General features: G+C 37.5%; 4 protein-coding genes across 21 annotated transcripts; 3 read left to right on the top strand and 1 right to left on the bottom strand.

Moving 5' to 3' along the window:
* Nucleotides 1-76,700: 76,700 nt before the first annotated feature.
* On the top strand, nucleotides 76,701-452,272 carry Plcb4 (phospholipase C beta 4). Of its 9 annotated transcripts, XM_076851536.2 has the most exons (41): nucleotides 76,701-77,062; nucleotides 103,484-103,538; nucleotides 219,104-219,163; nucleotides 261,537-261,562; nucleotides 298,048-298,146; nucleotides 325,061-325,141; nucleotides 326,118-326,177; nucleotides 327,481-327,624; nucleotides 353,107-353,186; nucleotides 356,034-356,087; nucleotides 361,942-362,023; nucleotides 363,033-363,133; nucleotides 363,770-363,827; nucleotides 371,336-371,444; nucleotides 375,727-375,937; nucleotides 377,792-377,885; nucleotides 380,129-380,208; nucleotides 380,711-380,795; nucleotides 383,739-383,829; nucleotides 384,833-384,928; nucleotides 388,234-388,334; nucleotides 391,758-391,793; nucleotides 394,071-394,212; nucleotides 395,088-395,172; nucleotides 395,526-395,650; nucleotides 397,980-398,031; nucleotides 399,625-399,727; nucleotides 401,051-401,215; nucleotides 403,603-403,807; nucleotides 417,056-417,144; nucleotides 417,875-418,025; nucleotides 423,322-423,371; nucleotides 423,519-423,584; nucleotides 431,685-431,800; nucleotides 437,052-437,127; nucleotides 438,410-438,585; nucleotides 440,640-440,741; nucleotides 444,908-444,965; nucleotides 445,402-445,488; nucleotides 448,507-448,543; nucleotides 450,676-452,272. In XM_076851536.2, exons 5-41 carry the CDS (start codon nucleotides 298,063-298,065, stop codon nucleotides 450,762-450,764), a joined length of 3,621 nt encoding a protein of 1,206 aa, XP_076707651.1. In that variant the 5' UTR covers nucleotides 76,701-77,062; nucleotides 103,484-103,538; nucleotides 219,104-219,163; nucleotides 261,537-261,562; nucleotides 298,048-298,062; the 3' UTR covers nucleotides 450,765-452,272. The 9 variants fall into 9 exon arrangements, with proteins under 9 accessions (XP_076707651.1, XP_076707643.1, XP_076707646.1 ...); XM_076851528.2 differs by lacking the exon at nucleotides 261,537-261,562; XM_076851529.2 differs by lacking the exons at nucleotides 76,701-77,062; nucleotides 261,537-261,562 and adding an exon at nucleotides 77,189-77,323.
* A 27,815-nt stretch (nucleotides 452,273-480,087) lies between these two features.
* Lamp5 (lysosomal associated membrane protein family member 5) lies at nucleotides 480,088-502,035 on the top strand. 6 transcript variants are annotated; one of them, XM_077109192.1, is made up of 8 exons: nucleotides 480,088-480,203; nucleotides 481,111-481,268; nucleotides 487,167-487,241; nucleotides 487,774-487,946; nucleotides 488,334-488,465; nucleotides 488,564-488,669; nucleotides 490,210-490,398; nucleotides 501,167-502,035. In XM_077109192.1, the coding sequence occupies exons 1-8, from the start codon at nucleotides 480,160-480,162 to the stop codon at nucleotides 501,343-501,345; spliced, it is 1,056 nt and encodes a 351-aa protein (XP_076965307.1). In that variant the 5' UTR covers nucleotides 480,088-480,159; the 3' UTR covers nucleotides 501,346-502,035. The 6 variants fall into 6 exon arrangements, with proteins under 6 accessions (XP_076965307.1, XP_076707641.1, XP_076707639.1 ...); XM_076851526.2 differs by lacking the exon at nucleotides 480,088-480,203 and adding an exon at nucleotides 480,512-480,536; XM_076851524.2 differs by lacking the exon at nucleotides 480,088-480,203 and adding an exon at nucleotides 481,407-481,677 and having other exon boundaries at nucleotides 480,980-481,268; nucleotides 484,737-487,241.
* A 10,809-nt stretch (nucleotides 502,036-512,844) lies between these two features.
* Pak5 (p21 (RAC1) activated kinase 5) lies at nucleotides 512,845-611,508 on the bottom strand. The gene is made up of 8 exons (XM_076848961.2): nucleotides 611,305-611,508; nucleotides 546,313-547,098; nucleotides 531,134-531,625; nucleotides 529,084-529,217; nucleotides 528,094-528,220; nucleotides 517,139-517,264; nucleotides 515,495-515,629; nucleotides 512,845-513,000 (listed from the first exon to the last, which is right to left on the bottom strand). Exons 1-8 carry the CDS (start codon nucleotides 611,506-611,508, stop codon nucleotides 512,845-512,847), a joined length of 2,160 nt encoding a protein of 719 aa, XP_076705076.2.
* Nucleotides 611,509-929,803: 318,295 nt separating this feature from the next.
* Nucleotides 929,804-990,930, top strand: Ankef1 (ankyrin repeat and EF-hand domain containing 1). 5 transcript variants are annotated; one of them, XM_076851517.2, is made up of 10 exons: nucleotides 969,178-969,949; nucleotides 974,716-975,106; nucleotides 978,313-978,512; nucleotides 979,279-979,428; nucleotides 980,350-980,473; nucleotides 983,698-984,520; nucleotides 985,876-986,102; nucleotides 987,308-987,471; nucleotides 988,660-988,797; nucleotides 990,292-990,930. In XM_076851517.2, exons 2-10 carry the CDS (start codon nucleotides 974,761-974,763, stop codon nucleotides 990,448-990,450), a joined length of 2,331 nt encoding a protein of 776 aa, XP_076707632.1. In that variant the 5' UTR covers nucleotides 969,178-969,949; nucleotides 974,716-974,760; the 3' UTR covers nucleotides 990,451-990,930. The 5 variants fall into 5 exon arrangements, 4 of the variants coding, with proteins under 4 accessions (XP_076707635.1, XP_076707632.1, XP_076707636.1 ...); XM_076851520.2 differs by lacking the exons at nucleotides 969,178-969,949; nucleotides 974,716-975,106; nucleotides 978,313-978,512 and adding an exon at nucleotides 929,804-930,311; XM_076851521.2 differs by lacking the exons at nucleotides 974,716-975,106; nucleotides 978,313-978,512.
* The last annotated feature ends 54,578 nt before the right edge of the window (nucleotides 990,931-1,045,508 follow it).

Below are 1,045,508 nucleotides of genomic sequence, written 5' to 3'. Positions count from 1 at the left end.
TGTAGTGTAGACCAGTATCTTTGATGCACCTGCTACCCATCAGCAACATCTGGTCAGGATGCTGTTGACACACAGGAGTCTCAAACTTGAACATGCATAAGAATTAACTTAAAGGCTTGTTAAAACACAGATTGTTGAGCTCTCACCACCAAACATTTTTATTCCTCAAGTATGGAATGGGACAGGAGGATTTCTAACAGGTTCTTGGACAATGCTAAATCTGCTTGTCTGCAACCAACAGAAAAATAACAGTTTTAACAGGGATGCTTTCTATCATGAGCCAGATAATAAAATTTTAGCTCTTAGGAATAGTGCTGCAATGAACATAGGAGTGCTAAATTCTCTTCAAGATCCTGATTTCAATTCTTTTGGAATATTTATTAAGAGGTAAGATTACTGGATCTTATGGTGGCTTTATTTTTAATTTTTTGAGGAATCTCTGTATAGTGGCAGCACCACTACATGTTGCTAGCAACAATGTGCAAGGGTCCCAATTTCTCCACGTTGTCACAAAACTTGTTGTCTTTTGTGATGATTTTTAAAAATATAATAGTCATCGTGACAGGTGTGAGGTGATATTTCATTGTTGTTTTGAGTCATTGCAGCACAAGTCACCATAGCTAGATGTTGAAACAACAAAAGTGTCCATCAGGAGCTGAACAGATAAAGAAAATTTGGTGCCTACGGAGGATGGGATGCTATTCAGTCTTTATAAATTAGGACATTCTATAATACATGACAATGTGGATGAATCTTGAAGACATGATGCTAAGTGAAATAAGTAAGTTACAGAAAGCCAAATATACTGAATGTTTACATTTATAAAAAGCCTCTAAAATAGTCAAATTCATCTAATTAAAAAGTAAATGGCAATTTCCAGGTGGGACAAGAGGCAATATGGGAGTTAGTAATCAATGGCTAGGAAAGTTTAGTCGAGCAAGATGAATAAATTCTAAAGATCTGTTATGCAACTCTGTGCCCAGCACCAACGATAATGTATTGTACACTGAGAAATGTATTAAGAGGGTGGACCTCAAGTTAAATATTCTTACCACAATAAAGAAGATGAATATATTGTAGAGATCTACTGTACGGCATTGTGCCCAAAGGTAACATCATTGCATAATGCACTTAAAAATCTGTTTAGAGGCTAGATCTCTTGTTAAGTGTTCTGACACCAATAAAACAATTTAAGTTTGAAAAAAATTAAGATAAATATTTTGGGACCAGATGGTCTCCGTAGCACAGCTCAACACTGCCTTTATATCCTGAAAGCAGCCACAGATGATACACACAAAAAAATGTGTGTGTCAGAGTTATACTAAACATTTACTTTCAAAAAATAAAAATTAAAAAGAAGGGAGGTGAGGACAGGATGAGGCCAATGGATGATACTTTCTCAACGCATGACGTGTGGGATAAAGGGTCCTTCGATGGGATCTTAATTGCATTTTAATTGCATTTTCAGGAACTCTAGCTTCAGGACTCACTAGGTGGTACCCACCAGCCCTATTTCTTTCACCAGTATATATGCACACCCTGGATGTTAATGTCACTGTACTATCAGGTAGCAGGTAAGAAGGAGAGGAAAGGTCAATGAGAAAAGCAAAAGTATCTCTTAAATCTTTAGCCCTTCTCCCAACTCTTGTTCCTACTCTTAATTTAGAAACCCCACATCTTTTCCAGGAGAGAAGTCTTTTGGGTTTTACCGCATTGCACATTTTACTAAAGCTTCAGTTTTCAAACATTATAGAAAAGCTTAATCTGAAATATATGCTGCTGCTCTAACAGGAAGAAGAATGACTCCAAAAATAAAACAAGAAGAACATTTAATAGAAAGCAAAGAGAAGCTGTGGAGTTTCTATTATTGATGTTGTCTTTGTGATATATCCGAAACCATTCCATGTTTCTGAGCTTCATCTCTGATCTCTCAAGAAAAAAAGGCAAGTTCAGTTCTTTTCCTTCAAACAGACAAGCCAAAAATATTTTGTGGATAGCATGTTTTATTTTAGTTCACTCAAAGGACCTAAATCCACTGGATAAGAAGTCGTGTTTCAGTTTCTCCAGTTTGATTACAATTAAAAAGGGAAGGATGGGAATGAGGTAATCAAATGAATTACCCATTTATGTGACCACAGAATCACTTGCATGAGTGCACTTCCCCATAAGCAAGTGTCACACATTGAGACATGTTACATTTGTTGTAAATGGTTTTCTTATTTCCACTTACATAAAAAAAAGAAAAACAATGATAATCCTATCTTCCTATTAGAAAAAACCAACACGACAGTAGCAGAAAGGGTCAAAAAGATTAACAAGAATACTTGGAGCTATTTCCAGCTCCCTAATTTCCCTTTCATGGTACTAGGTCATGTTAAATTATGCATTCTACAAACATGTTATATAGCATCTTCCTGTAGTTTCAGATCAAATTGAATAATAATGCTCCTGAGTAAGGTCTATGAACACTTGTTTCCTTCCCTCTTTTGTTTCGAAATGTTGCACAAACTATTGAGAGGTTTCCATTTATCTGACTCTGACAGACACTTTGATTATTCCGTTTCTGATATTAGTATCAGTAACTGCAACAAATACCGAGGTACTCAACAGAGATACATAATCACTATAGTTTTGCAACAAGGAAACGCTTTCTGAAATTAGATGTGATTATAATGCACTTACTATAGTATCATTAAGATAGTACAATGACTGAATATAGAAATATTTTAAACGTCCACATATCACCCGTGTCTGAAGAATTATAGGTGAAACACTTTGGAGCTCAATATTATTCAAAGTCATGTATATCTATACCTGATTCTTTCTAATCACATTATAGAAGAATTGCACCCAGCACAGAACAAATAAGGAAATTACACACCTCAAGGTTTATAGAATAAATATAATTTACCTGTTGTCCTCAATGGCAGCAATTCCTGGGTTTGGGTCCATTAACCTGTAGGAGTCCAGAGACTAAACACCTCTGACAGCTCTTTGTCTTGCTTATCCATCTTAGATTCATGGTTCTTTCATTTTGTTCTGAAAATCAAAATCCTTTAGGGGAAACCCGTCTGTAGGTTGTTACTCAATGACATTATAACAGTTGAGCTTTGGTCCAATAGGAACATACTCCATGGTAAAGCTCAGGGAGCCAGACTGCTATATATAAATGTAGCTCACTTTCTGTGCTTTAGATATTGGAACATTTTTTTTAATAAGTAATATCCTTTTTCTTCATTATAATTGGGATTTTAGTTCTAAGGGGAAATCACATAAAAAGTAGGTTAATATATATGTGTGAGTGTGTTTTGTGTGTGTATAAAATCGTTCATGCAAATTATATAGAATCACCAACAGTATCCTCTAATTAGGTAACCAAATATTTTTATTTAAAATTTTTTAAAAATAATCTTCTTAATACAATTTGAATTCTATATATTACCATAAGTTTTATTTTCAAGTATATGTCTTCCTAGGATAGATCTATTGAGGTATTTGATCTGCTAAAATGTTAGAATCTGTATGGTCTGCACTTTATAGTAAATTATTGATTTTTAACCATAGTTTTGTGACACCAAAGGATTGACCCCAATTATGTCAGAAAGTGTCTCAAAGCCCTAAGTTCATTTATTTTGTCCTAATTGTCCTAATATGTGTGTGTGTGTGTGTGTGTGTGTGTGTGTATACACACACACAGGTATACAAATACATATGCACACACACACACACACACACACACAGCACAGAGTACATTGAAGGCAAGGGATGAGAGTGTTTTGCAAAATTCATGTCACAGTCTGAGACAATCTAAATAAATTATGGTCATGTCTACATATTTGAAGTATACCCATTCTTAGATCAACTACTTTTAAAGTTCTTTTAATGGCCAGCAGATTAACAAACAATTTTCTTATACTCTTCAAAAATGTAAATATCATGAAAGGAAAAATGGGGTTTATGAAAGTTTCCAAATTAAAGAATACTAAACAGATTTTTTTAAATGCCTATTGAAGACATAAAGAAAATTAGCAAAATTTAAAAATGCATACATACATAATACTCTACATTAATTAATGTTAAATTTATTGGTTTTGAATGTTGTACTTGGTTACAGAAGAAAATGTACACTTGACTATGGAGATGCATGTAGAAATATTTAGGGAAAAAGTGTAACAGTGACTTACTCTCAAATACTTCAGCAAATATACAATCAGCCCTCAGTTTCCACTGGGTATTGGTTCTAGGGCCTTGAGATACCACCATCCATGGATGTTCAAGTCTCTTATATAAAATGGCAGAGCATTTGAGTATAACCTATATGCATTGTCCCATATGCTTTAAATCATCTCTAGATTAGTTTTAGTGCCTAATATACTACACTTTACATAGAATTTACATATTCCCTATGTACTCTTAGGGAATAATGACAAAATAAGTACAGAATTTTTTTTCTGAATATTTTCAACCCACGGTGGGTTAATCTGTAAATGCAGAACCCAAGGATACAGAGAGCTGAGCTATGGAACTTCTCTCTCTCTCTCTCTCTCTCTCTCACACACACACACACACACATACACACACACACATACACACACACAAAGAGAGGCATAGAAAGAAACAGGGACAGAGACAGAGAGAGGAAGCAAATATGACAAAATGTCAACCGCTAGTGAATCTACATGAAGTATGCATGAGAGCTCGTTGTACTCTTCCTTGAACATTTGAATTTTTTCAAAATAACAATAGTTTTTCAAATGTCAGCACAACTGATAGTTAATTTTGATGATAGAACAATGATGTTTTCACATGTTTGTGTTTCATTTTAATCCATTCTTTCCTCCATCGTGATTATAATAAATGTGATTCATCTTTCCAGTGGATAAGCTAAACTCTCAAAAGACAGTAAGTAATGTGAAATTGGTGCCTATGTCTTGAGGTTGTGCACAGAAACCCAGAGACTAACAACAGAACTTCCACCTAGAAATTATTCATTGCTACTTGTCGAGACCACAGATGGTCCTTTGTGAATGTCATGAGGACATGGAAGATTTTTGTAATCATAGTTGCTCAATCCCCAGTTGAGATCAGGAAAGGACACAAACAAATTTAATATGGGAACAGGGAGAATGTTGCCTTCACTTCACTTCAGCTACCAGGAAAGCAACAGAAAAGAATAAGCTATAGCCTTTAGGGAATACTATTAGACTAGGAAAGGGGGAGATAATTTCCATGGAAATTTCCCAAAGAAAAAGCCAGAGTATTACCAGCTTCCCCTCCCCATTGGTTGAGTGTCACCATCTTGACAGAGGACTGAGAGGCTCCCTGAGTTTTCAGGTGAAGATCCAAGGAAGAGAGGTGACAAACAGAAAACTAGCTTTGGCCACAGAGCTGTCAACCCCAGGGCTGAGATCACACAACTATCCACAGCAGTTCGAGCTGAAATCAGAGATGAGCCAAGAAATTGTGAGGTTGGGAAGCAAAATTGTCTTCCACAGGCCACTTTCAAGAGGGGACTTAGCCAATATTTCATTTCTTCCACTCTCCTCCTTTGCTTCTCTTCAAAAAAGGACTATTGATTCATTCAGTTGGGGAGATAGTGGTTTTGATTTGGGCTTTGTTTATCTAGTGGGCTAAGTCACTATGTCTTCAAAGCAGATATGCCATCTCTGTAGTTTTTGTTTATTAGTTTGTTTTCCCATTAACCATCTAAGCTCAGGCACAGCTGGCTCATCTACTCTTTCACTCTGCAACTTAAGTTTAAGACAGTTGCCTCGCTTTCTGTTTCTATGACAGGGACAATTGACAAAGTCTGCCTCAAGAGACCTTCCATACTCTCTTTCTCTCTCTCCTCTCTCTCTTCCTCCTTCTCCTCTCCTCCTTCTTCTACTTCTTCTTCTTTTTCTTCTAAAGTAGTAAGGTTAACCAGCTGGATCCATACCATGGACAAATATGACTTCAATTCAGGGGTAGGGGGGAGAATCTACAATCTTTAATTTAATGGGTTGACAAAGAACAAAGCAGGATGAGAGGTCACTTTTTTTCTATGAAAAAAGCAGATGTTTATATTAATGAATGTGTAATAGGAAATAAATTTGTTTTGTTTTCTCCCCCAAAGAAAACTTACATAAAACAAGAGTTATTTGTTCATGTTTTATCAGACCGATTTGAAGATCCATCACCTAGACCTTTCTAAAGTGAAAAAGATAATAGCTAAGTGAGAAATATAAGAGATGGATTAATAAGCAGATTAGACACCATTGAGGAAACAGAAATAAAAAAAAACTATCTAACTCATAGGGCTGAGGGTATAGCTTAGTGTAGAATAGCTTGTCTAGCAAATGTGAGGTCCTGATTTTAACCCAAGCACCACCCACAAAACAAAACAAAATGAATAAGATAAAATGAAACTAGAACAACAAACTAAGTGTACAGTAAAGTAAAAAGGTGAAAATTATAAAGGAGAAGTTAAGAGCTGCAAATGGTAGAATGAAAATGGGCAGCACACATCTCCTCAGTTTTCAGAGAAAATCAAGTGAATGGGGAGTGGCACTATTTGAGAGATAATGCCTATCATTTTCTAGATTGGTTAGGATTTCATAAAATGCAAAAAATCTTAGCAGCATAAACAAGAGAAATATGGACCTAGATATATTTCAGTAAGCAAAGCTCTTAAATGTAGCCAGGAGAAAAAAAAATACATTATCTTCAAAGTAATAAAACAATGGAAGAGAGAAATAAGGGTTTTTCTCTTTTCTTTCCTTTTTTTTGGGGGGGGGGTGTTGGAGCTCAAACCCAGGTTCTTGTGCATGATAGGAAAACACTCTAACCCTGAGCTACACCCCTAGCCCTGAAAGGAACAAGTCTGATATTGTTTTCAAAGAAAAAATATTGGTCAATCTAAAGGTCTATATCACTAAAAATATCTTAACAGAACAACGGTGAAATATCACATTTTCAGACAAACGAAAACAAAAAGTTCAAACCTGGTAACGTTTCCCATTGCTGTTTTCATTGTTAAACTTTAAGATACACACACACACACACACACACACACACACACACACTCTTGCATCATATTTCATGAGGCAGGGGAGACTGAGTGAGTTTATTAGAAATGATTTCTTCCTAAAGGACCTTCTATAGAATGCATTTAGGAAAAAATCATGTGATTCTGGAAAGAGAGATCCGAGATGCAAGAAAGAACTGTGAGTAAGGAAATGGATTAAACATGCAAAAAGTCAAATAATCTCAGTAAAAATTATAAAGAAATAAAATTCAAGATAGATCCATGATCCTGGACAACAAAGTTTATATCTCAGATGAATGATCAAATTTGAAGTATTTAAAAATTATAGTATTTTTCAGAATCTGGAAAATATTTTAATATTAATTTTGTAGTATTCAATTAAATAGTAATGTTAAAACTTCTAGGGTATTTGCCAAGATAAAAGGAAATTCTTTTAGAAGATAGACTATGAGAGAAAAAAAGCATAATGAGATGAAAAAAATGTAAAACAAAGTAAGAAAAAAACAAAAATTGAAAATAAACCAAATAGAAATTAAAAACAAATATGGCAGAAATAAATCAAAATACTATGTCAATAACCACAATAAACATAAATGTACTAAATCTTCATATTATTACCTAGATATTTTGGTTTTTTTGTTGATTTTATTTTTTTTTAAATACACGACAGTGGAATGCATTACAATTCTTATTGTACATATAGAGCACAATTTTTCATATCTTCGTATATAAAGCATGTTCATGTATTTATACATGTACTTTTTTGCATTACACTTCTTATTACACATATATTCTACAATTTTTCATATCTCTGTTTGTATATAAAGTATATTGACACCCAATTCGAGTCTTCATAGAAGTACTTAGAATAATAATGTCCATCACATTTCAGCATCCTTACTAATCCCCTGCCCCTCCCCTCCCCTCCCACCCCTCTTCCCTATCTATATTTTCAATGTAAATATATTTTAATATATTACCAAATTTTTTTTAACTCAAATATTCACATTGGTTCCATCTGAATTCGGTTTTGGACAATGAGAATAAATATGGAATCAGCAATATTAGAAAGAAATATGTGCTTAAGATCTTGTAAGTTATTCAAGCTATTTATTTTTTCTTTTAAGAAACTGACTAAATTTTGAACTAGAAAACTCAAATCAAAACAATTTTCTCAGTCTTAATGATTGTTCCACCCAATAAGACTTTTATGTCATTCCAAATGTTCAATTGACACTAAGTCAACTGGCTCCAGATAATCATGTCCCTGTCACTCCTGCTTGTTTCTTTATTCACCCAAGATCCCCCTACAAGTGCTCAGCCTCCCTTCATTCCACATAAATAGTCACTTACCTGGTGTGTATAGTAAGCAACATTAGTATTGTTTGACTCAATTTCTGGGTTACATTTTATTGGACTGATAATTTCTCAACGAAAATACCACAAGTAGGTTTTCTGGTCCTGTCAGAGCAGAAGTTAAGGAAGCAGTAGTCAAGAGTCCACTTCCCCTCACCCTGCATTCACCCCTGAGACCATATTGGCATCTAGACACACCTTCTAATATATATGATGCAGTGTGATCAGGAAGAAAACAATGTGAATTCTGTCTAGGATGAAACTTCACACTGAGAAATATGCAAATATTTGAATCTTTCATAGGGAATTAGGAGATGATGGGGGCAAGGGGTCGCAGTGCTATAGGATTGAGCCTAAACTTGGTGAAACCTGGCCTTGCTGGGAGATGCTGTACTTGATGAGTTGGTCTTTAGTCCTTGTGGTCTAAACGTACTTGGGAATGAGCTGATGTTATTTTTGTCCCAGTTACTACACCCAGCAAACAGTTTCCAGCAAAGGTATGAGGGGAGGTGCGGACAAAGGCAGGATGAAGGAGTGAAAATGCCTAGTGGTAGGGAAAAGTAGACTTCTCCTTGCTGGTGGAAACCCCTCCTTATCGGGGGATCCGAGTAGCAGTTGATTGTTCTGTTAGAGACTTGAGAATTCCAGAAGTCTGTATCTCAGATGAGGAAGGAGCACACCTCGGTTCTCTTGTCTCTGACACTATCTTCATGGCTTTCCATCCCTTTGCCTTTAAAGAAATGTTTCAACTTCTAACGAAGCTTCTTGGCAACTTTCCATAAGTCACACCACCATTCCATCATGACACGCATCAGAAAAAATATTCTGAGAGGAAAGTTTTTTTAATTGAAGAAGAGTCTGAGATCAGAGCCTTTACCCAATGGGTCATGAGTACAAAAAATGGCATCGGGTCTGAGTTAGGTGGTGATGGTGCAGACGCTGTGAACAGGAAATAGGGGAAACCAGTAGTCTCTCTGTGCTTATTTCTTCATCTATAAAATGGCGATAGAAATCTCTAGCTACTAGATTAAACACACTGATTCAATATGAAGCATGAAAGCCATAAGAATATCATTCTCATGTTCCCCAATTATTATAGAAATAATCATTATTATTGTTACATAAATGTGTACTTGAACTGGAGACCCTTGGCCATTCCTATATACATATGGAAGGAGGGCTATATGACAAAGCCCAAAAATAATCATATTAATTGAGTGCTAAACATGTCTGCTATTCTCAAAAGAGAAATTTAGAGGAAGAAAATGTTTCCTGACTGGTAAGAGAAGAAATATTGGAGACTCAGGGGCACATGAAATGAGGTAAACCAGAATCACCAAGGAGAAGAAATGACTGGAGATCAAGGACAGATCAGCAACACTGCAATGGCCCACGATGACCGTTGGTCATGATGGGTTTGGAGTTGAAGTGTTGAGCTCTGGCAAAGCTGGAAATGTCACCATTAGCAGAAAAATGAAGTATCAGGCAATAGCAAATATGTCACATAAAACCATCCTTCTTTACTTTGGAAATTCCCCAAGAGAATGAGATGCCTGTCTAATTAACTACTGAAGTCCTTTTACCTAGAATGTGCAAATGCTCAGATGAAGGGTGTTAAATTAGATACCTGATTATATAAAAGAATAGAAAATAATTTTCTGGCCAGTACTGATAAGAACTCCTTGCAATTACAATAATCAGGATATACTAAAGTGTCTAGCTCCTTCTGACCAGGGCAAGAGCTGCAAATACTATGCTTATAAAGCATCTGCTCTTCTCTAAGAAAGAGCAAGTGATTTGTCTTTATTCTTACTAGTTCCGGATTGGCAGAAAGTCAAACTCATAGATGCCCCAGGGACTCATCTGGGATCTTTTTGTATGTTCTGATTGATGTTGTTAACTGAATGCATGAGTTCACTGTCACAGCTCTGACTTCTTTGTTGGGTACTAAAGACTTTAGGCTTCTTTGCTGCAGCTATGCCAAATCCTCTTCTGTTCTGATCATTTAATAGGAAGCCGGGAGGAAGGCAAGGAACTGAATTGTCAGCTAAGTAGAAATCCTGTAGAGGTACTTTCATGGTCTTAAGCAACTGGTCCCAGCAAAGGACTTTTCCCTGTGGTGAGGATTACTTGCTCTCAATCTAAATGTATTTAAATGCCTGAGGGTTAAAGATTTAATGCAAAAGAAGTAATGCAAAAGTCCCTTTAGCTCTCAGTGATAACCACAGGCCTTCTTCAGGGGAAAGACACTGGGTTGTATTTAGATAACATCTCTCTGAGTAATTTCTCAAAGTTTCCAGTCAACAGGAGCAGACCTACCTAAGAAATTGTTTAAAATGCACATTTTCCATCCCCACTACAGACCAACTCAATGGAAATCTCCAGGGATGGAGTCCAACAATATGTTTTAACCAGTCCTCCAGGAGACTCTGATGCATACTAAAGTTTGAGGAAACCTGGTCTATGAAGACCACCAAGACTTGATTATTTGAATTGGTCTGCAGCATCATTTGTGGTTGGATACAAAGAAGTCCAGAACTCTTGAAAAATTTACCAACTCTGAGGTAAATCCTATCTATAAACTGGTGGATCAGAATTGGAGGAAATTATGGGTCATTGGTATAAATATGTACACACACACACACACAAACAAACACACACGCTGATACCAAGTCCCACTTCTAGAAATTATGATGTTTGTAATTGGTTTGTAGAGTTGCCTAAGCATCAGGTATCATTCCCAACTCTGATATTAACAGACAACTGTGGTTGACTGATTGCCCCAAATGACTATGAATTACATTTTTCCCAATATCCATGCCTTTTCCAATGTGGTTTTGTCAATCCTCCTATTAAGTGGAGACTGTTAGGCATCAGGAAAATAGCTCAATAGTAAAATGTCTACTTACCAGGTCCAAGGCCTTAAGTTCTATCCCCAGCATATCTCTCTCTCTCTCTCTCTCTCTCTCTCTCTCTCTCACACACACACACACACACACACACACAAAAAAAAAAAAAAAAAAAAGTATGTTTCTCTATTCACAGACAATGTTACCCATGCAACTTGCTTTGACCAATGGAATGGTATCATAAGCAGAGACTTAGAAAGTGCTCATACTTTGACCTTTGCTCATTTGTTGCTTTTGGAACCTGAGAAATTCTGTGTGAACCAGTTTGGAGGACAACAGTCCATGTGGAAGAGATCTCAGTTGATCTCTCTATAACAACCAACATCATAAAAAATGCATCCAGTTCCAACCCACACACTTGCTGACCACAAACATATGAGCAAGACCAACCAAAATGAGGCAAAAATGAATCAAGAACTGACCTGCTTATAATGAACTAAGTAAAGGGTGGTTGTTTTAAAACACTCAATTTAGGAGGTTTGTTAAGCAATTGTGAGCAGGTGGAAGTTAATGCTTACTGTCAATAGAATAGTGAAGGAATCCTCTGAAGGGATCATTATCAAGCCTAGAGACAATTCCAGGTACCCTTCAAATTAGTGTCTTAGCTCAGCTCACCAGGTCACTCCAAATTTCCACTCTCTCAGGCTGAAGGTCCAGTTACCAATAGCTTCCAGGATTTGCTCAGCCATCACAAAACAAGACCTGGACCATGAATATATTAAGTTTATAAACCTTCAAAGAAGGCATAACACAGATTTGAGTCCAAATTATGTTTTCAAAGGAGACTATTAAATAGAATATCTATTGTTAAGTATCAGAGATCAAGTTTGTTTTCTGGGTTACCCAAGCAGGCATTAAGGAAATCTTAAGAGATTCATATAGTAAATCATCCCCCACAAACTCTCAGTATGTATGAGGAAATATATTTCTTGACAAAAAGGAAAATATGGAATAATGATTTAACAGGATTTCTTGTCCACAATATCTGAAAGTTGCAATGTCCCTCTGACACTCAGCATAAAAGAAGTAGGAGGGTATTTCAGTATAGTGTTAGAGCTGAGGTGGGGGGTAGGTGGTCTTTGGACCACTCTCCAACTTCATTTGCTTTACTCTCCTCCCCACTTTTAAGTCCTGTCTTGTTATCATTGCTAGAGGGTCCTCTAGTTCCCATATAGCTAAACTTAATTAACTTCTTATTTTCAGGTTTTATTTTGAATTTATCTTTTCAGGGAAATGCATATGAAACTATGCTAATGGCCCATTTTCTATTTCTATACTTCCCATCTTTACCTTTATCATGATAATTTTTACCTAGATTAATATAACTCTAGACTCTGGGTAGCTTCAAAACATAAGCAATGCCCTATTATGGAATGTAACGAATTAAGAAAGCATTTTGACTACAAGGGACAATAACTTGACCAGTAGAGTCTCCAAAAATAAAGGCTTATTCCCTGCCTTCTCAAAATAACAGGAATTTGGAGGTAGATAGTTGATGGCTTTGATTCATATAAATTGGAAATAGAAATTTCAGCTCTATCTTTTGGCTTTAACCTATTTAACTCTTGATGGATCTTATTTCATTACTATTATTATCATTATTGTTACTATATTAACCTCACAGGTAGAGGGTGCCTGTTATACTTCCAGGTATCATACTTAACAATCAAGTCAGAGAAAGAAGAAGAGGAGATATGAGCCGGGCTTAGACTTTCTTTACATGAAATCAAAAGTTATTATAGAAGTTGCAGAGCAGAGGTCTATTTAAGTTTCATAGTTTAGAGATGCAAGGTAGAAACAAAGCAGATTACCTCTTACATGTGCTACATGTCTATATGTTGAATACCTGTGTAAGGAATTGTATTGCAGGTCAAAGAAGGTCATATTTCTCCCTTTAAGTATCCTTGGCCCTCAGGTCATAAATACAACATGATACAGGTATTTATCTAGATCATCAAATCTGAGTAATTGTGGCAATCCTAATAAAGTTCATGGTTTCATACATTTAACATTTTATTGGACAGGGGGTCTGACATGTAGGCAGGAGAAAGATTAGAATCCAGCCATTCTATGGTCTAATTTTACCTAAACTATAAGAATTTTTCTTTTAAAACAAACTCATGTGGGGATTCAAAGAAATTAATGTTAGCCTCTGTTTTTTGTTTGTTTGTTTTGTTTTGTCTTGTTTTTTTTTTTTGTTCTTAGTTTTTTTGTTTGTTTGTTTGTTTGTTTGTTTGGTGGTGGTGGTTGTTTGGTTTTGGTCCACCTAAATTTGGAACCAACTGAAAGATAGATGTAGGCATTAATCAGATAAAGATGAAAATACAACTTTTATGGCTGAAAAAATTCTAGGCCTAAGAAAGTGCTTGATATCTGCACTCTACAATGGCTTTTCTGACTGGAACTTACTCTAAGTTATTGGTACTTGGGGAAATACCAGCCTCTTCCAGGGAAGCTTACATAATAGAAACAATGAGAATGAATGCTCTCTGCCAGAAAGCTGGGCATTCAGGGCAGGAATTAAAGTGATGCATGCTCAACTTTTTCTTCTGAATTCTTCTATTTGTTGAATCTTTACTCTTTTCCCAGAAAGATGTGGGTAGGGAGCTAGAGACATCAGGGGAGGGAGGTCCCCTACCACCACCAGAAGGGCACAGTATGAAAAAGCTTCCTAGGGCTGAGGAGAGCGACTCTATGGTAAAACGTGTGCTAAGGATGTGTGAAGCTCTTTGTTGCATTCCCAGCACTGGGGGAAAAAAATAAAAGCTTTAAAAAAATAAAATAAAAATGCTTTCTTACCTCCTTGTCTAGGTACATGGATCAGATGTTTTCTTATTTTCTTAGCACCTGCTGCTAAACTAGCCAGGTGTAAGGGGCTTATAGCTTTGGGGACTCCATGGCAACAAGGATAGTGAACACTGTAGCAGATGGAATATATTTATCCAGAGAGAGTGTTGGTGAGTGGCACCTTACAAAGAGTAAATAATTAATGATGGTTGTGATGATGAAAATGCTAGTAACAACTCTGGAAATTACCCCAGAAATGGAGACATATGAGTTTTATTTTGAGTGAAAAAAAAATGAAAATAGAAACCAGAAGCATTAAAGAATATAATTTAAAAGAAAAAGAAAGAGGATATGATGAAAGTATTATAGGCTATAAAAATGTGGAGTAGACTGCTGCTGAGAATGGCATCTCTCAATCTTTTAACTGGCCCAGGCATTTTGGTGGATTAGAGGGACTAAGGAAATTTTTCTAGTTGAAATTAATATTTGGAGATGAGAGGCAAGAGAGGAGAACACAGAGAGAAGCAAAGTTAGAAAGGGTATCCTATAAGAGAGAGTATGGAAGAGAAAGAGTGACAGGAATAGAAAGATAGTGGCATGATCCATAGGTCTCAACTGAATTTATACCAACTAGCACCTGGAATAGTTTTGTGAAACCAGCACAGTAGCTAAAATTTTTACAGAGCTTTTTGTTCAGACAAACATTTGGTCACAGTTATCAATTTCCAACCCAAATCCCTGTTTCCTGCTACCTTCTTACTTCCTTTTAGGAATTACAATCCTTGGTTTACAATCCTTGGTTGTTGCTGAGAAGTCATTAAAACACAACTTCCCACCCATTTATTCCCAGCAGCCTCAGTCACATACTGCATGAACAAGTTACTCTATGTTTCCCTTTCCTCTGAACTACAAGCAGTAACACCTAATTTAGGGGATTTTGTAAGAATTAAGGAGATTAGCAAAGCTGAAGGTACTCATGAGCTCTTGCTCTTTCTTGTTGTCTTGTTCTCTTCCTTTCTTTTCTTCCTTTCATTTATTTCTCTTCTACTCCACCCACACCCCTTTTTCTGCCCCCTTGTGTCTGATCTTTTTATTTCTCCCAATCATTCTCCCCTCTTCTCTCCTGCCTCGGCCTCAAGGATTCACTCTTCAGGAACCTCTGAGCTCAGCTTCCTCTCCTTGGAAAGAACAGGGTTTCCTCCAGGATTAGAATCAGTCCCCATCCCCAACCCCAGCTTGGGCAGGGTTTTACTACAGTGTTCAACCACTGTGATGCATGGAGAAAGAGGGTCTCTCAAGATACTTTAGAATGGGGGGTTTATAATCAATGAAAATTTATTTCTCACATTATGTATAATCTGGTAAATCCAAATACAGAATCTGGTAAGGACCTGTTTATAGACAGAAGTTTCTCACTGTCCTCACATGATGCAAGGGGCAGGAGAGCTCTCTGGGGCTTCTTTTTATGGGCACTAATCCTGTTCATGACAGCAGAGCCACACCCCTCCTACCACTCAACCTCTTAATACCATCACCTTGGGCCTTAGGATTTTCAGCCTATGAATTTTCATTCAGACTACAGAAAGGGGCTCCCTTCTCTGGACTGGGGGCTTCTAGAATTTGTTTCATGTCTGTGTTATTCAACCTTCTGTTACTGTAGCAAATATCCGAGATAATCACTTCACCTTTTTGGTTTATGGTCTCAGAGTTTCCATTGCTTTTAGGCTTGTGATAGGACAGCACATCATGGCAGAAGCACATGGCAGAGCAAAACCTTTCACCTCTTGACTGGGAAACAAAGAAGAGAAAAAAGGAGAGATTGGAATCTCATCTTTCCCTTCAATGGTGTATCCCAATGACCTAAAGACATTCTACTAGGCATCACCTCTTAAAGGTCTCACTGATCCCAACTGCACCATTCTGTACCTCCGCCTATAACACATGGGGCTTTGGAAGACATTTAAGATCCAGGTGATAGCGACAGTCATGAGCAAAACATCCATGCATCACAAAGTCTGAATGTCCCAAATGAGTTAAAGAACAAAACATGATCTGAAAAGCATCTGCATTTGAGAATATAAAAAACAGCCTGCAGCTGCACCTACTTACCTACACTATTAAGGAAAGTTATTTTAATTACTTTACTCTTTCTCCTTTTAGCTGAAATTATTTGAGACGGCCAATACCAAAATATAAATGGAAAAGCATCTGGAGCTTTTGTGTTTTAAGTGGTGATTTTCTTGAACAATCCTGCACTTGGTGTCAGATGAATTGTTTCATTTATCTCTTGATGGTGCTGCTCTTTATGTAAAGTTAATGGTGTGAAGTACATTAAAGAAAAACAACTTGGATTTCTGTTAACAGTTTCTAAAACAATCCACAATATCGCTCTAACCGTTAATGAGATTCCCTTTAATTTTTTATTTTAATGGGTTATCTATTCTCTCTATGTGGTATTTTTCTGGGTAATTGATTGAGCTATTTTCATTCCACTTTATGGCTATGAGATCTATGCTCGTTCATGTCATTTGGGGACCATTTTTGTCTTTGTCATTTCCCCCCCTTATCTTTTTTAGATGCAGATGTGTGCTCTTTTTAAAGAGCAAAATTAAAAATAAAGTTTTCCCCAAGTGTGAGGTGCTAAGATGTCTTCTCTAAACTCCATCTGACTGGCCTTGAAACCACAAGCTGATTCTGACGTCCCTAGGGGCTGGAGCCCTTGATACGTAGGTGTGCAACCCCATCATAAAACTTTTCACAGAGAACTAAGAAAATGAAAAACGGTTCTCCTGACAACTGGGTCATGATGTTCCTCTCTGAGCATAAACAATACTCACAGCATCTAAACAGGACAGAGACAAAGGCACTAGGCACTCATACCAAGTGGTTAACTGGGGCTGTCTTCTGACTAATGAGTGAGGGCTGCTTCTTTAGCAATCATATGTTTAGCCCTGCTTTAACTTTCCAGCCTCCTCAAGAAAAATTATTTAGATACTCCAGCTTCCAGACAACTAATCCAGAACTACTGGCTAGTGTTTTCTTAGACTATCAGTTATGCAGTAGATATGAGGTGTCCCCCAAAAGCTCATGTGTGAGATAATGCAAGAATGTTCAGAAGTAAATGGATTAGATTATGAGAGGTGTGATCTAATCAATGGATCGACCCATTGATATGGATTAACTGAGTGGTGACTGTAGGTAGGTAGGGTCTGGTTAGGGGAATTAGGTCACTGGGAACACGACTTTGGGGTTTATATTTTGTCCCTGGTGAGTGGAGCCCTCTCTTTTTCCTGGTTTCCATGCCCTGAGATGCTTTCCTTCACCATGCCCCTCTGCCTTGCTGTTTTGCCTCACTGCAAGTCCAGCGCTATGGAGTTGGCCACCCATGAACTGAATCTCTGAAACCATGAGCTAAAGTAAACTTTGCCTCCTCTAAGCTGTTCTTGTCAGGTATTTTGATGACGGTGATGAAAAACTGAATAAAACACCCTCTGTCGCATCATTTGTTATGGTTTGAATGTTTGTATCCCCCAAAATTCCTATGTTGAATCCTAATCACCAAGGTGATAGGATTAGGAGGTGGTGCCTTTGGGGAGGTGATTAGATGATGAGATTAGATCACGTGGTTATAAAAGAGGCCCAAGGAAACTCACTTTCTCTTCCATAATGTGAGGACACAGTCAGAAGGTGCCAGCAATGAGGACCAGCCCTCCTGAGAAGCTGAATCAGCTGGCACCTTGATCTATCTCTAAAACCATGAGAAATATATTTCTATTGTTCATAAGGCACCCGATGTATGATATTTTATTATAGCTGCCCAAACAGACATCATCCCAGATAAACCCAAATCCTATACTCCCTTACGGAAACTCCCAGCATCTCCTCAGAGGGTTGTTCTCCTTTGCTGCAGCAAACTAAATAAATCTCATTTTGTTTGGCTCAAAGTATGTTCCTGTTGGTCAGCGAACTTTAACAACACGTTCTTTAAAAGTATTTGATTATTGAATTTTCTTTTAAAAAAAAAATCAGCTAACTTAGTTGCTGAGATTCTTCCTTTTCAATGTCTCTCTAAATTAATTGCTATGGGAGCATTCTCCTGTGATCTTCCTCTGGCCTGTCATCTCTGCTTCCTTCTTTGTTCCTTTTTCTAGCTCTTCCCGCTAAGAGTTAGTGTTTCTTAAGACTGAATTTATTTCTCTTTTCTAAGTCACCATTTTTTTTTATTTCTACATTGGATATGGATATAAGTGATTATATGGAATGAGTTAGAAATTGCTGGTTTCTCCCAATATTCATTCTTTCTATCTTTTATCAAAACTAAAATTTTTAATATTGAAAAAGTTAAACAAACACTAAAATTAGAAGTTAATACAACTCCCTGCTGAACTTCTCATCTAACATCAACTCATGGCAAATATGGTTTCACTTATAGCCCTCATCTCAAACTTGACATTTTATCTCAAAGCTAATCCTAAAGATATTAAACATTATTTTATTAATAAATACATCAGTATATACTTTAAGGACTTTTCTCCAATGTATCACAACTTAAAATAATAATATTTAAAAAGCTATCATCTTGTTATTGTTTCTGAAAATAATTCATGTTTAATTAAGTGTAATACATTTATAATGGCATTTGAAAAACTGTATCATTATATCAATTTTATGTAGGGTTTATCAGAGCCAGTGGCATATAATAGTTAGTCAGTAATTTGTAAGAATCTGGAACTCTTATCAAGAGGTATCAGGTTATGAGTCTAAACATTCTATGAGTTTTAATTTAATTCATCCTCACTCTGGCCCTGTTGGGGAGGTATTATCACCCACACTTTATAGAGGAGGGATTTGAAGCATTAAATGGTTACATAATTATCAAATTTATTCATTTAGAAAGGAATAGAATAGAGAATGGATCCCACATGTTTGTTAAATAGATGAAAAATATGAAAGGATGAATAATTTAATACAGAGAAATTATTCTGTATTTTGTGAGTCTCTGGTAATCCTCTTATCTGGAGTGACTTACAAAACCTACTCTTTCACAATACAAAAGAGATATGTGGAAAAACCCATTGAACCCCAAAATATGTATTCTATCTTCTACTACCAGAGATTTCACCATTAGAACCCCATTCCCCATCTTGAAGGTTTGCTCTCCTAAGTCACCAATACACTTTGGAAGATAAATATGGTGACTCAATATCATGTGTTCTTTGGTGTGAATAAGAAAAGCTAGGATGGGCAAAGTTGGTGTAGGAAGGATCTTGTCTATGATGGTCTTCCAAGTTAAGTGGAAAAGTGGAAGGACCTAAATATAATGACAAATCACAACAAACACTAACCTCCTCTATGTCTGGATTCTTTTAGAAATTTTGTTGCTGAATATTTATTGGCTTTTATGTTTGTATTTTTTATATTATTTTTCTCATAACTTTATGTTCCATCTGTCAGTATTGAGTTTCCTTGAACTAAGCTGACCCCTAAATTTGTATATATTTAAAGAATTTGGAACATTTGGCTGTATTCATATTCATATGGAAGAAAAATTTCAACTTCTTGATTAAACACTTTGTTACTATATGACAACTATTAATTGATAATATAGTATCTGAATCAATACTATATGATTTTGAAATTTAATGTAATTTTACATATGAAAATGAAAAATTTTACCTGACTCCTCAATTTACCTAGGCAGTCTTTCCTAAATTCAGATGGAGGGAAATAAATTACCTATATGTGTTTTATATATATATTTATATACACACACACACCCTCCTTTAAGTTGTTCTTGTCAGGTATTTGACCTTTTTTAAAAAATGCACTTGACTGTGGAGTTGGAATAGACTTGCCAGAACTGGAACTGGAAGGTGAAAACACAGAAATCCACGGTGCCCATAAACTTAATAAGAACAGAGGAAATCTCACAACAAGAGAATTTATGAGATCAGACCAGGCCTGGCTGCCCACCAGGAACTTTTCATCCTTTTGCCTGATTGATAAATTACACTAGCATTTTCAGGGGTCAGTTGCTATAGAAAAGCAAATTAACCCAGTAATTTTTTAATTATACCTCTGAGGCTTCGTGAAGACACATCCAGTCTGGTTATGCATTGGTCCTGAAGCCCTGGCTTCCTGAATGTTCCCTGATTTTGCTAACTTCAATTGCTATTTGATTTAGAAGGGAGTTCCATTATTTTTACAGACAGAATTGCAGCATTTAATGGTGGGAAGCTAGGAAAGGTAAAGGTTTTAACAGCCTCTTATTTTTCTCATAATTTTATGTTCCATCTGTCAGTATTGAGTTTCCTTGAACTAAGCTGACCCCTAAACATGTATATATTTTAAGAATTTGGAATATTTGGCTGTATTCATATTCCTATGGAAGAAAAACTTCAACTTATTCCTTGATTAAACACTTCGTTACTATATGACAACTATTAATTGATAATATAGTATCTGAATCAACACTATATGATTTTGAAATTTAATGTAATTTTACATATGAAAACACAAAAATATTACCTGACTCCTCAATTTACCTGGGTATTCTTTCCCTAAATTCAGGTGGAGAGAAATAAATTGCCTATAAAATACTTTTTTCTTTCCCAAATCATTCACTTACTCATCCATATATATATGTGTGTGTGTGTGTATATATATACCTTCATTCATTTATTTATTACATAAATACTCATTGTACACCAGATATATCCCAGATACTCTATTAGAGGACAGCAATGAATCAGTGGGCAAAAGAGGCCCTATTGCGACTACAAAATCAAGTGCATTTCTTAAAAAAGGGTAACAGGCAGTTGTAGAAATATCACGTGTGTGTACAGAAGTACAATGCAGTGGTACCATGTAACTGAAACCAAGCTTAATGGATGTTATCCATTTTCTCTTTCTCTCTCCTCTGTTTTTCTCTCTCTGTCTTCCTCTCTGTGTCTCTCCTTTTCCCCTCTCTCCTGCCCATCTTTTCTTTCTTGCATTCTAATATTCTCTCCCCCACCCTTCATATCTTTCCTCTGTTTGGCCAGATATGCTTCCTCAATGTGTTAGCTTTTCATCACTGTGATCTAAATACCTGACCAGAACAACTCAAAGAAGGGAAAATCTATTTGCCTCATGGTTTCAGAAGTTCAGTTCAGGGTAGGTCAACTCCATTGCTCTGGGTCCACAGTAAGGAAGAGCATCATTGTGGAAAGGCATGGCAGAGGGAAGCTGCCCCATTCATAGCACCCCCAAAAGCAGAGACAGGGAAAGTGGAAGGGGCCCCAGGGAAGATGCACCCTTCCAGGGCATAAACCTCAGTGACCCACCTCCTCCAGCCACAGCCCACCAGTCTACAGTTATGACCCTTTTAGTCTCTTCAGACCAGGAAGGACTAATTCGATTGCAGCTCTCAGAATTCAGTAATTTTACTTCTGAACATTGCTGCATTAGCACGGGAGCTTATGGGGGACATCTTGTATCTAAATCATAGCACTTAGTATAACTATCTACTGACTCATACGAATATTCTCCCATCTTGGCAACTCCAGGAAAAAAAAAAAAACCTTTTTTTTTCCTCCTCACATGCATCCCAGGAAGGATTCTGATGGGCTTACCTATAATTATATGCCTGTTTCTTGAACCTATTACTGTTGCTAGTGCAGTGATACTAGTTTTTGGCCTGGCCTAAGCAATATTACTTTCTCTATGAGGGTAGGTTATAATATGATTGTGAATTCTCAAGAACCACGTGGAGTGGAACATTCTTTACAAATTTCATCATGCCCTTCATTTCTCTTTCTGAGTACTTATCACTATTTGCAAAAATATTATTACATCTTGGTTATCTTCTAAATGTCAGTTCCTCTAGACAGTAATGCCCATGAGAATAGGGGAAAATGCAGAAAATGCTCTGGTTCTGATATATCCATCCATAAGTTTAAATCTATATTCTGCCTGTCTCCTATGTGTATACCCTTGTATCCCTAGTGTCTCTTACATAAGAGGCATTTAATACATTTCTGTTGAGTGAATGAATAATGGTACTATTGACTCACTCTCCTCTCTTGAATGATCCTGCTTTTTATTCTTAAATTTCCTGTTTTAATTCTGCTGGACGCTTCTTTTTTTTTTTTTTTTTTTTTTTTTTTTTTTTTTTTTTTTTGTATTCTGGTCTAGAATTGAATAGATAAGAGAATGAGAACGTATCATGGGTTCAGGCAGATGTGAGTTTAAATCTGAGTTCTGTCACTTCCTACCTGAGAGATTGCTTCCTCTCTGGTACCATGATGATAGTTTCTATTTAAAGGAGATAGTGTATGCAAAGTGCTTATGTTCATGCCTGTGGTGGTTTTAAAACATGTCTGCAAATCCTTTGTCAGTCTTCCTGTCACAAGATGGAGTCTAATTCCCCTTTCCTTGAAATGGGGCTAATCTCAGCAACTCCCTTTTGATGAAGAGAATGCAGCACAGAAGTGACACTGAATGGCTTTCAAGGATCTCCCAGATCATGTGCCTTTGGAACTATAAAGCACCAGGTAAGAAATCTAGCTACCTGAATTGCCCTTTGAGAGAGATGAAATAGATATAGAGCCCCAGCTGCTCCAACCCACAGATGCCAGTATCTTCTTAGCCCAGGTCCAGGGATGAGGGTGAAGCTTGCAAGATGCCTCTGCTCTGTCCTTAGCCTGACCACCCAGCTACTCCTGTGCTGCAACTGCATGAGAGCCTGCAACTGAAAACCGCCCAGATGAGCCCATGCCACTTCTAGAAGAAGAAATGGTAGTGATAATAAATGGTTTTCTGACATTGAAGTTGAGTTATTTTTTCCCCCAGTTTGGAAGTTTCTTTCTCTTCTTTTTTCTTTTTTTTAAAAATTTGTTCTAATTAGTTATACATGACAGTAGAATACACTTTGACACATTCTACACAAATGGAGCACAACTTCTCACTCCTCTGGCTGTACATGGTGCAGAGTCCACATGAGGAGTGTAGTCATACATGTACATAGGGTAATAGTGTCCATCTCATTCCACTGATCTTCCCACCCCTTCCCTTCACTCCCCTCTGCCCAATCCAAAGTTCCTTCATTCTTCCCTACCCTGCCCCCATCATGGATCAGCATCTGCTTTTCAGAGAAAACATTCAGCCTTTGGCTTTTGGGGGTTTGGCTTATTTCGCTTAGCAGATATTCTCCAGCTCCATCCATTTACCTGCAAATGTCGTCATTTTATTCTTCTTTATAACTCAATAATATTCTATTGTGTATATATACTACTTTTTTTATCCATTCATCTGTCGAAGGGAATCTAGGTTGGTTGCATAGTTTAAGTATTATGATTTAGCTGCCATAAACATTGATGTTGCTGCATCACTGTAGTATGCTGATTTTAAGTCCTTTGGGTATAAGCCAAGGAGTGGGATAGCTGTGTTAAATGGTAGTTTCATTCCTAGTTTTCTGAGAATTCTCTATACTGCCTTCCATAGTGATTGCACCAATTTTCAGTCCCACCAGCAATGTGTGAGTGTACCTTTTCCCCCACATCTTTGCCAACACTTACTGGTGCTTGTATTCTTGATATTGCCATTCTGACTGGAGTAAGATGAAATCTTAAAGTAGTTTTGATTTGCATTTCTCTAATCACTATAGATGATGAACATTTTTTCATATGTTTATTGTTTGATTGTATTTCTTCTTCTGTGAAGTGTCTGTTCATTTCCTTAATCCATTTATTGATTGGGTTATTTGGTTTTTTTGGTGTTAGGTTTTTTTGAGTTTTTATATCCTGGAGATTAGTGTCCTATCTCAGGTGCATGTGGTAAACATTTTTCCCATTCTATAGGCTCTCTCTTCATGTTATTGATTGTTTCTGTTAACAAGAAGAACCTTTTTAGTTTGAATTCATCCCATTTATTGATTCTTGATTTTACTTCTTGCGCATTGGGAGTCTTCTCAAAGAAGGCAGGTCCTAAGCTGACATGATGAAGATTTGGACCTACTTTTTCTTCTGTTAGGCACAGAGTCTCTGTTCTAGTGTCTAAGTCTTTGATCCACTTTGAGTTGATTTTATGCAGGGTGAGAGAGAGAGGTCTAATTTCATTTCCCTACATATGGATTTCCAGTTTTCCTAGCACCATTTCTCTAAGAGGCTATCTATTCTCTAATGTATTCATGGTGACTTTGTCTTATATGAGATAACCATATTTATGTGGGTTTGTCTCTCTCTGTATCTTCTATTCTGTACCATTGGTCTACATGTCTATTTTTGTGCTAATACTATTGGTCTGTGTAGTATAATTTAACATCTGGTATTGTGATGCCTCCTGCTTCACTATTCTTGCTAAGGATTGCTTTGGCTTTTCTGGGTCTGTTCATTTTTCCAAAGAATTCCATGATTGTTTTTTATATTTCTGTAAAGAATGTCATTGAGATTTTAATATGAACTGCATTAAATCTGGTAGTGTGGCCATTTTGACAATGTTAATTCTGCCTACCCAAGAACATGGTAGATCTTTCCATCTTCTAAGGTCTTCTTCAATTTTCTTCTTTAGAGTTCTGTAGTTTTCATTGTAGAGATCTTTCAGCTCTTTTGTTAGATTGATTCCCAAGTATTTTATTTAATTTTTTTGAGGCTATTGTGAATGGGTAGTTTTCCTAATTTCTCTTACAGTGGATTAATCACTGATGTATAGAAATGCATTTAATTTACGAGTATTGATTTTATATTCTGCTACTTTGCTGAATTAACTAATTAGTTCTAGAATTTTTCTATATAGAGCAATTTATAGATAATCAGAATATTGGCTGGTAGAGTAAATAGTCAATAAATGAAAAAAATTAAGTATTAACCTTAAAACAACAAACCATTTTCTTATAGGGTATGTTTGATATACAATGAATGAGGCAAATTATATTAGGATTACTTTCCTTTGGAATAATCCTTACATTTTAAATAAACTATAATTGATTTAAATCTATGACTTACTACTGGCTACCAGTATTGGAGTCAGACCACTTGGTTTCAAAATGACCATTATTTCCTAAGTATAATATCTTGGACAATTTACTTCTCTGTAATATTCAGTTTTGTCATACAAGAATAGTTTAAAAATGCTTTTGTGATAAGCCTAAAAATGAAATAGCTCACATAACCATACCCTACAGCTTAGAAATAATGTCTGATAAAGTAGCTTTTATTACACTTGATATCTGCATCCAAGAAAATGTAAGCCACTATGTCAAATGGCCAGGACTTCCCAACCGTGAGACAGGTGCATGAAGGAATGATTGAATTATTGCACAGAACCTGATAGAGAGACAACAACATACAAACAAAATTTATGCTTAATAAAACAGGCTGTAGATGCCATTTGAAGATGCCTAAATTATCCTAAGATAATAATTAACATTTTATAGCATGTTTTCATTATTCATTTTATTGCATAATATTGTTGTCCCTAAACTGGAGATCTCATTGTGTCACATTCTTCTGGCATTGAATTGTCATCCCGCACTCTGTATGCTCTTTGAGAATTACATTAAAACTTATATTTTCCTGGGACAAAATCTATGCCTGTAGTGAAATTCTTTCATTTAAATTGGTGAACTCAGAGCAGTAGAAAGTTAAGTTTAGGATTCTGTCCTGCAAGCATAGATCATAAAGCCCTATCTACTCAAGTGATGCTAAAGAATTTAAGGGGCCCTCAGTTATGTTTTGTCCACAAGTTTTTCTATATACTCATGGTCCAAGGGAGGAGCACAGACATATTAATGGTGTATTCACTGAAGTTCATTCAGCATTTTAACCCTGCAGCTGTACACAGATCATTGGTAAGCTCATAGCTTCATTTCTCTATGTGGAATAGACTTTTAAGTGATTTTTATATATTCAAGGTTAGCTTCTTATTTTAGGGTAGAAGATTGTACAGACAAAAATAATACTGCTATGGAAAACCAACAAAGTAGATGAACAAAAGAGGTTGCTTAACCAAAGAAAGCCCCAGAAAATTCCTTCCCCTTCTCTCCCTCTGAGTCTTCTCCTTTGACCCCGTTTTCTTGCTTTCTTGTTTCTTAGTGTGTCCAATGGGAACAATGGCTTCTCTGCACTAAATGGTAAATCCTAATATGTTGGGAAGTAAAGCTTTAGAAAGGTGACTGTTTCTGCAATCATTTTGTGGACAACACACACAGAAATATGTCATGTTCCTTAGTAATGAGAACCATCTTTCGTTTGTTAAAGGATATAGGAGGATGGCTGCTTTACAGCTACCTGTATCAGGGGGCAGTTGCTTGCTTGTCAATGAGCAATATTTTATTTTATTTATTTTTAAATCTTTATTTTGTTTATTTATTTTTATGTGGTGCCGAGGATCGAACTCAGGGCCTCACATGCACAAGGCAAGCGCTCTGCCACTGAGCCCCAGCCCCAGCCCCCAGAGCAATATTTTAAAAAGTGAGTACCATCAAAGATCACACGCAACACCATTGAGGTCTCTACGTTTTTAGGTTTATAAATATATAGGAAAATTTTAAAGATGAAGCTTTTTGGCAACTATACCATTTCAGGTCTCCTTACAGGAACATCAAGCCAAAATGTACTAAGAAATATCTTTCCCATGAATGACATGCACTGAATAGACACCACTTGTGTGCATTCTTTATAATAATAACAGGCCTCTTTCTCACAATATCAGACTCAGAGGACACATATATTTGGTTTGAGGATTTGGCACATGGAATACCCTCTTTTGTCAGAGGTTACAATGCTTTGGCCTGAGAAAATAACAGTGGAAGATGAAACAAATTTGCATCTCAAATTGTGTCAAAACATGAGATTCTTTCCTGTGCAAAGAGGATGGCAAGGGAGGGGTTAGAGTTTATTAGTTTTAAGAAAATTAAGGAAAAATACTTGTGGAAGATAAATATGACTGTGATCACAAATTTGAGTTAGAGTCTATATTTTTTTGTGGCAAATCAGCCCAAAATTCTTTGCTCAATTCAAAATAGAAATTATGAAGCTGCAAATAGAACAAAGTGAACAAGGCTTTATCAGGCTTATGCTTGTGCAAAAGGGACAGTGAGTTCTGTAAATGTCTGAAGGGCCATGGGTGATGCTCTTATAGTCCTGTCATCCCCTTGCACATGTGCTCTTGATGGAAGTGGCACAGGTGTTGTTGAGAGTTGCTCTCAGCACCAATGTCTGCACTCAACCCAGTGATCTGCTCATGTGAGTTGGGTCTGTCTGCATTTGCCTGGCAAAAAAGAGGGTAGAGGACTTACTTTGGGCACCCCATTATGGTCATGTAGTGTTCAAATTTGGCTATCCTGGGCATGCATGTTACCCAGGAAGAATCCTTGGCAGGAAAACAAGGGAACTTTGTGGTCAGGATACGAAGATTTTTGGATTCTGCTTGGCTGTGGGCAGAATGGATGGGGTGATTTGTGGTCTCAGGAGATAGGAAAGTGGATGTGGATTGAATGTGCTCAGCTTTTTTCTTAGTCTCACATTTTCATATCTCAATTGATCAAAAAAAGACAGTTAAGAAAAATGTGTGTATTTACAGAATTGGTTTGCAAAACAGCCTAAATTATCTTATTAATTATTAGATTGTTTTATTGTTTGCAAATAATAACAGTAAAAGCAAAAATTGTATGCAGCACAACACCACTTATATAAACCTTGTATTTTACATTATGAAAGGAACATCTATCATGTCTCTATGTAACCCCATACAAAAAGCACAATTTGCTAACTCCTGAAAGGTTATATAACAACCACTAGACAACAACAACAAAATTCCAGTAATGTGTTTTTCATTTGTTTCAGTTATGTAAGTGGGTGTTCTATTTTGCAATAAAGACCACCATTGATGGTAAAACTGCAGAGAACGTTTTGTGAATTTTTAAAGAATGCTTTTTGAAGTGTTAGCAAAGACCATCAAATGCAACCTGTTAGCTTTTTTTTTTTTTTTTTTTTTTTTTGCCATTGCAAGAAGATATGTACCAAGGAGAGCTAAAACACATGCAGATTTTACTAGTTATCAGAGATGGAAGCATTCTTTATACCAAGTTTTTGTTGTCATGACACTTAAGTAGATAAAAAGAGCTGTGTTTAACAAGAATAGAAGTATGGACTAAGCATGGCAGGGTAGGTGTTCCATCATCCTGGAAAAAAGTCCTCCTTGAATTAACATACCAGCTTAAAATAATGTTATTACCTTTCACACAGAGAATTAACGCAGATACTTTCACTTCCTGAAGCGACACAACTATCATCTACTTTTTTCCTTTAATTCCTCAATAATTTAAACATAAAGTAGAATAAACAGTGCAGCCACTGACTAATGCTCATATCATTATACTTCTTAATGTACCAATTGTATGGCTCCATTCTAATGGACATTTTGAACATTTTGAACACACCTATCTCCATACTGGCAGAGTATCATGGTGTGTGGTTTTGTGTCAGTATACATAATTCACCAAAAGCAAATAAAAGTGTAAGAAAGTAAAATGAAATCATCTTCAGTTACTAGTCAGAGTGTCCTATAGGCTAAATTTCACGATAGTTTGCACAAAAATTATAATTGTGGTTTCATATTTTAAAAAAATTTTTGAATCTACTTAAAAATCTATTGTATGTAAAAAGAAACTGATTACGGTTTGGGTCAAAAGCATAAAGGTGTGAAGGGAACATAGAAAAACACAATTTACATTACAGAAGTATGGTCAGGACAAAATAGAAAAAGAGTTTTTTGAACAAAGGTAGAGGTATGATATGTAACACTAAAAGGTACCCTGAAATGTTAAGGAGACCATTTTCATTTTCTACCAAGATTCCTATCTCAAAATAAAGCCCCAGGTACATGATTACTGGTAGACAAGGCCCTGCTACAGTAGAACTTTATATCTATGTCTTCAGGATAATAGACATGGCATTATTCATGATTTGACTGAACGTAATAATGCCTCCTTTATTTAGCACCCCCTAGATAAATTAAACCTTTAGATAATGGAACCCCATGGTCTTTTTTATTTCCAGTTTTTAAAAAAGTTTATTCTAATTAATTATACATGACAGTAGAATGCATTTGGACACATCATACATAAATGGAGTATAACTTCTCATTCATCTGGCCAATCATTTTAAACTACACTTTTTTTTTTCTTTTTTAACCTTGTTTATTACCACTTTAGAGATGAATGGCTCCACATTGCTTGGAGTACAAAAACCAAACCCCTTGACTAGCTAGCAATGATCCTCATCACATTTCTATCATCTTCTTTACCTTACTTTAAATCCATTCCCTGGTCATGCAATGAAGTATTTCGTGACTGTATCTTTACAAAGATTGGCCCCTCTTTACTGAAATCTGCATCTGTTCACTCCCTTTTATCAAGCCAACATGATCCTATGATCTCTCAAGCTGTTCAAAAACTCTGTCCTTTTAGCCCTTTCCTGTTTTTGTTTGTTTGTTTGTTTTGTTTTGTGTGTGTGTGTGTGTTTTTGTTTTGTTTTGTTTTGTTTTGTTTTGTTTGGTGGTGGAAGGTTCTGAGGATTGAACTCAGGGACTCAGGGGCACTTAACCATTGAGCCATATCCCTACCCCTATTTTGTATTTTATTTAGAGACAGGGTCTCACGCCTCCTGGTTGCTGAGGCTGGCTTTGAACTTGAGATCCTCCTGCTCCAGCCTCCTGAGCCACTGGGATTACAGGCATGCCTCACTGCACCCGGCTTGCCTTTTCCCTTTTTATCAGTTTCTCTCTGCTTCCTCTGGGACAGTGGAAGCAAAATCTGAGCGTGCATCCTAATCACCTATGTCAGCTGGTTGAGAGCCACAGATGGCTGGACCATACCCCCAAAGTTTCTGATTCAGGAGGTCAGAGTAAACCAAAGCTCTCCTTTCCCAACAAAGTCTCCATCCAGCATATGCTGATGCTGCTGGTCTCAGAATTATACATTGAAAACTCGAGGAAATCACTTTTCTTCTTTTACTTTTTCTTTCAAATTTCCCCAAGATTTTAAAGCCAGATGACTAAACATCACTAAGAAAAGCTCTGAGGAGATTTTCTATAAGATGTACGTTGGTTTATGAACTTTGTAACATCTATTTTGGTTCCTTGGAGATCTTCTGTATACATCATGAGTGAGTTCTGTCAAAGAATAAATAAGGTCTAGATGATTGAGCTCTTATTCTGCCTTGAGTTATAGTTTTGTGAATTTCAATAGTCACTGTCAAATTTTTACAATTATCACAACCATGGAAAACTTGCTGAAAAGACATCTTTGAGTCAGTGTTCTCAAATATTCATAAGCATAAGACTCTACTGGGGAAACTTACTAAAAATGCAGAGTCTGACCCAGCTGATCTGGTTTGGGGCCCAAGATTCTGCATCTCTAACAATCTTCCAGGTGCTGCTAATGCTGCTGATCCATGGATCACACTGGAAGAAAAAAAGGGTCAGGGCACTATATTTGGAGAACTCTTCCCAGATTAGTTATTGAATTGATTTTTAAAACAAGGCATCATGAAGAAACTTAGCAGAAACAAAAAAAAATTGAAATCTTTGTAGGTTAAAAAGTCTTTTTTGAAATCCTTACAATTGCAGTATATTTTGCAAACGCAGGTTGCAGTCATCATTAGATGGCTTTTATCCACATATTCAACCTCATAGCAATCTGGCATTCAGGTGAATGGCAAACACCAGCAAGCATGTCTTTGAGGGATGACAGACAGTTGCAATGATCTTCTGCAGGATCACTACACATTGCATTTGTACACATCATGGGAATCTGTTTGACAGGAACAAAAATATTAGGGTTATTTTTCCCCCAAGATGTCATATTGTGTGTTCCTCATTCTTGGATCAGGAGACTATTCACTTGGGTTCCCTGACAGCTGAGCCTGAACCAGAGCTATGCATACATATAATTATCAGAAGACCTATAAGAGAGAGGGAAGCAGAATAGAAAAGGGGAAGAGCCCAGCAAGGATGTAGTCTCAAGAAAGGTAACCTTAACCTCAGGTGCCTTAACCTCATTGAGAATGGAGAACTAGGGACTCAGAATTGCATTGCAGGTTTATCTAATCCTTGGGGGAAAGGCAGCAGGCTTTTGTGCACTCTTATTTGTCATTGGCTTCTTGTCAATGGAGCAGTTAATCAGAGGCCCAGAGACTGCCATCCACCAACGGCAATGCTTTATAACGGGGTGTAGCTTATAGCTATAAGCCACTAGCAGTGGCTGTAACTGCAGCTGAGGGACAAGTGTACAGGACAGTAAAGAAGCCTATGCAGGAAATCAACATTGCCCACTGGAAATAGGAAGAGGTATGTCAGTGGACACAGAGGACTTAAAATATGGACCCCACTTTGGGGGTTGCTAAGCAAGCCTGACTCCATACCAAGCATACAGAGATGTGGAAGTCAGAGGCAAGATAGTTATAGAGAGGCACTATGAGAAAAGCCAGCAGCTACCCTGGGTACCTGCTGATGGCAGAAGAAATATGAGCACCTACAGGCCCCAGAAGCAAATCCCTAAAGGAGGCCTCAGCTAGGAACTTACTGAGGAAAGCAGGGAGACATCCTGGGTAGTTGATTGGCCTAACAATGCAGTCCTTGTTCTGCAAATCCTTCAAGAGAAAGCTTGGCAGGCCTGCAGCCAATTCTATGGGGTTTCCCTTCCCTGTTACCTTTCTGCAGGCTTCTTCTCCAAATCTGTGCTCTCCCAGGAAATCAAAGAGGCCTTCTGTCCTATCAGATAGCAAACATCTCATTTTGTTGGCATCCATCCAAGAAGGAACCAATGCCAGACGGCTAGACTTTTGCAAACCAAAGATTCTAAACCCAGAAAATCCTTTCCAAGGTTAGAGAGAACAAAAGAATAAGAAACTTCCAGTTATTTGTTTTTTAAAATACATTTCAAAGTTAATGGCGTTTATATCATTTCTTTCTGGTTTGAAACAAACTTATTTAAAACAAAGACAAAATTATTTTTAAATGTTCTCACTAATAGTTTATATTTTGTTCCCCAGATATACATTATGAACATCTTTTTTTGTGTGTGCTAAAGTAAAGTTGTGTAATGTTTTCTAGTTGTGGAAGATAAGTACCTTGGGGAAAAAAACACAATATATTCTCTCTATTCATCACTTTGAAATTAAATTTTTTTTTTTAAAAAAAAGCATAACTGTATTAGAAAGGAGTGAAAGACATTGTCTAGACAGCTTCCTTCAGGCAGAATAAACAGTGGTCAGCATAGCTGGGTGCTTTGTCTTTTGGGAAATGGACAGTCTTAGAGAGCTGGGGGTTCTGGTAGGAAAGGAGTTGTGTAACGAGATTCTCCACAACCTCACAGCGCAGGAGAGCAAGTTCCAAAGCAACCTGCTTTCCTTGGTTCCTACAAGGTGAGCAGCCAGCACATTCTGCAGTCAGGATGGACCCCTCCATCACTGGAGCTGACAGGTTTAGAGAGCACATCCGTTCTTCACTATAGATTTAGACATAGATGCCAAATGGAACTCTTGCTCCGCTCCCCAACCTTGCTTCTCTCACAGTTCCACCACCTTAGTGAATGGTCACATCATTCTTGTAGCAGCCCAAGCCAAAATCATCTCTGTCATCTTTGCCTCTTCTCATTTTCTCTTAGTCCTTGGCCATTCCATTAGTTAACGATACTGGCATTGCCTTTAAAGTCAGAACTTGACCATTCAATTAACATCACCTGCTATAGTTTGAATGCTTGTCCCCCAGGATTTATGTGTTAGAAGCTTAACCACCAAAGTCATGTGTTAATGGCATTTAAAATGGCACCATTGGGAGGTGATCGTACCTGAAACTCTGCCCTCATGTATGATTTAGTCCATTAGTGGATTGGCAGGTTATCCAAACAGCAACTTTTTTATAAAAGCAGGTGTCTCTGGAATGCTCGCTCTATCTATCTTTCCATGGTACTTCTACTGTGTTCTGATGCAGGAAGAAGTCTACTTCTACTGTGTTCTGATGCAGGAAGAAGCTGAGTAGTTGCCGACATCTCGATATTCCTGCTCGCAGAACTGTAAGTTAAATAAGCCTTTATTCCGTATACATTACCTAGCCTGTGGGTATTCAGTTATAGTAACCGAAAATGGACTAAGGGGTTGGGGGTGTGGCTCAGTGGTAGAGCACTTACCCACTTACTTGAGGTCCTCCATTGGTTCTCCAGCAACACAAAAAATAAAATTAGAAGAGGAAAGAAGATACTGAAGTTCTATCCACTTCTTTAAGACAAATCAAAACATAAAACAGGTAAACAAAACAAAACAAAACAAAAAAATCTCCCTCTTCCATATGGTGTGAATAGATTCAATTATAATGACAGAAAGAAAGGATATATCTAGTAGACATTTGTCTCTTTTTTTTCTGATGTTGTTTGAACTCTTTTCCTACCAGGAGTTATTTTCTGTTGTATGAGGCTTGGTGAAATGTAGAGCTTAACTACTAATTTTACAAGCTGAAAAAACACAGATGGATATTTTCCACTATTTTACCTGGTAGCTGGGAGGTGGGTTTGTGTGCAGCCTTAGCTAATTCAGTGCTCCTACACAGCAGCTCTAGAGATGAAAGGAAATATAGCCACCACTTATATATGTCTCCTCTGGCTGCTACTGTGGTATATTGGAATTGTCCTTCATCTCAGACTCTTATTTTCTGTATGCTTTAAAATCCCACTGTCTATTCTTCCTACCATTTTTGTGTGAGCTACTTACTATTCCTATTTTTTTTTTTTTTTCTCGTCTCAAATCATCCAGAGTTTGTTTCTGCTACTTGCAACTAAAAATCCTGTCTGGTGCAATGTAATGATTAAATTAAATTTTATTTGATTTTGTAGGGGAGAAATAAATCTTTTCCCCTATCCACATTTAGAGAATGTAGTTGGCACCTCCAAATGACACTGACAAAAGTCATATTAACAAGAGAAAAAGAAAAAGAAGGTTATTAATGTGTATTGCACATACACGGGGAGCACTCAGTGATGGAAGACTGAAAGGAGTCTCAGAATTGGGCTTATATCACATCTTAGCAGAAGAACAACAATAGGTTTATAGAGAAGTGACAAGACAAAGTAAAAGGACTTTGAGCTTCTAAGGATGGCAATCTGTGGGAAGGTATACTTAAGGGGAAATTAATGGTAATGAGGGTTAGTTTTGCAAGGTTTGTTGTGTATATTCCTCTTATAACATCTCCAGCCTGGTAAGGGTCTTGAGTTGTCTCTGGTAATTAACTTCTGGAGGGGCACACCTTTACAAACTTAGGTCCTGTCTTGAGGCAAACAGGGGAAGGCAAATAATTTTTTCCTTTATTTTCCTTTTCTCAGTTGCCTTCAGCTCCACATGCCAACGTGACATATTTTAAGGTGGCCTCTTCTACTACCCTTAAATCTTAAATGCATATTTTCCAGTGTTTTGTTTATATTAAACCTTGAACACTCTGGCTTCTGAGGAAAATATAGCTTATAGCAATCAGCAATAGAAGTCAGACTGCTCATTCCCTTGAGCTTCTTATTTGTTTCAAGGAATTAGCTGACTTAATAAATTGTGTACTTCAACAATTAAGTAGAGCAAAATATAAACATTTCCAGATTTCATAGATCACCCAAGATTTGAATAGCCTTTCAAGGAAATTCTTGAAAAGCTATGTTTTATAATGCTGTGATATTTCAGGAGTACTGACAAAAAAATATTTCTTTGTGACTCGTATAAAGTTAGGCACCAATAACTGTATCTAGTCATTCTCTTCCACTCAGGAAATTTGTCCAAAAAGAGAAAGCAGTAAGCTATGTCAAGCTAATGAGAGGATTTTTCAAGTTTGAGAAAGTCAACAGAGTAATTTGTTCATTAGTACTAAGCAAAAAAAAAAAAAAAAAAAAAATAGCCTTGTATATGAATTTACCATTTTTAATTTCTATTCCCCAAATGATTAGGCATTTAATTTTTTTCTAAAATGAAAGAGTCTCTATCAACCACCTTGACCCAATTGATATTTATAGACCATCTTATCCAATAACTGCAAAATACATTCTTTTCAAGTGCAAGAAGTAGTTTTACAAAGATAAGCCAAATGTTAGGGAAGTGGGAGCAGGAAGAAAAAAAAATCTCTCAATAAATTTCAAGTGGATGAAATTCTACAAAATATATTCTCTACCCATGATGGAATTAGATTAATAATGTATCCTTAAAATTCAAATATTTAGAAATTGAAGAACTTGTATGTAACCCATGATTCAAGGAGGAATCAGAGAATAATAAAACATTTCTAAATGATCAAAATAGGGTCTGATAAAATTTATGTGAAGAAATCTTCTAATATCATACCCTAAGATGATGACAACTAAAATTAAAATACACTAAAGTTTTGTATAGCAATTTACAGTTTGCGTATATTCTCACATTGTATCATCATCACTGAAGATGCTAATATAAATGAGTGTCATTATATACCAACAAAAATACATTGACCATCTTCACATTTTTTAAGAGAGAGAGAAGAGAGAGAGAAAATTTTTTAATATTTATTTTTCAGTTTTCAGTGGACACAACATCTTTATTTTTTTATTTTTATGTGGTGCTGAGGATGGAACCCGGTGCCCCGCGCATGCCAGGTGAGTGCGTTACTGCTTGAGCCACGTCCCCAGCCCCCATCTTCACATTTTTGAGGAATGGTAAAGAAGCCTGTCAGGCTGCTGGTCAACCCCACGTGAGGATGATCTTGTCTGCCTCCTATCTTGGCTTCCAGTCTTGCCATATAGTCTCCCCAATTACTCTCCACCATTTCTGCAACTTAGCCCAATCTGTGGCTTCTCCTGCAATGCATAATAATAATATTCAAGGGCATTTAAGCATAAACTCTATGTGTCTATTGGTTAGTCTAAGTCAAGATTAGATAGGATTTACCCTCCACTTCTCAGTCAATGGACCAACACACACTCAGGCTTTCTCAGTCCAAGTGCAGTGATTCTTCATGATAGGGAAACTTGGTATTCGGACACATTTGGTACTGAGAATTTAATACCACTTAAATTAATGACTAAAATTTCATAGGAAATAGTGAAAAAATTGTGTGATAATAAAATAAATCTAAGAAATAAAAGGAAAAAATCACTCAATTGTTTATTTTAGTGTGCATGTGTGTAATCTAAATATATTTTAGATTACATGTATTGTTATGTATTATATATATAATATGTGTGATGTTAAAGTTTTGCATTTTTTTGTTGTTATACCATATGTGAATAAATAAAATGTTTACTTTTACGTATATTTAGTATATGTGACATTTTGTAAGCATGAATAACACCCTTCAAATCGCATTTGACTTCTATAGCATGATCAGAAAAAAGGCAAATTCAAAATAAAATTGAGGGATTCACCAAATTTCCCAATGGCTTCTCTTAATTTTTGATATTTCAATGATTTACCTTTAAAGTATGTAGTTGGTCAAAATCCTGATCAAAATTCCTTATCATTTTGAGAGGTGGGAGTGTAATTCAAAAAGTTTATCAATATCATGTTTATTAACAACATAAAATATAGTACCTGCTGCAAAATTTATAATTTTATTTGGAACTTGTTTATAATATATTCACATCACATGACTGAATGTCATCTATCAGAAGACTGAGAATAGAAGATGATATTAAGTAAAAGAAATGTGTGACTCAGAATTAACTTTATATATGGTCATGGTGACCTCTGTAACTGTAGAGAGGCAAGTCATTAATATTCAGAAAACAAGACTCTCTCCCCACTCCTTGCTCAATTACCTCAAAAAGAAACTTTCAAAACAGAAGAAAGATGTGTTTTAATTAAATATAATATTAAATGAGTGTTCTCTCAGAAGTTATGCATGGGAATGTCCTATGACCAAGTCAGCAGGTATTCACCAATATTCATGTTCTCCTTTTTTTTCCTTGAGCACACAGCTTCACTACCCTCCCCAGACCGCTTGCTAGTAGGTGAAGACATACAGGAAGTTCTCACAATGAAATGTGAACAGAGTGATGGGGATCCCCTCTGGCTAAGGGAATGAAGAGCCAGCTGATGAACATTGTCCATGTTGCCTGACTTCCCTTCCTGCCAGCCAGGCGCAAAGGAATCAGTAGAGGACTCTGAGCCCTAAGGGAATGGAGCTTCTCTATCTTAAAAAATAAATCTCCATTGGGTGGGTCAAAGCACTTAGTCTTTAGAAATTTTGTGTTATAACAATTTAGTGTATTTTCGAATAGTATCCTGAATGAATACACAGAAGTAGAGTGTCTATATAGAACTACTATTAAATGGACTAAATTTGTCTCAGAGCATGGCAAACTTTGGACAGTTACAGAGATTCCATTGAACAAGAACGTCTTGAGTATTTACCCTATCTGAATCACTGCACTGAACAGTGCAGGAACTGTCTAGAGGGGAGAAGCTAGAAGTGAAAAAGATAGTTACTGAATTCCCCTTTTCACCCACTGTCACCTCTTCCCTGGATCACTGCTATTTCCACTCACTGCTCTTCCTGAAACCACACTGATCTAATTCCATGCTCTAGGGCACAGCACAATGGTTTTTTTTCAAAGTTCTGATCTGATTGTGTAATACTCAGTTGAAAATCTTTCAGAGTGCTCCCCAACTCTAACCCCAGCTTTGCTTTTAAGATAAAGTGAAATCCTTATCCCAGTTTTCAAGGGCCTTCCTTCATAATTTGGCTTTGCTCTCCCCTCCAGCAGCATTTCTTGGACCCTTCTAGCCATTTCACTCTATTCTAGTTGCACCAGCCACCTACATATAGTTTCTGTGCTCATGGGAACCTCTATGCCTTAGCACATCCTGTTTAGCCTGTCTACATTCTTTCCTCACTCACTATTCCCCTTGTCATAGTCCACTTTCTGTTGCTAAAAATGAATATCACAGACTTGGAAATTTATAAAAAATGCAGGTTTATTTAGCTCACAGTTCTAGAAGCTAGGGGTCCAAGAGCCTGGAGTTGGCCTCTTATTCGGGCCTTGTTACTGCCTTGGTACATGGTAGAGGTGTCACATGATGAGAGAGAGCAAGTGTGCTAGTTCAGATTTCTCTTCTTTCTCTTATAAAGCCACTGATACCATCATCATGGGGCTCCACCTCATGATCTTATCTAATCCTAATTACTCCCCAAAGGTCTCACCTCCAAATACCACATATATAAGGATTTGGGTGTTTAGTTTCCAACATATGAACTCTGTGAGTTCTTTTAGAGGTCCAGCTTATTACATGTCTGCTCCCTGTGTTCCATTACCTATGGTATCTCAGACATCCTCTAATAGCACCTCACCATATTATCAGTCTACATAGTTATGCTTATCTACGACCATTTTATGAATTCCTTTAACATGGTTGTTTGACCTTTGCAACCCTACCTATATTACAATAGCACATGCTCAATAAATACTTGTTAATGCTTTTGAGATTGAGATAGTATTCTGGATTATCCAGGTGAGCATTAAATGCCATCATGAGTATCTTTGTAAGAGGGAGGCAGAAAGAGAGTCCCTTACACAGACAAGGCAGGAAGAAGACAGAACAGAGAGGGATTTGAAGACACTGGTCTTTAAGATTAGAATGATCTTTTCACAAATAACTCAAGGCTCTTCCCAATCAATACTTCCAGTTCAATTCCAAGATCACAAGTGATGGCACATACCACTCCATCCAGAGTGGATAGTCATAGTCCAATGATCTATGATCTAAAAAGATATATTATCTCAAACCCCAATGACCAAAGGTACCCTACCACACAACACAGAGTGATCCAGCAATAATAACCAAACGTCCCATTTGTGAAAAGGAATGCTGAGAAACACATAGCAATTATGAAATCCTGCTAAATGCACGCAATACTCTCCCTGCTTGAGTACCCTGAGGGTGGGGAACTTCCCGAATAGACCTTGAGTCTACTCTCTGGGGAAAACACCCTTGTCCATTTCCCCCATATACCCAGCCCTGTCCTTAAGGAACCTCTCTTTTGTTCATAAACTTCCACAGCCAAATCTAGGGAGCATGGTAGAGATTATACCTTTCTTGGGGGACTACGCAGCTTTTCTTGCCAGATTCTATCTGCAAATCTCAGACCTCAGAAAGGCGTATTGTTGTGGGATGCTTTTATCCCCGCAGTACATATTTATTATATTTGTTGAGCTTATACTCTGTGTAAGAACAAGCCACTGGGTACAGTGGTTTAAGAACACAAAGTCCCTCTTCTTCTCATGTATCTTACTTTCTAGTGAAGGAGATAGACTGGAGGTTGTTTTAAAGTTCAAATAACCCAAACTACTTCAGTCCTGGCTCACAGTTCCTTTGGCAGTGCAAATGCTTCAAAAATGTAGTATGCTCACATCATTACATAGTTCTGATCCTAAACATAGTTCTTAAATCTGTTTTTTGTTAGTTTGTGTCCTAGTCCCAATGTCTCTTTTCTTTTTCTTCTTTCTTTCTTTCTTTCTTTTTTCTTTTTTTTTTTTTAAGTAACAACAGCTACTTTGAGGAGACAGCTACATGTGAGACAATAAGCTGAGGAGAGAAGAAGGCAAAGCTGTTTATTTGACCTTTTTCTCTGCTTGAATCATTCTGTTCAAACATGAAGATTTCCTATAATTTTTTCAATTAAAACCCTTTTAGTTTTGTCTATTACTAGGTGACTATCCAACCTGGTACTAGGGATTCTTTTGATTTTCTGTGATATTTGCTTTAAAACCATCCCTTTCTTCTTTCAGCCTGCTGTGACTTTCTGTTATCTTGCCGAAAGCCATCTGTGGTTGCCAACACACAAACAAGCTGACTTTTATAGCCACTTTGCTTTGAACAGTGGTCCCCAGAATCTGGTCCCCATACCAGCTTGCATCTATATCACAGAAAAGCTATCAGAAATGCAAAAATTCTCAGTTCCTACCAAATCAAAATCTGTGGTGATGCTCAGGAATCTGTTATTCCACAAGTAGTCCAGGTGAGTCTGATGCATACTGATGTTGATAATCACTGTCCCAGAGCTCTAGGGACAAGTGCATCATGGGAGCATATCTAGTTGGAGGGAGTACATATTGGTGGGTATAATAACACAAAACCATACAGGGAAAGTGAAGCAACAAACCCTTAAGTTAAGAGGGTTATTTTCAGACATTGAGAAAGTCAATGTGGTTTTTATCCTGACCAAAATTTTTAAAGAATTAAGCCTTGTTGAAGATTACCATATTCTTCTGTGAATATTGTGCATGCAGCTGACATTGACTCTTTAACATTAAATGATGTCATTACATTGTTACCCTGTCTGCAGTCCTCCTTTTCCCTTGGGGATCAGTTCCTCTTCTACTCTATATGGTCTCAGGGGTACCATCCTTCATGGAGTGCCATACATTTGGTTACAAGAAAAGGTATATGACTCAAGCCCAGGTGTTACTGGTTATCTGTCCCTCGCATGTTAACAGTAATGGGCAAAGACATGTGACTCAAGCACAGTCAGAAGCCAATCAGAGTTGATGACTAAGTGACACTTGGCACCAAAGGCCACAGATATCTGTACACCTGTCCACAAAGTCAGTTAGGCTGTTCAGATTCCCTGTGTTAATTGGGGCAGGAAATGCTGTCTGTCGTAACATACAGGCCCCATATTCCATGCCTTAATGCAGGCACAATTTATTTTATGACCATGTAAGAGCCAAGATGGAAGTTTCTGGACAGGAGGCAGTCTTTCACAGACAACCAGGGACCTAGCACCTTCATCCTCAAAGTCTTCAACTTGGTCCCCTGTATCTGTCCATCACATAGAGAAAAAGAGAACATGTGAGTGATTCCAATTCTATTTCCCAAAAGGCAGTCATATGGCTTCATCAAACTGCAAGGGAAGCTGGGAAAGGAGGTACAGATATGTACTGGGAGACAAAGGAAAATTATATTTGTCAACCTATAGCAGTCTGTGTCAGGTACCCTATTCATAGTGATTTGTCTATATGGTGGACTGTGACCTAAGGCAGAGTTCTTTCTTGGGGTTTACCTATGCTGAAGTACTGAGTACTTGTTGTCAAATTCTAAAGTCATTAGCTAACATACACCTAAAGTTGCTTGCCCAACTTGCTTCTGTCTACAGCATCACAGAGTTTAAAAAAAAAAAAAAAAGAACACACAGAACAAGTATTAAGGCACTGAGTCTTGTCCACTTTATTTTGGGTCTTGCATCAATGAATTTGCAGATTAGTTCCAAATTCATTCCTTCTAGTGACCTGAGCCAATAGTTTTCTTTTATTTCAAGCAAATTCAAGTTGGGTCCTAACACAGATAACCTTAGTCAAATGCTTGACTTCCTCCCTGACATACATAGTTGATCATTAAGTCCTAGAAATTCTGTATCTCTGCTAGATTGAAAAGAGAGAGAAATAGTGTTTTGTTTTTGTTTTTTGATGTTTTGGTTTTTTAACACGAAACAAGTAAATCTTTCTCATTCTTTGTTTTTTTGTAACTGTGTTGTTAAAAAATGCATTCATTTGTAGTATAGATAAACAATGTGAAAACATAAGAAACTCATTTTTAAAAATCAGCATCTAGTGTGCCCCTTAGTCTTACAAAACTTATTCTGCTGTGGATAATTGTGGTGCCTCAGCCAGAGACCAAGCTGATATGCCCACAGTCCACAGACATACTTACCCTTCTCTGCAAAATTTCCCTTGTCAATTTACCACCAGTCACCTTACCTGGAATAGCCTGAGAAGCTCTGCCATCTCTTAGAAAAAATAATTTCCAGTCAGTGACTGATGAGGTATTTAAAAACAAATAAAACAAAAAACTTTTTCCTTGCTTTAAGGAAATGGAACCATTCATCCTCAGCAGTAGGATCAGGCTAAGGCCAGACTTGAGGTGAAACTAACCTGTTTACCTTTTTCCTGGTACTCACATGCTGAAAGTTTCTCTTGAGAACATGGTTCTGCTTCTAGGCAATATAATCAAATGCATCATCTTTACCGCTTCACATTTCTTAATCATCTCTTGCTTTTTTTTAAGCAGTCAGACGTTTTTATTGTTAAAAATCTATTATTTCTTGCTGGGCATGGTGGCATGTGCCTATAATCCCAGAGGCTTGAGAGACTGAGGCAGGAGGATCACAAGTTCAAAGCCAGCCTCAGAAATTTAACAAGGCCCTAAGCAACTTGGTGAGAACCTGTCTCAAAATAAAAAGGATTGGGGATGCAGCTCAGTGGTTAAACACCCTTGAGTTCAACCCCGGTATGCACCTCCGCAAAAAAAAAAAAAAAAAAAAAAACATCTATTAATTCTTAGAAAAGTAATTTGAAATATACAAAAAATAAAAACTACATAAAAGACAACACTGTTAATAATTGTGTGTTTATGAAAGAAAATTATTTAGATACTTAGGTTCCTTGTTATACTCTCAAGCTATTTTACATTAATAATAGATGTTAAGTGCTATGCTATTCTTTGAGTTGTCCTAAGAAGGAATTTTTCTAAGACTGTAGCTGATTGCTTTACCTAGTAGAGACCCAGAAGAATAACTGTGCATCTTGTAAGTTAAAAATTTGCTTAATTAATTATAATAGCAGATAGCTCTGTTTTTTTCTTTTTCCTAATTATGGTCTTTTTCTTTTAAATTGGTTCTTTTTAGTTATACATGACAGTAGAATCCATCTTGACATAATTATACAAGCATGGAATATATTTTGTTCTAATTCAGACCACAGTTCCTCTCCTTCCCCTTCCCTCTTCCCTCTCCCCACCCCCTGCTTCCTTCCCCACTACTGGGAACTATTGCCCATAGTCATCTCTTGCTTTTGATTTCTACTGAAACTAACCTCATCCTTCTACATCTCAAAGTATCTAACTCTAGTCTTTTCTGTACATCATAGTCAGTTTTAGTGTATTAAAACCCTACTAAAAATGCTTTTGAAGAACTTGGCTTGATTTATAAAGCCTTTCTGGATTCTCACTTGCATCTCCCAGCCAAACCAGACTTATAAAGCACTTTTCTTTGACCTGACCCTTTTATTATTCTGCAACTATTGTAGCTAAGTGTTTGCATGTATGTCTTACTTCAGAGAGCATGTGTATCTTTTATCCATGTGTTCCTCAATTTTTTTTTTTTTTTTTTTTTGTAATTTTCCCCTTAGGATACATACCAATAGTACACAATGCCTTATCTGTAGCCTTAGAGACCTTTGAATCCCCTGGTTTTTAGCAGGGCTGGCGCAAGAGCCTGGAGCAAAGCAGAAGGATCAAGCAGATTAATCCACCCCAGCTGTTATGGAGATTTTAAGGAAAAAGAGAACAGGGAGAGGGATAAACTAGAAGGAATCCCTGATTTGCATGACCCCAAAATATGCTCCTGGGCAGAGAATGCCTTGATTATATAGGAAGATGGGATCCATGTGTTCTTCCAGGTTAATCAGATGGCAGGAATATGGGGACTGTAGGTTAGGCAGCTGGTGTACTAACTGTGTGATCACAATATACTCAGTTCTGATCAGAATTAGGTTCTATTTTTTTATTAGTTGCTCGAGACAATACAATGATCTTGACATATCATACATTTAATTCAAATAGGGTATGAATTCTCATTTTTCCACGTGTACAGATTGCAGGATCACATTGGTTATATATCCATGTGTATACATACAACAATCCTAGTGTCAGTTGGGTCTAGATGAAAAGCATCATGGTCTCAGGCAAGTGAGACCAGTTGGGGGCAGCAAGAACTGTTACGTTTCCCTGTCTTCTTTCCCCATGAATTTTCAAGGAGCAATACAAGGTAGGAGACAAAAAGGATGTCATTCTGGATTTGAACTCAAAAAAAAAAAAAAAAAAGAAGATTATATCATTATAGTAGCAACCGTAACTTCTATCTGGACTTCCCTGTGCCCCATCAACCAGGAATAAGAGACAAATAGAAGGCAGTCCTTTCACATATTCCCAGTTGTGGTCAATATTTTGGATACTTGGCTGGGCAATTTGGTGTCACATTTTAAAACTCTACCTTTACCTGAAAGTTGAATATTTCTTGCCAGCAGTGTCTTTGATTGTAAAATATATTGTAACATTATTTATTGTACATTTACAGGAAAAGAAATGCAGCCAGTGAGACTTTGAAACATCAGTGGTTGTTAAATGCATTCAAGAGATTCAAATGGGCAAGATTCAAATGTATATGTCTCACAACTAACATAATTCTGGAACAGTTACATAATACTGGCTTTGGAAGGTAATTTTGTTTCAAGGGTTAAAATTTGGCTCTGCCATTTACTGGTATGATCTTAGGAAATCCTTTCAGCTTCTAGAATAAAATCTAAGTTTTGAGACTAAAAGCAATCTTTAAAAAATACAGGGTCATTGAACATATTTCATGAGTGGATATAAGCATAATATTCAGTGTGGTGGCAGACACAAAGAGAGCCAAAAAGATGTTTTAAGTGACTATCAAGCCTTCTCTTTCTTCCTCATTAACAGAACCCCAATTTTATTTATCTGCTTTAGAGAACCCTGACTGTAAGGAAGATCAGGATTTTCCAAAGCCCAAATGGATGAATCATAATCTCTTCTAAGTCAATATGCATGATATACCTTTGTCAAGTGATTGGTTTAAGCATAAATATATAATGTAATTCTGGGTAATGGAATGTGAGGATAATAGTTCTGTGGGGGCTTTAACAATGGGTTGTATGATAGGGATAGTTTGGAGACTGCCATCTGCACAAAGCCTGAAATCGCTGCAGCTGTTTTGATATCATAATGTATACAATATCAGCACACTGAGGATGACAGGATGCAAGGAAGCAGTTGGATCTTTGGAGGATAATAATAAATCACTGGGATTTAAACATGGAATCCCCTCCCTGTAGACCTTATGCACAATGAGTAATTAATAGCATCATTAAAACAAATTTTGTTCTATTTTATATATTTTATAGTAACAAATGGCCCTTAATGTTCAGCAACTATGATCTCTTATAGTCATTTTGCTGCTATTGTTACTTGATTCCTTGATGTCTCTATTTCTAAGTGTCCTAATCTACCAAGTGAGGAATAAAAAGACATTTACGTCAGACATGTCAATAGGATGGATGTGATAATGTATATAGAGTACTTAGATGATTGGTTAGCCCAAAGAAAGCATCCAACAAAGCTTAACTTCCCTTCCTCTTCTTTCTTGTATTATTTTATCTTTATATTATCTCTACATAGGCTAATGTTGTAGATTGCATTATTTTTTCACAATTATACTTGTGAAATTATAATGCACCATATTTCACTATAACAATGATATATTATTCTGCATCCTATGGACTTCAGACTTGGCCACATGTCTGTCTTCAGTCCATGGAATGTGAAAAGATATAATTTATACCATGTCTGCCAAATGTTTTGAATGTACTTATAGGAATGGGAGCCTGAACCAATAAGAGCTGAAAGTGAAACCCTAAGAAGGACAGTCAGAAGAGTGAGCACTGAGATCACACACTAAACAACAGAGAACCAAGTGGAAGTCTCTCTTGGAAAACAGGCAAAGGAGAGAGCAAGTTTATAAAATCAATCTGTCATTGTCCTTGTGTTGGATATTCCCTAGTCTTCAATAAGCACTGGAGTCAAGAAATCAGGAGTACGTATTCCTAATGTCCTAGATGTCCCAATTTCAATGGCGATTCCTTGCCTGGTTCTTAACGGAACCTCTGAAATTCAGCTTCAGAATCTCTTATTCTGAGCAGGGCATGATAGTGCACATGTGTAATCCCAGTGACTCAAGATGCTAAGGCAGGAGAATTGCAAATTTAAGCCAGCTGCAGTAACTAAGTGAGACCCTATCTCAAATTTTTTTTAAAAAAGTGATTATATATATATATATATATATATATATATATATATATATCTCCACAGAATGTATTACAATTCTTTTTATACATATAGAGCATAATTTTTCATATCTCTGGTTGTACACAAAGTATATTCACACCAATTTGTGTCTTCATACATGTACTTTGAATAATAATGACCATCTCATTCCATCATCATTTCTAACCCCATGCCCCCTCCCTTCCCCTCCAACCCCTCTGCTCTATCTAGAATTTGTCTATTCCTCCCATGCTCCCTCTCCCTATCCCACTATGTATCAGCCTCCTTATATCAGAGAAAACATTCAACATTTGTTTTTTGGGGATTGGCTAATTTCACTTATCATTATTTTCTCTAACTTCATCCATTTACCTGCAAATGCCATGTTTTTATTCTCTTTTATTTTATTTTAAAAATTAAAAATAGGCTGGGGATGTGGCTTAATAGTTGAATTTCCCTAGTTTCGATAGTGCCAATAAATAAATAAATAAATAATCTCTTAAACTGATTTTCTGAAAACCTGAGCCTGCCTTAAATGTCCACCTCCTCATGGAATCCATGCTCCTTGACATTTTTTGTCTTTGTCTGGATGTCTGCAAATTGCCTGTCATCAGACTCCCTGCACCCTTATCTACCAGAAGTCCCATCAGCTTCCCCTTGCAGGGCCCTTCCTATGCTGACCTCTGTAGGAGCTGCACCATTGACTTCCAGTTCACTGAGGAGCATCCACAATATTCTTCCCTCTCCTCACTTCCTGGCTGCTCCCTCACAGACCTTTCTGGGTTCCACAGCCTAAGATCTTACACAGATATAGGTTTGAGAAGTGCCTTTGGCCTCCTTGAGTGACCTTCTCTACTTAACTTCCTGATCCTTGAAATTATACTTTTATAGATGTGGTCCTTTGCTTCACATTAAAATGTAAATTCCCCATGGGAGAGACCCTATTAAGCCTTGCACAGAATTGCTAATTTACATCTTAATGTGAATGAGGTTATTGGATTCCCTGCCCCCCTTTAAAGCAATGTTTGATAGGAGTAAGAAAAAGACAAAGAATGATCACCAGATGGTGATGTAAGAGGGTCAAAAAGATGACTGTGTTTCCATAGGGAAAGAGACAAGAGGGGAAATTTCAGTGTACAGTTTGCATGGGGCATTTAGTGTGGGAATGGTTCCAGAAGCTTCCTTTAGCCTTGGAAAGATTTTTGTTTTGCTTTGTTTTGTTTGAAATTTAACTCTTACTGAGTTACTCCTGTAATGCAGTGATATAAAGCATTTTGAAAGCAAAAGGATTAATTTTGCCTTGGTCATTTTCTGATGCTATAAGAGAACACCACAGATTGGGTAAATTATAAATAATAGGACTTCATTTGGCTTATGGTTCTGCAGGCTGGGAAGTCCAAGATCGAGGGGCTGCATCTGGTGATGGAAGAAGATATCACATAGAAGGAAAGAGAAACAGAAAGAGGGCTTAACCTACCCCTTTTATGAGGAATCCACTACTGTAATAGTGGTGTCAATCCATTCATGAGGGCAGAACCCTTATAACTTAATTAACCTCTTAGAGGTCCCACCTCTCAACACTGTTACAATGGCAATTAAATTACAAAATGAACTTTTGAAGGGACATTCAAACCATAGCAAATAGTAAATGTGGATGCACCCTTACAATGAAAATCAGTCAGCATGTGGAAGACATTATCATCTAAGATGGTGGATGTAAATGAATTTCAAAACTGGCTATGGTGTTGACGCTAAAACAACTCAAAAGAGTGGATTTCTCAAAGGAGTCTGATCTCTCTGCTATGATAATATGTCTTATTTGCTTATTCTATTTTGAGGGCTGGTCCTAAGTTTACATTTTCAGAAACTTAGTTTTGCTGGTGCACCCAGGAGATCAGCTTCAAGGACTGACTCATAGCTCTCAAACTCACAAAAGGGTGATGAGAAAGAAATCTTTCTAGTGTGCATAACATTTTAGAGACTGTCAATCCACCTGCTTTTAGAGTTGGGCTCATTGGGGCCTGCTGGAAATGAATGGAGTGGAAAGGCTCATTCATGCTCAAAACTGCCACTGAGTTCCTAGGTGCCAGGAAACGTGCCAAGCACTTTTTTTTTTTTTACTTCATTTGCAAAACAAGCCACAAGCAATTGCTTTTGTTATTCCCCTATTACAGAAAAAGTAAGTGAGATTCCAAGGGTTTAAGTTTTACTCTAAATCATAGGGTTAGAAAGTGTTTAAGCCTAATTCAAACTCAAGGAAGTGAGTCTGTAAAACCCAACTAAGTGTTCTTGCAATGTAGAGGAAATGGAGGTGGATAGGAATGTGGGAGGATTGGCAAGATGTGAGTGGGAATAGGGAAGGGAAAACACTCTGTACCTGTCCTGGAAGAATAAATATAAGTGGTGTTTAGGTTTCAATCTCAGTTTGAATCTGAGGGCTGGGTTTACTGTACAAAAATTGCTAGGTTAAGAAATGCCACCCAGACACCCATACCCTGACTGTCCCATTTTATATGCTTGAAACAAATTTGGAAAGAGGACAATTTGGGGCTCTTTAGAGAATAAACACTAGTCCCTATAGAGATGAGATTTTTATTAAATCAAAAATTATACTTATTTGGAAAAGCTTAAATTAAACTGTATTTTTAAAGTTATAAAAGTATAATTTTAATTTGACATAATCTTAAAAGAAGTAAAAGGATGTAATCAATTGAAAGATCAAGGCTGGGGATATAGTGCTAACATGCATGAGGCCCCAGGCTCAATAACCAGCACTGTGAAAAATTAAATTAAACTTAAAAACATAGCTTAAGAGTTGAATTATCATTGAATTATTTTGTGTGTTAAGATATTTTAGGTATTTGGAGAGTGGGGAAATACTTCAGAAGTAAAAAAAAAGAAAGAAAGAGCAAATTCTAGTATGGCCTGTGTCAATCAAATGAAAGAAGAGGGGATCTAAATATAGCAGACAACATTCCATCTATTATACTTACTGATATGACATTACAGTTCTGTATGAATAAGGGAATTAATTTCATCAAATTTGTCAAACAGGGCAAAATGTCCAATAAGAACTTGGTGGCGTATTTTAGACTGATTATGAGTAATTCAGCAATAATTTCTTTAAAAAATGATTGAAATATGTACAAACAACAAGGTAACTTTTTTTGTTCTTTTTAGACATATATGAAAGTAGAGCCTATTCTGACATACACTGATTAGGGTCTCATTCTTGTGATTGCACGTGATGTGGAGTTTCACTGGTGATGTGTTCATATACAAACATAAGAAAGCAATGTCTGATTCATTCTACTGTCTTTCCTATTCCTATCCCTGCTTCCCTTCATTCCCCTTTGTCTAATCCAATGAACTTCTATCGTTCCTTCCCTTTTCCCTTATTGTGTGTTAGCAATGACCTATCACATTTGGTGTTTGGTTTTGGGGAATTGGCTTATTTCACACAGCATGATAGTCTATAGTTCCATCCATTTATCGGAAAATACAATAACTTTGTTGTTCTTTACAGCTGAGTAATATTCCATTGTGTATATAGACCACATGTTCTTTATCCATTCATCTGTTGAAGGGCACTATTGGTTTCATAGCTTTGCTATTGTGAGTTAAGCTACTATAAACATTGATGTGGCTGCATCACTGTAGTATGCTGATTTTAATAATATAATCCAAAGAGTAGGATAGCTGGTCTAATGATAGTTCCATTCCTAGATTTCTGAGGCATCTCCATACTGCTTTCATAGCAGTTGCATCAATTTGCAGTTCCACCAGCAATGTATGAGTGTGCCTTTTTCTGCACATCCTTGCCAACATATATTGTTGCTTGTATTCTTGATAATTGCCATTCTGACTGGAGTAAGATGAAATCTCAGTGTAGTTTTAATTTGCATTTCTCTAATTGCTAGAGATGTTGAGCATTTTTTCATATATTTGTTGACCAATCATATTTCTTCTTCTTCTGTGAAGTTTTTGTTCAGATGCCTTGCCCAATTATTGATTGGGTTATTTGGGGTTTTGTTGTTGTTGTTGTTTGTTTGTTTGTTGTGGGTTTTTGGGTATTAAGCTTTTTGAGTTTTTTATATATCCTGGAGATTAATGCTCTATTTGAGGTGTAGGTGGCAAATATTTTCTACCATTATATAGGCTTCCTATTCATGTTCTTGATTTTTTCCTTTACCATGAAAAAGTTTTTCAGTTTGATACTATCCCACTTATTGATTCTTGATTTTACTTCTTATTTTTTAGGAGTATGTTGAGAAATTTGTTTCCTAAGCCAATATGATGGCCATTTGGGCCTACTTTTTCTTCTAAAAAGCCTGGTTTAATGCCTATGTCCTTGATCCACTTTGGGTTGAGTTTTGTGCAGGGTGAAAGATGGGGGTTTAATTTCATTTTGCTACATATGGATTTCCAGTTTTCCGGGCACTATTTGTCTAAGAGGCTATTTTTTCTCCAATGTGTTCATGGTGTCTTTGTCTTGTACAAGATAACTGTTTTAATGTGGGTTTGTCCCTGTGTTTTCTATTCTGTTCCATTGGTCTTCATATCTGTTTTGGTCTCAATATCATGCCATTTTTGTTATTATAGGTCTGTAGCATAGTTTAAAGTTTGGTATTGTGATACCTTCTGCTTCACTCTTCTTGCTAGGATTGCTTTGGCTACTCTTGGTCTCTTATTTTTCCAAATGAATTTCATGATTGCCTTTTCCATTTCTATGAAGAATGTCATTGGGATTTTAATAGGAATTGCATTAAATCTGTACAAAACTTTTGGTCGTATGGCCATTTTGACACTGTTAATTCTGCCTAACCAAGAGCATGAGAGACGACTTTCACCTCATTTGTTAGATTGATTCCCAGGCATTTTATTTCTTTTGAGGCTATTGTGAATGGAGAGTTTTCTTAATTTCTCTTACAACTGATTCATCATTGATATATAGGAATACAATTGATTCATGAGTGTTAAATTTATATCCTGCTACTTTGCTGGACTTGTTTATGAGTTTTAGAAGCTTTCTGGTGGAGTTTTTGAGTCTTCTAAATATAGAATCATGTTGTTAGCAAATAGGGATAGTTTGAGCTCTTCTTTTCCTATTTGAAACCCTTTAATTTCTTTCTTTTGTCTATTTGCTCTGACTAGGGTTTTAAGAACTATTTGAATAGACATAGTAAAAGAGAGCATCCTTGTCTTGTTCCAGTTTTTAGAGGGAATGCTTTCTTTTTTTTTTTTTTTTTTTAATTTAGAATGATGTTGGCATGGTTTTAGTATATACAGCTTTTACAGTGTTAAGGTATGTCCCACTATCCCTAGTTTTTCAAGTTTTTTTTTTAAATATTTTTTACTTGTTGATGGACCTTTTCTTTTATTTATTCATATGCAGTGCTGAGAATTGAACCCAGTGTCTCACACATGCTAGGCAAGATGTCTACCATTGAGCTACAACCCCAACATTTTTCTGGTGTTTTGAGCATGAATGGATGCTGAATTTTGTCAAATGCTTTTTCTGCATCTATTGAGATAATTATGTGATCCTTGTCTTTATGTCTATTGTTATGATAAATTATATTTATTGATTTCCACACATTGAACCAACCTCCACAAGATAATCTTAAATCCAATGTAATTTAAGACAAATGAGGAAACCTAAGTGACAAGCAATGGAAGTTTCATTAATAAATTTATGTCCCTATGCTCATAATATGACCATACTGCTGTAATTAAACCTATTTTTTAGCTAAATTTCAGGAAAATATTTAGAAATGAAGGTTTATTATTTAAATATGTATAGATACACATAAAAGAGTGTGTTGAGAGTTTACATCTTTTACAACAGAAATGCCCTTGTCATTTAATGCTTTCACTTGCCTTAATATTTTCAATTAGTTATTTTATATTTTATTTTGTCACTAGAAACTGAAATCAGGGGTGTTTTACCACTGAGCCTCATCTTTAACCCTTTTTGTATTTTTTTTTTTTTGAGACAGGTCTTGCTAAGTTGCTTGGGGGTCTCACTAAGTTATTGAGGCTGGTCTTAAACTTGTGATCCTCATGCGTCAGCCTCCAGGATTGCTGAAATGATAGGTGTGTACCATCATTCCTCACACAATGTGCTTTTTTTTTTTATTGTGAATACAATAAAGCTCTAGAATGATATAGACCAAAAGAACTTCCTGAGATAATGAAACATTCTCTGCATATGCTGTACAATATGGTGGCCATTGTCAAAATTTGGCTATTGATAGCTTAAAGCATGGCTAGTGTGACTAATTAGTTATTTGTGGCTACTGAAAAGTAACTATTGGTCAGCATAGTTCTAGACAACAAAAATATGCCTGATTAGAGAAAGTCAAACATGGATAGAGACTTTTTGGATAGCAAGGCCTTTATCATATGACCTCTATGAATCTTTGATATAATTGTTACCATTTTTCAGATGGGAACACTGATGTTCAGCAAGAATGAGTGTTCTACCCAAGGTTTTATAGCTGCAATGTGAATCCAGGTGAGAGACACCAAAATCTTAATATTTTCTGAGAATCTGGGCTGGTGTATAATGCATGTAACCATGTTTCTATTGTTTGACTTCAGTTTTTTTTTAATTTTTATTTTTCAGGACTCACTATTCATTGAGATGAACATTTCAAAATATAAACCATTGTCTGAACGACTAAAGACATATGTTAAAGAGGTTATATGAATAACCTTATAGTGAAAGAATATATAAATATTGCAAATGATTTTCAGGAGTATTTACACTCTCAGTTGGGTTAGAGAGTATCTATTATATCTACTTAATTGTGGTCATTTAAGGATTTCTTTGCTGAGTCAAAGACCTGAAAAATACTTGTTTTAAAATTTATACTTATTTAATTACCACAACTGAGAATGAACCTTTTCCCATATATTTATTTTGCAAGTTGTCTGCTCCTGTCCTTTCATTAGCCCATAATGACCCCACCACCCAAAGGTCTCCAGGTTATATATCTTCAGAGGATGCAACCATTGAAAAAAATGTATTAAAGAGAATTGAGCCTTATAGGTTTTTTGTTTCCTTTTTAAATTCAAAGGCATAAAAAAGTATCACTCGAGTAGCTTCAAAAGTAGCTGCACAAATGCCCAAATCTGCCCAACTGGGAGATTCTTTATTATATTTGTGTGTGTGTGTGTGTGTGTGTGTGTGTGTGTGTGTGTGGTGGTGCTTGGAAATGAACCCAGGGCTCCCCACATGCTAAGCACATGCTCTACCACTGAGTCACATTCCCATCCCGTAGGAGAATCTTAAAAAGCTTGTGGGTATACAAAATGAAAACTAAATAATAACAACATAAAGAATAAAAACTCACCATGATCAGCGATTCCCTTACAAAATGATTAAAGATTAACCATGCCAGTATATTTAAGTTTTTATTTATATCTCTATCTTCTTGGTAGGTTAATTCAGGAGGAGGAAATTTTATTAGCTTAAAAGATGCTGACTTTGGATATGAGAGAAGACATCTATAAAATATAAATATAATTTGATAGCCAAAAAATCAAATTTTATAACATTTCAGGATCCTATCACTGAGTAGAGTGATTTCGTTCTATGGATTAAAATTCAATGATGATGACAATAGGGGTTAACTTCACACTGGGGTTAATAGCTAATTAGTGAATCTCAAGTGATAATTATCCATAAAATGAAAAGCAGTGAGAAACTGGGAAAATCAGCCCTTCTTCCTGGTTTCTTATTTCCCACTAGCAACAAATGATAGTTCCTGTTGTTCGGTGTGTATATTTTTTAAGAGGCTCAAAGGGAAACCTAAATAAAAATGAACATTTTGACTGTCTACATGAAGTTGAAAATGCACAATGGTACTGAGGAAATGCAATAAAATCTAGAAGATGTGCTTCTCAATCATCTCAGCATGAAGTAATATGTTGGGTCACACTAGCCACCACCTTGCTCAGGCTAAGATTCCTTAAGTGAGAGAGAGTATATTTTATAACTAATTAAAAGGCTGATACTTGGCATTACCTCATCTGATTTATTCTCAATTTATTCTCAAGGAAACTTTTACTGCATTGGAGCCCTGGAGATTCACAAGAAAATTACTCAGGTGAATGGAAAAATAAACCGTGTTACATCAGGCAATGGAATATTATTCAGTGCCAAAAAGAAAGGAGTTATCATGCCTTGAAAAGACATGAAGAAATTTTAAATGCACAGCACTAAGTGAAAAGGAAAATCTCAAAAGTCTGCCCAGTGCATGATTCTAACTATATAACATTCTGGAAAAGGCAAAACTATGGAGAGAGTAAAAAGATCAGTGATTGTTTGCCAGGTATTTAGATAGAAAGGGATACAGATGGAGCACAGGAGATGTTTCCTGTAACTAAAATATGCTATATTATATTGAAGTAGTAGATACATATCAAAATATTTGTCCAGACCCATATAATGTTCAACATCAAGAGTGAGTCTTAATTATAAACTATGGATGTTGGATGATCATAAAGTGTCAGGTTCCTTGTTTACAATAAATGTACAGTTTGTTGGGGAATATTGGTAATGAGTGGGACTATGCATATATGGGTCAAGGGATGGGTGAAAACACTGTACTTTCCTTTCAACTTTGCAATGAACCTAAAACTTTTCTAAAAATATAGTCAGAAAATATCCATTTATAAAGAATATGTCTAATATATACTTATAAAGAATATGTATTTTATAGTGAGATATATTTATAAATATATGTACATATATATGTGTGTGTGTATATATATATACATATATGTATATATATACACACATTCTTTCTAGTCACTATTTCCAATTTTCTAGGTCAATTGTGCATTGCTGGGAATGGAACCCAGGGCCTTGCACATATTAGGCAAGTGTTCTACCCCTGAGCAGCATCACCAGTCCACTCCTCCTGCTCTTACTGGCATCCTGGATAGACTCTAAAACTTGGCACTTTCTGATTAGTCAGAATAGGCTAAGTTACACTAACGTAACAAATTAATCTTAAAATATCAGTGGCTTAGCACATCAAAGGTGCATGTTTCACTCACACAAAGTCTCTTGAGGGACTGGTGACTCTGCAGGGCAGCAGGTGTCCCAGTGATGACTCACCAATCCATCTGCTTTCACATTACAGATGCCTCATCTCAACATATGGTTCCCAATGGGACAGAGATCTGCACTTTGACAACTGAATCTCAGGCCTGGAATTCTCTTCATTTCGAATGTTGAAGATTTATTTATCATGGGTTTCTTTGCCCTAGTTTTTAATTTTTCAAAATATTGCATTAAAACATTCATCATCCAGATTCCTGAGTTTTGGGGTGGCCCCATAAATTCTGTGCCTGAGGCAAATACCTTCTTGTCTCTCCCTAGTCCTGGCTATGCTTGGATGGAAGCGCTCCTTGATCAGCAACCTGTCCATGGGATCTGTGGCCATGAGCTCTGTCCTCTGGAGCTTCTTCCTATTCCACCATCCTTTCAGCCATATTTGAAAAAGGTATTTAGGGAAAAAAAAAAAATCCTTAGGTTGTGTCATATCTGAAAGAGTTACAGGTGTATGCTTTGCTTGGTGATACACTTCTCTCTAAAACTTAGCAGGTTTGAATCAATTTATTTTCAGTCATTTCCACGTGACCATATGACCAATGAGGATGATTGGGGTCCTCCTAGGAGGGCAAAACATGTTATTCTACATAAATAAAATGCACTAATTTGGGCTGGGATCAGAGATAGAGCGCTTGCCTAGCAGGGGCGGGACCCGGGTTGGATCCTCAGCACCACATAAAAATAAAGGCATTTTGTTGTGTCCATCTACACCTAAAAAATAAATATTAAAAAAATACTCTTCCTTAGTTATGATTCTTAAGCCCTATTTCACTTGGGTGATTCAGGTGGCACATCACATTTTCAATTTCATGGTGCCAACCCAGAGAGTAAGTACTTCCAAAAGAAGGTAGTCCACTTACTTATCTTTGCCTTGAGTCATTTTATCCAAATAAAAAGTTTTACTGCCCCTACCCTTAGTCTCCTTTTGCCTTGGAGTCTTTTAACCAACTGAAAGATTATGTGAGTATTTTGTTGCAAAGAGCCTTATTATTTTTAACCTCCTCCCTTTTGGAGGAAACTGAAAGCAGAGAGCTTTTTTAAACCTACAAGTATCTGAATTTATAGAAACTTTCTATTTCTTCTCATTTCTACTTGCAAAATGCCAATAGTTTTCTGAGTTTATGTCTTTCTTTTAACACCTTTGCCAAATGCAGCCAATAGCAATCAACTTCTATGTTTCTATTTTCCCACCTCCTCCTCTGGAAATACAAATTCATTAGACTTTTATGCATTCCGTGGTTGGTACACTAATGACTTGGAAAATGCCTATACCCTAAACTCTAAAAACTCTAAATATGTTATTATACATGGCAAAAGGGAATCAAGGTGGCAGATGGAATAAGATTGTTGCTAGCTAACTTTTATGATGGTTCACGATAGATAAAATTTTATCCATCGTTCCTGGCTCATGACTTTCTCCACAAATCCGGCCATAGAAATTAGAATTTTTCTTCCCCAAGGCAACTCATAAAAACTCTAATCTTTTCATGCCTTTCTGTTTTGGAGCCGGACATTCTCTAACCTGTCCTTGTCTGGTAGTAGATCAGAAGTCCCTCTTCATTTCAGAGGGGTCCTGTTCCATCCCCTGGAGGAAGGAATGCTGCACGGGAGAAGTCAAGAAGAATCTGAACAGACAGGCATTTCTGGGTTTTCCCACTCAGTCTGTTAGCATTAGATCACATCCATTTTGTTCAATCTCATTTCAACCTGGTTGTCCATCCAGTAAAGTCTCCATAAAATCTCAAAAGGACAGAAAACTTCCACATAGCTGAATATCCAAAAAAGGCATGAAAGTTATAGGCCCTTTCTCCCAAACCTCACCCTATACATCTTTTCATTTGCATCCTTTGTAATATCCTTTACAGTTAACACATAAACATAAATGTCTCCCTGAGTTCTGTGATCCACTGGAAGAAATTAATCGAACCCAAGGAGAAGGTTGCAAGAACCCCAGTTTATAGCCCTTGGAATAAAAGCATGGGTAAAATAACCAGAGGCTTATAGTTGGCATCTAAAATGTGAGGAGGAGCAGTCTTGGGATCAAGCCCTCCGCTTGTAAGATCTGACACTCTCTTATGTAGATGGTATTAGAGCTGAATGGGGTGAGAAGACACCCACCTGGAGTCTACTGAAGAATTGCTTGCTTGCTGGTGAGGAAAAAATCCCCACAAGTTTTGAGCTCATAGAAATGTGCTGATTGTAGTGTTCACTTTCTGTTTTTTCCTGATATACAAACTTATAATGGAGAAATGATCCCGTATTCTCTAGGTAGACCTTATCTTATCACATGAGTCCCATGAGTGAAAGAGGGAGACAGAAGAATTAGTCAGATTTAACATGAAAAGACCTAGCTTGGTGGAGGAAAGGTACAACAAGCCAAGGAATGTGGTGACCTCCAGAAGTTGGGAACAGCCCTCAGTCAACAGCCAGCAAGGACATGTAAACCTCAGACCTACAACTGCAAGGAACTGGATTCTGCTAACAACTCAATGGAGCCAAGAAGTGCATCCTGCCCTGGAAACTGCAGAAAGAAATGCAGCCTGCTGACACCTTGATTTTAGGCAGATGAGACTCCTATAGGACTTTTGTACTACAGAACTTTAAAGTAATATATTTGCACTGTTTGGGGCCTATTTGTGTTATCTCATTAAGGCAGTTATAGAAATCTAATGCATGTCCTAACTTATCTCTGACAACAGTTCTAACAAATATTTGGCTCCCTGTGTACACTGTGTCTACAGACTCTGACACATTTGCCCACTACCTAACTGATAAACTTATGCCAAGTATTTTAGGTTTCCGTTTTGGTGGCCCCCCAATTTCTATACTAATCAGAGTAGTTTCAATTGTCCTGTGATTTCAGATTAACCAAGAATCACAGTGTCATGACCAAGATTATTTTCTTTCTCATGCCAAGTCTGCTTTGGGTCCAGCAAAACTCTAGGACATCTCCCTTCTAAAAGGTGACTCAGAGAACCAGACTGTTTACATCTTGTGACTCTGTTTAATCTAACATATATCATTCAGGGGGTCACAGCAAAGAAAGAAAACAGTGGTGGGTCTCCAAGGACTTTTACTCTTAGCTCAAAAACAACATTTGCTCATACTCCATTGACCAGAATTAATATACAGCTTTACTCAATTCCAAGAGGGATGAGAAATGTAGTCTATTTGTGTGTGCCCAGAAGGGAAGAATTAGATATTTGTTGTCACTAGTAATGTCTTTCTACACTTTGTTATTTTAAAAGAATTCAAATCAGCACTGTAGCTCATGCCTGTAATCCCAGCAAGTTGGGAGACTTGGACAGAAGGATTGCAAGTTTAAAGACTGCCTTATCGATTTAGTGAGATCTTCAACAACTTGTGAGAAACTTTCTCAAAAAAAAAAAAAAAAAAGAAAGAAAGGTGGGGGGTGGTCCTGCTGCATTTAGCTCAGTGATAAAAAATCGAAAAGAAAAAAAAAACATTTTTTTTTCAATTTAAAACTCCAATTTCAATTTAATTCTTTAGAGGTTTTCCTACCACCTAACTTAGAGACTTAGAAAGTTGGAGGGAAAGAATGGGATTGTTTTCTTTCTCACCTTCTGGATTCCAAATCTTTTGTTTTAATAGAGTATTGAGGAATAGGAGAAATGAAAATAGATATGGCTGTCTTCTGCTGATGAGATTTGCCCCAGTTTTCCCAGGACAGGAATGCTGCTGACCACCTATTTGAGGTGATCTTCATTAGGATGGTGGTATGCTGTTTTTAGAAGGATATTCAGCATTTTCTGCCCATGCCCCACTAAGCATCCCTTGGTGAGCAGCAACAAAGTCTGCCTTTGCTCTAGCTCATTGTATGGGTTGAATATTGCAATCCTTGAAGTAGACATTTGGCTTGCTTTCTTTTCTATCTTTATGCTTCTTCCTGGGCATTGCTGAAGCCTCTTATGTGCCTCTAATGTTGGTCAGTTTTGTGTCACTGTAATCAAAATACCTGATGTGATGAATATAAAGGAGGAAAAGTTTATTACAAAGCTTCAGTCTATGATTGGCCAGCTCCACCTCTCTGGGTCCAACGTAAGGTAGAACATCATGGCCAAAAGGCATAGTGGACGGAAGCAGTTTACCTTCCACAGGGAAGATGCACCCTTCCAGGCCACAGCCTCAGTGACCCACCTCCTCCAACCCTGCCCCATTTGACTATGGTTACCACCCAGTTAGTCCATTCAGAGTAGGATGGGCTAATTAGATTATGGCTCTCACAATCCAATCACTTCCCTTCTGAACATTCCTTCATTAACACAGGAGCTTTGTGGGGACACCTCACATGCAAACTATAACACCCCTCTAAGAGTCTCATAGAAATGGAACGTGGTAAATATTGCTGCCATCTTCTTGCCGGCATACCTCTACCACAATCCCTTCCTATATGGGTCTTCTTTACCATCCCTGGAGTATCTATCTCCAGGTGAGAAGCAGGTATTATATTTAATTTCTACCTAGCCACCATTACTCTGGGGCTACATCTCATGCCCTCCCAAGAACTTCCTCCTCAAGCTCCAGTTATCTATAATACCACAAAGTGGCCCAGCATGTTTTGTAGCCCAGCTGTCTCCCAACTAGATGCCCAAAGAGATGACAATCTTCCTCTCTAATGGGTAAACTCAAATCTTTAGGAGTTATTTACTCCAAGCATCTTTCTTTCTTTGACATGGCATAGGACAAAGCCACTCTCCTTTCTCTAATAAACAGTAAGGGAAAAGTCATAGTTCTCCTTGCTAATTCAGCAATCAGGATGCCAAGTTTTCTCGCTCTGATCTCTCTAGGAAAACAAAATGAACATAATCAATAAAACACAACAGTGCAATAAATGCTATATAAAGTCATTCCTTTATAGTACTACCTTTAAAACATTATGGAAGTTCAGGGGAAGAAATACTTAATGAGAACTAGAAATAGTAGGAAAAGACTCCTGAGTTAGCATTCATTGTATTCCCCTCCCCTCCTCTTTCTTTTCCTCTTCTTCTTCCTCTTCCTCCTCCTTTTTGAACTGGGTTTTTAAATAAGTTTTAATTAGTTATACATGACAGTAGAATGTATTTATGCACTTTGATATATCATTCAAAAAAGGGTTATAATTTCTCATTTTTCTGATTGTACATGTTGTAGGATCACCTTCGTCATGAAGTCTCATATGTACACAAGATAATGGTGTCTGTTTTATTCTACTAACCTTCCTATCCCCATATCCCTTCCCCTTCCTTCACTCCCCTCTATCTAATCTAAAATAACTCTATTCTTCCCTAGGTTCCACCCCTTTATTGTGAATTAGCATCCACATGCCAGTGAAAACATTTGGCCTTTGGTTTTTGGGGATTGGCTTATTTTGCTTAGCATGATATTATCCATCTCCATCCATTTACCAACAAATGCCATAATTTCATTCTTATTTAAAGCTAGGTAATATTCCATCAAACATACATACCACATTTTCTTTATCCATTCATCTATTGAAGGGCACCTTAATTGGTTCCATAGTTGAGCTATTGTGAATTGAGCTGTTATAACATTGACATGGCAGCATCACTGTAGTATGTTGATTTTAAGTCCTTTGGGAGTAAATCAAGGAGTGGGATGGCAGGGTCAAATGGTGGTTCCATTCCTAGTTTTCTAAGGAATTTTCATACCGCTCCAGAGTGATTGCACCAATTTGCAGACACACCACTAATGGATGAGTGTACATTTTCCCCCACATCCTCAACAATATTTATTGTTGCCGGTGTTCTTGATGATTGCCATTATGATTGGAGTGAGATGAAATCTTAGAGTAATTTTTATTTGCATTTCTCTTATTGCTAGAGATGTTACATAATTTTTCATATATTTGTTGATCGACTGTATATATTCTTCTGTGAAGTGTCTGTTGAGTTCCTTAGCCATTTATTGATTGGGTTATTTGTGGGGTTTTTTGGTGTTAAGTTTTTTGAGTTCTTTATATATCCTAGAGATCAATACTTTATCTGAGGTGCATGTGGTAAAGATTTTCTCCCAATCTGCAGGCTTTCTCTTTCCATTATTGATTGTTTCTTTTTCTGAGAAGAAGCTTTTTAGTTTGAATCCATCCCATTTATTGATTCTTCATTTTACTTTTTGTGTTTCAGGGGTCTTGTTAAGGAAGTCAGATCCTAGGCCAACATGGTAAAGATTTGGACCTACTTTTTCTTCTAGTAGGCACAGGGTCTCAGTTCTAGTGCCTAAGGCTTTGATCTATTTTGAGTTAACTTAGGAGCATTTAACCATTGAGCTTCATCCCTAGTCCTTTTTATTTTTCATCTTGAGACAGGGGCTCCCTATGTCCCTTATGGTCTAAGTTGCTGAGGTTGGTCTCAAACTTGCAAATCTTCCTGCCTCAGTCTCCCAGGTTGCTGAGATGACAGGTGTGTGTCACTATGCCTGTCTCACATTCATTGAATTCTTATAGTTGCCAAGTAGTGTGCAAAGAACTTATGATTTTTAATTGTATGTGCCAATTTGGCTGAGCCAAGTGATGCCCAGATATTTGGCCAAATATTATTGTGGTTATGTCTGGAAGGGTGTTTCCGAATGAAATTAATATAGAAATTAGTTGACTGAGTGAAGCAGATTTCCCATGTAATTTTGCTGGATTTCATCCAATCCATAGAAGATCTGCATAGAATGAAAAGGGGAGTAAGAGGAAGCTCATTCTGCTTGACTGTTGAGCTGGACATTGGTTTTTCAACCTCAGAACTTTAACTAAAACATTGGCTTTCTTGGGTCTCCAGCCCACCAAATTTCAGACCTGAAGTCACACCATCAGCTTTCCTGGTTCTCAGGTTCTCTGAACTGGACTGAAAATGCACCGTAGCTTTCCTGAATATCCAGCTTGCTGCTGCAGATCTTGGAACTTCTCAGCCTCCATGATCATGTGAATCATTTCCTTATTCTCCCCCCACCCGCCTCTCTCTGTCTCATTCTTTGATTATACTTCTCTGAAGAACCCTGAGTAATACAATACTTTATATCATATAATCCTCAAATTAGCTCAATGAATAAGATGATTTGATTATCTCTCTCTCTCTCTTTCTCTCTCTCTCTCTCTCTCTCTCTCTCTCTCTCTCTCTCTCTCTTTTAGCTGAGTAAACCAAGGTTCAGTTCACACAAATAGACAGAGACTCAGGTGAGCTTATTTCTTGAATCACTTGGCCTGTGTGTTCTCGGCTCTCTAAAAGAAGAAAGACCAGGAGAATGTGAAAGTGAGGGGGGATAGAAGAGGACATTTCCTTTATAGACTTAATAAGATGGGAGTGGGGATAAAATTTCTGTGGGTCAAGAATTCCAGGATAATGTCCTGCCTAAGATTTCTATGGCATTTGCAATGGTGTCTTCTGAGGGTGTGTATAGGGGAGGGGTTGTAAGTGGAAAAGAGACACTTTTCAATCTTCTATGGTATAATTACAAGAAGAAAAAAATTAGTTCAGCAACATTATAAATAAACAAAGATTCTTTGAGGATGAAATCTTGGTGAGGCATGTTCTTTATGGTTTCCATAGAGCTTGACATTGGTCTGGGCCTATAATTAAAGGACCAATGTTATTCCTAATCTTAACAAAATTGTGGAGAAACTAAAGTGAAAGAAGCCAACTTGATGGTCTTTACCTAGATTCACCAACACCGTACCTGGAAAACTCCATTGTACTAGCGAGTGAGTCCTCATCCATGCCTACATTTAATTCTACTTAATTCATTTCTGATTCTATTTACTTTTATTTTTCTAAATTTAGACCAGAGGCTGAGTCAACCTAGGTTTAATGGCCATAATCAGTTGGGCCTGGCTCATTGAAATAGGACTGCTGTGCCCTTATGAGAATGACATTAAAGTAGCAAAAGAAAAATGTGCTCAAAACTATTAACTAGATGAAAAACTTCGCTGCCCTATAAAAAATAGTGAGGAGTGTTTGCGTGCAACATCTGGTCATGGAACTAAAGTTACCTTGGGAGTCTGTGACCACAAGTTCATGTATTATGACCTGAAGAATTTCAAGCAAGTTACACACAGTAGTAGGAAGTAGGGAAAGAAGAAGAGAAAAGGGGACACTTGCAAGGGAGAAATGGAGAGAATGGCTTCTCTCAGAAAGGGGATGAATCATGTGCCCCTCATTCCCTCCCTCAAGTTTTATTGGGGATTCTGGGGAAATTTCCAGAGAGTCCCATGCAGGTCCACCTCTTGACTTTGGACTGAGAGCAGGATTGCATCAGACTTTCAAATTCCTTCTACAGATGATCTTACTCCTTGGAGGGGAAATTTTACTATTATAATGAATGCTGAAGATCCAAAGGCAACTCTGGGTCACCTTGGTTCTAATGGGAACTTGCTCTTCTGGAGTCTATGATTGGTGGGCTTTGCTTTTAATTGCCTTGCTTCCCTGAGTCCTGGTATCTGGTCTGTGTAAAGGGTCACAGAAATCCCTACATCAGGATCCTTATAAGCTTTTCTTATGTGGAGAGAGGAGTCTTTGGGTCTGCATTTCTCCTACTGATAACAGGTAGTTAACTGAGGAACACAGCACATTCTATTGACTTAAGCCAGGACAGAGCCTGAGTGGCTTTAAGTAAATTGCTTTTTAAAAGAAATCATGTGGAAGTCAGCACAGTAGGCCAGTTTACATAATTATCCTCTTAACCCCATGTTCCCAATGCTCATGTCTACCTGCCACCTATCAAGGAGCAGAGAGCAATGGATGCTGTCTAACCAGTTGCCATTTCCAGTGATCTAGAACTGCATTTTGGGGCTGAGAGCAATAAAATGACTTGAAACGAGCATCACAGAAGCTATTGACATTTCGAATAGTGTTTAAAACAAGGAAAACGGTCTCAAAGAGATGCTTTTTCTTGAGATCCTCAATGTGCTACCTGGTAATTCCCAGAACTATTCTTCATTCTCTTTTTTCAAATAATGAGTGTATTCATTTCTTCAAGGTGTCAGAGAGTTAATCCAAGTTATAACTAGTAGTTTCTCTCTTTAAATACATCTTGCAACTAGTTTCTAGATGTTTTAGTTTGCATGATTTCTGAATGTCACTTGTGTATACTTCTTTCACAGCCTCTGTTATCAGGGTTTTTTTTTGGTTTTCATCTTATTTCCCAGGATAAATTCAGATTTCAAAATATAGTTTTAGAAATGCCTCTTCTCATCATCATAAATTTGAAATATTTTCTCATTTATCCTCAAGGTTTAGTGTATATAACTTTCTTACTTTGATCTATGTATCTTTCTGTCTACTATATGGCATATTTTGACCTATATATTATATCCATATTTAAACTATAAGTACTATGTTTATTTATATTGAATTACATATATGTTCATATATGTTTCATCTCTTATGCTATTTATTATATTGGCAGCCAGTATCTCTAGGAAATACTTAATAGACATACATTTCAAATAATGTTTTAAATTATATATTTCAGACATAGAAGTGTAACTCAGTGCTATAGGACTTGCGTCCTATGCACAAGGCTGTGGGTTTCATTCCAATACTGTAAAAATATAGTCAATGTATAAACAGAATATATATTTATTTATTCTTCCCCAAACCAGGATTAATCAAGGCATCATTCTATTCATAAGAGCCATAATATCATTTCATTCTCACCATTGTAAGGTGTGAGATTTTCACTTTCCTCACCAACAGACCACATACTTGAACACTAAGAAAATTCAGGGCCCTTGGTAATATGGAATAGAATATTACTGTTGCAGTTAAGAATTAAATTTGTGTAAGAACAAGAGCTTACTTTTACCTTCATCTCATTATCCTTCTGGATATAGCAAATAATGTCCCAGACCATGCGCACTGTAATCTCCAGAATCTAAAAATATGTTTCCCGACATGGCAAGAAGGACTTTGCAGATGTGATGAAAGAATCTGAGATACTGGGGATCATCCTGGATTACCTAGGGGGCCCAATACGATCATGTTTCCTTAAAAGTGTAAGAAGAGGAAGAAAAGCATGTCAGAGCCATGCTGTGTGAGCAGTACTTGACCTGCAACCAGCATTACTGACTTTGAGATCTAAGAAGGTCATGAACCAAGAAACGTGGGCTGCTTCTATCAGTGGATACTTCCCTAGATTGTCCAAAAGGTGATATTAGTGATACTACCCTACCAGCATCTATAGTCTAGGTAGAGAGACTCATTGTTCTGTTGTTTTTTAAAATCTTTTAATCTATAGAATTATGGATAATTAATATGTTGATTTAAGCCACCAAGTTTATAAATTATTGTTAAAGCAGCAATAGAAAACTAATATAATTTTCTCCTTTCTTTTTCTTTAAGCAAATATTTATTAAGTGCATTCCATACTTGATCTTGAAAATTAAGTGAAAGATGATCTTGAAGATGGAAACTGTTATTGTTCTTTTTCTGTTTTAAATTTTCCTAGTGAAGAAATGTGTCCCTTTCCCTCTTACAAGTTGCCCTAAAACAAAAGAGAACAAGTAGAAGAAATGTGACTCCACAATCCTTGAATGTATTAGTAAGGATTGTAAATGTCAATGAAGATCAAATAGTGATCCAGGAATATTCTGAGAAGACACCCATTGCAGGAGATCTAACACTAAGACAGTAAAGTATAGTTCTCCAAAGAGTATGGCTTACTTTTGAGGACTTTTTGATTTTTTTTTTTGAAGTGGGATTAGAATTTACTTATGATTTTTATTTTGGCCAGCCGAAAGGAGGATTGTCATGGGTAGTGAGAGGTTCCCTACAGAGTTTGTTACACAGAGTTAGGACTGATGATGATTCACACAGGTATGCTATATTTGTAGGAAGCAGGGTCTCAGTGTAGAAGCCTGAAGGAGAGAGACCTGACTTTGGGCATAGCCCCAAAGCTGCCTTTCCAAGAGCTGGAAAGAGAAAAATGCAAACATATTCCACAAACGTCTCAGAGAAGATGTCATCAGACAGAACCAGGGGACAAGTTAGCATAGGTAAGGTAGGGAGAAAAAGGAAGAATAAAACAATATCACAAAGAATGAAGGCCATAATAAGTACAAAGAGAGAAGGATCTTTCTCAAGTGACACAGTGGCAGGCAAGAGAACTAAAAGTGAAAAAATAAAATGTAAAGAACAAAGAGTTAAGAAAGATTACAAAGAAAGTGACTAACAACTGCAATCTCATGCTCATATAATTCATCTCTGAAATAGAAAGCTGCAGTAATAGAATATAAAACATTTAAAGATAAAATCTGAGAAAATATGAGTATCATAATAACTTCAAATCTAAACCATGAAAAGGCATGCTATCTCTCACCATTAAATATAATCATCAATGTAAAAATTATTCCAGTAAAACCATGTTAGCCCAAAGATAAAGGAAGAATATTTTGGTAATCTTGATTTTAAAAAAATTAATTGTATTTAAGGGGAAAACCATGAGGCCAGACTCAGACTTCCTCCTCACAGCCACACTTCATTTTAGAAGCAATGCTCATAATTTCCTCAAGGAAAGAAAAGAAAAGCTAAAACAAACATTCTGCATAAAGCCAAGCAAATATCTAAGTGTAAAGTGAGCAGACGGACATCTTGACCTAAACTCTTCAAGGAATATGTATCTCATAATCTTTCTAAAAAGAAATTATTATAAACCAAATGTCAGCAAATCAAGATAAAAATGGAACAAATGGGTTATCAGTGAAACCATTTAATGGTAATAATAAGACTAATTTAAATGCCAATCAAACTCAGAAAATGTAGGAATTATAGGAGCAATACTTAGAAAAGGAGGAAGAGAATGGTGGAAAGATATATATATATATGTATATATATTACTGCCCTTATCATAAACTAGATAAGGGCAGTAATACAAGTAAAGAGACATTTAAAGTTAAAAAAGATAAATACTAAAAAAAAAACCCAAAATCAAAAAAACATGAACAATGTTGTGAGCAACTAAAATTTTGGATGTTGAAGGAGGAAAAGGAATAAGAAGGAAATGGAAATATATTACTTTATTCCTTATGGAAAGGAGTGGTTGTGGCCAGGGGTGATGGCACTCACCTATAATTCCAGTAACTGGAGAAGCTGAAGCAGGAAGATCTTAAGTTCAATGTCAACCTGGGCAAGTTAGTGATACCTTGTCTCAGAATAAAATAAAAAGGACTGGAGATGTAGCTCAATGGTAGATGGCCCCTGGGTTCCGTCCCCAGTACAACACACACACACACACACACACACACACACACACATACATAGACTAAAAGGAGTGTTTTTTAATCCTAAGGATAGATATTATGATATATCCAAATGACAGAGAGAATGGTACATGCCTGTAGTCCCAGCAACTTCAGAGGCTGAGGTGCAATGATCATTTGAGTCCATGAGTTTGAGACCAGCAACGTAGCATGACCCTGTCTTTAAAAAAAAAAAAAATGCAGGGGGAGGGCACATTTATGCAGTGAGAAAAAGTATTACAAAAAATTGTGACTGCTCTATAGTTCTATATGCATAGATAAAATTTCTAAAATGCACTAGATTTTAAAACAATAGTATATAAGAAGAAAAAGAAAATATATGTATATGAATTTGTATACACACACTGAAATGCACCTACAGGCAAGCTAAATAAGGCCTAGGAATATGATTTTTCAAACCTTTTTTGGTACTTGAATGCTTGAGGGGAGACAAGCCTCACTGTATACCCTCTTCGTGACTTTCAACTTGTAACTTGTGCACGCGTATCTTACTTTAAAACACATACTGTTGTGTCTTTTGCAAGGAGAAAATGAGTTTGCATCTTGATTTTGCCCTGCAGAATTTTACACTCCTTTGAGGTGACACAGATACACAGATAATTCTAAAACAGTGAGGCAGGTGCTATATGATACAAATGTACCCCATGCTCTGGAGAAACATAAGAGCCTTAATTCCTCCTGAAAGGGTTAGAGAAGCTGAGTTTTGAATGGAAAGAATGATTTAAGAGATATTTATAAAACAGTGTCAATCAATACTACTTAATGACTGACTGGAGGTGTAATGTGAGGCCCTGGAAGAAGTTTAAAAATGACTCACTGGCTCTTCTTCCAGCCACTCAGTGGATTCCAAGGCCATTCATTTTTAGTTCAGCAATTGTTTATTACTGCCTCACTATATTCCACGCACATTGTCCAGCCCTGCGAATTAGAAGTCAGATAAACAATGGTTCCTGACTGCAAGGAAAGTGAAGTGTAATAATACGGCTTGGTAGAGTATAATGATGACCTCAATTACTCATTTCTGTATTCATATCCTGTGTAGCCCCCCTCCCATCATGGGAAATGTGTGTGTATATATATACATATATTATATATGCATACTTTATATATAAACATGTATTTACATGTATTGTTTATATTACTTAAATTATATATATATAAAATTTTAAATTTTATTATTTTTCCTTTGTCCATGCTTAAATGTTATATTCAACCCAGTGACTTGCTTTGGGCAGATGGGACACAAGGAGAGACATAAATTGGGCTTCTGCATTGGCCCTTGCTCTCTCGAATATTTCCTTCATTGCCATGAGGCTGAAATGAAAGAAAGTCCTGCATGAACTAGTCAAAATGGACACATTTATTTTTGGTTGCATTAACATTATTTTGAAAAGAGGGAAAAACATAAATATCCATGGATCCTTTGCCATTAATTGTCTGCAAATCTGCTATAGTGAGTAGAATGTTGTACATATGAAAGAAGAAGGATGGCTGCATCTCCTCCCCGGAGTCTCACGTAAGTCACGAATTTCCATAAATTAGAAAAAGGTACCCCTTCTTTGGAGCTGATTCAATTCAGGATTTGGCAAAGAGCTTGACCAGGGACCATCTCAGGCAGCTGGGTGTCCTTGTGCAGTAGACAACCTAATTGCATATGTTGTCCTGCCTTAATCCTGGTTAGGACTTTGTTTAATGTCAGAACTTCATATGGTGCTATAAACTCAGTCATCTCATTGGTTAAGTGCAGAGCAATTAACAGCTTAGTTCATAAAGCTGGGAAAGGGAAAAAAATTTTTTTTAGAAGACAACACTAGAATATGAGAAAAATTATTTTCTCATTTTTGGATCATGAGCTAAAATACAGGCTTTATAGAATTCAATTACTTTAACTTCTTTGTTTTGGGTTTTGTTAAGCTGATGAGACTTTATGATTTCTGAAAAGGAAGGTGGAGTCCTAGAGTGACATCATCTGGAAAGGCAACCCAAGCAAGTCACTAGGCCTCTCTGGAACTTAAAATGTCCATCAAGCAGTTGAAATGATTGGATCACAGGATCCTCTAAGTCATTATTAGGTGGGAGGCTGTAAACGTTTTTAAGTATTATTACTATTGTCATTAGGCAGTACGAGGGATTAAAACCAGGTCCTTGCACGTGCTAGGCTAGTGCTCTCCACTGAGTTACATTCCCAGCCTTTTTCGTTTTTATTCTGAGATAAGGTCTTACTAAGTTGCCCAGGCAGGCCTTGAACTTGTGATCTTCCTGTTTCAGCCTCTCAAATAGATGGGATAACAAGCGTGCATCAGTATGCTTAGTTAAAATTTGTTATTTTTATCTTGGTCAGTGAGAATCAAAAGGGCAAAACTGACTGAAAAAGGAAGGTCAAAAAATTATTTTTGTGTGGGTGAAAATTCTGGGCTTCCTGAGACACAGAGAATAATAAATTTAACTGAATTGTGGTTTTGTTGTGATTCCAACCACATGGAGTCAGTGAAGGAAAGAAAAGAACATTGAGTCTTGTGGAGTGTGCAATTGATATTTATATTGTAAGTTAATGTATTTTTCTAATCTTATTGCAGCATAACAGAAATGGTAGGAGCGAATCACTGTATTTATAAAACTGATTTGTTCACATTTTAAAAAATGGAGAGAAATACAAAATCATGCAATTAGGCCAACAGTTGAGTAGCCTCATTAAAGAAGTGTATATATTCTCCATATGCTCTCATTTCATTTTATGTAATCTTGTCATAAACATCAGGTAAGTAGGAACAGTGCACTTGTCTATAAATCACATCCCATAGGTTAAATGCTGACATCCACTCTTCAGGTTTCTCATTTAGACCTAATAGCACATATCCCTCACATTTCAAGGGAATACTCACAAACATTTTGGCATTAGAAAAATAATTTAATTGTCTGCTGACTTATTTTAGAAAATTCCTTCATATTTTATTCAGAAATATGTCATCATTTTATTTTTGCCATCTGCATAAAACACTTAGGAATTCATTTTACCATGACATTGAATAGCCTTTATTCTCACAGAACAACCCATTAACAGAAGTATTAAGTACTTAGCATACTATGTTATGCTAGTAAGAGGAAAAGCCAAATAAATAGTATTCTAGGATGAGGACAGCTTTTTATGGACCTTCCAGTACTCTTAAAAAAAATCCTCACTTTTTGTTGGCCATCATAATAAATTGAATTAATTAATTTTATCATATGTATATGATAATATACTAGATGACAAAAAAGAAAGATATCACTCATGAAAGCTGAAATAGGGACGAATCTCATGGAAAAAATGATAATCAAAAAAAAAAGAAACAGACATAAAAGAGTTTATTCTGCATGATTCTACTTATGTAAAGTTCTAAAACAGGTAAAGCAATTTGATGGGGTTAGGATGGTGTTAACCTCTGATGTGGTGGTGGCGACAAGGGCTGGATACCCAGAAGGGCAGTGTTTTATTCAGCTTCCCATTGCTTTGACAAAATACCTGAGAAAATCAACTTAGAGGATGAGAAATTTATTTTGGCACATAGTTTCAGAGGCATTAGTTCACGGTCAGTTGGCTCTTTTGGTATGGGCCTCTGGTGAGACAACAGCTTTATGGCAGTGGTGGTGGGACAGAGCTGCTCACCTTGTGGAGACTGGAAAGCAGAGAGAGAAAGAGTGAAGAAGAGATTAAGGACAAGATACAACCCCAGTGACCTACTTCTTCCAACAGTTTCTACCACCTGCAACAGTCCATTCATTTAGGAACCCAACAATGGATTCATTAATTGATGGGGTCAGCGCCCTCAGGGTCCAATCACTTCCCCTAAACCTCAGAACATTGTTGCAATGGAAACTCAGCCTTCCACCCATGAACTTTTGTGGGAGATTCCAGATCTAAACTATGATAGGTAGTGATTGGGAAAGAGCCTAAAATAACCCTCTGTGTTGCTGACAATGGATTACATCTTGATGCGGTTGTTGATCACATCAGCGTTTACAAAAGTGAAAATTCCCTGAGTTCCCATTTACCATGGTCATTACTCCAGGTACAGATGTTGTACAGACACAAGAACACTCACTACCCTACTGTCATCCTCGTCGTCAGTCATCATCGTTGTAGTATATCTGAATCTCTACAGTCTAATCAAATACTAAGCATGGCTCACACACAGAAAATTCTACTCTTAAGCAAGAACTTTAGAATAGAGTAAAACTATCTTGTCTCTTTTACTTTTTTTTCCTATTCTCTCCACATTTAATTTAATTTAATAGTCACACAATTAATTTGATAATAAAGTCGAGTGGTTTTTTTTCCCTCATCTATGTTTAAATTGTAAATTAATTCAATCTTTGGGCAATTTTCCTTATTTTCATTGTCTTTGGTTCTCAGTGCCTCCAATGAGTTGTTTTAGTTCCCTAGCACACAAGTGATGAAGACACAAGGTTAGGGACGGGTATTCCCTGGGGCCGAGACAACTCCTGTCAGACTTGTCTGTGAGCTGTCTCATTTTTCAAAGATATATGTCTCTAATTAAGGCAGACTGGACAAATGGGCCAGTGGTGACCTCTTCATTTCCAAAGGACAGGATGTTAAGAGCTAGGTGGAAGCTGTGATTAATGGGTCACTTTAAATCCGAACAAGAGATATACTGTCCTTTCTCTAAAAAGGATACCATGTGCGGCATATTACAGCAGTACATACATACCCAGGTTTAGAGCAGCACAATTTGCAACTGTCAAGCTATGGAACCAGTCTAGGTATCTGTCAATCTATGAATGGGTAAAGAAAATATGATATATATATATATATATATACACACATATACATACATACACACACAATGGAGTTTTATTCAGCCATAAAGAAGAATGAAATTATTTCATTTGCAGGAAAATGGATGGAACTTGAGAACATTTTTGTGGAGTGAAATAAGCCAAGCATAAAATCAAGGATCATATGTTTCTTCATATGTGGAATGGTAGAAAGAAAAAAGGAAAAGAAAGTTCTGGGTGTGTGTGAGGCGGAGGCTGGGGGTGGAGTTTCTGAAAATGAAAAGGAGATCCGTAGAGGAAAGGCATCAGGGGAGGGAGGCGAGAAAGAACAGGAAAATGCTGGGGAAGGATATTGAGCAAAATGTACTATTACATTGTGTGCATGTACAAATATGTAACAACAAATTGCACCATTTTGTACAATAAAAAAATGGGAAAATGAAAAGGATATACTGTTGTCTTCTGCTAACATGGTCAAGACTATTCACCTAGAGGCCCTTGTCATTGCTCTCCATGACCTTTTATATTCTGCATCAGTAAGAAGTAAGACTATGAAAACCTTAGTAAGGAACTGGTCACACATTGATGGTTGCTCCAGCCTTTCCTGTGGTGAATGTTAATTTAAATAACAAGGTGTTTACAGGGAATTGATAACTAGCATGTGCGGCTGAGCACAGAGAGGAGTTCATGAATCTATATTGGAGAGCCGGCCTTCATAATTGGGTTCAGGGTTCCTCCTATAATAGAAACCATTCATTCCATTTTACCTGACTCCCTCCCTGCCAAACCTTTAGCCTAGCCAGGATAGGCAATTTTCTCTGTATTTTTAGTGGACACTGGGACAGGTGGGTGGGCTTAACTTTTTTGTAGATGCTCTACTTAGTAGGGTGACTTGCCTGGCATGTGAGCCCCAACATTGAGATGCTATAGAGTTCAGGCAAAAAGAATCAGAATCCTGGGGTGGAGTTCCAGAAGTTTCCTGCAGGGGGCCTCCCTTATGTTTTCTATGGCAGAGAGATGGAACAGATAGCAATGCTGGACTCCTGGCCACAGCAAACCTACAGTGGACTACATGACCACAGGTCAAGGGTAGAGACATTCATCCCTTTTCGTCTTCCTTTCTACCCAACGTGTTAAAGAAACTAGGTCATGAAGGCCAAGTGCAGGGATGGGAATCTGGGAGAGTGGGGATAGGAAACTATTTAATGATGAGATCCTATGCCACTCCCCTCCTCACTTCAAGGACAAAGGACTCAACTGGGCCAACAAAGAATACAGGGAGAAGACTGAATTTAATTTGATTTAACCTAGTCTAAATTCTAATACTTAAGACTTATCAAATGTGCCCTAGTTGGAACCACTGCTATATTCTTAGAATATACTACCTCTTGCTGGACTCAGTGGCCCACGACAATAATCCTAGCTATTTGGGAGGCTGAAGCAGGAGGATATCAAGTTTGAGGCCAGCCTGGCCAATTTAGTTATAGCTTGTCTCAAAATTAAAAAAAAAAAAAAAAAAAAGGAAAGGGCTGAGGACGTATCTCAATAGCAGAGGCTCCTAACTCAATCCCCATGACTGAAAAATAAAATAAAATAAAATGAATATACCTTATCTTTCTACTCTTGCTCCTACAGGCAATCTCAGTGGAATTTCCTCTAAACCATCAAGCAGGTCATTATCACAACCCAGCTTAACATCTTCCAGTGGTTTTCACAACACACTTAGACTAAAGCCCAAAGTCGTCTCCATGTTCTTACAGGATTGGGTCCCTTCCTGTCTTTGTGACCCTAATTCTGCTCACTTCATGCCTCTATTTTCGGACATGCCAAGCACATTCTCATCTGAGGACTTTTGCTATTTGCTCCTCTGGAAATGCTGCTTCCCAGATATTTTCATTTCTCTTTTCATTTAGGTTCTACTCAAGTGTTGCATACTTGGAGAGGCCATCTCTGATCCCTATAAAAAGTCCACTTCAGGGAGCATTTTCCTTTTCCTTATACACTACTCAATGTGCATGTTTTTAGAATTCCATTGTCTGTCTCATCTGATAGCATCCAAACTTCACAAGGGCTATGCTTTGGTCTTTTGTTTACTTTAGTATCCTGGGCAAAGAATAGTGATGGCACATAAAGGGTTTCAGAAATATTTGTTGAGGGCATGATAAAGCGTCATTAAGGGGAAGGAAAAGGGAGCTTTAAATGAAATTAAATTGAATTTAAGATTTAGAAAAAAACCCCACTGTTTATATTCTGCTGAGATTCATTAATAAACTGAATATTAGATTGAAGACTTAATAATAGCAAAATATCAATTATCTGGGAGGCTGAGGCAGGAAGATTGAAAGTTTGAGATCAGCCTGGGCAAGTTAATGAAACCCTGCCTCAAAAGAAAAAATAAAAAGGGCTGAGGATATCACTCAGTAGTAGAGTGTCCCTGGGTTCAATCCCCAGTAATAGAAAAAGAAAAAACAAAACAAAAAGGACCATTGTATCTTACATCTGCTCCCATCAAAAGTGAAGTTGATTTCTCCATGCTTTGAATCTGTGAACATGGATAATAAACTCTGTTTGGCCAATAACATGTATGGGCATAAAATGCTCTTTTGTGCTTACCGTTTCTTGCTACTGGGAAATAGAAGCTCACTGTATGGAGAAGCTTGTAAGAAACCAACCTGTCATCCTATACATCCTATGAGGCTCCAGGCGACACATCTGCAGCAACATGAATGGGCCTAAGAGAAGCAGCAAAACTGCTCTGCTGATATCAGCCAACTGCTGATTCACAGAATTATGAAACAATTAATACTTGTTTTAAGTCACAAAGTTTTGGCGCATTTGTTACACTGCAAGACTTACTGATATTGTATGTTTGGGTGCACTATGTATTAAGTTAAGTTCCCCTGTTTGAAAGTGTCACACTCATGGATGACAGACAGCTACTTGCTTATTTGCTATGGATGCTACTTGGGGGATACCAGAACATACAAAGGAAACTCTGGAGAATGGGTCTGAATCTAGCTATACTACTCATAGACCACATGACCCTGGGCCAAATTGCTTAGCATTTCTGAACCTCCGTTTTTCTCATATAGAGAGAACAAGTCTCAAATACAGCCCTAACTTGTTTCTACTCAGTCTGATCCAAAGACCAACAATGAGAACATGATATAGCAGCATGCACAATCTCAGGTTCTTCTCTAGATCTGAATGTAAATTGAATAAAAACCTGCAGTTTAAGAAGATGACCAGGCAATTTATGTATCTATTATTTTTTGTGTTACCACCTTGGCTTCGGCCAAAATCAACACATCTTGAAGACCCCTGAACAGCCAGTCAAGAACCAACTTTATCTTGCGATCTGTTTTTCCTTTCCAGGCTTGTAGGGAAACTTGATCTAGGATATTTTTCTTGGCTTCCTCACAGGCAGACAGGCTCAGCTGTCTGAGGAGTTTTTTTTCAAGGGTCAGCTAAAATTACAGCTTAGTAGTTTATCTGTGGAGTGGTCAGTGGGCCCTCAGCCCCCTCCTACTTAAGGGTGTCCAGTTGGTTAATTTTTGATGATCATGTCCCTCTATTAGTACTGCCTGGAAATGGCAAGACTATACCAGGGGAATAAGTCTTTTGCATTTCTAACTGCGAGTTTGGACTACTGTTGGCACATACGTTGCCCCTCTATTTCTTAAGCTACCCGCGCAGTCAGGCCCTTTCTATGCTCCTGGCCAGACGGACCTGCTCCGGAGGTTGAGCATGCCCAGTGCAGCTGTAAGCGTGGTGGCCCCAGTCCCCAATGCGCAGGTGCCACGTCTCCGGGTTTTGGTGGCCGCCGGCCGGGAACAGGAGGAGGCAGAGTAGCCCGGGGGAGGAGGGAACCCTCTGGGAGTCCTGGAGCTGATCGTAACTAGGGTCCACACAAAGGCTGATACTAGGTCCTACACCGTTAGGGCCTGAGTGTGAGTGTAACTTGAAGGCATCTGGGGGTTGTCATAGGGGAAGCTTGAGCCGGAAACTGGCTGGAGCAGAGCCCCAGCATCCCAGGGACCAAAGTAGGGGACGGGGGTGGGGGTTGCATGTTTGAGGTTGCACTTGGGGGAAGACTTTTTGGAACCACTTTCAGTCTCAGTAGATCGGTGTAAGCCACGAGAAATAAAGAGAACATAGTAGTACTTGTCTTAGAATATTGTTTTACGGATTAAATGAATAAAAAGCATTTAGAACAGTGTCTGACAGAGTGTAAGCGCTTTATGTGTTTATTAAACAAAATTTAAACAAATAAGCACTGTCTTCATCTTGGCCCACGGCTCTGGGGCACCAGTTTTCACCAGTACTGTCACCCTCGGCTTTTAGCTTCCACCCCGGCCCCACGGCCCACTGCCCAGTTAAGTATCCCATCCGAGAAGGGTAATCCCCACTCTCAGTTCTGCGCCTGGCGACACACAGTGCGCAAAAGGACCCCCAGGCACCCGGCACGTGCAAAGGGGAGGTGCTGGGGAGACCCCCGAGTAACGCCCAGAGGGGCGGCCTCGTCGGACGCCCCACCCACCTTCTTCCAGGGCTACCTTCCACCCACTTTGGCTGCGCCAACCCCGGCCCTCAAGGCTGCACCCCGGGCCCGCTCGGCGCCCCCTCCCCGCCTCGCGGGCTCGCGGCAGCCAGGCGGCCAGCCCGGCCCCTGCCCACCCCCAGCCCAGCCCGGGCGCGCCGCACTGGGCATGCTCCGTAGCCTGGGCAGGTTGGGGCTGCGAGGCGACAGCTCGGGCTCCGGAGCCGGGAGGCGAAAACCGGGAGGGAGACTCGGGGGTTGGGGAGGAAGGATTCGCGGGCCATTGAGGGGCGGTGGGGCCCGGGGCCGGCGACTCGCAGAGCCCGGCGGACGGCGCAGCCGGCGGGCGCTGCCCCGTGGGCTCGCCCGGGAGGGACATCGGAGACCCCCCGCCCTCCGCCGAGGTAAGGACCGCGAGGCGGGGAGGCGGGGAGGCCAGGGAGGGGGGGGCGGAGGCAGCGGGAGGGCGGGACTGAGGCGCCCGGGAGGGGGCTTGGCGGAGCTCTTTATGGCGGGGAGGGGGTTGGTGGCGCCGGGAGCAGTAAGTGAGCTGCACCGCAAACAAGATCTCACACACACGCGCGCACACACACGCGCGCACACACTGAGTCTCCAGGCGGCAGCTGTGGCCGCATCCCCAGCAGCAGTTCCCGGCAAAGTGACAGGTAGGAGAAGGCATTTCGGGTCCCGCCCGAGGATGCTCCCGCCCGCCCCAGCCCGCGGGGCTTGTTTGCTTTCGGCGGGTGCGTCCCGGACGCGCGCGCGCGCACCCGGATGCCCTGCTGGGTACCCAGTGCAGGTGCGGGGTGCTAAGTGCCCTGAGCGCGCGGGAGGCAGGGGACCCCGCCACCAACCCCCTTCCCCTGAAGTCATCACCTACTGGGTTTTCTCAGACTCTCCAGACATTCGCCCGCTTTTGGGCTAGAAATAGCTCGGCTCGACGTGTATATGATTATTTTGGTTGGAAATAGTTGGCACCGTGCAACGCATGTAAATGTGTATGCGTGTGGATCTTCTTAACCTCTTCTGGGGAAATGAGAGAAATGATTGACCGTTTGCACTTAAAACTGCACTGACAGGCTCAGCACTCCTTGGGGGCACTGTCTGGGCCTCCTAAAACCATATCAAGGAAGGAGACAAAAGATTGCCTTATTTTCAGAATTTTAAAGTTGCTTTTTCCTTAACCAATTAGACCCTGCCTATATAGTACAATACTTCGCAGTGTAGACTTTGTAGACTGCCGAATTGAAGTATGAAGATAAGGAATCTCCAATTTCCAAATGTGTCTAAGTGTAACTTCATCTAGAATCATAAAACTACCATTGTTTTAGAAAGAAAGGCGAATCTCTGTTCCATTTCCATAAATATCCACGTATTTGAGAGAAAACTCTTAGCATTTCCCCCCTTAACTCCTGTAAAGATTCTAGCTGTTGTTCTGAAGCATAGTGTTTGAGATTTAACTCGGGGTAAAGTATTCATGGTAGGTTGTCATGTTTTTGAAACCATAAATGCCATACATGCTGATCTATGAATTTAAGGTATGGTTGTTTGAAGATAGCAGTTTAACAATTTTGTTTGGCTTGTAATCATATCTATAAACATAGGCAGTCATATAACGTCCCAAAATTGAAACTGAATTTCCCTTTTAAAGAGAAATAAGGTTCACAGAATAAACATAACCAGGAAAATCAACTGGTGACTTTACCTGGGTCTTCTCCAAGGAGGTGAAGAAAATGTCCCAAGAACTGTGCTCTTCAGAATAGGAAAAATGTGTATATGTGTAAAATTTTAACTTTATCTTTTTAGTGTTTTCAAGAAGGTTAGTTTAAAAAGGTGTGGTTGAGCTGAGAACTTAATATTTTGTATTCTTCACACTTCAGTGGCCTAACTTAGAGAATTATAATGTAAGAGAAAAAATCTAGCTCAGCAGGAGTGTGTGGTGTAATCCCTGACTGTGTTATGTAATCTAGAATGCTGTTTTTTTCATAGGACAAATCTTGCATATTTTTCAGCTGGTGTATTGATCTATTATGTCATCTTCCTTTTGAACTACAGAAGTTTAATAAATGAGTCCTGTCTTTGGAGAACACCTGTTTTTAGAAAAAAAAAATCAAATTTAAATGGTGTAGCATTTTTATTAGCATTTTTATGAACCCGGGAATCTTGCTGCTAGAATTAGTAACCTTCGGATGTAACATAGCATAGTTAAGGATACCATGTATTAGGTAACTGATTACACTTCCCTCCAACTATACTATTACTCAGCCATCAGAACTTAGTTTTGATTTAGCTTTGATGATACCACCAGCTCTGAATTAATCCCTGTGGAAATGCTGTTCTACAAGTAACTGTCAAAACAGGATTTCAAAGATTTCCATTTGATCACTGGGTGCACATTTACATCTGTTGGAATAATTCTACCTTTATTTTACAAATGCACACCCACGCAGTCGAGCTTTGTTCTAAAATACTCTTTTGGAAGTTTTATATTTGTGTGCCTGAAAAATGTGAGTGATGTTAAACTCCTTACATGCCCTGGAATCCTGAGGCAGTGTTTTTGCCTCATGAGATAGTGAAATCGAGACTTTAGAAAAGTATTACCAAAAAGCTTTTGCAGAAATGGATTTTTAAAATCTGAAATATCTCCTCCCCAGCAGAGACCAGTTGGGGCCTGAATCACTGCAGTTTTGACTTTTTCAAGAATATATCTAGCTGCCTTTAGATTAATATATATTGCTGATTTTGGCAACATGGGCCAGTTATACTTGGCAATCCCAATGAGAGGGGTATTTTCCTAGGATAGTCCTAAATTCTTTTTAAGTTTGATTTATTAAGAATTGAAATGATGACTGAGTGCTTGCCTTGTGTTCATCCCTACCCCATCCTCTAAGTGAAATTGAGGTGAAATTGAACTTCGCAGGAACTGTGCTGTTTTCCTGGAACCCCTCACATTGACATGCTAATTTGTGAAAGGCTTTGAAATAGGAAAGGTAGCTTCTGGGTTCAGTGTCTGTATTCCCAGTTTTTCTGATGTAACTGGCAAACTCAGATTAATTAGAATTAATGAACAATTTTTGCAGATTAGTTTTTAAAAAGTTAGTAATTAGCTACCACATTTGGTTTCTTTTTTGTTTTAGAATCATACTTTGAGAATAAATTTTATTTTTTTTGGATCTGTGCACTTAGGTAATATAGTCCTGGGAAGGAAAGCATGTGTATTTCTTATGTTTTCCACAAATGTCTTTAGTAGCAAACTCAAATATTTTGGGGTGAGTATAAATATTCTTTGAAGTTTATAGTTATATTCAAACAGATTGAGACTAAATGTCATTTGTGACCACCTCTAGAGTAAGGGTGAAACAGTATGTTTACCAACACTGATGACCCAGGATTTTAATGAATGATGACAATGGGTCCCTGTAAAATTAAGAACTTTTGTGTTTGATGTGCAGAATCAGGTCAAGGACTAATGGAGATGCTTTAATGATCACAGTTTGTGATTTTGTGTCCAGATTGAAGTTCCCCAAATTGATACTTTTCAGTTTATATTAGTGTTTGTCAAAAACCCACTTTTTTTTTTTTTTCTGAGAGGTAGATGTTGCTTCTAACACTGATGGGCAGTAGCAGTGGCTCTCTGTTGGGGTTCAAATGTCAAATAGATTTGGGTTAATTCTCAGCACTGACCATTCCACATTTTCCTATTTCCCTGTCATACTCGGGAAATAGAACAATCTTACTTCTTTCTTTTCCTTAGTATTTGTTTTCTGTTTAATAGTTTTCTTTTGATAAACCTCACTGTTTAAAGTAGAATTACTTCCTCAAGTTAGAATACTATTTACCTTGTTATGCCTTAGAATGAAATAAAGGTTTTGCATGTTCAGGGGTTGTGATTCTTTCGCCTCACCAAATATAACAATGGATTCACTTTACTTGCAGTGAAGGTAGAACCTGGTAATGATGCATTACTGAACAGATGGAAACGAGATGTTTGCATTGTCCTTGCTAGAATTAAGCTGCTTAAAAAAAATAAAATCATCTCAGAATGACTTTTATTTGAAAGACCAATTTTATGTGATTGCAAAACCATCTCCAAACCATAGTTTCTAAAAATCTGGTTGGACGTTTCTTTGGATGCTTCTCCTCTGCGAAATTATAGCCCAAGTTCCTAGAGCAGGTGAAAGTAAGAGTGGCCTGCCTTTCAGATTGCAGTGAGGAGATCATTATGTTCTGCAGGATAAATGACCAGCTGAGTTTTCTATTTTCCTTGTATGAACTCTATCAACTTTCTTTTCCATTTTCTTTATGGAATCAAAAAAATTTGAAAGGGCCATAAAGCAGAAGGTTTTTCTTAGAAGACCGCTTTCCTCTACTTCATATAAACTTTCAATGAGACTGTCACACACCATGTGACCACAAGATAGTGTTGTTATCTTCTCCCCTTGACTGGGAGTCTCTTTCACAGCTGTTCTCCCATGATCCTTTGGAAAATTCCACCTCCAGCTACTGAAACACCCCTGGGTCAGGCAAATCCTTGCTTTAAGACACATTGCCCTTCTGAAGCACTCTTTTCCTCCCGAACAATTAAAGGATGTTTTTGGCTCCTTGACATGAATGAATCTAAGTAGCCATTTCCTGAGAAACAGGAAGAAAAAAGGTAACTTGAGGTAATTAATTATAAGCAGCCCATTCAGAGAGAAGCGCTCACAGACCCATCTTATATTTGATATCTTTTATTTCCTTAAATAGGAGGAATTCCTCACTTCAGATCTACCCATCCCATCAAGTTCTGAGGATGTAACTTGGTGGGTCTATAAATGTAGCTGGCAAATCTGTATTTGTCTTTACTTTCAGGTGACACTTAGGAGAGCCATTGCTAGACCTTGGCATTTAATGAGTTGAATAGAATCACCTATATTACTATGTGAGTCTGTTTTAATATGTATTATTTTGATAAGTATATTTCAATATGATTAGTCTCTGTTGTACTTTTTAAGTATTTAATCTTACTCATTTAAAATATGATGCTAAAAAAAGCCTAAACAATTCACTAGATTATAAAGAGGTCCATAACCCACACAAGGTGAAGAATATCTGCTCTAGAAATGCTCACTCTAAGAAGCAGCTGGTGGATGGATGCAGTGGGGATTGCAGTGTGGGTTTGCTTTCAGCAATGTAAAGTTGCTGAGACCTTCAGGCACTGGAATCAAGTTGACTGAGATCAAATCCTGACAATGTCCTGTACTAGCTATGTGGCCCCAATCATCCATCTACTCTGAGCTTCAGTTGTCCTATATGTAAAAGCAGGAGAATAATCCTATAGGGTTCTTCACAGTGCTGCGTCATGAATGATTTGGGTAACGTGTGACCGATACTCTACAATTGCTAATGCCCTTCTGCTATCAGTGCTGGTAGTGTTATAGCTGATCTTTCTTACTTGCCTCCATAAAGGCAAATAGTATTGATTTATCCATACAGATCAGTCAGTGGAAATTTCTTTAAAACTTAGAAGGAATAATTGCATGGCCACCTTGCAAATACATAATGTTCTTATCCCCCAACTGGACCACCATGAAGTGCCAGATCTTCCTTTGGACATGCCTGACTCTGGGACTACATTTGAATAGAGGGATATAGCATTAACTCAATCCTAAAAGCTCCATATCTTTGTGACTGTGGGATTTTGTAGTACAACTCAGTGAGCCAGATGCTATCCCCAGGGCATCTGTGTCTCTCAGCTAGGCTTTTAAAAAAGACCATATTAAGCCATTTAGTTCTGGAAGAAGAGAAACATTCACTAGAAGAATTTGGGGATCACTGAAGTTTAGGGGAGTTGTCATGACTCCTGTTTTCCCACGGGACTTGACTTTAGTGGGAACACTCAAATTCACTACTTTGCATAGTAATAACATCAGTGAAACAAAATAGTAGAACATTTGTTGAACACTTAAAAAATATGCTACTATGTTTAATCCTTCTAACAGCTTTTTAGGTGAGTATTAAAGAATGTGCATTTGGGGAAACTGAGGCTTGCAGAGGTGAAGTTCATCATCCTGGGGAGTTAGAGATGGGATTGAATCCCAGGTAGGTGGATTCTAGAACTCCCAGCTTTCAGCCACTGTATTGTGTTACCTGCCAACAAGGGTGGTACAGGCTGCAGAAGGTACAATAGAAAGTTTTGTGATAATTATTGCAAGTGACTGTGCTGAGATGTGACAGATAAGCTTCTGGCAGCCCTGCTGCCAAGATGGAATTGATATAGAAATTTGAGGGCAATCCTCTTCTCATCCCAGGCACTTGTTTCTGCACTTGCCTGGGCCAGATATCTGAGGGAGAGAGGTTACTAAATACTAGTCTCGGGGAGCAAAAAAAAAAAAAAAAAAAAGAGAGAGAGAGAGAGAGTATCCTGTTTTCTGAAGGAGTTTCTTATGGTTTCAGTGAGACCACTGTGGACTGGTGCCTTTAAGGGCCAGGCAAGTATCATCCCCAAGGGCACCTGACTGGATAAGATGTCAGAGACCTCAGGGAGGCATGGGGCTTGTGTCCATTCAAGCCCTTCCTAGGGAGCAGCTGTTGACCAGATCTGCCAGATTTCTACCAGGTGGGCCCGGCCAGTGCATACGCGTTTTCAAGAGAAGCATGAAATGCAGATTTATTTGGAGTGTGAAATCTCATTTTAAAATGTTTGGAAATAATTAAAATAGAAACAAACCTGTCAACCCAGGGTGTGGCCAAACCAAGCATATTTCTGGAATAAATTCTGCCCAGTTGTGCCTTTTGTCAAAATTTGAGCCTTTTGTCAAATCTAAGTGCTTGGAAATATCGTGTACTGGAAAATGTCCTCCCCCTTTTTGGTAAATTTTCTGTTAAATTTCTTACAAAGTCATTTATTTTGAGTATACCTAGAGTTCAGATTCTGAATTTCTGCCTGATTTTTCTCTTCCCCATTTTTCTACAATGTGAGCAAATACACAAAGTCAAGATGCAGGATGTGGTTTTCTCTTGTATTTCAAGAATGCCTAAGTGTAGAGAAATGGGTGACTTCATTTCTGGGGACACAGAGGTTCTCTTCCACGTGTCACAGATTTGAACTCTAAACCAGTCACAGGTTGTCTCTCCTGCCATTTGGTTGTTGCTATATTTGTCGCTTAACATATAGAAAGTAGATCTGTTTCTGCAGGTTAGTATTTCAAGGTGCAGTTCTCAGAGCCCTCATTTTCTTTTTTGCTCTGAAATGGGAAGTCGTGCTGGATGAAATCAATGTACAGTCCTCTTGAGATGGGTTTCTCTCTTATCTACTGATGTACAATGATGGACAATCACACAGTCCTCTCTGGAATGTCTTTCAACTTTTTGTTTTAAATGGTCTAAAAAAATGATATAAGCGATACACTAATATGTTCTACTTAAAATGGCAATGCAGAATGCAGAAGCAAAATGTAATCTTTCTCATCTACAGCCATCCCCAGATATAACAACAATAGTTTAGAATGTCTCTTTTCCATGCATTTAAACATATAAGTAAAATACATGTCCTTTTTTTAATTACACAAGCTGTATCATACTATATACGTTGTTCTGAGACTTACTTTTATCCACTTAACTGCATATCATGGAGATATTATTATACTGGTATACTAGTTATCTCATTCTTTCTAACATTGCATAAAATATGGGAATATGTATATACCATTCTTACTTAACCATGTTTAAATTTTCAGTATTGCACACTGAAAGATTGAAGATCTTTTTTATAGGTGTTCATGCACACGTGTGTAAATTTCTTGTAATTAATTTCCAAGAAATAAACCATTTTTTCAAAAGGGTATGTATATTTTGAGAAAGCAACTGCCAAATTGCCTTTTTAAAAGGTTCCCGTGGAATTTCTATCTCCTAGTACCTCAAATTTTGCAGCTGAACATCTCTAACCAAAGTATGATCCACATTGTTACATCAATTTACTAATTCAGTTAGACTTCAGTTATATACTGTATACCAGGAAATGACTTTAGAAATAGACCATGTTCTTAAAATTCCTTGACAGTACAATACTTAATCTAAAAGAATTTACCAGTTAGGGACTAATGTAAAATTCCTTTAATAAAGAGATATATTGTAGAATCTGAGAGTTGAAAGTCTGTTTTCTGATCAGCTTGGGTAGCTGTGAAACTCTATACTTCTCTTAGCAGGGACATGTCATTAATACTCTTGAATATGTGGCCATAGAAGTGCAGTCCTTCGCAGCCAACACAGAACAGAGGTTGATATTGAGCTGGCCAATTACGTTAATTTCATTGCTAAAAGTCCTGTTTAGTTGTGGTTGTAGCTCTAGATTTCCTAATAAAATCAGGTTTCAGTATCCATGCAATTTGTGGGTTCAGACAACTGAAAGTGTTCAAGTTTAAAAGTGTTTTTACTGAACATATGTATACTTTTTTTCTTCTTATAAATTCTTCCCTAAACAATGCAGTATAACAACTATTTAAATTGCATTTGCATTATGTTGATTATTATAATTAATCTGGAAATGATTTAAACTATGCAGGAAGATGTTCATAGGTTACATAAAATACTACACTACTTTATCTAAATGAGTTGGGTATTTGTGGATTTTGATATCTGTTGGGGGTCCTGGAACCAAACCCCCGTGGATGCTGAGGAACAACTGTATTTAATTATTGAAGAATTCCTTTTTATAGTTTCCTTAGAGAATTAGAAGATTAGAGATAATGCTATCTTATTGAGTTTCCTTTAATAGATACCTGAAATTAATTTTCATGATTTTTAGAAATGATTCATAGACAAAGGAATATGTAAATTTAAAGCTATCCTGTATTTTCATTTAGAGAGATATTGGGAAAAATGCAGAAAATCTAGGTCACCAATTTTGAACTTTTTCCAGAAGTGACAACTTTGATAACCACAATTCTTATCAATAATATAAAGTTAGTTATTGGCTACTTTTCAGAATTTTATGACGTCAACTACAAGAATTTGATTCACCTAAAAGTATCACAATAGCAGGAATAATAAGTCTTGATGTGGATCAATGGCAGAAAAACCAAATCTTGTTTCTGTTTTCCAAAGACGGATTTTGTTCTTTCATCTGTTTTTCCAGATATCCATTTTTAAGACAAATTCTGGTTAGTTTGGCAATGACATTCAGATTCTGGTTGTGTGCCTTCTGCATGTTTATTTTTACAGCACACTGTGAATTGTAGAAATATGGTAGGATTCAGTCACATTTCCTTGGCATTGAAGCTTTGCATAGTCAAGAAAGTCTGTGATAAATTTTGCTCATGAAAATGTTGAAGTGTTTCACAGTTTACAGACAATTGCTTTGATAATGTCTGTGAAAGCCCAAAGGCGGGCACCACCTGGTCACTCTTTAAACCTGTGTCCTTCAGGGCCCTGCTAAGAAATAGTGGCACATGTAAACCAAGTCCATAGAGGACTGCTTAAAAAAGAGACTCTCAAGAAGGTGTGGGCAGGTGTAGGGTCACAATCAGGATGAATACTAAAGAAGGATCTGGCAATGATAAGCAGCTATAACTTCTCCAAGGGAAAGGGCAAGAAGGACCACTGACAAGAGCTGTGTCCTTTTTTAGAGGGACATAGTCAATCTGTAGATCCTTTCAGGGAGAGAGCAGGGGAATATGTATATCTATGTCACTTTCCTCCTGACTTCCAAACTCTGGTAGGCACTTTCTACTAGTTGAACTCAAAGAAGCCTGAAGGGTGAGGGTGGAAGAGGTTGACCAATGGATCTGGGGGTACAGATGGCAGACCTCACCCACTTGCCCTTCCAGAATAGAGAGTTCAGACCAGGATGGATAGCTTGTAGTCTGGTTTTGAGGAGAAAAGAAAATAAAACTGCAGTTACAATGATTAAATTGAAAAAAAGATAAAAAAGAAAACTGGGCATGTTCCACAGTGCCACATGGCTGGTATCAGTAGGATTTGCAGTTGGCCTTATAAGTGACATTCTTGGGAATTGCATAGGATGGGAAACTTTTTGTATTTATTTGATGAAATGGAAAGATGTAGACTTAGAGATAGAAGAGATTCATAAAGTCTGTCAACATGGAGTTGGATACCTAAGATATAATTCCTTTGCTTTTAATATTTTATGAAAATATTTTATCTGAAATGTCAGGTACCTAGGGAAAGAGACTAGGAGGAAATTAAGGTTATTAACAGTAATTTTCCTTCAAAGAAGTCAATTTAACTAAATCATTAGCATCACTGAGTTGAAATGAACCAGCTGTATTTTCCATTTGTTTGGCAGGTCAGTAAGACTCTGACTTGGTCTTATCTATTCTCTCGTTTTCTTGGTCCTGTTGTTGGAGAAGGTGAAGGCTGTTCTGTTTGGGATATGTGCTTGTTAAGCAGTGACACTTGATTAGAAACATAAAATCATGCCGGAAAGAGTTCATCTTTTCTTACATCCAAATTTTATGGTGTAAGAAACTAAAGCACTATTAGCAGCTGCTGCTATGCAAGTTCCAGAGTTGGCAACTCTGGGGATGTCACATCACTACTCTAACCTGAAGGAATTGCATCAGATTAATTCATTTTTACTGTTATTATTGTAGATCTCCAAAGTCCCTAATTCCTAGAGCTTTCTTGCCCTTGCATGCAAAATTATTTTCATATATTAGGGCAGAGCTTCATGAGAACTTCTTCCACTATTCAGCCCTTGAAATGGTGTTCCCTGTAAACATCTACATAGCTCTTGATTCTGCTCATTCTAGACTTTTTCTATAAGAAAACTCATTCATTTCCACCTATTTGAGGGAGACTCCTCCATCTCTGACCTCCTTTCTGAGCTTCAGATAATATTCCTTAGTCTGTTACAGATTTTGACGCTGAAATCTTATGGGTGCTCCAAGTCAGGGTGGCTAAAACAGGAATCCTCGACTTCACTACCCATGTATGTCCAGGGATTCTAATCTTTGTAAAACAAGTCACCCATCTGTGGAGTCTACCCCATTACAATGTCTCATTTCTGTCTGCTTTTCTCTATTCCTGTTGCTACTGCCTGTTCATATCATTATTTGATGCCTTGATTGTTCTGTGAATGGTTCAGTCTGCCTGAACCCTGTCTCTCTGTCATTCATTCCATCATGTATTCCATTGGTTATTAAATGAACATCAGGAACTCTTAACAGTGGTGGAGTTGGAGCTCTTTTCCTTGGGTAAACAGTTTCCTGGAGGAAACTGACATGTAAATAGCAACTTTACAAGTTGACATCTTTGCCTCTTGACTCCATTACCCACAGTCAGCTAAAGTAATTTGTGCAAAATCAATCTTATAGCATTACCTCTGAAATATTCAACAGCACCTTATGGCTTTTAGAAAGAATTTGTTTTCCTAATTTGCCAAATGCAAATCCATGGCCTGAACCTTACAATGAAGTCTCAACTCCTTTATTAGCATTGCCTGTACTAAGCTTTATTAAAATTCAAGAATGACAAGGCTATGGCCACTGTTTCTTTGCTGACTTTGTACTCAATCCCATTCTTTAACTGAATCCTATAGGCCTTTAAGACCCTGAACAGTTGCCATCTTCTCTGCAGAGCAGTCCTTGGTCAGCCACAATCCTGGTGCATGCCCCACTTTGTTCTTCTTGTTGAATGAACTGCAAGTCCTAGCTATAACAGGACCCTCTTGCGGAGTGGGAAAATCTGGTGCATATTAGAGACCAAGTTAATGTCTCTTAGATGAATGAAAAAGTAAATGCTGTTATTGCTTATTCTGCAGGATGGGTAAATTAGAAAAGCAATGAGTGAGTAAGCAACAGAGATGTCATATTTAATAAAATGAAGCCATCTATAGACTCATTACAGAGGCAAAAATTTTCCGTAATTATTTATACTGGTGGCTGAAAAAGTGGCAGAACGATCAATTTGGAGAGATGATCAGTCATTTGAAAACTCTATATTCGTTATTTCTGCTAACAGAAATCTCGACTTAGTAATATATTAATATACTACATCCAGAGGAGACATTTCCCTGAAGATAGTTTATCATTTATTCCTGTGGGCACATATTCACTTTCTTTTTTTTCTATTTTGTAAGTTCAATTTTAATCAAGTTATGCTTATTTTTCTTACAGTGTGTAATAGCTTTGACTCAGAAAAATTTCTTTACTTCAAACTTGGCTGGATATTTAGGGGAGAAAAGAGTTTGTTTAGTCAGATTATTTTATTAAGTGGGACTCTTGATAATCTAAAATGCTTTGTGTTTATTTTTCTGGTAGCATTTTATTTTCAAAATGACCTGCAAACATACCAGTGCCAAATACAGAAAACTATTAATGAATTGAGGGAGACTTTCTGCTGAATATTGGTTTTGAAAGAGCACCTTTCATAGTTTCAGAATGAGAAGGGAGCTTTTTATTTCTAATGGTTTGAATCTTGTGTAAAATGTGGCTTTAACATTCGATCTCAGGCCCCCCTCCCCAGGCCTGCAGTGTCAATAATGTTTAAGAGGTTCCTTCATTACAAAGTGGCATTTTTTTTTTTTGCTTACTAAATTTATTTTAGCTTTTTTTGTTTAAAAAATGCTGGCTGAGTATATTAATTATTAAATATATCATTGTTCAAGTTTCAATGGAGACAGCATTTAGGAGGATTCTAGTTTGGTTACTGCAGCTGCTCTGAAAATACTTCACAATAACATTTAGAAACACAGAGAATATTTCTTTTTTTTATTTAGAGCCTTTTTAGACCTGTGAGGCCCTCTGAGAATCATAAGCCTGGCCTCATTCTGTCCATTTTTCATTCTCTTTGAAAGAATTTCAAAGTCACTGGTTAAAGTTCTTTTCCATCTGTCAGAAGTAACATACAGGGGATTTTTCATGCAGATACCAAAGAAAAAGGAAGAAATTCAAATGCTCAGATGATTTGAGTACTAATATCTATCCTCAAAGTGACGACTCTGAGTGCCAGATTCTTCTGAACTGTTCAGTTGCATATTAATTTTTATTTTCTAAGTATGAATTTTATAAACAGGGCAGACCACCAGGTCTTCCGCAAAGATTGATAAGCAGGAGGAATCCGTTCCTTGATTCAAAGCAGGAGATGTCTTTTGAAAACCTTCTGGAAATGTTCCACTTTTTACTGAACTGAGGTTCTCCCAGCTATGTTGGAGAGGTGAGAGCATTCATTATCTGTAAGGCATGCCTCATTTCTCAACAGGGTTCCTGGACTAGAATATTTCCAAGAAATTCCTGCCCAAGAGGTGAGAGCAGCATTTTTTATTGCAGAAGGGACAGGATGGTAGGTACGCAGGACCTCCTAAACCACTGTGTCCTGCCTTCACACAAGGTGTGAGACCTCAGCATGCAAGTTTCTGACACATACCAGCACAAGTGACGGCTGGAGACGGCAGATGTCCCAGCCCCACTGTGGAATGGGAGACATGAAAAGCTGTGCTATGAAGTAATGGAGGCAGGAAGTTTTTTGATACTTTTTGAATATCTTTAAGGTAAATGTGTGATATTTTAGAATGTTGAGATTTTCCAGGACCCAGCCCACCATCCATTGAGCTTCAGGGTTAGACAGCAAATACAGCCCATTGTTATTTTCTTAGCAATTCTCCAGATTAGACATGATTATCATCATTTGATATTAAGAAAACTGGTGATTAAAGCATTTTTTCAAGGTCACATGGTTTATCAGTGAGTGGGTACAGATAGGCATCAAAACAAGGTTGACCTGAATTTACTCAGCTTCTTCTATATGGCTGTACGTGTGCAGATGAAAGGCCGTATGAGGACACGATGAGAAGGTGGCTGTCTTTGAAGCCAAGGAGAGAGGTCAAAGTAGAAACCAAGCCTGCTCACACCTTCATCTGAAACTTCTAGCCTTCAAATCTGTGATTAAAATAAATTTTTTGTTGTGTAAGCCACCCACTTTGAGGTATTTTGTTATGGCAGCCACCAAAAACTCATACAGTGGGGCTTTTTTTTTTTTTTTTTAAACATGCATTTGAAAGCAGTTCCATTAAAACAGTAACCAAAACAAATATTTTATAGTAGAAAATAATATAAATGATTTATTAGTTCTACATTTTTTAATGAATTTATAAATGCTGTCCCCATCGCACTCATGGTCTTATGCTCTGTTTACCTATTTAATATTCAGTGTCTCACCTCAGCACCCACACACACCCACACACACTAATTCACACATACACTCTGGGCTCCCTTGGGCTAAGCATGCCTATTTCAGTTTATTCATCAGTGTAGCATATTATTTAACACAAAGTATGCACTTTATATTTGCCTATTGAATAAGTTATTTCAAGGAATGTACCTGGCAATTTAGGAAAGCAGAATGAGACCAATAATAAATCATAAGTAAGAACATGTATTTTTATCATTTTATAGTATTTTATAATATTAATTTTGGTATTTGAACCTGCATTCCTAATTTTGAAAGGTGATCTTTGTCTCAAGTTGGCTTAGTTGACACAGTACTTGCTTTCATTGAACTTTCGTAAGAGATAATTTGTTCATAAGCAGAGATTACATAAATCATGTGTTTCTTTTATTTCTTTGATTTATTTTTTTTCTATGTGAGTTTCATGTTCTTTAAGGAGTCTTAGAATGGAAACATTTCATGTTACATGAAATTAAATCTTGTTCTATAATTATGAACTTGAATCCTTGCTTAATTTATAATTCGATAAATAATATGTACTTGTTGATTTTCTCAGCTATCTACATAGGTACTGGAATGGTTTTCTAAAACAAAATAAAAATGGTTCTGGCTCATCTTTCTTAACATCTTAACATTAATTCAGGAAATATTTTAATTTGTCTTCAATTAGCTGGTGCTTTCCTGTTGTATTTTTTTTTTTTTTTCGGTCTGGAGAATAAATTATCTTAAGAGTTTTCATTAAACACAATATAGTTTTGTTTAATTTGGTTCCTATTGGGGCAAACCCCAACAGCACAATCGATATGCCATGAGTGAGTTGTTCTATTTATTAATTTCTATATAAAGTAATGATTTAGGAATATTTTGTGGACTTGAGGTTATAAAATAGGGAACAGACCTTCTAAATACTATATTCAGTATGTTCTTGAATATGAAGATGAGATACAAAGACATCTTAAATACAAATCATCACATCGATACACTTTAAATAAAAAAGGAATATTTTTTCTCTTTCATAACATTATGGTTTGAGTGAACTTTTTAAAATTTATGGTGCTATTTTGTTACCTAAATCATGCAGCTGTTTGTGTAGGTATTATATGCTTTGTTTTAAACACTCTATCTAAAATCTGATATTTCTACAACATGGAATGAGGTAATAAGAAGTCTAGTTATTCTTTATGTATGTGAACAAAATTTCAGTGATTCATGTCAGGTGGTATGGTCATTTGAATTTTATTTAAATGAATTAATTATGAGCCTAGTGGCATTTTCAAATAGCCATAGTTTTTTTTTTAAATCAGTTTTAAGATCAGGTTTGTACAGTAGCTAGCACACAGTAGGCTCTTAAATATGTCCTAACATTAATATGTAAGATGAGGACACTGGCCACATGCTGTTCTTCTACTTCTCTTCCTTATTTCATGTTTTTTTATGTCCTATTTTGGATTTGTATGCATTCTGCTGTTTCTAAAATTGGTACCTAAGCAATGCATTTTTTAACATTAATTATCAAGTTTTGTCTTACTCTTAAATTTCTTATGGTTATGTAAGGCAGCATAAATGGGCATTATCTACCTTGTTAACACCTACTTTCCTGGGTTGAAAATATATTGATCTTGTCTTTAACCTTGACATTTAGGATAATTGACTAGATTCTGAAAAGATATAGCCTGATGGGATTGTACGTGTTTATTGCTATAACAGTCTCAATTACATAATAAAAATACTCCAGAAACTTATTAAGATCCTTAAACATTTTATACAAGGACTGGCTTCAGATATCACAGACTTACCCTTGGGAAATAGTTCACTGGCTGAAGAGATTTACAACATGATGAAAGTTGGGCAGATAGTCTTGAAGATGCAATTCTGGTTATTGTAACCACAAAAACAGAGGAATGACTGTTTTTCCCTTTGAATAAAATAAAGTTGTGTTTAAACTTTTTTATTTTTTTTTTGAGGGATGTTTTAAAATGTGCTTATTGCATGACTCAGTTTGGCATATAAGAAGAAATGGGAATTAAATTATCATTGAAATTCCCCTGCTGCCACATTGCCCACATGATATTTCCACCCTATGAAGAGTGAGGCAAAGCAGTCAGGACAACAAAATTCCATCATCTGAAACTCATTTATCCTAGATGAAAAAAGTTGTATTTTATAACTGAAGAGCTCATTTAGAAAAAATACTCTTTTAAAGTTCTTCTCAAGTACAGCATCAGTGCATTGGGAAAGAAACCAGTATTTTTGAGGTGTCTTGTAAAGTTCTGAACTCCATCAGGCACTCTCTTTCATGAGAAAGTTTACCAAAATGGATACTGTTTTGAGGGGTCCTAGCTTTGCCACGGAAAAGTTGAGTGACCTCGGGGTACATGTTGATTTCCCTCTCTCTCTCTCTCTCTCTCTCTTTTAAACATCTATCCTGTGAGCTATATAGCAGTTTCCTCATTCTATAGATAAGGAAACTGAAGCTTATTTAAGTCATTCATTCAAGGCCACATAACTAGCATGCTGCAGAGCTTATGGGGAGTTGGCCTCATCCCCTCTTCCCATTCCCATGGGTTTCTTCTCCAAGACGTTTCTTGCCTAGATCCTGAGTTCATGATTTTGACCAAATAAAATGGTCACTTTCATGTTTTATGAGCTCAGATAAGGACCTTTGGGATATAAAAAAAAGGCTGTGTATGGAGAGTGGAAGGAAGTGACTTGTAGCTGGCCACTGGCTTAGCAAGTCCTGTCTCTGTACCTTAGTTTCCTTACCTCTTAAGTGAAGGACTTAGGCTTGTGAAACTCTTACAGATTTTCCTTTTTATCACTGTAAAGTGTGTTCTTTTGTCTCTGGTAATACTCTCAGCTGAAGTCTAGTTTGTCTTATTAGTAATAGAGCCAATTCCACTTTCTCTGGCTTATTGTTCCTGTTGTATAACTTTCCCATTCTTCTGAAACCCTGTGAGTGTGCTTTTTAAATATGTGTCTCTGTGAAGAGAGCATATAGTTGAGTTTTGCTGTTTTTGTAAGATGCACTTTGCTGTTTTGTTTGTGATTAAATGGAGTGTTTAGCCCTCTTACATTTAAAGTCATTGGGTATTTCTGGAGTTGAAGTTTATTTAGGTGTGTTGAATTTGCACTTTGATTTTTAGAAATATTTTCTCACTTTTCTTTCAGACTTAAGGAAAAATATCTTATACAGGTTGAATACTCAGCATAGCTGGTTTGTTGAGTGGGTTACGCTTTGTAAAATACAAGTGTGAATTAGCTTTATTCTTCACCCTCCTATATTTTGGTTAATATTTTTTGACAGATCCCAAAGCTTTTGAGTCATTTTAATGTATTGGAACTACCTAATTTTCAAATATTAGAAAAATGTACAGGTATGTAGATCAAAGCATCCATTCTCCCATCCAGTTCATGGCTTCTCGCCTTCTCAGTCCTTGGGCCTGCCCCCAGCTTTGTACTGCCCTCCCTGTACCCCTTCTATCACTGTTTTTGGCTCTTCCCAAGTTGACAGTGGGCACTGCCATCCCTGAGTGACAGCTCTTGTCTGCTCATGGTACGTCACTGCATCCTTCATACCCCTGTTCAGGCAGCCCACTTCGGTGGAGACCTTACAGGATTACTCCTAGGATATTCACTTGGTCCACAGGAAAACTCACCTCTTGGTCCACAGGAAAACTCACATCTTAGCACCATCCGACTTTGAAGCCCAGCCTGTTCCTACTTTCCCAGAAGGCTACATTGTCTTATTCTGTTAATGCAGGTGGCATCAGCCAGACATGGGGGCTCCAAGCTCACAAATGTCTCACAGGCTCTGAATTTCTGCTCTGAGATGAACATTCAGCCATAAACGGACTGTCAGCCTCCCTCATTGCACGTAGTCCCCATTTATGAGGGTTGTCTTGAGTACTTGGCTTGCGATGTAGAGAGGGTTAGGAAAGGGGACCATTGGATTTCTTTGAAGAATCCTCTTCTGCAGTGCATGTTCTTCTCTTACATAGATTATGGGTGTGACTTCTGGATTGGTTTGGCCAAGGTTAGCAAGTCATGTGGGTATGTGAAAGTAATGTTTTCATCCATTTATCTGGAGTATTGAGAATTTAGCTGAAAATCTGAAACAGTTGGGGAGAGTTCCTGTTCTCTTTAAGAGAATTTAGAGATTGTTATCTCAAAGCAAGATGTACAGGTTTGTGTTAAATCTTCAGCTACACTTATAGTTTGTGAAGCGCCACAGTCTATAATCTTCTCCCTTCATAGTAAAAAGAATACGAGGTATCAAGTCAATGCTTAATGAACAAACTGTGGTGATTTCTGGATATAAGTGTCTGGGGAAGGTAAGGATGACCAATAATAATAAAAGAAATGAAGTTTCTCATCTGCAGCATTCTTTACTAATTTGGTTAAATAACTGGCCACTGAAGTGGAAGAAAAATCATTCAAAACTATTGTTAGCTCAGGCAAACTAGTTAGTCAGGTTGGTCAGGGTAGATAAAACCTGAAACTGGATTGACAGGCATCTCTGCTGGAAATTTCTGAACAGTGCATATAATAAATAATTTATATATTTTGTATATTTTATGTGACTGTATATGAATATATATGGGGCTATAATTATGCGTGTCTATATGCTTATATAATGAATATGTATATGTACTTCTATATATACACACATATATACATAAATACAAATTTTTATAGTCCCAATATAGCTGTCAGAGAGATGACATATACAATATAATATATATAACAAGTACACTTTAATAGTTGGCAAAGGATAAGTAGCATAGGTAAAGGAAAATAGTTTGGATGCAAAGCAGATATTCTTACTCTTTGAAGCAGACATAGATAAATGTAAAGTGTTATGTATTAGCTCATTAGTTAGCTTATTATTATTAGAAAATAATCTCAAAACATTTAATATGATTTTGTGCCACAATCTGGTACTATATGATGACAATGTGATAGGAAGTCATTTTAAGTTTATAAATTTAATTTTTGCTAGAATTAATAATACGTTTAAAATATATTAACATGCATCATTGTGTTTTTTGTGAATAAAAAGGAGATTACATATTTGTAGTGTCTAAGATTTTAAAAATAACTTTGGGGGCTTATAAAAGTATTATATAATCATTCTAAAAATATTGGAGAATAATTGAAAAACACAAACAAGGCAAAAGTACCCTTAATCTAATTGTAATAGATAATCGTCTGTGAGCCAGAATAAGAAACAGCAAATTGCTTTTTGTTTATTGATTCATTTTTTTTCCATGAGTGGTAAAAAATGTTGGTGTTTTCATGGAACTTCCTTTGATCTATATTTAATAAACTCACTTTTTTTCTTTTAAAAACTAATAAGACTTCCTTTAATGTCTAGACTTTGCATGTAGGAAGCTGTACCAAGTTTGTGTCCAATATAATAAAAAAACTGCCAAATATAACTCCTTAAACTTTATTTGTAGTCTAGATTTTTGTATAATTTTTTGAGCCTTAGTCAGTTGTTGAGAGTTAACTTCATGATACACCTAAAGAAATAAGGAAAGTTATCTGGTGCATAAGAAAGAGTTATTTTAACACTTAAACCTGTTTTTCGTTCTATCCCTGGAATTGGTTGTGGCAGTTAATTTAACGTGGACCTCAATATTTCATTTTGTAAATGGGGCAGTGTCTTTGTGATGGTGGGGTCAACTGCAAAGGGGACTATAAATGCTTTTGGCCTATTTTTCAGGTTATCCTTTAAGCAAGGTAAGCATTCATAAAGAAGTCCTAATTTGCTAGTAAGCTTGGAGTTTTGAATCAGAGATTTTAAAAGATGACGTTAAATGCAGAGTTTCCTGTATTATCAGATATTGCCTTTAGGAGAGTAACTGCCTTCTCTTTCTTTAGTTGTGAAGCCTGTCTTTTAAAATCATTGGCCTGTGGTGAAGATTAAACACGTTGAAAAATAATTTATAGAAGAAAATTCACGAGTGCTGTAGTGTTATTTAATTGAAAATAATGGGTGTATGTGTAACACACTTCAAGCTTTTATTTATTAAATGGTATTTGATAGCTATTGTGATAGAAATTATGATTTGCAAAATACTGTGGGTTGCTGCAGAATTGCTGGATAGTTTAACTTGAAATGGCAGAGTAAAGAAGCTCATTTTGGGCTAATACTTTCTCATCTATGCACGTACATCATAGACGGTGCACATATTGTGTGAAAATAATTACCAAATGTTTCGGGGGTGGTGAGTCTGTTTCTCTTCCCTGAGAATTGATGAAAGTTGTTAAATTAGGTTTCTCTGGAGTCATAACAGTTTATTTCACTAAGATGTTTACTGGATAAATATTTTCACTAAGGTTTTCATCAACTTCAAAGAGGTATTATTTATTCAATGAAAAGTGTTAGGAATCTATTGCAATATGTGTTCAATTTCTTTTCTTTCTCCAGGAGATTTCTGTCCTCCCCGCTTTGGTTAAAATGAGTACTCATCTGGATAAAATAAATACATATTTTAAAGTGCTTCAATTGATTTGATGTATGCATAGAATTAGTGGATTTTATTTGTGATCCCACTCAGGGACTAGTGGCTCCAGTGTCTTGGTGCTACATGTTGTCTAAACATGATAGAATTGCAGTGTTTGTATGTACCATACATGGAGAAGAGGCTGTATTAGTCAGCTTTTCATCACTGTGACAAAATACATGAGATGAGGAATCTCCATACTGTTTTCTGGAGATTCCCTTGGAATGGAACACCATTTGACCCAGCTATCCCATTTCTTCTTCTGTACCCATAGGAATTAAAATCAGCATACTATGTTAACACAGCCACATGTTTATAGCAGCTCAATTCACAATAGCTAAACTGTTGGAAACAACCTAGATACCCTTCAATTGATGAATGGATAAAGAAACTATAGTATATATACAGAATGGACTATTACTCAGCATTAAAAGAGAATAAAATTATGGCATTTTCAGGTAAATGGATGGAGTTGGAGAATATCATGCTAAGTGAAGTAACCCAATCCCCCAAAACCAAAGGCTGAATGTTCTCTCTGATAAGTGAATGCTGATCCTTAATAGTGGGTGACATAGGAAAAATGGAGGAAATGTTGATGGGGCGAAGGGGAAGAAAGGTGGAGAGGGGAATGGGGGCAGGAAAGATGGTGGAATGAGATGGACATCATTACCCTAGGTACATGTATGATTGCGCATATGGTGTGACGCTACATCCTGTACAACCAGAGAAATTAAAAGATGTGCTACAATTGTGTACAATGAATCAAAATTCATTCGGCTGTCATATATACCTAATTAAAATAAATAAATTATTATTGTTATTTTTACAAAAAGAAATACATTAAAAAAACAACATCTGAGATAATCAATAAAAAGTGGAAAGGTTTGTTTTGGCAGGTATTTTCATGTTCAACCCTGTTTATTTTGGACTTGTGGTGAGGCAGCACTTTATGGTGGGAGTTCAGGGCAAGGAACCCTATTCTTACAGCCAGAAGAGTGATAGAAAGTGAGAGAGTGATAGAAAGAGATCAAGTGAGCTTGAGGGGTGGGGAGAGATAGATAGATAGATAGATAGATAGATAGATAGATAGATAGATAGATAATGAGTGTGTGTATGTGTGTATGTGTGAGAAAAGAGAATGCACATGTTGGAAACCAAGCCATCAACACCTGGACTTCTGTGGGATATTTAAGATTCAAACTATAGCAAGAGCTACCTGCTTTCTGAGAGATATAATGAAGCCATAGAAAGGTTTGTTTTCATTATTTCTAGGTCATACAGTACATGGTGGCTTTGTAAAAAAACATGCCTTAGGGATGTAGAACCTTTGTAATGCCTTACAGCTGTAAAGAAAAATCACCGATTGGGCATGAAGCTAAAAGGGAACTTTGACTTGAGTGTGCTTTTAAGGCCATACCCATAAGTTTCTTGTGAATGTTCTTTTAGTTACTGTCTTCATGCAGTTTATAAGTAATATTTTAATGAAGACCAAAGTGAGGTAGTAGCGTGATACAGCAAAAAAGCAACAGCTGATCTTCCTGGGTTTGAATATCAGGACTGTCTTTTACTAGAAGTGTGACCTTATGTCATCTCCTTTGGTCCCTTTGAATTTGTCCTCATCTACAGGGGAGACACTAGGGACTGACTGGAGATCTGTGAAGAATAAATGGAATACTGAGTGTAAAGTGCCAAACACATCGCCTCATTTATAATAGCTGCTTCTTAAGGGTTGTTCTCTTCTTTCTGTAGGCATTTAATGATTACATGTGTCATGCTGGTTCAGTTGAACTACTCATGCAGCTCATTATTATATTTCTAGAAATGATGCTCACAGTTTTTTTTTTTTTTTTTTTAAAGGATTGCATACTTTTCGTGAGGACTCTTGGAACCAACTAATGTATAGGTTGTTTTGCTCATTCATTTTTTTTTCAGCATTTTTCAATACTTCTCTGCCAGCTTTGTGAACTCTAGAAGTTTATTTTTTATTAAGACAGATCAACAGATAAGAGAAAAATTATGGTGGTATTTTAAGTTCCACGGAAGTTACATCTCTTAGGACCCGTAGAAGCAGAGTAGCAGCATTTGAATCAGGGTATTTCTTAAACTCTCAAAGGGTGTTTATTTCTGTTGTGGTTTTTGTTTCTTGGTGATGTTTAATTTCTGATGTTATCTAGCCATGACTGTAAATATTTACTTTTATTTATACTTACACACACAGAGAGAGATTTTTATATATATACAAATTTTGAAGACTATATTAAATCAGAAGATTCTCCATTTCTTTGGTCACTGGAATAGGATTGAGGTTTTGGGGTCATCATTCACTCCTGCATCCTTAGTATGAGAGGGTAGGAATTCACAGTGGGGTGTGACGTAGCCTGGAGGATAATATGACCTGTTGTTTTTGAGGGGTTTCTAGTAGCTGTTCTCCTTGAAGCTCCTTGGTCCTTTAGTGTGAGACCTGCTCTTCTGACAGGTGGAAACTGTGGAAGAGGTCAGGGGTGATGATATAATGGTGTTATGAGTTGCATGGAGCATCACAGTTGAAATTGAAGCCACTTCTGAGAATACAGAAAAGGTTAGGTAAATCATTCCTGATATTTGTTAGAATATTTTTTTTTACTGTAAATGATAGAAAACTGCAAACTAAACTCATAGACATTTGTCACACCTAACACGAAATGTGGTTCTGTCATACCTAACATGAAATGTCGGCCTCGAACTTTAAGATTGGGGTGGATATAGCATTTCAGCAATGCCATCAGAGAACCAGATCAATTAATCCTTCCTCCTTCCCTCCCTTCTTCTTTCCTTTCTTCCTTCCTTTCGTCCTTCCTCTTACTGCATGGCTTTGGTCCTCATGGTTTTGAGATGGCTCTGAATCTCCAAGGGAAAAGGGAAAGGGACTCATTCATATGAGGAGAACACCCTTTCCCCAAACCCTCTTTCACATCTCATTGGTCAAAACTGTCTCACATGGCTACATCAGTTGCAAAGGGGGTCTAGAAAACATCATTTTAGCTTGGTATACTACCTCCCAGAAGATCAAAATTATGAAGATTAGATAAATAGTCATGATGTCATACCTGGAAATTTTATTTTTGTCACTTCTAGTGGATTTACTCTTGAGATTTTATAATTTGGTGAATATTACTTGCTACTTCATCTACTTATTTATTTGACAGATATTTATTAAATGTATAAGGCCTTGTAATACATCACTTCCACCTTTAACTAGATCTTAAACTATGGCTGCATGAATGAAAATTATCCAAGTATGGATGTGAACTAATAGAAGTGTCTCTTAGCTCATGTAGTAAATCTATAGAACTGTGACTTTCAAATTGAAAACAACTGATTTTTGTTTAGCTAACCTCTGCTATGAAACTCGTTTGTAATTATTACCCACACCCTCCCTTCTCTGACCCTCGATCCTTTCATAGATAAGGTTGGAAGCCTGCCTGATAAAGCCAAGTTACTCTGATTTTCCCATAATACTCCCTTTTCCAGCTTTTATATGCTTACCCACATTTCCGTTTCAGAATTTGGCATTGTTTCTTTATTGGAAAGGATACAGATTACTTTAGGCCAACAAGTATTTGAAAAAGAAAACAGAAAAACTGTAACTAACTCTTTTCTTAATCATCATATTCCATGTGAGGATTCAATGCTAGGTCTTGAGCATGCTCTGTTCAGAGGGAAACCTAGGTTTGTTCTTGTACCTGGTTCATCTTTGAGGCAGGCTTGGCACAGCTGTATGCACAGTCTTTTCCCAAAGCATGATATAAATCCTGCCTTTTATTATGTCCAGGGTCAGGTTTCCCACACTGGTCTCTGGCAAGGTCAGTAAGTCAAATTCTAAGGCCATGAGGATGATTTTACTTGGTGTGTGACTTTCCCCTGCTTGTTGTGAAAGATGAGATCTAGTCTCATGTGACCCCTTCTTGCCTCTTGCAAATTTTAGGCAAAATGAGTGGTGTAGTCCATGGGGTGCCCATCGTTTGGTTATCTCAGGTCACTTGTATAGCATGAGCAAGTGGCAGATATGGTGGCTTTATGTTTGTGAAGTCAAAGCTTACATCAATAAAGGATCTTTTTAATTTTTAAATCATTTCTGCTCTGATCTCTTGTTTACAAAGATTTCTATTCACAAAATAGATAACATTGATAATATTTATAAATCATCCATTTTTCCACTTATATTAATCAAAGGCGTATAATTAATTTTCAGCAATTTCTCACAAATATGAGATATCCAGTGTTTCTGTGTTGATATCATTTAATTCAAATCAGAGATGCTCTAAACAATAAAAAAGAAGCTTTATGACAAGTAAACATATGCTTGTTTATTTTGCTTTTGAAATATTGGAATAAAGCTTCAAAACCATTGTTGTAATGTTCATAAAACCATAACAATTAGCTGTTAATTTTTCCTAATGTGATATTTGAATTTTAAATTTTTTGCTTGGAGTACTCCCTAGTTTGTTCCATTTTTTTGAAGGGTGTTTGAAAACAATTGTGATATTTATGATCTGGGCTTTTTATATTTCAACCAGAGTCTTCAGTGGATGGTCATTTTTAAAACTTTTTATTATGGAAAAATTTAAATATACATAAAAGTGGAGTGAATATTACAATGAAATTTCATGTATCTATTATTAAACAACAACAAACTCATGGCCACTTTTGTTTCACCTATTATTCCTCCCTAGTAGCCATCCCATCTGGACAGTTTTGAAGCAAATCCTAGATATCATATTATTTTCTGTTGGGCCATTTTGAACTGGAGGTTTATAAGTGGCCCCAACTCAGTTGTTTCTATACCTTAACTTATGATTTAGCTTAGTGGGCTCACAGTAACCTATATTCCCATGTTGACCAAAGTAATGTTGACTGACATCCAAAGTGGTGAAAAGCAGGAGAGCAAAGACCCAGATGCTGGCTTCAGAACAATACAATGTGCAGAATTGGTGTTGTTTTGAAGGACAGAGTTTCTGGACCTACCTATGACCAAGACGTTCAGATGTCCAACTTGTCTGTGTGAACTTGGAAGTGAGTGCAAAATTCATACTCCTTTCAGTCAGATGTTGTAGGAATTTCTTATGTAAAGTTTAAAAAGGATTTTTATTGTTTGAAAAGCAGGTTGCAACTGAAGCGAGCATAAGCTCATATAGGAGTCCTTATCTGATGTGAATATGGGGGAAGTTCCTCTGGAGTGTGGTCCCCTGGGATTGATGCTTTGGGAGTCATTTCCAGTCCTTTGGAGCTTTTGGGGAGGGTGTCAGAATCTCAGATATTGTATTTGACTCCATACATCATTGCTCCCCTGGGAAATTAAATTGCATATGAAACTGAAGTGTCAGGTTCAGGGTCAGAATTATAGTATTAGATGACTAACTTATGTTAAACTAAATCATTTACTTCCTAATTTGGATTTGAATGTTTAAAGATAATATATTAAAATAATCTACACCAACAAGTAATTTTGAACAAAAAAGTCATGATAAGTGTTAGTAACAAGAAATTTGTACATTGTTTATTACAAATGTAAAATAAAATCAGATGTGTCCTATTTTGATTTAGTTTCCTTTATGTTTATTTCTTGATCCAAAAGTCTTAAATAAGAAAAATGGAGCCCATAAATATGGCTCACTGGCTTAGATAATAAAAATTTCAGCAGAAGGAGGTAGCAGCTTATAGTTCTTACCTTCTGATCTACACAGCAGTACAGTTGCTTTGTCTCATCTTCCCACAGAAAAGTAGAAACAGGAGTAGAATTTTATACATTTGCTTCTTCATTTAAATTGAACAAAATGTTTGAACATATGTCATTGGGGTAGATGTGAAGTAAATGCTTTAATTCTAATTTTGGAAGAATTTCCATTTATTTTTTGCCTCGGTGTTTTCCATTTGATTTTGTATGTTTATCCATTTGATTTTTAGAAATCAAATCATTACAGCCAAAGTCTTTAAAGTGTTTCATTTAGATAGGAACGGAGCAATATTTTAAGTCTAATTTAAAGGTTTTCCATTGTTTTAACATTGTAAATGAAGCCACAATGAGATTAGAATAGGTCTTAAAAATGAACCTTTGCTGCTTCTTGTAACTAGTGGATAGTCTTTCTTTTATTTTATTTTTTTTCCCTACAGGAAAAGATGGTTTCTCTGTGATATGGGATCCTGAAATGTGATCTTTCTTGAAAAGGTAGGCAAAAAGCTTTTAAAAGTTAATCTATGACTTTAAAGCAAATATATTATCTTGAATAAATTATACCCAGAACATTTAGTTGAGAAGCAATTTATATGCTCTTAACATGTGTCATTATGGATTGAATGAAAAACTCGGGTTTCTAAATTCAGAATTTGAATTTGCCAGGCTTTGAAAAGGCTGTGTAGGACAGTTTTGAGAGAGTAGTGGATACCTACAGTGCTTGGGATATGAAATGAACGAGCACCTTACAGTAGGTGCAATTTTTTGTTGGAAAGATTCACTTCATCCCATCTTAATGAAATGTTTCTCTATTCAGTGGGTGACATCTTCCTAGGAAGCCCAGAATTTGGAACTATAAAATGGTCTGTGGCCAGTAAAAATCATCATCTTTCCTATATTTTTTCCCATGGGATTTCTTTTGCAGAGCATGGGTTACTTTATCAAGGTTGTGGGTATACAAGGTTGTGGGTATACCTGGGTGTACTGTGTGTTTTTTTTTTTTTTTTTTTTTTTTTGTAATCTGTCTGTAGCATCTCCAAGAGGTTTCTAAATGTCATAGGTTTAGCTCCTATTAGCCTTGCAGTTGCATTTGTTTTTATTGATACTCTGTAGTGTGGATGACATCTGCCAGCTGCCCTGTCTGTAAGGTGCATTTGGAAGTACCCTTGGAGTACCCATGGAGATGGAGAGCCCTAGACACAAGACTTGGGTATGTCCTGTGAGACTCTCACCCCAAATCATAGGACCTCTCAGAGTTTGGGGATTTTCAAAATCATAGTGGCAACGACTGAGCTTGCATCATTATCTTTTAATGTTAGTCTGTAATTTTCTCTTAGGTTATAAGATTTTAGCTGTTAGAGCTTTCTGGGAAGAGATGTTGTGATGTGGAATCGTGCCTCCCCCATTTATTTATAATAAACATTTGCAATGCTGGTGGAGTCTTTTCTCATTTTTCTCTCTTGTTCACTAAAGTGACCTCTCACCTCCAATTGAGTTGCTGGTGCAGGTCGAGGCCTTCTACACCCTGGGCATGGCTCACTTCCCTCTGACAGGTCCAGGTCCTCAAGTAGTTGCTCATATTTTATTTAAAAATTGACCCACCCACCTCTAGGTATCAAAAAGTGAAAGACAAACTAGACCACTGGAGATCTAATGTGGAGAATGCTCATGCACTCCAATCCCTGAATTGGAAAACGAGGGGTTGAAGCTGAGTTGAAACATTTAGCCTGTATAGATAAGATAAATTGAAAGACTAGGGCAAACTCAGCATTTGGGTAGAAACACTATAAGAGTATGTTACAAGATTGTACTGGTAGAGACACCAAAAGGGAAGATTATCTCTAATTTGCTTCAAAATGGGATTTCAAAAATCTGCTACATGAAGATCACTTACAGTGAAATAACTAAAAAATGTTATCAGTAAAGGTTTGCTTTTTTTCCTCAAATTATTTCTTCAGATTTTGGTCTCGCAGATGACACACAGAGAAGTATGAATTAATCACAAACAGAGAGTAAAATGATGATCAGAAATAAGCTGATAAGCATGATATAAATATTGAGTTCATTTATTTCTCATTTTACCCAAATCAGCTGCTGTTCCTTCTTGTATCCATTAATACCTACACTTTTCTACCTTTGGAAGGTATATTAGGATTGGCTTCTGTGCTGGTCTAGACTGTAGGCAGCACTGTGAGTCTAGTAAGTCAGTCCCATTCAGATAGTGGAGAACTAGAGGCCTGTGTTTACCATTAGGCAGTTTAACTGCATTCATTATGAGTCCCACTTTAGCTAGATGGGGTGAGGTCACAACTTGCCCCCTTCAGACCTTTAGGAATTCTGACATGAGGTTTAGAAACATATTTACAGTGTCTTGCTTAGGAATCATCCCTATTTATAGCATTTGACAGACAGACATCTGGACTTCTGGGCCCAGCACTCTCTCTTAATTTCATTTTAGCCAAGACAGCTAACAATAACCACAGTATATTTTGCCTTTTCCTTATTAGCTTGACTTTCCTTAGTATCAAATTGACCAGTTCTCCAGGAGTTAGATCCATTTCTCAATTCCATGGGTGCATTTTCCCTTTGGTAACCAATCACAGCACAACTGTTGATCCATGCTAAGGGGAATCTTATGGCCACCCAGGAATCAAAAGTTCCTCATTACCTACTCTTTTATCCTTCCTCTTCCCAAACCACATGTATCAATTTCAGCAAATCCCACTTCAGTGACACCAAATGTGCTTGTCAGGGAAAATAAAGTATAGGCGATTGAGTTACTGGGGGCCATGGAGGAACATTCTTCTAAAACAATTTTATAAACAGTCTAGTTCTTATGCACTGGATTGGTTAGATGTAGGCTTCAAACAAGTAGCCATAAGTGGTCATTTAAACTTAACTTGAATTTCCTGGACTGGGAGTGTAGCTTAGTGGTAGAGCACTTGTTTAGCATTTACAAAGTCCTGAGTTCATCTATAGCACTGCAAAAAAAAAAAAAAAAAAAAAAATCTTGAATTTTGGGGGGATCCATCATTGTGGGTAGCTGACTGGGTGAGAATGCTCTATTCCTCTTTACTTTCCAAACAGAAATGCACACTTTTGTATTTTTCCTGACCTCTACTAGCGGGTGGGAGAACTAATGGGACCTCACGGTTGCTAAACTGGGATTGTGGTGTGATGATTCAGAGAGGCAGATGGTGGTTTAAAATTCTGTCCCTTGCTGGCACAGGCTCAGTCAGCATGGAGGTGTCAGAGCCAGTGGTGGTGACCTGAGCCAACAGTGTAGTAGATGTCACAGTCAACTGTTAAGAACCAGAGAAAAGGTCTAAGAAAACAGCTCTCCCTGTGTGTGTAAGGAGCCCAGTCTTGCTTTCCTTATTCCCACCCACATGCCCTTCTACATAATTTTAAAGCACATTAAGAGAAACCACACATCAATGATTCCTTAAATCGGTTCTTGCACAAGTAAGATAGCCTGATCTTCTTTTATGGGAAGGAATTTTTTTTTTTTTTAATGAAAAAGTGCATCTAACAGAAGTTCAGACAAACTACTCTGGTTTTAGCAGAGAGTCTTTCTTTTCCTTTGATTGAAGTAGTGTTTACACTTCTATTTATACTTTCAGAGTATATACTCAGAAAATCTCAGATTGACACTCTCAGAATCTCATCAAAACTGTTGTCTGTGAACAATTGCTGTATTTCCGATTCCTACCAGCTAGGTTGATCTGCCTGTTTTATTTGTTTTCTAGAACAAATAGACTCACACATGGTTTTACGTTGTGTTTTGAGTTCTCAAGCATATTGTCTGTTCTTCCTGTGTACTGATTCCTCACTTTGGTGCACACAGCAGCTGTGTGACCGTCTGTGAGGAAGTGCCGCAGCTTCCTCCGTGGAATGCCACAGGTGGTGTGTCAGGGGATTCTTCTCTTCCCAAGTGTTATTTTGGCATGGGTAGGCTGCCCATCTTTGAGGTGGAATCTCTTATGATTTGTTTCTTCACATTCCATGTTAGTGTTTGGAAGGGGGACCATCACCCCAGGGACAGATTGCCAGCTGTCCCATCATAGATTGTGCTCAGCCTTCTATAGAAATTAGTTATTATTTTGCATAGCTATCCAACTGCAGAGACTGTCAATGCAGCCTCCAGTTGTATCTAGGTGAGTCACTTGGTTTCTTTTCATCAGTGGGATGTGGGCAGAATAATGTGTGTTAAATCCAGGACAAGGCTTCTAAATACTCCTACTTCCTTTTTTTTTTTCCTCAGGTTGGATGCAGTCATAGTTGCTTCCTTGTTTTTTTTTTTTCATGCTCACTTCTGCTGGGGGTATTTGTATTTGCTTCTCGTTTGGCAAAAAAACAATGCACTCTGAGGCTTTAGTGATGAAGGGAAACAGGACCAAGGGGACTCATCACCTTGTCATCTTCACCAACTTAGAACACCACACTGTCTCTGAATAGAAACTTTTTGTGGGTGTGTGATGTTGGAGGTATAACTTAGGGACTTGCACATGGTAGGCAAGCACCGTAACATGGAGCCACACCCCTGCTCCCTGAGCAGATGATCTTTAAGGGTCATATGTATAGTCTTTCTCAGTAACAACTCTATACAATGGAAGGTGGAGTACAAATTATATGAGCAAGACAAAGAGACAAACTCTTGCATTCACTCTTCATATGTTTTCAGACCTGTTTGTTACAGAAACTGACATTACATGTAGACACTTTCATTTAGCCATGTTAATTATAACACTTTTTCTTAGTTACTCGATGACATTTTTCCATTTTTTAATTGCCCATGATCTGGAACCTTCTTGCAATGATTGGTAATATGGCTTGTATATTCTCTGCCTCAGTTCTTTTCATCCTAAAATTGCCTCATGTTTTCACCCTGCCTCCTTTTTCTAAAGCATATCTCAGTATATTCCATAATGCATTATTTTTTTTTTACCAAACAAGAAGCAAGTTAATCTTGCATTTAGAAATGAACCATTTATTAGTTGACTCTAATCCTTCTGTAGCATACCCTGTGTTTCAGCTCTACTTTGGGCTCCTTTGGTCATATTTTTCTCTCTTTTTCTCTCTTTCTAGACTATTAGATACTGCATAGGTGTTTATAGACCTCACAATATCTATCAAACACTATTTTATATATATATATATATATATATATATATATATATATATATATATACATACATATATGTATATATTTATACATACATACTTTTTGTGCTGTACTAAATTATTGGAGGGCATCCATATTTTAATATAATATTAACCTTTGCTGATATCTTGGGATACATGTGACAGGTGCTTGAATAAAAATATGAATAGAATTAACAGAATATGTTTAGATTCATCTGGAAAGATATTAGAAGCATTATGGTTGTTGAATAAAGTTGTGGTTCTTGCAAACAAATAAGTAAAAATTGATTAATGATTTAGCCACTAATATAAAGCTAGAAAATATTCTTATGAAGAGGTTTCACTTACAATAACAACACAATACAACAGTACAAAACACAGCAGTAATTTACCTAGAAATATATAGGAACAAAATAAGGGAAACTATAGAATTTAATTATAGGTGATAAAATGAATTTTAAATCAAGGGAGAGAGATCCCTCATTCTTGAACAGCCAGATTCAGTACAGTAATACAAAGACATCAATTTTATTCTGATAGTATTTTTACCATCTTGTGGTGGAGAGATCTCTAAGTAGTTTAATACAACTCTTAATCAATGCTGGGTAATTTAACAAAGTGATTTGGAACTTGATTCGAAGAATGAAGTTATCAACTTTCCCAGAATTATGGGAAATATTTATCAGGGCCACTGTTATACAAGCTAATTATAATTGAATGGTGATATTTACACAGGTTACATAAATATAATCTATTTTTAGGCATGCATGTATGCTAATTTAGTATGTAATAAGGTTGATATTTCAGATGGGTGGGAAACAGATGAATTATTCAACAAAATGTGTCAGGACACCTGTCTAGTCATCTGGAAAAATAAAACAAGATTTGTACCATGCCACTCAAGTAAAAATAACTCTAGGGGTCAAAGTTGTAAGTATAACAATATAAACTATTAATATGAGTGAAAATATACATGCATAGATACTTTTATAATCTTGTGGTATTGGAGGGAAAGCATCTCCAAGGAGAAACCGTGAAGGAAAGGGAAAAGAAATGTGACTAAATACAATATCTTAAATCTTTGTTTTCATTAAAAAAATTTGGTATAGAGGGAAACCATTTCAACTTGTTTGAGAGATACATAGTCTGCTAGGTAAATATTTGTAACCTGTATGATCAACAAAGATGATCAACTTAGACATTCCAAAGATTCAAAGAGCTTTTAAAATAAACCATTACAATATTATTCATGAGATGAACATCTTAATGGAGTTGTGGGAAAACAAACAGGCAATTCATAAGATAATGAACATGGGGTCAGCCACATATGAGAAGATGGTCAAACCTGAGAGGCAATTTAAAGTGCAAATTAAACCAACAAGGATATATCCTTGCTTAGTAATTGACACCATAGATTTAATAAAAATAAATAAATAAAAGATTCTGCACCTAGTAATTGTTGGTGTGGGTAAGCAAATAATAGCATTTTTTTTTTTCTAACTGTGGTGAAGGGTCACTTATCCTGGTCTATTTTTGGTGTATATGTTTGTAAAAATATTGTAAAAGTAGACCAGAAAAAGAAAAGGAGAAATATACACAATTATTAAAAAAATACATATAAATGTATTTATATGTATGTGTACATTCACACACATATAAAATGTTTATCAGATATTAAAATTACCCTGACATATTGCGATAAATATTTCTCAGTGTTATCTTAATCTCTGCACCTTTCTTATTATGGACCCATAATGAACAATTTGCAATCTGCTTTATTCTGTGGAACACTCTTTGAGTAGCACTGCTCTATGTGCTCATAGGAGCAGACGTTGGTACAGAATTTCTGAAGGGAAGATCGGCAATCTATAAAATTTTAAACGTGCAAACACTTATTTTTCTAGGAACTTAATGTAGGATTATATTCAGGTATTTGTGAGAGATTTCTTTCTAGCACTTTTGAAGATAGTGAAAAAGATGGAACTCAAATTTATCTTGTGGTAAGGTAATGATTACGTAGTTTTGTGTGTCAGAGTCAGTCTGTGGAGTATTATGTAGTCACTACAAATAGTTAAGTAAATTATATACAATTTCAAAGGTACACAAAAGTAGAAATAGGGCAAAGAATCCCTGCACATATATAACCAACTTCAGCTATTATCCACTCATGGCCAATTTTGTCCCTATGCCATTGTGTGTTTATTTGTGTGGAAAATATGATCAGGATCTTTTGTAAGTAGAAGAAGAACAAGTTATAGAGGAGCATTTATTTACTCATCCAATAATTGTGGACTGTCCTCCTGCCTCTTTGTTTTAGTAACTGAGCTTCAGAAGTGAAAAAGAAAAGTCAGCTCGATGTGACATTCTAGTTTGGATGAGAGAACACTAAAACAGTCAAAATTATAGTATGTATTTACTGATAATGATTTCAGAGAAAAAAGGGACTGGGGGACTAGGGCATGTTATAGTTTTAGAAAGGATGGACAGGGAAGGCTTCCATGAGAAGGTGGCCTTTGATTCAGGTTCTGAGTGGCTAAGGTCATCTGGGCGAGACCCCCCAGGCTCTCGGGGGTCAGGAAAGGCAAATGCGAATACCCCAAGCAGAAGTAAAGCATGAAGAAGAATAAGGAAGCTCGTGTGACTGCATCAAGCCAGAGGTAGAGCCTTGGGAGAGGGGGCAGAAGTGGGAGTCAGATAGAGGGCCCTGTGGACCTCTGTGATGACTTGAGCTCCTAATCTGAGTGAAGTGGGGAACCATTGCAGTAGTTAAGCCCAATAGTATGTGATGTTGCTTATAATGGAGAAGACTCACTGGCTGCTAAGTTCAGAGTAGATGCTAAGGGGCCAAGTCTAGATGTAAGAGAGTTAGATGGGAGGTTGTCATGACAGCCAGAGAAGCCATGGTGCTGTGGATTTCTACACAACTGGGAGGGCTGAAGGTGATTTGAAGGGGTTGGAGACTCAGTCTATTTTGTAGGTAGAACCCATAGGATTGACTAGTGAATTCCAGGTAAGGTATGAGAAGGGTGGGGAGAGGGAGTCCAGTGTTGTAGGGAGTTGCTGTTTATTAAAACATGGAGGATTGCATTACAACAGGTCTGGATGGGAAAGCGCAGGAGTTGGTTTTGGATCTCTAAGATTTAAGACTCTCATTAAATGTCTGAGTAACAAGAGATGTAACTGGTAGTTGATTGGATCTGAGTCTGGAATTCAGAGAGAGGTCTGAGCTGAAGATAGGCCAGTGTTGGAGTGTGAGTTTGGGTGGGTTCAGTAGGAAAGTGATGAGGGGGAGGAAAGAGGGTCAGGGAGAAATACTGGGGAATGATATTGGCCAAATTATATTGTTTTACTGTGTTCATGTAAAACTCCGTAACAACAAATCCCACCATTATGTAAAACTCTAATGCACCCATAAAATATGGGCAAAAAAAAATAAAACTAGGGGGAAGAAAAGTGTGAATGCAGATAGGAAGCTAAGAGGTCTGAACACTACCTCTTAGAGGCAAGGAGATTGGGAAGAACCAATAAGGGATGAGAGGATAGGAGAGACCTAAAGAATCAGGAAGAAAACCAAGGGTGAATAGGGTCTGGAAGCCAGTTGACAGTGTTTCAAGGAGGGAGGAGTAATGAGGGGGCTGTCAAAGAGGGTGAGACTTGTCGGAACTGAGGGCTGGTATAAAAGTTGGACCAACATGACACGTCAACTTGAATTTCTTGTTGTGTGAGCTGGGAAGCATGGAGCTGATGGTGATGTTGATGAGGATGATGGAACTAATTACTGTTATTTTAAGAATTCCAGAAGAACAGCATCTTTTATTTTCTTGTCAGGAATAACAAATACATAACCCACCATTAAAATTGTATATAACAGCCAAAAAAAGAAAGAAAGAAAACCCAAAAATTAATGAAAGGAATCCCCCCCCCCCATATCCTATGAGATAGTTTAATTTAATTATCAAGCTGGTTGGTACTGATGCAGCTGCCTGAACTTGGAACCTTGGTGGGGCAAAAGCCCATTGAGAAACTAAAGTCTGTTGCAGAATGGAGACAGAAGAGGAGAGGGAGAGGGAGAGAAAGACAGGGAATAGAGAAGGGCGGGGAGGAAGAGGGAGGTGAGGAGGAGGAGGGAGGAGGGAGGAGAAAAAGGAAAATAAAGGGTTGCTTGAAGTAGCTGTTTAGGAAAAGCCAGGTGTCTGATAAATTTTATTGAGTCCGGAAATGTAGGAAGCCAAAAACAAAAACAAAACAAAGATGGTTCTTTGGAACAGTAGCTTTATCCTGAACAGACTAGGAAATGTGTATGTTCTTAGTAGATAAATTATTTCCCTGATACTTAAAAAAAAACCCACCGAACAAACAAACAAAAAAAACCCCTCATCCCCTTCAAAGCAAAGTTTGAGCTCATATTTGAAGGTCTAAATCCATAATTGTTGATAAAATCTTGGTATTGTAAGAGTGCAGGTATGCTAGAATTTTTTCATTGCTGGTAGACAATTCATGCGGGGTCAGGGTGGTCTTAATGCACACATTTAGAAAATAAAATGACTTGTTTTATAGCTTCTTGATTTAAAAAACTGTACCCCACCCCCCTACATCCTCACAATACCCATATTCTAGTGTTTATCAAATTAGGAAGGCTGGGCTCAGATAGAATAACAGGAGGGTTTTTTTTTTTTTTCCTGGCATCAATCAAGAGTTATTTGGAAAACAGGCAGAACAAGTTGAAGTGTGCGCCTCATACAGTGAAGGGAAAGATTCGGGTGCCAGGCACAGATGGAGTAAGTTCATTCTCACATAAATATTATCTCTTTGTTCCTGCCAAGGCTGAGATGCAGTCATTGTCTTAATTAACTCAGGGAGTTTTCAGTTAAGGATCCAAAATCTTAGTCTTCTGGAAATTGTCATCTGGCTTTGTGTTGTCCCTAAGTACCAGTGTGACCTTGAATGGATGAACCACTTAACCAATTTAGGCCTTCTTATTGGGAATGACGGGTGCAGAGGGCAGGTTTAACTCTTTGGTGTGGGCCTTATGTTCTCTGAATCTGGTATTCAAATTTGTGGAAAAATTTCAACAGAGACCGTGACTAGGTTTTCTATGATTAATACAAAGACATTTTACTGAATAACATTCAACTTTTGCAGCATTTTAATTCTTTTTTAAAATTTTTTTAATTGTAGTCTGACACAATGCCTTTATTTATTTATTTTTATATGGTGCTGAGGATCGAACCCAGCTCCTCACACGTGCTAGGCAAGCACTCCACTGCTGAGCCATAGCCCCAACCCAGCATTTTAATTCTTAAGACATTTTGGAACTCTGCAGAGAAAAGAATGCACTGGTCAAGGCTAAAATATAGCCTTTCAATTATCTTGTTGAAGTTGTAGTATTCTAAAGGAAAACACATGCAATAAAAATACATTTGAAATATGCAAAAATATACTTTAGTTTGGAAAAAAATCACTGGCACTAATTAGCATTTATTTCAACAAAGCTGAAAAATTTTAAAACACAAAATTCAAACATCTTTCAAATGATATGGATGGTACTGTCTCAGATACATGGAAATGTCTCAAAAGCTATAATTTCTCCTCTGTTTATACTATCTTTCATGAGGAAAATAAAGAGACTAAACATTGTTTGGATTATCTCTACACATTTTAAATTTCTCCCAAAGGCTGCCATGTAATGGTTGGCATCTGAGAGAATAAAGTGGGAATTAGTGAGGCTGAGTTTGTCCTTCATCTTTTGCCAGAGCTGGCCTCCTTGCCTCCTTTTTTTGCACAGAACACGAGAAATCTGAGAACGGTATTTAACTAGAGTACATTTTTTTTTTTTTTTTTTTTTATAGCTTGTTTTTCGTAGCTGGTCTACAGATTACCAGGTCTTTCTACTTTTCTTCAACTTAATGTGTTGGCATTCAAACGACCAAATGTACTTTTCAACAATGAATGGTTTGAAATAAAGTTGCACAGTGTGACATTTTTGTGATCCTAAAACATTACAGCTGCCCGCCCCCCAACTTCCAAATGATGAAAGTAATATGTGTTCCTAAAGAAAATTTGGAAAAATTAATGTAATCTGAAATCTATAACTCATAGATTGCCACTTTTGATGTCCGACTGTGTTTCTGTCTGGTCTTTCACCAGTCTCTATGTCTACCTGTGTTCATTAAGCAAGGACTCAAGTTAGGATGCTAATAGGTGTTTGGGGAGGAAAAAGGCAAACAAGCAAGCTATACACATCCGCAGAGTGCCAGATTGATTGATGTTAGACTTAGCTTTGTCAAAAACATCTTCCTAAGGGCCCAACCTCCTCAAAGTGCTGTGTAACTCCCCTCTACCTGTGCAGGTGTGTTGGGCACAGCAGGGGAAGGACTGGGTACAGAACCTCTTTGGCCATGCCCCTGTGAACATTATGCAGGGGTGTTCTGTTAGAGGGCAATGTGGGTTTTATTAGTTTTTTGTGTGTTTGTTTTTACATAATTGAGATCTCCTGCATTTTTTAACCTCTTTTATCTGCCTAATATATTATGAATACTTTCCACTTTCAAACACAATTTTCAAAAACATTGCTTTCCCTCATTGTTATTTTTGAAAATATTCCACTTGTAAAAGTTCCATTTAAAAGCCAGGGCATACTCCAGGTGACAGATCATTTCAGCTCTTGGGGGTCATCTAAGGTATAAAATGTTTATACCTATTTGATTTCCATCTCCCACCCACCCTTTCAACAAACCTTTAATTTTGGACAGCTGCTGTCCTGTCAAAGATTGTGGATTCATAGTTCCCAAAGCAACTGCTAACTTATTTGGGAAGTCTTGATAAAAATAGATTTTTAAAATGTAAATGGGTAATTTTCTTTTATTGGTGGGCAATTCATTTGAGAATATTTTATGTGAGAATAGTCTGTTTAGGTCAGGCGTAGTATCACAATGCTTGTAATCCCAGCATCTCAGGAGGTTGAGGCTTGAGTAGTGCAAGTTCAAGGCCAGCCTCAGCAATTTATGAAGACCTTAAGGACTTAGAGAGACTGTCTCAAAAAGAAAACAAAAGGGGTCATTGAGGATGTGGCTCAGTGGTATAGCACCTCTGGGTTCAAGCCCCAGAACCATTAAAACAAAACAAAATGAAAAACACAAAAATCTGGTCTGTTTGAGAAGAATAGGGTACCACACTAATTCTCATGGAAATTGGGGATTTTCTTCTATTAAGAATGAATTCCCTTTTTTACCCCAATTACAGATTGCAGAATCACATCGTTTGCACATCCACGTTTTTACATGATGCCATATTCATGACTGTTGTATTCTGTCATAACCCACTTGAATCTAATGTATGAAATATGATATGTCAAGAGCTTTGTAATGTTTTGAACAACCAATTAAAAAAAAAAAAAAAAAAAGAATGAATTCCCAGCCTGGGTTTGTGGCTCAGTGGTAGAGTGCTTGCCTCGCACATGTGAGGCACTGGGTTCGATCCTCAGCACCACGTAAAAATACATAAATAAAATAAAGGTATTGTGTCCATTTACAACTAAAAATATTTAAAAAAAAGAAAAGAATTTCCTTAATTTAGAATGGTATATTGCCTTCTCAAAGTGTTTTTCCACCATAAACTAGATAAAAATGTGTATTTTATGTTTCTTGAATCTGTCAGTAAAAAGTATTATACCACCTTTTCTTCAAGGTTGATATTTTAAAATATTTTTCTACAATTAAAGGTGAACACATATTTGCCTTGCATTTAGACTGAATTAAATGTATGTCTTGCTGGGCATCATGGCTCATGCCTGCAATCCCAGGGGCTCTGGGGACTGAGGCAGGAGGATAGCAAGTTCAAAGCCAGCCTCAGCAACAGCGAGGTGCCAAGTGACTCAGTGAGACCCTGTCTCTAAATAAAATACAAAATAGGACTGGAGGTGAGGCTTAGTGATTGGGTGCCCTGAGTTCAATCCCCAGTACTCACCTTTCCCCTGGCCCCCCAAAAAGCTAGATCCTTGTTTGGATGTTCTTTGTACCTATTTGTTATTTCTATTATCACACACACACACACACACACACACACACACACACACACACACACAAATTCTCCCACTTGAACATCTCACAATTATGACGCATTTTATTTTTTTCCTTGAAAGTATTAAGAATCTGAGAAGGATGTCCTTTTTAAATGTGTTTCTCTTTTTGAACAAGAGTCTAGATAAGTTTGGGAGACTTGTTGAAATAAACATCTTATACTTTATGGTTTTTTCAGCCTGATTGTTAACTCTCACTTCTCCAGGGAGAGGCAATACACCTTTTAAATATTACAAAACACTTTACAGAGTTTTTTCCTTCATAAACAACGTAGTTGGGCCAAGCCTGGAGCACATTCATAGACTGTTCCCCAATAAAATTTCTGAGCAAGTGTATTGCTTTAAAGATGAGCTCAAAAGCATAATGTGTACTTTTGGCCTGGGGATTCCTTATAGAGAGTATGCAGATTTCCCCAGGGAAAAATGAATTCGCATGCAAAAGCTCTCACTATAATTATAACAATTTCCTTCTCCCTTTTTTTCTTTTTTTAATTCAGCTTCTCAATGTGTTAAGTAGTCTTTTTTTTTTTCTTTTTCCTTTTTTACCAAAGCAGTCCTTGCTGAAGGATTTGACTGCTGAAATACCTCATGCCAGCACCCTAAAGCAGTGACAGTGAGACATTATAAGATCAGAATTGCAGTGGGTAGAGGGGGCAGGGAATGTGGTTTGGTGTGCCATGATATCAATTCATGCAAGCATGCAAGGTGCCGTCCGACAGCTTGTACTTAGAAGAAAAAAATTAATGGGCTCATTAAAGGAAAAGCAAAGTTTGGTAAGCAAGTTTTCCTTCTTTCTGAGGGTTGTGCTTACATGGTTTAAATTGTAATAAAAATTAAAATGCTTGAAATGTTTCAGAGTCGGAACTCTCTGCTGTTTTAGCTCTTGGGCACCTCCCGGAATGCTTCCTCAGATAGCAACACAAAACACTGGCAGCCCCCCAAGAGAACATTCTTTGAGGACCTCACTGGCAATGGTGAAAGGGAACTTCATGTTCTGATTGTGCAAAGTGCAGACACACATATTCTAAGTGTACATTCTAAGGTCACTTGTTGTTTCCATGTCAAATGTTAACATTTTAGAATTTTTTTTCCCCAGCTATCATAGGAACAGAAAACAAACAAACCAACAAACCAACAAACAACAACAAAACCCCAAACTGAGCTTTTTATCTTGGTCAGAAAATACAGAGCATTGATGCATGGGAGAAAAATCACATATTATTAGAGATACTTTAATTACTTTTATGGATTATTGGCTAATTATCAGAATTGTTAAAATGCTCAAATTTGTTTTTTAATAATACAAATTGCTAAGTAATCGAATACATCAAATTGCCAAAATAATACGGAACACAATTAAACTTCCATCTGATTCTGGACAGTTTTCAGTGTCTCCAGGTCATGATCAGTACTGCATTAATGTGGCATCCTCATCCTTTGGTGTCCCTTTTAACAGAATGCCAAACACAGTGTGTCAGGCGTTGTGCTGTGTGCATCAGGCTTGAAAGGGAGGTGTCTGAGTCAAGTTCACAATGAAGCTTTTGCCCAAGATGTGATGTATAATTCAGAGGGACTTACTCCCAAGGAGGCCCAGATTTCTGTGGAGATAATTTGGGATTGATGGAGGACCCTGTGCCAGGCACAGAGAAGAGAGGAAGATAATGATGATGTTTTCCACAGGACAGTGGCCTGATTTGGGTAGTGTTTGAAGAAGTCAGGTAGAGGCTTACAAATGAATATTTAGTAAGTCAGAAGGGGTAATGATTGCCTGCATTAAGACAAAGTGCTAAATAGTAACCTTGAATCATATCCCAATCCCCAGCCTCCCCCTTTCTCCTTCTATTTACTGTTCAGTTAGGAAATGAGTGAAGATTCTAATGCAGGATTAACCAGAGGATGAAGAATACTGAATTCTGTTTGTGCATCCACGGGAGAAGCCACTGAGAGCCGTGGCCAATTGTCATCACTCCCCCGACACCTGCTTCTGACCTGTGTTCTGGAACCATTTCGTGGTACCCCAAAGAGAAGGAACACAGCTTCCTAACCTGCTTGAGTACTGACATTTCTTCCTGTCCAGGCATGCCATTGTAAAGGGACACATCTCAGTCTGGTGGCCTTGAGAAACCTTGTGTTCAGGGGTCTGGGCAAAGTTCTGTTGCCTGGAAGTGAACGGTGACAACAGACTTTGGTGGCTTGTGTTTGGCTGGGATTCCACCTTGATGCCTGTGAATGTCCCAGGACAATGGGTGACAATGTCCCCTCCCTGTCTCTTGTGCCGAGGTATTAGTTCTTCAGCTAGCATCCTTGTGGATCTTGTTTTACTTGAGCAAAGGCAAAAGGTTTTATTTTATATGCTTTTCCCCTTCAGTAACTTCCTTAATTTAAGAAGTGACTCTTACTCTGAGGGTTAGTTCCTATACCAAAAACAGCTCATCTATAGACTATTTAGAAATTTCCGTACATCTTATTTTCTTCATTCTGTAAATCCTCAAACAATATATCTCAACCAAAAGAGTCCTGATGGTTCTCATAGAAATTCAAGTGAGGTGTGAAGACATTTTTATTTAGGTAAATGAGATGCTATGTTCTTACTTCAGAATAAAAATGCCTCCACACTATAGTGCTCCATGAATAACAGGATATATTAAAAACTTCATATAGTATAATTAAAATTTACATTCATTGTCATGAATGTGAACTTATTCCTTTAACTGGAATTATTGACAGATTTGCCTTTCTATCCTGCTGAATACTTGTTGACAACAAACTGCTACTTAGTATAAATAAGTTTATTCTAAATTACATATTTTAAGGATCATTGTGAGCTCTAAATTTGGACTTTTTTTCAGATGCATTCTTTATCAAATATTTAACATCACTTTTAATGTAATAGGAGTTTTTTTTAAAAAAATAATTTTATTTGTTTATTTTAGTGTTACATGACAGTAGACTGTATTTTGGTAAATTATATATACATAGAGTATAACTTCTTCTACTTAGGATCCCACTCTTGTGGTTGAACGTGATATGGAGTTACCCTGGTCGTGTATTCAAATACAAGGCTAGGAAAGTTATATCTGGTCAATTCTACTGTCTTTCTTATTTCCCTCCCCTCTCCCCTTCCTTTCTCTTTGTCTGATCCAACTGATTTCTATTATTCCCCTCCCCAACCTCCCTTGTTTGGGGTTAGCATCCATGAATCAGAGAGAACATTTGGCCTTTGGTTTTTTGGGATTGACTTATTTCATTTAGCATGATAGCTTCCAGTTCCATCCATTTACCAGTAAAATGACATGATTTGATTATTTTTTTATGGCTAAGTAATAGTCCATTGTGTATATATACACCACATTTTCTTTATTCATTCATCCATTGAAGGACACCTAGGTTGTTTCCATAGCTTGACTTTTGTGAGTTGAGTTGCTTTAAGCATTGATGTGGGCTGCATCACTATAGTATGCTGTTTTTAAATTCTTTGGGTATAGAACGAGGAGTTGGATAACTAGGTTAAACGGTGGTTCCATTCCAAGTTTTCTAAGGAATCTCCATACTGCCTTCCATAGTGGTTGCACCAATTTGCAGTCCCACCGACAATTTATGAGAGTACCTTTTTCCCCACACCCTTGCTAACATTTATTGTTACTTGTATTCTTTATAATTGCCATGCTGACTGCATGAGATGGAATCTCAGTGTAGTTTTTATTGAAATTTCTGTAATTGCTAACAATGTTGGAACATTTTTTTCATTTATTTCTGACCATTCATATTTCTTCTGTCAAGTGTTTGTTCAGTTCCTTTGCCCATATATTGATTGTGGTATTTATTTTTCTGGTGTTAGTTTTTTTGAATTCTTTGTATATCCTGGAAATCAATGCCTTATCTGAGGTACTTGTGCTAAAGATTTTCTCCCATTCTGCTTACAGAATCTCTGTTTACATACTTTGATTGTTTCCTTTGCTGTGAAGAAGCTTTTCAGTTTGGATCCATACCATTTATTGATTCTTTATTTCACTTCTTGTACTTTTGGAGTCTTATTGAGGAAGTCAGTTCCTAAGCTGACACGTTGGAGAGTTGGGCCTGCTTTTTCTTCTAGCAAGCAGGGTCTCTGGTCTAATGCTTACGTCCTTGAATCACTGAGAGTTGAGTTTTGTGTTGGGTGAGAGATTGGGGTTCAATTTCATTCTATTATTTATGGGATTTCCAATTTTCCCAGCACCATTTACTGAAGAGACTACCTTTTCTCCAATGTATTTTTATGGCACCTCTCTCTAGGATGAGACAACTCTATTTATGTGGGTGTGTCTCTGTGTTTTCTATTCTGTTCCATTAGTCTTCATGTCTGTTTTGGTACCAGTACCATGCCGTTTTTATTATTATAGCTCTGTAGTATAATTTAAGGGTCTGGTACTGTGATGTATCCTGCTTCACTTTTTGTGCTAAGGATTGCTTTGGCTGTTCTGGGCCTCTTATTTTTCCAAATGAATTTATGATTGCTTTTACTATTTCTGTGAAGAACATCATTGGACTCTTAATAGGAATTACATTAAGTCTGTATCTAGCTTTTGGTAGTATGGCCATTTTGATAATGTTAATGCTGCCTATCCAGGAACATGGGAGATCTTTCCATTTTCTGAAGTCTTCAATTTCTTTCTTTAGTGTTCTATAGTTTTCATTATAGAGGTCTTTCATCTCTCTTGTTACATTGACTGAGCTTTTCTGTGTTGTTAGGCTTCTGATGGCATCTTCAGTTTCATTGCTTGAAATTGATTTGTTTAAATTTTCTGTGTCCCTTTTATTTAATTTGGGTAGGTCCTATATCTCTAATTTGTTGATGTCTTCATGATTTTCAATTTTATTAGAGTATAGATTTTCGCTACTGATTATCGCCTGTATTTCCGTGGTGTCCATGGTGATAGTTCCTTTTTATCATGAATTTCAGTATTTTGAGTTTTCTCTTTCTTTTTCTTTGTTAGCTTGGCAAAGAGTTTAATCAATTTTGTTTATTTTTCCAAAAAAACAATTTTTCGTTTTGTTTATGTTTTTGAATTTTTTTTTTTTGTTTCAATTTCATTATTTTGGCTCTGATTTTTGTTTTTTCCTGTCTTCTACTGCTTTTGGTGCTGGTTTGTTCTTTTGCTAGGGCTTTGAGATGTAAAGTTAGGTTATTTATTTGGTGATTTTCTGTTCTTTTAATGAATGAGCTGAATGCAAATAATTTTCATCTTAGAACTATCTTCATAGTGTCCCAGAGATTTTGATGTGTAGTTTTGCTATTCTCGTGTACCTCTAAGTATTTTTTTAATTTCATTCCTGATTTCTTCAGTTACCCACTGGTCATTCAGTAATGTATTATTTAGTCTTCAGGAGTTAAAGTAGCTTCTATTTTTAAAATTTTATCTTTAATTTCTAATTTCATCCCATTAGGTTCAGATAGAATGCAAGGTATTATCTCTATTTCTTTTTTTTTATTTTTGTATTTGCTAAGAGTTGCTTTGTGGACCAAGATATGGTCTATTTTAGAAAATGATCCGTGTGCTGCTGAGAACAAGGTGTATATTCATTTGTTGTATATATATTTGTTCTATATATGTCTGTTAAGTCTAAATTATTAATTGTGCAATAGGAGTTTTTAAGAGGAAAAAAAAGTCATCCATAACTTTATTATTCCAAATAATAGCCACATAGTTTTATGTATTTCCAATGGTCATACAGATCATACATATTTATAGCTAAAAATTTGAATCTATACACAATTTTCTATCATTCTTCACTCGTGTTTATTAAATCAGCATTTCTGATGTTGTCTCCCAGCTGTATATGTATCCATATTTGCACATATGACTTTAAATCTTTTATGAATGAAAGTTTAAAGTTATGGATATATTAGTGCTCAATTCAGTTCCCCTCACTCCAGTCCTTTTCTCTTTCCTCAAAAGAAACTCCTCAGACTTCAATTTCTTGTTTCTCTTCATGGTTTTATATTTTTGCCTCATGTGTGTGCCTATTATACATGTGCATATGTTTGAAATGTGTGAATGCGTATATATGTATACACAGTGTATGTATATACACACCATATTGTTGTTTATTCTGATATCTTACATGTTTGAGGTCATTGACATGTTCAGTTCTATTCTATCAGTCAAGATGAGGATGAGGCCTGAATGGACCTAGAGCTCATAACTGGTATTTGTTAGAGTAAAGTTTTAAAACTTTTGCTCTTCAAATGAATTTTAAAAAATAGCATGTCCGTGAAAAAGATCCCAATGGAAATTCTACTTGAATTATGGAGTTTGTTGATAAGAATAAAGGAAGTGGACATCTTCAACACATTGAGTTGACCTACTTATATATATGCTGACTGACTAGTGATTTAGGTTGTCTTTATTGTCCATGAAGAAAATATTTATTTTCTTCTATAACTTCTTGCATGCTTTTTTACTCAGCTTATTTTTGCATGTCTTCAAGTTTTTGTTGTTGTGAATATGTTGTTGTTTTTTTTAAACTACATTTTCTAATTGGTTTCAGTTGGTGCATTTGAAAATGCTGATTTCTTGTTTTTGAATTTCCCATTTTCTGTAAACTGATCTCTTCCATTAGTTGCAGCAATTTGTCTACAGTTTCTTTGGTATTTCCTTCATAGAGAATTTTGTTATCTTCGGGCACTGGGTTTTCATACTTCTAACTTAATGGCCACATAGTATTGTATTCATCATTTAGTTGCTGTTGAATACATGGAAAATTCTTAAATATAATTTTACTACACACCTTGATACATATTATTTTTTCATCATTCCAATTATTAGTATATATCTTTGCAGTCTCTAAGGGTGTGAATCTGTTTTTATAGGTCAGAATATGTGTTGACAAATTGCTTTGCAGAAAGTGTTGAATCCTTTCACATTGCCACCAAGTCACATCAGCTTAACCACACTGATTCTGAATTATGGTACACCTGCCTGAAACATTAAGGGAGTCTCATGTCTGATTTCCCGTGTCCATTATTTTTCTTGTTTAATCAGTCTCCACACAGCGGCCAGAGTGACTGTCAAACATTTAAATTGGATCATGTGATTCTCCTGTTGAAAATCTCTCAGTGGATTTCCTATTTTTATTTAAATAATTTTTTAGTTGTAGAGGGACACACAATATCTTTGTTTATTAATTCATTTTTTATGTCGTATTGAGGATCCAACAAGTGCCTCACACATGCAAGACAAGCACTCTGCCACTGAGCTACACCCCTGCCCCTCAGTGAATTTCCTATTGATGCAGTGTTTATCCTAAACTTTCCACCAGGATTTCTGTATTCTGACCCTTATCTGCCTTCTACTCTCTCCTTTTATTTCCTGTGCCTCAGCCAAACTGACCTTCTTGCTGTTGTTCAAGCTCACTGACTCCATTCCTACCTCAGGGCCTTTGAACTGCAATTCCTATTGCTGAGGACAGGCTCAGATTCCTGTGTAACTATCTCACCTTATCATTCATCTCTCCTACTCTAGTTGCTCCTTTCTAGGGGAGACTTTCATGGCTACTTGTGTTTCCAGTCACTCTCTTTTTACCGTGCCTTATTTTCTTTATATAATTTTTTATTATCTGGAATTATATAGTACGTCTATACTGATTTCTTTGTTTGTCATTGGTTTTCTAGTTAAATGTCAAGGTCCTTGAAAAAAATGAAATTTTTCAAGTGTTATGATTATTACTGTATGCCAAATGTTTTAGTAGCATATTAAGATAAAAAGGAGAAATTAATATGAATAATATTTTTAAACCGAGTGTATCTAAATTCTTATTTCCAGTTGAGTGTTGTGGCATGCTTGTTGTAATCCTGCTACTTAGGAGGCTAAGGCATGAAGATCACAGGTTCAAGGCCAGCCTGGGCAATTTAGTGAGATGCTGTCTCAAAATAAAAAATAGAAGGGGTCAGGGATGTAACTCAGCAGTAGATTTCTTGCCTAGTATGTGTGGGGTGTGAGGCACTGGGTTCATTTCCAACTGCTGCAAACAGACACACACACACACATACACACACACACACACACACACACACCAAACAACAACAAAAACTCATTATAAAAAAGTATTTATAAAATATTTTAACCCCATATTTTTCAGATTAAGTCTTCAAAATACCTTGTATAATTTATGTGTTTTAACACATCTGCATTTATTTAGATGAGCCACATTTCAAATGCTCAGTAGCCACATGTAAGTGGTGGCTGCCATGTGGGACAGTGGAGGGTTGTAGCAATGCCAGAAACATTGGAAGATATCAATAGCTCCCTGCTGAATGGATGAATAACTGAACAGATGAATTTGCTTTAGCATGGATAGATGCTCCTCAACTTATAATGGGGTTACCTCCTGGGAAAAATCCATCCTAAGTTGAAAATAACACGCATTGAAAATGCCTTCAATGCACCTGACCTACCCAACATCGTAGCTTAGCAACACAGTGTGCTTTGGAGTGTTGGTTGTTTCCCCTTGTGATTTCAGGGCTGTCTGGGAGCTGCGACTCGCTGATTGTCCAGCCTTGGAAAGCAATCCAGCATGTCTCTAGCTTGGGAACGGGGAAAAAGTTCAACACTTCAAGTGCACATTCTACTAAATGTACCATCAGAAAGGCGGACCATTATAAATCAGATGTAATGAAAACTTGATCAAATAAGAATAAGACCAAGATTCCGTAAGGGGTGACTTATTATTAGGGAAATATCAGGCATTATTAGCACATTTCCTATACTGAAACACTATAGTGGTGCCTGAATGATTTCTGTGAAGTGTCATTTTTATTAAAACCCTCATATGGGGGCTGGGGCTTGTAGCTCAGTGGTAGCGAACTTGCTTGGCATGTGTGAGGCAATGGGTTCGATTCTCAGCACCGTGTATAAATAAATAAAGGTCTATCAACAACTAAAAAAAATTTAAAACAACTCTATATATAGTTTATTAAGGTTCTCATCATAGGCACTGAGAACATGAGAAAAATCAGACAAAGTTACTATGATATCTAAAGTCTGGGGAGCTGGTAAGGAGCCGAGCCAGGAGCCTTACTACATGGTAGGTTGTCTTATTGAAATAGCTGTGTGTATCAAGACTAAATTTTCCCCAGTTTAAATTTTTAAAATTTTTTTTTCTGTAGTTGTAGATGGACAGCATGCCTTTATTGTATTTGTTTATTTTTATGCAGTGCTAAGGATTGAACCCAGTGCTTCACAAGTGCTAGGCAAGTGCTCTGCCACTGAGCTACATCCCCAGCCCTTAAATTTTATTAATATTTTCAAACTTATAAAATTCAGGCTAATGGTTGTAGGTGATGTTTTGGACCATCTAGTCAGTTTATCAAACACATTTTATGGGCGCATAGATGATGCTCAGGTGCTAAAGGGAACACATATTTGCCCTAGTATCCTTTTTATACATATCTGTAGGTTAGATTTTTAACTCACCTGAACTATTCTTGAAGCATGGTTTTTAAAAAAACTCGAGCTATATTTTAGGTAGATTCTAAATGATATCCAGTATGGTTTTCCCTGCATTTTCAACTTATAATTGGCAAGTTCCCTTAGGAAAAAATCATTATTGGTGCTATAAAAGCACTTCTTATCTGTCACATTTGGGAAATGAAAGTTTTGTAAAGGTCACAAGAAAGTGTGCCCCCAATTATGATGATGACTTGTATACGCAAATAGTTTTAATAGCTTGGAACCTATCTTAGCCTCCCTTACAGTGTAAAAAGGGAAAGGAAAAGGGGAAAGAAAAAACACACCCTAGTCATTCCATAGCAATTTCACTTAATAGTTTTAAGAGGGATGAAAAGAAGCCCAGTTACAAATGATTTGATTGACATCTGTCTATGTACATCTATCTTTGTGATTTGGAACTATTTAAATTACATAAGCCTGCAAGTTTATTAGTTCACCTTTATTAATTTGTCAAGGTTAATGTCTGCATAATGAGATGATGATAATTAGGGATTTGCTGGCAACCATCTGCTAGTGTTTACTCAGTGTAGTAAGTTTTATAACTCATCTTGTAATGTCTCCTAAGGAGATTTTACTGCCACCAAACCAATCCTGAAAACACAGACTACGTTGCTGCCCTAGGTGATGTAAGAATTCTCCTTCTTAATCTTTCAGCCCTTGACAGCCTATTAGAGAGATCAGATGATGGACCTCTCAGAAGCCCAGAGTGTGTTTGCAGACACCGTTGGGAGTGGGATGATGCCAGCCGGCCGGACTCATGACCTGGCAGTTCCCTCTTCCAGCAATCTGCTCTGGCAGACAGTCTGCCGCTGGCATCTGTGCTAATTATTCTGCCCTAGCAGCAGAGCTGTGGGCGCTGCTCTGAGAAGGATGCCCTGCTTGTTCTCCTTATTCTCATCTGCATGACAGAAGGGAGCGAGCTGGCTGAGCACAGAGCTTTCCTGAGTACCTACTGTGTGCAGCAACCTCTGTTATTGATGAATGGTGCAGACAGCCACGTCAAATTACAAGACAGGTTTGGGAGGCTGCGAGTGTCTGTCATCTGATTCCCATCCCATCTGGCCTCCCCTGACATACTTCTCTCCTAGAGTTCTCCTTTCTTCCTTTGTCTCAGCAATTCCTTGCCATCACCTCTCCTCTCCCTCTTCAATAGCAAGTGATCACCAGTTCTTCTCCATTCCAGTTCCCAAATCTCACCCCTCTCTCCCCTGGGCTCTGTTTTCAGGGATATTACTTCTCACCTGTATAGGTATATTTGCTTACCGATTGGTTTCTCAATATTCTCCTGACTTCCCTCGCCCCAAGCTCACCTCCATTTACTGTTTACGTGTCTTTTGGGGGCCTCGGTCTGAAGTCTTCCATTGGTTTTTCATTGCTGGATGAATGAAGTAAAAAATCTTTAATTGGGAGGTCAGGAGGCCGCTCCTCCCTGCTGTGAGGCCTCCAGCTTCCTCTATCCTCTTCTACCTTCTCCAAGCCAGAGGATCCCGAAACAGAGGAGCTGCTCCATTACTGCTTTTCCCTTACACCCATGTGCCCCACCTTCCTGCCTTTTGCCCAACGTGCGCAGAACAGTTCCTGCCCTTGCTCCATGCTATCTCTTTGACAGCTCCCAGGGGACCCTCGCCTGGATGATCTGCCTGTCTGGACATCTCCTGGATCTTTAGACCTCTGTGGAAGTTGGCAGAGCTTTTCCCTTTGAAGGGGTTTGTCTAAGCATCCTTGGAGATTCTGCCCATCACTTTCTCAAAGGCCGCTGGGCATCAGCCCACTTTCTTGGGTTCTTGGTATTCTTCTTCTGGGCATGGTCGAAAGCCTCTTGAACTTCTGTAGACCTGGATGGAGCATTTTGAAGTCTTTTTTTTTTTTTTTGTCTTGTTTTGTTCAGTAGCTACCACCTGCAGAGATGGGAATCTGCCCTGGGCTCTTCTGAGGTGTTGCTCCACCTGTTGCCTATTTTTTTTTTTTTTTGCCCTAATTCCTCATCATTTCTGTGAACTGCTTCTCCTCCTGAGCTGGGTGATCTCTTCCCTTTAACTTCAGTGGTAACCATTAGGAAAACATACTCCCCAGGCCTAGACCAGCTCGTCTGGTCTAAATGTGGGGTGTGGTGTGTTTATAATTTCCTAGCATACATAGGCCAGTTGTTGAACACACTGTTATGTTTGCAGCTAGAATGTTCTGCAGTCCTTTAGGGAGAGTTGTTCTGTTTTGTTTTCTTTTTTAAAAAACTGTAATTTTTATTTATTTTAATGTGGTGCTAAGGATCAAACCCAGGGCCTCACATGTGCTAGGCGCATGCTCTACCGCTGAGCCATAACCCCAGCCTGAGTTGTTTTGTTTTCTTAGGAAGAAAAGATGAGTCCTCAGGAGAAGCAGCACTTTAACACAGGTTTTTGTGTGTTGGTACCAGGGATTGAACCCAGGGGCACTTAACTGCTGAGCAATGTCCTAAGACCTTTTTATTTTATTTTATTTTTTTATTTTGAGACAGTGTCTCACTAGATTGCTTACAGTCTTGCTAAATTGCTGAGTCTGGCTTTGAACTTGCAATCCTGCCTCAGTCTCCAGAATTGCTGGGATTATAGGTGTGTGCCACCCTGATCAGCTAATGCAGAATTTTGAATGAAATGCCACCAACCAATATGCTGTAATCAATATGTGTAAAGGACACCCGTATTAGAAATGCAGTGTTTGTAATTATGTAAATTATTTCAATGTTTCCATATTTAATGTTTATTTCTGACACCAAATTCGAGTCTTTTAGGTTCAAAATGTGAGAGTATTAGGCGCGAAATATTATGGTTTTCAATTTTAATTATAATCTGGAATGTTCCTCTCAATTTGTTTCCTCTAGGATATATGAATTAAAATGTTATTAATTGAAATATCTCCTTTATGTCAGTGTTTGCACTGGAAAATAAAACTAAATAAAAGTGTGTTCTTTTATTTCCCCAATTGTGAATAGAATAAAACTTTGATAAGTTAGTTTTCAATGATAATTATTGTTCTTTGCCAGTAGGAGGAGAGAGAAAGGAACATTATTGTATTTAATCTGTTCTTTTGGTTATAAAAATGGTGTTTATTGAAGATAACTTTGATAATTCAGAAAAACGTAAAAATGAAGATTGTTGTTTCGCCATCCATGACAAACAAATCACTATAATAATGTTATATACATAACATCTGTTTTCATTTTTTAGTAAAGTTGGGATAACATTGAACATGCACATTTTATTGTTTTTCAAAAGAAAAACAATAAATTGTGATTATTTCCTTTATAATTCTATTTATGTAATGTAGTTAAACATGGTTTTAATGGTTGGATACTTTAAAAACATGTAGATCTATAACTTATTTTAGGACCCTTTCATTAATGGGTATTCAGGTGTTTTTCATTAAAAAACTTAAAAATCATCACTTAAAAATTGATTACTACTTGTCTTCACTATGTGGTTCCTTAAAAATTGTCATGTAGTATAACTCACAAGAAATCATGTTAGTTAGATGTATACACAATTTAAATATGTGGTGTTTCAGACATTAGACATGAGATTAATTTGATGCAGGCATTCAAAAATCAAATTCATATAAAGGAAAGGACCAGTTTCACTTGTCTTCATCTTGACCCAAGTTTGGGGACTAAAGCATTCACAGACCATTAGTTCTAACACTTGACTCTTGAGACCACTTGTTGTAATGAGCTGTCAATTATTGTGCATCTAAGTGTAGTTAAAGGGACCATTGGGCTTGCAATTTAAAAATCAACATTTATAAATGTGTAGGGATTGAATTATAAATATAGTGGTTCAATGAGGAGCTACAGGATCCTGCCCCTTCCGGATGGAGTGTCTATCTAGTCTCTGAAAGATTTTAGTGCCCATTAAAAAATAAGAAATAGTAAAAAATGGTGTAAACTTAAGTGTATAGCTACATAATTTTTTATGTTTGGACAATATAGTTTGGGAAAATTTTTTTACCAAGAATTATGGTTTTTTGTTATTGTTGTTAAACATTCAGTGCATTACTTTCAATTGATATGTTGGACGGAGAAGAATAGAAAAGTAGAGATATTCAAATGGGTCTTGGATTTATATGTAAGTCAGTAAAGCTATAATGTATCAAAATGCATGTTCTTCATTACCATTTATCACGAGTTTCTGAACAATATGCCTCTTCAATATTCATGTATATTTAAAATACTATTGCTTCTCACTATGTCATAACCACGTAATGTTTAACATTTTTTCATGGTATAGATGGCCTTTGCTTTAGAATGTGTCCCTGCTAAATGATTACTCTAAGAAACTCCTGGAATTTTTTTTCCTTTGTTTTCTTTTTCTTTTTCTTTTTTTTTTCTTTTTTCTTTTTATTTTTTTTAGTATTTCAACAGTTCAATTTTGCCTTGTTCTGAAAGTTCAATGTGGTACATGAAGAACTCCCTTAAATTGTATTTCTTTCTTTTATTTTTTTAAACATAAAAGTAATGCTTATTTGCCAGGCACACCTATAATCCCAGGGTCTCTAGAGGCTGAGGCAAGAGAATCATAAGTTGGAGCCCAGCCTCAGCAATTTAGTGAGACCTGAAGCCAACTTAGGGAGAACCCTGTTTCAAAACAGAAAAATAAAAAGAGCTGGAATGTAGCTCAGTGGTAAAGCATCTCTGGATTCAGTGCCCAGTACCAAAAAATAAATGAATAAATTTATACCTGCTTGCTAGAAGGAAAAAATGTGGATGAACACAAAGTAATTTCTCTCAATTTCTCATTCTTCTCTAGAGAGTCATTAATAAGAGTGTGGCCAGTATTTCTCCATATCTTTCATCCAAACTTTTACAAAGATAACACACGCTGATATACCAATGATAGATTTTCTTATATAAATAACCTCATTTCTTTCAAATATTATATATAATAGATTTTCGTATATAAATAACCTCATTTCTTTCAAATAGTATATATAACACAGTATAACTCAGGAATCTACAAATCTGTGTCAAATGAAATGTCACATTGTATCTAGCTGTCATGAGTAGGAGTCAGCAAACTTTTTCTATAAAAAGCTGGAAGATGGAAAATAAATATTTTGTGTTTTGTGGGCTATATTGCTTCTATTGAGACTATTCAATGCTTCGGTCTCAAGTAGCCATAAACTATACCTAAAAGAATCAGTGTGGCTGAGTTCCAACAAATCTGTTGGTGAATAACAAAATTTGAATTTCATATAATGATCATGCTTCATGAAATATTACTCTTCTTTGGATTTTTCTCCCTAACCATCTAAATGTGTAAAAAAGCCCCAATCTTAGTTCATAAACTCTGCAAAAGCAGACAGCAGGCCTGATTTGGCTCTTGGGCTACATGGTTTGTCAACCTCTGGCCTAGAGTACTTAAAAAATTAGTCATTTACAAAATTAAATCATTACTTTTAAAAGGTAAGTAGCACCATGGGATTGGTGAATTAAGCTAAATAAAGAAAACCTTCTAATAATGAAGTAGTCATTAGACACCTTACCTACAGAGTGAAAGGAATCATTTAAGAAGCACAGGAAGAGAAGATTAATAAAAGGCAGAGAGTTAGTTGATACGAGGTGAAGGACAGGAGGCTCACAGTGAGTCTGAGTGTTGTGACCAGTTCACCCACTCCCTTGGTACTCCCCTGGGGAGAAATACTCCCAATCCTTTCTCACACTGTGCTTCCTGCAGAGAGAGACCTCTGTCTTCTCATATGAACTTGGCTTTTGCAGTGTTAGTTGGCAAGGGTCATCTTTGTAATCAATGATGATTTTGCACGTCTTCTGAATTGGATTTTTTTTAAAAGTTTGTTAGTTCTAATGTTTTTATATTAGTTATAAGAACATAAATGGAGATAGAGAAGATGGCCCAGGAAATAGTTTACATTTTAAGACTCCCCTGAGTTGATGCCTTATAGGATTAATGCTGCCCCAGTCCCCCTTTCAGGGGATGCTCTCTGAGCACCTCCTGTGCTCTTGAGTGGATCCTTTGCCAGGTTTATCTTTCCATAGCAATTCTGCTTTCAGACCAGTGAGAACACTGTGATCCAGTTTCGCTGCCTTCTGGAGCAATCGCTTTTTTAATATAATAAAAATAAAACAACAGGGCACGTATTGGGGTACCTGTGAAATTGCTATTTTCTACTGCAGTTGCAAAATGCAGCATGCAATTCAAAAATGAAAATTTACTTCTCCTCAGAGAAAGGACAGTTTATTAAGGATTATGCTCTTTGATTTTATGCCTCATATGTGACTTAATGAAAGTGTGAGTGGTAAGAAGCAAAAATGGATTTATTGTGCTTTTTTTTTTTTTAATCTTAAACCACTTGTCCTGTGTTTCATTTTATTCATGTAAGGTGGAGAGTAAAATACTGTTTTATTTTCTTCCACTGTATAAATTGGCAATTTGGGGAATGAGAAATTTTATTAGTTAATCAAATCTAACTATATATATTATGCATATGTATAATATGAACATATATAAATATATAAATGTATATAAAATATATTAAATATGTACATATTTACCAAATGTGTTTATTTGCACATATATAGGTATAAATATATGTTCATATTTATACATGTATATATTTATACAAACACACAGAGATGCACACATATGAAAAGAGGTTATAGCTTTTACTCTTTTAAGAAGTTTGTGGTTCATAATTAGGAAACTCTAGACCAGCATAAGAATACACTGGACGGGCCAGTGCATTTTCACTGGAATAAGAATACACTGGATGGGCCAGTAGCTAATGCTTTAATTTGGGAAATGCCTTCCATGCATGATTCATGCTCTTTGTTGCTTGACCAGGTCATGCCGCTTGACTTCTATGTAGCAGAACCAGTGTGAAGGCACTGGGGACACAGTTGTGAATCTCCTCTTTTCCTGAAGTGGACTTTGTTCTGGGAAGAATAGATAGTAGTCCACAGGTTGCGGTATGTCCGGGGGCAGGGAGTACTGAGAAGAAAATGGGGAAAGAGAGGGACTGAAGAGTGTGTGTGTGTGTGTGTGTGTGCGCGCGCGCAAGTATGTGTGGGTGCACATGTGTGTGTGTGCGTAAAGAGAGTAATGGCCTATCATTGTCCTCACTTTTGTGTACCTTATACTTTTACATTAAAAAATACAGTGTAAACATTTCCCATGGTATTAGACATACTTCTAACAAGCATTATTCTGAAAGGAATACTCTCTGTATGATAAGATTTATTTAACTAGTAATCCAGTATTGTAAACTACTTTTTCTCTTTTTTTAAAATACTTTTTGGTTGTTGATGGACCTTTATTTTTGATTTTGCTTATATACGGTGCTGAGAATTGAACCCAGCGTCTCATACATGCTAGGCAAGCGCTCTACCACTGAGCCACAACCCCAGCCCCTACTTTTTCTCTTTTAAAAAAATAATCCTGTGATAACCAAAGCTGTGGAGAATACCATTCACAGAAGATGCCCACTTTTGTATACCCTGAGGATAAATTCCTAGGAGCAGAATCATTGGATCAAAGAATAATCATGTTAAAGTTCTGGGTGTGTGTTCGTTGGTTTAAAAATATGTGGCTATTTTGTAACTCAACTAGTTTTCCTTCCCTCAGCCCCCTCTCCTCTTCTGTCCATATTTTCAAAGTTTCAAATCTAAGCAAAAGTAGGATTTGAGAAAATTCTCCATGTTTCAGGGACTGTCCTGCGGCCACAGTCTGCTTGAGTGGCGAGTCTTACTCTTTGTTTTTGAAGCCAGATGCTTGGGGCGGGGGAGAAAGCTAAGGCGCTTGTAATTGCATCACTGCACAAACTAACAAAGCCCTGTTGTTGCTCACAAACTTGGTATGAAATGAAGAAAAAAGACACCGAGCACAACAAACCAGCAGCCTTGGAAATGCAGGAGGGTCGGAGCAAGTTTCAACTTGTCATTCATTTGCGCTTTCTTTCTTTCTTTTTTTTTTTAACGTCTCAAAAGTCTGAGAATATTGAGTTGCATTACAAAAGAGGCATTCAGTCTTTGGAGAAAACCATTTTATTCTTTTTAGCTTGCTTTTTGATACATGTTTCAATGCCAGCAAATCAAGTCAAATTTATTATTTTAGATAAAAATATCCTACTTTTCTACCACCTTCCATGGATTTTCTTTCAGGTGACATTATCTGTAATATTAATATGCATTAACAGTGTAGACACATACAGCATCTCCTGTGTGCTGGACACTGTATTTCTTCACTTTAAATCTAGACAGGGAAGTCTCACCTGGGGAGGTGCTGTCTGATTAGGAAACATGAATGATCGGAAAGAGTCGTCATATAAAAATCTGTTGAGTGTTCCACACAGTATGAACTGCAAGTTCATTTGCCCTGAAGTTGGAATGAGGTGGGCAAGTTTGAGCAACAGCTAGAAGGCCAGTGTGGATGACACATAGTGGGAACGAATGGAGAAGGTTAAAGTTTTAACACCAAGACACTAGAGGTTTAGTAGCTCTAATCCTTTATAGAAATTGTAGCCCAAACTAGAAGGGCCCCCTGAATGTAGCACTTCTCAGGCTCAGATAGGAACACATGAATCACCTGGGAATCTTGTTAAAATATAGCTTCTGAGTCAACAGGTCCAGGATGGGGCCTGGGACTGTGCTACTTAAACAGGCTCCAGGGGATGTTAGTGCTAATGGTCTGTGGGCCATACTGTCAGTAGCAGGATGTTTAAACAGCAGCACGGGCTCCAAGCCTGCTGCTGAGCTGTGGGTGCAGAGTGCTGGTGGTCCAGCTCTGTCAGATACGCGGCCTGCCAGCTGGCAGCTGAGGTGGCATCACCTCTGCTTTCCAGGGATGTCCATTTGCGGTTAGTACTCCACACTGCACATCCTGAGAGCCCCTGCCAGGAGATTAGAGTAGACTTACATTTTCTTTTTAAATATGTGTTCTAAGTTTTTACTGGTGATCATGTATTAGTCTTCTAATCAGAAAACAAAAATGAACAAATCAATTTTTTAAAAAAGTAGAATAGACCCCTCTCTGTTGATGGGCCTCTCTTTTGTCTCACCTGATCTTTCGGAAGATCTCTGAGGTAGCTCTTTGAGTGGGTTGTTAGACACTCAAGGTGCAGGTCCCTTTTTTATTATAGTAAGATACACATGATATTTTTCATCTTAGCTCTTTTTGAGTGAATAGATCAGTGTCATTAAGTACGTGAAGTAATGTAAATGAAGTACATTCACATTACCACCATCCATCTGCAGAATTTTCTCATTTGCAAAACTAAAGCTGGGTCGCTGTTGAACGATAACTCCTCATTCCTCTCTGTGGGCCCTATAAACCACCCCATTCTGTTTTCTTTCACTATGAAATTGATAGCTCTAAGCCCTTTATGGAAGTAGAAATAATGCCATGTATGTCATTTTGTGATTGGCTTATTTCACTTAGCATAGTGTCCTCAAGGCTCATCCATGTCACTGCATGTGTCAGAATTTCATTCCTTTTTGATGCTAAAACACATTTCATGTTGTTTATCCATTCCTCTATTGATGGATGCTTGAGCTGCTTCAATCTTTTAGCTCTGTGAACGTGGATACGTAAATAATGCTGTTGTGAATGTGGATGTGTAAATATCGCTATATTCTTGCTTTGAGACTTAAAAGTTTTATTTTTATTTTTTGGTGCCAGGGTTAAGAGACATTTAACCATTGAGCCACATCCCCAGCCCTTTTTTGTAATTTATTGAGAAACAGGGTTTTACTGAATTGCTTAGGGCCTCTCTAAGTTGCTGAGGTTGGCTTTGAACTTATGATCCTCCTGCCTCAGCCTCCCAAGCTGCTGGGATTAGAGGCATGCGCCACCCGCACCTGGCTGAGACTTAACATTTTTATATTCTATTTTCAACTGCCTGTATGTTTTGCATGATTCATGCGCTTTGTTGATCCTGATCTGTTTCTCTGGTCATCTGCTCTACCCACATGTGGGCCAGGAAGTCAACATTCCTCTCCCAACTTGAGGTAGGGATTGGTGTTTACCACCCCAGCTCCTTTGCCTGTGGAGTAAGATAACTAGAAGAATGTGTTCTCCCGTTCTCCCAGGGTTCTCCATTGGGACTAGCCTCCAGTTCCCATGGTGGGAACTTGCTTGATTGCCTGCCCTGTATTGACCTCCTTCTCTGGCTCATTTCCCCATTCTCCTACTAGCATTTCTTGGGATCACCTCATAAATATATTTCTTGTTCTCAACCTTGACTTAGGTTATACCTCATGGGGAAAACAAACAAGCAAACAAACAAACAAAAACAACAAAGAATCGAGAAGGTGCCCTGTGAATATCTGTTTGTGCTTAGGTGTGTTCTGTTGTTGGAGAGCAATAGGGAGATTAGGATATTTGTGGTGGACTCCTTTGGTTGATGCACCTGACTCTCCACCCCATTCAGCCAGGTGTCTAAGAAGACAGCTAAACCTGTTCGCATCAGCATTTAACCCTTATAACATTTTTATCCATAAAAGGTATGTTTTTAAATTCCCCTTTTGCCTCTCTACCATGTCAACAACACATTCTACTTTAGTTACCGTACATGGAGCTAGATCCCAAAGAAAGAAGCAAAAACAGTTCTACAGACAAGTAGGCTTCTTTTTGGTTAAGATAGTAATTTTCTATATATAGATTCTTGTTTCTGGCTTTGCTACCATATGTAGCCTCAGGGGCTCCTCTTGGTTGTATCTAGTTTGTTGTTCTTGGCTCATTTTGACAATTTTCTCTGTATTGTATTTTTAATATAAAAGTATGTCTTCGGCAGCGAGCTTGGAAACAGATTAAGTTTCTTGTACCCGAGTTGCTTCTCAAAATGAAAATGGACTGCGGCCAGCAATGTATGTCAGAGCTCTGCGTCAGTGTCTTTGAGGGAGTCTGGCTTCTAGGGAGGTGTGAATTTTCATTGGTCTCTGGGATTTTGTAGTGCCTAGTTAGAACACTTAGCAGCCAATTCTCTTTAAGGTGGGCAGTTACTGTCGAACCACAGAGAGTTGGACCCTAGACTTGTGATATCAGAGGGAAAATGTGTATGTCTCTGAAGACTGCAGCTAAGGACCACCTTTCCCAAACCGGAAAGCGATCTTGATTCAAATCTGTGTGTCATGCAGTAGTTTCATGCATGCTTTAGAATGTCTGCTTACATCTTCCTCTCTCAAGTGTAAAAGGTAAATTACTTTAATTGATGTGTCCTCTAGCTGGTTTAGAGTAAATGAATAACTCTCAATCTAGAAAGCGATTTTGTCTACCAGAAAAGATAGTCATATCACTGCAAGGGTTTTCCCCTCAAAGTCACTGAAAGAGCACATAGCAGATGTTTTTTGTGTTTGGATTGTTTTCCCAGGAAACGTATGGATTATGTTTACTTGTGATGGTTTAGTTCCCTCTGTTAGAAACCAGTTTATCTAATCTTCTATGTTGGAGGTTGGAAATCTTTGTTGATTTTGAACAAAGCCAACTATCTGGGGAAATTTTTCTTTCACCATTTTTTTTTTCCTCAGGAGAGAGAGATCAGATAAGCAAGAAATGAATATGGAAACCCTAACAAAGCAAACATTGTTGTTGTTTCTCTGAACTCACAGAGAACATCATATTCAATATGCCCATCAGAATGTAGGTGGGCTAATGTAGAATGGGAAAATGAAGCCAACTCTTCTTTGAAAAATGAACCTCTGAGGGTCTCCTGGGAGGGCAGCTCGTCCTCTCTAAGCTTTCCTTCAACTGTGTGCCTCCTGGCTGGCACACAACAGTGTGAAATTACATGAAATTGGAAGACACTTAAGGTGATATTAGTAGCACGTCTTGACTTTCTTTTATTGTTTAAAGAGCAAGAACAGATTTCTACTCAGGCCTGATCTGCTTTACTGGAGACTTGTGAGCATGAACAGTTCTTTCTGTCTTGCCCTTAATCTTTCTGTTCATCTATTGACTGATCAGTTGATTTACCAATGGATTGACTAATAGATCTGTCAGTCTCCCCGCCCCTTCCCTTCTCTTCCTTTTCCTGCCCTCCCTTTTTATTCCTACCTCCTTTCCTTCCCTTCCTTCTTTCCTTTTTTTCCCCCTTTCTTCCCTACTTTTTGAACTAAAATCTAAACTGAAGCTGGACTTGGGCATCTTCTTGAAAGTTAGCATTAGAGCTCTGAATTCTAATCTTATCATGGGTCTTCATAATAAAATATCACCAAATCTCTGTGACCTGTAACCTCTTCACCTGTTTAGACAAAGATTGAGGTCAGTGCCTTTCAGTTCAGTCAGCAATTATGGGCATAATCTTTGGATCAGAGTTTAGATTCCAGCTCTGTTGCTTCTTGTGAATGTGACACTGGGCAGCTTGTTTAACCTCATTGTGCCTCTACATCCTGATCCCTGATATTAGGTTTGTGCCCACTGACTGTAGGATGAATGAGGTAGTACATATAAATTGCTTAGAACAGTTCTTGGTGCATACTAAATGCACAATAAACATTAACTTTAATAATATGGTGTGTTAGTCAGCTTTGTGTTCTTATGACCAAAAAATCCAACAAGAACATCATAGAAGAGGGAAAATTTGTTTTGTCTCAGTCCATTGCTCTAGACCTGTGGTGAGGCTGAACATCATGGTGGAAGGGTTTGGTGGAGGAGTGCTGCTCTGTTCATGGCAGCCAGGAATCAAGAGACAGCAGCAGGAAGGGACCACAGGGAAGATGCACACTTCCAGGGTATGCCCCCAGTGACCCTCTTCCTCCACCAAAGCCACACCTGCCTCGAGTTACCACCCATTCAAACTGGAATGAGAATGGACCAATCAGTTTACACCTCTCACAGTCTAATCCTTTTATCACTGAATATTCCTGTACTAAACAGGAGCTTTTGGGGAACACTTCATGTCCTAGCCATAACATATTGTCTCATCAATATCGATATATTAATGTAGACATCCTTTTCTCTAATCCTATCTTCTTTCCTTGCCCCTGTTCACAAAGCTCAAGTCTAGTATTGAGACAAGCATGATTGCTTTGTAAAAATAGAGGAAGGTGACATGTACCAGTGTATGAAAGGAAGAGAAGGTGTTTGCCAAGGAGAGAAGTCAGAATCTAATATAGATTCCCATGGTAAATAGGGAATCTATATTAGGAGTCAGGGAATAGCGTGGTTTGCTCCGAACTGAGTTTGCTTCTAAGTGGTGGTAAGCTGGGAATGCAACAATTAATTTGTTGTGGTTAGTGTTTAGGATGCTTGTAGGGTGATGGAGAGAAAAGGTGATTATACACCTTGGGTTTGCACCAGCACACCTGAGTAATGCACATAGTTCTACCAAAGCTCCTGGCTCTCCACCATGGTGATTCCTTTCCATGTAGAGCAGGGCAGTTATAAGGGGGGATAGGATGGACTCATTTATTCATTGAAAAATCTTCATCATTTTTATTCTTGGGGATGTGAACTTCTTTTCTTTATATTGATGTTATTTAATCTCAGGGCTCATGTATCTGTTGCCAAGCTTTGGGGATGAGGTACCTCAGTTATTGTTCTTAAATTTAATAGTGAAACTGCTTTGCATGACACATAGAACTCCATGTTAGTTATTATGAGGCTTCAGGCTTGGAGCTCCTCCTAACTTAGGGTGGGACCTCAACAACCTGCTTTCCTTTTCCAAGTCATGTTTTTTTTTGTGGGATGAAAGACTTGATGTAGGTTTTTATGGAAATCTGAAGAAACTTCCATGGGTCCCTTCTCTAAATAATTTTTCAAATGTACAAAAAGAAATACACAGTACTGCAAAGGAATTCATTGTATTGAAATATACATACAAAAATAGTCAATGAATTTGTGCCAGGAAAATGTATCTCTTATTACCATGTGGAATGAGGCATTCACAATGCTTGTAACTTTGAATTATTGGCAAAGACAGTGTTATCTTGCAATCTCTGCAAAAATCCTTGTGTGATATAAGAATACCAGAAGTTGCCATGGAAGATTAAAGTCAAAGGTACTGCAATTACAACTGTGATTGGAGATGCTAAACTGGAGGACATGCTAAATTTCATTTAGAGGCTATTGAAAACAACACAAGTTTATTGAACCTTTGATTATATCTATGAACCTCTTTGGTCACCTGTGGAACTGAGGTTATTAAAACTTGTACTAGGTAATTTCTATGATTTTTTCCTTTGCTAAATTTGTGGCTATCAAATTAGCAAATACTGGAATTCCTATGTAATTGATAAAGCTCATGTCATTGACAATGAGAAAAGCCAAGGTGTTCATAGAATAATGGAGATAATTCCATCTAAAGTTTTTTAACCCATGTATTTTCTTCACAAGGCATATCATAAACGAGCTTTGAAGATCATCTATCTTAGGGTTCATTTTAGACAAAATGAAATAACTAAAAAAATGCATATTACTTGGAATAGCTTGGTGCTTAGCAGACAGCAAGAAGGACATGTTCTATTGTATAGGAGCTGAAACACTATGCCAGAGTGGAGCCTGGTTCAACCTCAGCTGGGGTCATGTGCGTCTGGCAGTGATTTTTGTGCTTCTCTGTACATGTCCACCAAAGATTGCAAAAGTGCTGTGAGAATTGATTTTTCAATTATAAATTAATTTTAGCAGGTAGGTGAATTTGCAAATATGGAAATCACGAATAATAAGAATCGATCATATAGTCTAATATTTCTCTCTGAACTTGAGGTCTAATATTGCTGTTCTTCCCATAAGAAGACCTTCATATTTTAGTTATTAAACTACTCTAAGTCTCTGTTTCTTTTTAATTCACAAAATAAGGATGTTAGAATAGATTAGTAGCAGTAGACTGAAATAAAAAAAAAATCACAGAAGTAATTTTTATTTATATGAAACCTCAAGGGATAATGCAGTTAATGACCTTCCCACCTTCCCTATACCTCCTGCCTCTGCAAATTTTGCCAAGAATGAACAGAAAACAATTGTGCTAGATTTCCAAGGCCACTTCCCTTTGCCCAATTAGATAATAGTCTATTTGTCTGACGATTATTTATTGAGTAAGGCACAATTCTAGATGCTATTAATGCACCTCATTCACCAAATTAATTTATTGAGGCTGTTTTTAAAAATAGACTACACTTATATTTTATTTGTAATTCTTAGGGGAAAAAAAAGTCATATGCTATTTTCAATTCTTTTGAACTCTCTTAGACTATCAATTGACCCAAATTTGCTGTTGTTTGGAATATGTCGGATTCACTTAGGAGTTCAGCCCAGACTTGGTTCACCCTGCTTTGGGCATCTTTCATCTATGAGATTGGAACCAGGAAGGACCTGCTCATTTGTTACATCTGAGTGTAGGTCACTTGGAAAGCAGTGTACCACCCATAAGATAAACCCATCAACAGGACATCCAGGATTTGGTTGGTCATCTTTGTTACTCTGTGGGTTTGTCTGCTGTTCTCTCCTGGAAGGTTGTCATAACTGAGATGCTTTCTCCTCTGGAGGATGCATTTCACATTCCACAGGTGCAAAAATAGTAAAGCCATCATCATATGCATTAAGATACTCCTGAAGTGGACTTCTAGAGTTTAGTTGAACTAAAGCAAGTTATAATTTTACATACGACAATTGACATCATTTTTCATGGACTTCAATGTGAAAAAAAAAATAAAAGCAAAACTCAAGATTATACTTAGCTCTTCAAAATAGATTCATTCATCTTGGAGTTAACAGTAGATTTGGATCACTTTGTTTTAATCCATCGAGTGAGTATATTTTAGTTATGAAATCTTATTTATCAAAGTACTAATGTTTTTTGGGTAAATCTTTCATCACTGGTAACTCTGTTCCTGAGGGAAAAATATTTCTCCCTGAAATGCATTTTCATTAGGCAATGATGAGTTTAATTTTTTTATTTTGTACTTCTATACAAAAGTTGGCCTAGGGAAAACCCACTACTGAACTGTGGGGTAACTTCAGTTTTAACTTGTATTGTTTCATATCTGCAGTCACTGTTTTTTAATAAGTCTGTTGATGCCTAGTTCAAAAGGTGGGGTCAAAGAATCTGGTTGACAAGGAAACCCTGTTCCAACTGTGCTAGACATTTGACCCCAGTGAACTCTGCTTCCCAGAACTGATGCTCTTGTACATTCTTCTCATTGACTCCAGGCTTAGCTATGTCACTTGAGTTAGACAATGGGACATTAGCAAACATGATGTAAGAAGAGGTTTAATGAGCACTTGGGCTTTTCTTGTTGTACTGCTTCCTTTTGGAAGTCAGCTTTGATACTGTGTAAGAGCTTAGACTAAGCCTGTTAATTGATCCTCCATATGGAGGGAAACCCTGAAGCCTGACAGGCCATCTTGGATGTTCCAGCCTCAATCAAGCTCCCAGCTGAATGCAGACAACTGACTGACCTCAGCTACACCACGTGGATCAGAACTGCCCAGATGAGCCCAGCCAGTGAGTTTTGAGAAATAGTAAATGATTATTGACCTAAGTCACGTAGTTGTATTGTGGCCAGTTACACAGCAAAATAAATAAATAAATAAATAAATTGAAACCATGCCCTACTTCAAGAGGTCTGTGCAAACCAGCTGTGGTGGAACACCCTGGTAATCTCAGCTACTCAGGAATCTGAAGTAGGAGGATCACAATTTCAAGGCCAGCTTGGGCAATGTAGTAAGACTGTTTCTCAAAAGGAAAAATGAAAAGGGCTGGGGTTGGGGGAGGCGGGGATGTAGCTCTGTAGTAGAGAGATCTTGGTCAATCCCCAGTACTGGCTCCAGGGAGGAAGAAATCAGTGCAAAAAGCTATGTTCTGCAAAGACCTCGTGCATGTTTTGGTTCATAAAAAATTGCTTTTATAGTGCTGTAATACCAGAAAAACACAGTGAGCCAAGGGCACAACATTTATGTGTGTTGGGGGACTATTAAATTGTGATATCATTGCTTTTACCTTTGCAACTGAATGCCATGTGTGCAACATCTTTATTTTCACAAAGGGTACACCTGAAGAAGGTACCATCAGAAGTAATTGCTCTTTTATTCCTTCTGATTGTGAAAGATACTGAAAAGTATTAAAAAAAAAAAAAAAAAAAAGACCCAGAATCTCACCACCAGAGGCTAACCTTGGGACATTTTCACATTATAAAGACAGTTAATTTTAAAAAAAACAACACACTCACAAACTTTTCTTGATGCTTCTTTGAAAGCTTCAAGTATACAGTAAATTTGATCCATTTGAGAGCACACATGCTGAGATCCTTATAAATCTGATTCTAAGCATGGACACAGCTATATAGTTACATTGTATTAGATGTACAGTTTGTGATGCCCCATTCATTCTATTTCATACTCCATACTGCTATCAGATCACTCATCCTAAAAGACAAAGCTGGCCTCGTTTCTGTCTATGTAGTAGCTCCATACTGCCTCTGGCATGGTGGTTCTCGACCAGGGCATCTGGCAACATCTGGAGCTGTTATTAACTGTGCATGGGGGGTATTCTTGTTCTTTACTGTACTAGCTATAAAAAGGGTGCTACTTACTGCTTTCTAGGAGTAGAGTCTAGGATGCTGTTAAGCATCCTGCAATGCTCAGGACAACCCCTGCCACGGTAAGGAATCATCCAACACAAGCTGTCTGTATTGCCACTGTTGAGAGACCTTGCTGTAGGGCAAGGCTCAGTCTTCTACCTGTTGTTGCCCTTTATGATCTCACATCTCTGACCTCTCAGGCATCTTCCTTCAGCAGTGCCAAGCAGCTTCCTGTTTTCATATCTTCTTGCCTTTGTGGGTGTTTGCTTATGTTGTTCCCACAGTCTAGAATATTGGAATACCCTTTCTCTGGTGGTAATCATTCCCCGTGATAGATTTATGACTCTGTTTTGTGCGTACTTCCGCTTCTCTGATTACGCTGAGTTGCATGATTACTTTTTAAAATCTATTGTCCCTACAAACTTGTAAGTGTAAGGTTGCTAGGACCAACTTACATGGCTAGTAAATGTTTAAGTGAATGGGTGAATGTTTGAACGAGAACACAACTGGAAAAGAGGTTGAAGTTGCAAGGGTTCGTGGCAGTGTGTGGCCCACCTTCCATCAATTTTCTTTCTAGTGGGTGAATTATTCCTGCAAAGACTCTGTGGACAACAATTGTCCCTGCTGTACATGATTTTGAGGGGTCAGAGAACCAGAGGATGGAGAAGTGAGATCAGAAATGGCGACAACAGGTAGGAAACTAATCCTTGCCTCACAGTGAGGTCTTTCAATAGTGCCAATGTAGACAGGTCATGCTGGAGGGTTCCTTGCTGTGGCTGGGGGTGTTCTGTGCATTTCAGGATGTTTAACGGTATCTTAGACTCTACTCCTAGAAAATAGTTCTGATGTAATTGCACTTCATGGTGATTGTGCCTCTGAACACTGCTTCTAGTGCCTGATCCTTACCTAGATGGCTTTGCCCGTAGCTCCTGGCACACCCTGACACCCTTAGCATTTCTTCCACAGGTACTCTATGGAGCACACATCATGCTCCAGGGCTTGTCTTGGAAATAGGGACATAGAGATGGACCACACCAGACATAGTGCCTGCCCTTATGTAGGAATACTGTCATACTTAGTCCTCCTTCAGGTATTCCTGATTCAGTCCAGCTTCTCATCCACACACATGATCCACTGTCACCCCCTGCCTTTCTGTCATTGGTATCATTGATTTCTAAGTGTCTGTATGGCAGTGATAGCCAGTGCACCTCTTTTTATCTCTTTATTAGGCATCAGAATCAACTTATGGGTTGGTGGTAGGAGGCTGGAGGGAATAGAGAAACAGCTTCAGATACACAAGCAGTGGGAAGACAGCTTCATGCCCCAGATGGCCACTTGTAAGGACTGGGGAGGGCAGGATTTTTAGATGAGTGAAGGAGTGGTTCAAGACACTATCTTTTGCCTCAAACCCTATTACCATTAATTTAACCTAATATAGATGTATTGTTTTCCATCTGGTCTGTACATTAGTCTCACCTAAGCCTCTTCTTAAAAATATTGTTGTTGGTATTTAACCCCAAGGATGTTACAATCGGTATAGTGTATGTCCTGGGCAGTGGAATTTTTCAAAGTTTCTCAGATCAGTCTATCGTGTACCCAACTTTGAGAACCATTGATATAATTTAGAGTTAATCATGGTAATGTTTCCAAAGTGATATAATACTTATTGAGAATTTTGTAATTTTAATGTACATAATAAATTAGCAGTTGTAATGTTCAGATTTATAATTTAAATATGATAATTTAAAATCTAACTTTTTGGTAAATAACATTGTATAGCCTTCTTCTTTCCCTTATCCTCTCCCATGACCCTGAAACTTAGAAAAAATATATCACAGAGAAGCAGCTGACCAGTCTTCATATTGGAGGAAGCTGGAAGGAAACCATTTTTTTAGATAATGTGCTCATGAAGAGACTAAATTAGAACATTTTTTCTTTGTTCCCATTTGCTTCTGTTTCCAAAACCCACAACCTTAAGAAATGGGTAGGAAGAACCCGCAGGGTCCCAAATATTCCTTCAAAGAGGCTCAACATTATTTTTCAGAGTTTTCATTTTATTATAGATGATGCATTTGTTACGAATGTGCCAGTTAAGAAGAACGTGAAAGAACTTCTGAATCCCTTCTAATCATCTTCCCCACTCCAGGTCCTCCTGGTCCTGCCCACATGTGTTTGGATTCCCTGTATGTTTCCAAATATTGGTGAGAAGCGGTCTTGCCCACCTGTCAGACTGGTCGTGCTGATGACTGGCGGTTGGGAATGAGTTTGCCATTATTTCAAATATGAGAGCTACGAATGGGAGTCTCATCCTTTCCATGGTACTGCATGTCCAGCACTGAATTTATTTTTTGTTTGTTTTATTGTGCTTTGTTTTAAAGAACGTCCAGGACCCAGTGACTTTTGCCTGTGAGTGGGTAAGCACTGCTGTTGAATGGCTGATTTTGGCAGAAGACTATATTTTCTAACACCAAATTATAACCCTCTTAACAGAATTTTAGATTACTGTATTCTGTTTGATTTCAGGAGGGAATATTAGAAGCAACTGTCAGGATAATATGGATAGTGTGAAATTCACATTTCTTCACAATAAATGCATATATATATATAAAAAAATCATACATTTTTGAAAGAACAACTAAGGATCAGGGTAATTCTTTTTTTTTTTTTTTTTTAACATTGTCCATCCACACTGTGGACTGTTTTTTTAAATTTTTTTTTTTAACAACTCTATTTATTTATTTATTTATTTAATGTGATGCTGAGGATCAACCCATGCTAGGCAAGCGTTCTACCACTGAGCTACAATCCCAGCCCCTCATTGTTTATGGAATGTCCCAGGTTCACCCTCCTTGGATGTGCCATTCCGAGTAGAAGAAATGGGAGAGAGGAATGATTTGCCTAAGGTGACATTTGAAGTTACAGCAGAACCAGAACCATAGAACAAGACAGGCTTTGTCTCTTAAGGGCATTAATTTACAAGAAATATTTAGTCTTGGATATTTTTTCCAGTCTCGGTTATTTTTATAGTTATACTCTATAATGGATTAAGAAGCTTGCCAGTAGATGCTCATATGAAATTCATGAATGTGAAGATAATTGATTATATTTGTGCTGCCAAATCTTGGAAATTTGCTTAGAAATCATATGTAATTGCCATTTGGTTGAGAGCTTAAATTCTTAATTTCTTAAAGTTATTTATTTATTTTCTTTATTGTGATATAATAGTACTTTTTGACATTAATCTGTATTACCTAAGTTTTTTTAAGCTATTCTGAAGGATGAAGTTTAATGTCACTTCTAGGTACTGGCCCACATGATTTATGCCCCTTTAGTAAATTTTTAGTAAACTTTAAAGCTGGAAAGAAACTTAGAGATCCTCTTATGGCAATTCATTTGACAGATGAGAAAGTTGAGCCCCAGGGATCTGGGTATCTTTGCTGGATTCACAGAGATGGTCTGAAGCCAAGTTGGCCACTAGAAGTCAAATATTTGACTCCACACTGAGTTCTTTTTAACTTTGGTGGAGAATAAAGACTGCAGGTATTGTCTTAGGCTGGTTTCTCCCATAGCTGGTTTGACAAGGTTTAGAGTATAGGTAGCTTACCACCACCTTTTGAAGTGGTGGTCCCAGGAAACACCAGTACCAGACTTGAGGAAATGAGCAAAGAAAGCAAAGGCAGCCATGCCTTCTACAGTGGGTGACTGAGGCATCTATGTGCTGGGCACCTTTTTGGAGGCTGCAGGACCACATTTCAGGGTTATTCCACTGGGGAGGCGAGGAGTGGGGCTATTTATTGGTTTAGCACCTCCTGGGTCAGTGTTCTAGGACTTCTCCTTCTTCTTCTTCTTTTTCTTCTCTCTCAACACTTGTTTTAGTCAGCTTTTGCTTCGCTGCGACCAAAAGATTGGACAAGAACAACTAGAGACGTAAAAGTTTATTTTGGCTTACAGTTCCAGAGGTTCAGTGAATGGTTGGCCGAGTCTGTAGCTCCGGGCCCAAGGAAATGTAGACCATCATGAGAAAGGCGTGGTGGAGGAAGACAGCTGAGCTCTGCTCACAGGGACAAAACTCAGACCCCAAAGGTACACCCCCAGTAATCTATTTCCTCCAATCCCATCCTACCTGTCTAATTACCACCCAGTAATCCATCTCAGTGGATTAATCCACTGATTAGATTACATTTCATAATCGATAATCATTTCACTTCTGAATATTCTTGCATTTTTTTGTACATGGGCTTTTGAGGGATACCCCATATCTAATCCATAATTGGAAAGCCCACTATCAAGAGTCTTCCAGTGAGCTTGGGACCTGAGTCAGTAGGAATGTGGAGGGATGAGGGTGGATCACTGGCAACTTCTGCAGGCTGTCACTCAGACAAAATGAAAAAGGTTGTCAACGGAGCTGCTACACTGGATGCTCTTCTGATATGACGGACACCTTGTCTGTATGCTTCGTGTTCTCATATGGGAAAAATGGGACTGAGAAATAAATATTGAATTTGAAGCTATCGATATAGTAAATTATCTGTTTGACACTCCAAAGTGTCCACTTTCTCCAGCCTGTTCTTGTCCAAGGCTGAGGGCAGATTGCTGCATTGGGGGCTTCCTGACCTTCTGGCTTCTGGCAGGCAGTGGCAAGTTCTAGAGGAGGACTGGAAGGAAGAGAGTCATGAGGTGAAGGCGTTTATTCCACAAGATTTCTTCTTGCCAGCATGCTGTTGTCTGTCTCTGTCCTTCTCCTGGAAGCTATTGAGACTATCAGGAGGCCCTTTGCTATAGCTACAGCTGCCTTTTCTGGATTCCTATGGCTCTGTCCTCTTGCCACTACAGATTTAGGACACTTCACATTCCCTGGTTGGTTTCCCTATGTCCTACCACACCTGGTAAATAGCACTTAACAAACTCCTTTAGTTGCCTTACTCAAGCATCCCATCTGTTTCCTGCTGGGACCTCAACTGAGGTACCATCTTGGATGCGTTTGCTCTCTAGACGGAATTGGATGAAGTGAAACAGCTAGAGATGTTATGAAGATATAAGATAATGAAGCATAAGATGTACTTGAGCCCTAAGGACACTCAGCATGTAGGATGCATTAACAGAAGAAGATATCTTTGGAGGAGTACCTTAGGAGGTAATTGGTAACATGGTTTCTTTTCTGCTCTGTGGGTAGGCCTGTTTGAGTAGTGGATTGAAAATCAGAAACTCTGCCTTATTATGTCTTGAACAGTTAATTACGATGTATTTAAGTCTATAAGGTGAAATAGTATATAATTCAGAAAAACAGAAGGGTACAGTTCGGTCTGTCTAGAAATTTTAGAGATTTGTCTCATGTAAGTAAGTATTTTAGATAATTAAGTATTTTCCTCTTAATTTCTTCTATTTCTCATCCATCCAGTGGGTTATAATTCAGTTTTTGAGATTTTATTTTTAGACAACTGTTATGAAAGGCATTTCAGGCTGCTTAGAAAAAGACACTGTAGCAACAGAAAACACTCATTCTGTAGAAATGTACCATGAACTTAAGAATGAATAGTGCTTGATCATTGCTTTCAAGGAAATCACAATGCAGTCGAGAAAATAAAATTTCACATGTACAATAACATATACCAAGTATAACAATAAATGTTTCCAATTATTTTATATATAATGTTATATGTCTCTAAATGAAGGTACAGTTAAATCAAGAAAAGGCAGAGAGGTTAGTGAGCGACAGAAAATGCTTCATAGAGCAAGTGACGTTGAGTTGGTTCTTGAAGGATGATAATGAGCTTATCCGGGAGATAAAGAAAGATGGAAGAAAAGAAGGTGTGGAGTTTCCTGTTGGTTTGAGAGTTAGTGAAGCATATGATTTGGCCAAAGTTCTGGTGGCTTTTGGAGGAGTGCCTGGACTTAAGTCCAAGGATAAAATGGTAATCCGATCCTTAATAATCACCATCACTTTAAATAATACAGATTGCACACCCTCTGAAAATATTAAAGAAATCTAAGCAAAAGACAAACAATGTTTTTAAGAATCTTTAGACATTTAATGGGAAACATTACTAGACTTCAGATAGCAAATGTTCTGCACATGGAGCATGTATGTTTTTAATTCACCAACATCTCAAAGTAGGGAGATAGACCCATTGGCATCTGCAATTAGTATGCACCTTTGCTCAGATTATTTCAAACTTATCAGTATACAGTTACCTTGTATCATTATAGAATACCTAAAATATGGACATACGAAATGTTTTATGATGGTATGACTTTGCAATTACTAATTATTATGTTAATATCCCCATGTCACAATTACCCATCTAGCAGAACCTATCCGATACTCTTACCGTAAGAAATACTTGTGCCTGATTTCTTCTAATTATGCTAGTCCCTAAAGCTTTAGGAATCAGTAATCTTGGTATTCTCAGGTGGTCTAATTGGCAGGCTGTCTTATTGATGCCACTGCTGTGGACAGAATGAATTCATGATTGCTGCTTACTCAGTAGGACTCTGATAAATAAGAATTCCTCTGTGGAGGAATCAGCAAAATGGTGATTAGACTAAATGAATATAATAATCCAAGATTGGTGAACAGAAACCCTTAAACTGGTCATGATACAGGCTGTTTTAATCTCTCTATATATTTATCTTCTTGTTCTCCTACTTACTACACTGCTCCTCTATATTAGCTATCTCTTGCTTCCTGACAGACCACTCCAAATCTTATTGACTTGAAACTACCACCACCTTTTAGCATCCTTAACAATTCTTTGAACTGACTGGGCTCAGCTGGGCAGTTCTTGTGCATGTAACTCCCTACCTTTGACCATAAGTAACAGCCAGCCAACTTTGAGAAGAGGGGAAATAGATCTTACTTCTCAACAGCAAGAACTACACACAATTTACAACCACTATTTTATTATTATTATCATTATTATTATTTGCACATGGTCTAACATATCCCTCAGCCCCTACTATTCATGGAGATTTTTAGTTAAGTGTCAATCATCAATTGCCTATATCTTCTGTGTCTTCTAATTCAAATTCTTTCAAGACATACTTGTGTTGGTGCTGGCTGTGCAGTCATCTGGACTAGAGAGGGCCAAGTCTTGTGCTGCTAAGGGTTTTCTTTAAGGGATTAAAATGGAACATTTCTGTCTCAAAGAAGCATGATTAGTATTGGCAATGGGGGATGAGTGGAGAACGTTAGTACCCTGAACAGGAACTCTTAGTGCCTGCCCGTTCCACTAAGTTTGGGGTAACTTTCCTTTCATAGGTCAAGAAAGCTCTGTCTGACTTATCTTCTGCCTTACAACTTTTTCTTGAGCCATTCTCTCCTACATTCTCCAGCTTCTTCATTTTTTCTTTACCGTTCCTCCAATGTGTCTCTCCCCTCTGTACTCTGTGTCCGTCCATGTCACTGAGATGAGAAGGTTCTCTTCTCTCTCCTCACCTCTGTCTGTCAGATAACTTCTAACTTACTTTCCAAATGTCAACTTAAAGATCACTTCTTGAGCAGGATCTTGAAACCTTCTGGTTTAAATCTCATCTCCTGTTCCATCTCCATTCCCTTCATCCCACTAATCTCACTTGGTGACTTGATTGCTGTTTACCTTCCACTCTAGGCTCTAGAAGGCCCAGATGCCGCTGTCATCCCCTGAGCTGTAGTGGCTGTGCTTAATTTGTGTTTGACACATATTTATTGTTTATACCAATGAAAAACTGGAGGCAAGTTGCCTTGATAAAGAAAGGATCAAGGGGAAGAAGTTAAGAGTAGCCTTGTTTTGAGGGATATCAGGACATAGTTTCAAAGGGACTCCTTCCATTTGATGGTGATTTCTTGTGAGTTAGTGAAGTCCCGTCATGAAGAACATAAAGATGGAGCCTGCTTGGTGTTTGTGAAATGTAGCAGGAATTCCTGCTCCGAGATGAACCATAAATTCCTGATTAAAAGCCAGCATTTTTGCTTCCATCATCCTGTGGCCCCTGATCTATACATAGAGATCTCAGTGATAGCCCAACTTTGTGATTGTTGGGCTAGAACTGCTCATTCCATTCCCATTTACTCTCCCATGAAACCAGTATCATGTTTGACTGAAAGCCAAAGATCGGCTAGATTATATTTTGGGATATGATGTGCCTGCTGAGCATAATCTCCGTGAGATCATCTTTGTTCTTCTGTGGCATGTTATTTATCTAAAAGAAAAGTTAGTGGAAAAATCAAAATGGCAGAAGGGACACAGAAAGTTGGAGCAGGAAATGAGATTTTGTTTTATTCAGATATTCTGTAGTTTGAATTCTAGGATTTTCAATCCCCATTTTTAATGATTGAGATAAAAGATAAAGGCAAACATATTGGTTCATTTAATACAGTAAACTAATTTCATAACTTTACTGAAAACCTTGGTCTTTGCTGAGGACCAAGTCTTTAATTCATGGACCTTTGCGGGGATGTTCGAGATCCAAACTATAGCAGATTTTTAAGTAGGAAAGTAATGAATAATTATAAATTTGCTACTAATTTAATATTTCAATTCATGTATTTAATTAATTTATTTTACTGAAATAATTTATATATGTATTGAATTATGTGTGTGTGTGTGTGTGTGTGTCCATGGAGGATATAAAAACAAATAGCAGTTGGTATATGATCTTGAAGTTTATATGTACTCAGCAAATCTAGTGTGCGCTTATGATAAAAGTTTCTACGGAAAGATTCTAATCAAGAGGATTTGAAGAGGGATGGAGTAGTTGTGGTGTTTGTATACTGGGGTCATAATTTGAGCTGAGTCTCCATGGATGAGTAGACTTAGAAAAAATTGAGCCCAAAAGAGAGAGGAGAAAGCATTCCAGGCTCTGGGATCCTTGTGTGAAAGTTAAGGTATAAGAATGAGCAAGAACACCCTTTCACATTCCAGAGGCAGTGAAGACACATGGGTGGGGATGGGAGGTTACAGGTTGGAGAGCTATGGTAAGCTGCTGGGGGAGACCCTGGGAGGCCAGGGCACAGGGATTGAATGCTTGCAAGCAGGGAACAACACTTCCTAAAGCCTGTGATTTGGGAAATTATTTCCTCTGCAGTTAGCTAAGTAGTTGTTGACGAGACAGAGGCTAGAGCCAGTGAGATTGTAGTAATAGGAACTAAGAAGAAAGTGCATAGAATAGAGTTCATAGAAAGAACAGATGAATTTACATGTCTGGATTCACAGAAGAAAAGTGAGAAAGTGGAGAAAGAGAACTTAAACCTCAATAAATGGAGAACTAATTTCCATGATCACCAATACCAAGCTTAGAAATAGATGGTCACAATAAGGATGAGCGGACCAAAGGGCCAAAATATCTTAGAAACAATGGCAAGTCACTGATTTGGTTGAAAGACTAGACATATAAATTGGTGGATCATCCATCAGTATTGGGCTAATAGCAAACAGATATTTGGAGTTTTACGGAACATTTGTATTACTCAGCTAATTTCTGTCACTGTGGCAAAATAACCAAGATAATCAACATAAAACAGGAAATGGTTTGTTTTGGCTCACAGTTTCAGAGCCTAGAGTTCAGTTCATGGTTGCTTGGTTCTATTGAAAGGCAGGACATCACGATGGGGAGTGTGTGGCTGAAGAAGCTGCTAATCTCATGGTAGCTGGAAAGCAAAGAAAGAAACAGGAAGGGGACAAAGTTCCAATATTCCTTCCAAAGGCACACTCCCAATAACCCAACATTGCCCTCACTGTGTTTCACCTCTTAAAGGTTCTGCCACTTCTCAGTAGTGCCAAACTGAGGACCAAATCTTCAATACATGGTACTTTGGAGGTTGTTCAAGATCCAAACTATTGCAGAAGTTTTGTTTTGCTTTGTTTTTAATATTCTTTTTCTTTGTTTGTAATGTACATAGTAACTCTCCTTCCTCTCCTGGTCTTTCTTTTTCTCATCTATTTATTTATTTATTTATTTATTTTGATTTGTGTATAACAGCATTTTAAATAGGCATTCTGATTTTTTTTTTACTTCCCTATCTTCAAATATTGACATCCAGTTCATCAGTAACTGCTATTTATTCTGCATTCAAACATAAACATATCCCCAAGTTAGCATTTGGATTACCCTTGTCTTGACCTCTGTTGTCACCACCATTCCCCTTTGCCTGGATTCTGCTATAGCCTTCTAACTGGTCTCCTTTGCAACATCCTCACCCTCCTGCAGTCTGCTTTCAACACAGCAGCCCAAGTGATTCTCCTAAAATAAGTCAGATAATGTCACTTTCCTCCAAGTCTACAGTGGTTTTTTTTCACCTCTTTCAGAACAGGAGCCAGAGCCCTTCCCAGGGCCTTCAGGGTCTGGCACGATCCCTTCCTTGCTATCTTACTGACTTCATCTGTTACTACTGTCTCTCTTGTTCACTCCATGTTGGCCACCCTTGCCAACTGCTGTTTCTCACATGCCAGACATACCTCCTCCCAGAGCCTTTGCATGTTCTTTCTTTGACTGGAAAGCTTTCTTCCCCAAATCTGTAAGACCTGTCTCCTTATTTCCTTAAAATCTTTGCCAGAATGGTTTTTCTTTTACCTTTCTGTTTTAACATTTCCATCTCTTAGGCTTGTACTGCTGTTCCCCTTTTTTTTTCCTTTATAGCATTTCCTATCTTCTAATATTCATATTTTTTAAAAAAATATGTGTCTTCAGTCTCTCCCTACAGGATTGAAGTTCTGTGAAAACAGAGATTTGTGTTTATACCGTGCACTCTGGCATTCAATGCCTAGAACAGGGCCAGGTACTCAGTAAACATTTGTTGAAGGGGTGGAACAAATTCTGTTAGAAGCTTCTTCTTCAGTGGAATCATGACTTCCTTGAGATCAGCTCTCTTTACATGCAGGCATAGTCATAAGTGAATAGAAACTCAAGTATAAAATCATAACCTTTTGAATTATCGAATTCCAGAGAATTTCATTACTTTAACATTAGAACATTTTAAAAATGATGGAAAGGAGGTTTGGAAGAAGAAGAGTTTTGATTCATTTAGTCGAGTCTCCGCTTTGGGCTTCAGAATCCTTGTAGCAGTTTGGCAGTTCTTTCATTATTACTAAGATTATAAATTGGATGCTATTTGAAAATTTGGCCTTTAAACTTGCAGCTGATGTTTTAGGAGATTCTACAGTACATGGTACAGAAATTGCTGGGCGGCCTGCAACTATTCATGGCCAATTAAGGAACAGCATTGGCAAGAAGTGCAGGGTGGATGTGGTTGTGCTTTGTGTGAATCCTGTGGCTGCGGTTCACATTTCAGGGATTAGCCGGCTGGACTTCCTTCTGCAAAAAAGAATCTTGATTTGGTTACCTGGTGGGAGCTTTTTATAAATGAAGAGAATAAACAACCCTGGGGGATTTAACTTTGTAAGGGAGTTAAAGAGAGAAAGGGAAGAACCAAGTTAAGAAATTAGTCTTTATTTGGGAGCATTGACTTGAGAGGTCCCTCTGAAGTTTGCTTTTGGTTTTATTTGGTATCACTTTCATTTCTTCCCAGGGGATGCAGCTGTCTTTTGAAAGAATGCATGCAGAAAAACAATCTGGAGGAGGCAGAAATGATTTTTTCAGAGTTTAAAAAGTTCTCAAAGGACAGAACCGCCCAGAGAAGCTGGGCTCTGCCACAACTTGAAGGCTGCTACCTGGGAGAACTACTGTATCTCCTGCAGTTACCATTGATGTGTGTGTTGGGGGCACAACTAATGACCAGGGTCTTCTATTTTTATGTGAAGCTTTTAAAAGTATTTCAGACAGGAGCGAAAGAAGACACAAAGGCATCTGAAAAAATTACCTTTTGAATTATCTAGCTCTAGATATTCTGTTTTTCCTTAATTTCAGGGTTAAAACAATCCATAGAGAATTGTTTTGGAGTTTTCCAGCTTATGAAAATACTGTACAGCCCTTGTTTTCGGATTCAGGGGTCAAAAGAAAGTTCACATTAAATTAAATCCTAGAGAACAAGGCTCCACACATACACAGCCAAAAGTTCATCCATGTGACATTTCCTAAGGCTACTGCATGGTGTCACTGAAAGGATGTTTTAATCAATGACAACTGTTTTCCCAGCTCGGCCTAAAAGTGCCTGAGGTACATTGGGTATTGAGTCTGGGGTCAAAAGGCACAAGAAGAAACATCAGAGATGAAGGCTTTGTCAGTATAAAAACGTCTCCGCTCTGTTTGCACTCATTTCTGTCCTCTTTAAAGAAAATAACTTTATGTCCAAGGTGAAAGTTGATGAGAACAAAAGTATTTGTTCCGTGAGTTGTGTAATCAGAACAAGAAATCTGGACCACGGGGTGCTAGGGAAAGTCCTTCTCGGCATCTCCCCTGCTCCAGAGAAGCTACTTCCATTACATTGAGCACAATTCTTGGAGCAAATCCTCCACCTTCAGAAATGACTTACAATATTTATCTCCCTGAACTAAAACAGCCATCTTCAGCAACTATATTTTGTTTTATTCTTATCTGGAAAAGAAAGACACTAATATGTCCTACTTTTTCTTTCTTTCTTTCTTTTTTTCTGGTTGTCTTTTATATTTTTGACAAGCACCCATACTTTAAAAAATGTGTGTCTCCATCTATTCTTAGTTTATATAATCAATTTTATCCAGCTGATAAAACTGTGAAGTTTCTTTTTTTCTTCTTTTCCCTGCTGCCTCATACTTTTCTCCCCTCTATTTTAGGTTGGGCGGGGAGAAGGTAAGGAGAGATTGTACAGCAAAAATAAGTCATTTTGTATTCAGTGGTTCATCCTGTTTGTTCATTGCTACTACCACCTATCCATTTATTCTTCTGGCTGTGTACTACTCATCTAGTACTCATTGATCATCTTCTGTGAGCCACCCAAAGAAGGATAAGTAAGGATCTCTCCTATTAGAATCTGGACCAAGTGATAGGAATTTATAGTGAGAAAATGTTCATGTCACGTAAATTTTATCTTGGGATGGTCTTATATCCTGTTCCTGGGGGTTTCGGGGAAAGCTTCCAGAAAGATGTACAGTCTCAACCAATACATGAAGAATGAATGAAGTTCGCTGGACAAAACCTGTGTGTTTGGACTTCAGTGTGGCTAAGAGTGAGGAGTTTTCAGAAGAAACTCCATGCTCAGCAGGTTGCATGTTATGTGAGTGTGGTATTTCTGAAGTTCTTGCAAATTTAGAACACCTGTAATTCAAGAACAATCCTCTCAAAAGATGGTGGGTATTTATTTTCATTTACCAGCTAAAAGGGTGCCACCTTGTGGCCACTTTGAGAACAGTTTAGAGTTCCCTGCTCAGCCAGCATCAAAAGTAGAGTTCTTGAAGAGTTTTAGTATGTTGGGGGCATTTCATTGATTCAGTGTGAGAACATACTAATGATTTTATATGATATTATTTAAAAGCTTCATAATTGAGGTTCCCACAGAATATGACCAAAGTGGAGAGTTTCACAGCTCATTAGATAGAATTAAAAGTAGTTCAAGATGCATAATATGTACACATAGGAGTAGGAGTTGGGTAGACAGAAGATGAAATGGATAAGGAGAGTGGCCAGATCATCAGAGGCTCATTAATCATGTTAAAAGACAAAGCCAGGAAAAATAAAATTGTAAACAGTTGATTTGAGCAGAAAATGACAGAAATTAGGCTATGTGTCGTTTTTATATATTATTGGGACAGTCATCCTTTGTTTCCAATTAGACTCTGGCTATAAACAAACTATATAAGCTTTTGTGATATCAGAATGTTTTAAGGTCTTTTGTTTGTTTATAAAATAGTCCATTAACTTTATCTTGGAAGACAAAATAAAATACACGGCTGACTAGCAAGAAGGTTGGATAGAGCTTCAACCCAGACTTGTGGTGTGAGACTGGGGGAGAATTTGGTTAGGGAGTCAAGTTTGGGGGTCTGTGGTAAAATAAGAGATGGGAAACATGGCTTAGACAAAGTGATTGCTTTATTGTGGGATTATCTAAAACCTTAAAAGTAGCAATGTGTGTTAAGATTGCAGGATGTCCTAAACCTTTTTGGCACTAAGGAATCTTTGTTCTGGAAATAGTCACTCTGGTTAAGGACTGGCAGTCCAGGGAGTGTGTATCTGTTACATATTGCCACAATAATGCTGCAAAACAAGCAACCACAAATTTCAGTGGAATACAATAATAAAAATATATTTACCTTAGAAGTTAGAGTGGTTCAGCTGATTTTAATCTGGGCTCGGCTGATTTCACCTGATCTCTATGTCTGTTTGTCTGTGGTTTGGGCAGGCAGCTCTGCTGATCTTGGGTGGGTTTGCCTACATATCTAGGAGCTCAGTTGACTCTTGGTTTATCTAGCATGGCTGTAGCTAGGAAAACTGAGATGATTCATCTCTGCTATATGTGTCCCTCATCCTCAAGCAAGCTAGACCTAACATGTTCTCTTGGGTGTGGCAGAGGGGCAAGAATGGATGCAAACTCAGTTATGTAAACATGTTTAAAGCCCTTGCTTCCATCACATATGCTAATATCCTATGGACCAAAGGCAGCTGTGACTAATGACAAAGTAGGAGGGCATTCCAAGATTACATGGCAGAAAGTATGGATATGAGAAAGGAGAAAAATTGGGCTCTTTCTACAGTCAGACTTCCTACAACCCGAGGCAGGAATTGCTGGGTAAGATCACAGTCAACTGGAAAAAGAAGGAGGTCAGACTTTTCTCTATGCCATGATAAGAAACTGAATTTTAATTCTGGTAAGCAGCCTCACAGTTAGGTGTCTGGGCCATGTTAAGGAAGGGGGCGTTCATCTGGTTCTGCAAAGGGATTGTGTTATCTTTCTGTGGAATCGTTCCATTCTGGCATGAAAGGATTGTGGATTTCATCGAGTTGTAGTTGCATCATGTCAGAAATGAGAAAACAGGGGTCCAGAGAAGATAATTGACCTGCTTAATTCCAAACAGCTAGCTAGAAACAAAGCAGGGTCTCACACCCAGGTCCTCTCTCAAGCCATTTGGGCCTCAAAGAAGTTTTGTCAGAGGGTGGAAAAGACTGAAATAAATTTGTAATCTTTATGTATGGCCAAATCCTATTCCTCCAGGAGGGACTGTGGTATAAGTGACTTTTAAAATAGGGATACTAGAGAGTAGTCATGTCTTGCAAGATGTCTTTGGGAGGACAAAGGGCAAGGATAGTTCAGCACTGAGTGGTTGCTGAGCAAGTAGCTGGAGATCTATGGTAATATGTCGTTGTTTGTTTTCAGAGATTTTCTCTCCTCCACCCCTTCCTCCAAAGAATTTCTGCTGAATCAACAGAGGACTTCTGAGCAGAAAGGAAAGAATTTCTATTGTATCTTCTGTCTTGTCAAATAGCAGATAAAATTGTGAAGGCAAATCTAGTCTTCTAGAATAGCAGGTACATTAATTTAGCTGTCAATGACAGGGAACAATTTGTGCAAAATAAGTAAAATGTTGATAATGAAATGCTACTCATTTAAGCACTATCAAATAAAATAGCTGTTTTTATGATGGAAATACTTTTAGAACACCACAATTATTTTCTTGATTGACTAAACAGAGTAACTGAAACTTCTCAACCACACCTTCTTAGATATCAGGTTTTGAACTGGGCAGTAATATAGTACCATGCCTTATAAAGAGGCATCCTTCCTGTTAGGTTTGCTTAGGTTTCCTGGCTCCATGCCATTGAATTGTTTTAGACGTACCTGCTTTTGAAAAATTCTATTTTATTCTCAGACTGTTTCTCTATGCTTCTTCATTATCAGTTATCAGCTCTATTTGGTGGCTGCTATAATATAGATTTGTTCTCAGATATATTCTTTGGCTGGGTCCAGTGGCACACAGTTGTAATTCCTCCTCCAAGGCAGGAGGATGGCAAATTGGAGGGCAGCCTCAATAACTTAGTGAGACCCTATCTCAGAATGAAAAAGGGCTGGGGATGTAGCTCAGAGATGAAGCACATCAATTAAAAAAAGTTCTACGACCCTTTCCTGCTCTACATATCACAAGGAACTACATTTCCCACGCTCCCTGGTCCTTGGGATTCCAGGTAGGTTTGGCCAATGGACCACTGGAGGTAAACTACTAAAGGTCCAGGTGTCTTTTTCCAGCTCTCTGCCTTCTTTGGTGACTCCAGAAATAGCTGTGTCTCTTCCAAGGCTTCTGCCCTCATCTACGCAGTAGCCTGTGCTGTCGTCCTAGTTGTCCCCAGCCTCTGGGTTCCATTAATACCACATTCTTCCATCAGTCTTCCTGCTAGGCAGGCTAGCAGCTCTCTACAGCTGCCAGCCCTCTCGTCTGCCTCTCTGTTCCCTCTGTGGTGTCTGAACCATTCTGTCACACCTGTAACCAGTGCTTTAGTTTGGAAGACAAGAGTAGTTTCCATTTTCATTTTCTGGTAGACTTTGATGACAGTTTATTGAGGTTGCCTTTTCTTGGAATCTTTCTCTTACTTCTAATTTGCTTCTTGCAGTCTATTGTGAGGACACCATCCAGGCTACCTAGCTTATACTTTGGTCATAAAGATGGAAATGCCACGAAGCTGCAGAGCAGAGTGATTTAGAGCGCAGGCTCTGTGTCAGAATATTGGGTTTGGGTCCTAGCCACAATACTCAATGGTTGTGTGACTCTGATTTGGAGAAATATTCTTTTCTTTGCTAATTTTTTATTGGTGGATTATGCTTGTACCTAATGATGGGATTTGTTACATATTTGTTCATGCATACAACATGGCGATGTAGTTTGGCCAATGTAATTCCCTACTGTTTCCCTTACACCCCCTCCCCTGGTCCCTTTCCTTTATTCTTCTGATACCCTTTCAGTTTTCACGTGATTCCCCCCACGCCACAAGTTTCTTAACCTCTCTGAGACTTTATTTTATAATTTTGAGACATGGTCTTGCTAAGTTGCCTAGGCTGACTTTGAACTTGCATCAACCTCCCAAGTAACTGGGATTACAGGCATGCCCCACCATGCCTGATTTAAGATGTGCTTTTATTGCCTAAATAGTGAAAGTAATTACAGTAACTAGGCTGTCTCAATTTGGGTTTCCTGGGAAGCCAACTCCAAATTGGAGATTAGTATACAGAGGTTTATTCTGGAGTAACCTTGAGATCAACACCTGTGGAAGGCGAAGGTCATAATTGGGATTGGGCAGAGGAAGAAGGCTGAGTTGAGATGCAGAGATGGCAGTCTTCACAGAAGCCATAACTTCCCCGGGGAGCTCTGAGGCAGGTTGGGCCTTTATTCCCTCATTGCTGACCTTGGGAGGTGCTTGACTTTGTTGGGGAACTGCTTGCTCAGGCTGAGGGCAGTTTCCTGGGGAGAGCTGACAGCTGCAGGCATCCAGCCTGCATTGCTCACAAGAGCCGGGGAATCCTTCCTTCAGTCCTGAAGTGGGTTCTGAGGATCACATCATGTTGGCCACAATACATCTCCAGGTGCGTAGCGTGAAAGATTAATAGCCCATCTGTGAGAACTGTGTCACTACCAAGTGCCTTGGTAAATGCTCAACAGCTTTAGTTATTATTCCATGAATGCATTAAATATACAAATTCCAGTAAATGGACTTGATGATGTCTAGTTTAGTTATTTTGAGAGTTTTACTGACTTCCTCTCCATAACCCTGTCCCAGAGAGTTGAGAAAAAGCAGAGTAAATGACATGTGGATAAATGGGATTCTATGATTTCTTCACATAGACTGTGAAGCACATTGGTACTTTTATCTTGCTGTTAAAGGAGTGTCTTACTCATAGGTTCTTAGATTTTTATTCTCTAAGGTAGTCCAGGTACTTAGCATCAAATTTGACACAAATTAGTATAGCTCTCATTTTTTTTTTTTTAACTCTTATTATGTAACCGTGGTGCTCAACATGCAGTGTCTCATCATTTCTCAGGATGTGCGCTGAAGGTCCTCAGATTCCCTTTTAATGAGATCTGAGGTCAGTCAGGTAAAAGGACCCGCCCCAGGTCACCCAGTGAAGAAGTGACAGAGAAGTTCTCCCACCCACGGGGGCTGCCAGTTTCACTGTGAGCCTGTGCGTTTAACTACACATTTGAACGATGTAAACGGCAGTAGGGGAAACCTTCTCCTCTGAAAATAACTCTAGCAAAGTGTAGGTGTTGTTTTGGTAGAAACAGTTCAGCTGTTGCCATAAAAATCTTCCCCCAAATGGCTTTGTGAGAGCAAAGCTGTGCAGGCTCTGCTTGTGTTTATGGTGGGAGCCTTATGGCTCAGCCACAACACAAATGATTTGTTTCCCTGGCCTTGTTGGCAAAGTGATTTAATTTCTCGATTTCCTTGAAGAAGGAAATCTAAACACACACATTTCTTTTTGCGATTTTATATTTAAAGAGGAACTGCGAGGAAAAGTCAAAATGGGAAGCCCAGGTATGTTTTCATTCAGTGGGTGACACAGGGAAGGGGGAGAGGTGCAGGGGTGGAATTCAATGGGTATTTTTCTTTTCCTGAAGTTTAGCTCTCTGCCCTTCAACAGGAATGTTATAATCGTCTGAAGCTTCACAGGTAAGATTGATGTTTGAGTAAGTCAGTGTTTAGCTATTTCTTTATGTCTAAATAAAATAATATCTCATTTTCTACAGGAAAAGGATTTTTGTTTTCCAAATTGATACTCACTGGAAGCCCAGGGAGCTACAAGGTTAGAAATTGATTTCTCAGAGTGTCTTCTGAGAATTCCTATTTCTTTGATATTAGAGCTACTTTTGGTTGTTCATAACAGAAAAAAATGTAAAACAATAAGTGATTTCAACAAGATGGAAGTTCACTCACGGTAAAGAAATTCAGCGTGAGGCCCTCTATGATTTCACAGTGTGATCAGAGTTCATCTCTCTGTCCCAGCACCCCAATCATGTGGCTTCCATTTTCCATTAGTCATCTGGGCCAGTTGAGTTTAGGCCATCATGTCCACAGTCCAGATGTGAAGTGGAAGAAAGTGAGTTAGTCAGCTCCTTCCATTTCTGCATTTTTCCTGGAAGTTCCAGTTAATACTTCCAGTTTAAACGTATTGACTAGTGTGTGATCACATGCTCTTACCTAGGAGTATTAGTTAAGCATACTACTTGGATAAAATTATCTTACTGTTGATGAAGAAGGGAGTGGATATTGAGTAATAATTGACATGACTGCTGCATTTGGGATTGTACTACTATGCTGTTACCATTAAAAGGCAAGTTTTGTTGGTGTGTGTTACCCTAATGATCCTCAAAATTTTTAGTATGCTGATGTGCAGGATAAGCATGCAGAGCTTTGCTTTGGCCTCCTTCAAGGGAGGAAATAGTATTCTGAGAAGCATACTTAGTTCACATCAGTCAACTGATAGTGATATGCTTTGCACTGTGCCAGTTCTTAGCAGAGTCTAGGAGCCAGAGCAGCATTTCCCACATTTAGGTTACCCCTTTTACTCCCCCTCCTCATGTTAAGGCTGTTAGCATTTCAAAGAAGTAGCATCTTAGGAGACTAGTTTGGGCTGCTTATCCATAGGGACTGGGAGTATAACTGTTTATAATGGTTATCTATTGTTTTACAAAGACCACAGACTTTCTTTATTGATCACAATTTCATGGATGAACTGGGTGGTTCTGTTGGCCTTGGCTGGGGCACTCTGACCACATATGTGGTCAACTGTGGGTTGGGAGGTGGCTCTCCTGATTTTGGTTGGGTGTGCTCATTTGCTTGGGTGTAGCTGGGTGCTAGATGGTTTAGAATGATATCATTTGGGGACCTAGAGTTTTTCTCCATGTGATTTTTCATTCTTGAGCAGGCTAGCCCGGTCTTGAGTCTAGGAGCATGATTGCATGTTGTGAGGGAAAGAGAAGAAATGCTTGAGGCCTTTTGATGCCAAAGCTCAGAATTAATATAGCCTAACTTCTGTTGGGGAGTCTAGTTGGGGATACAGACTTGTAAGACTAAGAAATACAATACTGACAATAAGTCATGAATAAGAAGAGAGTATTTGATCAACCAATATCAAATATCATAAATGGAGACCCTCTGTTCATTATTCCATCTCCCTTGTCTTTTAGGTGTTAAATTATTTGATAAATTTATTCCAATATTCCATATATATATATATATATCTCAACATATTTAACAATTAAAGTAGTGAGTAGGAAAGACCTCTTTCTGTCCATTTGCAGTGCTTCTTCGGTCAGCTACCATACATACTTGTGTTCTTAATCTCCAGTTTGTTTCAGGTAGTGCAGAAATAGTACCATATCTTGGTTGATAAGCTCCTTAATGTTAGGCACATGTCAAAAGATACAGTGTACCCATCCAGAAAATGGGCACATAGCCATACTTATCTCACTGTATTCAAGAGTCACATAGAGGACATGTATGGCCTTTACTCAGAATACTGAACATTGGTATGGCATTATCCATGTGCTGGCTACCATTCTATACAACTCTATGAGCTAGTTGTTACAACAGTTCCATTCTTAGATGAAGGAACTGAGACACAGAGAGCTTAAGTGATGCACAGATGTCACACAAATCTAAGGTTTGCACTAGACCATCTTGTACTGCAGTTCTGTCTCACACCCATACTGAATAACCATCTCTGTAGGGGTAAGTCTGTGTCCTTTAAACCATGAGGAAAGTAAAGATTTAGCTTTGACAGAATTGAGAGGGGTGGGGAAAATGGCTTAGATTTTAGAAATTAACTTTAGACTCTTTGCATATAGCCTGCTGTGGCAATTTACAGAACTGTTTCTTGCAGGTACGTTTGACATTCAAAAGCAATCAGATCGTATTATCTGTTCTTTGAGGGATTACTGGGCTCTGGGCATCTTGAAGGTTACATTTGCAATCAGCATTAATTTCATTGTTAACCATTTTCCTTCATGTTAGGTTTCAGGATTTTTTCTGTTTCTTTTCTTTCTTTTTTTACTTTTCTCCTCCTCCTCCTCCTCCTTCTCCTCCTCCTCCTCCTCCTCCTCCTCCTCCTCCCCCCTCCTCTTTCTCTTCCTCCTCCTCTTCTTCTTCCTCCTCCTCCTCCTCCTCCCCTTCTTCTTCCTCCTCCTCCTCCTCCTCCTCCTCCTCCTCCTCTTCTTCTTGGTCATTGTGGGCTTTAGTGGAGATGCTAATTAATGGAACTAGCTGGGTCAAGTTGATTGTTCAGAACTCATATTAGCCCATGGAGGGTGGACATGGAACTTGGCTGAACTTCATGGGTCCCTGGTACGGGTCACCTCACCATGTTGCTCTTATGTTCTTTCCTATTTTAGTCAAAAAATTCCCATTAAATGGAATGAAATGATGAAGGCAGACATTAATATGGAGTGACTTCCTGGTGCATTTCGATTCCTTCAAGATGGTCAAATTAGACTACATGAACAACTAGAGGGGGATTAAAGATGTACTTTTACCCACTTGAGATGGTTTGAATCAGGTCAGAGTCAACTTTGCTATTGGACGATTCTATTGTTTTTCTATGCTGAGTCCGTAACCCACCTAATATGACCTTGCAGTTTGTCAGTATTAGTGGCTCCTGTACTTTGGGAATCACTTGTCGAAAATATGAAGATGTTGTACTCTCTTCAGAAAATAGGGGAAAGTGAATCAGAGGGATATTGAAGTGAATTCAGATCTGTATTCTTCAGCCATTCAAGTAGAGGTATTGTCTGAATTATGAACCTTAAAGTCACTCATTATTTGGCCCCTTGAAGTCCCTTTTAGTTTGATTTGTGGAGGGAACTATGGGTAATTTTTATTAAAGTTTTTATCTAAGAAGATGTGGTTACCCTTGAATTTTAAACTGAACTACTTAGAATGTGGCCATACCTCCATACTCACTTGATCGTTGACACATGCCTGCTGGTTGAAAGGTTCAAACACCTTAATGCTTTCAAGCACAAGTCAGAGATCACTGGGCCTAGTGTCCCTCTCTTTGTTACCAAGAAGACATATTTGTGATTAACATAGGATAATTTTATATTGGTTATGGTACAGAAAGTAGAACGTGCCTTTTCATCTCCCAGCTTAAAACAAATGATGAGATTTATCATGTTTTCATGTGATAAGGGATCTTCTTAATTCCCAGGCCTCTGTAGGAGTAATTCGTGGATGTAATTAAGACTCATCAATGTGAACAATAAATTAATCTGCATCAGGAGGTTCTGCTGATTATCTGATCACATAATTTTCTAGTACTTTGATTATGTTTTTCTGATGCCTTTAACACCATATGACTTCAATTCATATGATTTGTATGAATTCGTATGCAGATGATTCTATTAGCAATGGCTCCTCTGTTCCTGGAGAGCTCAGCTTGACTAAAAAAGTTTTCTCAGTCTCAAAATGGTGAACAAAAGTGCCTTCATCTTGCTCCCTATCCCTGTTTCTATTTTTAAGGATTGTGGTTAAATATTAAGCATTAGTATTATACATGATAGCTGCAAATGGGTAGAAATATCAAGTGTGGCTTTCCATGGCTGGAAAATCATCACAGCTGTTCTGTTCTGTTCAGTGTCCTGGAGAACTTCAGAAAGTTTCTGGCCGACGGTTAGGCCTTCTGAACTGCTCACGGTTAAGAAGAAAAGGTGGGCATGTTGTGGGAAGAAAAGTGTTTTTACATACTACAGCTTCCGCAGGCTCTCTCTTCAAGGAACTGCTGCTTCTTTTTAGCCTAGAGGCATGGTAGCTGGATCCACCACTTTCTCAGTGGCATACTAGAGACCACTGTTTGCAGATATTGTCTGGCAGTGCCATTCATTGAGTGAACAGGGAATTGTGGCCCAGAGTAGATCTCTCACAGAATTGTGGTGGCTTATTTAGATACACCCTGTAGTTCTGTTCTGCCCTGGGCTAGATTTTAGAAAACAGATCTAGCTGGAAGTGTGTCCTGGCTTTGGAAATAAGATTAGAGATGGTAAGGATGGTTATATCATCAAAAGCCTGGACCACATCTGTTTACCTTGTTAGTGTACACCTGGTACCTGGCACAGCATTGGTGCCTGGTGGTAGGCACTCATGTTGGTGGTAATTACATGTTGGAAAATATTGGGCAACTGATATTTTTGGCATTTTACACACACACACACACACACACACACACACATTGTATATATGTGTATGCATTTAAATATAAAACACACATACACATATAATTTTTAGCAACCACAACAAACTCGTGTGTGTGTGTGTGTGCCCGTGTGCTCATGAGCATGTGATGCTAGTGTATATTTTAAAGCTTCCTTTAAACATTGAATCCATTTTAGTTCTTGAAACTAAGAAAGAACCCAGCGTGTTATCTTGGTATCAATGCTGGGTTTCCTATAATAACAATTTCCCTGGTTGAAAAAGATAGTGACAGGCTCCTTTGGAAAGAGACAAAGATGGTGTTGACATCTGCTCCTTTTCCTTTTGTATCTGGGTAAGAAGAGAGAGGCTGCAAAGATTTAGAAAAGAGAAGCCATGTGAAGAACAGTTTTCTTCCAGATTTTAGGCCTGGAGGATTAGAACATATTAGGAAATAAGGTTCTTTCTCGTGGGAAATCACTAATGCTGGAAGCTTGAAATACCGGTGAAGAGGACTCTTAGGTCTTTAGACAGTTTGTTAGAGAAGAGAAGGGCCTTAGAATTGAGTGACAGCACAAAGCAAGCCAGGGTTACATTAACAAGTAGTTTCAATTGTGACATCCAAGTCAGAAAATCAGCTGACATCCTCTGAGAGCCCACTATGTGTCAGACTGTGGCAGACATAAATATTGTTTTTAAGTTATCTTAAATCTTTAGATAGATACATTATATCCAATTTACAAATAAGGAAACTGAAATTTATAAGGTTTGTAATTAACCCAAAGCCATGTAAACAACTAGTATATCATGGGGCTTGGGTTTGGACCCAGGCCCATTTGATTTTGAAAATCCAGATTCTTTTCATAGATTAAGCAGTTCCTTGCCCTTCTTATGGTTGTATTCTATGAGCAGTTATCTTAACAGTTCATAGTTTTACCATTTTTAAAGAAAGCCTTCATGCTTTCCAGGGAAGGTCATAGCAGAATGTGGACTTGTTTTTCAAAGTTTGGCTAGTATGTTTGAGTGTGCATGAATGTGGAAAGATTCAGGGGGTTCTTGGGCAAGAAGCATCCATGTCACTTGGCAGCTTGTTAGAAATGCAGAATCTCAGGTCCTACAGCAGGCATGAATCATGGTCTGCATTTGTAACTATGTCCCCAGGTTATTTGGGGGAAGGTTAAAGATTGAGAAGCTTTGGTCTAAACTGCTTTGATTGCAAGATACCACCAGCGAACTTGTTGAGTGATTGATGTACAATGCAAAAGCAGTAATACTAGATACTGATGATAAGTATTATTCAACTTTATTGAGTACTTATAGGCACCAAATCATGCAGTAGTTCTTTAACATATTTTTAAAATATTTTCAGTAACCCTGAGAAGTGGGTATTTTTGTTCTTATTTTAGAGACAAGAAAACTGAACTATAAAGGTTAAGTAATTTGTCCCAAAGCAAATAGGTCTGATGCCAACCCAGGAGTGTCTAATTCCAGTTTGAAGCTCTTAACTATCACCTTGTGTTGTTGGCTATGTTTGAAGCGGGGAGTTGTTGGTAACTAAGGTGTACTGATGGGAAGATTTGAATTGTGGCACAAAGCATTGCCAGTTTTCGAATTGTGTTCTGTGATATAAAGTTTATTGACTAAAAGAAAAAAAATTAAGTTGTAAAGTTTATTGACTCCAAATGAAGAGACAAAAATGAAAAGAGACAAAAATGAATCTATATCTTGTGAGTAATACCTGACATTGCTTATATTGAACTTTATGTAATTTGTTTTCTCAGAATACAATAAAACATTTAGATAAAAGAACTTGGGATTTTATTGTTCTGTGACTTCTGTTTTATCTTTTTATTTATTTATTTATTTTTTAGTTTTTGGCGGACACAACATCTTTGTTTGTATGTGGTGCTGAGGATTGAACCGGGGCCGCACGCATGCCAGGCAAGCGTGCTACAACTTGAGCCACATCCCCAGCCCAACTTCTGTTCTATCTTTATAACTGCCCTTTCCCCTTTTTACTGATAATTATTAATAAAACACAATTCGGTGATAAAAATATGGATAGGATACATTAATGCTGATAATCAATAATGCAATAAAAAATGGTCAGGGTAGCCTACCTGAAGAGTTAGAGGAACAATGGAAACATTGGTCATTGATGGGCATATTAATTTATGACATTTAATTTGATGTTTATTTCTTTGGTATGTTCTTTGTTTTGTTAAATACATACACACAAACACACACACACACACACACACTCACACACGATTCATGAGGTGGATGGTCTAGGCAGACCGAGTTGGCAGTGTTTATTAGACTGTCATTACCATGCTTTAAAATAGTGTTCTCTACTAATTTGTCCTTTGTTCCCTGGAACAATGAGCTGACTTTATACTGAGTATAATAGATTGTCAGCTTTAAAATTGACCTTTTGCACAGATTGGGGACGCTATTAAATTATTGTTTTGGTCTTTAACCCATAGACATTTGGGAGCTTGGGAAGCAAAAGCTTTGCTGATTTTTGTGTGTTTTTAGAATTTGGGGAAGAGAAAAGAGAAGAGCAGGAGGCAGAGATCTGAAAAAAAGTTTTCTTGTTTGCCATTTTATAGTAAATGAATATTCTGATAGTCTCTTAAATTCCCTGGAAATGAATAAAAATATAATAGATACACTTTAAGAAGATGCTGTAGAATATATTAAAGGAAATTGGAAAGGGTGGTGTTCATTCTGGAAACACAGCTTCATTTATGTTCACTGGTCCTGTAGGATTTAACTACAGTAATACCAGTATATATCGTGGAGATGCAGTGTATGAAGCAGTGTATGCAGTGTATGAAGTTTTTATCGTTTTGAGTAAAACAAAAATTATATCCTAACTTTACACATGGCTCTGAAATGTTTTTTTTTTTTTTTCCTTCAAATTCACAGACCTTTCCGTCTAGTGATTCGATGGTAAATGTTTGATAGCTGGGGGTGGGGGTGGGGATAGAAGAAGAGAAGCCCAGTTTGTATGGTTTGCCAATTTCTGTGGTGTAAATGTTCCTACTACAGCCAGTTTTAAGCTACCAGTTTGACCTGAATGAGCCTGGAGATGGGAGGGATGCACAGAATTGTCTTTTCTTGGCCCTGCAAGCTGACTCAGCACCCTGCTGATTTTTAGTACCAAGAGATTAGAAGGAGAGTGGGGTTGGAAAGAGATGGTGGAGAGAAAGAAAAACTAAAGAATGTAGAAGTGCTGAGCAGCAGAACAAACAGGGAGGGGGGAATTTCTATTAAAGGAATTTGAGAAAAGGTACCTACTCTCTAGCCTGAAACAGCTGAGATGAAAACAAATAAATAAATAAAAACTAAAAATGGGACAAAAAGTCACTAATATAAGAGATGATTAGCCTCTGAAGAATATCTGCCCAATGTGGTGATATTTGGAGCAGATCTGGGGAAAATCAGAATATGTCTGTCTTCAAGCCCCAGCAGGTGGAAGTTTTGTGGACTAAGAACAGGTAGAGAGACCTTATTTGGAACAGAGAGGTCCATGGCCCAAGTGGGTTCCTAGTGAAGCAGAGTTTTTTCCTAATTTGATGTTTTGTTTCCTAGATTATGCAATAACCTCCCTGTTTTCTTTTGTCTTTCTACAATTTTGGTTTACATTGTATCTTTACAAATTATTACAAATGTGAATACTAACCTTTATCTATATATTAGTTAACTTTAGAGAGTATCTATTGACTTCAAGATATAAAGAAATTAAAAGCCAGATATTTGTATTTCCATTTTCTTTAATCTCTTGGTTATGCTACTTGTTTTTCATATTAGCAAGATTTATAACATTTTCCTTATATTCTGTAATAACGTAAACATTAGGATTCTAGTTCATTTTTAAATAAATTAGGTTGCCAAAACCAGAACAACAACAACAAAAAAAACATATCAAACCAGGAAGCATCACAAAATGAAAGAAATCAAGAAGAACCACCTGGTTATTAAAAATCATACTGTAAGTGAGGTAAACTCATTTATTAGAAAGGAACTCTATCTTGAATAAGCCACCTAAAACAAAGCCATTATGGGCAAATGTAAACCAAAACTCTGCAGAGGTTGTAATTAATATGAAAGATAGAGGAAGTTTTCACTTTAAATTTTATTCCTCTGTGGTCTGAACTTTTTCAATAAACTTGTGTCACTTTCACAGTGAATTTTTAAGACATCCCAGGCTGTATCTGCTTGTTCTAATGAGACACAGCTGCATCTTCATAGTAAACAGGGATTCTGTTTTGCTCCCAGATTTTTGCCACATGGAAACCCTCAGTAACTAGTGACTGAACGGACATCTACTCGGGATATTATATAATTATGATCTGTGTCTGACATATGCCCCAAGCTTTGGAGTGTGTATTTTTCTCTCTTGATTCTGATGTGCCCTTTAAGGGAAGTGATTTTACTGCTATTTCACAGGTGACGAGTCGGAAGTTCTGGGAAATTAAACTGCTGGCTCAATATCACATCATCCTATGTATTCTAGATTATATTTTAAGTAAAGAATTGTTCTCAAAATTTGATAGTGGTCTCTTCAATAGAATGTTATTTATGATAATCTGTTTACCCATTAGACTCCATATTGATGAATTAAAGACATAGTTTTTAGGTATATTAAATGTTTTCTTATATAAAACATTAGAAGAGGATAACTTAGGATGTTTTATTTATTGTTGCTTTAAAATTAAAAACTTTTTTTTTTTTTTTTTTTTTTTAATTTTAAAGGGCCCTGATATGCTAAGCATGTGCTCTACCACTTAGCTACACTCCGGGCCCCTTTTCAAAGATTTCAGACTTTAAATAAGAGAAAAGGGTTTGGAAAAATAACTTGGGTGGACTGGTTTGTTTTTGAGAAGTTGGATCGATGAATAGGGGTGCAGAGTTGACTTAATAGTCTTGGAGGAGCATCTGTGAAACAGTCTCTTTTTGTGTTTCTATTCTGAAAATTCACTTCTTTATTTAGTGAGAACAATAGACTGTTTGGGGATTGCTGAGGATGTATGAGGACTGCAGGATTCTAGGATTAAATATAATTGGAAGTGTTTGAGGTGGAAGTCAGATTTTAAGCATGATTTGCTGGAGGTACCATAAGTTACTTTCTTTAAACTCTCAAGTCTACCCGTGCAAAAGTGGTTGAAATGTGCAATTATGGATACAAATATTATTGTTTGCATGGTGTTTCTAATACTTATTTCTGGCCTAGCCAGAAATATTTTAGCTTAGATGCCAACTATGTAGGATGCATTGTCTCAGTTTCATTTCTGAGGTTTGACATTCAGGTTTTGAGAGCGAATAGGCATCTATAGTTCAGCCGTATGCCCACTATAGCAGAGGTTCAAATCAGAATGTCCAGCTCCTTGAGGGTGGTCACTGTGCTGCCCCTCATATTTTCTGCACAATGTAAGGAATGTAGTAGACATCCATTGAATACCTGTACGGTTTTCTTCTGTTACACATATTTCCATTTGAAAAAAAAAAACTTTACAATATTGACAAATCTCATAATTGGTCATATTATTATTTCAGAGATATTAGTCAAAGTTTGGATAGCTGGAGAGCCTACTATTTCAATGACTTTTCTAAGTGCTTTGAAAACTCCTAACAATGTTAGGTTGGTGAATTAAAAGTTAGCAACAAAAAAAAAAAAAATGAGAAGGGTGTGATGGCACATATGCGATCACAGAGAACATGGGAGGCTGAGGCAAGAGAATTGCAAGTTTGAGAGTAGCCTGGGCAATTTAGTGAGATTTTGTCTCAAAATAAAATAAAATACTCAGAGAAGTTATACAGGATAGTGTCGAATGCCTGTTTATATTAGTGTAGTTTGTTTGTCTTGAAATTTGAGCTAAGAACCTTGTTTTGTAGAACATTCTATATTCTCTGGAACATACTGGGAAATATTGAAATTTTAATTTTAATGTTAGCGCTTTTAGATGGGTATATCTGGGACTTTTGTGTAAATGTGTGTGTGTGCACATTGTGTGCATGGGTGGGTGCATGCGTGCGCGCACTTGTGTGTGTGTTAATTTGATGTAGAATTAAAATCCTCTGAAGTATGTTTATAGGACAGAAGTCTTGACATTTTACAATCCATGCAGGGGAGATAATCTCCAGACCTCCCTCTAAATATTAGTTCTTATTTTTCTTTATATCTGTGCTACCAGTCTAAAACATTATGTTTCCTTTCTTGAACTCTGAGAGTATTCTAAAAGAGGAAAATAGACAAAAGATTGGCAGCCAGATTGAAGAGGCTGAAGCAAATTCTCAACCGCTTATAACCAAATTATTACATTTCCTGAATGACAGATCATCCGTTGTGCTTTCCTTCAGGTTTAGATTTTGAATTTTTTTGTAGCCTTCAGTATAGACAAATGAAAGATGTTTTGAGAAAGAGTTCAGATATATATTTCAAATTTTGTTCTTCCTATGCTAAATACTCAACCTCTGATCCAGGGGCACTTCTTGTGTTTGGAGCCTCTTACTCATTCCCAGGCAGTGTTACTCAGCAATATGCCTGTAAAAAGCATTTGCTATATTTGTTGTTCTGCTTAGAATAGTTGACAGAGTCTCTCTCGGCCATTCTGTCTGGATATTTTGTTGTGGCCGTGGGCTCTGTTTGCCCAGCCTCTCACTTTGTATCCGAGGGGTGGGTCTTTGTGGGAGAGGATCAGTGTTGCCTTGGCTGCCTGCCTGAGGGAGCTGGTTCAGCCTCTCTTGCCCCCTCCTCCCCTTCTGAAGGAGTGAGCTTATCCAGGAATTGTGCTTGTCCCTGAAGTTCTCCATCTGCCTCAGCTATGCTCTCAGAATCCTGCTTCTGACCGGGTGAAGTTTAAATCCTACTCACTCCAGTTCAGGTAAGAAAACTGACTGAAATCAGCATTGTGAATACAAGTTGAGATTTACTTAGGGGAGCAGTTTTGGTAAGTTTATGGGTTTTTATAACTTGGTCAGTTTTGTTTTTGTGGTTCCTGAAAGTAATAAGCAGGTATAGGTACAAAGAGACAACGGTACAAAATATTTCTCTTTTCAATTACTTGGACCACCCACACTTTGAAGGAAATTGTTCTATTGATGGTTGATTTTTTTTTTCCCCTTTTGGATTTTCTAAGAGAGAAATCCACTACAACTGCCAAAAAAGCATATAAGACACTATAATTTTGTGGTAATATTGGCATTAATTAGATATAGATTTATTTTAATGACTCTTATTTTAAAAATTTCCCAAACCCAACTGTAACTCAAATAGATTTTTCAGTGAGGTACTTATATAGATATGATGCTTGGCTGTTAGTAGTTTTTGTGAGTCAATTATTTAACACTTTTTGTGTTTTAAAAAGTTAACCATGTGTGGAGGCAGGGGGCATATGGGAAATCTCTGTACCTCGTGCATAATTTTGCTGTGCATATAAAACTGCTCTTAAACATAAGGTCTATTAAAAAATCAAACTATCTCTTCATAATGCATTCTGTCACTATTTTTATAATGCAATAAAGAATAGATAATATTAAATATTTTTCTGTCATGCATGAATTTTCACAAAAAACTGATGAGTTTTTTTTCATAATTACTAATGAAAATATGGTACCAGCTTCAATATTTTATTTTAATTGTTCCCCTTTTTTTTTGGTTCAACTATATTAGGATAGGCAAAATGATGTGTTTAAAAAATTCCCTTTCCTAAATGAGACATGAGAGTGAAAATGTATTTTGTATTTTTTTTTTTTTTTGTCTTGGAAATGTATTTATTATTTGTCTTGGAGAGTTAATTCTCATTATGTAAAATTCCTTCCTAAAATAATAGAGTAGAAATTAATAACTTAGAAAGTTGGTTATGTTTGATAATCATGTTTCTAAAAACTGTTTTTCAGATAAATTGCACATATTCACAAACAAAGAAGTTATGCCGAACTGTGAAACTTGCAGTTCATTCAAAATTAGTGGCTTCAAATACTGTGAGAAAAATATTTCCTATTTGCATACTTTGTTTTTTTTCAACTAGGAATATCTTAGTATCCATAAAAACATATGTCATAATGAAAGAAAAGTTAACACCTTTAGTTTTGTGTGAGTCATGACTAGCCCCGGCTATTTGAGCATAAAAAAGTCTTCATTGTAATGACTGGTGCAAATAAACCACAATCACTGAAATAAACTTATTTTAGAAAGATTTATACATGAATAAAATGCAACATTCTGTGGCTATTTTTAAGAGTGACTAATGAACTTTCACAGCTGTCTCTTATAGCTGAAATGGGGACAGTGGCCTGAGAACTCCTTTGATAATTACCTGTTGGACATAACATTGTATACTCTTTTTATATTAAAATGCAGTCACATGCAAAGTAATCCATTCTTCACAGATAGAGGCAGACGTGTTGCAACATAGGAAACCTTCCAAAAGTTTGAAAACAGGATCAGCTATGTTTTATATTTATAGATTTTTCCAGTGACTTCAGGCTTAGGTCTCTGACACAAGTGGAGATTGAGACTGGACAAACAGTTGTCAGGGAAGGTCCTTTCAGGAGACAAAGTGGACAGGCTTAACATTGCTTACCTCTTTACCTGTCCCTGTCCCCTCTGTCTGAAGACAAAGTTGCTATAGAGAAGACTTACTTACGATTGAGATTTGGTCTACAGACTGGCAGATTGCATGACTACTTCTCACGCTTAAATGTGCATGGGAGTCTTTCACGTTTTTTGTTACCTGTGTAACTAACAGGTGTGAGTGAGGTCTGGGATGTTGTATTTCTAACAGGCTCTCAGGTGCTGCCAAAACTGCTGATTCTGGGACCACACTTTAACTATTGGGAACCACCCTGTTGAATACCAAATAGTGGCTCACACTGTTATTTTTAAAATAATGGACTTTGTCTAGTCCATACAAGGAAATCAGTGTGAATCCCTGGCCGGGATTTTGATTGATGTGAATTGAAATGATGTCAACACTGGCCCCTTTGTGTGTGATACACCTGATGAGGTATGACCTGCTGCTTTCTCTGGAAGGAATGCCACTTCTGATGAGCTTCCTTCGCCCTCTACACCAGGACTTGTTATTGTTGGCACCCTCCCTCTGGCTCCTCAGCACAAGCCTCCCTTTGACATCCTGATGGGCTCCAAGGGCTCATGCACTTCCTCCATCTCCCTTCATATCCCACCCATCAGGAACCTCTTATGTATAGCAGATTTGATTTGTGTTCTGCACTTGAGTCTTTGTGGCTTCTTCTGCCCGACCTGTCTTGCAGATGCCCCACTTCACCTCACTGCAAATTTAAATATAGAAACTTTACCTGTAGGGAGCTACTTCTATCTTCCCACTTAACATACCATTTTCCAATGTAATCAACTGGTTTTGGATAGTTACGTTTTATACAAACTCTCCGAGTCTCAGCTTGTTAGATTTGGGCCTTGAGTTGTCAACTTAAATATCCTGCCAAGCCCCTCTATAGCTGTGAACTATTGAAGAGAAGACAGTGGACAGTGAGGGGGATATGTGATGTGACACTCCAGATTCTTCAGTAATTCTTTTCTCATATTTTCTTCCCCAGCATTGTGTATGAAAATTTCAAACGTGGTAATTTGAGAGAGTTTTACAGTGAACAATGGCATATTCACCACCTAAATTCCACCATTAACACTTAAATTTCCTTTATTTCCTACCTGCCCTTCCCTTTTATTCATCTCTCACCACTTTACTTTTGATGCACTTAAAAATAAACTGCACACAAATTAGTTGTATGCCTGTACCACCAGCTCTCCCCGAGGGAGAGACAGGAATCTGCAAGTTCAAGGCCAGCCTGGGCAACTTAGCAAGACCCAGTCTCAAAATCAAAAATGAAAAGGGTTGAGGTGTAGCTCAGTGGTAGAGTGTTCCTGGGTTCAATCCCTGGTACCACAAAATAAATAAGTAAATAAGTAAAAAATAAATAACAAACTGGCATCAGATTACATTCAGCATACTTTTTATTAACTAAAGTTCAGTCTTTGTTGACAGTTTTTGCCATGACCTTTACCTACAGCAAAATGCACACAATCCTTATTTGTACATAAGTGTAACTTCTCAAATGGATGTATCATGTAAATCAGCTCCTAGCAAGGTTAAGAATATTACTTGAGAAAGTGCCCTCCTGACCTTTCCCAACCCTTAAGTTCTTGTCTGAGTATCTGCAAAGAAGGATTTATTGATCACAGTAAATGATTTGTGATCAGTGTATTTCTTTAGAATTGGTGCTTTGAGTGAAGGAAAAAGAAGGGGTGGTTGGATTTGATCTGCTCATGCTTGTGTGCATGCATGGAAATATCACCCCAACCACCATTAACATGTATAACATATATGTGTTATTTTTTATGCTCAAAAAAAATTGATGCCCTGATCAATTTCATTCATGCAAGTTACTTTCATACTTAGGAATACATGTGTATACAATATTCTAACAAATTAATATTTAGTTTTGACTAATTTATAGTTTTCTTAGCTCTTGACAAAATTAAAATTTTAACAACAGTAGCTTAGAATATCTGGTTTTTACTTGGTACAGGTAGTTTCCAGTGACTTTATTGGCTCTTGTAATATTGTAAAAGATGTTTGATAAGATAATATATAGAGAGATGCAGAGACCTGGAGGAAACCATGTTCTCTTAGGAAGTTCTTTCAACCAACATACTTGGTTTTTCTGAATATAGAGAAAAAGCACTTAGGTAGCTGTCCTTTCCTGTGAAGAGTGTAATAAAGGATGCAATGCCTCTTAATTTAGCCTGAAACATAAGTTGGTTCACAATGCTTTTGAAAAACAGAGCTCTTTTCCTTTGGGGAGGTATTGGAGAATGAATTGATCACATTACATTTTTATGTATATGTGAAAGGTGAACCCACCATCTGCATAAATAATATGTACCAATTTTAAAAAAGTTAGAAAGAAAGCTCTGTTCCTGTGGCAATCCTCCCCACTTCCTCCTGCCTAGTACTAAAGATTGAACCCGGGATTGCTTTACCACAGAGCTACAGCCCAGCCACCATTTTTTTTCCTTTCTAGTTTTTTGTTTTTTTTTGAGAGAGATTATCGCTGTAAGTTGCCCAGGTTGACTTCTAACTTGTGATCTTTCTGCCGCAGCATCTGGATTTTCTGGGATTACAGGTGTGCATCCACCATGCCAGGGTTCCTGTGGAAATTTTAATTGATGACATTCCACGTTTGTGGGCAGTGGTTTCTGTCAGCTTCGCCTTCGAGCACTTCAGAGATAATTTGTTGCACCCTGAGGTGGAAACACAGAACTGTGTAAAACCTTGAGTATCCAGACAGCAACGTGCTGAAAGTGCCAGTTTCTCAAACAACATGTGGTTAGATGCTAAAAATGCCCCACAATTTCTTTGATTCCAAAAAAGCAGTTTTTGAATATCTACCAAGAAACTAGCATAGCAGAAAGGGTAGAGTCAAAATAAATGTTATACTACCACATATAGTTGTCCAGGGACCATAAAGTGCTCAAATTAAGTTCTGTAAAAGTGCCATAAAACTCCCCATTTCCTAGGTTGCTTCTTTTTGTGAGTCACTTTAATGGAATAGGAGTCTCATCTGAAAACCTGCACAGCTCCTTCAACTGTTACTGACACAGACATATTCTCATTTCTTACTGAGTACTAATTTATAAGCGTTGCTGAATACAGCAATATTTAGTGAGAAAACAGAGACAGAAATTACATGGTAGGTGCTCAATCATTGTCAATCTTCCTTGGAATACTACCTGTAAATGTATAGGGATTTTCAAAGGTACAACATTTCCTACAAAATTTATATATATATTTTTATACAAGGAAATTTATATATATTTAGAAATACAAGGAAACATACCTTCAGTTTAGAAAAGCGGTGTGTGGTTCTTAGAACCAAAGGGAACAAATATTCAACTATTACCTATTTAAAAATTCCTTTAAAATCAGAGGCTGACATTTTGTTAGAGGTAATATGCAGTTAACTACCTGTGGGCCACATGCACAAAAAAAGAATCGCTACATGCATTTTCTCTATCCTTGTTTTCCAAGCCACTTAATTTATTGTTGCTTTTCCCTAAGAAAAAAGGACAGAACAATTTTTACCAATAGTTGCTGAAGTCAGTGATGACAAAAATAACTCAGAGCACTATGCTTTAAGAAAAATAATTCTGGGTGATAAATCTAAGCTTTTACTGGATTACAATATTAGTGAGATTCCTGATTATTTAAGTACTTCATCTGGTGATATCATTAGAGGCATATATTTGCATTTATTTATACAGTCATGTATTTTGTCACATGAAGTAGAGAATTATGGGAAATGGTGACTGTTTCCCTTTTCACTGGATTTCAAGCCCCAATGGAATAGAAGGACAGCAATTTTCTGTTCTATCATGTGAAGTGCTTGCTTTGGTTATAAATGAATCATGTAACAAAGAGCTGCTATTTATGATTTGATTGTGTTTTCAGCCTCAACTGAAAATTTAAGATTCCAGGACAGAAGTTACCACGACAATTCTCTGTTGAATGTAGTATATTACCCCCTTTTCTATATACTTCATACCTGTCTTTGGAAGTTCAGCATAAAAACTAACCTACTAAAGCTTTCTAGATGGCTGTAAGTCAAATTCCTGTAGATCGATCCAGTTATGTATTATATTGATTTATATACATTTGGGTCTCATTCTAAAGTGTAGCTGAAGACTATTAATTACTCTCTAATTATTTTATATATCACTCTTCCTGTGTCTTCTCAATGTGTAAGAGAACTGTTGTACACTTCCTTCAAATTTCCTAAACTTTACTTACTTAATGTGCTTTGGAAAACCTTCATTCAATAAAGAGTATTGACTGATAGCCTTAATATGCCACTTGTCTCAGCAAATGGGATAAGCCTCATTTTCTAATTCCTTTATCAACTTGCCTTAAGAAAAGGGTTAACAGAGAATTATGTGAAGACAAAAAAAATATGGAGTTTTCTCTTTTTGTCTTCATCTTTAAAAGTTATTTCCATGTGTCTGGCCATATTTCAGTAATAGTCTTAACATTTAGCACTTTAATAATTCCTTTCATCTGCAAAGAGCCAAATGTTTTTCTAAAGTAATTGTACTTTCCAGAATGATTCTATAAAGCAGATTGGCCTCATTGATGATCTAGAGTCTGAGAAAAATCTAACACTTAAAGTTCAGCTTGCAGATGACTTGGAAACAGATAATGGGCCACACTTCGCCTGCAGTGCATCCTGGCCAGGAATATGGGACCTCTGACAACAGCTGAGCTCTTGGATTCAGCAAGCTTTAATGTGGTTAATGGTCTGGGGTGGGGTAATTTCATTGATTTATCTATTTTTTTGTCCCCTAGTACAGATGAATCACATGGTTGAACCTACCCAATAAAGAAAATTAAAAGTAACAGAGAATGTTGGGGTCCTACTTTTTTCCTCCTATGCAATGTTATTAATTGCCAACTTTATGCAAACAGATCTGCCTCATCTCCTAACAAACTGGAAGGTCTGGCAAGATTTATAATATTGATATCCAATTAGAGGGAGCACAATAGTCTCTTCATCTGTAGAGTAAACTTCCTAATCATTAAGCTACCTCTTCCCTCTGTGGCTCCCTGACTGTTCTTTTAATCTCTTCAAATCCTAACTCTTTTGCCCTGAGGAATTTTTGCTTCATTTGTGATTTATGATTTTCTTCCTTGTTTTTTTCCCCCCAGATTTTAATGTGAATATGATTTCTTTCTTTCTTTTTTTGTTCTCTCAATGATTTCTTTCCCTAAAGAGTCCCTTGTCTTTGTCTTTGTCATCTGACAATAGAAAACAAGGTGCATTTTGAACGAGTGACTCAGTCATTTGTCAACAGAAAATAGTATAATACTCACTTTTGCTGATAGGAGAGTGGCAAAATTAATGTCAGAAATACAGAAACCACTAAATAACCTCCAAATTAAGATAAACTTATCTATACACAAAGATCTTATGGAACAACTTGTCCATTTCTGAGAACCATTAAATTTTCTCTTGACATTTTTGCTGTTATTAGTTTTACTGAGTGCTTTGTTAGTGAAATGAATTAACTAGAATTCACTGTATTTAATTCATGGGGAGGCCATTCTATATCCAGGGCATTGGTCCAGAAGACCAAGGATACAATGCTAGTGCTTTCTCCAGACCAGTAGCATCAACATAGCCTATGAACTTGCAAGAAATGCAAATTATCGCCCACCACCCCAGATCTACTGTATCAGAAGCCCTAAGGATAAGGGACCAGAAAGCCAAGTTCTAACAAGCTCCCCAGGAAATTCCAATTAGGAACCCTTGATGTATTGTATTCTCATGTGAGGAGACTGAAGAGAAGAACTCCCTCTTCTAGGTCTCATGCTCAGATCAGTTAAGCATTCACTAGCCCCAAGGCTCCTGGGATGTCACATCACATAAACCATGTTGTCCAGATCTTTTCAATTCCAATAAACACTTCTTTCGAAGAGTCTTAATTTCAACAAACTATCCAAAATCACCTCATTTCACCTTGAAATGAGTAATCTGTGGCTTGGCATCAGGAAGAAATAGTCTTTCTTGGTTAAATATTCCACTTACAGGGCCCAAAACCCAAGCTGTGCCAAACTAAATACCAGTTTATTCCCATCTCAGACAGACCCATGTCCCTAAAATGATGATAACTTAAACAAGTGTTAATGTATCAACTCACTGAAACCTTAAAATGAATCAACAGCTTATTCCACATGAAAGAAAGAACTCTGCTTCCTTTCCCCAACCGAATCAAAGTAAATGTCATGTCTACTACGTTAGCCTGTATTTGTAGCAAATCAGATTATCCTTAACACTGACTCCTAATTTGGTGAAAAAATCCACTGGGCCACTTAAAAATATAAATGTTATTGAGCTATAATTTATATGCAGTATGCATCCATATCAGTGTTCACTGTGCCTTTCAGAAACCCATGTGCATGCTATTATCATTACTGCTACAATCACAGTGATGAACCTTTCCGACATCCCAGAAAGCTCGTTCCAGCCCCTTTGCCATCCACCCCTCCCAATCTGTTGGCTCTGGGCAATCACTAGTCTGCTTTCTGTTACTATAGATTTTTTTTTTTCTTTTTCTGGGATTTCACACAAATCTTTTTGCCTGGCTTTCTTCCTTCAGCACATGTTTTTGAATTTCCTCTATGCTGTCATGTGTTTCAGTAATTTTTTTTAAGTAAACCTGATGAGTAATAATCACTTGTATGCATATACTATAAAGTGTATATTTCCAATTTCAGACTATAAAGAGTAAGGTTCCTAGGAACATTTGTGTATTTGCCTTTATGTGGATGTATTTTTATTTCCGTTGGGTAAACATATGAGATTGAAATAACTAGATCATATGGTATGTGCATGTTCAGATACATAAGAAACTGCCAAATTGGATTACAGAATGGTTGAACCATTTTGCATTCCCTCTAGCAATCACTGAGTGCATCCACTGGGCCACTGGTATATGCTGTGATGTCAGACAAATAGCAAGAATCTTAATTTTATGCATATATAATGCAAATATATTTATAATATGCATTCTTGTAAGTATATATCCACATGTATACATATACATATATGGATATATATACCTATATATATCTACACTTAGAGAAGAAGAGAAATGTGGATATATTTCAATATAGCATATGAGGAAGCACTGATTTTTCTAGTAAAACACAATAAACCCCTAAATTAATCTAAACAATGTTTGTGTTTTTTCTTGGTCTTTGTTTACTTTAATCTTTTTCTGGTCATTACTAATAGTCAAGTAGCAAACTTCAAAGAAAAAGAATAGAAACTGTGTTATGAGGAAATTGTTATTAAATTTTCCCCCAGACAGATAAAAGATAACACTCCTGCTTTTGGGTCTGTGACCTCTGTTATCACACCATGAAAAGTTTAAGAGGGCGACAGGTATAAACAGATTAAACTGAGGTAGAAGGATTATATGGGAAGCACAGAAATGGATTGGTGCACAGAGATGGAAGAGGGGTTTTCAAGGCATGGTCAGCACCCAGAAATCAAATACTGAATCCAGTGAAGTTCCTGGAAACAGTAGGTGTAGCCTCATGGAGACAGCAAGACTGGGCTTTCTATGTACAACAATGTGACACCAAGCAGAATGTGAAACATCCAATAGAAGTAAAAGCAACATGCTGTAGGAGAAGAGAGTGACTAATTTTATCCCTGGGGTGGGGAGTGGAAAATTGGAAGAAAGCTTCTAGAAAAAGCAGCTGGCAGGGGACAGGAGAGCCGAGTAATAAAAAACATCTATCTGTATGAGATGCTGGTATTGTTGGACAGTGCTTCTGGGGATTGGGAACAAAATATATGGCTAGATGGTTTGTTTTACAGATTTTTACCCTAAAGGTATAATGACTGGTTTACCTTCTGCTGCTAATTTATGTCATATAACAAGCAAAGTCCCTGGGACTGGACTGAGCCAGGGGCAAGGTGCTGGTATAAATTTCAGTGACTCATCTCTTGAGTTTAAAAATAGCAGAAGGCTGGGGTCAAAGTAGTAGTCATGGGAGGAAGTCTTTTTGACACATGTTCTCCTTGAAAGCAAACTTAGCACCAGTATACATAATTCATTTTCTCAACCCAGAGTGGGGACTGTGGTGCAGAGGGATAAGGGTGGGAAATGGGAAGTGAGCTTGCATCACATCATGAAGGACATTATATTATAAGCAGAGAGACTGTGATTTTGTACTACAGGGCTTTGGGCGTACCCTTGGTCATAATCAGAGGTATTCTAGTGGGATATGTGGAAGGGCTCAGAGGCTCTTAACAAATTACTTTCTAGATTTCAGCTTTTATGTGTAATTGATCTGCCTGAGAATGTATATGCCCTTTCTTTTACAGAAGGAAGGCGTTCCTTGCATCTCTCTAAAATCTTAATATAGTTAATTGCCCTATGGCATAAAAAGCTTATAACAAAATTGCATATATATTTGGATCATCAGTTGATAATAATTAAAAATAATTTTGATGTTATATCATGGTCTATGGACATGAAACTTAAAAGAGGCTCAGAGGTTAGGAGTCAGTGATATTTAGCTACCAACCAGATGTAGGGGAATAAGTAGAATAAATTCAGGAATGCCTCCAATGTTTCTGACTTGGTCATTAGATGGAGATGGAGCCTTTTACCAAGGTGAGGGTCAGAAGTATGATTGTGGTAGGCACAATAATGGCCTCCTTAAAGTTTCCAAATCTTAATCCCTAGAATTTGCAAGAGTTATCCAACGTGGAAAAAAGGACCTTGGAAATGTGATTTTTGACAAATGACCTTGAGATGGAGAGTTTATCCTAAATCATTTGGGTGGAATTTTTCTGGGTTGGAGTATCCCTTATCATATTTCTTTAATAGTAAAGAAGCATAACTGGTTGTTGTCAAGTTGAGAGAGAGAAAGCTTGCACAAGAGAGCAAGAGTGAGCTGGGATGTCAAAAGGAACAGCAGGAGGGATCCAAAGCATGAAGGAGCCTTGGGAAATTGACTCACCACTGCTGGCTTTGAAGATGATGGAAGCGGGCCATGAACCAAGGGACATGAGTGGCCTCTAGAAGCTGAGACTATCAAGGAGACAGATGACTCCCTAGAGCCCCAAGAAAGGAAGGAAGTCCTGACACCTTGAGTTTAGCCTAGCGAGACCCGAGTTGGACTTCTGACCTGTGGTATTGTAGGAGAACAAATTCATGTTGTTTTAGCCATTAATTTGTGGATTTTGTACAGTAGCACTAGAAAACTAATACAGAAGGTGGGTTTGTCCAGATTTTTTTTTTTTCTCTTAAAGTGCTTTGGATTAAACCCAGAGCCTTGTGCATGCATTTTAGCAACACATTCTCTGCCACTGGGCTACATCCCCACCGCCAGATTTGCCTGGCTTTTTCAAATAGAAGAGAGACAAATTTGGTGGGATACTTGATATTGTTAGATGTGCTAAAGGTTAGCATTTTAGCCTTCTTGGGGATGTTAGTCTCTGAGCACTTGCTTGCTTTATTGGAAGACAGAATGCTGTTATGAAGGAGCATTCTATTTTAGGCTTACTTGTTTTCAGTTCTTTATACTTCATTCTCATCCTCAAAACCTGAGATTGGAATAGATGATCTCAGGTTCCCTTCAGCTTGAAACTTCTGAAAACATTTGCCGTAGATAAAATAAAACATTCTATTACCTAATTCAGTCACTTCTCTAATGAGTAAAATAAGGAGAAAAATGTGGAAGGATTATTGGTAAATAGTCACTGTAAAACACCAGCGTGTGGTATATTTCAAGCACCTCCTTTAGAAATGTAGCATCCTTAATATTAGCCATAAATCAACATGTGCCCAGGAATTTCCATCTTGAAACATTTCACTCTGCATTGAATTAAGTGGAATAGAAGGTTCTGAAGAGAAACTTGTATTTCCCAACAATCTTGTGTCCTTAAATATTCATCATCATCATAATAAAAAAAAAAAAAACTTCCTCTGTCTTGGTATCACTGTGGGTATTAAATAGGATGATCTGTACAGTTGTCAAAGCCTTTCTTCATAAGCACTAGCAACTCTTTGTTCAGAGATGTAAGTCTCACAGGTAGAATCAGCCCTTTGATGGAGAATTTTTCCATTATGAAGCTGATGCTACTGTTTGAATCCCACACATTGGGCATTTGTTAGGTAATGATTGTGTGTGATTGCTGCACAGAAGGATGCACACTGAAGTCAGTTCTGTAGGACTACTTCTTGCCCAATTTAGCATAAATAAGGTTCCAACTGAAAATCTCCTTCTGCACAGGGGGAAAAGTATAATTTCTAAAGTGCTGCTATCTTTAACACAAAGGTGGGCACTCTTGCTAATCTGAGGGGTAGAGTGCAATCAGAGCTGACACACGGACCATGCAGGTCATTTCAGAGTTGTCATCTCATTTCCTGGTGGGGAGGACGGGTTCATGCCATTTCTCACCTATTTGAGCACTCCTGGTACAAATTCTGGAGATAAAAGTTTACACGTCTCCTAAGAATTATCTCATTAAAAGAGAGTTTGGAATGTGATTTCCTGTGGATCAGCTGTTGCTATAATACCCTGGAAAAAATTTTTTCTAACAAAATTAAGCACTTGGACACTAATTGATCAAATGCCCTTGAATTTGTTATGCAGATATGGTCTTGCCAAATGCTATGGTGAGACTTGTGGAGATAATAAGTGTGAGTTAGGCACTTGTACTGCAGGGCCCATATGTTGTCTGATTGTCTTGCTGGAAAAGTTCTTTGAAAATTATGACCTTGATCATGCTTTAAATAGCTGACCAGAGTGTTGCAGAGAGTTGCCATTTGTGAATGGCCATCAAACGTCTTTGGCCTCACCTATCATGTGCAGCTCTCTTGCACTAACATTCTGCACCATACATTAGTCTTTTCAAGAGATGCTGGTGCTAATCCAATTAATTTCTGCAAACAGACTGCAGATGTCATGGGGTGTCTGCCATTAGAGACTTGGGGTGCCAACCATCATTTTCCCTTGCCCTGTTAAGCACCAGTCAAGGTGTATCTTATAGTAAGTCTTGAGAATGCCGGACAATCAAAGAAGTGGTTCCTGGAGGACTCTTTGGTTGAGTGATTTTCCCCTAAACCGCCTGAGTCTCTGTCTTCTCATTTGGAGCTCCTGTAACCAAATACTGCATACCTGAACACTTGGTAGCCTAAACCACACACATATTTCTCACAGTTCCAGAGGTCATGGTGCCTTGCTGAGCCTGGTGAGGGTTCTCTTCCTGGTGTGTTGAGAGCCATCTTTCTGTTTTGTCCTCACCTGGCACTGGGGTGACAGGTGAGAATGGTGAAGTAAGAAGTGTGTGTTCTTCTCCCTCTCCTTATTTCCATCATAATGCCCCACCCTCTTGAGCTAATCTAGCCCTCATTATCTCCCAAAGCTCAGCCTGCAAATACTATCACACTGGGGATTGGGAAGTTGACATGAATTTTGAGGGAACCCAAATATTCAATTGTAGCAGTATTATTAGGATAACAAAATGTGAAAAATAATAGCAATTCTATAGAGTTTCTTAGACTAATACTAACAACGTAGTATCCCCCAAAATTTGCCCACTCATCTTCCCTGCTTGCTTCCCTCCCCTATTCCTTCTTTTTCCTGTCCTCTTCTCCCCTCCCCTCTCTTCCCTGCCCTTTCTAAAGGAATTAGATCAGTATTAGGGGGATTTGAGAATTAATTTCAAATCTTGTGCTAACTCTTGAAATGATTTTAAGGAAAGGAAGAGTAGAATAAAAACAAGGTTTTAAGAAGGGTGACAAAAGCAGTAGTGGGGGTGTTTTTGTCTTTTTTTCTTCTTTATTTATAGCATCTTACTTATACCCCATAGAAAATATTCAAAAACTAAATTTTGTATAAATGACTTGATCATTAGAGTAGGTTTTTTTTTCCACTTTTTTAATTTGTTCTTTGTAGACACACATGACACCAGATTATATTTTGACATATTATACATACGTGGAGTATAACCTGTTGTAATTAGGATCCCATTCTTGTGGTTATACATGATGTGAAGTTTCACAGGTCACGTATTCATATATGACTATAGGAAAGTTATGTTCGATTCATTCATCATTATTATAGCAATAAAAATATCCTTGTTGAAGGGTTGGTTCTTCTTTATCTTTAAAAAGTCCTTCATCTCTGGGCTTTGTGCTCATAGCTAGCTGCCAGCTCTTGCTTTACCCACTTGAAGAGTATAATGGGTTCAGAATTCTTTTTCATCCTTAGGAAATCAATCTCCTGCATCTGGGACTCTTATATTAAAACAAACTTTTAAAGTTGGTTGGGCTGGAAGCCACCCATTATACTAGAACAAAGTGCCTAAGGAAGACAACTTATTTCCTTTGGACAAAAGTGAAGGCTGGTAAGAATTTGCCCAGTCATCCCTAGGTAGACCCAAGTCTCAAGAACCTGGGCATCCATGGGTTGTTGAAGAAGATACATGTGTGATATTTATTGGGTGCAGAGCTGGGCAGGTTGCTGGTTTCTAAAGTGACTAGAGCTCCTAATGGAAGTAGAGATGGAAATTCTTCCTTGTAACCATGGGTAAAAGAGAAGTAAGATCTCCTAGATGCTTAAAATTAAGTATTAGAGCAGTATTAAAAGGACTATCAAGCTAAAGAGGTCTATTCAGAATGATGGTCTGGTTTAATTTATTATTATTTTTAACTTCTCTTGTTTGTAATTGCAGTTAGAAAGTGCTGTGCAGTGTTGTAAGTGGTTCTTTAATGGTTTTTGGAAATAACTTCTATAGATGTTAAAAGTAGGCAAATTGAATTAGAGAAAATGGAATCTCATTTTCCTATTTATGTGTGTTATTCAAGAGCATTTTCATTTCAAATTGGATGTTCTGATACATAAGGGTAAATCTTAGGTTGAACCACATGAAATTACTATTTTTCTTAGTCAAAACAATTGAATACTAACAATTTTGTAGCTTTTTGTCATTTATATGGATATACCCTTGATCATGCTAATTAGAGACTAATGGATTTATCCATGAAGCTATTTAAAAAACAAGTCTGTAGTAAATACATTTGTAAACTGAAGAATCTGCTTCTACATGCACTAGTTTCCTTCTTAACATTTTTGAAAATTCAGATTTTCCATTATTGAGTTCCTTTTAAGAAAATTAAAATTAATTTAAAAAAATCTAAAGTCCTATGTATCAGAATATGGGAAATTTCAAAGAAGCAATGGAGTTGAAGGCAGAAGGCATTCTATTCTAGAGGGCATTGACTCTTAAGACCCAGCATCCTCTGTACAATCTTTGGTCAAAGATGGTCTTACTGTTATTGTGGTGATGGAAAGAAATGGATAAGGGATCAATACCCTCTATGTTCTTTTGTGTCCTCTTGCATTTGAGTAGATTGCTTTATTTGGCTCAGATTGAGCTGAAGGTGTACATGTTTTCTTCATCTTAGAAAGCATTTCCTTGGTACTGTAGGGGGAAAGTTCTCACCATGGTAGACTCCATGTCCTGATGACATTGAAAGTGCTGTATTTGGGAAGCCATCTAAGGTTTCTTTATTCCTAAAAATGAATCAGATCAATGACATCGTTGTGATCATGGGTTTCATGTTGTGTTTTGAAGTTTAAATTTGTATCACAAAAATTTGAGGGTCCTGATTCAGCATCCTGCCTTAGAAACAAAGCAAAACACCCTGAATTTTTTATGATTAGAAGGCAGTATTTTGATGCAACTCATTGACCTTTAAAGAAATAGAACATTAGCACTATCCACCAATTTACAGGCTGTGTCAGGTGATTTTTATCTATCTTTTGTTACACACACACACACACACACACACACACACACACACACAATTCTAGGCCCTATCTTTTTAGTAAAAACAGTACCTTGACAGTTGCACCTGTTAATTTATGTAATGTTTGCCCTACTTCAAAACATTCTTTTTCCTACAAACAGATCACACCTGGGTGAAACTTGCCAACCACAAATACTTGACTTCTTTGCCAACAAACTCCTTGGGGTGGAATCCCCTATTAAATAACAAGTGCTGAATAGAAACCTAGCGTTTGAGTGTTAACATTTCTAAAAACAATTTATTTTGGTATTTATACTGAAATCTAGCAAAGGTATATTATTCAGTCTTGTTCTTAGAATCACCCTTGACTCTCGTCTCTCTCTTACACTCATACATGGTATGTTGGCAAATCCTGTCTGCTGTGCCTTCAGAATGTACCCATCATCTGTTGCTGCCACACTGGATTGTGCCATTTTCTCCTTCACCTGAAATAAGGTCTCTTTTCTTCCTGTAATCTATCTGTACTCAGCACCTCAACTAACCGGCTAAACGTAAGTCAGACCCTGTACCTCCCTGCCCAGAACCCTCATTTCACTTCCAGTGAAAGCCATACCCTTTTCTCTGTCGTCCTACCATACTCTTTTCCACTGTCTGACCTCAGCTGGGGTTAACTCTGCTTCCTTCCTGTCACACTGGTCTCCTTCCTGTCTTTGGAACCCACAGGCACACTGTCCTCTCTGGGTCTTTGCCTTGCTGATTTCCTCTCCCAGGAATGTCTGTTCTTCCTGCACCTGTCAGCATGGCTAATCCCTCACCTTTTTTACGTCTTTGCTTAATTTTAAACCCCACCTTCTTATAACCCCCTTGGCCCTATCATCTATTTAAACAAAGCAGTCATCACCTTTCAAATTACTAGATAATTAATTATTTATGGTGTGTAACTTTCATTCTTTTTCCTCAGTCTCTAGAAGCTAGGCATGATGGTGCAGGCAGTTTTGTTTTGTTGACGGGGTTGTCCCAAGCTCCCAGCATATAACTGCTACAAAGTAGGATTTCGATAAATATTTATTGATTACATTAAATGTTTATGCAGGGGTGATGGAAAGATCTTTATTTACTCTTGACTATAATCGGATTGGACAAACCCTTAAAAATCAGATGGAACAAATCTTAAAGCCATTTTTAAGATATTGATTCCAAGCTTCACATTTTACATATCTGCTCATAGAATCAAAAGACTGTTTCTTTCCTTTTTTTTTAAAATAGTATTTGTCATAAACCCATTCTGGTTGTTTTCTGTTAATGACAGATTAGCCCCTGCCAACCTATTCCAGAAATTTCCATCTGATTTTTAAAGGTTTATGATTGGGGTGAGGCTCTTTTCAGGAAAGGGCCACCCAACATCTGTGGGAAAATAATGGTATGCCGTTAGTTCCACTTCTCTGAAGCCAGCTGATAAACCAAATAAAAAACGTTGACCATTGTAATTTTATAGAGTGGCTTGAATAGTCCCTAAGGTCATGACTCCCACTGGACTCACTTTTCGGGCCTCCCTGTCTGATCGTTTTTGTGCTGTAAGGGTGTGGGAAAACCCAGGAGTTTGCCCTGTGCCAGGTGAGCCGCTGCCTCTCTCCTAGTCCCCATGGGGTGCTGCAGGCCCTCTCTGCCCACAGGGCCCTCTCTCTCTTGTCTAGGTTCCCTGAACCACTAGTTGGAATTCTGTAGTCATCTTGTGCTTCTCTTCCCAGCCTGATTTTCTAAATCACTTCTTTTCCTTTCAGTTATGCTGCTTCCTGGGAAGGTGTAGGGAAATCTGGAGAAAGAAACCCATCTCTGCTGCTTCTGAGCTTTGTGTTCAGCCTCCACCTGTCCTTTCAAATCTGATCTGAGCCAGTTGCCTTGGGCACTGTTTGCTGGTCACTCAGGATGTCTTGACTCATGTCTTGCCATTTCCCTCCACTGACTTTTGTTTCAGCCAAATCAGAAGACTTGCCCCTTCCAAAGCTCAGATGTGTACATCTCCTATGTTTCTTCCTTAGGAAGCACCAGCCCTATCTCCTGCTTCAAAATTTTATCACCCTTCTGCTGAGTACTCCAGTTCTTCTTTCCGTGTTCCTCTTTTAAGCACCGAAACCCATCTGTCTTCTGTTTTCAGCATGTGCTTTGGATCAGGTCAACAGCACAACTATCCTAGTTTTCCGTGCCAGATTGTATACGCACCAAGGGTAAGAATTAGATTTTTTTTTTATTGTTATTTATTGTAAGATGTTGCTGCAGATGTGTGTTAGTCAGCTGTTTGTTGCTGTGACCAAAATACCCGACAAGAATAACTTAGAGGAAAAGTTTGTTTTGGACCATGGTCTCGGAGGTTCTGTCCGTGGTCGGCCAGTTTCATGACTCTGTGAGATGAGGCAGAGCATTGTGATGAAAGGGTGTAGTAGAGGAGCACTAGAAGCCAAGAGAGCAGGGGAAGGGGCTACAGGGAAGGTGAACCCTTCCAGGGCATGCCCCCAGTGACTCACCCCCTCTAGCCATAGCCCACCCGCCTACAGTTAGCACTCAGTTACTCTGTTCAAACTAGGATAAACTGATTAAGTTACAGTTCTCAGAACTTAATCATTTTACCTCAGAATGATCCTGCATTCCCAGAGCAGCTTTCGAGAGATGTCTCCTATTTAAACCCTAACGGTATGGGTTCAGTAAGTATTTCACAGACTCATGGAGAGAATCTGCAAATAAAGCGATCGCATAGCCCAGAGTTTCTAGAGTGGTCCTGATTTTTAAGCTATTCTGTCCCTTTCTCATTTGAAAATTATAGTTGTATTTTTCCAATCAGACACAGTGAGTTTTAGTTTGGAAAAGTAAGGTCGCCATGGGCAAATATCATGCACCAGCTTAACCCTTCACACTGCTGCATTTTGATGGAGAGATGTTCAAGAGAGGGTGGTCCAGGTTCTTCTGACTACCTTCCTGCAATTTTCACAGTGGCATTAGGATTCCATTTGGCATCATTCTTACCTCTCTCTCTGTTTTGATACAAAACAGGCTATAAATATGGGGCTGGTAGTAAACCTAAATATAGACTCTTTCACACTTAAGCAAAGTTCTTTGTCACACTCTTCAGGTGCAGATAGAAGATAATCTTTATACATTTCTTCATTTATTTCAGTAAATATGGATCGAGTGTGTCCTACATGCCAAGTGTGTAATATAAGTAAATCAGACAATTCCCACCTTCATGGATCTTACATTCTGAGAGGTGGAGGCCGATGAAAAGCATATGACATGGAGAGTGTGCCAGATGGTGATGATTGTGATGGAGGAACTTTAATCAGGGGAAGGGGGACAGAGTCTGTGGAGGCAGGAGCAAGGGGAGTTGTAACTTAAAATAAGGTGATTGGCAGAGTCCTGAAGGTGGAGAAAAATGATCCTGGTGGATATCTGCAGGAAGAACTTTCTAGTCAGAGGGAACAATGGCACTGTGTGGGAGTGACTTGTCATTGTGAGGAACAGCAAGGACACCATTCTACAACCTGGAGAGGATTAGGGAGTAGGAGCTGATGAGCTCAGAGAGGTAGAAGGAGGCTCAGACACTTCACTCTGTCAGCCTCAGCACTACTAACATTCTGGGCTGGATAATTCTTCACTGTGTGTGGCTGTCCCATGTGTGGTAGGATGGTTAGCAGCATCCCTGGACTCTCCTCATCCTGTGTTAGTAGGCTACTGTCTTTATTCCTTTCTGTTATTGTGACAGCATACCATACACTGGTCAGTTTATGAAGAACATAAATTAATTTCTTGTCGTTCAGGAGAGCAGGGAGTCCAAGATCAAGGAACCAGCCCCTTCAGTGTCTGGTGAAGGCTCTCTGCTTCAAAGATAGGACTTTGTTGCTATGTTCTCTTGTGTCAGAAGGTGGAAGGGCAAAAGGAATTGCATTCATCCGTTTTCTGTTGCTTGTAACATAATATCACAGACTGGATAAGTTATAAAGAAAAGGGTTTGTTTTGGCTCATGGTGTAGAGGTTCAAGGTTGAAGGTTCATGTCTGGTGATGACCTGCTAGCTGGCAGAGTCCCAAGTTGGTGCAGGTCATCACATGTTGAGAAAAAGAAGGACACGCCTGTTCGTGTAGGAGGAGGGTCTGTCTCCCTCTTTTTGTAAAGCCACCAGCATTCAGTCTTGGGGCTCCATCCTGATGGCTTAGCTAAGTCTAATCACTTACCAAAGGGCCAACTCTAAACACCATGGTCAAATTAATTTTCCACTTTTACTACCACATAATGGGGATTAAATTTCAACACATGGAGCCTTGGGGGACACACACCACCCGTATCCAAACCGTAGCACAGATACGAAGGGCAAAGGAGACTAGTTCTCTCTCGTCCTTTTATAAAGCACTAATCCTGTCCAAGGGGGCTGATCCCCCATGGCCTAATCACCTACCAGAGGCCTTATTTCTCAATACTTCTTTGTTGGGCATTAAGTTTCCACATGAACTTTGCAAGAAACATAAACATTTAAGCCCATGGCACACCCTTACCTTCTGACTCCAGCTGTGACAACTGAAAATCACCAAATGTCTTCTGAGGTGCAAAAGAACACCAGGTTAAGAACTGCCAACTTAGATCAAAGTAATGACTTTGTTACTTGGAGTGGTTTTTCCATTTTACCAAGAGCCCTCTGGCTGCAGTGATGAGAATAAACTGACATTGGAGGGGAACAAAGGCAGGATCAAGGAAGAATATTTGGAAAATTCCAGATCAGAGGTGAGAGTGCCTACAAACAGACTTGGGGTGGGCTGGCATTGGTGAGGAGTGATCAGGTATGGGATAGTTTGACTGGTAACTATCAGGGTTTGCCGGTAGACTCTATGCCGATATACCTGGTATAAAAGGAGCCAAAAAGATTGTGAGGACACGGGCCTGAGCAGGGAGTGCCAGGAGACATTGAGTTTGATTTGATATGCTGTGTTTGAGAAATTTTACTCTTCTGAATTCTACCTCCCAATAACCCTGAGACATGGTATTTTCTTCTTTTACAGCAAAAGTCATTGAAACTCATGGAGGTTAGGTAATTTCCAAAAGGCACACGACCTATAAAGAACAGAACTAGGATTTTAATTCAGAAATGTCCACTACTCAATCCCTGCTCCTTAGTCTAGTTCAAAGTGATTTTTTTTTTGTATGGTTCTGGAAGCCCTCAACAGGACGGAATAGTATAGTATTTCCTTTAGGAGTTAATTCAGTAGGATGATTTTTCATGAAATGCAATCAATTCTGTCAAATACTGACATTTCAAATGGAGATAGTAATTTCTTTTGAATTTTAGAGCAGGATTGAAAATAAGCATAAACCTTAAGGAAGGATCCTGTAGAGTTAAATATCACCTAGAATATCAGTGCTGTGGTTTGAATGTATTTATCTGTCCAAAGCACATATATTAGAATTTAAAGCCCAATGAGATAATATAAAGAGGTGAGACCATTAGGAGGTGATTAAGATATAAGGGACCTGAGATTAGTGTCTTTATAACAGGGCTGGAGAGAATGAGCAAGCCCCATTTTTACCCCTCTGCCTATGAGAATGCAGTGTTCAGGCATCATTAGGTGCAGAGACTGAGCCCTCACCAAACAACAGATCTTCTGGCACCCTGATCTTGAATTTGTTAGCTTCCATAACTATAAAAAAAATTATTATTGATAAATTGTCTGGTCTGGATATTTTTTTATAGCATCACAAACAGACTGAGACACTGAGACAACTGGACTAAGACTACACACACTTAAGTTCAGTTGGGTTTTAGGTGAGTTCTATGTGGCTGTTTTCACTCTACCAGTTAGTTACCTGGCAAATCAGTGGTTCTGTAGCCAGCTGTGTTGAAAATACATCCTGAGTCGCCCTGTAGGGTCATCTACAATACCCAACAGCCAACTGCTTCTCCTTTTCTTCCCCAAATGGATTTTGCATCTCCTTGGTACAGGTGCTGCTAAACTGTTTTCCCCTCTCCCACATCCATCTCTGCTGTGTCCAATGTCTTGTGCGGGCATCATTTCAATTTATGTTTCCTCAAATATACACACTCTTGGAGCTTAGGTATGGCACTTGGAGGCCGTTTAGTTCCTCTCCCATTTTTCAGCCAAGGCTTCTGACTTTTAGCTGTTCCTTCACCAGACCCAGGTCTGAGTGATTAGCCTGAATGGGTTTTCTTGAAATAGATACCGAGACTTGTTGTATCCCTGTGGCATCCAAAAGCACTTTATCTGTATCTTTCAGTTACATAAAAGTATGTTTGAACTACGGGTCTCGATAAGGTAATTGTAGCCATGGAGGTGTTAACAGGGTGAACCATGGAGGAGGAAGGAAGTGGGGAGCGAGGCGCCATGATTGTTTCTGTCAGCTTTGGGGAGTTCTGAAAGTGAAGTGAGCTAACTGTCTTTGAAGAGCTGCCCACAGACCACTTTGCTCTTATGCATTGAATAATCTCATGAGGGCTTAACCTAAAATAAAACACAACACTGCACAACACATAACACTCAACAGTGTTGAGAAGAATCAATGCCAATGGAGGTGTCTTAGAGGTCTCTGACAGTTTATTCTTGAAGGGTTTTTGCTGAGGTCAGCCTCATGGGCTTGAGTTCTGTGTGACCTGGACACAGAAGGGCCCCGTGTTTGATTAAATGCTGTGCTCTCATCGTCTTGAAATTCTTAACAAGTGGCCCTGTGTTTTCCTTTGGCCTTGTTCCCTGCAGATTAGCTGGTCCTGATAGTAAGAGCTGACCCCAGTTCTAGACTTCAGAATGTCCAGGAGAAGCCTCAGAGGTGTGAAGAAGGTTTTGTATCTGGAGGGAATTTAGAAGCAACTTTTAATGATATGCTACAGTTTAGGGTTAGAAAGAGTCTGTCCCTTGACTTTAAAAAAAAGGAACATACTTCTAGATGAAACATCCACTCTTGGGTGTCAGTAGAGGGATAACTCTTGAAATTAGCACTCTTGCTCAAAATGCGGCTATATAGATCTCAGGCCCTTCTCAGATTCTTAGTTCTAACAGAAGGGAAATAAGTTTTTTTGGGTGAGACAAAAGTGCTTTTGATCAGCAGTATTGCCAAGATGAAAGTTAGCTCTTGAGTATTCCTTTACTCTTTCAGCAAATATTTCTTGGTCACCTACTGTGTGCTGGGCACTGTGTCAGGAGCTGGAATGGGCAGTATTTTAATTTGTGTCTTATGTGCAGCAGACCCCAAGACAAAGATTTGAGTGTAAGAGGTTTTAGTGAAGAAGGAATGCCAGGAAATACTTAGGAGAGTATAGAGAAATAAGAAGAAGAAATGAAGGAAGCAAATGATAGTGCATAGAGATAACCACTGTGTGCAACTATACCCAGTCCCACCAGGGACCTCTGAGAGACAGAATAGAATATACACCAGAATTTTCCTATAGAAGGATAGGAGGTTGGTTCTTTATCCATGACTCCAGTCTTTTTTGGTTGAGGGCTGCTCCAGGGGCATTTTAAGCCTACCTTCTGTGCAAGAAAACGCAAGTCTTGGACTACAGAATGCTCTTTGGCAAAGAATCACAAGCAGCTGCACTAGAAAGTTGTGGGTGAGTATGCATTTAGATTGAAAAGCGACGAAAGTCAGATGCTATTTTGGATAGTTTGGTAGGAGAGGCCTTTCTGTAGAGGTTACACTTGAGCTAAGACCTGTGTTATTTCTTTTTTCTTTTCTTCTCTCAAGAATGGGAGGCACAGCCAGGCCTAGTGGCACACACCTATATTCCCAGCTGTTTAGGAGACTGAGACAGGAAGACTACAAGTTCAAGGCCAGCCTGGGCAATTTAGTGAGACCTTGTCTCAACATGAAAACTATGAAGGGAAAGTCATATGCATAATTGTCAAAAGATGGAAATACATTGTGATCTTTGAAAGTGTTGTTCATACTCTTGAAAACTTTGTAACTTTGAAATAGTATTTGATGTTTGGTTGCTGATGTTTTTCACATAGTCTTTTGAAGACTATGATGTAGTATTTACATTGATATTCTAGGTTTTCTCAGTCATGCACTTTTAACAATCAGAGTATTAAAATTTCGAAGCAAAGTCATTATCTTCTTCAAAGATTGGAAAAAGTGTACTTAAGCCTGAATTTTTGTTTTTAAGTGGAAGCTATCTATCTATTTCATTTTTTTTTTCTTTTTCCTTCATTGCTGGGGATTGAACCTCAGAATTAATGCATTCAAGTGTTGCTTACGATAAAATGAATAAAAATAACCTACTTTGTCTGATGAATATATAGGCACTATTATTAAAGTATTTTATGTTATAAATGTTCTTTCTGTCAAAAAACTGTTAAAGGATGAACTCAGGAAATTTGAGGTACTTTTTTACTATAAAACATAATTTTAGAAAGCTATAAAATCAACGTATTTTCTAATTTCCTCATATCAATTCAAATTGACACAGTTATTTAATAAAACTATCTTTCATAGGTCATTCTAATAGAGTGTGCAGTCATCAGAAAAAATATATGTCAGACTTATTAATTATGAGAATAATTAATAATAATAATTAATAATTAATAATGGTTTGTTTGCTTGCTTGTTGGTCTCTTAGTTTTTGTCCACAGTTTTTGTGCTTATTTGCAAAGTCTTTTAGTAGTAGTATCTGTGTGCTGTGAGCAAGGGGCTTACAGAGTTTAAACTTTATTTCACTAAATGAAGAGATGGCAGGATTGTAAGACCCCATTCAGAATGTTGGTTTTTCCCTGAAAACTACTTTAGTCCAGTTTACACTAGAAAAATGGACTTAAAAACCCATCCATTTCTAGCAGAGCAGAACTGAAGTGAAAAGCTGAAGTCGGAATCAACTGCCCAGTTATTTACAAATTCACCCATCAGATTTTTTTCTTGCATTGAGGCTCATTAAACACTGGATGCGAATCACCTGAAGAGTATGTTGAATTCATATTCAGCATTTCTAATTATCAAGCTTTGAGATGATACTGATGCTACTTGCTGGTCCCTGGGCACCTTTTGAGGAACAAAGTATCTAGGATGGTTAATTTAATGAATCAGTTTACCTGAGCTAAGTGATGCCCATATTGCTGGTAAAACATTGTTTTGGGTATGTCTGTGTGGGAATTTCTGTAAGATATTAAAGTTTGAATTGATATTATCCATATGAGCGTTCACCCAGAAGGTTCATGTTTTAGGCAATTCACGAATGTTCAGAGGTGAAAAGGTTAGATTATGAGAATTCCAATGTCATCATTGGATTAATCCATTTGATGGATTAATCATTTAAATGGTATTGGAGGGTGACTATAGGTAGGTTGGGCATGGTTAGAGGAAACATGGCCTTGGACTACATCTTATCCCTGGCTTTTCTCACTCTCTTTGCTGTCTGGCTGCCATGAGCTAACAAGCTTTCCTTTTCCATGTACTTCCATCATGATATTCTGCCTCACTTCAGGCCCAGAGCAATGGAATCAGCAGACAATGAACTGAACCTCTGAAACCACGAGACAAACTTTTCTTCTTCTAAGTCATTTTCTCAGGTATTTTGGTCACAGCAGTGAAAAGCTGCTTGTCACAACTGGGTCCCATTGCCTTCACTGATGCTGGAGGACCTAAAAAGATCAAAAGAGTAGAAAAAGGATGGATTCACTCTCTACTTGAGCTGAGACTTCATCTTCTGCGCATTGATTTTGGTATTTTTGGCTCTTGGGTTTTCTGATTCAAGCTGGGATTTAGACCATCCCTGCCTCTGCTTCTCAGGCCTTTGACTCCAATGGAATCATATCACTGACTTTCCTGGTTCTGGTTTGCAGCCAGCAGATTGTGGGACCTCCTGACTTCCATAACTGTGTGAGCCAGTTCTTATAATAAATCTCCTCTTGTCTACATCTCTGTGTATCCTGTTGGTTCTGTTTCTTGGGTGAATACTAATGCAGTTGCCAACAACTTACTTCAGAGTCCATGTTGCTTGATGGTAGGTACAAAACTATCTTGGGGGAGGGATTGACTGCTTTGGAGGAAAAAGAAATTTTGTAGGTAAAATTAGCCTGGAAATATTTCTGTTGCGAATAACTATTCCATACTGACCTGACTGTTAGGAGATTGTTATTTTTCTCAAAACTAGGTGAAATGGAGAATTACCAAGAAGGAAGAAGTTCTTGGCATTTCTGGTTTGGTTTGGGGACTTCTAAACTGTCCCTTCTCTAATCAATAGTTATTCAATAAAGATTTCATCAAAGCTTGGAGGCTCCTGAAGACTGAATTTCCAATCCAGTTGTAGTAGAGGGCATTGCTCATGATTTCAAATACAAACTGCTGAGCCTTGCTCAGGAGTGCAAAAAGCAGAGGTTATAGTTTAAGCAGTAAGGGTCTCTTGATTTTCTAGAAGGGACTGGTAGAGGTTATGGAAGAATTTCAGGTAGTAATTACAGAGGCAGATAGAGCCCTCTTCTCCTTAGCAACAGACTATGTGAGGGGAACTAAAGCCTGGAATAGCAAAGGTCCCTACAGAGAAATCTGTGTGTAGGCAGAGTCAAAAAGCAATCGAAACTAAGTTTGCACTAATGACTTTGGGGACCAGAGTGCCCTGTGAATGGAATGGGAGAACCAGTATTATCAGGGGTGACCTCTAATTTGCAGTTAAAGTGACTGTTGGCTGTGTAAATGACACACCTGGGTGGGAGGATTGTGTCATGTGGGTGGTTCTCAGTGAATTTCTTTATCTTGGACTTTGGAATGGAGAAAAGTTTTTCCTGTGCTCCTTGCAAGCTCCATAGTGACAGATGGTTGTTGCTTTCTTGTTGGTTTCTGTTTCCACAGGAAGAAAGGAGGGACTGACATTCAGAATTCAGCTGGCAAAAATGTTGGCATTTAAGTGAACAATTGGAATAAAAGGACATTGGCTATTGTATTCAATGAAGGCAAAGAAGCATTGTGAAAGTCTTGCCACTTAGGACTAGCCAGAACTACTCAAGTGACCTTGAGCAGATTATTGACCTTTGCCAGCACCAGTCCTGCCCAATGTAATGAAGGCAGAAGTACTTACAGTTGGTGGGTTTGTCACCATATTCAAAGTAGTACCTAGCAGAATATTCAGTATGTAGGCTCTCAGTAAGTGGAGGAATTATTTTTGAAATATATCTCGCAGTATAGTTCATGATTAAATTTCAAGATGAGAGCTAGAGTTCTGCATTGAATTTAAACTTGAATTTCATCAGCTGGGTATAGCAACAAAGCACAGGCATTGTAGGGAATACAAGATATTAAGAAAGCAAAATGCACAGGTAATAAGAACTATGGTACATTAATAGGTTCCACAAATGTGACAAAATAAGCATTTATTTGCAGAGCCCTTGGCACATTGAGGTGAGGGGTGATTTATCTAACTGTCCTAATAATCAGAGGACAGTTAAGTTTTGGGTCTCTGCAGATGGTTAGAATTCTCTTTTTCCAATCATCTCATAACAGATGTTACTCTTGCCAGCTCACATCTCAGTGACTACCTATTCATCAAGTACAGAGTCTCTATAGAACCTGTGGTCGGAATTGTGATGCTCCAGTGTTGAAGTCACTTGCTGCCACAAGTTCATGACCAGTCCAAGTTGAGATGTGTCTGTGAGTGTAAAATACACACCAGATTCAAAGATTTAACTTGAAAATAAAATTGTATCTCATTAATAATTTTTTTATATGGAATGCTTGTTGAAATCCTGTCTAGATATAACTAGATTGGTGAAAATATATTAAGGATTGATTTTACCTGTTTTTTACTTTTTCTCATATGAAAACAGGGAATTTAAAGTTATGCACATGGTTCACCCTTAATCTCTATTAGACAACACTAGTCTAGACCACTCTGGGACCCCTAAGGGAGTTTCCTGAAGAGGTTTAAATCATCAAACTCCCCTTTTCCCAAACTGAAATAGTCCATAACTTTGTACTGGCTTAGGGGAGCTTCCTAATAGAATATCAGCAAGTTAACAACTGAATTTCTGGGCAACACGTTAGGTCTGTCCAGGTTTAGTCTCAGAGTCATAATCTATGATGCAGTTTTAACATCATTTATACTCAGCTTTCTCTTAACTTTGTTCTAAATCAGTACCTGTCAACTATTATCTAAAAAGCAATGTTTCATCTAAGGAGTGTCCATCTCTAAAACACATCACCCTCTCTTGAAACAAACATCATAAAAGAACATTGAAACAGCAAAAAAAAGAATTGCGGAGAGCACCTTTGGTCAACATTTATCTTGCTGTAAAAATAAAAGAAGGAAGGTGTGCATCAATAAAATAGTATCACAATTACTGGCTCCTTTCCTTTGTGCAATACGGGGAATCAACAAAATAAATTTATTCTTTCCAAGTTGTCAGCGAGTTATTGAAAGGAAACTTCAGTTCTATTTCTGCAGCAGAACTAATGTGAAAGGCAAGTGGTAAATTAAATAAGGTCAAGATAATTTAGCCAGCTTCTTTGGTCTCCTGAATGATCACTTGTAAGATGCAAATAAATGAAGGGCTTCTATTAAATAGAGTTATGGTTTTCAAGTTGGAATGAATACTGTGTGACTGAGCCGTCATATTAATGGGATATTTTCATCAGTCATTTGTCTTTAGATTATCTCAGTTCTAGAGAAGAGAATGATTAACTTTGCACCAGTGTGTCAATAAATTGAAGTAGAATAACAGGCTGTGAATACTTCCATCAGCATTTCCCTATGTTAGATTTAACAATCATTTATTTCCCTTGAAAGCTATCTATGAAAACAGTAGTGGGTTCTTTTGAACCGTATTTAACCTTTGATGAATCCTTTTAGTTGAGAGGGGCATCATGGGAGCTGTGGTTTTATGGGAGAGCTTTAGGATTTCATAGTTGCTTAGGAATGGGTGGTCTGTACTGTTCTCTGCTATTGGGGGCAGGAAGACAGGACCAGTGGGACTCAATTAATAAACAGTGTTGCTTAATGTTAAATTAAGTACTTTATCTTTCTACACTTAAGTCACCTTGACAAGTGCCCTCCACCTCTCCCCCGCCCCATCATAACTAGGGAAATATCTTGGGCCTGCCTTGGAAAAGAAGGATGTAAAACTAGAGGGTGTTTATCTTCCTAGTAGCCCACCCCAACAATAGTGGAAGGTTTCATTCATTCATTTTAATCACTGTAAGGTATAGGACCATTGTGTAAAGTAACTTTGAGAATAGACCTATAGGACAGTATATTCAGTAATTGGTTCCCAAATGGCTTTTTCAATTGATTCCCATGTATGGTGGAATCCTGGGGACTGTGTTATTGGATCTTGGATCTCAGATGGTGTGGATACAGAGATCTAGAGGGAAGTAGTCCCAATGCCTTTAACAATTCCAGTCTCTTTGGTCCTTCAAAGTTATCTTGGATTTCTTTAAAGTAATCATTCACTGCTTAAAACATGAGGTTATCTTTATAACAAATGGGTTTGACCTTGACAGTGTCCTTCACTTTCTGAGAGAAATGAACAGAAATTCGTATTCTGAACTCCAGGTCTTCCAGATTTTTATTACTTCAGACAATTGATATAGTATATGAAACTTTTGAACTTGTAATTTACTCATTTTGATTCTTATCTCTTCCTGTATGGTGTTTCATACTCTTTACTGCATTAGTCTTCACTCATTTACATTTAAATCAGCCTGTTTAATCTGTTGTTAATCTGTTCCTCTGGATGATTTCTATCAAACTCAGCCTACAATAGCTGATGGGGAATATATTACATAAAAATCATTAAGGGCAGGAGAGAGAAAAATGATACTGATTCTGATCTGTCTTCAGAAGTTCTCAACTACTTTCCCTTGGTGATGGGAGCAAATGTCCTAGGAGTTAGTTATTGAAATAGCAGTCTCTGTTTTCTATCTGCAATCTTGACTCTCAAAAAATTGGATGCCAGGTAGTCAGTGTAGCCATTGTGTTTCAACTTCTTAAAAGTCCTTGTTGAAGTAATTCATTGCTTTTCAGACTCAGTGACTGTTATTTCTTTAACCTTTTTTTAGGCTGATTTTCAATTTTGAAGTCCTTTTTTCTTCTACTCTGAGTGCAATCCAGGAGCCAATCCTGTTGCCTCTGTGTTCAAAACATTTACAGAATCCTCCAACAGCTTTTCACTGTGTGAACTGTGACAGCCTAGACCAAGCCTCTGTCATCACTCATCTGGACTCCTGTAGTACCTTTTTAATTGGTTTCTCTACTTTGTTCTTGCTATGTTACCATCAGTTCCCAAACAGCAAAGAATTCCTTTAAAATTTAGGTCAGACCATCCACTGTACTGTTGAAAACACTCTAATTGCTTTCCATTTATTTAACTGAAAGATGCAACAGATACCTTTGCCTGATCTGGCTTCCTTTCACCTTTCTGATCTCGTCTTCTGGTTCCCTCTTTGCTTTCTCTGCTGTGTTGCATCTATACTGGTCCCTTCAGTTTTGCAAAACACATATTTCCCTCAGGGCCTTTGTGCCTGCTGATCTCTCTTCCTGGAATCTTCTTCCTTTGGATTTTCATAAGGCTTACTTTCTCACTTCTCTCAGGTCTTTGCTCATATGCTCATATGTCACTTCATTAGTGATACCCTTCCTGAGACCGCTGTCTAAAGTAGTAGCCCCTGCCCTTCCCCAAAACTTGCTAAAAATGCAATAAATATTTGTTGGATAAGTGAAATATCTATTTTTCATGGAAAGACATTTAATTTCCTGTTTCATCTATGGGAATAGATAAGTAATGCATAAAATGATCCCCAGCAGTAGAAAACAGGTGAATGTTACAACAAAGTGGTAAGAACCAGATATGGTAAAAATTCTAAACTATATATTTGGTTTCCTCATAATAGAAATAGAATCAATACATTGTTGGAAATTAGAGATCTTACTTGGAACAGCTAATATTGATCATCGGATTTATATAAATAGAATATGGCTGATCCTATTTTGGGACTTGCGTTTTAAAATATTAGATGATTCTCCCTTTGTGACAAAATTTAAATGATCAGTGTGCTTGCAAAATGCCTTTTATCATAAATGTACTTTTCTGAGCAGTGCTTGTGTAGGTATGTGTAAAATCCATGAGTTATCAATAATTTGCTTTTTAAATCCAATAAAAATTATATGGTATTGGAGGTATTTTATAGTATTAAATAGAAATCTGTTGATTGATTTATTATTGTTATTTATAGGCATTAGGTACACACACACAAACACACGCACACACACACACGAACACACACACAAACTTGTAGAAGGAACGTTTCTTCTAAAACCAGATCTTCTTTGTGCTATCTATAATTGTGGCTTTACTAAACTGTGCTTGTTGCCTTGTCTCCAGAAGTGACATAATGATATATTACTGATTTGAAGGTAGCAACATATAGGATTCTGAATCTGACATATCTCAGATTCATAATTGATAATGAGACATCACATATCTGTTAGTATGACTAATAAGAAGGAACAAAACATACAGTGCCAAGAGGGTAAGGTTGTAGCACAACGGGTATTCTCATACACTGCTGTTGGTGATGAATAATGGCCCAGTTGTACTAAAAGACAGTTTGGTGTTTTCTCATAGTGTTAAACACACACCTAACATATAAATCAGAAGTGTCATTTTGGGGCATTTACTTAAAGGAAATGGGAACATGGGAACTTGATGTTTATTCCAAAATCTGTGCATTAGTATTATAGTAGTTTTTTTTTTTTTTAATAATCACCAGAAAATGGAAACAACTCTGATATCTTTCAACTAGGAAGTGAGAAAGCAAAACAAATTGTGGTACATTTATCCAATGAAATACTACTCTGCAATGAAAAGGAATGAACTATTGATGCATTTGTCAGTGCAGATGAATCACAGACTGCATATTACTAAGGGAAAGAGGCTGGAGTTAGACTTGAAAAACTTTGTCAGTAATGCTGACAAAGACTAAAAACTCCATACAGGAAGTGCAATATTTAGGAACAGAAAATAGATCAGTGTTTGTGCCCTGTTGGAATGAGGGTGATCACAAACGACAATATGAGAGAGTTTGGGGGCAGTGGAGCTGTTTTCTGTCTTCGTTGGTGGTTTTAGAACTGTGTGCATTTGTCAATACTCAGAATAGCATCGAAAGAGTGAATTTTATTATATATAAATTAAGAATAATAAAAATAAAGACTTAATTTTCTTGATCATTGAAACTAGTTATGCTTCTGAATCCAGGCATTGATGAGGCTGGAATGCTCTGAGTGAGCCCACCCATGTCTTAGTTTGCCATTTTGTTTTGCAACTGGTACGGTTTCCTACAAAGAATTTTTCCTGTTTTTTTACTACTTGCACTGTGAACTTTGAAATCAGAAATAACAGTGACAGAAAGTCTTCACATTTCCCCCTCCAACGTTTCTATGTTGGAGAGAACTTCCCAGCTGACTAACCTAGCTTGGTGACAGTGACGCTGACAAAGACTCGGGGGAGTGGGGGGGGGCTCATCTTGTATATTTGAATTGTAGACAAGTTAGGTGCTTAAGTTTCTTCATAATACCAACTATAAATGAATAGGAGCAGGCTGCCATCTGTACAAATCACCCCAGGCTGTGCATTTGGAACCTTTAAATCACCAGAGACTATGCATTTTCTATATGGAACCTGTCTTTCAATATGTTACCTGTCTTAGGACTCTATCAATATCTGTGTTCTGGACCATGAAGAGTTTGTAGGGTTTAGTTCCATCAGTGGAATCCTAGTTATTGCCTTACCTTCTTATTTTCCTGTGTGTGGGGATCCTGTTGACTGGCTCATAATGTAGGTCTAATAGATTAGATGGTTGACCAGTTGTCTGTGGAAGTAAAAAAAAAAGACATAAATATCAATTCAAACTTAAATAATTCATTGTAAGACCTTTAGGCATTGGAAGATGTTGCAAACCGAACCATACTCAGTTTCTATTCTTCCTTGCTGACTGAAACATACATTTTATATTTGTAAAGAATAAGAATATATAAAGGTTCTCAAGGTCATGATTCTCTGATGCATCTAGGCTTGTTTCTATTTTTATAGATAATCTGGGATCCTCTGCCTTAGATGTTTAAGTGAACTTCTGCTCTATACTTGTTTTATGAGTGCTATAAACCTAGATTGATCATGAAACCAGCCTCCTACCAGCAGATTAGAAGTGAATCAAAACAATTAAAATAAAATATTTTTCCTCTCTAAGGTTATTTTAGAGCAAAAGCTCTTGAGTTTCCCATGTTACTATTCTTAGCTTAATTTGCACAGATAATTTCCCTATATGCATAGTCATTTGAGTGCAGAAATAAAAGAGTGGGAGAGGACTGTAATTGAACACCCACTCTGGGATGCAGGAATGCGATGTGCACTCCTTGTGCATGATTCCATTTAACTTCACAACAATGAGTGAGGTAGGTAATTTTTCTGCCTTGCAAACAAGGAAACTAGGTCCAGGAGAGGTTAATTAACTTGTATTCTCAAAGATAGGTCTCTCTCTTCCTAAACCCTCTCTTTTTACTCCTCAGGGCTCCATTTGGGAATAGCATTTTCTCATCTCGTTCTCACTTGCAATAGAGAATGCAGATTGCACTGGTCTTTTGAGATTGAGCCCTGAGCTTCTTCTAAGACCTGGTTGCTCCCTGTTTTACTTTTCAGAGTCCCAAGAGATTTGGCCTAATTCGATATATTTTCAAGGCTGTCATCACATACTCGATCACTTGTTTCTTTATCCCCTGTGACTACCTGTAGAGGGAAGTTGAGTCTCATAGTTCCATGGTGCTGTACAGCAAACCCACAAAGCTTTCTTAATTTAATAATTCTACCTCTGATCACCACAGGGAAATAGGAAAACAAAGAGAGAATAAAATCACAAAAGTTCAAAAATTAAAATCTTAGTCATAAAGCTTAGTTTTTATAGTATAGTTCTTGAAACTATTAATTCTTATTTCTTCAAAGATAGTAGGAGACTCTTTCATAAAGATTTGCCACTATGTTTTTTTGTGTGTGTGTGTGTGTGTGTGTGTGTATTTTTGTTACTATAGCATCAAGCAGATTCAGGGTGTTACTTCTGGTGAAGTTCTTTAAGTCAGATTTCATTTTCTAGTACCACCCAATCTCTTAAGTCTTTGAAGAATTGTCATGTTAGAGATAATGTGCCACTGTAGGGCTTGAGGAATGATGTTAAACTTAAAGATTTTTGCCTAATATCGGGAGCTAAGTCACATGGTGGCCATTGAACACTTGAAATATGACTAATTTGAAATGAGATATGCTGTATAAATACACACTGGATTCTGGAAACTTCGAATGAAAAAATATAAATATCTCAATTTTTATATAAATTACATATACACAGATGTAGGAAAACATTTTAAGAGTATATTCTTTTTTTCTTTGCCTTATGATTAAATATAATAACGGAATTCATTGTGATACAATCTTAACATGCACATAACTTGATTGATCTCATTTCCTAGTACCTCCTCTTTCCCCTCCCTCCTTCCCCGTTGTCCCCTTCCTTTGCTGTACTGGTCTTCCTTCTATTTTCATGGAGTCCCTTAAAATTTTTTTTTCCTCTCTCTTAGCTTTCACATATGAGAAAACAACAACGACGACAAGAACATATGACTCTTGACTTTATGAGTCTGGCTTATTTCATTTAACATGATGTTCCCCAGTTCCACCCATTTTCCTTCAAATGACATAATTTTATTCTTCTTTATGGCTGCGTAAAACATTTTGTATATATACTGCATTTTCTTTATTTGTTCATCTGTTAACAAACACCTAGGCTAGTTCCATAATTTGGCTATTTTGAATTGAACTGTGTAGACATGGGTAACCATGCATCATTATAGTATTCTGACTTCACTTCTTTTGGATAAATACTGAGGAGTAGTATAGCTGATTCATGGGGTAGTTCCATTCCTAATATTTTGAGAAACTCCAATTGATTGCCATATTGCTATACTAATTTATAATCCCAACAGCAGTGTGTAAACGGTCCTTTCCCCCTGAATCCTTCCCAACATTTTTTTTTCATTATTTATATTCTTGATGATTTCCATTCTAACTGGAGTGAAATGAAATCTCAGTGTAGTTTTGACTTGCATTTCCCTGATCGCTGAAAATGTTGAGAATTTTAAAAATATATTTATCGGCCATTTTAACTTCTTCTTTTGATAAATGTCTTTTGTAGTTTATTGACCTATTTATTGATTGGGTTATTATTTTGGGTGTCAAATTTTTATGGTTTTTGTATAATCTGTATATCAATCCTCTGTCAGAGTAGCTGAGAAAGATTTTCTCCTATTTATGTTTTTTAAATAAATAACAAGTTTTAAAAATTCCTCATTCTTTAAACAAAGTATATTCATTAAACCGAATTCACCACTTTCAACGTTTTTATTTGGTGGGGGGAGCTGGCGATCAAACTCGTGATTTTACAAATAGTGGACAGGCACACGATCCCAGAACTATATTCCAGCCCCAGCCTTTTTTGCCCTCTTCAACTTTTGACTTGAGGTTATGGTAGATTCACGTGCAGTTGCAAAATATAATACAGAGAGATCTCATATATCCTTTAGGAGTTTCCCCAACTGGTAATATCGTAAAAAGAGTACAGTAATACCACCATGAATTTTCTTTGGATATAATTCACTTGCTTTATTCAGATTTTTATCAGTTTTGCTTGCTCTCGGGTATGTGTGAATATTTTATTAAGAAAACCTGTGTATTTCTGTCCATAAAAGAAACTTTTCATAAGATTAGATGGCAAGAAGGGATGTCTTACAAACACTGCCTTGCCAGTGCTATTCAGTGCACTGGTTTGACACTAATTAGATGGCTCATATTTATCTGATATTTTCCCCTTTGGAGCTTCAGAAACTTTTTTTTTTTTTTTTTTCCCAACTTAAGCTTCAAAAAGAAACCAGCTCAGTTAGCTTATGGAGACAAGAAGCAGGACACAGGGACACTTCAGAATAGATTAGAACTGAGTTAAAGGAAAATACCATTTTCAATTAAAATTGCCTGGGGAAATTAGGTAGGCAGAGAATAATTACGTGGGCTGGCATGCATCCAGGTTTCTGAAACGAAGACCCTACTTGAATGTTCTGAGATATCACTATTGGCAACCACAAGCAGCCCAGGACTTTGAGGCTTATGTGTCATCACAAGCACATTGGAATATTCTGGCTTCAGTGTATGACTATTTTAAGTCAAATTATGTAGCATGAGATGTTCGAACAAATAAAACCTTGTAAAAACTAAGATCCAAAACAAGCAATACCACAGAGCATCAGATTAAGGAGAGATTTCTCCGACAAAATGAATTTACATTTCTGTGATCTCTGCTACAGGACCAACAGGACAGTGGAGCTGAGATTGAGTCATAGGTGAAAACTAGCAGGCCTGATTAAAGTCTAGTTCTGGTTCTCTCACCTCCTTACACAAAGGACCCTGGCATATTAACAGTCCTCGGTTAGCTTCTTACAAGTACCAGGAAAGATCTCTGAGTAAATGTCATCTGACATGTGAACTTGTCCAACCTCGTTGTGGAAATGAGTCATTGAGAGCAAATCTGCCTTAAATGCAAATGTCAAGATTTCATATTGTACTCCCTGCCCTTACTCCACCTCCAGTGACTCATTAGTACCACAGCCATGCATGGGTGTCTCAGGGTCTGTGCTGCTGGGGCTAGTGACACCTGGTGCCATGTTGTCTTTGCTGTGACTGGGTGCAGTTGATAGAAATAATGTGGGGTTATTGAACAAAGGGTCTTTCCTTTCTCATTACCTAGAGGAGGCCCCTGTTTTTCTCTACAACAGAGGAGGGATCCAGTGGCTTTCCTCTTGGCTTTAAGTGTTAGCTTTTGCTGTGTTTTCTCTTCCTCATAGTCTGTCAGTTTCGAAATGGAGCATAAAAACTGGGCACAGTTGTACACACCTGTAATCCAGCTGCTCGAGAGCCTGAGGCAGGAGAATTGCAAGTTTGAGGCCAGCCTGGGCAACTTGGTGAGACTATATCTCAAAATAAAATTTAAATGGCTGGGGATGCAGCTCAGTGGTAGAGCACCCTTTGGGTCAATCCCAGAAAATAAGTAAGTAAAAAATAATAATAATAATAAAAGAGGGGCATAATGGAAGAAGGTTTGGATGAAGCAAAAATGAGAATGATATCAATTAAAAATTTCCTTTCTCCTCTTCCAAAAGAAGACACAGGGGGCAGAGGAGTGTCAGTTTATTTTTTTCTTTTTAGAGTAATCTAGACTTGCTTGAACAAGGCTGCTGGTGATACCTAGGGTATTTTTGCATGGATTACAGAAATGTACCCTTTTGAGGGGCTGCAGACCCCACTTTCCCCTAAGCCATGCAACATGATCTGTTGGAGTCCAACGCTAGGTCCCTGGTCACCACCTGTGCCATGTGATAGATGCAGAAATGGCCCTTATTTTATAATACGGAAACACAAGTGGGTTCATCTGCAATTACGGAGAACATTTTCTGGAGCCAGTGTGTCAGGGTTTGACTTCATCCTACTGTGTTACTTGGCTCGTGATTCTGGACATGTGATATAGCCACTTTGTGCCTCAGTCTCATCTGTAAAAGGTTTGTTGACATAATGAGTTAATATACATACAACAACAGTGAGAGGAGTACCTGGATGTAGTGATTTGTCACTAATTAGTAGTTACTGTTGTTACTTATTTTGCTTCTTCTGAGCCTATGAAACAGTTCTGCTCTCTTAGCAAGTGTTTTTGAAGAGATTTCTTAAAGCTTCTCCAACAAAAAAGAAAAAAAAACAAGAAAAGAAAAAAAAAATCAATGTCTTGTGTTTTAGTTGACTTTTACAACCCTGTGACCAAAATGCCTGACAAGAACAACTTAAAGGAGGAAAAGCTTATTGGTGGCTCATAGTTTTAGAGACCTCACTCCATGAACAGCTGACTCATTGCTCTGGGCCCAAGATTAGGCAGCCCATCATGGTGCGAAGGGCCCAGTCAAGGAAAACTACTCAGCTCAGGAAGCAGGGAGCGGAAGGGAGGGAAGGAGAAAGGAAGGGTCTGCAGGGCAGATGCACCCTTGTAGGGCAACACCCCCAAAGACCCACCTCCTCTTACCACACCCACCTGCCTACAGTTACCACTCAGTGAATCCTTTCAAACTGGGATGGAATGATTAGGTTGCAGCTCTCAAAATTCGATCATTTCCTCTCCGAACATTCCAGCATTAACACAGGAGCTTTACTGGGAAACTTCATATCCAAACCATAACACCATGTGCTGGGGGATGTATTTCGCATACTTTTAATTATCTTCATACTTTTACTTTCAATATTAGTGTGACTGTGTGTATGTTGGCTACTCCAACTAACTTCCAAATAACCAAGTTAGTTGAGTGAAAAAACAGTTAAATTAGTTGGTACCATGTGGAAAGTATAATCTAATTGGATTTAAAAACAAAACAAAACAAAACAACTGTCTTAACAAACATTAAACACACTCACACATTTTTTCTTCTTTCAATTATGTGCCTATTTTTGTTTCTTTTTTTTAAAAAGTCATTTCTAGGCATCTAGTTTTATACAGTTGAAGGTAAAGGAAAAGTATTTTGTGTAGATTTTGAATTTGGTAGAGTATATGCATTCCAGGGGGATATGGAATCCCAAGGGCATGAACTACTCTAGAGATGAATGGTTAACCATATCTTCTTTGGTTTTAACTTTCATGTAGGCTCTCTGCTGGCTACTTATCCTTTCTGATCCCACTGTGGTACATGGATAACACAGGCACGTGAGCAGTTAGGTGGAATAGGCAGAATTCTAAGATGGCCTCCAAGGCTTCTGGCCCTGGTGTTCTCACCATGTATAATCCAGAGGACTGTGACCCTGTCACTCCTGTGATCAGGTTATCTTACATGGCACACTGGAGTTTATTTATTTTTTGCAGTGCTGGAGATCAAACCCAGGGCCTCATGCATGCTAGGTAAGCACTCTACCACTGAGCTACGTCCCTAACCCAACAGTTGATTTTAGAAAAAGAGCTTAGCCGGACACAGTGATGTGCACACCTACAATTCCAGTGGCTCAGGAGGCTGAGGCGAGAGGATTACGAGTTCAAAGCCAGCCTCAGCAAAAGCAAGTCGCTAAGCAACTTAGTGAGATCCTGTCTCTAAATAAAATACAAAATAGGACTGGGGATGTGACTCAGTGGTTGAGTGCCCCTGAGTTCAATCCATAGTACTCCCCCCCACCACCATTAAAAAGCCAGCTTGTCCTGCATGGACCCCAAAAAGGAACTGAGAGAAGACATCAAAAGAGAGATTCCTTGCAAGGGAGAGATTCTCCATGATGGCATTGAGAATGGTGGAGGCTACATGACAAAGAGTGGCTGCCAGGTGACAGTCATCAAGGAAATCCTTAGTTGTATAACCACAAGGAAGTGGAATTGGCCAACAACCTGCTGGGTTGAGAAGTGAATTATTCCTCAGAACTGTCAGAAAGGGATGAAGCTTAGCTTACACCTAGATGAGGTTTCAGCTTTGTGAGATGCGGAAACAGAGGACCCAGTGAAAGTGTTGGGACTTCAGACCTGCAGAACTAGAAGCAATTCGATGTGTGTTATTTTCAGTCACTGTGTTTGTGACCGTTTGTTATGCAGCCATAGAAAACAAATACATGAAAGAAACCTGGCACAAGAATGCAGTTGGATAATTGCAAAGCCATTACCATTATTTCAAGAAAATAATGTCCACGGAATAGCTCATAATGAGTTCCTACGAAGAGCTCCCAGTTCTACATTTTAGAGCTGTTAGCCACCATGAATGACAGACGCAGGAGCTGTAACTTTTCTGTGCAGAGTTTAGAACGTTCTCTCACACTGGCAGTTTTAGACTTAGGAATGGGCAAATAAATGGCTCAATTGCTCTCTTGGTGACATTCACTGGGTAATGGCAAAAGAAAAGCATGTCAAGTAGGAACGTAGAAACCCCTTCCTGCCATGCTGACAGATGTTGCCGATGGGTCCTTTCACTTAGGGATCACTAACCCAAGGGTGACCAAGAGGTGGACCTAGGTGAAGGAACTGGCTGAGTAGAAGTGCCCAAGGGGGCGTGGGCTGGCTTTCTGTGACTGCTTCTTGGCTGTGACATTCTGGTTCACAGTGCTGCAAAACCATCCGGATTTCCAAGAGAAGCCAAGATTCCAGGTGTTTGCGTGAATTCTCCCATTTTAAAATGTTAACAACAAGCCCACTTTTAACATTCACCATAGAGTCACGTGAACATATATGTGACCAGCTCAGGTCAGGGCCAGCCTCGGGGTTAGTGAGATGTTTGGAAGGCAGAGATAAACGACGACGGGTGTGAGCTTTATGAGTTCCCGGAGTTGTGTCTGCTTTCTTCACTGCCATATTCCTGAAGCCAAGAACAGGGTCTGGCATACAGTGGGTGCTCAATAAATATTTGTAGAATGAATCTGAAGAGGCATAAACCTATGATCTCACCATGTGTGAAAATACCAAAAGTGAATATCAAAATATCAAAAAGTGGTGAAACTAGTTTCTAAGATTTGATTCCTTTTTTTCTTTTTCTTCAGCACTGAGGATTGAATCCAGGGGTGCCCTACCCCTGAGCTACATCCACAGTCCTTTTTTTTTTTTTTTTTTGAGACAGGGTCTCACTAAATTGCCCAGGCTGGCCTCCAACTTGCAATCCTCCTGCCTCAGCCTTCCGAGTCACTGGGATGACAGGCGTGTGCTACCAGGCCCAGGGTGGATTTGAATAATTTTAGTATTGAGATAGCATACTTTTTGTGCCAATGTGCTGTCCTTTTGTCCACCCATTTCCTTTTTTTTTTTTTAACCTTCAGTTTCATTTGAGGGTTTTGTTGGCAGTCTTTAACTATGAAGGAGAAGGAAGCAGGATCCCTGCTGGGTGGGTGATCTAGGTGCCTTGCACTTTCAAATGTTTGTAAGGTTTTTATTAATTAATTAATTTATTTATTTATTTATTTATTGCCTCCACTGAAATAAAACCTTTACCTATGTCCAGAATTCCCTGTTGCTTTGAAATAAGCCTATGTCTCGCACCCTCTGGCATCAGCAGCAGTGCTTTGCGATGAGGTACAGTGCTTTCCTATGGCTTGCAGGCCGTTTCCTGCATGTGCTCTTTGATAAGGGTAAAACCCAGTTGTGTATTTCCCATCAACAGGCATCCTGTGGAGAATCACAATAGTGAGCTTCACCAAAAAATAAATATTTACCATGTACTGTGTTTTCTTGAAGCATGTGAATTAAATGTTTTGTCATTTTTGAAAAAAAAAAGCAGATTAATATTCACTGGCTGATTTCACTGAAATGCAGCTTTTCTGTTTTAACTGCTTTAATGAAATAGAATATACACAATGTAAAACTCACTCATTAAAAATGTTTAGTTCAGTAGTTTTTAGTATATTCCCAGCATTGTGCAACCATCACCGTAATCTAATCTTAGAATGTTTCTGTCACCCTGGAAGAGAATTTCCATTGTTCATGTACCACCTCCATCCTAGAGAGCCCTAATCTGTTTCTATGTTTGTGGATTTGCCTGTTTGGAACATTTCAAACACATGAGTCATACAATATATGATCCTTGTGACTGGCTTCTTTCACGTAGCATATTTTTTTTTTGACATTTATCTACTTTGTATTGAATTTCATGTGGCCAAATAATATTCCATTGTATATACTATCTTTTATTGATCCATGTATCACTTGATGGACATTGGGGTTGCTTCTACTTTGGCTATCATGGATAATGCTGTTTTGGAAAAAAAATATATATATATACAATTTTTGTATGGATACGTGTTTTCACTTCTCTTGGTTAAATTCCTAGGAGTGGATTTGCTGGGTTATATGGCAATGAATATTTTAACTATTTGAGTAACTGCTATTTGAGACTGGTGAAATGGTTGCATCATTTTTCATCCCCACCAGTAGTGTATGAGGGATCTGATATCTCCAAATTCTTATCAAGACTTGTTATTATCTTTTTATTATAGTTTTTCTAGTAATTATGAAGTAGTATCTAGTTGTGGTTTTAGTATATCTCCCTGAGGATTGAATGTCATTCCGTGTGTGTGTGTGTGTGTGTGTGTGTGTGTGTGTTTTGAGAAGTGTCTATTAAGGTCATTTGCCATTTTATATATAATTTGGGTTATCTTTTTGTTGTCAAGTTGTAGGACTTTCAGATTCTGGATAAAAGTCTTTTTATCACATAAATGATTTGCAAAAATCGTTTCTGTTCTGTGGATTGTCTTTTCATTTTGTTGATGACATTCTATTCTCCTTTTTGTTGGTTCATTTTAGTTATACATAACATTTTGACATAATTATAAAAGCATGGGATGTAATTTACTCTAATTTAGTCCCCAGTACTTCCCCTTTCTTTCCCTTCCTCCCTCTCCCTGTTCCTGTCCCTCTATCCACTGGTCATTCTGCTGTTTACTTATAGTTTTTCTTTCTGTTGATGCTATTTTTTATACAAAAGCTTTTAAAGAGGCCTAATTCATGCACTTTTTTTTTTTCATTTTGTTGCTGTGCTTTTGGTATCATAGATAAGAAAACATTGCCTGATCCAAGGTTAAAAACACTTACTCCAATATTATGTTTACTCTCAGAGTTTTACACAGGATTCTGCCCTTATCAGCAGGGAATAAATACATTGCAAGACTCTTTGTGGATGCCTGAAATTGAAGATAATACCAAACCCTATATGACAATATTTTTTCTTCTACATACACATCTGTGATAAAATTTAGGTTAGGCATAGGAAGAGATTACTAACAATGACATTAAAATAGAACAATTATAACAATACAGTGTAATAAAATGTACATGAGTATGGTCTCTCACCAGATATTGTATTTTATATTGTATTTTAATTGCCCTTCTTGTCACTGAGTGTGAGTAACTGAAACCACAGAAGGTAAAACAGGATGGGAGAGGGATTCTGCCATTTGACATCTATGATCCATTTTGAACTAATTTTTCTCTATGGTGTGAGGTAGCAATCTACCTTCAATCTTTTGCTTGTGGCTCTCCAATTGTTCCAGTGCCATTTGTGGAGTAGACTGTCTTTCTTCATTGAACAGGCTTGGTACCCTTATTGGATATTTAACAGCTTTTATTTCTCTAACATCTGTACAATATTGGGATTTGGGTATTTTGTTTAACTATTAGATTTCCTTCTATTTTATGCAAAAAATATCTTCTTTTGAAAGAGTAAAACACAGAGAGTCACACACAAACACACCCAGACATACTTGCCCCCTCACCTAACCTCGTCTACATAGTCCCCCCTTTACTAGAGACCCCACACACTCAGAATAATAATATTTGAATGGAAAAGTTTGTAGGTCGGGCTCTTCATTCACATGTGACTACAACACAAGGTCATTTACAAGAGTTTGCCCATGATAGGCCAGTAGCAAATGAGTCCATGACAAGCTGCTCATTCTGCTTAATTTCTTTGTGAGGTATTAGAACACTGGTTTTCTTAAATGCTGCAGTATCCTAAGTATGCACAGAGTGAAAGATTTATAGAACAGTGTGACAGTTTAATGCTGGATGGTCCCTAGGGAATTAGAGAAAGAAAGGAAAAATATGTGTTCACTTTTTAAGTCTGGTTACAAAAAGACTTGGGCAGTTAGAGGTTTCTCAAAATGAGGAGCAAAGTTTGGCAGGGTCATTAATTAGTAAGCTTTCTTGGAACTCGGCCTGTTTCATAGTCCCAAGATGCCTGAGAGAGTTATGTAATTTTACTTCCCAGCTCTAGGTGAGTCACTTAGTTATTCATCCATTCAACATGGATTTACTGAGCGCCTACTAAGTGTAGGCAGTATGCAAGGTGCTGGGTATGTAAATATAAAGGCAGGCACAGTGGCATACACCTGTAATCCCAGCTACTTTGGAGGCAGAGGCAGAAGATTGCAAGTTCAAGGCTTTCCTGGGTGATTTAACAAGACCATGTCTCAAATAAAACATAACATAGAGAAATATGATTAATCCCGGCGGGGGGGGGGAGGCAGTATCATAGGGGCAAAGACTCAACATGGATCAGGGTACCTGGGTTTCAGTGCCAGCTGTGATTTTTGAATATCCCCTGTACTTCTCAGGTTTCTCTTCTATAAAATAGTAATAATCATAGCACATGTATTTTATGGGGTTTTTTTGTAGGGTATTATGAAGATGTAATTTGTGCTTAGAGTCTGGAACATAATAAACATTTATAAAATTAATAAAGTCAGTTTACATAATGCTGAATATTTATTTGTTAAGTCATTTTTCCTCTTTTTAAAATGGAATGTTTCTTTCCATAGAAGGCTTGGAGTGAATTGGATTTTTCTCTGGTTTCAATTATGAAAGCTTCATGGTCAAATATTACATATCACTTAAATATTAAAAGGCTCAGCCAGGCACCATGGTCTGCTCCTATAATCCTAGAGGCTTGGGAGGCTGAGGCAGGAGGATCACAAGTTCAAGGCAAGGTACTTAGTGAGGCCATAAGCAATTTAATGAGACCCTGTTTCCAAATAACAAATAAAAGGGGAGGGGATATAATTCAGTGATTAAATGTCCCTGGGATCAATCTCAGTAACAATAACAAAATTGCAGGGAAATGGATGGCATTAGAGCAGATTATGCTAAGTGAAGCTAGCCAATTCTTAAAAAACAAATGCCGAATATCTTCTTTGATATAAGGGGGGGGACTCAAAACAGAGCAGGGAGGAAGAGCATGAGAAGAAGATTACTATTAAACAGGGACGAGAGGTGAGAGGGAATGGGAGAAAGAAGGGGAATTGCACCGAAGATGGAAGGAGACCCTCATTGTTATACAAAATTACATATAAGATGGTATGAGGGGGAAGGAAAAAAAAGAGAGAGAAATGAGTTACAGTAGATGGGGTAGAGAGAGGTGATGAGAGGGGAGGGGAGGGGAGGGGAGGGGAGGGGAGATAGGAAGGGGTTAGGAAAGGCAGCAGAATACAACAGACACTAGTATGGCAGTATGTGTAAACATGGCTGTATAACCAATGTGATCCTGCAATCTGTACGCGTGGAAAAACGAGAATTCAGACCCCATTTGAATCAAATGTATGATATATGATATGTCAAGATCATTGTAATGTTTTGAGCAACTAATAAAAAAAATACTAAAAAAAAAAAGTAAGCAAACAAACAAAAACCAAAGGCTCCCTTTCCACTTCAATACCTGCTCCCCAGAAGCAGCCACCATATTCTTGTTTCTTGTCACTCCTCCAGATACGCTTTGTGCGTATGTCAATGTTTATGTCTGTGTGTTCACATAGAGGTGGGGAGGTTTGCATTAACACAATTCAGTCTTAGTACACGTATTGCTACACTACTTTAGTTATTTCAAAATTGACAGAATGACCTGAGAATTAGTTTCATGACCATTCATTTAGATTTAGATTTGCTTCTTTCTTTTACCGGAAATAGCCTCATAGTCTTATTTTGTGTGGATGTACTCCTGGGACTGGGGCCCTGATGTCGGCATTTCCATACATAGATGTGGATACTTTACGAGTTCCAAATTCAAACCTTTACAGACATCATTTTCCCGGGTCTTAATTGCCAGTATTTAAGCCTGTACTTTCTTCCCATGTGCAGTGGGGCTCTCTATCCCTTTTATGTACTTGTGATACCTGGACCTTTTTTTTTTTTCCCCACTGAATCTTGGAAAGATCTTGAAATCAAAATTGGAGCCAAACTAGAAATCTAGTGTCAACTCCAGAATGGAAGTAAACCACTGATTAGCAAAGAAAGTACAGAAACACACATAGAAAACAATGTCTCATTCTCTGGAAGGATGCAATTCCATTGCCAATCTTTGCTGTTCAGCACTGTGCTTCTTGGAACGCTTTTTTTCTTTCCAGTTACAGTTCATCTGAGGACATTTGAAAGATTCTTCCAATTACAATGCACTTTAATATTAATCAGGAAACACAATTATATTTTCTTCAAGAAGATTCTAGATAGCTTTGTTGTTCAATTGTTACTTAATTATTTCACTAAAATAAGAGGTTGGGTAGGAAATCAGCACCCTAGGATGTATGAACACTGTGATCAGGGTAAAGCAGTAAATGATTCTGATTTAATGACCATGTCTTTGTTGACTAAAACTAATGTCAGTAATTTTTTTTTTTAAATTTAATTTTCTTTTTTCATGTGGTGCTCAGAATCGAACCCAGTGCCTCACACATGCTGGGTAAACGCTCTACCACTGAGCTACAACCCCAGCCCGTCAGTAATTTTTTAATGTGTCTCTCTGATGAGTTTTAAGAAATATATTGTCGACGCTGAATCTGAAGTGCAAAGACTATTTCTCTTCATGCGATTTCAGAAAACCCTTGACATTGATTTTTCTCAAAGTCTGTGCCTGTTTGCTTTACAGGGCACTGTGTGGTGAGTCTGATCAAGTGGACATCATTTGCTCTCGTCCCAGACCTCTCTGGTGAGTACTCTGCACCCAGTGGTGAAGATTTATTGGCGGTGGAGTTCTAGAACTTTCTGTCTGGAAAAGGAATCTCTTCCTCTACACTGTTGCCCCATCTGGAGCCTCTTGAAACTTGTTCACGATGTTTTCCTTGATATGGTGAGGTGTTCAGCAGAATCTCTTAGGATTTTCTAGGTTTCAGTTCATTCATTCTATGCTGACTTGAGCACTACAGCTTTTGTTAGATATTCTACTTGGTGTCTGTGGTAGCATTGTTTGGTCCTAGTAAGCAAGAGGTGCATTTGAGGTTTTCATTCTCCACAATTCTTTCTGAGAGAAAACAAATATGACTCTTTGGTCCTATGCGGGTTTTACTGTGAAGGTTTCCACCAATATGAAAACTCACAGCCAAGCTCATTGTCAGCTAAAATCCTCCACCTGGGGGCAACTACCTGCAGGGATAATGTCCATAAATTCTTCCAGTGGTCCCCAAATGTTCTGTTTCACAAACCTTTCATAAAATGCCCAAATGGGAACAACAAATATCTTTATATTGTCAATTTATTTTATTTACTGGAACTTGCCAATGCTTTTGCTAGAGCCAGATTCCTAATCAGCACAAGAGTATTTTTTTTTTCTGACCTCATAATCAACTTGCTGTTTTCTAATTGCAGCAATATGTTTTTTTTTTTAAAAAAAGTATCCCTTATCCCTTCTTTCTTGGAGGGTTAAGAAGTCATTTTATAGTGATCATGCAAATCAGCAACTTTTCTGTTCTCCCTATAGGAGAGGTCAGTGTCCCAGGCTTTCAACACCAGTGAGTTTGTCTTCAGTGTGCTGTGTGTCACATCAGATACCACATTACCTTCTGCCACTGCCTGTGGCTGACTTCCTTCCCCGGCCTTTCTGTGAGGGGAGGGAGGGAGTCGCATAACCTGACACTTCTTCCAAGGGATCAGTGCTTAACGATGACATGAGAATACCAAGAAAGTAGATTTATTATCAAATGTTCCTCCCTATTTTTAGTAGAGTGCACTATATTTTACTATTCTCTAAGGATGACTCATAAGCCTTGTCTTTGTAGGTAAAGCAGAGTTGAGGGGTGCTGAGAATTTTAGTGACCTTAAATCAGTATAGACATATCATCTACTTTTTACTCCTTTTTTGGGCTGTTCCCTTTCCTTGTAGTTGTTGTATCCTGAAATAAGTCCGTTTTTCATCAGCTGCATTATTAATGGTTCCTATGAAGAATTATTGTTTAATGAATATAAATACTTGATTCAAGTAGAAGGAAAGGGAGGAGGAGGAGGAAGAAAAATAATAACTCTACAACTCAGAAGGGTTTTTTTTATTATTAAATATTTTAAGTTTAAAGTAGAAATTCCTCTACATTAAGTGCATTTGATTTTACAAAAACTTTGGATGGTATCAGGTTCTAGGACAATAGATGTTGGGTGTTTGTGTCACTCTTGCCCTCCTCCCCCAAAGAGAATAAATACATCCTTGTATTTCCCTCATCCTCTCCTAAATATCAGAAAATTTAGTCTCTACTCAAGCACCATTCAAATGTTGGATATCTTATTAGTTTAAAAAAATATTGAACTGAAATCTGATAATTTAAAAAATGTCTTCCCATACTTAAATCTTGAAACATTTAGACCCTAGAACCTGAATTTCTCTGGGTCTGCCTTATTTCCCCATGGATCCAACAGTAAGCAACGCTGACTGTTATGGTAGTCCTAATCCTAATTTTTTCTTTTCTTTTCTTCCTTTCTTTTCTTTTTTTCTTTTTTTTTTTTTTTTAGGCCTCTTAAATCCACTGTAGGGATTCAGAATATATTTAACTCCTGTAGTGGTGTATTTTTTTCTTGCTTATTTGTGTCACATTAAACTTAGCTTATTATCAGCATTAGTTAATAAACTACTAAAATTTTAAAAATTAAATAAAGAACAAAGTAACTATTCTTGGATGAATTATCTGTATCCTTGCATTGCTGGCTTCAGACTAACTTTTGCTGATGAGGAATTTATTAGTCTAATCAAACCAAAGACTGCTTTCAAGTTTGATGAAAAGGAAGAAAGCAACCTGATAACTTCTTTCATGTAGGATTTGAATTTGAAAGTCATGCTATTCTTTTGAAAAACTTACTTAATACGTGTTTGGGGTGTTGCGATCCTCTCTGAATGTTTCATAATTGTTCTTATTAAGTATTGATTACATACAGAGTTTTAACGTAAGTGTTAGGTATACAGCTCACCAAAACTTGGTGTTGACTTCACTTTCTTTTTATCTGTGCTTCAGAGCTTTACACACTTTCCTGGTCTGTATACTCTCATGCCTGGAGAGACAGATATGTTGTACCATCAGTTACTATCATTTTTCCAGATTTGAGACCTATAGGTCTTAAAGTTGCTGCAGTAGTCTTTAGGAACCATGGTTTATTAAGCCATGGATATTGCAGTTACTTTCAAACTCTGTAGCGTCACTGATGTTTCTTCTTTACCCCTGGCACAACAAGAGCAACCACAGATATCTATGGCTTCTCATTTTCTTAGAGCATGTTCTTACGTGCTGGTAGTCTGGAGCTGAGCTCTCCAGAAGCAGACCTGAGATGAGGCACAAGTACTTTATTAAGTCAGGGCTCCCAGTGGAACTAGTGAATGGGGGGAAGGGAAGAAGCCAAGTAGGGGAATGATTTAAGCAAAATTCCTTCCTTACCCTGATCCCTGGGACAGTTCTGCAGCATGGTTGCTCCAGAGAGTGTGTTCGTGGCATTGAGACCCGGCTTTCCCATTTGGCCGTGGGCGTGTAGGAGAGGGACCATAAACTTCCCAACATTTCTGCTCTCCAAACAGAAAGCAGCTCCAGGGTTGAAAGGAGTTCTTCTTAAGAAGTTTTGAGAGTCATCTTTTGGAAGCCAAGCCTACAGAAGCTGGGAGATGGGTACCAGGTTGATCAGTTATCAGGGACCCAGTGGGTGTGTGGGGCAGGACACTGAGAGGGTCTGGTGCACAGAACAACACACCATCTCACTTGCTTCCTCCCTCCTGAGCCACATTCTGCATCCCTTTGGCCATTTCTTGGTGTGAATTAAGAAGCTGTGTAAAATTCATTTTCTTCCCTTGAGGACGTAGTAAAGCTACTGCTATAAAAAAATCTTAGTCCTAAAATAATTGCAGTGTGGAGAGAAAGCTAGGTAATTTTCAGCAAGTAGAATTTGTGCATATATTAAATTAGAAAAATAAAATCTAGAATTTCAAAACCTTCCTTAAATGAATGCCATCATGAATAATATTCTCAGTGTCCTGTAAGAAGAAATAAGGATATTCTGCAGTGGATAGTTATTCTTGCTAGAAGTATTTCCAAGCATACATGTTAAATTTATTATTTTTTGGCTCTCATGTCTTTTAACCATCTTCTACTTCTTAGGGGACAATTCCTATCCAAATCATAACAGGCCCTGACTCTAGGTACACAATGACCATTCAGCTCACTTTCTTTCTTGTGACCTCACAACCTTCAATGAGAAATGGTTGAAATGCCAGCTATGTAAGAGTTTGGTGAAGTGTGCTCCATTTGGCAAACTTATTTACTGTGGAATGCATTAAAAAAAAGAAGAAGAAGAACTGATAGATAAAGGACTAGCTATTGAAGAAAGGTAGTAGAATAAAATATTAATTATAGCTGGGCATGATGGCGCACACCTGTAATTCTAGCGGCTCAGGAGACTGAGGAAGGAGGATCATGAGTTCAGAGCTAGCCTCAGCAAAAGTGAGGAACTAGGCAACTCAGTGAAACCCTGTCTCTAAATACAATACCGAATAGGGCTGTGGATGTGACTTAGTGGTTGAGTGTCCTTGAGTTCAGTCCTGGGTATGCTACCCCCTCCCCGCAAATGAATAAAATATTGATTGTTAGAATCTAGGTAGAAGGGATATGGTCATACCCATCCACTGAATGCTTTTATAGAAAGAAACACAGAAACAACAACAACAACAAAAAACAAAACAAAACCAAAAAACCCCCCAGAAACAACAACAGACCTTATTTATTTTAAAATAAAATGTTAGAGAAAAGAAGCATTAACTAACAATGATAGCAGGATTATGTGAGGTTTGAAAACAAAATGTCAGCTTTCTATTCTGGAAAATGCTTAAGGCTTGTCCTGTTTTTCCATTCACTTTTCAAAGGTTGTATTAGCATTATTATTTGTTCCAGCTTCAGTTTCCCTCCAAGGTTTGGAGAAACTGGAAAAGGTCTGACAGTCTCGTATAGAATATTGTCTCAGGTTTTAGCTGTTGCCTTTGTATTTTGTAGCTTCCTGGATTAAGGTCTTCATGTGTTGCTTGGGGGTGTGATCATGGTGAAGTCCTTATAATTTTATTTCCCAGGAGCCCTGATGGTGGTGACAGTAAGGACTTATTCTGAAGACAGGAGTTCTTGTCCTCTCACCCACTCTGTATACTCCCATCTTAAATTGAATATCCTGAATCTTTTCCAGACCTGAAACAGGGGCTCCCCCACCAAAACACTCCCCCAAATTGGAATTGATTCCTTTGTTCGTTGTATTTCTATAAAAGAGAGGGGGGCGGAAATGAGCAAATTCAATTCACCTTTGTAATACTTTTTGAGGTTCTGGGAGATACATCTATAAAATATTGATAAAACCATTGGAAATTGTTGCATTTGAAAAGCTTTTATCTGATTTTCTTAAAGAGAGAAACAGGCATCTCGTATTGTCCTCAGGCAGGAAAATGCAGTTTGCTGAGGACTGAAGACTAAAATACACTTTCCCAGGAGGGGACCAGCCAGTGACCTTGGGCTGTAACCACCTGGCAAATCAGCTGCTTCATTCCTTTCCATATTTTTTGGCCTGTGGGGGGAATCAAGTGTCACCAAAGCAGGAAGAGAGCAGTTGGAGGAAGACTCCAGCAGCTCTTTTGGTGACAGTGCTGACATGATCTCTTGGCCTTTCCCATGTGACTGGAAGACTTAGGATTTTACAACCAGGATTCAGGTAGCTTATTATGAAAAAAATAAGCTGTAAGAAATTGATATGATTGTAGTGTCTGTATACCCCATGAATAATAATATAGTGGTCTAGAATTTGGGGAATTCCAAATGCAGTAATTCTGCATTGGGGATATTGGTTTCTTATTGAACCTACAAAAAAATAGAATTCTACCCAGCTTTCCTTAAGAAATTACAAGTTTGTTGAAAAACTGATGATTTAAATTTGTCACCTGGCTATCCATCATAGTGTGGAAGATGTGAACTCTGAAGTCTGGGACCTTGGTTTCTTCATCTTTAAAATGAGCACAATATCACCTAATTCCTTGGGATTTGGAAGTTTGGGCAAGGAGATGGCGCATGGAGGAGCTATCTCATTGCAAATACTCAGTAACCTCATTCCAGTGTTTCTTCTGTTTTCTTTCATGTGCATGTTGATATACAGCAGAGCTGTCTCATGATGCTCAGAATTTCTCCTTGTCTTTCTCTTTCTTTGCAGCCTTCTCCCCCCCCCTCCCCCGTGCCTTTACAAATGCAAAAAGAATAAAGGGCCTGCAAGGGACTAGCAGGGACTTGAGAAGCTCAAGGATCCACACTGTTCTCACTTTGGAGCCCTTCTCTGACCTAATGATGCCCTCTGAGACTTTACAGAGTAACATTTGGAGATTCTAAGTTGCATAGACCTGCTCCTTTTCTGTAGGGAAGACCATCTCTATCTCCAAACCAACTGCTTCTCATGTATTCCCACTCCTTCTTCCCACCAGCATTAGTGCCTTGCCTAGTGCTCATTTCTCCCACCCCCCCCACCCCCCCCACCCCCCCCACCCCCCCCCCCACCCCGGTCTTCAGTCTTATTAGAAAACCTGGGTTACTTTGCCTTGTGTCTTCTTCTTCTCCCTGCTGTCTCTCTTAATGGAAGTGAATTCAGTTTAAATTAACCATTTGAAACTGAACAATTTAGTGCCATTTAGTACACTATAATCTTATTCAACTACCTATCTAGTTCCAAAATATTTTTATCACCCGTCTTCCCCTGCAAAAACCATACCCAGTAAGCAACTGATCTCCATTTTTCCTTCCCCTAGCCCCTGACAACTACCAATTTGCTTTGTATCTATATGGATCTACCTATTTTAAGTATTTTATAGAGTCATTTAAAATGTGACCTTCAGTCCGTAACTTCTTTGATGAGGAATAATGTTTTAGAAGCTCTCTCATGTGATAGCATGTGCCACTATATTGTTCCTTTGGATAGCTGAATAACAACGTCATTCATGTATATATATGACATACGTATGTATGTGTGTATTTGTTTATCTGTTGGAAGACATTCAGCTATTTCCATTGTTTGGCTACTGTGAGTAGTACTGGAATGAATGTGTGTATACATGTATTTGTTTGAGTCCTAGTCTTCAACTCTTTGTATCTTCCTAGGAATGGACTTCCTGGCTTATATGGTAATTCCATATTTAGCTCTTTGAAGGGCTACAGAACTGTTTTCCATAGTGGCTTCACCATTTTAGATGCCTACCAGCAACCATGAAAGTTCCAATTTCTCTGTATCCTTTCCAACACTCATTTTTCCTTTGCTGTGGTTGTTTTTATTATAGCCTTCCTAGTGAGTGTAAAATTGTACCTCATTGTGGTTTTGATTTGTATTCTTAATGACTAATGATATTTGTGTCTTTTCACTTCCTTGCTGGCTATGTGTACGTCTTCCTTGGAGAAATGTTCTATTCACATCCTTTGCCTGTTGGTAGGGGGAAGTGGTATTAGAGATTGAACCCAGGGGTGTCTACCACTGAGCTACCTCTCCACTACTTTTTATTTTTTATTTTAAGACAAGTTCTCACTAAGTTTCTGAGGCTGACCTCAAACTTGAGATCTTTCTGCCTTAGCCTCACAAGTAGCTGAGGTTATAGGTATGTGTCACTGTGCCTGGCCCTTTGCATTTTTTAAAGTCAATTGTTTGCCTTTTTGTTGTTGAATTAGTTATAGGTGTTTTTATATATCTAGATAATTGGTCCTTATCAGTTATGACTTGTAGATATTTTATCCTGTTTTGTTGGTTGAATTTTAACTTTCTGCAAAATGTCTTTCAATGCATAAAATTTTTAATTTTGATAAAAAAATTTTTTACTTGTCTCTTCAATAATTGTCCAATTTAAGATCTATTTATATTTCATTGATGTATTTAAGAATCCAGGGATATAAAGATTTATCCCATGTTTTCTTCTAAGACTTGTATGTTTGTAGTTCTCAAATTTAGGTCATCGGTCTGCTTTGTCTATGCTATGAGGTAGAGGTCCAAATTCATTTATTTGCCTGTGGATATCCAGTTGCCCCAAGACCATTTGTTGAAGGGACTCTTCTTTCCTTATTGAATGATCTTAGCACCCTTTTCAATAACCCATTGGCCAGAGAGAGATGTGTGGGTTTATTTTTTGACTATCAATTCTCTTCCATTGTTCTACATGCCTATTTGTTGATTATTGTGTTTTTGTGGTAAGTTTTGAATTCAGAAAATGTGAGTCCTCTAGCTTCCTTTTTTTATATTATTTTACTTATTCATGGGTACTGAACCTTCTCTTTTTATTATTGTTTTATACTTGAGTGATTCGTTTATTGTGACATTACACTTTGGGAGAAGGCAGCAACCCCAGTTCATAGACATATGCCCTGTGGGATTAGTTTATGTATACTAGAATCCAGAAGCCCCTCTGTCTTCCTGTTAATCCATAGAAACCTTAATGCAAACTACATCAGTGGTATTCAAAGCAAAGACAATGCACAGACAGTGGGTTTAAGCTGCTTATTAGAATCCCAGGTGGCCCTGTTCCAGGGGCCGTTTGAAAAGGATCAAATGTGCAACCTTCATATTTGCAAAGATAACTAGACATCATACTGATTGGTGCACATGTTCAACTTTATTAGTTGTCATTTTCAGTTGCATAAATCATTTTTTAAAACCCTCTTGTGTAAAAGAAAGTTGTGATATAGACATTAAAATCAGTAACATATCAGAATAGTGGGGAGACAGAGCAAGGTGATTTTACTGGCATTATTTGTTGAGATGAGTCACATTTGTTTCCAGTGTATTGGACCTCTAGTCTATTCCTTTGAGAGTTGCGGGAACCATTTGGGATTTTCCTTTTGGAAAGAACTCTTAGCTGTGAATCCTCAGCAGCTACTCTTTAAGCATTTCCAGATGGTCCTCAAAGTCCTCATCTAGTGGATTGCTCCTACTGACTAGAAGAAAACTGTTTTAACCCCTGCGTGTCTTGACAATGAGAAGATGTGATAAACACATAGGTTCTTTGGCTGACCTTCCCTAAAATATGGTTAGAGACAGGCATATGCATGTGTATGTGTGTGCATATGTATTAGCCACTCATGAGCCTAGAACACTGAGTGGAAAACTCAACTGTGCAGCGAAAGCTGTTTGGATTAGATGAACTAAACTGAATATCAAGAAATGGGCTAGGGCAGAAGACCCAGGGCCATCTACAATGATATGGGATATTCCATGCTAGCTGGTACAGGTCTTCCTGAAGCTCAGATGTTTTTTTGTGTGCAGGTGAGAGAGGTGCTTTCCTCTCCAGGGGCCTAGGTTGGGAGGAGAGTTCTGGAGAAGACAGGGTAGAGCTCCTGAGTCCTTCCTGCACTGAAAAGACTTGGCGGAGCTATCTGGAAGTGCAGCCCACCCTGGATCCCCCTCCAAGAACTGCTGAGAGAAATGAAGGGAGCAGATCCCTGAGGGACAACAGATATCACTGGCCTGACTTAGGTACCAGCTGGAGCAGACCTCTAAAGTCAGAATAGCTTGGTTTTCAAGTCTTTGCTGGAGCATGTGATATCATTGTGAACATAAAATTTCCATCTGCTGCAAATAACTGCATAAAACAGAGTGCTGAAAACATAGTAAGTGCTCAATAAATAGAAACCTTTTGTTGTTGTTGTTAAATATACTAAAGGGGTGATTCCTAAAGTTGCACCATATGGCAGTCTTTTTCTAGTATTTCCAGGGAAAGTATAGACTACAACCTCCTGTCTCATGCATCCAGTGAATTCCTTACAGGAAACAAGTCCTTTGAAGGACTAGCAACAGTAAAATCTCATTTAAACAGGTACAAAAATAAACTTCCTTCCTTGAACATGTGCTTCCCTTAAAGTGATGAGATTTTCTTTTCTTTCTTTCTTTCTTTTTTTTTTTTTTTTTACTTTGATATGTTTAATACACTTTAAGATATTTCAACAGCAAAGGGAAAAGTTTTTGTGATTAAAAATTTTTGATGAATGTTTGGCTTAAAATACATTTCCCAAAATTGGGAATAAAGAGTGACCATCAGGGCAGAAGGTTGGGAATTTATTACACTTTTTTTTCCCCCCACAAGCAGTGAAAGTTGGTTGGGGCTCCCATAGTAAAATAGCACAGACTGGGTGGCTCATATCCTCAGTTTGGAAGGTGGGACACCCACAGTCAGAGTATTGGCAGGGGTGTTTTCTCTTGAGGCCTTTCTCCGTGGCTTCTAGATGGCTGCTTTCTTACTGGGTCCTCACATGGTCTTCCCCCTGTGTAGATACATCCCTGCTGCTTCTTATGTGTCTAGATGTCATCTGCTTAAAAGGACATCAAACAGATGGGATTATTTCTACCCTGGCAGCCTATTCTAACTGAATCACCTCTTTGAAGATTCTGTCTTTAAATACATGTGCTTTTAGAAGACTGGGGGTCAAGGCATCAACAGTTGAATTGCAGGTAGAGACAATAAAATTCAGTGCCCAACTGGTAGCATAGGGTAAAGAAAGACAGAAAAAAGATAGAAGAGCCAGAAAAGTGGGTCATGAGGATAAGGAAAATTTGTAGAGAGTAATCTGTGGACTGATAATGGGAAGAAACTACTTTCCTAATTGATCAGTGTATGAGTTAGGGTTTGCTGCATAATAAACTACCCCCAACACAAGGTAGCTTAAAAAAGGAGCTCATAATTTCATGGGTTGGCCATTTGGACTGGCCTTTGCTGTGAAGTTGTTTCGACTTCCATTTGGCTCACTTATGTGACTCTGGTTAGCTGAGAGTTTGTTGAGGGCTGGCTGGTCTAGAATTGCCTTTGTTGGGCTGGTTCATTTCTCCTGGCTCTTGCCTTCTGGCAGGGTCGGAAGACTCCTTCCCATAACAGTGACAAAGTACTGAGAGCAACAGGGCCAAAGCACATACCAGTATTTCTGCCACATTCTCCTGAAGTGAGTCATAGGCCAGCCCAGATTCAAGAAGTAGGGAAATAGACCTTTTCAGGTAAATAAAAAAAGCAAAGTTTGGGGGCCTATTATATTTTATGATCATAACAGATTCTGTCTATACTCATAAATCAGAAAGTAATGATCTAGAAAGGAATTACGAGTGCATTTATATATGGATGGTCACTCTTTATTCCCAAATTGGGATATGTAGTTTAAGCCAAACATTTCTTACACCCCTGGATGTCTTATTTTTCTGTAAGACTTGGTGTCTCTAGCTCACTGGGAGAGAGCCTAGTCGGAGGAGATCTGGGTGAGAGCTGTTTTTTTTCTTTTATCCTTAGACTGTAGCTCCTGTGGGTTAAGTTTCCTGGTGGAAACCTCTAGCCCTTAACTCTTGGAGTTGAACCTCCTGAAGCTCTGACAGAAGAATAGGGTCTCTTGGGGCTTGTGTTCAGAGAGTAGATTTAGAAAATTCAACTGTAACACTTTATATGAGAGAACATGGTGCATATAAACCTTCTTACAGAGCTTTACCTCCTGCTCACCAGATTTGCTAATCTATACTACCCACTGGGGCTCTGTTTAGGGAGACCTCCCTCTTATTAATTAAATGCTTCATATGAAATTGCTGTTTATATCAGCTCTTCTTTTGTCCTGTTGTAGACTCAATTTCCATGGAACAGAGAATAACCTATCTGCGTCTTGTAGGGCAGAGAAAGTACACTGGTGTATAAAAACCGAAAATTCCAATATGAAAATTATTTTCCTGGGAAAGCAAAATTAAATCTATTTTTTAGTACATACATAAACCTATAAAAACCATTTGGCAGATTCTTACTTATATATATACCTACTGAAGGATTCCCGCAATTTCTCTCCTAGTTTTTTTCCTCCAAGAGAATAAAAATATACTCCTACTCAAATACTTGTACATGAATGTTCTTAGAAGCTTTATTTATCATGGCAAAAACTAAGAAAATACATCCACTGAAAGACAATGGGCACATTAAGATGCATGTCTGCAATGGGATGCAGCTTTGCAATAAAAAAGTAGCAGGTTACTGACACAATGTGGAAAAACCTCAAAAACACGACCTGTATAACTCTATCTCGTGTACAGCCAGAAAAATGAGAAGTTATACTCCATTTATGTATGATGTGTCAAAATGCATTCTACTGTCATGTGTAACTAATTAGAACAAATTAAAAAATTCTGGTGAATGAAAGAGACCCCCTCCCATAAAAGCATAAATGCACTTTCTACTTACAGAAGGTTCTAGAATAGTCTAATTTAATTTTCAGCTACAGAGCACAACAGTGGCTACTTACAGTGTGTGTGTGTGTGTGTGTGTGTGTATGGTTTGGGAGGAAGGTGAGGGAACAGGGCCTGAAATAGCTTTTGGACTGATGGACAAGACTGTGATGTCTATAATATCTTGATTTTCCTGCTAGTTATTTGGGTGCATTTTATTGTACAAAATATAAACCTCAGTGAATGGCAATTTGGGAGGAATGACTCATGTTTCTCAAAACATATTAGGGCAAGGTAAAATTTTTGTGATCATCAAAGGTAGAATTAAACTTAAAAATTTGAGTAAAGGTTAAAGCTTTCTAGAAGCTATGTTAGAGCTGGAGATCACTAATTTGTCTCTCAACTGTCCAATGTTAGAAACGGCGGGGAAGAATCAGCAGGAAAACCAAGGAAGGAACAGTGGTGCATGCCTGTAATCCCAGCTACTCCAGAGGCTAAAGGCAGGAGGATCTTAAGTTTGAGACCAGTCTCAACAATTGAACAAGACCCTGTCTCAAAGTTAAATTAAATAAAAGGCCAGGGAATATAGCTCATTGAGGGTGCCCCTCAGTTGAATCCCTAGTAGCACCCCCCCACAAAAAAAAAAAGTTAAGAAAATAATTTAGTCTCATCATATTGTAGACCTGGCTCATGGAACTAAGGCAGCATCTTTTTCATTAAAGGTAAATTTGGGCAATTCATTAACAGAAATGTGGAAACTTTACCTACATAGCTGAATTCAGATACAGCTGGATAAAGTTAGTATCAGCATATTAAAAGAGTTAAGACTAGGCTTATTGTTTCTAGATCATAATGGTCACCAAATATTATTCTTTGATGAAAACCAGAGTGTTAAAAGTTGGCAAATGTTTCATGTATACCTTGTGAATTCTGGAAGGACAAAAGTGAATAAGAACAAGAGAAAGATATTTCCTTCAAATGATTTGGAACTATCCACTTTAGTCAGGTAGAACTTACTGCTAAAATCCTGTTTTAGCCTGTTCATTCTTTGATTGTTTAAAAGATAAAGCTGAGAGAAAAAAATATTTTGTCATATGTTTATTTGGGTTCAATGCTGGATGTAACTTAATAAGAACAACTTCTTTTCTTTAAGCATCAAAGAGCTTATTAATTCCCAGAGGTCAGCTATGCCTGCAGAGTGCTAGAGACAGTGATTAGACCGTCAAAGACTGGTGACGCTAAAATGGAAAGCAGATTTTGTTTTACTTTTAGCCAAATTGTAGTCTATTTGGAACGATGAAATTGTATCTCATTTAAGTGTTATTTTGATAAGCCAGAAATGAGTTTCAGATTTCAACTCTATAATGTTTTATTATTAAATATGATGCTGATCTAAGCAAATTTTTCTCTTTTCATTATTGTTTTCTAAATGGTCACTTTTTGTATTTTATATCTATTGCTTATTCATTGAATTAAAAAGATAGTTATTATTAAGTATCTACAATGTACCAAGCAAGGTTCTTAGCATTTGGAAGAGAGCAGTAAGCAAGACACATTTTGGTTCTTATAGAGGAATATTTTTCTAATAGGAGGAGATAGATAATAAAAAAGTAAACAAATGTAAAAGCAAGATACTTTGATGTAGCAATATGCATTAAGAAAATAACTTGGGTCAATATGATTGTGGCTGACAATTGCAGTGTAGGTGATCCATTTGGAGTTGGAGTCAAGCATGATTGTATTACAAATGTGACATTGAAGCTGACACCCAGATGATGCAAAACAAAGGAATATTAAGAACTAGGGCCAGAACTTTCTATACAGAGAGCTAGCAAGAGCTAAGGTCCTGAGATAGAAATGAACTTAGTGTGTTCAAAAAACAACACCCAGTGAGAACCTTATGGGGAGTACAAGGCAGATGAAGTCAAAGAAGTAGGTAGCAGCGAGTTCCCTTTAGACCTAGGTAAGGAGCAGTGTTTATTGTTGCTATTTGTTGTTTTTGTAAAGAGGAATGAGAATTTTTGGTAGACATGAATTAGTCTCTCAGTGGAAAATGAATTGGGAGTGTGCACCTGGAGATAAGAGTGGAAGCAGAAAAGCCAGTTAGGAGGCTTTTGTTAGCTGTTTGGGGAGAAAAGGAAAAAAAAAAAAAAAAAAACAGTTAGACTTGAACGCTGGAGGTGGTGTTGGAGAGAAAACAGGCAGATTTCAGAACTATTTTGAAAGCTGCGCTAGCAGCAGATGAATTGGACCCAGCAAGTTAGGGAAAAAGAGGCATTGAAGGTAACTTGTAGGGCGCCAGATTGAATTTTGGGGGAGAAATGTAAGGAAATGGGAAAACCTAGAGGAAAAATATGCATTTAAAAAAAATCAGTGATTTGCTTTAAACTCTAAAGTTTAATATGTTTATTAAGTATTCAAGTGGAAATGTCAAATAAGCAGTTGGATATATGAGTCTGGAACAGTTGGATATATAAGAGCTAGGAATGGAGACTGAAGTAATGGAAATAGAGATGGTATTTAAAGCGTTGGGGCCATATGTGATCACCCAGGAATAAAAAAGTACGCAGAGATGGGTCATTTGAACACACAGAGGTTAAGCAAACCAGAAAGAAGTTAGGATGGAGGATAAGTGGTGTAATGCCAGATTCATGGGACCCCAGTAGACCTCCAGGAGCTGAATCTGATGCAATCATACAAGAGTCTTTATTGCAAGCTCAAGCCTGGACTCACAACCGTTCCGACGCAGTGGTCCAGGGAGTGAGTCCCGGTCCTTTGTTCAGTGAGATTTTTTAGGTTTTTTGGGGATACTCTATGCATCATAACATCACACAGTAAATCATTCCATACTGCTGGAAAATCAAACAACAACTCTTAACATTGATTAGCACATTCACTGGCAGGAACAAGTTGGGTAGGGGTGATTGGTTAGTACAAGAGGGGGATTCCTTTGAACTGATTAGTTTAAGCCATGAGGGGTGTATGCGCTAAACTACTTGGTTTCCCAACATGTTATCAACCACCATAAACTACTGGGGAGGGGGGTCATCTGGCATCCCAGGTATTTTCCCTGTCTCATGCTGATTGGGGGTTGATATGGGTCCTCACCTAGCCTAACTGAGTCAGGGACACCTGGCACTGAAGATCTCTCCTGTTATTTGCAGATAAACAACTCAGCAGGGTCGGTATGTGCCTAGAAAGGCTCTGTGGGTTTTTTCAAGGACAAGAGTCACGCCCCCTTCCTTAGGACAGGCCTTGAGGTAGAAGCTACTGTTATTTATTTATTTTAAAAAAAGGAGTCACATCCGTTTCTCAGTGGCTGGTGAGGTCAGAAGACTCTAGCAGAGTCTGGAATCACTGTCACCATGTAAGAGAATGTTCAAGGAGAGAGTGGTTCATTGCTTCATACACTGTGAAGTTGGTTGATGGGGACCAAAAGGTGACCACAGAATTTCACAACATGGTGGTCACTGAGGCCCTTGCAAGAGGGAAGAATTCTGGTTGGAGTGGTTGAAGGGAAAGGAAAAGTGAGGAACTCACCTGTATATGTTGATACTTTCAAGGGGAAGCCTTAGGGGTGATATTATCATTGAACGGAGCATAAGGAGAGTCTAGAGGTATGAGGTAACCATGAGAAAGAGTCATTTTAGAGTGGCGTCAACATACCAAAGAAGAGTTATTGGACAAGGTTTGAGGTTTGTGGTTGAGTTTAGAATGAAGACTGATCAGTTTGGCTGTGAATTTTTCTCCAGCTTAGTTCAACACCCTGACCACAGTTGCTCAGTTGACAGAGAATTAGGTGTGACCATGTTTGGGGAATTAGCAAAATAAGGGAAAGAGAATGAGACAAAGGAGGACAGAGCACTTGTAAAGTGTGATGGGCAGTGGAGCTGAGGGTGGGTAAGAAAGGAAGGAGGCTTCAGGGCTGTAATGGGTAAAGAGACTGGTAGAGTCCAGAGTGTAGGTCTCAGTGAAATTGATAATGGTTGAACTTGGAGAGCTAATACAGGTGAAGCATCCTCAACGTGAAAACCCCAGATCTGAAATCCTCTAAAATCTGAAACTTTTGGAATACCACAACTTGGAAATTCCATACCTGACCTCGTGTGATGATAGGTTGACTTCAAAACATAGGCTTAGTAGAAATATTGTGTAAAATCACCCTCAGGCTATGTGTATGAGGTATACATAAAACACACATGAATTTCATGTTTAGTCTTGGGTTCTATCCCCAAGATATTTTATTATGTATATGCAAATATTCCAAATTGCAAGGGAAAAAAAAAGTCCATATTCTGAAATACTTCTGGTCCAAGCATTTTGGATAAGGGATAATTAATCTGTAATAGATCAAATAATGATGGATGGGCAGGGTAGGAGGAGTACCTGCATGTGTTTGAAAGGGAGTGTAGCTGCTGCTGCTGTGAACACCAGGCTAACACACACATGTAGGCATGGGGGACAAAGTTGCATGAACAGAGAAACCATCAGAGGTTGAAAAGTCAAGGGTCATAACCTCACCTTTATTTTCTGCTAGGTTATACATCTTAAAATGTTTTGATCCACAATATTCCAGAAAAATACACTATCGTATCTAGGATCCCTTTGATGGTAGGTAATATAAACTGACAATTTCTGTAACCAAACTTCTCTCTCTAGCAGAAAACCTGGTTTCCAATAACCAATAAACTATCTATCTTGTAGTCTAGGAATCCAGGAAGACTGTTCTCTTTCCCAATCTTGCTTTCAAAAATCCCTGGGAAGACAGTGAGTGGCTGATCATTGATTTCAAGGCCTACAGCAGAATCAGGGACCAGACAGCTTGGCTGGCAAAGTCCCTAGATATAGAGGTGTTTGGGGGCAGCTAAATCCATAAATGCCTATTACAAATACTGGCTGGTTCACTTTCATGACTTGAGTAAGAAAGGCTCAGATGAGACCACTTCATGAACAGACTCTAGTTGGAGAAGAATGAATACAATTTAGACTCCTAATCATTGTTTTTGGCATCTTTCGTGAATGGCCTGGATCTTGTTATTAACTTACCTTTCCCACTGAGGTCACCAGGGAACTTAGCAGGCTGCAATTGTGTTGATCTATTCCAGGCCAAATATCTCTGTTGCCTAGGTGCCTGGGCTTATCTGTTATTTGTTTGTGTATAAAATCTTTTTATTGAAGTGTAATTAACATACATTTACAAAGCGCAGAAATCAGAAGTGAATAGCTCCTTGAATTTTCAGGAAGTAAATGCACCCAGGTAACCGGATAATAAAACAGGATATTCCCAATACCCTAGGATCATTCTCATGACCTCTTCCAGTCACTGTCCCTTCCCTTAGCATAACCTCTATCTGGACTTTTTATATCTTAGATTAATTTTGTCTCAACCTTGATGTTTGCACAGGAGAATTCGGTATGGTGAGCAGGAGTTTTGGCAAATGACCTATAGGTCTCTGCTTCCTCTGAGCCTGAAATTCTTGCTACTGTTCTCCTTTCCCTCCCAGAGCAAGGAAGAATAACCCTCCAGCATAAACAACTACATTATGCTCAAAGGCTTCCAGTAATTATATAATGATATAAATTGACAGGACACAGGGTCTCCTATCCAGGCTTTTCCTTTGGTGCTTTGTTTTTGTTTGTTTGATTTTTTTTTTTTTCAAATCTGAATCTCAGGAACATTTATAATAAGAGTCCTGCAGGGAGCAGCCTACTTAGATGAGGGTTAATTGCAGAAGGTGATGTTTAATCTTTCATTTGTGTATCCATAATAGAGATGGCCCTTCTGATAAAGGTAACACATCTGACTTAAGTGCTCTTCTGTCCTCTGTGGCAGAGCAGGGCTGGGAGATGTCAGGCGCTGAGGCTGGGTTTTCCTGGACTCATTTTGAATTGATGGGAGAGGCACTTATTCCAGACAGGCAGGAGCATTCTAGGGGAGTTTCTATGGAAACTAACAATGTCAGATGAGATCAACGGCTGAATTCTGTTTCCTCCAAAGGCGGCTTAGGTTATATGATTTGGGATAAAAAGTTGGCCTGCAAGAAACAAAAGAATTTCTTTCCCGGGAATGGACCACTGAAATATGTTTTATTTACCCAACAGCACACAGATTGCTGCTGTTATATATTGGTTCAATATGTCACCTTGACACCTATGTGATGGTTTTATTTTGGTAACTTCTATAAAGAATGCCTTCATGACACATTTACTATATCCCCAAAATACAGGTTGTAGGATAATGGGACACTCTCCCCTGAGTCTTAAGAGAGAATGAATGAAAATAGACTAGATGAAAGAATTGTAAAAGATAAGCCTTTCTGAATTATATACTTTATTTCTCAATTTTCTCTACTCTGTATTATATATTGGGATATAATTTACACATAAGAAAGATGTGCTGATGCTTGTTCAAAATTTTGTGTCTGTGTATATATTCATATAACCAATTCTCAGATCAAGACGCTATATGTATGAGTGTACATTAAAATGATCATGTGCATGTCAAATGTACTCTTGTATATTCAAGCTTCTATTGACCTCTTGTGGTTAAGGAAATACATACATGCATACATATGTATATGTGTGTGTATAATACATATATATACATATATATATGTGTGTGTGTGTGTGTGTGTGTGTGTGTAAATTTCTCACTCGTGGTGGTATACTGAGCTGCTCATGTTGTACAGCAAACAACTTTCAAAAACATTTGGAGCAGTTGGGTTTCTAAGCAGAGTTCAATTAAATGAAGAAGGCTTGTGTGTGTGTGTGTGTGTCTTGGCAATGTGATGTGGAATCCCTGAATCAGATCAGCTGCTTCAGCTATCCATGCATCTATTTACTCACCAAGTGCTCATTCAACTCTTATTATTTATGAAGTGTTGTGCCAGATATTATCATTTGCAATCATGGATCAGAGTTGGAACATGCCAGCCTAGAGTTTCTAGATTACAGTAGAAATTAAACAATGCAAATACTCAATTCAAAATCAGAGTGTTCTAAAGTCTGTAAGGGAGGTGAAGACAATGAGAGGGCCAAGCATCTGTTGGATGCTTGTTGTTCTTGTGCATCTCAATGCATCTTGATCTGTGCTGGATGTTGAAGAAAAAGGCTTTGGGCCGAGGAGATGATGGGAGACAGAAAAAAGGACCATTAGGATGTAGGAAAAACGAAGGAAGTTCTTTGGGTTTCAACACAAAAAGAAGTTAGGGGAGAAAGAGTGGGTGACCAGGATCAAAAGTAAGAATCACCCAGAATGTGATGAAAGAGTTTAGACTTATTCTAGTAGGAATGCTGCTCAGGGCATCACCTGAGGGCTTCATAGAGATGGCCTAGCTGACCTGCTGCCTTAGCATCTCTGGGATGAGGCTCAGCAGTATGATTTCACACGCCCGCCCTCCAGGTGGTTCTTAATGCATGCTCAAGTAAGAGAAGCACCACCTCAGACCACAGCTCTTGAGAAGACAAACCATCTACATTGCCAAAGTTTGCCCAACACAAGAGGAATTCTAAGTGTTAACAGAAATTTTGCACAGAAATGAATGCTGAACTAAACACAGACCTGTGTCCTTACCATAAGATTCCCAACACGCCAGATATTCTGATGTAGATTATGAAATCCCCCCCCCCCCATCCCGCCACACACACACTATAAAGGGAGCTACAGTATTCAGGATTTTCCAAATTGTTTTTCCATAGAGTGCATTCTTTTCATTTGTCTTTTAGTATTTTTTTTTCTTGGTGGGGGGTACCTGGAATTGAACTCGGTGGCACTCAACCACTGAGCCATATCCCTAGCTCTATTTTGTATTTTATTTAGATCCAGGGTCTCACTGAGTTGCTTAGTGCCTCGCTTTTGCTGAGGCCGGCTTTGAACTCTGGATCCTTCTGCCTCAGCTCCCTGAACCCCTGGGATTACAGGCTTGCACCACCATACCTGGGGTCTCTTTTAGTGTTTTTAATAAGAACTAATGGAGGAATTAGTCTTTCTTGGGACACTCTTGGGGACATATTAAGGTGGGCAGTGGTAAGCCAAGGAATGCTTTTCATCAGAGAAATGGAGTAGCCTGCTACGAACAATGCTCTGTGAATAACTTTGAAAATTAGTTTTTTTGTGAGTCTCAAAGTAGAAGTTGGGATTTGGAAAGAGGGAAATAATGAGTTTAGCAGTAGACACTAGTAGAATATCTTTCTGAAGTATTCCAGGTGAATTCTTGGAGCAACTGGATTAGAATTGTGGCTTGGAGAAGTAGGAAGGTAGGATATTGCAGGAAGAACTTGGCGGCTGTGGATATATTGCTATTTCGGCATTCTGTTCCTAGGAGTTCTGCTGTTGCTTCGGCAAACAGCTCATGGCCCATGGAGGTGGTTTCTGAAAGTAAATGTGGTCCTTTGTTGACTTTTACTTAAAGAAATCATCTGAGGTTCCTGCCTGGTTGGCGCTGCAGGCTGTTGCTGGGTGTATGCTGTGGAGAAAGGGGTGGAATTAACATCTAGAGGGACGCCTCATCCCTGTGAGGTGTATGCCTGTGTCCTTGTCCTTGGACCAGAGCAGGAGCACTGGGGAATAGCATGTCCTTTGATTTCTAAATCTGATCTTACGCTGGGAGTCCTTTGTGCAGATGACAATGTCACCAAGCAATGCTTCATCTTTAGGCAGCTGCTGCCTTGACTGATATCACAATACCTGTCATTGTGATTTTCCAGGGCATAAAAGGAAAGTGGAAATTGTTAGCAGTTCCTCATTACTGAAGCCAAAAACTATTGTTAGGGACAGTTGCACACAGACATAGAATTGGAGAATGAGGAGTCTGATTGAATGATCATAAACTGGGAGTAACTGAGTAGTGCCTCGTTGCTCTGATTCTTCTTGGGGTCTGGGTGCAGGGCAGGACTCCTCAGTGTTGAGGGTCTTGTGAAATTTGGAAGACATAGGTCAGAGACTTTTTAAGACCACGCTTCTGGGGAGAAGAGTATGAGAAGGCCAGAGAGTGACGTCCAGGTGCTGTGTTTTGGGAGAGCATGTTCTCAAGCCTGACAGTAATATTAGTGTTAAGTACATCTCCTGATTTCCTTAACCATTCTGTCTCCCTTTGTTCCTCTTCTTCCGGGTTGGACTTTTCATCCTGCAACCCTAGTGTATTGTAAATAACATCAGCACCTCAAGCCTTCTAGCATTTGATTTTTCTTAACCATTATTAAGTCTTTTATGATGTGTCTCTGCTGGATTTCTCCTTCTGTCCCCTGGGCCAGCCAGCTACCAGCCATGCCTACCCATGGTGACCTCCTCCTGTCATATTCTGGTCTGCAGTTTTCTCTGCCTTGATCTCTGTGTGACACACTCATCCTGGCTTATTTGTCTCTGTCTTCTATTCTTGTTTGCCATTGCTCCTTTCTCTGGTCTTAAGATTATTTGTCGATTCTCTTCTTTATTTTCCACTTTCATTTCATTGGGGTTCTGGGGACTATGTAAGAAAACAGAGGAGGAGAGAGGGGAGATAAAAATGAGTTCAGATCAACAACCCTGGCCAGTTAGGTCTCCCATTGCTGTTTACTCTGCTACATGTTGGGCTCTTACATCTTTCTTCCTGGTTGACCAAATTGTTGGATTCACAGAAATATTATCCTTTGAATCAGTGACAATTCTTCCTCCATTTCCCTTAAGATTGTGAAATGAAAGGTAATACTGTGGGAAAAAAAAATTAGGCTTTGTGTTCTTTGAAATATAAGCAAATCTGGAAGTAAATGAAAAATTAAGCAGGAAAAACTTTGTGGAAGGTTTGGGTGTAGTGTTTAATTACAGTGAAAGCCTTGAATTCAGGCTTCCCTTATTTCTTTAATCCCAGCAATGATTTTTATGCCTGCAGTAAACACTCTCACTTCCCTCCCCTCTTGACTGCTGATCTTGGCCATTTACATACCTCCATTCCACTGTGAAAGAAACTGGAAATTGGTGAACCAGCCTGTCAATCACTTTTTTATATCCTGGGATGGCAAAACAGTAACACCCCCGCCCACACACAAACATATACTCAAAATTTTATGAGCAAAACCACTGAGCCAAAAGTAAAATAGGAACTGAGAAATTGGCCAAGCATAAAAGAAAAGGGAAATGAAAGAACTGTAATTAGTGTTGACTAACACAGAATATGATGGCTCAAGTCAGGATAGCTGTAGGATGAATCAGCAGATACATTTAAAGCCTATGCCTGGAGTAGCCAATGAAATGGGAGGTTTTAAGCCAAGGGCATAGCCCGGGGGTGCCAAAATGAAGATAGCTGTTTTCCTAGAGAGCAGGTTTTGGTAGGAGTGAGGCTTGTGGAAGCCTTCACAAAGTTAATAAGATCATGGAGGTAGCCAAGGGATGAGCAGAATGTCAGAACTGAATCAGTTATCACTGTCCATAGTAATGCTACATAGGCATGCCTCCAAAAACCTTGGTTTGTAACCCTAAATATTTATTTTGGGGCACAAATTTATGAGTCAGCTGTGTATTTTTACGGGATTGGGCGAAATTCCTATGACCTCTGAGATCAGAGAGTGGGGTCAATTTGGCATGGCCATCATGGATTGGGATGACACTCAGCTGTACTCCAGGTGATCTCTCAGGCTTTATCAGGTTAGTCTGGTCCAGTTCATGGCATCTGAGCAAGACTCCAAGAGAAGAGGCAGGAAAGACCTCTTCCTCATTTCAGTGATCAAAACCACTCCGGAAGCCAATCCCAGAATCAGAATGAGAAAAGACTCAAGGTTACAGGACCAAGGGCAGGATATAAGGAGATAATTAATAGGAAGCATAAAAGCAATCTGCCACAGTTTCTTGTACCCAATATTGTGCCTGGGGGAATTGGGCAGTTATATAGTCAGACTTGTGGGTCTGGGAGACTCACCAGGGCTCATAGGCTGGAGAAAATTCAGAGAATAAAAGAGCAATAATCATGAGAGAAGTTTTAAAGAAGGGGTGGAACCCCTTTCAGGCTATTCTTTAAGAATAAGCAGCAAGTTCTCTCAGGGGCAAATGAAACACAATCTTCTGCAAGGTAATAATTTATGTGAGTTTTAAAGAGGGCCATTCCATCTGAGGGAATCTGATCCAATATGAACAATGACCGACCTTGTAAGTTTAGGCATTTTCCAATTTACAGGTAGGTTGAGATAAGGGGACTTGAATGCTCAATGGGCAGAAATGAGACCCTTGTCCCCTGTTTGCCGGTGTCCAAGTTGCGTCCTCCTGTGGTAGCCCCCCCATGCTCCCCGCGCTCCCCCTCCCCCCTCCCCTCCCCTCCCCCTCCCCCTCCCTCCCCCTCCCCCTCCCCCTCCCCTCCCCCTCCCCTCCCCTCTCCCTCCCCTCCCCCTCCCCTCCCCTCCCCTCCCCTCCCCTCCCCCCCTCCCCTCCCCCTCCCCCCCCTCTGCCACCCCTGGCAGTTTAACTGTGGCTTTTAAAACTTATAGGAGATTTTTCCACATGCTCTACCAGTCTCAGGGAATTGGAGTAGTGGTTTTCAAAGTGTGGTCTCCACCTTTTAGAAATTCAAATTCCCAAGCCCACCCCAGACACAGTGAGACCCCAGACACAGAAAATGAAAAACTCTAGGAGTAAAACCCAAGAATCTGTGTTTTAAGAGCCTTCTGGGTCATTCTGGTGCTTGAGTGATTTTGAGATAGTTGAATTGAAATTACATGTAATTTTGACAGGTTTATAAGGAAAGGCTGGTGAGAGAGGTTTAGCAAATAGAAAAATTCAAGGCATCCAGTTATATTTGACTATAAGATCAAATTTTGCACTGGTGTGCACAATTTTCAATATATGTCCAATGTAATATTTGAGATATACTTAACACTAAAACATTGTTTCTTGTTAATCTGAAAATCAAATTTAACTGGGTATGGTGTATTTTATCTGATGACTTTAGAAAGAGGTTTAGAAAAATTGCAGATTCCAAGTATGGTCAAAATCGTTATCAGGATAGAAATTCTAGAAAGAAAGGTTAAAAACTGTCTTGCTCTGAGAAGAGAGCACTGGTGGGATTAATAGGTTGGAGGGTTTTATTTAAAGAGAAGCTGCTGAGTTATTCTTCATGGCTACTCAAATAAACCTAGAAGAAATTTTGCTTAGGACAAGGCAAGACTTCCTGCCAATAAATGACTTCAGTGGGGGTTCTGAGTGATTTTGTGATTCTCTATGGTAGTCCATGCATTTGGAAATTTTATGTGATTGTTATGCAGCCAGTCCTCCAACTGGCTTTTTTGAAGGAGCAGTTTAGAGAGGCATTTGCCCACAGGAGGTTGGAGAAGATGATTTCTCAAGGCCCTTTGTGACTTCTCTAAGATTATATGAATTTGCAACTTTTGTGTTCTTGTGTTTTTTTTTCTTTTTATAAGTTCATAGTCTTTTGATTGTGTTTTCCTTCCAAAAGCCAACCTTCCAGATAAATTTAAAAAGTGACTTTGTGATTCAAAAAAAAAAACAAAAAACTGCACTTAAAGAACATATTTAAACTTTTTTGCAGAACAACAAAACGTCTACCTGAACACTCCGAATTTTATTAATCATCAAATAAACTCAGCAGAATTTTGAATAAACTGACTAAACTGTTGTTCTACCAAGAGCTTAGGATTTATATCGTCTCTGATAACACAAAATAACAATTAATGAAGACTGTGTTCCTGGCATGTTCTTATATTTCTCATGGAAAAATTCACTTAAGCCTCACAGCAACCTATGCAATAACCCATAATAGTTCCCATTTTACAGATAAGAAAGTTGAGGCACCAATTAGCTTAAGGTCACATAGCTAGGAAGTGGCATGGCTGGAATTTGAATCGATGTGTTCCAGTGCTAAAGCATTCTCTTAAGAAACCTTCTAAAAGCCAACCTTCCAGTTTAACTAAAAAAATAAAATCAAAAAAGACCTGAATCAATGTACTCTGAGCTTTCAGAGGTTGTTATAACCAAAAGCCAGTATTCAATAGCAGTTCATCATCATGCATGGGAGAAGCATTTGTCCTTTGTGAACAATAACGTCCTGTCCTTTTCTGTGACCCCTAATCTTGAGGTGTTGTCTTCATATCACAGGAATCTTATTCTGTGGTATTACTGCATCTTAATCATGAACCATTTCTCTTTCTCTACTCAGATGAACTTTCCCACATCTTCAAGAAACACACCCCCAAGAGAATTGGGCTTCATTTCCCATTGCACATTGAATTCAATTAAAATGCTATAAGAGAATGCCGTATAATGTCACAGAGAATATAATGACATTTCCAAAATATTTTTGAGAAACTTGAACTCTAAATCAATTTAGCTCTGCTAGTAAGGGCAAAGATTTAGTCATGGAAAATTTTTAATCTGACTGTGAATTTTTAACCAAAACCATGGATCCCATTGAGATCAGTTACTTTCAGAAATTTATAGTTTGAAGATGAAAAATCAGGTAATTTTTTATAAAATTGGTAGGTTAAACAAGGTGATTCTGACTAGATTCAATGCACAATATTTGTTAACACTTGATTGAATCATCAGATGATAAATCCCAAGCTCTTGCTAGAACAACAGTTTCATAGGTCTATTCAGAATTCTACTGAATTTATTTGATGATTTAGAAAATAAGGAGTGTTCGGCAGACTTTTTGTTATTTTGTTAAAAGCTTTAAATATGTTCTTTAAGTGAAGTTTCCTTTTGAATTTGCAAAATGATATGCATTCAATTTTGTAGTACTTGCATTTTGACAGTAAGTAGTAATGGGTGCTATTTTCCCTTCTATAAAGAAAATGCACTGTGTTGCATACATCAGTGGCATTGAACACGAAGCATTTATTATTCTTCATGAGTTTCTAGGTGCACTGAGAGTTCAGAGGAAGTGGCCCAGACTTGATTGATCCATCTGGCTCCCTCCTATGTCTGTGTCACCGGATGCATTGCTGGTGGCTGCCTGATCAAAGACAGCCTCTTCCTTTGCACTTCTGGGAGTTGGCCAGTTGTGGGGTGAGGATGGGAAGACTGACCCACAACATCTCATCATCCAAAGGCTTATCTACACAGGCCTGTTCAGATGGTGGAGGCAGGATTTGAACAGACACAGATTCTGGAAATAGGCACATTCTCTTTGGACAGAGGGTAGGAATGCATATGAGATCACTTCTGTTGCACTCTGTTGGCCAATGCTTGTCTCAAGATCAGTCCAGATTAGGGGACAGGAAGAAATAGATGTCCCTTCTGGATTGAGGGATGACAGAATGCTGTGATAAGAAGTGGTGTGGTAGGTTATAATGTTATTGAAATCCACCTCAAACCACTGGAACTTATTCATGAATGTTACTTATGAGGCAAAGCATGTACTTGAGTTAAGGATTTTAGAGTTAATAGCTTTTTATGAATTATTCATATGGAACCTAAGTGCAATCACATGTGTCCATATGAGAGAGAAGCAGAAGGAGCCTGAGGAAGACCCACAGAAGGCAAGAAGGTGATGTGAAGATGAAAACATAGACTGATGAGACCACAAGAAGAGGTCTCATGTCTCCTGTGAATGAAGGTAGCGGCAGGAGATGGAATCTTCCTCAGAGCCTGTGAAGGCAACGTAGCCATGTTGGCACCTTGATTAAGGACTTGTGGGCCCATAACTGAGAATAAATTTCTATTGAGTTTAAGCCATGTTGTTTGTGATGATTTGTTTTGGCATTCTGGGGAAACTAATACAGGTGTGGTTACAGGGAGGGATAAAGAATTGAAGACATGTCTCAGTAATCCACGTTTGAATCTAGTAGTTCTATACAATGATTTTTCACTTAATATAAAAAACATTTTTCCATGTTATTACAAAGCTGTTGAAAATAGCATTTTAAATAACTGCATAATACCCAACACACATTTAATTAGTATACCTAAACAATTCCGTGTCAGGGACAGTGCTTTCAAATTTTCTAATGAAGGCCTGTGCATGAGACAGCATAGCTCTGTGTCCTGGATCATCGGTCAGTTTCTCTCTTGCCACTGTTCTCCATCAGGCCTATGGTGTTTTTTGGTTGAAATTTTATAACTGCCTCTTTGATGATCCCAGTCCCTTTTCAGCAAGTATACAAATGGCTCTACCTGACTAGTCTTCCAAAGAAAAACACAGTTCAAGTCATGTCTGTATCAGAATCGTCAATGATGTTCAATTGCAACTGTTAGTTCCTTAATCCAACACTTAATATCTCTGTAGTCAAATTGTTCAAGTACAGTTGTCTGTATAATTCTTTGTTTCCATGAGGCTTCAGGCTCTTTTAGGACAGTGTTGCATTTTTCATCTTAGAATTTTTTGTTTTCTGCCATGGTGCTTTGAAGCTATGACTTACTCTGGTACCTGCTGCATGAGTAAATAAATGATTTAGGAGGAGAAAAATGCTTCTGATTGCTTTGTCTTGCCATATTTTATCTTGTTTATTCATTTGACAGAATTTTTAACTGACCAGGTGAATTGACTTATTTTAGCTTGGGTGGTGTCTTGAAATATTTTTATGCCAGGGACTCATTGGCATCTGGAGAAATGTATAGATACTTCTCAGGATAATATTTATAAGTGCATAAAATAAAATACATAGAATTGTTAAGGAAATGAATTATATTGCACAACAATTACCAAAGTATTATGGATGATGATTTAGTAATATATGTACATCTTTATATTAATGCATAAATTAATAGTATTAAGCAGCAGCCTATTAGCTACTATTTCAAAGTGCTGATGATATGTCAATAACTGTTGAAGTTCAGGATACTTGTTGAAGTCTAACCTTTGTAATATAAAGCTAAACTATCTTTTCTATTGGTGACAGAATTACAGCCCTTGTTAGTACCATTGTCATTTGGTTGCCTGTGCCCATATTGGGAGTGGGGGGACCTCTAGATTTTCAAAGAGAAGTTGGTATGAACAAAGATGTAATTGTTTCCATCTTAGTTCATGGACCCCTGAATTTTCTAGAGTCCAGACTAAGTGAGCCTGAAGAGCTTGTTTTAGAAATTGGTCCAAGGGGAGAAAAAAAGAAAGGAAGGAAGGAAGGAAGGAAGGAAGGAAGGAAGGAAGGAAGGAAGGAAGGAAGGAATCACTCCAACATAAGTCACTGTGCTGGTAAGTTGTCATCATGTAAATCTGAGCCTACGTTAAATATTTTAAAAATTGTTTATGAAGTGATAATTAGGCAAGAAAATTTAGATCGCTTGCATGTACAGTAAAGCACCTAAGATACTGCAGGTGGGAGCAAAACTGTTCATGTTATGGACAGACAGGAGGTGAAAGAGAGAGGATGGAGCTGTATCCTAGTCTCCTAGACTTAGCCCTATCTCTTAAGAGCTCATCACCCCCCAAAGCACCTCTATGGGGACCAAGCCTTTAACTTACAGGCCTGTGGGGGATATTTAAGATCTAAACTGTGGTAATTTCTTAATTTTTCTTTTTAACATAAAAAAACCCATAATGCATTTATTGGTTGTTAAAATACTGGTTGAAAACAATACAATATTTATCAATCTAGTCAAACAGAATTAATGCAGCAGTCCTTGAAACACTGAGAACTGCAGACATGAGGATGGTGTTTCTAACTACATAAGTGACCTGTTGGCTTGGTTAATTATGAAAATAAGATGAATGTCATATATATATATATATATATATATATATATATATATATATATATATATATCTCCAATCATTACTCTATCTGTGTGCATATATGTACAAATATATATGTATGTATACATATGTACACATACACATACACTCAAAGTTTGTGCATGTGTACGTTTGTACTGTAATTAAAACTCATGTAAAATTGTGTTCATTTGGAACTCTGGCAGTTTTTTTTAATGTGGTTGACCTTTTTACTTTTCTATCTTATATCTTCTAAGTCACCTAAGTCCTCTTGGCTGTGAACCACGTAGATTTGATTGAAACTAATATGGAATTTGTAAATGTTCTAATATACCAGGTTAATGTAAATAGTCTCTTGATAAGGGAATAGTTTGTAAGATTAGGACTAAATGTGGTAATCACTTGAAGTTTACAAAGCAGTATATGGTTTTTTGATTACTAATTTTGCCATCTTTTATCAGAGTGTACAAGGATCTGGCTGCTTTTTTTAAAAATTTTTAATATTTATTTTTTAGTTCTCAGTGGACACAACACCTTTGTTTGTATGTGGTGCTGAGGATCGAACCCGGGCCACACGCATGCCTGGCGAGCACGCTACCGCTTGAGCTACATCCCCAGCCCCTGCTTTTTAAGTGGAATTAACTTAGGAAAAATTACAAAAAGTGTTTTTATTATTTTTTGTGTTTTATTTTATTGAATGGAAACCTTTACCTGGTGAATCCTTCCACACTGAGACTTATCCCTTTATTTGGAATTCATTGAGTGTCACAGGTATGTCTCCAAGGCTGGTTCCTTCAACAAGCTTTCTCTGATGTCCTGTGTTGTTTTCCTATTGCTTCAATAGACACTTATCACAAAGTGAGTGGCTTAAAACAACAAACTTTATTATCATACAACACAGACATTCAAAGTCCAAGACGGGACTCACTGGGTCAAAATCAAAGGGTCCACGGGCTGTGCTCCTTTCTAAAGGCCTCAGAGGAGGGTCCGTTGTCCTTTCCTTCTTTTTCCTTCCTCAGAGGCTGCCTGCATTCTAAGTCCTGTGGCCCCATCCTGTCTTCAAAACCATCAAATCTTTCTTACAGTGTCAGCTCTCTGTTTCTTACTCTTCTGTCTCCTTCTACCTCATTTACAGACCTTTGTGGTTATACCAAGTTGGGCTGGATAATCCTGGGTAATCTCTTTATAGGTCAGCTGATTCTCAGCCCTAATGTCACCTCTAACCTCTGCTCCCCTTGGCTATGTAACATGACATATTCACTAGTTCCTGGGCACTAGGAAGTGAACATCTTTAAGGAGCTGCTATTCTGTCTTCTGCATGCCTTAAACCACAAAAGATCCATGTGCCTTTCATAAGATTTTAGTGAAACACTGTCTCAACTTACTATTATTCAAAGGCATGTTTTCTTTCCCTTTTATATTTTAAACTATGGAAGATGAAGCTTAGTGCACAAGGCCCTGGGTTCTATTCCCAGCACCTAAACAAATTCACTATGCAAAAGACACTACCAAAGTCTTGGGAGGCTGAGTCAGTAGGATCACAGTTTTGAGGCCAGCCTGGACCAGTTAGCCTTTCCTTGTCTCAAAATAAAAAAATAAAAGGGCTCAGTGGTAAAGTACCCCTAAGTAATGTTGGGAGGGCAAATTCCCTTTCTCTGTTTGACCCAGGATATCCATCTTCTCCTGTCTTTGACATCTGTGCTGTTCATTCTCAGGTCTTTGAACCTGAACTGGGACTTATACACTGCTGTCTCTTCTAGTTTTCAGGCCTTCTTGTTTGGATAGGGACCACCCCAGTTTTCCTGAGCCCCAGTTTGCAGGGGCACACACACATGTGTGTATATATATGTATATATATACATAATAATATATAATATATAATTTAACTGAATATCCACACAATTATTATTTTGATGCATAACCAATATACAAAAATCATCAATAAGATATTTTATAGTCTTTATTTCATATATTAAGTCTGTATTTGATGCTGATGGCACATCTCACATCAGATGCTGTTTATCAGATATATTTGATTTTTATTTAGGTCCCATAAAAGTGACAATTGAGAAGGTATCTCCATATGTAAATTGTCTCTTATATAATTAAATTAAAAGTTTACTGATATATTCATAACACTGATATATTATTCAGTATTAGCTTTAAGCAGTAAGGGCTCTGTGATGCTTAATTTTATGTGACCTCTTGATTGCGCCAAGCGTTGCCCAATTAGCTGGTAAACATTATTTCTGGGTGGGTTTATGAGACTACTTCCAGAAAAAATTAGACTGAATGAAGCAGTTCACTCTCACTAACGTGGGTGGGAACTATCATTTAGTCCTTTGAGAGTCTAAATAGAATAAAATAGTGTTAGAAGGGCAAATTCCTTCTTTCTCTTTGACCCAGGATACCATCTTCTCCTGTCTTTGACATCAGTGCTGCTCATTCTCAGGCCTTTGAACCTGAACTGGGACTTATACACTGCTGTCTCTCCTAGTTCTCAGGCCTTCTAGTTTGCATAGGGACCACCCCAGTTTTCCTGAGCTCCAGTTTGTAGATAGCAGATTGTGGGACTTCTAGACTTCCATAACAGTGTAAGCCAATGTTTCTCTGTATCTCACTATATATTTATCCCATCAGTTTTTTTCCCCCTTTGTAAAACCTTGAATAATATATGATTGTTTGAGAACCACTGGTCTAGACCAATCCTGATGCATCTGCTCAAATCAGACCCATGGTAACCTAAGCAATGCTGTAATATAGGCTCCTGAGTGATCATTCAACGGTGGTTTCCATACGTATTTCCCTCTGACCTGTGGACATTCCCAGTAGAGCAGGGAATCTGGCTGACATCTGCTACACTTGCTGGAGTCACGCATTTGTGTACTTTTCCTACTCACTCTCTGGCTAACTTTACTTCCCTGACAGTCTTCCCATTGCTCACCTTTCCTCAGTCTCCCAAGGTAGCTGAGAGGTTAGGGCTCTTGCTCTTGCAGAGAAGACCCAATCTGGAAGGCCATCAAGGACTGCCTGTTTCTTCCAGGACCCTTCCCCACTCTAGCCCCAGTGAAAATGCCTCTGTCTTTTCTGTTGCCTTGTTATTTATGGAATCTGCACCCTGTTCTGTAGACAGTGGCCGTTTTTTTAGTGCTCTCCTTTCTGATGGCATTTTTCACATTTCCAGAATCGATTTCCTTTAGGCGCTCATGATTCTGCTGTTGCTTTGCTCATTATGCTTTGCTTCCTCCCTGATAATATGTTCAAATGGGGTAGACAGGAAGTCTGTCCATTTAAAGCAGCTCAACTCCATGAACCAAAAGTTAGATGTGGTGTTATGACCACCTCTGGCTGTAATGTCAGCTGTTGGTGTACACTTCTCTGGACCCCTGAACACTGAGAATGTATTCACACTTCAAAACATAGATTTGCACATTTAGACACCTCTGTTGCAAAGTAGGCTGGCTGAGTTTCACTCCTGGGAGGGAACTTTAGAAGGACATGTTTGAAAAAAAAAAATCACTACTCTACTAGGAATCTTCAACCAAGATACTCTCTCCAGTGCAAACAAAGCCATGTTAGAACAGAGGTGTGTTCATGTCCTTTGAACTCAAGAACAAAGGGACTGACCAATGGCCTTGTAAAAAATCTAACCTGTTTTCTTTGTAGAGAAGTTTCTGTACAAAATACATTGCTACCATGAGTAACTGCCCTTGAATCTACTAAAAGAACTTCTCTAAAATGTAGGCTGTATAATAAATGAAATAGTCACATACTTGTTGGTATATATTTGAAGAGAACTACATTTTAAGACAAACCCTATTAGCTTCTGGAAATCTTTATTAAAGTATAAATATTTTTATTTAAATTATATTTTAAAAGAAGGAACAACCACTTGAAGAAATTTAGGAGTCAGCCAACAAAATAGGTTCTTTGACTTTCATTTGAAAATTCCTTCAGTCTTTTAACTGTATGGATCCTGTGATTTAAATGAAAAAGGGTCCCTTAGAAAATAGAAATTTCAAAATTTAAAGTTGTGATGTAGGACTTAAAATATTGTTTTACTAAAATATCTATCAAATTTTCATAATTCTCTACTACTTATATTGTAGTAAAAAGCCAACACAGTAAATTCTCCATGAAATTTTTGAAAGTTTGGCACAAATTGTCCATAGTCTGTTAAAAAGATGCTCCAAGAAATATGGTACATATGCCTCAAGTTATATGTAGGACTCCAAAAGAATGGAAGTATACTCTAGTATGAGAGTTAAGACATACCACGAGGAAACAAACACCTTACATTTTGTAAGACCAGTAAAATTTTGACTCTTCTGCAATCAAATACTTTATCTAATAAAAAGAAAATCATCATAATATACATAAGTCTACTAAAATATGTATTCCTGCATGTGTAATGAAGTCTGTCTAATTTACATAATAATACACATGACTTGTGAGTGTACTATACCATGCTCTGGTCACAGAACTTTGGCAAATGCTCTCACTATCTCTGTGGCCCCAGGCAGATACTTTGGTCACTTTTGACAATGTGAAAACAGAGACTAAGGGAAGAGCTGTATATACAAAGTCAGCAGAATGGAAGGATTAGAAATTGGTCTTCTTACTCCTGAGTAGGTGTGCTTGCTTTTCACTGCAATATGCTTCCTTATTTCTGAGGGCTGTCAGTCAACAGGGTCCAAAGCATGCTGGACTTTCAGACCTTAAGGAACTGCAAGCAGGTTGAATCTTCTGTGGTGGACAGACTAGTCTAAAAACTCCTCTTCTCTCCCATTACAGATTCTCTGTTTCTTTGTCCATGATTCTAAAGGCAGTAAAACTTTGACAACTGGAGATGTGATTATGGCTCAGTGATAGAGCACTTGCCTAGCATATGTGAGGCACTGGGTTTGATCTTCAGTATCACATAAAAATCAATAAAATGGAAGTATTATGTCCATCTACAACTAAAAATTTTTTTTTTTAAAAACAACTTTGTGATAACTTAGATTTTTCACAACTTTGCCATACATGTAGGGGCAAAATCATGCCTAAACTAACAGACTATATATAGTGTCTGTGTATCCCACTTAGAGTGAATAGACAGGGGTTTCTCCCTATAAATACTTACATACTTGAAAATCAGTAATATTTTTCTGTTAATGACTGGTTGATAAGTATTTGGGGCTCTGTGGACCATATTTTCTCTGTCACAGTTACTCATCTCTGCCATTGTAGCATGAAAACAATCATGGACAACATAAATAATGATGTGGCTGTGTTCGAGTACAACTTTATTTGCAAAAAATAGATGATAGACTGGACTTGGCCCATGGCCCAGTTTGCTGTCAACCACTAGACTAAGGGTTAATGCCAAATCTGTTGGGTCATTGAATAATGATGTATGATAGACAGATAGGTAGGTAGGTAGATAGATAAATGCCACATTAACTTCCTAAATTCCAAAATATGACAGCTGTCAAGGGATTTGGGTAAGGGATCATGGACTTGGTTCTAAGATTAAAAACACAAAGCAGTTTTGTAAAGGAGAAATTCATCTCTATATGGTCAAGCACCAAAGTCTTTCTATAAAAATGACTGGAGGGGCAACTAAGGTTCAGATATTGCTAATGTTATCATCAGAAGTGAGTTCTGTGAACCACAAAATGTTTAAATGCACAGATCCTCTTTATTTATCCACAACTCAAAGGTAGGTAATCCAGCGCTACTTCAAGAGCGAGGTAATTCTCTCAGAAATTCAGCGTCTGAACATATTTATTCTCCAGTATCCTTGGTTGATGAGCCTTCATTCTGATGCTTATTGCCTCCTGGTTGCTAGATGGGTGCGGTGTTTCCAGGGTCACATACACACTCCCAGCCTAAAGAAAAAAAGGAAGCATAGAGAAGTATATTTTAGAAATTTGAAACTTAACTCCACATCTTTGTATGTTTTATCTTGGATTAATTAGGGTCACAAGGTTTCCCTTCATTGTAAGGAAGACTTAAGAAGGTATTTTTTTTTTTTTTTTTTTTTTGGGTTGGTATCATTTTCATCACCCTCTAAAATCAAGAGAAAGGATATTGGGTGGGCAAGTCACACACCAGCTGTCCAGGCATCTGTTTTTGTTTTGGTGACTTTTATATTTCATTACAGATATTAATATTGTATCATCTTCTCCCCTGGGCAGTATATCCTTTTAAGTATTCTCAGCATTAGCAGCTTGTTTTCCATCTGAGTCAGAAAATTAAATAACATTATTCACATTTTTATGTAAATGTTGTATAATATGCATATATAATCACTTGAGAATCCTGTTCTTCAAAAATATGCTTTCCTGAGGATTTTAGTTTTGGAGGACGCTGTTGAGATGTGGACCTTAGGATGTCAGTTGGCAAAGTTTGAGGCAAAAGCACGGTTAAGATAAATGAAAGGCAACCAGCACATCAAACTTGAGAGCAAGTCTCTTCTGATGGAGGATGACTGTACCTTCCAGCCAGATTTTGTGATCATAGAGTACTTTAAAAAAAAAAAAAAAGGTTACTCAGTAACTTTCTTAAAATATGAATCCTGATACAAGTTTGGCAGAAAAGCAATTTAATAGGCACTAGAGACCATTTTAGTTCTTACTGTGTATCTTGGGATTCTTCTCTTCCCCCAGCCCCCTACAGTATTCTTTTTCTGGAAACAGGACACTTAACTTATTCTTTGGCATAGACTACCATAATAAGGAAAGATGACGATACTTCCATAATTATAATTGTGTTTCTGCTTTAGTAAGATGTGCTAAAAGTGTATAAACGGGTAGAGTATGAAAATCAAACGTATCCATTTATTGTTGAGACTTGAAATGTAAGTGAAATTTTATTCAACTAAATTCTTCAATACTGAGTTAATTCTAATATTTCAATATAGTCATTATGAATGAGTATAACTATGACTCTTTATAAGTCAGATAAATCCTGACCCTGAAATAATGCATACTAAACCCTTATCTGTCATATTCTTAAGAATTTTAGTAAGAAAATTTGATTGTTATTCCAAAAGGCACATGGATTTTAGAGATACCATGATTAAACTATTTCTAAGGTGACCAGCAATTGAATGACCCTTGTTTGGATGAGTAGAAATGAAGAAGCCATGTAGGTTCTTATTTGGATCTGTGTATCTCTTTGGCTTCTAGATCATGCAGTTATATGATAGAACCATCTGGAGTCAACAGGTATTGGAAAAAAGTAGACAGGTAAAAGAGAAGACCCAACTTGAGCAAACTTGCCAACTGAGATGGAAGAAATAGAAGTAAATCAAGAGATCAGCTTTTAAAATTGTATCATCATGAAGGTCAGGTTGATTCGTAAGGACAGAAATAATTCAAGATTCCTGACAGATGAGAACAAATAAATAAATTAAGGGAAAAAAAGAGTTCCTGGAGAATAAAGTATGACTGCTAACTTAAAAGAACAAAAAAAGAAGGCCCCAAAGTATAATGCTTGAAATAAAAGGTTAGGAAATTTCCAGAAAACAACAAAAAGAACCCCAAGAACTGGAAAATATGCATAAACAGTAGAGACATCAGGGTGGTCCTGCATCTTCCAATTGAGGGTGTGGAAGGAGAAACTGAAAAACAAGTAGAAGAAAGAAAGGTATGCACTGCACACCAACTTTTACAATTCTTTTAATCACCAGACCCTGAAAATGGAGAATAGGATGAGTAAGAAGAAGAATAGTAATGGTTTGGGTCTAGGGGTGCAGCCCTTGCCAGGCATGTGAGAGGCCCTGGTTCAGCCCCTGGTACAGGGTCAGGATATCAGTATAAGTACATGCGAGTGGACAAGTAACTAAATGGACGGTATTGTAGAGTACCAAAGAACACCAAGGAAAAGAAAAGGAGAGGATTCTGATAAGTTTCCAGAAAACAGGAGTAAGGTGGGGCCTTACTACTAATTTCTAAAGAATAAGAGAACACCTTTCATTCTCTGGAGGGAAAATAATTTTTAACCTGCAATTCTGTTCCCAGCAAAACTATGCATTTAGTGGTAAGTGATGATAAAAGCACCTTCAGACAAGTGAGAATTAAAACATTTGATCACCTTTTGACCATTCCTACAAGAAGCAGTGCAATGAAAAACTCAGCAAAACAGAAAAGGGAAATAAGGATTACAAGAAAGCTAAGCCAAGGCATACCATTTAGAAAAAAAAAATAATTCCAAGACAAAGTTATTCGGCATTTTTTTCCTGAAGCTATAAAAATTAAAAATAGGATTTTTCGAGAACTTTAAAATCCTAAAAGCAAATGAAGTTCTGTAGGAGAAAGGGTGATATGAGGGAATGTTCTCAGTGATCTGCTATAGTTCTAATATTGAAATGAGGCCTTTCTGGTCTCGGTTTTCCTCAGTGTTCTTTGAGCAGCACAAGTTTAGGGACAGCCTTTGGTCTTCTCCCAGCATCCAACTTTCATACTTGCTTCTGCAGAGCATTCTTATATAATTTTCATGTTGTAAATGTTATTTTCCAAAGGGAAAAATCTATGTGTAAAAAAAAAAAAAAGTTATGGTGCAGAACATGGTATAAATAATACAACTTAGACCATGTAAAAGCAATGGTTTGCTAGAGAAGGGTGGAGAGGTAAAATGGGAAAGAGAAGTAAAGTGCAGGGCCCCTGACTCCTCACTACACAGACATGGAGGACACAAAAGATGGTCTCAATTTGGTGGGTGAAGAAAAGAGAGGTTTAAAAAACAAAAAGCTTTTGAAGCTCTAAAAGTCTATAGAACAGGAGGCGGTGGAGTGAGCATATAGTCAAAAGATGATTTGTAAATTGAAACTTCAGGTAGGAGGTTGAGCGTATTTTCTGGAGCCCCATTTTCTAACACAGTAGTTACTAGCCACATGTGGGCTTTGAGCCACTGAAGTGTGAGAGTCCAAATTGAGATGTGCTCTAAGTGTGAATATATATATATATAGCAGATTTCAAAGATGGTGTGAAAAAAGAATGAAAAATATCTCAATAATTTTTATACTGATTACATATTGTACTGATATTTTTCATCTATTTAATTAAAATATATTATAAACTATTCATTGTAACCTTTTTCTTTTGTCCTCATTTTTTTCCCTTTCTCTTGCTGGGGATTGGTTGGACCCAGGTCCTCATGTACACTAAACATGTACTGTGCTACTGAGTTATACCTCAAGCCCATATGGTTTTTAAATTGACTACCAGAAAAATCATCTTGTGCTTCTGTTGAAAAATTCTTTATCTAGAGATATTGGGGTACATTGGAAATTGAAAATCAGAAAAATATTTGTTCATTTATACCATTGTGGCGATATACTGGGATATAATGGAAAGAGGCTTTTTGTTTTTAACTTTTACATCTTTTAGAAAGTTATTTGTACTGATATTCTAAAGGTCCAAAAGAATATTTGCAAAATATATGAGAAGCATGGGAAATAATAATAGACGACCTTAATCACCACCCAGTTTAAGGAAAAAAGAAAATGCTATTGACTTTGAATCCATTTCCCCTTTCTGTAACAGACTACTAGGTTTTTATAATTTTAATAATAATTAAAATTTTTTAAAAAACCTGTGTGTGTGTGTGTGTGTGTGTGTGTGTGTATGTGGTGCTAGGGACTGAATCCAGGGGTTCTCTTCCACTGAGTTGCATTCCAGCTCTTTTTATTTTTTATTTTGAGGAAGAGTTTCCTGAAGCTAGTCTGGAACTTGCAATCCTCTTGTCTCAGCCTTCTGAGTCACTGGGATTACAAGTGTGCACTACCGTACCTGACAAAAACAACACTTTTTAAAAGAAAATTTCTAAGAAGCTGACATTTTGTACAGTTTTGTTGATGTTGTTTTTTGGATAATTAGGTAGTATTAAATTTTAGAATGTGAGTGCCATTTAATTTAACCTTTCTCTTTGAAAAAATGTGAGCTGGTTTTCTGGAAACCAGAAACTCCAAAGAAGGATGTACAGCTTAATGTCATTTTAATTTTTTAAAAGGCATATATGTTTATGTATCTTTATACATATACATGTATATGCTGATGATACCAGTATTGAGAATCAGGATCAGGTCCTATTTCTCTGGTGTTGATTAAACACTGGAAAAAAGCTGAGGCAAGCCTAAAAATGTTTTATTTAAATGATAGCACAGGAAGATAAAGATTTCTCTGTAAAGGAGGGGGTCCAAAGCTGGCGCATGGAGGGAGTGGGGGTATCCTGCTCCTTTTCTAGATTTCTGATTTCCTTTCTTCTCATGCCCCCTCCTCCTCTTATCTTGCCTTTGTGACCAAAAGGTGGACTAACCATGTGTGGGAAAGGAGCCCTCCAGGGGTACCCAGGGGATACTCATTAACAACTCCTTGCTGGAAGCAGGTAACCTTGGCAACAACTAGGTTGGAAGAGGGGGAAGTGCTCTGGAGATATTAGGATTTTATTTCATTTTGAATCAGCCCTCATCTTTCTGACCCAGTCATTCATTCACTACCTACACGAACCGTGCTTTTTCTCCCAGTCTTACTGATATTCCCACATACATTTGTGTGAAAAAGGAATGTGTGTAGCTAATGATATATAATAACAGGTCATAGTGCTGATCTCTCAGAAGTCTTAGAAGGGCACGGGGAGGGAGGGAATGCATATCTCTTATAAATTTTCGTGGAAAGATGATCATGTAATTATAATTTTGATTACTTAGTTTTGATCCTTTTCTGTACTTTCCAAATAAGAAGGAAGTATAATTGATGTGGAGATATGTTCTAACTGTCCGTACTTTCTTAGAGCAGAGCACATTGCCTTAGAAGGTAGGAGGCTATGCTTTCTTTATTTTTAGAAGTAAAAAAGAGGATAAGCTGCAGAAAAAGTATGCATGTCATCCTTTTTCTCCTTCTCCACCCCAAATATATTTGTCTAAGAGGAATGTATCAGTGCTTTGAAACCAACCCTAAAATCCATTGCTTACCCTATCCTTTTAGTCTAAGGCACTTCTAAAGAATCCAGTTGTCATACTCCTGAGCACTTCATTTCCTATACATGGTTAACAAACCATGTGAACAGATCACGTTAATGCAATGAACTTATTCCAACAGGACAAGCAGAGCAGAGAGGATTCAGGAATCAGTGTTTATTTTTGCAATGTGGACCACATATCTATTTGGGTAATGTTCACTTCACTATATGCAAATGGATTGAGAAGATTCTAGAAAACTCAATGTTACAAATAAGAAATTAAATACTTCCTGTAATTCTGTCATCTAAATATAATTACTGCTAATATTTTATATATTTCTATTATTTTAGACATATGTATGTGTGTATATATTTGAGTGTGTATCTGTTTTTATGAACTGTTTTTCCAAAAAAGCATTATGATGTGAATTCTTTTTCATGACTTTGAATATTCTCTGTAAGATAGTTATAGTGACTCTGAAACATTGTTTTGAAGAAATCAATTAAAATATTCTGTTTAAATTGGGAGTGAATATATTGCGTTTTTATTTGTGGTTGAGATTGAACATATTTATTCCTCTATAACTGATTCTGTAAGTAAAATGATAATGAAATGTTTACCTTGTCATAATCAATAGCTCTTTCCCTAGCTATTAATATTAGGTGAACGGAAGTCTTCCCTGTGGACATGGAAACATAACGAAGGCCTCATCACTAATGAGAACAATCTGGTTCTGTACTTTGGTGCCCACCAATATGTGAAAAAACAGTGATTTTGCTAATGCAGAATGACATGGAACTGTAACCCTGTATCTTAGGACAAAAATGAACCTGTATTCTGGCCTTATCTCAAGGAGGCAGAAGGTTGCAGTTTCTTTTTTTGCTGTGTTGTTTACCTGTATGTAATGACTCATTTGGCATAAATTAGCATTATCTAGGTGAATTTCACCTGTGTCAATTCCCACACTTGTCATAAAAGGTGGGTCGTGATGGTTGTTTTGGAAAGAGAGGATTGAGATGTGTGTCTTCTATGGGCGAGTGGATGAATGGGGTCGAGTGAATGGGGGGAGGGAAGGATCCACATGGGGGCAATCCAGGAGCTGGTGCCATTGGAGGACAGCCGCTAAATTGTGTTAAAACAGGGAGGATCTGATACATTTGAAAGATCATAATAAGAAAGTGTGTGATAAAGCAAGATGGGTAAATGAGAGAGGTGGTCAAGTGAGTGAGTGAGCTAACCGAGCACAAAATGTATAAAAATCATAGCTCCTGCTCTGGATAGCAGTGGGTCAACCACTTCTCTCCCATGAGGCAGGATGGAGCTGGTAGAATAGAGAGGAGTGACTGGAGACAAGGAGGGGTTTCTTTCTACTTGGCATGTAGGGGAGAATAAGGATGAAGAAAGCAGGTTAAATAAATAGAGCCTCATTATCAGAGGAGTTTGGAGAGTTGACACCCTCCAGCATTCCTTAAGGAAATGAAGGCTTCTTTTAAATTGATGTGCAGAAAGCCACAGTTTTTCTACAGGAAGTCCTGGGAAGCTGCGGAGCACAGGGAGCACTGTTGGATGGTCACGGCTGATTAGATGGAAGAAAGTTAGGAACAAGCCAGAGGAGGGCTTTTGAGATGACTTCTTCCACTGGTGCCTGGCTCTTTTCCTCTGGCAGGCAATTGTCTTGTTCAGGCTTTGGCTGAGTGCTTTCCACTGCCCTCACCAACCTCTCTTTTGAAGCCATTTCTACTGCAAATTCAGAGTACAGAATGAGACTGGATAGAGCTGCCTGTGCTGGAGAGCAAATCCCTTTCTGAGTCTGGTGTGGGATCCTTAATACATCCTATGTTGTGTTGGCACAGAGGAGTGATCAGTGGGATGATAAAAGAGAAAAAGCAATAATGCTGTTAATGTTGCCAAAATGCTCAAATACTTGGAAGCTCACCTTTAATTGGACAGTCCTTGCGTTACCTTGTCTTACTTTTGAATTGAATCCCTGTGGGAACTCCATTTTCATATCCAGCTGTGCAAGATTTAGTCTTCAGGAAGTCCACTTTTTATAAAGCTTAAGCTGTAAGCTAAATCGACAACTTTTGATTATGGAGAAATACTATACTAGCTAATCTGTTTAGAATACACACTCCATCAGGAATTGCACTGGATTAAACATCCTTGACAGCAGTTCAGAAATTGACACCATTAATATTTTGGACTTTGGAGTCTGAAAAGATAAATTTCTGACCCTATTTTGCAGAAATTCTGTCTTCTTGCAATTTCTCTTGTTTACTCCCTAAAGAGCCATGGGAACTAAATGTGTCACTATAACCTGTCATTACTATTAAATCAATCTGCTCATTTTTCAGGAAAGTAACTTAACTGTAAAATTCATACAAAATATTTTCTTCAAAAAATCTTTACTTCGTAACAATCAGAAGTGACCAGATAGGAATAACAAATATTTTTAATTCTGTAGGCAAGTAAGTATCCTACCTCATTGAGATCTTTCTGACATGAAGTAAGAATGTTACTCAGTGCTTATTTTGTTGAAATAGAAATAACTGAATCAAGTTGCAAATGTTGAATCCAACTTCTGTAATGCACTTGGTATTCTGTGTAACCAAATTTCTGTATTCATTAAGACAAAACATTTTGTCTGGATATGTAATATCTTTTTATTAAATGGAAATTTGGAAGTATTTTGAAATTTTGGAAGTACTGTTTCTCAGTAATGACAGCATATTGGAATTATCTGGGGAACTTTAAAAACTATAGATGCCTAGGGCTCAGCTCCAAAGCTTTCAATGTAATTGTTCTGGATGCTGTGGGGACACTGGAATTTTTAAACCCTTTCCCTTTCCCCAGGATTCTAATGTGTATTCAAGGTTGAGAACAATCATCTTGTTGACCTAACTGGATATGGCTAGGTATGCTTGTCAAAAGGCTGATTTTCAGCCGGACACAGTGGTGCATGCCTGTAATCCCAGTGGCTTGGGAGGCTGAGGCAGGAGGATTTTGAGTTCAAAGCCAACTTCAGCAAAAGCTAGATACTAAGCAACTCTGTGAGTCTCTAAGTAAAATACAAAATAGGGCTGGGGATGTTGCTTAGTGGTTGAGTGCCCCTGAATTCAATCCCTAGTACCAAAAAAACAAAAAGGCCTTGCTAAATAAAGTATCATCTATTGGCCATCACCACCATCATCCTCACTTGTGAATTTGTGAGAATTGCAGAATCTCTGAAAATCTCTGTCCTTGCCCAAGCCTGCTGAGTCACTTTATATTCTTTTGTTTAACAAGAACTCTTGGTAATTCTTTTGCAGGTTAAAGTCTGAGAAGCTTGTTCCAGGTAAATATGTCAAAACCATAATGTCAGCCTTCTCTTTCATAATGTGTACCTCTAGGCACTGTGTTCTATGAATGCTACACATATGTGGCCAAATCCAGATTTTTTTTCCTTGCAAGTTTGCTATGTACTTATATCAAATTAATTATTAGTTCACATTTCATAAGAGGCTTTTAAATCTTTTTTCCCATTCTTCCTTAAAGAAAATTGCTTAATATGTTTATTTATTTATTTATTATCATCATAGCTATCATCTCACCTTCTAAATCAGCAGCAAGGAAGCGCTAACCCTGAGCAATCATCACCTCAGGGAAAGCGTAGGCAGCCTGAGATCTAACACACAGACAAGACAAATTTCTTATAAAGTAGATGGGAATGGATTGCAGCATGCTGTGTGAATATTCTCATGTGGCAGCTTTAAAAATATACCTTTTAATCACCTTATCCTGGAGTTGCCTTGTCACTTCTAGGTACCAGGAATTTTCAGGCTTCTCCAAAAAATAAAAAGAAAAAAATAAATGAATAAATAAATAAAATTCAGGCTTCTCCAAATTTATTGGCTCCAAAATCTGAGCAAAAGAACTATAATAATAAAATGACTCATTATTTTATTAAATATATGCTAAATATGATATTTCACCCACCAGTTTGTTAATTATGACTTTGTATCATTTTGTATCTTAAATCATCTGGTGCCTTATATATGATCTACATTTTTGCTCTGGGTGCCATTCAGTGTGTTGAATATGATTTGGAGTGATGCCCCCCAAAAGAATTCCTAAAGTCATGAAGATGTAAAAACACTGACCAGCATTGCTAAGTTATTTATTTTCTTCTGATTACTCCATGCCTGCTTGTTCTATTTATACAGAAATCAGTAGGGTTTTTTAAAATAATAAATAAAGAATAAGAATGTGCCTTAAAAGGGCAATCTTTAGTCAATTTTCGAGGTGTTATCTCTCTTCAGAAAACTAGATCTTAGTTGGGTGCAATGGCACATATCTGTAATACTAGTGACTTAGTAGGCTGAGGCAGGAGGATTCTAAGTTTAAAGCCAGCCTGTGCAACTTAGTGAGGCCCTAAGCAGCTTAGCAAGACCTTTTTTCAAAATAAAAAAATAAAATAAAAAACAAGGGCTGGGGATGTGGGTTCAGTGGTAAAGCTTCCCTGGGTTCAATTCCCTGTACTTAAATAAATAAATAAATAAATGAAACTAGTTCTTGACCTTTGGGGAAGTTATAAATAACGCACCTGAAAATTCTCATGAAAGTAAAAAAGAACCTCTGATTAGACATATGAAGATATACACAAAAATATACATATAGCAATGAAGGCAGCTAATCTTTCCAAAATTTGCTGATTTAGATCATCAGCAAATCAGTCTCTTTTCATAATAAAAACAAAACCAAGAAACGTAGTTAAACAGTGTCTTGACTTCAGGAGTTTTGAACAAGAACACAGGGTACTTTTGGTTCACATTGCTGAGGTAGAGCTCATTGCAGAGCTGGGGCCAAGTTCATCAGTCCGATGGTCCTGGTGTCTTTCTCTCTCTCTGCCATGCTTTCTGCCATGCTTGGTTTCACGTGTGTGTCAGTCACTGACATGTCCTGGCTGATGTCTTTCAATACTAAACCCGACAGAAGAAAGCCTCTACTTGCCATTCAGAATTGAGGTTGGTAATCCTGATGAGTCAGATCCAGGTGTTGTGTCCATTTCTGAACTGAGAGCATTCCATCCATATCTGTGAGAGGCTGTGGTCCAGGGCACAAGCTTACCTTCTGGAGTATCATAGGAACCTCAGGAGCAGAGAGCAGGAGAAGGGAGAAATTCAAAAAGAATATGTGGGCACTCTTATCCAAAGGACATGGAATGGTGTTAAGGATCAAAGACTACCAACCTTTGTTGCTTTGAGCTTTAGAAGTAAAGAAACGTAGCGCAGGCCAACTTTTATTTTTCCCTTTTACAAATTACATGCAAGTCTTATTCATTCCTTTAAGTGCACCAGACACATATTTTGCAAAGCATTTTCAACTATGCATGTGTGACCCTGTCCTCACTGAAGAATGTCTCCTTTTACCCTATCATCATAGACCTTGTCCAGGATGCTCCGCTTTTCTAAGCATTTGAGCAAGGTGGGGACACATATTGAATTTGCTCACATATCTTCCCTAGAGGTGCTACGATACAGTCAGCTCGGTCCCTAGGCATCCAAAAATGAGGCTTATTCCTAATACTTCAGGCTACGTTTGCCAAGCCTCATGGGAAGTTTCTCTTTAAACAAGTCTGCAGCACTTATTTTAGGTTTAACTAATCTAGTTAATTGTTAACAGGAAGGGAAAGATACATTTAAGATCCACAAATATTGAACAACAGACCATCTGTGAAGAACATGCTGACAGGTCTCAGTGGGCAACAGGTTTTATATTCTGTCGTTTGTCAGTGTGGGAGTGACCTAGATTTTGACCTTCCGCAACTAAGGATAGAATGATCGTGTTTTGGGAATGGACAGAATGTCAAGATTTTGACCAATTGGGATTAACATACTAAATTTTGAGATTTTTATTGAGATGCCTAGGAAATAGTCCTTCATGAGGTTCTTTTGATATATGAGCCTGGAGCTCTTAACCATAAGAGATAATTGGTTAAACTGACATACATTATTATTATTTCAAAACAGTGAGCAAGGAGTGAAGGGCACTGAAAAATGCAAAAAAACTGAAGGTATTTTCACTTTAGCCACAGATTAATGAATTTCTGCTGTTATGTAAATTAAGTAGAACAAATTAAAAAATTAAAAAAACAAAACAAAAGAACACTGTACTTAAATTTAAAAAATGATAAAAATAATTGAGCTTTTCTGGAACTTATTTGAGGATTATGATCTGGGGTATTTCATAATTAAGTTGGTTTTTATATCAACATAGACAATGGCATGGAAATGAAACCAATCTAGGTGTTTTGAGCAGAAAGAATTTAATACAGGGGTTGGAGTGCTTTCAGAATGGCCTGAAGAGCTGAAGAATGAGAAATGGTATAGCCATCTCTGGACTATTCAGATCAAAGACACTCCACTGTTGCCACTGCTGCCACTACTGCTGCACCTTCCTCTAAAGGCTGTATGTTTTGAACCTTGATTGCCGAGAACAGTAGCATCAGGAAAATGGCTACTGCCCTTTATGTAGTTAAGTGCTTCTAATTGGTGGAATCCAGATGGCAAAAGTCTTAGAAATTTAATGTTTGGCTTTCTGGCTTCCCCAACCAGGGAAGGTTGAAAAAAGGATGTATAAAGGCAATCCATAATAAGATTTGCTACAGTTTTTTAAAAATGAGTTTTGCTGAGATTTTATTAGTGAAGGCTCTTTTTTTGTTCAAGAAAAACCACCTGTCTAGGAAAAATGGTAGAATGAGATGGACATCATTACCCTGGGTACATATATGACTGCACATACCAACATGTACAACCAGAGAAATGAAAAGTTGTACTCCATTTGTGTAAAATGAGTCAAAGTGCATTCTGCTGTCATATATATCTAATTAGAATAAATAAATAAACAAATAAATTAATCAATAAATAAACCACCTCTATAACAGCTTAAAAGGATGTTAACATTAAAACTTTCTAAACAATGAGTTGCATATTTTCCTTTTTAAAACATATTTTAAATTTACAAACTATAAAATTCTTATATAAGTTAATGTGAGTTTTGGCAAATACATTGTGTTGCGCATCCACTGGCATATTTAACATACAGAATAGTTCTCACATTCAAAAAATTTCTGTCTGCTTCCTGTTTGTATTCAAGTATTTTTTTTTTTTTTTCTCTACCAGCTTGGGCTTTTCCAGGCTGTCTTATAAAGGGGATTACATGGTACGTATAGAATCTGACACTAGTGGATGCATTTGAGTTTCATCTATGTTGTGATGTGTATAGATAATCCAGTTTTTCTTTTTTATTGCTGAGCAGTTTTCTGTTGTATGTACCATTAATGACTTGCATTTTCAGAGTGTCCTGCATTTTCAGAGTGTCCTGCATTTTCTGTCATTCAAAACCTCTGTATATTTTTAAAATAACGAGGATATTATGGCCAAGCATAGGAGCTCACCCATGTATCCCAGCAGCTTGAGAGACTGAGGTGGGAGGATCACCAGTTCAAAGCCAACCTCAGCAATTTAGTGAAGCCCTAAGCAACTTAGCAAGACGCTGTCTTTAAGTAGAATTCAAAAAGGACTGGGGATGTGGCTCAGTGATTAAGTGCCCCTTTATTCAATCCCTTGTACCCCCCCCCAAAAAAAAAAAAACCAAACCAAAAAAAACCTCTAATTTTTCTTCTACTGATAATTTAAAAGAGCAAAAATAAAGAAACTAAGAGTCTTCCCCTTCCTGTATGACTTCAAACTAATATTCTTTGCCGATGACTAATAAGATTTTGTAGTCTAATTGTGACTTATGAATAGGAGAAGGATCATCATACAAATCTCAAGAAATGGAACTCTTTCCAATCTAATATTTAGACTGAGCATGCTGCCTAGAAAATAGCAAGTTCCCATTTATACTTTATCAATGAGTTTTCCAAAAGATAGAAGTACTTTTTAAATGAATTATTTGCTGATTGGCTCCAGCCTAGAACTGAAAGGCCAGTGAAGGCTACTCAAGTTTTTAGTTTAAGAAATGGAATCATTTTTTTTTTTTTTTTTTGCCCTATTCACAGAGATCCTTTCCTCTAGACGAATCTCAGTACATTTTGATGATTCATCATATATTGGTTTATCAATTACAATAAGAGAAAAAGCACCATTAGCCAACAGCTATGAAAAAGAGAAAAAGTCACACTATCCAGTTGCAGGCTTCTAAAGGCCTTATTGAGAAGAATGTAATTATCCCACTTTGAATTCATCCAGCCCTTGAGGACTTGTCCTCCATCCCTTTTCTGTAGGGCTCTGTGGTGGTGCATTATTTCAAGTTTCTTTGTTGTTCTCTATAGATCTTATTTGAAAGCTATATTTTCTGACAAAGCAATTTTTTCTCAGGCTCAGCTGAACCATCAGGAGTAAAGAATCCAAGAAGTCGGCTTGTATTTATTCAACCCCTGCATCCTGAGTATTACATTATTATCTCACAGCCTGATCAGGTAGCTACTATTATTAACAAACAGTTAATTGTGAAGCTAGCTGGTGTTGAAAGAAATTTAGTTCCTATCCCAAGATTCACACATTTCATTCAAGAAGAACTTTTGAACCTAGGATACCTGGTAACAAATCTGTGCTTATATAAGCTGCTAAGTTTTAGCATTTTCTCTGAATTTAAGCTTGATGGCATTCAGGAGACACTGACTCTGTCAGTGCCATTTTGCGTGCATATATTATCAGGTCCATCCATGATTAAGGGATTCCATAATTAAGACAATACCTGCTTATCTAGATTACTTACTTACATACATTGTTCCTGAACAATGGGAAGCATGTATAAATAATACCTCTTGTGTAAAATGTTTTGTGGACCAATGGTGTTGCCAATCAAAATATTGAGCTTCTTGCAAGAAGGAATGCCAAAATGGTAAACACAGTGGGATTATTATTATTATTGTTATTATTATTATTATTATTATTATTATTACTATAAGTAGTAGTAGTAGTAGTAGTAGTAGTAGTAGTAGTATTTTATGGTAGTGGGGATTAAATCTGGGGCCTTGGGCATAGTAGGCAAGCACTTTACCACTGAGCAACATCACCATCCTTGTTTTTAAATTTTTCTTAAATTACATTTTATCTTAAAACATGGTCTCACTAAGTTGCCCAGGCTGGCCTCAAAATTGCAATCCTCCTTCTTTCGCTTCCTGAATAAATAGGATTACAGGCTTGTGCCAATTCATCCGGCTCACAGTGGAATTCTTTACAACATATGTGCCTGGAGTCAGAAGTCACATCTTATGTTCAGGCTAACTAAATTAGTTGAGACTTTGTAGAGGATGGGTTTATTGGATGTTGGAGGCACATCATTTGACCTGATGTATACAAACCTTAACACAAACTTTTTTGCAATAGGGTTCTATCATTCAAAAGTAACTTGTTGAAATTAAGTCAGATTAAAGCCTTGTACCTAAAACACTACACATGTTTTAGTAGAGATAAAATATGCTGTGCTAATGAGGATGCTAACTGGCAATCAGAAATCTAAGCTGCCACATTACTAATGATTGACAAGCTGTCATAATTTTTACAGTAGTTGCAGGTCTCTAACAGGAAGCAGACTATTAAGGGTCTGTCGCTCTCCTCCAATCTCTTCCCTTACTCCACCGGCCCCCCACACATATTAAATACTGAATTTAGTACTTTCTATGCATGTTTCATCATGTCAGATCTTATACTTGTTTGGTATTTTGGGGCAAAGCAAAGAGGCTGTGTTAATCAGCTTTGTTTTACTGTGACCAAAATGCCTGACAGAACAACTTAGAGATGGAAAAATATACTTTGGCTGAAGGTTTCTGAGGTCTCAGTCCATGGCTAGCCAACTTCATTGCTCTGAGCCTTCTGAGCCTAAGAGGAAGCAGAGCATCATGGTGGAAGGGCTTGCTGGAGGAAAGCTGCTCAGCCCTTGTTAGCCAGGAAGCAGAAAGAGAGGAAGGAGCCAGAGAGGAAATAAACCCTTCCAAGGCATGTTCCCACTGACCTGCTTCCTACAACTAGGGTCTTCTTCCCAGTCATCCATTCACGGTCCTCATGATCCCACCATTGTTGAAAGCCCCACTTCTGAACCTTGTGGTCTTGGGGGTCATGCTTTCAACGTGTGGACTTTTAGGGGATGTTCCAGATCTAAGCCACTTCCAGAAGCTGTGAGAGCTGTGCCCTCAGGCCCAGCTCTCAAATCTTCCTTTAGGGCTCTCTGCTTCCGAGGGTCAGTTGGTAAGAGAGATTTCATAAGGAGCATACTATTAAAACACAAATGGTCTTAGCCAGCATCAGGCACATTCAGCTCATTCTGTGGCCTGATGAAAAGACCCTCATAGATTGTTCACTTTGGTAGTGAACTTGACTTATCTCTGACTTTCTGGTTGTGGGAATTAGTTTTCTCTTTTCAGTTTTCCTTTTTTAGTACCTAGCACAGTGTTAGATACACAGCAGGTTTCTTCTATATTTTGTTTATAGAAAAGACTTCAAAGTCACATGGAAGAACATATACCCAAGGAATTGATAAAAAGCTGAAAATTCAGGAAGATAAAAATGGCTTTGTTTTAATCCTCAACATGTGCTTATTTAAAAAAAAAAAGTATTGAATTTTGACGTAGCTCAAGTTTCATGAAGGAGGAAGAGTGATATACCTGCTTTTGCAAAGCATGCAATCTAGGGAAAAAAGCCTACAGACTAAATATAGAATGGCAGCACTACCACTTTTATTATTGCTTGTGCCTTACATTTACCGAACAATACTTAGACAATAGACCCTCATCTCAGCTATTTCAGTATCAACTCCTTTAATCCATAAAACAAGCCGCATTAACTAGGCACTAGGATCATTCCTATTTATTTTTACAAATAAAGAAACTGAGGCACAGAGAGGTTACATAAATTGCTGAAGATCCCCAGCTATATAAGTTGGGCCTGGCATATGGCTCCAGGCAGAGAAAGCCCATATTCATTTGTATTGGAGTCTACTGATTAGATGGTGGGAGAAGCATGGGATTCCAGATGAGCCCCACTGCAACCCCAAGCTGTGAGTTAGAGAAGGCTTCTGAGAGTCAGTAACATCTGTGTCAAGTCATGAGTGACAGATAAGAATTATCCAAATGAAGAAAGTGAAAGAAGAGTGTGTAGGAATGTTCTATTTGCGTGTAGCATCATACATTGGAATAGTCCTTGTGGTTGGACTGTGTGTGCTTGGGGTGGGATGAGAGTATGAAGCTCTTTGTTGAGCTGTATCCCTGAATGTGGATTTTTATCCTGTGAATGATGGTGAGCCAGAAAGGGCTTTAATCACTTGCTATGTTAAAACCTACATTTTTAGGTAAGTTTGGTAGAGGTTAGAGGAAGAGGACAAGGGAAGACTCTAGGCTGAAAGCTTAACTTGGGACTTTTGCAGCAGCCCAGAAAAGGGGGAATGCAGCCTCAACCTAAGGTGGGAAGAGAAAAGAGCAAATTCCAGAGAGATGAGTGGGAGTAGAATCAGCAGGACTTCACCATCAACTGGATGGACAGGAAAGAAGAGTAAGAAGGAGGATTCGCATTTAGAATATTTAAAGAATAAAATTTGAATTTCATGGTTTTTGTTCCACATCAACATGTTATTATTCTTACAGTTCATTTTTTTTTCTATAGAAAAGAAAGGACAAGACAAATGTTAGAAGAATTGGTGTACCTATTTTCTAAGGATTCTTGGTCCATTTGACTTTCTTTTATACTGATGTGGTTTCTTGAGGTTGTGACTTGTGGTGGCATATTCTTCAGTAAACTTTTTATGCATGAAGGCTTTTAAGAATAGTATTGTTGGTCTCTCTATTTTGCTATGAGAAAAAGAATTAAATGCAAAAGCAGGATAAAAGCAATTATTCTACTCCTCTCTACTATAAAGACCATGCTCCTGAATTATTAAGCCAGAATGTGACTTCTACCTCCTAAATAATCACAGGCTGATCCTATTCTATGTATACCTTTAAATGCATACTTGAAATTGCATGGATGTGTGAACCCTTATATATAGTTGGTAACAGCAAAGCTATTCTCACTGGTTTGGGGCAATACATTCTCATAATGGGAAATTCCAACCTTAGATCTAGTGAAATATGAAGAAAAACTTTCCGACTTATGAAAGCTGCACCCTGAGCTTTTCCTCTGCCTTTTATTTCTAATGTGTTAAACCTGGGCCACAGAAGCTGAGCTTTTTTTAAGGGTTCCTCTCCTTGCTGATAGATTTTATCAGTGGCTCAAAAGAGCAAATAAATGTCATGTAAATAACCCCATTATCTGATGGCTTTGCCTTTTCTATACAACTCAGGTTTTCAAATGAAAAAATGCTTGCCTTCCTTAAAAGTCTGTAATAATTGTTTTGATCCATTTCCTTTCTTCCCTTTTTAAATTTGTAATATTCGTTGATTTAAGTATAAGGAAGATATAATCATATTTGAGAAGCTTGAAAAAATTTCTCTGATTTGGAATTATTTGAATGCAATGAATATAAGGAAATACTGATTTCTACAACCACACCAACAGTGATAACAGTGATTTACAGTTTCTCTCTCTCTCTCTCTCTCTTTGTTGTTGTTGCTGCTGTATTAGAGATCAAAGCCAGGGTTGTTCTACTACTGAACTACACTCCCTAGTCCTTTTAATTTTAAATTTTGAAACAGGCTCTCTCTAAGTTGTGACGACTGCCCTCAAACTTTCAATTTTTCTGCCTCAGCCTCCCAAGTACATGGGATTACAGGCATGTGCCACCCACACCCACCTTGATTTAGATGTCTTGTGAAACAGCGTTTCTTGGAGAGGAGAAAACAGGTGGTGTATTATTAAATCAGACCCTGTTCACCTCAAAGCAATAGAATAGAAGAAGTGCTTTCTTTGTCCAGGTAAGATGCTAACCACTTAGCATCTATTATCTCATGACCTTCCAGAGAAGTGAGCAGTATGATTTTTTTTTTTTCTACAGATGAAGAGAGTGAGATGGGGAACTTTATCTAAGTGCACTTGTTCAGTGCTATGCCAGGGAAGGATGGAGGTGAATTTGAATGTGGCTATTCTGATTTCAGAGTTTGTGCTTTTAAGCAACACACCATAGTTTAGGATGCATGTGGAGGTATTTTCAGGAGAGAACACAGTAGGGAGGTAGGGAAGGTAAAAGAAGAAGGGAAAGGGATCAGAAAAGTGTGGCATGTGTGGGAAAACTGTTGAACAAGCACAGCCACAAATATATAATGGCTCAACTATGGTCCAAGTTTTTTTCTTTCTTGCCTAACACAGAGGCTACGGGGGCCTCCTTGTGTTCTCAGCTGTTATTGAATCCAGACCGATGAGAACTCTGTGGTCTGTAACACGTAGTTTCCAGGGATGAGCTCTAGAGACAGGGAATAAATCCCAGAGGAAAAAAGCATGTGTGGGAGGACTCAGGAGCCAAACCTGGATTGACACAGGTCACAGCCATGCACATGTAGCAGGCTGGGACTCTGGTGTGGGCTTCAGAAGAGGACAAAGTGTATTTTGCAGAACTGTCAAGAACAATAGATCGCAAGTCCCTATACAGGAGTTTCAAGTCTCTGTGTACATGTTTATAATTTTTATTCTCCTGTAAGAGAAGGATTCTTGTCTCATATTACAAATAAAAGTGGTTGACTCCAGCCTGGTTCTGGTTCTTCTCTTGACCTTGCTCTTTCTTCCCTTCAGTTATATAGTGAACTCTGAGAATTCCTGGATCAGCTTCCTGGAAACCAATTTCTCAAACTGATTGGGCTGCATATAGATCACCTTCCTTCTGTGCATGAGAAGGAAGAGAGTCATAGAATGTTAGCCACACGAGGTTATGTGTGTAAAACTTCAGCCTTTGTGAAGAGTAAACATATTCGACCTAAAAAGTTCCGCATAGCAACATAACACTGAACGACTGCTCAGCCCATTTTTTGAAAAGCGCGAACAGTTTCCATAGATAAGACAAATAGTCCTGAGTGAACCAAGAGAACTTTGCCATTTGGATTTGTGGACAATGACTTGATGTTCTAAAAAGAATAGCTTCTTTTCTTTCCCTGAGAACCTAAACCTCAGCCCCTGTAGTTTCCCATCTGCGGTACAGCAAAAGCAGAATAAAGACACGCTGTCAAGTCATTTGACCTCCGATTCCAAATTCCCGGCTGTGGACCAGTTACTAGCTTCTCAGCTCTTAACCTTGCACCCTAGTCACAGAAGGGCATCTGCTGATTGGAGTCTTGATAGTTATGTGTCAGGGAGGGTCTCTCTTCTGGTGTGGCCAGAATCCTTGTGAGTCTCATGGTAATAATTGGCTCTGGCATAGAATTCACTAGAAAGGAGGAGGGAAGGGTGTAATTATCAAAGCACCCCAAACACTACAACAGATAATGTGGACAGCCCCAGAGGAATGGAGCTGGAAGCTCAGGGGACACACGGTCGCTGTTGTCTTAAAACAATAGCACTGTTTTATGAAAGTTTTGCTCTCTCAATCATTTTTCTTTGTGTCTGTGATTTCCTTAAAATGAAACAGATTGTGGATTTTACCTCGGCTCCAGGAGATGACCCTGTGTGGCCACAGCATGCCTATTGCCTTAGGCAACTCTAGGCTAGTTTTATTCAATTACATCTCACAAGCCTCTCTGGGTGGATGTTTCTATCTTGCCTTCTTGGGCAAGCAGTGTTTCATTGCAGGGAATCACCGAATTACAGCTATGTTCATGAAGCCATAGAGGGGGGCAGGGGAGATGGCTTGTGAATGGCCAAGACACTTATTAGTGACCTACTGTAAACTTAAATGCTCTGTAAATCACGGAAGGGATTTGTTTATGCTGGTGTATTTCATTATAGTCAAAGCGAACAAGAGCTGGTATTGATATTCTGTTGGCAGGATTTCCAGGCAGGATTTGATTTATAAGGACAGCAATGCTTGTAAGAGTGTACATTGCTCAGACAGGACTTCCTGAAGCTAGTTTTTCAAGTACTTGTACTCACGAGATGTACAAAGCATGGCTTTATTTCTCAAGTTCCTAAATTACATTTTAAGTGAAGCTTCAAACAAAGATTTTTATCTTGTTTGTTCACACATTGCAGCTTTTCATGACCCTCTTTACTCATTGCTGGCCACTGTATTCAACCCTCTGCATGCATTTATCTAATTTCAACCTAACAAAGACTCACCAGGTAGATGGCATTACCTCTGCTTTACAGCTCAAGGGAACTGCATAGAATCTCACAGCTAGCAGATAAGAGATCTGGGGTTCCACTGTTGTCTAATGCAGTAATTGAGTAATCACTGTGTGAACCAGATGGCAGTTGACATGCAAAATGAGTGTTGTCCTTATGTGCCCTGTGCTGGTTACCACAGGATATCTCACTCACACAGTGCCCGGAAAAGCAAGATGGCTGATAACTTTATGAAACTGGGTAAAATTTGGGGTCAGTTATTTGGTTCCAGAAGAGGAAAATTAAGTCTTAAATAATTCCCTTGCTAACTTATTCTTTGATCAGTATTCTTGGTAAGTGTATATGGAGTGCTTCCTATGTACAAGGTATTGTGCAGGGTAAAAAATGAATTCATTCACCTCTCCTTGCAACTGAGTATTATTACAGGCTTGGACATGAGCTTGAACTAATTATAGTACTAGATGGAAATGTTTCTTGCCTTGCAAAGGTTCATACAAAGTGCCATGGGATGTAAGGAAAGAAAGAGTTAGAAATTTCCAAGGGGGAAGTGACATTGGAGCCAAACTTCAAAGAATAGATAGGTTGTAGGATGGGGAGATTGGGTGGAGAGGGGGATTCACTTTAGGCAGACAGAACAATAGGGAAAATAGAGAAGAGTGACTAGCAAGAAAATCAGCTAAAATATGAGATATAAAAGTGTTTCAGAGGTATCATCAATTGATTGTTTAAGAAACTTGCAAGCAGTTCATCATTTTGATCACCTCTTACGAAAATTGGAGTTTTTGAAATCTAAATCAGATATCATTTTAAAAGATCAAAATCAGTCAAAACAGCACACTGTACCTCATAAATATGGACAAATATTATGAGTCAATCAAAAAATGTTAAATTTAAATTCAACAAGTACATAAAAGTATAAAAAAAAATTGGCAGGAAACCTTCACCCAAAAGAAACCCGTGGCTAACATTTACATATTTTCCCTTCATATCTCTGCATTTTTTTTGTGCATCCTTTTGAATAGCTGGAATTATGTATTACGTTTGAACTTTTCATTTAAAATAATACTATCAGCCTCCATCTGGGTTCCGGAAACCTCTTTGAAACCATCCATTTAATGGCCCTGAACTGTTTCATCTTGAGGCCTTGTCCTAGTTGACTTTACCTCGCCCTGGGATGGAAGGGTTTAGTTTGCTGTTGCTGCAAACACACTGCCTGTTGGTCAACTAACCCCTTTTGTACTTGGCAGATGGTGAAGTCAAGGCATTTATAACAAAGCTGAGATGAGGACTGATTTGTTCAGTTTCTGGGAGCCAGAAAAAGCCAAGAAATGTGTGCGTAAGAAGAGGCTGCCTGCCTAAAAGAGGGGACCATGGGGTTTCTGGGGGTGAAGATTAAGTAGTGACTTAGGTCATGTCCCCTGAGAATTCCATCCTAGTGGGCAGATGACCTTCTGGCCCCTAGGAAGGAGACTCATTGCATTTCAAAGCCCTCTGGTACTCATCCCATTTCCTGGGGAAGTCTGGCTCTTCATGTTGGATTTCCAAGTGGAAGAGAGGAGGCAGGAAGACCTATCAAAGGGCAAAGATTGGCTGCTCTCTGCTTGACCCGAGAGATGGAATAGGCAGGGGAGGTGGGGAGGGGAGGAAGGAAAGGAAGGGAGAAGGAATGGAGGGAGGGGGGGTCTCTGTCCCGATATCAGTGGGTTTCTCATCCCCTCTTAGTTGGTGTCTGCAACCAGGAAGGGATTCCCTCTAGGAGGGAAAGATGATAGAAAAAGTTAAGCCTGTACATGAATTTGTAACAACGAAATCCACTATTTGTATAATTATAATATACCAATAAAAATTAAAAGTATATATATATATATATTATTAAAAAACAGAAAGAAAGAAAAAGTCACGTGTGCTTTGCTTAGATTTTTAGTGTTGCCAAGCATCCATCCCTTCTTGTGATTTGTTCATTGTATATTGTGCTCCTGACCTGCTTTTCATGGACTTCCTCTCTCTAGTCTCTGGTCTTCTCCTTTCCTTCGTGAAATTTCACTCTTAGAAAAGAAAATTCAATTACAGGAAAACACAGGTCCTCCCTGAGCATGCTGCTGTGAATTCAGCTGTAAATCTGTCATAAGCCCTAGCAGAAGGTGGTGCTTCAGCAGTGTGGTTGCCTAGGCTGAACATGTGTTCGCAATAACAGCGCCTGAAGGCATGCTTGTATTATGGTTCAGCAAAGGAAGGAGACAGGAAGGAGACTTGTAGCTTAGGGCAAAGAAACATCTGTTCCGTGGGACCCAAAAAAAGTTGTACCACATTTTGCATAATAGATGCTGTTTTGAAAGTTTCTGCAGTATTAATTTCCCATATTAAATCGTGTTTCCGACTTTAAGAACTTCACTCTTTAAGAGAAATGCTGCATTTCATTTTCAAGAGAAAGCAAAATTTCCTAACAGTTAAGTGGCCTCACTCTGGAATGAAGCTGTCCTTGTTTAAATGTTGGTTTCACCATTTAGTATCTTTGTGACTTTGGACAAGTGACTTAATTGCTTAGGGACTTAGTTTCCCAATCTGCAAAAACAACTCTCTACTTAGCACTTATCACAATGCACCTTTATACCGATTAGATGGGAGAGAACATTTTAGAATACAGTATTGGAAGTCAAGGCTTAAAAATGTTCCTATTAATAATCTGTGAATTAGCAAGTCATATTATGCATGTAAAAAATAAAATTTCAGAACAGTATTTTTCTTGCTATGATCCAAGTCTCTAAGGCAAGGCACATTAGCATACTCAAAATAATTCATGATTTATTGGGTAAAAATGAAAGAATAAAAGCATTTCAGAGTAGGAGAGTTTAAAGTAATTCACCTAAACTGTGAAACTAAATGGATATAGAAATACAACTGAATTCTAAAATGTTTTAGGTTTCGCACATAATATTTTATTAATTTCTTCCAAAAGTGTAGGTACCTATACTTAGAACAATAGTCTGTATTTAGTCTGAAATGTGGAGCGGAGTGTTGTGCAAAGTTAAATTGGGATGAGTTGAATTTTAGGTTCCTTGAAAAAATGTCTATTGTTAAATGACTGATGTTTTCTCTTTTTTTTAGTTTGATTGGAGAAAAAAACAGCATCGGAGTATTAAGCACAATAAAATGTCAAGACATGTTACATAATTGCAATATTTATCTAGATATCAATTTACTGATAATACCAGACACCCAAGTAAAAAAACAAAGAGTAAAACATCCAGAAGTGAAAAATCCAGATAAATACTGTGAAAGGCTATTATACATTCCTGCTATAAAGTGCTATTATAAAATCCAGATGCCCTCACTCAGAGCCTTAGTCATCCTTGTGCATCACATAATCTCTGCCTTACTCATCTTCTGAAGGGATTAGAAGTCATAAATAACATCCGTTTGGGAGAAAGCAAGACCTGACATCAAATGGGATCTAGAGTAAAAATGTGGACACCCCTCTTTGTTATCACATGTCATGTTGACATTGTTCCCGTCTTCAGTCAATTACTCCTTTCTCTAAGATTATGTAGTCATTTATTAAAGTACCTGTCACTGTGCTAGGCACAGGGTTTGGAGAAGCAAGTAGGAGAGATTCAAAGACAAACACAATATAAATCTTTGTCAAGTTGCTCACAGTAAAGTTGAACATTTTTGTGTTCATAATAATTAGTATCATCCAAAACATGATGTTAACAGTTTTATGTACTTGCTTGAAAAAAAATCACAGATAGCTAGCTGACTTTAATTTTATTATATTTCCATACTCCCACCAGGGATTGGTTGGCTCCCCATTTTCTTTTCTTTCCCTGAATTTCCTTTCTTCTTCCTTGAATTTCATTAATATTGTTTAATAATATCATTCTTAGAATGTGGTCAAAATACCTGCTTACCCACTAGAGCCATGCAGAGAACTCTCATCCTATTCTTTCTTCACGGGTCACATCAGTTAGCTTTTGCAGTACAGTAAACCACCTCCATGATTTTGTATATATTTTTTTAAATCATATTTTACTCCTCACAATTCTGTGTATTGGATGAGTGATTTTCCTGGGTTGAGATGGCTCAGCAAGGGCTGGATGATAGAGGATGGCCTCACTCACATAGCTGGGGCCTCATCCAGGATGACTGGGTTGATTGAGGCTTATCATGTGGTCTAGTATCTTCTAGTAGGTTCTCCCGGAACTTTTCAATATGGTAGTAATCTCAGTGTTCCAAGTAGAAGCAAACAAGAAAAGCTCCAATGTTTGAGTTGCTTTTCATGCCTCAGATCATCATGCAAGCCATATGTCTAAACCCTAAGTCTCTGGGGACATAGTTTCCATGTCTGTTGGTGATGAGAGAAGCTGAAGAGTCACATTGCAAAGGAGCATGACTCAGCCATGGGAAAACTTTGTGGCTGTTTTGGCGATGGTCTGCTGTGCCTAGAGAAGGGGTAGAAAGTGTTTCATCCTAGAAGGGAAAAACCATCCTTTGACACAAGTCACATAGTACCCGTGGTAGCATAGGATGGCAAGTGAAGCCTTGTCTGCAATTAGGTGTTAAATTTGTCTCAAATGACAGAGCAGTACACTTATTTCCCCTTCACAAAACTCATTCAAGTCTTTGGGAGTCAGCTATATTCAGACACCATGAATTTCCATCTTGAATCCATATGTGATTGGACGTTAGTCTTTCCATAGGTAGGGATTTGGGGAAGATAGAGGATTGTATGAAGAGGTTTAAATTGTCAGAAGCAGCATGATGTCCTGCCTCCTACCCTTGATTACATACAGCCCTTCCACTCTCAAAGATGCTGCATTCCACTTAAAAAGAATAATCATACTTTAAGGACAAGTTCAGTGATTTTCTCCAGGAGGCTTCCTTGCCCTCGTTTCCCTTGTGTAAAGGTCATCTCCACATTCCTGTAAAACTATTAGATTGCTCGTGTTGGATTACGTGCGACCTCTTCTGCTTTGCTGGATTTTAGTTCCTAGGGGGATGTTTTAGTTAGCTTTTAGGTGGTGTGACCAAAATACCCAACAAGAATAACATAGAGAAGTAAAAGTGTATTTGGACCTCACCGTTTCAGAGGTCTCAGTCCCTAGATGGCCAACTCCATTGCTCTGGGCCAGAGGTGAGGCAGCATATGTTGGAAGGGAATTGCGGTAGGAAGTTGCTTCTCTCATGGCACAGGGAAATGCACCCTTCCTGGGCACACCCTCAATGACCCCCCTCCTCTAGCCACAGCCCACCTGCCTGAAGTTACCACCCAGTCAGTCCATTCAAACTAGGATGGACAGATTAGTTCTCAGCTCTCCTAATCCAATAAAGTCACCTTGGAATATTCCTGCATTAATAGGAGCTTTGGGGGGGGGGGGCACCTCATATCCAGACCATAACGGGGGAGGCACAATAAAGTCATTTATAAACAATCCCTTGACAAAGAAGAAAGTGGCTATATTTGGCCCTAATGTCCTAGGTTTGTCCTTTGTATTGTGTCCTTTAACATACTATTTGATTGTATTCTTTCCCTGGGATACCCATACTCTGGGCTACTGTGGAGTATGGATTGTTCTGTTAATTCTTTCATTGTAGAAAGGTCCAGAAGCAGGAAGCATTCCTTCATTCCAACAGGTCTATATTAAGCACCAACCATGTGTCACACAAGTTTATGTAACAAAGACATAGTGGAAAACAAAATATACCCATCTGCTATTCTGGTGGAGGGTCTAGAAAACAAACATAAAATATATTTTAAAAAACTAGATGTCAGATGATGCTTTGTGTTAAATACAAAAATAGAGCAAGGGAGGATAAGAGAGAGAATGATGGCGGTGGGTTGTTGTTTTGTCATGTGGGTTCAAGAAGGGCCTCACATAGTGACATTTAAACCATGTTCTGAAATCAGTGAGTGAGCCATGTAGATATGTAGCAGGGAAACAATCTAAACTTTGAGAATGCTAAGTGAAGAGGCCCTGAGGCAGAATTATGAATGGCCTGTTTGGGGTAGGAATTATTTATTATTTTCCTACAAAGCTCTTTAACTATTTTTACTTTTTATCATATTGGTAGGAATGGTTTTTAAAAATGATTACAAAAATAATTTGTCAAAATAAATATAAGCAACTTAGAAATTTTTATTGTTTTTAAAAATTATGTTATAGTGAGTTCATTATGGTATTATTTGAACTAGACCAAAGCAGACTATTTATGAAGGCATTTGTTTATTTTGAAGATAATTTGGTGATAGCTGCCTTACTCATTTCATGTGACTAATATTGGGGGATGGTGTGCATTGTTGAATCAAAGGAAAAATTCAGTTGTCAATTTTGAGAGCTCCACCCATCAGTAAATAAAGAGGGGTGGAACTGATTCTCGTCTTACTTGGCGTAGTATATTTCTCCTTACTATAGTTTATAGGCAATCTGAAAACTCATTCAGGGTGTCTTTTTTTGTAATAAATTGATACATTTGGGTACATGCTTGTTTATTTTTTACCTTTGAAAAAAATCATTGGTGCACTGTAATTATACATAATAGGGGAAATTCATTGACATGCTTATAGTCCTGATTTCTGAGGTTCCTCTTTGTCAGTAAAATAGTTAAATACAGTAACGTAGCTATTAAAATAAATACAGAAGACATTTATCTCCTCATGCAACCCACTAAGCAGTTCTGATCAAAAGCTTACAAATACTATAATCAACAAATGGATTTAGTTTTGGATCCTGGAAGAGCTTTATTCCATCCATTTCAAAGACCAGGAAGCTCTAGACTCCCTGGAGCTAATGAGTGAGCAGATGAGTTCTCTGATGGCCTCACCAAGGCCAAACCCAAGCCCAGACCTTAGTTGCAAAGATTAGAATGCTCTGCAGCTGCTAAAATAGCACCACCTCTATTGTGAAACAAAAAAATTTCATAAGTGTGTAGAGACCTATATTATTCTGTGAACATTACTAGGTCCATCATGTCTTCTACTTTGAGAACCTTCTTCAGAACGACATATAAATGTGTCTGTTTTCAGATAGTGAAACTCCTTGAATATTATTTGTGGGATTCTCTTTGGGTTTCACTGTAATTGGTTGAATCAGTTCTTGAGAGTAGTTCTTCCCACTTTGAGTGCACATTGGCCACTAAGCCACATCCATATGCTTCATGGAATTTTAAGATTTCTTGTGTAATTGTGTGCATTGATGCATTTTTGAAATTAGCCTGGGGTTTAGGGTTTGTTTTTCAACTTATATATGATTGTTTTGGTTATACATGCTTATAGTTGTGTATTTTACCAATAATCAATAGGCTTAAAATATAATTGGCACATTTGGGGTCTGGCTTCACTGAGAAGTCTTTACACCTTCTTCATAAAAGTTTTGTGGAAAAAAAATGAGTCCTTATTTAGCATATCAGGAGATGGTTAGGGGTATGGTTAGGGATTTAAGTTTGGAAGGCGCCAATTAGGAAATGCCTTTGGCTTTTGGGTTTGCATCCTTAATATCCATTTCTTCAGACCTTAAGCCTTTGTGTTTTATTGTCTAAGAATAATTGAGGATCAGATTTTTATCCAGTGAGCCCAAAAGAGGAAACACCAGTTCTGTGGCTAGTCACTCAAGCTTTGAGACATGACTTACTACTCTGCAGAGAACTAAGGATGCATTTCAAGGTACGACATAGAACTATTTTAAAGCGTATCAAAACACAAAGACTTTGTCAGTGGGGTCATCATGAGTGATAACTTCAGGGATGGGATTCCAGTTAAAATCTGTAAAGAATTAAATAGGGAAAGAGGGCCTGAGGTGGAGCCGGAATGAATTTTCAAGAACATCTCTGTGTAGACTTTCCATCCTCTAGAACTGTGCGTCATCTAACCAGGAAGGCTCCCAGACATCTTCCTCGACGCCTGGCTATGGGCCAAGCAATTTCTTCTGTTATGAGTCAAAGAATGACCTCTGTGTTGAGGGGGCCACGGCTGGGATGATGAGGTTGTGGATGCTCAACACTGTGAAGCTCTGAAACTTCAGGTAGTGCCTTTTTTTTTTTCACCAGAAAGCTTTATAATTTTCCAGTATATTTGTTAACAATGAAGATCTTATTTTGAAAAAATTCATGGTGGTCATTTTACACTTTGCCAAAAAGGCTTCAGCTATCTGATTATAGCAGATAAACTTTCCACCTTTCCTGAAATATAGGACTTACCCAACTTAAGGATAGTAGACCCAATAAGCTCAGGGACCTACACACCAGTCATTTTTCTGTTAGCACTTGAATTAGAATTTATCTTAAGAGAACTGGGGATGCACCTCAGTGGTAGAGCACTTCCCTGGCATGCATGAGGCTCTGGGTTCAATCCCTGGTACTGCCACATAAGAAAAAAGAAAAGAATTTATCTCAAGAATATTAGTTTACTTTAATACATGCGAAATCCTTAACCGTGGTTCTGTCTGATTCCTTTGTGAAATGAAAGTGCCAATACAGAATGGACTGTTTTGATAAGCTGCCTCACAATTTTAGGGTATATTTAAAGTTAATCTCTAAGAACTCATATGCAATGATGCTGTTTTCCTGGTTTTATTTTTATGAGCCACAGTATTATCTCCCACTGCTTATCTGATTTGAAAATGGTTGTAATATTTGGAGAAAGTTAATATTGAGTCATGCCAAAACCTTAATAAACTTAGTCCTGAACTAATATCTCAGCCTCGTGGGGGGGATTTCTGTATGCTAAGATAAATTTTAATATTATAGAAATGCAATAGTGACCTTTCCATAAAACCTTAATAAAATTACTTTGTGATATAAACTGCTGAACGAGAGTATGGGTGATTTATCTGCATTTCATGGTTTATCTTATATCTCATTTCTTCAGATCTCTTGTGTTTTTCTTTCCCTTAAGCCAAACAACAGTAATTTCCATATTTTTAAGCGAGAGAACAGGCAGAATTTTCAAAGACATATTTTCCCTTTACACCAGTTCATTTAACTGCTGCTGGTATGGCTGCTGTCTTGGTAATTCTAACAGCCTCCGTATCGTTGAAAAGAAGTTAACAAGATAGAAAATTTCACAGTGAGTTTCAGGTATTTAATTTGAAAACACCATTTTGCATTGGAGTGAAGGGGACACAGAGCAGCCGTGCAACAGCAAAGCTGTGGATAATGGTTTTAGACGAGTAGACTCAGGACGTAGTACCCAGGGTAGACAATAAGATGATGGCCATTTGGCAGACAAAGTGCAACTTCCCAAAATTAAAATGTTGGCTCATATCCTGAAGTCCATACTCTTTGTTTCCCAGACACTGGCATCCAAAAATGACCCAAATCTGAATCTTGTACCTTTGACTTCATAATATTTTTTTGTCCATTCTAGTTAAAGCTGTGGGGGAAAAAAGGGTTAAAAAAAAGTTGTAGGAAGTGTAGTCAGTGTGAATCCTGGTTTTCTCAACTGCCTTTTGTGATCTCCTTGATGGCTTGACTTTCCAGAGCCTGCTTCAGATTCACAGGTCAAAAAGAGGAGGATGGCTGTTTTAGGAGTAGAATTGGAAAAGCATTCCCCCAACAGTCAATCATTGTGAATCTAACAATTTACCACCTGAACTGAAATCAATATACAGAATAAAGGTCAAAGCACATTACTCTGCATGTTTACAGTGAGGGGATTTTTATTTTATTTCATTTTATTTTTAGTTTTTTTTTTTTTTTTTTTTTTTTTTTTTGGTAATAATGGGGATTGAACCCAGGGGCAGTTTACCACTGAGCAAAATCCCAGCCCTTTTTAATTCTGAGAATAGGGTCTCTCCAAATTGGCTTGGAGCTTGCGATCTTGCATTGAGGGAATGTTTTGACTTTGATTCCATGGAATTTGGAAAGAGGCTGACATGTGCTAATCCAGCTTTATATTTTGAAACGACATTAGAGGGGCATTTAATTCCATCTCTCACTCAGCACAAAAATCCCTTGATACCTCCAAGATTACTTCCTCTTCCATGTGGATTATTTTCAAATACATGAAGTCATCTCTTGCCCTAACCTATGATCCAGATGGGGATGGGATAGGTTTTGGACAAGCAGTTCAAGGAAATGGTTCTTTCTCAACTTCACCAGTGGATCTACGGGACTCTGCCCAACAGGCCTAAGGTTTCTGGGCCACTGTTCTCACCCCATGGCAGGGAGAGCCTACATTGGCTTAGAAATCCATGGAATCTTCTTTTATCAATGGTTGTTTGAATGATGTAATTTTTATATTTTTTAACAGGCTTCTTTTGTGTTGGTATGTTTATTAAAGAGTGTGGCACAGAAATACTCTAAACAATAGTAGGATATAAATTTGCTAAGGTTATTATGTCCCTGATCCAGGCACCCACATGACTGCATTAAGGTTTAAACAACTGCATCTTTACCATGAGCTCATTAAGGTTGGAATTCACCAAAATTTAGATGTTTGTCACATAAAAAGGAGCATTTCCTTTTTCTTTTAATTGCTTTAACAGCAACAACAAAACAAAAAACCCCCTCTGTGTTAATCCTCTTTCTGTTACTGTAACAATTACCCAAGCTAATAAATTTATAAAGAGAAAAGTGTATTTTGGTGCTCACAGTTTTGGAGATTTCAATCCATTATCCACTGGCCCATTGCTTTGAGCCTGTAGTGACACAGACATCATGGTGGAAATGTGTGATGGAGTAAAACTGCTCACCTCATGGCCAGAAGTGAAAAAGAGAAAAAGAAGGGGACTAAGGTCCTCATATCCCCTTCAAGGACACATCCCCAAGGACCTGAAGACCTCCCATGAGGCCCCACCTCTTAAAGGTTCCACACCCCCAATAGCACATGGGCAGGAAACCTAGCCTTCAACACACTAGGTTTGGGGGGATGTTCAAGAGAGATCCAGACTATTGCAACCATCATGAAGATCTTAATGTCACTCAGATGATGGATCTTTTTAATTTGATCCATTCTTCCAAGTATTGCTTTTGTAGCAGTGAGCTCAGCTTAAGGCATATATGGACATCTGAAGTCCTAGAAGGAGCATCAATAGAGGCTGCTGAAAATAAGGAAAGTTCTGGAAAGGAGATGAGGCTAGTAATACCACAAGATTACCATGGAAGGGAGAACATAAGAGCAAAAAAATACAAATAAAGTCTAAAGACAGTAGGTGGAAGAGTAGCCCAGAGTGGAAGAGGATTCATAGCTGAAGGTAGGAATTAAGTTATAGAGAGGGTAAGAAAAGTGAAACTCATGATATGGGTAGAGTTTGGAGACCAGATACAAAAGAATTTTACTAGCATATTTGATGTAGACTCCTTATTTTAGGCCATTTATAGAAATTTAGTAGCTAAGAAATGGTGACAACAAGGATGTTTTTTTTTCTTTTTAAAAGAAATTTGGCCACAGGAATGGTGGCAAAAATAGCAGCGTTTTATCCTAAGTCTCCTCTTTAAAACTTTAGGACATAGTAATTAATTTGATGACATTGGAAGTTTTGTCCACAAATTATGATTTGGGTTTTTCATGTAATGGCCAGAGTTAAACACTACTTTATTTCCCATTTTACCTCAGGGGTTGTTTTAAAATAGGGCAAAATAAAAATAAAAATAGGTTTAATGGTTTAATTATACTTGCAATTTTATCAGTATTAAACATAGGTAGTTACATTAATTTGATCACTACAGATAGTTCCCAAATAGCATATTTAGACAACTAATTTAATGGAGCAAGTGGCTGGATCTTAATTATTTTCTTCTTTTTTTCTCTCTCTTCCTCTCCCTCCCTCCTTCCTCTTTTTTTCAGTAGTTCCAGGGATCAAACCCAGGTCCTCACATATAATAAGCAAGCTCTCTACGACTGAGCTATGTCCCCCAGTCCTGAATATATATATGCATGCACGCGCACACACACACACATAATTTTTTTTAACAAAAACAATTTTCCTTTATTACATTTAGAATACTCTGAAAACAAAGCAAAGACTTTTAAGCAGTGATTTTTTTTTTTAAAGTGAACCAATATTTTACAAGGGCATTAAAGAAATAAAAGGAATGTGGATTCACTTTTCTTTTGGATAATATAAAGTATTTCCTGATTGTGGGGTTGACTATAATGTCTGTCTTCAGATAATTTTGAGGAACGAAACTGGAAGTCAAGAATCATATATACTTTTCCTTTACTGAGGCAAATCTTAGTTTTGGCTTAATTTCCTCTGATTAAAGTAATTTAAATACAGATCCAGGATAAGATGTCTTTTTCTCATTTTGGCTGCAAGCTTTATGTGTAGGATGTTTTATGAATTTAGGGAACTTTGGTGATGTCAGTGAAAGTATGGATTCACGTCCTCAGGTTTAAGTTCTTGTTCTCGAAGATTTGAGGGACTCTTAGCTTTACCACAGTTTGTTAGTTGGGTGAGAATTTCTAACTTTAAGAGAATATGTAAAAATGACTTGGTGAAATTTTCCATTGCATTGATGTTGGATGCCCTTATAGAAAGAGCTTTGGGAAGGCAGTGGGTCAATGCCGCCTGCATGAGCATTTAGAACTGGTGCTCATTCCTCCTAACTGCAAGACAGCCTGGTTCTCTTGCCCAATAATAATGTCATCCTCCTGGTCTCCAGGTCAGCCTGTTGACATCTTTCTAGAGTCTTTGAAACTTGCCTGCAGTCTTGTAGCATTTTGGAATCTGCCAGGTCAATCTTTTTCCCTGAAGAAACAAAATAATTGATTGCAGACTCAAGGACCTAAGCAATTTTCAGTAACATTGCTTATTAATACTGACACTTGGTGGGAGAGGGCAAGAACTTGTCTAACAAGGGTCAGGGAATTTAGTTAAAGAAGCTGAGTTTTTGCTCTCCATTTCCCAGCCTGGCTTGAATTAGAAGTTAGAGACATTTGCTAAAATAATATACCATGTGAACTCTTGGGAATCTCTTCACTTCCAGCTCTTTGACCTCTGGTATCCTTCCCATTGTCTCTAGACTTTGTTAGAGTGAGGAATGTTATTCAGTTTCTGTATAAGCCATGGAAGCAAACACACTTTAAAATAATCCAGGGAAAGCACACATTTTATGAAAGGGACAATTATGTAAAGGCTGTTGACCTTGCAAGGATTTTGCAAGTGTTTGACATCCTGGAAATGTGCTTTGATACTGAGGAGTTGTTCTAGAAGTGCCACCATGTCATTACTCTGTTAGTTGCTTGTCAATAGGCAATAGAAATGCATTATTTTCTGTTTTATTTGAACCCATCTGAATATGGCTTTCATTTTATTAAATCAAATATGTTTCAGGAAGTACATGCATAGTTTTTAAATAACATCTACATTTATAGATGATAACCTATTAACATTACCATTATGGCCCAAATCATGTTTAATCAAACAAACAGAGCTTGGAGGGACCAGAAAAAAATGAATGGGTCATCCCTTGTATTTTACTGACTCGGAAGCAGAGGCTCAGGAAGGTTAAGGGGCTTCCTCAAAGTTACACAATTAGCTGGGACAGGGCTGGGACTAGAATCCAAGTCATCTATCTCAGATTGGCCCTCTGTCTCCATTCCAGAAGACTGAACAGGTCAGATTAATTTACTATTAATGGTGGACACAGTGTAATGTATAATTAAGGTCAAACCCATTTTTTTAAGGTATAGCTAAATTATGTATAGAACTGTAAAATTTATATGTCTAATTCACTTTTCTAACACAGGTTAGAAGATTTATCTGGAGCTGTGTGAACATGGGTTCTGGTGTCTAAAGTGAAGGGAATGGACTCAGTTTCCATCTCTGCTGATCTATCAAGCAAAGCCAAAGACAGACCTGATACTACCCCTAACTTTTAAGTACACTCTACTACGTGATGGAGCCATTCCCTTTAGCCCTGTTGAGGATTTTTTGTGAACTGTTTGTCTGAACCTAGAAACAAAATTAATATAAGGCTGATTAACAAGAGAAAAATCATAGTGTTTTCTTCTTTGCTTTCTTTCTCACTCTCACCCTGGTGCTGAGGATTGAAGCCAGGGGTGCTCTACACCAAGCTACATCTCCAGCTCTTTTTATTTTATTTTATTTTTATTTTGAGATAATCTCTCTAAATTACCCAGGCTGGACTTTAACTGTGATCCTCCTGTCTCAACCTCCTTTGTTGCGGGAATTGCAGGTGTACACCATTGTGTCTGGCAAGTTTTAATAATTTTTCCATCTTCACAGAAATTTCCATAAGAGAGTGAAATTGGAAAGAAATGACCTACTTTTTAAACAAAGGGCAATAAACTTTTGAAGAAATGATGAGACAAATAGATCTCTGAACTAGAATAGTAAATTGTATGGATGTCACTAATAGACACCAGGAAGAGTATAAAAGAGAGTGTGAGATGAGGGTTACACCAATGTGTTTATTTATTCAGGCTCACTACAGCCCCAAATTGCCTATCTCTGGTGATCCGGGCTATTTTCCAGTCTTGTTACGAAGAGGAACCCCTTCCTAAAAGAATCTTCATGGTTTTCTGTCAGAAAAGACAGGCCAAATAGCTCTTTCCAAAGTTCTAGATCCTTTAGTGATTTTGGCTTAAAATAATTCATTCTATTTTGAGATGGCACATCCTTAACTCTTTCACTTACTTACATAAACCAAGTTGCACAATTTCCCACCAAACCTGAGCCAGGTGTGGTAATGCATGCCTGTAACCCCAGTGACTTTAGGCTGAGTTCAAGTCCAGCTTCAGCAACTTAGTGAGGTCCTAAGCAACTTAGCAAGACACTATCTCAAAATAAAAAATAAAAGTGGTTGGGGATTTGACTCAGTGGTGACTATTAAAGTGTCCCTGTATTCAATCCCTAGTACCAAAGAGGGAGAGGGAGAGGGGGAAGAAAAGGGAAGGGAAAGGAAGGAGAGAGGGGAGGGGAAGGAAGGTCAAATCTGGAGAGAGGAAAATTAAAAAGATAACACTTTTTCCATGAAGTAACTGGTGAGTTAAAGGATTTTGCATTCTTTCCTTTCACATTGATTGAATTTTTATGCATTAAAAAAAAGAGAGAGGAATATGTCAAAAGGGGTGGTACCTGCCTGTAATCCCAGTGACTCAGGAGACTGAGGCAGGAGAATTACAAGTTTGAGGCTAGCCTTAATAACTTAGCAAGACCCTGTCACAAAATAAAAAATAAACAGGGCTGGGGATGTAGCTCAGTGGTTAAGCACCCTGGGATTCAATCCCTGGTAACAAAAATAAAAATAAAACAGGAAAAAAGTTTTGGGATTTTTTAAAAAAGAATTTGCATAGATTAAATAAAGAAATCATCCTCCCCCAACCTTAAATTCTGTATACTTTTTTCTCACCTCCTCTATTATCTGAGTTCCATCTTCATCCCGTGTTTAAACTTTTGAGGACTTCAGTAGAAACATGTTGAAAAGAGAGAACTATCTTTGTGTGAGGTTAGATTTCTTTGACGAAAAGTTATCTTCAGGCTATGGAGTAGTACCCTGATATATATGAACATACAAAGGCTGTTGGTTTCTGATACCTTCTAATTCAAAAACCCAAGGAGAGATATTTTATTTTCTCCATATATGGTCTGGACTCCATTCCATTATGCATGTCTTGTACTTTAATCCTCATCTTATGACTCCTGTATAATAATAGCAATGACCTATTTATAAAATAGCTTGGAGAATGTTTAACTACAGGAATCTTGATTAAGTTTAATAGCTCATTGTGTGTGTATGTTTATTTCAGTAAGAAAATTGTTATTAAAATAAAGGATCCTTTGAGTCCTTGAATTTGTGCCTGCTCCTGTCTAAGCCCTTTCCCTATTTTTGTGAAGTCATGTCTTGCAGTCCTCAGACTGACTCCACATCACGCCTGAGGCAACCTTCAGAAAGATTATCCAAGCAAAGAAAAAATAAAAATCTTTCCTTTCAAATAGTCTGTTAATTAAGGCAAAATTGGGCCTCTAAAGAGAAGATTTCTCTCTTGACATGTAGGATGTGTGGTGGTGATGTTTTGCCTAATTATTTTGGCAGAGCCAGTCCAAGGGTAAATGAAGGGCAAAGTAAAATATGGAGGTCTGGGCCCAAGAGAAAGAACAGAAACTTAGCAGCAGGCTAGGGGTCACCTTTTAAAAGTCAGTCTCTAGAGATGTCAACTACGTACCCCATAAGGACTTGTGCAGGGTACAGCCCCACCCTCAAGAACCCAGATGCCAATCTGAGTGGTTCCCACTGGCAGTCAGTGGTCAGAGTTACGGACTGAGTTATGAGGCAGAGAGGGGTGGGAATGGGAGGTGCAGCTTAGAAGTGGTTCATAGGCCCAATCAGACGGTAAAGCCAAGTAAAGAATGGAAACTTACTCTGCAGACTGGGTTCCAGGCAAACCACTGGGTTTCCTCTTTTGGAAACAGGACTGGGAATAGCGTTTGAGATTCTGGAGGGGAGAGCAAGTGCCCGCAAAAACGGTGCTGAAATGTGCATTTGGATAACACGAGGAGCATTTGTTCTGCCGTGCCTCACTTTGTTTTGGGGGTTGGTTGGGAACTCCTCCCAAATGAAATATTCTCTCATTTATCCTTGCATTCATTTAGTGCTTAAGGTCCACCCACTACTAGGACACTAGTAGTGAATGAGATTCTGTTCTCTACAGAGTTCACTGTTCAGTGGAGACATGGATCAACAAATATCTGTTTACAATGCAGGGAGAGATCTACAGAGGGAAGTTCAGGGTTTCTACGTAAAAATACAGAAGTGGTACCTAACTCAGTGTCTCTAAATGGATAACTAGTAAATAACCAAGTAAGGAAAGAGATTGTGGAATGAGGGACGAGGAATGTATAAATGGCTCAGTATTTGGGTCAATGAATTTGTCTGAAAAGTTCAGGGAGAAGTGCAGGGAGAAGTGGCAATGGATGACACTGCTTTCCCAGATGGCCGGGACATGATTCTCCTAGAACTCTTTGATTTCAACATATTCTTTCTTTTCTTCTTTGGTAATTGCAGCTCCTTAAACTTAAGGGAGTTTTGGAGGTTGAATCTTCACTTGGTGTTTCCCCTGATGTTTGCAGTATGTGCACCTTACTTTGAGAATCACTAATTTAAGGCAAGCCTGTGAGGCCTAATTCTCTGTTTTTCTCCTAGGCTCCTGGTGTGCATTTTCACCTTGATCATCCAGAACCTTCCACCTATAGCTTGAACCATGTTCTAGTGAACAAGAAACTAAAGCTGAGGGAGAGGTTAACCCACACCTCCATTCTTGTGGTCCCCATTATCATGTACCCAGGCTTTCCAAGAATAAAGGCTTCTCTGGCCAGGAGCCCTGGGTTAAGAACACCTTGAAACAAGAGCCCAAAGAGACTTCCATTTGTGTTCTCTCTCTAAAACCGTAGCTAATCTTTGCATGTTGCTTTTAGTTTTCTGTTTCTCCCAGACCTGGTCAGAACACCCCTACCAACCACAAACCTTTGATGAGTAAGGAAAGATATTACTGTTTATTCCTTGCAATATGTTTCTAGGTATTCACTATATTCAATTTAAGCTGGTTCTCTAAGTACCCCAGATATTGAAGCATGTTTTAGACACGGTTTGCAAAATCCTGGTAAAATGAAGCTTGTGGTATCACCATAAATATCACCTAATAAATTTACATAAGCAATTTTTATAAATATTTTTATTCACATATTTTTAAAAATTGTTATATTTAGCCAAGCACAGTGGTGGATGTCTGTAATCCCAGGGACTTGGGAGGTTGAAGCAGGAAGATTACAAGTTGGAGGCCAGCTTGAGCAATTTAGCATGTCTCAAAATATAAAATAAAAAGGGTCAGCGATGGAGCTCTATGATAGAGCACACCTGGGTTCAATCCCTAGTATTACACACACACAAAATTAATTATTACACTTACCTTGTATCATGTTTAGCACTGAAAGGGGGAGACCAGCAGTGGATGTGTTTACTTTCTGCCTTCATGTGATTTGTATTTTCATAATAAACTCCAGGAAATTTTTTTGAATCAGGTGGTGATTTCTAATAGATTAATCATGGCTAAAGCTATTGATTTCTTATAATCTAGAATTGATGAAAAAATGCAGGGGAAGGTGGTTCCTAACTATAATCCCAGCCACTCAGGAAGCTGAGGGAGGAGGCTGGCAAGTTTGAGGCCAGCCTCCACAATGTAGCAAGACCCTGTCTAAAATTAAATAAGGGTGGGCACAGTGGTGCACTCCTGTAATCTCAGCAATTTAGGATCACAGTTCTAGGCCAGCCTGAACAGCTTAGTGAGACTATGTCTCAAAAAGAAAAAATAGAGAAAGAAAAAAAAAAAAGTGCTGAGAATGCACCTCAGTGGTAAAGGGCCCCTGGGTTAAATTCCCAGTATAAAACACACACACACACACACACACACACACACACACACACACAACTTCAGACTTATTGAGAAACTAATTCTAGCACCACCATAATCAGTCTTACTTCCAAATATAATAATAGCAGAGATCTTGGAGTTAATAAATAATTTTAATCAGAGTTACCAGGAAACTCTTTACTAAGTAGTAAATAAGAATCAGTCACAACTGGTATGTATGTACACTTAGGTTTTAAATTCTGAAAGGATAAGAACATTTTATAGCTTTATTAGTCTCTTCTGCCCTTTTCTCTTGCTTGGAATTCTGGTGGAAAACATAGACATTGTTTAAAAACTGATATTTATGAACAGGAGTTTTTTGTTATTGTGTTTTTTTTTTCAATATCATGCTGCTTTTACTTTAGAAAACAATTTTCCCCCTGAAAAACAAACACTGTAATTTTCTATATTTTAGAATATAAAAAAGTATTAAGATAAAAATCATCTAAAATTCCCATCACCAAAAGTGATACTGTTTGTATTTTGTTAGCCTTTCTCTTCTGTAAGAAAAAAAAAGTGTGTGCTAAATGGTTGCTTATATAAGCTATACACACACACACACACACACACACACACACACATAACAAGTAACCATTTGGATCATACTTGCTTTTTTATTTGCTTAACACATATTGAGAGTAGTTTTATTTGCTTGAGAAAAGCTGTGAATATTTTTAGAAACTCCTCTAAATTTGCTGTTGTTAAGCAAATAACTATTTCTTTATATCATTATTTTCAGTAAGCATAAGGATACTTAGATGGCAAAGTGTATTTAACTGATTGCTTAGTTATGCTTATGTAAGGCCCATATTTTACTACCATAAAAAGCACAACAGTATCATTGTTCATAGATTTTGTGGGCATTTACTTAAGCTAAATCCTGCTGGTACAATTACTAAGTCAGGATATGGGCTTTTCAAGGCTATATAAATGAATTGCAGAATTCTTTTTCACCAGAGTAGACTAGAATGCTCTCCCTCCCCAACTCCCAGCAGCATTACCTACAATCATTTTCTGTGCTCCCTATTTGCTTTTTGAAAAGCTTATTGAATGACTTGAAGAAAATGGAGGCATTTTTAGGAAATAGGGGAAATGATCATTAATGGTGCAATATATCAGTGTCAAATAAGATTTTTACTTGAGGTAAAGCCATTTGTTTAAAAGCTCTGGATGACCTGATAATGGACTGTTGATCTGTTTTTAGAAAGACAAGGATATCCTCTTCAAAGATGGAAGAGCAAGATATTGAAATGTGTTTGATAGAGCCAACTAATTTACTTTCAGTCAGTGGAAATTTTATCCCAACTTTCTGTGTTCTTGAAAACAATCTTGGTTATTCTCATCATGGGGTCATTTGAGGTCATGGGTTATTTGGTTTAATGGGATTTGCATGGTTAGATGGGGAAGGGATTATTTCATTATGGAACTTCTTTGTGGGTAGGTTAAAAGTAAAAGATAAAAGTTACACTTAATAAATTCATAACTTGGCATGGTGCATTTTTATCCACTTGAACGCTATATGTTGCTCACTGGAAGCAAATGCTTTTTCAAATGAATTCATTAGTTCACAAATAGAAATAAAAAAATGGAGACTGTCTTGGTTGACTTGGGGGAAGCTTCAGGGTTTATTTAAAATTTATATTTATTGCTAAGAGGCAGAGTTGTTAAAAAAGATTTGGAACTTGGGGAAGTATATACTTCAGAAATATTATCTTTACGGTTCAATGGGGTTTCAGACTAGAAGGGCAGAGTGTTGAGAAGTCATTTCTAGATTCCATTTAATTCTGGACTTTTCTTTCCATCTTCTTTTGATTCCACTGAATGGACGTATGTGAAATGACCATTCCTTTCAAATTAGAGCCACCTCTATTGCATTCCCGATTGATTTGGCAATTTTCTAGACCTTATAGGAAAGATGTCCAGCTTCAGTTGGCTGCATGTATATGATAGGCTTCCTGGGGCTGCTATTAAAAAAAAAAAATCACCACAAACTAGTAGTTGAAAACAGCACCATTTTATTTTGGAGGCCAGCAGGTTGAAATCTACATGCCTCAGAACCATGTTCTCTTCTGACTCTGGCCTCTATTCCTGGCCTTCTCTACTTTCTGGTGGTCTCAACATTCCTAACATGTGACATTTAAGTTACCCTCCATTTCCTCCTTTTCTGTTACTGTCTAATCTTCCTCTGTCTCCTTGATAAAAGGACTCTTGTGATGGCAGTTAGGATCCACTTGGATGATGCAGGATAATGTCTCCATACAAGATCATTATCACATCTGCAAGGTTTTTTTTTTTTTTTTTTTTTTTTTTTTTAAGTCCTATAAGGTAACATTCACTGCAATTTACTGCAGTTTAGGGTGTGAGCATCTTTGGGGGAGTCATTTATACAGCCTATCATATCCATGTACCTCAAATATGCCTGCTTTCATGTACTGACTTCTACTCCTTCTGAAACACAAAATTAAGCATTGTCTGGGGAGGGGGGTGCAATTGTTGACTGAAATTTGATGCAGATTGGCCTAGGAGGTTGTGTGTTGGGGGGAGAGGGGATGTTGACTCTATTAGTCGACCCAGCACATCTGGGATAGGTGGTTTAGTAAATCTTAAGGACCATTTTTAGATATAGCAACACTTTAAAAAGGTCTTTATTAGTACATCAGTTATTCATAATAGCGGGGTTTATTATATTATAATCATACATGCAGGAAATATCAGTGCTTCCTTTCCCTCCTACCCTCCTTCTCCCTACTCCCTTATGCTATCCTACTGCTCTTCCTTCTATTTATTTATTTATTTTTATTGGTATTTTGCAGATATACATTAAGATGGAATTTTCTGTTATATTCATATATGTGCATAGCATAATTTTGTCAGTTTCATTCCTCAGTTCCTCCCCTTTCCAGGGCTTCTCCCTCACCCTCTCTCCCCTTCCTGTACTCCTCTGATCCTTCCTCTTTTTTGTGGGATCTGCCCCCTCCCCCGTTTTTTCCTTAGTTGGCTCTAGCTTCTACATATGAGAGGAAACACTCAACCCTTGACTTCTTGTGTCTGGCTTATTTCACTTAGCATGATGTTCTCCAGTCCCATCCATTTACCAGCAAATGCCATAATTTCATTCTTCTTAATGGCTGAGTAAATGTGGTATATATACATACACACTGGATTTTTATTCAGTCATTATATATATTTTTAAATCATCTTAGAGATCAAGTGACACAGCAGGTATAAAGATGCAGGGTCAAGTAGCACAAAAGCCTGAATGGCTGTGTCACAGGAATACAGGGAGCTGAAACTCCAAATCTCGGCTCTTTGGGTCCAGTGATAGAAAAGTTAAAGTCAGACACCAAAAGCCATGCCAGAGAACTTCATTATAAGTGAAAGTAAAGAGAAAGTGAAATAAAAGAAAAGTAAAAGCAAAGCGAAGCTTAAACAGAGAGGGGGAGAGAGAGCGAGAAAGAGAGAGAGAGAGGGAGAGAGAGAGAGAGAATGGTCCGTCCATCTCTCAGCAGAGAACAAAGGAGACAAAACTGTCTCCAAATTTATTACTGTTTGATGTTTATCAAGAGAACTGGGGACCACTTCTGCACTCTTTGCCAATCAGGTATTCTGCTTCCCCTTCACGTTGGACGGTGGATTTTTTTGACCTTAGTTGGTCCTCTGGAACTGTCATGGTGGCCATCCTATTTAGGGGAGCTTAATCTACAAGTCAATCCCATGTTAATGTGGGCATTGGGGTCCAGAGCTGGTCAGAAGTTACCTTCGTGCACCTGAGCTACTAAAAGACTCTTCCTTCCCAGATGGAGACACTTACAACCATAATTCCTAACTTCACGTCAACCTCAGTCAAGAGTTAGTCCCATTAATCCTTTTTTCTTGACATGTTTTATAAATAGCTCCCTTGCTTTTGTTTGTTTTCTACAGATTAACTGCTGCCATTTGATTTCTTAAGATAGTTTGAAGAAGGACGCTAAAGTAATTTAAAAATGCTTTATGACCTTACCATGCATTTCACTGCTCATTGCTGGCTACTACCTAACAGCTGCCCCTCCTTGGTTGACTTCAGCTGAACTGGTGGGAGACCATCTTCGTGGTGTTGTGCTTTGTGTTTATGCTGCTTATATATCTGATCGCTCAACAGCCCACCTTGGCTCCTTTGTGCTCCTTCTACTAACTCTTTCAGTGCCTCATCGTCTTTTGTAGAAGGAGCTCTGTGTCATTTATTATGAAATAAGGCCACTTAGGACTCCCCTGCTCTCTGGTTCCCATTCTACCAAGCTCTCTGCTGCCCAGAGTTTTTCCTCTGTAATCAGTGCAATAACTAACCCCTTCAGTTGCATAAGAATCTAGAAACAATGAGACTATTTAAAAGCCCTTTGGCTCCCTTCCAGTAACTGCTCATGGTGTTTACACTGGAAAAGATGCTGGGCTATCTATCAATTCTTTGACTTTGTAAATCCACCTTGACTTCCTGGGTTCCTTCAGAAGGCTGCTCCCTTCCTCTGTATGGTGAGGTGGTACCCTTGAAGTGGGTGAGGAGGTAATGAAATACCCTGTGAGTGAATCTGTACAGGGCAAGCTAGAGGATTAAAGAAGAGGAACTTTTGGCAGGGCCTAGTGAAAGCATTTTGTCATTAGCTGTGGGTGGGGATTTTGGATAATTGCAAAAAGGATACAGTTATATAGAGTGGTCAGCCCGTCCCCCTGCATACCTTTAAAAAGAAGTATCTGTCCCTTTAACTTTATGTGAAGTCGATTGAACTTCATTTGTGCCCATTTTTTAAATCAGTGACCTGGACTAAACTGTTGTAAACTGTAATTGGCTGGGTCAGGCATTTTCTAATCTGTTGGTCATAGTTGTACCACCTATATGAAACAAGCCAGAGACTGCCTCTAATGCCAAACTCAGGGAAGTATTTCAGAGATATCATAGAAAATAGCTTTCCCTTCCCCAGTTTCAAATTGGGGGAAAACGTGGGGATACTTTAATATCATTTTTCCAAAATACCTCTTACCTTGTTTTGAACACAAAACTCTGGGGCGGGGAGCGGGAGGGGTATTCAAGTGTTCCCAACTTCACGGCAGATCTCCTTTAGAGATCAGTGTCTAAATCTGTCACCCTCCAAATCCTAAATCCTTCCATCAGCATCTGCACCTGCCAGAGTCCTTCACATAGTAAGACCATTTTGATGAAATTGGTACCCAAAAGGGAGATGAATATTTTAGTAGCAAGAATAGCAGTGATGTCAGAAAAGCATCATGTACTGGGCACTTAGGTTGGTCTTAGGAGAACCAGAGCTAGACCAGTGAACAATGATGCACGTGGATAAAAGCTTTCTTTTTATCTCTGATATGAGCTTTTTATATCAGATGCCTCTTTTTGCTATTCCTTTGAAAATGAAACCAAAGAGAAAAATTTAAAGGGATGATTGGCAAGAACGAGAACATCACAGAACACATAAAGGTCAGCAGAGGAGGGATGTTTTGCCATCGTGTTCTGTAGTCTGCCAAATAACGAGGCCATCCTTGTTGATTTATTTTATTTTGGTGCTGCGAATTAAACCCAGCGCCTCACATGTGGAACATATGTTCAACCACTGAGCTAAAACTCAGCCCTCACCATCTTGGTTTTTTAAAAATAATATATATTAAAAATAAATATATGTATATAATATTATATATATATATATATATATATATATATATATATATATATATATATATATATATTAAAAGTACTAAAAAATACATATATATATTTTGGTACTAGAGATTTTGGTACTAGAGATTGAACCCAAGGACACTTTACCACTGAGATATCCCTGTCCCTTGCATTTTTAAATTTTATTTTATTTTTTTCTTTCTTATCATGCTTAGGGCCTCCCTAAATGGCTGAGGCTGGCCTTGAACTGGTGATCCTCCTAGGTTACAGGCATGCACCACTGAGGAGCCTGGCATCATCTTGTTTTCTAATCTGTCTTTTATGCTAACTTTTAGCTGTCCTGTAATTGTTTATTGAGGGTCCATTTTTTTCTCTGAAGACCTGTTTTACAGCATGTAATATATAAAATGATGATTTCTCTCCAGGGTTAAAGCCTGGAAGAAAAGTTGGGGTCAGATAAAGGGAAGAGAAAACAAAAGAATGATAATTTATGGACATATTCTGCATATTTAGAGAAAAGCCATTTCAGATACGTAAATGCAAGGTGGTAAACATTGGATGGCCACTTATGTTTTAACGTCATACACTAATGAGATATTCTTTTTCATTTTTAGGTCTTGAATATCATCATGGCCAAACCTTATGAATTTAACTGGCAGAAGGAAGTTCCTTCCTTTTTGCAAGAAGGAGCAGTTTTTGACAGATATGAAGAGGTAAAAGAAGTGCTATTAATCTTTTCACTCAAAACATTCTAATAATTATTTAAGCTTAACTATGGTATTGAGCAAATATTCTTTGACAGAAGTAAGAACCTCTTGGAGATTCGTAAGTTGGAATAGTTAGAGGGAAGTTATGAGATATAATATTAATGATACTCTAATTTATTGATGCTCATCCTGTGCCACATATAATCACGACAGTCTTGTAATTTATCATCGAGTGCTTACCAAGTGCAAGACTTACCTTCTAAGCACTTTATGTGTGTAATTTGCTTAATTTCTCAACAACAATCTTCCAAGGTTGATACTGTTATTCTGGTTTTATGGATGGGTTTCATGGAGTAAGGGTTTTGCTTAAGCTTTTGGCGGCCTTTCCACATAACCTTTCCATTTGTTATCAATGTGCAGGGCTGGGACTTTGTGCTAGCCATTTGCTTGGTTCATTTCATTTCACAGACCTTTGTGACCAAGGCTTTGCATGCCCTTGCTTCTGTCATTTTTTATTTGTGCCCTTGCAAGGTGGCAATGGCTCCAGGCTTCCTCCAGAGCTTGGGCTTTGACCAACAATCTGTTTAGCAGGGCAAGAGAGGTGAGGTGAAGCCTCTTTGCCTTGTAAATGTGTTGTCCTTGAATCTGAGAGGACAGAGGAGGGGTATGTCATGGAATTTATGTTGCCATTAAGGTAAAGTAAAAGATACCATTTAGAGTCGAGTTGTTTCTTTTTAAAATCAATGCAATGGTTGTGCTTGATGGTACACGCCTGTAATGCCAGCAGTTTGAGGGGTTAAAGCAGGAGGATCACAAGTTTGAAGCCAGCCTGGGCAAATAAGCAAAACCCTGTCTCAAAATGAAAATAAATAAATAAATAAATAAATAAATAAATAAATAAATAAATAAATACAACTGGGAATGTAGTTCAGTGGTAGATAGAGCCTCCTGGATTCAGTCTATAAATACAGTGTGAAAAAAATGGAAAGAAAGAAAATAGAAAAAGAAAAATATCAATGAGATGCTTATGTGGCCTGATTAGCCAGCTGTCCTTGAGGTTGATTGTCAGATGCAGAAAGTACCTTTCTGTGAGGGGTTCTGGAAACTGACATGACTGAGGACTGTTGACTTGTTTTTTCCAGCATGTATCATAGTAGATATATGCTAATTGCTTTTATTTTTATTTTTTTTTTAATAGTGGACATTGAACCCAGGGACTCACATATGCTAAGCAAGCACTCTACCACTGAGGCTCATCCCCAGCCCCTTTAATTTTTTATTTTGAGACAGAGTCTTTCTAAGTTGCCCAGGCTGGCCCCAAATTTACAATCCTCCTGCCTCAGCCTTGAAGGATCTGGGTTTACAAATGTGAGCCACCACACCTGGCTTGATAGCTGCTTTTTAAGTAAACAAATTTGAGAATGCAAAAGGTGAGCAAGATGTGGTCACTATCCTTGTATTGAAATAAAATACTAAAGAGACACCTATTCATGTATCTGAAGCGTTGCCACCAACAGGAAATAAAAGCTAACTTCATTTTGTTATAAGAAGGAAGAAAATAATATGCTTCTACCTAGTCATCTTGTTCCTCATCTGTTTAAAAAGCTTTCATGACTTTTCCACTCTAGGATAAAGAAAACTCCTCAATAAACCAAAGGCCTTGCATAATTTGCCTTCTGTGTAATTAGTACAGAATTGTTTACCTCCAGTTTCATACACGTCCTCTCCATTAACCTTAGCAAACCACTTATATAATTCCCTCATAAACTTTTCTATTACATACTTATGTATGTTGCTCTCTCTCCTCCTGAGATGTTCTTTTCTTTTCTTATTAGTTTTATTTGTAAACTTGTTACTGGAAAACTCCTTCTCATCCTTTAGAACTCAGATGAGAAATTTTCACTTCTGGATATATTCCTTGACCCATCCAGCAAGAGATATCGCATTTGTCCTACCACTAACCTACCCCAACACATATTTCACCTCCTTTGCATTTTATTTAATATTTCTGTCTCTCCTACTGTACTCTCCCTTGCTTGAATTCAAGGACAGTATTTTACTTATCTTTCAGTAATTTATCCGTAAGTAGCTGAATGTCTGTAACTGTAAAACATTGACAATGTCTAGTGTCAAAAAGGGTCTTGCACACAATTCATTCTAAGCTTGTCTGGTTTTTGGTTTTTGTTAGTTCATTCCCTTCCTTTCTTCCTTCTTTCCATCCTCCCTCTCTTCATGACTCACTCTCTCTTTTCTCCTTTTTTGCTGGGAATGGAACCCAGGGCTTTACACTTGCTAAGCAAACATTCTACCACTGAACTGTACCCCTGACTATTCATTTTCTGATAACTGAAATGGGAGAGACGTCTTAATAATCCTTGACAATCCCATGTGTGGATCTGATCATCAACATATTCAAAATATCAGAGTATACTGCATGAAATATTTTTAAATAAAATGATCACGATCAATCATTATATATAGTTCACACATAATTCAAAGTAAATTATTTCCATTGGCTACTTATATTCACTATATACAACTTGGCAAGGAAGGTCAAAAACTAATTGAGAAGCATGTTCAAGTCTTTCTCCCAGGTAAACCGTATCTAGGTTGGGTATCACTGTCACCAAGATGACAGCGTATGGAAAAAAAAATATATATATATATATATATTTTCCCACCCATTGCTAGGCAATAGCTGAGACCTTAAAACAAAATACAGATTAATGAGGAAAAAAAGCATACAAACGTATTTAATATTTTGCATGACATGGGCGCCTTCAGAAATGAAGATTCAGAGGATCAGGGAAACCTGGGTATACTTTTGCTTAGTCTGGTTGGATAGACATACAGAAGAATGACTGGACAAAGGGGATGTGATCAAATAATATACTGGGAGGAACTTAGCAACTGCAGGATGTTTGTTCAGATTCTTCTCTGTGTCCCCAGGTTCTCAAAGAACATCCCCCTGCTGTAAGGAGGATCCCTCTGGGTCAGCTTGGTTTTTGTGGTTGCTTCAGGGTAGAGGATGGTGAGGGGAAGGCCAGAGTGACCTTCCTGCTTCTACTGTTGTTGTCTCAAGTGCCAAAGTGCCATATTTTGGGGTAACATCTCCTGAACCCCATCAATGGCCATATTTCTTTAGTATGAGCTGGTGTGCGAATTTTTTTTTTTTCCAGAATCTGTTCAGTGACATAAAAGATTTGCAGTTTCCTAAGACAATTTTCCAGGCTTTTGAAATCTATAAGATAGTTTTGAAAATACTGCATAGCATCTAATAATTCAGAGATCATTTGGAAAACACTAAATAAAAACACTGGCTGAGTGTCTCTCCTACTTTAATGTGTCCAAACACAGAGAAAAATTACTTTTCTTTGTAAATCAAGTGAAATATGATTTGATGAACTTTGGTTTAACATTTGAATCCTTTTTATTTATTTTTTTTTTGTTGTTGTTATTATTTGGCCTTTTGCCTTGAAATGTTATAGAAAGAGATACGTTCATAAAGTTAAACTTATTTTTTTTTTCCGTACGCTGTCATCTTGGTGATAGTGATACCCAACCTAGGCACAGTTGATATTTAGAATATGCTGGTTAGTTGTGCTTCCAAAGGCATTTGCTCTTCTTGCAGGTTCCTCTGAAAACAGGTAAAGTTAGGAGGAAGGAAACCTGGGACAAGTATTAAATGTCATGTAGCTAAGCTTTCAACTTTATGGAGTGCGGTTCACCAGGATTTCAAGTAAATAAGTTTTAATTTTATAAACGTTTCTCTTTTCTATAATATTTCAAACCAAAAGGTCAAATAATATTTCAAGCTGGTTGACGGCCAACTTTTGTTATTTCCCAATCTTAAAACATGAAATTCACTGAACAGAGCCATTCAAATATTCAGTTGTAAAAATGTAACCACAAAAGGTGTTTCTATAGTTTGTGCATAAATAGCACTAAGAGATGACAAGTGATAGCCTGGGGAAAGAACAGGAATTAGAGAAAACAAAACCCAAGCATCCTGAGTGTCAGAGCAAAGGGACTGTCTTCTGAAGGGGCATAAGTGCAAAGCATCTATGGTGTGGGTACCATATGGTAATAACTAATGTTATCATTTCACTGGACCTAGCAGATGAACATTTAATTATACCCCTCATATTTGTCTTAAGAATGCAAGGAATTATTTTATGCTGTGGGTGAGCACTTACCAGATCAGGAAAAACAAGTGTTTAATAGCCACTGTTTACATATTTATTTGTTAATTAACATTATTTATTTATTTATTTGAGTGGTAGTACTGGAGATTGAACCGCAGGGCGCTCAACCATTGAGCTATATCCCTGGTCCTTTTTATCTTATGAGACAGATTCTTGCTAAGTTGCCTAGGCTGGCCTCAAACCTTGAATTCCTCCTGTCTGTAGTCACTGGGATTACAGGGATGCCTCACTGTGCTGGATACTTTTCTTTCTTTTTTTTTTTTTTTTTCACATGTATTGCATTCAAGCATTATTTTGTTCTTTCTGTATTACTGAGGAATTCTTTTGAGGCAGACACTACATATACAACATTTCAGACACTACATATACAACGGTTTGTGTTGCATGCCACTACCAAACCTGTTTTCCCCTAATCCTGCTGGAATTACAGGTTGTGCAAAGGCAAAACTATTTTTTTTTTTTTTTTTTTTTTTTGTGATCTAGTGATTGAATCCAGGGCCCTACACATGCTAGGGAACCACTCTGCTTTCCAAGTTACTTTCCTTATTAGACTATGTTTTAGGCAGCTTTTTCATCAGTGTGACCAAAAGACCTGATAAGAACAATTTAAAGGGGGAAATTTTATTTTGACTCACAGCTTCAGAGGTTCAGTCCATGGTTGGTTCACCTCATAGCTTTGGGCCCAAGTTGAGGCAGAACACCATGGGGAATGGCGTGGATGGGGAAAGAAGGTCAGGAGATGAGAGCCAAGATGCAGAGAAAGAGAGCTCTGCTTACCAGGGACAAAGTACAAACCTGAAAGGCACACCCCAGTGACCTGCTTCCTCCAGCCACACCTCACTGGCCCACAGTTACCACCTAACTTAATCCATGTCAGAGGATTAATCCCCCGATGAGGTTACAGCCATCAGAATCTGATCATTTCCCCTCCAAATATTCTCACACAGGAGTTTTGGCAGACTTCCTGTATCTAAACCATAATAGTTTCCCTCTTAAGCCAAGGAAAAAAATTCTAGTCCCTTCTCAATTCTGAGCCCTTTGGGCTCCTTGAACCTGAGACTTTTGTTCCATATTCTCCTGAGCTCTTCCCTCTTGTATCAGTTTGTAGGGTAATATGTGTACTCAGACAAAATTTAAAAAGAGCTTTATCCTTAAGAAAAAGGCTCCTGTCCTAGGCCAGCATTTTCCCAGCAGAACATTCTTCAGTGTCTGACCTGATCTGAACCTGTGCTGCCCATGACAGCAGCCACTACCCAGGCTTGGCTATTTACCCCTTGAAACGTGGCTAGTGGAACCAAGGAACTGAGCTTCATATGATTTCATTTTAATTAAATTTCAATTTACATAGCTATATGCCTGGATGAGATAGATAATCACCACAAACTATAACCAGGTTTAAAACTACCATCCTCCTTTCCCAAAGCAAAGAGGTCATTATCAGATCACTTCCTTGCAATCTATAGTTTTCCCCAGCCATTTCTTCTCAGTGGGAGCCAGAACAGAGATTAAGTGTTTTATTGAAGATTTACCTCTATCACCAGTCCCCTCCTCATAGTACAAGTCCCAGCTCAGGCTACCTTTTCTTCTCACTCATGGGACTTTATTGTATTTGAGGTGAGCTGACAAGTCCTTTTCCAATGTCAAGTACAAAAATTACAATAAATCTTAATTAGATTTGTTTATTTATTTATTTACAGTATTGGGGATTGAACCAAGGGCACTTTATCCACTGAGCTTTATCCCCAGACCTTTATATATGTATTTTTATTTTGAGACAGTGTCTCACTAAGTTGCTGAGGCTGGCCTCGAACTTGAGATCCTCCTGCCCTAGCCTCCCGAGTTGCTGAAACCAGCTTTACTTTTGACTCTAGAAGCGGGCAACACATCATTCCATAAAATAGAACAAGGGTTCCAAGGAGCCCAGCAGATGAAGTTGGTTTTATACACAGAAAATGGATGAAGAAAACCAGAAACAAAGAATGGAAAATGAATCAGTCATTTAAAAGTTGCTTTCCTTGTAAAGCCGCTAGAGGAAGACAGAAAATTAATGGAAAAATAACTGATTGGGTAATTTCACATCCCTTTTATTGACTTTCCTCTTTTATTCTCATTTTTAATTTTTAAGAATCACTGAATAACACACATACAGCAAATTTTACCAAATTTAAATATGAAGCATGATGATTTTTCCCATATTTTTATTGATGCATTATAGATATATATATATATATATATATATATATATATATATATATAGTGGGATTTTTGTTACATATTCGTACATGTACACTATATGGCAATATAATTTGGTCAATATCATTCTGCAGTATTTTTCCTTTCCTTCTCCTCCTCTCTCCCTCTGATCAGCATCCCTGTTTTATGTAAGGATTAAAACAAAGGGAATTTCATTACCTTTCCAATTGAAAATGACCTCTCTGGGAGACGTGCCTATTATCTCTCTCTCTTGACTTCATGGAGGGTCAGGTAATAACCTAGTTTTCATTTGGTGATGTGAACCATTAGTGTGAGTGACTTCATTTTGTTTCTAGTCTGAAAAGTGCAGACGCTCAGTCCTTGATGTTTCTGAAACACTGGGGAAACCTTCCTTATACATTAGCCTCCCACCTCTGCCCTACAAGCTCCTGCCTTTCACACCCACAGATGTGGAGGAAATTGGTGCTTACAACTGCTGCTGTATAACCTGAAACAATTTTTGTAATTGCCAGACAGAGGATCAAAGTACAAGAGCCTAAAGAAATCCTGGCCCAGAATGGAGCAGGCTAACTTTGGCCTCGGTACAAGGCAGTCCCGATATCAAATTGATGCTAGAAGTAGTGGTGCATGCCTGTGATCTCAGCAATTGGGGAAGCTGAGGCAGGAGGATTGCAAATTCAAGGCCAGCCTCAGCAACTGATAGCAAATTGTGGAACACCTTGGTAAAAACCTCCAGCAGCTTATATCCCATAGGTTGTGCATCAGTGAAGCAAAGCCTTTGCCAAATATAATTCTCAAAAGACTAAAAACACAACCCTTGAAGAAAGTGTTTTGATTTAAAGGTTTATTTAACTCCTCAGTGAGGACACCAGCAGGAGGTAGTCAATTGTAGGAGGACTTAAGGAAGACAAGTTTTATATAGTCAGGAAAGGAAAGCTGAAATAAGCTTTGTCAATTACATACAAAACTTGTTAATGCCCAAGAGGGCCATTATGACCTATTATGTGATTGTCTTTTTCTACTAGATGCATATCATCTGCCTCTCCATGGAACCCAAAACAAATAACATCAACAACAAAGAAACATTTTCAACTTAACTGTTAAGTTCAAAGGATGTGGGCACTAACTATGATTAGCAAGTCAAAGGTGCATTTTTCTATAGATGTAATTTGTTCTTGGGTGATTTTCTTAAACAGTGCTCCCAAGTATAACTGAAAAAAAATACATAGTAATCTTGTTATTGTACTTACAAGTTTGGGTAATTTAATTTTTACCCAAGGTTAGAATATTGAGCTTAAAGAGTAAGAATAGAATTGTACCACTTTACTTTTATTTACACAAAAGGATACTTACGGGGCTGGGGATGTTGCTCCCTGGTACAGCACTAGCCTGGCATGCACCAGGCCCTGGATTCTAATCCCAGATCTGGAAAATAAAATAAGGAAAGAAAAAGAATATAAAGATACATACAGAGAATAACATCATGGCATTTGCAGGGAAAAGGATGGAGTTGGAGAATATTATGCTAAGTGAAGTAAGCCAATCCCCCAAAAAACAAAGGCCAAATGTTTTCTCTGATATGAGAATGCTTATCCATAATGGGGATGGGTGGGGCATGGGAGGAATGAAAGAACTTTATATAGGACAAAGGGGATGGAGGGGAAGGGAGGGGGCACCTGGGTAGGAAAGATGGTGAAATGCGATGGACATCATTACCCTAAGCACATATATGAAGACATGAATGGTGTGACTCTACTTTCTGTACAACCAGAGACATAAAAAATTGTGCTCTATATGTGTAATATGACTTAAAATCTATTCTGCTGTCAGGTATAACAAATTGGAATAAATAAATAATTTTTAAAAAACATGCATACAGAGCTATCATCATGATAATGTTAGTTACTATTTCAACTTGTAGAATCAACCTAAAAGTAGACAAAACATTTAATTATTGTTAAAACAAAACAACAAAAAACCCCCCTAACTTTACATTTAAAGTGAGGGTCCAGACAAATGTTGAAATGTAGAAGAGGCTGGAAAAATGCAGGAAAAACCAGAGGGTCTATATGTTCTGTGGGAGATAAGGTTAAGTGCAGGCTTCTCAGTCTGAAACTCCAGGCATGTAGCATGTGGCCCTGACACCCTCCACTTCCACCCCTTCTCTCTTCTCCACAACCATGTTGTGATGAGGAAGGTGGTGGAATGTGTGTCTTATTTTTTTTTTTTTTAAGAGAGAGAGAGAATTTTTTTAATATTCATTTTTCAGTTTTCAGCAGACACAACATCTTTGTTTGTATGTGGTGCTGAGGATCGAACCCGGGCCGCACGCATGCCAGGCGAGCACACTACCACTTAAGCCACATCCCCAGCCCAGAATGTGTGTCTTATAAGAGAGGAAGGAGCAGCAGGCTGAGGAGACTAACTCAGGGAACATCAGAGAGGAAGTTTCTCTTGGACTGAGTCTTGACTGACAAGTTGATTAACCATTCAAAACACAGCTGTGATGAAGGGCCAGGCCAAAGGTTGTGCAAGTGTCTCTGTGATGACCAGACATTACACTAGGGGAAGTGACCTGTCCAGCTGGGGCAGAGAGTAAGTGGTGGAGGGCAGAAGCTGAAGCTGCAGAACAGGGCACGGCTTGTACTGTAGACGGCTTTACTTTCCAGCCCAGTGCTTTGGCACTGAATCCTGAAAGCTATAAGGGAACCTTTTGCTAGGTTTTCTGCAGGGAAGGGGTAAGGCCGCGATAACGAATGCAAACAGGGCATGATGGATTCCTTGTGTCATTAGTCTGGGAGTGTAGAAGTAGGGTCGAAGGTGGGATTAAAGTGACATCAAAATTTTTCATTTTGTTTTAAATATCCAGTTCTAGTCTGGACTAAGGTTTGAAAAGATGGCAAGACAGCCGGTAATGGAACTAATTATTCACCTGTGGACAAGGGACAGTAGTAGGTCAAATACATAGAGAAGTAAAGGAATTTTTGAATATGGGAATGAATTAAAGGATCTCTCTCTCTCTCTCTCTCTCTCTCTCTCTCTCTCGTCCTGGGGATTGAATCCTGGGCCAAGTGCTCTACCACTGAAGTGTATTCTCAGCCCAAGGTTGGAATCTCTGGCCCAGGAAGCTGAGTGCTACAAGACAAAGATAATGCAGGATAAGGGGTACCTTCATGGAAGCACTTATGTTGTTTTTAAACCTTAAAATGGGAAAAAGCTAAAACCAAAAATGATAGGACCATTGTGTCTTCTGTAGCACCTGAGAAACGTTTGCCTATAATAGAATTCACAGCAGTATGAGTTAAAAATAAGTTCAACAGAAAGCAAATTGGTTGACTCAGTAAACCATCTAAGATGATGAGCAAATGGGTGCCTCTTTCACCTCCATCCTCAAGTCCCAGGGTGACTCTTGGTATCCCCATGGGATTGAAGAATGTGGTCCTCATGGTCTTTTTCATTCAACCTCGCAAGCCTGAGGCCCTGGGTTTGATCCTCAGCACCACATTTAAAAGAAAGGAAGGAAGGGAGGGGGGGAGGGAGGGAAGAAGGAAAAAAAAAAAAAAAATATATATATATATATATATATATATATATATATATATATATATATATAAATGAAGAGGGGTTTATGCCAAACATTTTTATAGCAAGATTTTGTGGTGAATTACCCTAATTCTTATCGTGGGAATATGAGATCAACTCAAGACTGAGGTTTGGGCCCCAGTCACTTTCCTAAATCTCAGCCTCCCCCGCATATTATCTGTCTGTACCACCTGGGGAGCTTTTACAAATACTGATATCTGCTTTCTCCTGAGATATTATCTAATTGCTCTGGTTTGGAGATGAGGCATTATTTTTTTAAAAAATCCGTATAGGCAATCTTAATATCAATTAAGGTTGAGAACTGTTGGATTAAAGGATTATCTGTTAGAAAATGGTTTATGCTAATCTAAGAGTAAGTTATTGATCACTCCTAGGTGGGAAATGATATTGAGGATTTATCCGGTTGAATTGAAAGTCTGTTCATGGCCCCCTACTGTGGTGCACCCCTGTAAACCTAAGGACTCAAGAGGCTGAGGCAGGAGGATCTCAAGTTCGAGCCCAGCCTGGGCAGCTTAGTAAAACTCACATGCCTCAAAATAACAAATACAAGGAACGGGGACGTAGTTCAGTGTTAGGACATTTGGTACGTGTGGGAGGCCCTGGTTGGATCCCCAGCACTACCAAAAAATATCTATTTATGCAGAAAGGTTTGAACAAATAAATAAATAAAAATTTTCACAGAATATTATAATTAGGGGTACCATTGCATTTTTAAATATTTATGTCTGTATATCACACATGATATTGCATATGAATTATTTTGTTAAAGTTATTATGCTACAACAAACTATAATTACAGCTTAGCAATGTTAAATAATATTGAGTTCAATGGACCCTTAAGTGACTCAGATATGCACTTTGTTTTATCAAAGGCAGCATTATTTACATCCGTTTATAATTATAAAGTACTGAAAGAACAAAATGCAGTTTTCTAGGTAAAATTTAGAGTAGGTTAGAAAATATAGAAGGGTTTTGTTGTTGTTGTTGAATGCATTGTCCATTACAGCTAAGATGAGACATGTTCACTTAACCGGCAGTGCCAGCTACTGTTCAACAAGGCCAAGATAAACAAGATATCAGTGACCAAGACCAAGTCTCAGTCCTTGAGGACTTTACAGTCCAATGGCAGGAGACGGGCAGTAAATCAATGAGCATAGCCATGAGCCAACGAATTCCTAATGATGTTCAATGTAATGACACAGGGAGTGAGCAGAGAGGCAGACCCTGAAGAGTAGGGGAGGGGCAGTGGTGTGGGTTAGGTGGTCAGGGAAGCCTTTATTCTAGAGGCAACACTTAATATGATTGTGAATGGGAAGAAGGAACCAAACTGGCCAAGAACTAAGGGAAAAGCATCCTAAGACATGGAACCAATAGGTACAACACACTGAGGCAAGTACAAATTGATATGTTGTTAGAGCAGGACTGAGGTCCGGAGTGGGCATCACCAGCGGGGCCATGATCAAAAGAGACGTGGGCAGAAGTTTCTATGCTCTAGAGCACAGTTCCCTTTCTCCCCAGCCCCCACCTCCTTCCATACTTTGTAATGGGGATTGAACCCTGGCACACTTTACTACTGAGCTACATTCCCCAGTTCCTTTTATTTTATCTTTTATTTTAAGACAGAGTCCCCTTAAATGGCCCAGGCTGCCTTGCAACTTGCAACCTCCTGCCTCAGCCTCCAAAATTGCTGGGATTTTAGGTGTGCTCCATCATGCCCAGCTTCAAAGCAGAGTTCTCAACATGAGGTCCTCAAACCAGCATCATCAGCACCACCTAGAATTGTATTAGAAATGCAAAGTCTTAGACCCATACCACAGCCCTACAGAATCAGAAGCTCCAGGGATGGGCCAGCCACATAGGTTTTAACAAGCCCTTCAAAGAAGTTCAGTGTGCAATCAAGTATGAGAACCAATGTGGTAGAACCAGGCCTGGGAGCTTGAATTTTATTCTGAATGCTACCCACAGAAGGCCAATTTCAACAGGAATCGAATCGTCTGGTATACATTTTGGAGACAGTTATACTGGGAGCTGTATGGAGGATGATTTGTAAGGGTGGAAGGTATTAGCTTTCTGTCACTGTAACAAAGTATCTGAAATAATTAACTTATAAGGACAAAAGTTTTACTTTGGTTCACTGTTTTGGGTATTGTAGTCCAAAATCAGATGGACCCATCGCTTTTGGGCCTCTGATGGGGCTGTCAGATGGCAATGGATGTGGAGCATATAGCAGAGCAAAGCCCTTCTCCTAGAGGTTGGGAAACCAAAAGGAGAGAGCAGGACAGTTCCAGAGTCCCACAGGCCCCTTTGAGGACATGCTCCTAATAATGGAAGGGTCTGCTCCTAAGGCTCTCCTCCAGGAGTCGCCACCATCTCCCACTAGTGCCACCCTGGGGACCAGACCTTTGACCCATGGGCCTTTCAGGGTCATTCAAGGTCCAAACCTTAACAGGGAGCGAACACCAGGACTTGAAGGAAGGCGAACTCGAGTCTCTGTCCTTCCACTTGCTGGCTGGGTCTCTGCAGGCAGTTTATTTGTGAGCTGGGATCTTGCTGTGTTGCCTAGTCCAGACTCAAACTCATGGGTTTGATTGACCCTCCATCTTCAGTCTCCCTAGTAGTTGGAGCTGCAGGTGCGCACTGCCACACCCAGCCCCCAAAATATATCTTTTTTTTTAACAGAGCTGGGGGTCGAACCCAGGGCCTTGCCCATGAGAGACAAGCCTTCGACATCCCTACCCCTCACAAACCATTTTCTTAACATTTCTGAACTAGAAAACAGGTGCTGCAAAGACAGGTGGGTCAGGAGAGCATCTTTTTTTTTTTTTTTTTTTTAACCTAACAATTTTGGTTCTGTACCCACCTGCCTTCTGTTACCACATTTCTCGTCATCACAGCCGTGTGGCTTCTTCCTCATATGATAAGAAAGCTATGGCCAGGCACCAGGCATTATGTCAGTTGGCCTGAAGGAGCAAGAGCTGGCGTTAGCCAGGCTTTTATAAAAACACCGAGGCCCATTCCTTCCTCCAGACCAGCCCTTGAAATAACAGTGCTGATAATGTTATCTGGGTTCTCATACCCCGAAGCTGAGAGCTCATTGTCATCCAAGCATGAGACCTTTAAGGAAAGGTTTTGTGGTTTAGAAAGTTCCGGAAAGTAAGCAGACTTGAAGACAAAAGCCTTTGGTTTGAGTCATGACCCTGACATTTACCAGTATGACCTTGAGCCAGTCTCTTCACCTTTCTGAGCATCAGTCTCACCTCATATGGGAACAATGTCCCTATGCCAAAGGGTCCTATGAGAAGAGTGAGTCACCCTGCGTGTGGAGGCCTCTTCGCAGCGAAGAATCCATCATGGCTGACACCATGTCTGTTTTGTGTTCCAGGTGCTCTCCCTGAGTAAGTAAAATATTCCACCTGTAAGTTGGTGAACACTGTTAGAAACTGTGAAGAGCTTTTGGTACTCAGCTCTGAGCACTAATAATCAGCCTTCTAATAATCATGCTAATATTTTTGGTACTAAGTGGCTTTTGGCCTCTCCCCACTTTGATTTTCTGCCTTCATTCAGATGAGGTGTGAGTCATTTAACAGAAGTGCACCATCCTGGGTTTTTGCCACACAGGTCCCCGATACCCGTGTGCTCCTGTGTGGGTGAGGTTAGAAGAGCAGTTTAAAATCACAAAGTTTACAGACCACCCCCCAATGCCTCTTCCTCTTAGTACATGAGATAAAGAATGAAGAGTCACTTTTGGTGACCAGGAAGGGCTGCCTTGACTGGAGCAATGAGAACGTGCAAGTTGAGTGACAGGTGTGGCAACAAGCGATAAGTCACACAGATGGATGTCCTGTAATTCAGAGGGAGAAATCTTAACGTATTGGAATGAGCAGATATGGTTCTCTACAGAGGGATTAGCAGACCCCGGTCTTGACTGGCTGCATGGTGGAGTTACAGGGAGGCACAGGGCTAGAGTGAGCCTGGGGATGGCCCACGGGGAGCCATAATCTCAAATCAGAACGGAGCCATAAAGAAGGAAGTTAACGGAAGGAATGAGCATATCCTAAGAATGAAAAGAGACAAGCGTTTAAACAGACTCAGTTGTTAGAAGGGACATCAGTAGAATAGAACTGAGGGACCACAGAGGAGAGAGGAAGGGAGGGAAAGGGGAAGAACTGGAGAATGAAGTTGACTAGATGGTGCTGCGTGCAGGTATGAATACATATCACAATGCACTTCAATTTTTATATAACTGTAATGCACCAATTAAAAAAAATACACAGCTAGGTGTGGTGGTGCATGCCTCCAATTCCAGTGGCTCGGGAGGCTTATTGTGAGTTCAAAGCCAGCCTCAAGAACTGCAAGGTGCCAAGCAACTCACTGAGACCCTGTCTCTAAATATTAAAGTACAAAATAGGGCTGTAAATGTGACTCAGTGGTTGATGCCCTTGATGGGTTCAATCCCTAGTACCAAATAAGTAAGTAAATAAATAAACGACCAATAGATTACAGAAAGGGAATCAGGGGAGGGAGGAGGAGAGAGAAAGAGGAAGTACTTGAGATTAAAATGAAGCAAACTGTTATATGCATTTATGAATATATGTCAAAATGCACCCCACTTTTAATGTGTAACTGAAATGCACAAATTTAATAAAAGAAAAAAAGGCTCCATGATTGTCAATAATTGCATCAACTTCTGCTATTTAATAAGCCACTCCAAAGCTTATGACTTCAGACAGCAACATTTATGTGGTCCATGATCCTGAGTGTCAGCTTCTGGGCTGGGCTTACTTGGACACACTTGGGGGTTTTCTGGGTCACCTGTCAACTGTCTCACCTCCGCAGCACCCACCCAATTTCTCATCTTCCTCCAAGCCAGAAGGGCTCGTTCTTTCTTGAGTGCAGCCTATTTCCAGCACATTCTATAGGCCACAGCAAGTCCCAAGGCAATCCAGACTCAAGCAGTGGGGAGGCACATTCTGCTGCTTGATGGGAAATGGGAAGTCCCATTGCAAGGTGTGTGGATGCAGGGAGGTGGCAGGATCACTGCCGTGTTTGCGAGTAGCCTCAGTTCTGTTATGTGCTCCTATGCAATAGGTCAAGTTAAAAAGCACAGAGCAGGTTCAACACAGTTATTCTAGAAAGCACCACCTATTGCATATTTTGGGTTTTGCCTACCTGGCCGTTACAACTACCACCCTTTGTCATTAGAGCACAAAGGCAGCCTTGAAACATAAGCAATATGTAAGTAAATGAATGGACTCTGTTCCAGTAAAATTGAAGATTTAGAAACAGGTGGCGGAGTGGATTGGACCGGCAGGCAGTAGTTCCTTCCATCTGGCTCAGAGGACAAATGATGCTACACAGAAAGGGATAACAAATTAGTTCTGATGATGGTGACCGAATAATTTCAGTTTCAATTAATTATTTCTAGCACCTCATTTTATCCTGTGACTTTGTTCCTGTATTTCTGATTTCGTCATCCTCCATTTTTTTTCCTTTACTCAAAGGATTGTTACACTGGCTTTTGCTGCATTAACAGAGTGTTTTTGTCTTTCTTTTTCTTTGCTCTCTCTTTTCTCTTTCTTTCCTCTCTGTGGTGTTACCTTGGGTTTGCTTTTCTTCCTTTCTTCACCAAGGTAGAAGGTAATTCTATATCTCAGAAGAGCAGAAGCATCTGACCCAGGAAATAGTGTCTGAGTCAGTCTCATGAAAAACTCTGAATACTGAGTTCCGCACTTCAAGGGTACGAGAAGGACAGCTTGTTTGTGGAAAGACACGAGATGCATCCATTAAGAAACTAATGAAGGAAATCCAGGGTGGCATTAGATGTACAACGAGTTTGTGCAAACAAAACAAAACAGGAAGAAAGTGTGTAAACAATGAGTCAACATAATTAAAATAGAAGGAACTAACTGAGCAGCTACTTATACCTGTCAACTATAACTGCTGTGTAAAGAATTGGGTTAATACTCAGTGGTAAAATTAGAGTGATAGATTCCCCACGGCTTCTACAATGTAGATAAGAAAATGCTTGATATTTGTTGCTCCAAACCATACCTCTGAGTTGTGGGTGAACAGGGTTGTGTCGGCCAGCATGTTCTTCTAATTAGGATTGATGAGTGGGGGCTGCCTTGTGGATCTCTAGGCCAACAGTGGAGAGGCCCAGGGGTCACTCTGGCTTCTTTCTCTTTGCATGTTTTTTTTTTTTTTTTTTTTTTTTTAAATTCTGCTTTTGATGTATGTGGTCTAGCTATGTAGGCGCTTTCCTTGCCCTTCTTCTTGGGTATTCTCCTTCCAAGTGCCTAAAAGGGCAAGTGATCCTTCTAACTTTAGGAGGATGCAGAAAACAGCCTCCTAGTTTTTGAATGTTCAGCCAAGCCAAGTTGCCAGGATGTTGTTTGCAAATAGAGAAAGGGCTTTTGCCCTATGTGGTATTTAGGGTAAAATCTTTGCCAACCTTTTTTCCAAAAGCTTAAAATACGCCAGATTTGGTGAAGGGTATGGGTTTTGAATTAAACAAAAGTAGGTTCAGTTATGGCTTTGCTACTTAGAGACAGGACCTTTCTTGTTTGGAAAGTGGGAGTTTATAATACTTATCTTGCATTGCCATTATAAGGAATAAATAAGATGGATGGTTTTTAGAATTTAAGTCAGTTTTCTGTCTTCTGGTTTAAACTTTTATAGATTCCCACTTAATTGAAAGTAAATTATTATAACCTTTTGGTGACATCAAGATCCACCACTTTGTTGTTCCATCCAAGTTCCCTAAACCTAGCAGATACAGTGTGACCTCAGGACCTTGGCACTTGCTGTTCTCTCTCTGGACTGTGAAGTCTCGTGTGTGTGTGCTCTCTCCCTCACATATCTTCAGTCATTGTGGTTCACTTACTCACTTCATTCAGATTCTGCTCAAATATTACTTCCTCCAAGAGATCTTGATCATTATTCTCATCTGCACACACAGGCTCCTCACTCTTTGGGATTTTTTTTATCTTCTTCACATTTGTTACTACACAATATTTATTTATTTGTTGTTCATTGCAAAAATCTCCCTAGAATTATTAGTCCTGAGGGCAGAGAGTCCTGAGAGCAAAGACTTTGTTTTTATTTATTGCTGTATCTTAAATGTTTCCTAGTTTTCTGTTACTTTTAATTGTTTTCTTATTTATTCTTTGGTCCTGGGGATTGAACACAGGGCTGCTTTCCCATTGAGCTATGCCCCAGACTTTTATCTTTATTTTCGTGTTTTATTCTGAGATACGGCCTCTCTAAGTTACTTAGGGTGGAGATACATTGCTGAGGCTGGCGCCCAAACTCCTGCCTCACCTTCTGGATTTGCTGGGAATGCAGTTAAGTGCCACTGCCCTCGGCCTGTTTCTTGGTTTTTAAAGACTTTTAAGGATCCCGAAATGGGTGCTGAGGATGTTGTTGAGAGATCTGGAAAAAAGAGAAGCAAAAGAGAATCCTTGGTGACTTGGGAGCCAACTTCGCTTCATCTCCCCTTCAAGGGGAACCTGTGGACCTTCGCAGACTCAGCTTCTGGCCGCAGCATCTCCAGGATCCCTTTGCCCTTCAGGGTTCGTGCCGGCTCCGGACAGCTGAGCGCACCGCACATCCTAGAGCTGGGCCTTTTTCCGCCAGATGAAGCTCCTGGGGTGGATGGATGGTTTTTAGAATTTAAGTCAGTTTTCTGTGCCCCCCAGGGCCCGCCTCCATCTGGGGCAGCTGGTGTTGGTGCTCTGCTGTAGGTAGTCTGAGATTCTGGGATCCTACATCGCCAGTGCCATAGCTTTGAGGCTTACATATCCCAGATGACACATACAAAGGGGTGACCTTAGCATGCAGCTGTCCTGAAGGAAAGCCTTTTCCAAATCTTCCTTGTTTAAATGGGAAGTGCACACATGCAAAGGGAAGTCCCCTGAAAATCATGTGAGATTCCTTTCAGGGACTCTATTCAGCCTCCTCACCTCTTCCATACCCTGTTCTTCTTAGATCTGCCACTTTAGATGTAAGAGGTAAGTCTTCTATTTTACTGTTTTTTTTTTTTTTTTTAATGAGTGTAATTCACTACTTTGAAAGAACTTGAGTTTTCATTACAAATGCACTACAGAAAATAAAAAAAATCAGCCTCTCGTGTTTTGAGCTCATCTCTTAGAGTTTCTTTGTGGGTGGTGGGAGACATACGTGTTTTTAATATCTATTGAAAATATTTATTGTAAATCCTGTTTAGTTGTCCCCATCGCCCTGAGGGAGCTGGTCCTCTTTAATTTGTCTTCTTTTAGTTGCTAAGGAAACCATTTTGACTAAGGTGACAGTTTTCCTGACCAAGAAAGTTAGAGTGACTACCCACCCTCCTGGGAGACATATTTTGTTGACTTTCGTCTTCCTTCTGCAACCAGGAGTAGTTGTTGAATATTTTTAGGAATACTTTCTTCCGTGTTCTCTGGCCAGAATCAGGGACTGCACTTCAGTGTCCTGGGACAGCATGTGAGCATCCAGACTCTACCTGAGAATCCCACACCAGAGGTGCCCTAGGGAGAGAGAAGGACAAAGACAGACAGACACAGAGAGTTTGGCATCTTGCTGGGCATGGTGGTTCCCATCTGTAATCTCAGCTGTTTGGGAGGCTGAGGCAAGAGGATTACATGTTGGAAAGGTGAGCCTCAGCAACTAAGTGAGGCCCTAAACAACTTAGGGAGATCTTGTCTCAAAAAGTAAAAAGGGCTGGGGATGTGGCTTAGTAATAAAGTGCCCCTGGGTTCAATCCCCAGTACCAAAAAAGAAAAACAAAGAGTGGACAAATAATTTGACATTTCAAACTGGCTGACCTTATAAATTAAGTACCAAAGATTAGATATCTTTTTCCTGTAGCAAAGGAGAAAAAAAAAATGGAAATTCATAGCTATGACTTACCACAACATAAGTAGTTAGATGCAGTTTGGCCCATTTGAGGGGCTAACCCAAAGGCTTCCTTTTTTCCCCAAATTATAGTTGAACTATAATTGATGGAATTCTCAAGCCAAAGATGATGTTGAAACTTTGTGTCTCTGTCTGTTCAGGCTGCTATAACAAAATGCCATGCACTAGATAGCTGTGAAGAACAAAGGTTCTTCTCACAGTTCTGGAGGTTGGAAAATCCGCATTCAAGGGTACTGGGGAGGATCCCTTCCAATTACTAGATGGCACCTTCCTGTTTTTCCTCAGATGGTGAAAGGCACCCAGGGGATCTCCCTGGGGGCTCTTTTACAAGGGTACTGTTCCCATTCACCTCCCAAAGGCTCCCGTCTCCTAATAACATCACCTTAGAGGTTAGGATTTGGGTATTTTAGCTTGATTCAGGCCATAGCATCTTCTTAAGCACCAGCAGGCCAACTTTCAGGTTCTTTTTAAAATAGAAAATGAAACTCAGGAAAGCTGGCCTGCCTTCCTCTTGTTGCTATTTAATTACCTCCATCGACTCCTGCAAGCCAGGTCACTTATAAAGTTGAAGATGTTCTTCATTTCTGAGGTGAGGATAAAATGAAAGGAGAGGATTAAATCTTTCCACTTGACCCTAGAATAAGTGTCCTGTGTATCTCTCAGTCATTGCTGAAGTGAGCACTTAACAATGCCTGTGGGTGTTCATGGAGGGAGAGACTTGCATTTCTATTTCTGTGAGGCTTAGAAGGAGAGTTAGATAGTGGTCTGTCACCTTTAAAACTTACTGAATAGCTGACTTCACTGCCCTCTCCCCACCTGAGTGTGAATTGCCTCCTCAGGGTGGTACCAGGCTGGGGCTGCTCACCAGGAATTCTCTCCCCTCCCCTGGCCACTGTACCCCATTGGAACTACTCCCTAACAATCTCCTCTCCATTATTAGCCTCAAAGTGGGTGTGACTTAAATGTGTGCTTCAGTACAGATCTGTGCTTCCTGCTATCTGATATACCTCCATGTTCCCCATCTGTAAAATGAGAATAACAGTTGTACCTCCTTCAGAAGAATGTTGGAAGGTAATGATTTAATGTCCTGAGAGTGCCTGGAGCATCACCTGGAACTTCGTGCTTACTGTGTGTGTTGCCTAGTAACAGCAGGCACAGTGCTAGGTACCACAGGTCTTTGAGTCACCTATCACAGGAGACCAGAACTACGTCTCTCTGTTGGTTCTGGTGGAGCATCTGATGCTGGTAGAAGGAGGAACATCTGTATTAGATTGAAACAACTTGACCTAGAAGGAGCATCTGTCCAAAGAATCAAAGGCCAAGGAGAAAGATGCAAAAACTAGACATTCTCTTACGATGCCTGACCAATTTCTTTACAAAATAATGGCACCTAACCAGGGTCTGTGACGGGACAGCCAGGGCCACTGTCCTCCTGCCCCTCATTTGGAATGTGAGCTGAGAAGCCCAAGGTCAGTCATCTCATGAGATCCATGAACTAGATTCACAAAAGGAAAGAACATTCCAGATCCTTCCAAGGCAAGACCGTACTCACAAGGACAATAAGGACCCCTGCCTGTTTATTTCAGGAGTCTGTTCTGAAGGCAGAATGCCTCACTGGAGTCTTTCGTTTAACTTGGAGAAACAAAAATTTCTGATTCTATCCAAAGAAGGAAGTATTTGTGCAGAATCATAAAGGATCTCGTGCATACAGAGCTTAGGGGATTCCTCTGGAATAAAAAGTGGGAAGAAATAGGCCATGTGGCATCTCTAGGGCCCTGGACATTTGAGATCTGATAGAAAATACCATCTCTTGGTTAATTCTAAATCACACTCCATTTCCATTCCCAGACTAAAGGCCATACCCAGAATCCTTCCCTGTTTATGAGATGTCTTTGGGGGATGGTGTGATTTAAATTGGAGGACAATCCTGTGGCCTCTTCCTAACTCGGACTTCTCTTGTTTCCCTCCAACCTTGTCAGTCTCTTTTGTCTTTTCCCAGTCAGTTCTTTTTGTTGTCGTTGTTTGTACCAGGGATTGAACCCAGGGGCTGAGTCATATCCCCACCCCCTTTTATTTTGAACCTGGGTCTCGCCAAGTTGCATAGGATGTCACTAAATTGCTGAGGCTGGCCTCCAACTTGAGATCCTCCTTCCTCAGCCCCTGAGTCGTTGGGATTACAAGTGTGTGCCACTGTGTCCAGCTCTCCTCCCAGGTCTTTCCAAACCAGGAAACATGGAAGGTGAGCCCAGCCCCATGTGCACACAGAGGTTCAGTCTACCTAGGCAGTGTTCATTTCCTGATCATCTCACATCTGTTGGTGACAGGTGAAGGCGGCAGAAGAAAATGTCATGGGCTTCAGAGTTGGAGAAATCGGATCAAAACCCAGTTAGGCGGGCTGGGGATGTGGCTCAAGCAGTAGCGCACTCGCCTGGCATGCGTGCGGCCCGGGTTTGATCCTCAGCACCACATGCAAACAAAGATGTTGTGTCCACCGAAAAACTAAAAAAAAAAAAAAAAATTCTCTCTCTCTCTCTAAGAAAAAAAAAAAAAACCCAGTTAGGCATGCACCAACTATGACTTTGAAGACTGACTCTCCTTCAAATGTTTTATCCACTTCCCTCTAAAGCTGCATTGTCTAATAAGGCAACTACTAACCATATGTGGCTATTGAAATAAAAATTAATTAAAGTTAAAAATGCTGCCCCTCTATTGTGCAATCCATGTAACAAGTGCCTCAGAGGCCCATGTGACTCAATAAGCATGCTCAGCAGGGCCCATCTGACACGAACCCTTTGTCACAGAAAATCTGTTGGGACAGTGAGATCTGGTCTAAATCCTTACAGAATGCTCATGAGTTCTGGGTGAGGTGGTATTTGTGGAATGCCTAGTATGACAGCCCTAAATTCAATGGTAACTGTTTTCTTCGAATTGTGATCATTCACGGATTGGACATTTTCCTTGTCTCACATATTTAGACCTTCTCAACTTTAATTCTTTGAGCATTCCTTAAGGTTAGTATCAGTTATCCCAATATTCAGATTGGAAGAGTGAAATTCATCAAGGTGAATCAGCATGATTGCTGAGCTTCTCCCACAGGTGCTGGTGAGGAGTCAAGCATTCAGGAACCATTAACTACATGGCTGGGCCCCCGACTCATTTAGGAGTCTCACCTCCTGAGAAGGTGCTCTTTCTCGGAAAGCGCAAGATTTATGATGGAGTGCAAAAAAGCCTCCCTCCGTTTCCTTCCTGTGTCCTAAAATTACCTGTGTCATCCCCACACACAGAAGACTAGCCCCTAAACAAGCAAGGTTTAACTAGAGTGTAGGTAAAGCTTTGATTGCTAGTCCAAAATAGCTCTTCCTGGCTGTCAAGAAGGCTTGACTGTATCCTATTCACTGATGCAAAAGTCATTTCTAAATATACAGACATTTGCAATTAACTTGGATAATGATGGTGAGAGAGGTCAAGAGAGAAAAGGTGAGACATAATCAGAGGTCACAATTAAACTAAAATCAAGGACCTATTATCAGTATCTCCTACATGAACACCTCTCCTCCTCTTCCATCAGAGCATTCAGCCTGTTTAGTTCTCTGCCATTTCCTTATAAGAAGAAAGGGGACTTCACTTTATTTAACAGAATAAGTTTTAAAGTGCAAAGACAAAATAGTTTCAATCTAAATCAATTTGAAGGGAAAGGAGAAGGGATGGGAATGGGAAAGACAGGAGAATGAATCGGACATAACTTTCCTATGAATAAACAACCAGTGTAACTCCACATCATGTACAACCACAAGAATGGGAAGTTATACTCCATGTGTAATATGTCAAAATGCATTCTGCTGTCGTGGATACCTAAAAAGAACAAATAAAAAATTTTAAAGAATAAATCAATTTGAAAGTAACTTGAATCTTTGAGAGGAAGGCTGTAATGTTGAGTGATGTACAAACAGTGTGGACCGGGAAAATATACTTAAAATAAACCCATAAAAAACTTAACTAAACACTCCTTCCTTGATGACATGGGGAGGTGCCTGTTGGCCTGTAGGGGCACACTTTCTCAGATCCCTGGACCAGCCAGTGTCTGACAATAGTAATTCCAGCCAAAGTGATGCTTCTGGACTTTCTCAAACAAAATACCACCACCTTGCTCAGTATTTTCAAAAGGAGTTCCTGGCCCTTTCTAGTCCTTGTCCTATGGCCCGAAGAAAGAGTTGAACTGGGTAAAGTAACAAGCCCTTGAGCTCTAAGGGTGACTATGAGGAATTTTAACCGAACTATATGAGAACTGAAACTTTAGTTCAGTAGGTAGAAGTCCTATTATGGTTTATTTCCTTACCAGAAAGTTCTGTTACCATTTGAAAAACAGAGTTGCAGAGGAGAAAGAGCTTAGCTTCCTTTGAAGAGATCTCCGGATCTGGAAGAGATGTCCCTGAGGATGAGATTTAGGATATTACTGCTGTAGTCAGTTCAGGAAACCACCTCCCATGTTCTCTGGTCAGGATGTGTCCATGTGAAGTTTAAAACTGCTATTAGGGAAAAAGAATAGATACCGGCGCCTTTACTTACCTTAGGGTCAGGTTCCATTCATTTGTGGAAAGAAACATGCAGAGGTTGGGTTCTGGTCCCATTCAAGTGGTTGACATACCTCCTTCAGATTTGCTCTCTGATTTTTCATGGTCAGTGTGAACATGTTTGGGCTGGAAACCTTCCAGCTACAGTGGATGAGCTTATTGTGGGATTTCCTGCATCCCTGTCTTTAATGTCAGTCGGGGCTTCTTGGTGAAGTTGCCCTGGAGAATTTCTGTTCTGGCCATTGTTGTCCCTAACCACTGGTAAGTTTTTGTCTTATAAACTGGATCGACAACTGGTGAATATCCTTCATTCTTTTTGTCGAATGATTTAATAGGAAAGAAAAAAAAACTGATGTGATTTGGGTGATAAAAAAGCATGACCAAAGTCCTTATGTAAGAAGAAGACTGAACTCAGAGCAGAAATGGGGGAGTTGACTTCTGATGGGAGAAGCACACTTCATTAGAAGGGAAGGAAGGGGAGCTTTCGAGATGATGGCTTCTCCTTACTCAGGGAAGCGCTGTCATTGGTGAAGAGCGATCAAGTTTCAAAAATAAGCAGTGGACTAGTCCTCTCAGAGTGAGGAGACTATTTTTGTCTTTTAATTTTGTCACACTGGTGATCAGACCAGGGCCTCGTGCCTGCTGCACAAGCGCTCTACCACTGAGTTGCATCCCCAGCCCCAAGAATGGTGAGATCTATTTAAAAAAAAAAAAAAAAAATCTATAAGATTGAAAGTGACTATTGATTATCTGAGATTTATAGTCTTGAATTTAACTAAAACCAGACAAATTCGTTTTGGGATTTTCTTCATCTAATTCAGTGGTACAACATGGCTAGGGTGGACTTGGTTTCAGAGTTGAAAGCATCTATGAAGGAGTGATTTAATACTGGGCCATGGAAATTAGCTGGACAAAGATGGAAGTAAAGGAGAAGGAATCAGGTGGACCGTGAGAGACTGACAGGGAGAATGAACAAGAGGTTGTAAGAGAAGTAGACATAGGAGACGGAGAGCACCAGAGCCAGGGGATGAGAGATCAGAGCAGTGGTCCAGGAGTGGGATGCTTCGAATTGACATTTCCAGGTGATAATGGTGATGAGCTCTGAATAACTTAGAGGATGTCTATGGCCATACCACCCTGAATGCACCCGATCTCGTCTGGATAACTTAGAGGAAGAGAAAGAAAAAATTCACTGTGTTTGTGGAGGAAATGGAAGTCCAGCTCCAAAATAAGTGAGGAAACCTTTCTTTATGGCATCTATGCCATGGAGCATCTCAAATCATCACTTGGAATTGCATGATAGGGAGCCCATGAATAATAATGCCAGTGGATTCATTGTGGGTCTACTCTGTAAGGGCCATTTTAGAACATACTTTTGGACACTGCCCACCAAAATTCCTTGTTACTATGAGGATATTGCTGTGAAAGTATTCTAAAATGTACTAATGTTCATGTCTTGATTAGTAACAGATAAGACTCCCATGACCTTCTGGGTGGAGGCATTTTTCTATAGCATGCAAGATCCTTCCCATGACCTAGCTCTTAGTTATAGGTCCCATCTCATCTCCTGCCACTTGCCTCACTACTCCATACTCCTCAGAAGTTCCTCTCCATCATCAGTTCAAGACTGTGTACCTTTACAAATGCTGTTCTCTGTCTGGCATGAAGACCCATCTAAAAGTATCAACTTCTAGGTTAAATCCCTTGGAAAATGTCACTTTGTGCCAGGTGCAGTGGGGCACACCTGTAATCCCAGAGGCTCAGGAGGCTGAGACAAGAGGATTGCGATTTCAAAACCAGACTCTGCAAAAGTGAGGCACTAAGCAACTCAGTGAGACCCTGTTTCTGAATAAAATACAAAGGAGGGCTGGGGATGTGGCTTAGTGGCTGAGTGCCCTTAAGTTCAATCCCCTGTGCCCAAAAAGAAAAACAAAATGCCATTTGGAGGGGTAAAAAATTTGTCTCACATTGGCAATTTCATATTGTTAGTAATTTGCTACAGCAGTTGCAGATTCAAACCATACATTATTGCTAACAGCGGCCACTTGATGAGAGGTAACTCTGTGCTGTGTACTTGACATTCCCTATGTCTTAATTCCTACAACAAACCAAAAAGTTACATGTAAATACTTCCATTTATTAGACAAGGCTTCTGAGACTTAGAAAGGCTTTTCTAGTAGAAGCCAAGTTTAAAAAAAAAAAACAAAAAACTGGTGGAACTGAGTACTGACTCCAGAGGCAGAGGTCATGCAATGAATGCCCTTGTGTTTATCAAATTTACTGCTGTATCTGCAATATCCAATATATACGTGAAAGGGAGGTAAACTACAGCTGGTAATTCTTCATCTGCCAGTCAACTATCCTATCAATTCCAAGATTAGCTCTGTTCAGAGCCCCAGGTCTCTAAATTCTGCCACCCCATGGTGACCAAGTATCTCCACATTGCATTTGCCTTGAATATTCCCATTTCCCTGGAATTGAGAAAAACAAATTTTAATGGGTGAAACTAAGATTCTTCGATGCCCCTAAAATCTTAAACCTATAATTGTTGCATACCTGTTTTAAGTCATTTCCTTGATCCATATTTGCCAGACAGGTTTCTAATTGCTGATGTGGCAATGAGAGATGAAGACAAGTTCTTTAGATCCTGAAAGGAACGTAGGCTTGTGGAAGCAAGGGGGCCAAGTCGTGGTTTAGTGCAAACGGGGCAAAGGCCATCTTGGTTCATTTGCTAAACACTCTTTTTCTTTCATGGATGTAGCATTTTCCTGGCATTACAGTGGTGCTCTCTTGCTCAAGCCTGGGAATCCGTTGGCAAGTACAGTGCAGTGCAGTTGCTCTGATGTCCTAGGTTTGGCTGATATTCTTTCTTGATTAAATTTTTATTCTTCTGTAGTATTTCACTGAGTTTCTGATGTCAGAGTCCACGTCAGTGGTTCTCAAACTTGAGTGCACATCAGAATCACCTGGAGGACTTGTTATAACACAGATCCATCACTGGGCCTGAAGTTTGACATCATGTGAGATACAGGCAACATTTTCTCTTGCACAGAGGGAGACCAGGGGCTGAATGTGATTGTCCTCCTTCTGACCCAAAACTCCTCTTCCAAGACCTTAGGAAAACTTCCTTCTGCAGGGACCTTCAGGACATGAGTGTCATTTATTGTCAAGCCTGCTCTAGAAAGGAAGATGCTCTATTAAATTGATCAGCCTTACAATATAAAACAAACAAACAAAAAAGAATGCAAGGAATTTACAAATGAAACATAATAAGATAAGAAATACGATTATTAGAATCAGGATACAAGAGGGTGATTTGTCATTTTCCTTTGTTTAGAAGCTCAAAGATATTTGCATTTTTATTAGATTCAAAATGGTGTGAGTCATGAAAATCAACACATTTCTCTCTAACAGGAATCATTCGTCTTTGAACCCAACTGCCTCTTCAAAGTGGATGAATTTGGCTTCTTTCTGACTTGGAAAAGTGAAGGCAAGGTATGGCACCAAAACAGCAAGTGTTTCTTTCTGCTTTCTGACTCAAGCCACTTCATTTCTCAACAGGTAGAACAAGTGCCTCTTGAGGGCAGAGATCCCAGCACCTGATCATTCATTTCAGCTTTTTAAAAACATGCTTACATGTGCCAGGTATTGGAGATACAGTGGGGATCAAGGACATTATCCTAATCCTCACATATTCTAGTGTAAGAATAGTCAGGAATTTAAAAAATAAGAGTTACAAGTGAGTGAGTGCTGTGAAAGAAAAGCTTAGCTAGTTATAGAATCTTACAACTAGTGATCTGATTTAATCTTGGGAATTCAGAAAATGTCCCAGACCAAAAAAAAAAAAAAAATGTTCAAGCTGAAATCTAAAGTGGCTTCTTACAAACACTGAAAGGGGGCTCATCTCCTTGTCCCCTGGACTTAATTTGTTGCATGACACAGTGTACACACATAAAGAACATTTAAGCGAAATGTAAGAAAAGGAGAATTGGAGTTACATAAAAGTTTTATTCCCACTTAATATTTTGTGTTCCAATATATTTAATGATATTATGGAATTTACTAGCCACATTATGTGTATAAAAGGAATGGCATTTTATAAACATGTTATGAATAATTTTCTTATGTTGTATTTGTATACATAGTTGCGATATAAAGTTTGGGGGCTTGGGATATAGCTCAGTGGTAGAGCGCTTGCCTATTATGCATGAGGCTCTTAGTTCAATCCCTTGCAAAGAAAGAGAGAGAGAGAGGGAGAGAGAAAGAAAAGAAGAGAAAGCAAGAAAGCAAGAAAGCAAGAAAGAAAGGAAGAAAGATTAATGATTACTTCTGATCATTAACAACAGTCATCATTGTTTTCATCTTATTCTGATCAGCAGTGAATTTGTTGTCAAAAATGTTTGCTGAGTAGCTTGTACCATTGGTCAGGCAAAATTGAAGCTCACTGCTGGCTTGTATTCTCTCTCTTCAGGAAGGACAAGTGCTGGAATGTTCCCTCATCAACAGTATTCGGTTGGGAGCCATACCAAAGGTACCTGTGACTGGTGTTTGTCATTCTACTAATAGATTTACATAGCTTATCAATGTTCTCCAGGTCCTGTTTAACTTTTTACTGCCCCAAAGTCACCAGCTGGGAGTGAAGAATGGACACAGTTTAGAAATCTTCCTATCTATAACTGTTGGGTGATTTGGATTTCATTATCTTTAATTATATAGATTGATGTGGTTAACCCTTGAAAATTAAGACTTTAGCGTGATACAGCAGCAAAGAAACAGTTCTCTTAACTCAGAAATTAACTATTATAAACTCCTCCCCCGTTTATAGAAAGCAGTGATTCCCTTTTCATCTGAAGTTGATGTGCAAGTTTAAATGGCTCTGGTAGTTCTGTGTTTGTGCACCTGTGCACACAGTCATTGGCTCATCTAGAAGTCTGTCTCTGAGACTCTGAGAGGGAAATAAATAAATAAATAAATAAATAAATAAATAAAACAAATAGCACATAAATCCCTCTTCTTCACAGTGATTGATTTTTTTGAATAAGAAGCTGTTTGTATAGTGTTGCTTGTGATTTAAAAGATGTTTCTTCTGAGAACATTCTAGCACAGTATTTATTCCCCATTCCATAATAGCTCTGCAGGTTGTAAGCCATTCAAAACAAAGTTACATTCTTTACTTTGTTCTTTCTTTTTTTTTTTTAAATCTGTCTTCTTTTATGTTAGTTAAATTTTCTGTGTGACCATATGTTGGCATTTCCTCCTGAGTTCTTTCAGAGAACAAAGGCCCTGTTTTATTTAAGAGTGAGGGTAAACGTTCACAGCTTTCATGCCAATTGAGGATGCCATGGCTTGTAGAAATGAAAGTATTCACTCTGGATCCAGGCTACTTGAAAGACTTAGTCTCATTTGGGGGAACAACCTGTGTTAGTTGGCTGTGGCAATGGCATATCGGCTCATGGGTCATGTATGTGACTGTTCTCTAGTGAGAGCCCCCTTGGCAACTTGTGAACAAAAGTGGACCCCAGTCACAGCCTTCTCTATCTCAGAATGGAAACCAAAAAGTTAAACAAAACCCCTCACATCTACTTTTCTAAACCAAAAAATTTATAACATCTCTCTTATTAAAGGATTTCAAATAATATGTAGTGTTAGAAATTTTACCTCTATAGGTTCAAAATAATCCTAGGTAACCAGGTATGTTAGTTAAATGGGGAAAAAGCAAGCACAACATTGCCCTTCTGTATATTTTTACCTCTAATATATATTATTTTTGGCAAATTTTCTACAATATTTCCAACAGATTTTTTTTTTTTCCCTATTTGTATACCTCTTTGCAGGATCCCAAAATCCTGGCTGCTCTGGAAGCTGTTGGAAAATCAGAAAATGATCTGGAAGGGCGGATAGTTTGCGTCTGCAGTGGCACAGATCTTGTGAACATTAGTTTCACTTACATGGTGGCTGAAAATCCAGAAGTAACGAAGGTAGACTCAAATAGCTCCCCGATATGTGTATATGTTATGTGGATGACCTTTTATGTATAGTATAATTATGTGTTTTTAAATTGTGTTATCACTTAAAGTTCTAAAAATTTGCATTGATTTGCTGGCATGTTCATGTAAAAAACTAGCAAACACAATACCCTCTTAACGTGCCACTTACATAGGCCAGTAACCCAAATACCTACCATAATGTGCTGTAGGAAAAACTAGCCCAGGACTTTTCAAACTTGAATGTACACAATTTGAGATCTGGGAACTAATTAAAATGCAAATTTTGATTCAATAGGTCTGAGGAAGGGACAAGAATCTCCTTTTCTGACAAGCTCCAGGTGATATGGATGCTGCTGGTATGAGGCCAGTTTGAATACAGTGGGTCTAATCTGTACTGTCCAGTAGAAATACAATGTGAGCTACATGTATAATGTGAAGTTTTCCTGTAGCCACATTTAAAAAATAAAAAGAGGGCTAGGTGTGTAGCTCAGTGGTAGAGCATGTGCTTTGCATATACAAGTTCCTCAGTTCAATTCCCAGCACTAAAAAATTAAAAATTTAAAAGATAACAAGTAAAGGCTTGGGGTGTGGCTTCATAATAGAGTGCTTGCCTAGCATGTGGGAAGCCCTTAGTTCAATTTTCAGCACTGCAGGAGGGGAAAGTGGAGCGAGACAGACAGAGGTGAAATTAATTTCAATAAAGTATTTTATTTAACCTAGCATACCCAAAATAGTGTCATTTTAACATGCTATCAATATAAAATTTATTAGTGACATATTTTACATTCTTTTCTTCATACTAAGTCTTTGAAATCTGTTGTGTATTTTCAATTCAGACCTGTACATTTCAAGTGCTCAATAGCTATATATGGCTAGTGGCTGCCATATTGGATAGTGCAAAGCTAGATGGTTAAGAAATGCAAACTCCTGAAACCAGGTGTTGGGGTGCAAGAGACTGATGTGGTTGGATCTCTTGAGCCCAGGCATTTGGGACCTCCATTTGAGATGGGGACCTCAGAAAACAATATGAGAAAATAAACCCAAGCCTCCCTCTTCAGTATTGTTAAAGGATGGAGTTAAGATGCATATTTTAATATGTACATGACATTCCATTGCTATAGTGAGCTACTCTCAAAGAGACTTTGGCCCAAGAAATAGAAAGCTTCTAATTTAAATCTTGTTTCTGCAGATCACTTCTTTTTAGGAAGATTTTACATCTGAACAGAATGCCCATTGTCTCTCTGAATGAGGAGAAGGCTAAGCCTTAACTTTTCCCTTGCAGAGACCTGCATTTGGGAGAAAGGGAACATTTTCTTTTCCCATTGATCTTACAAGCAGAAACTAAGTGTAGGGTTGAATGAGAAGAGCATCATCAGAAATACTGAATTTTAGAGACAGAAGAAAATGGTCAGGAAAGATCAGTTGAGGAAACAGGTTAATAATATAACCATGGACTTGTAGCAGAATTAAGCTTTTCTGAGTCCTAGACCATAAGGTCTATTTTATTCAGTTGCAAAATATGGTCCTCTTTCCAGCAGCATTGACCTCACCTGGTCCCTCATTATACACCAAAGTTTCAGGCCTACCCAGATGCATTGATCCAGAATCTTTTCTTTTAATAAGACCTTCCAGATGATTCATGTGGGGTAGGGTTTGAGAAGCTTCTGGCCTTGTGACTTTGGAGACAGCAATGAGTGCTTAGAGTCACAGAAGAGCTTTTGTTTCTGTCCTTCTAGTGGTTGCTTTGTTGGTTTTGTGCCATTGTTCCATGTCACCTTGCTGTAAGAGAACAGATTTTGCAGTACCTACAGGTTTTTATGAATCTGCTCAGATCAACCCCCCATTTGGAATGGGTTCTTTAGCCTTGTCCTAAACAGCATTCCTGCTTCTCATAGTTCAAGCCTACTATTTGCAAACAAAGATCTTTTTAGTTGCTCTTTGCTGTAGTAACATTGAATTCCAGAAAACCAAGCAGGCTACCCACCAAGAGAGACTTGCTAAATAGGTACAGGTATTTGACCATCTGAATTTCTGGAAAAAAAAAAAAACAAAAAAAAACCAGTGCTGTAAATTACTTGTGTTTCCTGGCTTTCATCAACTTTTATTGTCAATTTATGTTAAAAGAATTGGTATGACAGTCTGGACCCTAGAATCTGGAATTTGGGGCCAGATTGCCGGGAGAGGGGGGGTACAGATCCTTGTTTTTCCATTTCCCAGCTGTGTGGAACAGACATACACTTACCTCTGTGCCATATTTTCTTCTGCAAAATGAAAATTATACAAAAATTCATATGTGAATTTACATAGAAAGTGCTCAATGTACAGCCTTTCTCATTGAAAGCTCCCAATATGTTAACTGTTCTGATCACAAGATGTTGAAGGAGGAATTGGAACTTACCACCTCGGTTTTTCAGAAGAGGAAAATGAAGTCAGATAAGTAAAGGAACTCTAAAACCACACAGCAGTCCAGACCAGAGTCAAGCCTGATGCAGGCCTTCTGATTCCCTACCTGATGCTCCTACCCACCTTCTACCTGAGCAATCACAGTTCTAGGAAGATGGCCCAAATCAGTAAATCCCATGAAGTTTTTGCTTTCTATAATTTGACTGCTGTCAATCTTGGCCCATTGGTTCAGAATATGTTCTGAAACATATTCTCATTAGTAAGTTTTATACATGTCTGTATGTTTGAGGGGCAGGGTGGGAGGTATATACATCAAGATGAGATTTATTTAATTTTTTTCTTTTTTCCTAGTAGCATTTCAGTTAAAATGTAAGAGCAGCTAGACATATAAGTAAGGATAATAAAATAATTCTGTATGTAATTTTCAATTCAGACTCAGCAATGTTTAATCCTACTTTTATTAAAGAAAATAAGTATTTAAGCCTTCCAGAACTATCATTTGGAAATTTATATTTCATTAATGGCATAATATATAAATATAAATCCCATTTTCCAAACTGAACAATCCATAATTATTAGATCAGGTCTTTTTGTTTGATTAATACTTGAAGAGATATTAAGCATAATTTTTCCCTAAATACATAGAATGTAATACTTTTCTAAATTTCACTAAATACTTTCACTAAATATACTACATGCATATGCCTATTATATACTTTAACTCATCTCTAGATTACTTATAATAATACATAGGAAAAATAAATAATAATACAATGCAAATGTTATATAAATAGTTGTTATAGGTATTGTTTAGGGAATACTGATGAGGAAAATGTCAGTACATGTTCAGAACAGACGCAATGCTTTCTCATGAATATTTTGGATCTGTGATTGTTTGATCCATGAATACACAGATACAGAACCCAGGGATACAGAGGGTCAACTGTATATTCATGTAAATAAAATGTAAATCCATGCAAATAAAATCATCGTCTCCAAAGAGAAAAAAAAAATACATGTATATGGATAATGTTGTCCAATTTCTGATTTTGAAGACTAAAATAGCTATGTTAATCCAGACCACAATATTTCTTACCTCCAGTATTGACATTTTCCTCATCACACTTTATCCATAATCCTCTGTATGTGTTACTGTCCCTAACAGAACACACAGCTGTTAAAATAAGATGAGTTACATGAAATACACACAGCTATAAATACCTCCCATCTAAATGATGGCAGAATTCATAAATTCCATCAAGTCAATGAGAAGTGTCAATATCTTCCAACATACCTCACAAGGTATTTGACTCAGTTAATGCTATAGTTCAATTAAGTACAGTTATAAGAGCCTAGAATCATAGGGTCATGGAAAAGGCACTCTTGGCCCATAATTTAATAAGCTGTTTTCCTGGTTAATTTATCACAGAAGTAAGTTTTTGCAAGTAATCACTTTTTAAATATATATACCTTAACACTTAAAAATTCTTCTTAGTTGTGGTTGGACACAATAACTTTATTTTATTTATTTCTTTTTATGTGGTGGTGAGGATCAAACCCAGCACCTTGCATGTGCTAGGTGAGTGCTCTACAGCTGAGCCACAACCCCAGCCCCATACCTTAATACTTTTAAACACATAAATGTGATTCAATGATTAGGCAACCTTTTAATGTTAGGGCTAAAGACTTTTCATTAAGTGTAGGCGTGCTAATTGTAGTTCATGTATTTGTGTGTGTGTGTGTGTGTGTGTGTGTGTGTGTGTGTGTGTATGCCTCATCCTGAATGCCTTGTCTCAGATAACTAGTTTGCTTTGTTTTGTTTTAAATGGAACTGAGACTTTAAGAACACTTGTGGAGCAAAGTGCAACTGAGCACAAAATCCCACCGTTACATGACTTTTTTCCCTAAACTTTCAGCTAGGGTGTCCATTGTCTTGTCCCCATAGGGTTTGAGAACACTTTTTTAAGCAACTTGCCTTTAAAGAAATCTTTCCAAAATATGCAACTAGAGAAACAACAATCCTCTTCCTTTCCGATAGAATATTTCACTGGTTTATGTCCTTTTTTATAACAACTGACATAAACAGGTTTGTCGACAAACATGAATCACTTGCAGCAAGCAGGCAAGATGAAGGCAAAGGACACAGCATATGGGCCAGCAGCTTCCTAGCTATGAGAGTTGTTGGGCACTCCCAGGGTTTTGGTGTATTTTGCTTGTCTTTAGAACATCTGATAAGTCTTGGTCTGACCAGGTTAAGAGAATTTCTAGTATAGCATTTACTTATAAGTATTTATCGTATCAGATTCTTGAGTCTATTCTTAATTCTTGGGTTTTTTATATTTATAATCATTCTAAAGATTTCACCTCACCAAACATTTGATCCAGGCAATGGGGCCAACTTTGATCTGGATGTACACTCTGTGGAGGACCAGCCTTCCCGTGGAAGAAACACCCTGCTGGGTGTGGTGTAATCACAGTAACTCAGAAGGCTGGGGCGGGAGGATCACAAGTTCAAGGCTAGCCTCAACAAATTATCGAGGGAGACCTTGTCTCAAAATAAAAAATAAAAAAGGTTGGGGATGTAGAACACCCCTGGGTTCAATGCCCAGTACCAAAAAAAAAAAAAAAAAAAAAAAAAAGAGAGAGAGAGAGAGAGAGAGAGAGCAAAAGAGACAGAGAAACTTCTAATTTTGAACAAGGCATTCCTCCTTTTTCTTCCATTTCTTAAAAAGGTCTCAGATATTTTTTTCCTTCTTATTTCAAGTGGGAATTTTAAGAGCCAGTATAATTCTAGATGAAATCTGAGTTTCTCAAGGTTGAGGTTTCAAGTCAAGATAAAATATTTTCTAGACAGATGACTGAGGATCTGAATGCTTTGTTCAGCCAAAGGTGAAGGCATTATAAAAGACATCTTTGTAGCCCAGCTTCTATTTTCTTCAGCTGCTCTCTCGGCTTACAGTAAATAGGCTTGCCTTTCCACTACACTTATTCAGAGATTTCTGTATTGCTTTCTCCTCTAAGTGGAGAAAGCCAAACTTCTACCAAGCCAAACCTTTCACCCTTCTCGCCTGTGCCTCTCCTGGTCGTCTGCATCTCAACAGCTCTATCCTCTCAATTGCTGAGGCCATCAGCACCTTTCTCTCCAGTCCTACATCAGTTCCTTAGCAACCATGCTCACCTGGCTTTTGCGGTGTATCCAGCTGCTTCTCCCCAGCACCACCACAGCATCATGGGTGGTCAGCCCAAAGTCACCTCTCCCTGTTCTGCCCCCAAGAGGTTTCTAAATGGTGCATTGGACTTGCCCCTTGTAATTGATTCTCAAAATAGCAAATGAGGGTCCTTAAACTGTAATTCACATCCCTTTACTACTAGAACCCACCGAGGCCTCCGACTTTTCTGCCTCACCTCCCTCCCTTTTTCTGCCTCCACCACCTTCTTTTCTTCTTTGTGGGAAACTCACCCGCTGGAGGGCAGTTTCCTTCCAGCCTCAAAGTGTTTGCTGTTCCCTCTGCCTGGCACACACCCTTCCCCCAATTATAGGCAGAGCTTTCTTACTGACAGGCCTCAGGTCTGTTGGATGGAGACCTCAACAGGAGCTTCCCCATCTTCCCCCTCTCCATAACTCCTTCTTCTTCTTCGTGTACCACTGTTTACCTACCCTGTATTCATGAATTCATTTACTCTCCACCTGTGTCCACAGGACGGCAGTTGTTCTGTTTAAGGCTGTCTCTCCACCATCTACAACAGTCAGTGCCTGACGTTTAATAAGTGATCAATAAAGACTTGGTTTTTGAGATATTTATGTCCACTAAATCAATGAATTCTAACCCAGGTGATAAGTATGTATGGTAGTTCTCCCTTATTTGAGAGAATATCTCCTAAAATCGTCAGTGGATACCTGAAACCACAGATAGTACTGAACCTAACATATATTATTTTTTCCCATACATAGTTTAATTTGTAAATTAGTACAGTAAGAGATTAACAACAACTATAATAAAATGTAACAATTATAAGAGTATACTGTAATAAAACAGCCAGCATCAGTACACTTGTGCTTGGAGGCCATTATTAAGTAAAATAAGGGTTACTTGAACATAAGCACCATAGTACTGTGCAGCTGATCTCATAACTGAGATGGTCGCTGTGCAACTAACTGGAGGGTGGCATATATGATGTGGATACACTGCACAAAGGGATGATTCACATGCTGCCTGGGATGGAGTGGGACAGATTAAGATTTCTCAAAGTGAAATGAGATTTCATTGCACTATAGAGTGCAATTTAAAAACTTATGAATTGTTATTTCTGGAATTTTCCATCTGATATTTTCAGACTATGGGTTACTTAAACTGTAAAAAATGAAATTTTTGACAAAGGGGGACTTACTGTATCATCACACACCTGGATTTTATGCAGATCAGAGTATGAAAAGCTAGGAAAATAATTTAATTTTTTTTTTACAAGAAAACTGAGAAAATCCCATTCAATGATGTTCTAAAGGAAACAAAAAGATCTAGGATTCCAGAATGTTATTTTTAGTCATTCTTCAGGATGTAACCGGATTGTTGCTGCTAAGAATCTATGGCAAGACTGGAGGATTTGACCCTGATGTTTTGGCCTCTTTCCAGTTTGGATCCTTATATCCTGCTTACCTAAATCCTTCCTGTCATTCCAGTTACAAAATTTAACTTTCATTTCCTCCCCTGAAAAGCCCTCTGTTAAAAAGAATTGCTAACAAATTGCTGCCATGTTTACCTCAAACCCAGTGTGCCTTTGGATAATTGGTGGGTCCTCTGTCATGTAGCTTAAAACACTTAAGAATGAAGAAGTCACATGAAGAAGGCACTTCCCCATATTTTCTAAAGTATTTTAAACTCTTTTTCCCCATTTTAATTCTCCTTGCCCATCATTTTACCATAAACTATGCAAATAATTTAATACCAAGCATTATAACAGATTTATTTAATTAGAAACGCAACTCTGATTTCTCTTAGGTATTGTTCTCTACCAGAATGCAGTTCACCAAGGATCTCAGTCTCCAGGGAGTTGAAGGGAGCTGAGATATCTTTCATTCAGTTACAGCTGGCACTGAATGCAATCTGAAATCACAGACACTGTACTGTGCACAAGATGGAAATGCAACCCTCATTTAAGATTTCCACAAATAAGTCTGTTATTTTTTACCAAGTCGCATTTTCCTTTGATTGCAAAAATAAGCTGCTATTATGAGGTTCAAAATGCAAAGATTGGGACTGAGTTTAGACAATTTCCAGACTGCTCATTATACTTTATGCAGGTTGTAAATATTTGGCGAACTCCATAAATTATGCTTTGTGGCTGTCACCAAATAAGTGCATGAATAACTACCATAGGAATTAAATTATAAAAATATTGTGTGTTCTTTTTGTATACAAAATTGATGATATCAGGTAATTTATGGCAGGTGATAAAATACTATTTTAACAAATTGAGTGAAAGTCAGAATCACTTTGCTGAACTTGAATTATGTTGAATGGAAGGAAGGCTTACCTCAAGAGTTCCTGAAGAAGGGATTTATTCTTTGTTTTGTTGGTGGGAAAAAACATTAAACTCTGCCTTATTCCTCCTACTGGCTTTGCTAACATCCTGCAACCTTCTAGTTGTTCTGCTGATGTTCAAACACAGATCTACCCCAAAGGGTCAGACCTCAGACTTCAACCTCACCAAGGGGCTTCTTAGAAATGCAGGTTATCAGGCCCCACCCCACTCCAGCCTAATCATTCTGAAACTCTGGGCATGGTTGTGATGGATGGTAGGTGAAGTTTGAGAACCATTGGTTCATGATACCAGTAGGTTCAAAATGCAGACATTGAGACTGAGTTTGGACAATTTCCAGACTGTTCATTACTCTTTATGCAGGTTGTGATTATTTAGCAAACTCCACAAATTTTGCTTTGTGAACCAAATAAATACAAAACTCACTGATTTCATTCAGTGCCAGCCATAACTTAATGAAAGACTAGAATCATCAGTTTTGAACCCAAACATGTTTTTATCAAACTAAACATAGCATACAGGAAGACCTATAGATCTGTCTGTACCACCAGTCTAGCCATTGATGAGAGTCCACTAAGGAAGAACACAAAAATCACATTGATGTGAACCAGTTTCTGTGATTCTAGAAGCATTTTTTTTTAATCAAAGCATCCCACATTAAAATGCCCTCTGCCCTGCCCTTGGCAGAGTTGTAGATCAAAATGCCATTGTAGCATTTTACCATTGAACTACACTTCCAGGCCCTAAAATATTACTACTTTTTTTCTTTATTTATTTCTTTTTCCTTTTTTGTATCGGGAATAGAACCCAGGGGTGCTTCCATCGAGCCACATCTCAACCCATTTTATTTTTAATTTTGAGACAGGATCTCTCTAAATTGCTTATTAGCACCTTGCTAAGTTGCTGAGGCTGGCTTTGAACTCACACTCTTCTGCTGGGATTACAGGCATGCTCCACCAAACCCGGTTTAAAGTGCTGTTTCTTGAAATGCACTTTTTATTGTTTGATATCGGCCATCAGTTCTCAGACCATATAGCTCCAGAAGTTCCTGATCTCAGGCCCAGATCTCAGATCTCAGGCCCAGCCCCAGACCTACTAAATCAAAAACTCTCTGTCCAACCAGACTTTCAAGTGATTATCTTTTTTAATCTTTTTTTGGTGTATTATAATTATACATAATAGTGGAATTTACTGTGACATATTTATACAGGCACATAACAATTTGATCAATTTCATTCTTCAGAATTTCTCCTTTTCCTCCCCTCCTTCCTCTCCCTGATTCCCTTTCTCTACTGATTTCCCTTATTTTATTTTTAATTAGTGCATTATAATTATACATAACAGTAGAATTTTCTGTAGTGTATTCATATGTGGCCGTAACATGATTTGGGTGATTTTGTTTTCCAGTACCTCTCCTTGGCCCTCACCTCCTCCCTCCCACTGGATCTCCTTTCTCTACTCTATTGGTCTCCCTTCTATTTTTGTGAGATCCCTTTTCATTCCTTTTTTTCTCTCTTAACTTCTGCATGTGAGAGAAAACATATGACATTTAACTTTCTGGGTCTTGCTTATTTCACTCAGCATATTTTTCTCCATCCCATCTACTTATGAGCAAATGACATAATTTCATTTCTCTTTATGGCAGAGTAAAACTCCATTGTGTGTGTTTACCACATTTACCTCCTCTGTTCATCTGTTGATGATCACCTAGGCTGGTTCCATATCTTGGCTATTGTGACTTATGTTCCTATAGATATTGATATGGATGTATCTCTATAGTATCCCAGTCTTACTTCTTCTGGGTAAGTACTGAAAAGTGGAATAGCTGGATCCTATGGTGGTTCCATCCCTAGTCTTGAGAAATCTCCATACTGCTTTACAAAGTGGTTGTACTACTTTTAGAGTCTCACCATTTTCTCCATATTCTTGTCAGCAATTATTGCTATTTGTATAAGTTAAGTGGATTTATTTATTTATGTATTGTTTGTGTTCTTGATAATTGCCATTCTAAGGGGAGTAAAATGAAATCTCAGTGTAGTTTTGATTTTCATTTCCCTTATTGCTAAGGATATTGAACTTTTTAAAAAATATATTTGTTGGTCCTTTATATTTTTTCTTTTGAGAAATGTCTGTTTAGTTCATTTGCCCATTTATCTATTGGTTGATTTGTATTTGGGGTGCTAAGTTTTTTGAATTTTTTATGTATTCTGGATAGTAATCCCTTCCAGGTGATTCTGATGCACAGTCTGATAGGAAAACCACTGCCATGGGGAAAAACTACAGAGTGTTTCTGTCCAGTTTTTCTTGTGGAAGCCTGGAGGAACTTGTTGGTTTGCTGCCCAAGTTCACCTGAGTTGTGCCTGCTGCTTGCTTAATGAACCATATTATAAATCTTAACTTTCTGTCCATCATCCAAACCCCAGTACACTCATTGATTAAAGTCTCTTAATTATATTGCCTCACAGCTTTTTGAGGCTCAAGTGTGGGATGTGTGCTTGTGTGTTTGTGTGTGTGTGTTATTTTTTTTTCATGTTTTGAAGACTGAACGTTGTCATTTTCTTGTTTATTTTGTTTCCCATTGAAAACGTATCAATGAACAGCATAAAGAAGTTTTTTGAGGACAAAGCAGTGAATCAGAGCAAATGTGTGGATACATATTCTTAAACTTTAAATGTCCCATCCTATTTAAGTGCTTTCTTCTTGCCAAATAAAGACAATATGATTTATTGTTGTTTTATGACTGAGTTGAATTTAGATTGCTCATGTCCTGTCTCCCATCTGCACAGTTAGGACATGAGCTAAGTTTCAGAAGCAGAGAAATGTTGGACCCACAGTAGTGTGTCCAGTGAGAAGACTGGAGTAAACTTTCTTTTTTTTAATTTAGAAATTGAAAACTTTGGCTAAGACTGGCCTACTTTGAATGCCCATGCGAAGTTGCTTGTGGAATCTATCCAGAAGATTCTGTGGAAGTATTGGAAAGTCATGACCTGAGTTGGAGGAGGCTATCACACAGCTTTACTTTCTAAGAAGACTACTCTAGAGAAATAACATGGCTGTGGGCCCTGCTACTTGACATGTGGTTGGGAATCTTAGGGTCATATCACCCAGGAGCCCAACCCAGACCTGCTGAATCAGAATCTGTATTTGGAACAAGATAACTAGGTACTTCCTGTACATGCCAAGGTTTGAGAGGTATTAAAATAGAATACAAGAAAGTCAGTTGTTCTTGGATTTTACCAGTTGTACCATGAGGAAGGAGCTGAAAGACGTTTGAATGTGGAATCTAGAGAGTTTATTCCTAGGTGAAGTTAGAGGAAGATGTCATAATGGACCCACAGTGGTGGTCCAGTTTCCCAACACCTGGTTATAATTGATCCTAAAGGATTATAATTTCTCCAAGAGGGGCCATCTCTTTATTCTCTAATCAAATGATAAGTGAAATGAAACAAAGACAGTTGCTGAATTAATCAGTTTTATGGGATGCATACAAAAACAGAAAAACTAAAAATAAGCAAAAGTAATATGTGAAATATAGGCAACAAAAAGTACAAGAAAGTCATTGGAGAACAGAGTTCTACTAATGAACTCAACATCAACTTCCACAGAAGTTGTCCAAATGGCCCAGGAGATGAGTCCTTTCACAGTGACAGAGAAGCAGGTCCAAATTGCCATCAAGCCATCAGCATTGAAGTGAGGGATTGCTCACTCAGGCAGGCCCCTGCTGTATGATGCCAATTCAGAGTAAATCCTTGAAGAGTGGATGCCACAAGATGCATCTCCAATGGCAGTCTGAAGGCAGTGGTATTTATAGTCCTAGAAATTGTTTTATCTTAGCTTCCAGGTATCAATTTTGAAAGGAAAAGTCCCAGACACAGTGATCTCATTTGCATGTCTGCTCACAGTTGTCACTATGGCTATCAATCAACCAGTTGTCAAGGGGACTATTGGCCAGCCATGAGGCTCAGTTCCAGCTTGTGTTATAAGAGAAAACTCAGATTGGATTTAATGCTTCATAGTCACATTAATCATAATTAAATATCCATTTACTTAGATGTGCAGGAATCATAAAATGGCAAATACTCATCACAATAATAAGCTAAAGTATAGAACAGATTTCTAAGATTAACTATGGATATGATATAGTTAATCAGAAATTGCAAGCTTGGTTACTTTGGGGCAGAGAAAGAAAGGGACAGTGAATTTGTTCAAAATATGTTCTCTGAGGAATCTGTCATGTAAACTGCTATGGATCACACAGCATGATGAGATCACACTGTGTCCCTGAACATGTGTGCAGGACTAGCATTATCCCTGTGTTCTATACCTGCAGCTTATGACATTCTGAAAATGGCTCTTTGTTTTCTTTTAGAATTCCTTGATTGTTTTTTATTTATTTATTTATTTATTTATTGCACTGAAGTTACTTTTTTGTGGTAGTGGGGTTGGGGTTACTGGAAATTGAACCCAGGGATGCTTTACACTGAGCTACATCCCCAGTCCTTTTTACTTTTTATTTTGAGGCATGATATCAAGGTGGCCTCTAAACTTGTGATCCTCCTGTCTCAGCCTCCTGAGTCAGTGGGATTACAGCCTTGCACCCATGCCTGGCATGCTGAAATTACTGAAATGTAAAGCTTCTTTTTAGATCCACATTTAGGAACATGGACACTGGGGATAGTAGAGGTTTTGCAGTTGTTTTCAAGGAGTTGGTCATTTGTATTAGTGAACTTTCCTTAGTGTAGTGAGAATAGCATAGTAACATGGAAGCCTTGAGCTTGGATTTAGCTCCCTGAATGTCTTAACTACAAGTACAACCAGCATAGTGGTAAAGTCATTTTAGCCATTTGCACAACAGTGCAGTTTAACTGGTGTTGTGTGAATTCAAAAATAGTATTGCTCCTGTTAGACCATGTGCATGCTTTACATTCTATACAGAAAGTACAGAAGAGTAAGAAGAAGCCAAGAAAAATCCCTTAAAGTCCATTCCCCCAGCGCCTATGTCCTTTATTTTGTAATCACAGTGACATTCTCATCATGTTAAATTAACCATTTTAAAATGAACAGTTCATTGCCATTTGGAATATCCGTGTTGTGCAGTCACCACCTCTGTCTAGTTCCTAAACATTTTCGTCATCTCAAAAGGAAACCCTGTGTCCATTAATCAGTTCTTCCCCATTCTCCTGCCCCACAACTCCTGGCAACCACAGTAACGTGTCTTTTGAATGCACACACATTTTCTTTTAGTCCTAGTTGGTCTCATGCAGTTTATAGAGTTCAATATACTGCATTTTGTCATTGAAAAATGTCATCAAGTGCATTTTCTTGTTCTTTAAAACTTCGTCTTGGGCTTTAATGTCATTGTAAATTCCCACAACTTTGAGGTTTATCTTCTTGGTGTTCTCTTATTTCTCTGGAAACCTATTGGCCTCCTGGCACCTCTGTTTGCTCCGATTTTCATGGGGGAGGGGTGCTTTTCATTGCTGAACCCTGTCTCACCATTGTCTGTCTTGAAGTTCACAGTTCCATAAGAAGAGAGACTAGACCCAGCCAAGAGCAGCTCATTCTGCGCTATTGCTAGTATTCTCAATTGACTCCACCAAGGAGATGCAGAATGAGTGACTCTAATTTCACCAGAAGCATAATGTGAAATTTGGTTCTCACCTTTTGGCCCCTGAGAGAGATAAATGTCACGAGCTGTAATGCTCCTTCATTTTCCACACATCTCCAAGTTTTTACTGCTAACAAAAACTGCCACTAGGAACATAACATACCTATAACATAGGCCTACATGTATTGGTATAATTTCTAATCTTTGGGGCACAATTAAAAATGGAAAGCAGGAAGGGTGATAAGGTACCTCATTTTAGATGAGACTCAGTTGCCTTCAAGCTCTATGGCCTAGAACAAATAATTCACTGCTCATCAGGGGTTTGCAAGTGCAGCCAGTGAGTAAAGAATAGCACCTATGTTTTTCAAGTGTTGTTAAAACAAATAAATATCAGACTAACAAATGTGAAAAACATATAACAGAGAACCACTGTGTTTGCCCTAAGTTTGAAAATATTATCGGGGTGTTTTACAGAAAATGTTTGCTGACTCCTAATAATAATATAAGTTGAGTGTCCTTAACTCAAAAGTCTAATATACAAAATGGTCCAAAATTCAGAACATTTTTAACACAGACATGAGGCCAGGTAGTGGAAAAGTACACACCCAGCCACATGTTACAGGTAAGAGACAAAATACAGTCAAAACAGGTGCAATGAAAATATTGTATAAAATTACCTTTGGACTATGTAAAACACAAATTAATTTTTCATTTAATTTGGACCTTATCCCCAAGATATCTCATTATTTATATGCAAATATTGAAAAATCTGAAGAAATCTCAAACTGTTCCAGTCCCAAGTATTTAGGATATATGGTACTCAAACCGTAATGATAAGAGCAACAGTGTTATGATCTTTTAGTTTGCATTTTGTGTCAGACAGTGTTCAAAGTGCTTTCATGTATTATTTAATTCTTGCAACCAAACTCTATGGGATGAGTGTTATGATTATCCTCATTTTAAAGAGGAAAAAATAGGCCCAGAGAGGCTGAGTAAGTTGTCCAAGGTCACATAAGTAGTGTTTTGAACCCTGCAGGTGGCTCTACTCCAGATCTGGGTTCTGCTATTGCCCTGTGCTGCAGTTCCTAAGTTGGCTCATTTTTCCTACCTGTATAAAGACTGGGGTGGGAAAAACCCCTTCTGCCTATAGCACAGTATGGTTGTTATATACTGCTATGTCAGTGTTTTAATGTGGCTATCTTTGGAAGATGTCATGAAAAAGCACCTTTCAAATTGGTAGGTCACAAAAGATTTCTCTAAAAATTCCACATTAAAGGGGAAGTTGCCTGGTATATAGAAAGTCTTGTCTAGACAGATTTCTTTACTGTAGCACAATAGAGCTATTATTATTTTCATGTGAATCTCAGCAAGGAGAGAAGCCCTTCAGTTATTTCCCAGAACTTTTTTTTTTCTTATTAAAGGGACATCAATTAAAATCCTTCAGAATCAGTGCTATATAGAAAAAGTTAGCAAATGATGTCATAGAAGCATTATTCAGCCAGACATTTTTCCAGAAGTATCAAAATAATGATGTCATTTTGCCATTCATTTATTCATCTTGACCATAAATATTCAATCTATTGACCCTATTTGTCTGAAATCAGCCCCTGGCCCTGACCACCTTATTTGATGTGTGTGATATGGATCTTTCTTAAAAGAGAAAGTTAGATAATGAAATTCAAGCCTACTGATTTAGATTCTTTGTTATACCTCTTATGTTGAAAGTCCTGATGATTTGATTTGCTTGAATTAAACAGGCTGATGCTACCTAAAGTTAAACATATTTGGGCTTGGTAGTGCATGCCGTTAATCCCAGTGAATCAGGTGGCTAAGGCAGGTGGGTCACAAATTTAAGGCCAGCCTGGACAATTTAGAGAGACCTTGTCTCAAAATAAAAAATAAAAAGAACTGGGGATGTAGCTCATTGGTAGAATGCCAATTGGTTCAATCCGAAATACTGAAGAAAAAAAAAGAGAGAGAGAGAGATAGAGATAGAGTCTCCTTCATTGATACGATTCATCCCAGAGATTCAGCTGGTGTCATTGGCTGCAAGTTGAAATACTGTAATACTTTTTTACTGTGGCATGACTTAATTTTCCAACATGGTCAGCTGTTACATGTCGGTAAGAACATGACCTTGGGGGTTGTAGATACAAGCCATTAACCAAAGAAACAATTTTATGAACACCTTTTAATTCACCAACTCTTTACTCATTCCTTCCCACCAGGGTTTTACGAATTTGATGGCATTAAGACATTTTTTTTTTTTTTGATGCTCTCAAAGAACTGATGGTTTCTGACTGGCATGGGATGCTTTTGGTTTTCTCAAAAGTTTTATATTCTGCAATTATTTTAGAACTCTCCATAGGGATGCAAATAAATGTTACATAAAATAAATAAATGTTGCATTTTCTTTTTCAATGATTTCTGGGGTTTGTAGGAACATAGTGCTTTGTGAACTTTGAGGCGCTAAAGAATTTCAGGTTGGTCATGGTGGCACACGCCTATAATCCAGGGGTCCAGGAAACTGAGGTAGGAGGATCCTCAAGTTCAAATTCAGCCTCAGCAACTGAGCAAGGCCCTGAGAGACTTAGTAAGATGCTGTTTCAAACTAAACTATAAAAAACAATTTGGAGATGTGGTGCAATGGTTAAGTATCTCTTGGTTCAATCCCTGGTACCAAAAAAAAAAAAAAAAGAATTTCTTAAGTTGTTTGTCTAAAGACTACAAGCACAAACAAGGCATGGATGAACATACATTTTCCTCCTCCTGTGTTGTTGTATGCATAGCAATCTGATTTTGGAAGTTGATACTTCCAAAATTGCTGGGGATAAGATTCTATAGAGTCAATAAGATATTTTGACAGGGTTTTATAGAATCAGGCTTAGGCAGTGCAAAAATTGTCACTTAGGAATGCTAAGGAACAGAAATCCATTTGGCATGGGAATTTGACACTTTTGTTTCTGAGTCATTACCAAGAACGGCACATTGCCCTCTCCTTTCCAGTGACTATTTAGAGGTCCTTTTTGACCTAACTATCCAGTGCTGTCAAGATACCCAGTCAGGCCCACAGTGTGTTTTGACGCTCTATGAGTGACTGAAATAATTGTGACTAGGAATGTATAAATATTTCCCAGGCCTATTCGATTCTATCTTTCAAACACAGCCACCCTTACTCACAGCTGGCAGCTCATTTCCTGTCCAAATATTCATTTACTATGCTAGGAAAGTGACTTACGAATCAGATGGCACTTAATATAGTCCTCTGTTAACTTTCAACTGCACCCTGTGGGTGGAGAACAGCAGATGAAAAGTTTTCATTACCTGGAAGACATTCAGACTGTCAAGAAGGTGACCCCAGTTGCTCTCTCTTTTCCTCATCACTTCTCCACTTTTGGAATTTGAAATTTTTATGAGAATGATTATTGACTTTCCAGGAGCTTTGGTGATTACTGTTAGGTTGTCTCTCCATGGATTTTGGCAAAACTCCTTTTGCTGTCTGACTCCCAATTTTGGAAGTAGTTTGCTGTTGGTTGTTATATTAGGCTCTCAAATGTCACCTCCATCCTGGGTTTATCAACTGGAGGTGTCTAGGATGGCAACTTAGCTCCATTATCTCACAGGAAATTCTTTGAAAACTCTGCTACTTTGCCCTCGTCCTTCTAGTTGCAGTTGTTTAGGGTGAATTTCAGGTTTCTTTGCCTGATGTGTTCTTACTGTATTCATTGTCATATTCTGCCTATGTGCTCCTTGTCCACTGGACATGAGAAGTTTCCAACACGTGTCTTGTGAAACCCACATTTAGTACCTGCTCTTGTCTGTGTGGGAGAGTTAGGAGAAAGTAATTGATGTGAAAGACAAATTGTTGTATTCTTTCTTCTTAGTGTGGTTTAGAAGTTGGTCTGGGATACACAGACTTTGATAGTCAGCTCCCATTTAATTTCCAGGTGGATTTAGCATCCTAGATGAATATGTTGAAAGGATAAAATGCCTAAGTCATTTTTCATCTTGTGACCCTCTGCCTCTACTTCTAGGTTTTATTATTTCTGGGCCTCAATCCTGGACCAAATGCTATTGGGACACAAGACTTTTAGAACACTGCCCTTCAGCCCCTGTTCTTCCTGTGCTGGCTTCAGCCTTAGTTCTCAGTTAATGATTGGACATTTGATGGCCCGAGTCATTTTATGCTTATGTCCCCCCAACCAGGGAAATGAATCATTGGTTTCTGTATCCAGTGGTGTAACAAATGTTCTCCCAGGAAACCCACACAGAGCCCAGGTCTCTATCTTGATTTTGTGCATACTTCTTTTAAGATGAAAGAGCTATTTAACAGGCATCCATCTGTGTGCTGCCTGACGGGGTCTTCTCTTCTTGCTCAATGATCCTCAAATGCAAGTTCACATTAGAATTTTCTACAGTGTTTAAAAAGTAGATTGATGGTCCAAGCATGCTGTGTTGATAATCAGAATCTGTGTGGGTGAACCCAAGCTTCCAAAATGTTTTCTAATTTCTTCATTGTTTCTAATGTAAGATGTTCTTGGAACTGCTAATCTAGTCCCTAAGTGCTAGCCACAGTTTCCCCTTTAACTATGTACCAACTGGAAATCTCTTCCCTTAGCCTGCCCTTAAATAAAACACTGACAATTTCATGCCAATGAATGCCTTCTTGTAGTTGAAATGAAATAGTTTCACTCACCATGCTTTTATAGATCCATAAGAGAAAACACATTGGCATTCCATCTGTGGTCTCTATGTTAGAATCTGAGCCACTGGCTAAATTTTATGGCTGTCTATAGCTCAAGTGCCTTCTTAAAACTAAGTTCCTATTTTAATATGGAGGTGCAGTTACTTCCCTGAATAGTATTCACTTGGAATTTGCAAAATGTTATGATTTTACATCTTAAGCACTTCATAAAGAATCTTAGAAAAGATTAAGGCTCTATGGCAATCGTTATCTGAAAAGCTTCATAGTCTGTACCAAGTGCAAGCAAATTGGTCTTGTTTCCCTTCTTCAGTGCAGAGGAGTCTAAAGCTGTATTTCCAGTAATATAAATTTCTGACATATTATTTGAGCAGATAAAAATTAAATGATGGCACCATTAGTCATCTGGAGAACAGCCAGTCAAAATATATCCTGACTTTTTCTTATTTCCAATTATTTTATAATAAATAAATAAACCCAAAGAAAACCCCTGAATAGATCAACATTTGTGTGTTGCAGGTACTGAGAAGTAACCATATTTTAAAAAATTTCAGATGGCCCCATCCATTCGTATTCTGACAGCTGACAGGGAAGGTGAAAACCATGACCTGTAGCATCCTGCCTCCTCTTGTTTCCAAAAACAAGAAATAGGAATTTCATTCACCTAAACATTTAGGTCAGAATTTCCATCCTCGTGAGCACAGATTTGTTCAGGCTAAATGGAGTGGGATAAAAGAATAAGAGATAATTAGAAGCTTTCCAGGGACATTACTAGAAGATCAGATAGCCTACCTGAAGTCAGTCTAGGAAACATCACGTCCTTTAAGAAACTGTCACAGGTTGATATGCATGACCTCCCAAATTCATGTATTGAATGCACATACCCTGATCTCTAAGGTATGGAATTAAGGGGTAAAGCCTTTGAGAAGAGATGAGGTCACGAAAGTGGAGCCCTTAATTTTTAAAAAAGATTCAAGAGAGAACCCGTGTCCTCTTTCTACCATGTGAGGACACAATTAGAAGTCATCAACTATGAGCCAAAAAGTGGGTGTTCACTACATACTTAATTTGATGGTTTCTTGATCTTGGTACTTTCCAGCCTATTGAGTTCTGAGAAATAAATTTCTGTTGCTTTTAAGACACCCAGTATATGATAATTTGCTACAGTCACACGAATAGACTAAGGACGGAAATCAAAGCCCGACCTGACTAGATGGACAATGGAAGGAGAACTACAAGTTGAAAATAGCTATTCTTCTCCACCTGTGCATCTCAAACTAATGCACCTACAGATCGCCTGGGAATCTGGTTAAAAATGCAGATTGTGATCCAGTGGATCTGGGATGAGAATTGAGACACTGCATTCCTAACAAGCTCCCAGGAAATGTGGATTCTCTTGGCTTAGGAACTATCTCTTTGAGTGATGCAGGTTTAGAACAGTGTTTTGTTTCACTCCTTAAACACTGAACACATATAAATGCATGTTTACTCACCAATTCTTTGACATCTGTTCAAGACCTTTTCTTTATGTATAGATCTGTTTCATTTCATATCTTGGTTCTTTCATTAATCATAATTATCTTGTAGTTGGGGTTTCTTTATATATACATAAATTTATTTATTTTAATTAGGTAGAAATGACAGCAGAATGCAATTTGATTCATTGTATACAATTGCAGAACAACTTTTCATTTCTCTGGCTGTACACGATGTAGCATCACACCATGTGTTCAGTCATACAGGTACCATGTTTCCTAGTACCAATCTGGAAAGCAGTATGGAGATTCCTTAGAAAACTTGGAATGGAACCACCATTGAACCCAGCAATCTAACTTCTGGTCTATACCCAAAGGACAGCATACTACTGTGACACAGCCACATCAATGTTTATAGCAGCTCAATTCACAATAGCTAAACTGTGGAGCCAACCTAGATGCCTTTCAGTAGATGAATGAATAGAGAAACTTTGGTATATATACACAATAAAATATTACTCAGCATTAAAAGAGAATAAAATTATGGCATTTGCAGGTAAATGATTAGAGTTGGAGAATATCATGCTAAGCTAAGTAAGCCAATCTCAAAAAACCAAAGGCTGCATGTTCTCTCTGAAAAGTGGATGCTGATCCATAATGGGGGGATGGCAGGGAGACCGGGAAAATAGAGGAACGGTGATGAGGCAAAAAGGAGGGAGGAGTGAGGAGAGGGCATGGAGGCAGGAAAAATAGAACAGTGCTTTTTAACTGTGAATTTGCAAAACAATCACCCGGAAGTCTCATTTAAAAAAAAAACAAAAACAGATTTGTAGAATTGGAATTATAGATCAATGGTAAAGCACTTGCCTATTATATGTGAGAGGCCCAGGGTTCATTCCCCAGCAACACAAACACACACACACACACACACACACACACACACACACACAAATAGATTCCTGGGCCCTATCCCTAGAGTCTTATTCAGTAAGTCTGTCTTGATCATTTGCATTTTAACAACTTCCAGGGGACTTGGTTGCTGGATACTTTAGATATTAAGTTTCTAGTTAACTTCTGAGCAGAGGCAGTTGAGATGTGTTCACTGCTCTCACCAGTAGCCTTATCTTTAAGAACAAACTCCCCCCCCCCCCCCCGCCAAAAAAAAAAAAAAACAATTAAGGAGGAGGATGCTAAGTCATCCCTTGGGAGAAAAATCACATGGTCAACTTAGTAGGTGCCATGGGGTCTCTGTTCTTGTTTGCATTGATAATATGCTTCTTGGACTAAACTAAAAGAAATGCTGCTGGAGCAAAAGCTACAGATAAGGTTGAGATGACGGGGCAAGAATTCTGCCTGAAGTGGAGCTGACTGAATAATCATGGGACTGGTTATCATAGGAACCAGTCCTCTAAAGACAGAAAACCTATTTGTGCATAGAAAAAGGTTCGAAAGGCAAAAAGCAAATTGTTGGTGGCTCTCTCTTCATATGCATCATGAGATTTGGGGTGATTTGTATTTTTTGCTGTATTTGTCTCTCTTTTACATTTTCCTACAAAGAGGACTTAAATGTTTTCATTACCAGGAAGGAAAAAAAACCTTTTTTTTTTTTTTAAGTGTAATTTCATATGATTTTGGTCTAGTTCTGTTAGGTTGGTATTTCTTTACATTCTTCTCATGGGAAAGGCATTCTTTTTGCCTGTGACAGCTCTAGTGTTCTGATGGCCATAGAGACAGCTGAAGGCAAGGCCCAGACATTTGCCTGCAGTCTGGTCGCTGGCCGCATGAGGAAAGTAAGGTTGATAAGGTTGAGGAATCTTAGAGCAGAGGTCTGAAGTTCCCAGGAATTAGAAGCAGCCCCCATTTCTCCCCCTCCCCACAAATGACCCCATACAAGGCATCTTGAAGGGTCTTCCCTGCCCCTTCTTCAAAGGGTTCAAATAAGCTTTAAGTGAATGTAGAAAAAGTTAAAAGGTTAAAAATGAGAGAACAAGAGGCATAGTTCAGTGGTACAGTGCATGCTTAGTATTCTCCAGACCTCTGTCCCATCCCCAAGCACCAAAGAATGATAAAAAATAAAATAGAAAATAAGAGAAGACGGCTGGGAAAGTGGGGACGCCACAGCCATGTGGACATCAGGTCTGATTCCCTGCCATGGTCTGGTTCCCCAATGTCTGAACTACAACTGTCTATTGAGGATGTCTGGACCAGAAGGAAGGCACCCAGTGTGGCAGAAATCATCTCATAGGCCTGACTTCACGGAACCAATGCTGGTGTGTGTGGGGGTGGGGGTGGTGAAAGAAGCATCCTAGTTGATTGTCATGCCAGCTTATTTTCAGCAATTCAAAAAGACATATCTAAGTTGCCATATTTTTGCTTTTGTGAATCTGGAAAAGGTCAAAGAAGTTAATAGGCATGTAGTTCACACCTGGCAAAACTTTCCACCAAAACTAGGACTCTACTGACATCTGCTGGCATATCATCTACTTTATGTTTAAAAAGAACAAAATAAGACAAAGAAACTTTCACTTTTTTTTTTTTTTCCTACAGTCCTTTGACCATAGCTAAGTGGGTTTGACCTGAATAATCATAGAAAGAAAAGTCTGAAGGGACCTTTTCCATGTCATAGAGGAAGAGGTGTGGACAGGTCATTGAGTGAATATATGCCCTATAGGAAGGGCCTGCAAGCTGCAGGGTTCTTACTGCCCTCTGCTGTAAGCCAGCTGCTCTGTGACCTGAGGCAAGGCCCTCAGTCTTCCTTTCTTCATAGGGAGAACTAAGCAATACTTCTCCTCCCATTATCCTTTAGGGCCTCTGAGGATTCTGGTGGCACTTGCTACTAACTAGAGCCTGGGCCCTGACATTGGATGGAAGTAATGACTTCAAAGGCCATTCTCAGTTACATTTTCATTCAGATAAACAAGATTCTTCACCAGTATTGTGTTTTCAAAAAATGAAAGCTATTTAAGCCTCCACAAAGTCCACCATCTCTGGAATTTATTCCTAAAAACAACAACATTTAAAAGATCAGGGAAGGGTGGGGGGAGAAAAACCAGGCACCATTCTCTCTGAATTGTCCACATTTTGGCCCTAGGAAACTACGAACCTCGTTCTGTGTTTTGGAACATGTCATAAGCCTTCAGGTTGAGAAAACACTTCCCAGTTAATGCCAACCAAATTATTTGTGCTTTTTCTGTCTGGTCTTGGGAAACTGTGTGGGCCTGTGGTTTGTTAGACCAATAACAGGATATTTGATAATCTCCAGGGAGTTACAGTCCACATTTAGCCTGACAGAGGAAGAGAGGTCTGATGATGAAAAATAAGGGAGGCGTTTCTTTCACGCTACTATTTTATTTCTTCCTCCTCTCTCAGAATTCTGACCTCACCTTCAGGTTTGCTGAGGCTTCTGATGCTATTCATGGTTCTCAGGAAACTGGACTTTGCTAGTTGTAAAAGGAGATTTACGTCTTCAAGCTCCCAACTCTTCCCCCAGAAAGCTGTTAGGAATGACTGGAGCACAAAAGAAGCAGGAAAAACCCTGTGAGCTTCATACCCATCAGGATGGCTGCATTCAAAAACCAAAGAAAATAGCAAGTGAGCATATACGGAAAAAAAAACCAGAACCCTTGTGCATTGTTGGTAGGAATGTGAGATGGTACAACTTCCGTGGAAAACAGTTTGGTGGTTCCTCAAAAAATAAACACAAAATTACCATATGATCCAACAATTCCACTTCTCAACCTTTACCCCAAAGAATTGAAAGCAGGGCTAGAGATACTCATGTACCAGTGTTCATAGCAGCATTAACCATAATAGCCAGAGTAGAAGTAACCTACGTGTCCATTGATAGACAAATAAATAAGCAAAATATGGAATATACTGCAATGGAATATTTTTCATCCACAAAAATGCAGAAAATTCTAAATATACTAAAGCATAGAGCGAGGTTGAGGACATTATTCAGAGTGAAACAAGCCAAAAGAACACATCCTTTATAATTTCACTTATTTGAAATATCCAGAGTAGTTGAAATTATAGAGACAGAAAGTAGAATGGTGACAGGAGCTGGGGGAGTGGGGGTGCTCATCTATAATCCCATTACCCAGGAGGCTGAGTTCAAGGTCAGTCTGGGCAATTTAGTGAGACCCTATCTTAAAATTAATAAAAAGAAAGACAGAGAGAGAAAGAGGGAAGGAAGGACGGAAGAAAAGAAAGAAAGGAAGGAAGGAAGGGAGGAATGGGATGTAATTCAGTGGTAGAGCACCCCTGGGTTCAGTACCCAGTAATACACACACACACACACACACAGAGAATGGTGGTCAACCAGGGATTGGGGAACTCGGGGATGGGAAATTACTGTTTAAAGGGTAATGTTGCATTTTTACATGATGAAAACCATTGTGGCCATATATGGTGTTGGTGGCAGCACAATATGCTGAATGGAATTAATGCCATCGAACAATTCACTTGAAATGATTAGGCTTTATATTGTGTATATTTTAACACAATTAAAGTTAATAGAAGCTAAATAGCAAAACCAAATACACACTCATAGTTCAGTCATCACCTGTGGCCCTTGCAAGGATTAAATCGCTTGACCATGATAAACCTGGTTGTACTGTGCTGGACAGTCCAACAGAAACTTCTGTGATGATGGAAATGTTCCTATTTGTACTCTCCAGTATGGTAGCCATCAGCCTCATGTTAGCTTTTGAGCATTTGAAATATGACTACTGCAACTGAGATGCTGAATTTTATATCTATTTCATTTAAATTCAGAGAGAATATGTGAACGTTGCAGGTAGTATTTCCATCTACATGGCTATCTATTCCCAAATACTTTTCCTTTCTTAGCACTGACCAGTAAACTTAAGCACTCAGACTATAAGAATAAGAAGGTGAAGGTAAGGAAGCCGCTTAGGTGTGAGCCATGGTTCTGTTTGACCCAAAATACCAATTTGTTGCAGTGCGTTTTATTGAGGGTGTGATGCTCTGACAGCGTTTGTTGGCATCAGTTACTGGATCCAAAAACAGTTTGCCTTAGTTCATGGAATAGCTTTTTCTAGTAAAATGCCCTTTTAGAGAGCTAGATTCCTTCTCTGCCAGGCTCAATCTTCCTTCACTTTCCCTTGTAAATCCATGGAGTGATGGTATGAACCACAGCTGAGGTCCAAGTCCTTATACAGAAATTGCCTGAGCACATCACTCACTGCTTGGTTCGGGTATCCAGGCAATCAAAGGATCTTTTACCTTTCAAAGCTTTGTTGGAAAACATGGACAGGTAAAATACGTAACAAACAGAGATTGAAACAATCACACAATGGAAGGACCCCTATGTATTCATGCTCTAAAACAGGAATAGGGAGATAGGTCATCATGTATTATATAATATTGCTCAGGAAGATCTGAGATTGCCAGCAACAAAAAGAGGGCTTATTTTAAAGAAACTGCAAATAGAAAGTTTAAAAACTCAATCAGTGGGCAGCATTCTTTTGTGGCAACCATGTATTTTATGGGACTATAGATGGCACATTTATCTTCATGCAAAGAACAAAAACTGTTTATTAAAGGATAAAATATGAGTGTGCAAAATGTAAGTAGCTAGGTGACAGGAACGGGATAAAAGAAAAGTTTTTATTATACAAAATGAATATAGGCTGTCTGATTTTTTTTAAATAAATAAATAAACAAAACACCTTATTTTGCTGCAACATATTTACTCACCAAGAGACATTTTTTCTTTCTTTCAGCAATGGGTAGAAGGCCTGAGATCAATCATACACAACTTCAGGGCCAACAACGTCAGTCCAATGACCTGCCTCAAGAAACAGTGAGTTTTGTTTGCATCACCCTTTGTTCTTGGAAATTATCAAGCAGTGGTCACCTTAGGAGATGAAGCCTAAGTATCTTGTCAGGCCAATTCCTGTCTGCCTTCCCCCTCCACTTTCCTGACCTTGGACCATGAGCTGACCAACACAAACCTACACTCTTCATACAATCTAGCACAGCACTCATGATGAACCCATAGCCCCAAGCCCAGGGGAATCATGTGGTTGATGGCCAAAAGCTACAGGAACTTCAGCCACTCTGTAGCCTATGGTTTTTATATCTTCAGTTTCCTGATAGGTAGTTCTACATGCCTGGGGCCCATAACTGAGTACCAGGGTAGCTCAACCTCCACTTCAGAAACAGAAATGGGGAGCATGGCAGAGAAAAGTATGTGCAGAAACAGCCTTGGCAATAGTGAAAAAGGAGGCCCTGGCCCCTGGTCTAACACCTGCCATTGAGCCACAATCAAGGATCCACACATCCTTGTGAATTTCTTTCTAAAATTCAGTCAAGGATTCAGTCAAGGATCCAGAGGTGTTACCCCAGCTTATTTCATGTAAAATCCAGAGGAGTACTGCAGTGTTAGATTTTAATCCTACTCAAACTAGTCTTTCAAGGTGATGTGAAAATTCTCCAAGAAGAAATCCTAGCCTGCCGCAGTCTGGCTGGGCACAAAATCACGAGCCACTCACAGCTTTGTAGATTCAAACAGCAATTCTTTATTCCCGAACTCACACTGGCCCTCTCCAAACACGTTCTGGGGAAATCCACGTTCTCTCTCAAATACTCTCCTCTGCCTCCCCAAAACTCTCTGAATCCTGGGAGAACTCAAGGAAAACTCAGGCAGCAGGATACGCCCCATTCCCAGCAGGAATAATCTTAAACCTGGAACCGCCCTAAACCCGGATCCGCCCTGGTCCTTGAGCAAGGTCACCTTACATGCAATGTTACTGCAAAATGTCCTATTTCCACGAGTCCTTCCACTAAGCAACATGGGGTACGCTGGCAAGGAAATTGTCATACCTACTTGGCTAATGGCTCCCAGCACTAGCCAAAGTCCAATGTTAGCCTTTTTGAAAAGCAGTGGATCCATAAGGGTGTGAGGCTGCCTGCATGTGTAGAACTATTGGTAGAGTCTGTGAGGTGCCAAAAGGAATCACATGGAGAAATTAGGCCGTGGCATCAACAGTGTGATTCAGTAACTGATCGTCCCTGTTTGGTAGTGGGCGAACAGGCCAGTCCTAAGGCACTCTCAGTCTTCACTTCCTGGTCATATCACAGGTATAGATCTGGGCTATGGACCCCGGCTTTGCCACTTCAGGCAATTTCTCAGCTTCATTTTTCCCATCTGGGAATTAAAATTACCATGAAGGTAAAATTGGAAAGCACCTAGCCCAGTACCTGGCTTCCAGTCACTCCTCATGCAATACTAGTTGCTTGAATGTTATAGTATCCCTCCAACTTTCTCTCCATCATCATAGTGGAGGGAACTTATATAGTTTTGTAAATTCCTATTTGCTGTTTAGCAGCCTTTTTTTTTTTTTTCCTTACAGTGACTCTGGCATATTTTTTCTTTTTTCTTTCTTTTCTTTTCTTTTCTTTTTTTTTTTTTTTTCCTTAAAGAGAAGCTTAATGGAAATTTCAGTGTTGTGACTTTGGTTACTGATAGTCCCAAAGGATCAAAGACTTCGGAAGGCTCATTGATACTTAGTGACCCAAATATTCAGATCTGGACACCAAATCTTCCAGCATCCTGTCCATATGTCTTTGTGGAGCTGTTGTTCACCTATCCACCAGCAGCTCAGACCTGTCCACTTCTCCAGAGATTACCCTCTGCTAAGTGGAAGCCTCCATGCCCAGGAGATGATGCTCCTGTCTCCCTCTAAGGGGAAGCCTAAAGCCAATAGCAGGCTGAAACAGGGAACAAAAGGCCAGCCCTGTGCCACCAAGGCTGGTGCATGTCACAGAAGATGAGGCTAAAGCTCCAGCTAAGACTCCAGTTTTGCTTAACCATCTTCCCTGCCCAATCTGCCTTCATCACTCCCTTTTCCTTGAAAACATCTTCTAAAGAATTGGTCACTGTTCTTCCAAGAAACTTGACCAAAAACAGAAACTTTACCAAGTCCTGATGTTCTGTGGATGCTTAGGGTATTATTAACTGGAAACAGTGAGAATGGAAGTCATTAGCTAAGAACAATCCTAGTTCTACAATATAAACAGATGTTCTGGGTCCTCATGTAGCCCATGAGCATAGGGAGAACACAGAGTTACCCAACATTATGATGACCTTCTCTGACTATTGAAGGTTAAGGCAGGTGGAGCTTTGATCTAGGTTATGATGCTGGGATCCTGGAGTGATGGATCCTCATGGGTCCTCAGGATAAGGCTGGCTGGTGTCACTGTTCATTTGCATTTTCTGTCACCTTGGTGTATTAGTAAAGTACAAGAATTAAGGATGAGGTCAATCACAAATAAGTACTGGCAGTATGTTTTGCTCAGTTTGAGCTTCCAATTTTATGGTTCATCTAGGTTTACCAGATAAAACATTGGTTCCTCAGTTAATTGAATTTTAGATAAGTAACAGATAATGTTTTACTATGTTTTCCAAGTATTATACAGGACATACTTACACAAAAAAATGTTATGCTACCTATCTGAAATTCAAATTTAACTGAAGGTTCTATGTTTTTATCTACCAAATCTGATAGTCCCAAATTCATCTCATACTACATAATTATCTGAGATTTTTAGGACAGATGTTTTTGTTGGAATACATTTTGTTTTAAAGTTCTTCATTGGATTGAAGCTGTTCCTTCTAATAAACAGTATTGTTGTTGTTGTTTTCCAGCTGGATGAAATTGGCATTTATGACCAACACAACTGGTAAAATTCCAGTTAGGAGGTAAGTCAGTTATTCTTGGCCATGCTCCATGATACCAAACCAGAGACAGAGCTCTCTGCAAGTATTGTGTGTTAATTGCCTTTAAGATATTTCTGGAAGCTTAGTTTGAATCCTTTTGTCACATGCCATGTTCAGACTGTAGAAATCATGTGTGAAAGTAAAGTTGCATTTTTCCTCAGAACAGGGAACATCAATACTGATAAAGAACATCTGAAAATGTAGTATTTGTTTTTAATCATTAGATAGTGGGTTTTAGGATTAAAATTTCTTTTATCTACTTACCTGAGCAAACCATCAGGTAAGTAGAGAGGGTATGGAAGGTCTTGGAAGCATGCTGCCTCTGGACATTCTCATTTTGGGCTTTGCTGCTCAGGGCTGCTGTCTTAATTCAGGCTGCTATAACAGGGTGTCACAGACGGGATGGCTAACGAACAACAGAAGTTTATTCCTCATAGTTTTGGAGGTTGGAAGTCTAAGACCAGGGTGCCAGCCTGACCCAATCCTGGGAAGGGCCTCTTTCCAGGCAGAAGACTATGTCCCCTGGCTGTGCCTTCACATTGTGGAAAGAGGGGTAGAGAGCTCTCTGAAGTCCCTCATGTCAGGCCACTAATCCCATTCACAAGGGCTCCACCCTCATGGTCTGATCACCTCCCCAAAGCCTCTCCCCTGGATACCGTCATACTGGTATTAAGATCAGGTTAAGATTTGAAACCACACACACCATATCCTCTCCAACCCCACCCAGGTTAACAATGACAAAGGAAGACACGTTTAGGTAGAATCAAAAAGGAAGAGGACATGAGCCAGACACATCCTCTTTCATAGTTTTGTGCTGAGTTATTTCTCCCTCTGAGAATTCCTCGTGCATTCCTTTTTTCTGCTTCTGATTTTGTTCCAGGATTTCGAGTTTGTTAATAGTGTATATACTTGAAAGTTTCTATGATGATAGTGATAGGAATTTTTTTTTTTTTTTTGTACTGGAGATGGAACCCAGGAGTGTTTAACTGCTGAGCTATATGCCCCAGCCCAATTTATTTTTTATTTTGATACAGGGTCTTGCTAAGTTACTGAGGCTAGCTTTCAGCTTGCAGTCCTCCTGCCTCAGCTTCCCAAGCTGCAGGGATGACAAGCCTGTGCCACCACACCTGGCAGTGATGGGAATTCTTTACCAAACCGGATTATTTTGCTTGGTGTTTGTATAAGCATTCATAAAAATTTCAGAAGCTAGGCTGGGCGCCAGAGTATCAGCTGTCCACACAAGGGTATTTGGATTCATGATCCTAATCCCACCACCTGAATCAAACACAGGCTCCCCAGAACCAACCCATGCGTCCAGGATTCTTCAGACTCAAGTTCATGTTGAGGTCTTCTCTGGACATCCATTTGGCAAAGAAACAAAGTGACAAATAGCAACAAATTCCACCAGCAGTTCTGGGTCTTAGAACTGATTCATCTTTCATGGACAAGGCAAACAGGTCAACAAGTACATAACATTTGAGTGGATACTGGTCAGCAGTGACATTTCCATCTTTTCTTTTTCTCCCTTCCTGCCCAGGTGCTTTGTTCTGCTCAGAAGTGTCCATTCTGCATCCCCGCACAAGTGTCTACATACCCCCTGACATTATTCTTGTCACAGTGAACAGAATGGTCCTATAAGTCATCATTTTTCTGAATTCCATAGGTTATAGGAATCGTGAACTTAAGTATCAATGTGACACTACTGAAGTATTTATGAGCAAATAGGAAACAGAAATCACGAAGAAGCCTGGGCAGTGTTCTTTTTATTTAACCTTGTATGAGGGCTTACTGGCTCACAGACCTCATGCAATTGTTGTAGTCTTTACAGATATATATATCTGTATCACACACACACACACACACACACACACACACACACACATGATCTATGGATCTCTGGGTTTTTTTTTAATAACTTAGTGACAAGTCAATTTTAGAATTTTTTTTAAACAGACTTGCTAGCACCTTTGACTGATAGTTGTTGACAGAGATGCTCTACACCAATCCTTATTTTATTTAAAAATGTTTTGTTCCAGTGAGCTATAGCAGGACAATTATTTTAATGTATCCCTACATCCTACAGCTATTGCTATATAGAGATTGCAGGTTTATTTAAAGTCAGTATTGGAAGTAATAAGCCCAAACTTTAGGGAGCCCAGATAGCAGTGTGATGAAACAGAAATGTCAGTTGAATCCGTTTGCCATACCTTTCTATCCTGTTTTTTTCTTTCAAGACAAAATTCAGGAAATGGACAAAGTAGAAGCACATAGATTGTGATCAAAGCTCTTGTAACTAGCACTTGTGATTTCATTTGTAGGAATGCTTCCAATCAAGCCATAGTTATAGCTAAGCTTAGAAGCCTCTTCTGATTTCATTGATTTTTATCCAGTATGTTCACATACAAAACTCCTACCACCTTTATGGTAGGAATAGCCTAGATATTTTGCATCTTTTACTTTCTTCAACATGGACTCTTTAGTGTTTGCTAGTACTAACAAGTGTTTGACACAAGACATCTGTGACCTGGGGGCAGTTTGTTAGAGCTGAGGGAGAATTGATACCAAGCCAACCAAGAGCGGATAACTCTCCTGGTAGATGAGCTGCCAAGGGTTTGGTGGAAATTGTTCTTAATGTCTTAATGGATATGAAGCATAAACACTTTAAAAATGTCATTTCATCACTATCATTTTGCAGTTTTAAAAATGGAAACTATTAGTGTAGTGTATATCATGTTCATCTGTTAAAAGGGATCTGGCTTCGTTGCTATTACATAGCTTGAGAATAGCCCCTGTTCTTCATCATTAAACCAAAAATTTAATATCTGGAAAATTGCAGGAATGACAAATGAAGGAAGTCTACCCCTTGCCTTCCCCTTCTCTCTTCTTTTTATGTACGTAACCTTACACAGCCTGCCCTTCTGATTTCATTCTCCCACTTGGACCAGCACTTCGAAAATAACTCTGTTCCTATCTCCCATCCCTTGAAACCTGCAGTGTGGTTCTGTGCCTAGAGAGTTGAGTGATGGGAAGCCAGATGATGGTTGTGGGTGATGGCTAGCAGAGGTCCTTAGGGAGGCAACTGTGGAAAAAGTAGCCAAGAATCTCAGGTGTGTGGTCATAGTGGCCCAGTCCTGCATTACCCATTGATGTCCTGGGTTGATTCTGCAGGGCAGTGTCCCATTCTTTCACTGCAAGAATCTTCTGTAACTGTGTCAGAAGAAGGTGTTAAACTCCTGGATTCATTGCAGAACTTGTGTAGTTTCTAGGATTGTTGCTCTCGTAGCCACTTGAAAGGTTCCCTGGACTATGGAATTTAACCAAAACTCTATTAGGACTGGACACAGCTCAAGAGTGTTTGATTTTTTTTACATTGCTTTTGAGGAAGGGGATAGTTTATTTTGATTTAACAATATCTCATTGAGTGCCTGTTAGCTATGAAGCACTAAACTGAACTCTTTGCGCGTGAGGCTATAAGTATAATATAGAGAGAGCTGAATAAGTCAAAGTCCCCTTGTAAACACTGTAGTTTATACACATATTGTATTCCCATGAAATACACCCACGATGTCTAAAATGTCCCCAGCCTGGGTTAAGTGTGTTTCTCTCAGGAACCCTGTTAAAGGGCATCTTTTGAAAAACCCAAAGAATTCACTTTCAGTCCATAACCCCCAGTCCCCAGTGAGAATGGAGACTCAAGAACTATTCAGAGGGTTAGGGATGCTGCTCAGTGGTGGAGTGCTTGCCTAGCATGTGAGGCCCTGGGTCTGATCCCTAGCACTGTCAACAAAATAAAAAAGAATGATTCATAAAAGTTTCTGTAATAAAAGAAATAGACACCACTGCTGGAAAATGATCTGTTTAAATACCTGCTCCCATTTTCTATCCTGGGTTTGTTTTCTTGTAGAATAAAGGTGAGCAAATCAGTAGTAGGATTGCCCAGCCCAAGTCCTCTCATGAGAAGGTGGACTTAACAACTGTCCCTCCCGCTTCTTCTCCTGCTTCCTTTCTCTCCAACACTCTGTTTCTGTGTCCTCTTTCTTTGTACCCAGCCAAGCACTTGTGAAAAATTCTACCCCCATAGACTCTTCCCTTCCCATAGCACAGGTTCTCTTTCACAATCAAGGCTCAGACTCCACATTAAATGGATCCAAGACCATGTTGATCAGTTTTCATTATGTTATATCAGGCTTGTCTAAACCTAACAGAGACTTGAGTTAGCTAGGTCATCCATGAGATCACTATGCAAAGATTTTCCACTTAATTACAGGTACCTGAACCTGCTTACATTAAGTTAACATACTTAAAAAAAAAAAAAAGAAAGAAAGAAAAGAAAGACACTCTAAATACCACTTTTACCCTGAATTTAAAAGACTAGATAAATCACATCTCACCCCAGTTCAATGTATATGAATTGTGTAAACTTTCCAGACGTGAGAAAATTGGAGCATAGCACCCACTGTGCTAGAAATCTGTTGAGCAGTTTGTTAATATCACACACCTGTGCTCCACCATGTCTGCAAATTTATAGGCTTCCTTCCACTGAAATACAATTGACTCAAGCACTCTTAAAAATGTTCTTCTTGAAGTATTCTTGGACATCGTATGAAACAATAAGGCTTTGAATGAACATGTAATAATTCATTCACCTAAAGCTATTTCCTTCCAGTTTGGGGGAGTTGTCTCTGCAGTTGAAGTAGTGCTTTCTCCCACTCATGGAGAGTAACTGGCTCTCAGTGCTTACGTGTAGAACCTACCTTCCACTTAACATGAATGGTGGAATGTATGAAAAGGCTGTGTATGAGATGCTGTTCAAAACCCTCTGCTGCTCTGAAGACATTGCAAAGCTAAGCTTCACAGGTGAAAGTAGGCTCCATCTTCAAGACAAAGATGGCCATCTGCAGTTAGAGTTTAAGTCATCTTGGTAATATTTAAATAGGATCACATGGGACTTCCATCCAGGGAGTGAATGAAGGTTCCTTTGGTGGCTGAGGCTCAACTTAGAACCAAGTGTGGGACTCCAGACTACCAAATCCTTCCCTTGATGGCTTTCATTCTCAGCATCGCCTATGTATTTATAATGAGAACTCTTTCCTTTTCTTACTAACACCAGGAAATACACTCTATTATAGTGTTATGCATTTGTTTAGCTTGTATGGTCATTATACTAGTTACAAAGCTATTCAGTAATGGCAGGATTCCATTGAAACACTAGATAAATACCCCCCCCCACCCCAGGCAACCTATCACTTTCATAATAAAGTCTCTAATCCTTGAAGCAGTTAATATTGCCAAGTGGCTCAAGAATGCTGAGCATGAAATCAAAAATCAAAATATGCCTGATGAGGTGTTTCTACCATAGTAAGTGTGAAAAGAACAGAACAACAGCAATCCTAGGCTGGACTGAGTTCTGAGCGGCTGGACTGAGTTCTGAGCGGCTGTCCTTTCCCTAACGTGCAAATGTTGTCAACATGAGGTTTGATTCTAGAGCTACTTTCCCATCTCCCACATTCCTTTTGCCTAAGAAAATAATTTCTTAGGATCAAAATGTGTTTTCTCCAACAGTGTGTAGCCTCCTGGTCCTCCTCATGTTCACAAGCACCTAAGGGGACCACCTGTCTTAGAATCAAGTGCCATCCGTAGCAGAATCAGCTTTGGTGACCAGAGGAAGACCTGGTGTAGGGAATGAAAAGCACCCACAAATGAAAAGTAGTTTTAATATGCTTTTCTTTTTCCCACAGTCCCACCATCCCTAGAATTACTTGTATTTTTTGCATCAGAGAAAGCATGAATGAATGAATAATAACTTGAATTTTTCTTTCGTTCTCTCCTGCTCTAGTATCACTAGAACCTTTGCATCGGGGAAAACAGAGAAGGTGATCTTTCAAGCACTCAAGGAGTTAGGTCTTCCCAGTGGAAAGGTATTCATTAACTTTACATGTTTCTAAAATCATTTTGTTATTTATGCTTTCACATGTGATAGGCTAGATTATTTACATTAAACTGGCCTCAGTAAGATTCAGAAACATAGAGTACCATTAATTTTCCCTTCACCTCTTTTCATTTCTCCAAGCATTTTTTTTTTTTTTTTTTTTTTTGGTGCCAGGGATTGAACCCAGAGCCTTGTGCTAGCAAGGCAAGCACTCTACCAACTGAGTTATATCCCCAGCTCATTTTGCAAAGTATTTTAATCAAAGTTTTGAGAATTCAACTAGTTTGCTTCAGAGTGAATTTTGTCAGCTGAATTTTGTCAGCCTTATTAAGATAAGGAAGTGAAAGCCAGGCTGTTTCTTACACAGTTTATGGAGCTTATTTTAGAGAAGTTCAGCCATACTGTGTCAACTAGGTACAGCATCAGCTTGAATAATTAACTAATAAACTCAGTTCTTCAAGATGACCTTGCAACACGCCCCAAATCAACCATTTGTGGTTATGGCTCTTCTGATTGATTTATGGACTAAAAGAAAGATCTAAGCCGGTGACCACTTTAACAAGTTCTATTTGAAATGTACGTCTCAGTGTGACAAGTAATACCTTATACGGTCCACCTGAGCCCCTTTCTGTGGAACTTCTGAAGATTCACAAAATAAGCATAATTAAATACTGGGCTTGATTCATTCAGCATCTTTTAAGCAGGCATCTACCTTCTTCCTCAAGGAGAGAGAGAAAATATTTCTATTTGTTCTATGGGTATTTCTGAGAGAAACCCTGCTATAGCCAGATGTTCCCACAAACTGTGGTTTCCTAGTCACTAGAAGTGTTCACTTTCACATGCTCTGATCTAGCAGGTGGTTAGGAAGTTGGCCTCTTGGCTTCTGGGATGCCAAGTGGTACACTTAACTTCATGACCTTGTAGATGCCTACCCTCAAAAAAGAAAAAAGTTCCTTGATTTGTGACTTTTTTTTTTTTTTTTTTTTTACTCTTTACAGAATGATGAAATTGAACCTGCTGCCTTTACTTATGAAAAGTTCTATGAACTGACACAAAAGATTTGTCCTCGGACAGATATAGAAGATCTTTTTAAAAAAATGTAAGTTCCAGTTATGAGAAAGTGATGTGTAAATATCCTTGTTCTTTTAGATTTTTAAAACATTATTTGCCATAATACGTTAATATAAGATGTTGATAGTGCTAGGAATATTCTAGTTAGTGTTATATTTTCACCCCTTAGTTTATCAGTATATAAATTTACTCTTGAGATTTTAAGAAACTTTGACATAAATTAATTTCAGCACCTGGAACTTTCCCTCCCACCCCACCCCTGGCATTGGCTTTACTAACTACCTACAATTTTAACATGCTCCTTTAGGTATTAACCCATTACATGAACTAACTAGATTCAATTTGGAATGTTAATATGTTGTTGAAAAGTTCATTCATTCCAATTATTTCAAATGGATGACTTACATGTTGTTTTGAAATAACATCTTCTGGTAATGCTAAAGAATTGCAGACATCTTCTGTGACGTAGTGGGAGTGTTTTCTTTCCTTTGTCATTGTTGGGTTTTTCCCCCTTACAAACAGTCTGGCCATTTTAAGAATTTGCCACTATGACAGGGTTAGACAATAAGTTTAGAATGATCACCAACAAATGTCAACATGTAAATCGTGCCTACTATAGCAATCGTATACAAAAACTTACTTTTTCTAATAAATTTCTTTTCAGCAATGGAGACAAAACTGATTATTTAACGGTAGACCAATTAGTGAGCTTTCTAAATGAAGTAAGCTTTTTCATACATTAACTCCATAAAGTCTGTGTGCAGTTGGCTTGCGTCCCCAGTGTCCTCATTGCATGCCCGAGTCCTCTGCCCTTCTTTGCTTTGCTTCTGACCTGCTGATCTTTCCATGATGGCTTTACCAGGTGCAAAAATCAGCTCCTGCCTGTGTGTACATGTGCTTCTTCTACATTGGCTTTGCACCCTGCTTCTCATTGGTTTCCCGCTGTGACATGAAGCTCTGCTTTTGTGTGTATGTGTGTGTGTTTTAATATATTTATTTAATTAAATGTGTCTATGTGTATTGCAAGATGATATTTAAGATAATTTTTTTTCTCCTGTTGATTCCCTTAAATAGAAAGATAATGGATTGAGTTACTGTAGATGGATTCTCCATTGCTAACTTTCTGTCATACCCTTTGCATGGATTGGAGAGCTTTATTTTTGTCTTTTAATGGATTGCATGTAAGAAAAGTATGTAGTTTCTGATAGAATATTTTGACAACAAGCAAAACACTTGAGTTCCTGGGTGAAAATAATCTATTGAGTATTAGGCCAATTGGATTGCAGGTTCAATTTTTGCTTTTTATTTTTATAACAAGCTCAGAGTTAATTTTAGAACATGATTCACTTAACCACCAAAACTGGTTGATGAAATTTACGTAAGCACAAGAGAAAAACATTTTAGGACAAGTAAAGGTCACAACTTTTATTACAACTGAAATGAACTTTTTTTTCTTTACATGTACAAAAACCATTTTTAGCAAAATCCATCAAAGCTCTTAGGAAAAAAAATCCCTTTTTTCCTCAATTCATTAAAAATAAGAAGAATTTGAGTGAAGGATAAACAGCGTATTTTTGTTCCAAAATAACTTAAGTTAACCATCATGTTCTATAAAGAAACATCATTAGAAAGGATAGGAATGGGAGTGGGAGGTAGAGGTTAGTGGTAGGGCTCTGCTTAGGAAGGCCCTATGTTCAATCCTCCGCATAAAAAGAAAACAAAAGAAGGAGGAGAAGAAGGGCTAAGAATGTAGCTCAGAAGCAGAGAGTTTGCCTCACGTGTTTGAGGCCTAGCATTCAATCCCCAGTACCGCAAAAAAAAAAAAAAAAAAAAAAAAGAAGAAGAAGAGGAAAAGATGGTTATCATGCTAGACAGAAGGTATTGCCTTAAGAAAAAGACAACAGGCAGTCAGTGATTTGCTACTTTGTAGAAACAAATCACATTTTTGCCAGAGGTCCTCTCTTTTCATTCCTTGTGAAGGTTCAGTGGCTTCCCATTCATAGGGTCACACTTTAGAGACTGTGTATCAACCAGCGTCCAAATGCACTGAGGCAAAAAAGAGAAGGGAGGGACTCCACCTGCCTGCACAGAGGCCTCCACTTTGAAGTCATACTGTCTGTACAATACAATATTTATTTTACTTGAAAATGTTTCAGGTTTTTCCACTCCACTAGTCTCTAGTCATGTGAAAATTATGTTCGAAATCTTTACCCAGATACTATCCACATTCTTATGCCACAGTCGCTTTAGAAATTAAATTGCCTGCCTTTGCTTTATTTCCTGGACCCCTCCCCTCTCCCTCTTCCTCCTTGTGTGGTTTTTGTTTCATTGTTTTATTTTCCTCAGCTTCCTCATACAGTTTGGTTAATTGATCATCTTGAATTTGGTACCATGGGCAGGAATAAACTTCTTACTAACAAGGGAAGATGGTAGAGAGGAGAAAATCTACTGTGTCATCAACTTGTGGCTTCCTACAATAAGACTTCTTATGTGCTGTGACATGGGATGGAGCCAGCAACCAGCCATCAATTAAATGGAAACTTCATACCACATTTTGTGTTCAAATTCAGAAATAGCCCTGAGGATAGGTGCAGCCTTCCTTGGCTCCTGCCTGAAATATTTCCTTTTATGGGTTGTTTTTATCCGTCTACCCAATAGTCACTCTTTAAATTCCTATACAATTTTTAAAATTTTATTTGAACATTTCATTTAAATTTTATGGTTAAATTTTTATTGAAAATTTTATTTTAAAAATGTTTAAATTTGTATTAAAAGTTTTTTAAGTCTTTATTATATATATCGGATCCCCCATATTTTCTTTGCTTTGGCATCCATTTCCTACACTAATAGTCAAGCTTTTCTCTCTCACCATGACAGTAACAATGGTATTCTTTCAGTTTTTATGTTTCTTTCTATTTGGCTTCACCTTGACAATAAGGTGGTGGCTTGATTTTTTGAGTGGGACTGAATGGAATCAGTGTGATTCTAGATTTCTTCAGGTGATAGAAACTATAAGCCAGTCTAGGAAATTAAAAAGCCTTTATTTTTGATCCAACTTTCTGCCCCTGTATCTCTTCAGTTTCAGTCCTAGTGAACACAGCAGGAAGGACTAGTCAAAAATATGAGAGTCTCCTTAAAGAAGCTGTCAAACACAGAGAACATTCTGCCAACATCTCACACTCACTTTCTTGAGTCTACTCTTGTCCCTTCAATCTCTCCAAAAAGAAAAATAAAATAAAAACTTATCTTTAAATCAGAAGACTTAATTATAATGTGGAAGAGAACTATAGTTGCTAACTATGAACATAACTGTGCTGTGTCTCCTTTCACAATCCATGCCAAAAGGGGACACAATGAGCTCTCTCAAGAAGGGATCTGGCCTTGGAATGTAGGGGACTCTGATCCGAAAGGTTACATCTTAACATTTGGAAAATGCCTTAGCCATATAATCTCAACAGGCAGTGTTCACCATAGCAGCTGGAAGCCTTGGATCATGCAATAAGGCAGGGAAAACTCCTTAGCCTCTGTGAATGCAGTTGTCAATGGTCTACATGGATATCCAAAGCAGTTAACTGAAGAACTCTTTGAATTTATAAGAGAGTTCATCGAGGTAACCATTACAATCAATCTGGAAAGCAAAAACCCATAGATACACATGGCCATCAATGGTAACCAACTGGAACAGATTATAGGAAAAGAAATCCCCTTTATGATATGCTGGCTCCCACACCTTCTTATTCTTTCTGTGGAATTTTCAATGTACTCATGTGTACCTAAAGGAGGTGGGAAGGAGAGAATAAATGATTGGTCATTGGTCATTTATTAACTTGGTCTCTGTAGGGTCTATGCCACCCCCTCTCTATCCATGCCATTAACAGTCAGTAGCCGGTCAGGGGTGGCTTCACATCTGCCTCCTTACCTGCTTCTCAATATCTCCTTGGTCTTTGCTCCAAAAAGTATGATCTGTGGACCAGCAGCATTGGTATGGCTCAGGGAGCTTGTTACAAATGCAGCATCTTCAACCCCACTTAGACCTGCTAAGTCAGAGTTAGTCCTCTTCACATTAAAGTTTGTGCAGCACTATCTAGTAGATTACTGGATTCTTCCTTGGAATGCTTAGTATAAGTGGGAAGAATATGGGAATGGTATATGTATTCTGATAAAGAATTTAATTCATGGCAATTCGTCAATCACATCTAAAGTTTTGCCACAGTAAAGTCAATAGGTCCCACCCAATGGACAGGGGGCAACTTTCTTTGCCAAACTTATGAAAATAATAAGCTGGAGTCTAGGAATGCTAGTGGGGGCACTTCATGGAAGTTGGCACATGGTCTGATCTACTGTCAACACAGTTGCTTGTGTGTGGCAGAATTAAAGTCTCTCTCTGGGCTTCAGTTAGTTTCAACTCCTTTTCCCTGTTCCTAATGAGAAACCAAATTGATTTCAGTATTACCATCATTTTCCTATTTGACTTCTTACACAGATGGCAACAACTAAGAGCCTGCAGAATTGAGGGATGCATAAAGGGTAGGAAAGAAAGATCAAAAAAGTAGAGAGTAAAAAGGTGGTAATGGCCACCTTGACCAGGAGTTGGCTTTATTTTCTTTTACTGGTTACTTTGCCCTGCCATACACTGTCATATGATCATGCTTATAAATTCAAAGAGTTCTTCAGGCTAAACATGATTTTTTCTAATTTTTGCAGTTGGAAATATATGAGTAAGAGCTCACCATCTATTTCCTTTCACAATATCTTTATTCTTTAATGCACAGACAAAGAGAGAAAAGAGAAAGGTATTTCGGCTTTATGAGTAAACTTGACTTGCCACTTATTCCTTTCTCTTTGTTATATCTTGTTTGAATATTACTTTTATTAACATCCATCTTCTCCAATGCTTCCTGTATTGAAGTAGCTGATGCCTTTTCTTAAGAAGGACAGAGTAATGGGGACCTGTCCATTATCTCCTCATTTTCTTGGGCACAATTTTGTGACCTATTTTTGGAAGCTATTTAGACTCCCATTTTACAAAACACTGGATACTATGAGGTGAATATTCTGGGTACATTGTTTACCTGACTGAAAACTGATGATCCCTCAGAGCTGGGAAGAATCTGCCTCATGGTGCTGTGTCTAAGTGGAACTCTTCTGCAACCTCATTACTCTGAATATACCTGGACATCATTTTCTCCTCTCTGCATTTTTGCATAAAAGTTGTAGTTTTGTGACTCTTAACTGTAAACCTTACCATTTGTTTCCCTGCCTCTGAATTATCCAGATTTTTTTTTTCAATGTGAAAATTTTAGGGAAACCAAAGAGTATGTTATCTGGCAGAATAGATGCAAAGACAAATGCAATTCCATCTTGTCTTCACTGCTTGCTGATTTGCACTGGGAATATAATTTTTAGAATAGTAGGTTATGAGACATACATTGTAAGACTCAGTTTTCCTGTCTATTGCTTCTGATAGAGGTTGAATGACTATCATGTACTTTGACACATTTTTTAAAATATCTTTTTTAAAGAGAGAGAGAGAGAGAATTTTTAATTTTTTTAATATTTATTTTTTAGTTTTCGGCGGACACAACATCTTTATTGTATGTGGTGCTGAGGATCGAACCCAGCGCTGCGCGCATGCCAGGCGAGCACGCTACGCTTGAGCCACATCCCAAGCCCCCTCCTCTGACACATTTTAATGGGGTTTACCTGGAAGTCATTTTTGTAGATTTTTAGGTACCTTTTTTATTTTTTTGCATGCATATACAAATGTGCTAAGATGCATACCATTACAGGTTAGAGCTTCTTAAACTTGGGTGCATCAGAATCACTGAAAAGCTTATTAAAACGTGAATTCCTGTGTTCTGCCCCAGAGAATCAGATTCAGAAGATCCAGGCATAGAGGACTGAGAATCTGCATTTCTAACAAGTTTCCCAGGTGTTGGTGACATTGCTGCCACCATACTTTGAGTAGCAGTTTTAGAATACACACATCTCTCTATATAAAAATACATTAAAATGTCTGAATTCCGTCTCCTCCTTTCCTTGATTCTCTCTCTTCCCTCTCCACAGCTGAGTATCACTTCTTTCTGTCACTTTTTTAATTCATATGGATTTGCCCCATCATTTCCATCAGTCCAGAATACTTATCAATGAGCATATCTCGAAGTCAAAAGATTTCATTTTAATATGGAAGAGAAATACAGTGGCCAACTATAAGTTAAATGTTCTGTGATCTAATAAAGGATCTTCCATGATATTGTCTATGGGAGGAGGGATGTGCCTACAAAGAAGGTTATTTTGTTTGCTTTTAAAATAGTGCATTCTCCCATGGGTGCAGGTGGTCATTTCCTTGATCAGGGAGCTCTACTGCATGACGGTATCATTTTCTAAACAAGGTGCAGCATGCCTTCACTTGCCTGGCACTCCACGGCCCACCTCACAATATCTTTTCTGTGCTCATACTATCACTTTTGTTCTTTGTGTTCTCAAGAACCATTATGAATATAACAGTGTCTGTTTTGGCATTTGCATGATTATGAGCTGTTAAGACCTGTAATTTCTCAGATTACAACACAAGCATGCTTCATTGGGATAAACTGCCAAAATATATCAATTCCTTATAATTTAACACTCTTCACTCAATGGTAGGAGGTGGGAAAATGAGAAAGGCTAAGACCACCTATGCTTTAGGAAATGATATCAAGTGTTCCATTGGCCAAAGGCATTCATTCTCAATATAGACTTCCACTCAAATGATCATCCCCAAACAAATGGGCACGGGAAATCCATATGAACTTTTTATTAACAATTGCTTTCTAAATACCTTTCCAATAATGTCTTTCAAAGTCTGTGCATATATTTGGGTAAAGAATTGTTGCAAAGGTTCTTTTTGTTGACACGATCTTGCTCACATCTGCTTATCAGTTATTATTCCATGAAAGTTTGCTTTATTTATTTATTTATTCATTTATTCATTTATTCATTCATTTGAGAAATGGCCAAGAACACAATGCAAACCTTTCATCCACAGCAAGGGAGTTTAATGGATCCACTGCCTACACACACACACACACACACACACACACACACACACACACAGATTGTAGCTAGGTCAAGTAGTAAGGACGTGTCACTATATCTGTGAAATTAGGATGACTTCACTTCAGGAAGCAGCTCCAGAGCATCTTAAGTGCCCATTTTAAAAAGATGATGTCATACATTTTCTGCCCTGACAATTTTCTCAGGGAAATGGAGTTAAATTTTATAGTGAGGCTGGGCATGGTAATATGCACCTGTGATCCCAGCAACTTGAGAGGCTGAGACAGGAGGATCACAAGTTTGTGGCCAACCTGTGAAATTCAATAAGATCCTGTCTCAAAATCATAATTTAAAAAAAAAAAAATTTAAAGGCTGGGAGCATAGCTCAATAGTTGAATGTTCCTGGGTTCAATCTTAACTACCAATAAATAAATAAATAAATAAATAAATAAATAAATAAAATAAAAGTTTGTAGCAAACAGGATGCTTCTGAACTACTTATTTAAATGCAATTTCATATGGTTTATAGCTTATCAATATTCCTTATTCTAACTTTTATCATGACAATTGATTTATTTTGAAAAAATATGAACTCGAGAAAATGAAGTTTTCAGGGTGCCCAAAAAGTCTCTTAATGACATAGAAAGATGTAATGAAAATGAAATGATATTTGCCTGTCTAACATTAGGGGGACTTTTTGGAATTGTTTTGGTTTTGGTTTTGCTTTGTCACTTAAGTTAATATATGATCTCTTGATTTATTGGAACTATTATTTATTTATTTATTTATTTTTGCTTCTTTTTAAAACTAGTTTTAACATTAATTTTTTAATATTATCAAATATTTTGATCTCACTTTTTATAGACAGCTGTGCCCGAAAAATATGATATGGGAAATAAAAGACAATACAGTGGACACACACACTATATTATAAGCCTTCAACTTTTGAAGGGGGAAAAAACCCCATATTTCCTCTCCTTCCTGTTCAGTGAGAGGAACCAACAAAGTGCTCCCAAATTTGGACTTTTTGAAATGTATTTTAGGAGGAAAGACAGAAAGGCAGTGAAGTCTGATCTTTGTCATTATAAACATGATAGTCTAGCTATATCTTGCTTTAGAAATTATATACTTAGATATGTGAAATGCCTCCAGGGTGAGAAATGTCAACCTAAATGGAGTTATTTTCTCATCATAGCATCAACGAGATCCTCGACTGAATGAAATTTTATTCCCATTTTATGATGTTAAAAGGGCAATGCAGATCATTGAGATGTATGAGCCTGATGAAGATTTGAAGAAAAAAGGTAATAAAAAATATTAAAAAGGCCTTTTTTTTTCCTTTTGAAACAAGAAAACATGCAACTTTTAAAGCTCTTGGATTTTTAATTTAAGGTATCTATTAATGCTTTGGAGCTCCATAGAGCCACATGCCACATATTAGTAACTGATTTCTTTTTTCTGCTCTTAAGTTAGTGTAAATTACCTTTCTTCCAAATTAGTCCTTGCTGCCTAAGATATACCATTAAATTTATTGTGCTATTAAACATAGTATTTTTTCCCAACATACTTTTGTATACTACTAGATTTTTTGAATATTGCTTAAAATGTAAGAATGCCAAATACGGTCCCTATTTGCAGTCTGTGAAAATAATCTCTGTCATGTAAAGTTTTCACCTCCTTTTCCTCTTTTTTGTTTTGCCAAGCCAATTAAATTTGACACATGGTTTGATGTGCCCTCTCACCCCTCATTTGACTTCTGGAATGGAAGATAAAAACAAGTGACATGAAATTAAATAGTCAGGAATTACTTTAGCAAATTGTTTGCATTTCTGGACCTTTGCCCCTTTCAATGAAACTTTGGAAACAATGTGTTGTCTAAATATTTGTCAAAGGAAAGGCATGGAGAAGAATTTGAAGGTCAGTGCCATAGCAGTGGGAAGCACCTGCTGAGGGTTGGAGGAATGGTGCAGTCAAAACTGGACGCTGCTGGCCTCATGTCTCAGTGGACACTGAAAGGAGATCCAGGTTTACGTTCTATCTGTCCCAAGTGGTTATAAATTTCAGGGCTTCAGCTTCCTCCTCTTTAGAATGGTTTCTTTCTCTTTTATTTTTATTTACTTATGTATGTATGTATGTATGTATGTATGTATGTGTTCATGGACTTGGTACTGAGGATTGAACCCAGAGGTGCCTTACCACTGAGCTACATCTCCTATTCTTTTTATTTTATTATTATTATTTTTTAAAATTTTAATACAGGGTCAACTAAATTGCTGAAGATCTCACTAAATTGCTGAGTTTAGCTTGGAATTTACAATCCTCCTCCCTTATTCTCTCAAATTGCAGAGATTACAGGCCTGCACCACCATGCTCAGTTAAAATGTGTTCCCTCTTTTTTGTATCTATTGCCTGTGAATGTGACTGAACAGTTTATTTGTTCTCAGAACATATATAAGACCTGTTTATAGATATGTCTAGCCCACCATACCAGGGTTTTTCCTTGAATGTAGTCATACACTTAACGCTTTTTTTCTAGGGTCACAAATGCCTATTTTTATCAAGAGTACTTCATTATTTACCTCTACCAATATTCTGATTATCATAATTTTTCCACATTATATGTAATTAAAGCAGAGGGAGGATCAGTAGAAGAAGTGATGAGGTTCATGTCACTTCCCTGTTACTGTGTAACCTCGAGTAAGGGAATTATATCCTGGGCCCTAGTTTCTCTGCTTGTAAGATGGTGGGGATTCACATAGTCATTAACTACTTTTTCTCTTCATTACTGTTATTTTTTGCTTTTATTGTAGTATTTTTTTTTTGGGGGGGGGCAGTTCTTGGGATTGAACCCAGGACTTCACACATACTAAACATGGGCTGTACCACTGAGCTATTCCTGCAGCCCCTACTGTTATTTTTTTTTTAAATTTATAGAGGGCTAACTGCACACCAAGCACTGTACTAAATGCTGGGAATTCAAAACTGCATAAGAAATGCCTCCTGCATTGTAGGCAGTTTTGATCTGTTCAAAGGGTAAGCCAAGTGATTCAATGATTCCTCGGCAAATGTAATGATAGATGGGTGTCTTTGGTTACTTCTAAAGTCCTTCTAAGTTATTACCATTCACACATCAAAAAAGTGTAGAGAATCTTTTGTAAGTTTTCCAAAGTCTGGATGTCAGAGTGACAGAGCTCAGTGCTCTGACTTCTGATCCATGGGTATTCACTCCTTGAGTGAGCTCATGCAGGCCAGTGGCTTGAAATTTCTTTCATCTGCATCTGATTTCCAAATTAAACCCTCCAGTCCCAACTGCTAACAAACTACAGACCTGCCACAGAACTGTCCATTTGGATGCTGAGTGGGCATTTCCAGTGTGTTCTACAACATGCTTTGATTCTCCCCATCTCCAGATCTGTTCCTTTCCCTGCCCATAAAATAATCCCATTGTTCACTCAGCTTTTCAAGTCAAAGCCCTGGGCATCATCCTGAACTTGTTTAATTCTTTCACATCACATCTGATCCAGCAGCAAAACTACAAGATCCAACCTCAACATAAATCACCTGTCATGGTCTCCACCCTACCAGGCTATTCAAGCCCACATCCTTCCTCTCCAGGCAACCAGTTGACTTCTAACTGGTCATCCTTTTTACTCAGCACCATGCTCTACACAGCAGCCAGAGTAAACCTCTTGAAATCAAATCCAATGATATTCCACTTTTCAAAATATCTGAAAGTTTTCCAACTTACCTAGGATAAAATCCAAAGTACTTAGGACTGAAGTCCAGCTCACGTAGACTTTCACTACTTCTCCCAACTCATTTCCAGCCACTTTTCTCCCGGGTCACTCACTCTATCTTGCTGTCATTGAGTGAACTTGGCATACACACTCCTATATCAAGGTCTTTGCACTTGATGATCCTTCTGCTTGGAAAGGGGATTCCCACCCCATTATGTGCATGGGGCTTGCTCACCATGAGTGTGAGGTACCTCCACAGAGGGGCTTCACTGGCCATATATCGAGCACAGCATGCTGCCATTTCTTTATCATCTTTATTCCTGCTTTCCTTGTCCTTCTAGAACTTTTATGACATATTTATTTGTTCACTGGTTTATTTATCTCACTCCTAATGTGTGGGTTTCATAAAACAGGACTTGTCTGCGTTTTTCTATCACTGCATATCCCAATGCCTCAAAAACTACCTGCTCTTAGAATGAATGAATGTACTCAAGGAGAGAGGTATACAAACTTTTATTGCATACTTTCAAGTATGATTAAAACTGACCTAAATATGCATCAACAGAATAATGGTATCTTAGGGTGGTTTTGATTTGCATTTCTCTGACTGCTAGAGATGGTGAGCAAACAGAATAATGGAAAAAAGGTATAAGTTATACATTCAATATGGACTACTGTACATGAAAAATAAATGAACATATGTCAGCTGGATAAGTCCCAAGAAAACATATAGGAAAAATAGCAACTTTCAAATGCTTCAAAAAGACTAGGATAGCTCTTTTATAAATTCAAAGGCATTTGAAATGATCTATTGTTCCAAAAAAGGCATATATGAATAAATGCATAAGTGAAACTGAAAAACTGTGGGGAATGTTAACCACTTCCCTCTAGCTTTTGTGTTTATCTATATACCAGCAGAAAGACAGAATTAGCTGGAACTGATGTGGGGCACTAGGGCACTGCAGTGCCATTTGTAATTATGTATTCATTTTAAAGTGTAAAGCAATGAAACAAAATGTTAATATGTGACAAATCTGTGGTGTAGGTCTATGTCAGTTTATTATGCTATCTGTACTTTCCTTGAACTTGAAATCAGTTCATAACTTGCAAATGCTTAAATTAAAAAAAGCAAAGAGCCTAGGCTGCCAGTAGTTGATAGGTAGAAGATGCTTAAATATAATGCCCTGTCCTACAGCTACCATTAGCTCCCAGGCCTGTGTCCAAAAAAAAAGTGCAATTGAAATGAACAAGGGCTCTTAGGGCCACATTTCAATGACCCCTGCATATTTTTCTCACCAGCCTCACCCCCTACCTTTTTAAATAAAATAGAAAAATAAAATTGTTTAAATTTGGAGGACACCATATCCAGGAAAAATCCCTTTTCCAATTCAGTGGGAAAAGTACTGACTTACAATTAATATTATTCCCATTTTTTAAAGAACGCCTCTTATATGTATTCTCAATTGGTTCTGGAAAGAAATGGGACCAGTATTTTTTCCTCACTTGGCAGAAGAGGAAGCTGAGACCCAGGGAGTGACAGAAGTAGAGCTAGAGAAAGTCCCCTGACCCCTTGTAACCATTGCTTATAGCACTGTGTTTTTTAATCTGGAGGAACATGTACTTCCATTATCTTGGATATAAAAAAATGCCACCTCTTTGTTGAATGCCTGTGTTACTTATAATTTGCCATTCTGTGACTTTGTTCAAGTTCTGTAAGATGAAGTTTCTTAGGAAGGTAATATGAAGAAGTTTTTAGTCTTGCTGTACAAGCCAACTTGCCTTCCCTGGATAAAGTGAGATGCACATCTTCAGAGCTACAGGTGCTATTAAGATATTCTTTTTCCCTTAGGACTCATATCAAGTGATGGGTTTTGCAGATATCTGATGTCAGATGAAAATGCCCCAGTCTTCCTAGATCGTTTAGAGCTTTACCAAGAAATGGACCATCCTCTGGCTCACTACTTCATCAGTTCTTCCCATAACACCTATCTCACTGGCCGACAGTTTGGTGGGAAGTCTTCGGTAGAAATGTACAGACAAGTTCTCCTGGCTGGTTGCAGGTCAGAAACTCAGAGATGGCCATTGGGACATGGGGGGTAGGGGGGTTGTACGATGCTCTTCAATGTATAGTTGTCCCCCCTTATTCACAGGGGTATATTCCAATACCTCCAATAGATGCTTGAAATCATGTATAGTATCTAACTGTATATATACTTCTTGCTATACATACATATGATAAAGTTTTATTTATAAATGAAGCACAATAAGAGATTAATGACAATAACAATAATAAAATAGAACAATTATTTTAAAAAATGTACTGTAATAAAATTGGCCACATCCCTTGTGCTTTGGGTGCTTTACTAAGTACAATAAGCCTTACTTGAGTACAGTGGGATAACCTGACAGATAACTAAGAAGGCTACTAAGTGGTTACTGGGTGGGTAGTGTATACCTTGTGGATATGCTGGGCCATGGAATGATTCACATTGAAGGCTGGACATTGGGGTAGCAGGAAATTTGATTGTGCTACTCAGAATGCTGTACAATTAAATCTTATGAAATGTTTATTTCTGGAATTTTCCAATTAACATTTCCTGACCATTGCTGATCATGGATAAATAAACTAGGAGTAAGGGAGGACTACCGTAGTTTATTTTTTTCTGAAATAAGAAGTTGTAATCAGAGTGAAAACAACATTTGTCGTTCTGTTTAATGGATTATGATGGCCATTTAACCCTGAGAATTACTTCCAGAAAGGTCTAGCCTTGTTCTATGATACAAAAGATACTATTTTACACTAAATAGGCCCCCCAAATGGCAAAAAAACCCACACTTTTTAGAAGTCATGGTTTTTACTAGTTATAGGTACTTGCAAATTTAATGTTAAAGGCTCAGAAATTTCATTCTCTAAGAAGCGATTACTAAAAATATATTTTTACTGTTGTAGGCAAATATTTGAGATTTTAAGATGGCCAGAATGTTGAAAGTGAAAAATAAAAAATGAAGGTGCACTATGACTTTTTTCTTGGTTACCAATTAAGCAAAACTTTATTTTTTTTTAACACACAATTTTTGTATGTGGAAATACTTTTAAAAGAAATTAACCACATCCCTACTTCTATTTACATACTTCCTCTGAATACTTGAGTTTTTTGTTTTGTTTTGCTTATGGTGCTAGGGATCAAACCCAGAACACCTTGTGCATGTGAGGCAAGTACTCTACCAACTGAGCTACATCCCCAGCCTGAATACTTGAGTATTAATCACTAAAAAAAAAAAAAAAAAGAAAAGAAAAGAAAAGAAAATTCTTACATAGTGAACATAACATGATCCCACTTAATACAATTAAAAATAATTTAATGTCAGCAGGGCATGGTGGCACATGCCTGTAATTCCAGTGGCTCAGGAGGCTGAGGCAGGAGGATTGCAAATTCAAAGCCAACCTCAGCAACTTAGTGAGATCCTAATTAAGCAAATTATGGAGAACCTGTCTCAAAATAAAATGTAAAAATGGTTGGGGGAGTAGCTCAGTGGTAAAGCACCCCTGGTGCCAGTACCAAAATAATAATAATAATAATTTATTGTTATCCAAATCCAGCCTACATTCAAATTCCCCCAGTTGTCCTCTCATTGTTCCTTATTGAAGATTTGTCACAGTAAATTTCATACAGAACTGTACTACTTGTCTCCTCTTAAGTCTCTTAATCTGACTTAGCCCTTTTTGATGATACCAAACTGATGAGAAGAAGAATGTGTTTTAGGCTGTATATGTCATGAAATAGCCCTGTTGCATAATTCATCTGATTTCCTGCTCTCTAAGGAAACAACTTATTTTGATGCCTCTCTTTGAGTTTGTATACACACTTTTCTATTGTAAGGATTCCATGTTGTCATTTTTGCTGTGTTCCTAGGTGTGTTGAACTTGACTGCTGGGATGGAAAAGGTGAAGATCAAGAACCAATAATAACTCATGGAAAAGCAATGTGTACAGATATACTTTTTAAGGTATGTTTTTAAATTACACAGCCACAAGTTTTTTCAAACTGTTGTGCAGGCAACAGGGAGGAAAACAATATTTTCATTGAAGCATTGTGCCTTCATATTGCTTTCTTCCAGTTTTGAGGAGAGATGCATGACAAAAGTTATCTCCACTTAATGTCATCTTGTGCAATTTTTCCTGCTTGCAAATGGCAACGATTGCATAATGAGGTTTCTCCAGCAGTCTCCTAGTTTACTTACCTAAAAACTTCATAGTCTTATCTACTTATTTGTTTGCTATGTTTGCATTTTCTTGAAGAACTTAAAGGCAGCATAAAAAATAAATATAGGAAAAAAGTAGATTATAGATAGACAGGACCTATAAGAATAAAAGAATGAGGTTAAAGTTTATAGATGCTTGTCAAGAAATCTTATAATCTTGCACAAACACATAATTTACAGGATCCATAAATGAAAAGCACAATTATTATCAGAACTGACACCAATGAAAAATTTGCTATCCTTATGAATGGGCATCTCAGTAATGGTGATGTCCATATCTGATTTGAAGAATGGTTTCTTAGAGCTGCTCAATATGCCACTGGTAGCCTGCCAAAAGATAATTCAAACAAAGAAATTCTGTGATTGGCCAATATGTCAAATCCACCTGTGTTCTTTTGATGTTGCACAGGATGGATATTGTAATACCTGGAACAACTGATTCTCAATTCCACATGTGAAAAATCACCAGAGATGTTTTAAGAAACCCAGACACCTAGGTCCTATACCTGTAACACACCATGAATATCATTTCTCTTAGCCACAAAGTTGATAGGTTTTGATGAGCAGTCGCTCAAGATTATGCTTCCTGGGAAGAGCCAAGAAATACGCAAGTGGGAAGCTGTGGATTTGCACAGCCAGCCAAATTGATAGGAAAGGCTATGAACTCTCCTTAGAGAATTAAGGAGCCTAATAAGGAAGCATAGGTGAAAAACAGGCCATTCCCTCTGAGCTTGGACTGAGCAAAGGAGAACCCCAAGGTACCATTAGAGTTTTCCTTAAAACATAATTCTTGGTCAAGTAGATAGTTAAGGACATGAACACTTTTACCTGGGAAGAAATTTTAAGCAAGAATAACTAAATGGCCAGGTGCAATGCTGCACACCTATAATCTCAGTGGCTTGAAAAGCTGATGCATGAGGATGACAAGTTCAAAGCCATCCTCAGCAACTTATCGAGGCCCTAAGCAATTTAGTGAGACTTGGTCTCAAAATTAAAAAAATTTAAAAGGGCTGGGGGTGTTGCTCCGTGGTTAAGCATCCTTGGGTTCAAAAAAAAAAAAAAAAAAAGAATTAAATGACCATAAGGATGCTTACATAAAATATTCTAAGCTTACCTGACCTTGAGCATTATCAAATGTCAATAAATGGACTTCCCTGGATAATTATGGTAAAATATTTTCCCGATTCATTGAGTGAAGTGCTTGCCCTGTGGTTAGCCACCAATCATTAAATAAACGCTTTGGTTGCAGAAGTATTGCTTTTACACCTGTTTTTCTAAAGCAAAGTAGAGACTTGGGCTCACTATCTTATGAGGCCTCTTCCTTTTCATAGAGATAGTGGGAGGGGGATGCATTCGACTCATTCAAGTGCAAGGGAGATCCTGAGCACACACCCTGTTTTACCTGGCATGGTGCTTGACCACAGAGAATCCCTCCCCTGAAACTCCTCCCCATATTAACCAGGCCAATATGAAACAACGAATATTGCAAATGTTATATCTATATTGAATTAATGAAATGTAGCCTAAGACTGATCCCAACACAGAGGAGTCAATAGAATTTTCTAGCAATCTGAAAGGTAATACTAACACATTTCTCCAGAGGTGGAAGGAGTTAAAGGGGGATCTCTTGGAAAAATCCCTGTGCCAAAGCTTAGCTTCTCCTCAGAGAGAATGTTGAATACTGAGCCCCTGGCTTGGAAGATCATCAGGTAAGTAACAAGGAGATCACTTAGATAAAATGTCTTGTAAGTTGACAGTACCATCATTCTGGAGGTATAAAAGATAGCTTTGGGTAAACAAATGTCGTTAACCATTAACTGCACACTTGGTCTATCGCACTATTAGAGGTATCAAGGTGGATGGGTTCTCCAGGTCTTAGTGGCTGCAATTGACTTTCAGCAAGAAAGTCTCAGTTAATGAACTGAATAGTTTGAGGTGCCTTGAATTTTTTTGCTCTTTTCTCTCATTAACACTTTTTATTTTTAAAGGATGTAATTCAAGCCATCAAGGAAACTGCATTTGTCACATCCGAATATCCTGTAATTCTCTCCTTTGAAAATCACTGCAGGTATATTGATTCATTTTACTCCAAGACACTAAAGATGTTGTTTCCTAACTCCTACTCCTTATCCTCACCTTAGCAGTACATCTTTTTAAAAAACTGTGTAGTTTGTTTTTGAATTGCTAAGTGCCAACTGATCTTCCAGTAAGTATGGAGAATCTTATGCAAAACCCATCTCTCCAAAAAAATCGTCTTCACCTGGTTTAGAAAACGCTTGCTCTAAACAAAAGGTCAAAGATTGGACACCTTGCTTCAAGTTTCATTGAGTTGGAAGATTTGAATATAACTTAACAAACATTGTTGCATTCTTACCAGTTTTAGTTTGGGGGTGACTTTATTTTTAATGGAATCAGTTAAAGTTTGGTATTTGAAAGTATACCTCATTCACATTGTGAGGATAATCAAGCATTTTGCAGATGAGATTCTTTAATTGCCTAGTATGGTGTTTTCTTAAACTTGGAAGGTTAATGGATGTTTGAATTTACAAATGCCACTTCTTTCTCTCCAGCAAATATCAACAGTACAAGATGTCCAAATATTGTGAAGATCTATTTGGGGATCTCCTGTTGAAACAAGCACTTGAATCACATCCAGTATGTATTTTTAGAAAACCATATTTCTAGCATGAATGAATTTGTTTTGAAATTCATTTTTGAAGGGTCAAGTAGCACTGAAGGACTGATGCTAAAGATCTTCATATTTATTTAAATTCTTCAGTACAAAAAGCGTTTTTATCATGCTTTGAAAGGATGAATTTAATTTGGAAGAGCTTGGGGTCTCGTGGTTTAAATTTCAGCACCCAGGCCAAGAGTCTAGATTCTGTACTTATTCTCAACATTAGTTCGATGTTAGAATTATCTCGGGGAACTGTGACAAACACCCATTTCAGGGCTGCACCTACAGATTGATTTAATGGACCCAGAGTCTGCCACCAACATAGAGCTTTTTAAAAGTCCTCCAGGTGAGTAAATGTTTGCCTGCTATTCAGAAGCCATGGGAGTCTCTTGTTATGGAAAATGCCCTAGATTGATGTCACAGTGTCCTGAAGTGCAAGTTCCTAACTCCAAAACAAAGTCTTGGTTAAATTGATATGTACAATTGAAAAATATTTATCCTAATTAGTAATGCATGACAGTAGAATGCACTTTGACACATCATACATAAGTGGGATATAATTTCTCATTCTTTTGGTTGTACATGATGGAGACTTCCACTGGTAATGTAGTCATGTATGTACATAGGGTAATAATATGGACATTTTGGAACTTCAGTCTACACCTGCTAGTTTCTTTATAACATAAAGAATATTAGTCTGTGGTCCATAAATGGGCTTCCTGAGGCCTTTGATTTCATTCTAATTGCATGTAAGTTTTAAATATGTGATCATTCCAGAGGGTTCTTTATATTTTTATAAGGAGCTATAACCTCCAAGAGGTTAAGGCTCACTGTCCCAAGAGGTTGTGGGTAGCAAGACAGTTAATGCAATTAAAGTACAAAACTCCTTATAATGGTGGGATATTTGACATGCCTATTGGGAAGCCAGCTCCAGTGGGCCCACACATGGTAGCATGAGGTGGCAGAAGAGGAACATGACAGTAACAGAAGAGAAGGGTGCTTTGTGTTACATGTAAATAATTTGGGTGGTTTTATGAGATTTGGGGGGGTTTTGTTTGTTTGTTTTGTCTTGTTTTTTTTCTGGAAGTGTGTCTGAGAGAACTGAAAAGATATGGAGACAAGGATATTTGTGTCCTTTGCTTCCTCCATCTGATTCTGTTCAGCCTATTGAAGCAGGTGTCTGCCCATGGCCTCAAAGCACCTCCTGTTTCTCTGCCCACTGGTGTGACTGGTGTGACTCAAACTGCCAGCACCCACAACTCCATGCCTGTGTCCTCTGCTCCCTAGAGCCTGCTCTGTCCACACATAAAAGACCCGCCAGAAGTGTGAGAGAATTAACACTCCCACTTCATGCTCTATCACTCCCGAGGTGGGCTGATTCTGAGCACCTGTTCTCCTCTTGTCTCCCAGGGCTCTCTGGCAGGACAGAGCTCCAGTTTTCCACACTGATAACTTGTTTGATAACGCACCTTTGATTGGCTGCCTGTCTTCTTTTCTCACTTTCCCACTCTGTTGGAGTCTTTTGGGGCCATCTCCCAAATAAACTATTGGTACATCATTCTTTGTTTCAGAGGCTGATTCTAAGGAAATCCAATTGAAGCAACATCCTTGATTTAATTGATTATTATTTAGCACTGGGGATTGATAGCAGAAGTGCTATTGCTGAGCTATATCCCCAGAACTTCTTATTTTTCTAACTTTTTTTTTTTTTTTTTTTTTTTTTTTTTGAGATAGGGTCTTGCTAAGTGGCTTCGGCTAGCTTTGAACTTGTGATCCTTCTTCCTCAGCCTCCTGAGTAGATAGGATTACAGGTGTACACCACCAAACATGAATATTTCATTATTTTTTTAACCTTAACCCTCCACTTATTTTTCTGATTAGGGTAAAGTACTTATTTTTGTGAAAAGACCACTATATTCTTAATGAAATGATGTTCACCTGCATGAATGTGGTTATGGAAATCATAGGTAGTATATATGGGAATAAGACCAACTGTCTGAACTGAAGGGTTTTTAGTCTAGAGGGCTGGGGTTTGGGTGGAAACAGGACACAAAAGTAAACACACAACTGAGAAAGAAGACAGACAATTATGCATTGAAATATTTGTTGGAGAAGTCCTGGTGCAAGAGAGACCCCTGGGGAATGGACCAGTTCCACTTGGCTGCCTGTAGGAAGCAGCATTTCAGCCAAGGGTCTCACTTAAGGCAAGATAGACAGAAAATACGGTGTCTTGCTTGTCATCTGTGGGATATAAATGAGTTTGGGAAATGACTAGACACTTGGAAGTAAAGATGGACAGATAAGGGTATTGATTGGTGGGTACAGAACAGGTGTCTATATGTGGGACAGTTCCATGAAAATAATAACCTAAAGGGACACACTATTTCCAGACTTAAATGAAAGTAAATAAAGTCACAGTAGAGTTCAGATTCCAATAATTAGGACCATTCCCTTCTTGATTCCCTTGTTGAACCCACAAAACACAATCCCATGTATTGAGTCGGAACAGCTACTAAGCAGACAGACTTGAGTCCGGCTCTTGGGAGCTCTAGGGAACCTCTCATCTGGGAGAGCCAATTCCAGCCCCAGTGTGACCCCTTGTACTTTATCAGAGACCTAAAGGGTGCAAAGCCTGAAGTGGAGGAGGACCCTCACCTGCAACACCACCCAGGCCGAACTCTAGCTCTACTGAGGAAGTTGGAGGAGCTCTGCACATCTCTGCAGACTGAGGATTCCAAGTTTGCAGCATTATTCTAAGGCCAAGTTGGATGGGGTGGGCCAATTTGGTTGTCAACATGTGAAAAGGTGCTGACTGCCATCTAGTGGATGTTGGGTTGTATGACTCCAGGCCTCCCATGCTCCAAAGCTGAAGTAGAAAAACACAGCCATTGGTAATTTCCGCTCTTTCTGTGTCTCTCTAGCTCGAACCAGGAAGACCGTTGCCATCCCCCAATGACCTCAAAAGAAAAATACTCATCAAAAATAAGCGACTAAAACCTGAAGTTGAAAAGAGTAAGTCAAATACACGCACAAATAGAAGCATGTGTTTGGACAGTACAGCTGTCTAACATGAAATTCATTGTAAACCGTCAAATTTGGGGGGAAGAGGTGTAATGATGATGTTAAGTATACTTTCTGTAGCAAAATTATCACAGTTCCATTTGATTTCAGTTTGTACATAGACTCATTCATACAGTAGAAAAAGTACATTCATACATGCACATGCCAGAATTTGCAAGTGTCCTGAGGAAAAAAAAGTGAGAAGCAGAAAGAAAATTTTGTTTTACAATGTTCTTGTTATGCTTTCTTTAAGAAAAGTTGTACTTTCTCCACTGATGTACAAGACTGTTTCCCAGTAGTATCCTTAATGCTGACTATTGGCCATTTTTTATGTGTTCCCAACTAATTGGAAAAAAAAAAACCTGAATAATTCATTAGTATCTTTTGTTTAACTAGTTCCTTTGTATATTATGATTTGTGATTTGTCCGTGCATATTTTCCCATCTTTTTAAAACATTATTTCATTTGTCTAGCTTACTTGCTTACAAGAACATTTTTACTTAGGATAATAACCCCGATTATATTAGTTGCAAATATCTTTTATCCTGAAGTTTTGTTCTCTCTACTGTGCATATCTCTTTTCTATCACTTCACCATCATTATTTGTAAAACTTGGTCTGTGCCAGATTCTCAAAATGAATGGGTGTTTGTTTTCTGGGTTTAAATCCCAAATCCTCCTTTCAAATGTAGAAACCAGAATTTTGGACAGTTCACCATGTTCTAGTGGCAGCCCTTCTTCATGTGTATACAGTGTGGTTGATGCGCACAATTCTTACAAAAAAAATAAGACCAGCAGGAATGGGGAAGACAATGACCACTGCTAAACCTTAGGGCTTGGTTAAGAGGTGCCAAAACAACATATTTCCTTTCCTTCATCTCCATATCTGACATAAAGCCCAAGTTTTGTAAGTGATCTAACATCTGTCACCATCTCCTTGTTTCTTCATAATAACAGAACAGCTTGAAGCTTTGAAAAGCATGATGGAAGCTGGGGAGTCTGCAGCTCCAGCTAGCATCTTAGAGGATGATAATGAAGAGGAAATAGAAAGTGGTGAGTTGCTATTTCAAGTGATATGTCACAATACTTTGTAACGCAGGTAAAAGATGAGTTTCAATGGGTCCTTTATAGTGATAACATTATAGTTTTAATACTCAGGTGTGTATTTACAGAACAGCCTTAATCTTTCATTATTTTTGATCCTTTTTTTTTCAAATATTATTACTTCTAACTTACCTGGGCATTGGAAACTGGCTTAGTCATCTCCCTCCCTGTGTGTGTCCAGCTGTTCAGCAGAAATTCACAGCCAGAGATGATGGTAGTAATAGCCTGGGAATGTAGAATGAAAGAACTTCAGGTAAATCATTGACTTGTGTTTAGGAAGTGAACAAGAAACTAAGAGACAACATTTAAAATTTCAAGTTCAGGCTGGGGTGTCGCTCAGCAGTAGAGCACCTGCTTAGCTTGTGAGAGGCCCTGGGTTCTATACCCAGTACCAAAATAACATAAACAAACAAAATCCAAGTTTAAATGCCTTCAAATAATCCACTGCTCAGAATTATCTATTATATAAGTAGATAATTTTACCAAAGGCGTCTTAGCCACAAATATTTGATTATTTTTAATTGTTTATTTTGTTTTTGCCATATATCCACAACCATAATGTTTCATTTAAAATTGGGATTGGCAGTACAAGGTGGCTTACACTTATAATTTCAGTTACTCAGGAGGCTAAGGGAGGAGGTTTGCAAGTTCAAGGCCAGACTCAGCAAGTTTGTGAAACTAAATAATTTAGAAATACAATAATTCAGAAATTCCCATTGAAAAGTTTACTAAACAGAAACTAAAATTCCTAAAGGGAAAGTCTTCACTTATTATCTTAACACTTAAAATATGATTTTAGGAAAGCTGGTAAAAAAAAAATGTTAAAAACAGTAAGATGTGAGGATTAACTTATCTTATTCACGACGCCTTAATAAAGACTCCTGACTGTAGAACCAACGTCATACTTCTGTTATGTTTGTGTTGTGGCAGGGAGGATTTTGGGAGGCCAAAGATATCTGATTATCCAATTTATGCCTTCAGTAGCTATTTATCTATTACTGTGTAATAATCCACCCCAGACTTGGAGGCTTAAAACAACACTTTATGATTATCTCTTATGGTTTTGTGGGTCACCTGGGCTTGTGTTGCTGGTTCTCCCTTGGGCTTCTCATGCAGTTACTGGCAGATGACATATGGGGCTGGCATCATCTGAAAGTTTGATTGCCTGGTTATCCAAGGTGACTCTCTCACATGGCTGGCAGCAAATGCTGGCTCTCGGCTGGGAACATAACTGTAATCAGTGAGAAGAGCACACACTCGGGACCTCTGGGATTTGGGCTTCTCACAGCACAGTGGCTAAGTGCCTATTTAGAGTATCCAAAAGCCTGTGTCCCAAGCGGTAAGAAGTAGGAGCTGCCGAATTCTTTAACCATTATGCCTAGAATTGGTGCAGCCTCACTTCCTCTCCGTGTTATTATTCGTCAAAGAAGTCTTAGCACTGCCCAAATTCAAGAAGGCAGGTGAGTGACAAGATCTCATTGTGGAAGAACACATTAAGGGCAGCTCTCGATGTAGCTGTTTTGGGAAAATACAGTAGTCAATTGTATTATATTCTGTTATATCATATATCTATTATATTATTTTGCATATAATAAATATGTAAAATATATAAAAATATAATTATAGTATAATATAAATATAAAATATAATAAATAAATAAACCTAAACTACATTTAAGGACAAAGTATCATAAATATATGTATATATTTTAACAGATCAGCAAAATACTGCTAAAATGCAAAAAAAATAAAGGTAAATATTAAGCAAAATCAGTTCCATGAATTAGGTTAAAATTTTAAAGATGGGAACTGATGACATGTAAGATATTGCCAATATTATGATCTAGTAAAACAAACTGCAGAAATAATGGAATAAATGAAGAAGAAATATAGATTAATAATAATAGCTACTAGCATTGTAGTACCAACTGGGCACCAGGCAGCCTTCATTACTGCTTTATATAACCTTCATCATCCAGCCCAATGAAATAGGTATGATGATACTCTTTTTTTTTTTTTTTTGTGGTACCACGGATTGAACCCAGGGGCAATTGCCCACGGAGCCACATCTCCAGCCCTTTTTTGCATTTTATTTAGAGACAGGCCCTCACTAAGTTGCTGAGGCTGGCTTTGAAATCACGATCCTCTTGCCTCAACCTCCTGAGCTGCTAGGATTATAGGCATGCTCCACCACGCCTGGTCACTTACCATTCTGAAAGACACTTTCTTCCTTCTTGGCACATATGCTAATGATTCTTCGAGGCACACAGCTTCTAGTAACTACCATCTTATTCCAAAATTGAGATTCTAATTTTATTTTGTATATAAATAACCCCATGGCATAATACAGGAGTAAAATAAATACCTGAAAAGATATAATCATCCACTGAATTTCCTTTTAGGGGAACAGAGGCCCTTCTGACCCAGTGATGTATACAATTCTTAGATTTCCTCAACTACTTGGCCTCAGTTCTGGTCAACCAGTTGGCTGCAATTGCCTTGGCGTCAACAAATGATCCAACTATATATAGGTTACTACAGCCTCTAATTTAGATACATTGGCATAGAGGGCAGAAGGAAATCAGCATGGCTCAAGAGGGCAGTCCTGCCTAGAGGTTATGGAAAATAGAAAAGACTCTTAGTGAAAGAACTGCCTAACCATTAGACTAAGTTTAGACTCAGAAGAGCCTCTGACTCCTGGCCCTAGGAGACAAGCAGTGGGGAATACCAAAATTGCATATATGTTGTGGTGTGTTTGTGCGCTCATGCACCTTCAGAAATGATACTGTGCATTTGTGTACTCTTTAAAAGTAGTAATTATTAAATGTCTACCACTTGTATGGGACTCACTCCTTGTCTTTAGGTTGTTATATCTGGCTGAGCTGGTTAGATGAGACACACAGATTGAGTATTCTTTATACAAAGAACTTGAAAATTGAAGTGTTTCAGTTTGGGGAGTTTTTTCAGATTTTGAAAATATTCACATAGACTTTTTTTTTACCAGCTGAATACCCCTAATTAAAATAAAATGAAGATTCAAATTGCTTTGAAATCTGAAAAAAAAAATGTTGTCATCATGATGCTCAAAAAGTTTTGGATTGCTGGAGTGTGTCAGATTTCAGATTTTCAGTTCACAATTTGCAGAGTATATAGGTCATGAAAATCTTTTGTCATGTTCTTCCCAAGATTTCAGGCAAGGTCTGACTGCTTTCCAGTAATTTGGGTTCATGAATTTTTCTTTTGTTTTTCACACAGCTGACCAAGAGGAGGAAGCTCACCCTGAGTTCAAATTTGGAAGTGAACTTTCTGCTGATGACTTGGGTCATAAGGAAGCTGTCGCAAATAGTGTCAAGAAGGTCAGAGTCTTCATGGCCCTTTTCTTTCACAATGTGGAGCTGTTATGAAATTTTGGAAATGTTTCAACTACAAGAGGATAAAGTAGCCTATCATTCCTTTGAATTGCACAAGATAGAATTTTCTGCTGGGTGACCCAGATTTCACACATACACAATATTAAGTTAAAAAGGACATTTAAATTACTTATTAGCCATGCCCAGTATTAACCACAATTTATTTAGCCAGTTTCCTTTAAACACTATCATTTATTATGTCATTTAAATATTATTGTTTATTGTAATATTGTAGGTGGGTAGAGAGACACCCACAGTGTCCCAGGGACAATGGTCACCTGTTAGAATCATCAGAAAATAACCCCTGAATATCCTTTCATCAGAGAATCACTAATTAATATTCCACTCCTAATGTAGAGTAAGCATAAAAAATATTTCCAACCACTTATTCAATAAAAAAATTTATTAAAGTACCAATTCTATTTTAGATACAGTCTAGGCTATCACGATCTAAAAGGGTCAAAACACATTTACTTTCTACCCTTTGGTAGCTTGTCATCTCCTACAGTTTAGAGACATAGATGCAAATAGACTGTGAACAGATAAATAATTATGCAGTTCGATTTTTCATAAGTGCTATTGTGAAAATAAAAACAAGTGCTAAATTGGAGACTAATGAGAATAACAAGGTGGCAGGAATAAGAAAACCAGAACCCAAAGGAGAAGGAGGAATTTATCATACACAGAAAGAATAACTTTCCACATAGAGGCAACACTACAATAGCAAGCACAAAGATGGATTGAAGGAGCAGCAGAGTGGAGCAAGATGAGATGAGGTGGATAGCCAGCAACTAGATGATGCAGGACTTCAGAGGCTACCATGAGAAATTCAAATTCAAAGTGAAATATGAAACCATTGAAAAAGCAGGAGGCATTGTAGCCAGATATGAGTTTTAGAAGATCGTGTCTCTCACCATATTTAGACTAGTTTAGAAGGAAACAAGAGTGGAAGCAAGAAAAATAGTCAGGATGGAAAGAGCCCCTAATGGTGAAACTGGACAGTAGAAAGAGGACAGAATGGTTTCAAGATGTATTAAGGAACCAAAACGATACAAATCACTGATGGATTAAATGTTGTGAGTGAGGGAGAGAGAAGAAGGTGACCTTCTGGAGTACTTTTCTGAGGAACAGGGTAGACTGGAGGAGGGAAGACTGGAAAAGAATGAATTCAGGAGTTCCCAATGGGATGGGTGATCTACAATGCCTGTGAGATAGATACTCAGGGGAAAGTCAAGCATTGACATGTATCTCTCAGGTTCATTTCCCAACTGTCTCTCCTTGGGTAAGTTACTTAACCTCTCTGTGTCTTCATTTCCTCATCTGAAAAGTGAAGATCATAATCCTTTTTTTTTGTTGTTGTTGGATTATTATGAAGAAGGGCCTGGCACATGGTAGCACCTGTGAAAGTGTTAGTTGCTGTTACTCCCTTATTTTCATCTTTGTTCTCATTATCATCATCACTAGCATCATCATAAGCTAAATCCAGAAGAGAGGTTGAGCTAGGAGTTCAACAGGTCATATTTGATCCATGAAAATAACTGAGATGATCATGGGGCAAGGTGGAAAAGAAGGCCCAAGTAGAACACTAGTTAAAAGTGGGTTCACAAGAGAGGAGCTAGGAAAGAACAAGATATGGCCCATGAAAACTAGGAGAACACTGTTAACAAAAGGACCTAGTGGTTGACTGTGGAATTCTATAGAGTTTCTGAGTAACATAACTCAAGAGTGTCCACTGGAATGGAAAATAGAGGTCACTGGTGAACTTGAAATGCCAATGGAGTACTGGCGGGAGAAGCATACTGGGACAGAGAAGGGATAGCAACTGTGCTTTTGAGAAGTTTGCTGTGAATAGGAGCAGGAAATGGGCTGGTAGCTAAAGGTAACCTGAGGAGTCAAAAGAGAGTGTTATTTGTAGGGTGAAGAAATCTGGAGCCTTCTTGCACGCAGCCAAGGATGGTACATCAGAGAGGGAGAGATTAATCTTCCAGGAAAATAAGGGAGAATGCCTGGGAATTCCCTGAGAAGACCAGCACTGACAGAATGATGGTGATATGAAAGTGTGATCTTGATGGGAGCAAAGATACTTTCTCTGTGGCTACAATGAACAAAGGTGCAGGTGGATGGATTTGGTGGCAGGAAGAGGAGAGTGAAATGATGAACAAAGTCAAAGAAGCATTGCCATTGGAGTCTTCCTTTTCTGATCTATGAAGTACATTGAGAATGCTGTATATCTACTAAGGCTCAAAGAGTATTATTGTACCACATGAAGTCATCAATGCTCTCTTAGCCAGTTTGTGCTGTCATAACCAAAGTATCATAGACTGGTTGACTTAACAACAGAAATTTATTTATTTCTCAAAGTTTTGGAGACTACAAAGTTCAAGATTCAAGTGTGTTGGCCAGTCAATTCTTGGTGAGAGCCCAGTAATGTCTGCACATAGTAGAGAATGAGAAAGCAAGCTCTCTCTCATCTCTTCTTCTAAGGGCACTAATCTAATCATGAGGCTCCCTGCTTATGATCGGAATACCTCCCAGAGTCTCCATCTCCAAACACAGGTGCTCCTTGACTTACAAAGTGATTTTGATAAACTCATTGTGAGGTTAAAATCTCATAGGCTGAAAATGCATTTAATACACCTCACCTATGGAACATCATAGCTTAGCAGCATGGTACACTGTATATTGCTGGTTGTTTACCCCTGGGATCATGTGACTGAGTAGGTGTTCTGGTTTACTGTTGCCACCCAGCTTCCCAGAAGAGCATCATACCAAGAATTCAATCAAAACTGAAGCACATTTTTGCGCCGTCATACAATCAAAAAATCACTTTTGCGCCGTCATACACTCAAAAAATCCTGAGTTGAACCATCATTAAGTTAGGGACCATTTATACTATCACATTGGGAATTATGGTTCCACCACATGAATTTGTTAGAGACACAAACATTGAGTCTATAGCAAATACAGAGACATGAATGCTGAGCTACTGAAGAGTGACCACTTATGCTGCCATTTATATGTCAGAGGACGTAGCCACATTGATTATTCATTTCCCAAGCACCATGACTAAGTCACTAATGAACTTATTACAATAAAGCATCTAAATGAGTGAAAACCATCTACAAAGGAAGGAAATAGTGTTAAAAATACAGCTCTTTTGAAATATATAACCATGAGGTCATCACATCTGCGCAGTACCTTTTTTTTCTTTCTTTTGATCCATGGCTTTCCACTAATTTCCCATCTTAACAAATACATAGAATCATAAGTTCATATATATTTATTTAAATATTTACACAAATATAACTAATAAATTTGTAATTTTGCCCTTTAGGGAAGTAAACAAATCATTTTCTTTCTCTAATTTAGACTTCAGATGACCTTGAACATGAAAACAACAAAAAGGTAACAAAATAATTCTCTTGAGCATTTTGCCTTCATTAGGAGACCCGCACATGTGGCCCTCTAATATTGAACTTTTTCTACTAAGGACTGTTGTTGTTACTCTGGACTCTCCCCTCACCCGTGGAATATCAAGCTTAGCATCTATAGGTATAATGCATCTAATATAAGAATTGGCAAAGGAAATAATTAATCACAATAATAAAACGATTAAAATCCTGATAAAAATCACTAAACTAGGTAAGATAATATTCCTAAAAAATAGACATTTAATGCAATAAGATATTTCCTTAGTTGGAATTAGAAATTTCAGTCCTAGAAGAGGGTGCATGATCATCAGCATGTTGAATATGAAAATAGAAATGATCTAATAGGTCATCAGATTCATATTGTAGAACAGTAGAAAAGTGATCTGAGCTCTCACAGCATCTATGTCATGGAAGATCCTTAGGTAGCTTCCACTACATACCTTCTGGAGGTTTCTTTTGATGTTAGTAGACATTGGCCTTATTGTAGTGAAGGTAAAGTAATATTGTCATTTTCTTTTATCCTCTTCAAAGTTCATCATGATGATTGAAGGGTCTTGCTAAGTGTGTTTGGTCTATTATATAGTAGTAAGACTGAAGACCGTCTCAGGCAGATATTTGCCTTCTACGTTGACTCTCACCTTTGGGAGCTGCAGACTGTTTTGCTATCTACAGGGCCCTATCTTATTTACAGTGAGACGCTACCTTTTCATTGTCTAAACAATTCATTTGAAATAAATATGGGTAAATTGAATTACAGATCTCCCAAAATGTTTATGGGATACAGAGTAAAATTTCATAAGGTAGTGGAGTCAGCGGTACAGAATGGCTGTTTGGTAATTAACATTAATTTGCTAAATTAACTTAATCCACAAGGCCTTGGTCTTCTCATGTGGTCATTGGGTAGGACTATAATCCTCCTGACAAATAATTGTTTGTAATCATTAAACACACAAGAAGAAATTCATGTGGCCTCTGCTCTTTTATGGAAGTTTGGGGTCTGCAACTTATAAAAAATCTATAAAAACAAAATTAAGTTGCGTTATTTATCTTAGGCTATGATCAGTGAAGTCAGTTTGATGATTTAGAACATTCAGATTGTTGTCATCAGTAAGATAAATAAATGGTCTGACTGGTTTTTCACTCATGGGTTACATCGTGTGACTAAGCATCCTTCTAGATTCAATCTGTGTAGAAAGTTGAGCTTTTCAAAGTTGTTAACAAAATGTTGACCACTTGGACATATTTTTTGTTGTTATTGTTGTTTTTATTTTATTTTATTTTATTTTTTTATTTAAGAGACAGGGCCTCACTATGTTTCCCAGGCTGGCCTTGGACTCTTAGATTCAAGTGATCCCCCTGCCTCAGCCTCATGAATACTGGGGGCTACAGGCATTATTTCTATTGGTTTTGATAGTTATGTTCAGATTTCTCAAGGAGTAAATAAAATAATTTGCTTTCTTCCCCTCCAAAGTCATATAATTTCAATGTGTCCTATGTCACTTTATTAGGGTATTTTAAAAATACATCCTTTAAAAATAAATAAACCACCATGTATGTGGCTGAAATTGTAGACCAGTGCTACTATACAGTGTGGTCCTCAGACCTTCCCCTCGCCAGCACCTTATTTTAAAATTTTTAATTATTTGAAATTATAAAATTGTAAACCCCTGTGCCTCACCCAGACTCACTACAGCAGAAATTCCAAGGATGGAGGTCAGGAATCTGTGTTTCAACAAGCGCTCCAGGTGATTCTGACACACACTAAAATTTAAGATTCACTATTTTTTATTCTGTACCTCAACTTTGGAAAATACTGTAAGACTCCAGTATCTTTTCTTAAATGTTTTAAAGTTCCTTGAAAAATCTAACAACAACCCAAACACATAAAATAACTTAATATTTTCTGATTATCTCCTTTTGCATCATCTGGACTATCATAGAGATTAAGTTTTAAAATCATCTTTTAACATAATTGAAGTACCAAACGTTATTTTGCTTCTGAATTTGTGTGTAAATTAGCTTTTTAATGTCTTTTTAAAAACCTTTTATCAATGCATTATAATTACAGATTATACTGGGATTTGTTGCTACATATTCCTACATGCACACAATATAATTTAATTTGATCAATTTCATTCCCCAGGACCTCCCCTTTTCCTTGCAAATTATCTTTAGTAAGGAAATTTGCAGCCTGTATCTGAGAGTCCCTCTGAAGCCATCAGCTAATCTGTTCTCTTCATTGTGTTTGCAGGGCCTGGTTACTGTAGAGGATGAGCAGGCATGGATGGCATCTTATAAATATGTAGGTGCTACTACTAATATCCATCCCTATTTGTCCACCATGATCAATTATGCACAGCCAGTGAAGTTTCAAGGTTTCCATGTGGCTGAAGGTAACGACGTCAAAGTTAAAATGCAATAGCCTTTTTTTAATCTACTTATCTTTATTATATTTATATATATAGATATAGATATAGATATAGATATACACACACACCAGTGAGTTCCAACCTAACTTGTGCTGTTTTCCTCTTTTGGGGTAGGCATCTCTCTTACTTTTGTTTCACAGGCTGGATAACTACAATCCTTGGCATGCCTTGGGATTGCATTGCCATTCTCTACATCTGCCACATGGTGGCTCTGAGAGACTATGGACTTATTAACCTCTAGTATTCCATATGCTTTCACAAGACTGCTTTATTTTTTCTTTAAAATAAATAAATAAATAAAACATTAGTTTATCTTTGATTGATACAAAATATTTGTACATATTTATGAGATGCCATGTAAATTTTTTATTTATATGCACATTGGGTAATGGTTACCAGTGTCTAGAGAGAATAGATGTTGGGGAGGTTTATCAATGGGATAAAATATTATAGTTAGAGAAGAGGAATAAGTTCTAGTGTTCTCTGGCACAAGACGTGTTTAGTCAAAAGCTGGTTTCCCAAAGCATAAGAACAAATTTAAAATTTTTATTATCTTTTGTGGGCAACAGAAGGCATCATGACCTTCAAAAATACATATTTCAGCAATTGGGGTACACATACTTTGTTTAGTGACTCCAAATATATTTCAGGACACTTATTTTTCTTAAGTAAGCTATCTCCATTCATAGGATATTAATGAATCTAAAAGCAACTGACATGATCATGTAACTCTGGCCGCTAAAACCTGGTGACTCTGGATGTAGCTATATTTATTGCCTGTCTTTCTGGGAGGGTTTGATGGCAGGGTTGCTGAGAGCATCTTTGCTTTTCTCTTACAGAACGCAACATTCATTATAACATGTCTTCTTTTAATGAATCAGTTGGCCTTGGCTACTTGAAGACACACGCGATTGAATTCGTGAAGTATCCTTGGGTGTTGAGTGGAATGGGCAGTTGCACATTTGGTTGGGCAACAGTCTCTGAAATAAATCAATGGCTAATATATAATTTTGATTGTAGAGGTAATAAAATAATATGTGTGAAAGAGCATGGCAGCTGTGACAATCTGCCCAAATGAAAATTGTCCTCCAAGTCTGCAGAGTGAACTGTGGTCTCTTTCTCTCCCAAGCATCACTGGTAAATGGGAACTTTGTTCTGGGTTGCCTGTAGGTTGGTCATTATTGACCTGCACCTCTGTTGTTCCAGCTCTATGTTGTTTATTTACCTCAGCTGTGATACTTTTTTTTTTTTTCTGTTTTCCTTAATAAGTTACACAGTTACAACAAACGGCAAATGAGTCGCATTTACCCCAAGGGAGGCAGAGTCGATTCCAGTAATTACATGCCTCAGATATTCTGGAACGCTGGATGCCAGATGGTTTCACTGAACTATCAAACCCCAGGTAGGAGCTGATACCCAGTGACCCCCAAATTCCACGAGAACACTTTGACAGGATGGTGTTGGGAGTTGCCATCGGTTGGCTGTGGGCATGTTTTCAGGGAAGCGAACATATGGCAAAACAGTGTTTTCCTGGATTTATATAATGGTGAGAAATTCAAATCCCCAAATAGAACAAGAAGACAGTGAAAGACAATGTTTTGATTTATACTGAAATTCTTTTCATAATTGCCATGACTACTCTGCTATATAGTATCCCCTATTTCTAAATATTTCTAATATTTCTTACTTTTGGATCAGACTTGTTATCTTTGTTTCCAGAGGCAGAAGAATTGAGTGAGAAGAATTTAAGTATTTTGGTACAGTAACTAAATTTCATTTCTCCTTTGGAAAGTTCCCTTGGCTACTGCAAATATTCAACAAATTTTAAGGACACAGTGTCACCTCACCATAAAAGTACAGAATATTACATAGTAAAACTCCCCTTAAATGATATGTAAGGAGTTATATATTTTTAGAAGATCTAATCTATAAATTGGTCTTCCAAAGTATAATCAAATATGGGCTACATGTGTATAATATGCTGATCCTTTTTTCCTGGGATTAGAAGGAATAATTTTTTTAAAACGTTTTCAAATTTTGTGTAAAGAGCCTACGATCACAACATTAAGATGAGAGATAACAAAAGAGAATACATAGAAATATGTCACAAAACCCAATTACTTTATGTGGGTAATTCTTAGCATGGCATTACAATTGTTAAAACAAAACACATATGTAAAATAGGAAATAGTAATTCCACTGAAATGCTGAAATGTTAAACAAAAATATGAAGTTAGAATTTGGAAGGGAATACTGGGGATGGAACCGAGGGGCGCTGTACCACTGAGCTATAATCCCAGAGCATTTTATTTTTTATTTTGAGACGAGGTCTCGCTCAGAATGGTCTCCAAGTTGCAATCCTCCCACCTCAGACTCCTGAGTTACTAGGATTAAAGTATGCACCACTGTGTGCAGCTGAAGTTAGAATTCTACAAAGATTTAAAAATACATTTTTTTCTTTTTCTTCAGTCCTTTGCTATAGGAGGATACCTTCCAAGTTTCCCATTTTGGGGAGCTTTTTCTTATCTAGTGTACTGACCCTATTTGAAAATCCCTGTCTTCCTCATTCCTTATTATCTGGACTAACTAGAAGGTCCTTTGACTTTCATCCCTCTGGCTTGAGCCTGAGCTGACTGACTATATTTCCCTCCTCTTGGGGGAGCCTCCTTCATGACCAGAAATTCCCCCTAAGGGCTTCCTCATTGTGCATGTGACCCCACAGTCCTTGCTAGATGAGACTATTACCAGGTACCAGTGTAATCCTGAGTGTTTTTGTCAGGACAAAGCAAAATGACATTGCTGATTTACCTACTTAAGGAAGGGTCAGGTTATGTCCTCCATTGTCAGTGAGTCCATAATAAGGATCACGTGGTCCTAAAGCATTTGCTCACTAGGCCAGCTTGTATTTTATTCTTTAATATTAGGTTGTATGACAGTATTTGGAAGAAGAAAAATCCAACCACTAACCATTTTTTTTTCCTTATGAAGAAAAAAAGAAAGTAAACATTATCTGCCTACAAGAGAAAAATCCTGAGCCATGCCCTGACAAAGTAGGCCCCACTAGAAGAATATTCCTTAAGTCTAATGCTGTGAGAAAGCCATCAATTTCATGTTATTCTTACTTGGCTTGTGTTGTATCTTAACTCAAGTTTTGGATATTTTTGTTTTGTTTTGTTGTTGTTTGGATTGAATCCTGGGGGTGCTTAACCACTGAGCCACATCCCCATCCCTTTTTATTTTGTATTTGAAGAGACAAGGTCTCGCTAAGTTGATGAGGCTGGCTTTGAACTTGCGATCCTTCTGCCTCAACCTCCCCAGCCTAGGATTACAGGCACATGTCACCATGCATAGTTTTGTATTCAAGTTTTGTATTCATGCTGACCATACTGGGTGTCTCCAGCCTTGCCTTCCTCTGGGTGATAAGACTCATAGGTACTTCTGATGACAGCAGGTTAAATATCTCTAGTCTCAATATTAAATGAACAATTGTATAGCCTATGTATTGATTCCATTTCTAAAAGGAATTCTGGGATTATCTTTATGAAAAACATACTTTATGCTTAATTCACATTAAACACAAGGTCATTTGAAAACATGGAAAAGAATTATGTGCCTTAATCAGAACCTGTGTTACCTCTGGAGCAGTCTGATTTCCATTGTTTAAAATCATCCTGTTAGGGTCTTGTTAATCCAGGGAGATGAAATGCTAAATTATTTTTGTCTCTCGACAGATTTAGCAATGCAATTGAATCAGGGGAAATTTGAGTATAATGGATCTTGCGGGTGAGTAATGTGATGTAAGATGTTGTCACCTAGTTTCAGGACTCCCTACTACCACTTTAATGAATGCATGTCATTTTTAATTAGGGGCTGGTGAATGTAAGCTGATTTGAGGTATGGGATAGAAGTAAATGAAACCCTTAGATGGATTATATTTGCAAATATACATTCTTCATCTACCCCATTTTACTAAGCAGGAATTTTTTATCTACAAGTTTTCAGAATCATACATACTCCAGAGTTTAATTATCTCACTATAAATTCAATAACAGAGGTTTTTATATCTGAGGCAAGTAATGATCCATGCTCATTTGAACAATAACCAGAGACATGAGCATTAAATATGTGTACTTTTACTGATGACAAATACAGAAATGAAGTTAATTCCATGTATAATGAAATCATAGGTGTCAGGTTGAATTTATTTCAATTGAGGATAAACCTTTGTCCTCTCTTGATTGTTTTGCATGTCTTATAAGTAGTGGTTATTAAAGATTAGTGCTATGAATTTTGTTCCAGTTTACTTAAAAAGCAGTCTTTTAAAAATTTGTGAGCCAGGAAGTAAAATAGAAAATAGTAATTCCACTGAAATGCTGAAATGTTAAACAAAAATATGAAATTAGAATTTTTGGAGGAGTACTGGGGATGGGACCCAGGGGTGCTGTACCATTGATCTATAGTCCCAGACCATTTAATTTTTTTATTTTGAGACAAGGTCTCACTCAGACTGGTCTCAAGTTTCAGTCCTCCTACCTCAGACTTCTGAGTTGCTAGGATTGAGGCATGTACCACTGTGTGAAGCTGAAGTTAGAATTCTACAAAGATTTAAAAGCTTTATGGCCATTTTTTTTCCTTGCTTCTGTCCTTGAACAGTACTATAAAAAATTATATCAGATCACAGCCCAAAGGCCTCAGGATTAATTCTGTGGAGTCCTGTCCCATTCCATAATGAGACTGTCAGACAATTAGTTTTTGACAGTGGCTCACCCTGTGAAATATCTTAATTTTTATTATTGAAAATAACCAGTCAAGATGCAAATTTTCAGCAGTTGTGGGTTAGGAAATGGCTCTTCAGAGTACACATGCCATACCTCTGCCTACCTGACAGATGGTTCTTTGCCAACATGCCCACGTGCTCAAATGACAGCCCTGTCATCTGAAACAATCACCACATACATTCCCAAGGTTGCATTACATTTTCCTCTGCTGTGTGCTTTGAAAAACATGAAAGCCATAGTTAGGAAGAAAAGAGCCAAATGCATATTAACACATGGACATTGTAAGACTCTTGCTTAAACTGGATTCTATAAGGATGGAGAAGGAGACTCAAGATTGGCCAAGTCAGAAAGGACTCATTTTCTTTGAACACAGAATGTCCTCTGTGGCAGGTGTTATTGTCTGATGTTCTTCATCATTATTTAAAAGGGCAAAAGCATCCTCCTCCATCTTCAGGACCCTCTACCTAAAAACCTACCTCCTAAATTACAGATGAGGAAATAGAAGGATTCAGTGTTTCAAAAGCCATTTTTTTTTTTTTTTTTTTTTGTCTTTCTAAAGTCTATGAGCACAATAAGCTACCTTTGTGTTTTCTACCAGGTACCTGCTCAAACCAGATTTCATGAGGCGGCCTGACCGAACATTTGATCCCTTCTCTGAAACCCCTGTGGATGGGGTTATTGCAGCCACATGCTCGGTGCAGGTAACACCCCTGCTCATCAGATTGTGTAAATGTATATGCAAATGGTCCTGGACAGAAATCATTGGTAAAATATTTAATGTCAAGTTGCCAGATCCTTATATCACTTATGTCAAAATCCGCCCTCCTCCCTGCACTTTTCCATAGAAGACACATTTTTTTTTAACTAGTAAAATTATGAACTACTTTTGGTAAGATAAACTATCAAAAAATAACTACTACATGATGAAATTTTCTATAAAATTCTAGAAAATGTGAGCTATGGTGATAGAAAGTAAATTGATTTACTTTCAGTGATTGCCTCTGGACACAGTGGAAGGAGAGAAAGATTATAACAGGGCTCCAAAAAACCTGGAGGTGATGGAAGTGCTTGATACCTTAATCGCAGTGATAGTTTCACAGATATGCTTACTTGTCAAAACTGATCTGATCATACAATTTCAATATGTGCAATTTATGATAGGTCAGTTGTACCTAAAAAAAAAAACCTTTCAAAATTATTAGCTACTAAATAATATAGAGGGAAAATTAATAAAGGGCTATAGTTATTTGCTAAATAAATGAAAAAACAGTCACTCCATAATTTTTTTAGTGGTTACAATTTTGCACTGGTCATAGACAACCAATGTCAACATCAGTCAAGAGGTCAAGAAAAATAGGCCAATCCTTGTATTGTTTTCCTTTCATTTCTGTGTGCCTTTTTCCCCTCCCTTCCTCTCTCTTTTCTGGGGGACACCAGAGATTGAATCCAGAGGTGCTTAATCTCTGAGCCATATTCCCAGTCCTCTTTTTAATTTTATTTTGAGAAAAGGTCTAAATTGCTGAAGGCCTTGCTTAATTACTGAGGCTGACCTCCAACTTGTGATCCTCCTGCCTCAGCTTCCCAAGTCACGGGGACTACACCATGCCCAACTTATGCCTCTCTTCAAGACTTTTGAAAGAATTCAGTAATGGCATGATGGAATTTCAGAGCTGTGAAGGGATCTTAGGGCATGCCTGAATCCATCACTTCTTGTTTCTTAGGCATGGGCATCCCTTAAGTGAGACAAAGGTGCTCTGGAAACTAATTATTTGTATTATATGATCCATGTATAATTTTCTCATTCTTATTCTAGGCAGTTTTAGAAGTCATGACCTTTGCCAAGAACTGTTTTTTCTTTTTGCATTTGGTATTTGGTCAATAATGTTTTGGTTTACTAAAGAATGTATATGTATTCATTGTTCATTGAAATCCCCCCCCTAAAAACACAATTTTTTATTTCCTGGATTTTCTTTGCTACTGATATTTGCACTGAGTTCACTTCTTTCTCTTTCATATTGCTGAAGGTCATATCAGGGCAGTTCTTATCGGATAAGAAGATTGGCACATATGTTGAAGTGGACATGTATGGGCTGCCCACTGACACCATACGAAAGGAATTCCGAACTCGTATGGTTATGAACAACGGGCTCAATCCAGTTTACAATGAAGAATCGTTTGTATTTCGGAAGGTAGGACATTGTCAATGTGTCAAAGCCACGCTGATAACATAGGAGCCACATTTCAGTGCACAGAACCTACGTGATAAAGGGACATCTTGTTTTAACCTGCCATCTTGTTTTCATCCTTTCTTCCAATGTGGAACATCATAGTAACTTCTGTGTCTATGTCCAGTGATTATTGTTTTTGTTTGGTCTGTTCCAAATTGCTTTTCCTCCTTAAAGGTGGCCACCTCCTATGTGGCAATGCCCAAGCTCTAGCTTTACAATCTGCTGAGAATGTGAATTAACTTGTGGACGCCACGGTACTTTGAGAAGTTCTTCCCTCCCCTGAAGTCGGTGGTAACTCTCACTGTTCATTTAGCTGAGAGGTCAGGTTAAGATGCTACACTCAAAACTGAGACCAATAAATGCCATTACATGGGTCACTTAATATAGTCATGTCCCTTCAGAAAGTGTGGAACCTGTCACTACTCTCGGATTTTATGCTTCATGTGTGATTTTTCAGTGTTTTGCCTTTTTCTCTCAGTCCTGTATGCTGGATCATAAGAACAGTCACAGCCTTGCCCTCTAATATTCAGATTTTTTTTAATATTTATTTTTTAGTTGTAGTTGGACACAATACCTTTATTGTATTTATCTTTATGTGGTGCTGAGGATCAAAACCAGGACCCTGCACATACTCGGCGAGCTTTCTACCACTAAGCCACAAACCCAGGCCTAATGTTCAGATTTTAATCTCTTATTCATTCTCCCCTTCTGTTTCCCTTGTCAACTGAAGATACTTTGGAAAAAAAAAAAAAAAAAACACTCATTGAAAGTACTGCCAAAAAGGTCTGTTTTTCTCTCTCTTACTTGTTCTGATATCCTGACCAAAATGATTTCTCAATTCTTTCAGCATAGGCTTTCCAGGTGGTTCTGCTCCATTTATATGTCACGGAACACAGACAATCAGCTGCTTGTCTTGAAAGGTTAGGGATTATCCAGTTTAGAGTACAGTAACTGGCTTATATAAGCCAAATTAAGGAAGATCTCTGTGGATTTGATAAATCAGGCCATTTTGAAATTTGGGTTCCCCAAACACCATTATCCATTGCACTCCCATCAGCATTCTTGTGATGTGGGGTGAATGAGCTGTCTTTGTCTTCCCTGGTCTTTGCAATTAGTTACAGCTGGATATGTTGCAGGTATGAAATTGTGTTCTTTGGCATAAGTAATTATCCCCTTACACATTTGTAGAAATTCAGAAAGTTTTCTCGAGTACTCTTTTTTTATGAATAGGGAAATATCAACTTAGTTTTAATATGTCATATTTTTGACCCAGAAACAAAATTCCAATTCTGGATCCCTTTCTGTTCTTGAGAAGCTAAATTGCCACTCACAGATATCAAGTGCTTTGTCTCCTTTCTCATTCTTGTTCCTTTTGTTATTTGCATCATTATCACAAGGCAGAAGTGTCTTAAGCCTAAACCTCCCAATCACATAAGGAAAAAGAGTGAGGACAGTTGGTTGAACTTTAACTAGACTCACCTCTTCATCTTCGTGGAGTTGGAATTAAATTATATTGTCCAGATGTAATTAGGCTAGCTACCCATTGCCTAGCCTAGACACAGCAGCATTCGGATCAGCCAAGATGTCCTGGTTGCTCTCAAGAAGCTAATCAAAAGGCATTCCTAATTAAATACATCGGATTTTCTTTTGTCCTGTTGTTATTTTGTATCTTAATAGAGATTCTGCCATCTGAATTCAGATTTTATGTCCATTTATTCAGTTTAGGGATGACAGATATCTTAAAATCAGCATATCTTTATATTTCTTGGACTATTAATGTTTTTAGCTGCTTCTTCCTCTATTTAAATATACAAAAATGTGAAAGAAACAAGGATAATTTAAATGAATACATGAATTGTCTTTTACAAATGAAACATTTCAAAGGCACTTTACACATTCTTAAAAACAGGTGTGCTAAATGTCAGAGCAGCCCAGGTCATGAGACAGTTTATAGGATTAGAAGGCAGGAGCTGTCATGATTAGTCCCCACTCTGTCACTGACAATCTCTGAGGTTAATAAAAGTCACTGATTTCTCAGAGTCTTCTTTGTATCACCCATGACACAAGGAGGAATGGGAAAAGATGACAAGGATTTGAGTCATAATCTTTAATATTCATTCCAACCAACACTTTTGATGACTTCCAGAAAACCTGTTCCAATTACCTTTCTTAGTGCGTTGGCCTTGTAGCTTACAGAGGACACCTTAGAAATGCTAATGAATCATCAATTCACTTTCACCATAAAGGGGTATTTACAAGCAGTGTGGATTTGGTCCAGATGCTTAGAGTCATGGTTCTTGGGAGCTGTATTACAAAAACCAATGAGAAGTCTTGTTCTTTGTTTGCAGGTGATCCTGCCAGACCTGGCTGTCTTGAGAATAGCAGTATATGATGACAACAACAAGCTGATTGGCCAGAGGATCCTTCCGCTGGATGGCCTCCAAGCAGGCTATCGACACATTTCCCTTCGGAATGAGGGAAACAAACCATTATCACTGCCAACAATTTTCTGCAATATTGTTCTTAAAACATACGTGCCTGATGGGTTTGGAGGTAAGATAAGCAGGTGGTTAGGGTATGATACAGATGTGGTACTAAATTATAGAATTGTAAAATATTCAGTCTATCCTGAAAAAAGGAATAACAATGGTGACCTTCCTGTCTATGCTGCAAACCCTGGTCATATTGAAGAAAGTAAGGATAAATGGTAACCTCAGATTTCACAATAGGAAATGAAAGGGCAAGGATAGACTATCTATAATGTCTTTTCTTATTTTAAAATGTTATGCTGCCCAGCAAAGTGGCTCATGTGTGTAATCCCTGCAGCTTGGGAGGCTGAGGCAGGAGGATTGCCAGTTGAAAGCCAGCTTCAGCAAAAGCAAAGCACTAAGCAACTTGGTGAGACTCTGTCTCTAAATAAATACAAGTTAGGATTGGGGATGTGGCTCAGTGGTCAAGTACCCTGAGTTCAATCCCAGGTACCAAAATAATAATCATAACAATAAAATGCTATGCTTTTATAATATTTATTAATTTCTATAATTTTTATGAAGGTTTTATTTGTACTACCAAAGTGAAAAAAATGATATGAAACACTATCTTATCAATTGGCATCACTCATTGATCTTATATTGAACTCGGTTAACAACATACCTCAATTTTCTTCCAAATTCATAAGGCAATAATTTCTTAAAATTCCCAGTCATCAACCCATATTGGCATTTCTAAGGTAATCTGTGGGAAGAATCCAAACTGTATCATATGATAGGATTTTGACTACACCCAAATATGTTAACTCTCCCTAGCCTCCAATAAACCAGGGACATAAAAAGGGGCGGGGGCATGATATTCTCAGAATCATCATACAGAAGGAAACAGCCCAGCAGAGTGACCACATCACCTTAACTGTCCTAACTGTCCACTGATGGCTAGTGGTCTTGAGAACAAGATGGAACCTCTCAAACGTCTCGTTTTGTCACCTGCAAAGACAATACAACTACATCAAGTTCAAAAAGTAAATTAAGCCCTGAAGGTTTTGAAGGTTTCAAAATCCATAGTACATATTCCTTCTTTCTTCCACTTTGTTTTTTTACCAAAATTAAGTAAACTAGAAGCAACATGATATAGCAGCAGACAAAAGAACCCATAAAAGTGGTGGGGCAAGGTGCTGTGGGGCTGGATAAGTGGAACAGAACAGGAGACCAGAAGCCTGGACTGTGTTTGGGAGCTGGGTCTCCACCTGTGGTAAACGCCCAAATCCTGCCTGTGTTGCAACACAACAACGGCCTGGAGGCATCAAGGGATGCTTTAAATGATCTTCCACATATTTGAGCGTAGGAAGCAGAGAATGTGTGATAAATACCTAATGTACTTTAGAAATAGTTTTATACATCCATATGGTGGAAAATTTTAAAATTTCACCCCTGTGTGGGTTAAATTTCAGATGAAACTATAATTCCTTTCTGGGAAAGGAGCCATTTGATTAGGAAAGAGGGAAATAAAATTTGTTGAGCTCCTATATTGTGCCAGGCACTTTAAAGAGAGTCCAAAAATGTGAAATTGTCCCGAATAAATATGGGCATATGTAGATCTACGCTGAAGAAATATCTGTATTTATAATGTAACTTATCGCCAGTGTTGGCATTTAAGTATTGACCCAAATTAATCTCTTGAATAATAGTCCAACAAGTATTCTTCCCTACCATGTCCCTGTGACTGATTCTATTCTAGTCTAGAAGTATTTGAAATTTTTGTGCCATGTTACACTTGATGGGATTCAGCAGTTGATGTGTCTTAACCTCTGATTTGACTTTAAAAGACAGTTGATTCAGAATTCACTGGGCCTTTCTTTTATTTGTGAAGAAACTGAGGGCAGATGTTACAAGGTTTAAGGGTCTTATCTGAAGATAACCAGAGAAGACTATGGGAACCGCCTTTCTCCAAATTCTTGACCATCTTCATGCCCTCTTTGACATACAGGATGTGTTCATTTTCTTCTGCTTAGCCACCTCCCACATCCAGACCTACATAATAAATCAGTGAGCTAGAATATCTATAGAGTCCACGTTCCTAGAATATTTGATGTTCTCTGTTAATTCTGTAGGAACAAATTCAAAGTGAAACTGCATCATCACACTCCAGCATTTCCTAGAGGAAAGAAATAGGTGTTGATATGCAGGATCACATTTTTATTTGGCTAAAAAAAGATAATGTGTATTCATTACTTCATTCCCCAAATACATACACCAAGTTTATTCCATAAAAGGGAGGGCAGCTAAAATATATATCAGAAATTAATTCCGATGACACAAAGAAGAGAATAACAGTTACCCATCAATCCTCTGCCCAGGGTGAACTCCTGTTTACTTTTATATTTTATAATAAAAAACTTGCATCTTAACTGTGCATCCTCATTTGCACACACACACCCTGCTTTTTTACACTTAAAGGAGAATGTTCCATGTCTTGAAATATTTTTTTTTATATTTTTATCAGCTGCACAGAATTCCATTTTATTATTCCAGTGTAGTCACTGAAAAACATTGAAATCATTTCCACTTTTGTCTCTTAGGAACAATATTGATAAGCAACTCAGTGAGACTCTGTCTGTAAATAAAATACAAAATAGGGCTGGGGATGTGGCTCAGTGGTTGAGTGCCCCTGAGTTCAATCCTTGGTACAAAAAAAAAAAAAAAAAAAAAACAGAAAAAGAAAGATTATTGAATCTTAGAACCCTAAATATAAGGTTTTAGAAATATTTGTCATCATTTCCTGAAGATGAATTCTTTGAAATGGATTTATCACATCAAGGAGTACATGAGTATTTAAAGCTTCAGGTACAGGTTGCTGAATAGCAAGTGTATGATAAAAATTTTTTCAACATTTACCTATTTAAAGAATACATTGATATTTCATTGATGTATTCAATGGAATAGTTTGTAACTGTTTTTGTAACTATTTTTTCTTCTTTAAGATATTTGTATATAGTAGTTATTATTTAGTATCTACTATACAAATAACTTAAAGAAGAAATGTAAAGCTGAAAACGTGGTATTATACACTTACCCTGAAGAATTTTCCATCTGTGTGCACATATATATATAAGAAGGTTTATTCATATGCATAAGTGTGACACACTGTATGGTAAATGTTGAAAGAGTAGTAGAGCCAAAGGACATTGAGAACATTGGACTATGGAGTGATTAGCTGGAGTGGGCTGAGGGAGACTTCAGTAGTGGGACATTGAGAGATGGCCCATACTTAATCTGAAAATCCGACATCCAAAATGTTCTGAAATCCAAAACTTTTTGTCTTGGCAATTTTCTTTTAAGTTTTTTGGTTCTCTTTAGTTATACATGACTTTAGAATCCATTTTGATATCATTATGCAAGCATGGAATATATCTTATTCTACTTAGTACCCCATTCTTGTGGATGTACATGTGGTGGAATTCACTGTGATGTTTCCATATATCTACATAGGACAATTATGTCAGATTTATTCCACTGTCTTTCCTTCTCCTATCCCCCCTTCAATTCCCTATTGTCTAATCTACTGAACTTCTGTTCTCCCTGCCTCCTTATTTAGATTAGCTTCCACATATCACAGAAAATATTCAATCTTCAGTTTGGGGGGACTGGCTATTTCACTTAGCATGATGGTCTCTAGATCCATCCATTTACTAGCAAATGTCACAGTTTTTATTTATGGTTGAGTCATACACCATTGTGTATGTATGTATATATATATATATATATATATATACCACATTTTCAATATCCACTCTTCTGTTGAAGGATACTTGGTTGGTTACATAGTTTAGCTATTGTGAATTGAGCTGCTATAAACATTGATGTGTCTGCATCACTGTAGTATGCTGATGTTAAGTCCTTTGGATGTATACCAAGGAGTGGGATAACTGGGTCAAATGGTGGTTCTATTCCTTTTTTGAGGAATCTCCATACTAATTTCCAGAGTGGTTGCACTAGTACCAGCAGTGTATGGTAGGACTTTTCCCTTTTCCCCACATCCTTGCCAGCATTTACTGTTGCTTGTATTCTTAATAGTTGTCATTCTGACAGGAGTGAAATGGAAGTCTGTGTAGTTTCAATTTGCATTTTTCTAATTGCTAGAGATGTTGAACATTTTTTCATGTTTGTTGACTATTCATATTTCTTCTTCTGTGAAGTGTCTGTTCAGTTCCAGACACTTATTTTTTTTGGGGGGGGGGTGTTAAGTTTTTTGAGTTCTTTATGTATACCAGAAATTAATGCTCTATCTAAGGTACAGATGGCAAAGATTTTCTTCTATTCTGTAGGTTCTTTTTTCATACCTCCCACGTTTTTGGAGAGGTAGAATTAATATTGTCAAAATGGCCATTCTACCAAACGTGCTATACAGATTCAATGCAATTCCCATCAAAGTTCCAATGGTGGTCTTCATAGAAATAAATGGAAAAGGCAGTCATAAAAATTTATTTGCAAAAATAAGAAACCCAGAAATAGCCAAAACAATCCTTAGAAAGAAAAGTGAAACAGGAGGCATCACAATACCAGACCCTAAATTATTCTACAGAGCTAGTAATAAAAACAGCATGGCATTGGCGCCAGAACAGGCACGAAGACCAATGGTATAGAATAGAAGACACAGAAACAAACTCACACTAATACAGTTATCTCATGCTAGACAAAGGCACCAGAAACATACATTGAAGAAAAGATAGCCTCTTCAACAAATGGTGCTGGGAAAACTTGAAGTCCTTGTGTAACAAAATGAAATTAAACCCCTATCTCTCACCCTGCACAAAACTCACCTCAATGTGGATCAAGGACCTAAGTATTAGACCAGAAACCCTGCACATACTAGAAAAAGTGAAGGCCCCACACTCTAACATATCCTCTTAGGAAACGAATTTCTTAACCAGACTCCTAAAGTGCAAGAAGTAAAATAAAAAATCAATAAATGGGATGGCATCAAAAAACTTTTCTTTTTTTTTTTTTTTTCACATCATGTTGATGATGAAAAAGTTTTGGATTTCAGTGATTTGAGTTTGACCTAGTAATGCTCACAGTGATGGCTCTACCACTTTATCTCTGTCCAGCTCTTTGGATTGGACCAGTATTTAATCCTACAAATTGTCTGCACACTGCTTGTTCTCACTGTCATCAATTCTGATTTCTAAAAAAATTCTTAATTTTTGCTAGTGGTAGTAAAAATGATATCTTATCATTTCAACCTGCTTAGTTATGAGTCAGACTGAACATATTTTTATATATTTCTTGGTCACTTGTATCCCTTTCCTACAAGTTCCCCTTTAGTACCCTTTTTCTTTTTGGTTGTAGTTTTTAATTAGGTTGTTCCTAGTTTCCCTTAATTGTTTAAATCAAAATTTAATCTACTCATAACATCTCTCTCCTTCACCCTTTTCTGTCTCCCTGTTTCATAATCTCCAAGGTAGTCTCAGATACAATTTCAATGTCTAGATTAAAGTTCTATGGATATAATGGTTGATGATTCAAAGACTATTCTGCTTGGCTGATAGGAGGCTATTTCACTAAGGTCACATAGCTGTTACCTAAGAACTGCTGACTATTGGCCATCTGACCTCATAGAATTAAGCAGAATGCTTTATATCTTAGTGCTCTTATTGGATAACATTGGTCCCCACCTCACAAAACGAGGATCAAATGAGCTCTTGGAACAATACTGACCATAGCAGTCCCTCCATTAATTTTCTTTTCCTTTTTGTGTATTTTTAACAAGGTAAAGAAAAATCCATTGGTTCTATTTTCTTCACTCACCATAACTTACCCTTTAGTTTGTATGAAATGCCACAGTCAATAAATGTGTCATGGTCATCCTAAGAAAAATCTCTTAATCCTGTGCCTACTAAGAAGTTTCAGAATTCTAATGCATTGGTAGCAATGTCAGGTGGGTGACATCATTTTACAGAAACAAGAAAAACTTTCCAAGTTTAGACAAGTGTGTACAGGAGTTCCTGGTCACTTATTTTTTGGAGTTCTATTCCATGAGGTCACTGTACGGTGATGGATTCCTACAGATGAGGAACTTTGCTGCTTTTGTAATTGTTCCTAATTAATTCTGCGCTCCTGCATCTGGAACTCTGTAGAGACTTTGAACTCTGGCTGACCCAGCTACCTCTCAACATGAAATAGCTCCAGAGCCCATTTTCTTCACCTGCTCCTCTTTCACTCTCATGAGTTATCTATTTTCTGTCCTTGCCCCCTAGAAAACAGAGGCAATCAAATCTCTTCCTCATTACTACTGTATAATAACTCCCCAAACACACAAAAATAAAACCGAACCAATACAGAATCTTAGTTCATTTTCTATTGCTATAACAGAACAACTGAGACTGGGTGCTTTATAAAGAAAAGAGGCTTAATTCAAAGTTCTGGAGGCTAGAAGTCCAAGAAAGGGCAGCAACATTTGCTTGGCTTCTGATGAGGTCTTTGTGCTTTTCCATGCATGATGGAAAAAGCAGAAGGGGCAGTGAGAGCTTACAAAGAAATGAGGGGACAATTGGGACTGGACATTTTTACAATCACATGCTTTCAAGATAACCCGCTCTTACAAAAACTACATTAATCCCTTCATGAGCATGGAGCCTCCATGATCTAAACACCTCTTACAGGCCCCTACCACTTCTCAGTATCATTACATTGACAATTAAATTTCAGTGTGAGTTTTGATGGGAACAGACCACATTCAGAGCATATAGCACATGGCTACCTTGAACGTCAGAACTTTCATTGAGAATTCTGTTTCTCAGCAGTCCGGATGCGAACTGTAATGATTCTCTTAGTCAGCAACTAAATTTTGGCATAATAAAGAAAATGGTAATATTTAGGAAATAGATGACTCGGAATGAGTGAAAAAGCTCTGTCTTACTTATTTCAATATTATTTTGCTACTGAATATGAGAAAAAAAAATGAGTCCTATCTTTTACTCCCACATTCACATACAAATAGAAATTCTAGGTTGGTGCTAAGGGCCATTTTGCCTTTGTCAAAGTCAGTGGGACTAAGAGCACGGGGGTTGTCTCTGTTGCTTTGTCTGTGGGTGCACACGCTGCTGGCAAGAGAACTTACTCATCATGCAGCTTTGTCACCGTTAGCCATTGCTGTTGGGGACAGGAAACAGTTGCAGGGCCAGTGACAATTAAAGGAGTGTCAGAATTTCTGTTTTCCCACTCACTGTTGATTTGAATGGGTTTTATCATTTTCTGCCCTTTTGTTATTACTAAAGGGTTCCAGAATATATGGAGCCTTAGCTTTATATTTAAATGACACTCGGAGCTGTTTCCTGGGCCTCTCCAGATTACGTTCCTGAAGCAGTGCTCATCATTACTTCTGTAGCTGTAGATTTTGTCTCCTCTTCCTCAGATTGGCTATTTTACATAAAGCAGGATGAAGTGACCATTTGTTTATTTGCCTGCTTCCCCCTTTCCGCCTCCCCTATGATTAAAGATACATCCGGGAGGTAGGCGGCATGTTTTCTCCTTCACTCTGCCCACAACCTCACGCGGTTGTTTTCCAACCCTTTCCAAAGATAGTTGGCTGTTTCTTACACCAGATATTTCCAGAGAAGGAGCATCCTCAATTAAAGTGCCATTCCTGAAGCAGGGATCTCAGGACTTCTTGATGCAAGTTAAAGTTGCTGGACTTTGTCTTCTCCTTAGTGAATGCCAAAATGTCATATTCTTTCTATTCAATATGTACTGAAAACTCAATTTGCAGGCTCATAGTATTATATTTTATTTCTTTGGAGCAAGAGATTGAATCCAGGACCACACACATGTAATATATATATTTTTATGGCCTTTTCTCAACTACTAAATATAGAACTCCAAAAAGAGCTGGGCATGGGAACACACACCTGTAATCCCAACAACTTGGAAGGCTGAGACAGGAGGATAGCAAGTTCAAGGCCAGCCTGGGCAACTTAGTGAGGTCCTTTCTCAAAAGATAAAATAAAGAGGGATGGGACTGTAGCTTAATGGTAGAGTGCCCCTGAGCTCAATCCACATTACCACAAAAAAAAAAAACAAAAGAAAGAAAAAAGAAAAATAATTCCAAGAATAGATCTGGAGGGGAAGGAAGCAGGATAGATTCTGCTGATATACATTGGAGAGGCTGGAAATGTAGCTCAGTAGTAGTGCACTTGCCTAGCAGGTGCAAGTCCCTGGCTTCAATCCCCAACACTGCAAAAAACCAAACAACAAAAAAAAAAGTTCACTGGAAATTTGTATATTAAGCAATTGATATAGGCTCCTTAATACAGTGTCTTGAGATGTCTTATGAATGTTACAAGAAGAGAGAGCATAAGTATTTCCCAGTCATATTTGATCAACGGATACTATTGCCCTGAGCACCTATTTAAAAATCTATTATTGTAGGAAATGCAAAATGAAAGATCTATTATTGTGACAAATGGCTAATCATTTGGTAGAAGATAAGAGGGTTATGAGATTTGTTGTGAGATTTATTGATCTTTATTAACATCACCTCACAGCCATTAGGAATATGTGTTTCTCTTCTGCCACTGTCTGTTGATTACAGAAATAATAGAGTGGAGATTCTAAGGGAACCTGAGCCAAAAACAGACACAGGAGTGACAAGGGGGAGTCTTGGTGCTCAGTACCAAGACACCCAAATTCCTTGAAAAACAATGGATAAGCAAACACATTTAAAAACCTTACTTCTTCCAAAAAGAAGTCTCAAAGTCTATATTAGTGGATTGCTATCTTTAATGCTTAGGGACACCTAAATTGATGCTTTCAATTCTATATGGAGGTGAGGAAGGAAGAGTGGGAGAGAGGGAGGGAAAAGGAAGCACAGTATATATGGAGTCTTCACCAAAAGAGAGAGGCTTTTGGAAATGACAGAAATAGATGGTACTTTTTTAAAAATACACAAGAGCAAAGCTTCAGTTAAACCTAGAAGAAAAAAGCACACGAGATAAAGCAAATTGGTTTCTTTTTAAATAGGCAGGTTCCAGAGCCCCTCGAAGGGTCAAGAATATTTTAGCTTACCTTGTGGGTTCTCTGCAGAGTGAGGAGTTTATGCATGCAGCTCTGTACCCTGTCTAGGTGTACAGTGTGGCTAGGCTAGACATATTCACCTGCTAACAAATGCTGATCAGCATTTAAAATCAGTTCCTGCCACTGCCCTGAGGGGCCCTTAATTAAATGGGATACACGCACCCACACTGGCCTCACCCCCAACCAATTGAACAGAGCCCAGTGAAATGTCATATTGGCACCAAAGAAAAAGACTATGTTTGCTTGCAGATGCAAAATGTTGACTAAGAATATGCCAGATTTATTTAGGCATTTCTTCAAATCATTTTTCTGTGTTAAGGCAAAGAAAAATAAATAAATAGTATTTGCAAATAGAATTATCCAAGTATATAGGTATTTGACATTTGAGGTAATACTTCTGATTTCCTAGTTATACATTATTTTAAATGTGACTATTAAAAATTAATTTTCTTTTTTGGTGTGTGGCACTCTGTCATCTATCAGTTATCTACATAGCTATCTATCTTTCTATCTATCTCTCAATATCTCAGATGTACATGCCTCTGGCCGGAGGACAAAGTGAGTTAAAATGCGGAAATTATAGAAAAGAGGCTAATGCCTGGTTTCCCTAGTGCTGAACACTTTTATGAAAAATTTGATTGGAACTTTTCTGATTATGCAGTTGTTTCCCTTCTGCATAGATCTAACTGCAGAATAAGTACCTGCCACTGCATGACAAATTAGATATTCTAAAAGTATCTTAATTTGTTATTTGAGATTTCCCAGGAATAAAACAACCGTTTCCAATAACCTGGTAACTTTAGCCTTATCTTTGACCTTTAGTCCTTTTGTAATCACCTTTTTTTGTTCCATGAAAGTTAATTTAAACAAGTTTTTATTAAAAATAAATAAATAAATATAGAGCCGATTATATGACCTTAAGGAAACTATGTAAAACATGAACTCAGGTGCAAAAGTCATAGCAAAATATGCAAAAACTACAGTGGTTTGTGAAGATGGAAGGATTGTGGATTGTTTGATTCTTCAGTGCCTTGCTTTAACTGGTTTTAAGTGACTAAAGCATTATCTGTTATTCCTAACGGTAGGACTTCCAGTTATCCCTCAAAAATGTCATTAACTCTCTTCAGGCCTTCAAATTGTACATGCAATCATTAAAGACAAGCAAGTATATATTTCCTAACAAGCCATCCCTGTGGATCACCTAATGAAACATGCTATTGGGATTGAACACAAGGCAAAGTGTCCCTGATGTGTCAGAGTAGGGAAAGGCCTAGACTGGAGGAGACCTTCTCATCCAGAGAAAGATGAGATAGTTAAGTGGACACAAGTTAAACCTCACTTTGCCCTTTGACAGTGTGGTTGAAAAGACAAAGAGGCATTTGGGAGTCAGACACAGTTGAAAAGTCCAGCTTGGTCAAAATGCGTCCCCATGTGCTATATAGGATTCATAAGGCCCATCCCATGGCATGCAGATGACTTGAGGAAACTCATGTGCTGCTCCTAACACATCATTTCATGGCAGATAACTAGTGACCACAGAGCATAGGGATTCAGTGCAGGAAGGAGCTGATTCAGCATCAGAGGAGCTCTAATAGCTTCATATGTCCTCATTATGAAATGCAACTAAAGAGAGATGACAGTACCGTGAACAGTATTGTTGGGTGCAAAGTATTACCATGAGGGACAGCAGTTGGTTGTGAAGGGAAAGAGCCATATTTTATAGAGATGCAGAGATCAAGATGAGCCTACTGGATAAATTTACCATCCCAAGAGGAACAACCAGGCTTTATGTCCTTCCATGTGATGCATTTGAATTCACAGCACTTTCTATCAAGTATTCTTGCAAAAGGAGAATGTCAAGCCTTAGAGCTGGAAAAAAAAAATGGAGATAAGTGCAGAATAAGGGACATTTTTATAGGGCACCTCATATGTCTTGGATCCATGCAATATAAAAATCAAATAGAAGAGATTAACTTCAGAGACATAGTATATCAGTGACATAGAGTGGACTTTGTATCTTGATTCAAACAAATCTAAGTGGGGAAAATATTAAGGTGGACTATGTATTATGTCATAGTAAGAAATCACTGCCAAATTTGTAACATAGGATATTATTATTTGTTATGGACCGCTTTTTCATCACGATGACCAAAAGACCTGACAAGAACAATTTCAAAGCAGGAAAAGTTTACCTGGGTCATGGTTTCATGGGTTTCATAGTCAGTTGACTCCATTGTTCTGGATCCAAGATGAGGCAGAACATCATGACGGAAGGGTGTGGAGGAGGAAAATACCTCAGGACATAGCAATCGGGGGGAAGGAAAGAAGGAGATCTACTCAACAGGATCAAAATATAACCCCAAAAGACTTTCCCTCCAATGACCTGCTCCTCCAAGTACACACCACCTGCCTATAGAGTTAAAATAGGTAAATTCCTAAATATTAATTCTCAAAAATAACTGTGATTCTTTCCTTGAGCAAGGTTTAAGAATTAATTTGTGGGCTGGGGATGTGGCTCAAGCCGTGGTACGCTCGCATGGCATGCGCGGGGGCACTGGGTTCGATCCTCAGCACCACATAAAAATAAAAAATAAAGATGTTGTGTCCACCAAAAACTAAAAAATAAATATTAAAAAATTTCTCTCTCTCTAAAAAAAAAAGAATTACTTTGTCCACATCCATTAAAAAGGGGCAAAATGTTCTCAGGAGCCACGTTGTGATAACCAAAATCAGACTTCATCATATACTAGTAATAGAAAATAATTTGATTCAGCATTTGTGGAGGGCAATTTGGCAAAAGCAACCACAGTACCAATACACTTCCTTAGCTACCATTCTAGCTTCTAGGGATTATCCTTTGAACACATACAAAGCTATTGCTGTGAAGTATTCATGGACATTCACCACAACAGTATTTTAATAGCAAATAACTGAAAGGACCCCAATTGTTTACCAATAGGAAACTGGTTAAACAGATTACCACTACCCAGGAAAAGGAATACTAAGCAGCTCTTACAACTAACATAAAAGATCCAAATTGCCAACATGGAAGTATTTTTAAGATATGTGAAATTTTAAAAACTGGTATAGAAAACTATGAAACTATTTGGAGTCTTAAAAAAAATCTAGAAGCATACAGGCAATGAATAACAATATTTACCTTTGAGATATAGGATTGGCAGGAAAGAAGGTTGAATTTTTTACTTTATACACTTAAACATTTACCATGTGCTTATTTAATTTTGTATTGTAAAAAGGAAAGGAAAACATTTAAACAGAATTATATGTCCCATGTGCTGAGAAAATTCATCTTAAAAATGTAATTAGGAAGGTGATTCTGTTAGGGGAAAATGTATAAACCAAAACCATTTTTAAAATTTGTAAATTACAGAATGTTTTAGGAAGACCAATTATTCCTTCTATAGTGTTGGTAAATTATGCAAAATTATATGAAACTCTGAAAGTAGTTGGAACTCATCAAACAATGTTATATAAAAGATGAAGTTTTACTGCTTTTTAAAATATTGTTTAAGTACACATGGACACAATATCTTTATTTTGTTTATTTATTTTTATGTGGTGCTGAGGATTGAACCCAGTGCCCCACATGTGTGAGGCAAGCGCTCTGCAACTGAGCCACAACCCTAGCCCCGAAATTTTACTGTTTTTTAAGTGCAACTCCTAGCTGAGAAAACACTGGAGAAATATTTCAGTTTATCTACCATGGAAATAAAATTAGCTTTAACTAAACATTAGCCTTCTGAATCTTAAAATAAGATGGTGTTAGTGGCACCTACCATATTTTACATTCATCATCTCATTGATCTCACATTAACTTTGCAGGGCAGGTGGTATCTACCCCAATCTTCACATAGGGAAACTGACACTGGGGGTATAAATCAACTTGCTCAAAGTCACACAAAGTAAATGAAAAGTCAAGAACCCATGGCAGCTCATTCGGTTCGCCCTGCCATCCATCTTCATTATTTGGGGAACAACAAAGAGGACAGAGGAAGTCATTTGGTCTTTGACTCTTGCCTTTCTTTATTTCTTGTTTTTTGTTTTGTTTTGTTTTTTGCAACTAGCTGTGCTTTTTTACCCATGTATTTCATCCTAGGAGAAGACTCTTAATGGGAAGCTTCACAGGTGTCCAGGATTATGGAGAATTTATTAGCTGTATTTTCTTGGTGTTTTCAGTAAGACAGAGAATTGACAGCTCTTGCGTCTTCTTTTTCAGATATTGTGGATGCTTTATCAGATCCAAAGAAATTTCTCTCAATTACAGAAAAGAGAGCAGACCAAATGAGAGCTATGGGCATTGAAACTGTAAGTAGACATGGTTGATTAGATATAGTCAAGGTGGGGGAGTTTGATCACCAAACCGTGATTACAAAAGCAAGACAAAGTAATAAATTATTGAAGAAGATTTAAAGGGGGTTTTAAAACTGAGCTTATTGATTTCCTAATAGTTTCAAGGGTCTACAACAGTATAGGCTATTGAGTAAAATGTAGCCACCATCAGAAAAAGCCACTTCAGTGATAGTAGCTTAGCACATGTGAGGACCCCTGCCCCATTAGAAATGAATTGGAAACCATCTGTGATGATATTAGAGCAATTTACAATATAAAATGCTTTTGAAGGACTAACTAACCCAATTCAGTGAATGAATGAAGACAGCATTTGTCTTCACTTTTAACCTTTTAACTTTTAACTTTTAACCCTTGTATCAATGCCTCCCATTCCAATTCATGCTTTGTTGATTCTTTTATTTTTAAATGCTTTATTTACCAAACTCCTCCTTCTGGAGTAGAAGAAGCCCTCTCTCCAGGAGCTGGAAAAGTGTTCCATTATCTTTCCTTGTCTCCATCCTTTGGCTAATGCCTAAGGAATCCACATCCTCTCTACTCCTCCCAGGCAAAGACCCTTTCAGAGAGTAAAACCCCAGGGCAGGGAAACAGGAGAGGCTGAGGCTAGATGGAATCCACTAAAACAAGGTGTAAGATATTAAATCTTTGGTGACTTTCATTTGGGTAAGTCTGAATGTTTTTGTTCCAGAGTGACATAGCTGATGTGCCCAGCGACACTTCCAAGAACGACAAGAAAGGAAAGGCCAACCCAGCCAAAGCTAATGTGACCCCTCAGAGTAGCTCTGAGCTCAGACCCACCACCACAGCTGCCCTGGGCCCTGGCGTGGAAGCCAAGAAAGGTGCAGTAGAGTTGTGGGGCTCCTTACCTCTTCTGGCAATTGGAGCCGCTATTAAAATTGTCTTTCATAAGGGGATTTAGAATCACTAATTTTGCCAGTTTTCACTTGATCTTAAAACTGCAAAGGAGCACATTTTCTTATGGATTGGACAAAGCACTTAATTTCCCTGTTTAATAGGGGGTGAAAACTGGGCACAGTGTTGCACACCTGTAATCCCAGTGGCTCTGGAGGCTGAGACAGAAGGATCAAGAGTTCAAAACCAGCCTTAGCAAAAGCAAGGCACTAAGCAATTCATTGAGACCCTGTCTCTAAATGAAATACAAAATAAGACTGGGGATGTGGCTCAGTGGTTGAGTGCCCCTGAGTTCAAAAGAAAAAAAAAAAAATATATATATATATATAGAGAGAGAGAGAGAGAGAGTGAACATTTGTGTTTCAACTACTAGAGCCTCTGTACCTTGGTTACATGGGATGCAACATCCATAGTTTGAGAAAATGTTTAAGTTCAGTGCCCTTTGTGGATTTAAAAGAAAAAAAAAAAGCCTTTAACATAGTCATGTTAGTAGCTGACTCATTCCCACTGTCCTGTGGATACTGTGCTTCTCTGGATAGGCAGTGGGCTCATGAACCAATAGTTGTGACTATTTGGACATTTCTAAAATTCCTTTATTGATATGTCTCCCAATCACCATGCATAGATATTTAGCACTCATGATTATTCACTTATTTGTGACATTATCAGATGGACATTTGAAAGCCATTTCCACCTGATGAAACAGAAGCTCTTGAGAGGTATCATCACCCAATATTATGTCCCGTGTGCTAGTATCCAGCCAAATGGGCTGGTTATTTAAAGTTGGCTTTCATTCTAATTGGCTAGATTTCTATTCTGATTGAATGGTGCTCATCCAACACTGATAATTAGACATTTTAAATATCCTCCTTGACTTTGAATCATTTACGACAGTCACTCTTCTTACAGCAATAAGAATTTTTCTTTTACCTTATGGATTTTTACTGTCAGTTTTGTTTATTCATTTATGCATGATTTCAGTGTCCTCAATATAAGAAAATCAAGTTTTTCTTACACTTATGTACACACAGTGCTGCGGTTAAAGGTAAGAAGTGACAGACCTTTCCAATCCAAAGCAATGTAGTAATTTAGTGGGAAACTGTGCATTGAGCTTTGTGAAACAAATTAGAAAATGAGAAGGCCCAAAGTATCTCAGTTTGCCCTGGTCCTGCAGCTGTTTGTCTGTTCTTTCTTGAAAAGAACATGAAGCACTGTAATGACACAGGCTTGGGGCATTGCATACTAGCCCTGGTCATTATGAACATTAGCCACTCAGACAGAGATGGACAGTGGAAAATGAGGGAGCTGTGTTAAAGTTCTTGTCTCACATCCACCAATACATAAAGACATTAGAAATTATAGGGTGTTAGGTGGCCTGAGAAAGAATGTGACCAACTTAGGACAAGAGTGATCCTTGTTCCAGAGGGAACATGCTTGTGTTTAGAGCTGCTTTACCTTGGTTCCCAAGAAGGCTGCATTTGAAGGAGCCAAGCAGCTGTCACTCTGCTCTAGTCTTCCCCATGGATGCTCAGACAAGAAGGGTCTCCCTATTGTTCATCTGGGCAGCTTACTCAGGACACCTGCAAGTGGGGAGGACGGTAAGGTCCCAGTCGAGCTGGACCTTAAAACATAGATCTGATTCAAATGGAAAGTTTTAGAAGGATGGAGACGCTCAGAGAAGGCAGCCTGGGCAGGAACAAGATGGAAAGCAATTCAGTGCAGGGAAAGAGGGCACAGGCGATGCTAATTGGTCATGGCAAGCTTTCTTCCTGGTCTGGAAAGGTTTCTTGGATCACCCCAATAAGGAGATGGGGCACAGCAATGAATGAAGAATTTTAAGAGATTAGTACTGTCTTAATTACTAAATTAATTGAAAGGGCAAGATGCTAAGATTCATTAAGAATTATGCCTCTGTCACAGCATATACCATGTTATATTTATAAAGTGTTAACAACCAGAGAAAAAGGTTTACAGGTGAGACCCACCTCATCATCAGTGTGTTTCTGGGACCATGTCTAAGAAGGGTTAAGCAGCCTTTCTTCTTAGAAAGGAGATGGCTAATGAAAGAATGACAGTGGAAAAGGAGGGCCTGGATAGAGCTAGGAGTAGTCAGAAGGAGAAAAGGAAAGGGAAGGAAGAATAGGGAGGGAAAGGGTCAGTGATAACTCAGAGACTTCAAGGTGAGGTCCCAGAGCTGGATGGTAAGCAAAGTGGAGTTGTTAAGAGGAGGAACTGTTTTTGAGAGTCATTGAGAGGAGGAAAAAATGATTCTGATTCTGAACATCTTTGAATTCAAGCTGTTGCTGATACATCTGGGAAGAAACATGTAAATCTGTGGTAGATTAAGAGGAGGAAGGAGGGACAGATCAAGTGGAGGGGTGATAAGAATAGTCAGGCAGAATGAATAGAAAATAGAAAGAAAAAAAGAGAAGTTTATAAGAAGAAATAGTTCTCAGTGCTTTATGTAAATATACATAAAGCTGAAATTTAAAAAAAAAACAACAAATAGAAGGAAGATATAGAGAATAGAGGAAAGGGAAGTGGAGAAAAGAGGAGTGGGGGGAAAGAGGAAATACTGGGGACTGAGGTGGAGCACTGCATGCATGTATGATTATGTCAGAATGAAACCCAATGTTATGTATAACTAAAGGCAGTAATAAAAAAAATTAATACAAAAACAGAAGAATTCGTTTTGAGAAGGAATTATGGACAGGACTCAGGAACTTATAACTAAAAATTACCGTGGAGCCAGGGATACTTGGATGATGAGGGTGGGAACCTGGCTTTAAGAAAAGCTTGATATGGCATAAGACATGGAATGCCAGCTCTGGTAGACCACTGGTGTTGTCAGTAGGAACTAAGGAAGAGAAACAGAAGAAAGAAACAAAAGAGAGGTGCTGGTGAAACAAGGCCCTGAGCGAAATCCCATGTGGCAAGGGTATAATATACAGCCTAGTGGATTCCTCTCCTCTTCAAAGGTGAGGTGCTGGCTGGGAGGTTCTCAGACTGTTTCTCCTGGATTTGCAGTGACTGCACCCATGCTGCTTCATAACCTTTTCCATTTTAAAGAAAAAGAATTAAAGAGAAATTACTCAGTTCCTAGTTAATTTTCAAATTAGGGATTGAGAGAAAACAGGTGATTTTAGAGGAACTATGTTGATAAGAACAAGACTTTATATAGTGGAAATTCAATTAGCCAGAATCTTTGGAGCCTGAAATGTGCTACTTGACCTACTTTCCTACCAGAGAATCCTGTATTTGTCCACCATCCAAGATAGAGACTTGAAGCCACTTGTGGCTTTTTAATGTATTTAATTTCATTTAAGCTTGAGAATTAAACCTTGAGTTTCTTATTTACACTTGCCATATTTTAGGTGCTCAGGAGCCACACATGTAGGTGGTGGCTCTCTATTGGACACCTCGCACATAGGACACTTCCATTGTCATCAAAATTTCTACCCATGGCTGGGATTGTAGTTCAGTGGTGGAGCACTTGACTCGCACGTGTGAGACACTGATCCTCAGTACCATATAAAAATAAGTAAAGTAAAGGTATTGTGTCCATCTACAACTAAAAGAAAAAAGAAAAAATTATAAAAGTTTTACTGATCACACTACTCTAGGCAAATAGATAGAACTGAGTATGTATAGTTTCCTTATCTGTAAAATGTATGTTTCTTTGTTCTAATTAGATCATTTATAGGAACCAAAAATTTTACAAGTTATTTGTGTCTTTCTCCAACAAATGTTATTGAGGGAGGTGTAAGTTTTTGCAGGTTCCTGCTTCTCAATATTTAGAAAAAAGAAAATCTAGTCATCTGGGTCAAGATCATATAGTAGTTGGTAGATCTCTGAAGGATCTTATATGCCCGCCAAATCCTGCATATTCCTTTTATAGGCTAGAGAACTGAGACTCAAGGATAAAGAGCTATTAGCTGTGCCAGGATTCAGTTCCCTGCCCTACACCACCTTTTCATTTACTCTCTGCCAAAAAGCAGGAAGGTGGCTTGTGATCTCAGACACAAGAAACCAGAGAGGGACCCCACAAACCCTTCACATTCCTCTCCTAAAATGTTATAGATGCCAACCCTGATTTCTCTCTATCAAGACTCTGCCTCTACAGCCTTCCCATCCTCATACTGGATGTGCAAATCTTAAAATGAGCTAAGCTGGAGAAATACTGGCCTGGGACTTGATGCTGGATGTTTCTTGAATATATCCTACCCTGGCCTTTTGGAGTCTAATGGAAATCAATTACAGTGCAGAGGACACATTCATTTTGTTGGCCCCAAATGAAAATCTGTGAACAGAAACCACTAAGGATTCAGATTCTTCTGCAATGGTGGTTGCCATAACAACACCTGGGCTAGCTTTACTCAGATAGTTGGCTGACTTATTGCATTACTGGAGGTTCTGATGGCAGCATCCTGTTATACAATAATTTTCATTATGTCCTGTATGTTGCTCCACTCTATAATTACTAACGTACAAGGATGAAATTTGTTAAAAGAATGATACTGAAAAAAAAAGCATTTTGTTCTTTGATGATGATTAAGTTTGGAAATAGAGTTGAGAGTTAGTTGACTGATATTATATGCCTTGAAATGCAGATGATTAAAGTAACTGTAATAGATGACATTGTGCCTGATCAGATCCCTTTTTGGAGTTGCTTAGCCCATCTACCAACTGCTAAGAATGTTGACCTTAGTTGCGGTGCTTTTCCAGAAATTTTCCCAAGCCATGGGAGTTCTCTTACCTGAAAGGTTTTTATTAAACCTCTGAAGCTCTCAGCTGACTCATCTGAAGTCACAAAAGCCCACCTTCTTTTCATCCTGGTAGAGTGACTCTCAAGAGTGCCATTTATACATAGGATCAGGCTGAGAGTGCATTTCTGCTAGAAGTACACCCAGTTTCTTCCTGTGCCCTATCCTCCCTTTCTCTATCTCCCTTTTGGATTTCTCCTGAGAGTCTACCATCAGTATATCATATGCACAGAAATCTCCTTCTCAGGCTCTTCTTGTAGGGAACCTAAGATACTAAGCATTTCAATGGTCTATTTAAATGCTGTATCATAGGAATTTAAGGTGTTTATATCCATAACATTACATGTAATTCTGCTTCAAAGTCATTAGATAAGTTCTCAAATCTGTAAATTTCAGATGAACAGTTATCCTTTCTGATTTTTAATATGCACAGTAACATTTAATGACTTTTTTTTTTTAGGCATTGAACTTATCCCTCAAGTGAGGATAGAAGATTTAAAGCAGATGAAGGTAATTTGACCATTTTGCAGACACTCTTGTATTATGCATGTTGGTAAAACCAAAATATTTTTGTTTTTCTCCAATTGCAATCATTCTGACTACAAAACAGACATACGTACACACAACTTATTTTGGAATCTCTTTTTCCCCCCACAGGCTTACTTGAAGCATTTAAAGAAACAACAGAAGGAGCTAAATTCTTTAAAGAAGAAACATGCAAAGGTACAATGTCTTTTGTGTGCATGTGTGTGTTTAATTTCATTGGCTTTCTTTTTGTGTTTCACTTTGATGAAAACCTATAGCTTCTATTTTGTGTTATGTATGGAACAGTTATTCGTAGACAAAAGCACTACTTAGGAGCTCATCCTAGCTAACCAGACAGCAGTATCTTCATTTTAACTGATTTACAATGGAATTGCAATACAGAATCCATTAGAGTTCGTTGTCACTGCTTTGTAGCCTGCATTCCTAACAATTATTTTAAAAATATAATGAAGCTTCACCCATTTCAAAATTGTTCCACTAATAATATAACTTTTAAAATCTTGGGAGAACAGTTATATAAAGCATTTGGTGACAGCCTGACTGTCGATGACTAGCTCACACAATGCCTGTAGGTTACCCTAATTCCCTGGGTCTGATAGTTCAGCACACACTGTGTGGAGGAAGAAGCTAGCAAGCTCTGTACTTCCTACCTCAATACCTGGAGAGGAAACACTTCTCATTTCCCCAACTCAGGGTTATGTAAGCTCTGCTCAGGAGCCTACTTCTGAAACATATTTATTTTTCCTTTTAACCCATAAGAAATCTTTTTGGCAATGATTGGGAGAAATTGTAAGGGTTGGTTGCAAGTTTAAGAGAACATCTGTAGGTGGGCCCAGAATTCTCCAGGTGTTGAAAAATATTCCAGCTCACAACAAGATCCTTTTTTTCCATTCTTCCATCACAAAGAAGAGAGAAAAATGCAGTCTCATTTTCCTTTCTTAACAGTGTAACACGTGCTGCTGAGGCTACTGCTGGGAGGACAGTGTTTGCCCTTTTCTGTGAAGGGCAATAAGAGCAAAAGATACTTCATTTTTTTAAATCTTTTTTTTTTGTTTGGATATACATGACAGTAGGGTGTATTTTGACATATTATACATACATGTGGTGCAACTCATTACAATTTCGATCCCATTCTTGCGATTGAACATGATGTGGAGTTATACTGATCATGTATTCATATGTGAGCATGGAAAAGTTATATTATATTCATTCCCATCCCCTCTCCCCTCATTCCCATTTGTCTAATCAAATGAATTTCCATACATCCCCTCTCTACCCTCCATTGTTATGGATTAACATTCACATATCAGAGAGAATGTGTCCATCTTTGGTTTGGGAGTACTGGCTTATTTCAATTAACATGATCTTCTCCAGTTCCATCCATTTACTGGTAAATGCCATAATTTCATTATTCTTTATAGCTGAGTAATATTCCATTGTGTATATATATATCACTTTTTCTTTATCCATTTATCTGATGAAGGGCACCTAAATTGGTTCTGTAGCTTACCTTTTGTGAATTGAGCTGCTATAAACATTGGTGTGGCTGTGTCACTGTAGTATGCTGATTTTAAGTCATTTGGGTATATACCGAGGAGTGGGATAGCTGGGTCAAATGGTGGTTCCATTCCAAGTTTTCTAAGGAATTTCCATACTGTCTTCCAGAGTGGTTGCACCAATTTGCAGTCCCACCAGCAATATATGAGTGAACCTTTTTCCCTACATCTTCGCCAATATTTATTGTTACTTTTATCCTTGATAATTGCCATTCTGACTGGAGTGAGATAGAATCTCAGTGTGGTTTTAATTTGCCTTTCTCTTATTGCTAGAGATTTTGAATATTTTTTAAAAATTATTTGTTTATTTATTTTAATAACTATATAAGACAGCAGAATGTGTTTTGATTCATTGTAGACAATTGCAGCACAACTGTTCATTTCTCTGGTTATGCATGATATAGCATTGTCCAGTCATACATGTACCTAGGGTAATGATGTCCATCCATCTCATTCCACTATCTTTCCTGCCCCCATACCTCCTCTCCTCACCTCCCCTTCCTCCTCCTTTGCCCAATCAAAGTTCCTCCATTTTTTTCCATGCCCCCTCACATTATGGATCAGCATCCACTTGTCAGAAAGAACATTTGGCCTTTTTAACCATTCATATTTCTTCTGTGACATGCCTGTTCAGTCAGTTCCTTTGATGATTATTGATTGGGTTATTTGGGGTTTTGGGTGTTAAGTTTTTGAATTCCTTGTATATCCTGAAGATTAAAGCATTAAAGACTTTCTGCTATTTCTCTAGGCTGTCTCTTCACATTCTTGATTGTTTCCTTTGCTGTAAAGAAACTTTTTAGTTTGAATCCATCCCATTTATTGATTCTTGATTTTAATTCTTGTTCTTTAGGAGTTTTATTGAGGAAGTCTATTCCTGAGCCAATAAGATGGAGAATTGGACCTACTTTTTCTTCTAGTAGACACAAGATTTCTGGTCTAATGCATAAGTCCTTTATCCACTTTGGGTGGATTTTTTGTGCAGAGTGAGATATAGGGGTTCATTTTTTACTTTGAAATGACTTCTGAGTCACTTTAAACTAACCTTGCAATTCCATTCTTTATACTTATCAAGAATTCCATTCTTTATACTTCTCCCAAGCTTCACCCCAAGGCATGCCCTGTAGTCCTGGGCTTGAGGAGTATACTGCTGAATCACTCTAGATATTAAGATGCAAAATGTATGGCCTGAAAGCCTATCACTTCTTTGAGAGTTTTTTCTCATTTGAAGTTAGCTCTAATCATGGCCTATTAATGTTCCCTATATTAGCGAATCAATGGTTCAGCAAATTTGCTGATACAGAGGTTACTTCAAATACCTGAGTTCCTAAATTCATGAGTAATTCCATTCAGTGGATTTCCTCTCCTTGCCCATTTGGGAAATACTGCATGTTTTTTAAGTGTGGGGCTCTTAGAGACAGAGATGTTTAAAGTAAGGATTTCAATTTTGTTGCTTATTTGCAATAAATAGAGTATGGAAAGGCAATATAGAGAGAGAAGAAAGGAAATAAGAGAGAATGCTAGTGAAAAGATTTTAATAATTAGGAATGAAGTTGATGCCCAAGTGCCACAGCATTATGTAACAGATTTCCCATGCATTTAAGGTGGATTTCTGTCATTGAGAATGCACCTCAATGACCTTTGGGTAGGTAAATTTTTTTGGCTTCATATAATATTTCCTTGAGGCATGACCAGGAAATATACTGGGACTGATAATAATAACGACAATTACAGCAGCTACAATTTTTCCATGTTTTCCAGGTGTCAAACTAGGACATTATGTGCATTGTCTCATTCAATGAGCCTTTGTTTGCACATTAGGTAATTAAGGACTAGTGAGGTTGAGCAATTTAACTAATGTTTCAAAGTTAAGGAACAAGAAAGCTGATAATTGAACCCAAATTACCTGAGTCTAGAACTCATACTCCTTATTTCCTTTTTATTTTTTATATTTATTTTTTTGGTACTGGAGATTGAACCCAGGGACACTTAATCACTGAACTACATTCTTAGTTCTTTTTATTTTTATGTTTGTTTTTTTTGAGATAGGGTCTTGCTAAGTTGTTTAGGACCTCACCAAGTTTCTGTGAACTTGGAATCCTCCTACCTCACCTCCTGAGTCACTAGGAATATAGGCGTGCACCTCTGTGCCTGACTTTATTGCATTTTTCTATGTAGGATTTGGATGCTTCGCTAAATGAACAAGTCCACTCTCATTGGGTCAAATGCAGTGACAACACATGGGATGTTGAGGAAATTCCCTATTTACTTGGACAGTGTTGATGTACTAGTTATCTTGATGGTTACTGAGGAAGATTATATCCAAACTTGAAGGTTAACTACAGGATGAAGATAGAATAGTGGAGCAAACATGAGACTACCATTTGCTAATGAAAATGGCTTGTGATCTCTTGATAGGATACTGAGAAGACAGGAATAGTGACCATTAGAGTCCCAAGTGACATAAAGATGTTCATTAAAACCTCTATGTTTTGAAAAAAAGGTAATGGTCAATTGCTTTTGACCCTCTGAATACAGCTGGTAATCTAACTCCTACTTGTCTCTCACTTTCTAGAACCATCTATTCAATTTGAACTAGAAACTAGGATAATGGTTTTCATGTGTCCAACAGATGAGACATGCATAAAGCAGAACTAAGCAACAGTAATTCTACCTGAACCCATGACTCCTTGGGGTCCTGAGCAAGGGTCATTTCATTAAGAGAAGGGCATGCTTTTCAACTTTTTAAGATGATCAGATCCTTAGAGCAAAAAAAAATTAAAACCCAAAGTTAGGTCCTCTGGGTATAGTCTAAGAAGAAGAATAGCTGGGTCAAATGGTGGTTCCATTCCCAGTTTTCCATACTGCTTTCCAAATTGGCTACACCAATTTGCAGTCTCACCAGCAGTGTATGAGTGTACCTTTTTCCCCGCATCCTCGCCAGCACTTGTTGTTGTTTGTCTTCATAATGGCTGCCACTCTTACTGGAGTGAGATGGTAACTTAGAGTAGTTTTAATTTGCATTTCTCTGATTGTTACAGATGATGAGCATTTTTTTTTGTATATTTGTTGATTGATTGTATATCCTCTTCTGAGAAGTGTCTGTTCAGGTCCCTGGCCCATTTATTGATTGGATTTGTTTTTTTGGTGCTTGTCTTGTGGACACAGCCACATCAATGTTTATAGCAGCACAATTCACAATAGCTAAACTGTGGAGCCAACCTAGATGTCCTTCAGTGGATGAATGGATTAAAAAATGTGGCATTTATACACGATGGAATATTATTCAGCAATAAAAAAGAATAAGATCATGGCATTTGCAGGGAAATGAATGGCATTAGAGAAGATTTTGCTAAGAGAAGTTAGCCAATCCCAAAAAACAAATGTGAATGCCTTCCCTGATATAAGGAGGGTGACTCAAAATGGGGTTGGGAGGAAAAGCAAGGGAGGAAGATTACCCTAGATAGGGAATAGGGGTGGGAGGGAAAAGGAGGGAGAAGGAGAATAGCATGGATAGTGAAAGGAGACCCTCATCACTATACAAAATACATGTATGAAGATGTGAATTTGGTGTCAACATACCTTATACATAATCAGAGATATGATAAATTATGATATAATGGTGTATTAAGAGTTGTAATGCAAAAATAAATAAATAAATATTTTTTTAAAAAAGCTAGGTGAATTTCTGCAATAACATTAGGAAAAAAACTGCAATTCAAAGGCTATAGGGGCCAGGCAGGAATTAACTAAAGGAAGTTGACCAGGTCTAAACTCAAGAAAGGTCAGAAATGCTCATGCATGTTCAAGGGCAAATGAGACTCATCTCCTACCGTTGGTGTCTCCAGAGTATATGGGCCAATTGGGTTTTCTAACAAAGAATCATAAAATCTTATACATGAATTTCCTGCTCTTTTAATATTGGCCTCTAATTCAGTGTCTTCTTGAAACACTATGTAGGCCATAAAAAAAAAAAAAAAAAAAAAAAAAAAACCCTAAAAATGATACCTGTAGGCTGGATGCAACCCTTGGGTTACCAGTATCAACTTTAAATGAGTCAAATAAAATACTCAAGAAACCTACTAAAATCTGCCATTCCTATAAAGCTTCTGGTGGAAAAATTTGATTTTTGCTATGCAAGACTGCTCTTGAACTCATTAACTGTAATTCATGCTAAGACCTCAAGAACTGTTAGGAAGCTGAAAGGGACAAAGACACAGAAGCCACCCACAGTCAGCCTGTTGGTTATCTCCAAGTTGCATGCTGTGCTACCATGAGTTAACTCAGATTTTTAGTGCCATCCGTGGTGTGATAATTCACCTCCATAGTGACATGGGTCACAGGAATGAATGGCAGCAGTAAATTTCTTAAAAGATGAATTTTCTTTTCTTAACTTGAATGAGAAACATATACAAATTTTGCCAAAAGTTATGCATTATTTCCCCTCCCCATATATCTCAAAATTAATTTTGGTATTCTTGATCTGAATGAATAAAAAACAATTAGGATTCTTTGATAATGTCTTATGATTTCATTAAGGTGCAAAAGACTAAAATAAATGATAGAATATTTTTGAGCTAAAATGGGCTTAGAGAACATTTTCTTGCTCCTTGAACATATGGAGTGGGAAGTTGAGGCTTGACCCAGAGTCAAATGGCAATCAATAATTAGGATCCCTCTTTCTTCCTAAAAAAAAAGTGTTGTCTAGGGACCAAATCATCCTGAAACACTTCAGTAATCCCTGCCTACCACATAAGGGTAGAGTTTTGAGTCCAGAGAGAAACACAGAGATAATCTTTTAGGACCAATTTCCTTCTTAACTTCTGTTAACCATAATCAATTTAATCCAGTATTCTAATTTTTCAAATTATTTGTACATACATTAGCTAAACTTAATTTTTTTAGCCCTACAAAATTAACACACATGCTAACCAACCATGATGACTTCCAAATCTTAGAGGACTAGGAACGGAACATTTTAGTAAGGGTTTCACCCTCCACCCTGCCCAAGAACATGTGAAAGTATTTTCAAGGACATATCAGTGGGCTAAGCTTGTGGGAAAGGTTTTTTGATTAAATTAATCTGATTCCCAAGTCACTCTCAGTATATCATCATGGGTATTGAGTAGTATAAATAGATTTGTATGTCATTGTATTTTGAGTAGGGTATATGAAATATGATTTATATTAGATTTACTTTGAACCCAAATAACTCTATGAAGTGTGTATCACTATCCCAATTATGAAGCTGAACAGACTTGTTCCACAACTTGAGACTGAGAAATCTATATTCTCAACCCACTTAATGCCAGTTTGCAGAAGCTCTCACTGAAGTGTGTTTATAACACAAAGGTGTACACATTGCCAATACAGCAATATTAAGGCTTGTCCCAAGTACAAATTAAACAAGACAGTATTGCATATAACAATCTGACCCTAAATCCACAGGAAGATAACATCACTTTTGTGCCCATTAAGTTCCTTTTCTTGGAACCTTCCAACCAGCACCATCCTCCTACCCTTCCTCTCCCAGAGAGTGGCCTTGTGCATCAATGCATTTATGTATAAATGAATTATAGATCCAGTCCTGTGTTAATTCACTAAGAGAGCTGGGGAATTAAAGTTTCATTAAAGTTAAAAAATCCCTTTCCCCTTTTTATGTCATGAATCTTTAAAATAGACATCCATGCATTCAGGTTGCTTAAAGTCATGCCTAACTTAGGAAGAAAAGTAATTTGTTTTTAAATTGTCATTGAATTTTTAAAAAGGCAAAAGGAAATATGACTCTAGTAGTAGTTCTACAAACTGAACAACACCTGTCCATTCCAGTCAAAAGCACCACCCCACTTCTTAAGAGCCAGACTAATCTGTTTCATCAAATATCATTTAGAGGTGGAGGTCACTGGTGGTGCTGGATTATTCCTGAGCTGCAAAAGAAATCTGATTTCATATATGTCACTGGCCGTAGTTACTGCCTTTCTCATTGTCCAGGAGGAAATAAGGTTTGTAGAGAAGTGATTTCTATTTTCAAAGCATTGCTGCTTTAATTTCAGTGATTAAATGAAGCGGATCGGAAAACATTTTAAACATCTGTAAAACTGAAGGCTAGAAGTCCTGAATGCTCTCATCATCCTCATGAGTATATTTGAAAAGAAAGTCAGTGAATATACCTAGTGATGTCAATTCAGATTCAGCTGATGGGGACAACCTGGGGTGGAACAATGCTATTCAAGACAATCCAAAATGTTCCAGGTGTTTAGAATCCATTTCACATAATTTCTTCTCTTTTGCAAAATATACATATTTATTTATATATGTGTGTGTGTGTGTGTGTGTGTGTGTGTGTGTGTATAGTGGTTGCACTTTAGGGTTTGAAGACTGGCGTGTAGAAGGTACAATAGAGCAGTCTCCAGGATAGCAGGAGATGAATAGGTAGGAATCGTATGAAAACATGAAGCAAAGACTTTGAAATGTTTGGCACTGCCCGCCCTGAGCAGGGTTGCTTTTTGAGGTCAGTGTGTTCATTAGATAGGTTGGGGCTTCCTGGCTGGGCATGCCCTGGAACAGAAAATTTGCATGGGAAATGTAGTTCTCAGACTCAGTTACTTTTTCTTTGACTTTCCAAAGACCCTGCAAAAGCTGGTGAAATGATGCCAGCCCAATGGTATTAAGTACCAGCCATGATAAAAGTCCAACTCATAACAGCAAATTCTTCTTCTTCCAGGAGCACAGTACCATGCAGAAGTTACATTGCACGCAAGTTGACAAAATTGTGGCACAGTACGACAAAGAGAAATCCACTCATGAGAAAATCCTGGAGAAGGCAATGAAGAAGAAGGGGTAATGCTGCTTATTTTCTTCTGGATACTTTTTCACTTTTTATATTTTACTTTTTCCCACAGTACAGCTGCTTGTTTATGCCAAGGAAGAACTTAGTGTTGGCTCAGTTTTTGTCATTAAAAAGAGCTCCTGAGAAATGAGTCTCATTCATTTTTCACACCCTAGCATCCAAACAGGGCAAGGCATCAGTCCATTTAACCTTGGTTTAGGAACCTTTCTCAACAGAAGCCCTGAAACCTACTCATTCATTGTAATTAGATCTAATACAAAAAAGAAATCTTAGCCACAAGTAATGGAAAAGAAAATACTTTTTATTCTGAGAATTGGTTTCACTTTTTATTTTAGGAATAATGTTAAACTTACAGAAAAGTTTGCAAAAATACAGAATTACCCCCTTCTGTGTAACTCCACTTCCTGTTATTTCAGTTCCTGTGGTCAACCGCAGTCCAAAAATATTAAATGAAAATATTCTAGAAATAAGCCTTAAATTTAATTAACTTTCATTACAGTATATAGTTCTAATTGTTCTATTTTAATTTTAGTTTCTGTCGCTGATACTTTACTGTACCTAATTTATAACTTAAGTTTTATCATAGGCATGTAGGTATAGAAAACGTAATACAGTTGAGTTTGGTACTCTCTGTAGTTCCAGCCATTCACTAGGGGTCTTGGAACTTGTTTCCTGTGGATAAGGGAGGACCACTGTAGTACAGAGAAATCCCATATGCCCTTAAGGTAGCTTCCCCAAAGGTCCACATCTCATATAACCACAGTACAATGATCAGAGTATGAAATCCACATTGGAATAATACCACTCGTGAAACTCTGTTGCTCTTTCAGGTTTCTCCAGATTTCCCAATAATTCTGTTTTGCTTTTCTGGGATCCACTCTGGAATTGCACATTGCATTTACTTTCTTCTCAGTCTCCTCCAGTCTATGATAGTCTCTCCCTTTCAATTTGCAAGAGTTCTGCTCAGTTATTTTGTAGAATGTCTCTCCTTTTGGATTTAATGTTTTCTCATGATTGGAGGGAGGGCATGCATCTTTGGACAGCACACCCAGAAGCGATGCTGCTTCCTTGCCAGCTCTTGATGTCAGGGGTACGTGATGATCTATCTCATTGACAGTGATGTTGACCTGGATCACTTGGTTGAAGTGGTCTCTGATAGATTTCTACACTGTAACATGCACTGCTTTTCCCTTTACCATTAACCTGCATCTTCAGGAAGATACTGTGAGACTAACACACATTCTGTTTCTCTGGGGAATTGTTTTGGGTCCAGTCTTGTCTTCCTTCAGTAGATTTCCTTCAAATTCTACCCTCCTTCCTCAAATCCCTGCCATCTTCTAGTCTTTCACAATCTTTGGAGCGTGAGAAAAGCAGAAAAAAGAATTACTTTTCCTTTCTCTTGATTCTTTCTTTTCTTTTTGAAATCCACTCAAGATATACCTACAAAACTAACACTCTGAAAACAGAACCAATTACATTTATGTACGATTTCTGGTTCCAGAGATCTAATTTTATGACACGAAATCAATATAATTTGCTTGAGGAGTAAGTAGTAGGTAATTACATACACCGTCCTAATGTCAAGCCTCATCTTTTGAGAGGTAACTTCATATTGATTACAGCTTTATTTTCTAGAAAAATACAAATTAGACATAACTACAGAGCATTAGCATTACGCATAGTGTGCCTTTTGTTTTTGCTGTTGCTTTCACCGTGTATCATCGCAGAAGAACCAGGGCTTTGAAAACATTTCGACACGTATTTAAGTGAGTCAGGCACAGCTCATGGCTTTTGTGACCATATTGGTGGTGAATATGATACATTTTGAGAAGCTGTGACTGTTTAGACTTCTGGCTACATTAGCAGCTTTTATTTGACATATTTATTTATATATCTATTGGTAATCTGTTTTCTTATTTTCAATGAAATTTTAAACCAAAAAGTGAAAGGGAGGTAGACAGATCCAAATGACATGTTTTAAGAAGGAAATTTTGGAGAACTTTAAGGTCCTCTCCAAGAATAAGCATTTGAATTCACAAGTCAACTTTTCCCAGAAATGATCTATGTATATTTTTAATGACTATATTGGAATTTTTTTTAAAACCAGAATCTTTATGTAGGAGATATTAGACTGGAGCATCATCTTGTCTTTGTTAAAAAGTATTTGACAACTTTCTAAATCAACAACACTGCGTCTAGAAAACAAAGATGTATCTTTACCTTGTTATTGTTCTTACTCCCAAAGGTTCAATGGAGTCAAAGTGACATTTCATAGTTTTTCCTCCTAGGACTCTTAGTGCCCTGGTCAGCCTTGGAGGTCTTGGAGGTCTCTCAACAAATGAATCTTGTAGACAAGATGATAGAATCTATAGACTTTATAGATTTCTTCTTTAAAAAAATATTTTTAGTTGTAGATGGACATAATACCTTTATTTTGTTTATTTAGTTTTTTTATGTGGTGCTGGGGATCAAATCTAGTGCCTTAGGCATGCTAGGCAAGCACTCTAACACTGAGCCACAACTCCAGCACTATAGATTTCTCCTTGAGCCCCATGTTGCCAAACACATGGCCTCAGGGCTCTGCACAGAGAACATTTTTTCCCCAATACTTAAAATAATAGAAGTCTAAATAATACACTAAACATCACTTCAGCTGGGTGCAGTGGCACACACCTGTAATCCCAGCAGCTCAGGAGGCTGAGGCAGGAGGATCGTAAATTCAAGGCCAGCCTCAACAACTTAACAAAGCCCTAAGCAATTTAGGAAAACCCTGTCTCAAAAAATAAAAAGGGCTTAGAATGTGTTTCAATGGTTAAGCATCCCTGGGTTCAATACCTAGGTCAAAAAAACAAAAATTAACTTCAAAAATCAGACATCATATACTCTCTTCTGGAGAGCTATATTCTAAGCAGAGTTCCCAAGTGTCACTAACCATGGTATCAAGGTTGTTAAGATTATTGACTATAAACAAGTTGGGAAGACATCCAGGAATGGGGAAACTGGTTATGAAGTCCTTGGAAATTTCTTAAGCAGAATTCATTTCTGAAGCAACTATAAACCATCTGTTCGACATAGGATTTTCCAACTTTATGATGGTATGAAAACAAGATAGCTGACTAGAAACCCTACTTTTTAAAAATTTGTTTTAATTAGTTACACATGACAGTACAATGATCTTGACATATCATGCATTTGAATCAAATGGGGTATAATTTCTCATTATTCTGAGTGTACAGGTTGCAGAATCACATTGGTCATACAGTCATGTATATACACACAGTAATAATAATGTCTATTTTATTCTGCTGTCCTTCCTACCCCCCTTCCCCTTCCCTCCCATCACTTCTCTCTACCCAATCTAATGGGACACACTTTTTCCCCCTCACATCGTCATACATGTACTCTGTATAACAATGAGGGTCTCCAACCTTCTTCTGTGCAACTCCCCTTCTCCCTCCCTTTCCCTCCCACCTCTCTTCCTTATTTAGTGGTAATCTTCTTCTCATGCTCTTCCTCCCTATCCCATTTTGAGTCACCCCCCCTTATATCAGAGAAGACATTTGGCCTCTGTTTTTTTAGGGATTGGCTAACTTCACTTACCATAATCTGCTCTAATGCCTCCATTTCCCTGCAAATGCCATGTTCTTGTTATTTTTTAGTGCTGAGTAATATTCCATTGTGTATAAATGCCACATTTTTTTAATCCATTCATCCCTTAAAGGACATCTAGGTTGGTTCGACAGTCTAGCTATTATGAATTGTGTTGCTATAAACATTGATGTGGCTGTGCCCCTGTAGTATGCTCTTTTTAGGTCTTTTGGGTATAGTCCAAGAAGGGGAATAGCTGCGTCAAATAATGGTTCCATTCCCAGCTTAGAAACCCTACTTTGAATTTCAGATTTCAGTCGTTGCCTGGGCTAGTAGCTTGCCATGCTGGGCAGCAGCCACCAGACAGACACACCATCCAAGGGGAAATATTTGACTCCACAGTGGACAGTACTAAGCCAAGATGTTTGAGAGGTTAGATGAATGAGATGCATTTTCGACTTACAATGAATCTAGCAGATGTGACCCCATCATAAGTCAAGACTCACTTGTAAAAGGTTTCCTTACTTTGCCTACTCAGTGAAGGGAATGATTGAAATGGCGGCGGGATCTAAAAGTGCTCAGCAGCTGTTGCCTAATGATATGATAACTAGGTCTCTCCTGTGTTTTCTACTCAACATCTTTAAGGTAGCAGGGAAAAGATGAATGGGAAAGAACAGGAAGGATGAGATGAAGTTGAGGATATTCAAAACTACAGAAATTATTTTATGTAGCCAGAAAATAAATGAGATGATGCAACATGTGAAAAAAGAGCAATCCTGATTTTTAATATCATAGGAGTGCTTAGCTTATGTCCAGACCTAAGACCATTGAATACCATGTATCATTGCACTTACTGTGAAAGATATTGTCTAGAAAAAGGCAGGACAGTGTTTCAGTAATACTGAAGCTCACTGAATAACAGACTAGAAAAGAAACATACTGGGTGCCAACCCCGAAGAAGGAACAGATTTGATGAAAGATGTTGAATTTTTAGAGTAATGCATCTTTCAGAGGAATGCTCAATTAATAATATAATGAAACATTCTGACTTGGGTTGTAATAGAAGAGAACATAATTGCTGAAAACAGAAGCTCAGGACTTGTTCTTGTTTTAGCATCAATATGGAAAGGAAAACATCATCATTGAAATATGCAGTAATGGTTGCTGGGCAATTGCCTAGCATCTATTTCTTACAATTGAATAAGAAGCAGAAATTACCCTGTGATGCCAAGAAAGGCTATTTTCTTCCTCATTGGCATATATAAAAAAAAAAAAATCTGGCTTTACAACCAAAATGTAAGAATTAAAAATTCACTTCCAGGATAAAGACCTATTTTCCAGTTTTCATCCCAAATAATATTTTATTGAACAAATGAAAAAGAGCTTGAAGAAAAATAGGAACCAAAATGGAAACTCTGACAACAGACCCTTAACAATGAAATAATTGCTAGGTCTGGAGCATCTCTTTGTGTAGCAGTTGAATTGAGTAATCATGATACAGATAATATTTTGTAAGGTGAGAATCTATTACTAGAAGAACTGCCGCCCAATGAGCCATAGCATTCCAGTTTTGATGAATATATTGTTCCAAAGGCCCAAGGGAATTGGGAGAGATCTAATTTATTGCATGCATTTGCAATTTTCCATTTTCAGGGGAAGTAATTGTCTTGAAATGAAAAAAGAAACAGAAATTAAAATTCAGACCCTGACATCTGATCACAAATCAAAGGTAAGGAAATGCCCATTTTTATACAGAAGATCCTTGGTAGTTTTTTAAGTTTTTTTTAGTTTTAATACCAATCAGAAATAATAGTAGCCTGCATCTGGTCTGGGAAGAAATGAGATCCAGAGATGGCATTGGCCACAGATTTATTGGTTTTGAGAAGAACCACTTCATGGAACATGTTTTTGTCTTATCTATGGAAATATGCTAACAAGATTTATTTTCCCTCATTCTTAGTCCTCATGTGAAATCATACATAGAGAGACCAGAAGGAAATACTCTATAAAATACAGAAGGTAGAAGTAACAGAAAACGTATGAAAGAAAACCACTCAAATTGGATGTTGAGTACCCGTTGGATACTTATTCCATCCTGCTGTAGAAATTTGGAGTGAGAAAAATTGAGCGTCAGTGTACTAAGAGATGAACACAATCCCTTACATTTCCCCCAAGACAGGAAAAAATAAATTGAGAGACCGTACTTAAGGTTATGGGTATTTGGAGACCTAAATGCTAAGACTCAATGAAAAGCAGAAACAGTTCTTCCAGCAATATTAAGTTTACAAGAAAAAAAAATCTGTGAGTCTGATAGAATTCGTATGCAGGCCTCACCTCTGGGGATTGGCTGGCTGCTGGCTGTCGTTTTCTTCTTGACCTCTCAGCCTCCATCAGGCTAGCACAGGTTGCCACAGGGTGCCAAGCATAACAGAAGTATAAGCACTGCCCAAGCCTCTGCTTGCATCATGTTGGCTCTTCTCTCATGGGCTGGAGGAAGTCAGAAAGCCAGCCAAATTCAAGGATATGGAGGAATAGACTCTAGCTGTTGACAAGAGGAACATTGGTACCACATTGCAAAGAGGGGAGGACATCTACCTGCGCATGTATTAGGGAGGATGCAGTAAGTCATGATCCAGAAATAATTATGCCACAGCTGTCTGTTCAGACCTGTTACATGATGAAAACAAAGCAGGTAAAGCATGAATTCATGGAGAGAATACTGGTGAAATTGATAAAGGAGCCCCAGGACCAGACACACCAGAGCATGAGCAAGTTAGGCAGTGAAATAATGGGTCCCACTTAAATATTTACAAAGTGCTTGATTTATGTTAATAGGCAATGACTTCCTAATTCCCCTTGATTAGTATTTTTATTTTTATTTATTTGTTTACTTATTCTTTTGTAGTTATAGGGGTGAGAGGGATCTGCCGTGCCATGAATACTGTTTTGCTTTCAGTTTGTACCTGATCTATGAGCATTCTAGATTACCACATCTCCTTTCCACCAAATAGGTCAAAGAGATTGTAGCACAGCACACAAAGGAGTGGTCAGAAATGATCAACACCCACAGTGCTGAAGAGCAAGAAATACGGGACCTGCACCTTAACCAGCAGTGTGAACTACTGAGAAAGCTACTAATCAATGCTCACGAGCAGCAAACCCAGCAGCTGAAACTGTCCCATGACAGGTAGGAGAGTCAGCCATTTCCAGAGTAAACTGCTAGTTTTTAAGAGGTTGGTTGGTTATAGGTGCACGTGTCTGTGCACACATGTGTGCACATGTGCGTGCACATGCACACTTGACATACAATGTTAAGCCTTTATGTACATTCTTATCATATAGTTGGTGTGAACAAGGTGAACTACAAGAAATGGCTTCTGCCATCAGAGAGCTTACAATTATTGGCAAGATGTTACATTCACATGAAAAGTTAAATGAAATTGCAAGTAATATATGATACATACTACAAAATGTCACAGAAACTAAGGGCATCCAGCCCAAAGGTGCTCTACATGCTCTGAGTGATCCTGAAGGCTTTATAGAAGTAGGGCTGGAATTGGCCTTTGAAAAATGATCCAGAAGAAGAAAAAACACTGAGGGAGAAAAGACCAACCAGTAGAGCTCCCAAAGTTATTCTCATCACTCAGTTACTGACTTGGGAGCAAACCTCCTCTCCTCTTCTTCACATTATTAGGATTCTGTGAATGTTAGGAAGACAGGCCTGGTCAAACACAGCAAAAATATATATATATAAGTAAATATTGTATTTGAAATATCGCACAGGTTGAGCTGGACTTGCCCCTGGAAAGAAGTGTTTGTGTCAATCACATCTGTTCACCACAGCTTGCCTACAGCTCGCTCTCTTCCTTCTTAAGCCTGCTATATGCCACAGTTGGAGCATGTTGATGTCCACAAAGAATAAAAAATACAAACATTATACAAATAAACAGCATGCTTTTAAAAATGTCAACTGCATAAATTCTTGAGTTTCATGCCCAAGTTCCTAGCCCTGTTTTACAGTGATAGAAACTTCCATGGAGAAATCTATCTATCTATCTATCTATCTATCTATCTATCTATCTATCTATCTATCTATCTATCTCTTTTTTCTTCCCAGTGGTGGTGCAGGGGATTGAACCCAGGGCCTTGTGCATGCTAGGCAAGCACTCTAAAGCAACAGCAGCGTTTTAAGTTTTTTTTCTAAAGTGCCTGGTGGTTGAGTTTCATTTTTACTGTTACAACTGTTGTTCTTGTTTACGTAAACACTTGTCAGCAACATTTGGTCATCAATGAGTTTTTGTTAAATGAATGAATGACTAAAGAGATAAAGAAATGGTCAATTTACCAACAAGTTATGGAAAACTTTGAGAGCAATTTCCTTGGACCCAGAGTCTCTCTGCTTATTCCTGCTGCTGTGGCTCTAAGGTAGCTGACTAAAGAACTCTCAGAGTTGTCCATTGTTTTTGATGCAGAGCAAATCACTGTACTTAGCAGATTCCTTGGATGTCTGATGCCAAGCATGGTTTTAAATTTTCCATAGGTTCCAGAAAAAAGTCTGTGCACTCAGATTCATTTTCATATTCTAAATTCTATATCCTTATTGTACATACAGATAACCTAAATACAGGAATGCTCTTTAGGCCCACCGGCACACACTCATGCACCCAGTGATCAATCACTGTAAAAAAGGTGCTTTTCTGTGCCAACATGAAACCGTTTATTTTCTTTCATTCCCACAGACTGTCAGCAAAGGCACTTCTTGTGAGGGTTAGAGCACTCTTTCTCTCTTCCAGCCCATCTGGTCTCAAATAATGTTGGGCTAAGTTACAAATGCTTGCATTTATGGACAAAGATGTCTCATCTTTACAGGCCACCACTGTCACTCCACCACTAGGTGGCCCACTGCCCCTCAGGGATCTACAAGAGTTGGGAGTTCTTCCCTCCTTTTCTAAAATATAAAAACGACTTGAGAAGATCAAAAATGAGAATAATAAGTGGGCCTTGTTCTGTTATCACAGATACAATTTGTTTTTTGTTAACTTTTATATTTTTAAAATTATAGTTAAACATATATAACACAAAATGTAACATTGTAGCCATTTTTAGGCAGGTGGCATCAAGTACATTGACAATGTCGTGTACCTGTCATGGCCACCCATTTCCAGAACTTTTTCATCTTCTTCAAATGAAACTTTTAACATGAACTCTCCATCCCTTTCCCCCTCTGTCTTTCGTACACAGGGAAAGTAAGGAAATGAGAGCCCACCAGGCCAAGATTTCTATGGAAAACAGCAAAGCCATCAGCCAAGACAAATCTATCAAGAATAAAGCAGAACGGGAAAGGTAAGTCTAAGCACGCTCACGGGAGAAATAGATCCTGACTTGAAGACACAGTCGCAGCAACGTTTGTGTGTGTGGACACACATACTCATCTGAAATATAAAATGCTAGTGTGTTCTGGCTAGGAGTTCAACTATTATAGCTACTATTGAGATTTATTATTATTTGCTGTAGAACAGTATTCTACAAAGTTTCTGAATGTTTACTACAACCAGTAAAATAAGTGTACTTTCAGAATATGTGTGCTTATTTACACACAAAATTTTATAAAATTTGACATAATGATATAACTCCAAAACATCCTTCCCATGTTTCATTGGGTCAGCTTGCAAGGATCTCACCTGCTTGGATGTAAGTACACTCTGGATGGGACTGTTCTGATAGCAGGAGGGCAGCCTTCTTCCCTTGATTTGAGATGTTCTTGACACCACGGATCACATTTTTTTTTCCTTTTCCCAGGGATTATCTTAAAAGCTCACATCCAGTTTTCTGGTTTGCCCTTATGTTAGGAGGGTTTTCTGGAAAGAGAGATAAAGACAGGAATCCAGGGGTCTTCAGCAGTGGGATATTGGGAAAGCACTATGGAGCCAGGGCAGGCCTCAGTAAGGCTGCGGTCCCAGCCAGAGTCCCCTGGTAGCCTGACCCAAAGCTCCATATTATACCTTGCACCCAGATGTGTCTCCCTTTGAGGCAAGGCTATCTGGTTTTCATATTCCATATTGATCAGTCAGGCTGCCTGGGAAAGGCCGTGTGTCTTTTAATGAAGGTGACAGGTGGAAGCCCTTTAACTGCAGCTGGTAAAGGGGCATCTGAGGGGCATCAATCATCATGTTACCCAAGAGAGGGAGTTAACAGCACCTGGTAAACAGTGATCCCAGATAACACCTTCAGCTCTTCTGCTCACCACCCATCTCTGAGTATGCTAATCAAGAGGCTGGCTTAGTGCTTACGGACAGCAGGGTTCCTTGTCCTAGAGGAATGATACATAACCAGAGGTGATCTTCTGGCAGTAGTCCATGTCCCATCAAAAGATTATTTTATGCCCTGCAAAGTACAGAACACAGTGACGATTTGCTCTTGGGGATAAAACAGAAACATGAGCGAGGGTTTCAGGTCATTCATCACCCTGTGAGCCATAGGCTGAGCAGTTAAAGGATTGGAAACTACAAAGTAGATCCTCCGCATGTCCCTCCCCTGCTGCCTGGCCTTCTGTGGATGCTCACTGGACACCTGATGTTTCCTTCTTGTTTTGAACACATCAGGACTGCTGTCCAACTACTTGGTGCTACTGATTTTTAAAACACACTTCAATTATTGAATGATGCTAAATCATTCAATTATCAAACTATGATAAAATATAAAACTTAGTGCCATCTAGCACATTTCTTGTGCTGAAATTTTGTTACAATAAATACTAATTAGAAATAATGGACCCAGGGGCTGGGGTTGTGGCTCAGTGGTAGAGTGCTTGCCTAGCATGTGCGAGGCCCTGGGTTGGATCCTCAGCACCACATAAAAATAAATAAATAAAGTAAAGGTATTATGTACAACTACAACTAAAAAATAAGTATTAAAAAAAAGAAAGAAAGAAATAATGGACCCAAAATGTGATAGGAAATTCCACAGTAATTTTGACCTGAAAATGAATTTCCTTTCCCACACTTCTCTGTCGATGTGGAGTAGTAAATAAGAAGGCTCTAGGGAGGTTTTCAATCATTTGTACCACTGCTTATATGCAGCATGATGTCATGGTATCTTTCTGGTTCTTGATTATTAAAAGGTGCCAGTTTCTGGATGTTATTCTCAAATAAGTAACTTGTTGTAAGTATCTTAGATGAATGAAAATGGCACGATCTTCTTCAGCTCAAAAACATAAAATATCTTAGCCATGATTTAAAAAAAAAAAACATTATAAATTTGAATTGTTTTAGACTTTCCAAAGTGAAATAAATAGTTCAACATGATAAAATTTACTAATTGCTATATATATATATATATACATATATATATATATATATATTTCAAAATATATTTTTGAAAAAAATATATTTTTTTCAAATATATTCCAAAGTGGATATTAGTTCAACAGGTCAAATTATCTTCAATTATGAGTCACAGCTAACTTAAATAAGCAAGTTTTTAAAAATATTTCCTGTATTTTGACTTATATTTATTCTTATAATTTTGTATGCAGTGATAGTTGGTTCCCCAAATCAAAAAATTGCTATATTTAAAAAATAATAATAATAATTTCTGTATGACAAATGGTTAATTACCTTCCAAACACACATACTCTGTTTGTTTGAGTATATTTCCATTTTACCATGCTGCTGAGAAATAAAATTAAAACTTTATCATAGCACTAAGAAAGACATAGGGACAGAAAAACTATTCTATTCCTGATTCAAAAACATTTCGACAGAAATTGCACAGCATTTATAACTGAATTGGTAAAGCAAGCACTATGTATTGATAGGTTTAAGGTGGCTAAGGTGATGTTTAGGTAAAAAGTGGAGCTGGATGCATGTATTTTTAAAGGTGTGAAAATCAATGAACTAAACTGTTGAAGAAGGTGTAAAGGTCAAGAAACAGAGTAAATCCAAAGATCTCAAATGGGACAAAATAACAAATAAAAAAGCAGAAAGTACTGAAATAGAACAAAAAGCAATGGAGAGCATCCACAAAAACAAAAGCTTGCGTAAATTTTCAGCAAGACAAATCAAGATGAAAAAGAGAAAACACAAATTGGTGCTACTGGGAAGGAAAGGAGAAATTAACTGCAGAGACAATAAATATTTTAAAAACTCAAGGCTACTAGAGACAATGAACTTAAAAACTTAGGTGGAGTGGAGAAGAACCTAGAAAAAAAAATGCAAATATTCACATCTGACTGAAAATGGGGAAAACTTGAACAGACTTAATAACTGTTACCAAAGTTCCTCAAGTTGTAGGTCAATTTTGTCATAAAAAACACTCCACTCACCAATAATCAGGGAAATGACAATTAAAACAATAGCATAGCCAGGCGCAGTGACGCATACCTGTAATTCCAGTGGCTCCAGAGGCTAAGGCAGGAGGATCTCAAGTTCAAAGCCAGCCTCAGCAACAGCGAGGCACTAAGCAACTCAGTGAGACCCTGTCTCTAAATAAAATATAAAATAAGGCTGAGGGTGTGGCTCAGTGGTAGAGTGTCCCTGAGTTCAATCCCTGGTACCCTCCCCCCCAAAAAAATAGATTTGCTCATTTCAGAAGACCATATCCTAGCACCTGGAAAGTCTAGGTATGTGTATATATATACATATACATACACATATATATATGAATGAAACCACTAACTTTATTTATTCAACTGACATTTCTTGTGTCAAGTATTGCAGGGCCCTATGTATCAGGTCATTATGGCATTGTTTGAAAATAACTTAGTTTTGTTAATAAACAAAAATGGAAAGTGGAAATATTGTAGTCTGTTCATTAATGGGAAAAAATCCATACAGTAGATGAAACAATTGAAAGTTTGAAACAGATGTTGTCTCCAAAATTTGAGACTAAGTGATAAATTATGGAAAGAAACCCCAAATATATTACTGTTTGGGTAAATGTTGAAAACATACAAAGTAATATCAACAGCAATAGCATACCTGGGAGATGGCTAGAAATGTGGAATTGGAAGATCATCTGAAATCCACTGAATCAGACTTTTGGGGGGGCAGTCTCAGAAAAATGTTTTTGATTCTACCTCCAGGTAAGCTGTATGCATGGGAAAGTTTGAGAAGGACTTATCTATTTTGCACATAGACACATCCATTTGTAGTTAAAAATATTAAAATGTAAAAAGTCCCTCACCAAATTCAGAACAGTGAATCATACCTCTGGGAAGAGAGGAAGGAGGGAAATAAAATCAGGATGAGTACAAAAGAAGATTTTATTAAATCTGTAATACTTCCTTTAAAATATGAGATCATGAACACTAATATTGGTTAACCTGAGTTAACTACCTGTACACAGGTAGTTTTTATGTTTTCCTCTGTATGTTTGAAAATGCTGCAATAAAAATTAGGAAAAAGCAGCAATTCTATTCAGATAATTAAGTAGAGTGTAACTGGTTCTTACTTGTATAAGCGTTGTTCCCAATAGTCATGCCAACTGTTATTTGTGTCTATTATTTTTAGGCGAGTCAGAGAATTAAACAGCAGCAACACTAAAAAATTTCTAGAAGAAAGAAAGAGAGTAAGTACTTTATAATTTTCTTGGCACTTTTCCTTGAATAAAAACTGTAGACAATAACTTGGGCTTAGATATCAGCCTTCTAACTAATGTGCTTAATTTGATTTTTTCCATACATTAAACATTACAGTTTCTCTGTTCCATGAAAGCTAATCTCTTTTTAAAATCTTTAAGGTAATTATTTGACAACATTTTATATAGACTATGAAGGCAAGTTTCAGTCATATATAAGTACTCTACTATTTTTTAAAGTTCTAGCAGGAAAGATCTTCTCAGTAAGAGTTATGGGCTTAAACTCTCACAGTATTCAGACTATGTTTCTTTCTTTTTTTGAATTATGATCTTCCTCACTTAAATTATGAACTTAAAAGTCATCCCTCATCCATAAGTTTAGAGACTGTGACCCGAAGTTTATCAAAATTTTTCTTTTCTTTTGCAGCTTGCAATGAAGCAATCCAAAGAAATGGATCAATTGAAAAAAGTCCAACTTGAACACCTAGAATTTCTAGAGAAGCAGAATGAGCAGGTATTTTACCTAAAATACATAAAACCATGTTGGCAGTCAACCAATTTCAGTATACAAATGTCATGGCCCACAGGGACCCTTCTGCTAAAGCCACTGGCCTGCAGAGGGTAATGGGAAGGTGCCTAGAGGAATCTGATGGATATTTAACCTATTTTATCAGTTTCATCCAAAAAATACAGAAAGTACCTTTTTTGCAGTATCTGTGGGAAAAAGAAGAAGAATGAAAAGTCATAATTAGAACATGTTATGGGGATTCTGAGAATGACATTACTAAAAATGTGTGAAGGAGAAAGCAGGACAAAAATTACTTCTCAGGTTTCATTTAGAGATTTACAATTTGCAACCTCCAGACAAGTGAAATTATATTTAAAAGCCAATTTAAAATTTTTTCTATTTTCAATGTCAGTCCAAAAGTGAAGTTATGAATCCTTCCTAGGATCTAAATTCATGCCTCCAACAAATCTACAAACCACCCATTGTGAGTGGACACCATACTCTTGGTGCTTCTTCCCAGCAAAGCAAAACTCTAAATATCAAATAAAGAGTTATCCAAACTCCAGCCATTTAGTTAAACAGGATGAGGATAGATGTATTTTCACATTCCAAAGTACAGGTGGGATTCATCCCAAATGGTCTGTAGTCCATCAGCCTTCTACAGCACCCTTTCAACTTGATGGAAATTCCTCTAGCTTAAAAGGCAACATGACCCTCAGGAAGGGTTTAAATTTCAGACTCTGAGTTCAAATTTCACTCTTTAGGTGAAGTTGACTTGGAAGTTATTCTTTCTAGAAATGTACTCCCATTTAGAAACTACATGTACAGAAGTTTCGATTAAATGTGTACTTGAACCACATTGTCCTTCTCTATTTCCTCTTATCTATAAAGCATAATTAAATATATATATATATATACACATATATATGTATATATATATATGTGTGTGTGTGTGTGTATATATATATATATATATATATATATATATATATATATATTTACATTCTCAAAGTAAATGGCTTCCATTGAAAAGCACTTAAGTAGGAATTAGATTACAAAATACCTTTAAGAAAGTAAAACCCATGAAATCTTTTTTTTTTTTTTTTTAATTGCATCTGGGCAACCAATCTGAATTCTGGTTTCAGACTCTATTTTTTGGTTGACAAAAGTTTTATTCATCTACATAGTTCTGAATTGTTTCACATTTCCTTTTCTGCTAAGTGCTTCTATTCATGAATAGTTCACCAATCCCCAAAGGGGACCATCAATGTTATTGTCCCATAAGTTCAATTCAGTTGACCAGCACATGGGTATGTCACATTCTGGTATGATTTAGGTAACCTGTGTTTTTGCTCTTAAATTTTTCCCAGAAAGTGTTCCTGGGGAAGTGGGAATGTGAATAAGGGAAAATCATTATCTCTAAAGCTTTAGAATTCTCTTGAGTAATTCAGGAGTAGGTGGGGATAGGATGCCCTGGAGAAAGTTTAAAAAAAAATAAAATCCTCCTTAGGACAAGGGCACAATGAAAGGTAAGGCATAGTTATGCTTTAACTATCTAAATTAAGAAACTACTTAGAAATTATTGTGTTGCTTAGCAACATATTTGACTGAAGAATGTAAATGTGCTAAAAATTGCTCATCACTACAATAGTGGTGTATCTCAGAGCTAGAATATAAAGTTTTCTAATGTTAGTTTCAGAGTCAGAGTAAATAATTTTTAAAAAATCACTTTGAACATCTATAGTGATACATGATTGATTCAAATCACATTAGAGTCCTTGCATTAAAATACTGAATTAGTAATTGTTGTATGTTAAGAGGATGCTGGCTTTTTGTTCCTAAAATTCATAAAATGCCTTTCGGTGTGTCATAAATTATGTCTACCACCCACAATGGACACTTTGAGTCACAAAAGCTTAGGAAAGCACAGAACGTAAAAATCCTTGAGACCTGATGAAGATTTCATGAGATTTAAGGGGGAAAAAAAATTCAAGAAACCATACTGATCCTTCTAGCAAATATAGAATTTGAACTTGGAATTCTTTGTTGTTTTGCTTTACAAATATGGATTGTCCTATAACTAGTCAAATCCAAGATCTTTCTAGCACTTTGTTTGTTTAATTCAGGGATTTACTAAGCTGTCAATTCACAGTTATTTTTCATGGCGCAACACTGTCATAGCCCATAGCCGTATGTGAAAAAGAGGCCATGAGTTCCTTTCTTCCCTCATAAAAGTCAGGTTCTTCAACCATATAGTAGAACTTGTTCATAATCAAGTTTGTTTCTAGGCCAAAGAAATTAATATAAACATTTAAATATTTCCCTCTTGTGGTTACTTACTGCTTTTCAGTGACATGGTTCCAAAACATCCTCCCAGCCATCCCACAAACCAATCTCACAATAAAGCAACTTGACAATTAAGACCCATTTCAAGGGCATTGGGAGAAGCAATACAATCAGTCCTATGTTTAGGTTCTGATTTTGGATCCTACTTTCATATGTTCATTGTAAGCCACTATATGGCTTTGCCTGATTCATCAGCCAGTTGTTCACTTAAAACTCCACAGGCCAGGAAGGTTTTTCCAGCTCAGGTTTTCCCATAGACCTCCTCGCTACACGATATCTCATCTGTCTTGACATGCCATTTTGAACATTAACGACTCCATTATTGTCACAGTTGAGTCTTAAAATTGATTTTTGTCATCAATCCTATTGTTTAATAAAGCAAGATAAAGGGTTTGGCTTAAGGTTGGGTTCTCTGTTCACTGCCATAGAAGAGACATGCAGTCTGGGCAAATAGGCATTGGATGTTTGATTTTGATTTGTTCTTTTTTTTTTCTTTTCTGTTGAGATCAACTTGGGGCAAGTTTGTCACTGATGGGTGTATACATGTTTTATTCTTAGGTTTTTCCTTTTCTGTATATGGTTTTTGCTTTCATTTCTCAAATTCACTTCAATATTCATTTATTTTCTTTGTTTTGTATGTATGACTCAATTTTGACATTACTATTTTTGTACAAACAGCTTTTGAAATCCTGTCATGCAGTGTCCCAAACGCAAGGTAGGACTGAAACTCTGATGAGCAAACCATTGCTTTCCTTCTGAATTACAGTATTCTTGATGCAACCTCCATTTATGATTCATATCTGGTCATAACTAATATCATAAGGGTTTGGACTTAAAGCACTTGACTATTTCATGCTTGGATTTATGATATAATATTTCATCTGAAATACTAAAAAATTTTAGAGAATTATTTCTGATGGCATTTTAGCCAGCATTTCCAATTGCAGATCTGGGAAACAGGTCATGATAATAAAGACAACCCAGATATTAAGAACAATATATATATATATATATATATATATATATATATATATATGTTTACACTTGTTATATGGACCCACCATGGCTAAGACTGGGTCACAGAGTCATATTGATTACCATTGTTAATGTGACTACAATTAATATTTATGTGCCCCACCGAAAATTGGCTGTTGTTTTTAATGACAGAAAGTTATTGGCTATGTGCAGAAAAGTTCCATAATATATTTTGTTATACTCTGCTAAGTCCAGTCTGCCAAGGACCCTAGTCACCCCTGGTAAAGTGACCATATCACTTATTGTTTGAGCCAAAAATAAGACATGTTCAAGAAAGGGAGAGCTGTTCATAATAGCCAGGCATGTGCTAGAATTGTCCCAGGCAAATGGAAATGAATGGTCACCCTGCTCACACAAGAACGTAGCTTTCAAAATTATATTTTAATGTCATATATTTCTTCTTTCTAAGCTATGTTCAATATTGCCTTTAAATGCTAAAGGGGGAGAAGCATAGGGAATCTTTTTACTACTATTAACCAAACATCAAATTATTTAATTTCCAGTGCTGATAATGTTTCACTGTCATCTCTTATGAATACTGTTTGTGTCATGGCTTCATGTTTGTATATTTTTCTCCATTTCTTCATTTTTCTATTAGAGTATTACTATTATCAGTGATTAAAAAAAAACATCTGGGTGGAGAGAATCATTCATCCCAAATGTAAACAGATAAATGTAATTCTTTGGTGTTATTATATTCATTCTCAACAAAATGAAATTGAAATCTGTAACATGAAAGAAATAATAAGAAAATCACTATGTGGTCTGTGGGTTGAACTAATTTTTTCACAGAATTTTATTTGAGAGATTATGAGAGTTCTAGTATGATCTAGAGTTGACTGAACCTGCCCTGTGATTTTTCAATTTAGTTGGAAATACCAAACAGACATGGATAGTAGCACCAGAGCATTCAGAATCTTCCTCTGATTTATACCTTGATATTTCCATGTTTCCATTCTTACATGCCCTTTATTTCAAAGTGTCACTGACAAAGAAAGGGGTGCTTTCTCATCCCCTCCAAAAAGCATCGAGACCATCAGTTGGAAAGTAAAAGTTGAAATGAACTTTTTTTATTTTCCCTATGTTGCCCAACAATGATTAGTCACCAGATCCTTCCTCCATTAGATCCCTTTTCACCTCTCAAATCAGCTGATTGTCTTACTGACAGTCTTAATTCATGAGATGGAATTCATCACTGTTCTCTTACTTCCTGGCCATCCATAAAGAATGAATTACCCCAGAGAAGTAAAAGCTCCCAGGGATACAGTATGGACAATAGGACTCCTGGACCCCTACATATTCCTATAATGTTCTATTTACATGACACTCTAGCCAAACCAATAAAATATGCTCTTCTCTGACTTTCACCATCAATCAGATTCTCAAGGAATATTTTTTAATAAAATTTTAGGCTATTTGAGGAATAAATTGCACATAAGCAACACTCATTCTAAAAATGGTCCACACACAGTCAAAAGACTTTGTCAAACTATAGAAACAAAAGGGAACATTTTGATGTGAAATAGTCTAGATATCAAGTGACTGACTCAGACTTCTTTTCAAGTGGTTTTCCTGGGGATCTTGTTAAAATGCAGATTTGGAGTCAGTAGGTCTTCTGATCTACCAACACTTCTGAGATTCTGCATTTCTGAGAAGGTCCCAGGAAACGAACGTAGATGCTGCTGGTCCATGGACCACACGTTGAGTAACAAGGATATAGCATCACATTTAGGGGAGAAGGGAAGCCAGAGTTGTTAAAAATGCCTTTGGGAGAGGATTTCACCTTGTAAGGCTATGTTTCTGGTGTTATAGGCGAAGGAGATGCAGCAGATGGTGAAATTGGAAGCCGAGATGGACCGCAGACCAGCAACAGTAGTGTGAAACTCCAAAATGCAAACTGAAGCAGCAAAACCACAAATCATCAGAAGATTGCACCCAACTTCAGAACACAAACTCCATGGACAAAAGCTATTTTCTTTATGTATAGACAAGATGTTACCTGAAAACACACACACACACACAAAAAAAAAAAAAAAAAAAAAAAAAAAAACAACAACACCTTGGAATGACACATACTTCTATTTATCAGTTTGATTATTGAATTTTCTTGGCCGAACCCAAAGTAGCTGCAAATCCACAGAAATCTATTCCAGTAAGGCAGAGTTTAACCATTGATAAAACAACTTAAACATGTTTGCTATAAGATATCATCACAAGTAAATGAGCTTGGTGTTAACAACTCTGCTTCGTGATGCATTAGAACATGTTTGAGCTGCAATTAAAAAAAAAAAAAAAAAAAAGACAAAAAACAGTGCATTAGCAATTTCATAGCAAGTGCATGCACTATAAGAAAAGCAAAAACTCTGTCTACAAATTCATGAGCAGAAGTGGTGGTCTGCTAAACAAATAATTTTGCAGAATTTTTCTATATCTAAGTTACCTCATCAGTAAGTGCCATGTCTTTACCATGCCGTCAGAAGCTAATTTCCTGTAAAAGTTGTGGAAGTTATTAGAACAATAGAGAAATATAACCGAAGAGTAGACCTGTGCCAAAACTCATCAGTGCTCAGAGGGAAACTCTGTTAGGATCATTTAAGAAAGTTTACATCTGACCCTGCTTTATAGGAATTGCTTCTTCAGATTCCAGATATTAGAATTTACTATTATACCATAAAGATTGTGAAGTGGTTATTGGCAAACTTTTGTAAATGTGATCATGTATAAAGTATTTATACTCCTTAATTCACACTGTTATAGAGCAAAATCATCTAAGTATTGCCACATGACAAGATTAGTACAGGAATACTAGAATACGTTTTGCATGATACACAAGCACCAGTTAAGACTAACTTGTTCAGACACAGTTAACCTAATGCCAAATAAATACTGGTTAAATACATGTATGGCACAGAATATAATTTGACTATCAAGACTTTTAGCATAATGAAAAAGTCTATATATATGTGTATATGAATTATGTGGGCATTCTTGATACTTCAAGTTCTAGTTTGAAAAAAAACATAACTAATTTAATTTTACACAAAAATATTTATGCAGATTTTCAGAATTTCATATCAGGAAATACCTTTTTATGTCTGTTAAATATTCAAACAATTTGCTACAGTGTTAATTTGCATGGTCCAAGCCTGCTGTAGTTGCAATGCAGAGAGTGCATGAAGAAGTACAGGGCTGGGAAACCTGCGAAGGCACCAAGCCTCAGAAGGGTGCACGGAGACCTGGCATCCTTGAACTAATGAGATCGCTGATCTTAGGACACAAAACGCCAACAGAATTGTATATGCTTGTACAGATTGATCCTGTGTGTTCCTCTGAATAAACCAGAGAAAATGATGATATCATCAATACTGAAATTCAACTTCCAACTTCTCTAATAAAAAATGAAAACACATTTAACGCTCGTCAGAGTATTTGCTCCCATGATGCTTGCTCGTAAGCTTTTTGTCTTCCAGAAATGATCACTTCATTTTTTTCAAAAGGGGCTTCTTTCATGCTCCTAACATGTTGTTCAATCAAAACGACACAAAATTCTACAAATACACACTCTACTTGATTTCCAAATGTAGTGGACTATTTTTTTTTTCTTTTTCTCCTATTTATGATTTTAACTGCCTTCTTTTACAGAAGAGAAATTTTATATTTTTCTGGTTTCTATTTTCTTTATCTATAAATCAAGGGACTCAAATTACATATCTTTCAGCACTGATACCCCATGAAAAGTTGTGGTTAATAGAATGTCACCACATTTGGATTGTCAGTTTTCAAGGATTCTGCATGGCTTCTCTTTAATTCTAATGGTCTCTTCCAAGAGCAAAACTAAGTTCATCCTTCTGTAACCCAGCACCAAGTTCATCAATCCCCTCTCTTGTCTCTAGTTTTATTAACTTATTTATTTAGGTACTGGAAATGTAACTCAGGGGTACTTTACCATAGAGGTATCTCTACCCTTTTCTATTTTTTTTTTTTTTTTTTTTTTGATTTTGAGACAAGGCCTCGCTAAATTGATGAGACTGGCTCAAACTTGCAGACCTCTCGCCTCAGCCTCCCAAGTCACAGGGATTACAGGTGTGCCCCACCATGTCCAACAGGTTTCAGCTTTTGAGAGGTACTGCTAGTTTGCCCACTGTTTTAATAATTTCTTCTGTTTTTTTTCTATCCTATGCCACCACAAGTTTTTATTTTTCTGTTATATCTTTTTTTTTAAAGAGAGAGTGAGAGAGGAGAGAGAGAGAGAATTTTTTTTTTTTTTAGTATTTATTTTTTAGTTATCGGCGGACACAACATCTTTGTTTGTACGTGGTGCTGAGAATCGAACCCGGGCCGCATGCATGCCAGGCGAGTGCGCTACCACTTGAGCCACATCCCCAGCCCCTTTTCTGTTATATCTTAAACCAGTTTTCTTTTATCTATCATAATATACAAAATATACTTATATAAATGTGATATACTTATATATCATAATATCTAAGACTACTGTCATTATTTGAGACATCTTATAATTATAATATAATAATTATAATATTATTTGAGACATCTTACTCCTTCAAAGGACTCATTGTAGTAGGATTAAAATATACACAGCTCAAATCTATAATAAAAGATGTGGTTTACTTGCCATTATAAATTCATATGGCACCCAAATCCTGCATTCTTACTCATTGTGAAAAAAAAAATCTTGCCAATTAAAGTAACACAGTCTTTTCATCTTAAACACACACACACACACACACACACACACACACACCTTTATTTCAGGGATATGTTTAATTGCTTTGTGTCAAATCTCCTTTTTAGATATTCCTCCACATTTAAGAGGTCTAACTCTTGTCATATGGCATCTGGCTATAAAGGGAAGTTCAAGTGTCCTCCTAGCATTTGGGAGGGGCATTTGGTCTCCCCATTGTTGGGCCAGTCCTAATTGCCCTCAAATATAGCCCTGTAAAATGGGCCTTTTAAAGCAGTTAAAGATCAAGTTTCTTTCTAAGCTTAGTCCTCATTATGGGCTCAATTTATTCTAGCATTCTTCTGGAAATGCAGAACTCCTGGATCTTACTAGGCTGGGGGAACTAGAGGCACTAGATCAGATCCATTATCCATCAAGACACCTCTTTTGATCATTTGTCAGTTACCATTGCCACATTGTTACAATAACATGCTGACTTAAAAATCCAGGAGTATCAGTGCTTTCTAGAAATTTACCTGAAGAAGAAAGTCTGATTATATTACACCCAGTGCTTTCTGGGGATGTATTTCGTCTTGCTTCTCCCATACCCAGGATTTTTGTTCCCATTTGGAAGCCAAGGAACTTGATTCCCAATTCCTCCTTTTGTTTTCATTTCAGCACAAAGGATATTCATTCCTTATTAATTGAACTGCCTATACAGTATTCTACTCTCCTTCTCAATCTTCTCTAGGTATATTGTTCTCCTTTTGGATGAACAAAAGGCTTCATGGAAAAGAAGCCAGCTTACCAAGTTAGGGAAACAGAAGGAAGTATACTTCATAATATCTAAGACACCACTGATTATAACATGTGCCATTATGTTATATGCCTTTGCAATGAAAACATATTGTCATTTAAACTATTGACACACCAATGATTTTAAGACATATTTCATTTCATAAGTGATAAAACATCTGCATCTGAGAATCTATGAAATATGTAGTATTTCAAAAATATATAACCACTTCAAACCCCTAACTTTATAGGGAGGCTACTATTTTTTCCCATCTATTATTGTTTCTTTATAATTGTACATAATGGTGGGAATCGATACATATTCCTATATAAACAATATAATAATATAATTTTGCCATATTGTTCCCCAGTATTTCCCTTTTTCTTCCCTTCTTCCTTTAAGAGGGAAAACTTTTTTAAAGAAAATGTACAACAGAGTCTTTTTACCAGAAGACTTCAAACTAAGGAACAGTTCTGCAACTGGATTTGAGATTTAGCAATGAGCTTCCCACAAAGCAATTCAAAAAGGTAACCTATCTTTCATCATGGATAGAAATCTTTCTATACATTTTCTCTTAGCTGTTTCCAACAAGCTATCCATTTATAGTATCTGCACATAATTTTTAAATCTATAACATTAGCCTTGATCATCTTCTCTAAGCTTTGTTTCTTCCTCTCAGATTGTCAAGAGTTAAATAAACAGCCCATGTGCACATTGTACATAATTAATAGAAAAAAAATACAGATCCTCTCCCCATCTGTCCTCCCCAATTATTTGAATAGTCCATAGCCAGTGCTAAACCTTGGGGCATTCTTGTTCTGCTCCATCTCATTTGCTCCCATACCCAATCTGTTGGTAAATTCTATGAATTCTACCCTTCCTGTCTTGGAAACTTCCCTTTCCTCTCCCTTACAACTTTTCTCATTCCTTAACATTTAGAATTTTAAGCTTCCTATTCAATTTCTTTTTCCTTCAAATCCCTTCTACACCCAGATTAATCTCCCCAAATGACAGCTCTAATCATATTACTGTTCTGATGGTAAATATGGAATTCCTATCCACTCCCTGAAGAATAATGTTAGAATTACTGAAAACAGTATTCAGTTTCTAGCCCCAACCTGCCATTCACAAAGCTAATCTGAATTTATCTTATTCTCTGTTCATAAACACATATCACACATTTTTTTCTAGCCACATTCTATAATAATGTTCTATCAATCTTTTAAAAGTAACTTCCAGGGCAGGGGATATAGCTCAGGGGTTAGAACACTTGCCTAGCATGTGCAAGGCCCTGGATTCTATCCCTGGCTCTGAAAATAATAGATAAATAAGCAAGCCACCTCCACAAAGCCATAAATGTCTCTTATTCTCCCAAGCAAGAAATAACCTATTATTATATTATTATTATAAATAACCTATTATGCATCTATTTATACTTTTCAAAGTATAGTATTTCAGTATGAGATTTTTTTTCAGCATTCTAGATAAATTCTCTCTTCAGGCTTTTTCCATTTGTTTTTCAAAGAACAACCAGTTGGTAACCATCAAAGGACTGCTTAAATTATTTTCTGTGAGGTAAAATTTAGAATTTGTGATGGTGTGGCCTCTTAGGCAGGAAGTAGTTTGGAAAACCTGAATGAAAGTCTAAAATAAGCTTCTTGTAATGTGTATTCTCATTTCCAAGAAAACAGTTTTTCTTCACTCCATTATTATCCTTTTAAAATAGTCTTAACTATCACTAAGGCCACTGGGCACAAACAGCTGAGAATCATCAACATTAAGCATGATCCTTAACAACAGAGAGGGAACACCCACAGTGTTTAGGATGTCTTAGGGATGCCTCATTTCAAACACCAAATAACTCCTCATTCTTTATCACTCTGGTAGTCTCTTGTAGGTCCACACTTTTTTCAACCTTTTCTTGATGCTTGATGTTTAACAAAATCCCAAGCACACAGCTTAATAATTGCATCTTTAATGTCATAATAAAGCTGAGATGATACCTCTGGGATGAATATTTATGAACCATCTTCTTTAATAATATTTCATGTAAAGCTTTCTGCTCCATAGATTAGAATAATGAAAAAATATCAGAAGAGGGAGCAAGGAAATGGTTTAAAATACCATCATTGCTTTTACATTAAAATAATAAATAGTCACTTATCTCAATAAATGATACAAGCTCTTCCACTCCTCTCCTCTCTGGAAGTGACTTTCTTGGAAATGCAGAGTGAGGGACAGTCCCTGATTCAATTCATCCTGGAAGATTTTGAATCTCTAGCATAACATGATAAAAATTTGGATAAAAACTCTCAAAGCAGGCAAATTTAAAACTAGATACATAATTATTTACATTATGACCCAAAGCTTTGAGTAAATTAAAATATACCAAAAACAAAAGGGGGAGCAGACAATTTGACTTTCAGTCGTATCTGAACTTTGATATCACATAATGTGAATGAAGAAATATTATACCAAATATTATATCAGAATGCTCACAGTTAACTCTTTTCAACAATGTGTTTTAATGATCTCAAGATTCACACATAACTTTTTACACTTATATTTTGCTTTTCTTTAAGAAAAAAAAAAACTTTAAAAAAATGTATTAAGTTATGGTGTTCTTAAGAGCCTATATATCTCTGGAAGCTGGAGCTCTTTACTACCTTAACTAGCAGTATATGAATGGCTATATTGGACATGTTTTCTGCATTGAATTTGCTTCATTTAGTCATTCATTAAATACTTATAAGGAGCTCACTATTGCCCTCTATACTTCAACTTGCTTTTGACTGGTAATTCACTGTTTTAAAAAAATATCTGCAATTGTAGCATTACATCATACCCATCATATAGATGGATTATATCAATGTCCCATGTTTTCGTGCCTTCCTGTTCCAAAATTTCTGATGTCGCCTTGCTGCACTGACTCTGAACTTGACCATATAAGTTACTTTGGCCAATCGGAAAACAGCAAACTGGACACAAACAGAGACACATTTTTGTTTCTTCCCTTTGCCACAGCCATAAGAAGAGTGAAGACTGGCCTGCTGGCAGATACAGGAGATCTGTGGAGAGTTGAGTCATCTCATCCATCTTACCAGCAGTCAGCTAATGCATGAGCACAGAGCTGAGACCAGCTAATTCTTTCCTAGACTAGAAACCACTCAGCCAGTCTATAAAATCATGACATAATAGAAGTATGTTGATTTGTACCTCTGAGTTGCAGGATTTTTTTTTTTTTTGTTATTCAGCAATAACTAATACAACTAAACCCTGAGAATATGAAGATGATAAAACACCCTTCTCCCAGAATCCCAAAGACTACACTTAAAAAAAAAAGCCACTGGAATTACTGATATAAGTTGGACATGATTTTTGTCTCCCATTGAGTGTGGCTAGATTACAAAGCCTCATATTCAGTGCCTCTTGTATCTAATCATGCCCAGGTCTGTTTCCTTTCATAACCTTCTGAGAGTCTGTTGTCTTCTTCCTCTAATATGAACTGCTGATACTTCCAACTAACTTTGTCATTTGATAAACACCTCCATCTTCAACTTCCCAACCTCCCTCACTGTTTGGGGTTTATTTTTTTCATATTTTGTTTTTAAACCTTCTTTCTCTTTCCTTTTGGGCTCCTGGGTCAATCAAATTACATGTAAACAGTTGTGGCTGATAATATTAATTAATTGGTTTGGGAAATTTTTCTGTTCTGTTGAGGACTGAATCCAGGACTTCATGCATGCTCAGCATGCACTCTCCCATGTAGCTACATGCACAGCCTGTGTTTATTTGAGTCATGGGTCCCAAACTAATATTGCCCCCAAAATGAAGGCATTCAGATTAACAGGAAATTACTTAATCACTTTGTCCAATTGCATAAAGCACAGAACATAGGCTTTGTTTTAATTATCTGGTGATGAAAATAGGTGGTGTTGAGAAGTTATACTGATTTTAAAACATTTTTAAAATATAGAGGCATATATTATGTAGTAGGGGGAGAAACATTCAATAATGATACCAAATAATATATACTGAAATAAAATTTAGCAAGTGTATTTTTGAGGCTGGCAAATCTATTAAGCTAAATGTCTTCTTGTTATGTCCCAGCAATTCCACTTCAAAAAAGAAGTGCATGTGTTCATTTCATTCATAGCCATAAACTCAAAAGTGCACCAAAAGATGAGTGGATCAACACAATAAAATAGTGCCTACAACAATGAGACATGCAAAAGTGGTTACCTTTTGATTCCAAGCATTGTTAAAGACCAAGAACAGGAAATGATGGACTGAGGATTAGAGCTCAGTAGTAGACCTCTTTTCTATCATGTGTCAGGCCCTGGGTTCAATCCCTAGCACTGCATAAAAGGAAAGGGAAGGGGAGGCAAAGCAGGACAAGGCTAATCCTGGAGGAGGTCAAAATAGAGGTAACCTCCCACAGAAACTTCTGAGACAATGGAAATGGTCTATAGAAATAGCTCTCGCTGTGTGTACCAAGGACCCCTTGGTAGAAATTATGTTCCCAAGAGCCTAAGAGAGGATGTCTGAGATCTTCCTGTTTCCAAATCTATCTCCATGGGAGACCAGGTTTTCTTCATTTACTTCGATGAAAATAGTATAATAGCAGACTGAAAAAAGATAAAGATATTAGAACTCAGATGACTTTTATGGGACATTAGAGAGATTTGCAAAGATGTAAAACCAAGCCCTCTTCTTGACAATTTTTAGGAAAAAAAAAATATATATATATATAGATAGATAGATAATGTGTGTACTGGGGATTGAATTCAGGGGCACTTGACCACTGAGCCACATCCCCAGCCCTATTTTCTATTTTGTATATTATTTTAGAGACAGGGTATCACGGAGTTGCTTAGTGCCTCACTTTTGTTGAGGCCAGCTTTGAACTCACAATCCTTCTATCTCAGCCTCCTGAGCTGTAATATAGTATTTTTAAATAAAATATACTAGTTTAATAATACACTAGTTACATGTTAACATGTGATGGGCTTACTATTGTTATTTTTAGTGTACTGATATAAATATTTGGAAACTTTTTCAATTTCTTTTTTTTAACTTACTAATATTTATAGATACAATCCATATCAGCTAAAGCACCTAGTTCCTTAAAAGTGAAAGAGTGTGAAGGAATCCTGAAACCAAAGATTTTGAGAACTGAATTGGGTAGAGGTTATATGGGTATTTCCACAGGCAGACTCTGATCAAGGAATAAACTTGAGATTCATGTTATTGATTGCATGTATATATCATGATTAAAACCATGTCTTAAAATCCATAAGAAAATAGGTATATGCTCATAGTACAAGGTAAATTGGGAAGAATTATAATTTAGTATACAAAAATACATGTACACATTCAGAAGTTGGTAGGCATTATGCAAAAATAGCAGAGCTTTCCTCTGAAGCCTGTTGCTAAGTGGGAAACAGCTAGGAACCATAATTATATAGAAGAATTGGGGGAACAAAATTAAATCATCAGGCTTTGCTCCTCTGTAGAGAGCTACTCCACCCCTCACTTAGATGGAAAGAACGAGAAAGCCTGTGGTAAGGGGGGTAGTCAGAGGGTTTGATGCAGAATATATTCTATTTTTTTCCTCCTTTCCAACCTTTTCCATGCCAACTCTTCAAGCTAGCAACAGAAAGGGATTTGAACCAATAAAGAGAAACTAAGAGACTCTGACAAGGGACAGGAAATATCACACCCAGGGAAAAGAGCAGAAAGATCCATTTAGAAAAGATGGCAGCTGTCAGACTAAAAGAGAAACTGGAAGGTAAATTAATTGGATATAAACAGTCCCAGGAGGATTCTGCAGTCACATGAAGTAACAGTGGAAAGTGGAAATGAGTAAAACTGCAGTCGGCTCAGGTAGATGGAACTTTGCATTTGGGGAGACCAGGGTGACTAGGAGCCGTCTGACTTGTTATCGCACTGACCAGGGTATAAATCCTAAGCTGTTTGTAGCTTCGGACGTTAAGTTCGCTGAATTTGAACCTTCTAACAGTATAATGGGCATGATGCCTCATAGAGCTGCTGTGAGAATTGAAATGGACTTTTGAATACAAAGACCATACCGTTCCAGGCATATCCTTAGTGTTTGATGAGTGGTATTTTAAAGATCACTCATGACTACACTTAATACCTTTGTGACTAAGAATTGCTCTCCACAGTGATACATTATCTATAGAAACCCTTTAGGAATTGTAATATATCACTTCATTATTCTGACATGGTCTATGGAGATGATTTAAAATTTTTGAAAGATACATTAGGTTAATAGGTTATTAATGATTAGTCAAAAATGTTCATTTCAATAAGATTTTTTTTATTCATTCGATATCTTTGGAGAAATGAACTGCACTTTTCTCAAAACATCAAGCTTTAAAAGAAGACATCATATTTTATTTACCCATTGATCAAACATTTGACTTATATCCCAGTGAATAATGCTGCCATGAACATTCATGTACAAGTTTTTGGGTGGACATGTATTTTTGTTTCTCTTGGGTACATAGGAACAGATACGCTGGGTCATATGGTAACTGTGAAATTCTTTGAGGAATTGAAAGACTGTTCCCCAAAGTAGCTTCATCATTTTGCATTTCCACCAACAGTGAATGAGAATTCTAATTTCTCTGTATCTGTCTTTTGTTATTATAGCCAGGAGAGAGAGAGAGAGAGAGAGAGAGAGAGAGAGAGAGAGAGAGAGAGAGAGAGAGAGAGAGAGAGTTGTGTGTGTGTGTCTCATTGTGGATTTTGACTTGCATCACCCTGATAATTACTGATATTAAAGCATCTTTTCTTGTGCTTAGTGGCAATTAGTATACCTTTTGTATTGGGGGAAAAATCTATTCAGAAGTTTTGCCTCTTTACCACTGAGCTACATCCCTAGTCCTTTTTATTTTTTATTTTTTGAGACAGGGTCTAAGAAGGTTGCTGAGGCTGGACTCAAACCTTTGCTCCTCCTACCTCATCCTCCTGAGTTCCTGGATTACAGGCATGTCTTTTTATTATTGAATCATGAGATCTTATACATATTAGATAGTAGTCCTTTCTCAGACACAGGCTTTGCAAATGTTTTTCCCATTCTGTGGTCTTTTCACTTTCTTGATGATGTGCATTGAAGAACAAGTTTTAATTTTGTTGCGGTCCAATAAGTATGACTGTTTTCCTTTTGTCCCTTGTGCTTTCGGTATTATATCTAAGAAGCCATTGCTTAACCCAAAAAAATTGTACATTTTTTTTCTAAGTTAAAATTTGAACTCCTATATCTAGATCCTTGATTAATTTTGAATCTTTTTGCATATGATATAAAGATTCAATTCCATTCTTTTGCATATGAATAGTTGTCCCACCACCAATGTTGAAAAGACTATTTTCCCCCATTGAATTGTCTTGGGACTGTTATCAAATATCAATTGGATTGTAAATGTGGAGGTAAACTCACTTTCAAACTCCCAATGTGCTCACTGGACATTGCTCAATATTATAGGTAATTTTCACCTAGCCAAATCTCTCTCCCTCCCTCTCTTTGTCTCTCTGTTTCTGTGTGTGTGTGTGTGTGTGTGTGTGTGTGTGTGTGTGTGAACAAGTAGGACTCATTCAAGGAAGAAGGAAAGAGAAGCAACTTCTGCAGCGTGAAAGGGGACCCAATAGGGGTTCCCCCATGGTCCCTTCTACATGCTCATCCATTCATTCTCAGTAGCGTTTGACACAGTCAACCATTGCCTCATTTTTAAAAAATTCTCCTTTCTTTGTCTTTATGAAGGCACACTATTTGAAGACACATTCCAGCCCCACTTCTCCAAGAACACTCCTCTTTTTCCTTTCATGGGAGAAGGTAGATCTCAGGACTCTCCCATCCAGGAAGTTCCCATTCTACCACACTCTTCCTAATTCTACCCTTCTCAGAAAGAAAGGCAGAACTGATGACCCAGATAGCATCTATTAGCAATCAGTTCTCCACTTATCTTTTAATCTTAACCTTTGCAAGTTTCATCACCCCATTTAGATTGTAAATTCTCACTGTATTTGTCTTCTATTGGTGCATGACAAATGACCACAGATTTATCATAAACTCATTCATTATCTCACAGTTCTGTAGGTCAGAATTTTAGGCACAGCATGGCTGGATTCTCTGCTGGGGATCTATAAGACTGAAATGAACCATCATCTGGGCTGTGTTCTTATCTGAGACTCAGGACCCTCTTCCAAGTTCAATTTTTTTTTTTTTTTTTTTTGCAAAGTTCAGCTCCTTGCCCTTGTAGGACTCAGGACCCCACTCCCTTGATGGCTATAGGGCAGGAGTAGAGTTTTGTTCCTACAAGCTGGACACATGATCTTTTATCATAACTCATAGCTCTTCTTCACACCAGAGCTATTTGATTTTTCAAGGTCAGCAGCAGAATTGTCTTATTACTTCTTTCACGAAATGTCCAGTTTATTTTAAGAATTCACCTGATTAGGTTTGGCCTGTCCAAGATAACCTTCTTTTTGTTTAACTCAAAAATTCCCTTAGCTCCATTACATAATATTACCTAATGATGGAAATAAAATCCATCATATTCACAGCCCTGCTTACACTCAATGGAAGGGAATTATACAAGAGCACATGTAAGAGGGACAGGAATACTGGAGCCATTTTGAATTTTTGCTCACACATGTGTACACATGATGCTGCCATGGACTCCAAATGTTAAAGATAAATCCAACTTGTTTACATTTTTTATCAAACTTATTCATTTAATCTCCATATAACAGACAAGTCAAGAGTATTATCACCATTATACAGATGTTGAATCCAAGGTCACACAACAACATGGCAAGAGATAAAAGATAAAGATCCCATTAATTCTGTAGTCTCCAAATCTATTTTCTGTACAAAACCACCACACTGTGACAGAGATCATCATATCTTATACCTAAAAGCCATGATCACAATGCCTGACATTTTGCAATTACAATTAATACAGAGCATTGCTAAAGACACAATGTCATTTAATTGTCATGGCAACCTATTAGTGTGGGTTTTATCATTTCTTCTTCAAATAAGGAAATGATTGAGTGAGTCCCACAGCACAGCACTTAGCACAGTGAAGAACAAATAATAAGCTCTCTGCTTTTGGTGCTATCATGAATTAATTTTATGTATACTACCACATCAGGAAATGCAAAGGGATATTATCCATGCCCTTGGAGGATTTATTTGTTGATAGTACATCAGAACTTGATAAATCCCATGTGTTCCCAACTTTAATTAGGTTTGGTTTAAATAATACCAATCAAAAAGGAGCATAGCAGGATAATAAAATCTGAACAGAACTTTGCTTTTGAAATAAGCTATGGCCCATTGGCCAAATCCAGTCTGTCACCTACTTATGTATGGTCTATGAACTAAGACTGTTTTTCATATTTCTACTTGGTTGGGAAAAATTAAATATATTTTGTGGCTCACGAAAAATTAGATGGATTTCATATTTCAGAGTCCATAAATAAACTTTTGTTGAAATGCAGCCACACTCATCCACTTACGTGTGTCCTCAGGTTGCTGTCGTAACAGCAGGGTTAAACAGTTATGATAGAGACTCTATGACCTGTAAAGTCTAAAATATTTACTATCTTTTCCTGTATGAAGAAAGCCTGCCAGCTCTTGGTCTAGCCCACATAAAGAGGAGGAAGAAAAAGATAAATGGATGGAGGTTAAGTAGTACAATGGCGAGATCCCAGGTATCTAGCTTTTGGAGAAACGAAGCAATAAAGGGTCCTCGAAGCCCTTAAAGCCATAGGTTTTCTGAAATCCAGGGCCCACACAGTGGCCGAATCTCAAATAAGAAGACATTTTTGACTACTTGTAAGGGTTGTTTCCTTCTTTTACAAGCCTTTAAAGAAGGAAGGAAGCTCCCAAGAGAGAAGTCTGCCTTGGACTTGAAGTTCATGTACATCTTGACTTGGATTAATGGGCAGAACTGAGATGTGTATGTCTCCCTCACTCCCCAGTGTTTCACAAGCCCTAGTGCTATTGTATAGTTCTGAATAACAAGACAATTGTACAATGCTGGGAAATGATCCCAGGTAACATGGTGAGGAGCTGGAGGTTGGAATGAAAAAATAAAAGTGTAATTATGGAGCATGTTTGTTATTGCTGAGGGCTACATCCCAGTAGGGTCTCTGTGAGGGCTAGTGTATCACACACCTCAGAATTGTCCTACCAGTGTTGAAAGCACAAGGTAGTCATCCCCCAACTCCCTCTGAACAATGGATGAGGCTTGTTCTTGAGGGTAGTAAATCCCACCACTTCTAACCTACTCCTGGTGGGCCAAGCAAGCTCCTGGGACCAGAAAAAGCCCTCAGGAAGAGAGTGCAAGTGCTTGGGATGGGGAACCACAGGCATGACCAGGATAGTACACTAAAGCTACATGTGTCTGAGGCAGCCAGAAGGTCTGCTGCATGGGCTTCCCTTTAACTTTGGAAAGTTAGTGGCATTGGGAGAAGACATTCAGATTAGACTTATTTTGCTTTAAAAAAATAAATAAATGGTACTTCTAGTTGCCAGAATGTGTCAAATGTCTAGGTATATGTCCTAGATGGCAGGCTCCTCCATCTCAGGCAAAAAGATAAATCTTAAAGTTTTCATAATGAATAATTCAAGCAGGGAAAAAAATAGCACTATTCATTAATAACATTCTCTTTCACTGCCCATCCCCTGATAGGGAGATTATTGGCAAGAAATGTACACCACAACAGCAACAAAAGTCCTGATAAGCCACAAAAAGTTACTCTTGAGTGATCAAAATTGATGGCCAAAATCAGCCAGAGCTAATTAGCCCTGGAGCCTTATTTCCCATTGTAAAGATTTTAGCAAATTCGACAGAAAATATGAAAGATGCACAGATGCTATAATATATGCTATATTTTAGTAAGAACAAAACCTCTAGAGACTGAGTTATGGGTTCTGTTTAATTTTGTTTTATGATTTAAAAAAAAAAAAAACACTGATGACAGTATTTCCTGTTGAAATGGAATCCAGCCAGCCTTCCAGATTTCAAAGGGTTTATAATGGAAAAAACAGCACATAAGTGGGTCATGAACAATCTTGTCCATTAATCATCCCAAGTCCACTAGATACTCATACTAGGTGCCAAGAAATCTATGAGACTCTGTCTCAAAGGCAATGTGCTTTTCTAAATTTACTTCTCAATGTGAAAATCTAATATTTATGTTCACTAATATTTTGTATTTTTTAATGAGAAACGGGGCTCTGTTCAAAAGAGCAAAGCAAAACAGCACATCCCTACCTTGAGGTATTAAGAAGCATCTCAAGTAATCAGACTCACCAATTTATACACCCATCAGTGTCCTACTTATTGATCTTCAAATACTCACAGCTACCATTAACTATCTAAAAAGTATTTCAAACTTAACTTGCTCAAAATAGAATTCCTGGGGTTTTGCCCATGATTCTATATTTTAGATATGAATGATATTACCATCTTCCCAACCTCAGGTTAAAATTCTAAGAATAATCTCTGATTACTTGCTTTCTTTTACCTCCTTAGTGTAATAAGTAAATAACCACTATTGGCTTTTCCTCTAAAATAGTTTCTGGATTAGAACCTCTTTGTAACATTCCTGTGATAACTGCTGACTGTAGCCACTGTTTTCTCCCACTTTGACTATTATAATAGTCTCTTGGTTGCTTTTTTATCCACTCTTGACCCCCTATAACACTTTCTTACACATAAACCAGATGATGTTACTTGTCTACTTAAAACCCTGTTATACTCTGCATTAAAAATAAAAGCTAGAGAGCCTACAGCAAATCTTTACCAAAAGCACATCAGATAGAGAATTAATCTCTAGGATACATAAAGCACTCAAAAACTTTAACACCAAAAAAACAAATAACCCAATCTCTAGCAATTCGAGAATGCAAATCAAAACTGCTCTAAGATTTCATCTCACTCTAGTCAGAATGGCAGCTATCAAGAATACAAACAACAATAAGTGTTGGTGAGGATGTGGCGGGAGTGGGGGGGAGGCACACTCACACATTGCTTGTGGGACTGCAAATTGGTGCAGCCAATCTAGAAAGCAGTGTGAAGATTCCTTGGAAAACTTGGAATGGAACCACCATTTGACCCAATTATCCTAGTCCTCAGTTTTTACTCAAAGAACTTAAAATAGCATACTATAGGGACACAGCCACATCAATGTTTATAGCAGCTCAATTCACAATAGCTAAATTATGGAACCATCCTAGATGCCCTTTAGTAGATGAATGGATAGGAGCACTTTGGTATATATACACAATGGAACATTACCCAGCATTAAAAGAGAATAAAATCATGGCATTTTCAGGTAAATGGATGGAGTTGGAGAATATAATGCTAAGTGAAGCAAGCCAATTCCAAAAAACCAAAGCTGAATGTTTTCTTTGATAAAGGATGCTGACGCATAACTGCGATTGGGGGGATGGAGAGCATGGGAGGCATGGAGGAACTTTAGATAGGGCAAAAGGGAGGGAGGGAAAAGGAGGGGGCAAGGGGGTAGGAATGATGGTGGAATGAGTTAGACATCATTACCCTAAGTACATGTATAAGACTTGAATTGTGTGAAAATACTCTGCGTACAATCAGTGTCTTGAAAAATTGTGATCTATATGAGTAATATGAAATAAATTGCATTCTGCCATCATGTATAACAAATTAGAGTAAATTAAAATAAATAAAATAAAATAAAATAAAAACTAGACTTTTTCCTGAGCTTTTTACATGATCTGGCTCTTAATATTTCAGTTATCTATTGTTACCAACTATCTCAAAACCTAGGGTTGGAAACAATGACATTTATGGTTTCTCACAATGCTCTGGGTTGACTGGACTCAGCTGGCCAGCTCTTCTGCTCCATTTGATGTGGGTTAGGGTCACTTGTATGACTGCATTTGGTGGTAGAATTACATCTGCATGGGAACCCATTTGGGGCTAGAATGTCTAACATGGCTTTACTATATGTTTGGTGCCTCAGCCAAGATGATTGCCTGTGTCACTCCTTCTCCACATAGTCTCTTAGTATTTAATGGTCAAGTTCAAGCTTCTTTGATTAGAAGCTGAATCTCAAGAAGACAGTAAAGGAAGCTGCTAAGAGCCTTAAGGCCAAGGCCAAACACAAAGCATCATATCCACTATATTGTGTGGGTCTAATCTGTTGGACAAAGCAAGTCACAAGATAAACCCAGTCTCAAGAGGAGAGAAAACAGATCTGTCTCTTGATAGAAGAGGAATATTAAAATACAGGAAAGGGAGGAATTTGGGCCAACCATCTTTGTAATAACCTTCTATAACCTACCTATTCCTCCAATCTACTCTGATATCACTCTGCCCTTAAATCACCCTTCCCGTGCCACACTGGACATCTTTGCCATTCTAGAAAATGCTAAGACAGAGATTGCTAGCATTTCCCCCCAATATACTGCTCATCTTCTTCCAGAACAGACCTTCTGAATTTCAGGTAGGCTCATGAATTCCCAGAATAAATACTACATTTCCCAGGCTTCCTTGAAACCAGGTTTGGCCTCGTAATGACATTCTGAGCAATAGAATCTCAAGAGAGGTGTTCAGTGGAAACATCAGCAAACCTTCCTTAAAAGTACCAAGGTGTCTCTCCACTGACCTGTTTCTTATATGCCATGTGTTCCTGTGTGCTTCTTGAACCACGGGGTAATGGAGAATGAACGCTATGCCAAGATGAAGAAGCCTGAGTCTCTGAAAACATGGGGCTGCCTATTTTCCCTGGAAAAATGATCCCTGGATGTTTATTTGAGAGAAGTACTCTGCCAGTTTGTTTAAGCCACAGTTATTTTGATATTTTCATCTTTCACAGACAAATTAAATCTTTACTGATTAACATTTTCAGCCATGGGAAAAGGAAAAGCAAAAGACTTGAGACAGGAGGACCTGCAGAATGTGAACAGAGTAAAGGGATTCAAGGGATTTTAGAGCAGGCAGCATTGGTTAGAGTCTTATAAGCTTGGTTTTTCCATCTGAATGAAATGGGAAACCATTGCAAAGTGTTGAGGAGAGAGTGACAAGGTCTTACATATACTGTGGAATTAGTCTTGGTTCTGGGAGAAGGATAGGCTTGGGGGGAAGGGCCAAGGCAGGAGTAGGAGACTAACTAGAAGGTGTTTTTTTTTTTTAATCTAGATAATGGAAACATAAAACATAGAGAGAAATTGATATGGTGAGAGGTGGTTAGGCCATGGATCTAGTTTGAAAGGAGAGATGGACTGGATGTGGGATGAGGGAATTGGAGAAGTCAGTGATGATCTAGAAGCTTTGAACCTGAGCAACTGGAGTTTCCACTGATTGGAACAAAAAAAATTGAGAAGGAGCAGAAGTTTTATTGGGCGGGTATAAATAAGAAGGGGAATTATGAGAGTTCTATTGGGGATATAGTATAAATTCTTCACAGAAGTAGAACGAATAGAATTTTTGTGTGTGTGTGTGTGTGTGTGTGTGTGAAGAGAGAGAGAGAGAGAGAGAGAGAGAGAGAGAGAGAGAGAGAGAGAAACTTATCTTAAAGATTTGGCTCAAGCAATTATGGAGGCTGAAAAACCCCAAATTTGTAAGCCAGGAGGCTAGAGATCAAAGAAAAAGTTGGTTTTGCATTTTGAGTGGGAATACAGGGTGGAGATAGAATCCCCTCTTCCTGGGAGAACAGTCTTTCCTCTTGAGGTCTTCAAATTATTAGATAGGCCAACTCATATAAGGAAGTGCAATTGCTTTATACAAAGTCTACTGTTAGTCATACCAAGAAATACCTTCAAGGCAACATCTAATCTGGTATTTGACCAAATTTCTGAGAACCAAAGTCTACCCAAGTCAACGAAAAATTAACCATCATGGATATGTTAAGTTCTAAACGTTCTAGTGGAGAAATTGGGTAGGCAGTTGGATATACTGGAAGCAAACATTTGGGGTCATGAACATATAGAGTTCACTTAAAGAACAAGACTGAATGAGATAACCAAATGAGTGAATGGAGGACGTAGAGTCACTCTAGTCCCCCCAGTTTTCTGGGTCTCACTGTTGTGTGGCCTGACCTATTACATATTTTCTCTTATTGAGCTTATTAGACTTGAGCCTTAATCCAGGTCTTGAGCATTCTAGACATTGTTAAATTTGTTTTGGTTCTTATTGAAACACTGAAATATAAAATATGATCCTAAACATGTGAAGACTAAACCCAGGCTTGGGATATAGTTCAGTGATAGAGTGTGTGCTTAGCAGGCTAAAGGCCCTGGATTCCGTTCCCAGCAAAAGAAAGAGAGAAAGAGAAAGAAATTGAACCCCAACTCTGAACCAAATTCCTTAAACCCCCATATAAATTCCATAACCTAACCCCTCATTATGGACACACCTGGGTATAGCATCTCTTACCTTGCTTTCCATTACAAGCAGGGTGCAGCCTTCTCTCTATATAAGTTCCCCTAATAATTTATTAAAAATAATATCTCTGGAATTTAGTGCGTCTTTCTTTGGAATCTCTACCTGCCTTATCTCAGAACATTTTGTGACATTCCCTTGTGGGAACTCTCTTGTGTTGATTTCAGAGCAACTCTAGCTGCACATTCTGCCTGGATGGAACAATAGAAAGAGAAGTGAGTGATATGAGGATTGGACATACATAACTGTAAGAGTTATGCAGGTGAGGAAGAACCACCCAGCAGAACTATGAAGAAGCCAGAGATCCATGAGAAACACCAGAGTTTGATGTTCCATGATGAAGAAATTATCAACTCAGCCAAATTCTGCCCATAGGTCAAGAAAGACCTGAGAATTTATCATTGAATTTGGCAACTTGGAAACCATGAATCAATCCAGGTTTGACTAGAGAAACAGAACCAGTAAGAGATGCTTATTAAGAAATTTACTGCAAGGAATTAGTTTATGCAGTTATGGGGGATAGGTAGATAAGTCCAAGTTCCATATGACAGGACATCACAAATGGACTGGAACTCATGGGCACAGGCTGCAACTTTTGTCCACAAGCAATTTTTTTTCTTTCTCAGACTATCCTCAGCTCTGCTGTTAAGATCTTCAAGTGATTAGATGAGTCACAAGAGATAATTTAAAATATCTTCCCCTGAACATCATGTTGAGCAACGTAAGATCAGGAAAGAATATAGAGATAGTAAGTATAGATGATTATTGCAAAGAGCCTAGCTCTTTGCATAGCAGAGAAATGGAGCAATGATGGGAAGGACTTGGTCCATGGAATTAAGTGGCTGAGGTAGGATGTAAGATTTGTCCTTGAGGAACCGGTGACCATGGTGTTAGAAGATCATCTCTATGGATACTGAAACCATCAACAGGAAAAGGAGATGAGTCAGTAGCTAACATATTCAGGAGAATGAGGCATGTCCCACTGTTGAAAGATGAGTAACACAACATGGTTGTACAAGAAAGAGTAGTGGAGTTGCAGCCTAATAACATCAAATTGAAAGCTGAGGCTTTAGAAAGAAGGAAGAGGGGAATAGTATTAGAAAAAAGGAACAAAGAGAATGCACACCCACCTTCAGCCTGAGCAGGAGGATTTTAAGAGTAAGTGTTGGAGTCATGGTATATTAGTCAGCTTTATGTCACTGGGACAAAAAGATCTCAAAAGAACAACCTAGAAGAGGAAAAGTTTATTTTGCCTCATGGTTTCAGTCCATACTGACTCCATAACCTTGGATCTGAGGTAAAGCAGAACATTATGACAGGGGATATGGCAGAGGAAAACTACTCAGGATATGACAGCCAGGAAACAGAGAGAGGTCTGTTCATCAGGGACAAAATATAAACCTCAAAGTCCCACCCCATTGACCTACTTCCTCCAGCCACACCCTATCTGTAAACAGTTATCATTGCCCAGCTAAGCCATATCATAATCTAATCATGTCACCTCTGAACAATCTTGCATTGTATCATGCATGAGCTTTGGAGGGATGTTGTAGATTGATTATGAGGTGTCCCCCCAAAACTCACATGTGAGACAATGTAGGATTGTTCAGAGGTGCAGTGATTAAAATGAGAGAGTTGTAACCTAATCAGTAGATTAATTCACTGATACAGAATAAATGAATGGTAACTAAAACCACGTAGGGCGTGGCTAGAGGAGATTGTCACTGAGGAGATGCTTTTGGTGAATGAATCTCTTTTCTTTCTCTGCTTCCTGATTGTCATGTCATGTGCTGCTTTCCTCCTCCACGTCCTCCCACCCTGATGTTCTGCCGCACCTCAGACTCAGAGCAATGAAGTCAGCCATCTATGGACTGAGACCTCTGAAACCGTGAGTGCCAAATAAACGTTTCCTCCTCTAAAATTGCTCTTGTCAATCTTTTGTTCACAGTGGGGGGAAAAACAAAAAGCTGACTAAAACAGGAGATGCTGCCTATCTAAAACATAATACAAAAATAATTTTGTATATTTAGAACATAATATAAAAAAGAAACATGGGGATATTGAGAGAGCTGTGCAGAAAGCAATGACCTCACAGGGGATCCAACTCTGAATTAGAACCACTAGGTTGGTGAAATTTTCAGAGAAGTAATTAAGCACTTAGGAAATTCTGCTTACGGCTGATCATGAGGTTCAGAAGGGAAGCATGTGGGAGATGATATCACAAATTCTCAAGAGTTTTATAGAGAGGAGCTGAGAGCCTGGGTTCCCTATGGTCCTAACATAGATAGGGATAAAGGAATTTGAGAATAAGCAGCATAGTTTCCAGGTCTGGTGGGGAGGCTGAGTGTTGAGGAGTGGTAGGTAAGGACAGGGAGAGTCTTGCTAGTGGCACAGTGGCTTCTGGACTGTGTCTTCACTTTTACTGATGGGGACCTAAGTCCAGAATTAGGAGAGCTGCATCCCAGCACTTGTCCCTCTAGGCCTCAGTTTTCTTATAACAATAATTGAAATGGAGAAATTCTTCTCTACAGCTCCTTCCACCTAAACCACCCTGTAATTTTAAATTAGGTTTTAAATAGTCCCACAACTTTTTTGATTCTAAGAACATTCCCTTTTTGCAACTTCATGGCCTTAATCAAAGCACTTTTTAATCCTTTCTTGTCTTCTTCCCATCAAAAGACTGAAAGTAATAAGTACACTGCAAATTGTTTATTCCCTATTCCTCTAAAGAGTAAGGGGGCAACCTTCAACACATGAAAAGGTGCTTACATTTCTCTGGACATAGAAAGCTATAGAAAACTTCTACATTAGTTGAGGGATGAAATAGAAAAAAACCATATTATTATATTGTTTGCGTGTATGAAAATCTAACTATGAATTTCATTACAATATCTAGTTATTATGCATCAATAATTTTTTAAAATAACCTCTATACCTATCCCACTGTACATTAAGGAAATTAAAGGTCCCTGCCTACCATCTTCCCTCAATCATCTCTGGGCTTCATCAGAGCTATGCACAAAGGCTGTCCATGTAATAGAGTATGACTTAAAATGACTGAGCCCCTCTCTAGTCATACAGCCTCCTCTCCATAAACCAGCCATTCTTAAAGTGTGGTCCCTGGACCTGTAGCATCAGATCACCTGGGAGCCCAAGAGGAATATACATTCTCTTGCAGCATCACCTAGGACTTACTAGAAATACATGGTATCTTGCAGTTTCACAGAGGAGCCTATTAGAAATGTACATTCTCTTGTTGTAGTCCAGCCCTACTGAATCAGAATCTCTGGGGCAAGTCCTATTGATCTGTTTTCACAAGTCTTCCAGGTGATTCTGGTGATCAAGGTTGAGAATCACTGTTTTAGACACATTGTAAACACAACACACATTCTAATCTCATGGGGAAAAATCCAGTTCTCTTAATTTTTCATACTCTTTTATATCCCTGGGTTCTCATGCAGCTCCTTCTGCTGCTTGAAAATCCTGCTGATAGTGTCTGCCACCCACATGCTTCTAGACCAGTGTGGTCACCATCTCCTGGGGATAATCCTCCTCAGCCAGATTGAGGGACACATGCCCTCCTCTGTTTCCAAAAAAAATTTTTCCACCATCAGGTATTTCATCATTTATTTTATTGCCTCATAACTGTTTACTTGACCTCTGTTCTCCCTCCCAAAGACATGGATTTTCTCTTATTTAGCAAAAATTTTAAAGTCTGTTATTATGTTTCAAAGCACTGGAAAATTCAACTTTAAAAAATGATTCATTTTTTTAACCAAAAAGGGTCAGACAATAAGCAATGTAAAGAAATGTATTTCTTTGTTTCTATGCCGCAATTGATTTTTTTTCAAAACACTCTGAATGAGTCTTAATAGATGGCATGTCATAGCTTAGCTAATGGTATGTTTTGCTTTCTTTAAAAGCACAAAAAGTGACTGTGTCTTATAATAATATGACACATGAGATTTGATGAAATACAATCTTCCTGAAAAGCAATATCTTATTAGGAAAAAAAAAACACTTGAAAGAGGAATGGGAATTGTAGCTGTGGGGAAAGATGAATAATCTGGAATAGGACATTCAAAGAAGGTCTCCCTGGGAAGGTGACATTTGAAAACAGACTTGATGGAGGGGAATGATGAAACCATGTAGCTCTGGAGTGGAGTTTCCAAGTTGAAGAAGCAATGAGAGCAAAGGTCTAAGGGCAAGGAAAATGACCTATTCTCTTGGTCTATTTAGAAGATTATTTACCATGGTATCTGATAAATATACATACGTGTTTGTTTAATAGACTTTTTCACATCCACTGATAATAGGGAGAGACTTCCAGAACATGTTGGTTGAAAACTATTTTAACCTCATGCACATACCTGCATTAGTGACTCCTGGAAATAACAAAGAATTGTGATAGTCAAGTGTAAATTCAGAAAACATTATTTTGCATCTTTGGCATTATAGACCTTATGATAGGTGCTGGAGATACAGAGATGTATTAAATGCAGTCTTTGGACTCAAGGAGTTCTTAACTAGCAGGAAACACAGTAAAAAATAACCACAACATAATAACATAAAGGTATATTTACAGATGCATGAAATGTATTGTGGTAGCCACATAAAAAGGAACAATATCTATGTTCATTTAGACTCCTGCAAAGGCCTAAATCTCATTCTCTTGAAGGAAAGTAATAGACAGCTTTTAAGCAATTGGGTTGAAGTATTTGGCTGTGAGAAGTACATGTACCATGTAGTTTTCAGATCTTGACCTTTGGTAAAATCTCCAATTGCCAAGGTTCTTTAGACTAGAGGTCATACACAGGACATTCATAAGAAATGGGCTGCCCAAAATGGGCTGCTGCCCTCAAGGTTACATATTTTGCTACTAATGTTATTCTTTAATTAATGGTGAGATCAAGGAATGTAGCTCCATGGTAGAGTACTTGCCTAACATGGGTGAAGCCCTGGGTTTGATCCCCAGCACTGAAAAAAGAAAAAAAAAATCAAAGGGATGGAATGCTAGGATAAGATGCCCACCAAATGTAAATTACCACTCTGATCCTGATGTAGAATAAAAGAGACAAAAAGTGACTCCTGAATATAACAAAGGATTGTGATAGACAAGTGTAAATTCAGAAAACATTATTTTGCATCTCTAGAATTACAGACACCCCAGATATTTTCAAGAAGTAGATTTATTGGCTACAGAGTCCAGAGGGACTATTGCTTAAAATTTCTCTGAACTCCAAGTCTGGAAATTCTTGGAAATTTATACCCCAGGGTGGAAGGTGTCAGATGTTTACATGACAAGTGTTTTTTTGTCCCATGTTTTAGATTAGACAGAGGTTTTGTCAGTTTTAGCACAAAAGCAGAAGTAACACCATCAAGTCATCATGATCAGCCAAACTTAGCTTTTGCAAGAAAAAGCAAATTGGTCTTCACAAAAAAATAGGAAGTCCTATCCCACATTGAGTTTTTCTTCAGAAATTTTTGCTGATATTCTGTTAATAACCATGATTAGGTCTCTGGAGAAGCTTAATTAAGATTCTTTGATGGGTAGCGGGGGGTTGCCACTACAGCCCAGCTGGTGATACTTACAAACCCATAAGATGGAATTCCTGTCATCTTTTAAAAGATAGGGAAGGAGTACTGATTTATAGCTGGCTTCGAGTGAGCTGAGTCAAGGAATCACAGTCCCATAGCATTGGTTTCCTCCCCTTCCCACCCCCTCCATCGCCACCCCACCCCCGTTACTAGAAAGTCTGTTTCCTCCCGGTAAAAACATTTCTGGCAGCTCCAGACCTTATATCCTCTTAGGCAACTGCTGAGAAGAACACCTTTCCCACAAGCCCCTCCAGACCTTATATCCTCTTAGGCAACTGCTGAGAAGAACACCTTTCCCACAAGCCCTGGGAAATACTTCATCTTCCATCCTCAGGTCAGATATGAACCCCTAAATCAGGAATCATTGGCAGATTTAACACTGCCAGACTTCCATGAAATAAAAGTTGACAACCTTTCCTCTAAGGCAGAAGCGGTTTCGTTCAAGAAAGTTGCAGCAGATGTCTGTACTGAAGGAGAAACAAAACAAGAGATGCTTACTGAACATTCAAAATGTAAATCTAATTGATCATCATATCAGTCGTGTAATGGCCCCCTGCCTCCTAATTCCAATGACTCACATGAACCTACCATTTTTGTCTCTTCTTCATTTTCTGCATACCTCTTGCTTCCTATGGAGAAACACAACATATGCTGTGAACTAAATCTTGCCCCCCACCATTCATACATTGAAACTCTAAACCAAAAGAAGATGGTGTTTGGAGATGGGGTGTTAGAGAGATAATTAGACTTAGAAGATGTCATGAGGGTGGGGCCCTCATGGTGGGATTAGCACCCTTGTAAGAAGAGACCCCAGAGCTTGCTTTTTGATATGTGAGGACACATCTACAAAAAAAAGGTGTGGCTAACCCAGAAAATGAGGAACCCAAACATGTTGGCACCCTCATCTCATATTTCCATCCTCCAGAACTTTGAGAAACAAATTTCTGTTGTTTACACCACCCAATGTAAGATATTTTGTTGGGGTAGCTCAGACAGACTAATGCATTAGAGCAAGGCAAAACTATTTGCACAGTCTGGTTTGTGTGTATTTCTGGACAGTTTCCATGGGAACAATGAAATTTAGTTCTACTTTTCTTTCTAGTTGAATGAATTTTCAGACCCGTACTAATACCGAAGCCACCAGACACTTGTGGCTTAAAAGTGCCTGTTCCATATTAGAAATATCAGGTTTATAAGACTTAATACAAAAATGAAATGCAAAATATCTCAGCACTGTTTATTATTTATTAGATGTTGAAATATTAATATTTGAATATATTAGCTTAATAAAATATTACAGTTGAGCACAATGGCACACATTTGTAATCCTGGTGATCTGGGAGGCTGAGGCAGGAGGGTTGCAAGTTGGAGGCCAGCCACAGCATTTACTGAGGCCCTCAGCAACTTAGAAAGATCCTGTCTTAAAAATGAAAAGGGCTGAAGTTGTAGCTCAGTGGTAAAGTGCCCCTGGGTTCAATTCCTAGGGTGTGTGTGTGTGTGTGTGTGTGTGTGTGCGCGCGCGCGCACGCGCGCGTGTGCATGTATTCAATCTTAGGTTTTGTGTATTACATTATGTTTAATTAATCTTGTTTATTGTGGGGGGTGGGAACTGGAGATTGAACCCAGATGCTTTACCATTGAGGACCACATCCCCAGTCCTTTTCATTTTTTCAAATTTTGAGACAGGGTCTCACTAAGTTGCTTAGGGCCTCACTAATTTGCTGAGGCTGGCCTTGAACTCGTGATCCTCCTGCTTCAGCCTTCCGAGTTGCAGGGATTATAGGGTGTGCTTTTCATATAGATATAGATATAGACATATAGATAGATAGATATAGATAGATATATTTTTTAATGTGGCTACCAGAATATTTAAAATTACATATGTCATTTGTTGCAGTATCTCTGTCAGACAGTACTGCTGTTCCCATTTCTGAGATTCTTTGAGTTGAGCATTCACTTGGGACTGTGTTTCTCAAAATGTGGTCCCCTCTGGCATAAGTGTCACCATAATCTGGGAACTTGTTAGATGTGCAAATATTCAGCCCCAAACCCTATCTTAGCCGGGGGCTGGGGGGGGGGTCCCCTCCCATGTGGCCCTCCTGGTAAAACCCACAGCTAAGGGCACACTTAACCCTAATTCTTCTAAAACTGATAAGCTAGGAATGAAATTACTGAAGGTGACAAAAAAAAAAATCTTTGCAAAAGATAAGGTTTACCAAGTTGCTAAGTGATTTGAAGTATTTGTTTTATGCCAAAATGCTCTAAATTGGATGTTAATATTGAACCAAAACCAAGCTGTGGTGTTCTGAAAGAGTGCTGCTTTGGGGGTATTAAATGAGATAAATAGTAGTTCAAGCCCTCTGCCATTTTCATTAACAATGAGAGTACCTTAGTCCATGTTGTGTTGTTATGACCAGATACCTGAAGCTGTGTGACTTATAAAGAAGAGAGGTTTATTTATCTCATAATTCTGGTAGTCCAAGAGCATAGCACCAGCATCTCTGCTTGACCTCTGGAGAGGAGCTCTAATTGAAAAAACAGAAAGGTCAAGCATGTGCCCAGGCAAGAGCACACATGCAAGAGAGACCAAGCAAAGATGGCAGGCCCTCTTTATAATAACCCACTCACAGAAATGTCATCAATCCTTCATGAGCACCTCTGTAATGTCAAATGCCTCTTAAAGGTCCTTCCACCTCTTAACAATGGGCACCAAGCCTCAACATGAAATGAGGTGGGGAAAACCATATTCAAACCTTAGTAGATAGACTGAGGAATTTGGCCTTTTAAACTCACATTTATTAAATTCGATTCTAAATCTTCACAGTACTCTTTATGGTAGGCACTATTATCAACTTCATTTTATAGGTTGGAAACCGAGATGCAGTAAGGCTAATAAGCTGGCCCAAAGTCATACTTGCTAGAGTCAGAATGAATCCGGCCATAGAGTCCAGGGGCCTTTACCATTGTACATGTGGTTTTGCATAGGGCCTGTGCTTCAGCCCAGCTGATCCCAACTCATTTGCCAAGTGAGTGTTTCTATACTAGTAGAGATGGTGACATCAAAATTATGGAGATGGGGGAGGGGGTCACTTAAAAACAAAACTGCCTGGGATTTGCCAATCATAGGTTAAAATTTTCATTGGCTTGATGTGTGTCTAGGAGTGCATAACAGCTCAGGAACTGCAAAGCAAATCCCATTTGATACATGATGAAGAGGAGGCTGAGAAACAGGGCTGAACAGCTGGCAATAGCCAAACTCAGACTATATAAATTAGACTAACCTAAATTCTGCACAGGTTCTCTGGATATCTTTTTATTATACAGGTTCTGAAGTAGTCAAGCTACATTGAACCTGAGACCTTACCATCTCCAAGTGATGGTGATGCCGTTGGTCCAAGAAACAATACTTCTGTTCATGAGCAGTACAATGTTTCAGGCCCTGAACCATAAGGACTTTCCTGATCCTCTAGAGAGCTGCAGCTTTCCTAGCTATACCAGCCTGGGAAGACATATTGTGTCAAGGTATGGGCCCAGATTGGGGATTCTTTGAGAATCCAGGCCTGATGCACTTAGTGCCCTCCAAGATCCAGTTTAGAATAAAAGCATTGTACCAGAGTAGGAGTCAGTTTCTGAGACCTGGAAGAAAATTCCAGGAAGCTGAAAAGAAGTTATGACCCAGAACCCAGAAACAGGAACACTTAGTGACCTGGCCCCTCTCTTGGTGTCCTCTCACTTAAATTCAGCCCCTGGCTCCCCTCTCCTGTTGCTCCTTTTGGACTCCAGCCTGAGCCAGGGGCAAGGAGTTGAGAAAGGATGGAACAGTTTTGCCCTCCCCAAGAGCACAGGGATTTCTTGGTCTTGCTGGAGGATTAAACAGAGGGGATTGAAGAGTTCCAGTGTAGATTTTTCCGTGCAGCCTTTCCCAGCCTTTCTTCACTGCGGCCCTGACTTGTAATCCAAGGCCTGCTCTCATCATCCAACCTTGCTATTGTAGAGACTGGGAGGAGGTTCCGCCTCCCGCCGGGATTCCGCCTAAGGTGCAGGAAGCCCAGTTCCCATCTAAGGATAGATGAGGGCTTAAGATCTGCCCGAATGCGGAGGGTAGGGGGTTGTTTTTCTTTTTTCTTTCCTTTTTTTTTTTTTTTTAAATGGCTTTCAAGTCTCCTTGCAGATCTTTCTTGGCATTCCAAGAGTGAATTCCGTTCTTTCACAGTCTCCCACAGGAAAGAATGCCTGATAGCGTGGTGCGGGGGGTTTATGCCTAAGCCCAAAGCGCAAAGGAGGAAAGGCACTGGGCCACCACCCTGCTCAACTCTGCGGTCCTTTGCGACAGCGTATGAGGATCTTCCTGTTCCCAAAACAGAAAATTGAGGAAGGGATAACTTCTAATTAGGAATGGATCTGAGATTTTTCTTTATCATATGCCACTCCCCCCAACCAAAACCCAGCGCCCAGCGCAGGTTTCCTGCACCCACCCAAACCCGCCCGCCAGGCCAACCCAGGTTCTGGCCCATCAAGTCAGGAAATGAGACCATCCATCAGCGCCGAGTTCCTGGGAGCCCCAGCTGGTCCGGAGTGCGTTCCCGGAGGCGTGCCCCATCTGTGTGCCTCCTCAAAGTCACTGGAGAATAACAGCGCAGCGGTAGCTGCTGAGAGTCGGGTCCGCCAGGTCAGCCACTTGGCTGGGGCTCGCGGCTTTCGCTGGCTTTGCTCATCTGGGCTCCTAGGGCCATTAGCTTTGGATTGAGACTCCTGTGGCGATGGATTGCTACCGATCTCTACCGAACGGGCTGCTTCCTTGGAGGTCTTGGGTGGGGAGACCTTGGAGGATTAGAAAATCCTAGGGAGGAAATAGACTAGGAGGCTGCGCAGGCAGATGCCCACCCGGAGGTGCTGGACAGGGGAAGCATTTGGCAGAGTTTGGGGTGGAGGAGGTCATAAGTCTAGAAATCTCATAGGCTGGACACTCTGCCAAATTTGCTTTTGAAAAAGAGAGAAAGAAAGAAAAGGCCCTAATGGTCGCCACGGAGGGCAAATGAAGATATAAATGTGGTGTTTGTGTACCTTTATTTTAAAGTATAGTTGTTTTTATTTTGAAGGAAACATCACATCGGGAGTACTCCAGGGTGTTTTGCAGGTGTGGGTCCTATAGAGTTTTTATCTGCCCCATTCACTGGAGGAGAAGGGAGACCCGGACGTGCCACCCTTTAGGCACCCGCAGATATGGTCTCCTAGGTCCCTCGGGTCGCTCTGGAAGCAAGGTGGGGCTGCGCATCAGGGGGCTCTCCAGCAGCCCTGTGCACCCGGGCTCCTCAGCAGTCTTTAGAATGGAGACTGCTGAAATGCAAGGTAGGCTCCTGGTTTGTTTTGGAAGATGCCAAGGAAAACCGGATTTTTCTTGCAGTTGTGACCTACAATGGAGAATACCCTAAGCGCTCATTCCCACTCCCAGGTTGTGAAGGGAGAAGGGATGAAGTAGAACAAAACCCTAACCTCAAAGTTCAGAGCCTCCTGCAGTCCAGGGCTCTGGCAAGGTTGGAGATAGGAGGCAGGACTTTCAATATCTCTTTGCTCCACCTTCTTACCTCTTAGTCCCAGGCCCTGAAACTGCTGGGTTTAGAAGAGGATCTTGCTCCCAGGTCTGTGCCCTGGACTATCAGCGCACCCTTGGAGCCTGATCCACCCGTCTCTGCTTCACTTTCTCTAAGCAGGAGCCATTTCCCATTTGGAAAACCTCACAAGGTCCCACAGTTGTCTAAGGAACAAGCAGCCTCCAGGATCGCGAGAGAGCCCCACCTCCCCCGCCCTGGACCGGGAGCCCAGCATCCTCCTCTTCTTATCCGAAGCTGGAATGTTGAATTTCCCCGAGGTGAGGATACTGAGCTGGCCCTTTATGGGGGAGAAAAAATTTTAAAGGAGCGAAGGGAACCTCTGTAACCCAATTTCCCCGCTCTCCCCTCTTCAATACCCCTCTTAATACTACTCCACCCCCACTCCTGTTTCCCAGCTGTTTGCCTAGGGCAGAGGAGGGACCTCAGAGACTGGAAACCCAAGAGCTGCAAGGTCTCACTGCCCATTTTCCCAGCAACACCGCAGAGTTTTTCAAGTCTTTGGCGGATATAAGAGCTCCAGAGAAGGTCGTAGAGGCGCCAATAACACTCTCGGGTCCTCTTTCATCCTTTCCTAGACAAAACTCCCTTATCTCACCACACAAAAAGCTCCTGTAGCCTTAGAGAGAAAAGGTTCCTGTCGCCTTGGCAGGGACTTGCTCAACTCAGGTACCCTCCTGATTGATGTTCCTACGTTGTCTACAGAGCAATTGTGGACTTCACCTTTGCAACCGGGGCAGGGACTTGCTTGCGGGATGAGCTGCGCGAATAGGCCAGGGAGGTGCCAGGTGCCGATCATGTCTTTCTTAGGCTGAGGACGGGGGAGCTCAGATTGCAGGCAGTTAGATGAGGAGCAATAGCTTGCATCTCTCCTCCGGTGGGCTGAAGCTGTTAGGACCGTTCGCAGTGAGTGTGTGTGTGGTGGTGGGGGGGGGGGCTTAAACTCCCAGCCCAAGAATCCCAAACTCTCAGCAACCAGGCCCATCTAGCTCTGCAGTTCCAAGGTAACACTTCAAAGGCACAGTCCATGTGTCCAGACAGGCGCACACTTCTTAAATGTTCAGATATTACATTTTAATAATGGAATTCCCCTCATGAATTGCTGGGTTCACTTCCCTGCTAAAGTCACTCAAAGATGTGGGATATTCTGTCCAGGCATGATGGAGGGTGTGCCCTTAGGAATAGAATGTGGAAGACAAGAGAGGAGTTATCCTTCCCAGATGTTGCTACTGGAGTTATAAAGTCACATCTAACACATCACTTTTAGACTCATTCCTGTTGACTTTCCAAAACACTGTTTTCCTTTTTGACTTTCTTTGTTACTAGAGCAACTTGCAATTTTTTTTTTTTCAGAAAAGCCATCATGGAAAGGTCTCAAATTTATAATATTGGGCATCTGAGGCACTCCAGGACTTCACATGCTGCCTTTGCAAAACTTCCATGGGAGCATAACAGGCCCTCAGCAACACACTTAGCCTCCCTCCCCAAAGCCTTTTTGAATTTTCCATAGTTTTCAAAACATCTTGAGGTAGTATGCAAATAACTTCAGATATACCAAAGAGTAACTAAAGTTACCCCTGTGACTCATTATAAAAGAAATTGTAGGGACTTGAATTATGTCAGAATTCAAGTAAAGAAACTACTTTAAATGAGCGTCACTTTTTATGATGCAGGCCCCTAATGTAAAATTATTTCTTGGTAAGACAACTTCTTAAAGGATAAAAACCACCCAACAACAACAAAACACTTCATAGGACTCTAGTTTAAACTCTACTGAACAGTCCCCTGACCCAATTTAACAAGTTATTTCTTCTCTGCTAAGAAGAAGAGTAAATTGTGCTTCATGGCCTAAAATCTTACATGTAGTATCAAACCGAATGCCTATGTGACAAACTCTAAACTGACCAAATGGTTACTTAATTAAAGACTGATTCAAAAGGAAAAAAAAAAAAAGATTTCTATTCTATTCTAGGATTTGGCAATGTATGCACAAAATACTCTTGTGTGTACTTACTTTTCAGTTCCTTTCCCCAAATGGTTTCTATCCTAGAAAGGATTTAAATGTTATTCAAAGACAATGATGAAATGAAATGAAATAGCTCTCCATTGACAAGTAAGCTGAAAGCAAGACAATGTTTTAGTGAGTAGTAATTCTGGCTTAACATTGCTGTATATGTGGTTCAGGTTCTCTCTCTCTCTCTCACCCTCCCTCTTTTCCTCTCCCTCACTCCATGTATGTGGGGGTGGCATTGGTGGGAGTGGGGACAGCAGAAGCAGAGGCTATTTTTACACTTGACTATAAGAGGGACAGAAACCTAAACAATCAAATTTCAGCTTAACAAAGCCTGGCCTTTTCCTTTTGAAGCTAATATGTATACTTTTCTAATTAGTTTTGTTTCCTTATTTTCATAATTTTGCTTTTTGATCCTACAAATGCAAATCAATTGTATAAAGAAATGCACTTAACTTGAAAATTTTAATTTTGTTTAGAGAAAGTTTTGCATAGGCCTGTCTTTTGCATATGCCTTTTATGGTTGAATGAATGACCAGAGAGAGAGAGAGAGAAACCACATAGAGATAATCAGTATATAAAGCATTGTGAATTTTGGAGCCTAATTTCTTCTTCATATCAAATTGATAATCATTGAAAGATGAAGAGTTACATCTTTGCATCAACTTCGTTATTCCACAGATATTTCATCTGCATTGCCATTCCTTGTCTTACATCCCAGGTCAAATTATCCACTTCCTTCAAGACCCACCTTCTTTCAGAGGACTTCTTTGTCAATTTCAACCTCTCTTAGGATGGCTGTTTTGCCTTTTCCTTTGAACAGCTTATGTACCCACTGTGCCAGGCTGCACTGCATCTTCATGTGTGTTCTTATTTTTTCCCATCTAAATTGGGAGTTCCATGATGCGGGGAATTTTCTTTCACTTACATAAAATAGCAAGCATCCAATATCATGAGTTTCATGGAGGCTAATTTAATATGTAAATGCATGGTTGAAGAGGATTCTTTCAGGACCTAGAAGATTTAGAGAGGTTCCTAAACCCAGTGTGTTGGATCTGGTCACACTTATGTTTATCTTTTATATTAACTACCAACAGCACTAATGAAAATTGACAGGCCCCACCCACACAAGTGTACATGGATATATCAATTTGTACTGGTTTCTCATAGTTGAGAAATGAGAAATGGATCAAATCCTGGGGAGCTTTGTTAATATCTAAAGTGCAGTTTATCAGTAAAGTTTTCTTTTTCACCACCTCTGGTTTTATGTTAAGGAACTGAGTATATACATTTTTCAAAATTATTAAAAAGTCTTATTAATGTAGGTTAAAGTTTTAAGTTTAATGATCTAGTTCCTATTGCAAGTAAGAATGACTACTGATAAAATGAGTAAATTATTGAGCATCTGGAAGTGTGAGCAGTGTTTAAGATTGAACACCAAAAAAAAAAAAAAATGGTATTGAATTAATTATGTCTTGAAGATGATCTTCCCCAGAAGAAAAGTTTAAAATCATTTTTTCTTTTATTTAAAAAGATCTTCTAATTATTCCATTTGTATCAGGTATGAAAAGAAATAGAGGAAAAACATTTAAAAGGAAACATCATCTGGTTTATAAGTCAATTACAATTTGCTACAATATGTTAAGATTGATGAACAATGGTACTTCCCATCTAATATTTTTTAAATAAACTTTGACTTTTTAATATATATTTTTAGTTTTAGGTGGACACAATACTTTTATTTTTATATGATGCTGAGGATCGAACCCTGTGCCTCAAGCTGGGTGAGCACTCTACTACTGAAACACAGCCCCATCTTTTATTATTAGAGCAGAGAGCCATGAATTAATCCTGTTAGTCTTTTAACATGTTATGAAGTGAGATGTTCACAACAATGTATCACAAAAGAAACTATCACAATCTTTTTTACAGTTTTCTCTCTCTCCATTTATTTATTTATCTTTGGTGTCTAAAGCACTAAGCATAATGCAAGTAGTGGATATTCAGTTTAATGCTAGCAGATTACATTAACCTGTATTTTGTTTTGAATGCTTTTATATTCATTAGTTAATTTTACTTAACCAGCCATCCCTTAGCTATCATCCCAATATTTTAGACTGAAAAACTAAAATCTGTACATGATCATGCAAATAATAAATAGTGAATCCTAAACTGAAATCCACCTATGTTTTTTTTTTTTTTTTTCTCCTTAAAGTTGTAGAAAGAGAGGGAGGGAGAGAAAGAGAGAGACAGACATGGAGAGAAGGGGGGGACAGAGAAGAGAATGAGAAAAATGCTATATTATATGTTATTGCTTTATAATTTTACATAAATGCTTTATAATAATTTCTAACATGACAAAATGTAAGGCGTATACATTTTACAACTTTCCACTGACAATTGTCTTTATATAAATCACAATTTTGCCTCAATTCTTTTATATATAATTATTTATGTAAAGTTCTTGAGAAATCTGTGGCTGAAATACCACAATGTAGTATAAGTAAAGTTGAAAAATATAGTATTGATTTAAATAATACGTCATAAGTTGAATCACTAGTGATCTAATTTTTGATGCAAGGCTGTGTTTGAAAGCAAAAAAAATTATATGGATGCTTTGAAGCAAATTTCATGTCAAAATATGATTATACTTTAATGAGAACCCTATAAATTTCAGGAATATGAATTGTTGATAGAGATTTTAGGTTTCAGTTTGTTATTTGGTCATTGAATAAAGATTTTTTAATGAAAGTCAAAATCTAAGTATTATATAAGGAGAGAGGAAGATGATCCTTACAAAGTTACAACATGTGATTCTCCTATTTTAATTCTAACTGACCATGTGATGTTTGGAAGGTCATTTAATTTCTCTGAGCCTCGGTTTAGGGGTAGGTATAACAACAATAACCTATATCTTCCTTTCTCTACTCTCTAAAGTTGTGAGGAAGATCAAATTAAATAATACATGTAAAATGTTTTGCATTTTGCCCTTTAACATGACATTGTTTACTTTATAGCATATTACTGAGCGAGCAAGATTATTCATATACTGAAATATTCGCTAAGAAAAGAAATATTTGACATCACCACAATTAATGAGGACAACATGAGGACACCTAAAAAGGGTGTATTCTTATTTATAGAGCAGGAACGGGGAAAAAAATGAGCAAACTACCAAAAAATGTAAATATAGGAATTATCCCAGTAATATTTGTTTTTCTTCCACTAGAGGCTTTAGAATAATATCAGTGTGTATTTTTTCTTACATAACTATGTGACATTACTTACAGCATAATTCTAAAATTCCTGTCCTAAAAGACCCTAGATAACCTCATAAACTTTACATCTCTCTTGGCAGAATAATCACAATATAATCAGTGAGGGTATGTGACCCCGAAGTTCAGAGTCCACATGCACTCAGAAAGTATAACAGGACAATAAGTCCAAAAGGAGACATCAGACTGCATTGTCTGATGGCCCCATTTAAGGAGACATCAATTTAACTTTAAACCTAAGAGCTCCATTGAGAGCAGGGAAGAGAAGGAGATGTTTCTAAATGTAAGAAACTGTTGCCATAGCATTTTCCTTCTCATTCTTTTCTACCCTTCCTCCTCCAAAGCAGGCGCAATTTGTGCTCTACCGTTTTCTTTCAGGAGCCAGGAGCATTTTCAGAATTTAGGACTCAGTGATATGATATTTATACTACATATTACTTGTACCTGGTCGGGAGGTTAATAAGTCCAAGGGTGCCATTAAGTTTCCCAGGAGAAACTCATCGTTGCGGACACAATTGCAGAATAAAGAAAAAACTCAGGGAGAATTTTAGCCCCCCTAAATCTCATTGGACCTCTGCACAAGCCAAGTCACAACCACTCCTGCAACACAACCGGATTCCTTTCAGCACTCGCAGCCATGGACAGCTCCCTCGCCGCGCGGTGCTCTCCTCTGCAGTGATCTGACTTCCCCAGCCAGCAGCCGCTGGTGCGGCACCCGACACCGGTCTTAGCCAGCGCGTAGGGAACACGCGCTCCCTCCCGTCTCCCTCTCAGTCCCCCGCCCTTCGCTCACTCCGGCCCACTCCAGCGGCGACTTTGAGGGATTCCCTCTCAGGCGCCCACTGCAGCAGCACATCTGGCCTCTTCCGCAGCAACTGCAAGCATGGATCTCAGAGGAAGAGCCTTTTTCAGCGTCCATAGACTTCGAATTCTTCTGATGCTGTTCCGTGAGTACCGTTTTTGGCGATTGGGTGGGCAGGATGCACTCTTTGCAGAGAATAGAAATGGCATACTAAAGCCAGTATTTAAGATTAAAAATATGGTCCTTATGTTTTGAGTTTTTTTTTTTCTTTGGGGAGAAAGGGGAAGGACTTCCCCGCTGGTGGGAGGGAGCTCCCTTGGGAACCACACACCTGTGTGGCATATTCCAGACAGAGCGCTAGACAGGCTGGCTTAGTGGGGTCACAGCATTGGCAAGAAAGGTTTGGCTTCCAACCCCCAGGATGTAGAGAAAAGCCAGTTTCATTGGAAAGAAGTAAGAATATTTAAATGTTTATATTTTGTCCCCATTTTAAATCAAAAGCAACGGAACTGAGTTTGTTAGCGCTGGGCTAGAGAAATGGCTTGAAGAGCACACAGCTGCTAGCAGGGAACTTTGTCACTCCAAAGCCCGCAGATCGCGGTCTCTGCACTCTAGTGACCCATACGCACGGAATTCAGGAGCACTAAACTGATGAGATCGTTTTGTTTGTTCCGCAGATACAATGGCTCAAATCATGGCAGAGCAAGAAGTGGAAAATCTCTCAGGCCTTTCTACTAACCCTGAAAAAGACATATTTGTTGTGCGGGAAAATGGGACGACGTGTCTCATGGCAGAATTTGCAGCCAAATTTATTGTACCTTATGATGTGTGGGCCAGCAATTATGTCGATGTAAGGAACCCTTCCCCCCCACCCCCCAGCTTGATCCTAGGGCTCCAGGGCCGAAGGGCACCCTCCCCTCATGGCCCTGCGAAGACCTGGGTCGCCCGCCTTTCCCCCAACCCCATAACCCCGCAGGCTGCTCCAGAATGCTGCATGGGGGTTCCGGCTTGTACACCTTCTGCTCGCCCTGCCTGCTTTGAAAATAAATCCCCTTTTCTCTGCTTCCCCACTGGCGGGGGCTGCACGTAGAAAATCTAACCGCATGTTCCTGGACCTGGGAGCGTGCGCGAGCAAAGGAGTGCCCAAATGTGCATCTCAGAGTTTGGACGCGCCGCCCTTAACAGCCCCCACTGGGGCCTGCCCCACTGAGGGGGCGCGGGGCATCTATGTTCCCAGCTGATCACAGAACAGGCTGACATCGCGTTGACCCGGGGAGCTGAGGTGAATGGCCGCTGTGGCAGCAGTGAGTCGGAGCTGCAGGTGTTCTGGGTGGACCGGGCATATGCTCTCAAAATGCTGTTTTTAAAGGTAACTCCCAGAGGGGCGCACAGAGAGACTGTGGGTGTGGGCCATAGCAGACCCAGAAGCCCTTGGGGCGGTTGACACGTGCCTCCCACTTGTGACAGGAAAGCCACAACACGTCCAAGGGACCAGAGGCGACGTGGAGGCTGAGCAAGGTGCAATTTGTCTATGACTCCACGGAGAAGACCCACTTTAAAGACGCAGTCAGCGGTAAGTGGAGTCTAGCGGGGCTGGGGAGGGAGGCTGGGAAAGTGCAGACACCCCTGGGAGCGAAGGCACTGATGAGAAGTTCCTCCGGGTTTGGGAAACCAGTCTGGGCTATGCACTGCTAGGCCAAGTCCAGCCTTGGCCTGCTCGCTCTGCAGGGTGGAGGAGACCTGAAGGAAGGCCTGTGAGTCCTCTAGGAATTCCTGTCACTCAGGGCCTGATTTTGTCCTCTGACTGCTTCATACCGGCCTCATCATTTAGCCCCAGAAGAAACACGGAGAAGGACGCCAAAACTTTATTTTTATTTTCTTCTGCACCTTTTTTTTTTTTCCCCTAAAAATGCTTGAGGACAGCGCGACTATCCTTTTTGGTCAGAATTGGATGGCTTTCAGTATCATTCTGCGCATGGCAGCAAGGCTCACACCGTGTCTTCTGTCATCAACTGCAGCCACCTTGGAGCCTGTTCTATACCCCAGGCCTTAATTTATAAGCTTTTTCCTGACCATTCTTTCATTTTGGCGATTAAACTACTGGCTTTAGTAAGCCGTTTCTATTCTCTACAAAGAGTGCATCCTGCCTACCCAATCGCCAAAAGATATACCAATAATACTGCAGCAAGAGAAACATCCATTTACTAAATAACAATGTATCTATCTGAAATCACTATCAAAAAGCATATATAAGTTTTTGGGTTTTTTTTTAAGAGAGAGAGAGAATGAATCTTTTTTGTAGATGGACACAACACAATGCCTTTTTTTAATGTGGTGCTGAAAATCGAACCCGGGTCCTGCCCATGCTAGGTGAGCACTCTACCGTTCAGCCACAATCCCAGCCCAACATATTTAAGTTTTTAAAAATTATTTTTTTCATAATGAGGCCTTCAATCACCCAGTCACCTGAGCTGCAAAATGATTTTTATTGAAATCAAATGAATATGTATTCATATTTCTGTCATCTGTCCTTTTTCCCCCTTTTAATAACTGTAGTTTAAGGAACATTTTTTCTTTTCATCAAAATTTGTCTTCATGCATTCCCCACAATGTTTGAAAGAAAAAAGAAATGAAAAAAAAAAATCAAACCTAGGCCAGAAAAGGAGAAAAAGTGTGGTGGATGTTTATAGGTATGTATGTGTTTGAGTAGAGGACATTCACCAGGGCACCAGCAATCCAACATGCTTTATTGAGGAAAATGTTTTATTCTTTGCTGAGCCATTGGAAAAACCAAGTCACTGTTTTTTTTCTGTGCCTTTGGGATCCTCATTGTTAGGCTCTATGTAGTGAAAAGAGTTAAGGTTTAAATGTCACTCTCCTTTTCCAAAAAGAAATTGCAAGTCAGTATTTAAGGAACCCTAGCTCACAGAAAATGAGTGTTTTTGTCCATTACGACTTACTGCCTTTGAGAAGCCCAAGTAGAGGATAGGAGGGATGGGCTGTGCATCTGAGCTGAGAGGAAAGAGCCAACCCAGTTAGGTGCGCTGAGTTAGGAGCAATGACGGCACTGCCACCAAGAAGACCCTAACCATTGCTTTGGACATTTGCTGCAGCTGGGAAGCACACAGCCAATTCGCATCACCTCTCTGCCTTGGTCACCCCAGCTGGGAAGTCCTACGAGTGTCAAGCTCAGCAGACCATTTCTCTTGCCTCCAGCGATCCACAGAAAACTGTTACCATGATCCTATCAGCTGTCCATATCCAACCCTTTGACATCATCTCAGATTTTGTCTTCAGTGAAGGTAAATTGGGAAGTGGAGGCATGAGAAAGGAGGAAGGGATGGCTGATGGGGAGAGATGGATGGGGAGAGAGCTGCCAGGGTCCCAGGATGGTACCATTTGGATTTTTCTCCAGGCTCAAGTGATACTGCTTCCCTTCATAACAATTCAAATCTAAAAAGGCAGTAAGATGAATATATCAATTTTCCTCAGTGGCTCTTTCTCGTCTCCTTTCTTCTTTACCTCATTTCTTCCTTCTCTTTCTCCCACCCCATTCCCTTGTACCCTTGTATGAAAAAAAGTGTTAAAGATAATGTGATATTCTGTGCATTTCTCATGGAGAGTTTCTGTTTGCTTTGTGTGTATGCCTTCCTTTGGTTGGGGATTCCACATAAATACAACCATGAAAATGTTTAGGATATTTAGGAATTCCCCCCTCCTGTGTCACCCACCACTATTTCCTAAAGAATCCTGTTTTCATAAAATACAGTGCCTACTCAATCTATACCGAATACAATGCGCCTACCACCATCTTGTGATTACTCAAAAGGCATCGGAAAATTCTCCAGTTAAATGGTTATTGAGAGAAAGGCCTGGTTTTTATTCATCTTTGTGTTATTGGCACATAACACAGTTCCTGACCCATTGCAGATGTTGAGTGAACTTTGGTTCTAAATTAATATTTTGAAGTTGTGGATTCAACTAATAAAAGCTGTCAAATGCCTATATGCAGGACAAATCAGAATATCATATATTTAGTAAAGCAGAGCCACACATACCTGTTCTCTAGGAAGGATAAGTTGTAGCATTTTAATATATTTCCTAGAAAATTACACCAAAGCTGCAAGACCTTAACAGCTTTAAAAGGTCTGCTTTTTATATTTATAAAATATAAAAGTCAGTGTCTTTCTTAAACTGAAAATGTTAAATGTAATTAAATGTAATTGAATGTAATTTGATTTTTTATTTTTGAAGTCTAGAAATTAATTATAAAAATACTAGGCTATGTAGAATCAGTCTTCAGGGTTCCCATTACAAATGCCTTTGAGTTTATGTTGTACTTTCAATAGTTTTTAGTGACTTTTTGGTTTTTGCTGGCCATCTGTTTTAGATAGTTCTTTATTTCTTGACACTACTTGTATTATAAGTATTACTTGTATTAGTCCCTTACCACAACTTACCCTAACCCTAACCCTTTCTGGATTATTTCTAAGTGGTTGCCTATAGTTGTTATAGAATGAAAAATCAAATCTCATGGATGTTTAAAATTACGTGAAAGAAAGAAAAAAATAAGTACAGAATAAGGACCAGAGCGACTTTGCTAAACATTAGTAAAATTCATTACATGTAGTGAAAAAAAATTTTTTTTTAATCCATATCAAGGTCGTCCATTGGGAAGACAGCAGGGTAAACATACACAGAGTTAGTAAGCATGGGTAATTTCTAACTGTAAATCTAGTAAGCATAAGCAAAATACACTTTGTCTCACCCAGGATTTTCTAGCTATTAATTGGTTTACACTGTCCTGTGTGGTGCCCTAAGGCTTAGCCTCCACACTCCTGGGCAGAGGCAGACCTCATTCACAATCACTCACTGGATCATATGCCTTTGTGTGGAAGGGATTCTTTGTTCAGGCTCCTCTTGTCTGTGTCTCTTAACACCTGCTCCCCACTGTGTCTTGTAAAAGATCATAATATTCCAGTCATTGGGAATGGATGTGATTGCTCTTGGTGTGCATTTTCAAGTTGCAGAAGTCCAGGGGGCTTTTAGTGTGTTGCAGATGCCTCGGTGGGTACAAATGGGACATGCTTGCTTGAGGGGCCAGTATCTGATCATATATGTGCACATCCAGTAAAGGTTGTGTAGTACATTTGTGTGTGAGTGTGTGTGTGTGTGTGTACATGCTTGTTTAGATGTGGCTATGGTCCAGTGCAGCATCAGGGTTTCTTGTAAAGAGCCTATTCCCTGCCTGAGTAGGTAATACCCGGCAGTCTTTAGAGCTGATTACTGAATAGTCTCTATGAGACAAAGCAAAAACAGCCTCAGCAAAATTGATTGACAAGCAGAGGCTGAAAGGAGTCAAAAGGTGGTTTGATGTCTTTATCACATTAGACTCTTTAGTGTATTGTGCTTGGCTACTGCATTAATCCCCAAATGAAAGTCTCTTAGCCCAGCACACAGCTAATTTCAGTGTGCACACTAACATTGAATTGCAGTGTGTACAACTTTGTAATGTTGTTAAGATGCAATGTCTGGTTCAGTGGATCTGGGGCAGGGCAACATGCTCCATTGCTAGCCAGGTTCCATGTCATTCTCCTGGTCCACAGAATGTTTAGAGAGTGTTTGAAGGACTAGTGAAGGAAATGTACAACAAGCTTTCTTAGATGGATTATTGGACAGGGTTGTGAGACTGGAAATCCTCATAGTATGAGACTGTCCATTGGGAGTCTCATGGCAGAAGGGACGCCATCCAGAAGGAAGAGAGATAGGTGAACTCCCAAGGGCAGAGGGTTTATGTGTTTAGGTAATGTTGCTTTATATCACAAGATTGGGAGGAGTGGGGATTGGGCCAGAGAGCTTCTGGAAGGCAGCAGTAGCTTGGGGTCTTATACCTATAGGCCCTATCTTATGAATAGGTAATAGCTGCGGGGTGAGATTTCAAGGGTTAGACAAAGCAGGCAGGTTCTAAACATTTGCTTGTTTGACCTGTTCGAAAAATAATAACTGCATGGGAAAAATTTTTAAGTTTGGCACCAGCAGGCTTTTGAGCTGATGGGTCTCCGTTTGCAGTGAAGAAATAAACAACCAATATACAAAAGCCACCTTTGACTCATTTGTATACCAAACACACTTTGTAGAGCAACTGTCACCCGGCAGTTCCAGGCACCTTGTTTCTCAGTTGGGGTTAATTACCTTGCCCTCTGCAATTAATTTATCGTGTGTCCCTTTGAGAGGGACCTGGGAAATTTATGGTTGGGATGGGATGGGGGATTCCTTCCTGGGAGGAAAAGAAACAGCCTGAGTATTTAATAGCTTGAACTAAAGGAAACTTTTATATACAATGTCAGAATAAACATAGCAGAACGTGAAGGTTGCTTCTGTTCTTAAGATTCAGGTATAAAAGGAATTCAAAACATACCACAAATAAGGTGGATCCTTTTTAATTCTCAGAGGAAAACAAACAAACAAACAAACCTGGGAGAAAGATCCTGAGTTTTCCACTTACAAGGGAGCCACTGAAGCCCAGAGATTTGGTTGCTCCATAAAAGCTGCATTCCTGGACCTCTAGCCTCTCAAGGTTTCAGCTGCTCCTGCTAAGTAACTATAATAATCAGTGCAAGAGGCACCTTTAATGACCTGATTGGGGGCCCTGAATTCATGCAGTATTTTTTTTAATGGCAGTACTAGGGATCAAATCCAAGACCTAGTGTGTGCTAGGCAACCACTCTACTACTAATCTACATCCCCAGCCCTTATGAGCTTTTTATTATTGTTCCTAACAGCATGAGTGGGAAATGGCATCTGTGGGTGATTGCATTTTAGTGAAAATGAATATGCCTTACTTTTCTGTATGTATACCCCCACATAGACCCTGGGAGAATAATCTTTGGTAAGCTTCCTTGCCTATCACAAACACATAGAAAGCTTGACTATCCAGAGCATTATGTAAACCTGTGATTTACCTGGAACTTTCAAAGCAAGAAATGTGCTACCCTGCACAGTTGCTCTTCAGGGTTCCAGAGTAAGCAGCCAATGGGGGACAGTCTGGTCATTAACACTGCTAAGAACTGTGTGGAGGGATTCAACCTGGAGCCTTGGCAAAAGGCCATGTGCCTAGGCAGTCACAGAAGTCTGTGTTCCAGGGACTGTCCTCTGGAGACAGTATAGGATATTTCTTAGGATTGTTGCCCTAAGGGGGTGGGATTTACTTACCAACTGCTATTCATCAGGGAAGTCTGCTTTGGAAATGTTAATTCTCTGGTTCTTCTGACCCACCTTGTAGTTAAATCCCAGTGGAATGTGTGGATAGGTGAATGCCAAGGACACAGTCTGCTACACTTAAGTATGGGGGTATCTCAGTCCAGTAAGAAAGGGTATATACAGTGCATGCCATGTTCCTGTCATATGTGGCATCAAACAATAATTGTTTTTATTATTACCATGTCCAATGTTTACATCATGATGAGAGTAACTGCCACTCCTTTTAGTAGCTTCTCAGCATGTAAAATACCTTTTTTTCTGAGAGTGCTGAGCTAGCCCAGAAATAATATTGGAAAGAGGGTCAAGCCCCCCACCTCCAGCTGTCTTGTCAAACAACAGAGGATGTACAATCAGCATAAGTCTGCCTTCTTGTTCCCACAGTGTTAGGAGAGCTCTGGCAAGCAGAGAGCTTGGCCCTTTGATCATTCCAACAACATTCATTTGGGATACAATGAAGAGCTCTTACAGTTTGTCTCAGGGAATCATTACAACTTCAAAACACTGATTATTAAACAAAACACAATAAAACAAAACATCCAGCAAACAAAGCCTTACATACATCATGATTTTGGTGGGTGCACTGGGTCTATGGTTGAGGGAACCTAAGTTGGCAATTGGCAGCTGGCAACAGATGTGCCCTTTGTTGTCTTATCTGTCTTCATCTGTTCTCTCAATGACAGGGCTGTCACCTTTCCCAGTCACAGCCCATTTATTTACACAGACTCCTGTTTTGTGTACTGCAGAGCTGTGTGAGGCATAAAAGACCTCAAGTTTATAATAGAGTGGACAAGAAGTCAGAGATCTCAGAGCATCCAATGTGGTTGTGATCTGAGCAGAGCCAAGAGATGCTCTTCTCCCTGGCAAAGACGTGGGTCCTTTCTTGTTATAATTAGTAGGTTGTATAATCAGTTTATTGCACAGGATTCTAACACAGGAATCTGTAGTGTTTGTGGTTAGAATTCAGGTAGTCTATAAATTTCAGAGGGAAAATTTTAAGTCTTTATTTTCACTAACTTAGTATTTAGCATACTAGTATAACTAGTATTTAACATTTCCTTTGGTTATAAATGAAGGTAATAAGTAAAAGGACTATTAACAGTGCCTGTGATTCACTCACCAATAGGAATCAGTTATTTTTATCTCATAGGAGTTATTTTTATTCATATTAGTTTGTGTAGATCTTGCAAAGTAACATTTATTATTTTCACTGCCTTGTCATCATGTGTATCAATAAATATGTACTTGCTGCATCTCAAATTATTTATAAAATTGATAGCTGACCTTCAGTTTTCTTTGTAAACTTCTGTATTTTCACTCTCAAACATTCTAAGTAGGCATCCAGAGTTTCATCATACCTGGGCTTTAGAGGATCATTAGCATCATATTTTTATTTATATATGACAATGAAATGCATTACAATTCTTATTACATATGTAGAGCACAATTTTTCATATCTCTAGTTATATACAAAGTATATTCACAACAATCCGTGTCTTCATACCTGTACTGTGGATAATAATACAGTATGAATTTCTGTGAGTTCATCAGCTTTCTGTTACTGTGGCAAAATACCTGAGATATTGAACTTTAAAAAAGGAAAGATTTATTTTGGCTCCCAGTTTCAGAGATTTCAGTCCATGGCTACTTGACCCAGTTGCTTTGGACCTATGGCAGCACAGTACTTAATGACTGGAGCACATACCATAGGGTGTCTGTTAGATCTGGTGGCTAGGAAGCAAAGAGGGAGAGACAGGAAGGGCCCTCAGTGACCGAACTTCCTTTTGGTAGGCTCACTAAGGGTTGTACTGCATTTCCATAGTGCCATGGGCTGGGAACCATGACTTCAACACATGGCCTTGGGGGACATTCAAGATCCAAGCTTTAACACATCCGATGTACCAAGGAAGGATAACTGTTTATAAGACTTTTGTTCTAGTTATGTATGCATACTTTTTTTTGGTTGCAATAAAAATATTGTTTCTCCTATGGGTCATAAGCAGAGTTTGAAAACACTGGCATAAGCCTGTAGGAATGCTTATCTTTCTCTTGTAGGTTCATATATGAAATTTGTCCAAAACTCTTGTGGGTAGTAGTCTTTCAGAATTGAGGCTATTTTAGACTTTAGGGAAGACAATACAGTGTACAATCCACATGTGGCGTAAGACCACAGAGGAATCAAGGCAGCCCCTGTAAGCAAACATATTAATGTATCTGTTTTCTGTAGGGAAAAACATGCTAACTAGGAGGAATGAGAATCACAAGCAGCTTCACATGAGTTGAAGTCAGAATTTGCTGCCAAATGAGTGTTACAAAGTACTTTGGGTGGAAAGCTTTGTGGGTTTTGGAATGGTAGAACGTAATTGTGGATTAGGAATTTCCTTTTATTTGACCACTTAATTGATGAGGGTTGATAAGAATAGGAATTCAATATTCTTCTTGATAATTATCGACTACTCTGTTATTTTCTGATTATTTTTGACATCTCCATAGTTTAATTTCCTCTCATATACACCTCTTTCCTGTGGTGTTGGTTTAGGTATTTTTTTCCTAAAGTAACCAAAAATGAATTTTAAAGAAATGAATCATAATAGTCTTTTAATCTCTCTGTCTCTGTCACTTGACAAAATAAATCATCTTTTCCATCTTTCTTAAAGGATAGGGCATGAGGTGTTATTTATTTATTTTTTTACCCAAGTTATTATCCATTTAGAGATATTGCTTTTGTTACTAAATCTCCAGAATTTCAGACTTAAAATGAGTACATATAAGACTTACATGTGTAAAAAAATTCTGTCTTTATAGATAACAGTGATAGAAAGTCTACTCTGCCTGGCCTTCTGTGTTATTACATCTAATGCTGAACCCTCTAAAATACATCTTATCCCTATTATATCGGAACCTGAGGTTTAGGCAGGTTAAGTGACTTGCCCAAGCTTACTTAGCAGGCAAGTGGAATATCTGAGATTTGAGCTCACTAACTGTGTTCCACTGCATATGATCCCTCTCACTATGAGTCTGGACCCAGGGGACCACTAAAAGTTCATCTATATCTACATTTATAACTCTCTCTCTCTCTCTCTCTCTCTCTCTCTCTGTCATTGGATATTAAACCCAGGGCCTTATGCATATTAATCATTCACTCTGCCACTGAACTGTACCCAAAGCTCCTACATCTATATTCCTATAGTTACATGTGTCTATATATTTGTTTATTTACTGGTACATATGTGGTATAAAAAGAGAGAAAATATGACTTTATAAATTGGTCAATAGAACTTGGAGGCCCATCCTCAGATTCTTCCCAGTTCACTCAAACTTCTCTTTTTGACCAAGCTCTCCTAGACTGTCTGTCCACCTCTATTTTGAGCACTTGTAGTTGTGGCCATACTGTCTTGGAGAATGTTGTATGGCCTTGCTCTCCAGTGGTTTAGCGACATAAGCTCTTGCTTCCTGATTCAACTCTCCTTCTTGTGTCACATTCCTGGGAGAGTGTGTGTTATATCTGAGAACCTTGGTTAGTTGGTTGATTGCCTGGGTAATTATCAACCAAGTAAAAAGAAATGAGTTAAAAATCAGGGTCCAACAGGTGGGTCCACCCAGGAACTGATCTGTGGGAGGGAAAATAAGAAGGGAAGAGGCACAGGACGGGGCCAGAAGGCCAGTGTTGCAAAGATGCCTGGGGCTTCCTTGAAAAGCAGACAGAGATCAGAGGCAATGTGGTATCATGGGGAAAAGTCTCTGCCGTCATGAAGTTCTAGGTCCACCACTGCCCCTGGTGCTCTGGGAACTATCAGCAAGTCTCTTCCCTAGGAGGACTGTATCTGGGACTACAAGCTGATCCTCAAAGAATTGGAATCATTTAGAGTTGAATAAAGTTGTAAAACAACAACAACAACAACACAGTCTTCTAAAATTTATTTCCAGCATTCTCCTTTTAATAAGAGGAAAGGATCCACTTAGTGCTAACAGGCTCTTAACACTTCTCAAACATTTGCCGAACTATTTTTTTCTTTTAACACTATTTTAAGAAAAAAAATTTTTTTAGTTAGAATACATACTTAGTATGAAATTTTTTTTTATTTAGGTGTAGTTGACACACTATAAACTAGACACACTTAACTGCAGGGTTTGATAAATATTTGACCTGTGAATACACCTATGAAACTATTACCACAATCAAGGAAATCAATCTATCAGCAATTCTGAAAGTTTCTTCATACACCTTTGCAATAAATATCCAGCTCAATGGATTTTCAGAACCTGAATGTACCTCTGTGACCAGCATACAGATCAGGCTATGTCCTGCTCCTCCTTAGGATTCGGAATTCAGCAGTCTTTAAATACTAGTAGCTGGGGCTTGCTAAGCACTGCCCTAATTATGTTGCTAAACTATTTGAGTTCAGATGGGGCTTTGTTTATGCCTGAGCACAATATGCATCCTCAGTTATCTTATGTATAAAATAGGCATAATAACTTTATTCACCTCATATAATTGTTAAGGGGATTATTCGAGCTAACATTTGTTCCTACAACTGAATGTTAATTTAGGAACTAGGAATATGAAGTATATAGCTTTTTAAAAGCTGTGTATTTGTATGAAATTTTTTTCCATGAATTCTTATTATGAGAGAGGGAAGATTCCTCAGGCTCAGGTCTCATCTCCCTTCTCTCTGCTGATTTCATACATGGGAGATGAGGGAGTGAGTTCCCAAAGAGCAGGAGGATCCTGGCATACAGTAGGAACTCAATAGATGTTTACTGGGTCATCTTGACTTGAAAACTTAGTCTCTCTGAAAAGATTTCTAAAGCCTGTTTTCTATAGCTGTGGATCATAGAAATTTGGGGAAAGGCTGCAAATAAGCCAGAGGAAATATGTTCTGTTTTCTAGGATGCAGTTCTGGTCATCACAGCAAACTATTCAGCCATCAGAAATTCTTCCAAGGACAAAAATAAATAATAATTTATCTCTAAAATGGGAAGCTGGGTGTGGTGGCACAAGGCTGTAATCACAGGGGCTTGGGAGGCCAAGGCAGAAGGATCATAAGTTTGAAGATAGCTTCAGCAATGTAGTGAAGCCATAAGCAATGTAGTGTGACCTTGTCTCAAAATATAAAGGGTGCTGAGAATACTGGTCAGTGGTTAAGTGCTCCTGGGTTCAATCCCTGGTACTAGATAAATAAATAAATAATATATAAAATAAAATAAAATACAATGGGAGACAGGAGGCTATTAAGCCATCCTGAATGTTCCTGTACCCAGGAAGGTTGTGCTCTTGGAATGAGAGTGCAGCTTTGTGAGGGATGTACTAAAGTGAGGGAGGAAGGGGACACCAGCTTAGCCATCTGGGTCAGCCAGATGAGTCCTGGTGATCGGTGGGGTGACAGATGCTGTTGCAAGATCACCCTTACATCCTCTATCCTGAAGCTGAAGAGGATACAAATGAATCCACCCCAGAGCACGGCTGACATTTCCTTTCTTGATCTAGATGCTAGTTATAAGGATATTCCTTTGTTGAATATTCATCAAGCTCTACGTTACACTAAAGAAATTGTAGTCTAACTCACATGTTATGATGCACCCATTTTAAAGTGCCTATACATTTTTATAAATGTAATACCTAAAATGTGAATTTTTAAAAGGTGTATATAGCTCAACACATTTGAACTACACATGCAATCATGTAAACATTACCTATATCAAGATAGAGAACATTTTCATCTCAATTGAAAGTTCTCGTGTTCCTTTTCCTGAACATGGACAACTTTCTGATTTCTGTGACCTTAGACTTTGTTTTACCTGTTCTTGAACTTCATATAAATTGGATCTTACCATATAGACTTTATTGTATCTGACAGTTTTTACTTGACATAATGTTTCTGAGATTTATCTGTGTTGTTATATACAGCAATATTTCTTTTTGTTTGTTGGCTTTTTTTTTTTTTTTTTGCTACTGAGGATTGAACCCAGGAGCAATCCACTAGTGAGCTACATTCCCAGTCATTTTTTTATTTTGAGACAGAATCATACTAAATTACCCGGGCTGGCCTTGACCTTGTGATCTTTCTGCCTGAGTAGCTGAGTATAGTAATATGGGCCACTGTACCTGGCTCACTCCTTTTTATTGTTGACTAATACCCCATTGGATGAATCTACTGCAATTTATTCAACTTTTAAGGATATTTTTCTTGTTTCCAGTGTTTTACTCTTGTCAATAAAATGTCTATAAACATTTACGTTGAAGTGTTTTTGTGTCCAAATATTTTCATTTTTTTTCCCTTGGGTAGATACTTAGCAAGAGAATGCTATGATATAAGGTAGGTATATTTGTCCTTATTAGAAATTATTGAACCATTTTACAGAGCCGTTATACCATTTTCCACCAAGCCCCATTTTTTCCATATTATTTTAAACACTTGTTATTTTTAAGATTTGTAAGTTGTATACTTGTATGCAATTTTTTATGATATATGTGTATGGGCATACTTGAGTTAAAATGTTAAAAAACCATTAATAAAAATAACAGCTATTGAATATAATTGAAAAAAGTTGAAAATTTAACTGAACTCTGGGTGTTTTGTTGGTGAATGCCAGGAATCTGGTAACTGAATGTTGCTCTATTTGAGTGATATATTTTTATTTTACATTGGGGAGAAATATTAAGTGGCTGAGCCTTGGGATTCACTGAGGAAGTATTATTTCTGTAAAGAATCTCCCCAGTGGTTCTTTAAAAGATCTTTTCATGTTTATTTTTGTCTCAGTTTTTCATAATACACTGACCAGAGCTCACTCCTTTTTTCTTTCCCATTTCAGAACATAAATGTCCAGTGGATGAACGAGAGCAGTTGGAAGAAACCTTGCCCCTGATTTTGGGGCTTATCTTGGGCCTTGTCATAGTGGTAACACTCGTGATTTACCACATCCACCACAAAATGACTGCCAACCAGGTGCAGATCCCCAGGGATCGATCTGAGTACAAGCACATGGGTTAGGGGTCATTAGGCAGACAGCCCCCAAGTCCTATCCCCCAACTGGATCAGGTAGAAAAACAAAAACACTTTCCACCTTGCTCATGGGATACACCAACATAGCTACAATCCAACAGGCCTGGGTATTCGAGGCTTGCTTGGCCTGTGTCCATGCTTAAATCCAGAGATGGGGGAGTTCTTTGGATTCATGGGCTAAATTGCAATTTTTCTCTCCATGCTGGGGAGCCAAACAGAAGGGGGTCAGCCAGCTTTTATACTTATGATGACTTGCTTTTGACTCTCCAAGAAGCAAGTAACACCACTTGGAGAGTTATCTGGCCCTGAAGTTTAGGGATTGAAAACAAGCTTCCTTTGGGAGGAAACCTCTTTAGGTTCAGGGAAGAGGGGGTGCTTTGCTCCCTTGGCTTACTACACACTACACAGTTTAAATGCACACAAAATACAACCTCATGCTCCTTGCAGCAAGACCCCTGAAAGTGATCCATGCTTCTGGCTTGCATTCTGCATGTCTAGTGATTGTCTTGGGAATGTTTCACTGCTACCTGCACCCAGTGACTCTGCAGCACAAGAAACTGTTAATGTAACTATGCAGTTATTTGGAATATATAATGTGTCAGGTCCAAGTAAGGTGACCTGAAGAATCAATCCATGTGAGTTTGTTTTTGAAAATGAATTAAAACACACTACTCTCTGGCCTTTGGCTGCTTTCTTGAAACAAGGAAAAAAACCACACAAATGGTTTCTTTGGTATCAAGAGGGGAAAGGGGGAAGGATGAAGATGGATATTATTTTTCCTTTTTTTGCAAGAGGAAAAGCAAAGAAGAGCAAGAATAAAAAGAAGGGTGTCTTAGCTTTCCATTACTGTGATAAATATCTGAGATAAAAACATTATAAGGAGGAAAAGTTTATTTGAACTCATGGCTTCAGAGATTTTAGTCTATGGTTGCCTCACCCTGTTGCTTTGTGCATATAGTGGCACAGTAGTACCTCCTGGTGGGTGGGAGTGTGGAGGAGGTCTCTTTATCTCATGGCAGTTAGGAAGCAAAGAGAGGGAGACAGGATAAAGGCCAGGGTCCAATATCCCCTTTAATGATACATCCCAATGACCTAACTTCCTTTCTCTGGACCCTACCTCCTCTGCACATTCCATTACCTCCCAATAGTGTCATGAGCTGGGGACCAAGCCTTTGGGGGGATATTTAAGGTCCAATACAACAGGGAAGAAATTAGCTTTGCTAAGTAAAAGAACATGGATTTATTTTAGCAAATATAAGTAGTTTCAATAATGAAATATCTTTTATGATGAGCATAGTATTGCTTCTGATGTGTCTTGGTCTTAAATATGGCATTTCTGTTTGTATTAAAAATTTGGACTGGATAAAAACAACAAAGAACAAATTTTAAGAATTTAAACGTCAAAAGTTAGAAATTAATAAGTTGTATTTACATATCTATTTTACTTGCTTACTTCAAGTGTAAGAATAAATGTTTTAACTATTTTAGAATATTTTTATACAATTAGAAATGTTTCTGGTAGTTATCATCCATGTGAATTAGTTCATGAACCTCTTAATATTGATGTAGGTGTCATTTCTGGCTTGGTTTATCTTTCCTTGCTTGAGTTGTTTGTTGCCATCCCTTTGAGGCTTGTTCCACCCAGAGTACACAAGTTTTTCCTTGATTTCATGGCCCCTTGCACATGCCTCTATTATAGAAAGTGCTTGTAATACATCATGATCTGTCCTCTCCTAAAGATTCTGAGCTCTGAAAAGTCTAAGACTATATTTCCATAATTATTATATATCTGTTGAGCATTAGCCCATCGCCTAGCACATATTAAATGCTCACTAAATATTTGCTCAAAAGTGTCTCAGTAGATCCTTGTAGGAGCCCTGTGAAGTAGATGCTCTAGGTATTTTTCTTCTTCACAGTTTGTAGAACTCAGGTGTTTGGAGTTTTAGTAACAGACCCAAGATCACATAATTTGTTGAGGCTGAATTTGAAGCCTGAGTTTTAGGAACAAAGCCATTTTCTATCTAGGATGAAACATTTATTTTTTCCTACCTCTCCCTTTTTAAACTTTAGCAAAATATTTTTATTTTTAAATTAGACTTTTAAGTTGACTTTTAACCTCTATTGTTCTTTGTTGTTTTTATCTAAATCTAATGTTTACAAGTCAAACAATAAATATAGGAAACATTTTTTAAAAAATCTGGACTGGACACATCAGTCTAAGTTTTATTTGCAGTAGAATGTAATTTGTTCACACTTCAGATGACAGAAATGCATATAGTTTAAATTGTATTCACTTTCTAAATAATCTTTTTTTTTTTTTTTTTTTTTTTTTTACCAATAAATTGAGGTCAAAGGAATCCTTTTCTTTGGTTCTAGAGTCAAAACTCCTTCTCCCTATCAAATCTCCATCCAGTGAGAGGCAGCTTATGAATTCATTTCCTTGAGTCTTTAGCTGCTGAAAACTGGGAAAACTAGAAGTTCACTATCACAGCACATCTTGCTAGACATCAGTCAGTTGTTGTCCTTTTATTCAGTTGTTTGTTCCTCCATCAATCTTGATCTTCTTTACCTGATCCCTCTTTGGTGTCTGCCTGGTACTAGTGAGAGGAAAATCTACAAATTCTCATAAAAGTTGCACAGTGTAATTCCCCAAGGGGTGTCTGATTCCATCCTTTCATTCATCTGTGACCTTCTCATAGCCTTATTCCATATTTCATAAGCACATGTTTTTTTAAAAAAATATATTCTTTATTTATAACCATCCAAGGATTTATGGAGACGCACAAGTCACTATTCTTTTCTGTAACTCCTTCTGAAAAATATTTACACTTATTCTGAGAAAGTCCCCCCCTTTGTTAGTTTCATATTCTTTAGTTTTAATTAGTTATACATGACAGTAGAATGCATGGTAACACATCATACATAGATGGAATATAATTTCTCATTTTTCTAGTTGAACATGATGTAGAATCCCACTGATTGTGTAGTCATATATGTACATAGAGTAATAATGACTGATTCATTTTACTATCCTTCCTACCACCATATCCCCTCCCCTCCCTTCACTCCTCTCTATCTAAAGTAAGGCTATTCTTCCCTAACACCCCGTCCTTATTGTGAATTAGCATCACATATCAGAGAAAACATTCAACCTTTGTTTTTTGGGGATTGGTTTATTTCTCTTAGCATAATATTCTGCAGCTCCATCCATCTACAGGCAAATGCCATAATTTCATTCTTTTTTAAGGCTGAGTAATATTTGATTGTGTATATATACCACATTTTTCTTTATCCATTCATCTGTTGAAGGGCACCTAGGTCACTTCCATAGTTTAGCTATTGTGAGTTGAGTTGCTATAAACATTGATAAGGCTGTGTCACTGTAATATGCTGATTTTAAGTCCTTTGGGTATAGATGAAGTGTGGGACAGCTGGGTCAAATGGTGTTTCCATTCCAAGTTTTCTAAGAAATCTCATACTGATTTCCAGATTGGTTGCACCAATTGTAAAGTGGGACTGTAAAGTCCCACCAGCAATGTATGAGTGTACCTTTTCCTCCAAGTCCTTGCAAACATTTATTGTTGCTTGTATTCATGATAATTGCCATTTGACTGGAGTGAGAAGAAACCTCAGAATAGTTTTGATTTGCTTTTTTCTAGTTGCTAATTGCTTTTCTCAAATTGACGTTTTTTCATATTTATTGATTGATTGTATTTCTTCTGTGAAGTATCTGTTCTGTTCCTCAGCTCATTTATTGATAGGGTTATTTTTTTTTTAGTATTAAGTTTTTTGAGTTCTTGATAAATCCTGGCGATTAATGCTCTATCTGAAGTACATGTGGTAAAAGGGAATTTTCCCTTTCCATACTATTGAAAATTCTCTTGTGTTTTTCCAACTTGTGTTCACAAAATATATGCTTATTATTAGTTTTGGATTGTCAGTCATTCACATATTCTACAAACACTGAATTTGAACACTTAATATCAATTTTGAACATGTATTCAGTGCAAATTCGGTGCCAAATCTACACTAGTAAATGTGACAACTTATAGTCCCTGGGTAGGGGGACTGACACACATAAATAAGGATGTCACTCTAAGAAAAAAGAGTTTGAGTCTTTTCTTTCTTTCTTTTTTCTTTTTTTTTTTTTTGCAAGTTCAAGGCCAGTCTCAGCAATTTAGCAAGATTGTGGCAAAATAAAAAATAAAAAGAGTGGGGGGTATAGCTCAGAGGTAGAGCACTCCTGGGTTTGAGCCCTAATACCAAAAAAAAAAAAAAAAGGAAATATCTCTAGGGGTTATTCATGGACTCTCCCCTCTCCCCATCTTTTAAGTTTATTTTAAAATTGTGCTTAAAAAAAACATAAAATTTGTCAACTTTTACAACGCTGGCGGTAAAACTCAGCCTCACACATAAGAACTCTACCATTAAACTACATCCCAGCCCATAAACTTTACTTTCTTTTTAATATTTTTTAGTTGTACACAACACTTTTATTTTGTTTGTTTATTTTTATGTGGTGCTGAGGATCAAACCCAGGGCCTCGCACCTGCTAGATGAGTGCTCTACCGCTGAGCCACAACCCCAGCCCTTTTTTTTTTTTTTATTGGACACAGAAACTTCCCTGGAAAAAAGTGTTCCTGCTGTAAAGTCAACTTTTTCCTCACTGCCAACACCTAGTGACCCAGGCAAACAACTTTAGAGTATCTTAGCATATGTTTTGATGCTGACTCCCCTGAGTCGTCTGACCCCTGAAAATGTCATTGATAAGGCATCTAGACTAAGAATCTGTATGGTGAGATCCTAAAACTTGCATCTTTACTATATACTCAGTTAATTTTGATGTAGAAATAGAAAAACTTCTGATTAAAAAACTTTTAGCATATATGTACATCATCCAAATTATTGTGTTTCTGTGTTCATTTTTTCATTTGAAAATGGAATTTACTCCCATCTCCTTGTAAAGTTCTGTGCGGATTCATGAAAGTACACTTCAGTTCCCAGCACAATGCCTGGCACGCTGGAGATGCTGCACAAAAGATGTTATTAATGACATTTTTTCCAGCACAATTCTTAACATGATTATTCCAATTTTGCTTGCCAAACAAGAGTTCATGGAAGATGAAAAGGGACTACTGCAGGGGTTTTTAAATTTGGTCTCTACAGTTCTCTGTGTCTATTTACTGAATTCATAATATTTCTATGCAAGGATTTCTCCCACCACAAGTCCAGTAAATCACTCAGGGGGTTGTCAATTTGGAAATGAGGAGAACTATCAGTCTATGAACTTGGATAGGAAAAAATTATTCCTTTAGTGTTTACTAATTTTAAACAGAAGGTATAATTTCATTTAATCATGAACATAGGTACTACACCACTATACGACCTATGAATTTGTCATCAACAAAATCACGACATTAAACTTTTTGGTGATATCTCAAAAAATCATTTATAATCACTGCACTGAAGTTATGATATTAGTTTCATTATAAGATCAGGATATTTAATGCATCATAACCACAAAATGAAAGTTTTTATTATAATTTTTAATGCATATTGATTAGACAAATTAATGGGTTTCACTGTCACATTCCATACATGCATATATTGTGCTTTGATTATATCCACCCACCCTACTATGCTATCTTCTCTTCCTTGCTTCTTCTTGTTTCCTTCCCCTACCCTAACAGTCTCTTTTCATGTTTTTTTTAAAATTACTTTCCATATATGAAAGAAAATATGATACTTGTCTGTGTATGGCTTATTTTGCTTAGCGTGATGTTCTCTAGTTACATCCATTTTTTTCTGCAAATGACAGGATTCTATTCTTTATGCCTTAACACGTCACAGTAGACATTTACCTCATTTTCTGAATCCATTCATCTATTGATAGGCACCTAAGCAGATTTTGTGAAGAATGCTGCAACAAAGGTAGGTGTGAAGGTATCTTCTTTAAATGTGTACTTCATTTCCTTTAGATATATACCCAGAGGTGGTATAGCTGGATCCTACAGAAGCTCTGTTTTTAGTATTTTGAGGAACTTCATATTGTTTTCCATAGTGGTTGTACTAATTTATAATCCCACCAGCAGTGTATAGGGGTTCCTTTATTTTCATGTCCTCATCAGCATTGAATTGTTTGATAACCACACTTTAATTGGTTTTCTTTGTAAACCAATGCATTTTAATTAATGCATTTGAACATATCTGAGAAAGTGCCTAAATTTTTAGATAACCAAGAGGGCCTAGGTGCTAAGAGCCTTAGGGTTAATGGCCATTATAGATGTTTCATTTAAAGTAACTGAACCTGTGGAGTTGTCTGCCAGGGAAGGATTCACAAAGGCCCATTTGATAAATCAGATCATAAGTATTTATTGTCACTGATCATGTACTCTCTAGACCCAGATGCAGGTCCTAGGGACACATCAATAAACAAAATAGGTAAAAATCCCTTTGTTGAACTGAACTGTGTGTACGTGTGTGTGATGTAGGTATTATGATTAATGTGTGGTCGTTTCCTAATTCTTTGGGCCTTGATTATCTTGGTTAGGGTGGGTCACATAAAATACTGATGTCCTTCCTAGTTTTAAATTTTCAAAAATTCTGACAACATTAGACATAATTATTAAAGTGTCTCAGGATCAAATCTTTCAGGATAAGGAGTGCATTTAAAATAGCATTTTCGATCCGGAAATTAGCCATAGACTTCCCCCAAGTTCTTTTTTGTCCTCAATGAAATCTACTTATGTAGGAGATGTAGTTAGAGTCCCATCTCTGTTCCCTTACCCTTTCTGGAGGTCATTAGCTGACATTCCAATAACTTCCCCAAGTCTTTGGGGCAGAGAACTGTACCCATGTGCATGTCAAGATGAAAGTTCTGGGAGGTGCTACCCCAGGAGCAATTCTCAACCAATAAGAGTTAGGACATGGTGGACAAAGACCTCCCTCATTCTCATCACCAGAAGGTCAGTTCTGAAGTGTCTCCCAGAAGGTCTGCAACTGCATTGAACCCAGTGCCTGCCGCCGTGAAGAACTATTCATCTAAATGCACTTCTTTTTCTTTTTACTGCTCCTCGTTGTTTCCTCTCTACACTCTACTATGTGAATGAAGGTTCTCAGGATCATCTCCCCAAAAAAGAATATCTATTTAAGTGTTTGTTCTGGGCTCTTATTTTGTTATATCCCACACCAACATAACAAACTCAAAATGTAAATATAAAATGCACACATTTGAAGACTGAAACTGAATGCCTTTCCTGCACTCTGTGGATTTGTACTGTACCATGTCACTTTTACAAAATTCTTTTTGCTTGTACATTTTGTATCTGTTTCAAATCAAATCAATCTTCTCCTTCCCCAGATTCTCAATACCATTTCCTTGATGACACAGTGCTGTTCTTTTTGATCAGTTTGACCAAGGAGTTGTTAACTTCATAGGATGATTTTTATGTTTTCAGTAATTGATACTGAGTGTGTTCTTCCCATTGGATAATACAGACACAACCACAATTCTGCTTGATTCCATGTATCTAATTCAATTTTTAGAAAATCAATCTTATAAAAAAAAATAACACCTCTCCTTTGCTCAGGCTGCAGCTGTACCAGGGAGAGGTAGCAGCATGGGGACAGTGGGAGGATACATAATATGCTCTTCTACTCCCTCTTTCTGTCTTCCAAACTCTCTCCCAAATCATGGGGTATCATGCTAACATATGGCCCAATTCTATGGGAACCAGCAAGGAAAGGAGGTTCTTATAGACTAGCTGACTGTTCTTGGCTGCCTTGAGATACTACTGGAGGAAATAGAGATGCCTAATTTTTTTTTGGTGAAAGAGCACACTTTATTCCGAAGCAGAGAGCAGCACAGTGACCAACAGAAGGTGCCCAATGGGCATCCTATCCAGAAGATACACAGGATGTTTTGCTAATAAAAATCAACAGGAACATGGATTCTTCTGGGCAACTTCCCCAAACTCAACCCTCTCAAGGCAACTATGGTTCACTAGAGATAGAGGCCCTCAGGGGTGCCTTCTTGTTTTTTATAAAGAACATTTTCTTTAGATTTTTTGAAGTCTTCATTTGTTACTTTCATTCTACGTTCTCTCAAGGCCATCAGACCAGCTTCTGTACAGATTGTCTTGATGTCAGCACCAGAGAGGTTGTCCTTTGCCATAGTTAAATCGTCCAGGGTTATCCGGCTTGTGTGAATCTAAAAGATGCGCTTCTTAGTCTTTTCATCAGGCAGGGGGAACTCAATCTTCCTGTGGATGCGACCTGGTCTGATAAGTGCTGGATCCAGAGTTTCTATTCGGTTTGTGGCCATGATAACTTTCACGTCTCCCAGTTGGATGGATTTGATTCAAGAGGAGACATGAGATGCCTGATTACTAATTTTGCTATTTAGAGTGGTCTTTGTATAGATGATATATGTGGCTCTTATAAGTTTCATCTCACTCTGACCCCTGCTCCCTGCAGAAAAGCAACTCTCTCTATGCTACATGCCCCTAATGCACTCTGTGAGTTGGACATCTCATTACTTAACTAAATGGTTTGACATATTCTCTGCTTCTTCTCCATGCTCCATCAAACATAGCCTAGAGAACTAGGTGTGTTCTTCTATCTGAGCAAAGGATGAAGAGACTGTCCAAGGAGGTGGCCTCCATCTTCCTCTTCCTTGGCCCAAGGAAGATGGAAGAGAGATGTCCTTCCTCATCTCTCTCTCAGGTGACTCCCTGAGGGTTTTCATCTTCCAAAATGTCCAGATGAGAGATGGACTTTTTATAGACAAGCATACCCGGGATTAGTTAATATCTCCTGTTACACACCGAGGAGGGGACCATTGTTCTCTTCTAGGCCAAGAGAGCTTTCACTCCCTTTTCTAATCTAAGTCTTTTCTGCCTTTTTTTGTTGATAAAACTTAGAGATAGTTTAGCATCTTTGGGACTGGGAAATGGAATGGGAGTCGTTAACCCTGAATCTCCCTTTCCTTAAACTAAGTCTTCTATAATTGAATACTTTATTTTTTTTTCTCAATGGTGTTATCTATATCACAGTTTGACACTCTTTGTAATCTCTGGGGATGGGGAGACTTGTCTTTAGTTCTTGTCACAGTAATTTTTTTTAATGCCTTGTTAAAACCCTATTGACAGATTTCTTTTTAAAAATTATTTTTTATATGTGGTGCTGAGAATTGAACCCAATGCTTCACACATGCCAGACACTCACTTTACCAGTGAACCACAATCCCAGGGTCTGTCACGTGTAACTTTAAACCAACTCCTTTACGTTCCCCACAATCACAAATAAACCATCCTTGGTTATCCAATAAGGCCAAAAACACAATGGGGAAAAGGCAAACATTTATTTTTATTTGCAAGTGCAGTTTCTGCCACAGATCCTTTTAAGCTACAGTAACTTTTGGTAAACTCAATGAACACTTTAAAAAATAGCCAATAATAAGAAAGTTACATGAAAAAATTTCCATTACATTGTCAAAAATGTCTGAATCCAAAATCCACTGTTTTCTGCAGTTTTTTTAAATGTTTATTCTGGTTAAAAAAGGATTTCTTTTTCTTTTCTATCTTATTCTACATAGTCCTGCTTAAATTAAGACAATCTATTTCATTAACTTTTAGGACTGCCATTGTCTGCATTTAGGTTTTTATTCTTACATATTTATATTAATATTTTAATATTTTACATAATACATCAATTTGCTATTTTATGAAACAAAAAAAAATTATAGATCCTATTGATGGTGAGGCATTTCCAGTTTGGGGGAAAACTTAAAATCTAAACCACAGAAGGTCATTTTTATGCCTCTCCTCCCTTTTAAGAAGGTCATTTTTATGCCTCCCCTCCCTTTTAACTATAATAAATAATTAGCAACCTATTAATATTACAAAAAATCCTTAATTATGCTTAGAGTAACCAGAGTATTTTTGCAAATTTAAATTTATATCTGTTACAGTATATGAAGTCATTAAGAAAAGCCTCTGGTTTTCCAGTTTGGTAACAAATGGCTTTTGTCTGATGCATAATTAATAGAAACTAATGATGACTATGTAGCTCTTCCAGAGTTTTAAAGGCAAATCTATATTGGCCTACAGTTAACATGCAAATTCATCCAACAAGCAACACAAAATGTATTGTAGTAGTCATTCATTTTTATCAACATTCAAGAAGACCTAGACAGCAGCACAAATTCTCCTATGTCAGAAACACTTCATAACATGGTTAAAACTGAAGTCAGATCATACCTGGTAAAATACCCCCTTTCTAATTCATCCTCTAGCATCAGTTCAGACTTCCAGCACAACACATGAACAATAGATTAATACTGTGGTACAAAGGTAAATACAGACAAGAGTTTGGTGTGCTAGCATACAGAGTTTTAAAACAGTGATCAATGAAACCAAACATCTTGCCTTGTTCACTCTCATCTCCCTTTGTGAACCTGAAATTCCCACGGTCTCACTGAAACATTCAATTGTGGGGGAAATGAGTCCAATGATCTTAGCATTGACATTGCTCCCTGGACGGGAAATTTGGCCACAAGGGGATGGCATTCCCATTTGAGGGTATGCCACTAAGGGAAACATCCTGATGTGCAAGAAATGGTTTGCTTCTAAAAGCCTTGAAGGAAAATGCGATTTTTCAAAATATTTAGCTTTATCCCAAGGAATAGTTTGGTGGTTTAATGTGGCTCAAACTTTATTTCATCATTTTTGGTTGGATAAATGAAATGTGTACACCATCAACCATCACTCTTAACTCTTCTTCCATCACATAAGACACTTGTTAAGATAAGAAAGATATTCTACTAAAGCTGACGGTGATTGAGAATCATTCAGTATTCAAAGTTCCTAAAGAATCGTTGGTTCTCTGAAAGGGATAAAAAAGTAGGAAAGGCTTTGTTCAAACTCCTGCTAGTAAACAAGTATTACTTCAACTGATACAATGGCTACGTGACATCAAAGTACTATAAATTATCAAAACTATTGTACAGAAAAATTACAAATTCATTGCAAAATACATTACACTGCTACCATTAAGAAAAAAGTGCTTTTTGTTTTCCTTTCTTTCTTTTTTTTTTTAATTTATTTTTTTATTTTTTGCCAGAAAAGTATTCTTTCAATATAGAAAATCCTATGCGGTACCCTGCATGTGGCTAGGATATAACATAACGGAGTTTGTACTGAGTCCTTCTGATTTGCTGGATGAAGGGCTGAAAAATATAATAATGACTTATTAAAGCCATACTCCAAATGACCATGCCAGCTGTCAGTGGAGAGATGCCTATTTAAGACACAAGAAGATGCCCTGGTCTGTCGAACCCTGCCGGTCATCGCACTGTCCCACCAATCAGCTGGTCTAGAATGCACAGGCCTTTTGTATGATCTGTGGTTTTTCTTATGTTCTCCTGAATTATTCTCACATCCTGGCTTAGTTTTGTCACCTACGTGAATCCTCTGCTCAGTGGTGCCTTTAGTGATGCCTATATTGTCTCATGAGGGGAACAATGCAAGATGGTGGACCTGCCAATTTTAAGAAAGGATGTCCGAGGAGTTCCTGGGCGGTGGCTCTTAGAGCGGGTTCCCTCACCAACATGAGGTCTAGGAATCCCCGGAGCATTGAAGAGACCTGTGAAAACATACAGATAGCATCCTGAGAACTAATACAGACACTGACCCCAGTCCTCAAAATAATTCCCCAGTCCTGGCAACAGCTTCAAATTCTGGAAACTAGTTGCGTTAGGAAGAAAGACAGGTGAAAGAAAAGAAGGCATTGTCTTTATTAACACATGATGTTTTTATTTAAGTTTGAAATAATAAGGGTACAAGTAAGAATAAAATCTTATTTACCAAATAAAATAGTAATGGTAATGATAGTGGCAACATCAACAACTGCATGATTACTATGTACAAGTGCTGGTCACATAGGCAATGAAGTACAGTATCAACATGGAATAGTCTTATTTTTCTAGCAACTACAATCATTTGGGCTCTGTGGACACCCCTCTCTTGAAGGGAAAGAAGTCTAGGTTACTATGTACTTTTTCATATATATCTTAACTACATTCAAGTGCATACACACCTAGTGAATGGTCCAATAGATTTTAACGTAGCTTTACATCTATTCACTTCCGTCAAGGTTTCTAGAAGGCTGCTTGGGCCCCCTTCCTGCCAATGTTCATTCCTAGCAAAAGTTAACTATCCTATTGACTTTTAATGGCATAAATTAGTTTTGTCTGCTTTTATACTTTATAGAAATTGCGTTAGGCACCATGGACCCTTCTCTGTCTGGCTTCATTCTTTCAACATTGGGTCTGTGAGATTTATTCCCGATGTGTGTGACCAAAATTTCATCCTTTTCATTGCTGTGTGGTACTCATTGCCCAATTATACCACACCTTGTATATCCACTTGGGAAATAATCTTGGGAGTTTCCAGCTCTTGACCTTTACGATTAAAGACACCTCATAGATGGCACTGAAGAACACTGGCACTCATTTCTATTGGGTGTAAGACTATTATAATACAGCTTTTGTTACTTCTCATTATTTAAACTTAGTCCAACCCAGTAAACAATTTAATTTCCTATTCATCTCAAGTAGTTCCATTTTTATTTATTTTTATTTTGCAGGTTCACACAACCTATATGAATCTAATGCTCTTTTCTGAGGTTCAGGTGAGAGGAAAGAGGAGACTCTACCATTATAAAGTATTCTCCCCAGTCCAGCTCGATAGTGCATACCTGTAATCCCAGTGGCTTGGGAGGCTGAGAAATGAGGATTGTGTGTTCAAAGCCAGCCTCAACATGTTAGTGATGCCCTGAGCAGTGAAACCCTGCCTCAAAATGAAAACTAAAAAAAAAGCGAGGGGTGTGGATCAGTGGTTAAGTACTCCTGCTTTCAATCCCTCTCTGGTACCAAAAAACAAACAAAAACAACTCCCCCCCAAACCAAGCCAAATAACAAAACAACAATAAGGACAAAAACCCCAAGGTATTCTCCCCTATAAGGCAGCCTCACATTTTCTCTTATTACTAAGCAGATGGGAGGGAGGTGTGGCTGGGTCAGTGTTTACAGAAGGGTCCCGGGGACATATCCCTTTCTCAGCAAGCCCCGCAGGGAGCTGACCTCTTTGCTATGTGGTAGCTCTTGGACTTCTCATAATTTTTCCTGAGGTTGGCCTCCATCCACATGTTTTGGGAACTAGGAAAGGCCCTGCTGGGTCTCTTACATGTATTACACTAACATGCCCTTTGTCACTGCATGACCCCGTCCCTGCACACCTCTCTGACATGTTCTACCCTTATCCCTGGCTCACTTTGACATACTCATATAAACCTTATTCTTTCTTAGCTTTTTAGGTCCTTGTACTTGATGTCCCTCTGCCTGGAACATTGGTCTCCCATACCATTGCAAGATTTTTGCCTTCTTTCCAATTTTTTTTTTTTTTTTTTTTTTTTTGTACCAGGGATTGAATTCAAGAACACTTAACCACTGAGCCACATCCCCAGCAAGATTTTTGCCTTCTTTCCATTTGAGTTCCAGCTTCAAAGATCCTTGTTTACAGAGCCATGTCAGAAGCAAGGGCTTCCCTCACTCTTTGACCTAAACCAGTTCTCAATCTCCTCTCCTGTGCACACCATTATATCACAGTGCTTTGTTTTCTTCATAGCAGGTACCACTTTCTGAAATTATTTTGTTCATCCATTTGCTTATATTTTGTTATCTCCTCCTCCCAACTAGAATGCAAGTTATGTAAGAGATAGGAGATCTGGGGTCTTTCACCCCACCATTCCCAGTAGTTAGAAGTCCCCAGCAGGTAACAGATGCTCAAGGAGTGAGTATTGAATGGAGCACTTGATTCACTCTTCCAATCAGCCCCTTGAGACATGAACTGATTCCACAACATTTTACATATGAACTCTGGCCAGAAAGGCTGAATCACTAGCCCAATGAATGAACAGAAGTGCAGAGATTCGAATCTTAGTGACTAATTTCAGAGGCTATAATGCCCTTACAACCAGAATCTACCCACCCACTGAGTGTGGCATGCCAGTCTTTGAAGCCACAGAGAGGCTGAAAGATACGATAACTACTTTGGATCTAGCAATACACACTACTCACCTTGTGCTGGTCCTTCACTCTTGGAGGTAAACTGTCCCGGATCCTACGCATTGCCTGGAGAGGAGGCTCATTGAAGTAGGGGGGCTCACCATCAATCATCTCTATCACCATGATCCCAAGAGACCAGATGTCGACCTGTTGGGCATAACACACTGGTTATAACAGGTAAGGGGAACACTCTGAAATGCTGGATGTGTCCATGGAACCCAATAAATTCTTACTTATTCATAAATTAATATGGTATTTGTAACTTCTCAAAATTTGCAACTCAGATTTATCAGATGACTTGTTAGATTACTGAGGTTCTTGGTCCTCTTTTGCTTTTAAAAAGTGTCAGTGAAGTTCACACCAATAAGTAATAAATGAATAACTTAACATTCTGAAGTTCAGTACTTCAATTTTTACTCTATTAAATTCTGTAATTAACTGCCTTTCAGAGCAGATTCAAAAAATCCAAATTTTTATGCTATGAAAATAGAAAATAAGGTTGCATTTAAAATCATAAGAAAAGTCTTTTTACATATTCATAACAAACTGCAAGAAGCTACTGCATACTATGCAAAAAAACCCAATTTTTTAAATAATTTGGTTTTTAAAAATAGCTCTTTTCCCACCTACTTTGGGATTTCCCACCCCCTTATGTTTTATTGTTTTGAAGCAGCATGCACAAAACCCTGCTTTATATAAACCATCTCTAGGGAGTAGAGAGAGAGAAAAAGGAAGGGATGCTGAGAAATTCTAGCTGAGTGAAGAATGGGAAGGGAGGACAAGGAAAAGCTATAAGGGTGCTATGAATTCCCAGATCCAGGCACTTCCCTGTTACAGGTTCATTACTCTGCTTATCTGTATGCTGCCTTACTATTATACCTCTTTGCAGTGACTTTTGCTGAGAATTTATCTCTTGGAATGACAGTGAGACAAACGAGTTGAATGTTCCTCTGAGGTCAAGCTAAGAAGAGAAAGAGCAGATTTGGCCTTAACTTATGCCTGCATTCTTCATGTACTGGTTCAGGCTTTTCCTCTCTCAGAATCACCAGCTGCACCATAACACGTGGACACTCTATACTCAGCTGGAACTGGCTGCTTGGGCTCCATGTGGATGGAGCCTTGTGTGTCTCAGAGCTCCTACTCATGTTATTCCCTCCCTAGAAGGCCTTTCTTTCACCCCCTGTGGCAGCTCACTTTCACCTATCCAAGTCCTATCCCTTCATAGATTATTGTTTGCTTTCCATAAAAATATAAATTAGAATGTATTTTTGAATGTTATAATAGTCACATGATTTTTTTTCTATTAGAAGCCATTATGGCTCAATCAAATATTACCTTTACTTGTGGTATTTTCTCTGATCCTCTTGCCTTTCTCTAAAATTTGCCTGCTAATTTTAGCGTCTCCAGGCACCTATTTAAGAGTGGGACTCCCATCCCAACTCCCATATACATTGTAGGATTGCAATAAAAGCCCCTGGATAAATATTATGGTACTATCCCGAGTAGTGGCCAATGTCACTTTAGCCTACTCTGTCCTAAGTCAGTGAGTGGGAATCAACTGTGGTGTCAAAAGTTATTGCTCCAATTGTCTGTGGTCACCAAATGTCAGAACACAGCATCACTGCCACTCTTAAAAAATGCCTGTTTCGCCCTTACCTCTGTCCCATAGGGTAGCCTGGAAATAACTTCAGGTGCCATCCAGTAAGGGGTGCCCACCAGGGATTTCCTCTTTGGCACCTCTTTGGAAACTTGAGCACAGAAACCAAAGTCAGATAGCTTTATCTGAAAAGAAAAGGAAAACCATAAATGAACATTTTGAAAATACTGTCTGCTAGGCATACAAAAATAAATAAATATATTTACCTAGAAATAAAGACATAAAGAACATCAAATTCAAATTCAATAACCAGCCTCAGAAATATCAGAGAAGAGGTCACAAGACCCTTTTACTGGAAAGGCACAAATCCATTTTAATGGAAAAACTTTTTACAGGTCTACCAGAGTTGACTTCCAAAGGCTTGAACTCTAGCTGCTTTTATCTTTTCATAAAACTACAAAACAACAAAAAACTCTCACAAATTAAATGTATAATCTATTCATTAAATCTCAAACCCATAACTTGAATATCACAGATGATGCTTTAGTGTAAGTAAACTGCTATTTGTGAGGGGAATTTTGTACACATTGCTGCAGCATAGGCTCTTGAGCACATTTAGAATTCTATGTACCATTGATGATTTAAACAGCCACCCTCTTTTTTAGTGTGTCTGAAATAGTGGAAGATATTAATTTATCTAGGATGCTAAGATGTCACTTAAAGTGTTGGCTCCCCTTCCCTTTTTGTTTTGCTCCTTTGTCCTGGGGGACAACTGAAGTTAACAATGTAAACATCTCTGAGCGTGGAAATGCAGGTGTAGAAACCAGATGTCAGCACATGGTTGACAGATCCTTAAGGTGGAGGTCAAGCTAAGAAGGGAAGAGCAGATGCTAAGGACTCAGCTATTGTCAAAAAGAAAACGAACTTTGAAAATTCTTGCACAAAGCTCCTGTCCTTTTAAGAACATAATGCACTCTTAGACACCGGTTGGCTTGTGTAGTCTAAATGATGGGAATTTGGTTTATTTCTGGGAGGCACCAGGTTTATTCCTGGTCAGGCTGACCTGCTCTGAACTTCAGGTGGCCTTACCAACAAGAATATCAGTGGGCTGCTTAGTTGTTAGTGATGATAGAATTCAAAAGGAAATAGTACACTGGGCATTGTTTAGCAGTGGTGCAGAATGAATATTTGAAGTTAAAATTCTCTATATATCCAAGATATAGTCTCTAAGGTATGAGTTCTGTCTTGATAGTCTATAACTTTCTGAACCTCCTTTCTCAATCTTCCTTTTTAAATTTTCTTTTTCTTTTTTTCTCTCTACCTCTGCCATCTACACCTTAGACTTTGATGTTCCTTTGGGTTCTGCTTTCAACTCTAATCTTTTTTTCCTTTTTACCTCTTCTTGCTGCATATTCTCTTTCTTCCTATACTTAATTCCTCTCCATTTAAAATCTGTATTTTTGGGTTGGGATATAGCTCGGTGGTAGTGTGCTTAGTTAGCATGCATAAGATCCTATATTTGATCCCTAGCATCACACACACACACACACACACACACACACACACACACACAAAAAAAAAATCTCAAAAACCAAAAAACACCAAACTGTGTCACCAACCAGTATATGTCTCCACATTGGATGACCTCAATCAAACTTGCTATTCTTTGCCTAGTGATGCTGCAGCCGTCTTAGTTTGCACAAGCATACTTTATAATGTTTTCACAATGAGCAAATTGGCTGTGAGCACATGTCTCAGAATGTACCTTTGTCATTATATGAGGTGCAACTATATTTAGTTAAGGTGAGGTCATAGTGGATTAGTGTAGGTGCCAAATCCCACCTACACCTACACCTACACTCCAATGACTGGTGTCCTTATAAGAAAAAGACAGGACACACAGACACATAGGGAAGAGCATAGGAAGATGGAGGCCACGATTAGAGTGGTAATCCTCTAAGCCAAGGAACACCAAGAATTACCAAAAACATCCAGAAAGTAGGAGGGAGGAATATAAGAGATTGTCTCTCAAAACTTTCAGAAGGAACAAATCCTGTCAACACCTTGATTTTGGGTCTTCTGTTCTCCTGCACTGTGTGAGACTAAATTAAATTCAGAGAGAATAAAAATCCACTCAGTATGGGGGGCTTTGTTACTGTAGTCCCAGCACACTCTCAAAGTGTATGCCTAACACACTCTAGATAAACCTCACTGAGCTGTTACTACATGTGAGGTACCACTGTAAGCACTTTTCATGTATATCTCATTTAACTGCTCACAAGAAATGAATGTGCTGGGAAATATTATTATCCCCATTTTATAGATAAGTAAGCCAAATTATAAAGGGGTTAGGTTACTTTCCCAGGATTCAAGGCAATTAATGGGAGAGCTAGGATTTACATGTTCGATCACTACCCTGTACTGAAGAGCAAAATTATAGGTCAAAAGAAGGCAGTTAGAAATGTGGTAAGAAGTTGGGCTGGGGCTGTGGCTCAAGTGGTAGCGTGCTCGCCTGGCATGCGTGCGTCCCGGGTTCAATCCTCAGCACCACATACAAACAAAGATGTTGTGTCTGCTGAAGACTAAAATATAAATATTAAAAATTTCTCTCTCTCTCTCTCTAAAAAAAAAAAATGAAAAAAGAAATGTGGTAGATGTTGAAGATGGATTGCTGACAGGGTGTCTGAAGAGATGAGAGGGATGGTATGCAGGGTCTTGCTACTCAAATCAGCAGCAGCACCAGTAGCAGCAACAACATGACCTGGGAGCTTATTAGACTTGCAGAATCTTAAGTCCCACCCTAGACCTAATCAAGTCAGAGTCTCCATTTTAACAAGATCCTCGGCTATTGGTTCTCACTAATCAGTCACTAACAGTGGCTTGGAGTAGGGGACAACTGGATTATTCCTGGTGGGATTAGGGGAAAAGATGCTTTAGGGGAGAGACGATTTTCTCAATTGCTTTGGCAAATCAAGAATCAACTGCACAGGACTCAGATCATGGAATCTCCCCTGTTGTGTGAAGAAGAAAACCCTGTGGCAATGGCAATTAGTCCAGAATCCTTGCTGCCCTGTTATAAAAGAAGTCTATTATGCACAGAAGTAAAAATTCTGCTGTCTGTTCTTTTTAGCCTGGGATTACTTACAGAAGGGGAAAGAGAAAAGCAATGTTGATTATATCAGGCCCCATACTCCTTACTGTACACCAATTCCCAGTATATCCAAGTGGATGGCAGTGAGCTTCAGTATTCGCTATAGCATATGTAGCTACACTAACAGGCAAGAGGAGAATGCCAATATATGTCTGAGTTCAGAGGTAATCAAAATATTTAATAGTTGATCTAGATCAATCAGAATCTAGATATAAAGTCAAGCAGTGTCCTAGAGTTACTTTGGATAGGACTAACATTTTTAATGTATCCCAGAAAGGGTTTCAGAGATACGAGATATTCTAACAACTTGAAAGAGTGGCACCTAACTAACCAGAATGAAAATACTGCAATATTTCAATAAACCAACTGAGCTGCAGGCTTGGCCATGCCCAACTTGGCCTCCATGGAGACAGCACAATTGTGTGAGTGGAAGTGGTCTTGAGGCAGCACTTCTGGCTTCCATGGCTTGTGTGTGATGCCCAAAAGTCTATAAGCCCCTCCAGATCTCAGTGAGAGAAGGAGAATGTGCCTGGCACAAGGCCATGTTTGATAAACGGACTTGAACAAAAGGACAGCTTTCACCACTTGAGGCAAAGGCAGGAGGAGTGAAACATTGCTGAGGCACCTCCTGGACAGCCTAGCCATGGAAGGACAAGCTGGTTTTTATTCCAGGTATGAGGAGAGTCCAGGCACACCAATGCAAGGTCCAGAGAAGAACTGGAAGATGAGTCCTATCCCCTTTACCCTGAGGTTCCACATACCATACTTTTCCCTCTTCCTCCAAGAAGCCACCATGGGGAAAAGAGTGGGTGTGGGAGGTGAGAAGAGGGAGTTGGTGGTAGCTAAATCCGAAAGACTTTGAGTTTTTAAAAGTATCAGCTGAGACTTAAAGTAATGCATTTAAACTTCGACAGATAATGCTTGAATTTTTTTCAAGCAACCTGATTTAAAATAGAGAATTCTAGAAGGAATCTATCCAGTAGAGATCTGAGAAGAAGTTGAGTCAGTTTTAGGAAACTCTCAGGTCTCTATCTGTGTGTGGGTCAGGGCTGGTTATTTCTAAAGCTAAACTGTGGGTGTACAGCCGCTCTACACAGTCAGAAGAGCAAGAACAGTCACGCTGATAAATTCCATTTGCCTATACAAATGAAAACTGAATGACTAAGGAGGTGAATGTATGAGCATTTGGGTATTGATAGTTTTTAATTTCAGTATTCCTGGTGTGGGTTTCTCCTTGCTGACATGAACAAACTCAATCCCCTCAAAATATGGCATGCTAATAATTATCTTCCTGACAAAGTGTAAGATATGTAATTGAAACTAGACACTTGGGACTTAGGCCTGTTCTTCTGTTGAAGGAGTATAAGCACTTTTGTATAAGTTTTTACTCATCCAAGTACATAAAAGAGACAATTTTCTAAAAGAGCATAATTGCACACAACATTTGTCCAAATAAATCTGCAAGTAGATAATGAGATCTCAAGTAATGAGTATAATAAAGCACTGGAGGCAGATCTTAAAAGCAAATCACACAGACTCTAAGCTGAGCCTTATTTTAGATGGAATTGTATAACTCTGCTGCTTAGGAAACCACCCTTGTCTAACTAATGCAGTCAGGCTAAGGAAACTGCAGCTAGTATACCACCTCCACTCCCACCCCAGAGGAAGAGGAGGTAGCTGGTTACACAAGAACCAGACAAGGAAGTGGAATTTAGAACTCAGACAAAGCTGCTATTTAAACCTGAGATCCCATCCACGTCTAATGTGCCCTAACTAGGAAGCACAGACCCCCACAAAAGGATGGAGAAGAGGGGCCCCTAGCAAAATGAAATCTATCCACAAGATACCCTCAGGATTAAAAATAGAAGGTAAAACCCCTTGCTCTATTAATTGCATACCCACTAAAGAATTTTGTGTTTGCTTCAGGTTTGGGACTGAGGCCATGGATGATTGCTTTTGGGCCTAATTCCTGGGTGCTTTCAATAAGGCATTTAACTTGTGTAGTCTCAGCATAATGTGAGAACTTGTTGGAGATGCAAATTTGATGGGACCACCCAGATTGAGTGATTTAGCATCCCTGGGGTTGGGGAATCCATTTTCTTGCCAAGTTCTCCATTGGGTTCTAATGTCACTAATGTTTGAGAATTTCTGCTTCAAGGAGAGCAATGACCCAGGGACAAAGGAACTGAGAGTGGGAATTAAAGGTGTCATCATGATAATGGTGCCTCCAACTCTGCTTAAGGTCCACTTCATCAGCTGCTAACTCAAAGAGGGGAGGAAGAACCTCAGAGAGACTAACCTAGAATAGGATAGAGACCTTAGCCCACCCTCTGCCACTTGGCAGAGCACAGAGAGTAATAGTAGCTTGCCGGAGGCTGCACAGAAGTGTTAAAAGAAAAGCAAAACCTGGGCCTCTTAACTTCATGCTGTGCTACCCACATTAGGCAAAGTTCTCTTATCAAGTAGCAGAAAGGGAGTACGGATGGAGACCAGGATGTTATCTCAGAGACTGTCGGAGCAGAATGAATTTTAGCAAGTTATTTCACACGCCTGAGTGTCTATTTAAGAACATCCCTGGGGAAACAATCTCCAGGTCATGCTGTTTTGTAAATTTCTAGTTATTTGAGAGACAACAAAACTAAAATGATGAAGGGAAGAAAGCTAATAATATCAAATCAATTAAATGGGGCTAGGTGGAGACAATAGAATACTATTGGGCCCATACCTCTAGGGAAAAGATGATTCCAGCTGATTGTCATAGTAAAGAAGAGGAGGAACAATCATAATGTCCACATTGTCGGTCTGTGGCCTTTTATATAATTCTTTATCCCTGCTTCAAATTTTATGGGAGGCAGGGCACAAACATATCACTGTTTCCAAGCACCATGTTTATAATACCGCAGAAGCACATCCCTAGGCAAGAACTCAGTGCAAGTCATTTATTTGGAAGATGTAAGAAATACTAGCAGTGATATGGCCAAGTATGATAAGGAAGGGAATTATTTAGAGATTATTTATCAGGCTAGTTATGGGCAATTAGAGCTCAATCTTGCTGAAGCAGTCTGGTGGACTGTGTAGAACAAGTGACTCTCAGTTATTCTACCAAATGAGAGAGCTGGGGTATTTACATACCAACACTCAGCACGTGTTCTGGGACTACTTTGCTGCTTACCAGAAATCAATGACTAATCAGATATTATATATGTCATAGGTAATTAGGAAATGGTTTTCTTTTAATTGATATAAAGGAAGTTTTCTTCTAGACTTTTAAGAAGCCAGAAATAATTTGTTCTTTTCAGTCTGAGCAAGTTCCTGTCATTTTCTGTTGATTTTGCAATCATGGCTTCACAGAAGTTGCCAAAAAATGTGCATCTAGACTCTCATACTATCAGCCTCTTATCAAGGTACAGCATAATATCAACACAAAGAATTGAGGTGGAGACAACCCACAGAGCTTATTCAGATTTTATCAGGTCTATATGAACCTATCTATGTGTTATGTGTATGCATACTCTGACATTTTAACACACATTGCCTTGCATAGCCACCACCACAAACAAGATATCTAATCAAACCATCACCATAAGACTTCCTAGGATATCCCTTCATAACTGCACGTACCCTGTTCCTAGCCCCAGGCAACCATTTATCTGCTGTGGATCTCTATAATTATTTCACATATATTATATACTCAGAACCATGCAACATATATCATTTTTGAGACTGGATGTTTTTTTACTGAGCATAATTTCCTGGAAATTCAATCACTTTCTGTATGTGTCAATTGTTTGCTTTTCTTTTAATTGTTGAATAGTACACTCCATGGTATGACCACACCATACTTTGTTTAACTATTTACCCTCTGAAAGACATTTGGGGAGTTTCCAATTTGAGGTTGTTATGAAAAAAGCTTCTATGACTATTTGTACACAAGTTTCTATGTGCAAATAAGCTTCATTATATTTGTACACAAGTTTCTATGTGCAAATAAGCTTCATTTCTCTGGGATAAATGCACAAGAGTGTAATTACTGGTCAAAGGGTAAGTCAGTTTTCGTTTTCTTAAATATTTTACTAGTGATTCATATTATACATAATACTTGGGTTCATTTTGGCTGTTCATACATGCATGGAATATAAATTTCTCCATTATAATCCCCAGTTTTGAAACTAACTGCAAACTGTTTTTCAGAGTGGTTGTACCATTTTATATTCCTACCAGCAATGTATAAATGAGCAGTGTTATCACTATTTTTCATTTTAGCCATACTTATAGGTGTGTAGTGATATATCATTGTAATTTTAATTTGCATTTATCTAATGATGTTCAATATCTCCCAACAGGAAGAGAATCCAGTACTTCTTGTGTGGCAGACAGTACTTTTTAAAAGAGTAAACGATATTATCACCCATTTCATGAGCTTTTCTTATACCATGACTTTAATTTTCTTCCCACTGAGGAGGATTCCATCCTTCCTTCTTTACTAATCTGGAAGGACTTGTGATTATGGTGAAAGTGACACTACTTGATACTGTGATTATGTTACAAAAATGCCATGTACTTCCACCTTGTTTTCTTGGAATCCACTCATGGAACCCAACTACCATTCCATGAGGAAGCCCAAGTGTCATGGAGAGGCCCCACTGTTGTTGTTCTAATAGTTCCCAACTGACCTTGCAGTCACCAGCTACCACTACCTATCTGATATGTAAGTGAGGAAGACTTCTAGAAGACCCCAGTCCAGGCATCATCTAACCAGAGGTCAGAGCAGCATTGCCTTGCTGAGCCCAGTCAACCCTCAGAGACATTGAGACACAGCTCAAAAGCTCATTGACCTATGACCTTGAGGTACTTTGTTATAATAGCAATAAAATAACTGAAATAGTCTTCTCAATATGCTCTAATAGTTCAGTATAAAAATGTGCTCTCAGCTGTCTTTTTGCAGAGTATTCAAACTCGATCTCAGCTCTCTTTATGTAAAAAAATAGTTTCCTTGTTCTGTAGAAAACTGAAGAAGCCCATTAGAATCAATATGGTATAAAGTTCTGAAATGTGAATGAAAAACCTTTGGGCTACACAGCCAAGAGGCACAGATCCACCAAACATTCAATTTGTTCTCTCTGCTTGGGAGACTCCTACCTCTGACAGCTAAAAGGTCCAATTCCTCCTAAACCTCTTCTGTGATGTCACTGCAACAGAGGGGCCTTTTCTGACTGGCCTTTATAATAGAGCTCCAGGCTCCTTATGTTCCATAATAATCCTTACTCTGCTTAAATCAATTACAGAAAATTTAGCACTTTGCACTTCTTGTCTGGTAGTGATTTTTTAAAAAATATATATTTGTTTATTACCACATTTCCAACCCTTAAATAAGCTTAATGAAAGAAGTGATTTTGCTTTGTTCATCCGTAGGAGTTATACCCATCCCTAGCACATAGTAGACATTCAGCAAATATTTATGAAATGACATGCATAAAAAGCCACTAAGACTTTAAGGACTTCCAATGTGCCTGGCCCCATGAGCTTTTTGCCAGGTACACAGCAGTACAGGAGATTTTGAGACAAAGGTTCTTCCCTTGAGAATAACAACTGAAAGATTTAATTACCTTACACATTGAGAGGAGGGAAGATCTTTAAATGAGCTAATGAAACAAGGAATTATTATCTTAGTTTGCTGTCTGATTTTGACATCAGATAGGTACTTCCAACAAGGAGGCCTGCAACATCAATCTCCAGGCAAAGAAGGGTTGTCTTGAAATCGCCATGCTTTTTCTTTCTGGTAGTACAAGTGGACCACTTATACTGATTCATGGGCCAGTTCCATGTTTTACAAACTGAATTTGAGATTGTGGGGCCTAGGTGCTTTCTGAATCGGGCCAAGGAAGAATTCTTGTTCTTTTCCTATACTTCTGTTTTACAGAAGATTACGCAAAAATGGATGCTGATTCTTCCCTTCCCTTTGGACTATATCCCTTTCTAGTATGACTTTGTATTTTGTCTTATCAAGACATGGAATCTATTTCCCCCCTCTTGAATCTGGACTTGGCTGTGTGGTATGACTTACTTTTTGCATACATTATATAAGCACAGGGTTTAAAAGAGCTTGTTGATCTGCAACAGGGCTTACTTGTCTTGCTCTATTTGGGAACCTTGCTACCAGCAACATATGAATTACAGGGCTACTCTACTAGGAGACAAACAATACTTGGTTGGGGCCAGGTAACCTTCCTGTGTCTTCTGAAAGCCAGCCAATTGCCAGGCAAGTGAGTGAGACCATCAACTGCAGTTTGGTCACAAGTTCATTAGTTTGTGCCACATGGAGCAGAGACTAGTTGTTCCACCTGATATCAGCCCAGAATGATGACCCATAGATTTGTGAATAAATAAATGGTTCTTTCTTTAAGCCATTAAGTATTGTGACGTTTGTTGCATAGCAAAACCTTACAGATGCTCCTGTAGTCCTGCTTTTAAAAATTTCAGCCTGACTAATGCAAAAAGTAGAACCACAAACTGCCCATTAAATATAATCCCAAGTTTGCAAATTATGTATACATGGAAAGACAGAAAAATATTAAGTAGGATTGAGTGATCTTTATTTTGTCATCTATTCTGAACTTACTCAGTTCTCTAAAAAAAAATATTTTAAAAACTAAATAATAAAAGCCAAAGTGCTTGGGAAGTTTCCTCCTGTTGTTCTCTGATCATCTCTAGGCAATTCTGATGTGACGTGAACATTCTCCTTAGGGCCAAGATTACTGGATTATAAAAGATAGGTACATCAAAGGGATGACTGGCTCTATTTGTCCCAGGGCTATTAACTCTAGTGGGAGTATCAGGGAATTTAAAATCCTAAATGGTTAAAATCTATGCTTCAGAACTATCCTATCTAACTAATCCTTCCTTGGAACAGCCGTTCATTGTTCATTATTTCCTTAATTGTTGTATGCTCTATACCATGGTATAGCTGCTGAGATTAAACAGAATCCTCTGGGCATGCTGCAGTGATGAGAAATGCAGAAGTCTGGGCATGGAAATATTCTGGTGTGATGAGTATTTTCTGTTTGTCCTTTCAGACACATTCTCCTCCTTTCTCTGAGCCTTAGGAGGCCCATCTGCACTGACTGTAGTGATGGCTCCTGACTGGGTTGAGACAGTGGGGAGCATCAGTAGATGACAGAAACAAGAGGCAGAGTGAGGTTGGGATAGTTATCCTCTGCTCACATGCTACAGGTTTACCATGGACTGGATTTCACCAAAGCTCAGAGTTCCTGCCAGGCAGTCCTGAATACTATAACCTATTTCCAGATTCTAGCAGACAGTTTCCTGCCTCAGTTTTTCAGGCATGAGAAAGAATGGTAGTCTATTGTAGAGTATTGCACTCATGTTTGTGCCCTATTCCTTAAGAATTTTCTATGTCTGCTTGAACTTTTATAAAATATTATTAAGTAACCTCTCTGCAAATTATCCTTTTGGAGCTTGTCATCTGTTTCTTGCAGGGCTTCTGAGAGACCCTGCAGACATGGATATTTGCAGGAAGGGGAGAAACACAGCCCTAGAAAAGTCAGCTCCTCTCTCCAACAAGAGGAGGAATGTGACAGAAAATGAAATTTTCAAAGCTTTCATTAGTTCCTATACTTCATTGTAAAGGAGGCAAATTATCCATTCCAATTCAGGTCACAGGTAATTCTGAGGAACAGGTTGACACAGAGGATGGGAAGGTAATTTCCTTTTTGTAAGTCTTCTGGAAAGTGTGGTGGGTGACTGGTGACTAAGAAAAATGAGAATTATGCAAAAGTGTTCTTAAGAGAATAACGTGCATGACAGATGAAGCGATGAAGGAGAAACCCAACGTGAAAATCTTACCCGGCCATCACTTGTCAGGAGGATGGAGTCACTCTTTATATCCCTGTGAATCACTCCTTGGTTGTGCAGGTAGGAGAGAGCTCTCAGCACTGACAGACAGACAGTAGCTATCTGTTCTTCATTCATTCTAGAAAGGAAATAACAGTTGAGGAACAAGAGAGGTACAAGGGCATCTTTCAAATTCTCAGGAGAGGTTAATTTTTTGTGTTCTGGAGAACTAGTCCATGTACTGCAGCCCATATCTGGAAAATCTGCAGACAAACAAAAGGAAGGTTCTGGCTTGATTGCCAGAACACAGGTTTGGTGTCAAAAATTAAAAGAGGTCCAGCATAAATCAAAAGAATGAGACCTCAGTTTTTCAGCTCTGGGTCATTAGTACAAATTTACTTCCATGGATTCTTACAAAAAATTTCTTAGGCATTAACAAAACTGCAAGACTGGTTTAAACCAGAATTGAAGAATTTCTTTGTTAGGAGGCTTGCTTTCTAATATTAAACTTTGATCTTCTACCCGCCCTTTCCTTCCTTAGGTTCATGGGGTGGTATTATGGCATGACAACTCAGTATTTCAACTCTAGTTGGTAATGGGCACTTTTGTTGTTTGTCCCTTTTTGCAGATTGCTGATTTTTAAATCAAAGGCAGGTTTGTAGTTATAGCTCAGTGGTAAAGTGCATGCTTAGCACCAGCAAGGTTCAATTCCCAACACACCAAAAAAGCAAATAATAATAATAATAATAATAATAATAATAATAATAATTGGGTATTAATAACCTTCTTAGGGTAGGTAGAATGTCAATTGAATGAATGGACTACACATGCAAGATATAACAATGAGAAATCTGGGAAACATAGGAGAAAAGGAAGCTGTGTTCCTTGATTCCAAAGAGTTTACAACTTATGAAGAGTTGAGAAGACAATCATTGAGACCTTAACCTTGGAGAAGAATATTAAGCACCTTGAATTGTCTGCCTGGATAATAAAGAAATGTACCTGGTATGAGTAACGATGTCTGTCAAGGCACCACCTTCTAGAAACTCCATGACCACCCAGAGCTCATCTCCAACCAGGTAGCTGTTGTACATGTCCACCACATTTTCATGGTGGTAATCCCGCATTATCACAACCTGGATGAATGAGAAAGATACTTTTTGACTTGTTTTGGTGGAATTTGGCTGGCTGTTCTCTAGTGGCTGAAAAGGTAGATAAGAAAGTGGAAGAATATGTACAACAAATATACATAAAAGGCTTATTTAATATATCAAGAGTTGCGTGTAAAAAGTAATATGATGTGCCCTATAAACTTACAAAAATAAAATTCAGCCTCACTGGTAGTAAAAATGTTCATGAAAATAGTACAATTTATTCATATCTATCAAATTAACAGAGATAACATGATAGTATCTGGTAATGCTAGTGAAGGTGAAATAGGACTACTGGTGAGGATACCAATTGGTATGAACTTTCTGGAAATACTATATGTAATTTCCCTAAAATATGATATATCATTAGATCTGTTCATTCCACTTCTATGAATCTAAAGAAATTATCAGTTATGAGGCCAAAGACATGTGTTATAACAACATTCACTACAAAATTATAAAAGTCTCAAATTAGAAACAATAAAATCAGAAACTGGAAGTGAATTTGACACATATATGTGACAAAAAAATTATTGGCCATGAAAATGATGTTTTGACATGTAGAAAAGAAAACATGTTAATATATATCTTATTTTAATTTTTATTAATATCAACTTAATGTTAATAGTAATTGAAATTTGAATGTTACCAAACTACAAAGGGGTGGGGAGGGGAAGAATAGAAGTTCAGTGGATTCAACAAAGGGAAACGAAGAGAAGGTGGATAAGAATAGAAAAGACAATGAAATGAATCTGACATGACTTTCCTATGTACATATATGAGTACACCACAGTGAATTTCAATGTGGTATGCATTGGCAAGACTGGGGTCCTAATTAGAATAAAATATTCCATGCTTGTATAAACATATCAAAATAAATTTTACTATTATTTATAAATAAAAAAAATAAAAACTAAAAAAGAAAGTTACCAAACCACACATATAGAATTATCCCAAAGTAAAGAGATATATAAGTAGAAAAAAATATAAAAAAGAAGACACTAAAGTCTTAATGTAGGCATTGCTTGCTTGTGGAATTGTGTGGGACACTTTCTTATACTTTCCATACTTTCTGCAGGAAGAAATCATTATTTTTTATAGTTAAGAAAAAAAATGTGTTAAAGTTCCTAAAGAATGACAGGCCATTGATTAAACCTCAGTTTACTGACTTACAAAAATCGGTTATAAAGGATAAAAATAGTATCACAACAATATAATATGTATACAGTTGTCCCTCTGCTTCCCTGAGATTTTCATCTGTGGATTCAATCAATAGTGAATAGAAAATGATTTTTTAAAAAATGCATCAGTACTGAACATGCACAGACTGTTCACTTTACTTTTATTACCTAAACAATGTAATATAAAAACTACTTACATAGCATTTATATTACATTGGGTTTTAGAGATGCTTTAAGGTATACAGGAGGATATGCATAGACTATATGCAAATACTATATACTGTTTTATGTAAAAGACTTGAGAATTCACAGATTTTGTGTCTGAGGGGGTCCTGGAACCAATTTCCTACAGATGTGAAGGTTGATCTACAAACAGCTGTAGACAGTGGAGAAAGGAATGCAAATCACAGGTCTGTGGTCAAATTACTGCACAACCTTGGGAGGGTCACTTAATCTGAGCCTAAGTTTCCTTGTTGCTGAAATAGTGAGAACACTTTCTGACTCATGGGGTTGTGAGGTCCAACTAAATTAATGCTTAGCACAGTGAGTGACATGCATGAAGTACTTTATAAAAGTGACAGCCAAACACACATAGAAAAAGACAAGTAGAAAAGATTATGTGGGTGCCTTTCTAATGTCCTCAAATATACACCTGCTGTTTTTGAAATGGGATATAAATGTTACACTGGAGAGAAAGGATGATCCAAACACACCATTTACCTCATTAAAAAGCAATTCTCGCCTCTGTTGCTTTCGAAGATCCATTTTTTTCACCGCCACTTGCTTTCCCGTGTGTTTCTCGCTTGCGATGCACACGATGCCTGTTGACCCTTCTCCGATTTTGATAAAGTTATCCAAGTATTCTCTGGGGTCTCCCGGGCTGACTACCAGCTGCAGAGCAGCCCTGAACTGTTCATGGGACACCCTGGAGGGCTGCTGGTCTGAGGAGGAGCCCCAGCTGGGTGGGGGGTAGGTGCTGGATGAAATGCTGAGAGAGCTCAGGTAAGAGGCTGTGGAGATGTACTGTGAACTGGTCTGCAGGGAAGGGTGGTGGTATAGGGTGGCTTTGTGATACCCAGAAGGGTACTGGTGGCTGCTTGAGGAATAGCCTGCTTTGCTTTGACTTTGAGGTAGTTTGGCGGGACCCCTGGGGTAGGTGTCAGACCCTGACAGTGGAGGACTGAGGACCATCTGTGCTCGATCATAATCCACCTGGAAAGACAGACATGGATGGAAAAGATTCACATGCTGGATCCAAATTGGGAATGGTCAGCTGGTAGAATGAAGGTCAATAATAGGTGATGAAAAGATATAACTGGGGCACCAACAGTACTGGTTACACTAAGAAAGAGTCTTCTCCCATCAGTGCACAACATAGGGGGAGTTTTAATTCATGTGTAATTTTCCCAGGTGTATTTGTGGCTTAACAGTATTTACTTGTTCAGTATTTTGGGCAAGAATTTCAGGGGTAGGAGGCCTTTTCCATGCTTTTGAACTCACAGACTTAAAAATGTTATGTACCATCCATATATAACATAGTACATCTATCTGTACAAGGGAGAACCTAACTCTTGGTACTAAGCAGCTTTTACTTTGGTGTAGACCATGAGGAAAATGAATGTAACAGTATTGCCAAGTAAGTACAAATATAACTGAAAGCAACCAAAATTTGCAGGTGTATGCATGAAATCTGTATATTTGGCTAGCTCCCAAAGGGATGGCAGCAAAGAACATTCCACTCTGATTTTGAAGAGTGGGTGGAGGGAATTTAGCAGAGAATGGGAAGGGCAGTCCAAGTAAGGGGACCATTCTTATAGGATTGTAGATGTAGGTCCCAAAAATCACTTCTTGGAAAGGATCAGGAAAGAGCCCTGTTCATCACTGGAATTGTACACAAACCACATCATACCATGTTCACCTTCTTGTCCAGGACAGAAAGTGCTAATGGATCAATATATCCTTTATTTTTTTTTAATAAGACCATATGACAACACAGTACTAGTTACATAGGTGGTACTCAAAAATGATTAGCTGATTTTGACCTCAGGCTCCTTCTTAACACAGCACCCCAAGAAATTTCTGTCTCTTTGTTGTGATATGCATAGAATGACATTAACTTGCCCCTGTATTCCTGCCATCTACTGTAAGGATCTATATCTACTCTAAGATGGTAGTTATAAGATGGTCATATATAGCTATTTGAAGTCAATAAGAATAGCTATTTGAAGTCAATAAGAATAAAATAAAAAATTGAGTTCCTCAGTCATACTAACTATATTTTCAGTATAAAATAACCATCACATCAGATATCATTCCCATGGATCATGACCTCCACTGAAATAATGACAACTGGACAGCACTGTTCTAGGTACAATGATTGTCCCCACTTAGTGAATTTATCCACTTATTCGACATACTAATATTTGAGCAACTGCTGTAAGCTAGGCACCCTTTCATATGCTGGGGAAGTGTTAACCAAATATCAAAATAGATGATCTTTCTGCCATCTTGGAATTTATATTCTAGAACAAGAAATAAATAAAAAATAAGGAAGTCAATAAATATATAGTATGTAGTTCATTCTTAAGTGACATGAAGAAATTCATAATAAAACAGACTAAGAGGGTTGAGAGTAATGGGGTACCATCTTGGATAGTATGGTCATGGAAGGCCTCTGTGAAAGGGTACCTTTGAGCAGAAATTTGGATGATGTGAAGGAACAACCACCATTGTTGTCTGGGTTTGGGATGGTCCAAGCAGAGAAAAGCACATAGGGGATTCTAGGCAGATCCAGACTTGGAAGTTTTGAGGGACAGCAAGAAATCTCCAGTAGAGTGGAGGGAGGGAGATTCAGAAAGAGAGCAGAGCTAGAGGGAAGATTATAGAGGCCTTGGCAAGGATGTTGGCTTTGGCTCTGAATGAGTTAGGCGCCAATGGAGGTTACCAAACCGAGAGAAGTAACATTGTCTGGCTCTCTCTGGCTGATGAAGGAGAATATATTTTGGAGGCAAACATAGAAACAGTAATGTACATTAACTGCTGTAATCCATGAGGGCTGAAATTAGGGTGCTTACTGTATATGGGGTAAGATACGGTGGGATCCAGGATAGGGCTTGAAAGTAGAGTTGCAAGGATTTGATGATGGGTTGGATGAGAAGTTTCAAGAGAGGAATCAAGATGACTCACAAGATTCTGGCTTGAAAAACAGGCCACTTAATGAGATGAGGACTCAGGGGCAGGAATAGGCTTGTGGGTGTAGTAGCAATGAGCCTCCAAGATGACTCCTGATGTTCCCTGACTCCCAATATTTACACTCTGTATGGTCTTCTTCCACATAGTATCAAGGTTGATCTGAGTGATCAAAGAATATGGAAGAAGTGATAATAAGTACTTCTCCTCCTCCTCCTTATCCTCCTCCTCCTCTTCCTTCTTCTTTGGGCTAAGTCAAAACAAGCTTGTGGTGTTTTTTTCTGTCACTCAGATCCCTTGCTCTGGCTTTTTGCAACTGCCATGTCATTATGGCTCTCAAGAATGCTATGGAGAGGTCCATGTGGTGAGGAAAGGAGGCCTTCTGCTAATAGTTAGCTACAAACTTAATTCTTAAGCCAACAGCCTTGTGAGCCATCTTAGAAATGGATCCTCCAGTCGCAGTCCAGCCCTCAGATGACTGTAACCTCATGAGAGATGCTAAGACAGAACTGACCAACTAAGCCCTCCAAAATTCCCAACCAAGAGAGACTAATGTTTGTTATTTTAAGTTTGGGGAGTAATTTGTTGATCATCATTTTTTCTTTTTCCCAGGAGATAGTTCGTGTTAGAGCAATTGATAACTAATTTCATGGGAGACCTGGCCCAAGAAATTGTGTGAGATGATAAGTGTCTATTGTTGTTTCAGGCCATTAAATCTTGGAATGATTTGTTATACAATAATAGATACCTAATACATGGGAGAAAATCAAGAGTTCTGCTATGGCTGGCTTAAGTTTGAGAGAGTTATTAAACATCCACATAGCGATGTCAGTTAGGTGACTTAGATATGCCGAAGACAAGGGAAGAGTTGAGGAATCTGTGAATCATCAGGGTTTGATTGGTATTAAAGCCATGATGCTGAATGTATAGGAAAAGGTCAATGGATTCCACCATCTCAGAAAAAGAAGGTGTACAAGCATCTTGAAAAAAAGGAGCAAAGAAGGAAAGGCCAGTGATGTAGAAAGAAAACCAAGGAAGTAGCGTGTTCTAGAGGCCAAGCAGGAGGTATTTAAAGAATTTAAGGAGTAATGAAGCATGTGAAATGCCTCTGAGAAGTAGGATGAGATCCATTACTCAGTGGATCCATCAAGATGGTAGAAGTAGGCAGATGTCTCAAGCTCCCACACCATCATACTGCAGAAAAGAAGAGCTATTCCATCAAATTAGGGCACAAGGACTGTATCCAATGTGTTTTACCATTCTCAGTTCTTTTTTTTTTATATTAGTTTCTTGTTTATATTACATTTTCTTGATGCAGGGAAATTGTATTTCAAAAATAGTGTCTACCAATTTTAGTATATTTCACATTTTATCCAAACAACATGCCTGTTTCCTCCTCTTTTTTAGTAATAATTCTGCAGTTGACCTTCTTTTTCTTTTTTTTTTTTCTTCTGTACTGTTCATTGGCTTTAAATGATAGGGCTGCCCTGTGCAGCCCTTCTGGCTTTAAGAAACTACACTCCACTCAAGTGAACTCACCCGTTCAGTTAACTTCAAAACCCACCAACAGGTAACCAGGGCATCGCAGGTACAAGGTCCATTAAGCCGGGACCCTGTCCTGAATGCAGAAGACTTTCATGTAAGGATGAGTCCTGACCTGATGGCTTTAGTTAAATCACCTAGCCTCTCTAAGCCTCAGTTCCCTAATCTTTAAAGCTGAATAATAATAATAATAATAATAATAATAATAATAATAATAATAGGAACTCCACAGGGTTGAATACACAATGGTTTCAAACAATGGCTGGCCAATACATTCGAGGCAGTGTTATTGTTATAAAGTACATAGCACAACAGTATAACAGTAAAATAAAAAGTGATTTAATAAAAAGTGATATTAATTAAACTAGTAAGAATTTATTGAAGATGTATAATGTAAGGTGCCATATATATTCCTGAAAATGAATTCTCAAAATAATCAGACATGGTGCCTTACATTGTAATATATTGACTTTAAAATATATTGAAAAAAATATATTACAATGAAAATATTCTATTAGAAAACAGGCTGATTTTTTTTCTAAGGCTATGTATTTGTGTTACACAAGGAAAATTCTTCTATGTGTCTATATACACACACAATGGTGGGGAGAGATTAATGTCAATGTAAGTTAAACAGATGGATCTTCCTTTAAATTGGTCTTTGGATTTACAAAGTCTAGGCTAGTCAGCAAGGCCAGGGTGTGCGGAGAAGCAAAGTCTTTGATTTTTATTTTTGAAAGTGTGTCATGGGAACCTTTCCATGCTATCATCTCCCTGGGTCTTTCCTGGAGGATTTGTTTTTGCACTTTAAACAAAATTGCATTCATTCACCACAAGCATGTATAACTGATCTCCGAAGACACATTACACACAGGAAAGCTGTGTCCCACAGGAATTGGAAACACTGCTGCACACTGCATTAGGTCCCTTCTCCCTTATCGCCTGTCAGCAGCATGATTGGGGTCTACTCTTAACATCTGGCTGTGGCACAAAGAAGAGGGCTCCTGCCTGCGTGAGGGGGACAATTTCCAGTTACAGAAGGAAGGCAGCAGTCAGAGTTCTTTGCTGGGAGCTAAACATCTTTGAAATTAGTTCTTTTAGACAAAAAGGTGCAATTATCTTTTACGGCTGCCGGTAAGAGTGCAGACTTTTCAAAAAGCAGTAAAGGACAACCCCTACCCACAAGAGATAATTTTCAGAACCAAACTCAAGTACTCAAAGAAGAATGAACTGTTTGCTTCTGAAAATGGAACATGTGATCTTTCCCCAGGGCTTTCATCTATTCAAGGGGAGAAGAGAGGACAAATAAGCTGAAGGAGAAGTACATGAGTGATCCTGGTTGTCTCCACCATGTTGCTGAACCATGACCTTCAGTTGGTTCTGAACCCAACTGTGGATTCCATGATGGTACACTTCACTGACCCACACATTTGTGACCAGCCTCGTTATTTTACACTCTGAGAATCAACTAATGAGCACTTTATTACACTTTGTGGATGGTAAAACTGAGGCTCATGGAGATGAAATTCTTCCCAAATCAATCCAAGGCAAATGGCCCCATGCTCCCAATAGGATTATGCAACCAGATTCTTCTACTTAGTCCAGTCCTTTGTTGCCATGTTCCATTGGTCAGGACACTGGTACTATTTGCCTGTTTTCTTGCCTGCCTTGGCTTTTCTACCATTACTTGCTACCCCCCTCCCCCTTATCTATATAATCAAGGCTGGAACACTTTTTTCCTCCCCAAATGCACAGGCATTTTACTGAAGTCAAAGTGTGGCTTCTTTGATTAAGCAACTGCTTTATTAGAAGCTATTCTTACTGGACTGATAAATATGAATGTTAATAATGATATTTGTTATTAATGCCAGGAACTATTCAAGGCACTCTATTTATTACTGCATTTAAACCACAAGTTATAAAATAAGCCCCATAATTATTCCATTTTACCAATAATGTGACTGAGGCATAGTAGGTTGAAATACGTCATGCAAAGGACCCAAGGCTACTAAGAAGTTAGAATTGAAGGTTCCAGTCCAGAATCATTTAAACACTTGAATTCTTCAGGAATTCACAGAGACAGGTTACAGTGACAAAGTGGGGGGTGGGGCACAGTCAAGACAGACAGAGGTGGAAAGACTGCAGTGACAACTACAGAGATAAAGCCTGGTCACGGTGTTTCACTGGGGGTCCAGATGTCTGAGCAGTTTAGAGGAAAATGTAAGAATTGGACCAGAAAATGATGAATGATAATGCCTAGGGGAGAAGAATGGAAGAAAAATAACTGAAAAAAAAAAAATCTTGGCTGAGAGAATTAAGCTTAAAACACACACACACACACACACACACACACACACACACACAAATAGCCATCACAGCAAAATAAGTAGATCACCTATGTACATAATTGGTTCAGCTTCAGTTTTGCTTTGGTCAGAGAAGAACTTGGTGTTTGTTTATATCAACGCTCAAGCTGTTCTTCTTTATGTTCTTTTCAGCAAGAAAGCTGAAGCTTTTTCCTGTGATAAGTTCTCCTCGCCTTAAACATTTAGAATTATTTGATTTTCCTAGTATGAATTGTCTTTACTCTTGATGATAGCCTATATTTGACAATAGGTAAAACATAAATGATGAACTTATCTAAACCTACAGTTTTGCACACATGTGCTCATGCATGTTAAGAAAAGTGTGCAAAGGAGTGAACCTTGAATTGCATGCTCTTCTCTACAATCTTATTTGATAATATATTCCAGAAGAAAAAGGAGTAGGCATGCAGTTTATATGAGCAGGACTATCTACTGTATCATGAAAGAAATGTGGGATCCAATCATTTAGTAAAATTGCAGTGCAATAGAATTGGACCTGAGGTTAGTGAATCCAATGCTCCATGTCATTTCCAAAAGATTTATGTATGTCATTTACCCTGGAAGACCTTATTGCACAAGCTGGGAGCTGCGGAACAGGAGAGAAAAGCAGCTATGGAGGAGAGAAAACAATAGATACCACAAAGACTTTCTTTCCATTCCATTAGAAAAAACAATCTTGGATTTTTGAAACAAATAACTCCTTAGGAATGAGGCCATAGTTTGCATACCTTAAGGGGGAATTTCCATATGGTTTGGTGAAATCAGAGAAGAGTAGATGGATTGTTTTGCAGAGTATTACCCAGGCTGCCAAACTCCTGAGCTGCAGTATGAAACTACTAATGGTCATTGAAAATCTGCCACATTTTGAAAAGGAATTCGTTCTACAGGAATCTTTAAAATTACTGACAGAATGATTAAGTATTTGTGATTTCCTTCCTTTTTTGAAGTGGTTAAGTACATACACTTGGTTTTTAATTTCCTGATACCATTTTTAGTATATCATACAATTAATTCTTACAGAAACATGCTTTTTCATGTCTCTATTCAAAATCGAAAAAGGCCAGGAGGTGGGGGGAAAGGCTGTATTACATAGGAATAAATAATATCCAGTTAACAATCCAGCTCAACTACCCTTTCACACACAGGGCAGCATCCCAAAGATAGGGTCAGACACAGGCTTGTGATTTATCAAAATTATAAATAATTATAGCAATGAATTCATTTAATCAATCAACTTCAGCAGAGGTATGCTGGGGTAGACAGGGCATAAAGCTCCACACAGCTATCAATTGCTCCGATTACAGCTGGCTGTCAGCCAGAATTCCCCTGATCCATGTTAGTTAAATGCACATTAATCTGAATTTGGCAGTGTAATCAAGGACCTAACTGAACTGTGAAATTGAATTCTGCAGTAGAACATCATTTGACCATTTTGTGCCAAGACTGGAGGAAGAAAAAAAGCCTTGGTGAGGGAAGGTGGGAGAAAGAAAAGGAAGAAAAACAATTCTGCTGCAGCATCTATCTGTCACAGCAACCTTGGGCATTGAGGACAGGGAGGAGGTGGCTGGATCGCGCTGGACTGGGGTGTGGGTGTTAATGGGGACTATGAAGTGCTCTGTAAAAGGTGGAGAGTTACAGGGGATGGGAGGAAGAGGCTTTCAGTGCTTAAGTGGATCTCCAATACACCTTTTGGGAGCACAAGGAAACAAAGAGACTGCTCATCCCCTCTTAAAAACAGAACAAAATACAATCACAGATCAAGTGCTGCTTGCTTGCTCTACATAAATCAAATTCACAATCAAAGAGAATCATAGTACTCTATTATCTGACCAGGGTAAGGACATCTTGAATTGTCCTGACTCGACTCAAGGAAGAATGTTAACAGGACCAGCCTTGGCTTTGGGGAAGGAAAAATGATGGCTAGTAAGAATTCTGGGGAGAATCATTAACTTGCTTTTTCTGCAGGAACATTTCAGAGACTGGTAATTAGGGCAAGGGGATTCATGAAGTCTGGTTGTGACTTACAGTTCCAATTTTCCCCACACTGGGCAGGAAACACCACTGATAGGGAACTATTCCCCACTTGCCCTCGTGTGGGTAGACCAGCTGGCCTATGGCTGATGGATTCTTCTAACTCCATCTTTGGATTTCCACCCTCTGCTGTTCTGATCTAGGTGGTTAAACCTAACTGCTCCAGTCTGTCTTTCAAATTGCAGGGTGTTAAGGGACTATTTTATCTCCAACTGCATTCTAAAAAAATAGTTGCTGCTACTCCTGCTTGAGGCAAAACTTCAACTAGTACCCAGCCATGGTTGATCTCTTCTGAGACACTTATTTTCATTTAATAACCCTATTCCATAGTGAATATTTCATTCACCCTGGTGGGATGATAAAGGGGCATAGGACACAGTTTCAGCTGATGTTTAATTTCAAAAAAAAGAGGGAAGCACACATGACCACTGTCAATGAGTAGTAGTAATAAGCAGACCCTGGTGGCACCTGTAAAATCAAGCTGTCTCCCTAAGGTGCTAATGCAGGGGGCTTGCAATGTAGGTTAAGTTCTAGATGGTTACACACTTGCAGGATTTCCACACTGCATGTAGGACAAAACTATTTGCCATTGTTGATGGTTTTGCCAGGAATCTCTCCCAACCATTCTATCAGATTCCCATCTAGGCATGTAGAAGCATATACCTTCTGACATGAAGTTTAAAGAGCCATGTACTTCTTTGCCTTACAAAATACATGGTGAATGCATGCTGAAATGCATGTTCAGACAAGCATTTCATGACCTCTGCAAATAGGCAAAGCCAGCATCCACAAAGACTAAATCCATAATCAGCAGGCTCAAGTACACAGGCATTTCAGGCTCTTCTTCTACCTCTCAATCGGCATATCCAATTAATCCCCCATAGTTGCTGCTCCAAACCTCAAGAATGCATCCTCTATTCAAGAGCAGTGCCACAGAGCAGATTGCTCTGACCTGTGATCCCTCATAGCCTGCAGCAATGCTGAGGAACTCTGTGCCTGTGGGGATTGGCTCCTTGCCTCAGCTGTATTGTTCAAATGTGTCAGAGCCTTCTAGAGAACAGGGATGGACAATACCAGCTCAGAATCATTTTGTTTTTAATTTGGTAATGGGAAAACCCACACAAAATGACCAAAATACAATTAACTTTGAACCCCATGAGCATTCACAGGAAAATGCATCCATTCATATGCTAAAGTCTCTATCAGAAGGGACAGATGTTAGAGTTGTCACACTGAATCACCACTTTAAATGCTTTATGAACCTAAATGAACACCCTTTAGGAGCATTTGCGTACAGAAAACAAACCTAAAGGCAATAATACCTATTGTTACATTAAATGATTTGGTTCATCTTTTTCTCTTCCTTTCTTTCTCAGACTTTTTAGTGCAGCCACCAGGATTTATTAACAATGTCATTTCATAAGGTATTAGGTCCCTAACCGGTCTCTGAAAGGTGTTCTACTGGGATCCTCAGTAGAAAAGGAGCTGATAGTTTTGTTCCTGGCCATGATGCATGCCATAAAGAACAGTGAATCATTAAGCTACTGATGCAGGAAGACTCAGCACACCGAGTTTAGTGATTTTTCCTTCCAGAGAAAGCAAAGTGATTACTATGCAGTGGAAAACCATTGCATAGGTGACCCCAGAAGAAAGGTCTAGGGAATCCTGACAGACTTTTATTTACATCCATCATTCTTAACTCCTTAGACCCCTTAATGTGCCATCTGTCTGTGACACCCTGGAATATAGCACTGGTCACCCTTGTTGTCCTAAGCAGAGGAGGTGATAGGGTGAAATAGAGTGTTTTTGTGGTTTTTTTTAGATATATAATTAGACGGTTTTCACTTAGCCTCTGGCTCCCTTGAAAGGTCTGAGAATTTCACTTCCATTCTACAAAATGAGGCAAACATTGGTGGCATCGGGGTCCCCAAGCCAGCTCAGTTGCCAAGGTTTTGTATGTCCTTGAGGAAATCACTAAGCTACTCTGGAGTTCTGTGACCCACTTGTCTAAAATGAGGACAGTCATAATTATAGGTTGTGCAGAGGGGCCATGCAAGTGGTCAGACAGAATTTGTTCTCATATTTTGAGAATATATAAAAGATTATACAGAGAGAAAATGTCTATGACCAGCACATGTGTATATGGTGACATGTTTTCCATACAGAAGTATTCCTGGGAATAAAAATACTGAGCGCCTGCCATATGCTAACTCTTCTCTGTTTATTCATCTTTTTAAATTCTTACCCCAAGTTCAAAGCTTTAAACCATTCTACAGATGAAGAAGCAGAGGCACAGACAAAACCACACAGTTAGTTAGTACTCCAAGGATTCAACTTTGCAGTTTATTTACAAAACCTAAACTCTTCTCCTAAGCACTTGATCAAGCTACAGAGTGGTAGCTACAGAGTGGTGGTTCTCAACCAAAGTGATTTTATATTCCTCTACCTATGAGGCATTGGCAGTTTGTGGAAATATTTTGGTGGTTACAAGAGGGAGGGAGGCAGGGTGCTTTTGGCATCTATGGATAGAGGTCAAGGATGCTATTGAATACCCTATAATGAATAAATAGGACATCCCCTCATAACAAATAATCAGTAGGTCCCAAATGTCAATAGTGTCAAGTTTAGAAACCCTACTATTAAGTGGAACTGGATTGTTGTATTAATAGCTAACTTAATTGTCAATGCAGCTTCATTATTTCAGGTATTAAAAAGAGTTGTAAGAAGGTAGGTTAAAGCCTCGCACTCCCAGAAGCTGCCTCGTGCCATGGAGGTTGGATCCCGTGTCTAGTGAAGGGGCTAAATCCAGAGTTGGATCCCAGCTTTGCTGTGAGAGGACTGGCCAGGTAGTTACTGAGTCTCTCAAAACCCTTTTCCTCATCTGTACAACAGAGGCAAGAGTTCTTACATGATGGGGCTGTGAGGCTCCAAGATAATGTGTGTAACTAGCATGCAGCAAATGCCTAATGAACTGGTAGAACTGTTAATATGCTGGGGTTTCTCAGTGGTTACAGTCAGAGCAAGAAATGGATGTGCTAGGTCAGCACCAACACACAAGCCAGCAGCTGCCTGGTCCCTGGAGAACATCAGATGAGCCACATCACAGTGGCAATATGTCTAGCCAGCTCTCCTCTCTCTAAGGCAGATGTATCTTCAAGGGAGTGTGGAAAGCATTCTCTCTCCATATCTGACAGTTTTTATAGCTCTGTGGTATAAATGGTACTGTATGGTTTTAGTTTGACTTTTCCCCACCTCAAAGTTTTGCCTGCTCATCCCCAGTGAAAAACATTTAAAAGTGGAGAGTAGAGGTTCATATCATTAGATTTCATGACACTCTTGATTCCTGTCATGCTAACAGGAAAATCAGGTAGGAGATAACTTTGGAGGAGTTTTTACATGAGTTAACATTACTATTTTTTATTTTCTTTAGGCAAAAATACAAAACTAGTGTCAAACACACACACACACACACACACACACACACACATACACACACACCCTCCTTATTTTTGCTCCATCTGGAAATCTCCATGAGTTTTATGTTTTCTCTCACTATTGGAGGTGTAAACATTATTCGCCCTCCCCTAGAAATTGCTATGGGGCAAAGCCAAAAGATATGAGTCGTGATTGCTATTTCTTCCCTCAGCTGGAAATTCAAATGCAATTGGTAGATTTCAAAGAGTACAGTTCTAAAGACATAGGCACTTAAGTCTTTTTAGAGAGATGTTGTATTTTTAATCAAGCAAATGCTTTAATTATCAACATGCTTCCTGCCCTCACTCTCCCATAAAACCTGCTCATGAATTTCTCACAGGTTTTCTATAGAAATACAGAGGAGTGGAATGCTCCTTAGAAGCTCTGATTGTAAGGGCTGAGAAGCCCTTGGTTGATATTACCATGAGTGAATATGCTGATATAATTTTCCTGAGCCACAATAGTTTCTGCATTATTTCTGGGGTTGTTGGCAGGCCAGATTTCAGGGCAGGTCTGCTTTGACTTATATTTGGAAGTCTGTAGGAAGAGGAGTCTTCAAGGAATGATGAAGATTATTCCTTCTCTCTCTCCTTCCTTCCTCTTCTTAGCCAAAGAGGAAGGCTGCTTTGTACTTAAATGGATTTTACTGGAAAATTCAGTTAAATTCCCCAAATAACATATGCCCATATAGGGAGTAGGTGCTCGTTTGGAAGAAACACCAGACTTGAATTTTTGCCTTTGTTTTGCAGACAGCTAATTATGAAATTAAGTATGTTGTGTGACTCTTTGGACCTCAGTTTCCTCTTCTGGCAAACAAGTGGGCAGGGATTGCTGGTGTTGAGTTAAATTCTAAAAAGCTCTAGGGATTAGACCAATGGGAAAAATGAATAAAATAGGCTGGGCAGAGCATTTTCTAAACTGGGGATCCTATGTCTCCTCTAAGGAGGTGAACTTTATGCCTAGATGATTCTACTCTAATGCTGTGTGAAAATGTGGACACAGGGATGCTAGACCACTTCCCACCCACCATTTTTTTTTTCCAAAAGAAGCTTGAAGCTCCAAAAATTGAGACTTCTAAGTAAAATATCTTGAATTTCCAATTTTCACGTTGGAAATGAATATTTGGTGAGCCAAACATGTCATTTGGACTAAATATGGCTCCAGGGTTGAAAAGCTGCCAACTCTGAGCAACATTTTTTCTATGACTATGACCAATAAGAGCTCTCTAATGTGTGTTCAACCATACTACATACACGCAAAATTCCATTCTTTACTCCTAGATAAAATAACCATCAACGTTTGATGCCTGCAGATGTAACTCAAGTCAGCTATTGAACATGCTTAATTTGCTTATTTGATCCTAGAACTGTTTCCTCTGACATGGAACTACAGAGTGATATGAATAGGAAAACAAAATAAACTACCTCATGTATCATGATACATGCATAGGACTCTACACGACAGTTGTTTTATTAGACTTTTTCCCAATAATCTACCTCCCAAGATTGATGGGAAGTGAAGGCATTTATGATACCTTGACCATGGGCATCCAAATACATTAACATGATGAGGAGAAAAACACTGTGGTTCTTTGCATTTTAGCTGGAGATGTATATTTGAGTTCTTCCTTTCTCAGAACTTATTTTTAATTTTATATCTTGGGAAATAAAATAGTAGCTTTTCTTTTCTTTCTTTTTTCTTAAAACATAGCTTTAGTCGCTTCCAGAATATCCCTAAATGGCTTCTCTTCAACATCTTGGAGAAGGTTTATGAGAAATAACAAGCAAAGGAAAAATATTAGCTATCTATAGTCAACAAAGCAGACACATGTAGGCAAGTTTGTTGTTATGGTTTGGATATGCGGTATCCCCCGCTCCCAACACTCCTGTGCTAATGCAGGAGGTAAAATGATTATATTACTAGAATCTAAACCTAGCCAGAGACTTAATGCACTTGATCAGTTAATAATTTGAAGGCACTACTGTACTGGGTGATAACTGTAGGCAGGCGGGGACCGGCTAGAGGAGGTGAGTCACTGGGGACATGGGGACATTATCCCTCTGGCTTTCTCTCTCTCTCTCTCTCTCTCTCTCTCTCTCTCTCTCCTGGCTATCATACATGAGCAGTTTTCCTCTGTCATGCCCTTCTTCCATGATACTCTGTATTACCAAAGGCTCTGAACAATGGAGTTCGACAACCATGAACTAAGATCTCTGAAACTGTGCGCTCAAATACATTTTGCCTCCTCTAAGTCATTCTTGTCAGGTGTTTTTATCACAGAGCTGAAAATCTAACTAACCCGCTTTCCTTCCAGAGTTTTTTATTGTGCTGCCCATCAAACTGTTGAGCAGAATTCCTTTGGTACAGATGTGGATGCTGTCCCTTCTAGAAGTCATGTCCATCTCAACTGGCTTGAGACCTTTGTGTAATTCACAATCTACCACCAAGCGCTGCATTTTAATTGTTGTTGTATAAGTGAGACACAAAGACATTCCTAAGTTCCCATGGGAAAATCAGCTCCTTGCAAACTCTCTAAGGTATTTCCAAAAGGTTTAGATCCTCATGGCAAAGTCAGTGCTGTGAATAAAGATTTGGTAACTTCTCCAACAGTGTTTCTCCAACTTTGGTAAATCATGGACCAGTCTAATTTCAAAGCAAATTTCCACTAGTCAACATTTAAAACATTTTTTTAAAGACAAGCTAAGAATTACAAACAAAATTTTTAAAAAAGTATAACAAAATAGCCCATCAACTAGCTACTATCTATTACCCCTCAAATTTCATGGAAGTGTTACATCAAAACTAAGATTGTTAAGGACATGCTCTTAAAATATAGGTCTGTACCCTGAGTTGGATAAAATTAGCTTTATAAAAACTCACCACATTTTCCTGATTTTTGTTTCCTATTGGCCAGGAACATGAAGACTTTGGGAGAATGTGGTAACCACTATATTAATCCCTCCGGTGGCCTCAAATTGTTAACTCCTTAATGGAGAACTTAATAAAACATGATCACAAAGTATTTAACATCAAGATATCAGAAAATCTTTCAACTAGATAAGACCCTCTTTGCCTTTTAATCTGAAACCTCATAGGAAGATCTGAAATGACAGATTTTGAATTTAATGAAAGAAGGACCTTGTCTGAAAACCTCTGCACTTGGGTGGAAATAAGGTGGGATTTGGATATGGATTTTTATGGAACAGACAAGCAGACTCTTTTGAATCTGACTCTATAGGCAGCCAGTTCTAGTACCCTCTTTGTGGAAGGTGAGAGAAAAGAGGCAGCACACTTTACCTTTGGAATGCACATTGTGGGCTCGGACAAGCGAGGGTAGGTGTAGGAGCTGTAGGAGTGTCCCTGGGGATGGGTTTTAAATGCACTTGCTCCGAAGGGCATCATGGGTTCCTGCAATCCTGAGCCTGACCTGGACCTCTGCCGCATGGCCGGCTGAGGGCTCCTCTGATTCAGGTACGAGGACTTTGGCCTCCTCTCGTAGTCGTCCAGGCTGGGTCCCCAGTCACTTTCGCTGTACACCAGACTCTCCTTGGAGCACCCGCTGGTCCCTGCAGTTCTGGAAGGCGTGAATTGGAATGGGTAATCCAGCGGGGAGCTACTGGAGGCCCGCTGGTAGTCCCACTTGAAGTCACTATAGTCACTTGGTTTGCTCAGTGAGTCCAAGTGTGCGTGGTAATCGACGGGGAATCTGGCCATGTCACTTTTCAAAGGCTTCATCTCGGAATAGTAGGCCTCCCCATGTTTCATCTTCATTACGTGCCCGTTTTGCTTGACTGCCTGGCTGCCTTTCGAGTACGCATCCACCTCGTCTCCGTAGAGACTCTTTTCCCGGTACTTCTCAGTGGCGTAGTCTGCAGTGGTGTCGGATTCGCTGGAATACTGTGAGAAGGTGATGAAGCCATTTTCTTCCGAGTGGCCTTGACCGTGGCTGGTGGCTCCTTGGTCCGGGGTGGGTGGGCTTTCTTTCCTCAGGGAGTTGGAGCGAGTCACAGAGATGTGGTCGAAATCCTCCAGCAGGCCGTTGATGGAGCTTTCCTTGCAGGGTTTGTTTCCTCTAACGATTGTCTGGGAACGATAAAGGGAATACTGTTTAGAGAACTAGACATTTCATGGTTAAAATATTGCTGGAAGAATTCTACCCTCACTCCATCCAATTTAAACCACAGAAGAAAACAGATGCCAGGGACATTTTAATTTAAAAGAAGAGGAAGAGGAGAAGGAGAAGGAGGAGAGAGGGAGGAGGAGGAGAAGGAAGGAAGAGGAGGAGGAGGAGGAGGAGGAGGAGGAGGAGGAGGAGGAGGAGGAGGAGGAAAGGGAGGGGGAGAAAGAGAAAGGAAAGAAAAGAAAAATGGTAAAGAAGAAAGCAGATGTCAGGAACAGGAGAGAGAGAGAGAGAGAGAGAGAGAGAGAGAGAGGGAGAGAGAGAGAGAGAGAACAAAAAATGGCTGATTTCACTAGCAAATAAAAACAATTGCAGCTTGCAAATGTATCCTTACTTATCTAAGCAGAGATATTAAACATCAAAATTCTACTTAGAAGACCATCTAGGCTATCACTCTCTTACTTACCAGCTTTATCCTTGCCCCCATTTTTGCAACTAAATAAGAAACCTAGCCATCTAACAAAGTTATGGTATTATATTTAGGTTCATAATGAATGGTTATAAAAAGCATGTTTGCCATTGTTTTACATTCATTATTCTGATGATTTGCAAAACTATTAAGCTTGACTATTAACTAGAAATGGGTGCTCTTTTTTTGTATATTTATGGAAGACATAATTGATGCTATGAGACTTTATTGAACAGAAAGCCACTTTCTGAAACTGTAACTAGGGAACAGCATAGAGGTTATTGTGTAGTTTAATTTGTAATCAAATGTGATATTCTTATTAAATATGTAACTGTGATGCCTGTCGTGTGTATGCTTCCATACATCATCAATGTTGAATTTTGGATGGCTTGGTAATGATGCAGTTGTACCTGGGTCTTAGTGACAAAGTGTTCCCTTTAATAAACCTAAATAACACCAGATTATGAGGAACAGACAGAAACAGCAAATCGCTTACAGAGCCAGTCAACTGTGCCTTGACAATGACAAAGTTTGCAGCAAAATATGATGGGGGTGGATAAAAGAACAAAGAACAGAATGTTGTGACTTCCAGGATCTCAAGAGAAAAATACTTTGAGTGTAGCAAAGAGTTTAAAATCACCTCAATACAATAGGAAACTTCAAACTGGGAGAAAAAGACTAAGTTGGCCTGAAGCTTATGCTTTACAGATCAGAGTTTATCAAACTATTAGTGGTGAAAGAAAAGATTTTGTCTTTCTTCTTCCAAATAATCCTGAACTAATACTTTTACCTATTTCCTTTTCTTTTCAATAAACTTTCTATTTTAGAATATTTTTAGGTTAACAGGGAAGTTACAAAGGAAATGCAGAAATTTTCATTGATCTCTCATCCAGTATTTCTTGTTGTTGCCTTACTCTTAATGAAACGCCACCTTTATCAGGGTTTCATTTGTTTTCTTCTGTGCCTCCTCTTTATGATATTAAATTTTAGGTTCATAATGATTGGTTATAAAAAGGATAACTCTGGATGTCATTTATCTGTCATGTCTTCTGAGTCTTGTCTGGTCTGTGACAATTTCTAATACTTTCCTTGGCAGTTCTCTAAGGAGTACTAATTGAGGACCAGTATTTTGCAGAATGTCCCTCAGTTGGATTTGTCTGATGGTTTTTTCATGGCTAAACTGGGGTTATGGGTTTGGGGGAAGGAGGCAGCAGAGTTGCATTTCCAGCACATCATATACAGGGTGAATCAACATGATTTACTACTGATGGTGTTAACCCTGGTCACTGGTTTGCCAGGTGTTTGCCAGGTCTCTGCATTGTCATTTACACCTCACGCTTCCCCATTGTGAGCAAGACACAGGAGCAGGCCAAACTCAGGGGTGGGCAGTTAAACTCTAGTACCTTCTTGGGGGAGTAGATATCCAAATGGAGTATTTAGCATCCTTCCGTACAGGAGATTTGTTTATGGTCCCCTATTTTTTTTTTAATCATTTATTTGTATCAGCACAGATGGACCCATGGATATTTATTAAATACTTTGGGTCAACTAATCTCATGTTATTTGCTTTGTTGCTCAAAAGGTTTCAGCTTCCATCATTGGGGGTTCTTTCAGGTTGGCTGCTGTATCCCTATGTAAATCCCTTTTCCGTTTATGTTCTGAGCACTTCCTTTCTTTCCATCACTACAAAATGCTCTTGGTTCATCTTTCCCCTGCCTCTGCCTCCAAATCAGTCATTTCTTCAAGGAGCTCTGGTTCTTTTCTTGGAAAATGATCTTAGAAATGAAGATGGGGATTCTGGGTGTACTCATCCATAGCTGGGTGTCACTACTTCTAGCCCCTCCCAGTGAAGAGAGCGAAAGGACATGTGCTTGTATACTAACCCATGTATACATACACATTTAGAATTCTATCTAGATATCTATATTAAGCTAAATATAAATTCATATTGATATCTCTGAATCTAATCCAGTACCACCAGGTTTTATTTTATCTTTCCCCCTTACTTATTTGTAACCTGCCTCACTAACAATGAAAATGTGGATCCTAGCATCTGCCATTCATTTACTTACTCTATCTCAGGATAATCGTGCAGCAGTTTTAGCATTATTAACCTACTCTAACAAGGGAAACACCTTTGTTAACTAGAGTTCAGGGTTTATGTCAAGATCATCTTGACTTCAACCTTAAAATTTCCATTCAAAGCAGTATTCCAAGATGGCTTAGGTGAGTATATTCCTTCTGTGCACTCTTCAGTGTAATAGTGGGTTCATTTAGATTTCTGTGAGATATTAGAAGAGTCACTGTTTCTGTGTAAAAATCAATCTGTGGCCTCACTGGGGAGTCTGCTGTTTCTGTTCACTTGTCACCATAGAGCTGGTGAAGTGTGTTCAGTTCATTGGTAAATTTATAGAAGTAAATTCAATAAATGGAATTTTGTTTGTTAATGTTGAAGAAATATTAATATTACTATGAGCTAAATGCTGTTTAAAGATAAAGACTGCCTATTGAATAAGAATTGTTCTTTAAAAAATGTATTTATTATCATTGTTTTGAATCTTAGCTGTAACGATTATGAGCTTTGTGATATTAGGCAAGTTAGCTAAACTTTTTTCCCCCCACATTTTTTTATTGGAGCATTATAGTTGCATATATTGGTGGGATTTATTGTTACATATATATACATACACACAATTTAACAATATAATTTGGCTAATAACACTCCCTAGCATTTCTTCCCTCCCTCTTCATCTCCCACCACTTGGTCCCTTTACTTATTTCCCTTTGACTTTTAGATCCACCCCCAATTTTCTTTTCCTTTATACGCTCTAGCTTCCACACATGAGAAAAATTTGCCATGATGATTTCTAGTTCCATCCATTTTCCTGCAAATGCTATCATTTTATTTTTCATTATGGCTGAATAAAACTCCATTGTGTATATATACCACATTTTTATTTATCCATTCATCCATTGATGAACACCTAGGCTGGTTTCATAGTTTGGCTATTATGAATTATACTGCTGTAAACATGGATATGCATGTATCACTATAGTAAAATATCTTTAATTCTTCATGATAAATATGGAGAAGTAGCATTGCTGGGTCATATGGTGGCTCCATATGTTGTCTTTTAAGGAGCCTCCATACTGATTTCTATGGTGTTTGTACTAATTCACAGAATTAAAATGATCATACATACCAAAAGCAATATACAGATTCAATGCATTGGTATTTTGACACCATCAAAATACCAATGACATTCTTTACAGAACTTGAAAAAACAGTCCTAAAATTCATTTGGAGGAATAAAATACCCAGATACCCAGAATAGCTAAAGCGATTTTAAGCCAAAAAAAAAAAAAAAAAAAAATCAATGCTGGAGGTGTCACAATACTTGACTTCAAATTATACTACAGAGTTATAGTAACAAAAACTCTATGGTAATGGCATAAAAGCAGACACATAGACCAAATATACACAACAGAAGATCCATAGACAAACCCATATGGATACATAGTTATCTGATCCTTGACAAAGGTGTCAAAAACACACATTGGAAAAAAAGACAGCCTTTTAAATAAAATGGTGCTGGGAAAACTGGCTATCCATATGTAAAATAATGAAACTAGACCCTTATCTCTCATCCTGCATAAAAATCAACCCAAAATGGATCAAAGACTTTGGAATTAGATTAGAAAATATGGAACTTCTAGAAACTAAGGTCAATGCTCCAACTTTTGGCACAGTCAATGACTTTCTCAATAGGACCCCTAAAGCTCAGGAAATAATACCAAGAGTTAATAAATGGGACAGCATCAAATTAGAAAGCTTCTATATAGCAAAGGAAACAATAAAGAATGTGAAAAGAGAACACCCAGGAGAAAATCTTTGCTAGTTACTTTTCTGACAGAGGATTAATATATAGAATATATAAAGAGCTCAAAAAACTTTACACTCCAAAACCAAATAACCCAATTAATTAATGGGCAAATGGACTAAAACCAGACACTTCTGAAAAGAAGAAATAAAAAATGAACAGCAATACATGAAATATGTTCAACATCATTAGCAATTAGGGAAATTAAAATCAAAACTACATGGATATTTCATCTCACACCAGTCAGAATGACAGTCATTAAGAATACATATAATTGCTGGGTGCAGTGGCACGTAGCTGTAATCCTAGCGGTTCAGAAGGCTGAGGCAGGAGAATCATAAGTTCAAAGCTAGCCTTAGTAAATGCAAGGTGCTAAGCAACACAGTGAGACCCTGACTCTAAATAAAATACAAAATAGGGCTGGGGGTGTGGCTCAGTGGTTGAGTGCCCCTGAGTTAAAATCCCAGTACCCCACAGCCCCCCCCCAAAAGAACACAAATAATAAATATTGGAGAGAAAATAGATAAAAAGCAACATTTTAATCTAACCTTTTAAAACACAGTAATTAAAATTTATTTATTTATTTATTGTGGTGCAGGGATTGAACATACTAGGCAACTGTTCTACCACTGAGTTATCCCCCTAACCCTCAAACCATAGTTTCTTAATCCTTAAAATGGCAAGAACAAATCCTTATCTCATAGAGTTAACATGATAATCTAATTAGATAATATGTCCTGGCATATAGAAAGTACCAATAAATAGCAGTTAGTTATTTAAATATATTTTTCAGTAATAGATGCTTAAATTAAGTTGATGATTTTGGGAAAATGGAAGCTACAAATAGTAAAAAGAAATCTCAGATTTATAAATTATAAATCTAAGTAGAAGACTTTAAAAATGACTATTTGTAATTTTAGATACCAAAAAACATAAGATTTGAACTAAACATAAGATTTGATTGGGTTATTTATTTATTTATTTATTTATTTTTGTTGCTTAGCTTTTTTAGTTCTTTATATACCCTAGAGATTGGTGTTCTATCTGATGTGTGAGAGGTAAAAATTTGTTCCCAAGATATAGGCTCTCTATTCATTTCACAGATTGTTTCTTTTGCTGCAAAGAAACTTTTTAGTTTGAGTCCATCCCATTTATTGCTTATTGGTTTTAATTTTTGCATTATAGGAGTCTTATTAAGGAGATTGGGCCCTAATCCCACATGATGGAGATTAGGGCCTATTTTTCTTCTATTAGACGCAGAGTCTCTGGTTTAATTCCTAGGTCCTTGATCCACTTTGAGTTGAGTTTTCTGCATGGCGGAGATAGTTTTGTTGCACATGGATTTCCAGTTTTCCCAGCATCATTTGTTTAAGAGGCTCTCTTTTCTCTAATGAATGTTTTTGGCGCCTTTATCTAATATAAGATAATTGTAATTTTGTGGGTTAGTCTCTGTGTTCTCTAGTCTATACCATTGGTCTATCAGTCTGTTTTGGTGCCAATACTATGCTGTTTTTGTTACTATTGCTCTGTAGTATAGTTTAAGGTCTGCAGACACTTCTCAGAAGAGGATATACAATAAATAAGCAAAAATATGAAAAAATGTTCATTATCTGTAGCAATTAGAGAAATGCAAATCAAAACTACTCTAAGATATCATCTCACTCCAGTCAGAATGGCAGCTATTATGAAGACAAACAACAATAAGTGTTGGTGAGAATGTGGGGGGGAAAGGTACACTCATACATTGCTGGTGGGACTGCAAATTGGTGCAACAAATATGGAAAGCAGTATGGAGATTCCTTGGAAATCTGGGAATGGAACCACCATTTGACCCAGCTATCCCTCTCCTCGTTCTATACCCAAAGGATTTTAAAACAGCATACTACAGGGACACAGCCACATCAATGTTTATAGCAGCATGATTCACAATAGCTAAACTGTGGAACCAACCTAGATGCCCTTCAGTAGAGGAATGGATAAAAAAAGAAAAGTGGCATATATACACAATGGAATTTTACTCAGCAATAAAAGAGAATAAAATCATGGCATTTGCAGGTAAATGGATGGAGTTGGAGAAGATAATGCTAAGTGAAGTTAGCCAATCCCCAAAAAACAAATGCCAAATGTTTTCTCTGATATAAGGAGGCTGACTCATAGTGGGGTAGGGAGGGGAAGCATGGGAGGAATAGAGGAACTCTAGATAGGGCAGAAGGGTGGGAGGGGAGGGGAGGGAGGGCAGAAGGGTGGGAGGGGAGGGGAGGGAGGGCAGAAGGGTGGGAGGGGAGGGGAGGGAGCAGGGGGTTAGCAAGGATGGTGGAATATGATGGGCATCATTATCTAAAATACATGTATGAAGACACGAATTAGTGTGAACATACTTTGCATACAACCAGAGATATGAAAAATTGTGATCTATATGTGTAATAAGAAATGTAATACATTTCACTATCATGTATTTAAAAGATAGAATCAATTAAAAAATTTAAAAAACAGAAGATTTTATCTCAAATTAATTACAATTGCTATTAAAATAAATACTCCTCATTAGAACTAAAAAAAAAAAAACCTGAATACTTTCAAAGCATTAGAACTCTATTGATATTTCTTAAAAACAATGTATCATCAGAAATTTAATAAAATTAAGACTTTCAAGATTTAAATTGAAAGATAGGCATGGAAAAGAAAGAGTATTGTAAGTACACCTAAATATTGACAGGGGTCACCTGGGGAGATTAAGAGTGATTCATATTTTAGACTAGTGTTTTTAAAATTTAATGTGCAAACAAGTCACCCAAGGGTACTGTTAAAGGGAGATTCTGATTCCCGAGGCCCGAGAAGAGGCCCAACATGCTAAGAAGCTCTCCGGTGCTGCATCTGCTGGTCTGTGGCTCAGACTGTGGATGTAATGGAATTAGTACATTTTTTCCAGATTTTCTGCAGTCAGGGTTACTTTTATAGTAAAAATATTATGGAAATATGCCTTTCAGTATATCAGGAGCCAGCACTACACACACACACACACACACACACACACGTATTAAATATATATTTAACAATATATACAATATAGTAGTAAATGTGTTATAGATATCATGTTTTATATATACACATATAATGTTTAGTATATATATACATATTGTGTTAAAATTACTTGATGCTATCGTCGGTATTGGTAGCTACACTGTTCAATATTTTCCTGTTTCCTAGGAGGTGAAATACTTTAATGATTAACCAAGATCTATGACCTTCATAGATTTCACCACTAGGCACCTTTGCTTCTTTAGCATCATGAGCTTACTTGGAAGCTATAATGCTTAGATTATTTGATGAGTAAAACTGGCATACTAGAAAAGTAAAAGTTGATTGCAGACACTAAAAGAAGAAATTTGAATATATATGTAAGAAAAACAAAATAAAACAAACAAAACCCAAGAAAAGTAAAGCATACTCTAATTAAGCCACTCCATTTCTTGGATCTCATTTTCAGCATTTGAAAATGTTAGTGGATTGTGTAAATGTATTTCTTTTCCAGGAAGCACATGCTTTTTCCTGTTTCAGTGAAAACCATTAACTCATTCCTAATGAACAGAGACTCACAAAATCTAAATGTTTAGTAAAACAAATTGTTGAGAAGCCTAAAATCATAAAATGAAAAAAAAAAATATCCTGACCTTATTTGATCAGGAAGGCCAGTTAAACCAGAACAGAAGCAATATTTGTTTTGCTGACTCTTGTTTCACTTATGGAATCAAAACTGGTAAAGCAATAACGAGGAAATGCAAACATATACAATTTTCCAACACTGTTTAACTAGGCTTTGGACTGGGAAAACTGCTGCTTAATACTGTCAGTACCTGATGTTTATGAAAGCAAGATTGTGCAGTTTAGGGAAATCAATAATGCAATCACCACAAAAATATCTGTGAATTTTATGCAGTGGAACCTACAGGCATTAAAATCAATGCAACCCAATCTATTTGAAGTCGTGGTTCTTATTGTCTTTCCATTGTACTCTGGACCAGCTTCGCATCTGTTCTGGCTCCTGGTGACAGCAGCCATATTTCATAGTGCTCCTTCCACAGGCTGGCGGTTGGTGATAAGCTATAATGGATCTGTCCAAGAGAACAGCTGTCTCCCCTTGTTCCTAGAGAAGAGATGAAAAAGTGCCTCTCCTCTCATAAACTGTATTGACCTTGACTATAATGAAGTGTGTAATTAACAGCTTTGCCCTAATAAGACCTCACATTTCTTTTTCAAAAACAATTTCTTCTCTGTACCTGAAGAATGAGTTTCATTTTGTCTTTCTGGGTAAATACTTCTCGAAAGGTCAATAAACCAAATATTCCTATGACTCAAGAATAAACCAACACTCTCCTAGCAAATATCTACTTTGAAACTGTCTACCTAAGTCCTTACTCTGTAGGGAACCAGTTCCTTTGTTTTTTGTTCAAGCATATGGCTGGAAACAGCTGGGTTTATGATCACAACAAAAACAGGCATATCTGAGATACATAGATCCTTATGGGAAAAATGCTGACTCTTGTTTGTGTTTTATAATATTACAATACCTTATGTCTATTTTCTTTCATATATGTATAATCCACGTGATTAGGAGGATGACATCATTCATTAAAAGACTCTTCATGGTTAGAAACCTTCACCAGTACCTGCAGTCTGAGATATTTTGCCCAAATTGTCTTATTCTTCAGGGATATGTGATACGCTACTATTCACCCAATTTCTCCTGCCCTTAATGTTGAGCAAAAAATCATATAACTATAATTACGTATATATATGTATATATATATATATATACATATATATACGATATGGTTAGCAAATATATGTGTGTGTGTGTGTGTGTGTGCTGCACTTCATTATACAAGGTATTGCTGTGAAGCTCTTCCCTGTCCCCCAGAGACCACATTCATATAGGTCTATAGGACCAATTCTCACCCATAGAATATGAACAGGATGTGACAGGTTTCCTTTCCAGGTAAAAGTTACAAAACAAACAACCCCCCTTTCCTCTCTATCTTCCTGTCTGCCAGCTGGATGGAGAAAGTCTAGCAAGATACTCTTAGTTGCTAAGGGATGACAGAACCATGAAATACCTTTTGTGTTCCAGGGTCTAGTTGCTAGGCCATGACAGAGCGTGGATGAACCATGTGGAAAGCCCATCTCTGGTCAGGAAAGCTACATTTGATATAGAATGAGAGATTAACTCTTACAGGTTGAGTATCCCTCATTACAAAATGTTCAGGATGAGAAGTGTTTCAGATTTCAGAGTTTCTCAGATTTTGAAATATTTGCCTAGACTGCTGGTTAAACAGCTCTAATCCAAAAATCTGAAAACCAAATGCTCTGAAATCTGAAACTGTCTGAATATCAGAGTTCAAAAAGTTTAGGATTCCAGATCATTTTGAATTTTTAGATTAACAATGCTCAATCTGTATTTTGTACAGCTCAAGGGTCAGTGCTATTGTCTGGATTTCAAATGTCCCTCAAAAGCTCATGTTGAAGGTATGATTCTCAGCGGATGATGCTCTTGAGAGATAATGGGAACTTTAGGAGGTCAGGGGCCAGGTGGGAAGACACCAGGCCACTGGAGGTTTAGTCTTAAAGGGGATTTTGGAACCCCATTCCCTTCCTCTTTTTGTTTCTTATCTGCTATGAGGTAAATAGCTTTGCTTTACCCTGTGCTTACTACCATGGTGTTCTGCTTCATCAGAAGCCCCCAAAAGACAATGGACCCAAGCAACCATGAGCTGAAACCTCTGAAACTGTGAGCCAAAATAAGCCTTTCCTTCAATTAAGTTGATTTTTCTCAGGTATTTGGTCACAGCGCTAGAAAGATGACTAACCCAGTATGTGATAGCACTTGAAGTTGTCTTAACTCAACTTAATAGGTCATGAGTATAATCACTATAGTGATTCCAGAAATAAAAAGCAGTCCTGGAATAAGAAGGGAACACGAAGCAAAGACAGACTTTATCTTATTCCTATCAGATAAGCCCAGGCTATTTCGCCAGAGCTGGCATTGACTAGGACATCCACACCAGCTCTAGGGATGACAAGGGGAGGAATTTGAATTATGATCCAGACAGTCACTGATAATATCCTGATAGAAGAAATGGCATCGAACCTGAAAACCTGAGACAAATACAGAAGTTGGAATAGAGCTGTTATCTCAGCTTTATTTTCAGTTGTCAGTGAGTATAACCATGTTCAAACAAATATATTATTTTTCACTATTTCAGGATGAGATATAAATACACACGTTAGTAAAGAAGGATTCATTAGAGTGTACCCCCCTGGGGGCCAATCCTATAGTTTATGATCAATCTCTGTGATAGATTCCTTGAAAAATATGGACACAAGGGTTCCCCCTTCCCTTTGCAATGTGACAGTGTAGTTCTTTGCCAGAGGGGGTAGTGGGGCTTGTGTCTCCTACCTTTGAATCTGGAAGGTCATGTGGCTTGCTATGCAAATGAAGGTAGCAGAAGTAACATTCTACTGATACTGAGTCTAGGTATTAAGAAAACTTGCAGCAGCAGAATTCTCTCCCCTTCTCTTCCCAGGTAAACAAGCTTGGGCTAGCCAGTTGAAGTGTCGGAGGTGAGCTATACTGAAGCCATATTAGACCGGTCATTCATTCAAATGCTCTTTTCCTCCATGCTGACTAGAGCAGGGTGCTGCAGAAGCAAGGAAGTATAAAAGCTAGTGTCTGGTCCCATTTAGACTAGGGCAGATAAACCATATTGCCAGAAGAGCATGTCTCAGGTACCTGTGGAAAGGGAAAGTACTTCTTACCATGATGGACAGTGGGGTCTCTTGATCTGTGAGAACTCAAGAGAACTTGTGCTATTCTATGTCTAACTGTTTTAGTCCATGAAGAATGAGTCAGCATAGAGGACAGATGAGGGCATGGCCTGAGCTTCTTTCTCTGTGAGTTGTTCTCTTTTTCTCTTTCTCTCTCTCTTTTTATGGCTCAAGTTATTTGAAATCTGTACAGACTTATGGTTATTATTTTGGTTCTATTTACATAGACCATACATAATCGGTCAAAAATGAACATTTTGGTGACTGTGCAAACTTTCCAACAGTAACTTAGAAATTCTTGATTGAGCCGATTGGTGTCAGTCTGTTTCATCAACTTTAGGTTACTCATAAGGAAGGCATCTGTTCCTTTCTCCTCCTCCTCTTCTTCAATTTTTTTTTTTTTTGGCAAATCCTAAATGTATTTTATTTTCAGTTTTCAAAATACATTGTTATTATTCATAGTCAGTATGTGGTACAATAGACTTCTCAAAATTATTCTTCCTACCTCATTGAAATTTTTTATGCTTTGACTAACATCTCCTCAACCCCTCACTGATCCGCAGTCCTCGGTAACCACCATTTTACTTTCTGGCTTCTATGAGTCTTTTTTAGGTTTCACGTGTAGGTGAGATCATGTACCTAGCTTATTTCACTTAACATGATGTTTTTGACTCTTTGATATTGCCATGAATTACAGGATTTCCTTCATTTGTTAAGGCTGAAGAGTAAGCATATAGCACATTTTCTTTATCCATTCATTGGCTGATAGACACTGAGGTTGACTCTGATTTTTGGTTATTGTGAATGCTGCTGTGATGGGCATGGGAGTACAAATGTCTCTTGAACACATTGATTTCATTTCCTTTGGTTCAATTGCTGGGTCATTTGGTAATTCTATTTTTAATTTTTTGAAGATCTATCTCTTCCTATTCAGAGACATTTACACTTTCATCTTTTAAAATTATTTAAACTCTGAGAAGTCTTACTACATCGAGAACTTTGAAATGAGGTTACAAAGAAATGTAAAATATGTGGTTTGCATTTGTGGTCTGCATTTTACTTCTATCGGACAACACTGATTTAGAGTGGAGATTGGCAAGCTACAGTTCATGGCCCAAATCTGATATTGCTTATTTTTGTAAATAATATTTTATTGGAACCCAGTCATGCCCACTTGTTTTCATACAGTGAATGTCTGCTGATACACCACAGTGGCAGAATTGAGTAATTGCGACAGAGACCATATGGTCCACAAAGCATAATCTATTTCCTATTGAGCCCTTTAATCAAAAAATTTGCTAAACTCTGATCCAGAGTATCACAGGCTATATAGTATTTGATTCATGGACTGCCCCCAAAAGAAATTCATATAAGCTGGATATGCTTTCTCAGTGTGATGAGAACACACGGTACCAAAGAACCATTTGGTTCATTTATAATCTGTGGTTTTGCAGCAGAGGAGGGTACAAATCACAGGTCTGCCTCTCCTGAAGCAATTCAGTTTGGGGGCTAAGCCAATGGATAAGAATGAGAAACCCAACTCTACTCCCAAAGCATTTTCAAGCAACAGCAGTCAAGAAGCAAGTTTGTTGCATTCTGGCTGGGTTTAGGATAGCTAGGCCTTAGGCCACAGACATGATGAACATAAACAAGAATTTAGCAGGTTTCCTTTCCTCACATAGGATTTGAACTTTGAAGAATTTATTCTTCTGAGTTCATATGAATAAAATGACTGCCACCAATCTTTGAATTGGTTTTAAAGACCTTCCAGACACTAACAGGTATTAGGTACTTCCTATGGGCTAGGATGACGAGAAATGTTTTTCTGGCATTTAATCTTCACAAAAGAACTCTGAGGTATATAGCATTATTGCTACTTTGTACAAAGGATGAAAATGAGGCTCAGAGAGGCCAAGTTATTGTCTAATGTCATTCAGCTGACAGGGGGAGGATTCAAATGCAAGGTTCTCTCTAGCCTATTAAAATACTGCCTCTCAATATACTATACAACGCACAGCAGGCCTTATGAGCACCCATAGTGGGTAGACAGATCAGTAAAAGATGATAAGGACAAGCTCTACCCCTCCTGTGATTCAGTGAAAGGAATGTAAGCGTGTATGCTATGGGAAGGGAGTAGCATATGTTTCCAGAAGCAATACATTTTAAAGAATTTTGAAATTCTGAGTTGGGTTTAAATTTTAAATTCTGTTTAAAACTTAGAACTTTCTGGGAATTGGAGAAACACAAGTTGTCTGACTTGGAAATAATTAGCCTTTATAGAAATTTTAAAATTTTGTTTGTAACAAAAGAGAAATCTCGTTAGATGGTCTTTGCACAAGATTTTGATGTTCAAAACTATTTATTTTACAAAATGGGTGGTCTGCACATCCATTGACACCCCCCTTAAAAAAATCCCCAAATCAACTGATAAAATGATGCTTGAATTATTGCTAATATGTAATACTAAAGATCAAAATTATTTGCTTTCTTTTACAGACTCTATAAAGAAGCAGAAGGCATATTTAGTTTAATTTAGTCAACAAAATTTTACCATTGAGTGTCCCAAACTTAAATTTCTGTCGTTTTTCGCTTCCAACCTGACATTTCAAGCCACCTTTAGGAAAGTGAAAATTATCTCTTGAAGGCATAATAAATGTGAAGAAACTTGTTAATCTGGAAATAAAGCTGCTAGGTGGTTCGATAACATTTTAAAGTACAAAGCTGGTACTGTTGTTATGTAGTTCACATTTTGGAAATTGATTTGTCTTAGATGCCAAGAACAAGGTATGCCCCATGGAAAAAAGAAAGGAGAAAATCTGGGTTCAAAATATTCAAAACATTTCAGAAATGTGAAATTTTAATGCCTATTAAATTCTGAGGTCAACTTTACCAAACATTCCTAGCTGTTAGTCATGTATTTCTCTTTAGTGATCAAAGTATTTCTCAATAGTTTCCCCCCATGGAAAGGAACCCAAAGGAGCTTTCTCAATCTTGACAGTGTTCTCTCTCTTGATCAGGGTTGTGGTCACATGAATGCATAACTATGTAAAAATTCAACAAAATGAACATCCATGATTTGTGTCTTTTATGACTTGCAAATCGTTTCTTTGCTGAAATACATTGGAATGGCATCGAGCCTATAGTTGCTTGATGTTCCCAGCAAATATGCAGAATGCTGAGGGCAGTTCCTAAAATATAGGACTGTGGATCCATCCAAGAATGGGTGTTTTCCAGGCATTGTCATAGATGGGCGTCAGCAGGTAGGTAGCAAAGAACAATAAGAATGAGGAGGAACCAGGGATTTTAAGTTGGAAGGCAATTATTAAATGAGGGGGCTGATGGGTAAGGATAACGGAGCTTGGTCAACTGCTAAAGATCAAAGGTAGAGAGAACAGGAGTGGTGGGATAGGTGGGTGGCTGAATCCAAGAGGACAAAAATCCTGTCGGTAAAACCCAACCAAAGAATAATGCTATTCTTAACCAATGCCAGAGAAGTGGTGTGATTGATGCTACTTTTGAGTTTTTACAAGGCTGGGGTTGTGGCTCAGCGGTAGAGCATTCAGCTAGCACATGTGAGGTCCTGGGTTTGATCCTCAGCAGCACATAAAAATAAATAAAATAAAGGTATTGTGTCCAATTACAACTAAAAAATGAATATTTAAAAAAAAGAGTTTCTGCAGCTCCCTTTTGCTCTCAATCTTTACCGTGTCCATATGCTTCTCGATCTGCAAACTTGGCTCACCCAGAGAAACCTCCAAATCTATAGGGATTTTCTTATACATGGCAGATGTGCTAACTACAACATTTCTTTGATTTATATAAGTACATATATACATGGCTCTTTTTCTTTTCTTTTTTCTTTCTTTCCTTTTTCTTTTTCTTTTCTTTTCTTTTGCAAAACAAGACTCATTTATCCCAAGGAAATCGATTTATCTGAGATATAGATATGTTAACATTTAAAGATCATGTCTCTTTGAAAGCCAATGAAAGTTTTGCAAATACACTTTGAGGTTTCATAACAGTCTTTAGGAAATGCTGAGGCAGTGAGAGATTTTGCTTCATCCAGCAGCTTCAGTGGCAGCAGCTCTCAGTCATAGCTTCACAGGAGCATTACCTGGGGAGCTTACATACATTCCTCTCCTCAGACCAATTATATCACTTGTGGTGGTTCCAGGAATCAGTAGTTTCTAAATCTCCCTGGGTGATTCCAATGTGCAACCAAATTTGGAACCATATTGCTAATGTCTCTCTCCCTGCTGATCAAAGTGAGGCCCCCAGACCAGCAGCATCCACATCTTGAAATGCAGTCTCAGTCCCATCTGGATCTACCGAATCAACCTGGATTTCCACCCAGTCTCCAGTTAACTCATTTGTACATTGCAGTCTGAGAAGCACTGTAGAACCTTTGCCTTTGATTCATTCCTGTGGTTTCTTTTTCACAACTCACACTATTTCAGTTCAGCAGAGATTTTGAAAATTGGTCAGTTCCCACTGTGGTGCACATGTACACACACACATACATCACACACTTGATTTCATATATATACACGGAGATAATTCATCAATATATCACATTCAAACACACATAGATCATATATGTATACACACAAACACACACACACACACATACAGAGAGAGAGAGAAAGAGAGAGAGAGAGAGAGAGAGAGAGAGAGAGAGAGATGCTGTTATCAAAGGAAAATATATTTCCTAGCCTTTCAATCCAGATTAGTACAGATTAATAGGGTAATTGCTGTGTTTTATAGTAAAAGAAACAATGATCCAAAATGGAAAAAGGATTGAATCACAAACCCAAAGGCACCTCTGGAGTACTGTGCTCATAGCACATGTTCTGTCACTTAATGATTATAGCCTATTTATCCTATTATGATGGTGTTCAAACATCCCAGAGGCAAGTTTAAGTTTAGAATGCAGGAGTCTGCAAAAAGTTTACTGCATAATCCTATTGATTCCCTCCAGGATATTCACAGAACCAAAAGAACCCTTCCACCATCATGAAGAGAGCATCTGTTCCTCTCTTTCTAAGCTACCTCGCCAAGTTGAAAGAGAAGGCAAGTCTACAAGTCCCCTTCCTGAAGCGATATCTTAGCTAGCTGGGACCTAGGCAACCATATATATGCCAGAAGAGACTCGAACAACGTTATATTTCCTTTTCCCAAAAATATATTTTATCAATTTTTTTTAATATCATGACTGCAGACTTAACAAAAAGACAGTATCAGAAACAATCAAATCTAGTGCTGCTTTTGCCTTAGGAATGATTTTGAAGACAGAGTTCATTGGGCTATTCAGGGATCTTATCTATCAAAAACATATATTTACCGATGAGGGTTAGAAAGTTTTTTTCCCTGAAGATAAGACTCTCCTTTCCTATTGATAAAAATCCTGCAACTATTCAACTGGACTCCTGAAAGGCTTGAACATTTTCAGATTTATAGCTTAACTATCAATATCATGAGTGAGGCCTGCCTGCATATTTGCATTCCTTCTCCTTGCCATTTCTCCTGTTCATGATTTACATCATCATTCTTGGTCCTCACTCTTTAATTGTATTGATAATTTGTCATGCCTTTATTATGTGGGATTTTTATCAGACATGAATACGATCCTTTTGGGGAACAAAGTATCTTCTCAATTACCAATTTCAGTGTTTAATTTCCATCCCTTAAATACTCCACTGAAATTATCCCCAGATTTAAAAATCTCTTTGTCCCACTTTTCACCCAGGACACTGGAGGAAGATCACCAATAAGAGTTTTCAACACTTGAAGGTGCAGGGTCCTAAAGAACAGATCAAGTTCATTTGACAGCTGAGTCACTATCATGGACTGATAGCACTGGGTTGTGAATGTGGTAATCTGGACTCTAGTCTGGGTTCTGTTATCAGCAACTGTGCAGCCTGTCAGATCACTTTATCTTACTTGGTGAATGTTTCTTGTCTTTACTGAGAGGATTTTTGTGTTTTTCTGTTAGTTACATTTACTCATTAAGGAAACACAAGCCCATTGCGTGAAGGGAAAAACCTAATAAGAAGCTGTCAGTATCTTTAGTACCTTAGAAACTAACTATAGAGATATGGTATCTTTGGGAAGTTCCAAAAGTACTTACTCTCAAACTGTACTCAAGAGCAAATTAATAAGGATCTCTGTGGTACAGCCTAAGCAGTGGTAGTTTCAAACCTCTCCAGGGTAATTTCAATGAGGAGTCAAGACAGAAAACAAGAATCTAACACAATGCACATTAAACTCAACTATGTCTAGAAATTCCCTGGGTATCTTATTACACACAGATTCCAAGTGAACAGATTTGGTGTGGGGCATGAGATTCTGAACTTCTTATAAGCTATTAGGTAGGGCTGGTGCTCATGATCTGCAGAGCACATTTAGAATTACAGGGTCCTAAAGAATAGATCAAGTTTGCTTGATAGCTGAGTTGCTATCATGTTGTAGTAAGAGCACTGGATTGTGAATTTGGCAGTCTGGATTCTAGTCCAAGTTCTGTCACTAGCAACTATGTAGACTGTGTCAAGTCACTTTACATTTGTTAGGTTGATGCTCTTTAGCTGTATTGAGGATTTATGTGTTAGTCAGCTTTTCATTGCTGTGACAAAATACCCAAGAAAATCAACTTAGAGGAAGAAAGATTTATTTTCGCTCATGGTTTCAGAGGTTTCAGTTCCATGGTAAGCTGGCTCCATTGCTATGTCCTGCCATGAAGCACAGCAAGATGGTAGAGACAGCATGGGGAAACAGAGCTGCTCATTTTATAATTAATGAAAAGGAGAGAGAAACCGTGACTTTGGGGGAGGCTGGGGTCAAGCTTCTTTCAGGGCTTGCCCTCAATAACCTACTTCTTCCAACTAGGTTTTACCTCCTACAATTTCTATCACCTCCCAATAATGCTATCAGATATGAACACACTAATGAATATTTCACTGATGAAGTCAGAGCCCTTAGGACCCAGTCATTTCTCATAAGCCATCTCTGAATATTGCTGATTTGGAAACCAAGCCTTCCATATATGAGTCTTTGGAGGATACTTCATATCCAAACCAAGTTTGCCTGGCTCCCTTCCAGCATATACATTCTGTTGCTTTGAAGGCTATCTCCATGTTTTAGCTAATCCACATAGTTATGGATCCTTCAGAGTGCTAAGTCTGCAAAGAAATTGGTTTGATTGAAAAACAGTCTGATAGGTGCTGAACTACTGGGAGAGAAAATTATGTGCACTAACTGGAATCAGTGTATACTCTCTCATACTTCAAAATTCTAGAACAAACACTGACCCTTGTAAACAACTTCTGGATTAGCTACTGCGAGACCATACTGCCACAAACCATTTGGTATCCTGATACTTTTTCAACAAAGTCAAAGTGTGGTGGGTTACTGCGAAAACGGTCCCAATTTTCCTTTCCTGATAATTTATTTTGGCTCACAGTCTCAGAGATTAAGTCCATAGTTGGTTGACTCTTTCCCTCTGGGCCTTAGATTCTGTGGAACATCATGACAGAAGGGTTTGCCACAGAACTGCTCAGTTCATGATAGTCAGGATATCAGAGAGTTGAGTGAAAACAGTCAGGGATAATGTACTCCAAAAGGGTGTGTCCCCAGTGACCTTCATCCTCTAGTCATGCCTTATTTGCCTACAGTTACCACCTATTAATCCATTTAAATTATTAACCCATCAAATAGATTAATTCACTGATCAGATTACAGCTCTTCATTCCACCTCTAAACATTTCTGCATTGTCTCACACATGAGATTTCAAAAACACCTCATGTCCAAACTATAACACATGTCATTTTCAATGTGACTCCATGACTCCTCCCGCTTCAGAAGATGGACTCTGTTTCCTTTCCTCTTGACTCTGGGTTTGGTCACATGACTTTTTCTAGTCAACAGAACACAGCAGAAGTGACTTCCTGCCCAATCAAGGCTAAGCTTCTAGGGGCTGTGCAGCTTTGAACTCTCCCTGGTTGCCATGTGAACAAAGCTGGACTAACCTAGTAAAAAATGAGAAGCATGTGGAAAATGGACAAGTTATAGCAGCTGAAGCCATCCTTGACCAGCCAGCCTCACGGAGCCCATTCAGCAATTGACAGATGAGTGAGTCCAGATGGGTCTAGAGGAACTGCCAGCTAAGCACAGGCCAAACTGCCAACTTGCAGAATTTTGAGGAATTATAAATGCCTCTTGTTTAAAACTCTTTTTTATTATGGGAAAATACACATAACACGAAATTTCTCATTTTAACTATTTTTAAGAAAGCAATTCAGTGGCATTAAGCACCTCTGTAATGTTGTACCACTACTACCTATTTCTAGAACTTTTAATTGCCCCATACAGAAACTCTGTATCCACTAAATAATAACTCTCCCTTCGATCCCTGGGTCATATAGTTAATCTATGATTCAACTTTTCAGGAACCTCTAAATTCTTTCCACAGCAGCTGCTGCATTTGACATTCCTACTAGCAATCCTTGTGGATAATAATTTCGTTGCATCAACTGTTAAACGTTATAATAGACATCCTAACGAGTGTAAAATGACATTGTGCTTTGATTTGTCTTTCCCTGGTGACTAGTTATTGTTCAGCACCTTTTCCTGTACTTGTTGGCCCTCTGCATACCTTCTTTGGAGAAACGTCTGTCCAAGTTCTTCACCCGTATTTGAATTGGGTTGTTTGTTTTTGTTACTGCTGAGTTTGGGGGGTTCTTTTTGTATTCTGGATATTTTCCCCTTTATATATGATTTATAAATATTTTCTCCCATATTTTATCTCATGTTTTTGCTGTCTTGATAGTATTCCTAAAGTCCAATTTATCAATATTTTTCTTGTGCCTATGCTTTTGTTTACATATCCAAGAAATCATTGCAAATCCAATATCATAAAGTTATTTCCTATTTTTCCTTTAAGAGATTTATAGTTTTAGCTCTTATGTTCAGGTTTTTGGTCCACCTTGAGTTACATTTATCTATATGGTATAAGGTAAGGGTCCAGTTTCATTCTTCTACATGTGAATATCCAATTTTCCCAGCACTATTTCGGCTATAAGATTTTTTCCCAATGAATAGTCTTGGCACCCTTGTGAGTTTATTTTGGGAAGTATTCTGTTCTATTGGTCTTGATGTCTGTCCTTATGCCAGTACCATACTATTTTGGTTTTTATTGTAGTTTTGAGATCAGGAAGCTTGTGTCTTCCAACTTTGTTCTTTTTTTCCAGGAATGTTGTGGCTCTTTGGGGTCCCTTAAGATTCCATGTGACTTTTAGGATTCTTTCTCTTTTTGTGGTGCTGGGTATTAAACCCAGGGCCTTGTACATGCTAAGCAAGCACTCTACTATTGAGCCACATACTCAGCCAAGGATTGTTTTTCTCTTTTTGCAAGAACGCCATTAATATTTTCATAGGAATTGGATTGAATCTGTAGGTCATTTTTGATAGTACCATCATATTTATAATATAAAGTATTCCTCTCTATAAAAATAGGATGTCTTTCCATTCATTCACACTTTCTTCAATTTTTCAGCAGTGTTGTAGTTTTGAGTTTGTTCTTGGCTCTTTAGAGCACTTTGGTACACAGAATTACTTTTGATAATAGATGACTGATCCATTATTGATATTAGTCCAGGTTACTGACTCTAAACCTCTTGATTTCTCCCCTGAGCAGAGAGCTCCCTTTTTCATTAATCTTTCTCATTTTCAAAACAAGTTGTCAAGGAAAATGATAGTCCTCTGTCCTCCTGTTTCCCTGTGGCGTCATTCACTGGAATGACACTTTCGTTCTCTTGTCTCCATTGCTCACTTGTCTACATGTGACAGGGATCATGGTTTATCTAATGGGAAGTAGGGAGAAGGATCAAGGGACATGCATAGCTTGAGGGACCTCCTTTTGATTTTTGAGCTTCCCTGTCTTCAGCCTGTGTACTCTACTTCCAAGTGGAAAGGACCGAGAACTTTTCTTTCAGAAGCCAAGAGTTCCTCTCTGATCCAACACTGGCAGATGATGAGTGTGGCTGGGTCAATAATAGCTTTGCACGATGCTCATGTTTAAGCAGCAGGGTGAGATGGAGGTGTGTATTGCATGAGGACTCTTTATTAAATGTGGCATCACAATAATAAAACTGATACTTGGATCTCCATCTTTCTTTCTTGCAGTCTAAATATAAGGGAGAGTCTGCAAAGATTTTCACATTGCCTTAAACCCATGTGTAACTGTCATAATTTAAATCAGTCCTGGAAGTGAGAGAAAACCAAGCAGGAATTCCATGAACTGGAGGAGGGAAATGCTATTGGTGGGATGGAGTAGAGAAGAGGTTTGAAGACAAAAAAGGTCCAAAACAAAAAGGGTGGTATCTTTAACAAGAACATTACTCTTTATTTATCCCTATGTGCTACCATCTGCTCTCTTGCTTTTGATCAATACAACAGTTATAAAAAATATATATTATTGGTATGCCTCTTTTTACTAATGAGAAAAGAAAAGTTACAATGATTGCCCAATATTCCACAACTCTTTAGTGGTTGGAAACTGAAATATCTTGTAAATTCTTTACCCCCTCCCTGTAATGATTGTGCACCCCACCCTTTGCAGTTGACATTACAGTTTCTCCCAGTAGAGCAGATGTGCCTGTTGACTGTGAGGTTGGCGATGGTCTTGTTTTGGCCCTTGGAATATTTGTGGACTGATAAAAATGAAGGCTGTTATATGTACTGCTTGGCTTCTTGAGTTCCTGCCATATTCCCTGAAGAGAACCTGATCTGGTAGTTGCTGGCCCATGAATAGTACACTAAGAGGCATTTTGAACAGATATGAACTCAACATAAAACCTGAAGCCAAATCCAGTTGTTCTAAAACTTAAAGCAGAATAACCCTACCAACTGAAGACCCATAAGCAGAAGAAAGAAAATTTCCATGACAGAAGTTTTTAAAACCTGGGGGTTTCTTTACTATGCAGCATTTTTTTGCAACCACAGTTGATGTGTACAGTGATGGAGTCATGATTAAATTCCAGGAATGTCTGATTGTGTGCCTTTGCTCCTGACTTCCCTAACACACAATCTGGGGAATAGTACTGCCTATGGCTAGCACAGTGCGGAATGAAGCTCCTCTGTGTCTGCAGGTGCCTCCTATAGATGCTCACCTGTCATGTGTTTGTCATTTTTATGGATAGACCCTCAGGCTGATTTGTCAATCAGTTTCTGAGAATCTAAAGTTTTGTTTCTTTTTTTCTTTCCTTTCTTTATTTTTTTCAGTTCATTCTATTCTTACCACTTTGTACTATATAGAATTTTCCCATTTTCATGGGAAAACCCTATAATAGCTAGTAAAACGTGAGGTGTACTTGCAATATTTGACAGTAGAGATTCAGAACTGTTCCAAATCAGTAAAATATGACTAGAGCATCTAAGCAAAAATGTAGAAAGGAGCCTCTTTATCAACCCAAGTTTTGTTTCTTTTCAGTCAATAATTAGAACTGAATCCAAATGACCCACAAATACATGAAAAAAAAATGTTCAACATCATTCGCACTTAGGGAAATGCAAATCAAAGCTACATTAAGATTTTGTCTCGCACCATTCATAATGGCAGTCATCAAGAAAACAAATAATAATAAATGCTGGAGAGAATGTAGAGAAAAAAGAACACTTTTACATCGTTGGTGGGGCTATAAGTTAGCGTGACCACCATGGAAATCAGTATGGAGTTTCCTCAAAAGACAGGCATGAGCTGCCATATGACCCAGCTATACCACTTCTTGTTATTTATCCTGAAGAATTAAAGTCATCATACTACAATGATACATGCATATCCATATTTGTAGCAGCGTAATTTACAGCAGCCAAACTATGGAATGAGTGTCCATCAATGGATGAATGGATAAAGAAATCTGTGGTATATATACACAATGGAGTTTTATTCAGCCATAAAGAAAAATGAAATTATGGCATTTTCAGGAAATTCGATGGAACTAGAGATCTTCATGTTAAGTGAAATAAGTCAAACTTAGAATATTGAGGGTTGTATGTTTTCTCTCATATATGGAAGCTAGAGAGGATAAAGGGAAAGAAAGGTGGGGTTGAGTCTCATAAAAAATCCAAGGGAGATCAGTAGAGGAAAGGGACCAAGGGGTGGGAGGCAAGCAGTGTGGTGAAGTGTTAGGCAGTGATATTGGCCAATTTATATTGTTATATTGTGTGTACATATGAATATTTTACAACAAATCCCACCAACATGTACAACTATAATGGGCTGATAAAAATGTGGAAAAAAAAACCCCAAAGAACTTAATCCAGGAAAAAACTCATATTGCCTGAATGCATGTGAAATGTATGTATGTATATATGTATGTATGTATGTATGTCTGCTTTTGCAGACAGAAATCTATTTATTCAATCTATTGTTTAACCAGTACACAACAAAACAAAAACCATGTCTTTCTGACTTATGCGTTTTATTTCCTATTTCTCTAAGTCACAGATGGTTGAGACAGAGGTGGCTTTGGTGGGAAAGTCAAGTTGATTCATTTTTCCTCATTTTGTCTTGGCACAGAACCCAGGAAGCTGGGAGGGACCACTTTCAACACAGAAGTATTTCACTGCATAGAAAGTTGGCAAGTATAATGGACTGCAGAGGAAAAACCACAGATGCTTCCTGAGAAGAAAATGGCTGATCTCCTATAAACTACCTGTTAATCACACTTGGCTTTTCTGGGTAGGTGGTGCTCTCAAAGAGCAAGGTAACTACCTTTTTTTCCTTTCCTTGGAAGTGCTTCTTCATGAGAAAGGGCATGTTAACAGCTGCAAGATTTAGCTGGTTGGAAGGAGGTAATCATCCATTTTCTCGATATCTATCAATGATTCCTGTTTTCTTTCTCATACTTCAGTGAATCCCTTCTACTTATCTCACCTCATTCCCTGCAGACTTCAACTTCTGCCCTACTTAAATCAGAGAATTAGCATCTCTTGGCATCTGACGATTTTATCCCAATTCACACACAACTTCTGCCCTAGAGGAAAATTCAGGAGTATCTTTTCAATCCTATTCTTCACCAGCTAATACCACCCTGTACTTTATTAATCATCCCAAACTGTATAGATTAATACTCCATGACTGGGCCTACTTGGCTATAGACAGCTTCTAGATTCAAGCTATTTCTCTAGATTTATGTATAACATACTGTTTACAATGTGCTACACATACTGTGTGATGTGCACCATCAGTATGTAATCTTCAAGATAACCCTAGAAAGCCTGTGCTATTGTTATTCCCATGTTACTGATTTATAAGTTGAGGCATAAGCCAGTAAGTAGGAAAGCTGTGTTTCTAAACCCAGGGCATCTGGCTACAGAATCAATGTCTTAACTAGTATTTACAAATTTCTAACATTAAAAAAAACGTCTTACCACCTGAGAGTTGTGTTAAGACCTTTACATGTATTTCCAAATTTAATCCACTTAACAGCACTGTAAGACGAATTATTATCATGATATAACATAAGGAAACTGAGGTATGGCCAGAGTTAAGCCACTATGTCAAGGTCACAAAGTTAGCTTAAGTGGAGGAAACAGATTTTGAAGCCATGTCTCTCTAGATTCAAAATGTTTGCTTTTAAGTAGTCATAAATTCCCATTCAAAATCGCTGCATCCACATTTGTTACCTCTAATGGATCCCCTTCGTTGTGAGCCCCTCCAACCTGATGTTCTCTGTCCCTTGTCAGCCACACACCAAACATCACCTTTATCCTCCCTCCATGAACACTCATGTAAAGAGATGAGTAAAAGATGCCTGCTGTCGTGATATGCTTTTTCTTCTTCAGAGGAGCCATGTAATGCTAAAGGCCAGGCATTTTCACCCTGTGACAGGGATTAAAGACCTAAGGCTTGTGCAGCTACTTGTTGAGCTATTATCTGGAACTCTACCCTATTCTCAAGCACTAGGTATCCCTATAGAAGGAGGTGGAGAGAGAACACCTGTCCTAATTTGAGCTTTTCTGAAAGCGAACCCTAAGGATGCTGTTTAGTGCAGCTCTGGGACTCCAGAAAGCCATATGACAGAAATGAGACAATTCTTGTATACTTTGATGAGCTAGTTTCCTCTGTGGACAAGGGGACCTCTGTTCTGCTATAGAACTTCTGAGGAGCCATTTAGATTGAATGTCAGATTTGTCCCATTAAGGGTTGGGGAAATGGAGGTATTTATCCAACACTGTCCTTTATCCTTCCTGCATTGGTTAAAGATTATCTGTTGGGGATTGTGGGAGTATTAAATTCCTGGCATTACTGGTTAGGCCTGTAATGTCAAAGAGGGGCCTTAGACAGAGCAGATGGGACTCTCTCAATGTACATGGGACCAGTCCGCCAAAGCTGTAACTAAACTCAGGTGGGCCAAGGTCATGTGAAGCAGGGCATCCATGTGACTCCACAGTGGGCTTTGCACTCAGATGTAGATGTAAATATCTGCTGTGCCACCTGAGTTATGGCCTTATGCAGATTGCAGAAGCCTCCCTATATCATATTCCTTGAATGCAAAACAGAGATGATGATATATTACTAGGTTTATTGAAGGGAGGATCAAGGGAGATAGGGTAGAGTTAATACCTGGGGTAGTACCCAGGTACACAGTGGAAAATTATTATTGGTTTCCCCATTGGGCCACACATGAACCTACCAATGCCAGTCTCCTTGCTCAATGTTCTGGATGCTTAGTAGGTGTTTGTTGAATGAATGGAGGAATAAAAGTTTCAAAATCTGGAAGGTGGCCTAGGAGGTACAATAACTACTATGGTAGATAGTGTCATGAATAAGGATGAACCTCATAATAAGAAGTCAGGCACAAAAAAGCAGATGCTCTATAATTCCATTGAAATAGAGTTCAAAAACTGTCAAAATCTATGTGGATAGTGGTTACTCTTGGGGGGGAGTGAGAATGCAAGGCGCATGAGATAGGAAATGGAATGGAAGAGAGGGGGGTTTATAATATTGTGATTCTTCTATATTGTTTCCCTCATAAAAATATGCTGGGCTGCACTTTTATGACATGTACATGTTTCTGTGTGTATGCTAAATGTTGATCAAAGCTTTTTTAAAAAGTGGAGGTAAGGGAACACAGGCCTTGTTTTAGTAGGATTTCTAAGGACTAATATACCCATGGAATGAGAAATATAGACATCAAAAATTAATTTCCCTCTATGTGCATCTTGAATAAAAAAGATATTAAAATGCCATTTTAGAAAATTAACAAAATTTGATTAAAAAATCTTTTGCCAATTGATGTTTTAAAAGACGACCCATTTTTCATATTCTCCAATTACTTCTCCATCCCATATTTGCAAAGAGAAACCTTACAGGGGAGAAGCCTGGCAGACACCACCAACACTGATCAAAGTGAGTGCCATTGACCATGCGACACATGGAATCCAAGTGTCACCTGGCCAGATGCAATGGAAAGACCCAGCATGAGTTTTTTTCAAAGTCCTGCTAAATGTGCATCACGTGAACCCAATTGTGAGGAAACATCAAAGCCAGATGGAGGGTCATTCTACAAAACAATTAGCCTGTGTTCTTTGGAAGTGCCACCATCAGTACAGACATCAAAGAGGATAGAGGAACTGTTCCAGACTCATCAAGTATAAAAAGATATGACAACTAAATTCAACCGGTGATTTTCAATTAGATCGTCACCATTGGGATGACTGGTGACCATTATTAGGGCCTGAGAAATATGTGACAGAGAAGTTTCAGATCTCAGTGTTAATGTCCTAATATTGGTGGTGGCATGTGGCCAAGTAGATGTTGTTCCTTATTGGTAGTGTCTTAGTCCATTTGGGATTCTTTAACAGAATACCATAGAGTGGGTGGCTTATAAAATAGCAGATTTTTTTCCCCCTCACAGTCTTGGTAGTCAGAAAGTCCAAAATCACAGTGCTAGCAGATTTGGTGACTGGTTCATAGACTCATTATTACCTCTCATGGAGAAAAGCATGAGAGAGCTCTCTGGGGATTCTTTTATAGTGGCAGAGCCCTAATGACCCAATCACCACATTAGGGGTTAAGGTTTCAACATTAGCTTTTGGGGGAGACACAAACATTTAGTCTATAAGAAACAGGAAACATACACTATGGTTTTTGGAGGTGATGAAGCATTCAGCTGGAAACCTAATCTCAACAGATTCAGGAAAAATGGTTCTTTACATGGTGCTTACAACTTTTCTTTGAGATCATTTGAAATAAAAATGAAAATAATAAATAATAATTTCATGAATGCTTTAGCCAAAGGATCCTAGATCTGAAAGGACAGCCATTTAGATCAAGAATATAAGTAGAAATGCTCATTTCTGGAGTGAATTTAAGCTGGCCAACAATCCTCCATTGTCTCTATGTGGGATGAGTTTTTCAGACACTCCTGATCCTAAGTAATGTCTTTTAACTTGGCTTTCAATCTCGTTTTTAAAATCGGAGGGAAAATATTTTAAATACCAAATACTTTGCACAAACTGATGGATATTTTAAAAAGAGAAATGTGGGTGTAAGGTACACACATTCTCAAATTCAAAGCAAGATTAATAGGGGGTTTCTAAAATGAATTAATAGATAGGAAGCTGCTGAAACACTATTTGAATCATTTAGATTCAATTTGCTTTGCGGGACAGGTCACTTCCACTATGTTCTATTATCAGTGTTAGATTGGCCCTGACAACCCTAATAAATTAAACTGTCCAGCTGCAGCTCCTTTATCTGATGCTAGTGGTAATGGAAACAAGGATGAAAGAGAAAGGAACTCTAGTCATGAAAGACAGTCAGTGAGACGAAGAGTAAAGCAAATAACCTGCAGATTTGGTGAATTTATGATGCTTCCCCACCAAATCATATCTACCTTCAGCAAAGTATGGACTCCACTCCAGGTGGCAGGGCCCAGGAGGAGGGAGGGATTGCCTTGGCAGTCAGGCACTAGAGCTTTATGTAACAGGATACTGGCAACAATACGTTGGGGTGGACAGGGGATTATGCTGTAGATGGACTCTCAAGTAATGAAGAGGGGCTTGCCTTTGCTTCCTATTCATGGGTCAGTGGCTCTAATTTGCAAACTCACTCATTAGCCTCAAGTTCAATCTGAGCCAAGTGAATGCATCAGATGGAGTCTTCTGAAGTCAGAATTCCACTCATGCTGCCCTGAACAACTGAGCTAGTGCCACTGCTTTCCAGATTGCTGAGAATCAAGGACATTGGATTTTAACCCTGTACAGCCTGAGGGCAAAGGAGACACACACAGATGCATATCGTTCCTTTCCTTCTTCAAGGCTGGAGTGTGGTGAGGGTCGAAGGGGGCAAATGAGCTCATGAGAAGGAGGGTCCTGGAGCTGATGACAACCTCAGCCCCCAGGGGTTCAAAGCCATCAAAGGCAGGGGGCAGCGGGGATTATTTATTTATTTATTTATTTATTTATTTATTTATTTATTTTTGCATCTGGCCACTGGGGACACTCTCCTGAAAGATTTTACACTAAGCAAAACAAAACATTACAAAAAGACCAATTTTGGTTAATTTTCCTTTCTAGGAATTTTAAAACCATATTAGTTTGGTGGATTTTTAACATAGTATATTTTCCTGTTTAAAATTTAAAAATGGATCCTTGCAAATTATCACAAATGGAGAAAGAAACTGACAGGACAGATGGATAGCTAACACTTTGAAATCCATTCTGCAGAAGGTTTGTAATCAGAAAATGACAGTGAAGGAAGTAAAATGCCAAATGCTCATTTTCTCTTGAGGTAACCATGTGTGATAGGGTCTTTCCTTTTTATTCTTTTATAATTAGCACAGCTATTGTTTAATAAGGACTAGACTGCAGATTTCAAAGACTCACTTCTGCCCCCTTGTGTGAAGATAGATAAAAGCAACTACAAGTGCTTAGATAAATGTTGAAATCACACTGCTATACACAAAACCTTACGTAGATAGTGGGTTAATATTCACAGTGTATTCAGGATTGGACTAGTCATTATGGAGGACTTCAAATAAAAAACTAGCCTAAACATTTTCTGGGTAACCAGACGGCTGTTAAATACCTCCTTTTAGCCAGGCATGGTGTTGCACATCTGCAATCCCAGTGGCTCTGGAGGCTGAGGCAGGAGGACTGCGAGTTCAAAGCCAGCCTCAACAATTTAGCGAGGGCCTAAGCAACTTAGAGAGACCTTGTCTCTAAACAAAATACAAAGAAGAGCTGGGGCTGTGCCTCAGTGGTTGAGTGCCCCTGGGTTCAATCTCCAGTATAAACAAACACACACCTCCGTTTTATGCTGATGTGAGATAGAGTTTGAATGTGGCTTCACACATTGGTCCTGAACCATTAGTTGTCACTGCTGTATTTCTCTGAACTTCTCCAGAAAAATACTGGGCATGAGATGCAGCTGTTTCTCCCTTCTCTGACTGTAGGGTAACCTTGCATGGAACAGTATGTTTGCAGCCTTCTTACTTAAAGTCAGAGGTTTTAAAATGCTTAACTGAATAGCACACAGGAAGTGTGCTTACTATTTGAGTTATAAATAGGCAAATATAAGATGCTGACATATTTATAAAGTCATAAGGCATTTTTATTTTGGTCTTTGTAGCAGACCCTCCTGATCATCTTCTTGAACTTACTTGGATTTCTTTAACTTTTTTGGCATGTCCCTCTCCCCCTCCTCCCCTGGATTCTGTGAGTTTTATTTCTAACAATGTGTACCTGTAACATAGCTACAATTTGAATGTATGTAGCCCTTCAAAATTCAGATGCTGGAACTTAAACCCCAAGATGATAATATCAAGAGGTGGGGCCTTTAGGAAGTGACCTTATAAAGTGATCTTAATAAAAGGGCTAGAGGGAACTAATAGGCCTTTTCCCCTTTCTTTCTCTTCCTCTATGTCAGGACAGTATTCAAGGCACCATCTCAGTAGCAGAGACTGAACCCTCCCCAAACACTGAACCTGTCAGCACCTTGATCTTGGACTCCTAGCCTCTATAACTGTGGGAAATAAACTTCTATTGTTTATAAATTACCCAGTATCAGGTATTTTGTTATCGCAGCAGGAATGCACTAAGATACTTATCTTTAAAGGACCATCCTTAGACTACTGGAATGGCCTTGCCCTATATAGGCAGAGACCAGTAATGCCTATGAGTTTTTGTTTCATTCCCTCCTGGGGCATGGCCCCTCAGCCAGTGACTGCTGATTATATGATTATAGGTGCAGGGGGTTGGAGTTTGACACTCCAAAATACTCTACTCTGTCATAAGAATCATTTTGATGTGAAGGCAACTCAGAAAAATCAGACACAGATTGAATTATTTCCCCTCACTATCTGCCTGAAAGCAGAACCTACCCTGTGAAGGTGCCCCCTATTCCAACCAGAAAGGGAGTAATGACCTCATCACCAGAGAAGAGACAGTTTCCAGGAGTCTACACAAACCTTATTAATCAGCTCTATCTTCCATTAGTTTGCCACCCTAAAAATATAAGCCTCTTTTCCTTTGTATAATTACTTCTTTACAAAATGATTGATTTTTAAAAGACGCTAGATAAGCCCAAGTTTTAATCACCCGGTTATGGCTTAATCTGCAATGTCACCTAAAGGCTCATGTGTTGAAGTCTTGGTCCCAGAGCAGCAATATTCAGAGTTGGGGGTCTAGGAAGGTGACTGGATTATGAAAGCTCTGACTTCATTAATGGATCAATCCATTGATGGGTTCATAGCTGATGGCATCACTGGGAGGTGGCACAAAACCACAGGAGGTCAGGCCTAGCTGGAATAAGTAGGTAACTGGGGGTGTTCCCAGGAGAGGTCTCTTTTGTCTCTGACCTCTATTTCTTTCTCTGTATTTCTGCTTCCCATCTGCCATGAGGTGGGCATCTCTGCTCTACCATGCCATTCTGCAGTCATGTTCTGCCTAACCTTAGACTCAAAGCCATGGAGCCAGCTGACCATTGGCTGAAACCATAAGCCCAAATAAGTCTTTCCTCCCCAAAGTATTTTCTCAGTATTTTGTCTCAGTGATGAAACGCCTTGAAGTTACTCATCACTGAAATCTCCCATGTATATGCAAGTTGTGTCAATAAACTTATATTTTTCTCTTATTTACCTGCCTTTTGCCATTCTAATCTGTAGGTCCTCAGCTGCAGGACATACGAGAACAGAAGAAAAAGTTCTTTCTCTCTTGCATGGGAATGGGACAGCCCAACTCCTTGCCCCTCAAAAGCAGGAATAAACTCAAAAGGACAGTTTATACTTCAGAGCTCCCCATAAATCAGGCTGAGGCTAAGGATTTACCTGAAATTTTCCTACTCTTTGGCTTTTCCCATTTCCTGCCTGTTTCTGTCATGCCCTTACTTTTTTTTTTCTAGGAGTGTTTCCTTCAAATGATTTGTTGCCTTAAGGTCTCCTCAGGGAGCCTGTGTTTCTCTTTAAATTCTTTAAACAAGTATAAAGTTATTCTGTCACCCTCACACTCCTCAGGCAAAGGGTGTGTGATTCACTATGGAAAATGCTCCAGGATTAAACATGGAGGTAGAATAAACATCCAAATCCAAAGTGCTCACTGAGGCCCATCCTCTGGGGCTTCCCTGTCCTCAGCTTCTATATTGGGTTCCTTACCTTCACTGCTCCTCTTACATCTGAATACCTTTCCTCTTCTCTGTCTGCAAGGCACTATTTCCCTGGACATCCCAGACGTGCCCTATTGCTCCAACTCACATCTCTGCTGAAATGTCATTTTATCTTCCTGACCACCATATTGCCCTCCCTGTTTTAGTCAGTTTTGTATTGCTGTGACCAAAAGACATGACAGGAACAACTTAGAGGGCAAAAAGTGGACATTTGGCTCCTGATTTCAGAGGTTCAGTCTATGGTCAGCTGACTCCAGAGCTCTGGGCCTAAGGTGAGGAAGAACCTCATGGCAGAAGGGCAGAGGGGAGGAAAGCAGCCCAAGCCATAGCAACCAAGCAGAGAGAACTCAGCTCACCAGGGACAAAATATACACCCCCAAGGCACACCCCCACAGACCTCTTTCCTCCACCCACACCCTTTCTGTTTATGTATGATTATCATTGTAAATCCATTCCGGTGGATTAATCCATTGATTAGGTTCCAACTCATGATTAAATCACTTCACTGTGAACATCTCCTATTGTCTTACACATGAGTTTCATCTTACACAGATCCAAACTATAACACTCTGTCACTGTTTTGCTGCTTTCCCTTTAGTTTATCCCCTGGCACATATTACTACATGATATTTATTATCTTTTACTGCATCTATTCCTAATATAAAGATGAACACCACAAAAGCGATTTTTGTCTATTAGTACATCCCTATTACCCAAAATAGGGGTCAGCAATAACAAAAAAATCGGTAAATGTCTGAAGAATTTCAGAGACCATGGCAGATTTACTGAAAGATTGAGATTGAATCACAAAACTGTAAAATTCATCCCCTGCTCCACAATTTATTACCACATTGCCAAAGACCTATTTGACATAGTTCCTTTTATCCAGTACATCAGGTACAGCTATTACAAAAAAACAATTACAAGGCATGCTCTAAGGTAAAAAGCAGAGTTTAATGATCTAGAGCAAATGTCAAACCGGATATAGGAGGAATATTGGAATTATCAGAACAGGAGTTTGAAACAACTCTGATTAACAGGCCTAAGGTTCCAATGGATCAAGCAGACATCATGCAAACACAAATGTGCAATATGAGCAGATGCATGAACATTATGAGTATGAATAGAAAGAAACAATACAGATAAGTAAAAACACTAATAGAAATAAAGAATACCTTTGATGAAGTCAGTAGTAGGGTGGACACAGATAAGGAAAGAGTTTCTGAGCTTGAGGATATCTCTCTAGAACCATGCAAAACTGAAAAAGAGATGAAAGATGGAAAAAAAGTGGAAGACAACATCCAAGTTTTGTGAGATAACTTATATGTATCAGGAATACCAAAAGGAGAAAAAAGAGAAAGGAAATAGAAGGAATATTTGAAGCAATAATGACTGAGAATTTATCCAAATGAATAACTAAATTATCACACCACCAAATAGGATAAATACCAAAAAGTTACACCCAGTCATATCATTTTCAAAACATGCCCCCCTCCCCACTACCCCCTCCCCAAAAGAAATGGAAAGGAAAAAATACTGAAAGAAGCTGGGGGGTGTGGGGGAGCAGCTTGCACTAGAACAGTGAATAAATACATATGACTTCTCAGAAAGAGAAAGTGAATAAATGAAGTGAAATATTTAAAGTGTTGAGAGAAAAACAAAAGGCAAATTAAACAGACAAGACAATAAAACTAGCTCCATTAGCCGAAATTTCTGGACCATAGAAAATTATCCTTCAAAAGTAAAGAAGACTTAAAGAACTTGTCAGACAAGCAAAGATTAAGGGGAGGGGGTGCTTGCTGCCAGTAGATGGACCTCACAAGAAATGCTAAAAGAAGTTCTTCAGAGAGGAGAAAATGTGTCAGAAAATCAGATTTACGTAATGGAAGGATCAGTATTAGAGAAGGAGTAAGGTAAAGTAAATGAAAAACTTAATTTTTTCTTCTTAATCTAACAGATAAATTTGTCTAGAATAATAATAGTAACAACACATTAAGTACATATCTTATATATGCTTATGTATAAGTGAAATGAATAACAACAAAGATACGGAGAATGGGAAGAAAGAATTCAAATTATATTCTTATTAAAGGTAATTGTATTACTCATGAAATAGTACAGGGTTATTTAAAAGCAGACATTGTTGTTATGTATATTGCAAACTTTGATAATGTTAAGAAACAAGTAAAAATAGAATTATATAAATGCTCATAAAACTTTTTTGAGAACAGTTTTCGAAAAAGTATAACTGATATGTTAAGAAAGAAGAGAGGGGCTGGGGATATGGCTCAAGCAGTAACATGCTGGCCTGGCATGTGCGGGGCGCTGGGTTCGATCCTCAGCACCACATAAAAAAAAATAATAATAATGATGTTGTGTCTACCAAAAACTGAAAAATAAATATTAAAGAAAGAAGAAAAATAAAATTATATAAATGTTCACTTTAAAACTACAAAATCCAGATAAATAGTAGAGGAAAAAAATAAGAACAAAAAGTAAGGGCAAAGAATAGAAAAAAGAAACAAATGCTGAATGGATAAAGCAGACATCATATCTCTGATATAAGGTGACTGACTCATAGTGGGGTAGGGAGGGGGAGCATGGGAGAAATAGACAAACTCTAGATAGGACAGAGGGATGGGAGGGAAGGGAGGGAGCAGAGAGTTAGCAAGGACGGTGGAATGTGATGAACATCATTATCCAAAATACATGTATGAAGACACAAATTGGTGTGTGACCATAGTTTATATACAACCAGAGATATGAAAAATTGTGATCTATATGTTAATAAGAAATGTAATGCATTCCACTGTCATTTAATTTAAAAAAATCATTAAAACAATAGAGAATAGTAGCAAATACAGTATATATGAATTCTATTGTATCAATAATTACTTTGAATATCAGTTGTCAAGGATAGAGAGGATAGAGATTATAAAAGATAGAGATGGGTCAAAAAAATCAGACCCCAAAATATGTTGTTTAAAAGAACTCATGTTAAATGTAAAGACTCATCAATTAAAGGTGAATAGATAAAGATATACCATGCTAACATTAATCAAAATAAAGCAGGAGTTATTGTAATGACTTCTAACAGGGAACTTACCAGGGATAAAGAGAGAATTATATGATGATAGAAGGTCAACACTCAAAAAAGATCTAATAATCCTTAACATATATATCCATAAAACAGCATCAAAACACATAAAGAAGAAACTGATAGAACTGCAAGGAGAAACAGATGAATTTACCATTATAGTTGATCCTTCAACACCTTCCATCACAAATGGACAGACCCAGAAGTCAGAAATCAGTAAGGACACAGCCAAGCTCAGTAATACCATTAATCACTGAATATAATTCACATCTATGGAACATTTTGTCCATAGCAGAATGCACTTTCTTCTCAAGCTCACATGGAACATTCACCAAAATAGATCACATTCTGGGCCATAAAACACACCTTAATAAAATTTTAAAAACACAAATCATACAGTGTCTCCTTTCAGACCACAATGGAACTAAACTTGAGATCAATAACAGAAAGATAACTAGAAAATCCCCAGTTACATAAAATATTAGACAACAAAGTCCTAAATAACACATAGGACCAAAAAAGGAATATCAAGGAAAAAAATCTCAAGATAAACATAGGGTGGATCTAGCATTGGAAACAGAATATGCCACTCAGTAACTATGTGTTTTGGGCTGGTCACCCCTCTGTACTTCTAGTTCACCATCAGGAACAGAGGAGCTATAATATTTAATCCAGGGAGAAATTTTGGGCTAACAAATGTGAAGCAATATATTAGTCCTGGCACATAGTCCACCAATAAATAAATATTGGTTCCTTTTTTCTACCCACCCACTTCTTTCAGGTAAAAATGTAACTGAGTTTTTAAAACTGGCTGCAGTGACTTTGACATACCTCCTACCAGAGGTGGTATGTACCTTTCCACACCTTGACATGGAATGGGCTTGTGATTGCCTAATAACCAGAAAATTGGGGAAGAAGCAGCATTATTTGAGTTCTTAAGGCTAGATGAAGAAAGGTCATGCCGCTGCCAACTGGTTCTCTCAGGATGAGCACCCTGTAAGAAATTGCCATGTTGGGGAGACCTTATATAGCTGCTCTTGTAAACAGCACAGCTGACCCCAGCCAAGGGTTGGTCTCAACCATAACCATGTGAGTGAGCATCTTGGACATCCATGCTCTTGTGTCCTCTGGTGACTACAGCCCCACCTAACATTTGACTGCAGTGAAGCAGTTGTGTCCTATAGCCTCCCCTCCAATATTATAGCTCCCCTGTTCCAGTAGAGAGAAGCAGCACTTTAGGAAGGAGAACAGCATTCTCTTTAGCTAAAATATTTGTTCTCGATAGTGGTTCTTCTCAGATTGTAATATGCACATATATCACCTGGGCCTCTTGTTAAGATGTCGTTTCTGATTCAGCAGGTCTGAATCAGCCTAGACTCTGCATCAGACAAGCTCCTGGATGATTTTGGAAGCAGCTGGTCTGTGGACTAAACTAGGAGAAATGAAGCTATAGGACACAACACGGTCATGCACTGGGGTGTAGGGCCCAGACAAGGTCCTGTGATCCAAGAAAAGTCTGCTGCCTTCCTTAGGGGCATGATAACCTTAGTACTTCTGTGCTCATTGATAACTGAAGGAGAGAAGTCCAGGGGTGGGTGGGTGGTGGAATGTAGTTGAATTCCTTGGAAGTCTGTCACATTGCCAGTAGGAATGGGAAGGAGTTCAAAATTGCCATTTTCTTGTGAAAAAGTCTTTTTCTCATATTCTTTCACTTTGGTCTTTCTGGAGTCATATAAAAATGTAGATAACTGTAGAGAGCTGGACTACTGCAACTGTGTGTGATTCAGACGCAAGACGGCTGAGAGGCATAACTGAGTCTAGAAAAGGTCAAATCATAAATCAAAAGGAAGATCAAACCAATTACTTTGAGTCAGGGTGATGTCTATCTCAAAAGAGGACTGGCTTCCCTAACCAAAATGCGAATTATATTGCTTTGATAAGTGGAAACGCTGTCAAGCTGAACCTTTACTAGGTCCATATCTGATGTAGCAACATAAAATGTTAAAGGTGCTGCCTGCTGCTGTATCCAAAGCTGATTCTAAGTGAGAGGCTGTACAAAACGTTCAGGGACACTAGGTGGTGCCATTGCACATTTGCTGACTGCCAGACTTCTGAACAATAAAGCTAGAATCAGCAGAAACGGATTTGTCTAGTGGGTCTCAAAATCACTGAATCAGAGAGGTTTGGCCCAGATAATTCATACTTTAAGTACTTTTATACTAGTCCGTCAATATGTTAACTTTAGAAACAGTGAACACAGTTACTCTGAATTGGAAAATGAAGAAACTGATTAAAAAAAAAAAGAAAAAAAAATGTATTATAATCAGTTTCTTCATTTTCCAATTCCATTTTCAAATTCTCTCTCTCTTAATAAAAAAGAAAAAAGAAAAAAAATGTTTTATAAAGAGAGAGAGAGAAGAGAGAAGAGAGAGAGAGAGAGAGAGAGAGAGAGAGAGAGAGAGAGAGAGAGAGAGTTTTTTAGTATTTATTTTTCAGTTTTTGGTGGACACAACATCTTTATTTTATGTGGTGCTGAGGATTGAACCCAGTGCCCCGTGCATGCCAGGCGAGCGCGTTACCGCTTGAGCCACATCCCCAGCCCAAAACACTTTTTTTACTTGATTTGCAAGATAAGATAAGGACCCAAGAGGAGATGAACCCCAACTTCTGTCTGAATGGATGGTTTTCTACCAAATTATGGAAAACAAAAAAGTGAAAATTTTCAATATTTTATTGTTGAAACATCGAGGATATCTTTAAACCTAAATTATGTCATGAATTTGAAAACACAATGAAAGAAAAGATTGAACATATAAAAAGAAATTACTTTTAATTAAGCTAATACAAATACATGAAAAAGTCTACATATCGTGTATACTATACTTAATAAGAGATTACTTGTAATGTGGCGCCAATCCTTGTAGAGGGCAGCAAAGGATAAGGAACATACAATGCTTGTGGCCATTGTGTACAGAAGCAATAGGAAGAGATTAATGCAGTGACAGATGAAGCTGGGGTTGACACAATGAATATACCCAGATCAGATGAATAATGCCTAAAATAGGTCTACACTTATTTTATGTACATCATTGAAAAATCATGAGGTAACTCCCACGTGTTATGCATAAACTTCAGGACATAATTTAGCCTACTAAATTATAGTCACTTTGAAGACAAAAACAAATAAGCAAAAAATGAACCCCCCCAAACCCAACAAAAACAAACAACAACAATCAAAAAATATAGCTCTTCTCCATGTGGGCAACAATTTCTTCTATGTTAAGATCCCTGCTCAGTGATATTTCTGACAACTATTAAGGACTGGAACTTATTTTAATTCAGTCATTAAATATTTATTGAGCACCTGCTGGGTAACAGGCATAGTTTTATAAATAGAGCATACAAGTCGATTAAAGAAAAGCTTAGCTGAATGTATACAATCATACGTAGCATATGTTTCAGGAATGTAGGTTTTGAGAGGAGGTAAGGAATGTAAAGAGTAGTTCCTTCCAGATTCTATTTTTTATTGTTTTAGTTCTACAGGTAGAATCAGGAAAAAAATACATGTATATTAGACATACATATAATAAATGAAATATACACTGTACATAAATATATATATGCACATATTTTTTGAAGAAAAAGCATGGTTATATTTTAGAAAACTTAGAGGTCATCTGGCAACATGAAGTTGAAAAACAATTCCCTTCTTTCCTCACTTGTGCTTGAAGGAGACATAACTGACAAACCTGGATAAATTTCTTATACTCCCGTCCACTCTGCCCTACTCTCACCTGTCATAGATGAACAAACTCATTCAACATCACATCCCTAACAAACTTCTGATCTCCTTTCCTTCCTGGCTTCTTCTGCCCTGTTTTCAGGTCCCTTTTATGTGACAGCTGGGCCAATACGGAGACAATCCTAATTAGGGTGCCCTGTACTCTGTGAGGCAGTTCTTCCGCAGCAGGAGGATGCCTATGTGTTTCCTAGTCCTGTTTTCATGAGAGTGCACCACTGGGGTCTCTCTCTCTACTTAACTCTAGTTTTTTTCCCAGGGAATTCCAGAGAACACTGAGTTCCCCATTCAGTGTTTGAATAAAGCCATCGTGTGCTTCCTTCCCTTGACTCTTTGATAGAACAACACTGGCATTTTCAACTGGTGGTCAGACCACATGACTTGACGGACATGCAGGGAGTGAGGCATTTGCAAGGCTTGGGTGCTGAGGACATCTCAACAGACAGAGTTGGTGGGATTGTCTCTGCTGCTCTGGGAAGGAGTCTGTGCTCTAGCTGTGCATGGGTGGAAACAGAGGTAGATCTTAGAAAGAGCAACACAAGGACCTGAGAAAGTAGATGTTATGATTTAGATCTAGAATGTCTCCTAAAGTTCATGTATTGAAGGCTTGTTCCCCAAAGCATCAATGTTCAGAGGTGAGGCTTATAGTGAATGGTTGAGCTGTGACCTTATTAGTGGGTTAGTGGATTAATCAATTTGATGGGTTAATAATGTGAATGGATGACTGGGAGATGGTAGAAGCTCTAGGCAGATGGGGTTATCATTGGAGGGAATCAGTTGTTGAGGATGTGATCTTGGGGACTACATCTTTCCTCTGTGCTCCCCAGTTTGTGCCCCATGGCTGCCATGACCTAGGTGGCTTTCTCTGCCATGGCCTTCTGCCATGATGTTCTGTCTCACCTCAGGACCAAATTAATGGAGTCAGTGAGCTATAGATTGAAACATCTGAATCTCTGAGCCTAAATAAATCTTTACTCCTTTAAGTTGTTCACGCCATTATTTTGGTGAAATTGATGAAAGATGAGAGACGGACTCACACAATTTGACTTCTGCCTCACCTTGCAGTTTCAGAGCACAATTAGCTAGTAGTACCTGCAGTTCCAAATCCTATGATCCTTGAGGTTTTTTCAGGGATTTGGTTTTTACAAACAATGAGCCTTAAACAGGAAACTAATTTTTAACCCATCAGTGAGACTTCAGATTTTCAAATTAATCAATAAAAATAAAGTCAAGAAATTTACAAATTGACTTTGTCACTATGGTCTTCCTGGCTCTGGAGAGCTAATATGGAAACTAAAAAGATATGCAGAGTCTCTTGTCTTGAGCCTGGGAGAGTACAGACATAGTCTAGAAAAAGAGGGGCTTCCTCCATGTGTCTCAATGGGTGATGGGAAGTCTGCCTACATTACATCGTCACTCCACATCTATAAACTTGGTTTTAGAGACTACTAGTTCTCAGAAACAGAAAAACACCACACCTGGGAATTAACGTCTGGGTCAGGGCAGAAATATTCTGAGGAATGCATCATTAGGAGAAAGTCGTTGTACAAACATCTTAGAGTGTATTTGTAGACACCTAGATGATATAGCCAACTACACATCTGGTCTAGATGGTATATACTGCCATGTTTGTGGTCTGTTGTTGATGGAAATATCATTATTCAGTGCATGCTATAAATATTTCATCCCAAGAAAAGGAATCTGGCATACACAGAAAAGAGGACAACGGCTCAAAAAACAAATGGAACTCATTCCCAGCAAAATAGCGGTACTTGGAGACAAAGATGACAACTTCAATGTAACAGGTAGCCAGAATATCTCTACTGACTCACACATGGCACAAAAAGAGCATAGACCTGGGCAGTTCAGCAAATGGACTGAAGAAAGGTTGGAAGGCAGGCTGAAATGTGACAGTGAGCCTGCGAAGTGGAAGGAATGTCTCAAAAATCGTATAATACAAAGAGATGAAAATCACAAGGGGTAAAAAGATAATAGGAGTGCCAAAAGAAAAAAAAAGGAACAGATGGAGGACATAATTAAACAAATAATGGATAATAATTTCCTTGAGCTAAAGATCTGAGTATGCAGTTTAAAAATGTCCCAGCAGTTTAGGGCAGAAGTAATTTGAAAGGAAAACAAGAAAACCACATTTACACATATACTGGAAAATTCCTTAATTCCAAGAAGAGAAACTCTTATATACTTCCAGGAAAAGGAGAAGAATTAAAATTATAATGGACTTATTACCTTAAAACTTGAAGCTCTAATGAAGTGGAGTCCTACAGTGGATGCTGTTGGTGCCTGGCTGATTCTTTTATGTGGGGCTGAGTGTTGGCCATTAATAGCTTACACCATTGTCTTGGTACATTTTCTGTTGTTATAACTAAATACCACAGATTGGGAAATTTATAAAGAATAAAGGTTTGTTTATCCATGGTCCTATAGGCTGAGAGTTTCAGGGTCAAGGAGTTTCAGGTCCTTCTTGCTGGATTCTGAGGGTGCAGGGTATCATGTGGGAAGAGACAAGAGCCAAAGTGATTTTTATAACAGACCAATTTTGAGATAACTCATTAAACTATGAATAAATGAACCTTCATGACCTATTCACTCTCAAAATTTCAACCTTGTCCCACCTCTAATTGCCAGACAATGGGAACTAAATTCTAACATGAGTTTTGGTGGGGATATTCTAACCACAGCAGCGTCTACTTCTCAGGAAACTTACACAATTATTTGGAAAAGACTCTCTGTCCCAACCAGGCTTGGGAAATTCTGTTCTTCTCCGGTAGGTCTCAATGAATGATTGATCAGTAAGAATAAAAGGTCAGACCTACTACCTCAACATGAGGGAACCCTGTGTGGTTCACACACCAGAGTGCCCAGAAGAATCAGCCGAAGGCAAGACTCCAACTAAAACTGGAACTTTTCCCAGAGCCATCTTCTGCCTTATTTTGTTTCTCACAATCTGTCATGGTGTCCCCCAAGAGCTCTCCCTTAATAAACCACACTCTCAAGAATCCTTGAATCAGGCTCTGTGAACAGGGAACTCAACTTGAGAAAAAAGGACTAGGAAGCCTATACTCCACCAAAGTACAGGTTGAATATCCTTCATCTTCTTGGACTATTCCCTGAAGACCTTAAAAGAGCGTACTATAGGGATACTGCTACATCCATGTTCATAGCAGCACAATTCACAATAGCTAGACTGTGGAACCAACCTAGAAGCAATTCAATAGATGAATGGATAAAAAAAAAAAACTGTGGCATTTATACACAATGGAGTATTACTCTGCACTAAAAAACGACAAAATCATGGAATTTGCAGGGAAATGGATGGCACTAGAGCAGATTATGGTAAGTGAAGCTAGCCAATCCCTAAAAAACAAATGCCAAATGTCATCTTTGATATAAGGAGAGCAACTAAGAACAGAATAGGGAGGAAGAGCATGAGAAGAAGATCACCATTAAACAGGGTCGAGAGGGGGGAGGGAAAGAGAGAGAGAAGGGAAATTGCATGGTAAAGGAAGGAGACCCTCATTGTTATACAAAATTACATATAAGAGGAAGTGAGGGGAAAGGGGAAAAAATGAGAGAGAAATGAATTACAGTAGATGGGGTAGAGAGAGAAGATGGGAGGGGAGGGGAGGGGGGATAGTAGAGGACAGGAAAGGTAGCAGAATACAACAGACACTAGTATGGCAGTATGTAAAAAAGTGGATGTGGAACCGATGTGAATCTGCAATATGTATACGGGGTAAAAATGGGAGTTCATAATCTGCTTGAATCAAATGTATGAAATATGATATGTCAAGAACTTTGTAATGTTTTGAACAACTAATAATAATAAAAAAAGAAGATGTCACATAATTGGGATTACAGGAATGTGCTACAGGGCCCAGACTGGATCACTTTCATATCATGTGCTTCCTGTATAATTTCTATTTCTTACAGAAACTTTTCTGTAAGATTTTTTTTGGATAAGTTTTGAGAAAATACAAAATAATTTAAAAAAGAAAAAAAATAAAATGGGACAAGAAGTGTTTCAAATTTTGGAGTTTTTCAGATTTTGGAATATCTGCATAGATGCTATCAGTTGAATATCACTAATTAAAAATCTGAAATCTTAAATCTGCAACATTTTGTGTGCCAACAAAAACTGAAAAAAATTGAAATTTGGAACTTTTCAGATTTTTTTATTAGGAATGCTTAATATGTTTAATTCCCTTATCAGTGAAACCAAATGCATGTAAGAATTAAGCCAACAAAACATCTATATACCCATATTAGAGAAAATACTGAATGAAAAGGTCACCCTTTTCAATATGGTGACCACTAGCCACATGTGACTAATAAATTGAAATTGAAATTGATGATGATAAAATATGATAAAAGTTCAGTTTCTCAGTCATCCTCACCACATTTCCAGATCCCCACATCTCTATTAAATAGTCTAGTGACCACCGTACTGGATAGGACAGATATGCAGCATTTCTGCAGAAAACTCTGTTGGAGAACACTGATCTAGAACATCCATCATGGGATGAACATGAGGAAAGAGGACACACTGCTGTTTCTTTCTATGTCTCTCTCACTCTAGAATTAATCTTGATTGGATAATAAGTGAGACTGTCTAGGAATGATGCATAGTAAGATTTCTGAATGAGGCCTCTTGAAATAGAATGCAGAGGAAATTACAAGTTCAGTGGCAGAAATGTAAAATTATTTAATCAAAATTTAGAAGTTGGAAGGTGTCAGAAAAACAAATGCATTTCGAGTTCTCTTGATTGCAGAGTGGAGAAGGGTAAAAAGGGATATATGAACGTTTTCTAATTGTCTCCTCTTATTGAGGTGAGAGGAGAGAAGCAGAGCATTGTGCAGGGATTCAGTGTATACTATTTGAGGAATTAGTTGGGAGTTTGATTACAAAATAGAGCAGAGAAAGGCCAGGCATGGTGGTTTGCATATCTATAATCCCAAGGGCTCAGAAGCCTGAGGAGGGGGATTGTGAGTTGAAAGCCAGCCTCAGCAAAAGCAAGGAGCTAAGCAACTTAGTGAGACACTGTCTCTAAAAAAAATATAAAAAATAGGGCTGGGATGTGACTTAGTGGTTGAGTGCCCCTGAGTTCAATCCCCGATACCAAAAAAAAAAAAAAAAAAAAGGGTGGGAGGTGGGAAGTCGGGGGAGAATCTATCAATGGGATGGAAAAATGGAAAAATAAAAACTCTAACTTACCCATGGAATGGAATGATAAGCATTATGACCAAATCAGCAAGAAAGTAAGAAAAAGAAGTAGAAAATCGTGTACAGCAAATTAAGCATTAAGTAACACAGAAGGAAAAAAATCAAGTAGCTGACTCATGATACTAAATATAAATGTACTGAAGTATCCCAAAATATGACAGATTGAAGACAAAATGACATAAAACCAACTCTATGCTGTTTATAAGAAAATGTTTACAGATATATATGCAAAGAAAAAAAAGAAGCATTATATAAATACAGATAAAGACAAAAAGAAATTAGGTTTGGAAATATAAATATTAGACAAGAGGGCATGTAAAGTTAAATGCACTAAATGAAGTCTTATTAATGCAAGAAGGAGGTTTTGCGACACAGCAGGAAAGTTGATAAGGATTCGAGTAGGCAATTCACAGAATGAGTAGTCTAAGTATAAGAAGAGATGCTCAGACACATGAGTAATGAGAGAGGAACTAAAACTACAGGAGACCCTCTTTGGAACTTCAGATATTAAAAGGTTCATAGTTCTAAGGCATGGTGAAAATGTAAGATGTGTAACCTTGTGCTTTGCTGCTGAGGTGTACCCTAGAATCAACATCTGGAGAGCCATCTGGCAGCACTTACTAAATTTAATGGTGCATATGTCTTATGACCCAACAATTTCATTTTAGGGTGACAGAATATCTTGTAGGCAGGAAACTTTTAACCCTACACTCATCTGAGGTCCAACATTAGAGAATAAGATGTTATAAGGAAAACATAAAAAATCACAATTCTACAGGGGAACTTAAACATATCCCTCTTATGATTTGGCAGCAATAGTTTTTGCTCTACAAATAAGGCACAGGAGAATTGTGTTAGGAAATTTAACTTTGATCTGATCCTATGAAAATTTTGGCTTCTGCTAGTTATTGATCTCCATCACTGACATACTCAATCTCACAATTTAGCAACACCAACACCATGTCTAGTCCTTGACAAGTGTTAAAAAATGCTGAACAAATGAAAGGTAGATTATCTAACGAGGACATTGATGTGGTGAATAAGTTATAAAACAGTAGAACTTGAATGGTTGGAAGGTATGTATGGAAATATCTTTCATGCAATTTTTGAGGATTGGGTATGAATGTTATAGAGATAAAAGCAAGACAATTATCTGTTTTCTTGAAATTCAGGTTTATAATTTCTCCTCATAGCCTTGTCTTATAACATGCTACTAACGCCACTATACCTTCAGAAACTATTTGCCATCTTAAACACATTTTTATTCATGGAAAGGCCCTGACTCTAGGGTCTCCTGAGCTGTGTGGAAGTGTGTGTGTTCCATTTCTGTTGTTTGATAGCTATTACAGGCAAGTCCCTTTATTCTGAATCTCAGATCACTAATCTGTAAAACAATGATAATGATACTTCCTCTCACACAATAGGGCTCAAATGAGGTAATATACATTCAAGTGTATCACTACTAGTAATCCCAGTCCCACAGTATTATGGTTTGGATATGAGGTAACCCCCCAAAAAATCATGTGTGAGACGCTGTAAGAATGTTCATGGGTAAAATGATTAAGTTATGAGAATAGTAACATCATACATTGATATGGATTAACTGGGCATAAAACGGACGGACGTAGGCCCTTTATATGGCTGTGGTTTGAAAGTGTCATCTCAAAAGTAAGTGTTGGAAATTTTATCCCCAGTGGAGCAGGGTGAGGTGGAAGCTTTATAAAGTGACCAGGCCATGAGAGCTCTGTCTTCACAAATAAGTCAATACTGTTATTGTAATTTTTACAGCAATGAGGTCCTGATAAAAGAATAAGCTGACCTCCTTCTCCCTTGCTCCCTGCCTCTTTCTATTTCTCTCTCTCCCCTTCCTTTCTCATGTCTATACATGCACTTCCTAGCCCTTCTGCCTTCCATCATGGGATAATGTAGAAAGAAGGCCCTAGCCAGTTGACTTTAGACTTTACAGACACCAGAACAATAAGAAATGGATCTTGTTTCTTTTTAAATTAGTCTCAGGTATTCTGTTACAGTAGTACAAAATAGACTAAGACATACAACTACAGCTAATCTTTCATAAAGGTGACACTTTCAAACCACAGCCATATAAAATAATAAATATATATATATATTTATTATTATTATTACTACTGCCACCACCATGTCCACCACCATTACCACCAGCTCCATAGCACCCATGCCACCATTTTACAATCACCACCTAAACTACCACCACTACAACCATTACCTTATATTTGTAAAGAATTTTTATTTGAAATTATTTCTCTTTTTTTTTTCGCTATACTCCCTCCCCCTCCTTTTTCCACTTTTCTCCTCACTCAATTTGATTGATATAACAATCTTACAAGGCAGGTAGATCTAGTTTAAAGCCAGGGAGTGATAATCCAGCAAAGATCTATCCTTAACTGAAGAGCTAATTCCAAATGAGAACTGCTGTGTATAACATTGGCCAAGGAGAATGAGCAATGTTTGTAGCACCAACATTGTCCTTGCTGAGCCATGCTCACCAGTGGGGTAGGAGGTAGTGTTGAACCCAGGGTTTGGGTGTGAAATTATCAGAGATTAGCTATTTTTCAATTTCACAATTATTTTTGTCTTCACTTTCCCTCCTCTGGCCTCCTGAGTTTAATTTCTCTCCAATTGTTTCTAATTTACAAAGCCTTGTCAATTTCTTGGCTTTATTTTTATTGATTAATTTGAAAATCTGAAGTATAACTGATGGGTTAAAAATAGTTTCCTGCTTAAGGCTCATTGTTTGTAAAACCAAATCCCTGACAAAATCACAAGGATTATAGGATTTGGAAATATAGGTACTACCAGCTAATTGTGCTCTGAAACTACAAGGTGAGGAATAAACAGGTCAAAATACACATTTAAAAATTCTACCTTTGCAGCTCAGAAGGCTGAGGCAGGAGGATCTTGAGTTCAAAGCCAGCCTCAGCAAAAGTGAGCTGCTAAGCAACTCAGTGAGACCCTGTCTCTAATAAAATACAAAACAGGTTGCAGATGTAGCTCAGGGGTCAAGTGGCCCTGAGTTCAATCCCCAGTACCAAAAATAAAATAAAATAAAAAATCTACCTTTGCCTATAAGAAAAAAAGTTTTCCTTCCTTTTAAAGACAATGAACTTATCAATAAAAATAAACTGGCAATCAACATAAATCTCCAACAATGTAAGGTTTTTAAAATCACAGGTCATCTATAAAACTTAATGTGGTCACTAAAAATATTGTTGCAAACATTTAGGTTCATGATTCCCAAACTGGATGTCAAGGTACTCCGGAGACTGCCACAAAATCACAAGGGTTTGGAAGGACACTTTAAAAATCTGAAGAACACAACAATATTTAACCTGTCAGCCACCTTATAAATAACTACTTCAAGCCAGTTCAACTTTAGAAATTAGATTATATTAATGCCTTCTCTCCATTGCCTGCCACTTAGTGTTTTATTATGAAACATTTGATTGGTACAGACTACAATATAGCAAATAGACAGTAATTCAGACATGCCTTTTGATGACATCATCGAATGCAAAACTATGCATACCACAGTTGCCATGATACAAATAAGCAAGTTCCTTATGAAAATCAATATGTAGCAAAAATGAGACTGATATCCAAACTAGTTCACAGTTGAAGAAGGTGTGCAGTGCCAAACAGCCTTGTACATTTCCTCAGTGTTTGCAGAATAAAATAAAAGTATTTAAAAGTTTTAACTTATATGAATTATTTGTATTTATAACATACTTATTAAGTTGTCCAACTACTTAATAAATGAAATGGCTGTTTTTTTTTCCTGCTGGGGGCGCTGTGACAAAATTACTGAATAAAAATATCTGCTGACCATACCTCAGGGTTTCATTGCTGGAGAAGGCTTATCATAATCCACTTCTCTCCACATAAGTAGAATCTGGCTCTAGGAAGTAGACATTTTGAAAAAACAAAAACAAAAACAAACAAAAAACCCCCTGTTTCTCCATTTATCTCTCTTTGTGATTTTTTGATTCTGTTTTTGTTTTTAAGTACCTGTTTTACACCACTACAGCTTTCAGGAAGTGAACCTGGCTTTGAGTTTCTAGCCACTGCCCTCTACATGTCTTGTCTGCAGATGAGGAGAAGAGGTGGGGTCCTTGGATGTCACAGATGCCACTGCAAGGAGAGTCATTTCTCTGGTTCCTGCTTCACAGTGGGAGTAATAGCCTGCAGTATCTTGCAGGTCTGAAGTGACAGATATCCTTGGAAACCTGCCTTTAGGAAATTCACACTAGAAAACCCCCGAGTGAAAGAGAACTAGGTGTTTTGCTGTTAAAGCTGAAAAACTCCCAAGAACTCACATTTTGTATAACAGAGAATCACCTACAAAATTGTTCTTACCAGTACTGTAAAAAATTATGTGTGTGTGAGTTTATGTGTGTGTGTTTATATATACATATATGTGTGTGTATATATATATATATACACACACACACACACACACACACATACACACTATTGAGACAAAATAAACTAAAGATAGTGTTCTTTAAAAAGGGACTACTCATCATACTTAGTATGTGATAATTGGGTTTGTCTAATTTTTTTTAAAAAAACATTAATTACTAATGTTTTCCATGTATTAAACTGTTCAATGTTTACATAATGTTATGAAATAGTACAATCATACCCACTTGTATGGAAAAGGAAACAAAGCACCCAGAGATAAATAGGATCATATATCTGGAAATGTGGAAAAGGCAGAATCAAGATTTTTTTTTGCATTTGTTTCACATAGTCTGACTCTGGAGTCAGATACCGTTACTGCCTCTTTATAAAATTATTTTCTTATACAGGGGTGTTGCTATGGTTCGGATGTAAGGTGTTTCCCAAATTCTGATGTATGAGACAATGCAGGAAGGTTCAGAGGAGAAATTATTGGGCTGTAAGAGTCTTAATCCAATCAACGAATTAATCCCCTGAGGTGGGAATTAGGGTTCGGCTTTGGTGTATATGTTTCTTATCTCTAGAGTGAAGTCTTTTTGCTTCTGAATCATCATGATGTGAGCTGCTTCCCTCTGCCACCCTCTCCTGACATGATGTTCAGCCTCACCTCAAGCCCTGAGGAATGAAACTGCTCCTTCTATGGACTAAGACCTCTGAAACCAATTATCCTCTACAATTGCGCTGGTCGGGTCCTTTAGTCACAGCAGCAAAAAAAGCTGGACCTAAAACAGGTATCCTTTCATTAGGTAAGAATATAAAACTCTTATTATTTTTTAAAATCGCAGATGATACCTTCTGGAAATTTCCTAGAAGGTATAAACATTCTGTTCTTGAAACCTTCATATATTTATAGCTTCATTATAATATTTATCATATTTTCATTTGTCTTTCTTAAGTTTATCTCCCTCACTAGGTTGTGCACTTTATAGGGATAGAACCAAAGATTGTTTTCCTCCAGAGCTTTGTTGCCTAGCACATGGTAGGTCCACAAAAATATTTGGAAAGAAACTTAAAGCTGATATTGTATTGATAACAGTTGACATCTTTGCATGCCTTTGACACCTCTGCCCACCCCAGAGGTCCACTGCAGACATTTCCTATCTATACTCCAATCTTCTGGAGTCTCTCGACTTAAAGGTACTCTCTGGTTGTTAAGGAAAGCTTGGCCAAATGTGGAGTTTCCAGGGAATTAATTCCTGGGAGCAATCTGCAATCAGAGAGGGATTAGAGTTGGTAGATAGGGGTCGCTACTCCTTTGCTCCTTGCTGAGACAATCCTGAGGTCTCGGGGCATCCCCCTCTGGGACTGACTCCAGTTCCCCACAGAAGTTACCTGGTCATTAACAACTCCTTTTGTGTTCTCTCCTGACTACTCAGTTGCAGTATTCATTCCTTCAGAGCTGCAAGGAAGTGAATTCTACCAACAAGCTGAATGAACTTGGAAGTTAATTCTTCCTCAGCTGAGTCTCTGGATGGGAAGGTAGTGGGGAATCAGCCTTTTGAGCTGTGAGTGGAGGACCCAGTTATGCAGTGCCAGGATCCTGATCCACAGAAACTGATGGTGGTACCAAATATATGTTCTTGCAAGCTGTTAAGTTTTATGATGATTTGTTATGTTGTAATAGAAAAGTCATATAGAGTTTGGTGCTTGAAAGTGGGGAACTAATGTAACAAATGTCTAATATATATATATATATCAGTTTTTTATTTGCCTTAATAAAATGCCACAAACCAGGTGTCTTAAAAAATGAAAACTAAATTCTCATAGTTCTAGAGGCCAACAGTTTGAGATCAATGTGTTAGCAGGGTTGACTTTTTTTCCTGAGGTCTCTCTTCTTGCTTACTGTGTTGGTCAAATTTTTCATCACTGTCACCAAAAGACCTGACAAGAACAATTTGGGGGAGGGGAAAAGTTCATGGTTTCTGAAGTCTCAGTTCATAGACAGCCAACTCCATTACTCAGGGTGAACGAGAGCATCGTGGTGGAAATGTATAGAAGAGGAAAGCAGCTCAGGATGTGGCAATCAAGAAGCAGTGGGAGTGTCCCACTAGGGACAAAATGTAAACCTCTAAGACCGGCCACCAATGACCTACTTCCTCCAGTCACACCCTACCTGCTTAGAGTTATCCATAGTTAATCCCTATCAGCGGGTTACTGCATTGTTTAGGTTAAGGCTCTTGTAGGTAGCCTGATCATTTAACCTCTAAACTTTCTTGCATTGACTCACACATGATCTTTTGGGGCATATTGCATGTGCAAACCACAACAGTCACCTTCTCACTGTTTTTACATGACCTTTTCTTTTTTGTGTGCAATCTGGTTTCTCTTCCTCCTTTTATAAAAATACTGATTTCATCAGATTAGGGCTCTTCTCTTATGACCACATTCAACTTTTTTTTTTTTTTTTAACCTCTTTAAAGTCCTTACCTCTAAATACAGTCACATTGAGTTACAGTCAAATTCAACATATGAATTTGGGGAAGAACACAATTCAATCCACAACAATCCATAAGGAGTTCTGTAACCAAATAGTAGGTGAAGGATAGAGAAATTTTGAAGAGCAGAGCAGAGAAAGCCTAAATTGCCATAACAGTCTCTTCATAGTAATTTAGACTCTGAGAATGCTGATGGTAAGGGCTGAAAAGCAAGTGAGGAACATGTTTCTGGAAAGTGGAGGCAGAGACATTTTTGTTATTTAAATCTCTATGAAATTGTTCTCTGCAGTTATGTAGAAAGCAGAACTTGCAAATGATAAACGCACTATGTAGTTAAAGAGATTTCCAAGAAAAGGACTGGAGGAACTGACTAGTTTCTTTCTGGTAGGCCAGACATAAATTGAAGAAAAGGTTTTTCTTAAAAAAAAAAAAAAATCAGAATGTGATGATGTAACAATTCAAATGGTCTCTACATGGCAAAGATGCAAAAACGAAGATGTGTTAGTCAGCTTGTGTTGCTGTGACCAAATATTCAACAAGAAAAACTTAGAGGAGGATGTTTATCAGGGACCCACAGATTAAGAGTTCTCAATTCTTAAAATACTGAGTCCATTACTCTGGGCCCAACACGAAGCAGCCCATCATGGCAAAAGAACATAGTAGAGGAGCACTGCTCCATTGATAGCCCCCAGGAAGCAGAGAGAGTAAACGGGAAGGAGCTGAAAGGAGATGATTCCTTCCAAGGTATGTTCCCATCGTTGCACCTCCTCCAGCCATGCCCCATCTGCCTAAAACTACCCCTTGTCAGTTCATTCACAGTAGATGGACTAATTAGGTTGCAGCTCTCACAATCCAATCACTTCACCTATGACCATTCCTGCAACAACACAGGAGCTTTTGGGAGACATCTCATATCCAAACCATAACAAAACAGATGCACTCTTTGGAAAGCATGCTCTAAAGAGAAAGCTGAATGTGTGAGTGTAAAACTGTGTTAAAAACTCAGGAGTGAAAGGACAGAATAGGTAGTTACACAATGAGCGCTCTCAAAGTGATTATGAGTGTGCTCCATGAGTCTTCAGGAGGGTCAAACCAGAGAACCTCAGAAAGCCTAGGGCATTGTCCCTCAGCTATCTCAACAGAAAGTCAAGGAACAGGGGCATTTATCTTCACATCACAGCTTTTGTTTAAATTTTGTGAGCTATAGTGAAATGCACAAAGTTCTTAAGAAGTTGTTTCAACAAGCACATTGTCAATTTGACCTGAAAGGGACAGGAAGATATGAAATCAGGGAGACAGACTTTCTGATAACCATGCCCAATTCTACTGATAGTAAAAAGAAGGCCCATAAAACTTCTTCAATTGCAAACACATGCTACCTTTCATGAAAAAGGAGGATAGCACTGCATAAGAAACCAAAGGGTGGAGCTAGAGATACATTCCCATTTCTTTTAATTTAAACTAGGAACTTTCAATATCTGCCAGGCTGGATTCAGAATAGACATGAACCAGTGATTCCTTTTTATCTTCAATCACCCTGTTTTACCTGCAGCTCTCATTCTGAACCAGAATTTTTATCCCTGTTATTGTAGGTCTATCCTACCTTTATATGTTGAGGAGGCTGGGGGAGAAAATTTGTCTCCAGTTTCAATGGTCCACAGATGGACAAGAATTTTACCCTGAAGCTGTACTTAACAGATTACACATTAGTATTCCATCAGTCCTAACCCTGATTTAAATGGTGGGAATTTAGACTTTGGGTTGATGCTGAAGTGGAATGAGATTTGGGGACTTTTTGGCTGGGGTGAATGCATTTTGCATATGGCAGGCATATTGGAGACTACAGAAAACAACACCTAAAATGATCCTGTCAATAACAATTTCCTACCTTCTGGTTCTGATGCTTTGTGTAATCCTCTCTCCATGCATATGGCAGGACCTGTGGCTTGCTTTTAACCAACAGAGTATGGCAAGGTGACAGGTCTGTCACTTCTAGAATTGTGTTATTCAGCAAAGGTGAATACAATACCATGGACACTATTCGTATAATGCTCCTCGGGGAGCAACGAGGCCAGTGGAGAAAGAATGATGGGCTATTACTTCTGTAGTTATGTAATGATATATAAACTCCAAGCAGACTAGCTCTCCTGCACCTGATGGCCTCTTAGATGTTTTACAGCAGCAAAGGAAAAAAATCCTGCCAACAACTTAAATGAGGTTGGAAGTAGATTCTTCCCCAGTTGAACCTCCAGATGGGGATGAAGCCCAGCTGTCTCCCTGACTGCAGCCTTGAAAGACTCATTAAGCAGAGGACCTCGTTAAGCCATTCCTAGACTCTTGAATTTATAGAAACTGTGATAATGAGGATGCTCTTTTAAGCCATTGGGTTTGTGGTAATTTGTCCTAGCAATGGAAGACTCATGCAAAGATTCTCAATAGGTGATGATTGATTAATCACAGCAAACTCTTAGACCAGCACTATGTTGGGCACACACTTTCTTATTAGTCTTTTAGCCTTATAAGTAACAGTAGCAACAACCAACCAATTTGACAGTGATGTCCTGCTTGGAAATTAGTGAAATGATAGATTTATCATTAGTAGAGCAATGACAGTATAGTGCTTCCACTTAAAATTTTCCGTAATGACATGATTAAAAACTAGCACTTGACAGTTTCACCAAAGCAGCCCAGAGTTGCCATCTCAGTGTCCCAATTTCTATAAGATGCTAAATGAGAGATAAAATTAAATCTTTTAAGTTCCAAGCATAAGTGGGAGTCACAGAGAACCACAGGCATTTTTCCTTTTGAATTGGAAGGATTATTTTCAGTTAGGTCACCACTCTGAGGAAAGCCCAGCTGGGACAAATAGGGTGTTCCTGAGTCTATCCTCTTACTTTACACAGAATTTTCCAGTTATCAAAGCATAGCCATTCTCATCATTCAGTGAGTTCAGCTGTCAGGAGTTCAGAGCAGGCCACTCGATAGGAAACCAGCAGGGGCCTGGGGAGCTGCCTGTGAACTGGGGGTTCACTGTTTGACCTCAAATATGATTAGCTCAGGGAGCAGCGAGGCCATGGAGGGGGGAGAGAGTGAGCAGCATGCATTTGAAAGTTTACTCATTTGCTTCTCAGCAAATGCTTTCATTGACATTTTCTGTTGAAATATTCTGCCTAATTCACTTGAGAACACTGTGTGTGGATTACATGCATAATGAAAGACCCTGAGTATTCTACAAGTTGAAAATAAAGTCATATGGCTGTAATGATAGAAATTACCACCAGGAAGGTATTTAAAATGATATCCTTATCAGATTCTCAAGTGAGTGGAAGCTGAAGGGCTAAATCTACACTTTCAAAGTGGCTGAATCAAAGACATCCTTTACTCATAGGAACCTAATGTTAATTTGCTCTATGACCTTGGGAAAAAAAATGGGACATACCTGAGTCCCAATTGTATCATCTGTTCGATGAAAAGACAAGACTAAGCAGGAAGGAACCATTTTTTTTCCTCTGATTTAGCATCATTTATACATGAAACACATTTTAATGCCCAAATTACACCCATATCATCAGGAATCAGAGTGATATGATGATTACAGCCGTGAGTTTTAGAGTCAGATACTTTTGAGGTTTGAACACTGGCTTTTCCTGTTTTGGCTGTTGGACCTTCAACAACTTTTTAAATCCTGCAAAACCTTGTTCTCCTCACCCAAAAGATAGTTAACACCACCTACTTGAAAAGAATAATATGAGCCAGGCACAGTGCAGCATGCCTGTAATCCCAGTAGCTTTGGAGGCTGAGGCAGGAGGATTACAAAATCATGCCAACCTCAGCAATTTAGTGAGTCCCTAAGCAACTTAATAGGCCCTCTCTCTAAATAAAACATAATATGGACTGGGAATGTGGCTCAGTGATTAAGGGCCCCTGAGTTCAATGCTCCATACCAAACCAAACCAAACCAAAAAAAAAAAAAAAAAAACACAAAAAGATATCAGTTCTAAATGAGATAGTATCAGTCAGTTGTCCAATAATGCAGCATAAGAAATATCCTCACACACAGTGTCATATAATGACTATGGGGTTAGGGTGGCTGTCCTCTAGGTTGAAAAGATGCACTGTTCTGGAATCACTGAGCTTTCCAAGGTATATTCTTCTTATGTCGATGGCAAAAGAACATAGGGAAATTTCATCCATCCATTTCATGCTTTTGTTTATACCACATAATTGGTCATACAAGTTACTTGGCTAAGCCCAGATGAAAGGGGTAGGGAACTACTCAACTCTTCATGAGGTTGTGGCAAAAGAAATAATGGATTGAGTTTAATTCAGTCTACTGGAGATGGTATATGTGCAGCATCTGTGGAACCTACCATCTGACATATAAGGACATTATTAGTCATTGACATCTCTGTATTATTATCATCATCATCATCATTTGCCAAAACCTTCTTAAGGACAATCCATGTTTCTTGTGCTGCTCTAGGCAGACTAGAAAATTTCTCTTGCTCAAGGATGCCACCCCAATCACACATCTGATGTTGCCAAATAACATTTTCTCCTTGGAATAATGATTATCTGTTCCCTATGGCCTTCCTACCAAAAGCAGATGCTTTTCAGTGGGGACACACAAAGTAATCTTTGGGCCTTTAGAGAAGAAAGACACAAGAGGAAGAAAGAAAGAGTGTGGGGCAACCAAACACAGCTGAGTCTGACACGAGAAGTGGGTTAAACTTAGAAACTGAGTGAAGTTGAACAAATCAGTTAATTATGCTGAGTCAGATTTTCTTCACCCACACAATTGGGTTAAAACTCTTCATCAGTTATTACCTGAATGCCACAAACAATGAATAAACAATCATTTTGTGCTCTGAAAAACACTAATATTTGGTCACTGTAGTATTGCTTTTGGTCAGGCCTGTGTCCCAGGAAATTTCAACAAAAACTTCAGGTCAGTATAGATCTGATGCCCATTTGGCCCTAATACCAGCTTCTGCCCTGGGAGTAGAACTGGGGTCAAATGGTCAAGTTAAGGTGATCATGGGACTTCTGACATGTTCTGTCTCTGGGTGGGGCCTGCTCTATCAGGGTCACTACAGGAATGCTGGAGAAAACATTTTGAACTGCGAGAGAAGGCACTGAGATATAGACCTAGTCATAAGTAATCTCCAAATAACCTATCAATAATAATTATTTTAAAATCGTATAATCCATTTATGTTTATCAAGATCTTGATGGTGACAGGGCAATACTAACGAAGAGTAATGGAAAATATTTGTTCATAGGATCTGAGTGGCTCAATTTTAATGGGGACACTGGGAGTTATCTCTCAAATGCTAGGATGACAGAGTATGCAAGTCCAGTTATTCTCTACTGGTCACACTGAGGACAAGAATTCACCTGTTTGTGATCACAGGTGCCAGGTTTGGGGAAGAAGCATTGTTAACACCTTGCCATTTTCCTGATGGAAGAAGGGGTGGGCACTTTCAGCAGTAATTTCCTTGGGGTGATACTTACTCCCTGGAAACATCAGCCTTTGCTTTACGGAGTAACAAAGAGGCCATTTGAGTTTAACTTTGCTCAAACTTTGAAAGGAAATGTTAATGTGGTTTAAGCAAAATACTGAAAAGTACCGAAGTAAAAGAAGATGGTATTTATAAGAGGTGGATGTCAAATTTTTCTTCGTTTAAAGGTGTGGGTATTAGAAAGAGAGAAAAAGAGAGAAATATATGTAAGGGTGAGATGATTTTGACAGGGTGCACATCAAATACAACATTAACTTCACTGATATAATGGAAAATTACTTTTCTAGAGTATAGAGGCTTGGTGGGATCATAGAAATAGAAGATATATAATAAACCTGTCTTTGATTTTGGTTTTCTTCTTTTGTTCAGAAACAAGTTTATATCACCCAACTTTCCTGAATTTAGGCAAGTGAGAGATGTTTTTCTTTGCAGGTGTTGTGATAGTGAGATGTTTGGAAAGGCATACTGAAATTGAAAGGGGGGGATTTGAGCAGCAAAAGGCACTGAGAAAATTGGAAAGTCCAAGCATGTGTCCTCACTGGTTTTGCAGGTGTAGGAATATAAAGAAGACTTTAACAAAAGATTTATAGTCCATCTCCCAGGGAGAGCCTTGGTTTTGATCACCTCCACACAGACACTGCTACAGTTCTTTTGAAGTAATATTTTTAACAGGAGGTCTTAAAATATAGGTAACATGCCCAATGGATTTCACTTTATATTACATTCTGCTTTCCTGTGAGATTAACTACTTTGTAACAAACACTCAATTTCATCTCTAAGAAGGTTTGTGCTTTTCTTAAATATCTTCTAAGCAATCCTCATTAGAAGGATGTCCTATATCCCAACTCTCCACAACTATTTAAAAAATAAGCATCTAAAACCTATAGGATTACATATCAGATCAATAGGGTTGGTTTCCACTTTAAATTGGAGCTGACCTTTAAATGAATCAATTTATTTCATAATAGAACATTTTCTTGGTGTGAGACTCATGTTCTTCATCTATACAGGCTCAACAAATAGCAAATTCCTGATGTGGCTTCTAAAACCCCCAACACCCAAGCCCTGCTAGTCCACCTGATCCAGTTTCCCACTCCCCTCCCAGACACACTCTGCTCTGGGCCCTGCAGGTGAGCTCCTTTTTGCACTAGTTCCTCCTCCTGCTTCTGAATATCCCCTTCACAGATCTTCTGCCAGCCCCACTGTCACCTCTGCAGGGGTGCCCTGAAGTTCAGCTAAGCAGGCTCATATAAATGGAAAGAAGAGGTCTGGCTGGCTGAACAACAGAGCATCAAATCTTATGTTGTAAGAACAATGATTCTATGTTCAACTTTATATGTTGGTAGAAATAGAAGGGAGTAAAAATATATTCACTTAAGAGGATAGGAAGATCATAGGGAATCCATCCTATGAGCTTGAAACAGAGGCTAGTGAAAAACATGAGGAAGAAAATAAAAAGACAGGAGGCACTCAGCCCAGCTGTATGGTAGTGTGAGGCTTTTGTGGCATAGACCACAGATCAGGCATTGGAGCTAGAAAAGAGACAACAGGTCAGCCCTTGCCTTCAGGATTGCTGGAGTTTCATTAAGCTAAGAGAATACCAAACATGTGCTGCACAGTTTGAATCTCTTGAGGACAACCCTCAGAGGAAGAAGGGCACTAAAATAGCCGTTCTAGATTAAATTACCACCAGTGAAGAAGAGCATATCAGTGATGTGAAAATGAGAAGGAACCTTGGGTGAACCTGTTACCTTGGGACAAAGGGAAATAATGCTAGAAAATAAGTAGTTGCATTGCATTTTGGGAAAGCAGATTTTAAAATATGCTGAAGGGAGAATTCCACAGGGGGGGAAATACTAAGAAAGATGATAATTCTAAAAACTTTTATTCTGAATGTAAAATTGTGAATCATAAAAGGAAGAAAGGTAGAGAACTACCATTAAGGTGGACCCATTCTTTGATGAGATTTCAACAAAAGCTCTGGAAAACAGAATGGGCTGGTAAGACATGAAGCTCCACCTCTCTCAATTGTACCTGCTGTGTTCAATAAGGTGGTTTTGAATGCAATGGTTGGGGCAGAAGATTAAAAAAGGAAGAAGCAGACTCTAGCTTTGGACGATTTTAAAATATTGAGGTGACAAGATGAAGAACACTCAGTCAGAGCCAGATTTGCTTTGGTATTCTCTGTGACTTTTCAATCTTGACAAGTTGTTAGAAAAACTTTGAAGGTTAAATTAGAAAAGACGTAGTGAGTAAGGACTGTCAACATTAAATGACTTAAATAGTTGGCTTAGAGAAATTATATTCTATGACAATTAAAGGGATGGCTGTCATATTCAACAGTCCTTGAGAAAAGACTAGAAAAATACCAGCAAACTGGATAAGACAAATGCTTTCTTTAAAAAAACAAAACAAAACAAAACAAAAAAAGTAAGGAAAATAAGTTGCAGAAATTTTAAATAATCAAATTTGATATAAGCTCCAAGATGGTGGTTCTAAAACTTTTGGATTTAAGAACTTTTACAAATTATTGTGGACCTGAAAATCTTTGTTTTATGTTAAAATTATCAATATTTACTGTGTTTTATACACATCCTATACCTTCTGAAAAATTCCACCGTACACTCAGAGGAAAATGGGTGTGAAAAATACAAATGCTTTCTTAGTATTATTATGAAAATAGTTTTATCTTACAGACTCTCTGAAAGAGTCTGAGGGATCCCCAGGGTTCCAGATCACATGAATAACCATTGGAAAAAACTTACCATGGGCCCCAGGAGAAATTAATACAGATCTTTACAAATATTATCTCTAATAGAAAATATTTGATGATGTCCTTTAGTAAAGAAATAGATACATTATAAAAAAACTAAAAATTTTAAATAAACTTTTTTTCTACTTATCAATACAAATTCATCTCAAAATAACATTAGGTAGAAAAACCAGTTAGAGAATAATATAAACAGTATGATTTCATTAAATACAATTTAAATGTATCAAATAATACCACTTAGTATTCTTTCTATAACTGTAATTGAAAATTAAAAACAAACCTGAAGGAAATATTTTAAAGTTACTGTTTGTTCATGTTAGATAGAAGTTATGAAGACTTTTAAATATTATCCTCTGTATTTCTTTTTTAGCATTTTTCCAAATTATTTCTACACTGTTAACAAAGGGAAAGTGTGATCATCATGTTCTCACTTCAATTCACCTACAGCAATGGTCCTTAGAAACTCTTCCCCATCTATGAGCCACATCAGCAGCATCTGAGCACTTGTTAGAAATGCAAGTCCTTGGGCCTAACCCGGACCTACAGCATCAGAATCTCTAGGGTGCAGCAAAAATACGTGGATTACAACAAGCCCCCCCCCCCCATGAAATTATGATGAAGGACGAAGTTTGGTACACATCAGGCAAAAACAAATAGGCATTTAGCCTATCCTTTATATAACACATTTAATTCAGCAGAAATTTTGGTAATATTGATGATCATTTCCTTGTGGTAAATGTAAAAAGGAGTTTCTCAAAGATGTTTGACAATTTTTTTTTTTAATTAAGATGGGGATTGAACCCAGAGCCTCACACACTCCAAGTATGTGCTCTATCACTGAACTACATCCCCAGTCCCTTGCCAAATATTTAAAAAGGATCCCCCTCCTTTGGGTATTCAGGTTATATTAGTTAGCCTTCATGTCTTTGGCTTGGGCATAGAAACTTCAACTTCTGACAGACGTCCAAGCTAACCTGTGGCTTCTGATTAAATTTTTGCCATTTGGGAAATCTTGGTCAGTGTAAATTCATGGATTACACTTTAAGGGGATCCATTCTTTTGTAACTACTTAAGTCAATGTTCTCATATTCTGGTCACAAGACCAGCAGCACCACGACTGCTGGAAAATTGTTAGAAATGCAAATTCTTGAACCCCATTTCTGAATCACTCTCTGTTTTCCTCTGGGTGATTCTGATCCACTGTATATTTTGAGAAACATTGACATAAATAAGTCTACATAGGAGAGGTGTGCGTTTGTAAGCAACAGGTACAACAGGTAACAGATTCTGAATAGGAACAAGGGAAATCCCAAGCAATCACAGAGGAGACTATTGATTGCAGTGGTGGATTTCCATTCAGAGCTAGTCTGGCTGGAGCTCGATGACGAATACAGGACCGGCACTTTGCTCCATCGTATGGGATGATGTCACTTTTTATTGACTGTTTTTATGTCATAATATCCTTCCCATTTTCTTTTCTCCTCTTTAGAAGGACAATTTGACCAAACTAGGACTTTTGGTTCTACTTAACTTAAAAAATTTAGTCAAAGTGGTTTTAGGACTGCAAAATTTTTATGCTTAGTATTTAGTCCTTTTTATCAGTTCTGTCATAACCTCTTATTTCAACTACTGTTCTGACTTCTAAGATATATTTTTACATGGTTTATATGCCATTATTAAGTAATTTGGAAGATTTTTCCACAGACAGCATTTCTAAAGAGTGGCATCAACCAAATTGCATGGCATACTTTGGCACCTTAACCCTTTTTAATTTCACCTATTTTTAGGGGCTGGCAGAGACAGTGGGATTCTCTTTAACCAGTAATGTTGTCCACCACCAGCCAGTAAGGCTAACTGTACTGATTTTCAGAGAGGAATAGGTTCACTCTAAAGGAATTTAGTGAGAATATGAGACACAGAATTTTTCGGATGCTTGCCCATTAAATACATTTGACTAGATTCACTCTTTCTGGGGGATCTTATTTTGTCATTCCTTCTCTGTTTTTATTTTACTTACTGGTTTTCTTTGTGGTAAAATTATACCTGAGGTTCCATTTGCAGAAATCCAAGGCTGTTTCTATATTCAAGATGTATTTTCCAGTAATCACCAGTTAGATATTGAAATGACTGTAGTAAATATTCCCATTTCACACACTGAAAGTTCACACATTTGCATCAGGGCTAGGGAGGCCATTAAAATGAATAAGAGAATCACAGAATCACAGGACCCTGGAGTGCTATAATAGAGAAATCTTGCTCCAAATTCCAGTGAGACTGTAAATTCTATCCAAATTCCAGTGGGAGAATGCTAAATTCTATCAGAGAGCAAAGAATAATGAGCAAAGCCTTGAAAAAAGTTATCTGCAGTGTTTTCCTATGCCCATTGAGCATGGTGGGTTACCACTGAGATGGAAGCCTCCTTCTCCACTGCCAGACAAGACCAGCTAACACCGAGGGCAATTAGAAAATTATGATGAAATAGGCGATATTCCAGGGCAAGTAGAAAATCATGATGAAATAGGTGAAACTTTGGTGCTTGCTCAGTAATAAACATACTTTGTAACGAGACAGCCCATTCCTGGATCTTCAGCTAGGATGCTTCTCTATGACCCTGCTTCCTTTCTAGAATATGTTCCTTATCCAGTGATATTGATAATAGTATTCAAGAGTAAGGAAATAAGACTTAGTTTCACTTTGAATTTCCCTTTCATCATGATGATCAAGAGGAGAGAACTTCTCTAGACACACTCTCCATTCCATTTTCTGGGTTATATAAAAACTTTGGATATTAAGAAATGCAAATCAAAACTTCTCTAAGATTTCATCTCACTCCAATCAGAATGGCAGTTATCAAGAATACTAACAACAGTAAGTGTTGGCAAGGATGTGGGAAAAAAGGCACACTCATACAATGCTGGTGGGACTGCAAATTGGTGCAGCCAATATGGAAAGCAGTATGGAGATTCCTTGGAAATCTGGGAATGGACCATTTGACCCAGCTATATCCCACTCCTCGGTTCATACCCAAAGGACTTAAAAACAGCATATTACAGGGACACAGCCACATCAATGTTTATGCCAGCACAATTCATAATAGCCAAATTGTGGAACCAAGCCAGATGACCTTCGATAGATAATGGGTAGGGAAACTTTGGTATAGATACACAATGGAATATTACTCAGCATTAAAAGAGAATAAAATCATGGCATTTGCAGGTAAATGGATGGAGTTGGAGAATATAATGCTAAATGAAGTAAGCCAATCCCCCCAAACCAAAGGCTGAATATTTTCTTTGATATAAGGATGCTGACTCATAATGGCAATGGAAAGGGAGCATAGGAGGAATGGAGGAACTTTAGATAGGGCAAGGGGAGGGAGGAGAAGGGAGGGACAAAAAGGGCAGGGATGATGGTGGAATGAGATAAACACCATTACCCTAAGTACATGTATGAAGGCACAAAGGGTGTGAAAATACTTTGTGTAATTAGTGACTTGAAAAATTGTACTCTATATGTGTAATATAAATGAATTGCATTCTGCCCTCATGTATAACAAATTAGAATAAATAAATAATTGAATTAAAAAAACTAAAACTTTATAATACCAACCTTTCAGATATAATCCATTCTGTTATTTGGTTGTTAGAGAAGTTTTAGCCTTCTTTTAGGGAGAAAATCATTTTCATTTACAGAATATTTTCTAGTGTTAATTAGTAGAGTTGGTTAATTTTTCAGTTTCTTTTAAGTATCAACCCATACCTGTTGGAAATTTATTTTCTCAAATATTCACTTTTTGTGTGCTTAAGATTATAATAGCTGTTCCAAAAACGTTAAAAATCCTATCAGAAAATTAAACTCATAGGAGTTTATATGCAGATTATAAGACTCTGTACTGACCTTGTAAATGAGACTCACATACCCAAAGCAGAATGACCAAGACCAGGCATAATAATGGAAACACAATTCTAATTTGGATAGCTCAGGTGATAGAAACATTTCCTATAATTTATCAAAAGTGTTCTTTCTTCTGTCCTTTAAAAATACTTTGCGACTTGTTGAGGAAAATCTGAATTGTGTTTTTTTCTGGATTAGAAAACATGAATGATATATTGGATAATATGCTGATAGACTTCAATGATGTTTAACTCCCAGAGACAGCTTCTGATCAACTGCCTAATAGTCTACGGAATTCTTAGCATTCAAAAGCACAGAAGGAAGCAGCAATCCCTGAATTTTCTTTGTAGCAATTTGACATATCTGAAATGTATGGGTCTGCATTCTGTTTTAATGCAATTATTGTTCCTTTCCCCAAATCTACTAGCTATTTAAGGTAAATTATATCCTATCCTATGACTCAATGTTTTTAGCTATTGTTTGAAATAGCTTTCTCTTGGTTAATAAAGATAGATATGAAGATATATATGTATTCTTATATGAAGATCTATATGTATACTTGTGAATATATTTGCTTATATAAAATATACATATGAACATATGAATGTGTACATATATTTATAAATATATATCTTTTAAATCTTAAAATTTAAATCGTATTAAATTTTGTTAAAATGTTTATTTTGAGAGCAAATGGAAGACAACTAAAGTTAGTCTAATGTAATATTTGATTGGAGGCTATTCCTAAAATTAATCAGAGGGGGTGGATAATGTTCTTCACCATAGACTTAAACCTACCATTTAAAGAGAAAATGAAAATTTCCTTTTTTTTTAGTGATTGAATTTTATGCTCTGAATTTTAATATAACTCACATCTGAAAGCTAAGTTTCCTTTCTTTGTGCTACAATATATCATAAATGGTGACTATTTCAACCCCTGAAGAATAATTGTGGCTAATTTGTGGGTGTTTAAAAAATGCATGGCTTAAGTATTTTATAACATTCCTATGAGGACAGTTCAGTGTATCAAATAAGAGCATGCTTAAGCCAACCTAGAGACAGATCCTTGCCATACCTTCATGGGAGCCAGCTGTATGGGCGTAATGCAGGAAGGGTCCACCATGGGCTTCGGCCTGTTGGCCGTGTCTGCTAACAGGCTATGCCACTGCTGGGGAAGGCCAGTGAATTTCTGCTCTTGTGGATCAAACCCAGTATGAACCCTGTGTTCAAAGTTGGATGGGCCAGATATTTCAATCTTTTTCTTTTTCTTCCCAAACATGATGCAACAACCTGGGAAATGCAAACAGAAAAGAGGAGCTGTTCATATTTTGCCAATAAAAGACCTGAAAGAGTTACTTTTACTTCATCCACAATTACATTTTTTTTTCAGTTATTCCTCTAGATACCACCTGCAAAAGATAAAAGTTAGGGATTGTTAGGGTGTACAGAATTCATTTCATTCAATTTTTTTTTTCTCTCCTCAGACTCTCCATACATAGTTCCCTGCACCATTGACTTTGGATTTGGCCTGTAATCTGCTTTGAACAACAGACTACTGATCAAAGAGTCAATAAACCAGTTTGGGTGCTGGTGTGTTTCTCACTTTCCCCCATGTGTTTCAGCCACTGCAAGGCAGATGATGCTTCTTCATCCTCAGCCTTAGAAGAAGAGATGTATGAAATGGACACAAACCAAATTTGGAGTGAAGATCAGGCAAGCCTAAATGATCCACTGTTCAGCCACAGCTGACTCACAGGTGAGAAATGCATGTCTGTAAGTCAGCCACTAAAATTTTAGACTTGCTTGTTCTCCAAGGTATTATCAAAGCAAAAGCTGACCAGTATGCCAGAAGAAGCATCTCAAAGTTTGGTATGCACCTAAGATCCAAAAATAGAATATATATGTGTGAAAAATAGGCTAATAATAACATTTACTATATAGTTATTATTACAGAACTGAACAGGTAAGCATTTGTCAAACACTTAGAAAACACCTGGTACAAAGTAAGTGCCACAAGAACTAACTATATGCCTCTGGGAAAATACACAAGAAACTTGACTGTCATTGTAGAGAAGAGAATTCAGGGCATAAGCCAGGGAGGAAGATTCACTTTTCATTGCATATTGTATTTAGAATTTTGTACAATGTATTTTATTTAGAACAATATAGAGTTTATCTACATAAAACATATCCAGTGACTAGACTATCTCCAGAAAATAAGTAAAATGGGTATGTTAGGCTTTGTGGTATTGAGAAAATGTAAGAGAACCCAGGTTTGAATGGTGGGTTGGTCACCTATCAGCTGTGATTTTGAGTAGTGGCTTTTCCCTCTCTGAATCTACTATCTGTGAGTAGGATAATCATGATCCTGTTGGGAATCCTTCCACACAGTGTTGTGGACTTTATAAAAGATGATGTTTTGGCTTAAGAGTTGCTTTGCTGCTGAAGTCTTACCTCAGCTCTTAAATTGGAATACGTGGGTTATACATTCTCACTGTTCTATATACATATTCTTCATGGCATTCATCCAACTGTGAATAATGAAATGTGACAGTGTGTTCAGCATCTGTTTTCTCTCCTAGTATGTAGGGTCCTAGAAAGGAAGCTGTCTACTTGTTCATTACTGTTTGCTAATGTCTGCCCTATTGAAGGGCTCCATAAATATTGGATGATAGACCCAAATCACTCAGTATGTTTATGCAGTATCCATGTATCCAAATATACAGTATCCCTGTATGTTTATGCATGTATCCAAACATAAAAATATTTGGATGACAGACCCAAATCATCCAGTATGTTTATGCAGTATCAGAGCTCCATGCACATTAACATCTCCCTTCATTTCCTCTTCTCAATATTCTACCTTCCTTTGTTCTCCATTATGGTGTCGATTTCTTTTTATCATTTGCTGTTGTTTTTCAGGCAGTGTTTTCCTTCTGCCTTCCAGTTTTATCTATCCTCTGCCTGGATAAATATTTTCTTACATTTCTTACATCACAGACCATTCATAACCTTGAATTCCCCAACTCTGTTGAAAACCATCCCATTCATCTTGGTTGCTACTTCAGACTAACTTGGGAAACTAATGAAGATGATATGAGCTCAAAATACTCCGATGTATTTTCTCTCTTGAAAAACTTAAGTTTAAAAAAGATTAAGTACTATATACCAAGAAAACTTATAAACATAGCTTAGATGATCTTAACATCTAGGTACAATTAGGCCAAAGTATAAAGAACTACAAAAACCCAGAGGAGGAAAAGATCCACAATTGAAGAAAAGATCCACAATGTCCATGCTCTTGAATAGGCCTCTCTCACACTGACTCTGGGAAATACAATTTGCTGTAGCCAATGGGACAAAAGGAAATGGGAATGGGAAGGCACATTAAGGTTTGCCCTCTTGCTGCTCTTGGAATTTGTAGCCCAAATGAGATTAAGACCAGGCTTTCCTGCTAAAAGAAAGATGCCATGGTTCCTAGCTATTTATCATCCCAGCCACAACCGGCCAAGCCCCAGAAGCCCAGTTGTCCAGTTGACCTGCAACTATTCACATGAGCAAGCCCTGTCAAAACCAGCAGCAAAACTACCAAACTGAGCTGGACCCACAGGTACCAATTTCCAGAATCAGGCATAAATAAATGCTTGTTGCTTTAAACCATTATGCTTTGGAATACATTGTTGTTTAGAAAAAAGCTAATGCAAACACCTGACTATCATCTCATACCTTGCAGCTCCAGATGCTCATAATTTTTCTCTTTCAATTTTAGCTGCCTTGAAATTTCAAGTAATAATGTCCAATCTGGGCAACTATATTAGCTATCACATAATTGCCTTAACTCAAAGTAAGTCTTGATTCTGATACTATTCTCTGGTTGGTTGAAGGCCTGCAATGTTTTCAGTGACAGAAAATTGTACCTAATTAGAGACTCTACATGTCATCTCTTGGTTTTATTTAGTGAACATAAAATATACCCTCAAATATAATTTGGCTATTTGTTGCTAAGTCTGCTTGACATTTTAGTTACGATCATTTTGAAAAGAAAAATAGGAATTATTTCAGAAAAATCATTTGAAAAAAAGTTCTGTATGTGTTCCTATCTGGACAAGCACTGAAAATGCTATACCAAAGATTTTTAGAACCAGAACAGAAATGTCTTGCTATTCCCTTCCTGGTTGTGAATTTCCCAATGGTTGCTGTACCATTCAAGCAAGACTATAAGAAGGGAACTATCAAAGAACTAACATTTCCTTCCTTTTAAATGAGAGAATTGTAGAGAGGAATTTTATAGAAAAGGAAATGGATGCTCAGAGTCCAGATGAGAGAATGGCAGAACTGGAGCCTCAAAACCTCAAAGCACATGCTTTTAATTATGGGGCAGTGTTATCACTGCACTGTACTTACCTTCTCTACCAGAGACACCATCCTGCCTTTCCTATGGAATCTTGTGGGAGAGAATGATGGGTGTTAATAAAGCTAACTATGAGATTTTGGGTCTTTTGTGAAAGATCCCCTTTTAGGACATTACAAATTGTGTTGCTGAGCTGGTAAGACTAGAGATCATGCTAAGTGAAATGAGCCAATTCTAAAAAAAACAAAGGCTGCATGTTCTCTCTGATATGTGTGTGCTAACTCACAATGGTGGGTGGGAGACAGAATAAGTACTTTGGATTAGACAAAAGGGAATGAAGGGAAGGGAGGGGGAATGGGCATAAGAAAGACAGTAGAATGAATGGACATTATTATCCTATGTGCATATATGAATACACAATCAAAGTAATTCCACAATATGTACAAGCAGAAGAATGGGTAGTTATACTCTATGTATGTATAATATATCCAAATACATTCTACAGTCATGTATAACTAAAAAGAACAAATAAATAAATAGTATTTAAAATTAAAAAAAAAAAAAAAACCAAAAACCATTGCAGGGAGGCTGGATAACTCCTCACAGAGAATAAAAGAAGATCTTTGTGATTTAACATCCATGCATATAATCCAGAAAATCATAACACCATTAGCTTATTTCTTCCTTAAACCAATGATCCAAAATACAGAGAAAAAATTCAGACTTCTCTCTGACTCTGTATTTTTGCAGTTTCATCTCCAAACTCAAATCATGGTCTTTCCTACTTGCTCTACCTGTTCTTTTACATATATATTAAGAGATATCACAACCTATCAAGTTGCTGAATCCAATTTTGGGAGTCCACTTTGATTTTTCCACCTCACTCATCCTGCACATCCAATAATCACCAATTCCTATTCATTCTGCCCAATGTCTACTACATCTGTACATCTCATGGCAGCCCCATTGCATTAGCTTCTTTCTGCTGCTGTAACAAATTACCATAAACTTAGCAGATTAGACTAATTTATCTCATAATTATGGAGGTCAAGTGTCTGAAGTGAGTCTCAAAGGATGGCAATCAAGGTGTTTGTAGGTTGTGTCCCTTTCTGGAGGATCCAGGCGTGAATCCACATCTTTGCCTTTTTCAACTTCCAGTGGTCACTTGTGATCCTTGGCTCTTAGAACCTGACTGTGAATCCAAAGCCAGCAACATTGCACCTATCTGCCTCTTTTTCCATCTCATGCGTTTTACACAGGAAAACTTCTGCTTTTAAGGATGCTTGTGATTATACAGGGCCTAACTGGATTATCTTCCAAATTTATTGACAACTTATTAGCAATGGCAGTTTCATCTGCAACCTCTGTTCCCTTTGCAATTCGTATGACACATCCACAGCTACCAGGATTAGGACATGGACATATGTGGGGACATGATTCTGCTTACTGCACACACTATGTCACTATACTATCTGTGCCACCATCATTTCTCCCCCAACTACTACAAACTCATCTAGCTTTCTCAACTTGTCCCCTTCCAAACAATTCTCCAATCTTCCTAAAATGTAAATCTGTGTCATACTGTTTCTCCTAACCCTTTTCTATGATTTCCCATTAACCTAATGACAAAACTGAAATCCTTATCTGAGCTCCCAAGGCTCTCTGAGGTCCACTGGTTGGTACATTTCTAACTGCCTAAATCCCTTCTCTTCATTATGATCATAACTTACTAACCTTCTTTACCTTAAAGCCATACCTCTATTCCCTCTACCTTCTACCTCCCTTTTTCCCAGTCTCCCCACCTCATCTCAGCTCTCCCCCTATGTCTCCAATCCAGTCTCAGAAGTGTCACTTCAGGAAGGCAACCTGTGAATCTCAGCAGACCTTTCTTCTTCTGTTTCCATAGCCCTTGTATAACTATTGTGCTACAGAAAAAGAGATTACTTCAAATCCTACAGAAGTAATGCATGAGGTAATGCCAGTTGTAGACAGTTAAACAATACAGAAGCATACAATACAGAACAGTTAAAAAATACAGAAGTTAAACAATACAGAAAAAAAATTAACATCAACTGCTATGCTGTTCCCATCACAAAATCCCAAGACTGGAGTTTATTCTGTTTATTTTTCCTGACTTCACACACCTTGAATTTTTATACATGAACATGACCATCTTATGGAAACCGTGTGGGATTTGCTTTTTGTGTCATTTAACCTATTTTGCCTGTTATGTTTAAACAAATAACAACAACAACAAACCAAGTAAGGAAATATTGGTTAAATTATCATATCAGTACACATGGTATCATCTTGCTTTTGAAAAAAATAAAACATTTCATAAGATGGAATGTACTATAATTCATCTACTGATTCCTTAATTGAATAACATTTAAATTTATTTCTTTTTAACTCTTAAAAACAACACTCCAGCAAGACTCCCAGGGCACACATCATTCTGTAGAAACATAGGCAATAGCCTGGATTGTCAGATATAGAAATACTAGGTAAAAAGGACATCTTAAGAAAGTCCCAGGGATTATGCAGCTTAAACAGGACAATTTTGTTCTCATATTTCTGGAGGCTACAAGTCTGAGATTGAGGTATTAGCTGGGTAGGTTTTATCTAAGACTTCTTGCCTTGTTTTGTAGATGCCATGTTCTCTCTGTGTCTTCACAGTGACTACCCTTGGTATGGGATAATGTTCCAGTTCCTTTTCTAGTAAGGACACCATCCATATTAGGGGCCACAATAATAACTTCATTTTAACTGAAATATCCTTTTTAGTCTCCATGTCCCCAATACAACTTCGATTCTGAGTTCTTGATGTTTAGGATTTTAACATAGGAATTTGGGAAGAGATTTTACACACACACACACACACACACACACACACACACACATTAATTCTGGCAAGGCGATGTTCAGAAAACCTAGGTCATTTATCTTTTCTACCAATATTGTTGAAAAGCAAACTTGGTATTCCCTGGCAATTCATTAGCCCCTTAAATTGATGTCCACCTTATCTGTGTCTGACAAAGGGCAGGTGATCAATAAATATGTGTGGAATAAATATTTATTGGGACAAAATATTTCTTTGGTAAAGCCAATTTGTGGCTTAACCAGATTGACTTTATAAACAAATTATTTTTGATTCACAAGTCATACTCATCTATATATTAATGGGGTTGAAGGTGATGTTTTATTGCGTGTATACACTGTGGAATGTAAAACAGGCTAATTAGTATGTCTATCACATTTTTTATCAATTTTACAGTGAGGCATTTGAAGTTCATTCAGTTATTTCAAAATTTAGAGTACACCATTATTGACTACAGTCATCCTATTATCCAACAGATCTCCAACCCTATTCCTCTGGTCTCTCTGAAACTTTATATTTTTTGATACTTTAACATGGTGAGATAAGCAGCATGGGACAGTCATGGGTCTGAATCCCTGAAACAAGCTCTATTTCTATTGTATCAATGCCAGATTCCTTGTTTCAATATCATAAAAGTAATCCTGGCGGGTATAATTTAAGGAAACCCAATTGAATATAAGGGTTCACCTGGTGCAGATTGAGAGACAGGCAACCTAAGCCTTAAACCTTTTAATTTTATTCATGTATTTATTTTATAGTCTGAGGATTGAAGCCACTGGTGCTCTACTACAGAGCTATACCCCTAACCCTTTTTATCTATGTTTTTCAATTTTGAGGCAGGGTCTTGCTACGTTGCCCAGGCTGGCCTCCAACTTGCAATCCTGCTGCCTCAGCTTTCAGAGTGGCTGGGATTATAAGCATGTGCCAACATGCTGGCTCCTTACCTGTCTTCATTACTCCTTCAAAGGTGTTTATTAAGTACTTACTATGTACAAAGCTCTATAGGCAAAGCAGTGATGGGTGAGTCCTTATGGAGTAAAGGGGACAGAGACAAGCACAGTGAATCCTGGAGTCAGGATTCAGGGTTCAAGTCCTAGCTGTGCCACTCACAGGGGCAAATGATCTAATGTCTTCATGGCTTGGTGTCACATCCATAAAGGGAAGATAATAAGTAGCATCTGTGTCAAAAGCTTATTGTAATATTGGATGAATTAATGCTTTGTAAGTTCACATAGCACTGCCTGGCACTGAATAAGCATTCAGTAATGTCAGATATTGTTATTAGAAAAGGAAAAATAAAATATTAAGGAGATAAATTTCCTTATATTATCTTTGCAACCTCCTGTGAATCTACAATTTAAAAAAAAAAGGTATCGGCATGTGCATATGTACTTTTTCCTTAAATTATACCCGCCAGGGTTACTTATATGATATTGAAACAAGGAATCTGGCATTGATACAATGTGTGCATATAGGTCTGTGACATTCATCACATGTGTATATTTGTGTAACCACCAGCACAATGAAGAAGTAGAGCTGCTCCATCACTGTGAAGATTTTCTCATGCTATCTCTTTATAGTCAGATCTGCTCCTTTTACTACACCATCCCCAACCCTCGTAACCAATAACCGTTTTTCTTTCTCTACTAAATTTTAATTTTGAGATTGTTATATGTGTACATTGTAAGGCCTTTTGAGATTGGTTGTTTTCTTCCAATTAGCATAATCCCCTTAAGATCCACTCTGTGGTTGCATGTATCAATAGTTTATTCCTTCTTATTGCTAAATAATATTTCATTTTTAAAATTCATTTTATTTATTTTATTCAAATATTTCATTATTTTATTGCTAAATAATATTTTATTGGTTAAAAAATAATATTTTTAACCAATCACATATTAAGGAATACTTTGGTTGTTTCTAGTTCTTGGCAGTTACAAATAAAACTGACGGGAACAATGCTGTAGAGGTTTTTTTGTGGTTGTGTTTATTACTGATTTTTAAATATATTATACAATTACGGTTGAAATTATACAATTAAGGTTAAAGTAAAATATGTAATGAAAATTAATTTCAAGGCTGGGTACAGTGGCTCACCCCTGTAATCCCAGCAGCTGGGGAGGCTGAGGCAGGAAGATGACACATTCAAAGCTAGCCTCAACAACTTGGGGACACCCTGTTTTAAAAACTAAAAAGGGCTTGGATGGGCTCCTTGGTTAAGAACCCATGGATTCAATCCTACTATGAAAGAGAAAAAAGATAAAATTAATTTCATCTCTTTCCCATTTATTTATGTTTTATGAGTAGCATTTATTCTTCATTTCTTCCCATTATTATACATGACAGTATAGTTTTACATATTTATACAAATACGGAGTCCATCTTATTCCCATTAGGATACCAGTTGTTGTACATGATATGGATATTCACTGCAATGTATTTATATATGTACATAGAGAAGTTAAAACCACTGGAGTATTTAGAGTTCAACATGTACTTTCCATTGATGTGGGATAACACTGTGATAGACTCATTTTGAGGAGAGTAACTGTGTGCCTACTTGTGGTATGCATATCATGGAAAGATGATGTATATTCAGCTATTATGGACATGATGGTACAGGTGTGGCAATATGTGAGACAGAGAAACCCGAGGAAACAGAAATCAGATTTAAGGTTGAAGGACTTGCCTTGTGCAAGAAACCGAAGCATCTTGATTGGTTCAGTGTCTCAATTATGGTCCTTGAGCTGTCCAGCAACAGAAGCGATGCCTGTTCTGGGAGTGCTCTGTATGAAAGTGCCAGTTAAGACTGCCCAGTTGCTATGATGGCACCCTGTTCCAAAGGAGGTTCTATAACAGCCATGGAATGAACATGCCAACTGCCCAGTAGTAGGGAATTATGGGAACAGGGTTGAGAATTATAATTGCACTGCTCATTTCTGACAACCTTTTTGGTGTTTGCTTTCAAGAAACTTTCTCATAATAAATCATTTTGATGATTCAACCTATATAATAAACTTGCTGAGCTTGTTATGGGTCACTATTTTCCTACCAGGGTTTAGTGATCCACCAAGCCCCAGCTTTTTCTCTGTGAGTGTGTTTGTCTTTGCTTCATGCCCTTCTATCCCCTCATCTAGTACTTGAATCAACTGCTGTACAGGTCATGACATGATAGTGTTTCACTGGAGAATGGAGTGCTCCACAATCTTTAAACATTGATTAGATAGCTAGATTCCCCAGTTTTATTTTGTATTCAACTCCACTGAAACTATTGTCTAAATATTTCCATTTACCATCTCAAAGTCATTATTAGGAAAACTTATATAGAAAATATTTTCACAGTAAGTCTTTAAGTGGAGTAGACTTTCCCAAACAGATGTTGGCTGATATTTTCATCTTGGCAATAACACTAACACTGTTCTTTGCTTAAAACTCACTGAAAATTTTGAATAGATTAGTGTATAAGTTAGCCTACATTACATGACTAGTCACCCTAGCACTCAGTGACTTCAAATGCCAACCATTTACTTGGCCATGATACTATGGGCTGACAGTTTGTGTTGGGCTCAGGTGGGTGGTCCTTCTGGTCTTGCCTGTGCTCCCTCCTGTGTTCTGCAGTCAGCTGTGGGTTGGCTAGAGACTGACTAGTCTAGGATGGCCACATGGATTCTCATCTCTCAGCAGGGTAGCATGGGATTATTGTCATGGTTGTATTAGGGTTCTGAGAGAAAAAAGAAGAATTGCCTTTTAAAATCGAGGCTTGGAAAATCCACCCAGGATTGGAGTTGCTAGATTCTATAACCAAAGCAATTCCTAAGTTCATTTCAGAGTCAAAGGTAAAGGGAGGATCTGTGAAGTCACATGGCACATATTGTGGCTAACTGTTTCAGTGGGTTTCAGAGGTCTGTCTCTATTGCTCTGGGTGCGAGTGGAGGCAGAACATAGTGGCAGAAGAACATAGTGAAGGAAAGCTGCTCAGTTCCGGGTATCCAGAAAACAGATAGAAGGAGTAAGCAGCCAGAGACTAGATATAGTCCCCCACTATATATATATATATACACACACTAGATATAGTCATATATATAGATATATGGACTCCATTGTCCTACTTTTTCCTGTCACACCAACCTGCCTATAGTTATTAACCAGTAGGTCCATTCAACTTACAAAACCATCAAATGGATTAATCCACTGACAAGGTAACAATGCTAATCATTGGCTAAAAATCTCTATCTCTGAAACCTACTATATTAGGGATCATGCTTTCAAACCATTAGTTTTTAGGGGAACATTCTAGATACAATGACTTTATGTTAGGGGCTCCCAAAACTACTCCTAGTATTGATGATTTGCTAAGAGGACTCACACTTAGCACACAGTCATATGCATGGCTGTTATTTATCACCATGAAAGGATAAAAAATAAAAAATAATCAATGGGAGAGGTGTATAGAGCCAAGCCTGGAGAAAACCAGGAACACGCTTTTAGGGGTCCTCTCCCAGTTAATGCACATAGGATGTGACTGACCTTGGTAACACTGGATTGTGCCAATGCATGTGAAATGTTGTCTACCAGGGAAGCAACAGAGACTCAATGCCTGAGGATTTGACTCACTTCTAGTCACATAGATATCTTCTTCTTATTCTACACCAAAGTTTCACACTGTAGATAGAAACCAGAGGTTCTGCAGAACCCATAATGTTTGTATAAACAGTTCAAGCACAGTAAGTCATTCTTAGCAGGCATAGTGGGAACTTCATCAAATACAACTCCCAAATTCTAACCAAGGGTGCTGCGGTAAACCTTTTCTGTTTAGGTGTTAACATCTAATTTTATAGAAAGGGAAATGGATGCTCAGAGTCCAGAGGAGTGACTGGCAGAATTGAAGTCTCAGAACCTCAAAGCACATGCCTTTAGTCATAGGGCAATGTATCACTACACTGTACTTATCTTCTCTGCCAGACACACCATCCTTTCCTTCCTTTGCAATCTTGTGGGAATTAATGATGGGTGCTAATAAAGTTAACTCTGCGAATCTAGGTCTCTCATGAAAGACCCCTTTTAAGACATTACAAATTGTGTCACTGAGCTGGTAAGGCAAAGAGACCTTTTTATGCTGCAGGGAGGCTGGACAATCCCTCACAGAGAATAAAAGTAGATCCTGTGATTTAACATCCATGGAACCAATTATGGCATATGTCATCATGCTTCTGAAATCCAGCAGACTGATGTGCAGCAAAATTGGGTAGACATATTTCACTGTAGAAAACTTGCCATAGGTTTAAAATTAGGCCTTTCATTATGAAACACACATGTGAATATTTGCTTGCTAACCTGTCTATACATTAACTAAGTGTGTTCCAGGAAACATCAGTTCTTTGAAAGGTAAGTTTGAGGAGCATGTGGAAGGAAACTGATTCTTCAGTCCACAACTAAGACTGTGAAGCAAAGGGTTCCCTTTTGGGACTTTTCATGGCATTTGTAATTTTAACACATAGATAAGAAGATAGCAGACAAACCCTAGAATCCTTGTGTCTGAAAGATGCTTTCAAAATTAGGAGCAACCATGGCTCTGATGGACTGTTTTGGTCATATTTCTCTATCATCAAAAGAGTATTCTGTAAAAGTCTTGGAAAGAGACAGAGGAAATCCATATCCTAAGACATCAACACCCTGCTTCTATACTGACAAATTCATGGTTATCTCAGTCCTTAACCAGTCTTCAAGGACAGCCCAGCAACTTGGCCCTATTTTTTTAGCAGTTTGTCTTAAGCACATGGCCAAATTATATGTATATTGTCATATCAATTTTAGATACCTCTATCCTTTTATTTTAAGCTTTGGTAGATCACAATTTAGTTTATTACCAAAATAATTACCATGACTATTTTCAAGTTTTTTTTTTTAATTTTTGCTTCTTTTTGTTCATATCAGCAAATCATCCCTATGTTTTGTGATTTTTCTATTGCCATACTACCACCCCCTTCCCTCACCCCAGGTTCTGTGCTCTGTGAGTTGGTGAAGGATTTCTGTGGCTCTATCAATTACACTTTCCCTACTTTTAGTTTCTCCTTGAATTTGGCAAGTAGGAGGTACTGGGAAGATGGAAAAAGAGGCTGGGTATTTATTCCTCTGGTTTTCTCAATGTTTGGCCCAAATTTCAATACCTACAGCTTCTATAGGGGTAACCTCTTCTCCTGTTCTTACTGGGCTGCAGGTTCCTGAAAGACTAGGTGTGGGAGGTTTTCATGCAGTTTCTAGTATATGAGTGCTTCTGCATGCCTTATGGATTCTCAGGACCTTTTTCTCGGGTTCTGGGGCAACCCACCTAGGAGTATGCATTGTTTTCTGCTAGGGCAATGAATGGTATGGTGGCATGTTTATGGGGCTTATGTTATCCACAGGATTCATCTGACTGCCATAGAGACCAGACCTGTCCTCCTGAACCCACTACCTATCTGTTAGCCATTTGGAGGCCTCCCCCACTTCTTGTGTTTACTCTCTCAGGACCATTCATTTCTTTTTGTTGCCATGCTTTTCCCCTTGGGCATAAAGCTTAATTTTTTTAAAAAAAATCACGATGGGAATTCTGTGAAATAATTTTATTTATGAAATTATCCCGAAGAGGAAATTTAAAATGATTTTACTTAATAGTTTCATTGATTCTTAGGCAGACCAATTTCACATTTAATATGACACCATGGATGAAATCATGAGCCCAGACTGTGTGAATCTGACACCAAGTTCTGTTACACCTACCAATTCTGTAATTTTATGCAAATTGCTATGCCTCTGTTGTACCTTGGTATGCTCATTTTAAAAATGGGAACAGCATTCATAACCTTCCTCAATGGGTTGTTGTGAGAAGTCAATGAAAACAGATGAGAAAAGAGGCTTCAGTCTACCCTTGGATCAAGGCAAGGACTCAACTTTCACTACACTTTGTACTGTGAACTGGAATTGGTTTACTGGTTAATGGGATAGGAAGCACTCAGAAAGCGTTTGTAGGACCCTACCCTAAGCCAGGTCCAGTTAGTGGCTAAAGTCTAACCAACACATCAGCTGGTCAGAAGGAAAGCAGTATTTGCTCAACCCTTATTTCAAATGAAGCAGGCTTTGGCAATTTAAACTTCATCAACTCAACCATTTGTGGTACTACTGTTGGTCCCAACCACAGCAGTATTTTCAGACAAATGGCATGGATCGGGGTGATGGTTGTACAAAGACATGCACACAAGGAACTGTATACTTGAAAGTGATTAAAATGGTAAATGTTATGAATACTTAACAGTAATAATAATAGATGATGTTGTAGCTATGCCCCAGGAGCTTTGCCTGTCTAGGAGGAAGTGGTTATCCCAGAGAGGCTGTGTTGAAGATTGAGTGGGTCAGGGACAAGATAGACAGAGCTGGAGTCTATTTATGAGACTTTTTTTTGTTGTTAATATTCCCCCTCAACATCTCAAACAGTGTTGATATAATAAAGTTGATCTCAAACTTTTTGCTCTGATAACTAATTAGGATATGCTTTCAAGTCCTACAGCTGAAGTGAGGCGTTAACAGAATGATTAAGGTTCTTAGCCATAGAGACAGCAGGGGATATACAAAGAAAACCATAGGATTAAAGAATGTTGCCTGTAATGTACACCTTAGCAGTCAGTTTTCTTCCTTTGATTGTCTCATAAAGAGATTTTTTTTTTCTTTTCTTAGCCTCAAATTCATCTTGAAGAACTTGGCAAATGTACTAATGGATATTTAAGTACTTCAGAAATACCTACCTGTGTCTAGATAATCTAGGTTTAATAACTGACCTCTCACAGGTAGAAGAAAAACGACTGTTTTAGAAATTGTATTGCAGAGGGGATGGGACTAACCACACATCTTCCTGTAGAGATGCCACTGTATAGATATGCATTCATCAGAACCTCAGAATCAGGAACAAAAACTGCACCAGGCTTTCAGCTGTGCTGCTTTTAGGGAAAATATAATATGAATTACACATTTGGGATTCAGTGGAAAATATTAAAAATCAGGAATTAGTTCACAATATAATCAAAAAATAAAGTTATTTTCTAGGAAAATGTCTTATTGGGTGTGAAAGATGCTATAAATGACATGGTTCCTCCTTTTGGGGACTACATACGTGCGACAGTCACTGTGGGTCGGTTGGATATTTCCCACTTCAGAAAAACTGCATATTGACTCAGTAAAAAATTACTCTCATACTTGCACTCCACTGTCATTACATAGACATCCATGATCCATGTGCTCTGTGCTCTGCACCTACTTTCTGACTCAAGTCCTAATGCAGCCTCTCCTAACCTCTCAACGGCTGTTGTTCTCTGTCTTCTTTTGTGGAGATGACTTGCTTCCAATCTCCTTTCTTTGGATGTAAACTCAGCCTTTCCCCAGCTTGTTTCTTATTTGTCCTTCTCTAATTGTAAATTTCTCAGACCCTTTGCTCTGATCAAGATATTTGGTTCTTACTTATCTGCTGGTTCCTTCTTATCCAAGCTGATTCTTTGCTGGCTCTGTGATGTGCCCACAGGTGGATTTAATACATCCCTGCACCATACTCCACACACTCTAGACTCTCTATGTTGCAAGACCTTTCTCATCTAACACAACTTCGCACACTGACTGCACCTCATTCTTCTCATTTTTCTGCCATTCAACACCCAAGACTGACAAAAGGCATGCTTTGAAGAAGACATATTTAAATTCTGGTAATTTTTACATTGAGAGAGAAAAAAGACGACATTGAAAAAAGGAAATCATGAATTTTAGAGTAGTATAAACATAGTAGACACTTAAAAATACCTTTGAAGAAATGTGTTATGTTACAATCAAAAGCTTCTATATAACCACATTTTATAAGAATAGTATGTAATCTAGAAAATCATAATAGTATTAGCTTATTTCTTCCTTACACCAAAGATCCAAAATATGGAGAAATAGTTCAGACTTTCCTCCTAAGCTCTGGATTTTTGCAGTTTGATCTCAAAACTCAAATCATAGTCTTCCCACTTGGCTCTATATGTTCCTTTTACCCATATCACAAACCTCATAACACAATTTATCATGTTGCTGAATCCAGTTCTGGGGATCCACTTTGATTTTTCCATCTCACTCATCCTGCACATATAATAATCACCTATTAATAATCATAATTATTAATAATTAATAATCACCATATAATAAATCCTATTCATTCTGCCAATGTCTACTACATCTGCACATTTCATGGCAGCCCCACTGCATTAGCTTCTTTCTGCTGTTGTAACAAATTACCATAAATTTAGCAGATTAGACTAATTTATCTCATAGTTATGGAGGTTAAGTGTCTGAAATGAGTCTCAATGGGTGGCAATCAAGGTGTTTGTAGGTTGTGTCCCTTTCTGGAGGATCCTGGTGTGAATCCACATCTTTGCCTTTTTCAACTTCCAGTGGTCCTTGTGGTCCTTGGCTCTTAGAACCTGACTGTGAATTCAAAGCCAGCAACATTGCACCTATCTGTCTGTTTTTCCATCTCGTGTGTTTTCCTGTGTCTCTTCTCTTCTGCTTTTAAGGATGCTTGTAATTGTATAGGGCTTAACTGGATTATCTCCCAATTTTATTGACAACTTATTAGCAATGGCAGTTTCATCTGCAACCTCAGTTCCCCTTTGCAATTCATGTGACACATCCACAGCTACCAGGATTAGGACATGGACATACGTGGGGACATGATTCTGCTTACTGCACACACCACTGTTACTATACTATCTGTGCCACGATCATTTTCCCCCAACTACTACAAACTCATCTAGCTTTCTAAACATTTCCCCTTCCAAACAGTTCTCCACCAATATTCCTAAAATGTAAATCTGTGTCATACTGTTTCTCCTAACCCTTTTCTATGATTTCCCATTGACCTAACCACAAAACTGAAATCCTTATCTGAGCTCCCAAGGTTCTCTGAGGTTCACTCCCTGGTACATTTCTAACTGCCTAAGTGCCTTCTCTTCATTATTATCACAACTTACTAACCTTCTTTACCTTAAAACTACCCTTTTATAGTTCCTCTCACTTCTGCCTCCCTCTTTTCCAGTCCCCCACCCCATCTCAGCTCTCAATCTAAGTCTTCATTCTGGTCTCAGATTAATTGTCACTTCTTCTGGAAGGCAACCTGTGAATCTCAGTAGACCCTTCTTCTTAAGTTCCACAATAGTCCCTTATAGAAATATGGTGCTAAAAAAAAGAGATTACTTCAAATTCTACAGATGTAACGCATGACATAATGCCAGTTGTGGACAGTTGAAACAATACAGAGTCATACAGAAGAAAAGCTAAATGTCTACTGCTATGCTGTTCCCATCACAAAATCCCCAGTCTGGACTTTTTTCTGTTTATTTTTCCTGCTTGCCCACAACCTAAATATTCATATATAAATATGATCAATTATGTACACTGTGTGGCATTTGCTTTATGTGTCATTTAACCTATTTTGCCTGTTATGTTTAAATGAACAACAACAAAAAAACCCCAAGAAACCAAATATTGGCTAATGTATCATATCAGTATACATGGTATCCCTTTTCTTGCTTTTAAAAAAAAATTCTCCATAGCATTTTATGAAATAGAATGCATAAACAATACATCTACAGATTCCTTTATTGATTAACATTTAAGTTTTTTTTAAAAAAAAAAACTCTTACAAATAACACTCCAGCAAGACTCCCAGGGCACATATCATTCTGTACAATACAAGTAGTAGCCTGGACTGTTAGATATGGAAATACTAGTTAATTGGGGCATCTTAAGAAAATGCCATGGATTATGTAGCTTAAACAGGACAATTTTTTTTTTCTGTAGGCTAGAAGTCTGAGATTGAGGTGTAAGCTGGGTTAGCTTTTTTTTTTTTTCTTTTTTGGCCTCTCTCCATGTTTTATAGATGTTATGTTCTTCCTGTGTCTTCATAGTGATTATCCTTGGTATGGGATGGAGTTCCAGTTCCTGTTCTTGTAAGACACCAGTCATATTGGATTGGGGCCCACATTAATGGCCTCAATTTAATGAAATAGCCTTTGTAGTCTCCATGTCCCTAATATAATCTCTCATTATGAGTTCTTGGTGGTTAGAAATTTAACACAGAAATATTAAATACACACACACACACACACACACACACACACACACAAGCAAGCTGATTTTCAGAAAATGTAGATCATTTATCTTTCATAGCAACATTGTTGAAAAGCAAACTTGGTCTTCTCTGGCAATTCATTAGTCCCTTATCTGTGCCTGACAAAGGGCAGGTGATCAATAAATATGTGTGGAATAAATATTTATTGGGACAAAATATTTCTTTGATAAAGCCAATCTGTGGCTTAACCAGATTGACTTTATAAACAAATTATTTTTGATTCACAAGTCATACTTATCTATATATTAATAGGTAGAGGGTGTATACAGTGTGGCATGTAAAATCTAAGCTAATTGGTGTATCTATTACTTTGTTTACCTATAATTTTTATAGTGAGGCATTTTAAATTCACTAAGTTATTGTAAAATTTATGGTACATCATTATTGAGTAGAGTCACCCTATTATCCAACAGATCTCTAACCCTATTCCTCTGGCCTCTCTGAAACTGTATACCTTTGCAGCTTTAACATGGTGAGATAAGCAGCATGGAACAGTCATGGGTCTGAATTCCTGCAACAAGCTCTGTCTCTCGGAAGCAGATGAACATATGGTTCACCTGGGGCAGATTGAGAGACAGGCAACCTGAGCCTTAAACCTTTCAATTTTATTCATGTATTTATTTTATGGTACTGGGGATTGAAGCCACTGGTGCTCTACTACTGATCTACACCCTAACTTTTTTTTATCTATATTTTTCAATTTTGAGGCAGGGTCTTGCTACGTTGCCCATGCTGGCCTTCAACTTGCAGTCCTGCTGCCTCAGTCTTCTGAGTGGCTGGGATTACAAGCATGTGCCAACATGCTGGCCTCTCACCTGTTTTCATTACTCCTTCAAAGGTGTTTATTAAGTACTTACTATGTACAAAGCTCTATAGGCAAAGCAGTGATGGGTGAGTCCTTATGGAGTAAAGGGGACTGAGACATGCACAGTGAATCCTAGAGTCAGGTTTCAGGGTTCAAGTCCTAGCTGTGCCACTCACAGGGGAAAATGATCTAATGCCTTCATGTCTTGGTGTCTCATCCATAAATAGAAGCTAATAAGTAGCATCTGTGTCAACGATTAAAAAACTAGTGCTTTTAGAGTATATAAAACACTGCTTGGCAGAGAATAAGCATTAAGTAATATCAGATATTGATATTAGAAAAGAATAAATAAAATATTACAGAGAAACACCTCCTTATACTATCTTTGCAACCTCCTGTGAATCTGCAATTCAAAGAAAAATGTCTGGGTATGTGCATATGTACTTTTCCCTCACAGTGTATCTGCCACATTTACTTACATGACTTCAAAAGAAGGAATCTGGCGTGTATGATGTGTGCATATAGGTCTGTGACACTCATCACATGTATAGATTAGTGTAACCACCAACACAATCAAGAAGCAGAACTGCTCCATTGCTGTGATTATTTCCCCCATGCTCTTTACAGTCAGACCTGCTCCATTCACTTCACCATCCCCAAACCTCATAACCAGTAACCTCTTTTCTCTCTCTACTAACTTTTGAGATTGTAATAAGTAAGTATACAGTGTATTGGCCTTTCAGATTGTTTCCTTCCAATTAGCAAAATATCCTTAAGATCCACCCTGTGGTTTCATGTATCAATAGTTTATTCTTTTTTATTGCTAAGTAATATTTTGTGGCAGGGCTGTTTTTAACCATTTACCTACTTTTGTTCTGGGCAATTACAAATTACACTGACATGAATAATGCTTTAGAGGTTTTTTTTTTGTGGTTGTAGGTATTACTAATTTTTAAATACTGGTTATGTATTGAAATTATACAATTATGAATAAAATATGTCTTTAAAATTAATTGCAAGGCTGGGTACATGTGGTACACCCCACACGTACTGTAATCCCATTGGATATAGAGGCTGAGGCAGGAGGATCACAATTTCAAAGCCAGCCTCAACAATTTAGGGTAGTCCTTAGCACCTTAGGGACACCTTATCTTAAAATAAAAAATAAAAAAGGGGCCTGGGATGTAGCTCTTTGGTGAAAAGCCCCTGGATTCAATTGCTGGTATGAAAGAAGCCGGGGAAGAAAAATTAATTTCTTCTCATTCCCATTTTATTTATTTATGTTTTATGAGTACGTTTTATTCTTTATTTGTTCCCTTAATTATACATGACAGTAGAGTATATTTTGCCATATTTATACAAATGTGGAGTCCATCTTATTCCCATTAGCATCCCGGTCTTGGTTGTACATGATGTGGATATTCACTGCAATGTATTTATATATGTACTTGGAAAAGTTACAACCACTAGAATATTTAGAGTTCAATGTGTACTTTACACTTATATGGGATAACACTGTAATAGACTCAGTTTGAGGAGAATAACTGTGTGCTTACTTGTGGTATAGATACCATGGAAAGATGATATATACTCAGCTACTATGAACAAGAAGGTGCAGGTGTGACAAAGTGTAAGACAGAGAATGCCAGAAAAGGAAAATCAGCACTAAGGATCAAGGACTTGCCTTGTGTGAGAAACTGAAGCATCTTGTGTGGCTGAAGCGGTGTCTGAATTATGGTTCTTGATCTGTCCAGCAACAGAGGCAACACCTCTTCTGGGAGCGCTCTGTGTGAAGATGCCAGTTAAGACTGCCCAGTTGCTATGATGACACCCTGTTCCCAAGGAGGTTCTATGACAGCCATGGAATGATCAGCATTTGACCTAGAATTCAAATGCCAACTGCCCAGTGGTAGGGATTTATGGGCACAGGCTGATAATAATAACTGGGCTGTTAGTATCTGATCTTGGTTCTGTTTGCTTTGAAGAAACACTCTCACAATAAACCCTTTTGATGATTAAATATATAATAAACATGCTGAGCTTTTGGGGGGTCACTATCTCCCTAAAAGCCCCAGCTTTTTCTCTATTTGTGCATCTGTTTGTCTTTTCTTCATGCCCTTATCTCCCCTTATCCAGTACCTGAATTGACTGAAGTACAGATTGCTGCATGATAGTGCTTCAGTGGAGAATGGAGTGGTCTACAATCTTCAAACACTGTCTAGATAGCTAGATTCTCCAGTTTTATTTTGTATTCGACTCCACAGAAACTTTGTCCAAATATTTCCATCTATCCTCTCAATGTTATGATGAGGAAAACTTAATATAGAAAATATATTCACAGCAAGTCTTTAAGTGGAATAGACTTTCACAAACAGATATTGGCCTATATTTTCATCTTGGTAATAACACTGCTCTTTGTTTGCTTAAAACTCACTGGAAATTTTGAATAGATTAGTGCATATGTTTTCCTACATTACATGACTAATCACCCTAACACTCAGTGATTTCAAATGATAGCTATTTATTTGGATGTGATACTATGGGTTGACAATTTGTGTTGGGCTCAGGTGGGTGGTCCGGTCCTTCTGGTCTTGCCTGTGCTCCCTCCTGTGTTCTGCAGTCAGCTGAGGGTTGGCTAGAGACTGACTAGTCTAGGATGGCCACATGGATTCTCATCTCTCAGCAGGGTAGCATGGGATTATTATCATGGTTGTGTTAGGGTTCTGAGAGAGAAAAGAAGAATTGCCTTTTAAAACCTAGGCTTGGAAAAGCCACCCAGGATTGGCTCTGCCAGATTCTATAACCAAAGCCAGTCCTAAGAGTTAAAAGTTTGAAAAATAAGTCAATCTCTTCAAGGAAGGATCTGTGAAGCAATATGGCACATAGTGGGGCTAACTGTTTCAGTGGGTTTCAGAGGTCTCAATCCATGATTGGCTTTCTCTATTGTTCTTGGCTCAAGTTGAGGCAGAGCATAATGGCAGAAGAACATGGTGGAGGTAAGTAGCTTAGCTTCTGACAGCCAGTATACGGAGAGGTGGAGGAAGGGGGCATAGACTAGATATGGTCCCCCAATACACATCTCTAGTGTCCTACTTTCTCCTGTCACACCAGGACCTGACTTACTAGTAGCACCCTTGGTTGGAATTTAGAAACTTATTCACCTACACACAGTTATTAACCGGTAAGTCTACTTAAATTAAAAAAGGATTAATCCAATGACAAGGTAACATTGCTAATGAGTGCCTAAAAATATCTACCTTTGAGCCTTCTAGTATTGGGGATCATGCTTTCAAAACATAAGTTTTTTTTTTTGAAACATTCCTGATACAATAACACTATGGTAGGGATTCCCAAGACCATTTCTAATTTTGTTCATATGCTGAGAGGACTCAGACTTAACATGCAGTCATATGTGTGGCTGTGATTTATCACAGTGAAAGGAAAAAAATCAGCAAAGGGAAGAGGTGTACAGGGTCAAGTCCAAAGGAAATCAGGTACAATTTTTCAAGGGTCTTCTTCCAGTGGACTACAGGATGTGACTGATCTCTTTACCAGTGAACTGTGACTATGCATGTGAAATGCTGTCTACTAGGAATGCAACAGAGATTCAATGCCTGAGGATTTGACTCATTTCTAGTCACATAGATATCTTCTGCTTATTCTCCACCAAAGTTTCACACCCCAGATGGAAACCAGGTTTCTTCAAAAACCATACTGTTTGCATAAACAGTTCAAGCACAGTGAGCCATTCTTAGCAGGAAATGGTGGGAACCTCCCAAATCCAAGTTTCCAAATTCCAACCAAGGGTGCTACTAGTAAGTCATTTCTTTATAGATGGTATCATCTAATTTTACAGAAAAGGAAATGGATGCTCAAAGTTCACAGGAGAGACTGGCAGACCTGAAGCCTCAAAATCTCAAAGCACATGCTTTTAATTATGGGGAAATATATCACTGCACTGTACTTACCTTCTCTGCCAGAGACAAGGTCCTGCCCTTCCTAGAGAATCTTGTGGGAATAAACAATGGGTGCTAATAAAGCTAACTATGAGATTCTGAGTCTCTTGTGAAAGACCCATTTTAAGACATTACACATTGTGTCACTGAGCTTGTATAGCTAGTGGACACTTACACTGCAGGGAGGCTGTGATTTAGCACATCCATGAAGCCAAGTGCATGACGTATGTGTCCTGCTTCTGAGATCCTGAAGACTGATGTGCAGCACAATTAGGTAGACATATTTCACTATACAAAACTCATCATAGGTTTAAAATTAGGCCTTTCAAGAATTAATGTCAAGATTTTCCTCAGCATTTTGTTTCATTATTACACACACATGTGAATATTTGTTTGCTAATCTGACTATACATGAACCAAATGTATTTCTGGAAACACCAGTTATTTAAAGGGCAAATTTGAGGGGCATGTGGTAGGGAAATGAATCATCAGCCAACGACTTGAGATTGCTAAGCAATGGATTCCCTTGTGGGACTTCTCAAGGTCTTTGTTATTTATGTGTAGGTAAGGAAGAAGATAGTAGACAAACCCCCAAATCCTTGTTTCTGAAAGTTGCTTTCAAAACTTGAGAAACCATGGCTTTGATGGATTGTTTTGGTCACATTTATCTCTAAAAAAAAAAGTGTGTTGTAAAAGTCTTGGAAAGAGACAGGAGGAAATCCATATCCTAAGACATCAACACCCTGTTTTTATACTGACAAATTCATGGTTATCTCAGTCCTCAACCAGTCTTCAAGGACAGCCCAGCTCTTGGCCCTATTTTAGCAGATTGTCTTACCTTAAGCACATGACCAAATTATACGTATATTGTCATACACTTTAGATACCTCTATCCTTTTCTTTTAAGCTATAGTAGATAAGAATCTAGTTTATTAACAAGTACCACCCCTATTTTTCCAGTATGAATATTTTTTTTGCTTGTTTTTGCTCATCTCAACAAACCATTCTCAGCTTCTGTTCTCTGTGCCTTGGTGAATGACTTCTATGGCTCTATCATTACAGCTTCCCCACTTTTGTTTTCTACTCAAGTTTTCAAACTTGAGTTTGGCAAGTAGGAGGCACTGGGAAGGAGGAGAAAGAGGCTGGGTATTTATTCCTCTGGTTTCCTCAAAGTCTTGCCCAAATCTCAATCCCTACAGTTTCTGTTGGGGTGACACCTATTCTCCTGTTCTCACTTGGCTCCAGGACCCTTCAGAGCTATGTGTGAGGAAGTTTTCCTGCTATTTCTAGAATATGAGTGCTTCTGCATGCCTTACAGTATTTCAGTAATTTGTTCTCAGTTTATGGACAATTCACTTTGGAGTTTGTATTCTGTTTTCTGCTAGGGCAATGAATGGTATGGTGGTATGTTTTGGGGGCTTATGTTCTTCACAGGATTCATCTGCAATGCATAGAGTCCAGAACTGTCCTCCTGAACCCACTACCTATCTGTTGGCCATTAGGAGCCTCCCCCACTTCTTGTGATTACTCTGTCAGGACCCTGTTTTGAAGTATATTCATTTCTTTTTGTTGTCATTCTTTTTCCCTTGGGCATAAAGCTTGATTTTTTTTTCAAAAAAGCAAGAAGGGAATTCTGTGAATAAATTTTATTTGTGAAATCATCCTGAAGAGTAAGGATAAAATGATTTTATTAAATAATTTCATTGGTTCTTAGGCAGATCAGTTTCACATTTAATGACACCGTGGATGAAATCATGAGCTCAGACTTTTTGAATTTGACACCAAGTTCTATTACACCTACCAATTCTGTAATTTTATGCAAATTGCTATGCCTCTGTTGTACCTGGGTATGCTCATTTTAAAAATGGGAACAGCATTCATAACCTTCCTCAATGGGTTGTTGTGAGAAGTCAATGAAAACAGATGAGAAAAGAGGCTTCAGTCTACCCTTGGATCAAAGCATGGGCTCAACTTTCACTACACTTTGTACTGTGAACTGGAATGGGTTTACTGGTTAATGGGATAGGAAGCACTCAGAAAGCGTTTGTAGGAACCCTACCCTAAGCTAGGTCCAGTTAGTGGCTGAAGTCTAACCAACACATCAGGCAGCTGGTCAGAAGGAGTGCAGCATTTGCTCAACCTTTATTTCAAATGAAGCAGGCTTTGGCAATTTAACCATGATAAAATCAACTCATGACATGATAAAATCAACTCAGTCATTTGTGGCACTACTGTTGGTCCCAACCACAGCAGTATTTTCAGACAAATGACATGGATTGTGGTGATGGTTGCACAAAAACATGCACACAAGGAACTGTATACTTGAAAGTGATTAAAATGGTAAATGTTATGAATACTTAATAGTAATAATAATAGATGATGTTGTGGATATGCCCCAGGAGGTTTACCTATATAGGAGGAAGTGGTTAGCCCAGAGAGGCTGTGTATAAGAGATTGGGTAGGTTAGGGAAAACATAGACAGAGCTGGAGTCTATTTATGAGACATTTTTTGAGGGTTATAGTCCCCCTCAACATCTCAAACAGTGTTGATGTAATAAAGTTGATTTCAAACGTTTTGCTGATAACTAATTAGGATATGCTTTCAAGTCCTACAGCTGAACTGAGGCATTAACAGAATGATTAAGGTTCTTAGCTTTAGAGACAGCAGGGGATATACAAAGAAGACTATAAGAGTATTAAAGAATGTTGCCTGTAATGTACACCTCAGTAGCCAGTCTTCTCCCATTGACTGTCTCATGAAGAGATTTATTTTTTTTCTTATTCTCAAATCCATCTTGAAGAACTTAGCAAATGTAATAATGGATATTTATATACTTCAGATATACCTACCTGTGTTTAGAAAATTTAGATTTAATAACTGACCTCTCATAGGTAGAAGGAAAATGACTGTTTCAGAAGTTGCATTGCAGAGGGGATGGGGCAGACCACACATCTTCCTGTAGAGATGTCACTGTATAGATATGCATTTATCATAACCTCAGAATTAGAATTAGAATATTGATATGCATTTATCATAACACCAGACTTTCAGCTATGCCGCTTTTAGGGAAAATATAACATGAATTACATATTTGTGATTTAGTGGAAAAATAAAAAAAAATGTAAAAATGTAGAACAGGTTCATAATATAATAAAAAAATAAAGTTGTTTTCTAGAAAAAAATATTAGGTATGAATGATGCTGTAAATGACATGGTTTCCCCCTTTGTGGGACTATATTCATGGGACAGTCACTGTGGGTATGCTGGGTACTTCCCACTTCAGAAAAACTGCATATTGACTCAGCAAACAAAAAAAAAAAAATTACTCTTGTACTTGCACGCCATTACCATTACACAGATAGCCGTGATCCATTTGTTGTGTGCTCTGCACCTACTTTCTGACCCAAGTCCTAATTCAGCCTATACCTATCCTCCCAGCTGCTGGTGTTACTTTTCTTCTTTTCTGTAGCTGACTTGATCCAATCTCCATCCTTTGGCTGTGAACTTAGCTTTTCTCCATCTTTGTTTCTTTTTTCACCCTCCCCTACATTATGAATTTTAGACCCTTTGCTCTGAACAAGAGATTTGGTTCTTACTTATCTGCTGGTTTCTTCTCATCCAAGCTCTTTAATTCTGTGCTGATTCTGTGATGTGCCCACAGGTGGATTTAGCACATCCCTGCACCACATTCCACACTCTCTAGACTCTCCACATTGCAAGACCTTTCTCATTAACGTAAGTTCCCACACTGACTGCATCTCATTCTTCTCATTTTTCTGTGATTCAACTCCTAGTCTGAAAAAAAGGCATGCTTTGAAGATGCCATATTTAAATTCTAATAAGTTTTACACTTTCCAGAATGGGAACATTGAAAGAGAAAAAAGAAAATAGTGAAAAAAGTAAATCATGTATTCTAGAGTAGTATCAATATAGTAGACAGCTATGAAATGCCTTCAGAGAAATGTGTTTAAATGCTACAATCAAAAGGTGTCCTACAAGAATAGTATATAACCTAAAGCCTCATAATAGTATTAGCTTATTTCTTCCTTACACTTCCTTCTCTGAAATAAGGAGAAACAGTCCAGACTTTCCTATTTATCTCTAGACTTTTGCAGTTTCATCTCAAAACTCAAATTATGGTCTTCCCAATTATTCTACATATTCCTTGTATGCATATCTCAAACCACATACTGCAATCTGTCAAGTTACTGAATCCATTTTGGGTGTCAACTTTGATTTTTTCCATCTCACTCCTCCTGCAAATACTATAATAATGAATTCCTATTCATTCTGCCCAATGTCTACTACATCTGCACATCTCATGGAAGCCCCACTGCCTTAGCTTCTTTCTGCTGCTGTAACAAATTACCATAAACTTAGCAGATTACACTAACCTATAGTTATGGAGGTCAAGTATCTGAAATGAGTCTCAATGGGTGGCAATCAGGTGTTTGCAGGTTGTGTCCCTTTCTGGAGGATCCTGGTGTGAATCCACATCTTTGCCTTTTTCAACTTCCGGTGGTCACTTGTGGTCCTCGACTCTTAGAACCTGACTGTGAATTCAAAGTCAGCAACATTGCACCTATCTGCCTGTTTTTCCATCTCATGCGTTTTCCTGTGACTCTTCTCTTCTGCTTTTAAGGATGCTTGTGATTGTATAGGGCTTAACTGGATTATCTCCCAATTTTATTGACAACTTATTAGCAATGGCAGTTTCATCTGAAACCTCAGTTCCCCTTTGCAATTCATGTGACACATCCACAGCTACCAGGATTAGGACATGGACATAAATGGGGACATGATTCTGCCTACTGCACACACCACTGTCACTATACTATCTGTGCCACCATCATTTCTCCCCCAACTACTACAAACTCATCTGAGTTACTAAACTTGTGCTCTTCCAAAGGGTTCTCCACCAATCTTCCTAAAATGTAAACCTGTGTCATACTGTTTCTCCTAACCCTATTATATGATTTCCCATTGACCTAACGAAAAAACTGAAATCTTTATCTGAGCTCCTAAGGCTTTCTGAGGTCCACTGGTTGGTACATTTCTAAATGTATTGCCTAAATCCCTTCTCCCCATTATTATCATAACTAACCAACCTTCTTTACCTTAAAGCCACCTCCATGGTTCCTCTCACTTCTGCCTCCCTCTGTCCCAGTGCCCCCACCCCATCTCAGCTCTCACCCTATGTTTTCATTCTGGTCTCAGATTAAGTGTCACTTCTTCAGGAAGGCAACCTGTGAATCTCAGCAGACCCTTCTTCTTAGGTTCCACTAGACCTCTTCATATAACTATGGTGCTACAGAAAAAGAGATTATTTCAAATTCTATGGAAGTAATGCATGACATAATGCCAGTTGTGGACAGTTAAACAATACAGAGGCATACAGAAGAAGAGCTAAACATCCACTGCTATGTGATTCCCATCACAAAATCCTAAGTCGGGACTTTCTTCCATTTATTTTTTCTTCCTGCACACAACCTGAGTTTTCATACATAAATATGACCACCTTATGGACACTTTGGGGGGTTTGCTTTAGGTGTCATCTAACCTATTTTGCCTGTTATGTTAAAATGAACAACAACCAAAAAAAATCAAGAAGCAAATATTGGCTATATATTATATCAGCACACTATTATCAATACTTGCTTTTTAAAAAATCTCTACAGCATTTCATAAATCAAATATACTATAATTTACCTACTGATTCCTTTATTCATTGACATTAAAAAACATTTTTTTGAACTCTTATGAACAATACTCTAATGAGCCTCCTAGGGCACATAAAGTTTTGTAAAAATACAAGCAGTACCCTGGACTTTCAGATATAGAAATTGTAGGTAATTGGGCCATCTTAAGAAAGTATATCATATATATATAATAAAAGGATATAATATATTCATGTATACATATATATGAATATATATATATATATATATATATATATATATATATATATATATATATATAGTCTGAATTCATATATATATGGTGGCAAACTGATTTTCAAAAACCTTGATCATTTATCTTTCCTATCCATATTGTTGGAAAGCAAACTTGGTCTTCCATGACAATTCATTAGTCCCTAAAATAGATACCCACCTTATTTGTGTTTGGCAAAGGGCAGGTGATCAATAAATATGTGTGGGTAACATATTTATTGGGAAAAAATATTTCCTTGATAAAGCCAATTTGTGGTATAACCAGATTGATTTTATAAACAAATTATTTTTGATTCACAAGTCATACTTATCTGTATATTAATGGAGTAGATGGTGTATATAGTGTGGCATATAAAACTCAAGCTAATTAGTATATCTACTGCTTTGTTTAACTATCATTTTTATAGCGAGGCATTTGTAACTCGCTCAGTTATTTCAACATTTATAGTACACTATTTTGACTACAAATACTACACTATTATCCAACAGATTTCCAACCCTATTCCTCTAGGCTCTCTGAAACTTTATACCTTTTGCAGCTTTAACATGGTGAGATAAGCAGCATGGAACAGTCATGGTCTGAATTTGTGCAACAAGCTCTGTTTCTCAGAAGCAGATGAACATATGGTTCATCTTGGCAGACTGAGAGACAGGCAACCTGAGCCTTAAACCTTTTAATTTTTTTCATTTATTTATTTTATGGTACTGGGGATTGAAGCCACTGGTGCTCTACTATGGAGATAGACCCCTAACCCTTTTTATCTATGTTTTTCAATTTTGAGGCAGGGTCTTGCTACGTTGCCCAGGCTGGCCTCCAACTTGCAGTCCTGCTGCCTCAGCCTTCTGAGTGGCTGGGATTACAAGCATGTGCCAACATGCTGGCCCCTTACCTGTTTTCATTACTCCTTCAAAAGTGTTTTTTAAGTATTTAGTATATAAAAGCTCTGTAGGCAAAGCAGTGATGGGTGAGTCCTTATGGAGTAAAGGGGACTGAGACAAGCACAGTGAATCCTAGAGTCAGGTTTCAGTGTTCAAGTCCTAGCTGTGCCACTCACAGGGGTAAATGACCTAATGTCTTCATGGCTTGGCATCTCATCCATAAAGGGAAGCTAATAACTAGCATCTTTGTCAAATGCTTATTGTAATATTCAATGTTTATACATAAAACACTGCCTGGCACTGAATAAGCATTCAGTAATTTCAGATATTGTTATTAGAAAAGAATAAACAAGATATTACAGAGATAACTCTCCTTATACTAGCTTAGCAACCTCCAGTGAATCTAGAATTCAAAGAAAAATGTATGGGTATGTGCATATGTACTTTTCCCTCACAGTGTATCTGCCACATTTACTTACATGACTTCAAAAGAAGGAATCTGGCGTGTATGATGTGTGCATATAGGTCTGTGACACTCATCACATGTATAGATTAGTGTAACCACCAGCACAATCAAGAAGAAGAACTGCTCCATCACTGTGACAGTTTCCCCCATGCTCTTTACAGTCAGACCTGCTCCATTCACTCCACCATCCCCAAACCTCATAACCAGTAACCTCTTTTCTCTCTCTACTAAATTTTAATTTTGAGATTGTCATATGTGTACAGTGTATGCGCATTTCAGATTGTTTTTTCCTTCCAATTAGCATAATCTCCTTAAGATCAAGCCCGTGGATGCATCTATTGATAGTTTATTCCTTTTTATTGTTAAGTAATATGTCATGGTATTTTTTTTTAGCCATTCACTTATTAAGGATTACTTGGATTGATTCTCGTTCTTGACAATTACAAATAATGCTAACATGAATAATGCTGTAGAGGTTTTATGTGGTTGTAGATAATACTAATTTTAAATACTGGTTATATATTGAAATTGTACAATTATGGATAAAAGTAAAATATGTAACTAACATTAACTACAAGGCTGGGTGCATGTGGCACACTCCTGTAATCCCATAGGCTAGAGAGGGTGAGGCAGGAGGATCACAATTTCAAAGCCAGCCTCAACCATTTAGGGAAGTCCTTAGCACCTTAGGGACAATCTATCTTAAAATAAAAAAATAAAAAAGGGGCCTGGGATGTAGCTCTTGCTGGTATTAAATTCAATTGCTGGTATGAAATAAGGGAAAAATTAATTTCATCTCTTTCCCATTTTATTTATGTTTTATGAGTACGTTTTATTCTTTATTTGTTCCCTTAATTATACATGACAGTAGAGTATATTTTGCCATATTTATACAAACATGGAGTCCATCTTATTCCCATTAGCATCCTGGTCTTGATTGTACATGATGTGGATGTTCACTGCATTGTATTTATATATGTACTTCGGAAAGTTACAACCACTGGAGTATTTAGAGTTCAATGTGTACTTTACACTTATATGAGATAATACTGTGATAGATTCAGTTGAGGACAATAACTGTGTGTTTACTTGTGGCATAGATACCATGGAAAGATGATATATACTCAGCTACTATGAACAAGAAGGTGCAGGTGTGACAAAGTATGAGAAAGAGAATGCCAGAAAAGGAAAAAAAAAAGGATTAAGGATCAAGGACTTGCCTTGTGTAAGGAACTTAAGCATCTTGATCTTGTGTGGCTGAAGCGGTGTCTGAATTATGGTCCTTGATCTGTCCAGCAACAGAGGCAACGCCTCTTCTGGGAGCGCTCTGTGTGAAGGTGCCAGTTAAGACTGCCCAGTTGCTATGATAACACCCTGTTTCCAAGGAGGTTCTATAAAATCCATGGAATGATCAGCATTTGACCTAGAATTCAAATGCCAACTGCCCAGTGGTAGGGATTTTTGGGCACAAGCTGATAATAATAACTGGGCTGTTAGTATCTGACCTTCATTCTGTTTGCTTTGAAGGAACATTCTCACAATAAATCCTTTTCATTATTAAACCTATATAATAAACATGCTGACCTTATTCTGGGTCACTATATCCTTACCATGGATTAGTGATCCACTACCCCAATCTTTTTTTCCATCTATATGTCTGTTTGCTTTTTCTTCATCCCCTCATCAAACTTCATCTGGTATGTGAATAGGTCATCACATAATTTTGATTGGATGGAGAATGGAGTGCTCTGCAACCTTTAAACACTGTCTAGATAGCTAGATTATTCAGTTTCATATTATATACATCTCCACTGAAACCATTTTCCAAATATTTCCATCTACCCTCTCAAAGTAATGATTAGGAAAACTTAATATAGAAAATATATTCACAGTAAGTCTTTAAGTGTAGTAGACATTCCCAAACAGATATTGGCTGATATTTTCATCTTGACAATAACAGTGCTCTGTGTTTGCATAAAATTAACTGGAAATTTTGAGTAGATTAGTGTATAAATTAGCCTACATTACATGACTAATCACCCTAACACTCAGTGACTTCATATGATGATCATTTATTTGGTCAGGATACTATGGGCTGACAATTGTTCTGGGCTTAGGTGGGTGATTCTTCTGGTTTTGCCTGTGCTCCCTCCTGTGTTCTGCAGTCAGCTGTGGGTGTCTAGAGACTGACTACTCTAGGATGGCCACATGAATTCTCATCTCTCAGCAGAGTAGCATGGTATTATTGTCATAGAGGTTTTGGTGTTCTGAGAGAGAGCAGAAGAATTGCTTTTTAAAACCTAGGCTTGGGAAAGCCACCCAGAATTGATTCTTCTGGATTCTATAACCAAAACATGTCTTAAGTTCATTCATTAGTCAAAAGATTGAAAAATAAGTCAATCTCTTTAAGGAAGAATCTGCAAAGTCATATGGCACATAGTTTGGCCAACAGTTTTAGAGGGGTTCAGAGGTCTCAATCCATGGTTGGCTGTCTCTATTGCTCTTGGCTCGAGTTGAGGCAGAACATAATGATAGAAGAACATGGTGGAGGAAAGCTGTTCAGCTCCTGGTAGCCAGAAAACACAGTGAGGGAGGAAGAGGACAGAGGCTAGACATAGATTCCAAAGACATGTCTCCAGTGTCCTACTTTCTCCTGTCACAACAACCTGCCTACTGTTATTGGCCAGTAGGTACATTTAAATCATTAACCCATCAAATGGACCAATCCACTGACAAGGTAACATTGCCAATGAATTCCTAAAAATTTCTACCTCTGAACCTTATTGCATTAGGGATCATGCTTTCAAAACATAAGTCTTTTGGGGAACATTCTAGATCTAAACCACAATACTCAGTATCAAGTAAAAAATTTCCAAAATCCCATGCTGAATATAAAATATTTTAGATATTTTTGCAAACAAAACTATGGGATACATTAGATATGTTACTACCTAAATTCATAAACATTCTTTGTGATTGAAAATAGGATTGTGTGTATGTGTGCGCATGCATGAGCAGCTAGCATTTAAAATTAGATATTATATGAATCATAACTGAAAACATTCTCACACTTGCCAACATTAGAGATTGTTTAGTTTCCTTTATCTGTAAGAAGATAAAAATTGATGCATAGGAATTTCACATGAGCAAAAGAAACTTATGTAGCCCTAATTTTGCTTTTTTTTCTTTTAAGATTGATCAAATGGGCATATACACACTTGCCCAATTTTGCTGTTTTTCATCTGAGGGTCATACACTTGTATCACCTCCTGGTGAGAATGTAGGTGTCACATGGGTAAAGGTAATCTTACTTATTTTCAAAAATAAGTTATCATTGTTACCAATTGTTTGAAAACAAAGGGGAACATTTGCATGATGTTACAGAAAGAATAAGTTGGCAAGCTGCATACTTCTAATGTCTCTGTGTATTTTTTAAAAAATAGAGTACTGGGTATAAGGAATTTATTGCTGTTGAAGAATACTGCTTACAATAAGAAGGAATTCTGCAGCTATGTGTAAAGAATGGAACCTTATTAGTATAAAGTTGTAGTACAATTCTATGCAAAGAATCAGTTATTTTGTTTGCTTTCTGTTTTAAACCATTAGAATCTACAATTGGATATTGCTTTATCTATAAACAATTCAACATTTGGAACAAACAATAACCACAGTCTGGATGATGTGTCAGCTTTAAAACCAAAATTTCCATGCATAGAAATCCCTGTTGTAGAATATAATTCTCACCTTCTGGTTTTTCTCTTCACATATACTTTTCTATTACAGTATGTTATGCCAAAATGGACGGGTAAAAATGGGGTTGGTTTGTGCAGCTCAACTTGGATAAGCTGGGAATCCTCAAATCTCAGGAAAACAACAAAATTTACCTGTGACACTGTACCTTGCTTCCAAGCCTGAAGCCACTCATTTCTGCTGTAAGACCTTTCTGGATTTTCACCTCAAGTCTGGCACTTGAAGCTGTCAAACCCCAGAAGACCTGAGGATAATGCTGGCAACAGGAACATTAAAGTCTCTCAGATTTATACAATGAAATAGAGGCACTGCAAACAAATTACGCAGCAAGTTGGTTGGGTGCAAATGAGATGTGATTCGCATTGCAAGTCAACGTATGCAATAAATTTAGATTACTTTGTTTCTCCATTCTTTCTTCCCTCCATCCTCCCACCATGTTTTCTTTAAAAAAAATTTTTTTTTTTTTTTAAATTGAACATCTCAATGTCAAGCAGGGTACCGAAAACTCAATGGGCAAGTGAACAAAGATACTTTTACCCTCATTGGAGCGCTTGTTCCAATCAGGAAAGACAAATAATAGACAAATAAAGGACAAATTACTTAATGTATTAGAAGGTGAAAGGTCTGAAAAGAAAGGAAATAATAACAAGAAAGGGAATAGTAAATGCTGGGGCGGGGGATTAGACTAGAATTTTTAACTCATGAGGCTAGAAAAGGTATCCCTAAGCAGGTGATAAATGGGCAAATATGTGAATGCAGTAAGGATGCAAATCATGAGAATATCTGAGCAAAGAGTTCCCTAAGAGATAAGAACAAAGAAAAGGTCTGGAGATGTACATATGCCTGGTGGTTTAAGAAATGATAAGAAGCTAGTGCAGTTGGAGAAGAGTGAGCCCAGGGACAAAGGGGCATGGAGACAGAATGGGAAGTCAGATCACCAAAGGCACAGGCTCTTCAGGTGTGTCCCCCAGACCAACATCACCAGCATCATTGGGGAACTGGTTAAAAATCCACATTCCCTCTAGCCCCCACTGACTTACTGAGTGAGCAACTTTAGGGCACAGTACCCAGCAATCTGTGTTTGATGAAGCCCTTCTGATGATGCTCATGCACACTCAGGTTGAGAGGATAATGCCAGGCCAGTAGTGGTGGTGCAAGCCTGTAATTCCAGTGGCTTGGGAGGCTGAGGCATGAGGATCATAAGTTCCTAGCCAGCCGCAGCAACCTAAACAACTTAGTGAGATCCTGTCTCTATATAAAACATAAAATGGGCTGGGGATGTGGCTCAGTGGTTAAGCACCCATGGATCCAATCCTCAGTACCCACCCTCCAAAAAGAAAAACAAAAGATGATGCCATGATACCATGATTTCAGGAATCATCAGCCATGGCAGGACTTTAGTTTTTTTTCTCTAATTGTAAGGGAGGTTATTTGAGTGTTTAATGACTTGATCTGAAATAATTATCTGGATTTTGACTTGATTGATTGTATGTTCTCTAGGTGTGCTCATTTCCTACACCACAAAGTTAGCACAACTTGGAAATGGTCATTGAGGTTCAGCCTCCTTAGTGTGGCTTTCTGGGATTCTCTTCAGTCTCTTTGAGTTCCTTTCTGGACAGTGGCTGGCCCTGGGAGACAGGATGCCCTTCTGCTACCAGCACTGAAGTGGAAACTTGGGTTTATCTGTATGTCTCTCTTATATTATGATTCTTGAATAATATCACAGGAATTTTTCTATAGCTGATGTTTTACAGTTTAGCATACAACAGTACCCCCTTATCTTCAAAGATTATATCCCAAGACCCCCAGTGAATGCCGAAATTGTAGATAGTATAGAACCCTATAATTTCATGTCCTTTTAATTTTAAGCAAGCACTTATCATGCAAAGTGGCTGTAATTTGTGCAGTTTGAGATATGACAGAAAAACTAGCATGAATTTCTTTTACTTTCTTCACAATTTTCATGAATAGAAGATTTGTTATTCCCATGGATCTTAGTAACCTTAGCATAAAACTTTTCTTCCCTTTCCTTATTAAATAGAGAACTTTCCTCTTTTAAAGGGAAGTACTTCATAGCTTTTATTTGTCATCTGAATTACTGCTATCAGTGGTCTTGCACTTTGGGGTAATTTATTAAGTAAAGATTACTTGAACATAAGTATTGCAATACTGTGATAGTCAATCTGATAACTGAGATGGTTGGTTAGTGACTAATGGGTGGGTAGTATATACAGAATGGATACATTGGACAAAAGGATAATTTATATCCCAGGAGGGGTAAAGCAGAATAGGATTTGATTTTATCAAACTACTCAAAATAGCATGCAATTTAAAACTTATTATTTCTTGAATTTTCCTTTTAATATTTTTAGATTGTGGTTAACTCTGAAACTATAAATGAGGAGAGTCTACTATAATTTGGTGCCTTCCTAAGAGGAAACTGAGCAAAATATTGTTGATGGTATACACTGGGCCTTGGGCATCAATAGCAGCTATATTGCTAATTGTAATAGCCCCTTACTCATCTTTTGCCATGCTTAGTGTGATTATGGAAATGCTGGTATGAAATGAGGATGTTTTTGAGAAGAATGCCTAAAATGTTAACAGCAGCAACAAAAACAGCTTGACAAAGCATCTCAATTTCACAAGCTATCCTTTCTGTAGTGTGGAACTTGACTGAGATAGGGGATTCCCATGTCCCTTTTCATCTAGGCATTGCCATTGACTCCTCCTGGCCCACAGAATGTGTCCAGAAGTGAAATTAGTCAGTTTCAGATCAGTTACTTATTGGCTAGATGCAGAGAAAGGTGAAACATAAGGGACAGGGTAGTGAAGTGTTAATGTAGAAGGAGCCTGGATCCCTGAATTACCACATGGAAGAGACTCACCTGCTGACCAGGAGCACTTGCACTGGGTTTCATGAGAGCAAAAAATAAAATACTATTTTGTGAAGCTAATGAAATTCTGAGGGTTAGTTTTTAAAAATGACATTATGCTGTTAGCAAATAGCATTTGCCTTATAGGGGAGAGGACAAAGTTGAGTATCAGATTGAAATCACTTGTCTAAGGTCATTCAACTAACTGGTGGCAGATATAGGACTATTGCCAAACTCCACTGGCTTTAATATATCTTTTTACCTTATGTTTAGTGAGCCAAGAAACAAAACACATATATGAGTTAGCAACAATGGTGGTTATTAACCACTATGCAAAGTTTTAGTAGCAACACTCTTAAGGAAGACTGTCAATGAAGCTGTTAATAGAATTACTATGTACAGAAGATGGACTTTATGGTGATGTATCATAGCAGATAGAGTTCTTTTCCTTTAAACATAAATCAATACAGGCAAAACTATTGCAATGGTGAGGTCCACAGTGGTTCTGGGCCATGGTTTGCTTTTACCAAACCTTGATTATAGTCTAGAAATTTTATGTTCCTTTGAAGAAATCTCACTATAGGGCTGGCAGCTTGTTGGACTGGTAAGATAACCTTAAGGAAGAAATACTGCCAGAATAATAACTTCTAATTTCTGCATCTTAAAGCCATGTCTGAAATGTACTTAATGTGAAGTTTCTAGTGAGGGTTATTTAAATACATTGTCATTTCCCTCTCTTTGTTATGTGTAATAATAACTCTTTGAAATTCAAATCTTTGAAAAAATGCCCAAATGCATTTTTCTCTCCAACTTATTACTACTGTTTAATTTGGGTATGCTGGAGAATGGTGAGATTTTTGAATCTTTTAAATTGGAAAGAGGCTTATTGTTCCTACTTTCTATAATGCCAGGATTATGAAATATGTAAACTCAGCAAAGACTGTCTTGCCCTTTGAAAATGTAAGGCAGGGCTACACTTTGGAGCTCATATCTAGCAGGCTTTTTCCTAAGCTCTCAAGTAAAGATGTGGAACTTACATTACTACTGAGAGGGTCAACTTTAAAAGATATTCCCTCAGTAGGAGAAGATTTGAGTTTGGGGAATGAAAAGAACATTCAAAGATACCGATTAACACTTCTACTTTTCTGCATATAATTGGCTTTCATTGCCTACTTGTTTAAGAATTCCAAACTGGAAATTACCCATATACCTATCAGCAATAGAATGCATAAATGAATTGTGGTGTGTTCTTTTTTATTTATTTTTAATTTTTATTTGTTTTAATTTGTTATACATGACAGTAGAATGCATTTATCATACATAGAAGGGATATAATTTCTCATTTTTCTGAGTGTACATGTTGCAGAATCATATTGGTCATATAGTCACATATATACCTAAAGTAATAAATGTCTGTTTCATCCTACTATCTTTCCTATCCCCACATCTCTTCTTCTCCCCTCCCATCACTTCCCTCTACCTAATCTAAGGTAACACTAATCTTCCCTAGTGCTGAGCGAAATAAGCCAATCCAACAAAACCAAAGGCTGAATGTTTTCTCTAATATGTAGTGTATTCTTATAATGGAATACATCATAGAAATGGGAACAAACTATACAGTAATGTTTAATGAATTTCACCAATACAATGTTGACTGAAAAAATGCCAAAATTAGGTGCATAATTTATCTTATGATAGGAGAATTTACAAGGTCCCAGCATAAAATGGAGAGAATCCCATACATCATGTCACAATGACTGACTTAAAAGAATCCTCTTTGGAGCTTGATTTTCTCACCTGAGCAAGGCTTGGAAGTGATCCTAATCAGACTTACTCAGTTTTAAACCAAAGTAAAAGAAACTTAATATCTCCTCTTATTTCTCCAAATAGTTCAGCAGTTTGATAGCTTCTTCTGAACCATAAGCAAAGTTATCACAAGAAATAATTCAACCTCCAGTGGTTTCCTACATAAAGCAGACCTCAGACAATTCCATTCAGCTAAAAAATTCTATAATTCCTTGTGATGACCATTACTATCCAAAGTACATATATGAAGACAAGAATTGCTGTGAATATATTATGTATATAACCATAGATATGGATTTTTGTTCTTTAATATGTAATAAGAATTGTAATGCATTCTGCCATCACATAAATTAAAAAAAAAGAAAAAAATTGACAATTCTTTTTTTTTTTTAGCTCTGGGGATTGGGACTTTGATAATGAAAGAAATCTATATTAATACTGCTGTTTTTTTTAATTATTTCACCCATATTCTTCCATAATGACCATCCTATATGGTTGGCAGTATCAAAGAAAATAATCATGCATGGATGATAGTTATTATTTTAAAAAAATGGCCATAGCCTCCAGCTTATGTGATGTATCATAAAAGCATTCAAAGTCATTCAAAAAATATTCATTGAGACACATCTCTGACCCATGAATGTCAAATTATTTTATTAAAAAGAGTCTCTCAAAACTGAGCATGGTATGCATGATATGCATAGCTTGGCATGCATGATATGCATAGCTCAATTTGGGTGTCAGAGAATAGCTGGATAGTCACCCCACTCTGTATCAATTATTTAAATTTGGGTAATTTCAAAAAGAAAAATAAAAATTTGAGTAATCTGATAAGGCAACAAATGTGGCAGAAAATTAACCATCTCCTCTTCTCCGTGTCCCTCAAATCTTTTCTTCCTAGCCACCTGAATGCCTGACTAGGAACTATAATTCCAAGATCTCTTTGCCACTAACCTTGACCATGTTAGTAAATTCTTGCCATTGAGATACGTGGAAATTATTTGTGAACTTCTGGGTCATCTTCTTAAAGACATATAGATGCTTGCCCTGAACTTGGTCCCATTTTTTCTTCCTACTTCTTAGAAATGATGACAATTCAAAGAACCCTGGAGAGCTCATCTTAAGGAGGCCAGAGCCTCTCAGATCAACTGATCCCTGGGTTATTTTTGTGGAGCAGAGCACTTGGCTCAGGCCTTAGGCCATTATGAAAGAGAAACAAACTTCCATACTATTTGATGAATTGTCTATTTTAAGATGATTTGCTGCAATATTTTATCCTTTATCTTTACTAACCCACTAAGGAAAGCTTATGTTTACTTTTAAATGAACTGAAAGAGAAGAAGAGTTCCATAACTAGATCTTAGAAAGTCCTGAATGACAAAGAATCCAACATAACTTTAAAAAGAGATCTTTCTATACATGTGCTTGTTTAGAGGGAATAACTTAAGTCATATAATTGAAAGCAGCCATCTAGGGTACTGAAGGAAGTGTCATACAGCAACCTACCACCCACAGGAAGCTACCTGCAGCAAGAGAAGTCCAGTGAGAACCAGGAAGGGAATGGGAATTTTGAAAAAAATTTCCTTCAGCAAAAGTAAAAGCAAACTAACAACAACATAGAACAAAAGTGAAACCAAGTGGGACATAGTACATTTTCACTTATGGATTATGTTGCCTGATCAATGATACACACTTTTCTTGTTTTCCAAGAGGCCTGCTTTCTCCTGTCTCACAAACATTATGACAGACCGTAAAGTTTCCTTTGTTTGAATCTCTTAAGTTTTGAGGTTGTTTGTTAACAGCAATAGATCATTGGAACACAGCATTTTCTGATTTAAATCCCATCATGTATATGCAAATTCCCACACGTTTATACATTCTCACATGATCATCCATATAAAAATGATGAATTGTTGAATCATTGAATATATTCAAAATATCTCCTGCTTAACATATTTAGTAGCATCTCAAGTCACTTAATTGTAGTTTGTTAGTAGTAAGAACTTTTGCTTTTGAAGATACATATATCTGATAGATTAATCTTGAAATTTCTCAGATAATCACATGAGTTATTATAAGATCTACTCAGAAAAAGAGGAAAGAACTGTCTTAAGAACTGCTTTTCATGGAATTTCTACCCTTTACAAAGAATAATCAAATATTAAGGACCTCCAAGAATCTAAAATACTTACGTTTTTCATACAACCTAAGAAAATAGTTACATGCACACCCAAACTCAGTGGAAGCAGAACAAAACATCTATCTTTGTTCTTTTCAAGGGAAATCTTGAACCATACATTTTCTTACTTTTCCCTTTGTGATCTATTTATTGCACAGTGGATATAAAGCAGTCAATTTCTACCTGAATTTACATCCTTCATGCCCAGAAAAAAATCATGCCACATTAACATACAAAGAGGATGACAACTTGCCTTCAGCAGGATGTTGCATTCCTGCTGGAAAGGGAAGGGGTCAGTCCCTCTTTCTCCCTTGCCCTTTCTTATGGCTAACAAAATTGGCCAGGATTGAGTTGGGAGTTAATGGATGGAGCAGCCAAAAGGTCCAAATGTACATGTCATGTCATTAGCATTGTGCTACATCCAATCAACCAATGCATCTTTCAGAAACTGTCTTTCCTGTTTCTGGACACCAAGGTGCCATTTACTTGACTGATGTAATAACCTCTCTCTTACCAGGAAAATGTATTTAGACACTTTCAATTTTGCTAATTTGATCTTGGGAGGCTGCATCTACTAAGACAGTTACCTAAATAAAAAGGTCTATGTATTCATATACTGGCCTCTGCTAGAGAAGGCAAGGTGGAGGCCTATGTCCACCTGCTCTGACACTTTCAACAGCCAGTCAGCGCCCAACATCCATGGCATATTCCAGATTTCCTTTCCAAAAACAAAACAAAACTTTTTTTCCCTCTGTTTTGGGTACTGGGGACTGAACCCAGGGGTGCTGTACCATTGAGTTGCATCCCCAGCCTTTTTTATTTTTAATTTTGAAACAGGGTCTTGTTGTGTTGCTGAGGATCTTGCTAAATTGCTGATCACTAAATTGCCGAGGGTGGCCTTGAACTTAAGATCATCCAGCCTCAGTATCCTCAGCTGCTGGGATTCCAGGTGTATGCCACTGCACCTGGCAAGATTCCTTTTCTTTAAATCCACTGCATCATGAGATATTTTACTGTATTATGGAATACAAAATCTGATCTTGTGTGAATTGTGGAATTAGGGAAAATTTCTACAATTAAAGGCATTTGCCATGAGAATGACTGTAATTTTAATTGTACGTGCTGTAATCCAATACATGAATGCATCTTTCAAATCACAGAAAATATTCAAATAGAAGGCAACATTATGTTTTCTAGATAAAAGTGATTTGATTTTTATTTTACATTTAAATAAGTGTATTTAGGATGGTTTCTCTTGGAACTGATAATGATTGTATTTACTCACTGGTTTTAATTTCTTATATATTTATCTACACAAATAACATTGTTAAATACATAAACATCCTTCTAGATACACCTGAAAGACACTGAATTTTCTTAGTTTTCCTTCCATTTTCCTGTGGTTATGTTATTTTTAGGTGGTTCACATATGCCTTTTCTTTTTTACTCTGGTATAATTAAAGTCTTCCTCTACTCTCCTGAGACTAGATTTTCCTCTTAGTCTTGGGCTAAAACCTGAATAAATCTCTCCCAGTAGCTTCTTTCTTTCTTCGTTTTTTTTTTAAGTTTTGTCAAAATATTATGTATTTTTCCTCAAAAAAAGGGAGAAGAGCTTTAGGTATCATCATCTAAGCAACATCCAAGTTGAGAGCATCTCTTTCTTGGTTTGGGTACTGAGATTTGGTCACATAGCTATTTCTAATTGTGCTTTATGATTTACCCTGTAGGAAACCCAGGTGAGCCTGAGCACTCATGAAGGTAGCCCTGACTTTAAAATGGGCACCGCTCCTGTCATAGAATACCTGATCCTTTCACGAAAACCAGCCACATCCTAAAAGAAGCTAGATGAGAAAGAGCTTTGATCCGAGTCTTTGAGTGTGGAGTTAATTGAAGGAACAAACAAATGAAAGAAAAAAAGGGAGATAATGAGAGGGAGAGAGAGAGGCGCTGAATTTTCTTACAGAAGGCATGCTGGCAATGTTATGACTACAGACTAAATCAGCTTTTGAAAGCAGCCTAGGAGTGAGCTCAATTTTTAAAATTATGTCCATGGAAAATTTTACTCTAAATCATACTTCATCAACAATCATTGGGAAAGCAACCCACTTACACAATTTTGTTTTTTTTTTTTTGGCTGAGGGGGCGGTTACTGAGGATTGAACTTGGGGTGCTTGACCACTGAGGCACATTTCCAGCTCTATTTTTTATTTTATTTAGAGATAGAGTCTCACTGAGTTGCTTAGGGCCTCACTACATTGCTGAGGCTGACTTTGAACTTGCGATCCTCCTGCCTCCATCTCCCAAGCCACTGGGATTACAGGTGTACACCACCATACCTGGCCTACACACAATTCTTAATGAGAGCCCCACAGACATCAACATTTAAAGCCATTTTATGTAATAAATATAAAACCATGGCAAATAATAGATACTCAGTAAATTTTAAAAAGCAAAAAGTTAGAAATGAGTATCTGCTTAACCCCAAACTTAAACTAGTGAATTTTCCTTCCTTTTATTTGGCCCTCATATTCAGGTAGGAGAAATAAGTATAAACAGATGGCTTTTCAAAAGTAGTCTACATTTGGTAACTCATGAGCAGAAAGAGCTTCATCTACAAAGGACACAGCAAATGCAGTTGCTGCATTAAAAGGGAAAGGTATATAGGAAGACCTGTGAAGTCCCCTCTAACTCCGGAGTATAAAGACTCTAATGTCTGCCTCCACTGTCCTCTACTTGCTCACCTCTGTGCTAAAACATTTCCAATATAAAAGGAAGAATCACTTGGTCAAAAGAAACCTTAACACAGAAGGACATATACAGAATGATTTTAGTGTGTTTGACTTCTTATTGCTTTTAAAATAACTACAAAATATCAGTTGTCCTTCCTGTTATAACAGATGGAAAGAACCTGGCACTGCATCCTTAATGTAGTTTCCAGGAAAGGACTCAAACCATGCTTATTATCATATTTATTGGAAAAAATGAAAAAGAACTCAAAAGGGATGAATCTCTCAAATCTCTTCCCTTAAGTAAAAGCAATCATTTTTAAACAGGACGGTTCAATAGCATGTTCTTCAATAATATATATGCTAAATGTGTGTCAATAGAGCAGCTACTGAAGAACTGAATTTTATTATATTTAATTTTAACTAATTTTGATAAATTTATAAGTACTGGTGCTCTCACTGATTACATGAATGGAGCTCCAACTTTATTAAATGTAAATAGCCACATGTGGCTATTGCATTATGGTAGATCTCTAAAATCTTGGATTTCATATGGTATCCAAGGAAATATAAGTAGTATAGATGATTCCCCTATAATTCAGCTGATTGGTTTATTTAATGACAGTTTATCTGCCTCCTTAACGTTTCCATATATATGTTTTTATAAAAATCAAGTTGAAAATTTCTAGTTTCATCAGTATGCTGAATTACAGATTTTTTAAGTACTAAATGAAAAATTTTAATTTTATGGAATATATAAATTATGACTGTCCTTTGTTTTTCTAAATTACAGTTTTTATGGGACATTTATTGCCCACAGACCCCTCCTGGGAAGTTTGCCTCTGCTCACTGTCCTACTGAATAAGAAACTAATTGCTGTATATTTTGTGATTTCTTCCATCAGCCTCTAGAAACCCAGGAGTGCAGTCTCTTCATAAAACTGGCCTATTGGGAACTTGAAATCTGATGAGGAAAACTAAACTGGGATAACCAGGGACATGGTATTAGAATCAGAAAACAGGGAGACTCTGCTAGATAGCATGCAAATGGGACCAAAGTAATACATCATGATTTGTCGTGTTATAGAAGGATCTGGGCAGCATAAAGGCTCCTGTAAACTGGAATTAAGAGGCAAGAGAAGTTCCCAAGGAAACTAGAAAGTCCAGCAGCATAAACAAAATGAGAGTGGCCCAGCTTTATTGGAGGAACTGTATAATTGCCTCAGCTCCAGGCTAATGACACTTAGTTCAAAACCTGCTTCAACTATGGTCACTGATTATTTTTTTTTACATGTTAAGACCTATAGTTACAACAATGAATCCCCATATCTTTCTCCTGAGCTAAGAAAGTCTGTATTTACTAAATACATAGATTTAATAAATACATATGGAATCGAACCCTCTGCTGACTCTGCCACCAGAAAAAATCTTGAGATGCCATTGGTGCTAGGGTTAATGAACCTGGGGATCAATCCAAGAAGAACAAGATAGATGTTTCCTTACACATACATGTCCTTTTGATGGCCTTCCCTCCCTAGGTCTTGTAGGAGAGTAATCTTTGGCATTGAAATCTTGATTAAGTCTGTCACACTCATGCATCACTTAACAATGGGGATACCTTCTGTGAAATGCACTGCCAATCGTGGAGCGCACTTGCGTAGACCCAGATGTCCAGTCCATCACCTGACATGACTTCTTGATGCAACCAAGAGACAAGGTAAACATGGATGTGTGAGACTGTGGCTGGTATAACACAGCATATTGTTTCACAGTAAACTTTTCAAAATAAGTAGCAGTACACTTTAAAATGTATAGAACAGAAAATAAAAACACAAGTAACACAGTCTTTTATTAACATTACCAAGTCTTCTGTATAGTACACAATTGCATTGCGATCTTTTCATAGGAGTGGGAGGGTAGTAGGCTTGTTTCTACTAACATCATCACAAACACAGAAGTAATGCATTGTGCTAAGACCTTACAACAGCTAGGATGCCACCAGATGATGGAAAAATTTCAACTCATTATAATCTTATGGAATCATGGTTGTCTACCTGGCTCACTGTTGTTAGTTACATGTGACTATGTGAATATAAGGACAGTCGTGTGGCACAGGCCGGGACACCCTGGTCTGGCAGATGAGAAAAGCCAAATGTGGCATGATTTTTGTTGTCTAAGCTTTGTTACCAGGAGCAGAGTCTGAGGCAAGTATTTGGATGCTGAGGACTCATTTAAGGAGTATCCTCAGGGAAGCAGGAGTAGGAGCTGAGTAAGGGTGTGGTCTTAGCTGGCTTCTCTCCTCAGCCTAATTTCATGAGGAAGGTCTGGGGCATTAGCTGCCTCTTAGGTTAGGGGTCAATGACTTGTGCTACTGGGTCAGAAATTGACTGTGAGTGCAGCATCTAGGATAGAGATGCTCCTCTTAGCCATGAATAATGCTCTAGAGAAATGGCCAGCTGTAGGCTGCTAGTAGCCAGAATTCTTGGCAATAGGGGATGGCACACGGGCCCAGGAAGGGGATCTGGGGATATAGGTGGGGCACTGACAGCATCTGTTTCACAGTTCTTTCTAGATAGGAACTGTGATTCCCAGGAGACAATGATACATTCAAAAATTGAATTGAATTGAATAAAGGGGCTTCCTCAGACTGAGAACTGTTATGGATATGGAGATCCTGGGAACTTTCTGAACAGCTGGAATACCTGTGTTAAACAATGAAACATAACGGGTAGAATTCAAAGCCATCCAGCTGCATGCTGGACAGAGGCATGGAGGCGATCCTTGTCTCTAATGCAAAGACAACTGAATGGGGGACAATACTTGGCAATGACAGAGGCTTTAAGTTCAAATCAAAAGAATAACTAGGAACATTAAGGTTTAGCACCCAGGTATAGCACATAGTCAGTGCTCTTAAATATTTGTTCAACATTTGAATGTAAGACTGAATAAATGAGTGGATAAAACTTTCAATAGATCAATAATAATTGTTTCCAATTTTCCTTTCTTCCCCATTCTGTTTATATTTTTAGTTCACATTAAAATTTACCAGAGGAAATCATGTTTTTAAAAAAGAAAATCAAACTGTACAACTATGCAAAATATTTATGAATAATAAATAAAATAGTCATCTGATAACCATGTCTCATTTTTTTTTTTTTTTGGTATTAGGGATTCAACCCAGGAGCACTTTTAACATCAAGCTATATCCCCAGCTCTTTTTATTTTTTTTTAAATTTTGAGACAGGGTCTGGGTAAGTTGCTGAGACTGGCTTCAAAACTCGTGATCCTCCTGCCTCAGCCTCCCGGGTCACTTGGATTACTGGTACGCGCCACTGTGCCAGGATTGTCTTGCTTGTTTTGTTAGTCACAGACTATTTGGTGACACCTTGTTGTCAATCAGCAATGCTTAATTTCAAATTCTATAATAAATCCATGCAGCATGGCTATAATTGCAGGTTAGAGTGAGGTAAGACAGTGAAACAAAAAACTACTTTAAGCAGTATATAAATTATTGAAATTGGATGAATCTACATATTTCATGTGAATAGTAAAATATCACATTAGATAATTTAAAAAAATCATAATTTGTCATTTTATGAAGAACCCAATAAACTATGATTACTTTTCTACAGAAAGAAAAATAGGAGAATGTTCAATAGGGATATGAATTCCTGAGAACTGTGTGAACAGTTATTGATGTAATTTATGTAACAAACAAAGAAAAGGGAATGGTTTCAATTTCAACCTCGCTAGAGAATGTGGGTGGGAAGAAGAGAGAAGAGGTCTTTTTCTGAATTCTTAAACTTTTTCTCAGTATGAAAATTGTTTTAGCAGCAAAAACCAAACTCTTTAGGAGACTATTGTAAAGGTAGATCAATACATATACTTCTTTGATAGGAAACCAACCTGACTGGTGATAACTCAATTCCCAGAGAAGGAAAAAAGGAACCATGTCAATTAATTCTCACTTGTGTTCAGTTTTTATATATTTGAATATATTTAAATTTATATAGATTATATATGTATCTACTTCAGGTGATGAATTTTATGTATTAATGCATTTCTGACATTCTGACAAGAAAATCAGCAGAGTGTCCAAAATGGCTATTGGTTAGTGTTTCAGGGACATTTACATTTTGCTGCTGAAGAATATCTAAAGATAGAGTTAAAGGCATATATCTTCCTGAGAGCCTTGTCCCTGGAAGAATATAAAAATGGAATGGTTGCTGGGGAGGGAGAAGGAATGTCTTTTTAAAAATTTAAAGCAGTAAGACTATTTCCTGGGCTGGGGACATAGCTCAGTTGGTAAAGTGCTTGCCTTACATACCCAAGGCCCTGGGTTCAATACTTATCACCACAAAATAAAAAAAGAAGAAGAAGAATACTCCCTTTCATTTCATAATATATTCTGCTTTAATATGAAACTCAAGTTTACATCCACATTGGAACTGCATCCTACATATCAAATGTAATTTGGCACTCTAATAAGATGCTTCACATTCTACCTGGTTTCTGCACTCCAACTCCAGCTTAGCATTCTGGACTTGCTGGAAGGAGTGGAAGAGTCAAAATGGAGAGACTCTGGCTGGTAGAGCCTCAGGGTCCATTCCTGGTCTTCCTTTTTTTCAGTTTAAATGTTAGGTTGAACCCACACCCCATGTTCTAGCTGGCATGGGAACCCTGTGTTTGAAAAAACTTATGATTCTAAAATAATGTCAATCAGGACTGTCCTTCTTACTCTAGTTTAGATCTGAAATGTGCCCCAAGGCCCGTGTATTGAAGGCTTGGTTCCCAACCTGTGGAGCTATTGAGATGTGGTAGAACCTCTAGGAAATGGGATCTAGTTGGGGGAAGTTAGGTCACTGGGGGCATGACCTCACTTTATTATTGGGGACCAGTCTCTCTCTCTCCCCTTCCCAGCTGCCATAAAGTAAACATACCTCTTCCACTATGGGTTCCCTGCCATGATGCACTGTGCTGCTACAGGCACAAAGTGATGAAGCCAAGCAAACATAGACTGAGGAATCTAAAACAGTGAGCTACTAATTAGAATAAATTATACTCTATGTATGTATGATATGTCAACATACACTCATGTCTATATACAATGAAAAAAAAACACAGACAAATAAATCTTTCCTTCTCATAAGATGACAATCTCAGTTATTTTGTCATAGCAATAGTAAGCTAACACATCTCCCTTGAAAACATTTCCTAGCTCCCACTTGTTTAGATAACAGTCTTTTTTTTTTTTTTAAGTTGTAGATGGACACAACACCTTTATTTTATTTACTCTTATGTGGGGCTGAAAATCAAGCCCAGTACCTCCCATGTGCTAGGTAAGCACTCTACAACCCAAGCCCCTAGATAAAAGTCTTTTGCATATCAATCAATTTCTCCTATGTGGGTTCTTTTTTTTAAAAAAAAAAAAAAACTTTTTTAGTTGTTGATAGAACTTTATTTTTATTTATTTATATATGGTGCTGAGAACCAAACCAAGTACTTCACACATGCTAGGTAAGCGCTCTACCATTGAGCCACCACCCCAGTCCCCTCCCACTCCCCGTGGATTCTTAATGCAATCCAGAAAGGCTGTAGCTCTGATAAGAAAAACAAATTTATATTTTTTAACCAATAACACAAACTTATTATTTCCCTAAACTATGCAGGTAGGCAAAAGAGCATAATAGTAGCAGTAACACCTATGACTCTTTCACTCATGGAAATCACAATTATTTCCACCCACTTTAATTAAATCTGACAAATTATTCTCAGAAAGGCCCATGAGCTTCATCAAACTTCCCCACCCCATTAAACAAACAAAGGTTAAGGCACTGTTCCAGCCTTAGTTTCTACTGATTCTCTTTACGTACTCTATGCTTCTGCTATAACAAGATGATTATTCTTCTTTGGTTGTTTATGACCTGATATCTTGATCTCAACTCCTCTCTTGGGATTGTATCTCTGAGGAAAAAATGTGCCCATTGAGAATGGTTTGGGAAGAGCAAGACTGAAAAGTCCTTAGCTGATATTCCCGGGCCGACTTTGAACAGATCTTCCTGGTGTTTTTAAGATTGTTGGTACATTCCTTACCTTTAGTCTTTAACATATTCTATTCTTGAGTCTGTGTCTGTATCTACCATTATACTTTATGTCTCTTGATGATAAACACTGTTGTTTTCATCTCCCAGCTCCTGCCATAGTAATTGTCACATTGCAGACACTCAAAGGATGCATAATAAATCAAGGGACAGTATTTTCCTGGGGACAATAGATCAATAGGCATTCTAAAATAGTGAACATAACATTAGAGCAACCCAGTGATGTTGCAGTACGTATTTGCTTTCAACAAAAATTTCAGTATAGTAGTCTTATTTGACCACATTGCTATTCTCCTTAAAATTAAATTATAGATTGAATTCAGATAAATCCCCAAACACAAAACATATCTTCATGTTATAAACAAGGCTGGCTCCAGGCAAACCGTGATGGACACAAGCTTCTCTCAGGAACCTGACATCCTTTCTCATTAGCTTTGCCTTTCCTCCTTTAAATCTCCATGTGCATCTCACAGTAGGTCCTCAGGGCTCTTTTGACATCTTCCCTGCAGTCTGTGATCCAGGCCTGCCCTCCTAGAAGTTCAGACTTGTCTCTATTCTCTCTCTTTAGAAGTCAGCCTGCATGATCTGTTCTGGCAGCCCTGCCCTGGGAGATCTAACCATGAGTATCAGATCAAGCCTCACTCATAGATCACACAATGGCTACTAAGTACCAGGTGAACACTTTATACGTGCCATGGTCCAAAATGCAGAGATAAAAACATAGCCTCTGCCCTTCAGGAGTTCACAGGAGATAGGTAATTATAATATAGTAAAGTAAGGTCATGTCAAGGGGTACAGATGGGGCACTGTCTTAGTTTGGGTTCTCAGAAGCAAACCCTTATTATACAAGAGCTTGTGTGCACATCTTTTATTTGGGATAACTCAGGAAGTAGAAAAAGCAAGGAAGAGAAATGGCAAGAAAAAATCAGACAATATACAGTATGTTTCAAGCTGGTTATCACTGGGAGCAATTGGAGTTAAGCCCAGATGAGGATAGTTGAAAGATGATCTCAACTGAAAGGCAAGGAAGTAAGGATCTATGTAGCAATTCTCATGGTTCATTGGTTGGGAACTGTACCTGGTACAATAACTCTCTGGTATTTCTAGTCTTAAGTGTGTATGGTCCTAGCAAGTTCCTATGGTCAGAAAAAGTCCTCAAGCCAAATCCCCTGGAGCTTGCAGAGAGGAGCTACAGGCAGCTGGAGGAATAAGGAATATGAAAGGGCACCACAGGATCTACTCCAGACAAGAGGAGGGATGTTGCCAGGAAACATTTTCCAGAGGACAAATTGTGTGAGAGATGTCTTTAAAGATACAGACCTCTGACCTGGTGTGCAATCAGCACCAGGAACCATGTCACATCCACTTCAAAAGAATGTGTATTCTGCAACTGTTAGGTACAGTGTTTTACATGTGTTGTTTCATTCAAGTTTGCACATTATTGTGCCAAATCTTCTCTTACTCTATTTGTTTTATCTGTCTTATCTACTATCAAGAGTTGTGAATCAGTCTATTTTTCCTTTTGGTTCTATCCATTTGGGGCTAATATATATTGAGGCTATATTATTCAATAAATGGACATTAATAATTGTTAACATCTTTCTAGTGAAACGATTCTTTAGCTGTAAAAAGTCTATATTTTTATCTAACAATAGTTATTGACTTTAAAAACTCACTTCGGTTTTATATGAATATAGCTGTATCCAGTTTATATCTGTTATTGGCACAGTCTTTTTAGTTAGTAGTATTCTTTCAACTTCTCTGTATCATTATTCTTCAGGTAGGTCTCTTGTAAGCAACATGTGCTTCTTATTTCTTTTTCATTCAATAGTCTTATAAATTTAGTTTTCAATTTAAGTGTTTAGTCCCTTTGTATCTAATGTACTTGGCTTGAAATAAAGTATTTTTTAAAATTCCCAAGAGTTAGGAATGTAGTTCAATAGTAGAGCACTTGCCTAGCATGCACAAAGCCCTGGATTTGATCCTCAGCATTGTTACAAAACATCCCCACTTGTCCTATGTTTCTTTATCCCTGTTTCCTGACTTTTTGAGTCAATCAGGTATTAATTTTACCATTGTTGCCCACCTCTTTTAGCTAGTAAATTACATATTACTTTGTTCTTTGAATGCTTTCCCTAGAGATAACAACATGGATCCTTACCTCTTTGGAGTCTTTGGGTATGATAATAATTGTACTACTTCTTATAAGAAGAACTGTAGCATGTACTTACACTATGTGCTTTATTCCATTTGTTATAATTCTGTACAAATTTAAACCTTTTAAGGAATTATTTTATATAGTCAATATTCACCAACATTTATTCTTTCTCTTGAAACTCATATATGTATTTCTCTTTTCTTTCTACTTAAAATTCTCCTTTAACTGCAGGTAAGCAGGTTAGAAGTAGTCTTAGTTTTTGTTAGCTTGTAAACACCTTCATTCTTCCTTAATTTTTGAAGGGTTTATCTTATCAGTTTTCCTTCCAGATCTATAAAAATGTTATTCTACTCTCTGAAACATTGGGGGTACAAACACTTCCATTTAATACATTAAAAAAAGCTTGAAAATTTTGTTTTGAAATTACATTCCCAGGTATCAGAAAGCTACTAAGGCAGTCAGAACTTGATAGGAGGTACATTTGGAGAGAAGAAAAGTACATGAAGTGAATCTGATATTATGAGCTTCGTTTTTTCTCAAAAAATTTACTCAAAAAAGGACTATAGGTGCAAAAATTACCAACTCAAATCACAAGTGGCCACAAGTCTGAAACACTGAACTAAGATTTAAGTGTTCTAGAGAATGAAACTCTTAAGTATTCAGATTACAGATATTTTACAGACCCAAGATTCTGGAGAAATTGTAAACATTTGCAGTTATCCAATATATAGGAAACTTTTGTACATATCTCCACACAGATCCGTTGTAGGCCAAAGGAGGCAAGAGGTGGCTGCCATTTTGTGCACGATTTCTCATCTATTGGAACAACAATATTCTATATATGGAATGATTCATGAATCAAGAAAGCATTTCTAATTGTGTTCAAGCTCTAGGAGGTAGCTTTATGGATACTGTGAAGGAAGCTGCAAAGTTAGCATTTACCTTAACTCTGTTCTAGGCTTCAGGGTGCTAGGGTTTAAAACTTTATTCTTAAATAATTGCAATCTCAGAACACTAGGGTACTAAGAGCTTGAAACTCTTCCCTTTGAGGACTGAAGTAATTCTATATTATTCACTAGAGAGTTCCAGAGGAGATTCTACAAACCTACCTGTTCAAATATTCTCACATTCTCTCAAACTTTTATTTAACCAAAAATATTTCATGTTGCTATTTAGGCTCCTGACATTTTTTTTTCCTCAGAAAAAAAATGGAAAAATATGTTCTCAGTGAATAAATATGCTTTTACATAGAATGAGACTCAAAATCATTTCTTGGAAATGAAGTTCTAAGACATTAACTCATTTGTATTGAAGATTATTTGTATTTCTCAGAAATTGAAGATGCCTGTTTGCAGCTACAATGTAGTTTCTCTTCATCCTGGACAAGAGGAAGAGAAATGGTAATCCCATATGAGATTGTGAAAACTAGGAGATCTACCATCTGTCTCTTTTACTTTCTTCTCTTCTTACACATGATGATTCTGAGATATGAATCTATGACTACTACACTACTACTGGTTCTCTTTTTTTTTTTTTCCTGGTCACATAGCTAGACTATATTTCCTAGCCTTCATTGTGGGTAGGTGTGATTCTGTGATTGAGTTCAGACCAATGAAATATGGGTGGTAGTTGATTGACATCACTTCCAGGCATGGCTAACAAAATGCCCCTGACTGATACTAAGCTCTCTTTTATTTTCTTGTATTCCAGTTGAATGGAGAGTTCTCTGAGAATCAGAAGAGACTGGAACCTGAAAACAGAAGAATCCCAGGTCCCTGACAGCAGGCACAAAGCTGCCAACCAGCACCTCTCCCACTTGGCTGTGAAGTGAAGGAGAATTATACCTTTAGCATGCTAAGCCCCTGAGACTTTGAATTGTGGTTATAGAAGTTACCCAGTTATTATGATAGAGAAAGTGGAACCAGGTTGTCAAGAGAACATTGGCTTTCTGAAATTAGACTGAATCAGGTTATGGCTCTGCCATTTATAATAGTTGTTTGGTTCTGGAAAACTCTCTAAGGATTCTGGTTCCTGAGTTTATGGAAGGTTGCTGTGTTATCATCTTTTGGTCACTGTGACCAAAATATCCAACAAAAAAACAACTTAAAGGAAGCAAGTTTTAGCTCATAGTTTCAGAGGTCTAGCCCATGGTCAGTTGACTCCATTGCTCTGGGTCCAAGGTGAGGGAGAAAGTAATGGCAGAAGGGTGTAGTGTAGGAGTACTTCTCTCTTCATGGTGTCTTGGAAGCAAAGAGAGCAAGAGAAAGGGACCACAGGGTAGATGAACCCTTCCAGGGAGTTTCCCTTGTGACCCACTTCTAGCCATGCTGGACCTGCTTAAAGTTACATCTAGTTAGTCCATTCAAACTAGGATGGACTTATTAGGTTACAGTACTCATAATCATTTCAATTCTGAACATTCCTGCATTAACACAGGGAGCTTTGAGGGGATGACTCATATCTAAACTATAACAGGCATTGAGCTGAAATTCACGCATTGGACTATGGTACGAAGAAATAAACACCTCATGTGTTAAATCATTGAGAAATTTTTAAAAATTAAATCATATATAGAAACTGTATATAATAATGGAATAATATAGCAAGATGAAAAGGTATATAATCCTGTTATTGGTAACTACATAGATAGAATGAGAAATCATTATATTAAGTGAAATAAATCAAGCACAGAAAGACAAGTACGGCATGATTTTACTCACAGGTACTGTATAGGAAGCTGATCTCATATAAGTTTAGAGAGGAATGGAGGATATCAGGGACTGGGGAGATTGATGGGAAAGGCTGGATGGGGAAAAATTCATCAATGGGACTATGTTGCTATAAGTAGAAGCAGCTTTGTTGTGGTGTTGCACAGTAACATGATTACAGGTGATAATTATGTACTATATATCTCAAAAAGTTAAAAAAAGAATATTGGATGCTAAGAATTTTGAAGATATTTGTTATAGTGATGTGCCTACTTTTATTCTATCAGATTTTCAGGGACAAAAGCATTCAAGAAAGGACAGAGTTCAAGGTTTAGAAATGTATAGAAGAAAGGTACTAATAATCTACCAGTTTTCTTTATATTTGGTAAAGCCTTTTTTTGGTAAATTATTTTTTACCAACATGGGCACACTAGTTTGCTAATGTAGCAGTGTTGACTGTTTTTCCTCCTCCCAAGAATATTTGTACTGTATCCTGAATGACCTCTGTTGCTTTCTATAAACGCATTTCTTTTCACTTTCTTCAAAAAACTAATGACCAAATTGATGAAACTCATTCACACTGAATTTTTCTTCAATTCTAGAATTATTAGCGTTTTTAAGCCTCTTAATAGATGTATTTCTCCTGCTCTTTTTCCAGGAATTCCAATAAATAGATGAAAGATTTGCTTATGACTAATAGTTGGCTGGAAAGCAGACCTGATAGCAACTGGGTATCTTTGGAGTGGAGGAAGGTGGGCAGGGGGAGTGCTGCCATGGCATATGCCTGTCACTTTCAGAGAAACTGCTGTACAGAAAATATAACCTGTGTTCTCCCTTCCTTCTTCTGAACCTTCAGCCAGCTCCAACCTGACATTTAAATCTCTGTCCTTGAGTATGGTTTGTCTTACTATCTCTAATCCTGTGCTTTCCTTGTGTTTCCATAGCACTGGTCTCAATGCTTCTGACAAATATCTTTCAGCACAATGAGAATCTTTTAAGTATTTTCTAGGGGGGTAGACTTTACATTGTTCAGACTTATCTGACAGTGATGTTATGAATTGAATTATGTTCTCCAAAAATTTGTATGTTGAAACCTTAACTCCTACTGTCGCAGAATGTTTCCTTACTTGGAGATAAGGTTGCTCCAGCTATAATTAATTAAGATGAGGTCATTAGGGTGAGTCTTCATTAAGTAAGATTGGTGTCCTTACATAAAGGAAAAATTGGGGCAAAGACATACAGATACACAGGGAGAAACGCACATGATAATTAAGGCAGAGATCTACAAGTGCAGTCATGCCAAAGATTGCCTGAAAACCACTAGATGCTAAGAAAAAGACATGTAATGAATTTTCCCTCACAACTTTTAATAGGAACCAAAGGATCTTAGACTTCTAGCTTCAGAGCTTTGATTGTTTAAGCCACTAAGTCTGTAGCACTTTCTTTTTTAAAAAATTTTTATTTAAAAAAAAATTTTTGTAGTTGTAGATTAACAGAATTCCTTTATTTATTTATTTATTTATTGATGTGGTGCTGAGGACCAAACCCAGTACTATACATATGCCAGACAAGTGCTCTGCCACTGAACCACAGTCCCAGCCCCTTGTGGTACTTTCTGGATGCAGAGGGTAGGAGCCCAGTTAGCATGATGGCAGCCCCAGGAAACTAATAATACAAGGTCAGGAGGTAGTAGTCTGCTTCTCATTGTTGTGACTAAACTACCTGACAAAAACAACTTAGAAGAGGAAAAGTTTATTTTGGCTCCTGGTTTCAGAGGTTCAGTCTATGGTTGGCTGACTACAATGTTCTGGGCCTAAGCTGAGGCAGAAGATAGTGGTAGGGGGTATGTGGTGGAGGAGAGCTGCTCACCTCATGATAGCCAGAAAGCAGAGAGAGAGAGAGAGAAGGAAGATCCAGAGGACAGCATATAATCCCCAAGAGCACACCCTGGTGATCTACCCGCTCCAGTTGTGGATTAGGTCACATCACTGATTAGGTTACAGCTCTTATAATTTGATCATTGCACCTCCTGATTTAACATAGAAGCTTTAGAGGGATACCTCATATCCAAACCATAATATGTATGTGATTGGGTTTTTTATTGATATCAAGAGATGTGATGATCATAGCACAGTGTTTTGTACACTGAAAGTGCTCATTTAATGTCAGCTGTTGCTAATGTTTCCCCTATTGCTGCTACTACTAACGTACTGAACATGTCATCCACGTTCTGAAGGGCAGCCCCACTCTGCCTGCATTATTTCCATTCCTGGCCTTGAAGTGTTTGATAACCAATCTATTATGTTGTAGCCTGTCTTCTTGATTAGCAAAGTGTTGCTATTCACAACGAGAAATATCAATTGACTCTTCAGACTGCTTATCTTTGAGCTAAATGAGTCCTGAATTTTTTTTTCTAATGGGTCTTAATGCTATAACATTGTAATCATCTCTGTAGTAGTGAGGAAAGGCTCTTCAGATTCCTCAGTAATAGAATCTAGACTGAAACATGGTATCAGCAGGAGCCAGCACTCTAATGTGATAAACAGGAAAACCATACGAACTATTTATTCCGTGTGCTTTGGCAAATCCAATATCTGCCTTTCTCTGTGCCCTGGACTTGATGTAAACTTCCTTGGTGTCTGTGTCCCTCTTGGGTTTAGCTATTAGGGGGCATTGGCAGATGATGTGAGGGCAGGGAAATGACAGTTCAGCATAGTTTCCTTCTCTCTCCCTTTTTGCTTTGGCGCTTATCTCTAGAAATGGCTGCCATCCCTCCATGGTGGCAGTTCCTGAAAAAGTATTTGTACACCTGGTCCTCTTAGGCCTGGGGATAGTAAAGCCTTCCCACTTTGCAACTCCCTGGGGACCTTACAACTTTTGTTTGCTTCCTTAACTTTGTCCATTCCTCCATTGTATCCCTTGCACTGAACCACCGGGGATAGATTCTCTTTCTTATCTCTACCCTGATTGATATATTCTTGAAGTTTGAAGTAGTCCCTGACGCAAATCTGGAAGCAATGATTGAATACAAGATCTTTATTGGGGAAGTACAGGGACAGGAACAGCAGATGTAGAAGGGAAGACAGGCCATTAAGTTTGAGCTTGTAAGCAAGTTTCTGTAGTTTCTGACAAGGCTCAATTCTGCTAAGGAATCCTGAGGATAGGTACAAAATAATTGCCTCAGAATTTTCTTATCCAAGGGCAAAGGAGCTATCCTTTCTGAGAAATCAGTTGACAGAGAGGCATTCTGAGGGGCAGGAGGTGTTAAGACTTCCAGCCTATCTTGTCCCCAGGCTATACATCTGTGTTCAAAATAAAAGAGTCTCTAGCCCAGGCCGCACATATCAGTGTCTGGGAGCAAATGGAAAGGCTGGGTGCAGAGGGTGGGAGCCCAGATAGCATCTCCTGCATATGTCATGTCTACGTAGTTTTCCTGTTAGATTCAGGATCACAATTCTCATCTGGATATTACTGAATGACACTTTTCCTCTAGTTAATCATTTTCTATTTTCTACCTCACATGTAGGTATTTCTTCTCCCCAAATATGGTTTCTTGTGCTTAAAAGAAAAAAAAAATACCCCCCAAAACTGGAATTGTTTCTGACTCCAATTTTACCATGTCATTTTGAGTTCTGATTTCCTTCATTACATGCTAGATTATAATCATACACTCTGGGTAAACATGGGTGAGGGTTTCATATTTTTCAAAAGTCTGGGGCTTAACATATAAATCTACAGTGGCTAGTTTCAAATTTTGCAAACCGTAGCTCCAGATTTGGCCAAACAGATTTTGGGAGGCACTAAGTTGGGTTAAGTTATCCATGAAATTAACATTCATCCTGTGTCTACCTATGTGTCCAGGACTGAGGGTGGTATTTGTCCCCATGAATAGCCAGAGAAGCAAACAAATAATTATATTGAAGTAAAATGAGTGTTTGGATGGAGAAAAATTCAGAGAAGTCAGTTGCATATGTGTCTTTGAGGGTTGGGGGAGAGAAAATACATTCCAGAATTGAGGTCTGAGTCAAGGAAGGTTCTGAGAAAATATTGGGGCAGGTAGAGTATATGGATTGGGAATTCTGGTGATGGAGACTTAGATAGAGATGTTTCAAATATTTAAAAAGACAGCAAGGTAAGAGAGAGGCCAGGGCTTTTTGGGAAGATAGAAGTAATCAAAAAAGTGGCTGGAACATAGTCATGGCAGAAACCAAGAACAGGCATGAGATGAAGATGCAAAATTAGGCAAAGGACAGACTCTGCTTTCTTATTACTTTTAAATTAGACTGCTTCTGAGTTCTCCATGAAGGACCAAAGGGAAATGTCTTACTGGAAACAAATTCTGCTTTTCTCTTTGTGTACTCTGTGTCATTTAGAAGATGACACAGTGTTCCCTTAAAATTTGAGCAGCTTCTCCAAAGGGGCTTTGAGACTATTTCAAGGCCTTTAAGAACAGAAGGAGGATGCCTGAATGTCCACTTTCTTGGTAGCTAACCATGAAGCAGGCAATACCTGATGATCCTGCTGTCAGCTTGTCTGTCTTGGGAAGGCACAGGGTTCTCCTGCTTAAGGCTGATACACCCTCATCTGCTCAGTGTGGGTTCTTTCTCTCTTATTCTCCAGGCAAAGCCAGTGCAGGCAGAATCAGAGAAACACGGGAAATTCCAACCTTGGATCTTTATGCCTGTTTCCCCATGAGGAAAATATAAAAACTACCCAGGATTGTTGCTAAATGTACAATTGATGAAAACCATTTAGGACAACGCCTGGTGAAGATGAGTGTTATATGAGTTTTATGTTGTTTTTCTAGTTAGTATTTCTCTAGTCCTACTCAGTGATGATTAGCAGATTATCAAGCAATGATACTTTCAATTGGGTATAAGGTTCAGTCATATCTAGAGTCTTATCACTGTGGGCACAGGGACATTAATGTAAATTCAGTCACATCATTATAAATTATATGTTCTGAATCATTAGAAAATAGTTCCCTCAGACTAGCAACTTCGTTTGTATTAAAGAAGTGGTATTCCAAGCCCTTCCCAAAGAAACATCAGCCCTGATTGCCTTTGTTTCTTATAATTAAAGTCTATAGTTGAATACTTCTCTACTCAGGTACTGCTTCCTTTGTTTTCCGAGTCAGAAGGTGTCACAGATCTGCAAGCACCCTCCTCTCTGCAGAAGCCGTGGGAGGTTCTGTCTGCCACCTCCCAGTCCTTAAACTCTACTTCAGAAAGATGGTGCAGGATAAATCTACCAGTCTTTGGCTTCCTTTCATTCTGAACCCAGCCTAATTATCTACTCAGCCAAATACCAATTACCTGCATTCAGCATTACAGTGAAGTTCAATAGCAGATGGACACTCAATTGAGTTCACTCTTAATTATTTCTCCTCCTTTACCCTTCTTCTGGCTTTGTGTCTATATCCAGCAGTCTAATTCTCTCTTGGGTTCCCTAGCCTCCCTTGAAAACTCACCTAACCAATAATTATTTGTTTCCCTAGCCTTCAAGCTTCAAGCATTTAACGATTTGGAACCCAACAATGCAACTTCTGATAAGTAAACAACATCCTGCAAATTGGCTTGAAGAAAGCTATTTTGGTAACTTGAACTAGATACATGGATTATTCAGATTCTAAATCTTTATCCCCCAAATGGCTTTTTTGATCCTTTATATCCCATAATTGCTACTTTGGGGTTTGAAGTATCTTGGAATTCAGAGAAAGAAGAATAGTTTAACAATCAAATTTCTCTTGAGCATCTTTGTGAATTCATGTGAAAATATGAATTCATGTGAAAATATGAACCCTTATATGTGCATATTTACAGTCATGTATAGAGATAACTGGAACATAGCTGAATTTCTTGGCCATCTTACTCCTAATATGATTGTTAGAAACTATTATATAGGATAGAAACTATTGTATACATATGCCTTCACTTGAAAACCAATTCTGTTTTTAGGGATAACAAGAAGCTTTCTCTAGATAGCTGAAAAAGCACACATTAATCTACCCTCCATAAAGTTTCCGTTGTTCAATGGTTCAGTCAAAGGAGCCACATAATAGGACTTCACTCACTTAGATGATAGAACAATTGTCAGGAGCTCTGTCCCAGCCAGATAGACAAGGAGACCCCAGTCATGAGAGGAAGAACCAAAATGGCAGACAGAGTTATGTGAAATCAGGCTACTGGCGGCACAACATATCTAACACTCCCAACCGGAGTTTTGGGTAGCTGTTGGCACCCAGTGCTCTGGACTGTTAATTCCCAAAGAAAATTACCTTCTGATGTCATGGTCTATCATGTCATTTTTGAAAGGGAAGTGTGTTATCTTGGATCAGGTCCTCCCAAGAAGCAGATTCTAAGATTATAATGTGAGTGCAAGTAGTTTACCTGTGAGGTAGTCCCAGGGAGCTGGGAACTGAGGAAATAATTCAGAGAAAGGAAAATTGTCAATCCCAGGTGAGTCAATGAATTTACTACTTACAACTGTGGGAACCTGGCCTCAATCCTGCTGGGGACATGTAGAAATCTGGGTAAATATGCCTCAGAGGTGTCTACTATAGCTATCTCTCCTTGGAGCTAGGATGCTGCAGTGTATGTCTATCAACTCTTGTCTAATTCTGGCCAAGAGATACTCCTAGAGGTACTCCTTAGACCTCTGTCCAGTACATAGGCTGAGCATCCAGAGAAAGCCAAGGTGATGTGGGCAGGACAGCAACAATCTTTATATGTCTTGCAGCTGCCTACTACTTTCCTAGAAGCAGATTCTCAGACATGCCTAAGAAGAAATACACCTGTAGATGTTTCAAATTGGGTATCCCTGGGTAACCAATATAAAACTCAGAGAATGACACAGTAAGTTAGATACTATCTATCTGTTCCCAAAGAAGGAGTAACTGGTTACTGAGGAGACACAAGATGTTGGTGGCGGAGGGTGAGGAAGGGAAAAGTTAGTGCAAAGAAGAAATGCTATTCTAAGTTAAAAGTCATCCAAAAGGCCAAAGGCATCTGCAATCAAAATCATAGAGGGTGAAAGAAAAAGGCCTATGATGATTTTTTTTCCCACCACCATCCACTCTGTGCCATGGTTGGTTAAATATTCTGACATGGTAGGATTTAAATGGGAAACAATCATTTTTCTACAACTACTCTAAATGATCTCTTTTGCATAAATTTCCTTGCCTTGCTCTGGACAATTAGCGAAGAAATCAAAGATTTATGGTCAGTTTCAGTTATAAGAATCACCTAACATTAGTGATTAAGATTCACAAATTAAGTCACAATTCTTATTCTATTACCTATATGGAAAAGAAAAAAATATTACAAGCATAGGTCAATAACAAGTCCTCTTATATTATTTATATCCAAAGAATATTACTCATGATTTTATCACAGAACAATACTTATTTCCTCTCAAGAGTACTCCATATTCTGTCTGTAACTTAAGATATTCTTATTTTTACAAATGCTTTTATTTGACTTTTGATTTAAAAACAAGATTTTGTTTCCAAGAGATTTGTTGATGGCAAGTCTTAATTGTGTGCTTTGTCTTGAAATGGGGCTGCTGTTCCCTCCTTTTAAGAGCCTATAAGATTGCTAAACCTACCATATAATGCAGCATTGTGTTTAAATCCATGTCAATACTGTGGGTCAATGTTGCAATATATTTCTACCTTATTCTATGTATTTTGCAATTTGAGTGAATTAATACCAGGCAAATGAAGATGATGAGTTTTCTGGTCCCATGGATGACAATTAAGTTATTTATGATGTCAAAATATAATTAATAATTTGTGAAAATAATTGATATTCCTTTTTCAGAAAAGGGATGAAAGTCATACTCCATGTACATCTGAAATTATTCTTGATAATCCAAGAGTGGGATAAGATCCTCCTTTAAGGTAATGCTCTGAAACATGATACAGCCAGGAGAAACTGGTTTGACTCTTTATTCTCTAAATGGAAGAAATCAATGAAGACACAAGAATTTAATTAATTACAATGTAAATTTCTCTCCTTCTTCTTAACTTACTTCTCTCTCTCTCTCTCTCTCTCTCTCTCTCTCTCATCCCTCTATTTTCCTCTTTACATCTCTTCCTTTCTCTGTCTCTGACTCCATATGAAGTTCCCCTCCCATAATGTGTAATCTTAATATTGCCAAAGAACAGTAATTACAGTCATTGCTAACTCAAACAGGCATATGACACATTAAATTAGTGGAAACTCGTCAGCAATGTAGCAAAGTAGTCATGCATAGATATTATACAGTACTACATTATAATCATATACTTATATACTAAGAACAAAAATGCACTTGAGCAAATGAGTTTGATTCATATAATAAAGCTCATTAGTACTTTATAAAACCAGGTATTAAGACTAGCTTCTTACCAGTGAAGGAAAAAATAATGCATTCATGAAAACTTTAGAAAGAGTTGTGGTGATCAAATTCCATAAATTCTATATATTCTAAAATAAAGCCTTTATCCAGTTTTTCATTTTTTCTAATATAAATAACTAGATGTCAATTACATAAATTTATGATTGTCATAAATTTTTGGAATTATATGGTATTATTAAAATCCTAGTCTATAGCACATGTCTATCATCAAAGTCTTTAAGGTTTTTTGTTTGTTTGTTTGTTATTTTTTTAGCACAGGTTGAATCACATAAGGTTTCCATTAATTGAACATACATGAATATACTACTTAATCCATAAAATTACATAATTCAGTGATTATACTTTTGATTTTCAATATGCATTTAATGAGAAGATAAATAAATTGGACAGATAGGTTCAAAAATCTTACTATATCACACAATTTCAAGTCAATTGCAACCTATATTTTAAGTCATGAGATAACAGCTGCGTGTTTGTGTGTGTACTACTTTTTGGCAGGTTCACAGATATTTGACTTTGTATTTCCTCTTGTTTGTCAAACATTTATTGAGGTAAGACATACATACAGCAAAGAGTACCACTTTATGAATCTGCACAAAGAGATCTTGTTCCTGAAACTACAGTGCCTGAAGATCAAGGAGAAAAGTGCTAGAAGCCTCCCTCACCCTGCTCCTGCATCACAGGAGTTCCCCCAAAGACAAACCTTCATCCTGATTTCTTCCACCAGAGGCCAGTCTGCTTGATTTTGAACTTGCTATGAATACAATCATAGGAAGTATTATTTTTAGCATCTTTGATTTAACATTTTATGTCTGTGAGACTTCTTCATGTTGCTGTATGTCATATTCTTTCTCACTGCTCTCTAGTATTCATGCCATGACTGTACCATACTTTATAATTTCACGCCATTGCTGATGGGCACTTGAGTTGTTTCCAGTTTGGGGAGATTAAAAACAGTGCTGCCTTGGATGTTCTAGTATATGTCTTTTGGTGAATACATGAATAATGCATTACTATTGAAGAATCATTGGGTCATGGATATGGATATATTTAGCTATACTACAGAATTCCAGTTGGACTTCCAAAATGATTATACAATTTACGCTCCTACTAGCAACTTATGAGTTGTTCCACATCCTCAGTCTTATTTGCTATTGTCAATCTTTTCATTATAGTCATTCTTTTGGGAGTGTGTTGTGGCATCTCATCATGGTTTTATTTTTCATTTTCCAAACCATTGAGTTTGAGCATCTTTCACATGGATTGGCCATTTGGTTTTAAATATTATCTGTTCAATACCTTTGCATATTTTCCTCTTGAGTTCTATTCCTTTTTTTAACATTTGATGGAGTTTTTTTTATAATTTCTGGATAAAAGTCACTTCTTGAATATACGCATTGAAATATTTTCAGACAGTTTATGGGCCTCTTTTTCATGCACTATGATGAATTTAATGAACATGTTAATTTAGTTCAACTTAGGTATCTTTTCCATTATGTTTATTCACTTTCTATGTTTTGATTAAAAGTCTTTGCTTCTGCCAAAGTCATAAATATATTCCCCTATGTTAGATTTATAATCCCTGTGTAATTGATTAATGCATATTGCAACTGAGTCCAAAGGATTTGAGGCACTGGCCTTTAATGGTGTTTACATCTAAAAGAGAACCTTTCTTAGCAACTTTAAGAAACAAAGAAAACTCAGGAGAAACTAAACAAACACTAAGGTGTGCAGATAGTCAAGCATCTATTGAAGGAATCTTTCAATAAATATAATCTTATTAACTGTCATTTGAAAACATGAATAAAAAAGTTGTTGCTAAGAAACACATTACTTATTTATATAGAAAGCACATCTTCTGGCTGGGGTTGTGGCTAAGAGGTCAAGCGCTTGCATAGCATGTGTGAGGTACTGGGTTCGATCCTCAGTACCACATAAAATAAAAAATAAAGATATTATGTCCACCTATAATTAAAAAATAAATATTTTTAAAAAGAAAACATATCTCTTAAATTGAAAAATAATTTTAAATTCTAAAAAGCACAATCCTCCCATAATAATAATAAAGACATTTATTATATGCCCCCCCCCCAAAAGCACACATCCCTCAGCATAAATATGTGGAAAAGCTCCATGGACCAGTATTATCCAGTGGACATTTATTGTGAGATATACATGATAATTTTAAATTTCCTACTAGTCACATTAAACTAAGGTAAAATTCATATTTTTAAAAATATATTTTATTTAAGATGAAAGATTCAGAATATTTTCATTTTGACATGTGATATCCGCCATACTTCAAGAGCTCCATAGCTACATGCAGCTAGTGGTTGCCTTATTGGGCAACCTGGTCATAGTTAACAGGACATGCAGAGACCTGCTTCATATGTATTAGGATTGATATACCTATAGATCAGTGAATACTACGTTCATATTATAGCCACATAATATATAGGATAACACACTGGTTCTCAACATGTAGCCTCTGGACTGTCAGCACAAATATAAACTGGAATTAATAGAAATGCAAACAGGAATCAGAATCAGAGCCTATATGGGAGGGCCTAGTAATCTGTTTCTATGGTTTTATGTGGGCTTTGATTTGAGAACTCTGAGAGTAAACAGCCATATTTTTGTTTAATACAATGCCATTAACTCTGTATTACAACATTGTAAATATACCGTCTTGTCCAAAGCAGAGGCTTTGGGTGGGGGGTAATCTTATAATCAGGTTATCACTTCACATATTCCAAATGAGACATCTCATGACATGACAAATTGTCTACCACTCTGAAACAGATGTGTAGGAGAAAGTTTTCTGCATTCTGATGATTTCCAATTGCCACAGGAATGCATCTATTAAATTTGCAGGACCAAAGACTTGGGCCCACACAGTAATAATCAGAGCAAGACAATTCTATTATAGAAAAGAGCAGATAACTACTTTCCTCTTATTAGCTCTGGATGCATAAAGTGAATACATAAAGAGGTGCTTGAAGAATTTTTATATTTTTTTGTGATACTAGGATTGACCCCAGGGCCTCATGTATGCTAGTCATTGAGTTATACCCCCAACTCCTTTAAAAAATATATCTGTTTTTCTGATTTGGAGTAAGTGATCTTGAAAGACTAAATATTACTTCAGAGGCAGGGAACCTTTCTCATGTTGCTCATTGCACTATCCCCAGTTCATAGTGTAATCCCAGGCACCTAGTGGGATCTCAATAAACATTTGTTGAATGAATGAATGGATGGTTTATAAACTTCTCCATGTCCCAAATTCTGGCTCAGGAAGATCAGTTAGCTAAGTTTCTGAAGGTTCCTTATTATTGTAACACAAAATAAGCTGGATCATCCTGATTTCTGCTTTCACAAAGCATTCCCCTTCCCCAACGACTTCTTGCCATCTAAAAGTTCATTTGGAGAAGATGCAGACTTTAAGTGAAATTATCCCTATTAGAATGTAAACCCATAAGGGCAACAGTGCTTAATAAATATTGGTTCACTGCTTTCTATAACAGATGCTCAATAAATATTTTTTTAAAAAACAGATTTTACTCTTTTAAAATACCTTTTTATACCCCACCCCCTTTTACACATAGCCATAGAAACCCATCTATTTGTGTGTTGATGTAAGCTGTATGTGCGTACAGAAAGGTTCCCACTCTGATTTCTCCACATCTATGAAATACCACGAGTTTCCTATACCCATTTAAAGACTTCCCCTCTCAGAAAAAAATCCCCACAATTCAAGGCTATCTGAGTTTCCATAGTTGTGTCCAATCTCCAAAGATCTAGCCCTCTTCGAGCCAGCCAGCAATGATGCCTCTTGTTCTTCTTTTTGTATCATTATATTTTGTACATGTTCTTTAATTATATAGTCTTCTGGTTTCTTGAGGCCTTCAACCATAGAACAAGTTTGCTTATTTTTTTTAAAAAAAATCTTCCTTATATCCAGCTTAGTGTTGACAACATATGAGGAGTAATTATAATTTGTCTTAAAAGGGAAGAATTCAGACAATGCATTTTGGCCCAAGATAATCCAAGTTGAGACAATAACAGATGTTATACCAAGATATTTCCAACCTGATATAATAAAAGATTGACCATAAAGCGTCTCCAAGTTCATGATAATAGGCCATGATGTTCAAACTGCCTGACCATTGTGTTGAATTTATCACATGCAATGCCCTTTGCTAGCTACTGTCTTTATTTCTTGGGTTTTGTAAAAGAAAGAAAAATAATCAGACAGAATGGCAAGTGGTTTGATCAGTATCAGACTCCTGAACACAATACTGAGAAATCTTTCTAAGAAATGAAAGAATGGCATCATATCTCAGCCATACCTGCTTTTATGTTGTTTATACTTTTAAAGCCTTTTCACATATGATTTCCTTTGGTGTTTACAACACTTAAGTAGATCACTGTGGTAGAGACTGATATTTCTAGCAAAAACAACTCTAAGAACTTCCCCACTGGGAAGCTACAAGGAGTAGAGGCTGGACTATAACTCAGTACTTTATAACTGTATCTCTCCTTTTTTTCCACAAGAAGATACATGCTCATAGTTACCCTTCCTAATAACATCAACTTGCATTTCCAGTTAAGAACAAACATTAGTTGTAAGAATCAAAGAGTACTTCAGCCAAGCAATGTTTAATAGACTTTCTAAGCCATAGGTGAATAATGATAATTCACCCAAATTTTATGCTTTCTTCAGACACCTTTACTTTCTTTCATACCAAACTTATGGAATAGGCAGAATAGGCGATTTCACTTTGCTATACTCAGAGCTCAAAGAGATTAAGAAGGGATATCAAGGCTTCACTGCCATCTGTAAGTGATGCAGCTAAAATGACTGAGATAGTGTTGGTGAGGATGTGGGGAAAAAGGCACACTCATACATTGCTGGTGGGACTGCAAATTGGTACAGCCAATATGGAAAGCAGTATGGAGATTCCTTGCAAATCTTGGAATGGAACCACCATTTTACCCAGCTATCCCTCTCCTTGGTCTATACCCAAAGGACTTAAAAACAGCATACTACAGGAACACAGCCACATGAATGTTTATAGCAGCACAATTCACAATAGCTAAACTGTGGAGCCAACCTAGATGTCCTTCAGTGGATGAATGGATAAAAAAATATGGCAAATATACACAATGGAATTTTACTCAGCATTAAAAAAGAACAAAATCATGGCATTTGGAGGTAAATAGATGGCATTGGAGAAGATAATGCTAAGTGAAGTTAGTCAATCCCTAAAAAACAAATGCCAAATGTTTTCTCTGATATAAGGGGGATGACTCATAGTGGGGTTGGGAGGGAGAGTATGGGAGGATTAGATTAATTCTAGATAGGGAAGAGGGGTGGGAGGGAAAAGGAGGGGCAGGGGATTAGCAAGGATGATGGAATGTTATGGTCATCATTATACAAAATACATGTATGAAGACTTGAATTGGGTATCAATATACCTTATATACAAACAGAGATATAAAAAATTGCAGTATATATGTGTATTAAGAATTGTAATGCAAAAAATAAAAACAAAAAAACAAAGACATGTATGATGGCATAAATTGGTGTGAACATACTTTATATACAGAGATACGAAAAAATTGTGCTCTATATGTGTAATAAGAATTATAATGCATTCCACTGTTGTCGTGTATTTAAAAAAATAATAAAATCAATAAAAAATAAAACAAATGCACCTCACAAAAAAATTAAATAAATAAATAAAATGAGGTCACCAATTCCAGTTACTTTTGGTTTTTCCAATGAAAACTCCATGGAATGAAATACCAAATTTCCTATGAAGCTTATTGTACTGAGACTTAACTTTTACAAAATAAACATAATTTGGGATTGACACAAAAACCATTTGCAATTCTTCCTATATTTCTTATATTATAAATAAACAATTTATATGCTTTATAAAGATTCTGAGTTGTTACTTTTTTTTTTTTTTTTTTTTTTGCTTTTTGGTACTAGGGATTCAACTTAGGGGTGCTTTACCACTAAGCTACATACCCAGCCCATTTTTTTAAAAAAATTTTGTGACAGATAGAGTCTCACTAATTTGCTGATGACCTCACTTAGTTACTGAGGTGTCCTTGAACCTGCAATCCTCCCACCTGAGCATCCAAGTTGCTGGGATTACTACTGACATGTGCCACCATGTCTGGCTGTTAACCACATTAGTGTTCTGAGTAGTAAGGTTTGAGTACTGTAGAGATAAAACTGTAACTTTGAATCAGATTACATCCTCTAGGAATGCTGGTGAGAGCATCAGCTGAGACCTGTGACCATGTACCATCTTGCTCTGTAGCCCCTGGGCTTCAACCACATCTTGGGTGTCTGCAATTCATGCCAGTATCAGTTGCAATAAGCAGTTGCTACTTACATATGTGTTTGTTCGACACAGTCTTGACTGTATCATCAGAAGTCCTTACTGGCCCATGGGGCTCAGCATATACTTTCCCTTCTTCAATAACTCCTTTAATTTCTACTGCAGGATCTCCTTGACTCACTTTCTGCCCTAGAGAGCAGATGCCAAATAAAATAAGCTGGGAGTTCTTTCAGGTACTTCCCAATTGCTTCCTGTCAAGGCTCCATGTATCTGTCTCCAGGGCATGAGAAACAATCTGGATGAAAACAAACTTCTAATAGAGAAACAGCCTTGGCTGCGTATTTTCTTCCCCTAAGTCTATTCCTTTTGAAAATTTAAAGGAATATTAAGCTTGTGAAAGTAGAAAGCTTACTCTGCTATGTACTTTTTAAAAATATGTACAGAGTCTAGGGTGCTGTGAGGGAGATAATGGATGTGTGTACACCAAATTGACGCACTACAAAGTAACACTCCTTCAAGGTTGACAGGTTTTACATAACACTCTGAATTCCTGTGATGGTTTGATGGCTAGAAGGACTCGTTTTATATCAGAAGAAAACCTGGAGGACTTGGGAAAAAATTGAATGCTGTATCACATGAAGAATCAGAATGCCTTCATCTCTGTGTACCTGCCTTGTGAGAGAGACATCTCAGGTGGTGACAGATAAGAAGACACTAGGTCTTCACACTGGAAGCAAACAGGAACACTTGAAAATCTCCTACAAATGACTAAGTGGTCATCCCTGAGCTTCAAAACCAGAAACTAATTTCTCTCTCTCTTTCTTTTTCTCTCTCCCTCTCTTTCTCTTTAAGCATCAGGAATTGAACCCCGGGGAGTTTTACCACTGAGCCACATCCCCAGGCTGTTTTATTTTGAGACAAGGCCTTTCTAAATTACTGAGGCTGGTTTTCAGCTTCCTGAGCCACTGGGAGTACAGGTATGTGCTGCCATGGCCAGCCCAAACTAGATTTTTTTTGTTTAAGTCCCACCAGCAAAAATTAATTTTGCCTGTTTTGGGTTTCCATATAAATGGAACTTACTTATGTGTGTGGGGGTGTTTTCGCTCAACATAGTATCCATGAGATCTATTCGTGTTATTATATTTCTAATAGTGTATTTATTATTAACAGTATTCTATTAAATGAGTAAGCCAAGATTTGCCATTTTTCTGCTGTTGGCCTTCTGGCTTGTATTGAGTTTTGGATTACTATGACTAGATCCATTATGCACTAACTTTGCTTGAATATACACTTTGGGGGACTATATTAAATAAAGGTATGTATGTAGCTTTAGTTGGCACATATCTACCAGGATTTAAGTTTTACTAGGGGGGCAAATCCCAAGAAAATCAAAAGCAAACATAAAAGACAGAACACTTGTTTTCCCTGACATAAAATAATCAAACTACCTTGGAGATAGGATTTGCCTTTTGAAATGCATCCATCTGAAGCTACATATAATTGAAATTCGAACTTTTATGCAGGCTATATTCAGCTTATAGGTTACCTATAAATGTTTTATTTCTCTACAAAAATCAAGTTTTATGTTGTTTGTATATTTTTTGTTTGTAATAGCCCAACATTTAAAAATTAGAAAATTTCAAGTCAGAAAGCAGCAGCTTTCAAACTACTCTAAAAACTGGAATGCCTGGTAGATCTGGGTCCATGTTCCAATTAGTAATGACAGATTTGAGTTAAATTGGAAGCACTGCAATGACAAAGGCACACATTCCTCTGTTTGCAAAGTCCTCATCCCTGCCTACTGTTTCTTACACTCTACTGGTCTCTGTAGGCATGAGAATCTTGTTCTACTCTCTGACTTGTCAATCAAATTCATTTACATTTTTCTCATTAAGGGTATAGGGACTGGGCAATTCCAAAGTGATTGTTTTGGACAGTTAAAATTTTCATTTCCTCCATATCAAACTTTAAAATGTGTGGAAATCATTCTAAAAAGAACTATATACAAACTTGTTTCTAATGACTGAAATTAGAGGAACAGCTCAGTATGTGGTAAATATGTGTGTTAGGTTAAGAGAGAATGTATGGAGAGGGGAGCCAACATAACTTGCTTCTTCTGCCTAGAGCAACTTCAGTCAGTATGTGCACCCACAGACTAGTCTTCTGATCAACATCTGCTAATTATATGAGCAAGATATTTGACAGGGGATGAGAAAAACAGCCTCTCTGATCCATTCAATTAAAGACTTCATGGACTAAACCCAATTCCATTATGATTAGTGCACTGGTCAGTTGCTAATTGCTTTTAGTTATTTTCATGCTGACAAAAATGTTAGTAGGGTGCCAAAGTTATTTCATTTTGGGTAGTATGCAATCTAGATAATCTGAAGGACCATTATGCTAATATTCAAATATGTCTTGGATACATTTTAAAAGTGATGAATTGCTAGGCTCACTACTTAGTAAATGAAATGTTGGAGCTCTTCCATCCCACTCTTTTTCATAAAAGTAAATGACAGAGAAATGAAACTAGGAACCTATATAGGGACTAAACTAATGAAAAAAAGCAAGCTGGCCCTGAGGGTGCATGGAATCGCAATCTGGAGACCAAGCATTAGGCCCTTTTGTAAGGCAAGTTTGGGCAGCTAAATCCAAGGGTCAGACCCTGGAGTGGAATCCTGGAAGAGGGTCAGAGTAGTCCCCACCACCTAGGGGGAGCAAAGCAACACCTTGTGCAGGTATACACCCCCAATACGGGTCAGAGGATTGTCACATATTAACGTCAATGATCAAATATTATCTGTAATACAAGGAGAAACACCACTAAAAGCAAATGTTGATAATATATAACAAACTGGTTTTCTGCACCCTTTGTAATTCATATATTAGAATTAGCAGACAAATAAAACATAACTGTGAAATGTAAATACAAAATGAAATAAAGATGGGAATAAGCTCACTGTCATGATCCCTTTGCCATCTGCAAACCAACTTAAATATGGAAACATGGAAAGGGACCATGATATCCCCCTGTAGTTATAACTCTTGATCCTCTACCCCATTATCTAAATTGTGTGATATCTCAGTCAGCTGCTCAATTATTTTGTCTGAAACATTTCCAGGACCTCTTAGCCATTGTCAGATACTATGGCTTAAGGCGCCCTGACTGCTGCTTTGATGTTGCTTTGCATCACAACAGATACTCCCATCTTGCCTTTAATGGTAAATGTGGACTTAGCTTCTGTTATTCCTGGTCTTAGCATCCCAGTGTTCCAGGGAAGCTACAAAGTGGTTTCTTCAAACATCAACCCTAACCTATAGATAATAATCTTTACAACTTATTAAAAATACCTTATTGGCTTTGTGAAAGGAGTACCTTCTGGGTTCTCTTAGGAATATAGTGAATTGGTAGGTTTGCAGATTGTACCTAAAATCATTTTAACATGCATTCTAATATCCCTTCTCCCAGAGCCATCTGATCCTTTATCAAGCAAGGCAGTCAAAGAAGTTGAGGAATTTCTCCTTTTGCTATAGATCATATTAGCATACAGGTTTGAAACCTTCCAAAATATTATCAGGACCATTTTCAAAAGGCTGACTATTGAATTTATGAGTGTCTCTATATCAATGAATACTCCCTAATCCACCATTATTACACCCCCCACCACTGTGATATCCTCAATATCCACTCTCAAGTTGGTTTCCTTGGTTTGGAAGGAACAATTTATTTAGGGGGCAGGCTATTTATTCCTGGAGAGAGACTGATACTTCTCTGCTGAGACAATGCTCTAATTATCATCTTGGAGGAAATGGGGAATGACAGAGATTTATAGAGAGCAAGGATCATGAGTCACCTGCTTTAGCAAAAATGCTTCCATAACCACTGGCCAAAAGGAGGCTGGTCTTCTCCATCAAGGGAAGACTGCTACTATCTTTCAGCATGGATTAGGTGATCAAGGTCCTCAAACTTCATTTGACTAAATGAACTCATTTTTTTTTGTCTCAACAGCCTGATCACAGCCTTGCAATTGAAATAGGAGTCCTTACAAAGCTATGATTCCAGTCTCCTTTATAGCTCTGCCAAACTTACAGTCAGATCTCAGGTCCGAATTTCATTACAGTCTGTGAAGACTAGAGATAAGTCTCCTTCACATTTGCCATAGATGTCCTCTGACTATTAGAACATTCCATAAATTGGCAATTAACCCAATAGTCTAACTTTTTTTTTTTTGGTAGGTCAAAAGTAGTCACCCTACTCCACACGCCACATCATTGTAATCTCTCTAATAATCACTGTGTTGCAGCTATTAGATCTCCTAATATGTGACCTTCCTCTAAGCCTTATCCCAATTTACCACAGGTGAAAGCTTAAACAATTTTGATGCTGTCCCACACCAGGATGTATTTCATCTCCACTTACCACTAAAAATGTGATCCCTATTGCTTTCATGCATATCAGTAATCCAATTCCAAAATCCTATCCACAGGGTGCCTTTTCTACACTATTTGTTTTTGCTCAGTTTCCTGAGGAAACCCTGAGAAAAACATTCAGTGCTAATACTTTAATCAGGAAATGCAATTCTAAGGCAGGAGAGAGAAAAGAAAGAAATGGGGCAGGGAAGAGTGGGAAACAAGAAAAGGTGATGCATTACCACTTTGGCCACTGTACTTTGGTGAACTAGGAATATATGCAACCAAATTTCCAGAAAATGCTTCTTCAATGTGATATGGGATACCTTTAAACATACTGTTTAGAAAAAGACACCTTGGAATACCCCATCAGAGAGAGGAACAGAAAGGGAATTTATCTGTCTTGTTCCCTCCTCTTTCCTGTAGGAACAGTGTGCTAAGATCTAGGTCAGTTGTTCTCAACCAGGTATAATTTTGTCCCCAAGGAAGACATTTGGCTAGAGATATTTTTATGTTTAGAAGAATTTTTTTTTTTTTAAATGTCACAACTGGCAGCAGTGCTATCACAGCTAGTAGGTAAAGACCAAGGATGTTGCTAAACACGAAAATGCACATGGTGGTATTCCATCACAAGATACATTCAATCCAAAAATGTCATTAGTGCTACTGTTGTAAGTTGAAGTGATGATAAAACCAAGAGAATCTGAAGAGATGTATTGAATAAAATAACCTAACAGAAAGAAGATGAAAGAGAAGGCATTTCACAGATGGGAAAACACAAATGGAGAACAAAACATGAAAAGATGCTAAACCTCATTAGTAACCAGGGAAATCAAATTATGGTAAGATTCCATTTCACAGTCAATTGATTGGCAAAAATTAAGATATCGAGAACACCAAGCACAGAAAGAACCATGTTCAAAGGGAATACTCAGGGAGTATTACAAAGGGAGTGTAAATTGCTAGCACCTTTGTGCAAAAGAGTTTAGCATTATGCTGTAAAGTGGAATGTATGTATATCTTATGTAACCACTCATACCATTTTTCTTGAGATTGTACTGGTTCTTGCACTGAAAATCTTGCATCCTGGGGAACCCTTAGTCCTAGTCAAACCAGGATGATTGATCACCTCTATCTTATATCCTACTAGCAATGTATTCCTGTGTATATTGCCCTGAAAATTTCTATTTCATAGAAACCAGGAGATAGATAAAAAATGATCATAGTATAATTGTTCACAACAGAGAATAGAAATGACAAGAGTGTCAATCTACTAGAGAATAGATAAGTGAACTGTGATAAATTTATACAATGTAATATTTAACTGTGAAAATGAATTACAGCTAGATGCAATGACATGGATAAACTTTAGAAACATAAATATTGAAGTAAATGAACAAATCCCCTCTAGGCTATACAAGTAGGGCTCATTATTATAAAGCTTAGAAGGAAACAAATACTAATAATATGTTATATAGGAAAGTTTTCATGTTTGATCCAACTTCTTTTACAGGGAACCAAAGACATAAATTCAGAATAGTATTTGCCACTCTAGGAGAGGTGAAGAGATTGAATGGGGAGGTGCCCTGTTCCCCAAAGAAAAAAAATAATCACTTAATCCATTATTTGGTTCCTAGAGAGTGTTTCTTAGATATTGTATCTTTGTTTTGACAGTATATTTTAGCTTTGACAATGTACTTATTTTCCTTTGGCAATGTTATTATGTTATTTTTATCTCTCTTTTTAAAAATAATATTTACCTCACTTTTTAGACGTTAGGAGTAAAAAATTACCCATATATATTTGGGAATAAAGAATGAATGAAATACAATCCCTAATCCAGTAAGGGTGGTATTTTGGCTTGGTTTCTCCATTCATGAGTCTTGACAGCATTTATTTCCATATTTATGTTCCCATTGCTGTTACCCAGAAGCCTGAGATGCTAATATCAATCTGTTAAGCCTCACACTAAAATTTTCCTGCACCTGGTAACTGGAAAGCACCACTTTTTTTGTTTTAATTGAACACAAGATTGCTTTACCACTGAACTATATCCAGAGCCCTTTCACTTTTTTTTTTTTTTTTTTAAATTTTGATTCAAGGTCTTGCTAAGTCTCTGAGGCTGGCCTTGAACTTGTGATCCTCCTGCCTCAGACAGCATTCTGAGTTTCTCAGATTACAGGTATGCACCAGTGTGCCCAGCCAAGAACACCACTCAGGCCCAGAGGGACAATGAAAGTAGCTTGAGAAAATTGTAGAATAGGGCTGCTGTTTAATTTACTCAGTCTTTCAAGAATTGCAACTTTTCATTTTACACCCATTCACCAATTGACAAATATGAATACATATAGACCCTAATGTCAAAGAGCTTCACAGAGATCTGCCCTGGAAACTCTGTCCAATGATCATCTACAGCCTTGTTGTTGGACTGAGAGCCAAAATCATCATTAGCTTTTTTATAAAAAAAAGCCTATTATGCTTAGCATGCTTGTGAATGGTGCAGCACAGAAGTTTCTGTATGTCTGCATCATTACAAAGTTCTTTCATTCAGATCACTCTCAACCTCACTTCTTTCTCCAAGTGCTTATCAAAATATTTTCCTCCCTTCCTTTTTGAAATAAATATGCTAAGACTGCTTTCATGAGATTATACTGTAAATGTGCTGGTCATATTGCTACATCAATCTGTCCATCCAGCCATCTGTTCATTTTTAACCAAACTATGCTCCTGTTCTTAAGCATATTAGTCTGATATTAACATATTAACAGAGGTTAATCAAATTAACTTTGATTTTCCTAAGTTCTGTACATTTAAATATTTCTGGCCTTTCCCCTGGCTGTCTCTCATGATGCTTTCCTCCTTTTTTTTCCTTGCTGCTATGCATATTCATTCCCAAATCACCTACTAGAATTACGGGACTTGATCTTTGTCTTTGTATGCATATTATCCTTCTTGCTTTAAATTTCTTTTCTACCTTATTCAACTAGGAAATGCTTACTCACTTTGTAAGCATTTATTCAGATATTTTCTTCTTGATAGATTGATTGTAATTCAGCCCTTCCTTTATCAATGCCCTTTTACAGTGGGACTTTGAAACTCCTTTCACCAAGAGATGGAGTCTATTTCCAAATCCCTTAAATCAAGCTGGCCCGTGATTTGCTTTGACCTATGTGATGCAGCATAGTGGCTGCTCTAAGCCCTGGCCCCAAGAACCCTTTCACTCATTCTCTTTGATGCATGATTGGCATTATTCTGCTGCCACTGAATAAGCCCTAGTTGACCTGCTGGGGAATTGATTTGGCCCAGCTATATCCAGTCAATCATCAGATATGTGAGTAAAGCCATCTTAGATGATCTAGCCCACAGTTGACTGTCAGCTGATTGCCAATGGAGAAGCAAAATGATGGAAGATCAGCAAAGCCCAGCCAATTGGCAGAATTCCCTAACTCACTCATAGACTCATGAGCAGTAATGCATGCCTGTGGTTTTGAGCTACTGAGTTATGGGGTTATTTGTTATGCATCAACAAGTGATGTACTCTTTCTTTCTCATTTTCAATAGCTGCAACATACCTTCATTGGAGTCCTGGAACACTATATTTCCTTGTCTTTCTCTTCCATGAACATGCAAGCTCCTTGAGAAAATGGGTATTTTTGTGCATCCCCAAATTTAAATAATCCCCAACTTTTCAATAAATGAGTGTCAGAAACACATCAGTGATTAATTAAGGATTGCAATGTCACTCAAGGGATGGTTTTAGAGGCAGATAAGCTAGAGTTTGACTTCCAACTCTATTTCCTCATGTGCTACTTCAGAGAACTTTTTGGTTAACCTTGCTGAGTCTCATTTGCTCATTTATAAACTGAAGACTAGAATAATGTAAATGCTGCAGGATTGTAGTGATAAGGTATAGAGTTCTCCTCCCCTTTCTCTACCTTGCATGCGGTAAACATGCAACAAATAAGAATTAAATATTAAAATGTATATAAAGCATTTTGTATAATACCTGGGTTATAATTCCTCAAATAAATGATGGCTCTATCAATATTATCATGATCATCCTGATTGTTGTCTCAGAAGCTGCAGGTGCTCCACCCATATCCCCTTGGCATTCATCTCTTTGTGTATGATGACCTAATGGTGGCTTTCAATAGCAAATATCCTGGGACTTTTCACCTGAGGGCTTTCTCTGGCTGGTGGAGTGCTCTTGGTCCACATGGATGGTAGGCCATACAAAGAGGGAGTTAATACTCCCCACTTCCCCAAGTGCAGCATCCCTCAGCTAAGGCAGATGGGAGAGGTTCACTAGCTACCCTAATTCCCTTCCCCTTGGTTAGCTAACTGTTCTGTATTGTATCCTATAATTACCTAATGAGATTGTGCTCCTCTTGGTCATAGTAGTGAGAAGACACATTTTTTCTTTCCCCTATCTCACATGTACTTTTCTACAAAGTTATGTTGACATCACCTTTCAAATAAACACTAGTATCCAATTTTTTTCTTTTGTCTCACCAGAAGCTTCTGGGGTAACCAAACCAAGTTATCTTTACTCTTCCTGGCTTATTTTATCCTTATTGCTTCAGAATTTGATCATTTTTCCTAGGAATTTTGATATCCTTTTAATGATCTATAATTAAAGAGTTGTATCCAGTCTGGTAGATAACAAGACTGATTGAGGAATGTGTATATCACCTTTAAGTCATCTCTGAGGTTATCATTATGGCCCAATTCTTTGTTTGTATCATGATAACTTGCAGTTGATCTTGATCTTGAGCTTGGGTAGCTCTGTGCTAATTTTGCTGGACGCTCTGTATTGACACAGGTGAAATGTACTAGCTAGTGATTTGTAACATGTTGTTAAAAAATCCAAAGTCCCCCTGAGCTTGTTTATTATGCTTATTGAAACTGTACTGGTTGATTTTTTTTTTTTTTTTTGTAACCTGTGTACTACTCCATTTAGCCTGCTTTTAGTTACTTGAACTGTAGGGTACATAACACTTCTCAATAAGCTTGACTCTTGGCTCCCCAAAGACCAAAGTGTCACTGATATATCTTGATGGTTCAGGATCAGAAGAAGTGCATCTTTTGTGATGGAGAAAGGACCCTGGGAGCCTAGCCTGGAAATCTCAAATTTCTCTGATATTGGCCTGTGTTTGATATCTCCTACTGTATCCCATCTATTACAGCTTTACATATGTATACCTTGTAGAATTGCATGAGTCCTCAATTATCCAACACTATTTAATTGCTTCACTGAGGTTGTTTCCTGTTAATTAAGGTCTTCTGAGAGGGATCTGGGGTGGAGAAAGGAAGGATTCCTATAACATCTAATTTGAGAACCATTTCAAATAGTTAGGAGAGTTGGAAAGCAGTACTCAATACTTTGTTCAGATCTTAAAATATGATTCAGCTGGGTTATCACGAATAACTCTTCTGAACACAGACCTCCATGCTCCAACAATGGCTGATGGCTTCTTGCAAACTTGGATCCCTACATTCCTTGTCCTCCCACCTCCCTTGTGAGCTTTGCATAGGGGTACATACTCCAGGACATGAAACTTTAATTGTTGACTATGTTAGTTTCTCTGGAAAATTTTGCTTAAATTTATTTGTTCTTCTCCTTCTAAGATACCAATTTTAAGTTGTATTTAGCTTTTACTTCAATGTACCATCAAGGAATATAAAAAAATAGGTCTAAAAGTTTTAGTCTTGAAGTCATGCTTGACTGACCTAAGCATCTAGTCCTTAAAAAATTCATATGCTTCTTGTCTAGAAGGGCACCTTTCATACAGGATATCTCTCAGTGGTTTGAGAAACAATATTCTCCCAAATTCAGGAGCCATGTAAGAAGCAGGAGAGGAGCCTCAAATACATCTGGAGGGCTCAAGCATCTGAATGTTACAAGATAACCCACCTGAAATGTGAAATTTCAGGGCAGAATTTTATTTGTGTTCACAATTTAACGTCAACACATTCTAAGTTCCAGAAACAGGTCACAGACATATACACCATAAAGAGTTTGTTCAATAAATAACTGTTTATTGTATATTAAAAAGGGCCAGTATAGTCTACACAAGGAAATAAGAATTATATGTGGAGATTCATAAAGAGCACTGGTGGTTATCTATGCTCTGGAATATATCCGAAATATATTTTAAATTCATCCATCTTCAAAGACATTTTCCTAAGCCAACACACCAGAATCTCTTACCTGGGTGAATGTACCCTGTTTCCCACTATTGAAAACCCAAAGCCTACTAGTAAGCTATAGTAAAGCAGAATGCCCTTTTAAAAATATACAGCTTGAGTGGCCCTTATCCAAAAATGATTGAGACCAGAAGTATTTCAGATTTCAGATTTGGGTGTTTTCTGTTTGTTTGTTTGTTATTGTTGTTCTGTTTTTTGCAGATTTTGAACTTTGCAAAGACTTCACTGGTTGAGCAAACATAATCTGAAAATCTCAAACTCAAAATGCTTCAGGTTGGTGTTCAAAAAATTTAGGATTTTGAATCCTTCCAGACTTTTAGTTTTTGGATTAAGATAATTGCCCCATGTAAATTCTTCTACTTCTCTGCTAATATGGCTCTTCTGTGACTTCTGTCTTAATTGAAATAAAATGAAGACAATTTTCCACATCTAAAAGAATCTCCACATTCATCTCCTACACCATGCTTCTCCAAATCCCTTCTCTTCAAGCCACAGAGGCTGACTTTCTAAACCTTGACCATATCCACCTGGATCCCACTTGGTGGTATGTGAATAGTGTTATCTTCAAACACTTACTCAGGGGGCTCTTGTCCATCATTCAGTCCTTATCTTAAATTCTCTGGGGAGGTTCTCTGACACCCAAGCTAAAGTAGCCCCTTACCACTCTCATTAGCCTGTTTACCGTGTTCATAAACATAATCAATGCCTACCAGTTTCCTTTCCATATGTTTACATAAATACCTCTTCCCCTAAAAGGCAATTCATTCAAAGCTATGTCTTTGCATTTTTTAGCTCACTATCATATTCTAAGTCAATACACCAATCTGTAGCATGCAGAAGTGGACCATTGAGTATTTGTTGAATAAATAATTGCACTAGTTTGCCTTTTTTAGTATTGTATAATTTAAAATAAAATTTAAAAGGCCAAAACCACAATGCAACTTATTCCCCACCTTTTGTACGATGGCTGTAGATGAATTAGAGACTACAGAGGTGTGCAGCTATTTCTGTTCTGTGACTTTTCGTTGGAATTCTTCAGTCTTCATTTTTCTTCTGTGTTCATTTTGGCAAGAGGCAGAAGCATTTCACCACAGTGTATTTCTGTGAAAACATGGTACCAACATGACTCAGAAACCCACCAACATTATGTTCTGTTTAAAAATAAATAAATACCTTAAAATATTTCTTAAAAATAAATATATCCTTTACTATCTCCTACATGTGTATATCCTTTCTTTACTGTTTATATATATTTTTAGGTATGCAGCTATAAATCTACATATTATTACCTGGATACCCCCAGGTAGTGTTAGACTCCTCTTAGCACCTTGCCTACATCTGTACTACTGCACTTTCTCTACTCTATGCAATAATTCCATTATGAATCCATCTCTACAATAGATGGGGACTGGAATTGCAGTTTTGGTCCCTTCATCTCTGGATTTATATTGGCCATATAACTAATTTTCATTATGTGAAGTACTTATGTTCTACAAAGTCATCACAAACACTGCATTAGCAGATACTGAACAACTGCCCCCTAAGGAAACATAGGGTACATAGTTTTCTGCAAATCTCTTGCCTCAAACTTTTGTCAATCAATTAATGCATAACCTTGTTTTATTTGAATTTCTGCTGAAAATGCATTATTTACTATGTATTGTTGATTCGTCACCACCGAATTAACATCCAAGAGCCTTGTTAACTCATGCCTGGATACAGTTTATCTAATGTGTATTTCTCCATAGGGCACATGATAGCCTTCTAAGCCTAAAATCACCAAATTAGGATTTCAGTAATGGCTTGACACAAAATACAAAATCTTGAAAAATATGAAAAGGTGAATTTGTAAATACTAATAATGAGGATCAACTATATACACACTGGCTCAAAGTTTAATGTAGATCTTACAAGTTCTTAACCTTGCTTATGGTTCATCACAATACTGACAAATGAGCAAACCATAAAAACTATATACATAAGGCAGGGAAGTACTAAATACAGACTTCGTATTTTTCATGAAAGTTTTAGAAACTAAAAGCAATTATTCTTTCCTATCCTGTTGATAGGATAGTTCCAGAGCCCAGGAGCTAAAATAAATAAAAAGAAAACTAACTAGATGCATCTTAACTTGTACTTTATTAGTACCATTATATACAATTGTATTTTCTATACAACTGATCATTTTTAAATTTCATTTTCTAAAATTAATATTACTTAAAATCTTCTATTTGCACTGAAAGTAACTGAATTCATCAAAAAAAAAAAAAATCAGCCACCATAACTTTATTTCATCATGTGCCAGATCACCACTAAAACTCTCCTCTCAAATTTCTCCTTAAACCTGTCACTAAGAAAACTTTATCTGATAAAGCCATATCTCCATTATTGAGTTAAAAAAAGCAATCTGAATTAAAAAGAGCAATCTGAGTGTTCAGTAGGCTGTGTTCTGAAAACTCTAAGCCTGTGATTAATGTACATTTTAATAGGATGCGCTGATGCCGATTAAAATTAATATTTTCATTTACAACCTTCAAAAGGCAGGGATTGGGCCCGGGTTGTGGCTCAGTGGTGGAGTGCTTGCCTCACATGTGTGAGGCACTGGGTTTGATTTTCAGCACTGCATATAAATAAATGAATAAAATAAAGGTCCATCAACAACTAAAAAAGAAAAAGGAGGGTTTGGCTTTGGTATCAACAGACTAGCTCCACCTTGTATTAACTACGCTATCAGAGATTATGCATTAGTTCCAGGGATTATTGATTCATCTGAAAAAATAGAGACAAGTGCCATTTTGTAGAACATAGAGTGATCTTTAGGGTAATATGAAAATGGCCTATGTAGAGTAAATAACTGGCCAATAGTGAATACTAAAGAAGGTTAGCTTATGCTGTACGACAAATCAACCCAGATATTTAAATTTTTTTTTAAATTTTAATTTATTTTAATTAATTATACATGACAGTAGAATGCATTTATGCACTTTGATATATCATACATAGATGGGATATAACTTCTCATTTTTCTGAGTGTACATGTTGCAAAATCATATTGGTCACGTAGTTACATATATATCTACAGTAATAATGTCTGTTTCATTTTACTATTTTTCCTATCCCTACTACCCTCCCTTCCCCTCCCATCACTTCCTTCTACCTAATCTCAGGAAATGCTATTCTTCCTAGTGCCCCCTGCCTTATTGTGAATTAGCATCCACATATTAGAGAAAACATTTTTTAGTCATTGAATTTAGCATTTGTTGCCAAAAAGCATTAACCTGTCACTTGAGAATAATATTTTTTGGGGGGAATGTCCTAGGTCATTCATAATTTGACATATGAGTAGGAGAAGCCTCTCTATGATTTTGATATGTGTGTATTATTTAGATAGAGATGCACCCACCACTAAGACATAAATGAGTTTCACATAAGTTCCATTCTGTGCATTTTATTTTCATAGATTCTCTTCAATATTTGGTGTGTAGACCACCATTTATAGTATTAAAAAATATAATACTGCATTACAAATGGAACCTGAGTCTGAAATATGAATACATTATTGAGCTCACTGGTGAATTACTACAAACTTTAGAATTCTACTTTGTGTACAGCAGAACAAAGATTTGTCATCAACAATACTAGTCCAAACAGTTATAGTCCCTGCATGATTTTTTGCTCAGATATGATAATTACTATATTTTTAAGTCATTATTCAGCCTTTATGGGGACACATTTTAAGGTGGTTCAGAGGTACCATGACATAGATGGGTCCTATCAGCCCTGCAATATGATAAGGTTGGTGGAATTATTCACCCTTTCATCCATTTCCTGCGGTGCTCAGAGATGCATATTTGTGAACTGTAGGTTTGAGATGTAGTCTGTGCCATTATGTGAGGAAAACAGGGCTTTAATCTTCCTTTTCTCAGAAAAGGGACTTGATCTTGGCCTCATTAATATTGAGTTCTGGTCAAGTGAACTCCAATGTGTTATGAAGTCATGAAAGATGCTAAATTCCATCAGGTCAAAGTTTTCTAATAACTCAGAGGCATTGGGTGGTACATAAAGAAAAAGAACTGATTGTACAGAGAAAGCTAACACCTTTGTAAACTTATTTTTTATAAGAATAAAACATTTCCAAAAAAATAATATGGATGATCATACTTGAAAAGATGTCTTCACCAACTGTGCCATTTTCCAAGATATTTTTCTCTGTGTCTACCCTAGAGCATGGATCCTTTTTGACTTTCTGCTAGATGCTACACTCATCTAGTAGGTGAGCTCCAGATACACTAAAGGGTTCCATTACCAGGTTTGACAGTGTAAAAACCAAACAGAAAACAAGCTGGCGGAGACAGTTTAATATAAACCTTCTTAGAGGATTTGAAAACAACATCACATTTGTTTCCCGCTATTCATGTGCGCCCCTGTGATCTTTGTCTCTATATACAATAAAATATTTATAACCAGAGCTTCCCATCCTTTCCCCTTTCCTTGCTGTTAGAATAAGGCACATTTCTTCCATGGGAGAAAGCAACATAAACACAACACTAAAATGTTGAATAAATGACTCTGGGGGAATTGAAACCCTAATCCACTCAAAAATGGATTTTCTTTCATTCAAAGCAAGATAACTGTGACATATGGGACTGGATTTTTGCAGTAATTATTCAGGCACTTGTCAAATACAGTGAATCCTCTCCAGGGAACTTCTCAGCTCCCTCAGAACTATATGCTGTTTTTGGATTTCCTCAAATACAGATTGAACACTATTTTGTTTTTCTATTCAGGTAATAGAATTCGGTTTCCAAAAACATTTTTTACCTTTTCCTAGAGGAAAAGTCTGGCCTCCGTTTATGAGAATTTCCCCTGAGACAATGGAGTGATGGTACTTTTCGGGCTGTGGATTATAATATTCTCATGTAAACGATCTTTTCATCTGACAGAGCTGTTTGTAATGTGTTAGCTTTTATTTTCAGAGTAACTACTCTTTATACTGAAAAACAAAGTGAGCAATTAAGTCTGGATATGCTGGTTTTCTGGTCCAATAGAAAAAGCATTTAAGGTTGTGATTTGCTAAATGCCCCAGGAATCTATAAATAGTTGATGTATAAATTTAATTGACTAAGTAATTCTGAATCTGGACTTCCTCAACTTAATCTCAAGGCAAAGACAGAATATGCCCATGCAATTTTCAGAGGATTAAATGAGATTAGGTATGTGTACAATGATCAAAAATTTTACACACCATGAGGTCTATAGAAGTTATTGTTAATTGTGAAGTGTTTGAGTTATTCAGAAATTAACTTGAATTTAATCTGATACAGAAAACACAGAAAGACAACTGCTGAAAAACCCCATGACAAGGTCAAACCTGAAGACAGTGTCTCTGGATTCTATAACCTCCATTTTCACAGACATGCATTTGTCCCAGCTGATCCTGCTGGGCTTATATATTTCCTGTGACACAGGACAAAATAGAATCACAGTGGTAAAAGAGGTGAAAAAAGAGAGAATTTGCTTGGAGAAAAAGGGGCTGGCCTGGAGTTCATTTTCACAATCACTTCCTCTCTCTAAAATAGGGTTTCTTAACTGAGGGATTTAACTGCCAATCCTGGGGTTTATTTAGATGCAACTCAAATCTTCTTTGAATTTGGAGGGAAGAGAAAATTACATCTTTATGTTCATTAGGGTTTAACAGGCAACAAACCCCAGTAATATTAGAAGGACCTGTCACCAAAAAAACATAACTTTTCATACTACATTAATAGTTGCTGCAGACGTGTTGAAATGCCATTCAAGCTCTGAATGTACACCAGTCACTAGATCTGCCATCAGATCTTGCACTGGGAAACCAAGAAATATATTTGTTACCATGGCACAAAATTATTTCATTTGATATTTTTATAACTGTTTTCAATTTAATTTGTTTCCTTCATAACTAGAGGCATTTTACCTTATACATTTTAAAACATCACATTGTAACTGTGGTCAGACAGTAATTCCACTTCTAAGTATTTACCTGAAAGAACTGAAAATAGGTACACAAAAAATACTTAAACATGAGTGTTAACAGAGGCACTATTGCTAATAGCCAAACCGTGGAAACAAGACAAATATCCATTAATGGATGAATGGATAAATAAAATGTGGCATATTAATATAATAAAACATTTTTAGCCAAGAAAAAGAATGGAGTACTTATACATGCTACAATGTGGATAAACCTCAAAAACATTATGTTAAGTGTAGTCAGGTACAAGAAGTCACAAATTGTGTGATTCCACTTAAATGTAATATCCAGAGTGGGTAAAAATATAGCCACAGAAAGCAGATTGTTGGTTAACAAGGACCTGGGGCACAGCAGAATGAGGAATAACCACTCCACAGGTATAAGGTTTCATTTTGAAGGGAAGGATGTGTTTTGGAATTAGCTATAAGTAGTGGTTGCACAACCTTATAAATGCATTAAATGTTCCTGAATTATTTACTTTAAAATAGTTTATTGCATGTCACGTGAACTTCATTTCAATTAATTAACCAACAAACCTTATGTTAAAATCTGTTGCCTATCTTCCTGAGACTGCAAAGAAGTCCATGTTATGGCAAAGATAATCCCCCGCCCATCATGACAGGGATTCCTCTTACCTTGATCCAGTTATACCTGGGTTAGACATTATTCAACAGCTATCCAAATTTTTCTAGAACACCAGAGTACCCGTGAGGCTGAAGTTAATAGGGAGAAAATATTTAGCCCATGAGCACAAAGCTTGCTGTCAGAACAATGCATACTCTTCTATATTTCAAGTGTACCTATAGAGATAGTCTAGAAAGTATAACACTGATGAGACACTGCTAAAGATGGTATTTAGCTAACAAGGCACACTAAGTATTGTAAATTAACAGAAACAGGATTTTAGTAATCTCTGCTATCAATTCTTCTACCTACCATGGAGTCTTTCTTGGGAATATCATCATTTTAGGTATAATTTTTGCAGGACTTTATTCTACTTTTTTTAGGTTATTGTTTTCTTGTTCAAATATATGCTATAGTATTTAGTAGTAGCATTCAATGAAGAAAAAAATGATCAGGAATGAAAGTGACAGGTAATTATTAAAGAAAGAGGTCAAGAATACAAGTAAGGATGGAGTGTGGCTCAGTGGCAGAGGGCTTGCCTAAAAGCCTTACACAAAGCCCTGGGTTTGATCCATAGCATAGAAAAAAGAAAAAGAGAGAGAGGGGTGGGGGAGGGAGGGAGGGAGAGAGAGAGGCAGAGAAAGAGATGAGAAGAGAGAGAAGGGAATAGAGAGAAAGAGGAAGGGGAGAAAGAGATAAAGAAAGAAAGAAAAAGAAAACAAAGGTAAAGAGAGAGAAGATACCCAAGAGGTTTGGGGAGAAACCTAACCTAAAGAAAGTAAGTACATGGGCATGTTAACCAGCATGGTTGACAATAATCCAGGCTGCAGAGGTAAATGTACAAATGTCCTGAAGCCTGTGTACTTTTAGTAGAATCAGTGAGAAAAGAGGAAGTATTAAAAAATGAGGTAGAGTAAATTGCTAGTGACCAGATCCTGGAAGGACCGATAGGCAAATTCTAAAGATTCACGATTTTATTTTAAGTCTGATGAGGATGCATTTGGAGAGCTTTGAACATAAGACACATGATCTAATTTGTATATTGAAAGTATTCCTTGGGGTGCTGGCAACTCTCAGGAGGGCAATGTAGAAAGCAGGGATATTGGTTACAAGGCTGGTTAGGTTGTATAGGTGAAGCCAGATGGCAGATTACATATGATGGTAGTGGGGACAATGAAAAGTGGTCCAATTGTAGGTACCCTCTGAAAATACAGATGGCTCATTGAAGGGTGGGTTGTGAGGTGGGAGAGAAGGCATTTGGGTCTATATAGTGGGTGGATATTAGTGCTAAGTACTGAGCTGGGAGGCAGCTGGAGTGGAGATTTCAATATACTGATTGGGAAAACCCAAGTTTCCAATTTGGACACTGTGACATTACAAACACAAAAACAAACAAACAAACAAAATCCCACTTCTCCATCTGCCAAGGCATGCGTGCTTTTTACCCTGTAACTGTAGGTCGCTTCCTCTGATTAGAGGGTCAGCCATCTGGCTTGATTTGGCCAATGGGACATTACCAATTGCCCTGTGTTTTCAAGCGCTTAAACATTGTGTATGGTTCCTGTACATCTCGTGCCATCATGAAAACATGGCCAGGCTAGCAGATACAGAATGTGAGTCATAGGAAAAGAAACTGTGTGGCTCTGTTTACCCCAGCCAAAGCCATCATAGGTCAGGGAAGAATAATTTGATGTGAAGGTGCAAACCCAGTGAAATCAGCAGAGGCACATTGATAACCCACCACATTTAACCTAAGATACATTAGCAAGCCCAGCTCCGTCAGCTAAACTTGGAAGAGTTGTAAGCTAAATAAATGTGTGGCTGGTTGTTGTGCATTTTGATGGCAATAGATACCTAGTACACAATGTTCCCTCTTTACCCAAATAAGAAAAATGCAGTGACATTTCACGTAGGCCAATCCTAAAGGCTGTTGGTGACAGAACACAGCTTTCGAAGTCTAGTTGCTTACATGTTACTAGTAGACTAGTAACAGAAACTGAATCATAAATCAATGAATGAATCACAAAATCCAGGTTTCCCTAATTGCATAGGCTCATTCCATAAAAGGCCGACATAAAAAAAAATTATCATTTAGGAAGGTTTGTTCAAGTTTTTGGTTTTGAAGTATGATATTTTCAAGGATTATTATCAAATTTGTACAACTTTTCTTAAGTGGAAGACTTTAGGGCAATGCAGTTTTTCTTTGAATTACCAACACTCAGCTACTCATTTGCAATCCATGAACTTGTTGACTCATTTACACACAACTGATTTTATTGTGAGGAGGGATACTGGGGATTGAACTTGGGGCACTTGACCATTGAGCCACATCCCCAGCCCTATTTGGTATTTTATTTAGAGACAGGGTCTCACTGAGTTGCCTAGCACCTCACTAAGTTGCTGAAGCTGGCTTTGAACTTGCGATCCTCCCGTCTCAGCTTCCTGAGCTGCTGGGATTACAAGTGTGAGCCACCATGCCCAGCTTGGCATCTTGATTTCAAACTTCTTAGCCTTCAGAACTGTGAGACACAAATTTCTGTTTATAAATTGCAGTCTCAGATATTTTCATTATAGGATAACACACAGATTTAAGAACTAGGTATGCCTTTATTACTGGAGTGCCATTGATTTTAGGCTTTCTCAGTGTACAGGGTCAGGAAATATTCATAGACATTATTTGTTCTTTGTAGATATTCATGGCAGTAGAGTGCATTTTGACATATCATACATACATGGAGTATAACTTACTATTGTGATTTTACATGATGTGGAGTTACACTAGTGGTATATTCATGTATGAACATAGGAAAGTTATATACGATTCATTTTGCTGTCTTTCCTACTCTCATCCCCTCTCCATTCCCTTCATTCCCCTTTGTCTAATCCAAAGTAATTCTCTCCACCACCACCACCACCACCCCCTGTTTATTGTGTTTTAGAGAGACATTTGGCCTTTGGATTTTGAGAATTGGCTTATTTCACTTGGCATGATAGTATCCAGTTCCATCCATTTACTGGAAATTCCATAATTTCATTGTTCTTTATGGCTGAGTAATATTCCATTGTGTATATCATATATATTACTCTTATAGATTACACATAGATTTATATTTCTATATGACCTAAATCTAATAATAAGCCACCAGACTAGTTTAAATTGGGGGACATTTTACACAAAATGATGTTGAGAGTACAAAGTTCACGAAGAAGAAGAACGAACAATTATCTTGGATTGTAGGAGACATGCCAATAAATGCAATTTATGATCTTAGATCCTAAACAGAAAAAGAATAATTATGGGGAAACTGATGAACTCAGAGTCAAGCACTGAGATTTGTATATGCTATGTATCTCAATAGAATTAGAAATTGATAGCAGGAGATATTAAACTACATCCCATGGTCATATCTTTGTTTTTTTAATTAATAACCAGTTTTTGTTCAGCTTTATTGGGACACAAACACCCTTATTTGTTTACATACTGGCCATAACTGCTTTTGCATTATAAAATGAGCAGAGTTAATTATCAGTGACAGAAACCTAAATTTCTAGTTCCTTTTTGGATATATATAGAAAAAGCTTGCTAACTTTTATAGTATCATGCCATTTTTAAATTCCCATTTTGATAATTGTACTATGGTTATATAAAATGTGAACATTAGGATGAAGAGTATATGAAAATTCATACTTTATTATAACTTCTCTGTAGGTCTAAAACAATATCAAAATAAAAATTAAAAATATTTGAATTATTCTTGATAATTGTCATTCTGACTGGAGTGAAATGAAGTCTTAGAGTAGATTTGATTTGCATTTCTCTAATTACTAGAGATGTTGAACATTTTTTCATATGTTGATTGATTGATTGGATATCTTCTTCTAAGAAGTGTCTGTTCCACTCATTAGCCCATTTATTGATTGGGTTGTTTGTTTTTGTGGTGTTAAGTTTTTGATTCTTTATAGTGCTCTATCTGATGTGCATGTGGCGAAATGCTAACATCTAAAGTATGGGTAATTTTACATGAAATTTCTGTATTTGTGGGGTTTTTTTAAAGTCAGGATGTTTAATAATAGTAGCCAATAATTGGAACAAAATGAAAGTTGGCACATTTCAGCAATACATCTGATGATACTAGTTCTTGACTCAACATCAAATTCCACAGCATTAGAACCCATATTTTGTTTGGACACAGAATATCCCAGATAAAAGATCATATTTTCCAGACTATCTTATAGGCAGGAATGGCCAATGGGATGTAAATACAAGGGAGGTTGTAAGATTTTAGGAAAAACTCACTAGAATGAGACGGGAAGTTATCATGTCATGAGGTCTATTTGTTCTTCCTCCCTTCTATTCCTTCTTGTCCAAAAAAATACATGTGCTGGCTAGAGTTTCCACACTCATCTTGGACAATGAGGTGAGAAAGGAACCCATGCATCTATCCCCATTTCAGGTAGAGCTCAAAGTTAGAAGTAGCTTGTGGTAGACTTTTTTGTGGCATCATTTTTCCTGTATTCTTGTATTCATGCCTCGGGCAACATCCTAATCAAGAGGTTAACCCTGTTTCTCAACCCCTTTAATCTAGGCTGACACTGTGATTTGATTTGGCCAAGAGAATTCAGCAGAAGAGATGGAGAATAAATTCTGAGCCTAGACTTCAGTAGATCAATGTTTCTACTCCGTCTCTTGGAAACTTCACTGTCATGTGAAATAGTCTATGCCAGAGAATAATGAGAGACTATGTGGGGTGGTACCCATTTGTCCTAACTGAGAACATCTGAAAACACCCATAGTTCCACTAGTCAGGCCCCCAAATATATGAGAGAATGTAGCCAATATCAAAAGAGCTATTTACTCAACAAAACACAAGACCAGAAAATTCTCCCAGTTGACCTATAACTCATGAGCAATAGTAAACCCCTTTTGTTTTATGATGCTGCATTGGGTAGTGGACTGCTCTGGTAGTAGTCTGCTATGCAGTGATAGTGGACTGGTAAAGAACCTTTATCTCTCATAACCTGAAACTTCTTGCCAAAGCCATTTTTTTATAAGAGAGATTTATTGATAATCTGTCTTCTTTGTCAGCAAAGAGATATCTCAAGAGATACATGATAGGCATGTATTGTCTACTTTTTCAAAATCCCTACTCATCCACATTTTGTATTTATGTCACCTGCTTTGCTCCTACAACTCTGGACTGTGTGACTTCTGCTATACAATCACATTTTGGGGAAAAGGGGAAGTTTCACTTTGTATTTTAAGGCTTTTTTAAACTTGATTTTTTTTTAAGAGACCACATTAGAGGAAAAATCATACGTTTTGCAAACTCAGATATCATACCTAAACATCTGAGCTGGAGGCCAGTAGCTCAGGACAGCAGTGGAAATACATGTGGGGAGCCACAGAAATAACTGAAATGGTTTTCTTAGAGCATTTTCTGCTTATTAAGTTCATGCCTGCCTCTCTATATTGTCAAGTGCTTCTGGAAGTTCAATGAAATCCCTTTGGAGATGAATCATTTCTCTTAGTAAAGAACAGTGTAAATCTAGTTTCAAACAATATTTTAAAAAAAAGTCAAAATCCAGACTACCATTTCCTTTAACATACATATAAAGGCTGTATTTCAAGAAAATTAGAAGTTTCAAAAAAATGCTAAATAGCATTCTTCTAAAAATAACCATAAAATGCAGATGTAAAATAGTTGTAGTTATGTATGTAACATATATAACTATATATAATTGTATATACTATATACCATATATATAACATGTATAACTACTATATATAGCTGTATGTATAAAACCATATGTAATATGTAACAATATACAGTAGTGCTAATTTAAAATAATAAAACTAATGAGTTTTAAAATATATATGTGCCAGACTATAAATTAAAATATACAAGAGCAATTAAAGGTTTAGATCTTTAATAAAAAGTGGTATGGCTTGATTTAATCCTTCCATATTCACTATTTTTTAAACAAAATGGCAGCTTTTATCAATAAAACTGTCATGACAAAAGAATATTTCCACTTATTAGTGGTATTGTACTGGTGTATTTTCAGAAAACAAAACTTTAATAGGGACGCTTCTCTTATGGAGACATCTTTTATTATAATGCTTTTATTAGTGTGTTATAGTTATACGTGATAGGCAGGTTCACTTTGGCATAATCATACATGCATGGAATTTATTGGCTCCATTTCAGTCCCTAGTACCTGCTCTTTCCTACCCTTCCTCCCACCCCATTCCCCTTCATCTATTGGTCTTCCTTCTATTTATTTCTCTCATATGTGGAAGTGAGAGTAAAGTAAAGGGGAAAGGTAGGGTCTGTCAGATCTCATAAGAATAGAGGGAAGATCAGTGGAATAGAAGATGATTGAGGAGGAAAGAGGAGGGATGGGAAAGGGGGAGAACATAAATAGTTTGACAAAATTACACCATGTATAAGTATACCAAAATGAATTCCACATCTATAACCATAAAATATCAATTAAAAATGAAAATAAATAGATGGGAAATTTCCACTTTTTAACAACACTTTAGTGGCACAAGAAACTTAAGAATTTCAAGCCCATGCTTTGAATTTGGATATTTATCATTTCATTCTGCATCACAAACCTTCAACAAAAAGAAAAAATATGTGCATGTATCTAAAGTGCTGAAGATGTTTTGTAAAAAGTAAAACTCTTGACAAAAGTCTAGAGAAGATGTGATGATGTAAGTGGGTTCTGACAAGCCATGCTTAATCCCATAGGCTAATGCACAAACGCACATACTGAATTGCAGAACCAGCTACCACTGTTAGCCCAAGCAGTGATTTTATGTTTCATTAGCTCTTTGTTGCTGATCTCAGATTCTCATCAGCTGCTTTGCTGTGCTAACCTTTTGTATATTAAATAATATTATGTTGTATCTATTATTACCTGTTCTTCAATGAAAAATGACTGGGATTTGTGTACATTAATGCTCATTAGGAAATGCTTTTCAAAAACAAAACCCAAAGGTCAGAAGAGGGAAAATCCCTGCACTGCTATATATAGAAAAGCAAGAAACAACTCAGAGAGGTCCAGTGGACACTGACATGTAGTAGAAAGCTTGGGTAGAAACTACTTTACCAAAGCTTTCTGTTTTATGTAAGAACTAGGGGCTTCATTAACCAACAAATTTTGGCAAAACATATCTCCTAGGTGAAGAAACAAGTTCTAAAATAGCACTGTCTAATAAACATATAACATGAATGACAAATGTGAATCACGAAGTTTTAAATTTTCAATAGCTGTGTTAAAAGGGAGAAAATTAATTTTAATAATATGCTTTATTTAACCCAATATAATTAAAATATAATTTCAGCAATATTGATGACATATTTTCATTCATTTTTTTCAGAACAGGTCTTTGAAATCCAGCATATGTTCAATGCTTACAGAATATTTCTCTTTGGAGTTGTCATATTTTAAGTTCTCAACAGCCACAGGTGATTAGGGGCTTCCACATTGGGCACTGTAAGTCTAGAATAACTCTGTGACTTACTGTATTGACTTGAAGATCTTAGGAATGATAGTAATAAGAGATAAAAGAATGGATTTCAAATTGTAACAGTTTAATAAATTTTCCAAGAAAAATTTGATAGAAATTATAGTAGTAATGCAAAACCTGATGCCAAACAGTTGGGTTTTTCATTTAGCTTTTAAGTAAGTCTGTTTTGTAATAGATACTTTGAAGTGTAGAATATATTACTTGAAACTGGCTCATTTGTAACTCAAATATTTTACATAGAGGAATGTTTGTAGCCATAATGAAATACCAGAATAAATCCATTAAGTTATAAACATTCCAAATAAAAAACACATTTATTTATATTATGTAAAATGGATAATAAAATATATTTTATGAAGTCTAAAGTGAATATGAAATGTCAAAAAATAGTAGCACAATTTTATAATAATCTTCCAATGCCATTAAGTCTTTAGAATGGGATTCATTTACATTAAAGATTGACATACAAGGATTTTCTCCAGGGTCAAATGAACTCATTAAAATGATCTATAGATGCATTACATCAAATAGAATGTATAGAGGTCATATTGCATTTTAATAAGCCATAAAACCTCTAGATAAAAATTAGAGCTGTGCAGAAAATGCAAAATATGTACTTCTTCTGTAAGTTTTTCTATGTAAAATAAAAAAATTTAAACAGGTTATATACTCTAACATCAATAAAACATTGTAAGCATTTAGGCGGCCAAATAACTGATAACTCAGTAATGCTTGTTTGGAGTGTTTATTAGAGTAGATTTTTATTTGCACTCCAAATACAAATTACAAAATAAATAATTTGTACCAAATGTAAATGGACAAAGTCATACATCTAAAACTGATTATAAAGTGTTGATGTGTTCACTGTAGACAAATCGGAAAAACCTGAAAGCACAAAGTAAAATAAATAAATGAAATTACTCAGAATCCCAGTACTGAAGATACTGTGGCCATTCTAGTCTACATCCTTCTAAGATAAAATTAGCATGATTACCACTGCCAGGACTTTGTGATATAATAAACTCATATGGGTTCTCTTAGAGATCTAGTCCTCTAATAGATCCAGTAATTCCACTTGGAACACATGTGCCCACACACTTCCCCTCTCCTACACAGGGTTGTAGAGAGTTCAAGGACACTCCAATCTGGTTTTGGTCTGTCATATCTTCTCTCCTGTCCTTTATCCCCTCTTACCCTATCTCCCTCAATCACACCTCCAACACCCACTCCCATATAATATCGTAAGACCTCCGTCTGCATGTGATTTCTTCCACTTAGCTCAATGGTTTGTAACTCTCTCTTATTTAAGGTGGAGGCTGAGGCATGAGGATCATAGGTTCAAAGCCAGCCTTATCACTTAGCAACTTAGTGAGACCTTGTCTCAAAATAAAAAGTTAAAAGGGCTGGGGATATGGCTCAGTGGTTAAGCATCCTGGGTTCACATCCTGGTATGAAAAAAAAAAAAAAGACATGGAACTTTCATAGAGATATCATTCACCAACTTTGCTTATTTACAACCCCAGATCAGTAGAATAATCTGAAGGCAATGTCAGCATCTATCTCTTAGTAATACTGTTGGTACTGGCTGCTAAATACACTTTTTGGTTGCATTTTACTGTACTCTAATTTGTGCCTGGAAGAACCTACTTTCTCAGAAATAGACTCAACAATGAATATTTACCAAGAGCTTAAAAAGGGCAGATACTGGGCTAGGAACTGGAGAGTGAATTGTGCATGACTCAGACATGAGTCTTTAGGCCTCACAGAGGTAACAGTTTAGTAGGGAAGATAAGTTGTAATTAATTAAATAAATGAGTATAAAATTACACACTGAAAAATCATCAAGAAAACATAGCAATCCTAAATGTTTATATTGTCTAAAATTAGAGCTTCAAAATACATAAAAGCAGAAGATAACAGAACTTCAGGGATAAATAGACACATACACAATTATTATTGGGGATTCAGTGCTATCTCAATAGTTGAATAAGTAGACAGAAAATAGTACTAATTTCAGTACTAATCAATAATAAAGAAAGGACAACTAAAAAAATGAGCCAACATTTAAAAAATCATGAATAGATACCTCATGAATATAGAACTGACAAGTACACAGGTGAAAATATGTTCAATATCATTAGTCATTAGAAAATTTTAAAGTGAAAACAATGTAGCACCACTATGCTCTTACTAGAATTGCTATAATTAAGAAGGTTAACCACCCTAAGTATTCATAAGGATGTGGAGGGGCTCGAACTCTTGCACCTTCTTGGTGGGAATGCAAAGGCTATAAGCCCTTTGGAAAACAGCATGGCAGCTTTTTAAAATATTACATAAATGCCCACTGTATGATCAGGCCATTTCATGACCTGGTATTTACTCAAGAGAAATGAAAGCCCATGTTCATTCTTGACAACCACGTTCAAAGCAGCTTTATTTGCAACAGCCAACAACCAGAAACGACCCAAATGTCCATTAACAGGTGCATGTATAAAGAATCTGGGTATATCCAAATATAGAATATTGTGTCAGAATAAAATGGAAGGAATTAGAGACATGCTATAACATATATGAAGGTCAGAATAATTATTCTGAGTGAAAGAAGCCAGACCAAAAAGAAGAAGAAGAAGAAGAAGAAGAAGAAGAAGAAGAAGAAGAAGAGGAGGAGGAGGAGGAGGAGGAGGAGGAGGAGGAGGAGGAGGAGGAGGAAGAGGAGGAAGAGGAAGAAGAGGAGGAGAGAGAGAGAGAGAGAAAGAGAGAAACACATACTATATAATTTCATTTATTTATAACTGTAGGAAACACAATCCTAACATGGTGACAGAAATAGGATCAGTGGTTGTGTAGGGACAGAGATGCAGATAGATGGTAAGAGACATGGGAGGAAAAAATTCAAAAGGTCACAAGAAAAATTTTGTGAGGGAGGGGTTTCACAATTGTACATATATGTAATCATATATCAAATTATACACTTTAAATATGGGCTGTTATAACTTGAAAAAGCTTTTTTTTTTTTAAGAGTAAAGTTCAGTTCAGGGATTGCACTAGCTTCAGCTCAAGTACTTGATAATGACATAGGGCTAATGGCTACTATATACCGTCAGGGCAAATATGAAACATTTCCATCACTGCAGAAAGTTCTTTTGGACAGCACTGTTCTAACTCCTCTGCCATATTTAATAAGTGAGTGATAAATTTAAAATGCATACAGGGATTACTCTTCCTCTTGCAAATGCCTCAGGTACTTTATCCATTATTTGTAATCCTCTGTAATGTATGCAAAGTCTCTCAAATAGCATGCTACAGCACACTGAAAAGTTTTTTTTTCCTACAGTCAAATCACTACAAGTCCTTTCTTTTCTTAAAAAAAAAAAAATCAGTTTATGACTACTTTTTAAGAGCTCATTGACTTCTCCCCTTGGTTAGAGCAATATAAAGACTAAATATTCCAGGTTTATGAAATCATCTCCATATTTAATCTCTTCTGTGATAAAAAGATAAAAGAAAACTTGGTGCTTCATGCTTGCGAAATACATTACTAAGCTGCAACATCATATTAGAACTTCTGATATCATCCTTTGTATTTTATGTTTGTTGGGTTTTAAATTGCCAAAAACTCAGAAATAAGTAAACTATATTATCTGCCCAAGAGGAAGTGTTTTTTTTTTAACTCATCCCACATGTTCTTTTGATTTTTAAAGCAGTTTTAGCCAAGAACTAAATGACATCAGTTTCTAACATAAACCTGTACCTCTTCTTCTTCTCCAACTTAATTATAAGGGGTCTGATTAATAATATTTCTGATTGAGACTGAATAATCAATCTTTTATGAATAATCAGGAATCTTTCAAGCATAATCTGAGGGAACCTGACAAGTTTCCCTTTTATCTTTATATCACAGGAGAGATTAAATGTAGAGATAACTTTACAAACCTGCAATATTTAGTCTTATATGGTTCTAGACAAGGAGAGGCATCAATGACTACTTGGAAAATTATTTTAAATTGTGATTTTTTTTTAAGGAAAGAAAATAAAAGACTTGAAGTGATTTTACTGCAGAAAGGGACCGACTGACAGAAGGGAAGGATTCTTTGTCCATAGAAGCATCTTAATATTATAAGAAAATGTTCAAGATAGAAGCATACCTTATCGCCATGACTCAATCTGGAATCAATGAAGACAGAAATGAGGGTCAAAAGGCCTCGCTGACCTTGGATAGCTACCATGAAGACACAGGGCCAAGCCAACTAAAGTATGGACAGCTTTTGCTTTTGTCTATCTTTTGCTCACTTCAGTATCTCATGCCAACCAGAAGCTCAATTTGGCAGTTGTCCACATTTTTATTTGTAAAGAGAAAATAATTATTAAGAACCCCAGTACAAAACAATTTCCAAACATGGAGTCTATAGGGAAAAGAAATTAAAAGTGTACTTTGGTGGTAAAAATGTTGGAGCCACCACTGGACTTTATCAGCAAACACCTCAATTAAGCACTAGCACCTTCGCAGGGATTAGGTGACTGTTGGTGGAGAACAAGGCCTCAGCACAACTGAAGGATTAGAAGAGGGCTGGCAGCAACCTGGGGGCTCTAAATACCAAGGGATTACTTGTGGAGGAGGGGGGCAGGGCACATGGAAGACAAATTGAGATTCTTTTAAAAAATGACATGAAAGGCTTTTATTTCAGGAGTGGGAAAAGAGGCCTAGCTCTATCCTTTTTTTTTTTTTTTTTTTTTTTTAAATTTCAAACCTGCTAGGTAACTCTGATAGATTTAGAAATACCTCCATCATTCACCTCTCCCAAAACCATGTGACTTTGGAGTCACCCCCCAAAGGTGAAGTACATTTCCCTACCCTATGTGACTTGCTTTGGCCTACGAACTGGATAATAGCCTTCTTCTCCAAGGCTACAACTTAAAAGACGTTTTGTGTTTCTTCTTGTACCTTTGCTCTACTGCTCTCATAGGAGAACATGATGACCTGGCTACCTGCTGTAGGATGAGAGAGAAATGTTGCAGATTAGAATTATCCCAGTCTTCCCCATTGAGGCCAGCCTAGATCTGCCAATAGTCCAAAGCACAGATAGATGAGTGAACCCAGATAAGCCACGATCATAGGAGTTAATAATAAAGATCCACAGCTTTATGACAACAAGGTTTTGTGATTGTTATGGAGCATTGTTGTGGGAGTAGATAACTGATAACATTACTCACACTCTGAAATACTCACACTCTGAAATGCTCAACAATAAAAGGGTTTAGATAGATGAGCTCTCAGCCTCAGCCTTCTGCAAAAGCCTTTCGAAAAATACAAAGTCTTGGGATGATCAATCAAAATCTTTTCCATGCCACTTTGGATATATATCTCTCACAGTCTACTACCCAACCCTACCCACCAATTGACCTCTAGTCACCCTCATTTATGCAAGATCCTTTGATGGACAATCATCTTCTACAAATTTTGTGTAATTTATCTTTCAAATTTTCTGCAAAGTTGAAAGATGGAAATGAAAAACTTAGGGCTCCATAATATCCAATAAGATGGCAAACTTGTTTTTATAGAGAAAAGAGGAAGAAAGGAAACAAGAAAAGAAAGAAGAGAGTGTTTTATGGTTTAGATCTTAAAAAGTTCCCCAAAGGCCCATATGCTGAAGTCTTCGTTGTGATCCTGGGGTGCTACTGGGAAGTGGTAAAACCTATAGGCGTGAAGCTTAGTGGTAGGAAGTTAGGTCATTATGGGTGTACCTTTAAGGGGATATTAGGGCCCAGGGCCCTCCCTCTCTTTGCTTCCTAGCTGCCATGAGCTAGACTGCTTTAATCCACCATGCACTTTGCACCACGCTATTTTGCCTCACCACAAGCACATAGCAACAGGGTCAACCAACCATGGACTAAATCCTCCAAAACTGTGAACCAAAATAAGTCTTTTCTCTTTTTAAGTTGCTTAACTCAGGTATTTTGTCACAGTGATTGAAAGTTGACTAACACAGAATAACAATACAATACCTTAAGCAACTCTACACACTCCTTTAGGTCACCTTTCAGCCTAACACTTTTTCTTACCTCAACCAACCTCATTCAACCTCATCCACACAGTCCCTGAAGGAATTTGAATATGTCTGTCATCATTAGACATAAAACTTTCCGATTAAGCTCCTTGGAGGAATGGACTCTAGCCTACATATATTCTGTTGATTAAGAATGATATGACTTTGGGCAAGTCGCTTGACCTCTCAGCCTCAATTTTCTCAACTATACATTGAAGATTAATACCTGCCTAGCCTGCTTCAGAGAGAGATTCTGAGGAGAAAAGTGAGAGTATCTATAAATTGCTTTACATTCCCTAAGGTGCTTTAAAAATTGTTAGACGTTCTCGTGAGGACAGTTGCTGAGGGCAAAGGCTTTTGTTATAGGAGTGATATGGCAACTGGTTAAGACTTGGGGGTCTCTTGAGACCTTGTGTGGAATCTTTGATATACCCACTTCTATAAGCGATACTAAGTAGGTTCCCAATGTCCAGCAGGGAAGAAAATCCTCCTTCTTGCCTTCCTAAAAGAATGACTTTGAAAAAATATCAGATTGATGTTGGAAGTAGTTACTCTGGGCTTCTGCCTTTTTGAGATCACTTTAAATCCTACCATGGAAAGATATAAAGGGAGGCTGGAAAGCAGTGGTGATCCCACCACCAGCATATCTTCTTAAGGGACAGGGCATGGAAAACTGAGAACCGCGCAATGCGTTCTCCAACCCTCACCACCCAAGGGCATTCAGATGCCACACAGAGCTGACCTTCTTAGAAAAGAGTCTAATAAGGATTTCCCCCCAACCACCCACATGTTACTGTGAATCTGTTCACAGCAAGGAAACTAATAGACAGATGGCACTGTAAATACCAGGTGCCAAGTGTACCCTGTTTCTTTCATGCAAAAGCCAAACAAAAAGTGAAAGAGAATCATCTGACTTTTATTATTGTCTCCATAACAAACTAAAGCAGTTTTGACCACAAATAAAAACATGAGTCTCATTATCCTACCAAAGTCACTCTCTTTCTCATTCATCAGATGGAAATGGGTTTTAATTGTTTTAATCTTGTGCACGAAATGCATCTAAATATCCTATAAATAAATTACACACACTGGTGATCATTTTCTTAGCCAAAGTCCCTAAGGCACCTTCAGAATTAGCAAATATACCAAGTTTTGTTCAAATAGCAGACATTCCCAAAACACTTGCTGTTATACTAGTCTCCTTTTATTTCTGCTATTTGCCTTAGACTTCTTTTGCAGAAAACACGCACGCACGCACACACACACACACGCACACACACACACACCCCTACGCACATACTCATCTCAGAATGGACCTACTATCTAATGTGGTTTTTAAGATATATTTGCATATCTGGTCTCCAAAGGGCAAGGCTTCAAAAGTTCCACCCATATCTGGGCAGAATCACAAATGAATATTCTCCAAATCTGTCTAAAACATAATTCATATGTGGGAAGAAAAAAGGAATTAACAGTGGGTCTGGAACTTTGAATATCCCCAAAGAAGTGATGTTCACCTTGATAAGAACAAACTTTTTGGTAAACTATGCTGAAATTTATTAGAAGGAAGATGGCCTAGAAACTTCTAAGGTCTAAGCAGGTATTCCTGGCCTGCCTCCATTGCTTCATGCAATTAACCTGGAGTTTATGGATTTATCTGATACAACCTGCCAGTAGATAAACTTTACATAGGGCTCTCTGCCTGTGTGATTAAGAAAATATAAAAACTGAGAAGCTCTAAATCTGAATTGCTTTATCTGAACTAACTTGTATCACACTGGTAGGTAATGCTCATCAGTTACCCTAAACCAAGAAACACCCAGAGCAGAGAAACTGAGTTTTATGAAGCTGCATAAGAGTTTCAAGGACCATCCAAAGGCACATTTTGTGATGCCAAGATTGTGCTTACATTTTGCACATATTCTTTGTTACTTAGTGGTTACTCCTGATATTGCATAAGGTGGAACTAAGATGTGCTGGACATAATACCAATTTCTCAAGACTAAGTAAAATTTTAAAGGGAATGCCATAATTCCTTGAAGTCTGTGGCAGGCTGAAAAATGGCTCCTCAAAGATTTTTATGTCCTAATTCCAGGACCCCGTGAATGCTACTTTATATGACAAATACTCTGCAGGTGTGAATATGTTAGGGATCTTGAGATGAATTGATGAGACCCTAAATGTCACCTCATGTATCTTAAAGATAGACAGATAGATAGATAGAGAGTGCCTGTGCTAGATGGGGTGAGAGAATAACACAGCAGAGAAGACATGAAGAGAGATGTTTGAAGATGCTGTTCTTGAAGACTTAATGATGTGGCCATGAGCCAAGGAATACTGACAGTCACCAGAAGCTGGAACAGAGCTCCTAAAATCTCCTGGAGCCTCTCCTATTGCCCTTGCTGACACCTTAATTTCAGCCCACTGATAACAGTTGCAGACTTCCAGCTTCCAAACTGTGACAACAGACTTGTGCTGCTCAAAGTCACCAAGTTTGCGGTAATTGGTTGCAGTAGTCATAGTAAATTAATCCCAGGCCTAAAGATGCCCTGAAACATTAGTTCATTAAATGGAAATAAAAACCCAAGAAAGCAATCTGGAAAAAAAAATAATTTATATCAAATAGTTCCCTACACTGGCTTCCAATAGAACAGCTAGTTCCTTTAAGCTTGTTAAAAGTAAGAACTTTTTGCATTACACTGGTATCCCCAGTATACAGTTCTTCATTGACATCTCAAATGTGTAATGAGTAGGTAAATAACTAAAATATTAATAAGTGAACAGTATGGAAAAAAACACGTCAGCACTGGGTTACCTAGTGGATAGACAGGTGGATTACAGACTGAATAGGATATTGGCAGAACATTATGATTACTCTCTGATGAAAGGCAATATCACATTGAAATGTTACATTTGTATGTTCAGTGGGACTACCATCTTGAAAGACGGGCCACACTGGCTCAAGGTCATCCACACTGCTAATTCAGCCTGCCTCATTTTGCCTTTGGTATACTGGTTGGCACATCCACACTGCTTAGATTGGGCTCTTATTTGGTTTCCACATCACTCTCAATTTCAAGCAGAGCTTTCCATACTACTGGGATTTGGTTCCTGTTCTGAGCAAATTCAGCTCATTTTGCTATGCTGAGAGGTCTCTTGGGGAATGAGCTATTATGGTATGAGCTGATGAAAAAGTTTTACTAGTAGGTGAACAGGAGGGTAGAAAAAAAGGACAGTATACAAGCACCCTGTCCTTTCCAAGTCTAATTTTCAGAGTATGTTCTACACGTGATTTGAAATGAAGTCATCACCAGTCAAAAGTAATGAGCACATACATTGCAAAGCCAACCATAAGTAATACTAATTATCTGACATTTGGGCTTACTCATTCTTTTTCTTCTTTCAATTTCAGCAATTAATTGAAAGCTGTCAGTACTAAGTTATTTCTTATTAAATTGCCATCAATTAGTCAAAGGCTTAAAATGGTGCATTTATCTTTTTGTACGTCATTTTTCACTCTGAGTGACAATACATCAAAAAGCAATTTTCACTTTTAATGTGTAAAGTGCACTTGACACATCAGATTGTTAGAAGATGGACTGCAACATGGGTGACTCAGTTTCTTTGTGAGATGAGGAATCACACAGGAAGGAAACAATTCTCTACAAGGTGTTCAATTGAGCAAACAACAGATGGTCAATTTATGTCTATAATTCATTTTGGATAATGGCTTACAAAGTGATCCAGTAATTTATGAGTGAAGTCATACAACATTCCAGGTATACTACTTTCTTTTTTTTTTTTATTCATTGATTTTTAGACTTCTGCCCTAATGCCTCTTTAATGGTAATGTGTCCATATGGATCTCTTGTTGAAATGTGGGTTCTGGCTGGAAGCCCTGGGGTCTGCATTTTAACAAGTTTGTGAAAATAGCATTGCTGGTATTTCATGGACTACTTTATAAATCATAAGACCTAAATTAATGAAGAACAGAAAAATGAGTCACTTTTGCTAAAATCCTCAAAATATGGAAAGAAAATTAAGAGGGAAAAAGGACAAGGAGGAGGAACATGAGGAAATATCAACAAAGAACAAAAAGAAGAGAGGAATTGTGAGTTTAGGTTAATTAAATATGCCATTTTCTCACTAGTTGCTTCCCCAGCTTTTCCTGGTTGCCTTGAAATCAGTGATAAAGAAAGGGTCTGCATTGAACAGAAGCAAGTTTTTCAAATAGCTCAGGACAAGCCCAACATTAATACAGGTTGAATATCCTTTTTCAAAAATGCTGGGGCCAGAAGTATTTCAGATTTTAGAGTTTTTTGGATTTGTAACATTTGCATAAACTGTACCAGTTGAGTATCCTTTATACAAAAATCTGCACTGTGAAATGCTCTAAACTTTGGGCATCACGTTGGCACTCTTAAATGTGACTAATGTGACCGAGGAACTTATTTTTAACTTTTACTAATTAAAATAATCACAGTGGTCTGGGGTTGCTATGTTGGACAGCATAGGCCCAGAACATTTCCAGCATCTCAAAGTTTCTCTCTTGCCCTCTCCCTGCCAGTATTCTCCAAAGATTACTCTTCTTCTAGCTTCTATCACCACAGGTTAGTTCTGTCTCTAATTTTTTTATTCTGATACTAGGAATTGAACCTAGGGGCACTTAATCACTGAGCCACATCCCCAGTCCTTTTTATTTTTTGAGACAGGAGTCTCCCTATGTTGCTTAGGGTCTTGCTAAGTTGCTAAGGCTGGCTTTGAACCATGATCCTCCTGCCTCAGTCTCTCGAGCTGCTTGGATTACAGGGGTGTACCACTGGGCCCAGCTACAAATTCATTTTGATCAAAACATAAGAGTGTTTTACCTTTTTGCACTGGTAATTTATTTGAATGAACAATGAGAGAACAATTAGGAAACAACCCCATACGTATGCACATGAAATTCAATGTCTTCTTTTAGTGTTATTATTGGTTATCATTATCATCATTACTTTTGTCTATAAATTTCTAAATTCTCCCTTAGAGAGGGGTAAATGATATTATAAAAATCCATTGGAGCCACTACCTCATACACATACAAAAAATTGAGTTAAAATACAATTTTCAACTTATCCAGAATTCATTTAAAATATTGGGTCGACAGAGCTTTCTAATGGACTATAATTCTTAATTAAAACACCATGTCTGATATTTGAATACACACACTTGCTTTAGTCTTTTCCCTTGTATGAGGCTAAAAATCCTGAAGACTTGGATTATCTTATGCATATTTGTAAATCTGACAAAATCCCCCCAAAAAAGTGTATAGTATGCAGCACCCGTCCAAAGTTCATTTATAGGAAGAAGAGTGTTAGAGAGTAAGTAGTAATGAGCAGTGAAATGTGAACCAATAACATAGCAGGATCACAGAGTTCCTTCAAATTGCCTTTAATGAACAATTGAGTAACTTGTAGAACAACAGTTAGCCTAATCCTGAGAATAGACAGGTGGAAACAAATGGAGCTAATTAAGAAATGCATCACGAAAGAAAGATCAATGGAGCTAACACCTGACAGAGTCTACTGAGGTCATTGTAAAGTCAGGATTTATGGCCATAGGTTTCTCAACGTACTTCAGAAGGGAAATTTCGTTAATCGAGCAGGCACACTAAAGTTTGTCAGGTCATTGACCCTAGCATCCACATTAACATAGAATTGACTTATGGATGAAGCACCTAGGAGTAGGATGGTCGCCGTGACAGTTCTGGAAAGGACCAACTAAGGTCAAAAACTCCCTATCCAAGATGAAGGAGGAATTGAACATCTGATTGGTAAAGAGTGCAGAATGTGGAACCCCATTCTCCTGCTAAGTATCAAATAGTAATAAACTTCCTTTCTTGTTCTCTGCTTAGAGACAACCCACTCTCTCTTGTGACTGCTCTCTGCTGGAGTCTTATTACTCTTTTATTTTTACTCAGAATCTCTACCTTCTTCCTCTTCTTTCTCTCCTCTCTCTGCTCTCTTCTTTGATGCCCTCCTCCTCTCCTCTCTCTGCTCTCTGCCTCTCCTTTTCTTCCCCTTCAGGCAGCCCCTTCAATAATAAAATCTCTTGGTTGAAAAGAAAATAACATTCTCTTGCTTGACTTGTTGTGTCTGATTTTTAAATTTTCCTTCATAAGGAAATGAGGCTTGCGATCTAGAGCTTCAGCTCCCCACTCTACAGTGACAAGAGAACAATAAATGAGGGTCCTAACATATGTACTAATTTAAATGTTTGTTTTGAAATGAATGTGAGATCATATTTTGCTGTGGATGAAATCAAATTTTCTGATTTTTAAGGTATTCATTATCCACATCTACTTTGAGTATTCACTGCTCAAACTAATACACAAACATTTTTATGAGAAGTGACAATTTCCTTCACCAAGAAAGTCTTATGCAAGAGAAACCATGAGGTGGACAAAGCCGTGTGCTGAATGATTTATATTCTGGCACAAGGCTCATATGTTCTTGCTGACCATCTTTGTGTTTCTGTGAAAAAAAATCCTGACAAGAGCAACTTAGAAAAGTTTATTTGGGGCTCATGATTCTAGAGTTGTCAGTTAGTGGACCGCCATCTCCACTGCTCTGGACCCAAGGTGAGGCAGCCCATCGTGGGGAGAAAGGCCCAGAGGAAACTGCTCAGCTCATGGCGGGATCAGAAGGAAAAGAGTGGGTAGGGTCCACAGGGAAGACGCCCCCTTCCAGGGCATGCCCCCAGTGACCCACCTTCTCCAACTACACCCCAACTGTCTACAGTTACCACCCAGTTAGCCATTCAAACTATGATGGACTGATTAGGTTACAGCTCTCACAATCCAATCATTTCACCTCTGAATCTTCCTGCATCAACAGGAGCTTTGGGGGCACACCTTATATTCAAACCATAACATGATTAATATCAGTTTACAGGTGCACAATGCTGTGGGCCATATTCTGAGTAACACTGCTTTGACCATAAACTCTTCAGGGTTCTATTTCACACAAAGAAATTATATAATGTGATTCATTCCAACTCCATAGTTTTTATACACAGAGAAGCATGATATGAACTAAAGAGGTTCTAATTTTTAAATCATGTTTCTTTTAAATATTAAAACAGGACTTAGGAAATTAATGTAACAGAACTTTCAACTCTTTCTAAATAAACTTCTCAATATTTGGGTGGTACTGGGCAACAATTATCTAAGGCACTATATATTGTATGAAACAAAACTCATTCTTTGTATGGTACTCATAAAATAAGTGGCTTTTTTTGGCTTACACATAGTTCTTATGTGTAAGCAAAAAAAAAAAAAAAAAAAAGTGACCTTGCTTTTTTGAAGATTAAAAGAATTTACTGAAAGGATAATAGGCAGCTCACGGTGTTGTTAGGAAGCCTGAAGAACCAGGGAGAATTAAAGGAGGGAAAATAGCAGATGGATTATGACTAGGATCTCACCCCAACCTGCCCAGAAGGACACAGGCATGCTGTCATAGACAATCACAGTCTGGACAGCCATCACCATCAGCACTGGTCACAATTCCTACAGGCCCCATGGCCCCAGCTGCCACCACTACTATCAGTTAAACAGATTCTCTCCTGCTCCACTTCTCTTCATCATAAGGTTTATCTGATTTCCTCAGCTCAGGCCATGTGCATCTTCCCTAGCTGCAAAGGCGACTGGGAAACTTGAGTGTGTGGCTTTTTTGGCTCCTATAAGCTTCAAAAGCCAGGAGTTCTGCCAGCTCTAAAAGGGAATTCAGATATTTGGCAGCTCCCCAAAATTACAAATGTGCAATGTAATGTGTTTGCAAACTATTCATGCTATGAGATGCTATAAATAATTTCTGACATATAGATACAAACCATTACTGATGCATAGAGGACCTGTAAGTTAAAAGGTCCTCTAGCATCTTCAAAATGCCAATTTCTCTCGTTCAAAACCTAGTTCTAATTACTCAAAGCATTTCAGCATAAACACATTTAGCTGTTATCCATCTAGGGAGAAGCCTTGCAATATTCGTCTTCCTCTTCCATTTCTCCCTTTCGCAACGAGTGTCCCGAGGCCATCACCTAATTAACAATCACAGAGCTTCCTACAATACAACTGCCTTCACAACAGCAGGTTTCTTCATTAGCTTGCTCCACTCTCCTCATCTCTTCCGATTAACAGCTGATAAAAGGAAATCAAAACCACCTGATACCCATTTTTCATTACAGAGAGATTTCATTTCTCTCCGAAGCATGAATAAAATTCAATTTTAGTGAGCTCTCTTTGTCATTTGTAAAATAAGGCTTTGAACAGTGAGGAACTTATCAGGTGAAGACCCCCTTCTGAAAACATTTACTTACATTGTATCAATTTAGCAAAGTACTACTACATTTCTTGTAATAGTCATCACTATATATACAATATCGCATGGACACTTTTAATTCCTTGGACCGTTCCAACTTTCTTTCCACAACAAACAAATCATTTGTCATGATCAAGACTTTTGGTGTGTATCTGTGTATATTACCAGGAAAACATGGAAATTGAAAAAAAACACATTTTAAGCAGAAAGTTTACAAAGTTTCCTCTATTTTGTTCTTAGTCCAAGATTCACTAGGGAAACTGCCCTGGAAGACATGAGCAAACATTTATTAAGTGACTACTATGTGCAATGATGCACACAGATACTGTCTGACTTATGAGGTTTACATCTGGTGGAAGAGATAGACAATAAACATGTAAATTAACAAACTGATTGGGATTTTGAGGATGGTACACAAAGTATATGACGTAAAGTAATTGGCTAAGGAAGGATCTTCCAGGACATCTGGTTGTATGAGAAAAAAGGGAAAGAGAGGGAGAGGGTTCAGAAATGTACAATTTCCTAGAACACCACAGATTGGATATGTTCCAGAACTTCAAAGGATGCTGGTAAGGCAGGAGCTGTGCAAGAGTCACATCACTGTGGGACAAAAGGAGTACAGATTTATTCTGAAAGCAAGAGGCAGGAATTCATTTACAGTTTTTTTTTAAAGATTACTGTTATGGTTTAGATATGAGATGTCCTCAAAAAACTCATGTGTGAGACAATGCAAGAAGGTTTGGAGGTAAAATGATTGGGTTATGAGAAGTTTAACCCAATCAGTGAACTAATCCACTGATGGGGATTAACTAGATGGTAACTGGAAGCAGATAGGGTGTGGCTGGAGGAAGCGGGTTATTGAGGGCGAGACTTTTAGAGTATACATTTTGTCCTTACTGAGCAGAGCTCACGCTTGCCCTCTGCTGCCCTGTGCCCTGTAATTTCTTGAGCCATTTCTCTTGACCACACCACTGCACTCTTCTGCCATGATGTTCTGTCTCACCTGGAGCCCGAAGGAAAGAAGGCAGCAATCTGTGGACTAAGAACTTTGAAGCCAAATAAACTTTTCCTCCTCCAATTTTTCTTGTCAGGTCCTTTGGTCACAGCAGTGAAAAAGCTGACTAAAACAATCAGCATGCCTGCCACGTGAAGAGTGGATTAGGGAAGGCCAAGAGTGGAAGTCACATAAAAATGGCAGTTTGGATTAGTAGTGATGAGAGGAAATGAATCTTTAAAAATTTTAATGGTAGAATAGGGAAGAATTACTGAATGATTCAGTATGAGGAATAAGCACGTGAAAGATAGTAAAAATGACCACAATTTCTATTCCTCCCTGCATTAAAGTCCTCTAGAATATGACCTTGAAACTTCTCCCATCAAGGGTGGGAGTCCTTCTCACCTCTAGAATCTGGGCTTGGATACTGACTTGCTTTGGTCAACTGAATAAGGCTGAAACCACCAGTTCTGAAGCTGTATCAAGGGAGACCCTGAAGTTTTGGTATGTATCTGTGTATATTACCAAGAAAAGATGGAAATTTTTCAGGGAGACCCTGAAGTTTAGATTCTCACTTTGAACCCTGACTCCATGTGAGAACAAGCTCAGACTAGCCTTCTGAACTTGAGACTGTGGGAAAAGAGCCTCCAATCATCCCAGCCATCCCAGCAGAGAACATCCTGGACCAGGCAACCCTAAACTCCTCTGACCATACCCATCGGGAGTCAACCAGCACAGAGCAAACCAACAAGGAAGATCAGTCTCCATCCATAGTCTTCCAACCAACCTGTAGATAAGTGCGTTAAATAAATGCTTGTGGTTTTAAATTGCTAAATTGTTATGTTATATAGCAACAACCTATACGTGGGAAAGAAAAGAATAAAGTATGTTTGCATTATTTAATTTATAAAAAATGCAATATCTTGCATGGAGTTTGCATTTTTAAAATTCTGTGGACAGCCCTAGGGAAAATAATATTTATTATAACCAGAGAAAGGCCATATTACTTGAATATATATGGAAATTTATCATTTGAAGGTGGGTCTACATTAAAATCTATGACATGCCATTAACTATATGATAAATTTCCATTCTTTAAGTTTCACATTCACTAATAATCTCAAGTAAGAATTCTAGAGTTTGCATATTATTGAATTTCACAAAGGAGGATTTTTTCCTTTTTTCTTTTTTTAATTTTAGGGGTCAAATAACATGTAATTTTCCACTTCTTATTTTACCAAGGATATTTTAAACACACACACACATACACACTCTCTCATATTTACCTGTCTCTCCTAATCCTATCATTTCTTGCAAGGTTGTACTCCATAAAGAGAAATTTCAATTAAATAATAGTGTGCATTTTGCTCAAGCTTTTTAAAACATAGTCTCAGATAGGTGTAAACTATTGTAGAAGAAAGAACACTGGAGAAAGACTAAGAGAGAAGCACTTGGGCTATCATGTGCCCTTCACCAGGTCACTGTATTCTGATGAGTTTACTCATCTACAAAAAGAATCAAGGTGTCAGTGCACATGGTAACCCTTGACACAGCATACTCTATAAGGGAAGAACCCTGTGTTTTTTAGGTTCTCTCCACAATGCTTATGTTCTTGGCACTATGCTGGGCACCTTGCACAGAGACAGGAAAATAGATATGTTCACGGTCTTTTACCTTTTCCATGTCTCAATAATTTATATGGGTGACAACATGAATCCACAAAGGTAAATTCCAAAGTTGATTTAATGTAATCTGAGTCTCAGTCTTAGTTTAAGTTCACCATAGATTCAAGTAAATGGATAAAAAAAAAGATGTAGAAAAAGTTTAGATTCTTACCAAGTTTCCCAGCTGGTGGGGGAGTGGGCACATAGAAGTCACATCCTCTCTGGGTATCTTCTTTGTAAGACTCAAGCTCTAGCCAGACATGTTTGAGTCACATGCTCAACAATGCTTTCTTTAATGTCTTTGCATTTTCATGTGAACAACTATCACATCATTGATTTTGGTCTAAAGCCTTTTTTATTGTAATACCTCGTTTGGGTATGTGTTCAGAGGATAAAAAGGGAATAAGTATTATCTTGTTATCTAAGTGATCTGGACTACCATAAAAAATAAAAATTTTAAATCTGCAGTGGACATAACCAACAGCAAAAATCAAAGAGGAGGAAGCAGGGATTACAGAATCAGGGTTGAGGCTCAAGAGAACTTCAGGTCACTGACATCAGAGAAGAACTTGCCATTTGAGAGCACTGAGTTTTCTATTAAAAATGGAGTTTTTCCAGCAAGTAACAGTACTTCCTCATTTTAATTATTTATTTATGAATTCTAGGGAGTATTAGGTAGGGAAGCCCCTCCCCTTCCCATGGTGGAAGCCAGAACTCTCCCCTGTCAATCACCCTTTCTCCATCCTGGATTCCAGTTAATCGGAGCCTGACTTGGAAATGGCTGCTATATTCCTGTTTAGAGCTCTTCTAATGGAATTTGATATTCATTCTCAGAGATGGTTTTCTTGCTAAAGGGATATGTGCTCTTCACCTTCAACCTGATAGTTCTGAGACTGATTTCTGGGTGCCTCAGTTTTCTTTGTTGTAGTAAATGGGGATGTCTATGTGGACAGAGCAGGGAAAGACCTGACCCATGAGTGTATCATAGAAACAAGAGCAAATAGAATGTGAAGTGTTAACAATATTTAAGAAAGTAGTCCGATAAAGATCCTGGAGCCAGACTGAAAAATATCTGAACATTTGTCATATCCCAGTCAAGTTACTTAATGATTTTGCCTCAATTTCCCTATATGTGATATGAAAATGAAAATATATCTCTTACCGGATATGTAAATAGGGAAAAGTAAATGACATAAAATATATCAAATAACCAAATCCCCAAAATAAAGGAAAACAGTAGGAGTGTTTGAAGGTCTCATGTAGCAACAACACACACACAGACACACACAAATATGTGGGTTCAGGTTTAGTTAATTTAGCAGTACATTATCAGGGTTATAAGTCAGCTTTTCTGAGATTTCTTTGGCTTTCTCCCTATTATCATAAAAATGTTGCCATAGCTTTAACATCATGTTTAGACATGACATCATTTAAAGCAGGAAGAAAAGATGTAGCAGTTTCCCTTTATCCATGTCTGTCTTTTTTTAAATAAGGGAGGCCAAAATTTCCCAGAATATTCACTTCTTGGAAGACTTTCTCTTGGACCCAAGATCAGAATTGGTGCATGTGCCTATCTACTATGTGCAAAGGGTGCTGGAAAAGTCAATATCTGGCATTTTTAGCTTTCTCTAATATTAGCAGGATTCTGCTATCAAAGAGGAAGTTTGGGAGAAAGGCCGATGGGGAAGCAACCAACAATTTCTGCTATAATATATTGTGTAACTAAAATAATTTCTGGAAAATACTGACATTTAAGAAAAATTCATTAAATGTGAATTCCCTCTGTTATAATTTTGTCAGACTCTACTCCATATGCATTAAGTATTTGCCATTGATACTTGGTGGTCTCCAATTCTCATCAGTAAGAGTTCCCAGTCTCCCGTTTGAAAATCACCAATCTCCTCAGTTTAGTGGGGGTGGTGGTAGGAGAGGGTACTTGCCTTCTACTACTGTAGCACAACGAGCCTAATCTGTCCTCAAACTTTTCTGCTACAACCAGAGGTGTGCATGTGCCTTCAGCAGGATATAGTATTACTTTATTTCAGACTCAGAATTTTGAGTGAATGATGCAATGCAGTAGATAAGCAAAAAGGAGGCAGCAACAGGGGACACCTGGCTGCTGATTTCCCCATTTCTGCTATATAACAGTTGACCTGGCCCTTGATGTCATGCCAGCCTCTCTTAAATGTTTCTTAGATTATCTTTATTAGGGAAATGCATCTACTAGTGCATCAGCTGTTGTATTGGTTGTTAACACCTTAAGCTACCCTTCTCGCCAAAGAACTGCCCTCATCAGATGGGAGTCCCCTTGCCAAGAGATGCATAGAGGCACTGATTTGCTTGTTCCAGCTGAGACTCACTCACAAGAATTTGTTATATGCATTTCTTTCCAACTCAATATGCAGAAATTTTATAATAGCAGCTTGAAATAGACCACAATGGGAGTATTTACACCATGAAAATTGGCAGATGCTAAAAATCTGGTTCTTCCACCCTTTCCCACCCCCTCACTCTCCCTAGAGTATACCCCTTTCTGGGAGGTTATGCTCCACCCAGGGACAATCCATAATCCAATGTCTGACTGGTAGAGAAGCACAGGAAGGCTAGACTGTGCTTCAAGGTAGAACTATTCTCTGAGGTCATTTAAGTTCCAGAGTTCCCCCAAGGATGTAAGCTTAGGCAAGACATTACATAAACCCTTTTTATTCTGGACTTCTCTTGCCTGTTTGGTCTCCCTCACTCCTTGAAAGCTTTCTCAGGACAGCATCCTCCCAATAAACCATTTCCACAGAAATCCCCACCTGATGCTCTAGGGTACTCCTAGAGTGCCCTTCGATACTACCTGTGTTATCGCTGAGATATTAGGTGTCCCCAAAAGCTCATGTGTGAGACAATACAAGAAGGTTTAGAAGTGAAATGACTGGGTTATGAAAGCCTTAACACAATCAGTGAATTGATTCTAATACTGATTAACGGGGTGGTAACTAAAAGCAGGTAGGGTGTGACTGGAGGGGGTGGGTCATTGGGGGCATGCCTGTGGGGTATATAGTTTGTATCTGGAGAGTGGACTCTATCCCTCCCTCTCCCTGCCCACTTCCCTTCTCTTCTTCCTGGTCTTCATGTCTTGAGCTGCTTCCCTCTATCACATTCTCTGCCATGATGTTCTGCCTCGGGCCCAGGAGGAATAAAGGGATGTGGCCTGAGACCTCTGAAACCATGAGCCCCCAAATAAACCTTTCCTCCCCAGAGTGTTCTTGTCAGATCTTTTAGTCACAGCAGCAAAAAAGCTGAGTAAAACACACCTGTTTACAAAGCATGGTATTCAAGACTCCTATCAGTTCTTAGTCCTACGTCTCTCCAGTAAGTTTCTTTTTTCTTAAAATAGTCAGCCTCAGTTTCCATTTTGTTAGCAGCCAAAAGAAAATTAAGATGTAGAGAAGGGATCTCAGCCATCTTTTTTCTATTGAGAAATGGCTTTAAAAGTCAGAAGAAGCAATATATCACAGAGAATTAAATCTGGAAATATAAATGATTTTAAGCATTGCATCAACTGACCCAAACTAATGTGTTCAAAAAGTGTTTAAAAAGTAAATGTAATCTTTTCAATAATAGTTACAGTAGCAGGATTCCAACAGCCAAATGAAACACCCGCAGCCATTAAAACCAATTACTGAGTAATAAAACACTCCTCTGATTATACTCAGCCAGTTAAATAATAGTGGAAGAATTTTCCCAGCATAACACCTAATTCCAAGTAATATTCTGCATATGCAATTGGCTGCAGTAACAAGTGCCATTGCTTCAAGTTAACTTTCTTTTTTTTTTTTTAGTGTCTCAAGCCTCAAAAGTCAATTGTGTTTTGAAAACATCAAGTGTTTAAATTATTAAATGCCTTCACATTCTGCCCAGTGAATAAAACAGCCTTAATTAATAGAGAGATCACAGCCTTTTTCACATTAGCAACTTAAATAAATACTTCATAGGGTTCAATGGAGATATGGAAATGTGGTCTTTGGTCTGCCTGCTAGCAGCTACTTTTCAAAGGTCTATAAAGTTTACACCAGAAAGATGGCACAAACAGTGACTCAGCCATGCATCTGACAGCCTGTAGGGAGGATGTTAAAATTGCCTATAAATTAAGCATGCAGGGATGCAGAACAGGCAACATAAACAACACTACTAACCAGACAATGCAACTCATTGTACAGTGTAGCTAACTAACTAAGCTCCTAAAAAATCCCGTGTAAATTAGTTCAAAGGAAAAAAAAACTGAATCAATGCTCTCCCTAATTAAAGAAACTCAGAGGTGAAAAGTTCTCAAGAGTGAGAAATCCTCTTATAAAGCCAATAACCATTATCCAACTTACATATTTTTATATATGGCATTTTATTAAAAGTAATATAAAACCTAGTAATTTTCTGCACAAACCACTTGCCAAGAACCTGTTCCTCATGGCACATACATATTTGCATGACGTTGCTGTCTATCATGTGCCTTAACCTCCAAAATTCATTGGTCTTCCCCACTGAAATTTAAGCACCATGAAGACAGGCCTGTCTCTTATAAGGGGTCACAGGGCCTATGACAGTGCCATAAAAATTGAGGACCTAATTTAAATTAATAAAACCCCAAACTCATTAACAGTAACAGCAGAAATGCATTTATGGTGGACTGAAAAAGTTCATATTCTACCTGTCAGTATTCAAAATTATTGTGGAAAATAAGCATCACACAGCATTTCCCATGCTTTATAGAAAATAGTTACCCCAACACAGATATATTCCCTTACAATGGTACTATCCCTATGGTTGGCCACCAGCCCCACATCATCACTGAACACTTGAAAAGTGGATAGTTTGAATTGAGGTAGGAGATGTGCTCTAAAATAACCACCAAATTTCAAAGATTTGGGGCAAACTAGTAACATGTCTCCTTAATAATTTTCATATCATCTACAAGTTGAAATATTTCAAATGTACTAAGTTAAAAGTATATTGTTAAAATTAACTTCTTCAGTTAACCCTAACCCTAACCCTACACCTAACCCTAACCTGTTTAGAGAACCTTGATCCTAGGAACCCCAATTTTTACTTCTTAATTTGCTTTTACTTCATCATTTGTCTCCTGGAAAATTTGAAATTACATATGTGGTTCCTGTTAATGGCTTACTTAAACTTTTTTTGAACATCACTGGACTAAGAAATATTCTGTTTTTCTACCTAGTGAAAGTTCTTTACTGGGAACAACTTATAACTTTCTCTCTGGAGGGATGTAGAAACACTTAGCCCTTGCACAGGGCAATCAATAGCATCAAACAGTTCAAGATCCTGGAAGTAGCCATTAGCCAATGGCACATGGAAAACTATAAACATGACCATCTTTCTTATATTTTCTCTGGGAGGATCCAGGGCTATTCTACAAGACCTCCTTGAGTTCCTCAACAGGACTGAGCAACAAATTCCCATAAAAATAACTCACTTGAAAATATACTCTTCCTTGAATTATTCTCACTTCTCCCTGAGTATTTCCAGGGATTGCTTCCCCTGGAAACTATATTTATATTAGAATCACGTCTCCAGCTCTACTTCTGGGAGAAGTCAAATCAAGACAATAAAAACAACAACAAAATAACCTACCATATATATTCCCCACCTTTTAACCTAAGATTTTTTGTTTCAACTCTTCATAAACCCAACAACTTTTAAAGATGAAGAGAAATGATATCTTTATGACTTTTCAGGCCTACTGTTCTATTTTATATCATATAGGTTAAAAATAAAATACATGAATACAAAAAGAAGGCATAAAACATAAATGTCATTAAATCGAATATAGGGTTCCCCAGCCCCTAGCTCTTTTATTGGATTTCACTCAACAAACAAAGTTTTATAGCTCATTTTTGCTTTTTTGATTATTCTGACTTTTTGAAGAAACACACAAGAGATTATGAGATTCAAGGTGGTTTTGTCACACTTCCATGTGAATTTGAATCATTGGGCCAGGATTCATCATTTTCTCCCTCATAAAATGCCCTGAATTCAGGAACTATGTAAATTCATGAATACACTAATGAAGCAAACTTTCCACATTTGAGGTCTTCCTAAGCATTTTTATCCACAGTTTTATTGACCTCCTTCATACCAGTCTATTTTTAAACTTTTACTTGAATTCCTTTTCTCTTCTCTCCAAATATCATTGTGGTAATAATAGAATCAATTCCCGAGATAAAACTACCTACTCCTTATTATCTTGGAGTATGTAATCCATCATCACAGTGTTTTAGACTCCAAGCCTCAGGGTGATAAAAACAATCAAACGTTGATTCTGGTTGAGCTAAAGGTAAATATGGATGTCTTTGCTCTTGGTATATAAATAACAGAATCTTCACAGAAGTTTGCTTCAGAGGTTATACTGTCCCTGGAATCTATTTCATAGCCCTTTTTTATTGCAAGTTCCTCCCACCACCCCCAGCCCATTTTTCCACAAAAGCAAATGTATCCAATAATTCTCTAAGCAATGAAGAACTGTGTGCATGCATGCCATTTGCTCTTCTGGCAGCCTTAGTTGGAAATAAGGGTGTTGCTAACTCATTGACCTAAAATTATAAACTACAGGCATCCTTTATAGCCTTATGCATTATGATGAACTCATCATACTATTAATAAAAAATCTAGAATACATAACTTGATAGCTCTGCAAACAAGTGGTCAGTATATCAGCATAGAAGGACGTGGGGACAAACATGAATACCATAGATCTTTCTCCCTCTCCTCATGCCAGGTTTGTGCAAAAACAGATTCCTCTTTCCTCTCAATGTCCACCATGGGCTAGCTCTATCTTACCTTCTTCAATCTCAGTAGTGTGCCTGGAAGGGAGTACTTTGAGGAATGGTTTCCTGAAGGCTGATTAAAGGATATTGACAGCCAGTTGTGTGCTTCTTGACCCAGCCTCACTTATGTGACATCTCATTAGTAACTGGAGACTGACCATGGTATTTTGTTATGGTTTTGATATCAGGCATCCCTGAAAGCTCATGTGCAAGACAATGTTCAGAGGTGAAATGATTAGATTAACAGAGTTGTGACCTAATTAGTGGATTGACTCATTTAATGAGTTAATAATTTGAATGGATTTATGGGTGGTAACTGCAGACAGGGAGGGCATAGCTGGAGGAAGTAGGTCACTGGGGACACGCCCTTGAGGATTATATTACCCTCAGAGTGCAAGCCTTCTCTGTTTCCTGGGTGCCACAGCAGAGCAGCTTTCCCCATGTCACACCTTTCTGTCCTGATGTTCTGCCTTACCTTGGGCCCAGAGCAATGGAGTTGGGGGATCATGGACTGAACCTCTGAAACCATGAGACAAAATAAACATTTTCTCCTCTCAGTTGTTCTTTTTTGGTATACTGGTTATAGCAACACAAAGCTAACACATATTTATATCTTGAAAATCAGCCAGTACTAAAATTGAGGGCTTCCTCTTTGCATCCCAAGAATAGATTTTTAAACATTTACCAACACAGCACTGAATGTGGGGAACTAAAATGAAAACAGCAGCTTATTGAAATAAAGTATATTCTCACCATGAAAAAGGAAAACTCTCTTTTAATAAGGGCAAGAAATGCCTCCATGAGGTCTGGAGGCTCTTTTCTCCATGAATTGTCTACTTCGTCTTTGCTGAGGCCTGGTCTAAAGGAAGGAGAGGCTATAAAGCTTTTACCAACATTGAAACAAGTCTGGGGACTTAAGTCTCAGGGGTGACTTAGTTCTAGTTCTGCTTTTCAAATGGCAGCAAACCCAGGTGCAACACTAATGCAATCTCTGCTTAGCTGCTATGGACTCTTTAAGAGCAAGCAAGCCAACACTCGATATGGGAACCAATCTAAAGGAGGAAGATTTCATTTAACGGTGTGCCATCAGATAACAAGGATAATCAGAGAGAAATAAAGACTACGGGAGTTAGGCATGATGCTGCAGAATCTAGCTTTACCTTTTTATTTTACTATCTCTTTTCACTGCTAAAGATCTGATAACAGCAGCATGTTTTAAGGAAATTACTTTGTAGCACTTTTACTTTTGTGAAAACCTATTTCTTATCACATCCTATAGAGAAGTGTTCTTCCATTTGCATTTGAGGAAACAACTTTTATTTGGCAGATTAAACAGATGATCATGATCCTTTGAGAATGTTCAGCTTAATTTCTGATGGTAGCTTCACATCTACCAGAAATTTAAGCTTGCTAAATTTCACTGAATTAAGGAGAGAGTGGTTAAAACTCAGACTCCTAGGCCCCACCCCCAGGAGTCTGCATCAGTAGGTGGGAACTATGCATTGATACCTCTGCTAAGCTCCCAGGTGAAGGTGATGCTACTGTAATGTGAATGAGAGCCCTACCTGGAGTTGCCATGCTCTGTTCAATGCAACACCTTGCATAGTTACAATAGTAAATGATTCCCAAGCTACAAAATCCAGAAAGGAGGAACTGTGGTTTCATGCGTGGATCTTCTGTTAACCTACAAATAGTGCTCTTAGAATGCTTATCCAAGCACAGCTGGGAATGGCTCTCTGTGAGCAGGAAGACAATATTGTCTGGTGACTGGAATGTTGGTCATGGGGAGAGAAATTTTTAAGACTCAAGAAAACTCTTTTAAGCTCTATATCTAAGGTGACATTCAGGATATAACATGCACCAACTTCTTCATTGTCTCTTCAACATCCAACTATGAACCATTTAGTCTAACAAAACCTTTTTGGGTAAAGTACGCAGCGTCATGTTGAGATAAGCTGCTACCCTCCTGGGAGGTATGCCCCTCCCCCATTTTTTTCCAGGGTTTGTATTGAAAAGTATTTAAATATTTATATTTAAATCAAACAGTTTAGATGTCCATTCCATTGGGGTTTTATTGAGTATCTGTAGCAGCCAGAGTGTTAGAGCAGCATGGGACATATTTACTGCAAATTATGTCTTTCAATAAATGAAGTGTGATGGGGGTGGGGGAGGTGCCGTGAACATGCAACACAGAGAGAAGCTTAAAAAGTTCATTCCAAACTTTTAGAGTTATGGTGATGTAATGAAAATATCTTAAGTTTTTATCGTTCATTTCTATATGCTATTCACTACATGTTCCAGCATTGAGGGTTGGATGATGTGTTTGTTCAACAATCCTTTCTGGTCACCACCCAAAAAAAGGGCTCCTTTTTTTCAATTCTGAGCAAAACTATCCCATACAGATCTGCTGTTCTCCCATTTAGATACAATGGTCAAAGCTGCTCCTACAAATCCCTCAATCTGCTTCTGACAGAATGGCCAGAAAGGATTCCACAAATTCCCAACATAGAATGTCAAGTTTGGGAGGGCTTAAAGAAAATGCATATTTATCTGAATTCAGCTTCTTTTGAAGTTCATCATCTGTGTCAATTCATCTGACATTGAAACTCTTCCCACAGAATTACAGCACCTGTTCTAAAATGACAGCTCATTCATTTTGCACTGCAGATTATGCTGAGTAGTTTTCCTTACAGCATAAGCATATAAAGTATCACTGGTGATACTCCAAAATTAGAGAGGATTTTCTCCCCATGTGGGGTACTATCACAGGCTTATCTACACTGAGAGATGTTATAAAGGGGGTAAATTATCTTTAACTTACCTTTTCCTTATGCCACTGTTTTCCACAGAAAAGTAAATGCCACTTCTAGGCAGGATGCCATATTAACTGATTCCCCAATGCAAACACACCTAAGATTGCCTCTGCTTCTCGTGGGCTTTTTCTCTTATTCCAGATATCTTAGGAGTAGGCAGAGCTTGTTAAAAACTCTTTCTCTCAGAAATATCCATATATTAAAAATTATGAAACATGGATGGAAGTAATCAAAGAAGGCACAGATCAATGGAAATATATTCTATATTTATGAATTGGAGGACTTAATATTATTAAAATGTTCATTCTACCCCCAAATAATCTACAGTTTCAAAATAACATAAAAATAAACAAAAGGTATATGAAGAAATGCTGAGTATTGGTAATCATTAGAAAAATACAAATTAAAAAAAAAAAAACATAATGAGAAGCTAGGCATGGTGGCCTGTGCCTAAATTTCAGCTACTTGGAAGGTAGAAGCAGGAGAAGTATTTGGGACTAGAAGTTTAAGACCAATATGTACAACACAAGACCCTCATCTCAAAAAAAAAAAAAAAAAAAATAGAAAAGGTATGAGTTGAAAAGGTTGTGGAGATTAAGGAACACAGTACAATGTTGGTTGAAATGTACCTTGATACAGCCATTACAACAGTATGGGAGTTGCTCAAAAATTGAAAAATAAAGCTCTCATATATGATCAGAATCCCACTTCTAGGTATTTGTCAAAAGAAATTTAAACTAGGATACAATGATCCCATGTTCACTACAGCATTATGCACAATTAGCAAGATATGGAAACAAGTTAAATGCTTGTTGATCCATGAGTGGATAAAGAAAATGCAGTCTAGATAAATACAATGGAATATTATTCAGCTTTGAGAAGGAAATTCTGCTGTTGGCAATTACATGGAGGATATTATGGTAAGTTAAATGAGCCAGACACAAAATAATAAATACTCACTTATATTTGATCTCACTTATATTTGGAATAAAAAATCAACAATCTTATAGAAGCAAAGAGTAGAATGGTGGTTGCCAGGGTTGGGAGGAAGGGAACATAGAGGGGTGATGATTAAGAGATATAAATTTCAGTTTTACAAAATAAATAAGTTTTGGAACATTATGGAACATAGCACCTATTGCCAATAATACTGTATTGTATACATAAAACTTGCTAAGAGGTTAGATCTTAATTAAGTCTTCTTTCTATACACACACACACACACACACACACACACACACACATACACAATTTATAATAAAAGAGGTAGGATGGTAGGAAACTTTGAGAGGTGATATATATTATGGCCTTAATGGTGGTGGTGGTTCAGATGTATATATTTGCTCTCCAAGTCATTGATTTGTGTACGTTCAATAACTAGATATTTTTACACATTGCTCATACATCAAAAAGTGGTTTAAAAAGAAAAAAATCTAGCCGGGATAAGTGATGCGTGCCTATAAATCCCAGTGGTTCTGCAGGCTGATACAGGAAGATTGCAAGTCTGAATCCAGCCCTAGCAATGTAGCAAGATGCTGTCTCAAAATAAAAAAGTAAAAAGAACTGGGGATATAACTAAGTGGTAAAGTATCCTGGGTTCAATCCCATATACATACACTCGCACGTGCGCACATGAGCGCACGCACACACACACACACACACACACACACACACACACACACACAAAGAAACAAAAGCAAAAACAAAACAAAAACTATCCTGACATAGACAATTATCAAAACTAAACCAGTAAGCTGTTAAATGGAAAAGAAATTAAAAAGCCTTCCTTTTGAAACTCAATTATTATTTGATTATGAGACAAATACAGATTTATACAATAAAATGAAATCAGTTCCAAGAAGACTGCTATTTTTCTGAAATATTATAGAGTGAATTGTAAAACTGCAGAATAAATGGAACAAATATCATTTTCCATTTTTTAATTTTGAAACATTTTAAAGGTTGCAAAAGTAGAGTTCATACCTTTATAACTGTCAACTAAATTTTGCAAAGATACATTTTTCCATATTTGCTTTCTATTTCCCTCTCCTTGGGTGAACATGTTTACATGTATATACAATCACACAATCACTTATCCACATCCACGTATACATAGATGTATGTACTTATTTCCTGAATCACTTGAAATGACTTGTAGATACAATACTTCACTAATAAGTATTCAGGATATTTCTCATGAAACAAAGCCATTCTCTCACATAACCATAACATACTAATCACATTTGGGATATTAATGTTCCTACAATGTTACTGAATATGTAGTCCATAGTAAAAATCTCTGCATTGTCCCCATAACGTCCTTGGTAGTTTCATTTTCCAGCAGTTGATCTGGAATCACACACTGTAATTAGTCACCATGATTCTTGATGTCCTTTCATCTAGGTCACTATGTTGTCATGACATTGACATTTTAAGAGTACAGTTCAATTCTGTTCAGGATGGCCCTCAATTTGCATTTGGCTGATTGTTTTCTCAAGCTATATGTTCAGAAATGGTTTTGGCAAAACCACTGCGAAGATGACATTAGATCCCTTTCTCAGGCTGCATGGTTTCAGTTTGTCCTATAATTGCCAAAACTGTCTGCCAAATCCCTGAATTTTAATGGTGTATTTTCCCCTTTGGAAGTAATAAATAATCTGTGTGAAACTTTTAAGACCTTGTGAATATTCTCTTGTCCAACGAGTCTGAGTCCAGTGGTTTCAGCATCCATTGATGACTTCTGCCCAAATCAATTATTACCATGGCAACTGTAAAATAAGCAGCATACCTAAGGCATTGGATATACTGGAGAAAGAGTGCAACGTAAAAGTCCACTAAGTAATATATAGAGAATATTCTTGATTAGGATTGATCTTGTTATTGATTAATAAAGAGTTTCTTCCATTTTCTGAGATACATTTCTAGTGGATAATTTTATGAGTAGAGCTGTCAGTTATTTTCTTACAGAAAAAAAAGATATATGCAAGGTAGAAATATAGAGAAATGAGTTCAAATGAACCTTTAACAACAACATGACTCTCAATGAACGGTGGCTATGGCAAAGATAATTATATTACAACAATTACACGCATGTGTTCCCCACATTTATCAGTAATCCTTGCAATTGGAAAGTACCAGGTAACTAGTTCTAGCCAATGCTATGTGAGTGGCATTGACAAACCACTTCTGTGCCAAAGCTCTTGCGTATCCACGAACGACCTTTGCCTTTCTCCTTTGCTTCAGCAGTGACCACCAAGACTGAGAATTGAAATTATAGGCTATGACATGGATGCTGCCTGGGTTGATAAAATCATTCCATCTACAAAAGCTGCACAGGAGAGTTCCTTAACCTACAGAATAGACTTGATATGTGTGAAATAAACTCCTCTGTGTGAACTGCTGTAATTTCAGGTTCCTTATTACCACAGTATAACTCTAATCTGTCAAAGCCAGTTTTCATTTTCACTAATAATCTAAATTTTATAAGAACATTCTTGGGGTTAGAGTGGTAGTTTATTAATTTTTCCATGGTTTATAACTCAATAATTCATGGAGAAATACTGATTACCGGCTAATCAATCCCCCTATCCTTCCCCTAACCCCTGATTTTCTCTAACAGAGCCAAACTTCAACCATAAAAGATAAAAGTGCTATTTTCAGTGGTATGCTAAATCTGGCTTACACAAGTTCATGAGATGTTTAAGCAAGTTGGTTGATGTGGCATTGGTAGCTTAATTGGCTATAGTGGGAGTATTTACACCAATGAAACTGGCAAATGCAACAGATAAGCCCTCCCTCCTTTCCAAACTTCATCCATCCCAACCCATACCCCACCTCCTACAGAGAGCTGGTTGTGGAACATTTAGCAGCAGGTTCTTGGCTACCTTCTCTCCCAGGTTCTGCTGCAAACACAAGATGGACAAGTGGCCCAATACTGATCAGTAATACCTGAGAGGAAATTGGATTCAGGTCTTCAAAAGAGAGTTCTCTTTCTTAAAACTGTCAGTATACCCAGAAGAAATAGTATCACGAATAATAAGGAATATAAGAAAGCAACACAAGACTCTATATAATATGTTTTTATTTAAAGCTGAAAACAGTTGAAAGTCATCTATGATGTTAGAAATTAAAAGTAATGTGACCAGTTACATTTGAATAAGGAAGTCATTGAAAAGGGGTATATGGGAGACTTCTTGGGTACTGACTATGTTCTGCTTCTCCATCAGGATGTGTTCCATTTGTGAAAATATATCAAGCTATGTATACTAAAGATGAGTGTAGCACTTTTATTCATCAATTTTCTTTTTAAAAAGAGTCATTGAAAGAGAGATAAGAGTAGACATCAACACTGATTTTCCCTCCTACATTAAAATATAGTTGTATGGGACCCAGATGCCCACGCCACAGCCTCCTTCTACTATGCCAATATAGACCTAAGGATATAAATCAATACCCTGAGGGTAGTAGCAGAACTGGATCTTTGATAACCAGGTTAAACCACTATTTTACGTCTAGGAAACTTCTCAGGGTCTTTTGCTTTTAAAATTTGTATAATTTTCATAAGGCCAAAGTTCTACAGTTATGTCATTGAAATTAATGCATTCTCATTGTGAATGGAGGCAATCTCTGCTACTATACGAAGAAATGACTTTGAAAGGCAGGTTGCCAAGTAGAATGAATAACCTATTTAGGTGAATAATTTTCAATACTTCCTCAAATAATCAACAAATTTATCTTCATCATTTAATTTATTAAATCAGGTCCTCTAAGGTATACTCACTCGTCTGCTCAAAATCACCTCCTCAGTGATAGAATTTCTTCACCCCAGCACACATCTCCCTCTTTGATCTTCCTCAGAACACCTAGTTCTGAAATTACATTATTTGCCTATTTTTCTTCTAGAAATTAGCCTCTGTAAGAACTGAGAGCTTTACCATCTTGTTTAATAAGGCCTCCCTGGCGTCCCAAACTGGGCCTGGTAGTATGTGATCAATAAGTCCTTTTAAAATAAGTGAATAAAACAGGAGTGCACATTGGCAGGCAATATTTATGGTCCCACTAACTACCTGTGAGATAGCTTGTTGTCGCACTGTTGCTTTCCTCTGCTTCCTGCTGCCACACATACGAGGATGCTACTCAGTGGTTTGAAGATTTGTACTTTCTTATGTGTACTTGGGATTCAAGGGGCTTTTGGTTCTGCTACCTAATTGTACTGTTTTTATAAGAGGATTTTTGAATGTCCAAAAACTGTGCCTTCCTAACTGCTGAGACCTTTTTAGATCCCCTCTAACTGTATATTTAAATATTTCCAAAATAACACAATGACAACTACCTCTTTTTAAACAGTGAATGAGAAAACAGAAATATATCTTATTAAACCTGAACTTTTGGCTAATCAGAAGTACTGCATAACAAATCTTGTGTGATTCATATTTGTCAGCGATATGAAAAGCAGGCATATGGGGCATGACTTGACCTACAGCATTAACAAATTGACATTGAAGCAGGACACGTTTCCAAGTGTGTGGAGAGGAAGCTGTCTTGTCTCCTAATCAGTACAGTGAATGCTATCTGCAAAATCTGCCAGTGGAAGAAAACATGCCATTGAAATATAAGGCAGAAATTTTAATAGTTCCTCTACATCCCTGCCAGTCTGCATAACTACACAGGTGTCCCTGTGACATGCTCTCCCCTTTAGCCATCACTACTAAAAATACTACATTGCTAAAATTGCTACAGGGAGAAGACTCTGACTTTGACATAATTTACCAGATTTGGCTATAGCGTCTCCCTCTCTCTTTTTCACTTTCCATGATGCTCCGAACTCTTCCCCTCAAAATTGAATATGACAATTGCATACTAAAGAGATTTAAAAGAACAAATGGTCTCCAAGCTTTCCTTCAAGCCCAGTTAGACAGACTTAAAGCACCTCTAGCTCAGCTCTGGGCTAGAGAGCACATCTGAGGTGTAGAGTAAATTGAAATGCTTCAACAAAGGCGACAAAATGGAATGGCTTCACCTTTTCTCAAAATATTTGGCTGCTTTTCCTCTTCTCTTAATCTGTTTTAAACCACCAACTAGCCATTCCCTATTCAATATGACTTCTGGCTTTGAAATGAAGTATTATAGAGGAAGCAGCTCTTTAAAACTGAATATGGCAAGAAGAAATCATTAGGCACTAGTGGAAGAATATAGAACTAGAAGACTGAAGAATGATGTGATCTTGCAGAACCGCATGAATAATTTTTGAGGAGTATTTCTCTAAAGAGGAGTAGAAAAATGAAGTGATCATTGGAGAAGCCTAGATTCAAGTGAATTATTTTTTAGATGGAAAAAATCAGAAAATATGATGATAGAGAAAGCTAAAACTGATGATGCAGGAGAGAGGAAAGCATTGCTAGAGGCATGTCCTTGGAGACATGTGTGGAGAGGAAGCCACACATGTGGCTTGGCAGGGCGGTTGGCAGCAGAGGCAGTTCACTGTGAGAGAAAGGAATGAAGGCAAAGAACACCAGATGTGAGACCAGTCATGTGATGGTGATGGCATGGCAATGTCCCATTCCAATGGCATGTGTTTTCTTTTCTATTAGTACATTATAGTTGTACACAATAATAGGGTTCATTTTGACATATCAATAAATGCATATAACATGATGTGATCCCAATACCTTCCTTCTTCTTTTCTTTCCCCCTCATTCTCTTTCTGTACTTTGTTGGTCTTCCTTCTATTTTTAATTGCTTTTTTTTTAAAGCTGGAGCATTATAGTATACATAAAAATGGTATTCATTGTGATATATTCATCCATGCACATAGCATAATTTGGTCAATTTTATTCTTCACTTCTTCCCCTTTCCCAGCCCTCTTCCCTATTCCTGGATCCCCTTCCTGTAATTCACTGTTCTCCCTTCTATTTTCTTAATGAACAAGAAGCAAGAAAATCAGCTGAGACTAGGAATGAGAAACAAGGGAAGGTATAACATGGTTACCTAAGACAACAGCCAAGTGAGTGGACTCAGGAAACATAATCAACTACTCAACAACTCAAGGGACTTGTGAGTGGTGTGTGATTATGAGGTGTGTTCTCTCCATCTGTGTTTAGCCAGACAAATATAGACAGGTGTGGGTGAGGCTGGAACACAATCAGGGTTAGACTTTTGCCAAGTGAATACAGAGGAAGGACAAAGGAGCAACATGTGCACTGTGGATGCAAAAGAGCAATTATTGTAATGGAGACAAGAATTGAAGTAGAACAGGTAGAGGATGAAGATGGGGAGGGGGTGAGAGGTGGTGAAAAGGTGGTAGGATCCCTGGACTTCAGTTCATGGTGGGGCTGAAGAATTGTTGAAACCTGGGTACTAAAAGGAATAAGGGCCCTCAAGAAGTTATTCTCCAGCCATACAAGGCTCTAAAATTTGTACAAATGGACATAAAGTGCTCAAGGACAGATAAACAGCAAGAGATGGTCTCCTTATTGTTAAGGCTGCTATGGGAACAAACAACTCACACTGGAAGATAAAACTATCAGGGGAAGACAAAACCATCTAGTATGAAAAAAGATTAGCAAAATACAAAGAAGAGTGAGTCTCCAGGAAAAAATATATATGAGGATGTGGATAAGAGAAAGTGAGGTATCACAGAAGGAAAAATATCCTGAAACAAGAGTTCTTATGGCAGCCACAGCAATGATCATGACCATGATTCTGATTCACGACAGATGCAAGCAATTAAAATGATTGCTATTGTTAGGAAGCTTCTCAATTTTTCTAGTCAACCCCATTTTACAGATGAGTAACTAAGAAACAGGTGGAAGGATTTGGTGAAAAGCCACTCAGCTATAACAAGGTATCTTGACTCACTTTTATATGGGGAACATTATTGTCTTTATGTTGGTTGAACCATATGAATTGACATTCTCTAAGTCAAAAATGGTTAAACATTGCCAAGTTCATGTTGCTCAATCTAATGTATTCCAGTTTTATTTCCACTGTAGCAGAGTTTTAAGAAAAAGCAGACACTGATGATGTTTTAGGATAAACTATATTGCTTACTTGTTCATCACTAACTATAATTTTTATCAAGAAAATATTTGCCAAAGCTATGCGGAGTTAACAACAAGAAATCTCCTAAAACTGAAGCTACATTTAACCTCTAATAAGGAAATGATAGAGAATCCAAAGACAACAAATAAGAGTAGCCACCTAGCGCTGTGACCAAGAGATTAGTGGTAACCCTCAAAACTAAATTCAGGTGACCTAGGAAAGGAATAAGTGGATTGTGACTATAACTATAATGCTATGGATAAGGAATTACACAGTTTAGTAGAAGAAAGATCAGCAAGGTATCTATAAAAACAAAAACAACAACAACAACAAAAACACGGGGTCAAATACAAGAAAGAGTTTTGTGGGAATCTCCAACCCATCCTGATGGAGAAATATCCCTGTGCCCCTCCCCCCACTTAAGTTAGATGCCATTGGTCTACAGAGCCCATAGCACCTTCCAGAAGCTCATGTCACCATCTTTCTTAAAGCCCTGTTGTCCTTGTGAAGACAATCTGGCTTCTCATTTGGATAGGACCAAAAAAAAAGAGAGGCTGCCCTTGTCGGAATACACATATTTGGAATTTTAGTGGTTTTATTTCTCTCCGAGTTCTAACACATCAGCACTGTCCCTTTTCATCTGTTAGTCTATATTTGTTCAATGCGGTTAATGTGAATTCATGTTTGAAAACTAATGACGTATATGTGACCTATCCCCTGGGTCTCCCAGCAGAGTTTTCTCACATACTAAGATATTCCTGTTACTCTTGGCTCAAGCATCAGAGGGAGATGCTCAGCCTATCAGCAGGGCAGGCTGGATGTACTAGAAGTTAACCCTCCAAAAGCAACTCTTAACCAAAAAAGAGCAGGTATCGATGGAAAAATATCCCAACTTCCTTACTCCTCAATGGGAAAACTCTATACCAGGGCTGGGGATGTGGCTCCAGCGGTAGCGCGCTCGCCTGGCATGCGTGCGGCCTGGGTTCGATCCTCAGCACCACATACAGACAAAGATGTTGTGTCTGCCAAATACTAAAAAAAAAAAAAAAAAAATATTAAAATTCTCTCTCTCTCTCCTCTCTCTCACTCTTTCTAAAACAAACAAACAAACAAAAAAACACACAACTCTATACCATCTCCCTGATGCTTTTTTTCAAAGGGTCTTCTTTTGAGGAAATGCAAACAAAGATAAGTCACATGATGAAAAATAAAGTTCCTCACCCTTCAAAATCAAACCTGAGTTATGGAGATTCAATAAGGTACAGAAGGTCACCCAGCAGGAAGAAGAGCTGGCTTTGCCTAAAGAAGTATCACATTCTCCAAAGCCTACCCAAGTGTACCATATCATACTTGAACAATAATACAGACGTGGCTTTTGCTTGCATTGGTTCTCTAAACTATTATAAATGAGCAATATACCATCCGTGTGAGTTTGGTAAATTATATCTTATTGTCTTCTCCCATTTGTTTGGAATTTGTACTTTTATAACTAGATTCATAAATGAAAAAGAAAAGCCCAAAGTCAATTGCCTATTGACTTCATGTGGTTAGGACAGATATAAAAAAGGAACAGAAAAATAAAAGAAAGATGATAAAAGCATATGGAAAGTGGGAGCAGAGTGGTAAAGCCAAGTTAGCAGACACCACAAGAGCTGTTAGTGAATCAGACCGCAGAGCTGGAGCCCTGAGGTACCTGTGAAAGATTCACACACTTTATTATTTAATTCTCACATAACACTACAAGATTACTACTGTCCCATTTTTCAGGCCAAGAAAACAAGACTTAAGTTTCCATCTAATGTCAGCAGTAGGGTTGGAATGTGTGCCCAGACAATCCAAGTCCCAAGTCCATGCTCTGCAACATCTCTGCTCTATGCCTTCTTTCTCTGTACTGAGCAGAGCAATGGAACACTAGGAAGTGTTCTATCTTATTTGAGAACGGGGAGCTAGTCTGAGGAAGTGATGGAAGATCCACAAAGCAAAGCAGGATACAGACTCAGACCCGCTTACTGTGGCAAATGTTAAGGTCATAGCAAGGTGGGAATGTGCCAAACTGGACATGCCCAGCAGGAGACCAGAGCTGGAATGGATCCCATCATTGGTGTAACATCTCATCCATGGAAACCCTCCCTACTGGAACAGCTTGTGGGAAAGGAGAAATGGGGACAGTGACACTTTTCTTTTGTGAAAGAGCAGAAGTTATCACTGAAGGGAGCATATGTGTAACTGTAGAAGAAAAAAACTGGAAGACATCACCTCACACATACTAGAATGCCTAAACATGAGAAGACAGTTGATATCAAATGTTGCAGAGGTTGTAGAATAACTGGAAATCTCATACATGGCTTGTGGGAGTACAACATGGTTTATCAAACTTCTTATCTAGTAGTTAATTTTTCAGTATTTACCCCAAAGAAACAAAAATATGCACAATTGTTCACAGAGGCTTTATTCCTAATAGCCAAAAACTGTATACACATTGAATGTCCCTTATCTAAAATATTTGAGACCAGAAGTACTTCAGATTTTGGAATATTGACATACACGTAATTAGAGTTCTTAGGAATGGAAACCAAATCTAAGTAAAAAATTCATTAATGTTTCATATATACCTTATAAATATTGCCTGAAAATAACTTTAGATAATATTTTTAGTGCATCTGTGTTTTGGATACAACCTGCCCATCACATGAGGTAAGGAATGGAATTTTCAACTTGTGATATCTTTGCTTAAATGTTTTGGATTGGGGGAATGTCAGCTTTTGGATTTTAGATTAGTCATGTCAACCTGTATAACTCAAATATTTTTCGTCCACCCATTTGAAAAGATACATCAGTGATATAGTCATGCATTGGGGTACTACTTATCAAAGAAAAAAGGACCAGCTGATATCATACAATGATGAATCTCAGAGGCACAATAATGAGCACAGCAGTGCACACTTTCTAGAGCAGGCTGAACTAATTAATGGTGACAGAAGTCAGATCACTGGTTGCCTTTGGGGTGATGGCATGTGACTGGAAGGAGACACAGAAACATTTTAGGGTGATATAAATGTCCCATCTTGATTGGGGTGTGGTGGTTATACATATGTATACATTTGTGCAAACTCAGACAACTATAAAATTTAAATTTGTGCCTTTCACTTAATGTAAATTACATCTAATTTTCTTTAAGGGGAAAAAAAAAACTACATCAGTAGATGCATAATCCCATCAGGTTTTAGAACAGCTGGGTAAATTCTTGGTTGCAGTTTTTGATTTAAATAAAGTTGGTGAGAAGTACCATTCTATGGACAGCATCTCCATAGCCTCACCTTTTCTTTGTTAAAAAAAAAAAAATCCCCCAATTTATCCTCTTGTCCTTTCCTTTGAGAATAAATGTATTTTCTACAGATGAATCCTTTGATTTTCCTTCCAGCACACAGTACTGTCACATACATTTATTTTAGACAGAATATTGAGTCTGAGTTGCAGTTTTACCTCCTACACTAAAGAATTCTCTTTCCATCTGGCACCATTTGTTAATTTTTTCCTACATGCACATATCAGGATTATCCTGGGGGACCTACTAGGTAGAGATTATGCATTTACATAAAAGTTCTTTCAAAATATAAATTGATTTTTCGTCAACAAGTAGTGAATATAAGTAACTCATTATGAGAAGAATTCAATTTAAAATTTTGACATCACATAAAAAAGCAACAGCAGTAGTGGATGTTGTTGGCAAAAATGGAAAGAAGGAAAAATCAGACAAACTGAAATTTAAATGTTTAGCTTTCACCAAACACTTGAAATGCATTATCTATGCAATCTTAATTTAATTCTTTTCCAATCCTGTGAGGTAAGTTTAACACACCACAGGTGACAGAGGAGGAAACTGGGGCTCATAAAAATTGATATTCCCAAAGTTTAAAACTAATAAAAGACAGAGCCAGAATCTCATCCCAGGTCTAGATAATTCTACAGCCTGTATGTTTGAAGGATAAGAGTAAGAGAGTAAGAGACATTCACCCATTTACTCACTCAATAAATGTTTATCAAACTGCCTACTGTGCAAGCCCCGATGATGTAAGTGTGAGTAGTGACCCATTCCCTGTACTGTTGGAATTCATATTTTATTGGAGAGTGTCATGTTTTAAATTATGCTCACAAATTATTTGATATTTCTCTTTTCAATAAGCAGAATTTAATATCCCCAATCTCTAGATGTAGACTAGATTGAGTGATTTGGTGGTAACAATAGAATGAGGCAGAAATGGTGTGTCACTTTCAGAATCAGGTCACTATGTTGTGGTTTTCTCTTTGCTTACCCTCTTGGATCACTTGCTCTAGAGGAAATCAGTCACCATGCTGTGAGAACACTTAAGCATCCTTATGGAAAGGCCCATGAGGCATGGAAATGAAACCACTTGCAAACTGCTATATGAATGAGCTTGAAAGTAGACTCGCCTCCCAAGCCCCAGTCAGATCTTCAGATGAGACCACAGCATGGTCAATTCTCTGATCACAACTTCACAAGAGAACTTGAACTGGAGACACCCAGTTAAGTTTCTCCTGAATTCCTGAGCCACAGAAACTATGAGATAAGAAACACTTATTGTTTGAAGGCAACAAAATTAGAAGCAATTTACTTCACAGTAATTAAACAGACAAAGCTACATTCCTTATAAGTTAATCATGCAAGATGTGCCAGTAAGAAAATGAAGCAGTGAAGAAAATGGAAAGGTGCCACTATTATTTCAGGTACGACAGCAGGGAAGGCATCTCTGAAGGCTTAACATTTCAATTGAGACATAAAGGATGAGGAAAGAGAAATGTTCACTTGATTTAGCAGCATTAAGGTAGCTGGTTTCCTTGATAAGATCAGTTACAATACAGTGGTAGACATCAAAGTGCAATTAGAATAAAATAAAGATTAAATTGATAGAAATAAGGAGAATCATTACATGCATAAACTGTCCTAAAATCTTACATAAAAAGAACAAAAGCGGTGGAGAAGATAGTATAGGTTATGATAGGGGCATTGATGATGGTGGTCGTGTGGTTACTTTGTTAAAATGAGAGATATGAGTTTATGCATGTATGAGGATGGGAAATCCTACAAATAGGAGAGAACCAATAAGGAGAGGATGTACAGTCAAGGGACACAATGAGCAATCCATTAGGAATAGTTGCTGCATCTTGACAAGAAGAAATGGAGCAGGCTGAGCACAAGGGTAAGATTATGTGAAGCTCTTTGGATATGATGAGGGAATTCCTGGCTAGTGCTTTTATTAGTAGGGTAAAATTCCCCTCATAAATGCATTTTAATTTTTATTTATGCAACTATCAATTAAAATATTAGCCAAAAAATCCTTTTTGGTTTCATTTTTATTTTTAATTGACTGATTCTGGATTTTGATTCTCCCACGCTCATGTGTATAACTTCCCATGACTATGAGTACATTTGATGATGTTATCTTCAATATGTTTTTAGTTTTTATTACATTTGGTTCCTTAATCTGAGTTTCATTTAGACTGGGGTATGGATAATCATTCTATGTGAAATTGTACTATTTGATCACTTAACTTTTCCATGCTAATGGGAAACAATATAACCCATACTAAATTCTAAAACAAACATGAGTCTATTTCTGAGCTATCAACTCTTTCCAGTGATATATTGATCTATCCCTTTACCTAAACTATACTCTTCCTATTGTGAAATATAAAGTATACATAGAAAATGAAATTCAATACACACATATAGTTTAATAGTTATAAAGTGAGCTCTCAGATAACCATTTGGGTTGAGACAGAGAACATTACAATCATCTCTTAACATTTGAATGTCCTTTCCCACTCACAAGCTCTTTCCCTTCCCTATATGTAAACATCGTCCCGGCCTTAGTTATTTAAATATTTTAAATATTAGAAATATTTCTGTATTTGAGTTAAAATATATAACTATACATATAGGAAATGTGATATAACAAATTAACCAAATAGTAAAATATTAACATAATAGTTAAATTTGTATTTTATTCTTAAAATTATGAGAAAATTTTGATAGCATGCTAGCTAGCCTTTTTTGTTACTATTATTTTTCTTAGCATCTTCTTTCCCAGATTCATTCTGACACCATAGTTGATAGTTTATAAACCCACATAAATACAGTTATCTCATACTAGACAAAGGCACCAAAAACATACATTGGAGAAAAGATAGCCTCTTCAACAAATGGTGCTAGGAAAACTAGAAATCCATATGCAGCAAAAATAAATTAAATCCCTATCTCTCAACATGCACAAAACTGAATTCAAAGTAGATCAAGGACCTAGAAATTAGACCACAGACCCTTTACCTAATAGAAGAAGAAATAGGCCCAGATTTTTATCACATCAGCTTAGAACTGGACTTCCTTAACAAGACTCCTAAAGTGGAAGAAATATAAATAAGAATCAATAAATGAGATGAACTCAAACTAAAAAGCTTCTTCTCAGCAAAGAAACAATCAACAACATGATGAGAGAGCCTACAGAATGGGAGAAAATCTTTACCACACGCACATCAGATACACCACTAATCTCCAGGATATATATAGAACTCAAAAAACTAAACACCAAAAAAAAAAAAAAACCAAATAACCCAATCAATAAATAGGCTAAGGAACTAAACATACACTTCACAGAAAAAAATATTCAATCAATCAACAAATATATGAAAAACATGTCCAACATCTCTAGCAACTAGAGAAATGCAAATCAAAACTACTCTAAGGTTTTGTCTCACTCCAGTCAGAATGGCAATTATCAAGAATACCAGCAACAATAAGTTGGCAAGAATGTGGGGGGGGGGGAAGTACACTCATACATTGGTGGTGGTACTGCAAATTGGTGCAACCACTCTGGAAAGCAGTATAGAAATTCCTTAGAAAACTTGGAATGAAACAACTATTTGCCCAGCTATCCCACTTCTGGGTCCATACCCAAAGGACTTAAGATCAGCATAGTATAGTGACACATCCACAACAATATTTATAGCAGCCCAAATCACAATAGTTAAACTATGGAACCAACCTAGATGCCCTTCAATAGATGAATGGATAAAGAAACCATGGTATATATACACAAGGAATATTACTTAGACTTAAAGAAGAATGAGATTATGGTATTTGAAGGTAAATGGGTGGAGCTGGAGAATATCATGCTAAGCAAAATAAGCCAAAAACACAAAGGCCAAATGTTTTCTCTACTAAGTGGATGCTGATCCATAATGGGGGGGGCAAGGAAAGAATGGAGAAACTTTGGATTGGGCAGAGGGGAGTGAGGAGAGGGGATGGGGTATGGGGGTAGGAAAGATGGTGGACTGAGACAGATATTATTACCCCATGTACATGTATGATTACATGAATGGTGAGACTCTGCATTGTATACAACCAGAGAAATGCAAATTAGTGCTCCATTTGTGTACAATGAGTTGAAGTGCATTCTGCTGTCATGTATAGCTAATTAGAAAAAAATAATAAATAATAAAATCATATTAGCATTTTAGTTGGTTAAAATTAAATTAAAATAATTAAAATTAATAGATTATAATTTTCTTGTCAGTCCTAAGAAGTTGGTTAGAGCTCATTGTCCACCTTAACGTATTTCCTTCTAATTATATTTACATGATTTTAATATCAAATTTGATATTATATTAGAAGCTCCTTTAAGATTTTTTTATTATTACAGCTAAAAAAACTTAATAGCATGGTTAGTAGTAAAGTATCTACTAAAAGTCTTTGTTCTAAATTAGCAGTAAAGGACAAATGTATCAATGTATCTACCTCTTTGCCCCAAATATTTATATATACTTTTTTTCTAATACCTCAAAGAACACAAAAGCATGAATTATGAATAATCAAGCATATATAGTGATAATTTACACCCAATATCCATTCCAGTATGTATATCCATGGTAAAATTCAGATTTCAATAACTAAACCAGACTTCTAACTTTCAATAGCAGAATTCCTGAGAGTATCTCCATGGAATTACTGATATCACCAGGCACATCTTCTGCATGCTCTGGAGACTAATTTTTTCCTTTCTGTAACTCATTGTTTCATCTAGTCCAAATACCCGTGGAGACTGCTACTCTAAGTCCTATAAACATTGGCTGATACCTACCTCAAAACATCCGAATGCTAAAGTACCCAAGATGACTTTTCCAGATTTGTGGGGAAAAGGTAGCTCTTTGTGAATTGTTATTAGCGTGGGTCAAAATAATCATGGGAAAAAATGTATATTAAATGACTTTTCTCAAACCCTTTTCACCTCTAGTTTATTTTCCATAAATATTAAATCAGAACAGGAAGACAAAAGATAAAATTAAAAAGTACTGTGACACAATAAGGTACAATTTAGAAAGTTAGGCCAATATTTACCAAAGAATAATGGTTTACTTTATGCTTGAGCTTTGATATTCAAAGCCGTACATTCATTCTTCAGTTAACTACATTTCCAGTTTGAATCGAAACAGAATTTTCTCAATCAAAAGTGAAATGTTATCTAGGTCAAGGGGATGCTTAGATGTTCAGATTATGCTCATTTTCAGTTAAATCATATTGAGTGTACACCATCAATATAGCTACACTCATTTAGAAATGTGCTTGTGTACTGGGATAAATCCATATTTTAAAAATTAGAAAGATTTCTTTATTTGGGTAAAAAGTCCATAACTATACATTTAGTCATTTTCTTTCCGCACCCCACTATTTCACTAGTACAAATACCCACTCAAAGACTGCTAAACTAGACCTTACAAATATTGACTACTGCCTTCTTTGGAACAATCTTTTCATGTGCCATAACCACCTGATATCAAACAGACAGAGATTTAACTTCCTTTGACAGTGTTTTACTTATAAGTCATGAACTTTAATCATACAGTAAGTTATTATTTATCCTTTCATACATCATCAAAACTCTAACCTGCTAGCTCCTTTACTTACCTAGGAATGGGGACACTGATATTGAGGATAATCATGATCATGATGATTTTTCCTGTAACAACAAGGGTCTTAGACTTGTATCTCTCTTTTATTCCATGATATAAACAGTACCTAAGATGACATCCTCAAAAATAAAGAAAAATAGAAAATATATGATATTGTTCAAATGAACAGCCGCCACTGATACTTACAAACGACATTTGATCCATGAAACACCTTCCTTTCAAAATACGTAAGCTTAGTTGTCTATATTTCTAAGCAGATTCGACCACTGTATCAATTCTGGAGTTTAGGAACAGAATTGCCTGTAAGAAAGAAAGGAATTCATCGTCTTTCATGGAATGTACCACTGACAAAATGGACCATTGGTCTAAAATAAGGTGAGGAGAAATGGAAGGAGAGATTTTAGGAACACTTATGTGGCTCAGGGTCTAAATGTGACCGCGCAGCCAGAGAAGGCTATTGTGAGAGCAGGGGGTTAACAGGATGTTGCCTGAGTTGTCTGGAGCCTGGGAGACCAGGTCAGTTATAGCAGACATCACACGTTCTACTTGCTAAAGTCAGATGCTGAAGTGACATGGTATCCAGGCCTGACCTCTTTCCCAGCAGGAAGGCTCTTCTAATAGCCTCACTTGATCAGTGTCCTAATTGACAACTCAAACTCAACAGGTGTCAACCAGATTCCCCATCTTTCCTTCCAAACTAGGTTTTCCACCCAGAGCTGTCTCCCTGAAGGGAACTCCATCCTTTTTAGTCTCTGATGCCAATGACTCTGGCACTATCCCTGACCATTTTCTTTTCCCAATACCTAGTCCCTCAGTGAAGACTGTTGTCACTGCCTGTCCTGAGTCACCACCCTCTCTCCCCTGCCTTGGTGTAAAAGTCTCAGAACAGGCGACCTTAGTTTATCTACTGGTCCATGAGCTCTATTCTCATCAGAGCAGTCAGAATATTTTTTATATGATAAATAAAATCATGTCAAGTTTCTGTTTAACCCTATTTTGGCCCCCACATGTCCCTCAACATAAAATTCTGTCTTTGCAAAGACCTTGAGAGCCTTCTATGAGTTTCCCCTTACCACTCTTTGACATTATCTCCTGCAGTCTCCCCTGGATCCAGCCACAGTCCTTCCTGCTGTCATCCTTAGGTGCCTTTTCATAATTTTTTCCCTCTTCCAGAGACATTCTTCCCCAGCAACATGTGCCTTGCCTCAGGTCCTTCTAATCTTTATCAAATCTCATTTCCTTAATGATGATGCTCACCAGGAGCATCCTATTTCACACCGCAACCCTCCTTCCCCCCACTCTCCTCCAACACAGCCCACCAATGACTCTTACCTGTTCTCACTTATATAGACCTTATCAACTTTCAAAATAATAAACATCACTGGATCTAAGACACCACAACTGTGAGTCATGCCATTGTCCTGCTATGACATACCAAACTGTGATATACCATCAACTGTATGATAGATTTTGATGTCAGGGATGTTGAAATGTGAAAGTAGGTGTATCTTAGAATCAGTGCCATGGGGTGGCAGGCAAGGCTCACTTGGGAGTATCTTCCTGACCTCTTAGAGTTACAAAAGAATAACAGAAGGGGAGACAGAGGGACTGCAACTTCTGACTCTTACTCTCATTCATTCATCAAATATGCCATTCCTGGGAGATATATTTTGCACCAGACATTGTAGATAAAATGGTAGAGAAGAAATAGATCCTGCTCTCAAGAGGAACTGTCATTCTAGTAAGAAGTCTGACAGAGAGTCAGAAATTGAATTACAAGTATGTTAACTGCTGCAAGGACTATATAGTCCCAAAGGAGGTCCTCAAATCACCATTATCAAATGCTTTTAAAACTGAAGAGAGAGTAGCAGCACTTGTCTACCTTTTTCTTCTTCTTTTATTCCAAACTGTGAAAAGGAGAAAAAACATAGTAATGACATAAGAGGTACCAAATACTACGTCCAACTAAAGGATCACCTTTATGCCACCGTTTGTCTTCTCACTGCAGACAGAGAAGTCTGAATTTAGGTACCAGATTCTTCTTCCATTTATGCCTTTAAGCACTGTCTTGTTTTGAGCAAGGGTTCAGGGAACTCTTGAGAACATCTGCATTTTAGCACCTTTGATTCTATTGCCTAAATAATTCTCAAGAAGCTTATCTCCAGTCTTGAGAAATAAAAATTTTGCTTTCTACTACTAGGATGTTTCAGAACACTGTGTCAAAAATATATAGTGATATTTATCTCATGGTTTAAAACATATGACATCCTAAGTCAATTCTAAATACATTAACTCTAGTATTCCATTTATAGTTTGCAATACAAGCTATCACTCTCTGAAGGAAAGAAGATTTAGAAACAAGGTCTGTCTCATTTAGTGTAATGTGCTCAAAGATCCTGAAGTCCAAACCAGCTTCATCTCCCTGTCTAATAGAATTAATTATGCTGAGAATGCAGCATGTATAAAAATTCTTTGAGCTATACCAACATTTTTGATTCCTATCATTCAATGCATGAAAAAAATAATTCTGACATATGACCTTGGCAAGAAATATGACACATCAATAAACTAGAATCTACAGTGAGACCAAAATTGAAGCCCCTTAGAATAATAAGAAAAGTAAATAGCAGATGTTAGTGTGCTCTAAATAATCCACAGTGATACAACCAACAATGGGAATCTCAGGAGGGACAAAAAGTATGGATAATGTTGCTTTTACTGGTTTGTATTTTAATTAAAATGGCTCCTCTTGACACATATGTTGTACTTCCATAATGAAAAAACTTCTTTGTTTTTACTTTGGACTGCTGTTGCTGAGATACAGGATTGAAGATGGGAGTGTGCCTCCAAAGATGAGAATTGGGTAGAAAATAAGTGCAGTTTTAAATACATGTTGAAAATATCTCCTACACAGAGACAGAGAGAACCAGGAGGAAATTCATCCTTGAAGTCAGGGAGAGGTTGGAGGTACAGGTTTGATGATACCCATTCTAGAGATTCCAGGAATCACAGTAATACTTATGGAACTGAATGTGATTATAATGAGAGAGAGTAAACCCATTCAGATATGGAGAGAAAAATACTCTCAAATAAAGGGGAAAATGAGGAAAAGATGAGGGGAGAAAGTGGAGAAGGAAAAAGGGAGTGATGGAGAATCTCAAGAAGTCAGGGAGATGAGGATACCAATTACTCATGGGCTATTTTTCACTTCAGTCAGAACTTTTCCACTAGTGAGTTTACAGGTGGAGGGCTGAGAGAAGAGAATAAGAAAAAGCATTGTGCTAAGCAGGTTGGGACAGAAGATATGCAAGAACACCTCAAGATATTTGGAGGAAAGGGGGTAGACTGCAGTTGTTTGCAGGGGGAAAAAATGACAGCATTTGTTGGTTTAGGACAAGACATCAAGAAAGAAATACTATGAATATATGATAACACACAGGGCTCAGGTGGAGAAGAAATGTCCTAAATCAGATGGGAGTTTAGGAGAATAAAGACCCAAAGGATTTTTTGCTGTAGTTTTAGTCTTCTGTAACTAATATCATATGGGTTGATACAAATAAACCTGTATAAAATTAAACTATGAAAAAAATGTTTCTTATTATTACTTTTAAATCAATGATAGTTGCAGTGTACACACTAATGCCACATTTGTGGCCAGTGCTACCATTGATTATGCACATGTAATTAAACCATATTTAACAAAATTTGAAGTCTACCAAAGCCAAAGATACTTGTGTGTCTTACATAATTGTTACATTATGATTACACATAATAGTAGGATTCGTCATGACTTATTTTTACATGCATATAACATAACTTGATGAATTTCATTCCCCAGTAACTTCCTTTTCCCTTCCTTCCTTCCTCACTCTGATCCTCTTTCTCAACAGTACTGGTCTCCCTTGTATTTTCCTTTTTCACTTTTTTTCTCTCCAGTTTCCACATATGAGAGAAAACATAAAGCCCAAAAGTTTTACAGGATGTTTAATGCTATTCATATATGATTCTAGCTGGGTGTGGTGGTACATATCTATAATCCCAGCTACTCAGGAGACTAAGGCTGGAGGATTATGAGTTTGAGGTCAACCTGGATGACAAGGAGAACACACCTCAAATAAACAATCTCATCTATCTATCTATCTATCTATCTATCTATCTATCTATATCACATAAATGTATATGAACATATAAAAATATATATAATGCTTATTTTATGTATATGTATATATACATGCATGCATATACACACACAGTGTATGCATGTACATAATACCTTAATGATGGGAGGGAGGGAAGAAGAGAAGTCAACTTGAAATAGACTGCATTCTCTGTGAATGGAAGGCAGGATCATATGTAAAAAGCAAAGGCAGAAACAAAGATATGGACCCACACCCTCACTTGGGTTTTCATAGCTTCCCTTATCTAAACTCTTTTCTCTTTATGTGAAAATAGAGGAATAGATTGGTGAAACCTGTGTCCAATTGAACCAAATGTGTGTCAAATTGAAGCAATTTAGCTTCATATGAAGTCATTTTCTTTATTTTAATATAGTGCCTCCCTGCCATTCATTTTGGGGAAGCTTCATATTATTAGAATTACTCAACTTTTATTGATTTTTTTAACTTTCAAAACACACATATCAAGTTAAGCTTTTATCCAAATATCATAGGCTTAAGCTATTTTTCAGTTTATATCTTAGAATTATCACGAGTTAAATGACATTAAATAGATTTAACAAAGGATGTAGAAATTATTCCATAATCATTACACAAATGGAATCCATTTTTCTCCTCAAAACTGGCAAAGTAACAACTATATTTTATTATATGAATTGTTTGAATTATCACTACACCTTAACGTGCTATTCATATTTGATGTGCAAAATCATAACCAAATGCATACAGAATTAAGAAGTTTGACATTGAGAAAAGAATTTTAATGTTATAGTTTCAAAATGGTTAAAATAAAATGTACTAACATGATTATAAGTTAGTACATTTTATTATTACTTTTAAATCAATGATAGGTACAGTGTACACACTATCTGGAGAGTGTACTTCATCTTCATTTGGAGGCTTACTAATTTTCCAAGGAGATACATGCAGAAGGACATGTGTGTTGTCAACTTTTCAAGTTTATCAATTGCTTTTCCAGTTTCTCCATGTCCTTATGCATGTATCTACTTGGAAAATTAGTAAGTCTCCAAATGAAGATGAAGTACACTCTCCAGATATGGAAATGGGGAAACTGCTTCACTTTATAGAGAATTGCCCAATGAGAAGGATGACATACAATTATTATTTTAAGAAAGAAAATAGTTCTAAAGAAAATAGTTCAAGTAGTTGGAGAGAAAAGTGTTTGAATTGGTGAAGAAGAAGAAGAAGAGGAGGAGGAGGAGGAGGAGGAGGAGAAAAATTTCTGCCAATAACTTTGAAAAAGATGGCAATCTGCAAAACTTTGGTTGGTTTGACTAGGTGCTGTCACTTGCAAAAATATATACAGTATATAAAAATAAACATCTAAAGAAAAGTTTGATAAAGCTGTATGTCTGTGGATGATGGTGTCAAAATTAACAGCAGATAACTTTTGTGGAAGACTCAAAGTCAGAAGTTCAGTGTTCTAGGGTAGACTGACCACATCTCCTTGACCTGCCGTGCCATCTATCAGTGAGATACCATATAGGTAAGAAGCACTGGTTCAATGGGCTTCATCCTTCCCATGTGTCCATCTCCATTCTTAGTGCATAAACCATTATTCTAATGCTAGTCATGACTTGGTTGAAGAATTTCATAACTGATTCTAGGAATCCTGGCCCCATTCCCACCATAAGAAAACAAAAGGGCTGGGATTGTGACTCAGCGGTAGAGCGCTCGCCTAGCACAGGCGGGACCCGGGTTTGATCCTCAGCACCACATAAAAATAAAGGCATTGTGTTGTGTCCATCTACACCTAAAAAATAAATATTAATAAAAAAGAAGAAGAAAACAAAAGACAAAAGGATTAGGGGGTACTACTGCTCATTGAATCTGTCTCTCCAAGATATGAAATTAACCAAGGTGTCCATCAATGGATGAGTGAATAAAAATTGTGGAATGCATAAACCATGAAATTATTTTTCATCCATAAGAATGTCCTGTCATTTAAAGCAATGAGGATGAAACTAGAGGACAACATATCAAGTGAAATAAGCCAGGCATAGAAAGGCAAATTCTACATGTTCTTACTCATGTGTAGAAGCTTAACAAATTAGTCTCATAGAAGAGAGTGGACTAGTGATCACTACAGTCTGGGAAGGGAGGGAAGAGGAGGGACAGAGAGAATGGATAACAGAGACCAAGATACAGTTAGGTAAGAGCAATTAATTTTGATAGTCTGTAGCAGAGGAGAGTAACTATAGTCTATGACAATTGATAATATATTACAAGATACCTAGAAGAATCTGAAGGTTCACAGCATGCAGAGAACTTGATTGAAAGAGATACAGAGATGATAAATGTTTGAGGAGATAGAAACATTAATTTCCCTTATTCAATCATTACACATCGGACACATATACTGAATTCTTGTAGTGTATCCCATAAATAGGTACTAATTAAAATAAATAAAACAAATCTTTTTAAAAGGCTTTTCATGAAGCCTGTTCAGCAGCTTCATACTGCAATGTCTGACTGGCAGGGAAACTAGGAAATTGAGGGTTTGAATTTTCTAACTTTCATGGAATGGGAGGCAGAGAGAAGTGAGTTGAGAAGGGTTTTAGCATACCCCGTTCACAGTGTTTTTCACACTGGGCCAGGTGAAGGGCTCTGCACATTTACATAATGTTGAGGACTTGTCTGATGCACACATCCCTCGTCCATTCTAACTCCAGCCTCACCTCATCTGCTGACTTGCTTCCTTGGTCGGGTAGAATACTTTCCCCTTTCCTCCAACACTATCCACTTTCTAAGAAAAGATTTCTTAAACATTTAGTACAGCAAACCGAAATGAACAGTGATATTTATTTTAGTAAACTAAGCACACATAAGAAACAAAATTTTAGCAAAACCACAAAGGCTCGTTGTGTTGATATTATACCTTTATTTAAATATACCCTAATTTACAACTTGTAATTGGTAAGGTAGACAAGAAGACTCAGTGACTTATTTTATGGATAATGATTGATGACTAAAATCAGAAGATCTGGATTTTCAAAATATAGAATATAGTTCAACTGCTTTTTTGGTCTTATGTGACCCATGGCCACTTGAAAAGCATCACAAAAGAGTGTCCTGTTGGGATTCTATTATGCTGCTAGTAAGATACCTAGCAGCAGGCCTTAATAACCCAAAATGAATTTAAGTTGCAGGACACTGAGGATTTTGAATAGATTTTAAGTAGGATGCTACATATTTGCAAGGGCTATATTTAAGTATTGCAGGAGCTCCTCTGATCATGCAGCTGCTGAAGATGGCAAGAAATAATTATTCCACCTTAACCTTCTATTTAAATCAACAGAAAGGAGCACTGTCAGAGTAACTGTGATGGTTTAGCTCAGTAGCAGTAATTTGCCAAAAAGTAAAACAGTGGATTCACAAACACTTTCACTAAGAGCATGAAGTGAAACCTTGTACAGACAGGAAAAGTAAGGCATAGAGAGAGAAAAGTTCTTGCCTTGTTTCATAAAGGTAATAATTTCATATTATCTCTTTCATCTCTTCAAATTCTCCTTCTCCTTCTATCTACTCCAGCCCCAACAGAATTTAAATATAAATATGTGTGTGTGTGTGTGTGTGTGTGTGTGTGTGTGTGTGTGTATGGAGAGAGAAGGTGGGGGAGAAGATAGACACAATACCTTTATTTTGTTTTAGGTTTTTTTTTTTTTTTTTTTAATGTGGTGCTGGGGATTGAACCCAGAGCCTCACACATGCTAGGCAAGCACTCTACCACAGAGCCATAACCCCAGTCCCCCAAGAGGATTCTCGCTGTCCTCAGAAAAGCAATCATGATCCTCCTTCTGGCCCTTTGCACTGGCTGGGCCCTTGCCTAAAAATGCTTTTCCTCTAGATTTTCACATGGCTCTCTTCTCTTGCTTTCTTCAAACCTATGGTTTTAATTATATTTAAATACTATCTCATTCTTCCCTAGCCATTCATTACTCTTACTTCTAATTTTAAATTTGTGAGAGTAGGAGAGTTAAAGTATAGGAGGGGTCCTTTGAGTCAATTACTTACTTAAACTCTCTAGACCTCTGTTTTCTTCATATATAAAATAAAAAATCTGACACCTGCACTGCATAGTTATGAAAAGATTTTGCATATGGGTATGCATGTGTGGGTCTGTATATGTACAGCTGTGTGGTAGTTGTTTTAACAATTGAGTTTTGAAAAAAACAAGAAAATTTTTTATGTTGATAAATGAAAATTGTAATGAATAGCAGCAACACACTCTTAACATAATATTTCCCCTATGCAATATTCCATACCTATGCAATAGAGGTACATAACCATAAGAACATAGATAATAGTAAAGGATAGTAAAATAATGAGGCAGTGGTGGATTTTAAGTGCTTACTGCTTTGCTTTATGAAATTTATTTAGTTGCATGTTTACATAATTCAATTTTAATAATGTGTGTGGGTGGATGTGTATGTGTGTGTATGCCCACAGAAACAACTAAATAAGTCAAAAGCAGTGCTATTTAGGGAAAAAGAAAGATCAGAATATTTGTTGTGTTTTATCTAAACATAGGTAAATTAATGGCAGCATAGACTTTGTTGATTGTGACCTTAACTGGTGGTAGCTAACAGCAGGTTTTAGCATAGGATTATAGCAACAGCTTCAATGCTAATGCACAGAAAATCATATAAACTAAAAATTATGAAGGATTCATAACCAAGGAATTACAGAAATGTGTCTCCCATAAAAAGAGAAAGGTCCAACACTGATGAGTGTCTTGTCACAAATTGATACCTGGTCTCTTCACTAACACCTTACCTTGACAGATTTCCAAAAACCTTGTCAGGGCACATCCTGAAGTCATTACAGACCCAGACAAGCTTTAAATTGGGTTCAAAGTGACCTCCTTCTATATTACCACCCTATTCCTAAACTGTCAACCCCATTCAACTGCATTAAAATCCCAGAGGGGAAATCTCAAAACAGAGATGAAAGATCCTACAGTATTAGTTAGCTTCAATTTGAGAACTAAAAAGGGGTTAAATGTTTCATCTATAAAAATTGTCTCGTCTGGTAGGTGCACAGCAAAGACAAATCTGATTATCACCTTGCAAAAAAACAAAGGTCATCATCTGCAGTGTCTTGTCTTTTCATATTCCATGTTCAAATCCAAGCCTCGGACTCCACTGCCTCCCCTAGAAGGCCTTCAGAGAGTTCTGAGCTGAGCTGTTCTAGAAGCTCTCAGGCAGAACAAATCAATTATTTGTGGAAGTCTGTACTAGCTGCCATGCAGTCAAGTATTTGTTACTCCATCTGAGCATTTCTGTAAGATCTTTCTTCCTTTATGGGACCCTATATACGACAGAAGTTATGCCTAATTCACAATTCTTAGTCCATTCAGACGTCATTTTTACTTCATCTTGCTGCCAAGGCTGCATTTCTTGGAGACAGATGGCTATCAAACTGCTCTTCCTTTCAAAATATACACAACAGATGCCCTCACAATTCAAAGTGAAGTACTAGGCTCTTAAAGATGGGGGAGTTTATACTTTAAGTTTTAAAACTCTCTGAACTCTCAATTCTTCCAATGAAAAAATGTTTCCATTAAGCCATTCTTATTCTTCTCTGGCTTTTGCAGGACTGGGTTTGATAAATATTTTGAAATTTTTTGATAAATATTTTGGAATTTCTCACTGCATACAATACATGTTATAATTATTTATGACAAGGATATGAACCACCAATTTGTGAAGAAAATATTTCTGATACTTTTTCAACCATGGAAAAGAGATAAAGATGTGCTGAGTATTTGAAAGATCCATTCCAAGCATGATCTTTCATTAAAGGAAAACAAAAGCAAAGCATGACAGCATCTGATACCATTGTAGGTTGTAGAGGAAGCTTGGTAATTGAGATGAATGGGATCCCTGATTTTGGCCCCTGGGTTAAAAACACATTTTGTGTCAAAGGTCATAATAGTTCTATAACAGAGCTATGACTCAAGTGCTCTTCAGAAGTACTGTTTATAGGAATCATACTCCCCAGCCCATGAACAATATAAGCAATTGATTTTACATGAGAATATAACCAAGAATCACCAGCAAGCTTCTAAGAGGATGGTAACTTATAGCAGGCACATCTTTGAACACATCTCCAATATAATTTTCAAGATACCTAAATGAAGGCAATCCTTTTGAGACTACTTAATAACAGACTTCAAAGGAACAAGCTCAAAGGAAAATATTTGAATAGAAAGCTGGGGAATATATTACCATTTCCGAGATGACTGACACTCCATTTATATTTTACTATGTGTTATAGTAGTACTCCCCAGCAACAGAAAGCATGACTACGTGAAAAACTCATAGGTTACAGGAAATATAATTAACCTCAGATCATGCTGAAGTTGGCACCCACAGTCCTTCTAGGAATCAAGCAGAGTATGACTCAATCAAGTTGCTGGCAGAAAACTAACAGGCAGGGAACTTAGGTGACACCTGCCTAGATGCAAGATGGCTCAACTGTATCAACAGAGTGTTCTGAAAACTTAGGGGGCCACTATGATTTAAATATAGGTAGTGTTCGCCAAAGGTTCATATGTTAAAGGTTTGGTCCCCAGGATGGTAGTACTGGAAGATGCTGTGGACCTTTAAGAGGCGTGTCTTATGTCTTTGGAGGTGTGTCCTCAAAGAGGACTGAATCCCTAGCCTTTCTGCTTTCTTAGCTTCCTGGCTTATACTGTGAGCACTCACTCCTACACACTCTCCGGTCACAATGAACTGTCCTTGCCAGAGGCTTAGACAAAAGGGGTTGCCCCTCTTGGACTTGATTCTCCAGAACCAGGAGCCACAACAAACCTCTCTTTAGTTAATACTGTACGTGTGTTAAATATTTTGTTACAGTGATGCAAAGCTGACTAATAAGGAACAAAATATGTCTTCAATAACTGTGAAAGTGCCTCATCAATTTCTTAGCATGAGACTGTGCTCATTTTGTCCCACATAGGCAGAAGAGTTTATAAATCACATCCACAGGGGTCACTTTCTTTAGCTCTTAGTTCTTTAATTAGATTTATTCAACAGTCATTTCACTTCCTGAGGCTATAAACTATATTCTTCTCATTGGTAACAATTTTTTAAAACATTTATGTGTTTACAAGTTTGTTTTACAAAGTTAAAACTTTGCAAAACCAATATGTTTATGCTGTTACAAAATAACCCACGAGGCAGGTTACCTACCCATAGATTACCTATACGTTAGTCAGTTAAGGTGGCAGGAGAGCTGACTCAGAAGTGTTATAGAATTATAAGTCTCAGAGGAAGAAGAAAACAGGAGAGTTGATGGAGGTAGCAAGATATTAGATGTAAATCATAGAATCTATTTATATAAGTATTGAAAACACGGAACAAGAAGAAAGAATAGAAAGAGAAATGTGGATTAACAGACTGGTAATCTTAAAGGAGAAATGTTGCTCTTTGGGGAAAAGAAGCCAGTGAGTTAGGAAATGAACTTTGATTAGCAAGTAGGGTGTATACGACTGTGATATTGAAGGTGGTGGTATTTGTGTTCATGACAGGGTCCAAGAGGGGACCTTGGGAGGCTGCACTTTAGAATCAAGTGCACAAAAAAGGATACTAGAAATGAGAACATCAAGGGAATAAGAAAACAGAGGGCAAAGGGACCTGGGGGCAGACATAGGCACATTGTTCTTCTCTGTGTTTAGAAAGTTGTTCATGATATTTGCAGAAAGTCACTATTACATTTTTCCTTAAGGCATTAGTTCCCAAATCTGAAAGCTGTCTTTCTTTGTTCCTCCAAGTATCATACTTCAATAAAAAAAAAAAAAATCACAACGTCAGGAAATAAGATTGCCTCCATGGCTTATCTTCTCCTTGCTGATTCCTTTCCTACCTTACAATTTAATATGTTTTTCTCTTAGAATCACGTTCTCCACCCCACCCCCATACACACACAACACACTCTGCTTACTACTCCGCTTTCACTACCCAGAGCACTTTGCCCTTCTGGATCTAATACAAGCTTCCTTAAATATATTCAAGTGTGCCTTACAAATATTACCTCATTAACAAGAACTCTGAATCTCCCCTGGGCACTCATTTTCCAAGATGAGCATGTCACTAGGCTATGTTCAAGAGATCAGTCTCTAGGCAAAGAAAAGCAAGATTGAGTGTCATGTTTCCTACTGGGAACAGTTGCATATTTATAAACTTTCTAAGCTGTAAGTACTAAACATATATTTATAAATGTATCTACACCAAAGCTATTTATGCAATTAATGATTTTTTTTTCCTCATTAAATTGAAAAGTATTCACCTGGCCAAGAAAATTGTTCAGAAAATAATTGAGTATTTTCTACACCAGTATTCAAATGCCTTTAAAAATAACTTGTGTCATTTCAAAATTAATCATGTTTTGTATTAAAAAAATTGAAACTGAGAAATTACAATGAAATCCAACCATAATCTCACCATAATCTCATTGTCAGAGAAAAACCTCATAAGATTTACCCTCTTTTTTTGATACCCAATCATGGAGAATAAATGGACCTCACGGTCTTCAGCAGTATCCCATACATAACAGATGAGGAAAATAATTTATGAAATGAATGACTGTAGTATTCAAATTGTTTGTAATCATTTAAAAAGGGCTTTATGTTTTTTTATTTTTTATTCTAATTTGTTATATATGACAGCAGAATGCATTACAATTCATATTACACATATAGAGCACAATTTTTCATATCTCTGGTTGTACACAAAATAGAGTCACACCGTTCATGTCTTCATACATGTACTTAGGGTAATGATGTCATTCCACCTCCCTTTCTACCCCCATGCCCCCTCCCTTTCCCTCCCACCCCTCTTCCCTATCTAGAGTTCCTCTAATCCTCCCATGCTTCCTTCCCAACCCTACTATGAATCAGCATCCTTGTATCAGAGAAAATATTTGTAAAATGACTTTATTTTTGAAGTAGGATGTAATAGAAGGAACATCTGAAAATTACAAAAAAAAATTAAAATTTAATGCTTCAAAAAGGGGTAAAGTAAAATAAATTGCTCTTATTATGTATTGCCATTTCTTGGAAGAAACAGAAATCCCAGAACCTGGGAGAAAGAGCCAGTGGGAGAAGGAGAGAGAGACTCACTTTAGAACAAATGATATTATCCTATATTTTGTTTAGAAATGTAGCTTTCCACTTAGTAGTTCTTGAACACTTTTCTGTGTCAATGTGTACATTTCTTTCTTTAAGAGGCTTTTGGGGAGTATCCTATAACTTAGTCATGGAATTGATGAACCTTTACAATAATAGCCAGATTTTATGCTGTTGAAAAGCAATGCTCTAATAAATATTATTCTGTCTTTAAACAAATGCTTACTGAGCACCCACATGCCAAGCAATGAGCCAGACTCTAGGGATGTAGATGTCAACAAAACAGCTAAGATGAGTAACCTCTCAGGATTAAGACATTAACAAAACAGCTAAATTCTCTGATCTCAGAGTTCATGAACTACTAGATCTACTAGAGACTGATAAGAAAGGAAACAAATGAACATATCATTTAAAATTTAAACCTATACTCTGAGGGAGAAGAAGAAAGGGAAAACCAGAAGAAATGACATATCGAATGGGTCCCTATGAAGATTTAGCCAATAAGTTGGGCTCTCAAGGACGAAAATGATCCAGCAACGGGATGGGGGATATGAGAGTGAGGAGAACAGCCAATGCAATGTCCTCAGTGGGGGACTGTTTCCAGGGAACCAAAGGAAAATGAGTATGGCTACTATATAGAGGGGACAACCAAGGCTTGTCTGCAGAGGTAGAAGACAGGTACATCTTACAGGAGGCTAAATGAAACATTTGAATTTTATTCCAAGAGTGGTGAGAAACTACTAAAGTGTGATAACTGGGAGAGTGACATGAACTGCTTTGAAAGATCATTCTCACTGCTGTGGGGAACCTGACTGGAGAGAGACAAGCAGGGGGCCTTGTTGTGGGTTGTTATAGGATACAGGAATAGGCTATGGCATGGCTTTATCTAGAGAGGGGCACTGGAAATGAAAGGGTGTAGAAGATTAAAAATAAAGCCAAAATTGGTGGTAGATTAGGAAAGGTAGATTGAAAAAAAAAAAAAAAAGGTGTCAAAGGGCTCCTTCTGGACTCTGAGCAAGTAGGTGATGCTTTATTCCCCACCCCCACCCCCACCCCAAAAAATGGCAGGTGGTAGATGGGATGAAAGGACTAGAGGGTAACTTGTTCAAATATCACCCAGAGGAAGACTAAAACCTCTGTTAGACCGTGAAGTTAGGAGATCACAGGGAAATCCATCTCAGTGGCATTTTTGGAGGCAAAACCAGAGTGGAATGGATTAACCACTTATTGGTGAGTAGAATTAATTGCATGAAAACAATTCTTAGGAGAAGATAGGCTTGGAAATGTTGCAGAAAATGTAGAGTAACTCTGGGAATGGTAGGGTCAAACATGGTTCATAGATGTTGTTACATGTAAAACTTTTAAATTGGGAAGTCCCAGCACACATTTCTGTATTAAGGGGAATAATCCAACATGGTGGGAATAATAACCAATCACACTAAATTTGGAGAAGTTTAGACAGTATGGGATTCAAAGTAGGGCTGGTTTTCTGCTTCCTTCATGGAAGAGGAAGGAAAAGGAGAAAACAGGATTCAGACACCATCTGGATTATGGGTTTGTGATGTCAGCAGTCTTTCCTCTGTTGGTTTCTCTTTTCTCAAGAAAGCATAAGGCAATTCCTCATCCTAAAATGTATACACGGATGTGCACCTAAAAAGAAGAGGTAACCTGAAGAGGGTGAAAGGCAAGATGCAAAATTCTTTATAGACAATAGAAAGGAAGCTTCCTAAAAATTTAGGTAGTATTTTATTTGCATTTGAAGTTGGGGCTCATAAATTTTTTGCAGTGGCATCAACTTGCCAGATGTGACTCTTATCAGTATTACTCATGAATTTATTTCACATTTATTCAGCACAGTGGTTCTCCAAGTCTGGTCTCCAGACTAGCACCATCAGCTTCATCTAATAACTTACTAGAAATGCAAATTCTTGGGCCTTACCCCAAATCAACTTATATTAGAATGTTCTAATGTAGGGCCCAGCAATATGTTTTAATATACCCTCCAAGTGATTCCAGTGTATTTAAAAGTTTGAGAACCATGAATCAAGGGAGAGCTTTCTTTTGGCAAATAAATGAAAAGGAAGGAGAGAAAAGGAAAAGAAAATGTATTAGCATGATCATGGTTATGAAGACCAATGGAATATTAGATAAGCAGTGAAGACATCCTTTAAGATATCTTGGTCCTTTTAGAAAGATACATTTTGAAAGAATATTCCTTTTTTAAAATTTGCCCTGCCTTCCACTTCTCACATCTCCTCACTTCTGAATCTGAGAAAAATATTCTTGAATGAAATCTTAATTTGTAACACATCTTGCACAGGTGGCCTTCAAAAACTTTACATATATGTGCAGAGCAAAGAAAATATGTCCACTATACTCATTACATGCTTGCCCAGTATATTCTTTTCAATGTCCATTTAACAGATGAAAGTGGTATCTTTTGATCATTTTTCTTTATTGTTATTTGTTTTCTTATCTTTTTATTGTGATTATGTCCCTAAAATAAAATGCATATGAGCAGGATGGGTAATTCATTATGACATACGGGGAAAGGAGCAGAGCAGTTTTAATTTGACCATGTAACAAGTCCACAATTTGATTACCGGTCCATTCATAAGAATGTGTGTCCCATTCATTGTCCGTGATATTCCCATTCATTTCTGTCCTGAGAAGATACCTACGGATCTCCTGTTTAGTTCTGGACATCATACTTTAAAAGTGTGACCATAATGATGAAGTACCTTTCCACATAATGATAAAGTGACCTTTTAAGGTCACTGACCGTGAGTGAGTGAATGTTTTGGGACTATTTGACATAAAACAGAGTCTTACGTAGAGGGAAGAGCACACAGGAATAAGAGACTAGCATGACACCTATAAATATCTGAATAGCTGACAAATGGCAGTGTAGACATCATGATCATAAATTCTTTACATAAAAATTCAAGGGTAGAGTTTATAAAGAAACAACTTTTATTATAATTGATAAGGATCCCCTAATAAAATAGAACTATTTTATCTAGTCCTCTAGGGCTTTCTGGCTGAGGTTGAATGGCATCAGCTCTGGGCTAAACGACAATCTGTACCATCTCTGTGAGAACCATAATGCTCTGAGGGCTCCAAGCTGCATTTTCACAGAGATAACTCACATTATCCATTTCTTTCATTTAAATTTCTAACATGACCTGTTTTTCCAACCAAATGAGTGGAATGTAGCTCTAAGCATAGAGTTAAAGGTCACTTTTGTTTTTTAAACTTCCAGTTTATTATCCAACCACTATCCAAAAACTTATATTCATATTCACAACTATTGTGAAGCTTAACATCTTTTTGAACATCATGCCTGCAGGATGGTAAGAAGAATGTGCTCAGAGACTCTTCTCCAGTGTATATTCTTGTGGTAGGACTAGTTTTGACAGAATGACAAATATAACCTGCAAGTAAGAAATGAATGTGTAGCACCAGACCTAGTGTTTGAATTTATTATAACATAGTTCACTGTGGTTCTTTCACTAGATTTACTTTCACCTTCTCCATGGCTGATGAAAAGACTGATTGTAGACTAACAATCTTTGCTATATCCACAATCTACTTTCCAAGAAGTAAATCTAAGTCTTAAATGTCAACCTACTGAAACTGCTCTTCTCCTAAAGAGATGATACCAACCTCATGCACATGACTAACTAGACTCTCTCACCTATAAACCTCCTTCCAGGAAGAAATCTGAAATTCTATGACATGCTCCCAACTCAAGATGGACAGAGGCTATTGGGAAAGAAAAGATACATTGCAGAAGCTTACTTGAGAAGGAAATAAACACAGTGACATTTCCAGAAAATTCAAAGACTGCAGGAGAGAGAGTCTGAAAAGTCCTCTAGTATAAGAAGATAAAAGGGGAATATCTAATTATCCAATTCACTCTTGCAAACATTCATTTTCATATTAAGATACAGGATCAGTAAACAGAAATGAACATTGACCAAGGCTCAATATCACCGTTGTCTGTATAGGAAAACAAAACATGACAATCTTATATAAAACCCCTGTCAAGAAGGCTTGGTCATGACTGAGAATAATTTAATGGGTTTCTCTTCACTACTGCAATCTAGAAGAAAAAAAAGGACACAAGATAGAAATACTTGCCATGGGGAAAAATATTAGGCACAGCACACACAGCAAATATATACATTTATATGTTTAAATATGTAAATATATTCAAAGACATCTATATTTATAAAATATACATTTTAATCTTTTTACATAACTGTTTCATAGATGTTTTTCAAATGAATAAGAAGCTTTCTGAAGCCAGGTATGGTAGCACACGTGTGTAATCCCAGTGGCTCAGGAGGCTAAGACAGGAGAATCTCAAGTTCAAAGCCAGCCTCAGCAAAAGTGAAGAGTTATGCAACTCAGTGAGACCCTATCTATAAATAAAATACAAAATAGGACTGGGGATGTGGCTTAGTGTCAAGTGCCTCTGAGTTCAATCTCCAGTACCCCCCAAAAATGCAGCTCTCTGAGCTTTGTTTAGGATTTGTTTAGGATAGGAAGGGCAGCAGAATAAAATAGATTTTATTATTGCTGTATGTATATAGGTGACTGTATGACCGATGTGATTCTGCAACCTGTACAATCAGAAAAATGAGAAATAATACCCCATTTGATTCAAATGTATGAATTGTCAAGATCATTGTACTGTCATGTATAATAAAAAAAAATTTTCTTTTTCTAAAATCCTGTTCTTAGAGAAATATAAGATTTTAATTTATTTATAATCATTAATAGTAATTTATATCAATTTATATTAGCATATAATTAATGCTATTAATGTATAATAGCTATATTTATACTAAATTTTAAATTTATGTTAAAATTCATACAAATATATGAAAATATAATTACATCCTAATACCTTATGTTGCTATTGAACTATTTCAGACTTTTATATTGATAGAATATATAATATAATCAAGTAAACTATTTCTGTCAGCTAGAAAAATCTACAATTTCTCTTTGTCTCTCCACCCCTATCGTAATTTCATATTCATTTCAATTAAATATGATATTGACAAGATTTTTAATTCAGCACCTGAGTATAATAGAACCTTATTAATTCAGACTAGTAAGAAATGTCAGTATGAATTAAAGTGTCTTAATTGTGAATAGCTTGAGAAAAATTAAAATTAACTCCACATATAAAATAGTTCAAACCAAAGGCCACCAATGCCATGAAGGAGAAGGGCTGTGTTATGGATTTCCCATGGAGCGCAATCTCAGGAAGCAAAGTGAGAGACATTGGAACCAAAGGAGTTGATATGCATCTACCTTATGGTGCTGGCCACCTCTAAGAGTAGCTGCTTTTGTTTGATCTCATGATACCATCCTCTGAGAAATCATATGAAAAAACTTCCTAGGATATCTGATCTACAGAAAAGAGAATATATATATATATATATATATATATATATATATATATATATATATATATATATGAGACTAGCATGACACCTATAAATATCTGAATAGCTAATATAATAAATATATATATATATTTATAAATATAGATGTCTGTGAATAATTTACATATTTAAACATATAAATGTACATTGTGTGCTATGCCTAATATTTTCCCCCATGGCAAGTATTTCTATCTATACTTGTTTTTTTGTTTTGTTTGTTTGTTTGTTTGTTTGTTTTTTTACTGGCTCTTATTTCCCATTGGTCAAAAAGCAGCCCTATGGGATAAACATTTCCCATATTTCTGAGTAGTGTATTTCTTTGCAAAAAAAAAAAAAAACAGAATCTCACTTTGGAGTCCAGTGCTTTGGGTAGAAACAGTGGCACCCTGGGGCAGAAGGAAAGAGGCATATGGCTCAGGCATAATGTGAGGTACAGCCAGGTTGAGCTTGAGAGAAGATGGCTGGAGGCCATAATGAGCTGGTAGCTCCTGCAGAGACTGGCAGAAACAAGTGAAGGCAAGAGGATCTGAAGGGCATATAAACAGTGCTCAACAGGGGAATTATTGTACATATGCAAGGAGGGAACTAGTGTGTGCATCATGTGCTCTCATATGCATTGAAAATGAGTGCAGGGGGACCCCAGGAATGATTAACATCCGTTACCTCCTAGAGGTAGTAACTTCATAAACAAAGGAAGAGAGAAAGAGACTTAACCACATACACTTTGTTTTTATTTTTTGATTATTCTGAATACAAATGTGCTTCTTTTTTTTAAATTAAGTAATTAAAAAAATTAAAGGCTGAAAAGAATGAGCATTTAAGCACATTTTAAGTCATAAGGAAGACACAGTACAGAAATTGAGAGTTAGAAAGAAGTGGGAAAGGTAGGACATTTTGCAATTGCACTAAATTCCTCCACTTGTTCAGAGTAGGGGTTGAAGGGATTCTGCATAGGTCAAAAAACAGATCAAAATATTGTTTAAATCTAACTTGTATATCTAGCAAATCTAACTAGCAAAGGAATTCAATTAGAGATGGGGAACTCCCAGGGCTGGGGGTATAGCTCAGTTAGTAGAAAAGAGAGAGGGAACACCCTCTGTACCATTTGATATTTTAAATGTCTTCATGCATTACTTGTATTAAAAACACTAGCAAAAAATAAGATTTCTCAATGCTTCAAATGCATGTGCAGTCACAATGGTGATATACCCAAAAGATTTCAAAATAAAAAAAGAAAATCACTACTAACCTTAAGATTCTATTTATTTTAAATATTTCTTACTGAAATATTTAACAGCAATTAAGAACCAATACAAATGAAAAAAAAATCAAATGATTATAACTCAGAACATTGCCAATATTAGAAAACACTGCATAAGAGCAGCTCATTTTAAAAATGCAGGTTTACTAGAAATTGGCATCCAAAATTAACAGCTGCAGTTGACTGAAACTACAAAATCCCTTGAACAGGAAGTCAATGACCACTTACTACACCAAGCCCAGATAGCATGAAATAATATGCAAAGGCACATCTGAGCTCACATTTGAGGACTGTAAAGTGCAATCTTCTACCAGAGTACTTGAGAAGTAGCAGTTTCCCTGAGAGAGAATTGAAACAATTAAGGGCTCCTTAGGTGAAAATGGAGATCTTCTAAACCCAAATAATTAGAATGACTTACTACAAGCAAAGAGGGGAAAAAAGGGGGGTGCAGCGATTCTAAGAATAACACATTAGTTTTCTAAATACATCTTTTCTGAAATAAAGGTAAATCAAATAGATGTTAGGGAAGCTGATGTAATGTAGCACCTGTGATTTTTCTAAACCAATTTTCAGTCAAGCATGATACAATTTATATCTGCATTAACGTATCAACCATAAGAGAAAAATAAGCTGCCAATAGACATCTTCTGGGAAAAAGAAGAATTAAAATAAAGGGAACTAATAAATACCGTTTTCAATGAGGTATGTCTTTTTGTGTAAACTCAGAAATAATATCCTGAAGTCTTTTCAAAAAAACATTCCCCTCAAATTTGACACATATGTCAGTCACCATATGTCAGCTGAAGAAGTTTAATATTTTGGTAGTACAAAAGTAAATAAAGGCAAACAATATGGAAAAACAATTCATATATTCATTTAAATCTAACAATGCCCCAGAGGTCCATCTAGAAGGCATAGGGTGATGACTGCTATGTTAGGCCTCCCAGACCCTTGGCACTCCAGACTAGCATCACCATCATCATTAGGGAACTCGTTAGAAAAGCAGAATTCAACCCCCACCCCCAATTCAGACTGGCTGCACCAGAATCTGTATTTTTCTCCAGACTTCTAGCAAATTTTTATGTTCACTGACATTTCCAAAGTCATGGTTTTCAATCTTGATCCAAGAATCACCTGGTGGGATGGTGCTTACATAAAGTACAGATCTTTAAGAGCCTTCCAAGACTTATAGGATCTCCAAGGATCAGCTATGTAGACATAGGATTACCATGTAAACCAGAAATTTCACTTTGAGGTATATACCCAAGACAAATGAAAACATATGTTCACATAAAATCTCACATTCAAGGATTCATAGAACATCATTATTCACAATAACCAAAATCAGTGAAACCAACAAAAATACCCATCAGTGGTGAATGGATAAACAAAATGTGTTTTAGCCATACTTAATGAAGTATTATTTGGCCACAAAAAGTAATGGCATTCTGACACATGCTACAAATGGATAAACTTTGAAAGCATTAAGCTAAGTTGGTCACAAAAGCCTTAATATTCCCTTTGTATAAAATATAAACTCATTTATAAGCATGGATTTTAATTTATAATGGATATCATAGCAATTTATAGTGGATAATTACTTTATGGATGGATAATTTTTATAACTTATCTGGACACTTTATTAAAGATAGTTTATAATGGATAAATCATCATAGCAAATCTATTAGAGATACAAAGTAGATGACTGGTTGATGAGGTGGGGAAAGGGAGAATGGGGAGTTTCTGATAATGGGCATAGAATTTCTTCAGGAAGTATAAAATATTCTAAAATTATATAGTGGTGTTGGTTGACAACTTCCAGTATACTATCAAAATCAGGTGCAGTTCTCATTAAAATCCCCTCTCATTCAAACAACTGCAGTATCAATACCACCAAAGATAACAGTCAAAAGTTACCAAGGCTTTGATAGCTCAGGTAGTGTGAATAGGTGATTAGCTAACATTTTACATGTCTGTTATGAATATTGACATGAATTTTTGCCAAAACATGAGTATCTAACTGGGAAGGGGAAGCCATTCCATAGCTTCTTCAACCCTCTTTAATTCCAAAGCTAGTTTGTGTAATAAGCAGGTCACTAGAAAAGCCTGAGAGTGAAGTGTAAACTGGAAAGCCATGTGACGAACTGCAGGTGCATTCAAAAAAAGCCATCACCCAGTAGCATCCCATAGCATACAGCTGAGGTGGATTACTGTTTCCTCCTAATTTCCTCCAAACCTAGATGTGTGGAAACAAATAGCAAATATATATAAGGCTCTTCTCATAGACAAATGGGAGGCGCAGATAAGAAACTGCCAAACCAGGGATCTTCATACCTATGGATACAAGCTGTAGGACCCTGGTGGGGCGTTTAATTTCTCCTGGCAATATTTTTATCCATTTATTTTCCAAAAGAAAATCCTATGCCACAAAGGTACAACAATATTAAACATATTAAGCTTCTTATAAGCAGAAAATTGCCATAAAACATGTAGATATGATCATTAAATATATTATCAGAGAACAATGTGGTAAAAAAATTACTTTGTAAAACCATTTTGTTCAAGTTCTTGCATCCTGCATTTTCCCTTTCTCCCTTGAATACAAGGCAGACAGATTATATTATGTTTTTCAAGGGCTAAAAAATTGCACCTTTTAAGAAGCCCTCCTAAAAAATCTGGGGCACAATATGCAATCCTCACTTCTCATGCTCCAGTATGCCCAGTTTGCCTTTCTGCTATGTATTGTATTTTAAGAGTTCACTGTCATTGTGTGAGTTTTCTCACCAAAGTGAGTCTCTTTCCTCAATTCTACCTCTTCTTTTCACTAATATCTCTCCCTAAATCAGCATCCTCAACTCTAAAATGGTGATACTAGGGGGATGTGCTATCAATTATATGCACAGAGAAGAGCACCTAGGATGTGATGCTAGCACTTGATGCATGTCAGCTGTTATTATTTCAATATTAATTTCCTATTGCTGCTTATAACAAGTTGCTACAAATTCAGTGGCTTCCAACAATTCAAAATTTATTACATTAAAGTACTGGAGATCAGAAATATAAAATTAAGATGGCAGCAGAGCTGGTTCTTTCTGAAGCTTCAAGAGAAAATCCATTTCCTTGACTTTTCCAGCTTTTATAGGACCCTGCATTTCTTGCCTGGTGATCCCTTCCTCTGTTTGCAAAATGCATCACTCATTCTTTTCTTTCTTTTTTTTTGTCTCCCTGCCCCAGTATCAGAGATTGAACCCAGGGCCTCTCGAACACCAGACAAGTGCTATACCACTAAGCAACAACTCCAGCTAATCTCTACACTGCAAGATCCTGAACTTAAGCACATCTGCAAGTCCTTTTAGCCACCTAAGGCAATTTGTTTTGTAGTTCTGATGATTAGGATGTAGACACATTTGGAAGGCCATTACTTTGTCTATGAAACACACTATTTCAGATTTTTACTGTCCTAGGTTCCTCCATTTCAAATGACAATGCCATTTGTCATCTTCCTTTTAATAATCAGTGCCCCTTGTTGAAAAATTTGGCAAACACTTAGCATTGGCAAGAATGTGGAGCACCACACTGTTGGGTAGAGCTTCATACAGCAGCTTGGAAAATGCAATTTACACACACCCTACGACCAATCCCACGCTCAAATTCTAGAGAAACTGAGGCTCACATGAACAAGAAAACATGTTGAAGAAAAAAAAAGATTGTTCAAAGTAGCATTACTTGTAGTTAAAAACAGTTGGAATAAATTTAAAAGTCCACAAGGCATAAAGTAGCTGGATACTAACCATTCCCTATTCCCCTTCCTCAAAATAGAGTAGACTGTGTTCCTTAGTTTCTAACTTGCAGTTAGTTTGGAGCCATGTGGCTAGGTGTTAGCCAATGTGAAGAGGGCAAAAAGTTTTAAAATCCCTTCTGATTAAAAAAAAAGTCCCATATGGTTCTGCCTTCAGGTTCAGCATCTAGCTAGATGATCCAGCAGGGAACACAGAAAAGTTCTGCTAGAAAATGTCAGTGATGGCAGGTAGGAAAATCTGAGATCCTGAGTTAGCACTTGGAGGAGAGTTCTTCAGGAGAGTTGCCTAGCCAGAAATATCAACCTTGAACTTTACATGAGCAAGACATGAAATTTTGCTGTGAGTTTCAAGGGTTTATATTGAAAGAAGATGGTATTATTTACTCTGACTAGAAATTAGTCAAAAAGATAACAGGCAAAAAGGAGCCAAGGTCAGATGTGTATGCATACAACCAAGTACTATCAGTGAAAGTGAATGAATTAGTACAATATGTGACCATAGGGATGACTCTTACAGAAACAGTGATAAGCAAAATAAGTTGCATCTAATGTGGAATAAAAATCTCCTGCATTATGTTTAAAAGCATGAAGAGCACTTGTATATTTTGTTTAGAAATAGCAACATGGAAGTACAAAGAAATATATATAAGTGATAAGAATCAAAATCAGGGGAATGGCAGCTTTAAAAGTCTGGCAGTTCCTCAAAAAGTTAAACATAGATCTAACATATGACCTAGCAGTTCCTTTTTAGATACATATGCAAGCAAACTGAAAACATCTGTTCACATAAAAATTTATATATGAGTATTCATAGAAGTATTCATAGAAGAAGCACTATTCATAATAGCCCCAAATGGAAACAACCCAAATGCTCATAAATTGATGAAGGGATAAGCAAGATGCTGTATATCCACAGAATAGAAAATTTTAGCCACAGAAAGAAATGAAATACTGATATATGCTATAATATGAATGAATTTTGAAAACATGCTAAGGGAAAGAAGAAACTCACAAGGGACCACAGAATACATAATCCCATTTATATGAAATGTTCAGAATAGGTAAATATATAGACACTGAAAATAGACTGGTGATTGTCTGGGACTGAGAGTTTGGTGGAGTGGGAGGAAATAGGGAGTGATAGCTAATGGTTACTAGGTTTCTTTTAGGGTTGATGAAAATGTTCTAAAACTGAAATTTATAAAGGTTGTATAACTCTTAAATTTCTTGAATTGTGTGAAATATGAATTATATCTCAGTGAAACTGTTATATATAAAAATCAGAGGAGTGATCATCTCTGGTTAAGTAGAGAAAGGCAATGCAATTTGAGAGAAGCACACTAAAAGGACAACAATCTTATTAGTAATACACTATTTCTCTCAGTGGATCATGAGTGTTTGGATGTAGATTAGGCTATTTGTATTTTGTTTGGCTGAATTATTTAAACTGATTAATATTTTTATGCTTATGAAATAATAATGATGTCCCATCAAATAGCATTCTCAACCTTCTGTATGCACCACGTACGCACACAATAGTTACATGAAAATATATGTCAATTGGAGAATTGGTCTGTAGCATCAGTCTCAGGGAAGGTAAACTGACCTTGAAAAAGGGCCAGGTGGTTTTGCTGAACAATCCAGTTAGAAAACGATTCACACTACTTTTCTGTTGAGGCACACCAAAATTGTGGTTTTTTTTTTAGCTGACTCAGATTCTAGGTTTTGGATAACCATATGCTTCAAAAAATAAATATAACTCATCCATATCAATAGACTTAAAGATAAGAACCATATGATCATCTCAATAGATGCAGAAAAAGCATTTGACAAAATACAGCACTCCTTTATGTTCAAAACACTAGAAAAACTAGGGATAACAGGAACATATCCCAACATTGTAAAGGCTATCTATGCTAAGCCTCAGGCCATCATCATTCTAAATGGAGAAAAATTATCAAAATGACTATACTTCCAAAAGCACTATACAGATTTAATGCAATTCCAATCAAAATCCCAATGGCATTCCTCATAGAAATAGAAAAAGCAATCATAAAATCCATCTGGAAAAATAAAAGATCCAGAATAGTTAAAGTAATCCTTAGCAGGAAGAGTGAAGCAGGTAGCATCACTATACCAGATATTAAACTACACTACAGAGCAAAAGTAACAAAAACAGCATGCTATTGGCACCCAAACAGACTGGTAGACCAATGGTACAGAATAGAGGACCCAGAGACTAACCCAAAAAATTACAATTATCTTATATTAGACAAAGAAGCCAAGAAAATGCATTGGAGAAAAGATAGTCTCTTCAACAAATGGTGCTGGGAAAACTAGAAATCCATAGGCAACAAAATGAAATTGAATCCCTATCTCTCACCATGCACAAAACTCACCTCAAAGTGGATCAAGGACCTAGGAATTAAACCAGAAACTCTGCATTTATAGCAACATAATTCACAATGGCTAAATTATGAAATCAACCCAGATGCTGTCAATAGATAAAAGGATTAAGACATTGTGGTGTATATATACAATGGAGCTCCACTCAGCCATAAAAATAAATGAAAGTATGGCATTTTCTGGTAAATGGGTAAAAATGGAGAATATCATGCTGAGTGAAATAAACCAAACTCATAAATTCAAAAGTTCTCTCATAAGAGGAGAAGAGAATAAAATAAAGGAAAGGGCAAGGGAGTGATAGGATAACATAAAGGGAGGATCAGTAATGTAGAAAGAGGGAATGAAGAGGTAGAGTGGAAGGATGGGTAAGGGGAGGCAAAGCATAATGAATTCTTAAAAAATCATGTTATGTGCATATATAAATACACCATGGGGAACTTCACCTTTATGCATAATTTAAAAGAACTAGTCCAAACATAAATAGATGAGCAAAAGGAAGTCTCATAGAGGAAGGAGAATGGGAGAGGGGTAGGGGAACAGGAGGGAAAAGGGAAAGAGAAATGCAGGGGAACATGAACTGAAATCAAATTCCACGAATGCATGAGTTTTGGGGATGAACCCAACTACTATGTATAACTAAAAATCTCTAATTAAAAAAAAATACAGCTAAAACAACCCAATGTTCACACCAGCAAATGAAATGATTTTTTTCCCTACCCTCAGGGACTTAATTGGGTTTCTAGTTGGAACTTCCCTTTGTCTAATCTGCCTTGGGCTCAAATTGGGCACTAGTTCATTTTAGTTGTTGGAATAATCAGACTTGAACAGTTTTGAGTAGTTTTGATTTCTCCCTGTTATCTTTACCTTTTGCCATTTGGGTCGTTAGAAACAGGCTTAAGTTATCCTGGGCTTTCTTTTGACTGAGAATGTTAGTCTTCAAGCTTTGTAACCACCAACTGCATATTTTTGAAACTCTATCTACTCCAGTATTTAGATCATCTGAAAATATTCTCAGAGGTCCAAGAACTACTTTGTGGTCTTAAACATTTGTTAGCATTGTTCCTTCAAAACTGAGTGCAGAAGCTCTTTGTGTTGTCATTTTTTTTCATTTTATTTTCTTAAAGATGGCTTTCCTTTTATCATCTGAAAAACAAATTTAATGTAAAAGTTTTTTAACAAGGCTTGTCTTTAACAGCTCAAGTTTTTTTGAAAATGTTTTAAAGTTATTCATATTCCACCTTCCTTCTTTCTGCCATGTGCCATCTGTACAATTATTTATTTACAATTTCATTTAAACCAACTCACTTTAAAATTGCATCTTCAGCTATTGCATATAAATTCATGAAATTTCAGCTTTGATGTGCCTTTTATATGTTTAGTGCATATTAAGTGAATGCATAGCTGTTACCAATTTTAAAAGTTTGTGAACTACCTAACATATAGTGTGTACCAGACCCACCTTTTGCAGATCACTGCTTGAAAGCTTATAAGGTCAAGATTTTATTCTGAGAAGCGTCTCTATTCTCTTGGTTGTCAAACTTTGGAAAGCCTGAGACCACAGTCTTTTCTTTTCTCTGACATTTTGTTCTGTCAGAATTTCCCAACACTGAAGTGTTACCTTCCAGTGCTAAAGTAAGATTGCCACATTCAAGACTAAATCATTTTGTTCCACCATCTTCCCCTTGTTGGTCAGAATAAAGTTCATGGTTATATGTGTCCCTTGGAGCAGGGCTCCACAACCTCCTTTGCCAACTGGAGGGTTCTCATAATCTGCTGTCCCAGATACAATGCAAATTAATTAAACCAGAATCACCTCGAATAGGACCCAGACATCAGTATTTAAGGCAGCATAGGAGACTGTAGCATGCTCCCTTAGGAAAACATAAAATGCGATACACAACAAGAATATATCAAAGGTGATATTTACTTAGGCTTTATTTAGAAGATATTCTCTTTTGACATTCCTAGACACTACAATATATATTTCCAATACCATGAAACTAATTTTTAAATACTAATTTGACCTATAAGACCAAGTATCTAGTTGCAAAATTAACCCAATTGCTATTGCCCTAGTGGAAAATGTTTTTGAACACAATCTAATAAAAACTTACAAAGTCCTTTCTTCACATAGATGAACATAAGATATGAAAAGTTGACCACACATGCATGCTCACATAGATGCATGCACCATTGTTGGGCATTCAGGAAGCAGTCCTGAAATAACTCTAGAGACATAGAAGCCAACTCACAAAAAAGACATCTGGCAGTCGCATCAGCAACAGCAGCAGTATAATGGCTTATATAGATAGCATGACTTGCTGCAGAGTCTCATATATTCTCTGCTGCCTAAGCACTAAGCGCTACTTGAATATTTTCTTAATGGCTCTGGAATATTTAAATTGAGTAAAATGAGCACCAGATTGTTTACAGAGTGCTGGCCAATGATCCTCTCCATACTAATTAATCTGCCCCAAAATATGATCAAATTTGATTCCTTGAAATGCACTTATCATTGTGACATTGAATAATGTCTCATTTTTTCCTTCTAATGCCATTTACACTTAAGTGGCACTAAAACTGTCATATACAGACAGACAGACAGACATCTCCAAAAAGAAATGTGTGTTCCAAGAATTCAGAGGGAAAAAAACAAAAGTGATTTTCTTTTTACTTATGAAGTATAGTCCACTACAAATATTAATATGCAGGCCAGACAAATGGTGGCACAGTGAAACCATCTATAGCCTTGGAGTAGGTATCAGGTTTAACAAATATGGAGTGAGAGGGCATTAAGGCCAGAGGCCAACTCCTTTCACTTTGAGGAAGGCTGCATTAGCAAGAGAGACTGGATGTCCCACAGGACCAAACAAACAAGGCAGTGTTTGACAAAGCTGGACATATATAGCAACTCAATCAAACTCGTATCCGCACATTCATCTATGTCTTTCTGTGTCATTAAATTATGTAGTCCAACACCCGAATATATGTAATTTTTAAACAATATTCACATTTCAAGCCTATAAAAGTAACACATGCTCACCTATCAGCAAAACAATGCAAAGTTGGATCACTGGAAAGTTACTAGGTTCCCCCTAGCCACTCTTCATTCCTTCAGCATTCCCACACTGCAAGGACTAAGGAGTCACATCATGTTGTCCAAACCATGGCTCCCTGCCTGGTGATTTTGGAGAAGATAAGTTCTTCGCTATGAGACTCAGTTTCTATATTCTCTTAATAGAAACAAATTAAAGCACCTTACTCATATATGTACTGATACGTGCAATGTATATCAAAATTAAGGGCTCTGGGGTTGGGCAGACCTATTTTGGAATCTAAGATATTTGCAAAAGAACCACTTTCAACAAGTTTTTTTTAAAGCAATTAACTGTATCAACATATACTAATCACTATTCTAGTTACAACATTAAAATAAAAGATATTGTTATAAGAATGAAACGTCCAGCCACAGTCCGGAGAAATTGTTGCAAAGTATATCAAACAAAGGCCTTATATCTGCAATAGGTATTTCAAAACCTCATAACTCAATAACAAAAACTCTACTTTTAAAAGTGAACAAAATATTTAAATTACCACATCGCTAAAGAAGATACATAAACAGCAAATAGCCCATTAAAGAGATGCTAAACATTATTCATCATTAGTAAAATGTGAATTAAACCCACAATGAGATACTACCACTCTCACTAGATGGATAAAGTGAAAAAGCTAAAATAAAAAATTCATCATGCAAAGTGTTGGAAACTCTGTGGAACAACTGGACTCTCACACAGAAAACAGACCAACAGTTGCTTATAGAGTGAAAGTTATATTTTGCCACATAACCCAGGCATTCAACTCCTAGATCCACACAAAAGTGAAATAGAAGGATAAACATGAAAATATCTGTGAATGTCGTAGCAGGATGATTTATAATAGATGGAAACTCAGAATCAACCCAAATGTCCATCAACAGGAGACTAGATAATCAAATTATAGTATACTCACAGAACAGAATACTACTACTCAGTAAATAGAACATGAATGACTTTCAAATAAGTATGTTGCATGAAAGAAGAGGCAATATTATATATAATTCCATTTGTATAAGATTCTGGACGATGCAAACTAATGATTGTAACCAAAAGCAGATCAGTACTTACCTGGGGTTGGAGATGAAGGAGATCCCTATAGGGAGATGGAGTAGATGTTGCTGCTAAGGAGCAAGAGGAAACATTGGCAGGGGAGTAGAGTTTTGGTTATGTTCATGATTTAGAGTGTGGTAACAATTTTATAGGGGCTATACATCTGTCAAAATTTAAATTGTGTATGTTAGATATATATATCGTTTATTGGACAACAAGTATCTCAATGAGGCTGAAAAGAAAAGAGAGAGAGAGAGAGAGAGAGAGAGAATATGGCAATGTCTCACCTGCACAGGAATTGTACTTTGATGGGGGTAAAGCTAGACAGAGAAGATGTAAATAAACAAACGCACAACAGCATTGGTTGTAATAGCCTTACATGAAAAGCCACCCAATGCCTACCAATAATAGAATAGTCATGAATTATAACCCATTCATACTGTGGAATTCTATTTAGCAATGAGCAAACTCCTACGACATGTAATAAAGTGGAAGAATCTCGTAGATGTTGAATGAACAGAGCCATTGACAAATGAGTATTCCTCCTCTCTGATTCCAATTTTAATCCATGTATGTGGAAGTTAAGGTGACAGCTAGCATTGGGGTGAGTAAAATAGAATAGAGGGAGGGCCTGGGTACACAGGTGTGCTCACTTTGAGAAAATTCACCAAGTTTCATTAAGATGTTTGTCCTTTTGATGATGTTTCAGTAAAAATAATGAAATAAAAATGAAACCATGTAATATGATAGGGACTTTCTGGTTATTTTAGGTTGGACATAAGAAATACCTGTGTGCAGAACGCATTTAAGCTGAGACATGAATAACAAGAATGAGCCAAATAAGTCAAGTTCTTGGGCAAGAGCATTTCAGATAGAAATAATTGGAAATGCAACTACAGTAGGAACTGGCTGAGAATGGTATTGAATGAGGTGGGAGACACAAGTAGGGTCATGTCATAAGAGGGCACCCTAGTTTAGATAAGGAGTTCAGTCTGCATTCAGAGACCACTGAAAAGTTCTACATGGGAAATATTATGAAATGCAGTGCATTTTGTGAGTTTTTACCTGTTTAAGGTGACAATTTGTTGATTTAGTTCAGCTTGAATCAACAGACTAAGTTTCATTAGTGAAATGGCAATAATAAATCACATATTACACAGAAAGGGCCTAACAGTAGTGTCTAGTACTTCTTTAGAAATGCTTGTGGTTTATATTACTATGCTTTGTGGAATTTAAGATACCAGGAATTTCAAGATATGCCATTATTTTATGAATAATGTGTGTGGTCAATCTTAACTTTTCACATTGGATGGCACTTTTATGAGAAAAAAAAATTTGCCAATTAAAATACCACCACATTTACCTTACTGCTTAGAAATTGTTGTTTTGCTGGGTGTAGTGACATACCTGTAATCCCAGCAACTCAGGCAACTGAGACAAAAGGATCACAAATTCGAGGCTAGCCTCAACAACTAAATGAGACCCTGTCTCAAAATTTAAAAATAAAAAATAAAAAAAAAAAACAACACAAATTTAAAGAACTAGGCCTGGAGATGTAACCCAGAGGTAAAGTATCAACATATGCCAATCACTACTCTAGTGAAAACACTAAAATAAATTACATCCCATTTATGCAAAAATAAATCTGTTCTTACTAAAATGCCTGCCCATTCATAATCTGATTGTTTTCAATCAGTTTGGGACCAGGAGTCCTCAAACCTCTTGATTTGAGAACTTATTCAGTCAATAGTGGCCACCTGGAACTACCATGTGACAGTTTTGCTGTCTCTACCCTTGGCCAAACAAAATCTAGTTTAATATCTTCATTGACAATAGAAATATAAGAGCTTACCACCATTCCTCAGGAATAGGTGGTGAAAATGGAAATCATTAGTGGAGTATTTGGACTTTCTCAAGAAGAAAGATGTTATCAGGAGGCAGTAGACATGATGGGGCCACCTCTCCTACCTGAAGCCATGCTCCAAATCCACACATTCAAATCTAGACCAAACTCCCTGCTCTGTCCCCAAGGCTAGACCCTCCCCAGCTCCTTCTTGGAACAGTAATTACTTTCATATGTCAAATTGTTGTTCAGGTATAATTTTGTAATGGGTCCCATCTGTTACCTTCTTTGTGTTCTGAATTTTCTGTTCTTCTCACCACATTCCCTAGTCTTAATAATGATGAAAGGGCTACTATAGCAATTCTTTTGTTTTTACCATTTGAAAATTTTCCTTTCTTCTGCCTACTATAATGATAATTAAATTCAATCACACCAAGCTACTCAAGGGAAAATAAAATCCAATACACTTCTATTCTACTCACTCACTGACAGCTCTGGCCTGACTCAAATCACTCAAACCAACCAATCACTTCTCTAGTGCTCCCTTCCTTGAGGCCAGACACACAGCTTCTCTTAATAGACTGTGAAGGTTGATTTTAAAGCAGAAAGAGTATACAACATTCAGAGAGCTCCAAAGACACACTACAATAGAACTCCTCAGTTCTGAGTAATTGCTTTGTAAAGGTCAGTCTGATTTAATGAAAGTTCTGAATTACAGAAGATTAGAACCCTGGAGTGGATATTGTTTGGGGGTTATGAGGGCAGGCTCTGGAAAAAGACTTGACTGGTTGGGTTCCGAGAGAGGCAAACTGTTTGATTTCTTTAAAGCCTAAATTTTATCACCTGGACCATGGGGACTACAATAGTACTAACCTCATGGGGGTTACCATGAACATGATATTTGCTACATTAAAAGTAAAATAAAGGTTCATTGTGGTAATGGTTCATTGTACATGTTAACTGGATCATGACATGCCAATCTACCTGGTTAAATATTACTTCTGGGTGTGTCTGTAATGGTGTTTCCAGGAGAGAGATTAGCACTTGACTCAGAAGGTTCAGTAAAACGGATTGTTTTTCCCAGTGGGGGTAAGTCTCATCCAATCCATTGGGAGTGTGCATAGAACAAAAAGGAGAAGGAAGGTTGAATTCCCTGTTTGAGCCGAGACTTTGATCTTCTCCAGCCCTTTGTACTACAGATTCTCAGGTCCTCAGACTAACACTGAGACTGACATTATACCTTCAACTTTTGACTTTCGGCCTTTGGAGTCAGCAGTATAAACTACTGGCTCTCCTGGGTCTCCAACTTGCAGGGTGCAGACCAAAGGACTTCTCAGCTTCCATAATCATGTGAGCCAACATCTTATGGTAAATTTATCTCTGGAGAACTATGACTAATACAACTGCTGTTACCATTACTACTGTTACTCATTCCACTATTCAACTATAACTAACACTAGGCCAACAGTGTAGTTTATGGAGAATAACTGAGTAGTACATTAGATAATTGAACCCTTATATCTACTACTAACTGCTTATAACTGAACAACTTTCCTGACTTCTATTTCCTTTGCAGAAACAAAACCCATGGTATAACATGAAATTAAGCATTTTACAAATAAGGTTGTTCAACACGATATGACGGTTGGTGGCCCAAAACCATTAAAATTTCAAGCGCTAAATTTCCATGGTTTTAAATCTATGCAATAAAAACAATCCTGTCCAAATGAAAGACTTTTGAGTTTACCCATAGAATAGCTTCAGTTTCAGCAAATGTCATAATTGAGTGCCACATAATGTCATTTACTGAGTGCCTACTAAGGACCTATTTCTGTTCTCTGTATGACTTATTCATTCTTTCCTTCTTCGAACACATGTTTATTGATTCCTAATATGTGCCTGGCCCTGGGATGTAGAAAGCTGAACAAACTAGACAAGCTCCTTGATCTTGTGTGGAAGATATTTTAATGGTGAAGGAGAACAACAATAAAAAAAAAACAAAGAGAAAAATGAGTAAGGTAATTTCAGATGATGAAAAAAATACATAGAAAATAAGCCTGAACCATAAAATGGATTGGGATGATGGCAGTCCACAACAATCCTAATGAAATACCTAAGTATTGTTCTGTTTTCAATGCTTAGGAAATCAATTGCTAAATCTGACCAATTTGCACAGCTAGCAAGGCTCCAGACAACCCAGAAACCACAGCTGCCACAATCAGAATCTCGTAACACACCCATTAGGAAAACTCTCTCCTCATACAGAGGCAAACTCCAGATTGGTTTCTATGATTTATACCAAATTCCACAGCATATTCCACAGTAATGTCCATCGTGAATTAATGAGGTCATATCAGTAAAGGGCCAGACATGACCAGCCTCCTATAACAAGACCTTCCAGGAAAGGTTGCAAAGCATCTGGGTCATCAGCTACCTTTGTCAATAAAATTCACTTGCCATTTCTAAAATAAATATTCAACCACTTCTGTTGTAAAAAAAAATTGAAGAAGAATGTTTATTTGGAAAGAAAAACCAAAGAAATGAAAAAATGTGAATTCAGAATAAACAGTTCCCTCAAATACATTTCTGTTTGCCCTTCTTTGTGTTAGGAAGGTTTTTTTTTTCCTAAAAAGAAAGGCACATTTAAATATCTTCTTTCCTAGAGAAAAAAAAAATAAAGGTATAGATTCTTCAAAAAGGCAGCCCAAGAATCTCGCCAGCAGATCAAATGAAAAAAGACTGTCAATTGACCAAGATTCTTTGCTGAGCCAAACTTTAGTCAACTTCCTAAACCTTATCTTAGCCTACTTCCTTATAAAACCAGTTTTAGTAAAATACCCTATCAAGTCAGTTTAGCAAAAAACCTCCTACCCTCAATATTTGATGAAATTTCTCATCCTCCACCATCTTCCAGGTAATGTCTGATTGACCTGACCTGTCTTCAGCAAGAATTCTGTTAAATTGCTTTAACCAGAATCTCCACTTGCTCCTGATTTTCCTCTTGGTAATTTTTCCATCACTGATCTCAACAATACTCCCTGGCTATAAAATTCCCATTGGCTCATGCAATGTGCAGAATTTAGACCAATCTCTCTTCCTCACTACAAAACACCATAGCCATGACCCCTATGCCAATTGGTATGCTCCTGAATAATGTATCCCTTATTGTGCCTTAAGAAGTTATCAATGAATAATTTCCTCTTTAACATAACCCATCCATATGGAATAGTAGTTCAGAAGGTTGAGTCTTGGAAAAGGCCAAGTATCTGCAAGAACCAAGAATTTGAACTGCAGGGAAAAGCAAATATACATGTGCAGATATACATAGACCCTAATGTTCCTAAAGCCATTTAATATTTAATCTCTGAATGATGGGTGAAATTATAAAGTAAATACCTGATGATAATCCAGAGAAAAGACTAGAGGCATCAGGGTCTCAGACAGCCTGAGGGCAATCAACAGCTAGAATTCTGTTGGCCAATTTTTTAGGAATGCCTGAATATCCAAAAGCAAATCAAACAGTAGCAGTATCACTGTTAAAATAGAACACAAGATGCCAGGTAGGACTGCAGAAATAATACAAATAAGGATAAGCGACATCATTGCAGCAATATAATAACAGTCAGAATAACATAGTTCTATCAAAGCAATGTGCAATTTGACTTGTCCAAAAATTGACCTGATCTCACAAAACGTGAAGCTATATAGGACACCATAATACCAAGCCACTTAAATCACTTAGAGAAAATAGACTCTGTGTGAGAAAGCCCAAGACAAAAATATCAGGAGAAATTGAGAGCTTGGATACATATATTTCATGTTAGCTTGAAACAACATGTCCTCACTCACTCAGTATAAGTTCATTTCCCTGACAACATTTAGGATGCAATTTTAGCACTGATTTTCCTCCCATTAAGATAGGTTCTGAATATGCAAATGAATTTTCATTTTAACTTCTGTTTAAATTGGTATACCAACACAAATCTATTTCTTACCAAGGTTCCAAAATAGAAGCAGCAGTACAATAGCAAAATCAGGACACAAAGATGAAAACTAAAATCAGAAGAAATAGGGGTAAGAATCTATGTATAGTGTCTTTGGTAACTTATAATTCATTTCCAGGAAAGACTGATAGTTTCAAGAACAATCGGTTCAATAAATTAAGGCTGTGACTAGAGAAATTTTACCAGGTCAAAAATCTCTGTGGAGGCTATAACTACATGGTTCATTTCTGCTTTTATCTACCTTAATTAACATTTTTTAAAATTTATTTTCATCGTTGCCTGGCCATATCCACTGTTCTTATTTCTGTTAACAGCATTCTGATAATCCTGGTGGAGTCTCTCTGCTTCCTTTCTCTGTCAAGGTAGTTTGGGAAAGCAATTCCACTTTGACTTCTGACTCTAGGGATGGGTTGGACCCAGGTACAATTTTAAAAAAGCAACATATCCCTCAGGCTATAGTATTTGATCTAGGAACAGGTACTGACATATGTCCCTCAAAGTCATATTGGAACAGCTGAAATTAAATCCTGAGACTTTTGTTGGAACTGCTAGGAAATGCTAGACAGCATTTTCTGCTGAATTTTCAAATCATGGGATCTAAGCCAAGAACTATAGGGGGGCCATCTTGCCAGAAAAATGGAAGAACTTTTATGGGAATGAAACCCACACAGAAACACGCAGAGATAAAAAAAAAAAAATGGGAAAGAAATAACACCATGGTATTATTTTTGAGTTCCAGACCCAAATGTGTTTCTGAACATTTCAACTATACAAGTCAATAAATTATTAGCTTTCCTGCTCCTCTTTGACCTAAGTTTCTGTCCCTTCCAAGCAGAAGAATCCTATAGAAAACAAGTTATTTTCTATTGTATCAGACTGCAAATACAACGTTATTCAATAGGTAACATATTCAATAATATATATTCAATAATACCTACATTCATGAAAACAAATCAAGAAGTAGAAACTAGGAGAAGGGAAGCTTATTTTCTTTAAATGCATTTCATAATATTCAAATTATCCTAAATGCAGAGGCCTCTCTTGCTTTATTTTAGATTCTAATTGCATTGGGCCACAATCTATTCTTTTCTGGCAGATGCAAAGAAAATGTGCACTTAGAATTTTAATCTGAAATCATGGTTTCATTAATACAAACAAGTGAAAATTCTATGGTCTTGATTAACTCAGTCACTGAACTTCTGCAGAGATCATTTCATACATTTTACACCCAGGAGAATCTTTTCCATCACCAAATCTTTTCCATCACCATTTCCATTATAATCCATCCTACCCCATCAAATTCAAAAGATGACTTTGGCTTCTTCTTCAAAGATATCCTTTATTCAAAGATAAAAGGGAAAAACTTCAGGCAGGAATTTCTGCAACTTCCCCCTACCAAGTTTCCAAAACTCTATCCTATCTTATCCTTTCTTCTTGACCCAATAAAACTGCCCTACTTCCTAGGGCTGTTCTTTCCATGTGTCTTCTGGGTTCTATTCTCTGCACCTTCTCAATAATATCAATTACCAATCCTTTCGACTATATTTTCCAACTACTCCTTCCAACGGAATCATTCCAATCAACTTTTAAATACGTTCAAATCCATTGATCTTTGTATGAATTGCTACCCCTCAACTCCTTATCTTCATCTCTCTACACTTTCTATTTTTTAATGCTCTTCATTCTTTCACATTAAATTCCTGAAGGAACGGTCTTCATACGATATCTCCATTCACTCATCTTTTACTCTTCAACTCACAGAGTCTTCCAAGGAGAAATGGAAAAAAAATGTTTGTTGGGATTAAAGGAGATAAGTAGGTAAAATACTTTACACAGACTCTAATCCATAGGAAAGTGTTAAGTTATAGTATTATTTATGCATTGATTTGGTTAAGATATCTTGAGCAACTATAGTGGAGAATGCAACATGAGGTTCTTTATCTTAAAAACGAAAAATCTAACCTCTTCTCCAGAGCATCTTTCAGCTCCATGGGAAAGACAATGGAGAATAGAAAGAAAGCACACATAGTTTACAAGGCACATTGATGTCATTTCTCAAAGTGTGGATGAAAGCAAGGACAACATAAGTGGAATCACCATAGACAGTCATCCAGGCAGAGGATTACACTATTGGAGGAGGTACCATTCACATGGGCCAGATACAAATATCTGCTTAACATGCAACATGGAGGCTCTGAATATAAAGGAACTGAATGATGAGCCTTGAGGTCCCAACTAGGATATGATGGAGCCCTAACAGATTCAATAATTACAACAATCCATGGCAGTAAAGAAAGTTCAGTATTGCTTATCTGAAGTCACTAAAGAGCACTCTTCCACCTGCCCTCAAAGCTCTCCCCAAATTTCTTTTCTTTATCCCTTTATGGACACAGAAATTAAGAAAGAACTTTCTACACGTCTGCCATTCCAGATGAGAAGTTAATATCTGGGATCTGGTGTGAAATAATCTACAAGTCTCCAAATCTATCCATTAACAATGGTGGTGATTTTCTTAAAATCCACCCATATCTCCAATGCAAATCTTAACAGCTAATATTTTTAGAGCACAACAGTTTGGAGCCCAGTAAACTTGATAAACTATGGGCAATTATTAATATGATCTCATCAACTCTGGATCCCCATCTTGTTCTGCAATAGTTTGAAGCAGATAGTCAATGCTAAAATACTTCCCCTACTAAGAAAAACCCACCGGAACTGATAAATTACTATCAAGGAAAATACCTGGATTATTTTTGAAATCCCAGTACAGGCTGCTGACAGATACCCATTCCTTACTTCTTCTTTACCAAATGCATTTCAACACCCAGTTCAAATGCACTAACAGTTACAGTTTATCCACATGCTGATAGGATGAAGAATATTTGCTTCTGTGCACTCAAAATACTGCTTCCTCTTTTTTCTTCATGCAAAATTATTTTTAGTTTGGTGGTTCCTAGCAAGACCTAGAATCAAAACCAATTTTATTATCCATGTCAATAGGTATAACCTTAATTATGTATTCTCTAACTTACCCTACCATCATGATATCTCTCCCCAAAATGATTCTGGACATGAACTACATTATTTGGTGCACAGAGTTCTATTAATGCCTTGGAAGAGACAGCTTACCAACTGGTCCCTAGTGCCCTACAAGAATGCAATTGCATTACATGGGTAACTGCTTTACTCCTGGGAGTATTTTCTCTCTGTTTCATCACAAGGTCAGCTGTAGCCTTACTTATGTTCCATTTTTCAATATTAAATACATTTAACAGCTGTATGCCTAATTGTATATGACTTCAGTTTAGCAGCTATACTTATGTTGTCTTGTTTATTTGAGTGCAACTTAACACTCTGGCTCAATGCCCTTTTATCCACTTTCCATGTGGTGTTCTTATCTACCCTAATGCTCAATGAATATACTCATAATTGACTAGCAAAAGATAGGTGGGTTCTTTTGTTTTCTTGTATCTTATTATGTTTTACCAACTTCTGAAATATCTCTAAAGTTTTGCAGACACATGCTAAGGGGACAATATGTATGAATGTAGCAAGCACTGTTATTTCTACTGATATCCCTGCTGATTTCCAACAATAGAATCTGCGTTCCTGAGAGGTTTCTAAGTGTCACAGATGGTGAAAATGAACAGGAATTAGTATTCCCTGGGAATAATATTCAACCAATGACTGATGGGAATTGTTGTATAAGCATCTCAGCTCCCTCTTCTTTGAATAGACTAATTGTGAGACATGAGTTTTACACCATTTTCCAGTTTTCCCAGCTTACTACTCCAAAATTGGTAGCCTTTTTGTTATGATTTGAGTGTATGCATCCTTCCAGAATTCATAAGTTGGAACATAACCCTGAACTTGATTGTATTAAGAGGTGGAGCCTTGAGGAGGTGACTAGGTCATAAGGGTTTCACTGTTATGGACGGAATTAGTGCTCTTTTGACAGATGGGTTCACTTTTTTTTTCCTTTCCGCCTCTGCCAGGTTTCATCCATTTCTGTTGGAGAATACAACAGGTGCCATCTTGAAGAAGAGCGCCAGCCCTTACCCCTCAAGCTGCTGGTGTCTTGATTTTGGACTTCCCAGCATCCAGAACCAGGAGAAATAATTTGCTATTGTGTGTAATAATCCAGTCTAAGGTACTTTGTTACAGCAGCAGGAATGGACTGAGCCATATTCATTGCTTGAGTCACTTTCCCTCTTTCTTAATAATATACTATAAAATTTCCAAATGAGCTACTTGCTCTTGAATCTTCATCTCAAGGTCTAACAGGGGGAAATCTGAACTGAAATAGAAGGGGTCAAAGGAATATTTAAAAGTTGAGAAAATATTTCCACTTTCATCTTTTACACTTATGGGAGAGTAATTCGAATGAATAAAGGAAAGCAGCACAAAAGACCATTTATTAGCCAGAAAATGCAAATATATAATTAACATATAATTTATAAGCTTACTAGAAGGATCGAACAAGAGGGGGTAAATGCATATAACATAATCTCTGACTAGTGATAGGTGTTCACAGGATCTTAGTTACTGTTAGTGCCATTGTTCCAACTCTGAGGCAAATTTTTTATAACCAAGTAACTTACTAAGCTGCTAATCACAAAAGGGTATTTGCATATACACTTATACATAGCGTATAATGAATAATGAAAATAAGTGATGCTTCCACTGGTTATTTATTTACTATACTTTTTATTGTTATTTTAGAGAGTACTCCTTCTACCTATGGAAACATTAGTGTAGAAGACAGTATTCTGTATTAGGCTGGCAGCAGCCTCACACATTTTGTGTTGACCATATCACTTGTGTCTTGAGTGTATCAAGAGGCCACCTTAAGTGACTGACCTGTCTAAGTTTGTGTAGGTACGCTCTATGGTGTTTGCACAATGACCGAATCACCTAATGATGCATTTCTCAGAATGAGAGCCCTCCTTTAAGCAGCGTAGGACTGTACAGGGGTAGTTACTTCCTCTCCTTCAAATGTTATCTTCTCAATGAGAACTACTCTGACTCCCTATTTAAAATGACCCCCTTTACCACTACCCATCCAAGTCCTCTGATTCCCATTATCCCACTCTATTTTTTCAAAGCACAAGTCACCTTCTGACATTCTATATATTGACTTATTATGCATATTGTACACTGTCTGCCTCTCCTTCCACCATCTGCCTGTTATGTTCATTGATATGCCCCATATGCTTAAGTGCCACCCCAAATAAGCATAATGGTCCTCTGATGATTAAATGGGTGACTAGTTGGGAATAATCATTGCAATATCTGTTTCCAGTTATTTTATCTAGCCGGTCAAAGATTAAAGTAAACATGAATTGACAACACCCTAATAGATCAAATTACCTTTATATATTTTAAGTTTACCAGTTAAGTGAAAAACCAAACATTTTCCTGTTTTACAGAATTATATCTACAGTCAAATGCATACTCTGGTCTAGATAGAAAAGAAGGTGCTCTACAATTGGTGGGATGTGCTATGTGTTTCAAATAAAATTGCCTTCTATTCTAGGCAAATAAAAACTCTAGGGACAGCTCTGGAATTTTCTATCTCATTTGTTTTCCATTAGTTTTTAGCAAGGTACAGTGATATCATTATTCTTAGTCGCCTTGGGTGATTCCAATATTGATTTTGAGACTTTTCCAGCCATTCTATAGAATGCATATCATTTATAAAGTTCTACTTCACTGCTGGGAGCATAACTGCATTCCAAATGTTTTATATTTTCCAGATGATAATGTCATATACGCTATGAAAACATCCTTTTGAGTTTTGATAATCCCCACCTCGAGCAAACTTAAGACTATATGATTTCTTTTTCTATTTCAGTTGAATTCAAGAAAAACATGAGTATTTTTTATAATTGGCCATTGTCAAAATAATATTGGAAAAGTTAGTTGCTGAAGCCAAATTATCCAGATATTTTCACCAAAATTCCCAAATTAGTTCCTTTTAAATGCACTTTATAACAGCACAGCCAACTTAGTGGCTACTCAGCCACAATGGACAGTTGCCACAAGAAAACATGGTCAGTGCCACCAATTTTGCAATTGTGTGAGTGTGTGGGCGGGTATAATATTTTTAAAAGAAATAAGCCAGAAATATGTTTTTTTCTGAGAAATCCCATACTATGTATGCCAAACAGAACCCATCTATGCCACATAATTGGAAACTCCGCTCTAAATTGATAAAGTTAAATGTTTAGTACCTAGTAGAATGCACAGCATTCTACACCTTCCAACTTTAAAGGTACAACTCAACTCTATTTTAAAGATGAAAATTTCCAGTTTCTCACTTCCTGGTTGTTCATGGGTTCACAGTTGATCATTCGTAAATGATTCTGCCAACCAGTGTGGACTCCTAATATGCCAACACAGGTATTTTCCATAGGAATCATAGACAAGGCAATAGTCCTAGATAATACCTTAACCCTCCATCACAGTAATCACCCTAGAATCTTCTGTCTGGGACTCCTTCTGCAAACAGGCCCAACCAGAAGCCTGAAGAGATCCTGAAACTCACACTGGGAATTCCTAGCTTGACCACTTACTATGATTCATTTTGCTCCCAATCCTTCCTATTTTTTTCCTCATTTCATAGTACACTAGTTATTATAGAAACAATGGTACCAAGGACTTGGGCATAACTGAATAAAACCCCAGCTCTCAGTATAAACATCAACTGATAGGAAAGTAGGTGTCCTATCATCCAATCAGACATATGTGTACCAGGTTTGGAACAACAGAGCCATAGGTGTAAGTTACATGTAGCAATCAAATAATTGTTCTTAATGGTTTTCAAGAAGCTCAGTTTATTGGTTGGAAAGCAGGCTTAGCTTATGGCTTGTTGTAGCATTTTCTCTCTTTGTAGTGCCTTTAGAATCTCTACCTTATACCCATATCCACTCTTAGAATTTTGGTCATACCCTAAGGAATGACTAGGGGGTAATTAATCATATTAACTTATCTTTCATAGATAGGAAAATTTTAAAAACTACTATTTCTGGAACTTTTGGGTTTTTTTAAGGAAATAGATCACTTCTAGGTTCCATTCCAGAACTTCAAAAATGTGGCGGTATCCTTTTGCATTTGTAGTCATGTTTTATAGCCTAAGTAATATTCATTTATCCAAAAATAAGTACTAAAGACCTGACATGTGTTATGCATGAAGTTAGGTGCTAGGAATAAAAAGATGAAGAAACAATATACCCGCTTCAGAAGAATTTCCAGTCTAGTGCAAGAAAAGAGTCCATGAAGAAAAGACTTATGAAATACTATGATGCATGTTTGAGTGGGATAAGCCAGGCCATATGGGAGACTTTTGGATAGTGGTGGGGAGGTGGTAGTTGGGTATGAAGTTTTCAATGAGGAGGTGATAATGAGATGATTGGATGTTCATTTTGGGGCTGGAAAAGGACAAAAACAGAAGGCTTACACAAGATTTAAGTGGGAGATGCTAGGGGGGGTAACAGTGGGCCCAGTGAAGGATATAAACACAAAAAAATTATTTTAACATGATGAGATTTAGAGATTACTTTACTGTGAGAGAGAGGGAGAGCAGACTGTCTGGAGAAGGGGATAGGATATACCATAGAGGTGGCAGGTACCTTGAAAACCCTTATAAAGGGTAAAACAAACTGCAATCACTAGGATTTGTTCCAGAACCCTTGCAAATTCCAAATCCATGGATGCTCAGGATTCTCATAGAACATGTCACAGTATTTGCATATAACCCATGCATAATTCCCATAATCTTTAAATTGTCTCTAGGTTATTTATACAGCCTAATACAATGTAAATGATATGTTAATAGTTATTGTACTGTATTGTTCAGAGAAAAGGGCCGGGAAAATATCTATTTGTGTTCAATAAAGGTGCAATTTTTCCCATTACTTTTCATCTGTGGTTGGTTGAATCCACAGATGCAAAACCCACAGATATGGAGAACTAACTAGACTATTTAACTCAATGCACAAATAATTGTTACTCAAATATTATTGGAAAATTTGTTTGTTCTCATTTCTCTAAAATCTATAGAAAAAAAGAACACTGACCTAAAACACATATGTATGAATGAGGAAAGCTCTATTCTGTTTCTATAAGAATTTTTTTCTTTAACCCTCCCTCCTCCATGCATGTTTTAATTTTTAGAGATTAAGTCATGTCCATGTAGCAACAGTTCCTACTTTGGAGTAAGAATCTTTGTTTTAAAAAATGAACTATAAATTTCATGTTCTTCTAGGAAGTTTGGTTCCTGGGTCAATACAACTCAATGGAGCTAGGATGTTAGGCAAGGGGGCAACTAAGTTGGCATTTTAAAACAATTAGCTAGAAAGTCAATCTCATACAAACACCATTCACATGACTCAAGTGCCATCTTTAGAAGCAGACACAGGAATTTTCACCAAGAAAATAGCACTGACATTTCTTAAATGGAATGCCAACCTTGAATTTTAATTGAAAGGTATAGCCAACAATAATGGAGTCCATCAGATATCTTCTCTTTGAGACCAAAGGTGTGTTTGCCTTTTTCTCTTGTACACCCTCCCTCTCTCGACTCCACCCATTCCATAAATTGCCATTAAACTTAGAAGGGTGATAGACCCAATATTGTTTGCATGAAGTCCTCTGTATTTAGTTGAGGATGGAATATGGAAGAGAAAGGATATTAACCAATGTTATAAAGGACAAAAGTACACTTCCTAGCCAATTTACCTTCACCACCAATGAAAAGAATGGTAAAATTGGCAGAGGAAATCCAACAATAGAACATCTGTTTCAAAATGTGAGTTAAATGTGCTTTCTCTACAAGCAACCAAATATTTTTGGTTTTGATCATGAAATTCATCAGAATACTGAACACTGAGCATTTACCTTCCCTTTTCATGAGGAAATCTGCATGAACAGAAATGCTGACTCTAAGGATTTGAGAGTATTGAAGAGTCAAAGTGGGTTGATTCATCCAGAGATTTTTAAATTATTGAAGGTTCAAGGACTCCAAACAAAACTTCTTTTGTATCCACTGAGTTTCTGTATACCACAGTGTTTATGGAATGTGGATGCAAATGATCCAGAGTTTGCTTCTCTACCCTATCTCACTGGATGACTTGTTGCTCAAGTGTCCTATTTGAGAGTGCTTTCATAAAGAAAAATTAACATATGGAGGTGAAATACTTTGATGAGGACTCAATGCTTCTTATTCAATGTATTTAGTAAATTTTACTATATTTCCACATAGTAAAATGTATTTACTATAACCACAAAAGTATCATCAGTTTTTCTTACATTGCAATTGCATGAATAGCTAATTATGTGTGCACCTTCATGACAACCCAGAAGCCATGTTTAAATTTGGAATTCTTGAATTTCAGAACATGGCAAGGCAAAGAGAACCAGCTTCATTTCCTTTCTCTTTCCACCTGACCTCCAGCACCTATGTGTAGATTACATGCTCACATACCTGAGTCTCACCCATACCTCCCATATGCACTCCTCTTCAGCCCCCTTTGGATCAGAAGCTCTATGAGCATGGAATTCTAAGGTCCCAGTATTCAAAGCAGGGCCCAGAAAGAGATCAAGGCCTCCAGGTGGCATGTGACTCTTTGATTGATGCAAAGCAGCATGGCTGTACAGGGGCACCAAGGCTAGAAGGCAAAGTTTCAGGACTCCATAAAATATAGTGAGCAAGGCAGGGTCCTCTCTTGGTGATTTAAGATGATTTTATCTCTACTGTTTTAAGTGCAATTGAAGAATAATTACTTTTTCTCCTTCTATTTGCAAGCCTTCTTTCCTCAGGGAAAAGTTTTATAAAGAGTTATAAAAACAACAACATGAATGTTAAATCACCTGGATAGCTACAGATATTTCTTATTTATGATGAGAATAAACACTGATGCAAAATTTTTTTAACATTTTGTATCAAAGTATCTAAACCAAGAGTCCAGTGTTCATGTGGGTTAAACGTAAATATGACTATACAATTTGCCAAATGTAAGGTTATTTGGGGAAAACAGTCAAGACTTGTGTTGGTGCCAATCTGTTTCCAAACATACCTCTTGTTCCTGCTAAACTGTTTCTTTCTGATTATCCTTTTCCTGGATCTTCTCTCCCCTGGAAATGGGACCTTTCCTTCCTAATTCCTGCCTGTACATGAGGACCAATGCCTGAAAAGCCACTTCTTCCTGATACATCACTACTGACTTCAGGAGAAAAAGGTGTCTCCCACATGGAGTACCCATGTTGCACCTTTTAATGATGCACAGTGCAGTAAACTCCTGCATCACAGTAAATGTTCCCTATAAGAGGGAGGGAAGGAGAGACGGCATTCAGCCCTACTTGCCTCTAAATCCTGGGGTAACAGACAGTTTTACTATCTTTGTTTTAGCTTGATTTGGTTTTGAATATTTAGCACCCATCACATCATCTCTTTCATTTATTTCATCAGAAAAGCAGGAATGAACCTGCCAGTCAAGCCACCCCTGCTCTTCCTGAGGCTCAGCTGAATGGACCAGGTATTGGGAGGAAGGACAAGCATAACTACTACTGGACTATGACCTCACCCTAAGCAAACTGTTCCTGGATGGAACATCTTTCTGATAACAGGTATCTAGACCCTGGAACTGTCTAAGATCTTATCTGCTTCCAATCTTATTTTTGTATGTTTGTTTTTGGGAACCCCCCACCCCACATTCCTGGCAAACTTTTAGCTACCTGCTATCCTTCTAGTAAATTCCTTTTACTGGATTTAGGAGACTCTTTCATTTACATACAAACTAAGAGTCATTGCTAATATACTTGGCAGAGACCCTAGCATAACAGGTAATTAATGAATGTTTCTTACACAAATGAAATTTTTATGGCCTGAATGTGTATCATTGCCATAACTGTAAAGGAGTGGGATATTTTTTCTGATTCATAAAACAATGTGTTATCAATGACTAAATTTTGAAAAATTCAGAAAGGTATTTTTTAATTGTATTTTTCCCACCCAAAGATTATTTTTTTCAGTTTTCTATTTACCCATATGATATTTCCATTTCACAAAACACATGAATGGTACAATATATACAATAGAGCAACTTGGTTATTTCCACTTAAAATCATAGTGAGGATTATGTCATTATGTAATCTTCAAAATGATCACTTTTGATACCTATAGAATAGTGTATTATTTTGAGAGCTCATAATATCTTCAGTTTCTAATTTTTAGTTATGTATGTCCTAAATTTTTGTTCTATAATAAACAATCCTTTATATAAATTTTGCTGGTTACTTCCTTAGCCAAGACTAAACTAAATACAGAATAAAATAAGAAGCAAAAAAATGGTTGGGTCAAAAAGTTTGAATTTTAAAAAGCTTGTGACAAATATTTTCAAACTCTTCTCTAGGAAGGTTGCATCACATAAATTTCCCACTGGTACTGAATGAGAATGTCCTCACTCTGGATACTATTACTTTTATAAATATATATATCTTATTAATAGAGGAAACTTAGCATCTTTTCTTTTAATTTGTGTTTCTGTGATTAATGGCAAGAACATTTAATAAATATGCATATTGATCCTTTTATTTCTTCCTTTTTAATTATTCAGATATTTGGACATCTCTTTCAAACAGATTTGCAAGAGTTCTTCAGCATGTTATTGCATTAATTTATGCTTGGTGACAGTATTGCTCCCCATTATTTTGTTCCACACTAAACTGTATATTTTTTTTAAATTAATTTTTATTGTAGGTTGTTCAAAACATTACATAGTTCTTGATATATCATATTTCACACTTTGATTCAAGTGGGATATGAGCTCCCATTTTTACCCCATATACAGATTGCAGAATCACATCAGTTGCACAACCATTGATTTACATATTGCCATTCTGGTGTCTGTTGTAGGAAAGGCAGCAGAATAAACTGTATATTTTTTGCACATCAAAGTACAAAACATATTTGAATTTGTATTTTGCTTTGTGATTCATTCCATTGATCTTATATTTAGAAAGTCTTTCTTCTAAAACTAGTTAACTATTTTCTTCTACTTTTGTTTTCTGCCTTACATATAAACTTTTCAATTTATTTGGAATTTACTTTGGAAGGTCACATCAGCAAGAGGTTCTTAGTTCAATGATTTCTATATACGTAGCCAATTTCCTTAAAGTGTTTTTCAGATACACCTCACTGTTCCACAGTATTTTCTCCACCACACTTCTGTTTCTAAAAACAACCTGAGTCTCTTTCTCAACTATTCTATTTCATTGATCTATTTATCAATTCTTACATCAGTACTATATTGATTCAATGATTGCAGTTGATTTCTTTTTATTTCAAAAGCAAAAACCATCACCACTTACTCTACCTGTCCCTGACATCTACCTCCCTCTCTCCCTCATCATTCCCACCAACCTTTACCACCTCCAATCACCCACCTGCACCAGTCTTTCTGCACCTACCACCCAACTCCAGCCTCCCCTTCACCTGCCTCCCCCACTCACTAACAGTTCCATCATCTCTGCAAACCCCCACCACTCTCTTAGACTCTGATTTTTCGATTTTCATACAGTTATTCTTCTAGAAGTATGTTAGAATCATTTTGTCAAGTGTCCCCCAATTCTAATGTAACTGATCTGGGAAAAACAACCATTTCATATTATCTGCCTTTTCTACCCAAGAATAGATGTGATTTTCATTGTTGTTTTCTGTTTATTAGCTTTATTTGTCGTCAGTAAAAATGAATCCCATTCTGTATATGCTCTTATCTATTCCTTAATATTCTCAAGTATTTTATGTACTTTTCCTATTTTTGCTATGTAATTTATATTTCTGTGGTTTTATGAATAGGATCATTTTCCTGTCTACTTTTTAGTTGGTAAATATTGCCCTTTTGGGTAGCCACTGATTTTTAAAGGTGTATGTTTTTGTCACCATTTTTTCCTTTCTCTATGACCACAACACCAAACAAGAATAAATTAGAGAAGGAAAAGTTTATCTGGGGCTCATAGTTTAGAGGTCTCAGTTCATAAATGGCCAGTTCCACTGTTCTGGGCCCAGGGTGAAGTAACACATCATGGGGAATGGACCCAGAAGAAAGTTGCTCAGCTCCTAACTGCTTCGGTTACAGATCTCACAATCTAATTATTTCACCTCAGATTAGTCCTGAGTTAACAGGTGTTTTGGGGAGATACCTCATATCCAAACCACATCAATGTATTTAACAATTAGCCACCTTACTGAAATCTCCTATTAGCTACTTTAGGTTTTAGTTGATTGAATTGTGTACACTTTTTTAAAAAAAATCAAGGTACGACTCTCTGATTATTGATTACTTGTGTGAAAAATTTTAGTTTGGCATATGGATTAAATGATAATTTATTGTTTTTTTTAAATTTTCATTTTACAAGAACAAGAGAACATGAAATTGAAGCCACTCGAAAAATCCAAAACATAAGATGTGTTCATGTGTTGAACTACGTTAATTTCCTTTGGGCACAATCTTGCTGTAAAAAACTACCAGAAAAGGGTTCTCAACTAGAGACATCAAGTTACTTCTCCCTTGGATAAAACATATTAAACAATAAAACAACTAAGATTTTTGACAGAAATACACCAGAAATTTGTTCTCATATAATTTCTCTCCTACTTTACCCTCAAAGGCAACAGCCAAGATGATTATAAAACCAGAACAAGCTCATCCAGATATATTCAGAAAGAAATCATATGCTGTTCTTCACATGAGAAGATTCATTTTCCCTAGATAGGCTTCTTATTTTAAAAGATCACAATAATAATAACTATTGATTGCTGATTTACCAAAATAATTATTTTTTTCTAATAAATATAGGGTTCCATGTTACTGGGAAAAATTGGGGAGCTATAGTAATCGTTATAAATAGGAACTAAAAAACTAAATAGGAACTAAAGAGAGCTTGGTGTATAACAGAAGCACAATAAATAATTAATTGTATTATGTTTTATTATATATGATTATTATTTATTATTCTTGATTTCCAAAAGGTAAAAAGTATAGTTCCCCATTGTTTTCTCAGGACCCACCATGACAAATATACCCTTACAATATATATTTGCAGAATAGTTGTTGACTGATATGTTTTTACAAAAACCTCAGTTGCCAGAAAATATTTTGACTTGATTCTTAACTGCTAACCTAAAATCAATTCTTAGAAGGTACACTTGTTAAAGTCAAAAATACTCCCATTTGAAGTCAGAATGAAGTTCTAATTTGCTCTTTTTATGCTAGTAAAAACACTTCAAAAAGTATATATTGGCACAGGAAAATGAAGTAAGACATATTATTCATTCTTTCATTCACCAAACATTGATTGAGCATCTTTTGCATACAAGACACAAAATGAACAGATATGACAGAGTTTAGAGGCATTAAATAGTCAAACAAATAAATAGGAAATTATAATAGGAGGTATGTGCTATGGACGAAAAGAAATGATGAAGATTTGGATTGGTAAGGAAGAGAGACCAAGGATGTCCAAAAGATAAGTGTGGGTTGGACTGACAAAACATAGGAAGTAGGGCTTTGAATGTTAAAAATAAATTTAAAAATAAGAGGTTACTGTAACAGCAGCAAGAGGAAAAGATGCCCAGGAAAAGTCTGCCCAAGTACCTGGGACTCTCAGGGTCTTTAGAAACTGTCTCAGGTGTATGAATGGTTTTTATGAAGGGAACTGAAATGATCCTACATTGTCCAGGTGAACCAGGAAGCAGGGGTCTGGTTAGGAAGTTATGCTAGTGATCCAGGTGAGCTATAATGACTTGAAGTTCAACAATGGTGAAAGGGGATGGAAAGATGAACCCACGAAGATCAGTTTAGAGATACAGATAGAAGGTGGACTTTCTAAGACTATGATGGTTTGGGGCATGGAGGGTAAAGGTAATGGAAGGGTTAGAGATTATCCTTGAATTTCTGGCAAGAGCAACTCCATAGACAGTGGTACCATTCACCAAGATACGAAAGACTAGAAAAAGTGTTAGGTTTACTGTTATTGTTCCTGGTGTTTGTTTTGCATTGTTTTTGTAGGGTATCAAAAAGGGTAGAAAGCAGCATCAACAAATCACTTTGGGACAGGGTACATTTGGGATACCTGAGAAGACCCAAGTCCTGGATTGTCCCAGTTTAGGGATAATGACATACAGGTGACATATGAATGAGGTCTCTATGAACCCTGCTATTTCCTACCATAATTAGAAATGGAGAGCTTCAAATATGTTAGCTGGATTACACAACAAAGATTTTTTCTGAACCCATGTTATTCAATCTTTACTTTCTGTTCTATGCTGACATAATATTAAATGCTGTCTTTATCACTATGGATGTTGATATACTGGACTGAATAGTGCCTTTCCAAAATTCATACCCACCCAGAACCAGTAAGTGTGACCTTATTTGGGAATCAGATCTTTCCAGATGTAATCAACTTAAAATGAAGTCATGCTGAATTAGGGTGGGTCTAAATTCAACATGAATGATGTCTTATATAAAGGGGAAAATTGGGCATAGGGACACAGAGAGAAGACGCCATGTGAAGTTGGAGGCAGAGATTGGATTTATATTGTCACAACCAAGGAACACCTCAAGCTACCAGATTCTGAAAGTGGCTGAAAGATTTTCTTTGAAAGAGAAAATCCCCTCCTAGCAGTCTCAGAGGGAATATGACCCTGCCAACACCTTGATTTTGGACTTCTAGCCTTCAGACCTGTAAGAGAATAAATTTCTGTTATTTTAAGCCACCCAGTTTTGGGTAATTTGTTATAGTAATTTCAGGAAACTAAAATAGTTGAAAGGATCTAAATAAATTCACATTTGAACCTGACTTGTATAATAAGGGGCATATAGTATGGGTTCAATAAACATATACTGCCCTTCTCCTAAAGGGCACTGCTATTTTTTTTGGGGGGGGGTAATGATTTATGAAAGTAATCCCCACAGTTGACACATGCAGAAAGGTCCTACTATTCCTGAGCCTGTTTCACAGATGGAGAAAGTGAGGGTTAGGAAACTTAAATAGCTTGCCTAAATGGCAAAGCTAAACATGGAACTTCTATCTCAGCTCTGTGTCATCACCAAGTTGACCCCATAACCCCAAAACACCTGCCTCTTCTAACTGCAGCATTTCAGCAAACTCCAGGAGAGTGAAAGAGAGGTGCTGCCAAATTGGATTTTCAATGTCTGCAGTTAAAACTCATATTAATTAAATAACAAGTTGCAGAGACCTGGTACAGTAGAGCTTTACCTATACACAGAGAAACCCCCAATTTTTTATTATAAGGTCAGTGCCATCAATGAACCTGTCATCAACTCCTATTGCTTCCATGAGCACTGCTTCTGCTTTGCACACATGTATTCCAAGTCAAGGTATCATCATCATCAGACTGGACATTATGGCTTTAATTTATTTAAATGCATTTTCCTTGTGCAGTTCCCATTTCGTTTTGATGATACTGACTCATTCTTGCCACCTAACAAGACTATAAAAATAAATAGTGTAAGTGCAGAGGAAAGTATCTCTAAACTTCGTATTCACAGACAGATGCCCACCCTTCATATTATAAAGAAAAAATAAAGGCATGTTCTAAATTTACCTTTCCTCTCTAACTCAGTGGGTTGTGCTGCTGAATATAACACATATGCAAATGTAAGGTAGGGTTATAGAATGCAAAAATTCATAGAATTCTTGTGTAGGAGGGGCTTCTACAGAAAGTATGTTCTCCATAAGGATTCAGGTAAGAGAAACTGCACACTACCAAATCTAAGAAGAGAGAAGGATGTTTTAAAACATTTGTGAGTTACCTAAGACCCCGTGGCAGTTTCTTGGTAGAGCCCTGTGGAATGCCCAGGTTTACCCATTTCCACAAAAGTATATTCAGTCTTCCAGGCTGTCATCAACTATCAACACTCTCCTCTGGTATAGTGCCAATTTCTATTTTTCTTTATTACTTTGGCCTTAAAAAGACCACCACAAATAGCCCAAGGCTTCAAATTCTCCTAATTGGGATCTAATGTTGGCAATTAACTCACATCCCATGTTTAAAACATCAGGGAACACCGCCTCCCCCTCCCCACACACTCCGCTTTAAGGATAATCACACTTCTTCAAACTGGGCACTGATGATCCCCAGACTTTTCAAGTTTACCCTCCAGGAGGCTGACATGGCACACAATTTTGACAAGAGTTAAGAACGGAGATTCTTTTCCACACTCTGCCCACAACGGTGCCCACAAGCAGAAGTTCTTTTTCTTTCTTTATTACAAACCACCACGCGCGCACAGGCACACCAAGGCAAATAACAAAGGAAAACACAGCCCCATAGAGGCTCAGCTACTGCATCTTGCAGTCCACACCTGCCAAAAGACAAAAACCATATAAAATCCTGCCCTGGCATCATATCCAACACTCCTCCGGAGAAGCAAGCACCGTGGCACACCACCCCCACGGCCCGGCGTGAGCGGCTGTATACACAAAGAACTGGTGCTGGGCTTGCTAGCAGTTCGGGGTACCAGCGCGCTTCCAGGGCTGGTATCAGGGGTTCTCTCCCACGCCCTCCAGCCCAGCAGAAAAGAACTATCCTTTATTTGACCGGTAGAGAGCTTAGGTTGGATGGGAGAGCATGGGTTGGGGGTGGGCGGTCCCCAGATCCCTTCCCTCTCGACAGCGGGTCCCCAGCCTTTGGCATCTCCTAGGAGATGCAAAATTGTGCTGTCAGAGAGGTCCCCTTCTCATCGTCTTCGGGCAAAGCAAGATGCCCTGGGTACCAGCCGTGCGCATCCCTGCGAACGCCTCTCCTGGCACCGATATCCACCCAGGCAGCCCTTCCAGGCGCGCCTGCCTACCTGGTGGCTGGCTGTCAGCGAAGCGGCAGTGGCTCATCCCCTTCTCCTCCACTGCTACATGGCTCCGAGCGCCATGTTCCTGGTCTCCCCGGGCGCACGCTGGGGAACTACTACGGCTGGGTAGGGGCAAGGGGGGCGGGGGCTGAAGGGAGGGTGGGGGGCAGAGCCAAAGCTTTCTACTCTCCACCCAAACCTCCCCCAGCTACTGAGCATGCCCAGCTGCCTGGCTTCGCCCCTAGGAGGACTGTCCACGAGCACACGCAGCTGCTCCGGGTTTTCGCGGCAGCCGGCTGGAAGCAGGCTGTAGCAGCTGCGGGGGGTGTGGAGGGGGGGAATGTGGCGGGAGTGTCTACACTCCGGAGCTGGAGAAAGCAGCCAATCCAATCACACTTTCTTTCTGACCTCCCTGCGGGGGCAACTTCTGCATGCCCGGTCCCCACACACTCGAGATTTGCCAAAATTTTGTGCAGGACTACTGCAAGGGCTGAGCTTTGCTTAAGGGGCAAGCAAAGGTGGGTAGGCGGGGAGGGGCTGAGAGGCAGATAGGTTTGCCAGCATCTTTACCGACACCAGGACCGGGGCTTCACAAACTTTAATAAGTCTGTGAATTAAAACACAAATTCGGATTCAATTGGTTGTGGCCTGAGATTCTGCAAACCGAACTTCTCAGGTAATGTTGGTGCCCTGCTGCTGGCCCTCCTATTGCTCGGAGAAACCCCCATCCGTGACTTCGGAATGATCATATCCTTCAATCAGCCAGCCCAGAAAGGATCTCTGATGTACAGAGACCCCTCCTGCCTGTCGTGGCAACTCAAGTGAAGGTGTCCCTGGGTTGCTACCCCTTTTCTGAAACGAAGTTCAGTAAGGTCAGAGTGACTTCGTACACAAACTGGTGAATTTGTGATTTCGAATGTGGTGCCTAGGGAAAGGTGAGTTCCTGGACCACTTCATGCTCACTTTGCTAGTTCACTAGTAAACTCATTGTTAGGAACTGTTTAACTCAAGACTGAACAAGTGTGCCCTGCAGATACCTGTGCCTTTCCTGAGCAGGGACAAAAACTCAAAGTGTTAATTTATTGCACATGTACTATCAAGGTTGGGCTTGCCCATGTGAGGAGATTGACAGATTATGAGCACAAGTAGGGTGTTTGGGGACCTAGAGATGGCAGGTTTTGTTGGTTTTTTTTTTTTTGTTGTTGTTGTTATTGAACCATGTTTGGACTGAAGCTTGCAATGATGTCTTGCGTTTCAATTATAATCCCCCAGTTGTCTATACCCTTCTCAAACCCTTGAAGTCTCCAGCAATATCAAGAATAGTTACTGATCACACTATGGGGAGAGAGACAGAGACATTCACAAACCAGCCAGGAGGTTTCAACCTAGGAAATGGAGAAGTCACGTGTCTGTCCATCCTCAGCTATCCCTAGAGTACCCTTATAAACTAATGCATGTAGTATCTAATTCTATAATGGATCAACAGAGTACAAAATAAGGATTTTATCTCCTCATCCCCTATTTTATTCAACAGCTTTATACAGTTTTCTAGCTAATAGTATGATATTCATCATTTCTCTCTTGTTGTTTTCTGTTCATTCATACTCCAATGTAGTAGCTGCCATATCAAAATAGGAACTGTAGGATGAGTGAATGATTACTTTTCTCCCCAAATATTCCTAAGTATAAAGAAGAAATATGTCCTGGTATATCATATGCTATCATTCTATTTAAAAGAAATGAGTCTCTAAATCCATCACTTTATCTTCAAAATTGCTCATATAGTGCTAACTCCATACTCCCCAACCCCATTTCCACCCTCATGTTATTTGTATAAATATTTTCTATTTTTTAATTTTCTTATATGTGCATTCATATATATGCAACAACCAAAAATATTTTTGTTACTATGCAGTTGTTGATTGGTTGGTATCAATTAAAATTTTGACTTGAATTATTGAACTTCAATCATTTATAAGAGTCCCTGTTGTATTTAAATGTTGTGTTCATGTGGTTGTTTCTACTGCTTAAATACAATGACTTGTTAGTTGTCTCACAAGAGGTCCAGAAAATAAAAATTGCAGATGCATATAATACTTTTTCTAATACTGCATTGCATAAAATCATAAGATTTTTTTAATAGTATGTCATTTCTTCAGAGTTTAGCATGCAGAATACAGATTAAGAACCAACACTTGTAGGTGGGAAATATCAGAAACAGGAGTGGGCAGAGGGAGAAACCAAGCAGACAAACAGTCTTGACCATCCCCTCAGGAAGCTTGGGAGCAAAGGAAACTCTTCAGAACTGCTCTCAGTTGGTCTGAGATGGTAGGTTCTTTGTATCTCCATATCAGTCCTTGAGTATGGGCTGCTCCTGAAACAGGCATGAACTTGAGACAGGATGTTGTCTGAAAATGCAGCAATCCCTAAGAGGATGACAGCTGATGGTATTCTGTCAACAGTACTTCCTGTAGCTGAGGTAATAAGACTTTCCCTTAAGGGATATCTGGGCAAAATATTACTTTATCCACCACACTAATGTAGGGACCATGTCAAAATAGGAATTGTAGGATGAGTAAATACTGAATATAGCACTTTTGAATACACAAAGTAGTACTCTGCTGATTTGTCAAAAGGATTAAAAAGCCTTATTTTTAAGTAAATAAATGACTTTTTCTGGCTCAGAAATTTTAAAATTACAAAATAATCTATAATCAGCAATGGAGAAAATTATATTATCTATTAAAGTATGTAGCTATTTTTGTATATGATGTGTTTAACTATGATTTACTAAGTTGATATGTATTTGTTCTTTAAGACATGGTTTTCCCAACTAACAAAAAAAAATCTATTTTTGTCATTTGTAATTTGAGGGGAAAATAATTGTTGTTAAATAAGAGAATATTTTTCAATAAAATAAAGCACCTGACTAGTCAATATTTCATGAGAAACTAATTTCAACCTACCTTATTAACATCAAAAACTGTAAAAGAGGGAAGAGAACTTAGGAGAGTGGGGGAGGGACATATTAAAGGCAACACACTGGAATCCAGGTCTGTACTGCCCCAGTTTATTTTCTTAATCCTTCTCCATGCTTTTCAACATCCAACAACAGATAGCTGGATTATCTGAAAAATGAATCATGATCATGTTTCTTATAAATGGTTGAAGTTCAATAATTCAAGTCAAAATTTTAATTAATCCCAACCAATCAACAACTGCATAGTAACAAAAATATTTTTTGGCTGTTGCATATATATGAATGCACATATAAGAAAAAAAAATAGACCAACTAGAGAGGCATGGGACATTTGCTTAGATACTGGAGGTGAAGAAGGTAGAAATGAATGTTTCAGGAAACATAAACAAAAATACAAGAAGAAGAGGTATCTGAATAACTGCTCCCAGGAAAGAGAAGAAAAGTTCTACAAATATTTTTCCATAGTTTCCATGAAAGGAAAGATAATGTAATTTAAACAATGTATTTTTAAAAACAAGACACACACACACACACACACACACACACACACACGTTCAAAGAAGAGATAAGACCAAAACGAATGAGAAACTGGGGGGGAGCATGAAATTGAAATCATTAAAACGTTAAATGGAAACAAATAGGAAATAAAGACTAAACATAACTGAAAACACAGTGATAGATGGACAGGCACAGAGCCACTAACCAATAATTTATAAAACCAATTATAAGAAAATTATATTGAAGACAAAGGAGATCCAATACACGCACAATCTCTGCTAGTACCAGCTTGCAAGTTTGTGGGGCGTAACTCTTCCTAACTTGGTTTCAGAAATATCACACTGGTAGCTTGAAATTATATATTGTATAAGTTTTTATACCATGTAAATTGACAAACACCATAAACCAGGGGATTTTGTTTGCTTTCAGATAACTGGTCTTTACACATTTACCAGAATACTAGTTTTTACAACCTTTGCTATTAAGAAGAAAAAAAAGGAATAAAATGAAAGAAAAAGAAAGAAAAGTAGAAATATAGAAGTCTATTTTCTGAAATAAAGTATATTAGTTCTGCAAAATAAAAAGAACACAATTGTCTCCTGGAAAAAATAACCAATACAGAAAAATTAATGTCAAAATACATTGTGATCAAGTTATGGAGTTTTAGAGACAAATGATGCTTAGTACATCTAGGCAACTTACATATAAGAAAAAGAAAATTAGGCTATATTTAATTTTTTTTCACAGCATCAAACAGTGGCCAAGAGAAAGAAAGGGTGATTCAAGAATGCTTGCTTTGCCTGTTCTGTTATTTAGGTTTTTAAGTCAACAGTCAATTATTCTCAAACATACGGTACATCAAGATACACAGCAGATATAAACCCCACAAAATTCTACTTAAGAAATTGACACAATGAAAAGATTTTTTTTTATATCTTTTGAGTGGCAAGTCCATGGTCAAATGTTAGGATTATCATATGTATTTAAAAATAAATCTAAGACTTAAAAATTGTGTTTGAGGGGTTTGAAACAGAACATAAATATTATAAATTTGAACAACATAGATCTTATTGCACATCTCACTAAAATGGGTAAGTAGAAAGAGGACAATTATGAAGGAATTTAAATACAACAATTTCCTCATTTATTTCAGCATGAGAGCAATAGATATTATTAAAATTAAAACATGTAGATCCATCTCCCCCAATACTTTTTGACATTTGATTTTCTTATGTTTAAGGTAATGTTTTATAAACATCTCTCTGTGGGGGAAATTTTTTTTTTAAGTTTAGAAATTACTAATGACACATTTTAACTACTTTTTATCTAATTTTAATAAGATTAAGCACAATTTAGTTTTAAAATAACATATATGGTACCATTCATATGGGAAAAGCATTTCTACCAATTTATCACAATTGTTATAACCTTACATTTTTATCTGTCTCAATAGGAGGATTTGTGGAATATTATAACCCAGGGACTTTATGATGGAAAGATATTTGGTTGATTGTTTACTACTTTTCTTTATTTTTTAAAATTAAAAAAATAATAATAATTTGTTTTAATTCGTTCTAATTAGGTATACATGACAGTAAAATGCATGTTGACACATTGTACACAAAAGGAGTACAATTTCTCAATCCTCTCACTGTACATGGTACCGATGCACATCAGTAGTGTAGTCATACATGTATATAGGGTAATAATGGCCATATCATTCCATGGTCCTTCCCAGTCACACACCCCCTCCCCAACCCTCCCCACACTCTGCTCAATCCAAAATCCCTTTATTCTTTCCTACCACTACCCCTATTAGGGATCAACATCAGCTTATCAGAGAAAACATCTGGCCTTTGGTTTGGGGGGTTTGGCTTATTTCCCTTAACATAATATTCTCTAGCTCCATCCATTTACTAGCAAATGTTATAATTTCATTCTTCTTTAAGGCTGAATAATATTCCAGTGTGTGTGTGTGTGTGTGTGTGTGTGTGTGTGTGTATGTGTGTGTGTGTGTGTGTAGATAGATAGATATACATATATAGAGATATACATAGTATATAGATATAGATATATCTCACAGTTTCTTTATCCATTCATCTGTTGAAGGGCATCTAGGTTGTTTACTCTTATTGTTTAGAATTGTTTGAAAATTTTAATAATGAGTATATGTATTTTAAAATGTCATTATTACTTTTAAAATCTCAAAATACTAGTTTTTCTGACACACTAGGATTATAAAATATAAAATGGAATGAAATGGGTAATTTAAATGAGCCTGGATTAAAATGATTCATTTCAGCTAAAATAAAAGTCGAAAATCACCAATATCATGAACTAAATAGGGAAAATAATTGCAGATCCTGAAACCATCAAAATGTTAATATAATTAAACACCTGGCACAACTTTGTACTCATAAATTCAAAAACTTATGTGAAATAGACAATTTCTCAAAGGCATGAACTGCCAAACACTCAACCATGATGAAACACATAATCTTAATAGTCCTAAAACTATTGATAAAATTCATAATTAAAACATTTTTACAAAAGGAAATCTCTAGGCCTAGATGATTTCACTGGAGAAATATATCAATTATTGGAAAAAGAATTAATGCCAATTTTACATAGTCTTATCCAGGAAATACAAGGTGAGATGAGCATTAGATTGATACAAAAAAAAACAGCAAATTAAAAATAAAATCCAGAAAACAATATGTCTTATGAACTTAGATGCAAAAATACTTGAAAAAGAAAAGATTACCAAACTGAACTTTACAATATATCAAAAGAATTATATGTTATTATCAAGTGAGTTTTTCACAGAGATACAGGGCAGGCTTAATATTCAAAAGTTAATTAATGAAATTCACTATACTAACAAAATTAAAAAGAAAAATATCAATTGATGCAAGAAACTTCTTGACAAAATTCAACACATGCTCATGACTAAAAATCTCTCCCAAAATTAGGAATAGAGGGGAATTGCCTCAAGTTTATAAAAATCATCTCAACCCCCAGCCCCAGCTAACACCCAACTTAATGGTGAAAGATTAAATGCTTTCCTGCTAAGACATGTAACAGAAAATTATAAATATTCTCACTGGTTTTAACATAGTACCGAAAAATTCAACCACTGAAATGGATGCAAAAAAATAAAATACACCAGATTGGAAGGGAATAAATAAAATTGCTATTTCATAATTATGTATCCAATAAAAAAAAAAAAAACAATGCCAGGGAAACTACAGGAAAACTCCTAGAACTAATAAGAGAGTTCAGCAAGGTTACAGGATTCAAGCTCAACCCAAAAAAATCAATTGCATTTCTATACACTATGAACATGCAGAAAATAAAATTTAAAACACAATACCATTGAAAACTACTCCAAAGAAATGAAATACTTAAGTATAGACTTCATAAATATGTATAGTATCTGTATCCTGAAAACTGTGAAATATAAATTAACCCAATCAAAGAAGACCTAAATAAATAGATATATTGTGCTAAGGGTTAGAAGGCTTAGCAAAAAATATCTAAATTGACCTATATCTTTAAAGAAATTCCTAGAACTATTCACTTATGCTTTTTGTAGACATAGGCAAGTTTGTTCTAAAATGTCTATGCAAAGGCATAGGCTCTAGAATAGGTAAGCAATTTGACAAAGAAGAATAAAGTGGAAGAAATTATTTTACCCAATACTAAGATTTATTCTACAGCCACAGTAATTGACAGCATAATGTTGGCAGAGGGAGAGACGCATATATCACTAGAACAGAATAGAGAACACTGAAATAGACCTATACAAATATGAAACTCTGATAGTTGACAAAGGGGAAAAAAGCAAAACAATGGAGCAGAAAAAACAGCTTTTCAGGAAATGGTGCTACAATACTTTGACACACAAAGGCAGAAGATAAAAAAAAAAAAAAGAAACCTACTAATAGCAAACATCATACTCAATGGTGAAATAGTGAAAGCTTTTCCTTTAAGATTAGGACCAAGACAAAGATGCCAACTTTAACCCCTTCTATTCTTCATAATATTGGAAACCCTAGATGCCGCATTAAACTGGGGGAAATAGCATCCAAATTGGAAAGGAACTAAAATTAACTGTTTGCAGACAACCTGATCTTGTATGTAGAAAAATCTAAGGTGTATACACTTACACACATTCAGTCACTATTCAGAATTAATCAAATTTAACAAAGTTGGAGGATACAAAACACAAAAATCAGGTACATTTCTATACATTGTCAATGGACAATCTAAATATGAAATTAAGAAAACAATTTACAATAATATCAAAAAAGAACAAAACACTTAGGAATTAATTTTTTGAAGAGATGTAAGACTTGTACACTGAAAACTACAAAATGTTGGGAAGAAATTAATGACATATAAAAATGGAAAGACATCCTATGTTCATGGATTGAAGACTTAAAACTGTTTCAGATATGTCAGTCCTATCCAAAGTAATCTATAAATATAAAAAAAATTCCTACCAAAATTCCAACATTGTTTTTGCAACAATTGAAAAATCTATTCTCAAATTCATACAGAATCACAAAGGACCCTGAATAGCAAAAAAAAAAAAAAAAAAAAAAATATGGAAAAATAGGAACAAAGTAGGAAAATTCACACTGCCTAATCTCCAAACTCACTACAGAGCTACAGTAATCGACAAATACCTAGGCCAATAGGTGGACCAAAATTCCGAAATAAATCTTGCATATAGGCTCAAATTATTTTCAACAAAGGTACCAAGACCATTGAATGGGGAAAAAACATAATCTTTTCAACAAATGGTGCTGGAAAAAGTGAATATCCACATATTAAAGAATGAAGTTGTACCTTTACCTTAGACCATATGTGAGAGTTAACAAAAAAGGAATCAAAAACTTAAATATAAGAGCAAAAACTGTAAAATATATTAAAGAAAACACAAGATAAAAGTTTCATAGCATTGGATTTGGCAATGATTTCTTGACTATGACACCAGCAACATAGACAAAGGAAAAGTGAGATAGTTTTTAATTTTTAAATAGTCAAATCTTTTATTCAGAGGACATAATCATCAGGTCAAAGGTAGCCCATAGAATGAGAAAAAAATATTCACCAAACCCATCTAATAAGGGACTCTTATCCAGAATACATAAAAACTCTTAAAGCTCAAAAACAATAGCAAACAACCCATATTTTAAAAATGGGGAAAGAACTAAGACATTTCTCCAAAGAAGACATATAGCTGAATAAAAGCACCTAAAAAAATGATCAACATTAATAATCGAAATTTTAAATTGAAATCACAATGTAATGACACAGAAAGTAACAAGTATTGGTAAGACTGTGGAGAAATAGGAACCCTTGCATACTGCTAGTGGAAATATAAGACTGCAAGCTTCCATCGAAAACAGTATGACACTTTCTCAAAAAATTTAACATAGAATTACTTTAGGATCTAGCAATTCTATTTCTAAGTATATAACCAAAGGAATTGAAAGTAGGGACTTAAACAGATACTTGTACACCAATGTTCACAGCGCATTATTTGCAGTAGCCAAAAAGTGGAAACAACCTAAATGTTCCTCAATGGATGAACAAATATGCAAAATGAGGCATATACATACACAGGAATATTCTTCAGGCCTAAAAAAGAATGAAATTATGACACATTCCCCAACATGGAATAACCCTGAAAGGCAATAAATAGGCTAAGTAAGCAAAATATAAAACAATAAATATTGTCTGATGTCAGTCATAGAGGTACCTAGAATAATCAAATTTATAGAGACAGAAAGTAAAACAGTAGTTACAAGCAGCTGGTGGAGGAGAGTCATGCAAAGTTATTTAATGAATACATAGTTTCACTTTGAGGGGATTAAAAATTTCTAAAGATGAAGAATGGTGATAGTTACAGAAGAAGATGATTATATTTAATGTCATTGAAATGTACACGCAGAGTGTTTAAAATGTTGAAATTTTTATGCCTATTTTACAATAAAATCACAAATAGAAAAAAAATGAACCTCAGTCTAAATTTCATATCTCAAAAAGTTAACTCACATTGACCATGGGCTTAAATATAAAAACATAAAAGCTCTTAGGGGAAAAATAGGAAAAAAATCTTCAGGATCTAGGTTTGGAGGGTTCTTAACCTTGACCCCCCTCCAAACCATAACCTACATAAGAAAAATATTGATAAACTGAATCTCATAAAAATTAAAAGCATTTTCTTTTTCAAAGCCCATGTGAAAAGAATGAGTAGACAAGCTACAAATTGAAAGAAAATTTTGCAAATCACATATCCGACCTATAACATATATAAGAACTCTCAAAATTCAATAGTAAAAAAAAAATTAAATTCAAATAAAAAGTGGTCAAGAGATAAGAGTAGCCATTGCATTGAAGAGAATATATAGATGGCAAATGGGCACACCACAAGACATTCAAAGATATTAGGAAAATTTAAACTGAAACCACAGTGAAATGTCCCTAAGTAACCATCAGACTGACTAAAACAAAAATTAGTGACTACAGCAATTCTGATGAGGAGACAGGAAAACTAAATATACTCATATTTTGCTGATGAGAATGTGAAATGATACATACACTCTGGAAAATAGTTTGGTAGCTTCTTATAAAACTAAATATGCAACTACACATGATTTTATTTTCCTGTAATTCCAGCAACTTGGGAGGCTGAAGCAGGAGAATTGCAAGATCAAGGGCAGTTTGGGTAACTTAGCAAGATCTTGCCTACAAATTAAAAATAAAAAGGGCTGGAGATGTAGTACAGGGGTAGAGGACCACTGGGTTCAATCCCCAGTACCACAAATAAAATAAAATAAAATAAAAATGCAAAACTAAATATGCAAATAACAAATCTAGCCATTGCATTCCTGAAATTCAGTCATTGTTATGGACCGAAATTCTCATGTCCCCTAAAATTCATAAGCTGAAATCCTACCTCCTAATATGATATTATGAAGTGGGGTCTTTGGGGGAGAGTTAAGGTTAGTTGAGAGTGGAAACCTTGTAAATGGGATTGCTGTCTTTATACAAATCTTAAATAGGGCCTGTTTTTCTTGTTCATCATGTGAAGTCATCTTCTCAAGATGGCTATTTGTGAACCAGGAAGGGGGCCCTTACAGGCTCTGAATCAACTGGTGCTTTGCTCTCATATGTCCCAGCCTCAGAAACAATGAGAAATGTTATAATCTGCCCAGTTTATGGCATTTTAATACTACAGCCTGAACGGACAGAGGCAGAAATTTATCCTAAAGCAATGAAAACACACATTGCTTATAAATATGTACAAGAAAAGTCATAATAGCTTTATTTGTGAGAGCCAAAATCTGCAGACAGCCTAGATTTCCTCCAATAGGTGAATGGTTAAGCAAACTGTGGTACAAAATTACCATGGAAAGCAATTCAACAATAAAAATTATTGATACAAGCAACAACTTGGATGAACCTACTGGGAAATGTGCAGAGTGGAAAAAATCCCTAAAAGGTTACATGCTGTATATAACCACTTATATAACATTTTTCAAAATAAAAAAAAATTAGAAATGCAGAACAGATTTGTGGTTGCCAGGATTTAAGGAGTGAGTGTGAGGTGCAGGAGGGAGGTGGGTGTGGTTAAAAAAGGGTGGCAAAAGGGATTTATGAGGTGACAGGACTATTTGTGTCTTGATTGTGGTGGTAAATACATGAACCCACACATCTGATTCAGTTGTATTGAACTAAGTACACACACACACACACACACACACACACACACATACACACACACACACAGAAATGAGTACAAGTAAACTTAAAGACATATAAATAACATCAACAAATTGTATTAACGTCTATCTTGGTTGTGATAAGGTATTATAGTTTTAAAATATAGGAAAACTGTATAAGAGATAGACTGATCTCTCTATTGTTTCTTAGCAATAATCTATCTATCATTATTTTAATAAACATTTCAACTAAAGATTATTCCTATAGTCTATTATCTCATCCATATTCAATGGGCAGGATATCTGTGCTGTCCAACTGAACTTTTTTGTAATAATGGAAATGTTCTGTATATACATTGTCTAATACAGTAGCCACTAGCCATATGTAGCTGCTAAGTACTTGGAATGTGGATAATGTGACTAAGAAGCTTAATTTAAATTTTGTTGAAGTCTAAATATAGACATGTTAATGGACCCCATGTTGGGCAGCACAGTTCTGTATGTCAATCACTAAGGTAGGGTATTGGTGACCCCCAAATGAACTTTTGTCTTCCAGAAGTTCAAAGTCTATTTGAAGGCAGCTAATAAAAATATCAATAGTATAAATCACTTGTGAGAGTAGGATTATTGATAAGTACTTTGAAAGCAAAGATAAAGACACCTTACCTAGCTGGATTAGAGAGATCATGAGGAATTGCTTACATATGCAGTAACGCTGAGCTGGGTCCACAAGGCAATTTAGTCAGGTCAGGTGATTGAAAGCATGATTTTGGAGAGATACTTGTCCCAGATATTGGGAATGGGAGTTATAAAGGCACACTGACAGAGTATTTCAGGAAAGGCAAGTGTTTAGTAAACTAGAGCAGAGTTGATGAGCATGGAGGTCAATATAATAGGATGGGGCTAGATGGTGAAGGTAACCATCAGACTGACTAAAACAAAAATTAGTGACTATAGCAATTCTGATGAGGATACAGGAAAACTGAATATACTCATATTTTGCTGATGAGAATGTGAAATGATACATTCACTCTGGAAAATAGCTTGGTAGCTTCTTATAAAACTAAATATGCAACTATGCATGGTTTTACATGCCTGTAATTCCAGCAACTTGGGAGGCTGAAGCAGAAGGATAGCAAGTTCAACTGAACTTTTTTCAGATGTCATGCCATGGCAGTTGAATATCATCATGAAGATCATAAAGATAATCTGAGAGTAACATAAGTAATTTTACCTGTTTCAAATTGGGGGGGGGAGGGTGCCGGGGAATGAACTCAGGGGCATTTCACCCTAAGCCACATCCCAAACCCTATTTTATATTTTATTTAGAGATAGGGTCTCACTGAGTTGCTTAGCACCTCGCTTTTGCTGAGCTGGCATTGAACTCATGACCCTCCTGCCTCAGCCTCCAGAGCCGCTGGGATTACAGGCGTGTGCCCCAGTGCCCGGCTCCTATTTTAAATTTACCTATAGAAAATATCATTCTCTTCCAAATGGACTGGAATATAGCAAAGGTAGGAAGCTAGTGTAGCCTCTGACAAGAATAATCAAAGGAAAACACGGCAGTGGAAGTAAAAGCAGGGGGAAGGAACTTCATTTAAGAGGCATTAAAGGAGTAGGAGCAGGAAGGTATATCTAAATGGATGTAGCTGATAAGGGTAACAAGTAATCTAGGTCATTTCCAAGCTTTTGACTAGGATAATTTCATGGGCGATGTTGTTATTGGCAGAGATAGTTAATAAGGGAGAAGAATGGGTTTGGAGTGACAGATTTAGAAATTGATTTTTTTTTTTAAAGTATGTTGAAATCGAGGGGCCTCAGAAAACTCCAAGTATTGGACATGTCAAGGAAGTGGTGAGAATAAATCTGGCCTAGGCAGGGACATATGGAAGACATACAAGTTTGAGTACTATCTGAAACCACAAACAGAATTAAGATTACTCAAGAAAATGATATGGAGTGGGGACAGCCAAAGAACGTAACTCAGGCAAGCCCCATAAGGGATAAGGGGAGGAAGAAGTGACCATAAAGAATATTGAAAAAGTGCCCAGAGAAGTAATATGAGGAGAATCAGGTACAGTCCTAGGATGGAAAAACAGCAGTCTTCACCAGGAGGGAGGAATCTACGTGGGCAAATATTCATAGAGGTCTCTCTTTTTTGTTCTGGCTTGAAGAAAACTAAAATTAAAACACTTTGGGATCTGCATGTGTTATAGATATTGATAAAACAGAATGAAGAGTCCAGAAATAAATTCAAGTACATATGGGAATTTCATTTGTAAAAATTGTGGCATCATAAATCAATGAAGAAATGGTATATTTCTATAGATTAAACAGTATAGCTAACGTTCTACAGAATTGAGCTCTATGTAAGTACCAGTGGCCTGAAGCAACAGTAAATTACTTGATCCAATTTAGTTAACTCTATCCTCTGAAAGGGAAACCCCTGTACCATTAAGGCCATAGACTTCAGTGGGACTCTATGAAATCCCCTTGAACGATTTAGGTCAAACCTAAATCACTCTAGAGCAAGGTTAAGGATTCTGAATGAGATTCCCATATTTTGGGAAACTGAAACATTCCCCACTTCTATATTATAGCTCGTAAAGTATGAAATGTTCCAGCCAAGCAATTAAGGCCTTTCACTGTGTAAGTCGCTAATATACATGTGCCTATAATTGCTTCTATCCTGCAGAAATCCCTGAATGCTGATGAATATCAGTACCAGACTTTTTTTTTCTGTAAGAAGAAAAATATCATCAGCAGCATCACCATGTAAAGACTTTCCCCTAATGCATTTCCAAAGCATAGTTTCCTTTTGAGCTTGAAAGAGGGAAGATTAAGTACAACCTCATGCGCCAATGTGTTTCTACAGTGTCTTAGTCATTGTCCCTGGGCCATGCCCAGGTGATGAAAGATTATGACTCACTTGTCATTTAGTAAAGCTGTCAACAGGACTGCAGCATAGATTCTTTTGGAGAGCCTATAGGGCAACTCTTTTTGCTCTGCAGAGACCTGGTGATTTAGAGAGGATCAGAGAGTTGATCAGAGATTTGAAGAAGCCATCACATGCTCACACCAAAAAAAAAAGCAGGTTCTCTGCCCATTCACCCACCCTGTCCTCATTTTACCTTGCTTTTTTTCATTTAAAGCACATCCTCAGTGATTCTACCTAAAGCCTCAGTTGCCTCTTGGAAGAAAATTTAATAGGCTTCCCTTTTTCTGGAAAACCCAACTCAGTCTTATGAAGATCCAGCAGGGATTTATTCAGAGAAAAACAGATGAGAGTGCTGCAGTTTCTGCTCTGTAGCTGGTATTGTGAGTTAAAGCAAAAGCTATTGCCAGGATGAAAAGCCGGCACCATGTGACCATCTATGCCTGATAGAATATAGTGGAAAATCTATTATTACCTTGATGGGACAAACTTTATTTTTGTAACAAGAGCCCTAATAAAATATTGGAAATATTTCTAAGGATAGAAAGGACATTCATTTTCTTTTAAGAACAACATGACCTATACCATAGTGAAATTTAAATGTATGAGAGAAAGAGAAAGGTATAGAGAAGGAATGGGTAAGTTTCAAGCCTGAGTGATATTTAGTAGCAATGTGACCTTGAGCATGATACTTATGCTTTATAAGCTGATTCCCTTATCTGTAATATACAAATAGAGATGTGTTTCAGTGGTTAAGAGGCCCTGTTTATTTCATAGCTATTCCAAGTATCAGAGGAGTGTACTTTGAGCAGGACAGATGTCCTAAAAGCAAAGATCATAGTCCTGACCCATTGTCTTTACTTAATGATTTTGAATAAATATTTATCAAACATTTGTATATCAAAACAATGAGTAGTTATCAAACATCTGTATATCAAAACCATCTGAGAGGTTGATTTCAAATAAAAGGTGTCTGGCTGTATTTCATGCCTACCAATTCACAGTGAACCTCTAAAACACAAATTTGATGTGGCAGATGCTATAGTATGTCTTCCAGATGCCTCTGCCAGGAAGGATTTGATTTCTAGCCCCTGGAAGTGTGGTCAGCACTCAGCATCTTCAGATTGTCTCAGCCACAGAGGACGGCTCTGTCCTAGGTCACAGTCCTCCCTTGGGCAACTCAGATGCAATGACTGGCAGATGGGGAGATACCCAGGACTGGTCATCTTGGTCCAATAATGTAACTCAGATGGGCCACAAACTTCAGAACTCCGGGGACACTGGCCAAGGCTAATGTTAGTCTGTATCATTCTCCCCTTGACCTCTGCTCATTCCTGCTTCCTTCCCCTCCATCCTTAGGTATTTTGTTCCAAGGATATCCCTTAATGCACATTCTAAATGCCAAGCCCTGTCTCAACCCAACCCGCTACATTTAGGAAATGGGAATGGGAAAGCCAGATTGACTCAAACTCACCCTCAACCTAAAAACCTTCTTAGGTTTTCATTGGCCACAAATTACTTTGCCCAGAAGTTGAAGCTCTTTGTGATTATACAATAGCAGTTTTTCTTTTCTGTTTCCTTTCTTGTATGTGTTTCTTAATTACCAGTCCAAAAGGCCAGACTGTTTAAGTGTTCCTGTGACATGAATTTACTCTTACTTTCTCTGTTAGAATTCGATTAGGTCACATAGTTTCTTTGAAGTTGTTTCTTGAACCCCAGGGTTTCCCTATTTCTCACTCTGACCTCATCCCTGCTATAATTTGTGTTATTTTTCTGCCCATATCACCATAATGAATAAGAAATCTCTGTATTTTCTGTTCACTATTACTGTGAACCTAAAACTACTCTACTCTAAAACTTAAGTTTATTAAAAATTATTTTGGATAATTTTAGCAATAAATTAAATGTCTAACTTTACATCTGAATTACACATTTGATTGTAATTTGGCTGTTTTGATTATTTCAAACTTATGCAAGAATAGCCAAAACATTCAACTACTTTTTTTTAAACAAAATTACTGTTATATGCCTATTTAAATATATTCTGGATATCAACATCACAAATTTAATTCATTTTTTATTCTCTTTACATCATTTCAATAATTCTTAGATTTAGAATTAACTCTGGTTTATGTATTCCCCTGTGACTTCCTAATATTTTTTTACTAACTTCTCAGGGTTTCGGTAATCTTACAGAAATCTGGGGAAACATTTATTTTCTTAACTGAGTTTTAAATCCTTTACCAACTTTTAAATTCTACACATATTTCAACAAAATTGACACAAGTGCATTCAAAATAGGTTGAAAATCATAAAACTTGTGTATCTCATAGTTTTTAATATACATATTAAATATGTATTTTGAAGCACTCTAATCATTCACTTAGTAGTTTTCTCAAAAGGATATACCTCTACCCATACGTGGTGGCACACATCTGTAATCCCAATGGCTTGGGAGGCTAAGGCAGGAGATTGCAAATTCCAAGCCAGCCTTATCAACTCATTAGACCTTGCCTCTAAATAAAATATAAAATATAGGGTTAGAGATGTGTTTCAGTGGTTAAGAGCCCTGGGTTCAATCCCTGGAGATATATATATATATATATATATATATATATATATATATATATATATATATATATTTCAAAGTTACCCTTAAATTTATTGCTCAATTTAAGTATTTATAGGCTGTTCCACATCTGGGACAAGGAGACAAAATGGGCTAATAGGCATTTATGATTGCCACCTTATAATTTCTTAAATACTTGAAGTATTGTATGCATTCCTAAACATAAACAATGCATACTCATATAATCAATTCCAAGAACAAGAAAAATAGTTTACCAGTGAGCAGGAGGCATTAATGTCCCAAGTCTGTTCAACCTGGGTTTTCTCATTTATTTCTGTTGCCATGCTAATTCTGTAGCCATGATACTTAGTTAACTCTGAGAACTAAATTACTGGGAATGTTGGCATAATGACTGGCTAATGATCTTATCTATACATCAGTGGGTCAAGATGAACCAAGGTGTCAGCATGTTTAAAATAAACATGAAGATTTGTCATATGCACCCAGGACTTGGTTTGTGATTTGCCCAATAGCTGGTTTTATGTCAGGGATATGACTAATTCCAAATAAGAACTCTGGACTCAAAGGCTTAATCAGCTTTTCTGGACATGTGCATCTCTCATGCTTCTCTGTAGTTCATGGCCTGAAAACATGAATCTATGAGATACCTGCAGAGGGAGGATAAGAAAGCTTGCTGTTGACTTTTTAAACCTTTATGCATATAGAGTTGTCCCTTGGTATCCATGAGGGATTGGTTCCAGGACTCCCGGTGGGTACCAAAATAATTGGATGCTCTAATCTTTTATATAAAATGGTTGTGTAATGCATAGGACCTACATACATCCACTTACAAGCCTTAAGTAGTCTCTAGATTACTTATAATATCTCACACAATATAAATGCTATAAAATAATTGTTATAGTGCATTGTTCAGGAAATTATGACAAGAAAAGGTTTGTACATGTTCAATACAGATACAATCCACATCCCAAATGTTTGCAAATGATTGAATTTGTAAAGCGTTGAATGTGGGATTACAGGTGTGTGCCACCATGTGAATGAGGGCCCACTATGTATCATTTTTTCTTCCACATGCATCCCTTGTTATAATAAAACTTAGCCACAACTAAAACTGCTGAGTTCTGTTTGTTCTTCCAGGAAATTGAGTGGTCAAGGAATTGAGTGGTGGAAGAATCCCTGAGACAATATTTTAGAATGCTTCTTCTTGCTTTCTTGACATTATCCCCTTATCCCAAGATGAACTACCATCCTGACTTCCAATGGCATACAGTAATTTTAATCACTTGGTCCATACTTTTTAGGATCTAGCCTGTTTCACTCAAATATGTTTATAACAGTCAGATAGTTCATCCATTTTCATTGTTGTAGAATAGTTCATTGATTATGCCACAATTTTGTTTTCATTCTTCTATAGAAGAAAATTTACATGATTTCTAGTTTTGGATGACTTTCAATATAGTTATGATGTATAGTCTGGTCTGTGTCTATTGGTAAATGTGTGAATGTACTAATGTTCACTATATGGATAGGAATGGAGTTGAATCATAGTGAATGTACATGTTGTGCTTTATTTAGTATATACTGTCAAAAATTTTTCAAAATTGGTTATGCCACTAGCAGTGTGTGAGAGTTCCAGCTGTTCCACGTATTTGCCAATACTTGGCATTCTTTTTATTTTCAACCAGTCTCACAAAATATGTAATGTACCACACTGATGTTTTAATTTTCAGTGCCCTGATGACTAAAGAAGTTGAGCACATTGTTACATGTTTGTTGGTCATTTAGCTATAAATATGTGAACTATTTCTTGGCCACTTTTTTCTATGAGTTGGTGTTTCTATAAATGATTTGTAATTCTTTACATATTCTGAACTGGATTTCCTTTATTGGATATGTATTACAAATATCTCCTCTTAACTCTGAAATTGGCCTTTCCATCCTTAATAGTGTGCTTGATCAACCAATCTGATAACTTTATTCCTATTCTCTCTCCACCATACTTCATTCAATATTTATTAATTAACTGTTGTATATCTGAGAACTTTGTAAATATTAGAAAGAGATAATAGGAACAATGGTTCCCATGATACTCTTTCTAAAGAAATATAGCTTGCATCCATCTTTAGACAGTTCATCTTATTTAATGATATGGAAACATGGAAACATATTATTCTTGGGGCTAAATTTTCTGAGCATATCACTTAGAATCCAGTTTTTAAGGAACTTTTATAAAATAAATAAATAAATAACAACTTTGTTCTATTCTACCATTGAGGACTGGAAGAAAAAACAGAGGGCAAATACTATTGGGTGTATTACAATCATGTCACATCATCGTTTACGTATGATTCCCCTGGCCATAAAAGTTTCTACTGTAGCTCACAAAATAAGTAAATATTATCCTGATTCCAACAGCCCCAGAAGCAGATCCAAAAACTAAGATCCATGTGCAATAGTTTATTAAGAACATGGACCCAGGAAACAAGGGTAGGGGAAAGGGGTAAGAAGGGAAGAAAAAGAAGGTAGTTAGTCAATAATAGATATGATATCAAGCCAGTTTCTACTCTGGGAAATTGTATCTTTATCTCCATAGGGAACCGTGGAAACCAGTATAGAACAAAATGCCTCTGAATAATTCACTTGATAGCACAAAGGAACTGGGGTATTTATACATGGTCTCCTTTTGGTTATTGTTTAAGGGCTTCTCCTGAGTTGGGAAATGCATGCTAATCTCCTAACACCTCCAGCATGCCCTATCTTAGGAAAGGCAGATTCTGCTGCCAGATCAAGCAAAAATAAAAATAAATCACAGGTGCTAAAAGTTGGAAGGCATATTTTTGGGGGCTGAGTTATATAAATTTAGTTTTATTAGATAGAATGCAGAAGAGGAACTTGAAGAAGAAGAAAAATCATCTTAAAGTATAAAATAATATACACAAAACTTCATTTCCTTTTGGCCTTTTCTTCATATAAAAAAATCCTATCTGCCTAATGATTGTACTGAGTGCTATTACATTTATTTGGATCTTAGTTGCCCATGACTTGTGCTAGAATTATTTATTTATTTTGGTACCAGGGATTGAACTCAGGGGCACTCGACCACTGAGCCACATTCCATGCCCTATTTTGTATTTTATTTAGAGGCAGGGTCTCATGAGTTGCTTAGGATTTTGCTAAGTTGCTGAGGCTGGCTTTGTACTTGCAAGCCTCCTGCCTCAGCCTTCCGAGCCACTGGGATTACAGGCATGCACCCTAGCACCCAGCTAGAATTATTTTTCATTAGTAGGACACTACTCAATTTTTTACAAAAATACAAATAAAATACAAATAAAAGGCTATGAGAAATAAAGACTCTCCAAATAAAAATGCTAAAAAAATAGAAATTTATTTTCTCTCAAATTTAGATAAGTCTCATGAGTATCCATCTATGATTAAAATGATGCTCCACAGTGAAAGAAACCCAAGCTACTCTTATCTTGCTGCCCTGTCAGGCATAATCTCCATTCTCAAAATTACCTTATAGTTCATGATGGTTATTAGAGTTCCAGCTACTCAGGTCTTTCACTACTGTGTAAAGGAAGGAACTTCTCAAAAGTTACACACCCTAGCATGGCTTATTTCTCATTGGCAAGAACTTGGACACATGACCAGACCTAGCTATAAGGGAGACTGGAAAAGGAACTTTATTTCAAATGGCCATATCCCCCAATAAATTAGTAGCATTATCTCTGAAGAAGTGGGACAGGAGATATTTGGGATAGCCATCACTCTTATCCTCACAAATCTAGAAACATGAAATATGAATTTTTTAAAAAATCTAAAATGTAAGTAATCTTTAGGAGAAAGTTTAGCTTAAAACAGATAAAATTGGGATAAGAGAGAAAATCAATTTTTTTTTTACTTCCCCTGAACTCACCCTTTGGTCAAAATCTTTATCTTTATTTACATTAAATAAATATGTAAAACCAAATTATAGTAGGCAAACAGTGTGGACCCACTCCAGGGGTGTGTGTATGTGCGTGTTTTTTATATACCTGTGAATATGTATAAATTAGAATCGCTCAAGAAGTTCTTTCATTTTTTTCAGCCATGTTATAAAGATGATTATGCAATTTTAAACCACATGAACAAGAGACAACATAAGTTCAATGAGCACAAAGGGAGAATTTCTCAAACATGAATTTGTTTTCACAGGTCTTATTTCTCTTCAGTGTGATATTCCAATTCAAGACATTTATTTGATTCCTGAATCTGAGGTACTCTTGGAGCCATAATAATATGATAAGCATTTTTAAGACCCATAATAACCACAAGCAGAAATAGTTTCTCAAAAACCTGAATAAAATATTTTTGAAAAAAGCAGGAAGGACAGTTTCAAGGTATCTTTTCCTATCACTGTAAAAACAAATGCAAGGAGAAACAGACATCTGACATTATTATTGCTCGAAAATTCAGAGACAGATTTCCTGGTTAAAAATAAAACCATAGGTCTCTTGACAAGAAATAGAGATAGAAACCAAAAAATTTGTGATCCTCTTTGGATGATTGTGATGGAAAATCAGAGGCACAGATTTTTCATATTGATTGGCCTTGTCTTTCTGGAGACCAGAAATGGAATCCATCTGGACATTTGCGAAGGGAGAGCAGATGGAGTTACACCATGTGACACTAAACAGCTCTGTCATAATCCACCAATGGTGTTCTTTGCAAGGATAATATTACTGTAGACTTGAGAAATCATTTTTCTTTTATGCTTTAGCTTCAAATTTTCTATGGCTTGACTTCTCCATATTAAGAGAAAAAGTTTCTTCAATATTCTCAGTGCTTCCTTTTTTCCAAATTTGGAAATTAAGGAGAAAAAATATATCATGACTTTGTATCTAGGAAAGTACTGGAGCAATTCATTAAAAGTTCATTTGTGGGCACCTTAAAAATTAACATGTATTAATATCAGCAACAATAATCTTTCTTAAATGAATTACACCAAGCAAAGCAAATGGATGATCTGAATTGTATAATTAGTTATCACACATAAAATATAATATTTCACTTTTTTTGTTACCATCTTCTTCCTCAAAACTTCATGTTCATAGACGTTAGATCTATATTACAACAGCCTTGAGGACCTAGTTAGCATTTCTTCCTCCATTATAGCTTTTGCTATATCATCTGCCTTTGTTTTCATGATCTTTAATATTGACCACATGCTTCTGTTTCCTGGCTATCCATCTCAATCCTACATTACACACTTACTAAATAGGTCAACTTTATTGTTTTTCCTAGATCTCCAGATTAGTTCCCTCCAAGTTTTAGAAAAGAGCCTCCTCATCTACTGTCTTTTCTATTCCCTTAAGATTATTTTAAGTTCAGGTTTCTACTCATTTCATCAAGACACTTAACCTTTCTTTTGAAACTTCCTTTCTATGCTGACTAAAAGGGCCATGTTTGATCATTAATTCAACAAAGTTTTAAAAATTCATATAGCCCATTAATTATATTCCCAATTTCAAGGACATAAAGTCATGGAAAAATACTACATAAACAAAGTCACTATCTGATAATCACAAATGCACAAAGGTTGGAGCTTGGTGAACAACAAAGCTTTACTTTTCTCACCAATTGTTTTGGGTCCATCTTGTAGGTATCAGGTAACCTGTCTCCCTCATCCATACTTCTTTCCTGATCACTCCCATGGTTTCATTTTTCCATTATTCCATGTGTTGGCCTTGAGGGTCTCACTTCTCTGTCACTAGGTTCTCTCTGGTCATTCATCTACCTTACAGAGAAGAAGAATCCTTATCAGGTCATTCAGAAATTATGAAACATCTGGGAATGGCCTTAGATCTGTCAGTTACTTCCTAGAACAATGCTTCTGAGTTCAACCAAATGCTCTCCTATTAATGTATATCAACCCTATTCCTTTTCCTCACAAAGGCATAAAATTAAGAAGCATGCATTTGCTGCTTTAGTTTTACTCTCGTGCTTTTAGAAAACTGAACAACTACTAGATACAAATTACTGAGCTAGTAGTGGAATAAAAGAAATATAAGAATGATAAAATAAGATGAAATCCTTGGTATCAAGGAGGATACAATACAGATGATGAGATCAACTTTAACAAAAATAACTAATGATATAAATGTAAAAATTGCAATGATGAAAAATGGAGTTACATAGTTTTTAATAATATGTAACAGGAATAATAGCCTAACAGTGAGTGTTTGGGAACGTTTTAGAGAGAGTGACTGTAAAACACATCTGAAGAAGAATAACCATTAAAGGAGATTGCCCAGGGTTGTGGGGTTTTTTTTGTTTTTTTAAGAAAACAAGCATTCTGTAATGCAACACAGCAAGAAATTAAGTGTAATTGAATGTAAGAAGGGCTGCATGGCTAGAAGGTTGGAAGCAAAAGGAAGTGTAGTTTATGGTAAAATGGGAAATATGGAAAGTGGGAGAAGTCTAAATCATGTAAAATCTTTAGGGTTGTATTGACTTTAAGAGAGATGGAAAGTCATTGAAGGATTTTAAGCAGAATATGTATGCAAAAAAATTATACTTGGCTTGAGGAGTGGAGAATGGATTGAAGGAGTTCCAGACTGGATAAAGAAGGCCAGTTAAGAGGCTCAAGGAATAGTCCAAGTTGGAAAATAAAGTAGCCTGGACAAGGGCTATGCAAACTGAGATGGAGAAAAGTAGATTGGAGAGATGTTTAGTAGGTACATTTACAAAACTTGCTAATGATTTGAATATAAGTTCTAAGGAAGAGGGAATTATCAAAGATAATTTTAGGTTTCTTTCTTGGGGAATTGGGTAGATGTGATTTAACAGGATGTGGTTTATAGGGAAGATATAGTACGTGTTGGTGGATTCTAATTTTTCTTCTTATGTAGAGAAATTTGGTTTAATTCTCTGTGTTAGGCTGAATTCCACTGGAGCAGACCCTAAGACAAGAACTGGAAAGCAAGTCAATTGGTGGGGCAAGTAAGAAAGGGAAGGAAAAGAATCTAATACCTGCTGATGAGTATGTTACCCTAAAGAGGAAAGGGTGCTCAGCTCACTGGAGACCTCTAGGAGATGAGGTAGAACATGCCTTTGAGTGGTCATAGCTGGGGGTGATGAATATGGAGTATTGATCTGCAAAATCACACCCATTATTGGTTGAAGAACTCTCTCAAGTGCATTAACCTGTGACGTTTCTATCTTATTCTATACTTTTACTGATTATGCTCTGGAAACCACAAAAAGATCTCCAGCCTTCTCAATAAAACATCAGAGGATATTAGAAAGGTGAATGCTGAAGGGACATGGGCAGATCACGGACAGTGTGTGTTACCCTCTAATTTTCTCCTTCAATAGTTTTAATTTAACTATTTCTCTGAGTTTATTTATTCCATCTTGATACTGTTGTCCTTTTCAATTCCTGCTCTATATCTCAATTTTTCTTTTATTGAAGATATAGGGAAGATAGAGTACATGTTATAGGGAAAATATAGTACATGTTGGTGAATTCTATTTTTTTCCTCTTTTGCAGAGAAATTTGGTTTCACTCTCTGTGTTAGGCTTAATTCTGCTGGAGCAGACCCTAAGACAAGAATGTGAAAGCAAGTCATTTTTTTTAGGGTAGTGAATGTGGAAAATAAGAAAGGAATAGGGCAATTAAATCAGTGATCCACAAATTCTTTGACCTTCAAGTAAAAATGTTTCTATCACTTCACACACATAACTTCATATCTTTATTATAATGTGACAGAAATATATTGTGAATTCACCCATGACTCTAGGCTAGTTGTGATGAAAAGCTAAGAAGGTAACCTCATAATCAAATATACACCCCATAGGTCACAATGAAATAGCACTCTGAGCCATATTGACTTAAAATGCACAAATGCAGCTGTCAGTGCTTTGATCTTAGGCTGGAAAGAGAAAACAAGAAGTTGAATGCCTTAAAGGCCTAAACTTAAAATCACTCCCTATTTTATCAGTGACTCCAGTGATAGAGTAGGAAACATGTTTTAAAACATTTGCTGATATCTGCAGGTTGGCAGCAGCTGCTGGTGGCATATTTTATATACCACTGGGCATAGAATAAATTCTCCATAAATATTTTGTGACTGACGGATTAAAATCTCATACAGTTTTTGAAGACATTCTTTATAGGTCTTAGGCCAGACCCCCATTCCCATCCATCTCTTGAACATGACCTGACATCTACATTTATAAAGTTCAAGGACATCTGATTTGGGCTACCTCCATTTTCACTTTGTTCACCAGAGAAATTTCCATAATAATCCATGATTCTTTTTCTTGAAGCCCCACTCTCCTTCTCCTGCCATTAGCTCTCTTCTACCCTCATCCTCTATGTCAAGCTTTTCCTCATCCTATAGCCCAAGTGTCCCAAGGTGAAAAACTTCAATTTTCATTGTGTTGCTTCCTTGATCCCTTAAGACTTCTCTGGAGAATAGTAACCTCTACCCATACCTTATAGCCTTTTATAACCAGCCCATGGTGTAGCTCCAGTTGCTTCGTACACAATGACAGAATGCTTTCTGAAGGAGCGCCAGCCAGAAATTTGCAACTTCTCTTCTCCCCACCCCAATATTAGTTTCATTGCAAAATGAAATGAATCAAATCATGCTATATACAGATATATACTATAGCAAATTCCAACTTTATGTAAATCTACAAAGCACCAATTAAACATAATAAATGAATACAAGGAAGACGAATAGAGATGGGGAAGGGAAAGAGGAGGAAGGAAGAGAAGAGGGAAAGAGGAAGCACTGGGGACTGTGGAACAGATTATATTCTATGCATGTCTGATTATGTCAACAGGAGCCCCACTATCATGTATAACTATAATGCTCTAATAAAAATACTTGATTAAAAAAATCTCCACTTCCTCTGTTATCCTGACAATTCAGAGCCTTCATCTTTGGTTCCTTTTCTAATACATTTAGGGTCTCCCCAAAGTTTTCTTCTGTACTTGCCCTTTTTCTTTTTTTCTCTAAATTCTCTCCTTGAAGATCTCTTATTCTTTGATAAACTATGACTCCAGATTACCTATGCACAAAACCTCAGTAAGTGGTTTTGTGAGACCTACTTTTCCCTTGCATATTCCTCTCCTTTGCTTCTTTGTATCACCCTTTATATAACCTACACTCTCTTAAAAATTAGACTCTTGACGTTTCTCTAGCAAGTCATGAATTTTTCTACCTTTGCCTGTGCAGGTTCCATTGCCTATGGTCCTTTTTCACCTTTCCTGCCATGTCTACTTTCCTAATCCTGTACATTCAGTTAGGCGCAGCATGATATTTACATCTTTCATAAAATCTATCTAGACATCCTTCAGACAGAGGTCATTTACCCTCAGACTACATCATCTGATCTTGCACCATAGTATGCATCACTTTCCTCTGTGTTCAAATGATGTGATTATGTGATATCTAATCATACTCCAGCATGTTCCAGCTCCTTCTATTGACTCCAGATCGATCATAGGCATATTACAGGAAATGGCAAAAAGTGTATAGTACCCTTAGGAATTGACTTCCAGATTATAACAGACCACCCATCTCTTCTCCCATGTTCACACTTTCCCACTTCCTGTTGCCTAAGCCCCATTTATTTAATCATATGGATTCCTGACACTCCACTTGATGTGACTTTCCACTTTTGCACTTCAGTTGGATGTACTTTTTAAATCACCCTCTGAACAGGGTTTATATTACTCACCAGAGGGATGGGCCGAAGATACTTCAAACCTCACCCTGAGATCTTCTAACTTTCTTGATTCCACATGTAAATGAGGTGGCCAGATGATAAAGAGATTGAAATCTGCTTGAAGTCAGGGACCAAATCCTGTATGCTATGCCCATTGCAGTTACTAATCCTTTAATATAATGGGTGCTTGTTAAAAAAAAAATTAACAAATCTACTACTTTTTACATAATAAGTGTATGAAGAAATGGAATTTAGGATAGGGTATTGTAAAGGGCATAATAGGAGGAAAAATTATATGCTTTGGGGAGATTATCTGAGAAAACAACTTCTATAGGGTGTTCTGCACAATTGAAGTAATCTGATACATACAGCACATTGGGAAATCAAATAGCTTAGTGATTAGATATGAATATTCTGAGTTCAGGTTCTTATTCTTCTATCCTCTGGTGTTTTATAACTTCTCTATGCACTATTTCTTCAATGGTATGCACAATACTGTATAAAGTTGGTATGTAGTATAAATTATATAGGGTCAGTACCTATAATTAATACAGAATTAACATCTAATAAATGCACTCAATAAATTTTAATTATTATCATCAAAGGGATGAGGGTCTTGAAACTATAGAGAAACTAAGAACAAAAATTTAAAAAGAAAGATTCTTTCTTCTTATTTTTACCTAGCAGTGAACTTGCATAGGGTTTCTCTTATAGACATAATAAAATGGTGAACATTATTTAAAATTGATCAGATACTTAACCTGTTATGTAAGGGACCCAGGCTCTTTTATGCGTTTCTCTGTCAAAGTCCTTAGGATCTGCTCATTCAGCCAGTGGATGGGAACAATAAGGCGAATATTGAAAGTACTAGTTTATTATGCATCAAGACTAGAGGTAACTCTGAAAGCCTCTACTCACATGCCATTGGTCAGAAGTCATCACACAACTGCAGCAAGCTGAAAGGGATTCTAGGAGATAAAATGTACTGTATGCTAAGGTAAAAAAGAACATGGACAGAGGTGGGAGCTTACAGGTTTGCTCATCAGTGCATTTTATACATATCTGCCCTCACCACCTCTCCACCATGGGCCCTCTCTCCCTCACCCACTCATATAGGGCCATATGGGGTTCATGGGTTCTGGGGGCCAAGAAGCATAGGAAAACAAGATTTATTTTTCCCATTTCAATTAGTCAACAGATGGCGCTTTTTATATATGCTCTGAGCCATGGAATACAAGGGAAGATAGACAGATCCATCCAAAATAAGGGTTCTGAACATAAAGCTAAGAATTCACCTTGAACAAATACTCAGAGGAATGAGGTGAAACAGTAAATAAAAGCTTTCTTTTTCTCTCTCAACATTATTCAATAGAGTTCTCTGCCTAAATAGTCCAATATTTTCAACTGTCACTGCCTAACACTTATGGAGCTATCATTTTATCCCACACTAATGAAAAAGTAAGCAAGAATAAATGGAAACTATGTGATCATATATGAATTCATATTTAAACCTAAATTCCAAATTCAAATCTATGACTTGGATTATTTTTTGAATCTTAACATTAAGGAAAACATCCATCTCAGGTGGTACTATTTTCATACACAGAGTAGTACTTAACATAAATAAGCCCTTATTATGGTCCAGACATTATTGTATTATACATGTATTCACACTCATTTTCACAATTACCCTGTGAGATATATATTATTACCTTAATTTTAAAGAAGAGAAATTATCCCTCAGAGATAATAGGTAAGTTTCCAAAGGTCACACAGCTAATAACAAGCAGTTATTTTATAACAGGTAGTTATTTTATCTCAGATAATCTTGTTCCAGAGTCTGCACACTTAACCAATTCAAAAAGTAGTTCTCTTCCAACCCCACCAAGATTTGAAATTAATTAAACACAACAAAGAACTTTGGGTTCAATAGAGTTACTTCATGTGCTCCCTTTACTTAAAAAAAATTCTACACAACTATAATATTTGATCATGAAATATATTAGGTAAAATATTCTGATAAAAATAAAATGCAAACTCTGGACTAATAAACACGTTTGCTGTCATCTATGTGAGATAATCTATAAAAAGCAATCATACTTATGTTTTTTCCTTTATTCTTGGTAAACAAATTAACATCTGTTATTCCAAATAGGGAAGTTTAGTCGGCCATGACGCTTCTCAACAAATATGTTCTGGAAGGCTTTAAAAATATATTTATTTTGGAGGCTTAAGAAAACTAAAGTAAGCAGCTGGCAATGCCTAACAAGGCTCTTTTTCCCTCTCTCCATTCCCAAGAAGATTCTCTTTCAAAGAATTATTCAAATGAGTATAAAAAGAAAACATTAAATACGGATAAGTCAGGAGAAACAGAGGACTGTAATTCTACAAGTGTTAAGATCACACATGAGATCTAGTTTCCCTAGACAAATGGAGGATTTGAACAATTTCATTATTTATTTTGACTAGTACTAGGCAAGGTCATTAGGACACATTCCCTGAGTTCCTAGGCAAAGGAGTCCTTCTCTCTGCATATTGGTATCAAAGGATAAAACAATTGTGCCATGGGACATGTAAGGTCCTAATCCTTCCCTGGCTGCACTTTTCTAAAGGTAAGCCTGGTTTGATAGATACAGCATCATGGTGAACCAACACTATAACATAAGCAGGGTGAGGATAGGGACTATGGTTTATTTCAAGAAGGAATACAAACAAACCCAAGCGATACAAGGGAACTTTGGGGAACAACAGATGTTAACTATGTTTTCAGGTGTGTGTGAAGCTGTATGTACATATATAGACCATGCAGTTAAAAATTTACCAAATCAGACATATATTGCATTATCTCTCAATAGAGCTGTTCAAGATTTCTTTTTGAGATAATGAAAATGTTCCAAATTGTTCTGTAATGCTAGTGGCACATATCTGTGAATATACTAAACCCCATTGGATCATACATTTCAATAGGTGAATTACATTATATGTGAACTATATTTCAATAAAGCTGTTTAAAACATGCTAGATAATTCCCAAAGCAGGGCTTTATAATGGTGAAATGTGCAACCACAATGAAGAGTTAAGAACTGTGAATAGATATGTGTCAAATTATACAGCATCATTTTTTTAGAAGCTGAAATTATAAGAAATAAAAAAAAAAGAAGTTGGTGTAAAGCATAGAGGATACAACTTGACATGACTACTGCCAAACTGGTCATAATTGCCATCTTGCCAGCCAATGACCCTAGCCTGCCTCCCAAGCCCTATATGACAAACAAAGTCATTAAGATAGTCAGGTCATTGAGTGTGTTGGTCTAGCCACTGATGTCTAAACTGCTTCTTAACTGATGATGGGCATATTAATAGTTTTTAGAAAGGTTAGGTATATTCTGCTTGGCAGTAGCTCACCTTTGTCTAGCTTAGCATACAAATCTCATCTTTTACCTTGTGATGGAGAGACCCTTCTGTCTTTCTGTCACCTAGGACACACTTCTGTCCATAGTTTCTAATAAATTTCATTTTGTGTAATCCTGGATCTGTCTGCATCTTTCTTTCATTTTCTAAACACTTCCAATTTGGGTGGCTAGTTCTTTTACACGAGGACTAGGTTTTTCCAAATCATAAAGAAATGGTAACATGACATTTTCATATACTTCTACTATTCATAGGAGATGAAATAGAAAAAAAAATTCTTACAAAAGACAAATGATATCTTACACATACACACACACACACACACACACACACACAACAACAACTACTACCACCACTACTACTACTACTGAAAACTGAGCATTAGTTTTTCTAGACAAGTACATAAGAAACCTTCACAAAAGTTATCAAATATTAGACATCAAAGAAAATATGAGTGCCAGTGGTACACACTTGTAATATTAGCAGCTTGGGAAGCTGAGGCAGGAGGATCATGAGTTCAAAGCCAACTTCAGCAATTTATCAAGGCCCTAAGAAACTTAGAGAAACACTATAGCAAAATAAAATACAAAAATGACTGTGGATGTGGCTCAGTGGTTGAATATCCCTGGGTTCAATCATTGGTACTTGAAAAGAAAATGTGAATAAATTTTAAACTGTAAAAGTAATATATAAAATATTCTTCAATCATTTTGCAAAGAAATCAGTACTAAATGAATCCAGAAAACATAGGAACTATCGTTTGAAAAAAAAAACCTTAATCATCTTGTAAACTGCTTTTTGATCGAATCTCATACTTTAGAATTATAATAATAATCAATATCAATGCAAACCAAATATCAGATCATATGGAAAATGATATTCAGAGGCCAATTTATAGTGAATATACTAAATCTATAAATAAGGAAAAATATTCAGAATACAACAGTCATTAATATGGTATTATGTAAAAATGTGGATGTGTAACCGATGTGATTCTGCAACTTGTAATTGGGGTAAAAATGGGAGCTGATAACCCATTTGAATCAAATGTATGGAAGATGATATGCCATGAGCTTTGTAATGTTTTGAACAACCAATAAAAAAAATATTAAAAAAAAAATAAAATAAATATTAACACACCCAAAATAAATAAATAAATAAATAAATAAATAAGGAAAAATAAGTATAATAAATAAAGAACTTTAAAAAGATCATAAATAAAACTAAAGATAATTAAAATAAATATTTTAAGTTAATAAAGGAAATTATATTAATATAGTTCACTAAATTTAAATTTGAAACAAAAAATACAATTATACTAATAAATCTACTGTCCAATCTGAGAGAGAGAGAGAGAGACAGAGAGAGAAAGAGAGAGAGAGAAAGGGAGAGAGAGAAAGAGAGAGAGAGAGAGAAAATTGTTACCTGACTTTCAAGAAAAAAGGTAAAAGGTAAACACATGTAAAATTTAAAAATTACAACGGGAAAATAATCACAGGTATGGAGGTAACTTTAAAGAAATATATCTTATGGTTGCATATCATGGTTAGATGAAGAAATAAGGAGAATGAGAATTATGAGTGTTTTGTTTAATTACCTATAGTAATCCTTTTTGTAAAATTTCACCTTCTATTTGCCCTACCATTCTGCAAGAGGCATGTCAAATTCACATTAGCAAGAGCCACATCCAACCTATTCAGGATTGCTTATGTCTGGCAATTCCGAACATGATCTGGATACCAAGTCTAATGGAACTTTGCACATCCTTGGCTGGACAGGAGGGCAGAAATGTCTGCATTTGTCCTACTGCTTAACAATACTGCTTGTGGCCTGGGCCAGTTGGAAGCTGAATATGTTAAATATGAACACAGGAGTGAAAATGGAATCTTAAGTTAAAAAAAGAAAAAAAGAATTGACTATAGGTCTGTCTCCAGATACATTTCCCATCTTGCTCAATTCCCTCTCTTGTTCTACTAGGAATTAGGGGTGATTTAAGGTGACCCCTACAGACTGTACACTCTGGGATGGGTCAGCCAGTCTCTAGTGGGGTTTCACTGGAGGTATTTGGAGAGCTGGAGGATGGTACTTTCTCTCCTCCTTTTTTCCCCTGAGTGGGGGAATGTCTTAGTGACTCTGTGTCCTGAGTAGTCCAGCTCCTCTCTGCCATAGTGATTCCAAACTGTACTGAAACCCCTGTCCCTGAGTTTCAGTAATGCTGCCTCCTTCCTATCTCTTGCCAGTCTAGGGGTGACAACAGCTTTCTGCTGAGGCTAAATTCAAGGTTATTTCATATTCCACTGTGCTTCCATCACCTCTGTACAAGACCCACTCACCCCACCTCTAAACACCACCACTGAAACCCTCAAGTGGGCTTTACCCACCCTTTTAATTAGCAATACCACATTAACAATTATGTTATACCATTATATATGCAAACATGTGAATATATATATATATACATATATATATATGATTATTCTTTGTTATATGGTCTATAATATCAAAAAATGGACATAGAGCACTGATAAATATGGTACACTCATGCCATAGAATATCAGTAGGAATTAAAAAGAATAAAACAGACTTTTGTGATTTAAAGTAGAAAAATTGGTAAGATGTATTGTTAAATAACAAAGCAAATCATATTGCTACATGTACATTACATGTCTGTTTATGTAAAATAAAGGGACACATATGCACATATATTCTTATGTATGAGGCAATAACTTAATCCATTTGGAATGGAAGGAAAACTACGTTGCTGAGAGATATGACACACTTATCTATTTGGTACCTATTCCATCTATTACAGAAGGACTGAGCTCCTGTGACACACTTCCTGTCTTTCCAGCTTTGTTGAGATATGATTGACAAATAAAAAAACTATATGTATTAATGTGTATGCTGTGGTGATTTTATACAAGTGTACCTTGTGCACTTGTATAAAATCAATGATTCCCATAAGCAAACTAGTTATCATATTCTCACCTCATGTATTTGTGTGTGAGTGTGAGTGAGTGTGTGTGTGTGTGTGTGTGTGTGGTGAGTACTTAAGATCTACTCTCAGCAAATTTCAAGTTTTCCAAACATTCTCAATTGCATTTACTATTTACCAGACATTATTATCAACAATAGTTACCTTGCTGTGCTTTGGAGTTCTAAAACTTATTCATCTGAAAAACTAAAAGTTTGTACCCTTTACCAATATCTCCCATTTCCTCCACACACACCCCCAGCCCCTGACCACTACCCTCCCTTCTTGGTATTACTCTAAATTCAATTTTTGAGATTCTATATATAAGTGATACCATGCAATATTTTTCTTTATGTCTGGCTTGTTTCCCTGGGACACACTTGGTAGATCTTCTCTTTCTCTTCTGTGCCTATGGACACATATTTTTCATTTTTTACTTCTACATATCATAAGAGCATTTTTTGCTTGGCAGAAATATCACATGCTCAACCTTAGCTGTAAGAAAATCTGATCAACAGTCTTTAGCCTTTATAGAACTTCTATCTGAAGTTTATGAACCAATGATATATCATGAACTGTTTATCAGTTGTTCTTGACAAGGTAATTACAGAAATATAGATTATCGCTTTAGAAATCTCTTATCTATATGACAGAGTAATCTTATATCTATTGAATATAACAATTTAAAAATCAGGCTAATATTTTTTTGTTTTTTCTTTATAATTTTAGTCATTTATTTTACTGTATTTCATCTATGTAAGGATGTGGAAAACATATGATATGATGTCCTATCTGGAAAAAGAGTAAAATATTTAAATCAAAGATTTACTCCAAAATTGCATCAAAATTTAAAATCTCAGAAAGAAAAAGCAATGGCAATAAAACATATAAAGATGAATATTTAAACCAGATAAATAAATAATTGTAGGATAAAACGAAGATTTAAAAATCCCTCTTTTTGTCTGTAAATGAGTGTTATGGCCAGCCAAGGTGAATCCTCAAAGTCCCACCTCCTATTCTTTATACCATTATGTAATTTCCTCCCATACCACATAGGGCTGACTTGTATAAATGACTGAATATTGAGAAGTTCATTGCACGTAATTTCTGAAGTTAGGTCATAAACATATTAAAGCTTCCATCTTGCTCTCTTGGAACCCTAGCTCTGGGGAAAGCCAGAGGTCATGTTCCAAGGATGCTTGTGAACCTCCAAGAGGTCCATGTAGTGAGGAGCTTAGGCCACCTGCCAACAGCTGGAGCCAAGGGGACCAGTCAAGTGAACAAACTATCTAGGAAGCAAGTCCTCCAGCCCCAATCCTCAGCTGTCGGAAGCCCTGACCTACATCTTAATTGCAATCTCCAGAAAGACCTCAAGGTAGAACTAACCAGCTAAGCTCTCCCAAATTCCTGACCCACAGAAACTGAAATAGATAATTTTTTTTTTCTTAAGAACTGGGATAATTTGTTGAACAGCAATATATATGTTAAGTGAGGTAATTTATTACACATCAATGAAAAATCTGTTTTATTTTAGTACATATTATATAAAAATAATATGTATTTTATTGAATATTATTAAATGAATAGACTTCCAAAATCTGTGGATTTTTGTCTTAGCTGAAGAATACATACATTATAGCCTAATTTATAATTATTATATTCTACAGAATTTATTATGCTATATTTGACTATTACATATTTTAATTTTTGCATATAGACATAAATATACAAGAGTGTATATGTGTGTATGTATATATATATAATTTAGCAAAACTATAGTCATAGCTCTTAGTCTTCTTGGCTCCTTTAGTATAAAGGAAATGTAATCCTAACCAAAGAAGTCAGGTTAAGGAGAAATTTCCCTTAGTAAACATTCTGAATATGGTAATTTTCCAACACAGGACATAAAAAAAATTATGATGTTCTGATATCCTTTTTAATTCTGAGTATTTGAACATGTCTAGGTGTTAAAAAAATCTTTTCTGCTTCATTTTTCACATCCTATGTCAGTTTTGAAAGACATACAAGAAAAGAGCTCATCTATTATAACTATAGGGTTAAAAGAACCACTTTCTATGCTAGAGAACAAAAGAAACAATCCACATTTATGTCGACCTATGCAGATTAATGTAAGAATAAGAATCTTCCAGTAACAGCAGCCAATGCACAATCTGTGTCATGCATGGCTCTCAAGGATGTGCATTTGTGATTTGTATGGCAGGGCTGGAGAGAATGAGATTACTACTTAGAATGCCATGCAGCCAGGGCACTGTAATATTCATGAATGATTATGTACTCAGAACAGAACTATGAGATGTCTAACTTATCATGGCCAAGATTTGTGCAAATTAAGTGGTTTTCATTCGAAAGTACTTTGGCATCTTGACTTTTTACTGACTTTCACCATATAGTAGTGCTTCTACTACCCTTAATCATCTTTCATATACATATAAAAGCAGATATTAATAGTCCAGCAAGAAGTTCCAGAGAGTAAAATTTTACATACTCTTGCATTGTGCCAAATACCTTTTCTATCTAATGACTACTTCTTAAGAGCAAGAATAAAATCAGAAGGCATATGGCAATTAGACATCGCTAGCAAATTAATTTTTGTTCTTATTAAAAATGGCATATCATTTTCATTTCTACTTTTGAAAGTCTTGCCTGTATTCTACTTATTTTAGTTTCACTAATGTAAGCTTTTGCTTGTTATAAACAGTACCATAAAGAAAAGGGTAGCAAAGAAACTACCAAAATTATTTCTTTAAATCATAATAAACAAAAAACAGATACATTTTGCAGTCTGATGCTTAAATGACAATGCCTGATGGTTTCATTTCGACCATTTGGAGAGCATATGAGCCTTATTATATTATATGGCATGCCTGGGTAACAATGATAAACCAAATGTCTCTTTTTATTCATGAAGGGGGGTAAATGAAGCAGTGTTTCTAGAATTTCGAGTTTAAAAAATTCTATACAAAACTTACTCTGTTCTCTTAACTTCTGGCTTGCATTCAGTTCTTACTTGTAAAAGGGAAATGGTTTGGGGTTGGTGAGAGCAAAAACTTAGAACCGAAAAAAAAAAAGTGGTGGAAGATACGATAAGATAGGTATTATGGGGGTGGTTCTGGGTTTCAAGTGATTTGATATGAAACAGGGAGAGTGCTACTGGGCAGATGGTGCCTGTTCTCATCATTGGTAACTGTAATGAAGCACATTTCTGGTTTTTTCAAGTCTTCCTCTTGAACTCGGGACTTCACTTCTTTTCTAGTTCTACGATGTGTTCTTCTACCCACATCATGGTTATTTTTTGTTTTCAGATAATGAATTAAATTGATTTAACAGAAGGGGGAGGAAAAAGACTTTGTTTATTAAAAAAAGTAACAGACTTCATGAATCTGTAAATATCCTGATGTAAATTGTTCTTTTTTATGTTTACTTTTTATTAGTTCATTTTAGTTAGGGTTCATTTTGACATAATTATGTAAGCATAGAATATGATTTGCCTTAATTCAGTTCCCTTTTCTTCTCCTCTTCCCTTAACCTGCTTCTCTCCCTCTACTCTAACCATCTCTTCTCTATTTATTTAAATATTTATAGTTCTTATTTTTTTAACTTAGTGCCTTGTGTATATACAAAAAGATGAGATTCACTGTGGGATATTCAGATATGTACCTAGGAAAGTTAGGTCAGATTCATTCCACTGTTCCCTGCCCCACTTCACTCCCCCTCAATCCCCTTCCTCTGTTCCACTGATCTCTCTTCTATTGAAAAATGTTCTTGAATACATCAATGATGATGAAAGAAAGGAAATGGTATTGGGAGAACATCTTCCTAGTCTCAGATACTTCCTCCGTGCATTCAGTTCTTATTAAATAGAGGATTCTTTGAGGAATCACCAGTTTAGAGGTCAGAGAAGTGAAATTTAAAAATCAATGAATAAATAGTGGATGAACAGCCCCATGTATGATGCAAAAGCTCATTTCCTTTAAACTGTTTCCTTGTACTCATGAATATTTTCATCACTTCTTGTACTTCTGAAAAATTCTTATACTTTTCTTTCTTTCTTTCTTTCTTTAATACTGGGGATTAAACCCACCACCTCATACAGGTTAGGCTAATTTCTCACTCCTCATACTTCTAAATCCTACTGATTTAGACATTCTTAACTCTCCAAAGATATTGCCATCCTGGCACCTAGAAAAGGTACTTTCATAAACTGTTCACAAATCACATATTAGTCTCTTACTGAGAATGTGAATTTTTGAAAAGGATGGATAGTTTTTTATTCATCTTTTTATTCCCAGAACCTAAGAACCTAATTTTGTCCATAGCAAGAACTCAACAGATGTTTGTTGAATGTATTTATATATCAATTTATATTTAAAATGTTGATTTTATTATATCATATTGAATATATATGTTAAATTTATATACATTGTTGAAAATGTATATTAGACCTTCTTTGAATTAGTAGGCTATGATTTGGAAATAAAATAGTAATTGATTGTTAAGATAACAGCACATTTCATTAATTATTTGATAAAGATGCTTCCTGTCTACCTGATATCCCTTGCTCAGGAGCTATAGCTGTTTTACCCAAGAACTTTCAGAATGTAGTAATGACAGGACTTTAACAAGGGCAAGGTTATATTCCCTGCCTAAAATGGGAGATTGGGATGGCAGATGGAAGGCTTTTCAGTGGAGACTGCCTAACACAACTGATAGAAATCACCTAATACTTTGGCTAACATCTTAGATTAAAAAAAAAAAACCTAATGTATTAGAAATATTTTGTTTAGCTTTTAACATCAACAAGAATTCTGAATAATTGATTTTGGAAAATAAATAGTAATCAAGGGAAGCTAGGAGTCTGGGAACATGGTCAGGGCAACATCACCGGCTCCTCTCAGGGTACCACCCACGACTGGGCACTTCTCATTGAACTTTTGGCCCCAATCCTACAGCTGCAATGGCCAATGGTCTGGGTATTTGCAGAATCCTGGGTCAATCCATAATCCCAAACTAGTCATGTGATCATACCTACATGCCAGGAGAGAAGGGAGAGAGAATGTTTGCTTCCTTTATCTTCCATGGCTGAAATTAGGCTCTGAATTGCACTTACTTTGGAATGAATCTTAAATGGAAAGGGTATTTGCTTGCTAACAGCCACATGAAAATAATAGTGATAGTGAAGATTCAACCCACATGATCAGCATCAGTGCCCTTCTAAAAGAGAATCTGAAGGGTTTCCTTCTCCTCCACCATGTGAGGTTTCAGAGAGAACATGGCCAGCTATGAACCAGGATACAGGCCCTCAGCAGACATAAAACCTTCCATAACATTTATTTTGAACTTCCCAGCCATTAGACCTGTGAGAAATTAGTTTCTGTTGTTTTTAAACCAATCTATAATACTGTAGTTTGATATAGCAGCCAGAATAGATTATAGCAATTCCTCATTCAATTCAAGAACTAAAAGTTAGCATTCAGATCTACCTATGTGCCTCTTCCCTCTCCCATTCTCCTCCTTCCTAAAAGTATCCCCATCCTGAATACTATTTTATAATTATATAAATTTTAAACATGTCATATTGATTTATCAAAAATGAGTACTATTTAGTTTAATCTAAATTTCTTCACAAAGGCACAATGTTCTTTGTGTTCTTCTGAGACCAGCTTTTCTCATTTAATATTGAGTTTCTAAGATTCTTCCATGGGTTGAATAATCTCTATGTTTTCCCCCATACTTTTGCATTATTAACAACATTTGCTGTGAACTTGTGTGTATATATTTTCCTAGTACTCATAGAGAAGAACCTCTTCTCTGTATATATGGGTAAAATTGTTGGGTCATATAGCATACTTACTTTCCACTTTTTATGCTAACACCAATTTCTAAAAATGCTTGTACAACTTTATAGACTTACAAGCAACTGAAGAGAATTCTACTTGTTTGCCATACTCTCCAACACTTTCTATTGTCATTGACAGAACACCTTCAAGTTCTGAAGCATCTTTAAAGCTTTGAGGTAAATTTCAGACCCAGGGTCCTTATCCCATCCAAGGATCTATGTGTGTATTGATTTTATACTTTGGCTTCATGGCAGTGCCAAACTTCCCAGCTGCCTGTTGATTTTAGGAAGCAGCTAGTCCATGTTTTGTTGCTATGGTAGAATGCCAGAGACTTGTTAATTTATAAAGAACAGAGGCTTATTATGGTTCATGAATCTCAGGGCTAGGGAGTCCAAGATTGAGTAACCAAACCTAGGGCTTCTTCATCTCATGGCAGAAAGTGAAAAGGTGAGCAGGTGCACTTAAAGAGAGATGCAGTGGAAAACTTGCTTTATAACAACCCACCCAATTGATTCAGAGATAGAACTTACTCCCACAAAAGAAGCATTAGTCCTTCTTTAAAACCTACTGACCCCTTCAAGGCCTGTCATCTCTCAATACTGTTATACTGGGGACTAAGCCTCAATGAGAGTTTTGTGGGACGAACCATATGCAAACTATAGCAGTACAACAGGTCAATACATCTTATTACAGGTGGGTCACTTGGTGAGAAAGTGTTGGCTCAAATCATTGTCTGTTACAAAGCTAATCTTTTTCCCTCTTTAAATAATAACTATCCTGGAGGAGATATGTTGAGAATATGCAAATATTCTGTTTCTTCTCAAACATCCACTCATTCATTTCAGCATCCACTCTCCATCTGTGCCTTCAGTGATTACTTTGGTGTATGCCGAAGAGTAGGTTTGCATTTTCCTCATTTATTTTCTACCTATCAATCACAATAATATAAAATATATTATATTATTTTAATATATCTCTATAAATTAAGTACATTTAATATGGACATGTGTTTGTATATTTTTAAAAAAATTAATAATAGTATTATTATATACTATAAGGAAAATCTGTTCCTGCTTCCCCTTTTACTTATATGTTAATTGCTTATTTATATTAGTATGAAATCATGGATATTTATTGTATTTTATGGGTTGCAAGCCAATCTTACCACATCAATTTGTTCCAGCTTTGGCCATGAGGTATTCATCCAGTGGTTCCTGTGCTCTGATAACATAATTCATTTTATTTCAAGCACTCTCTTATTTGCATTGCAGTAAAATATACTCTAGTTTTATTTTATACTTTCTCCTAACCCTGGAATCAATGGTGTTTATAATATACCTTGGTCCCTTTCATGGACAACAATGTTTAGAAACCAAGATCTGGGCACTATATGTGTTCATTGCAACTACGGGGTCACTGTTTACAGGTTCTTCAATGGACAGAACTGTGAATAGGGGTTGATAGCCATTTATGTATTCCCTTAGTTTTAAATTAACTATTTGCTTCACGTCTAAATCTAACCCACTTTTTAAGTTTCAGTTTTTCTTTCAACAAATCAACCCCAACACTTCAAGCTAAAAGAAACATTTCACTTTTCTGAAGTTACATATATCTTTGCTTATAACATTTATTACTTTTTCCTTAGATCACATTAATCTAGTTCTCTACATTCTAGTTGGTGCTGAGCTATAAGAGGTCTGGGAGAAGAACCAACTTCTAATTATTTTTGCATAAAACATTTTATAATTGTTTGCATGTAGTATCAACAATAGAATCATCTTTTTTGAAAAGTTACATGTTTCAAAATGGGTACTTATTTTGTGTAGATAAATAAATTTTGAAAAATATTTTATATCTTCTAATTAGAATCAGATCATTTAAGAAGAAACAAAATTAGCAAAGCATGTAGAACAGTATGTATAATGCTATAGGTATAAAATATATGAATTTTTCCCTCTTCCTTTACAAAATTCTCTTCTCACAGAAAGGATTTAATGATCTTCTGGTAATCTAAATTGATTAGTCCTTTCTAAGGAAGCAGCTAGCTTTTTTTTTTTTTTTTTAAGAAAAGGAAAAACCAAGTTTTATTGCTTTGCTACCAAAGGAAAAACACAGAGGACTCATGTCCCAGAGGCTGTGATTCTGCCCATGAATAGAAACAGGAGGCTTTTAAAGAGGTGATTCAAAGGCTACATTCCTGTGTTCTCTGCTGGAGCTGTAATCCACTTGTTAATTTGGGAGATATCATTTCTGAGACCTTCTGGTACCATGCCCCAAAGTCTGGCTTTGTTCCTATGGTGGGTGTGTACTACCCATGGGGAAGAAAGGTAATCCTGTTTCCCCTGAGATTAGGGAGGGAGAAGGACTAGGAAGGAGCAGATACAGAGGAAGAGAAGGAAACAGTTCCATTTTAAAAATAAGTTGCAGTGTCAGAGCAGCAAGGGCTCTATTCAAAGTATAAAGTGGACCCGTTACACTTTCCCACTGTCAATTTCTACATTCCATTTCTATGGAAAAATGGGCAACCATATCTCCCAGCGACTTCCTGCTGAAAGGGGGCAAAGTTGGCAGTAGTAACCCAAAGTCCATGTTCTCTAACAGGTGGGGCATAGACAGTTAAGGATAGTCAGCATTAGAGCAATTCAGAGGTCTACAATGGCAGAGAGCAGGTGACTATACAAGGCAAACATGGGACAGAGATCATCCTAAGCCAACAATAAACAAGATAGCAAAGCATTACTTTTTTGAAAACAATTAGCACAAAAGCAATTAGTATCTCAGTCAGTCTCTGAAAACCATGAAGCCAGTAACTCATATCAGTGGAAAACAGATCAAGTTTATCAATGTAGGAGTTAGGAAAATTTATAGGTCTTTGAGGCTCAAATTAATTCAGGATTTCTTTATGATCATCATTATTATCACACAAGAATCCTTCCTCTATAGCCTCCAGCTTTACTTACTTTTGGTAGGGCTGACACAAGTATAGATCTTAAGTTAACAACAACAACAACCAAAAAAAAAAAAAATTATTCCTTTTAAATGTCCATGTAGGACTGTGCTCAGGGTATACTCTCCTGCCAGGTATTTAAGAACAAATTGGTCAAAACTGACCTTGTTCCTATCTACACTGAAGAGTCAACCAAGATTCCTCAAAGATCACTCTTTGGGACATGTGAGAAGCCTCTTAGCTCCTTTAGCTTTCCTCTACCAGTGGTGCCATCTGTCGGGATGGTCCTGCTGACCATATGTGGCTTCTTTTGGAAGCATCAGGAGCATCTCCCTCTCTAATGATACTCCTCTTTTCAGAAGGTGCATTGATTGGTTTTCTGTTCTCTAGAATCCTCTCAATCTCCTTGATCAGCAGATCAGGTGACTCACCAGAATTGCAGGGCACAGAGAGGGGTCCCATCATTCTCTGGGTCCTGGTTGACCTTCGCGGGTAAGGGCCAAAATGTTGACTAGGAAGCTGCTAGCTTCTTATCTATCATTTGCTTATTTATATTAGTATGGAATCATGGATATTTTTATGGGTTATAATCTTATAGAATATTATATTTTATTTATCTTATCTGTTATATCTATAATATTTTATTTATTGTATCTTAGAAAGTAAAAGCAAAAGCTATTAGGGTTATATTTAAAAAATAAACTCAGGACAGAATCATTTCAATATTATAACATTCACTTTAAAAATAAGTTCATAATATATATTTTGCTTTTTTAATTATGAGAAACAATCAGCAATGGTACTTTTCTGACTCTTGAGACTCACTTTCCTCTACAGCATGTTTGATAAGCCATTAGATATCTTTTTTCTTTATGCATGTGTTACTCAGGAACTTAGCTGAATATTATCATGTCATAAACATAGTTTTGAGAGAGGTGCGTGTATGTGATTGTGTGGGAGTGTTTGTGTGTATTTGTGCATGTGAGTGCATGTGCATGCAGGAAGAAAATATTTGGGGATGGATGGTGTGGGGACTTATCCCAGGACCTTGTACATGTTAAGCACCTGTTCTTCCACTAAGCCACACCCACAACACTGAAAAAAAAATCTTTTATCATAGTTCTAGTTTTCCCTTTCATTATCACTGGATTTTCAAACTGTATCACATAGATCATTTTTCACCCTTAGGCCAACTAGAGATTCATTCAGCATCTATTCAAACATTTTTATTATTTTGTGATTCTAGTCTTGTTTCCTGGCACTAGATCATATGTTATTGCTGATGACAAGTTTAATAAATATCATGGCTCTAAGAAGTGTCAGAAAATGATCAGTTTGTCTTTTCTGCCTCTTCTTCTCAGAAGCAGGGTCATTTGACTCTACCGTAAATCCTTAAGAACTAATTTCACAACACTGTGTATTTACAACAACTGTGGTGCTCAGAATCAAATCCTTCCTACTCCAGCTCTAAACCTCTGTCACTGGTTCCCAGTCTTCACCTCAGTTTCTGCTTCTAGTTTCATGTTGTTCTCTATCACAACAAACTGCTACCTAAGTCTAGGACCTGGGTATCTGCCTTCCTGGTATAAGTCAATACCCCAGAGACAAGGAATTTGCTCCCTGGAAAACTTCTCACCAAATCCTGAGACACCTGCCTGAATTTTCCAGAATTTCCAGAATCACATATAATATTAAATGTATTCAGACTATTCATTTGATTCAATTTAACCCAACAAAGATTCATTAAGCAACTTCAGTGTAAAGCCCTGCACTTAGGGTATAGGTTTATGAAGGATGAATGAGAAAAAAGAAGACTTTCAAGTAGTTCCTAGTCTTGTTGACAAGAATGAGGGAAAATGCACTACAACAGCATATATTAAGGACTAGGCATACATATATCTCATGAGAGAGAGAGAGAGAGAGGCATTCAAAGAAAGGAGGTGTCACCTATCTGGGAGGTAAACATGGTAGCCAAAGTTTTCATGTGAAGTGGCTACATGAGCATTATTCTTTAATTTCATCCTTTGGCAATTAGCAGATATGGTAGATTACATTATTAGTTCCAATTTTTCCCTTTGGAATATCTTCTTAGGAGAATTTGCCTCCTCCATTCCTTGATGCTGGACTCAACCACTAACTTAGTAGCTCACTTTTGCCAATCAGAAATTAGTGAACATAAGTCAAGCACAGTGTGGAATGCGATTTCACATGGAGCTCCTGTTATTGTGCTTTCACCGTCACCATAGGGCTTGTTCAGTTTAATCCGTTGGTCCCAGGAGGGGATTGAGAGACATATGAAGTAAAGATGCCCCAGCTAAGCAACCTTGGTTAGGCCATCTGGGCCTAAATGGATGAATCTGGAGACTTTCATGCTAAGTGAAATAAGCCGCAATCCCCAAAATGTAAAGGGCAAATGTTCTCTCTGATACATGGAAGCTAAACCACAATAAAGGGGGTAGAGGAAGAAGAGAAGTTCAGTAGATGAGTCACAGGGGAATGAAGTGAAGGGGGGCAGGTTTAGTAATAGGAAAGACAGTAGAATAAAGCTAACCTTATTTTTCTGTGCATACATATGGAAATACCTAAATGAAGCCCATCATCATGTCTACCCACAAGAATGGGGCCCCAATTAGAATAAGATCTATTTCATGCTTGTATAGTTTTATCAAAATGGATTCTACTGTCATGTGTAACTTAGAAGAATAAATAAAAAAGAAGTAATGAATTCAGTGAATTCTCCAGGTAAACATAATGACCCAAAGACAAGACCCTGTGATAAACATACTAATGGTGTTTATTGGTGGAATGATACAGAAAAGTCCTTATCTATATATGTTTTCTTGGTATTTGTCTGGTCTCTTTTAATGACTTATTCATGAAACTGGAATTTGCAAGTTTATTGGTCAAAACTGGCTGAAAAATGAAGGGTGATACCATCAACTAAAATTAACAGAGTATAAAATATACTTTTCTAACATGGGAAAAGGTTAGGTCTTTTTGTGTGTGTAGTTCCTCCATACGTAATCCCCAGGGGAAAAAAAATTGTCTGTTAAATATAAAACCAAAATTTAATTTAAATAAGGGAGAAAAAGTAGTCTTTTAGAGATCTATGCCTAACTTTCTTCATTTCCACTAAGAAATGTTTAAATTGTATCTTCTGATTTTCAGTTTCTTTCCAAATATTAGTATTATTTTGTAATGAGTAAGAACTATAACTGTATGAGTCTCCTCTGACAGTTCAACCCTTTGTGTTCTCAAAGCACAGTTGTAGGTGCTGGGGCAAAGACTGAGAATAGTTAGGCATGGATGTCAGTTGAGACATTCTAGAAAAGATGCTCACTGGACAACCATGTGGATAGGTACCAGGGAATGGTTATTTGTACGTCTGAATCTCCAGGGATGTGTTTGGGCTGGAAACCTTTGGATGTAGTTTATAAGTGGATATTTAAGCCAGAAAAGCAGGCAGCACTGAAATGGAAATGTCTAGAATGAGTGCAGGAGAGATCCCAAAAAAATCCCAGTATTTAATCATCAAGAGAGAGAAGAAAATTCAGCTAGATGACAAAAATAGTGGTCAAAGCATTTGAGGAGAAATAGTAGAACATGATATCTTGGGAAATTTTTAGAAGTTTCAGACATCTAGAAATAACTACAATGTCACTTTCATTTCTGTCTTCAATATCAAGTCAAGAAAGGTTTAATAATTAAAATATGGAGCACTAACTTCATAAATTACTTTTAATCCTCACCTTACCAACTCAAAGCTCCTTACTATTTATGCTATTTTGTAGAAGAGGAAACTGAGAGTAAGAAGAGTTAGCTTACAAGCCCAAGGTTGCACTCTTTACTGTGATTGAGTAAAGATTTTGAGTAAAGATGCATTCTTTACTGTGGTTGAGTGAGGATTCTAAGCTGGATTTCTAACTTGAAGCTGTGCCTACGTCTTGTCAGAAATAGTTCATATGCAAGAACTATGGGATCTGGAGATTGAAAGGTATTTGTGCACACACAAGAGCAGTTGCAATGATATGGTGGAAGGCGGCCAGTGGGTGGATGGATGGTGAGGAAGGGGCAGACTCAGTGTTGCAGACTCAACATTCTGGAGACACTTAGCAGCAGCAGAGAAGAGATGGGTCATGTCTTGGGGAGGCAAATGCAATGTTAAGGGAAGGGGTTTCTTAGGAAAGGAAAGAATATTGCAGTCTAAAAAAAAGGAACAACCCAGCACAAAGAGGTTGGTAGAAGTTACAGGGAGAAAAGAAATCAGTACAGAAAGTGCCATGCAGTTAAAAGGAATGGGAGCAGTGCTTTCTGTCTCAGGAGAGGAAGGAGGAAGGCTTCATAGGGGCAATGGATCCTTCCTTGGTGACCTCCATTTTCTTTTTTTTTTTTTTTCATATATTTGAAATAACTTTTATTACATTGTATTGTTATAATTTTTCTATTTTTTATTAAAAGTTATCATTACCTTATTAGTTCATTTTAGTTCTATATAATAGTGGGGTTCATTTTGACATAATTACATAAGCATGGAATAAAATTTGCTCCAATTTTCCTTTCCTTTCCCTCCTCTCATCCCCCGTTCTTTTTCTTGGCTCTAAAGATATCACCATATCTTTCTTCTACTTCTTAAAGCGTTTTTTTTTTTAATTAGGCCATTATGGAGACACATAAAAGTGAAATTCACTGTGGTGTATTCATGGGTGTGCATAGAAAAGTGTGATCAGAGTGGCCTCAATTCTTTTAACTGAGCAGCAAACTCGAAGGAGTATCAATGGTTTAAAGAAGCTGGAAGAGGAAGCTCTCCTGAAATAAATAAAAGGAGTGTTGGCTTACAAGGAAATACAAGCTCTGACTGTTTAATAGCATGATGGACATACTTGTACAGTTTGGGGGTTTTTTTGTTTTGTTTTGTTTTAGTTTTTAGTTTCTTGCAGTCAAACTAAATGGAAACACAAGTAGAAATAAATCATTCTCTCTCCTTAACCTTGACCCTGCCTCAACCACTAAGAGGAATTGCAGTCATTTGGAAGTAGGAGAAAATTCTGCCTTCTTCACTGTTTTTCACTTGCTCTGGTATATGAATCTATTCAGTGAAAAGTGCACTATCACCTGTAGCCCCGGCTCTCCAGATGATCTCTCCCGGGACCAGTATCTTTGAGAATCCTGTATGTTCTCTGCCTGATCCCCTTGTTCTACCCAGGAGAGAAAGATGGGTTCCTATTAGGCTGGAAATCAACCATCTGCCCCTCTGTCCACAGAGTCATTCCAGACGTTCAATCCAGATGGATAAACAACCATTCTCATCTCGTCTAATATCTACTAATTTTATTAATTTTAACTGGGGCAAAGTCACACACAATGAAATGCATAGATTTTACAATGTATTTTGAAAAAGGTATGCTCCCAAGTATTCCACAATTCTATACAGATATAGAATATTTTTAACCATTTAGAAAGTTCTCTCTTTCCTAATATATCCCCCATAAATAATCAATATTCGGATTTATTTCATCATTAATTATCTCAGCCTGGACTAGAACTTCATATAACTGTCTCTGCATCAATACCATTTTAATCAGATTTTTATTGCAAATACCATATGAACCCAACTTAGAGTAGGAACATTTATTTTAAGATCAAGGTTTCAGAGGTTCAACCCCATGGCCAGTTGACTCCATTGACTTTGGGTCCAAGTTGAAACAGAATATCACAGCAGAAGGGTGGCAGAGCAGGAAAACTGCTTGCTTCATGGTGGCCAGGGAGCAGAATGAAAGCAAGGGGGGATCCAGGGGACAGTATACAATCCCCAAGGACATGGCTCCAGCAAGCCTCCTCCTCCAGCCATACCAGCCAGGGTTCCACCCAACACAGTAGTCCTTTAAAATTAGAATGGACTGATGAGGTAACAACTTTTATGATCTAATTATTTTACTTACCTCTGAAATTTCATGCATTGACACAGGAGCTTTGGGGGACACCTCATATCCAAACCATAGCAAGTAGATACTCTTTTATGTAAGTCTGCTTTCCCTCTACACAACAATTATGAGATTCATTCACATTTTCATAAATAGCAATACCTTGTTCATTTGTATTGCCAAGTAGTTGTACTACCATATGACTATAATACCTTTACCCATTCTCCTATTAACGGGCATTTTGCTTGATTCATATTGGGGTCTACTATGAATAAAACCTCTGTGGACAATTATGTACAAGTTTCGTTGTGGACATACATTAATTCTCTTGGAATTTCTAGGTAGGATAGTTGTGTGTATAACTCCTTAACAAACTGCCAAATCTTTTCCCAAAATGCACTGTTTTACCCTCCAACTAACAATGATAGGATTTTTGGTGGTTCTGTATCATTGCCAGCATTGTTGTCAGTTATTTTGATTTTATATTCTAGTGAATGTGTACTCAGTTCTCAGTGGCCTAAGTTTATCTGTCAGTAATCTTCAGAAGAGCTTTTAGAAATAGTATTTCTTAAATTATAGCATATTCAAAACAGGTTGTACCCCTACTCTGGAGTGGCAGTTTGAGTTTTTCTATTGATGACAGCACTAAGATTGATGGCAAAGAAACCATTGCTGCTAGCAAAGGGGGATGATCTGAGTAGCAAATGGGCACAGAGCTTGGTGAGTGCCACACTGAGCAATCCAAAGGACTAGTCTTGCTGTTCATAAGACAGGGCTGCCATTCTTTACAGATGGCATCCTGGGCTGGTATGGTTCCAGTTGTTAACTCCCCCACTTTTCAGCAGTGCTAAGGATTGAACCCGTAGCTCCACTCATGCCAAGCAAGCACTCTACCGCTGAACTACATCCTCAGCTTTCACGATAATGTGAACTCAAAGCCCCTCCCAGCAAGAGATGGGGATTTTGTGGCTTATTTTAGCCACCTTAGCAGAGGTGACCAACTGCCAAAAGCTCAAGGCCAGGTGACAAAAGCTCAAAAGGCCTTGAACATCCCCCTCTTCTCTTTTTCTCTCTCACTTCTACCATTTGAACAAACCTAAGCTGTCTGCTTACCCAGCTGCACTATTTCTAATCAATACCTACCCCAGTTCTCAGAAAAATGAGTGAAGCCATCCTTGAAAATTCCAGCCTTTTGCTGACCTCCATGATGACCACAAACAGGAGTAGCCCAAGATCAACAAATCAATAGATTTATCAGAAGTAAAAAAAGGTGATTGCTTTAAGCCAAGTTTTAATAAACCATGGCCTATGGGCCAAATTTGGCCTGCTGCTTGTTTTTGTGAGCAAAGGTTTTGTTTTTGGCTACCAGGAAATGAACCCAGGGTGCTTAATCACTGAGTCATATCCCCAGCTGTTTTTATTCTTTTATTTAAAGAGATTTCTTTTTTTAATGGACCTTTATTTTTTTCATTTATTTATATGCTGTGCTGAGATTTGAACCCAGTGCCTCATACATGCCAGGCAAGCGCTCTACCACTGAGCCACAACCCCAGCTCCTGTTTTTATTTTTTATTTTGAGACAGGTTCTTATCAGATTTCTTAGAGCCTTGCTAAGTTGCTGAGGCTGGCTGGTCTTGAACTTGTGATCATACTTCAGCCCCTAAGTTGCTAGGATTGCAGGTATGCACCACCGCTACTAGCATGAACAAAGTCGTAAAGGAACCCAGCTGTCCCAGTCTGTTCTTCCCATTATGATAAAATACCATCGACTGGGTGACTTAAACTGACATTTCTTTCTCACAGTTCTGGAGGCTAAGAAGTAAGATCAAGGTCCTGGCAGATTCGATGTCGGTTGAAAATTGGTCTCTTCTTTAAAGATAGCTCCTGGTTACAGCATCCTCAGGTAGCAGAAGAGGTAAATGCAGTATTCTCAAATTATCAAAGTGACAGAAGAGTGGAGGGGTGAATTTGCTCACTCTAATCCTTTTGTAACAACATTAATCCCATCCATGAACATGGAGTCTGCATGGTGTAATCACTTTCTTAAACCTCCACTTGTTAATACTATTGCACTAGGAATTAAATCTCAACAGAAATGTTGGAAAGGCCCAAACATTCAAACCATAGCAACAGACAAACTCCTTTATTTACATTTTGATTATGTCTCCTTTCTTGCTACAATGACAGTGAGTAGTTGTAACTTATTGTCTGACCTGAGAAGCCTAAAATATTCAAATATTCACTACTTGGCCTTCTACAAAAGAGCTTTTTTTACTCTATTTTTTTACACCATTGAACTTTGGGATGGTTTGTTATTCAGCAATAGCTAACTGATACATATGATAAACATCAGTCAGATAAATACTGAGAGGATTTTAAATAGTTTGCATTAAAATAGAAATTATTTTTTTGTTTCATTTCTTATATAGAATTGATGGCCTCAAATTTAGCCATACACATGACAGAGAGAACTCCTACTCTTACTGACCTTACAATTTAATGGGGAAACAAATTTAAAAAGATTTAGGGGGCAGGTGTGATGGCACATCTCTGTAATCCCAGCAGCTCAAGAGGTGGAGGCAGGAGGATCATGAGTTCAAAGCCAGCCTCAGTAATTTAGCAAGGCACTAAGCAACTGAGTGAGACCCTGTCTCTAATAAAATACAAAATAGGGATAGGGATGTGGCTCACTGGTCGAGTGCCCCCGAGTTCAAGCCTCAGTACCTGCCCCCCCACACAAAAAAGAGATTTAAAAAATAGTTAAATGGGTACATGGATTTATAGAGAGACCAGGTGACTTAGTCATCCATAGACAATGTCACATAGAAGCTGATATGAAAAACAGATGCCGTAGGTACAGAGGATCATGATCTGCATGAAGGTGGCATAGAGGATTATCTTGTCACAGAAGAGGGTATATGAATCTTTCTCAGGGAGCTTGCTAATGCAATGAAAGGATTCTGCATCCCATCATGGTGACAGTTACACAACACAATATGAGTCCTAAAACTCATAGAACTATATATCAAAATAAGAGTCGGTTTCACCATATATTAATTAAAAAAATCTCCACCATTTTATTGCCAGTATGGGCAATAAAATGACTTAGAATTTAACAAAGAAGTGTAGTACTTCATTATCACAGATGAAAGGTCATAACAAGCTTACTTTCCCCGATTACCTTTTTAACTTCTAGAGGAATATTTAGCAAATTCAGAATTCAGTGTGAAGCTTTCACAGCCCTAGAACAATCACTCCTACCAGTCTACTAATAGAAATCAAAAAGTTTCATGACAACATTAAGTGTTCCTTGTGTTTATATGTGGACTGCACATGAGCCATATGAGGCTACGACATATACCAGCTATCTAGTATGTTCTCAGGAACATACTAGACACTGTCCTTTCTTCTAATTTGGAGCACCACCACCTTCTTTGGCCCCAGAAGCATACACAGATTTTTCAGAAGGTCATTTATTCTGTCCAAGTTGATATTCTTGGGTCCTACTTTCTGGGCCATTTTCATATTCCATTGACCAAAGACAAAATATTCATGTCTGATAAAGTCTTTGTTTGTGCTCCCCAGTTCAATTCCTGATAAAAATGTTTGTTTTTTTTAAACCAAGTTCTCTATTTTCAGCATACAAAAAAAAAAAAAAAAAAAAAAATCTCTACTTCCTTTCTATAAGCAGGTTATGTTGCCCACAGGTAATGGTGAGTACTTTGATTGGCCAAGGTTTGGACTTTAAACCAGAGGTCTACAAATGACTGTGAGGTTGCTAAAGACAATCCTTTGGTGTCAGAAGAAAATATGAGAAGTGATGAATAGTTAACATATGCATTGGTCTTGACTCCTTCCCTTGATTTACATGTCAGATCATGTAAATCATCAGAATCAAATGTTATACATATGCTGGCAGAAGTTCAGGTATCTTGCATGCTTACCCAACTGACCCAGAAGAAAAAGAGTGAACTACATACCATGGGGATATTGGGAATGTTGCCCCTACTGGGCTTATGTGTGTCAGGATATATCTCAGTTTATAGGCGCCAGTACAGGTAGTTTTGTAGATGATCTTGTTACAGCCAAATAAAGCCATCTAAAATGGACAAGTGACTTAAATGGTTTCCTTTCAGAGAAATTTGAAGTCACAGCAAACAGAAGCCATCCAAAAGACCCAGCATGTCTCTTACTCATAATGAATGAATCTCCTTCATGACATACTCTTCCCAGTGTATACCTATGTTATACCAGTACCAGTAGCCTACCTATGTTAGTGAGTAGGACCCGAGATTGATATATTTAAGATAAAGAACTTTCTAAAGATGACAGTATGAAGACAATGTAGATGAAGTGATTGCTGGAAGTTACCAGAAGGGAGAGGTGCAATGGTTCAATTCTCATTAAAGAAAGGTATATTAGGCCAAAAAAAAAAAAAAAAAAAAAAAAATAGCTCTTCTTAATGAATTTCTCTCAGGTTGGCATTCAAGTCACAATATTCAGATTGGTTCAGTGTAAAGTCCTTTGTTACCCTGAAATCATTTAAATCCTGCATGCATTTACTGTTCTGATCATTTAAATGGGTTTATGTTTTCTTTCTTCTGGAATAGTATTAACTTCTGGAGTGGTGCAGGAATATTTTGAATATCCATGCTTCTCAAACTAAGACCATGCAAATCAAAAGGGATCCTGATAAGAATCAGATTCTCACTAAGCAGCTGTGGAGCAGAGCCTGAGAACATACGTTTCTAGCGGCCTATGGGGTGATACCAATGCTGTTGGTCCATGGACCACACTTTGAGTAGCACTGGTCTAGCACTAGATGGGTATGTTTATCAGAATAAGAGCATATCATAATTGTTAATTATGGGTTCTCAATTATAAAGATGATTCCTGTGACTGACTTCTCTAAGGACATTCCCTATTTTAGTGAAGTTGCTTCACTGTCTCTTTTCTTTCTTCAAGAGGGCAGGAAAAGAACTAGAGAAGGAACCATGTGGAAGAATAACACATTCCTCCCTAGCCCACTGCAAAGTGGCTGCTAGGTAACTTGAAATATAAATATAATAACTCTTCCAAATGGCAATATGCTAATGAATTATCATCAGCAAACTAAATTACAGGCATAAAAAAGCTTTCTTGGAAAAGTACTGTTGAAGAAATTTCAGCATACATAATTGTTCTTCCTTTTATACCTTACTTATTTTGCAAGACACAGTTAAATCCTCTCCACTCTCATGGGCCCTGCTCATATCTATAATACACCTTGCCCTACCGATTTAAAAATATAATCCTTTACTGAATTTCACTAACATTTACATATTTCTTATGCTTGATATGTCTCTCCTGGAAAATTTTACTCTTAGAAGGTCAGGGACAATAATAATAACAACTACATCAATTAACATAAATTAAACATTTACTCTGTGTCAGACCCTAAGCATAGATTTTCTATACATTACTTCATTCCATACTCTCAACAACTATATATTATATTATATTATATTACAGATGACAAAAGTGAGATTTATAGAGAATAACTTACCAAAGACATCCAGGATGATACAAGTTGCTACACAATATCCATTTCCTTTTATGTGATAGAACCACAATTCCACTGGGGGGCAGCAATGCAGCCAGCTAAAGGATGACCCTTCCCAACCTCCCTTGAAACGAGGTGGGGTCAGGAGACTAGAGAGTAGCCACTGCTATGTAAATAGAAGTGTGTTGTATAAGTTGATGCAAAAAAGGGAGCTTAGACTGCAAGGAGAGAGGGTTATATGAGAAAAGCACTTACCATGCTCCTGACTTCCTCTTTCTTTCATGTTTTTCAAGGTTGACTTAATGGCTTTAAACTCCAGCAGTCATCTTGGACCACAAGGTGACCTTGAGGATGAAGGCCATATATCAGCACTGTGAAGTCAAAAAAATTGGAAGATCCTGGGTCCCTGATGACCTTGAATCTGCACTTCCAGTTCAGAACTACTAATTCCAGACTTCTATCACATGAAAAAGAAAGCAGCATCTATTATTCCAGCCATTTTGGATTTTCTTTCATTCTCAGTTGGCCTTACCTTAAATAAAATATATCTCACAACTGATAAGAGGTATTGCCTAGATTCAGTCTGAGGCAATTATTATTATCTTCCTATTTATAGTGCCTAATCTCATCCTATGCACATAATATGTTCTGCTCAGTTTCACCACAAGAATGAATCCTATATACTTTTTGTACTAAAATAATTCTTTCTAGGATTTTCTTGCATGATTTACTAATGGCATCTCCCTAAACAATTTGAAAATGTGGTAAAGACATTTCTTGAATATTGCAGATGTTTTCCAAGATCTCCTTTTATTTTCTGTTTTATTTTATTTGCCTTTTCTCCACATTTTTCTCATTTGCAATACATACATCTGAGGTTTGCCATTATCATTTTTGCATTGATTTTTCTAACAATTATTAAGCATCTACCTCCTGGATGCTAGGAACTGGTCTAGGGGCTGGGGACAGAAGAGTGAACAAAATGGATAGTATCCCTGATTTTTGGCATTTATATTTTTCAGGAGTGAGGGGACAAGATATGAAGAGGACAAACAATAAACAGGTAAATAATGTTTTATGAAGAAAATTAAAACAGAATAAAGAAGATAGTGTTTCCTATGTACAAATATGAATACACCATAGTGAATCTCTACATCATGTACATCCACAAGACTAGGATGCTAATTAGAATAAGACTTACTTTATGTTTATATAAATATGTCAAAATATACTGTATTATCATGTATAACTAAAAACAAAACAAAAATGTTTTTAAAAATGGAGCACCACTCAAAAAGAGAAAAAAGAAAAAGAAAACTTTCCTGAGGACTTCTCAGACCATATGTTGTCCCAGGGTCCCAACTGAACACTAACGGACTCGCTTTTTATTTTCTTTTCCTTTGCCTCTGCTATCATGTCATTCCATCAGTGGTCCAATGTCTTCTTTCCTCAAATATGATTTTAAACCAACTTAGAGATGAGAATGCAAATAAGTAGGTAATAGCATGTGTGTGTATGTGTGTGTGTGTGTGTGTGTGTGTGTGTGTGTAAGCTTAGATCCATCCTCCAGATATGTATGTACATCTAAGACAGGAGCCAGAACAGACAACACAAATCTGATATTTATTTAGTCCAAAGATAGAAAAGTAAAGTAGTCATGGAAAGAGAAGTTGGAGTTTTGTAAGCAGTAAAAAAAAGATAATAAGGCAGCTGCTAATGTTCTCTCACAAGGACAGGAAAATACCCCTTAAAATTTAAAAATATGATCTTACAGCATTTTCCATTTTGATTTCATTTTTCTTATCTACTGAATTAATGAGAATCTGGATGATCTCTAAGTTAAGCATATTCTGGAAACAAGAAGTCCAGAGTTAGTAGTCCTTAGCTTTGTCCTAGGACTGAAATCCATCTGCCTAGCACAAACCAAAAGAAACAACTTTTTTATTATCATTCACAGGATGCCTCTCAGAAGCCTAAGGTGATTGGTATTACTTGCAACTGGAGTTAAAATTAATAACATCTCATCTCCAACGTGAAAACACACATTCTTCTAGGACAGTATTGTCTCCACAGAAAACTATAAATTTAATTTTGAGTGTTGTTATGTTAGAAAAGTTTATGATGCCATCACAATTGACAGGGGTCCATGAGAGTTGACTGGTTCTGTGTCTGTGGATACAACAAAACGCAAATCGAAATATCAGGAAAAAACTGCATTTTTAGAAAATATATTTTATTTATTTATTTTTATGTGGTGCTGAGGATCTAACCCAGAGCCTCGCACTTGCTAGGCGAGTGCTCTACCACTGAGCCACAACCTCAGCCCAAAATTGCATCCTTACTGAATATGTACAGCCTTTTTTGTCATTATGCCTTAAGCAATGTAGTATAACAAATGTTTTTATAACATTCACATTGTATTAAATATTATAAGTAATCTAGAGGTGATTGAAATTTTGTAAACAGAACTGAATGCAGATTAGGTGCAAATTCATTTTAAATAAGGAACTTGGACATCCATGAATTTTAGCATCCCTGGGGATCCTGGAACCAATTCCCTGACATTCTGAGGAACAATTGTACGAGGTCCTTCAACAGTGATCTGGGTTCACAGTATCCAATCACATCTGATGATGCAGATAGTTTGCTGTTCTTGATGAATGATAAAATCAGAAACAAACATATTATTAGTCTTTTTTATGTTATTTTGGCCAGAACTGCCTAGAAGCACAGCCTGAGACAGAGATTTCAGATTAGATAAAGAGCATTCAGAGGAAAGATGTGAAGGAACAGGTGAAAACCAGAGGAAAAAGATAGAAGCGAGTACATATTCTCAGCTGGAGTCTGGCTGCAGCCTGATCCCACAGGGACTTCTGGATCCTGGACTGTGCCAGTCTCACCTAGTCTTTTGTATCTGAGTCTTTCAGTCATTTGGTGCAGGATGCCCCTCCCCCCCATGCCCAAAAGAAGGGTTGTAACCCACTGTGGATAGCAGCTCCCATTAGCTGCTGCATGTCTATACAAAATAATGCAGATGTGCATCATCAGCAAACAATCTTTATAGGACCTGGGATCTGGTGCCCTGGCCTGTATGTGCACCCGCTTGCTATTAAAGATCCAAAAGCACTCCACACAGTTCTCCTTTCTCTTTTTCTTCCAGGAAAACCTTCTCATTACCTTCCTTTCTAGCATTCCCTCATAATAGATGAGCTTCATCCCAAGCTCATCTTTGTCTCAGTCTTGAGAGACATGGACAATAGCTTTATCCTTTCAATATCTGACCCAACTTGTGAATAAGTGATGGCTTATCAGAAGAGAATAGACCTTGGAATGTTGTGATCAAACATCATTCAAAATAATACCTTGAGCCTGACTCATGTGCTGTACAAGTCACAACCAGGATTCTCCCCCCCCCTTTTTTTTTCTTCTATAAATAATGGGAAGAACTTTCATATTTGTCTATTTCTAGCATCTGACATGATTTGTTGCCTGGAGGAGACATCTAATAAATGCTAATGAATAACGATGAATGGATATTGGGGATGGCTGTGAAGATATAAATGTTCACTAAAAGAATGCACAGATTCAAAAGATTAAAAGTTCACAGGAGCTAGGCAAGCAATATAAACCTAACAAAGGGGTTGTAGTCAACTGGAGAGTCCATATAACATATTATGGGAGCAGTAGCCTTTCAGTCTTACCAGAAAATTCACACTGGGTGAGAATGCCAGCCTTGATGAGATTTTCTTTTCTTTTTTTAAGAACATCTATAAGTTCAAAGTTGCATCTCAAATTTCCTTATTTTTAGATGTTGACATGTAACCTGAAAAACAGCTACTAGAATGACAGGAGCCAACTACACATTTATTAGCTGAATTTCACTTGGGAACTTTTAGTTTGTGTCCACTGCTACGAAATATTTCCTGATTGATAATTATACTTTTTTTTTTTTCCTGTTCAAGGGCAACTAAAAAGTGAGAGAACAAGAGAGAAATGGTATTCTTTTATCTGACTTCGTTCCCTTCCAAAATCTCCTACTATCAGAGGTAACTCAACCAAGAGTAGTTTGGTTTTCCATATAAAATTTTGCTGAATCTTTTCCTGCCCTTAGGATTGCTTCCTATTCCACTTTCTTTGCTCTGATGTATATGTTAGGGGTTATTATTCCCAAGGCTTTAATTCTTCAATTTCCTTGTTTTCCTAACACTGGGAATTCTTAGCCACTTTTCTGTAAACCTTGAGAAGATATAGGCCGTGTTTCAAACGAGGTCTATGAACACCTGGAAATTACTTTGAAAAATGGTGTGTATATGTTTATGTGCCTTTTAAGTGGAGAAGTTTGTATTTTGGTCAGATTCTAAAAGGAGCATCCCCTTGTCCTGGTTTATTTTATCTAATTTTGAAGCCTCATTTAAATTTGCTTGTAACCTTCAGCAATGCCATAGAATTTTCTCCTCCTTCTCCTCCTCTTCCTCCTCCTCCTCCTCCTCTTCTTCGAGTTTGGTATTGTATTTTGTTTTATTTTTTTTCTGTGAATTTTTACCACCTTTAAAATGAAATGCAGATTCTTATTCTGAATAAGAAAAGCCATGCAGAAGGCATCACAATATCTGATCTCGAATTATACTACAGAGCCTTAGTAATAAAAATAGCATGGTACCAGCATCAAAATAGACATGAATAGAAAACAGAGGCAAACCTAAATACTTACAGCAATCTGATACTTGAAAAAAGTGCCAAAAATGTACATTGGAGAAAAGACAACCTTTTTAACAAATGGTGCTGGGAAAACTGGATATCCATATGTAGAAAAATGAAAATAGATTTCTATCTTTTACCGTGCATAAAAGTAAATTAAAATTAATCAAACACTAAGAAATTAGACCAGAAACCTTGAAACTGCTAGAAGAAAACATAACATCAATACTCCATCATATATGTGCAGGCACTGACTTCCTCAACAAGTCACTAAAGCCCACTAAAGCTCAAGAAATCAAACCAAGAATCAGTAAATGGAATGCCATGAAATTAATAAGCTTCTGTACATCAAAGGAAATGATTAAGAGTGTGAAGAGAGAGCCCACAGAATTGGAGAAAAATATTTGCCAGTCACTCCTCTGACAGGGGATTAATATCAGAATATATCCTCAAAAATCTCAACACCCAAAGCACAAATAACCCAATGAATAAATAAGCCAAAGAAATAAATAGAAATTTCTCAAAAGAGGAAATACAGATGGTCAACAAATATATGAAAAAAAAAAAAAAGTGCAACATCTCTAGCAATCAGGGAAATTCAAATCAAAACTACACTAAGATTTTATGTCACCCCATCTCAGAATGTCAGCTATCAAGAACACAAACAATGATAAATGCTGGCAAGAGTGTGGGGAAAAGGTCTTCTTATACATTGTTGATGTGACTTCAAATTAGTACAACCACAATGGAAAAACAACAGGAATGGAACCACCATATGACCCAAATACCCCACTCCTTAGTATTTATCCAAAAGAACTAAAATCAGCATACTGTAGCAATACAGTCACTTCAATGTTTATAGCAGTACAATTAATAACAGCCACATTATGGAATCAATTCAGATGCCCTTCAATAAATTAATGGATCAAGAAAATATGGTATATATACGAAATGGAGGTTTACTCAGCCACAAAGATGAATGAAATAATGGCATTTGCTGGTAAATGAATGAAAAAAAAATCAAGAAAATCATGCTAAGTGAAATAAGCCAGACTCAGAAAACCAAGAGCCAAATTTTTATCTCATATGTAAAAGCTAGAAAAAAATAAGGGAAAGAAGGTAGCAGGGGAGGAGATCAGATATCAGCAAGATATAGGGTAGATCATTAGAGTGGAAGGAGAAAATGAGAGGGAGGAAGAAGGGAAAGGGGTAGAAATCTGGAATGCATTTAACAATAGCTTGCTAATGCATATATAAATGTACCAAAGAAAATTTCATATACACACACACACACACACACACACACATATTTATATCTATATATATATATATATACATATAATATCAATCAAAAAATAAATATATTATGGAGTGAATGGAAGATAAATAGAGGAGAAGAGAGAATAGTGGGAGGAAGGAAGGGAGGAAAAGGAGAAAAATAGGGATTGAAATCAAATTCCTTGCATGTATTAGTTTGTCAAAATGAACCCAAATGCTATGTATAATGTTCATACTTTAGTAAAAAATAAAATGCAGATTCTTTAGCATACACAATACAATACCATGCCTTGTGTTCTGTTTTCCAGCAATTATAACTACTCACAGTGTCAAGTTTACTCATACTTCTACATTTGTGTCACCAGCATCTTCTCCCACTCTCTGACCCATCTGCCCATGAATAACCAATATTTATCATCAGGCTGGCTTTTGCCCAAAGCTGACCCTATAACTCGAACTTGAATACAATTTTTTTTTTATATGGGATTGATGCTAGGCATCACTAGTAGTCAAAGGGAAAGTTTAGAGAGAATAGGAGAAATCTAGTAAAGGGAGTACTGTCAAATCAGTTACCACCCTGTCCTGCTGAAAAACTCCAAAAGACAGCGTAGTACAAGTTCAGAGTTCTCTCAACTGGGGTACTACTTATCCAGCAACTCCTTGGAGTCACTGGTTCAAGGCTTCTCCAGGGGAGACATAAGGCAGCAATTTGGGTTTGTTCCAAAGTCAGAAAAGTCCTCAGGTGGTTCATCTTAAATATTCCCAGCAAATTGCCTATAGCATAGAAGTGAGTGTTTTAGTCAGCTTTCTCACTGCTATGACTAAAGGACCCAATCAGGACAATTTCAGGGAAGAAAAGTTTACTAGAGGGCTCACTGTTTCAGAGGTCTCAGTCCATAGAAGTCTGGATTTCCATTCTTTGGGGCTCAAGGTGAGGCAGGACATCATGGCAGAAGAGTGTAGCAGAGGGAAGTAGCTCACTTGATGATCAGGAAGCAGAGAGAGGGGTCACCACTTGCTAGATGCAAATATATACCCCATTGCCCCCAATGAACTGCCTTCTCCAGCCATATCCCAGGTGCCTCCAGCTAACACCCAGTTAATCTCATCACATATCCATTCACTGATTAGGTTAAAGCTATAACTCAATCATTTATCCTCCAAACCTTGCATCATCTCACATGTGACCTTTTGGGGGACACCACATCTAAGCCATAACAGTGAGCAAAGAAAGAATATGGGCAGGATAATGCCCATTTCATTGTAAAATCCCAATTGTACAGATTATTGGGGAAATAAACCCAATTAAAAAAAAATTTAAAGAAAGTTCGCAAAAGGTCTCTTTTTCTCACTTGAGTTATTTACATTTCCTGTGTGACCTCATAGGCCCTGAAATATCCTCCATAAACATTTTAACTACATAACTGAGGACATATTTGTTAAGTAGATGCCATGGGCCAGGTGTTGTCCTGGGCAATGTGGATGGAGCAGTGGATAAGTCAGGGATCCAATGATGGATTACAGGTGTGATGAGTATCACACAATTTAGCAAGTAGGTCTCTTGCCTGCACCAACACCAAACAATATCATTTATATTTTAATTCTTAGCCATTACACATTGTTTGGCACAGAGTGGGTATTCTGCAAAAGTTTACCAAAGATCAGTGAGTAAGTAAAGTGTATTCCTAAGGCTTTATATGGAAACCATGAGCATTGGGCACTTTTCCAAGTTAACTGGCTATTTGAACTTAACCTGGAAGGAAAGATCTGGGAAATGACTGCTCTTGGCTGGGGGCACTGGAGTTAAGTAGTAATCCCTGCCTGGCTCTGACCCAGATAGAGTACTCTGTATACTTCCTAATAGCATGTCCCTTTTCAGTAAACTTGAAGCAAGCCAACTTTATGGCCAGAATCACTGCAATTGATCAGATGTAATTAAAAACAGGCCTAAGAGACAGCCTTTTAATCCCGGAAAAAAATTCCCAGTGCAAACCTTTAAGGCTCTCTACCCAGCTGATGCAAAATCAGAACAGAATGAATCACTTCCTGACCTTTTGTTGAAATCAAGGACAGCATAATATGCAAAGCATTTTATTTATCATTTTATCTTGACATAATTGAATTTTTCTTAAGAAATACAGCCAGGATTTTTTTGTTAAGATCAAAAAGTCTAAAGAGATGTTTTCAGATTCAAAAATTGAATTTCTTGCATGTTTGTCTAGAAAACTTACTAGGAGTCACAAGTTCAAAGACATTAAAGAAGAAGGGAAACTTCCATTATTCAGCAAATCTGACTGTGGTGTTTCCACCATTACTCAATTCTCTGGAAATGCCTTGTTATGCAAATTAACTTGATTCACTACTGTGAGCAAGTGAGCCACCTATTGGTCATCATTTACAATTGCACCAGGATCTTGGGCTCTTTCAATGTGGACTCCTGCTGGCACATGCTGCAGAGCAGTAGTTATTAAACTCAAAGTTACCTGGAGATCCAATAAAACACACACACACACACACACACACACACACACACTGGAATAGGTTACTTGAAGAAGGACGAGATCTGAAACTTTGTACTTTTTTCTCTCTCTTTTTTTTAAAAAAATAGTTTTTAGTTTTCAGTGGACATTTTCTTTTTATTTATTTATTTATATGTGGTGCTAAGAATCAAACCCAGTGCCTCACACAAGCTAGGCAAATGCTCCACCACTGAGCTACAATCCCAACCCTGGTACTTTGTACTTTGACTAAGTTCTGACACCCACTGAAGTTTAAGAATCACAACTATTGATCATGCATGAGAAATGTTCTCATTTGGAGCAATTATTTTATGCAGATTACCTATTAAAGAATACTAAAATCTATGTGACTCCCAAAGTTAATAAAAAGACATTAATAAAATAAAAAGTATATACATTTGCCTACCCTCATCTGCAGTTTTACTTTCCTCTGTTTCAATTACTGAAAATCATCTGCTGTTTGGAAGTATTAAATGGGAAATTCCAGAAACAAACAATTCATAAGTTTTAAACCTCATCTATTCTAACTAGTGTGATGAAATCTTGCATCATCTTGATCTGTCCTGCCTGGAATATGAAACATCATTGTCCAGTGTATCCACATTATATATACTACCTTCCCATTAATCATTTAGTAGCTGTGTCAGTTATCATCTTGACTATTACAGCATCAAGGTTCTTGAGTTCAAGTAACCCTTTTTGAGAGAGAGGCCATATTTAAATAACTTTTATTAAATTATACTGCTACAAATGTTCTATTTTAAGTTATTTTTGTTAATATCTTACTATGCCTAATTTATAAATTAAACTTCATAACAAGTATGTATGCATAGGAAAAACACTATAGAAAGTTTGGTACTATCAGTGGTTTCAGGAATCCACTGGAGATCCTGGAATGTACCCCCTGAGAATAAGAGGGGACTCATGTATTGCAAAAACAAATGGAAAGTATTTAAGTACTACTCTGATGAATAAATAATATTCCATTTTGTTTTAATGCTTAAATAGTGTAATAAATGCTCATGGGAAACCTGAAAATTATTCCCAGAATTATGGTTTATCAAATATTTATCTAGACTATCATTTCTATAAAGTTCAAGAATAGGAAACAGTAACATATGGTGATAAAAAGAACACAGGTTACTTATTGACTAAAATGAAGCATAAGAGAATTTTTTAAGAGATTGCAAGTGTTCCATTTGGGTGATGTTAAAACTATCAAAACATTAAATTTTATACTTAAGAGCTATATATAATGCCGCAGTCTCTGGCTGGGCACAAATCACGAGTCACCACACAGCTTGTAGATTCAAACAGCAATTCTTTATTCCGGAACTCACACCGGCCGTCTACAAACACGTTCTGGGGGAATCCACGTTCTCTGCCCAAATCCACTCCTGGGCTTCTGTCTCCCAAATATATTGTCTGACCCTAAGAACTCAAGAGGAACCCAGGCAGCAGGATACGCCCTATTCTAAAGGGGGAACACCCTAATCTCCTATTATGCTAAACCGGGGACACCCTAAACAGGGATCTGCCCTGGTCCTTGAGCAAGGTCACCTTTCAGGAGTCCTTCCACTAGACAGCATGGGAGTAGCTGGCAAGGAAATTGTCATACCTACTTGGCTGATGGCTCCCAGCAATATTGCTCTGGATATCAGTCTTACCTTAATAAATAAAAGGGAACAAATATAGGATTTTGAATCAAGTGAAATAGTCATATAGCCTGATTCATTTCTTAGAAATCCTGAAAGAAATCTCTAAATTGTCCTTTGCACTGTTTTTCAACACAGATGTATATGCTTAAGTGTGGGGTTGTGCATATTCAAATGTATCACAGGCATGCTAATAACCTGAAGCCAAAAAAGATCTTCCAAAAAATAAATGAGGAGAGAAACTTGAATATTTGGGGGGGGGGGAGGGGGATTAAAATTAGAGGTATTGATCCAAGATTTAAATCCTCTTTCTTGAACCTAGAGAGTCTGAATATCTAAACCCCCAGATGCTCAAGTCTCATCCTCCCAAGAGTCAGAAGACAAGTTCTTATTCCTAGTTAAAGCTAAGGTACATTACTTAGGTTTGGAAGGAATGTACGGCAAAAATTAGAGGTGGGCTGGACGTAGTAGCACATGCCTATAGTCCCAGCTTCTAGGGAGGCCAAGGCAGGAGGATCACAAATTCAAGTTGAATCTGGGCAACTTTAGTGAGACCCTGTCTCAAAATAAAAAATAAAAAGGGAAGGGATGCTGCTAAGTGATAGAGCACCTCTAGGTTCTAATCCCAGTACGGGGGTCGGGGGAGACTAGAGGTAGAAAGAAGGTGAAAACCAATAAATTCCTAGGTTCAGGTAGAGGTCCAAATGGGCCAGCAGCATCTTACTGCTGGTGAGAGCATGACTGGGAAAGGGCAGGGTGGATAGATAGAGAGGTGGGGGGATTGTGGCACTAGAATTAAAGTCATGGTTTATCACCAAAGTGGCTCCTTGGATTTCTCAAAAAGCTTCGCCAGAACCCAAATCAAAGACAGTTGCTATTCCATTGATAAATCAGATGACACCCAAAGACTAAGCAGAGGTCCATGTATTGGATTTTGTTCCTTTCTGGATAAATATCTTCTATTAAGAGATATCTTCTATTAAGATATATATCTTAATATCTTCTATTAAGATATCAAAGATGCATATGTCATCAGTAGAGATGACAGGAAATATGTTACCAGTTTCAGTGAGCCATATCTGGTAACTTCAGTGATTGACAACTCTGGCTGCGTTGTCATTTTATGAGATATTTCAACAAATAAATACCTCTGCCTGAGCCCCTCTCAAGGAGCTTCTGATAGAATAGGTCTATGAGGGAACTGAGCAATTCTAGTACACAGCTAGGGTGAATGTAGAGCAGGGTTTTCCAAAGACCAGCAGATCGAATCCCAGAGAATTTTTTTTTTAATGAAATATTTCAAACCTACTCTAGATATTCGGAAACGTGAGATGCGCCTTGTATCCTTGTATCCACAAGCTCTCTAGGTGATTTCTAGGGCATGAAATTGAAGCCAGATTTAAAGATGGGTAGTTAGTGTAGCTAGGTAAATCAGGTCTGATATGGAGTCTAATAAAGAAAACGGAGTCCATAAAGAAACTGGAGTCCATCTGAGCCTGGGAAATCAGAACTACACCTGGGAAATTGTAATGTTAATGTCCCCCAAGTCCCTGGCCCATTCTAAAGAACTGTTAATGAAGTAGCTCCCAGCAAATAGGGAGGTGCTAATCAAATCACCCTAGGCCCTTCCTGCCCCATCACTCCTCCCCCACCCCACTGGCCCACCTGTTTTCCACCTTTGGTCTTCCCCCCTGCATCCCCCACCACATGCAGGAGAGAGGGAAATAAGCAAGACAAAGGTCAGAAATGTAGAAGGATGAAAGAAGATCTTAGATATAAAAGGCATAAGACCTCCCCATCCTTAGACCCCCTTCTTCCTGGGTGGGAGAGTCTTCTCTGCTATTCTTTAATAAAGACTTTTACTTTCCCTCTACACTTGTCTCAGGGTGCTTCTCTGGTGTTACACTTCAGCATTCCGGGAGGCAAGGGCTCATCAAGGTAACTGGGCGGTATCAGTACTATTTGCCCATTGAATTAAAAATTTCCTTTGGAGAGGTTTCAGGACACCATATTCTTTGATTCAGTTTAGAATCCCTGGTTTTTCAGCCATTCCTCTTTTTATATCAGGGCCTTGACTTTGATCTTCAGCAGAAGTGGATTTCTTATCATGCATTGTATTTGAATATTTCCATGTTCTGTAATTCTCCCTCCATTTCTTAAATCCTCTGCCTTGAAGTTTTCATCCCTTCTTCAGCTGATGGCTTTGGCTCTTTATTTTCCTGTGCATTCTCTTCCTGAATCTTCTTCTTTTCGTGTGGCCTGTCTTTCTGTTTGTTCTTTTATATCCCATCTTTGTTCTGCAAGGTTTTACACTCATTTTCCAGAAGAGTTTGGCTGAACGCAGTGAGCAAATCTTGCGCTCTTTATTTGTTCTTCCAGCTCATGCCTGGTTGACACCTCATCATTCAGTTTGGATGGGAAATGGCCTCAATCTTTTCCAGCTATTGCTAACGAAGATTATATCCAGGAGATATATATCGTCTGTCATCTCTGATTTATTTTATCTTCTCACTCTGGTGATTTGCCAGTTATTTCAGCTACCCAATGTAATTATTCAAAACTTCAAAGTTGTTTGCTTTGTAAACCACAGTTTCCTCTAGGTCTTTCTGAATTTTATAATAAACTGTAATTTGATTTCTTCTCCCAGCTAAGTGTTCCCCTCATCCCAGGTCTCTACTCTGTAGTAAGTGCTCCATGCTCTCCTTAAGTCTTGACTTTTTTTTTCTTTCTAAATTTCCAGAGGTTAGAGTTCAGTTTCTTTTTTGCTGAGTTTAGCTTTGCCAAGGCTTTTGTTCACTTCTAAAGTTTCAGAATATTCCTTGAAAATATTTGTCACATTTCCATAGACCTCTTTTAATACATTGTTCTGGTTGTTTGATTTTGTTTCACTTGTTTATTTTCTTCTCTGTTTTATATTCTGTATGTCCCAGTTTTGCCAAAACAGACAAAAAATACATTTTCTATTAGCACTTCATTTATTATTTTATTCTCATTTGAAAAGACTCTGTTTGGAACCTCTATGCAGTCCATTCTTCAAAGAGATATTATTTTATATCTTGCTCTTCATTCCTGCTTCTCCCCACAAGAAAAAAAAAATGTCTTGCTGCTTTAACTTTCTGTTTATAATTGACAGGCTTTATTGATTTTTTGAAGTTTTATAAAACAAACTCTTGTGATTTTGTTTGTTTTCCTCTCTTCATTTAAAGGAACATTTTCCTTAAGAAAATGGCCAATGCTCAAGTTCAGTCAGATACTGTTATTAAGTCATGAGGCCCTTTATGAAAATGACACTTGGCCCACAGCCTATGGAGAACATAATTTGCAGCATCAAAATCTGCTATTTAGATCAGACCATATAACACAAGGTGGTTTTTCTGTATTTTTTGGCTTTTGTATTTGCTGCCTCTTGGTTCACAGAGACCCAAATAGCTTCTTCTAATAAATCAAAACCACCTTCAAGTACTTTGTACCTCAATTCCTGCATTTTCTGAAGACCTCTTATTTTTCTCTGCTGAATAATTATCCTCATTCACTTGAGACTTCAATTCCAGGTGTCTCTTTTGTTCTCGATGACTTATTTCTCTATGACAGTAAAAAGATTTTCTTTGAAAGCAGAAATTGGCAAACTACAGCTTATGGGTCAAATCTGGCCCACCACCTAATTTTTGTAAATAATGTATCACTGGAATACAGCTGTCCCATTTATGTATTATCACATTTATGCTATAAGAGCAAAATTGAGTATTGTGGAAGATAATATGTGACTTACCAAAAATAATTACTGTAAACAAACAATTTGCAGATCTCTGATGTGGAATTTTACCAATGACAAATGCAATTTGCTTCCCAAAGTATAGGAGACCATGAAAAAGAGAGCTGAATTTTGCAGGTTACAGCTGTCCTAGAGCAGCCGGTTTCAAGCAGACCCAACAGTGAACCAGATTCTTATGAGGAATCTCAGCCCAAACCATATAGATAATCTGCCAACACATGGAAAATAGTAAAAGATTGTTGTTTTAAGCTACAAAATTGTGAATAGTTTATTATTCAGTCATACTTAACCAATAAAATTCTCTTTTAGGAAGAGATGTTGAGTTAATATGCTGAGTCAGTCAAGATACAATTTCATATTCATTACAAATTTATATTTAGTGCTCACATTTCTTTGATTTTTTCTAACCAAATGGTAGTTATGCAGTAACCCATTAGACAACAAATTCCCCTATCCAGTTTCCTTGATTTTTCACTTCAGTTAATCTCTATTTATACTGATGTAAATGATTAATAAAAGATTAAAGTATTTTCTTAAGGGATCTCTGCATTTTAACTAAGATTATAGATGCTTAACCTTTAAACAGATGTATTTGATAGTTGGGGCTGCCATCATGAAGTGCCAAAGATTGGATGGCTTAAGAAAAATTTATTTTCTTACAGTGCTACAGGTTGAAATCAAGGTGTCAATAGGGTTGATTTCTTCTTTGGCTTGTAGATGGGAATATTTTACTTGTAGCTTTACATGGTCTTCCCTCTGAACATGTCTGTGTCAAAATTTTATCTTCTTATAAGGATACCAGTCATATTGGATTAGTAACCAAGTTAATGCCCTCAATTTAACTTAATTACCATTTCAAATGCCGTATCTCCAAATATAGCTACATTTTGAGGTACTGGGGATTAAAGGTTCAAAGTATGGATTTGGGGGGAATATAATTCAGCTCATAACAGGGGCTTCAGTGAATGACATGCCATAAAGCCAGAGGAAAGCTTCCAGAGTGGGGGCTCTGCAAGGCCAATAAATATGGAGAAAGGGGACTGCATTAGAAACTTGCAACTCAAAGCAAAAAGTTTTCATTCAACAATTAATATTATTTGGTCCTGTGCTGAATGTCTATGATATTACATTTGTTCCTCACAGCAATTTTATTAGGTGGTTCCTAGAATTTTTACCTTTATCACTTTCCTAGGCTATACAGTAATAGAAGTGGTAGAGCTGAATTTTAAACTGCTTTATCTGACTCAAAAATTCATGCCTTTCCTTTAGCAAATACAAACAAGAATTGGTTCCAAACAGAGCTACATAATTAGAGATTGCTTATGAATCTTAACCAGGAGCAAAATGCAAAGACTAGTTGAAGTCTATAAATAGTAAGTGAAGTCAGATGGGAAGGAACATCAGGGTATAATTTTCAAAAAACTTCAAAAGCATTGCTTTCTCATTAATATATATGGAACATATGTCAATTAATAGCAGAAATGCATTAATGACAGAAACAACAGGATGGTCAGGCTGATTCAAAGGAGAGTTGAAAAGTCTGAAGTACATACTGTCAGTAAAAGAATGTTAAAATAAGATCATTAATTAAATACAAAACTGGCTAATGTACTAATATTAACCTGTATATATCCTTTACAAAATAGGACAATAAAACAGTTTTCTTTTCCTGAAGTACAGAAATCATTTGCAATTTACCAATCTTCTAGAAGTTAACATTTAACATTATGAAGTCTGAGCCCCCAATAATAGTGAATTAAAGATACATTAGGCTAAAAATGTTATGTCTGATAGAGTAGTGGAAATAGCAATGTGGCTATTTAAGTTTCAAGTTACTGCATTCCACTGTCATTTATTTAAAAATAAATCAATAAAAATAAGTACATTTCAAGTTAAGTTAATAAAACTTATGAAGTTACTAGTTTGGTTACTGTGTTGCACTAGCCACATTCCAAGGGCTCAACAGACCCATAAGACTAGTGGATACCATATTGAACAGCTTACCTACAAAACACTTCTGTCATCACAGAATATTCTATGAGCCATACTGCCCCAGAATATCAGACAAACCACATACAGGTTTGTCAACGAATATTCTAGCAGGACATGAAAAAGCAAGGTTTTGAATAATTTTCCTTTAGAGTAGAAGCTATGATTTTCAGGATTTAGAATTTCACTAGAAGAGTCATGAAAATGGAGAAGTGTTGTTATATGTGCTGATAACTAGTATGCCAAAGTTTCTCTGTGTGTGCGCACACGACAAGTGCGTGTGTAGTAGCTGGGTTTTTTGTTTCTGATTGACTTTCCTGGATTTCGGACTGTATTCATTCCAGTTTCAACGCATCCTTATCACATCTGACTGGGATGCCATTTGGCCCTGATACTGACTATATGAGCCTTTCTCTATAAATGGCATCCTTTAGCTTCCGAAACCCAATATTGAAAAAATATTGATTCCCTCACAAATTTTAAATTTAATCCAATCATGTAACAATATGGTTACGTCATTTACAAAATGTATCCAAAGAAATATAAATATAAATGGTATTGTGAAATTTAGCATTGCTTATTTAAAAAGAACAAATTTCTAAAGGAAATTTGCATCCTTTCTTTTACTGCCTAAAATCAACTTTTTATTATTGTTCCTATACAGAATTTTATCTTAATTTATTTTACATTTGAAAGATTTTATTAATCTACATTCTTTTAAGCACCAAAAGTATGTAGAATGAATTAAGTTTTTTTTCTGTTGCTGAAGATCATAAAGGCTGAAATCTTAAAAACATGTATCTAAATAACATTGCAATTATTAGTAATTCACAATCAATAAAAGCACTATAAACCTATTATAAATTTTTGTAACTATAACTAAGTATTATACATAATTGAAAAATTTTATTGCAAATACATCTCAATGAAATAAATGAGACTTTTCCCCGACTCATATATTTGAAGGTAATAAAAGGTCATTAATAGTTCTTTATTTCCAAAAGGACATGAACTAACCATGAATTCTATTTCTAGTCTTTAAAAAGAAATGTATACTACCTGTAAAAGCTTGTATATGATTACATAGAATTGGAAGGAGTATTTTTAATAATAATGGCATTCAATTATTTGAACTTTTCAAATATGTGTCAAAATCACATCAGTATCTTTCATAAAAATCTTTTAGTAGTTAGGTGTGGTGGCACATGTCTGTAATCCCAGCAGCTTGGGAGGCTGAGTCAGGAGGATCACAAATTCAAAGCCAGCCTCAGCAATGGCAAAGTGCTTAGTAACTCAGTGAGACCCTGTCTCTAAATAAAATAAAAAATGGAGATATGGCTCAGTGGTTGAGTGCCCTGAGTTCAATCCCTGATACTGAAAAGAAAGAAAGAAAGAAAGAAAGAAAGAAAGAGAAAGAAAAATATTTTAATGATCATAATAGCTATAAGTTTGAGTAAGCCCTCTTTCAATTCTCCTAAAAGTTCACAATTAGGAATTGTCAAGACTTGCAAAAAGGTTTCTATCCCAAATCAGTGAAATTATGTAATATCTGAATTTATTAAGCAGAATAACAGAAAGACTTTACCAAGAATAGTCAAATACTATTAACTCAGTATATTATTCTTTAAATAAGAGTTATTCTCTGAAAAGTTTTGGAAAATCAAAATATTGCTAATTTCTATACATTTTTGCAAATAGAATGTTCTTATAAAATTTTCTTAAGGAATCACACGTCTTAAGTACATTTTATTTCCTCATCAAAATCTAAGAGCTCTAGATCAACAAATGAAAAGTTCTATGAATGACATAATTGGTAAAGCCAGGCGTGATTTTAGAATAATATTTCATGTGTCAGAAAAAATATAGAGCACTACTTATCAGTATAATATGTTTTGATGCATGTGGAATATCCATTTTGTAGAGTATATCTTATAAGGCATATTACTTGAAAACATGGTAAAAAATTCAATTTTATGATAAATTATTAAAATAATATAATAAATTAACATGCTACTTCCCATTACTTAATTTGTATTTATTAGATATAGGTAAATGATAAATTTATTTGTGAAATAAGGCATATGCTGAAAGCATGGTGCTCCTTTGAAGTCTATGTATTTGAACATGTGTGCTCAAGTGTGTGTATGTTATAATCTACTGTTCTGTCTTTTAAGACTTTCATTACATTTAGAAAGGCTTTCTTAAATTATATTAGATATCATGATCAAACTTTATGTATGTAATTTAAAAGAAAAGCGTAAACTGCTAAAAACAAATTGGTTTGACAGCCAGCGTGTAATTTAATTTTAATTTTTTAATTGTAAGAAAACAGTGTGACATTTATAAGATTAAACTAGATAAGGTCACTGTAATCAAGATAAATGCCTAATGATATTACTTGATAATATAGGCTTTAATTCTTTTATTTAATAACCAATGTGAAAAAAGTCTCACAAATTTTTATAAATGAATTAGAATCAACAACTTGTCTCTTTTATTTGTTCAGTGGTTCATTTTCTTCCCTTCCCCAGGAATAAAGATTAAACATAGAAGCATTGTTTAATGGACTGAAATTCCCTATATAAAGGAAATTGATATTTTAGTTTTCAGTATTGCAACGCTTCATGCCCATGGAGCATAATTCTTTAGACTTGCTTCTCCATAGGTGAGCACCACTCCACCCAATCCCAGCTGTTTACTTCACAATCTGAGTTTGTGAGTCTTATCCCTCAGGAGGGATTCCTACTTTGATTGTGTTCAGGGATTTAGAAGGTTTGATCAATCATTCTCATTTCTTCACTCTATATCTGGATTAAGAAATATTTAGAGGGAGGAGGTAGGGGGTTAGGAAAGATGGTGGAATGGGATGGACATCATTACCCTAAGTACATGTATGAAGACATGAATGGTGTGATTCTACTTTGTGTACAACCAGAGGCATAAAAATTTGTGCTCTACATGTGTAGTATGAATTGTAATGTAGTCTGCTGTCATGTATAACAGATTAAAAATAAAAAAATATATAACCTTAGAGCTGCTGGAAAATGGAAGTCCCCAGTACCCACTAAGAAGTCTTTGTGCAAAATAGAAGATGTGTCTGCTCCTCAAATTAAATGACTGATTTTTGTTAGACAAGTAAAAAAAAAGAAAAAAAAAAGAAAAAAAAAAGAAAAAAAAAAGAAATAAATGGTAATGGATTCTGAGGTATACAATAGTGGTACCTAGAAGGAAATGCATACTAAATGTATACAATATATATGGTTAGTGTATATATTAAAATGTTCATCAAGAAAACAAAGTGCTCTGACCAGCACAGCCAAACTAGCAGCAGGTTCCAGTGAGAGGCCATGGGAGACTGGAAGAAATAAGACTCACAAACTTAGATTGTGAAGTAAACAGCTGGGATTGGGTGGAGTGCTGCTCACCTATGGAGAAGCAAGTCTAAAGAATTATGCCAGCGATCTTGATTATATATGTCTCATTAATCAGATTAAAGACTATGCAAGCATTATTCTTTGTATTCATGAAAGTTTCAGAGTTAACAACATTATGCTGCTTATTCTTCATTCTACAGTTGCAATGTGCAACGTTAGGAGCATTGTATAGTTCTCAAGAAAGTCGATTGTTTAAAGTTACTATTATGCAGGCAGGTTCGGGAGCAGCAGAACTGGTGAAACATTGTGGTAGTCTAAGCAAGAGAATTCCTTCATTCCCAGGAGCTGTGTGCCTGAGATCCAGGCTGATAAGATTCTAGCACAGAGCCTCCCTGCAGAGGGCATTGCCATAGCAACCAGGCATCTTGTATCTTTGCACAGAAACTTTCCCAGGCACCACGCATACCACAGCCATGAAGTCATCAGTGACCCCAATCTCAAACACTGGTCTCCCAATCACTGTCACAACTCTCCACACCAAAGAAGGCCAAAAAAGTATTTGTATGGTTTGGAGATGAGGTGTCCCCACAAAGCTACTGTGTCAATGCAGGAAAGTTCGGAGGTAAAATGATTAGGTTATGAGAACTGTAACCTAATCACTCCATCCTATTTTGAATGGACTAAATGGGAGGTAACTGTAGGCAGGTGGGGAGTGGTAAGAAGAGGTAAGTCACTGGGGGCTGTCTTTGCAGTTTACATTTTATTCTTGATTCCTAGATCCCTCTTGCTCTGCTTCTGGATAGCCATGAGCTGAAGAGTTTTTCTCCACCATGCCTTCTGCCATGAAGTTCTTCATTTGAGGCCCAGAGTAATGGAGTTGGCCCACCATTGACTGAACCTCTAAAACTGTGAGCCAATGCAAATTTCCTTCCTCTAAACTGTTCTTATCAGGTATTTTGGTCACAGTGATGAAAGGCTGACTTACAGCAATCAAATAAATAATATGGAAAAATAACAGGAGAGCAAATCCAAAAAACCATGGACAAGGAAATATTAAGATAGTGACAGAAATTGTGAATAATGCAAATAACAGCAAGTAGCAATGATTAAGTAAAACCAGAAGCTAATTCTTTTAAATGCTTAATAAGAAAGATTTCTGGTGAGACTGAATGGGGAAAAAGGAATTTGCAAGTGATCAAATACATAAAGGAGAAAGATCACACACTTCAACAAGAATCTAAAAGAAAAAGAATATTCTAAATACTCCATCTGTATAACTGAATACCTAGAGAGAATTAACAAGTTCTTAGAAAAATAAAATCCATGAACATAACAAACAGAGACAGAAATTAGGTGAACCAGTAAGAATTAAAGCAATTAAAGGGATCGTCAATGATCTCCTCTTCCAGAAACCCCATATCCAATTGTCTTTATGAATATTATATTGTGAATATAATCTCCCAAATATTTAAGCAATGTTTAATTCCTATCATTTACCACTTTCTCCAGAAATTAGCAAAAGAGAAAAGGCTGCCTCTCTATAATTGGTAAAAAAGAGTTTAAAAATGACTACAATACTCAGGCATCATTAAGAGGGGAAGTGATGTCAGCTGGTTTATAATTCAAGAAGGTCAGTCTTCCTGCTCTTTGGGACATGGACTGGGTGAATGAAGTTTAAAATGCAATCAGGAGGAGGACAAGTCAGGAGAATGTTGCAATGTTCAAGGTGAGAGATTATGGGAACTTGAACTAAGAAAATAACAGTGGCGGTGGCAGAGATGGATTAGAGGACTTTAAAGGTATCAGAATTTGCAGGTCTTGATAACTGGTTAATCATGAGACGAGATGGTGAGGGAGACTTCAAGAGGACTGCTAGATTTCTAGCTCAAGAGATTCAAGATTGAGGCAGGGAGTCACAGTTCCATTAACCAGGTGAAGAGAAGAGGCAATAACCAGGAGGGGAGGCTACTGTTAACCAGAGTTAGAAACAAAGAAAGAGGAACAGCTTTGGTGATTTTGAGATACAATAAGCTTCCACAAAAGCAGATGTTCAATAGGCAGAAGAATATAAGGATCCAGATCACAAGAGAAAAATCCAAGCCAAAGATCTGGAAATTTGGGGCATTCAGCCAGTAATAAAAGTCATGGGCATAGAAATACATCCACGGAGACTGTGAACAGCCAGAAGGGCAAAAAAGAAAAGGGGATGTTAGTAGGTATTTTCAATGCCCTTCATGTCTCCCCTGCCAATATTTACACCACCCATCTGAAGCTATTCTTTCAATGGAACATGGCGGTCCATGCCGTGGGCAGCCTGGAAATCCCATTGAGTAATGCCCCAATGAGGAGCCCTAGGTCCCTGAAGACTGGGATTTGGTAGATAGATACTCCAGCTTCTTCCCTGCTTATCTGGGACAGCTCTGTGTTGCCTCTCCATGTCTCTCACAGCCCCTAGTAGGATGGTGCTCTAATTGCTTATAACAAACCCTTTATTGATGAGGCATTTTTTATCAGCTTTTTCCTTCCTTGTCTCACTTTCTTATACACATAACATTGTTTCCTGGGGTCATCTCTGAAATAAATCACCTGCACTTGAATTTTTATCTTGGGGAAACTCCAACACAGGAGAAATGCCAGGAAGAAAAGGAAACTATGAAGACAGGATATAAAGGAAATTGAGAGAAGAGTCTGATGTTGTGGAAGCAAAAGAGAAAACAATTTCAAAAAGGACAGGATACAAACCTTGTATGAGTACCTAGTGAAATTTGTGTAGATAGAAATTAGAAGTGTGGTCACCAGGTGCTAGGGTAAGGGGAAATGAGAAGTTCTTTAGTGGGGATAGAGTTCCAGTTTTCAAGATGAAAGTTATGGAGATTGAGTGCACAATAATGTGAATATATTTAACACAAATAGTGGTATGTTTAAAAATCATTAAGAAAAAGAGAAAATTGAATGAAATGAAAACCATTGGTACACCTAGATCAAGCCATGACAGATCTACTAACTACTCAGTGGCATGGCCAACAATTACTAAAAGTTTGTTTGAATTATTTTTCTGTTTCTTACCACTAAAAAGCTCATGACTAATATCTTAGACTTAAATAAAAATCTGATTTTTAATTCCTACCAGTTGGGTAACCTTGGGCAAATCATCTTTCCTTTGGTCTGAGCATTTTTACCTTACAAAAGACTTGATAATACCTAGGTGTATGCCTCTTTTACCATTCCAGGACCCTGACCCAACAAATAATTTAATTAATTGTTCTTAAACATATAGCTAAATTAATTAATTTACTTTATATCCTCATTTTGCTCAAATATCATTCTCATAAGGGAAATCAACAAATAAGAGAAAACAAAAGGAAGGACTCACCACATTTTTAAAGAAAATATAAACTATAGATAAGTTACTAAAAATAAAAGTTATTCATTCTCTCTAAATAGTTAAGAGGGTACATTTTCTTATGTGTATCTTACCACAATTAATTTTTTTGCCAGTGGAATATAAAGGAAAGAGGATAACAACTGATGCCAAATGTTGTTTGTAAAGGTCTCTAAAGATGAGAAATGAAAGGAATCTACAGACTTGACACAATTAGGGTATAGATGAACTTGGGCAATTCATTGTAGTGAGGGTGGTACAAGCAAGTGACTGAGATGTGCTTGGGTTAGCTTAGCATGTACAGAACATTTCTGTGAAAGGCAAAAAAAAAATCAGACTCTTCTTAAATACTCTGGTACTGCTGTGAGCAAAATAAAATTATTATATTGATCTGTGTGGCATTTGGTCATTTATTCATCCCTTGTGTAGTAGAGAGAGAGAGACAGACAGACAGACATAGATGAGTGAACCAGGTATGGTCCCTGCATTTAATATCTTACACTATACCATTCTTGTTAGGGGAATGAAATGAACTGAATACTCCCCAAAGCTCACAATCCAGCTGGACATGGTGACACAGGCCTGTAATCCCAGCAGCTCTGGAGGAGGCTGAGGCAGGAGGATTGCAAGTTCAAAGTCAGTGTCAGCAACTTAGAGAGGCCCTAAGCAACTTAGTAAGACCCTGTCTCTATTAAAATATAAAAACAGCTGAGCATGTGGCTCAGTGGTTAAGCACCCCTGGGTTTATTACCTGGACAACAACAAATTCACAACACAAACACTCAAACAAGTAGCACCTTCAGTTAATACTTTGAGAACTAAAGAACTATGAAAGAATAGAAATGTAAATGGACACATGCAGGAAGGCAAAGACAGCCCTGATAATGCAGGCAGAGTAGCAGGAATTATCTGAAGGATGGGGAACTGGAGGAAGAAGTTAGAGGAGGAAAAAGCAGGCCTGTTAGGTGCAAACCTGTACACCTTTTAAACGTAGATGGTTTCATCACATTTTACACCTATGAAATTAATAGTAGTCTAAATGACATACAAAAATATTTTTCAACCCCCAAATTGGAGGAGATAGTATTTTTCTCATCATGCACATCTCTATGTTAAGCCCACATCATTCTTGTCATGTAAAAGGATAAAGCTTTGAAGACCAACTGCTGTGAATTTAGCTCTTTAATTTCATGTTATTTTTTTACAGTCTAATTGTTTTAAAAGCTAATGATCAGATGAACTTCTTCTGTTCTTCCCTCCCTTCCTCATTGTGTATTTATAACACATTTTCTTTATCCATTCATTGGTTGAAGGGCACCTAGATTGGTTCCTTAGCTTAGCTATTGTGAATTGAGCTACTATAAACATTGAATAGGTAGAAATAGGAAAGACAGTAGAATGATGTGACATAACTTTCCTATGTTCATATATAAATACTTGACCAGTGAAACTCTTCACCTGTACAACCACAAGAATGGAATCCTAATTAGAATGAATTATACTCCATATATGCATAATATGTCAGAATATACATTGTTACGTATATCTAAAAACAATAGAGGAACTCTAGATAGGGCAGAGGGGTAGGAGGGGGCAGGGGGTTAGCAATGATGGTGGAATGTGATGGACATCATATTCAAAGCACGTATATGAAGACATGAATTGGTGTGACATACTTTATATACAGAGATATAAAAATTTGTGCTCTTTATGGGTAATAAGAATTATAATGCATTCCGCTGTCATGTATTTAAAAAGTAAAATCAATTTAAAAAATGCTAACAAGCATGTTAGTGGGACAGTGGTAAGTTGCTAAAATGTTTACCATTGAGCCAAAAGCACAGGTTTTGCCTATGCATTTTTAAAAACATGATTTTAAAACACCTTTTGAAAAATAAAAATAAATTAAAAAGCAATGGCCCCCTCTCAGTGCTAAATTAATTTCCAAGGGTGGATGATCATATTAAGACTGTATCTGAATAAAAATTGCTTTGGTCCAGATTTTACATTCTTAAAATTGGTCCTGTATACGTACAAATCAGTTTATGAAGAAAACCTTTAAAGGATGTATGGAGCCTTGCAATACTGCATAACTATAAAAAGGAACCTACTATTGATCCATGCAACAACACAGATACATTTTATGTACATTGCAACAAAGGAAAAAACAAACCCAGAATAGTGTATGCTGCATAATTCCACTTATATTAAATGTAGTACATTCCAGACTAATCAGAAGTGATTGAATTCAGAAGGGTTGCTCCTAGGAGACAGAAATTGACTGGGAGAAGGCATGAAGAAATTTTATGAGGTGATAACAATGTTCAATATCTTGTTACACCACCATATTCAATTGTCAAAATGCATCAAACTTAACATTTAAGAACTGTGTCTTTCTTTTTATGTAAATTATGCCTCAATAAAAAAAATCAAGCACTCAAAAATAATTTGAGTCTTGTTATTTTGATAATAAAGAATAAAGCTGATTTTGCAACCAGGAAATCACTAAGTTATTCACATATGCACAGCAATAAATAAATGGTGATTGATCCACAAGGATGATGACTCAATTTTTCTCTCCCCTCCCACACACATACGTGTGAAGTTTTGTAGAAAATCAAATAGATGTATAAATGCATGGGTGAGTAACTGTAGCAGAGCAGTCTGGTCCATTATGCAACATTGAAATTCTTATAGACATCAGATGGAGGTAAAAAGGTTCATGTCAATCATTAGTTTCTATTTCTTTGGAGACTTACTTTTTTAAAAACATAATGCTTAGTGTTAAGTACCTAGTTGAGTCTCTGGGCCAGTGACTTTCTTTTTCACTTTGTAAAGTTCATCAATTTTTCTGTTAATTTGGCAAAGAAGTATTATAATATTGTGGCTAAAATAATATTGAATTTCACTGGAGAAACTTACATTTTAATTCCTTTGAGTCAGGACAAAAGATTATGTTTAAAGATTTCTCTAGTAGGAATGAATTGTAGGGAACAGTGTAGTGGAGTCTGCTAACTCTCCACATTCTAGAAATCAATCCATTTTGACCAATGGGTTCCTTCTCAAAATGAGAAATGTGACTCAAATTCTTAAGAAATTGCTATATTTCTTTCTAAAAATACTGACTATAAATGATGTTATAGTCATAAACTGGGTTATGATTATATTTTGGGGAAAAGTTTTCTATAGGCTGGATAATCAATGTCACTAGAAAATAACAGGCTTTTTCATGTATTTTTGGATACTCTTTCTAGAAAAGTGACTTGTAGTTACTAGTATCAGAATCTCAGTACTGACATGGCTTTGGATATACAAGGATTAAAAAAATAACTTTGACTTAGAATCATTTTGGACAAATTTTACAATAAAAACCAATTTGCTAAATACAAATGAATTGTAAAATTAGAGCTTCTCTTTTCAGAGCAGAATTTAAAAACCTGGAATCTTCTCACTTGGTTTCTCTATCATTTTCTTCAGTACTCCCCAATGTACCAAAATGTAAACTCAAAAACCACACAATGACAGTGATTTTGAGCAGTGATTATCAGTGAGGTGAATTTTTGTTCTCAATGGAACACTGGATGATGTCCAGAGATTTCTATGGTTGTGAAGAAGAGCTACTTGCATCTAATATGTAGAGGCTGAGGATGCTGCCGAACATCCCACAGTGCATAGGGAAGTGTATACAGCAAAGAATTGCTGGATCCAAAGGCTGAGACAACTCGATTTGGAGCAAAATTTAAAGAGATGGAAACACTTAGATATGATTTGTTCCATTTCTGAGACTAACCTAATCAAAATCTGCATAGATATTTCTCTCCATTATGAGGTAAAGACACAGAGCTTATTTCTGATGGTTACATTTCTAAGCATCTACTTATCCCATCTCTATTCTGCCTTTAACTACTTACCTAGATCTAATTTGTAAGAACAATGAAAGGTGGATTCCCAGGGTCCTCAATGAGATCTTGACATATTTCATCTTCATTTTCTCCTCTAACCAGGGATCACAAATGCCCAGTTCTAAAGCAGAAAAAGAAAATAACTAATTAAATAAAGACCACTTTCTGAAAATACCAATGGAATTATAGCTTAATTCCTAATTATGCTACTATGAAACCCACGTTGTCCTCCAGTAAAGTGTTTTGCCTAGAGATGGATAATAATACCTCTCTGCCCAGAAAACATGCAACATATGTACATCACTTAGGATAACAGACCTAAGTACACATTTCCATGTGGTTTTATTGTTAGGAAAAACAATCTATTCCACTGCACACGAAATTAAGCAATAATTAATGGGAAACAAGGAAACAGTTATTAATACTTATTCAGTACAAAAAGCAACCAAGCCTTCTTGCCAGTCTCATGTATTGCATTTCAAACAAGGTATTTTTAAAACTCATCATATTGGAACTTGACTAATTAGAAAACTAATTTGAAATGATACCTTCTAATCTCAAGATACAATGATATCGGCTAGTTTTCAAGTTCTGATTCTTGCAAGTGATTCATTCACCCACAGAGAAGCTTGCACTGTCAGTTAGTTATTGCTGCAAAGAAACCATGCCAGCCTTAATGACTTAAAACAATAATCAGTATTTAGTTCATGACTCATTGGGTCAGTAGTTCAGGGTAGACTCAGCTGGAGAATTATTCACCCATATGCCTATGTGCATAAGTCATCAACAGTAGATCGACTAGGTGGGTCTGCTGCTTGTGGGTTACTAGTTGTTGACTGGTACAAAATTCACACTACTGAGTCATCCACCACCGGGCTGTCCCTAGTTGTTTACATAAAGAGGTAAGGAGCCCATCAGAAAGCAGGAGCACCTTCGGCCTCTTACAATCTATCATAAAACTGTTGCAAATTTTTTTTTTGGTCATATTTTACACAATAAAACAAGTTGAAGTCCATCTCTGATTTGAGAGATGGACAAATAGGTTTTATTATTTAACAGGAGATGTGGCAATGTCACATTGCAAAATGAATAAATACTAGGCCAATATTAGAGAATTGAGGTCATTTTTATATCAATGTACCACCTAGCATGTCACTGCCAACTTTACTTTTATAATCAGGCTTCCCTGGAGTAACTACCAGAGGGCATTTGGAAATGCATGACACAAATGCCCAAATGAGCAAAAGGAACGAGGTGTGGGAACAAGTGCGTGGAGTATTGCATACATGGCATACATTAAGGGTGGCAAACCATTCCCCTTGTGCTAGGTGCATGAGCAGCAAACCACTTACCCTGTAGGCACAGCCCTGGGCATGAGGCCTTGTGTTGCAGTCCCTGTGCTTGCTCCAAGGCCCACTCCTTGATTGGTCACTGCAAGGACAGTTAGCAAGAAATTGTTTTGGTGGCTGCTAATCTGCCTAGCTACTACCTGAGTAGTATATATATATATATATATATATATATATATATATATATAGTAACTCTGCAATAAAATCAGACCTGCTTCCTGCTTGGTCTCTGGAGGTCTTGATTAGTGACTCTGTAGCCATACTCTCCTCTACCCTATTCTGTGGACCTCCTCACTGGACCAGACAGAGCCCACGCAGCTGGCACCCAAAGAGAGCCTGCACAGCTGGTGCCAAGCAGGGACCTGAGGTAAGTCTATACGAAAGGGTGTGGCCCCTCACAGAGTGATGAAGAAGGGGAAAGTTTCATCAAAGACTTACAGCTGCAAGTGCTATGCACTCTCTTAGATACTAGAGGTTTAACTCTGAATAAGAGAGAAGCCCAGAAGTTTTGGGACTTTGTGATTGACAACAGCCCATGGATAAGTGCTGATGATGTTTTTGATTCTACAATATGAGACAAGATTATGGCAAATGCGTGACAAGCTGAAGTGAGACAGGGGTATACTCCACCACTACATTTTTTTCCTATTGTGACAGCCATTCAGCAAAGTTTAGGGGGCCCTGCAACAGACCCTTGTCATATAATGATGGCCCTGAGGGAAGATGAGGCTGTGAAAGACAGGCAAGGGGAAAAAGCGGGGGTGAAAATCTCCTGCAAAGCAAGCAACCACAACAGGTGCAGTAGGGAGAGATGTGGGAGACCAACCTTTCACGTGACTGAGTCACACTCCCCGGCTGGGAGATGAGGTGTCAGGCAGCATTCTGCTAGACTTTCCCCACCCTTCTTGGGTTCAAGTGACTGTTTTCATGCCTGGGTATGTCTTGCTACAGCTCCAAGGGTGGAGCTACGCTCACCTGTTCCTTTGTAATATTACCCCTTGCCCTGTTTAGGATAGAATGTTCCATGGAAGTGCCTTGTGTGTGTCCCCTTCTCTTACTGTGCCCTTGGGTGTAGCCTACCTAAATGTCAGTCAACCTGCTGACAGTAGACATCATGAAGATAGACTCAGCCCCTTGAAACCTAACCGCTTGCCTCATTTGAATAGCTTCTCCTCAATAAAAGGGGACAGTGTGTGCTCGCTCTCCCTCCCTCCCTCCTTCTCTCTCTCTCTCTCTCTCTTCCTGTGGATCCTTAAGGTCAGAGAAGCCATCATAGTGACCCCAAAGAGAAAGGTATTTGTGTCTCTTGTGTGGTTATTTTGTGTAGCCCAGTTAGCCCAGTTCAACTGGAGTGACCCCTAAGCCTCTTAGTCGTGAACAGAAATCTGGCAGAGAGAGGCAGGAAACACTAGCCTTCAGGGTGCAGGAAGACATGACCACAAATGGCGCAAGTGTGCCTTCTACTAACAGGCAAATATATCCTTATATCCTTCCCTGAGTCAATGGCAGCTGCTTCCTTATGAGACAATGCCAAAGCCAGCAAGGGATTATGACAGTTTAGAAATGGCCAGGCCGCCAGACAGGCCCAAGCCATTCTCTCCCAGAAACCCATTCCAGGAGGCCAGAGATCCTTTTAAAGACCTATGTAAGATAAGAGATGAAAAGTGGGGTAAGGGAGTACAAGCCTTCCCAGTCAACATGGCCCCCACACCACAGCACCTTGCCACTGGGTATCCACACAAGTTGGGTACCCTAAAGGAATTAAAGAAGGCAGTAAAAGAGGATGAGCCCTGGGGGCCCGTTTGCAAAGCAAATGCTCCAATCATTCAGTCTTGAACTTAATTGCCCTCAAGACTGGAAAGACCTAGCCAGAGCAGCTCTTGAGCCCTCAACATTTTTGAAGTGCAAGACATTCTTCTATGATGAATGTGAACAGCAGGGGGATCACAACCACACCACAAATGTTAACCTCCCAGCTGAGGAAATCTACAGTTCCCCTGCAGCACAAGCCACAGGCCCACAAATTATTTCAATCAGGTGTGGCTCCGGCTCTGAGAGCCTGGAGGAAGTTACCAGCTGGGGGAGGTACAGTTTCTATACAGGGCTTAAGGCAGAAAGCCACTGAGGACTTGTCACAGTTTATTGACAAAGAGTATCCAAGATGGTAGAAGGGAAGGTGTCCCATGAAGGAGCTAGGACAGCCTTAGCCAAGAAGTTGATCTGGGATGGACTAAATAAGGAACATAGAGGGCAGTGGCGCCAGTTCACAATGGCACACTGGATGTCAAAGGACACAGCAACTCAAGCCTCTCTGCTGGCCTCAGCCATGGGAGTTGCGTAAAAGCAGGACTAAGGAGGCTTACAAACAGCTAGTCAGAGACTGCAAAAAAATGTGCACCATTTATCCCCCTTGGCCCTTTATAACCTGCTGGAGTGAATCCCTGAGAGTTAAAATCTAATGCTTTATGGCAAATGGATGTCACTCATTATGCTCCTTTTGGAAATTTAAAATATAATCATGTAATTATTGATGTCTATTCAGGCTGTGTAATGGTCACAGCCTCCACAGGAGAAACCACAAAAAAAGGTCATCTCCCATCTACTTAAATGTTTTGGAATTATGAATGTTCCCATGTCTATTAAAACTAACAATGGGCCAGCCTATACTCGCAAGACATTCAGGTGGTTTGCAATGATTGGCATATACAGCACTTACCTGGGATCCCCTATAACCCTCAGGCTCAAGGCACCATAGAAAGAGCATACAAGGAATTGAAGACCATGCTACAAAACAGAGGGAGGAACTATACCAAGTCCCCTCGTGATGCCTTGAACAAAACCTTATTTGCTTTTAATTTTCTTTCAATCTCAAAATTTTCTACAGAAACAGCAGCCCATAAGCATTGGGACCCCCTCTCGAGGCCTACCCATCTACCTATGGTCACATGGAAGGATCCCATAACAAATGCATGGGATCAGGGGGGAGGGTTTGCATATGTTAACAGGAGCCTCACCCCATCTGGGTGCCTGCCAGAAACATCAAGCCCCTGACCCCCAGAGCCACTAACCAGAAGATGAAGGAACTAACTCTGGAGGAAAAACCTCATGGTCAAAGGACTCAACAATGCAAACAGACCTCACATAATGTAACCTGAGGTGATCTTAAAGTTCTTGTTGAACAAGCCACCAGATTGGCCCCTTTGCCTGGTGGCAACCCCATCGCTGGGCCTATGATGGTGGTCCTAGTGTGTGTGGCACTTACTACTAACAGTGAAGCCCCCCCATCAGGTAAATTGAGCTTTGGTCACTAGACTACCCCTTTTGGATGTTGCTAATTGGAAAGGGACTTTACCTAAGCTCTTCTCTAATAATCCCAACCTTATTGATCCTGAGTTATCCATTAGGAGGTGACTGTACCCTAGAATGCCAGCATTTCCATACCTACACTGCCCATTTGTTTCTCTGTAGTATATAATAAAACCTATAATCCAGACAGTCCCCTCTATTTTGCTCTTGCCGATGAAAGTATTCTAGATGACTATAATAAGTCATATGTTGGGCTGTCTCTCACTGACCTTAGAGTTATAGTTAATACTAACTATGGTCATATACTACCCCATGGCAATGCAAAAAACCCTTGCTGCTAACATGCTCAACAATGCTTTTTGGAAAGCCCCTATCAGATAATGATAGTATCCCATGGAATCAATGTGTCACAGCCATACCTTTTCTCCTTGATAAGATGAATTTTTCTCCAGGGAAGAACAATATCTATGTGCCTGGGCAGACACAGCTCCCTGAAATGTAACTAATGTGCCCAAAAACCATATGGGCTACTGCAGTACCTGCTACATGGGACAAGCTGTTACCAACCATTATGCAGGAAATCAGTATGGCATGATAGATAAAACACTAGTATTGCTGGCTGCTACGCTCATCAAAGGGGCAGCAGCTGGCTGGATGAATGGGTCGATATTGAGTCCAGACCCTGACCATGGATTTGCCTTTATGCCAAATTATATCCATACCTACTATGTACAAGGTAGTGTTATGCCACCCTTTACCATGCTAATAATCAATGATATTTATGGCATAAAATATCACTCATACAGAGATCCCTTGTGCAGTCAACACATCCTGCTGGTTCATAAATTGTCTAGCCCCTGCTATGAAAGTTAAGTGTCTATTTATCCTAAGAGTGCCCACAGTAATCTAGTTTCCATTAAACTTGTCCAGAGAGTGGAGGAGTCCTTGGGACATGGACATGAAGAATCCTCTGAATGAAATTCTACACCGGACAAGGCATGCAATTAGCCTCATCATCGCTGGGATTATTGCCCTGGTAGCCACCATTGCTGCCACAGCCACTGCAGCTACTTCGCTCACTCAGAGTATCCAAACTGCTCATACTGTAAACAACTTGTCTACTGTCATGGAAAAAGCCTTTGCCATTCAAAATGACTTAAATAAACTGTCCTGAGCTGCTATTTTAGTCATTCAGCAAGAACGAGACCCCCACCAAGAACAACTAGATATTCTGTTTATGTTGCAAAGGCTCACTTGTGATCCTGAGTTTCATAGTGTATGTATCACCCCATATGCTGTATCTGAAAATGTAACCTTCCACTTCTCCATTTTTCTCATTATATTAAGGGCACTTGGGATGCTAACTAGGTTATGACTATGCATAACCTTACTAAGGCAATTGTCAAAATCAATAAGACTAAGGTGTCTATCTTGACAACCTCTTCTTTCTTCCAGGGATTGACTGAACATTGGAAAAACCCAAATTAACTAATCTTTATAATGCTATTACCTGGACCCTACTGTTTATAATAGTGATAATTTTTTTTCTTGTGTTGTGAGATGCTTATGTAACCATGTAAAGGCCACAAACAAAAAACAACATTGCTGGTCGAAATCCTTGCAGCACAGTCAGAGGGGGCAGATGTGGGGACAAGTGCATGGAGTACTGCATACATGGCATATATGAAGGGCATCTGAGCGGCAAACTGCTTACCCCGCAGGCACAGCACTGAGTGTGAGGCCATATGTTGCAGTCCCTGAGCTTGCTCCACGGCCTGCTCCTCGGTTGGTCACTGCAAGGACAGTTAGCAAGAAATTGTATTTGTGGCTGCCTATAATCTGCCTAGCTACTACCTGAGTATATGTACATGGTAACTATGCAATAAAATCAGACCTGCTTCCTGCTTGGTCTCTGGAGGTCTTGATTAGTGACTCCACAGCCTCACTCTATCTGTTCTGTAGACCTCCTTGCTGGATGAGGAGAGCCCACACAATGAATGAGAGACTAGAGATAAAGAGAAGCAACTTGCAGAAAATTATTTTCTCTCCCTCACACCTTGATAACCTTGTCAACCTTAATAACATACAGAAGAACATTCTCAAAAGAGTAAGTTTATTCAGTAATATTATTGCAATGGGAATATGTACGTCATAAGAAACCATGAACACATTCCAAGAGGTTGAGGCAAGGGGAAGTCTTTAAAGACAAAATGAGGAGGCTTATATCAAATATTTTGAAACAGTAATCTTTGGCTACAGAGATCAATGACAAGGGTGGCATCAGTTCAAGATTTAACAGCCAGCTGTTAGGCAGATGTTCTTGTGGAAGTGTTTTTTTTTTTTTTTTTTTTTTTGTGTGTGTGTGTGTGTGTGTGCAAGGCTGTGGTGTCCTTGTGAATCTTTCTTGACAGTTCTTGTTGTCAGGTATGCAGGAACAAGATCCTTCATAATTTTCCAGCTTTATTTATTTGGATAATTATTTATTTAGTGTTGGTTAGGACTTGATGTTTTGATTCTGACAACTTTCACAATCTGCTCTGGAGATGTGGTGTCTCTATAAGGTTCCTATAGAAGACGTTTGCTGTGACTAGCTATTCTGCTTCTTTAAAACTGGCTGTCTTTGACATATGCCTTATTGTATTTTCTTTCTAATTTGCCCTGTCTCTTATATCTTTTCTTCCTTCATATTCACTGTTTTTACATTCCCCCAACAAGGCATGAAAAGCTTAACTTTTGCTATAAACAAAATACCCTGACTCAAAGCAACATACAATTATTCAGGTCACAATTCTGTAATTTGGCTATTTGCTTGGGCTTAGCTGGGCAATGTTTCTGGGCTTAGCTAGACTCTCCCCACACATCTTAATCTAGTTGCTAGTTACCTACAAGTTGTCTAGGACAGGGTAGTCAGCTATTCGCTGTTCTACTTCATCCTCTAGTAGGCTAGCCCAGGTTTGTTCTCATGACAGCTAATCAGGATCTTGGTTTTTTTTTTTTTTTAACATTTTATTTGATTTTTTAATTTGTTCTAATTAGTTAGACATGACAGTAGAATGCATTTCAATTCATTGTACATAAATGTAGCACAACTTTTCATTTCTCTGGTGGTATAGGATGTAGAATTGCACCACATGTGCAGTCATACATGTACCTAGAATAATGATGTTTATTTCATTCTGCTATCTTTCCTATCACCATACCCTCTCTCCTTTTCTCCTCCCCCTTTGTCCAATCAAAGTTCTTCCATTCTCCCCATGCCCTTACTCCATTTTGGGGCAGCATCTACTGATCAGAGAGAACATTCGGGCTTTGGTTTTGGGGGATTGGCTTACTTCACTTAGCATGAAAAATTTTAAACTCCATCCATTTATTTCCATAATTTTATTCTCTTTTAATGCTGAGGAATAGTCCATTGTGTACATATACTACTGTTTCTTTATCTATTCGTCTATTGAAGGGCATCTAGGTTGGTTCCACAGTTTGCCTATTGTGAAGTAAGCTTCTATGAACACTGATGTGGCTGTGTCACTATAGTATGCTGATTTTAAGTCCTTTGGGTATAGACCGAGGAGTGGGATAGCTGGGTCAAATGGTGGTTCCATTCCAAGTTTTCTAAGGAATCTCCATACTGCTTTCCATAGTGGTTGCACCAATTTGCACCACAAACTGGCCAACACTTATTATTATTTGTATTCTTGATAACGTCAATTCTGACTGGAGTTAGATGAAATCTTAGAGTAGTTTTGACTTGTATTTCTCAAGTTACTTTTTTGTTGAACATTTTTCATATATTTGTTGATTGACTGTATATCTTCTTCTGAGAAGTGTCTGTTCAGTTTCTTAGCCCATTTATTGATTGGGTTATTTATTTTTGTTGGTGGTAAGCTTTTTCAGTTCTTTATATATCCTAGAGATTAATGTGCTATTTAATGTGTGTATTAAAGATGTTCTCCCACTCTGTGGACATTCTCTTCACCAGGTTCTTGTTTTAATCAGATTTTTCACCCAGCTTTTTTAACTGCTGTGAAAAAAGCACCTGACAAGAACAATGTAGAAAGAAGAAAGTTTATTTGGGACTCTCTTTTTCAGAGGTATCATTCCATAGACAACCAACTCAATTGCTCTAGGCTGGAAATGAGGCAAACATTATGGTGGAAGGGTGTGAAGGAGGAAAGCAGCTTAGGGTGTGTCAAACAGAAAGCAGAGGGAGTACATTTTTGCTTACCAGGGACAAGATATAAACCCCAAAGACACACCCCCAGTGAGTGGGGGTTTTATTATCTTATCACTCTTCCAGCCACACTCTACCTGCCTATAGTTACCACTCAGTTAATTCATATTAGTGGATTCATTGTGTTAAGGCTTGCAAAACCCAATCATTTCACCTCTAAACTTTTTTGCATCATCTCATGCACGAGCTTTTGGGGGACATCCCATCTCTGCACCATGACAGGTACCAAGAAAGCAAGTGGAGACATCTAAGGCCTCTTGAGTCCTAAGCTTAGAACTGCCACACTATCACTTGTGCCCCATTCCACTGGGCCAGACTATCCTAAAGTCAGTTCAGACATTTACAGATGGAGTAGATTCATACACGTCGCAAATGTATGAATACAGAAAGGAACAGAGAATTAGAGACATTTTTGCAATCAACTATAAAATGTCAGCATATATTTTACCTCAGGCTTTATATTTTATGGTACTCAGGATATGATAATATCTATCATGTCAAATTTGTTTTAAACCAATGTCCTGAAATAGGCTTACATTTTTGTATAAATACTATTAAATCAGTATTAATTAAAATAAAACAAAATACAGTCTTATAACCTCCATGATGTAAACTGTCCAGTTTTCCAATTTTTCTAGTACTTTTCCAAATGCATACAAAAATTTGCAAAAATGCCTTTTTAAACTTATTTTTTAAAACAAGACTGAATATAGGAAATAAAAAATACTTATATTCTGTTTTCTAAACTTAGTCCTATATTATAATTATTTCTACTATGAAATTGACCTCAAAAATTTACAGTACAACACTCAAAAATTTGAGAGAACTAAGGTAGATTATTTTTATTTATCTCAACAGATACTTTAGTCTGTTTCCATTATTGGTTCTTTGGGTTTTCACCGTTAAGAATAATACTGAAAAGGTAGGTATACATAAAACTTTTTAAAATTTGTGCTTTCTGTAGAATATTTTAACAAGCAGAATGGATTAATCCAAGGCTATGTGAGCTTTATATGATTAAAAATTAAACCAATCATTTGGTATAAAGCACGTTACAAAAAATAGGCACTAACAATAGTTAGTTAACAATAGTTAGGCTCATACATGAGATTATTGCAATAGGCAATAACAATAGTTTTATCATTTTATGCAATTTATATAAAAGAGATGAATTGTTTGACTTATTCTCTCTAGCAATATTTGTTATATGCCAGACAGCATTCATGAATATAAACATAAACACAATATGGAATTGACTTCAAGGAGATTTCAGAAATTAAATCTCTGCTTTTTAATAGTAAAGTTATTTCATTAATTTATTAAAATTATGATTATTATTTATTATGAGTACAAAATCAAAATATACTTGAGGGTAAAATAATAAAATGGTGTGGCATCTAAGCATGAATAGAAAAAAATGGAACAGAATTCAGAAACAGTTTCATGATAAAAGAAAAATTATTGTTGGGTAAAGTGCCATTTCAAATCAATGTGGGAAAAATACACTATTGAATAGGTACTATGGGGCTAACCATCTATCCATTCTGGAAAATGCGAGTACATACTTGGACATATTAAAAATGAAGTCTATGCGGAATAAATTCCTAGCTATGAAGACTAAAAAGTACAAAAAAGTTTAGCAGAATATGCTTTGGGCAAAGAATTTCTTCTTACCTATGATTCAAAACCAAAATTCATAAAGATTGCCAGAGTTCAAAAATTTTAACTTTTATATAGTTAAGCTTATAAAATGATTAACAGACCTGAGGAAAATATGTATAATATGAGAGTTAAAAAGTTGCTATTTCTGCAATGTTCAGATTTTAGTTGCAGACAACAAAATCAGCATAATTCCTAACATGCAAAGAGTTTTTATGAATTATAAGGAAAGGATGAGGAATGCATTTTCAAAAATAATCTATAGGTAAAGAAATAAAAACAACTTGTACTCTATAAAAGAATATTTGTCTTTAATAGCATTCAAGGAGTAACTGTTTTAAAAAGAGAATCAGATTGGCTAAAATTGGTTGAAATTTTTAAAAACTCCAATATTATCAAAAAGTAGGAACTCTCCTTGATTCACTGACCTTTGGTGAGATTTATACAGATTTTTAGTGTGTGTGTGTGTGTGTGTGTGTGTGTGAAAAGCACTTATCATAAATATTTAAAATGTTTGAATAGTTCTTTTCAGAAATAATTAATTTGCATAAGAGTTTATGATAAGAGTTTATGATATCTATGATATGCTATTAAAAATTGGAATACTCTAAAGGATTATCAGAAATGCAAGAATAGCAATCATCAAGAATACAAGTAACAAAAATATTGGAGAGGAAATGGGGGGAAAGTTCACTTATGCATTGCTGGTGGGAATGAAAATTGGTTCAACCACCCTGGTAAGCAGTATGGGGATTCCTTGCACAACTTGGTATGGAACCACCATTTGACCCATTTATCCCACTCCTCGGTTTATACCTAAAGGACTTAAAATCAGCATACTACAGTGATGCAGTTGCTTTTTATAGCAGCTTAATTCACAATAGCCAAGCGTTGGAACCAACCTAAGTGTCCTACAATAGATGAATGGATAAAGAAAATGTGGTATACATACCATAAAAAATAATAAAATTATGGCCTTTGCCAGTAAATGCATGGGACTGAAGAATATCATGCTAAGTGAAATAAGCCAGTCCCCAAAACACAAACACATCTTGTTGTGGGATGTTAACCCACAACAAGAGAGGAAAAGATTGGAATTTTACTGGACTAGACAAAGGGGAATGAAGGTGAGGGGGAAAAGATGAGAATAGAAAAGACAATAAAATGAACCAGACATATCTTTCCCATCCTTAAATATGAGTACACAACCAATGTAACTCCATATCATATACAACCACAATAATGGGATCCTAATTGAAACAAATTGTATTTATGATGGGTATGTATAATATGTCAAAAATACTCTACTGTCATGTGTATACAGAAAGAACAAATAAATTTTAAAAGAAATACAATATTTAAGTGGTACAACTGTGTTATGAAACTTTACATATATCTTTAGAAAATTATACTTTTAAGAACCAACATGAGAAGGCCCATGCAAATCAGTAAATGTGAAGTCACAGTATCAGAGATAGATCACACTTGATAAAAAATTATATATGTAACATACACATTTCCATATTCTTTATGAAAATCCCGGTGATATTTACAGTGTGTGTGTGTGTGTGTGTGTGTGTGTGTGCTCGCGTGCGTATATGTAAAAATTTAGGATTATGATTTTGGAAAAATACACATTACACTGTTAGCAATGACTATTTCAGGATAATGGAATCAGAAGATATGTACTTTAATTTTTACCCTGTATATTTTCATAGTTTTTGAATAATTCACAATGAGTTACAGTGCTCTTGTAACTTAAAAAAAAAAAAAAATGCATGATGTACCAAGGAAAATGCTGTCAAAAGCTATTCAAACTGTTATATCATCCCTTCCAAGCCCTCATTTCAAATGCTGTCAACAACAATTTCCAGGTTTATTATGGTAGAATATCTTTGAGATCTAAAATCTTGCTTAGGAAATCTTCTGCGATTATGTCTGTCTAATAATCATCCAAATTTCAAGTGAAATTAATTAACCTTGATACCATCCCTGGGGCCCGCCCATACCACACACAATCTTTGCCCCTTCTGGCACTGTTTGCTCTTGGTGATAGATGTGACGTGCTAAGGAGTGCTGCTGCTGAAATCCATTCTGATAAAACCCTGCTTACGATATTACCAAAAAGAGCAAAAAGCACAAATCCCCAATGAAGTTGTGTTGGCCAGCCTTTACTAGTGCAGAAATTGTGCTAGACATTTGGAATTACTAATAAAAATATTTTATGACTCTTTACTTTCTGCAAGCTGTCTGATTTCCCTGCTTTATTTTTGGCACCAGGTATTTAATGAGTATTTTTAAAATCACGTGATATAATTTTGGAGTGGTTTGTTCCTTTAAGTTACCAAACCTAGATATCAGTGGAAATGGCCTGGGCTAATAAGCAAATGTCCTGCTTTCATCAAAGCCCATGGGCTCAAACAAACTGAGAGCAGAATTTTCAAAGAGCAATATCCCAATTTTGTGTTGCACAAACCTTCTTTGCTCTGAAGCTGATTAGAAGAGCTGTCCAAATCATTTAGACTTTAAGATATTCTGGGATAATTCCAAGTCCACATGTATAAGCTTAGAGAAAAAAAAATCTCTTAATAAATTAATCTCATAACTAGGTGAAAATACAAAAATATGCCACTTAGATAATTAGCATAACAAATGAGGTACAGTTTAAAATGAAAACATCATATCTTTCTCAAGTCTGAATTCATTCTATCCCCTGTTATTCTTCAGGTTAAATAAACATTTTCAGGAGTCAAAATGTTCACCAAAATTCATACTTTTCCTCTCTTGCAAACAATAGTCAAATCAGGCAAAGAAACCCGGATCTGTCTAGATTTTCTAATTTTGCTTTCATTTGTAACCTCTTTCTTCCTCGTTTTATCTTTTTGTGCTTTCCAGGAAAATCCCAATACAAAGACAAGTTATAATTCTCAAAGTCTCAGGTGGCTTCAAGTTGATTTTGGAGTAAGTTTTCCACATAATCCTGCAAACTGAGGTGTGTAAATAAAGACAGTGTTGAATCCCTGGTTGTGGTGAGAGGCGGTCAGCTGGGGGTCCTCAGAGTCAAGGGTACCATTCTAGAGGATTTTTTGAGGCAAAGGAGGAGGCTGGGCAAGAAAGAATGCTTTGCTCCCTTCACACTGATTTCTGTCAGAAATAATAACCACAGTAATCATACAGGTACATTTCCACAATCACTGGCTTCCTCCCTAACATCATAACACAATAGTGAATTCCAACTCATTTTACACTTCTTTTCTCCTGTCCCCTATTAACCTAATTAGCATTCTCCATTTAGAGCCAGTTTACATCCAACCAATACTTTTAGGTATCCTCAAGCTTTTCTGGTCTGGAAATTCCTTCTTCCATTATTGTTATCTGCAATCTTCAAAGAAGGGTGTTTAGCTCAATTATACTCATATCATTAGTATTTGATAGACACTTGTTCTCTAACAGTAGATTAAAATTATTTTTAGGCTGATATTTCAATACTAATACTTTTTTTTCTAGTCTTAAAATTAAAGGAATGGTTTTCCCATTTTTGTGTGTAATTCGGCAAGTTTTAAAAAATGAGATGCTTCCTTGTACATAGGTACCACAATTTGTTCATTAATTCCCAAGTTAAAAAGCTCTGGAATTATTTATAGTTTGAGTGATCATGAATGAGATAATTTGAAAACATTTAAGTAACTATTTTTGTGTTATTGCTGGTTTTCATTTCATTTTGGTAAATACTGAGGTAAAGGGGCATTGGTTCCTACAGTACATGTAAGCTTCACTGCTGCTGTATTTTCTGCACCGTAATCTGACATCCTGCTTTATGTAACTGATTCAGCTGGGATACCTTCCCTTTTCAGTCTGAGTAAAATGACTAGCCTCAACAAGCTTAAAGTTCTCCCCTAATGTATATTTGTGTTCAGGAATTTTCACTTTGAAGGGCATTGCATCTGATTTCTAGGACCTTTTGTGATATCCTCCTCCATCAGCCCACAACTCCACTAACAATAACCTGGAAATAAAATTTTCAAGACTTCCCAATTACTAATATAGTGTCCAGTCACACAGAAACATTAGTAAACGTTTTGCAGATTCTACTGAAAGTTCATGGAAGCATAAGTTGTGTGGGTGAGTGTTACATTTCACACTCCGCTGAAAGCACTAAAATATTACATCTTAAACATCCTTGTTCTTTTGTGGAATTCTTACTTGGACACTAACTATTCTGGCTTCTTTCTGCTTTTCCCCCTTTAAGGGCGGGTCTTATTAACTTCCCTCCAACTACAAAGTAACCTTTTTCCCTATATTTAGGGAAATTCAGCTATCTCTTACTGTGATTCATAAATGGTACATACGTACATTTATTTAAGGTCCTCAGCAAAAAGAAATGCAAAGCAGTAAAGTTAAAGTTATTTTCCCTAATTAGAGAGCTTCATGGTAGTTTCTTCTTCAAGATTATTTTATCCGTTCTTTCTTTTAATTGTTTATAGAATTCTAAATCTTTGAAAGTTGAATTTTCATTTATGGTATAAGTTGATAACTTTTCGTGTACCAGTTAGCTAGTGCTGTGTAACAATTCACTCCAAAATTTAGTGGCTTAAAGAAACAAACATTTTATACTACTCATCACGTTCCTTAGGTCAGCTGAACAGTTCTGGACTCATCTCTCTTTCTCAACAGTCATCAGGCTGGGTAGGCAGCTTTGCTCAACTAAGCTGGACTTTCTCATATGTGTGGCTATAGGAGGTTTTAACGTGACCTTTACTAAGACTATAGTTTTCATCCATATTGTCTTCAGTTTTCCAACCAAACAGTCTCTTTTCTTAGAGGCATGGTAATAATTCAAGAGTAAGTGTACAAGTATGCATGGATCCTTCAGAACTAGCACACCAACACTACCACAACGTTTTGTTGGCCAAGCAAATCACAAGGCCAGTCCAGAGTCAAAAATGGGGAAATAGACACCATTTATAATGAAAATTGATGCAAAGTCACATTATATAGATGATATAAGAATGGGGAATTTTTTTTCAGTCTACTATACTCACATAGTAGGTATATTTACTAAGTAAAAGATCTAATTCTCCTTCCATTCTAAATAAAATTTTACTTTATTCACTCATGAACATGAAGCTAACTGAAGTAAACTTCAGAAATTTCATTTCAAAATTCTTTACTTTCCCTAATGAAAAGTTAAAATCAGATCATATAATTATTTTCAGTTTAATAAACTACACATCACCTAAAACTTAAAAAAGTACCATTATGGTCTTCTATTATTAGTCAACACCATTGAATCTATTTTTAAAAATTAAATGTAAAAATTCTTGAATAATAAATAAAAAAGAATTTGGGTTATAACTTAAGACTTCCATAATACATCTTTGTTTTGAGAGAAAGCATGTTTTTATAAAGTTACACATGCACATAATTTAGAAAATATTTTTGTTCTCCAAATGCTTTTTATGAAAAATAGCATTTTCCTACATCCCCTCACCTGTTACTCTCTTCCAACAGACAAGCATCTCCAACCTTTTGTAAGTATTCTTTTTGTTTAGACATCCATATTGCATATAGCTTCAGGCTTTTCCCTTTTGATTTTCAGTCTTGGCTAGTAGATAATATATGATTATATTTAATTTATTTTTATATATATTTATTATTATAAAATTTAATATTTATTTATATCAATTTATTATTACATAATATTTTTATATAATAATAAGGATGTCTGCATGATATCTATTACATCTTCCTGATCCTCCAAATTTCTTCAAATGTGCTTCTTCCCCCTTCCCTTCCTATTAAGATAGTTATATACCAATTGGGATTAGAGCAATATATTAATATACAAATGTGATTTACAGTTGATGCATGTGATATAGTAGATAATTTTTAATTTCTTACATTTTTTGTTTCCTCTATTTTTAACTGTCTATTTTATATATTTGCTTAATTCCTCATGTATTTGTTTTTAGCAACTCGACTCCAAAAACTGTCAGTTATTCAGTTATTTGTCTTACCTTTCTTTCTTTCTTTTTTTTTTTTTTGGTGCTGGGGATTGATCTCAGAGGCACTCAATCACTGAGCCACATTTTCAGCCCTATTTTGTATTTTATTTAGAGACAGAGTCTGAGTTGCTTAGCAGCCTTGCTTTTGCTGAGGCTGGCTTTGAACTCATACTCCTACTTCAGCCTCCACAGCAGCTGGGATTACAGGTGTGCACTACTGTGTCTGGCTTACCCTTCCTTTTTTAAATGTTCAGACATATCATTGTCTAATCATTTCATTTTTCTCAAATGAATTTCTCCAAAAGCTTTCTGTCCAGGTTTTCAACAGGCAAATGGCCCTGTGCCTAGTGACTCAATGTCTTACTGTAGATTCTGTTGTTTCTTAAATCCTGTTGAATGCTTTCCTAGCTTAATTATTCACTTTGATGTGCACATTCTCCAGTAACTTCCTGAGGAAAGATTTTGGAGGCATGCTGGGTCTGAAAATATTCTACTTTCATACTAAGTGACATGTTATCAAACTGTAGAATTCAAGGTTGAAAGAAGTGTCCTTTGGAATTGTGAAAACATTTTTCCATCATCTGCACCTTCCAGTGTTACCTATAGCTTCTAGTGCTGCTCATGAGAAGGTCAAGATCATTCTCAATTTGGTTCTTTAATTATGGCCTTTTTTTCCCTTTTCCTTTCCAAAGCTTGCAGTATCTTCTCTTTATCCTGGACCTTGGATGTTTCTTCAGGGTTTTGGTAGAGGAATATTTTCAGCCATTGTGTTTGAAGCTTACTACTCTCCTTCAATCTGGAATGTACCCCTACATTCAGAGAAATTTCTTAAATTATTGTTTCTTCCTATAGATTTAATTGACATCTCATTCTGATATTTTTACTCTTTTTCTTTTATTTATTTGTTTCTTTGGGGCTTTTAGATCTTTTAAACTAATACCCTAGCTTTTGTTTTTTCCCTTCCTACTTTCCATTTCTATCTTTGCATTATTCCCTCCGTGGAAATACTCCCAATTTTATTTTCCAATACTTCTATGGAGTTCTTATGTCTATTCTCAGATTTCAATTTTGAAGAACACTTTTCAAATATTTCTTTTTATAATATCCAGCTTTTTCATGCATAAATGCAGTATTTTATTATAGGACTCCGAGAATATTAATGTAAGTATTTTAAAACTTTTGCTCTTTGCAGAGGAAGTTTCCTCTAAGTAGTTTTTTCTTCCTGCAGCCCCGGCCCCAGCCCCCACCCCCAAGCATTTCTTTTAGTCTCAATATTTCGTGCCAAACGGCTTCCTCAATGTCTGGCTGTCCTTGGCTGTCTGCTCAGATTTAAGCCTTGGACCCTGAAAAGCTGATTAGATGCCCTGAGCTAGCAGCTGGGCTCTGTTGACTGGACTTTCCTCTCAAGGCATCTAAGGGAACTCTCTGGGAAGATCTTTAGTGTCAGAGATATTCACTCTTTTTTCTTGAGCTCATCAATTGCCCCAGAGGAGGATTTCTAGTTTCCTACCTGGAAGACACAAGGCCTTGTGCCAATTAACACTCTGGGAACTAAAGGAGAGAAGAGGCTGAGGGCCTTAGAGTTAAGTATTGCAAACACAGTTCCACTTTTAAGCTAGGGAAGTGACCAAATACAACAGTTTTCCTGTGACTAAAGTTTCCTCTGATGCAGGATTTTCAGTGCTAAAACTGGTATAATCCTCAGCAAAAGTAACTGAAGTTAGTCACTTTAGTCTTAGCAACATTCCTTAAAGGATTCTGACTTGGTCTTTTTTTTTTTTTTTTTTTTTTTTTTTTTTTTTTTTTTGCTGAAGCCTTTCTTTAGAGTCAAGGCATCCTGCCTGCCACATCTAGACCATGCATCTGAATGGCCCTGCCCAAATGGCCCCCAAGCCTGCTTCCAGGGACTACATGGGCTTCTTGGTTCAGTTTGTCTTCCTGAGTATGAACAATTTCAACCATCAAGTGATGCATCCCTGAAGCCAAGACATAGACAAGCAGTGGCAGTTTGTAGATGTTTGATGGACTTTAAATAGTGGCTGGGTATCTACAGGCGCATATATGTATGTATATATATATATATATACATACATACATACATACACACACACACATATATATTTAGCAGATGGATACGGTACCTTTATTTTATTATTTGTTTTTATTTTTATGTGGTGCCAGGGATCAAACCCAGTGCCTCATGCATGCTAGGCAAGTGCTCTACCACTGAGCCACAGCCCCGGCCCCTAATTTAGTTTTCTTTAGTGTGCCGTCAAGTTCCCCTTATCCATCCACTTTCCAGGTTCCAACATATTCTGCTGTAGTTGTCTCTCCTCTTTTTACTCTTGTCATTGTCATCCTCCTCCTCTGTTTTTTATTATTCTTCTCAAATTATATTTATGTGAATAAAATTTATAGAGGAAGAGAAAATGCATGTGTCTGATCCTTACCTCTTCTAGGTACTTGAAAGACCAAAATATTTCCAGCAAATGAGTAAACAGGAAAATAAATAAATGTGGCTAAAGGGTCTGGGTGAGAGAATGGAAAAGAAACAGTCAATCCTCACTTGATCCATCCATGAAACAATATCCTGAAATTACACAATGGAGAATCTACTACTTTGTTTGCCACCAAATGCATTTTTTCAGGAGAACTCCCAGCTGCTATGGAATAGACTGAGAAAGCAACAGAATCAAATCTTTCCAAGACATTGTTTCCAACTTCTCTTCCAGATGCACTCTTGGGATTGTGTTACTTTATATATGGATGGAGGACAAGAGCAACAGCAGGCTCTCAAATGGTAAGGCACATACATTTTATAAAGCTCTTTTTCTCTTGAGTCTCTATATATTCTGGATATTAATATGAATAGTTGGCAAATATTTCCTCCCATTCTGCAAGCTGTCTCTTCACTCTGTTGATTGTTTCCCTCACTAGCAGAAGCTCTTTAATTGTTTAGCATGGCATTGAATAAACAAAATCTGCAGCCTTACTTTGCTCCTAAGTTCCCAGTAAAGCCACCATTTCCAAAGAAGCAAATGCAAGGCTAGAATCCTCCCAAGTATGGGAGGACAGGGCTCATCCATGCACTCCCTGTAGCCCGTGCCTTTCAGTAGGGAGGTAGGCCCTAGCAGAGGAGCAGGTATTGCTGTCAAGGCAGGTGTTGCTGTCCAGGCTGAGGCTGTGTTGGCTCAGGGAAAAGGCACTGACCTTGCCTATGAGTTTAATATGGACTCATGAAATACATGCTTTCACTGAAAACTTCCAGTTACCTCATTTTACATGTAAGGAAATGGGAAGAACAGCAAGTTAACTAAATTTACTCATGGCCCACAGTAGCTAGTCAATGATGGAATTGGCACCCATCCCATTCTGTCTCATTATTTTAAACTTTCTAGATAGAAATAAATCATCAAGAATGTGAGAAGTGGTGAACGGTTCTGAGTATGGTTATTCCCATGGTTCTCCAGGCAGCAAGGTGAAGACCTTTGGACACAACTTCCCTCACCTGGGTACAGGTGGGCCAGGCCTACCTTTGGCAACATCATGAAGGCAGCAGAGTAGGCATCAGGCAATGTGGGTCTCTTTCCTGTGCGGGGCAGTAGGCATCCATCTCAGGCAGGGCCCTCTGACTTTCAGATTCAAACCTTATCTGGAGTCACCAGAGGATCACTGTGCCATTTTAGGGGGAAAGGACTCACATATTTAAGTGTACTGATGTGTCCTGGATCTTGGCATTTTACACTTTCAGATGGTATCCTAATTGTGAAATGGTGGGGTTTAGTTCATATTAAGGACTTCATCCCACTGAGGTCAGATGGATGGTGTAAGTAGGGAACCTTTTCCTTTTTTGAGTTTAGGAGTTCTCTTTTTATCATTTTGAACTACTTTTAATCAAATTCTTCCCTTCCTCTACAGGGGAAAATATTCACTGTGTTTTTTTTTTCCCTCAGGAAGAAATGTAAGGACATGGTCTTAAAAAATAGAAGACTTAAGGAAGTATCCGAGATAAATCTCAAGGTTATACAACTGTGATTTCATCCATTTGCTCAGGCCTTGTGTGAAGAGTATAAGCATTGATTATGGCCTCAGGTCTTCTGTAGCAGCTCATGGACTATAAGGAAAGGCAGTTCTCTGGAGGAAAGGAGAGCTGTGAGCTGTCTGTGGTCCCCAACAGTGGCAACAGAGGGTGCTGCGTGCACTGGCCCAGCCAGCAAAGGGTGTGGGGCCCAAAGCCCAATGGGTCCACCCCTATCCCTAGTTGGTTAGCAGTTTGACTTCCTCAGGCTCTGCTTTTCCCTGATGGTCTTTCCCATAAGTTCCAACTTTTAAATAATTGACTTTATTTTTATTGGCATTTAAAAGAAAACTGTTTCTCTTCTCACGACACTTCTGAAATACGTGTGTGGGCTTTTCCCATCACATACACCACCCAAAACCAACTCTCCAATTCTTTCAAGATAAAAACTGGGAGTTCTGCAAATTATCTCTGTTTGCTGATGGCATGATCCTATATTTAGAAGATCCAAAAACCTCCACCAGAAGACTTCCAGAGCACATAAGTGAGTTCAGCAAAGTAGCAGGATATAAGAGCTCATAAATCCATTGTGTTCCTATACTCAATGAGGAATCTGTTGAAAAAAAAAATTAGGAAAACTATCCCATTCACAATAACCTCAAAACAAAGCAAAACAAAACAAAAAACCCGAAAACCTTGGGAATCAATATAACAAAAGAGGTGTAGGACCTCTACCATGAAAACTATAGAACACTAAATAAAGAAATTGGAGAAGATCTTAGAAAATGTAAAGAGCGTCCATGTTCTTGGTTAGGAAGAATTAATATTGTCAAAATGGCCAAACTACCAAAAATGATGCAATGCAATCCCCACCAAAATCCTGATGACATTCTTTAGAGAACTAGAAAAAGCAATTATAAAATTAAGTTGGAAAAATAAGAGAACCAAAATAGCCAGGGAAATTCTTAGCAAGAAGAGCAAAGCAGGAGACATCACAGTAGTGGGTCTCAAATTACATTACAGAGCTATAATAACAAAAACAGCATGATACTAGCACCAAAACAGGCATCAAGAAAAATGGAATAAAGAAGGCACAGAGACAAATCCATATTGATGCAGTCATCTTATACTTTAAAAAGGTGCCAAAGACATATGTTGGAGAAAAGATGGCCTTTTTAACAAGTGATGCTGGGAAAACTGGAAATCCATATGTAGTAGGACGAAATTTAATCCCACTCCCACCCTGCACAAAAGTCAACAAAAAGTGAATTAAAGACCTATTAATTAGAACAGGAACACTGTGACTTCTAAAGGAAAATGTAGGCTCAATACTCCAACATATCACAACAGAAACAACTTTCTTAACAAGACTACTAAAGTTCAAGAAGCAAAGCAAAATATCAATGAGTGGAATGACATCAAATTAAAAAGCTTTTGCACAGCAAAGGAAACAATTAAGAGCATGAAGAGAGTCTGCAGAATGGGAGAAGATCTTTGTCACCAGCTCCTCCAATAGGACATTAATGTCCTGTTAGCCACTCGACCAGCACGCTAGCTTCATACTAGAGGTTCAAAACATAGAAATTAACGAGTGAGTTCAAATTAAAGACACATGACTCTCAATTTACCTTTTTTGCCCAGCTCAGAGACGGCTCCCCCCAGCTCCTGCCTCTAGCCACCTGCGAGGTTTACACAAGAGGCCAGCAAGAGAGAGAGAAACACGCCAGGGAGTGAGCTTTTATTGGGGAACAAAAAATTCAGGGGAAGATCCCATCCAATGAAGGTCTAGGGGGGCAGCATTCCAAGGTCAGGGTCAGTGATTGGTTTTCAGGTTAGTGGTCGGTCACACCCCCACACGGACAAGCCCTAGAACCTGGGGAAGGGTGGGGAAGGCTCTGACACAGCTTGTCTAAGCACCTCACACCCAGCCAGGGAGGTAGCTCAAATCACGTGCAAGAACAGCTTCCCACAGTCCTGGATATAAAAAGAACTCAAAAAAACTTAATACCAATAAACAAATAACCCAATTAATAAATGGGCAAAAGAACTGAACATACACTTTTCAAAAGAAGAAATACAAATGGTCAGCAAATATATGGAAAAATGTTCAACATCTCTAGCAATTAGGGACATGCAAATCAAAACAATATTGAAATTTAACCTCCAGTCAGAATGGCAATTATCAAGAACACAAATAACAGTAAGTGTTTGTGAGGATGTAGGGAAAAGGTAGACTTAAGCATTGTTGGTGGGACTGCAAATTAGTGCAACCATTCTGGAAAGCAGTATGGAGATTTCTCAAAAAATTAGGAATGGAACCACCATATGACCCAACTACCTCACTTCTACATATAAACCTATAAGACTCAAAATTAGTATACTACAGTATACTAATCAATGTTTATAACAGCAAAATTCACAATAGTCAAACTATGGAACCAACCTAAGTGCTCTTCAACAGATGAATGGATAAATAAAATGTGATACACACACGCACATGCAAGTATGTATATACATATATGTATATATGTATGTGTATACACACACATATACACACACAATGAATTATTATTCACCCATAAAGAAGAATAAAATTATGGCATTTGCCAGTAAATTGATCAAACTAGAGAGTATCATGCTGAATGAAATAAGTCAGTTCCCAAAAATCAAAGGTTAAATGTTTTCTCTGATATGTGAAAACTAATCCAAAATAAAGTGGGGTGGGGTAATTTTTTTAAAAAAAGGTAAAATAATAAAGATAAAGAAAGGGGGAAAAGGGGAATAGAAAGAGTTTCATCAAAATAGAGGAAAGATCAGTAAACAAAGGGAATTCAGAGGAGGAGGAAAAAGGTATAGGGAAAGAGAATAACAGTGAAATTAATATAACTAAACTTCCATTTGTGCAGACACGAATGTGGCACAGTGGGTCCCAGCATTGGGTGTATCCACAGGACACTAATTTTTTTTTTAAGTGGTCAACTGTAAATGGATTGAAGAAGGATTGGCGAAGTGGAAGGAGGGAAGTGGGGGGATGGGGGAAGTCCTGGGGATTGATTGAAGCAGGTTGTGTTCCATGCTTTTGGGATCATGTCAGGGTGTATACTGGTGTTGTACGTATATAACTAAGTAGAATTTTTAATAAGTTATTAGAGAACCAAGACACTTCAAGGACTTTATTTCATACTGAGATATTAACATTGAATTAATATAAATGTTGACATTAAGATCAATGTAAGACTTTGAAGGATGCAGAGGATTTATTTGTTTAAAATGCTCCTCTAATTGTTGAATAGAAAATGTTTTGTACAGAAGAAATAATAACAATCCATATTAGAGATGACAGAGGCTAGGACTGCTAACAATAGCAGTAAATATGAGAAAAGATGAGTAAATTTTGGATATACCTTGGAGAAAGAAGTGACAGTACTTTATAATCATTTGGATGAGGAGTAGATGTTCAGATAAACAAAACAACCAAAGATGGTTCTGTTGGGTTTGAACAACTGGTGGGACTATTTACTGAGCTAACCAATACCACATGAACTGAGAATGAGTAGAAATAATGATGACAAATGCAAACATTTTGGATGTCTTAATGTCCTGACACACACAGGCTTTAGTGTCAGGACATCAAGAGCCCTGGAAACTCTCTTGACTCTGCTAATCAGGTTGGTGTTTCAGGAAAGATATAGATTAAGAGATAGCAACTGTATCAATCAAGGTCCCAATGTAGATTGTTAAGGAGATTTAACTGATGGGATTTCTTAAGCAGGTATGCATGGGGTTAAGGGAACCACTGGATGGTTATAGCATTCAGGGACTAGCAATGGGGAAACCTATTCCCATTTCAGGCCTGTAGGGGCTAAAGGAGGGAGCAGTGCTATCAGACTCTATGGGATTAAGGACCCCTGTGTTCTCACTGCCATAAAACATGACAAAAGCAGGGAGTGGCCTAGAGGAATAAATGACCTGACCTCTCTCTCTTTTGACCATCCTATCTACTGCTTCCCCAAAATCCAACCAGAAGCCAGAGAGCAAAGAATCCCAGATCAGAAATCATTTAGCATGTCACCCCCACCCCACAGAATAAAGCAGAGCAAAGAAGGGCAGAAAATGCATCTGGTTGAGGAAGGGACTGGATAAATATAGAGTAAGCTTCAAGCAACTGAGAGAATGCTTTCTGTGCCACACACCCCACTGTCCTTTTCTGTGCAGGTTTTGTGGACATAACAGTTGGCAAAGTAGCCTTTCCTCTACCCACCACCCACCCAACTCCTCCCACTCATGTTTATGAGTCTAGGTGGCTTGTCAAGTATTACACCCATCAGCTTTTCATCACTGTGACCCAAGTCCTTGTCAATCGAGGGAGGCCTTGTCAAGAAGGAACAGCTAATTAAGATATGTAAAAGATACGCCGGGTTAAATCTAGCTTAGAAGCATATCCATGGCTCTCTCTGTATTCTACAGCAACCCATGGTTTTAGTCAGTTTTTCGCTCCAGAACAATTATAGAGGAGGAAAAGCTTATTTGGGGGCTCATGGTTTCAGAGGTCTCGATCCATAGAGAACAGGCTCCACTCCTCAGGGCCCGAAGTGGGGCAGAACATCTTGGAGGAAGAGTGTGGTGGAGGTAAGCAGCTCACATGATGATCAGAAAAGCAGAGAGAGAGAGAGAGAGAGAGAGAGAGAGAGAGAGACTTTATTCTGCAGATACCAAATATATATCTCATAGTCACACCCCGAATGAATCACTTCTCTAGCTACACCCCACCTGCCTCCAGTTACCACTCAGTTAATCCCATCAGGGATTAATTCACTGATTATGTTGAGGCTGTGACCCAATCTCACTTCTCCTCCAAACCTTCTTTCATTGTCTCACACATGAGCTCTTGGGGGACACCTCACACCTAAACCATAAAACCCCTCTATAATGAAATTAATTTTCATAAATTATGTCTATAAAAAAGTCAGTGTCATCTCCTAGTAATTTATATTTGAATTTTATCATGGGCCATGCTTCAGTCAATAATTACAATCTATATGTCTGGTGTTTTAGAGAGTCCAATGCTGGACTCATAATCTTGAAAGGTTCTGTTAGAGAGTAAGGTGGCCAATTTTAATTTTTTCAGAGATTTAAAAATTACTGGTCAGCCTATATTCTTAAAACCACATCATTACGCTGAGCTGGAATACCAGAAATGAGCCCACCTCAACGGCTTTAGCTTCGCTCTCCACAGAAAAGATTGAATTAAGCTCTAGTTTAATACTTTGGGTTTAACTCAAGGTCAGAATGGGAAATGGCCATGTAAAGCATGTTTCTGCTTATTCTACAAAACTTCATAGATGACGTCTGTTATATTCTACAGTATTCCTTATATAAGCAGCCATACAAACTCCTCTTAGGAAAGTTTCTCTGAAAATGAGATCTCTGGTTTTGTTTCCCTATTTACCATAATTGCTCAAACAACTATATTAAATCAGCCTTAAAGAACATTGCTGCTATAAATGGATCCTTCATTCTTTCTAATATTTACGTATAATGAGCTGTTTTATACCTTTGGAAAATGTGTCACCTCAAATTCTCTTTTTTTTTTTTTTAAAAAGTGGACATTCAGAATTAGGATCAAGAAAAGAGTGTTATTTATTATTAGTTAATTAAACCAAACTCAGTGGGATTGTTAAATAACCATATAAACCAAAAATGAGTATGTACATATGTATGTATATGTATGCATAAAACATGTATGTATGAAATATATGTGCCTGGTATGTGTATATGAAAACATTGCACAATAAGTTACAATGAGAAAAAAATGAGGCAAGTGATAAAAATCATTCATGAAACAAGTCATAGGAGAAAAACTATACTGTGCCAAAGAAGCCAATTATGGCTCTATACACTACTCTATTAACTTCAGAAATATTTTTTAAAATTTTTTATTCCAATTTGTTATATATGACAGAAAAATGCATTACAATTCATATTATACATATAGAGCACAATTTTTCATATCTCTAGTTGTATATAAAGTATATTCACACCATTCGTGTCTTCATACGTGTACTTAGGGTAATGATGTTCATCTTATTCCACCATTTTTTTTTACCCCTTTGTTCCCTCCCTTCATCTGTCTCTCCTTTGCCCTATATAGAGTTTATCTAATATTCCCATTCTTCCCCTCCCAACCTCACTATGAATTAGCCTTCTTATGTCAGAGAAAACATTCAACATTTGGTTTTTTGAGATTGGCTAACTTCACTTAGCATTATCTTTTCCAACTCCATCCATTTACCTGCAAATGTCATGATTTTATTCTCTTTTATTGCTAAGTAATATTCCATTGTGTATGTATTATGTGTGTGTGTGTGTGTGTGTGTGTGTGTATCAGATTTTCTTTAACCATTCATCTACTGAAGAGCATCTAGGTTGGTTCCACAATTTAGCTTTTGTGAATTGTGCTGCAATGAATATTGATGTGGTTGTGTCCCTGTATTATGCTGTTTTTAAGCCTTTGGGTATAGACTGAGGTGGGAGAACTGGGTCAAAAGGTGGTTCCATTCTCAATTTTCCAAGGAATCTGCATACTGCTTTCCATACTGGCTGCACCATTTGCAGTCCCACCAGCAATGTATGAGTGTGCCTTTTTCCCTACATCCTTGCCAACATTTATGTTTGTATTCTTTTTTTTAATTAGTTGTTCAAAACATTACAAAGCTCTTGACATATTATATTTCATACATTTGATTCAAGTGGGTTATGAACTCCCATTTTTACCCTGTATACATATTGCAGAATCACATCGGTTACACATCCACGTTTTTACATACTGCCATACTAGTGTCTGTTGTATTTTGCTGCCTTTCCTATCCCCTACTATCCCCCCTCCCCTCCCCTCCCATCTTCTCTCTCTACCCCATCTACTGTAATTCATTTTTCTCTCTCTCTTTTTTCCCCTTTCCCCTCACCTCTTCTTATATGTAATTTTATATAACAATGAGGGTCTCTTTTCATTTCCATGCAATTTCCCTTCTCTCTCCCTTTCCCTCCCACCTCTTGTCCCTGTTTAATGTAATCTTCTTCTCATGCTCTTCCTCCCTGCTCTGTTTTGAGTTGCCCTCCTTATATCAAAGAAGACATTCGGCATTTGTTTTTTAGAGATTGGCTAGCCTCACTTAGAATAATCTGCTCTAATGCCATCCATTTCCCTGCAAATGCCATGAATTTGTTATTTTTTATTGCTGCGTAATACTCCATTGTGTATAAATGCCACATTTTTTTTATCCATTCATCTATTGAAGGGCATCTAGGTTGGTTCCACAGTCTAGCTCTTGTGAATTGTGTTGCTATGAACATTGATGTAGCTGTGTCCCTATAGTACGCTCTTTTTAGGTCTTTGGGGAATAGTCCGAGAAGCGGAATAGCTGGGTCAAATGGTGGTTCCATTCCCAGCTTTCCAAGGAATCTCTGTACTGCTTTCCAGATTGTCCGCACCAATTTGCAGTCCCACCAGCAATGTACAAGTGTACCCTTTTCCCCACATCCTCGCCAGCACTTGTTGTTTGACTTCGTAATGGCTGCCATTCTTACTGGAGTGAGATGGTATCTTAGGGTGGTTTTGATTTGCATTTCTCTGACTGCTAGAGATGGTGAGCATTTTTTTCGTGTATTTGTTGATTAATTGTATATCCTCCTATGAGAAGTGTCTGTTCAGGTCCTTGGCCCATTTTGTTGATTGGGTTATTTGTTTTCTTATTGTTTAATTTTTTGAGTTCTTTTGTATTCTTAATAGATGCCATTCTGACCGGAGTGAAATTAAATCTTAAAGTAGTTTTGATTTGCATTTCTCTAATTGCTAGATATTTTGAACATCTTTTAATATACTTGTTGATTGATTGTATATCACATCCTGGGAACTGTCTGTTCAGTTCCTTGGCTCATTTATTGATTGGGTTTTTTTGGTTTTTTTTGTTGTTGTTTGTTTTTTTTTTTTTTTTGTGTGTGTGTGTGTGTATGTGTGTTTAGCTTTTTGAGTTCTTCATATATCCTAGAGATAAGTGCTCTATCTGATGTGCAAGTGGTAAAAATTTGCTCCCAAGCTGTAGGCTCTCTATTCACCTCACTGTCTGTTTCTTTTGCTGAGAAGAAGCTTTTTAGTTTAAATACATCCCATTAATTAATTCTTGATTTTAATTCTTGAGCTATAGGAGTCTTATTAAGGAAGTAGGGGCCTAATCCGATATGATGGAGATTTAGGCCTACTTTTTCTTCTATTAGACACAGGGTCTCTGGTTTAATTCCTGGGTCCTTGATCCACTCTGAGTTGAGTTTTGTGCATGGTGAGAAATAGGGGCTTATTTCCATTTTGTTGTTTATGGATTTCCAGTTTTCTGAGCACCATTTGTTGAAGAGGATATCTTTTCTCCAATGCATGTTTTTGGTGCCTTTGTCTAGTATGAGATAATTGTAATTATGTGGGTTACTCTCTATGTCCTCTATTCTGTAACAGTGGTCTATCATTCAGTTTTGGTGCCTGTAACATGCTGTTTTTGTTACTATTGCTCTGTAGTATAGTTTAAGGTCTGGTATAGTGATGTCATCTGCTTCACTCTTCTTGCTAAGAATTGCTTTAGCTATTCTGGGTCTCGTATTTTTCCAGATAAATTTTATGGCTGTTTTTTCTCTTTCTATGAGAAATGTCATTGGGATTTTAATTGGAATTGCATTAAATCTGTATGAGACTTTAGGCAGTATGGTCATTTTGAAAATATTAATTCTGCCTATCCAAGAGCAAGGTAGATCTTTCCATATTCTAAGGTCTTCTTTAATTTCTTTCTTTAGAATTCTGTAGTTTTAATTGTAGAGGTCTTTCACCTCTTTTGTTAGGTTGATTCCCAAGTGTTTTTTTTTTTTTTTGAGGCTATTGTAAATGGGGTAGTTTTCCTCATTTCCTTCTCAGAGGATTTGTCAGTGATATACAGAAATGCCTTTGATTTATGGGTGTTGATTTTGTATCCTGCTACTTTGCTGAATTCATTTACTAATTCTAGAAGTTTTCTGGTGGAGATTTTTTGGGTCTTCTAGGTATAGAATCATATAGTCAGCAAACAGTGCTAATTTAAGTTCTTCTTTTCCTATACTTATCCCTTTAATTTCCTTTGTCTGTCTAATTGCTCTGGCCAGTGTTTCAAGAACTATATTGAATAGAAGTGGTGAGATAGGGCATCCCTGTCTTGTTCCAGATTTTAGAGGGAAAGCCTTCAGTTTTTCTCCATTTAGAATGATGTTGGCCTGGGGCTTAGTGTAAAAAGCCATTACAATGTTGAGATATGTTCCTGTTATCCACAGTTTTTCTATTGTTTTGAACATGAAGTGGTGCTGTATTTTGTCAAATGCTTTTTCTGCATCTATTGAGATGATCACATGACTCTTATCTTTAAGTCTATTGATGTGTTGAATTACATTTATTGATTTCCATATGTTGAAACAATCTTGCATCCCTGGGATGAATCCCACTTGATCATGGTGCACAATCTTTTTGATATGTTTTTGTATTCATTTTGTTGAGGATTTTTGCATCTATGTTCATTAGAGATATTGATAAGTTTTTGTTTGTTTGTTTGCTTATTTGGGGTTTTGTTTGTTTGTTTGTTTATGTGTGTCTTTGCTGATTTTAGAATCAGGGTGATATTGGCCCCATAGAATGAGTTTGGAAGTGCTCCCCTCTTTTTCTATTTCCTGAAATAAATTGAAGAGTATAGGTATTAGCTCTTCGTTAAAAGTCTTGTAGAACTCGGCTGTGTATCCATCTGGTCCTGGGCTTTTCTTGGTTGGTAGGCTTCTGATGGCATCTTCTATTTCATCGCTTGAAATTGATCTGTTTAAATTGTGGGTATCATCCTGATTCAATTTCAGCAAATCATGACTCTATAAATTTGTCAATGCCTTCCATATTTTCTATTTTATTGAAGTTCAAGTTTTTTAAAATAAATTCTAATTATCTTCTGTATTTATGTAGTGTCTGTTTTGATATTTCCTTTTTCATCCCATATGTTAGTAAATTGAGATTTCTCTCTCCTTCTCTTCATTAGCATGGCTAAGGGTTTTTCAATTTTATTTTTTTTTCAAAGAACTAATTTGTTTTGTCAATTTTTTCAATTGTTTCTTTTGTTTCAATTTCATTGATTTCAGCTCTGATTTTAATTATTTCCTGTAATCTACTGCTTGTAGTGTTGATTTGTTCTTCTTTTTCCAGGGCTTTAAGATGTAGTGTTAAGTCATTTATTTGTTGACTTTTTCTTCTTTTAAGGAATGATCTCCATGCAATGAACTTTCCTCTTAGTACTGCCTTCATAGTGTCCCAGAGATTTCAATACATTGTATCTATGTTCTCATTAACCTCTAAGAATTTTTAAATCTCCTCCTTGATGTCTTTTGCAACCCATTGTTCATTCAGTAGCATATTATTTAGTCTCCAGGTGTTGGAGTAGCTTTTATTTTTATTTTATCATTGATTTCTAATTTCATGCCAATATGATCTGATAGAATGCAGGGTAGTATCTCCACTTTTTTATATTTGCTAAACATTGCTTTGTGGCATAATATGTGGTCTGTTTTGGAGAAGGATCCATGTGCTGCTGAGAAGAAAGTATATTCATTCATTAAAGGATGAAATATTCTATATATGTCAGTTAAATCTAAGTTATTGATTGTATTATTGAGTTCTATAGTTTCTTTGTTCAGCTTTTATGGAAGACCTATCCAGTGGTGAAAGAGGTGTGTTAAAGTCACCCAGAATTTTTGTGTTGTGGTCTATTTGACTCTTGAACTTGAGAAGAGTTTTTTTTTTTTTTTGGATGAACATAGACATTCCATTGTTTGGGACATATAAATTTATTATTGTTATGTCTTGTTGATGTATGTTTCTCTTAAGCAGTGTGACATGTCCTTCTTTATCTCTTTTGATTAACTTTGGCTTGAAGTTGACTTTATTTGATACGAGGATGGAAACCTCATCATGGAAAACTTGCTTCTGCAGTCCATGTGAGTGGTATGATTTTTCCCAACCTTTCACCTTCAGTCTGTGGATGTCTTTTCCTATGAGATGAGTTTCTTGGAGGCAGCATATTGTTGGGTCTTTTTTTTTTTTTTAATTATCTGCCAGTATATATCTTTTGATTGTTGAGTTTAGGCCATTAACATTCAGGGTTATTATTGAGACATGATTTGTTTTCCTAGCCATTTTTGTTTATTTTTTAGTATTTAATTTGACTCAGTTTATCCTTTGAGTAGTTTTTCCTTTTGTGTAATACCTCACTTCACTGATTTTCATTGTTGTTTTTCAATTCCTCTTCATGGAATATTTTGCCAAGTGTGTTCTGTAATGCAGGCTTTCAAGTTACAAATTCTTTTAACTTTTGTTTATCATTGAAAGTTTTTATTTCTTCATAAAACCTAAAGCTTAATTTTGCCAGATTTAACATTGTTGGTTGGCATCCATTATCTTTCAAAGCTTGATATATGTTGTTCCAGGATCTTCTAGCTTTCAGGTCTGGCTTGAAAAATCTCCACATAATCTAATTGGTTTCCCCCTATATGTAATCTAATTCCTTTCTCTTGTGGTTTTAATATTCTCTCCTTATTCTATATGTTAGGCATTTTCATTATAATTTGCCTTGGTGTGGATCTGTTGTGATTTTGTACATTTGGAGTCCTGTGAGCCTCTTGAATTTGGTTTTCCAATTCATTCTTCATGTTTGGAAAATTTTCTGATATTATTTTATTGAATAGTTTGCTCATTCCTTTGGTTTGGAATTCTATTCCTTCCTCTATCCCAATAACTCTTAAATTTGGTCTTTTTATGCTATCTTATATTTCTTGAACATTCTGCTCATGGTTTCTCACCATTTTCACTGCATAGTCTACATTCTTTTTAAGAATATATATTTCTCCAAGTGGCCTAATCTGTTGGTGATACTTTAAATTGAACTTTTAATTTGGTTTATTGTTTCTTTCATTTCAAGGATTTCTGTTTGTTTTTTTAAGAGATCCTATCTCCCTATTGAAGTGATCTTTTGCTTCCTGTATTTATTTATGTAGCTCTTTGTCAAAATGATCTTTTGCTGCCTGTATTTGCTCTCTTATATCACCCTTTAATTCACAGAACATTTTAATCATGTACATCCTAAACTCCTTCTCTGTAATTTCTTCTGCTGTGCTGGTCACGGATTCTAGTAATGTGGTATCTTGATATGTTTGGGACACTTTGTTCCCTTGTTTATTCGTGTTCCTTATGTGTCTTCCCTTCTAGCAGTGGATCCCAGCCATTGCTGTTTTTACCCTACAGGCTTATCATGCCCCTATAGGGGTCTAATACTTCTCCTTTGAGGTGAAGGGCAATGTTATCAGATCCCAATATAAACAGTATACTCCCTAAAAGTAAATGTTTGCTATTAAGATGTTTACAGTTTGGTCACAATGTACAGAAATGGTGAATTCAATTATTATCTACCATATACTCAGTAGGTTTGCAAAAGGATTTATAGTTTCTGATGGTGGAAAAAGAACCGGGGTGATGAAGAGGATGATATGCTGAGGAGGTAGGAGATGAGGATATAGAGTTGTTATATCTCAAAAAGTGTGAAAGAGAAATCTAAAGAGGAAGATTAGTAACAGGAGAAGGAAGAGAAAGTACTTTTAGGTAGATAAGTAAGTGGGGAGGCAATAGAGTACATAAACCAAACACACATTTATATTAAAACATTAAAATAGTAGAAATTGGAGGGATAAGAGAAAAAATAAATATAAAACACAACTGTAACATACTATTCAGTCATCTCAGTCCTCAAAATTCTAAGTACTTGGTTTCACATATGTTAGGGATGTGAGGGCAGGAGAATAGAAAGAGGGGGAAAAAAAGAGAAAAAAAAAATCTTGAAGGAAGAAACAGAATTGTTTTGGTTGGAAATCCATATTTTTCCTGCTTCTCTTCTCATCCATAGGTCGAGTCATCTGTTAGCTGGTATATCTACCCTCAGGATGGTGAAGGTAACCAGGGTGTCACTGGGCTGGGGTAGTGGCTGCTGGGGAGAGAGGGGAGTTAGAAACTGGGTACCTGGCCAGCTGAGTTCCAAAATGGGTGTTGCCCCCGCTGAAGATGGTGATGAAGGTGATCCAAAATGGATTCGCCTGCTTTCAGTGGTGGGCTGTCAGATCGTGTTGGGGGAGCCAAGCGATGGCGTTGGATGATGAGCTCAGAGGTGAGCTCTGTGGCATGCAATTTGTGGCTGTCAGCTGACTTCAGAGCCTGTATGAAGTTCTTGGATGAAGGCCGGCCACTGCACACAGTATCTCCACTGCTGCTTCAGAGAACCAAGATGGTGGCGACAAGGAGAGCCCCACTTTGGTAGGTGGGGGTCCACATGGGAGTGGCAGCCAGAGTTCCTGTGTGTGGGAAGCTGCTGGGTGTCCTGTGTGGGAGCAGCATCTGTGATTCCCGCTTGGGTGGGTGGCCAAAAGTTCTGCCGAGGAACTGATGCCAATCATCTCGCTTGGGTATCCAGTAGTCCTGCTTGGGCCAGTAGTTAGGAGACCTCCTCTGATACTGTGGCCTGGAGCCCTGGATGGGCCCGGGACCATGCGGGAGCTGGAATATTGCTCTCAGAAAAGCTGTTTTCACAAAATTTTCACTATTTGAGTCCCAGGTCACAGAGTGACACAGAATGCTGCCTCCCTTCAGCCTGCCATGAATCTCTGTAGTCAAACTTCACAAATGTTTACTCAAGTGCTCTAATGGCCCAGATGACTCAAAGTTGCATTATGCAATATTTAGTCCAATGGGACAGGAGGAGGTGGACAGACAAATAAGTTTATTACAGGGAGGGGGATATTCTAGATCATAATGAGAGCACAGCGCTGGTGGGATTGGGAAATCCCAGAAGGCCAGGCCACTGAAAGACAATAGCAGAGGCCAGGAGGATTAAAAGTGGGTTTGAAGGACAGCATGCATATCAGCCTATCTAGAAGAAAGTGATTACAAAACACCCTGAGTAGGTATTTGAGTCCACTCTATATCCAGTGCTAATTTTATTTTTCTCTAAACTGCTTTCTCTTTATTAATTTTGCTATCAACTTTTACATGACTGTTTAGGGAAATTCTTCCAAGACAACCATGGTTGATTGATTACAAAATGGGCCCATTTATTTATCTCTTCCTGTATTCATACAGTGTAAGCTCTCAGTTTACTATGGTCTAAATGTTTGCGCCTTCCCAAAATTCCAGCGTTGAAACCCTAACCCTCAAGGTGATGGTATGAAGACAGAAGGCCTTTGGAGAGATGCTTAGGTCATCCATAAGATTTGTACTATTGTAAAAAGAGGCCCGAGAGAGTTCCGTGGCCTTCTTCACCCTGTGAGAACACAGAAAAAGCTGCCATCTATGAATCAAAAAGCAGCCCCTCAGCAGAAACGACACTGAATTTGTTGCACCTCGATCTTGGACTTCCCAGCCTTTAGAACTGTAAAAAATAAATTTCTTTTATTTATAAGCTGCTCAGTCCATGGCATTTTCTTATAGCAGCCAAAAAGACCAAGACATAGCTCCTCCCAGTTAGAGTACAATCTATTTTTCCTCCCCTTTCTTCTGGGCCTCGGATTGTATCCGAGTTGAACCAGCACAATGTAAAGAAGGGTGTCGGGTCTAAGCTTAGGCCTCAAGAGTACCAGCATACATCTTTCTCTTTTGAAACCTGCTTTTGCCATGAAAAGAAGGCTAGGCTAAGTCGCTAGAGGGTCAGAGGTCATGAAAAGCAATGATAAGTCATACCAGTCAAGATCCCAAATATGTCAAAAAACAGAGTGACATTTCATAAAGTGATCTCTCTGATCAAGATGAATGAATGAGTGATACCCACTAGGAGCTCAGAACAGCACAAACACCCAGCAGACCTGAAGCCTCATAAGAAATAAAAAATGGCTGATGTTTTGTTTTATTATGCAGCAGTAGTTAATTGACAAAATAACTATTATTAAACATAATGGAAAATGAAAATGCTCTTTCATAAACTTAAAAAGATTTCTATTCCTAGCTCCATTGTTAACTGGCTGGTGCTTGTGAACAATTTATGTAACCTTTTTAGATTTTCATATTTATGGTTTAGATAAGTTAAGAGTATTTCTGATTAAAGATGAAAAAGCGAAAAAAAAAGAAAAGAAGAAGAAGAAGAAGTATTCTGTTTCCTTCTTGAAACATATGAGAAAAAAGAAGAATGATAAACAGAAACAGAGAGGGAAATAATTCAATCTATAAAGAGAAAAGAATATTTAATAGAATTGAAAACACATTCATGCAAAAGTTTGTACACAAATGCTCATGGCATAATTATTAATAATAGGCAAAAAGTATACACAACTCAAATATATATCCAAAGCTGAATGGGTGAATAAATGCGGGTATCACATAATTGAATATTATTTGTAAATGAAAATAAAGTACTGGAATGCTCTACAGGTGGATGTTTCTTAAAAACATTATGCTAAGTGAATGAAGCCAGATATATGTGTAATTCCATTTGTATGAGATATCCAGAATAAGCCAAACATATAAACAGTATATTAGTGGTTGCCAATAACTAGGAAGAGAAAAGAAGTGAGGAACTGTAAATAGTTATAAAGGCTTTTTTTTTTTTTTTTTTTAATGATGAGAATGTTCTGGATTTGGATAGTAATGAATGCACAATTTTGTGTGTGTGTGTGTGTATGTGTGTGTGTGTCCACTGAATTGTGCATTTTAAAAGGGTGAATTTTATGGAATGTGAACTAAATTGAAACTTTTGAAGATTTAATAAAAGAAAAGAAAAAGGAGTTATGACCTCAAATCATGGAAATACAGTTGTTCAAAACTGAATCTCATACAGCAATATACAAGAATTCTGGTTACTAAAGAATGAGAAGCAGGGTAGTAAGAATAAGTAATTGCCAACTTCAAATGACATCTAGGATTTAAAGAATTTATTTAAAGAATATATCTGTGAGGCCCAAAGTGAGGTTGCATATACTAAGAAGATGCTGAAAATAACAGGTTTTATTAGAGTCTCAGACTGTCACAGAACAGCCCTTCCTTACTCTCCTTAAATTATCTAGCACATAACTATCTTCATTTAAAACGAGTATCAATTAAGTACCAGTTGAAATTTGTTGATAGATAATACCAAATAAAAGCAAGGGAAGGAAAAACATAAGTAAAACTAGATGAAGAAAATACATCATACAAGGAATCTCAAAGCAACACAATTCTCCATTTTACCAAAGAAGTGGCATTCGTGATGACTCACCCAAACAATAATAAAAAGGAAGGAAGAAAGGAATAAAAGATTTTTCCCACTTGTAGGGAGTGGCATCCAACAGAAGAAACAAGAGTTGAAACAAAGACATTGGAAGACAACAGAAGGAGATGAAAAATCAACTCGTGGAATTGTAAAAAAAATACTGAGATAAAGGGAAGATTAGAAATAAACATTGAAATGTCACTATTGACAATGTAATCAGCATGGCAATAGGTTTGAGAACAATCCCACAAAACAAAATAGAAAAAGAGCAATGAACATGATTATTGAGGGGTTGAGACACAGAAGACATACAAAAGAGACTAAATATACATGGACACTGTTAGTTTCGTGTTGCTACTGTAATAAATGATCACAATTCTGCAGTCCAACAATATTACTTATTATCTTACAGCTCTAGAGGTCAAATATCCAAAATGGATTTCACCAGATTAAAATCAAGATGGGGGCAGAACTATATTTTTTCTGGAGGCTCCAGGGAAAAATAAAGTCCTTGTGTTTTCTAATTTCAGAGGCTACCTGAATCAGAGCCTTCTTCTCTGTCTTCAAAACAAAACATAGCATCTTCAGTTATCTCTCTCACTGTTTTCATCCTCACACCCTCCTTACTGATATTTTTTAGGGACACTGTGATTACATATCCGAGATTAACCTAGGACAATCTAACCATCTCAAGGTCCTTAATTGCCTCTCTACTAAGTCTCTTTTCCATGTCATGTAACATATTCACAGTTCCACAGAGTAGCATGTGGATATTTTGGGTCAGAGTGTGTTACTCTGCTTACCAGATGCCAACATATATCCTAGTGGAATAACAAAGGTTCAATGATTTAAAAAATATCACATGGTAATCACAGACAGGAAATGGAAATAAAAATCATAGTTCCCTCCAGAAATAATCAATACCAGAAAACTAGAGTAACATTTATAAATTGCTGAGATGAGAAAAGCCTGGCCAAAGAATTTTATAACTCTTAAATTGTTCTTTAAGTGTAAAGAAGAAAACAAACCTTCCAGCCTCAAGTATACAAGCACTCATGCTGATGATTCTTTTTGATAAAAAACAAATTCTTGAGGATGACTTCCTGTCAATTTAGAGTTGAGTCACTAACACACACACATACACACACACACACTCACACTCACACAGGAATAGAAAAGTTAAAGAAGATAATTGATAGTGATTATTGAAGGCATTTAAACATGGAGCTGAGATGAAATAGTTGTTGAAATTATGATTGCAAAATAGAACATTTTAAATATACAATTAATAAAACGTAATTTTCAAAACTCTGAAGACAAAGAAAGGCATGCTGTCTACATGAATTTGCTCATATTTGCAAGCAAATAATCAACAGGTCCCAAATCCAATTTGAAAAATACAACTCATAATGGAAACAAGTTTTAAAGATATTCAAGACAGTTCTCTCAAATGGTAAAGACAAATGCTAATTATGAGGTCAACAGAATTTCCTACCTATGAAACAATTTCTTCTTAAATCAGAAGTGGCCTAGCACATATACTAATAAAGAACAACCAAATAACCATTATCTGCTCTGGGTGTAGCCCTCTATCCGTTACAAAGTGCTTTTATCTACATTCCTTAATCTTGAGCCTAGTGACACCACTGGCCCCTGAAGTTGAAGATCTACTTTCCTTCTTTCTCAATGGCCTTTTCCCCAGAAGGTAGACCTGTGCTGACTGCATTTGTGAAACTTCTGTGCCTTCTGAGTTGATTTTCTTTGATCCAACTGGGAGACCCAACAAATTGGAAGGAGGGAAGAAACAGAGTGTGACTTGGGCTGGCTCTGTGTCCTTACTAACATTCACCATGCTTTTTACAGCAGCCAACTCTGCAGGATTCTGTACCTCTGTGTCCTGGTAGCCATCCACCTCCTTCATTACTTGGAGCTGTGACCAACCCCACCTTTATTATGGTTTCCCCATATCCATATATTTCTGGATAGCTTCTTTTTGTTAACAAAACCTCTTTGAATTATCCTATTTTAAGTATTCCAGTTGGTTTCTCTTGGGACACTGATTAATACGATTTTCTTGCATCCATTTAAAAAAATGAAAGTGCTAAACCTGAGATATGTGATTCTAGACCTAAGGGCATTCTTCCATTGGTGCCTTGCCTCCTAGCCTAGGATTAAACTTGCTTCAGGATAGTTTATAAAAAGAAACAATTGAGGCACTTGCTCATGATCCTTTAGTAGGGGAAAAAAATAAACTAATCGCCTGGGTTTAGAGGATTGTTACTCTAGTCCAGTTAAATTAGAAATAAACTTGCAATGGATTACAAAACTAGCTTTGATATTATTTCAAAGTCTGACTGATAACATACTGGATTACTGTAAGTTTTCAAGAAAGGTCAGAACAAGGAGTAGATTAGTGAGGAAGGAGAAGAAAGAGAATAAAAGTCTAGGTACTGAAGGTAGACTTCAGACAATGCTGCAGTGGAAAGAACCTAGACTGTTGCTAAGGAACTACATGAAGTCACTCAGTGCAGAGGACATCGGAGAGGACAGAGAGAGACAAATAAGAGATGAAGACAGAAAAGAGTGATGAGCGTCACAGGATAACAAGGAGTTACTCAAGGACTTGCCAGGGATTTGCCTTACTTTAAAAGAAAAAGCCAATATCAAAGGGTGCACTGTGGAAGTGTGTTTTTGCAGCCCCCATCCAGATGCCTATTACTGAGCTAGTCTGCCCATTCTCCAGTTTCTGACTTTTTAGATGCTAATGATTTCCAGCTGCTGCTTCTTCCAGAGATTTACTCAAGGTTAGAAGATATGTCTTGCCAGGTAGGCCAGTCAGCTTTCCTCTGCTGGGACAAGACACCTGAGGAAAAAAAAAAAATTAAAGGAGGTGAGATTTATTTGGGCTCATGGTTTCAGAGGTTCCAGTCCAAGGTCAGCTGGCTCTGCTACTATGGCCTATGGTGAGGCAGAACATATAGCAGAGATGGAATGGCAGAACAGAGCTGCTGCCCTTATGGCAGCCATAGACAGAAAAAGGAGAGTGGGGACAATGTATATTGTTCAAAGTCATGTCCCTGTGACCTACTTCCTCCAAATGGGCTCCACCCCCTAATAGCCCAGTAAGTCAGGAACTCATCAAGAGATTAAGCCACTGACCACTTGATGAGATTAGAGCCCTGGTGGTCACATCACTTCTCAAAATCTCCACCTCTGAACATTGCTGCTTTGGGGACTAAGCCTCCAACACATGATCCTGGGACATTCCAGGGCTAAACCACAGCACCAGGTAAGTTATGTCTTTGTATGTTCCAGAACTCCTGTAGGATGATACTGAGGCTAGTCCTCCTCACCCAAGAGTGCCCTTCTGCTGTCCTGCTTCTCCCCCTTGGGTTTTCCCTGAAAAGCGCTCTCCCTGGGCCTCACACACATTACTCCTTGTCCTTGGCTCTGCCTCAAGCCTGACCTTCATGTGCTATGATTTCATACTTCTTATACTCATTCTGTCTGCTCTTGTTTTTCAAAAGCTTCTCAATCTTTTATTCTGAACCATTATTTTTATGTAGCCAAAGATCAGGAAGGATCTGTGGGTAGGGCTGTTAGCACTCGCTTGATTTCCTTAGAAGTTGATCTTTGTCTGGTGGTTGTCACACCTGACTTCAAAACAATCAACTTCACAAGGATAAATAAATCTGAATTTCCATGTTTTCTTCAAGCGGGATCTTTAGATGAATAACATATTCATAAAATTCTTCTAATATTCTGTTCTATGCAAGTACCAAGTACAACCTTTTTTCAAAGAGGCAAATATCAGTTTGTAATTCTATGTGAATTATATCCATTTCTGAAAACATAAATATTACTGAAGTTAAGGAAATAAAAGCAAATTGGGTTAATCAGTTATTAAGCAGTGAAATTTTTTTCCCTAAAATAACTCATTTATTCAGATATATTGTAACAGGAATGATACTTATGTAATTTGTTATTTTGAATAGAGAGCTAAGACGTGGTCTTGTTTTTAATAATGGAGAGCTATTATTAAACTGCTGTATAACAAAGATGCTCAATAGAGAACAAGGGTAGGATCATAAAGGTGAAACGGTTAAGCTGCATTTTCCAAATTATCAGATAAGAAGTTACCAAATCATCATGACAGCAAACCAACAGAAGGAGTAGGTCAATAGATGGTGCTGTTGCTATGTGTAACACCCTGGAAAAGACAGGAAGAAGGCAGCTGGGAGAAAGTATTTTCCAGAAGAAATACAGAACAAAAATATGTCCCTAACTTCTGCATCCCCCAAAAGATGGCAGTGTCATATCTTTGTCCCCCTTGTCTGAGCTCTATCACTTACCATTGTCTCATCGAATTGAATTGAAGGGTTCAAGTTTTGTGTTCCAGGCCAAAGTTATGGACCTCTCATTTTCATATGCAGGTTGCACGGTTTCAATACATCTCTGATATTTCTCATCTTCTTTGTAAAGACATTTTACACACATGCAAAAGAGATAAAAATGTTCCCTGGGCCAGAGGTTTATTAAAATAGAGGATAGTGAGGGCTGGGATGTAGCTCAGTGGTATAGTGTCACTGGGTTCCATTCCTAATACCAATAATAATAATGATAATAATAATAATAATGAAACAGAGAACAGCAGAAGCCTCCTCCAAATGCATCTACATTCTAAAACTTTTGATAAAATTATTCCATAATAGACTTTGGGGGAAAATTCAATTTAAATAATTCTTTAACTTCTAAAGTAAAAGACAGAATTTGCAATGAAGTTTTGTAAAGTTGGGAGTCATTTTCACAAGGGGTATTAGCTATGCTAAAGGAAAAAGGAGCAATATGGATAGCTGATAAATCACAAAGTTTCTTTAAAACATTGCTTTATGCATGGAGGAGAAATTTTCTTCTTTGTTCTCTGGGATGGAATTTATTATCACAATTGGCAAAATCAGTCTTCATGGTTCAGAAAGTAGTCCAAGTGCAGAAAGGAAGTCACTTTGGGATTAAAAATTTAATGCAAATTATCAGCCAAATTATGAATATTTTGCAATACTGACATGCATTTTAAGACTGATATGTGGAGACAAATTGTTTTTGACTCCAGTGGTCTCACGAGAAGATACTGGTCTAACCAAATGAATCCATTAAGTGTGTCAGTTACTACTGCTTTTCAAAGAATAATAATTAAGAAAAATAAGTAATAAGTATCATAGAGTAAAAATAAGTAATAAGTATCATACAGTAAAAATAAGTAACAAGTATCATATAGTAAAGTGAGAAATAAAAGGCTAAACAAAAAGGTGCTTCAAACAGTTTATAAAGTTCTTTCTGCACACCTGATGGTCTTTTCAGATAGGCAAGATGTCTGAAAATGATAGCTTACATTAATTAAGTACTTAAGGCATTTTTTCCTGGACTTTATATCAATTGGTTTATTTCATCAATGGCCATATGAGGCAGGGATATCACTATCCTCCTTTGCCATCAAAGCATTTATACTGAGAAAAGTTAAATAGCTCCCCAAAGACAGGCAATTAGTAAACCAGTTAGAATTTAAACCCAAAGAGTCTGAGAGACTCGTTACATCATTATTTTTACAGATAAATATGGCTATTAAAGTTTACATAATGAGCAATTGAAGATGTAGCTGAATTTGGAATCAAGGTCTGTCTTATAACCTTATGCTTCGTGGTCTCAGGGTCTTTCTCACATTCCATTTCATTTTGAGTTGGGTAATTCCTGACTTCCCAAAAACTTCCCATTAATATAAACATGATCAAAATATGCCCATCTAGCTGGTCTATGATAGATACCTCTCTGCACTTGACCAAAGAGCTGTTAGGAGCTTCATATATACTCATCACTGTATGCTCTGCTATAAATTGAGACAGTATGCTCTTTCAAGTTCTGCTTAGTAGTTGGTATAACCCATCACATCCCAAGTTTTCAATTCTGCAAATATTTTGATGAAATTGACAGTTGCATTACAAATAGGTTGGAAATTATAATCTAGAGCTTATTATATTATTGATTATTATTGAGTGAATTTATCATTCATCATTCACCTATTACTTTTCTCAAAAAATAAATCTCTAAAGTTAGAAATATTTAACGTAAATGGTAGAATTGTTGCTAAATTTAAGTTTTTAAAGGTGTTCCATGAAAGGGATGATGGGACATAATTGTCTAATGTTGTCATTAAGAAAGAAGAAGGAACAAAGAGGTCTCCAGATCCATCTCCATTCTGGCAAGAAAAAGGGAGATTACTAAATGCCTTCAAGCATAGTCATCCAGTATTCTTGAATGCAGCCTGCTCAGTCTCTAATATTTTGCCAAGGACATATAAAGACAATCGGCCAAGAGTTTAGATGTCTCCAGTTTGAAATATAAAATACCGCTCTTATTGGCCAAAGTCTTCTGATTTTCTTGGCTTCCAGTTCTTCCAGGTCTAAGAAAAATACTGATTTTATCAGTCAGTTAAGTTATACTATTATAACAATAGACATCCCTAGCCCCCCCCCCCAATCTTAGTAGGATACAAAAGAGTTTTCTTTCTTGCATGAGAGTTTTTTTTTTTTTTTGCATTCTAACCATAGATTGGCTTTAGTTCTTTCCTTTCAGGTTGAAATGATCATCTTCCACCTGAGACCTGCCAGCCCAGTAGCTGTGGGAAAAGAATGATGATGAAAACAAACAATAATTCTTAGAGCTTTTACTTAGAACTGGCAGCTGACACTTCTGTTCCTATTTCACTGGCCAGAGCAAGCATGATCTGAATGGGGCAGGAAGGTTTAGTCCTTTTATAAGAATAGAGAGTCACATCATACTGGGAACAATAATATAATCATCAGACTCAATTGTATTTTATTAGTCTAGGGAGACTCCTATTCGAACAATTTTGTAGACTAGTAATGCAGATAAGCTCTAGGAACCTCATCTAAGACTATGAGAGAAATATTAAAGGTGTCTAAGCTCTTTTCAACCTTTCTCAGAAGGGGGCTGTTGGAAAAAGTCATTTCAGGCTATGGTAGTTGACTTGAGAAGGCAGAAGACAGAACTCATGGTGCTGCTGATCCCCAAGTGGAATCATTCCTGCCTCACAAGCCACACAGCATAGTCCATGTTACATAGTTTTTTTTTATTTTGGAACATTAGCAAAAATCCAGGCCTCATTTATAACTCTCTGCATTGAAATTCTCTTTACCTGGATTTTTAAAAGATTGATGAATTCCCAATAGCTGGAAAGCCATTGGGTTGAAAGTCCAGATACACACAAATCAAATCATAACATCACTTAATTCAGAATATTTCTGCCCAATCATTTTGAGGTAGAAGTGGAGAGATTTATAGTGAGTCTTATGAAATTTGATGATGTGAAAAGTAAGAGATATTTAAAAGTATGATTTAGCTGCAAGATTCAACCACAGTAGTTTTAAATTATGGAAGCTTTGATTGCTACTGGTTTAAAATGCATTTTAAATAGTTGTAACTATATTTTGGGGACCGCTTAGGAAGAAGAGTTGAGTGTGATTTTTGGCAGTCAAAAATGAAATCTGACTTGCATGCAGAAAAACTTATCCATCAAAAAGAAAAAATGTATGGTAGCAAACCTCCTATACAGCATACTTCTCTATCATGTCTAGTTCTAGATCTAAGAATTTTTATATAAATCTCTTTGAGGATAAGAGCCCAAGGTTCTTGTAGTAGATGAAAGAATTTTGCTGATCCTTTCACTCTCAAGTCACAAATCAATCTGTTTGAAAGTATCCTAGTTTTTACATGGAAGGACATGAAAAGCCACAGGTTCACTGAGTGCTAAGCTCACAAAATAAGTGGGTTTTGCCATAATTTTCACTGAGCTCAAATCCTTCTGCAGCATTCCCTTTGTTTGGCCTTCTTGATGTTCCCTAATGCCTCAAACTCCTTTTTTCCTTTTACAGTCAAAATTTATTGTTTGAAGAAGAATATTTTTAATTAAAACTTAACCACAGGTTAGCATAGGCCAGGGTGTACAAATATCAATAGAAAATGGTTTTAATTAAAGGAATGATGAGCTAATAATAAAAATAAAAGACAACTAAAGTGAAAACAAAATATGCTCCTCTCTTTTATAAGATCACACAGTGGAACAAATTTAAACACAATGATTCAGAAGGACAATAGCTCATATTGGTGTTATATTTCTGCCCAACCCTCTGAAAAATTTATGGGCATGTTTTGGTGGAATGAGTTCTTAATAGAACAGAGAAGCTTTCTCCCCAGTATGACTTCTAAAAATTTCCTCTCCATTATGAAAGACAGACCAAACTCAATATTTCTCCAATTAATAAAAGATTAATTTAATTTTACATAATTAATGTGCCTGAGAAATGTTGAACGTACATTTGATTTCTATTAAATGCTTTATGTGGAGTTTGCTCTTATAATATTTTACTTAATTACAATAAGAAAATCTTAATTCTTTTCCGTCTTTGTTATTTCACTAGCAGCTTTTTAAAATCAGGGAGTTGAACTTGTAAGATAATATTTAAGGGTGTTCAAGTCTGAAGTCCTTTGTTGGTGCTTTTAATTCAGGACAAGCTTCTTTAATACAGTGAGCAATTTGCAGACCAGTCTGTCTTTGTTCAATTGGAGTGTTATGTATTACTTAAGCATAAAGCCAGACAGCTGCATTAACCATCACAATGCCATTGTCTACCAGCTATTCTGTATTTATTATGTAGTCTAATGTGCCAAAAACTACCCAGTGATTCCTAAAATTGGGTTTTAAGCATAAAAATGCAATATTGGTCAATACAATAGATTTATAATCTTAACCTCCCTTCCCCATAATAGATACACATGTAATTACCTACCATTCCCTTTCTTGCTTTTCCTATGGGTGTGTCATTTTTTACATTTTTTATCTAAATTACTGTCCTCTCTTTATTCTCTTAATTTTTACCTCTAGTCCACCCACATAATTTGTTCTTTAAAAATATATCATAACTTTATTTGTTGTACCTTATATTCTATTTGTATTTCATTAAATATTTATTAAAAGAATAATAAACACACTTGGTAATAAAAATTCAGACTACACAAAAGGGCAAAAAATGAAAATGTAAAGTCTTTACTCTGAACACACCTATCCTGTTCTCCGGGGAGAACTATTTTGACCTTTATTTTTTTGTTTTGTTTCGGGTTCTAGTTTTTAACCTAAAAATTCTAGACCAGTGCTGTTCCATAGAAGCTTCATGTAAACCACGTTCAATTGTCAAGTAGTCATGCTTTAAGAAATAAAAAGAAAGGTGAAAATGATTTTAAATCTATGTTTTATTTAACCCCATATATCCCAAACATCTCCATATGACATGTCATCAAACATACGAATATTTTAAATTCTATGTTTTATCTAAATTGTTTTACATTTATCACACCCGTCAATTCAGTATTCACTAGTCACAGTGGCTAATGGGGACCATTTTGAACCTTGAAGGTCAATCTAGTTTGTTATTTGGTGATGTTGAACAGAATCTGCTGGTTTCCTGCCATGAAAGCAAAGAACTTAACACTGTCTATTATCCATTCTATCTTACAAATCTTGTTAAATTTTTTATTTTTAGTCTCTCCCAGTCTTTTTTATTTTTTAATCTATACCCAGTATACTATAGATTAAATATATATATTTAATATATATATAATGTATATTTATATACATACACACTATAAGTTATAGTATATATACACTAAAATTGGTATCTCTTGAATTATAGCTATGTGAATTGTGGAAATTAAGTTCTTCATCTCACTCCACCTTCCCCTCTATGTCACCAAATCACTGTCATCTGTGCCATTGCTTTCAAATTGTTAAGTTAAAAACTTTAATCTTGATCTATCACTCTAAATGAATGCCTTGTGTTGCATTAGATTTCTAGAATTGTAAAACTAGTAGACAGCGTGTAGAATATTAGTTTAGAAATATGCATTGTAAAATCAAGCAGTGTGGTTCAACTCTGAAGAAGAATAATCTCATACTCTTCATCTTTGCTCTTTGAAGAAGAAAGCTTTTGAATATTAGAGACAAAAAAATTCTCATTTCCCATATTACATCAATTTTTCAGAATCATGCTTCAGCTTTATTTGTTTCATTTGAGGACCATGGCTCATTATTCAACTTTGTGTTTTTCCTGGAGTCTCTTATTACCTTTCATTTATCTTGTTAACTAAGAAATATCCTGTCCATTTTATTTTTAGATCACCATGATTTTTAATCATACCATTTAATAGAGGGAAGTGACTGTCTCCTTCAGACTATCTCCTGTGGCTCTCTAACTTGCTTTTCTAATTTGAATTTATTGCCTCTTATAGCTGCTGCTGAGCTGTGATTCTGTGATTCAATTTCAGTGTTCTGTGGGTCAAATTCATAATTTCCTACATGCCAAATATTCCTCTTTCAATAAGGAAGACGTTTTATTGGATTACATTCTGTAGTAATTTAAAGGAAAGAAATACATGCAAGAGAAATAAATTTTCTGAATATTTACATCTTTAAAAAAATTTCCCCTTCACACTGGACTGGTTCATGTTAATTTTCCAAGAAACCTCAGATTTCCATGGTACATTACAAATGCACATAGTGTGCTTCTACCCCTTGGAAATGATGATTCAAGTGAATTGGTTCACAGTTTGGGATAAAATGAATCCTTGGACTTTTCCCTATTACCAGATCAGCGGTGAAGCAATGGCCATATTTCACCTTTAGCCAATTTTGTACTAGTTGGGAAATCAAAAGTTTCACTATACAATCCCCCGTGGTAAATACTTGGAGGAATTGCAACACACTTTAGTGTACTTAGAAATGTTCTTTTTCCTGCCCATGTTTTTCAAAAATATATTTGCATGGTGGGCGCCTTTGGAAATTTTAAAATACATTCCATGAGTGAAGAGAAATGTAGACATGTTCTCAGAGCTGATCATTTTCCTTACAGATCTCATGCTCGCTCTGGCCATAGTTGTCACCCTCTATGTTCTTTACTTAATCGCAGCCACAGGTATTTTTGTCTCTGTCATTTTCTATCTTTTGAAAGGGGAGATGGAAAAAAAGTATGACTTCGACAAGGGCAGAATGTGGGTGCTGGATTCTGGCAATGCCGCTGAGAAGCCACTTCCAAGCAACATAGAGAAAGTCGGCCCCAGGATGCTTCCTGCCTATTTTCCAGCCAAGAGAGAGAAGGGACCTTCCTGCCCCAAGAGAAGCAGTCTCTCTTCTAAAGAGCAAAGAACTCTGTGGCAGAAGAGCCCAGCAAAAATTTGGCCAGAACACAGTCCACAGCCAACCAAGAGGTATTTTTTAAGGTGAGTTTGTAAAATGTTCAGTTTAATTCTCCTTTTTTTATGAGTGAGATAGTAAAAGTAGCATGAATTCTTGAGGTGAGAGGAGAACAAACATATTCTTTTTTATCTCTGCCTTCCATTTTTCAAAACTGGAGTGGAAAGCCTCTATAAGTACTACAAACACAGTTTCTGGGTTCAATTGAGGATCTCATCTATCTTACAAACCAAGGGAGTCTTGCCTGTGCTATTTTCTTTCCCAAGTATTGATCAAAAGGCAAAAATTGAAACTTTAGTTTCAATCTTCTCTAGCAGTTTGTTTAAAAGGTTTGGAAGAGGAGAAAGTTAGAAAAGATGGATGTATTGGTCATTTGTGGTGTTTTCCCACGAGACTCCAAATGGCTACAGTGATCCATAGTCATCCTCAAGTCCTGGGAAGACAATAGCTGAGCATGTAGAAGGGATGTAGAAGGCATGGTTTGGTGTTTGCAAACACTGGATTTTATAGAGAACATTTCAGTGTGGTCTTAATGACATCTCAAACACTAAAACCAGGCTTGTTTGGAATTACCTGCCTCTTTGTTCTGTTTGACAACTTTAGTTCAGTGGAATCAAATGCATTCATTTTTTCTTTTCTTTTTTTTTTTTCTTGTCAAATGAATGGCTACTCTAGGTTCCTTGGATCTGGATTTTATGGTATAAGTCCACGTATTTTATGGCATATACATAGGTTTTGGTTGCAAAAGACTGGAGTTTACTGATTCAGTTTTATCAGTTGTGATTATGACTTCTTAAATTCAAGCCCTGGTCTTCCCATTACCTCATGGCGTCTTCTAGACTCTTGACAACTTAAAGGCATTTCTTCCTCATAAGTTGAAAAATCACTTTCATCTGTATGTAAAGCAGCACTTCAAAATGAACGCCTTACAAAAAATAGTAAAATCATACTCACTAATTTTTTAAAAAAATCATTTAGTTCTACAGATAATAAATGCTTAACTACTGAAAAACAATGAGTTAGGTTTAGTATGATGTGATCAATGTTTTACTCATGGTGTTTGTTAAACAATAGCTTCTCCACAGGGAGGAAAAAGGTTAGATTTTGTTGTTGAACAGGTAGAGAGTGTAGTAGGGGATTTAAAAATCCTTTCTATTACATAGTTTCCAAATTTACATGCACACATCAAAGGGAGGGACCTGTCTGGGGGTGCTATAAACTACCACCCCAACTGCGGACCACTTTCATGGCTTTATAATTATGGAAGCACTGTTTATGGAATATTTTTTTTCAATTCTAATAAAACTTGACTACCCTGCAAATACCATGAAACAAGTACACAGAGTACTTTCTGTCTTTTAATATTGCCACTAATTTACTTCACAACATATCTAGAGAAGAGGGATGGTCAGTCAATTTTGATTCAGAGGAGGCAGAAGAATAAGTCCTGAATGTGAGGCATTGCCCCCGAGGCCAGGTATCCTAAGGAGTAACTAAGGGGCAGGCTAAGGAAGAGGAACATGTGAAAGGGGACAAGGGACATGATGTGTGAGCACTGGACATGATAAAACCAAAGGGCACCGAGGCAAACATTCAACCTGGCCTTGCATAAGATTAGGATACCTAAAAAATTGCCCACAGTCAGCTGTGCTAACCATTAGGGGTAATGGGCCATGGATGTCCCCACTGAAGATATCTCTCTCTCTCTCTCTCTCTCTCTCTCTCTCTCTCTCTCTCTCTCTCTCTCGCTCTCGTGTGTGTGTGTGTGTGTGTGTGTGTGTGTGTGTCTTTTTTTTTTGCCATTTGTCCCAGAATTCTCTTCTTTCCAGTGTGTCCCTAATATAGAACATTAGAGCCAATGGTAATAATCTGATTTTTTTAAAAAAGGAAACGAAAATGCTTTACATTTTGAACATCTTTTGAGGCTGGCCCTCAACCTCCACTACACTCTTGTTTTATATCCATCTTCCATATACACCCTTTCCCTGGAAGGCATCTAAGTTTATACCACCTTCCGGACACCTCTGCTCCCATTGAGGTCCTTTTTCCATTCAAATCTATGGCTGTTCCTCAGCCTCTATGAGAGTTCCCGAAACGTAGGTCTAGTTCTGCTAAATTCTAAATTCAGTTGGGTGAGAATCCATTTCTAGGACTTCTTATTTACCACTGATTTAACCAGGGATACTTTTGATGCTATTTACATACTATTGCAGTACAATGATCAATTCAAAAGACCTTGGGAGTCATTCAGTACATGTCTCATCCAATTAAGAAATAGCTCTCCCTGAAAGATAGCTGTCCAAGCTCTGCTGAAGTATTCTGCAGGAATTTCTTACCCCACAAGGCAGCCTGTCATTAAAAAGTTCTTTATTATATCCAATAAAAATGTGAATCCCCATAGCTCCTGTCTCTTTGTCCTATTTTTGCTGTTAAGCAATCCAGAAAACAGTTGAGTGAGTACAACGACTTCACTGGAATCACAAATTCTAAGGAAAAAAAGACAAGCTTCTCCTCTTATGAATGTTCCATTTCCTATTCAAAGCATTGTACAATGTTGTCTTTTTCAGTATCAATAAGACCCATTAAAATCATAATGGTAAGATAAATCTGGAGTTTATTGTGTACTTTGGTAGAGGATTTCTTAATTTGTCTCTTCTGACTTCTTGTACGTATTTGTTAATCAGGAATTTTGAAATTCATTCCTTCAAAGCTTCCTCAAGACTGGGAACATTGCCAATTTGCACTGAAGAACAACATTTTATTAGTGCATTCATAACTATTAAAAAGTAATTCTAACGCACTGACCTAATTTCACAGCACATCAAAAATTTAATTCAACCCCAAATGACTCTCACAGATGTCCAATAATTTGCCAGTGGATGTTGTTATTTGGAAGGTCAGATGAATCTGAACATTTTGGAAAATTGCCGATTTTGTCAATACAATTTTTTATTGTGTGTATGTGTGTGTGTGTGTGTGTGTGTGTGTGTGTGTGTGAATACAGAAACAGCAATACTTGGAGTAACAAGATATGCTAATTTGTGTTTAATGAAGCCCCTTTTATTAAAGGTAACTGAGAGTGGAGAAAATTGGGTAAAACCCAGTCATCCCTTTTCTGGTGGCAGTGAGATCATCTCTAAAGAAGAATCCGCTGGAGAAGGGGTGTTCCTATGGCCAGGATCCCAGAGGCTTTGTTACTTGGTTTGGCTAGAAGCCAAAGATTTTTTGGTTTTGTGGATGGTTGAGGTGAAAGCAAGCTCTCAGAAGACAAGGAGAGAGCTCAAGTTCAAGAACGCTTAACTACAGTCCCCTTTTTTGTTTGTTTCTGCCTCTGGTGACATTGCTAACGATATGTAAGCTTTTCAACTTAGAAGTTCCATTAGGATCTTAACTATGCCATTTACTGGCAATGTATCCGTGTTAACTCAGTAACTCTCTAGGTCTTTGTTTCCCCATCTGAAAGTAAGGGCATAAGGCTGTAAGGCTCCTTAAAGTCTACAATACTGTAAACTTTAACAAATGAAATGAATTTAAAAATATGAAGCCTGCTTAGCCAAGATGGCAATTTACACAGGATCTCTAAGTATCTCCTAAGATACTTTGCTAATACCTGGAGGATGCAGCCAAGGAATTGGCTGACAGTTTTCAGGAGCATTTTACAAGACTGAGGAAGAAACTTACAGATTAAATTTTTGTGGGGACCCAATATTTATTTCCATGTACTTCTTTTGCCTTTGCTCACAATTACTGTGTGACATCCACACCAACATTCTTCAGGGATGCATTACCCAATAGTTCATACAATCTGCCAAACTTCTAAACATATCTATCTATTTTGTACTCAGTATTGATCCCTTATATTACTTTTCCTTTAGGATCTCAATTCATTCATCCAGAAAGTGAACATACAGTACAAATAACATTAATAGCCACTCCTGGGTTAATATCTTATTATTTGAAGGTTATGTTGAGAAGCTGCTCTATGCAACTTACTAAAGAAAAAAAGTGAAACAATACTTAGACTTTGACTTCAAAGGAGCTCCCATTATATTTCAATTTGAAAGGACCCAGGAGCTGCAAAGAAATTAGGGACCTCAGGCAAAGTAATTGAGTAGTTAAGCAAATAAAGTACAATACTTTTTCAAAAATTAGAGTTTCAATAAAACTCCAGAATTTGCCAGTTTTAATTTTATTCATTCTTAATATCCTGTGTTTTGAATGAGAAAATTAATCCAGGCTGTCCAATTGATTTGCATTGCAAATCATCTTTTGTGCCTTAGAAGACAGATTTTACTAAAGGCAAATGGATGGTTTGGCAGTGATTTCTTGGATATGACACCAAAAGCATAGGCAAAAAAGAAAAAAAAGTAAAAAGTAAAAATAGCTAAATTGGACTACCTCAAAATGAAGAACTTCTGTGCATCCAAAGATATAATCAATAGAGAGAGGAGAGAGAAGGCAACTCACTCACAGAATGGAAGAAAATATCTACAAATCATGTATTTGACAAGGGGCTCATATCCAAAATATATAAAAAAACTCCCACAACACAACAACAAAAATGAAAAACCAGACTAAAGAACAATAGAAGTCTTGAATAGGCAGTTTTCTCCAAAAATGAGCAAATGACCAAAATGCACATGAAAAGACTCTCCATATCATTAATCATTAGGGAATACAAATCAAAACCACATTGAATTATATCACCTTATAACAATTAGAATGGCTACAAAATTAAAAACAAACAAACAAAAGTAAAACAATGAGTGTTGGTAAGGATGTAGAAAAATTGGAACACTTGTATACTGTTAGAGGGCATATAGAATGATGTAACCACTGTGGAAAACAGTATGATTCCTCAAAAAATTACCATATGATCTAGCAATTTTCCTTCTTGGTATATACCCCAAAGAATTTAAAGCAGGGTTTTGAAGAGATATTTGTTCACTCCTGTTCATGGCAGTATTAGTCACAATAGCCAACGAGTGGAAGTAATTCAAGTGTCCATAGACAGGTTAATAGACAAAATATTATGTATGTATTCCATGAATATTGTTCAGCCTTGAAAATAAATTTCACTCATGCAATAACATGGATGAATTTTGAGGATATTATAGAGGCCTTTTTCTATAAAATATGCTAGTTATGAAAAGTCATAAACAGTCATGAAAAGATATATACTTCCAAGTAATTCCTTTTATATGAAGTAGCCATAGTTGTCAAATTTATAGAGACAGAAAGTAGAATGGTGGTGTCTAGGGGTTGTCCAGGGGTTGAGGAGATAGGGTACAGAGATTTTTTTGTTTGTTTGTTTGTTCTATATGTACATGGATTTAGTTTTACATAGTGAAAATAAAAAGACATAGATGGTGGTGATGGTATCACAACAATGGGAATATACTCAGTGCCACTAAATTTGTGCATTTAAAAATAGTTAGATGGAAATCAAAATCCAAATGTTCTCTCTCATATACTAACACAATCAGGGTGGGGTGGAGGAGAAGGGAAGAATAGAAGTTAACTGGATTACACAAAGGGAATGAAGGGAAGGGAAGGGAGATGGGAATAGGAAAGACAGTAGAATTAATTTTCCTATGTTCATATACGAATACACCACCAGTGTAACTCTACATCATGTACAATGGCAAGAATGGGAAGTTATATTCCATGTATGTCTAATATGTCAAAATGCACTCTAATGTCGTATATATCTAAAAAGAACAATTTTTTTTTAAAAAAATACTCTTACAGGAAAGAGGCGAAATAAATTTTGAGTAGGTAACCCAGAGATGCTGCCTAACTTTTTATCTTTCAATATACATTCATCTCATCTTCTTGGGGATGGCTGTTACCCCTGTAATTCAGAGCATCACTAGAACTTAAACATTGTAAAGGACACCAACTACAAGAAGGCCATCTTATTGAGAAGAAGAAGAAGAAGAAAGTCAGATGGTTCATTTTTATTAAGTATATTTGAATATAACTGAAAATAATAATAATAAAGTTAATGAATTATAATCCTGGTAAAAGTTTCTAAATCAATATACAGAATAATTTACAAATTATGCTTTTTATTAGTTTTGTTTTGCCTGAATATAACACCAGAATACAGAGGATGATATTCTTTGTGGGACATTCGTTATAAGAAAACTTTCCAGATTGACATTTTGAAAATCACATAAAACATATATACTCACTTTCAACCTTAATTGCACAGCTAAATCACCCAGAGAGCTTTTAAAAACAATCATCCTTTGGTTTGGGGTGAGTCTCTAACCTAAGGATTTTGCAAACATCCCCAGGTGGTTGTTATGTGAAGGCAGAATTAAAAATCACTATGCCAGGCTTTCCACCATTGAATTATCTTTATTAGACTATGATAGTTCAACTTGTTCTTGACACTAATAATCATGTAGGGTCCCCACTGATAAATCAGCTTTTCATAACAAAGTATTCAATATCAGTAAGCTTCACTATGGAAATCCTACAAATAAGTGCTATAGGTTTTTAGGTAGATTGATAACAGAATTTAATAGCACATTTATTAGATTTGCTTTTAGTCTTGAACAACATGAGTCAATAATTCACTTGATGTTCCAACGCATTTAATTCTTAAGAAAGTCATTCAAATACTCTTAAGAAAATACAGCAATAAACTAAAGTCTTCACCAAAGACATCTATTGAGAGAGACCAAAATGAGGACAACAGAAAAATGTTGTAGAATGTTTGCTACCATATGGCTGTTCTGGGAGGCTCCCCAGCTAGGTGACACCATATTCCAGAGGTTTGGTTTCATTATTTCCTTTGAACATGAAGTCATCATGCTCTAGATTTTGGATTTAGGCTGAACATGGTGACTCTTGGACCTAAGCTGAAGATTGGACCCATGACTTGTCCATAGGGCACAATCTTCTCATGGTGTTGTACGAATGAATGGAGGACAAGAAGGACAGAAGGACACTTGTGTTGACTTTCAAAGGGTAGGCTTGGAGTTGGCGCATTATCACTTTGCATATCAATTTAAATAAGAATTTAATTTATGTTTCATATACGATTTATATGCAATATCTGAATTTTGTGCATTAAACAAAGCTTCCTGGTATAGAACTTTCTACTTTTGGTGTTGTGTTGGTGCTCAAAAACTTTTGGATTTTGGAGTATTACTGATTTCAGATTTTCAGCTTAGGGATGTTGGACCCACCGTAACATGTGGAATGCTCATTGCCAAAGTGTTTCAGGTTTTCAACTCTTCATGGTCTTTGCAAAGTGACCCACTAGCCAAAGAGAGTCATATGGCTGAGCCCAATATCAGTGACATAAAGAAGAGCACTCCTGGGCTTGGGATGTGACTCAGCAGTAGAGCACTCGCCTTGCACGTGTGAGACCCTGGGTTCGATCCTCAGCACCACATAAAAATCAATAAGTGAAATAAAGGTATTGTGTCCAACTACAACTAAAAAAATAAATATTTTTTTTTAAAAAAGAGCACTCCTTCCATAGAGGTTATAAGGAGTACAGTATTCACTAAGTATACTATAAGGCATAATGATATAATAAAAATTTTATAATCAATAAAAATTCAATATTACTAATTAGTTTTTCTTTTATGCAAAATAAAATGCAGGCTCAACATCGCTAGAATGAATTTTAATATGGGATTTAAAATCTTCACACTTTATTTTTTGAAATTTCCCACAACCCCAATTAAAGGGATCAGGTCTGTTTGCTAGAAAAGAGTGTTTGGAAGATGAGTCTGCCCTTTCTGTGGCTGTTTTTCAAGGCTGAAAATTGTTCTGTCATGTGTCCTTTGAATTCATCCTTGTAAGTGAAAGTGGCTAAGTGCTCTCAGGAGAGTATACACATGGGGCCAAATGTCATGCGGTCTTCATTAAAGAACAGGTACTTGAGGCAGGTAATATACTGGATCCACCACAGACTGGGTTTGAATTTGGGCAAGTTGTGTAAACTCATAACTTGCCTGAACTAATAGGTTGTTGGGGTGATTAAATTAATTCAAATATTAATCAGATGGAACTTAAACACCTATATTCAGCAAAATAAGCCAAACTTAGGTCAAGGGTCATATATTTTTCTCTCAAATGTAGATGCTAGGGAGGGAAACGAAGAAGAATGGTGGGGAAGATCTCCTGAAAATCAAAGGGAGATCAATAGAGTGGAGGGAAGGATCAGGGGCAGGAAAGAGGAAATACTGGGGAATGATTTTGGCCAAATTATATTGTTATGTTGTGTGCATGTATGAATATGTAACAACAAATCCCACCATTGTGTACAGCTATAATGCACCAATAACAATATGGTAAAGTTCCCCTCCATTGTATTTATTACTTACTGTGTCTTTAGTTAGTACTCAGGCACTAGTAAAAATAGAACAAAAACTTTCATTTAGGGATAAGTGGCTAATTGTATTTCTATTTTAATTAGTTATCCTTAGAGACCACCATCACACTAAACTTGATTAATTATTTAAATTCGGTTTCAATAACTTGGAATATCATGATTGTTTCAAATTTTTTGATTGTATAACAGTACCAAAGAGCTATCAATCACAAAGAAGATAACTTATTAAAGCAAGGAATTTTTTCCTCGTTTTTATTATATATAGTGATTATCTTGACAAACATCTTAAAGCTTATTAATATTCAATCAAATAGAACTGTTAAAGTAAGAATTATTCAAATTCTCCATTTTTATTTTATGTTGTGAAGATGATTAATGTACATACATATTAAGGAAATTGTTTTTTGTTCCTAAGTTTTGACTCTAGCAATTTTACCTAACAGCATATTTATGAAATACTATAATTTCATGTAATTGTCAGTCTTGACAAGTTCAAAAGGGACAAATCACAAATTTTGAATGAGAGCCATGGTTTTTAAATAAATTTAGAAAAAGTACATTGAGAATGACTTTTTTATTCTTTATTTTTTATTCTTTACAACTAGATTTATTTAACTGGAGAGTGCTTACTATATGCTTGAGAAAAATAACATAAGCATAGCTTTTGTAGAATCCTGGGTCTGTGTTTATACATTCACAAATCTCAGATAGATGAATTATTCATTCATAGAAAATGAACAATTCCTGAAAATGGACATGTTGATAATGGAACAATGAGTAAGTGTATAAATTTTCTCTTTCTTAAATTACACTAGTGTTTTACAAACACCAATATAAAAAACAAATGTGTAAATATGACTCTTCTCCAAAATTATTTTAAGTGTGAAAAACATAGACTCTTGGAAAGTTCAGGAATTGCTATGTAAACATTGTCAATAGTCCCAGAGTGCAGAAGACACCAAAATTTCAAGATGGCAATGTTGGCATCAGGTCATAGAATGACACATTCCAAGAGCCCCCAAATGAATTGCTACACAATAAACTTCATTCCAGGTTTTTTTTTTAACTGATGAAATAGACCTCCTCTTCATGAAAACTTCCTGAGCCCCTCAGAAAACCCAAGGTGCACAGGCAGGAGATGTGAATGCACAAAGATTAGAATTCCAAGTACAAGTTGAGTACCCCTGATCTAAAATGGCTGGGACCACACATATTTTGGAGTTCGGATTTTTTTTTTTTTTCAGATTTTGGAATATTTGCGTATACATGATGAGATCTCTGGGAGATAGGACTCAAATTTAAATAAGAATTTCATTTATGTTTCGTATACAATTTATATGCAATATCTGAATTTTGTGCATTAAACAAAGCATCCTGGTATAGAACTTTCTACTTTTGGTATTGTGTTGGTGCTCAAAAACTTTTGGATTTTGGAGTATTACTGATTTCAGATTTTCAGCTTAGGGATGTTGGACCCACCGTAACATGTGGAATACTCATTGCCAAAGTGTTTCAGGTTTTCAACTCTCCATGGTCTTTGCAAAGTGACCCTATACTCAGAGGTATTTCCCCAACTCTTGAATCTGGGCTGGATTTCAGACTTGAGGCCGATAGAATGTCAGACATGAGGGCAAACTAATATCCAGAGACCTTGTGGTTCCTCTTTTTTTTGGAGTCCTGCCAGCACCTTAGGAACAAGCCCCCAGCCAGACTGCCAGAGGATGAGAGCACATGGAGAGCAGCTAAGGCCACCCTAAACCAGCTGTCTCCTGAACAGGTAAGAGAACCCCCTGAGGTTGGCAGAGCTACCACCTGACCCATACATAACCACAGACACATAAGGGAGTCCACCTGAGACCCGAGGAAACACCCAGATGGTCCATAAAACCATAAGCAGTAATGCTTACTTGCCATTCTTATTCTCCCTACTTTGGGATTGTGCCAATTCATGCTGGGAATGCAATTTTTGGAAGATTTCAGTGTTTTTTGAATTTAATATTTCTCATGGAAATTGCTATTTTCATGCAAGATTTGCTCAAATTTACACTGGTTATGTAGTTTTCAAAGAGAATCCCTTAAAGTCAACACATTTTCACAGAAACACTTGTGGAATATGTTTGAATTGAGCAAGCAAATTGATTTCTTGGTCATGATCTGGTCCTATTCCTTAGCGTAATTAACGAGTAAGTAAATCAATAATAAAAAGCAAAGTCTGAAAAAGTAAGAGTAAAAATTGGACAGTATAACGGCAATTAAATATTTTGCCCGAATAGTATTGACAGCACCAGAAACTGAAGACCAAATCCAAGACACTTGAGTAAAATATTAGTTTGCTGATTTAAAAATTGGTTCAATTGAACTCACATTATAGACAGCATAAATGATATCAAGAAGACAGAAATGAGTTCAAAGATAACTTTTTCTAAAAAATATTAATATATTAATTAAATGACTAAAAAATCACAGGTTGGGTAAAACAGCAACAATTGTATGTTCAATAAAATACAAATAATATAAAAGAATTTTGAAAGATTAATTTGAAATCATAAACAAATCCAGACCATAAAAATGTTAATAAAAAAATGTGAAGATATGATACTAGTGTCAGAGAAATTTAAATGCAAAGAAAAGAATAAAAAGAGAAAAAACACATGAAAATGAAAAATTAACCTACAACCAAAATTTACTTAAGTAATAATAAAGCAATAAATAATACAGAAAAAACAGCAGCAAGAAAAATTCATAAACTGTAAGAAAAGCTAGGAAAAAATCAAAGATATTTAAGAATTTGATGTTCTGAACCAAATAAAGCTAAAGTAATAAAAATACATTAACTGCTATATTCTTTTTTAATTTAACTAGGTATATATGATAGCAGAATGCATTTTGATTTATTGTACGCAACTGTAGCACAACTTTACATTTCTATGATTATACATGATGCAGCATCACACCATATGTGCAGTCATACATGTACCTAGGGTAATGACATCCATCTCATTCCACCATCTTTCCTGCCCCCATGCATCCTCTCTCCCCTCCCTCCCCTTTGCCCAGTCAAAAGTTCCTCCATTTTCCCATGCCTCCCTCTCCCCATTATGGATTAGCATCCACTTATCAGAGAGAACATTTGGCCTTTGTTGTTTTTTTTTTGTTTTTTTTTTTTTTTTTTTGGATAGGCTTACTTTGCTTAGCATGATATTCTCCAGCTGTATCCATTTATGTGCAAATGCCATAATTTTATTCTCTTTTAATGCTAAGTAATAGTCCATTGTGTATATATATCACAGTTTCTTTATCCATTCATCTATTGAAGGGCATCTACGTTGCTTCCACATTTTAATATATTTACAAAAATACTTTTTAAAAAATCTTCTGGTTTCTGTGGGAAATCAGAATGTTTATTTTTTTATGCTTTGTTTGGATAGGGTTCAAGTGTTTTCCCAAGAGTTCAGGCACTGGGAGCTTGGTTATAGAAACTTTAAAAAAAGGTGGGGACCTGGTGCAGGGTAGTTAGGTCATCATAGACACCACCTTTGAAAGGGATTAATTCTGGTGTCAAAGGGTGTTTTAGTCAGCTTTCTCGACGTTGTGACTAAATGATCCAACCAGCAAAACTGTAGAGGAGGAAGAGTTTATTTGAGGGCTCATGGTTTCAGAGGTCTCAATCCATAGACAGCCATCTCCATTTCTCAGGGCTCCAGGTGAGACAGGAACAATATGGTGGAAGAATGTGGCAGAGGGAAGTAGTTTATGTGGTGATCAGGAAGCAGAGAGGGAGTCAGTCCACTGGCCAGGTACAGATATATACCCAAATCCATGTCCCAATTCCCACCCCCATTTCAGTTACCACTCAGTTAATCCATACCAGGGGATTAAATCACTGATTTGGTTAAGACTCTTACAACCCAATCATTTCTCCTCTGAATATCCTTGCGCTGTCTCACACGGTGGCTTTTGGGGCACACCTCATATCCAAACCATTAGTTCCTGTGAGAGTAGGTTGTTATAAATTGAGGTCACTTTACGCACTTAGTCCCTTCTCCATGTAGTTGATTTCATTTTCGGTTCTCTGCCACATTGAGACCTAGTCAAAAGGGCACTCTCCAGAGGCCAAACAGATGAGGTTGCCCAATCTTGAAATAAACCTCTTTTATTAGTTTTCAGTTTCGAGTATTTTGTTGGAGCAATAGAAAATGGATTAACATTCTTTTTATTAATGGAAAAAGAATAAAAGGGACAGCCATGGGTAGAATACATAGGGTGGAGACCAAGAAGTCCGTCTAGGTGTAAAGGTGGATGGAGACTGGAGGAAAAGAACCCAGAAATCTGGCCTGGGCAAGGTTAATCTGGAAACAAAGTCAATAGATTCAGTCTGGAAGAAGTAGCTAGCTAGGGGTCAGGAGTAAGGTCAAAGTAAAATAAGAATAAAGGAGCATAGGTCTCTCAGAGCAATGCACCTGTACAAAAACTGGAACACCTTTAAACATCTAAGCTGTACTCTACATGCACAATGTTTCAGCCACAGCCTGATTCATATCCAATCTTCAGCTCCCATTCATTCTTCTCTGCCTTTGCCTTTTACTGTTTCTCATGAGAAGGACATTTATTTATTCATTTCCTCTCTTCTTTACTTAGTAAACCCTAGGTTTAACCCAAGAGCTATAAGTTCAAACTAAAATTCCTTCTTTTTAGTGAACATCTACTTAATTATCCCAGACCAAATGAATCCCATCCCCCATGGTGAGTTCATACTGTTTGTTCATAGTCCTGGCCAGGAAAATTGGGGTGGGGAGACTTCCTTGTTTCTGTAGGTTATCAAGGAAAGCAGCATTCCTTATCATGGCAGACAAACAGACCAGTAAGAGGGTGTCGTAATTCATTCTCTTCCAATATTATAAGCTTCTGCTTCTCTTGTTACTGATTTGGAACCCAAATTTGATCAGCTACATTCATGTTCTGGGTAACAGGGGCATGTGTACAATCAAAATGAAAATAGTGTATTGTGATTGTACATCCCGGTCTCTTCCCATTAAGTCCCCAGCTCCTAAAAGATCAGGTCCACATTCCTTGTTTTAGGAATCTGCAGCACCTAGCATGTTATAGGTTTTAAAAAAAAATTCTAAAAGAAATATATTATAAATTATGTAATGTTTTTAGATGGAACTGGAATTTATTCACATTACAAACTTTGATCCATATATTTCATTTTGAATTATGATAATGGTGATCACAGCACCTACTTTTGTTAGTTCTAACCCAAATTTTCATTGCTTGTAATATTTTTAATGCATCAAGGTGACATCTTTTATAGGGAATTATGCTTTGAGTATTAATTAGATCTTCTCATTAGGATGGATGGAAGAGAGTCACAGTTTCATATTCCACAGTTCACTCTCCCCCTTTTATCCAGCACATGGATATATATGACCAAATTTGGGTTCCAAATAAGTAATGAGAGAAGCAGTAGCATGTAACTTTGGAAAAGAATAAATTACACCACTCAGTTCGTGATCTGTTAGTCTGCCATGATAACTACTGCTGCTTTCCTTGGTAACCAACAAAAATAAGGCATTTCCCCTCAAGTGTGCTATATACTTAATAGGTATATTAATAAGGTATAATAAGGTATATCACTTGCTCCAACATGGACTTTATTCCTCTTGTATACATAATCAAATGACTTTTTCATGCCAAAATGACATCATGTATTTGTTCATCTTTTCAATCAAGGCATTTTTTAAAGTACATGTCAATTTAATAGTCACAATACTGGAGACACATAAAGAACATAGGCAAGCATTTTTAAAGGTGTTTTATTTTATTCATCAGTTCCTCTCCACACTGCCTTGACCTCTCCCTGTTCCTAAGAAGGCTTGCAGTGTTATCTGTAAAAGAAAAATCTGCAGGTTCTCTCTAGGGTATTGATTGCTCTTAGCTTTTTCAACAGGTAAGAATGTTATATTTCAGTGCATTTTGGTTTTATTTATTACTTGGGGAAAGTAAGATAAAATTTGCCTCATAATCCTAACAAAGGTGGAGACCAATTCTGGGTATCATCTCCTAAGCATGGTCCAGGAGATGTTCAAGGCGAGTTCAATGCCCCATAAGTTATCATCTCCTAACTCATGGGGCATTGAACTCCCAGCTCCACTGGGGTGTGACCCCACTGGGTGTGACAGTATCTCAGTGGTGGAGGACTCAGCAAGACCCTCTAGCAGGGCCTGTTGGGGAGGGTGGGAGTCAGACTCAGGTCTCACAGTTGTAAGAGGCCTCATGTGGATTCCTAATATGATCCCCACAGAAGTTTGCATGTATGTTACCACAGGAAGCTGAAGGGTTGAAAGATAATATTGCTTGAATTCTTGAAAGTTAACCCATATACTGGGAGACTTGAACAGTAAAAATGGCCTAGATCTCTTTCAATCTTTGAAATTGTACTTTTCAATAAAAATTAAGGCTCTAGCTAAGTTATTTGAATCATGATCATGATCATGGCTTAGCATTATTGTCTCTCCGTTATTCACAGTTCCTGATTCAAGTACCTTGTTTATTAAAAGTTTCTTAAAAATCAAAGATCCCAGAGGGGAAGAAAAAGCCAATTCTTAGAACTCACAAAGATATCCTTTGAAAGAATGCCATAAAAAGCTTCTAATTGTATTTTTTTTCTTATAATGTATACCTCTTGTATTAAAGAAAATAGTATTATGTCACTTCCTTCAATAGAATTGTTCATCCTCCTTCCAAATGGCATTGATTTGAAATAAGAACAAAGATTAGAGCCAGGCACAGTAGCACACATGCCTGTAATCTCAGTGACTCAGGAGACTGAGGCAGGAGGATTGCAAATTTGAGGTCAGCCTCAGCAATTTAGTGAGATCCAAAGCAACTGAGCAAAACCTTGTCTCAAAATAAGTAAATAAATAAAAATAACACAGCTCAGAATTCCATGTATTTACCTGACTGATCCCAATTTGGTAAGTAGCCTATACACACCCCTCCCTTACAAATTCACACCTCATATCATTTTACAAACCTAATTAAAAGGCAAAATTTCTGCTCATTTTATCCTACAAAGGAGATTCAAACTCTGGATGAGTTATAAGAATAATATAAAGTTATGAAATATGCTTTAAGAGAATTTCACCAGTTTTCAGAATGACTTTTAAAATTTGAAACTAGGGAAAAATAGAAAAATAAAAACTGACCATAGCCTCATACTTAAAAATCATTCTACAGAAAGTAGTCGTCAAAATCCTGTTCTCTAACCCCTGCTCTTGAGGTCACCATGACTAAGAACTTATTTTCTTCTCAAGCTTTGCTTACGCTTGTTTTAGACTATGTGTGTGCTTAACAAATGGTTTGGGCATAGGGTTCATGGTAGTTGCCTGATACCTGGCCCTGGGGAGATTAGGGTAAGTGGACAGTAGCTTGTATTTGTCTCATAATTTTTCACAGTTTCTGATTCAAGTATTTTGTTTACTAAAACTTCCTTAAAATCAAAGAAACCAAAAGGGAAAAAGCCAATACTTAGAATTTAGTTCTTTGAAAGAGTTGCCATAAAAACTTCCCTGGTCTAAGGGAGATTAGGGTAGATGGACAAAGGAGAATGAGAGGCCCACAGAGGAGTTGAGGAGTGAGGCTCTAGACTGGCTGGTTTGCATTTGAAATGTGTGCCAAAGGAGCATTGTGTACTTATAATCTACAGAAATTAGCTAATCCCACAGAGATTCAGGGGTAATCTTGCCAAACTCAGTAAATCTCCAGATACTGAAGTATCTGAATGCACTAAATTAGAGACCCATGGCTAATATACAACCAAACCACCTTTTTTTTTTTTTTAATTTAAAGAAGCCCACAGGATTGCTTATGTGTTTCAAGCTAACAAACATCCTATTTGTGTGGCATAAATAATATGTGAACAGACTGTTAGGAGTAATAGAACATCTGTAGCTCTTAGAAAATACAATATAGTTAATTAGGGATGACATGAATTATGTAATCTTTATTTTTATGTCTAATTCTTTCTACGTCTTTCAAACTGTCATCTACTCATGAATAGCAATGAAATTCTCATAAACAAGCAAAAAAATCCAGGAGGAATGAAAAGTCATAATACCCCCAAAATGCACCACAATCTCAGGAAAAACAGACCTCATAACTCTAAAGGTTAACTTGGAGGGGATAGACATTGTATTCAATGCTACCATACTAAAACCTGTTGAAATGCCTCTGGAGGTTGAAATAACTAGAGCCATTAAAATGCTTTCAAGAATTAAATTTAAAAATACTTCTTCAAAATGCTTTAGCCAACCAAACATGAGCATTTATACTATTGTAGCAAAAACTGACTATTGCCTTTGCTGGTCTCAGTCTGGTGCAACTTCACTAGTCAACTGAAGAACATTGTGAAGTCTTCACTAGTCAACTGAAGAACATTGTGAAGTCCACATTTCCCTCTCTACCAAAACACCTTGTTAACTCTTTACAGTCATCTTTATCACATTCTTTGTCTACTTGTAAAGCTCTTCCCATTTCATCATTAGATTGCTTTGATTTCAGCAACCACATTTTAACCACCCTGTATTCTCAATAGTGCTTGCCCATGTGTTGTGAATATGAAGAAGCATTTTTCAGAATCAATAAAGCTCCATTTGAGGTCTGGGGGTTTAGTTTGGTGGTTGTGTGCTTGCCTGGCATGTATGAGGTCCTGGGTTTGATACCCAGCACTGCATAAAAATAAATTTTAAAAAATCTCCACAAAATTTGCATCCACAGGTATAACTATTTTACACAAAAGTAGGAACTAATGAAGGTCCATAAAAGGAGAAGTGGGAAAGATCAGTTCTCAAAATTTCACATGAATATGCAGATGTAAAATTTATAAACAATTGTTTGTATCTTTCCAAATAGTTAATTATAAAAATTGTAAATACTTAATACCTTAAATGCAGTAAGCAGTAAAATCTTTGTGGTTGTTGTTGTTGTTTGTTTGTTTTGGTGCTGTAGATTGAACCCAGGACCTGAGCATGCTAAGCACATTTTCTATCAGTGAGCTCCACTCCAGCCCAAAAAGTTTTTTGAGTTTTTTCCCCCCATACTGGGAATTGAACCCAGAACACCACACATGCTAGGCCAGCAATTTACCAATGAGCTACACTCCTAACCCTCAAAATTTTAATTTTTAAATCTTTACCCCTTTGTTCATTTTAAGCCAAGATAAGACCATGTTGGTGTCAGAAAATTGGTGTGAGGAGGTATGTGAAAAGACACTGAAAAAAGAGAAACAGGGAAATAAAGACATAAGCAGCACTGGGGTTCCCAGAAGGTTGAACTAATCACACACGTGTGCCTGTAGAAAATTTGCTTTGGATAGTTCCATCCCCAGGAGCCATGGTGGGAGACTAGAAAGAGTGAAACAAAGAGGGTGGTTACCAAGTTCTATAGCATCATGGACAAATGGGGCTCAGTCCTCCAGAGGGTATTCTGAGCAATTGCATAGAATATATCTCAAAAGTATCTGCCCACTAGAAAGACAAATGGCAGCAGAAATGGCCCATCAGCCTTCTTGTTCCATTGGTCAGGAGTTGTCCCAGGAGGGAGTTCATGATCTTACACTTTTAAGGATTGCACATTCTTCAGAATGGTTTGTGTAGTATGTGGAAGGCATCTTCAGAGATAGCAACAGAGAAGCCATCTTTCCTAGGAAGACAGTAAGAGATAGGTGCTGAAGATAATGCACAGTGTTGTGGGTGATGCCTTCACAAACCTGGTTGCAAGAAGATACAAGCTGGGGCACTAGAGGGTCTGCCACTCTTAGAAGCTTATGAGTCGGATGCAAAATCTGTTTTCCTGGAAATCATGAGCACAGGACCACAGTCACCTCTTCTGAACAACAGTCAGAGCAAGGGGATCGTAGACCAAGGGGCAGCCATAGAAAGAAAGGAGCTTGTGAAAATATTGCACAGCAGAAGAGACAAGAGCATCAGGGATTATTTCCTTTCTTAGGACCAAATTTCACTTCTCTCTGTTTCAAACACAGACTAACATCTGGTGGAGTTTTTCTTTCTATGTTTGCTTTTGGTATTGGGCAGCTACTTATCTTAACTTGTCATTCTCACAGAGCAATGCCATCTGCCAGCTATTTTATCTACACATAAATTACGTTGCTTTATTGACTTAGGTGCTCTGAGCTTTGTGTGCATCAGGGAGAGCTCTCGGCTTTTTCTACCCACCAGCTGTCTTTAGTTTGGGTTTCTTTATAAGCCAGATTTGAGACAAGTATATGGGTATAGATAGTTTATTTGACAGGTGATCCTAGGAAGTGCTGCAAGAGAATGAGGAGTGAGGTGAGGAAAAGAAGCTACTGTGAGCAGGTTTCTTCCCCCTGAATCACTCTGTGAATGTGCCACACAGAATAATAGGAACTAGTTAGTTCCTCATTGGTTCAAGGTTTCTTCTAGAGGCCATTAAACCCACTATACTTCTAGGCTGCCCTGCAGTATGTGACAGAAATGTGAACAGTTGATGTGGGAAGGAATGGATACATCCTATAGGTGTGGTGAATCCACAAATTGGCTGAGGGCTTACACTGGAGTATCAACAGCATCACTATATACTCAGATAATTTTGCAAAGGGCGAAATCTTCCAACATGGAGAAAAATAACAGCAGTAACTTTCTTCTGGCATCTTAAAGGAAATAGGTTAATTACTAAAGGGTTAGAGGCAATTAAAATTAGCTTCGAAGCTGAGATTATTTGTTAATCTTTGCAGACAAAAACTTCAAGTTGGCATGAGGTCTTCTTAATGAAAATCCCCTCTAGTGTTGCTAAAGAACAAATCTGGAAAGGAACCAACACGTTTATGGCTCTGGCAATTGAACTATGTTAAATAACAACTGTTCAGCTCTACTCCTGTGAAGAACACGTGGAAACCATTGGGAATTTTTTATTCTCTAGTCATTGCTCTAGTGCATTACCAAGGTGGAGCCTGGGTAATGAGAGCTTTCTGATGAAAAAGCCAGAGAATAAGGTATGAAAATTTGGCTTGAATATAGAGGATTTGATGAAGGATCAAAAACCTAGAAGAAGCACAGAAAGTCTAGAAATGATATGATCTCAGTGGTATCACAGATTTAAAAATTCACCACCATTCTTCACTCCCTTTTAATAAAATTGTAAATACAAACAGTGAGTCTTATGAACCATCCCATCCTTGAATCTGAGTAACTTGCTTTGAGCAGAAGATTTTGGGAGATGTGACTTCATCTGCATGTTGGGATTAGGCTTTTGGCAACTGTGATCATCCATGAGAAGGAAACAGCCCAGGCCGTCACTTCTTAAGCCTCGGCCCTGAGATGAAACATGTAATAGACCTGAATCCAATTCCAATCAAGAGCCTCAGCCTTAGAACACAGGGTAAGATATGGAGATGCCCAACCAAAGCCTATTCTAGATGAAACAATAGCAGCCCACTGGAGAACCCAAGCTTGAGAGTAAGTGCTTAGTGTTAACCACTGAATTCTCGGGAGAATTTAAAGGTGAATTTATTTTGTAGTGTTATTAAAGCAATAACTGATGGATATAAAGGAAAATTACTTTCCTGTAGCTAGGGTGATAATTATAATAGGGAGGAGTAAAAAATCTGTTGCTAAATTCAAGGATTCACTGAGGAAAATAAAAAACATGGAGTAACTAGGGGGGAAATAAACCAATGGAAAAGACTCCTTGCAAAGAAATCATAGAGAGTTCTGGATCAAGAGATGGCATCCTCTGCAATAAGATATTCTGCTTTCTTTCTAGTGATTGTGGATGGGCTGAGTAGATCAAGACAATGGCATTCTAAGATAATGTTCACATTTATTTATTATTCTCTAGTTTGGATAATTAAACATTATTGTATAGAATGTTTACAAAAATATAACCCTAGAGTCTCTAATGGAGTCTTCCGGGGTACATGGGAGTCCTCAAAGAAACGGTATTTAACTCCTAAACTAATCAAGGCACCTTTATGCTGATTTACCTCTGAGAAGCCTTACTCCAATATGTCTCCGCAGGGTAGATAATGTATACAAGGTATTATGCTGACATTTTAGACAGAAAAGGATAGGCCTGCAAATCCTCTCAAGTAAAAATGGGAAAATATTTTAAAAGTAAAAATTTAAGAACATTATATGAATGTTTTTGAATGCTCATTGATTTTTAAATATACTTTAAATTAGAAAAACAATAGTATTGAAGAACTTTAAATGGTAGCCAAAGATCTAACTCTTTTTACCTCCATATATGCTAATTTGACAGTAAGCTTTACTGGGTTTGGGAGGGTGGGTTTATATCAAAATTTTAATGAGGAAGCAATCATTTGGACAGTTATAATCTATTCCAGTCATTAAAAGACAAACACCTTCCTGAATAATAACACACAGCTAAAACAATGCTGACATTCTGCCAATAAGGATAGAAACAACCAGAAAGACCAACGCTAAGCTGAACACAAATGTACGTGGTGAATAAAATATTTTCAAATTCACTGTATTGACATCTTAATTACAAAGCATGGTGATTAAGGAAGGTTTGTTTTAAGAATGCAAGAATGTCATAGTAATGACATAATAATGATTGTCAATTGCTAGTTTCATAGAATAAAAGAACAAAACATCTCAATAGATATTGGAAACTTATTCCACAGGATGTATTAGCCATTTCTGATTTACAAAATAAAAAGTTCTTAGGAAGTCAGAAAAAGAGGTTTCCTAAATTAGACAGATTAAGAAAACTACAGTGAACCTCAGTAAGGAGGGTTGCTGTTAAAATCAGAAGTAAGGCAAGAATGTCACAAATTCTCATTATCCAAAATACTCTTGAAGTTTCCAGAAAAGAGATCAAAAAGCATTGATGAATACGGGGGGTAATATTCAAATTTTTCACATTAAAATTCAAAGTAATGAAATAAAATATATATTAGAAAAATGTAAGAAATCTGCAAGATGTCTAAAATAAGATAAATATACAAAAAGCATAGACACTCAATATATGAACAATGAACAAATAATAAAAAGATCTCATTGAAAACAGTAATGAGTATAATATCTATCCCCCCATAAAAAATTAAATATATTAAAAGAAGTGTTTAAGGGCAGAATATAAGACCTAAACAACATGAAAGCGATAAATAAGAGTTGAAACAGAAAACCTCAATTTATAAAAGTTCAAGCTTGTTTCTCAAAATCTTCTATTGATTCTACGTTATCTCTATTAATGTTCTGAGAGTAATTTTAAATGAAGTTGTTTATGTTGATTCTAAATGTCATCTGCAAAAGTACATAAAAAATAGCAAAATAATTATGATCCAGATATCATTTATACCACAGGGAAAGAATAAGTACCTGACATTTAGTACACAATGCATACCATTATTATTCCATTTAACAGGGATTATGGTTTAGAGGTGAAATGATTGGGCCATCAGAGAATTAACGTAGTCAGTACATTAGTTGCTTAATAGGAATAAAATAGGTGGAAATTGTAGGTAGGTAGGGTGTAGCTGAAGGAGATGGGTCAATGGGGGTGTCTTTGGGGTATGTATTTTGTCTTGATGAGGAGAGACACCTCTCCCACCCCACTTCCTGGTGTCATACCTCCAAATGCTTTCTTCTACTTTGATGATCTGCCTCACCTCTGGGCCAGAGCAATGGACTTGGCATTCATGGATTAAGAACTCTGAAACCATTAGCCCACAAATTAATTTTTTCTTTTATTATTCTTGTCAGATCTTTTGGTCATAGCCACCCCCCCCACACACACACATACACAAAGCTGACTAAAACAATAATCAAAAAAACTAGAGAAGTTGGATAATTTTATCCAAGGTCTCATGGCTGCCAGCTGGTAACATCAGGATGCAAACTCAAAAACAATGCTCCTCACTCAACAGATACAACACTTTGACAAAAATGTGTGTGTACATATAGCAGACAAAGAGTTAACATCCATCATACACAAAGAGTTTTCACTAATCAATATGAAAAAAGCTCAACAAAGATAAAAACGAAAAGAGTATATAAGCAATTTTCAAAAGAATAAATAATAAATGGTAAATAAATATGTGAATAAATTTTAAACTTGCCATTGAGGAAATGCAATTAAAAATAACAAAAATGTATAAAGTTCGTAATAAGTTTAAAAGAGTTATGGTATGTAATGTTTAATGAGAAAATAGGGAAATATTCACCATACTTTTGGAGGTCAGTTTTAGATTAATTTGCCCAATTGAAAATTAACTTATCATCAGCCTACAAAAATATATCTGTATAAAAATCTATGTAAAAGTGCTTATATTTTTCTAAAAGTGACTGATGGGAATAATTTCAATCAATAGAATAGAATAGTATGCAGTAATAAAATTAATTAAGTTAATATTGACATGGAAAGATATCAATTTGAGTTTTTTTAAATGTGGAAGAAAATGGCATATATATAATATAAATTGCATATAATATAGTCTCTCACATACTTACATGTGTTCATAAACATGTATATCCACTTCTAAATATAATGTAAAAGTTCTCAATAAATAACAAAGTACTCATTATACTTCTCCATTTATTCTTATATGTACAAAGTGTTTAGTGCAGTGAAGTGCAGTGGAAGAGATTGAAGAGAAATATGGAGATGAAGTTAGACTTTTACTTTATACCATATATTTCTATAATTATTGAATTTTTAATAATTATATGTTGTTCATATTATTTATAAAAATAAAACAATTCTTATGAAAATTGTTTCAAAAAGTAAAAAGTATTTCATGAAACAAAAAAAAACATTGTGTTTGGTAGGTATTTAAGTACTAAATTACTATTTCCATTTTCTGGTAAGAACTATAAATTAAAATCTCGTCACTCAAAGAGAAGTCCTTGGACCAGCAAAAATGGCATAATCTGGAATCCAGTTAGAAATGCAGAATGTCAGGCCCCACCTCAGGCCTGCAGAATTTATACTATAATTAAAAAGATCCCCTGCGGTGATTTTGGCCACATTAAATTTTTAGAAGCACTCCTCCAAAACATGGAAGCATTTTGTTTCCTGCTTCAATCACTGAAAAGGAAACAACCTAAAGTAAAATATTTTGTTCAAATTTATTTCCTAGTATAGGAAAAATACTTGAAAGTTTCTATGAAAATTATTGTGCAGAAAAGCTTTTCACAATATTAAAATTTTTAAAATGTTAAACATAAAACTAGAATTTTTCAGTGATGAAGGAAGCGAGATGACTAAAAATAAATATGATACATATTTTAAGGAGGGCAGGGCAATCTTTGTAAATTGCATTGTCTTTCCTGAAGCACATGTTTGTGCTTCCTTAGTGGAGAGACAGCTAAGCCCCAGCTGCCTGGAGCCCCTCTTCCCAGGTGAAGTCAGTCTTAAAAGAACATGGAGAAGTAGTCACATGGTTCATACCTCTTAGACTCTCCACAGAAGGCTCAACTTCTTGCTTTCACTTACATCAAATTCATCCCCCTCACACCTCACAGTCTCTCCCAGAAATCTCACCCAGCTTCCTACTTAGTACTCCTAAAGGACGCTCCCTGGACCAGGTGTGACTCCACCTCTAATTATTCTTTACTGCATACACATGGCATGTGGTTTGCCTCATTATACTGTCATTAGCATAAGGAAAAGGCTCCCGTTTCCTGGGCAACCATAAGTAGCACACGCACTCCTGCTTACAGACCGTGATCCTGCTTCTAGTTTTTGCTATGTTCTTAGATCCTGTCACTTGGTGGAAGGGCGGCAATCCTTTCTTCATTCTGCCTCTTTTCTTGTTTTGCCCTGTTTACAATGTCCAACTGATTTGTCTAAATTCTCTTGAATTCACTACCTTAACTTCTCTTATTTCCATAAGCGGATACTGATGCCCTCCCTTCCCCTAAGCAGACTCTCTGATGAACTCTTGGTTCAAAACATTTGCTGGCCTTTAAGATGTGTCTTTCCAAAATGTTATATCATCTTGAAAATGATCCCATTTGTGAAATCTTCCTTTCTTGTCTTGCTCAAGGCATTTTGCTACTCTAACATAGGATTAATAGAAAAGGGATGCCCTTTATTATTATAATTCCTAATAGTAAGCAACAGAAAATATTACCTGCTCAATTCCTTCTCCCACAGTACTGGTTCTTAATATTGGTTGCATGTTGCAACCTTCTAGATAGTTCTAACAGATACTAATGCTTGGGTTCCAAGAGATCCTAAAATAATTGATCTGAGATATAGCCTGGGCAGGGAATTTTTTTAACCTTCCTGGGTTATTATGCAGCCAAAGTCAAGAAGCATGCAGGATAATCGCTTTTCAACCAAGTTTTCCCATTTTTCTTTTTCCTTGACAATGATTATTATCACAAATTTACACGTCCTTAAGGGTCTTATGTCACTCTTTTGCTCATTTGTTCTGTGATCATAATTTTCTTTCCCCTGCTCATGCCCCATGCATTTCAGAGGGGCTGATCCCTATCATGGGCTGTTTTCCCCAGTTCACGAGGGAGCTGGTTTTCAGAGAGCTTCCATCAATGGGATGCCGTTCCAGGTACCTGAAGGGTCGGAGAAAGGGAGAAGCCAGGGTGTTTCCTCTCTGATCCCCGTGATTGCATGGTGTTTCCAGGTGTGTCCCTCTGTCTCTAATTCCTGCAGAACATACTCACTATGTTTTCAATGTCTTAGGTATAACCTGATCCATGGACTTCATTAACATCATCTCTTCCCCTTGCCTTATCTAGTCCAGGGTTATTAGTGGTTTCCTATTGTAACTAAACTTGGCCTCTCTGTTCATCTGTCACCTATGTGACCAACTCTCAATAGCACTTTTTAAAAAAAGTGTTATATATTTTGAATGGTTTCTGTTTCCCTGGTAGGACTCTGCCTGTTACAGTTCTTAACAAACATACAAAATAAGTGTAGTCTCCCAGATGCAGTAACTCTGATTGACCACTAGAGCCCACTCTGACTGACCTTCAGGAACTGGGGGACTAGTGGCATACATCATCATAAAGGAGCCAAGTTCAAGTCTCATTCTGAGATATGTACATCACACATTGACCCAAGACCTGTTTTTTTTTTTTTTTTGGGCGGGGGTGGGGACTTAGCATTTTACCAGGGGAGATAGAAGAGAGAAATTCCTTTCTAGTAATGTACAATTACACCTTGATAATATGTTCAGAAGTAGAAGGTTTGTATAGTTCAGATATGAGATGTTCCCTAAAAGTTCATGTGTGAGATGATGCAAGAAGGCTCAGAGGTGAAATGATTAGACCATGAGAGCTATGACCTAATCAGTGTTGAATCTATTTGAATGGATTAATTGGTTATTAACTCTAGGTAGGTAAGGTGTGACTGGAGGATGTAGGTCACTGCGGGTATGCCTTTGGTTTATAGTTTGTCTCTGGTAAGTGGAGCTCTCTCTACTTCCTGGCTGGTTTCCATGTCCTGTGCTGCTTTTCACTGCCATGTCCTTCCACCATGGCCTCATCTTGGGCCCAGAGCAATGGAGTCAGCTGACCTTTGACTGAACCTTAGAAACTGTGAGCCAAAATAAACTTTTCCTCTTCTACATGTTCTTGTCGGGTCTTTTGGTCACACACACACAAAAAGCTGACTAAAACAATGTCTCACCCTGACTTTGGATTGAGTTCTCTTAATCTTTGTTCTTTCAACTATACTTTGTGGACCAGGAGAATTGATGTCACCCAGAGCATTTAGAAAACCAGAACTCTGGGCCCCACTCCAGTCTTTTGTTTTTAAAACCTTGAGATTATTCATTGTCATAAAATGCATCCATTTTCAGTATACAATTCAGTGGGATTTTCATGTATTCACAACACTGTGCAATCATCGCCATTAATTCCCAGACATCTTCATAACTCCAAGAAAGAAATCCTGGACTCCATCAGCAGTCACTCCTCACTCTTTCCCTTCCCTAACTCCTAGTAACCACCTATCCACTGCCTCTATGGATCTGCCTATTGTGGACATTTTATTTAAATTCGTATAAATTTCACATACATGGATCATATATTAATTTGCTTTTGGGGTCTGATTTCTTTAACTTGAAATATTTGCAATACTTATCCATGTTATGGAGTATTATTAGTACTTTATTCTGAATAATATCCTGTTTGATGAATATACCACATTTGTCCATGCATCAGTTGATGGGCATTGTGTTGTTTCCATTTTTGACTATTATGAATAGTGCTACTACGAACACAGAAATTTTTCTGTGAATATACTATTTTCATGTCTCTTGGTCATATAGCTAGGAGTGGAATTTCTGGAAAACATGATAGCTCTATGTTTAAGTTTTTGATAAGCTGCCAATCTGTTTCAAATAAGTACTTACCAGCCCCATTTTATATTCCTTTCAGTAATATATGAGGATACCAATTTCTCCATATTCTGACCAATACTTGTTATTGCTTATATTTTTATTATAACCCTCCTAGTTGATATGTTATACATTATAACTTAGACTCACATTTCCTAAAGAACTAATGAACTTCTTTTCATGTGCTAATTAGTCATTTGTATAAATTCTTTAGAAAAGCATCTATTCGAATCCTTTGTCCATTTTGAATTGAATCACTTTTCTTTTATTATTGAGTAATGAGTTCTTTAGTATAACTTAGCAAATATATGATTTGCAAATGTTTTCTACCATTCAGTGGGTTTTTATTTTACTTTCTGGGTGGTACCCATTATAGCACATAATTTTTTATTTATATAATATCCTGTTTATTCAATATCATTTGTCTGATTGTACATTAGGTGTCATTCCTAAGAAATCATTGCCTAGTCTAAGGTCACAAAGTTTTCTCCCTTGCTTTTCTGCTAAGAATATTTATGATTTTATCCTGTATATTTAGGTGTTTGAGTCATCTTCAATTAATTTTTTATTAAGGCATAAGATTTATGTCCACCTTTTGCATATGGATATCCAGTTGTTCAAGCATCATTTATTAAAGAGAATAATTTCCCCTATTATATCATCTTGGTATCTTTTTAAAAATCAATTAACTATGAGTGTATTGGTTTATTTTTGAACCCTCACTACCATTTCATCAATCAACATGTCTGTCCTTAAGCCAGTACCAAACTGCTTTATTTACTATAGCTTTGTAGTAATTTTAAAATCTGAAGCATTATCTCTTCAACTTTGTTCTTTTCCAAAATTTTTTTAAAGTTGAATTTATTTTTTTAAGTGTCAAAACCACAAAATATACATATTTATGTGGGAATATATGAAGTTTTCATTCATGGTGTACATTGTGTAATATTTAAATCAGGTAAAACATATTTATCTCCACAAATATTTATCATTTCTTTATATGAAAACTTTCTTCTTTCTTTAATTTTTGAAATGTTCAAAACATTATTTTTACCCTACTATGCAATAGCACACCAAAGCTTCTTTCTCCTAACTCTGTTAGCACAAATTACAGACTTTCATTCTTTCTTATGGATGAATAGTATTCTATTGTGTATATGTACCATCGTTGTATATGTACCAATAAATTTCCTTTATTCTTTCATCAGTTGATGGACATTTAGATTGTTTCCATTTCTCAATTTTGCTAATAGTAATGCAGTTTACATGGGAGTGCAGCTAAATCTTAAGACATTGATTTCATTTCCTTTGGTTATTTGTTCAGTAGTAGGATTGCTGAATCCTATGCTGGTTCTATTTCTAACTTTTGAGGAAATTTCATACTTTGCCATAATGACTGTACTAATTTGTACTCCTTCCAATTGTGTACAAGTGTTACTTTTCTTCTCATCCTTACCAGTACTTGTTTTCTGTAGTCTTTTTGACAATACCCAGCTTAAGATCATTTCAGCCCCTTGCATTTCCTTATGTACTTTAGGATAAGCTTGTCAATTACTACAATAAACTCAGCTGAGATTTTGGTGAGAATTGTGCTGAATGTATAGTTCAATATATTAACAACATTGAGTCGTTCAGTCTATGAACATGGGATCTCTTTGGATGTATTTGGCCTTCTTTAATTTCCGTCAACAATGATTTATACTTATAAATCTTGCATTTTTGTTAAAATTTTCCCAAACATTTATTTTTGGGGATGGTATTGAAAATAGAATTTTAAAAATGTTGCACTTATGGTCTTACATTTTAAAATCTGCATTTTCAGCAGGATCTCCAGGTGATTCTTGCACATGTTAGCAGTTTGAGAAATGCTGCTCTATTGACAAACTTAACCCAGTGACATTCAACACAACATTGCCACATCCTGTTCCTTAAAGCTGCTAGCTCTCTAGCAGTAATAAATGACATGAGGCAGCATGAGGTAACAGAAAACTGTGCAAGAAACAGATACAACTTGACTCGGTGAAGTAAATGTTTTTAAAGAGGAAGCAACCAGATATCATAATGGATAATAGAATGAGGGTTTTCTGTCTTAATTTCTACACAATGGAAAATAGAATTAAATATACATTTAATTTAGGTGGAAACTACAGTGCTGAGTTTTGCCTGAATTGCATGGATAAGTGAGCCATTTAAGATAATTATATTGATAACTGTCAACACCCATTTAATTTTCAAGGCCTTTTTTTTTTTAACTTTTCAATAATAGCAAGAATTGCAACACTTAGACCTTATAATGAATATGTTTCCTGTTCTGCTTTCTGATTCCAGATCTGACACTAATTACCTCCATGACTTTGAACAAATCACTTAACATTTCTAACTTACAATTTTTTTTTCTACCAAATAATAGAGGAATTGAAATAGATTTCTAATGTCTCTCTCTTTTGGCTCTACATTAGATATTCTAAATTTCTGCATATCCAAACATGACATTTAATTGTATGAAATATGTATTATAGAGTCAGTCATACTAATTTAAAGTGTGATTCTGAATGAAAGTTGTGAGGTCTGACATTTTTATACATACTTTCATCTACAGGTCGAATTCAATACAGCATTTATAGTCATAACAAAATATGCTCTGCACTTGTAGTTTTACAAAATAATAGTTAATAAAACCCAATTTAACAAATGCAGAATTCCTGGAAATTAGTTGAAAGGGGATTTAATGTAAGCTCTCTCAAAATTATCCTGTTCTATATATTTATTTAATCCCACACTAGTGCTTTTATAAACATTAATATGCAAATGACTGCATTGGCATGCAAAGCCACTAATGTGATGCTTTCCAAAAAATGAAATGATTATTTTGGAAAAAAGTCAAGAAACTAGAGGCCCTTAGCAGTACTCATCTTCCTATGTGTTCCAGAACAACCCAGTCCCAGTGTTCCCAGTTGCCATGAGACTGAAGAAAGAGATAGACATATCCAGGAGTACAATTCAGTGAGGGACTTAGTGGTGATGGTTTCCTGGACAGCAGTAAGACCAGTGCATCCACATGATTGGAGTCAGCTTATAAAGTGGTCAGGACAAAAGCAACTTCATCCAAACTGAAATGGACCTGGTTCTTCTAGACATCAGACACATTCTTAATAATTACAGTACCAGAGTCCATATCCTAAAGCTACACATACCATGTTAGTGGTTTTATTTATAATATACTGGGAAAATATGTAGAGAACACTGACTAAGGTTACTGAGGGACAATCATGGTGATTATGACTCAAGATGGCAGTCATGCCAAATGGAATCCATGCGCTATGACGTCACTTACCTAGAAATACTTTCCAATTTGACTCATGCTTGGTCTTGCTTCTGGACTCCTAGCAATGGATAATGAGGCATGGAATTTTGTTCAGTGATTTATGAAGGCAGTTGTCTCAAAGGAAACCTGATCAGCTGAGGAAAGCAGGTCAGGCAGGAGAAGGGAGCTAATCCGGGATTGGGATTCTACTGAAATTGATTCTGGTCACAGGAGCAGCTTTGGGGGCATGAACAGCACAGTTATTCCACTGTTAGGCAAGGAGCTGGCCATTTGTATCCCTGCACTAATCAATTCTAAGTGGGTAGATTGTAACTTCCCAAGCATCTCTAATAGGTGTGACCCTTGGGCTGAGGATAATGCTAGGAAGGCTTGGCAGGTGTGAGCCTTGGACAGTAGCACTCACAGCAACTGGGGGGAAATGCCCTGCTCAGATAAAGGGTCAGCATTGACCACAGCCCAGTTCCATGACTGATGATGGACTATTTGTTGAACTTACTTTAAGAAATTATTGGGTTGCCAGGTGCTATGGCACACACATGTACTTTCAGCTACTCAAGAGCCTGAGGCAGGATGAATCACTTGAACCCAGGAGTTTAAGACCAACCTGAGCAACATAGCAAGATTTCATCTAAATAATAATAGTGATGATGATAATAATAATAATAATAATAATAATAATAATAATAATAATGGCAGCAATTGGGCTGTGTGATTTTGGTACATTTCTCCTACAGAGTGACTAAAAGGAAGCCAGCCTTTAGCTGATTTTTTTTATTTCTGTCTGGGTTCCTAGCCAAAGCCATGCTGATATTTGATTTTTTTTCCTCCTTTGAGAGCATGCACATTGGAGACAGATTTTATTTTATAATTTTCATTTGAGTGAGTCACAATATATTGGCCAAAGATTTCACTTTGAATTCTGTGTGTATCTTCATCATCCATATTCTTGCTTTCAGTTGCTGATTTTTCACTGTTTTTTGATTGCCATTTATGCCATGCAGTGAAATCTATATATAATAAAACAATATTTCCAGGTCAAATCTCCACCTAAAACAATACATTTATGAGCTGAGCCTCCGCTGGTCTTGGTTGAGCAAGCTGAGCTGCTATTCTGGTCTTGACTGAGGCTCACCTACATATTGAACAGCTGCTACTTGGCTGATATATGTGGGCCTCAGCTGGGATGATAGGTCCTGATTCATATGATTTTTCATCTTTCAGCAGGCAAGCCAGGCCCAAGAAAGAGGAGAAGTGTGGAGGCCATTAGCTGAACTCATCAAATGAAACCATATGCCACACCATCCTGGTCTAAGACACCAATTCTCCCCTGGACATTTGCAAGCACTGGACTTCTTTCCACTTATGCTGCTTTGCACATCTAATCTGCACAGATCTGCCAGATGGATCCTTTTAGGTCCTAAGCAAATGGCTCTCATTCCTCCACTCAAATTCCTCCAATGAACTCCCATCTCAGAGCAGAAGCCAAAGTGTTTTTGAGACCTTGATCTTCAAGACCCTATGTGTGGTGGCCTTCTTTCACCCAACCTTCTTATCACTGCCCCCAACACAAACACTGATTTCCAGTCACAGCAACCTCCTTCTATTTTATTGACCCGGCAGTAAGCCATGAATGCCTCTGAATCTTGGACCTATTCTTCTCTCATAATCCACTGTGCCCACTCTCAGTTCTTTTCAATCATCTCTTCCTCAAGGAGGCCTTCTCTGCCCAACCTATATGAACCAATACCTCCAGCACTCGATATAACTTTTCTTCATAGCACCTATCAATTCCTGAATTATTATGTATACATTTCCGTTTGTATGCATCTCTTTCCCCCACTGGTATATGAACTCCATGAGAAGAGAGAATTTGCTTCTTTTGTTCACTGCTTATATTACCCAGTGTCTACAACAGGGCATAGCACATCATAGGTGCTTAATGATGATTTGTTAAATGAATGAATCAATGAATAAATATCCTTTTGCTTGTGTTTAAATTTATTTATTATTCAAACCTCCCTGTAAAGAATGAATTGCTGTGATGTCAATGAAAGTTAAATGGTAATGAAATGAAGACAAATGTTTAAATCTTATTGATGTGTTCCAGCACCCTTACGTGATGTCTTGGCTTGTTTCATGGTTGGCTCTCTTCTGATGATTTGAATCATTTCATCTATGGTAACTAGAATACTAATTTATATTGTTCTCTTGAAATCTTTCATTGAACTCATCTTTCTGTATTTCCAGATAAATAACTCCAAAAATAATTTAAGTGAAAAAAATTCACAATTTAACACAATATGAATTTATTATTTGTACGCTCTTCCTAAATGATCTTCCTAAAATGTCTAAGAGACATTTTAAAATAATAAAATATGTGAGAATGGCAAGATAAGAAAAGAATAACAATCTTCAGTTTTATAAAAAGAAGTTTTCACTGGTTTGAACATGAGTTATTTTAAACTTATAAAAGCTTACACAGAAAAGTAAATTCTCAGGGAAATAATCATTTTACTGCTTGGTCATATGGCATGGAAACAATGTCATAGGTCTTACTGGAAAAGTTGGACAGGGGAGTGGGAAAAATGACTAGAAGCATGCAAAACTAATCAGATTATCTCTAGAGTATTTGCAATCTCAAGTTTAGTTATTTGCTAATATGGCAATGTTTGGCATATCTTTACTTGTGAGGAAAAGAAAGAAAGAAATTACATATACCACTCACAATCAATAGTTACATGTAGATGCAGCCTCTGACCCAAATGTTTTTCCTTGAATAGCGTACAATAGAAACAAAATTTAAAAAGATGCTTCGATTGTACCTATTTGAAAATTTTCACTGACCTAAGCTTGTTCTTTAATCAAATCCAATTATTATTGACTTAAATATTCATTATATTTTAATTACTGCAGACATAAAGAGAAGCACTGACTAAGGATGCATTCAATAAAAATTTTATCAGCTTGAAATTGGTCAACCATTTAATAATTCATTTTTTTTCAGGAAGATCTAATTTTTGAAGTTTTATTTATACTTCCTATAGATTATTGCCATTCTGATAGCATATACATCATTTTAGAATTATACCAGTTTATTTCCACTGCTTTTCTAGAGAAGTTTAAATAAGAGAGAAAGGTTTGGGCTCTTCTACAATTTCAATAAATGTACAATAAAATTAACTTCCTGATTCTTTAGCTAAGATTTTTGTCAACATAATGATGTAAAAGGTTGAAAAGGAATATCTATTAGTTAATATAGGCCTTCTAAAATTTACATATTGCTGGCCAGCTATAAAGTTTAGATGAACACTCAGACCATATTGCCATGACACGGAAGAGACAGACATGAAAAGATGTTTTTTAGTCAGGCGCTGTTGTGCAGGCCAATAATCCCAGAGGCTCTGGAGGCTGAGGAAGGAGAATTGTGAGTTCAAAGCCAGCCTCAGCAAAAGCAAGGTGCTAAGTAACTCAGTGAGACTCTGTTGCTAAATAAAATCCCCTCCCTCCCAAAAAAGGGCTGGGTATATCTCAGTGGTTGAGTGCCACTGAGTTCAATCCCCAGTATCGCCCCCCCCAAAGATTTATTTAAATAAATGTGCCAAATGTTGATAAATATTTGGTAAGATACCAAAATTTGGCTATAAAAGACTTATCTCAAAATGCCTTTAAAATATGGAAAATTATTATCTCACTTAGTATGAAGCTAAACACTGGGCGTGTCCAAGCTAATTCAAGTTCATGAAAGCTCAGATTTTTGGAATTTGTTCTCCTGGTCTTAGCTGGTTAGTTTTCATTCTAAGGCATGTCCTCTCACACTCAGAAGATAATTACAGTACTTTCTAATGTATAAAGCTGAACAAAGGTGGAAATTATCATCGCAGTCAAATTATTAAAACCTAGTCACCTTTTTTCATAACCCACCTATCATCATTCTCCTCAACCCATTCCTCATTCTCATTCGTGGGAGAAAATTAAAGGTTTTCCTATCCAGTAATCTATTCCAACTTAGTATTTTCTGTCTAATTCTGTTATTAAAATGCAGTTACATATAGTTCATGAAATTCAAGTATTAGCAGTGCTAGCACATTACATATCACCTGGTATGTGTTTGGAAGAAAGAGAAGAGAAAGAAGAAAAGATACTGGACTTAGATAAGAGACAGGAGTGCTTGTTCCTTGACTGAAATAGCTGGACCCTGCTGACCTCTCTTCATGGAGAAACAAGCTGGTTCTATCCAGTTATTGGGCAGGTAGGCAGAGTCTGATTTTTAAATGATTATTGATCTGCTGATTTCAGCATAGCTGGTAGACTTATTTTCTAGACACTGTTTAGCCTTAAGTTCTGTAACACTTCCCTTTGAAGGACCACAAATCATGCACTTCCCTTTTTGGAAGTTATTCCCACTGTTCCCTTGCTCTTTGGGAAGAGCAGCTCATAGCTTCTACCCTCAGCTAATCTGAGAAATTTCCTTTGGAAACTGAGAAACCCTGGGGGTCCTATTTGCTGCCCTCTGAGAGCTTAGGGGAATGAAGAAGGGTAGGACGACTTTGCTTGCCTACCATGTTTTGCTGGTTCAGATCTCCAGTGGAAGCTTCTTGTCTTCTGAAATCTCCAAATGAGAAGCAGGCACCATCTATGTGGCCTGGAATACCTATCAATGTCAACAGCTCCATGTGCAGGTCTCTGTCCAAATTGTGTGACCCACTTGGACTCAGGAAAAGTTCGGGAGTCAAACTCTTAACTTTCCTAAATTCTGCCTTCTCCAGAATACGAATCTCTTCCCTTATCATCTCCTGTTAATACAACCTGTGACATGACTCGGAGTGGGATAGGGTCAAAGCAAGCATTTGTGACAAAGTCTCTCTGGAGCATACCCATACCTCATCTAGGCTGGAGGATGAACTTGAAAGAGGCAAAAACGTGACCTCTCTAATATCATAAACAACTTTATGCTCATGTATTTTATTACTAATTCATCTTGTTGCAACAGAGTGCCTTTCTGTTAGGGTTCTACCTAAATCTTTGTTGATAGGAGCTTGCTTTTTGGTACTTGGGATACAATATGCATTTTAACCAATATCCCAAAGTTATTCCTATACACTAGAAAATTTTAAATGACAGACTTATCAGCTTCTGGGCTTCTATGCCAAGAGAAACAAATTAAAATTAGAAATTAAGCAAAAGATAAAATGACAACTATTATGAGCTGAAAACCCATCTGTATATTGACAAGATATTCCAGGCCTCCAGGCAGAATTGATGAGATATCAACCTAAGCATATCTTGGTTACATTTCAAAATTAAAAGAATGAAGGAGAAATGTTATAAACTGTAAGGAATAAATAACAACTTACACACAAAGAAGAAAGGGAAAAAAAATAGCCAGACATGGTGGCACATGTCTCTCAGGAAGCTGAGGCAGGAGGATCTCAAGTTCAAAATCAGATTCAACTTAATGAGGCCCTAAGTAACTTAGCAAGACCCTATCTCAAAATAAAAAAACAAAAGAGATTGGGGATGTGGGTCAGTGTTTAAGGACCCATGGGTTCAATTCTTGGTACCAAAAAAAAAAAAAAAAGGAAAAAAAAAAAGAACAAACATCTGGTGATGGACTTATCATGTGCTAGAAAGGAGGAAAATAATTATCTGTTGTAGGAGCCCTCTTCAAACAAAGACAAGACTATGCAGCATGGCTAGGATCTGTGCTTGTATGTGTGATTGTCAGACAATGTTGCACTTTTAATAATCACGTATGCACAGTGTTTCTCGGATACTCACTGCGCATGCAAAACTTCTCTGACACTCAGGATGCGTGTGAAACCCTGCTGGAATACCCCCCTATGCCACCTGTACCTGTGCAGTTCTGTTGTAACTTCCTTATGATTTTATAGTATAGAATACCCATGTGAAATGTATTTTTCCATATAGGGGAAACAAAAGGTCAAATATGTAATGGGGGGTGGAGGGGAAAGAGGGACTACATAAGGTGCAGCTCTACTGCCTTCAGGATTTTGGATGAGAATCCACCCAGTCAGTGCCAGCACAAAATACTTCCTGTTGAACAGCCCAGTGCCCTGTCTCTCCTTTCGTGAATCTGGCAACATCTCCACTAAAACAAAATGGAAGGAGCTAGACAGTAATGGAAAAGACTTACCGGGTGCTGAGGAAGAGAAAGGAACCCCAGAAATTTAGTACACAACTGAGATAGATTTACTTGTCAGGGTGAAATAAAGATATTTGCAGATTTGCAAGGAATCAGAGAATCTAGCTTTCCTGTAGTCCATAGTAAATCTTGGAGACAAAACTCTAACATAAAACAAATGATCCAGACAGAAAAGCAAAGGTCTGGGGATAAAAAGAAGGAAGTGGAGCCCAGCATGGCGGCATACACCTGTAGTCCTAGCTGCTGCAGAGGCTAAATCAGGAGGATCACCTCAGCCAGGAGTTTAAGGCTAGACTCGAAAATAGCGAGACCTTGTCTCAATAAAGGAAAAAAAAAGTGATAACCAAAGAAGCTTTCTGTGTAGGTAAATTATTAGATCAGATGAAAATAATAGTGAAGGTTTTTTATGCCCCATCTTTAATCCCTCATCCTAATCTTGGGAAGTGAATCTTTTGCTCTATAACTTTATCCCCCAAAATTAGAGGCTAAAAACAATAAATATTATTTATTGATTTCTGTAAGTCAAGAATCTGGAAGCTGTGGCTCTGGTTTTGGGTTTCTCTTGAGGCTGTAGTCAGTATGTCAGCCAGGGCTTCTGGCATCTGATGGCTTGATTGGAGTAAAGGACTGGCTTCCTAAATAGCCACACACATGGCTGTTGGCAGGGGGCCTGCAGGTCCTGACCGCATGAACCTCCCTATAGGACTACTGAGAGTCCTTATAACATGGCAGCTGGCTTCCCTCAGAGCAAACATTCCCAGAGAGAGAGATGGAGAAGCCACCATGTTTTTTTTATGACCTCATCTCAGTTGCTACACACTGTCACTTCCATTTTATTCTATTCATTAGAATCAAGAGAATAAATCCAGCATATATCAATGGGAAGAGGAATCAAGCTATACTATTTTGAAGGCAGAGTCAAAGGATGTGTAAAACTTTTAAAACACCACAATATTGTTATTATTTTCTGAAACCCCAAAAATGTTATTTAATATCCTCAGGTTTTACTGAGGAACCTTATTGGCCAAATTACACTGTTAATATTGTATGCATGTATGAATATGTCAAGATTCAACCATTATGCACAATTGTAACCCACTAATTAAAATGTTGGGGTGGGGGGAGTCAATATACAAATGAGCAAACACTAAAATAAATAAATCCCCCAAGCTTATACGCACATTGCGTAATGTTGCTGACTAGACACCCAAATGTAGTGAGTCTGACTAGACACCCAAATTTATAACTAGACACTCTACCCAAGAAAAAGGAAGACATATGTGACAATAAAAAGCAAAAGTCAGGATAGCAGCTAAATAAATAAAGTAAAAATTACCAGAAATGGAAGCAGAGATTGATAAAAATACACTTGTTTCAAGAGTTTAATACACTCTATGAATTAGGCTGATAAGTGACATTTCCAAACCCTACTAGGGCAACAAACTAACTGAATTGTGAGGCTCTGCGTACACTGAGAAGCAGTTATTCAAAAAATGATGCTTAGAATCTGTTAAAATAATTTAAGAGTTATACAGTAAGTACTGAAGGGTGAATAGTGTAGTTTGACAATAAACTTATATATCTCCAAGGAGATAGAATAAGAAATGTTTTTAAAAAATTTGATCATCCAAAGTCAAATCGTGAAAAACCATTTACAACCATTATATTGACAAAAAGTTTGATTTGTTCACACATCAAAGTTTTGATTTGTTCATACATCAAGTTTTAGCTGAGACACACGCACTGCTGAAATTACATAAATTCTTACACGTACTGGGAAAACAAGTTGTCATTATCTTGTTATACATAACTTAGGACTCATAAATTTCACTTTTTACTCCATATCTCAGAGGAACTCTTGAACTTGCTCTTCTAAACACAATGTCCAAGCATGATCCTAGCAGCATTTTCATTGCTTTTTATAGCAACATCCCAAATGTTCATCAATAAGTAGAACTAACTTTGAAGGGGTATGGAATGCTCATACATCTATTAAGATAAAGGAACCACAATTAAACACATCCACAAAGATGCATTTCACAAATAAGATGGTGAAAGGAAAAAGGTCATAAAAGCAATATGTACCATTCTACCCCATCTGTATAAATTCTCAAAACATGCAATACTGACTAGACATTATTTAGGAAAGAATTCATATGAAACAATATATTTCTAAAGCCCTTGAATATGGATATTTCAAATACAAAATCCAGAATAGACATTATCTATGCAGACAGGAGGGGTAGAATCAGTATTGGGAAGAAATATACAGGGATTTGGCAGTAGAAACAGACTTCTCTTTTTATCCTTTCCTCCCATTTCCCCCAATCCCTCCCTACTTTCCTCTCTCTTAGCTTACTTTTTGCTCCCCTTTTTTATTACTTTTTGTTACTTTTTTCCCACAGCCTTCTTTTTCATTAGTCATGGAATGCTTTGATTTTTGTACTTTTTATAAAATATTTGTGTGTGTGTGTATGTGTGTGTGTGTGTGTGTGAGAGAGAGAGAGAGAGAGAGAGAGAGAGAGAGAGAGAGAGGTCTTTAGAAGCTCTTATACTGCTATTTAAAATCCATGTTTTACATTCACATAAACAAACAAAAATTTTCATTATTTGCCTCTGAAAAAGTGTTCTAGGGAAAGGGAGAGGGGTTATGGTGCATTTGTAGGCTTTGAAATAAAATCATCTCCATGATATATTTGCTCCCACGTGTGCAGAAATATCTTTAAGGCATGTATATCTCCCAGAGTGTGGAAAGAATATCTCTGGGAAGATTTACAAGAATCTGCAACATCTGAGAATAAATTCACTTTTCATTTATTGTATAATTTATTGAATTTTTCATTTAATCCTTTCTAAACTCATTGGATGTTTTATCATTATTATTATTATTATTATTACCATATGCAGCTTTACTTTTCTAATTAAATCACGTTCTGCTTGAGGGCCAGAGGCAGAAAAGAAAATGAAAGAAGGACAGAATCTTGGAGACCTCATGATTTCTCCCCTCCCTCCCATTCATTTTCCTGGAAGCAGCCACAATGGGGGCGGGCAGCGGGCGGGGCGAAGGCGAGCCCCGCCTCTCAACGCACCTGGGCGGTTGCCCTAGCAACCGGCCCTGCGTGGCCCACGCTCACAATTGGCTGCAGTCTCTGCGGCTCCCACCCCGCCCCCTGAGCTCACCTGGCTGAGCGCTTGCCCTCTGCGGCCCGGGGCCCATGGACACTTACACCCTTCGCTGCTGGACACGCGCCTGCTCGCGCGCTCTGCCTAAAGGGTCACCTTTTGATTCTGGGCGCGAAAGCCAGGCTTCCAGAGACCAAGGTCGGCTGGGAGTCAGCCAGAGCACAGAGAAAGAGAGCCCGGGCAGCCCCGGAAAGGCCTCGCGGGCCCAGGAGCATTGGTGCCCGGAGACACGGGGCTCCTGATCGTCCGGAGAACTAATAGGTGAGATGGGTACCTTGAACTTGCTACCTAGACTTTCCTCGAAATTACATCTCTATCTACTCCTCTCTCCTCCAGATTTTTCTGAGGCTTAAAACTGAATGGCTCAGTTGAGAGCCAACCCCTCTATAAACCAACGCTTACTGATGAGCTGAAGCTCATGAAAGTTTAATTTATTCACAGAGAGCCTGTACTGTGAGACTTTCCTAAATACTTTGTAAGGATTATCTCATTCTTTTCCCATTCAGCCCAATGTAGTGAGTCCTATTATTATCCCTAGTTCACAGATGGAGAAACTGAGGGACAAACTAGGTAGGTTGGTGTAAATAATGATGCAGGAGAGGGAGGATCACAGAGGATTTCCCCCCTCAAATCCTAGACTCTTTACACTGTGCCAGCCTTGTCTTTTTCTAATGAACCTCCCTATTTCATATACCCATTTGAGAATTTAATGAGCTGTGTGTCTCCCTATCAAGGCAAGAAGCACTTGGACACACACACATATTCATAAATTTTTATATGATTTCAAGGTATTCAGAGCCCAAATGTACACCTCCTTCCCAAGTGAAGACATTCTACTCTATTCCATTTTCTTCTGAGGTTGTCAATACTACTGATTAGCCAAGATGACTCAGGCCTTGCTGAGGAAAAGTAAAAGTGTGGTAGTGTGATTACCCTATTTGGGATAGTATATGCTATGCCACTTACAAGGTACCTAGGGTTAGAGGGCAGGACTTTTGTTATTGCCTCCCGAGGTGGAGATTTTGGTCAGTCTTGATTGTAAAGGATCAGGGTACAGAGTGCTACCCTGTCCCCAGAGGGGCATTCGCTGAGAGAGATGAATTTTATACTAAACTGACCCATGATTGGAAAATGTTACATGCTGCTGATTCTTTGAGATGAATGGTATCACAGACAACATTGAAGCCTCTGATTAGGAAGTTTCTGTCCTCTCAAATGAAGTGGCAGTGTACTGACACAATCAATAAGCTATTTAGGAGCATCTTACTTTAGTCTGAATATGTTATATGAATGTATGCAGTATGATACTGCACCTGACCAAATATGGCTACTAATCATAAAACATGCCCTAAAATAGTAGCTAAAATAAGTGTCACCAAGCCACACAGCAAAAGTCAAGTGGATAACTCTGAAACAGCTTATGGCTTTACTCAGACCCTATTCATATAATGAATCTAACAAGTGACATTCTCTGGTTCCTAGACCTCCTCCATACATTATAAACAGATTCGAAGGGAAGAGAGGGGCTATAGCAAACAGGGAATTGAAACCACCAGTCATGTGATCCCTGATGTCCCAGCAGCAAAGATGGAAACACTAAGAAAAACCAGGCAAAGAATGAGGAGTGAAAAAAAAAAAAAAAAAAAAAGAATGGGACACCAGCATGTGTTTGACATTGGTGATTGCTCTCCTCCTTGACTTCTCCCAGTCTTAGCTGCCCTGAAACTGCCAAGACTTCATAACTTCCTATAGATCAGACTTAGCGCTTTCTCCTAACTTCCTAAATTTTATATTGTCTCACAGATTCTAACTCAGCATGCCCAATGATTAACTGTCTACATTACCTGACCAATTTGGACCTTGTCCTAACTGCCCCATCTCACACACAGGGATCTAATTGCTCAAACCAGAAACCTGAGAGTTTTCTTTGAGGCCTTCTTATTTTAACTTTCCATCATTATTTATTGAGAAAGTAATTATCAAATGCCTCATATGAATAGGTTTCTAGGTGGTAGAGGAATAATGCTAATTAAAATGTAGGCTTCCATGAAGGCTGTAGTCTAGCGGGAGAGAGAACACAATTCATAGATTAAATATCTATCTGAACTATTTTCAGAGAATCCATGCTTTGGAGAAAATAAAAAGGAGAAGGTCTAACATGGTGGCTGCAGTTGAAATGTTGAGAAGCACCAATCAATAGAAGGTCTGAGCCAAGAGCACTCTCAGGCAGAAGGAACAAGAAGTGCAAATTCAGGGGCAGGAATAAACTTTTGTTCATAAACAAAAAGAAAGCCATTGTAACCTGAGATCACTGAGTCAGGGGGAATTGGGGAGAAGTGAGGTCAGAGGGGTGGGATTATGAGACCATAGTGAGCAATTGAGATTTATTCTGCTGCAATGGAAAAGTGTTAAAGTGCTTTTAGAGAACTTTTTGTCATCAAGGTAATGTTCTGCATCTTGGTAGGGGTATGGATTATACAGGTATATGCATTTGTCAACCTCATGGAATGACACATTTACTACTTATATGTTTCATTATATTCAAAATATAAAAAAATATATATTGAACTCCAGTTAAGAATATGTATACTGAAATATGTCTAATTTACTTTGAAGTGGATCAAATATGAGCTGGGTTAGTGAATGTTGGAGTGGATAAATATGTAATAAAGCAAGTAAATAATTACTGGTAGGATCTCTGTGATAGATATATGAGTGTTCAATACACACTTTATGTTTAAAAATATTTATCCAAAACTGTTGGGGAGCATGATCCTAACTAATCTATTTATCTACTTTTTAGGGGGGGTAGGACTTGAGGTTGAACTCAGGGACACTTGACCACTGAGCCACATCCCCAGCCCTGTTTTGTATTTTATTTAGAGAGTCTCACTGAGTTACTTAGCACCTAGCTTTTGTTTAGGCTGGCTTTGAACTCTTGATCCTCCTGCCTCAGCCTCTGGAGCTGCTGGGATTATAAGTGTGTGCCACAGCACTTGGCCACTAATCTACTTTTTAAAAAGATTATTCTGGCAGTTGACTAGGGGACCCAAGGGGACTATTATGGAACAGTGAGACAGATTACAAGATTAGAAATTATTTGACCTAGCATAATAGCACTGGGTTGAAGTCAGAAAGTTGGAGATAAAGTTGATGGTATTTGCTGGTGAAATTAAAAAGTGAGAGAAGGTTTGTGAGGCACAGAAAGATTGAAGGATAACTCTCGTTTTAATCTGAGTGGTTAGATGGATGGCAATGCCACTATTAGACTGGAGAGCAATGTAGAAGGTCAAGGTGCTATCAAGAGTTCTGCTTGGACGTGTCACATTATAGATGCCTATTAGACATCCAAGTGAGAATGAAGAGTAGACAGTTGGATAGACTGTTGAACTCTGAGGAGAGTCAGCAATGGATTCCATAAGACATGAAGTTGAGGGTGAATAACAGATGCTAAAAATTGGGCCAAAGTTCAAGAAAAGGGATGAGTCACCAAGGGAGTTCCTGAGGGTGGAATCCTGATGACCTTGTTCCATGTGCACTCCAAAAATTAGACATTTAACAGATGAACAGGAGCCAGCAAAGGAGAATGAGGAGGGGTGAGGGATGATGTAGGAATAGAAATAAGCATGGAGATGTCATAGTTGCCTATAGAGACTAATTTGAAGAAGAATCATGTGATCAAAAGTACAACTCACTGCTCTAGAAAATGCAGATGAGGGAGCGAGTTTGTGGTTGGGGTGAAAGATGGTACAGAGTTTCAGATTTCGTAGTGAGAATTTTTCCATTGCAAATGTTAGAGGCCCAGCAAACACAACTGTATGCCAAAATAAGATATGTGGAGGCAGTGGGGTATATTTACTCACGAAAGCCTGAACATAAATTGGTATAATGGAACCCAAGCTACAACTCATTTCATCCATCGTTGCTTTTCTTCATCTTTCAAACATGTGCTTATTCTGCGATAGGAAGGACAGTTCCTGAAGCCCCAGCCCCACATTCTGTCGTTCAATAACTTCAGCAGAAATAGTCTTTCCACATGGTTCTCACAGAGGATTCCATAAGACATTGATTGGCCACGGTCGGTTATGAGCATGTTTCAGCAATTTAGCACACCTGTAGAGGGTTGGTTTATTCAAATGGGTCGTGCCAAGGTCACAGACCCATTCCTATGGCAAAGAACAGAAAGAACAACCCCATTCAAACTACCTAAAATGGACTCCCCTTATGACAATGGGGTTCTTGTCCCAGAAAAAAAAAAAACGAAGGAAGAAAAGCAAGCTGGGCATACCTAGCATGGCCTACCACTCAATCCAAAACAACATTTTTTCCTGTAAACAATAAAAGGAGATAAAACTACATATGACCATCATGATTTAACAGTGGGGTTCTTTATGAAAGTTCGTAGTTATATCAACCATTGAACTGCCTCAATCCGAAATAAGGTGACACAAAAATCATTCTCACAACTTTGGTATCTTACAGAGCCCAGTAGATTCCTATTTGTAATGAGCACCTCAAAAATCCAATACATTCTTTATAATATTTTTAAACCATTGAACTTGTCTGATGTCTACATGGTGGGAGACATGCTGGTATGGAGACACATAGACAGGAGCTCAAGTTCTTATTTTGGCAATTGTGTTAACCTCACCTTCTTCAAGAGTTTACCCACCAACTCTACCTCCAACATCTTGGATAAAATGATAAAGCTGTGGTGAGGAGAGAAGGTTAAAAGAAATACCAAAAGAGTTACCTAGCCAACTAATAATAAATTATGTGATGGAAGCATAAGTTTTATAAAAAAAAATTCAAACTTTATGTCACATGAATATTTTTTGAATTCATATATAATGCCTACTTTCTGAAATCAGTTACAATAAATTATAATAATTCTTCATAATAAATAACCTGTCTTTTTAGGAACATATGCTTTGAAATATTGCAACTTAATAAAAGTAAAGATGATACAATTAATCTGGAATTCTTTCTTTTCTTTCTTCTTCTTTTTTTTTTTTAAACTGCTGTAGTTATTATTTTAGTACAGGAAGCATTTTTAGAGAGGCTGGTGAAGCATGTCTTTAGCAGATAAGAGACTTGAGAACTTGCAGATCTACAAAGTTCTTCAGTGTGTTCGGAACAAAGACAAGAAACAGATAGAAAAGCTGACCAAACTTGGATACCCTCAACTGATCAATTTCACAGAACCTGTTGATGGACTCAGTGCTCTGCACTTAGCCTCAGTTTCCAATGACATTGATATGGTCAGCTTTCTCCTTGAACTTGGGGCTCACCCTGATGTGCAAGACCGAAATGGCTCTACTCCAACAATGAAGGCTGCAGAACTGGGCCATGAACTGTCAATGGAAATACTAGCCAAGGCAAAGGCTGATATGACTATAGTTGATAATGAAGGAAAAGGTAACAGTCCTCACATTCTATCCAGCAGAATAAAGTTCAATTTGTAGCTAGACGTCAATAAGATAGGCCTTTTTGTTTTCCAACCTTAGAGGTGAAATTACTCAGGATTTTAAGTGAAAGTTTAGGTTGTTATTCCTGTACCCAAGGATCTTGCATCCTCATAATTTTATCACAATTTAAGTATATCTTAGGAAATCCCAGTTCTGGCTTATTGAAAAAGGAAGTTAGTATTAAATTAATCTATGTTTGGTAGGTTTTTTTAAATGAGGAAAATTATCAACATTATCCATACTGTATTACTATAATCATAATTATTCATATATAAATTATTATGTAGGAACAAAAGATGACGGAGATGATTTCTTATTCTTTACATTTTCAAACCTTAGCTAGTACTAGACCTAGGACCCCAGAAGGATTCTGTCACATCTCAATTATTGTCTGATATAGAAAAGACTTGTACCCGGAAACTTGAGAGGACCAGGGTGGATTCTGGTATATACTCCCAACTTTCTAGGGTGAAATTTTTAATGTACTCGGAAGTGGAACTCAAGTCCTTAGAAATGGTGTCTCAAGGATTATTCAGGTAAAAAACTGTACTTCCATGTCCTATGATCTCCTCTAATTTCATCTCAAAACCATGGTCTGCGGCTTCTTGCCTAAACAACTTCAGGTTCAGTCAAGTCATGAAAATCACCAGGTTACTTCCCACTGGACTTAATGTGAATTGGTAGATTGAATCAGTTTTCAAGGGAATTGCTCTAAGTGCAAACCCATTAACATGTCAGCTTTACACCGGAAAAATGAATCCCACTTTATAATGTTAGTGTTTTCTGATAGAAGCAAAATCTACTTTTGTAGCTCTCTCCAGGCTTGCTATTTGAGAGATGACTTGCTTAAAATAAGAAGAGAGAACAAAGGAGAAGAAAAATTAAATTTAAGAGAATCACATAACAAAATTTACTTAAGATCATTTAAAAGTTAAATGTGGTTTAAAATGTTGAATCCTGAAAAAGCAGAAGTCTCTTAAAGCTTTACAGTATACTATTTAAGTGTGTTTCATGGACCATTGAATCACTGGGATATTAAGAGTTTTTCATGTAAAATTGGTCCCACCATTGAATTTATTAGAGAACCAATGAATAAAACAAATTTAGATATGTATCTTTCACACTATTAGACCAAAGATGCAAACATTTTCCATATTTATTTAACCATGAGTTAGTTTTTCCATATGCCATTAAATACATTTTGAACTTTGTATAATAAATGTTGAGGAACACTCAATATAATGAAAAATTTTTCAATATAATGGAAAAATTTCACTTAAGTTTGAAGGAAAATGTAAGTCATATACAAATCAAACTGAGAAATTTTATAGCATAAAGATCTAAAATTGTAAATTTTTTAAAAATCAAGGTAAAATCAGAAACAAGGTCAACTAAATATTCATAACAAATAGTATAGCCAATATGTTTAATATATATACTTGTTTAAATATTAAACCAGTCAAGGTTCTGGGAAATTCATGTATGAAAAAACAATCAGAAAATCATATGGGAAGAAATTGAAAGCAAAAATAAAACTTGAAACAAATGTGAAATCTCATTTCCCACGGAATCTTATTAGTTGATTAGGTATAACCCATGGTTTGCCCATGACTCCGGGTTTCATCCTTCATCCTTGAGCTTAGCTCACCTTTGTAGCATCCTTAGCTGGGCCCCCACTTGCCAAACTGCTTTGCTAATTCCATAGTAATATCTCGGCCATTAACATAGTCCTTCTCATTGACTGCTGTGTGACTCACTGTACATTATTTATAAAGGATAAGCAAACATTTAAATGGCTATGTTAGGGAGGATGTGAGCTATGTGACTTTAACTACACTTTACCCTTGATATATCTTATTGATTATTCTTAATCAACTTTTCTTAAGGCACAGGACTCCCTTTCAATCTTCAGATTCAGTTTTTTCAGTTCAAGGAAATTTTATTCTATTCTATATAATTGAAAACAAATTACAGACATGCTGAAACTTCTTTGCCTCTGGACTATTCCATCCTCTCAATTACATTTTTCTTTGTTTTTCCTGTCCCTGCCCATGGTTTTGGCAGCATCTGCACTTTTTTTTTTTTTTTACTGCTTCTAATTTGATGTTCATTTCTTTCAGTGGTTTTATTTTTCTTTACCATTGCTTCTCTAAGTTCTGCTGGCTCAATTTCACCTTTTTTTCCTTCTGTTCATCTTCTACGTTCCTCAGTCCTTCTTTTTTGGTCTTGGTCTATCTTTGCACTTCTATTTTAGAACAAGTTGTATTTGATTTCTTTGCTGACATAGGAAATGGGTCAGTCATGGTATGGTTTTTCTAGTATTCACTTGTTACCTGAATTTCATTACCAAGTTCCTTACCTTACCTGGCTTTCATTACCATGTGACTTACCTTACCTGGCTTTCATTATCAAGTTCTTTACCTTTTATGCAGAATCTTTTTCATATGTCACATGTTATTTTCCTTTTGGTCATTGTGCCTCTTTGAATGAAGCATCCTTTTTGAGAGAGCTCATTGCAAAGTCAATTTAGAATTTGTTGGATGACCAGGACTTCCTTACCAATAATCTGCCCCAGGGTATAACAATGCCATTGTTATATGTAGTACATTTCCTATAAAGATTATGTTGATGTTGTATATGTTATATGTCCTGGGTATGAAGAGTTAGCATTTTCCTCTCTTCCTTGGAATAAAATTGTTTGCCAAAGTGGCAGAGCTGTTTGCCCCATCTAGTTTTTCATTTCACTGTTATTATACTGAAAGCCTGCTCCTTGCAAACCTGATCAGAGGGAACCCAGCCATTCACCACACATCTCTGCAAATTCTAACAAGGAACACTTAGGTATGGACTGAAAGATGCCAAATCTTGACAAAGGCTCACATACGAGTGCTTCAATTTATCCTGAAATCAGATCCTATAACATTTAGTTATTACTATTTTCAAAATTGATGACAGATCAAGTTTCTCAGTTTTTATTTTTCTGTTTCGGTATTTTTAGTTGGTTTCAGAAGGAAAACCAAGGCAGACATGCCTGTGCTCTACCATTTTTAGTTAAATATGGATTTTCAAATGATCCTTTTTTTTTTCTTTCCTATCATATTCAAATATGTGTAGGCTGTTAACTAAATGCTCTTTGGGGATTCTATTTTTCTGCAGGTGTTTTGTTTTACTGCATTTTACCTACGAAGCGGCATTATCGTTGTGCTCTGATTGCCCTCGAACATGGTGCAGATGTCAACAATATTAACTATGAAGGAAAACCAGTATTCCTTAGAGCTTGTGAAGAAGCACATGATATTAAAGACATGTGCCTGACATTTTTGGAAAAAGGAGCCAATCCCAATTCTATCAACTCAGTATGACTATCCCTGTGATTATAAATATTTCTTTATTCTATTACAGTGTCATATTAGTATAAATTTTGCATCTAAATATGGTAAAATTACCCTGTCAACTTAGAGATTTTTTTGTTTCTACTTAAATGCTTGAAAATGTTATACTTTCATGATAGTGTTGTAATTCCACAGTATACTTCCTAATTATGTTTTGAAAATTGGTACTTATTGTGCATAATGTCAAAATATCATTGTAGGAAATAGTAGAAGAGATATCACTGATGCCTAATCAAAATTTATCCCTTTTTGGAAATAAAATATATATATTTCTGCTATTTCTCATGTACATTTGTTTTTATACTTGAATTGTCTAATTTTATTGAGTTTTCTTTTAATGGTCACTTCCAGAATCACACAAAACAAAATATATTTTCTTCTTACTAGAAAACACCAATGACCTAATTTTAGCCTATATGACACCACTTTATTTTTTCCCCCATTTTTACTTTGTTTTCTCTTCAAGAAGGACATCTTCTTAGCAAGGTGTTGTCACAAGGTGTAAGCCTGACTATGATGTTAAAGTTGTTGTGTTTTGGACATTGATCCATTGTATGTACTTCCTTAATGGTTTTTTTTCTTTATATGAAAATGTAGAGAATAAAAATTTATCAAGTGTAAAGTTAACGTCATAATGGAGTCAACCCATATTTATACCAAATTCATTACTGAACACGACATAATGGGTGTAAACAACATTTAAACAACACTGGATCTGTTTCAAACTCAGTCCACAGGTCGTACGGCTTTAATGGAATCATCAAGAGAAGGGGTGCTGGAACTAGTTCGGGGAATGCTGGAAAGAGGAGCCGAAGTGAATGTATTTGACAATGACAGACATGATGCTGCTCATTTTGCTGCCAAAGGAGGCTTTTTTGATGTAATAATCCACTCTTGGCTTTAAAATTTGTTGCTATAATTTTCTTTTTCTCAAATTATTTCATGTATCATATAGGTTACACTTGGGAAGTATTTTTTTTCAGTTACCTGTGTTGTTTTCACAACTTGATTTCCCTAAACATAAAAATTTAAACTTTAACAACATATTGTAGCTCTTTATTCAGGTTTATCTACTTGCTGATTTATTCACTGAATATTCCAATAAAATTTTGTCAGTGTATTTGACAATGAAAATTTCTGTCACTGGGACCACCCTATTTCGTGCCTCCCTAATGTTTTAGAATCTTCAAAGTATGGTCTGATCTAACTGTAGGGAGAATAATGCTATCATTCCCTTGTCTCCCTACTGTGTGTGCACATCTAATGATATGCCTGATTTTTTAAACTCAGAATACTCTGACATTTTGGCAAAGGATGTGTCATAGATACAGTGACATTGCAGAAACAAAATGACAACTAAGGCTCTACCCTACTTTTTAAAATTCTGAATTTCACTTAAAATGCCTTTAATGAATTTTATTTGAGTTTTGGCACAGTTACTTTTACTTTTTATGAGGTTTTCTTAAGTTGCTTACAATTACCAAATGATAATGCCCCAGCTGAGTATAGATTTTTCTATATCCTGAATCACTGCTGTTTGATAAAATTTTTGACAATGATAGATATGTACTATATCTGATCTGTATAATATAGTAACCCCCTGAGGCTTTTTAGCATTTTAAATGTGTGGCTAGAAATGAAACTTTTTAATTTTTAAAAAGTTTAATTTATTTCTATTTGAATTTTCAATAGCCACATGTAACTAATAGATAGTATACTAGGTAGTGCTGGCCCAGGTGCCAGTCTTCTTTCAGCAAATGTTTGTTCCTATTCCTCACAATCTCCACTGTTTATTTTGCAGATATTGAAGCTTCTTTTTGCCTATAATGGAAATATGGGGTTGATTGCAATGAATGGGAACACGCCACTTCACTATGCTGCCATGGGTGGTTTTGCAGATTGCTGTAAATATATAGCTCAACGAGGTAAAATTGCCTAGCAATTTTGTGTTTAAATTATTTATGGTTTACACATTTCACTTGTTAGTTGCTTATCTTTTTCAATAGTCTACCTTACTCATGTAGAAAGAAAATTTAAATTGTGTCCTTATATAATATATTCTGTTGAACCATGGTGGGTTGTCTTAAAAGTACAAAATCCATTTTTCCCAAAGTTTTATGTTACTGTTAAAAACCTAAAGGGGATTTTTCATGAGTTAACTAAATATTAAAATGTTTATAGTTGATTAAACCTCCTCACTTTAAAAATGCCAACATCAATTTAAAGAAGAAGAATCATTGAAAATCATTTCTTTTAGTCGGAATTTTTAGTTTAAAAATAGTCTGATATGTCCATATAAAGTTAACCTCTTTGAATGTTTCTGAGAAAATATTGAGAGGTACATAAAATAAAAGGAAAAATTTTTGGAACATGTGAAATGTAATCAGTATTTTTTATTTTCTTGTAGCTTTTAAGCAACTATAAATTTAGAAATATAAGCTGTATTATGTATAGTACAGCATAATGAGCTCCATAAAGTGAAAAAATTAGCAAGTTGAGTTTCAAGGTTAGATATATTTATTGTTATTTACCTTTTCATTGAATGTGCATCAATTAATTAATTCTTTAATAGAGATAGAGTTGCATTTTGCTGGATTTTATGGTTTTTTTCCAATTTATTAGAAATAGACAAAAATGTAAATATAGTCCAACAACTTTCTAATAAGCAGAAAAACTATTTCCACTAGGACCTAAGTATTCTACAGTTTAAACATTAATACAAGTTAAACTAACATGTCCACATAACTAATAGTGTATAATTGATCCATTTTTAATTTTTATAAGTTCATAATCCCTTCTTCAAATAGTAATTCTTTTTAAAAATAAGGAAAAAAGCTAGATCAAATGTAATTTTTATCCTCTCAAACTATTTTACTGGTCTTAGCTTCAAATCAGTCACTATCAATCAGCAGTTTATTCTGACATCTCATTTTTTAACACTGTGTATTTCTAAAGATAACTGTCTTACTGGGTTGAGGCACACTTCTTAAACTTTCACATGTGGACTTATTTCTTACTAGGACAAATATCACCACACATGAGCTCTCTGTTATTTTCATGTACCTGGGCTAAAGTTTCAGAAAGCACATCAAGAGCTAAAGGTAGTGCTTGGGTCATGGGAAAAAGTTTTGCCACTGATTCAGAAAAGATCTGTCTTTCTGGAGGGATCCTAAGGCTGTATTTCTAAAGTAAATATCTGAAAACAGAGTTCTGTGGAGTGTTTGAAAATACAAACATATCACTAGATCCTATACTGGTGACCCAGTTCCATAGCAGAAGCTACATTTCCATCTTTAGAATCCTATCTAAGACAATCAGAACAGCGAGAAACCATTAGCAATGAAATGCACATTTCTGAGTAAATAAGCATTTATTTAGTACTAAAATGTAAAGCACTCATAAATCACTGGATTCTTTTCTCACATTAAAATGTCTTCCTTGATACATTGGAGCCTTTTATCCATGTTAAGGTTCCTAATAGAAGGACACTGGCAAAAGAGGGCAAGCTAAAGCTGGTCTGAATCTTTTGACCCTTCTTGTTGAGGTGGCTTGAGAAGTGTAGGAAAACCAAAAAAAAAAAAACCCCAAAAAAACAGATTCCCTGAATAAGCAAAATAGCTTAGGAAAAGGAGTAGACTTGCATTACTATAGAATTATTATGATATGGACTTCTACTATTGAGATCACATTCTCAGGACCTCTTTCCTCAATAAATCACTGTTCTTACAACTGTCCAATATAACCAGGCATGGTGGCACACATCTGTAATCCTAGTGACAAGTGAGACTAAGGCAGGAGGATTGTAAGTTTGAAGCCAGCCTCAGCACCTTAGCAAGACCCTGTCTCAAAAATAAAAAGGGCTGGGGAAGTAGCTCAGTGGTAGAGAGGCCCTGGGTTCAATCCCCAGTATTGAAACAAACACACACACACAGATAAGTAAGCAACAACAAAAATACAACTGTCAAATACAGAAATTTTAGAGTCTTTATTGACCAAATAACCTTTCTGAATTTTTCTATCACTAGTAAAATCATTAGCCTTATAAATATGTAATGTTTGACAATACAAAAGTATTAATCTTGAAAAATATTGCCAAGATTTTATTTTTTATTTTTTATTGAGCCACCCCCTTTTTTATTATCTTTGGGTTTCCAGATGTCTTTTTTCTTCTCTCAAACACACAAAAGTAAATATCATGAACCCTATAGTACCCATCTATGTAAGCATCTTTTTGACAAGGAATTAAAACCACAAAGTGTTGGAGAGTCTTGTTTGCATGCAGCTACTTGTCATTTTGATTGGTATCTGATTGGATGACAGACAATCCTTTCTGATTATGTGATATTGGCAAAACAGTAGCTTAGCCACCTTCTAGATTGGAAACACTGGAAAGAGCATCTTTGTTGTCTGAGTTATTTATACACGTGAAGAAATTTCAATGTCTCAAGACACATTAGAGAGAACACCACCTCCTTGGTGTGCTGTTAAATAGATTCCCTAATGCACTCAGAAAAGTTTCATCCTTTGGGGGATGAAGTCTAAGTTGCACACAAATATAAATTTGGAATTCTCAGATTTGATTAACAAATTAGTTTTCCTCTGTAAAGGCTGTATATGACCTCAAGACAAAATAGTGAACTAGTATAAATTACCTTAATTTAATGAAGAATGCAAGTCAAATATTAAGATTGTGTGAGTGGTTTCTTTTTGAAGTCAATCAAAAAGAAACAAGTGTCTTTCAACATTACAAGCTGAATCTAGACACTTCTCTCCAAATTCCAAGGTACTCTTGCTCTTTTCCCATTGATATAAAATCTCCTCAGCAAGCATCCCATTTAATATTTATTTCGACTATATTTTTTTCCAACATTTCTATCTATAGAGATAAGATCTCTCACTCCTTTGTAAGTAGATATAAAATTGCAAACTCATCTCTGTCAGAATTCATAAAAGTGAAAGCCACAGGGAAAAAATATGGCTTAATTTCATAATTACAATAGCTAGCTGCCCTTTTCTCTGTGTATATATAATTTTAGGATGAACTTTTGACTAATAACCCCAAATTGAGAAAACAGTTGGATGATCATCAGTTGTAGGACCACGCAGATGCCTTGGCACCCATACCTAATTATGATGTTTTGTGTTTTAGGATGTGAATTGAAATGGAAGAATTTAGATCACAAAACTCCAAGGGCTGTGGCCAAAGAAGGAGGCTTCAAAGCAGCAAGCAAAGAAATACGACGAGCTGAGCGAATTGCTAAAAAACTGGAAAAACCTGGAGTCAAAAACCCCAATCCAATGTGGGCCCTCAGGTTACATGATTGGTCCATAGAACACGAGGCCCTCCTTCGGGAAGGCTTTTCCTTTTTAGACAGAGGAAACGGGACAGTGTCCAAGGAAGACTTTGTGCTGATCTTGGAGGATAAGCAAGAGTACGCAACCCCTGAACAGCTGGCCATCATAGCTCAACTTCACGAAAAGACCCGGGATGGCGGAGTCAACATAAATGATTTCTTTAAAGGAACCAGATACTTAAGCAAGTCTTTTGTCTTGGGATCTTATGGGCCTAAGAAAAAGAAAAGAGGAATGGGCAAAAAGGGTCGGAAAGGCAAATTTGTTTTACCCCTCCCAATCTGCGTCATTCCTGAGAGTGTCTTTCCATTCAGGCCAGATGGTGGGCCTCCATATTACATGATTGAAACCTACCAGAATGTAACTGATTGCAGCCGGTTTAATCAAGATCACCCACCTGAACATCCCATTCAGGATGATTCTTCTTGGTACATTGATGATCCAGGGAAAGTATTTTCAAATATTAATTTCGTCACCAGGGCCGGAGACCTGGCATCTCTGAAAAAGGCTTTTGAAGCAGGAATACCTGTGGATATGAAGGATAATTATTACAAAACACCACTAATGACAGCGTGCGCCAGTGGAAACATAGATGTTGTCAAGTTTCTTCTTGAAAAAGGGTATGTTTTGTTGTTGAGTGACATTTAAGTTTGTATGAGTGTTCACATTTCAAAGAAGTAAAAGAAGGTCCTAAGAAACATTCAGCTCAGAATTTTAATAGTATGGGAATGTGTTTCAATAACTAAATAGATCCCATATGAGGATTCAGGTTAATGACAACATAGAATTCTGTGTGTAAAAGACAGTTTGCCAGTGACAGTTGTACAGAAAGTAAAAGCCAACTAAGTGTTCACTCTGGGATTAGAAGAGACTTCTAATTATCACTGTTTTCCTGTGACAGGATGACTCATTTTGGTCTCAGTGTCTCACCTGGAAGTTGTGGAGTTAAAGCCTCTTGCTTTGTGGGGATCCCAACAGAGTCAAACTGGGGGGATGATGGACAGAATAACTAAGAACATGTTTCCCTCCCTCCATAACCCACCATTCTCTTTCAGAGGGGGCAGTCTTTCCCTTGGTTCACTTATAATATCTTTAAAATATCAAAACATGATGTTTTTATTTAACTTTTAATACTAAACAGTTGTTTTGGTTGAATTCCTGCATCTACCATAGTTGTATAACCTGCCTTAAGTTTCTTAACATTTCTGTGCCTCAGTTTTCTCATTTATGTAATGGGGCTCTAAGGGACTCATCTCAGAATTTGTAATCAATTAAAGGCATTGACTTACGTAGAGCACTTAATGATGCAGTAACTGCACACTTGAAAAATGTATCGATGTTGTTATTACTGAAACATTTAATGTCAAAGACTCAAGTTTGTATTCTCCAAAGAAATGTGAAATCATTAAGGAGAACTTGAACTTTTGGATAGTGAAATCCTAACAAGCTCCAAAATTTTAAATAATATATTGTAATGCTTTAAATTACATTTTATCTTTTACATCAATTTCTATCTTCACTGGATCCAGTTTTATAATTTTCCTGGATTTTAACCTTTGTAAACATTGTAAGTACCTTTCAAGCTAAACAAAATGTGTATGTCCACAGTGTTAAGACTGTCAAAGTAATGCAGAATAAAGAGATTACAAAAAATTATGGCACAGGGTTGGCAAATTAACAACTGATAAAACTGTCCAAAATTGTACTTACCTTTTTAGGTCCCAGTACTTAGAGCAACCACAATTTTTAATTTGTGCATCTTTTTTTTTTAAGAGAGATAGAGAGGAGGGAGGGGGGGAGAGAGAGAGAGAGAGAGAGAGAGAGAGAGAGAGAGAGAGAGAAAGAGAGAGAGAGAATGAATATTTATTTTTAAGTTTTCAGCTGACACAACCTCTTCATTTTATGTGGTGCTGAGGATGGAACCCAGCACCCCGCTTGAGCCTCATGCCCAGCCCGCATCTATCTTATTTTACAGGGCAAACGTTAATGCAACAGATAATTTTCTGTGGACTCCACTTCATTTTGCATGCCATGCAGGGCAGCAAGACATTGCTGAGCTGCTTGTTAAGTCTGGAGCTACCCTAGATGCACTTTCAATCAACAACTCAACTCCCTTAAGTCGAGCCATTGAAAGCTGCAGACTGGATACTGTAAAATACCTACTTGATATTGGTGCTAAATTCCAGCTGGAAAATAGAAAAGGTATGTGTTTGTATTATTGATGGTTGGGGGTTAGTGAAGGAGAATTTATGTTAGATTCCACACCCCTCCAATTCTGTTCTGATAGAAGCATGTTTTCCCCTGTGTTACTGGTACAAACATGAGCCTTAGTTAAATGTTATGAAAGTTCTTCTTAAGTACTTTTAAAAGCATTGATATTTAAGGGCCAGTTCTTTGTTTGCAATATGTTAGGGACTTTTATAAAATACAATAAAAATGATTTAGTAGAAATGGAAGCCCAAGCTTCTCAATCATTAGATTTAAAGAACAACAAAAAAAATTTGAAAAAGACTATCTATTAAATAGTTCTATAATTTCTTAACACTTAATTTTTGTGGTTATTACATTGTGGATCAGGAACCACTGATTTGTGGACCTGAACTAGTTTGCAGGTCACAATCTGAGTTATCACTGCTATGTTCAATTCCCAACGATTGGCATGCTAGAGACTCTAGAGACCTTGGATTCCTCTAATAGCTGTACAAAGTCATTCCTAAATTGAGGCTTCCTTGTCTCTAGGAAGTAAACAGATGGCCTACCCTAGGTCATAAACACCACACAGGAACAATTAAAACATCATTTAAATAAATACTTAAGCTCCTTATGTGGTAGTGTTATTTTCTTATATTGGAACCCATTGCTTCTTTTTGCTCTGAGACTTTGCTCATATCTCTGGCTTCTTTGGGCTGTCCCTGAGTCAGATAGAATTGCACCAGGAGTACCTGATGATATGACAGGTAACATAATACCCAATCACCTGCCTGAGCACTTGTGAGCAAGCACCAGCTTCCCCAGGCCTTTTGGAATTTACCTTCTTACAACATGGAAAAAGGAAGATAAGTTAAATTTATTACACAAAAGGAAATGTTTGCAGTGTGGGGAGAAAACCATCAGTTGGATATTCAAAATATAATATTCCCAATCCACTTTTTAAGAAATGTAGTTAAAAGAAAAAAATTAATTTTTGTCAGTAAATGGTGCTTTAAAACCACAGAGTTTTATCGCAGGATCCACCTTTGAAGGATATCCAATCTGATTTATGAATTTACATGGTTAGCTTTAGTAATCACCCTGACACTGCATGCTTAAAGCTATGATGCTGAGGTTTTTTTGTTTCCACTGCCCCCCACATGGTTTATCATTAAATCCACTTATTAAAACTCTAAATTTATGTTTGTTTTAAACAGGGCATAGTGCCATGGATGTTGCAAAGGCATACGCCGATTATAGAATAATTGATTTGATTAAAGAAAAGATAGATAACTTGCCTAAAACAGTAGACAATCAAAAAATGAAAGGCAAGACACCTCCTAAATTGAAAACTGAAGGCCCTGAAATTAAGAAAGAGGAGGTAAGAAAAGAGCTCAATTACCCATTAGTAACTGGAACTCATTAAAAACTTGTTGGGGGTTTGGATGGGCAGGAGCATTATTTATGTGCTATTATACAACTGGGCAAAGTCATACACAGTGCAAACTTTTAAAGAAATATCCAGCAAGAAGTTTCCAATTACTGAAGACACTAAAAAGTGTTCATTGAAAGCAGAATCTGCACAAAACCAAATATATTTAGGATGTTGTAAAACAATGGTCTAGGAGATATGTGTAAATTTGCATTGTACAGATTTGATGTCATGACCCAAGCAGGGAAGGGGGAGGGTTTTGAAACCTTATGAAAAATAATGTAAAGCATGGTTTTCCTTCCTTTTGATCTCATACTCTTTCATTGCCTACCTTCTTCCCTGTATCCACCCAGGAACTTTAATGAACTCTACTGAACTCTGGGATATGGAGCCACTTGTAACTTGGATATTCAGCAAAGTGACTCTAGCAGGTTTCGAATGTGCCACATTGACTGTACCTGGTAATCTGGAGTGGTTTAGGAAACCCTAAACTGCCAGCACAAGGTTGAGGTTGCTGCCTATGGGTTACCAAGGCATCAAAAGTTTGCCATTATCAGGGAATGTGCACATTCTTGGTTGGAAGCATCTTTTTTAAGAATTCTTGCAATTCTTCAAAGAAAATTCTTAATTCTAAAATCTTAAAAGAAAAATTCTTGCAAGACAGAGGACTAGGGAAGAAGGAAGGAAACACTTTCGCTCACTCATGCCATCAAATTGAATAGGGTTGGGGAAATGTCCATGGTAGGAAGTAGAAAGAGATTGTAGGCAAACATTAGAAAGTACCACTGTGGAGAATGGGAAAATATTAAGAGGTGAAGAAATTTCAATCTGTCGGGGCTTCTGCTATCCAGGCATTTTCATTTTAGAAGGACTTCATCCTTCTCCTTAATGAATAGCCACAGGTTAAAGGTAGATATTTTGAAGACCTATCTGATCTGTCCCTGATACTATAAAATAAGTAGAGTTAAACAAAGCAAACTAATATAAAAATTTTCTATTTTATCTCAAATTGTATCTTATTTAGTAGTATTTTAAAGGTTTTTTCCTGGTTTCAGAGTAATATATAAGAAATCAAATAATAATATCAGAAAGTGAATACCAGATTTGAAATTTATAGTTTTAAAATCTTGTTTCCAGGAACCACTTTCATCCGTTTATGGTATGCCCGTCATATTGGAGGAAAAGAAAATACAAAGGGATAATGTGGTTTATCTCAATTCATTGATTACCAGGGGCTATACCAAGAAAGTGGATATCACATATGTTCCACAAAGGGTAAGTACTTTGGAATAGTGTGGAGCTCATGATTTTATTTTTCAAATGTTTTCTATGCAGACCATCCAAACAAATGTCCAAAATTTATCTTTCATGGTTACTACTTGCATGTGTTCTTTTGCCCAGGTCCTCCTGCTTTCAATTCAAGATATCCATCTGTTGGATTCTAATATCTGGTTTCCCCTTGTTAGCATTTCTATATTAACATTTAAATTTTCCTTAAAAGATTAAAGTCTTCTTTGGTCAATGATATTCCCTACAGTCATTTAGTGACAAAGTTCTATTGATAGTTCACCTTGGCACTTCTCAGAACCAGCCTTTCTTTATACTCACAACAAGCATCTCACTTGGGAGTTTCTTACTAATTAAGACTAGATATATTCAATAGTCTCTTAAAACATCTTCAATTGTGGATGAATCTATATGTGGAATTTTGGAGAAGTTGTCTTCCCAACGCACATCAAACCCTACTGAATAAGCAATGCCTCCTGTATGAAAATAGTTTTGACTTCCACGTCAGACATAAAGGTAGTAAACCCAGATGATCTTCCAGTTCCTTTTGCTTTCCTGTTTTGACACGATAAAAATGAACAACAGATGGCCTGAGGATAACTAAGGATAACTGAAGATGAATTAATTCAAGAACATTTCTGAGCTCAGGTCCCATATAGTCATCTCCAAAGTAGTGAGTTTCAGCTAACCAATGTATATAAGAGTGGAGACAATGTTAAAAATACATTTAGAAGTTAATTTGATAATTTCAACTTATCAAAAATCTTCCTAGAATGGAACCACTATTTGACCCAGTTATCCCACTCTTCAGTTTATACCCAAAGGACTTAACAGCAGCATATTACAGTGATATAGTCACATCAATGTTTATAGTAGCTCAGTTCACTATAGCTAAACTATGGAACCTACCTAGGGGTACCCTTCAACAGATGAATGGATAAAGAAAATGTGGTATAATATACACACTCATCCTTAAAGAAGAATGGAGCTGGAGAAAATAATGTTAAGCAAAATAAGCCAATCCCAAAGAATCAAAGGCCAAATGCTTTCTCTGGTGTGTGGATACTAATTCACAAAGGGGGTAGGCTAGGGAAGAATAGAGGTACTTTGGATTAGACAGATGGGAATGAAGAGAGGGGAGGGAGGGCATAGGGGTGAGAAAGAGAGTGCAATGAATTGGACATTATTACCCTATATGCATATATGATTATATAACCAGTGTAACTCTACATCATGTAAAACCAGAAGAATGAGAAATTGTACTCCATTTATGTATGATGTCTCAAAATGCATTCTACTGTCACGTATAACTAATTAAAACAAAATTTTAAAAAGCTGCTTAGGTCAGGGATATAACTTAGTGATGGAGCACTTTCCTGGCATACACTTAATTAAAACTGTGTAATGAATATTGTCTGGATATGAGCATACTTGCTAGCCATCATGCTCAATAGCTGCTTTGGGTCTGGGGGTTTATTTCAGATTTGGAGTCCTGAAGCCACAACAGCCGAGCTGATCAGGAAAAGGGAGCTACGGCGGGAGAGGTTTACTTATGAGGTGGACTTTGAGGATTTCATGATGCCTTTTCAGAAGAATATCACTGAAAAAGCCCAAGCATTGGAAGCTGCTCTCAAGATCTGAATCACAGCAGTTTCTTTATAGGGTAAATTCTCTGAGGTACAGGGATGGAACTTTGGAGAAAGTCAATGTTTCTATCAAAGTCAAAATCCCCCAATTAAGCATTCATTACCAAATATTTGTTATTTTCTTTAACATCCATAAATGTTCTGAGATATATAGTGAAGATGTGCTTTATTTTGCAATGAATGGCATGTTACTGTGGATAAATCCCCCAATCACCAAAATGTAGTAGAATATCTGGCCTTTGGGTATAAACATTGCTGTCAAAAAAAATCTGCCTGATGTATGCTGTAATGTTTAGTAAAGATAAAATTCTAGTAGAAATTGATTAAAAGTTTAATATAAGGAAGATGAAGTATGCAGTTGTTTAAGGAAGGAGTTTGTTTCTCATATATCATTATAAATCATGTGACTTAAATACCTTGGGCCAAATAAATTTTGGACACTCACTTCCCTTCCTACTCTGGGACTGTAAGTCCCTCAGGCCTGACTTTCAAATGCCAGAGGGCTACCTCTAGCACTTAAACTTGAACAGCAGAGCAGAAGTGCTTGAGAAATCACAATCCGCTCTAAGCAACTCTCAGTCAATGAATGAATACATTCAGATCCCCCAGCTCTCTGGTAAGATTTTTCTGCAGTGTACATTCTCATAAGGCCAAGTTTCCCACAGTGGTGATTGGTGTGATAACTTACCCTTCATTACCACTTTCCTTTACCTGTTCCACTCTTCCCCTCCTTTGCTAGTTTTAATTGACATTACCTCCCAAACACACCTAATCCTTGTCTCCTTTTGCTTCTGGAAGGGCCTAAACTAAGACAAACATCTATGGTATTCTGAGGCTCATAGCAAAAGTATTGAAGATGCATTTCCTTTTCTTCTGTTTACTACAAAATAAACATTTCTCCAGTCTGGAGAATTTTCCCTCAGAGTCTTTATCTGCAATTAAGAGGCAGTTCAAGTGGTATTCACATAATAGCTGGTACTTTGAACAGAATTTCCGGATGCCAGGAAAAAATATGAGAATGTCTAGAGGTTATCATTGTGAATTTCCCTTAAGGGAATCCCATTATTTCCTTTTTTTCTACTGCTTTTTCATTAAGTTGATTCTCAAGTATTTTATTTATTTTTTTGATGTTACTGTAAATGGGGTAGTTTTCCTCATTTCCCTTTCAGAGGATTTGTCACTGATATACAGAAATGCCTTTGATTTATGGGTGTTGATTTCGTATCCTGTTAATTTGTGAATTCATTTACTAGTTCTAGAAGTTTTCTGGTGGAACTTTTTGGGTCTTCTAGGTATAGAATCATATCATCAGCAAATAGTGCTAATTTGAATTCTTCTTTTCCTACATGTATGCCTTTAATTTCTTTCATCTAATTGCTCTGTCCAATGTTTCAAGAACTCTGTTAAATAGAAGTGGTTAAAGAGGGCATCCCTGTCTTGTTCCAGTTTTTAGAGGGAATGCTTTCAATTTTTCTCCATTGGCCTGGGGCTTACCATAGATAGCGCTTTTACAATGTTGAGATATGTTCCTGTTATCCCTAGTTTTTCTAGTGTTTTGAACATATGAAGGGGTGCCCTATTTTTTGTTGAATGTTTTTTCTATGTATATTGAGATGATCATATGGTTCTTTAGTCTATTAATATGATGAATTACATTTATTGATTTCTGTATGTTGAATCGACCTTGCATCCCTGGGATGAATCCCATTTGATCATGGTGCTTAATCTTTTTGATATGTTTTTGTACTCATTTTGCCAAAATTTTATTGAGAATTTTTGCATCTATGTTTATTAGAGATATTGATCTGAAGTTTTTTAAATGTGTCTTTGCCTGGTTTTGGAATCAGGGTGATACTGGCCTCACAAAATGAGTTTGGAAGTGCTTACCCTTTTTCTATTTCCTGAAATAAGTTGAAGAGTATTGGTTTTAGTTCTTCTTTAAAGGTCTTATAAGACTTGGCTGTGTATCCATCTGGTCCTGGGCTTTTCTTGGTTGGTAGGCTTCTGATTGCATCTTCTATTTCATCACTTGAAATTGATCTGTTTAAATTGTGTATATCATCCTGATTCAATTTGGGAAAATCATATGACTAGGAATTTGTTGATGCTTTCAATATTTTCTATTTTCTTGGAGTACAAGTTTTCAAAATAATTTTTAATTATCTTCTGTATTTCTGTAGTGTCTGTCATATTTCCCTTTTCATCACATATGTTAGTAATTTGAGTTTTCTCTCTCCTCTTTGTGAGCGTGGCTAAGGATCTGTAAATTTTATTTTTGCAGAGAACCAACTTTTTGTTTTGTCAATTTTTTCAATTGTTTCTTTTGTTTCAATTTTATTGATTTCAGCTCAGATTTTAATTATTTCCTGTTTTCTACTCCTTTTAGTGTAAATTTGATCTTCTTTTTCTAGGGCTTTGAGATGCAATGTTAAGTCATTTATTTGTTAACTTTTTCTTCTTTTAAGGAATAAACTGCATGCAGTGAACTTTCCTCTTTAGAACTGCCTTCATAGGGTCCCAGAGATTTCGATATGTTGTATATGTGTTCTCATTCACCTCTAAAAATTTTTTAATCTCCTCCTCAATGTCTTCTGCAACCCATTGTTCATTCAGCATATTTTTTTGTCTCCAGGTGTTGGAGTAGCTTTTATTCTCTATTTTATTATTGATTTCTAATTTTATTACATTATGATATGATAGAGTGCAGGGTAGTATCTCTACTTTTTTATATTTGCTAAGAGTTGCTTTGTGGCATAATATATGGTCTATTTTAGAGAAAGATCCATGTGCTGCTGAGAAGAAAGTGTATTCTCTCATTGAAGGAATGAAATATGTCAGTTAAGTCTAAGTTATTGACTGTATTATTGGGTTCTGTAGTTTCTTTGTTCAGCTTTTGTTTGGAAGACTTATCCAGTGATGAAAGAGGTATGTTAAAGTCACCCAAAATTATTGTGTTGTGGTCTATTTGACTCTTGAACTTGAGAAGACTTTCTTTGATGAACATAGATGCTCCATTGTTTGGGGCATATATATTTATAATTGTTATGTCTTATTGGTATATGGTTCCCTTGAGCAGTATTAGTATCCTTCTTTATACCTTTTGATTAACTTTAGCTTAAAGTCTACTTTGTTATGAAGATGGAAACCCCTACTTGCTTCCGCAGTTCATGTGAGTTGTATGATTTTTCCCAGCCTTTCATCTTCAGTCTGTGGATGAGATGAGTCTCTTGGAGACAGCATATTGTTGGGTCGTTTTTTATTTGATCCAATCTGCTAGTCTATGTCTTTTGATTGTTGAGTTTAGGCCATTAACATTCAGGGTTATAATTGAGACATGATTTGCATTCCCAGCCATTTTTGTTTATTTTTGGTACTTAATGTGACTTGATTTTTTTTTTTTAGTGTAATATATCTCTCAGCTGATTTTCATCATTGCTTTTTATTTTCTCTTCACAGAATATTTTGCCAAAGATGTTCTGTAGTGCAGGCTTTCTAGTTGTAAAATCTTTTAACTTTTGTTTATCATGGAAAGTTTTTATTTCATCATCAAATATAAAGCTTAATTTTGCTGGATATAAGATTCTTGGTTGGCATCCATTTTTTTGCAGAGCTTTGTATATGTTACTCCATGATCTCCTGGCTTTGAGGGTCTGGGTTGAAAAATCTGCTGAGATACAAAATGGTCTCCTTCTATAAGTGATCTGATTTGCTCTCTTTCAGCTTTTTTAAGATTCTCTCTTTATTCTGTATGCTAGACATTTTCATTATAATGGGTCTTGGTATAGATCTGTTGTAATTTTGTACATTTGGTGCCCTGTAAGCCTCTTGTATTTGGTTTTCCAATTCATTCTTCATGCTTATGAAATTTTCTGATATTATCTCATTGAAGAGATTGTGCATTCCTTTAGTTTGAAACTCTGTGCTTTCCTCTATCCCAATAACTCTTAGATTTTGTCTTTTGATGCTGTCCCATAATTCTTGGATGTTCTCTTTTATGGTCTCTTACTATCTTCACTGTGTGGTCAACTTATTTTTTCCAGATTGTATACTTTGTCTTCATTATCTAACATTCTTTCTTGCAAGTGATCTAGTCTGTTGGTTATGCTTTCAATTGAATTTTTTATTTGGTTTATTGTTTCCTTCATTTCAAGGATTTCTGACTTTTTTTTTTTCAGAGTCTCTCTCTCTTTCTTGAAGTAATCTTTGCTCCCTGTATTTGCTCTTTTATCTCTTTGTTGGAGTGATCAATTTTTGCCTGTATTTGCTCATTTAGGTCCTTCTTTAATTCACAGATCATTTTAATTATGAACCTTCTGAACTCCTTCTCTGACATTTCATCAACTTTGCTGTCCATGGGTTCCGTTATTGTAGTATCCTGGTTTGTTTAAGACACTTTCCTCCCTTGTTTTCTTTGTTTCTTTTTTTTTAATGTTGTCTATGTGTCTTCCTTTTTTGCAAAGTGGCTCTTGAGATATTACAGTTTCTCCTGTATATTCTTGTAGTACCCATGCAGATTGTCTGTACCTTACCTTTAAGTTGTCTTCCAGACCCTGCTAGTGTCCTTCAATGTGTGCTATTGCAACTAAAGGTGGTGGTGGCAATAGCCAAGGTAACTTGAGATAATAGTGGAAGTGCCCCAAGATGGATGCAATGTCTTACAGAGATGGATTGAAGGGGGGGGGCTTGCACTGTCTTTGGGTTGCCAGTTCTGAGTTGCAGTTGCTTCCAGGCCCTGTCTGTTGTCCAAAAGGTAGGGCTACTGCATGGGGAAGTCTATGGTGATGTCTTCAGTGTCCCAAGATGGGAGTGGGTTAGGCTTGGGCTCCCAGATGGGAGGCGGTGACGAACTTGGACCTACCCTGGGCCTGGGTCCTGCTTAGGTCAGTGTGGGCGAATCTGGACTGGGCCTGAGCTCCCACCATGGTCTCTGGCCTGAAGAGGCAGTCCTGTGCCAGAGACTGAGCTCCAGTGGGTGTCTACCAGTGCAGGATGGACCTAATGATGTCAACTTTGTAAACTTCAAGTTAAAGTGATGTCTACCTAGTTTCTCTATTACAGTCAACATTTTTCTCTTTATGGTATAAATAAGTATCTCATGGATAGATCTTTGAAACTATAAATTTTCTTTTATGTCCATAAATATCACCCATTAATTTTTAATATTCATTGATGATACTTGCCTGGAATGAGTGTTAAAGGGACAATAGCCATAAGCTAATTTTTCAACTTCATCATTATTTCCATTTCTTAGTTATCTTTCTGCTGTGGAGCAGAGCTTTCTTTTCTCCACTAATTTATGTACTTAAATTTAAGTATGGACTCATGCATTACTTTCTTACAGGTTATAATTATAGGAACCCACTCAACACTCCAGTGTTGGTAATGTATCTAACAGCAGCAATTTCTAGGAACTAAGACTGACATAAGTTCCTCTTCAGGACCAACCTTCTTCTAAGAGAGAAAACACAAATAAAACTGTTCTATATCCATTTTTGAGGAATGTAACCTTTCTGGCTCAGAAAGTGACAAAAGGACCATTTACACCTAGACTGATAAACTATCAAAACCTTTATTATCTCCTGTTTGTTCTCCTGAAACCCCATTGATCCTTAAAAAAAAAAAAAAAGCGATTTGTTCTCACATAAACACCCTCTCTATCTTCCCTATTCCTATTTTTAAATTTGTTTAAATTTTAAAAACTATTACAGTTGTGTATGTATTTGTGGTATATAATGTGATGATATATAAGCCCCCAGTTCTAACTACTCCTTTGAATTTCTCATCACAGTAATGATAAGAAATACATGCACACTGCACCTGTAAATAAACTCCCTTTTCTTTTATTTATCTGCCTTTTGTTAATTTTATTCACAGACCCCCAAGTGGTCAACCTTAGGGCAGACAGAAAGTTTCTCCTCTCCTATGTAATTCTCTACTATGATCACTTACTTTGATTTGGCCATGGAAACCCCCTTCAAATAGGCTCCTGATAAGTAGGCATTTTGCCTCTGAAAATAGCTAGAGAATTCTTATTTCTTGAATATAATGGAAAATGCTTACACATGGCTTCATTTGTAATGAGAAAAATGAATCTGTGATAACAGATCTGCAGACTGTAGCACTGTTTTCAGCCTCCTGAGTACAGCTCCTAAGTGTCAGCTTGATGTGTAGTGCTGTACTGTGATTGCCTTCAGCCATTTGCAGGCATCCACTGAGAGAAAAGTGTTAATGCCAGGTCCTACTAGACCCCTTTCCCCATTTATGACATGTTTGCGTTCATTTTAGAGGCTCAGCAACACATCTGAATGAAAACTGTGAGGGGGGCACTTCAAGTAACTGGGTTTATTTGGCGTTTATCGCTAAAACCTAACAGCAAAGGCACAGTTCTAACAATAGTATGTAAGGACACCAGTGCTGTTCAAAGAGTAGTCCATGGAACAACAGCAGCAGCATCACCTGGGAGCTTGGTCCCATACCCCTCTCCTCCCGAAATAAGTCCACATAGTCTTATAAAAAAAGATTTTATAGAGGAAAACTTCTAGGCATAAAGAGACAGTGTTGATGATTAATGAACAAACTACATTTTAAGTAGTATGTACAATAACCTCAGAATAGCAAATAATGCAATACACAGTAATTTTTCTAGGTTTTAGAATTATGAGTTATCTGACATTGGTTTTATTTTGACTTGCCTAATTTGTTTTTTTTTCTTTTTTTTAAACAAAAATGTATTATTTTGAAAGAGGAAGAAATGCTAGATGACACAAAAGTCCAGAATAACAACATGATTTTACTAGTATTTTCCTCTTTTATTCCTTTTCATGTTACCTAAGTGAAGATTCCTTCAGTAGGTGATGCTGAACCAAGAATTCAGGAGCAAACGGTATGAAGAGAGAGTGTTCCCAGGATACTCTCCTGGGGGTGAATAGGGTGAAATAAGCCAGAAATGAAAAAAGTCATTAAGGGTGAGCTTTCAGATGAGTCCCTGGCTTCAAAGTAGCCCATGGGGACTTTGGAGCACCAGCAAAGGGGCTGGGCTTCTGGATTCCTGTGTCAGTCCGTTAATAGCTACCAGGGAACAGAGTGCTGGAGAGGCCGTTTTACTGCTCAAGAGCAATGCTATGGAGGTGGTGGCAAGAAGTATTGGCTGAAAAGTAGGCAGAAGCTGGGGGAGGGTACTTACCATAGCAAAAGGCATTGATCTCTAATTTAACATCTGTGCACCAGGTAGGAGGGTGGGTTTGGTCATCCGTAGGCCTGAATTTGAATCCACACCCTACCACTCTGAAACTACAGTCATGGAATCAAGTTTCAAATCATCCCTGAGTTCCAATTTCATCATAAAGTAGGGATAATGAGATACCCTTCAAATAGACTGTTAGTGAGAGTCAAATGGGGTAACATCTTTACGGGTACTAGTTTTGTGCCTGGCATAATTGGAGCTCAACAAGTGGTTTGCTTTTAACCATCTTTCAGTCTCTAGCACAAAGGAAAACCCAAAGGAGGCTGAAGGATGAGGAATTGGAAAATCAGAACAGCCAAGGTCTGCTGGAGCAGATGTACTTTCAGCAAAGTGGTTTACACACATAGACACATGATATACAGTTGCATCGGGTTTATCTAGTTTCCAGTGGTGAGAGAAAGATGAACAGTACCTATTGACTATAATGACTAGTGGCCCATTCCAGTAGCAGTTAATTCTGATTGATAAGGGGTCCAAAGGTTTACTTTTTAAAGTATTTATTTGTCTCCCAAACCTAACCAATTTGTACTGGAGTCTAAACAATTCGGTAATTTAAAAAATTCCCTAGAAAGACAAACTGAGACAGGGAATCTAGTACAAGTGGAGAAATGTCTCCAGGGAAATGAGGGACGCAGATTAATCAGGAAAATAACTAAGGCAGGATGTGACCTCAAAAGGGAGCCAGCCTCAGACTCATGGCATTGGGAGCCAAGGAGGATGAATTGCACCTTAGAAGTTGTTCTGCTCAGAGGGAAGCAGGCTGGGCTGTTACTCTTCTACCTGTCCTTGTCACTAGTATCACCCAGCTGACTCTCAAAGTGACTCCAGTCAGCCAAATGCAATCCTCCCAAGGTTAAAAAAAAAAAAAAAACCCAAACAGCTGAGAGCCACCAACCACAGCAGCTGAGCAGAACGAGCCAGCTGGAAAAGGGGCTTTGGGTTAGGTACCAATAGCATCTGCTACCAGTGATGTGCTTTTGGGTGCAAAGTTTGAGTGCACAGTTTTAGAAGGCGATTTGCTACAATCGTTTTGCATAACATCCTTTCTCTTCCAGAAGAATATCTTTTACAAACTTCCAAACTTGCCTAATTAATTCTTAAAAATAAAGAGGAAGCATGAGCAAGAAGAGTAATGAGAACTGATTAAGCAACTACCTAAAGGACAAGGCAACTCCAAAATCCCACTGGCACTGTTTCTTCAAACTTGAGCATTATTAATCATTGAAAATTATAAACCAAAAGAAGCACTCAGTCCCAGCCCCCCATGCTCAGGGTAAGATCGTGTCTAATAAATACAAATGAATCAGCCTCAGTGTAGTTAGTTGAGCAACTTTTATTGAATTTGCAATTTAGGAAATTCACTATGTAGCCATGAAGTATACCCAAGAGAACCACTCAGAAAGGTAGTACAAAAAGAGAAAGGGGAGAATCCAGATGCCTTCTACACAGAGGCATAAATTTTGAAGTAAATAGCCATCTGAACTATGTTATTATTGTTTAACAATTTGCACAGAATGTATATTTTTATGGATTTGTGTTTCTTTAACAAGGATCCTGAGGGAAATTTGCAAATAAAGGTAGATGGGTCATTTGTGCAGATCAAATAAGCTCTTGCTAACATTCTCAGATCCTTAGGTAGTTGTTACTACATTATGAGTTCTATCTGGGTAATAAGGAAGAACTGAATATTCTGTTAACATTCTGGAACTCATTGGAGGTTTCTTTTATCCTAGATTAATAGTTGAGTATTGTGTGAGGTGGGAGGTGTGTGTGCGTGTGTGTGTGTGAGTGTGTTCAGAATTAATGACAATATTTCCTTTTCATCTGCAGACTTTGAAGAGGAACTAATACACAAAAGATTTGTTTTCCATAGGTTTAATGATGTTTTGTAAAATGACTTGAAATAGTCATATGTTTCTCTAAACCTGGGAGATTATTATGGTCTTTGTAATTGAGACTCCAATATGAGGTGCTCCCCTCCAAAGGAAATAGGAAGTGAGAGAACAAGAATTTCTTCTTAATTAATTGATAAAAGCAACAGCTGTGTCTGTCTCCCTGTCCAACTCCTCAGCTCCCACCTGATAGCCCTGCTGAGATGCCAGCTTCTACCAGGTGACACTGTTAGCACTATCCATTCTTTCCTGTCCCTCCAACCTAGGGATGGTACCTGCTACCTTTGTTGTGCCTCACTGTGCCCTGGTGGCCCCATCAGCCTATACTGTCACTAGAACAACCAAATTCTTGCATTAACTCCCCTTTGGTCAGAACTCAGAGTGCTAGTTCTTTCCCTGGTTGGATCCTGATTTATCATGTATCAAACACTGGCATGTCAGGAGAAAAACCAGGCATGACCTCTGCCCTCATGGAGCTTCTGGTTTGGTTGAGGAGACATTTCTCAATAGAAAAATGTACATATTGACAATTACACAGGTTTAATGTAGGAGAAGGATATGATACAGCAGGACAAAGAGCGAAGAAAACTGTAGAGAGGTCTAAGATTTCCAGGCATAGCTCCCTTTGGTCTGTCCTTAGTCCCTGGAGACAGGATATACTTCATCTTCAGATTACCCACTGTTAAGATAAATGTGACCTTGGGCACATATATTGAGGAGTCTTTTATACCCACTGTCCGCAAGTAAAACCAGGCTGTTTAACCTGGTATTAGTGTATTATTGGGCCATTTTTTGTGACTATAGTGAAATACCTGAGGCAAACTAACTTTATGAGGAAAAGAGGTTTATTTGCATCACAGGTTTAGATCATGAAAGTCCAAATTGACATAGTGCAGGTTCTGGTGAAGGACCTCTGACAGAAACAGCAGGAACATGTGTGAGGAAGAACTTACATCACCAAACAGAAAGCTAGAAAGAGATTGTGTAGCCCAGGCTCAGGCTTTTAAAACAACTATCTTATGAGAACTAACAAGAGTAACCTGGAGACATACCTTATTTGGAGGCAGGATCCCATATCATCTAAAGACCTCACATTATTTTACACCTCTTAAAGGGTTTCATCTCCTCTCAACACTGCTAGCCAGGGAACCAAGCTTCAAAATCTCAGGGGAACCCCCAAACCATATTTCAGCCCTAGCCACCCAAACTGTGTTCAAACTATCAATCTATATACCCTTAAACAATGTAGACAAACTAATACACATTGCTTCCAGGGGAATAATTATCTTTAATACATTACAAAGTCCTAGCTTCTCCATTTGGTGTGTGTGTGTGTGTGTGTGTGTGTGTGTGTGTGTGTGTGTGTGGGCTCTGATTAGAATGAGGTTTCATTTTAGTCTTATGACAAGACTTCAGGCACCCCGAGAGAGAAGCAGAGGAGCTGCTCTAGTATAGCTGGAAGGCAACTCTACCTCATGCAGCCTGTGAACTTACAGTAGATGCCAGAGAATCAGGGACACTCTCACTAATATGAGTACATTCTAGCCGAGGTCTGAAGAAGGCATGAGAAACTAAGTTGGCCCTAATGGGAAGGAAGAATCTGGTGGAAGGAACCGCATTTTGCAAGCAGATCCATTCCAGCAAGTGGAATAACAGACAGGAGCATAAATAAAAATTGGGCTGCGGAAGAGGCCAAAGCTAGATTCTACAGGGATATTTTAAGGCAACCATATGGATCTGAGGAAATGACTGATTTCCATTTGATTCTGCTGATGCCTCTTTTACCCTAGAAATTTCCTTGATTCCAGAAGCATCACACTGTCTTGAGGATTCTCAATGTCATTTGTAGGTCATTCTTTTTCATGTGAAGACTCTTGACACCAACCAATTTAATAAAACAGAATTTCAAAGGGAGGAATTGAACAAGACTGGTTCCCAAACATCTTCATCTAAAATTGTTTTCTCTCCTGGAATTGATGGTGCTCTTCACTATTCAGCTTTCTTGTTCTCTCCACCCTGTTCTCATTTGTGTGTGCTCCAATCTGAGCCAGAATGTCCTTAACTGGTGGCAAAGATGTCCACCAGAAGCTCCGGTCTTATATCTTGCTACAACCCCAAGTAATAAAAAGGTCTGCTTTTCCAATTGGCCCATTAAAAACCCTGGCTAGATTTTCAAGGTCAAGCTCCAGTCAAAGACCTATCTCCATACTGTTCACTGTGGCCTGAGGACACAACTTCTTGATTGACCTGATCATTTTGCAGCCCAAGATCTAATTGATGAGCTAGTTCCACCCAAATCACTCAGACTGCTACTTTCCCCTGAGGAAAAGTAAGAAGGGGAAAAAAAGTGCTATGAACTCTAGAAAGGCAAAAAGAATATATACCCACTACAACTTCTGCCCATCCACTAGATGTCAGAATTTCTCAAGACCATGTTCCAACCCCCATCTCTCTGTATATGCTCTCAAAACACAAGCTTCTTTAAACCTTTTCTGTGGATGACTACCACATTTATGTCTTAAGCTCAGATATTTTATTGAAGCCCCACAAACATGCGTCTCATTATACTTGACATCCTTTTTAATTTCAAAGGTCCCTAAACTCAATAATTCCCAAGTCAAACTCTTTGATATCCACTGCCCACCCTTCAGTGTATTTCTCTCTCAGAATTTCCTACAGAAAACACCAAGCATTCTAAATGAAAACCAAACTTCCATACATCATAATGACATTTTCCTTCTCTCAGCATCTATCCCAATTCAGCTCCACTGAATCTCTTAAATGTCTCTTGAAGTTTTACCTACTATCTTCTCCCATATCAGCCAGTCCCCACTTTCGTCTATAACTACAAAACTGATTTGGATTTCCCTAAGTTGTTCTTTACAGTCTCTTCTTTCCTGCAGCCTCCCTATACACTGCTCTCAGAGAAACCTTTTCTTTAAAAAAAAAAAAAATAGGATTATTTTGGTACTTACTTAATAATCCTTGTAACCAAGTAACAGAGTCCCAATCATGGCTGCTGAACCTCCAGCCAATCAGAAGCTGAAAGCTGCCCAAACCTGGCTATATAAAACCAATGCCAACTGCGGTCAATCAGGGGGTTTCTGTATATTATTTCCTTTCTCTGGTTATAAATTTCATCTGCACATGTGGTGGGGTGGGGAAATCTGAACCATCTTTAGTCTGGGATGTTGAACCCTTTTAGAACATTTTTTATTGCATAAGGAAACTTTGTTAAGTTTAAATGGTCTGTTTTCATTTTAATAGACTAAATCATCATTTATATATGTATTCCTAAGTCACAATGTTCTTGCTACAGGTAGAATTTTATCTTTACCTATACAAATATTTAAATATCTAATTATCTGACATAGTAACTATCATGACTGAGCATTTTCAGACATAGTACAGATTTTTCTGCCACATTGAGAAGATTAGAACCTAAACAAATTGTTTTATTTATTATTTATTTATTTAGGTACTGGGGATTGAACTCAGGGGCACTCAACCACTGAGCCACATCCTCAGCTCTATTTTGTATTTTATTTAGAGACAGGGTCTCACTGAGTTGCTTAGTGACTCACTTTTGTTGAGGCTGCCTTTGAACTCGTGATCCTTCTGCCTCAGCCTCCCGAGCTGCTGGGATTACAGGTATATGCCAATGAGCCCAACTTAAACAAATTATTTTAAAACTAATTAGTTGCTCAACTAAAAATCACATATGTACCTCTTAGTAGGGAGAAGTTGGTTCACACACTAATTAATCCCTGTTGTAATCATGAGTTCCTGCACCTGTTCTTGAAAACAGGTGCTTTTTTGCTTAACTCTATTAGCTTTTGCTTTTACCTCTGGTAATATAGATATCTGTAACTATGCCAAGACTTCCAAATAACTGTTCATAATCACTGCTCGCTGGGAGAAGCTCTCTTTTACCCCACTGATTTCCTTTGAATCTCTGCTGTACCCCAGGACTCAAATGCATAAAAATTACTGATCCTTCTGAAGAAAGGGAGGGACTGCAAATAAGAGAAAGTACTTTTAAGTGTCCTTGGCAAATGACCTTGCAAGGGTTTTATGGAAGGTATGATGAGGGTGGGGAAGACCTGGGAAAATAAAAACACTGTATTGCTAAACCATGCATGTGTTCTTCAGCATTAAAATTACCCTTGCTGCTCATTCCTATATGTGCCACAAGTTTCATGATACAAGAGCATATCACTTGCCTTACATTTTCCTCTGTATTATAAACCCACAGAATTGCAGTAATATGAACTGGTTAACAACAAAATTCTTTCCAGTGCTTCATAAAGCCGTTGACTTTTTTCATTTGAGATGTGTGAATAAGATGCACAAAAAACCAGAACAGATGATATTATTCAAGCCATTTGGTAAGAAATGTCTGACAAAAACAAGAAAATGCACTTATTGATTCCAATGCAGTAATTGGTTTGGTGGTTTTCAATATAATCCTTTCTACTTTAAAAAAAATCACCATGGAGCAAAATATACTTAAATCTCTTATACCTCATTTTAAAATCAATATTCCAAAAAGGTTAATCCTTTTCAGTCCTTTGGTTAAAAAATACCAGATTAGAGAGAAAAAAAGTGTTTTTATTTTTATCTAAGCATTTTTTTTTTCATTTATCCATCTCTGGTTGCTTACCTCTTACACTGGAATTATTGGCATTTATAACACAATACAATTCATTTTATTAAACATCTTCTGGTTGCTTTGAGAAAAATACTGAGATGAGGAAAAAGAATTGAAGCTATCAGTGATGTTACTGTTAAACTCCAGGTATGAAATGATTGTGGCATAGTTCAGAGTATTGACTAATGTGCTAGCCAATCTTCAAATTAGTCCCAATGATTTTTTCTTCCTGATTTTCACATTCTTGTTGTAGTACCCTTATACATTCATTATGGCTGACTTTGATAATCAATAAAACCCTACAAAAATGATCTCTCTTGGATCACTCATTTTGGGGTAGCCAGCTGCCATGTTGTAAGGATAGTCAAGCAGCACTGTGGAGAGTTCCATGTGGCGAGGAACCGAGAACTCCCACCAACAACCAGCACCAACTCTCCAGCCATGTGTGTGAGCCACATTGAAGTAGATCTTGCTCTAGTCAAGCTTTCAAATAACTGCAGTTCTGTCCAGTATTTAGATTACAATCTCCTGAGACACTGCTGGCCAGGATCATTCAACTTAGCTACCCCATGTTCTTGACCCAGAAAGTCTATGAGATATAAAAACACTCATTATTGCTTTAAGGCATTAAGGTTTAGGATATGGTGTTATACAGTAAGATGTGGTTGATTTATTCATAGAGGAATAGAGAAGAGAAGTAGGTTTGAAAAATACCAGGGAGATAGATGAGATGAGACATGATAAGGGCCTGGATTTCTGACTGAGGTCTAAGGAAGGCAGTACTGAGAACACCACCCAGATTTCTGGCTTGTGCAATTGGATACATTTCATCATGTAGTGAGCCTGAACACTAAGCAGATAAACAAGTTCAAATGAGAAATCTGGCTAGTGATATCCACTGGGAGTTCTGGCTTAATGTTAGCATTTTGGGTCATAGGAAGAAATGATTTCAAGGAGGCCAAGATGAGTATTCTACCTCAAGAGCTTAGGTCTGAAGATTTCAATAATATAGAAACCAAAATAGTATAGCTGGCCCATGAGAGCAAGGGGGAAAAATGATCAGAGGAATTGAATGGAAAGAGATGTTGTCAGCAATGAGAAGTCAAAGAGGTACCTGCCTTAAAGGTGTGCATTCATCACTAAGATGAATTGTAGACAAGGGTGTTGCATTGCATGATTCCAAAGGGGACTGTCCATATAGTATTCTATGTTAACAGGGCCTCCTGAAATTGCACAGCACATTGGTCAAAAAACAACCAAACCAAACTAAACAAAAGAATCATCCTTTCTCCTCAGGGGAAAATGTCAACCAGTTTCAACCCCTTTTCTTAATCTTTCAATTCTTAGGCACAGGTGTTGGGAGGAATATAGTATTGGTAAAGTCTCAAAGAGTCTAAAAATCTTGTAGTTCCATTGAGAATTTTGGCTAATGGAAATTCTTCCCTATCATTTCCCTTTTAACACATGGCATCTTGTGACTTGCTATTTGTCCATAAGTATGGAAAAATCTCCACCTCCCTAAGACACTTCAGAATCACCTAAAAAACAAATTGACATCGCTTCTGAGTAGTATCCAGGAAGTGGTCTTCACCTTGATTGAACATTAATACCCAGGGATGCTTTTATGAAAATCTATTACCCTGATACCACTCTTAGGATCTGATTTAGTTGACCAGAGATAGGAGGGAGAGGTTGAGAACATTTTTATTGTTGTTACAAAGCTCTCCAGGTGGTTCTAATTGTAGCTGGACTGAGAACCCCAGACCTAGGAAAGTTATGGGAACACAAAGTTACTATCAAGAAGTTGTATTTAGTAAACGAAGAATATCTTTAACATTGGGCTTTAACATTGCTCTACCAAAAAGAACAAGAAGGTAAGTCTTGGACATTGGACTATTTAACTTACCCAGTTGGCTTCTGCCATACCTCTACATTGACATTTTTCCAAGCTCTGTACAACTTCCACATCACCAAGTCCATTAGGTCACTGACCCAAACTGTTTTTTTAATATCTTATTTCATTTATTCATTTTTATGTGGTGCTGAGCATCGAACCCAGTGCCTCACATGTACGAAGCAAACACTCTGCCACTGAGCCACAACCCCAATCCCTGACCCCAACTTTGTACATGAGAATTCTCTAAAAAGATTTCAAAATCTAGATACCAATCCATAACCACCTGCAATCAAATCAGAATTTTTATGTATGGAGCCTAAATATCTGCATGTTTTTGTTATTCTGAAGATACCAGATGATTGATGAGTTCTGAACAGTGAGTTTTGAGTGGAAGTGATGTTTTCCACTTCCAAAATGGATTAATTGCAGAAATGAAACTCTGAGCTCTTTTTTTTTTAATTTTTTATTGGTTATTCAAAACATTACAAAGATTGCAGAATCACATCGGTTACACATCCACATTTTTACATAATACCATAATAGTAACTGTTGAAACTCTGAGCTCTTATCTCTACTGTCAGCCTAGGAGATGAGGAACAGAATTCAGAGCTGCTCATCCATGGATACAGACATAGTCCATTAAAAGCAATTGAGATTTTAGGATGCTGACTACCCTCGCTAATATTTCATAGGTTTGTGATAAGGAATTAATGAAATAATATGCACTAGGCAATTGCTATCTGTCACACCAGAAAGTACGAAATGCATAAATTTTCGTATTTCAGGTAAGCATAGTTGGACCTTGTCCAAAGTTTAGCATTCATGTAGCTTTTGCGATTTGACTTTCAAGTCTATAATAGACTGATACAAATTACCTTTAGATGTATCTCCTCTGACATTTAGATTATTGATCATCAAGCTTGTAAATCATATTTTCAGTTCATGATAATTGATGAATCTCTAAGAACTTAACATTACTAAACTAACAAAAGTAAACTCAAAATGGCTAAAAATATACCTGGTCTTCTTTCTATAAATAAATGCATGTAAATGATTAACTTAGCTCTTGCCAAATGCAGTTGAGGGAAATTGTAACTGTTTATAAATATTGAGGATGTATTTAGTCTTAACTTGTAATAAATCTAAAGCATATGGGCATAAATTAAAAAGTCAAAAGAAATAATATTCTGAAATTACATTGGTTTCTTCCTTTCTTTCATTGTCATTTTTTTCAAACATGCTGTACCTATAAATAGGTACCTGTATAAATTATGACTAAATCTATTTTTACTGCTACACAGAAAATCTTTTGCTGAATATGTGGCATCTTAATCTCCGGTGTCTTATATGTTAAAGGATGATAGATTTGGCAACAAAAATAGATGGTTACTTTCCATTAAAAACCAAGTCTATAATTCATAACTGGACTTAGGTTTTGCTCCCAGACCAATGGTGCATTTAGCTTCCAAAAGAGCTAAAATGAATCTTCCAATTTTATAACTTCCAGAGTTAGATTTTCCTACATTTTACAAGGTAGATATCAATATTCATATTGTTTTCCTTGTGTTCTCAAAAAAAAAAAAAAACCAGCTCAAGTGAGTTGACAAATAAGTGAGATTTGATTAAATTCACTAATCTCTTGATGGCAGTGGTTTGTTTATTTGGTTATATAAATTTTTGATAATCACATCACTTATTTAATTTTTAAATACCTAAAATTTTGTCTTGTGAAAGTAGCACATCATGTAGCAAAAATGCAAGCCAAGCCAAGCCAAACAAAACAAAACAAAACCCTGAAAATTAAAAAGAAAAAAATCACCCATCATTCCAAACCTTGAGGAAACCACTATTAGCCATTGAAAGACTTTACCCCAGTCCTTAATTGCAAACATTAATTTGCAATTAAGGTATAATGCAAATACAAAATTAACATACATATATACTATAAATCATACATGTAAATTATGTATGATATATACAAATTATATATGGATATTTTTAGTTTCTGATTTGAAATGCAACCTATGTGCTTCCTTACAAGCAATTTTGAAAATTAAAAAAAAAAAAAAAAAAAAAAAACATTAAAAATATAGCCCAGGGGAAATAATTCAGAAATAATCATTTTCAGAAATTAGTGATTCCACTAAAAGTCATCATTACTTGGCTGCTATAGAGTTCACTCAAAAGGTACATTCTGGCCAGGTGTGGTAATCCCAGCAGCTGGGGAGGCTGAGGCAGGAGGATCACAAGTTCAAAGCCAGCCTCAGAAAAAAATGGAGGCGTACTAAACAAATCAGTGAGATCCTGTCTCTAAATAAAATACAAAATAGGGCTGAGGATGTGGCTCAGTAGTCGAGCGCCTCTGAGTTCAATCCCAATAACCCCTGTGCCCTCCTGGCCCCCGCTGCCAAAAAAAGGTACATTCTGTAGAATAGTCCTTAACAATTTTCAGAGTACCAAATATTTATTCAGTTCTGAGTTGGAGCACCTACATTCATCAAGCATTGGCAATATGGGGCAACCACTATATATTGCAGCCTGATGTTATAAAATTCAGCCTGTTCTCTCCGAGAGCAGGAGGCACTGGGAGGATGCAGACTAGAAAACCACTACAATGCAGAGTCATTAATGCCAGGAGTTGAGATAAACTCAGGATGCAGTGGAACCATATGAGACAAACCTACCCGGGTGAGGGAGACAGATTCAGGGGGAAGGAAAGCATCTGGGACTATTCGGTAAGGCTTATCTCTCAGGGATGGGCACAGCCAAGTCAGAGAAGGAGAGAGCCACCAGAGACCAAATGCGGCCCAGAATCACAGGTAATTACAGATGGCTGGTGGATAAAAAGATAATAACAAGAGATGAAGAGGGAGACAATGGATCAGGCTTTGCATTTCATAATAAGGGGGCTGAATTTTATGTAGAGTGCAATGAGACAATTAAGCAGCAAAGTGACATAATCAGGTATGCACTTAAGAAAGAGCAGTCTGGCTGCAAGAAGCAAAGGATGTAACAAGAAAGCCAGAGAGAAGAGTAAGCTCTAACCATCACCCAGATCAGAAATGGAGAAGCATAAACAAAGGCCATGGAAGCATGATGAAGAGCAGTGCTGTGAAGGAGGCTTAGAGCATCATTGTCCCGCCACATGCCACCTGGGGACCAACCTTAGATGGTGATTATGTTTGCCAAATTGTTAGTAAGATCACATCTCAAGACTTGCCTTGATCATCTCCTTTCAGTCTTATGATATAAGGTTAAACAAGATTTTTTTAAAAAAAATGTATTTTAGATCCTCCTCCATAGGAATCAATAGAAGAGACCTGGGTGAGACTCTGGTACTCTCAATTCAAGTCAAGGAACAGGGACCTATGCTATCTCATATACTGGAGAACAGATTGCTCAGGGTGATCACCTCAAAAACCCTTACTTGGACAATTTGACCATTGCAAAATAATGAGGCAAATATTCCTTTAACCCAGGATCATTTATCAGAGCTACAAATTGAAGGGAGAATAAATCTACTGTGAGCAATGTACTTACTAAATCATAGTCATTCATATTACGTCAGTGAGACAGTTACACAGAAACTCATTTGCTAGGTAAACAAATATATTGGATAGGAGATTAGGACTTTACAAATGCCAGGGACCCTGAGGCTCAATGTTAATGCTTTTCTTTTTCTATTTGGGTTGCTAAGGTGGTTTAATCAAGATGACTGACAGAGGAAGCTATCTGAACTTTTCAGCACTGCACTTAAAACGGTCCATAATCCATAATTGAGCTTCTGAATACTTGTTTTTTAACAGAGCTTTCTAAAACTGATTTGAATTGCCTCATGAGGGGATCAAGAGTTTGCTGACACTGAAAGTATTAAAAAAAAAAAAAACGCTAAAAAACCACTAAATGAGAGGCTTTAGGCAGAAATCATACACAGATTAAAATACTGGTTTACAGCTTCAAGGGTTTATCTCTTTTTTTTCTATTGCAGCTATCTGAATATATGCTTATGTATTACTTTTCCCCCTGCTATTCAGCAACATATGAACAAATTGAACTAAGTTAATATGAGATTTCAGATACAAAGTCAGAAAACCTGATATTTAAAATTCCTGTTACACACATTTTGAGGTTGTTTATAGCTCTACTAGGTTAGATCTTCTTAAAGAGGAATGATTTACACATTTTATTCATTTACCCTTCATTAAGAGCCAAATTTGTATTGCTGGATATGCAAAAATAAAATAAATCATGTATTAAGTGCTATTGAAACTGGTATCACATTTCAAACTGAATATAGGTGTCTCCTCCCATTGTTAAGAATTTGAAAGGAAAGAAGGTTGATGAGCATAACCTATAATAGTACATTAAGCAAATAAAGTTTTTCTTCTTTTTAATTTATTTATTCTGATTTGCTATACATGGCAGGGAATTCATTTCAATTCATAGCACACATGTAGAGCACATTTTTTTCATGTCTCTGGTTGTACACAAAGTAGAGTCACACCATTCGTGTCTTCATACATGTAATTAGGGTAATGGTCCATCTCATTCTACTGTCTTTCCCACCCCAATGTCCCCTCCCTTCCCTGGAATGCCTCCATTCCTTCCATGCCCCCATCCCACCCCCATTATGGATCAGCATCCCCATATCAGAGAAAACATTTGGCCTTTGGTTTGGGGGATTGGCTGACTTCACTTAGCATTATATTCTCCAACTCCATCCATTTACCTGCAAATGCCATGATTTTATTCTCTTTTAATGCTGAGTAATATTCCATTGTGTATATATACCACGGTTCCTTATCCATTCATCTATTGAAGGGCATCTAGGTTGGTTCCACAGTTTAGCTATTGTGAATTATGCTGCTATAAACATTGATGTGGTGTCACTGCTGTATGCTGTTTTTAAATCCTTTGGGTATAAACTGAGGAGTGGGATAGCTGGATCAAATGGTAGTTCCAGTCCAAGTTTTCCAAGGGATCACCATACTGCTTTCCATAGTGGTTGTACCAATTTACAGTCCCACTGCAATGTATGAGTGTGCCTATTTTCCCCAACATTCTCATTTTCTTTCAGAGGACTAGAAATTGTTAAGATCTCTGGGACGCAGAAAATAATCATGTGGGGTTGAGAATGGAGCTCAATGGTAGAGTGCTTTCCTAGCAGGTGTGAGGCCCTGGGTTTCATCCCCAGTGCCATTAAAATAATAATAATAAAATAATGAAAGAAAGAAAAAAAACAATTGTGTGTAGAGAGGGTAACAACTCAAAAATATGTATAGGAGATAATGATTCTTTCAGATGTAAGAAATAATAAGAAAAACTCCAAGACAGGGAGATGCCCAGAGGAATATGATGGAGGGGAGACACCAGAATTGTATGATAGTGAGAGACACTTGCTTCCGCCAATGTGATTTTGAGAAATCTTTAAAAAAGTGAGATATGAGCTAGCTCCATAATTCTTCAAAGTTTTTAGTATTCTCTCTGCATCTGAACTTACTGAAGGGTGAAGCCACGTGCCCCTTGAGAATGTGGAAGGAAGAAATGAGTGATTCAGGTTATTATGAAAATGACTCCATAGCAACAAAAAGAATTCTGTAACTTGGAGCCTTTGAGGAAGATAGACCTTCAAAAACTCATCTAATTTCTTTTGGAGTCTGTGTAATACCTCAGAGAACACTAAGATTCTAAGAAACTCCAGGGAAAATGTCTGAGAGATGGAATTAACTTTTGCTTGAGAAACTAGACAAAGTGGGAGAAAATTGTAACTAGATGGATTTGAGAAAGTCCAAAGCTGGAAATCTAAATGGTCCTCCTCACATTTGTAGAGGGGACTGAGATTTCCCAGCTCCTGAATGAGGGTTCCTATTTTCTGAGGGACTATAATTTCCATATAACTTGGAGAGATGAGAGCGGCCAAACAGTGTTTGGTGAAAATGGAATTGGGGAATTTGACTGATGAGTGGGCACAGAGAAACTGATTAGACAAGAGAAGTTTGAAGGTAAAATGATTCCAAAATGGAAAATTTAGCTTGTGGGAGATGGCTAAAATCATTTCATTCTGAATGAGAATGTAATTTCTAACAATCAATTTTCAAGCAATCCAAGATTTAAATTTTCGTATTTCAGACTCAGAATTAAAATGAGCAAAATGACGCAGAAGAGGTTAAGATCACTCTCCCCTCACTTTTCTGTATAGCTGGCTTCTTCCCATCATCCAGGTTTTGATTTTAAGATCACATCCTCAAATTTCCCTACTACTTAGCAATTGGGGCTTAGTTAGTGCATTGAAATGCAACACATATGTTTTTTAAAGTCAAGAATTAGAAAATTATGGACCCAATTTTACTGTTTATGGAAATATGCATCTGTACTGGATGCTGTTAGAGCCACCAGGGACTGCCTAATTCCTGTTAGCACTCTCTTTTGATCCTTCTCCATGATGGCTCTCTGTTTGAGAGTTTTGTTGGAATGCAGGAACTTTCTCCAGCCAGCAGGGAAAGCTACACGTGTCTGTGAGCTGATACTGCTAGAAGCAGACCTCCATGAACATCAAATGGAAAATGCTGGATGAATCCTCCAACTCATTATCTTTTAGGTGTGACAACACTGAGAAATATGTCCTGCAAATTCTCCTCACACTCCCCACTGCACAGTTGCCCACAGCAGCGAATGTGCTTATTAGCACACCTCTTTCTTGATTTTTCTCTTTTCCCAGTCTTTCTTCCCCACTCTCCTTTATACACCCCCTGGAATCTCCTCCCACATAAACAACTTGAACTTCTATACTTACCTAGGGAGACCTAAACTCAAACAGCATTTTTTCCCACAAAGGAAAATTAACCAGACATAAAAGAAAGCAGATAAAGATTAATTGGAACTAACAATGCCTGGTGATTGAGCAGCAAGAATAGCTGTAATAAAAACTGTCTATGGACAACACTAGGTTTGCACTGATGAAACTGAGTTCTCTTCAAGCCTTGTAAGAAATCCATACAGTCCACAGACAACAGGGCAGTGTACAGCAGTGGTACACAAGGTCCAGTGGCATACTATGAAATATTTAGTGGAAGTTACTGATCTAAAAAACCCTAATGTTCTGCTACATCAGCTATATAAATATCAAACTTGCTAATAGTGAATTTCTAATAGGGCAACTTACTAATATGTGTACTTGTTTATATACTTTAAAATGAAATGCTATCTTATGGAATAACATTTTCTTATTATACAGAAAAAGCTCTCAGTGTTTTTATCAGTTTGGACCCATAAGACGCCTAAAAGTCTTGTGGATGCTGGACTGCTTTCTTTTTCTGCACTAAATAGAGGTCACAGATGTTGGGTAAAACCCTAACTACCACAAGCAAATGCCCACTGTTTTCTTGGCAGCCTGATCTTTGAACCAAAAATAATTTAAACAATAAGTTTCCAGTTCTTAAAAGAGCAAACATGCCTTTAGGGGAAATAGAAAAAGAAAAATACACAATAGTCTTACTGACCTTGCGTTTGGTATTTACTCTTCTCTTTCTTGGGTTAAAGCTGCTGACTATAAACTGAGCTCCTGCCAGGTTCTTACCATATTTCTTTAACAGTAATTTTTCAGGAAGTTCTGGAAGAGATAAGAAAATAGAATCTGAGAGGAAATCAGCTCTGCTTGTGTTGTTGAGTGATTCTACTACATTTACTGGGAATGTGGATGTTCAATCATGTACCATTGGTACCAAACTTCCTTTGGGTAGGTTTTATTATTTTCTTCCACCTCCAAATATATTTTCTAGTGGTCCATAAATATTGGAAAATTTGTCTTCTCCAACTAAACTGTAGAGAAATTGAGAGGTAAGGAACTTATCTCCTTTTTTCTAGGACCATGAAGGTCAAAAAGCCAGAGTATGAACACCAAGTTCTCTTGCCAAGGCCAAGGAGGAAAGATAGACTGACAGTCTCCATTCAGGAGACTCTGGTTCTGCTTCTACAAATATATCCTTCCTTGATTTCCTACTTTCTCCATAAAGCCATTCCCAAGACTTCCAATTCTCCACTAACGACTTTGCCACCCTTGTATTTTGTCCGTTTGCTCACTGTTGCATGGTAGAGGGTCTTCCTTAGTAAGTTTCTTAAAAATCAGACACTTGTATCTTCTACTAGCTCCTCTGTAGTATGTGGTACAATTCTGAGTACTTAGAGGCTTCTACCTGATGTACTAAGTACATTAAGCTTTTCTACAACACCTGTTTCAGCACCTTGCTCATAGACTGAAATAAAAAGGCTTTTGCACACACTGCCCCTTGGACTTGACCACTGGCAGCATGAGCTGGTGCCTGGTCAGAGACTGGGAACTTCTGGCAAAGAGTTGCTCTGCATCTCTTTGCCAGAGGGTTTTCTTCCAGGCAGCAGAAAGCCTCTGTGACCTCAGACACAGTACATTAGATGGTTTGGGAAATTAAGTGCAGTAAACATTTAGTTGGTGATCCTCAGGAAGTGAACCTAGCCGCCTCTCCTTTCTGTAGGTCACCTCTGTGTTCTACGTGGTCTTCCAGAATTTCCCAATAGATCTGAGGTCCAGTTACCCACAGTGGTAACTCACTTGATTGTGTACTCCTTGTGGCTACCTCCTTTCCTGTCTCACTTTCACACTTTGCCTACAACATTTCCTGGGGTCACCTACCAAATAAGTTGCTTATGTCTGGATTTTTGTCTCAGAGTCAACTTTTAAGGGAACTTGAACTAAGATGACTTTCGATGAAACACTTAGGGAATGAAAGAAAAGATGATTTTTCACCATTCCCATCACTGGCAGAGAGGCCAGGCCAAGGATAGGGTTGGCCTTCTTAAGATTAGGAGATAGAGGGATCAACTCCTATATCCTATGCTGTGCCTCCATAGCAGGAAACACCCATAAGCACGGGCTGTATGGGAACAAGTTTAAATTGCATTGCATCCTTGGGGGAAGCTATGAAGTTCACTGCACTCAGGCCTAGAAAAGACAGGTTGGACAACACAGCTGCCTAAAAGCAGACGCCCATTTATCTCAGTTTCCATTAATCCAGAAAAATAAGAAGAGACTGGAAAAAATAATAATAATAATAGCTATAGATTTTTTCTAACTTGGGTGAGCAACATTACTTTGAACTATGAAATCAGAGAAATGTCCTGTTTTTGTGTCTTAAATTTTGAAAGAAATTCCACCTGATTAAAGAGTTCCTCAGGAATGAAATAGACAAAAGCCATACAAACACTTAGAGGATGATGGGAAAAACCAGTTAAACCCTCTGTTTAACACTTGTGCTTGAGCATTTCTGGTGGTTGATTGCACAATTTCAGTTCTTGAAGATTTAATGCTTTATTCCCTTGGTTGCTGGAGGAATACAATTGCTCAATGAAATGTGAAGAGATTTGACAAGGACTGTTTTCGTGGTTATGTGCCAAATTCTTGCTTTAACTTGCTTGCTTAATCAAGTGTCTACTTGTGATCTCTTTGGGAGTTTCTGAACTTCATTAGCTCTTTCCTTAAAGAAAAGTTAATCTACTCAGGAAGGAAGGCTTATTCATCAAAGTTCAGTGAACATTAGCACTTTCTAATAAGCAGTTCCAAGCCCCAGTTTCTAAACAACTAACCAGTTCAGCAAAAACCTGGTCCACAAGAAATTGACTTGTTTTCAGAAGAAGCACTGGAACCACTGCAAGATATAATCTCTCCTAGAACAGTGTTGATTTTTCATTATAGCCAAAATGATTTGCTCTAGCAGAACAACAATTAGAGCAAATGATAGCCATCTCGTCATTGGGGGAAATCCAGCAGAGAGCTCTGCCATAATTTTAATTTGAGATCTGCCTGGTATTCTGATGAAAACCATCTTAATGAACATGCAAATTACTCATTGTCTTTTATTATAAAAATTTGCACAAATATCCTGCTCATAATTCATAATCAAAAGATGAGTCTTTCCTGCAATGAACTTGAACTCGAATAAAACACTTTGGTCTTCTCGGAAAGATAGCATGCTAGGTGGAAAAGGAGCTTACAAGATTCCTCAGTTCACAGATGAAGAATGTCTTCCTACTGTAAATTACTGTGGAAGGTACAATAACAGCCCCTGCCCAAAGCTGTCCAGATTTCAACCCTGGAAATGGTGTACACATTACCTTGCAAAGCAAAAGGGATCTTTGTAAATGTGATTAAGGATCTTGAGTTATAGAGATGACCCTGAATAATCTGGGTTAATGTAGCCTAACTCAATCACAAGGACCAGAAAATCGACAAAACTTTCTCAGCTGTGAGCAGAAGAAAATGCCACCATGGAAGAAGAGTCAGAGACGTGCAATTTTGCTGGCTTTGAAAATGGAGGAAGGGGCCACATGCCAAGAAATATGGGTGACTTCTACAGCTGGAAAAGACAAGGAAACCGATTTTCTCTAGAGTGTTCAGAAAAGATGTTGGCCTTGACACCTTGCTTTTTATCCCTATAAAATTGTATCAGACTCTGACCTTTAGAACTGTAGGATAAGAAGATTGTGTCATTTTAAGCCACTAAAATTGTGTTAATTTGTTACAGCACCAATAGAATACTAGCACAGCTATGAAAAGCTGTAAAGTATTTCCTGAAAAGATTAACACGATAAAGAAGAAAAGTACTATAGCAAAGTTCATTTCTTCTCCCAAATGTCTAGATGTTTTTCTTTTCATTTACCATCATCCAAAATTAACAGGGATTATTTTATTTCCTGTGACTTTCCAGTCTGTTTTGGAAAAGAATAAAATATTCATTACATACAATGAACCTCAGATTCCCTTTAGCCATAAATGCTCAGTTGTATTTATTCTCTAACCCCTTCTATCATCCACAATCATATATTAGTGCATATTCTTATGACCTACTTAAAACTATTATATGCAAATGCATAATAGGTTTATGAATTATTTTGTCTGAACTTTCTATAGTTTTTAAATATAATGTCATAGAATGAAAGGTCACTTGACATGAGCCAGAAAACAGGACACAAAGCCACCACCAACAAAGATGAATCCAAAGAAGAAATAGGAATAATAAAACCCTGGCTTCTTCCTGACTTCCAACCACACTTCTGCCCTTGCCTTCCATGTGTGATGAAAACAGAATGGAAGGTCACGAGGTGTAAAAGAGTCCCCGTTAATTTTGGATAATGGAAGAGGAAAGAAAAAAAAGAAGAATGAAAAACATACTTCTAGATATTTTTCAGGAGAATTGAACTTTGCCATAATAATTTTTTTTTTTCTTTTCCAACCAGAAGCTAAATGTCTGGGGAGTCTGAGAAATGTCAATTGCAACATGAGCCCTCTGCAAGACAGAGGGGCACAGGCAGGGGAAGCGTGGAGATTGGAGCTGAAAGTAAACAGGAAATGACTGGCACCTGCTTTGTAGAATACATTCTGCATTTACAATGAAGTCATGTTAAAAACCTTAAAATCTTCAGTTCTCCTGGACCATTATATCTTTTTGTTTTGTTGTTTAGATAAGGTACACTCAACCTATATATCTTTATTTAATTCAATATATCAAAAATATTATCATTTCAACATGTAACCACTATAAAAATTAATAAAATTTTTCTTTTTTATTAAATCCAATCATTGAAATCTGACATGTATTTTATGCTTATACCATGTCTCAGTTCAGATACTAAAATCTATCAGAAATCAGAAATATACGATCTATATTTAGATTTCTTAAAATTTACAGTTGTTAAGGAAGATTCTCGTACTGAAGTTGTTCTAGGAACATATAAAAATAATATTCAATAATCGAATCAAGTATTGGTTTTTAAAACTTTTTAGTTAAAATTAAATTAAGATTTTAGTTTCTCAGTCACAGCAGCCACTGAGGCTTATAGCCACTATATTGAAAGCACTATACAGTCTCAAGAGCTCACAACTGTAGAACATGTGAGTGTTTTCACCTTTGTAACTTTTTCATGCTAATTTTGCATATGACCTGTTTTCTCTTCATCATCATTAGTCATAAGCCTTACAATTAAAAACAAACAAACAAGCAAGCAAACAAACTGTGTTCTTGTCTTTGGTATAAATATAAGGAAGAAAGTGAGCAAAGAATAGAAGCCCCATGAATGAATAGAGGGTGTTGGTGTGAACTTCAGAGAAAGTCAACTTAACTCTTCAAGCTCTATTGGACAGAAAGAATGGAGACCTCAGACAGCAGCATGAATCTGTTCTCACACACTTTCAGACAGGTCTCTATATGATAAAAATTTGATTCAAACTGGCTTTGACAATGAAAGTTCTCTTGGCTCACGTAGCTAAAAAGTCTACATGCTTTATAATAAGAAGCTCAGACATAACAAAAACCAGGGGTTTAAACAATACCATTAAGAATTCATTTTTCTGATTTTCCCAGCATCAATGTTCCCTGTGCTGCTTTACATCTCAGAGTTTCTCCAACAGTGGAAAGATGGCCATCAAGCTATACCAGCCTGATGTCTTATACTGAATGTCTCGATCAGAAAAAAAAAAATGCCCTTTGTAAAGGCCCCTGTCAAAGTCCTAGGACTGATACTTACTGACATTTTTTGGGGTCATGTCTTAGTCTCTTTTGCATTACAATAATGAAGTGCCTGATGCAGGATACTCTATAAAGAAAAGAGGTTTATTTGGGCTCATGCTTCTACTAAAGGAACCACATCTCATGAGGATCTTTGTGCTGATAGATTCCTGAGGCAATGCAAGGCATCGCATGGCAGAAGGCACAGAGCATGTGTGTATGTGATCTCTCTTCCTCTTGTTATAAAGCCACCAGAATTCAATCATGAAAGCTCCGCCCTGATTACCTCCTCTAATCCTAATCACTTCCCAAGATCCCTGCCTCTGAATACCATGGTCAGGTTAAGTCTTCACTCTTGGAATACTTCACAGAGGGGATTAAATTCCAACACTTGAGCCCTTGCGGGACACAGTAAACCATATCCAAACTACACAATCATTCCTCAACTCATCTCCTGGCCTGACCCACTCCCCACCCTCGGAGATGGAGGGGTTGGCTCTGTCCACTTCAATGGCTGTCCATTCCAATCACATGAACTAGATGAGGTAGACTGGCTCTCCAGCCAAAACCAGGACAGGATAGTACAGCTCGAGGCTGAGGAAATGGATGCTGGGCAGGAAAAATCCATCACGTGGCAAACTGAGACTCAGCCATGGGAGGCTGGTTTGTTCCCCACAAATGGTTATGTTAATTTATAATTTATGTATTTCATGAGGGAAAAAAAATGTATCCTCTGCCAAGTGCCCCATCTTCTTTCCCCAGGAGCTATGTGGAAGTTCATATCTTTTAAAAAACTCTCCAACCTTAGGAAGTTGTTTAACCTCACTGGGCTTCAGATTTTTCATCTGCAAAATGAAAATAACAGCATGACCAACCTCATACATTTATCATAAAGATTAAATAAGTTAATATTTGTGAAATGCTTTCCATAGAGTCTGGCAGATGACAAGTGCTAAAAAAAATCACCAAACAAATATGCAAAAAAAAAAAAAGGGTGGTATTATATATTTTTTCTTAAGAAGGTTCATTGACTTCTCAAATGATTTCACATGCTTCTTCCTGTCAGGGTAGCCTCCAGAGAGACGAGAAACTACTGAAAACATGTATTGAATGGATAAATCTCATTTTCAAAGTAAAAGATGTGCATGCTTTTTTTCAGAGACACGCTTATGCCCTTAAATATGGTTTGCCTGTGCTGCAATTTCCCTCTGTGAGCATGCGTCAGAATGTAATTAAATTAACACCAACGCAGCCTCCTGTCAAGAAAGCTTTGGCTAATTTAATGGCAACAGGAAACAATTTGGGTATTATGACTATCATGAGGAATTACCTCCATCTCAAGTCCACCTCATTGTCACAATATTTGGCTTAATCAAGTTATCCAGGACAATAATTATAACCAGTGAGGTTCATCTGGGGAGTGCCTCCTTCAAAGTGAAGGTTACATCTCCAGGTGCCTCTGTTGGAGAAGGCAGAATTTAGTTCTCATTCAGGGTACAAAGACTCCCAGGTATCTAGGGAGACGGAATGGGAATTGCCTACTCCTCTGATATATGGTGGGAAGCTGAGTCCCAGAATCCTTTTTTGGCTGGATACCATCACTAAAAGGAAAGAGCCACCTAGGAAAGGTGATTAAAAGCACAACAGAGACTAGTCCTTCCCCAAAGGACTAGTCTCAAATTACAAGCCTACAGTCACTTCACTGATCAGTCCTTGCTCCCCATTAGGTCCTTCTCTGTACAGAGGCATTTGCTACCTGGAGGGAAATGCATTGACCTCAGCCCCACCACCAGGTTCACACAGATAATATACTAAGTTACTCAGCTGGGGGCTGGGGATGGTCCCCGTTCCTCTCCTCTCCCCATACCCACACTCTTGCCCAATAACTTTGCACTTTCTCCACCAGGAAGCTTGCTTTGGCCCCATGTGGTTTGCCCTGAACAGTGGCATACGGCAAAAGTGGCAATGTGCCAGTTCTGAGCCGAAACTTAGAAGGCCTCCCCTATTTCTGCTTGCTCCTCTGCTACATCATTCTTTTCTTTCAAAAGAATGAAAAGATATCCTGAACAAACCACCTTGGCCATTTGCAAACCTGTGAACATGATATTAAATGTTTATTATTACATGCCCTGAGATTTGGGGTGGATTGTTACGCAGTGTCATGGTGGAAACCTCTCCAAGCCATCAGCTAGGAGAGAAGAAGGCATCTGGTCACAGCAGGTAAAGTTTCCTGCTGTCAGAGAAGGCAGAGTTTGCAGGAATTTCATTGTATCCATTCCCTATCCTTCTTCCTTTATTTATGTAATTATAGATATAAAAAGCAAAATACTTAAGTTCCTAGAATTTTTTGCAGTGAGGGGGTCATCTAGTCAATGATATAGAAGCATAGTTTTTCAGGGGTACTCCCAAGAAAACTTCCGCTGTCTTGATTAAAAAAAAAAAAAAAGTGACATCTATTGCTTCCCTTTTCCCTTATTATTTGGAAGGCAAATGTGACACCTGAACCTTATGCAGCCAATCTATACCCAGGAGGCAAACAGCATGAGGTTGAAAAGCTGGCAGCATAAGGAGGGTAGGGTGGGAAGATAGAAAAAGCCTGAGTCTTTGATGATGTCACTCTGTAGCCACAACGCCTACTGACAAGTCTTCTTTTTATTTGGGATTCAATCAGTACGTAATTTGGGTAAGCCTGCTAAGAAGGGTGTTGTGATATTGAATATTAAATGATTTCCTACCTAATATTACTATTTTATGTTTTGGTTTGGGTCTCAACACAGGCTTTTTTTCTGTTTCCATCAGAAAGACACAGTTTTCCCATTAGATATTAGAGGAAGTGAAACAGGAGAAAATTCTGTAAGTTTCATAGCCTACTGGGAGTTGCCAGGGGAAGGGAGAGACATGGAAACAGCAGTCTTGTCCTCAACCCATCAAATCACCAGATAGAAGTTCACTAGGAATGGATATGAGGGATGCTTAGATTACCTCTTCTGTGTCTTGATCTATTAAAATCTAATACGTCCACCATTCTTGGCTTCATCCACCAAACCTTCTCAAAATCCAGCCTCAATGAAGTGCTACATTTTTCAGAGCTGTCTAGGCGTGCGCCCCCTCAATGACACATCGTCACAGGCAACACTGCATGAGTCCAGCTGTGCGAGATCTTTGCAGGAACAGCATCTTCACTGTCCCTGCAGAATCTCCTACAGAACTTAGTAAGTACTCAGCTTGCAGTGGGCCTTTAGTAAGTAGGTGTAACAATAAAATGAACTTGGACTTTGCTTTATGAGCTGTCTAGCACCACACCCAGACCTGCAGGTGTGTCTGGAATCCTAATTAGGGGTTGGTAACAAAAAAAACAAAAAAAAGCTCCATTGAGAATAACTTCTGCTGCAGATGAAGGAAATTGAGAGGACAAGAGAGAGGAGAAAGAAAGAACAATTCAAAGTCACCTTCAAAGACACCAGAGTCTCTGTATAATTTATTCCCTCTTGGGAGCATTTCTATCAGAAGTTCTGATGAAAAAGAAGTCAGCAATCTGGCAGGGTTTTGCATTTTTTACCCTATTCCTCTAAATACATGCTGGATTGTTTAGACGTTTCTGTTTCTACTTTAGTTCAAAAGAAGAGGGAACACCTAAGTTGGAGAATATTAGATAAAGGGTTGGGGTGGGGTGTCTTAGATTGGGTCCCCAGATGCAGAAACAGAAACTAGCATTTGAATCCAAATAGCTTGTGAGGTGACCCCAAGAAACACAGAGGAGAATGCAGAAGAAGCAAAGAGAATGAAAGCCCAAACAGGAGCATTGATAAGTGGTGCCTGTGGGTCACTGGAACTCAGTCCTGGGGGAGCTCTATGTTCCTCCTGAGTGAATAGGAGTTGGGACACTTTCTACTAACTCCCATGTATCATTGGTTGAAGGCTGTTCCCAGGGGTGTTTACAGTTTGGCACCCCCACTGCCCCTTCATGACTAGGCTCAGTCCTGCAGCCAAAGAAAGTCCTTAGGCAGAGAAACCAAGAAGACCTTGACACATATAGAAATGTTGGACCTTGAGAGTCATTGTGCATAGCATCCATAGTGTCTGCTGCATGGGGAGGGAAAGGGGGGGGGAACAGGAGGCAGGCGGTAAGGGAGAAAGCACAGAGGAGCACTCACGTGGGTACAGCTGACAGCCAGAGAGCCAGCGTGGATGACAGTGAGTGGAAGGAGGTAGCTCACTGAAACAGCTGGGGAAATCTCTAATACATCTCCCATTTATCATCATTTTCTTTAGATTTTTAGAAAGTCTTCAAAATCACAAGGGTTGAAACTCATTTATCAACCTTCCTGTCTCATATTGGAGGGGAAATAGAGTATATCCATCAAGGAGAATATTCTGGATCTATTTAAAATTATGATTCACAAAGAGAATAATAGAAAGGAGCATGTACTTATCATTTAATCATAGAGTAGTTCTATAGAAGACAAGAGCTAGGATTAAATGTGCAACAAAATTTCCACACCATTAAAAACATGTACTGAACCACTATTGGGGGGGGGATATTAACTTTTTAAAACTTTTTGAGTAGTTGGCTCATAGATATTTTTCTTTATTTCCTTATAATCTCCTAAACATATTTCCCACAATGAATATGTATTATTTTTATAACTCATATTTCCGAGAAAAAAGTCATGTCATTCTTTGCCATTAGTGGCCCATTTTTAAATGATTTTGCTAATTTGACCTATCTGAAATTCTGTTGTTAGAATCTGTCTAGGACTATGCAGGAGGTTGATATATTGATCTCTGTTCTTCTCCTTCCCCAAGAGGTCCATGTCACATTTCATTTTAGCCTAGCCATCAACATGCATCCACTAATTTAATAAACATTTATCATACCCACTGTGTGCCAGGCACTGCCCTAGGCACCAAACAATACCAGGCATAGTTCTAGCCTTCATGGAGGTAACTGAATGATCAAACAAATATAAATGTCTATCTTTTAGTAACACTCTTCCAAAGCGACAAATGGTTCTATGAGAGTCTATCATAAAGATTTGGATTTAATGGATGCTCTCAAGAAGTGAGGTTCAATGTAAGATCCAAAGGATGCATAGACGTTAACTAAGCAAATGTTAATTGAGCTTCTAATGTGTGCATAGTGTCACCAGGCTGGGGTTTTGGGATGCAAACCTCTGTTCTCAATAATCTAACCATCAGATGCCCTTCAACAGAAGAATGGTAAAGAAACCAGGTATATATACACAGTGGAATATTACTAAGCATTAAAAGAGAATACAATTGTGGCCTTTGCAGGCAAATGGATGAAGTTGGACAATACCATGCTAAGTGAAGTAAGCTAATCCCCCCAAACCAAAGGCCAAATATTCTTTCTGATAAGTGTATGCTGATCCATAATGGGAGGATGGAAAAATGGAGGAATTTTTGACAAATGGGAGGGAGAGGGGAGAGGGTATGGGGGCAGGAAAGATGGTGGAATGAGATGGACATCATTACCCTAGGTACATGTATAACTGCACATATGTTGCAACACTACGTCATGTACAACCAGAGAAATTGAAAGGTTGTGCTGCAATTGTGTACAATAAATCAAAATGCATTCTGTTGTCATTTTTTACCTCATTAGAATAAATTAATTAATTAATTGAAGAAAAGGGAACTAGCCAGCTGTTAAGAGGCAATCAAGTTCCCTAAAATTATAGAGAACAAAACAGTATTGGATTGACACCGTTAATATCTTTAGGAAGATGGAAGAGTTCAAAGGAACTGACAATCAATAAGGTCTAAAGTAGTCAAGAGAAACTCTTTGGAGGAACTGTAGCTTGAATTCTCTTTTATGCCAGCAAGAAAGAAAGGTTAGACAACCAACAGTTTGACTGTATGAGCAAAAGCCCAGAAGGGTTCATGTCAACGATGCCTTTAAGAGACAGTGAGATGACCAGCAGGATAAAAGCAGAGGATGGGTTTGGGGTGGAAGGGATAGACTGTCCTAGGAAGCCAGGTAAGGCTGGTTGAACTTGATGTGAGAGGAACCAGGGAGCAAAGAGAGACTTGACAAAAGTGGTTTCCACAGGAGGGATTTGTAGTCAACTCTACCACCTGGAAAGAGAGAAAGCAGAGGGCTGGCCCCAGCAATGCAGGCAGCAACATGGGGTCTTGCAAAGAAGTAGTTTCCTTTTATCCTTTGGAAACTGGGATATAATAGGTTAACTCAGTTTGTAGTCTCTGAAAAGGATATTTCTATGGAAAAGGGAAGTATCATTGTATTGCTTGAGATCATCTATTTTATCTCATTTATTTTTTTTTTCTGACTATCTCCTGGAAGATATGCTGAAACCCAACCAGTTGCTTTCTTTTTCCTAGAAGTTCTGCCCCTAGAGGAAACCATATCTGCATTCATTTAAGACGCAGGTCTCCCAGAACAACCCATGGGCTGGGAGACTTCTCTCACTTTAGGGAATCCTCTTTCCAACCCCTCAACTTTTCTGGCTTGCAAAAGTAGGTGCCAGATGTGGGATGTGAGTGTCAGGGTGGGGAGTGTAGGTCATGTTGGTAAAGGGTCTCTGCTTATCAGAATGCCTGGCTGGAAGGATGGGGCCAGGGAAAAGAATCTGTGAACAGAGGAAGCAGTCAGTGCACTTTCTGGCCATGCTCTGCCCTCATGCACTTGACAAGCAGATCCTCGGGCTGGAGCACATCAGCAGGTCATTATCTAGCATGTGCCCCAAACTAGATGGCCCCTCCTGCTTTATAGGTCTCTGGGAAAGGCAAGTTTCTAAATTTCTTAGGTATTCTGCCTTAGTGTACACCTTATTTAAAGTGTTTTCAAGTAATCATCAGGAATCTGCGTCATCCCGGTTCACTAGGTCCCGGAAAGCCTCCAATCCAGATAAGTCTATATTCTACAAGGAGGGATTAAACTGTGGCAATCTATTTTATTGGGGCATCACACAGAAGTAACGAGGACATTAAATCCCACACCTCTCAATCGTTGATCCTATCATTGAGCCCTAAAACTATTTTTTCTGTTCATTTAGAGAAAACACCCTCACCTTTACTTCCAACCCAAGGATAGAACCCTGTCTTACATGCAGAAGTAGGTTCTTACTGAATAAACCCGTCAGTGAGGAACCTAGCTTTGCTAACAGAGCTGACTGTTCCTTTCTCACCTGAAGATCAGTACCTGCTAAGCAGGTTCTCAGGCCTCGGATTCCCAGGAAACATCCCACTCAGGCCAAATGGGCAGCAATCTGGGCCTTTTCAGCAAACACCCGCCGTTTTCCTGGATCACTGAGGCCCTCTAGTGGCTGGACCAGGCTGAAATCCCACCTGAACCCAGCCTCCCTTTCACTTCCTGTTAAAAGTGCAACCAGCCCCAAGATTGAAAATAAATAATAAATGAACTTACTACTTATAATAAATAATAATAAATTCACTAATATTCCATTATTTTTCATCTCATGAAATACAAAAAGTGAATTTAGGGGTACCTATTTTCTGATATCATCAAGTTTATCCTCTCTCTGAATCTTCCCCTAGTTGGCTTGTGAGCTTTAAAAGCATCTTGCTTGACTACTTATACCCTGAAGGGCTCTCACTTACCTCAAACACATCTTTATACTTGTTCTAGAATGTTCCTGATGAGCTTTTTCTCCCAGAAACCCACAGAGGGCCTAACTAGAGCCTTGCTGCAGAGGAAGGGAGATTTGCAGGCCCATTGGGCCAGGGTGCCTTCCCTCCCAAAGCATTTAAGCCATTTCAGGTTTTAGGGACCTTGCAAAGAGCTTCACTAGGACCAGACACCATTACTGTCTTTTGTGACTTTGGAAGGTAAGTGAATCTAGGGTGCGGTTGGAAATTGGCTATATCTGTCATTTTTATGAATCGATTTGTCCAACCCCATGGGAAGCTTTCTTAATATAAATAGCCTGCATTATGGCTGCATCACCTTCATCTGACCCCTGGGAGTTCTAAAGAAAAGCCCATCATACTCACCTGGCTTTCAGCCTGACCAGGCAATTAGGCAAGAGGCCAAGAGGAGGCTGAAAGAGAGCAAGGAGCCAACATTTACATATTCGATGACATCTGTTTTTATTCCCTCAACTGAAATGAAAGCCAGAGGGAATGGTTTTTTGGTGGACACAACATTCAGTATCTCCATTGTACAGATGAGGAAAATTGAGACTCAGTTGAATGTACTTGTCAATATCACACAACTATGTAAGCAGCAGGACATGGATTCAAACCCAGTTCCAGCACTCTAGAACTCCCTCTAGCCACCCCCTGGGTCTTACTAAGATTTGGGTTTTGAATTCTTGACTATGTGCAGGATGCCTCCTGGAACTGGGAAGCCTGCATATCTGAACAGAGTCGCTCAATCCAACTTCTGGCTTGAAAACTTTGCATGTTCAAGATTCTCAGCATGGGCTGATACTAAAGCCTTGCTTCTCAAAATGTGGTCCTTGAACCTGTGGCATCAGCAGCATCTGGGAACTGTTTAGAAGCATTGACTTATTGCCTAATCCCACCCCACTCCCCATTTAATGAAACACAATCTCCAAGGATGCAACCTATACACAGCTTTGATATGCACTCAGATTGTCTTGGGATCTTGTTAAATGCAGATACTGATTCAGGGAGCCTGGGGTGGGGGTACTAAGATTGTGCTTCCCTAACCATCTCCCAGAGGATGTCAATGCCATGAACCACACTTGCAATAATGTGGCTTTAGATTAATAATTCTCAGACTTGAGCCTGTAATCAAATAACCTGGAGGATTCATTCATGCATAGATTGCTGGGCCCCACCCCAAGAGATTTTGATTCAGTGGTTTCGGGTGAAGCTAGAAAATATGTATTTCTAACAAGTTTTCAGGTGATACTGCATGTTTCAGGGACCCCAAATTGAGAACCATTGTTCTAGCCTACCAGATCTTTCTTTAATTAGATAACTGACCCTAATGTTAATGGGACTTTTGACTTGTCTTAATCCCTACTCAGTCTCTGACTCCTGGCATTTTAGAGCTAAGGGATTGTCAGAGACCACCAGGTCCCACTTAAGGAAATGCAAGTTGAGGGTCTCATCCAAGATCATGTAATCAGCCAAGAGGTAAACCACGAGTAAGCATCCTGACTCACTCTCTGCTGTGTTGTTTATGCTGCATGCTGCTGGCTCTGAAGCTCCATAAATTCTCTGGCCAGCAACTGCAGTATTTCTGTGAGCGCTCTATCTCAGGCCAGATTTGCAGGCACTAGAATCCTTTTCAGACACATATGTCACTAACACAATCTATGAAAACACAGTGGCCTCCTACCTAACAGCTCTGTGAAAAGAGGGCTTTGGAAAAAAACAGCTGCCATGCTGACTGCTACTGTAGAAGATGGAAGGCTGCAGGGAGCAAGCAGACCCAGACAGGTGATTCAGCACAGAAGCTCTGGAGCTCAGTAATAAATTGGTATACCGCCAACTACTAGCACCCAGATTCTACTGGCAACTCTGTAAAAGATCATTTAACCTTTCTGTGCCTGAAAAGATGCTCTTGTTTAGGAAAAACAATACTCAAATTCAAAGGAATAAATGCAGAAGAAGGCTTAAATATGGACTTGGGGTGGGGTTGTATCAGACAGTTTTTGTGAAATGACAGATAAATTAATCCTTAGTGACTTAGGAAGACACCCATTTGTTATTGCTTACAAGTCTTTGAAAAAGGAGAAGATGTGCATGGGTCCTCACCAGGTTCCAAACAGGCATGAAACTCCATAGGTTTGGAACATAGTGTCCACCATATTTTATTGACCAAAGCAAGACCCAAGGCTAGCCCATGTCTCCATGAGAAGAACTATAACTGCACAATAGAAAGATAAAAAGGGGGTGAAGGTTCATAGCCAATTTTACAATCTGCCACAGAGGAGTTCACTTAGTTTAGGAGACCCTGAGATAAAGATTCCAAGGCAAATGGGTTAGGGAGGCAGCAAGTGGATGAAATACCTACAGGGGAGTGGGAGATTGAGACACAGAAGAGGCAGCTACTGTAGGCGCACAACTACGTCAGCTGGCACCTGGGCAGTGTGAGCTTAATTTCACTGCAGAGGTCTGGGAGCTATGGGAACTAGGCCTCATTGTAACCCTACCTGAGGGATCTGGGATGTTTCTCTGCTAATTCTCATCAGGCATTTGTTGAGGGCTGCCCCCAAGAAGCACTAATTCCACTTCATTTCACCTCCCAGAGTGCATGGGGTGGTTTCAGAGGTCAGAACCAGCGCTTGGCAAAGAAAGGCAGGTGCTGACAGCTGTTAGCCAGACGGCTGTGCACAGATGTGGTTCAGGTAAAAGTTATAACAGTAGAACAAGGGAAGGGCACCCACAACATCTCCTGCAATGTGATCATGACAAAGAAGGAAAAATAAGAAGAAATCTCAAGCTTCTGGTTGAAGTTATTTTTAGTCAAAACATCTTTTTTTTTTTTTTTTTTTTTTTTTTTTTTAATCTGTTTGCTTTATTTTGGTTGATGCCTCAGTTCTCTTGCCAGAAAAGGTTGGGACACTAGATGGCATTATGTCAAATTGTCCTATGGCTCAGGAAACAAAATGCCAAATGAAGTTCCCAGTTGTCCTTGGAATTTAACAGCAGCGTGAGTTCAGAGCAAACAACTGTCCCCACCATAGTGACGGTCCACTTCAGCTCCTCCAAGGCCACCTCTCTCTTGAGCTTGTACTTTGGCAGCAACATCACAAACCATGGAGGCTGGGATAAAGCAAAGGGGAAGGCAGAGGTAGCTGGCATTTCCTAGGGATTAGGATTCACAAAGCCCTTAAGAAAAGAAGCAGTCAAGAGAAAGATTTGTAACCTCAAAAAGGTCATTGAAATATATAAAAAATGGACTACAAGGAAAAACTGTAAAGTTATAGTAAAGATTTATCCTTATGGCTGGGAGTGGAAATGGGAGAGATACGGTTAAAAATGAAGGTCAAAGTCATTTTATTTGAAATATTTTTAAAAAGTGAGATGAAATGTCAACAATGATTAATTCCCCCATAATGGATATCAGGTGGTTGTTACATTATTATCTCTATTTTAAATTTTCACAAAGGTGGTAGGAAATGATGGTCTCCTGTAATTAGCCAGGAATGGAAATGTTCAAGAAGTGACAGTGTTGTCAAGCAAGGGCTTTCTGCCTGATGTGCATAGAAACTGATACTGGGGCACTGCGATTTTGCAAAAATAAAAGCTTTATTGGGCAGCTGACCAGCAAGAAGGCCAGGAGCTGCAAGCTCAAATCTGCCAGTCTGATCAGTTGGTGGTGAAGGAATTTATAAGAAGAAAGAAGAGGAAAGCTGCTTGTTGGTTGCATAACAAGAAAGGACATGTATTTCTTTTCAGGGGGAGTTATAATCTGGGGAGTGGGGTGGATTTGAGGTTGTGACATCATTGACCAGATGATCTGGCTTTTGCTCATGTCCATTCTTGAAAAGCTTGTTCCAAACTGTAAGCATCTTTAGTGAAAAGCTAGAGGTTTTTCCTGAAAGATAAGTTAGGCAAAGGATTTTTTTATCCGGATCTATCCAGGCCTTAATGGATTTTAGCATTGATAGGAACCTTGAAATCCTTCTTACACTGAGTTTTCATTTCCTTGTTGATGCGATGTCAAGGGATTGACCTAAACCTCAAATGAGATGATACATTCATAGTGCCTAGCCAGTGCCTGAAGCAAACTGATCCCCCCCCCACACACACACACACACTTAAAACAAAAAAGCTTTCTTGTACCTTTTGGCCCTCCTCTGGGCTCTCACTAACTCAAAACCACCAACATTTGTTCAAGGACTAGGCTCATTTCTCTGACAGGGTCAAGCCAGATGATTGGCTGGTTGAAGTCACTAGCATAGGGAAGTTTTAAATTTACTCTCTTCCACTGTAGGTTGAATAATTTAGTCTATGAGATAAACTAACAACAAACAGATAACAGGGAAAAGAACACACAAATTTTATTATCTACCAAAAACATGTAAGTATTAGTCTCAAAGATAAACCAAATAGTTGACTTAAAGGGATTAGGGCTTGGGCTTCTGAGTGGAAGGGAAGTGGCACAGATGGTGAAAGGTTGAGGGAGGCACAGGGGAGCAAAGGTTGTCTCATGATGCAGAAGTCTCCTAGGGAGCAGCCACCATGGTCATCTTTGTCTGGGGTCAGGGGTCAGTCAGACCCTCCATCTCTTCTTCCTGTGGAAATATTCCTCCTATGCAGAAACAGAGTGGGGAATAACAGGTAGAAATGCCTCTTTCTGCATTTGCTATTTACTTTACTTTGGTAGCTGGATGTCGATTTTTCCTCACAATAGGTCAGATTTTCAGAGCCACTGCTGTGTTTGCAGAAGTAGTTTCCCTGAATAACAAAATCAAAACCAAAACATACAAAAGAAACATATTCAGGCCGGGTATGGGGGTGCACACCTGTAATCCCAGAGACTCAGGAGGCTGAGGCAGGAGGGTCGCAAATTCAAAGCTAGCCTGCGCAGTGGCGAGGTGCTAAATAACTCAGTGAGACCTTGTCTCTAAATAAAATACAAATTAGGGCTGGGGACATGGCTCAGTGGTTAAGGGTCCCTGAATTCAATCTCTAATACCTGCCCCCTGCCCAAAAGAAACATATTTGAAATGGAATATTTTATTCTTCCCTGCTGAAAATAGAAAAAAGTCTGAATGCCTTACCCTGTCATCCTGACTCCTCTTAACCTAAGGACAGTGTTGGCCTAAGGAGGAAAAAAAATTATTGAAAATATGGCTGGAGGGACATCCTCCTCCTTATATAAAAATGGATTTTAAAATTTAACAATACCTGTTTTTTCTAACATTCCTCAAGGCTTTGGAATCTTCTACCTTGAAGGAGAACCTAACAAATTTCCAGAACAGACTTCAGGGCAGACGTAGTCTGCAAAGAAATATTGCCTTTCTTCTTTGACTGTGAATGAGAACGCTAGATTCCTTCTACAAAACTTAGAGAAAGCCCATGGCCAGCCTGGATACACAAAATTCTACAAAGAAAAGGCCAGCTGTGTGGGAAGAGATGATGTGCCTCAAAGAAGTATGGAGTCTCAGAGGTTCTTGGCTCTGCCTTCTCGGATTTTTGTTTAGGACAACCTCTTCCGGACTCCAAAAATCCCAGAGAAAATGAGACCCTGGGAAATGCTGCATTGCCTTCTAAAGCCGCCCTCGGCTTCCCTGGCAAGATGGAGAGATGCCAGAGATGTCCCCCTTTCTGGGAGTCAGGTTCTGATTCTTCATTCAGCAGTTCTCACAGATTTCTTTCTCCCTACCCTCCAACCCCATGACACCTTCCTATTCCTCATATCTAGGCCAACTCCTTTCTCACCCTAGGATTTTCCGCTTTCTGTTTCCTCTTCTTAGAGCTTTCTCAGATCTTTCTGCTGATAGGGGACAGACAGATATGAGTGGTGGGAACACGAGGTCAAGGGAATAATAATTTCTTTTCCAAGAAACAATTTACCTGAAGCCCTACCTGGCTTAAGTGGTCAGGATATGTCACTTCCTCAGCAAACTGCCTATATTATCTGCAGGAGAAATGTGGGCCTGAAATAATGTTGATAAGAGGAACCCAAGTAACCCTGGAAGAGGAAGATTTTTGTGACCCTTTTCATAGATCAGACCCCAGTACTCAGAGAGATAAGCAGAATTCCTTCTAATCATAAAATCGGTAAGAATTTCTGGTTAAGAATCTAATCAGAACTGGTCAGCATGGGCCAATGTGACCTAGAGTTGTCATGGCAGTGGGGACTTGAAAGTCTGATGTCATCTTGCTGTCAGTCAAAAGTCAAGAGGTGGGCCTGAGTGGAACTCTCTGGAAACTTCTTTGGGATCCTCAGTAAAACTGGAGTGCAGGAGAGGCATGCTGTCCTTCTCCTCTCTGACAGGGCTCAGTCTCTCCCTTGAGAGTATCTCCTTTTCTCTTTTTTCCACCTCCCTTTTTTATATTGGTTCTTTGTACTGCCTGCACGACAGTAGAATAAACTCACTGCCGGTTACTCTGAGTGACATGCCTGACTTGATCACAAGAACTGGAGTTTGAAGGTCTATCTTTGCACTGCCTCGGTTTCCCAAAAGGCCCCAGCTATGACTGGCTCATTCTCGTCTTTCAGGTCTCAGGGTTATAGGGCAAGGTTCCACTGCAGAAATGAGGTAGCTGCAGAGATCCTCTCTCATCAATTCTCGTTATCATGACAGAAAGATTTCAGACGTGTCCCTGAATATCAAGCATGAGTATTAAAGGAATAGGAAAAATGAAAAGAAAAAGTGAGCCCTCTTGGAGAGGAGCACAGAACACCCCTCCTGCTCTCAGTTTTATTGGGGAGTCTCAGAGAGTCCTGCCCAGGTTCACATCTTGACTTTGGACTGACAGGATGACATCAGACTTTTAAATCCCCATTGCATTTGGAAAAGATCCAAAGAAACTCTAGGTTCCTTTGGCCCATGCTGCCTGGTTCTAGTTGGAACCTGTTCTTTCATATTTTATGGTTAGGGGGAATTATCCTTATCTTCCTGAATTCTGGAACCTGTCACAAAATTCCCCCACTCCAGGGTAACTTGTGATCTTCTTATTGGTATTTTGGGCCTGCAGTTCTGCTGCAGATAACAGGTTGTTTGCTGAGGAATGTACCATACCCTACTGATATAAGACTGTTTTCTGTAAACTGGGTTCACTATGCTTCCCCCCCACAACATTCTTTCTTTTAAAAATAGCAATTTCCCTGAAGCTCTGCCTGGCTTTGGAGACAGGGGTACAGTGTGGGTACTAGAGAGGAATGTTTTGGTTTTACTTTGGCATGGCATATTTATATACATAAAATATATAGTCCAGAGACATGATCTAAGAGGGTAATTTTAGTTCTCTTTTGTGTAGGTCACTGGACATGATAATTATTACTTACTAAGGGTTGTTTTCTTCTTTGATTTAGGTGAAAAATCTCTATTAGTTTCCCCATCTGGAGGTTTTCATCATTCTGCTTTGTGAATTTAAGCAATAGTACATTTGTGTAACATTGAGGGTTTTATTGGGAGTGTGACATATAGATGAAGTAATCAGATCCTAAAAATACAAATTACAGCAAAGTCTATTTGTTGAGCAAATGCATCTTCAGACCTGATTTTTTCTTTAGGCTCAGGTCAGCAGAGAGGTTATTTATGGACCTGAGGATAAGGTCTGATAATTGATATAATAGTGTTGTTTGTGATCAAAATGTGTGGATGTGGAATTTAAATCTGGGTTTTAAATCATGTGAAAGTGGTATTTAAATGCAGAGTTTTAAATCATGGCCACTCCTGTTTTGTCCCAAATATCTCCTTTCTATCTATTTGGTGTCTTCTAGCCCACCTCAACACTATTCTCCTCTTCTTACATAAATATTTTTTAGGACATCAAATATGGGGGATATTTAGGACCAAGTTGAAACTAATTATATGATTAGATAAAATTTATTGATTATTGACTATGTTACAGCATGAGTCTAAGTTATTTATATATATATATATATATATATATATATATATATATATATATATATTTAATTTTCACAATATCCCTGTGAGATAGGCACTATATTTTCCTCATTTTAAAAGCAAGAAAACAAAAGAATAGAGAGCTTAAGAAATTTTCCCAAGATAGTAATATTATTGTCAATAATAAGTTTCAGTCAGTTACACAACCATGCTGCATAACAAACACTAAAAATTTATTTGCCTTCTTACTACCAACATTTATGCTCATGCTAAATTCACTGCAACATAACTAATTCCTGGGGAACTGAGTTGGGGAACCCTGGAGTATGTAGTTGACTGGGCTTGACTCCAGACAGCAAGATGGATTCTGAGTGTTTAAGCATGTGTTCATTCTGGGTCCAGGCTATATAAACAGCAGTAACTCATGAAACACTATTCTCATAATATTATCAGTATCCTAGGCCAGAAAAGCCTAACCCTGGGGGTCCCAACAAAGCAGATCTGGCCATTCACCCCAAACACCAAACTTGCTTTTCAGGTGTTGGGGAAAAGCAAGAAAGGAAACTTTAATATGACCATATTGGGAAGGTATCATAAGACCCAGCTTTTCAGCTCTGTCTTTGGATTGCTAAGAGGAGCTTTGGGTTTTAACAGAAGAAGAATCAGAGCAGGGGTGAGAGAAATGCATAATTAAGCAGTCTTGACTGAAGAGGAGTTTGGTTGATCATTCTCTTGGTTCTGGTCTCGTGGATAGTTGGCTCTGGAGAAGTCCTTATCATTTGAGGGTAATTTCTACTTCTTGTTCAGGATGTTTGCCTATCAGACCCATGATTATGGAAGGAGACGAAGACTGGTGACTTCCAGACACCACTCCAGGGGTCTGAAACAGGATGCTGCAAATCGTGCCTCAGTCTTCAATGAGGATGAGATAGATTAGGTAAATTTATTGCTAATAATACTCATATTAGTAGTTTTTAGATGAACATCCTTTAAATGCTTAACATGTCTGTGTGCAAAGCTGAGCAGGGACCTATCCCAAAATTTAAGGGGATAAAAGAGGCAGATACAAAATGAAGGTGGAGATGCCCAGCTTTATCCTGCCATTCATTATCCATTGGTCACCTTTGGGCCTAAATGAAGATAGGGCTTTTAGCAGAGGCAGCCTTTCTAAGTTTCTGTTGCAATAATGGATCACAAAGACAAGAGCAAAGCCTATTTGTTTAAGGAAGGCTCATGGTCAAGTCCAATATCAGTGGGGTAAAGAAGTGCACCTGCTCATACTGGGAGAGAAAAAAGAATGAATATTGACTAACCCAAACTGTCACGATAACATAAGATTCTTGTTATGTCCCAGGTGCTAGTTAGACATTTTATATCACTAATTTAGTCCTTATTATAACACAGTGAATAGATTTATTTATTTTTTTAAAATTTTATTGTTGGTTGTTCAAAACATTACATAGTTCTTGATATATCATATTTCACACTTTGATTTTTAGATTGCTTAAACAGGTAGTAATGAAGCTGGAATTTGAACATAATGCTTCCTCAACCACTGTGCTGTGTAGCCTCAAACAGGAAAAGAAATAAAAGAACTTTTGAACTTTTGATTATGAAAAATTTACTTACAAATTCCCTCAATATAGCCTTAAATAAAGGAGATTCTACAAGTTTTTTTGTTTATTTATTGTTTGTTTGTTTATTTATTTATATAACAGTGGAATGCATTACAATTCTTATTACATATATAGAGCTCAATTTTCCGTATCTCTGGTTGTATACATAGTATATTCACACCAATTCGTGTCTTCATACATGTACTTTGGATAATAATGATCATCACATTCAACCATCATTAATTACCCCATGCCCCCTCATTTCCCCTTACACCCCTCTGCCCTATGTAGAGTTTCTTTTTGCAACTTGAAAACTATCAGTATCTGAAACCACACTATCCATCTCTCAGAGACGATAGATCTCTCTTTCTTTTCTTTGTTCATCTATTTCATTTTCCTTTCTCTGCAGAGATTCTCCATTTGCTTCTTTTTCATGGTTCATATTGGCAGCCATACCCCTAACACTATAAGAATTTACATCTGTGCCTTCCACCACAGACAGGCTGCAATTGTGAGTGCATATGTAGTTCACGTTCCTAAGAGAAGAAATTTTATTAGCTCAGCTAAATCTATGCATGGACCATATGTCTACTCCTGGATTAATCAGTCATACTGAGGGGTGATGGGATGGAATCTCATGCTATCCCAGGATTGACCCTGTGAATATGCCAAGTTTGCTCAAATGGACTAAAGATGAGGTAGGCAATAAAATTTGCCTGTCATCCAGTTTTTATATAAGTATAGCATGCTTTCAGAAAAGCCCATAGATCAAAATTATGCCATTCTGTTAACTTTGACAAAGTAGATACATCTGTATAACCAGAACCCAACTTAAAAAACACAAAACACAACCAATGCTCCAGAACCTTCTTTGTCTAATCTTTTTCTCTGAAGGGTAAGCACTATCCCGATTCTTATCATTGATTAACTTACCTTATTACATGTTTATATGAATGAAATCATACAATATGAACTCTTCCATGTCTGGCTTTTTTTACTCAATATTATATTTGTGAACCATATCCACATTATTCTAAGTAGTTATAGATCTTCATTCTCATTACTTTATCATAACCTATTGTATAAATACACCACCATTTATTCATTGTACTACTGATGAGTATTTGGGTTTCTTTCTGTTTGGGCTATTACCTATTACAAATGTTGCGGATCTAGATGTCTCTGGTGTCATATTTTTGTTCTGTTGGGGTGTGCCTTTCTTTTGGAAGTTCCTGAGTCAAGGATACAAAGACAATGAGATAGAAATTACCATAAAGGTGGAGAAAAAGGGTTGGCTTGATTTGTGCATTTGTACTCAGTTTTCTAAATGTTATGTTTGGGAGACTAGTCTATGTTTAATATTTTGTACCCATTAAATAGACCTCATTCGAAGAACCCTATATAGATAAACATCAGAAGTATAAGATACTGGACAGAAAGGAAGCCCTCCATAGATATACAGCTATTGTTAACCTGCACAAGTTTCTCAGTCTCTGTTAGGAGAGAAGGAGAGGTGAACTGCCTTGGCTCCTTTCTCTTTATCCATTGGGCAGCTTAGTCTCCTGCCTTGAAGAGAGGGAAGAACAGCATGCACTTTTCAGATCCCCCGCAGCAGCAAAGCATTGGGGGAAAAAAAACCCACTGGATCCAAAGACACTGTAGTCAAACCAAGTTCCCCAAGCATAAAAGCAATTATAGAAAAAAAAATTATTATATGTTTCTTTTGAATTTTAAATACATAGAAGGAAATATCTGGGGGACAAAATATAAATGTAGCAACAAAATCTTTTAAACTATGCTGAAATGTCAGAAATGTTAAAACCATCTGACAAAAAAATTAAAAGCAGCAATTGTAAAAAATGTTTCAACAGCAATTATGAGTATATTTGAAATCAGAGAAAAATAGAAAATTTCAGCAGAGAAATAGGAAATAAAAAGGCCAAATGGAAATATTATACCTGAAAAATATAATCACTGAAAAAATTTTAAACTCAGAGGATGAATCTTAAAAGCAGAATGAAGAGACAAATAAAATGATCAATAAACTGGAAAACAGAACAATAAAAATTACTCTGTCTGGACAATGGCAACAAAATAGATGGAAAAGAAAAACAGATTTGGGGACTTGTAGAGTGGTCTTAATAAATCGAATATTTATACCATCTGAGTTATTGTTACAGAAGAGAAACAGGCCAAGGCTGAAAATACACTTGAAATTTTGGCTGAAAGTTTCCAAATTTGCAAATCATCAAAAGAGATTACAAATGCATGCACACACACACACATACACACACACACACACACAACACAAAATCCTAGACAGGAGAAAACCAAAGAAATCCACCCCAAGAAAACTAAAGACAAAGAAAATCTTAAGATCAATGAGTGCAAAATAACAACTTACAGAATTAAAGTGATTTCTCATTAGAAACCACAGAGGTCAGAAGGAAGTGTTCCAATATTTTTCAAGGGCTGAAAAATGTCAGCTGTTTACCCAGAATCCAGGAGCCAGTGAAGATTTTTTGAGGAGTAAAGTAAAAAATCAAGACATGCTCAGAAGGAGGAGAGCTGAGATCATCTCCAGACCTACTCTAAAAAGAAAGGAAATGATAAAAAAGGAACTTTAAAACATCTGGAAGGAAAGAATACAATAATAAAAATATTGGTAAATATCTTTTTCCTCTTGAGACTTCTAAATTACATGTGATGATGGAAGCAAAAATTTTAACAGTGTCTAATGTAGTTCTAAATCTATTTAGAAGTATTTAAAAATTATATTATGAATGGAGGATAGTAAGTGAACAAAAAGAGGGGTAAGGATTTCTGTACTTCAAACTGTTAAAATAATAACAGTGAAAGACTGAGATAGATCGATTGATCCATGAATATTTCAATCATTAAGCTATGCAAAAAGAAACATTTTAAAAACTAAAGATAATTTAAAAGGGGATCCTAAGAATTTTCAAGCAATGTACATAGTCAAAAATAGTAAACAAGTAAAAACAGAATAATCGGAAAAGAAATAAATAACAGGAAAAAAATGAATAAAATAAAATGGGATACTTGGACCCTAATATGTTAATAAATGCATTAAATATAAAGAGTTTAAATAGCCTTGAAATTAAAGTGTAGATTGACAGAGTAGATTTTTAAAAATAACCCAATTATATAAGGTCTATAAGTGACTTCAAATTTAACAATATAGGTGGTTGAAAGTAAAATGATGGGAAAAGCATATCATGCAAATGTTAATAAAGGAAAATAGGAATACCCTATTAATGTCAGGCAAAGTAGACTTCATGTCAGAGAAACTCACCAGAGACAAACATTATTTACTGATGAAAGGATCCATCCACCAAGAAGACATAGCATCACAAAATGTATGTACCCCAGACAAGAAATCTGCAAAATATGTGAAACAAAAACTGATACAGCCAAAATAATAAACTGATAAATTCTCCCAGTTTGTTGTTGTTGTTTTGTTTTGTTTTGTTGTTGTTTTGGAAACCAGGGACACTCTACTGCTGAACTATATGCCCCACCATTTTTATTTATTTATTTATTTTTAAAATTTTAAGACAGGGTTTTGCTAAGTTGCTTAGGGCCTAAGTGCTGAGACAGACCTCAAATTTCCTATCCTTCTGCCTGCCTCAGACTCCCAAATTTCTGGGATTACAGGCATGTGCCACCATGCCTGGCTAAATCCATAATTATAATTGGAGAGTTAAAACACCTCTTTTTTAGTACTTTACAGAACAGCTAGACAGAAAATCAGAAAAAAAAAATACATGAGAACTCAACAATACAATCAACTAACAGGATCTAATTGGTATCTATAGAAACAACCTCCCAACAACACAAAATACACATTCTTTTCAACTGGCCCCAGAACATATAACAAGACAAACCACCTCTTGTGTCATAAAACCACCTCAGTAAACGAATTTAATTCAGACAGAGTATGTTATATCATAAAGGAATCAACCTAGGAAACAATAATAAAAAGATAACATGAAAATCTCTGAACACTTGGAAACAAAACAACACAATTCCAAGTCATCCATGGGCCAATGGTGAGCTCTGAAGGGAAATAAAAAAGAATATATTGAACTGAATGAATATGATAATACAACATATTAAAATTTGTGGAAAGCAGTACTGAGAGGGAAAGGCATGTCACTATTGCATTTGTCACAAATGGAAAAAAAAAACACTAGAAAAATTTAACCTCTCATTTCAAGAACATAGATAAAGAAGAACCTGAAAATCAAAACTCAATGAAATAAGAAGCTGGCTTTTTAAAAACATCAATGAAAATTTGCAAACTTCAATCAAGACAAATAAAGGGGGGGATGTAAAGAGGGAGGGAGAGGGGAGGAAGAAAGTGAGGTGAGGGGAATATCAGGAATGAAACAGGGGATCCCTATAGACCTTTGCAACAAGTGATGATGGCATAATTGGACTTCTATAAGCTGAAACATGAGCTTTGACCCAAGTCTCACATTTTATACAAAAACAACCAAAAATTGATTGTAGACTTAAATGTAAAATATAATACCTTAAAACTTTCAGATATAAAAAAAGAAAAGAAAAATTATTGGGATGTAGGACTAGGCAAAGAGTCCTTAGATTTGACACATGATCCACAAAAGGAAAAGCTGATAAAGTGAAGCACCAAAGTTAGAAACTTTGGCTATGCAAAAGATCTTATTAAAAGGATAAAAAGAGTAGATGCAGAGTGAGAGAAAATATTTTCAAACCACATATATGACAAAGGACTAGTACTAGAATATATTAAAAACTTTAAAATTCATCAGTAAGCAGACAATCCAATTAGAAATAGGAAAAAGACAAGAAGAGATATTTCCCTGAAGAGGATGTAGTAATGGCAAATAAGCACATAAAAGGTTACTCAGCATAATTTGTCATTAGGAGAAAGAAAATTAAAACCATAATGAGATACCCTTACACACCTATCAGGATGTCTAAATTTTAAAAAATCAATTACATCAAATAATTGACAAGAATGCAGAGACATTAAATCACTTGGACATTGCTGGTGTTAATAAAGTGGTATAGTCACTCTGGAAGGAGTTTGGCAGTCTTATTTTAAATAAACATGTACTTCTGTGTGACCCAGCAATTGCACTTCTAGGCACTTATCCCAGAGAAATAAAAATTTATGCTCACTCAAAAACCTGTACATGAATATTTATGACACATTTATTTTTAATAGTTAATAACTGCAAACAACCTAGATGTCCTTCAAGGGATGAATGGAATGACAAACCATTCTATATCATGAAATACTACTTAGCAACATAATGGAATAAATTATTGGTACATGCAACAACCTGAATGAATCTGCCGAGCATTAGCTAAGTAAAACAAAGCCAATTCTAATTCTGTTTATATAGCATTCTTAAAATGAGAAGTTAAAAAAATGAAAATCAGATTAGTAGTTAACATGGGCTAAGAATATAAATATAAATATAAAATATATAAATATAAATATAAAAGAATAGCATGCATGATCTTTATGGGATAGAAACAATATGTCCTGGATCAATATCAATATCAATATGCTGGTTGTACAGGTTGGGGCTGGGGCTCAGTGGTAGAGCACTTGCCTAGCACATGTGAAGCCACTGGGTTTGAACTTCAGCACCACATAAAAATAAATAAAATAAAGTTACTGTGTCCATCTACAACTAAAAATATTTATATATATAAATATATATATATGCTAATTGTAATATTGTACCATAATTTTGCAAAATATAATGGGGGTGGGGGATGAATAAACTGTACACAAGATCTTTCTGTATCCTTCTTTATGATTTTGTGTGAATCAACAATGATCTCAAAATACTTTATTTTTGAAGAAAAACCAGAAAGAGATCATGTGCAGAAATTATTGAGAAAAGCACTGAGTGAGAATAGGAAGACCTAGATTCAAGTCTTGATTCAACCAACTTGGGCAAATCTCATTTGTACAAACTCATTTGTCCAATGCAATTGACAAAAACTAATAGTATCACCCAGAGTTGATAACAGACATAAATTACATTAATTGGAAGAAAAACTTTGAACATACAAGAATTAAGTCTTTATGTAAACATTAGGTAATATGAAAGCTTTTATTATGTACATGATGTTTCAAAGTCCATTTCTTCTGGTAGTTCAGAAAAATAATTATCTAACTAAGACTGCAGACTAATTTCATTTTCACCATTCGTCATTAAATCCCTGCAATATAAGCAAGGAACACTACTGGAGAAAAGAAGAGCCCAGTCTCTTTTCCTATGCTACTCCTCATTCAAAAGACCAAGGAAATCCCACATATTCCCTCTCCTGCTACAAGAGTGCTGTCAAATAACCTCATGAAATCTGTGTTGTGGAGAACGGATCATCCTCAGGTCTCACTTTCAACATTTTCTATTTTAGGACTGGTTTGGAGTGGTTGCAAAGATTTCATTGCATGGTCCTTCACATGAGAGAGAAACAATTTAGCCATTTGTAACCTAAAAAAGAAAGAAAGAATAAAGTCCATGGGGTGCTGTGGGGGAAGAGAGTAGGGATCATTTACTCTATCAGAGGCATTTGGTTCTATTGGGATGCTCTTTGCAGCCATTAATTTTCAGTTATTTCAATAAACCCTAAACCAGCATTTTAAAAGAGGGAATGTCTTAAGTTTATTTAATAAGAAGTTAAATAGGTGTTGGTTAACTCAGTATCCTAATGGTATTATCTAGGGCTTAGTTTCTCTCTACATTACTTATGTTTTCAACTCACATGATTGGCTTCATTTTTGTTGTTGTTGTTGTTTTTTAATTCGTTATACATGACAGTAGAATGTATTTTAATATATTTGTACAAGCAAGGAATGTGTCTTATTCTAATTAGGATCCCAGTCTTATGGATATACATGATGTTGAGACTCACTGTCGTGTATTCATATATGTACACAGGAAAATTAGGTTAGATTCGTTCCACTGTCTTGCCTATTTTTATCCCCTCCTTCATTCCTTTTATTCTCTTTTGTCTAATCCACTGAACTTATATTCTTCCCCACACCTTGTTGTGGGTTAGCATCCACATATCAGAGAGAACATTTGACCTCTGGCTTTGGGGGATGGGCTTATTTCATTTGGCATGATAGTCTCTAAATCCATCCTTTTACCAGCTAATGCCATAAAGTCGTTCTTCGTTATTGGCTTCATTTTTAAGACTGGTTTCATCCAGGGCAAAATTGTGGATTCACACACCTCCATTCAAATCTGGGGCAGAGAGAGAGAGAGAGAGAATAGCTTATTCCAAAGAGTGAGGTAGAACTTTCCCAGAAATTTCCAACAAATGTCTCTTCACATATCGTTGGCCAGAACTGGGTCACATGATTTTTTTTTTTTTTATAAACTGTTTTAGCTAGATTTGCATAACTGGGACCAAAATACCTAAGAAGAGCAACATAGAGGAGGAGTAATTTATCTGGGGCTCACAGTTTCAGAGGTATCATTTCATAGATGGCCAACTTTATTGCTCTGGTCCCAAGTCAAGGCAGGATATCATGGCAGAAGAGCACACAAAGAAAAACTGCTCTCCTTGTGGCAGCCAGGAGGGAGAGAGAGAGAGAGAGATAGAGAGATAGAGATAGATAGAGAGAGAGAGAGAGAGAGAGAGAGAGAGAGAGAGAGAGAGAAGGGGAAGGTGCCACAGATAAGATGCACCCTTCCAAGGCATAGCCCCAGTGACTCACCTCTTCCAGCCATGCCCCACCTGCCTACAATGACCACTCAGTCCATTGAAACCGGGATTGCCTAATCAGGCTACAGCTCTCATAATCCAATCATTTTATCTCTGAACATTTCTGAGCTAACACAGGAATTTTTTTTGGGGGGGCACCTCATATCCAAACCATAACATAAACCGATCATAGGTGGAGAAATGAGATGACCCTTAGTCCAATCAGATTCACTATTGAAGCTGAGGGAATTCCTCTGAGTCCACAGGCTAATTATTTGGACAAAACTGAGATTCTTTTAGGAAGACAAAATGAGGTAGCATTTGCTATATGGGCAGTTAGGTGCCCAGTGATACTGCTTCCTTCTTTTAATTCAGTAAATTGGGACGAAGTGACATATGCCTGAGGACTCTGATACTAAGTGGTGCAAACACAGGGTTGGGTTTAACTTTTATAGTTAGTTTCAAATCTTTCTTTAGCTATGAAACTATAAGTCAAATTCTTGGGCCCTCACTTCCTTATTTCTGAAAGGGAATTAAGTTTTATAATCTTGGACAAGTTACTTATCTTTTTTGTACATCAGCTTCCTTATCTGTAAATCCTTCATCTGAGGTTATGAGCAGTTTACTGGTAAGGTGGTGTATTGGGTTTCTAGGGCTGTCATAACAAAGTACCACAGACCGTGTGTCTTGAACAACAGAAATTTCTTTTCCAGCTATTCTGGAGGCTGGAAGTCCAAAGTCAAAGTGTCAGCAATATTAATTTATTCCTAGGACCTCTCTCCTTGACTTCTAAATGGTTATCTTTTCTTTGTATCTTCACCTGATCTTTCTTCCATGTGTGTCTGTGTTCTAATCTCTTCTTATAAGCACACAGTCCTATTGGGTTAGGACTTATTCTAGTGACCTCATTTTGGTCCTTTATAGACCCTGTTTCAAAATAGGTCACATTCTGAAATAGTGGACATTAGAATTTCAACATATGAATCTTGGGATACTATAATTCAGTAATAATGGGTTGCTATGAATATTTAAAGTTTTAATATATGCTAAGGACTTAAATCCATACAGTAGGTGCATATTTGGCATTAGCTATACAATTATCTTCTTACTTTCAATAATAGCAATAGATGGGATATCAATAGTATTGGAAATAGTAGTAGCATCACTAGTAGGACTAATAGCAGAACTGCCTGAAAGAAAAGATCAAAGGGGCCTTAGTCAAGAAAAGAAGGACATATTTTAAAGGAGGAATGAGTCACAAAGAAATAGTATTTTTATCACACTATTTCCAGTTAAAATGGCTGTGAAATGTATTATATCAAAACTTAGTGGCTTAAATAAACAACTTATTTTCTTTATGAATCTGCAGTTTTGCCAGGGCTAGCTTACTCCAGGTGTGGGTACTTATCATCATTAGGGACAGTTCAGTGTCTCATTCACATGTCTCACCCTGCTGTCAGTTGGAACATCAGTTGAACACCTACATGGACCCTCTTCACATGGCTTGGGCTTCCTCACAATATGGTGGCTGGGTTCTAAATCTGTGCATTCAGGAAGATTAAGTAGAAACAGCACCTTTTATGACCTAACCTCAGAACTTACTCAAAATCACTACTATTGCATTCTACTTGTGGAGGAATTCATAAAGACTGTCAAGATTCAAAAGAAGGGAAAACAGACTGCTCCTTTTGATGGGGAGCACCAAGGTCTGGAAGAGTATGTTGGGCTGGAAATACTGCCATGGTCATTTTTGGAAAATACAATCCTGTGTGCATCCCTACCTCCTCACATGAAGGTCTTCCTTCTAGAATTTTTTTTTTCAAACAGTGTTGGTTTGTGATTTTGTTCTGATCAGAATTGGATCCTAATACTACACTCAATTCCCAGGGTTTGAGGATAAAATGCCACAGGTGAAAGAAAACTTTTCAGAAAAGCCTTATAAAAGAGAACTCCCTAGGCAAAGTTTCAG

The sequence above is a fragment of the Callospermophilus lateralis genome, chromosome 3, assembly GCF_048772815.1.
Source record: "Callospermophilus lateralis isolate mCalLat2 chromosome 3, mCalLat2.hap1, whole genome shotgun sequence".
In the NCBI taxonomy this organism is placed as follows: domain Eukaryota; kingdom Metazoa; phylum Chordata; class Mammalia; order Rodentia; family Sciuridae; genus Callospermophilus; species Callospermophilus lateralis.
This window is presented reverse-complemented; position numbering and strand designations above follow the sequence as displayed.

What these genes read in the sequence shown, in the direction of transcription:
- Plcb4 (XM_076851527.2), top strand. An exon ending in GTACAGATATACTTTTTAAG is followed by an intron (nt 377,886 to 380,128) that starts GTATGTTTTTAA and finishes TTATTTTTAAAG; the next exon opens with GATGTAATTCAAGCCATCAA. An exon ending in CACGCGATTGAATTCGTGAA is followed by an intron (nt 395,173 to 395,525) that starts GTATCCTTGGGT and finishes TAAGTTACACAG; the next exon opens with TTACAACAAACGGCAAATGA.
- Lamp5 (XM_077109192.1), top strand. Translation starts at nt 480,160, where the DNA reads ATGGATTGCTACCGATCTCTACCGAACGGGCTGCTTCCTTGGAG. An exon ending in AATTCTTCTGATGCTGTTCC is followed by an intron (nt 487,242 to 487,773) that starts GTGAGTACCGTT and finishes TTTGTTCCGCAG; the next exon opens with ATACAATGGCTCAAATCATG. An exon ending in AGATTTTGTCTTCAGTGAAG is followed by an intron (nt 490,399 to 501,166) that starts GTAAATTGGGAA and finishes TTCCCATTTCAG; the next exon opens with AACATAAATGTCCAGTGGAT.
- Pak5 (XM_076848961.2), bottom strand. Translation starts at nt 611,508, where the DNA reads ATGTTTGGGAAGAAAAAGAAAAAGATTGAAATATCTGGCCCATCCAAC. An exon ending in CCACAATGTGCATTCCAAAG is followed by an intron (nt 531,626 to 546,312) that starts GTAAAGTGTGCT and finishes CTGTCTTTCCAG; the next exon opens with GTGGATTATGATCGAGCACA. An exon ending in GACATCGTTACTCATACCAG is followed by an intron (nt 528,221 to 529,083) that starts GTACATTTCTTT and finishes TTTCCTTTCTAG; the next exon opens with AATGAATGAAGAACAGATAG.
- Ankef1 (XM_076851517.2), top strand. Translation starts at nt 974,761, where the DNA reads ATGTCTTTAGCAGATAAGAGACTTGAGAACTTGCAGATCTACAAAGTT. An exon ending in AAGTTTCTTCTTGAAAAAGG is followed by an intron (nt 984,521 to 985,875) that starts GTATGTTTTGTT and finishes CTTATTTTACAG; the next exon opens with GGCAAACGTTAATGCAACAG. An exon ending in CCAGCTGGAAAATAGAAAAG is followed by an intron (nt 986,103 to 987,307) that starts GTATGTGTTTGT and finishes TGTTTTAAACAG; the next exon opens with GGCATAGTGCCATGGATGTT.